We start from the raw sequence: 1153433 nt of genomic DNA on the forward strand, positions 1-1153433 counted from the left end.
TAGTTTTTATGGGTAGGTGGTATCCATCCTAGACATTTATCAAGGTCTCGAGAGTACTTTTCCCAATTTGCGTTCTTGAAATTCCATCTGGGGCAAGGCATGGAAGTCACCAGTGGGATTTGGCTGCCAATTTCAATAATGACTGGTCGGTGCTGGCTATGAGGAAAGTCGCACAGGACTTTACGGGTAGCTGGTAGTGGTTGGTTATTTCCGTCAGTTGAGGTGAAGCATAGATCCGGGTTGTATTCCTGCTCCCAGGCAGCTGATCTGAATGTGTAACGGTCTTTCGCATCAAAGATAGGGTTAATATTTTCATTTTCAGCCCATTTCACCAAGGTTTCACCATTAGCATCACACTCCTTATATTTCCACTGTTCGTGGTGGCTATTGAAGTCTCCCAGATAGATTGCTGGGTGAGGTTGAGCCTGAATTACTGATCTTGGCCATGGAGTGGTTGGAGGTTTATAAATATTTGTAACGGTTACGCTCCCAATTTTTACTGTGACATTATGGATTCCATCACCTGACGACGTGGAGATAAGGGAGGCATTTTCTATATCATGTCTGATGTAGGTTGCAACACCATGGGTATGGTGGTAAGTGGCACCAAGTAATTCAAATCCGGGTATTTTGCCCCTTTTCCGCAGTTGTACTTCAGTACTACAATGTGTTTCCTGAATGGCGATCAGATCAATGTTGTCTTTCTTCAGTAGTTTTGATAAGTATTGGCACTTAGGATAGCTTATGCTCTCTATGTTGAGATGGCAGATTCGGACCGTAGGTCCAAGTTTCCTTGTTGGCATATCCTTAGGACGTTTTTTGTGTCTACTTGCATAGTCAGGAGAACCTTTCACGGTTTGTCTGACTGCCATTATGTGCTAGCTCATTTAGCGTTACCCGGGGTGCACCACGTGGAGGCGAGCTAGCTTTACACCCCAGGAGGAGAAGATGAGTTTTGTTTAGAAGTCGGAGTTATGTGGTAGTTTACGCAGTTTTCGCCGTTCTGAATGGGGAACGTATTTCATTTCGAGTAATAAATGTGGCTCACTAGTTTAAGAACGTAAAGTAGTAGTCATGAGTAGCCGCTCAAGCGGAGAAGATAAGTTACAGTAAGTGTTAGGATAGGATTAGATTACGTGTTGTAAGGTGGCATGATTTTGAGCCATATTGCAACTACCACTCCGGAAAGAAGGCCCTTTAATAGTATAAACATCGAGACTGGAAACCATTAACGATACTGACATCGGCTAGGGATCTTAATTTGTAGCAGAATATCTGCACGTTGGGCGATAGTGAAGCGGACGGAGACGGGAGACTGGCAGGAGAACGGAAAAGACACAAGCGAGGCAGGCAGGCCTGAGAGCTGTAGACAGCATCGAACCTAAGCTCCTGGAAACCCCTGGCGGGTGGACCGCGGCTTAGCGGGAGCCACGTGGCCGAGGACAAGGAGAAGACACAGGGGCTCGCTCACAAAACGCGTGGCGGCGTGTAGGTGGTTTTCCGAACGGCCGGAGCGGAAGCTTCTGAAACAGTCTGGAAACTTCTAGAAGCTTCGGTCGATTGCAAAACTGAGATTGGACGGCGCTCGGAAACGAAAGCCTTCCAGTAACATGATTGGCCACACACTTTAAAGGGGGGAAGGAAAAAGAACAGGAGCTACGAAAAAGCGTTGCGCCTGTGAAACACTTGTTCCTGGGGCGTCGAGGAGAGAGGTTGGTTCTGGCAATGTGTGCGACCTCGTTACTGGGACAGAGCACTTGTAGCGAGAGCCTGAGGATCGTTTGGTGTTCCACGGCAGCCGTGGAGGTGCCTACGGAAGCTTTTGGGAGGCAGAATTTATGTTGTCTCGCTGAGGCGTGAACGTCTGCAGCGATAAGCATTGATCACTGTAGTGGTCGTGCATTCGCAAAGGCGGTTAGGGAAGTAAATTAAATTGCTGAGCTGGCCGGTGTGGCCGAGCGGTTCATGGCGCTTTAGGCTGGATCCGAGCGACCGCTACGGTCGCAGGTTTGAATCCTGCCTCGGGCATGGATGTGTGTGCTGTCCTTAGGTTAGTTAGGTTTAAGTAGTTCTAAGTTATAGGGGACTGATGGCTTCAGATGTTAAGTCACATAGTGCTCTGAGCCATTTGAACCATAAATTGCTGATCACGTGTCATTTTCGTTCTATCCTGAGGCTTCACGTTGTTAGTCGCGAGTGTAGTTCTAAATGTATTTGCAATTGCCATAGCTGATGTCAGTATTCCACGTTGAATTAACAACCGCGAATACATCACAGGACAGACGATTACCTAATGTGAATAGGCAGAACTAATATGTTGCTCGTACTGTGTAATCTTGTATAGGGTAAATTGCAGAAGAGTAAAGAATTTAACACTACTAAGTGTATCATTTCACACTTTCGTTTGTCATGTTATTGTCTCCTTATTTGTGTATCTAATGTTTGCAACCAGTTGGTGGAGGCAGTGTTAGTAGGTCCGCACATCTGAACATCCTAGGATATATTGAGGATATGGTTAGAAACCAACCAGATTTTCATACGGCTAGTTGATGTCACATGTATAGCAAAGGATAAGTTTACCCTTCTGGAGAGCGTATAAGTGTCAAGGCGACTAATTAACGTTATAAAATTTTTCACTTAAACGTTCGCAAGCTTACTCATCAGCAGATAAGAGCAAAACAGAAGCGGCAGCCAAATGGTTCAAATCGCTCTGAGCACTATGGGACTTAATATCAGAGGTCATCAGTCCCCTAGAACTGAGAACTACTTAAACCTAACTAACCTAAGGACAGCACACACATCCATGCCCGGGGCGGAATTCGAACCTGCGACCGTAGTGGTCGCTCGGTTCCAGACTGAAGTGCCTAGATCCGCTCGGCCACTCCGACCGGCAGAAGCGGTAGCATACAGTTTCCTTGTTGTCGTAGCGTTTTGATCTTCCCGTTTGTTGTTTGCGTAATTGGTGAGGCATACCCTGGCGGAGAGGTTGCGAATTTCTGCAGCCTGGACCAGATGTGAAGGGAAGTGCATGTGCCGATGATTTTTGTGTCTTGCAGAGTGCAACTGCCGACAGTAATTTTCTTGTAGATACTTAAGAGGTTGCACAGAAAACTATCAAAAAGGCTGATTGAATTGCAGATGTTTTGGGTACTGAAATGGTACAGACGAATTTAGTTTTTCTGAAGGACGGAGATTCTGCACCATCTGTGATGGCACTGCCTCCTCAGAACGTTCGTAAGGTTAATGATCGGGCCGACAAGGCATGTGCCAGTGGATCTGGAGATTGACAAAACTGACAACACTTGCAGTGTAATGCGTGATGCAGGTGAAGGCTGCTGTGCAATCACAGGGCTAGGCTTCCTCTTCAAGCATAATGCCGAAACTGACTTTCGATGACGAGCGGTGGTACTCAGGGGGATAATGTTCAAGCTTGGTGGAGCTGTCACCAGTGAAATACACTCGCAAACTTCGTTTGTCATGAAGGACAAATGCGGGCAAAATCTCTAAGGCCTAATTTGTATGATATAGTGCCACAAGGCACTGGGAACCTGCTTTAGGTGACAGAAGGTGTTGCTAACTTATACGATTCTGGATTTCGCCTCCGGGTAGGGAGTCATCGTTGAGTACGCAGCGTTCAGTGATTGAGAGCACTTCTTCTGTTCATACCCACGTTGAGCCTACTAAATTCTGTCCTTGTGACTGGGAGTTCGCAGTTCTTGTCTATAGAATACAGGGAGGAGAAGCTAGTATTAGATTATACTAGTTAGAGAACCGCCATCTGCCGTCCCAGTGTTTGAATGAGTTTTTTATTTTGTGGCTGGAGTTCTTCCATCGTCGCAGACGTGTACGAGAACCATCACTCCGACGCACCGGATGCAGTACATTCGGTGATATTACCAAAAGCTTCGGCTTTTAGGGCTATAAAGCTAAACAGCTGTGATCAAGTATGTTTCACTTCCACTGAGGTTGCCCACCACTGTAGATCATCTTTGAAAATACTGTCTTCTAGTGTTTGGGACGTAGATGATATCAGACATCTGGCGTTATTTATATTAGATCGCGCAGCCATAAAAAGGTGCCGATTTGGGCAGTTGATCAATAATATTAGTAAGGAAATTCATTTGTATCTCTTTATGTCCGTTTCAAATCGACATATAAACATTTTTAATGTATAAAGAAGTTTTAATCTACATTAAATGTATAAGCAGAAGAAACATTAATATTTAATAGTTACTAGTTCCCTTAATCATTCATTTCTTTTTATGTTGTAATTTATATATTAAGGAGCAAGAAGGAGGAAGTAATATCACCGTTGAGAGATCCTAAGATCTGCTTCAGCGGGTAGGCAGACAGGGTCAAATCTTTAATTTCACGTTCTGTATTTTCCATTGCGGACATTCGTTTTTGCACCCACGTGGAGCAGCATCTTGGAAACCATACAAATATCTTCAAGAAATACCTCCTATCACTGAAATTTATATTCGATGTTAGCAAATACCTCTTTTTCATTAATACTGTTGTTGCTATAGTCAGTCTTCATTTCATATCCTCCCTACTTCTGCCATCGTCAGTTATTTTGCTGCCCAATAGTTCTTTTAGTGTCTCATTTCGTAATCAGATTCCCTTAACACTACCTGATTTAACCCTCACAATACCAAGGAAGAGGGAAGGGGTATTTTATGCCTACCTTTTCACAATACTGTAATATAGTCATGTGCATACTATTTTAAAATTTTGAAAAATATATAGTTGTGATTTTTAATGATTTCTTCTACCAGATTCAGTAGTTGTTTTAAATTTTTAAGTAAAACTTAACGCAAAAATTTAGGTCTTGTCAGTGGATGTGAAGTTTCATAACAGGTGTCATATTCATATTTTCAGTTTTAGGGCCTTTATTACACATAAATACATCTTAAAAAGTGTGTTCTGCGTAAAAGACAACGAAAATTAACAAAATCCGTATATCATTGTGTTGGTCATATATTACACCTCCCTTTTGTAGTACATGTTATAGAAAATCGGTTGGTACTGCTAGGTTTAATTCGAATACGTTCCATTACCTTTCATTTCGTTCCATTGAGGGTTATCTCATAATCCCTTTCCAGGGCACTGTCTATTCCATTCAAGTGTTATTCCAAGTTCTTTACTGTCTCTGACAGAATTGTAGTGTCACCGGTAAACTTCAAAATCTGTATTACTTCTCCCTAACATTTAATTCTGTTTAAAAACTTATCCTTGTATGCTTTACTGCTTGTTCGGAGTAGATGTTGAATGACATCGAGTGTAGGGTACCCAAATGTCTCACTCCCATCTTCCCATTGCACAACTAGAAATCCAGCAGATGGAGTATCAGAAGTTATGTGCTTCATCAAGATTTGTTCTTTGATGTGGTGGGGCTGTGAAGTACATGTCCAGCTCCTATGCTCCTCTCTTCTTTTTACCGGAGGACTGCAGAATTCATATTTCAGTGCATATACGGCAAAAATTAAAGGTTCATTTAGGACAACATGGATTCCCAAGGATCCACATGTTACCAGTCATGGAGGAACATGTAGGGATAAGCGTGTCACCTATTTCAGAACATTAAATGTTATTTTTGTAACTTCCAGAAGAGCAGAGTACAACGAGATAGCTATTTCTAGATCGAAAGGTAAGCCAGTTCCGTTCGAACCCACTAGCGAGAACAAATATACAGACGGTTGGAGATGCAGTAGTGGGAAATGTCGTTAGAGTGTATTGTAGAATTCGTGAAGTATGAAGAAGGAAAACTATTGTATACATTTCATGACTTTACGCCTCTTACCTTCAGAAATCATTATTAAGTGACCTATGGTGGCCAGAGGAAAGTTGCTACCTCACATTATCTCTGGACAAATAGCTTTTCATCTAATTAAAATTTGAGGCGTTTATGTAAAAGTTCGATTACGGAAACTAATCTGTTCTGGGGCGCCTGACTCAAATGCTTTACCATTGTCATCGTCCATGTCAACAGAAGGTGCAGTGTAGGTGATGTCTCCAGTTATAATTCCTTGGACGCCACTTTGAAGAGCTACAAAACCCCTTATGTTTTAAAAACTACAAAATAAACGATTGCGTATAAGAATTACAGTAATAGAATAGCAAACATACCGCGCAAAGATCTTTTATCAGCGTGATATCAGTTCCTTCATTTCGGGCTATTTCTCCCTTCTCAGAGAGCTTCTCGCACATAGACATTCTAACATTATCAGTTGCTTATTCCAGCGACTATCGTTAAACTGGCTCATATATCTAACAAGATCATTAAGAAGACCACTTTTCTTTACGTAAGTGACGCGTGCTTTCGCCGCAATCAAAAGACCATGAACTTATGGACAATTGACGCATATATACTCTGCATTAAAATTATTTCGTACCCCTGTATTTGACAAATGGCAGGAACAATTCAATCGTAAATATATCGCGCAGTGCAACGACAATCTTGGTACCTTTATCAGTCATGTGCTGCATGTCTTTCAAAGTACTGTGGTGGATACCAGGAGACATAAATAGTCCAAACAATTCTCTTGGAATGTTACCGCCCGTTTTTGGTTCATCTGAAAACTGAGTTGTAAACAAAATGCGAGATCTGAGAGTGCAGTTAATAAAACAGGTGACAGTACATGTCAGATAATTGTTTCTTCTCGCGCTGGATGTCCACATTTCTGTAGTTGCTGAATATTCACCTTCTGTTATATGAGCAATTACCTCAGGCATAATTATATGTCCTAGGCTTTTAGGACTTTTTGCCATGTACCTCAACACAGTTGAGGTGAGATATAATGGCCTTTGCAGTGTCAACTAACGTCTGAACGAGATCCCTAAGACATTCATCTCTCATAGTTCCATACGACCTTACATCTCGTGCACACATAGCCATGCGTTATCGACAGTTATCTCCTGGGCAGGTTTAGGAAGTCGTTTCTCCTCCGACATAAGACCCTTGTTTATTATACACAAATGGATTGGGAGAAATGTACTAAGTGCCATTTAGCCCTTCAGCATGAGAGTAAATTCCATCGAACTGCGAATAGCAAACAAAATGAACACTTTTCCTAACCCCATCCACAATAGGCTTTAACTCGGTCCAAAATGAACTTTTAAGATTGGCTTCAGGCTGTGTGGTTCTCTGCTTACCACTCGTTAGTTTTCCTTTTACATCCCTTTTGCTTGATGTACTCCTTCTCCTGGAAACCATATTAGTTTCCTCGCTCATTTTGTGCGTTACGACAAAAATGAAGAAATCCCACCACTCCTCTAAACACTGCTCTACTCAGCGCTCGTTGTCCGTAGATTGCAAATGTGGTCAGTACTACCAACAGCCCGTAGGCCGCAGCATGCCAGTGCTTGCTCACGTCACTGGTGCAGTGACCTCACGGGCTCGTTCATTGTGGAGCAGTGAGGCCGCGGCGCGTGGGCTGTGTCTCCATGCACGAGTCTGCTGAGCCCATGGCATACAGGTGCTTTCGCAACAGCACTGCTCGCCCTTGGGGTGACGTCTGAGACTCGCTCGGCCGAGACTGCTGCAGCCCAGTGCAGCTCGCGAACCAGGCCTCTGTGCACGACTCTACATCGTGTGGCCCGTCGGACTTCGATACGGCTCCCCCGGTTGAACCGCCAGCGCGAGGCAAGGCACGCACGGCTGACATGGCTGCGCTCCTGGACGGGCGCGCCTCGATGCCCACCTCTGGTGCAACTTACACAACCAGAGCTGGCTCTCAGTCTGTTGTCAACGACCGACTGACACCATACAAGCCAACTGCGATGTCACTCCAGCAATGGCTGCATCAATTCCCTCTGGCAGACCATCCCTTTACTGATTTACCCTCTTATCCACAGAACAATGATACCTCTCAATTTTAAAGTTACTGTATTTTGTACAAATATCTCCGGTGCCAATGAAAATGATTTGTCAAACTGTTTATTTAAAACATGTCAAATTGTGTATTGTTTTTTCTTGTGAGCACTAATCTTTTTAGTTTTGTTGTACTTACGATTTGAATGATTACTTTTGTAACGGCCAGTGTCGAAATCTATTGAATCGTAGGCAAGTGTAAGACAACAAGAAAATTTTTCTTTCTTTATGTTTATGAAATGTGTGTTTAGTAAAGAGTCCACAAATGTTAATCAGTACATGTAATACTTTCTATAACAATAAAGAACAGAGTAGCCTTCACATTTTTTCTGCAATCATCTCAGAGATGCCTTCCTGTTTCGTATCGTCCTTTCTTCTTCAGCTTTCGCTATGTAAGCATCTATCTTGTTAGCTCGTAAGATCCATGGATATATTTAAGTCTATTTAAATTAATACCTTTCAGATGTATTAATTTAAAAACTAACCATATCTCTTTGTATTAATGTCTTTATCAGCTTTGCGTATAGCTATTCGTGAAAGAAATACAAAACTGCTAACGTGGAGTCAGTCTGCCATTGGTGTGATCCAAATACTGATTAACGATTTATCAGATTTTTTATGGTGCACCTACGAACCTGCAGTTTTTTAGAAACGATGTCCGATATTCAATTAACTATACAGCATGATGCGAGGGACCAATCGCGTTATGCAATTGCCTTATGAGCGTTACATTGGAGCCAAATCTGTAACTTTGCGTTTCTCTCGAACACCAACCTGGAGTAATAAGAAATCACAACAGGAATCAAAAAGCACTGCTCGGTTAATTTCAATTGACATTACTGAGCTGTCTACCTGCTGGTAAGTGGTAGGTGATCACGACTATTTTCTTTACATTCTCTATCTTCCTTTCACTTTCGCAAGCAGGCAAGTTAAGTTACAGCTCACAACTTCCACTCGCTCATCCACCTTCCAGAGAGGTTGCTGCTATTGTTGCTTATACAGTGGTCACTCCACTTGTGGTTACAGTTTAACGTCATACCAGAGACATTTCTGTTTACAACAACAAAAGAATACAAGAACTGCTACCTCAGTTCGTTACATTGGCCAATAGTGTGAGATAAATGGCTTTTCACATGGGAGAATGAGCAGCGCCGTTAATTTAGAGCAATATAGAAACGTCTTTTGTCATGTCAACAGCCGAGGGTGCTGAATCACACGAGGCTAACATTTCTCATGAGTTTTCACCGTAAAGAACTTGAAAATTGTGGGCCAGAAGTCTACTTCTCCCTCCCGTCCCCTTCCCCAGTGTTGTTATTGTGGTGTTCAGTCTGAAGACTGATGCCGCTGCACAAGCTAGTCTATTCTGTAAAAGCCTCTTGAGCGCTGCACAGCTAATGCAATGAGCACCAGTTTGAACCTGCTACCTGTATTCGAGACTTCGTCTCCCTCTACAATTTTAACACCCCCCTCCCCCTCCAACATCCACATATTCACATCTCTCTCACATTTTCCCCAGTTCGACTCAATATCTTCTCATCAGTTATTCGGTCTGCATCGCCACCACTAATTTTCGGCGCAACTGATTAAAATTGTGATTGTGGTATCAATAGCTACAATGCCACGGAGTAGGTGGAAGTTCCTAAGTGGGCACTACGACAGACACCGACGACAGCACCCTCTAGCCGGTGCTGTGGAGGTCTGCTAGCTCCATGACAGATTCTGCCTACTTTGATCAAGAACAGATGGCCTGGAAGCTTCGCTTGCTATTGAGATATGTACTGCTTATGATGGGTCTAAGGCTTCCCACCTCTGTACAAAGTTATGTATTGTAGTGTCGCGGAATAGTAAAGAGTTGGAAACGTGGAATATGGTCAAAGTATCGTTGCCTATGCCAAGAGCAAGAGGCAGTAAGTTAACCAAGAGGTAAGAAGATTGCACATATATCGGAATGTGTCGTCACTCAGGGGCAGTGGCCAGTTACACACTACAGGCGAGAGAGAATTGCTTAGCATGCGGGTTTGTGTTAGACGGAGATTTTTGTAGAGTGCAAGACAGAGGTATAGTGTCAGGTGTACTGTATTTCGCAACTTTGCGTAAGTCTGCCGTAACAACACATAACGCCAGCCAGAGTGGCAGAGCGGTTCTAGGCGCTACAGTCTGGAACCGCGCGACCGCTATGGTCGCAGGTTCGAATCCTGCCTCGGGCATGGATGTGTGTGGTGCCCCTAGGTTAGTTAGGTTTAAGTAGTTCTAAGTTCTAGGGGACTGATGACCACAGCAGTTAAGTCCCATAGTGCTCAGAGCCATTTGAGCCACAACACGTAACTCCGTCGCAAGAACACCTAAGGGGCGAGTACGACAGATGAATCAGCAGTATAAGTGGAACGAATGCATTCATTACAAACGAGCATGACGTCAGGACGTCGCTAGTGCTTCCTTTAAATTCGCCAGCTTTGATAGCGACAAGGCACTCGCAGTTAGACTTGCAGTTAGATGTTACTGGGTCCTTGCTTAGTGCTCAGCTCAGTGATCGACATGTTAATATTTATTAAGGAGATGTTGCAGTAAGGGCGGCCCATCCAGCAGCAGACGTGAGGGGACAGTGCCAGCTCTGGTCCTCTCTGCTGCCACTGTCAATCATTTACCCAGGTTAGCAGACATCGCGGTAGACTTGCTCGCCGCCAATGTTGACCACATCAGTGAGCCATCGTCGAAATTGTGCGGTGTCTAGGCCCTGTGCATCTGCTGTCACAACTACGTGAGCCGACGATGCTGGGGGACTGCAGCCGGTTCTGCCCGTCCACAGCAGCCGAGCCACCAGGAGGAGCAGGGAAGAAGACGGAGTGGGAGAGAGTACACTCTGCACTACGAGGACGCCTCTCGTGCCGACAGCGCCAGGACTCCAACCCGGAGCCCCCTACGTGCAGCATGTTGCTGTCCACAGCCGAGTCGGTCAGCCAGCTGGGCGCCACCAGCCACGCGCGGCCGAAGTACGAAGTAGGGGCGTTCCTTCGCAACGTCGCAGCATGCGGCGCTGTGCTAGCAAGACTGTGCGGCCCGAAGCTGGTGACATTGCTACGAGTCAGCGAGGACTCGGGAAGGTCGTTGATATCACCAAGCCACATTGTACTCGGCAGGAATAAAGGTGTTATAAATTAATAATGTTTCTTTGGCGTTTCTGACGCGTCCACAGTCATTTCCTAGTATCCTGACAACTGGAGGGGTCCCGCTCGGCCATCCACTCCAACGTAGGCGACCGGGACCACTGGGGCACCTACAGATTTGGTGTCAGGAGTGGTGTCGGAAGTCCTCGCGTCCACTGCCTACAGATTTGGTGTCAAAAGTCCTTGCACCCACCGCCTACAGATTTGGTGTTGTAGTAAGTGCACAAGGCGATATTTGTTAATAACTATGGATGCACGTTCTTTGTTGGGAGTACACTTTGTGAGACCTGCGGAAACAGCAGATTTATCTGAGTTTAAGGGCAACAGTTGGGAAACGTACTTGGTACCAGTCAGATGTACTGTGTGTAATTTAACGGGGCATGTGGAGCCATGCACGAAGTTTGTACCAGTAGAATGTTCAATTTGTAAACGGTTTGGTCACACAGCGCACAATTGTAGACAGTGTTGCTGGGCAATAACAAGGCGGAAGGATTAATTTTGTTTAGTTGTGCATTGTGAGTCTTGTTTGTCTTCTTGTGTGTAGTGATCAACTGTGACAAAGGAGGTGAGTAGCTGGTGTTGTTATTGTTCTGAGGAGTAAATTCCGTATAGAGTAAGTTGTTGGTAATTTGCACAAATCATGCCGGAAACAAGATCCGTTAGTACCGACGGGAGTATAGCTGCTGTGACGGAGCAAGTCTCAAAATTCTTAGAAGAGAATGCGCAGCGTAAGTTACGTCACTTAGAATTAATGACGCAAATGGAGACCTTGCGTTCGGCGCAAGAGTCGCAAACGGGTTCAAGTGAGTGCAAGTCAGTAGCTATGTCCAACCTTGCAATATATCCTTCAGTAGCTAACCTGATCACGCCTTTCTCGGATAAAACAACTGAGGATGTCACAGCGTTCATTAATGATGTTTTGGCAACAGCTGCAATGAACAATTGGTCGGACGTAACTACGTTACGTATATCAAATTTGCGACTTGCATGGGAAGCCAAGACGTTCGTGATGTACCATGAGACGCAGACGCTTAGTAAGGCGAGCGCGTTTGAAGAATTGGCAGATGGGTTACGACAAAGATAACGTCAGCAGAATAGTGCAAGATTTTTTAGGGAGACGTTAGGTAATTTGACACAGAAGGTCAATGAGACAGTGGAGTCTTTTTCAGATAGGATACGGAAAATTAATTCGCAGACCTATGAATTATCGGGTAATCCTGATGCGGATCATGTATTACTATGAGAGGCAGAAAACAGAGCCCTCGATGTATTCCTCAGGGGAATTCCTGCAGGATTTTCTTGTAGGGTTAGCATGGAGAATCCTGGGGATTTAGCTGCAGCACTGCGTAGTGCAACGCATCTGCAGGAGAGAGACATTGCAACGAGGGTTCGCAATGATAAACGCATCTTTGCGTCGGAGAGGAATTATTACCGTTGTGGGAGGAAAGGTCACATGAGGGCTCAATGCAGACAGCCGCAGTGCTATGTTTGTAAACGCTACTGTCACAAGGCGAATGAGTGTCGTAGTAAGCAAAATGGTAACGGAATAAACAGGAAAAAGCGTTAAACGGGAACGGGAATGTTTCGTCCGTCGGAAGACATTCCCGGTAAGCAGAAGTACGGTGAAAACTAGTACAAAAAATGGCTCTGAGCACTATGGGACTCAACTGCTGAGGTCATTAGTCCCCTAGGACTTAGAACTAGTTAAACCTAACTAACCTAAGGACATCACAAACATCCATGCCCGAGGCAGGATTAGAACCTGCGACCGTAGCGGTCTTGCGGTTCCAGACTGCAGCGCCTTTAACCGCACGGCCATTTCGGCCGGCCCGAAAACTGGTACAGAGACGGATTGTTGCTTGGTGGTTGTTGTAAGGAATAATAGATGTAAGTTTTTGATTGATACAGGGGCACATGTATCTGTTGCTAGTCTAGACCTCGTGGGTAGTAGAAGACTAGATACTCCTAGGTATAGATTACGTGGAGTAGGGAATAATGAGTTGCAATCATTGGGTACAACACAGCTCGTTTTTAAGATTGGAACTGTAGTGTTCGGAGAGCAAATGGAAGTGTTGCCAACTGTGGGACAAGGGTATTCTGTGATTCTCGGACTGGACTTCCTCGATAAACACTATGCCAAAATCAATCTTTCACAGCGTACAGTTGAACGTAGTGGAAACTTGTTTTCAATGGGTACAACAGCTGTAAATGTTTCTACGTCGCGAGGTGTATCCGTTGCTAAGATATCACCAATTGAACCGCGTACAAGGGCATTAAAGATGATAACGCATGTCAAAGTGCCTTCGGGAACAGGGAAGTTAGTTTGGTTGTCAGTAGGTACCGATGTACCACAGCAGAGACTATGTGTGGTGGAGCCACTGCAGAGCAATGAAGCATTGGATAAAATGCATTGTTTTATTAGGAGGAGCGTTGCGCACGTAACGGATATAAATGAGGAACTGATGATTCCGGTCAGTGCAGATAATTTTGGGGCAGATGAAGTGGATCTCCCAAAGGGTTTAGTGGTAGCAAGTTTGGAAATACTCGACGATGAGGATATAGGTGAATCCCAAGGTGATTATAACGTCAAGCAAACCGTCAAGGCGTCTGTACTACGTGATAAGATTCGTCATTTGGAGAATGGTGATCGGAAAGCTATGGAAGCTTTGTTATTAGAGTATTTAGATTTGTTTAATTCAGAAGGTCCATTACCAGCAACTCCTATTACACAGCACCATACACCGACTGGCGATAGTCCGCCGGTCTATAGAAAACCATACAGGATAGCGAAACACCTACAACCACTAGTGGAAGAATTTATTAATCAACAGCTAAGGGACGGTATTATAGAGAACAGTGAAAGCCCGTGGTCTGCCAACATAGTGGTATTTCCTAAGAAGTCATTGGACGGTACTAAGAAGTATAGGTTTTGTTGTGACTATCGTTTTTTGAACGCACGAACTGTAACAGATGCGTATCCAATACCGAACATCACGGAAACATTGGACAACCTAGGTCGGTGTAAATATTTTTCGACGCTAGATCTAAAGAGTGGGTACCCTCAGATAGAAGTAAGTCCCGAGGATTGACCGAAGACGACCTTTACAACAAGCCTTGGTTACTTTCAGTGTCACATAATGCCATTTGGGTTGAAAAACGCTCCTGCTACTTTCCAGCGTCTGTTAGATGGTGTGCTTCGGGGACTGAAACCGAAGATTGCTATGGTATACCTCGATGATATTGTTACTTTTTCACGTAATATAGAAGAGCATGTGGAACGACTGAACGAAGTATTTAGTAGACTAAGAGAGGCAAATCTTACGCTTCATATCAAGAAATGTCAGGTTTTTCCAGACGCAAGTGACTTATCTTGGGCATATTATCAGTCAGGATGCGGTAAGAATGGATCCTCGTCTAACGTCGGCTGTGCGTGGTTTTCCAGTGCCACAGACCATTAAACAAGTTCGGCAATATGTCGGTTTATGTAATTACTACAGACGATATGTAAAGGGGTTCGCGGAAATTGCACATCTATTAACGAGATTTTTAAAGAAATGTGTTAAGTTTAAATGGAGAGCACAGCGTCAGGAGGCATTCGAGAAACTCAGATACTAATGGCAGACCCAGTGCTGATACTTCCTGATTTCGAACAAGACTTCATACTATCTTGTGATGCCAGTAACTTTGCTGTAGGTTTTATTCTTTCTCATAGGGTTAACGGACAGGAACATCCAGTGGCTTATGCTTCCATGCAACTGAATAAGGCAGAGAAGAATTATTCAACTACAGAGAAAGAAATGTCAGCAGTGATTTACGGTATCTCGTATTTTCGATGTTATTTATATGGGCGTAAGTTCAAGGTGATTACAGATCACGCAGCATTGAAGTGGTTGTTGGGGTTGATGAATTCTTCAAGTCATTTAACGAGATGGGCACTGAAACTAAGTAAATTTGACTACGAGTTAATTCACAAACCAGGGGTAAAACATACGAATGCAGATGCACTTAGTAGAAAAACAGCAGCTGTACAAGTTGTGGGCAAAAGTGAGAAGGAGTGGATAAAGGCGCAAGCCACTGACAGAGAGTGTCAATTGTTCGAACGCAACCGCAGTTTGAAATGCAGGTTGGGTTGCTTTGCTGGAAGACAAAGTGCGGACTACGCGTCGTAGACCGGAGTCGCTGAGGAAAGAAGTGTTGAAACAAGGTTACGACCATGTATTGTCGGGTCATGGTGGTAAAAGAACGACTGATAGACGGGTAGCTGAAAGGTTTTGGTGGAAGACACGTCGCAATGATGTAGAGCAGTATGTGCAAAATTGTATACCGTGTGCGCAGAGAGCAGATTTAAGTCATCAGAAAATTCAGTCACAGAGACTACCTGAAGCGGATCGTCCGTTCGCATTCATTGGATTAGACGTAATCGGAACATTTAACAAGACCCAAGCGGGTAATCGATACTTATTAACAATATTAGATCATTTTTACCGATACCTGGTAATGGTAGCTATTCCAGATCAGAAGGCAAGCACTGTTGCGGAAGCCTTAGTATATAACTGGTTGCTGAAGTATGATGTGCCTGATACTGTAATTATAGATCAGGGTAGTAACTTTATGTCCGAGCTGATGAAGCAGTTATGCCGTTTATTGAAAGTTAAGAAATTGCTGTCAAGCCCATTTCAGCCTCAGTCGAATGGACTAACAGAATGGGTTCATAGGACGTTGGTTAAGATGATTAGTCATTACGTAAATTCAGAACACACGGATTGGGACGTGTATTTAAATCTGTTGACAGGCGCATACAACGCGAAAGTTCATACAGGAACGGGGCTCTCTCCGTATGAGGTAATTTATAGTCGGAAAATGCCATCACCAATTGATGTGCTCAAACTTCAGGTAGGTTCACAGGATGAGTCAGTGAAGAATTTCGCCAAGAAATGGAGAAAGATTTGACAAAGAGTACGGCGTGCTAATACTAAAGCTTTGGAGAGAGAGAATGGGACAAAGAGCAGGTAAACTGCCGCAATACAGAATTGGTCAATGGGTATTGTTGGCTAATCCTTACGTTCTGAAGGGTAAAACGAAGAAGTTTTTGAGGAAATATTCTGGACCGTATCAGGTAAATGAAATAGTGTCTCCCATGAACGAAAATTTGCAGTTACCAACCAAGTAGTCAGTAGTTCATGTGAGTAGGATTAAGCCGTTTAAGGGCGCAGTGGATGCGTTCCCGCAGATTCCTCAAACAGTAAGAAAGGGTGTGAGGGTACCGAAGCTAAAAGAACAGCAGAGGAACGTTCCTTACGCACTTAGGTCTAGTGATAAGTAGATTAAGTGTCCTCCAGGAGGAACATGTCGTATATATTGTTATTAGGTAATAGGGTATGTGTAGTTTTTACTCGTCATTTGTGTGTTTTAGACGTGGTAAGGAAGGGAGCGATTGACATGGCCTCCTTTTCCTTTAGGTGTCGTGCCAGGATGCGGCCCGGGAAACTTTTCGTCAGTCTGGTATTGCGACACTGTTGCAGAGGAGAGGTGGCGCAGGTGCAACCACTGGACGAGGGAATTTTGTTTGCAAGACAATTAGATGTGGTATTGTCAAGCCGCAGGTGGACAATTGTGTTCACGTATAATATATGGGGAGTGAGGAATGATGTATGGACACTGCAGGATAGGTTTACGGCACTACAGGTGGCCACGGAGAAGAAGGGGTTGTTTCAAGACATGCGGAACCTGTATCAGGAATTGAAGCTCTTATACGAAAAGCTGAGAAGGCAGCTGCAACAAGTAACAGAAGTGGTCCCGCAAACTCTCGTTCGCAGGAAACGAGCGTGGTTGGATGCAGGGGGAAAATTGCTGAAAACAGTGTTAGGAACCACGGACGAGGAAGATATAAGTTGCTTAAATAGTATGGTGGGGAGGTGCAGGATTTGGCGGAGGAGACAAAATCGAAAGTGAATTGGCACACGACAGGTATAGGTAACATGCAGCAGGGGATATTGAATGTCACTAGAACAGTACGGGAGTTGACGTCAGACCTGGAACGGTATGCAGCAAATACCAGGAAAGTGTTGAATGGGAATATAGAGGCTATACAGGCGAGATTGATCCGAATGGACGGGAAAATACATGTAGCACCTTTATTGAGGGCATTGGCAGACAGGGTGGATGAAGCACGTGTCGAATTGGAAGCGTTATATGAAACTATGTATCACGCAGTGCATGGGCAATTGAGTGCCACTTTGTTAGGTCCAGATCACATGCTGAAGGCGTTGCTGAAAGTGCAGAAAGAATTCTCGGAAAGAGTGCGTCATTTCGTGCTTCCGGCGAAGCGGAATTTACCGTTACTCTATCGCATGTCTAAACTGAGAGTAATTACAGATCAGACGAGTATACACGTAGAAGTGCAAATACCAGTGATGGGTATCAATTCACAGTACCAGTGTTATACAGTACACCCGTATCCAATTAGATGGGGTGCATTTGGGAAGTGGGTGCAAGTGCAAACTCGGGAAGTATTGTTAGTGTCAAGAGGGAGGAGTGCTCATGTGGTAATGTCTACGGAAGATTTGACAGACTGTTTCAGGGGAAGTGTTTCTATTTGTCCAGCAAAGGAAGTGGCAACCCACAATCATTCGTGTGAGATGCAGTTGTTCTTGGGGATTATGGGAACCTTAGAATGCGAAAAGAAGGTGATACTTCCGAGACCGATATTTCAGAAAGTTGGGGAACATTGGATTTACTCTGTGTTCGAACTAGAGACCGTAGTTGCCACTTGTTACAGAAATGGTAGATTTATAGATATATCAAAGCTTGAAATACAGGGTAGTGGGTTTTTGATTAATGGCACTGGATGGAAAATAGTGGGGAAGCATTTTCACCTACCAGCTACTTTCATGGGTACAACAATGATTAACGTGACACAGCCTATCTTGAAATATCCAGAGGAACCGCCACACATATTGCCTCGCCAGAATCTAACGTTTATTAAGAGTCCTTGGATCCTACATTACTACAATCTTTAGATAGCCTGATTATCTCAGAAAAAGAGCAGATCTCAGTTAATCAACTACTGCAGCACGTGCAGCAATATCGGGAGAAACGTAAGCAAAACACAATCATATTTGGTGTCTCAATGACTAGCATAATATTAGTTCTAGTGCTTATTTGTGCAACTTACTTTTGTACACGGAAAAAGATGTCTCGTTCTGAAATAACAACCGTACATCAAATACCGATGGGATGGATTGAGAATAGTGGAGCGTAATATAAACAGATAAGCAATGATAAGATTGGAATCAGTATTAAGTGTAAATAGATTATTAGCGGGTAAGAAAAGTTTGACAGTGTTGAAGGAGTAGTTGTAAGATACCTGTAGTGTATAAGGAAGTATGGCGTGCACAACCAGTAAGTCCACATTTGGGACGAATTTTCTTAAAAGAGGGGGATGAGTAGTGTCACGGAATAGTAAAGCGTTGGAAACGTGGAATATTGTCAAAGTTTCGTTGCCTATGCCGAGAGCCAGAGGCAGTAAGTTAGCCAAGAGGTAAGAGGATTTCACATATATCGGAATGTGTCGTCACTCAGGGGCAGTGTCCGGTTACACACAAGAGGCGAGAGAGAATGCGGGTTTGTGTAAAACGGAGACTTTTGTAGAGTGCCAGACAGAGGTATAGCGTCAGCTGTACTGTATTTAACAACTTCGTGTAAGTCTGCCGTAACAACATGTAACTCTGTCGCAAGAAAACCTAAGGGGCGAGTACGACAGATGAATCAGCAGTATAAGTGGAAAGAATGTGTTCATTACAAACGAGCATGACGTCAGGACATCGCTTGTGCTTCCTTTAAATACGCCAGCTTATATAACAAGGCACTCGCAGTTGCTTCCCACACCCGGGTTCCCGGGTTCGATTCCCGGCTGGTTCAGGGATTTTCTATGCCTCGTGATGGCTGGGTGTTGTGTGCTGTCCTTAGGTTAGTTAGGTTTAAGTAGTTCTAAGTTCTAGAGGACTGATGACCAAAGATGTTAAGTCCCATAGTGCTCAGAGCCATTTGAGCCATTTTTGAGCCACTCGCAGTTAGACTTGCAGTTAGATGTGTACTGGGTCGCTGCGTAGCGCTCAGCTCGGTGATCGACATGTATTAAGGAGATGTTGCAGTAAGGGTGGCCCAACCAGCAGCAGACGTGAGGGGACAGTACCGGCTCTGGTCCTCTCTGCTGCCGCTGTCAATCATCAACCCAGGATTAGCAGACATCACGGCAGACTGGCTCGCAGCCAATGCTGACCACGTCAGTGAGCCGTCGTCGACATCGTGCGGGGCCTAGACCCTTTGCATCCACCTTCACAACCGGGTGAGCGATGACGCTGGGGGACTGCAGCCCGTTCCGCCTGTCCACCGTGGACGAGCCACCAGGAGGAGCAGGGAAGAAGACTGGGTGGGATAGAGTACACTCTGCACTACGAGAACGCCTCTCGTGCGAACAGTGCCGGAACTCCATCCCAGAGCCTCCTATGCGAAGCAGTTTGATGTCCGCAGCCGAGCCGGCCGGCCAGCCGGGTGCCACCAGCCACGCGTGGCCAAAGTACGAAATAAGGACATTCCTTCGCAACATCACAGCACGCGGCGCTGCGCTAGCAAGACTGTACGGCCCAAGCTGGTGTCATTGGTATGAATCGGTGAGGACTCGGGAAGGTCGTTGATATCACCAAGCCACATTATACTTGGCAGGAATAAAGGTGTTATGAACTAATAATGTTTCTTTGGCGTTTCTGACGCGTCCACAGTCATTTCCCAGCATCCTGACTGTGGTGTCACCGCCAGACACCACACTTGCTAGGTGGTAGCCTTTAAATCGGCCGCGGTCCGTTAGTATACGTCGGACCCGCTTGTCGCCACTATCAATGATTGCAGACTGAGCGCCGCCACACGGCCGGTCTAGAGAGACTTCCTAGCACTCGCCCCAGTTGTACAACCGACTTTGCTAGCGATGGTTCACTGACAAAACACACACTCATTTGCCGAGACGATAGGTTAGCATAGCCTTCAACTACGTCATTTGCTACGACCTAGCAGGGCGCCATTGTCATTTACTATTGGTATTGTGAATCATGTACTGTCCAGACCGACGTTCCCCATTAATGGATTAAACTTAAGTATTCCACCAGCTACGTCCTTTTTTCTAAATTCTAATTTCTTTGTCCTGTTCCAGACCTCACGCCAGCCTGCGTGAGCTAAAACGCGTGCCTTTCGGCCTCCTCTAGTAACCCGGTGATGGCTCTCCTGCCAACCAAAACACTGACAACTGGAGGGGTCACCGCTCGGCCATCCAGTGCACCAAAGGGGATTTGGACCACCTGGGCGCCTACAGTATTCAGTTAATATTGTGATATAGTAAAACCATTTCGAAGAGAAGTACCGAGAGATTTTCACCTTTTCCTGCTCCTACTCACTTCCTTCATTTGGCCAACCTTTCACTTCACAGGAGCAGACCCACCTGCCGCCTTCAGGGCGGGATACAAAACTTGGCGACGAACTGCGATTAAAATTATTTTTTCCTCTCCTCTCATTTCGTTTTTTCCTCGGTACTGCTTTAGCCTTTTTGTGATATCCCCGTCTGGCGGAGTGACTGTATGTAAGTGTTCCCACCATTCGCTGTAAGAATTTCATTTGTGTAAACCACGGCTTCGCCACAGGAACAGGCTTCACTATCCTATCTTGTACGTTTTCAGGCTCAGCAAATGATGCAGCTGCTAGCTGCCATAATTGGACTGGTCACACCACAAACTGCAGCTACTTCGGTGTCTCTGACGCCACCGCCTGTACCGGCGCCATCACCGACGGCGCCGCTTTTTCGTGCCTTCAACCCTGACGTTGAAAGTGGGCCAGAATACATCACACAACTCGAAGCACACTTCGCAGCTTACAACATACCAGGTACAGAGCGGCTTACTTTTTTCAATGTCAACGCGGGTTTTGTGTTCTACTGTGTGCTCGTGAAATTGTTTCCCACCACCTCCCACTTTAGTGATAGTGTAAATGTGGTAGCTGCACGCTACAAATTCTTTCGCCTCCAGCGTGGCTCTACTCGGTCGAATAAAGCTTGGATAGCGGGCCTTCAGAGACTAACTTCTCATTGTGTCTTCCATGCCTCATGTGGACGCTCATATGCAGATGAAATTATTAGAGACGCTATTGCGCAGAATGTAGCGGATCACATTGCAGGAAGTAGACTTCTAGACAGACAAGATACATTAGACATGGCTACTTCCACTTTCCCCCGAGTGTGTGTACTCTTAGCGCGGCACAACACGTGCCCTCCCACCCGCCAGCACGGCCAGCCACGCCGCGCCACTCGCGCGTAAGTATACAAATTTCAAACCAGGCACCCACTAAGAAACTGAAATCATGGCCGAATGGCTTTCGTGCCCATCCACGGGACAGTTGCCCATCCCGCCTAGCGCTGTGTTATTATTGTAATAAGAAAGGACATGTGCAAGCTGTGTGTAGTAAGAGAAACTGTAATTCACCAATTGTCTCCCGTTCGCGTGACTCACGTGGGCGTCACCGCAACGGCAACCGCCATAATCATGATTCACATCAGCCTATGGATGTTAATGCCATTTATTCAAAGCCTTCTGCTTCACATGCTTCAACAGATCGTCGTGTGAATCCAGTTTTGCCAGACACTTCCTCTCGCATTCAGCGCGATGCGAGGAAACTTTTTGTTGCTGCTCATTAGTGTTCGTTCTGTTCGCATGCAGCTGGACACTGGTGCGTCAGTTTCTCTACTGAACAAATCGACGTATGAGATAAATTACTCACTCCCGCTTCATCGTTCACATTCCACGTAGGCTGCACTTACTGGACAGGAAATCTCAGTGCTTGGCGTGTGTAGTTTGCTAGTCACATATGGTGCCACGACTCGTACAGTGTCTTTCCGTGTGCTCTGCTCTAGTGATGCTACGAACATTTTTGGCATGCACGCATTTGAACTTTTAGGCCTCGCTATTCAGGAAAATGTACTTTGCATCAACGCTATTGACCAAGCAGACAATGTTGCCGCACTAAACGATGATTTTGCTGAACTCTTTTCTGATGGTCTAGGTTTTTCCACAGATTTTTCAGCCCATGTTGCAGTTAAAAGCAATGAAATGCCTATTTTCCGGGTTGGACGCCCGGTATTGCACGCCCTGCGCGACGCCGTAGCTTCTGAACTTAAGCATTTGCAAGACATTGGTGTCATTGAACCTGTTTCTGCTTCACCATGGGCTACGCCTATAGTGTGCCTGAAGAAACGAAACGGTCGTCTCCGTATTTGTGCTGTCTTTAAGTCTACAGTAAACCTCCAGACAGTGGTAGCTACGTTTCCCTTACTGCGTGCTGAAGACATTTTTGATAAGCTTGATGCGGGAAAATTATTTTCCACCATTGACTTGCGGGACACATACTTTCAGATTCCGCTCGACGAACAGTCGCAGCGCTATTTTGTGATCAACACCCACAGTGGATTGTTCAAATTTCGCCGCCTTCCGTTCGGTTGTGCTTCAGCTCCAGCTGTTTTTCGGTCTGATTTGCAGCAGTTGTGGACCACTGTCCCTGGTTGCTCAAATTATCTGGACGATATAGTGGTATGAGGTCGCATCCCTGACGAACATTTGCTGAATTTGCGTGCCTTATTTATTGTACTTTTGCAGGCAGGACTAAAGTGTATTAGGGGTAAGTGCAGTTGTTTTCAAACTCAGATTCAGTATTTAGAACATATGATTAACGAACAAGGTATCCACCCCTCGCCCTCACATCTCAGTGCAATTAGAGACTTGCCAGCACCCAGGTACTTGAAAGAACTTCAGTCTGTGCTGGGCAAAATTTCATATTATATTCGGTTTATACCAAATGCAGCGGAGATTACAGCGCCTTTGCATCGCCTTCGGCGTAGGAACGTTCCTTTTGTTTGGTCTTCGGAATGTGACGCTGTTTTCCACATGCTCAAATCTGCTTTGTTGAGCGAACGCTATTTGATTCCTTTCGATCCCTCCAAACCAGTTGTTTTGGCTGTCGATGCATGTTGTCACAGCATCAGAGCAGTTCTCACACACCGCATTAAATTTCTCGAACGCCCGATAGCTTTTGCGTCTAAGTTGCTCAGTTGTGCCAAGCAAAACTATTCTCAAATCGAGAAAGAAGCTTTAGCTATTGTCTATGGTGTGAGAAAGTTTCATGATTTTTTGTACGGTCCCAAGTTCTATTTGGTCACCGACCATAAGCCTTTGACGTTGTTGCTCCACCCGTCAAAGCCAGTTCTGGCCTGTACTGCACAAAAGTTGCTACGTAGGTCTTTGTTTTTCTCTAACTACAATTACGAAATTTTGTTTCGGCCCACAGCCCAGCATGGCAATGCTGATGCTTTGTCTCGTCTGCCTATCGGTCCTGACGAAGTGTTTGATTCTTCCGAATTGTCATGCATGTTTATTGATTCACAAGAGAAGGAATTAGCCGATGGTTTTGCAGTGGATTTTCGTCGCATTGCTTCCGGGCTAGCCACCTATGCTTCTATGCAGATTCTTTTACAGTATATTCATACTCAATGGCCCCCATCTGCTATGCAGGTTCGTGATCCACTTTGTAAGTAGGCTGTTTAGGTTTTCTTATTGGTAACGCCACGTAGCGCTCTGTATGAAATATCACTGCTGTGATGTGTGCAGTCTGTGGCTAGCTTGCATTGTTGTCTGCCATTGTAGTGTTGAGCAGATGGATGTGAACAGCGCGTAGCGTTGAGCAGTTGGAGGTGAACTGCCAGCACTGGTGGGTGTGGGGAGAGAGATGGCGGAGTTATGAAATTTGCAAGACTGGATGTCATGAACTATAGTTTGCAGTTCCTTTATGGCTGCATCGTGATTCTGTAATGCATTTTCATGACGCGAAAAAATAGGTTGGAAATGCTCACAAATTTGTGTTTTTACGTCATTAAAGACTTTTTGACATTTCGATTCAATGTTATGTAACTCAATAGTTAAATCTTCACGTGTTTGTTCAAGTGTGGTGTCTAACTTCCGAAGATTTTGTTCCATTGTGTCTAACTGTTGCTGTGTTTGTCTCTGGTGTTGTTCAATTGAGTCTAACTTTTGAAGATTTTGTCCCATTTGTTTCTTATTTTGTTCAAGCGTTGTGTCTAACTTTTGTAGCCTTTGTCCCATTTGTTGCATTAACTGTAATAACAGTGCACTGGTGTCTGAAACATGTTCCTCAGTGCTATTCGGCAGTACATTTGAACCGGCAATATTCGCGTTTTTAAAAGCAGAAAATGTGTCTTCATTTATTTGAGAAAACGGTGTGGACGCGAAACCTGAATCTACAGTATTTGCAAGATTGTGTCCTGTCATTTCGGAATCCTGAAGCGAGCTGTTGCCGACCGATCGATCGATAATGCTTTCCTGTTCACTAATTGTTTCACTGCCTACACCATTATTTGCAGCCCGCTCCATTTCCCTATGCACAGTTACCAAATTACTACTTTGAACATTAGTTAATTCATTACATTGTGGCGCTAACACACTGCTTTCGTCTTCACTGTCATTTCTCAGTTTACTTTGGAGCCTAGTATTACGTTTTTCACACGCCGTTATTGTCACAATATTTCACACGACAACACAGAAAAACACAATTTGAAGAGCAAAAATAAGAGAACACATTAACATAGCACTGAAAATAATATCTAGTTAACTACAAGCGCAGCTGCGAAATACTTGGTGCAAATTTACATGCGTGCCACATCTGTTTTACTGTACAACAATGAAAGACTGCTACTACAAAGGAGATTCTCTCTACAATTATGCGCTAGCAATAAACAAAATCTACACAAATTACACAAACTACAAGAAAAATCAGAAGATTCCAGTGAGGAATCCTCGGCTAAGGGTCGACATATGAAACGTTCCCTTCGAAAAATTATACATGACTGTGTTTAAACTGACACACAATATTTTTAGCGCAACGGAATCTGACTTTCAAAAATCCCTACAAAAGAATGGCCCTGACTAACATTAACCTATACCTTTCACAAATCACTTACCTCACCAAAAATCTTCGTTATTCGAACTACTGCAATACAGCGAGCGCCACTGCTGCCAGCTAAATAAAAGATTCGAACTACTGAAGGCACTAACTACTAATAGGCATAGTTAGCAAATGAAAGATTTTGATGGAGAACAAACAATGTATTTACCTTACTAGTGTTCAAAAGTCATAATATATATAGCAGTTCATGACATCCAGTCTTACAAATTTCAAAACTCCGCCATCTCTCTCCCCACATCCACCACTGCTGGCGGCTCACCTCCAACTGCTCAACGCTACGCGCTGTTCACATCCATCTGCCCAACACTATAATGGCAGACAACAATGCAAACTAGCCACAGACCGCACACAGCACAGCCAGTGATTTTTCATACAGAGCGCTACGTGGCGTTACCAATAAGAAATCCTAAACAGCCTACTTACAACTTGTTCGACGTTACTTTGCGCAAAGTCACACATTGTCTATACACCACGGCGTTATCTTGTTACGAACTGACAATGATCAGTCTTGTGTGGTTGTACCTCATTCGTTGCAGTTGGAAATTCTCCACTTGCTGCACGCTGGTCATTGAGGGATAGTGCGGATGAAGCAATTAGCGCGTCGCCACTGCACTTGGGTTGGGATTGATAAACATATTGAGAATTTGCTTGCTAACTGTCGCTCTTGCGTGGAGCATTAATCTGCTCACCGCCAGCGCTTCTTTGAGTGGCCGACTCCTACTGCGCCTAGGCAGCGCGTTCATATTGGTTTTGCGGGTCATTTCTGGGACACCCGCTGGTTGATAGTCATTGATGCGTACAGCAACTTTCCTTTTGTTGTACCTGTATCGTCTACTACATCTGCCAGTAGTATTCGGGCTTAGACGTCTATTTTCTGCACTGAGGACTTTCCTGAAGTTATTGTCTCCGTCAATGGCCCCCAATTCGTATCGTCGGAGTTTGAAGTGTGCTGGGCTGCTAATGGCATTCGCCATCTGACCTCAGCCCTGTTCCACCCCCAGTCAAATGGCAAGGCTGATCGCTTAGTGCGTATGTTTAAGTCGCAGATAAGCAAGTTGCGCGCCACACACTGTCACAAGCGCACGCTCTGGACTTTCCTTGCTTCATATTGCTCGCAGCCGCTCGGCACCCGTTCCGCAGCGGAATTGTTACACGGCCACGCCCATCAGTAGCTCCTGCAGCTATTGCACCCGCTGCCGCGCGCTCCCGCTGCTTCGCCTCGTTGTGGCTTGGCGTCGCATGGTTTAGTGTTCTATCGCATTTTCTCTGGCAGGCAGCGCTGGGAGCAGGGACGCATCCTTCGAAAGTTTGGCGGCGCCTTATTTGTCATTTCTGGTCCCTACAGCACTGACAAGCGACACCGCAATCAGAACCGTTTGTGCTGTCCTCGGTTTTCTGCTGTTGGTTGTTTTCTGGCAGAAATGGAGGCTTCACGGATTCCGCCGCCTCAGACCACTACTCCACCGACGGCGCCTCCGCTGCTCGCGCCCCCGCCGCGTTCGCACCTGCCGTCGTCGCCGTCGCCGCTGTCGGTCCAGTCACCTGCACCGGACGGACGCCTCTCGCTGTCGCCACGTCAACCCCCGGCCGTCTCTGTCGCCACCGCCGCCGCCGCCGCCGCCGCCGCGTACCTCCACGCTGTCGGAATCGATGGACGCTGAGGCTGCTGTCACGCCGCCGCCGCCGTGGTCCTTTGAGGTCGTTGCTCTGCCTCCTCATCCGAGCATACCCTGTGGTGGTGCGCGGTCTAGGCAGGTTTTCCACGGGGCATTTTCCTCGCCCCCTCGCGAGCAATTCGGGGCCACGGGTGGACAGCACGCCCCGGCAGTTCCGCTGTCTGCTGCGCCCCCCTGTTTCCCTCCACCCGTCGTCGGAAACCCTACTCAACGACGGTGTGTCGTTTCAGGGGGGAAGGATGTAGCGTCGACAGCTACGATACCACGGCGTAGGTGAAACTTCTTAAGTTGGTATTACAACAGACACCGACGACAGCGCCCTCTAGCTAGTGCTGTAGAGGTCTACGAGCTCCGTTACAGATTCTGCCCATTTTGATCAAGAGCAGACGGCCAGAAGACTTTGATTGCTATTGAGACTATGTACAACTTAGGATGGGTCTAAGGCATCACATCTCAGTGAAAAGTTATGTATTAAGTTAATATTGTGATATACAAAAACCATTTGCAAGAACAGTACCGAGAGATTTTCATCTTTCCCTGCTCCTACTCACTTCCTTCATCTGGCCAACATATCACTTTACAGGAGCATACCCACGTGCTGCCTTCCAGGTGAGACACAAATGTGATATTGGCATAGCTGTTGCAAAAGACTTTGTTAGTGAGCCAGCTCGGAACCGATCAAACACCATTACGTCAGATGCAGCAATGCCACTGGCAGATTCCCATATTGTGCTCCAGGAAAGGGGCTGGCACTGCCATAACGAAGACAAAAATGGTTCAAATGGCACTGAGCACTATAGGACTAAACTTCTGAGGTCATCAGTCCCCTAGAACTTAGAACTACTTAAACCTAACTAACCTAAGGACGTCACACACATCCATGCCCGAGACATGATTCGAACCTGTGACCGTAGCGGTCGCGCGGTTCCAGACTGAAGCGCCTAGAACCGCTCGGCCATTCTGGCCGGCCATAACGAAGACACAGCAGAAAGGCGTTTGTAGGCCAGTTACTACACATCCAATCTACAGACTTCTTATGGTCTACATGGCTTCGAGCTGTGATTTGCAGAGCAAGAACGCTCTGTCCCAACATAAATTACAATTATATTCAGTGAAAGGGGTCTCAGTCTGGTAGCTACTATTTACGAGGAGAGGTGTAAACCGCTCCTCGAGGCGACTTGATGCTACAAGCAGCCACCACGAGATTTGGCCTCCACCAACTGTGGGCCCCTGCTTCTGGTTTTAAGATCAGTGCTGTGGCTTAGCGTCTTCCAGCCAGTGGACCACCTTCAGGACAACTACCAGGTGCAAAGAGCCCTCTGCCATAGAAGGCAGTCGCTTGAGACCATGGCCACCTGTTGCGTCAGTTCCTTAACACTCCTGTATTCAGCACACGTTATGGAGGATGTTGCACCACAGAATGTTCGAGTTTGTTCTTCAGTAAAATGTATGACTAATAGTGAAGTATTTATGAGCACCTTATCTATCATCATTCTGACAACAGTCCACCACCTCAACTCAGACCTCCATGCGTACATCTACATCTACATGGATACTCTGCAAATCACATTTAAGTGCCTGGCAGAGGGTTCATCGAATCACCTTCACAACTCTCTATTATTCCAATCTCGTATAGTGCGTGGATAGAATGAACAACTATATCTTTCCGTACGAGCTCCGATTTCCCTTATATTATTGTGGTGTCTTTTTTCCCTATGTTGGTTGGTGTCAAGAAAATGTTTTCGCATTCGGAGAAGAGAGTTGGTAATTGAAATTTCGTGAGGAGATTGCATCACAACGAAAAACGCCTTTCCTTTAATGATTTCCAGCCCAAACCCTGTATCATTTCTGTGACACTCTCTCCCATATTTCTTGATAATTCAAAACGTGCTGCTTTCTTTGAACCTTTTCAATGTACTCCGTCAGTCCTATCTGGTAAGGATCCCACACTGTGCAGCGGTATTCTGAAAGATGACTGACAAGCGTAGTATCCTCTCATAGCGTAGTGTCCTCCTTAGTAGCTTTGTTACATTTTCTAAGTGTCCTGCCCATAAAACGCAGCCCTTCCTTAGCCTTCCCCACAACATTTTATATGTGCTCGTTCCGATTAAAGTTGTTCGTAATTGTAATACCTAGGTATTTATTTCAATATACGGCTTTTAGATTAGACTGATTTATCGTGTAACCGAAGTTTGAAGAGTTCCTTCGTGCAACAGTGTTCTAACCCGTTTTGTATACCAAGGAGGATCAGCTCCGTTGTTTGTTTGGTTATTTGGTATAAATCTCTCAATTGCTGACGATACTATTTCTTTGAATTTAAGCCACATCTGGCCTACACTTATATTATTAATTTAGAATGCGTGGAGATTGTCTATCAGGTAGCTGTCAAGTGAATTTCAATCTGCTTTTTTGAATATGTATATTTTTCGGTCTTTTTCCACGATTTGGGGATTACAATATTCAGTCTCACTACGACCACCCTGTGTTCAGTAATCCTTATATTGGTATTGATGCTCGTTATTAACTCAATATTATTTGTTGCTAAGAGGTAAAGTGTGCTTTCACAACCGTTTACTATTCGCGTGGGCTCATGAACTAACTGCTCCAAATAATTTTCGAGAATGCGTTTAGCAAAATTTCGGATGATATTTTATGCGTACTTCCGGAATTAAACATGTATTTTCGCCAACATATCGAGGGTAAATTAGTCACCACCAACTATTGTCGTATGAATCGGGTACGTGTTTGACATCAAACTCAAGTTTTCTTTGAACCTTTCAGCAACCGTGTCATCTGAACTGGGAGGCCAGTAAAAGGATCCCATTACTATTTTATTCCGGTTGCCAACAATGATCTCTGCCCAGACTAACTCACAGGAAGTATCTACTTCAATTTCGCGACAAGTTAAACTACTTTTGAGAATCTTTTCGGAACACCGTTAGGTTCAAAAACGGCTCTGAGATCTATGGGACTTAACATCAGATGTTATCAGTTCCCTAGAAATTAGAACTACATAAACCTAACTATCCTTAGGACATCACACACACACACATGCCCGAGGCAGAATTTGAAACTGCGACAGTAGTGGTCTCACAGTTCCAGACTGAAACGCCTAAACGACTCGGCCACCGCGGGCAGCACACCGTTAGGACCTTCGCAAAAATTTCGGCTCAGCTTATATACGACTTTAGCCAGATTTTAGTGCCTATAACGATTTGAGAATCAGTGCTTTCTATTAGCGCTTGAAGCTGTGGTACTTTCCCAACACAGCTACGACAATTTACAACTGTTATACCAATGGTTCCTGTATCTATGTTCTTCCTATGTTCAGCTCTGTACCAGAGGTCCGCAATCGGTCCTGCCGACTATACTGCAAATGGTGAGCTCTGCTTTCATCTTGCAAGCAAGACTGGCAGCCTTTACCACTTCTGTTAGCTGTTAGAAACCAGAGAGAATCTCTTCTGATCGCAAGTGACACAAATCTTTGGTACACACGTGAGCAACCACCTGCAGTTGGCTCCACCCTGTGCTCTTCGTGGCATCCGGGACGACCTTTTCCACATCTGGAATGACTCCACCCGGTATGCACACGGAATGCACATTAGTTTTCTTACCCTCCTTGTCAGCAAGGCCTTAAGGGGCCCCTTAACGCGCCTAACGTTGGTGTTTCCAACTACCAATAATCCCACTTACTGCGATTTCCCGGATCTTGCAGGCTGAGTGGTATCCTCTGAAACAGGGCTAGGCGACAGCATCCAGCTCAGCAACAGCGTCAGCCACAGACAGCACCTGGAACCTGTTAGCCAGACAAACAGGGGAGGCCTTACGTGCGGCCTCTTTGGAAGTCTTCTGCCTCATGCTTCGCCCTGCGGCGACCTCTACATTTTGATGTTAGAAGTGTGTGTCACCACTAAATTTCAGTGACAGAGGAACATTACCAGCCACCCTACCTGGAGACGATGACTCTCGACTACCTCAGGGTTGCAGTTTCGTCGACACACAGCATCAGTATGCAGTGGGCCGGCCGAGTGGCCGAGCGGCTCTAGGCGCTTCAGTCTGGAGCCGCGCGACCGCTATGTTCGCAGTTTCGAATCCTGCCTCGGGCGTGGATGTGTGTGATGTCCTTAGGTTAGTTAGGTTTAAGTAGTTCTAAGTTCTAGGGGACTGATGACCTCAGAAGTTAAGTCCCATAGTGCTCAGAGCCATTTGAACCATTTTTTTCTTGCAGAGTCCAACTGCCAACAGTAATTGTAGATACTTTGGAGGTTGCACAGAAAGCTATCAGTACGGCTGATTGTAACGCAGATGTTGCGTGTATTGAAATGGTACAGACGCATTTAGTATTTCCGAAGGCAACAGATTCGGCGACATCTGTGACGGCCCTGCCTCTTCAGAACGTGGGAGGAGAAGAAAGAGGAAATGTGTTTGTAAGCTTAATGATCGGGCCGACAAGGCTTGTGCCAGTGGGACATTAGATTGACGAAAGTGACAACACTTGCAGTGTAATGCGTGATGCAGTCGAAGGCTGCTGAGAAATCCAAGGGCTAGACTTTCTCATAAGGCATCATGCCGAAACTGACTTTCGATTACACGCGGTGGAACTCAGGGGTATAATGTTCAAGCTGGGGGAACCTGTCACCAGTGAAATACTGCTGCAAGGTTCGTTTATCATGATAGGACAAATTAGGGCAAAATCACTAATGCTTAATTTGCATGATATAGTGCGGCAAAGCACTGGGAATCTGCTTTAGGTGACCGAAGGTGCTGCTAACTTATACGATTCTGGACTTCGCCTATGGGTAGGGAATCGTCGTTGGCTACGCAGTGTTCAGTGATTGAGAGCACTTCTCCAGTCAATACTCACGTTGAGACGTTATCTAAATTCCATCCTTGTGGCTTTGAGTTTGCTTTTCTTGTCTGTAGAATACAGAGAGGGGAAGATTGTATTAGATTATACTAGTCAGAGATCCACATTCTGTCGTTCTAGAGTTTTATTCAGTTTTTTATTTTGTGGCTAGAGTTCTTCCATCGTCGCAGACATATACGAGAACCATCACTCCGACGTACGGGACGCAGTTTATTCGGTGATATTGCTAATTGCTTCGGCTTATTACGGCTATAAAGCTGAACTGCTGTTATCACATAAGTTTCATCTCTACTGAGGCACACAACTGTCGATCATCTTTGAAAGATGTGTCTTCTTGTGTTTGGGACGTAGATGATATCAGTCATCTCGCGTTATTTATTTTAGATCGCGTAGCCATAAAAAGGGGCAGATTTGGGCAGTTGATCAATAATATTAGTCAGAAATACTTCATTTGTATATCTTTATATCCATTGCACGTCGGCATAAAAACATTTGTAATATATAAAGGGGTTTTAATCTACAATAATTTTGTAAGCAGAAAAAACATTAATAATTAGTAGTTACCAGTTCCCTTAATCATTCATTTATTTTTATGTTGTAATTTATATGTTAAAGAGAAAGAAGCAGAAAATAATATCACCGTTAACACATCGTAAGATCTGCTTCAGGTGGTAGTCAGACAGGGCCAAATATTTGCTTTCGCGATCATTATTTTCCATTGTGCACATTCGGTTTTACACCCGCCTGGAGCAGCATCTCGGAAACCATACAAATACCTTCCAGTAATACTTCCTAACACTTAAATTTATATTCGATATTACGAAATCCCTCTTTCTCATTAACACTTTTCTTGCTATAGTCATTCTTCACTTTATATCCTGTTGGGCGTAAAAGACAACGAAAATAAACGAAATAAGTATATTTTTGTGTTGGTCATATATTACGCCCTCTTTGTAGTACACGTTATTTAAAACCCGTTGGTACTGCTAGGTTTAATTCGAATACGTTCCATTGCCTTTCATTTAGTTCCATTGGGGGTTATCTTATAATTCCTTTCCAGGGTACTATCTATTCCATTCAACTGTTATTCCAAGTTCTTTGCTGTCTCTGACAGAATTGCAGTGGCACCGGTAAACTTCAAGATGTCTATTGCTTCTCCCTAATAATTAATTCTGTTTACAAACTTATCCTTGTATACTTTCAAAAAATGGCTCTGAGCACTATGGGACTCAACTGCTGAGGTCATTAGTCCCCTAGAACTTAGAACTAGTTAAACCTAACTAACCTAAGGACATCACAAACATCCATGCCCGAGGCAGGATTCGAACCTGCGACCGTAGCGGTCTCGCGGTTCCAGACTGCAGCGCCTTTAACCGCACGGCCACTTCGGCCGGCTTGTATACTTTACTGCTTGTTCGGTGTAGATGTTGAATTACATCGAGTGTAGGCTACCTGAATGTCTCACTCCCATCTTCCCATTGCACAACTAGAAATCCACCGGATTTAGTGGCAGAATTTATGTGTTCCAAAAAGATTTTTTTTTTTTTTTGATGGGGTGGGGCTCTGAAATACATGTCCAGTCTGTTCTTTTTATCGCAGGACAGAAAAATTGATAGTTCAGCACATTTACGGTAAAAATTCAAACTTTAATTTAGGACAACTTGGATTTCCAAGAATTTTTGTAACTTCCAGAACAGCAGAGTACATTGAGATAACTATATCTAGATCGAAAGGTTAGCCACCTCCATTCGAACCCACCAGCGAGAACAAAGAGAAAAGACGGTTGGAGACGCAGTAAAGAGAAATGTCGTTAGAGTGTATTCTGGGATTGGAGAAGTAGGAGGAAGCAAAACTGTTGTATCCTATTCATGACTTTACGCCTCTTATCTTCAGATGTCATTTTTAAATGACAAATGGTCGCCAGAGGAAAGCTGCTACCTCACAGCATTTCTGAGCAAATAGTTTTACATCTAAGAACAATTTGAGGCGTTAATGTAAAAGTCCGATTTCAGAAACTTCTCTCTCCTGGGGGCCTGACTCAAATGCTTCAACATTGTCATTGTCCATGTCAACAGAAGGTGCAGTGTATGTGATTTCCCTAGTTTTAATTCCTTGGACGCCGCTTTGAAGAGCTACAAAAACCCTTATGTTTTAAGAGCTGTAAAAGAAACGATTGCGTATAAGAACTACAGTAATCGAATAGCATACATACCGTGAAAAGTTCATTCATCAGCGTGATATCAGTACCATCATTTCGAGCTACTTCTCCCTTTCAGACAGCTTCTTCCACAAAGACATTCTAACATTGTCAGTTGTTTATTCCAGGGAGTATCGTTAGAGTGGCTCAGTGATCTATCAAGAGCAGGAAGGTTGATGAAGATAGAGAGTGTAAAGAAAATAGTGATCACCTACCACTTACCAGCAGGTAGTCAGCTCAGTATTGTCAATTGAAATTAGATGAGCAGTGCTTGTTGATTGCTGTTGTGAATTCCTGTTACTCCAGGTTTGTGTTCGAGAGAAACGCAAAGTTAGAGATGTGGCACCAATGTTATTTTCATAAGGCAAGTGCATAACGCGGTCGGTCTATCGAATTATGCTGCATAGTCGGACTTCGTTTCATAAGGACTGTAGGTTCTTTGGTGCACCATAAAAGATCTGATAAATTACTAATCAGTATTTGGATCACACAAATGGCGGACGGGCCCCACGTCAGTAGTTTTAAATTGGTTCAAATGACTCTGAGCACTATGGGACTTAACATCTGAGGTCATCAGTCCCCTAGAACTCAGAACTACTTAAACTTAACTAACCTAAGGACATCACACACATCCATGCGCGAGGCAGGATTTGAACTTGCGACCGTAGCAATCGCGCGGTCCGGGACTGAAGCGCCTAGAACCGCTCGGCCACCGCGGCCGGCCTTAGTAGTTTTGCATTTCTTTCACGAATAGGTATATACAAAGCTGATAAAGACATTAATACAAAGAGATATGTTTAGTTTGTTAAATTAATACATCTGAAACGTATTAATTTAAATATACTAAAATAGGAGGGGCGTTTGAAAAGTCTGTGCAAAGTCCGAGAGATGCCACCACTGGCGCCTATCGAGGTCATGTTTAGTTAGTAGCATCTTTGGAAAGATCGCACACGACGTTTCGGTCATATTGGTCTATTTCTTTGTGTTTGGCATTCGTGTCAGTCAAGGAAGTCGAGTGACCGTCAAAAAATGGACGAAAAAGAATTTCGTGTGGTGATTAAACATTAATTTATGATAGGCAAAACGCCTCAGGAGACTAATGAGAAGCTTGATTAACATTATGTTGATTCTGCGCCTTCGCTTAGAACAGTTTATAAGTGATTTCACAATTTTAGGAGTGGCCATATGGGCACAAGTGATACTGAACGTTCTGGATGTCCTGTGGAGTTTACGACTCCAGAAGTTATTGATAAAATCCATGATATATTGATGTGTGACAGAAGACTTAAGGTGCGTGGGATTGCTAGTGCCATGGGCGTCTCGAATGTACGGGTATAAAATATTTTGCATGGACATTTGCACAGGACAAAGCTATCTGCAGGATGCATTCCGCGATTGCTAACGCTTGACCAAAAACGGAATCGTGTGTAGTGTTGCAAGGATGGTTTGCAGCTGTTCAGAAGGATCCGCAGGACTTTGAGCGTCGTTTCGTTACTGTGGATGAAACATGGATACGTTACTATACTCCTGAGACCAAACAACAATGTAAACAATGGGTTACCAAGGGCGAATCTGCATGAAAAAAGGCGAAGACCATTCCTTCGGCCAGAAAGGTTATGACGACTGTTTTTCGGGATTCGCAAAGGATAATCCTCATCGACTATTTGGAAAGGGGGAAACTATTACAGGTGCATATTATTCATTTTTATAGGACCGTCCTTTCCCATCATGACAATGCACCAGGACAAACCTAAGCAGTTCTGGTGGAAAAATTTATGGGGATATGATTCCAGCTCGTTTCCCATACCACACTATTCTCCAGACATGGCTCCCTTGGACTACTATTTGTTCCCCAATTTGAAGAAATGTCTGGCGAGACAGAGATTTTATTCAAACGAGGAGGTGATTGCAGCAACGATTAGCTATATTGCAGACTTAGACAATTCCTATTATTCGGAAGGGATCAACAAATTAGAACAGCTCTGGACGAGGTGCATAAGTCTAAAAGGAGACTATGTTGAAAAATAAAAGGTTTACTCCAAAGATGTAACCAGTTTTTATTTTTTCACGGACTTTTCAAACGCCCCTCGTATATTCATGGTACTTAAGAGCTAACTAGGTGGATGCATACACAGCGAAAGCTGAAGAACATAGGACGATACGAAACAGGAAGGCATCTCCTAGCCGGTCGCAGATACAATATGAAGGCTCCTCTGTTCTTCATGTCGTAGAAAGTATTACATGTACTTATTAACATTTGTGGACTTTCTGGGACACAAATATTTCATAAATATAAAGAAAGAAAAATTGTCTTGGTGTCTTACATTTTCCTGCGATATATTTGACTACGATACTGGCTGTTACATGAGTAGTTATTCATGTCGTGTGCAACAAGGTTAAGTCAGTTCAGGGATGTGTCTGTCTGTGGGAATTGATAAAGCCACTGCTGGAGTGAAGTCGTAGTTGGCTTGTATGATGTCAATCGGACGGGGAAAACCGGCTGAGAATGAGCTCTGGTTGTGCACTTTGCAGCAGATACGGGCATCGAAGCGTGTCCCTTCCAGGAGTGTAGCCATCACAGCCATGCGAGCCTTGCCTAGCGCAGCCTGTTCAGCTGGGGCAGTCGCATGGAGGTCCAACGGGCCGCACGGTGCAGAGTCGAGCGGCCGCACTGGGCTACAGCAGTCTCTCGACGAGCGAGTCCCTGACGTCACTCCAAGGGCCGAGCAGTGCTGTTCCGAAACAATTTGTATGCCACGGGCTAAACAGAGTCGTGTATGGAGACGCAGCCCACGGGCCGCGACCTCACTGCTCCGCACTGAGCGAGGCTGTGACGTCACTGTATCAGTGACGTGCGCAAGCGCTGGCGTGCTGCGGCCTACGTGCTGTTGGTAGCGCTGACGGCAGCTGTGAGCTAGGGCTGTGAGCTGTGGGTAGAGCAGAGTTTAGTTCAAATGTTCAAAAGTGTGTAAAACCTTATGGGGCTTAACTACTAAGGTCATCAGTCCAAACACCATTTCGTCCGATGCAGATTCCCACATTGTGCTCCAGGAAAGTGGGTGACACCGCCGTAACGACGACACAGCAGAAAGGCGTTATTAAGCCAGTTACTACACATCCAATCAACAGACTTCTTTTGGTCTACATGGTTGCAAGCTGTGATTTGCGAAGCAAGAGCGCTCTGTCTAAACATGAATTACCATTACTTTCAGTCACAGGTGTCTCAGTCTGGTTGCTACTATTTACGAAAAGACGTGTATTCCACTCTTCGAGGCGACGTGATGCTCAAGCAACCACCACGAGATTGGGCCTCTACTACCTGTGGGCCGCTGCTGCTGGTTTTAAGATCAGTAGTGTGGGCCTAGCATCTTCCAGCCAGTGGGGCAACTACCAGGTGCAACCAGCTTTCCGCTATAGTGGGCAGTCGTTTGAGACCACGGCTACCTGTTGCGTCAGTTCCTTAACACTCATCGTCTTCAGCACCCACTATGGAGGACGTTGCACCACAAAATGTTATAGTTTGTTCATCAGTAAAATGTATGACCAACAGTGAAGTTTTTATGAACAGCCACAGATCAACACCCCGACAACATTCCACCACCTCAACTCAGACCTCCATATGTAGAGGTCACCCATCCTGACCTCTACATTTTGATGTCTGAAGTATGTGTCACCTGTAAATATCAGTGAAAGAGGAACCTTACCAGCCAACCTACGTGGAGACGATGACTCCCGATTTCCTCATAGTTGCAGTTTCATCGACACACAGCATCAGTGTGCAGCGGGTGACTGCACTGACTGTTTAATTTTTTTTTTTCCCTGCGAGTATCACGTCACGTCATTGCACCTTTTAGCCAGGTCTGTTTTCATGTGTGACATGTGTCAAGTAAACTCAGACTGTGTTTTGAGGATGTGTAAATATGAGCGTTATTTTTGCCTATCATCAATGAATGGGACTCATAGTCTTGAAGTGTATAATGTGTTAATCATGCATAGCTTCTTAGGAGGGGAAGGTGATACTTGTCGAGAAGTTGGAGTTTTGTTGTAGTTTTCGTCGTTTTTAATGGGCAATGTATTTCATTTTGAGCAATAAATGTGGCTCACTACGTTTAAGCATATGATGTAGTAGTCATGAGTAGCCGCTCAAGTGGAGAAGTTATGTAACTGTAAGTGTTAGGAGAGAATTAGGTTAAGTGTCCTTGTAGTCATACTGTTTTGTTCTCCTCGTTTGTTGTTTGCATGATTGGGGGCGGGATCCCCTGGCGGAGAAGTTGCGAATTTCTGCAGCCTGGACCAGATGTGCAGGGAAGTGCATGTGCCGATGATTTTGGTGTCTTGCAGAGTGCAACTGCCGACAGTAATTTTGTTGTAGATACTTAGGAGGTGACAAAGAAAGCTGTCAATAAGGCTGATAGTATTGAAAATGTTTTTGGTACTGAAATGTCAGTGTAGAAATGAATGTGCGCAATGGAAAATACTGAAAGCTAATATAAAGATTTTGCCCTGTCTGGCTACCCTGTGAAGCTGATCTTAGGATCTCTTAACGGTGATATTATTTCCACCTTCTTGCTCTTCAACATATAAATTACAACATAAAAATAAATGAATGATTAAGGGAACTAGTAACTACTAAATTATAAATGTTGTTTCTGCTTATACATTTATAGTAGATTAAAACACCTTTATTTATTACAAATATTTATATGTCGATATGCAATTGACATTAAGAGATACAAACTCCAGCCACAAAATAAAAACTCATTAAACACTAGGACGGCAGAAGGCGGTCCTTTGACTAGTATAATCTAATACTACCTTCTTCTGTCTGTATTCTACAGACAAGAAATGCGAACTCCCACCCACAAGGACGGAATTCAGATAACGACACAGCATTAGTACAGACAGGAGAAGTGCTCTCAATCACTGAACGCTGCGTACTCAACGATGATTTCCTATCCGGAGACGAAGTCCAGAGTCGTATAAGTTAGCAACACCTTCGGTCACCTAAAGCAACTTTCCAGTGCCTTGTGCAATATATCATGCAAATTAAGCATTTGTGATTTTGCCCGCATTTGTCCTATCATGATAAACGAACCCTGCGACAGTATATCACTGGTGACAGCTTCCCCCAGCTTCAAGATTATCCTCCCGGGTTCCACCGCTCGTCATCGAAAGTCAGTTTTGGCATGGTGCTTGATGTAAAAGTCTAGCCCTGGGATTGCGCAGCAGCCTTCGCCTGCATCATGCATTACACTGCGAGTGTTGTAACTTTTGTAAATCTCCTGATCCACTGGCACAAGCCTTGTCAGCCCGATCATATACCTTACAAACACATTTCCTCCTACATTCTCAGGAGGCAGTGCCGTCAAAAATGGTGCCGAATTGCGGACTTCGTAAATACTAATTACGTCTGTACCATTTCAGTACCCAAAACATCTGCAATACAATCAGCCGTATTGATAGCTTTCTGTGTCACCTCCTAAGTATCTACAACAATATTACTGTCGGCAGTTGCACTCTGCAAGACACAAAGATCATCGGCACATGCACCTTTCTCTACATCTGGTCCAGGCTTCAGAAATTCGCAACCTCTCCGCCAGGGTATACCTCACTTAATATGCAAACAACAGACGAGGAGAACAAAACAGTACGACTATAACACTACCGTCTGCTACTGCTATACCATAATCTTAAAGTAGGAGGCAGGTCGTGAAATATAACTATCTAGTTAAAACAATTATGGTATAAAGCAACAGAGCAGTGTTACCCTCTGAGAGGAATTTTGTGTTGACCGAGTTGTACCTAACGGGGGTGGCTTATCGGAAATGAAAGTCAGAATTACGTAAATATTTGATCTGTAGCAAACAAAATTTTTGTTTATCTGCACTGTCTAACGGATAGAGAAAACGGTTGCCAGCCTAATTAGGCAAGAGAATGATTAACAGTCTTCTTCAAGAAAATAGTTATTGGTAACTTTAACGGATAAACACAACCTATACTTTGTCACACGTGAGTGCAATGAACTCTGACACATACATATGTTTACGGTAAGAATGAAGCTAACAGCTAGAGCAGCACAAACTATTTGCAAAAATATAACAGATACCGAAACACACTATTAATTTCAGGGCTTGTTCAAACTGAATAGTCTTTATAACTTTACTATTAACATTCACTACAGCATCATAAATTGGACATAGGTTGAGTCTCTCTCAGTTAAATACTTTACTATTTAAAATGAAAGTTAATTGGAATCCACTAACAGGTTGCTTCTCCACTATCTTTTGAATAAAGAAATTATGGTTTTGATAAATAGTGGTCTTCCCGTTACTTGTTACCTAGCATTAGCACAATAGACAAACTGTGGATCCTGTTATACTATTAATATGCACTTCCAATACACAAGAGAGACTAACACTTAGCAATCATGAACAAATAATTTTCTACTATTGCAGTTTTCCACTTTTACTACAGTGAAACACAATGTTGACAAATTTGCAAGAAACTGACTCACCTTTTAAAATTTACTACATGTAGCACTATGATCATTAACTAAGCAAAACTTTATAAGCCTCAATTTTGAGAACTTTAATTTATAAAAGAAACAGCAAATTGTCTTTATTGCCACAGTCTTCTACTTTCAAGTAAAAGATTAAATAGGTGACTTTGAAACTTCACAAAACCACATTTACTGCCTACCACAATTTCACTAAATCCACAATAAATCTGAATATTCCCTTCTCATCAAAGATCAAACAACATTATGTAATTAACTGTCTAACTTTGAGGCTTTCATTTTTTCCACAAAATAGGACACTCGGTAGTCATAGTTCAAATGGAGAGGAACCTGAGAGGTGTTGTGATAGGGAAAAAATCAAGATAGGTACATAAATTCAGTTATAAGTTACCTTATATTTGTGCACACTAAATCACCCAATAAGCTGATCCTTCACTGTATATTATTATAGCATTCCGTTACAGTGATTGCGCAATGTGGTGTGGATTTGCAGGCAGAATTGCTGGACTCTGTCCCTTCTTGATGGCGATGGTGGATACCAATTCCAGAATCGTTCCAGCTATTTATCCATCCATCCGAGGCATTGGTAAGCGGCAGGAAAAGCCTCTCACGGAACCAGCACTATATACAACTATTACACAGGCAGTGAGCAGTTTGGTACCTCGCCCCCGACTGACTCTTGGCTCCACCTTTTCTACCTAGGCCAACCACATTTTGCACGTGACACAGTTCCATTCCCGAGGGGAACCACAAGACGTTTTACATACAAAATGACTAAGAACCTTAAGTGAGGATCAGCAGTTTACGTAACAGTAACCAAACATATTAATTAAAAAAGGACATTTGCACATATAGGTAGTTCTAAACAATATTACTTGAACAAATTCCAATTATATACAGTAAGTTTTATTCCCTCCAAATGAAACAAAGAATTTAAATGACAGATACACTACATTGCACAGAATCAAACCATGACATCAAAGTTTTTACAAAGAAAGGAGTATACAATTTCGTGTTATCTATTCAATGAAACACATTTACAGATACTCAATGTTATAACATTAAACCAAAGCAAAAGGCAAAATACATCCATACAGCTTTAGAACTATGGTGTTACACGACGGCAAGGACACTTAATCTAATTCTATCCCAACACTTACTGTAACTTCTCCCCCTGAGCGGCTAGTCATGCTTAAACGTAGTGAGTCACACTTCTTGCTCAAAATGAAATACATTGCCCATTAAAAACGACGAAAACTACCACAAAACTCCGACTTCTCGACAAAACTCATCTTCCCCTCTTAAGAAGTTACGCATGGTTAACGCCTTATACACTTCCAGACAAGGAGCCACACTCATTGATAATAGGATAAAATAACGCTCATATTTACACATACTCAGAGCACAGTCTGAGTTTACTTGACAGATGAAACAAATTAAAACAGAACTGAAAATCTGCTGAAAGGTGCACTGACTCGGCGTGATACTCGCAGGGGAAAAAAATAGAACAGACAGTACACTCACCTACAGCACACTGATGCTGTGTGTCGACGAAACTGCAACCCTGAGGTAGTTGAGAGTTATCGTCTCCAGGAAGGGTGGGTGGTAAGGTTCTCCTGTCACTGAAATTTAGACGTGACACACACTTCTGACATCAAAATGTGGAGGTCCAGGATGGATGACCTCTACACGTGGAGGTCTGAGTTGAGGTGGTGGATTGTTGTCGGGATGCTGATCGATGGCTGCTTATAAAAACTTCACTGTTAGTCATACATTTTACTGAAGAACAAACCAGAACATTCTGTGGTGCAGCGTCCTCCATAGTGTGTGCTGAAGACAGCGGGTGTTAAGGAACTGATGTAAAAGATGACCATGATCTCAAACAGCTTCCTTCTATGGCTGAAGGCTGATTGCACCTCGTAGTTGGCCCACAGGCTGGAAGATACTAAACTCACAGCACTGATCTTAAAACCAGCAGCAGGGGCCCACAGTTAGTGGAGGTCAAATCCCATGGTGGCTGCTTGTAGCCTCATGTCGCCTTCTGGAGCGGCATACTCCTCCCCTCTTAAATAGTAGCTACCAGACTGAGACACCTTTGACTGAAAATAATCGTGATTTATGTTGGGACAGAGCGTTCTTGCTTTGCAAATCATAGCTTGTAACCATGTAGACGATAAGAAGCCTGTTTATTGGATGTGTAGTTACTGGCTTACCAACGCCTTTCTGCTGCGTCGTCGTTATGGCCTTTCATTTAGCACATTGTGGGAATCTGCCAGTGGCATTGCTGCATCTGACGTAATGGTGTTTGGTCGGCTCTGAGCAGGCCCACTCCCAAGATGTTTTGCAACTGCGATGGCAACATCACAATTTTACTCAGTAGCGCCGAAAAGTAGTGGTAGCACTGCAGATCGAATAACAGATAAGAAGATACTGAGTCGAACTGTGGAAGACAAGAAATTTGTGGCACAACTTCGTTTAATAGGGCATATACTGAGGCATCAAGGACTCGTCAGTTTGGTATATCATTTGATTGATGACAGGAGAAAATACAAAAACGCATTACATGAAGCAGGCAAAAAAGAATACATAAGTCTAAAGAATGATATCGACTGGTAGTGCAAAATGACTAAGCAGAGATGGCTAGAGGGCAAATGTAATTATGTAGAAGCGCATATCACTAGGGGTAAGTTAGATACTGCCTACAGGAAAATTAAAGAGATCTTTGGAGAGAAGAGAACGACTTGCATGAATATCAAACCCTCAGATGGAAATCCAGTAATAAGCAAAGAAGGGAAAGCAGAAAGGTGGAAGGAGTATATAGCGGATTTATATAAGGGCGATGTTCTTGAGGACAATATTATAGAAATGGAAGAGGATGTACATGAAGATGAAATAGGAGATATGATACTGCGTGAAGAGTTAGAGCACTGAAAGACCTATGTAGAAACAAGGTCCCAGGAGTAGACAACATCCCATTAGAACTAATGACAGCCTTGGGAGAACCAAGCCTAACAAAACTTTACCATCTAGTGAGCAAGATGTATGAGACAGCCGAAATACCCTCAGACTTCCAGAAAAATATAATAATTCCAGTCCCAAAAGAAAGCAGTTGTTGACAGACGTGAAAATTACCGAACTATCAGTTTAATAAACCACGGCTGCAAAATACTATCACGAATTCTATACAGACGAATGGAAAAACTGTTAGAAGCCGACCTCGGGGAAGTTCAGTTTGGATTCCGTAGAATTGTTGCAACACGTGAGGTAATACTGACCCTACGACTTACCTTAGAATAAAGATTAAACAAAGGCAAACTTACGTTTCTAGCATTTGTAGACTTAGAGAAAGCTATTGACAATGTTGACTGGAATACTCTCTTTCAATTTCTGAAGGTGACAGGCGAAAAATACAGGGAGCGAAAGGCTATTTACAATTTGCACAGAAACCAGATAGCAGTTATAAGAGTCGATGGGCATGAAAGGGAAGTAGTGGTTGGGAAGGAATGAGACAGGGTTGTAGCCTATCCCCGATGTTATTCAATCTGTATATGGAGAAGAAATAAAAATTTTTGAGGTTCGCCGATGACATTGTAATTCTGTCAGATACAGCAAAGTACCTGGAACAGCAGAACGGAATGGACAGTGCCTTGAAAGAAAGATATAAGACGAACATCAACAGAAGCGAAACGAGGATAACAGAATGCAGTCGAATTAAATCGGGTGATGCTGCGGGAATTAGATTAGGAAATGAGACGCTTAAAGTAGTAAATGGGTTTTGCTATTCGGGGAGCAAAATAACTGATGATGGTCGAAGTAGAGAGGATATAAAATGCAGACTGGCTGTGGCAAGGAAAGCGTTTATGAAGAAGAGAAATTTGTTAACATCGAGTATAGATTTAAGTGTCAGGAAGTCGTTTCTGAAAGTATTTGTATGGAGTGTAGTCATGAATGGAAGTGAAACGTGGACGATAAATTGTTTAGACAAGAAGAGAATAGAAGCTTTCGAATTGTGGTGCTACAGAATAATGCTGAAGATTAGATGGGTAGATCACATAACTAACGAGGAGGTACTGAATAGAATGAAAGAGGAGAGAAAATTTTTGGCACAACTTGACTAGAAGATGGGATCGGTTGGTTGGGCATATTCTGAGGCATCAAGGGATAGCCAATTTAGTATTGGAGGGCAGCGTGGAGGATAAATATCGTAGAGGGGGACCAAGAGATGAATACACCAAACAGATTCAGAAGGATGTAGGTTGCAATAGGTGCTGGGAGATGAGGAAGCCTGCACAGAATGGAGTAGCATGAATAGCTGCAGCAAACCAGTTTCTGGACTGAAGAGCAAAACAACGACAACAAGAGCTAACAAAATAGGTCCATAAATAGCGAAAGCTGAAGAACAAAGGACAATACGAAACAGGAAGGCATCTCCTAGCTGATCGCAGAAAAAATGTGAAGGCTTCTCTGTTCTTCATTATTGTAGAAAGTATTACATGTACTTATTAACATTTTTGAACTTTCTGCTACGCACATATTTCATAAACATAAAGAAAGATAAATTTTCTTGGTGTCTTACATTTTCCTACGACACATTTGACTACAATACTGGCTGTTACATGAGTAGTCATTCAAATAGTCTGTACAACAAAATTACAAGTTTGGTGTATACAAGAAAAAAACAGTACACAATTTGACATGTTTTAAATAAACAGTTTGCAAATCATTTACATTGGCATGGGAGAAATTTCTAAAAGATACACTAACTTAATGTTTGAGACGTATCAATGATCTGAGGATAAGAGGTTAAGTCATTTCAGTGACGTGTCTGCCCGTGGGAATTGATGTAGCCACTGGTGGAGTGACTTCGCAGTTGGCTTGTATGATGTCAATCGGTCGGTGACGACTGGCCAAGTGCTAGATCTGGTTGTGCACTTCGCAGCAGAGGTGGGCATTGACGCGATGCCCGTCCAGGACCGTAGCCATGTGAGCCGTGCGAACCTTGCCTCGCGCTGCCGGTTCAACCGGGGCAGCCGCATCGAGGTCCGACGCGCCGCACGGTGCAGAGTAGTGCGCCTGCACTGGACTACAGCAGTCTCGGACCGAGCGAGTCTCTGACGTCACCCCAAGGGCCGAGCTGTGCTGTTGCGAAAGCACCTGTATGGCAGCGGCTCAGCAGAGTTCCGCATAGGGACTGATATTATCTACGTCCCAAACACCAGAAGACACTACTTTCAAAGATGATATACAGTGGTGTGCAACCTCAGTGGAAGTGAAACTTACGTGATCACAGCTGCTCAGCTTTATAGCCTTAATATGCCGAAACAATCACTATCACCGAATGTGATAGTCAGTGTCGGCGTAATGGCTCATGTACATGTCTGCGACGATGGAAGAACACTGGGAGTTCGCGTTTCTTGTCTGTAGAACACAGAGAGGAGAACATATTATTAGATTATACTAGTCAGAGGACAGCCCTCTGCCGTCCTAGCGTTTCAATGAGTTTTTTATTTTGTGGCTGGAGTTCCTCCATCGTTGCAGGAACCATCAATCCGACTCACCGGACGCAGTACATTCGGTGATATTGATTGCTTCGGCATATTAGGGCTATAAAGCTGAACCCCTGTGATCACGTAAGTTTGACTTCCACTGTGGTTGCACACCACTGTAGATCATCTTTGTAAATAGTGTCTTCTAGTGTCATCTTAGATGATGTCAGTCGTCTCGCGTTAATTGTATTAGATCGAGTATCCATAAAAAGGGGCAGATTTGATCAGTTGATCAATAATATTAGTCAGGAAATCCATTTGTATCTCTTTATGTCCATTGATAATCGACATATAAACATTTGTAATAAGTAAAGATGTTTTAATCTACAATAAATGTATAAGCAGAAACATTAATATTTAGTAGTTACTAGTTCCCTTACGCATTCATTTATTTTTATGTTGTAATTTATATGTTAAAGAGCAAGAAGGAGGAAATAATATCACCATTAAGAGATCCTATGATCTGCTTCAGGGGGTAGTCAGACAGGGCCAAATCTTCATTTGCGCGTTCAGTATTTTTCAGTCCGCACGTTCTTTTTTACACTCGCCTGGAGCAGCATCTTGGAAACCATACAAATACCTTCCAGAAATACTTCCTAACACTTAAATTCATATTCGATGTTAGAAAATCCCTCTTTTTCATTGATACCTTTCTTGCTATAATCAGTCTTCATTTTGTATCCTCTCTACTTCGGCCATCATCAGTTGTTTTGTAGCCCAATAGTCCTTTTAGGGTCTCATTTTGTAATCAGATTCCCTTAACACTACCTGGTTTAACTCTCGCAATACCAAGGGAGAGGGAAGGGGTACTTTATACCTACCTTTCCAGAATACAGTAATCTAGTCAGGTACATTTTATTTTAAAATTCTGAAAAAAAATATATTTGTGCTTTTTAATAAATTCTTCTACCAGATTCCGCAATTGTTTAAAATTTTTCAGTAAAACTTAACGAAAAATTTAGGTCTTGTCAGTGAATTTTCAGAACATGTGTTATATTCATATTTTCAGGTTTAGGACACTTCTTACGCATAAATATATCTTTAAAATAGAGGGTTATCCTATAATCCCTTTTCAGGACTCTATCTATTCCATTCAACTGTTATTCCAAGTTCTTTGCTGCCACTGACAGAGCTGCAGTGTCACCGGTTAACTTTAAAATGTTTATTGCTTCTCCCGGATATTTAGTTATGTTTACAAAATTATCCTTGCATGCTTTACTGCTTGTGAAGTGGAGATGTTGAATAACTTCCCTCGGGCATGGACGTGTGTGCTGTCCTCTTAGGTTAGTTAGGTTTAAGTAGTTCTAAGGTCTAGGGGACTGATGACCTCAGAAGTTAAGTCCCATAGTGCTCAGAGCCATTTGAACCATTTTTGAATAACTTCGAGTGTAGGCTACCAGAATGTCTCACACCCATCATTCCATTGCACAACTAGAAATCCAGGAGATGGAGTAGCAGAATTTATGTGTTTCACCAAGATTTGTTCTTTGATGCAGTGGGGCTATGAATTCCATGTCCAGTCTCATTACTCCTCTCTTCTTTTTACCGGTCGACAGCAAAATTCGTATTTCAGTGTATAAACGGCCAAAATTCAAACTCTGATTTAGGACAACATGAATTCCCAAGGATTGACATGTTACCAGTAATGGAGAAACATTTAGGAACGAGCGTCTTTTTAATCTCAGAACATAAAATGTTATGTATGTAACTCCAAGAAGAGCAGAGTACAGTGAGACAACTATTTCTAGATCGAAAGGTAAGCCACTTCCGTTCGAACCCACTAGCGAGAAAAAACAGAATAGACGGTTGGAGTTGCAGTAAAGGGAAATGTTAGAGTGTATTGTGGGATAGCAGAAGTATGAGGAAAAGAAACTACTGTATCCTTTTCATGACTTTACGCCTCTTATCTTCAGATATCATTTTTAAATGACGAATGGTGGCCAGACGGAAAGTTGCTACCTCACAGTATCTCTGGATTAATAGCTTTTCATATACGGCGTTTATTTAAAAGTCCAATTTCAGAAGTTTCTCTGTACTGCGGCGCCTGACTCAAATGCTTTAACATTGTCATCGTCCATGTCAGGAGAAGGTGCAGTGTAGGTGATTTCTCCAGTTCTAATTGCTTGGACGCCGTTTTGAAGTGCTACAAGACCTATTATGTTTTAAAATCTATAAAATAAACGATTGCGTATAAGAATTACAGCAGTAGAATAGCACACATACCGTAAAAAGTTCTTTCGTCAGTATGATATCAGTTCCTTTAGTTCGGGTATTTCTCCCTTCTCAGAGAGCTTTTCGCTACAAGACATTGTAACATTGCCAGCTGCTTATTCCAGCGACTATCTTCAGACTGGCTCAGTGATCTATCAGGAGCATCAGGAAGACCAACTTTCTTTAAGTAAATGATGTGTTCTTTCGCCGCTATCAAAAGACCATGAACGTATAGACAATTAACGCATATATACTCCGTATCGAAATTATTTCATAGCCCTATATTTAGCATATGGCAGGAACAATTCAGTCGTGAATAATCGCACAGTGCAACGACAATGTTGCTACCTTGATGAGTCGTGTGCTGTATGGATAAAATGGCTCTGAGGACTATGGGACTTAATTTGTGAGGTCATCAGTCCCCTAGAACTTAATACTACTTAAACCTAACTAACCTAAGGACATCACACACATCCATGTCTGAGGCAGTATTCGAACCTGCGACCATAGCGGTAGCGCGGTTCCAGACTGAAGCATCCAGAACCGCTCGGCCACTACGTCCGGCATGTGCTGTATGTCTTTCAATTGAGAATCGTTTATACCAAGAGACATTAATCGTCTAAACAATTCTCTTAGAATATTGCTGACCGTTTGTGGTTCACTTGGAAACTGGGTTGTAAACAAAATGCGAGATCTGAGAGTCCAGTCAATGAAACAGGAGACAGTACATGGCAGTCAACGGTTTCTTCTCGCACTGGACATGCCCATATCTGTAATTGCTGAGTATTCACCTTCTGTTACATGAACAATTACCTCAGACATAATTATATGTCGTAGGCTTTCAACACTTCCTGCCATGTACTGCAACACAGTTGTGGGGTGAGATATGAGGGCCTTTGCGGTGTCAACTAAAGTCTGAAACAGATCCGTAAGACCTTCACCTCTTATAGTTCCGTAAGACCTTACGTCTCGTGCACACGTAGCAACGCAGTTATCGACAGTTATCTCCTGAGCTGGTTTAGGCAGTCGTTTCTCGTCCACATGAGTCCTTTGTTTATTAAATACGCATGGATATCGAGAAATGTACGAAGTGCCACTTGACCCTTCAGCATGAGAGTAAATTTCACAGCACAGCGAACAGCAAAGAAAAAGAACGCTTTTCCTAACGCCACCCTCAATAGACTTTAACAAGGCCCAAACTGAACTCCAGGCTGTGTGGTTCTCCACTCACCACTGACTAGTTTTTCTTTTACTTCCCATATTCTTGATATGTGCGCCTTCTTTTGCAAACCACGTTTAGTTTACCGCTCTCATTTTGTGTGTTACGAAAAAAGTGAAGGAATCTCATCACTCCACTAAACACTTCTCCACTCACCACTCGTAGCCCGTAGCTCGCAACTGCGGTCAGTGCTACCAACAGTTCGTATGTGCAGCACACCAGTGCTTGCGCACGGCACTGGTGCAGTGACGTCACGGACTCGCTCAGTGCGGAGCAGTGAGGTCTCAACGCCAGCTCTGCCGAGGCCGTGGCATGCAGGTGCTTTCGCAACAGCACTGCTCGGCTTGTGGGATGACGTCAGGGTCTCGCTCAGCCAGTTACTGCTGTAGTCCAGTGCGGCAGCAGGTCGCGGGCCGATCCTCTTCGCACGTCTCTGCCGGCGGACCTCAATGCGGCTGCCCTACCCGAACCGGCAGCGCGAGGCAAGGCTCGCACGGCTGTCATGGCCACGGTCTTGGACGGGCCGCGCTTCGATGATCACCTCTGCTGCAAACTGCACAACCAGAGCTCACACTCAGCTGGTTGTCACCGACCGATTGACATCATAAAAGCCAACTGCGAAGTCACTCCAGCAGTGGCTGCATCAGTTACCATGGGCAGACACGTCCCTGAACTGAATTAACTTCATATCCTCAGAACATTGATACCTTTCAAATTTTAAGTTGGTGTATCTTGTACAAATATCTCATGTGCCACTGTAATTGATTTATCAAACTGTTTATTTAAAACATGTGAAATTGTGTATTGTTTTTCCTTGTATGTAACAAACTTGTGGTTTTGTTGTACTTACGACTTGTATGACTACTTTTGTAAAGGCCAGTGTCGTAGTCAAATATATCGTAGACAAACGTAAGACACCAAGAAAATATATCTTTCTTTATGTTTATGAAATATGTGTTTACCAAAGAGTGCACAAGTGTTAAATAGTACATGTAATACTTTCTATGATGATAACGAAAAGAGAAGCGTTTACATTTTTTCTGCGATCAGCTAGGGGAAGCCTTCATGTTTCGTATCGTCCTTTGTTCTTCCGCTTTCGCTGTGTAAGCATCTACATTACAGGCCATAAAAATTATTACACTACAAAGATGACGTGCTACAGATTTAAACGACAGGAAGAAGGTGCTGTGAAATGCAAATGATTACCTTTTCAGGGCATTCACGCAAGGTGCGCCGGTGGCGACACCATAACGTTCTGACATGAGGAAAGTTTCCAATCGATTTCTCATACACAAACAGCAGTTGACCGGCGTTGCCTGGTGGAACGTTGTTGTGATGCCTCGTGTAAGGAGGAGAAATGCGTACCATTACGTATCCGACTTTGATAAAGGTAGGATTGTAGCCTATTGCAATTGCGGTTTATCGTATCGCGACATTGCTGCTCGTGTTGGTCGAGATCCAATGACTGCAAGCAGAATATGGGATCGGTGGTTTCGGGAGGGTAATACGGAAAGCCGTGCTGGGTCCCAACGGCCTCGTATCACTAGCAGTCGAGATGACAGGCATCTTATCCACTTGGCTGTAACGGATAGTGCAGCCATGTCTCGATCCCTGAGTCAGCAGATGGGGACGTTCTCAAGACAACAACCATCTGCACGAACAGTTCGATGACGTTTGCAGCAGCAAGGAACATCAGCCCGGAGACCATGGCTGCAGTTACACTTGACGCTGAATCACAGACAGTAGCTCCTGCAATGGTGTACTCAACGACGAACCTGGGTACACGAATGGCAAAACGTCATTTTTTCGGATGAATCCAGGTTCTGTTTACATCATCAAGATGGTCGCATCTGTGTTTGGCGACATAGCGGTGAACGCACATTGGAGGCGTGTATTCGTAATCGCCATACTGGCGTATCACTGGGCGTGATGGTATGGGTTACCATTGGTTACACGTCTGAGTCAACTCTTGTTGGCACAGTGGACGTTCCATTTCAGATGCCTTACAATCCGTGGCTCTACCCACCATTCGATCCTTGCGAAACCTTACATTTCAGCAGGATAATGCACGACTGCATGTTGCAGGACCTGTATGGGCCGTTCTGGATACAGAAAATGTTCGACTGCTGCCCTGGCCAGCATATTATACAGATCTCTGTCCAATTGAAAACGTCTGGTCAATGGTGGCCGAGCAACTGGTCCATCACAATACGCTAGTCACTACTCTTGATTAACTGTGGTATCGTGTTGAAGCTGCAAGGCCAGTTGTACCTGTATACGTCAACCAAGCTCAGTTTGGCTCAATGCCAAGGCGTATCAAGGCCGTCATTATGGCTAGAGGTGGTTGTTCTGGGTACTGATTTCTCAAGATCCATATACACAAATTGCCTGAAAATGTAATCACATGTCAGTTCAAGTATAATATATTTGTCCAATAAAACAAGTTTATCATCTGCATTTCTTCTTGGTGCAGCAATTTTAATGGCGAGTAGTTTATCTTGTTAGCTCTTAAGAACCATGAATATATTTAAGTGCATTTAAATTAATAACTTTCAGATGTATTAACTTAACAAACTAGACTCTTTGTATAATGTCTTTATCAGCTCTGTGTTCAGCTTTCGTGAAAGATATGCAAAACTGCTGACTTGGAGTCCGTCCGCCATTGGTGTGATGCAAATACTGATTAGCAAATTTATCAGATGTTTTATGGTGCCCCAACGAAACTGCAGTCTTTCAGAAACGAAGTCCGATACTCAATTAACAATACAGCATGATGCGATTGACCGATCGCGTTATGCACTTGCCTAATGAAATTAACATTGGAGGCACATCTGTAACATTGTGTTTCTCTCGAACACCAACCTGGAGTAATAGGAAATCACAACACGAATCAAGACGCACTGCTCGGTTAATTTGTATAGACATTACTGAGCTGTCTACCTGCTTGTAAGTGGTAGGTGATCATGACTATTTTCTTTACATTCTCTATCATCCTTCCACCTTCGCAAGCAGGCAAGGTAACAGTTACAGCTCAGAACTTCCTCTCGCTCATACACCTACCAGAGAGGTGGTTGCTGTTGTTGGATGGGGACCACTTAAACTGTAGTCACACCATGATAGTTACTAGTTTCCTTAATCATTCATTTATTTTTATGTTGTAATTTATATGTTAAAGAGCAAGAAGGAGGAAATAATATCTCCGTTAAGACATCCTAAGATATGCATCTGGGGGTAGTCAGACAGGACCAAATATTCATTTTTGCGTTCAGTATTTTCCATTGCGTACATTCATCTTTACACTCGCCTGGAACAGGATCTTGGAAACCATACAAATACCTTCCAGAAAAGCTTCCTAACACTTAAATTTATATTCGATGTTTGCAAATCCCTCTTTTTCATTAATACTTTTCTTGCTATAGTCAGCCTATATTTTGTATCCTCTTTACTTTGGCCATCATCAGTTATTTCGCTGTCCAATGGCGCTTTTAGTGTCTCATTTCGTAATCAGATTCACTCAACACTACTTGATTTTGCCGTCGCAATACCATGGGATAGGGAAGGGGTACTTTATCCCTACCTTTTCAGAGTACTGCAATCTAGTTATGTACATTATATTTTAAAATTTTGAAAAAAATATATATCTGATTTTTTGATTACTTCTACCAGATTCCTTAATTGTTTAAATTTGTCAGTAAAACTTAACGCCAAAATTAAGGTCTTGTCAGTTGATGTGAATTTTTAGAACGTGTCATATTCATATTTTCAGGTTTACGACGTTTCTTACACATAAATATGTCATTAAAATGTATGCTGTGCGTAAAAGGCAACGAAAATTTACGAAATCCGTATATATTTGTGTTGGTCATATATTACCACCCCCTTTTGTAGTGCACGTGATGGAAAATCCGTTGGTACTGCTAGGTTCAATTCGAATAGGTTACATTACCTTTCATTTAGTTGCATTGATTGTTATCTTATAATCCCTTTCCAGGGCACTATCTATGCCAATCAACTGTTATTCTAAGGTCTTTGCTGTCTCTGACAGAATTGCAGTGTCACCAGAAAACTTCAAAATGTTTATTGCATCTCCCTGATATTTAATTCAGTTTACAAATTCATCCTTGCATGATTTACTGCTTGTACGATGCAGACGTTGAATGACCTCGAGTGTAGGCTACCAGAATGTGTCACTCCCATCTTCAAATTGCACAACTAGAAATGCAGCAGATGGAGTAGCAGTATTTATGTGCTTCAACAAGATTTGATCTTTGATGGGGTGGGGCTGCGAAATACATGTCCAGGCTCATTACTTCTCTCTTGTTTGTACCTGAGAGCAGCAAAATTCTTATTTCAGTGCATATACGGCAAAAATTCAAACTTTCATTTAGAACAACATGGATTCCCAAGGCTTCACATTTTACCAGTAGTGGAGGAACATATAGGACTGAGCGTCTCTCCTATTTCCGAACATTAATTGTTGTTTTCTTAACTTCCAGAAGAGCAGAGTACATTGAGTTAACTATCTTTAGATCGAAAGGTAAGCCAGTTCCGTTAGAACCCACTAGCGAGAACAAATGGGAACATGGTTGGAGTTGCAGTAATGGGAAATGTCGTTAGAGTGTATTGTGGGAATGGAGAAATATAAAGAAGGAAAGCTATTGTATCCATTTCATGACTTTACGCCTCTTATCTTCAGATATGGTTTGTGAATGACGAATGGTGTCCAGAGGAAAGTTGCTACCTCACAGTATCTCTGGACAAATAGCTTTTCATCTAAGTATAATTTGAGGCGTAAATGTGAAAGTCCGATTTCAGAAACTTCTCTGTCCTGGGGGGGCCTGACTCAAATGCTTTAACATTGTCATCGTCCATGTCAACAGAAGGTGTAGTGCAGGTGATTTCTGCAATTATAATTTCTTGGACGCCGCTTTGAAGAGCTACGAAAACCCTTATATTTTAAAAGGTATAAAATAATCGATTGCGTATAAGAATTCCAGTAATAGAATAGTAAACATACCGTGAAATGTTCTTTCATCAGCGTGATATCAGTTCCTACATTTCGGGCTATTTCTCACTTCTCAGAGAGCTTCTCGCACAAAGACATTCTAACATTGTCAGCTGCTTATTCCAGCGAGTATCGTTAGACTGTCTCAGTGATAGATCAAGATCATCAAGAAGACCACTTTTCTTTACGGAAATAACGCGTTCTTTCGCCGCAATCAAATGACCATGAACTTATGGACAATTGACGCATATATACTCAGCATTAAAATAAATTTGTAGCCCTGTATTTAGCATTCGACAGGTAGAAGTCAATCGTGAATATATCCCGCAGTGCAACTACAATGTTGGTATCTGCATCAGTGGTGGATACCAAGAGAAACAAATCATCTAAACAATTCTCTTAGAATGTTACCGCCCGTTTTTGGTTCATATGGAAACTGAGTTGTAAACAAAATGCGAAATCTGAGAGTCGAGTCAATGAAACAGGGACAGTAGATGTCAGATAATTGTTTCTTCTCGCACTGGATGTCTACATATCTGTAGTTGCCGACCATTCACCTTCTGTTATATGAGCAACTACCTCAGGCCTAATTATATGTTGTAGGGTTTTAGCTCTTTGTGCCATGTTCCACGACACAGTTGTGGGTTGAGAGATAATGGCCTTTGCAGTGTCAATTAACATCTGAACAGGATCCATAAGACCTTCACCTTTTATAGTTCCGTTCGACCTCACGTCTCGTGCACACATAGCCACGCATTTATCGACAGTTATCTCCTGGAGAGTTTTAGTAAGTCGTTTCTCGTCCCCATAAGACTCTTGTTTATTAGACGCGCATGGATGGCGAGAAATGTGTAAAGTGCCACTTGACCCTTCAGCATGAGAGTAAATTTCACAGCACAGGAACAGCAAACAAAATGAACGTTTTTCCTAACGCCATCCAATATAGGCTTTAACACGGTCCTAACTGAACTTTTTAGATTCGCTTCAAGCTGTGCAGTTCTCTACTCATCACCGATTAATTTTTATTTTACTACCCTTTTTGTTGAAATGTGCTCCTTCCTCTGCAGACCACGTTTATTTTCCGAGCTCATTTTGTGCGTTACGACAAAATTGAAGAATTCCCACCACTCCACTGTACACTGCTCTACTCACCGCTCGTAGCCCGTAGCTCTCTACAGTGGTCAGTACTACCAACAGCACGTAGTGCGCAGCACGCCATTGCTTGCGCATGGCACTGGCGCGGTAACGTCAGGGTCTCGCTCAGTGCGGAGCAGTGACAGCGCGGCCCGTGGGCTGCGTCTAAATGCGCAACTCTGCTGAGGATGTGGCATACGGGTTCTTTCGCAACAGAACTGTTCGGCTCTTGGGGTGACGTCAGGGACACGGTCGGCAAGAGACTGCTGCAGTCCAGTGCGGCCACAGCACGTGGGCCGGGCCTCCATGCACGACTCTGCACTGTGCTACCTGTCGGACCTCGATGCGGCTGTCCCAGCTGAACCGGCAGCGTGAGGCAAGGCTCACACGGCTGACATGGGTGCGCTCCTGGACGGACCGCGCCCTGATGCCCACCTCTGCTGCAAAGTGCACAACCAGAGCTCGCGCTCAACCGGTCGTCACCGACCGATTGACATCATACAAGCCAACTGCGACGTCACTTCTGCAGTAGCTGCATCAATTCCCTCGGGCAGACACACCCCTGAACTGACTTAACCTCTTATCCTCAGAACAATAATTCCTCTGAAATTTTAAGTTACTCTAATTTGTACAAATATCTTCTGTGCCAATGAAAATGAGTTGTCAAACTATTTATTTAAAACATGTCAAATTGTGTGTTGTTTTTTCTTGTATACACCAATCTTGTAGTTTTGTTTACAGACGACTTAAATGAGTAAGTACGTAACAGCCAGTATCGTAGTCAATTATATCGTAGGAAATTGTAAGACATGAAGAAAAATTTTCTTTATTTATGTTTATGAAATATGCGTGTACCAGAAAGTCCACAAATGTTAATAAGTACATGTAATACTTTCTACGACAATGAAGAACAGAGATGCCGTCACGTTTTTTCTGCGATCAGCTAGGAGATGACCCCCTATTACGTATCATCCTTTGTTCTTCAGTTTTCGCTATGTATGTATCTATCTTGTTCGCACTTAAGAACTATGAATATACGACGTGCGTTTGAAAAGTCCGTTCAAAAATAGAAACGGCTTACATGTTTGGGGTTAATATTTTTGTTTTTCAGCATAGTCTCCTTTTAGAATTATACACTTCGTCCAATGCTGTTCTAATTTGTTGATCTCTTCAGAATAATAGGAATTGTCTAAGCCTGCAAAATAGCTAATAATAGCTGAAATCACATCATCGTTTGAATAAAATCTTTGTCCCGCCAGCCATTTCTTCAAATTGGGAAACAAATAGTACTTCGAGTGAGCCAAGTCTGGAGAATAGTTGAGGGCGGGAGGGATGTGAAACGAGTTGGAATCAAATTTCCATTAACTTTGCGACCACAATTGCTGAGGTGAATGCTCCTGCATTGTCGTGATGGAAAAGGACAGTCCAATAACGATGAATAATATTCACCTGTAACAGTTTTACCCTTTCCCAGATAGTCGATGAGGATTGTCCCTTGCGAATCCCAAAAGACAGTCGCCATAACCTTTCCGGCCAAAGGAATTGTCTTCGCCTGTTTTCGTGCAGATTCTCCCTTGGTAGCCCATTGTTTAGAATGTTGTTTGGACTGAGGAGTATAGTAATGTATCCATGTTTCATCTATAGTGATGAAACGACGCTTAAAGTGCTGCGGATACTTCTGAACAGCTGTAAACCATCATTGTAACACTTCACACGAGTCCATTTTTTATCGAGCGTGAGCAATCGCGGAACACATCTTGCGGATAGCTTTCTCATGTCCAAATCTTCACGCAAAATATTATGTACCCGTTCATTCGAGATGCCCACCTCAACTCTTCTGTCATCCATTACCATATTATGGATTTTATCAATGATTTCTAGAGTGGTAACCTCCTCAGGGCGTCCAGAACGTTCAGCATCACTTGTGCCCATATGGCCACTCCTAAAATTTTTAAATCACTTATAAACTATTTTAATCGAAGGCGCAGTGTCACGGTAAACTTTACTAAGCTTCTCTTTAGTATCCTGACGTGTTTTGCCTATCATAAAGTAATGTTTAATCACCACACGAAATTCTTTTTCGTCCATTTTTTGACAATCACTCTACTTCCTTGATTTACACGAATGCCTAACACAAACAAATAGACCAAATTGACTGAAACTTGGTGTGCGGCCTTTACAAAGATGCTACTAACTAAACACGACCTCTAAAGGCGCCGGTGGTGGCATCTGTCAGACTTTGCATGGAATTTTCAAATGCCTGTCGTAATTGAGTATATTTAACTTAATATCTTTCAGTTGTATTAATTTAACAAACTAAACATATTTCTTGGTATTAGTGTCTTTATCAGCTTTGTATACAGCTATTCATGAAAGAAATGCAAAACTGCTGACGTGCTGCCCGTGCGCCATTGGTGTGACCCAAATACTGTAAGCAATTTATCAGAACTTTTATGGTGCACCAAAGAACGTACAGTCTTTCAGAAACGAAATCTGATACTCAATTAACTCCAAAGCGTAATTCGACTGACCGATCACGTTATGAATTTGACTTACGAAAATTACATTGAAGTCAAACCTGTATCTATGCGTTTCTCTCGAACACCACGCTGGAGAAATAGGAAATCATAACAGGAATCAGCAAGCACTGATCGGTTATTTTCAATTGACATTACTGAGCTGACTACCTGCTGGTAAGTGATAGGTGATCAGGACAATTTTCTTTACGTTCTCTATCTTCCGTCCACCTTCGCAAGCAGGCGAGGTAACAGTTACAGCTCACAACTTCCACTCGCTCATCTACCTTCGAGAGCGGTTGTTGCTATTGTTGGATAGGGAACATCAGTGTGACATAAATAGCTTTCCTCTTACAAGAATGAGCGGCGCCGTTAATTTAAAGCGATGTAGAAACGTCTTTTGCTGGGTCAACAGCCGAGGGCGCTGTATCACAAGAGATCTACCTTACTCATGAGTTCTCCCAGTAAAGAATTTGCAAAATTGTGGACCAGAAGTCTACCTCTCCCTCCCGCCCCCTTCCTCAATGTTGTTGTTGTGGTCTTCAGTCTGAAAACTGGTTTGATGCAGCTGCCCAAGCTAGTCTATTCTGTGCAAGCCTCTTCAGCGCTACACAGCCAATTCAATGTGCATCAGTTTGAACCTGCTCCTGTATTCAAGACTCTGTCTCCCTCTACAATTTTAACACCCCCCAATCCCTCTCCAACACCCACATATACACACTTATCTCCATTACCAAACTGACAAGTCCTTGGTGCCTTAGGATATGCCCTAGGAAACGAAGTTGTGCCATAAATTTCTTTTTTTTCCCCAGTTGGACTCAACAACATCTTCTTATCAGTTATTTTATCTGCAGTGCCACCACTACTTTTCGGTGCTACTGAGTAAAATTGTGAAGTTGCCATCGCTGTTGCAGAAGATCTTGGGAGTGGGCCAGCTCAGAGGCGACCAAACACCATTACGTCAGATGCAGCAATGCCACAGGCAGATTCCCACACTGTGCTCCAGGAAAGGGGCTGGCACCGCCATAACGACGACGCAGCACGAAGGCGTTGGTAGGCCAGTTACTACACATCCAATTGACAGACTTCTTATGGTTTAGATGGTTACAAGCTGTGATTTGCAAAGCAAGAACGCTCTGTCGCAACATAAATTACCATTATTTTCAGTCAAAGCTGTCACAGTCTGATAGCTACTGGAGGAGAGGTGTATGCTGCTTGACGAGGCGACATGAGACTACAAGCAACCATCATGGGATTTGGCCTCCACTAAATGTGAGCCACTGCTGCTGGTTTAAAGATCAGCGATGTGAGCTTAGCATGTTGCTGCCTGTGGGCCAGCTATCAGGTGCAAGCAGCCTTCAGCCATAGAAGGCAGTCGTTTGAGACTATGTCCACCTGTTGCATCAGTTCCTTAACACTCGCTGTCTTCAGGCTCTGAGCACTATGGGACTCAACTGCTGAGGTCATTAGTCCCCTAGAACTTAGAACTAGTTAAACCTAACTAACGTAAGGACATCACAAACATCCATGCCCGAGGCAGGATTCGAACCTGCGACCGTAGCGGTCTTGCGGTTCCAGACTGCAGCGCCTTTAACCGCACGGCCACTTCGGCCGGCGCTGTCTTCAGCACACACTGTGGAGGTCGTTGCACCACAGAACATTCTAGTTTGTTCTTCAGTAAACTGTATGACTAACAGTGAAGGTTTTATGGGCAGCCATGGATCATCATCCCGACAACAATCCACCACCTCAACTCAGACCTCCACGTGTAGAGGTCATCCATCCTGGACCTCCACATTTTGATGTCAGAAATGTATGTCACCTCTAAGTGTCAGTGACAGGGGAACCTTACAAGCCACCCTGCCTGGAGACGATGGCTCTCGACTACCTCAGGGTTGCATTTTCGTCGACACACAGCATCAGTGCACAGTGGCTGAGTGCACTGCCTGTTTTCCTTTTTCTCACCTGCGAGTACCACGTCGAGTCTTTGCACCTTTTAGCAGCTTTTTGGTTCTGTTTTCATGTGTGACATGTGTCAAGTAAACTCAGACTGTGATCTGAGGATGTGTAAATATGAGTAGTAGAGCTAAGTTCATTCCACCCCACTTTCCTCTTTTGCCAAATTTATTAAAGATGGCGGGGATGACGTCATCGAAGATGGCGGCATGTACACTTGGCAACAATGCATGCCATAGTTCAGGATGGCCGATTTTGGCGGGAAAATAGGCCAATTGTGCTATGTCCAGTAACCTAACCTCCAGAAGAAATGGCGGAAATTTTGAATTTTGACGGAAAAATGGCCTATTGGGCAACGTCCGCTAACCTAACTGTCCAGAAGAAACTGGCGTCAAATCCAAATTCCAACAGGACAATGCATGCAAAACCTTACTTTTCTTTATTACTATTCCCTATCATTTATTAACATTGATTATCATTCATTATAATTCATTATCAATCATTATCATTTATTATAATTTATTATTACTCGCCTACATGCACGAAAAAATTCACGCGAAATGCAAATTCCAAAACGATATTGGCTGCAAAACAATATTTGTCTGTATTATTATTCATTATCGATCATCATTTATTACAATTTATTATTTATTATTATTTATTATCATTTATTATTATTTGATGTTATAGGCCTACCTCCACTACCATAGAAAATTGCGCCATGTTCAAATTCACACTCCATAATCTCTTGACATCCGTACTTCTATTTATTATTATTATCATTTACTATTATTTATTAGCATTTAAAATGATTTATTATAATTTATTCAAAATGGTTTATTTTTGCAGCAAGAAAGTGTATTCCCTTACATCAAAAAAAAAAAAAAAAAAAAAAAAAATCTCTCACAAATTCAATTTCAAACACGATAATCTGTCACACCTACGTAAAAAAAGAGACCAATTGGGCTATGTGCACTAACCTAAGTTCACCTCATCCTACGATGTTTGAATTTTTTACCCTCACTTATTGTTTCACTCCTAAGCTATGAAAATCGCGACAAATAGTAATAAAGTGCACTTTTACTAACGTAAGTCACCTCCTCTGAAATCGTGGGAAAAGGACTGAAGTCTTTATTTCAAACAGTACCGTCGTCACTGGTTCTCCATCAGAGTTAGCACACATCTTATAGATCACAGTCCAGTCGCCACAAGGCCTCCAGTCCAACTGAATTAATTCATATGGTCGCCGCCGACCCGATACAGACCGCGCGCCACCGGCAAGCGAGCGATCGCCTCACGTGACGGCCGTCGGATACGTCCGCGTCTGCTACCCGTCCAGCGGCCGTTCGCGTCACAGCCCATTGGCGCCGACTCGCGTCGCAGGCCTGCGCTGGTCCAGCGATGTAAACATGTTTTCGTGGACAGTGGACTTCGCCCCCACCGACCAGTTGGCGCCAAATCTATTCACTGGACAGGTTGGAACCTGCAGACTTCATAACGATAGGTCGGTTGATCCAGAATCTGGATGACAAAGAACGCCCTGCCACACGTTTGGCGTCAAAGTTCGCTCGAGAGTGGATCCCGCAATGACGTCACAAAAGGTTGTCCAGCACATGTGCTCGCCACGACGTCCCTCGCTAAGTTAATTGATCACCCAACTCTCATATTCAATCCACATTCTGCGTTTACCTAATTCAAGATCGTCGCGAAAACACACGTCCTTACACATGAGCCATCGCTCGCGCCTAAATTAGTACCTCCGCAAGTGAATGTAACAAAGTTCGCATGACTACTAAATTAAATTGATCATTTAATTAACCTCTCTGATGCAGAAAAGTGTCACGTCCACCTAGAAATGGAATCAATTTTCGCCATTGCCACGCCCACCTGGGCTTGAAGTGAAAACACAAGAAAATTGTGGCAAACGAAGCCCCTAACCTAAGTCATCTGTGATGACTCAAAATCGTCTGCTTTGCCTCTCTCAGACACCACGAGCACGAGTCCGCCCACGTCGCTACCTGGACAACCGGGACCTTTATACTCGCGTCGGACATACTCTTCTGTAAATATTCAAGCCGAACTATGTCCCGAATACTATTGTTCAATCCACACGGTCTAGGACACGGCCACAGCACACCACCAGTACCTAAGCGGAGAACACCGCTCACCCCACCTGTAGTTAACCGCTGAGAGACGGAGATATGCTGCAATCACATCCCTTGCGCTCTCGTAGCTACTTGCCTCAGCAATTCCATCTAACAAAACCTCCAAGTAGAAGAAATAAGAACCAACTCGAACTCTCTCATATTCTATATCGTCCCACAAATAATTTTCTTTAGACATCGAGTATATCTATCACTCTCATACAAAAAACACTCGCCCTGATGTACCTGGTGTCATGTTGCACAGCCGGCAGACACGCAAACAGCTCCTAACTTCAGTGCATAATATCAGACTGCTCCCAAAAAATGCAGTACACTTAACTGTAAATACCATCAGTACTCGTAATCTGTCCAAATAACACATAGCAAAATAACTCAACAGATGCGTTCAATCAACCTGTCCCACACTAAGTCACACGTCCGACAGCTCTCAATTTGCTCAAAGGTCTCTGTTCGACCCCTCAAACATGACTTGATGATAGCCGCATTCACACCTAACACCTGAGAATTTCATATCACCTACACGGCGAACATCAGTATCCAAGCCAGAAAAAAAAAGAGCCCAGTCAAAATCTCCGAAATTGTATAGTGCCCCCAGAAATAGTTAACGCTCACTTTCGTGTTTTCTCAGCTTATTTGTAAATTCAAATTCTTACCCTGACAGAAATTGTTCACGAAAATAATACTGAATGCGCTCCTAACCTCCTACCTTTCCAGCTCTCAACATACACAAATGTTCTCAATCCTCCTATATCCCAGCACAACCGATTAATCATTCTTATTTCTTATCGAATTTACTGGCCTAATGTCCTAAGCACCCGTTATCGAAGTACCATCCTGATTTTCTTTCTGAGGCTCTCTGTGCTTACTTTTACAGAGATCGCTAAATTACCTCCACAGCCCCCTCAATCTACACACACACACACACACACACACACACACACACACACACACACGGTCATCCTCTCGTCATCCCATAACATAAGCAATAGTAACTTTACACTCCTTTATATACAAACCCTACACAATGTAAGCCACAGTAACTTTACAATAACGACTGCAATTGTCTCCAATCCTAAGGAAGCACTGTGAACCTGCTCTTTCTTTCTACACACATGACACTCAGCGGTAATCAGCCCTTCTACATCAATGGACGGAAGTCCCTCTCAGAACTGTTCCGCATATTCGGCGATCGCTTCCCCTCAACACAAATGCGTTACTTTCTCGTCTTATTCCTTGCCTGCTAGCTTTTTTGCTACAAACATCTCCAGACTCATAGACTACAAGAATACACCAAAATTTTTCTAAGTACAGCTTCCTGTAAACCACTGAGTAACTAGAAACAAAGTGACCAAAAATTGATATTTGCACTCTCGAATACCGAAGTCGTTGATGTCATTATACCTACAGTTAATTCTTACGATCGCGGTCTCAATTGATTGGCATTCTACAATGAGCTGCCGGCCGGTGTGGCCGTGCGGTTAAAGGCGCTTCAGTCTGGAACCGCGTGACCACTACGGTCGCAGGTTCGAATCCTGCCTCGGGCATGGATGTGTGTGATGTCCTTAGGTTAGTTAGGTTTAATTAGTTCTAAGTTCTAGGCGACTGATGACCTCAGAAGTTAAGTCGCATAGTGCTCAGAGCCAACCACAATTAGCTAAGTATCGGAAATACACTCTCTTGACCGGTGTTACTCTGGAAATATCTCTACCATCTTTACGACTTCCTCTCTACTCATCACATAACATCAACAATATTAATTTTACAATGCAATATATACAAACGCTACACAATGTAAACCACAGTAACTTTACAATACAGTATATACGCATTTGACACAAAACAGTGCACTTATCCAGTATATCTCTACAGCAAGCGAAAAAAATACCCTATTCCTACAGCCTCTATATACCGCAATGCTCCCCAATCCGAGGAAAGTACCGTCAACCTGCTCTTACTCTCTACAGACCTGACCTCTGAGCTAATCTTCCCTCTTACATGAGTGGACCTAAGTCACCCTCAGAACTCTTGTTACAAATTCGGTATCGTCCCCCCTCACCACAAACGCCTTACTGTCTCTCCCTCCCTATCTGCTTGCCTCAGATTCATAGACTGCAAGAACACATGTACTTTCTCCATAATATTACACCATTTTAGCTGTACTTCTCAATATCATGCACTAGGCTACACCCTACCGATCAATAATTCATCATAATTCCCAAGATGAAAACTTCAGATTAATTCTCTATGAACGCCAAACATTATCTACGTGCAACGTGCTGTAAACCACTGTCTAACTAGAAACAGACATACGCAAAATGGTATTTCCACTCTCGAATATCGCTCTCAGTCATGTAACATATTCGAGATCTTGGCTATAATTTACACGTCAACTAACGTCTGTCCCAAGTCTAGAGAACAGACAAACGTGTATCCAACACACCACAATCGATCTTCACTCAACTAAATAAAGGAAGCAAATGTGCAGAAGTAGTCAACCGAACAATCTTCATCCCATGGAACACTCCGACCCAAATCAATCATCTTCTCAAATTCTGACTTGATCACCAAAGCCGCCCAACACATACTATTACTTCGCTATTCGGTCGTCTAGAGGACATCAAAGTTAACTCTTACAGATCGATACACTCCAACAGGTCTCTGCATTCGTACAGCTGCTCCAGTTATTTATTATTATTTATTATCATTTCCGATCATTTAATATTATTTATTGTAATTTTTTATTTATGTCATGCTTGTGTGTTCGCCAAGAGGTCCGGAGTCCAACTGGCTTTTTACACATAGCCACCAGCAGGGGGCCTCATTCAAGATGTCCGATTTTGGTAGGGAGTTTGAATTTTGGCAGAAGATCATACAATTCGTTTACCTAACAAAAATGGCTCCAAGTTCAGCTGTGTTTAGATTCTATCACAACCATCAGAGCACTCTGTCATCACGTCAGTTGATTATGCAGTTACCATTATTCAAGATGGGTGCACCCAGTGCGATATGTGTGACCTTTAACGAACCTGCATACTACAGTCTAATTCCATCTTGGCTTTAGTCGCACACTACACATCGTTCAACTGATCCCATTTCCAGATCTTTGGGTATATGTTATCTGCAGTTTAAGTCGGAGAAAGACATATCCATTACCTTCTGCAGCGTGTCTAGAAACAGAACGACCTCAGTCAGTGCAACAGGACCTTGTCTTGACCATTCGCCGGAAATGCGAGCGCCGCCGGCGGCATGACAAAGCCACATATCTGTCCATCTAAACAGTCGTCTGCTCAGCCCCAGGACGAGCGTGCCGAAGTGGGCTCTCTCTATACCTGCTCTCCAGCTATTGTCTAATGACATACATTGCACAAATGCTTTCCTGAATAGCGCAAATCTCTATCCTCCCCTGCATCTCCTACTCGACATGTAAACATTGTCTCCCCCAGCCAGCGAACCCGACGTCATTCATGCCGCGCTGACAATTTCCATTCACAAATCTTAAATACTCAAATATATAAAAGCTTATTCACTCCTATCAAAACTCACTTAATAATAAAAAAGCATTCTCCCTTTCTAAGCATAGATGAGTATGCATTTAGAACAAATTGACAAACATAATTCCCAGCAGAAGTCATACATATGATTAAAAAGAAAAAGAAGACCTCAATTTAGATTATCTGACATTTATTTACATGTACTATTGATACAATCGTAGATGAGTTATGTCATCCACTCGCTCGCTCCTTCAACACACACTTTCACAGAACTTGTTCTACATATATGCCACCGCCCCTGTTTTAATAATAAATTTCTACAAGCATTTACGCCCCCACATACAACCCAGCTCAATAGAACATAATAATTCCTTTTTCCACAGATAGTCATATTCGATAAACAATTAAACGTACTACATTACGCATACATGTAGTCAAATAAGCAAATACTTTTACCGACATAGACACTCCTCTCAATGAGGATAGGGTAGTTAACATTATATACTTAAGCAAAGACGAATGATAACAATGTTCCGATGCGCACCTTGTCGTTTTAATAAAGATAGAATTCATTTACCTATAGCATACAAAATCACCATTATACATCGGGGCACTCTCAGTCGACCAAAGTCGCTCTCAGAACAGTTCAGCTAATTCGAGAGCCGTTTCCCCTTCGCAGACACCCGTCAGTCTTTCTGATCAGAGCTTGTTCCTGTTTCTACAGACATCTCCAGACTCACATATTAGAAGACCAAAAATATTTTTAATATAATATTATAAAATTCACCTCATACTCGTCTATATTAAGCACAGTCCTAGTACTTTAGCGTGTCATAGACCTCTGACTAACTAGAAGTCCTGCCATGCACAGACATTAATACAGACTGATGCACGGCCTCTCACAGGAAACTATAACTTGCACCTTGAAAATCACATTCTTACAGCCGATTGCAAAACATTGAATGATTTTAAATAAAGGACAGCCACAACATAAGGAAACTAGAAGTGCCTGGTGGTGTTGTGACGACTTTCCAAACTACCCCCCAAAAGTGATTGACGGCCTCTACATTTAAACTCATATGTCACAATGACGCAATAGTTGATAACTCTGCGTTCCATTTCTAATGATTGTTCATTTTGCACACAAGTACGAGATCACCATCTTCTTTGCAAGCAACCCAACTAGCGGTCCATCAACCAAAATGCCTCCCCCAACTCAAACAAGCCTTGTCACTCAGTCATTACGTGGTACCCAATGCTCGGATGCGATGGATAAGACACCACCGATCTACTGTAATATTATCCATTATAGGTGATATTGCGAAATATTTTACAGAAAGTCCAACACTGGCCAATCATGTGACAGCATGTTTTCCTAATTTCAGTATCATAATTAAACCATACCCCCTCTACTTTGCAAGTATCATTGCGATCATTGATAGGTGACTGCTCAGTACGTCCATTCACACTTAATTCTCGAACACATAAAAACGATCAAAGCATACCAGACAACGATATACATATTTCTAAGACCTCGCGCATAGTACTCGATCTATCTCTCTGCATATGCAGTCACAGAACAATCTCGCCCTCTTACGTTGAAAGAGCAACCTTACTCGCCATTCACCAGTCTATCCCGCAACATCGCTACCTAATTTATCCTCAACCGAGCAGACAAATATAGCTACACGTCACCTCTCTGGACTGAATAGAGCTTTCCTAGTCCTAACCCCTCCAAGTGCACCACATTTCTCGAGATGTAACCAAGTCTTGGAGCTTAGCACACCTTATCGATCTATAGTAACGGTTCACATAGTGCCTTAATTTATTAGCATACAGTTAAAAAGAACAAGAACGGAGTGATATTTATACGCTACGTAGTTCAACCCTTTTTTGCATAAATCAACCAACCTTTCATGTGTAAAGTACTGTCGCTGCATACGACTAAAATGCTGGCTATATCACGTGACTAAAGCATCCAGATAGAACACTGGAAAAAAAATTGACCTTCAGCAACTTGTCCTTGTCTACAATAAATGAAACAACGTTTAAATCGTGCCTTGTTACAGCTCTATCTCAATCGATCATCCCGTACATTCTCTGTTATCATTTAACACAGATGTGGGTAAGTTTAGACGTGAATGATTCTCTGTCCTCTTGAAAAGCATCAAATATAGTATTCAACTCGCGAATATCACTGCTACCGCAGTAGACATACACTATAATACGAACTCAACGAGAAAAAAATTGACTACCTTCCTGATTCCACTCTCTTCAATGTCATCGTTTACCTACTTTCCTCTTGCTGCCGCATACTTGACTCCATGTACAAATTGCCCCCTGCGAACCAGAAGCAAGCACGTCATCATTTTAACTGCATTTTGGTGTATATTAGGTTAGTTTATACGTATGTGCTAACCAGTTTTCGCATTTCTTTCGATTTTCTGTCAGATCCAATAATGCGACCGCTACACAACATATCAAATGGTTCAAATGGCTCTGAGCACTATGGGACTCAACTGCTGAGGTTATTAGTCCCCTAGAACTTAGAACTAGTTAAACCTAACTAACCTACGGACATCACAAACATCCATGCCCGAGGCAGGATTCGAACCTGCGACCGTAGCGGTCTTGCGGTTCCAGACTGCAGCGCCTTTAACCGCACGGCCACTTCGGCCGGCACACAACATATCGTTCTGTGTTATAAAATTGCCTGTAAATGTAACCCAGCCGCATCTAGTCACCTCCACATTCGGAGAGCGCTTGCTCTGTTTTCTGTATGTCTGTGTACATGCACGCCTCGCGGAAGGCTCCCAGGACCGGTGATAGACTCGAGTTAACGTTCGAATGTGGATCTGTAGCGAGTTATATCCGGAGCGGTGTTCAGATGTGGATCCACAATATGCAGCGCACGGGGTAGTGTTTGAAGGTGGGTCCTCCTCGCGCAAGGTAGGAAGCTGTATTCGAATGCAGATCCACAGTATACATTACCAGAGTTAGCGTTTGAGTGTGAATCTGCTGCGTACTGTATATCCGGAGCTGTGTCTGGGGGCAGATCCACCACGCACAGTATCCGCAATAGGGTTCGCAGGTGGACCAAGCACGCATTTCGTCCTGACAAGTAATCGATGCTCGAAGTTGGGTCCACCGGCCGATGCGACTGGGTCCTCGGAGCCGTCCGCGAGGCGTGCGTGTAGACAGACATACAGAAAACACAGCAAGCGCTCTCAGAATCTGCAGGTGACTGGATATGCCTAGGTTACATTTACAGTCAATTTTAGAAAACAGAACGATATGTTATGTCACGGTCGCATGGATGGATCTGACATAAAATCGAAAGAAATGCGAAAACTGATTAGCACATACGTATAAACAAACCTAATATACACCGAAATGTGGTGAAAATGAGGACGTGCTTGCTTATCTTCTGGTTCGCAGGGGGCAAATTGTTCATGGAGTCAAGTATGCGGCAACAAGAGGAATGTAGGAAAACGATGACATCAAAGCGAGCAGAATCACGAAGATAGTCAATTTTTTTCTCGTTGAAATCGTATTATAGTGTATGTCTACTGAGGTAGCAGTGATATTCGCGAGTTGAATTCTGTATTTGATGCTTTTCAGGAGGACAGAGAATCATTCACGTCTAAACTTACCCACATCTGTGTTAAATGATAACAGAGAATGTACGGGATGATCGATTGAGATAGATAACAAGGCACGATTTAAACGTTGTCTCATTTATTCTAGAGAAGGACAAGTTGCTGAAGGTCAACTTTTTCCAGTGTTCTATCTGGATGCTTTAATCACGTGATATAGCCTGCATTTTAATCGTATGCAGCTACAGTACTTTACACATGATAGGTTGGATGATTTATGTAAAAATGTGTTGAACTACGTAGCGTATAAATATCACTCCGTTCTTGATCTTCTTAACTGTATGCTATTAAATTAAGGCATTTTGAGATCTGTTACTATAAATCGATATGGTGTGCTAAGCTCCAAGACTTGGTTACATCTCGAGAAATGTGGTGCACTTGGAGGGGTTGGCACTAGGAAAGCTCTATTCAGTCCAGAGAGGTGAAGTGTAGCTATATTTGTCTGCTCGGTTGAGGATTAATTGGGTAGCGATGTTGCGGGGTAGGCTGGTGAATGGCGAGTAAGGTTGCTCTTTCAACGTAAGAAGGCAAGATTGCTCTGTGACTGCAAATGCAGAGAGATAGATCGAGTACTATGCGCGAGGTCTTAGAAATATGTATATCGTTGTCTGGTATGCTTTGATCGTTTTTATGTGTTCGAGAATTAAGTGTGAATGGACGTACTGAGCAGTCACCTATCAACGATCGCAATGATACTAGCAAAGTAGAGGGGGTATGGTTTAGCTATGATACTGAAATTAGGAAAACATGCTGTCACATGATTGGCCAGTGTTGGACTTACTGTAAAATTTTTCGCAATATCACCTATAATGGATAATATTACAGTAGATCGGTGGTGTCTTATCCATCGCATCCGAGCATTGGGTACCACGTAATGACTGAGTGACAAGGCTTGTTTGAGTTGGGGGAGACATTTTGGTTGATGAACCGCTAGTTGGGTTGCTTGCACCGAAGATGGTGATCTCGTACTTGTGTGCAAAATGAACAATCACTAGAAACGGAACGCAGAGTTATCAACTATTGCGTCAATGTGACATATGAGTTTAAATGTAGAGGCCGTCAATCACTTTTGGGGGTAGTTTGGAAAGTCGTCACAACACCACCAGGCACTTCTAGTTTCCTTATGTTGTGGCTGTCCTTTATTTAAAATCATTCAATGTTTTGCAATCGGCTGTAAGAATGTGATTTTCAAGGTGCAAGTTATAGTTTCCTGTGAGAGGCCGTGCATCAGTCTGTATTAATGTCTGTGCATGGCAGGACTTCTAGTTAGTCAGAGGTCTATGACACGCTAAAGTACTAGGACTGTGCTTAATATAGACGAGTATGAGGTGAATTTTATAATATTACATTAAAAATATTTTTGGTCTTCTAATATGTGAGTCTGGAGATGTCTGTAGAAACAGGAACAAGCTCTGATCAGAAAGACTGACGGGTGTCTGCGAAGGGGAAACGGCTCTCGAATTAGCTGAACTGTTCTGAGAGCGACTTTGGTCGACTGAGGGTGCCCTGATGTATAATGGTGATTTTGTACGCTATAGGTAAATGAATTCTATCTTTATTAAAACGACAAGGTGCGCATCGGAATATTGTTATCATTCGTCTTTGCTTAAGTATATAATGTTAACTACCCTATCCTCATTGAGAGGAGTGTCTATGTCGGTAAAAGTATTTGCTTATTTGACTACATGTATGCGTAATGTAGTACGTTTAATTGTTCATCGAATATGACTATCTGTGGAAAAAGGAATTATTATGTTCTATTGAGCTGGGTTGTATGTGGGGGCGTAAATGCCTGTACAAAATTATTATTATAACGGGGTCGGTGGCATATATGTAGAACAAGTTCTGTGAAAGCGTGTGTTGAAGAACCGAGCGAGTGGATGACATAACTCATCTACGACAGTATCAATAGGACATGTAAATAAATGTCGGATAATCCAAATTGAGGTCTTTTTTTCTTTTTAATCATATGTATGACTTCTGCTTGGAATTATGTCTGTCTATTTGTTCTAAATGCATACTCATCTACGTTTGGAAAGGGAGAATGATTTTTTATTATTAAGTAAGTTTTGATAGGGGTGAATAGGGTTTTATATATGAGTGTAATTAAGATTTGTGAGTGCAAATTGTCAGTGCAGTATGAATGACGTCGGGTTTGCTGGCTGGGGGAGACAGTGTTTACATGTCGAGTTGGAGATGGAGGGGAGGATAGATTTGCGCTATTCAGGAATCCATTTGTGCAGTGTATGTCATTAGACAATAGCTGGAGAGCAGGTATAGAGAGAGCCCACTTCGGCATGCTAGTCCTGGGGCTGAGCAGACGGCTGTTTAGATGGACAGATATGTGGCTTTGACATGCCACTGGCGGTGCTCGCATTTCCGCCGAATGGTCAAGACAAGGTCCGGTTGCACTAACTAAGGTCGTTCTGTTTCTAGACACGCTGCAGAAGGTAATGGATTTGTCTTTCTCCGACTTAAATTGCAGATTTCAGATGCGCAAAGAGCTGGAAATGGGCTAAGCTCTACAACTAATTGAAAGAAGTTTTGACAAAGAGATTTCAGCTTTATTTAAACATGTTCTGACATCCACATATTTCTTATTTAACAACGAATTTTTTTAACAGACGGACGGAGTCCGCATGGGTAGTCCCTTATTCCCTCTGGTGGCCAATTTATTTATGGAGGACTTCGTGGAGAAGGCGCTTGAATCTGCTGACTTGAAACCCACAGTATTCTAGTGGTATGTTGATGACACCTTTGTAGTTTTGCCCCATGGTGAAGACAACTTGCAAGACTTCTTAAGGCATCGGAACTCCCTCCACGATCAAATAAAGTTCACAATGGAAATAGAAAAGGAGGGATGTCTTCCATTCTTGGATGTTTTAGTTCGGGGCAGGGAGGATGGCACTTTGGAACATGAAGTGTATAGGAAGCCGACGCACACCGATCTATATTTACGTGGAAATAGCTGCCACCATCCTGCCCAGACAATGAGTGTTCTCCGAACTTTGACTCACAGAGCGCATATTATTTCTGACGGAAGCAGTCTGCAAGATGAAGTTTTTCACTTACAAAGAGTGTTTGAAGACAATGGGTACTCTCCACAACAAATACAGAGGGCACAGAAAATGAAACCGAAAGAGGCCACAAAGAAAGCAGAAGAAGATGAAGAAACCTTTAAATCTATGCCCTTCCTGCCATATGTGGGTAGCCACTCATCAAAAATAGGACGCGTTCTCAGCAGACACAAAGTAAAAGTGATTTTTCGTCCTCCACCCAAGACAGCTGCACTCGTGGTCTCCGTCAAAGATGATTTGCTGCTCCGAAAATCTGGAGTTTACAAAATTCCATGTGAATGTGGACTTCCTTACATCGGACAAACAACTCGTACTGTCCAAGAAAGATATACAGAACACCGGAGGTACACACGACTTTTACAACCTAACAAGTCGGCATTGGCAGAGCACTGTATTGATAATGTTCACAGTATGTTGTATGACAACGTCGAAATTTTGGCAACTACATCATCCTTTTGTGACCCCATAGTGAAGGAGGCAATTGAAATTCGCTTGACGACGAATTTAACTAATAGAGATAGTGGTTTAAATCTTGGTAAATCATGGAATCCAGCACTTGCTGTAATAAACTCGCAAAGACGTCGTCAAAGTGCAGGTCACAATGCTATATCGATTTGCCAACACAGATCAACTGCGGAGTCATAGATACAACTCGCGCATTATGCACGTCTCTGCCGCCGACCAACGTCTCTGGCGCAATTGCATCTGTGGCCGCATGCGCAGTCGCGAGGTACGACAGTATAAAGGGACGAAGCGAGCACTAGAGCGGCAGTCTTGCGGCTCACTCTGAAGATGGCTGAACGTTATACAGCCGAAACATTAAAAGAAGAAGGAGATTTCTTGCAGCTGCACACCCGAAACTTAATGGAACAGTCTTTGCGCCACCAAAACCTGAAGATTCACATTAAACGATACTTTTGTAACTTCCAGAAGAGCAGAGTACATTGAGATAACTATTTCTAGATCGAAAGGTAAGTCAGTTCCGTTCGAACCCACTAGCGAGAACAAAGAGAAAAGACCATTGGAGATGTAGTAACAGGAAATGTCATTAGAGTGTATTCTGGGATTGAAGAAGGGAAACGATTGTATCCTTTTCATGACTTTACGCCTCTTATCTTCAGATATCATTTTTAAATGACGAATGGTGGCCAGAGAAAAGTTGCTACATCACAGCATCTCTGGACAATAGCTTTTCCTCTCAGTATAATTTGATGCGTTCGTGTAAAAGTCCAATTTCAGAAGCTTCTCTGTCCTAGAGCGCCTGACTCAAATCCTTTAACATTGTCATTGTCCATGTCAAAAGAAGGTGAAGAGCACGTGATTTCTCCAGTTCTAATTTTTTGGACGCCGCTTTGGAGAGCTACAAAAATCCTTATGTTTTAAAAGCTATAAAATAAACGATTGCGTATAAGAATTACAGAAATAGAATAGCAAGCATTCCGTGAAAAGTACTTTCATCAGCGTGATATCACTTCCTTCATTTCGGGATATTTCTCCCTTCTCAGAGAGCTTCTCGCACAAAGACATTCTAACATTGTCAGCTGCTTATTTCATCGACTATCGTTAGACTGGCTCATTTATCTAACAAGAGCATTAAGAAGACCACTTTTCTTTACGTAAGTGAAATGTTCTTTCGCCGCATCAAAAGACCACGTACGTATGGACAATTGACGCATATATACTCCGCATTAAAATTATTTCCCATCCCTGTATTTAGCATACGGCTGGAACAAATCAATCGCGAATATATCGCGCAGTGCCACGGCAATGTTGGTACCTGGATCAGTCGTGTGCTGCATGTCTTTCAAAGTAGAGTGGTGGATACCAAGAGACATAAATCGTCTAAATAATGCTCTTAGAATGTTGCCGCCCGTTTTTGGTTCATCTGAAAACTGAGTTGTAAACAAAATGCGAGATCTGAGAGTGCAGTTAATAAAACAGGTGACAGTACATGTCAGATAATTGTTTCTTCTCGCGCTGGATGTCCACATTTCTGTAGTTGCTGAGTATTCACCTTCTGTTATATCAGCAATTACCTCAGGCATAATTATACGTCCTAGGCTTTTAGCACTTTTTGCCATGTACCTCAACACAGTTGTGGGGTAAGATATAATGGCCTTTGCAGTGTCAACTAACATCTTCACAAGATCCGTAACATCTTCATCTCTTATAGTTCTGTACGACCTTATGTCTCGTGCCCACATAGCCACACTTTTATCGACAGTTATCTCCTGAGCAGATTTAGGAAGTCGTTTCTCATCCACCTAAGACCCTTGTTTATTAGACATGCATGTATGGCGAGAGATGTGTGAAGTGATATTTGACCCTTCAGCATGAGAGTAAATTTCACCGCACAGCGAACAGCAAACAAAATGAACGTTTTTCCTAACGCCATACACAATAGGCTTTAACACGGTCCTATTTGAACTTTTAAGATTCGCTTCAGGATGCGTGGTTCTCTACTCACGACTCATTAGTGTTTCTTGTAGTTCCCTTTTTATTCTCATGTGCTCCTTCTTCTGCAATCAATATTACTTTCCTCACTCATTTTGTGCGTTACGACAAAAATGAGGAAATGACACCACTCCACTAAACACTGCTCCACTCACCGCTCTTAGGCCGTAGCTCGCAACTGTGGTCAGTACTACCAACAGCCCGTGGACTGCGTCTCCATGCGCAGCTCTGCTGAGCCCGTCGCATACAGGTTCTTTCGCAACAACACTGCTCGGCCCTTGGGGTGACGTCAGGGACTCGCTCGGCCCGAGACTGCTGCAGTCCATTGCGGCTGCAGCACGCGAGCCGGGCCTCTGTGCACGACTCTACACCGTGCGCCCCGTCGGACGTCGATGCGGCTGAACCGGCAGCGCTAGGCAAGGCTCACATGGATGTCATGGCTACGCTCCTGCATGGGCTGTGCCGCGATGTCCATCTCTACTGCAAACTGCACAACCAAAGCTCACTCTCAGCCTGTTGTCACCGACCGATTGACACCATACAAGCCAACTCCGACGTCTCTCCAGCAGTGGCAGCATCAATACCCATGGGCAGACACGTCACTGAGCTGACTTACCCTCCTATCCTCAGAATAATGATACCTCTCAAATTGTAAGTTAGTGTATCTTGTACAAATATCTCCTGAGTGAATGAAAATGATTTGTCAAACTGTTCATTTAAAACATGTGAATTTGTGTATTTTTTTTCCTTGTATGCACCAATCTAGTAGTTTTGTTGTACTTGCTACTTGAATGACCTTTTTTGTAATGGCGAGTGTCATAATCAAATGTATCATAGGCCAATATAAGACACCAAGAAAATTTTTCTTTCTTTATGTTTATGAAATGTGTGTGTAGCAGAGAGCCCACAAATGTTAATAAGTACTTGTAATACTTACTATGATGATAAAGAACAGAGAAGCCTTCACATTTTTACTGCGATCAGCTAGGAAATATCTTCCTGTTTCTTATCGTCCGTTGTTCTTCAGCTTTCGCTATGTAAGCATCTATCTTATTAGCTCGTAAGAACCATTAATATATTTAAGTCTATTTAAATTAATACCTTTCAGATGTATTAATTTAACAAACTAAACATATCGCTTTGTATTAACGTCTTTATCAGCTTTGGGTGCATCTATTCATGACAGAAATGCAAAATTGCTGCCGTGGTGCCAGTCTGCCATTGGTGTGATGCAAAAATTGATTAACAATTATCAGTTATTTTATGGTGCACCGCTTAACCTGCAGTCTTTCACAAACAAAGTCCGATAGTCAATTAACTACACAGCATAAAGCGATTGGCCGATCACGTTATGCACTTGCGGTATGAAAATCACATTAGATCCACATCTGTAACTTTACGTTTCTCTCGAACACCAACCTGGAGTAATAAGAAATTACAACAAGCATCAACAAGCACTGCTCGGTTAATTTCAGTTGACAGTACTGATCTGACTACCTACTGGTAAGTGGTAGGTGATCGCAACTATTTTCTTAACATTCTCTATCTTCCTTCCACCTTAGCAAGCAGGCAAGGTAACAGTTACAGCTCACAGCTTCCACTGGCTCATCCACCTTCCAGAGAGGTTGCTGCTGTTGTTGCTTTCACAGTGGTCACTCCACATGTGTATACGATTTAACGTCATACCAGAGACATTTCCGTTTACAACAACAAAAGAATACAAGAACCGCTACCTCAGTTCGTTGCATCGGCCAATAGTATGAGATAAATAGCTTTTCTCATAAGAGAATCAGCAGCGCCGTTAGTTTAGAGCAATACAGAAACGTCTTTTGACATGTAACATCTGATGGTGCTGAATCACACGAGACCTACCTTTCTCATGAGTTTTCCCAGTTAAGAACTTGCAAAATTGTGGACCAGAAGCATACTTCTCCCTCCCGCCCCCTTTTCCAGTGTTGTTGTTGTGGTGTTCAGTCTGAAGACTGGTTTGATGCAGCTGCCCAAGCTAGTCTATTCTGTGCAAGTTTCTTCAGCGCTGCACAGCTAATGCAATGTGTATCAGTTTGAACCTGCTACCTGTATTCAAGGCTTTGTCTCCCTCTACAATTTTAATACCTCACCCGCTCCCCAACACCCACATATACACACTTCTCTCCATTACCAAATTGGCAATTCCTTTGTGCCTCAGGATATGCCCTATGAAACGAAGTCCTGCTATACGTTTCTTGTTTTCCCTAGTTCGACTCAGTATCTTCATATCAGTTATTCGATCTGCAGTGCCACCACTAATATTCTGGGCTACTGATTAAAATTGTGATTGTGGTATCGATAGCTACGATGTCACGGCGTAGGTGGAAGTTCTTAAGTTGGCACTACGACAGACACCGACGACAGCTCCCTCTAGCCGGTGCTGTGGAGGTCTATGAGCTCCGCGTCAGATTCTTCCCATTTTGATCAAGAGCAGACGGCCAGGACATTTCGCTTGCTGTTGAGACTATGTACTACTTACGACTGGTCTAAGGTTTCCCACTTCAGTGCGAAGACATGTATTCAGTTAATACTGTGATAAAGTAATACCATTTCTAAAAGCAGTACCGAGAGATTTTCACCTTATCCTGCTCCTACTCACTTCCTTCATTCGGCCAACCTTTCAGTTTGCAGGAGCCGACCTACTCGCCGCTTTCCAGGCGGGGTACAATACTTAGAGACGAACAAGGATTACAATTTTTTTCCTCTCCTCTCATTTCCATTTTTACTCGGTACTCGTTTAGCTTTTTGTGATATGCCCGGCTTCGCTGTCCAATGTTGCACGTATTTCGGCTTAGCAACTGACGCAGCTGCTTGCTGCCATAAATGGAATGGTCACACTACAAACTGTAGCTACTTCGGCGCCTCCGACGCCACCGCCTGTACCGACGCCGTCGGCGACGGCACCGCCATTTCGTGCCTTCAATCCTGACGTTGAACGCTGGCCAGAATACATCGTACAGCTCGAGGCACACTGCGCAGCTTACAACATGCCAGGTACAGAGCGGCTTGCGTATTTCATTGTCAACGCGGGTGTTGTATTGTAGCGTGTGCTCGTGACATCGTTTCCCACCGCCCGCCCAGAAACTAAAACTTACGATGAAGTAACTCATGCTTTGAAATCCCACTTTCGTGATAGTGTAAATGTGGTAGCTGCACGCTACAAATTCTTTCGCCTCCTGCGTGGCACTACTCGGTCGAATAAAGCTTGGTTAGCGGGCCTTCGGGGAATGACTTCTGATTGTGACTTTAATTACTCGTGTGGACGCTCATATGCGGATGTAATTATTAGAGACACTGTTGAGCAGAACGTGGCGTATCACTGCATCCGCGAACAAATCCTCAGATTTAAAAACCCGTCTTTGCAGGAAGTGGACTTGCTAGACAGACAAGATACATTAGACATGGCTACTTCCACGTTCTCCCGGGTGTGTGTACTCTTAGCGCGGCACAAGACGTGCCCTCCCACCCGCCAGCACGGCCAGCCACGCCGCGTCGCTCGCGCGCAAGTAAACAGATTTCACCCCAGGCACCCACTAAGAAACCGAAATCATGTCCGAACTGCTCTCGTGCCCACCCACGGGACGGTTGCCCATCCCGCCAAGCACTGTGTTATTTTTGTAATAAGAAAGGACATGTGAAAGCTGTGTGCAGTAAGAGAAACTCTAATTCACGAATTGTCTCGCGTGGCCGTCTCCGCAACGGCAACCGCCATGATCATGATTCACATCAGCCTATGGATGTTATGACATTTATTCAAAGCCTTCTCCTTCACGTGCTTCGACAGCTCGTCGTGTGAATCAAGTTTTGCCATTCACTTTCTCTCGCATTGAGCGCGTTGCGAGGAAACTTTTTGTCACTTTGCTCATTTGTGTTCGCTCTGTTCGCATGCAGCTGGACATTGGTGCGTCAGTTCCTTTACTGAAGAAATCGATGTAAGACTTGCTTTATTCACTTCCGCTTCATCCTTCACATTCCAACCTGACTATACTTACTGGACAGGAAATCTCAGTGCTTGGCGTGTGTAGTTTGCTAGCAACGTATGGTGCCACGACACGTACAGTGTCTTTCCATGTGCTCTGCTCTAGTGATGGTACGAATATTTTTGGCATGGACGCATTTGAACGTTTTGGCCTCGCAATTCAGGACAATGTACTCGTACTTTGCATCAACGCTATTGACCATGCAGGCGGTGTTGCCGCACTATGCGATGATTTTGCTGAACTCTTTTCTGATGGCCTTGGTTGTGCCACAGACTTTGCAGTTCATGTTGTAATTAAAGACAATGCCATGGCTATATTCCATCGTGAGCGCCCAGTAGTGCACGCACTGCCCAACGCCGTAGCTTTTAAACTTAAGCATTTGCAAGACATTGATGTCATTGAACGTGTTTCTGCTTCGCCATAGGCTTCGCCTTTGTGTGTGAAGAAACCAAACGGTCGTCTCCGTACATGTGATGACTTTAAGTCTACAGTAAATCCGCAGACAGTGGTAGCTACATTTCCCTTACTGCATCCTGAAGATATCTTTGATAAGCTTTATGCGGGAAAATTCTTTTCCACGATTGACTTGAGGGACGCATACTTTCAGATTCCTCTCGACGAACAGTCGCAGCGCTATTTTGTGATCAACACCCACCTTGGATTGTTCAAGTTTCACCGCCTTCCGTTCGGTTGTGCTTCGGCTCCTGCTATTTTTCAGTCTTATTTGCAGCAGTTGTGGGCCACTGTCCCTGGTTGCTCAAATTGTCTGGACGATATAGTGGTATCAGGTCGCACCCCTGACCAACGTTTGCAGAATTTGTGTGAGTTATTTATTGTATTTTAGCAGGCAGGACTAAAGTGTAACAGGGGTAAGTGCAACTTTTTTGAAACTCGGATTCAGTATTTCGCACATATGATTAACGAACAGGGTATCCACCCCTCGCCCTCACATCTTCTGACGGCATCGGAGCGGTTCTCTCACCCCACGTTAAGTCTGTCGATAGCCCGATACCATTTGCCTCTAAGTTTTCAATTCTGCCCAGCAAAATTATTCTCAAATCGAGATAGAGGCTTTAGCTCTTGTATATGGTGTGACAAAGTTTCATGATGTTTTGTACGGTCGCAAGTTCTATTTGGTCACCGACCATAAGCCTTTGACGTCGTTGTTCCACCCGTCAAAGCCAGTTCCGGACCATACTGCACAAAAGTTGCAACGTTGGTCTTTGTTTTTCTCTAACTGCACTTACGAAATTTTGTTTCGGTCCACAGTCTAGCACGGCGATGCTGATGCTTTGTCTCGTCTGCCTATCGGTCCTGACGAAGTGTTTGATTCTTCCGAATTGTCATGCATGTTTATTGATTCACAAGATAAGGAATTAGCTGATGGTTTTGCGGTGGATTTTCCTCGCATTGCTCCCGTGACAGCCGCCGTTGCTTCTTTGCAGATTCTTTTACAGTATATTCGTGCTCAATGGCCTCCATATGCTACGCAGATTCGTGATCCACATGTTCGACATTACTTTGCGTAATGTCACAACTTGTCTGTACACCACGGTGTTATTTGTTAGGAACTGACAATGATCAGCCTTGTGTGGTTTTACCTCGTTCGTTGCAGTCGGAGATTCTCCGCTTGCTGCACGCTGGTCAATGGTTTATAGTGCGGATGAAGCAATTAGCGCGTCGTCACTGCACTTGGGCCGGCATTGATAAACGTATTGAGAATTTGATTGCTAACTGTCGCTCTTGCGTGGAGCATCAATCTGCTCGCCGGCAGCGCTTCTTTGCGTGGCCGACTCCTACTGCGCCTTGGCAGCGAGTTCATATTGATTTTGCGGGTCGTTTCTGCGACAGCCGTTTGATAGACATTGACGCGTACAGCAACTTTCCGTTTGTTCTACCTATCTCTTCTACTACATCTGCCAGTACTATTTGGGGTTTGACGACTATTTTCTGCATTGAGGGCTTTCCTGAAGTTATTGTCTCCGACAATGGCCCCCTATTTGTGTCCTCAGAGTTTGAAGCATTCCGTACTGCTAATGGCATTCGCCATTTGACCTCAGCCCCGTTCCACCCCTAGTCAAATGGCGAGGCTGAATGCTTTGTGCGTATGTTTAAGTCGCAGATGAGCAAGTTGCGCGCCACACACTCTCACAAACACGCGCTCTGGTCTTTCCTTGCTTCATATCGCTCGCAGCCGCTCAGCATCCGCTCCCCAGTGGAACTGCTACATGTCCGCACCCATCTGTCGCTCCTGCAGCTATTGCGCCCGCCGCCTTGCGCTCCCGCTGCTTCGCCGCGTTTTGGCTTGGCGCGAATGATTTAGTGTTCTATCGCGTGACACACATTATTGGTACCGACGTGAGCAACCACTTGCAGTTTGATGCACCCTGTGCTCTTCGTGGCATCCGGGAGGACCCTTTCCACAACTGGAAGACTCCACCAGGTATGTACATGGCATGCACATTGATTTTCTTACCCTCCTTGTCAGCAAGGCCCTAAGGGGCCCCATAACGCGCATAACGTTGGAGCTCCCAAATGCCAATAATCCCACCCACTGCGATTGTCCGGATCTTGCAGTACGAGTGGTTTCCTCTGAAACAGGACAGGCGAGAGCATCCGGCTCAGCGACATTGTCAGCCACAGACAGCACCTGGAACCTGATTGTCAGACAAACCGGGGAGGCCTTACGTGCGGCCGCTTGCAAAGTCTTTTGCTGCCTGCTTCGCCATGAGGTGACCTGTGCATTTTGATGTCAGAAGTGTGTGTCACCACGAAATTTCAGTGAAAGGAGGAACCTTACCACCCACCCTCCCTCGAGACGATGACTCTCGACTACCTCAGGGCTGCAGTTTTGTCGACAGACAGCATCACTATGGAGTGGGTGATTGCATTGACTGTTCTTTTTTTTCCCCCTGCGAGTATCACGTATAGTCAGTCCACCTATTACCAGCTTTTTTGTTCTGTTTTCACGTATGACATGTGACCAGTAAACTCAGACTCTATTCTGAGGATGTGTAAATAAGAACATTATTTTTACCTATCATCAATGGGTGTGGCTCATTGTCTGGGAGGATATAAGGTGTTAACCATGTGTAGCTTCTTAGGAGGGGAAGATGAGTTTTGTTCAGAAGTCGGAGTTTTGTGGTACTTTACGCAGGTTTGAACGGGGGATGTATTTCATTTCGAGTAATAAATGTGAATCATTATGTTTAAGCACGTAAAGTAGTAGTCATGAGTACATGCCCAAGCGGAAAAGTTACAGTAAGTGTTACAATGGAATTAGATTAAGTGTCTTTGTCGTTGTACTGTATTGTTCTCCTCGTTTGTTGTTTGCATAATTAGTAGGGATACCCTAGTGCAGAGGTTGCGAATTTCAGCAGTCTGGACCAGATGTGCAGGGAAGCGCATGTGCCGATGGTTTTTGTGTCTTGCAGAGTGCAACTGCCGACAGTAATTTTATTGTAGATACTTACGAGGTGACACAGAAAGCTATCAATAAGGCTGATTGTATTGCAGATGTTTTGGGTACTGAAATGGTACAGACGCATTTAGTATTTCCGAAGAACGCAGATTCGGCACCATCTGTGACGGCACTGCCTCCTCAGAAGGTGGGAGGAGAAGAAAGAGAAAATGTGTTTGTAAGGTTTATGACTGGGCCGACAAGACTTGTGCCAGTGGGTTAGGAGATTGACAAAAGTGACAACACTTGCAGTGTAATGGGTGATGCAGGCGAAGGCTGCTGTGCAATCCCAGGGCTAGACTTTCTCATCAAGCATCATACCAAAACTGACTTGTGATGACGCGTGGTTGAACTAAGGGGGATAATTTCTAAGCTGGGGGAAGCTGTCTCCAGTGAAGTACTGTCGCAAGGTTCGTTTATCATGATAGGACAAATGCGGGCAAAATCACTAAGGCTTAATTTGCATGATACAGTGCCACAAGGCATTGGGAAGTTGCTTTAGGTGACCGAAAATGCTGCTAACTTATACGTCTCTGAAATTAACCTTCGGGTAGGGAATCGTCGTTAAGTACGCAGCGTTCAGTGATTGAGAGCACTTCTCTTGTCTACAATCACGTTGAGACGTTATCTGAATTCCGTCCTTGTGGCTGGGAGTTCACGTTTCTCGTCTGTAGAATACAGAGAGGAGAAGATAATATTAGATTATACCAGTCAAAGGACCGCCTTCTGCCATCCTAGTGTTTAATGAGATTTTTATTTTGTGGCTGGAGTTCTTCCATCGTCGCAGCCGTGTACGAGAACCATCACTCCGACGCAAGGGACGCAGTACATTCGGTGATATTGCTAATTGATTCGGTTTATTAGGGCTATAAAGGTGAACAACTGTGATAATGTAAGTTTCATTTCCACTGAGATTGCACACCACTGTAGATCATCTTTGATAGTAGTGTCTTCTAGTGTTTGGGACGTAGATGATGCCAGTCATCTCACGTTACTTATATTAGATAGCGTAGCCATAAATGGGGCAGATTTGAGCAATTCACCGATAATGTTAGTCAGGAAATTCATTTGTATCTCTTTAAGTCCATTGCACATCGACATATAAACATTTGTAATATATAAAGGGATTTCAATCTACAATCAATGTATAAGCAGAAACAACATTAATATTTAGTCGTTACTAGATCCCTTAAACATTTATTTATTTTTATGTTGCAATTTACATGTTAAAGAGCAAGAAGGAGGAAAAATATCACCGTTAAGAGATCCTAAGATCTGCTTCAGGGGGTAGTCAGACAAGACCAAATCTTTATATTTGCGTTCAGTATTTTATACTGCGCACATTCATTTTCACATCCGCCTCGAGCAGCATCTTGGAAACCATACAAATACCTTCAAGAAATACTTCCTAACTCCTAAATTTATGGTCGATGTTAGCAAACCCCTCTTTTCGTTAATACTTTTCTTGCTACAGTCAGTCTTCAATTTATATCCTCTCTACTTCGGTCATCATCAGTTATTCTTCTGCCCAATAGTGCTTTTAGTGTCTCATTTCGTAATCAGATTCCTTAACACTACCTGATTTAACCCTCGCAATACCAAGGGAGATGGAAGGGGTACTTTATGCCTACCATTTTAGAATACTGTAATCTAGTCTTATACATTATATTTTAAAATTTGGAAATTATATATTTGTGATTTTTAGAGATTTCTTCTACCAGATTCTGTAATTGTTTTAAAATTTTCAGTAAAACGTTAGGTCTTGTCAGTGGATGTGAATTTTCAGAACGGGTGTTATATTCGTATTTTCGGGTTTAGGACCCTTCTTACAGATAAATATATCTTTTAAAAGTATGTTGTGCTTAAAAGAGAACGAAAATTAACGAAAGCAGTATATCTTAGTGTTGGTCGTATATTACGACCCCCGTTTGTTGTACACGTTATGGAAAATCCGTTAGTACTGCTATGTTTAATTCGAATACGTTCCATTACCTTTCATTTAGTTCCGTTGAGCGGTATCTTACAACCCCTTTCCAGGGCACTATCTGTTCTGTTCAGCTGTAATTCCAAGTTCTTTGCTGACTCTGACAGAACTGCAGTGTCACCGGTAAACTTCAGAATGTTTATTGCATCTCCCAAGTATTTAATTCTGTTTACAAATTTATCCTTGTATGCTTTACTGCTTGTTCGGTGTAGATGTCGAATGACATCGAGTGTAGACTACCCAAATGTCTCACTTCCATCTTCAAACTGTACAACTAGAAATCCAGCGGATGGAGTAGTAGAATTTGTGTGCTTCAACATGATTTGTTTTTTTTTTTTTCTTTTGGGGCGGAGAGGGGTGGGGGGAATCTGAAATACATGTCCAGCCTCTTTATACATCACTTCTTTTTACCTGAGGACAGCAAAATTCATATATCAGTGCAAATATGGCAAAAATTCAAACTTTCATTTAGGACAGTATGGATTCCCAAGAATTCACGTGTTACCAGTTGTGGAGGAACATGTAGGAATGAACGTCTCTCCTATTTCAGTGCATTGAATGGTATTTTTGTAACTTCCAGAGGAGCAGAGTACATTGAGATAACTATTTCTAGATCGAAAGGTAAGCCAGATCCTTTCGAACCCATAAGCGAGAACAAAGAGAAAGACGGTTGGAGATGCAGTAAAGGGAAATGTCGTTAGAGTGTATTGTGGGATTGGAGAAGTACGAAGAAGGAAAAAGATTGTATCCTTTCCATGACTTTACGCCTCTTATTTTCAGATATCATTTTTAAATGACGAATGGTGGCCATTGGAAAGTTGCTACCACACAGTATATCTGAACAAATAGCTTTTTATCTAAGTATAATTTGAGGCGTTTATGTAAAAGTCCGATTTCAGAAGCTACTCTGTCCTGGGGCGTTTGACTCAAATGCTTTAACATTGTCATTGTCCACGTCAACAGAAGGTTCAGTGTAGGTGATTCCTCCATTTGTAATTCCTTGGACACCGCTTTGAAGAGCTACAAAAACCCTCATGTTTTAAAAGCTTTAAAATAAACAATTGGGTTTACAAATAACAGCAATAGAATAGCATAAATACCGTGAAAAGTTCTTTCATCTGCGTGATATCAGTTCCTTCATTTCGGGCTATTCTTCCCTTCTCAGAGACTTTTTAGCACAAAGACATTCTAACATTGTCAGCTGCTTATTCCAGCGAGTATCGTTAGACTGGCTCAGTGATCTATCGAGAGCATTAAGAAGACCACTTTTGCTTACGTCCACATAAGACCCTTATTTAATCGACGCGCATGGATGGCGAGTAATGTGCGAAGTGCCGCTTGATCCTTTAGCATGAGAGTAAATTTCACAGCACAGCGAACTGCAAACAAAATGAACGCATTTCCTAATGCCATCCAAAATAGGCTTTAACACGGTCCAAACTGAACTTTTGAGATACGCTTCAGGCTGTGTGGTTCTCCACTCATCAATGATTAATTTTTCTTTTACTACCCTTTTTCCTGACATGCGCTCCTTCCTCTCCAGACCACGTTTAGTTTCCAATCTCATTTTGTGCGTTACGACAAAAATGAAGAAATCCCACCATCCCACTAAACACTGCTCTACTGAAGGATCGCAGCCCGTCGCTCACAGCTGCGGTCAGTGCTACCAACAGCACGTAGGCAGCAGCACGCCAGTGCTTGCGCAAGCCACTGATGCAGTGACGTCACAGCCTCGCTCAGTGCGGAGTAGAGAGGCCGCGGCCCGCGGGCTGTACGTGACTCTGCTTAGCCCGTGGCATACAAGTTGTTTCGCAACAGCACTGCTCGGCCCTTGGGGTGACGTCAGGGACTCGCTCGGCCCGAGACTGCTGTAGCCCAGTGTCGCCGCATGAATCTGCACCGTGCCGCCCGTCGGACCTCGGTGCGGCTGTCCCGCCTGTACAGTCAGCGCGAGGCAAGGCTCGAACGGCTGTCATAGCTACGGTCTTGGATGGGGCCGCGCCTCGATGCCCACCTCTGCTACCAAGAGCTCAACCAAACTCACACTCATCCTGTTGTCACCGACCGATTGATATCACACAAGCCAACTGCGATGTCACTCCAGCAGTGGCTGCATCAATTCCCATGGGCAGAAACGTCCCTGAACTGACTTAACCTCTTATCCTCAGAACAATGATTCCTCTGAAATTTTAAGTTACTTTATCTTGTAAAAATATCTCTTGTGCCAATGAAAATTATTTGTTTATTTACAACATGTCAAATTGTGTATAGTTTTTTCTTGTATACACCAATCATGTAATTTTGTTGTACTGACGACTTAAATGACTACTCATGTAACAGCCATTTTCGTAGTAAAGTATATCGAAGGAAAATGTAAGACACCAAAAAAATTATCTTTCTTTATGTTTATGAAATATTTGTGTACCAGAAGGACCTCAAATGTTAATAAGTACATGTAATACTTTCTACAATAATGAAGAACAGAGAAGCTTTCACATTTTTTTCTGTCATCAGCTTCCAGTTTGGTATCGTCCTTTGTTCTTCAGCTTTCGCTATGAATGCATCTATCTTGTTAGCTCTTAAGAACAATGAATATACGAAGGGCGTTCGAAAAGTTCCTTCAAGGATCCAACGCTGTTCTAATTTGTTGATCCCTTCTAAATAATAGGAATTGTCCAACGCTGCAAAATAGCTAATAGTTGCTGCAATCACTTCCTCGTTTAAATAAAATATTTGTTCCGCCAGCCATTTCTTCAAATTGGGGAACAAATATTAGTCTGAGGGAGCCAAGTCCGGAGAATAGGGGGTATGCTAAACGAGCTGGAATCATATTCCCATTAATTTTGCTACCAGAATTGCTTAGGTTTGTCCTGGTGCATTGTCACGACGGGAAAGGACGGTCCTATAACAATGAATGATATTCACCTGTAACACTGTTACCCTTTTCCAAATAGTCGATGAGGGTTATCCCTTGCGAATCCCAAAACACAGTCGCCATAACCTTTCCGGCCTAAGGAATTGTCTTCGCCTATTTTGGTGCAGATTCTCCCTTGGTAACCAATTGTTTAGATTGTTGTTTGGTCTCAGGAGCATAGTAAGGTATCCTTGTTTCATCCACAGTGACGAAACGACGCTCAAAGTCCTGCGGATTCTTCTGAACAGCTGCAACCATAGTTGCAACACTTCGCAAAATTCTGTTTTTGGTCAAGCGGGAGCAATCGCGGAACGCATCTTGCGGATAGCTTTCTCATGTCCATATGTTCACGCAAAATATTATGTAACCGTTCCTTCGAGATGCCCGCAGCACTAGCAATCTAACGCGCCTTAACTCTTCTGTCATACATCACCTTATCATGGACTTTATCAATGATTTCTGAAGTCGTAACTTCCACAAGGCATCCAGAAATTTCAGCATCAAATGGCTCTAAGCACTATGCGACTTAACATCTGAGGTCATCAGTCCCCTAGAACTTAGAACTACTTAAACATAACTAATCTAAGGACATCACACACATCCATGCCCGAAGCAGGATTCGAACCTGCGACTGCATGGTCGCGCGGTTCCAGACTGTAGCGCCTAGAAGCACTCGGCCACTCCGGCCAGCTCGTTCAGCATCACTTGTGTCCATATGGCCATTCCTAAAATTTTGAAATCACTTATAAACTGTTCTAATCAAAGGCGCAGAGTCACCGTAATGTTTATCAAGCTTCTGTTTAGTCTCCTGAGGCGTTTTGCCTTTCATAAAGTAAAGTTTGATCACCACATGAGATTCCTTTTCGTCCATTGTTTGACAATCACTCTACTTCCTTGACTCACACGAATGCATAACACAAAGAAATAGACCAATATTACTGAAACTTGTTATGCGTTCTTTCCAAACGTGCTACTAACTAAACATGACCTCGTTAGGCGCCGGTGGTGGCATCTCTCGGACTTTGCACAGACTTTTCAAATGACCCTCGTATTTACGTATATTTAAATTAATACCTTTCAGATGTATTAATTTAACAAACTAAACATATCTCTTCGTATTAATGTCTTTATCAGCTTTGTATATAGGTATTCGTGAAAGAAATGCAAAACTGCTGACTTGGAGACCGTCCGCCGTTGGTGTGATCCAAGTACTGATTAGCAATTTATCAGATCTTTCATGGCGCACCAAAGAACCTACAGTCATTCGGAAACGAAGTTCGATACTCAATTTACTATACCGCATAATGCGATTGGCCGATCACGTTGTGCACTTCCCTTATGAAAATTAAATTGGAGCCACATCTGTAACTTTGCGTTCCTCTCGAACACCAACCCGGAGTAATAGGAAATCACAAGAGGAATTAACAACCACAGCTCGGTTAATCTCAATTGACATTACTGAGCTGACTACCTGCTGGTAAGTGGTAGGTGATCACGACTGTTTCCTTTACATTCTCTATCTTCCTTCCACCTTCGCAAGCAGGCAAGGTAACAGTTACAGTTCACAACTTCCACTCCCCTATCCACCTTGATGCTATTGTTGGACAGGGACCACTTATACTGTGGTCACTCCATGTGTGGTTGCAGTTTAACGTCATACCAGAGATACTTCTGTTTACAACACCCAAATTATACAAGAACCGCTACATCAGTTGGTTGCATCGGCCAACAGTGTGAGATAAATGTCTATTCTCATTCGAGAATGGGCAGCGCCGTTAATTTAGAACAATATATATACATATTTTGCCATTTCAACAGCCGAGAACGCTGAATCACATTAGATCTAACTTACTCGCAACTTGTCCCAGTAAAGAACTCGCAAAATTGTGGACCAGAAGCCTACCTCTCCCTGCTGCCCCCTTCCACAATGTTGTTACTGTGATCTTCAGCCTGAAGTCTGGTTTGATGCAGTTGCCCAAGCTAGTCTATTCTGTGCAAACCTCTTCAGCGCTGCACAGCTAATGCGACGTGCACCAGTTTGAACCTGCTAACAGTATTAAAGACTTTGTCTCCCTCTACAATTTTAACACCCCCACCCTCTCCCCAACGCCCACATATACACATTTCTCTCCATTACCTACTAACCTGAAACGTCCTTGATGCCTCAGGATATGCCCCATGAAAGGATGTTGTGCCATAAATTTATTGTTTTCCCCGGTTCGACTCAGTATCGTCTTATCAGTTATTCGATCTGCAGTGCCCTCACTATTTTTCGGCGCTACTGAGTAAAATCATTACCTACCAACCTGAAAGGTCCTTGATGCCTCAGGATATGCCCCATGAAAGGAAGTTGTGCCATAAATTTCTAGTTTTCCCCGGTTCGACTCAATACCTTCTTATCAGTTATTCGATCTGCAGTGCCCCCACTATTTTTCGGCGCTACTGAGTAAAATTGTGATGTTGCCATGGCTGTTGCAAAAGATCTTGGGAATGGGCCAGCTGAGCGCCGACGCAACACAATTACGTCAGATGCAGCATTGCCACTGGCAGATTCCCACATTGTGCTCCAGGAAATTAGCTGACACCGCCATAACGACGACACAGGAGAAATTCGTTGGTAAGCCAGTAACTACACATCCAATCAGCAAACTTCTTATCGTCTACATATTTGGAATCTGTGATTTGCAAAGTATGTGCGCTCCATCCCAAAATAAATTACCATTATTTTCAGTAAAAGGTAGCTACTATTTAAGAGAAGAGGTGTTGCCGCTCCACGAGGCGAGATGAGGCTACCAGCAGCCATCACGAGATTTGGCCTCCACTAACTGTGGGCTAATGCTGCTGGTTTCAAGATCAGTGCTGTGAACTTGGCATTTTCCAGCCTGTCGGCCAAGTACCAGGTGCAATTAGCCTTCGGCCATGGAAGGTAGTCGTTTGAGACCATGGCTACCTGTGGCGTCAGTTCCTTAACACTCGCTGTCTCCAGCACACGCTGTGGAGGACGTTGCACCACGGAATGTTCTAGTTTGTTCTTCAGTAAAATGTATGACTAATAGTGAAGTTTTTATTAGCAGCCATCGGTCATAATCCCAACAACAATTCATCTCCTCAACTCAGACCTCCACGTGTAGAGGCAATCCATCGTGGACCTCCACATTATGATGTCATAAGTGTGTGTCACGTCTAAATTTCAATGACAGGGGAACTTTACCAGCCATCCTCCCTGGAGACGATGACTCTCGACTACCTCAGGGTTGCAGTTACGTCGACACACAGCATCAGTATGCAGTGGGTGAGTACACTGCATGTTCTATTTTTCCCCCTTTGCAAGTATCATGTCGAGTCAGTGCACCTTTTAGCAGCTTTTTATCTCTGTTTTCAAGTGTGCCATGTGGCAAGTATACTCTGACTGTCTTCTGAGTATGTGTACATGTGAACATAATTGTTGCCTACCATCAATGAGTGTAGCTCATTGTCTGGAAGTCTATAAGGTGTTAACCATGCGTAGCTATGGAACCCAGGGGGATAATGTTCAAGCTCGGGGAAGCTGTCACCAGTGAAATCCTGTCGCAGATTTCGTTTATCATGCTAGGACAAATGTGGGCAAAATCACTAAAGCTTTATTTTCATGGTATATGGGCACAAGGCACTGGGAAGTTGCTTTAGGTGACCGAAGGTGTTGCTAACTTATACGATTCTGGACTTCACCTCCGGGTAGGGAATCGTCGTTGAGTAAGCAGCGTTCAGTGATTGAGAGCACTTCTCCTGTCTATAGTCACGTTGAAACGTTATCTGAATTCCGTCCTTGCGGCTGGGTGTTCGCGTTTCTTGTCTGTAGAATAGAGAGAGGAGAAGATAGTAATAGATTATACTAGTCAGAGGACGGCCTTCTCCCATCCTAGTGTTAATGAGTTTTTTATTTTGTGGCGGGAGTTCTTCCATCGTCGCACACGTGCACGAGATCCATCACTGCACTACATTCGGTGATATTTCTAATTGCTTCGGCTTATTAGGACTATAAAGCTGATCAGCTGTGATAGTGTAAGTTTCATTTCCACTGAGGTAGCACACCACTGTAGATCATCTTTGAAAGTAGTGTCTTCTAATGTTTGGGACGTAGATGATATCAGTCATCTCGCGTTTTTTATATTAGATCACGTAGCCATAAAAAGCGGCAGATTTGGGCAGTTTATCAATAATATTAGTCAGGAAATTCATTTGTATCTCTTTATGTCCATTGCATATCCACACATAAACATTTGTAATATATAAAGGTGTTTTAATCAACAATAAATGTATAAGCAGAAACAACATTTATAATCTAGTAGTTGCTAGTTCCCTTAATCATTCATGTATCTTTATGTTGTAATTTATATGTTATGGGCAAGGAGGAGGAAATAATATCACCGTTAAGATATCCTAAGACCTGCTTCAAGGGGTAGTCAGACAGGGCCAAATCTTTATTTTCGTGTTCAGTAGTTTCCATTGCGCACATTCATTTTTACATCCGCCAGGAGTAGCATCTTGGAAACCACACAAATACCTACAGTAAATACTTCCTAACATTAAAATTTATATTCGATGTTAGCAGATCCCTTTTTTTCAATAATACTTCTCTTGCTATAGTCAGTCTTCATTTTATATCCTCTCTACTTCGGTCATCATCAGTTATTTTGCTGCCCAATGGTCCGTTTAGTGTCTCATTTCGTAATCAGATTCGATAACACTTCCTGATTTAACCCACGTGATACCAAGGGAGAGGGGAGGGGTTACTATTTGCCTACCTTCTCAGAATACTGTAATCTAGTCATGTACATTATATTTTAAAATTAAAAAAATATATATTTGTTATATTTAATGATTTCTTCTGCCAGATATGTAATTTTTTTCAATATTTCAGTAAAAAGTAATGGATAAATTTAGGTCTTGTCAGTGGATGCGAATTTTCAGAACAGGTGTCATATTCATATTTTCAGGTTTAGAACACTTCTTACGCATAAATACATCTTTAAAATATACGTTGTGCGTAGAAGACAATGAAAATTAACGAAACCCGTATATCTTTGTCTTCATCATACATTACGCCCCCCGTTTGGTGAACAGGTTACGGAAAATCCGATGGTACTGCTAGGTTTAATTCGATTACGTTTCATTACCTTTCATTTAGTTCCATTGAGGGTTATCTCATAATCCCTTTACAGGGCACTGTCTATTCCATTCAAGTGTTATTCCAAGTTCTTTGCTGTCTATAATAGAATTGCAGTGTCACTCGTACACTGCAAAATGTTTATTGCTTTGAGAGGCACCCATATGCCTTGCTCATACTGTGGCATCAAGCAGTCAGGCCTGCAAGATGAGTGGTCTGCCAAGCGGGTGGATTTATTCTTATTTATCGCAATACATCAGTGAGTGATTGTGAGCTCTAGTAACCACAATTAAGCTACAAATTAATCTCTTGTTTGAATATTACGCAACGGATACGGATAACGCACATTTGACTATTAAAAATGTAAACAACTCTGATTGATCACTACGCACTGGCAATACCACATTTTCTTTCTCACCCAACGGCTTTGATCAACACGTAGCCATCGCACTGAATATCAATGGCGCACACGTTATAAATTCTGGATATCATGACTACACACTATTCGAAGAACAAGGGCACCAATCTTTTTCTGTTAACTATCTTTTTTATTCAGATAAATTCTATTATGGTTCACAGATAACCTAAACACACCATTACATTTTATACTACAATTACACAAGAGAAAATCCGCCCAGAGGGCATGGCTTTACATTGGTGATTCTCTATCTTATGGTTTTGTAATTATCTAACGCTACAGTGCACTTTCCTTACAGTACCCATCACGTCGAAGTGCCCGTCCCGCACACGCCATTTCTTAAATATTTTCCACTTAATAGTAATTCAGCTTAACTTTAGCACTCGGAAGTATTTCTACTTAGTACAAGCACTCGCAAGTATTTCAACTTAATGCAACACGTGTTTTCATTGTGAGCGTTCGTCACTTCCGAAGAGTACTACAATCCCCTTAATATTATCTGACTGACATTTATTCTCCCCACAAAACTTCCTGAAATAGAGAAATGATTATTCCACACTAATCTTAAGTATTTCACATGCATACCATCTCTCCGCTCTTTTGTCTTTTACGGAGCACACCTAAGACAGGTCTTACCAACACAAGATCCAGCGCCAGAGTGCTGAAACATGGCCGTTCTTCAGGTCAGCTCGCACCTCCGGCAAGGTGGGGCAGCACCATGTGACCGTATTGGACAGCCAGATTTCAGGTGCTCAAATCTCTGGTAAATTTCACCTCTTTGGTTCCACCAAAGGTGACCAAAGGACCATCTCAAAGATGATCATATATTGCACATTCACTATCTGTGGTTAGCAGACGACCATATATTCATTCATTTCACAGATCTCACCAAATGGGATGTAATGATTTATTTTGTGGGAGTGCACATGTGATCAATTAAATAAATAGTTTGTCATTCTTTCCTACAGTGATATCCGGCTTTGGTGTATTAAGTGAAACTGAGTTATTACCCACAAAAAAATATGTTGTTCTGACAAGAATAACGAAGAATGTTGTACCTATTTTCAATGTTGGGCGGTACTGTACCCTTTCACCACCGGCTACCCATGCAAAAAGGAAAAAAAAATGATAATAATTCACGGTACTATACTTGCAATGTGAGGGTAGTTCCGAACATTTTTTTAAGAAAGCTGTTTTCGAACAAACGTAGTAAGTCACGATAATAATCAGAAGAAGACCTTAGCCCCTCGTGACCTTACGTAGACGACCAAATGCTGTTACCTTACCAACATATTGACACAGTTGTCACATTATTGTACTCTGTACACTCCGGAGTAACGTACACATACAAATTTACAACAATCCAAATGACAAATAAAACATTACATCATACAAATAAAAAAAATGGCGAGATAAAAATTTGCTTAGTTACCTATATCTCCGTTGTTCCTAGGAGTAATTCAATCTTTACTAATTCTATAACAAATAAAAAAATACTAATTGTACTCATGAAATTTTAAATAGCTCACCGTCCACAAAGAGCAAGTAATCTGACATACATAAATGTCAGGGTAATAAACATTACACAGCAATGGTTCAAATTGTTCAAATGGCTCTGAGCACTATGGGACTTAACATCTATGGCCATCAGTCCCCTAGAACTTATAACTACTTAAACCTAACTAACCTAAGGACATCACACAACACCCAGCCATCTCGAGGCAGAGAAAATCCCTGACCCCGCCGGGAATCGAACCCAACACAACAATGTCTAAATACAAAACAAAATGAACAAAAGAAAAAAAATTGCGTACACTAGATACGTGTAGAATGTCAGGCTCTGTACCATTACTTTAAAATGTACATCAAAAATGGCTCTGAGCATTATGGGACTCAACATCTTAGGTCATAAGTCCGCTAGAACTTAGAACTACTTAAACCTAACTAACCTAAGAACATCACATACACCCATGCCCGAGGCAGGATTCGAACCTGTGACTGTAGCAGTCCCGTGGTTCCGGACTGCAGCGCCAGAACCGCACGGCCACCGCAGCCGGCAAAATGTACATCACCTACAGAGAAATTAAACTGAGAAAAAAACAATGAAATATAACATAAGTTACATGCAGGTTACGTAATAAGTCAATGTAAGACACAATGTCATACCTCATTAACTATCATCACTTAAGCAATTTCCACCACTACTCGACTGTGAGTTTAAACCTTATTCTTGTCCAGCAGTATAAATACCTCCTGCTGAGCTAGTCAGTCCATCAACTTTCATCAATAACCGCAGTAAACAGTTAACAATAAGTGCCTGAACCCACCAGTAGCTCTCGTATTTTACTCTACTGCACATTTCTCTGTTGTTACATATTTAGACCACAAGAACTTGCATTTCGACTAGCCTCCATTACACTACAATGTGAAATATCACCACTGTGATAATACAAATAAGTGGCTTCAGTCAACACACCAACTCGATTATTACTGTCCACGACATCAAAATGCATCAGTTAATTCCTATATTTGTTGTGCAATGCAAACTCTTGTCCCCTGTGACAACCTTACTGACCAAAGCAACAAGAGCCGCTATGTTAGTATTACGACACTGGCTAATAATTAAAGCATCCTTGTACCAAATATTCCAATAAACATGCTACATGAACTTGATAACCCAGAACAAACAAAAAAAAAACACACTAACAATTCTAAACACATATGTTACTGAAATACGATTACACTTGCTGTCCCTTCAGGAATAAAACATATAAAAAAATTTACACAATTACAAATACAAATACATTATTCCCTATCTTGTGAGTCACACAGAACCATTTCATTCTGTGATTTTCTTGGGGTCAAAACGTTGCTGACAGTTTTCCTAGAAACACTGCCTCGATGTCAAAGCTCTCCCATGGTCACCCGGACGAAAGTCTTTAGGTCACTCAAATCGGCATTTTGAACACACACTGAACAGTAAACTGTATCTCACATTAGACTCAAATGTCATAGTCACTCTCAGATTACCATCCACACGAATCTGGTCGTCCAGAAATGGCCCTACAACTACTATTACCCACGGTCCTTTCCTTTCAGTTCATGGTGTAATTAAATGTCATTATGTTCCAACAAACAAAACTTATTCTCGCACCAATTATGGAAATGTCTCGTACTACAAATGCAAATGTCAATGTCCCACTTTAGTTTCTTGTGTTCAGACAATAATTAGTCAACAAACGACAACTGTCCGCTTTAAGTATAACTATCGTCCCATATGCATTTTACAAAGCACACTTAACAAGTCACTTCCAAATGTTTATGGATCCCACCGTCCAGTTGTCAAGACAAAACAAACCAATCGTCCTGTCTGCTATAGACAAAATCTTTTCCACCGCTTACAATGTGGAAACACCAGTCCTTCACTTTCCAACTTATTGAGACATACGAGCAGTCATCTTGTTTCACGGCTCCACAGTCCAGTAATAGTTAATAGCTGCTGTTAAAAAATCCCCGCAGGACTCTGCCACGCGTCGTTCATTCTACCGTCGCGCCGACGCCAGGCGAGCCGTTGAGCAGAAAAACCACCCGCTGTTGCCTCTGTGGGATACTGTCTCCATTCGTAAGGGTGGCGCAACTTATGAATGGCAGTGGTAGGTGCACGTCGCCCCAGGCCGTTGACCTGCTGTAGCGGGCACGAGGAGTGTACCCCAACCGACAGTGGAGTGGGGAGCGCAGTGGCTCTGTCGCCTCTCACATGCTGACATCAGCTTGGCCTCCCGCATTTTTATGTAGGTACGGGCGCGTTCTGCGTAGGCACCTCAGTGCTACGACACCCAATCAGTCAGACCCCTCCGTGCATCTCGCAAAATTACAGACAAAAGGTTATTCTTACAGTATTTAAATACTCGTTCATTACATGTATGATCTTTTAGATACATTGGTAATAAAAGAATCTTTGTTCTAAAAAACATAAAACCATACACCCTAGTTTTCTGCACATACAACATCAACATTTATCCCTTTTCTATATACAGCCCACACTTGTGCTATTGATTGTAACTGTCGTCCCTCATACAAAACATGAAAGTGTTACAAAAAAAAAAAAAAGGAATAAGAAACAATCTATACAGCTCATAGTTACAATATCAAATAGTAGACTACTTTAACATCCTATCACAGTGAACATATTAGAAACTGTTGATCCTAAAACTACAATATACAACACACCTTTACCAGCTGGATTGGCCGAGCGGTTCTAGGCACTTCAGTCCGGAACCACGCGACCGAGACGGTCGCAGGTTCGAATCCTGCCTCAGGCATGGATGTGTGTGACGTCCTTAAATTAGTTAGGTTTAAGTAGTTATAAGTTCTAGGGGACTGATGACCGCAGAAGTTAAGTCCCATAGTGCTCAGAGCCATTTGAACCATTTGATCACACTACTCTATGACTCTCAGTCAACTGACATCACATTTTCCTTCTCATTTGATCCATTAATACACCAACAGAATAGGTCTAGCCGTCAGCTAACCTTAACACCACCACACTCACGTCAACATAACATACCTTTGCTCCCTCATACTCAACAACATAACACATGGAGTTGTTTCGGAGATAGCATTCCAGTCTCCGATTTCGTCCTTTCACTCTGGCACCTCTCTCCATCGGCTTACCACTGCATTCACTTTACCGATTATTCGTACTGCTAAATATCAACTTAGAGTTGCGATATTTCATCTAAGAACAAAAAATACAGAAATCATTCTTCCTGCAAAATAACTGTACACATTCTTGGGTCCGTTTTGATCAGTTATACTGGTACCAGGCTTCAACAACAACAACAAAATATAATTTTTGCAATATTGCAAATGTTATGATAAGAATTAGATTTACACTTATATTACATCGTACGTCAGTATTCCACAACGTTCACCATCTGGATCTCAGACTCCCTTTGTGTCCTTTCACGTTGTGCAGTTGTCCTCATCTCTTCATTCGTATTTCGACTCTCTGTCCGTCCATTACTCCATCATTTCCTGATCTTCCTTCTCCATTCGCATCAATCTCGATTGCAGCATACACAGGCCTCTCTGTAACATACATCTAAGATATCTCCACAATATTCAATTCTACTCACCTATATTTACCACTGTTTCATCACATCGAATCTCTCTTTATTAATCACACTGCTTCACGTCGCTTCTCTCCTTAAATATTACCTCTATCCACTACTATTTATCACGTCGCTTCTCTCTCTATCTACCATCTCTATCCACTCATTAATCATTACGTCGTTTCTGCTTCATCCTTATTCATATGATAAAAAATTCGTACATACACCACTCTGTCGACTCCTGTTCATGACTCATTCGACCAGTCTATTCCGTCACACTTCCTGACACCCCACCTGTAAATTCTTATGTTCGATTTGACCCTGCACAGCGTTACACACCACAAATAAATACACTGCCTATCTACAATAACTCACCTACTTCCATCTATCCTGAACTATTCCATAATGTGATGTTAGAAATGTGAAGAAGCCCACACGATTATTTTCCCTAGATCGTCTCAATCAGTACAGCATTTTCATGGACAAGCCGCCTCACTCTGAATGGTTCACTATACACAGTAAAGAATTTGCTAGTTAGGAATCTGTGCTTACATGAAAATTAAATGTGTGCTGAGAATATACAAGCTGGGAGAAAGGGACAACACAAGGGCTAGAAACTTTGGTGCCAGTGGCCTCTTTCCCTAACACCAGATTCCGAACCACCATACTTCATTATAACTGTCACCACGTCGATGACATACTATATATCGGATGGCAGCTAATCTAAAAACTTCGATCACGTAGCTGATGTTACCTGTAACAGCATTTTAAATCTACCCCATGCCATACAGATCACAATGTTGACTTTTTTCTTTCCTACTGTGGTGTCTGGCTTCGGTGTATTAAGTGAAATTGAGTTATTACCCACAAAAAATATGTTGTTCTGACAAGAATAACGAAGAATGTTGCACCTATTTTCAATGTCAGGCGGTACTGTACCCTTTCAGCTTCTCCCTAATATTCTCCCTAGTATTCTGTTTACAAATTTATCCTTGTATGCTTTACTGATTGTTCGGTGTAGATGTTGAATGAAATCGAGTGTAGGGTACCCGAATGTCTCACTCCCATTTTCAAGTTGCACAACTAGAGCTTTAATAGATGGAGTAGCAGAATTTATGTGCTACAACAAGATTTGTTCTTTGATCGGGTGGAGCTGTGAAATACATGTCCAGCCTCATTATACCTCTCTTCTTCTTACCTGAGGACAGCAAAATTCATATTTCAGTGCATATATGGCAAATATTCAAATTTTCATTTAGGACAACATGGATTCCCAAGGATTCACGTGCTACTAGTTGTGGAGGAACATGTAGGAAAGAGCATCTCTCCTATTTCAGAACAATAAATGTTATTTTTGTAACTTCCAGAAGAGCAGAGTACATTGCGATAACTATTTCTAGATCGAGAGGTAAGCCAGTTCCGTTCGAACCCACTAGCGAGAACAAAGAAGAAAGACGGTTGGAAATGCAGTAAAGGGATATGTCGTTAGAGTGTATTGTGGGATTGGAGAATTGTGAGGGTGTCGTATTCATGACTTTACGTCTCTTATCTTCAGATATCATTTTTAAATGACGAATGGAGGCCAGAGGAAAGTTGCTACCTCACAGTATGTCTGGACAAGTAGTTTTTTATCTAAGTATAATTTGAGGCGTAAATGCAAAAGGCCAATTTGAGAAGTTTCTCTGTCCTGGGGCGCTTGACTCAAATGCTTTAACATTGTCATTGCCCATGTCAAGAGCAGGTGCAGTGCAGCTGATTTCTGCAGTTCTAATTCCTTGGATGCCGTTTTTGAAGCGCTACCAAAACCCATATGTTTTAAAACAATGAAATAAACGATTGCGTATACGAATTACAGTAATAGAATAGCATAAATATCGTGAAAAGTTCTTTCATCAGCGTGATATCAGTTCCTTCATCTCGGACTATTTCTCCCTTCTCAGAGAACTTTCCGCACAAAGACAGTGTAACATTGTCAACTGCTTATTCCAGCGACTATACTTAGAATGGCTCAGTTATCTATCAAGAGCATTAGGAAAACCTCTTTTCTTTACGTAGGGGAAGCGTTCTTTCGCCGCAATCAAAAGACCTTGGACAACTGACGCATATATACTCCGCATTAAAATTATTGGATACCAAGGGACTTACATCGTGTAAACAATTCTCTTAGAATATTACCGCCCGTTTTTGGTTCATCTGGAAACTGGGCTATAAAGAAAACGCGAGATCTGATAGTTCAGTCAATGAAACAGGAGACAGTGCATGTCAGATAATGGTGTCTTCTCGCGCTCGCGCTGGACGTGCACACGTCCGTAGTTGCTGAGTATTCACCTTTTGTTATATGAGCAATTACCTCAGGCATAATTATATGTCGTCGGCTTTTAACACTTTCTGCCACGTCCGGCGACTCAGTTGTGGTGTGAGATAGAATGGCCTTTGCAGTGTCGATTAACAGCTGAACTAGATCCATAAGACCCTCACCTCTTATAGTTCCGTACGACCTTACGTCTCGTGCACACATAGGAACGCAATTATCGACAGTTAGCTCCTGAGCTGGTTTAGGAAGTCGATTCTCGTCCACATAAGACCTTTGTTTATTAGACACGCATGGATGACGAGAAATGAACTAAGTGCCTCTTGACCCTTCAGCATTAGAGTAAATTTGACAGTACAGCGAACAGCAAAGAATAAGAACGCTTTTCCTAAATCCATCCACAATAGACTTTACCAGGGTCCAAAGTGTACTTTTAAACTGCTCCAGGCAGTGTGGTTCTCTACTCACCACTGATTAGTTTTTCTTATACTTCCATTTTTCTTGACATGTGCTCCTTCTTCTCCAAACCATGTTTAGTTTCCCGGTCTCATTTTGTGTGATACAAAAAAAATGAAGAAATCCCATCACTCCACTAAACACTGCTCTACTCACCGCTCGTAGCCCGTAGCTCGCAACTGGGGTCAGTGCTACCAACAGGTCGTAGGTGCAGCACACCAGTGCTTGCGCAAGGCACTGTTGCAGTGACGTCATGGGCTCGCTCAGGGCGGAGCAGTTGGGCCGCGGCCCGTGGGCTGCGTCTCCAGGCGCCACTCTTCTGAGCCCGTGGCATACAGGTGATTTCGCAACAGCACTGCTCGGCCTTTAGGATGACGTCAGGGTCCCGCTCAGCCCGATGCTGCTGTAGCCCAGTGCGGCCGCAGCTCATGGGCCGAGCCTCTTCGCACGACTCTCCCAGCGGACCAAGATGCGGGTGCCCCTCCTGAACCGGCAGTGCGAGGCAAGGTTCGCACTGCTGTCATGGCTACGTTCCTGGACGGGCCGCGCTTCGATGATCCCCTCTGCTGCGAACTGCACAACCAGAGCTCACACTCAGCCGGTTGTCACCGACCGATTGACGACATAAAAGCCAACTGCGAAGTCACTCCTGCAGTGCCTGCATCAATTCGCACGGGCAGACACGTCACTGAACTGACTTAACCTCTTATACTCAGAACATTGATACGTCTCAAATTTTAGGTTAGTGTATCTTGTACAAATATCTCACGTGCCTATGTAAATGATTTGTCAAACGGTTTATTTAAAACATGTCAAATAGTGTATTGTTTTTGTTGCATACACCAATCTCGTAATTTTGTTGTACACGACTTGAATGAGTACTCATGTATCAGCCAGTATCGTAGTCAAATGTATCGTAGACACCAAGAAAATTTTTCTTTCCTTATGTTTATGAAATATGTGTTTACCAGAGAGTCCACAAGGGTTAGAAAGTACATGTAATACTTTCTATGTTGATAAGGAACAGAGAAGCCTCCACATTTTTTCTGCGATCAGTTAGGGGATGCCTGCCTGTTTGGTACCGTCCTTTGTTCTTACACTTTCGCAGTGTAAGCATCTACACTACAGGCCATTAAAATTGGGACACCACGAAGACGACGTGCTACAGATGCGAAATTTAAACGACAGGAAGAAGATGCTGTGATATGCAAATGATTAGCTTCTCAGAGCATTCACGCTAGGTTGCCGCCGGTGGCGACACCTACAACGTTCTGACATGAGGAAAGTTTCCAACCAATGTCTCATACACAAACAACTGTTGACCGGCGTTGCCTGGTGAAACGTTGTTGTGATGCCTCGTGTAAGGAGGAGAAATGCGTATCATCACGTTTCCGACTTTGATAAAAGTAGGATTGTAGCCTATCGCGATTGCGGTTTATCATATCGCGACATTGCTGCTCGCGTTGTTCGAGATCTAATGACTGTTAGCAGAATATGGAATCCTTGGGTTCAGGAGGGTAATACGGAACGCCGTGCTGCATCGCAACGGCCTCGTATCTCTAGCAGCCGAGATGAGAGGCCTCTTATCCGTTTGGCTGTAACGGATCGTACAGCCACGTCTCGATCCCTGAGTCAACAGATGGGGACGTTTGCAATGACAACAACCATCTTCACGAACAGTTCGACGACGTTTGCAGCAGCAAGGACCATCAGCTCGGAGACCATGGCTGCAGTTACCCTTGACGCTGCATCACAGACTGGAGCGCCTGCGATGGTAAACTCAACGACGAATTTGAGTGCACGAATTTTTTCCAATGAATCCAGATTCTGTTTACAGCATCGTGATGGTCGCATCTGTGTTTGGCGACATCGCGGTGAACGCACATTGGAAGCATGTATTCGTCATCGCCATACTGGCGTATCACCTGGCGTGATGGTATGGGGTGACATTGGTTACACGTCTCAGTCACCTGTTGTTCGCACTTTGAACAGTGGACGTTACGTGTCAGATGTGTTACGACCCGTGGCTCTACACTTCATTCGATCCCATGCATTTCAGCAAGATAATGCACGACCCCATGGTGCAGGATCTGTACGGGCCATTCTGATAAAGAAAATGTTCGACTGCTGCCCTGGCCACCACATCATGCAGATCACTCACCAACTGTAACCGTCTGGTCAATGGTGGTCGAGCAATTGGCTCGTCACAATACGCTGGTCGCTACTCTAGATTAACTGTGGTATCGTGTTGAAGCTGCATGGCCAGCTGTACCTGTACACGCCGTGCAAGCTCCGTTTTACTCAATGCCCAGGTGTATCAAGGCCATAATTACAGACAGTGGTGGTTGTTCTGGGTACTGATTTCTCACGATCTATATACCCAAATTACCTGAAAATATAATCACATGTCAGTTCTAGTAGACTATACTTGTCCAGTGAAACACGTTTATCATCTGCATTTATTCTTGGGGCAGCAATTTTAATGGTCAGTAGTGTACGTTATTAGCTTTTAAGAACCATGAATATATTTAAGTGTATTTAAATTAATAACTTCCAGATGTATTGACTTAACAAACTAAACATATCTCTTAGGCTAGGTGCAAATAGAGAAGCGTATAGCACGTGTAACGTGACACGACACTACAGCGCGACACACACGTGCCGCACGAGTCGCGCGGATGCAGCGCATATTGCGACGCGTACACCATACTTCACACGCGCCGACTGACGGCGCTCTACGCAGAGAGAACCGAGGCGCGCGCAACCTGTTACCTTCCTCAAACGATTTTTCAGAAACTATTCACTGAAAATATTTGATTTTAGCCTTACTTGTTGCGTTATATGTCAGCTACGTGGCGAAGTGCCCATCATCTCGCTAATAACCATTCTTATTGTGATGCACACATTTTAGTAAGACACTACGCAAAACTCAAAAAGTTTGCCACGAAAATTAGGGGTCGCTATGATTTTGCGTTTGGTGCGTATTACATCATATGTTTCTGCGTATGAAGTTTAGCTAACATGTTGAATTTTTGTTTAGACTTGGGAGGAGACCTCTATCTGCCTCCGATCTCGAGAAAATGGATCCTATGTAGCGCGCTCACTTCCGATCTCACGCCCGCGAGAATGAAGTACTCGCAACATTTCTCTTATCTCTTAAACCACTAGAGACATCGAAACGAAAGTCTGGCGAATGATAGCACACAAGGAGGAAAGTGTTTTGTCAATTCTTAAACACATGGAACATCCTGTCTATGGCGATATATCAGTACTTAACTTACCTTTTTATTTATTTCACTCCAGTGACTGTAATTTTGTTTAGAGTTATCGACAGCTAGCGAAACAAGAGCTTCCTAGTATGAAAGTAAACACGAAAGTTTTGCTCTTACGTTACTGCAAACGGACACTACGAGATTTTTCATGAGCTATTGAGCTCTGTGACTGCCAATTACTTGATTAATGTGACATTCCGTTTCAGAATTGTGTCGGAATAGCTGCTGTGAGATGAGTTTGGCAAATTACACTGTGACAAAGGAAGTACAATTAAACCTGTACCAACAGAAATGTCGCCGTTACTCATAAATGGTGATGCTTCTTCGAATGAGAAAAGGTTAACTGACACAAACATAGATTGCCCATTCTGTTGGAATTTTGGTGGAATCCCCGTAACCCATCGTATTTTTAAAAGTGAGTGACAGGAATGGAAACTTACCAAAGGATTTCATTCCGTCTCCTGATCTGAGCTGTATTAAAATAATGACTAGCGTTCCTTCGGGCAGAATGATAGGCACATGCCAGATACTGGTTACTCACCTACGGTTTGCCAAACTGACAATGTGTGATCGCGAATAAAATAGTTGTTATTGAGAAAAATAAACAATTGATCAGTCGCACAACTCAGTGGTCAGTATATTGTCAGCAGCGGAGGAAAATGCGCGCGACAAGAATGCAGAAGCTAGCCATGTGTGCCTTGTGAGCTGAAGTTCGAAAAGCATTGTCATGAAAGTAGGTCTGCCTTTGTCAGCAGTACATTTCAACAAATTAAATCTATCTAGTCATGATACTCCTTTACGATATTCCTACTTTCGTAATAATACCGAGCATTTTCTTCATTTGTGTAGCCTGTTGCATAATTAGTTTATTAATGCTAATAATGTGCATGCAACAATTAAAATGCTTTTTCTCATCACGGCGAACCAATTAAAACATTATGTGTGACTGTTTTTCGACTGTTTCTGGCTTGTAGCGGAAATGTGATAATCACATGCATGTAGTACAGTGTGTCGTATTACATTATTACATCCATATCCAAGTATTCACAGTGAGACTTCAACACTTCTGATCTTCGACGCTTTTTACCAGATTACCCCTTTCCAAATTTTTGTAACAGATCGTACGGATACGCCAGCATACGAGGCAGCGAGAACATAGCTTTGTTTTACTTTCCTGTCTAGCTTCTTAATCACATGATTTTATTATATTCCTTGCTTCCTAATTCACTACCCTCTGTCCCTTCTACATCTACATCTACATGATTACTCTGCAATTCACATTTAAGTGCTTGGCAGAGGGTTCATCGAACCACAATCATACTATCTCTGTATCATTCCACTCCCGAACAGCGGACGGGAAAAACGAACGCCTAAACCTTTCTGTTCGAACTCTGAATTCTCTTATTTTATTTTGATGATCATTCCTACCTATGTAGGGCGGACTCAACAAAATGTTTTCGCATTCGGAAGAGAAAGTTGGTGACTGATATTTCGTAAATAGATCTCGCCGCGACGAAAAACGTCTTTGCTTTAATGACTTGCATCCCAACTCGCGTATCATATCTGCCACACTCTCTCCCCTATTACGTGATGATACAAAACGAGCTGCCCTTTTTTTGCACCCTTTCGATGTCCTCCATCAATCCCACTTGGTAAGGATCCCACACCGCGCAGCAATATTCCAACAGAGGACGAACGAGTGTAGTGTAAGCTGTCTCTTTAGTGGACTTGTTGCATCTTCTAAGTGTCCTGCCAATGAAACGTAACCTTTGGCTCGCCTTCCCACAATATTATCTATGTGGTCTTTCCAAATGAAGTTGTTCGTAATTTTAACACCCAGGTACTTAGTTGAATTGACTGCCTTGAGAATTGTACTATTTATTGAGTAATCGAATTCCATCGGAGTTCTTTTGGAAATCATGTGGATCACGTCACACTTTCCGTTATTTAGCGTCAACTGCCACCTGCCACACCATACAACAATCTTTTCTAAATCGCTTTGCAACTGATACTGGTCTTTGGATGACCTTACTAGTGGTAAATTACAGCATCATCTGCGAACAACCTAAGAGAACTGCTCAGATTGTCAACCAGGTCATTTATACAGATCAGGACCAGCAGAGGTCCCAGGACGCTTCCCTGTTGAACACCTGATATCACTTCAGTTTTACTCGATGATTTTCCGTCTATTGTTACGAACTGCGACCTTCCTGATAGGAAATCACGAATCCATTCGCACAACTGAGACGATACCCCATAGGCCCGCAGCTTGATTAGAAGTCGCTTGTGAGGAACGGTGTCAAAAGCTTTCCGGAAATTTAGAAATACGGAATCAGCTTGAGATCTCCTGTCGATAGCGGCCATTACTTCGTGCAAATAAAGAGCTAGCTGCGTTGCACAAGAACGATGTTTTCTGAAACCACGCTGATTTCGTATCAATAGATCGTTCCCTTCGAGGTGATTCATAATGTTCGAATACAGTATATGCTCCAAAACCCTACTGCTAACCGACGTCAATGATATAGGTCTGTAGTTCGTTGGATTACTCCTACCACCCCTCTTAAACACTGGTGCGACCTGCGCTATTTTCCAATCTGTAGGTACAGATCTATCGATGAGCGAGCAGTTGTATATGATTGCTAAGTAGGGAGCTATTGTATCAGCGTAATCTGAAAGGAACCTAATCGGTATATAATCTGGACCTGAAGACTTGCCCGTATCAAGCGATTTGAGTTGCTTCACAACCCCTAAGGTATTTATTTCTAAGAAACTCATGCTAACAGCTGTTCGTGCTTCAACTTCGAGAATATTCTATTCATCTTCCCTGGTGAAGGAATTTCGGAAAACTTCTTGCAAACTGTAAACGTCGTGGAGGCATATGATACAATTCCAGTGGCCAATGGCTCACCAGTTACTGAAGTATGCATTTTTCTTGACAGAAGAAAAAAATACTATACGGATATAAATAACAGAAAAGCATAAGGTACTAACGAAGAAAGCTGGAGCGTTTAATTGGCGAAAAATGAAACACCACCCAAAGGCCATAAAATTTAGTATACAGTAAGGCAATATTTATCGTATGGGCAATACTGCCACTGCTCATATGCGCCGTGCCGATGTGAGCATATGGCCGGAGTACTTTTCCGCTCCCCGCCTCAAATTTCCCACGGTGCTAGCGAGGCACGCGCGACGCGCGGCGCGAGAAACTGTGCCACAACCACAACGCCGCGCGACCCAGCGCAGGTGCGTGTCGCGTCGCAGTCGCGTCGCGTCGCAACTTGCGCGGTCCCATTTGAACCTGTGATGTTACAAAAACACGCGCTGCGCTGCGCGGCGCCACACGCGCTTTACGCGTCTCACTTTGCGCCTAGCCTTAGTATAATGTCTTTAACAGATCTGTGTTCAGCTATTCATGAAAGGAATGCAAAACTGCTGACTTGGAGCCCGTCTGCCTTTGGTGTGATCCAAATGCTGATTACCAATTTATCAGATATTTATGGTGCAGCAACGAAACTGCAGTCTTTCAGAAACTAAGGAAGATACTCAATTAATTATACAGCATAATGTAATTGACCGATCGCGTTGTGCACTTGCCTTATGATATTTACATTGGAGGCACATCTGCAACTTTGCATTTCTCTCGAACACCAACGTGGAGTAATAGGAAACCACAACAGGAATGAAGAAGCAATGCTCGGTTAATTTCAATTGACATTACTGAGCTGACTACCTGGTGGTAAGTGGTAGGAGATCATGACTATTTTCTTTACATCTCTATCATCCTTCCACCTTCGAAAGCAGGCAAGGTAACAGTTACAGCTCAGAACTTCCACTCGCTCATCCCCCTACCAGAGAGGTTGTTGCTGTTGTTGGATGGGGACCACTTATACTGTGGTCACTCCATGTATGGTTGCAGATTAACGTCATACCAGAGACATTTCTGTTTACAATAACAAAATATACTACAACCGCTACTTCAGTTCGCTGCATCGGTGTATGTGAGATAAATAGCTTTCCACATACGGGAATGAGCGGCACCATTATTTTAGAGTAATATAGAAACGTCTTTTGCCATGTCGACAACCGAAGGTGGTGAATCACTCGAGATTTACCTTACTCAGTAGTTCTCCCAGGAAAGAACTTGCAAATTTATGGACCAGAAACCTACCTTTCCCTCCCATCTCCTTCCCCAATGTTGCTGTTGTGATCTTCAGTCTGAAGACTGGTTTGATGCAGCTGCCCAAGTAGACTATTCTGTGAAAGCCCCTTCAGCGCTGCACAGTTAACGCAGTGTACATCAGTTTGAAACTACTAACTGTATTCAAGACTTTGTCTCTCTCTACAATCTTAGCACTCCACACCCCCCCCCCCCCCTTCCCCAACACACACATATACACACACATCTCTCCATTACCAAACGGATAAGTCTTTGAAACGAAGTTGTACCATAAATTTCTTGTTTTCCCCAGTTTGACTCAGTATCATCTTATCAGTTATTCGATCTGCAGTGCCACCACTATTGTTCTGCGCTACTGAGTAAAATTGTGACATTGCCATGGCTGTTGCAAAAGATCAGCGCCGACCAAACACCATTACGTCAGATGCTGCAATACCACTGGCAGATTCCCACATTGTGCTCCAGGAAAATGTATGGCACCGCCATAACGACGACACAGCAGAAAGGCGTTGGTAAGCGGTAACTACACATCCAATCAGCAGACTTCTTATCGTCTACATGGTTGAAAGCTGTGCGCAAGTGCGCTCTGTCCCAACATGAATTACCATAATTATCAGTCAAAGATGTATCAGTCAGGTAGCTAATATTTAAGAGGATAGGTGGCGCTCTACGAGGCGACATGAGGCTACAAGCAGCCACCATGTTACTTGGCCTCTTCTAACTGTGGGCCCCTGCTGCTGGTTTTAAGATCAGTGTTGTCAGCTTAGCATCTTATACCCTGTGGGCCAACTACCAGGTGCAACCAGCAATCGGCCGTAGGAGGCAGCTGTTTGAGGCCATGCCCACCTGTTGAGTAGTTCCTTAACACTCGCTGTCTTCAGCACACACTATGGAGGACGTTGCACCACAGAATGTTCTGGTTTGTTCTTCAGTAAAATGTATGACTAATAGTGAAGTCTTTATAAGCAGCCACCGATCATCATCCCGACAACAATCCACCGCTTCAACTCAGACCTCCACATGTAGACGTCATCCATCCTGGACCTCCACATTTTGATGTCAGAAGTGTGTGTCAAGTGTAAATTTCAGTGACAGGGGAACCTTACCAGCCATTCTCCAGGGAGACGATGACTCTCGACTACCTCAGTGTTGCAGTTACGTCGGCACACAACATCAGTGTTCAGTGGGCTAGTGGACTGACTGTATTTTTCCCCCTGCGACTATCACATTGAGACATTGCAACTTTTAGCAGCTTTTCAGTTCTGTTTCCATGTGTGACATGTGGCAAGTACACTCCGACTGTGTTCTGAGGATGTGTAAAGATGAACGTTATTTCTGCCTATCATGAATGTGTGTGGCTCATTGACTGGAAGTGTATAAGGTGTTAACTATACGTAGACTCTTAGAAGGAGAAGATGAGTTTTGTCGAGAAGTCGTAGTTTTGTGGTAGTTTTTGCCGTTTTTGATGGGCAATGTAATTCATTCTGAGCAAATTATTTGCCTCACTGCGTTTAAGCGCGTATAGTAGTCGTCATGAGTAGCCGCTAAATTGCAGAAGTTAAGTAACAGTAAGTGTCAGGGTAGAATGAGATTAATGGTCCTTGTAGTCATACTGTTTTGTTCCCCTCGTTTGTTGTTTACATAATTAGTGACGTATACCCTGGCGGAGAGGTTTCGAATTTCTGCACCCTGGACTAGATGTGGAGCGAAGTAGATGTGCCTACGATTTTGGAGTCATCCAGAGTGCCACTTTTGACAGTAATTTTGTTGTAGATACTTAGGAAGTGACACGTAATACAAATTAATAAGCCTGATTGCATTGCAGGTGTTTTGGGTACTGAAATGGTACAGACGCATTTAGTATTTCCGAAAGACGCATATTCGGCACCATCTGTGATGGCACTGCCTCCTCAGAAGATGGGAGGAGAAGAAAGAGCAAATGTGTTTGTAGGGTTTGTGATAGGGCCGACAAGGCTTGTGCCAGTGGATCAGGAGACTGACAACAGGGACAACACTTGTAGGGTAATGGGTGATACAGGCGAAGGCTGCTTTGCATTCCTAGGGTTAGGCTTTCTCATCAAGCATGATGCCGAAACTGACTTTCGATGACGTGCAGTGGAACTCAGGGTGATAATGTTCAAGCTGGGGAAGCTGCCAACAGTGAAATACTGTCACAAGGTTCGTATATCATGATAGAACAAATGCGGGCAAAATCACTAAACATTAATCTGCGTGATGTATTGCCACGAGGCACTGGGAATTTGATTTAGGTGACCGAAGGTGTTGCTAACTTACACGATTCTGGACTTCGCCTCTGGGTAGCGAATCGTCGTTGAGTACGCAGCGTTCAGTGATTGAGAGCTCTTCTCCTGCATATACTCACATTGAGACGTTATATGAATTCCGTCCTTCTGGCTGGGATTTCGCGTTTCTTGTCTGTAGAATACAGAGAGGAGAAGATAGTAGCCGGCCGAAGTGACCGTGCGGTTCAAGGCGCTGCAGTCTGGAACCGCAAGACCGCTACGGTCGCAGGATCGAATCCTGCCTCGGGCATGGATGTTTGTGATGTGCTTAGGTTAGTTAGGTTTAACTAGTTCTAAGTTCTAGGGGACAGATGACCTAGTATGTTAAGTCCCATAGTGCTCAGAGCCATTTCAACCATTTTTGAGAAGGTACTATTAGATTATACTAGTCTGAGGACCGCCTTCTGCCGTCCTAGCGTTTAATGAGTTTTTTATTTTGTGGCTGGAGTTCTTCCATCGTCGCAGCCGTGCACGAGAAGCGTCACTCTGACACACTAACGCAGTACATTCTCTGATATTGCTAATTACTTCGGCTTATTAGGGCTATAAAGCTGAACAGCTGTGATCACGTAAGCTTCATTTACACTGAGGTTGGAAACCGCTATAGATCATTTTTGAAAGTAGTGCCTTTTAGTGTTGGGGGCATAGATGATATCAGTCATCTCGTGTTATTTATATTAGAACACGTAGCCACCAAAAGGGGCACATTTGAGCAGTTGATCAATAATATTAGTCAGGAAATTCATTTGTATCTCTTTACGTCCTTTGCACATCGACATATAAACATTTGTAACATATAAAGAGGTTTAAATCTACAACAAATGTATAATCAGAAACAAAATTAATATTTAGTAATTGCTAGTTCCCTTAATCATTCATTTATTTTTATGTTGTAATGTATATGTTAAAGAGCAAGAAGCAGGAAATAATATCACCGTTAAGAGATATTAAGATCTTTTTCAGGGGGTAGTCAGACAGGGCCAAATCTTTATATTTGCGTCCAGTATTTTCCACTGCGCACACTCATTTTTACACCCGCCTGGAGTGCATCTTGGAAACCATACAAATACTTTCCAGAAATACTTCCTAGCACTTAAATTTATATTCGACGTTAGCAAATCCCTCGTTTTCATTAATACTTTTCTTGCTGTAGTCACTATTCATTTTATATCCTCTCTACTTCGGCCACCATCAGTTATTTTGCTGCCCAATAGTGCTTTTAGTGTCTCATTCCGTAATCAGATTCCTTTAACACTACCTGATTTAACCCTCGGAATACCAACGGAGAAGGGAGGGTTACCTTTTGCCTACCTTTTCAGAATGCTACAATCTAGTCATATACATTATATTTTAAAATTTTGAAAAAAATGTATTTGTGATTTTTAATGATTTCTTCTACCAGATTATGTTTTAAGTTTTTGAGTAAAAATTAACTCAAAAATTTAGGTCTTGTCAGTGGATGTGAATTTTCAGAACATGTGTCATATTCATATTTTCAGGATTATGACTCTTCTTACACATAAATATATCTTTCAAAAGTATGCTGTGCCTAAAAGGCAACGAAAGTTAATGAAGTCCGTATATCTTTGTGTTGGCCGTATATTACACCCCCCTTTTGTAGTACACGTTATGGTAAATCCGTTGGTACTGCTAGGTTCAGTTCGAATAGGTTACATTGCCTTTCATTTAGTTGCATTGAGGGTTATCTTATAATCCCTTTCCAAACCACTGTCTATTCCGTTCAACTGTCATTCCAAGTTCTTTGCTGTCTCTGACAGAATTGCAGTGTCACTGGTAAACTTCAATAAGTTTATTGCTTCTCCCTGATATTTAAGTCTGTTTACAAATATATCCTTGTATGCTTTACTGCTCGTTCCGAGTAGATGTTGAATGAGATCGATTGTTGTTCTTGTTATTGTGGTCTTCTGTCCTGAGACTGGTTTGATGCAGCTCTTTATGCTACCCAACCTGTGCAAGCTTCTTCATCACCCAGTACTTACTGGAACCTACATCCTTCTGAATCTGCTTAGTGTATTAATCTCTTAGTCTCCCTCTACGATTATCACCCTCCACGCTGCCCTCCACTGCTACATTTGTGATTTCTTGATGCCTCAGAACATGTCCTACCAACCGGTCCCTTCTTCTTGCCAAGTCGTGCCACAGACTCCTCTTCTCCCCAATTCTATTCAATACCTCCTCATTAGTTATGTGATCTATCCATATAATCTTCAGCATTCTTCTGTAGCACCACATTTCGTAAGCCTCAATTCTCTTCTTGTCCAAACTATTTATCGTCCATGTTTCACTTCCATACATTCCATTATCTTCGTTTTGCTTTTGTTGATGTTCATCTTATATCCTCCTTTCAAGACATTGTCCATTCCATACATCTGCTCTTCCAGGTCCTTTGCTGTCCCTGACAGACTTACAATCACATCGGAGAACCTGAAAGTTTTCATTTCTTCTCCATGGATTTTAATACCTACTCCGTATTTTTCTTTTGTTTTCTTTACTGCTTGCTCAATATACAAATTGAATAACATCGGGGAGAGGCTACAACCCTGTCTCACTCCCTTCCCAACCACTGATTCGCTTTCATGTCCCTCGACTGCTATAACTGCCATCTGGTTTCTGTACAAATTGTAAATAGCCTTTCGCTCCCTGTATTTAACCTCTGCCATCTTTAGAATTTGAAAGAGAGTATTCCAGTCAACATTGTCAAAAGCTTTCTCTAAGTCTTCACATGCTAGAAACGTAGGTTTGCCTTTCCATAATCTTTCGTCTAAGATAAGTCGTAAGGTCAGTATTGCCTCACGTGTTCCGACATTTCTACGGTATCCAAGCTGATCTTCCCAGAGGTCGGCTTCTACCAGTTTTTCCATTCGTCTGTAAAGAATTCATGTTAGTATTTTTCAGCCGTGACTCATTGAACTGATAGTTCGGTAATTTTCTCATCTGTCAACACCTGCTTTCTTTGAGATTGGAATTATTACGTTCTTCTTGAAGGCTGAGGGTATTTCGCCAGTCTCGTACATCTTACTCACCAGATGGTAGAGTTTCGTCAGGACTGGCTCTCCCAAAGCCGTCAGTAGATCTAATAGAATTTTGTTTGCTCCCAGGGCCCTGTTTCGAGTCTGGTGTTTCAGTGCTCTGTCAAACTCTTCACGGAGTACCATATACGTATTTCATCTGCATCTACATTCTCTTCCATTTCCATAACATTGTCCCCAAGTACATCGCCCTTGTATAGACACTCTATATACTCATTCCACCTTTCTGCTTTCCCTTCTTTGCTTAGAACTTTGTTTCCATTTGAGCTCTTGATATTCATCCAAGTGGCTCTCTTTCCTCCAAAGATCTCTTTAATTTTCTTGTAGGCAGTATCTGTCTTACCTCTAGTGAGATAAGCCTCTACATCCTTGCATTTGTCCTCTAGCCATCCCTGCTTAGTCATTTTGCACTTCCTGTCGCTCTCATTTTTGAGATGTTTGTATTCCTTTTTGCCTGCTTCATTTACTGCATTTTTATATTTTCTACTTTCATCAATTAAATTCAATATTTATTCTGTTACCCAAGGATTTCTACTAGCCCTCGTCTTTTTACCTACTTGATCCTCTTCTGCCTACACTACTTCATCCCTCAGAGCTACCCATTCTTCTTCTACTGTATTTCTTTCCCCCATTCCTGTCAATTATCCTCTTATGCTCTCCTTGAAACTCTGTACAACCTCTGGTTTAGTCAGTTTATCCAGGTCCAATCTCCTTACATTCCCACCATTTTTTCAATTTCTTCAGTTTTAACCTACAGTTCATAACCAATAGATAGTGGTCAGAGTCCACATCTGCCCTGGTAATGTATTACAGTTTGAAACCTGGTTCCTAAATCTCTGTCTTACCATTATATAATTTATCTGATACCTTCTAGTACCTGCAGGATTCTTCCATGTTTACAACCTTCTATTATGATTCTTGAACCAAGTGTTAGCTATGATTAAGTTATGATCTGTGCAAAATTCTACCAGACGGATTCCTCTTTCATTTCTTACCCCAATCCATATTCAACTACTATGTTTCCTTCTCTTTCTTTTCCTACTCTCGCATTTCAGTCACCCAGTCTCCCTTCACTACCTGAATAATTTCTTTTATTTCATCATACATTTCATCAATTTCTTCATCATCTCCACAGCTAGCTGGCATATAAACTTGTACTACTGTAGTAGGCGTGGGCTTCGTGTCTATCTTGGCCACAATAATGCGTTCACTATGCTGTTTGTAGTAGCTAACCCGAACTCCTATGTTTATATTCATTATTAAATCTACTCCTTCATTACCTCTATTTGATTTTATATTTATAACCCTGTATTCACCTGACCTAAAGTCTTGTTCCTTCTGCCACCGAACTTCACTAATTCCCACTACATCTAACTTTAAACTATCCAATTCCCTTTTTAATTGTTCTAACCTACCTGCCCGATTAAGTGATCTGACATTCCACACTCAGATCCGTGGAACGCCAGTTTTCTTTCCCCTGATAACGGCGTCCTCTTGAGTAGTCCCCGCCCAGAGATCCGAATGGCGGACTATTTTACCTCTGGAATATTTTACCCAAGAGGACGCCATCATCATTTAACCAAACAGTAATACTGCATGCCCTCGGGAAAAATTACGGCTGTAGTTTCCCCTTGCTTTCAGCAGTTCCCAGTACCAGCACAGCAAGGCCCTTTTGGTTAGTGTTACAAGGCCAGATCAGTCAATCATCCAGACTGTTGCCTCTGCAAATACTGAAAAAGCTGCTGCCCCACTTCAGGAACCACACGTTTGTCTGGCCTCTCACTAGATACCCCTCCGTTGTGGTTGCTCCTACGGTACGGCCATTTGCATCGCTGAGGCATGCAAGCTTCCCCACCAACGGCAAGGTCGATGGTTCATGGGGGGAGGACATCGAGTGTAGTCTACCCGAATGTCTCACTCCCATCTTCAAGTTGCACAACTAGAAATCCAGAAGATGGAGGAGCAGAATTTATGTGCTTCAACATGATTTGTTCTTTGCTGGGGTGGGGCTGTGAAATACATGTCCAACCTTATTACTCCTCTCTTCTTTTTACCTGAGGACTGCAGAATTCATATTTCTGTGCATTACGGCAAAAATTCAAACTTTCATTTAGGACAACATGGATTCCCAAGGATTCACATGTAACCAGTTCTGGAGGAACATGTAGGAATGAGCATCTCTACTATTTCCGAACATTAAATGATGTTTTTGTAACTTCCAGATGAGCAGACTACATTGAGATAACTATTTCTAGATCGAAAGGTAAGCCACTTCCGTTCTAACCCACTAGCGAGAACAAATAGGAAGACGGTTGGAGATGCAGTAATGGGAAATGTCGTTAGAGTGTATTGTGGGACTGGAGAAGTATGAAATAGGAAAACTATTGTATCTATTTCATGACTTTACGCATCTTATCTTCAGATATCATTATTAAATGAGGAATGGTGACCAGAGGAAAGTTACTACCTCACAGTATCTCTGGACAAATAGCTTTTCATATACTTAAAATTTGAGGCGTTTATGTAAAAGTACGATTTCAGAAACTTCTCTGTTCTGGGCGCCTGACTCAAATGCTTTAACATTGTCATTGTCCATGTACACAGATGGTGCAGTGTAGGTGATTTCCCCAGTTCTAATTCCTTGGACGCCGCATTGAAGAGCTACAGAAACTCTAGTGTTTTTGAAGCTGTAAAATAAATGATTGAGTATAAGAATAACAGTAATCGAATAGCATACATAACGTAAAAAATTCTTTCATCAGCGTATTATCAGTTACTTTATTTTGGGCTATTTCTCCCGTCCCAGAGAGCTTCTTGCACGAAGACATTCTAACATTGTCAGCTGCTTATTCCAGCGAGCATCGTTAGACTGGCTCAGTTATCTACCAAAATCATTAATTAGACCACTTTTCTTTACATATGTGACGTGTTCTTTCGTCACAGTCAAAAGACCATGAAGTTATGGACAACTGACGCATATGCACTCCGCATTAAATTTATTTCGTAGTCCCATATTTAGCATATGGCAGGAACAATTCAATCGTGAATAATCATGCAGTGCAGCGACAATGTTGGTACCTTGATCAGTAGTGTGCTGCATGTCTTTCAAAGTGGAGTGGTGGATACCAAGAGACATAAATCGTCCAAACAATTCTCTTAGAATGTTAGTGTCCACTTTTGGTTCATGTGGAAACTCGGTTGTAAATAAAATGCGAGATCTGAGAGTGCAGTCAATGAAACAGGAGACAGTACATGTAAGATAATTGTTTCTTCTCGCACTGGATGTCCAAAAGTCTGTAGTTGCTGAGTATTCACCTTCTCTTATATGAGCAATTACCTAAGGCATAATTATAAGTCGTAGGCTTTTAGCACTTTATGCCATGTATCGCGACACATTTGGGGGTGAGACATAATGGCCTTTGCAGTGTCAACTAAAGTGTGAACAAGATCCATAAGACCTTCACCTCTTATAGTCCCATAAGACCCTACATCTCGTGCACACATAGCTATGCATCTATCGGCACTTATGGCCTGAGCAGGTTTAGGAAGTCGTTTCTCGTCTACACAAGACCCTTGTTTATTAGACATGCCTGGATGGGGAGAAATGTGCGAAGATCCGCTTGACCCTTCGGCTTGAGAGCAAAATTCACTGCACAGCGAACAGCAAATAAAATGAACGGTTTCCCTAACACCATCCACGACAGTCTTCACCACGGTCCAAACTGAACCTTTAAAATTCGCTTCAGGCTGTGTGGTTCTCCACTCACCACTCATTAGTTTTTCTTTTACTTCCCTTTTTATTGACACGTGCACCTTCTTCTGCATGCCATGCTTAGTTTCCGTGCTCACTAAATGTGTCTGTACCATTTCAGTTTCCATCTGCAATACCATCTGTCTTATTGATAGCTTTTTGCATCACCTCTCCAATAACTACAACAAAATTACTGTCGTCATTTGTGTGGTGTCACCGCCAGACACCACACTTGCTAGGTGGTAGCCATTAAATCGGCCGCGGACCGGTAGTATACGTCGGACCCGCGTGTCGCCACTATCAGTGATTGCAGACCGAGCGCCGTCACACGGCAGGTCTAGAGAGACGCCCTAGCACTCGCCCCAGTTGTACAGCCGACTTTACTAGCGATGGTTCACTGACAAATTACGCTCTCTTTTGCCGAGACGATAGTTAGCATAGCCTTCAGCTACGTCATTTGCTACGACCTAGCAAGGCGCCATTATCATTTGCTATTTATCTTGTGATGCATGTACCGTCTGCCGATGTTCACCAATTATGGATTAAAGTTGAGTATTATAGCAGCTACGTACTTAATTTACTAGACTCAACTCCTTTAACTGTTCCAGACCTCACGCCAGCCTGCGTGAGCTTAAACGCGTGCCTTTCGGCTATCTCTTAGTGGCTTGGCTGTCTTGCCAAGTCACAACAATTTGCACTCCGCATGACACAAAGATCATCGGCACATGCACTTCCCTCCAAATCTGGCCCAGGCTGCAGAAATGCGCAACCTCTCCGCCAGGGTATACCACACTAATTATGTAAACAACAAACGAGGAGAACAAAACAGAACGACGACAAGGACACATAATCTAATTCTACCCTGACGCTTACTGTAACTTAGCTTCTTCACCTGAGCGGCTAGTCATGCTTGAACAAAGTGAGCCACACTTATTGCGCAAAATGAAATACGTTGCCCATTAAAAACTATCACTAAACTCCGACCTCTCGACAAAACTGATCTTCCCCTCCTAAGAAGTTACGCATGCTTAACACCTTATACACTTCCAGACAATGAGCCACACTCATTGATAATAGGATAAAATAGCGCTCATCCTTACACATCCTCAGAACATAGTCTGAGATTACTTTACACACGTCACACATGGAAACAGATCTGAAAAGATGCTAGAAGTGCACTGAATCGGCGTGATAATCGCAGGAAAAACAAATAGAACAGACAGTGCACTCAGCTGCAGCACACTGATGCTGTGTGCCGACCAAACTGCAACCCTGAGGTAGTGGAGAGTTATCGTCTCCAGAGAGGGTGGCTGGTAAGGCTGACATCAAAATGTGGAGGTTCAGGATTTATGACCTGTACACGTGGAGGTCTGAGTTAAGCTGGTGGATTGCTGCCGGGATGATGATCAGTGGCTGCTCATAAAAACTTCTCTGTTAGTCATACATTTTACTGAAGAACAAACTAGAACGTTCTGTGGTGCAACATCCTCCATAACGTGTGCTGAAGACAGCGAGTGTTACGGAACTGACGCAACGGGTGGCCATGGCCTCAAACGACTGCCTTCTGTGGCGGAAGGCTGGTTGCACCTGGTAGTTGACCCACAGGATGGAAGATGCTAAACTCACAGCACAGACCTTAAAACCAGCAGCAGGGGCCCACAGTTAGTGGAGACCAAATCTCGTGGTGGCTGATTGTAGCCTCATGTCGCCTCGTGGAGCGACATACACCTCTCCTTTTAAATAGTAACTACGAGACTGAGATACCTTTGACTGAAAATAATGGTAATTTATGTTGGGATAAAGCGTTCTTGCTTTGCAAATCATAGCTTGTAACCATGTAGACCATAAGAAGTCTGTTGTAGTTACTGGCTTACCAACGCCTTACTGCTGCGTCGTTGTTATGGCCTTACCCTTAGCACAATGTAGGAATCTGCCAGTGGCATTGCTGCTTCTGTCGTAATGGTGTATGGTCGGCTCTGAGCTGCTCCACTCCCAAGATTTTTTGCAACAGCGATGGAAACATCACAATTTTACTCAGTAGCGCCGAAAATTAGTGGTGGCACTGCAGATCGAATAACTGATAATAAGATACTGAGTCGAACTGTGGAAGACTAGAAATTTGTGGCACAACTTCGTTTAATAGGTCATATCCTGATTTATCAAGGGCTCGTCTGTTTTGTATATATTTTAATTGATGAAAGGTGAAAATACAAAAACGCATTACATGAAGCAGGCAAAAAAGTATACATACGTCTAAAGAATGAGATCGACGGGAAGTGCAAAATGGCTAAGCAGGGATGGCTAGAGGACAAATGTAAGGATGTAGAGGCGCATATCACTAGAGGTGAGTTAGATAATGCCTACTGGAAAATTAAAGAGATCTTTGGAGAAAAGAGAACGATTTACATGAATATCAAAAGCTCAGATGGAATTCCAGTAATAAGCAAAGAAGGGAAAGCAGAAAGGTGAAGGAGTATATAGATGGTCTTTACAGAGGCGATGTTCTTGAGGACAATATTATAGAAATGGAAGAGAATGTACATGAAGATGAAATAGCAGATATGATACTGCTTGAAGAGTTTAACAGAGCACTGAAAGACCTAAGCCGAAACAAGGTCCCAGGAGTAGAAAACATCCAATAAGAACTAATGACAGCCTTGAGAGAGCCAGGCCTAACAAAAGCAGGTGTTGACAGATGTGAAAATTACCGAACTTTCAGTCTAATAAACCATGGCTGCAAAATACTGACACGAATTCTTTACAGACGAATGGGTGAACTGTTAGAAGGTGACCTCGGGGAAGTTCAATTTGGATTCCGTAGAAATATTGGAACACGTGAGCCAATACTGACCCTACGACTTATCTTATGGGTGGAGGTTACACTAAACAACCGAACTAGGTTAATAATTGGCTCCTTTTACCGACCTCCCGACTCAGCAGCATTAGTGGCAGAACAACTGAGAGAAAATTTGGAATACATTTCACATAAATTTTCTCAGCATGTTATAGTCTTAGGTGGAGATTTCAATTTACCAGATATAGACTGGGACACTCAGATGTTTAGGACGGGTGGTAGGGACAGAGCATCGAGTGACATTATACTGAGTGCACTATCCGAAAATTACCTCGAGCAATTAAACAGAGAACCGACTCGTGGAGATAACATCTTGGACCTACTGATAACAAACAGACCCGAACTTTTCGACTCTGTATGTACAGAACAGGGAATCAGTGATCATAAGGCCGTTGCAGCACCCCTGAATATGGAAGTTAATAGGAATATAAAAAAAGGGAGGAAGGTTTATCTGTTTAGCAAGAGTAATAGAAGGAAAATTTCAGACTACCTAACAGATCAAAACGAAAATTTCTGTTCCGACACTGACAATGTTGAGTGTTTATGGAAAAAGTTCAAGGCAATCGTAAAATGCGTTTTAGACAGGTATGTGCCGAGTAAAACTCTGAGGGACGGGAAAAACCCACCGTGGTACAACAACAAAGTTAGGAAACTACTGCGAAAGCAAAGAGAGCTCCACTCCAAGTTTAAACGCAGCCAAAACCTCTCATACAAACAGAAGCTAAACGATGTCAAAGTTAGCGTAAGGAGGGCTATGCGTGAAGCGTTCATTGAATTCGAAAGTAAAATTCTATGTACCGACTTGACAGAAAATCCTAGGAAGTACTGGTCTTACGTTAAATCAGTAAGTGGCTCGAAACAGCATATCCAGACACTACGGGATGATGATGGCATTGAAACAGAGGATGACACGCGTAAAGCTGAAATACTAAACACCTTTTTCCAAAGCTGTTTCACAGAGGAAGACCGCACTGCAGTTCCTTCTCTAAATCCACGCACAAACGAAAAAATGGCTGACATCGAAATAAGTATCCAAGGAATAGAAAAGCAACTGGAATCACTCAACAGAGGAAAGTCCACTGGACCTGACGGGATACCAATTCGATTCTACACAGAGTACGCGAAAGAACTTGACCCCCTTCTAACAGCCGTGTACCGCAAGTCTCTAGAGGAACGGAGGGTTCCAAATGATTGGAAAAGAGCACAGATAGTCCCAGTCTTCAAGAAGGGTCGTCGAGCAGATGCGCAAAACTATAGACCTATATCTCTGACGTCGATCTCTTGTAGAATTTTAGAACATGTTTTTTGCTCGCGTATCATGTCATTTCTGGAAACCCAGAATCTACTATGTAGGAATCAACATGGATTCCGGAAACAGCGATCGTGTGAGACCCAACTCGCCTTATTTGTTCATCAGACCCAGAAAATATTAGATACAGGCTCCCAGGTAGATGCTATTTTTCTTGACTTCCGGAAGGCGTTCGATACAGTTCCGCACGGTCTCCTGATAAACAAAGTAAGAGCCTACGGAATATCAGACCAGCTGTGTGGCTGGATTGAAGAGTTTTTAGCAAACAGAACACAGCATGTTGTTATCAATGGAGAGACGTCTACAGACGTTAAAGTAACCTCTGGCGTGCCACAGGGGAGTGTTATGGGACCATTGCTTTTCACAATATATATAAATGACTTAGTAGATAGTGTCGGAAGTTCCATGCGGCTTTTCGCGGATGATGCTGTAGTATACAGAGAAGTTGCAGCATTAGAAAATTGTAGCGAAATGCAGGAAGATCTGCAGCGGATAGGCACTTGGTGCAGGGAGTGGCAACTGACCCTTAACATAGACAAATGTAATGTATTGCGAATACATAGAAAGAAGGATCCTTTATTGTATGATTATATGATAGCGGAACAAACACTGGTAGCAGTTACTTCTGTAAAATATCTGGGAGTATGCGTGCGGAACGATTTGAAGTGGAATGATGATATAAAATTAATTGTTGGTAAGGCGGGTACCAGGTTGAGATTCATTGGGAGAGTGCTTAGAAAATGTAGTCCATCAACAACGGAGGTGTCTTACAAATCACTCGTTCGACCTATACTTGAGTATTGCTCATCAGTGTGGGATCCGTACCAGATCGGTCTGACGGAGGAGACAGAGAAGATCCAAAGAAGAGCGGCGCGTTTCGTTACAGGGTTATTTGGTAACCGCGATAGTATTACAGAGATGTTTAATGAACTCAAGTGTCAAACTCTGCAAGAGAGGCGCTCTGCATCGCGGTGTAGCTTGCTCGCCAGGTTTCGAGACGGTGCGTTTCTGGATGAGGTATCGAATATATTGCTTCCCCCTACTTATACCTCCCGAGGAGATCACGAATGTAAAATTAGAGAGATTAGAGCGCGCACGGAGGCTTTCAGACAGTCGTTCTTCCCGCGAACCTATATGCGACTGGAACAGGAAAGGGAGGTAATGACAGTGGCACGTAAAGTGCCCTCCGCCACACACCGTTGGGTGGCTTGCGGAGTATCAATGTAGATGTAGATGTAGAAGATTAAGGAAAGGCAAACTTACGTTTCTAGCACTTGTAGGCTTAGATAAAGCTTTTGTCAGTGCTGACAGGAATACTATCTATCAAATTCTAAAGGTGGCAGGGGAAAAATACAGGGAGCGAATTGCTGTTTACAATATGTACAGAAACCAGATAGCAGTTTTAAGAGTCGAGGGGCACTAAAAGGAAGCAGTGGTTGGGAAGGGAGTGAGACAGGGTTGTAAGCCTATCCCGAATGTTATTCAACCTGTATATCGAGCAAGCAGTAAAGGAAACAAAAGAAAAATTCGGAGCAGCAAATCCATGGAGAGGAAATAAAAACTTTGAGGTTCGCCGATGACATTGTAATTCTGACCAAGACACCAAAGGACCTGGAAGAGCAGCTGAACGGAATGGACAGTGCCTTGAAAGGAAGATATAAGATGAACATCAACAGAAGTAAAACGAGGATAATGGAATGCAGTCCAATTAAATTGGGTGATGCTGCGGGAATTAGATTAGGAAATGAGACGCTTAAAGTAGTAAATGAGTTTGGCTATTAGGGGAGCAAAACGACTGACGATGGTCGAAGTAGAGGGGATATAAAATGTAGGCTGGCAATGGCAAGGAAAGCGTTTCTGAAGAAGAGAAATTTGTTAGCATCGAGTGTAGATTTAAGTGTCAGGAACTCGTTTCTGAAAGTATTTGTATGGAGTGTAGTCATGTATGGAAGTGAAACGTTGACGATAAATAGTTTAGACAAGAAGAGAATAGAAGCTGTCTAAATGTGTTGCCACAGAAGAATTCCGAAGATTAGATGGGTAGATCACATTACTAATGAGGAGGTACAGAATAGAATTAAAGAGAAGAGAAATTTGTGGCACAACTTGATTAGAAGAAGGGATCGGTTGGTAGGGCATATTCTGAGGCATCAAGAGGACGCCAATTTAGTATTGGAGGGCAGCGTGGAGGGTAGAAATCGTTGAGGGAGACCAAGAGATGAATACACTAAACTGATTTAGATGGATGTAGGTTGCAGTAGGTACTGGGAGATGAAGAAGCTTGCACAGGATAGAGTAGCATGGAGAGCTGCAGCAAACCAGTCTCTGGACAACGACAACAAGAGCTAACAAGAGAGGTGCGTACATAGCCAAAGCTGAAGAACAAAGGACGATACGAAACAGGAAGACATCTCCTAGCTGATCGCAGAAAAAATGTGAAGGCTTCTCTGTTCTTGAATATCATAGGTAGTATTACTGTACTTACTAACATTTGTGAACTTTCTGGTACACACATATTTCATAAACATAAAGAAAGAAAAATTTTCTTGGTGTCTTACTTTTTCCTATGACACATTTGACTAAAATACTGGATGTTACATGAGGAGTCATTCAAATAGTCAGTACAACAAAATTACAAGATTGGTGTATACAAGAAGAAACAAGTAAACAGTTTGACAAATCATTCACATTGGCATGGGAGAAATTTATAAAAGTTACACTAACTTTAGAGGTTATGTGCTTCAACAAGATTAGTTCTTTGATGGGGTAGGGCTGTGAAATACAAGTCCAGCCTCATTAGTCCTCCCTTATTTTAACCGGAGAACATCAAAATTCATATTTCAGTGCATATACGGCAAAAATTCAGACTTTGATATAGGACAACATGGATTCCCAAGGATTCACATGTTACAAGTTGTGGAGGAACGTGAAGGAATGAGCGCCTCCCTTATTTCTGAACATGAAATGTTATTTTTGTAACTTCCAGAAGAGAAGATTACATTGAGATAACTGTTTCTAGATCGAAAGGTAAGCCAGTTCCGTTCGAGCCTACTAGCGAGAACAAAGAGAAAAGACGGTTGGAGATGCAGTAAAGGCAAATGTCGTTGGAGTGTATGTGGGATTGGAGAAGTATGAGGAAGGAAAACTATTGTATCCTTTTCATGACTGTACACCTCTTATCTTCAGATATAATTTTTAAATGGCGAATGGTGGGCAAAGGAAAGTTGCTACCTCACAGTATCTCTGGACAAATCGCTCTTCATCTAAGTATAATTTTAGGGATTAATGTAAAAGTCCGATTTCAGAAGCTTCTCTGTCCTGGGGCGCCTGACTCAAATGCCTTAACACTGTCATTGTCCATGTCAACAGAAGTTGAAGTGCATAGGATTTCTCCAGTTCTAGTTCCTTGGATGCTGCTTTGAAGAGCTATAAAAACTCTAATGTTTTAAAAGCTATAAAATAAACGAGTGTGAATAAGAGTTACAGTAATAGAATAGTATACATATCAGTGTGATATCAGTTCCTACATTTCAGGCTGTGCTTTTCGCACAAAGACGTTCTAACATTGTCAGCTGCTTATTCCAGCGATTATCTTTAGACTGGCTCAATTGTCTATTAAGAGCATTAAGAACACCACTTTTCTTTATGTAAGTGACGCGTTTTTACACCGCAGTCAAAAGACCATGAACTTATAGACAACTGCTGCTTATTTTCTCCGCATTAATAATAAGTCTTAGCCCTGTATTTAGCATATGACAGGAACAATTGAATACTAATACATCGCACAGTGCAATGACAATGTTGGTAACTTGATCAGTTGTGTGCTGCAAGTCTTATCAATTTCTTCAACGTCTTGTTTTATACATTCAATAATTTTTTTTGCCAATTTGGTCCTCTATATACAACACGATCTTTAAAATTTCCTTTTATATATTTAATATAACAAGAAAATCCACTTTGTTCATGTTTTTGCTATTTCAAAAAATGGTTCAAATGGCTCTGAGCACTATGGGACTTAACATCATAGGTCATCAGTCCCCTAGACTTAGAACTACATAAACCTAAATAACCTAAGGAAATCACACACATCCATGCCCGAGGCAGGATTCGAACCTGCAACCGTAGCAATCACGCGGTACCTGACTGAAGTGCCTAGAATTGCTTGGCCACAAAGACCGGCTATATTTCAAGGTATATGGTTTTTCTGTATGTGGTTCACAATTATCCATTTTTAAAAGCAAACTTTCAAAATCATCATAAATAACAAATGCTGCTGCAAACGTGATCAAGCTGTTCATGCAGATGGTTGTTTTCCTTCAAATAACCCCGTCTGTTGACTCAGGGATCGAGAAGTGGCTGCACGATCCGTTACAGCCATGCGGATAAGATGCCTGTCATCTCTACTGCTAGTGAAACAAGGCCGTTGGGATCCAACACGGCGTTCCGTATTACCCTACTGAACCCGCCGATTCCATATTCTGCTAACAGTCATTGGATCTTGACCAATGCGAACAGCAATGTTGTGACACGATAAACTGCGATCGTGATAGGCTACAATCCAAACTTTATCAAATTAAGAAACATGGTGGTACGCATTTCTCTTCCTTACACAAGGCGTCACAACTTTTCACCAGACAACACTGGTCAACAGTTGTTTGTGTATGAGAAATCAGTTGGAAACTTTGCTCGTGACAGCACGTTGTAGGTGTCGCCACCGGCGCCAACCTTGTGTGAATGTTCTGAAAATCTAATCGTTTGCATATCAGAGCATCTTCTTCCTCTTGGTTAAATTTCGTGTCTGTAGCACGTCATCTTCATGGTGTAGCAATTTTAATGGCCAGTAGTGTAATATCTAGTTCAAAATTATTTTTACCAGCAATTTCTTCAGTTGGAAGTTCATAAAAAATTGGAATTTTAGGATTTTTAATATTTTCACATTGTTCAAGTTCATAATTTAATTTATATTTAACAACATGTACACATATTTCCATAGATTCTATAATAATTTTTCCTTCTTTTGGTAGGGTATCTTCTATTTCAACACCAGCATCATTCGTATCAAATCAACATAAAATTGCATCTCCGGAAGATGAACTAAGTGTAAAAATTACAGTTAAGTTTCCTTCACACATAATAAAATCCACCAAGTTATGATAATGGATAAAGTACTTAATCTTTTGTTTTTTAATATTAATCTTTCCTCTATCAAGAATATGTCCTATTAAACTTATTTTCTCAGTAACAGATATTAACAGTAAGTTAAATGTAGTAAAACTGAAAAACAAAAAATGTATTTAAATAATTAACAATTAATTTTTTATTTGATTTTCCATTATCTTTACCATCATTTCCAATAATACTAAAATTCATGTATAATTGTGCATGATTTGGATGAAGTCAACTGTCATTAATATTTATTTCAATTTCTGTATCTTTGTTAGGAAAATTTTAGTTATTTTTAGTATTATCATTAACAGGAAATGAAAAACTGAAAGCTTTCCATTTTATTCATGATTGCTATAGCAATTATTTATTTATTAAGGAAAAATTTAATAAGATATTTTTTTAAAAATAGCTATTGGAGTAGCACCATTTAAGTCGATTACATTATCATATTCAACAGTTATAGTACGTTGTAAATCTTGAATTGTATCAAAAACGGTAGCATTTACAGGGTAATTTTCTTCATAAATTATTGGTCCACCAAATTCTGCATTTTGTTGTAAATGAAGCAACAATAATACTTTCCTTACGAAAATGATCATCATGTTTTACATACATTGCATCAGCAAGATTAAAATTAGAATTGTTTAATTCAAAAGGAATTGTCTTAGGAACATCTTTCGTTATAGCTTTATCATTAGCTTGAACAATTTAATTATTAAATCCAACTAATTTTCCAATATTATCTCCTATACCCATGTATAATCTTACATCACTTTAATATCACTTCCATTCAAAATTTCATCTGCTTATATATATACATTGGGTTTTTGTCAAATGTATATTGTTTTAAATTTTTAAACTATATTGACCTTAAGGAAGTTGTATTGTTTCTGCATCACAGTAAAGTTAATCATTTTTTGTTGTATTATTTGGTGTTAAAGAAATTGAATAAAAACCAACTAATGAAATATTAGTATAATTATCACATATTGGAACAGTTAATGTTTTTCTAAGTGTAGGAGATTTATCACTAAGTAGAAATAATCTAATCGTTTACTAATGAAAAATTACTAATAAATTTAAAAATTATTAATAAATGAAAAATTATACAAAATATTTAAAAATATCAACAAATGCCAAAATATAAAAAATTGAAAAAATTATTTATAAATGAGCAAAACAGAATTGGAACCTAAGGTAAGAATTTCAGAAAATAATTTAAAAGACAGACATTTTAAACTTTTATCAAATTCTATAAGATGTGCAATAATTGGACCAAGTGGTTGAAGAAAAACGAAATTAATGATTGATAATTATATTGTCTTATTAATAGTCATAGAAATAATTTTATAAATTTTAAAACTTACTATATCGTAATGTATCTATTTTATTTTCAAATTCATATCTTGTATTACCGTGAGGATTTAAGTCTTTTTTGTCTACTTCAATTGTATTTATTTCGTTTTTTACTTTTAATTAAATTAATTTTTCTGTATCGTTCTATATTGTTAAACAATCTCTCTTTGTAATCCGCTAATATTATTTAGTTTGTAACAACACATTTTTTATAGTCCATTAAATTTTTTCTATATTTCATCACCAACTTTATAGGCATACATTTTTGTTCTTAAACCACAAAATTCTTCAGATACTTTTCCATTACATTCATCTTTCATTTTACCAACAACTTTTTGTTTATATGTGGATTATTATATATATTATCAGTTGGATAATCACTGGTATCAAAATAATCAGTAATTAATTTTTTATCTTCATAGGAACGTTCAATTTTAATATTATAAATATAACTGTCTGTATCTTGATAACATACTTCAATATTCTTCATATTTAGGTATCATAGCTCAATAGTGAAAAATCATTCATTAATTCCTTAGATAAATCAAGTTAACTTAATACTACGTAAATAGGTTTATCAAATGCTATATTAGTTTTGTTGATATTAGTAGCATCCAGATTTTCATTAAATATAGTTCTACATTTAAAGTCTGGTTTAGCTATAAGTTCATAACATATTTTACTATTTGAAACTAGTTTTTTATCATGTCCATTTCTTATATTTTCCATTGTTTCACCAAATACAGTATTATTCATTAAACTGTAGAAATATTTTTCAAAATTGTTTGTGGCTTTTGTTCTTAACTGTGTTTAAATCTATATACATTTTTAACCACTGAAAACCATATGTATTTTCTTAAGTTGCATTTCTACAGATAAATATACAGGGTGTTACAAAAAGGTACGGCAAAACTTTCAGAAAACATTTCTCACACACAAACAAAGAAAAGATGTTATGTGGACATATGTCCGGAAATGCTTAATTTCCATGTTAGAGCTCATTCTAGTTTCTTCCACCTAAGCTCAATGGAACATGTTCTCATGATTTAATACGGGATACTCTACCTGTGCTGCTAGAGCATGTGCCTTTACAAGAACAACACAACATGTGGTTCATGCACGATGGAGCTCCTGCACATTTCAGTCGAAGTGTTCGTACGCTTCTCAACAACAGATTCGGTGACTGATGGATTGGTACAGCGGACCAATTCCATAGCGTCCACACTCTCCTGACTTCAACCCTCTTCACTTTCATTTATGGGGGCATTGGAATGCTCTTGTCTACGCAAATCCGGTACCAAATGTAGAGACTCTTCGTGCTCGTATTGTGGATGGCTGTGATACAATATGCCATTCTCCAGGGCTGCATCAGTGCAGCCGGGATTCCATGTGACAGAGGGTGGATGCATGTATCCTCACTAACGGAGGACATTACTACTTGAAACTAATCTTTTATCATGTCCATTTCTTATATTTTCCATTTCCTGTAACAAAGTGTTTAAAGTCATGCTGGTACGTTCTGTTGCTGTGTGTTTCCATTCTATGATAAATGTGATTTGAAGAGAAGTAATAAAATGAGCTCTAACATGGAAAGTAAGCGTTTCCGACACATGTCCACATAACATATTTTCTTTCTTTGTGTGTGAGGAATGTTTCCTGAAAGTTTGGTCGTACCTTTTTGTAACACCCTGTATTTTAAGATTTCTATAATGTACTACATAATTATGTTTTTTACCTAAAGTACTTATTAATTTACTTTCATTTCCACCTGGAACAAGTTTTGATTCAGGAGCTAATGTTAAATCTCTATGTAAATCATGTAATTCTTTTTGATGTTCTGAATCTACTTCAAATATATACCCATATTCACAATTGTTTGTAATATCATTTATTTTTGTACAATTAAAAGTATTTGGTTCATCCCATTTAAATGCATCGTACGCTAAATACTGGATCATAGCACAACCATTTAAATTACTTGCATCTAGATACATTATATAATTTGATGTATCTTTATTACTAAATTCTTTTAAATATTTACTATCTGCCTTTACATGTCTGTGACAACATTGTTAAATTCCTGCTCTTATTCCTTTTTCAGCCATTAAAAGCATATCATAGTCATTTAAGAATTAAATTTCTTGTTCAGTAATTTTTAACATTGCATTCCAAGACAAACCTGGAGCTGTGTAATGCCAAGAAGGATCTAGATTTTATGTATTTATACATGTTTTTCTCAAGTATTCAAAATATTAGTAGCCAATAGTGCATCTGTTTTAATTTATAAATCATGAGATTCACCAGGTTTTTATATTAAATTGTTCCCCAACTAATTTTTCATGTTCATAATCTTCATGAGTTACATTACAATCATTTAATTTATTTTAAAATTTATCTTTTTTTGGTAATTGTGTTTCTTCACATTTTTTACGAGAATCTATGTAATCATTTGGATAAACACCATTTCTAATTACTAAATTATATAATTATGGAGAAAAATAGTTTTTATATTTTTTAACAGCTTTTACTTTAAATTTCCTGAAATTATCAAGTGAAGAAGCTATAAATTTAAATGTATCAAGAAATCTGAATTTCAAATTTTTTGTATGTTTACCAAAAATTATGTATTTGTTTTCATTGTTTGGTATTATTTCTATTTCTTTATTATCATAAAAAAGTTCTTATACAAACAGATGAGAATCATTATCAGATAGATTATGTACAATGATTACATTTATTACAATTATTGCTCAATGGAGCTATATATTTTTTAGTTAGATGTACATCATGACGAACTTTTTTACTATATTTTGTATAATTATATTTATGTCATGTACAAAATTTTGAATTATTATGTATTTTATTTTCTTCAGTTGTAAGCAGTTCCTTTTCTTCAACTTCAGAATAAATTTTTCCAATTTCTTCAACTTCTTGTTTCATCCATTCAATAAATTTTTATGGCAATTTGGTCCTCTATATACAACAGGATCCTTATAATTTCCTTTTATATATTTAATATAATAAGAAAATTCATGTTTTTGATATGTCAAAGTAATGGTTTTCCTGGATGTGGTTCACAGTTATCCTTTTTTAAAAGTAAACTTTCAAAGTCAGCATACTCAAAAAATGAAACTTTTTGAGTATATTGATAATTTTTAAAATGTACACATTCTCCTTTATTTGGCATTTCTACTTTTAGACGTTTCTTAGTTAAACAATTTTATGTATGTTAATCTAACTTTTCTTTACTATTGAAATGTAGTGAACATAAATCAGAAATAAATTTTAATGTTTCATGTTTGGTGATTCGACTTGATACAAGTCTAGATAAATTTTTTATATAACAACAATGTGAAAATTATCTTTCTTGAAATAAAGAAAATTTACAGGTTTTTCCTTTTTACATTATGTAACTTTCAATGGATACACTAGATATTTTTCATAATCAGCAAATGAATAAACATTAATAGATACATAAATACTATTTCCTATTTATGGAATCTGATCAACTAATACCGGAAATTCAAAGTTTCGAGTTTTTTTTTTACCAAGATCAAGACCAACATCCTTATATTTTGTTGTTTTTTCAGCATTTTAATCTACAAGAAAGAGATCTGATTTTATATAAGATAAAAGTATCTTTCATCATTAATTTTTACATTAATAGAAGCTTTTTTTGTTTTTTATTACTTCAGTTAAATCAATATAAGGAAGTCCTTTTAGTGGAATATATTTATTAATTGCTAGTTGTAAACCAATAATTGTATTTAATTTCCATCCTGATCCATGTGCTTCAAATTTCGAGATTTTTTTATAAAATATCTCTTTCAGCTTTTTTAAATATTTTACTATAATCTTTTTCTGTTAAAGTACAATAGTTTCGTGTTTGTTGCCCAATTTCTTATACTTTTTCATTTACTTCATTTGTTTGTAGTTTATATTCACAAAGTAAATAAATTTTCATCTTTAAATCATTATGTACTTTTAAACTGTCTTTTACAATATTTAAAATTTTTGTATTTACTTCAGATAAAAATGTTTAGGATCATGTATATCTATACTTTTTTCCAAATTTAAAGTTTATAATCTATTTTCATGCGCTTTTTCAACACAGTAATCTTTATTTGTTTCTCTGTCTTTTGGTTTCGATTTTACAATTATATTTGTAGAAAATAGAAATATTCTTTTTGATGGTTTATCTTCTTTAGTTGTAAAAAACACATAATAAATATCATAACATGGTAACTTTTTCAAAAAATTTTCTCTTACTTCTGCAAGACCTGTAGTGGGTCTTAGAAGTGCATTCACATTTTTTATTATTTTTAACATATTTGTTTGATTTTCATGTACTTCTTCAGGTATATAAACTTTAACAATATTTGTTTAATTTTGTTACTTCATTTATATAATTATCACTTATTTCAGGTGTATTATTTCTAAAATTATTTCTATAATTTCTAATAATAAATTTAATTAAATATGCTTCACAAAGTTTGATTATCCTCATAAATTAATTATTTTACAAATTTCATGTAGTATCTCGTAAGCGAATTGTTCTAGCTGACTAGCAATATATCTCTCCATTTTGCTCTTTTATTTATTACAGAAAAAGGTTTTCCTTAATAAAATGATAATTATTTAATAGATGGATAAGGATTATTACTTAATAGTTAATTAACAAAAAGCAAACTAGTTTATTATTTAGTTTGACAAATACTTTTTAAAAGAATTAGTTTACTATTTAATTTAATAATCAATCTAGTTTAACAATCAATTAGTTTTTAAAGGTTTAGTTTAATGTTTTATTTAATTAATCAGAGAGATTTCTTCTTCTTTAATAGATAATTGGTCATAAACTCAAGATGCTTCTTCTTCTTTAGTTTTCTTATTCTTAATATATTCTAAAGGTTATTTATTACTTTTTTGTTATTATGTTTATCAATATATGATTGATTTGAGTAAAAGCAATTTATATCTTTAATTTCTTGACAACTTCTAAATGTATTTGTAGATGTAGATGTTTCTTTAGTTACAACTTCTTCATTATTCTTTGTTAAAATTATTTTTGTATGTTCTTCACTTGGATTTCGACCTAAATGTTCTTCAAAATAATATTTAGCAATACTTTTTCCACATACACAAGGAATTCGATTTTTGTTGTAAAATTTCACACGATTTTTATTTATACATTACCTACATATAGTTTTATAACCATCTTTTGTATATTTTGTAAAGTAAAATTATCAATTGACTTCTCTGTATTACAATATTTTCAAAATTAAGTTTTCACACTATATTATTATTGAACTTGCTCAATTTGTATATAAAAAATTTATTAGCTTTGTAAAAAAGTAAATTTTAATTATTTTAACCATTTTTACAATTTTTAGAATTTTTACAACTTAAATATATAATTAATCAGAATCATATCTATAATTATATGCTGGTTCATCACAAGATAATGCTTCAAAGATAGCATTAATATCAATTATCTCAATTTCTTCAGGTTCTTTATAATTAATAATACTTCTAGAAAGTGGACAATTTTCTTTTTCCTTTAACCACTTATCAATACATTCTTTATTAAATTCATGATTACAATATATTTTAACAAACTGATAATTATTTTCATCACTTAAACAAATAGGACAATCAATATCTTTTTCATACAGCTCAATTATTTCATATGTATCTTTGTTTAGTTTGCATTTCTTTTCTGTTCTCCATTTGTAATAAATAATTTTTTATTATACTTAAAAAAAGGATATTTTTCAATCAGTGATTTAGCTATAAGTTAATAAAAATTATTATTTCAAATAATTTTTCTTTGAGAACATAAGTAAATAATGAAATTGTATTATTTATTATAAGTACACTATTTTAAATAAACACATTGTGAACTCTGTATCATGAAATTCATTATTTCTATTTTTAAGATTCTTCATTCCTTTATATGTCAATTTCATTTGTCCTTTTATAATTATTTCAAAATGAAGATCATCAATTAATTTAGAAAATCTATTTGGTAAAATAGTTTTAAAATCATTATTAAGGTCTACACTACGTTGTCCTCCAAATTAGTATTTAAATATTCACAGTTTGTAATATTATATAAAACAGTTATCTCTAGCTAATTATTTTTCTAATTCCTTTAGAAATACTTAAATTATTTAGCTTCTTGATTAAAGTAGTTTCCTTTGATACAGGAAAAATTTTTATTAGTTTTACAAACATACATTTATAGTTTATATTAAACATTTTTTAAAAAAGTTGTATTTTTTTGAACTTATATATTTTAATTAATTTACTTATATTCACAGTGTAAAATGTTTAATAATAGTGTACTTTGTTAACTAAAACAATTTAATTAGCTTATTTACTGTCACAAACATGTTTTTTTAACATAATGTACTTTTTTTAACTAATACATTTTAATTAATTTACTTACTTATTTATTTACTTACTTAATTAATTATTTATTTACTTCTTTATTTAGTTAACATTACTAAAATCTGTTGATTTAATTAAATATACTGAATTTTAAAAATCAGTTGCTTTATATATAAAATGCAGAATTTACTTTAACATTGAGTTAGTGTGTCAGAACCTACAAAAACAATATGCTCATGCTCGTAAATGGCTTTCACCAATCATTCATCATACCCACAGCCTGCCATTGGATAGCCACATTTTGTACCGTGATTCGTCACTCCACACAACGTTTTTCCACTGTTCATCGTCCAATGTTTACGCTCCTCACTCTAAGCGAGGCGTCGCTTGGCATTTACCGGCGTGATGTGTGGCTTATGAGCGGCAGCTCGAGCATGAAATATAAGTTTTCTCTCCTCCCACCTAACAGTCATAGTACTTCCAGCGGACCCTGATGCAGTTACGAATTCCTGTGTGATGGTCTGGATAGATGTCTGCCTATAACACATTACGACCGTCTTCAACTGTCGGCTGTCTGTCAATTAACAGACGAAGTTGGCCTGCACACTTTTGTGCTTTATCTGTCCTTTCATGTTTCCCCTTCACTATCACATCGGAAACAGTGGACCTAGAGGTATTTATGGATGTGGAAATCTCGCAAACAGGTGTATGAGACAAGTGACACCCAATCACCTGAGCACGTTCGTAGTCCGTGAGTTCGGCAGAGCGCCCCATTCTGCTCTCACGATGTCTAATGACTACTGAGGTCAGTGATATGGCGTACCTGTCAGTAGGTGGCAGCACAATGCACCTGATATGATAAACGTATGTTTTTGCGGTTGCGCGGTTACTTTTGATCTCATAGTCTATATTCATGTGAACAAAGAGATTTATAAGCAACTATGAGATATAACATATTCGTTCTTCATTCAGGCATGTTGTATTATATGCAGAATGTCATACAGAGAACGAAGCCTCAGCATGGACGCCTTAAAACGTGCAAAGTGTGTCTTTACATTGTGGGTGGAGGAGGAGGAAACAGTCGATAAAGTTCCCATGTACCTGTTGATGGGAAAACCAGATGGGGACAGTGGGTTCTGAAATGGTGGAAGTCGAGAGGAACAACTTATTGCAGACTGCAGCAAGTGGAAACAGAAGTTCTATGTACACCTGAGTCTAGTGTCGCTAGCAAGAGGGTATTTAGTGGAGCTGAACTTTTCACTGTGGCCAAACGAAACTGAATAACCATGGAAAATGTCAATGACCTACTTTTGGCGCACTCCAATACTATTGTAAGTTTCAGATACATTAGCATAACATCCTATTTTCTTATCATAAATCTCTAACGTCTCAATTTCCTGTTTCAGGTATAAATTTAATCATAAGTTCGTTACAGCGCTACGAGATGACGGATATTCTTCTATTTACTTGAAGCGAGAAAGTTTTCAGTAAACTACATATGTCCTTATTGTCTGAAATTTGTGTTCCTTGATTACTTTGTTGCCTCGTGATGACTGGGTGTTGTGTGCTGTCCTTAGGTTAGTTAGGTTTAAGTAGTTCTAAGTCCTAGAGGGCTGATGACCATAGATGTTAACTCCCATAGTGCTTAGAGCTGTTTGAACCACTACTTTGTTTTTAATTTTAAAAATTATGTTTGCACCCAACGAACAGTTCAGTGCTGTGTCATACAAGTGTGCTGCCATGTAGATATTTTTGCACATACCAAAGAACAGTGTTTCCTAAAGCTTTCATGAAAATCTGATGTATGTGGACTCCGCCTTACAAAAGGAAAAGATACTTACTGTAACATCAAATGGTTTAACAGCCATAATGCTTTTATATCGCTTTGCATTTCAGTTGTACCACATTAAAAGGGCTAATGAAGACTTTTCGACAATGGCTTGGTGTACTATGCAATATTTAAACATTTTACACATTTATGTTAACATACAAGTTTTGATCATGGAGTGAACTCTTTCAATCCTTCCTTGGAATGCGGTGAGCGGGATCCGCCTGCTTTGCACGTCGCATAGCTTTGAAATAAGGAACCACAGAAGTTAAAGAATGTCTCAAAATTACTTTCACTGAGAAGTTTGTGTCTGCATTTATTTTTTATATTAGTGTAAGAATGAAAATGCTTTACATACGAGTATGTGGACGATATAGGTAATAAATTTGTTAACATTGGAAACTACAGTTTTAGGTTTTACCAGAAACTTATCGGTGACAAAGAAATTTTTTCTGTAACTGGAAGTTTCGTGTATGTGCTCGTTTTAATATACTCTTCACTTAATGTCTGTTCCGAGCGTTTGCGAATCCAATTGTTGTTACTAGACAGAGCGGGAAACAGTCTATGAAAGCTTTTCCAAATCCATTCAAATGTTTCCTAGTTATGTTCTTGACATTTTCGCCCGAAGTCAGCTCAATTTCTACTATGAAATAGTGAAGGGTATCGAAGCACTGAACTTGACTGGATTTTAAACAGATTTCTCAAACAGTAAAAGTTTTAATGAACGATTCTCTAAGGTATTGCAGGTTACACAGGTTTGTGTTTGGTCCCAGAAGTACAGAAGTAATAAATTTAAACTGTTAGTTTTTAATAAAATGTCTGCGAAATAAGGCACAGTCTAAAGCCAGACTTTTCCTTGGGAAGGGTGCACCTGACGAGAAGAAGTTAAATTTCACTCAATATTAGAACGGTCCTGCCATGGTATAACAATCTAACTTCCATGTGTATCAATAGTAACTTTTAAATACTTGCCATTTCCTCATACAGTACTATAGAAATTCGATAATTAGTAGGGTGAACTTTATGAAATCAACTATTTTCACTGCATCGTAGGGTACAGAGCTTTTTACACATGCACGTAACAATAAATTGATTCAACAAGTACAAGCAACGTTCGAGATTAAAATAACCATCTTGCTCATGATGTTCCAGCCACCAGTTATTTCACTGCAATACGGGAGGTGAGGTACTCTCGTGGTAAGTGCTGTGCGAAGTGAAACATTGCCTGCAAACGTGCCCAGAGATTTCTTTCGGCGCCCGCAACAGTGTGATGCCCAGAAGGCGAGCGACTTGAGCAGCCGAGCCGCACGGCTGGACTCGAACTGTGTGCCTCGGTGAACCTCCACCAGGTGAATGGGCAGTGCGAGTTGAGGATCGTCCACATGTTTAGGGTCCCGGGAGGGCCGTGCAGTCTCGGTGCACGCCTCTGTGTTTTAAGATCCGTTTTCAGTGACTTCCTAACAACACTGAGCGATAAGTGCTGACGCTCAAGACTAGCGTCGAGCAGTTTACTCTCACGTGACAAGCTACAGGGCGTCTATATTTGCAATAAGACAAAGACGAAGCCCTGTTTTCCGTTTGGAAAGGACGTGTAAATTCACTGTAAAGCGAAACCCTTCAGCTGACTGCATCTCGACACAAAGTCTGCCGTGCTAAATGGCACTAAATGCAGAGTAATTGTCGCTCTGTCGAAGCGGTGTTAACCGTAAATATATAAAAACTATAAAGTTGAAATGTCGGCATCGCTCTCACATCGTGAAATCTGCATCAGTAAGGGTCAATCAAGTGATTTGGATTTTCGGATAAACTTTACAAAAGGTCGTCCATGCGCTTTGGTTTTTGGGGGTGTAAACTGTGTCACTGTGTCGAACTAGAGACAGACACTGGCAGGACAGTATGTGGTAGCCAATGGGCAGCTGTTAACCAAATACGTCTTTATGCCGCTAACATAGAAACTGGACACATTTGGTTGACAGACTTTCCTTTACATTCAGGTTTTGCTATATATATATCGTATTTCCACCTTTTCTGTTGAAATGTTATTAATAATTTCGTCTGAAATTCGAATCTTCATTGTTATAACAAAACGATAAGAACCACTCGCGTTGTGTGAACGGCCCTTTCTTCGTTTTCTGGTTTTCCCGCTCACAAACATTTCTTTTATTGATATATTCGAAACTTGCCTGCTACACCTGGTGCAGAAGTATGAAAGCGGAAATTGGTTGCAATAATTACAAGTCTGTTGTTTGAAACTGACAAACAATATTTTAATATTTTACTCAAAATAATCTCCATTGCTGTTTATACAATTCTCCCACTTCTCCAGCAGGGTTGTTGTTGTTGTGGTCTTCAGTCCTGAGACTGGTTTGATGCAGCTCTCCATGCTACTCTATCATGTGCAAGCTTCTTCATCTCCCAGTACCTACTGCAACCTACATCCTTCTGAATCTGCTTAGTGTATTCATCTCTTGGTCTCCCCCTACGATTTTTACCCTCCACGCTGCCCTCCAATACTAAATTGGCGATCCCTTGATGCCTCAGAACATGTCCTACCAACCGATCCCTTCTTCTGGTCAAGTTGTGCCACAAACTCCTCTTCTCCCCAATTCTATTCAATACTTCCTCATTAGTTATGTGATCTACCCATCTAATCTTCAGCATTCTTCTGTAGCACCACATTTCGAAAGCTTCTATTCTCTTCTTGTACAAAGTATTTACCGTCCATGTTTCACTTCCATATATGACAACACTCCATACAAATACTTTCAGAAATGACTTCCTGACACTTAAATCTGTACTAGATGTTAACAAATTTCTCTTCTTCAGAAACGCTTTCCTTACCATAGCCAGTCTACATTTTATATCCTCTCTACTTCGACCATCATCAGTTATTTTGCTCCCCAAATAGCAAAACTCCTTTACTACTTTAAATGTCTCATTTCCTAATCTAATACCCTCAACATCACCCGACTTAATTCGACTACATTCCATTATCCTCGTTTTACTTTTGTTGATGTTCATCTGATATCCTCCCTTCAAGACACCATCCATTCCGTTCAACTGCTCTTCCAAGTCCATTGCTGTCTCTGACAGAATTACAATGTCATCGGCGAACCTCAAAGTTTTTATTTCTTCTCCATGGATTTTAATACCTACTCCAAATTTTTCTTTTGTTTCCTTTACTGCTTGCTCAATATACAGATTAAATAACATCGGGGAGAGGCTACAACCCTGTCTTACTCCCTTCCCAACCACTGCTTCCCTTTCATGTCCCTCGACTCTTATAACTGCCATCTGGTTTCTGTACAAATTGTAAATAGCCTTTCGCTCCCTGTATTTTACCCCTGCCACCTTTAGAATTTGAAAGAGAGTATTCCAGTCACCATTGTCAAAAGCTTTCTCTAAGTCTACAAATGCTAGAAACGTAGGTTTGCCTTTCCTTAATCTTTCTTCTAGGATAAGTCGTAAGGTCAGTATTGCCTCACGTGTTCCAGTGTTTCTACGGAATCCAAACTGATCTTCCCCGAGGTCGGCTTTTACTAGTTTTTCCATTCGTCTGTAAAGAATTCGTGTTAGTATTTTGCAGCTGTGGCTTATTAAACTGATTGTTCGGTAATTCTCACATCTGTCAACACCTGCTTTCTTTGGGATCGGAATTATTATATTCTTCTTGAAGTCTGAGGGTATTTCGCCTGTTTCATACATCTTGCTCACCAGATGGTAGAGTTTTGTCAGGACTGGCTCTCCCAAGGCCGTCAGTAGTTCCAATGGAATGTTGTCTACTCCGGGGGCCTTGTTTCGACTCAGGTCTTTCAGTGCTCTGTCAAACTCTTCACGCAGTATCGTATCTCCCATTTCATCTTCATCTACATCCTCTTCCATTTCCATAATATTGTCCTCAAGTACATCGCCCTTGTATAGACCCTCTATATACTCCTTCCACCGTTCTGCGTTCCCTTCTTTGCTTAGAACTGGGTTTCCATCTGAGCTCTTGATGTTCATACAAGTGGTTCTCTTATCTCCAAAAGTCTCTTTAATTTTCCTGTAGGCAGTATCTATCTTACCCCTAGTGAGATAAGCCTCTACATCCTTACATTTGTCCTCTATCCATCCCTGCTTAGCCATTTTGCACTTCCTGTCGATCTCATTTTTGAGACGTTTGTATTCCTTTTTGCCTGCTTCATTTACTGCATTTTTATATTTTCTCCTTTCATCAATTAAATTCAATATCTCTTCTGTTACCCAAGGATTTCTACTAGCCCTCGTCTTTTTACCAACTTGATCCTCTGCTGCCTTCACTACTTCATCCCTCAAAGCTACCCATTCTTCTTCTACTGTATTTCTTTCCCCCATTCCTGTCAATTGCTCCCTTATGCTCTCCCTGAAACTCTGAACAACCTCTGGTTCTTTCAGTTTATCCAAGTCCCATCTCCTTAAATTCCCACCTTTTTGCAGTTTTTTCAGTTTTAATCTGCAGGTCATAACCGATAGATTGTGGTCAGAGTCCACATCTGCCCCTGGAAATGTCTTACATTTTAAAACCTGGTTCCTAAATCTCTGTCTTACCATTATATAATCTATCTGATACCTTTTAGTATCTCCAGGGTTCTTCCATGTATACAACCTTCTGTCATGATTCTTAAACCAAGTGTTAGCTATGATTAAGTTGTGCTCTGTGCAAAATTCTACCAGGCGGCTTCATCTTTCATTTCTTAGCCCCAGTCCATATTCACCTACTACGTTTCCTTCTCTCCCTTTTCCCACACTCGAATTCCAGTCACCCATGACTATTAAATTTTCGTCTCCCTTCATTATCTGAATAATTTCTTTTATTTCATCATACATTTCTTCAATTTCTTCGTCATCTGCAGAGCTAGTTGGCATATAAACTTGTACTACTGTAGTAGGTGTGGGCTTCGTATCTATCTATGCCACAATAATGCGTTCACTAAGCTGTTTGTAGTAGCTTACCCGCGTTCCTATTTTCCTATTCATTATTAAACCTACTCCTGCATTGCCCCTATTTGACTTTGTGTTTATAACCCTGTAGTCACCTGACCAGAAGTCTTGTTCCTCCTGCCACCGAACTTCACTAATTCCCACTATATCTAACTTTAACCTATCCATTTCCCTTTTCAAATTTTCTAACCTACCTGCCCGATTAAGGGACCTGACATTCCACGCTCCGATCCGTAGAACGCCAGTTTTCTTTCTCCTGATAACGACATCCTCTTGAGTAGTCCCTGCCCGGAGATCCGAATGGGGGACTATTTTACCTCCGGAATATTTTACCCAAGAGAACACCGTCATCATTTAATCATACAGTAAAGCTGCATGCCCTCGGGAAAAATTACGGCCGTAGTTACCCCTTGCTTTCAGCCGTTCACAGTACCAGCACAGCAAGGCCGTTTTGGTTATTGTTACAAGGCCAGATCAGTCAATCATCCAGACTGTTGCCCTTGCAACTACTGAAAAGGCTGCTGCCCCTCTTCAGGAACCACACGTTTGTCTGGCCTCTCAACAGATACCCCTCCGATGTGGTTGTACCTACGGTACGGCTATCTGTATCGCAGAGGCACGCAAGCCTCCCCACCAATGGCAAGGTCCATGGTTCATGGGGGGTGGATCCAGCAGGGTATGAAAAAAAAAACACTTCTTCTTTTGAAGTGAACCACTCAGCGAGCCATTTTCTACATTTTCGTACGAACTGAAGCGTTGTTCAGCAAGAGAGTGTCCCGGTGGTGCAAGTAGACGGCCAAGTCTGGAGAATAAGCCGCATGCTGTAGTAGTTCCCAACTGAACGCTTCGGTCGTTTCCCTAACCCGTTTTGCTGTGCCCGATGGGACGTTATCATGGAGCAATATGACTCTGTGTTGCCTTTTTCCATATTCCTGTCGTTTTCACGTGATGGTCCATTTAAATCGGTCATTTGCTGTTGGTAGCGATCAGTGTTAATGGTTTCATCTGGTTTTAGCAGCTCTTAATAGATGGCACCCTTCTAACCCCACCAGAGAGCATTGTCTTCTATCCAAAGCGCCAGCCGGCGTGGCCGAGCGGGTCTAGGGGCCCTAATCTGGAACCGCGCAACCGCTCTGGTCGCAGGTTCGAATCCTGCCTCGGGCACGGATGAGACTGTTATCCTTAGGTTAGTTAGGTTTAAGTAGTTCTAAGTTCTAGGGGACTGATGACCTCAGGTGTTAAGTCCCATAGTGCTCAGAGCCATTTGAACCATTTTATTTCAAAAGCGATTTGGTCTTGCCGTGGATGTCAATGGTTTGCCTGGATTCAACCATGATTTACGACGCTTAGGATCCATTATTCGTCACCTGTCACTGTTCGATGGAGATATGAGTTTCTTTTCTATCTGGCGAGTGGCATTTCACAAGTGGTCTTCCGATTTGCCTTCTGTCTTTCTTTCAGTTCATGCGGAACCCATTTTTCCCACTTTCTGCACCTTTCCCATAGCTTTCAACAGAAGAGAAACGGCTTTCTGCGTCACACTCAATTGTTCCGCGAGTTCCTGTTGAGTTTGAGTATAATCTTCATCCAATAAGGCCTGCAGTTCGTTGTCTTCAAATTTTTTCGGTAGTTTCCGCGCTCGTCGTTTCTCACGTCAAAAACACCACTTCAGATTTTTTTAACCCCTCGGAACACTGTATTTTCCCAAGAGCATGTTCGCCGAAAGCTTCGACAAGCATTCGATGATATTCTGCAGCAGTTTTCTTCAAATGATATCAGAAAACCAATGCTGCCCGCAAGTCGTAGTTCGTAGGCACAAAACTCGGCATGTTTATGGGTTTGAAACAGATACCGATGTGTTGAACTTGGATTACTGTGTGTTGATATTCGTCGTCAGCCGTTACAGGAAGCAGATGGCGCTGCAGACGCGGTCTCACGGGTCCTACACTGACGACTAGCACCATTATAGGGAAATTCCGGTTTCGTTCTTCTACACCTGGTATATGTTGAAATATTATTAACGATTGCATCTCAAAGGCGGAAGCTAGTCTGTGGCGACAGACTGATCTGTAGCGCAACCTCGGATCTAGGTTGAAGGTACGACACATTGATACACTACGTCACATGCTGCGTTCGATAGTGCATAAGCAATACTTTTATCGACGGATGCTTGATTGTAATTTTTTTTTACTGGTGGCTTTTGTAAACTAATTACGCTGTTATCTATAAGTAGTGTGCAGTTTTTGTAGTATACTGGAGTACTACTCGTCAACGTAAAGGAATCAACAATCAGAAATGTTAAAATACACTACATCAATGGAGAACAAGAAAGGACGAATAAAAGGATAATTAGTGTGTTCGGAATGTTTTGTAGACTGATGGGAATGTCACAAACAACATACTAGAAATGCTGACTAGTTGACGGATGGGTGTGGGGTAGGAGGGGTGTTGAACGTCACTTTCGTACTTGAATAACTGAACCTGTGCCAATCAAAAACACATACTCAGAACAAAATTTAACTACATTGCATTTCCTACGAAAACATCCCGTTCATTTTTTTCTCTAGGACTAATACATTACTGGCCATTAAAATTGCTACACCACGAATATGACGTGCAGGAGGGCTAGTTCTGCAAGGTTTCGCAGGAGACCTTCTGTGAAGTTTGGTAGGTAGGAGACGAGGTACTGGCGGAATTAAAGCTGTGAGGAGGGGGCGTAAGTCGTGCTTAGGTAGCCCAGTCGGTAGAGCGTTTGCTCGCGAAAGGCAAAGGTCCCGAGTTCGAGTCTCGGTGCGGGACAGAGTTTTAATCTGCCAAGAAGTTTCATATCGTTGCTAATTTAATATTGTAATGCACGGGCCAGTCTTCAAATTTGTTTTTATGGTTCAATACACTGTGTTAGCTTACATGCTTTGGGGACAGTGACTTTATCTACGGCCTATTATCTCAAATTTGTTCCTTATCCGATTTCTTTGTTGACCTATAGTACCATGTGGCTGAGTATTAGCTACGAGTTCTGTGCATTTTTATCATTTCGAAATTCGTTTGAGTTATTAAAGCAGTTATTCGTCAGATCAAAAACCGATAATTGATACCTACATCGCTCTAAACCAGTGGTTCCTAAGCTTTCGTAGACCATTACCCCTTGGTGCAATCAGACCTTAGCTAGTACCCACGTCCTCACCCCTCCCCATCTGCCATCTGTTATCCCCTCCCCCACATTATCACAAACTTAAGCAACTAACTAAACTGTAGAATGAAAAACTTTTCTTGGAAAGCTTTTCTTTTTAAAATTGTGAAAGATGAATGGTATTTAGTTTGCGTATGTGTGTGAGGGGGAGGGGGGGCGGGGGAGGAGGAGTAGAGGTGTTAAAATGAATGATAAACAAATTCGTGGTACATCGCAAGTGCTGCCCACAACTCCTTCTCAGATAAGTAAGCGAACTATCCACAGTGAGGATAGACATTTGTTACAAAAAATACTTCCCCTGAATTACCCCTCCACCTGACGTGCACACTGCAACCCTATTTAAAATGAAACAGCTTCAAATGTGTGCACTATACTTATTTTTTGTGAATCATTTAATTGATGCACTCCTTACTTCTGAGCCGGTAGACATTGGACGACTTCACGCTGTTAATGCTTTGTGTCTAACCGCTCTAATAACAATAATAATAATATCACTGTTTACAGCACTATAGTAACCCGTATGTAGTTAGTGCTGTGTCATACTGCCAATTAATTCATGTATGTGTCTCAACGAGAACAATGAAGCAATTTCTGGACGACTGCAGTTATTATCTACAACTTGGAGAAGACATTACCTTTATATATGTAGCATTTGTTACGTATACGTTTCACTTTCATCATCAGCGATGTGCGAGACAAAGCACAACATGAGTGTGTAGTGCGTGGACTATGAGACGAACCTGAAACCTCCACCGCATTAATGACACTAATTGAGAAAAAGTAGTTATTGACAACTTATATAATCAATATTAAAGTATTACAAAATTGTGATAATAGTAATGATCTTTTAAAAATAACTTAGTTTCGTGACTGAAACGGAATCGAATTGTTTAATTTTTACCTCTCAGAAAATTTCGTTTTACCCCTCAGGTGGTAATTACCCCTAGTTTGGGAACCACTGTTCTATACGTTGCACATAGAACCTACTTGGTTTTTTAAAATTTGGTAGCGTAGATCAACAAGAAATAAGCTTATTTTATTCTTCAATGCTTCCCATTTGCCTGTCAGCAAATTTCGCTATCACTCGATGAAATTATATTTCACTCTTTTTGTGGTGTCACCGCCAGACACCACACATGCTAGGTGGTAGCCTTTAAATCGGCCGCGGTCCGTTAGTATACGTCGGACCCGCGTGTCGCCACTATCAGTGATTGCAGACCGAGCGCCGCCACACGGCAGGTCTAGAGAGACTTCCTAGCACTCGCCCCAGTTGTACAGCCGACTTTGCTAGCGATGGTTCACTGACAAATTACGCTCTCATTTGCCGAGACGATAGTTAGCATAGCCTTGAGCTACATCATTTGCTGCGACCTAGCAAGGCGCCATTATCATTTGCTATTATCTTGTGATGCATGTACTGTCAGACCGATGTTCACCAATTATGGATTAAAGTTAAGTATTCCAGAAGCTACGTACCTTTTTTGCTAGTATAATTACTTTACCTGTTCCAGACCTCACGCCAGCCTGCGTGAGCTTAAACGCGTGCATTTCGGCTACCTGTCACAGTGGATTGGCGCTCTTGCCAGTCCACAAAAGTTTGGCGACGAGAATTTTGCGTTCGTTTTGATCTTGCCTAATTTACTTGTGTCATGGCTTCGCCACAATCTCCAGACGTAATGTCCGAATTTTATCGCTTGCAGAATCAGCAGACGCAGGTGTTACAGGATGCCATTGGACAGCTCGTCCAGAGTCAACGTGCACTGCAAAACGATGCGGCAGCCGCCGCTCCACCGCTACCGCAGCCACAACACGCAGTTGCACCACCTTTTCGTCCTTTTGATGCGGCACTGGAAAGTTGGACGGAGTGTCCACGCCAATTTGGATTCCATTTCGCCGCCTACAGAATTCAAGGTAATGAGCGGCAGCCTTTTTTGCTTTCTTGTGTCGGAGTGTCCACCTACCGTGTGATAGTGAAATTATTTCCCCGACGCGACGTAGCAACTCTGTCCTACCACGAAATTTTGTCTGCATTAGATGCATATTTCAAAGAATCAGTCAGTGTCGTTGCCAAACGGTATACGTTCTTTCGTACAAAACGTATGGCCGGTCAGACTAATAGGGAGTGGTTTGCAACTTTGCAAGGCCTTACTAGGGATTGTGCTTTTGAGTGTGAATGTGGACTCCCTTATTCAGATAATATGGTACGTGATGCTATTGCACACAACGTTTCTGATGTTCGTATATGGGAACAGATTTTGAAACTGGTCTATCCCTCTCTTCAACAAGTGATAGACATACTGGATCGGCAGGACACACTTGACTTTGCTCAGAAATCATTTGAAACTTCACCAGCCGTGTGTCATGTTATCCGGCCCACCGGGCGAGCTGCACGGAACTGTAAACAGCCCTTGCGCCTGTCCATGCAGCTGCCACCAGGCTCTCCGCCATGTGTGCCACACCAGCAAGCACATACAGTGCTAAAATCATGCCCGCGGTGTGTTACTAGACATTCGCGTGAGAATTGCCCGTCACGCCAGGCTATTTGCTTTTTCTGTAATAAAAAAGGACATGTTCAAAGTGTTTGCCAGAAAAAGCTCAGATCGGACACTCACAACCATTCCAGGCCCTTTGCTTTGCGCCGGAATCGGAATCGAACCAAGAATACTCAGGCTCGTGAACCTTCGCCGATGGAAATTCATGTAGTTCATTCCACTCCGCCCAGTGCCACTCTCTCTAACAGTGACTGTGTTCATCCCACAAATAGTGTGCGCCGACATCGCTGGAAATCCCGTCAAGTCGCAAGTGATTCTGTATCAGTGTCAGTTCACGTTGCACGAGACAGTCGCTCTTGTCGTCAGCGGGACAATAAACTTTTTGTGGACTTGGACATTCACGGCAAAGTGATACCATTCCAGCTCATTGATCAATCACGACATGTACAAACAGCTCGGCACACCTCCGTTGCGTGACGCAAATGTTAAGCTAACTACATATTCGGGTCACGGGCTCCCTGTGTTAGGACAGTGCAGCCTTCTTCCAACATACAAGGGACAAACCAAACTTGTGTCATTGTACGTCCTCCGTTCTTCTTCTGCAGTGAACTTGTTTGGTTTCGATTTGTTTCAGTTGTTTAACTTGTCTATAGTAAATCAGGTCCTATCAGTGAACCAGACTGTGCCTTCAGCCAGTGTTTCTCGTCTATGTGACGAGTTTGCAGGCATTTTTGCACCGGGCCTTGGTTGCGCTAAGAACTATAAAGCACATTTGGAACTGAAAGTAAACGCGCAATCGTAATTTTTCAGAGCGCGCAATGTTCCCCACGCCTTGCGTGATGAGGTCGCAAGAACATTAAACGATTTGGAATCACAAGGTGTAATTGAACGTGTGCAGGCTTCTCTCTGGGCATCACCTTTAGTAATTTTGCAAAAACCTTCCAGAAAATTGAGACTTTGCGTGGACTTCAAGGCAACAGTGAATCCCCAACTGGTGACTGCAACTTTTCCTTTACCCCGCCCGGAAGATCTTTTTGACAAACTGTGCCCGGGTAAATATTTTTCGAAGTTGGACCTAGCAGATGCGTACTTGCAAATACCTGTGGACGAAGAATCCCAGCGCGTTTTGGTAGTTAACACGCATCTTGGCTTGTATCGATTTAAACGATTGCCATTCGGGTGTGCATCCGCCCCTGCATTGTTTCAGCAATATCTACAAACTGTTTGTGCGGCGGTCCCTACTGCAGCAAACTATCTGGACGATATTGTGATCTCTGGAAAGACGGAAGAAGAACATTTAGCCAATCTCAGAACATTATTTCAGGTCTTGCGACAAAATGGTCTTCGCTTGCGGAAGGAAAAATGTGTGTTTTTTGCTCGGGACTTACCCTATCTGGGCCATGTACTCAATGCCCAAGGCATACATCCTAGTCCAGAGCACCTCCGTGCCATACAAGACTTGCCTTCGCCGCAGAATTTGAAGCAGCTACAGAGTGTGCTGGGGAAAATAAATTATTATCATCGCTATGTGCGCTACGCCTCTTCTATTTCAGCTCCGCTTCATCGCTTACGCCATAAAGGTGTTCTGTTCGTCTGGACGACGGAATGCGAACGCGCCTTTCGCCAGTTGAAATCGGCGTTGCTTTCGAATACTTGCCTTACGCCGTTCGATCCCCAGAAACCCCTTTTGTTGATGGTGGATGCATCGGATTTCGGGATCGGTGCTGTGCTTGCGCACAAAGATGGTTCGCACGATCGCCCTATTGCCTTTGCGTCCAAATTGCTCTCGTCTGCACAAAGAAGTTATTCACAGATAGAGAAAGAAGCATTGGCTCTCGTATTTGGTGTTACAAAGTTTCATGATTTCTTGTATGGTCGTCACTTTACCATCGTCACAGACCACAAACCTTTGACATCGCTTTTCCATCCGAATAAGCCTGTACCTCCACGTACAGCACAGAAATTCATTCGCTGGTCTATTTTCCTCTCGCAGTACCGCTACGATATCTTGTATCGGTCCACTGCTAAGCACGGAAACGCCGATGCGTTGTCCCGTTTGCCTGTTGCTGAGGATAGAGCATTCGATTCCTCCGAACTTGCTTGCATGTTCATTGATTCGGAAACCGATGACGTGGTCGAATCGTTTCCGATTGATTTTCGTCGTGTAGCTACAGCCACAGCTGCAGACCCTGTCCTTGCTACCGTTCTGCGTTTTGTTGCTACGTAGTGGCCCTTGTCAAAGTCCCGGATCGAGGATCCGTTGGTTCGCCGATTTTTTGCTCACAAGGAGAGACTTTTTGTACGACGTGGTGTTTTGCTGTTGAGTTCTGATAATGATCAGTCCAGGGTCGTGGTCCCACGTTCGTTACAGTCCTCTGTCTTACGGTTTCTCCACCAAGAACATTGGGGTATAGTGAGAACGAAACAATTTGCTCGTCAACACTGTACTTGGTTCGGAATCGATGCTACGATTACGCCAATGTGCTCTTCTTGCATGGCGTGTGCTGAACAACAATCCGCACCACCGCGGAAATTCTTTGCATGGCCAAACGCCACTTCCCCTTGGCAACGCTTACACATCGTTTTTGCTGGTCCATTCTGGAATGCTCGATGGTTGGTTGTGGTATATTCATTCAGTAATTTTCCTTTTGTTGTCCGGATATCTTCCAAGACGTCTTCAGCCACCATCCAAGCGTTATCTGCTATCTTTTGCATTGAAGGTCTTCCACAAACTATTGTTTCCGACCATGGCCCGCAATTCATGTCCGCAGAATTTCAGTCATTCTGCAAGGCCAATGGTATTCAGCATCTGACGTTCGCGTCGTTCTCGCCACAGTCAAACGGTGCCGCTGAACGTTTGGTCAGGGCCGGCCGAAGTGGCCGTGCGGTTAAAGGCGCTGCAGTCTGGAACCGCAAGACCGCTACGGTCGCAGGTTCGAATCCTGCCTCGGGCATGGATGTTTGTGATGTCCTTAGGTTAGTTAGGTTTAACTAGTTCTAAGTTCTAGGGGACTAATGACCTCAGCAGTTGAGTCCCATAGTGCTCAGAGCCATTTTTTCGTTTGGTCAGGACCTTCAAGTCACAGATGTTGAAGTTGAAAGAGTCGCATTCTCGCGAGGACGCGTTATTGCTCTTTTTGTCCTCGTATCGCTCTCAGCCCCGAGATGGTCGCTCGCCGGCTGAGTTGCTCCACGGTCGTCCTCATCGAACCTTGATGTCTTTGCTACATCCGCCGCATCAGGTTCCTGTGCAGCGGCAGACACCTGCTTTTGCCCCAGGCGACGTTGTATACTATCGCAACCGTCAAGGTTCACGGCGTTGGCTCGCAGGGCGCATTCTTCGCCGCCTCGGCCGCGCTATGTATCTGGTTTTGGGGGCCTCTGGTGAGGTGCGTCGGTATATCAATCAGCTGCGCCTCTGTCGTCGCACGGGATCTGCCGCTCCCCATCTCCTTTCAGCGACGGTGCCGTCCGGTCAGCGCCCTGGGGACCCATCTACTGGCTCGCCTCAGCCCCAGGTGTTACCGACGCTGCCTTCCATTTTGCCCCATGGCGATGCGCCGCCGCCGCCGCCGCTGCCTGTTCTCCCGCCGGCGACGCCCGCAGTGGACGCGTCGCTGCAACCGCCGGTCGCCTCCCTGGGTCACGCGCCGCCGATCGCTACCCGTGACCAGTTGTCCTCCGACATGGAACTCTTGCCCGCTCCGGACCACATGGCGTCTTCGCCCGTCGGGTGCCCCGACCCGATGGAGGTCGACCCTTCGGCCCCTCCTGTCTCAATACGGGCGCCAGACACCACACTTGCTAGGTGGTAGCTTTTAAATCGGCCGCGGTCCGCTAGTATACGTTGGACCCGCGTGTCGCCACTATCAGTGATTGCAGACCGAGCGCCGCCACACGGTAGGTCTAGAGAGACTTCCTAGCACTCGCCCCAGTTGTACAGCCGACTTTGCTAGCGATGGTTCACTGACAAATTACGCTCTCATTTGCCGAGACGATAGTTAGCATAGCCTTCAGCTACGTCATTTGCTACGACCTAGCAAGGCGCCATTATCATTTGCTATTTGTCTTGTGATGCATGTACCGTCAAACCGATGTTCACCAATTATGGATTAAAGTTAAGTATTCCAGAAGATACGTACCTTTTTTGCTAGTATAATTACTTTACCTGTTCCAGACCTCACGCCTGCCTTTCGGCTACCCGCCACAGTGGATTGGCGCTCTTGCCAGTCCACAAAACTTTTAATATCGCCTACTGTCTAACCGCAGTATTGTATCGTAATTGTCCACTGGATCGGCAGAGAAACGAAGACACAAAAGGGATCCGTAAAGCTACAACACGTTATACGACAATAGTTCACCAACAAGAAAGTAACCTTCAATCTAGACGGCTCGTATCAAAGGTACTGTAAGAAAGGTAATAACTACACTGTAGAAATGATTAACGACTGTAATAATACACTTACAAAAATAAATACGGTATGATTAGTCACTTCCTTATTTGTCATCAACAGAGCCCTCTCTTATTGATCGGGTTCTTACGACTACCTCGAGTTACATCAGGGAATTCCCCTGCAGGTTTTTCAGTGTTGTCAATTACGACACTTAATGTATGGTTTGGCCAGTTAACATTGTTATTGCTCACTGTAGGTTTGGACGACAGCGTCTTTCCATTGGACGGTAGGTAGAAGACCAATCACACCTAGCGGCAGATGTTTGTACACGCTGGAACGGCACCCCCTAATGCGTGGGGCACGTATCATTGTCTAACTCCTGCTACGTGACTAATCCGGCACTGCTTAAGAGCTATCAGCACTTGTTCATCTTCGCTACTATGAAACACATGTCTTCTGTGAACAAGTGTCGATATCTCTTAAAATTAGAGCCCGTTCTTAATGGCTACTTTTTTTCTTATTTTCGTCCATAGTACTACCTCTGAACGTTGCCTACTCTACAATCTCGGCAACAACAATACCGGTACACGTATTCCACTGTCAGAGGTATCAGAACGATTTTCGCTTATAATTATCGGCTCGGTCCTTTATAAAGCACGGTCCCTTACTCAAATTGATACTCTCATCATTCTCCATCATCCCAGAATGTTTATAAGATCTTCACGAAATAACCCTACATATAACGGTCTCTCTCCTAAGAGTCGTCAGGCGCATTTTCTCTGGTGTTTCGGCAGATATTTGCAATTTGGTGTTAGCACTGTGTAGTTGGACTCAGCTCTAATAATTACTGTTCGTCACGGCTTTCATGCAAAGCCCAGCGTCAACAGAAAGCATCAATTTGTTTCCCATTAAAATTAAATTATTTTTAAATCGGAATTTTGCATACTCATTAGATAAAGCGCTCCCGAATTAGTCTTGTGCGATATTTGTTTTATCGATGTACCGGTTGGTTACAATTAAACTTTCCCTATTTAATACGTTATGACACGGAAACTAACTGCCGTACGGGACCAAACTTCATAGCGTTAATGTCAAGGGCATGGGGACGATAAATAATGCAGAATCAGTTCCGCCGAAACACTTTTAATGTGCTGCTACGATACATTATACCATTACATAGCGATACCATTACTGGCACAAAATGAGCTCAATAGGGCGCCCATCAGTGTCCAGGAGAATCTGAAAGCGCAGGATTCCGTTCTGCACAGCAGGACGAAGCACATCCGTAGGTATGCTGGCTACCTCTCTTAATATGCTGCACCTTCGATCAGCACATCTATGAATGTCCCCTGGTTAACCCTCTCTTTCAGGTATCCCCATAACCAGAAATCACAAGGAGTGAGATCAGGTGATCGTGCCGGCCAAGTATTTGGGAACGATCGGCTGATAATTCGATCGTTTCCAAATGTGTTTCGGAGAAGCAGGTGAGCTTCACGAGTGACGTGCGGTGGCGTCCCATCTTGCATGAAAACTGTTGAGTTCAATGCGTCTCTCTCCTGTAGTGCGGGTATGACATGCTGGCGAAGCATATCGCAGTAAAGCTGGCCAGTCACACTGCATGTCATTCTCATCTACATATACATTTACATCATACTCCACAAGCCACCTAATGGTATGTGGCGAAGGGCACTTTTGTTACCACTGTCTGATCCCTCCAACCCAGTTCCACTCACGAATAGTGCTTGGGAAGAATGATTGTAGGTAAGCTTTTGTATTGGCTCTAATTTCTCAAATTTTCTCCTCGTGGTCAATACGTGAGATGTATGTGGGAGGTAGTAATACGTTGTCCGACTCCTCAAAAGTTCTGTCCCGAAATTTCAATAGAAACTCTCTCCGTGATGCACAATGCCTGTCTCGTAACGTCTGCCAGTAAAGTTTGTTTAGCATCTCTGTAACGCTTTCTCGCCAGCAAAACGATCCCTTGACGAAACGCACCGCTCTTCGTCGGATCTTCTCTATCGCCTCTATCAGTTCAATCTGTTAATGATCCCAGATGGCTGAACAATACCCAAGAATCGGGCGAACAAGCGTCTTATAAGCCACTTCTTTCGTGGATGAGTTACATTTCCTCAAGACTCTTCCAGTGAATTTGAGTCTGGTTTCTGCTTTTCCCATTATCTGTTTTATATAGTCATTCAACTTAAGGTCGCCCTGGATAGCTACACCTAGATATTTTACGGCAGACGCTGTCTCCAGCTGTTTGTCATCAATAGTGTAGCTGTACAGTAGTGGATTTTTTTCCCTATGAATGTGCAAGATGTTACATTTATTTACGTTCAGGGTCAACTGACAGAGCTTGCACCAATCATCAATTTTCTGCAGGTCGTTCTGCAAATTCTTACTATCTTCTGGCGTTGATACTTTGGTATAGGCAACTGCATCTTCTGCGAATAGCCTTAAAGAGCATCCGACGCTTTCTACTAGATCATTTATATATACTGTAAACAGTAACGGTCCTGTCACACTTCCCTCTGGTACTCCGGTTGTCGATTTTGTTCCGTTAAGAGCGACGTGTTGAGTTCTATCTGCAAGAAAGTCTTGAATCCAATCGCAAGTCTGCTCCGATACTCCGTAAGCTCGTATTTTCTTCATTAAATTGCAATGTGGGACGGTGTCAAATGCCTTACTGAAATCAAGGACACGGCATCAACCTGAGTGCCATTGTCAACTGCGCTGTGGATTTGATGGAGGAACAGAGCGAGCTGAGTTTCGCAGGACGTCTGTTTGCGAAATCCATGTTGATATTTATAGAGGAGTTCATTTTCCGAAAACTTCATAATTCTTGAGCATAAAACATGTTTCATAATTCTACAACAGGTCAACGTCAACGATATAGGTCTATAATTGTGAGGATCTGTCTTACGCCATTTCTTAAAAACGGAAATGACCTGCGCTTTTTTCCAGTCCTTCGGTTCCTTTCGTTGCTCAAGCGATATGCGATAACTGACTGCTGGAAGGAGAGCAAGTTATTTCGCATAATCTTTATAGAATCTTATAGGTATCCCATCTTGTCCTGACGCCTTTCCACTGTTAAGTGATTGTCGCTGCTTTTCAATTCCACTGTCGGTTATCTCAATATCTGCCATTTCGAAGTTCGCACGACGATTGAAAGGAGGGACAATGTTACGATCTTCCGCGGTGAAACAGCTTCGGAAGACCGAATTCAGTATTTCGGCCTTCTGTCTGTTACCTTCCGTTTTGGTGCCGATGTGGTCACTGAGAGAATGAACAGATGATTTTGACCCATTTACTGATTTTGCATCTTCGGGTCTTTACTCAGGTCGGTTGACAACGTCTTACTTTCAAAATCATTGAACGCTTCTGTCATTGCTCTCCTTACGCTCATTTTCGCTTCGTTCATCTGTTGTTTGTCAGCTAGTTTTTTACTTATCTTGAATCTGAGATAAAGTGCTCTTTGTTTACGTAGCGCTTTTCTAACATAGCTATTAAACTATGGTGGATCTTTCCCATCCCTTAAAGCCTTACTCGGAACATAATTGTGTAGGGGATATTGAACTATGCCTTTGAATTTTTTTCCATTTGTTCTCCACATCTTAGTTCTCATGACCGAATACTTGATGCTGACTGCTGAGATAGTCTGAGATTTGTATCCTGTCATCCTTGCTGAGCAAATATATCTTCGTACTTTTCTTAACATTCGTTGTAGGATCGGTCGCCATAGATGCTGCCACACCCTTATGATCACTGATACCTTCCTCTTCGTTAACTGATTCAATAAGGTCAGGTCTGTTTGTAGTCAATAGGTCTAAGACGTTACCCTCACGAGTTGGTTCGCTAACTATCTGCTCAAAGTAATTTTCGGACAAGACATCCTGAACAATTCCACACGAATCCGTCCCTTCCTCTGGCACTAGTTTTGATAGCATAACACTCCCAATTTATACCTGGTAAGTTGAAGTCACCCCCTATTACAACAGCATGATCAGGAAAGTTACGAATGATATTCTGCAAGTTTTGTCTGAAGCGCTCCACAACTACAGACCCTGACCCACGTGGTCTATAGAAGCACCCGATGACAATTTTTGACCGTTCTTTGATACTCAATTTTATCCACATTAATTCACATTAGTAATCTGTGATAACTTGCTATATTTTATCGAATTTTTTACTGCAATGAACACACCGCCACCATTGGCGACTGACCCGTCCTTACGACAAACAGTGCAATCTGAACTTAGGATTTCGTTCTCACTGACGTCTGGTTTCAAGCAGCTTTCTGTTCCCAATACTATCTGTGCATTGTAACTTTCAGTAAATAATGCTAATTCTGTGACCTTTTCTTGGATGTTCCTGCAGTTTATTGAAATCATATTAATCTTTTCTATCTCTGATTTACGAGGACCAAGATTCTCTGAGGTGACTGTGGCTGATTTAGCCGGCACATCGTCTTTGGTCATAAGGGAGGGGTTCTCTAACCTAAAAAATCTCGTTGTGCACGCCACACGTACTCCGCTACCGTAGTAGCCACTTCCTGTGTCTAATGCACGCCTAACCTGTTACGGGTGCCCTACAATTCTGCACCATACAGCAGAGGTCGAGAAATTCGCATCCTAAACCGTCGCAGAGTCGTCTGGGCCTCTGGTTTAGATCTTCCTCTCTGCTCCAAACCAGAGGACCGCGATCAACCCTGGATACGACGCTAAAAATTGACAGCTTAGCCTGCACCCCGCGTGCGTTGCTAGTTGCCTTCACCAAATCAACCATCCACCGAAAGGAGCCGTGGATGGCCTCACAACCCCAGCAGCAGGCGTCATTCGTGCCGACATGCGCCACTATATGCAGCCGGTTGCGCCCAGTGCGCTCGATAGCCGCCGGCAGGGCCTCCCCCACATCACGGATGAGACCTCCAGGCAAACATACAGAATGCACTCTGGAATTCTTTTCCGCCTCGCCTGCTGAGGGGCTCCATCACCCGCCTAACGTTGGAGCTCCCATTGACAAGCATACCTACAATCTCTACTTGTCCTGACTGGGCCGGAAAACTGACCGCTTGCCCAACGGGGCCACCAGGGGTTCAAGTGGCGCCACGACGTCACTGCAACTTCGAGCTTTAGCTAGATGCTTGCCGACGGTAGCCAACGCAGCTTCCAGCTGTTTTTGGACAGCAGCTAACTCTCCTTGTATCCGCTCACGACAAGCACAGCCCCTAGCCGTATCGTACTGTGTATAAAACAGATATAAGGTCTCAAATGGCGCTACTGAGTTTGAATTGTATACAAAATATACCAAAGGAGAATAAAGTTACACTAAAAGTTGCTGTGCAGATTTCTCACTGTACTCTGAGACTGCAAGCTATTAAACAGAAGTAAATTTCTCTACTGAAATTGATGTTTTTACGGATAGTTGTTATTAGAAATCCTGTTTACCGAAAAGTTACTGCACGATATAGATATCCATACTAGAATGCACTGATCTAAGCTGTATGCTGTCTACTAGCACAAAATTAAAACTTTGTGGCATGATGAAGTCACCCTACATTCACAAGACTCACGCTAAAACAAAAACTACGATTAATTTTCTAACCACTGGTCTACACAGTAAAATACACACGTATAATTCACTTCTTTGCAGAAGCGCGTACAAAAAACAAAGACTAAATTAGTTTTCTGTTTATCAAACAGCTGCTGCTACTACTGCGCGTCCTTTCGGCTCGGCGGCTGTCGTCCTTGAGCGCCAACCTGTTCAAAAAAGAAATGGCCAGTACCATACGGTGACACGTTGATCATACAGAGGAACTTCATACGGAGTGACTGGAGGTGAAGATCCCCACACTCGGTCATTCTGTGTGTTCACCCCACCTGTCAGAAAAATGAGCTTCGTCTGTCCATAGGATGGTCGAGGGCCAGCCCTCGTCAACTTAAATCCTTGCGTGAAAGTGGAGAGCGAAATCAACACGTCGTTGTGCGTCCTATGGTGCAAGCTGCTGTATGATGTGGATTTTGTACGGATACCACTTGAGAATGGTTCGAAGCACCTTCCACACAGAGGACCACGGGATGTTCAACTGCCGCGGCACAGCACGCGCACTGCCTGACGATCGGGAATTGCGCTCAGCGTTGTCTGCCATAGGAACAGCGATTTCATCAACCGCCTGTGGTGCAACGGTCGTCGGTCTTGTCCCGGAGTGGCACCCAGTTCCGCAGTTGATTCGGACTTCTTCATCATGCCCTGCACAGCAGGTGGAGAAAGAGGACCCTTCGGTAATCTTTTCAGCCGGCGATATTATCGAAGTGCAGCTGCAGCATTACTGTTGTTTTGATAATAGAGGTTCACCACCCTGCTCCTTTTGCCCTAGCTCATACTGACATGGTAACAATTGCACTGTGACTGGTCAGGTGTGTGAGACTGTGGAGCACGGTGACTAACCATTGTACCTTGTGGCCATAGTTGGAATTGGACGGCGGTGCTGTGACTCATGGGAATCATGCACTACATACTGTGGTTATTAATCCTACCAAGTTTGGTATTCGTACGTTAGATAGAATCCGTGCTATAACGTGTTAAATATGGAATGTTTAATTATAACTACCCGGTATATTAAATGGGACAGTAAAACAAGAACGAGCAGTAATCCAGCAGCGGCCGAGTAGCGCTGCATGTTGAGCCAGGACAGTGCTTTCTGGAGTGCTGATCTCACGACCCTTAGGAGATTGGATGGTTGGTGGATTTGGGGGAGGGGCCAAACAGCATGATCATTGTTCCCAACGGATGTAAGGAAATATGCGGAAGGAAATCGACCATGCCCTTTCAAACGAACCATTGCGGCATTTGCCAGTAGCGATTTAAGGTAATCACGGAAAATTTAAATCAGGATGGCCGGATGCGGGATTGCACCGTCGTCCTCCCGAATGCGACTCCAGTGTGCAAACCACTGCGCCGCCTCACTCGGCTCGTTAGGAGAAATACCCTGCATACACAGATGTGGCAGAAACCAGAAAAATGTACTGCTACATTGTTAACTAAGTGTTCATGTGTATTTGCTCCTGTAAACTGACTCCTCTTTCAAATCAGATTTTTCACATTCTAGCAATTTGCGTGTTAGGGTTGTTGTTGTTTAATATGGTTGCCGTGATCTAAGTGGAACTATCATTATATCATCGGCTACACAAATCGGCTTTTCCGCTATCGTTGCCGGCCGGAGTGGCCGAGCGGTTCTAGGCGCTACAGTCTAGAACCGCGCGACCGCTACGGTCGAAGTTTCGAATCCTGCCTCGGGCATGGATGTGTGTGATGTCCTTAGGTTAGTTAGGTTTAAGTAGTTCTAAGTTCTAGGGGACTGATGACCTCAGAAGTTAAGTCCCATAGTGCTCAGAGCCAGTTTTTTGCATGTCTTTCAAAGCGGAGTGGTGGATACCAGGAGACATAAATCGTCTAAGCAATTCTCTTAGAATGTTAGCAACCGTTTTTGGTTCATCTGGAAATTGAGTTGTAAACAAAATGCGAGATCTGAGAGTCCAGTCAATGAAACAGGAGACAGTACATGTCAGATAATTGTTTCTTCTCCTGTTGGATGTCCACATGTGTGTAGTTGCTAAGTATTCACATTCTGTTACATGAGCAGTTACATCAGGAATAATTATATGTCTTAGGCTTTTAGGCGTTTAGCACTTTCTGCCATGAACCGCGACACGGTTGTGGGGTAAGACATAATGGCCTTTGCAGTGTCGATTAACGTCTGAACAAGATCCATTGACCTACACCTCTTATAGTTTCGTACAACCTTACGTCTCGTGCACACATAGCCGCGCATTTATCGACAGTTACCACCTGAGCAGGTTTAGAAAGTCGTTTCCCGTCCACATGAGACCCTTGTTTATTAGACAAGTATGGATGACGAGAAATGAAAGCCTTTCCTAACGTCATCCACGATAGGCTTTAACACAGTCCAAAGTGAACCTTTAACATTCGCTTCAGGCTGTGTGGTTCTCTACTCACCACTGATTACTTTTCCTTTTACTTCCCTTTTTATCGACATGCGCACCGCGTTCATTTTGTGCGTTACGATAAAAATGAAGAAGTCCCACCACTCCACTAAACTCTGGTAGTCTAAGGCGCTTCGGTCATGGACTGTGCGGCTGGTCCCAGTGGAGGTTCGAGACCCCCTTGGGCATGATGGGTGTGTGTGTTTGCCCTTAGGATATTTTAGGTTAAGCAGTGCGTAAGCTTAGGGTCTGATGACCTTAGCAGTTAAGTCCCATGAGATTACACACACATTTGAACATTTGAACTAAACCCTGCTCTACTCACCGCTCGCAGTCCGTAGCTCACAACTGCGGTCAGTACTACCGACAGCCCGTAGGCTGCAGCACGCCACTGCTTGCGCAAGGCACTGCTGCAGTGACGTCACAGGCTCGCTCAGTGCGGAGCAGTGAGGTCGCAGCCCGTGGGCTGTGTCCCCATGCGTGACTCTGCTGAGCCCGAGGCATACAAGTAGTTTCGCAACAGCACTAGTCGGCTCCTGGGGTGACGTCAGGGACTCGCTCTGCCCGAGACTGCTGTAGCCCATTGCGGCCGCACGACTCAGCACCGTGCAGCCCGTCGGACGTCCATGCGGCTGCCCCCGCTGAACCGGCAACGCTAGGCAAGGCTTGCACGGCTATCATGGCTACGGTCCTGGACGGGCCCCGCCTCGATGCCCACCTATGCTGCAAACTGCACAACCAGAGCTCTCTGTGAGCCGGTTGTCACCGCCCGATTGACATCTTACATTCCAACTGCGACATCACTCCAGCAGAGGCTGCATCAATTCCCATGGTCAGCCACGTCCCTGAAATGACTTAACCTTCCTGTACACGATTAGAATGACTACTCATGTAACAGCCAGTATCGTAGTCAAATATATCCTAGGAAAATGCAAGACATAAAGAAAATTTATCTTTCTTTCTGTTTATGAAATATGTGTGTACCAGAAAGTCCACAAATGTTAACAAGTACATGTAATACGGACCGATAATGAAGAACAGAGAAGCCTTCACATTTTTTCTGCAATCAGCTGGATATGCCTTCCTGTTTCGTATCGTCCTTTGTTCTTCAGCTTTCGCTATGTATGCATCTATGTTGTTAGCTCATAAGAACCATGAATATACGAAGGTCGTTTGAAAAGTCATTGCAAAAATAAAAACTGCTTACATGTTTGGCGAAAACCTTTTTTTATTTTTCAACATAGTCTCCTTTTAGACTTATATACTTCGTCCAATGCTGTTCTAATTTGTTGATCCCTTCCGAATAGTAGGAATTGTCCAAGTCTGCAAAGTAGCCGATAGTTGCTACAATCACCTCCTCGTTTGAACGAAATCTTTGTCCCTCCAGCCATTTTTTGAAATTGGGGAACAAATAGTACCCCGAGGAAGCCAGGTGTGGAGAATAAAGGGGTGGGCGATGTGAAACCAGTTGGAATCCTATTTCCATTAATTTTGCTACCGCAACTGCTGAGGTGTGTGCTGGTGCATTGTCGTGATCGAAAACGACGGTCCAATAACGATGAATAATATTCACCTGTATTAGTTTTACCCTTTTCCAGATAGTCGGTGAGGATTATCCCTTGCGAATCCCAAAAGAGAGTCGCCATAATCTTTCGGGCCGAGGGAATGGTCTACGGGTTTTTTGGTGCAGATTCTCCGTTGGTAACCCATTGCTTAGATTATGGTTGGGCCTCAGGAGTATAGTAATGTATCCATGTTTCATCCACAGTGACGAAACGACGCTCAAATTCCTGCGGATTCTTCTGAACAGCTGCAAACCATCCTTGCAACACTTCGCTCAATTCCGTTTTTGGTCAAACGTCAGCAATCGCGGAACGCATCTTGCGGATAGCTTTCTCATGTCCAAATGTTCATACAAAATATGATGTACCCGTTCATTCGAGATGCCCACAGCACTACCAGTCTCACGCACCTTAACTCTTCTGTCATCCTTCACCATATCATGGATTTTATCAATGATTTCTGGAGTCGTAACCTCCACAGGGCGTCCAGAACGTTCAGCATCACTTGTGCCCATATGGCCACTCCTAAAATTTTGAAATCACTCATAAACTGTTCTAATCGAAGGCGCAGAGTCACCGTAATGTTTATTAAGCTTCTCTTTAGTCTCCTGGGGCGTTTTGCCATTCGTAAAGTAAAGTTTAATCACTACACGGAATTCTTTTTCGACCATTTCTTGACAATCACTCGACTTCCTTGATTCACACGAATGCAAAACACAAAGAAATAGACCAATATGACTGAAACTTGGTGTGCGTTCTTTCCAAAGATTCTACTAACTAAACATTACCTCGATAGGCGCCGTTGGTGGTATCTCTCGGACTTTGCACAGACTTCTCAAACGCCTCTCGTATTTAGGTATATTTAAATTAATACCTTTCAGAAGTATTAATTTAACAAATTACACATATCTCTGTGTGTTAATGTCTTTATCAGCTCTTAGTATACAGCTATTCGTAAAAGAAATGCAAAACTGCTGACGTGGAGCCCATCCGCCATTGGTATGATCCAAATACTTATTAGCAATTTATCAGATCTTTTATGGTGCACCAGAGAACCTACAGTCTTTCAGAAACAAAGTCCGATAGTCAATTAGCTATACAGATTAATTCGATTGACCGATCGCGTTATGCACTTGTCTTATGGAAATTACATTGGAGCCACATCTGTAACTTCGCGTTTCTCTTGAACACCAACCTGGAGTAATAGGAAATCACAACAGGAATCGACAAGCACTGCTCGGTTAATTTGAATTGGCATTAATGAGCTGAATACCTGCTGGTAAGTGCTTGGTGATCACGACTATTTTCTTTACATTCTCTATCTTCCTTCCACCTTCGCAAGCAGAGAATGTAACAGTTACAGCTCACAACTTTCACTCGCTCATCCACCTTCGAGAGAGGTTGTTCCTATTGTTGAATAGGGACCACTTATACTGCGGTCACTGTGTATAGTTGCAGTTTAACGTCATACCAGAGACACTTCTGTTTACGAGGACAAAATAACACAAGAACCGCTTCCTCAGTTCGTTGCATTGACTAGTAGTGTGAGATAAGTAGTTTCCTCATACGAGAATGAGCAGCGCAGTTAATTTGGAGCAATATAGAAACGTCTTTTGCCATGTCAACAGCCGAGAGCGCTGAATCACACGAGATCTACCTAACTCATGAGTTCTCCCAGGAAATAACTTGCAAAATTGTGAACCAGAATCCCACCTCTTCCTCCCGCCCCTTTCCCCAATGTTGTTGTTGTGGTCTTCAGTCTGAAGACTGGTTTGATGCAGCTGTCCAAGCTAGTCTATTCTGTGTAAACCTCTTCAGCGCTGCACAGCTAATGCAATGTACATCAGTTTGAACCTGCTAAATGTATTCAAGACTTTTTTCTCCCTCTACAACTTTAACACCCTTTCACCTGTCCAACGCCTACATATACACACTTCTCTCCATTACTCCATTACAAAACTGACAACTCCTTGATGCCTCAGGACTTGCCCTATGAAACGAAGTAGCGCCATAAGTTTCTTGTTTTCCCTATTCATAATGCTTATGTCTCTGTGTGTGTGTTTATATTTCTCTCTCTCTGTCTGTCTCTCTCTCTCTCTCTCTCTCTCTCTCTCTCTCTGTGTGTGTGTGTGTGTGTGTGTGTGTGTGTTTATATTTCTCTCTCTCTCTCTCTCTCTCTCTCTCTCTCTCTCTGTGTGTGTGTGTGTGTGTGTGTATGAAGGCTGTGGCCAACTGCTACATTCTATTAATTGTGTCTGTCTGTAACGTGATGTGTCTTCTTTATGGTAATTAGCAGTCTTTCTTTTCTTACATTTTTGATGAATTTGTTTTTAAAATTTAATCTAAAAGAAACTGATTTCTTCCCTCAGGCGGGTTCTTTTAATTAAAATTTTATGGTTAACTGATTATCAATCATTTTCATATTCGTGTAAGATTTATGATTCTTCTGATATTTTATTTATTTTATATTCGGTTAAAATTTACATTTTTAATGATACTATTTATTTTTGTTGATAAGATTCGGTTTTTTATTTAATTTTTGCCAAAATAATAATTCTGCGCTGGAAATTGATCTGTAACTTAGTTGATTATAGATAGAATCTACTATTTCTGTGATATGTATTCCAGAAAATTAGGGCGTTTCAGAGACCTACCAATAGTCTATGCTCATGTTCCTGTTTACCTTCACAACTGGAAGAAGAAAGGAATGAAACGATAGTGGTATCAGTGGTACCCCCCGCCACGGACCGAAATGTGATTGCAAAGTGTACATATGAATATTTTTCATAACATGGTTGGAAAGACGCTGAAACAGCAAGTCCTTCGAAAATCCTTTTTCGTAAAGTGTCCACACATGCGAAACAAAAACTGAGTTGGAATATAATCCTGGATTACAGTTATACTCAGTGACAAAGTATTTACTTTCTGTGACAGAGAAAAAGAAGCTGTTGTACATTTCTACTTCTGTGCATCGTCATCCGTCAGTGGTTGAAAACTGACATTCCGTCATTCCCAGGGAATGATGCCTCCATCTCGCAGATCACAAAGTAAACAAATTTGCTCACTGGTCTGTGGAACGTGTGACCAAATCGCGTCTGCAGACAGCGTGGGGATTGCGTGCTGACCGTTAACGTTTTCACTGGCGTAGCGTTCCAGGGCATCCGTTCATTTTGCCATAAAAACTCGGTGCTTGCGGATGGTACTGCTGTTGTCTTCCGGAGAAAAGTGTCATAAAAGCACAATGGGATTCTGCATCCAGTACCTATACTGCGTATTTCCTTTGAAAATTAAGTGGGTTCGCATCAGATGCAGGGTGGTGGCAGTTGTCGATATCAGATGCTAGCACACAAGATAAGCATGTTTTAGTCTGGCGATATCGTCTAAATATCGTCAAAATACCACAATACAGTCAAGTTTGGATCTTCTACAGGGTGTTTCGCTATGTTTTGACGATTTCAAATTTGAATACCGCACACTAAAAACAAGATTCAGCGATGGTAACACCGTCTATTAGATGTGTGAAGAGTCAAGTTTCATCCGAGATACAGATCAGTAATCATGTCGAAAGAGTCGAAGCACATCGTGCTTTCGCAGTGGTGTGCTATTTTCGCTAAGGCGAATCTGTCGTGCGCGTGCAACGTGCGTTTTTTCGGCATTTCAAGACTCACCCGAGGTATCTAATCCTTGCTCGTAGAACTATACTGAGTTAGGTAAGAAACTTCTGTACAACTGCCAGTGCATTGGGTCGAAAGTCAAACGGCCCGTGAAAAACCATCGGAACTGCCGAGAACATAGAATGTTTGCGCCGGCCAGGGTGGCCGAGCGGTTCTAGGCGCTTCAGTCTGGAACCGCGTGACCGATACGGTCGCAGGTTCGAATCCTGCCTCGGGCATGGATGTGTGTCATGTCCTTAGGTTAGTTAGGTTTAAGTAGTTTTAAGTTCTAGGGGACTGATGACCTCAGATGTTAATTCCCATAGTGCTCAGAGCCATTTGAACCATAGAATGTTTGCGTAGCAGATTACAAGCAAACCCTCGTAATTAGTTAGAGAAACTTTTTTTCAAAACGACGGTGCGACATGCCACACATTCGAGATGACCTTGCAAATTCTCTGTAAAGCGTTTGGTAATCACAAAATTTCCAAACGCGCTTGTATCGAATGGCCGTCCCGATTGCGCGATTTAACCGTGCCATGCTTGACCTACGGTGTTATTTGAAGACGAGAGCGTACTCCGACAGGCCGAGAAGCTTGCAACAATACAAATATCGAACTCACGATGAAATTTCCAGAATTTCTCCAGCAGTTACGAAAGATGTGTTCAAAAATTGTGTGAAACGCCTCGAGTATTGTGTAGCAGCCAATGGTCGCCATTTATCCGATGTAGTATTTCATAAATAAACTTTAATAAATGTTGTAACTCGTGTAAAATGTTCAACTTTGTTTCGAGATTATTTTGTGTGTTATTTAAATTTGAAACCGTCAAAGCATTGTGAAACATCCTGTATTTCAGTTTCGTCTACTTTCAGTAAATCTGTCGTCAGACTAACGTCAACCGGACTTTCTCCATACCCCTCTGTCGTGAGCATCATCCTTAATTTTCTTTTAACTTCTTCCTCTCTTCACATATATTAGTATTCCAAAGGTTTTTCCTCCTCACTCTGTCATTCCTTCTGCTTTCTCCGCCATGATTCTCTGTAGTAGACAATACCTACGCAATATGCGTCCCATCCAAAGTGTTTTCCTCTTCTGTGTTATCCTCATAAAGTTCACTTCCTCTCCTACCTTGCTCAGCACCTCGTTGCTCGTTCTACAGATCTATTTCACTTCATCCATTCTTCTCCATAATTATGTATCAAAACAGTCTAAATATCTTTGTTGTTTCTGTCTGACTATCCAAGTTTCACAGCCATATAACAGATTCCACAGAAAACATTTGGCGAATCTCTTGCTAAATGTAGTGGGTATGCTTCTGTTGTCAGCAAATCTCTCACTCGCCCGAAAGCAATCTTTCCCAGGGAGATTCTATGTTTCACGCCCTCTGTACGACTTCCACTGCATATACTGGAATAAGTGAACCGGTTCTAATCTCATTCCACCTACTGATATATTAATCGTCCGTATCCTTTTCCGATTCTTATCACTTTGGTCTTGCCAACATTCAGCTTCATACCAAACTCTTTACTCTCACTAACAATGCTCTTCATCATTACTTGGAGCTCTTCCTCCGTTTCTGCCGGCACAGTCATATCAGCAGCGTACTGGGTTTTTATTATTTATCTTCCTAATAAAAGTCCTTTTGACTTTTCCAAGGCGTTATTGATTAGCTCTTGACCATGTAGTGTTGGTGAAATATAGTAACCTTGACTCACACCTCTTCAGTATCATCTTCATCTATTCCAGCTACCGCCTCTGTCCCACATAGAGTTGGTGTATCATTTTCTGTCGTTCCAATCTATAACAGTGTCTTTCAGAGTCTTGTACAGCATACACTAGTAAATTTTGTCAAATGCTTTTTCCTAGTCGACAAAACAAATATAAATTTCTCTATTCATTTCCAAACATCTTTCTTCCATCATTAACAGACACCAAATTGCATCGCTAGACCCTCTTCCTTTTCTACATCCGAACTGATCTTCTCCTATATTCCCCTCTCGTTTCCTTTTCCTCTCTGCACTGTGCTAGTCACAGCCTTGGTTGCATTGCACTTACACTGAAGAGCGAAAGAAACTGGCACACCTGCCTAATATCGTGTAGGGCCCCCGCGAGCACGCAGAAATAGCGCAACACGACGTGCCATGCACTCGACAATTGTCTGAAGTAGTGCTGGAGGGAACTGACACCATGAACCCTACAGGGCTGTCTATAAATCCATAAGATTACGAGGGGTGGAGAACTCTTCTGAACAGCATGTTGCAAGGCATCCTAGATATGCTAAATAATGTTCATGACTGAGGAGTTTGGTGGCCAGCGGAAGTGTTTACACTCAGAGGAATGTTCCTGGAGCCACTCTGTAGCAATTCTGGAAGTATGGGGTGTCGCATTGTCCTGCTGAAATGGCCCAAGTCCGTCGGAATGCACAATGGACATGAATGGATGCAGGTGATCAGACAGGATTCCTACGTATGTGTCACCTGGCAGAGTCGTATCTAGACGTATCAGGGGTCTCATGCCACACGCCCCACACCATTACAGGGCGTCCACCAACTTCATCAGTCCCCTGCTGACATGCAGGGTCCATGAATTCATGTGGTTGTCTCCATATCCGTACATGTTTATCCGCACGATACAATTTTACGCGAGACTCGTCCGACCGGGCAACGTATTTCGAGTGATCAACAGTCCAATGTCGGTGCTGACGGGCCAAGGCGAGGCTCAAGGCTTTCTGTCGTGCAGTCATCAAGGTTACACGAGTGGACCTTGGGCTCCAAAAGCCATATCGATGATGTTTCGGTGAATCGTTCACACGCTGACACTTGATGGCCCAGCATTGAAATGTGCAGACACTTGTCTTCTACAGGAGTTCCCAACCGCATCGCCGTATTCTGTTTGATTGCATATCTCTGTATTTGAGTACGCTTGCCTGTACCAGTTTCTGTCGCGCTTCAGTGTAAAACTAATTGTCCTTTAATCTGTATACTGATAGGCATTCCGTTTGTTTGAAAAAGAAACCATGATGGTCGTAAGGAGATCTTCATGCCAGCTACCTTTGTCATATATTCCACTGATCAGATTTGTGATTCTAGTTATAGAATTATTCCCTAAGGCATTCTGTGCCTCAGATTATATTTTATCACATTCTTTTCCTTTCCTTAATAAATTGGATCGCTTTCTCCACCTCTCATTTTACTGTTATTGGTCCCCAACAATTTTCGTCACAGTCTTCTTCATCCTCTCCCAGTCTTCATGACCAGCCATAGAATCATATCGATCTTCGGTGTATGGTTTCTATACACATTTGTTTCCTGCAGTATTCGTTGTTACCTTTCCCTGCTTGTTTAGCATTTCTTGTTTGCTAATTTTTCGCGCTATTTTCATTGTTATACACTTTGAAGCTCTGTATATTTGAGCAACGTTTCCTTCTCTTTCTAATTTTATACTTCCCCACATTGATTTTACATCCAATCTTCCCATGCTTTGTCAGTAGTCCTGCTCAGCTTCTTTGCCTTAAGTTTCCAGCATTGCATCTCAGACACATAGCTTATTCGGACTCATCTTTCCCATATTTTCTCCCATACAATTGGTAAATCGAACGACTTCTTCATTTTTCAGTTTCGCTAGACTCCACTTCTTCACAAGTTGTTTCTTTTTAATGCGTTTCAGTCTCGTTCTTATGTCTGCTGCAAGGAAGTTGTGACCTCTATTGGCATCTGCTCCAGGGAAAGTTTCTACATCTACATCTACATTTATACTCCGCAAGCCACCCAACGGTGTGTGGCGGAGGGCACTTTACGTGCCACTGTCATTACCTCCCTATCCTGTTCCAGTCGCATATGGTTCGCGGGAAGAACGACTGTCTGAAAGCCTCCGTGCGCGCTCTAATCTCTCTAATTTTACATTCGTGATCTCCTCGGGAGGTATAAGTAGGGGGAAGCAATATATTCGATACCTCATCCAGAAACGCACCCTCTCGAAACCTGGCGAGCAATCTACACCGCGATGCAGAGCGCCTTTCTTGCAGAGTCTGCCACTTGAGTTTATTAAACATCTCCGTAACGCTATCACGGTTACCAAATAACCCTGTGACGAAACGCGCCGCTCTTCATTGGATCTTCTCTACCTCCTCCGTCAAACCGATCTGGTACGGATCCCACACTGATGAGCAATACTCAAATATAGATCGAACGAGTGTTTTGTAGGCCACCTCCTTTGTTGATGGACTACATTTTCTAAGCACTCTCCCAATGAATCTCAACCTGGTACCCGCCTTACCAACAATTAATTTTATATGATCATTCCACTTCAAATCGTTCCGCACGCATACTCCCAGATATTTTACAGAAGTAACTGCTATCAGTGTTTGTTCCGCTATCATATAATCATACAATAAAGGATCCTTCTTTCTATGTATTCGCTATAAATTACATATTTTTAAGACATCCTGGTGCTGTTTTTAAATTTTTGATTGGTTAATATGTGATCTATCTGGTACCTGGCTATATCACTAGGACTATTCCATGTATACAGTCTTCGTTTATGATTCCTGAACTGGGATCTGGCTGTGAGCACATCACTCTGGAATATTTCTTCTCAGAAACATACATTCAGTGAAGGGTTTTGTCCAATGTGAATCGGAATACCACAATTGTCTTGAATGTGGTGGTTTCACATTGCCTTCCGCATCCTATGCCGTTGACCTCCAATACATTCTTCCTTATTTAAAATGATTTCTCATTTCAAGGGTATGAAGGTGCACTGAACTTTTTAAGACCCAAGAAAATTTTTCTTACTTTATGTCTATGAAATATGAAATGTATGGACCAGAGAGCCCACAAATGTTAAGAAGCACTTGTAATACTTTCTATCATAGTCAAGGAATACTTCACATTTTTTCTGTGCCTAGCAAGGAGATGCCTTGCTGTTTCGTGTCGTCTCCCGTTCTTCAACTTTCGCTATGTAAGCATCTATCTTGTTAGAGCTTAAGAACTATGACTACATTTACGTTTTCTTAAATTCACATCTTTAAGATGTATTTATTTAATACCCCAACATATACTTTTCCATTAATCTCTTGTAATTAGCACCTTTGTTTACAGCTATTCGTGAAAAAAATGCAAAAGTGCTGACGTGGAGCCCATCCGCCGTTGGCGTTATCCAGATATTGATTAGCAAATTGTCATATATTTTATCGTGCACCAATGAACATTCAGTCTCTAAGAAACGAAGTAGACACTCGAGTAACCATACAGAATAACGCAATTGACCGATCGTGATATGCACACACCTTTGCAAAATTGCGTTGTGGCCACGTCTGTAACTTTGCGTCTGGAGATATAGGAAATCACAACAGGAATGCTGAGGAGGCAATGGCTGTTGCACTCTCGGTTCAAAAGAGAACGCGCAAATGACAGACAAAAGTTCATAGAAATTCGTGTGTCTGTAAAAAGATCGATGCGCGGAGCTAACAATAACTACCGCCGTCATACCGAAGAAAAGATCTGGTCCAGAACCCGATAATGATCTAGTCCAATGTAAAATCGCTAGTAGGAGCTATGGCATCCATCCAGACACCCGTTGACCAGTCTGTTGTGGCTGTTGAAGATAGCAAAACGAAAGCCGAAGGTTTAAATTCGGCACGAAATCGTTCACGCACGAAAATCGGCCAAACATTCCGTCGTTTGATCACAGCAAAGAGACCGGTATGGACGACATGGTAATAAGAATTCCTGACGTTGAGAAACAAATGAAAGCGTTGGAAACAAGTAAGTCGCCAGGTCCGGACGGAATTCCAATTCGGTTTTTCAAAGAGTACTCTACGGCACTGGTCCCTTACTTAGCTTACATTTATCGTGAATCTCTCAACCAGCACAAAGTGCCAAGCGACTTGAAAGAAACGCAGGTGAGTCCTCTGTACAAGAAGGGTAAAAGAACGGAACTGCAAAATCCTATTGATTTGCTGCAGAAATCTAGGACATATACTGAGTTCGAATACAATAAATTTCCTAGAGACCGAAAAGCATATGTCCACCAATCATCAGGGTTTTAGAAAGCCTCACTCGTGTGAAACTCAGCTTGCTCTTTTCTCACATCATATACTGTGAACTATGAAAGGAGGGAAACAGGCATATTCCATATTTCTAGATTTGCGGAATGCATTTGACACGGTATCTCACTGAAGACTATTAATGACAGAATCCAGTATGTTGTCCTCGACAGCGAATGTTCATCTGAGACAAGGGTATCGTCAGTAATGCCCCAGGGAATTGTGTTAGTACCGCAGTTATTTTATACGTATGGTGGACGGGGTAAGCAGCAGTCTGTGGCTGTTTGCCGATGATGCTGTGGTATATGGGAAGGAGTCGTCGTTGATGACTCTAGGAGGCTGCAATACGACTTAGAAAAAATATCTAGTTGGCGTGATAAATAGCTGCTAACCCTAAATATAGAAAAATTATGTTAATTCAGATGAGTTGTAAAAACAAACGCATAATGTTTGAGTACAGTACCAGCAGGCGCTGTTTGACACAATAACGTCGATTAAATATCTAGGAGTGACTTGCAAAGAAGTATGAAATGGAAAGAGCACATAAATACTGTAGTAGGGAAAGCGAATGGCCGTCTTCGGTTTATTGGGAGAATACCGCAAATAGGACGTTGGTACGACCTATTCTTGAGTACTGCTCGAGTGTTTGGGATCTGTACGAGGTCGGTTTAATGGAAGACACCGAAACAATTCAGAGGCGGGCTAATATAGATTTATTACCGGTAGGTTCGAAACACCCAAGTGTTACGGAGATGCTTCGGGGACGCAAGTGAGAATCGCTGGACAGAAAGCGACGTTCTTTTCGAGGAGCACTTCTCAGAAAACTTAGAGAACCAGAATTCGAGGCTGACTGAAGAACGATTCCACTGCCGCCAACGTACATTTCGCGTAAGGACAACGATGATCAGATTAAAGACATTAGGACTCGAGCGGAGGCATACAGATCGTTGTTTTTCTCTTGCTGTGTTTGCAAGTGGACCAGAAAAGGAAATGACCAGTAATCGTACAGGGTACTATCCTCACGCACTAGACCCTTGCTTGCGGATTATGTGTGTAGATTTAGAATCAACAAGCAATACTTGGCTAATTCAGTTAACATTGCTGTGTTGACTTCCTGCTGGGAAGTGGTAGGTGATTACAACTAGCAGTACGGAATTACTTGAGGTAAGAGAAGAATTAGTATTGCGCTTCATTGCTAAAATTATTGAGTGCTAGACTGCTTTTCTTACGCTTTTATTCAGAAATTCAGCAGTACATTATTCTTCCTACCTTAGGTGGCTACATATTTTCACATTATACAGTTTACAGCTAATAACAGTGAACGCAACAATACGCATTTTAGCTGATGTAAGAAGTACGACTTTTACCCATCTCGCGCATAATAGCGTGTTCCATTATTGAAGCAAAAGGTAGTTGTGCTTTAGCCATCCTTCAACGATAGTATTAATATTTTCCGCTGCGAGTTAACGCTATTTAAAGCAAAAAACGCCTCACAGCATTTTGTTAATTTCTAATCATTATGATGAAGATGAGGCAGAAACAAATAATGAACGAAGCAAATCTTAGTAATATATTTTCGAACTATGAAAGCAGTGAACTGGAAAGCAACACCATTATGGAAGACATTAATGCTTCAGCGTGTGAAATGATTACGCCGGATGAAAATAACATAATTCAGCTACATACTGAAAGATGACAAATGCAACGGTTCCACCTTCAGCTGACCTGCCGATTTCACCAGCACAGAATTCTGCTGAACTCACTACGCATGGAATGATGCAAAAAATCGATACCTGGGAGGCCAAAAGCAACGCACAAGCTCTCGATGTCCACCTCTTCCAATCCAACGCCGTGGGATGGTGTTGTTAAGATAACGCCATACCTCAAGGTGAACGTGAGGCGGGGCGCCGTCATGCATAAAAATGAAATCGCTGGAATCTTCGTGAAGTTGAGGAAACAACCAATGTTGCAACACGTTTAGGTACGACATTCCAATCAGTTTCCTCTGCAAAAAAGAAAGTTCCATAAACCGTATGAACAGAAACGGCACAAAACACATTCAATTTCGGCGAGTCTCTCTCGGGTTGGACGACGACGAGGCCAGGATTATGGACCCCAAATTCTGACGCTATGGTGATTTACTTTACCATATAGATGAAACGTCGATTGCTCTGAAAAGATGAGCCGTTCGGAAAAAGTGTCCTCTGCCATGTGCTGGAGAACTGAGATGCAAAATCTGTACCTCCCCTTACGGTCGCCGGGATGCAGTTGCTGCAGCAACTGTAACTTGGAAGGCTTCATATGCAGGCGTCGTTTCAGAACACGTTGTTTGAGGAAGTTGAAGTTCCCGACCAGCACGTCTTGTAGGCTTGCGAGGGCTCCGTGTAAACGCATCTCGGATGCTCTCGACATTTTCATCAGATCTGGGTATCCGACCAGTGCTCTTCCCATTGCATATGCAACCATCTTCCAAGAATTTCGTGTACCAGTCATAAGTCTGCTTGTGCAGAGGCGGCTTCTTGCTGAATCGACGGCGGAATGCACGTTGCACTTCAACAATGAATTGACTTCACGCAAATTCCAACACACAAAGTGATTTATCTTGTGATGTAGTCACCACGTTGCTACAAACAGCACTGCAGCTGTGCCACACGTTGAACCTTCCTCATCCAGTGACATGCGCAATATGTTTCCAACTTTTAGGGGCACTACTGCTGAGACATGAGACAGAGGCGGGGGGGGGGGGGGGCACTACTGCACATCACTTCTTTTTTCGAACACCTTTTGTAAATGTGATAAGTTGTAATCGTAGAAGTTAGAAAATTATTACCCTCTCTGCAACCAAGCAAAAGCTGCTCTTATTTTGTGTTTCTTCCTTTTTACCCTTCTTTCTTCTAGGGGACTCATGACCACAGAAGTTAAGTCCCATAGTGCTCAGAGCCATTTGAAGCCATAGTAATACACGCAGGCTCGGAGCCACACCGATGCCAATGTTTTACTTGGTGCAAAGTGCAGGCACTCTAACGGTGAGATTAGGATCGACAAGCACAACCACTGCACTTGCGGCGAGGTACATCATCTGCGGACGTCACGTGTTCAATATTTGTCGTCAACTTTTCGGGTGTTCCCGACATTTGCGGCCCCATGTGTCTCGTGTTTAGTTACTTGTCTCAGCGTCATCTACGTCGCTTCGTGAGTTTTTAGAATGCTAGTAAGACTCACAGATATACAGGGTGTAATAATCAAGGGATCACCAATATAGTATTGGAGGGCAGCGTGGAGGGTAAAAATCGTAGATGGAGACCAAGAGATGAATACACTAAGCAGATTCAGAAGGATGTAGGCTGCAGTACGTACTGGGAGATGAAGAAGCTTGCACAGGATAGAGTAGCATGGAGAACTGCATCAAACCAGTCTCAGGACTGAAGACCACAACAACAGCAACAGTAACCCATGTGCTTGCAACGGTCGTACTGATCGCTGGAACAGTTGATGTTACCTATAATCAAGCAATGACATACGTTGCATTGCAAAGGAAACATGTAAAACATAACACTGGCGGTGCACAACGTAACCAGACGTCAGGAAGTGAGCATGTTCCCCTTGAGTCTAATGTTCAGTCGTTTAAAAATTCAAAGTTATTTTGAAAACCAGTGTACATAAATCAAACGTACGCAAAAACCCTGCAATAAACGAAAACGTTTCCATCAATATATACGACGGAGAAAGGATGTTAATGTTCGAAAAGAGTTTCAGCATACTTTTTCACTCATTTGTCTCCGATAGAGTTACTACAATTAAAAAGATCATCAACATGTCTGTAGCTAAAAGTGATCGACTTGCGCTGAGTAAAGAATCAGTATAACAAAAATTTCTCTCAGAAGCACACAAAATGCATGTATACACAATACTTCTCCGGTGACTTTCTGAAGAGTAGGAAACTTTTGGCCGCTCGTTTTCCAGTAAGAAGCCACAATTTTCTTCCATTTTGCAGTTCTGATTTAAATATCTTTCCAACACGTCTATTGGAGCAATACTATCATCGACATCTCCCCACAAAGGAAACTTCTTTATTTTCTCTGATAACTGAGTTCTTGTGGAATTTGATGAATGTATTCCCTTTTCGTGGCTTATCCGATGGTAAAAGTACAAAAGCTCTTTAATACATCATTTTGCAAACAGCACCAGTGTGATCCCCGCTCTAAATATGAAAGTTTATTGAAACTAAAACCAGAGGTCCTGTTGTTGAAGGTATTTAAACTATTTTATTCAGTTTCAGGGCTCCGCCAAGGTCTCTCACAGATTCGATCGGTCAATCTCACAAAGTATTCTCATGTATTCGGCTATGCTTTAAGGGAAGGAACATCGACTCTGAACGTATGAGGCTTGAACTTAATTCTATGACCGACCTCGGGAGTCGTCAGTTCTCTTTGCAACTGGCCACTCATGAGTTATTACCATAGCAATAAATGGATTCTACATCTTACCTCTGCCATTACTTTACGCCTCCTACCTTCAGATATCATTTTTAAATGACGAATAGTGGCGAGAGGAAAGCTGCTACCTCACAGAATCTCTGGACAAACAGCTCTTCATCTAAGTATAATTTGAAGCGTTTATATAAAAGCCCGATTTCAGAAGTTTCTCTGTCCTCGGGCGCCTGACTCAACTGCTTTAACATTGTCATCGTCCATGTCTACAGAAGGTGCAGTGTAGGTGATTTCTCCAGTTCTAATTCCTTGGACGCCACTTTGAAGAGCTACAAAAACCCTTATGTTTTAAAAGCTATAAAATAAACGATTGCGTATAAGAATTACAGTAATAGAATAGCATACATACCATGAAAGGTTCGTTCATCAGCGTGATACCAGTTCCTTCAGTTCAGGCTATTTCTCCCTTCTCAGAGAGCTTTTCACACAAAGACATTCTAACATTGTCAGCTGCTTAGTCCAGCGAGTACCGTTAGACTGGCTCAGTGATCTATCAAGAGCATTAAGGTTCAAATGGCTCGGAGCACTATGGGACTTAACATCTATGGTCATCAGTCCCCTAGAACTTAGAACTACTTAAACCTAACTAACCTAAGGACAGCACACAACACCCAGCCATCACGAGGCAGAGAAAATCCCTGACCCCGCCGGGAATCGAACCCGGGAACCCGGGCGTGGGAAGCGAGAACGCTACCGCACGACCACGAGATGCGGGCAAGAGCATTAAAAAGACCACTTTTCTATACGTAAGTGACGCGTTCTTTCGCCGCAGTCAAAAGGCCATGAAGCTATGGACAATTGCCACATATATAATCCGCATTAAATTTATTTAGTAGCACTGTATTTAGCATATAGCAGGAACAATTCAATCGTGAATAATGGCGCAGTGCAGCGACAATGTTGGTACCTTGATCAGTGGGACAATTGACGCATGTATACTGGGCATTAAAATCATTGGATACCAAGGGACAGCCGGCCGGAGTGGCAGTGCGGTTCTAGGCACTACAGTCTGGAACCGAGCGAGCGCTACGGTCGCAGGTTCGAATCCTGCCTCAGGCATGGATATGTGTGATGTCCTTAGGTTAGTTAGGTTTAATTAATTCTAAGTTCTAGGCGACTGATGACCTCAGAAGTTATGTCGCATAGTGCACAGAGCCCTTTTACCAAGGGACATAAATCATGTAAACAATTCTCTTAGAATGTTACCGCCTGTTTTTTGGTTCATCTGGAAACTGGGTTGTAAAGACAATGCGAGATCTAAGAGTCCAAACAATAAAACAGGAGACAGTGCATGTCAGATAATTGTTTCTTCTCGCGCTCATGCTGAATGTCCACATGTCCGTAGTTGCAGAGTATGCGCCTTCTGTTATATGAGCAATTACCTCAGGCATAATTATATGTTGTAGGCTTTTAACGCTTTATGCCACGTACTGCGACACAGTTGTGGGGTGAGATATAAGGGCTCGACTCACCGATCATAGCCCATAGATCGCAACTGCGGTCAGTACTTCCAACAGTCCGTAGGCTGCAGCACACCAGTGCTTGCACACGACACTGTTGCAGTAACGTCACCGGCTCGCTCAGTGTGGAGCAGTGAGGGCGCGGCCCGTGGCCTGCGTCTCCATGCGCAACTCTGCTGAGGCCATGGCATACAGGTTCTTTCGCAACAGCACTGCTCGGCCCTTGGGGTGACGTCAGGGACTCGCTCGGCCCGAGACTGCTGTAGTCCAGTGCGGCCGCAGCTCGCGGCCGGGCCTCTGTGCACGACTCTGCACCCTAATGCCCGTCTGAACTCAGTGCGGCTTTCCCGGCTGAACCGGCAGCGTGAGGCAAGGATCACACGTCTGTCATGGCTACGGTCCTGGACGGATGCTTAGCTCTGCTACAAAGTGCACAACCAGAGCTCGCGCTCAGCCGGTTGTTACCGACCGATTGACATCATACAAACCAACTGCGACGTCACTTCAGCAGTGGCTGCATCAGTTCCCCACAGGCAGACACGTCCCTGAACTGACTTAACCTCTTAACCTCAGAACAATGAGTCCTCTGATATTTTTAGTTATTCTATCTTGTACAAGTATCTCCTGTGCCAATGACAATGATTTGTGAAACTGTTTATTGACAACATATCAAACTGAGTATTGTTTTTTCTTGTATACACCAATCCCGTAATTTTGTTGTACTTATGACTTGAATGACTACTCATGTAACAGCCAGTATCGTAGAAAATTTAAGACACCAAGGAAAATTTTCTTTCTTTATGTTTATGAAATACATGTATACCAGAAAACCACAGATGTTAGTAAGTACATGAAATACTTTCTACGACAATGAAGAAGAGAGAAGGCTTCACATTTTGTCTGCGATCAGCTAGGAGATGCCTTCCTGTTTCGTATCGTCCTTTGTTCTTCAGCTTTCGCTATGTATGCATCTACACTCCTGGAAATTGAAATAAGAACACCGTGAATTCATTGTCCCAGGAAGGGGAAACTTTATTGACACATTCCTGGGGTCAGATACATCACATGATCACACTGACAGAACCACAGGCACATAGACACAGGCAACAGAGCATGCACAATGTCGGCACTAGTACAGTGTATATCCACCTTTCGCAGCAATGCAGGCTGCTATTCTCCCATGGAGACGATCGTAGGGATGCTGGATGTAGTCCTGTGGAACGGCTTGCCATGCCATTTCCACCTGGCGCCTCAGTTGGACCAGCGTTGGTGCTGGACGTGCAGACCGCGTGAGACGACGCTTCATCCAGTCCCAAACATGCTCAATGGGCGACAGATCCGGAGATCTTGCTGGCCAGGGTAGTTGACGTACACCCTCTAGAGCACGTGGGGGGCACGGGATACATGCGGACGTGCATTGTCCTGTTGGAACAGCAAGTTCCCTTGCCGGTCTAGGAATGGTAGAACGATGGGTTCGATGACGGTTTGGATGTACCGTGCACTATTCAGTGTCCCCTCGACGATCACCAGTGGTGTACGGCCAGTGTAGGAGTTCGCTCCCCACACCATGATGCCGGGTGTTGGCCCTGTGTGCCTCGGTCGTATGCAGTCCTGATTGTGGCGCTCACCTGCACGGCGCCAAACACGCATACGAACATCATTGGCACCAAGGCAGAAGCGACTCTCATCGCTGAAGACGACACGTCTCCATTCGTCCCTCCATTCACGCCTGTCGCGACACCACTGGAGGCGGGCTGCACGATGTTGGGGCGTGAGCGGAAGACGGCCTAACGGTGTGCGGGACCGTAGCCCAGCTTCATGGAGACGGTTGCGAATGGTCCTCGCCGATACCCCAGGAGCAACAGTGTCCCTAATTTGCTGGGAAGTGGCGGTGCGGTCCCCTACGGCACTGCGTAGGATCCTACGGTCTTGGCGTGCATCCGTGCGTCGCTGCGGTCCGGTCCCAGGTCGACGGGCACGTGCACCTTCCGCCGACCACTGGCGACAACATCGATGTACTGTGGAGACCTCACGCCCCACGTGTTGAGCAATTCGGCGGTACGTCCACCCGGCCTCCCGCATGCCCACTATACGCCCTCGCTCAAAGTCCGTCAACTGCACATACGGTTCACGTCCACGCTGTCGCGGCATGCTACCAGTGTTAAAGACTGCGATGGAGCTCCGTATGGCACGGCAAACTGGCTGACACTGACGGCGGCGGTGCACAAATGCTGCGCAGCTAGCGCCATTCGACGGCCAACACCGCGGTTCCTGGTGTGTCCGCTGTGCCGTGCGTGTGATCATTGCTTGTACAGCCCTCTCGCAGTGTCCGGAGCAAGTATGGTGGGTCTGACACACCGGTGTCAATGTGTTCTTTTTTCCATTTCCAGGAGTGTATCTCGTTAACTCTTAAGAACTATGAATACACGACGGGCTTTTGAAAAGTCCGTGCAAAAATAAAAGCTGCTTACATGTTTGCTGTAAACCTTTTATATTTTTCAACATAGTCTGCTTTTAGACTTATACTCTTCGTCCAACCATGTTCTAATCTATTGATCCCTTCCGAATAAAAAAAATTGTCCGAGTCTGCAAAATAGCTAATAGTTGCTGCAGTCACCTCCTCGTTTGAATACAGTCTTTGCCCCACCAGACATCTCTTCAAATTGGGGAACAAATAGTAGTCCGAGGGAGCCAAGTCTGGGGAATAGGGGGGGGGGGGGGGGCAGATGTGAAACGATTTGGAATTATATTCCCATTAATTTTATGATCACAACTGCTGAGGTGTGTGCTGGTGATTTGTCGTGATGGAAAATGATGGTCCAGTAACAATGAATAATATTCACCCGTAATAGTTTTAACATTTTCCAGATAGTCGATGAGGATTATCCCTTGCGAATCCCAAAAGACAGTCGTCATAACGTTTCTGGCCGGAGGAATGGTCTTCGTTCTTTTTGGTGCAGATACTCCCTTGGTAACCCATTGTTTAGATTGTTGTTTGGTTTCTGGAGTGTAGTAATGTGTCCATGTTTCATCCACAGTGACGAAACGACGCTCAAATTCCTGCGGATTCCTCTGAACAGCTGCAAACCATCCTTGCAAGACTTCGCATAATTCCGTTTTTGGTCAAGCATGAGCAATCGCGGAACGCATCTTGCGGATACCTTTATCATGTCAAAATATTCATGCAAAAGTTTACATACCTGTTCATTCGAGATAACCACAGCACTAGCAATCTAATGCATCTTAACTCTTCTCTCAGCCATCACCATATCATGGATTTTATGAATGATTTCAGGAGTCGTAACCTCCACTGGGCGTCCAGGACGTTCAGCATCACTTGTGCCCATACGGCCATTCCTGAAATTTTGAAATCACTCATAAACTGTTCTAATCGAAGACGCAGAGTCACAGTAATGTTTATCAAGCTTCTCTTTAGTCGCCTGGGACGTTTTGCCATTCGTACAGTAAAGTTTAATCAACACACGAAATTCTTTTTCCGCCATGTTTTGACAATCACATGACTTCCTTGATTCACACAAATGCCAAAGAATTAGTCCAATATGACTGAAACTTCGTGTGTGTTCTTTCCAAAGATGCTAGTAACTAAACAAAACCTCGATAGGCGCCAGTAATTCCATCTCTAGGACTTTGCACAGACTTTTCAACCGACCCTCGTATTTAAGTATATTTAAATTAACACCTTTCAGATGTTTTAATTTAACAAACTAAACATTGTATTCATGTCTTTATCAGCTTTGTATTCAGCTATTCGTAAAAGAAATGCAAAACTGCTCACGTGGAGCCCGCCCGAGATTGGTGGGATAAAAATACTGATTAGCAATTTATCAGATCTCTTATGGTGCACCAAAGAACCTACAGTCTTTCAGAAACGAAGTCGGATACTCAATTAACGATTGATCGATCGCGTTATGCACCTGCCTTAGGAAAATTACATTTGAGCAACATCAGTTACTTTGCGTTTCTCTCGAACACAGACCTGGAGTAATAGGAAATCACAACAGGGATCAACAAGCACTTCTCGGTAAATTTCAATTGACATTACTGAGCTGACTACCTGCTGGGAAGTGGTAGGTTAACACGACTATCTTCTTTACATTCTCTATGTTCCTTCCACCTTCGCAATCAGGCAAAGTAACAGTTACAGCTCACAACTTCAACTCGCTCATCCACCTACCTGAGAGGTTGTTGGTATTTTTGGGTAGGGACCACTTTTACTGTGGTCACTCCATGTGTGGTTGCAGTTTAACGTCATACCAGACACTCATCTGTTTACAACAACAAAATACTACAAGAACACCTACATCAGTTCTTCGCATCGGCCAATAGTGTGAGATAAATACCTTTTCTCATACGAGAACGAGCAGCGTCGGTAGTTTGGAGCAATATAGAAACGTCTTTTGATATGTCAACAGCCGAGGGCGCTGAATCACATTAGTTCTACCTTACTCATGAGTTCTCCCAGTAAAGAACTTCTAAAATTGTGGACCAGAAGCCTACCTCTCCCTCCAACCCACTTGCTCAATGTTGTTGTTGTGGTCTTCAGTCTGAAGACTAGTTTGATGTAGCTGCCCAAGCTAGTCTATTCTGAGCAAGCCTCTTCATCTCTGCACAGCTAATGCAATGTGCATCAGTTTGAACCTGCTAACTGTGTTCAAGACTTTGTCTCCCTCCATACTCGCTTCCCACGCCCGGGTTCCCGGGTTCCATTCCCGGCGGGGTCAGGGATTTTCTCTGCCTCGTGATGGCTGGGTGTTGTGTGCTGTCCTTAGGTTAGTTAGGTTTAAGTAGTTCTAAGTTCTAGGGGACTTATGACCACAGCAGTTGAGTCCCATAGTGCTCAGAGCCATTTGAACCATTTTTTTGTCTCCCTCCATAGTTTTAACACCCCTCCCTCCCTCAGCACACACATATACACACTTCTCATCATTACCAAACTGACAAGTCCTTGATGCCTCAGGATATGCGCTATGAAACGAAGTTGTACCATAAATTTCTTGCTTACCCCAGTTCTTATCAGTTATTCGATCTGCAGTGCCACCACTATTTTTTGGCGCTACTGAGTAAAATTGTGTATTTGCAATGGGTGTTGCAAAAACATCTTGGGAGTGAGCCATCTAAGAGCGAACCAAACATCATTACGTCAGGTGCAGCAATGCCACTGACTGATTCCCACACTGTGCTCCAGGAAAGGGGCTGGCACCGCCATAACGACGACACAGCAGAAAGGTGTTGGTAGGTCAGTTCCTACATATCCAATCAACAGACTTCTTATGGTCCACATGGGTACAAGCTGTGATTTGCAAAGCAGGAATGCTCTGTCCGAACATAAATTACCATTATTTTCAGTCAAAGGTGTCTCAGTCTGGTAGCTACTATTTAAGAAGAGAGGTGTTGCCGCTGCACGAGGCTACAAGCAGCCATCATGGAATTTGGCCTCCATTAACTGTGGGCCCCCACTGATGGTTTTAATATCAGTGCTGTGAGCTTAGCATCTTTCAGCCCGTGGGCCAACTACCAGGTGCAACCAGCCTTCAGCCATAGAAGGCAGTCGTTTGATACCATGGCTACCTGATGCGTCACTTCCTTAACACTCGCTGTCTTCAGCACACACTATGGAGGACGTTGCACCACAGAATTTTCCAGTTTGTTCTTCAGTAAAATGTATGACTGATAGTGAAGTTTTTATGAGTAGCCATCGATCATCATCCCGACGACAGTTCACCACCTCAGCTCAGACTTCCACGTGTAGAGATCATGCATCCCGGACCTGCACATTTTGATGTCAGAAGTATGTGTCACGTCTAAATTTCAGTGACAAGGGAACCTTACCAGCCACCCTCCCTGGAGACGATGACTGTCGACTACCTCAGTGTTGCAGTTTCGTCGACACACAGCTTCAGTGTGCAGTGGGTGACTGCACTGACTGTTCTATTTTTCTCCCTGCGAGTATCACATGCAGGAAGCCCATCTTTTAGCAGCTTTCCAGTTCTGTTTTCATGTGTGACATGTGGTAAGTAAACTAAGACTGTGTTCTGAGGATGTTTAAATATGAACGTTATTTTTGCCTATCATCAATGAGTGTGGCTCATTGTCCGGAAGTGTTTTTGCGAGGTTTATAATCGGGCCGACAAGCCTTGTGCCAGTGGATATGGAGATTGTCAGAACCGACAACACTTGCAGTGTAATGCGTGATGCAGGCGAAGGCTGCTGTGCAATCCCAGGACTAGAGTTTCTCATCAAGCATCATACGGAAACTGACTTTCGCTGACGTGCGTTGGAACTCAGGGGGATAATGTTCAAGCTGGGGGATGCTGTCACCAGTGAAATACTGTCGCAAGGTTCGTTTGTCATGAAGGATAAATGCAGGCAAAATCACTAAGGCTTCATTTGCATGATATAGTGCCACGGGGAAGTTGCTTTAGGTGACCTAAAGTGTTGCTACCTTATACTATTCTGGACTTTGCCTCCGGGTAGAGAGTCGTTTTTGATCACGCTGCATTCGGTGATTGAGAGCACTTCTTTGTCTACACTCACGTTGAGACATTTAAATCCCGTGCTTGTGTCTGGGAGTTCGCGTTTCTTCTCTGTAGAATACAGAGAGGAGAAGATAGTATTAAATTATACTAGTCAGAGGACCGCCTTCTGCTGTCCTAGTGTTTGAACGAGTTTTTTATTTTGTGGGTGGAGTTCTTCCATTGTCGCAGACATGTACGAGAACCATCATTCCGACGCACGGGACGCAGTACATTCGGTGATATCGATTGCTTCGGCTTATTAGAGCTATGATCACGTAAGTTTCATATCCACTGAGGTTGCTCACCACTGTTGATCATCTTTGACAGTAGTCTTCTAGTGTTTGGGACGTAGATGATATCAGTGATCTCGCGTTATTTAAATTATATCGCATAGCCATAAAAAGGGGTAGATTTGGGCAGTTGATCAACAATATTAGTCAGGAAATACATTTCTATCTGTTTATGTCCATTGCACATTGACATATAATAATTTGTAACATATAAGGAGGTTTTAATTTACAATGAATGTATAAGCAGAAACATTAATATTTAGTAGTTTCTTGTTCCCTTAATCATTCTCTTATTTTTATGTTGTAATTTACATGTTAAAGAGCAAGAAGGAGGAAATAATATCACCTTTAAGAGGTCCTAAGATCTGCTTCAGGTGGTAATCAGACAGGGCCAAATCTTTACTCTCGCGTTCAGTATTTTCCATTACGCACATTCATTTTATACCCGCCTGGTGCAGCATCATGGAAACCATACAAATACCTTCAAGAAATACTTCCTAACACTTAAATTTATATTCGATATTAGCAAATCCCTCTTTTTCATTAATACTTTTCTTGCTATAGTCAGTCTTCATTTTATATCCTCTCTACTTCGGCCATCATCATTTATTTTGCTGCCCAATAGTCCTTTTAGTGTCTCATTTCGAAATCAGATTCACTTAACACTATCTGATTTAACCCTCGCAATAGCAAGGGATAGGGAAGGGGTACTTTATGCCTACCTTTTCAGAAAACCATAATTTGGTCATATACATTATATTTTATAATTTTGAAAAAGATATATTTGTAATTTTTAATAATTTCTTCAACCAGATTCCGCAGTTGTTTTAAATTTTTCGGTAAAACTTAACGCAAAAATTTAGGTCTTGTCAGTGGATGTGAATTATCAGAACAGGTGTCATATTCATATTTTCAGGTTTAGGACACTTGTTACACATAAATATATCTTTAAAAAGTATGCTGTGAGTAAAAGACAACGAAAATTAACGAAATCCGAATATCTTTGTGTTGATCATATATTACGCCCCCCCTTTTGTAGTACACGTTATGGAAAATCCGTTGGTACTGCTAGGTTTATTTTGAATACGTTCCAAAATTTAAAACTTTCATTTAGGACAACATGGATTCCAAAGGATTCGCGTGTTACCAGTTGTGGAGGAACATGTAGGAATGACCGTCTCTCCTGTTTCAGAACATTAAATGTTATTTTTATAACTTCCAGAAGAGCAGAGTACATTGAGATAACTATTTCTAGATCGAAAGGTAACCCACTTCCGTTCGAGCCCACTAGCGAGAACAAAGAGATAAGACGGTTGGAGATGCAGTAAAGGGGAATCATTTTCTTGACATTACGCCTCTTACCTTCAGATATCATTTTTAAATGACGAATGGTGGCCAGAGGAAAGTTGCTACCTCAAAGTATGTCATGACAAATACCTTTCCATTTAAATATAATTTAGGCGTTTATGTAAAAGTCCGATTTCAGAAGCTTCTCTGTCGTGCTTTAACGTTGTCATTGTGCATGTCAACAGAAGGTGCAGTGCTAGCGTTTTCCCCCGTTCTAACTCCTTGGACGCAGTTTTGAAGAGCTACAGAAACCCTCTGCATGGTATCAGGTCTTTTAGTTCGGGATATTTCTCCCTTCTCAGAGAGCTTTTCGCACAAAGTGTTTTTGAAGCTGTAAAATAAACGATTGCGTATAAGAATTACAGTAATCGAATAGCATACGTAACGTAAAAAGTTTTTTCATCAGCGTAATATCAGTTCCTTCATTTTGGGCTATTTCTCCCTTCTCAGAGTGGTTCTTGCACAAAGACATTCTAACATTGTCGGCTGCTTATTCCAGCGAGTATCGTTAGAGTAGCTCTGTTATCTATCAAGAGCATTAAGTAGATTACTTTTCTTTACGTAAGTGACGCGTTCTTTCGCCACAGTCAAAAGACCATGTATTATGTACAACTGACGCATATATATTTCGCATTAAATTTATTTCATAGGCCTGTATTTAGCATATGGCCGGAACAATTCAATCGTGAATATATCGCGCAGTGTAACGACAATGTTTATACCTTGATCAATCGTGTGCTGTATGGTTCAAATGGCTCTGAGCGCTATGGTACTTAACTTTTAAGGTCATCAATCCCCTAGAACTTAGAACTACTTAAACCTAACTAACCTAAGGACATCACACGCATCCATGCCCGAGGCAGGATTCGAACAAGCGACCATAACGGTCACACAGTTCCAGACTGAAGCACGTAGAACCGCTCATCCACTCCGGCCGACGTGTGCTGTATGTCTTTCCACGTAGAGTGTGGATACCATGAGGCATTAACCGACTAAACATTTCTCTTAGAATATAACCGACCGTTTTGGTTCATTGGAAACTGGGTTGTAAACAAAATGCTAGATCTGAGAGTCCAGTCAATAAAACAGGAGACAGTATATGTCAGCTAATAGTTTCTTCTCGCGCTAGACGTCCACATGTCCGTAGTTGCTGAGTATTCACCTTCTGCTATATGAGCAATTACCTCAGGCATAATTATATGTCGTAGGCTTTTAACACTTCCTGCCATGTACCGCAACTCAGCTGCGGGGTGAGATATAATGGCCTTTGCAGTGTCGATTAACATCTGAACAAGACGCATAAGACCTTCACATCTTATTGCTCCGTATGACCTTACGTATCGTGCACATATAGCCACGCATTTATCGACAGTTATCTCCTGAGCAGGTTTAGGAAGTCGTTTCTCGTCGATACAAGACCCTTGTTTATTAGACACGCATGGATGGCGAGAAATGTGCGAAGTGCCACTTGACCCTTCAGCATGAGAGTAAATTTCACCACACAGCGAACAGCAAACAAAACGAACATTTTTCCTAATGCCATCCAAAATAGGCATTGACACAGTCCAAACTGAACTTCTAAGATTCGTTTAAAGCTGTGTGGTTCTCTAATCATCACTGGTTGATTTTTCTTTAACTTCCCTTCCTTTTTTTTTTTTTTTTTTTTTTTTACATGCGACTCTACTTCTGCAGACCTCATTTAGTTTCCGCGCTCATTTTGTGCGATACTAAAAAAATTAAGAAATCCCACCACTCCACTAAACACTGCTCTACTGACCGCTCGTAGCCCGTAGCAAGCAACAACGGTCAGTAGACCGCAGCACACCAGTGTTTGCGCACAGCACTAGTTCAGTGACGTCACGGTCTCGCTCAGTGTGGAGCAGTGAGGCCTTGGCCTGTGGGCTGCGGCTCCATTCGAACTCTGCTGAGCCCGTGGCATAGAAGTGTTTTCGCAACAGCACTGCTCGACCCTTGGGGTGGCGTCAGGGACTCGCTCGGCCGCCCAAGAGTGCTGTAGTATGGTGCGGCCGTAGCTCGCGCGCCGGGCCTCTGTGCTCGACTCTGCACCGTGTGGCCCGCAGGATCTCGATGCGGCTGCCCCAGATGAACCTGCAGCGCGAGGCAAGGCTCGCACGGCTGTCATGGCTACGGTCCTGGACGGGCCGCGCCTCGATGCCCACTTCTGCTACAAAGTGCACAACCAGAACTCACACTCAGCCGGTCGTCACTGACTGATTGACATCATACAAGCCAACTGCGACGTCACTCCAGCAGTGGCTGAATCAATTCCAACAGGCAGACACGTCCCTGAACTGACGTAACCTCTTATCCTCAGAACAATGATACATCTCTAATTTTAAGTTAGTCTATCTTGTACACATATCTCCCGTGCCAATGAAAATTATTTGTCAAACTGTTTATTTAAAACATGTTTAACTGTGCATTGTTTTTCCTTGTATACACCAATATTGTGCCCGCATCTCGTGGTCGTGCGATAGCGTTCTCGCTTCCCACGCCCGGGTTCCCGGGTTCGATTCCCGGCGGGGTCAGGGATTTTCTCTGCTTCGTGATGGCTGGGTGTTGTGTGATGTCCTTAGGTTAGTTAGATTTAAGTAGTTGTAAGTTCTAGGGGACTGATGACCATAGATGTTAAGTCCCATAGTGCTCAGAGCCATTTTTGAACCAATATTGTACTTTGTTGTACTGACGACTTGAATGACTACTCGTGTAACAGCCAGTATCGTAGTCAAATGCATCGTAGGAAAATGTAAGACACGAAGAAAATTTTTGTTTATTTATGTTTATGAAATATTTGTGTTCCAGAAAGTCCACAAATGTTAATAAGTACATGTAATACTTTGAACGATGATGAAGAACAAAGAAGCCTTCACATTTTTTCTGTGATCAGCTGGGAGATGCCCTTCTGTTTCGTATCGTCTTTTGTTCAGCTTTTGTTATGCATGCATCTATCTTGAAGCTCTTGTTGCTGTTGTTGTGGTCTTCAGTCCAGGGACTGGTTTGATGCAGCTCTCCATGCTACTCAATTTTGTGCAAGTTTCTTCATCTCCCAGTACCTACTGCAACCTACATCATTCTGAAACTGTTTAGCGTATTCAACCCTTGATCTCCCTCTACGATTTTTACCCTCCACGCTGCCCTCCAATACTAAATTGGTGATCCCTTGATGCCTCAGAATATGCCCTACCAACCGATCCCTTCTTCTAGTCAAGTTGTCCCACATATTTCTCTTCTCTCTAATTCTATTCTATACCTCCTCATTAGTTATGTCATCTAAACATCGTTTTTCAGCATTCTTCTGTATCACCACATTTCGAAAGCTGCTATTCTCCTCTTGTACAAATTATTTATCGTCCACGTTTCACTTCCATACATGGCTACACTCCACACAAATACTTTCAGAAACGACTTCCTGATACTTAAATATATACTGGATGTTAACAAATTTCTCTTATTCAGAAACGCTTTCCTTGCCATTGCCAGCCTACATTTTATATCCTCTTTACTTCGACCATCATGAGTTTTTTTGCTCCCCAGATAGCAAAACTCATTTACTACTTTAAGTGTCTCATTTCCTAATCTAATTTCTGCAGCACTACATAACAATATCCTCGTTTTGCTTTTGTTGATGTTCATTTTATATCCACCTTTTAAGACAATGTCCATTCTGTTCAGCTGCTCTTCCAGGTCCTTTGCCGTCTCAGAGATAATTATAATTTCATCGGCGAACCTCAAATCTTTTATTTTTTCTCCATGGATTTTAATTCCTACTCCGAATTTTTCTTTTGATTCCTTTACTGCTTTCTCAATATAGAGATTGAATAACATCAGGGATACGCTACAACCCTGTCTCACTCCCTTCCCATCCATTGCTTCCCTTTCATGCCCCTCAACTGTTATAACTACCATCTGGTTTCAAGACAAATTATAATCAGCCTTTCGTTCCCTGTATTTTACACCTGCCACCTTCAGAATTTGAAAGAGAGTATTCCAGTGAACATTGTCAAAAACTTTCTCTAAGTCTACAAATGCTAGAAACGTTGGTTTGCCTTTCTTTGACCTATTTTCTAAGATAAGTCGTAGGGTCAGTATTGCCTCACGTGTTCCAACATTTCTACGGAATGCAAACTGATCTAAATGAACGTTCAAAATGGATCTGAGCACTATGGGACTTAACATCTGTGGTCATCAGTCCCCTAGAACTTAGAACTACTTAAACCTAACTAACCTAGGACTTCGCACACATCCATGCCCGAGGCAGGATTCGAACCTGCGGCAGTAACGGTCGCACGGTTCCAAACTGTAGCGCCTAGAACCGCTCGGCCACTACAGCCGGCTCCGAGGTCGTCTTCTACTAGTTTTTCCATTCGTCTGTAAAGAAGTCGTGTTATTATTATGTTGCAGCCGTGGCTTATTTAGCTGATAGTTTGGTAATTTTCACATCTGTCAACACCTGCTTCCTTTGGGATTGGAATTCTTATATTCTTCTTGAAGTCTGAGGGTATTTCTCCTGTCTCATACATCTTGCTCACTAGATGGAATTCTCTTCCATTTCTTTAATATTGTGCTGAAGAACATCGCCCTTATATAGACCCTCTATATATTCCTTCCACCTTTCTGCGTTCCCTTCTTTGCTTATTACTGGATCTGAGCTAATGATATTCATACAAGTCATTCTCTTTTCTCCAAAGATCTTTTCAAGTTTCCTGTAGGCAGTATCCATCTTGCCTCTAGTGATATGCGCCTCTAAATCCTTACATTTGTCTTCTAGCCATCCCTGCTTAGCCATTTTGCACTTCCTGTCGATCTCATTTTTGAGATTATATTCTTTTTTGCCTGCTGCATTTACTGCATTTTTCTGTTTTCTCCTTTCATCAATTAAATGATACACGTGGGGCGTTTGAAAAGGTCGTACAAAAATAGAAACTGCTTACATGTTTGGGGTAACCCGTTTTTACTTTTCAACATAGTCTCCTTTTAGCCTTAAACATTGTGTCCAATGCTGTTCTAATTTGTTGATCCCTTCCGAATAATAGGAAATGTCCAAGTCTGCAAAATAGCTAATAGTTGCTGAAATCACCTCCACGTTTGAATAAAATCTTTGTCCCACCAGCCATTTCTTCAAATTGGGGAACAAATAGTTGTTTGAGGGAGCCAAGTCTGAAGAACTTGGGGGGGGGGGGGGGGGGGGTGAATCTAGTTGGAATCATATTTCCATTAATTTTGCGACCACAACTGCTGAGGTGTGTGCATTGTCGTGACGGAAAAGGACAGTCCTACAACGATTAATAATATTCACCTTTTCCAGACAGTCGGTGAGGATTATTCCTTGCTAATCCCAAAAGACAGTGGTCATAACCTTTCCTGTGGAAGGAATGGTCCTCGCCTTTTTTGGTGCACACTCTCCCTTGGTAACCCATTGTTTAGAATGTTGTTTGGTCTCAGGAGTATAGTAATGTATCCATGTTTCATCCACAGTGACGAAACGACGCTCCAAGTCCTGCGGATTCTTCCTGAACAGCTGAAAACCATCCTTGAAACACTACACACGATTCCGTTTTTGGTCAAGCGTAAGCAATCGCCGAATGCATCTTGCGGATAGCTTTCTCATGTCCAAATATTCACGCAAAATATTATGTACCCGTTTATTCGAGATGCCCACAGCACTAGCAATCTCACGCACCTCAACTCTTCTGTCATCCATCACCATAGGTGCGATCCAGACACTGATTAGCAATTTATTAGAACTTTTATGGTGCACCAATGAACCTACAGTCTTTCAGAAACGAAGTCTGGTATTCAATTAACTATATAGCATAATTCGATTGACCGATCGCGTTTCTCTCGAACACCAACCTGGAGTAATAGGAAAACACAACAGGAATCAACAAGCACTGGTCGGTTAATTTCAGTTGACATTACTGGCTACCTGCTGGTAAGTGGTAGGTGATGGCGCCTATTTTCTTTACATTCCCTATCTTTCTTCCACCTTCGCAAGCAGGCGAGGTAATAGTTACAGCTCACAACTTCTACTCTCTCATCCACCTACCTCAGAGGTTGTTCTATTGCTGGCTGATGAGCACTTATACTGTGGTCACTCCACGTATGGGTGCAGTTTAGAGTCATACCAGAGACACTTCTGTTTACAACAACAAAATAATACAAGAACCGCTACCTCAGCTCGTTGCATCGGCCAGTAGTATGAGATAAATAACTTTTCCCATATGAGAATGAGCAGCGCCGTTACTTTAGAGAAATATGGAAACGCCCTTTGCCATGTCAAAAGCCGAGGGCGCTGAATAACACGAGATCTACTTCACTCATGAGTTCTCCCAGGAAAGAACTTGCAAAATTGTGGACCAGAAGCCTACCTCTCCCTCCCACCCACTTGCTCAATGTTGTTGTTGTGGTCTTCAGTCTGACGACTAGTTTGATGCAGCTGCCCAATCAACAGACTTATTATGGTCTACATGGGTACAAGCTGTGATTTGCAAAGCAGGAATGCTCTGTCCCAACATAAATTACCGTTCTTTTCAGTCAAAAGTGTCTCAGTCAGGTATCTACTATTTAAGAGGAGAGGTGTAGGCCGCTCCACGAGGCGACATGAGGCTACAAGCATCCACCACGCGATTTGGCCTCCACTAATAGTGGGATCCTACTGCTGGTTTTAAGATCAGTGCTCTGAGCTTAGCATCTTCTAGTCTGTGGGCCAACCACCAGGTGCAACCAGCCTTCGGCCATAGAAGGCAGTCGTATGAGGCCATGCCCACCTGTTGCGTCAGTTCCTTAACACTCGCTGTCTTCAGCACACACTATGGAGGACGTTACACCACAGAATGTTCTAGTTTGTTCTTCAGTACAATGTGTGAGTAATAGTGAAGTTTTTATGAGCAGCCATCGATCATCAACCAGAAACAACCTACCACCTCAACTCAGACTTCCCTGTGTAGAGGTCATCCATCCTGGAACTCCACATTTTGATGTCAGGAGTGTGTGACTATATTTCAGTGACAGCGGTACCTTACCAGCCACGATGACTTTCGACAACCTCAGGATTGCAGTTTCGTCGACACAAAGCATCAGTATGCAGTGGGTGAGTACACTGATTGTTCTTTTTTTTCGCCCTGCGAGTATCGCGTCGAGTCAGTGCACCTATGAGCAGCTTTTCAGTTATGTTTTCGTGTATGACATGTGGCAAGTAAAGTCGGACTCTGTTCTGAAAATGTTTGAAAAATGGACGTTATTTTTGGTTATCATCAATGAGTGTGGCTCATTGTCTGGAAGTGTATAAGGTGTTAAGCATACATAGCTTCTTAGGAGGGAAAGATAAGTTTTGTCGAGAAATCGGAGTTTTCTAAAGTAGTAGTTATGAGTAGCCTCTCAAGTGAAGAAGTTAAGTTACAGTAAGCGTTAGGATAGAATTAGATTAAGTGTCATTGTCGTCATAGTATTTTTTTCTCCTCGTTTGTTGTTTGCATAATTAGTGAGGTATACCCTGGCGGAGAGGTTGCGAATTTCTGCAGCCTGGACCAGATGTGGAGGGAAGTGCATGTATCGATGAATTTTGTGTCTTGCAGAGTGCTACTGCCGACACTAATTTTGTTGTATTTACTTAGGAGGTGACACAGAAAGCTATCAATAAGGCTGACTGTATTGCAGATGTTTTGGGTACTGAAATGGTACAGACACCTTTGGTATTTCCGAAGGCCGCAGATTCGGCACCATCTGTGACATCCCTGCCTTCTGAGAAGGTGGGAGGGGAAGAATGAGGAAAAGCTTGTGCCAATTGATCAGGAGATTTCCAAAGTGACAACACTTGCAGTGTAATGCGTGATGAAGGCGAAGCCTGCTGTGCAATCCCAGGGCTAGACTTTCTCATCAATCATCATGACGGAACTGACTTTCGAGGACTAGCGGTGGAACTCAGGAGGACAATGTTCGAACTAGGGGAAGGTGTAACTATTGAAATACTGTAGCAAAGTTCGTTTATCATGATAGGACAAATGCGGGAAAAATAACTAAGGCTTAATTTGCGTGATATAGTGGCCGAAGGCACTGAGAAGCTGCTTTAGGTGACCGAAGGTGTTGCTAACTTATACTAATCTACACTTCGCCTCCAGGTAGAGAGTCGCTGTTGAGTACGCAGCGTTCTGTGATTGAGAGCACTTCTCCTGTCTATACTCACGTTGAGACGTTATCTGATATCCGTCCTTGTGGCTCGGATTTCGTGTTTCTTGTCTGTAGAATTCAGAGAGGAGTAGATAGTAGTAGATTATACCAGTCAAAGGACCGCCATCTGCCCTCCTAGTATTTGAACGAGTTTATTTTGTGGCTGGAGTTCTTACATCGTCGCAGACATGTACGAGATCCATCACTCCGACGCACGGGACGCAGTACATACGGTGATATTGCTACTTGCTTCAGCTTATTACGTCCATAAAGATGAACAGCTGTGATCACGTAACTTTCATTTCCGCTGAGGTTTCACACCACTGCAGATCATCTTCGAAAGTAGTGTCTTCTAGTGTTTGGGACGTAGATGATATCAATCATCTCGCGTTATTTATATTAGTTCGCGTACCCATCAATAGGGCCAGATTTGGTGCAACTGATCAATAATATTAGTCAGATAATTCGTTTGTATCTCTTTATGTCCATTGCATATCGATATATAAACATTTGGAATAAATAAAGGGGTTTGAATTTACAATAAATGTAAAAGCAGAAACATAATTAATATTTAGTAGTTACTAGTTCCCTTAATCATTCATTTATTTTTATGGTCTAATTTATATGTTATAGAGCAAGAAGGAGGCAATAATATCACCGTTAAGAGATCCTAAGATCTGCTTCAGGGGGTAGTCAGACATGGCCAAATCTTTTTTTCGGGTTCAGTATTTTCCATTGCGCACATTCATTTTTACACCCGCCTGGAGCAGCAGCTTGGAAACCATACAAATAACTCCAAGAAATACTTCCTAACACTTAAATTTATATTCGAGGTTAGCAAATTCCTCTTTTCCATTAATACTCTTGTTGCTATAGTCAGTCTTCATTTTACATCCTCTCAACTTCGGCCATCATCAGTTATTTTGCTGCCCAATAGTCCTTTTAGTGTCTCATTTCGTAATCGGATTCCGTTAACGCTACCTGATTTAACCCTCGCAATACCAAGGGAGAAGGAAGGGGTACTTTTTGCCTACCTTTTCAGAATACTGTAATCTTGTCATGTACATCATATTATAAAATTTTTGAAAATAAATATATTTGTAATTTTAAGTGATTTCGTCTACCAAATTCCGTAATTGTTTTAAATTATTTAATAAAACTTAGCGCAAAAATTTCTGTCTTGTCGGTGGATGCGGATTTTCAGATCGGGTGTCATATTTATATATGCAGGTTTAGGACCCTTCTTACACATAAATATATGTTTAAAAAGTATGTTGTATTAACGAAATCCGTATATCTTTTACCTTTCATTTAGTTCCATTGTGGTTTATCTTATAATCCCTTTTCAGGGCACTATCTATTCCATTCAACTATTATTGCAATTTCTTTTCTGTCTGACAGAACTGGAGTGTCACCAGTAAACTTCAAAACGTTTATTGTTTCTCCCTCATTTTTAATTCTGTTCGTAAATTTATCCTTGTATTCTTCACTGCTTGTTCAGTGTAGATGTTGAAATACATCGAGTGTAGGTTACACGAATGTCTCACCCCATCTTCAAATTGCACAACTAGAAATTCAGCAGATGGAATAACAGAATTTATGTGCTTCAACAAGATTTGTTCTTTAATGGGATGGGGCTGTGAAATACATGTCCAGTCCCATTACTCCTCTATTCTTTATACCGGAGGGCAGCAAAATTCATATTTCAGTGCATATACGGCAAAAATACAAACTTTCATTTAGTACGACATGGATTCCCAAGGATTCACCAGTTACCAGTTGTGGAGGAACATGTAGGAATGAGCGTCTCCCCTATTTCCGAAATTCTTATGGTCTACATGGTTCCATGCTGTGATTTGCATAGCAAGAACGCTCTGTCCCAACACAAATTACCATTATTTTCAGTCAAAATTGCCCCTGCTTCTGGTTTTAAGATCAGTTCTGTGGCTTATTATCTTCCAGCCAGTGGGCCACCTTCAGGCCAACTACCAGGTGCAAACATCCCTCCGCCATAGAAGGCAGTCACTTGAGACCATGGCCAACTGTTGCATCCCTCACTGTTTTCAGCACACGTTATGGAGGATGTTGCACTACAGAAAGTTTTAGTCTGTTCTTCAGTAAAATGAATGACTAATAGTGAAGTTTTTATGAGCAGCCATCTATCATCATCCCGGCAATATTCCACCACCTCAACTCAGAGCTCCACATGTACATCTACATCTACATGGATACTCTTCAAATCACATTTAAGTGCCTGGCAGAACCACCTACACAATTCTCTAATTTTCCAATGTCGTAAGTAGGGGGACAAGTGGGTGTCAAGTCACTCTGCATTGTTGCCAAATTTATTCAAGATGGTGGCGATGACGTCATCCAAGATGGCCGCATGTTGACTTGGCAACAGCGCATGATGTCATCCAAGATGGCGGCTTTTGGCGGGAAAATAGGCGAATTGTGCTATGTCCACTAGCCTAACCTCAAGAAAAAATTGCGGCAATTTTGAATTTTGGCGGGAAAATAGCCCAATTGTCCTACATCCACTAACCCAAGCCTCCAGAAGAAATAATGGCGGGAAGTTTAATTCCAACACGATAATGCATGCAAAAACCGTACTTGTCTTTATTATTATTGATTATCATTTATTAACATTCATTACCATTTATTATTATTAATTATTATTTATATCATGCACGTGTGAATGCAATCCAACTGTGTTAGTTCATACCTTTGCCCCCAGAGAGCGCCACCAAGATGTTATTAAAGATGGTTGATTTTGGTGGGAAGAAAGCCAATTGTGCTACCTCCACTGAACTACCATTACTGTTCTCCTGCACATTCATTCTTCGCTGAGCTGTCGTTGCCATGTGTTCGATCATAGATATGGATGTGGGTGATAGAGCAGCCTTCAATAACTACATTTCATGTAGACATTCGAGGGAGGACTGTAGCCACAGTTCACTACATGAGGTGTGGAAGCGTATGATAATGGAGGAGTGTCGGAGCAATAAGTACAAGAATTCTGTTCATCAGATTTCGGCATGCAGAGGAATGGAGCCAGGATGCATCCCGTAACCAGCATATGCTCATGCGCATGCGCAAACTGCAGGCTTATTTACCATCAAACATTCACTCTTCCAAAACGCAAGAGACGTTCAGTTGACACCAATTCGCTTCGGCGTAAGCATATTCGTATACAACGTATATACCATTGAAGACCATCCTGCAGAATGTGTTCAATCGATGAGTTATTGGTGTTTGACCTCGATGAGTTTAACAGCAGTGCAGTTTGCAAGCATACAGCCGAGGACTGCCCCCATAACCTCCTACATGCTGAATGGAAACGTGCATTAATCCTGGAACATATGAATAAGAACAAGAACACAGTCCTCCAAATAAATTCCCTCCAACGAAATGCTTTAAAAATGCAGTACCCATCTCATGGACACATCTGCTACTGTTGGAACTGTCTACCTTTTCTAAAGCCCACATATAAGCTCCCAGCCCCCAAGAGATGACTGCCTCCGATCCAGCAGAGCGACGAACTGATCTAGTTCACGAGTTCTCTGCTAGAGGGCACTTCGATAGGTCACGTGTTCACGTCATTCAACCAATAGGAGCACAGCATCATGATGACGTAGTTGGCTTCTACATAAGGAGCACTCAGCAGCTCCTCCATCTCTGTTCCAGTCGGTCAAGATGAAGCGACAGTCACCACCACAGCAGAATAATAGGAGGAGCAAGCAGCACCAGTAAAGTAAGTCCCCAAGTTATTGTTATTATTATTGCTCTTATTATTATTTCTCTACCAACATCACTTCATATCTTATGGATATTCATCTTGGTCCTCCAGCAGCTCCACCCATGACGCTGGCATCAGCAGGTCACAGCATGTCCCGGTCCACGCACGTGAAGGCCTCGGACTCGTCCACGCAGGATCCTGTAGCTCAGCTTCTCAGCATGCTGGAGCACGATAGCCAGGTCTTAATGTCGGTGCCAGAGGCTGTGTTTGACGGGGCTTCACAGTACTGGGCTCCTTCATACGCGCCGTCCACTGATCATAATCTCACAAGGGACATCCCACCATCAGTGCAAGAACAGCAGGCTAACAGCGCTGGTGTGGATGTCGTGGATGAGAAGATACCGACCGCCCCTTCACCTCATCCTTTACTATTCGCCTCAAGCTATATGTTAACAGTTAGTGGTTCAAACCGTATCCATGTAGGACTTGAAGTTTCACAATACGGTAGCCTCTCAACTGTTTTAGTGCTGGAAAATGTGCTCAAAAATACTAAAGTGAAATATTCTGACTACAAGTGGGATGAACTGTGCCGTTTAAAAACACACATCAAGAATCATATGACTACCGAATATTATCCATCCCACTCCTACCAGGACATGTACTGTGGCAGTCTAACTGTGAATATTCTATCAATGTATGATGATGCTACACTAAAAATTAAAAGTGCTGATAGTTATAGTATTTTCATGCATCAACCCACTGTTGATAACTTGTTCAATTTAGACATGGCTCTAACTAGTACGACAGAGAGACTAAATAGATGGTGCCCAAATGTTCAGGCAGTGTACACCGACATCATTAACTGGCTTCACAAATGTAGCATCAACATAGATGATATAGAACATTGTTTTAATATGTGTATAACACCAGTGCCCAAGTCTTGTGCTATTCCTCGAATAAGTGTTGAAAATGTCGAACTCAAATTGATTGACGGAATACAGGACTATTGTAATTCACCCATAACATTACGAGATATACGTGCTGAATTTCAAGCATACAAGAAGCAGCTATTTTCCAAATACTGTACTGCTGCTGCACCGCTTAAAAAATAATGTACTGATTTTTTCTCATGCTGATTTGTAAATATTTTAATAAATAAATATATTATTTTATAATATAAAATTCGTCATTGCGTGTTTTTTATTTCTCAAGACAAAATGTCACTTACGTTAATCTATATGACAGCCTTCCCTTTAAATATACCACTTCTAGTCCATTCTATTGTGTAGCCGTTGTAGCTCAGTTGGTAAGGTGACTGCGCTATAGTGACTACACACAAACACATATTTTTAATCATATAAAAGCGTATTCCACACCTTGACGTACCACAGTAGGTATCATGGCGGGCTGGGTGAAACACCCTCGCCTCAAGGGCTTTGTTGTAGTTGACTGGTCCTGTGATGATGACCAAGACCAGATGACCAGCAAGAATGGACCAACCTTCCTGACAGCATACGAGCTATAATTGTAGGTCGATCCAGCTGTGGTAAGACAAATGTCCTCATGGCTCTGTTAACGCACATAGACGGAGTCCACTTCGAGCACCTTTTCGTCTTCTCCAAAACACTCTTTCAGCCCAAGTACCAGTTACTGAAGAAAATATTAGATGGAGTAGGCGGTGCAACGTACAGAGCCTTCAGTGAAAGCGACGACGTCCCCCCACCTGAAGTGGTAAAGCCTAAAACCGCCTTCATATTTGACGATGTCGCAGTTGAAAAGCAAGATAAAATCCGTAAATATTTCTGCTTTGGCCGTCATATGGGTGTTGATGTATTTTATCTGAGTCAAACGTATTCCAGGATCCCAAAACAGCTGGTGAGGGACAACGCAAATCTCATTGTAGCATTCAAACAAGACAACCTCAATTTAAAGCTCATTTACCATGCTCACGTACGGACCGACATGTCATACAATGAATTTGTAAAGATATGTGCTGATTGCTGGAACCACTCACAATACGGCTTTCTCGTTATTGATAAAACCCGTAAACTAAATGACGGTAGGTATAGCCGGAACTTCCAAGACTTTCTCCATATATAAACGTACGAAAATACCTTATCCCATCAGTTAACATTTCACCATGGACAAATTCGCACGCATGGCGGACGCTCAGTCTGAGAGATTAGGTGTGCAAAGATAGAGTGCCCGAATGTACACCGATATCAAATTTAAAAATCTTGAGTCCAGACTAGTTAAAGTGGCAAGGGAATTAAAGGACGCTCAGAAACTTCTTGCCATTAACCAAAACTGGATAGAGAACAGAATTAGCGCAATTGAGGGCATGATAGAAGCCGAGGCCGTTGTTATTGAAGAAGGTGGCGTAGGAAAAAAAGGAGAAGTACACCAAAGCATATATAAAACCACGTGATATTCAGATCTCTGATTAGTATCCCTCGAGATGTCGACAAAGCATAAAGTCGTTCAGGCGCGCTAAGCAGTTCGAGAAAAATTACGTTTGCTGATGTTGGGGAATATAGGTCGTGAGCAAACACTAAATGAAACTTTTAAACCTGTTACCGAATCTATCACCAAGATAGCTTTGCATAATAATGACCCAATCGCAGAATTCACCAACCAGTATCCGACCGTTAAGATAGACAGAACATTTGGTGTCATCAGGGCGAGACCGTACATGCCGGGCTCTCAAACTATAACTTTATCCGATAGCACAATACGCATCGGGGATACAGAGTTTAAAAGAACACCTGGCTTAATGAACCTAATCTTCCTAAGGCCATCAAGAAACTTAAAATACTCAGCCGATGATCGCAAAGTCTATCGGGAAATACTTAACTTGACTGATCTGTACAAAAATCCCGACAGAACACTGAGAAAGCCTGAATACTCTAAATACACTACCATTATACGAGTACAACCTTTACTCAATTAGCAAGCTAAAAGTGTCGATGAGGGTGTAGAATTTCAGCATAAAGGAGTGAGCAATCAAGTCCCACAGTATATATATTACGATGACCCAGATGAACTATAGACAGACTTCGACTGTTGATGGCTTCGGCTGCTGCGGGCAATACAGCTCATTCGAATGAGGTTGTATCCATAATCTCAGAGCTTCGAGAGAGAGGTATCATCGAATAAGTATGGATACCGTGGTTCGAGAACTGCATAAGCCAGCACGCAAAACATACAATCGTAGACATATCACGATTAAAGGGCTGGATGACCTCTGGCAAGCTGATCTTGTAGATATGAATCGATATTCGCCTCATAATAATAGATTCAAATACATTTTAATGGTTATTGATACATACTCTAAATTCGCATGGGCATTACCTGTGAAAACTAAAACCGGTAGAGATATTGCTGTGGTGTTTGAGCGTCTGCTGCAGACAGGAACGAATCGATGCCCGGCCAATCTTCAAACCGATCACGGTGGGGAGTTTTACAATGACCATTTCAAGACTGTGATGGCGCGGTATGGCATACACCACTACTCCACGTTTACCTGCCTTAAAGCTAGTATCGTCGAACGGTTGAACAGAACAATCAAAGCTCAAATGTGGATGCAGTTTAATCTTCGCGGTTCGTACAAGTGGGTAGATATCCTCGCACAGATAATTGCAAAGTATAATCGAACCAAACATAGTACAATAAAAATGAGACCGATCGATGTTCGCGATCATTCACTCATGGACACAGTATATTTCCGGATTAAAATGCTCGACCCTAGCAAACAGAGGTTCAATATAGGTGACACAGTATGTGTTTCAAAACACAAGACAGCGTTCGAGAAATCGTACTTATCAAATTGGTCGACTGAGATATTCACAGTATCCAAAGTGCAGCGAACCAACCCTAGGACATATATCTTAAAGGACGGCAAGGGCGAAGAAATTGCAGGATGCTTTTACACGGAGGAATTGCAGAAGAGTTCTGAACCAGATGTATTTCTTATCGAGCGCGTGATAAGACGTCATGGGTATAGTGCACTGGTTAAATGGCTAGGATTTCAATCATCAGAAAACAGTTGGATCGAAGCTGACATGTTAGTATATAACAGGGAGAGTAGACCTCTATCTCCTCAGTAGTGTACCATGCACGACAGGAGGCACATCATAATAAGAGGTGGAGGTGGTGTTCTCGACAAGTTGCCTGTTGAATTGCACATTCCCGGATATAACTTCTGTAGGCCTGAAACGAAGCTTCAGAAGCGCCTGGCACGGGGCGATAAAGGTATTAACCTACTAGACGAAGCCTGCCTTGAGCACGACCTCGCATACGCAGCAAGTAAGGATCTCCCAGCACGCCACGTCGCCGACCAGATATTAGCAGATAAAGCCAAGCAACTAAGCGAAGAAAAGATCTCGGAATAGGCCAAAGCGTTGCTGCATTCGTGGTTGATAAAACCATGCATGGAAAAATTAAGTTGGGCTTGGGTGTGATGAATTTCAAACGAATTATGAAATCAGCGCGAACAGCTTTGCGAGCGAAGAAGAGCAGGAAGAAGAACAACAAACCCAGTTGTTTGAAAACTGTATTCTCACCTCGATGTCTGCAGCTAAACATGTGTTGAATGGTGAGAACAAGAAGAAAAACACGGCTTCATTTAAACCACCTAGGGTCCTACCACTACCAAAGACTTCGGGCAGAATTATCCCGTTCCTCGTTCCAGCCCTAGCAGCCCTGTCCGCTGTAGGTTCAATCACAGGCGGGGCCGCAGCTGTCGTCAAAACGGTCAAAAACGCACAGAATGCACAAGCCCAACTAGAGGAAGCCAGAAGACATAATCGCACTATGGAGGCAGCAGCTATCGGAAAAGGCCTCTACTTGAGACCATACAGGAAAGGACTAGGTCTCTTCACAATAAAGAAAAATTCTTAAACAAAAACTTCACATTCGTGGATTCCGTGGCGTCTTTATGCGGAATACATTACCGAAGACCATGTGGTGGACTAATGAGTGTGGAATTGTAAATTTAGAAGTTGCTGGGGGTCCAGGGACCCACTGGGTTGCGTATGTTAAGAACAGTCCAAATACAGTTCAGTATTTCGATTCATTCGGCGATTTATAGCCACCTGAAGAATTATAACGCTACTTCACCAGCAAAAGACGCATCTTCTAAAATGTCTGGCGATATCAGGACTTTAGCACATAACTCTGTGGTCATCTCTGCGCTATGTTCCTCATCACAGGACGGCGAACCCCCTCTAGATTGCGTCATCGTCAGATCATGTGCGCGAGATATAAAAGAGCTGTCATTGAACACATGACCATCATTTGATGTTTAGATGCAATGTCGTACACTCTGACTTTAAAAGAGCGAGGATCAGTATTACGCGCAAATTACTTTCCGCCGATTGATTTTAGTGCAGGGGACTGGAGTATTGCACTGATTGGTCTAGAGACGTATAACAGCATTCCAAATATTACACAGAGCAACAATAAACTACATCTTGAAATTGACGGCCGGAAGGAGATTCTACAAATACAACCTGGTGCCTACGATATTGATGGTTTAAACGAACTCTTAAAACAGTCAGAAAAAGGTATTGAACTACAGGCAAACATTAATACCATTACATCTGAAATACGGACAGAGAGTGCTACGATTGACTTTACACAGGGACATTCAATTGGTCCACTACTAGGTTTTGCGAAGGATCGTGTTTTGGTGAAGGACGGAAGTAAATTTTACGCATCAGATCATGCTGTAGATATACTCCCAGTGAGTACATCCATGTTGAGTGTAATATTGCCACAAACTCATACCTGAACGATAAATTGATTCACTCAATTTACGGATTCTTTCCTGCAGCCGGCACACGGTATAAAATAGTTCAAGCCTCCACAAATGCTATACATCTCCCAGTGACTGTTCAGACACTGGACTACCTTGAACTGCGTATTGTAGACCAGAATAATCAGCTTGTTAACTTTAGAGGAGAAGAGGTCATTGTATGCCTGCATCTAAGGCGCGATGGGAATAAGGTATAAAGCTAGCACACCAGGCTCACAACCCGTCAGTGGAATGCGGAAGGGCAAGGTGATAACACGCCTTAATTACGAATCCCTCATTTCAACAGGTTTAAAACCGCAGAAAGACGTCGCTCAACGTAACTCTGTCAGTAGAGTGTGATGACCGAATCATTGGTCATGAATACCACTCACACAAACCCTATGCTTCAAGCACATTTAACAAAAATGATGAAATTAGGATTGTTATCCAGCATCAGGACGCGGTAACACTGCCTAGCAAGAGCTTCCTCTATCTGGACTACACATTTAAGAAAGCTGACGGGGCTGCCGTAGCGCTCTCGAAGCTCACTCGAAATGCCGTAGCATTCCTGTTTCAAGAGATGCGCTATGAACTCAACGGAATTGAAATAAACCGAACATGCAATGTTTGTATTACATCAGCCCTTAAGACGTACGTTTCAGCCTCACCCTCTGATTCAAACAGTTTGGAAAATGGTGGGTAGTTCATAGATGGAGCGGATAGGGAGGGTGGACAAAGCCTATTTACCGCTTGCGTGCCACTAAACATGCTTATGGGTTATTTTGAGGATATGCAGTGAATAATTATCAACGCTAAACAGGAACTTATTTTGGTGAGAAGTGCAAGTGACGCGGATTCATTCTCTCAAACAGCTGCAGAGAATGTTCAAATCAAGATTAATAGCATATCATGGAAAATGCCTCACATCACTGTTGCTGACGAGGAGCGCTTGAAGCTCCTAAAAGTTCCGAATGCTGACACCTACCTACCACTAACTTTCTAATCATGGGAGCTTTTTGAATACCCAGTCTTACCTACAGTGTCCACACATACTTGGGCTATTAAAACATTAGTGCAGTTGGAAGCACCTCGATTCATCATACTCGCATTTAAAACTCAAAGGCGTGCTAATGTATCAAAGAACTCAACTGAATTTGACCACTGCAAGTTAACTAACGCCAGAGTCTACTTGAATTCAGAAGACTACCCATATGAGAATCTACATCTACAGTGGGACAGCAATGTATACAGTCTGGCATTTGACATGTATGCGAGATTCCGAGCATCTTACTATAAAGGTGTTGAAAATGAAGGATGCCTACTCAGCCCACAGAGTTTCAAGAAGCTAGGGCCAATAATCGTGATTGACTGTTCAAAACAGAATGATATAATTAAATCAGGACCTATAGATGTACGGATTGAATTTGAATCTTCAGCAAACTTCCCTGATCAGACTTTGGAATATGTTCTCGTTCTGCATGATCGTCTCGTTAACGACTGTCCGTTCACTGGTGTAGTGCAACGAGTTGTATAAATTAATACGCACTCTGGTAGCTGTAGTGTATATCACGATGTTACCTGAAGGTGTGAGGATCGTAGCTGACGTTCAAGGATTGTACTATGATGTAATTAAAGACTGTGCATTAATAGCATTCACGCAAAGTGATGGAGTAACAGGAACATTTGTATCAAGAGTTGAATCGCCGAAACCATTTAAAGACGTCAAGTGCAATAAGACAGTCAGAAGTGCAATGTGGCTAACAAAACTTTATCATGGTATTATGTGGGATGCCCCTGGCATCTCTTATAAACATTTGCTGCAATTGCTGAGTGTATTTGATGACCAGGAGACAATAATCTACGTTAAAGGCGATGAGAAGAGTAGCTGGCTGCGTCGAATCTTCAAATATGCGGCTATCCATAACCTGGAATACTACGATTGTCCACCTATCCATCAACTTAGACAGCGAACGTGAGAAGAAGAAAAAAATAGTTTTGTGTCTGCATCTGAAAATGTAAAATAACTTTTAAAATGGCTCACAAATAAATAAATAATTTTTTTTCTCAGTAAGAATTCTTGTTGTTTTCTTTCTCTGACACCTACGTCCATAGAAGTAAGTTTATTGGTGATACTGTGCGTGAAGTGCATTCCACTGGAGCTGTCTGAGCCAGTTTACCTACTTCCACCTCGCCGGCGCGGCGATGAGTCAGCCATTGAAAGTGACGACCTGAAAGAGATAGTGCTAGGGTCGGCTTCGCCAGATGCCCGCCGTTTAAAGTAACAGGATCACAAAGAGAGTGGCGGGGTCTGTTTGTGACTGGTGGACGAAGTCCAGCACGCATCATTCAGATTTCATCTGTCTTTAAATCAGTAAAAACCTTATAGGTCTCTCTCTGTACCAATTCAACGTATATGGATCATGACTGAGGGTGAAACAATAACAAACTCAGGCAATTTTTTTACAATAAAATAATTGAATTTATTATTCAATTCATATTTTTTCAAACGTTGTTTGCGACATATCAGTTTACAGTAAAATGATTCACTCTTTTTTTTTCACATTATATGAGTTTAGAGATATATTATTTGTCTTCAAGTAAAAATATGAAAGTTCAGATCTTTGCAGATACGTGTTTTTACATTATTCATAAATATATAAGCATTGTGCAGAGATAACTCTCTCTCTCTTTCTTACAAGGTAAATAATATCTCTAGTGAAGTTCCACCGGAAACACTTTTTTAACTAATGGCAAACTTATTTTTAGTTCAAGATAGTGGCTCTAAAACATTTTCCGCTAGCAATTTAAATTATATTTCATTGAAGTAAGTGGCTCTAGAGATTTTCCACTACGACAAGCAGGTGAACCCATATTTCTCGGTATAAAGATTTTTTCCACAGTCAAGTGAACATTATATATATATATAAAGAATTTAATTGATGGAACTCACATTCTTAAAAAACTAGTTTTGACTGGATTGCTAGCGGCAGGTGAAACTTACAACTACTACTAAGATCAAAGCAGATACGAACTGCGAAAATTGTATTTTCGTCTTCTTCTATTTGATTATAAGAGGTGCAAAATTTTTATCTGTTTCCAGTCATATAGCCATTGACTAGTAATAGTAGCAAAAAAATATACAAATATATATAAAGACTTTTTCTTATAAATGGTTTTATTTTAGTTTTTTATGATTTTTTGTTTTTTCTTTGATAGAATAAATAATATTTACACACATGCACACTTAACACAGGCTCGCACACATTCACGCACACTCAGACATACACGGAAGTACGCAAGCTGATACACACTACAAAACACTCTCATCCAGTATTTACACTATGATAAAAGGGTCATACTACTACTCTGCAGACACTCTCACCGTCTCTCTCTCTCTCTCTCTCTCTCTCTCTCTCTCTCACTATCTCTCTCTCCCTCGCAATCAGAGTCCCCCGCCCCTTCTCTCGCTAGAAGTGAGTAGTGTGAGTACGGGCGGGTTTCAATGCCGTAATCACAGATGACAATTTATCGTCATGAGGTGACAGGTAGATTTTAAACTGCAGCACAGTGTACACCTCGTGCGCTGTCGATCGAATAATAGTTTGGCGGACCATAAGCGGCGGCTGCAGCTCAGTACCGCGAACACCACCACGTAGGCACTGCAAATAGTCTTCGATAGACAGAGCTCGTGATGCCATCCGTCGTACCCCTTAGCCGGTCTCTGAGTGGGACCTTCCAATGTGCGATATGCATACATCTTGGAACGAAGAAGTACAAACTCCGCAATCGGCAATCCATTCGACTCGTCTTTCATGAGACCGATAACCTTCTTGTTTTGCGGAACAATACCATAAGGATTATCGGCTGCATAAGAAGACGTGTCGAATTCATTGGCGTGGTACCTAATTACTTCATATGGATCGCAGTTCTTCACCCAATAGATGAAACTATCTGTATCCATGTAAAGTAATTTAGGATCTGCGAAATGAGTTTTCGCGAACTCATAATGAAATCAGTACATGTGGAGTTTGGATAGGTCTAGTATGCACATCTCCACATAGATAGGTTAAGTAAACTCTACTGCAGTTTTAGCCGTCTCCACAGCAACAAAATTCTTATTGAAAGTAGTGACCCGTTTAAAAATTGGGTCTGGCAATGCATTTTCGTACGCCATAGCGCCCATCCCATTGCGTTCTAATAAAAATTTCACGTCGTTCCCTCAAATTCTCCATAGTTTTTCTGAAAATTGAATTATTCATTAATTTATAAAAATCTTTCTCAAAGTCACACGACGCGGAAGTTCTCTGTCTCGTATTCAGATCAATATATTCCTTCAGCCAGAGGGACTGCTTGAAGGAGATGGCCCGGGTGATTTTAACCAGCTCCATACCCAAGCTGAGGCATTGCTGGAGGTTAAGATAGTGAATGATGTACCTCTGCTTGTCCCCCAGCGTTGTCATCAGTATCGGTGTGGAACCTCCTCACGGAACTAGTTGCTCTGGACGCAGCGGCAAATCGGCATGCAAACTAATAGGGTACTTTAGTTCTGCCTCTACAACATATCCTACATCAGAATCGGCGGCCATACCCCCCCTGATTTCTCCACCTAATCCCTTGCATTCATCTTCAGACAGCCATGCAAACTCGCTAATGGGCAGACATTGCTTAATGGCGTGTCCGTATAAGTTATTCCCATCGAGATACAATATATAACTTGAATCAAGGGATGCATTAAACCTGTCACCCATGCATGGGTTATTTGCTTTAGCGTGTCTATGAATATATTGCAGAGCCCCCCACGGATCCCTCTCTCAACGAAAAGAACCATGTCAGGATCGGTCAATAATTCGATACTGCCCATCGTTTTCTTGAGCATTGCGTCCCAAGACAACCCAGGTGCCGTGTAATAAAAGGAAGGGTCCAGAGAATATGTGGTCATACATAGACTCCGGAACTTCTCGAAAACGTCCGCAAGCAAGCGCACGTCTGTGTCCATGTAAAGACGTGCGTACTCTCCTAAATTAAAAATATTAAATTCCCGCCAGACATTCACGGCATGCTCATACTCTGCATTCGTTATCGTGTCGCCTGTGAGGTTACTGGAGAATGCAGTTATGTCGGGTAGCCTGGTTTCGTCGAGTTTGGCCATACTATTCACATACTCGTATGGGAAAACCCCTTTTCTAGTCACAAGTTGCAACTGTTGAGTGGTACTTAAGTAAATAAATTAGTGAAATCAAAGTGAACTAGAAATTAGAATATAAATGGAAAACTTGGTTTAGTTTGGAGAGTTACATACTGGCACACAGCGGGCACAACAGCAGAGCAGAAGAGACAATGACCGTGAAGTCAGCAAGTTCCACATAAGCGGGCGCTGTCGATTCAGCCGTCAGGGCATCGCCCGACCGGCTCACGTGTTTCTCAGTTGTCGCATGTGAGCAAAGGCCCTCGCCTGCATTTCAAGAGCCAATGACCGACGTTAAGAAGATTCTTCGAGAAGCTTTTCAACGTGACGGAAGAGGCAATGACCGGCTCACGTGTTTCTCAGTCGTCACATGCGATCAGAGGCCCCCGCCTACATTCCAAGAGCCAATGACCGACGTCAAGAAGATTCTTCGAGAAGCTTTTCAACGTGACAGAAGAGGCAATGGCCGTGAAGTCGTTCACCTCCAGTGAACTGAAGTGAATAAATACGCGAGACGCGGTGGGCCCGACAGATGAAGACGGGGACGAGGACGAAGACGAAGACGGAGACGGGGACGGAGACGAAGACGAGAGACGAAGGAAGAAAAGAAGAGTAGCAGTAGTTTTCAGTCAGTTTTGGTGCTGAAGACCGTCATGCAAGAAGAGACTGCATCATGCACAGACGCACCAAGTCCGCCGCTGTAATGGAATAGCAAGCAGCAGCCGCGGCGCCAGAAGACAGAAGTTAAAAGGTATTTGAAGTCTGATTTTTACGTACCTGGGTGACTCGTGAGGACGGGAAGGAGACGGCCTCACCTCAGCAGTCACCTGTGAGCTGGGATGAAGACCTGACAGCCGAAGACTGGCAAGCGGGAGTCCGTGGTTCGAGTTCGGGACACTGGCCTTGCCCCGCCGCGCCGCTCCGCTGGTCGACGCACAACACACGCGGCCGCTTAGAGAAGAGAAACACTGGGACGCCACATCCAAGGTATCACCATCCGATGCACGACTTCGCTCGCAATAATTAAACGGGCCACCTCGCGCTGCGCGTCTCCAGTCAACTGGGCGAGACGGCGACACGAGATACACACCGCTACGCGTAATCAGACGCCACAGCCGCCGCCGCTGCCGCAGCAGAAGACTTCACAAACGACACAGCTGCCGCTCTCCGAACCAGAACATCCCGTAAGATACAGTTGTACAAATCTTCAATAAAAGTTATCTTATGTAAAAATGATGTTTCATTCGACCTCATACCCAAGCCAAGGAAGAACCCACCGTGCCCACATGTTGTGCAGAGAGTTAATTTATTTAATATTTTCACCCTGACAGAATGCTTTAGAATGCTCATCCTGACAATTGACAGCATCAAAAGAGAAAACCCAGTTACATTGAGTGACAGAAGTGTCACATTTAGTAACATAACTGTTACATTTGGTGTCAGAGAAAAATCCCTTGGCTCAATATGAGGTGTGAATGACAGTCACTAAAGGTCCACAGTTAGTATTGTTTAATGTGTGAAAGGATAGAGGTTTGCATAGCAGTCGTTATATTTTCTTTATTTAGAAGTGTACTTTCTCTCATGATTTTAAGGGTTTGTCGAAAATATTTAAACATCTTTTTTATTCAGCGTGGTAAGATTGTGTAACTAACAGTTTGTAAAATGATGACACGAAATCGTACAAAGTCAGAGTCAGCACTACAAGCGGTTTCTGCTGATGAAGCTATTCAGAGCTTAGTTAATCAGATAGCTTAAAAATGATAATAATGCATTATTTAAGCAGTTGTGTGAGGTTAGGCAAACCAGTTCAATCCCTCCCACCCTAGATTCCTCAGCAGCAGCCTTAGTAACTCCTTTTTCAGGTAAACCTGGCGAGGACATAACAGCCTTTTTTGATGATTTAGTAGCAGCTGCAAAGTTAGGATCATGGTCAGATGAACAGCTCTTACATATGACAAAGTTAAGATTGACAGGAGAGGCTAAAGCACACATCTTATACCATGAAGAATTACGGAATGCTCCAACATTTGAAGAATTGAAGAAAGGATTGCTTAAACGTTTTCAAAAACAGAACAGCTGTAGATTTTATAGGGAACAATTAAACACTATCACTCAGAGGCAAAACGAGTCGTTAGAAGGCTTTGTAGATAGGATTAGAAAAGTTAATATTAACACCTATCAGTTGACAACTAGTGATGAAGCAAATAAAGTTATTTTACAAGAGGCAGAAAATAGAGCTCTGGATACATTTTTACGTGGGTTACCTCCTGAAACGTCCCGTCGTGTCAGGGCAGAGTTGCCTAAAAATTTAGCAGAAGCTGTGTCTGTGGCGACAGCTTTTGAAGAAATTGACATTGCCACCAGATACAAGGAGAAGCGAAATATATTTTCAGCAGGAGTACGATGTTTTAGGTGCGATCGACAGGGACATATAGCAAAAAACTGCAGACAACCTAAATGTACTAATTGTCAAAGAATAGGTCACACATTCAAGGAATGCAGGTCTAAGAAAGTTTTTGGAAATAGAAATCAGTTAAACTCCAACGGGAATGTCGGAACCGCCGCCAGGCGTTCCCAATAAAATTTCATGCCATTAAGGCTAATGTGAAGGCGGAATGCTGGTTATCTGCTATCATACATGATAAAGAGGCAAGGATACTAGTGGATACAGGCGCAAACGTATCAATAGTAAGTAATGAATGTATTGGAGAAAAGAAATATGACCCTCCAAGGTATAGATTGAATGGAGTAGGAGGAGGTACAGTTAAGTCATTAGGATGTACATCATTGATTTTCTATATTCACGGTGTACAATTTCAAGAAGATGTAGAAGTGGTAACAAAGGTAACTGACGGGTACGACGCTTTCCTAGGGTTGGATTTCCTGAATAAACATCACGCTAAAATCGACCTCAGACAGCAAATTGTAGAACTTAGCGGAATAGTGTTTCAGCTAGGTGACACCGCTGCAAAGGGCCCTCTGCCGCAAGATTTCCCTAACCGGAAGGCGAAATCAACTACACTGCGTGCAACGTCCTTGAAGGTTGATTCGCGGGATCAGATACCATCTGGCTCAGGTAAACTTCTCTGGATGACCGTTGACCCCGAAGTACCTACAGATACGGTGTGTCTAATAGAGCCATTAGAGGAAAGTGAGGAATTAGGTGTATCACATTGTTTTGTACGTAGGAGTGTTGTACGGGTTCAAGACGTTGAGGGAGAAAGAAAAGTACCGGTACATATTGACAATTTCGGAGTGGAGGACAAAGAGTTGCATAAGGGAATCTTAGTAGCTACAGTCATTACTTTTGAAGAAAAAGATTTCATTTGGTCAGATATTAATGATGGTCAGAAACCAGACGCCTATAAAACCGCATTGCGCCAGAAGATTGAGCATTTGAAAGGAAAGGATAGAGACACGATCGAAGCAGTTTTAGTTGAGTTTCAAGATTTATTTAATGCAGAAGGTCCATTGCCAGCAACAGACATCACACAGCATAGGATCCCAACAGGAAATAGCCCCCCAGTTTATAGGAAGCCTTATAGAGTTCCGCATCACTTACAGCCAGTACTGGATGAATTTATAGAACAGCATCTAAAAGATGGAATTATAGAATATTCTGATTCGCCTTATAATTCAAATATCGTAATTATTCCAAAGAAGTCTCCCGACGGTACGAAACGATATAGATTTTGATGTGACTACAGTCACCTTAACAAACAAACTATATCAGATGTTTATCCTCTTCCAAACATTACAGATATCATTGACAGTTTGGGTAACAGTAAATACTTTTCAACAATCGATTTACGTAGCGGATATCATCAATTGGAAGTTGCACCTGAAGATAGGCATAAAACAGCATTTTCTACCCCTGGAGGCCACTGGCAATTTAAAAGAATGCCTTTCGGTTTGAAAAATGCACCAGCAACTTTTCAAAGACTACTCGATGGAGTATTGCGAGGACTCAAAACTCAGCAATGTTGTGTATATCTAGACGATATTATTGTATTCTCCAGAGACATTAATGAACATGCTGTGCGTCTGCGTAATGTTTTTCAGAGACTTAGAAAAGCTAAATTAACATTAAATATGGAAAAATGTACTTTTGCATTGACAGAGGTTACATACCTAGGGCATGTCATTAGTAAAAAAGGAATTAAAACAGGTCCTCCATTAATTTCGGCAGTTAAGGACTTCCCAACACCACAACGCGTTAAGGAAGTACAAAGTTTCATTGGTCTCGCATCGTATTACCGAAAATATGTTTAAAATTTTGCTGAAATTGCCCGACCCTTAACCCAATTATTGAAAAAGGGTGCTAAATTTCATTGGTCTGAAGATTGTGAATCAGCATTTCAAACCCTTAAAGATAAGTTAACACACAGTCCAGTATTAGCCTACCCAGATTATAACAAAGAATTTATTTTATCCTGTGACGCAAGAGCTCATTCAGTAGGAGTTGTTTTGAGTCAGAATATTAATGGCGCGGAACACCCCATAGCCTATGCTTCGAGACAACTAACAACGGCAGAAAGAAATTATTCCACAACGGAGAAAGAATTGTTAAGTATTATTTATGGTATCAAATACTTTAAATGCTACTTGTATGGTAGGAAATTCAAGGTCATTACAGACCACGCAGCTTTAAAATGGTTGCTTGGATTAAAGGATCCATCTAGTCGTCTTACCCGTTGGGCCCTATGTCTTTCCGAAATGGATTTCGAAGTTATCCATAAACCAGGCAAAAAACACAAGAATGCAGATTGCCTATGTCGGAAAATAGCACTTTTGGAAGCAACAGGCCGAGATACTGAGGACTGGAGAAAAGCACAAGATGCGAATACAGAATGTAAAAAATACGCAACTCAAAAACAATTTTGCTTTGAAGATGGTGTATTATGCCGTAAAACAAAACTTGGACCGCGAATTGTTGTTCCCCAACACCTTAGACAAGAAATAATGGCAGAGGCCCACGATCATATCCTTGCAGGACACGGTGGACAGCGGACAACCGAAAGACGAGTAGCAGAGCGATTTTGGTGGCAAAACAGAAAGCAGGATGTTGCGCAGTACGTTCGTAATTGCATTGCGTGCGCACAACGAGCTGAACTTTCTCGTTCAAAAATACCCTTACAGAGGCTCGCCGAGGCTTCATGTCCATTTCAAATCTGCGGAGTGGATCTCTACGGGCCATTTCATAAAACACCTGCTGGTAATAAGTATGTTCTTACATTATCGATCACTTTTCACGCTATCTAGCTATGGTGAGTCTCCCAGATCAGCAAGCAAATACAGTTGCCCAAGCTTTAGTTAACAACTGGATACTTAAATTTGGAGTACCTGAAGCTATTATCACAGATCAGGGATCTAATTTTATGTCTGAACTAATGAAACAGCTATGCCACTTATTAAAAATACGCAAATTACGCACAACTCCGTTACACCCTCAGTGCAACGGGCGCACAGAAAGAGTTCATCGGACAATTGGCAAGATGCTTAGTTATTATGTTAACGAACAACATTCTAATTGGGATACGTATTTACCACTAATCGTGTCGGTATACAACGCCAAAACGCATGAAGCAACTGGCATGTCACCTTATGAAGTGGTCTATGGGAAAAAAATGCCGTCCCCTTTTGATGTAATCAGGCAGAAAAACGGAAAAGTCGGAGAAACAGTAAGAGATTTCAGTCGAATGATGAAGGATGTATGGAAAAAGGTTCAAAAATCTAATACAAAGGCTTTGGAATGACAGGAAAGATTAGGTAATACCCAACCTAAATAACCAAATTACAAAATCGGTCAGTGGGTTATGCTTTCAACTCCTTACATAGCGAAAGGAAAAACGAAGAAATTTGTAACAAACTACAGAGGTCCTTATCAAATTATTGAGATCACGTCACCAGTCAACGTTAAATTGCAACTGCCCACCCGAACTACCATTGTCCATGCAAGTCGTTTAAAACCTTTTAAGGGCGCTCCAAATGTAATTCCTTCAACAATAGTATCTGCTTTTCCGAAGGGTGGAGGAAGTTCCCGTAAAGGAAAAAGAGTGGCCACGCCAGCACAACATACAGACATGGCACCATACAATCTTCGTTCAAGGGTGCGAATGTCCTAGTTGAATCTTAGTAGACTGTGGACAGTATACAAATGTAAACAATCAACAAATTATAATGGTTTATTTTTTAAGAAAGAAAAGTTGAATGTAGAAACATGTAGATCTTGTAGTTAACAATGTATTCCTTCTGTTCTTTGTTTTTGTTTTTACTAGGTTTGTAGGTCTATAACCATGTTTGCTTTTTTCAGAAAACGCCATGCAAGCATTTCCTACACAAAACCTATCCTACCTCAATGACTCCCTTGACAGTTCCCTTCTGAAGTCATAAACTCACAGCAAGGCAAAATTGATGCCAATGTTATGATGCAACATGTCTTAAAATTAAAAGGTGAACCCAAAACTAAAATTATAATGCTAGGAACGGGTATATCTGGAACCTTTGTGTTGGTGTTTCTGCTTTGTACAGTTTTCTTTTATTTATGACGAAAAAATAAGCCACATAATACTATACCACTTCATCAAATCCCTGTTAACTGGATACCACACTCTGAACTGGTGTACTTCAGCAGTTACTTTTGAGCATTAGTGTATTAATTTTGTTTATTGTACTTCATTCTTTATTAAACAGTCTCTTGTTAACATAAACAATACTGTAGAATAGATATTCTTGCATTAGTGTAGGGTAGATTAAACAGCTGTTGCTCTGTAATTTTCTAAGTGCTAAATCTATTTTTTGTTTATTCATTGTCATCAAAACTTGTTACACTTATTACAACCATTTATGTAAGAACTATGTGATTCCTGACCGTACAGTGCTTTTGTAAAGTGATAAAGTATTTTCCACATACTTAACGTGAAGCGTGTGTAATCTTCTAAGTCGAGAGTTTTCAGTGCTTGTGCTTTTTCCGTGTGAAGAGTGGAGGAATGATGATTGGTAAATTCGAGGGCGAATTTCTCGGAAGGGTGGAGGAATGTTGAGTAGTACTTAAGTAAATAAATTAGTGAAATCAAAGTGAACTAGAAATTAGAATATAAATGGAAAACTTGGTTTAGTTTGGAGAGTTACATACTGGCACACAGCAGGCACAACAGCAGAGCAGAAGAGACAATGACCGTGAAGTCAGCAAGTTCCACATAAGCAGGCGCTGTCGATTCAGCCGTCAGGGCATCACCCGACCGGCTCACGTGTTTCTCAGTTGTCGCATGTGAGCAAAGGCCCTCGCCTACATGCAAGAGCCAATGACCGACGTTAAGAAGATTCCTCGAGAAGCTTTTCAACGTGACGGAAGAGGCAATGACCGGCTCACGTGTTTCTCAGTCGTCACATGCGATCAGAGGCCCCCGCCTACATTCCAAGAGCCAATGACCGACGTCAAGAAGATTCTTCGAGCAGCTTTTCAACGTGACAGAAGAGGCAATGGCCGTGAAGTCGTTCACCTCCAGTGAACTGAAGTGAATAAATACGCGAGACGCGGTGGGCCCGACAGATGAAGACGGGGACGAGGACAAAGACGAAGACGGAGACGGGGACGGAGACGAAGACGAGAGACGAAGGAAGAAAAGAAGAGTAGCAGTAGTTTTCAGTCAGTTTCGGTGCTGAAGACCGTCATGCAAGAAGAGACTGCATCATGCACAGACGCACCAAGTCCGCCGCTGTAATGGAGTAGCAAGCAGCAGCCGCGGCGCCAGAAGACAGAAGTTAAAAGGTATTTGAAGTCTGATTTTTACGTACCCGGGTGACTCGTGAGGACGGGAAGGAGACGGCCTCACCTCAGCAGTCACCTGTGAGCTGGGATGAAGACCTGACAGCCGAAGACTGGCAAGCAGGAGTCCGTGGTTCGAGTTCGGGACACTGGCCTTGCCCCGCCGCGCCGCTCCGCTGGTCGACGCACAACACACGCGGCCGCTTAGAGAAGAGAAACACTGGGACGCTACATCCAAGGTATCACCATCCGATGCACGACTTCTCTCGCAATAATTAAACGGGCCACCTCGCGCTGCGCGTCTCCAGTCAACTGGGCGAGACGGCGACACAAGATACACACCGCTACGCGTAATCAGACGCCACAGCCGCCGCCGCCGCCGCCGCTGCCGCAGCAGAAGACTTCACAAACGACACAGCTGCCGCTCTCCGAACCAGAACATCCCGTAAGATACAGTTGTACAAATCTTCAATAAAAGTTATCTTATGTAAAAATGATGTTTCATTCGACCTCATACCCGAGCCAAGGAAGAACCCACCCTGCCCACATGTTGTGAAGAGAGAAAAGTTAATTTATTTAATATTTTCACCCTGACAGAATGCTTTAGAATGGTCATCCTGACAATTGACAGCATCAAAAGAGAAAACCCAGTTACATTGAGTGACAGAAGTGTCACATTTAGTAACATAACTGTTACACAACTTTTCCTCGTCGGGAAATGCAGCTCGAGTGATATGCATATCCGCCGGAGGTAGAGTTTCAACAAGTTTCTGTAGCGGTGCCTGCATAAAACGTAGTGTATCGAGGAAGTGCAGCGTAGTTCTTGCCATCATTCGTTTGGAAAATGATATATACTTCTCGACGCTCTCAGGTAGGACACTCACCTGATCTTTCTCCAAACCGAAATCTGCCAAGTGCTCAACTAGGAAATGAGCGTCATACCCACTTAAATTATGAGAAAAAACTGGTATGTGCCTAGGTAATTGGTACTTCAAATTGCACGCATTGTGAGCAGCGCCACGTAATTTCCCTGTAAGATGACAGTGGTTCCTACGAGGAGTTCCCGCTTTTCTGTCCAACGGCAGCCCACAAATATGACACTCGGTGGCTTTATTGTACAAATCTTCATTCTCCTTAAACTTTATACATTTTTTTTCCTGGGTAGGCATAATAACACGTACCGCATCCTTGGAAGTACAGTCTACCAGATGCATAGCTAATAACTGTTCAAAGGAGAAATAATTGAGACACCTTAAACAAATATGCTTTTTACACCGTATGTCACTTAACTGGGAATAAAGGAGGCGGGACATGTCCTTGATCCAGACATAGTGATAATTATCGCCCTCAGAGAAGAGCAGAATATTTACATGCAGTTCACGCTCACTGGCAAATTTTGAGAAATGGAGAGGTCCTATAACAACATGCTTGTCTTGCTCGTCTGACTTGCTTTTCTTCTTCTCCAGGCCATAAACGTGTACCGATGTTCCAGTATTTTGTGCCTCGAATTTAGGTATGTCCTGGATCTTGATGGGGAACTCAATAGCATCAAAGTTATAATATGCGTCAATATCACTGACCTTGTATGTACCCGGACGATGAGGGTTATCTGTATAATTATAGTTTCTTTCGCAAGCCAAGATGGACCATGCAAAACAAGTGTGATCTTTTCTATTTTGAACATTAATGCACGCCCTCTTGTTACCTATATCTTGAGAGAGCTTGATATAGCTAGACCCTCCATTTAACAGATCGTGGACATGTATATGGATGTCCAGGTGTAGAATTCTGCTGAGTGCCTTAGCTGAACCGTTGACTTCCATCTCGGAAAACCGGCCCAATATGACACTCAAGGTGGATTTACGAAACCACTCGGCGATCGATGTGCTCTGCGCTATCACGCCATTATCCCCCCAAAGATAATGGATGCTGGTCTCTCCATCGCCAGAATGATCTTTGGGGAGGGAGGGGGGGGTGCGATAACTCAATGCATAGAACTGCACTGCACTTAACGGCGAGGTAACGCGGATTATCGACTACCTTGAGAAGCTCGGTTTCCAGGACAGGGAGGCTCGCGTTTAAAAATCCAACAGGATCGCGGTACCCCCCTGCTGGGTTTTCGATCCTAGCGACCGAGATGCGCTCCTCGAAGGCGTCGGCAATCGGCGAGTATTGCAACTGCGGTATGGTGTCACCGACCTGATCTACTTGACTAAAAGGGCGGGTTAGAGAACTGCCACTAGTCACAGGATGATCACTATTACTGCTAATAATACTGGGGGTCCAACCAGTGGATGACGGTGTTAGCGATGGTGTGTCATCATCATTTAATGGGAGGGGTATGCGTGTTGGTACACGAACCTTGCGCTGGCGGTGTCGTGGAAGGTGAGCTTGCGGAGGCGGAGAAGGTGGTGAGGAGAGACCAGTGGAGCTGCCAGGCCGCAGCGAGGGACCCCTGGCAGTGCTGCTAACCGCTTGTTGTGATGTACAAGGACGACAGGTAGTTTGGGCTGCCGCCGCGGCCTGTCAAGCTGTGTTGATCGGTGCGATGGAAGGTGGGGCGTCTCTTCGCACACCCTCAAGCCCCGCGCCTGCAACCGCTGCTCGCGCAACACGGGCAATGCCGTGAGATATACCTGTAACGTAAATATAAGTTTAATGATCTGGATTTAAAAGTGGGATAAATATCAAATGGTTCAAATGGCTCTGAGCACTATGGGACTTAACATCTGTGGGCATCAGTCCCCTAGAACTTAGAACTACTTGAACCTAACTAACCTAAGGACGCCACACACATCCATGCCCGAGGCAGGTTTCGAACCTGATACCGTAGCGGTGGCGCGGTTGCAGACTGAAGCGCCTAGAACCGCTCGGCCACTCCGGCCGGCAGAAGCTGTAGCATACAGTGTCCTTGTCGTCGTACTGTTTTGTTCTCCTTGTTTGTTGTTTGCGTAATTAGTGAGGTATATCCTGGTGGAGAAGTTGCGAATTCCTGCAGCCTGGACCAGATGTGGAGGGAAGTGCATGTGCCGATGATTTTTGTGTCTTGCAGAGTGCAACTGCCGACAGTAATTTTGTTGTAGATATTTAGGAGGTGGCAGAGAAAGCTATCAATAACGCAGATTGTATTGCAGATGTTTTGGGTACTGAAATGGTACAGACGCATTCAGTATTTCCGAAGGACGCAGATTCTACACCATCTGTTACGGCACTGCCTCCTTATAACGTGGGAGGGGAAGAAAGAGGAAATGTGTTTGTAAGGTTTATGATCGGGCCGACAAGGCTTGTGCCAGTAGGTCAGGAGATTGACAAAAGAGACAACACTTGCAGTGTAATGCGTGATGCAGGCGAAGGCTGCTGTGCAATCACAGGGCTGGACTTCCTCATCAAGTACCATGCCGAAACTGACTTTCGATGACGAGCGGTGGAACTCATGGGGATAATGTTCGAGCTGGGGGGAGCTGTCATGAGTGAAGTACACTCGCAAACTTCGTTTGTCATGAAGGACAAATGCGGGCAAAATCAGCAAGGCTTAATTCGCATGATATAGTGGCAGAAGGCACTGGGAAGCTGCTTTAGGTGACCGAAGGTGTTTCTAACTTATACTATTCTGGACCTCGCCTCCGGACAGAGAGTGATTGACAGCACTTCTCCTGTCTATACTCACGTTCAGACGTTATCTGAATTTCGTCCTTGTTGCTGGGAGTTCGTGTTTCTTGTCTGTAGAATACAGAGAGGAGAAGATAGTACTAGATTACACTAGTCAAAGGACCGCCTTCTGTCGTCCTAGTGTTTGAACGAGTTTTGTATTTTGTGGTTGGAGTTCTTATACCGTCGCAAACGTGTACGAGAATCATCACTCCGACGCACAGGACGCAGTACATTCGGTGTTATTGGTAATTGCTTCGGCTTATTGTGGCTATAAAGCTGAACAGCTGTGATAACGTGAGTTTCATTTCCACTGAGGTTGCACACCAATGTATATCACCTTTGAAAGCAGTGTCTTCTAGTGTTTGGGACGTAGATGATATCAGTCATATTGCGTTATTTATATTAGATCGCATAGTAATAAATAGGTGCAGATCTGGGGCAGTTGATCAATAATGTTAGTCAGGAATTTCATTTGTATCTGTTTATGTCCACTGCACATCGACATATAAACATTTGTAATAAATAAAGGGGTTTGAATCTACAATAAATGCATGAGCAGAAACATTAGTGTTTAGTAGTTACTAGTTCCCTTAAACATTCATTTATTTTTATGTTGTAATTTATATGTTAAAGAGCAAGAAGGCAGAAATAGTAGCACCGTTAAGAGATCCGAAGATCTTCTTCAGAGGGTAATCAGAGAGGGTCGAATCTTTATATTTGCGTTCAGTATTTTCCATTGCGGACATTTATTTTTACACCCGCCTGGAGCACCATCTTGGAAACCATACAAATACCTTCAAGAAATACTAACACTTAAATTTATAATCGATGTTAGCATCTAACATTCTGCGTGGTGTCTGTTGTTCTAAGTCGTGTCTCCCTACCACTTTCGCGCAACGACGCTCTGAGCGTGTTTTATAGGGAATTGATTAGTTTGAACCTGGGACCTGTTGCTGGTAAGGAGACGCCAGACCACACATGACATGTAGAGTTCAGAAGAGTTCAGTGAGACTAGCGATGATACAACCAAATACTTAATGATTTCAGAGTCAGCTCGACTGCACTCCCTGTAAAAGAATCTTAATACTAACTAAATGTAGTGGAAGGGGTTCAAGGCTTTCCTATTTTTAGTTAGCTGGTAAAATAACGTCGAAAAAGCAGTTAAGTTTACGATTGCAAATTTTATTCTACTCACAAAACATGGTTTATAAATTGCACTGTTGATAAAAGGAAATATTTTAATACAGGATGATAAAAACCAACTGCGTTCAACAAAAATGTGAACGAATATTCCCTGAGTGGGTTTCCAGGTTCTACAATGGATCGAAGGATGACCTATGCCATATCACATCTATAATCTAGGTTTAAATTAAAAGAGAAAACTATCAAAATTGTCTACAGTGACCCTCAATTATCTTTAATTATTTATCTAACTTGTCGTAAATTATAGTGCCTTATGTGGCTTCTCAGTAATTATATAACAGAAAAATCATCGCGTTTCAGATTTTAACTTACGTAGCAAATGTGAATACCATGAGCTTCAATTGACGATCGACACTAGTATTACGTAAAAATGGGATGTAACAGATGAGACTTCTCCAGTTCTGAGTAAAGACTTATGCGCTCAAAAATGCGGCATCGCGTGCGCTCATTACCTTGTCGGTGTTCGTCAGGGGGCGGCGGCCGGCACAGCTCCATACAGGCCGGCCGGAGTGGCCGAGCGGTTAAAGGCGCTACAGTCTGGAACCGCACGACCGCTACGGTCGCATGTTCGAATTCTGCCTCGGGCATGGCTGTGTGTGATGTCCTTAGGTTAGTTAGGTTTAAGTAGTTCTAAGTTCTAGGGGACTTATGACCACAGCAGTTGAGTCCCATAGTGCTCAGAGCCATTTGAACCATAGCTCCATACAGCTCGCTGTCACGGAAGCAACTCTGTCCTAACTTCTACTTACTACAATTTACCAAAGTTGGTTTAAAAGAAAACTATCTGGCTGTGTTTTCATCTGACCAATCAGGGTCTCAATGTTAACCTTAAGCTCCGCCTACAAAAATTCTGTCTATCCAATGAGAAACGTTATACTTTTCGTGGTGGGGCAATGTTTTTAACGTTTGCAATGTAACAGAGACGCGAAAAAGTCACACGCTAGAACTTGAAGCTGGTGTGGCCCTTTTAGTGTTACCGCAAGATTTATACTGTTCTTCTGGAGGGCTCTGGCGTTTAACATGGGCTGGGGGGTGGTCCTGGTGGTTAGCTAGAGTCGTGGGTGTCCGTCCCTTATATTAGGGCCTTCTAGCTTAACACGGTTCTGCTCGGCTTCTGTTCTCGCTTCTCCCCTCAGAACTGCGTCTGTCTCACGGTGGGAAGGTATGACATACATTTAGGCATTCTTGTGTTAGTCTGTGGTATTCCATTTGCTCACTCGTTACTCGTATTACTTTGGTTAATTTAATGTCACGATTTATTCGGAGCTATGTGACATACTACTGGATTTGCTTATCATGTCAGGGTTTTCATGGGAGGTGTTGGATCTGACACCTTACAAGCAAATACCTCTTTTTCCATTAATACTCTTGTTGCTATAGTCAGTCATCATTTTATATCCTCCCTACCTCGACCATCATCAGTAATTTTGCTGCCCAATAGTCCTTTTAGTGTCTCATTTCGTAATCAGATTCCTTAACACTTCCTGATGTAACCCTCGCAATACAAAGGGAGAGGGACGGGGTATTTTATGCCTACCTTTTCAGAATACTGTAATCTAGTCATGTGCATGTTATTTTAAAATGTTGAAAAAACATATTTGTGATTTTTAATGATTTCTTCTACCAGATTCCGTAGTTATTTTAAATTTTCGAGTAAAACTTAACGAAAAAATTTAGTCTTGTCAGTGGATGTGAGTTTTCAGGGCAGGTGTCATATTCATATTTACAAGTTTAAGACCATTCTTACACATAAATATATCTTTAAAATGTATGTTGCGCGTAAAAGACAACGAAAATTAACGAAATCCGTATATCTTTGAGTTGGTCATATATTACGCCCCCCTTTTGTAGTAAACGTTATAGAAATTCCGTTGGTACTGCTAGGTTTAATTCGAATACGTTCCTTTACCATTCATTTAGTTCCATTGAGGGTTATTTTACAATCTCTTTTCAGGACACTATAAATTCCGTTCAACTGTTATTCCAAGTTCTTTGCAGTCTCTGACAGAATTGCAGTGTCACTGGCAAACTTCAAAATGTTTATTGCTTCTCCCTGATATTTAATTCTGTTTACAAATTTATCCTTGTATGCGTTACTGCTTGTTCGGTGTAGATGTTGAAAGACATCGAGTGTAGGCTACCCGAATGCGTCACTCCCATCTTCAAATTGCACAACTAGAAATCCAGCAGATGGAGTAGCAGAATTTGTGTGCTTCAACAAGATTTGGTGTTTGATGGGGTGGGGCTGTGAAATACATGTAGAGCCTCATTACTCCTCTCTCCATTTACCTGAGGACAGCAAAATTCATATTTCAGTGCATATACGGCAAAAATTCAGACTTTGATATAGGATAACATGGATTCCCAAGGATTCACATGTTACCAGTTGTGGAGGAACATGTAAGACTCGGCGTGTCTCCTACTTCCGAACATAAAATGTTACTTTTGTAACTTTCGGAAGACAAGATTACATTGAGATAACTATTTCTGGATCGAAAGGTAAGCCAGTTCCGTTCGAACCAACTAGCGAGAACAAAGAGAAAGGACAGTTGGAGATGCAGTAAATGGAAATGACGTTAGAATGTATTGTGGGATTGGAGAAGTATGAACAAGGAAAACTCTTGTATCATTTTCATGAGTTTACGCCTCTTATCTTCAGATATCATTTTTAAATGACGAATGGTGTCAAAAGAAATTTGTTACTTCACAGTATCTCTGGACAAATAGATTTTAATCTAAGTATAATTTGAGGCATTAATGTAAAGTCAGATTTCAGAAGTTTCTCTGTCCTGGGGCGCCTGATTCAAATGCTTTAACATTGTCATTGTCCAGTTCAATAGAAGGTGCACTGCAGGTGATTTCTCCAGTTCTAATTGGTTGAACGCCGCTTTGAAGAGCTACAAAAACCCTTATGTTTTAAAAGCTATAAAATACACTATTGTGTATTAGAATTACAGTAATAGAATAGCATACATACCGTGAAATGTTCCTACATGAGCGTGATATCAGTTCCTTCATTTCGGGCTATTTCTCCCTTCTCAAAGAGCTTTTCGCACAAAGACATTCTAACATTGTCACCTGCTTATTCCAGCGAATATCGTTAGACGGGCTCAGTTATCTATCAAGAGCATTAAGAAGACCACTTTTCTTTACGTAAGTGACGCGTTCTTTCGCCACAGTCAAAAGACCATGAGCTTATGGGCAATTGACGCATATATACTCCGCATTAAATTTATTTCGTATCCCTGTATTTAGCTTATGGCAGGAATAATTGAATCGTGAATAATCATGCAATTTAACGACAATGACAGCCTTGATCAGTCGTGGACTGCATGTCTTTCAAAGTAGAGTGTTGGATACCAGGGGACATAAGTCGTCTAAACAAATCTCTTAGAATGTTACCGCCCATTATTGGTTCATCTATAAACTGAGTTGCAAATAAAATGCGAGATCTGAGAGTCAAGTCAATGAAACAGGAGACAGTACATGTCAGATAATTCCTCTTTGTCGAGCTGAATGTCCACATGTCTGTAGTTGTTATATGAGCAGTTACCTCAGGCATAAATATATGTCGTAGGCTTTAAGCACTTTCTGCCATGCACCGCGTCCCAGTTGTGGGGTGAGACATAATGGCCTTTGCAGTGTCGATTGACGTCTGACCAAGATCCATAAGACCTTCACATCTTATAGCTCCGTATGACCTTACATCTTGTGCACACTTAGGCACGCATTTATCAAAATGGTTCAAATGGCACTTGGCACTATGGTCATCAGTCCCCTAGAACTTAGAACTACTTAAACCTAACCAACCTAAGGACATCACAAAACACCCAATCATCACGAGGCAGAGAAAATCCCTGACCCCGCCGGGAATCGAACCCGGGAACCCGGGTTCGGGAAGCGAGAACGCTACCGCACGACCACGAGCTGCGGACACGCATTTACCAACTGTTCTCTCGTCAGCTGGTGGAGAAAGTCGTTTCTCGTCCGCGTAAGGCCCTTGTTTATTAGACACGCATGGATGGCGAGAAATGTACGAAGTGCCACTTGACCCTTCAACATGAGAGTAAATTTGACAGTAGAGCGAGCAGCACAGAAAATGAAGGCTTTTCCTAATGCTATCCACAATAGACTTCAACAAGGTCTAAAGTGTACTTTTAAAATTTGCTCCATTCTGTGTGGTTCTCTACTCACCACTGATTAGTTTTTCTTTTGCTTCCCTTTTCCTTGACATGTGCTCCTTGTTCTGCAAACCACGTTTCGTTTGCCGCTCTCATTTTGCGTGTTAGGAAAGAAATGAAGAAATCCCATACTCCACTAAACACTGCTCTACTCACCGCTCATGGCCCGTAGCTCGCAACTGCGGTCAGTACTACCAACAGCTCGTAGGCCGCAGCACGCCAGTGCTTGCGCACGGCCCTGGTGCAGTGACGTCATGGGCTCGCTCGGTGTCGAGCAGTGAGGCCGCAGCCCGTGGGCTGCGTCTCCATGCGCGACTCTGCTGAGGCCGTGGCGTACAGGTTCTTTCGCAACAGCACTGCTCGGCCCTTGGGATTACGTCAGGGACTCGCTCGGCCCGAGACTGCTGCAGTCCAGTGCGGCTGCAGCTCGCGGGCCGAGCCTCTTCGCACTACTCTCCCGGCGGACCTCGATGCGGCTGCCCCGCCTGAACCGGCAGTGCTAGGCAAGGCACGCACGGCTGTCATGGTCACGGAACTGGACGGGCCGCGCTTCGATGATCACCTCTGCTGCAAACTGCACAACCAGACCTCACACTCAGCTGGTTGTCACCGACCGATTGACATCATACAAGCCAACTGCGAAGTTAGTCCAGCAGTGGCTGCATCAATTACCACGGGCAGACACGTCCCTGAACTGACTTAACCTTTTAGCCTCAGAAAATTGATACCTCTTAAATTTTAAGTTAGTGTATCTTGCTCAAATATCTCACGTGCCAATCTAAATGATTTGTCAAACTGTTTATTTAAAACATGTCAAATAGTGTATTGTTTTTCTTGTATACACCAATCTTGTAAATTTGTTGTACACGAGTTGAATGAGTACTCATGTATCAGCCAGTATCGTAGTCAAATGTATCGTAGACAAAGGTAAGACACCAAGAAGTTTTGCTTTCTTTATGTTTATAATATATGTGTTTAGCAGAGAGTCCACAAGTGTTAAAAAGTTCATGTAATACTTTCTATGATTATAAAGACCAGAGAAGCCTTCACATTATTTCTGCAATCAGCTAGGGGATGCCTTCCTGTTTCGTATCGTCCTTTGTTCTTCCGCTTTCGCTGTGAAGCATCTACACCACGAATGTGCTACAGACACGAAATTTAAACGACAGGAAGAAGATGCTGTCATATGTAAATGATTACCTTTCCAGAGCACTCACGCAAGGTTGCCGCCGGTGGCAACACCTACAACGTGCTGACATGAGGACAGTTTCCCACCGTTTTCTCATACACAAACAGCAGTTGACCGGCGTTGCCTGGTGAAACGTTGTTGTGATGCCTCGTGTAAGGAGGAGAAATGCGTACCATCACGTTTCCGACTTCGATTAAGGTAGGATTGTAGCTTATTGCGATTGCGGTTTCACGTATCGCGACGTTGCTGCTCTCTTTGGTTGAGATCCAATGACTGTTAGCAGAATATGGATACGGTGGCTTCAGGAGGGTAGTACGGAACGCCGTGGTGGATCCCAACGGCCTCGTATAACTAGCAGTCGAAATGACAGGCATCTTATCCACTTGGATTGTGCACCCATGTCTCGATCCCTGAGTCAACAGATGGGGACGTTTGCAAGACAACAACCTTCTGCACGAACAGTTCGACGACGTTTACAACAGCATGGACCATCAGCTCGGAGATCATGGCTGCAGTTATCCTTGACGCTGGATCACAGACAGGAGCGCCTGCGGTGGTGTACTCAAGGACGAACCTGGATGTACGAATGGCAAAACGTCATTTTTTCGGATGAATCCAGGTTCTGTTTACAGCGTCATGATGATCGCATCTGTGTTTGGCGACATCGCGGTGAACGCACATTGGAAGCGTGTATACGTCATCGCCATACTGGCGTATCACCCGGCGTGATGGTATGGGGTGCCATTGGATACACGTCTCGGTCACCTCTTGTTCGCACTTTGAACAGTCGACATCACATATATTATGTGTTACGACCCGTGGCTCTACCCCTCATTCGATCCCTTACATTTCAGCAGGATAATGCACGACTCCATGTTGCATGACCTGTACGGGCCGTTCTGGATACAGCAAATGTTCGACTCCTGCCCTGGCCAGCACATCATGCAGATCTCTCACCAACTAAAAGCGTCTGGTCAATGGTGGCCGAGCAACTGGCTCTTCACAATACGCTAGTAACTACTCTTGATTAACTGTGGTATCGTGTTGAAGCTGCATGGCCAGTTGTACCTGTACATGCCGTCCTAGCTATTTTTGTATCAATACCCAGGCGTATCAAGGCCATAATTACGGCCAGAGGTGGTTGTTCTGGATACTGATTTCTCAGGATATATATACCCAAATTGCCTAAAAATGTAATCATATGTCAGTTCTAGTATAATATATTTGTCCAATGAAACACGTTTATCATCTGCATTTCTTCTAGGTGCAGCAATTTTAATGGCCAGTAGTGTATCTTGTTAGCTCTTAAGAACCATGAATATATTTAAATGTATTTAAATTAATAACTTCCACATGTATTACCTTAACAAACTAAACATACCTCTTTGTATAATGTCTTTATCATCTTTGTGTTCAGCTGTTCGTGAAAGAAATGCTAAACTGCTGACGTGGAGCCCGTCCGCCATTGGTGTGATCCAAATACTGATTAGCAATTTATCAGATCTTTTATGGTGCACCAAAGAGCCTACAGTCTTTCAGAAACGAAGTCCGATACTCAATTAAGTATATAGCATAATTCGATGACCGATCACGTTACGCACTTGACTTATGAAAATTACATTAAGCCACATCTGTAACTTTGCGTTTCTCTCTTACACCAACCTGGAGTGATAGGAAATCACAAAAGGAATCAACAAGCACTGCTCGGTTAATTTCGATTGACATTACTGAGCTGACTACGTGGTGGTACGTGGTAGGTGATCATGACTATTTTCTTTACATTATCTATCATCCTTCCACCTACGGAAGCAGGCAAGGTAACAGTTACAGCTCAGATCTTCCACTCGCTCATCCACCTACCAGAGAGGTTGTTGCTGTTGTTGGATGGGGACCACTTATACTGTGGTCACTCCATGTGTGGTTGCAGATTAACGTCATACCAGGGACATTTCTGTTTACAACAACAACATATACAAGAACCGCTACTTCATTTCGCTGCACCGGCGAACTGTGTGAGCTAAATAGCTTTCCTCATACGGGAATGAGCATCACCGTTAATTTAGAGTAATATAGAAACGTCTTATGCCATGTCTCAGCCGAGGGTGCTGAATCACATGAGATCTACTTTACTCATGAGTTCCCCCAGGAAAAATCTTGCAAATTATGAACTAGAAGCCTACCTTTCCCTCCCATCTCCTTCCCCTTGTCTCAGTCTGGTAGGTACTATTTAAGGCGAGAGGTGTTGCCGCTCCAAGAGGCGACTTGAGGCTAGAAGCAGCTGCACAAGCTAGTCTATTCTGTGCAAGCCTCTTCAGCGCTGCACAGCTAACGCGATGTACATCAGTTTGAACCTGCTACCTGTATTCAAGATTTTGTTTCCCTGTAAAATTTTAACACCCCTCCCCAACACCCACATATACACATATCTCTCCATTACTAAACTGACAACTCCTTGATGCCTTAGCATATACTCTATGAAAGGAAGTTGTGCCAAAAAATTTCTTGTTTTCCCCAGTTTGACTCAGTATCTTCTTATCAGTTATTCGATCTGCAGCGCCACCACTGTTTTTCGGCGCTACTGAGTAAAATTGTGGCATTGCCATGGCTGTTGCAAGAGATCAGCGCCGACCAAACACCATTACGTCAGATGCAGCAATGCCACTCGCAGATTCCCACATTGTGCTCCAGGAATATGGCTGGCACCGCCATAACGACGACACAGCAGAAAGGCGTTGGTAGGCCAGTAACGACACATCCAATCAGCAGACGTCTTATCCTCTGCATGGTTGCAAGCTGTGATTTGCAAAGCAACTGCGCTCCGTCCCGACACAAATTAACATTATTATCAGTCAAAGTTGTCTCAGTCTGGTAGGTACTATTTAAGGCGAGAGGTGTTGCCGCTCCAAGAGGCGACATGAGGCTAGAAGCAGCCACCATGTTACTTGACATCCACAAACCGTGGGCCCCTGTTGCTGGTTTTAAGATCAGTGCTGTGAGCTTAGCATCTTCCAGCCTGTGGGCCAACTACCAGCTGCAACCAGTCTTCCGCCATAGAAGACAGTCTTTTGAGGCCATTCACACCTGTTGAGTCAGTCCTTAACACTCACTGTCTTCAGCACACACTATGGATTACGTTGCAGCACAAAATGTTCTAGTTTGTTCTTCAGTAAAATGTATGACTAATAGTGAAGTTTTTATGAGCAGCCACCGAACATCATCCCGACAACAATCCACCACCTCAACTCAGAACTGTACTTGTAGAGGTCGTCCATCCTGGACCTCCACATTTCGATGTCAGAAGTGTGTGTCACGTCTAAATTTCAATTACAGAGGAACCTTACCAGCCACTCTCCCTGGAGACGATGACTCTTGACTACCTCAGGGTTGCAGATTCGTCGACACACAGCATCAGTGTGCAGTGGGTGAGTGGACTGACTGTTCTATTTTTTCCCCTGCGACTATCACGTCGAGTCATTGCACCTTTCAGCAGCTTTTCAGTTCTGTTTTTATGTGTGATATGTGGCAAGTAAGTTCTGACTGTGTTCTGACGATGTGTAAATATGAACGTTGTTTCTGCCTATCATCAATGATTGTGTCTCATTGTCTGGAAGTGTATAAGGTGTTAACCATGCGTAACTTCTTAGGAGGGGAAGATGAGTTTTGTCCAGAAGTCGGAGTTTTGTGTTAGATTTCACCGTTTTTAATATGCAATGTATTTCGTTTTAAGCAATAAATGTGGCTCACTACGTGTAATTACGTAAAGTGGTAGTCATGAGTAGGCGCTCAATGGGAGAACTTAAGTTACAGTAAGTGTTAGGGTAGAATTAGATTAAGTGCCCTTGTCGTCATACTGTTTTGTTCTCCTCGTTCTTTGTTTGCATACTTAGTAAGGTATACCCATGCGGAGAGTTTGCGAATTTCGGCAGCCTGGACCAGATGAGGAGAGAAGTGCATGTGCCGATGATCTTTGTGTCTTGCAGAATGCAACTGCAGACAGTAATTTTGTTGTATAAATTTAGGAGGTGACACAGAAAGCTATGAATATCGCAGATTGTATTGCAGATGTTTTGCGTACTGAAACGGTACAGACGCATTTAGTATTTCCGAAGGCCGCAGATGCGGCACCATCTGTAACGGCACTGCCTCCTCAGAACGTGGGAGGAGAAGAAAGAGGAAATGTGTTTGTAAGGTTTATGATCGGGCCGACAAGGCTTGTGCCAGTGGGTCAGGAGATTGACAAAAGTGACAACACTTGCAGTGTAATGCGTGATACAGGCGAAGGCTGCTGTGCAATCCCAGGGCTAGACTTGCCCATCAAGCATCATGCCGAAACTGACTTTCGAGGACGGGCGGTGGAACTCACGGGGATAATGTTCAAGCGGGGGGAAGCTGTCACCAGTGAAATACTGTCGCATGGTTCGTTTATCATGACAGGACAAATACGGGCAAAATCATTAAGCCTTAATTTGCATGATATAGTGCCCCAAGACACTGGGAAGTTGCTTTAGGTAACCGAAGGTGTTGTTAACTTATACGATTCTGGACTTCGCCTCCAGGTGGGGAACTATCGTTAAGTACGCGGCGTTCAGTGATTGAGAGCACTTCTCCTGTCTGTACTCACGCTGAGACGTTATCTGAATTCCATCCTTGTGACTGGGACTTCGAGTTTCTAGTCTGTAGAATACAGAAAGGAGAAGATAGTATTAGATTATACTAGTCAGAGGACCACCTTCGCCATCCTAGTGGTTAATGAGTTTTTTATTTTGTGGCTGGAGTTCTTCCATCGTTGCAGCCGTGTGCGAGAATCATCACTCCGACGCATGGGACGCAGTACATTCTCTGATATTGCTAATTGCTTCGGCTTATTAGGGCTATAAAACTGAACAGCTGTGATGGTGTAAGTTTCATTTCCACTGAGGTTGCTCACCACTGTAGATCATCTTTGAAAGTATTGTCTTCTTGTGTTTGGGACGTAGATGATATCAGTCATCTCGTGTTATTTATATTAGATCACGTGGCCATAAAAAGCGGCACATTTGGGCAGTTTATTAATAATGTTAGTCAGGAAATTCATTTGTATCGCTTTACGTCCATTGCACATCGACATATAAAAGTTTTTAATAGGTAAAGGGGTTTTAATCTACAATAAATGCATAAGCAGAAACAACATCAATATTTAGTAGTTACTAGTTCCCTAAATTTATTTCTATGTTGCAATTTATATGTTAAAGAACAAGAAGGAGGAAATAATATCACCATTAAGAAATCCTAAGACCTGCTTCAGGGGGTAGTCAGACAGAGCCGACTCTTTATATTTGCGTTCAGTATTTTCCATTGTTCACCTTCATTTGTACACCCGCCTGGAGCAGCATCTTGGAAACCATACAAATACCTTCCAGTAACACTTCCTAACACTGAAATTTATATTCGATGTTAGTAAATCACGCTTTTTCATTAATAATTTTCTTGCTATAGTCAGTCTTCATTTTATATCCTCTCTACTTCGGTCATCATCTGAAATTTTGCTGCCCAATAATCATTTTACTGTCACATTTCGTAATCTGATTCCCTTAACAGTATCTGATTTAAAACGCGCCGTACCAAGGGACAGGGAAGGGTTTCTTTAAGCCTACCTTCTCAGAATATTGTAATCTACCCATTTACATTATATTTTAAAATTTTGAAAAAAATAAATATGTGATTTTTAATGATTTCTTCTGCCAGATTACGTAGTTGTTTTTAATTTTTCACTAAAGCTTAACGCTAAAATTTAGGTCTTGTAAGCGGATGTGAATTTTCAGAACAGGTGTCATAATCATATTTCCAGGTTTAGAACCCTTCTTACACACAAAAATATCTTTAAAAAGTATGTTGTGCGTAAAAGACAGCGAAAATTAACGAAATCCGTATTTCTCTGTGTTGGTCATACATCACGCCCGCTTCAATAGTACACGTTATGGAAAATCCTTTGGTACTGCTAGGTTTAATTCGAATAGGTGACATTACCTTTCATTTAGTTCCTTTGAGGGTTATATTATAATCCCTTTAAAGGGCACAATCTGTTCCAGTCAACTGTTATTCCAAGTGCTTTGCTGTCTCTGAAAGAATGGCAGTGTCACCAGTAAACTTCATAACGTTTATTGCTTCTCCCTGATATTTAATTCTGTTTACAGATTTATCGTTGTATGCTTTACTGCTTGTTCGGTGTAGATGTTGAATGACATCGAGTGTATTTTACCCGAATGTGTCACTCCCATCTTCAAATTGCACAACTAGAAATCCAGCAGATTGGCTAAAATTTACAGACGCGCGCAATTTGGCACGGACTTCTATGCGAGATGCCTTTAATAGGTTCCACAACGAAACATTGTCTCGAAATTTGGTAGAAAATCCGAAGAAATTCTGGTCGTATGTAAAGTATACAAGCGGCAAGACGCAGTCAATACCCTCGCTGCGCAGTGCCGATGGTACTGTTACCGACGACTGTGCCGATAAAGCGGAGTTATTGAACGTAGTTTTCCGAAATTCCTTCACCAAGGAAGATGAATGGAATATTCCAGAATTTGAAACACGAACAGCTGCTAGCATGAGTTTCTTAGGAGTAGATACCTTAGGGGTTGCGAAGCAACTCAAATTGCTTGATACGGGCAAGTCTTCAGGTCCAGATTGTATGCCGATTAGGTTCCTTTCAGATTATGCTGATACAATAGCTCCCTACATAGCACTCATATACAACCGCTCGCTCACTGATAGATCTGTACCTACAGATTGGAAAATTGCGCAGGTCGCACTAGTGTTTAAGAAGGGTAGTAGGAGTCATCCATCGAACTACAGACCTATATCATTGACGTCGGTTTGCAGTAGGGTTTTGGAGCATATACTGTATTCAAACATTATGAATCACCTCGAAGGGAACGATCTATTGATACGTAATCAGCATGGTTTCAGAAAACATCGTTCTTGTGCAACGCACGAAGTAATTTCCGCTATCGACAGGGGATCTCAAGTTGATTCCGTATTTCTAGATTTCCGGAAAGCTTTTGACACCGTTCCTCACAAGCGACTTCTAATCAAGCTGCGGGCCTATGGGGTATCGTCTCAGTTGTGCGACTGGATTCGTGATTTCCTGTCAGGAAGGTCGCATTTCGTAGTAATAGACGGCAAATCATCGAGTGAAACTGAAGTGATATCAGGTGTTCCCCAGGGAAGCGTCCTGGGACCTCTGCTGTTCCTGATCTATGTAAATGACCTGGGTGACAACCTGTGCAGTTCTCTTAGGTTGTTCGCAGATGATGCTGTAATTTACCACTAGTAAGGTCATGCGAAGACCAGTATCAGTTGCAAAGCGATTTAGAAAAGATTGCTGTATGGTGTGGCAGGTGGCAGTTGACGCTAAATAACGAAAGGTGTGAGGTGATCCACGTGAGTTCCAAAAGAAATCCGTTGGAATTCTATTACTCGATAAATAGTACAATTCTCAAGGCTGTCAATTCAACTAAGTACCTGGGTGTTAAAATTACGAACAACTTCAGTTGGAAAGACCACATAGATAATATTGTGGGGAAGGCGAGCCAAAGGTTGCGTTTCATTGGCAGGACACTTAGAAGATCCAACAAGTCCACTAAAGAGACAGCTTACACTATACTCGTTCGTCCTCTGTTGGAATATTGCTGCGCGGTGTGGGATCCTTACCAGGAGGGATTGACGGAGGACATCGAAAGGGTGGAAAAAAGGGCAGCTCGTTTTGTATTATCACGTAGTAGGAGAGAGAGTGTGGCAGATATGAAACGCGAATTGGGATGGAAGTCATTACAGCAAAGACGTTTTTCGTCGCGGAGAGATCTATTTACGAAATTTCAGTCACCAACTTTCTCTTCCGAATGCGAAAATATTTTGTTGAGCCCAACCTACATAGGTAGGAATGATCATCTAAATAAAATAAGAGAAATCAGAGCTCGAACAGAAAGGTATAGGTGTTCGTTTTTCCCGCGCGCTGTTCGGGAGTGGAATGGTGTAGAGGTAGTATGATTGTGGTTCGACGAACCCTCTGCCAAGCACATAAATGTGAATTGCAGAGTAGTCATGTAGATCTAGATGTAGACGTAGATGGAGTAGCAGAATTTATGTACTTCAACAAGATTTGGTTTTTGATGGGGTGGGGCTGTGAAATACATCTACAGCCTCATTACTCCTCTCTTATTTTTACCTGAGGAGAGCAAAATTCATACTTCAGTGCATATACCGCAAAAATTCAGACTTTGATATAGGACAACACGGATTCCCAGGGATTCACATGTTACCAGTTGTGAAGGAACATGTGGGAATGAGCGTCTATCCTATTCCCGAACATTTAATGTGATTTTGTAAGTTCCAGAAGAGTAGAGTAAATTGAGATAACTTTTTCTAGATCGAAAGGTAAGCCAGTTCCGTTCTAACCCACTAGCGAGAACAAATACAAATCACAGTTGGAGATGCAGTAAATGGGAATGACGTTAGAGTGTATTGTGGGATTGGAGAAGTATGAACAAGGAAAACTCATATCATTTTGATGGCTTTACGCCTCTTATCTTGAGATATCACTTTTAAATGACGAATGGTGGGCAAGGGAAGTTGCCAGCTCACAGTATCTCTGGAGAAATAGCTTTCCATCTAAGTATAATTTGAGGCGTAAATGTAAAAGTCCGATATCAGAAACTTCTCTGTCGGGGGGCGCCTGATTCAAATGCTTTAACATTGTCATTGTCCATGCCAACAGAAGGTGCAGTGCAGGTGATTTCTCCAGTTCTAATTGGTTGGACGCCGCTTTCAAGAGCTACAAATACCTTTACTTTTTAAACGCAATAACATAACCGATTGCGTATAAGTATTACAGTAATCTAATAGCAAACATACCGTGAAAAATTCTTTCATCAGCGTGATATCAGTTCCTACATTTCGCGCTATTTCTCCCTTCCCTGAGAGTTTCTCGCACAAAGACCTTCTAACATTGTCAGCTGCTTATTCCAGCGACTATCATTAGACTGGCGCATTTATCGAACAAGAGCGTTAAGAAGACCACTTTTCTTTAAGTAGGGGAAGCGTTCTTTCGCCCCAATCAAAAGACCATGAACTTATGGACAACTGAAGCATATATACTCCGCATTAAAATTATTTAGTAGCCCTGTATTTGAAATATGGCAGGAACAATTCAATCGTGAATATATCGCGCAGTGCAACGACAATGTTGGTACCTTCATCATTCGTGTGCTGCATATCTTTCAAAGTACTGTGGTGGATACTAAGAGACATAAATCGTCTAAATAATTCTCTTAGAATGTTACCGCCCGTTTTTGGTTCATCTGGAAACTGAGTTGTAAACAAAATGCGAGATCTGAGAGTCCAGTCAATGAAACAGGAGACAGTACACGTCAGATAATTGTTTCTTCTCGCGCTGAATGTCCACATTTCTCTAGTTGCTGGGTATTCATTTTGTGTTATATGAGCAATTACCTCAGGCATAATTATATGTCGTAGGCTTTTAGCACTTTTTGCCATTTACCTCGACACAGTTATGGGGTGAGATATAATGGCCTTTGCAGTGTCAACTAACGTCGGAACAAGATCCCTAAGACCTTTATCTCTCATAGTTCGATACGACCTTACGTCTCGTGCACACATAGCCACGCATTTATCGACAGTTATCTCCTGGGCAGGTTTAGGAAGTCGTTTCTCCTCCACATAAGACCCTTGTTTATTATACACGCATGGATGGCGAGAAATGTGCGAAGTGCCACTTGGGCCTTTAGTATGAGAGTAAATTCCATCTAACAGCGAACAGCAATCAAAATGAACGCTTTTCCTCATGCCATCCACAATAGGCTTCAACAAGGTCGCAACTGAACTTTTAAGATTCGCTTTACGCTGTGTGGTTCTCTGCTCACCACTTATTAGTCCTCCTTTTACATCCCTTTTTCTTGACATGTGCTCCTTCTTCTGCAAACCCCTTATAGTTTCCACCCTCATTCTTGCATTACGAGAAAAATGAAGAAATCACACCCTCGACTCGTATCCCGTAGCTGACAACTGCGGTCAGTGCTACCAACAGCCCGTAGGCGGCAGCACACCAGTGCTTGCGCAAGGCACTGGTGCAGTGACGTCACAGTCTCGCTCAGTGCGTAACCGTGAGGCCGCGGCTCATGGGCTGCATCCCCATGCGCGACTCTGCTGAGCCCGTTATGTACAAGTGCTTTCGCAACAGTACTGCTCGGCCCTTTGGGTGACGTCAGGAACTCGCTCAGCCCGAGATTGCTGTAGTCGAGTGTGGTCGCACGACTCTGCACTGTGCGGACCGTCGGTCCTCGATGCGGCTGCCCCGGCTGAACCGGCAGCGCGAGGCAAGGCTCGCACGGCCGTCATGGCTACGGTCCTGGACGGGCTGCGCCTCGATGCCCACTTCTGATACGAAGTGCAGAACCAGAGCTCACACTCCGCCTGTTGTCACCGACCGACTTACATCATACAAACCAACTGCGACGTCACTCCAGCAGTGGCATCATTAATTCCCACGGGCAGGTACGTCACTGAACTGACTTAAACTCTTATCCCCAGAACATTGAAACCTTTCAAATTCTTAGTTAGTGTATCTTGTACAAATATCTCCCATGCCAATAAATAGGATTTGTCAAACTGTTTATTTAAAACATGTCAAATAGCGTATTGTTTTTTCTTGTATACATCATTCTTGTAAATTTGTTGTACACAACTTGAATGACTACTCATATATCAGCCAGTATCGTAGTCAAATGATCCGTAGGCACATGTAAGATAACAAGAAAATCTGTGTGTACCAGTGAGACCACAAATGGTAATAAGTACATGTAATACTTTCTATGGAGATAAAGAACAGAGAAGCCTTCACATTTTTTCTGTGATTAGCTAGGAGATGCCTTCCTGTTTCGTATCGTCCTTTATTCTTCAGCTTCCGCTATGAAATCATCTACCTTGTTAGCTCGTAAGTACCATGAATATATTTAAATATATTTCAATTAATACCTTTCAGATGTATTAATTTAATAAACTAAACATATCTCTTTGTATCAATGTCTTTATCAGCTTAGTGTTCAGCTATTCGTATTGGAGGCACATCTGTAACTTTGCGTTTCTCCCGAACACCAACCTGGAGTAATAGGAAATCATAATAGGAATCAACAAGCACTGCTCAGCTTTGTGTCGGCTATTCGTGATACAGGTGCAAAACTGTGACATGGAGCCTGTCAGCCATTGGTGTGATCCAAATACTGATTAGCAATTTCTCAGTTCTTTTATGGTGCACCAACGAAACTGCAGTCTTTCAGAAACGAAGTCCGATACTCAATACAGCATAATTCGATTGACCGATCGCGTTGTGCACTTGCCTTAGGAAAATTACATGGGAGCAACATCTGTAAGTTTGCGCTTCTCTCGAACACCAACCTGGAGTAATAGGAAATCACAACAGGAATCAACAAGCACTGGTCGGTTAATTTCAATTGACATTACTGGGCTGACTACCTGCTGGGAAGTGGTAGGTTAACACGACTACCTTCTTTACATTCTCTATGTTCCTTCCACCTTCGCAAGCAGGCAAGGTAACAGTTACAGCTCACAACTTCAACTCGCTCATCCACCTACCAGAGATGATGTTGGTATTTTTGGGTAGGGACAAATTATACTGTGGTCACTCCATGTGTGGTTGCAGTTTAACGTCATACCAGACACTCATCTGTTTACAACAACCAAATACTACAAGAACACCTACATCAGTTCTTTGCATCGGCCAATAGTGTGAGATAAATACCTTTTCTCATACGAGAACGAGCAGCGTCGGTAATTTGGAGCAATATAGAAACGTCTTTTGCCATGTCAACAGCCGAGGGCGCTGAATCACATTAGTTCTACCTTACTCATGAGTTCTCCCAGTAAAGAACGTGCAAAACAGTGAACCAGAATCACGCCTCGCCCTCTCGCCCCCTTCCCCAATTTTGTTGTTGTGGTCTTCAGTCAGAAGATTGGTTTGATGCAGCTGCCCAAGATAGTCTATTCACTGCGAATCTCTTCAGGCTGCACAGTTAATGCAATGTACATCAGCTTGAACCTGCTAACTGTATTTAAGACATTGTCTCCCTCTACAACTTTAACGCCCTCCCCCACACTCACATATACACACTTCTCTCCATTACTCCATTACCAAACTGAAAATTCCTTGTTGCCTCAGGACATGACCTATGAAACGAAGTTGTGCCATAAATTTATTGTTTTTCCCAGTTCTACTCAGTATCTTCTTATCAGTTATTCGATGTGCAGTGCCACCACTATTTTTCGGCGCTACTGAGTTAAATTGTGATGTTGAAATGGCTGTTGCAAAACATCTTAGGAATGAGCCAGCTCAGAGCCGACCAAACACCATTATGTCAGATGCAGCAATGCCACAGGCAGATTCCCACATGGTGCTCCAGGAAAGGGGCTGGCACTGCCATAACGACGACACAGCAGAAAGGCGTTGGTAGGCCAGTTGCTACACATCCAATCAACAGACTTCTTATGGTTTACATGGTTACAAGCTGTGATTTGCGAAGCAAGAATGTTCTGTCCGATCATAAATTGCCACTATTTTCAGTCAAAGGTGCCTCAGTCTGGTATCTACTATCTTCGAGAAGAGGTGTATGCCACTCCTCGAAGCGACATGATGTTTCAAGTAACCACCACGAGATTTGGCCTCCACTACCTGTGGGCCCCTGCTTTTGGCTTAAGATAAGTGCTGTGGGCTTAGCATCTTCCAGCCAGTGCACCAACTACCATGTGCGTTGTAAGGTTTATGATCGAGCCGACAAGGCTTGTGCCAGTGGACCAGGAGACTGACAAATGTGACAACACTTGCAGTGTAATGCGTGAGCCGGCCGGAGTGGCCGTGCGGTTCTAGGCGCTGCAGTCTGGAACCGAGCGACCGCTACGGTCGCAGGTTCGAATCCTGACTCGGGCATGGATGTGTGTGATGTCCTTAGGTTAGTTAGGTTTAACTAGTTCTAAGCTCTAGGGGACTAATGACCTCAGAAGTTGAGTCCCATAGTGCTCAGAGCCATTTTTTTGTAATGCGTGATGCAGGCGAAGGCTGCTGCGCAGTCCAGGGACTAGACTTTCTGATCAAGCATCATGACGAAACTGAGTTTTGATAACGAGCGGTGGAACTGAGGGGGATAACTTTAAAGCTGGGGGAGGCTGTCACAATCGAAATACTGTTGTAAGGTTCATTTATCATGATAGGAGAAATGCGGGCAAAATCACTAAGGCTTAGTTTGCATGATATAGTGCCACAAGGCATTGGGAAGTTGGTTTGGGTGACCGATTGTGTTGCTAACTTATACGATTGTGGACTTCCCATTCGGGTAGGGAATCGTCGTTGAGTACGCAATGTTCCCTGATTGTGAGCGCTTCTCCTGTCAGTACTCACGTTGAGACGTTATCTGAATTCCGTCCTTGTGGCAGGGAGTTCACGTTTATTGTCTGTAGAATACAGACAGGAGAAGATAGTGTTAGATTATAATAGTTAGAGGACCGCCTTCTGCCGTCCTAGTGTTTAATGAGTTTTTTATTTTGTGGCTGGAGTTCATCCATCGTCGCAGACGCGTACGAGAACCATCACTCCGACACTCGGGAAGCAGTACATTCGGTGATATTGCTAATTGCTTCGGTTTATTAAGGCTATAAAGCTGAACAGCTGTGATCACGTAAGTTTCAATTCCACTGAGGTTGCAAACCACTGTACATCATCTTTGTAACTAGTGTCTTCTAGAGTTTGGGACGTAAACGATATCAGTCATCTCGCGTTATTTATATTAAATCGCGTAGCCACAAAAAGGGGCACATTTGGGCAGTTGGTCAATAATATTACTCAGGAAATTCATTTGTATCTCTTTATGTCCATGGTACATCGACATATAAATATATATACTGGATAAAGAAGTTTTTACCTACAATAAATGTATATGGAGAAACAACATTTATTATTTAGTAGTTACTAGTTCCCTTAATCATTCATTTATTTTTATGTTTTTATTTATATGTCAAAGAGCAAGAAGGAGGAGATAATATTACCGATAAGAGATGCTAAAATCTGTTTCAAGTGTTAGACAGACAGGGCCAAATCTTCACTTTCGCGTTTAGTATTTTCCATTGCGTACATTCATTTGTGCACCCGCCTGGAATAGCATCTTGGAAACCATACAAATACCTTCAAGAAATACTTCCTAACACGTAAATTTATATTCTATGTTAGCAAAACCCTCTTTTTCATTAATACTTTTCTTGCTATAGTCAGTCTTCACTTTATATCGTCTCTACTTCAGCCTTCATCAGTTATTTTGCTGCCCAATAGTCCTTTTAGTGTCTCATATCGTAATCTGATTCCTTAACACTACCTGATTTAACCCTCGCAATACCAAGGAAGAGGGAAGGGGTACTTTATGCGTACCTTTTCAGAATACTGTAATCTAGTCATGTACATAATATTTTAAAATTTTGAAAAAAATATATTTGTGATTTTTAATGAATTCTTCTACCAGATTCCGTACTTGTTTTAAATATTTCAGTAAAACTTAACGGAAAATTTAGGTCGTGTCAGTGGTATAGAATTTTCAAAACAGGTATAATATTCATATTTTAAGTTTTAGGACCCTTCTTACACATAAATATATCTTTAAAAAAGTATGTTGTGCGTAAAAGAAAACGAAAATTCACGAAATCCGAATATCTTTTTGTTGGTCTTATATTACGCTTCCCCTTTTCAGTACACGTTATGGAAAATCCGTTAGTACTGCTAGGTTTATTTCGAATACGTTCCAAGATATCAAACTTTCATTTAGAACAACATAGATTTCCAAAAATTCACGTGTTACCAGTCGTGGAGGAAAATGTAGGACTGAGCGTCTCTCCTATTTCAGAACATTAACTGTTATTATTGTAACTTCTAGAGGAAAAGAGTACATTGAGGTAACTATATCTAGATCTTTCGAGCCCACTAGCGAGAACAAAGAGAAAAGACGGTTGGGGATGCAGTAATGGGTAATGTCTTTAGAGTGTATTGTGGGATTGGAGAAGTATGAGGAAGGACGACTATTGTCTCCTTTTCATGACTTTACGCCTCTTATCGTCAGATATAATTTTCAAATGACGAATGGTGACCAGAGGAAAGATGTTACCTCAAAGTATCTCTAGACAAATAGGTTTTAATCTAAGTATAATGTGCGGCGTTTATGTAAAAGGCCGATTTCAGAAGCTTCTCTGTCCTGATGAGCTTGAGACAAATGCTTTAACATTGTCATTGTCTATGCCAACAAAAGGTGCAATGCATGTGATTTCTCCAGTTCTATTTCCTTGGAAGCCGTTTTGATGGGCTACAAAAACACTTATGTTTTAAGAGCTATAAAATAAACGATTGCGTATAAGATTACAATAATCGAATAGCATACATAACGTAAAAAGTTTTCATCAGCGTATTATCAGTTCATCATTTCGAGCTATTTCTCCCTTCTCAGACAGCTTCTCGCACAAAGACGTTCTAACATTGTTAGCTGCTTATTCCAGCGACTTTCGTTAGACTGGCTCAGTTATCAATCAAGAGCATTAAGAAAACCACTTTGCTTTACGTAAGTGACCCCGTTCTTTCGCCACAGTCAAAAGACCATGCATTATGGACAATTGACGCATATATACTCGACATTAAATTTATTTCATTGCCCTGTATTTAGCATACGGCAGAAACAATTCAATCGTGAATATATCGCGCAGTGCAACGACAATGTTGGTACCTTGATCAGTCGTGTGCTCTATGGTTCAAATGACTCTGAGCACATGGGACTTTACTTCTGAGGTCATCAGCCCCTAGTACTTAGAACTACTTAACCTAACTAACCTAACGACCACACACAACCATGCCCGAAGCAGGATTCAAAAGTTACAGACTGAAGCGCATAGAACCACTCGGCCCCTCTGGCCGGCGTTTACTGTACGACTTTCAAAGTAGAGTCGTCGATACCATTACCTCTTAATTGTCTAAATAATTCTCTTAGGATATTACAGACCGTTTATGGTTCATCTGGACGCTGGGTTGTAAACAAAATGCAAAATCTGAGAGTCAAGTCAATAAAACAGGTGACAGTACGTGTCAGCTAATGGTTTCTTGTCGCGCTAGACGTCCACATATCCGTCGTTGCTGAGTATTCACCTTCTGTTATATGAGCAATTAGATTAGGCATAATTATATGTCGTAGGCTTTTAACACTTCCTGCCATGTACCGCGACACAGCTGTGGGGTGAGATATAATGGCCTTTGCAGTGTTGATTAACGTATGAACAAGATCCTTAAGAACTTCACATCTTATAGCTCCGTATGATCTTACGTCTCGTGCACATATAGCGACACATTTATCGACAGTTATGTCCTGAGCAGGTTTAAGAAGTCGTTTCTCGTCAACACAAGACCCTTGTTTATTAGACACGCATAGATGGCGAGAAATGTGCGAAGTGCCACTGGACCCTTCAGCATGAGAGCAAATTTCACCGCACAGCGAACAGCAAACAAAACAAACGTTTTTTCTAACGCTATCAACAATAGGGTTTAACTCGGTCCAAAGTGAACATTTAAGATTCGCTTCAGGGTGTGTGGTTCTTCACTCACCACTGATTAGTTTTTCTTTTACTTCCCAATTTAATTGACATGTGCTCCTTCTTCTGCAGACCACATTAGTTTCCTCGCTCATTTTGTGAGTTACGACAAAAATGAAGAAATCCCACCACCCCACTAAACACTGCTCTACTCACCGCTCATAGTCCGTAGCTCACAACTGCGGTCAGTGCTACCAACAGCCCGTAGGCCGCAACACAACAGTGCTAGCGCAAGGCACTGGTGCAGTGACGTCACGAGCTCGCTCAGTGTGGAGCAGTGAGACCGAGGGCCGTGGACTGCGTCTCCAAACGCAACTCTGCTGAAGCCGTGGCATACAGGTTCTTTCGCAACTGCACTGCTCGGCCCTTGAGGTGACGTCAGGGACTCGCTCGGCCCGAGACTGCTGAGGCCAATGCGGCCGCAGCTCGCAGGCCGGGCCTCTGCGCACGACTCAGCACCGTGCAGCCCGGCGGATCACGATGCAGCTGCAACGGCTGAACCTGCAGTGCGAGGCAAGGCTCGCACCTGTGTCATGGCTACGTTCCTGGACGGGCCGCGCCTCGATGCCCATTTCTGCTACAAAGTGCACAACCAGAGCTCACACTCAGCCGGTCGTCACCAACTGTTTGACATCATATAAGCTAACTGCGACGTCAGTCCAGCAGTGGCTACATCAATTCGCACGGGCAGTCACGTACCTGAACTGACTTAACCTCTCAAATTTTAATTTAATCTATCTTGTACTCATATCTCCCGTGCCAATGAAGACGATTTGTCAAACTGTTTATTTAAAACATGTCAAACTGTGCATTGTTCTTTCTTGTATACACCAATCTTGTAATTTCATTGTACTAACGACATGAATCACTACTCATGTAACAGCCAGTATCGTTGTCAAATGAATCATAGGAAAATGTAAGACCCCACGAAAATTTTTTTTTCTTTATGTTTATGAAATATGTGTGTACCAGAAATTCCACAAATGTTATTAAGTACATGTAATACTTTCTACGATAATGAAGAACAGCGAAGCCTTCACATTCTTTCTGTTATCAGCTAGGAAATGCCTTCCTGTTTCGTATTGTCCTTTGTTCTTCAGATTTCGCTATGTATGCATATATGTTGTTAGCTCTTGTTGTTGTTGTTGTGGTCTTCAGTCCAGAGACTGGTTTGATGCAGCTCTCCATGCTGCTCTATCCTGTGCAAGCTTCTTCATCTCCCAGTACCTACTGCAACCTACATCCTTCTGAATCTTTTTAGTGTATTCATCTCTTGCTCTCCGTCTACGATTTTTACCCTCCACACTGCCCTCCAATACTTATTTGGTGATCCCTTGATGCCTCAGAACATGTCCTACCAACCGATCCCTTCTTCTAGTTAAGTTGAGCCACAAACTTCTCTTCTCCCCAATCCTATTCAATACCTCCTCATTAGTTATATGATCTACCCATCTAATCTTCAGCATTCTTCTGTAGCCCCACATTACGAAAGCTTCTATTCTCTTCTTGTCATAGCTAGTCATCGTCCATGTTTCACTTCCATACATGGCTACGCTCCATACAAGTACTTTCAGAATCGACTTCCTGACACTTAAATCAATACTCGATGTTAACAAATTTCTCTTCTTCAGAAACGCATTCTTTGCCACTGCCAGTCTACATTTGATATCCTCTCTACTTCGACCATCATCAGTTATTTTGCTCCCCAAATAGCAAAACTCATTTACTACTTTAAGCCTCTCATTTCCTAATCTAATTCTCGCAGCACCACCCGATTTAATTCGACTACATTCCATTATCCTCGTTTTGATTCTGTTGATGTTCATCTTATGTCCTCCTTTCAAGACACTTTCCATTCCGTTCAGTTGCTCTTCCAGGTCCTTTGCTGTCTCTGACAGAATTACAATGTCATTGGTGTACCTTAAATCTTATTATTTCTTCTCCATGGACTTTAATTCCTACTCCGTATTTTTCTTTTTTGCCTTTACTGCTTACTCAGTATACCGATTGAATAACACCGGGGAGTGGCTACAACCCTCTCTCACTCCCGTCCCAACCACTGCTTCCCTTTCATGCCCCTCGACTCTTATAACTGCCATCTGGTTTCCGTACAAACTGTAAATAGCCTTTCGCTCCCTGTGTTTTATCCCTGCCACATTCAGAATTTGAAAGAGAGTATTCCAGTCAACATTATCGAAAGCTTTCTCTAAGTCTACAAATGCTAGAAACGTAGGTTCGCCTTTCCTTAATCTATTTTATAAGACAAGTCGTAGGGTCAGTGTTGTCTCACTTCTTCCAACATTTCTACGGAATCCAAACTGCCCTTCCCTGAGGTCGGCTCTACCAGTTTTTCCATTCGTCTGTAAAGAATTCGTGGTAGTATTTTGCAGCTGTGACTTATTAAACTAATAGTTCGGTAATTTTCACATCTCTCAACACCTGCTTTCTTTAGGATTGGAATTATTATATTCTTCTTTAATTCTGCGGTTATTTCGCCTGTCTCATACATCTTGCTCACTAGATGGTAGAATTTTGTTAGGCCTGGCCCTCACAAGGCTGTCATTAGTTCTAATGTGATGTTGTCTACTCCCGGGGCCTTGTTTCGACTTAGGTCTTTCAGTGCTCTGTCAAATTCTTCACGGAGTATCATATCTCGTATTTCATCTTCATCTACATTCTCTTCCATTTCTATAATATTGTCCTCAAGTTCATCGCCCTTGTATAGACCCTCTATATTAGGCTCGCCCCCGTGCCCCGCGGCGCAAGGCAGTGTAGTTCAGCGCCGTGTACACGACCGTCGTGTCGCTAGTGTCAGCATAGGCAGAGAGAGAGAGAGAGAGAGAGAGAGAGAGAGAGAGCTGCGGAGTGAGTGAGACCTCTTAGCACTGCTCGGCGCTGGACTGTCGTGCGGTCTGATCCAACGTAAACAAAACATTATATTTTAGAAATAGTTTTATGTAAGGGATATAGTGTCTCATTCTTATTGTTAATAGTTACAAGTAAATATTTTTTTTTTATACTTCGTGCTACAGTTTTCTGTATCACTTTTCAGAGTTTAGAAATCGGATCCTTAGTCTGATGTTTTGTACATAATAATTTCAACTGACCAAGTTTGAAAACTTATCAAAAATAGATTTAAGGCTATAAATCTCTTTAATTCTTACAGTCAACATTGTTAAAGACGACATTTAACATTTTACACGTTTTTCTTTTTCGAGGAAACGATTTTGTCTAGGTTTGGTACAATATTCCGTGAGACTGCTTACCTCAAAGAATTTGTCAAATTTTTATCGCCAAGTAATGAACGGTTCTTAGTTTTAGCAAGCTTTAAAAGAGAGAAAAAGCGCTCACAAATATACGTAGAGCCAAACATTGGGAGAAATTTGGCCGCGTACTTGTGCAAAAGAGGATATTTCTCTCGTGGAAGACATCTGTAAAAATCATCCAAAGTTTTACACATAAGAAAGTGGTTCTTCAGGCGGATATCGCACTGCAGGTCAATCAGCTCTACTTGAAGCACTTGTGAGACGTCCTCTGCCCGAAGGGAAAACGGGCGAACAAATATATACAAGGCCAGTTGTAGATCACTTATCTCCAAAAATTTGTTTTCAAACTGTTCTTGTAATTCGCAAATGATTTGAACATAATCTGAAAAATCCATACCTTCTTTAACACTGTCTAGTGCAGAAAAGCGTCCACAATTCTTCTCGCGCAACTGTTTTCCCCACAAAATAAATTTTTTTAAAAATGCTTGAATCGTCTGCACTAAATCAGCAACAGAGTGGTTTTCGCCTTGGAGTGAAATGTTCAAAGTATTTAAATGACCATTAAGGTCACTCAAAAAAGCCAAATTCGCCACACACTTAGGATCACAAAGTAATTCTTCTGGCGTCCTTTCATTTCAAAAAGATATTTATTTCACCCCTCAAGGAGAAAAACCAATGAAGCACATTTCCTCTGCTCAGCCATCTTACTTTGGTGTGGTAGGGGATGTCAGGGTATTCCGCTTCGATATCAGCGAGAAATTCTTTAAATTGGAGATGTGTGAGTCCATGCGATCGAAGATAATTAACAGTTCAAAGAACTGTGTCCATAACATTTTTTATGTTGACAATCTTCGCATAAAATGCCTCCTGGTATATCAGACAATGGACTGCCGCGAATAAGGAAGAGCCAACTTCAGCCATTTTTGACCTGACGTAACCCAGGTATCCAGTGCGTATCCCTCGTAGCGCAGGGGCTCAATCCGTTGTTATACTGGTCAGGCGTTCACGTTTTAAACCCATTGACTCTAACACGTTTTCCACGGCTAGAAAAATATCCAAACCCGTGGTTGTGTCTTATAATGGTATAAGGTCGAGTGGCGCGGCGGACGGTCGGGCGGTCCGCACGGCCAGCTAAGCGACACGGCTCGGCCACTGTGGCAACATACGAATTCTCCCGGGGCGATGGCCGCGGGCGATCGCGGGCGCTAGCGCCCCAGGGGCACAGTTTGGACGAGCCTCCTTCCAACTTTCTGCTTTCCCTTCTTTGCTTATTACTGGATTTCCATCTGACAACTTGATATTCATGCAAGTCGTTCTCTTTTCTCCAAAGAACTCTTCAGTTTTCCTGTAGGCAGTATCTGTCTTACACCTAGTGATATGCTCCTCTACATCCTTAGATTTGTCCTCTAACCATCCCTGCTTAGCCATTTTGTGCTTCCTGTCGATCTCATTTTTGACACGTTTGTATTCATTTTTGCCTGCTTCATGTACTGCATTTTTGTATTTTCTCCATTCATCAATTAAATAATATGCGAGGTGAGTTTGAAAAGTCTGTGAAAAAAAAACCGCTTACATGTTTGGGGTAATATTTTTTATTTTTCAGCGTAGTCTCCTTTTAAATTTATACACTTCGTCCAATGCGGTTCTAATTTGTTGATCCCTTCCGAATAATAGGAATTGTCTAAGTCTGCAAAATAGCTAATAGTTGCTGAAATCACCTCCTCGTTTGAATAAAATCTTTGTCCCACCAGCCATTTCTTCAAATTGGGGAAGCCAAGGAGCCAAGTCTGGAGAATAAGGGAGGGGGTGATGTGCAATGAGTTGGATTCCTATTTCCATTAATTTTGCGACCACAACTGCTGATGTGTGTGATGGTGCATTGTCATGATCGAAAAGGACGGTCCAATAAAGATGAATAATATTCACCTGTAATAGTTTTACCTTTTTCCAGATAGTCGATGAGGATTATTCCTTGCGAATCCCAAAAGACAGTCTCCATAACCGTTCCGGCCAAAGGAATGATCTTCGCCTTTTTTGGTGCAGATTCTCCCTTGGTAACCCATTGCTTAGAATGTTGTTTGCTCTCAGGAGTATAGTAATGTACCCATGTTTCATCCACAGTGACGAAACGACGTTTGATGTACTCTTAAAGTCCGGCGGATTCTGCCTGAACAGCTGCAAACCATCCTTGCAACACTTCGCACGATTCCGTTTTTGGCCAAGCGTAAGCAAACGCGGAAGGTATCTTGCGGATAGCTTTCTCATGTCCAAATATTCATGCAAAATATTATGTACCCGTTCATTCGAGATGCCCACATCACTAGCAATCTCACACACTTCAACTCTTCTGTCATCCATCGCCATATTATGGATTTTATCAATGATTTCTGGAGTGGTAGCCTCAACAGGGCGTCCAGAAAGTTCAGCAACACTTGTGCCCATATGGCCACTCCTCAAATTTAGAATCGCTTATAAACTGTTCTAATACAAGACGCAGAACAACATGACTGAAACTTCGTGTGCGTTCTTTCCAAGGATGCTACTAACTAAACATTACCTCGATCGGCGCCGGTGGTGGCATCTCTCGGACTTTGCACGGTCTTTTCATACACCTCTCGTATTTGAGTATATTTAAACTAATACCTTTCATTTATATTAATTTAACAAAATAATCATATCTCTTTTGTGTTAATGTCTCTATCAGCTTTGTGTACAGCTATTCGTGAAAGAAATGCAAAACTGCTGACGTGGAGCCCGTCTGCCATTGGTGTGATCCAAATACTGATTAGCAATTTTTCAGCTCTTTCATGGTGCACCAAAGAACCTACAGTCTTTCAGAAACAAAGTCCGAAACTCAATTAACTATATAGCATAATTAGATGACCGATCACGTTATGCACTTGACTTATGAAAATTACATTAAGCCACACCTGTAACTTTGTGTTTCTCTCTTACACCAACCTGGAATAATAGGAAATCGCAAACAGGAATCAACAAGCACTGGTCGGTTAATTTTAGTTGACATTACTGAGCTGAGTATCTGCTGGTAAGTGGTAGGTGATCACGACTATTTTCTTTACATTCTCTATCTTCCGTCCACCTTCCCAAGCAGGCGAGGTAACACTTACAGCTCACAGCTTCCACTCGCCCACCCACCTTCGAGAGAGGATGTTGCTAATGCTGGCTGGGGAGCAATTATACTGTGGCCACTCCATGTATGGTTGCAGTTTAATGTCATACCTGAGACACTTATGTATACAACAACAAAATAATAATAGAACCGCTGCATCAGTTGGTTGCATCGGCCAACAGTGTGAGATAAATAGCTTTTCTCATACGAGAAGGAGCAACGCCGTTAATTTAGACCAATATAGAAACGTCTTTTGCCATGTCAACAGCCGAGGGCGCTGAATCACACGAGATCTACCTTAGTCATGAGTTCTCCCGGTAAATAACTAGGAAATTTGTAGACCAAGAGCCTACCTCTCCCTCCGGCCCCCCTCCCTAATGTTGTTGTTGTGGTCTTCAATCTGAAGACTGGTTTGATGCAGCTGCGCGAGCTAGTCTATTCTGTGCAAGCCTCTTCAGCGCCGCACAGCTAATGCAATGTGCATCAGTTTGAACCTGTTCACTGTATTCAAGATTTTGTCTCCCTCTACATTTTTAACACCCACATATACACATTTGTCTCCATTACCAAACTGACAAGTCCTTGATGTCTTAGGATATGCCCTATGAAAAGAACTTGTGCCATATATTTGTTTTCCCCAGTTCGACGCAGTATCTTCTTATCAGTTATACGATCTGCAGCGCCACCACTATTTTTCGGCGCTACTGAGTAAAATTGTGATGTTGCCATAGCTGTTGCAAAAAACTTGGGAGTGAGGCAGCTCAGAGCCGACCATTACGTCAGATGCAGCAATGCCACAGGCAGATTCCCACATTATGCTCCAGGAAAGGGGCTGGCACCGCCATTACTACGACACAACACGAAGGCGTTGTCAGGCCGGTTACTACACATCCAATCAACATACTTCATATAGTCCACATGGTAGCAAGCTGTGATTTGCGAAGCAAGAACGCTCTCTCCCAACATAAATTGCCATTATTTTCAGTCAAAGGTGTCTCGGTCTGGTAGCTACTATTTACGACAAGAAGTGTATGCCACTCCTCGAGGCGACATAATACTTCAAGCAATTACCACGAGATTTGCCCTCTACTACATGTGGGCCCCTGCTGCTGGTTTTAAGATCACTGCTGAGGACTTAGCACCTTCCAGTCTGTGGGCCAACTACCAGGTGCAACCAACCTTCCGCCATAGAATGCAGTCGTTTGAGACCATGGCCACCTGTTGCCTCAGTTCCTATACACTCGCTGTCTTCAGCACACGCTATGGAGGATGTTGCACCATAGAATGTTCTACTTTGTTCTTCAATAAAATGTATAACAAATAGTGAAGCTTTTATGAACAGCCATCGATCATCATCCCGACAATAATCCACCACCTCAACTCAGATCTCTGTGTGTTTAGGTCATCCATCCTGAATCTCTACATTTCGATGTCAAAAGAGTGTGTCACCACTAAATTACAGTGACAGAGAAAATTGCCAGCCACCCTACCTGGAGACGATGACTCTCGACTTCCTTAGGGTTGCAGTTTCGTCGACACACAGCATCAATATGCAGTGGGGAGTACACTCGCCTGCCAGTATAACGTCGAGTCAGTGCACCTATAAGCAGCCTTTCAGTTCTGTTCCCATGTGAGACGTGTGTGAAGTAAACTCAGTCTGTGCCGGTCGGAGTGGCCGAGCGGTTCTAGGCGCTTCAGTCTGGAACCGCGCGACAGCAACGGTCGCAGGTTCGAATCCTGATTCGGCCATGGATGTGTGTGACGTCCTTAGGTTATTTAGGTTTAAGTAGTTCTAAGTTCTAGGGGACTGATGACCTAAGATGTTAAGTCCCATAGTGCTCAGAGCCAGCCAAACTCAGTCTGTAATCTGAGGATGTGTAAACATGAACTTTATTTATGTCTATGATGAATAGGTGTGGCTCATTATCTGTAAGTGTATAAGATGTTAACCATACGTAGCTCCTCAGGAGGGAAGATGAGTTTTGTCGTGAAGTTGGAGTTTTGTGGTTGCTCTCGCCGCTTTTAATGGGCAGTGTGTTCCATTTTGAGCAATAAATGTGGCTCACTGCGTTTAAGCGTGTAAAGTAGTAGTCATGAGTAGCCGCTCAAATGGAGAAGTTAAGTTACAGTAAGTGTTAGGATAGAATTAGATTAAGTGTCCTTGTCGACGTGCTGTTTTGTTCTCCTCGTTTGTTGTTTGCATAATTAGTGAGGTATACCCTGCCTGAGAGGTTGCGAATTTCTGCAGCCTGGACCAGATGTGGAGGGAAGTGCATGTGCCGATAATTTTGGTGTCTTGCAGAGTGCAACTGCCGACCGAAATTTTGTAGTAGACACTTAGGAAGTGACACAGAAAGCTATCAATAAGGTTGATTGAATTGAATTTGTTTTCGGTACTGAAATGGTACAGACGCCTTTCGTATTTCCGAAGGCCGCAGATTCGGCACCATCTCTGACGCACTGCCTCCTCAGAACGTGGGAGGAGAAGAAAGGGGAAATGTGTTTGTAAGGTTTATGATCGGGCCGACAAGGTTTGTGCCAGTGGATCAGGAGATTGACAATAGTGACAACACTTGCAGTGTAATGCGTGATGCAGGCTAAGGCTGCTGTGCAATCCAAGGGTTAGACTTTCTCATCAAGCATCACGCCAAAACTGACGTTCGATGAAGCGCTGTGGAACTCAGGGTGATAATTTTCAAGCTGGGAGAAGCTGTCACCAGTGAAATACACTCACAAGGTTCGTTTGTCAAGAGGGCCAAAAGCAGGCAAAATCACTAAGGCTTAATTGGCATGATATAGTGCTACAAGGCACTGGGAAATTTGCTTTAGGTGACCGAAAGCGTTCCTAACTTATACCATTCTGGACTTCGCCTCCGGGGAGGGAATCGACGTTGAGTACGCAGTGTTCAGTGATTGAGAGCACTTCTCCTGTCTATACTCACGTTGAGACGTAATCTGCATTCCGTCCTTGTGGCTGGGAGTTGGCGTTTCTTGTTTGTAGAATACAGAGAGGAGATGATAGTAGTAGATTATACTAGTCAGAGGACCGCCTCCTGCCGTCCTAGTGTTTAATGGGTTTTTTATTTTGTGGCTGCAGTTCTTCCATCGGCGCAGACGTGTACGAGAACCATCACTTCGACATATGGGACGCAGTAAATTTGGTGATATTGCTAATTGCTTCGGCTTATTAGGGCTATAAAGCTGAACAGCTGCGATAGCGTAAGCTTCAATTCCACTGAGGTTGCACACCACTGTAGATCATCTTTGAAACCAGTGTCTTCTAGTGTTCTAGTGAATGGGACGTACTTGATAACAGTCATCTCGTGTTATTAATATTATATCACGTTGCCATAAAAAGGAGCAGATTTGGGCAGTTGATCAGTAATATTAGACAGGAAATGCATTTGTATCTCTTTATGTCCATTGCACATCGACATATAAGCATTTGTAATGTATAAAGAAGTTTTAATCTACAATAAATGTATAAGCAGAAACAACATTAATATTAAGTAGCTACTAGTTCCCTTAATCATTCATTTATTTTTATGTTGTAATTTATATGTTAAAGTGCAAGAAGGAGGAAGTAATATCACCGTTAAGAGATTCTAGGGTCTGCTTCAGGGTTTAGTCAGACAGTGCCAAATCTTCATTTTCGCGTTCAGTATTTTCCATTGCGCACATTCATTTTTGCACCCGTCTAGAGTAGCATTTAGGAAACGATACAAATTCCTTCGAGAAATACTTCCTAACACTTAAAAATACATTCTATGTTAGCAAATCCGTCTTTTTGTTAATACTTTTCATGCTATAGTCAGTCTTCATTTTATATCCTTTCTACTTTGGCCATCATCATTTATTCTGCTGCCCAATAGTCCTTTTAGTGTCTCACTTCGTAACCTCATTCCCTTAACACTACCTGATTTAACCCCCGCAATACCAAGGGAAAGGGAAGGGGTACTTTATGCCTATCTTTTCAGAATACTGTAATCTAGTCATGTTCATTATATTTTAAAATTTTGAAATACATATATTTGTGATTTTTAATGGTTTCTTCTTCCACATGCCGTAAATGTTTTAAATATTCCAGTAAAACTTAATGCAAGAATTTAGGTGTTCTCACTGTTATAGAATTTTCAGAACAGGTGTTACATTAATATTTTCAGGTTTAGCACCCTTCTTACACATAAATATATCTTTAAAAAGTATGTTGTGCGTAAAAGATAACGAAAATTGACGAAATCCGTATATCTTTGTGTTGGTCATATATTACGCCACCCTTTTGTAGTACACGTTATGGGAAACACGTTGGTACTGCTACGTTTATTTCGAATACGTTCCAAAATTTCAAACTTTCATTTATGACAACATGGATCCCCAAGGATTCACGTGTTACCAGTTGTGGAGGAACATGTAGCAATGTAAATCTCTTGTATTTCAGAACATTAAATGTTATTCTTGTAACTTCCAGAAGCGCAGAGTACATTGAGATAACTATTTTTAGATCAAAAAGTAAGCCAGTTCCGTTCGAAACCACTAGCGAGAACAAAGAGGTAAGCGGTTGGAGATGCAGTAAAGTAAAATGTCGTTAAAGCGTATTCTGGGACTGGAGAATTATGAGGAAGGAAAACTATTGTCTCCTTTCCATGACTTTTCGCCTCTTATCGTCAGATATCTTTTTTAAATGACGAATGGTGGCCAGAGGAAAGTTGCTACCTCAAAGTATCTCCAAATACTGATTAGCAGTTTATCAGATCTTTTATGGTGCACCAAAGAGCCTACAGTCTTTCAGAAACGAAGTCCGAAACTCAATAAACTATACAGCATAATTCGATTGACCAATCGTGTTACGCACTTGCCTTATGAAAATTACATTGGACCAACATCAGGCGAAGGCTGCTGTGCAATCCCAGGGCTAGTCATTCTCATCAAGCATCATCGCGGAACTGACTTTCGAAGACGAGTAGTGGAACTCAGGGGGATAATGTTCTTGCTGGGGGAAGCTGTCATCATTGAAATACTGTTGCAAGATTCGTTTATCATGTTAGGACAAATGCAGGGAAAATCACTAAGGCTTAATTTGCATGATATAGTGCCACAAAATTATTCAGTAAAACTTAACGCAAAAATTTGTGTCTTGTCAGTGGATGTGAATTTTCAGACCAGGTGTCGTATTCATATTTTCAGGTTTAGGACCCTTCGAACACATAAATATATCTTTAAAATGTATGTTTTGCGCAAAAGACAACGGAAATTTACGAAATCCGTATATCTTTGTGTTCGTCATACACTACGCCCCCATTTTGTAGTACACGTTATGGGAAACACGTTTGTACTGCTAGGTTTAATTCGGATACGTTCGATTACCTTTCATTTAGTTCCATTGAGGGTTACCTTATAATTCCTTTTCAGGGCACTATCTATTTCATTTAACTGTTATTCCAATTTCTTTACTCTCTCTGACAGAACTGGAGTGTCACCAGTAAACGTAAAAAAATTTATTGATTCGCCCTCACATTTAATTCTGTTTACAAATCTATTCTTGTAGTCTTTACTGCTTGTTCCGTGGAGATGTTGAACTACATCGAGTGTAGGCTACCGGAATGTCTTACCCCCATCTTCAAATTGCACAATTAGAAATTCGGCAGATGGAGTAGCTGAATTCATGTGCTTCAACAAGATTTGTTCTTTGATGGGATTGGGCTGTGAAATACATGTCCAGTCAAATTACTCCTCTACTCTTTATACCGGAGGGCAGCAAAATTCGTATTTCAGTGCATATACGGCAAAAATTCAAACTTTCATTTAGTACGACATGGATTCCCAAGGATTCACGTGTTAACAGTTGTGGAGTAACATGTAGGAATGAGCGTCTCTCCTATTTCCGAACTTCTTATGGTCTACATGGTTGCAAGCTGTGATCTGCAAAGCGATAACGCTCTGTCCCAAAATAAATTACCATTATTTTCAGTCAAAGGTGAAATTTGCCCCTGCTTCTGGTTTTAAGATCAGTGCTGTGTCCTAGCATCTTCCATCCAGCGGGCCACCTTCAGGCCAACTACCAGGTGCAAAAAGCCCTGTGCTATAGAAGGCAGTCGCTTGAGACCATGGCCACCTGCTGCATCAGTTCCTTAACATTCACTGTCTTCAGCACACGTTATGGAGGATGTTGCACCACAGAATGTTCTAGTTTGTTCTTCAGTAAAATGTATGACTAATAGTGAAGTTTTTATGAGCAGTCATCTATCTTCACCCCGTCAACATTCCACCACCTCAACTCAGACCTCCACATTCCATCTACATCTACATAGATACTCTGCAAATCACATTTAAGTGCCTGGCAGAGGATTCATCGAACCACCTTCAGAATTCTCTATTATTCCAATGTTGTATAGCGCGCGGAAAGAATGGACACCTATATCTTTTCGTACTAGCTCCGATTTTCTTTATTTTATCGTGGTGATAGTTTCTCCCTATGTAGGTCGGTGTCAACAAAATATTTTCGCATTCAGAGGAGAAACTTGGTGGTTGGAATTTGGTGGGAAGTTTCCATCGCAACGAAAAACGCCGTTCTTTTAATGATTTCCAGCCCAAATCCTGTATCATTTCTGTGATACTTTCTCCCATATTTCGTAATAATACAAAACGTGCTGCCTTTCCTTGAAATTTTTCGATGTACTCCGTCAGTCCTATCTGGTAAGGCTCCCACACTGCGCAGCAGTATTCTAAAAGAGGAAAGACAAGCAGTATCCTCTTGTAGCGTAGTGTCCTCCTTAGTAGGTTTGTTGCATTTTCTAAGTGTCCTGCCAATAAAACACAGCCTTTCTTTAGCCTTCCTCACAACTGTTTCTATGCGCTCTTTCCAATTTAAGTTGTTCGTAATTGTAATACCTAGGTATTTAGGTGAATTCGCGGCTTTTAAATTAGACTGATTTATCGTGTAACCGAAGTTTAAACAGTACATTTTAGCACTCATGTGGATGACCTCCCACTTTTTGTTATTTAGGGTCAACTGCCACTTTTTGCACCATTCAGATATTTTTTCTTAATCGTTTTGGATTTTGTTTTGATCTTCTGATGACTTTATTTGCCGATAAACGACAGTGTCATCTGCAAATAAACGAAGACGGCTGCTCAAATTGTCTCCCAAATCGTTTAGATAGATAAGGAACAGCAAAGGGCCTATAACACTACCTTGGGGAACGCCTCAAATCATTTCTGTATTACTCGATCACTCTCCGTCAGTTACTACGAACTGTGACCTCTCTGACAAGAAATCGCAAATCCACTCACATAACTGAGGCAATATTCAATAGGCACGCCATTTCCCTACGAGCAGCTTGTGTGGTACAGTGTCAAAAGCTTTCCGGAAATCCAGGAATACGGAATCGATCTGAAATCCCTTGTCAATAGCGTTCAGAGTTCGTGTGAATAAAGAGCTAGTTGCGTTTCACAGGAACGATGTTTTCAAAACCCGTGTTGACTGTGTGTCAATAGACCGTTTCCTTCGAGGTAACTCACAATTTTCGAACACAATATATTTTCTAAAACCCTGCTGCATATCGACGTTAGCGATATAGGCCTGTAATTTAGTGGATTACTCCTACTACCTTCCTTGAATATTGGTGTGACCTGTGCAACTTTCCAGTCTTTGGGTACGGATCTTTCGTGGAGCGAACGGTTGTAAATCATTGTTAAGCATAGAGCTAAGGCATCAGCATACTCGGAAAGGAATCGAATTGGGATACAGTCTGGACCAAAAGACTTGCTTTTATGGAGTGATTCGAGTTGCTTCACTACTTCGGGGATATTTACTTCTACGTTACTCATGTTGAAGCTGTTCTCCATTCGAATTCTGGGATATTTACTTCGTCTTCTTTTGTGAAGGCATTTCGGAAGGCTGTGTTTAGTAACTCTGCTTTGGCAGCACTGTCTTCGATAGTAACTCCATTGTTATCGCGCAGAGAAGGCATTGATTGTTTCTTGCCGCTAACGTACTTCACATACGACCAGAATCTATTTGAATTTTCTGCCAGGTTTAGAGACAAAGTTTCGTTATGGAAACTGTTGTAGGCGTCTCGCATAGAACTCCGCGGTATATTTCGAGCTCCTGTCAAGGATCCCTAATCTTGGGGATTTAGCGTCGTTTAAATTTGGTACGTTTGTTTCGTTGTTTCTGCAACAGTGTTCTAGTCCGTTTTGTGTACCAAGGAGGATCCACTGCGTTGTTTGTTTGTTTATTTGGTGTAAATCTCTGAATTGCTGCCGATACTATTTCTTTGAATTTAAGCCACGTCTGGTCTACGCTTTATATTATCAACTTGGAATGAGTGGAGATTGTCTCTCAGGTAGGCGTCAAGTGAATGTTTATTTGCTTTTTTGAATAGGTATATTTTTCGCTCGTTTTTCGAGAATTTGGCGATTACAATATTCAGTCTCACTACGACAACTCTGTGTCCACTAATCCCTATATCGGTTTTGCTGCTCGTTATTAACTCAGGATTATTTGTTGCTAAGAGGTAAACTGTGTTTTCACAACCGTTTACTATTCGCGTGGGCTCATGAACTAACTGCTCGAAATAATTTTCAGAGAATGCGTTTGACAAAATTTCGGCTGATATTTTATGCGTACTTCCGGAATTAAACATGTATTTTCGCCAACATATCGAGGGTAAATTAAAGTCACCACCAACTATTATCGTATGAGTCGGGAACGTGTTTGAAATCAAGCTCAAGTTTACTTTGAACATTTCAGCAACTGTATCACCTGAACTGGGAGGGCAGTTAAAGGGTCCCATTATTATTTCATTCCGTTTGCCAACAATGACCTCAGCCCATACTAACTCACAGGAAGTATCTACTTCAATTTCGCGACAATTAATCTACTTCTGACAGCAACAAACACGCCACCGGCAACGGTTTTTAGCTTATCTTCTCGGAACACCGTTAGTTTAAAAAATAGCCCTGAGCACTATGGGACTTAACATCAGAGGTCATTAGTCCCCTAGAACTTAGAACTACTTAAATCTAACCAACGTAAGGACATCACACACATCCATGCCCGTGGCAGGATTCCAACCTGCGCCCGTAGCAGTCTCGCAGCTCGGGACTGAAACGCCTAAAACCGTCGGCCATCGGGTCCGGCACACCGTTAGGTTCTTCACATAAATTTCGGCTCAGCTTATATCCTATTTTAGCCAGCTTTCAGTGCCTATAAAGATTTGAGCATCAGTGCTTTCTATTAGCGCTTGGAGCTCTGGTACTTTCCCAACACAGCTACAACAATTTACGACTGTTATACCAATGGTTCCTGTATCTACGTTCTTCCTGTGTTCAGCTTGCACCCTTTGTGACTGAAGCCCTTCTTGTGTTTTCCCGAGACCCTCTAACCTAAACAACCGTCCAATCCACGCCACACCCCCGTTCCACCCGTGTAGCCGCCTCCTGCGTATAGTGGACACCTGACCTATTCAGTGGAACCCGAAACCCAACCACCGGTTGGCGCAAGTTGAGGAATCTGAAATCGGTCCTGTCGACTATGCTGCAAATGGTCAGCTATGCTTTCATCTTGCAAGCATGACTGGCAGCCTTTACCACTTCTGTTAGCCGCTCGAAACCAGACAGAATCTCTTCTGATCCAAAGTGACACACATCACTGGTACCGACATGAGCAACCACCTGCAGTTGGCTGCACACTCTGCTCTTCATGGGATCGGGGAGGACCCTTTCCACATCTGGAATGACTCCACCCGGTATGCACACGGAATGCACATTGGTTTTCTTACCCTTCTGGTCAGCGAGGCCCTAGGGACCCCATAACGCACCTAACGTTGGGGCTCCCAACTACCAATAATCCCACCCTCTGCAATTGCCCAGATCTTGCAGGCTGAGTGGTTTCCTCTCAAACAGGACAGGCGACAGCATGTGGCTCAGCGACAGCGTCAGCCACCGGCAGTGCCTGGAACCTGTTTGTCAGACAAAACGGCGAGGCCATATGTGCTCACGCTTGGGAAGTCATTTGCCGCCTGCTTCGTCCTGGGGCGACCTCTACATTTTGATGTCAGAAGTGTGTGTCACCACTAAATTTCAGTGACAGAGGAACCTTACCAGCCACCCTCCCTGGAGACGATGTCTCTCGGCGAAGTGAGATTTGCAGTTTCGTCGACAAAAATGGTTCAAATGGCTCTGAGCACTATGGGACTCAACTTCTAAGGTCATTAGTCCCCTAGAACTTAGAACTAGTTAAACCCAACTAACCTAAGGACATCATACACATCCATGCTCGAGGCAGGATTCGAACCTGCGACCGTAGCGCTCTCGCGGTTCCAGACTGCAGCACCTAGCACCGCACGGCCATTTCGGCCGGCTTACGTCGACAGACAGCATCAGTATGCAGTAGGTGATTGCACTGACTGTTCTTTCTTTTCCCCTGCGAGTGTCACGTCGAGTCAGTCCACCTTTTTCCAGCGATTCAGTTCTGTTTTCATGTGTGACATGTGGCAAATAAACTCAGGCTGGGTTCTGAGCATGTGTAAATATTAACGTAATTTTTCTCTGTCATCAATGGGTGTGGCTCATTGTCTGGAATGGTATAAGGTGTTAAATATGTGAAGGTTCTTAGGAGGACAAGATGGGTTTTGTTAAGAAGTCGCAGTTTTGTGGTAGTTTACGCAGTTTTCGCCGTTTTGAATTGGGAATGTATTTCATTTCGTGTAACAAATGTGGCTCACTAGTTTAAGAACGTAAAGTAGTAGTCATGAGCAGCCGCTCAAGCGGAGAAGTTAAGTTACAGTAAGTGTTAGGATAGGATTAGATTAAGTGTTGTAAGGTGGCATGATTTTGAGCCATATTACAACTACCACTCCGGAGAGAAGGCTCTTTATTAGTATAAGCATCGAGACAGGAAACCATTAACGATACTGACATCGGATAGGGATCTTAATTTGTAGCAGAATATCGGCACGTTGGGCGATAGTGAAGGGGACGGAGATGGGAGGCTGGCAGGAGAACGGGAAAGACACCAGCGAGGCAGGCAGGCCTGAGAGCTGTAGACAGCATCGAACGTAAGCTCCTGGAAATCCCTGGCGGGTGGACCGCGGCTTAGCGGAAGCCACGTGTCCGAGGACAAGGAGAAGACACAGGGGCTCGCTCTTAAAACGCGTGGCGGCGTGTAGGTGATTTTTCCGAACGGCCGTAGCAGAAGCTTATGGAACAGTCTGGAAACTTCTAGAAGCTTCGGTCGTTTGCAAAACTGAGATTGATCGGCGCTCGGAAACGAACGCCTTCCAGTAACATGATTGGCCACACACTTTAAAGGGGGGAAGAAAAAAGAACAGGAGCTACGAAAAAGCGTTGCGACTGTGAAACACTTGTTCCTGGGGCGTCGAGGAGAAAGCTTGGTACTGGCAAGGTGTGCGACCTCATTACTGGGACAGAGTACTTGTAGCCAGAGCCTGAGGATCGTTTGGTGTTCCACGGCAGCCGTGGAGGTGCCTACGGAAGCTTTTGGGAGGCAGAATTTATGTTATCTCGCTGAGGCGTGAACCTCTGCAGCGATAAGCATTGATCACTGTAGTGGTCGTGCATTCGCAACGGCGGTTTGGGTAGTAAATTAAATTGCTGAGCTGGCCGGTGTGGCCGAGCGGTTCTTGGCGCTTTAGGCTAGATCCGAGCGACCGCTACGGTCGCAGGTTTGAATCCTGCCTCGGGCATGGATGTGTGTGCTGTCCTTAGGTTAGTTAGGTTTAAGTAGTTCTAGGTTCTAGGGGACTGACGGCTTCAGATGTTACGTCACATAGTGCTCAGAGCCATTTCAGCCATTTGAACCATAAATTGCTCATCACGTGCCATTTTCGTTCTATCCTGAGTGTAGTTCTAAATCTATTTGCAATTGCCATAGCTGATGTCAGTATTCCGCGTTGAATTAACAACCGCGAATATATCACAGGACAGACGATTACCAAATGTGAATAGGCAGAACTAAAATATTGCTCGTACTGTGTAATCTTGTAAAGGGTAAATTGCAGAAGAGTAAAGAATTTATCACTACTACTTTCGTTTGTCATGTTATTGTCTCCTTATTTGTGTATTTCATGTTTGCAACCAGCTGATGGAGGCAGTGTTAGTAGGTCAGCACATCTGAACACTCTAGGATATATTGGAGATATGGTTAGAAACCAACCAGATTTTTTACGACTATTTGATGTCACATGTAGAGCAAAGGATAAGCTTACCCTTCTGGAGAGCGTGTAAGTGTCAAGGCGAATAATTAACGTTATAAAATCCACTGTGCGAAGTTTTTCACTTATACGTTCGCAGGCTTACCCACCAGCAGAAAAGAGCAAAACAGAAGCGGCAGCCAAATGGTTCAAATGGATCAGAGAACTATGGGACTTAATATCAGAGGTCATCAGTCCCCTAGAACTTAGAACTACTTAAACCTAACCAACCTAAAGACAGCACACACATCCATGCCCGAGGCAGGATTCGAACCTGCGACCGTAGCGGTCGCGCGGTTCCAGACTGAAGTGCCTAGATCCGCTCTGCCACTCCGCCCGGCAGAAGCGGTAGCATACAGTGTCCTTGTCGTCATACTGTTTTGTTCTCCTCGTTTGTTGTTTGCGTAATTAGTGAGGTATATCCTGGCGGAGAGGTTGCGAATTCCTGCAGCCTGGACCAGATGTAGAGGGAAGTGCATGTGCCGATGATTTTTGTGTCTTGCGGAGTGCAACTGCCAACAGTAATTTTGTTGTAGATATTTAGGAGGTTGCACAGAAAGCTATCAATAACGCTGATTGTATTGCAGATGCTTTTGGTACTGAAATGGTACAGACGCATTTAGTATTTCCGAAGGACGCAGATTCTGCACCATCTCTGATGGCACTGCCTCCTCAGAACATGGGCGGGGAAGAGAGAGGAACTGTGTTCGTAAGGTTAATGATCGGGCGGACAAGGCTTATGCCAGTGGATCAGGAGATTGACAAAACTGACAACACTTGCAGTGTAATGCGTGATGCAGGCGAAGGCTGCTGTGCAATCACAGGGCTGGACTTCCTCATAAAGCATCATGCCGAAATTGACTTTCGATGACGAGCGGTGGAACTCAGGGGGATAATGTTCAAGCTGGGGGGAGCTGTCACCAGTGAAATACACTCGCAAACTTCGTTTGTGATGAAGGACAAATGCGGGCAAAATCACTAAGGCCTAATTTGTATGATATAGTGCCACAAGGCACTGGGAAGTTGCTTCAGGTGACAGAAGGTGTTGCTAACTTATACGATTCTGGATTTCGCCTCCGGGTAGGGAGTCATCGTTGAGCACGAAACGTTCAGTGATTGAGAGCACTTCTTCTGTTCATACCCACGTTGAGCCTACTAAATTCTGTCCTTGTGACTGGGAGTTCGCAGTTCTTTTCTGTAGTATACAGAGAGGAGAAGCTAGTATTAGATTATACTAGTTAGAGGACCGCCATCTGCCGTCCTAGTGTTTGAATGAGTTTTCTTATTTTGTGGCTGGAGTTCTTTCATCGTCGCAGACGTGTACGAGAACCACCACTCCGACGTACGGGATGTAGTAAATTCGGTGATATTATCAATAGCTTTTAGGGCTATAAAGCTAAACAGCATTTCCACTGAGGTTGCCCACCACTGTAGATCATCTTTGAAAATACTGTCTTCTAGTGTTTGGGACGTAGATGATGTCAGTAATCTCACGTTATTTATATTATATCACGTAACCAGAAAGAAAGGTGCAGATGTGGGCAGTTGGACAATAATATTAGTCAGTAAATTCATTTGTATCTCTGTGTGTCCATTGCACATCGACATATAAACAATTTGTAATAAATAAAGGCGTGTTAAGCCTCAATAAATGTATAAGCAGAAACACAAATATTTAGTAGTTACTAGTTTCCTTAAACCTTCATTTATCTTTATGTTGTAATTTATACGTTAAAGAGCAAGAAGGAGGAAATAATATCACCGTTATCAGATCCTAAGATCTGTTTAAGGGTGTAGTCAAACAGGGCAAAATCGTTATTTTAGTGTTCAGTATTTTCCACTGCGCACATTCATTTTTGCACCCGCCTGGAGTAGCATCTAGGAAACCACACAAATACCTGCAGGAAATACTTCCTAACACTTAAGTTTATATTCGATGTTAGCAAAACCCTCTTTTTCTTTAATACTTTTCTTGCTATAGACAGTCTTCATTTTATATCCTCCCTACTTCGGCCATCATCAGTTATTTTGCTCCCCAATAATGCTTCTAGTGTCTCATTTCGTAACCTGGTTCTCTTAACACTTCCTCATTTAACCCTTGCATTACCAAGGGGGTGGGAAGGGGTACTTTATTCCTACGTTTCCCGAACGCTGTTATCTAGTCATGTACATTATATTTTAAAATTTTGAAAAAGTATATATTTGTGATTTATAATGATTTCTTGTACCATATTCAGTAATTGTTTAAAATTGTTCAGAAAAACTTAATGCAAAAATTTAGGTCTTGTCAGTGCATGTGAATTTTCAGAACTAGTGTCATATTTGTATTTTCAGGTTCAGGACACATCTTAAACGTAAATATATCATTAAAAAGTATGTTGTGCGTAAAAGACAACGGAAATTATATGGACAAATAACTTTTCATCTAAATATAATTTGAGGCGTCTATGTAAAAGTCCGATTTCAGAAGCTTCTCTGCCCTGAGGCGCCTGACTCAAATGCTTTAACATTGCCATTGTCCATGTCAACAGAAGGTGCAGTGTAGGTGATTCCTCCAGTTCTAATTCCTTGGACGCCGCTTCGAAGAGCTACAAAAACCCTTATATCTTAATAGCTTTAAAACAAACGATTACGTATAAGAATAAGTGCAATAGAATAGCATAAATACTGTGAAAAGTTCTTTCATCAGCGTGATATCATTTCATTCGTTTCGGGCTATTCCTCTCTTCTCAGTGAGTTCTTAGCGCAAAGGCAAACTAACATTGTCAGGTGCCTATTCCAGCGAGTATCGTTAGACGGGCTCAGTTATCTATCAAGAGCATTAAGAAGACCAACTTTGATTACGTTATTGACACGTTCTTTCGCCACATTCAAAAGACCATCAACGTGTGGACAATTGACACATATATACTCCGCATCAAAATTATTTCGTAGTCTTTTATTTATTATATGGCAGGAAGAATTCAATCGTGAATAATCGCGCAGTGCAACGACGATGTTGGTTACTTGATCTGTTGTGTGCTGCATGTTTTTCAAAGTGGAGTTGTGGATACCAAGAGACATAAATCGTTTAAACAATTCTCTTAGAATGTTACCGCCCGTTTTTGGTTCATCTGGAAACTGAGTTACAAACAAATTGCGAGATCTGAGAGTCCAGTCAATGAAACAGAGACAGTGCATGTCAGATAATTGTTTCGTCGCGCACTGGAAGTCCACATGTCTGTAATTGCTGAGTATTCACCTTCAGTCATATGAGCAATGAGTAATTATATGTCGTAGGCTTTTAACACTTTCTGCCATGTACCGCGACACAGTTGTGGGGTGAGACATAACGGCCTTTGCAGAGGCAATTAACGTCTGAACAAGATCCATAAGACCTTCACCTCTTATAGTTCCATACGACCTAACATCTCGTGCACACATAGCCACACATTTATCGACAACTACCTCCTGAGCAGATTTAGGAAGTTGCTCCTCGTCCGCATGAGACCCTCGTTTATTAGACGCGCATGGATGGCGAGAAATGGGCGAAGTGCCACTTGACCCTTCGGCATGAGTGTAAATTTCACAGCACAGCGTACAGCAAACAAAATGAACGCTTTTCCTAACGCCATCCAAAATAGGTATTATAACGGTACACACTGAACATATAAGATTCGTTTCAAGCTGTGTGGTTCTCTACTCATCACTGATTAATTTTTCTTTTACTGCCCTTTTTCTTGACATGCGCTCCATTCTCTGCAGACCACGGTTAGTTTTCGAGCTCATTTTGTGTGTTACGACAAAAATGAAGAATTCCTACCATGCCACTAAACACTGCTCTACTCACCGCTCGTAGCCCGTAGCTCGCAACTGCGGTCAGTACTACCAACAGCCCGTAGGCCGCAGCACGCCAGTGCTTGCGCAGGGCACTGGTACTGTGACGTCACGGGCTCGCTGAGTGCGGAGCAGTGAGGGCGCGGCCCGTGTGCTGCGTCTCCAAACGCAACTTTGCTGAAGCCGTGGCGCACAGGTTCTTTCGCAACAGCACTGCTCGGCCCTTGGGGTGACGTCAAGGACTAGCTCGGCCAGAGACTGCTGTAGTCCAGTGCGGCTGCAGCTCGCGGGCCGGGCCTCCGTGCACGACTCTGCACCCTGCGACCCGTCGGACCTCGATGCGGCTGCCCGGCAGAACCAGCAGCGCACGTCTGTCATAAGTACGGTCCTGGACGGACCGCACCTCGATGCCGACCTCTGCTACAAAGTGCACAACCAGAGCTGAAGCTCAGCCGGTCGTCACCGACCGATTGATATCATACAAGCCAACTACGACGTCATTTCCACAGTGGCTGCAACAATTCCCAAGGTCAGACATGTCCGTGAACTGACTTAACCTCTTATCCTCAGAACAATGATTCCTCTGAAATTTTAAGTTACTCTATCTTGTGCAAATATCTCAAGTGCCAATGTAAATGATTTGTCAAACTGTTTATTTAAAACTTGTCAAATTGTGTATTGTTTTTTCTTGTATACACCAATCTTGTAAATTTGTTGTACTGACGACTACTCATGTAACAGCCAGTATCGTAGTCAAATATATCGTCGGAAAATGTGAGACAAAAGAAAAATTTTCTTTCTTTATATTTATGAAATATCTGTGTACCATAAAGTCCAAAAATGTTAAAACGTGCATGTAATACTTTCTACGATAATGAAGAACAGAGAAGCTTTCACATTTTTTCTGCAATCAGCTAGGAAACGCCTTCCACTTTCGCATCGTCCTTTGTTCTTCAGCTTTCGCTATGTATGCATCTATCTTCTTAGCTCTTAAGAACAATGAATATATGAGGGGGGTTTGAAAAGTCCCTGCAAAAATAAAAACTGCTTACTTATTTGGGGTAAAACTTTTTTATTTTTCAACATAGTCTCCTTTTATACTTACAGACTTCGTCCAACGCTGTTCTAATTTCTTGATCCCTTCCAAATAACAGGAATTGTCCAACTCTGCAAAATAGGTAATAGTTGCTGCAATCACCTCCTCGTTTGAATAAAATATTTGTACCGCCAGCCATTTCTTCAAATTGGGGAACAAACAGTATGAGGGAGCCAAGTCTGGTGAATATGGGGCGGGGGGGAGGGGACGTGAAACGAGTTGGAACCCAATTTCCATTAATTTTGCGACCTCAACTGCTAAGGTGTGTGCTGTTGCATTGTCGTGATGGAAAAGGACGCTCCATAAATGGTGAATAATATTCACCTGTAATAGTTTCACCCTTTTCCAAATAGTCGATTACGATTATCCCTTTCGAATCCCATAAGACAGTCGCCATAACCTCTCTGGCCGAAGGAATGGTCTTCGTCTTTTTTGGTTCAGATTCTCCCTTGGTAACCCATTGTTTAGATTGTTGTTTGGTCTCAGGAGTACAGTAATGTATCCATGATTCGTGCACATTGACGAAACGACGCTGTAAGTCCTGCGGATTCTTCTGAACAGGTGCAAACCATCCTTACAACACTTCGCACAATTCCGTTTTTGTTTAAGCATGAGCAATTGCGGAACGCATCTTGCGGATTACTTTCTCATATCCAAATGTTCATGCAAAATATTATGTACCCGTTCATTCGAGATGCCCGCAGCACTAGCAATCTAACGCACCTTAACTCTTCTGTCATCCATCACCATATCGTGGATTTTATCAACGATTTCTGGAGTCGTAACCTCCACAGCGTATCCAGAACTTTCAGCATCAAATGGCTCTGAGCACTATGGGACTTAACATCTGAGGTCATGAGTCCCCTAGAACTTAGAACTACTTAAACATAACTAACCTAAGGACATCACACACATCCATGGCCGAAGCTGGGTTCGAACCAGCGACCGTAGCGGTCGCGCGATTCCAGACTGTAGCGCCTAGAACCACCCGGCCACTGAGGCTGGCTCGTTCAGCATCACTTGTGTCCATATGGCCACTCGTAAAATTTTGAGTCAGTTATAAGCTGTACTAATCGAAGGTGCAGACTCACTGTAATTTTTATCAAGCTTCTGTTTAGTCTCCTGAGGCGTTTTCCCTTTCATAAAGTAAAGTTTGAACACCACACGACATTCTTTTTCATTCATTTTTTGACAATCACTCGACTTCCTTCATTCACACGAATGCCAAACACAAAGAAATAGAACATTATGACTGAAACTTCGTGTGCGTTCTTTCCAAAGATGCTACTAACTAAACATGATCTCGTTAGGCGCCGGTGGTGACATATCTCGGACTTTGCACAGACTTTTCAAACGACCCTCGTATTTACGTATATTTAAATTAGTACCTATCAGATGTATTATATTAACAAACTAAACATATCTCTTTGTATTAATGTCTTTATCAGCTTTGTATACAACTATTCGTGAAACAAATGTAAATCTGCTGACGTGGAGCCCCTCCCCCATTGGTGTGATCCAAATACTGAATATCAATTTATGAGATCTTTTATGGTACACCAAAGAACCTATAGCCTTTCAGAATCGAAGTACGATAGGAATTAAGTCCAGGAATCAACAAGCACTGCTCAGCTAAATTCAGTTGACATTACTTACCTGATTACCTGCTGGTAAGTGGTAGGTGATCATGCGTATTTTCTTTACATTCTCCATCTTCCTTCCACGTTCGTAAACAGGCAAGGTAACAGTTACAGCTCACAACTTCCACTCGCTCATCCACCTACCAGAGAGATTGTTCCTATTGTTGGATAGAGACCACTTATGCTGTGGTCGCTCCATGTGTGGTTGCAGTTTAACGTCATACCAGAGACAAATCTGTTTACAACAGCAAAATTTACAAGAACCGCTACATCAGTTCGCTGATTGGAAACTAGTGTGAGACAAATACCTTTTCTCATACGAGAATGAGCACCGCCGTTAATTTAGAGCAATATGGAAACGTCTTTTGCCATGTCAACAGCCGAGAGTGCGGAATCACACGAGATCGACCTTACTCGTGAGTTCTCCCAGCAAAGAACTTACAAAATTGTGGACCAGACGCCTACCTCTCCCTCCCGCCCAATTCCTCAATGTTTTTGATGTGGTCCCCAGTCTGAAGACTGGTTTGATGCAGCTGCCCAAACTAGCCTATTCTGTGCAAGCCTCTTCAGCGCTGCAGAGATAATGCAATGTGCATCAGTTTGAACCTGCTAACTGTATTCAAGACTTTGTCTCCCTCTACAATTTTGTCACCCTCCCCCCACTCCAATACCCACATATGTACACTTCTCTCCATTACCAAACTGACAAGTCCTTGATGCCTCAGGATATGCCCTATGAAACGAAGCTGTACCATAAATTTCATGTTTTCCCCAGTTCGACTCAGTATCTTCTTATCAGTTATTCGATCTGCAGTGCCACCACTATTTTTCGGTGCTGCTGAGTAAAATTGTGATGTTGCTATGGCTGTTGGAAAAGATCTTGGGAGTGGGCCAGCTCAGAGGCGACCAAACACCCTTACATCTGATTCAGCGATGCCACTGGCAGATTCCCACATTATGTTCCAGGAAAGTTGCTGGCACCGCCATAACGACGACACTGCAAAAATTCGTTGGTAAGACAGTAACTACACATCCAGTCAGCAAATTTCTTATCGTGTACATGTTTGCAATTTGTGATTTGAAAAGCAAATGCGCTCTGTCCCAACATAAATTTCCATTATCTTCAGTCAAATGTGCCTGTGTCTGGTAGCTACTATTTAAGAGGAGGGGTCTTGCCGCACAACGAGGCGACATGAGGCTACAAGCAGCCACCACGAGATTTGGCCTCTACTAAGTGTGGGCCCCTGCTGCTGGTTTTAAGATCAGTGCTGTGAGCTTAGCATCATCCAGCCTGTGGGCGAACTACCAGGTGCAACTAGCCTTCGGCCATAGAAGGCAGTCGTTTGAGACTACGGCCACCTGTTGCGTCAGTTCCTTAACACACTCTGTCTTCACCACACTCTATGGAGGACGTTGCACCACGGAATGTTCTAATTTGTTCTTCAGTAAAACGTATGACTAATAGTGAAGTTTTTATGAGCAGCCATCGATCATAATCCCAACAACAATTCACCACCTCAACTCAGGACGTTGCACCACGGAATGTTCTAATTTGTTCTTCAGTAAAATGTATGACTAATAGTGAAGTTTTTATGAGCAGCCATCGATCATAATCCCAACAAAAATTCACCTCCTCAACTCAGACTTCCACATGTAGAGGTCATCCATCGTCGACCTCCACATTTTGATGTCAGAAGTGTGTGTCATGTCTAAACTTCAGTGACAGGGGAACCTTACCAGCCACCCTCCCTGGAGACGATGACTCTCGACTACCTCAGGGTTGCAGTTTCGTCGACACACAGCATCAGTATGCAGTGGGTGAGTACACTGCATGTTCTATTTTTCCCCCTTTGCGAGTGTCACGTCGAGTCAGTGCTCCTTTTAGCAGCTTTTCAATTCTGTTTTCATGTGTGACACGAGGCAAGTAAACTCTGACTGTGTTCTGAGGATGTGAAAACATTATTTTTGCCTATCACCAATGAGTGTAACTCATTGTCTGGAAGTGTATACGGTGTTAACCATGCGAAGATTATTAGGAGGGGATGATGAGTTTTGTGGGGAAGTCGGAGTTTTGTGGTAGTTTTCGCCGTTTTTAATGGGCAGTGTGTTTCATTTTGAGCAAAAAATGTGGCTCACTGCGTTTAAGCACGTAAAGTAGTAGTCATGAGTAGCCGCTCAAGTGGAGAAGTTAAGTTATGGTAATTGTTTGGATGAAATTAGATTAAGTAACCTTGTCGTTATACTGTCTTGTTCTCCTCGTTCATTGTTTGCATAATTAGTGAGGTATACCCTGGCGGAGAAGTTGCGAATTTCTGCAGCATGGACCAGATGTGCATGGATGCGCATGTGCTGATGATTTTTGTGTCTTGCAGAGTGCAACTGCCGACAGTAAGTTTGTTGTAGATAGTTAGGTGGTGACACAGAAAGCTTTCAATTCGGCACTGCCTCCTCAGAAGGTGGGAGAAGAAGAAAGAAGAAATGTGTTTGCAAGGTTCTCCTGTCTATAATCACATTGAGACGTTATCTGAATTCCGTCCCTGTGGCTAGGAGTTCGCGTTTCTTGTCTGTAGAATACAGATAGGAGAAGATAGTATTAGATTATACTAGTCAGAGGATCGCATTCATCAAAAAATGGCTCTGAGCACTACGAGACTTAACATCTGAGGTCATAACTCCCCTAGAAGGTCGAACTACTTAATCCTAACTAACGTAAGGACATCACACACGTCCATGCTCCAGACAGGATTCGAACCTGCGACCGTAGCAGTCGCGCGATTCCGTACTGAAGCGCCTAGAAGCGCACTGCCACCGCGGCCGGTGGACCGCATTCTGCCGTCCTAGTGTTTAATGAGTTTTTTATTTTGTGGCTGCAGTTCTTCCATCGTCGCAGACGTGTACGAGAACCATCACTCCGACGCACGGGATGCAGTACATTCGGTGATATTACCAATAGCTTCGGCTTTTAGGGCTATAAAGCTAAACAGCTGTGATCAAGTATGTTTCACTTCCACTGAGGTTGCCCACCACTGTAGATCATCTTTGAAAATACTGTCTTCTAGTGTTTGGGACGTAGATGATATCAGACATCTGGCGTTTTTTATATTAGATCGCGTGGCCATAAAAAGGTGCCGATTTGGGCAGTTGATCAATAATGTTAGTCAGGAAATTCATTTGCATCTCTTTATGTCCATTTCAAATCGACATATAAACATTTGTAATGTATAAAGAAGTTTTAATCTACAGTAAATGTATAAGCAGAAAAAACGTATTTAATAATTACTAGTCCCCTTAATCATTCACTTATTTTTATGTTGTAATTTATATGTTAAGGAGCAAGAAGGAGGAAATAATATCACCGTTGAGAGATCCTAAGATCTGCTTCAGCGGGTAGTCAGACAGGGTCAAATCTTTAGTTTCACGTTCTGTATTTTCCATTGTAAACATTCATTTTTACACCCGCCTGGAGCAGCATCTTGGAAACCATACAAATAACTTCAAGAAATACTTCCTAACACTGAAATTTATATTCGATGTTAGCAAATACCTCTTTTTCATTAATACTCTTGTTGCTATAGTCAGTCTTCATTTCATATCCTCCCTACTTCGGCCATCGTCAGTTATTTTGCTGCCCAATAGTTCGTTTAGTGTCTCATTTCGTAATCAGATTCCCTTAACACTACCTGATTTAACCCTCGCAATACCAAGGAAGAGGGAATGGGTATTTTATGCCTACCTTTTCACAATACTGTAATATGGTCATGTGGATATTATTTTAAAATTTTGAAAAATATATAGTTGTGATTGTTAATGATTTCTTCTACCAGATTCAGTAGTTGTTTTAAATTTTTAAGTAAAACTTAACGCAAAAATTTAGGTCTTGTCAGTGGATATGAATTTTCTCAACAGGTGTCATATTCATATTTTAAGTTTTAGGGCCATTATTATACATATGTAAATCTTTAAAAAGTATGTTGTGCGTAAAAAACAACGAAAATTAACGAAATCCGTGTATCATTGTGTTGGTCATATATTACGCCTCCCTTTTGTAGTACATGTTATAGAAAATCGGTTGGTACTGCTAGGTTTAATTCGAATACGTTACATTACCTTTCATTTAAATCCATTGAGTGTTATCTTACATTCCCTTTTCAGGGCACGATCTATTCCATTCAACTGTTATTCCAAGTTCTTTGAGGTTTCTGACAGAATTGCAGTGTCACTGGTAAACTTTAAAATGATTATTGCTTCTCCCTGATATTTAATTCTGTTTAAAAATTTATCCTTGTATGTGCTTCAACACGATTTGTTCTTTGAAGGGGTTGGGCTGTGAAATACATGTCCAATCGCATTACTCCTCTATTCTCTTTACCTGAGGACAGCAAAATTCATATTTCAGTGCATATAAGGCAAAAATTGAGACATTGATATAGGACAACATAGATTCCCAAGGATTCACATGTTACCAGTTGTGGAGGAACATGTAGGAATCGGCGTCTCTCCTATTTCCGAACATTAAACGTTATTTTTCAAACTTCCGGAAGGGAAAACTACATTGAGATAACTATTTCTAGATCGAAAGGTAAGCCAGTTCCGTTCGATCCCACTCTTGAGAACAAAGAGAAAGGTCGGTTGGAGATGCAGTAAACAGAAAAGTCTATAGAGTGTATTGTGGGATTGGAGAAGTATGAACAAGGAAAACTCTTGTATCGTATTCATGACTTTACGCCTGTTATCTTCAGATATCATTTTTAAATGACGAATGGTGGCCAAAAGAAAGTTGCTATTTCACAGTATCTCTGGACAAATAGCTTTTAATCTAAGTATAATTTGAGGCGTTAATGTAGAAGTCAGAATTCAGAAGTTTCTCTGTCCTGGGGCACCTGAGTCAAATGTTTTAATATTGTCATTGTCCATGCCAACAGAAGGTGCAGTGCAGGTGATTTTCCAAGTACTAGTTCCTTGGACGGCGCTTTCAAGAGCTACAAAAACCCTAGCGTTTTAAAAGCTGTAAAATAAACTATTGCCTATAAGAACCACAGTAATCGAAAAGCGTACATACCGTGAAATATTCTTTCATCAGCGTGATATCAGTTCCACCATTTCGAACTGTTTCTCCCTTCTCAAAGAGCTTTTCGCACAAAGACATTCTAACTTTATCAGCTGCTTATTCCAACCACTATCGTTAGACGGGCTCAGTTATCTATGAAGAGCATTAAGAAGACCACTATTCTTTACATAAGTGACTCGTTATTTCGGCACAGTCAAAATTGACGAACATTTACCCTGCATTAAATTTATTTCGTAGCCCTGCATTTAGCATAGGGCAGGAACAATTCAAACCTAAATAATCATGCAGTGCAATGACAACGACAACCTTGATCAGTCGTGGGCTGCATGTCTTTCAAAGTAGAGTGTTGGATACCAGGAGACATTTGTCATCTAAACAATTCTCTTAGAAAGTTACCTCCCGTTTTTGGTTCATCTAGAAACTGATTTGTAAATGAAATGCGCGATCTGAGAGTCCAGTGAATGAAACAGGGGACAGTACCTGTCAGATAATTGTCTTTTTTTTGTCTCGCTGAATGTCCACATGTCTGTAGTTGCTGACTATTCACCTCCTGTTATATGAGCAATTACCTAAGGCATAAATATATGTCATAGGCTTTAAGCACTTTCTGCCATTTACCGCGACCAAGTTGTGGGGTGAGACATAATGGCCTTTGCAGTGTAGTTTAACGGCTGAACAAGATCCATAAGAACTTCACCTCTTATGGTTCCGTATGACCTTACGTCTCATGGACACATAGCCACGCCTTAATTGACAGTTATCTCCTCAGCTGGTTTAGAAGTCGTTTCTCATCCACATAAGATCCTTGTTTATTAGACATGCATGGATGGCGAGAAATGTGCAAAGTGCCACTTGACCCTTCAGCATGAGAGTAAATTGCACTGGACAGCGAACAGCAAACAAAATGAACCCTTTTCCTACCACCATCTACGACACGCTTCACCACGGTCCAAACTGAACCTTTAAAATTAGCTTCAGGCTGTGTGGTTCTCCACTCACCACTCATTAGTTTTTCTTTCACTTCTCCTTTTATTGACATGTGCACCTTCTTCTGCAGACCACGTTTAGTTTCCGCACTCAGTTTGTCCGCTACGGAAAAAACGAAGAATTCGCACCACTCCATTAAACTCTGGCAGTCTAAGGCGCTGTAGTCATGGACTGTGCGGCTGGTCCCGGTGGAGATTCGAGTCCTCCCTCGGGCAAGGTTAATGTGTGTTTCTCCTTAGGATAATTTAGGTTAAGTAGTGTGTAAGTTTAGGGTCTGATGACCTTAGCAGTTAAGTCCCATAAGATTTCATACACAATTGAATATTTGAACTAAACTCTGCTCTACTAACCGCTCGCAGACCGTAGCTCACAACTGCGGTCAGTGCTACCAACAGTCTGTAGGCCACAGCACGCCAGCGCTTGGGCACGGCACTGGTGTAGTGACGTCACAGGCTCGCTCAGTGCAGAGCAGTGAGGCCGCGGCCCGTGCGCTGCTTCTCCATACGCGACGCTCCTTAGCCCATGGCATACAAGTTGTTTCGCAACAGCACTGCTCGGCCCTTGGGGTGACGTCATGGACTCGGTCGGCCTGAGACTGCTGTAGCCCAGTGCGGCCACACGACTCCGCACCGTGCGGCCCGTCGGACCTGCATATGGCTGCCCTGGCTGAACCGGCAGCGCAAGGCAGGCTCGCACGGCTGTCAGTGCTACGCTCCAGGATGGGCCGCCCCTCGATTCCCACCTCTGCTGCAAACTGCACAACCAGAGCTCGCTCTCAGCCGGTTGTCACCGTCCGATTGAAATCATACAAGCCAACTGCGGCGTTAATCCAGCAGTGGCTGCATCAATTCACACGGGCAGACACGCCCCTGAACTGTCTTAACCTTCATGTACACGACTTGAATGACTCCTCGTGTAACAGCCAATATCGTAGTCAAATATATCGTAGGAAAATGTAAGACACCAAGAAAATTTTTCTTTCTTTATGTTTATGAAATATGTGTGTACCAGAAAGTAAACAAATGTTAATCAGTACATGTAATACGGGCCGATAATGAAGAACAGACAAGTCTACACATTTTTTCTGCGATTAGCTAAGAGATGCCTTCTTGTTTCGTATCGTCCTTTCTTCTTCAGCTTTCGCTATGTATGCATCTATGCATCTATCCTGTTAGCTCTTAAGAACCACGAATATACGAGGGGCGATTGAGAAATCCGTGCAAAAATAAAAACTGCTTACATGTTTGGGGTATACCTCATCTATTTTTGAACATAATCTCCTTTTAGACTTATACACTTCGTCCAACGCTGTCCTAATTTGTTGATCCCTTCCGAATAGTAGGAACTGTCCAAGTCTCCAAAATAGCCAATAGTTGCTACAATCACCTCCTTATTTGAATAAAACCTTTGTCCCAAATTGGGGAACAAATAGTACCCCGAGGGAGTCAGATCTGGAGAATAGGGGGTGGGGGACGTGAAACGAATTGGATTCCTATTTCCATTAATTTTACAACCACAACTGCTAGGGTGTCTGCTGATGCATTGTCGTGATCGAAAAGGACGGTCCAATAACGATGAATAATATTTACATAGTTTTCCCATTTTCCAGATAGTTGATGAGGATTATCCATTGCGAAACTGAAAAGACAGTCGCCATAACCATTCCAGCTGATGGAATGGTTTTCGCCATTTTTGGTGCAGTTTCTCCCTCGGTAACCGATTGTTTAGATTGTTGTTTGGTCTACGGAGTATAGTAATGTATCCATGTTTCATAAACAGTGACGAAACGACGCTCAAAGTCCTGCGGATTATTCTGAACAGCTTCAAACCATCCTTGCAACACTTCGCACAATTCCGTTTTTCGTCAAGCGTGAGCAATCGCAGAACGCATCTTGCGGATAGCTTTCTCATGTCCTAATGTTCATGCAAAATATTATCTACCCGTTCATTCGAGATGCCCACGGAACTAGCAGTCTCACGCACCTTAACTCTTCTGTCATTCATCACCATATCATGGATTTTATCAGTGATTTCTAGAGTGGTATCTTCCACAGGGCGTCCAGAACGTTCAACACAACTTGTGCCCCTATGGCCACTCCTAAAATTTTCAAATCACTTATAAACTGTTCTAAGCCAAGGACAGAGTCATCAAGCTTCTCTTTAGTCTCCTGAGACGTTTTGCCTTCATAAAGTAATGTTAAATCACCACACGCAGTTCTTTTTCTTCCATTTTTTTGACAATCACTCGGCTCCCTTGATTCAAACGAATTCCAGACCCAAAGAAGTAGACCAAATTGACTGAAACTTGGTGTGCGTTCTTTCCAAAGACGCTAATAACTAAACATGACTTCGATAGGCGCCGGTGGTGGCATATCTCGGACTTTGCACAGACTTTTCAAACGCCCTTCGTATTTAAGTATTTTTAAATTAACACCTTTTAGATGTATTAATTTAAAAAATTAAACATATCTCTTTGAATTAATGTCTTTATCAGCTATGTATACAGCTACTCGTGAAAGAAATGCAAAACTGCTGACATGGAGCCTGTCCGCCATTGGTGTGATGCAAATACTGGTTACCAGTTTCTCAGATCTTTTATGGTGCACCAAAGAACCTGCAGACTTTTAGAAACGAAGTACGATACTCAATTAACTATACAGCATAATTTGATTGACTGATCGCGTTATGCACTTGCCTTATGAAAATTACATTGGAGCCACATCTGTAACTTTGCGGCCGGCCGTTGGTGGCCGAGCGGTTCTAGGCGCTTCAGTCTGGAACTGCGCGACCACTACGGTCGTAGGTTCGAATCCTGCCTCGGTCGCGGATGTGTGTGATGTCCTTAGGTTAGTTAGATTTAAGTAGTTGTAAGTTCTAGGGGACTGATGATCTGAGATGTTAAGTCCCATAGTGCTCAGAGCCATTTTTTTAACTTGGCGTTACTCTCGAACTCAAACCAGGAGTTAGATTAAATCACAACAAGAATCAACAAGCACTGCTCAGTTAATTTCAATTGACAATACTGAGCTCACTACCTGCCGGTAAGTGGTAGGTGATCACGACTATTTTCTTTACATTTTCTATCTTCCTTCCACCTTCCCAAGCAGGCAAGGTAGCAGTTACAGCTCGCAACTTCCACTCGCTCATCCACCTACCAGAGAGGTTGTTGCTATTGTTGGATAGGGACCACAAACACTGTATGGTTGCAGTTTAACGTCATACCAGAGATACTTCTGTTTACAACAACAAAATAATACAAGAACCGCTACATCAACTGGTTGCATCGGCCAACAGCGTGAGATAAATACCTTTTCTCATACGAGAATGGCTTCAAAATGGCTCTGAGCACTATGGGACTTAACATCTATGGTCATCAGTCCCCTAGCACTTAGAACTACTTAAACGGAACTAACCTAAGGACAGCACACAACACCCAGCCATCACGAGGCAGAGAAAATCCCTGACCCCGCCGGGAATCGAACCCGGGAACCCGGGAGTGGGAAGCGAGAACGCTACCACACGACCACGAGCTGCGGACCATACGAGAATGAGCAACGATGTTAATTTAGAGCAATATAGAAACGTCTTTTGCCATGTCAACTGCCGAGGGCTCTGTATCCTACGAGATTTACCTTACTTATGACTTCTCCCAGTAAAGAACTTGCAAAGTTTTGGACCAGAAGCCTGCCTCTCCCTCCACCCCACTTCCTCAATGTTGTTGTTGTGGTCTGCAGTCTGAAGACTGCTTTGATGCAGCTGCCCAAGCTAGTCTACTCTGTGAATGCCTCTTCAGCGCTGCACAGCTAATGCAATGTGCATCAGTTTGAATCTGCTAACTGTATGCAAGACTTTGTCTCCTTCTACAATTTAACACCCCCCTCCCACCTCCACACTACGTATACACACTTCTCTCCATTAACAAACTGACAAGTCCTTAACGCGTCATGATATGCACTATGAAACGAAGTTGTGCCATAGATTTCTTGATTTTCCCAGTTCGACTCAGTATCTTCTTATTAGTTATTGGTTTTGCTGTGTCACCACTATTTTTCGGCACTACTGAGTAAAACTGTGATGTTGCCATGGCTGTTGCAAAAGATCTTGGGATTGGGCCATCTCAAAGCCGACCAAAAAACCATTACGTCAGATGCAGCATTGCCGCTGGCAGATTCCCACATTGTGCTCCAGAGAAGGGGCTGGCACCGCCATAATGACGACGCAATAGAAAGGCGTTGGTAGGCTAGTAACGAAACATCCAATCAACAGACTTCTTATGGTCTACATGCGTACAAGCTGTGATTTGCAAAGCAAGAATGCTCTGTTACAACATTAACTACCATTATTTTTAGTCAAAGGTGTCTCAGTCACGTAGCCACTATTTAAGAGGAGAGTTGTTGCCGCTCCACGAGGCGACATGACGCTACAAGCAGCCACCGTGGGATTTGGCCTCCACTAACTGTGGGCCACTCCTGCTGGTTTTAAGATCAGTGATGTGAGCTTAGCATCTTTTAGCCTGTTGGCCAACTACCAGGTGTAACCAGCCTTCAGCCATAGAAGGATATCGTTTGAGACCATGGCCACCTGTTGCATCTGTTCCTTAACACTCGCTGTCTTCTGCACACACTATGGAGGACGTTTCACCACAAAATGTTCTAGTTTGTTTTTCAGTAAAATGTATGACTAACAGTGAAGTTTTTATGAGCAACCATGGGTCATCATCCCAACAACAATCCACCACCTCAACTAAGACATCCACTTGTAGAGGTCATCCATCCTCGACCTCCACAGTGTGATGTCATAAGTGTGGGTCACGTCTAAATTTCAGTGACAGGGGAACCCTACCAGCCACCCTCCTTGGAGACGATGACTCTCTACTACCTCAGGGTTGCTGTTTCGTCGACACACAGCACCAGTGTGCCGTGGCTGAGTGCACTGACGGTTCTATCTTTTCCCCTGTGAGTATAACATCGAATCATTGCAGCTTTTAGCAGCTTTTCAGTTCTGTTTTCATGTGTCATGTAAACTCTGACAGTGTTCTGAGGATGTGTAAAAATGAGCGTTATTTTTGCCTATCATCAATGGGTGTTTCTCGTTGTCTGGAAGTGTATAAGATGTGAACCATGCGTAACTTCTTAGGAGGGGAAGATGAGTTTTGTCGAGAAGTCGGATTTTTGTGGTAGATTTCGGCGTTTTAAATATGCAGTGTATTTCATTTTAAGCAATAAATGTGGCTCACTACGTGTAAGCACGTAAAGTAGTACTCACGAGTAACCGCTCAATGGGAGAAGTTAAGTTACTGCAAGTGTTAGGGTAGAATTAGATTAAGTGTCCTCGTCGTCATACTGTTTAGTTCTCCTCGTTTGTTGTTTGCATACTTAGTGAGGTATACCCTGGCACAGAGGTTGCGACCAAATGTGGAGGGAAGTCCATATGCCGTTGATATTTGTGTCTTTCAGAGTGTAACTGCCGACAGTAATTTTGTTATAGATACATAGGACGTGACGCAGAAATAAGGCTGACTGTATTGCAGATGTTTTGGGTACTAAAATGGTACAGACGCTTTTAGTATTTTCGAAGACCGCAGATTCGGCATCATGTGTGACGACACTGTCTCCTTAGAAGGTGGGAGGAAAGGAAGAGGAAATGTGTTTGTAAGGGTTATGTTCGGGCCGACAAGGCTTGTGCCAGTGGATCAGGACATTGACGAAAGTGACAACACTTGCAGTGTAATGCGTGACGCAGGCGAAGGTTGTTGTGCAATCCCAGGACTAGACTTTCTCATCAAGCATCATGCCGAAACTGACTTTCGATGACGCGCGGTGGAACCCAGGGGGATAATGTTCAAGCTCGGGGAAGCTGTCACCAGTGAAATACTGTCGCTGGGTTCGTTTATCATGATAGGACAAACGTGGCAAAATCACTAAAGCTTAATTTGCATGATATATGGGCACAAGGCACTGGGAAATTGCCTTAGGTGACCGAAGGTGTTGCTAACTTATACGATTCTGGACTTCGCCTCTGGGTAGGGAACCGTCGCTGAGTACGCAGCGTTCAGTGATTGAGAGCACTTCTCCTGTCTATACTCACATTGAAACGTTATCTGAATTCCGCCCTTGCGGCTGGGAGTTCGCGTTTCTTGTCTGTAGAATACACAGAGGAGAAGTAATAGATTATACTAGTCAGAGGTCCGCCTTCTGCCATCCTAGTGATTAACGAGTTTTTTTATTTTGTGGCTGAAGTTCTACCGTCGTCGCAGACGTGCACGAGAACCGTCAGTGCGACGCACGGGACGCAGTACATTCGGTGATATTGCTAATTGCTTCGGCTCATTAGGGCTATACAGCTGATCAGCTGTGATGGTGTAAGTTTCATTTCCACTGAGGTTGCACACCACTGTAGATCACCTTTGAAAGTAGTGTCACCTACTGTTTGGGACGTAGATGATATCAGTCATCTCGCGTTATTTATATTAGATCACGTAGCCATAAAGAGCGGCACATTTGGGCAGTTGAAGAATAATATTAGTCAGGAACTTCATTTGTATCTCTTTATGTCCATGGCACATCGACATATAAACATTTGTAATATATGAAGGGGTGTTAATTCACAATAAATGTATAAGCAGAAACAACATATATAATTTAGTGGTCGCTAGTTCCCTTAAACATTCATTTATTTTTATGTTGTAATTTATATGTTAAGGGCAAGGAGGAGGACATAACGTTACCGTTAACAGATCCTAAGACCTGCTTCAAGTGTTAATCAGACGGGGCTGAATCTTTATATTCGCGTTCAGTATTTTCCATTGCGCACATTCATTTTTACATCCGCCTATAGCAGCATCTTGGAAACCATACAAATACCTACAGTAAATATTTCCTAACATTAAAATTTGTATTCGATGTTAGCAAATCCCTCTTTTTCATTAATACTTTTCTTGTTATAGTCAGTCTTCATTTTATATCCTCTGTACTTCGGTCATCATCAGTTATTTGGTGCCCAATAGTCCTTTTAGTGTCTCATTTCGTAATCAGATTCGTTAACACTTCCTGATTTAACCCTCGCAATACCAAGTGACAGGGAAGGGGTACTTTTTGCCTACCTTTTCAGAATACTATAAACCAGCACATTACATTTTAAAATAAAAAAAAAAATTCTTGTGATTTTTAATGATTTATTCTATCAGATACCGTAATTGGTTTAAATTTTATCAGTAAAACTTAACGCAAAAATTTAGGTCTTGTCAGTGGATGTGAATTTTCAGATCTGGTGTCATATTCATATTTTCAGGTTTACGGCACTTCTTACACATAAATATATCTTTAAAAAGTATGTTGTGCGTAAAAGACAACGAAAATCAACGAAATCCGTGTATCTATGAGTTGGCCTTATATTATTCCCCCCTCTTGTAATACACGTTATGAAAAATCCGTTGGTACTGCTAGGTTTAATTCGAATACGTATGATTAAATGATGATGGCGTCCTCTTGGGTAAAATATTCCGGAGGTAAAATAGTCCCCCATTCGGATCTCCGGGCGGGGACTACTCAAGAGGATGTCGTTATCAGGGGAAAGAAAACTGGCGTTCTACGGATCGGAGCGTGGAATGTCAGATCCCTTAATCGGGCAGGTAGGTTAGAAAATTTAAAAAGGGAAATGGATAGGTTGAAGTTAGATATTGTGGGAATTAGTGAAGTTCGGTGGCAGGAGGAACAAGACTTCTGGTCAGGTGACTACAGGGTTATAAACACAAAATCAAATAGGGGTAATGCAGGAGTAGGTTTAATAATGAATAGGAAAATAGGAATGCGGGTAAGCTACTACAAACAGCATAGTGAACGCATTATTGTGGCCAAGATAGATACAAAGCCCACACCTACTACAGTAGTACAAGTTTATATGCCAACTGGCTCTGCAGATGACGAAGAAATTGAAGAAATGTATAATGAGATAAAAAAAAATATTCAGATTCTGAAGGGAGACAAAAATTTAATAGTCGTGGGTGACTGGAATTCGAGTGTAGGAAAAGGGAGAGAAGGAAACATGGTAGGTGAATATGGATTGAGGCTAAGAAATGAAAGAGGAAGCCGCCTGGTAGAATTTTCCACAAAGCACAACATAATCATAACTAACACTTGGTTTAAGAATCATGAAAGAAGGTTGTATACATGGAAGAACCCTGGAGATACTAAAAGGTATCAGATAGATTATATAATGGTAAGACAGAGATTTAGGAACCAGGTTTTAAATTGTAAGACATTTCCAGGGGCAGATGTGGACTCTGACCACAATCTATTGGTGATGACCTGAAGATTAAAACTGAAGAAACTGCAAAAAGGTGGGAATTTAAGGAAATGGGCCCTGGATAAACTGAAAGAACCAGAGGCTGTACAGAGTTTCAGGGAGAGCATAAGGGAACAATTGACAGGAATGGGGGAAAGAAATACAGTAGAAGAAGAATGGGTAGCTTGGAGGGATGAAGTAGCGAAGGCAGCAGAGAATCAAGTAGGTAAAAAGACGAGGGCTACTAGAAATCCTTGGGTAACAGAAGAAATATTGAATTTAATTGATGAAAGGAGAAAATATAAAAATGCCGTAAATGAAGCAGGCAAAAAGGAATAGAAACGTCTCAAAAAAGAGATCGACAGGAAGTGAAAATGGCTAAGCAGGGATGGCTAGAGGACAAATGTAAGGATGTAGAGGCCTATCTCACTAGGGGTAAGATAGATACTGCCTACAGGAAAATTAAAGAGACCTTTGGAGAGAAGAGAACGACTTGTATGAATATCAAGAGCTCAGATGGAAACCCAGTTCTAAGCAAAGAAGGGAAAACAGAAAGGTGGAAGGAGTATATAGAGGGTCAATACAAGGGCGATGTACTTGAGGACAATATTATGGAAATGGAAGAGGATGTAGATGAAGATGAAATGGGAGATATGATACTGCGTGAAGAGTTTGACAGAGCACTGAAAGATCTGAGTCGAAACATGGCCCCCGGAGTAGACAACATTCCATTGGAACTACTGACGGCCTTGGGAGAGCCAGTCCTGACAAAACTCTACCATCTGATGAGAAAGATGTATGAAACAGGCGAGATACCCTCAGACTTCAAGAAGAATTTAACGATTCCAATCCCAAAGAAAGCAGGTGTTCACAGATGTGAAAATTACCGAACTATCAGTTTAATAAGTCACAGCTGCAAAATACTAACACGAATTATTTACAGACGAATGGAAAAACTAGTAGAAGCCAACCTCGGGGAAGATCGGTTTGGATTCCGTAGAAACACTGGAACACGTGAGGCAATACTGACCTTACGACTTATCTTAGAAGAAAGATTAAGGAAAGGCAACCCTACGTTTCTAGCATTTGTAGACTTAGAGAAAGCTTTTGACAATGTTGACTGGAATACTCTCTTTCAAATTCTAAAGGTGGCAGGGGTAAAATACAGGGAGCGAAACGCTATTTACAATTTGTACACAAACCAGATGGCAGTTATAAGAGTCGAGGGGCATGAAAGGGAAGCAGTGGTTGGGAAGGGAGTGAGACAGGGTTGTAGCCTCTCCCCGATGTTGTTCATTCTGTATATTGAGCAAGCAGTAATGGAAACAAAAGAAAAATTCGGAGTAGGTATTAAAATTCATGGAGAAGAAATAAAAACTGTGAGGTTCGCCGATGACATTGTAATTCTGTCAGAGGCAGCAAAGGACTTGGAAGAACAGTTGAATGGAATGGACAGTGTCTTGAAAGGAGTATATAAGATGAACATCAACAAAAGCAAAACAAGGATAATGGAATGTAGTCTAATTAAGTCGGGTGATGCTGAGGGAATTACATTAGGAAATGAGGCACTTAAAGTGTTAAAGGAGTTTTGCTATTTGGGGAGCAAAATAACTGATGATGGTCGAAGTAGAGAGGATATAAAATGTAGGCTGGCAATGGCAAGGAAAGCGTTTCTGAAGAAGACAAATTTGTTAACATCCAGTATTGATTGAAGTGTCAGGAAGTCATTTCTGAAAGTATTCGTATGGAGTGTAGCCATGTATGGAAGTGAAACATGGACGATAAATAGTTTGGACAAGAAGAGAATAGAAGCTTTCGAAATGTGGCGCTACAGAAGAATGCTGAAGATTAGATGGGTACATCACATAACTAATGAGGAAGTATTGAATAGGATTGGGGAGAAGAGATGTTTGTGGCACAACTTGACCAGAAGAAGGGATCGGTTGGTAGGACATGTTCTGAGGCATCAAGGGATCACCAATTTAGTATTTGAGGGCAGCGTGGAGGGTAAAAATCGTAGAGGGAGACCAAGAGATGAATACACTAAGCAGATTCAGAAGGATGTAGGTTGCAGTAGGTACTGGGAGATGAAAAAGCATGCACAGGATAGAGTAGCATGGAGAGCTGCATCAAACCAGTCTCAGGACTGAAGACCACAACAACAACATGCTTTACTGCTTGTTAGGTGTAGATGTTGAATGACATCGAGTGTAGGGTACCCAAATGTCTCACTCCCATCTTCGCATTGCACAACTAGAAATCCAGCAAATGGAGTAGCAGAATTTATGTGCTTCATCAAGATTTGTTCTTTGATGTGGTGGGTCTGTGAAGTACATGTCCAGCTCCTATACTCCTCTCTTCTTTTTACCGGAGGACCGCAGAATTCATATTTCAGTGCAGATACGGCAAAAATTAAACGTTCATTTAGGACAACATGGATTCCCAAAGATTAACGCGTTACCAGTTGTGGAGGAACAAGCAGGAATGAGCGTCTCTCCTATATCCGAACATTAAATGTTGTTTTTGTAACTTCCACTTGAGCAGACTACATTGAGATAACTATTTCTAGATCGAAAGGTAAGCCAGTTCCATTCGAACCCACTAGCGACAACAAATAGAAAGGCGTTTGGAGATGCAGTAATGGGAAATGTCGTTAGAGTGTATTGTAGATTTGGAGAAGTATGAAGAAGGAAAACTATTGTATCCATTTCATGACTTTAGGCCTCTTACCTTCAGATATCATTACTTAATGACCAACGGTGGCCAGAGGAAAGTTGCTACCTCCCATTATCTCTGCACAAATAGCTTTTCATCTAACTAAAATTTGAGGCGTTTATGTAAAAGTTCGATTACAGAAACTAATCTGTTCTGGGTAGCCTGACTCAAATGCTTTAACATTGTCATCGTCCATGTCAACAGAATGTGCAGTGTAGGTGATGTCTCCAGTTACAATTCCTTGGACGTCGCTTTGAAGAGCTACAAAAACCCCTATGTTTTAAAAGCAATAAAATAAACGATTGCGTATAAGAATTACAGTAATAGAATAGTAAACATACCGTGCAAAGTTCTCTCATCAGCGTGATATCAGTTCCTTCATTTCGGGCTATTTCTCCCTTCTCAGAGAGCTTCTCGCAAAAAGACATTCAAACATTATCAGCTGCTTATTCCAGCGACTATCGTTAAACTGGCTCATTTATCTGTCAAGATCATTCAGAAGAACACTTTTCTTTACGTAAGTGCCGCGTGCTTTCGCCGCAATCAAAAGACCATGAACTTATGGACAATTGACGCAAATATACCCTGCATTACAATTATTTCGTAGCTCTGTATTTGACGTATGGCAGGAACAATTCAATCGTTAATATATCGCGCAATGCAACGACAATTTTGGTACCTTTATCAGTCATGTGCTGCATGTCTTTCAAAGTACTGTGGTGGATACCAAGAGACGTAAATCGTACAAACAGTTCTCTTAGAATGTTACAGCCCGTTTATGGTTCATCTGAAAACTGAGTTGTAAACAAAATGCGAGATTAGAGAGTGCAGTCAATAAAACAGGTGACAGTACATGTCAGATGATTGTTTCTTCTCTCGCTGGATGTCCACATTTCTGTAGTTGCTGAGTATTCACCATCTGTTATATCAGCAATTACCTCAGGGATAATTATATGTCCTAGGCTTTTAGCACTTTTTGCCATGTACCTCAACACAGTTGTGGGGTGATATACAATGGCCTTTGCAGTGTCAACTAACGTCTGAATGAGATCCATAAGACCTTCATCTCTCATAGTTCCATACGACCTTACATCTCGTGCCCACATAGCCATGCATTTATCGACACTTATCTCCTGGGCAGGTTTAGGAAGTCGTTTCTCCTCCACATAAGACCCTTGTTTGTTATACACAAATGGATTGGGAGAAATGTGCGAAGTGCCATTTGGCCCTTCAGCATGAGAGTAAATTCCATCGAACTGCGAAATGAACGCTTTTCCTAACGCAATCCACAATAGGCTTTAACACGGTCCAAACGGAACTTTTAAGATTGGCTTCAGGCTGTGTGGTTCTCTGCTCACCACTTGTTAGTTTTTCTTTTACATCCCTTTTTCTTGATGTGCTCCTTCTTCTGGAAACCATATTAGTTTCGCTTATTTTGTGCGTTACGACAAAAATGAAGAAATCCCTCCATTCCACTAAACACTGCTCTACTCAGCGCTCGTAGTCCTTAGCTTTCAACTGTGGTCAGTACTACCAACAGCTCGTAGGCCACAGCACGCCAGTGCTTGCTCACGTCACTGGTGCAGTGACGTCACGGGTTCGTTCATTGTGGAGCAGTGAGGCCGCGGCGCGTGGGCTGCGTCTCCATGCACAAGTCTGCTGAGCCCATGGCATACAGGTGCTTTCGCAACAGCACTACTCGACGTCAGAGACTCGTTTGGCCGAGACTGCTGCAGTCCAGTGCAGCTCGCGCACCAGGCCTCTGTGCACGACTCTACATCGTGCGGCCCGTCGGCCTTCGATAGGGCTCCCCCGGTTGAACCGCCAGCGCGAGGCAAGGCACGCACGGCTGACATGGCTGCGCTCCTGGACGGGCCACGCCTCGATGCCCACCTCTGGCGCAACTTGCACAACCAGAGCTCGCTCTCAGTCCGTTGTCAACGACCGACTGACACCAAACAAGCCAACTGCGATGTCACTCCAGCAATGGCTGCATCAATTCCCACGGGCAGACCCGTCCCTTAACTGACTTACCCTCTTATCCACAGAACAATGATACCTCTCAATTTTTAAGTTACTGTATCTTGTACAAATATCTCCCGTGCCAATGAAAATGATTTGTCAAACTGTTTATTTAAAACATGTTAAATTGTGTATTGTTTTTTCTTGTGTGCACTAATCTTTTTAGTTTTGTTGTACTTACGATTTTAATGACTACTTTTCTAACGGCCAGTGTCATAATCAATTGTATCGTAGGCAAGTGTAAGACAACAAGAAAATTTTTCTTTCTTTGTGTTTATGAAATGTGTGTGTAGTAGAGAGTCCACAAATGTTAATCAGTATATGTAATACTTTCTATAATAATGAAGAACAGACTAGCTTTCACATATTTTCTGCAATCAGCTCGGAGAGGCCTTCCTGTTTTGTATCGTCCTTTCTTCTTCAGCTTTTGCTATGTAAGCATCCATCATGTTAGCTCGTAAGATCCATGGATATACTTAGGTCTATTTAAATTAATACCTTTCAGATGTATTAATTTAAAAACTAACCATATCTCTTTGTATTAATGTCTTTATCAGCTTTGTGTACAGCTATTCGTGAAAGAAATGCAAAACTGCTGACGTGGAGTCAGTCTGCCATTGGTGTGATCCAAATACTGATTAACAATTTATCAGATCTTTTATGGTGCACCTACGAACCTGCAGTTTTTCAGAAACGATGTTGGATACTCAATTAACTATACAGCATATTTCGGGGGACCAATCGCGTTATGCATTTGCCTTATGAAAATTACATTGGAGCCACATCTGTAACTTTGCGTTTCTCTCTTACACCAACCTGGAGTAATAAGAAATCACAACAGGAATAAAAAAGCACTGCTCGGTTAATTTCAATTGACATTACTGAGCTGAATACCTGCTGGTAAGTTGTAGGTGATCACGACTATTTTCTTTACATTCTCTATCTTCCTTTCACTTTCACAAGCAGGCAAGTTAACAGTTACAGCTCACAACTTCCACTCGCTCTTCCACCTTCCAGAGAGGTTGCTGCTATTGTTGCTTATACAGTGGTCACTCCACGTGTGGTTACAGTTTAACGTCATACCAGAGACATTTCTGTTTACAACAACAAAAGAATGCAAGAACTGCTACCTCAGTTCGTTGCATTGGCTAATAGTGTGAGATAAATGGCTTTTCTCATAGGAGAATGAGCAGCGCCGTTAATTTAGAGCAATATAGAAACGTCTTGTGTAATGTCAACTGCCGAGGGTGCTGAATCACACGAGACCTACCTTTCTCAAGAGTTTTCACAGTAAAGAACTAGAAAATTGTGGACTAGAAGCCTACTTCTCCCTCCCGCCCCCTTCCCCAGTGTTGCTGTTGTGGTGTTCAGTCTGAAGAATGATGCAGCTGCCCAAGGTAGTCTATTCTGTAAAAGCCTCTTAAGCGCTGCACAGCTAATGCAATGTGCATTAGTTTGAACCTGCTACCTGTATTCGAGACTTTGTCTCCCTCTACAATTTTAACACCCCCTCCCTCTCCAACATCTACATATTCACACTTCTCTCCATTAGCAAATTGACAATTCCTTGGTGCCTCAGGATATGCTCTATGAAACGAAGTGTGCCATACGTTTCTTGTTTTCTCCAGCTCGACTCAATATCTTCATATCAGTTATTCGATCTCCAGCGCCACCACTAATTTTCGGCGCTACTGATTAAAACTGTGATTGTGGTATCGATAGCTACGATGCCACGGAGTAGGTGGTAGTTCCTAAGTGGCAACTACGACAGACAACGATGACAGCACCCTCTAGCCGGTGCTGTGGAGGTCTACTAGCTCCATGACAGATTCTGCCTATTTTGATCAAGAACAGATGGCCAGGAAGCTTCGCTTGCTATTGAGATACGTACTTCTTATGATAGGTCTAAGGCTTCCCACCTCTGTGCGAAGTTATGTATTGTAGTGTTGCGGAATAGTGAAGAGTTTGAAACGTGGAATATGGTCAAAGTTTCGTTGCCTATGCCAAGTCCAGGGGCAGTAAGTTAGCCAAGATGTAAGAGGATTGCACATATATCGGAATGTGTCGTCACTCAGGGGCAGTGGCCAGTTACACACAACAGGCGAGAGAGAATTGCTTAGCATGCGGGTTTGTGTTAGACGGAGATTTTTGTAGAGTGCAAGACAGAGGTATAGCGTCAGGTGTACTGTATTTCACAACTTTGCGTAAGTCTGCCGTAACAACACATAACGCTGGCCAGAGTGGCCGAGCAGTTCTAGGCCCTACAGTCTGGAACTGCGCGACCGCTATGGTCACAGGTTCGAATCCTGCCTCGGGCATGGATGTGTGTGGTGTCCTTAGGTTAGTTAGGTTTAAGTAGTTCTAAGTTCTAGGGGACTGATGACCACAGCAGCTAAGTCCCATAGTGCTCAGAGCCATTTGAGCTACAACAGGTAACTCCATCGCAAGAACACCTAAGGGGCGAGTACGACAGATGAATCAGCAGTATAAGTGGAACGAATGCATTCATTACAAACGAGCATGACGTCAGGACGTCGCTCGTGCTTCCTTTAAATACATCAGTTTTGATAGCAACAAGGCACTCGCAGTTAGTCTTGCAGTTAGATGTTACTGGGTCATTGCTTAGTGCTCAGCTCAGTGATCGACGTGTTAATCTTTATTACGGAGATGTTGCAGTAAGGGCGGTCCAGCCAGCAGCAGACGTGAGGGGACAGTACCAGCTCTGGTCCTCTCTGCTGCCACTGTCAATCATTTACCCAGGATTAGCAGACATCGCAGTAGACTTGCTCGCCGCCAATGCTGACCACATCAGTGAACCATCGTCGAAATCTTGCGGGGTCTAGTCCCTGTGCATCTGCTGTCACAATTGGGTGAGCCGACGATGCTGGGGGACTGCAGCCGGTTCTGCCCGTCCACAGCAGACGAGCCACCAGGTGGAGCAGGGAAGAAGACGGGGTGGGAGAGAGTACACTCTGCACTACGAGGACGCCTCTCGTGCCGACAGCGCCAGGACTCCAACCCGGAGCCCCCTACGTGCAGCATGTTGCTGTCCACAGCCGAGTCGGTCAGCCAGCTGGGCGCCACCAACCACGCGCGGCCGAAGTACGAAGTAGGGACATTCCTTCGCAACGTCGCAGCATGCGGCGCTGTGCTAGCTAGACTGTGCGGCCCGGAGCTGGTGACATTGCTACGAGTCAGCGAGGACTCGGGAAGGTTGTTGATATCACCAAGCCACATTGTACTCGGCAGGAATAAAGGTGTTATAAATTAATAATGTTTCTTTGGCGTTTCTGACGCGTCCACAGTCATTTCCTAGTATCCTGACAACTGGAGGGGTCCCGCTCGGCCATCCACTCCAACGTAGGCGACCGGGACCACTGGGGCACCTACAGATTTGGTGTCAGGAGTGGTGTCGGAAGTCCTCGCGTCCACTGCCTACAGATTTGGTGTCAGAAGTCCTTGCACCCACCACCTACAGATTTGGTGTAGTGGTAAGTGCACAAGGCGATTTTTGTTAATAACTATGGATGCACGTTCTTTGTGGGGAGTGCACTATATGAGACCTGCTGAAACCCCAGATTTATCTGAGTTTAAGGGCAACAGTTGGGAAACGTACTTGGTACCAGTCTGATGTACTGTGTGTAATTTAACGGGGCATGGGGGGCCATGCACGAAGTTTGTACCAGTAGAATGTTCAATTTGTAAACGGCTTGGTCACACAGCGAACAATTGTGGACAGTGTTGCTGGGCAATAACAAGGCGGAAGGATTGATTTTGTTTAGTTGTGCATTGTGAGTCTTGTTTGTCTTCGTGTGTGTAGTGCTCAACTGTGACAAAGGAGTTGAGTAGCTGGTGTTGTTATTGTTCTGAGGAGTAAATTCATTATAGAGTAAGTTGTTGGTAATTTGCAGATATCATGTCAGAAACAAGATCCGTTAGTACTGATGCGAGTATAGCTGTTCTGACGGAGCAAGTCTCAAAATTCTTAGAAGAGAATGCGCAGCATAAGTTACGTCATGTAGAATTAATGACGCAGATGGAGACCTTGCGTTCGGCGCAAGAGTCGCAAACGGGTTCAAGTGAGTGCAAGTCAGTAGCAATGTTCAACCTTGCAATATATCCTTCAGTAGCTAACCTGATCACGCCTTTCTCGGGTAAAACAGCAGAGGATGTCACAGCGTTCATTAATGATGTTTTGGCAACAGCTGCAATGAGCAATTGGTCGGACGTAACTACGTTACGTATATCAAATTTTCGACTTGCATGGGAAGCCAAGACGTTCGTGATGTACCATGAGACGCAGACGCTTAGTAAGGCGAGCACGTTTGAAGAATTGGCAGATGGGTTACGACAAAGATATCGTAAGCAGAATAGTGCAAGATTTTTTATGGAGAAGATAGGTAATTTGACACAGAAGGTCAATGAGACAGTGGAGTTTTTTTCAGATAGGATACGGAAAATTAACTCGCAGACCTATGAATTATCGGGTAATTCTGATGCGGATTATGTATTACTATGAGAGGCAGAAAACAGGGCCCTCGATGTATTCCTCAGGGGAATTCCTGCAGGATTTTCTTGTAGGGTTAGGATGGAGAATCCTGGGGATGTAGCTGCAGCACTGCGTATTTCATCGCATCTGCAGGAGATAGACATTGCAACAAGGGTTCGCAATGATAAACGCATCTTTGCGTCGGAGAGGAATTGTTACCGTTGCGGGAGGAAAGGTCACATGAGGGCTCAATGCAGACAGCCGCAGTGCTATGTTTGTAAACACTACTGTCACAAGGCGAATGAGTGTCGTAGTAAGCAGAATGGTAACGGAATAAACAGGAAAAGCGTTAAACGGGAACGGGAGTGTTTCGTCCGTCGGAAGACATTCCCGGTAAGCAGAAGTACGGTGAAAACTAGTACAGAGACGGATTGTTGCCTGATGGTTGTTGTAAGGAATAACAGATGTAAGTTTTTGATTGATACAGGGGCACATGTATCTGTTGCTAGTCTAGACCTCGTGGGTAGGAGATGACTAGATACTCCTAGGTATAGATTACGTGGAGTAGGGAATAATGAGTTGCAATCATTGGGTACAACACAGCTGGTTTTTAAGATTGGAACTGTAGAGTTCGAAAAGCATATGGAAGTGTTGCCAACTGTGGGACAAGGGTATTCTGTGATTCTCGGACTGGACTTCCTCGATAAACACCATGCCAAAATTAATCTTTCACAGCGTACAGTTGAACGTAGTGGAAACTTGTTTTGAATGGGTACAACAGCTGTAAATGTTTCTACGTCGCGAGGTGCATCCGTTGCTAAGATATCACCAATTGAGCCGCGTACAAGGGCATTAAAGATGATTACGCATGTCACAGTGCCTTCGGGTACAGGGAAGTTAGTTTGGTTGTCAGTATGTACCGATGTACCACAGCAGAGACTATGTGTGGTGGAGCCACTGCAGAGCAATGAAGCATTGGATAAAATGCATTGTTTTATTAGGAGGAGCGTTGCGCACGTAACGGATATAAATGAGGAACTGATGATTCCGGTCAGTGTAGATAATTTTGGGGCAGATGAAGTGTATCTCTCAAAGGGTTTAGTGGTAGCAAGTTTGGAAATACTCGACGATGAGGATATAGGTGAATCCCAAGGTGATTATAACGTCAAGCAAACCGTCAAGGCATCTGTACTACGTGATAAGATTCGTCATTTGGAGAATGGTGATCGGAGAGCTATGGAAGCTTTGTTATTAGAGTATTTAGATTTGTTTAATTTAGAAGGTCCATTACCAGCAACTCCTATTACACAGCACCATACACCGACTGGCGATAGTCCGCCGGTCTATAGAAAACCATACAGGATAGCGAAACACCTACAACCACTAGTGGAAGAATTTATTAATCAACAGCTAAGGGACGGTATTATAGAGAACAGTGAAAGCCCGTGGTCTGCCAACATAGTGGTAGTTCCTAAGAAGTCATTGGACGGTACTAAGAAGTATAGGTATTGTTGTGACTATCGTTTTTTGAACACACGAACTGTAACAGATGCGTATCCAATACCGAACATCACGGAAACATTGGACAACCTAGGTCGGTGTAACTATTTTTCGACGCTAGATCTAAAGAGTGGGTACCCTCAGATAGAAGTAAGTCCCAAGGATAGACCGAAGACGACCTTTACAACAAGCCTTGGTTACATTCAGTGTCACATAATGCCATTTGGGTTGAAAAACACTCCTGCTACTTTCCAGCGTCTGTTAGATGGTGTGCTTCGAGGACTGAAACCGAAGATTGCTATGGTATACCTCGATGATATTGTTACTTTTTCGCGTAATATAGAAGAGCATGTGGAACGACTGAACGAAGTATTTAGTAGGCTAAGAGAGGCAAATCTTACGCTTAATGTAAAGAAATGTCAGTTTTTCCCAGACGCAAGTGACTTATCTTGGGCATATTATCAGTCAGGATGGGGTAAGAACGGATCCTCGTCTAACGTCGGCTGTGCGTGGTTTCCCAGTACCACAGACCATTAGACAAGTTCAGCAATATGTCGGTTTATGTAATTACTACAGACGATATGTAAAGGGGTTCGCGAAAATTGCACATCCATTAACGAGATTGTTAAAGAAAGGTGTTAAGTTTAAATGGAGAGCACAGTGTCAGGAGGCATTCGAGAAACTCAGATACTAATGGCAGACACAGTGCTGATAATTCCTGATTTCGAACAAGAGTTCATACTATCTTGTGATGCCAGTAATATTCCTGTAGGTTTTATTCTTTCTCAGAAGGTTAATGGACAGAATCATCCAGTGGCTTCTGCTTCCAGGCAACTGAATAAGGCAGAGAAGAATTATTCAACTACAGAGAAAGAAATGTTAGCAGTGATTTACGTTATCTCGTATTTTCGCTGTTATTTATATGGGCGTAAGTTCAAGGCGATTACAGATCACGCAGCATTGAGGTGGTTGTTGGGGTTGAAAGGTTCTTCAAGTCGTTTAACTAGATGGGCACTGAAACTAAGTGAATTTGACTACGAGGTAATTCACAAACCAGGGGTAAAACATACGAATGCAGATGCACTTAGTAGAAAAACAGCAGCTGTACAAGTTGTGGGCAAAAGTGAGAAGGAGTGGATAAAGGCGCAAGCTACTGACAGTGTCAATTGTTCGAACGCAACCGCAGTTTCAAATGCAGGATGGGTTGCTTTGCAGGAAGACAAAGTGCGGACTACGCGTCGTAGTACCGGAGTCGCTGAGGAAAGAAGTGTTGAAACAAGGGTACGACCATGTATTGTCGGGTCATGGTGGTGAAAGAACGACTGACAGACGGGTAGCTGAAAGGTTTTGGTGGAAGACACGTCGCAATGATGTAGAGCAGTATGTGCAGAGAGCAGATTTAAGTCATCAGAAAATTCAGTCACAGAGACTACCTGAAGCGGATCGTCCGTTCGCATTCATTGGATTAGACGTAATCGGAGCATTTAACAAGACCCAAGCAGGTAATCGATACGTATTAACAATATTAGATCATTTTTACCGATACCTGGTAATGGTAGCTATTCCAGATCAGAAGGCAAGCACTTTTGCGGAAGCCTTAGTAAATAACTGGTTGCTGATGTATGGTGTGCCTGATACTGTAATTACAGATCAGGGTAGTAACTTTATGTCGGAGCTGATGAAGCAGTTATGCCGTTTATTGAAAGTTAAGAAATTGCTATCAAGCCCATTTCATACTCAGTCGAATGGGCAACAGAATGGGTTCATAGGACGTTAGTTAAGATGATTAGTCATTACGTAAATTCAGAACACGCGGATTGGGACGTGTATTTAAATCTGTTGACAGGCGCATATAACGCGAAAGTTCATACAGGAACGGGGCTCTCCCCGTATGAGGTAAGTTATGGTCGGAAAATGCCATCACCATTTGATGTGCTCAAACCTCAGGTAGGTTCACAGGATGAGTCAGTGAAGAATTTCGCCAAGAAATTGAGAAAGATTTGGCAAAGAGTACGGCGTGCTAATACTAAAGCTTTGGAGAAACAAGAGAGTATTGGGCAAAGAACAGGTAAACTGCCGCAATACAGAATTGGTCAATGGGTATTGTTGGCTAATCCTTATGTTCCGAAGGGTAAAACGAAGAAGTTTTTGACTAAATATTCTGGACCGTATCTGGTAAATGAAATAGCGTCTCCCGTGAACGTAAATTTGCAGTTACCAACCAAGTCGTCAGTAGTTAATGTGAGTAGGATTAAGCCGTTTAAGGGCGCAGTGGATGCGTTACCGCAGATTCCTCCAGCAGTAACAAAGGGTGTGAGGGTACCGAAGCTAAAAAAACAGCAGAGGAACGTTCGTTACGCACGTAGGTCTAGTGATAAGTAGATTAGTGTCCTCCAGGAGGAACATGTCGTATATATTGTTATTAGGTAATAGGATATGTGTAGTTTTTACTTGCCATTTGTGTGTTTTAGACGTGGTAAAGAAGGGAGCGATTGACATGGCTTCCTTTTCCTTCAGGTGCCATGCCAGGATGTTGCCCGGGAAACTTTTCGTCAGTCTGGTACTGCTACACTGTTGCAGAGGAGAGGTGGTGCAGGTGGAACCACTGGATAAGGGAATTTTGTTTGCAAGACAATTAGATGTGGTATTGTCAAGCCGCAGGTGGACAATTGTGTTCACGTATAATATATGGGGAGTGAGGAATGATGTATGGACACTACAGGATAGGTTTACGGCACTACAGGTGGCCACGGAGAAAGAGGGGTTGTTTCAAGACATACGGAACGAGTATCAGGAATTGAAACTCTTATACGAGAAGCTGAGAAGGCAGTTGCAACAAGTAACAGAAGTGGTCCCGCAAACGCTCGTTCGCAGGAAACGAGCGTGGTTGGATGCAGGGGGAAAATTGCTGAAAACAGTGTTTGGAACCACGGACGAGGAAGATATAAGGAGCTTAAACAGTATGGTGGGGAGGTGCAGGAGTTGGCGGAGGAGACAAAATCGAAAGTGGATTAGCACACGACACGTATAGGTAACATGCAGCAGGGGATATTGAATGTCTCTAGAACAGTGCGGGAGTTGACGTCAGACCTGGAACGGTATGCAGCAAATACCGGGAAAGTGTTGAATGGGGATATAGTGCGGTAGCGTTCTCGCTTCCCACGCCAGGGTTCCCTGGTTCGATTCCCGGCGGAGTCAGGGATTTTCTCTGCCTCGTGATGGCTGGGTGTTGTGTGATGTCCTTAGGTTAGTTACATTTAAGTAGTTCTAAGATCTAGGGGACTGATGACCATAGATGTTAAGTCCCATAGTGCTCAGAGCCATTTGAACCAATGGGGATATAGAGGCTATACAGACGAGATTGATCCGAATAGACGGGGAAATACAAGTAGCACCTTTATTGAGGGCATTGGCAGACAGGGTGGATGATGCACGTGTCGAATTGGAAGCGTTATATGAAACTATGTATCACGCAGTGCATGGGCAATTGAGTGCAACTTTGTTAGGTCCAGGTCACGTGCTGAAGGCGTTGCTGAAAGTGCAGAAGGAATTCTCGGAAGGAGTGCGTCATGTCGTGCCTCCGGCGAAGCGGAATTTACCGTTACTCTATCGCATGTCTAAACTGAGAGTAATTACGGATCAGACGAGTATACACGTAGAAGTGCAAATACCAGTGGTGGGTATCAATTCGCAGTACCAGTGTTATACAGTACACCCGTATCCAATTAGATGGGGTGCACTTGGGAAGTGGGTGCAAGTGCAAACTCGGGAAGTATTGTTAGTGTCAAGACGGAGGAGTGCTCATGTGGTAATGTCTACGGAAGATTTGACAGACTGTTTCAGGGGAAGTGTTTTTATTTGTCCAGCAAAGGAGGTGGTAACCCACAATCATTCGTGTGAGATGCAGTTGTTCGTGGGGAATATGAGAACCTTAGAATGCGAAAAGAAGGTGTTACTTCCGAGACCGAAATTTCAGAAAGTTGGGGAATATTGGATTCACTCTGTGTTCGAACTAGAGATCGTAGTTGCCACTTGTTCCAGAAATGGTAGATTTACAGATATATCAAAGCTTAAATTGCAGGGCAGTGGGTTTTTAATTAATGGCACTGGATGTAAAATAGTGGGGAAGCATTTTCACCTACCAGCTACTTTCATGGGTACAACAATGATTAACGTGACACAGCCTATCTTGAAATATCCAGAGGAACCGCCACACATATTGCCTCGCCAGAATCTAACGTTTATTAAGAGTCCTTGGATCCTACATTACTACAATCTTTAGATAGCCTGATTATCTCAGAAAAAGAGCAGATCTCAGTTAATCAACCACTGCAGCACGTGCAGCAATATCGGGAGAAACGTAAGCAAAACACAATCATATTTGGTGTCTCAATGACACGCATAATATTAGTTCTAGCGCTTATTTGTGCAACTTACTTTTGTATACGGAAAAAGATGTCTCGTTCTGAAATAACAACCGTACATCAAATACCGATGGGAGGGATTGGGAATAGTGGAACGTAATATAAATTGATAAGCAATGATAACATTGGAATCAGTATTGAGTGTAAATAGAATATTAGCGGGTAAGAAAAATTTGACAGTGTTGAAGGAGTAGTTGTAAGATACCTGTAGAGTATAAGGAAGTATGGCGTGCACAATCAGTAAGTCCACAATTATAAAATTCGGGACGAATTTTGTTAAAGGAGGGGGATGTGTAGTTTCACGGAATAGTAAAGAGTTGGAAACGTGGAATATTGTCAAAGTTTCGTTGCCTATGCCGAGAGCCAGAGGCAGTAAGTTAGCCAAGAGGTAAGAGGATTGCACATATATTGGAATGTGTCGTCACTCAGGGGCAGTGGCCGGTTACACACAAGAGGTGAGAGAGAATGCGGGTTTCTGTAAGACGGAGACTTTGTAGAGTGCCTGACAGAGGTATAGCGTCAGCTGTACTGCATTTCACAACTTCGTGTAAGTCTACCGCAACAACATGTAACTCTGTCGCAAGAAAACCTAAGGGGCGAGTACGACAGATGAATCAGCAGTATAAGTGGAAAGAATGTGTTCATTACAAACGAGCATGACGTCAGGACGTCGCTCGTGCTTCCTTTAAATACGTCAGCTTTGATAACAATAAGGCACTCGCAGTTAGACTTGCAGTTAGATGTGTAATGGGTTGCTGCGTAGCGCTCAGCCCGGTGATCGACATGTATTAAGGAGATGTTGCAGTACCAGCCACGCGTAGCCAAAGTACGAAATAAAGACACTCCTTTGCAAAATCACAGCACGAGGCGCTGCGCTAGCAAGACTGTGCGGCCCAGAGCTGGTGTCATTGCTATGAATCAGTGAGGACTCGGGAAGGTCATTGATATCACCAAGCCACATTGTACTTGGCAGGAATAAAGGTGTTATGAACTAATAATGTTTCTTTGGCGTTTCTGACGCGTCCACAGTCATTTCCCAGCATCCTGACTGAGGTGTCACCGCCAGACACCACAGTTGTTAGGTGGTAGCCTTTAAATCGGCCGCGGTCCGTTAATATACGTCGGACCCGCGTGTCGCCACTATCAATGATTGCAGACTGAGCGCCGCTACACGGCAGGTCTAGAGAGACTTCCTAGCACTCGCCCCAGTTGTACAACCGACTTTGCTAGGGATGGTTCACTGACAAAACACACACTCATTTGCCGAGACGATTGTTTAGCATAGCCTTCAGCTACGTCATTTGCTACGACCTAGCAAGGCGCCATTGTCATTTACTATTGGTATTGTGAATCATGTACTGTCCACACCGACGTTCACCATTAATGGATGAAAGTTAAGTATTCCACCAGCTACATCCTTTTTTCTAAATTCTAATTTCTTTGTCCTGTTCCAGACCTCACGCCAGCCTGCGTGAGCTAAAATACGTGCCTTTCGGCCTCCTCTAGTAACCCGGTGTTGGCTCTCCTGCCAACCAAAACATTGGCGACGAGGCAAAACCGCGTTCTTATCGATATTGCCCTGATTTACTTGTGTAATGGCTTCGCCACAATCTCCAGATGTACTGTCCGAATTTTTTCGCTTACAGAATCAGCAGAAACAGGCCTTACTGGATGCCCTTGGACAGTTCGTCCAGGGTCAACAGGCAATGCAAAACAAAGCGGCAGCCGCCGCTCCACCGCTAACGCAGCCACAACACGCTGTTGCACCAACTTTTCGTCCTTTTGATGCTGCACTGGAAAGCTGGACGGAGTGGTCATGCCAATTTGGATTCCATCTCGCCGCCTATAGTAATCAAGTTAACGAGCGGCAGCCATTGTTGTTATCATCGGTCGGCGTCCAAAGGTACCGTGTGATAGTCAAATTATTTCCCCGACGCGACATAGCAACTCTGTCCTACAACGAAATTTTGTCTGCATTAGATGCATATTTCAAAGAATCAGTCAATGTAGTTGCGAAAAGGCATACCTTCTTTCATACAAAACGTACGGCAGGTCAGACTAATCGGGAGTGGGTTGCAACCTTGCATTGCCTTACTAGGGATTGTACTTTTGAGTGTCAATGTGGACTCCCTTATTCAGATACTATGGTACGTGATGCAATTACACAGAACGTTTCTGATGTTCGTATAAGGGAACAGATTTTGAAACCTGTGATGACTGGGTGTTGTGTGATGTCCTTTGGTTAGTTAGGTTTAAGTAGTTCTCAGTTCTAGGGGACTATGACCATAGCTGTTAAGTCCCATAGTGCTCAGAGCCATTTGAACCATTTTGATTTTGAAACTATTCAATCCCTCCCTTCAACAAGTGATGGACATATTGGATCGGCAGGACACACTTGACTTTGCTCAGGAATCATTTGAAACCAGCCGTGTGTCAGGTTAACCGGCCCGCCGGGTGAGCTGCACGGAGCAGTAAACAGCCCTCGCGCCCGGCCGCGTCGCTGCCGCCAGGCTCTCAGCCACGTGTGCCGCGCAGGTAAGTAAATGCAGTGCTAAAATCTTGCCTGCGGTGCGCTACTAGACATTCGTGTCAGAATTGCCCGTCACACCAAGCTATTTGCTTTTTCTGTAATAAAAAAGGACATGTTCAGAGTGTTTGCCAGAAAGTCTCAGATCGAAAACTCACAACCATTCCAGGCCCTTTGCTTCGCGCCGGATTAGAACCTAGGATACTCAGGCTCATGAAACATCGCCCATGGAAATTCATGTAGTTCATTCCACTCCGCCCAGTGCCACTCTCTCTAACAGCGACTGTGTTCGTCCCACAAATAGTGTGCGCCGACATCGCCGGAAATCCCGTCAAGTCGCAAGTGATTATATACCAGTGTCAGTTCATGTTGCGTGAGACAGTCGCTCTTCTCGTCAGGAAGACAATTAACTTTTTGTAGACCTGGACATTAACGGCAAAGTGATACCATTCCAGCTCGATACCAGAGCTGCAGTTTCACTGATCAATCAAGACACGTACAAACAGCTGGGCACACCTCCATCGCGTGCCGCAAATGTTGAGTTAACTAGTTATTCAGGTCAAGATCTCCCTGTGTTAGGACAATGCAGCCTTCTTGCAACATACAAAGGACAAACAAAACTTGTGTCATTTTACATCCTTCGTTCTTCTTCTGCAGTGAACTTGTTTGGTTTCATTTTTTTCAGTTGTTTAACTTGTCTATAGTAAGTCCCGGCGCTGCATTGTTCCAGCAATATCTCCAAACTGTTTGTGCGTCGGTCCCTACTGCAGCAAACTATCTGGACGATATTGTGATCTCCGGAAAGACGGAAGAAGAACATTTAGCCAATCTCAGAACATTATTTTCAGGTTTTGCGACAAAATGGTCTTCGCTTCCGGAAGGACAAATGTGTGTTTTTTGCTCGTGACTTGCCCTACCTGGGACATGTACTCAATGCCCAAGGCATACTCCCAGTCCCGAGCACCTCCGTGCCATACAAGACTTGCCTTCACCGCAGCTACAGTGTGTGCTGGGAAAAATTAATTATTATCACCATTATATACCACACACCTCTTCCATTTCAGCTCCGCTTCGTCGCTTACGCTGTAAAGGTGTTCCATTCGTCTGGACGATGGAATGCGAACGCGCCTTTCGCCAGTTGAAATCGGTGTTGCTTTCCAATACTTGCCTTACGCCATTCGATCCCCAGAAGCCCCTTTTGTTGATGGTGGATTCATCGGATTTCGGGATCGGTGCTGTGCTTGCACACAAAGATAGATCACACGATCGCTCTATTGCTTTTGCGTCCAAATTGCTCTTGTGTGCGCAAAGAACTTATTCACAGATCGAGAAAGAAGCATTGGCTCTCGTATTTGGTGTTACATAGTTTCATGATTTCTTGTATGGTCATCACTTTACCATCATCACAGACCACAAACCTTTGACATCACTTTTTCATCCGAACAAGCCTGTACCTCCACATACAGCGCAGAAATTCATTCGCTGGTCTATTTTCCTCTCGCAGTACCACTACGATATCTTGTATCGGTCCACTGCTAAGCACGGAAACGCCGATGCGTTGTCCCGTTTGCCCATTGCTGAGGATAGAGCACTCGATTCCTCTGAACTTGCTTGCATGTTCATTGATTCGGAAACTGATGACGTGGTCGAATCGTTTAAGATTGATTTTCGTCGTGTAGCTACAGCCACAGCTGCCGACCCTGTCCTTGCTACCATTCTGCGTTTTGTAGCTACGCAATGGCCCTTGCCAAAGTCATGGATCGGGGACCCGTTGGTTGGTCGATTTTTTGCTCACAAGGAGAGACTTTTTGTTCGACGTGGTGTTTTGCTGTTGCGTTCTGATAATGATCAGTCCAGGGTCGTGGTCCCGCGTTCGTTACAGTCCTCTGTCTTACAGCTTCTCCACCAAGTACATGGGGTACAGTGAGAACGAAACAACTTGCTCGTCAGCACTGTACTTGGTTCGGAATCGAAGCCGCGATTACGAATATGTGCTCTTCTTGCATGGTGTATGCCGAACAACAATCAGCCCCACCGCGGAAATTCTTTGCATTGCCAAAAGCCACTTCCCCTTGGCAACGCTTACACATCGATTTTGCTGGTCCATTCTGGAATGCTCGATGGTTGGTTGTGGTTGATTCATTCAGTCATTTTCCTTTTGTTGTCCGGATGTCTTCCACGACGTCATCTGCCACCATCCAAGCGTTATCTGCTATCTTTTGCCTTGAAGGTCTTCCACAACCTATTGTTTCCGACAATGGCCCACAATTCATGTCCGCAGAATTTCAGTCATTCTGCAAAGCCAATGGTGTTCAACATCTGACGTCCACGCCGTTTTCGCCAGAGTCAAACGGTGCCACTGAACGATTGGTCAGGACTTTGAAGTCACAGATGTTGAAGTTAAAAGAGTCGCATTCTCGGGAGGACGCGTTAATGCTCTTTTTGTCCTCGTATCGCTCTCAGCCCCGATATGGTCGCTCACCGGCTGAGTTGCTCCACGGTCGTCATCATCGAACCTTGATGTCTTTGCTACATCTGCCGCATCAGGTTCCTGTGCAGCGGCAGACACCTGCTTTTCCTCCAGGCGACGTTGTATACTATCGTCAGTACCGAGGTTCACGGCGTTGGATCAAAGGGCGCATTCTTCGCTGCCTCGGTCGCACTATGTATCTGGTTTTGAGGGCCTCTGGTGTGGTGCGCCGGCATCTCAATCAGCCGCGGCTCTGTCGTCGCACGGGATCTGCTGCTCCCCGTCTGCTTTCATCGGCGGTGCCGCCCGGTCAGCGCCCTGGGGACCCATCTACTGGCTCGCCTCAGCCCCAGGTGTTACCGACGCTGCCTTCCATTTTGCCCCATGGCGACGCGCCGCTGCCACCGCCGCCGCCGCCTGTTCTCCCGCCGGCGACGCCCGCAGTGGACGCGTCGCTGCAACCGCCGGGCGCCTCCCTGGGTCACGCACTGCCGATCGCTTCCCGTGACCAGTTGTCCTCCGACATGGAACTCTTGCCTGCTCCAGACCATATGTCGTCTTCCCCAGTCCGATGGAGGTCGACCTTTCGGCCCCTCCTGTCTCTCTGCGGGCGCATACACCGCATGTTGGGGTTCACCCTGGAGCAGGTTTTCAGGCGTTTCCTAGCTCCCCGCGGTCCGAATGGCAGGATGCGGGTGGCACAGCCTCGCCTGTTGTTAGCCTCCCCACCTCGTCGCATGCGTCAACATGGGGCCCTCCCCACGGCGGGCGGAAGCCTTATGCCACCACCGTACGCGGATTTGCGGGGGAGGAATGTGGTGTCACCGCCAGACACCACACTTGTTAGGTGGTAGCCTTTAAATCGGCCGCGGTCCGTTAGTATACGTCGGACCCGCGTGTCGCCACTATCAGTGATTGCAGACCGAGCACCGCCACACGGCAGGTCTAGAGAGACTTCCTAGCACTCGCCCCAGTTGTACAATCGACTTTGCTAGCGATGGTTCACTGACGAAATACGCTCTCATTTGCCGAGACGATAGTTCAGCATAGCCTTCAGCTACGTCATTTGCTACGACCTAGCAAGGCGCCTTATCAGTTACTGTTGATATTGTGAATCAAGTACCGTCCACACCTACGTTCACCATTAATGGATTAAAGTTAAGTATTCCAACAGCTACGTCCTTTTTTCTAAATTCTAATTTCCTTGTCCTGTTCCAGACCTCACGCCAGCCTGTGTGAGCTAAAACGCGTGCCTTTCGGCCTCCTGTAGTAATTCGGTGATGGCTCTCCTGCCAACCAAAACACTGACAACTGGAGGGGTCACCGCTCGGCCATCCAGTGCACCATAGGGGACTTGGACCACCGGTGCGCCTGCAGTATTCAGTTAATATTGTCATATAGTAAAACCATTTCGAAGAGCAGTACCGAGAGATTTTCACCTTTTCCTGCTCCTAGTCACTTCCTTCGTTCGGCCAACCTTTCACTTTACAGGAGCAGACCCACCTGCCGCCTTCAGGGCGGGATACAAAACTTCTCGACGAACTGCGATCAAAAATTTTTTTCCCACTCCTCTCATTTCGTTTTTTCCTCGGTACTGCTTTAGCCTTTTTGTGATATCCCCGTCTGGCAGAGTGACTGTATGTTAGTGTTCCCACCATTCGCTATAAGAATTTCGTTTGTGTAAACCACGGCTCCGCCACAGGAACAGGCTTCACTGCCCCATCTTGTACGTTTTCAGGCCCAGCAAATGGCGCAGCTGCTTGCTGCCATAAATGGACTGGTCACACTACAAACTGCAGCTACCTCGGTGCCTCCGACGTCACCGCCTGTACCAACGCCGTGGCCAACGGCGCCGCTATTTCGTGCCTTCAACCCTGACGTTGGAAGTTGGCCAGAATACATCACACAACTCGAGGCACACTTCGCAGCTTACAACATACCAGGTACAGAGCGGCTTACTTTATTCAATGTCAACGCGGGTTTTGTGTTGTACTGTGTGCCCGTGAAATTGTTTCCCACCACCCCCCACTTTCGTGATAATGTAAATGTGGTAACTGCACGCTATTAATTCTTTCGCCTCCAGCATGGCTCTACTCGGTCGAATAAAGCTTGGATAGTGGGCCTTCAGAGACTAACTGATTGTGACTTCCATGGCTCATGTGGACGCCCATGTGCGGATGAAATGATTAGAGGCGCTATTGCGCAGAATGTAGCGGATCACATTGCAGGAAGTAGACTTGCTAGACAGACAAGATACATTAGACATGGCTACTTCCACGTTCCCCCGGGTGTGTGTACTGCTAGCGCGGCACAACACGTGCCTTCCCACCCGCCAGCACGGCGAGCCACGCCGCGCCACTCGCGCACAAGTATACAAATTTCAAACCAGGTACCCACTAATAAACTGAAATCATGTCCGAACTGCTTTCGTGGCCACCCACGGGACAGTTGCCAATCCCGCCAAGCTCTGTGTTATTTTTGTAATAAGAAAGGACATGTGCAAGCTGTGTGTAGTAAGACAAACTCTAATTCACCAATTGTCTCCCGTTCGTGTGACTCACGTGGGCGTCACCGCAACGGCCACCGCCGTAATCATGATTCACATCAGCCTATGGATGTTAATGCCATTTAATCAAAGCCTTCTGCTTCAAATGCTTCGACAGATCGTCGTATGAATCTAGTTTTGCCAGACACTTCCTCTCGCATTCAGCGCGATGCGAGGAAACTTTTTGTGACGGCTCATTAGTGTTCGTTCTGTTCGCATGCCGCTGGACACTGGTGCATCAGTTTCTTTACTGAACAAATCGATGTATGACTTACATTACTCACTCCCGCTTTATCGCTCACATTCCACGCTGGTTGCACTTGCTGGACAGGAAATCTCAGTTCTTGGCGTGTGTAGTTTGCTAGTCACATATGGTGCCACGACCCCTACAGTGTCTTTCCGTGTGCTCTGCTCTAGTGATTCTACGAACATTTTCGGCATGCGCGCATTTGAACTTTTAGGCCTCGCTATTCAGGAAAATGTACTTTGCATCAACACTATTGACCATGCAGACAAGGTTGCCGCACTAAGCGATGATTTTGCTGAACTCTTTTCTGATGGTCTACGATTTGCCACAGATTTTTCAGCCCATGTTGCAGTTAAAGGCAATGAAATGCCTATTTTCCGGGATGGACGCCCGGTACTGCACGCCGTGCGCGACGCCGTAGCTTCTGAACTTAAGCATTTGCAAGACATTGGTGTCATTGAACCTGTTTCTGCTTCGCCATGGGCTACGCCTATGGTGTGTCTGAAGAAACCAAACGGTTCTCTCCGTATTTGTGCTGACTTTAAGTCTACAGTAAACCCCCAGGCAGTGGTAGCTACATTTCCCTTACTGCTTGCTGAAGACATTTTTGATAAGCTTGATGCGGGAAAATTCTTTCCCACGATTGACTTGCGGGACACATACTTTCAGATTCCGCTCGACGAACAATCGCAGCGCTATTTTGTGATCAACACCCACAGTGGATTGTTCAAGTTTCGCCGCCTTCCGTTCGGTTGTGCTTCAGCTCCAGTTATTTTTCGGTCTTATTTGCAGCAGTTGTGGACCACTGTCCCTGGTTGCTCAAATTATCTGGACGATATAGTGGTATCAGGTCGCATCCCTGACGAACATTTGCAGAATTTGCGTGCCATATTTATTGTACTTTTGCAGGCAGGACAAAAGTGTAACAGAGGTAAGTGCAATTTTTTTGAAACTGATATTCAGTATTTAGAATATATGATTAACGAACAGGGTATCCACCCCTTGCCCTCACATCTCAGTGCAACTAGAGACTTGCCAGCACCCAGGAACTTGAAAGAACTTCAGTCTGTGCTGCGCAAAATTTCATATTATATTCGGTTTATACCAAATGCAGCGGAGATTGCAGCGCCTTTGCATCGCCTTCGGCGTAAGAACGTTCCTTTTGTTTGGTCTTCGGAATGTGACGCTGTTTTCTACAAGCTCAAATATGCTTTGTTGAGTGACCGCTATTTGATTCCTCTCGATGCCTCCAAACCAGTTGTTTTGGCTGTGGATGCATCTTCTCACAGCATCAGAGCAGTTTTCTCACACCGCATTAAATTTGTCGATCGCCCGATAGCTTTTGCGTCTAAGTTGCTCAATTGTGCCCAGCAAAACTATTCTCAAATCGAGAAAGAAGCTTTAGCTATTAACTATGGTGTGAGAAAGTTTCATGATTTTTTTTGTATGGTCCAAAGTTCTATTTGGTCACCGACCACAAGCCTTTGACGTTGTTGCTCCACCCGTCAAAGCCAGATCTGGCCCTTACTGCACAAAAGTTGCTAAGTTGGTCTTTGTTTTTCTCTAGCTACAATTACGAAATTTTGTTTCAGCCCACAGCCCAGCGTGGCAATGCTGATGCTTTGTCTCGTCTGCCTATCGGTCCTGACGAAGTGTCTGATTCTTCCGAATTGTCATGCATGTTTATTGATTCACAAGATAAAGAATTAGCTGATGGTTTTGCAGTGAATTTTCGTCGCATTGCTTCCGCGCGAGCCACCTATGCTTCTCTGCAGATTCTTTCGCAGAGTATCCATACTCAATGGCCTCCATCTGCCATGCAGGTTCGTGATCCACTTGTTCGACGTTACTTTGCGCAAAGTCCCAAACTGTCTATACACCACAGCGTTATCTTGTTACGAACTGACAATGATCAGTCCTGTGTGGTTGTACCTCATTCGTTGCAGTTGGAAATTCTCCACTTGCTGCACGCTGGTCATTGGGGTATAGTGCCGATGAAGCAATTAGCGCGTCGTCACTGCACTTGGGTTGTGATTGATAAACATTTTGACAATGTGCTTGCTAACTGTCGCTCTTACGTGGAGCATTAATCTGCTCACCGCCAGCGCTTTTTTGTGTGGCCGACTCCCACTGCGCCTGGGCAGGGCGTTCATATCGGATTTGCGGGTCATATCTGGGACACCCGCTGGTTGATACTCATTGATGCGTACAGCAACTTTCCTCTTGTTGTACCTGTGTCTTCTACTACATCTGCCAGTACTATTTGGGGTTTGGCGTCTATTTTCTGCACTGAGGGCTTTCCTGAAGTTATTGTCTCCATCAATGGCCCCCAATTCGTATCGTCAGATATTTAAGCGTCCTGGGCTGCTAATGGCATTCGCCATCTGACCTCACCCTGTTCCACCCCCAGTCAAGTGGCAAGGCTGATCGCTTAGTGCGTACGTTTAAGTCGCAGATAAGCAAACTGCGCGCCACACACTGTCACAAGCACACGCTCTGGACTTTCCTTGCTTCATATTGCTCGCAGCCGCTCGGCACCCATTCCGCAGCGGAATTGCTACACGGCCGCACCCATCAGTAGCTCCAGCAGCTATTGCACCCGCTGCCGCGCTCTTCGCTGCTTCGCCTCGTTGTGGCTTGGCGCCGCATGGGTTAGTGTTCTAACGCGTTTTCTATGGAAGGCAGCGCTGGGAGCAGGGACCCATCCTTCGACAACTTGGCGGCGCCTTATTTGTCATTTCTGGTCCCTACAGCACTGACAAGCGACACCGCAATCAGATCCGTTTGTGCCGTCCTCGGTTTTCTGCTGTTGGTTGTTTTCTGGCAGAATTGGAGGCTTCACGGATTCCGCCGCCTCAGCCCACTACTCCACCGACGGCGCCTCCGCTGCTCGCGCCCCCGCCGCGTTCGCGCATGCCGTTGTCTCCGTCGCCGCTGCCGGTCCAGTCACCTGCACCGGACGGACGCCTCTGGCCATCGCCACACCCCTGGCCGTCGCCGTCGCCACGTACCTCCACGGTGCCGGAACCGATGGACGCTGAGGCTGCTGTCACGCCACCGCCGTCGTCGCCCATAGAGGTCGATGCTCTGCCTCCTCATCCGAGCATACCTAGTGGCGGTGCGCGGCCTGGGCAGGTTTTCCACGGGGCGTTTTCCTCGCCAACTCGCGAGCAATTCGGGACCACGGGTGGACAGCACACCCCGGCAGTACCGCTGTCTGCTGCACGCCCCTGAGTCCCTCCAACCGTCGTCGGAAGCCCTACTCAACGACTGTATGACGTTTCAGGGGGGAGGGATGTGGTATCGATAGCTACGATACCACGTCGTAGGTGAAAGTTCTGATGTTGTTATTACAACAGACACCGACGACAGCGCCCTCTAGCTAGTGCTGTAGAGGTCTACGAGCTCCGTGACAGATTCTGCCCATTTTGATCAAGAGCAGACGGCCGGAAGACTTTGATTGCTATTGAGACTATGTACTACTTATGATGGGTTTAAGGCTTCACATCTAAGTGAAACGTTATGTATTAAGTTAATATTGTGATATACAAAAACCATTTCTAAGAACAGTACCGTGAGATTTTCATCTTTTTCTGCTCCTACTCACTTCCTTCATTTGGCCAACCTTTCACTTTACAGGAGCATACCCACGTGCTGCCTTCCAGGTGGGACACAAAAGTGATATTGCCATAGCTATTGCAAAAGACTTTGTTAGTTAGCCAGCTCAGAACCGATCAAACACCATTACGTCAGATGCAGCAATGCCACTGGCAGATTCCCATATTGTGCTCCAGGAAAGGGGCTGGCACTGCCATAACGAAGACAAAAATGGTTCAAATGGCACTGAGTACTATAGGACTAAACTTCTGAGGTCATCAGTCCCTTAGAACTTAGAACTACTTAAACCTAACTAACCTAAGGACATCAAACACATCCATGCCCGAGGCGTGATTCGAACCTGTGACCGTAGCGGTCGCGCGGTTCCAGACTGAAGCGCCTAGAAACGCTCGGCCATTCTGGCCGGCCATAACGAAGACACAGCAGAAAGGCGTTTGTAGGCCAGTTGCTACACATCCAATCAACAGACTTTTTAGCCGCCGCGGTGGCCGTGCGGTTCTAGCGCTGCAGTCCGGAACCGCGGGACTGCTATGGTCGCAGGTTCGAATCCTGCCTCGGGCATGGGCGCGTGTGATGTCCTTAGGTTAGTTAGGTTTAAGTAGTTCTAAGTTCTAGGGGACTTATGACCTCAGATGCTGACCCCCATAGTGCTCAGAGCCATTTGAACAGACTGCTTATGATCTACATGGCTCCGAGGTGTTATTTGCAGAGCAAGAACGCTCTGTCCCAACATATATTACAATTGTATTCAGTCAAAGGTGTCTCAGTCTGGTAGCTACTATTTACAAGGAGAGGTGTAAACCGCTCCTCGAGGCGACATGATGCTACAAGTAGCCACCACGAGATTTGGCCTCCACCAACTGTGGGCCCCTGCCTCTGGTTTTAAGATCAGTGCTGTGGCTCAGCATCTTCCAGCCAGTGGACCACCTTCGGGCCAACCAACAGGTGCAAACAGCCTTCCGCCATTGAAGGCAGTCGCTTGAGACCATGGACACTTGTTGCATCAGTTCCTTAACACTCGCTGTCTTCAGCACACGTTATGGAGGATGTTGCACCACAGAATGTTCGAGTTTGTTCTGCAGTAAAATGTATGACTAATAGTGAAGTATTTATGAGCAGCCATCTATCATCATCCTGACAACAGTCCACCACCTCAATTCAGACCTCCACACGCACATCTACATCTACATGGATACTCTGCAAATCACATTTAAGTGCCTGGCAGAGGGTTCATCGAACCACCTTAACAATTCTCTATTATTCCAATCTCGTATAGCGCGTGGAAAGAATGAACACCTATATCTATGCGTACGAGCTCTGATTTCCCTTATATTATCGTGGTGTCTTTTTTCCCTATGTTGGTTGGTGTCAAAATAATGTTTTCGCATTCGGAGGAGAGAGTTGGTGATTGGAATTTCGTGAGAAGATTGCAACACAACGAAAAACGCCTTTCTTTTAATGATTTCCGGCCCAAACCCTGTATCATTTCGGTCACACTCTCTCCCATATTTCGTGATAATTCAAAACGTGCTGCTTTTCTTTGAACTTTTTCGATGTACTCCGTCAGTCCTATCTGGTAAGGATCCCACACTGTGCAGCGGTATTCTAAAAGAGGACAGACAAGCGTAGTATCCTCTCGTAGCGTAGTGTCCTCCTTAGTAGCTTTGTTGCATTTTTTAAGTGTCCTGCCAATAAAACGCAGCCTTTCCTTAGCCTTCCCCACAACATTTTCTATGTGCTCTTTCCGATTAGAGTTGTTCGTAATTGTAATACCTAGGTATTTATTTCAATATACGGCTTTTAGATTAGACTGATTTATCGTGTAACCGAAGTTTGAAGAGTTCCTTTTAGCACTCATGGGGATGACCTCACACTTTTCGTTGTTTAGGGTCAACTGCCACATTTCCCACCATTCAGATATTTTTTCTAAATCGTTTTGGATTTTGTTTTGATGTTCTGATGGCTTTATTAGTTGATAAACTACAGTGTCATCTGCAAACAACCGAAGACGGCTGCTCAGATTGTCTCCCAAATCGTTTATATAGGTAAGGAACAGCAAAGGGCCTATAGCACTACCTTGGGGAACTCCTGAAATCACTTCTGTATTACTCTATGACTCTCCGTCAGTTACTACGAACTGCGACCTCTCTGACAGGAAGTCGCAAATCCAATCACATAACTGCGGCGATATTCCATAAGCACGCAATTTCCATACGAGCAGGTTGTGTGGTACAGTGTCAACAGCTTTCCGGATATCCAGGAATACGGAATCCATCTGAAATCCCTTGTCAATATCACTCCGCACTTCGTATGAATAATGAGCTAGTTGTGTTTCACAGGGACGATGTTTCCAAAACCAGTGTTGACTGTGTGTCAATAGACCGTTTCCTTCGAGGTAATTCACAATTTTCTAACACAATATATATTCTAAAATCATGCTGCATATCGACGTTAACGATATGGACCTGTAATTTAGTGGATTACTCCTACTACATTTCTTGAATATTGGTTGCTTTTATTAAGTGAGTTGAGTTGCTTCACTACTTAGAGGATATTTACTTCTACGTTACTCATGATGGCAGCTGTTCTCGATTCGAATTTTGGGATATTTACTTCGTCTTCTTTTGTGAAGGCACTTCGGAAGGCTGTGTTTAGTAACTCTGCTTTGGCAGCACTGTCTTCGATGGTAACTCCAGAGTTATAGCGCAGAGAAGGCATTGATTGTTTCTTGCCGCTAACTTACTTCACATACGACAAGAATCGTTTTGGATTTTCTGCCAGGTTTCGGGAGAAAGTTTCGTTGTCGAAACTGTTATAGGCTTCTCGCATTGAACTCCGCGCTAAATTTCGAGCTCCTGTGAAGGATCGCCAATCTTGGGGATTTTGCGTCTGTTTAAATTTTGCATGTTTGTTTCGTTGTTCGTGCAACAGTGTTCTAACCCGTTTTGTATACCAAGGAGGATCACCTCCGTTATTTGTTTGTTTATTTGGTATAAATCTTTCAATTTCTGCCGATACTATTTCTTTGAATTTAAGCCACATCTGGCCTACACTCATATTATTAATTTGGAATGAGTGGAGATTGTCTCTCAGGTAGGCGTCAAGTGAATTTTAATCTGCTTTTTTGAATAGGTATATTTTTCGCTCATTTTTCCACGATTTGGGGATTACAATATTCAGTCTCACTACGACCACCCTGTGTTCAGTAATCCTTATGTCGGTATTGATGCTCGTTATTAACTCAGGATTATTTGTTGCTAAGAGGTAAAGTGTGTTTTCACAACCGTTTACTATTCGCATGGGCTCATGAACTAACTGCTCCAAACAATTTTCAGAGAATGTGTTTAGCAAAATTTCGGATGATATTGTACTTGCGGAATTAAACATGTCTTTTCGCCAACATATCGAGGGTAAATTAAAGTCACCACCAACTATTATCGTATGAGTCGGGTACGTGTTTGAAATCAAACTCAAGTTTTCTTTGAACCTTTCAGCAACTGTATCATCTGAACTGGGAGGCCAGTAAAAGGATGCCATTATTATTTTATTCCGGTTGCCAACAATGACCTCTGCCCAGACTAACTCACAGGAAGTATCTACTTCTATTTCGCGCAAGTGAAACTACTTCTGAGAATCTTTTCGGAACACCACTAGGTTCAAAAAAGGCTCTGAGATCTATGGGACTTAACATCAGAGGTTATCAGTCCCTTAGAACTTAGAACCACTTAAACCTAACTAACCTGAGGACATCACACACACACATGCCCGAGGCAGGATTTGAACCTGCGACCCTAGTGGTCTCGCATTTGCAGACTGAAATACCTAGAACGACTCGGCCACCGGGGGCAGCACACCGTTAGGTTCTTTGCAAAAATTTCGGCTGAGCTTATATACGACTTTAGACAGATTTTTGTGCCTATAACGATTTGAGAATCAGTGCTTTCTATTACCTCTTTGAGCTGTTGTACTTTCCCAACACAGCTACGACAATTTACAACTGTTATACCAGTGGTTCCTGTATCTACGTTCTTCCTGTGTTCAGCTCTGTACCAGAGGTCCGCAATCGGTCCTGTCGACTATACTGCAAATGGTGAGCTCTGCTTTCATCTAGCAAGCAAGACTGGCAGCCTTTACCACTTCTGATAGGCGCTAGAAACCAGAGAGAATCTCTTCTGATCGAAAGTGACACACATCATTGGTACCGACGTGTGCAACCACACGCAGTTGGCTCCACCCTGTGCTCTTCGTGGCATCCGGGACGACCTTTTCCACATCTGGAATGACTCCACCCGGTATGCACACGGAATGCACATTGGTTTTCTTACCCTCCTTGTCAGCAAGGCCTTAAGGGGCCTCTTAACGCGCCTAACGTTGGAGTTTCCAACTATCAATAATCCCACTTACTGCGATTGCCCGGATCTTGCAGGCTGAGTGGTATCCTCTGAAACAGGACAGGTGACAGCATCCGGCTCAGCAACAGGGTCTGCCACAGACAGCACCTGGAACCACACAAACCGGGGAGGCCTCAGGTGCGGTCTCTTTGGAAGTCTTCAGCCGCATGCTTCGCCCTGGGGCGACCCCTACATTTTGATGTTAGATGTGTGTGTCACCACTAAATTTCAGTGACAGAGGAACATTACCAGCCACCCTACCTGGAGGCGACGACTCTCGACTACCTCAGGGTTGCAGTTTCGTCGACACACAGCATCAGTGTGCAGTGGGCCGGCCGAGTGGCCTAGCGGCTCTGGGCGGTTCAGTCTGGAGCCGCGCGACCGCTATGGTTGCAGTTTCGAATCCTGCCTCGGGCATGGATGTGTGTGATGTCCGTAGGTTAGTTAGGTTTAAGTAGTTCTAAGTTCTAGGGGACTGATGACCTCAGAAGTTAAGTGCCATAGTGCTCAGAGCCTTTTGAAGCCAAGTATGCAGTGGGTAAGTGCACTAACTGTTCTATTTTACCCCCTGCGAGTATCATGTCGAGTCAGTGCACCTTTTAGCAGCTTGCAAGGTCTGTTTTCATGTGTGACATGTGTCAAGTAAACCCAGACTGTGTTCTGTGGTTGTGTAAATATGAACGTTAATTTTCCCTGTCATCAATGTGTGTGGCTCATTGTCTGGAAAGATATTAGGTGTTACCCATGCGTTGCCTTTTCGGAGGGGATGGTGAGTTTTGCTTAGAAGTCGGAATTTTGTGGTAGTTTACGCCGTTTTGAATGGGGAAAGTATTTCATTTCGTTAATAAATCTGGCTCACAACGATTAAGCAAGGAACGTTGTGGTCATGTGTAGATGCTCAAACGGAGAAGTTAAGTTACAGTAAGTGTTAGAATGGAATTAGAATAAGTGTCCTTGTCGTCGTACTGTTTTGTTCTCCTCGTTTGTTGTTTGCGTAATTAGTGAGGTATACCCTGGCGGAGAGCTTGCGAATTTCTGCAGCCTGGACCAGATGTGCAGTGAAGTGCATGTGCCGATGATCTTTGTGTCTTGCAGAGTGCAACTGCCAACAGTAATTTTGCTGTGGATACTTTGGAGGTTGCACAGAAAGCTATCAGTAAGGCTGATTGTAACGCAGATGTTGCGGGCACTGAAATGGTACAGACACATTTAGTACTTCCGAAGGCAGCAGATTCGGCAACATCTGTGATACCATTGCCTCCTCAGAACGTGGGAGGAGAAGAAAGATAAAATGTGTGTGTAAGCTTAATGATCGGGTCGACAAGGCGTCTGCCAGTGGATCAGGAGATTGACGAAAGTGACAACACTTGCAGTGTAATGCGTGATGCAGTCGAAGGCTGCTGATGAATCCAAGGGCTAGACTTTCTCATCATGCATCATGCCGAAACTGACTTTCGATGACACGCGGTGGAACTCAGGGGTATAATTTTCAAGCTGGGGGAAGCTGTCACCCGTGAAATACTGCTGCAAGGTTCGTTTATCGTGATAGGACAAATTAGGGCAAAATCACTAATGCTTAATTTGCATGATATAGTGCCGCAAAGCACTGGGAAGCTGCTTTAGGTGACCGAAGGTGCTGCTGACTTATACGATTCTGCACTTCGGCTATGGGTAGGCAATCGTTCTTGGCTACGCAGTGCTCAGTGATTGAGAGCACTTCTCCAGTCAATACTCACGTTGAGACGTTATCTTAATTCCGTACTTGTGGCTGGGAGTTTGCGTTTCTTGTCTGTAGAATACAGAGTGGAGAAAATAGTATTAGATTATACTGGTCAGAGGTCCGTCTTCTGTCGTTCTAGTGTTTGAATAAGTTTTTTATTTTGTGGCTAGAGCTGTGGTATCGTCGCAGACGTATACGAGAACCATCTCTCCGACGCACGGGACGCAGTACTTTCGGTGATATTGCTAATTGCTTCGGCTTATTGCGGCTATAAAGCTGAACAGCTGTTATCACATAAGTTTGATTTCTACTGAGGCACAGAACTGTCGATCATCTTTGAAAGTAGTGTCTTCAAGTGTTTGGGACGTAGATGATATCAGTCATCTCGCGTTATTTATTTTAGATCGCGTAGCCATAAAAGGGGCAGATTTGGGCAGTTGATCAATAACATTAGTCAAGAAATTGTAATATATAAAGGGGTTTTAATCTACAATAATTGTATAAGCAGAAAAAACATTAATAATTAATACTTACCAGTTCCCTTAATCATTCATTTATTTTTATGTTGTAATTTATATGTTAAAGAGCAAGAAACAGAAAATAATATCACCGTTAAGACATCCTAAGATCTGCTTCAGGTGGTAGTCAGACAGGGCCAAATCTTTACTTTCGCGATCAGTATTTTCCATTGTGCACATTCTGTTTTACACCCGCCTGGAGCAGCATCTCGGAAACCATACAAATACCTTCCAGTAATACTTCCTAACACTTAAATTTATATTCGATATTACGAAACCCCTCTTACTCATTTACACTTTTCTTGCTATAGTCATTCTTCATTTTATGTCCTGTTGTGCGTAAAAGACAACGAAAATAAACGAAATAGGTATATTTTTGTGTAGGTCATATATTACGCCCCTTTTTGTAGTACACGTTATTTAAAATCCGTTGGTACTGCTAGGTTTAATTCGAATGCGTTCCATTGCCTTTCATTTAGTTCCATTGGGGATTATATTATTATCCCTTTCCAGGGCAATATCTATTCCATTCAACTGTTATTCTAAGTTCTTTGCTGTCTCTGACAGAATTGCAGTGTCACCGATAATCTTCCAAATGTCTATTGCTTCTGCCTAATATTTAATTCTCTTTACAAATTTATCCTTGTATACTTTACTGCTTGTTCGGTGTAGATGTTGAATTACATCGAGTGTAGGCTACCTGAATGTCTGACTCCCATCTTCTCATTGCACAACTAGAAAACCACCGGATGGAGTAGCAGAATTTATGTGCTTCAAAAAGATCTATTTTTGATGGGGTGGGGCTCTGAAATACATGTCCAGTCTAATTACTCCTCTCTTCTTTTTGTCGCAGGACAGCAAAATTGATAGTTCAGCACATACACGGTAAAAATTCAAACTTTAATTTAGGACAGCATGGATTCCCAAGAATTTACAGGTTACCAGTTGTAAAGGAACATGTTGGAATAAGCATCTCTCCTACTTCAGAAAATTAAATGTAATTTTTGTAACTTCCAGAACAGCAGAGTACATTGAGATAACTATTTCTAGATCGAAAGGTAAGCCACTTCCATTCGAACCCACTAGCGAGAACAAAGAGAAAAGACGGTTGGAGACGCAGTAAAGGATAATTTCGTTACAGTGTTTTCTGGGATTGGAGAAGTATATCCTGTCGTGACTTTACGCCATTTCTCTTCAGATATCATTTTTAAATGACGAATTGTCGCCAGAGGAAAGTTGCTACCTCACAGCAAATCTGGACAAATAGCTTTACATCTAAGAATAATTTGAGGCGTTAATGTAAAAGTCCGATTTCAGAAACTTCTCTGTCCCGGAGGCCTGACTCAAATGCTTTAACACTGTCATTGTCCATGTCAACAGAAGGTGCAGTGTATGTGATTTCCCCAGTTCTAATTCCTTGGACGCCGCTTTGAAGAGCTACGAAAACCCTTATGTTTTAAGAGCTATAAAAGAAACGATTGCGTATAAGAACTACAGTAATCGAATACCATACATAGCGTGAAAAGTTCATTCATCAGCGTGATATCAGTACCATCATTTCGAGCTACTTCTCCCTTCTCAGAAAGCTTCTTCCACAAAGACATTCTAACATTGTCAGCTGTTTATTCCAGGGAGTATCGTTAGAGTGGCTCAGTGATCTATCAAGAGCAGGAAGGTTGATGAAGATAGAGAGTGTAAAGAAAATAGTGATCACCTACCACTTACCAGCAGGTAGTCAGCTCAGTATTGTCAATTGAAATTAACTGAGCAGTGCTTGTTGATTCCTGTTGTGATTTCCTTTTACTCCAGGTTGGTGTTCGAGATAACCCCGAAGTTAGAGATGTGGCACCAATGTTATTTTCATAAGGCAAGTGCATAACGCGGTCGGTCTATCGAATTATGCTGCATAGTTAATAGAGTCGGACTTCGTTTCATAATTATTGTAGGTCCTCTGGTTCACCATAAAAGATCTGATAAATTACTAATCAGTATTTGGATCGCACTAATGGCGGACGGGCTCCACGTCAGCAGTTTTAAATTGGTTCAAATGGCTCTAAGCACTATGGGACTTAACATCTGAGGTCATCAGCCCCTAGAACTCAGAACTACTTAAAGCTAACTAACCTAAGGACATCACACACATCCATGCCCGAGGCAGGATTCGAACTTGCGACCGTAGCAATCGCGCGGTCCCGGACTGAAGCGCCTAGAACCGCTCGGCCACAGCGGCCGGCCTCAGCAGTTTTGCATTTCTTTTACGAATAGGTGTATACAAAGCTGATAAAGACATTAACACAAAGAGATACGTTTAGTTTGTTAAATTAATACATCTGAAAGGTATTAATTTAAATATACTAAAATAGGGGGGCCTTTGAAAAGTCTGTGAAAAGTCCGAGAGGTGCCACCACCGGCGCCTAACGAGGTCATGTTTGGTTAGTAGCATCTTTGGAAAGATCGCACACTACGTTTCAGCCATATTGGTCTATTTATTTGTGTTTGGCATTCGTGTCAGTCAAGGAAGTCGAGTGACTGTCAAAAAATGGACGAAAAAGAATTTCCTATGGTGATTAAACATTACTTTATGAAAGGCAAAACGCCTCAGGAGACTAATGAGAAGCTTGATTAACATTATGTTGATTCTGCGCCTTCGCTTAGAACATTTTATAAGTGATATCACAATTTTAGGAGTGGCCATTTGGGCACAAGTGATACTGAACGTTCTGGATGCCCTGTGGAGCTTACGACTCCAGAAGTCATTGATAAAATCCATGATATATTGATGGATGACAGAACAGTTATGGTGCGTGAGACTGCTAGTGCCATGGGCGTCTCGAATGAACGGGTATAAAATATTTTGCATGAACATTTGGACAGGACAAAGCTATCTGCAAGATGTGTTCCGCGATTGCTAACGCTTGACCAAAAACGGAATCGTGTGTAATGTTGCAAGGATGGTTTGCAGCTGTTCAGAAGGATCCGCAGGACTTTGAGCGTCGTTTCGTTACTGTGGATGAAACATGGATACGTTACTATACTCCTGAGACCAAACAACAATGTAAACAATGGGTTACCAAGGGAGAATCTGCATGAAAAAAGGCGAAGATCATTCCTTCGGCCAGAAAGGTTATGACGACTGTTTTTCGGGATTCGCCAGGGATAATCCTCATCGACTATCTGGAAAAGGGGAAAACTATTACAGGTGAATATTATTCATTTCTATAGGACCGTTCTTTCCCATCATGACAATGCACCAGGACTAACCTAAGCAGGTCTGGTGGCAAAATTAATGGGAATATGATTCCATCTCATTTACCATAACACACTTTTCTCCAGACATGGCTCCCTTGGACTACTATTTGTTCCCCAATTTGAAAAAATGTCTGGCGAGGCAAAGATGTTATTCAAACGAGGAGGTGATTGCAGCAACAATTAGCTATATTGCAGACTTAGACAATTCCTATTATTCGGAAGGGATCAACCAATTAGAACAGCTTTGGACGAAGTGCGTAAGTCTAAAAGGAGACTATGTTGAAAAATAAAAGATTGCCTCAAAGATGTAAGCAGTTTTTATTTTTTCACGGTCTTTTCAAACGCCCCTCGTATATTCATGGTACTTAAGAGCGAAAGCTGAAGAACATAGGACGATACAAAACAGAAAGACATCTCCTAGCCAATCACAGATACAATATGAAAGCTTCTCTGTTCTTCATTGTCGTAGAAAGTATTACATATACTTATTAACATTTGTGGACTTTCTGGGACAAACATATTTCATAAACATAAAGAAAGAAAAATTTTCTTGGTGTCTTACATTTTCCTGCAATATATTTGACTACGATACTGGCTGTTACATGAGTAGTCATTCAAGTCGTGTACAACAAGGTTAAGTCAGTTCAGGGATGTGTCTGTCTGTGGGAATTGATAAAGCCACTGCTGGAGTGACGTCGTAGTTGGCTTGTATGATGTCAATCGGACGGTGACAACCGACTGAGAATGAGCTCTGGTTGTGCACTGTGCAGCAGAGGTGGGCATCGAAGCACGTCCCGTCCAGGAGTGTAGCCGTCACAGCCGTGCGAGCCTTGCCTTGCGCAGCTGGTTTAGCTGGGGCAGTCGCATGGAGGTCCGACGCGCCGCACGGTGCAGAGTCATGCAGCCGCACTGGGCTACAGCAGTCTCCGGCCGAGCGACTCCCTGACGTCACCCCAAGGGCCGAGCAGTGCTGTTGCGAAACAACTTGTATGCCACGGGCTAACAAGCAGAGTCGTGTATGGAGACGCAGCCCACGGGTCGCGACCTCACTGCTCCGCACTGAGCGAGGCTGTGACGTCACTGTATGAGTGACGTGCGCAAGCGCTGGCGTGCTGCGGCCTACGTGCTGTTGGTAGCGCTGACGGCAGCTGTGAGCTAGGACTGTGACTGGTGCGTAGAGCAGAGTTTAGTTCAAATGTTCAAATGTGTGTGAAATCTTATGTGGCTTAACTACTAAGGTCATCAGACCAAACACCATTTCGTCCGATACAGATTCCCATATTGTGCTCCAGGAAAGTGGGTGACACCGCCGTAACGACGACACAGCAGAAAGGCGTTATTAGGCCAGTTACTACACATCCAATCAACAGACTTCTTTTGGTCTACTTGGTTGCAAGCTGTGATTTGCGAAGCAAGAGCGCTCTGTCTCAACATGAATTACCGTTACTTTCAGTCAAAGCTGTCTCAGTCTGGTAGCTACTATTTACGAGAAGACGTGTATTCCACTCCTCGAGGCGACGTGATGCTCACGCAACCACCACGAGATGTGGCCTCTACTACCTGTGGGCCCCTGTTGCTGGTTTTATGATTAGTTGTGTGGGCCTAGCATCTTCCAGCCAGTGGGGCAACTACCAGGTGCCACCAGCTTTCCGCTATAGAGGGCAGTCGTTTGTGACCATGGCCACCTGTTGCGTCAGTTCCTCAACACTCACTGTCTTCAGCACACACGTTGCACCACAAAATGTTCTAGTTTGTTCTTCAGTAAAATGTATGACCAACAGTGAAGTTTTTATGAATAGCCACAGATCATCACCCCGACAACAATCCACCACCTCAACTCAGACCTCCACATGTAGAGGTCACCCATCCTGAACCTCTACATTTTAATGTCAGAAGTGTGTGTCACCTGTAAATTTCAGTGAAAGAGGTACATTACCAGCATCAGTGTGCGGCGGGTAACTGCACTGACTGTTTTATTTTTTTCCCTGCGAGTATCACGTCACGTCATTGCACCTTTTAGCAACTTTTCAGTTCTGTTTTCATGTTTGACATGTGTCAAGTAAACTCAGACTGTGTTTTGAGGATGTGTAAATTTGAGAGTTATTTTTGCCTATCATCAATGAGTGGGGCTCATTGTCTTGAAGTGTATAATGTGTTAACCATGCATAGCTTCTTAGGAGGTGAAGGTGATTTTTGTCGAGAAGTCGGAGTTTTGTTGTAGTTTTCGTCATTTGTAATGGGCAATGATTTTCATTTTGAGCAATAAATGTGGCTCAGTACGTTTTAGCACATAATGTAGTAGTCATGAGTAGCCGCTCAAGTGGGGAAGTTAAGTAACTGTAAGTGTTAAAATAGAATTAGATTAAGTGTCCTTCTAGTCATACTGTTTTGTTCTCCTCGTTTGTTGTTTGCATGGTTGGTGGCGGGATCCCCTGACGGAGAAGTTGCGAATTTCTGCAGGCTGGACCAGATGTGCAGGGAAGTGCATGTGCCGATGATTTTGGTGTCTTGCAGAGTGCACCTGCCGACAGTAATTTTGTTGTAGATACTTAGGAGGTGACAAAGAAAGCTATCAATAAGGCTGATAGTATTGAAGATGTTTTTGGTACTGAAATGTGAGTGTAGAAATGAATGTGCGCAATGGAAAATACTGAAAGCTAATATAAAGATTTTACCCTGTCTGGCTACCCTGTGAAGCTGATCTTAGGATCTCTTAACGGTGATACTATTTCCTCCTTCTTGCTCTTCAACATATAAATTACAACATAAAAATAAGTGAATGATTAAGGGAACTAGTAACTACTAAATTGTAAATGTTGTTTCTGCTTATACGTCTATTGTAGATTAAAACACCTTTATTTATTACAAATGTTTATATGTCGATGTGCAATGGACATTAAGAGATACAAACGCCTGCCACAAAAAAAAAAAAAAAAAAAAAAAAAAAAAACTCATTAAACACTAGGACGGCAGAAGGCGGTCCTCTGACTAGTATAATCTAATACTACCTTCTTCTATCTGTATTCTACAGACAAGAAATGCGAACTCCCACCCACAAGGACGGAATTCAGATAAGGACTCAGCATGAGTACAGACAGGAGAAGTGCTCTCAATCACTGAACGCTGCGTACTCAACGACGATTTCCTATCCGGAGACGAAGTCCAGAGTCGTATAAGTTAGCAACACCTTCGGTCACCTAAACCAACTTTCCAGTGCCTTGTGCAATATATTATGCAAATTAAGCTTTAGTGATTTCGACCGCATTTGTCCTATCATGATAAACGAACCCTGCGACAGTATATCACTGGTGACAGCTTCCCCCAGCTTCAACATTATCCTCCTGGGTTCCACCGCTCGTCATCGATAGTCAGTTTTGGCATGGTGCATGATGAAGAAGTCTAGCCCTGGCATTGCACAGCAGCCATCGCCTGCATCACGCATTACACTGCAAGTGTTGTCACTTTTGTAAATCTCCTGATCCACTGGCACAAGCCTTGTCGGCCCGAATATAAATCTTACAAACACATTTCCTCCTACATTCTGAGGAGACAGTGCAGTTAAATATGGTGCCCAAACTGCGGACTTCGTAAATACTAAATGCGTCTGTACCACTTCAGTACCCAAAACATCTGCAATACAATCAGCCTTATTGATAGCTTTCTGTGTCACCTCCTAAGTATCAACAACAATATTACTGTCGGTAGTTGCACTCTGCAAGACACAAAGATCATCGGCACATGCACCTCCCTCTACATCTGGTCCAGGCTTCAGAAATTCGCAACCTCTCCGCCAGGGTATACCTCACTAATTATGCAAACAACAAACGCGGAGAACAAAACAGTACGACTGTAACACTACCGTCTGCTACAGCTATAACATAACCTTAAAGTAGGAGGCAGGTTGTGAAATATAACTATCTAGTTAAAACAATTATGGTATAAAGCAACAGAGCAGTGTTACCCTCTGAGAGGAATTTTGTTGTGTTGACCGAGTTGTACCTAACGGGGGTGGCTTATCGGAAATGAAAGTCAGAATTACGTAAATATTTGAACAGTAACAAACAAAATTTTTGTTTATCTGCACTATTTAACGCATAGAGAAAACGGTCAGCAGCCTAATTAGGCAAGAGAATGATTAATATTTTTGTTCAAGAAAATAGTTATTAGTAACTTTAACGGATAAACACAACGTATACTTTGTCACACGTGAGTGCAATGAACTCTGACACATACATATGTTTACGGTAAGAATGAAGCTAACAGCTAGAGCAGCACAAACTATTTGCAAAAATATAACAGATACCGAAACACACTATTACTTTCAGGGCTTGTTCAAACTGAATAGTCTTTATAACATTACTATTAACATTCACTGCAGGATCATAAACTGGACATAGGTTAAGTCTCTCTCAGTTAAATACTTTAATATTTAAAATGAAAGTTAATTGGAATCCACTAACAGGTTGCTTCTCACTATCTTTTGAATAAAGAAATTATGGTTTTGATAAATAGTGGTCTTCCCGTTACTTGATACCTAGCATTAGCACAATAGACAAACCGTGAATCCTGTTATACTATTAATATGCACTTCCAATACACAAGAGAGAGAAACACTTAGCAATCATGAACAAATAATTTTCTACTATTGCAGTTTTCCACTTTTACTACAGTGAAACACAATGTTGACAAATTTGCAAGAAACTGAGTCACCTTTTAAAATTTACTACATGTAGCACTATGATAATTAACTAAGCAAAACTTTATAAGCCTCAATTTTAAGAACTTTAATTTATAAAAGAAACAGCAAATTGTCTTTATTGCCACAGTCTTCTACTTTCAAGTAAATGATTAAATAGGTGACTTTGATACTTCACAAAACTGCATTTACTGCCTACCACAATTTCACTAAATCCACAATAAATCTGAATATTCCCTTCTCATCAAAGATCAAACAACATTATGTAATTAACTGTCTAACTTTGAGGATTTCATTTTTTCCACAAAATACGACACTTGGTAGTCGTAGTTCAGATGGAGAGGAACCTGAGAGGTGTTGTGATAGGGAAAAAATCAAGGTAGGTACATAAATTCAGTTATCAGTTACCTTATATTTGTGCACACTAAATCACCCAGTAAGCTGATCCTTCACTGTACATTGTTATAGCATTCCGTTACAGTGATTGCGCAATGTGGTGTGGATTTGCAGGCAGAATAGCTGGACTCTGTCCCTTCTTGGTGGCGATGATGGATACCAATTCCAGAATCGTTCCAGCTATTTATCCATCCATCCGAGGCATTGGTAAGCGGCAGGAAAAGCTTCTCTCGGAACCAGCACAATATACAACTCTTACACAGGCAGTGCACAGTTTGGTAGCTCGCCCCCGACTGACTCTTGGCTCCATCTTTTCTACCTAGGCCAACCACATTTTGTGCGCGCTACACAGTTCCGTTCCCGAGGGGAACCACAAGACGTTTTGCATACAAAATGACTAAGAACCCTAAGTGAGGGTCAGCAGTTTGCATAACAGTAACCAAACATGTTAATTAAAACAGGACATTTGCACATATAGGTAGTTCTAAACAAAATTAGTTAAACAAATTCCAATTATATACAGTAAGTTTTGTTCCCTCCAAATGGGACAAAGAATTTAAATTACAGATACACTACATTGCACAGAATCACACCATAACATCAAAGTTTTCACAAAGAAAGGAGTATACAATTTTGTGTTATCTATTCAATGAAACATATTTACAAATACTCAATGTTGTAACATTAAACCAAAGCAAAAGGCAAAATAAATCCATACAGCATTAGAACTATGGTGTTACACGACGACAAGGACACGTAATCTAATTCTATACTAACACTTACTATAACTTCTCCACCTGAGCGGCTAGTCATGCTTTAACGTAGTGAGCCACACTGATTGCTCAAAATGAAATACATTGCCCATTAAAAACGACGAAAACTACCACAAAACTCCGACTTCTCGACAAAACTCATCTTCCCCTCTTAAGAAGTTACGCATGGTTAACACCTTATACACTTCCAGACAATGAGCCACACTCATTGATAATAGGATAAAATAACGCTCATATTTACACATACTCAGAACACAGATGTCACAAATTAAAACAGAACTGAAAAGCTGCTAAAACGTGCACTGACTCGGCGTGATACTCGCAGGGGAAAAAAATAGAACGGACAGTGCACTCACCTACTGCACACTGATGCTGTGTTGGTTGGTTGGTTGTTTTGGGGAACGAGACCAGACAGCGTGGTCATCGGTCTCATCGGATTAGGGAAGGATGGGGAAGGAGGTCGGCCGTGCCCTTTCAGAGGAACCATCCCGGCATCTGCCTGGAGTGATTTAGGGAAACCACGGAAAACCTAAATCAGGATGGCCGGACGCGGGATTGAACCGTCGTCCTCCCGAATGCGAGTCCAGTGTCTAACCACTGCGCCACCTCGCTCGGTGATGCTGTGTGTCGACGAAACTGCAACCCTGAGGTAGTTGAGAGTTATCGTCTTTAGGAAGGGTGGCTGGTAAGGTTCTCCTGTCACTGAAATTTGGACGTGACACACACTTCTGACATCAAAATGTGGAGGTCCAGGATGGATGACCTCTACACGTGGAGGTCTGAGTTGAGGTGGTGGATTGTTGTCGGGATGCTGATCGATGGCTGCTCATAAAAATTTCACTGTTAGTCATACATTTTACTGAAGAACAAACCAGAAAATTCTGTGGTGCAGCGTCCTCCATAGTGTGTGCTGAAGACAGCGGGTGTTACGGAACTGATGCAAAAGGTGGCCATGATCTCAAACGACTGCCTTCTATGGCTGAAGGCTGATTGCACCTGGTAGTTGGCCCACAGGCTGGAAGATGCTAAACTCACAGCATTGACCTTAAAGCCAGGAGCAGGGCCCACAGTTAGTGGAGGCCAAATCCCATGGTGGCTGCTTGTAGCCTCATGTCGCCTTCTGGAGCGGCATATTCCTCTCCTCTTAAATAGTAGCTACCAGACTGAGACACCTTTGACTGAAAATAATGGTAATTTACGTTGGGACAGAGCGGTCTTGCTTTGCAAATCATAGCTTGTAACCATGTAGACCATAAGAAGTTTGTTGATTCGATGTGTAGATACTGGCTTACCAACGCCTTTCTGCTGCGTCGTCGTTATGGCCTTTCATTTAGCACATTGTGGGAATCTGCCAGTGGCTTTGCTGCATCTGACGTAATGGTGTTTGGTCGGCTCTGAGCTCGCCCACTCCCAAGATTTTAGGCAACAGCGATGGTGACATCACAATTTTACTCAGTAGCGCCGAAAAGTAGTGGTGGCACTGCAGATCGAATAACTGATAAGAAGATACTCAGTCGAACTGGGCAAGACAAGAAAATTGTGGCACAACTTCGTTTAATAAGGCATATACTGAGGCATCAAGGACTCCTCAGTTTGGAATATCATTTAATTGGTGACAGGAGAAAATACAAAAATGCATTACATGAAGCAGGCAGAAAAGAATACATACGTCTAAAGAATGACATCGACTGAAAGTGCAAAATGGCTAAGCAGGGATGGCTAGAGGTCAAATGTAATTATGTCGAGGCGCATATCACTAGGGGTAAATTAGATACAGCCTACAGGAAAATTAAAGAGATCTTTGGAGAAAAGAGAACGACTTGCATGAATATCAAAAGCTCCGATTGAAATCCAGTAATAAGCAAAGAAGGGAAAGCAGAAAGGTGGAAGGAGTATATAGAGGATCTATATAAGGGCGATGTTCTTGAGGACAATATTATAGAAATGGAAGAGAATGTACATGAAGATGAAGTAGGAGATATGATACTACGTGAAGAGTTTAACAGAGCACTGAAAGACCTAAGTCGAAAGAAGGTCCCAGGAGTAGACAACATCCCATTAGAACTAATGACAGCCTTGGGAGAGCCAGGCCTAACAAAACTCTACCATCTAGTGAGCAAGATGTATGAGACAGCCGAAATACCCTCGGACTTCAAGAAAAATATAATAATTCCAATCCCAAAAGAAAGCAGGTGTTGACAGATGTGAAAATTACCGAACTATCAGTTTAATAAACCACGGCTGCAAAATAGTATCACGAAATCTTTACAGACGAATGGAAAAACTGTTAGAAGCCGACCTCAGGGAAGTTCAGTTTGGATTCAGTAGAAATGTTGCAACACATGAGGTAATACTGACGCTACGACTTACCTTAGAATACAGATTAAGCAAAGGCAAACTTACGTTTCTAGCATTTGTAGACTTAGAGAAAGCTATTGACAATGTTGACTGGAATACTCTCTTTCAATTTCTGAAAGTGACAGGCGAAAAATACAGGGAGCGAAAGGCTATTTACAATTTGTACAGAAACCAGATAGCAGTTATAAGAGTCGAGGGGCATGAAAGGAAAGCAGTGGTTGGGAAGGAATGAGACAGGGTTGTAGCCTATCCCCGATGTTATTCAATCTGTATATGGAGAAGAAATAAAAACTTTTGAGGTTCGCCGATGACATTGTAATTCTGTCAGAGACAGCAAAGTACCTGGAACAGCAGAACGGAATGGACAGTGCCTTGAAAGGAAGATATAAGATGAACATCAACAGAAGCGAAACGAGGATAACAGAATGCAGTCGAATTAAATCGGGTGATGCTGCGGGAATTAGATTAGGAAATGAGACGCTTAAAGTAGTAAATGAGTTTTGCTATTCGGGGAGCAAAATAACTGATGATAGTCGAAGTAGAGAGGATATAACATCCAGGCTGCCTGTGGCAAGGAAAGCGTTTATGAAGAAGAGAAATTTGTTAACATCGAGTATAGATGTAAGTGTCAGGAAGTCGTTCCTGAAAGTATTTGTATGGAGTGTAGTCATGAATGGAAGTGAAACGTGGACGATAAATAGTTTAGACAAGAAGAGAATAGAAGCTTTCGAAATGTGGTGCTACAGAATAATGCCGAAGATTAGATGGGTAGATCATATAACTAACGAGGAGGTACTGAATAGAATGAAAGAGGACACAACTTGACTAGAAGAAGGGATCGGTTGGTAGGGCATATTCTGAGGCATCAAGGGATAGCCAATTTAGTATTGGAGGGCAGCGTGGAGGATAAGAATCGTAGAAGGAGACCAAGAGATGAATACACCTAACAGATTCAGAAGGATGTAGGTTGCAGTAGGTGCTGGGAGATGAGGAAGCTTGCACAGGATGGAGTAGCATGGAGAGCTGCAGCAAACCAGTCTCTGGACTAAAGAGCAAAACAACGACAAGAAGAGCTAACAAAATAGGTCCATACATAGCGAAAGCTGAAGAGCAAAGGACGATACGAAACAGGAAGGCATCTCCTAGCTGATGGCAGAAAAAATGTGTAGGCTTCTCTGTTCTTCGTTACTGTAGAAAGTATTACATGTACTTATTAACATTTTTGAACTTTCTGGTACGCATATAATTCACAAACATAAAGAAAGAAAAATTTTCTTGATGTCTTACATTTTCCTACGACACATTTGACTACGATACTGGCTGTTACACGAGTAGTCATTCAAATAGTCAGTACAACAAAATTACAAGATTGGAGTATACAAGAAAAAAACAGTACACAATTTGACATGTTTTAAATAAACAGTTTGACAAATCATTTAAATTGGCATGGGAGAAATTTCTAAAAGATACACTAACTTAATGTTTGAGACGTATCCATGTTCTGAGGATAAGAGGTTAAGTCATTTCAGTGACGTGTCTGCCCGTGGGAATTGATGCAGCCACTGCTGGAGTGACTTCGCAGTTGACTTGTATGATGTCAGTCGGTTGGTGACGACTGGCTAAGTGCGAGTTCTGGTTGCGCACTTCGCAGCAGAGGTGGGCATCGAGGCAATGCCCGTCCAGGACCGTAGCCATGCGAGCCGTGCGAGACTTGCCTCGCGCTGCCGGTTCAACCGGGGCAGCCTCACCGAGGTCCGACGTGGCGCACGGTGCAGAGTGGTGCGCCTGCACTGGACTACAGCAGTCTCGGACCGAGCGAGTCCCTAACGTCACACCAAGGGCCGAGCAGTGCTGTTGCGAAGGCACCTGTATGCCAGCGGCTCAGCAAAGCTCCGCATAGGGACTGATATTATCTACGTCCCAAACACTAGAAGACACTACTTTCAAAGATGATCTACAGTGGTGTGCAACCTCAGTGGAAGTGAAACTTACGTGATTACAGCTGCTCAGCTTTATAGCCTTAATATGCCGAAACAATCACTATCACCGAATGTGCTGTGTACCCTTGCGTCGGAGTAATGGTTCACGTACATGTCTGCGACGATGGAAGACCTCTGGGAGTTCGCGTTTCTTGTCTGTAGAACACAGAGAGGAGAACATATTATTAGATTATACTAGTCAGAGGACAGCACTCTGCCGTCCTAGCGCTTCAATTAGTTTTTTATTTTGTGGCTGGAGTTCCTCCATCGATGCAGACGTGAACGCGAACCATCAATCCGACGCACGGGACGCAGTACATTCGGTGATATTGATTGGTTTGGCATATTAGGGTTATAAAGCTGAACACCTGTGATCACGTAAGTTTCACTTCCACTGAGGTTGCACACCACTCTAGATCATCTTTGTAAATAGTGTCTTCTAGTGTCATCTTAGATGATGTCAGTCATCTCGCGTTATTTGTATTAGATCGCGTATCCATAAAAAGGGGCGGATTTGGTCAGTTGATCAATAATATTAGTCAGGAAATTCATATGTATCTCTTTATGTCCAATGAACATCGACATATAAACATTTGTAAATAATAAAGATGTTTTAATCTACACTCCTGGAAATGGAAAAAAGAACACATTGACACCGGTGTGTCAGACCCACCATACTTGCTCCGGACACTGCGAGAGGGCTGTACAAGCAATGATCACACGCACGGCACAGCGGACACACCAGGAACCGCGGTGTTGGCCGTCGAATGGCGCTAGCTGCGCAGGATTTGTGCACCGCCGCCGTCAGTGTCAGCCAGTTTGCCGTGCCATACGGAGCTCCATCGCAGTCTTTAACACTGGTAGCATGCCGCGACAGCGTGGACGTGAACCGTATGTGCAGTTGACGGACTTTGAGCGAGGGCGTATAGTGGGCATGCGGGAGGCCGGGTGGACGTACCGCCGAATTGCTCAACACGTGGGGCGTGAGGTCTCCACAGTACATCGATGTTGTCGCCAGTGGTCGGCGGAAGGTGCACGTGCCCGTCGACCTGGGACCGGACCGCAGCGACGCACGGATGAACGCCAAGACCGTAGGATCCTACGCAGTGCCGTAGGGGACCGCACCGCCACTTCCCAGCAAATTAGGGACACTGTTGCTCCTGGGGTATCGGCGAGGACCATTCGCAACCGTCTCCATGAAGCTGAGCTACGGTCCCGCACACCGTTAGGCCGTCTTCCGCTCACACCCCAACATTGTGCAGCCCGCCTCCAGTGGTGTCGCGACAGGCGTGAATGGAGGGACGAATGGAGACGTGTCGTCTTCAGCGATGAGAGTCGCTTCTGCCTTGGTGCCAATGATGGTCGTATGCGTGTTTGGCGCCGTGCAGGTGAGCGCCACAATCAGGACTGCATACGACCGAGGCACACAGGGCCAACACCCGGCATCATGGTGTGGGGAGCGATCTCCTACACTGGCCGTACACCACTGGTGATCGTCGAGGGGACACTGAATAGTGCACGGTACATCCAAACTGTCATCGAACACATCGTTCTACCATTCCTAGACCGGCAAGGGAACTTGCTGTTCCAACAGGACAATGCACGTCCGCATGTATCCCGTGCCACCCAACGTGCTCTAGAAGGTGTATGTCAACTACCCTGGCCAGCAAGATCTCCGGATCTGTCCCCCATTGAGCATGTTTGGGACTGGATGAAGCGTCGTCTCACGCGGTCTGCACGTCCAGCACGAACGCTGGTCCAACTGAGGCGCCAGGTGGAAATGGCATGGCAAGCCGTTCCACAGGACTACATCCAGCATCTCTACGATCGTCTCCATGGGAGAATAGCAGCCTGCATTGCTGCGAAAGGTGGATATACACTGTACTAGTGCCGACATTGTGCATGCTCTGTTGCCTGTGTCCATGTGCCTGTGGTTCTGTCAGTGTGATCATGTGATGTATCTGACCCCAGGAATGTGTCAATAAAGTTTCCCCTTCCTGGGACAATGAATTCACGGTGTTCTTATTTCAATTTCCAGGAGTGTACAATAAATGTATAAGCAGAAACATTAATATTTAGTATTTTTATATTGTAATTTATATGTTAAAGAGCAAGAAGGAGTAAATAATATCACCATTAAGAGATCCTATGATCTGCATCAGGGGTTAGTCAGACAGGGCCAAATCTTCATTTGCGCGTTCAGTATTTTCCAGTGCACACATTCTTTTTTACACCCGCCTGGATCGGCATCTTGGAAACCATACAAATACCTTCCAGAAGTACTTCCAAACACTTAAATTCATATTCGATGTTAGCAAATCCCTCTTTTTCATTAATACATTTCTTGCTATAATCAGTCTTCATTTTGTATCCTCTCTACTTCGGCCATCATCAGTTATTTTGCCGCCCAATATTCCTTTTAGTGTCTGATTTTGTAATCAGATTCCCTTAACACTACCTGGTTTAACCCTCGCAATACCAAGGGAGATGGAAGGGGTTCTTTATGCCTACCTTTTCAGAATACAGTAATCTAGTCAGGTACATTATATTTTAAAATTCTGAAAAAAAAATATTTGTGCTTTTTAATGAATTCTTCTGCCAGATTCCGTAATTGTTTAAAATTTTTCAGTAAAACTTAACGCAAAAATTTAGGTCTTGTCAGTCGATGTGAATTTTCAGAACATGTGTCATATTCATATTTTCAGATTTAGGACACTTCTTACGCATAAATATATCTGTAAAATAGAGGGTTATCTTATAATCCCTTTTCAGGGCTCTATCTATTCCTTTCAACTGTTATTCCAAGTTCTTTGCTGCCACTGACAGAACTGCAGTGTCACCGGTTAACTTCAAAATGTTTATTGCTTCTCCCTGATATTTAGTTCTGTTTACAAATTTGTCCTTGCATGCTTTACTGCTTGTGAAGTGCAGATGTTGAAAAACTTCCCTCGGGCATGGATGTGTGTGCTGTCCTCTTAGGTTAATTAGGTTTAAGTAGTTCTAAGTTCTAGGGGACTGATGACCTCAGAAGTTAAGTCCCATAGTGCTCAGAGCCATTTGAACCATTTTTGAATAACTTCGACTGTAGGCTACCAGAATGTCTCACACCCATCATTCCATTGCACAACTAGAAATCCAGGAGATGGAGTAGAAGAATTTATGTGCTTCAGCAAGATTTGTTCTTTGATGCAGTGGGGCTATTAATTCCATGTCCAGTCTCATTACTCCTCTCTTCTTTTTACCGGTCGACAGCAAAATTCATATTTCAGTGTACATACGGCCAAAATTCAAACTCTGATTTAGGACAACATGGATTCCCAAGAATTATCATGTTACCAGTAATGGAGAAACATTTAGGAATGAGCGTCTTTTCTATCTAAAAACATTAAATGTTATTTATGTTACTCCAAGAAGAGCAGAGTACATTGAGACAACTATTTCTAGATCGAAAGGTAAGCCACTTCCGTTCGAACCCACTAGCGAGAAAAAACAGAAAAGACGGTTACAGTTGCAGTAAAGGGAAATGTCGTTAGAGTGTATTGTGGGATAGCAGAAGTATGAGGAAAAGAAACTACTGTATCCTTTTCATGACTCTACGCCTCTTATCTTCAGATATCATTTTTAAATGACGAATGGTGGCGAGAGGTAAAGTTGCTACCTCACAGTATCTTTGGATTAATAGCTTTTCATATAAGGCATTTTGTAAAAGTCCAATTTCAGAAGTTTCTCTGTACTGGGGCGCCTGACTCAAATGCTTTAACATTGTCATCGTCCATGTCAAGAGAAGGTGCAGTGCAGGTGATTTCTCCAGTTCTAATTGCTTGGACGCCGTTTTGAAGTGCTACAAAACCTATTATGTTTTAAAAGCTATAAAATAAACGATTGCGTATAAGAATTACAGCAGTAGAATAGCACACGTACCGTAAAAAGTTCTTTCGTCAGTATGATATCAGTTCCTTTAGTTCGGGCTATTTCTCCCTTCTCAGAGATCAATTCGCTACAAGACATTCTAACATTGCCAGCTGCTTATTCCAGCGACTACCTTAAGACTGGCTCAGTGATCTATCAGGAGCATCAAGAAGACCAACTTTCTTTAAGTAAATGATGTATTCTTTCGCCGCAGTCAAAAGACTATGAACGTATAGACAATTAACGCATATATACTACGTATCAAAATTATTTCATAGCCCTATATTTAGTATATAGCAGGAGCAATTCAGTCGTGAATAATCGCGCAGTGCAACGACAATGTTGCTACCTTGATGAGTCGTGTGCTGTATGGTTCAAATGGCTCTGAGGGCTATGGGACTTAATTTCTGAGGTCATCAGTCCCCTAGAACTTAAAACTACTTAAACCTAACTAAGCTAAGGACATCACACACGTCCATATCTGAGGCAGGATTCGAACCGGCGACCATAGCGGTAGCGCGGTTCCAGACTGAAGCATCCAGAACCGCTCGGCCACTATTGCCGGCATGTGCTGTATGTCTTTGAAACTAGAATCGTTTATACCAAGAGACATTAATCGTCTAAACAATTCTCTTAGCATATTGCTGACCGTTTGTGGTTCATTTGTAAACAGGGTTGTAAATGAAATGCGAGATCTGAGAGTCCAGTAAATGAAACAGGAGACAGTACATGGCAGCTAACGGTTTCAACTCGCGCTGGACGTGCCTATATCTGTAATTGCTGAGTATTCACCTTCTGATGCATGAGCAATTACCTCAGGCATAATTATAGGTCATAGGCTTTTAACACTTCCTGCCATGAACTGCAACACAGTTGTGGGGTGAGATATATGGGCCTTTGCGGTGTCAACTACAGTATTAAAAAGATCCATAAGACCTTCACCTCTTATAGTTCCGTAAGACCTTATGTCTCGTGCACACATAGCAACGCAATTATCGACAGTTATCTCCTGTGCTGGTTTAGGAAGTCGTTTCTCGTCCACATAAGACCTTTGTTTATTACATACGCATGGATGTCGAGAAATGTACGAAGTGCCACTTGACCCTTCAGCATGAGAGTAAATTTCACAGCACAGCGAACAGCAAAGGAAAAGAACGCTTTTCATAACGCCATCCACAATAGACTTTAACAAGGTCCAAACTGAACTCCACGCTGGTTCTGTACTCACCACTGACTAGTTTCCATTTTTCTTGATATGTGCTCCATCTTCTGCAAACCACGTTTAGTTCCCCGCTCTCATTTTGTGTGTTACGAAAAAGGTGAAGGAATCTCATCACTCCACTAAACACTTCTCCACTCACCGCTCGTAGCCCGTAGCTCGCAACTGCGGTCAGTTCTACCAACAGTTCGTATGTGCAGCGCACCAGTGCTTGCGCACAGCACTGGTACAGTGACGTCACGGACTCGCTCAGTGCGGAGCAGTGAGGTCTCAACGCCAACTCTGCTGAGGCCGTGGCATGCAGGTGCTTTCGCAACAGCACTGCTCGGCTTGTGGGATGACGCCAGGGAATCCCTCAGCCAGTTAGTGCTGTAGTCCAGTGCGGCCGCAGCTCGCGGCCCGATCCTCTTCGCACGACTCTGCCGGCGGACCTCAATGCGGCTGCCCTGCCCGAACCGGCAGCGCGAGGCAAGGCTCGCACGGCTGTCATGGCCACAGTCTTGGACGGGCTGCACTTCGATGATCACCTCTGCTGCAAACTGCACAACCAGAGCTCACACTCAGCCGGTTGCCACCGACCGATTGACATCATAAAAGCCAACTGCAAAGTCACTCCAGCAGTGGCTGCATCAATTACCATGGGCAGACACGTCCCTGAACTGAATTAACCTCATATCCTCAGAACATTGATACCTTTCAAATTTTAAGTTGGTGTATCTTGTACAAATATCTCACGTGCCAATGTAATTTATTTGTCAAACTGTTTATTTAAAACATGTGAAATTGTTTATTGTTTTCCCTTGTATGTACCAATCTTGTGGTTTTGTTGTACTTACGACTTGAATGACTACTTTTGTAACGGCCAGTGTCGTAGTCAAATATATCGTAGACAAACGAAAGACGCCAGAAAATTTTTCGTTCTTTATGTTTATGAAATATGTGTTTACCAAAGAGTTCACAAGTGTTAAATAGTACATGTAATACTTCCTATGATGATAAAGGAAAGAGAAGCGTTCACATTTTTTTTTTTGCGATCAGCTAGGGGATGCCTTCCTGTTTCGTATCGTCGTTTGTTCTTCCACTTTCGCTGTGTAAGCATCTACATTACAGGCCATAAAAATTATTACACCACGAAGATGACGTGCTACAGATTTAAACGACAGGAAGAAGGTGCTGTGAAACGCAAATGATTACCTTTTCAGAGCATTCACGCAAGGACACCATAACGTTCGGACATGAGGAAAGTTTCCAACCGATTTCTCATACACAAACAGCAGTTGACCGGCGTTGCCTGATGGAACGTTATTGTGATGCCTCGTGTAAGGAGGAGAAATGCGTACCATTACGTATCCGACTTTGATAAAGGTAGGATTGTAGCCTATTGCAATTGCGGTTTATCGTATCGCGACATTGTTGCTCTCGTTGGTCGCGATCCAATGACTGTAGGCACGGCCGCGGTGGTCTAGCGGTTCTAGGCGCTCAGTCCGGAACCGCGGGACTGCTACAGTCGCAGGTTCGAATCCTGCCTCGGGCATGGATGTTTGTGATGTCCTTAGGTTAGTTAGGTTTAAGTAGTTCTAAGTTCTAGGGGACTGATGACCAAAGTAGTTAGGTCCCATAGTGCTCAGAGGCATATGAACCAGCCATTGACTGTAGGCACAATATGGAATCGGTGGTTTCAGGAGGGTAATACGGAACGCCGAACTGGGTCCCAAAGGCCTCGTATCACTAGCAGTCGAGATGACGGGCATCTTATCCACTTGGCTGTAACGAATCGTGCAGCCATGTCTCGATCCCTGAGTCAGGAGATAGTGGCGTTTTCAAGACAACAACCATCTGCACGAACAGTTCGACGACGTTTGCAGCAGCATGGACCATCAGCTCGGAGACCATGGCTGCAGTTACACTTGACGCTGCACCACAGACAGTAGCGCCTGCAATGGTGTACTCAACGACGAAACTGGGTACACGAATGGCAAAACGTCATTTTTTCGGATGAATCCAGGTTCTGTTTACATCATCATGATGGTCGCATCTGTGTTTGGCGACATCGCGGTGAACGCACTTTGGAGGCGTGTATTCGTCAAAGCCATACTGGCGTATGACTGGGCGTGATGGTATGGGATACCATTGGTTACACGTCTCGGTCAATTCTTGTTCGCACAGTGGACGTTACATTTCAGATGCGTTACGACCCGTGGCTCTACCCTTCATTCGATCCTTGCGAAACCTTACATTTCAGCAGGATAATGCATGACTGCATGTTGCAGGACCTGTATGGGCCGTTCTGGATACAGAAAATGTTCGACTGCTGCCCTGGGCAGCATATTCTACAGATCTCTCACCAATTGAAAACGTCTGGTCGATGGTGGCCGAGCAACTGGCTCGTCACAATACGCCAGTCACTACTCTTGATTAACTGTGGTATCGTGTTGAAGCTGCAAGGCCAGTTGTACCTGTATACGTCAACCAAGCTCATTTTGGCTCAATGCCAAGGCGTATCAAGGCCGTCATTACGGCTAGAGGTGGTTGTTCTGGGTACTGATTTCTCAAGATCCATATACACAAATTGCCTGAAAATGTAATCACATGTCAGTTCTAGTATAATATATTTGTCCAATGAAACACGTTTATCATCTGCATTTCATCTTGGTGCAGCAATTTTAATGGCCAGTAGTGTATCTTGTTAGCTCTTAAGAACCATGAATATATTTAAGTGCATTTAAATTCATAACTTTCAGATGTATTAACTTAACTAACTAAACTCTTTGTATTATGTCTTTATCAGCTCTGTGTTCAGCTTTCGTGAAACATATGCAAAACTGCTGACTTGGAGTCCGTCCGCCATTGGTGTGATCCAAATACTGATTAGCAAATTTATCCGATGTTGTATGGTGGCCCAACGAAACTGCACTCTTTCAGAAACGAAGTCCGATACTCAATTAACAATACAGCATAATGCGATTGACCGATCGCGTTATGCACTTACCTAATGAAATTAACATTGGAGGCACATCTGTAACATTGTGTTTCTCTCGAACACCAACCTGGAGTAATAGGAAATCACAACACGAATCAAGAAGCACTCAGTTAATTTCTATAGACATTACTCAGCTGGCTACCTGCTTGTAAGTGGTAGGTGATCATGACTATTTTCTTTACATTCTCTATCATCCTTCCACCTTCCCAAGCAGGCAAGGTAACAGCTACAGCTCAGAACTTCCACTCGCTCATACACCTACCAGAGAGGTGGTTGCTGTTGTTGGATGGGGACCACTTATACTGTAGTCACACCATGGTAGTGACTAGTTTCCTTAATCATTCATTTATTTTTATGTTCTAATTTATATGTTAAAGAGCAAGAGGGCGGAAATAATATCTCCGTTAAGACATCCTAAGATATGCATCTGGTGGCAGTCAGGCAGGGCCAAATATTCATTTTTGCGTTCAGTATTTTCCATTGCATATATTCATTTTTACACTCGCCTGGAGAAGCATCTTGGAAACCATGCAAATACCTTCCAGAAATGCTTCCTAACACTTAAATTTATATTCGATGTTAGGAAATCCCTCCTTTTCATTAATACTTTTCTTGCTATAGTCAGCCTATATTTTGTATCCTCTTTACTTCGGCCATCATCAGTTATTTCGCTGCCCAATGGCGCTTTTAGTGTCTCATTTCGTAATCAGATTCCCTTAACACTACCTGATTTTACCGTCGCAATACCATGGGATAAAGAAGGGGTACTTTATCCTTACCTTTTCAGGATACTGCAATCTAGTTAGGTACATTATATTTTAAAATTTTGATTTTTTGATTACTTCTACCAGATTCCTTAATTGTTTTAAATTTTTCAGTAAAACTTAACGCCAAAATTTAGGTCTTGTCAGTTGATGTGAATTTTCAGAACATGTGTCATATTCATATTTTCAGGTTTTGGACCCTTCTTACACATAAATATGTCATTAAAATGTATGCTGTGCGTAAAAGGCAACGAAAATTAACGAAATCCGTATATATTTGTGTTGGTCATATATTACAACCTCCTTTTGTAGTGCACATGATGGAAAATACGTTGGTACTGCTAGGTTCAATTCGTATAGGTTATATTACCTTTGATTTAGTTGCATTGATTGTTATCTTATAATCCCTTTCCAGGGCCCTATCTATGCCATTCAACTGTTATTCTAAGGTCTTTGCTGTCTCTGACAGAACTGCAGTGTCACCAGAAAACTTCAAAATGTTTATTGTATCTCCCTGATATTTAATTCTGTTTACAAATTCATCCTTGCATGATTTACTGATTGTAAGGTGCAGACGTTGAATGACTTCGAGTGTAGGCTACCAGAATGTGTCACTCCCATCTTCAAATGGCACAACTAGAAATCCAGCAGATGGAGTAGCAGTATTTATGTGCTTCAACAAGATTTGTTCTTTGGTGGCGTGGGGCTGTGAAATACATGTCCAGCCTCATTACTCCTCTCTCCTTTTTACCTGAGGGCAGCAAAATTCATATTTCAGTGCATATACGGCAAAAATTCAAACGTTGATTTAGGACAACATGGATTCCCAAGGATTCACATTTTACCAGGTGTGGAGGAACATGTAGGACTGAGCGTCTCTCCTATTTCCGAACATTAAATGTTGTTTTTTTACTTCCAGAGGAGCAGAGTACATTGAGATAACTATTTCTAGATCGAAAGGTAAGCCAGTTCCGTTCGAACTCACTAGCGAGAACAAATAGGAACATGGTTGGAGTTGCAGTAATGGGAAATGTCGTTAGAGTATATTGTGGGAATGGAGAAATATGGAGAAGGAAAGCTATTGTATCCATTTCATGACTTTACGCCTCTTATCTTCAGATATGATTTGTAAATGACGAATGGTGGCCAGAGGAAAGTTGCCACCTCACAGTACCTCTGGACAAATAGCTTTTCATCTAACTATAATTTGAGGCGTAAATGTAAAAGACCGATTTCAGAAACTTCTCTGTCCTGGGGGGCGGGGGGGGGGGGGGGGGGGCTGACTCAAATGCTTTAACATTGTCATCGTCCATGTCAAAAGAAGGTGTAGTGCAGGTGATTTCTGCAGTTCTAATTTCTTGGACGCCGCTTTGAAGAGCTACAAAAACCCTTATATTTTAAAAGCTATAAAATAATCGATTGCGTATAAGAATTCCAGTAATAGAATAGTAAACATACCGTGAAATGTTCTTTCATCAGCGTGATATCAGTTCCTTGATTTCGGGATATTTCTCACTTCTCAGAGAGCTTCTCGCACAATGACATTCTAACATTGTCAGCTGCTTATTCCAGGGAGTATCGTTAGACTGGCTCAGTGATATATCAAGTTCATCATGAAGACCACTTTTCTTTACGGAAATAACGCGTTCTTTCACCGCAATCAAATGACCATGAACCAATGGACAACTTACGCATATATACTCACCATTAAAATAAATTTGTAGCCCTGTATTTAGCATTCGGCAGGAACAAGTCATTCGTGAATATAACCCGCAGTGCAACGACAATGGTGGTATCTGCATCAGTGGTGGATACCAAGAGAAATAAATCGTCTAAACAATTCTCTTAGAATGTTACAGCCCGTTTTTGGTTCATATGGAAACTGAGTTGTAAACAAAATGCGAAATCTGAGAGTCGAGTCAATGAAACAGGAGACAGTACATGTCAGATAATTGTTTCTTCTCGCACTGGATGTCTGCATATCTGTAGTTGCTGAGCATTCACCTTCTGTTATATGAGCAATTACCTCAGGCCTAATTATATGTTGTAGGGTTTTAACTCTTTGTACCATGTTCCACGACACAGTTGTGGGTTGAGAGATAATGGCCTTTGCAGTGTCAATTAACGTCTGAACAGGATCCGTAAGACCTTCACCTTTTATAGTTCCGTTCGACCTCACGTCTCGTCCACACACAGCCACGCATTTATCGACAGTTATCTCCTGGGGGGGTTTAGGAAGTCGTTTCTCGTCCCCATAAGACTCTTGTTTATTAGACGCGCATGGATGGCGAGAAAAGTGTAAAGTGTCACTTGACCATTCAGGATGAGAGTAAATTTCACAGCACAGGAACAGCAAACAAAATGAACGTTTTTCCTAACGCCATCCAGTATAGGCTTTAACACGGTCCAAACTGAACTTTTTAGATTCGCTTCAAGCTGTGCAGTTCTCTACTCATCACCGATTAATTTTTATTTTACTACCCTTTTTGTTGAAATGCGCTCCTTCCTCTGCAGACGACGTTTATTTTCCGAGCTCATTTTGTGCGTTACGACAAAAATGAAGAATTCCCACCACTCCACTACACACTGCTCTACTCACCGCTCGTAGCCCGTAGCTCTCAACAGTGGTCAGTACTACCAACAGCACGTAGTGCGCAGCACGCCATTGCTTGCGTATGGCACTGGCGCAGTAACGTCAGGGTCTCGCTCAGTGCGGAGCAGTGAGAGCGCGGCCCGTGGGCTGCGTCTAAATACGCAACTCTGCTGAGGATGTGGCATACGGGTTCTTTCGCAACAGCACTGTTCGGCCCTTGGGGTGACGTCAGGGACACGGTCGGCAAGAGACTGCTGCAGTCCAGTGCGGCCGCAGCACGTGGGCCGGGCCTCCGTGCACGACTCTGCACTGTGCTACCTGTCGGACCTCGATGCGGCTGTCCCAGCTGAACCGGCAGCGTGAGGCAAGGCTCACACGGCTGACATGGGTGCGCTCCTGGACGGACCGCGCCTTGATGCTCACCTCTGCTACAAAGTGCACAACCAGAGCTCGCGGTCAGCCGGTCGTCACCGACCAATTGACATCATACAAGCCAACTGCGACGTCACTTCAGCAGTGGCTGCATCAATTCCCTCGGGCAGACACGTCCCTGAACTGAGTTAACCTCTTTTCCTCAGAACAATAATTCCTCTGATATTTTAAGTTACTCTAATTTTTACAAATATCTTGTGTGACAATGAAAATGATTTGTCAAACTTTTTACTTAAAACATGTCAAATTGTGTATTGTTTTTTCTTGTATACACCAATCTTGTAGTTTTGTTGTACAGACGACTTAAATGACTAAGCATGTAACAGCCAGTATCGTAGTCAAATATATCGTAGGAAACTGTAAGGCACCAAGAAAAATTTTCTTTATTTATGTACGTGTAATACTTTCTACGACAATGAAGAACAGAGATGCCTTCACGTTTTTTCTGCGATCAGCTAAGAGATGACTCCCTGTTACGTATCATCCTTTGTTCTTCAATTTTCGCTATGTATGCATCAATCTTGTTAGCACTTAAGAACTATGAATATACGACGGGCGTTTGAAAAGTCCGTTCAAAAATAAAAACTGCTTACATGTTTGGGGTAAATCTTTTTATTTTTCAGCATAGTCTCCTTTTAGACTTATACACTTCGTCCAATTATGTTCTAATTTGTTGATCTCTTCAGAATAATAGGAATTGTCTAAGCCTGCAAAATAGCTAATAGTTGCTGAAATCACATCATCGTTTGAATAAAATCTTTGTCCCGCCAGCCATTTCTTCAAATTGGGAAACAAATAGTACTTCGAGCGAGCCAAGTCTGCAGAATAGTCGAGGGTGGGAGGGATGTGAAACGAGTTGGAATCAAACTTCCATTAAATTTGCTACCACAATTGCTGAGGTGTATGCTCCTGCATTGTCATGATGGAAAAGGACGGTCCAATAACGATGAATAATATTCGCCTGTAATAGTTTTACCCTTTCCCAGACAGTCGATGAGGATTGTCCCTTGCGAATCCCAAAAGACAGTCGCCATAACCTTTCCGGCCAAAGGAATTGTCTTCGCCTGTTTTCGTGCAGATTCTCCCTTGGTAGCCCATTGTTTAGAATGTTGTTTGGACTGAGGAGTTTAGTAATGTATCCATGTTTCATCTACAGTGACGAAACGACGCTTAAAGTGCTGCGGATACTTCTGAACAGCTGTAAACCATCCTTGCAACACTTCACACGATTCCATTTTTGGTCAAGCGTGAGCAATCGCGGAACACATCTTGTGGGTAGCTTTCTCACGTCCAAATCTTCACGCAAAATATTATGTACCCGTTCATTCGAGATGCCCACAGAACTAGCAGTCTCACGCACCTCAACTCTTCTATCATCCATTACCATATTATGGATTTTATCAATGATTTCTAGAGTGGTAACCTCCTCAGGGCGTCCAGAACGTTCAGCATCACTTGTGCCCATATGGCCATACCTAAAATTTTTAAATCACTTATAAACTATTTTAATCGAAGGCGCAGAGTCACCGTAAATTTTATTAAGCTTCTCTTTAGTATCCTGACGTGTTTTGCCTATCATAAAGTAATCACCACACAAAATTCTTTTTCGTCCATTTTTTGACGATCACTCTACTTCCTTGATTTACACGAATGCCAAACACAAACAAATAGACCAAATTGACTGAATCTTGGTGTGCGTCCTTTCCAAAGATGCTACTAACTAAACATAACCTCTAAAGGCGCCGGTGGTGGCATCTCTCAGACTTTGCATGGAATTTTCAAATGCCTCTCGTATTTGAGTATATTTAACTTAATATCTTTCAGTTGTATTAATTTAACAAACAAAAATATATTTCTTTGTATTAATGTCTTTATCAGCTTTGTATACAGCTATTCGTGAAAGAAATGCAAAACTGCTGACGTGCTGCCCGTCTGCCATTGGTGTGACCCAAATACTGATTAGCAATTTATCAGATCTTTTATGGTGCACCAAAGAACGTACAGTCTTTCAGAAACGAAATCTGATACTCAATTAACTCCAAAGCGTAATTCGATTGACCGATCGCGTTATGAACTTGGCTTATGAAAATTACATTGAAGCCAAATCTGTATCTATGTGTTTCTCTCGAACACCACGCTGGAGAAATAGGAAATCACAACAGGAATCAGCAAGCACTGCTCGGTTATTTTCATTTGAGATTACCGAGCTGACTACCTGCTGGTAAGTGATAGGTGATCACGAGTATTTTCTTTACGTTCTCTATCTTCCGTCCACCTTCGCAAGCAGGCGAGGAAAGAGTTACAGCTCACAACTACCACTTGCTCATCTACCTTCGAGAGCGGTTGTTGCTATTGTTGGATAGGGAACATCAGTGTGAGATAAATAGCTTTCCTCATACAAGAATGAGCAGCGCCGTTAATTTAAAGCAATTTAGAAACGTCTTTTGCTATGTCAAAAGCCGAGGGCGCTGAATCACAAGAGATCTTCCTTACTCATGAGTTCCCCCAGTAAAGAATTTGCAAAATTGTGGACCAGAAGTCTACGTCTCCCTCCCGCCCCCTTCCTCAATGTTGTTGTCGTGGTCTTCAGTCTGAAAACTGGTTTATGCAGCTGCCCAAGCTAGTCTATTCTGTGCAAGCCTCTTCAGCGCTGCACATCTAATGCAATGTGCATCAGTTTGAACCTGCTCACTGTATTCAAGACTCTGTCTCCCTCTACAATTTTAACACCCCCCCCCCCCATCCCTCCCCAACACCCGCATATACACACTTACCTCCATTACCAAACTGACAAGTACTTGGTGCCTTAGGATATGCCCTAGGAAACGAAGTTGTGCCATAAATCTCTTGTTTTCCCCAGTTCGACTCAATATCTTCTTATCAGTTATTTTATCTGCAGTGCCACCACTACTTTTCGGTGCTACTGAGTAAAATTGTGAAGTTTCCATCGCTGTTGCAAAAGATCTTTGGAGTGGGCCAGCTCAGAGGCGACCAAACACCATTACGTCAGATGCAGCAATGCCACAGGCAGATTCCCACACTGTGCTCCAGGAAAGGGGCTGGCACCGCCATAACGACGACGCAGCACGAAGGCGTTGGTAGGCCAGTTACTACAAACCCAATTAACAGACTTCTTATGGTTTAGATGGCTACAAGCTGTGATTTGCGAAGCAAGAACGCTCTGTCACAACATAAATTACCATTATTTTCAGTCAAAGCTGTCACAGTCTCATAGCTACTAGAGGAGAGGTGTATGCTGCTCGACGAGGCGACATGAGACTACAAGCAGCCACCATGGTATTTCGCCTCCACTAAATGTGAGCCACTGCTGCTGGTTTAAAGATCAGTGATGTGAGCTTAGTATGTTGCTGCCTGTGGGCCAACTATCAGGTGCAAGCAGCCTTCAGCCATAGAAGGCATTCGTTTGAGACCATGTCCATCTGTTGCATTAGTTCCTTAACACTCGCTGTCTTCAGCACACACTGTGGAGGTCGTTGCACCACAGAACGTTCTAGTTTGTTCTTCAGTAAAATGTATGACTAACAGTGAAGGTCTTATGGGCAGCCATGAATCATCATCACGACAACAATCCACCTCAACTCAGACCTCCACGTGTAGAGCTCATCCATCCTGGACCTCCACATTTTGATGTCAGAAATTTCTGTCACCTCTAAGTGTCAGTGACAGGAGAACCTTAAAAGCCACCCTGCCTGGAGACGATGTCTCTTGACTACCTCAGGGTTGCATTTTCGTCGACACACAGCATCACTGTGCAGTGGGTGAGTGCACTGCCTGTTTCTTTTTTCACCTGCGAGTATCACGTCGAGTAAGTGCACCTTTTAACAGCTTTTCAGTTCTGTTTTCATGTGTGACATGTGCCAAGTAAACTCAGACAGTGATCTGAGTTTGTGCAAATATGAGTAGTAGAGCTACGTTCATTCCATCCCACTTTCTTCTGTTGCCAAATGTATTAAAATGGCGGGGATGACGTCATCCAAGATGGCGGCGTGTAGACTTGGCAACAGTGCATGACGTCACTTAGGATGGCCGATTTTTGCTTGAAAATAGGCCAATTGTGCTATGTCCAGTAACCTAACCTCCAGAAGAAATGGCGGGAATTTTGAATTTTGACAGAAAAATGGCCTATTGGGCAACGTCCACTAACCTAACTGTCCAGAAGAAATCGGCGTCAAATCCAAATTCCAACATGACAATGCATGCAAAACCTTACTTTTCTTTATTATTATTCGTTATCATTTATTAACATTGATTATTATTTATTATAATTCATTATCAATCATTATCATTTATTATCATTAATTATTATTTATTATTACTCGCCTACATCCACGAAAAAATTCACGCCAAATTCAAATTCCAAAATGATATTGGCTGCAAAACAATATTTGTCTGTATTATTATTCATTATCGTTCATCATTTAATATAATTTATTATTTATTATTATTTATTATCGTTTATTATTATTTGTTGTTATAGGCCTACCTCCACTAACATAGAAAATCGCGCCATGTTCAAATTCACACTCCATAATCTCTTGACATTCGTACTTCTATTTATTATTATTATCATTTGCTATTATTTATTAGCATTTAAAATGATTTATTATAATTTATTCAAGATGGTTTATTTTTGCATTAAAAAAATTCTCTCACAAATTCAATTTCAAACGATAATCAGACACACCTACGAAAAAAAAAGAGACCAATTGGGCTATGTGCACTAACCTAAGTTCACCTCATCCTACGAAGTTTGAATTTTTCGCACTCACTTATTGTTTCACTCCTAAGCTATGAAAATCGCGTCAAATAGTAATAAAGTGCACTTTTACTAATGTAAGTCACCTCCTTTGAATTCGTGGGAAAAGGACTGAAGTCTTCATTTCAAACAGTACCGTCGTCACTTGTTCTCCAACAGAGTTAGTACACATGTTATAGATCGCAGTCCAGTCGCCACAAGGCCTCCAGTCCAACTGAATTAGTTCATATGGTCGTCGCCGACCCGATACAGACCGCGCGCCACTGACAAGCGAGCGATCGCCTCACGTGACGGCCGTCGGATACGTCCGCGTCTGCTACCCGTCCAGCGGCCGTTCGCGTCACAGCCCATTGGCGCCGACTCGCGTCGCAGGCCTGCGCTGGTCCAGCGATGTAAACATGTTTTCGTGGACAGTGGAGTTCGCCCCCACCGACCAGTTGGCGCCAAATCTATTCGCTGGACAGGTTGGAACCTGCAGACTTCATAACGATAGGTCGGTTGATTCAGCATCTGGTTGACAAAGAACGCCCTGCCACACGTTTGTCGTCAAAGTTCGCTCGAGGGTGGATCCCGCAATGACGTCACAAAAGGTTGTCCAGCACATGTGCTCGCCACGACGTCCCTCGCTAAGTTAATTTATCACCCAACTCTCATATTCAATCCACATTCTGCGTTTACCTAATTCAAGATCGTCGCGAAAACACACGTCCTTACACATGAGCCATCGCTCGCGCCTAAATTAGTACCTCCGCAAGTGAATGTAACAAAGTTCGCATGACTACTAAATTAAATTGATCAATTAATTAACCTCTCTGATGCAGAAAAGTGCCACGTCCACCTAGAAATGGAATCAATTTTCGCCATTGCCACGACCACCTGGGCTTGAAGTGAAAACATAAGAAAATTGTGGCAAACGAAGCCCCTAACCTAAGTCATCTGTGATGACTCAAAATCGTCTGCTTTGCCTCTCTCACACACCACGAGCGCGAGTCCGCCCACGTCGCAACCTGGACAACTTGGACCTTTATACTCGCGTCGGACATACTCTTCTGTAAATATTCAAGCTGAACTATGTCCCGAATACTCTTGTTCGATCCACACGGTCTAGGACACGGCCACAGCACACCACCAGTACCTAACCGGAGAACACCGCTCACCCCACCTGTAGTTAACCGCTGAGAGACGGAGATATGCTACAATCACATCCCTGGCGCTCTCTTAGCTACTTGCCTCAGCAATTCCATCTAACAAAACCTCCAAGTAGAAGAAATAAGAACCAACCCGAACTCTCTCATATTCTATATCGTCCCACAAATAATTAACGTACATTTTCTTTAGACATCGAGTATATCTATCACTCTCATACAAAAAACACTCGCCCTGATGTACCTGGTGCCATGTTGCACAGTCGGCAGACACGCAAACAGCTCCTAACTTCAGTGCACAATATCAGACTGCTCCTAAAAAATGCAGTACACATAACTGTAAACACCATCAGTACTCGCAATCTGTCCAAATAGCGTATAGCAAAATAACTCAACAGATGCGTTCAATCAACCTGTCCCCCACTAAGTCACACGTCCGACAGCTCTCAATTTGCGCAAAGGTCTCTGTTCGACCCCTCAAACATGACTTGATGACAGCCGCATTCACACCTAACACCCGAGAAATTCATATCACCCACGCGGCGAACATGAGTATCCAAACCAGAAAAAAAAGAGCCCAGTCAACATCTCCGAAATTGTATAGTGCCCCCAGAAATAGTTAACGCTCCCTTTCGTGTTTTCTCAGCTTATTTGTAAATTCAAATTCTTACCCTAACAGAAGTTGCTCACGAAAATAATACTGAATGCGCTCCTAACCTCCTACCTTTCCAGCTCTCAACATACACAAATGTTCTCAATCCTCCTCCATCCCAGCAAAACCGATTAATCATTCTTATATCTTATCGAATTTACTGGCCTGATTTCCTAAGGACCCGTTATCGAAGTACCATCCTGATTTTCTTTCTGAGGCTTGCTGTGCTTACTTCTACAGAGATCTCTAAATTACCTCCACAGCCCCCTCAATCTACACACACACACACACACACACACACACACACACACACACACACACGCACGGTCATCCTCTCGTCATCCCATAACATAAGCAATAGTAACTTTACAGTCCTTCATATACGAACCCTACACAATGTAAGCCACAGTAACTTTACAATAACGACTACATGCCCCAATTGTCTCCAATCCCAGGGAAGCACTGTGAACCTGCTCTTTCTTTCTACACACATGACACTCAGCGGTAATCAGCCCTTCTACATCAATGGACGGAAGTCCCTCTCAGAACTATTCCGCAAATTCGGCGATCGCTTCCCCTCAATACAAATGCGTTACTTTCTCTTCTTGTTCCTTGCTGCTAGCTTTTCTGCTACAAACATCTCCAGACTCATAGACTACAAGAATACACCAAAATTTTTCTAAGTACAGCTTCCTGTAAACCACTGAGTTACTAGCAACAAAGGGAACAAAAATTGATGTTTGCACTCTCGAATACCGAAGTCGTTGATGTCATTATACTACAGTTAATTCTTACGATCGCGGTCTCAATTGATTGGCATTCCACAGTGAGCTAAGCATCGGAAATACACTCTATTGACCGCTGTTACTCTGGAAATATCTCTACCGTCTTTACGACTTCCTCTCTACTCATCATATAACATCAATAATATTAACTTTACAATGCAATATATACAAACGCTACACAATGTAAACCACAGTAACTTTACAATACAGTATATACACATTTGACACAAAACAGTGCACTTTGTAACCTCCCCACCGTAATTTATAAGAAATATAAAGACAATACTTAATACAAATGGGAGCCGAGTGTAACCTCCCCACAATAATTTTGAAAAAGTATGGACAATATTATTTAAGAATGCTAATGTACATTGCTCTAAGCGTAACCTGCCCACAATGAAATGTACTGACAATGGCAACAAAAATGTGAAATTCGCAATCTGACTCAAATATAAATTCCTCATGAAAAATTAAAGTACATTCAGTGATAAGAAAATTTAATTAAACCGAAATATCGGTCTTTGGCCCTGTGCAAAACAATCAGAATTAAAGTCCTACCTCAGAATAAATGGATGTCACATTTCTGCTCTTGTTGTTGCGCACCGCTTGGAGGAACTGCATTGCAAATAATAATATTCTTTTTTTTTGTGATTCTAGTGAAATTTTTCTTCAAAAGAAGTGGAATGAAATGGGAAGTGCAACGAAATCTTTAGTTCAATCAAAAATTAAATTTTTGAAAAAATGCTTTTGAAATAAAAATTATTATTGGGGGACTTGTTGAAGAATAATTACAATAAATAAAATTTTTCATTATCTAATGATTATATTAATTAACAGTATACCTTATTCACCATCTTGACCAGTGTTGCCGACCGCCTACATCACACAACCGCACTGGGCTGCTACTACTGACCGACCGCTCTGCATGACGACTATTAGCGTACTGCACGCGACGACTACTGACAGAGTACTGCTCTCAACTAGACAGAGCTACAGACTCGCAACGACTACTGACAGACTGAGAACCGCTCGCAACACTCGCGCGGTCAAGCGCATACTCTCTGGTCACAGATGCTACAATGCCTCGCCATCGCTGCTATGTTACATACGTGTTTCATAACCCTCCACTGGGGGGACAAAAATTTGGCAGCGATGGTGAGTCATTTGGACTTGCCAAGCGCGGCAAAATTTTTCATTAATTAACAAAATCCTACAACTTACAGAATATTTAAATGTTGTGCACACGCACTAAGTACAAAATATATCAGACAAAGACAAAATGTGAGTACAAAACATAGTAGCAAATCAGAAAAATGTATATACAAATTATTTGAGAGAAAACAAAGTGCACACGCACTGAAAAAATTCTTTAGCATATTCAGAACAAATAAACAGACTGGCAAAAAATCGTGTTGATAAGTGACATGAGTGTACTCGCACTGGAGTTGAGAACATATCAGTAAATGATGAAATGTATATACAATTAGTAACAAATGACATAAGTGCATACGCATTGAAGTATTGAATATACAGAATAGTACAAATCATATTGAAAAATGAGAAAAGTGCACAGGCACTGAAGTTAAGTAGAAAACATATTAACACCTAACATAAGTGCACAAGCACTGTAGTTCAGAACATATCATTAAAATAAAAATGTATATACAATATAAAAGACAAGAGTGTACATATACTGTACTTCAGAACAAATCGAAAAAATAAATGTCTTTAGCATTTTCTCAATAAATAAACATAATGGCAAAAAATCATGTCCAAAGTGCACACGCACTGAAAAAATGTCTTTAGCATTTTCACAACAAATAAACATAATGACAAAACATCATGTCGACCAGTGCCATAAGTGTACTCGCACTGGAGTTCAACAAATCGAAAAATGTATAACCTATGAACATAAATGATGTTACAAAAAAAAATTTTTTCTTTATGTGACAAGAATCAGGATAGGAAAGGGAAGGATTGCATCATGGTTGTAGCACTTTAGATTGCACACAGCTGTTTTGAAAGTCCATATCTTTCCACAGAAGTACAACACCAAGTGACACAACTTGAAGTTCTTTTCCCATCAGAATTTATCAGTGTAGCCAAGACACTGAACTGTCGTAGTAATGTTCCATATTTTCATTTTGGCAGTACATTAGGTACACCAAACAGTGCGACCATAATAACGTCTTCATCGCTCACGGTGGTGGACAGCATGTCGTGTCAACACCACGCTCTTACAAGGCGCACCAACGTAGAATTAGTGCAAAACCAAATATAGTGCTCCATGATCACTAGGATAAACAGGACAAATGGACATTGCAGTAATTCAGGGTAGTCAGCTTATGAGGTGAAGGACATCAAGTCACATAATACTGACAATTACAGACTTAATTAGCAGTTTGTGGCATTCATAGCCCAGTTATTGAACATTCCTGTACCAAGTATGTAGTATTACAGAAAAATGTTCATTAATTGTTTTACATAGAATCAGTAGCCTTCTTTTCCTGGTTACAAAGCATTATGAAATAATCGCATTCTTTTTTGTCACAGAGTATAATTAAGAATCATTAACCTTCTCCTAATTACAGTTAATTAATCATTTGTCATTCCAATAATAATCATTAGCCTTTTCCTAATTACAGTTAATTAATCATTTGTCGTTAATTAATCATTTGTCTAATTACAGTTAATTAATCATTTGTCTAATTACAGTTAATTAATCATTTGTCGATAATTAATCATTTGTCTAATTACAGTTAATTAATCATTTGTCTAATTACAGTTAATTAATCATTTGTCTAATTACAGTTAATTAATCATTTGTCTAATTACAGTTAATTAATCATTTGTCTAATTACAGTTAATTAATCATTTGTCTAATTACAGTTAATTAATCATTTGTCGTTAATTAATCATTTGTCATTCTAATATAGTAAGAATCGTTAGTCTTCTCCTAATTACAAAGCATTATTAAACAGTCACATTCATTTCCAATTACAAAGTATGGACATTGAAAACAAGAGTTAATTAATGGCATAATTAATAACAATTCATCGAGTGACATTAATTATTGGCACTCAGTGGCCACCAAGTATTGAATAGAATAAAACATAGTTCATCATTCAGTATTATTCAGATCATTACGAAGTCATTATTAAAAATCAGTTAATTACAGTCATAGCATTAATAATCACAGGCATTATAAGTATTATCATTACAATAAACAGTGGCAGTTATTAGCTAGTGACAAAGCATTATTTTGAATATAGTCTCATTAAGAGGTCATTACTCAAGTGACATGCTATTCAGAGTTGATCAGTATTATTCAGAATTATCATAAACTAGTGACATTATGTGGGACTGGTAATACATTTTTTTTGGTAGCAATGCATTGCGTTGGGATCGATAATTAATTGCTGAAACATAACACTATTTGCTTTTGACCTATTGCAGCAAATGAGGATAGGTAACATCATTCGTCATGAGTCAGCTGTAGCAAGATTATGTAACAAGGCAGTACATGTGATCACATTTATAAACGATAGACACAAATGGGTAAAAATATAAAAATGCAAGTACTAGAACAGGTATAATAAGTAACAGGTTTAGTAAGTATCATGAAAAAAAACTTCTCCTGGAAAAATTACAAAAACGGATTATTGACCTGAAAGAAGAAACGCACACTATGCTGAAAAGTAGTGAACTTCGAATTAACAGGTAGTGAAATGTGTATAAAATGTGCTCCATAGCTGTCCTTTCCAAAACTTTCCGTCATCCTACTATGCAATGTAACACCTGCTGTCAAAGCAAACTGCAACAAATACTTAAATAACTACGTAGCATAAATACATAACTTCAACACTATCCTCATCTGTAAAGAAAACTTCATTATCCATATCATCATAACTTCATTATCATCATCACCTGTAAAGAAAAACTTCATTATTCATAACATCATATCCTTCATCATTATTCATCAGTATTCATTATCATCTGCAAAAAATCACTTCATTACTCATTATACAATTATTCCTTATCTCTACCATATTTCATCACTAAAACTAAGATGTGTAGTTCAGTCTGACAGCCTGCATCAATCACCTTGTATTCTGAAAGAAAAAATTAGTTAAGACTGCTATTCTGTGATGAGTATTGTATATTCTTGTTAATGCTTGTTAATCCTGATCCATTTACTCTTCCTCATAAAGTCATTGCATCTCCTTTCGTTTATTCCGTAGGTGAAATTCCCATTTCTGTTGACTTTATTTCTTACATGCATCATTTCTTTCTGAAATTGATGAACAAAGATTAATATCTTGCATTTAAATCCTATACCCACTAAATAATGACTGGTTTATGGTGACACAATTAAGCATACAGCATAACATGACAGAAAACGTAACGTGTCAAAGACATTGACAGTGTTCAGATGCAAAAATGTACACAGAATAATACAATGCAGTAGCAAAAAAAAAAAAAAATGTAAAACAGTCACGATCTTGAGATGTCATAGGGCAAAAACAATGTCAAAATCAACTGTTGTGTTATACCTTAACTATTTCACAATACATACAAACAAAACTGGAATACAATCGTACATAAAAAAGACAAAATGTGACGTTCGTTGTGTTCAGCTTGTATGTAGTGTAGTTAATAGAGGCGAGAATTAAAGCCTTTAATGAGAAAAAAAAATGTAATGAAATTAACATGTCATTAGCTAACATTGCATAATTAGTCATAAAATACGTAAGTTCATCTGGAAAAATATGCACGGTCTGATGTGTAACGACAAGAAAAGCGACCTGCTAACCTTACCTTGCCGGGCACTTGCCAAGAAAAAATACGATAATCATCAGTAATTAGTCACGTGAAATAATTGCGTTAGTAAATGGCATCATAGTGTGTTGAATCATACAGTGGTTTCACTCAATAAACGGTTTAATGTTTGATATATGGTGATTGCCTTTCGATTTTCTAGTTCTCAAAGTTTCGACATGTACAACATTGGGGTGAGGGATGCTGCGAATCCGATATGGACCTGCGTATAGAAGTTCAAATTTACTGCACTTACATTTTAATTTACTGGATAAATAGTGTGTACGTACTAGTATCTTCTGTCCAACGTGAAAGTCACGGCGTGTACAAACCTGTTTTTGTTGTCTTCTCCGGCGCTCTGCGGCACGTTTGATGTTGTTCAGCGCAATGTCAATTATTTCGTGGTGTCGTAATCGACGAGATGTAGGAAATGTTATTAATTCTTTAATTTTGTTAGGTGGTTCAGCATTTTTCAGTATAACAGACGGAGATAGCATAGTGGATTCATTTGGAATGGAATTAATTACATCTTGGAATGAGAATATGTGTGTGTCCCAATCAATATGTCTTCTGTGGCAGTATATTCGGCACAGTTTACCAATTTCTTTCATTAATCGTTCACAGGGGTTCTTGGATATATAGATCGGAGAAATGTTTCTGGCTCGTAACATGCGTGTCCATACGCTACTACGAAATTGTGATCCATTATCAGAAATTACTTTCATTACATGCCCTACATGAGATAGAAAATGTTTTACAAATGCTTTCGAAACAGTTTTAGCAGTAGCTTTGCGTAATGGAGTGAAAGTAACAAATTTTGAAGTGAGCTCAACAGCGACAAAAATGTAGCAAAAACCTCTGTTAGTTCTCGGAATCGGACCAAAAATATCTACTGCGACCATATGTCTTAATTTAACAGGTATAATGGGATATAAAGGAGGAATATGTGAAGTGGTGTCTGATTTAGCTTTCTGGCAAATTTTACAAGACGCTAAAACTCGTCGTATACGTTTTTCCATGTTAGTAAAATAACAGTTCTGTCTCAGTATAAGAAAACATTTTCGTGCTCCGTAATGTGCGTAGCTTAAATGAGTGTACCAAATTAATTTGTTGACCAGTTCGTCAGGAATGCATAATAACCAATTGTTGCTGTCAGGATGAGAGCGGCGAAACAGAATGTCATTGCGCACAGTGTAATGGTTCCTAATCGTAACATTTTTCCTATCTTGCCATAGGTGTTTAATTTCTTTCCACACATTGTCTTTATTTTGTTCCTTTGCTATGTCCTGTAATGACGATGAAATAAAGTTTTCAAATGCAACATGCTGAATGTACATGACACTGAAATTTGTTTTGCAGAAGTTGGTTGCTACGTCTTGCTGATTGTTGCCGAGAGAACGCGATAGTGCGTCTGCTATAACATTTTGTGTGCCGGGAATGTGAACTATTGTAAAATTAAATTCCTGCAAATATAGTTTCCATCTGCTCAATCTGTCGTGAGTAAATTTAGCTGAAAGCAAAAATTGTATTGCTCTGTGGTCTGTGTAGACGGTGGTATGTCTGCCATAAAGAAAGTGCCGAAATCTCGTAAAAGCCCATACAACACATAATGTTTCAAGTTCTGTAACGGAGTAATTTCGTTCAGCAGGTGACAGAATGCGGCTTGCAAATGCGATGTTTTTGATTACAATTGAACCATCTTCTTCAATTTCCTGGAAAATGTGTACGCCTAAGGCGGTGTTGGAACTGTCGGTGGCAATGCAAAAATTTCTGGTAAGATCTGGGTGCGATAAAACTGGAGCATTCAACAAAGCATGTTTCAAATAACATTCTCGTGAACAAAATTCTGCGTGTCAAAAGTAATGTTTGCGTTACTGTAATATGCAATCTGTGCTGTATCTGGTTAAAATCTATCGTATGTGTTATTATTTACGGGAGAATGTTGTGGCATATCCACTATATGAACTGCTTTGTTATTTCTTACTGACGTGTTACGTTATGGATGACACCTATTGTTTGGATCATTCATGATAATGTGTTGTTGCTGATGTTCTTGCTGCTGAAAAGATCGACTGTTATTAAGTGTACGCTGATAATTGTGCTCAATATTCTTTTTACGTCTGTCCTGATAGTAATTTCTATACGGCGCATTGCGATACGAGTTGAAATAGTGTGTTGTCTGTACGTAGTTATTTCTTTGCTGCCATGCGTTACTATTTGTTGGAGCTGGGACTATACGTGCACGCGGCGAAACATTAAAGTTTGGTTGACCTTGTAGACTGCATTGTTGGTTAGGTATGCTAAGCGGTTGACTTTCATGCTGTTGTGGTGGAAAACGTCTATTGTTACCAAAAAATGCGTTTGCTGTTACTAATAATTTTACACATACTGATGATTACGATTTTTATCTGTCATTAAACTTACGGCGGTAGTTGTCATTACGAGAGTGCCTACTGAAAATTGTCACATTCGGTAAAATATTTGTCATATCCGGTTTTCATTACATGTTTCTTAATACTAGGTAGAGCAATAGTTAAAGAGCAGTTTGGATAGATATAAAGGATAGTAGAAGAGAAGGCAGCAGTGCAGAAAACTAAAGATGAAATAGCACTACTACAGCTCGGGGCCCTATGCTCGCTACGGCACATATTCATTAAAGCGTAATGAATCCCCTGAGGTCAATTACGCACTGCAAATAATTTTTAGCTTTTGTGTTATAGGCAACGGCGGTACAAATTCAGAAATAAATTGCTGTCTGCATGCTAATTCTAGTTTCTTCATTATAGGCAATGCTGTTGTAAATACAAAAATAAATTGTCGCATCTGGTTCAAAGCTAGCTTCTGCATTACACGCAATAGCGGTGAATGTACAAAGATAAATTGTCGTATACAGTGCAAATCGTGTATCTGTGCGCTGTCATTATTAAATTCCTTACATTTTCTCACAAATGCAAATTCCTTATAATCAACGTTCTCGTCACTGAATTTGATAACACGTTCAGGTTTGTGTGTGAATTTGTTTGTCTGCGTCATTTCGTACTTCAAGTTACGTAGTTTTTCAGATTTTAAGTCGCGTGGCTTTTCGGATTTTAAGTCGCGTAGTTGCTGTAAATTGCTCACATTATACACGCTGCGTAAGTCTGACAAATGTTCATAAAGTGGCGTCTGTTGTGATGTGTTATTGGTGACTGAAATAGTTTTTAATTCTGTTACTTCTTGTTGTAAATTCGGCAATTTTCTATGCAACGTGTTATTAGACGAATCGATCTCATTAATTGTCTGCTGTAAATTTTGAAATTCAGGTGTTTGGATAAATGAAACCGGTGCAGTATCGTCTGATTTATTGTCATTAGCATTTTCGATAACATCAATACGACTGGCCAATTCATCACATTTTTCAGTCAGTATTTTAACCTGATCATCGGTTTTAGAATCAGACGCATTAATCTGTTTTTGCAACTTACGCGTAGTTTCGCTCAGTTTTTTAACATCAGCTTTGATGACATCGCAATCCTGTGTTAGATCTAATTGTTCGAATCTGTCTGTCACTGTTTGAATATTTACTGTGTGTGTATCTGTTTTTGATTTAAGGTCAGAAATTTCATCCCGTAATTCCGCGTTCAATTGTTCTATGGTATTAATTTTGTCGGACACTGTAGTAATATTATTGTCTACATACGTCTTCGCTTTCGCGAATATTTTACGTTTGTCCTCTTGTCTTTGTGCAGTGATTGTTTCCATAACCTGACGTTTGACTTTATTTTGATCCTGAATAAATTTGCGGAAACGCGTATCACTGTTTTGTATGTGAAGATTAAAGCGTTCGTCAATCTGAGTGTTCTGCTGTTCGAATTTCGCGTCTATCTTTGCGTCCACTGTGCGCGAAAGTTCTACCGTCATTGCTTTAAACTCGTCCCGTAATTGTGTAGCTTTTTCATAGCACTGTTTGGCGACTCCGCTAATTTCGTCTCTGAGTGTTTCTGTTGCGGCTGTTTGCATTTCCCTTAATTCTTGCGCAACAGATTTAATTTCTTCGCTATTTCTTCGTGAACAAGCCTCAATTTCCACTCGCAACTGTTCCTTAGTGTCATGACACTGCGCGGCAACGGCTCTTATTTGTTCACTAAGCTGTCTGGAATTGTCGTCTAATTTTTCATTTAACTGTTGATTGAGTTTTTCATTATCTTGTTTGACCTGTTCACTAAGTTGTTGTTTGAGATTTTCGTTATCTTGTTTGCTATCCACACTCTGTTTTTTGACCTGTTCGCTAAGTTGTTTGAAATCTTCACTCTGTTGTTTACTCATTTGTCGCAACAAAGCCATAATTGGATTCGACTCAAGGTCAGCATTTCTATTCTCTGTGCTGTTCAACAGTGGATCTGGAATTGTTTCACTTTCTGTAACCATTTGGTCATTTTGAGATTTACAAAAAGGTTTGTCAGTCAAATGTATACTATCAGTCATTGTTTCGGAATTAAATAAATCTGTCCTACTTTGTGTGATTTGTTCATTTTCATTAGACAAATTTGTCTGTTCGTTACTTGAGTTTTCCAAATCGGGTGTGTTAAGCTGGGCAGCGCTCATTACAATAGAGCGTTCTGCGTCATCAATTGTCGTCAAATTAACAGACGACATAACCGAGTTCGTTTGTTCGTCATTAAGACAAAAATCATCATTAGTGGTTGGAACGCATTGATTGTTAGTGAACGCAGGATTTTCATCATTACACTGCATGTCACATGTCCTATCGGTAAAGTCGTTTGACCCGGTAATTTCATTCATAATACCTCGCGATACACTATTCACAGTCTTTCGCGGCATTTTTACAATAGTCAAAATTTTTCACAAAATAAATAAGCACAATGCAAAAATAACACACAAATACAACAGAGCAAAGAATTGCCGTTGACCTGTAGAAAGAAAGTCACAAGTTAATAAAAGCGTTGCGCCAAATCCTAATTATATCTAAGCAAATAAGAGCAGATATCTGACTGTTGTTCAAAAGATTCTCAACGAAATACGATCCTGGACTGGGTGTCGCCAAGTGTAACCTCCCCACCGTAATTTATAAGAAATATAAAGACAATACTTAATACAAATGGGAGCCGAGTGTAACCTCCCCACAATAATTTTGAAAAAGTATGGACAATATTATTTAAGAATGCTAATGTACATTGCTCTAAGCGTAACCTGCCCACAATGAAATGTACTGACAATGGCAACAAAAATGTGAAATTCGCAATCTGACTCAAATATAAATTCCTCATGAAAAATTAAAGTACATTCAGTGATAAGAAAATTTAATTAAACCGAAATATCGGTCTTTGGCCCTGTGCAAAACAATCAGAATTAAAGTCTTACCTCAGAATAAATGGATGTCACATTTCTGCTCTTGTTGTTGCGCACCGCTTGGAGGAACTGCATTGCAAATAATAATATTCTTTTTTTTTGTGATTCTAGTGAAATTTTTCTTCAAAAGAAGTGGAATGAAATGGGAAGTGCAACGAAATCTTTAGTTCAATAAAAAATTAAATTTTTGAAAAAATGCTTTTGAAATAAAAATTATTATTGGGGGACTTGTTGAAGAATAATTACAATAAATAAAATTTTTCATTATCTAATGATTATATTAATTAACAGTATACCTTATTCACCATCTTGACCAGTGTTGCCGACCGCCTACATCACACAACCGCACTGGGCTGCTACTACTGACCGACCGCTCTGCATGACGACTATTAGCGTACTGCACGTGACGACTACTGACAGAGTACTGCTCTCAACTAGACAGAGCTACAGACTCGCAACGACTACTGACAGACTGAGAACCGCTCGCAACACTCGCGCGGTCAAGCGCATACTCTCTGGTCACAGATGCTACAATGCCTCGCCATCGCTGCTATGTTACATACGTGTTTCAACTTATCCAGTATATCTCTACAGCATGCGAAAAAAATACCCTATTCCTACAGCCTCTATATACCGCAATGCTCCCCAATCCTAGGAAAGTACCGTCAATCTGCTCTTACTCTCTACAGACCTGACACTAAGAGCTAAACTTCTCTCTTACATGAGTGGACCTAAGTCACCCTCAGAACTCTTTTTACAAATTCGGTATCGTCCCCCCTCACCACAAACGCCTTACTGTCTCTCCCTCCCTATCTGTTTGCCTCAAACTCATAGACTGCAAGAACACATGAACTTTCTCCATAATATTACACCATTTTAGCTGTACTTCTCAATATCATGCACTGGGCTACACCCTACCGAACAATAGTTCATCATAATTCCCAAGATATAGACTTCAAATTAATTCTCTGTAAACGCCAAACATTATCTATGTGCAACATGCTGTAAACCACTGTCTAACTAGAAACAGATATATGGAAAATGGTATTTCCACTCTCGAATATCGCTCTCAGTCATGTAACATATTCGCGATCTTGGCTATAATTTACACGTCAACTAACGTCTGTCACAGAACTAGAGAACAGACAAGCGTGTATCCAACACACCACAATCGATCTTCACTCAACTAAATAAAGGAAGCAAATGTGCAGAAGTAGTCAACCGAACAATCTTCATCCCATCGAACACTCCAACCCAAATCAATCATTTTCTCAGATTCTGACTTGATCACCAAAGCCGCCCAACACATAATATTACTTCGCTATTCGGTCGTCTAGAGGACATCAAAGTTAACTCTTACAGATCGATACACTCCAACAGGTCTCTGCATTCGTACAGCTGCTCACGTTATTTATTATTATTTATTGTCATTTCTGATCATTTAATATTATTTATTATAACTTTTTATTTATGTCATGCTTGTGTGTTCGCCACGAGGTCCGGAGTCCAACTGGGTTTTTACACATGGCCACCAGCAGGGGGCCTCATTCAAGTTGACCGATTTTGGCAGGGAGTTTGAATTTTGGCAGAAGATCATACAATTCGTTTACCTAACAAAAATGGCTCCAACTGTGTTTAGATTCTATCACAACCATCAGAGCACTCTGTCATCTTGGCAGTTGATTATGCAATTACCATTGTTCAAGATGGTTGCATCCAGTGCGATACATGTCACCTTTAACGAACCTGCATGCTACAGTCTAATTCCAACTTTGCTTTAGTCACACACTACACATCGTTCAACTGATCCCATTTCCAAATCTTTGGGCATATGATATCTGCAATTAAAGTCGGAGAAAGACATATCCATTACCTTCTGCAGTCTGTCTAGAAACAGAACGACCTCAGTTAGTGCAACAGGACCTTATCTTGACCATTCGCCGGAAATGCGAGCGCCGGCGGCGGCAAGTCAAAGCCACATATCTGTCCATCTAAACAGCCGTCTGCTCAGCCCCAGGACGAGCATGCCGAAGTGGGCTCCCTCTATACCTGCTCTGCAGCTATTGTCTAATGACATACACTGCACAAATGGATTGCTGAATAGCGCAGATCTCTATCCTCCCCTGCATCTCCCACTCGACATGTAAACATTGTCTCCCACCAGCCAGCGAACCCGACGTCATTCACGCCGTGCTGACTAACAAATCTTAAATACCTAAATATATAAAAGCTTATTCACTCCCATCAAAACTCACTTAATAATAAAAAAGCATTCTCCCTTTCTAAGCATAGATGAGTATGCATTTAGAACAAATAGACAAACATAATTCCAAGCAGAAGTCATACATATGATTAAAAAGAAAAATAAGACCTCAATTTAGATTATCTGACATTTATTTACAAGTACTATTGATACAGTCGTAGATGAGTTACGTCATCCACTCGCTCGCTCCTTCAACACACACTTTCACAGAACTTGTTCTACATATATGCCACTGACCCTGTTATAATAATTATTTTCTACGAGTATTTACGCCCCCACATACAACCCAGCTCAATAGAACATAATAATTCCATTTTCCACTGATAGTCATATTCGGTGAACAGTTAAACGTACTGGATTACACATACATGTAGTCAAATAAGCACCATTATACATCTGAGCACCCTCAATCGACCAAAGTCGCTCTCAGAACAGTTCAGCTAATTCGAGAGCCGTTTCCCCTTCGCAGAGACCCGTCAGTCTATCTGATCAGAGCGTGCTCCCGTTTCTACAGACACCTCCAGACTCACATATTGGAAGACCAAAAATATTTTTAATATTATAAAATTCACGTCGTACTCGTCTATATTAAGCACAGTCCTAGTACTTTAGCGAGTCATTGACCTCTGACTAACTAGAATTCCTGCCCTGCACAGACAATAAAACGGACTGATGCAGAGCCTCTCACAGGAAACTATACCTTGCACCTTCTAAATCATAGTCTTACAAACGATAGCATAACGTTGTAGTGCCTTCCCTCGAAAGTGGTTGCCCACCTCTACCTTTAAACTCATATGTCCCAATGACCCAATAGTTGATAACTCTGTGTTCCAATTTTAGTGAGTGTTCATTTTGCACGCAAGTACGGGATCACCGTTTTCGGTGTTAGCTACCCCAGAAGTGGCGGCCCATCAACCAAAATGTCTCCCCCAACTGAAACAAGCCTTGTCACTCAGTCATTACGTGGTACCCAATGCTCGGATGGGATGGATAAGACACCACCGATCTACTGTAACTTATCCATCACAGCTGATATCGCGAAAAATTTTACAGTAAGTCCAACACTGGCCAAACATGTGACAGCATGTTTTCCTAATTTCAGTATCATAGCTAAACCATACCTCCTCTACTTTGCAAGTATCATTGCGAGCATTGATAGGCGACAGCTCAGTATGTCCATCCACACTTAATTCTCGAACACGTAAAAACGATCAAAGCATACCAGACAACGATATACATATTTCTAAGACCTCGCTCATAGTACTCGATCTATCTCTCTGCATTTGCAATCACAGAGCAATCTCGCCCCCTTACGTTGAAAGGCCAACCTTACTCGCTATTCACCAGCCTACCCCGCAACATCGCTACCCAATTAATCCTCAACCGAGCAGACAAATATAGCTACACTTCACCTCTCTCGACTGAATAGAGCTTTCCTAGTCCTAACCCCTCCAAGTGCACCACATTTCTCGAGATGTAACTAAGTCTTGGAGCTTAGCACACCATATCGATTTGTAGTAACAGATCTCAAAATGCCTTAATTTAATAGCATACAGTTAACAAGAACAAGAACGGAGTGATATTTATACGCTACGTAGTTCAACACATTTTTACATAAATCATCCAACCTATCATGTGTAAAGTACTGTAGCTGCATACGATTAAAATGCAGGCTATATCACGTGACTAAAGCATCCAGATAGAACACTGGAAAAAAATTGACCTTCAGCAACTTGTCCTTCTCTAGAATAAATGAGACAACGTTTAAATCGTGCCTTGTTACAGCTCTATCTCTATCGATCATCCCGTACATTCTCTGTTATCATTTAACACAGATGTGGGTAAGTTTAGACGTGAATGATTCTCGGTCCTCCTGAAAAGCATCAAATACAGAATTCATCTCGCGAATATCACTGCTACCTCAGTAGACATACACTATAATACGAATTCAACGAGAAAAAAATTGACTACCTTCGTGATTCTGCTCGCTTTGATGTCATCGTTTTCCTACAATAAATAATATTAAATGATCAGAAATGATAATAAATAATAATAAATAACTGGAGCAGCTGTACGAATGCAGAGACCTGTCGGAGTGTATCGATCTGTAAGAGTTAACTTTGATGTCCTCTAGACGACCGAATAGCGAAGTAATAGTATGTGTTGGGCGGCTTTGGTGATCAAGTCAGAATTTGAGAAGATGATTGATTTGGGTTGGAGTGTTCGATGGGATGAAGATTGTTCGGTTGACTACTTCTGCACATTTGCTTCCTTTATTTAGTTGAGTGAAGATCGATTGTGGTGTGTTGGATACACGCTTGTCTGTTCTCTAGTTCCGTGACAGACGCTAGTTGACGTGTAAATTATAGCCAAGATCGCGAATATGTTACATGACTGAGAGCGATATTCGAGAGTGGAAATACCATTTTCCATATATCTGTTTCTAGTTAGACAGTGGTTTACAGCATGTTGCACATGGATAATGTTTGGGGTTTACAGAGAATTAATTTGAAGTCTATATCTTGGGAATTATGATGAACTATTGTTCGGTAGGGTGTAGCCTAGTGCATGATATTGAGAAGTACAGCTAAAATGGTGTAATATTATGGAGAAAGTTCATGTGTTCTTGCAGTCTATGAGTTTGAGGCAAACAGATAGGAAGGGAGAGACAGTCAGGCGTTTGTGGTGAGGGGGGACGATACCGAATTTGTAAAAAGAGTTCTGAGGGCGAGTTAGGTCCACTCATGTAAGAGGGAAGATTGAGTGTCAGGTCTGTAGAGAGTAAGAGCAGGTTGACGGTTCTTTCCTAGGATTGGGGAGCATTGCGGTATATAGAGGCTGTAGGAATAGGGTATGTTTTTCGCATGCTGTAGAGATATACTGGATAAGTGCACTGTTTTGTGTCAAATGTGTATATACTGTATTGTAAAGTTACTATGGTGTACATTGCGTAGCGTTTGTATATATTGCACTGTAAAGTTAATATTGTTGATGTTATGTGATGAGTAGAGAGGAAGTCGTAAAGATGGTAGAGATATTTCCAGAGTAACAGTGGTCAAGAGAGTGTATTTCCGATGCTTAGCTCGTTGTGGAATGCCAATCAATTGAGACCGCGATCGTAAGATTTAATTGTAAGTATAATGACATCAACGACTTCGGTATTCGAGAGTGCAAATATCATTTTTGGTCGCTTTGTTTCTAGTTACTCAGCGGTTTACAGGAAGCTGTACTTAGAAAAATTATGGTGTATTCTTGTAGTCTATGAGTCTGGAGATGTTTGTAGCAAAGAAGCTAGCAGGCAAGGAATAAGAAGAGAAAGTAACGCATTTGTATTGAGGGGAAGCGATCGCCGAATTTGTGGATCAGTTCTGAGAGGGACTTCCGTCCATTGATGTAGAAGGGCTGATTACCGCTGAGTGTCATGTGCATAGAAAGGAAGAGCAGGTTCTTAAGGCTTCCTTAGGATTGGAGACAATTGGGGCATGTAGTCGTTATTGTAAAGTTACTGTGGCTTACATTGTGTAGGGTTTGTATATAACGGAGTGTAAATTTACGATTGCTTATGTTATGGGATGAGTGAAGAGGATGACCGTGTGTGTGTGTGTGTGTGTGTGTGTGTGTGTGTGTGTGTGTGTGTGTAGATTGAAGGGGCTGTGGAGGTAATTTAATCGGTTGTGCTGGGATATAGGAGGATTGAGAACATTTGCTTATGTTGAGAGCTGGAAAGTCAGGAGGTTAGGAGCGCATTCAGTATTATTTTCGTGAGCAACTTCTTTTAGGGTAAGAATTTGAATTTTCAAATAAGCTGAGAAAACACGAAAGGGAGCGTTAACTATTTCTGGGGGCACTATACAATTTCGGAGAGGATGACTGGGCTCTTATTTTTTTCTGGCTTGGATACTCATGTTCGCCGTGTAGGTGATATAAATTTCTCGTGTGTAGGTGTGAATGCGGCTGTCATCAAGTCATGTTTTAGAGATAGAACAGAGACCTTTGAGCAATTGAGAGCTCTCGGACGTGTGACTTAGTGTGGGACAGGCTGATTGAGTGCGTCTATTGAGTTATTTTGCTATGCGCTATTTGGACAGATTGCGAGTGCTGATGGTGTTTACAGTTATGTGTACTGCATTTTTTAGGAGCAGTCTGATATTGTGCACTGAAATTAGGAGCTGTTTACGTGTCTGCCGACTGTGCAACATGACACCAGGTACATCAGGGCGAGTGTTTTTTGTATGAGAGTGATAGATATACTCGATGTCTAAATAAAATGCACGTTAATAATTTGTGGGACGATATAGAATATGAGAGGGTTCGAGTTGTTTCTTATTTTTTCTGCTTTGAGGTTTTGTTAGATGGAATTGCTGAGGCAAGTAGCTACGAGAGCGCGAGGGATGTGATTGCAGCGTATCTCTGTCTCTCAGCGGTTAACTACAGGTGGGGTGAGCGATGTTCTCGGCTTAGGTACTGGGGGTATGCTGAGGCCATGTTCTAGACTGTGTGGATTGAACAACAGTATTTGGGTCATAGTTCAGCAAGAATATTTACAGAGGAGGATGTCCGACGCGAGTGTAAAGTTCCAGGCTGCGACGTGGGCGGTCTCGCGCTCGTGGTGTGTGAGAGAGGCAAATCAGACGATTTTGAGTCATAACAGGTGACTTAGGTTAGTGACTTCATTTACCACAATTTTCTTGTGTTTGTAGCGAAACACGAACTGAGCATCAGAATTCACACTTGGCTTATTTGTATAGACAAAATGTGATATAACTTAATGTAGGTTAGTACATGTTAGTACATCTTAGTAAACGGAATTACACATTAGTACATGTTAGCCAACGAACATGAGTCGGTAAGGGGGCATGGTGGTAGGTAGGGACTTTAACTATTTCATTTCAGGTCCAGGTGTGCGTGGCAGTGGCGAAAATTGATTCCAAGTCTAGGTGGACGTGGCCCTTTTCCGCATCAGAGAGAGTAATTATTTGATCAATTTAATTAAATAGTTATGGAAACTTTCTTACATTCACTTGCGGAGGTACTAAGTTTGGCGAGAGCGACGGCTCATGTGTACGGACGTGTGTTCTCGCGACGATCTTGGATTAGGTAAGCGCAGAATTTCGATTGAATATGAGAGTTGGGTGATCAATTAACTTAGCAAGGGACGTCGTGGCGAGCACATGTGCTGGACAACCTTTTGTGACGTCACTGCGGGATCCACTCTCGAGCGAACTTTGACTCCAAACGTGTGGCAGAGCGTTCTCCGAACTTTGAGTCACAGAGCGCATATTATTTCTCACGGAAGCAGTCTGCAAGATGAAGTTTCCCACTTACAAAGAGTGTTTGAAGACAATGGGTACTATCCACAGCAAATACAGAGAGCAGTGAAAATGATGCCGAAAGAGGCCACAAAGACAGCAGAAGAAGATGAAGAAACCTTTAAATCTACGGCCTTCCTGCCATATGTGGGTAGCCTCTCATCAAAAATAGGACGCATTCTCAGCAGACAAAAAGTAAAAGTGATTTTTCGTCCTCCACCCAAGACAGCTGCACTCGTGGGCTCCGTCAAAGATGATTTGCTGCTCCGAAAATCTGGAGTTTGCAAAATTCCATGTGAATGTGGACTTTCTTACATCGGACAAACAACTCGTACTGTCCAAGAAAGATGTACAGAACACCGGAGGTACACACGACTTTTACAACCTAACAAGTCGGCAGTGGCAGAGCACTGTATTGATAATGGTCACAGTATGTTGTATGACAACGTCGAAATTTTGGCAACTACATCATCCTTTTGTGACCCGATAGTGAAGGAGGCAATTGAAATTCGCTTGACGCCGAATTTAATTAATAGAGATAGTGGTTTAAATCTTGACAAATCATGGAATCCGGCACTTGCTGTAATAAACTCGCAAAGACGTCGTCACAGTGCAGGTCACAATGCTATATCGACTTGCCAACGCAGATCAACTGCGGACTCATAGATACAACTCGCGCATTATGCACGTCTCTGCCGCCGACCAACGTCTCTGGCGCTTTTGCATCTGTGGCCGTATGCGCAGTCGCGAGGTACGTTAGTATAAAGGGACGAAGCGATCACTGGAGCGGCAGTCTTGCGGCTCACTCTGAAGATGGGTGAACGTTATACAGCCGAAATATTAAAAGAAGAAGGAGATTTCTTGCGGCTGCACACCCGAAACTTAATGGAACAGTCTTTGCGCCGGCAAAACCTGAAGATTCACATTAAACGTTATTTTTGTAACTTCCAGAAGAGCAGAGTTCATTGAGATAACTATTTATAGATCGAAAGGTAAGTCAGTTCCGTTCGAACCCACTAGCGAGAACAAAGAGAAAAGACCACTGGAGATGCAGTAAACGGAAATGTCATTAGAGTGTATTCTGGGATTGAAGAAGGGAAGCTATTGTATCCTTTTCATAACTTTACGCCTCTTATCTTCAGATAACATTTTTAAATGACGAATGGTGACCAGAGAAAAGTTGCTATCTCACAGCACAACTGGACAATAGCTCTTCATCTAAGTATAATTTGATGCGTTCATGTAAAAGTCCAATTTCAGAAGCTTCTCTGTCCTAGGGCGCCTGACTCAAATCCTTTAACATTGTCATTGTCCACGTCAAAAGAAGTTGCAGTGCAGGTGATTTCTGAAGTTCTAATTCCTTGGACGCCGCTTTGGAGAGCTACAAAAATCCGTATGTTTTAAAACCTATAAAATAAATGATTGCGTATAAGAATTACAGAAATAGAATAGCAAACATATCGTGAAAAGTTCTTTCATCAGCTTGATATCACTTCCTTCATTTCGGGATATTTCTCCCTTCTCAGAGAGCTTCTCGCACAAAAACATTCTAACATTGTCAGCTGCTTATTTCAGCGACTATCGTTAGACTAGCTCATTTATCTAACAAGAGCATTAAGAAGACCACTTTTCTTTACGTAAGTGAAATGCTCTTTCGCCGCATAAAAAGACCACGTACGTATGGACAATTGACGCATATATACTCCGCATTAAAATTATTTCCTAGCCCTGTATTGAGCATACGGCAGGAACAAATCAATCACAAATATATCCCACAGTGCCACGGCAATGTAGGTACCTGGATCAGTCGTGTGCTTTATGTCTTTCAAAGTAGAGTGGTGGATACAAAGAGACATAAATCGTCTAAATAATGCTCTTAGAATGTTACCGCCCGTTTTGGTTCATCTGGAAACTGAGTTGTAAAAAAATGCAAAATCTGAGAATCCAGTCAATGAAACAGAGATAGTAGATGTCAGATAATTGTTGCTTCTCGCAGTGGATGTCCGTATGTCTGTAGTTGCTGAGTATTCACCTTCTGTTATGTGAGCAATTACCTAAGGCATATTTATATGTCGTAGGCTTTTAGCACTTTCTGCCACGTACCACGACACAGTTGCGGGGTGAGATGTAATGGCCTTTGCAGTGTCAACTAACATCTAAACAAGATCCGTAACACCTTCATCTCTTATAGTTCTGTAGGACCCTACGTCTCGTGCCCACAAAGCCACACTTTTATCGACAGCTATCTCCTGAGCATATTTAGGAAGTCGTTTCTCGTGCACACAAGACCCTTGTTTATTAGACATGCATGGATGGCGAGAAATGTGTGAAGTGATACTTGACCCTTCAGCATGAGAGTAAATTTCACCGCACAGCGAACAGCAAAGAAAATGAACGTGTTTCCTAACGCCATAGGCCGGCCGCCGTGGTCTCGCGGTTCTATGTGCGCTGTCTGGAACCGTGCGACTGCTACGGTCGCAGGTTCGAATCCTGCCTCGGGCATGGATGTGTGTGATACCCTTAGGTTAGTTAGGTTTAAGTAGTTCTAAGTTCTAGGGGACTGATGACCACAGCTGTTAAGTCCCATAGTGCTCAGAGCCATTTGAACCTAACGCCATACACAATAGGCTTTAACACGGTCCAATTGGAACTTTTAAGATTCGCTTCAGGCTGTGTGGTTCTCTACTCACCACTCATTACTCTTTCTTTTAGTTCCATTTTTATTGTCATGTGCTCCTTCTTCTGCAATCCATATTACTTTCCTCACTCATTTTGAGCATTACGACAAAAATGAGGAAATGACACCACTCCACTAAACACAGCTCCACTCACCGCTCTTAGGCCGTAGCTCGCAACTGTGGTCAGTACTACTAACAGCCCGTAGGACGCAACACACCAGCGCTTGAACACGGACTGTTCCAGTGACGTCACGGGCTCGCTCAGTGTGGAGCAGTGAAGCCGCGGCCCGTGGCCTGCGTCTCCATGCGCAGCTCTGCTGAGCCCGTCGCATACAGGTTATTTCGCAACGGCACTGCTCGGCCCTTGGGGTGACGTCAGGGGCTCGCTCGGCCCGAGACTGCTGCAGTCCATTGCGGCCGCAGCACGCGGGCCGGGCCTTCTGTGCACGACTCTACACCGTGCGCCCCGTCGGACGTCGATGCGGCTGAACCGGCAGAGCTAGGTAAGGCTTACACGGATATCATGACTACGCTCCTGCATGGGCTGCGCCGCGATGTCCATCTCTACTGCAAACTGCACAACCAAAGTTCACTCTCACCCTGTTGTCAACGACTGATTGACACCATACAAGCCAACTGCGGCCTCTCTCCAGCAGTGGCAGCATCAATTCCCACGGGCAGACACGTCACTGAACTGACTTACTCTCCTACCCTCAGAATAATGATACCCCTCAAATTTTAAGTGAGTGTATCTTGTACAAGTATCTCCCGAGCGAATGAAAATGATTTGTCAAACTGTTCATTTAAAACAGGTCAATTTGTGTATTGTATTTTTTGTATGCACCAATCTTGTAGTTTTGTTGTACTTACTACTCGAATGACCTTTTTTGTAATGGCGAGTGTCATAATCAAATGTATCATAGGCAAATATAAGAGACTAAGAAAATTTTTCATTCTTTATGTTTATGAAGTGTGTGTGTAGCAGAGAGTCCTAAAATGTTAATAAGTACTTGTAATACTTTCTATGATGATAAAGAACAGAGAAGCCTTCACATTTTTTCTGTGATCAGCTAGGAAATGTCATCCTGTTTCTTATCGTCCATTTTCGCTATGTAAGCATCTATCTTGTTAGCTCGTAAGAACCATGAATATATTTAAGTCTATTTAAATTAATACCTTTCAGATGTATTAATTTAACAAACTAAACATATCACTTTGTATTAACGTCTTTATCAGCTTTGTGTACATCTATTCATGACAGAGCTGGCCGCGGTGGTCTCGCGGCTCTAGGCGCGCAGTCCGGAACCACGCGACTGCTATGGTCGCAGGTTCAAATCCTGCCTCGGGCATGGATGTGTGTGATGTGCTTAGGTTAGTTGGGTTTAAGTAGTTCTAAGTTCTAGGGGACTGATGACCACAGCTGTTAAGTCTCATAGTGCTCAGAGCCATTTGAACCATTTTTATTCATGACAGACATGCAAAATTGCTGACATGGAGCCAGTCTGCCATTGGTGTGATCCAAATACTGATTAACAATTATCAGTTATTTAATGGTGCACCACTGAACCTGCAGTCTTTCAGAAACAAAGTCTGATAGTCAATTAACTACACAGCATAATGGGATTGGCCGATCACGTTATGCACTTGCCTTATGACAATTACATTAGATCCACATCTGTAACCTCACGTTTCTCTCGAACAATAACCTGGAGTAATAAGAAATTACAACAGGAATCAACAAGCACTGCTCGGTTAATTTCAATCGACAGTACTGATCTGACTACCTGGTGGTAAGTGGTAGGTGATCACGACTATTTTCTTTACATTCTCTATCTTCCTTCCACCTTCGCAAGCAGGCAAGGTAACATTAGAGCTCACGACTTCCACTCGCTCATCCACCTTCCAGAGAGGTTGCTGCTATTGTTGCTTGTACAGTGGTCACTCCATATGTGTATACGATTTAACGTCATACCAGAGACATTTCCGTTTACAACAACAAAATAATACAAGAACCGCTACCTCAGTTCGTTGCATCGGCCAATAGTGCGAGATAAATAGCTTTTCTCATAAGAGAATCAGCAGCGCCGTTAGTTTAGAGCAATACAGAAACGTCTTTTGCCATGTCAACATCTGAGAGTGCTGAATCACACGAGACCTACCTTTCTCATGAGTTTTCCCAGTTAAGAACTTGCAAAATTGTGGACCAGAAGCCTACTTCTCCCTCCCGCCCTCTTCCCCAGTGTTGTTGTTCCGGTGTTCAGTCTGAAGACTGGTTTGATGCAGCTGCCCAAGCTAGTCTATTCTGTGCAAGCTTCTTCAGCGCTGCACAGCTAATGCAATGTGTATCAGTTTGAACCTGCTACCTGTATTCAAGGCTTTGCCTCCCTCTACAATTTTAATACCCCACCCCCTCCCCTACACCCACACATACACACTTCTCTCCATTACCAATTTGGCAATTCCTTGGTGCCTCAGGATATGCCCTAAGAAACGAAATCGTGCTATAAGTTTCTTGTTTTCCCCAGTTCGACTCAATATCTTCATATCAGTTATTCGATCTGCAGTGCCACCACTAATTTTCTGGGCTACTGATTAAAATTGTGATTGTGGTATCGATAGCTACGATGACACGGCGTAGGTGGAAGTTCTTAAGTTGGCACTACGACAGACACCGACGACAGCTCCCTCTAGCCGGTGCTGTGGAGGTCTACGAGCTCCGCGTCAGATTCTTCCCATTTTGATCAAGAGCAGACGGCCAGGACATTTCGCTTGCTATTGAGACTATGTAATACTTACGATTGGTCTAAGGTTTCCCACTTCAGTGCAAAGATATGTATTCAGTTAATACCGTGAAAAAGTAAAACCATTTCTAAAAGTAGTACCGAGGGATTTTCACCTTTTCCTGCTCCTACTCACTTCCTTCAATCGGCCAGCCTTTCAGTTTGCAGGACCCGACCTACTCGCCGCCTTCCAGGCGGGGTACAATACTTAGAGACGAACAAGGATTACAATTTTTTTCCTCTCCTCTCATTTCCATTTTTACTCGTTACTCGTTTAGCTTCTTGTGATATGCCCGTGTGTCTGAGTGACTGTCTTTAGGTGTTCCCACTATTCGCTATTAAGACTTTCAATTGAGTAAACCATGGCTTCGCCACAGGAACAGGCTTCGTTTTCCAATGTTGTACGTATTCAGGCTTAGCAACTAACGCAGCTGCTTGCTGCCATAAATGGACTGGTGACACTACAAACTGCAGCTACCTTGGTGCCTATGACGCCACCGCCTGGACCGACGCCGTCGGCGACGGCACCGCCGTTTCGTGCCTTCAATGCTGACGTTGAACGATGGCCAGAATCCATCGTACATCTCGAGGCACGCTTCACAGCTTACAACATGCCAGGTACAGAGCGGCTTGCGTTTTTCATTGTCAACGCGGGTGTTGTGTTGTACGTTGTGCTCGAGAAATTGTTTCCCACCACCCGCCCAGAAACTAAAACTTACGATGAAGTAATTGATGCTTTCAACACCCACTTTCGCGATAGTGTAAATGTGGTAGCTGCACGCTACAAATTCTTTCGCCTCCGGCGTGGCTCCACTTGGTCGAATAAAGCTTGGTTAGCGGGCCTTCGGGGACTAACTTCTGATTGTGACTTTAATTACTCGTGTGGACGCTCATATGCGGATGTAATTATTAGAGGCACTGTTGAGCAGAACGTGGCGTATCACTGCAACCGCGAACAAATCCTCAGATTTAAAAACTCGTCTTTGCAGGAAGTGGACTTGCTAGACAGACAAGATACATTATACATGGCTACTTCCACGTTCGACGTGACCCCGGGAGTGTGTACTGTTAGCGCGGCACAACACGTGCCCTCCCACCCGCCAGCACGGCCGGCCACGCCGCGTCGCTCGCGCGCAGGTAAACAAATTTCACACCGGGCACCCACTAAGAAACTGAAATCATGTCCGAACTGCTTTCGTTCCCACCCACGGGACAGTTGCCCATCCCGCCAAGCACTGTGTTATTTTTGTAATAAGAAAGGACATGTGAAAGCTGTGTGTAGTAAGAGAAACTCAAATTCACGAATTGTCTCGCGTGGGCGTCTCCGCAACGGCAACCACCATGATCATGTTTCACATCAGCCTATGGATGTTATGCCATTTATTCAAAGCCTTCTGCTTCACGTGCTTCGACAGCTCGTCGTGTGAACCAAGTTTTGCCATTCACTTTCTCTCGCATTCAGCGCGTTGCGAGGAAACTTTTTGTCACTTTGCTCATTTGTGTTCGCTCTGTTCGCATGCAGCTGGACATTGGTGCGTCAGTTTCGTTACTGAAGAAATCGCCGGCCGACGTGGCCGTGCGGTTAAAGGCGCTGCAGTCTGGAACCGCAAGACCGCTACGGTCGCAGGTTCGAATCCTGCCTCGGGCATGGATGTTTGTGATGTCCTTAGGTTAGTTAGGTTTAACTAGTTCTAAGTTCTAGGGGACTAATGACCTTAGTAGTTGAGTCCCATAGTGCTCATAGCCATTTGAACCACTGAAGAAATCGATGTAAGACTTGCTTTATTCACTCCCGCTTCATCCTTCACATTCCACGCTGACTACACTTGCTGGACAGGAAATCTCAGTGCTTGGCGTGTGTAGTTTGCTAGCAACGTATGGTGCCACGACACGTACAGTGTCTCTCCATGTGCTCTGCTCTAGTGATGGTACGAATATTTTTGGCATGGACGCATTTGAACTTTTTGGCCTCGCAGTTCAGGACAATGTACTTTGCATCAACGCTATTGACCATGCAGGCAGTGTTGCCGCACTATGCGATGATTTTGCTGAACTCTTATCTGATGGCCTTGGTTGTGCCACAGACTTTGCAGCTCATGTTGTAATTAAAGACAATGCCATGTCTATATTCTATCGTGAGCGCCCAGTAGTGCACGCACTGCCCGACGCCGTAGCTTTTAAACTTAAGCATTTGCAAGACATTGATGTCATTGAACCTGTTTCTGCATCGCCATAGGCTTCGCCTATGTGTGTGAAGAAACCAAACGGTCGTCTCCGTATATGTGATGACTTTAAGTCTACAGTAAATCCGCAGACAGTGGTAGCTACATTTCCCTTACTGCGTCCTGAAGATATCTTTGATAAGCTTGATGCGGGAAAATTCTTTTCCACGATTGACTTGCGGGACGCATACTTTCAGATTCCTCTCGACGAACAGTCGCAGCGCTATTTTGTGATCAACACCCACCTTGGATTGTTCAAGTTTCACCGCCTTCCGTTCGGTTGTGCTTCGGCTCCTGCTATTTTTCAGTCTTATTTGCAGCAGTTGTGGGCCACTGTCCCTGGTTGCTCAAATTGTCTGTACGATATAGTGGTATCAGGTCGCACCCATGACGAACATTTGCAGAATTTGCGTGAGTTATTTATTGTATTTTTGCAGGCAGGACTAAAGTGTAACAGGGGTAAGTGCAACTTTTTTGAAACTCAGATTCAGTATTTAGCACATATGATTAACGAACAGGGTATCCACCCCTCGCCCTCACATCTTCTGACGGCATCGGAGCGGTTCTCTCACTCCGCGTTAAGTCTGTCGATAGCCCGATAGCTTTTGCCTCTAAGTTTTCAATTCTGCCCAGCAAAATTATTCTCAAATCGAGAAAGAGGCTTTAGCTCTTGTATATGGTGTGACAAAGTTTCATGATTTTTTGTACGGTCGCAAGTTCTATTTGGTCACCGACCATAAGCCTTTGACGTCGTTGTTCCACCCGTCAAAGCCGGTTCCGGACCATACTGCACAAAAGTTGCAACGTTGGTCTTTGTTTTTCTCTAACTGCACTTACGAAATTTTGTTTCGGTCCACAGTCTAGCATGGCAATGCTGATGCTTTGTCTCGTCTGCCTATCGGTCCTGACGAAGTGTTTGATTCTTCCGAAATGTCATGCATGTTTATTGATTCAAAAGATAAGGAATTAGCTGATGGTTTTGCAGTGGATTTTCCTCGCATTGCTCCCGTGACAGCCACCGTTGCTTCTTTGCAGATTCTTTTACAGTATATTCGTGCTCTATGGCCTCCATATGCTACGCACATTCGTGGTCCACATGTTCGACACTACTTTGCGTAATGTCACAACTTGTCTGTACACCACGGTGTTATTTGTTAGGAACTGACAATGATCAGCCTTGTGTGGTTTTACCTCGTTCGTTGCAGTCGGAGATTCTCCGCTTGCTGCACGCTGGTCATTGGTTTATAGTGCGGATGAAGCAATTAACACGTCGTCACTGCACTTGGGTTGGCATTGATAAACGTATTGAGAATTTGCTTGCTAACTGTCGCTCTTGCGTGGGGCATCAATCTGCTCGCCGGCAGCGCTTCTTTGCGTGGCCGACTCCTACTGCGCCTTGGCAGCGCGTTCTACGACAGCCGTTTGATAGACATTGACGCGCACAGAAACTTTCCGTTTGTTCTATCTTCTACTACATCTGCCAGTACTATTTGGGGTTTGACAACTATTTTCTGCATTGAGGGCTTTCCTGAAGTTATTGTCTCCGACAGTGGCCCCCAATTTGTGCCCTCAGAGTTTGAAGCGTTCTGTACTGCTAATGGCATTCGCCATTTGACCTCAGCCCCGTTCCACCCCTAGTCAAATGGCGAAGCTCAATGCTTTGTGCGTACGTTTAAGTCGCAGATGAGCAAGTTGCGCGCCTCACACTCTCACAAACACGCGCTCTGGTCTTTCCTTGCTTCATATCGCTCGCAGCCACTCAGCATCCGCTCCCCAGTGGAACTGCTACATGTCCGCACCCATCTGTCGCTCCTGCAGCTATTGCGCCCGCCGCCTTGCGCTCCCGCTGCTTCGCCGCGTTTTGGCTTGCCGCGAATGATTTAGTGTTCTATCGCGTGACACAAATCACTGGTACCGACGTGAGCAACCACCTGCAGTTTGCTGCACCCTGTGCTCTTCGTGGCATCCGGGAGGACCCTTTCCACATCTGGAATGACTCCACCAGGTATGCACGCGGCATGCACATTGATTTTCTTACCCTCCTTGTCAGCAAGGCCCTAAGGGGCCCCATAACGCGCATAACGTTGGAGCTCCCAAATGACAATAATCCCACCCACTGCGATTGTCCGGATCTTGCAGTCCGAGTGGTTTCCTCTGAAACAGGACATGCGAGAGCATCCGGCTCAGCGACATTGTCAGCCACAGACAGCACCTGGAACCTGATTGTCAGACAAACCGGGGAGGCCTTACGTGCGGCCGCTTGCGAAGTCTTTTGCTGCCTGCTTCGCCATGAGGTGACCTGTGCATTTTGATGTCAGAAGTGTGAGTCACCACGAAATTTCAGTGAAAGGAGGAACCTTACCACCCACCCTCCCTGGAGACGATGACTCTCGACTACCTCAGGGCTGCAGTTTTGTCGACAGACAGCATCACTATGGAGTGGGTGATTGCATTGACTGTTCTTTTTTTTTCCCCTGCGAGTATCACGTATAGTCAGTCCACCAATTACCAGCTTTTCTGTTCTGTTTTCATGTATGACATGTGGCAAGTAAACTCAGACTCTATTCTGAGGATGTGTAAATATGAACATTATTTTTACCTATCATCAATGGGTGTGGCTCATTGTCTGGGAGGATATAAGGTGTTAACCATGTGTAGCTTCTTAGGAGGGGAAGATGAGTTTTGTTCAGAAGTCGGAGTTTTGTGGTACTTTACTCAGTTTTGAATGGGGGATGTATTTCATTTCGAGTAATAAATGTGAATCATTACGTTTAAGCACGTAAAGTAGTAGTCATGAGTACATGCCCAAGCGGAAAAGTTAAGTTACAGTAAGTGTTACAATGGAATTAGATTAAGTGTCTTTGTCGTTGTACTGTATTGTTCTCCTCGTTTGTTGTTTGCATAATTAGTAGAGATACCCTAGCGCAGAGGTTGCGAATTTCAGCAGTCTGGACCAGATGTGCAGGGAAGCGCATGTGCCGATGGTTTTTGTGTCTTGCAGAGTGCAACTGCCGACAGTAATTTTATTGTTGATACTTAGGAGGTGACACAGAAAGCTATCAACAAGGCTGATTGTATTGCAGATGTTTTGGGTACTGAAATGGTACAGACGCATTTAGTATTTCCGAAGAACGCAGATTCGGCACCATCTGTAACGGCACTGCCTCCTCAGAAGGTGGGAGGAGAAGAAAGAGAAAATGTGTTTGTAAGGTTTATGACTGGGCCGACAAGGCTTGTGCCAGTGGGTTAGGAGATTGACAAAAGTGACAACACTTGCAGTGTAATGGGTGATGCAGGCGAAGGCTGCTGTGCAATCCCAGGGCTAGACTTTCTCATCAAGCATCATACCAATACTGACTTGTGATGACGCGCGGTTGAACTCAGGGGAATAATTTCTAATCTGGGGGGAGCTGTCACCAGTGAAATACTGTCGTAGGGTTCGTTTATCATGATAGGACAAATGCGGGCAAAATCAAATGGTTCAAATGGCTCTGAGCACTATGGGACTTAACATCTGTGGTCATCAGTCCCCTAGAACTTAGAACTACTTAAACCTAACTAACCTAAGGACATCACACACATCCACGCCCGAGGCAGGATTCGAACCTGCGACCGTAGCAGTCCCGCGGTTCCGGACTGAGCGCCTAGAACCGCTAGACCACCGCGGCCGGCGCGGGCAAAATCACTAAGGCTTAATTTGCATGATATAGTGCCACAAGGCATTGGGAAGTTGCTTTAGGTGACCGAAGGTGTTGCTAACTTATACGTCTCTGAAATTCGCCTTCGGGTAGGGAATCGTCGTTAAGTACGCAGCGTTCAGTGATTGAGAGCACTTCTCCTGTCTACACTCACGTTGAGACGTTATCTGAATTCCGTCCTTGTGGCTGGGAGTTCACGATTCTCGTCTGTAGAATACAGAGAGGAGAAGATAATATTAGATTATACCAGTCAAAGGACCGCCTTCTGCCATCCTAGTGTTTAATGAGATTTTTATTTTGTGGCTGGAGTTCTTCCATCGTCGCAGCCGTGTACGAGAACCATCACTCCGACGCAAGGGACGCAGTACATTCGGTGATATTGCTAATTGATTCGGTTTATTAGGGCTATAAAGGTGAACAACTGTGATAATGTAAGTTTCATTTCCACTTAGATTGCACACCACTGTAGATCATCTTTGATAGTAGTGTCTTCTAGTGTTTGGGACGTAGATGAAGCCAGTCATCTCACGTTACTTATATTAGATAGCGTAGCCATAAATGGGGCAGATTTGAGCAATTAACCGATAATGTTAGTCAGGAAATTCATTTGTATCTCTTTATGTCCATTGCAAATCGACATATAAACATTTGTAATATATAAAGGGATTTCAATCTACAATAAATGTATAAGCAGAAACAACATTAATATTTAGTCGTTACTAGTTCCCTTAAACATTTATTTATTTTTATGTTGCAATTTATATGTTAAAGAGCAAGAAGGAGGAAAAATAACACCGTTAAGAGATCCTAAGATCTGCTTCAGGGGGTAGTCAGACAAGACCAAATCTTTATATTTGCGTTCAGTATTTTATACTGCGCACATTCATTTTTACATCCGCCTCGAGCAGCATCTTGGAAACCATACAAATACCTTCAAGAAATACTTCCTAACACTTAAATTTATGGTCGATGTTAGCAAACCCGTCTTTTCGTTAATACTTTTCTTGCTATAGTCAGTCTTCAATTTATATCCTCTCTACTTCGGTCATCATCAATTATTCTTCTGCCCAAAAGTGCTTTTAGTGTCTCACTTTGTAATCAGATTCCTTAACACTACCTGATTTAACCCTCGCAATACCAATGGAGATGGAAGAGGTACTCTGTGCCTACCATTTTAGAATACTGTAATCTAGTCATGTACATTATATTTTAAAATTTGGAAATAATATATTTGTGATTTTTAGAGATTTCTTCTACCAGATTCTGTAATTGTTTTAAAATTTTCAGTAAAACGTTAGGTCTTGTCAGTGGATGTGAATTTTCAGAACTGGTGTTATATTCGTATTTTCAGGTTTAGGACCCTTCTTACAGATAAATATATCTTTTAAAAGTATGTTGTGCTTAAAAGAGAACGAAAATTAACGAAAGCAGTTTATCTTAGTGTTGGTCGTATATTACGACCCCCTTTTGTTGTACACGTTATGGAAAATCCGTTGGTGCTGCTATGTTTAATTCGAATACGTTCCATTACCTTTCATTTAGTTCCATTGAGCGGTATCTTACAACCCCTTTCCAGGGCACTATCTATTCTGTTCAGCTGTAATTCCAAGTTCTTTGCTGACTCTGACAGAACTGCAGTGTCATCGGTAAACTTCAGAATGTTTCTTGCATCTCCCAAGTATTTAATTCTGTTTACAAATTTATCCTTGTATGCTTTACTGCTTGTTCGGTGTAGATGTCGAATGACATCGAGTGTAGACTACCCAAATGTCTCACTTCCATCTTCAAACTGTACAACTAGAAATCCAGCGGATTGAGTAGTAGAATTTATGTGCTTCAACATGATTTGTTGTTTTTTTTTTTTTTCTTTTGGGGCGGAGAGGGGTGGGGGGAATCTGAAATACATGTCCAGCCTCTTTATATATCTCTTCTTTTTACCTGAGGACAGCAAAATTCATATATCAGTGCAAATATGGCAAAAATTCAAACTTTCATTTAGGACAGTATGGATTCCCAAGAATTCACGTGTTACCAGTTGTGGAGGAACATGTAGGAATGAACGTCTCTTCTATTTCAGTGCATTGAATGATATTTTTGTAACTTCCAGAGGAGCAGAGTACATTGAGATAACTATTTCTAGATCGAAAGGTAAGCCAGATCCTTTCGAACCCACAAGCGAGAACAAAGAGAAAGGCGGTTGGAAATGCAGTAAAGGGAAATGTCGTTAGAATGTATTGTGGGATTGGAGAAGTACGAAGAAGGAAAAAGATTGTATCCTTTTTATGACTTTCGCCTCTTATTTTCAGATATCATTTTTAAATGACGAATGGTGGCCGTTGGAAAGTTGCTACCACACAGTATATCTGAACAAATAGCTTTTTATCTAAGTATAATTTGAGGCGTTTATGTAAAAGTCCGATTTCAGAAGCTACTCTGTCCTGGGGCGTTTGACTCAAATGCTTTAACATTGTCATTGTCCACGTCAACAGAAGGTTCAGTGTAGGTGATTCCTCCAGTTGTAATTCCTTGGACACCGCTTTGAAGAACTACAAAAACCCACATGTTTTAAAAGCTTTAAAATAAACGATTGCGTTTACAAATAACAGCAATAGAATAGCATAAATACCGTGAAAAGTTCTTTCATCTGCGTGATATCAGTTCCTTCATTTCGGGCTATTCTTCCCTTCTCAGAGACTTTTTAGCACAATGACATTCTAACATTGTCAGCTGCTTATTCCAGCGAGTATCGTTAGACTGGCTCAGTGATCTATCGAGAGCATTAAGAAGACCACTTTTGTTTACGTCCACATAAGACCCTTGTTTATTAGACGCGCAAGGGGACTAATGACCTCAGCAGTTGAGTCCCATAGTGCTCAGAGCCATATTAGACGCGCATGGATGGCGAGTAATGTGCGAAGTGCCACTTGATCCTTTAGCATGAGAGTAAATTTCACAGCACAGCGAACTGCAAACAAAATGAACGCATTTCCTAACGCCATCCAAAATAGGCTTTAACACGGTCCAAACTGAACTTTTGAGATACGCTTCAGGCTGTGTGGTTCTCCACTCATCAATGATTAATTTTTCTTTTACTACCCTTTTTCCTGACATGCGCTCCTTCCTCTCCAGACCACGTTTAGTTTCCAATCTCATTTTGTGCGTTACGACAATAATGAAGAAATCCCACCATCCCACTAAACACTGATGTACTGAAGGATCGCAGCCCGTCGCTCACAGCTGCGGTCAGTGCTACCAACAGCACGTAGGCAGCAGCACGCCAGTGCTTGCGCAAGCCACTGATGCAGTGACGTCACAGTCTCGCACAGTGCGGAGCAGTGAGGCCGCGGCCGGCGGGCTGTACGTGACTCTGCTTAGCCCGTGGCACACAATTTGTTTCGCAACAGCACTGCTCGGCCCTTGGGGTGACGTCAGGGACTCGCTCGGCCCGAGACTGCTGTAGCCCAGTGTCGCCGCATGACTCTGCACCGTGCGGCCCGTCGGACCTCGGTGCGGCTGTCCCGCCTGTACAGTCAGCGCGAGGCAAGGCTCAATCGGCTGTCATAGCTACGGTCCTGGATGGAGCCGCGCCTCGATGCCCAACTCTGCTACAAAGAGCTCAACCAAACTCACACTCATCCTGTTGTCACCGACCGATTGACATCACACAAGCCAACTGCGATGTCACTCCAGCAGTGGCTGCATCAATTCCCATGGGCAGAAACGTCCCTGAACTGACTTACCTCTTATCCTCAGAACAATGTTTCCTCTGAAATTTTAAGTCACTTTATCTTGTAAAAATATCTCTTGTGCCAATGAAAAGTATTTGTTTATTTACAACCTGTCAAATTTTGTATTGTTTTTTCTTGTATACACCAATCATGTAATTTTGTTGTACTGACGACTTAAATGACTACTCATGTAACAGCCATTATCGTAGTAAAGTATATCGAAGGAAAATGTAAGACACCAAAAAAAATTTCTTTCTTTATGTTTATGAAATATTTGTGTACCAGAAGGACCACAAATGTTAATAAGTACATGTAATACGTTCTACAATAATGAAGAACAGAGAAGCTTTCACATTTTTTTCTGCCATCAGCTTCCAGTTTCGTATCGTCCTTTGTTCTTCAGCTTTCGCTATGATTGCATCTATCTTGTTAGCTCTTAAGAACAGTGAATATACGAGGGGCGTTCGAAAAGTTCCTTCAAGGGTCCAACGCGGTTCTAATTTGTTGATCCCTTCTAAATAATAGGAATAGTCCAACGCTGCAAAATAGCTAATAGTTGCTGCAATCACCTCCTCGTTTGAATAAAATATTTGTTCCGCCAGGCATTTCTTCGAATTGGGGAACAAATATTAGTCTGAGGGAGCCAAGTCTGGAGAATAGGGGGTATGCTAAACGAGCTGGAATCATATTCCCATTAATTTTGCCACCAGAATTGCTTAGGTTTGTCCTGCTGCATTGTCACGATGGGAAAGGACGGTCCTATAACAATGAATGATATTCACCTGTAGTACTTTTACCCTTTTCCAAATAGTCGATGAGGATTATCCCTTGCGAATCCCAAAACACAGTCGCCATAACCTTTCCGGCCTAAGGAATGGTCTTCGCCTATTTTGGTGCAGATTCTCCCTTGGTAACCAATTGTTTAGATTGTTGTTTGGCCTCAGGAGCATAGTAAGGTATCCATGTTTCATCCACAGTGACGAAACGACGCTCAAAGTCCTGCGGATTCTTCTGAACAGCTGTAACCATATTTGCAACACTTCGCAAAATTCTGTTTTTGGTCAAGCGCGAGCAATCGCGGAACGCATCTTGCGGATAGCTTTCTCATGTCCATACGTTCACGCAAAATATTATGTAACCGTTCCTTCGAGATGCCCGCAGCACTAGCAATCTAACGCACCTTAACTCTTCTGTCGTCCATCACCTTATCATGGACTTTATCAATGATTTCTGAAGTAGTAACTTCCACAAGGTATCCAGAAATTTCAGCATCAAATGGCTCTGAGCACTATGCGACTTAACATCTGAGGTCATCAGTCCCCTAGAACTTAGAACTACTTAAACATAACTAACCTAAGGACATCACACACATCCATGGCCGAAGCAGGATTCGACCCTGCGACTGTAGTGGTCGCGCGGTTCCAGACTATAGCGCCTAGAACCACTCGGCCACTCAGGCCGGCTCGTTCACCATCACTTGTGTCCATATGGCCACTCCTAAAATTTTGAAATCACTTATAAACTGTTGTAATCGAAGGCGCAGAGTCACCGTAATGTTTATCAAGCTTCTGTTTAGTCTCCTGAGGCGTTTTGCCTTTCATAAAGTAAAGTTTGATCACCACACGAGATTCTTTTTCGTCCATTGTTTGACAATCACTCTACTTCCTTGACTCACACGAATGCATAACACAAAGAAATTGACCAATATTACTGAAACTTGGTATGCGTTCTTTCCAAACATGCTACTAACTAAACATGACCTCGTTAGGCGCCGGTGGTGGCATCTCTCGGACTTTGCACAGACTTTTCAAATGACCCTCATATTTACGTGTATTTAAATTAATACCTTTCAGATGTATTAATTTAACAAACTAAACATATCTCTTTTATTAATGTCTTTATCAGCTTTGTATACAGGTATTCGTGAAAGAAATGCAAAACTGCTGACTTGGAGCCCGTCCGCCGTTGGTGTGATCCAAGTACTGATTAGCAATTTATCAGATCTTTTATGGTGCACCAAAGAACCTACAGTCATTCGGAAACGAAGTTCGATACTCAATTTACTATACCGCATAATGCGATTGGCCGATCACGTTGTGCACTTCCCTTATGAAAATTAAATAGGAGCCACATCTGTAACTTTGTGTTCCTCTCGAACACCAACCCGGAGTAATAGGAAATCACAAGAGGAATTAACAACCACAGCTCGGTTAATCTCAATTGACATTACTGAGCTGACTACCTGCTGGTAAGTGGTAGGTGATCACCACTGTTTCCTTTACATTCTCTATCGTCCTTCCACCTTCGCAAGCACGCAAGGTAACAGTTACAGCTCACAACTTCTACTCCCCTATCCACCTTGATGCTATTGTTGGACAGGGACCACTTATACTGTGGTCACTCCATGTGTGGTTGCAGTTTAACGTCATACCAGAGACACTTCTGTTTACAACACCCAAATTATACAAGAACCGCTACATCAGTTGGTTGCATCGGCCAACAGTGTGAGATAAATATCTATTCTCATTCGAGAATGGGCAGCGCCGTTAATTTAGAACAATATATATACATATTTTGCCATTCCAACAGCCGAGAACGCTGAATCACATTAGTTCTAACTTACTCGCAACTTATCCCAGTAAAGAACTCGCAAGATTGTGGACCAGAAGCCTAACCTCTCCCTGCTGCCCCCTTCCACAATGTTGTTATTGTGGTCTTCAGTCTGAAGACTGGTTTGATGCAGATCCCCAAGCTAGTCTATTCTGTGCAAGCCTCTTCAGCGCTGCACAGCTAATGCGACGTGCATCAGTTTGAACCTGCTAACTGTATTCAAGACTTTGTCTCCCTCTACAATTTTAACACCCCCACCCTCTCCCCAACGCCAACATATACACATTTCTCTCCATTACCTACCAACCTGAAACGTCCTTGATGCCTCCGGATATGCCCCATGAAAGGAAGTTCTGCCATAAATTTCTTGTTTTCCCCGGTTCGACTCAGTGTCGTCTTATCAGTTATTCGATCTGCAGTGCCCCCACTATTTTTCGGCGCTACTGAGTAAAATTGTGATGTTGCCATGGCTGTTGCAAAAGATCTTGGGAATGGGCCAGCTGAGCGCCGACGTAACGCAATTACGTCAGATGCAGCAGTGCCACTGGCAGATTCCCACATTGTGCTCCACGAAACTAGCTGGCACCGCCATAACGACGACACAGGAGAAATTCGTTGGCAAGCCAGTAACTACACATCCAATCAGCAAACTTCTTATCGTCTACATATTTGCAATCTGTGATTTGCAAAGCACGTGCGCTCCATCCCAAAATAAATTACCATTATTTTCAGTAAAAGGTAGCTACTATTTAAGAGGAGAGGTGTTGCCGCTCCACGAGGCGAGATGAGGCTACCAGCAGCCACCACTAACTGTGGGCTAATGCTGCTGGTTTTAAGATCAGTGCTGTGAACTTGGCATCTTCCAGCCTGTCGGCCAACTACCAGGTGCAATTAGCCTTCGGCCATTGAAGGCAGTCGTTTGAGACCATGGCCACCTGTGGCGTCAGTTCCTTAACACACGCTGTCTCCAGCACAGGCTGTGGAGGACGTTGCACCACGGAATGTTCTAGTTTGTTCTTCAGTAAAATGTATGACTAATAGTGAAGTTTTTATGAGCAGCCATCGATCATAATCCCAACAACAATTCATCTCCTCAACTCAGACCTCCACGTGTAGAGGCAATCCATCGTGGACCTCCACATTATAATGTCATGAGTGTGTGTCACGTCTTAATTTCAATGACAGGGGAGCCTTACCAGCCACCCTCCCTGGAGACGATGACTCTCGACTACCTCAGGGTTGCAGTTTCGTCGACACACAGCATCAGTATGCAGTGGGTGAGTACACTGCATGTTCTATTTTTCCCCCTTTGCAAGTATCACGTCGAGTCAGTGCACCTTTTAGCAGCTTTTTATTTCTGTTTTCAAGTGTGACATGTGGCAAGTAAACTCTGACTGTGTTCTGTGTATGTGTTAATATGAACATTATTTCTGCCTACCATCAATGAGTGTAGCTCATTGTCTGGAAGTCTATAAGGTGTTAACCATGCGTAGCTATGGAACCCAGGGGGATAATGTTCAAGCTCGGGGAAGCTGTCACCAGTGAAATCCTGTCGCAGATTTCGTTTATCATGCTAGGACAAATGTGGGCAAAATCACTAAAGCTTGATTTTCATGGTATATGGGCACAAGGCACTGGGAAGTTGCTTTAGGTGACCGAAGGTGTTGCTAACTTATACGATTCTGGACTTCACTTCCGGGTAGGGAATCGTCGTTGAGTACGCAGCGTTCAGTGACTGAGAGCGCTTCTCCTGTCTATTGTCACGTTGAAACGTTATCTGAATTCCGTCCTTGCGGCTGGGTGTTCGCGTTTCTTGTCTGTAGAATACAGAGAGGAGAAGATAGTAATAGATTATACTAGTCAGAGGACCGCCTTCCCCCATCCTACTGTTAATGAGATTTTTATTTTGTGGCGGGAGTTCTTCCATCGTCGCACACGCGCACGAGATCCATCACTGCACTACATTTGGTGATATCGCTAATTGATTCGGCTTATTAGGACTATAAAGCTGATCAGCTGTGATAGTGTAAGTTTCATTTCCACTGAGGTTGCACACCACTGTAGATCATCTTTGAAAGTAGTGTCTTCTAATGTTTGGGACGTAGATGATATCAGTCGTCTAGCGTTTTTTATATTAGATCACGTAGCCATAAAAAGCGGCAGATTTGGGCAGTTTATCAATAATATTAGTCAGGAAATTCATTTGTATCTCTTTATGTCCATTGCACATCCACACATAAACATTTGTAATATATAAAAGTGTTTTAATCAACAATAAATGTATAAGCAGAAACAACATTTATAATCTAGTAGTTGCTAGTTCCCTTAATCATTCATTTATTTTTATGTTGTAATTTATATGTTAAGGGTAAGGAGGAGGAAATAATATCACCGTTAAGAGATCCTAAGACCTGCTTCAAGGGGTAGTCAGACAGGGCCAAATCTTTATTTTCGTTATCAGTAGTTTCCATTGCGCACATTCATTTTTACATCCGCCAGGAGTAGCATCTTGGAAACCACACAAATACCTCCAGTAAATACTTCCTAACATTAAAATTTATATTCGATTTTAGCAGATCCCTTTTTTTCAATAATACTTTTCTTGCTATAGTCAGTCTTCATTTTATATCCTCTCTACTTCGGTCATCTTCAGTTATTTTGCTGCCCAATAGTCCGTTTAGTGTCTCATTTCGTAATCAAATCCGATAACACTTCCTGATTTAACCCACGTGATACCAAGGGAGAGGGGAGGGGTTACTATTTGCCTACCTTCTCAGAATACTGTAATCTAGTCATGTACATTATATTTTAAAATTAAAAAAATATATATTTGTTATATTTAATGATTTCTTCTGCCAGATATGTAATTGTTTTCAATATTTCAGTAAAAATTAAAGGAAAAATTTAGGTCTTGTCAGTGGATGTGAATTTTCAGAACAGGTGTCATATTCATATTTTCAGGTTTAGGACACTTCTTACGCATAAATACATCTTTAAAATATACGTTGTGCGTAGAAGACAACGAAAATTAACGAAACCCGTATATCTTTGTCTTCATCATACATTACGCCCCCCGTTTGGTGAACAGGTTACGGAAAATCCGATGGTACTGCTAGGTTTAATTCGATTACGTTCCATTACCTTTCATTTAGTTCCATTGAGGGTTATCTCATAATCCCTATCCAGGGCACTGTCTATTCCATTCAAGTGTTATTCCAAGTTCTTTGCTGTCTATAATAGAATTGCAGTGTCACTCGTACACTGCAAAATGTTTATTGCTTTGAGAGGCACCCATATGCCTTGTTCATACTGTGGCATCAAGCAGTCAGGCCTGCAAGATCAGTGGTCTGCCAAGCGAGTGGATTTATTCTTATTTATCGCAATACATCAGTGACTGATTGTGAGCTCTAGTAACCACAATTAAGCTACAAATTAATCTCCTGTTTGAATATTACGCAACGGATACGGATAACGCACATCTGACTATTAAAAATGTAAACAACTCTGATTGTTCACTAAGCACTGGCAATACCACATTTTCTTTCTCACCCAACGGCTTTGATCAACACGTAGCCATCGCACTGAATATGAATGGCACACACGTTATCAATTCTGGATATCATGACTACACACTATTCGAAGAACAAGGCCACCAATCTTTTTCTGTTAACTATCTTTTTTATTCAGATAAATTCTATTATGGTTCACAGATAACCTAAACACACCATTACATTTTATACTAGAATTACACAAGAGAAACTCCGCCCAGAGGGCATGGCTTTACATTGGTGATTCTCTATCTTATGGTTTTTTAATTATCTAACGCTACATTGCACTTTCCTTACAGTACCCATCACGTCGAAGTGCCCGTCTCTAATTTCAAGTCCCGCACACGCCATTTCTTAAATATTTCCAACTTAATAGTAATTCAGCTTGACTTTAGCACTCGGAAGTATTTCTACTTAGTAGAAGCACTCGCAAGTATTTCAACTTAATGCTACACATGTTTTCATTATGAGCGTTCGTCACTTCCGAAGAGTGCTACAATCCCCATAATATTATCTGACTGACATTTAATTCTCCCCACAAAACTTCCTGAAATAGAGAAATAGTTATTCCACACTAATCTTAAGTATTTCACATGCATACCATCTCTCCGCTCTTTTGTCTTTTACGGAGCACACCTAAGACAGGTCTTACCAACACAAGATCGAGCGCCAGAGTGCTGAAACACGGCCGTTCTTCAGGTCAGCTCGCACCTCCGGCAAGGTGGGGGAGCACCATGTTACCGTATTGGTCAGCCACATTTCAGGCGCTCAAATCTCTGGTAAATTTCACCTCTTTGGTTCCACCAAAGGTGACCAAAGGACCATCTCAAAGATGATCATATATTGCACATTCACTGCGGTTAGGAGACGACCATACATTTAACAGATATCACCAAATGGGATGTAATGATTTATTTTGTAGGAGTGCACATGTGATCAATTAAACAAATAATTTGTCATTCTTTCCTACAATGATATCCGGCTTCGGTGTATTAAGTGAAATTGAGTTATTACCCACAAAAAATATGTTGTTCTGACAAGAATAACGAAGAATGTTGTACCTATTTTCAATGTTGAGCGGTACTGTACCCTTTCACCACCGGCTACCCGTGCAAAAAGGAAAAAAAATGATAATAATTCACGGTACTATCCTTGCAATGTTAGGGTAGTTCCGAACATTTTTTTAAGAAAGCTGTTTTCGAACAAACGTAGTAAGTCACGATAATAATCAGAAGAAGACCTTAGCCCCTCATGACCTTATGTAGACGACCAAATGCTCTTACTTTACCAACATATTGACACAGTTGTCACATTATTGTACTCTGTACAATCCGGAGTAACATACACATACAAATTTACAACAAGCCAAATGGCAAATAAAACATTACATCATACAAATAAAAAAAATGGCGAGATAAAAATTTGCTTAGTTACCTGTATCTCCATTGTTCTTAGGAGTAATTCAATCTTTACTAATTCTATAACAAATAAAAAAAATACTAACTGTACTCATGAAATTTTAAATAGCTCACCGTCCACAAAGAGCAAGTAATCTGACATACATAAATTTCGGGGTAATAACCATTACACAGCAATGGTTCAAATTGTTCCAATGGCTCTGAGCACTATGGGACTTAACATCTATGGTCATCAGTCCCCTAGAACTTAGAACTACTTAAACCTAACTAACCTAAGGACATCACACAACACCCAGTCATCTCGAGGCAGAAAAAATCCCTGACCCCGCCGGGAATCGAACCCGACACAGCAATGTCTAAATACAATACAAAATGAACAAAAGAAAAAAAATTGCATACACTAGTTACATGTAGAATGCCAGGCTCTGTACCATTACTTTAAAATGTACATCAAAAATGGCTCTGAGCACTATGGGACTCAACATCTTAGGTCATAAGTCCCCTAGAACTTAGAACTACTTAAACCTAACTAACCTAAGAACATCACATACACCCATGCCCGAGGCAGGATTCGAACCTGTGACTGTAGCAGTCCCGCGGTTCCGGACTGCAGCGCCAGAACCGCACGGCCACCGCGGCCGGCAAAATGTACATCACTTACAGAGAAATTAAACTGAGAAAAAAACAATGAAATATAACACAAGTTACATACTGGTTACATAATAAGTCAATGTAAGACACAATGTCATACCTCATTAACTATCATCACTTAAGCAATTTCCACCACTACTCGACTGTGAGTTTAAACCTTATTCTCGTCCAGCAGTATAAATACCTCCTGCTGAGCTAGTCAGTCCTTCAACTTTCATCAATAACCGCAGTAAATAGGTAACAATAAGTTCCTGAACCCACCAGTAGCTCTCGTATTTTACTCTACTGCTCATTTCTCTGTTGTTACATATTTAGACCACAAGAACTTGCATTTCGACTAGCCTCCATTACACTTCAATGTGAAATATCACCACTGTGATAATACAAATAAGTGGCTTCAGTCAACACACCAACTAGATTATTACTGTCCACGACATCAAAATGCATCAGTTAATTCCTATATTTGTTGTGCAATGCAAACTCTTGTCCCCTGTGACAACCTTACTGACCAATGCAACAAGAGCCGCTATGTTAGTATTACGACACTGGCTAATAAGTAAAGCATCCTTGTACCAAATATTCCATTAAACATGCTACATGAACTTGATAACCCAGAACAAACAAAAAAACACACTAACAATTCTAAACACATATGTAACTGAAATACGATTACACTTGCTGTCCCTTCGGGAATAAAACATATAAAAAAATTTACACAATTACAAATACAAATACATTATTCCCTATCTTGTGAGTCACACAGAACCATTTCATTCTGTAATTTTCTTGGGGTCAAAAAGTTGCTGACAGTTTTCCTAGAAACACTGCCTCAATGTCAAAGCTCTCCCATGGTCACCCGGACGAAAGTCTTTAGGTCACTCAAATCGGCATTTTGAACACACACTGAACACTAAACTGTATATCACATTAAACTCAAATGTCATAGTCACTCTCAGATTACCGTCCAGAAATGGCCCTACAGCTACTATTACCCACGGTCCTTTCCTTTCAGTTCATGGTGTAATTAAAAGTCATTATAACAAACAAAACTTATTCTCGCACCAATTATAGAAATGTCTCCTACTACAAATGCAAATGTCAATGTCCCACTTAAGTTTCTTGTGTTCAGACAATAATTAGTCAGTAAACGGTAACTGTCCGCTTTAAGTATAACTATCGTCTCATATGCATTTTACAAAGCACACTTAACAAGTCACTCCCAAATGTTTATGGATCCCACCATCCAGATGTCAAGACAAAACAAACCAATCGTCCTGTCTGCTAAAGAAAAAATCTTTTCCACCGCTCACAGTGTGGAAACACCAGTCCTTCACTTTCCAACTTATTGAGACATACGAGCAGTCATCTTGTTTCACGGCTCCACAGTCCAGTACTAGTTAATAGCTGCTGTTAAAAAATCCCCGCCGGACTCTGCCGCGCGTCGTTCATTCTACCGTCGCGCCGACGCCAGGCGAGCCGTTGAGCAGAAAAACCACCCGCTGTTGCCTCTGTGGGATACTGTCTCCATTCGTAAGGGTGGCGCAACTTATGAATGGCAGTGGTAGGTGCGCGTCGCCCCAGGCCGTTGACCTGCTGTAGCGGGCACGAGGAGTGTACACCAACTGACAGTGGAGTGGGGAGCGCAGTGGCTCTGTCGCCTCTCCCATGCTGACGTCAGCTTGGCCTCACGCATTTTTATGTAGGTACGGACGCGTTCTGCATGGGCTCCTCAGTGCTACGACACCCAATCAGTCAGACCCTTCCGTGCATCTCGCAAAATTACAGACAAAAGGTTATTCTTACAGTATTTAAATACTCGTTGATTACATGTATGATCTATTAGATACATTGGTAATAAAAGAATCTTTGTTCTAAAAAACATAAAATCATAAACCCTAGTTTTCTGCACGTACAACATCAACATTTATCCCTTTTCTATATACAGCCAACACTTGTGCTATTGATTGTAACTGTCGTCCCTCATACAAAACATGAAAGTGTTACAAAAAAAGGAATAAGAAACAATCTATACAGCTCATAGTTACAATATCAAATAGTAGACTACTTTAACATCCTATCACAGTGAACATATTAGAGACTGTTGATCGTAAAACTACAATATACAACACACCTTTGCCAGCTGGAGTGGCCGAGCAGTTCTAGGCACTTCAGTCCGGAACCGCGCGACCACTACGGTCGCAGGTTCGAATCCAACCTCGGGCATGGATGTGTGTGACGTCCTTAAATTAGTTAGGTTTCAGTAGTTCTAAGTTCTAGGGGACTGATGACCGCAGACGTTAAGTCCCATAGTGCTCAGAGACATTTGAACCATTTGATCACACTACTCTATGACTCTCAGTCAACTGACATCACATTTTCCTTCTCATTTGATCCATTAATACACCAACAGAATAGGTCTAGCAGTCAGCTAACCTTAACACCACCACACTCACGTCAACATAACATACCTTTGCTCCTTATACTCAACAACATAACACATGGAGTTGTTTCGGAGATAGCATTCCAGTCTCCGATTTCGTCCTTTCACTCTGGCACCTCTCTCCATCGGCTTACCTCTGCATTCACTTTACCGATTATTCGTGCTGCTAAATATCAACTTAGAGTTACGATATTTCATCTAAGAACAAAAAATACACAAATCATTCTTCCTGCAAAATAACTGTACACATTCTTGGGACCGTTTTGATTAGTTATACTGGTACCAGGCTTCAACAACAACAACAAAATATTATTTTTGCAATATTGCAAATGTTATGATAAGAATTAGATTTACAGTTATATTACATCTTACGTCAGTATTCCACAACGTTCACCATCTGGATCACTGACTCCCTTTGTGTCCTTTCACTTTGTGCAGTTGTCCTCATCTCTTCATTCGTATTTCGACTCTCCGTCCGTCCATTACTCCATCATTTCCTGATCTTCCTTCTCCATTCGCATCAATCTCGATTGCAGCATACACAGGCCTCTCTGTAACATACATCTAAGACATCTCCACATTATTCAATTCTACTCACCTATATTTACCAGTGTTTCATCACGTCGAATCTCTCTTTATTAATCACACTGCTTCACGTCGCTTCTCTCCTTAAATGTCACCTTTATCCACTACTATTTATCACGTCGCTTCTCTCTCTATCTACCATCTTTATCCACTCATTAATCATCACGTCGTTTCTGCTTGATCCTTATTCATATGACAAAAAATTCGTACATACACCACTCTGTCGACTCCTGTTCATGACTCATTCGACCAGTCTATTCCGTCACACTTCCTGACACCCCACCTGTAAATTCTTATGTTCGATTTGACCCTGCACAGCGTTACACACCACAAATAAATACACTGGCTATCTACAATAACTCGCCTACTTTCGATCTATCCTTAACTATTCCATAATTTTATGTTAGAAATGTGAAGAAGCGCACACGATTATTTTCCCTTGATCGTCTCAATCAGTACAGCATTTTCATGGACAATCCGCCTCACTCTGAATGGTTCAATATACACAGTAAAGAATTTGCTAGTTAGGAATCTGTGCTTACATGAAAATCAAATGTGTGCTGAGAATATACAAGCTGGGAGAAAGGGACAACACAAGGGCTAGAAACTTTGGTGCCAGTGGCCTCTTTCCCTAACACCAGATTCCGAACAACCATACTTCATTATAACTGTCACCACGACAATGACATACTACATATCGGATGGCAGCTAATCTAAAAACTTCGATCACGTAGCTGATGTTACCTGCAACAGCATTTTAAATCTACCCCATGCCACACAGATCACAATGTTGACTTTGTTCTTTCCTACAGTGGTGTCTGGCTTCGGTGTATTAAGTGAAATTGAGTTATTACCCACAAAAAATATGTTGTTCTGACAACAATAACGAAGAATGTTGCACCTATTTTCAATGTCAGGCGGTGCTGTACCCTTTCAGCTTCTCCCTAATATTCTCCCTAGTATTCTGTTTACAAATTTATCCTTGTATGCTTTACTGATTGTTCGGTGTAGATGTTGAATGAAATCGAGTGTAGGGTACCCGAATGTCTCACTCTCATTTTCAAATTGCACAACTAGAACTTTAACAGATGGAGTAGCAGAATTTATGTGCTACAACAAGATTTGTTCTTTGATCGGGTGGGGCTGTGAAATACATGTCCAGCCTCATTATACCTCTCTTCTTTTTACCTGAGGACAGCAAAATTCATATTTCAGTGCATATATGGCAAAAATTCAAATTTTCATTTAGGACAACATGGATTCCCAAGGATTCACGTGCTACCAGTTGTGGAGGAACATGTAGGAAAGAGCATCTCTCCCATTTCAGAACAATAAATGTTATTTTTGTAACTTCCAGAAGAGCAGAGTACATTGGGATAACTATTTCTAGATCGAGAGGTAAGTCAGTTCCGTTCGAACCCACTAGCGAGAACAAAGAAGAAAGACGGTTGGAAATGCAGTAAAGGGAAATGTCGTTAGAGTGTATTGTGGGATTGGAGAATTGTGAGGGTGTCGTATTCATGACTTTACGTCTCTTATCTTCAGATATCAATTTTAAATGATGAATGGAGGCTGGAGGAAAGTTGCTACCTCACAGTATGTCTGGACAAGTAGTTTTTCATCTAAGTATAATTTGAGGCGTAAATGCAAAAGGCGAATTTGAGAATTTTCTCTGTCCTGGGGCGCTTGACTCAAATGCTTTAACATTGTCATTGCCCATGTCAAGAGCAGGTGCAGTGCAGCTGATTTCTGCAGTTCTAATTCCTTGGATGCCGTTTTTGAAGCGCTACCAAAACCCATATGTTTTAGAACAATGAAATAAACGATTGCGTATAAGAATTACAGTAATAGAATAGCATAAATAACGTGAAAAGTTCTTTCATCAGCGTGATATCAGTTCCTTCATCTCGGACTATTTCTCCCTTCTCAGAGAACTTTCCGCACAAAGACAGTGTAACATTGTCAACTGTTTATTCCAGCGACTATACTTAGAATGGCTCAGTTATCTATCAAGAGCATTAGGAAAACCTATTTTCTTTACATAGGGGAAGCGTTCTTTCGCCGCAATCAAAAGACCATGGACAACTGACGCATATATACTCTGCATTAAAATTATTGGATACCAAGGGACTTAAATCGTGTAAACAATTCTCTTAGAATATTACCGCCCGTTTTTGGTTCATCTGGAAACTGGGTTATTAAGAGAACGCGAGATCTGATAGTTCAGTCAATGAAACAGGAGACAGTGCATCTCAGATAATGGTGTCTTCTCGCGCTCGCGCTGGACGTGCACACGTCCGTAGTTGCTGAGTATAGCCGGCCGAAGTGGCCGTGCGGTTAAAGGCGCTGCAGTCTGGAACCGCAAGACCGCTACGGTCGCAGGTTCGAATCCTGCCTCGGGCATCGATGTTTGTGATGTCCTTAGGTTAGTTAGGTTTAACTAGTTCTAAGTTCTAGGGGACTAATGACCTCAGCAGTTGAGTCCCATAGTGCTCAGAGCCATTTGAACTAGTTGCTGAGTATTCACCTTTTGTTATATGAGCAATTACCTCAGGCATAATTATATGTCGTCGGCTTTTAACACTTTCTGCCACGTCCGGCGACACAGTTGTGGTGTGAGATAGAATGGCCTTTGCAGTGTCGATTAACATCTGAACTAGATCCATAAGACCCTCACCTCTTATAGTTCCGTACGACCTTACGTCTCGTGCACACATAGGAACGCAATTATCGACAGTTAGCTCCTGAGCTGGTTTAGGAAGTCGATTCTCGTCCACGTAAGACCTTTGTTTATTAGACACGCATGGATGACGAGAAATGAACGAAGTGCCTCTTGACCCTTCAGCATTAGAGTAAATTTTACAGTACAGCGAACAGCAAAGAATAAGAACGCTTTTCCTAAATCCATCCACAATAGACTTTACCAGGGTCCAAAGTGTACTTTTAAACTGCTCCAGGCAGTGTGGTTCTCTACTCACCACTGATTAGTTTTTCTTTTACTTCCATTTTTCTTTACATGTGCTCCTTCTTCTCCAAACCATGTTTAGTTTCCCGGTCTCATTTTGTGTGATACAAAAAAAATGAAGAAATCCCATCACTCCACTAAACACTGCTCTACTCACCGCTCGTAGCCCGTTGCTCGCAACTGGGGTCAATGCTACCAACAGGTCGTAGGTGCAGCACACCAGTGCTTGCGCAAGGCACTGTTGCAGTGACGTCATGGGCTCGCTCAGTGCGGAGCGGTTGGGCCGCGGCCTGTGGGCTGCGTCTCCAGGCGCCACTCTTCTGAGCCCGTGGCATACAGGTGATTTCGCAACAGCACTGCTCGGCTTTTAGGATGACGTCAGGGTCTCGCTCAGCCTGATGCTGCTGTAGCCCAGTGCGGCCGCAGCTCATGGGCCGAGCCTCTTCGCACGACTCTCCCAGCGGACCAAGATGCGGGTGCCCCTCCTGAACCGGCAGTGCTAGGCAAGGCTTGCACGGCTGTCATGGCTACGTTCCTGGACGGGCCGCGCTTCGATGATCACCTCTGCTGCGAACTGCACAACCAGAGCTCACACTCAGCCGGTTGTCACCGACCGATTGACATCATAAAAGCCAACTGCGAAGTCACTCCTGCAGTGCCTGCATCAATTCCCACGGGCAGACACGTCACTGAACTGACTTAACCTCTTATACTCAGAACATTGATACGTCTCAAATTTTAAGTTAGTGTATCTTGTACAAATATCTCACGTGCCTATGTAAATGATTTGTCAAACGGTTTATTTAAAACATGTCAAATAGTGTATTGGATTTTTGCATACACCAATCTCGTAATGTTGTTGTACACGACTTGAATGAGTACTCATGTATCAGCCAGTATCGTAGTCAAATGTATCGTAGACACCAAGAAAATTTTTCTTTCCTTATGTTTATGAAATATGTGTTTACCAGAGAGCCCACAAGTGTTAAAAAGTACATGTAATACTTCTTATGTTGATAAGGAACAGAGAAGCCTCCACATTTTTTCTGCGATCAGTTAGGGGATGCCTGCCTGTTTGGTACCGTCCTTTGTTCTTCCGCTTTCGCAGTGTAAGCATCTACACTACAGGCCATTAAAATTGGGACACCACGAAGACGACGTGCTACAGACGCGAAATTTAAACGACAGGAAGAAGATGCTGTGATATGCAAATGATTAGCTTTTCAGAGCATTCACGCAAGGTTACCGCCGGTGGCGACACCTACAACGTTCAGACATGAGGAAAGTTTCCAACCGATTTCTCATACACAAACAACTGTTGACCGGCGTTGCCTGGTGAAACGTTGTTGTGATGCCTCGTGTAAGGAGGAGAAATGCGTATCATCACGTTTCCGACTTTGATAAAGGTAGGATTGTAGCCTATCGCGATTGCGGTTTATCATATCGCGACATTGCTGCTCGCGTCGTTCGAAATACAATGACTGTTAGCAGAATATCGAATCCTTGGGTTCAGGAGGGTAATACGGAACGCCTTGCTGCATCGCAACGGCCTCGTATCACTAGCAGCCGAGATGAGAGGCCTCTTATCCGCTTGGCTGTAACGGATCGTGCAGCCACGTCTCGATCCCTGAGTCAACAGATGGGGACGTTGGCAAGATAACAACCAGCTTCACGAACAGTTCGACGACGTTTGCAGCAACAAGGACCATCAGCTCGGAGACCATGGCTGCAGTTACCCTTGACGCTGCATCACAGACAGGAGCACCTGCGATGGTAAACTCAACGACGAATTTGAGTGCACGAATTTTTTCCAATGAATCCAGATTCTGTTTACAGCATCGTGATGGTCGCATCTGTGTTTGGCGACATCGCGGTGAACGCACATTGGAAGCATGTATTCGTCATCGCCATAATGGCGTATCACTCGGCGTGATGGTATGGGGTGTTATTGGTTACACGTCTCAGTCACCTGTTGTTCGCACTTTGAACAGTGGACGTTACATGTCAGATGTGTTACGACCTGTGGCTCTACACTTCATTCGATCCCATGCATTTCAGCAGGATAATGCACGACCCCATGGTGCATGATCTGTACGGGCCATTCTGATAAAGAAAATGTTCGACTGCTGCCCTGGCCATCACATCATGCAGATCACTCACCAGCTGTAAACGTCTGGTCAACGGTGGCCGAGCAATTGGCTTGTCACAATACGCTAGTCACTACTCTTGATTAACTGTGGTATCGTGTTGAAGCTGCATGGCCAGCTGTACCTGTACACGCCGTGCAAGCTCCGTTTGACTCAATGCCCAGGCGTATCAAGGCCATAATTACAGACAGAGGTGGTTGTTCTGGGTACTGATTTCTCACGATCTATATACCCTAATTACCTGAAAATATAATCACATGTCAGTTCTAGTAGACTATACTTGTCCAGTGAAACACGTTTATCATCTGCATTTATTCTTGGGGCAGCAATTTTAATGGTCAGTAGTGTACGTTATTAACTTTTAAGAACCATGAATATATTTAAGTGTATTTAAATTAATAACTTCCAGATGTATTGACTTAACAAACTAAACATATCTCTTAGGCTAGGTGCAAATTGAGACGCGTATAGCACGTGTGACGTGACAAGACACTACAGCGCGAAACACACGTGCCGCACGAGTCGCGCGGATGCAGCGCGTATTGCGACGCGTACACCATACTTCACACGCGCCGACTGACGGCGCTCTACGCAGAGAGAACCGAAGCGCGCGCAACCTGTTACCTTCCTCAAACGATTGTTCAGAAACTATTCACTGAAAATATTTGATTTTAGCCTTACTTGTAGCGTTATATGTCAACTACGCGGCGAAGTGCCCATCATCTCGCTAATAACCATTCTTATTGTGATGCACACATTTTAGTAAGGCACTACGCAAAACTCAAAAAGTTTGCAACGAAAATTAGGGGTCGCTATGATTTTGCGTTTGGTGCGTATTACATCATATATTTCTGCGTATGAAATTTAGCTAACATGTTGAATTTTTGTTTAGACTTGGGAGGAGATCTCTATCTGCCTCCGATCTCGAGAAAATGGATCCTATAGAGCGCGCTCACTTCCGATCTCACGCCCGCGAGAATGAAGTACTCGCAACATTTCTCTTATCTCCTAAACCACTAGAGACATCGAAACGAAAGTCTGGCGAATGATAGCATACAAGGAGGAAAGTGTTTTGTCAATTCTTAAACACATGGAACATCCTGTCTATGGCGATATATCAGTACTTAACTTACCTTTTTATTTATTTCACTCCAGTGACTGTAATTTTTTAAGAGTTATCGACAGCTAGCGAAACAAGAGCTTCCTAGTATGAAAATAAACATGAAAGTTTGGTTCTTACGTTACTGCAAACGGACACTACGAGGTTTTTCATAATCTATAGAGCTCTCTGACTGCCAATTACTTGTTTAATGTGACATTCCGTTTCAGAATTGTGTCGGAATAGCTGCTGTGAGATGAGTTTGGCAAATTACACTGTGACAAAGGAAGTACAATCAAACCTGTACCAACAGAAATGTGGCCGTTACTCATAAATGGTGATGCTTATTCGAATGAGAAAAGGTTAACTGACACAAAAATGGATTGCCAATTCTGATGGAATTTTGGTGGAATCCCCGTAACCCATCGTATTTTTAAAAGTGAGTGACTGGAATGGAAACTTACCAAAGGATTTCATTCCGTCTCCTGAACTGAGCAGTATTAAAATAATGACAAGCGTTCCTTCAGGCAGAATGATAGGCACATGCCAGATACTGGTTACTCACCTACGGTTTGCCAAACTGACAATGTGTGATCGCGAATAAAATAGTTGTTATTGAGAAAAATAAACTATTGATCTGTCGCACAACTCAGTGGTCAGTGTATTGTCAGCAGCGGAGAAAATGCGCGCGACAAGAATGCAGAAGCTAGCCATGTGTGCCTTGTGAGCTGAAGTTCGAAAAGCATTGTCATGAAAGTAGGTCTGCCTTTGTCAGCAGTACATTTCAGCAAATTAAATCTATCTAGTCATGATACTCCTTTAGGATATTCCTACTTTCGTAATAATACCGACCATTTTTGGCTCAAATGGCTCTGAGCACTATGGGACTCAACATCTTAGGTCATAAGTCCCCTAGAACTTAGAACTAATTAAACCTAACTAGCCTAAGGACATCACACACACCCATGCCCAAGGCAGGATTCGAACCTGCGACCGTAGCAGTCCCGCGGTTCCGGACTGCGGCGCCAGAACCGCTAGACCACCGCGGCCGGCACCGACCATTTTCTTCGTTTGTGTAGCCTGTTGTATAATTAGTTTATTAATGCTAATAATTTGCATGCAACAATTAAAATGCTTTTTCTCATCACGGCGAACCAATTAAAACATTATTTGTGACTGTTTTTCGACTGTTTCTGGCTTATAGCGGAAATGTGATATTCACATGCATGTATTACAGTGTGTCGTATTACATTATTACATCCATATCCAAGTATTCACAGTGAGACTTCAACACTTCTGATCTTCGACGCTTTTTACCAGATTACCCCTTTCCAAATTTTTGTAACAGATCGTACTGATACGCCAGCATACGAGGCAGCGAGAAGATAACCTTGCTTTACTTTCCTGTCTTGCTTCTTAATCACATGATTTTATAATATTCCTTGCTTCCTTATTCACTACCCTCTGTCCCTTCTACATCTACATCTACATGATTACTCTGCAATTCACATTTAAGTGCTTGGCAGAGGGTTCTTCGAACCACAATCATACTATCTCTGTATCATTCCACTCAAGAACAGCGGACGGGAAAAACGAACGCCTAAACCTTTCTGTTCGAGCTCAGAATTCTCTTATTTTATTTTGATGATCACTCCTACCTATGTAGGGCGGGCTCAACAAAATATTTTCGCATTCGGAAGAGAAAGTTGGTGACTGATATTTCGTAAATAGATCTCGCCGCGACGAAAAACGTCTTTGCTTTAATGACTTCCATCCCAACTCGCGTATCATATCTGCCACACTCTCTCCCCTATTACGTGATGTTACAAAACGAGCTGCCCTTTTTTTGCACCCTTTCGATGTCCTCCGTCAATCCCACCTGGTAAGGATCCCACACCGCGCAGCAATATTCCAACAGAGGACGAACGAGTGTAGTGTAAGCTGTCTCTTTAGTGGACTTGTTGCATCTTCTAAGTGTCCTGCCAATGAAACGCAACCTTTGGCTCGCCTTCCCACAATATTATCTATGTGGTCTTTCCAACTGAAGTTGTTCGTAATTTTAACACCCAGGTACTTAGTTGAATTGACAGCCTTGAGAATTCTACTATTTATTGAGTAATCGAATTCCAACGGATTTCTTTTGGAAATCATGTGGATCACGTCACACTTTCCGTTATTTAGCGTCAACTGCCACCTGCCACACCATACAACAATCTTTTCTAAATCACTTTGCAACTGATACTGGTCTTCGGATGACCTTACTAGGTGGTAAATTACAGCATCATCTGCGAACAACCTAAGAGAACTGCTCAGATTGTCACCCAGGTCATTTATACAGATCCGGACCAGCAGAGGTCCCAGGACGCTTCCCTGTTGAACACCTGATATCACTTCAGTTTTACTCGATGATTTGCCGTCTATTATTACGAACTGCGACCTTCCTGATAGGAAATCACGAATCCAGTCGCACAACTGAGACAATACCCCATAGGCCCGCAGCTTGATTAGAAGTCGCTTGTGAGGAACGGTGTCAAAAGCTTTCCGGAAATTTAGAATTACGGAATCAGCTTGAGATCTCCTGTCGATAGCGGCCATTACGTCATGCAAATAAAGAGCTAGCTGCGTTGCACAAGAACGATGTTTTCTGAAACCACGCTGATTTCGTATCAATAGATCGTTCCCTTCGAGGTGATTCATAATGTTCGAATACAGTATATGCTCCAAAACCCTACTGCAAACCGACGTCAATGATATAGGTCTGTAGTTCGATGGATTACTCCTACCACCCTTCTTAAACACTGGTGCGACCTGCGCTATTTTCCAATCTGTAGGTACAGATCTATCGGTGAGCGAGCGGTTGTATATGATTGCTAAGTAGGGAGCTATTGTATCTGCGTAATCTGAAAGGAACCTAATCGGTATATAATCTGGACCTGAAGACTTGCCAGTATCAAGCGATTTGAGTTGCTTCACAACCCCTAAGGAATATATTTTTAAGAAACTCATGCTAACAGCTGTTCGTGTTTCAAATTCAGGAATATTCCATTCATCTTCCCTGGTGAAGGAATTTCGTAAAACTTCTGGCAAACTGAAAATGTCGTGGATGCATATGATACAATTTCAGTGGCCAATGGCTCACCAGTTACTGAAGTATGCATTTTTCTTGACAGAAGAAAAAAATACTATACGGATATAAATAACAGAAAATCATAAGGTACTAACGAAGAAAGCTGGAGCGTTTAATTGGCAAAAAATGAAACACCACCCAAAGGCAATAAAATTTAGTATACAGTAAGGCAATATTTATCGTATGGGCAATACTGCCACTGCTCATATGCGCCGTGCCGATGTGAGCATATGGCCGGAGTACTTTTCCGCTCCCCGCCTCACAATTCCCACGGTGCTAGCGAGGCACGCACGACGCGCGGCGCGAGAAACTGTGCCACAACCACAACGCCGCGCGGCCCAGCGCAGGCGCGTGTCGCGTCGCAGTCGCGTCGCGTCGCAATTTGCGCGGTCCAATTTGAACCTGTAATGTTACAAAAACATGCGCTGTGCTGCGCCGCGCCACACGCGCTTTACGCCTCTCAATTTGCGCCTAGCCTTAGTATAATGTCTCTATCAGATCTGTGTTCAGCTATTCATGAAAGAAATGCAAAACTGCTGACTTGGAGCCCGTCCGCCTTTGGTGCGATCCAAATACTGATTAGCAATTTATTAGATATTTGTGGTGCAGCAACGAAATTGCAGTCTTTCAGAAACTAAGGCCGATACTCAATTAATTATACAGCATAATGCGATTGACCGATCGCGTTGTGCACTTGCCTTATGAAATTTACATTGGAGGCACATCTGCAACTTTGCATTTCTCTCGAACACCAACCTGGAGTAATAGGAAATCACAACAGGAATCAAGAAGCAATGCTCGGTTAATTTCAATTGACATTGCTGAGCTGACTACCTGGTGGTAAGTGGTAGGATCTCATGACTATTTTCTTTACATTCTCTATCATCCTTGCACCTTCGCAAGCAGGCAAGGTAACAGTTACAGCTCAGAACTTCCACTCGCTCATCCCCCTACCAGAGAGGTTGTTGCTGTTGTTGGATGGGGACCACTTATACTGTGGTCACTCCATGTAGCAGATTAACGTCATACCAGAGACATTTCTGTTTACAACAACAAAATATACTACAACCCCTACTTCAGATCGCTGCATCGGCGAATAGTGTGAGATAAATAGCTTTCCACATACGGGAATGAGCGGCACCGTTATTTTAGAGTAATATAGAAACGTCTTTTGCCATGTCAACAACCGAAGGTGGTGAATCACTCGAGATTTACCTTACTCAATAGTTCTCCCAGGAAAGAACTTACAAATTTATGGACCAGAAACCTACCTTTCCCTCCCATCTCCTTCCCCAATGTTGCTGTTGTGATCTTCAGTCTGAAGACTGGTTTGATGCAGCTGCCCAAGCTAGTCTATTCTGTGAAAGCCTCTTCAGCGCTACACAGTTAACGCAGTGTACATCAGTTTGAACCTGCTAACTGTATTCAAGACTTCGTCTCCCTCTACAACCCCCCCCCCCCCCCCCGGCAACAACACCCACTTTTCTCCATTACCAAACTGAAAAGTCCTTGATGCCTTAGAATATGCCAATGAAACGAAGTTGTGCCATAAATTTCTTGTTTTCCCCAGTTTGACTCAGTATCTTCTGATCAGTTACTCGATCTGCAGTGCCACCTCTATTTTTTGGCGCTACTGAGTAAAATTGTGACATTGCCATGGCTGTTGCAAAATATCAGCGCCGACCAAACACCATTACGTCAGACGCAGCAATACCACTAGCTGATTCCCACATTGTGCTCCAGGAAAATGTCTGGCACCGCCATAACGACGACACAGCAGAAAGGCGTTGGTAGGCCAGTAACTACACATCCAATCAGCAGACTTCCTATCGTCTACATGGTTGAAAGCTGTGCGCAAGTGCGCTCTGTCCCAACATGAATTACCATAATTATCAGTCAAAGATGTATCAGTCAGGTAGCTAATATTTAAGAGGATAGGTAGCGCTCTACGAGGCGACATGAGGCTACAAGCAGCCACCATGTTACTTGGCCTCTACTAACTGTGGGCCCCTGCTGCTGGTTTTAAGATCAGTGTTGTCAGCTTAGCATCTTATACCCTGTGGGCCAACTACCAGGTGCAACCAGCAATCGGCCGTAGGAGGCAGCTGTTTGAGGTCATGCCCACCTGTTGAGTCAGTTCCTTAACACTCGCTGTCTTCAGCACACACTATGGAAGACGTTGCACCACAGAATGTTCTGGTTTGTTCTTCAGTAAAATGTATGACTAATAGTGAAGTCTTTATAAGCAGCCACCGATCAGCATCCCGACAACAATCCACCGCTTCAACTCAGACCTCCACATGTAGACGTCATCCATCCTGGACCTCCACATTTTGATGTCAGAAGTGTGTGTCAAGTGTAAATTTCAGTGACAGAGGAACCTTACCAGCCATTCTCCAGGGAGACGATGACTCTCGACTACCTCAGTGTTGCAGTTACGTCGGCACACAACATCAGTGTGCAGTGGGCTAGTGGACTGACTGTATTTTTTCCCCTGCGACTATCACATTGAGACATTGCAACTTTTAGCAGCTTTTCAGTTCTGTTTCCATGTGTGACATGTGGCAAGTACACTCCGACTGTGTTCTGAGGATGTGTAAAGATGAACGTTATTTCTGCCTATCATGAATGTGTGTGGCTCATTGACTGGAAGTGTATAAGGTGTTAACTATACGTAGACTCTTAGAAGGAGAAGATGAGTTTTGTCGAGAAGTCGTAGTTTTGTGGTAGTTTTTGCCGTTTTTGATGGGCAATGTATTTCATTCTGAGCAAATTATTTGGCTCACTGCGTTTAAGCGCGTATAGTAGTCGTCATGAGTAGCCGCTAAATTGCAGAAGTTAAGTAACTGTAAGTGTTAGGGTAGAATGAGATTAATGGTCCTTGTAGTCATACTGTTTTGTTCCCCTCGTTTGTTGTTTACATAATTAGTGACGTATACCCTGGCGGAGAGGTTGCGAATTTCTGCAGCCTGGACCAGATGTGGAGCGTAGTAGATGTGCCTACGATTTTGGAGTCATCCAGAGTGCCACTTTTGACAGTAATTTTGTTGTAGATACTTAGGAAGTGACACGTAAAGCAAATTAATAGGACTGATTGCTTTGCAGGTGTTTTGGGTACTGAAATTGTACAGACGCATTTAGTAATTCCGAAAGACGCATATTCGGCACCATCTGTGATGGCACTGCCTCCTCAGAAGGTGGGAGGAGAAGAAAGAGTAAATGTGTTTGTAGGGTTTATGATCGGGCCGACAAGGCTTGTGCCAGTGGATCAGGAGACTGACAACAGGGACAACACTTGTAAGGTAATGGGTGATACAGGCGAAGGCTGCTGTGCAATCCCAGGGTTAGGCTTTCTCATCAAGCATCATGCCGAAACTGACTTTCGATGACGTGCAGTGGATCTCAGGGTGATAATGTTCAAGCTGGGGACGCTGCCAACAGAGAAATACTGTCACAAGGTTCGTGTATCATGATAGAACAAATGCGAGCAAAATCACTAAACATTAATCTGCGTGATGTATTGCCACGAGGCACTGGGAATTTGATTTAGGTGACCGGAGGTGTTGCTAACTTACACGATTCTGGACTTGGCCTCTGGGTAGCGAATCGTCGTTGTGTACACAGCGTTCAGTGATTGAGAGCTCTTCTCCTGCATATACTCACATTGAGACGTTATATGAATTCCGTGCTTCCGGCTGGGATTTCGCGTTTCTTGTCTGTAGAATACAGAGAGGAGAAGATAGTAGCCGGCCAAGTTGGCCGTGCGGTTAAAGGCGTTGCAGTCTGGAACCGCAAGACCACTACGCTCGCAGGTTCGAATCCTGCCTCGGGCATGGATGTTTGTGATGTCCTTAGGTTAGTTAGGTTTAACTAGTTCTAAGTTCTAGGGAACAGATGACCTAAGATGTTAAGTCCCATAGTGCTCAGAGCCATTTGAGACATTTTTTTCTAGGGGACTAATGACCTCAGCAGTTGAGTCCCATAGTGCTCAGAGACATTTGAAGCATTTTTGAGAGTATAGTATTAGATTGTACTAGTCTGAGGACCGCCTTCTGCCGTCCTAGCGTTTAATGAGTTTTTTATTTTGTGGCTGGATTTCTTCCATCGTTGCAGCCGTGCACGAGAAGCGTCACTCTGACACACTAACGCAGTACATTCTCTGATATTGCTAATTACTTCGGCTTATTGGGGCTATAAAGCTGAACAGCTGTGATCACGTAAGCTTCATTTACACTGAGGTTGGAAACCGCTATAGATCATTTTTGAAAGTAGTGCCTTTTAGTGTTTGGGGCGTAGATGATATCAGTCATCTCGTGTTTTCTATATTAGAACAGGTAGCCACCAAAAGGGGCACATTTGAGCAGTTGATCAATAATATTAGTCAGGAAATTCATGTGTATCTCTTTACGTCCTTTGCACATCGACATATAAACATTTATAACATATAAAGAGGTTTAAATCTACAATAAATGTATAATCAGAAACAACACTAATATTTAGTAATTGCTAGTTCCCTTAATCATTCATTTATTTTTATGTTGTAATGTAAATGTTAAAGAGCAAGAAGCAGGAAATAATATCACCGTTAAGAGATATTATGATCTTTTTCAGGGGGTAGTCAGACAGGGCCAAATCTATATATTTGCGTCCAGTATTTTCCACTGCGCACACTCATTTTTACACCCGCCTGGAGCAGCATCTTGGAAACCATACAAATACCTTCCAGAAATACTTCCTAGCATTTAAATTTATATTCGACGTTAGCTAATCCCTCGTTTTCATTAATACTTTTCTTGCTGTAGTCACTATTCATTTTATATCCTCTCTACTTCGGCCATCATCAGTTATTTTGCTGCCCAATAGTGCTTTTAGTGTCTCATTCCGTAATCAGATTCCTTTAACACTACCTGATTTAACCCACGGAATACCAACGGAGAAGGAAGGGTTACTTTTTGCCTGCCTTTTCAGAATGCTACAATCTAGTCATATACATTATATTTTAAAATTTTGAAAAAAATGTATTTGTGATTTTTAATGATTTCTTCTACCAGATTACGTTTTAAGTTTTTGAGTAAAAATTAACGCAAAAATTTAGGTCTTGTCAGTGGATGTGAATTTTCAGAACATGTGTCATATTCATATTTTCAGGTTTATGACTCTTCTTACACATAAATATATCTTTCAAAAGTATGCTGTGCCTAAAAGGCAACGAAAGTTAATGAAGTCCGTATATCTTTGTGTTGGCCGTATATTACACCCCCCTTTTGTAGTACACGTTATGGTAAATCCCTGGTACTGCTAGGTTCAGTTCGAATAGGTTTCATTGCCTTTCATTTAGTTGCATTGAGGGTTATCTTATAATCCCTTTCCAAACCACTGTCTATTCCATTCAACTGTCATTCCAAGTTCTTTGCTGTCTCTGACAGAATTGCAGTGTCACTGGTAAACTTCAATATGTTTATTGCTTCTCCCTGATATTTAAGTCTGTTTACAAATATATCCTTGTATGCTTTACTGCTCGTTCCGAGTAGATGTTGAATGAGATCGATTGTTGTTCTTGTTATTGTGGTCTTCAGTCCTGAGACTGGTTTGATGCAGCTCTTTATGCTACCCTATCCTGTGCAAGCTTCTTCATCACCCAGTACTTACTGGAACCTACATCCTTCTGAATCTGCTTAGTGTGTTAATCTCTTAGTCTCCCTCTACGATTTTCACCCTCCACGCTGCCCTCCACTGCTACATTTGTGATTCCCTGATGCCTCAGAACATGTCCTACCAACCGGTCCCTTCTTCTTGCCAAGTCGTGCCACATACTCCTGTTCTCCCCAATTCTATTCAATACCTCCTCATTAGTTATGTGATCTATCCATATGATCTTCAGCATTCTTCTGTAGCACCACATTTCGAAAGCTTCTATTCTCTTCTTGTCCAAACTATTTATCGTCCATGTTTCACTTCCATACATTCCATTATCTTCGTTTTGCTTTTGTTAATGTTCATCTTATATCCTCCTTTCAAGACATTGTCCATTCCATACAACTGCTCTTCCGGTCCTTTGCTGTCTCTGACAGACTTACAATCTCATCGGTGAACCTGAAAGTTTTTATATCTTCTCCATGGATTTTAATACCTACTCCGTATTTTTCTTTTGTTTCCTTTACTGCTTGCTCAATATACAAATTGAATAACATCGGGGAGAGGCTACAACCCTGTCTCACTCCCTTCCCAACCACTGCTTCCCTTTCATGTCCCTCGACTGCTATAACTGCCATCTGGTTTCTGTACAAATTGTAAATAGCCTTTCGCTCCCTGTATTTAACCTCCCCCATCTTTAGAATTTGAAAGAGAGTATTCCAGTCAACATTGTCAAAAGCTTTCTCTAAGTCTTCACATGCTAGAAACGTAGGTTTGCCTTTCCATAATCTTTCGTCTAAGATAAGTCGTAAGGTCATTATTGCCTCACGTGTTCCGACATTAGTACGGAATCCAAGCTGATCTTCCCAGAGGTCGGCTTCTACTAGTTTTTCCATTCGTCTGTAAAGAATTCATGTTAGTATTTTGCAGCCGTGACTCATTAAACTGATAGTTCGGTAATTTTCACATCTGTCAACACCTGCTTTCTTTGGGATTGGAATTATTACGTTCTTCTTGAAGTCTGAGGGTATTTCGCCAGTCTCGTACATCTTACTCACAAGATGGCTGAGTTTCGTCAGGACTGGCTCTCCCAAAGCCGTCAGTAGATCTAATAGAATTTTGTTTGCTCCCAGGGCCCTGTTTCGAGTCAGGTGTTTCAATGCTCTGTCAAACTCTTCACGGAGTACCATCTACGTATTTCATCTTCATCTACATTCTCTTCCATTTCCATAACATTGTCCCCAAGTACATCGCCCTTGTATAGACACTCTATATACTCATTCCACCTTTCTGCTTTCCCTTCTTTGCTTAGAACTTTGTTTCCATCTGAGCTCTTGATATTCATCCAAGTGGCTCTCTTTTCTCCAAAGATCTCTTTAATTTTCTTGTAGGCAGTATCTGTCTTACCTCTAGTGAGATAAGCCTCTACATCCTTGCATTTGTCCTCTAGCCATCCCTGCTTAGTCATTTTGCACTTCCTGTCGCTCTCATTTTTGAGACGTTTGTATTCCTTTTTGCCTGCTTCATTTACTGCATTTTTATATTTTCTACTTTCATCAATTAAATTCAATATTTATTCTGTTACCCAAGGATTTCTACTAGCCCTCGTCTTTTTACCTACTTGATCCTCTTCTGCCTACACTACTTCATCCCTCAGAGCTACCCATTCTTCTTCTACTGTATTTCTTTCCCCCATTCCTGTCAATTATCCTCTTATGCTCTCCTTGAAACTCTGTACAACCTCTGGTTTAGTCAGTTTATCCAAGTCCAATCTCCTTACATTCCCACCTTTTTTTCAGTTTCTTCAGTTTTAACCTACAGTTCATAACCAATAGATAGTGGTCAGAGTCCACATCTGCCCTGGTAATGTATTACAGTTTGAAACCTGGTTCCTAAATCTCTGTCTTACCATTATATAATTTATCTGATACCTTCTAGTACCTGTAGGATTCTTCCATGTTTACAACCTTCTATTATGATTCTTGAACCAAGTGTTAGCTATGATTAAGTTATGATCCGTGCAAAATTCTACCAGACGGATTCCTCTTTCATTTGTTACCCCAATCCATATTCAACTACTATGTTTCCTTCTCTTTCTTTTCCTACTCTCGAATTCCAGTCACCCAGTCTCCCTTCACTACCTGAATTATTTCTTTTATTTCATCATACATTTCATCAATATCTTCATCATCTGCACAGCTAGCTGGCATATAAACTTGTACTACTGTAGTAGGCGTGGGCTTCGTGTCTATCTTGGCCACAATAATGCGTTCACTATGCTGTTTGTAGTAGCTAACCCGCACTCCTATGTTTATATTCATTATTAAATCTACTCCTGCATTACCTCTAATTGATTTTATATTTATAACCCTGTATTCACCTGACCAAAAGTCTTGTTCCTTCTGCCACCGAACCTCACTAATTCCCACTACATCTAACTTTAACCTATCCATTTCCCTTTTTAATTGTTCTAACCTACCTGCCCGATTAAGGGATCTGACATTCCACACTCAGATCCGTGGAACGCCAGTTTTCCTTCCCCTGATAACGACGTCCTCTTGAGTAGTCCCCGCCCAGAGATCCGAATGGCGGAATATTTTACCTCCAGAATATTTTACCCGAGAGGACGCCATCATCATTTAACCAAACAGTAATGCTGCATGCCCTCGGGAAAAATTACGGCTGTAGTTTCCCCTTGCTTTCAGCAGTTCGCAGTACTAGCACAGCAAGGCCCTTTTGGTTAGTGTTACAAGGCCAGATCAGTCAATCATCCAGACTGTTGCCCCTGCAAATACTGAAAAACCTGCTGCCCCACTTCAGGAACGACACGTTTGTCTGGCCTCTCACCAGATAGCCCTCCGTTGTGGTTGCTCCTACGGTACGGCCATTTGCATCGCTGAGATATGCAAGCTTCCCCACCAATGGCAAGGTCGATGGTTCATGGGGGGAGGACATCCAGTGTAGGCTACCCGAATGTCTCACTCCCATCTTCAAGTTGCACAACTAGAAATCCAGAAGATGGAGTAGTAGAATTTATGTGCTTCAACATGATTTGTTCTTTGCTGGGGTGGGGCTGTGAAATACATGTCCAGCCTTATTACTCCTCTCTTCTTTTTACCTGAGGACTGCAGAATTCATATTTCTGTGCATTACGGCAAAAATTCAAACTTTCATTTAGGACAACATGGATTCCCAAGGATTCACATGTAACCAGTTCTGGAGGAACATGTAGGAATGAGCATCTCTCCTATTTCCGAACATTAAATGTTGTTTTTGTAACTTCCAGATGAGCAGACTACATTGAGATAACTATTTCTAGATCGAAAGGTAAGCCACTTCCGTTTTAACCCACTAGCGAGAACAAATAGGAAGACGGTTGGAGATGCAGTAATGGGAAATGTCGTTAGAGTGTATTGTGGGATTGGAGAAGTATGAAGTAGGAAAACTATTTTATCTATTTCATGACTTTACGCATCTTGTCTTCAGATATCATTATTAAATGAGGAATGGTGACCAGAGGAAAGTTGCTACCTCACAGTATCTCTGGACAAATAGCTTTTCATATAATTAAAATTTGAGGCGTTTATGTAAAAGTACGATTTCAGAAACTTCTCTGTTCTGGGGCGCCTGACTCAAATGCTTTAACATTGTCATTGTCCATGTACACAGATGGTGCAGTGTAGGTGATTTCCCCAGTTCTAATTCCTTGGACGACGCATTGAAGAGCTACAGAAACTCTAGTGTTTATGAAGTTGTAAAATAAATGATTGAGTATAAGAATAACAGTAATCGAATAGCATACATAACGTAAAAAATTCTTTCATCAGCGTATTATCAGTTACTTTACTTTGGGCTATTTCTCCCATCCCAGAGAGCTTCTTGCACGAAGACATTCTAACATTGTCAGCTGCTTATTCCAGCGAGCATCGTTAGACTGGCTCAGTTATCTACCAAAATCATTAAGTAGACCACTTTTCTTTACGTATGTGACGTGTTCTTTCGTCACAGTCAAAAGACCATGAAGTTATGGACAACTGACGCATATGCACTCCGCATTAAATTTATTTCGTAGTCCCATATTTAGCATATGGCAGAAACAATTCAATCGTGAATAATCATGCAGTGCAGCGACAATGTTGGTACCTTGATCAGTAGTGTGCTGCATGTCTTTCTAAGTGGAGTGGTGGATACCAAGAGACATAAACAATTCTCTTAGAATGTTAGTGTCCACTTTTGGTTCATGTGGAAACTCGGTTGTAAATAAAATGCGAGATCTGAGAGTGCAGTCAATGAAACAGGAGACAGTACATGTAAGATAATTGTTTCTTCTCGCACTGGATGTCCAAAAGTCTGTAGTTGCTGAGTATTCACCTTCTCTTATATGAGCAATTACCTAAGGCATAATTATAAGTCGTAGGCTTTTAGCACTTTATGCCATGTATCGTGACACATTTGGGGGTGAGACATAATGGCCTTTGCAGTGTCAACTAAAGTGTGAACAAGATCCATAAGACCTTCACCTCTTATATTTCCATAAGACCCTACATCTAGTGCACACATAGCTACGCATCTATCGGCACTTATGTCCTGAGCATGTTTAGGAAGTCGTTTCTCGTTTCACAAGACCCTTGTTTATTAGACGTGCCTGGATGGGGAGAAATGTGCGAAGATCCGCTTGACCCTTCAGGGTGAGAGCAAAATTCACTGCACAGCGAACAGCAAATAAAATGAACGGTTTTCCTAACACCATCCACGACAGTCTTCACCACAGTCCAAACTGAACCTTTAAAATTCGCTTCAGGCTGTGTGGTTCTCCACTCACCACTCATTAGTTTTTCTTTTACTTCCCTTTTTATTGACACGTGCACCTTCTTCTGCATGCCATGCTTAGTTTCCGTGCTCACTAAATGCATCTGTACCATTTCAGTTTCCATCTGCAATACCATCTGTCTTATGGATAGCTTTTTGCATCACTCCTCCAATATCTACAACAAAATTACTGTCGTCATTTGTGTGGTGTCACCGCCAGACACCACACTTGCTAGGTGGTAGCCTTTAAATCGGCCGCGGACCGGTAATATACGTCGGACCCGCGTGTTGCCACTATCAGTGATTGCAGACCGAGCGCCGCCACACGGCAGGTCTAGAGAGACGTCGTAGCACTCGCCCCAGTTGTACAGCCGACTTTGCTAGCGATGGTTCACTGACAAATTACGCTCTCTTTTGCCGAGACGATAGTAAGCATAGCCTTCAGCTACGTCATTTGCTACGACCTAGCAAGGCGCCATTATCATTTGCTATTTATCTTGTGATGCATGTACCGTCAGACCGATGTTCACCAATTATGGATTAAAGTTGAGTATTCCAGCAGCTACGTACTTATTTTACTAGACTCAACTCCTTTAACTGTTCCAGACCTCACGCCAGCCTGCGTGAGATTAAACGCGTGCCTTTCGGCTATCTCTTAGTGGCTTGGCTGTCTTGCCAACTCACAACAATTTGCACTCCGCATGACACAAAGATCATCGGCACATGCACTTCCCTCCAAATCTGGCCCAGGCTGCAGAAATTCGCAACCTCTCCGCCAGGGTATACCACACTAATTATGCAAACAACAAACGAGAAGAACAAAACAGTACGACGACAAGGGCACATAATCTAATTCTACCCTGACACTTACTGTAACTTAGCTTCTTCACCTGAGCGGCTAGTCATGCTTAAACGTAGTGAGCCACACTTATTGCTCAAAATGAAATACGTTGCCCATTAAAAACTACCACTAAACTCCGACCTCTCGACAAAACTTATCTTCCCCTCCTAAGAAGTTACGCATGCTTAACACCTTATACACTTCCAGACAATGAGCCACACTCATTGATAATAGGATAAAATAGCGCTCATCGTTACATATCCTCAGAACATAGTCTGAGATTACTTTACACATGTCACACATGGAAACAGAACTGAAAAGATGCTAGAAGTGCACTGAATCGGCGTGATAATCACAGGAAAAACAAATAGAACAGACAGTGCACTCAGCTACAGCACACTGATGCTGTGTGTCGACCAAACTGCAACCCTGAGGTAGTGGAGAGTTATCGTCTCCAGAGAGGGTGGCTGGTAGGGCTGACATCAAAATGTGGAGGTCCAGGATTTATGACCTGTACACGTGGAGGTCTGAGTTAAGCTGGTGGATTGCTGCCGTGATGATGATCAGTGGCTGCTCATAAAAACTTCTCTGTTAGTCATACATTTTACTGAAGAACAAACTAGAACGTTCTGTGGTGCAACATCCTCCATAACGTGTGCTGAAGACAGCGAGTTTTACGGAACTGATGCAACGGGTGGCCATGGCCTCAAACGACTGCCTTCTATGGCGGAAGGCTGGTTGCACCTGGTAGTTGGCCCACAGGATGGAAGATGCTAAACTCACAGCACAGACCTTAAAACCAGCAGCTGGGGCCCACAGTTAGTGGAGACCAAATCTCGTGGTGGCTGATTGTAGCCTCATGTCGCCTCGTGGAGCGGCATACACCTCTCCTTTTAAATAGTAACTACGAGACTGAGATACCTTTGACTGAAAATAATGGTAATTTATGTTGGAATAAAGCGTTCTTGCTTTGCAAATCATAGCTTGTAACCATGTAGACCATAAGAAGTCTGTTGTAGTTACTGGCTTACCAAAGCCTTACTGCTGCGTCGTTGTTATGGCCTTACCTTTAGCACAATGTAAGAATCTGCCAGTGGCATTGCTGCATCTGTCGTAATGGTGTATGGTCGGCTCTGAGCTGGTCCACTCCCAAGATTTTTTGCAACAGCGATGGAAACATCACAATTTTACTCAGTAGCGCCGAAAATTAAGGTGGCAAAGCAGATCGAATAACTGATAATAAGATACTGAGTCGAACTGTGGAAGACAAGAAATTTGTGGCACAACTTCGTTTAATAGGGCATATCCTGATTCATCAAGGGCTCGTCTGTTTTGTATATATTTTAATTGATGAAAGGTGAAAATACAAAAACGCATTATATGAAGCAGGCAAAAAAGTATACATACGTCTAAAGAATGAGATCGACGGGAAGTGCAAAATGGCTAAGCAGGGATGGCTAGAGGACAAATGTAAGGATGTAGAGGCGCATATCACTAGAGGTAAGTTAGATAATGCCTACTGGAAAATTAAAGAGATCTTTGGAGATAAGAGAACGATTTACTTGAATATCAAAAGCTCAGATGGAATTCCAGTAATAAGCAAAGAAGGGACAGCAGAAAGGTGAAGGAGTATATAGATGGTCTTTACAGAGGCGATGTTCTTGAGGACAATATTATAGAAATGGAAGAGAATGTACATGAAGATGAAATAGCAGATATGATACTGCTTGAAGAGTTTAACAGAGCACTGAAAGACCTAAGTCGAAACAAGGTCCCAGGAGTAGAAAACATCCAATTAGAACTAATGACAGCCTTGAGAGAGCCAGGCCGAACAAAAGCAGGTGTTGACAGATGTGAAAATTACCGAACTATCAGTTTAATAAACCATGGCTGCAAAATACTAACACGAATTCTTTACAGACGAATGGGTGAACTGTTAGAAGCTGACCTCGGGGAATTTCAGTTTGGATTCCGTAGAAATATTGGAACACGTGAGCCAATACTGACCCTACGACTTATCTTAGAATAAAGATTAAGGAATGGCAAACTTACGTTTCTAGCATTTGTAGGCTTAGAGAAAGCTTTTGTCAGTGCTGACTGGAATACTATCTGTCAAATTCTAAAGGTGGCAGGGGAAAAATACAGGGAGCGAATTGCTGTTTACAATATGTACAGAAACCAGATAGCAGTTTTAAGAGCCAAGGGGCACGAAAGGGAAGCAGTGGTTGGGAAGGGAGTGAGACAGGGTTGTAAGCCTATCCCCAATGTTATTCAACCTGTATATCGAGCAAGCAGTAAAGGAAACAAAAGAAAAATTCGGAGCAGCAAACCCATGGAGAAGAAAGAAAAACTTTGAGGTTCGCCGATGACATTGTAATCCTGTCCGAGACACCAAAGGACCTGGAAGAGCAGCTGAACGGAATGGACAGTGCCTTGAAAGGAAGATATAAGCTGAACATCAACAGAAGTAAAACAAGGATAATGGAATGCAGTCCAATTAAATTGGGTGATGCTGCGGGAATTAGATTAGGAAATGAGACGCTTAAAGTAGTAAATGAGTTTGGCTATTAGGGGAGCAAAATGACTGACGATGGTCGAAGTAGAGGGGATATAAAATGTAGGCTGGCAATGGCAAGGAAAGCGTTTCTGAAGAAGAGAAATTTGTTTGCATCGAGTGTAGATTTAAGTGTCAGGAACTCGTTTCTGAAAGTATTTGTATGGAGTGTAGACATGTATGGAAGTGAAACGTTGACGATAAATAGTTTAGACAAGAAGAGTATAGAAGCTGTCTAAATGTGTTGCTACAGGAGAATTCCGAAGATTAGATGGGTAGATCACATTACTAATCAGGAGGTACAGAATAGAATTAAAGAGAAGAGAAATTTGTGGCACAACTTGACTAGAAGAAGGGATCGGTTGGTAGGGCATATTCTGAGGCATCAAGAGGACGCCAATTTAGTATTGGAGGGCAGCGTGGAGGGTAGAAATCGTAGAGGGAGACCAAGAGATGAATACACTAAACTGATTTACATGGATGTAGGTTGCAGTAGGTACTGGGAGATGAGGAAGCTTGCACAGGATAGAGTAGCATGGAGAGCTGCAGCAAACCAGTCTCTGGAGTAAAGAGCACAACAACAACAACAAGAGCTAACAAGACAGATGCGTACATAGCCAAAGCTGAAGAACAAAGGACGATACGAAACAGGAAGACATCTCCTAGCTGATCGCAGAAAAAATGTGAAGGCTTCTCTGTTCTTGAGTATCATAGGTAGTATTACATGTACTTATTAACATTTGTGAACTTTCTGGTACACACATATTTCATAAACATAAAGAAAGAAAAATTTTCTTGGTGTCTTACTTTTTCCTATGACACATTTGACTAAAATACTGGCTGTTACATGAGGAGTCATTCAAATAGTCAGTACAACAAAATTACAAGATTGGTGTATACAAGGAAAAACAAGTAAACAGTTTGACAAATCATTTACATTGGCATGGGAGAAATTTGTAAAAGATACACTAACTTTAGAGGTTATGTGCTTCAACAATATTAGTTCTTTGATGGGGTAGGGCTGTGAAATACAAGTCCAGCCTCATTAGTCCTCCCTTATTTTAACCGGAGGACATCAAAATTCATATTTCAGTGCATATACGGCAAAAATTCAGACTTTGATATAGGACAACATGGATTCCCAAGGATTCACATGTTACAAGTTGTGGAGGAACAAGTAGGAATGAGCGCCCCTCTTATTTCTGAACATGAAATGTTATTTTTGTAACTTCCAGAAGAGAAGATTACATTGAGATAACTATTTCTAGATCGAAAGGTAAGCCAGTTCCGTTCGAGCCTACTAGCGAGAACAAAGAGAAAAGACGGTTGGAGATGCAGTAAAGGGAAATGTCGTTAGAGTGTATGTGGGATTGGAGAAGCATGAGGAAGGGAAACTATTGTATCCTTTTCATGACTGTACACCTCTTATCTTCAGATATAATTTTTAAATGACGAATGGTGGGCAAAGGAAAGTTGCTACCTCACAGTATCTCTGGACAAATCGCTCTTCATCTAAGTATAATTTGAGGGATTAATGTAAAAGTCCGATTTCAGAAACTTCTCTGTCCTGGGGCGCCTGACTCAAATGCCTTAACGCTGTCATTGTCCATGTCAACAGAAGTTGAAGTTCATAGGATTTCTCCAGTTCTAGTTCCTTGGATGCTGCTTTGAAGAGCTATAAAAACCCTAATGTTTTAAAAGCTACAAAATAAACGAGTGTGAATAAGAGTTACAGTAATAGAATAGTATACATATCAGTGTGATATCAGTTCCTGCAATTCAGGCTGTTTCTCCCTTCCGAAAGAGCTTTTCGCACAAAGACGTTCTAACATTGTCAGCTGCTTATTCCAGCGATTATCTTTAGACTGGCTCAATTGTTTATTAAGAGCATTAAGAACACCACTTTTCTTTATGTAAGTGACGCGTTTTTCCACCGCAGTCAAAAGACCATGAACTTATAGACAACTGCCGCATATTTACTCCGCATTAACAATAAGTCTTAGTCCTGTATTTAGCATATGACAGGAACAATTGAAACCAAATATATCGCGCAGTGCAACGACAATGTTGGTAACTTGATCAGTTGTGTGCTGCAAGTCTTTTCAATTTCTTCAACGTCTTGTTTTATACATTCAACAATTTTTTTGCCAATTTGGTCCTCTATATACAACAGGATCTTTATAATTTCCTTTCATATATTTAATATACCAAGAAAATCCACTTTGTTCATGTTTTTGCTATTTCAAAAAATGGTTCAAATGGCTCTGAGCACTATGGGACTTAACATCATAGATCATCAGTCCCCTAGACTTAGAACTACATAAACCTAACTAACCTAAGGAAATCACACACATCCATGCCCGAGGCAGGATTCGAACCTGCAACCGTAGCAATCATGCGGTACCAGACAGAAGTGCCTAGAATTGCATGGCCACACCGACCGGCTATATTTCAAGGTATATGGTTTTTCTGGATGTGGTTCACAATTATCCATTTTTAAAAGCAAACGTTCAAAATCATCATTAATAACAAATGCTGCTGCAAACGTCATCAAACTGTTCATGCAGATGGTTGTTTTCCTTCAAATAACCCCATCTGTTGACTCAGGGATCGAGATGTGGCTGCACGATCCGTTACAGCCATGCGGATAAGATGCCTGTCATCTCAACTGCTAGTGAAACGAGGCTGTTGGGATCCAACACGGAGTTCCATATTACCCTACAGAACCCGCCGATTCCATATTCTGCTAACAGTCATTGGATCTTGATCAATGCGAGCAGCAATGTCGTGACACGATAAACTGCGATCGTGATAGGCTACAATCCAAACTTTATCAAATTCGGAAACATGTTGGTACGCTTTTCTCTTCCTTACACAAGGTGTCACAACTTTTCACCAAACAACACTGGTCAACAGTTGTTTGTGTATGAGAAATCAGTTGGAAACTTTGCTCGTGTCAGCACGTTGTAGGTGTCGCCACCAGTGCCAACCTTGTGTGAATGTTCTGAAAATCTAATCGTTTGCATGTCACAGCATCTTCTTCCTCTTGGTTAAATTTCGTGTCTGTAGCATGTCATCTTCATGATGTAGCAATTTTAATGGCAAGTAGTGTAATATCTAGTTCAAAATTATTTTTACTAGTAATTTCTTCAGTTGGAAGTTCATAAAAAAATTGGAATTTTAGGCTTTTTAATATTTTCACATTGTTCAAGTTCATAATTTAATTTATATTTAACAACAGGTACACGTATTTCCATAGACTCTATAATAATTTTTCCTTCTTTTGGTAGGGTATCTTCTATTTCAACACCAGCATCATTCGTATCAACTCAACATAAAATTGTATCTCCAGAAGATGAACTAAGTGTAAAAATTACAGTTAAGTTTCCTTCACACATAATAAAATCCACCAAGTTATGATAATGGATAAAGTAGTTAATTTTTTGTTTTTTAATATTTATCTTTCCTCTATTAAGAATATGTCCTATTAAACTTATTTTGTCAGTAACAGATGTTAACAGTAAGTTAAATGTAGTAAAACTGAAAAACCAAAAATTTATTTAAATAATTAACAATTAATTTTTTATTTGATTTTCCATTATCTGTACCATCATTTCCAATAATACTAAAATTCATGTATAATTGTGCATGATTTGGATGAAGTCCACTGTCATAAATATTTATTTCAATTTCTGTATCTTTGTTAGGAAAATTTTAGTTATTTTTAGTATAATCATTAACAGGATATGAAAAACTGAAATCTTTCCATTTTATTCATGATTGCTATAGCAATTATTTATTTATTAAGGAAAAATTTAAGAAGATATTTTTTAAAAATAACTATTGGAGTAACACCATTTAAGTCGATTACATTATCATTTTCAACAGTTATAGTAAGTTGTAAATCTTGAATTGTATCAAAAATGGTAGCATTTACAGGGTAATTTTGTTCATAAATTATTGGTCCACCAAATTCTGCATTTTGTTTAACTGAAGGAATAATAATACTTTCCTTACGAAAATCATCATCATGTTTTACATACATTCCATCAGCAAGATTAAAATTCAAATTGTTTAATTCAAAAGGAATTGTCTTAGGAACATCTTTCGTTATAGCTTTATCATTAGCGTGATAATTTAATTATTAAATCCAACCAATTTTCCAATATTATCTTCTATACCCATGTATAATTTTACATCACTTTAATATCACTTCCGTTCAAAATTTCATCTGCTTATATATGTACATTGGGTTTTTGTCAAATGTATATTGTTTTAAATTTTTAAACTATATTGACCTTAAGGAAACTGTATTGTTTCTGCATCACAGTAAAGTTCATCATTTTTTGTTGTATTATTTGGTGTTAAAGAAATTGAATAAAAACCAACTAATGAAATATTAGTATAATTATCACACATTGGAACAGTTAATCTTTTTCTACGTATAGGAGATTTTTCACTAAGTTGAAATAATCTAATCATTTACTAACGAAAAATTACTAATAAATGTAAAAATTATCAATAAATGAAAAATTATACAAAATATTTAAAAACATGAACAAATGCCAAAATATAAAAAAATTGAAAAAATTGAAAAAATTATTTATAAATGAGCAAAACAGAATTGGAACCTAAGGTAGGAATTTCAGAAAATAATTTAAAAGACAGACTTTTATCAAATTCTATAAGATGTGCGATAATTGGACCAAGTGGTTGAAGAAAAACGAAATTAATGATTGATAATTATATTGTCTTATTAATAGTTATAGAAATAATTTTATAAATTTTAAAACTTACTATATCGTAATGTATCTAATTAATTTTCAAATTCATATCTTGTATTATTGTGAGGATTTAAGTCTTTTTTGTCTGCTTCAATTGTACTTATTTCATGTTTTTTACTTTTAATTAAATTAATTTTTCTGTATCGTTCTATATTGTTAAACAATCTATCTTTGTAATCCGCTAATATTATTAAGTTTTTAACAACACATTTTTTATAGTCCATTAAGTTATTTCTATATTTCATCACCAACTTTACAGGCATACATTTTTGCTCTTAAACCACAAAATTCTTCAAATACTTTTCCATTACATTCATCTTTCATTTTACCAACAACTTTTTGTTTATATGTGGATTATTATATATATTATCAGTTGGATAATCACTGGTATCAAAATAATCACTAATTAATTTTTTATCCTCATAGGAATGTTCAATTTTAATATTATAAATATAACTGTCTGTATCTTGATAACATAATTCAATATTCTTCATATTTAGGTATCATAGCTCGATAGTGAAAAATCATACATTAATTCCTTAGATAAATCAAGTTAACTTAATACTACATAAATAGGTTTATCAAATGCTGTATTAGTTTTGTTCATATTAATAGCACCCAGATTTTCATTAAATATAGTTCTACATTTAAAGTCCGGTTTAGCTATAAGTTTATAACATATTTTACTATTTGAAACTAATTTTTTATCATGTCCATTTCTTATATTTTCCATTCTTTCACCAAATACAGTATTATTCATTAAATTGTAGAAATATTTTTCAAAATTGTTTGTGGCTTTTGTTCTTAACTGTGTTTAAATCTATATACATTCTTAACCACTGAAAACTGTACGTATTTTTTTAAGTTGCATTCCTACAGATAAATATACAGGGTGTTACAAAAAGGTACGGCGAAACTTTCAGAAAACATTTCTCACACACAAACAAAGAAAAGATGTAATGTGGACATATGTCCAGAATTGCTTAATTTCCATGTTAGAGCTCATTCTAGTTTCGTCCACCTACGCTCAATGGAACACGTTCTCATGATTTAATAAGGGATACTCTACCTGTGCTGCTAGAACATGTGCCTTTACAAGTATGACACAACATGTGGTTCATGCACGATGGAGCTCCTGCACATTTCAGTCGAAGTGTTCATACGCTTCTCAACAACAGATTCGGTGACTGATGGATTGGTACAGCGGACCAATTCCATGGCGTCCACACTCTCCTGACTTCAACCCTCTTCACTTTCATTTATGGGGACATTGGAAAGCTCTTGTCTACGCAAATCCGGTACCAAATGTAGAGACTCTTCGTGCTCGTATTGTGGACGGCTGTGATACAATATGCCATTCTCCAGGGCTGCATCAGTGCAGCAGGGATTGCATGTGATGGAGGGTGGATGCATGTATCCTCGCTAACGGAGGACATTACTACTTGAAACTAATCTTTTATCATGTGCATTTCTTATCATTTCCATTTCCTGTAACAAAGTGTTTAAAGTCATGCTGGTACGTTCTGTTGCTGTGTGTTTCTATTCTGTGATAAATGTGATTTGAAGAGAAGTAATAAAATGAGCTCTAACATGGAAAGTAAGCATTTCCGGACACATGTCCACATAATATATTTTCTTTCTTTGTGTGTGAGGAATGTTTCCTGAAAGTTTGGTCGTACCTTTTTGTAACACCCTGTATTTTAAGATTTCTATAATGTACTACATAATTATGTTTTTTACCTAAAGTACTTATTAATTTACATTCATTTCTGCCTGGAACAAGTTTTGATTCAGGAGCTAACGTTAAATCTCTATGTAAATCATGTAATTCTTTTTGATGTTCTGAATCTACTTCAAATATATATCCATTTTCACAATTGTTTGAAATATCATTTATTTTTGTACAATTAAAAGTATTTGGTTCATCCCATTTAAATGCATCATACGCTAAATATTGGATCATAGCACATCCATTTAAATTATTTGCATCTAGATACATTATACAATTTGATATTTCTTTACTACTAAAATCTTTTAAATATTTACTATCTGCCTTTACATGTCTGTGACAACATTGTGAAATTTCCTGCTCTTATTCCTTTTTCAGCCATTAAAAGCATATCATAATCATTTAATAATTAAATTTCTTGTTCAGTAATTTTTAACATTGCATTCCAAGACAAACCTGGAGCTGTGTAATACCAAGAAGGATTTAGATTTTATGTATTTATACATGCTTTTCTCAAATTTTCAAAATATTAGTTGCCAATAGTGCATCTGTTTTAATTTATAAATCATGAGATTCACCAGGTTTTTTATAATAAATTGTTCCCAAACTAATTTTTCATGTTCATAATCTTCATGAGTTACATTACAATCATTTAATTTATTTTAAAATTTATCTTTTTTTGGTAATTGTGTTTCTTCACATATTTTACGAGAATTCATGTAATCATATGGATAAACACCATTTCTAATTACTAAATTACATAATTATGGAGAAAAATGGTTTTTATATTTTTTAACAGCTTTTACTTTTAATTTCCTGAAATTATCAAGTGAAGAAAATATAAATTTAAATGTATCAAGAAATCTGATTTTCAAATTTTTTGTATGTTTACCAAAAATTATGTATTTATTTTCATTGTTTGGTATTATTTCTATTTATTTATTATCATAACAAAGTTCTTATACAAACAGATGAGAATCATTACCAGATAGATTATGTACAATGATTACATTTATTACAATTATTGCTCAGTGGAGCAATATATTTTTTAGTTAGAAGTTCATCATGACGAACTTTTTTACTATATTTTGTATAATTATATTTATGTAATGTACAAAATTTTGAATTATTATGTATTTTATTTTCTTCAGTTGTAAGCGGTTCCTTTTCTTCAACTTCAGAATAAATTTTTCCAATTTCTTCAACTTCTTGTTTCATCCATTCAATAAATTTTTATGGCAATTTGGTCCTCTATATACAACAGGATCCTTATAATTTCCTTTTATATATTTAATATAATAAGAAAATCCATGTTTTTCATATGTCAAAGTAATGGTTTTTCTGGATGTGGTTCACAGTTATCCATTTTTAAAAGTTAACTTTCAAAGTCAGCATACTCAAAAAATGGAACTTTTTTGGTATATTGATAATTTTTAAAATATACACATTCTCCTTTATTTGGCATTTCTACTTTTAGATGTTTCTTAGTTAAACAATTTGATGTATGTTTATCTAACTTTTCTTTACTATTGAAATGTAGTGAACATAAATCAGAAATAAATTTAAATGTTTGATGTTTGGTGATTCGACTTGATACAAGTCTGGATAAATTTTTTATATATCAACAATGTGAAAATTATCTTTATTGAAATAAAGAAAATTTACAGGTTTCTCCTTTTTACATTATGTAACTTTTAATGGATACACTAGATATTTTTCATTATCAGCAAATAAATAATCATTAATAGATACATAAATACTATTTGCTATTTATGGAATCTGATCAACTAATACCGGAAATTCAAAGTTTCAAGTTTTTTTTACCAAGGTCAAGACCAACATCCTTATATTTTGTCAGTTTTTTCAGCATTTTAAGCTACAGGAAAGAGATCTGATTTTATATAAGATAAAAGTATTTTTCATCATTACTTTTTCATTAATAGAAGCTTTTTTGTTTTTTATTACTTCAGTTAAATCAATATAAGGAAGTCCTTTTAGTGGAATATATTTATTAATTGCTAGTTGTAAACCAATAATTGTATTTAATATCCATCCTGATCCATGTGCTTGAAATTTCGAGAATTTTTTATAAAATATCTCTTTTAGCGTTTTAAATATTTTACTATAATCTTTTTCTGTTAAAGTAGAATAGTTTCGTGTTTGTTGCCCAAATTCTTATACTTTTTCATTTACTTCATTTGTTTGTAGTTTATATTCACAAAATAAATAAAAATTTATCTTTAAATCATTATGTACTTTTAAACTGTCTTTTACAATATTTAAAATTTTTGTATTTACTTCAGATAAAAATGTTTAGGATCATGTATATCTATACTATTTTCCAAATTTAAAGTTTATAATCTATTTTCAAATGCTTTTTCAACACAGTAATCTTTATTTGTTTCTTTATCTTTTGGTTTCTGTTTTACAATTATATTTGTAGAAAATAGAAATATTCTTTTTGATGGTTTATCTTCTTTAGTTTTAAAAAACCCATAATAAATATCATAACATGGTAACTTTTTCAAAAACTTTTCTCTTACTTCTGCAAGACCTGTAGTGGGTCTTAGATGTGCATTCACATTTATTATTATTTTTTAACATATTTATTTGATTTTCATGTACTTCTTCAGGTATATAAATTTTAACAATATTTGTTTAATTTCATTACGTCATTTATATAATTCTCACAATTTTCACTTATTTCAGGTGGATTATTTCTAAAATTATTTCTATCATTTCTAATAATAAATTTAATTAAATATGCTTCACAAAGTTTGATTATCCTCATAAATTAATTATTTTACAAATTTCATGTAGTATCTCGTTAGCGAATTGTTGTGGGTGACTAGCAATATATCTCTCCATTTTGCTCTTTTATTTATTATAGAAAAAGGTTTTTCTTAATAAGATGATAATTATTTAATAGATGGATAAGGATTATTATTTAATAGTTAATTAACAAAAAGCAAACTAGTTTATTATTTAGTCTGACAAATACTTTTTAAAAGAATTAGTTTACTATTAAATTTAATAATCAATTTAGTTTAAAAATCAATTAGTTTTTAAAGGTTTAGTTTAATGTTTTATTTAATTAATCAGAAAGATTTCTTCTTCTTTAATAGATAATTGTTCATAAACTCAAGATGCTTCTTTTTCTTTAGCTTTCTTATTCTCAATATATTCTAAATTTTATTTATTACATTTATTACTATGTTTATCAATATATGATTGATTTGAGTAAAAGAAATTATATCTTTAATTTCTTGACAACTTCTAAATTTATTTGTAGATGTAGATGTTTCTTTAGTTACAACTTCTTCATTATTCTTTATTAAAATTATTTTTGTATGTTCTTCACTTGGATTTCGACCTAAATGTTCTTCAAAATAATATTTAGCAACACTTTTTCCACATACACAAGGAATTCGATTTTTGTTGTAAAATTTCACACGATTTTTATTTATACATTACCTACATATAGTTATATAACCATCTTTTGTATATTTTGTAAAGTAAAATTATCAATTGATTTCTCTGTATGACAATATTTTCAAAATTAAGTTTTCACACTATATTATTGTTGAACTTGCTCAATTTGTATATAAAAATTTTATTAGCTTTGTAAAAAAAGTAAATTTTAATTATTTTAACCAATTTTACAATTTTTAGAATTTTTACAACTTAAATATATAATTAATCAGAATTATATCTATAATTATATGCTGGTTCATCAAAAGATAATGCTTCAAAGATAGCATTAATATCAATTATCTCAATTTCTTCTGGTTCTTTATAATTAATAATACTTCTAGAAAGTGGACAATTTTCTTTTTCCTTTAACCACTTATCAATACATTCTTTATTAAATATATGATTACAATATATTTTAACAAACTGATAATTATTTTCATCACTTAAACAAATAGGACAATCAATATCTATTTCACATAGCTCAATTATTTCATACGTATCTTTGTTTAGTTTGCATTTCTTTTCTGTTCTCCATTTGTAAGAAATAATTTTTTATTATATTAAAAAAAAGGATATTTTTCAATCAGTGATTTAGCTATAAGTTAATAAAAATATATTATTTCAAATAATTTTACTTTGAGAACATAAGTAAATAATTAAATTGTATTATTTATTAAAAGTACGCTATTTTAAATAAACACATTGTGAAATCTGTATCATGAACATCATTATTTCTATTTTTAAGATTCTTCATTCCTTTATATGTCAATTTCATTTGTCCTTTTATAATTATTTCAAAATGAAGATCGTCAATTAATTTAGAAAATCTATTTGGTAAAATAGTTTTAAAATCATTATTAAGTTCTAGACTACATTGTTCTCCAAATTAGTATTTAAATATTCACAGTTTGTAATATTATATAAAACATTTATCTCTAGCTAATTATTTTTCTAATTCCTTTAGAAATATTTAAATTATTTAGCTTCTTGATTAAAGTAGTTTCCTTTGATACAGGAAAAATTTTTATTAGTTTTACAAACATCCATTTATAGTTAATATTGAACATTTTTTAAAAAGTTGTATTTTTTGAACTTATATATTTTAATTAATTTACTTATATTCACAGTGTAAACTGTTTAATAATAGTGTACTTTGTTAACTAAAACAATTTAATTAATTTATTTACTGTCACAAACTTGTTTTTTTAACAAAATAAACTTTTTTAACTAATACATTTTAATTAATTTACTTACTTATTTATTTACTTACTTAATTAATTATTTATTTACTTCTTTATTTAGTTAACATTAATAAAATCTGTTGATTTAATTAAATATACTGAATTTTAAAAATCAGTTGCTTTATATACAAAATGCAGAATTTACTTTAACATTGAGTTAGTGTGCCAGAACCTACAAAAACAATCTGCTCATGCTCGTAAATGCCTTTCACCAATCATTCATCATACCCACAGCCTGCCATTGGATAGCCACATTGTGTACCGTGATTCGTCACTCCACACAACGATTTTCCACTGTTCATTGTCCAATGTTTACGCTCTTCACTCTAAGCGAGGCGTCGTTTGGCATTTACCGGCGTGATGTGTGGCTTATGAGCGGCAGCTCGAGCATGAAATATAAGTTTTCTCTCCTCCCACCTAACTGTCATAGTACTTCCAGCGGACCCTGATGCAGTTTGGAATTCCTGTGTGATGGTCTGGATAGATGTCTGCCTATAACACATTATGACCGTCTTCAACTGTCGGCTGTCTGACAATTAACAGACGAAGTTGGCCTGCACACTTTTGTGCTTTATGTGTCCCTTTATGTTTCCCCTTCACTATCACATCGGAAACAGTGGACGTAGAGGTGTTTATGGATGTGGAAATCTCGCAAACAGGTGTATGAGACAAGTGACACCCAATCACCTGAGCACGTTCGCAGTCCGTGAGTTCGGCAGAGCGCCCCATTCTGCTCTCACGATGTCTAATGACTACTGAGGTCAGTGATATGGCGTACCTGTCAGTAGGTGGCAGCACAATGCACCTGATATGATAAACGGATGTTTTTGCGGTTGCGCGGTTACTTTTGATCACATAGTGTATATTCATGTTAACAATGCAAGAGATTTATAAGCAACTATGAGATATAACATATTCGTTCTTCATTCAGGCATGTTGTATTATATGCAGAATGTCATACAGAGAACGAAGCCTCAGCATGGACGCCTTAAAACGTGCAAAGTGTATCTTTACATTGTGTGTGGAGGAGGAGGAAACAGTCGATAAAGTTCCCATGTACCTGTTGATGGGAAAACCAGATGGGGACAGTGGGTTCTGAAATGGTGGAAGTCGAGAGGAACAACTTGTTGCAGACTGCAGCAAGTGGAAACAGAAGCTCTATGTACACCTGAGTCTAGTGTTGCTAGCAAGAGGGTATTTAGTGGAGCTGAACTTTTCACTGTGGCCAAACGAAACTGAATAACCATGGAAAATGTCAATGACCTACTTTTGGCACACTCCAATACTATTGTAAGTTTCAGATACATTAGCATAACATCCTATTTTCTTATCATAAATCTCTAACGTCTCAATTTCCTGTTTCAGGTATAAATTTAGTCAGAAGTTCGTTACAGCGCTACGAGATGAAGGATATTCTTCTATTTACTTGAAGCAAGAAAGTTTTCAGTAAACTACATGTGTCCTAAATGTCTGAAATTTGTGTTCCTTGATTACTTTGTTGCCTCGTGATGACTGGGTGATGTGTGCTGTCCTTAGGTTAGTTAGGTTTAAGAAGTTCTAAGTCCTAGGGGACTGGTGACCATAGATGTTAACTCCCATAGTGCTTAGAGCTGTTTGAACCACTACTTTGTTTTTAATTTTAAAAATTATGTTTGCACCCAACGAACAGTTCAGTGTTGTGTCATACAAGTGTGCTGCCATGTAGATATTTTTGCACATACCAAAGAACAGTGTTTCCTAAAGCTTTCATGAAAATCTGATGTATGTGGACCCCACCTTACAAAAGGAAAAGATACTTACTGTAACATCAAATGGTTTAATAGCCATAATGCTTTTATATCGCTTTGCATTTCAGTTGTACCACATTAAAAGGGCTGATGAAGACTTTTCGACAATGGCTTGGTGTACTATGCAATATTTAAACATTTTACACATTTATGTTAACGTACAAGTTTTGATCATGGAGTGAACTCGTTCAATCCTTCCTTGGAATGTGGTGAGCGGGATCCGCCTGCTTTGCACGTCGCATAGCTTTGAAATAAGGAACCACAGAAGTTAAAGAAGGTCTCAAATTACTTTCGCTGAGAAGTTTGTGTCTGCATTTATTTTTTATATTAGTGTAAGAATGAAAAGGCTTTTCATACGAGTATGTGGATGATATAAGTAATAAATTTGTTAACGCTATATTTGAAAACATTGGAAACTACATTTTTAGGTTTTACCAGAAACTTATCGGTGACAAAGACTTTCTTTTCTGTAAGTGGAAGTTTCGTGTATTTGCTCGTTTTAATATACTCTTCACTTAATGTCTGTTCCGAGCGATTGCGAATCCAATTGTTGTTACTAGACAGAGCGGGAAACAGTCTCTGAAAGCTTTTCCAAATCCATTCAAATGTTTCCTAGTTATGTTCTTGACATTTTCGTCCGAAGTCAGCTCAATTTCTACTATGAAATAGTGAAGGCTATCGAAGCACTGAACTTGACTGGATTTTAAACAGATTTCTCAAACAGTAAAATTTTTAATGAACGATTCTCTATGGTATTGCAGGTTACACAGGTTTGTGTTTGGTCCCAGAAGTACAGAAGTAATAAATTTAAACTGTTAGTTTTTAATAAAATGTCTGCGAAATAAGGCACAGTCTAAAGCCAGACTTTTCCTTGGGAAGGGTGCACCTGACGAGAAGAAGTTAAATTTCACTCAATATTAGAACGGGTCTGCCATGGTATAACAATCTAACTTCCATGTGTATCAATAGAAACTTTTAAATACTTGCCATTTCCTCATACAGTACTATAGAAATTCCATAATTAGTAGGGTGAACTTTATAAAATCAACTATTTTCACTGCATCGTAGGGTACAGAGCTTTTTACACATGCACATAACAATAAATTGATTCAACAAGTACAAGCAAAGTTCGAGATTAAAATAACCGTCTTGCTCATGATGTTGCAGCCACCAGTTATTTCATTGCAATACCGGAGGTGAGGTACTCTCGTGGTAAGTGCTGTGCGAAGTGAAACATTGCCTGCAAACGTGCCCAGAGATTTCTTTCGACGCCCACAACAGTGTGATGCCCAGAAGGTGAGCGACTTGAGCAGCCGAGCCGCACGGCTGGACTCGAACTGTGTGCCTCGGCGCACCTCCACCAGGTGAATGGGCAGTGCGAGTTGAGGATCGTCCACATGTCACGGGTCCCGGGAGGGCCGTGCAGTCTCGGTGCACGCCTCTGTGTTTTAAGATCCGTTTTCAGTGACTTCCTAACAACATTGAGCGATAAGTGCTGACGCTCAAGACTAGCGTCGAGCAGTTTACTATCACGTGACAAGCTACAGGGCGTCTATATTTGCAATAAGCCAAAGACGAAGCCCTGTTTTCCGTTTGGAAAGGACGTGTAAATTCACTGTAAAGCGAAACCCTTCAGCTGACTGCATCTCGACACAAAGTCTGCCGTGCTAAATGGCACTAAATGCAGAGTAATTGTCGCTCTGTCGAAGCGGTGTTAACCGTAAATATATAAAAACTATAAAGTTGAAATGTCGGCATCGCTCTCACATCGTGAAATCTGCATCAGTAAGGGTCAATCAAGTGAATTGGATTTTCGGATAAACTTTACAAAAGGTCGTCCATGCGCTTTGGTTTTTGGCGGTATAAACTGTGTCACTGTGTCGAACTAGAGACAGCCACTGGCAGGACAGTATGTGGTAGCCAATGGGCAGCTGTTAACCAAATACGTCTTTATGCCGCTGACATAGAAACTGGACACATTTGGTTGACAGACTTTCCTTCACATTCAGGTTTTGCTGTACATATATCGTATTTGCACCTTTTCTGTTGAAATGTTGTTAATAATTTCGTCTGAAATTCGAATCTTTATTGTTATAACAAAACGATAAGAACCACTCGCGTTGTGTGAACGGCCCTTTCTTCGTTTTCTGGTTTTCCCGCTCACAAACCTTTCTTTTATTGATATATTCGAAACTTGCCTGCTACACCTGTTGCAGAAGTATGAAAGCGGAATTTGGTTGCAATAATTACAAGTCTGTTGTTTGAAGCTGACAAACAATATTTTATTAACTTACTCAAAATAATCTCCATTGCTGTTTATACAATTCTCCCACTTCTCCAGCAGGGTATGAAAAAAAAGAAGAAAAACCAGTTCTTCTTTTGAAGTGAACCACTCAGCGAGCCATTTTCTACATTTTCATACAAACTGAAGCGTTGTTCAGCGAGAGAGTGTCCCGGTGGTGCAAGTAGACGGCCAAGTCTGGAGAATAAGCCGCATGCTCTAGTATTTCCCAACTGAACGCTTCGGTCGTTTCCCTAACCCGTTTTGCTGTGCCCAATGGGACGTTATCATGGAGCAATAAGACTCTGTGTTGGCTTTTTCCATATTTCTGTCGTTTTCACGTAATGGTCCATTTAAATCGGTCATTTGCTGTTGGTAGCGATCAGTGTTAATGGTTTCATCAGGTTTTGGCAGCTCTTAATAGATGGCACCCTTCTAACCCCACCAGAGAGCATTGTCTTCTATCCAAAGCGCCAGCCGGCGTGGCCGAGCGGTTCTAGGCGCTTTAATCTGGAACCGCGCAACCGCTCCGTTCGCAGGTTCGAATCCTGCCTCGGGCACGGATGAGACTGTTATCCTTAGGTTAGTTAGGTTTAAGTAGTTCTAAGTTCTAGGGGACTGATGACCTCAGGTGTTAAGTCCCATAGTGCTCAGAGCCATTTGAACCATTTTATTTCAAAAGCGATTTGGTCTTGCCGTGGATGTCAATGGTTTGCCTGGATTCAACCATGATTTACGACGCTTAGGATCCATTATTCGTCACCTGTCACTGTTCGATGGAGAAATGAGTTTCTTTTCTATCTGGCGAGTAGCATTTCACAAGTGGTCTTCCGATTTGCCTTCTGTCTTTCTTTTAGTTCATGCGGAACCCATTTTTCCCACTTTCTGCACCTTTCCCATAGCTTTCAACAGAAGAGAAACGGCTTTCTGCGTCACACTCAATTGTTCCGCGAGTTCCTGTTGAGTTTGAGTATAATCTTCATCCAATAAGGCCTGCAGTTCGTTGTCTTCAAATTTTTTCGGTAGTTTCCGCGCTCGTCGTTTCTCACATCAAAAACACCACTTCAGATTTTTTTAACCCCTCGGAACACTGTATTTTCCCAAGAGCATGTTCGCCGAAAGCTTCGACAAGCATTCGATGATATTCTGCAGCAGTTTTCTTCAAATGATATCAGAAAACCAATGCTGCCCGCAAGTCGTAGTTCATAGGCACAAAACTCGGCATGTTTATGGGTTTGAAACAGATACCGCTGTGTTGAACTTGGATTACTGTGTGTTGATATTCGTCGTCAGCCGTTACAGGAAGCAGATGGCGCTGCAGACGCGGTCTCACGGGTCCTACACTGACGACTAGCACCATTATAGGGAAATTCCGGTTTCGTTCTTCTACACCTGGTATATGTTGAAATATTATTAACGATTGCATCTCAAAGGCGGAAGCTAGTCTGTGGCGACAGACTGATCTGTAGCGCAACCTCGGATCTAGGTTGAAGGTACGACACATTGATACACTACGTCACATACTGCATTCGATAGTGCATAAGCAATACTTTTATCGACGTATGCTTGATTGTAATTTTTTTTTACTGGTGGCTTTTGTAAACTAATTACGCTGTTATCTATAAGTAGTGTGCAGTTTTTGTAGTATACTGGAGTACTACTCGTCCACGTAAAGGAATCAACAATCAGAAATGTTAAAATACACTACATCAATGGAGAACAAGAAAGGACGAATAAAAGGATAATTAGTGTGTTCGGAATGTTTTGTAGACTGATGGGAGTGTCACAAACAACATACTAGAAATGCTGACTAGTTGGCGGATGGGTGTAGGGTAGGAGGGGTGTTGAACGTCACTTTCGTACTTGAATAACTGAACCTGTGCCAATCAAAAACACATACCCAGAACAAAATTTAACTACATTGCATTTCCTACGAAAACATCCCGTTCATTTTTTTCTCTAGGACTAATACATTACTGGCCATTAAAACTGCTACACCACGAAGATGACGCGCAGGAGTGCTAGTTCTGCAAGGTTTCGCAGGAGACCTTCTGTGAAGTTTGGTAGGTAGGAGACGAGGTACTGGCGGAATTAAAGCTGTGAGGAGTGGGCGTAAGTCGTGCTTAGGTAGCTCAGTTACAGTCCGGCTTTCGCCGCCGTGCAGTGCGGACGTGTTGTTATTTCCGCCTGCGGAGCGCGCGCGCTCGCTGTTGTTTACATTTCAGCGGCCGTCACTTACGTGTCGCTTACGTGCACTAGAATCATGGCCAACCGTTTTCGAAAATCAACTTTACGTTTCAACTTCTGCAACGACTACGCACGACCAAAGGCCTTGGAAGTGGAACGCTTCCTACGCGACGTTGCTAAGATCCCAGCTTCTGACATCTTGGGCATCCATTTGTCCATATTAAGCAGTACTGTGTACGTCAAAGTCGTCAATGACGCGGTATGCGAAAGAATACTTCGTGACACCAACCATGGATTACGCTTTTGCCACGCCGACGGCAATGTCGGAGCGGTCACTGTCGACCATGCCGGCTTAGGAATGCGCACCATACGAGTTTTTGAACTCCCGTTCGAGCTTCCACCGGAAGACGTTATCGCGGCTTTCCGCCCCTATGGCACTGTACATGGCCACACTGCCGAACGCTGGGCGCAATTCCAAACGTACCCTGTTCTTAACGGTGTACGGCAGATCACCATCGACCTCCATCGCCACGTGCCATCTTACCTGCAAATTAGCGGGTGCCGCGCGGTTGTCATATACGACGGCCAACCCAAGACCTGTTCCGGGTGCGGCAAAGAAGGACACCTCAGATCTGAGTGTCTTCAGCGACGAATCACCCAATTGTCAGCCGCTACCGTGGCACCTCCGGCTCCGACTACGGTTTTACCTATCACCTACGCATCGGCGCTCTGTTCTCCTCCCACCGGCCGCCGCCCATCGGACCATGCACCGGTGACCCTTCCAGCTGCTACGGATACCGCTGGGGCCGACGCGTCGCGCTCAAAGCCTGACGCTAATCCGGCGCCACTACCAACAGCGACGACTTCCGACACCCACCCGCCTGAACATATGGACGCCCCTTCATTTGACGTTCCCGCGACGGCCTTCCTCTCAGAGCGACGCGACTCCCTCCCGTCTTCCGACACGGAGGGACGAACCCGCAAACAACGTTCACCTAAGAGGCGCAAGAGGAGGCGCCGTACGGTCTCGGAACGAGACGGATCACCACCCCCCGATGCTCCAGAGGCCGTCCGACCCGACGAGGCCTCGGAGAACCTACACGACGATACGAATGACGACAACATGACGCCGACTGTGGATACGTCGATGCCTACTCTACTGGCTCGCTCAGGTGCTCCTGAACCAATGGACTCCACAGATGCGACTGCCGCCGAGACGTCCACAGCCCCTACGACCGAAGTGGAACGTACGACCATCACAACGACAACGCCTTCAATGGTGTGGAGTGAGGACGTCGATGAGGAGCCGGACCACACGCTGGGGACAGAGTTACCCCAGACGGAAGCATCGTTACGCCGCTGATAATGCCGTCAGATGGCGTACGGCACGACTCACCGTTGCCTCGTCCCTCTTCATCCTCCGCCGGTGGAGTTCCCCTCCACGGCGGGTTACAGCTCCAAACCTACCGAATAGCGACGATCAACACTAACACCATTAGCTCACCCGTGAAACTTCAACTGCTGCGAGAGATGATATGGGCGTCGGACGTCGATATCGCACTACTACAGGAAGTACACCTGGCCACACTACCAGACGTCGCGGGATATAACACTTATCCTTCTCCTGGTGACCACCTGGGACGCTGCGTAGCCATCTACGCCAGAGAAGGCATTCCAGTGGCCGATATCACATACCTTCCATCTGCCAGAGGCATGGCCGTCACCGTCATGGGGACGCGTATTATCAACATTTACGCTCCGTCAGGCTCCACCCGCAGACGCGACAGAGCCCTCTTCTATTCAGAAGATATCGCTCCTTTGTTTCTTGGAGGCTGCGACCATTACTTGCTAGGGGGTGATTTTAATTGTGTCTTGCACCCTAAAGATCAAGTGCCCCACTACAACACCTGTCAAGAACTGCGTCTTGTCGTCCGAGATCTGTTGCTCCGCGACACTTGGGAAGTTCGGCACGGCGACGCGCCTGGACATACTTACCAGACGAGTCACTCCGCGAGCCGCCTTGATAGAATTTACGTCTCTCGGGAACTCACACCTGCAGTCCAAGGTGCAGAACTTTGGCCCCTGGCCTTTTCGGACCACTGTGCCTACATCTGCAACATTCTCTTCCCCAATCAAGTGGTCTGGCGTAGTCGTGCACCGTGGAAGCTAAACACCTCCCATCTTCATGATCCCGAATGTCTTCAACGTGTTACCGAGACATGGGCCACCTGTGAACGTCGCTTACCTAAATACTGCACCACCTTGACCTGGTGGCTAGAATGTGCCAAACCTGCCATTCGACGTACTTTGATTCAGTATGGAAAGGAAGTTGCTATGTGGGGCCGGCACACTACCGACTATTTCTACGCCGTTCTCCGCGACCTGGACGCCCAACCACCCACCCCCGACACCCAGAGGGAACGCAGCAGGATTAAGGCGCAAATTGTAACTTTGACACGCCGTAGACTGCAGGGGGCTATGGTGCGAACCCGACGCCAAGATTCGGCGGAACAAGAACATCCGACCATGCATCATATCGCCTCCGATAGGAAACATCGACGACGACAACTCATCACCGAGATCACCACTTGTCGCGGCCAGCACGTCACTTGCCAGGCCGAAATCGTCAGTGCCTTTGTCGACCACTACCGCACAATGTACCAGGAGGAGACTACCAACAACCACGCTGAGGAGTCTGTGTTACCACACGTAACTCGCACCCTCACCAGCGACGAAGCGGACGAGCTGATGGAGCCCATTACACGTGACGAAATCCACGATGCAATCAAAAAAGGTGCTCTGAATAAGTCACCTGGTGTCGACGGATTGCCGATAGAATTTTATCGCGCTTTCTTCACACTAATGGCATCACGGTGGACAACGATGTTTAATGAACTGCTGACGATAGGGAACGCCGTACCGCCGTCCTTCGTCACGGGAATTATTATACCCATCCACAAACCGACACCAGGTGTGACGACAGCACATTACCGTCCCCTGACTCTGCTTAACGCAGACTGTAAAATTTTTACACGCCTACTGGCAACGCGATGCCGCAAGATCCTGCCTAGCATTCTATCCCCGGAACAGACAACTCCGGGCGGCTCAGTTAATACACAAACGGCCACAGGAGAATGTCGCGATTTAATTGCACTGGCAGCGGCGTGCAGACTCCGCGCCGCAGTGGTTGCCATTGATTTTGACAGCGCATTCGACAAATTGCGGCATCTTTTTCTGTTCTCAGTGATGAACCGCATGGGTTTTCCACCAGCCTTTATCGACGTGATCCGGCGCCTGTACGGCACCGCCGAATCTCTGATTCAGGTTAACGGCCGTGTGGCGGGACCAGTGGCGATCCGGCGTTCCGTACGGCAAGGCTGCCCACTTTCGACCCTACTGTATGCCATAAGCCTGGAGCCACTCATCGGGAGTCTGACGAGCCACCTTTCTGGTCTCACTTTACGGCAGCACAGTTTTCGATGTCGTGCGTATGCGGACGACCTCCTCCTCTTGATCCGCTCACGGAGTGAAACACACACGGTACTTGATTTGATATCAACGTACGGCACTGCAGCGGGCAGTAACATGAATGTGGCTAAATCCGCGGCGATGCCCATTGGACGCGGCCTCTCACACGAAGACTTAGCACCTCTCCCGTGTGTACAACAACTACGATATCTTGGTATCATTTTCACCTCCACCGTGCGCCGCTCCGCTGCCATCAATTTTCGGCGTGCACTCCAAACTATCCGCACGACGGTGCGACAAAATCTTCTCCGACGACTCGATTCTTTACAACGTGTCCAATACCTCAATCAACATGTGGCGGCCAGAATGGTCCACATCGCACAGGTCCTCCCGCTGCCATCAACTATTGGACGCAGCCTCCAGGCTGCCCTCGGATGCTTCCTTACAGCCGGTACGATCTTTAAGGTCCGCTGCGACACGCTCACCCTTCCCCCGCGAGCAGGAGGCCTCGGCCTTGTCAATGTGCGACTCCGAGCGGCGTCCTTGTACATGTCCACCATGCACAAGCAGTGGCACGGTGGCACCTCCCTTACGCGCAGCTTGCTGGAAATTCTTGTGCCCGCGACCATAACACCACCAGTACCAGTCGGACACATCAAGCATCATTTGACGCACATTTCTGATTTCATCGTCGACTTCAGTTATGCTCACACACACTTACCGACCACGAGTTCTCCTCGACCTAAAGATTTTTACACCCCTCTCCTTCGTTCCATATCCAGCAACAATATCGAACTGAGACATCCGTCCACGCGGTGGCCAACGGTTTGGCGTCACATCCACCAGCCTTTTCTTCCCTCCAACGTCCGGGCAACATGGTACCAAGTCGCAAATGAAAAATTCGCCACAAACCATCGCCTTCACGCCATCGGACTACAGGACTCTCCACTTTGTTCCATTTGCCACCTCGTGGATGACGATGTCCATCAACTGACTTGTACTGCCACCAGTGACGTCTGGAAACTTGCCCGACAGTTCGTTGCCTGTTACCTCCGCGTTCCGCCGGACTCGATTGACCCATGGACTTTTATCCATCCTGAGAATACTTATTTCCCCGCCTCCAAAAATCATGCGATTGTCTGGGTCAAGGGATGGACGATCACCTACATGTATAATGGTGGCGACAAATCACGCCTTGATTTCTGGCAGTACTTACAAACCGCCCACAGTGAAGTCGAACAGCGACCGCACTACCGCGCCTTCTTCGCCAATTACCTACACGCGATCTTTACTTCACCCCCGCTCAGTTGGATGGTGCCACACGCCGACAGCACTCCCGCCCCCCCTGCTGACATCTGAGACTCCCCGCGCTACTTTCTACATTGTACCCCACAGTGGAATAGGCGCATGGACACGCGCCTCCTTTCTTTAATGCACTACCCCAGACAACACTGGTCTTTCCCTCACTCCACTGTATATTGCTTCACACCTCTTAGATTACATCAGACCTATTATTCTTTTTTTCCCTACACCATGTTCATAAAAAAAAAAAAAAAATTCCTCGCCTTGTACGAGTATTTTGTCTTGTGTTGTTTTCGCCGGAAGGATGGCATTTCTGTTGTATTTAAGTTTGTACCAATAAAGATCTTTTTTTTTCCATTTACCCTTTTCCTGGCGAAAAAAAAAGAAAAAAAAGGTCGATAGAGCGCTTGCCCGCGAAAGGCAAAGGTCCCGAGTTCGAGTCTCGGTGCGGCACAGAGTTTTAATCTGCCAAGAAGTTTCATATCGTTGCTAATTTAATAATGTAATGCACGGGCCTGTCTTCAAATTTGTTTTTATGGTTCAATACACTGTGTTAGCTTACATGCTTTGTGGACAGTGACTTTATCTACGGCCGATTATCTCAAATTTGTTCCTTATCCGATTTCTTTGTTGACCTATAGTACCATGTGGCTGAGTATTAGCTACGAGTTCTGTGCATTTTTAACATTTCGAAGTTCGTTTGAATTATTAAAGCAGTTATTCGTCAGATCAAAAACCGATAATTGATACCTACATCGCTCTAAACCAGTGGTTCCTAAGCTTTCTTAGACCATTACCCCTTGGTGCAATCAGACCTTAGCTAGTACCCACGTCCTCACCCCTCCCCGTCTGCCATCTGTTATCCCCTCCCCCACATTATCACAAACTTAAGTAACTAACTAAACTGTAGAATGAAAGACTTTTCTTGGAAAACTTTTCTTTTTAAAATTGTGAATGATGAATGGTATTTAGTTTGCGTATGTGTGTGAGGGGGGTGGGGGGGCCGGGGGAGGAGGAGTAGAGGTGTTAGAATGAATGATAAACAAATTCGTGGTACATCGCAAGTGCTCCCCACAACTCCTTCTCAGATAAGTATGCTAACTATCCACAGTGAGGATAGACACTTGTTACAAAAAATACTTCCCCTGAATTACTCCTCCACCTGACGTGCACACTGCAACCCTATTTAAAATGAAACAGCTTCAAATGTGTGCGCTATACTTATTTTTTGTGAATCATTTAATTGCTGCACTCCTTACTTCTGAACCGGTAGATATTGGACGACTTCACGCTGTTAATGCTTTGTGTCTAACCGCTCTAATAACAATAACAATAATATCACTGTTTACAGCACTATAGTAACCCGTATGTAGTTAGTGCTGTGTCATACTGCCAATTAATTCATGTGTGTGTCTCAACGAGAACAATGAAGCAATTTCTGGACGACTGCAGTTGTTATCTACAACTTGGAGAAGACATTTCCTTTATATATTTAGCATTTGTTACGTATACATTTCACTTTCATCATCAGCGATGTGCGAGACAAAGCACAACATAAGTGTGTAGTGCGTGGACTATGAGACGAACCTGAAACCTCCACCGCATTAATGACACTAATTGAGAAAAAGTAGTTATTGACAACTTATATAATCAATATTAAAGTCTTACAAAATTGTGATAATAGTAATGATCTTTTAAAAATAACTTAGTTTCGTGACTGAAACGGAAACGAATTGTTTAATTTTTACCTCGCAGAAAATTTCGTTTTACCCCTCAGGTAGTAATTACCCCTAGTTTGGGAACCACTGTTCTATACGTTGCACATAGAACCTACTTGCTTTTTAAAATTTGGTAGCGTAGATCAACAGAAGAAATAAGCTTATTTTATTCTTCAATGCTTCCCATTTGACTGTCAGCAAATTTCGCTTTCACTCGATGATATTATATTTCATTCTTTTTGTGGTGTCACCGCCAGACACCACACATGCTAGGTGGTAGCCTTTAAATCGGCCGCGGTCCGTTGGTATACGTCGGACTCGCGTGTCGCCACTATCAGTAATTGCAGACCGAGCGCTGCCACACGGTAGGTCTAGAGAGACTTCCTAGCACTCGCCCCAGTTGTACAGCCGACTTTGCTAGCGATGGTTCACTGACAAATTACGCTCTCATTTGCCGAGACGATAGTTAGCATAGCCATGAGCTACGTCATTTGCTGCGACCTAGCAAGGCGCCATTATCATTTGCTATTATCTTGTGATGCATGTACTGTCAGACCGATGTTCACCAATTATGGATTAAAGTTAAGTATTCCAGAAGCTACGTACCTTTTTTGCTAGTATAATTACGTTACCTGTTCCAGACCTCATGCCAGCCTGCGTGAGCTTAAACGCATGCCATTCGGCTACCCGTCACAGTGGATTGGCGCTCTTGCCAGTCCACAAAAGTTTGGCGACGAGAATTTTGCGTTCGTTTTGATCTTGCCTAATTTACTTGTGTCATGGCTTCGCCACAATCTCCAGACGTACTGTCCGAATTTTATCGCTTGCAGAATCAGCAGACGCAGGTCTTACTGGATGCCATTGGACAGCTCGTCCAGGGTCAACGTGCACTGCAAAACGATGCGGCAGCCGCCGCTCCACCGCTACCGCAGCCACAACACGCAGTTGCACCACCTTTTCGTCCTTTTGATGCGGCACTGGAAAGTTGGACGGAGTGGCCACGCCAATTTGGATTCCATTTCGCCGCCTACAGAATTCAAGGTAATGAGCGGCAGCCTTTTTTGCTTTCTTGTGTGGGAGTGTCCACCTACCATGTGATAGTGAAATTATTTCCCCGACGTGACGTAGCAACTCTGTCCTACCACGAAATTTTGTCTGCATTAGATGCATATTTCAAAGAATCAGTCAGTGTCATTGCCAAACGGTATACGTTCTTTCGTACAAAACGTATGGCCGGTCAGACTAATAGGGAGTGGGTTGCAACTTTGCAAGGCCTTACTAGGGATTGTGCTTTTGAGTGTGAATATGGACTCCCTTATTCAGATACTATGGTACGTGATGCTATTGCTCAGAACGTTTCTGATGTTCGTATACGGGAACAGATTTTGAAACTGGTCAATCCCTCCCTTCAACAAGTGATAGACATACTGGATTGGCAGGACACACTTGACTTTGCTCAGAAATCATTTGAAACTTCACCAGCCGTGTGTCATGTTACCCAGCCCACCGGGCGAGCTGCACGGAACAGTAAACAGCCCTTGCGCCTGTCCGTGCAGCTGCCACCAGGCTCTCCGCCATGTGTGCCACACCAGCAAGCACATACAGTGCTAAAATCATGCCCGCGGTGTGCTACTAGACATTCGCGTGAGAATTGCCTGTCACGCCAGGCTATTTGCTTTTTCTGTAATAAAAAAGGACATGTTCAAAGTGTTTGCCAGAAAAAGCTCAGATCGGACACTCACAACCATTCCAGGCCCTTTGCTTCGCGCCAGAATCGGAATCGAACCAAGAATACTCAGGCTCGTGAACCTTCGCCCATGGAAATTCATGTAGTTCATTCCACTCCGCCCAGTGCCACTCTCTCTAACAGTGACTGTGTTCATCCCACAAATAGTGTGCGTCGACATCGCCGGAAATCCCGTCAAGTCGCAAGTGATTCTGTATCAGTGTCAGTTCACGTTGCACGAGACAGTCGCTCTTGTCGTCAGCAGGACATTAAACTTTTTGTGGACTTGGATATTCACGGCAAAGTGATACCATTCCAGCTCGATACCGGAGCTGCAGTTTCATTGATCAATCACGACATGTACAAACAGCTTGGCACACCTCCGTTGCGTGACGCAAATGTGTAGCTAACTACATATTGAGGTCACGGGCTCCCTGTGTTAGGACAGTGCAGCCTTCTTCCAACATACAAGGGACAAACCAAACTTGTGTCATTGTACGTCCTTCGTTCTTCTTCTGCAGTGAACTTGTTTGGTTTCGATTTATTTCAGTTGTTTAACTTGTCTATAGTAAATCAGGTCCTATCAGTGAACCAGACTGTGCCTTCAGCCAGTGTTTCTCGTCTATGTGACGAGTTTGCAGACATTTTTGCACCGGGCTGGTTGCGCTAAGAACTATAAAGCACATTTGGAACTGAAAGTAAACGCGCAACCGAAATTTTTCAGAGCGCGCAATGTTCCCCACGCCTTGCGTGATGAGGTCGCAAGAACATTAAACGATTTGGAATCACAAGGTGTAATTGAACGTGTGCAGGCTTCTCTCTGGGCATCATCTTTAGTAATTTTGCAAAAACCTTCCAGAAAATTGAGACTTTGTGTGGACTTCAAGGCAACAGTGAATCCCCAACTGGTGACTGCAACTTTTCCTTTACCCCGCCCGGAAGATCTTTTTGACAAACTGTGCCCGGGTAAATATTTTTCGAAGTTGGACCTAGCAGATGCGTACTTGCAAATACCGGTGGACGAAGAATCCCAGCGCGTTTTGGTAGTTAACACGCATCTTGGCTTGTATCGATTTAAACGATTGCCATTCGGGTGTGCATCCGCCCCTGCATTGTTTCAGCAATATCTACAAACTGTTTGTGCGGCGGTCCCTACTGCAGCAAACTATCTGGACGATATTGTGATCTCCGGAAAGACGGAAGAAGAACATTTAGCCAATCTCAGAACATTATTTCAGGTCTTGCGACAAAATGGTCTTCGCTTGCGGAAGGACAAATGTGTGTTTTTTCCTCGGGACTTACCCTATCTGGGCCATGTACTCAATGCCCAAGGCATACATCCGAGTCCAGAGCACCTCCGTGCCATACAAGACTTGCCTTCGCCGCAGAATTTGAAGCAGCTACAGAGTGTGCTGGGGAAAGTAAATTATTATCATCGCTATGTGCGCCACGCCTCTTCTATTTCAGCTCCGCTTCATCGCTTACGCCGTAAAGGTGTTCTGTTCGTCTGGACGACGGAATGCGAACGCGCCTTTCGCCAATTGAAATCGGCGTTGCTTTCCAATACTTGCCTTACGCCGTTCGATCCCCAGAAGCCCCTTTTGTTGATGGTGGATGCATCGGATTTCGGGATCGGTGCGGTGCTTGCGCACAAAGATGGTTCGCACGATCGCCCTATTGCCTTTGCGTCCAAATTGCTCTCGTCTGCACAAAGAAGTTATTCACAGATAGAGAAAGAAGCATTGGCTCTCGTATTTGGTGTTACAAAGTTTCATGATTTCTTGTATGGTCGTCACTTTACCATCATCACAGACCACAAACCTTTGACATCCAAACAAGCCTGTACCTCCACGTACAGCGCAGAAATTCATTTGCTGGTCTATTTTCCTCTCGCAGTACTGCTACGATATCTTGTATCGGTCCACTGCTAAGCACGGAAACGCCGATGCGTTGTCCCGTTTGCCTGTTGCTGAGGATAGAGCATTCGATTCCTCCGAACTTGCTTGCATGTTCATTGATTCGGAAACCGATGACGTGGTCGAATCGTTTCCGACTGATTTTCGTCGTATAGCTACAGCCACAGCTGCAGACCCTGTCCTTGCTACCGTTCTGCGTTTTGTTGCTACGCAGTGGCCCTTGTCAAAGTCCCGGATCGAGGATACGTTGGTTCGCCGATTTTTTGCTCACAAGGAGAGACTTTTTGTACGACGTGGTGTTTTGCTGTTGCGTTCTGATAATGATCAGTCCAGGGTCGTGGTCCCACGTTCGTTACAGTCCTCTGTCTTACGGTTTCTCCACCAAGAACATTGGGGTATAGTGAGAACGAAATAATTTGCTCTTCAACACTGTACTTGGTTCGGAATCGATGCTGCGATTACGCATATGTGCTCTTCTTGCATGGCGTGTGCCGAACAACAATCCGAACCACCGCGGAAATTCTTTGCATGGCCAAACGCCACTTCCCCTTGGCAACGCTTACACATCGATTTTGCTGGTCCATTCTGGAATGCTCGATGGTTGGTTGTGGTAGATTCATTCAGTAATTTTCCTTTTGTTGTCCGGATGTCTTCCAAGACGTCTTCTGCCACCATCCAAGCGTTATCTGCTATCTTTTGCATTGAAGGTCTTCCACAAACTATTGTTTCCGACCATGGCCCGCAATTCACGTCCGCAGAATTTCAGTCATTCTGCAAGGCCAATGGTATTCAACATCTGACGTCCGCGCCGTTCTCGTCACAGTCAAACGGTGCCGCTGAACGTTTGGTCAGGACTTTCAAGTCACAGATGTTGAAGTTGAAAGAGTAGCATTCTCGCGAGGACGCGTTATTGCTCTTTTTGTCCTCGTATCGCTCTCAGCCCCGAGATGGTCGCTCGCCGGCTGAGTTGCTCCACGGTCGTCCTCATCGAACCTTGATGTCTTTGCTACATCCGCCGCAGCAGGTTCCTGTGCAGCAGCAGACACCTACTTTTGCCCCAGGCGACGTTGTATACTATCGCAACTATCAAGGTTCACGGCGTTGGCTCGCAGGGCGCATTCTTCGCTGCCTCGGCCGCGCTATGTATCTGGTTTTGGGGTCCTCTGGTGAGGTGCCTCGGCATATCAATCAGCTGCGCCTCTGTCGTCGCACGGGATCTGCCGCTCCCCGTCTCCTTTCAGCGACGGTGCCGTCCGGTCAGCGCCCTGGTTACCCATCTACTGGCTCGTCTCAGCCCCAGGTGTTACCGACGCTGCCTTCCATTTTGCCCCATGGCGATGCGCCGCCGCCGCTGCCGTTGCCTGTTCTCCCGCCGGCGACGCCCGCAGTGGACGCGTCGCTGCAACCGCCGGGCGCCTCCCTGGGTCACGCGCCGCCGACCGCTTCCCGTGACCAGTTGTCCTCCGACATGGAACTCTTTCCAGCTCCGCACCACATGGCGTCTTCGCCCGTCGGGTGCCCCGACCCGATGGAGGTCGACCTTTCGGCCCCTCCTGTCTCTATACGGGCGCCAGACACCACACTTGCTAGGTGGTAGCCTTTAAATCGGCCGCGGTCCGCTAGTATACGTTGGACCCGCGTGTCGCCACTATCAGTGATCGCAGACCGAACGCCGCCACACGGCAGGTCTAGAGAGACTTCCTAGCACACGCCCCAGTTGTACAGCCGACTTTGCTAGCGATGGTTCACTGACAAATTACGCTCTCATTTGCCGAGACGATAGTTAGCATAGCCATGAGCTACGTCATTTGCTACGACCTAGCAAGGCGCCATTATCATTTGCTATTTGTCTTGTGATGCATGTAGCGTCAGACCGATGTTCACCAATTATGGATTAAAGTTAAGTATTCCAGAAGCTACGTACCTTTTTTGCTAGTATAATTACTTTACCTGTTCCAGACCTCACGCCAGCCTGCGTGAGCTTAAACGCGTGCCTTTCGGCTACCCGTCACAGTGGATTGGCGCTCTTGCCAGTCCACAAAACTTTTAATATCGCCTACTGTCTAACCGCAGTATTGTATCGTATTTGTCCACTGGATCGGCAGAGAAACGAAGACACAAAAGGGAACCGTTAAGCTACAACACGTTATACGACAATAGTTCACCAACAAGAAAGTAACCTTCACTCTAGACGGCTCGTATCAAAGGTACTGTAAGAAAGGTAATTCTACACTGTAGAAATGATTAACGACTGTAATAATACACTTACAAAAATAAATACGGTATGATTAGTCACTTCCTTATTTGTCATCAACAGAGCCCTCTCTTATTGATCGGGTTCTTACGACTACCTCGAGCTACATCAGGGAATTCCCCTGCAGGTTTTTCAGTGTTGTCAATTACGACACTTAATGTATGGTTTGGCCAGTTAACATTGTAATTGCTCACTGTAGCTTTGGACGCCAGCGTCTTTAAATTGGACGGTAGGTAGAAGACCAATCACACCTAGCGACAGATGTTTGTACACGCTGGAGCGGCACCCCCTAATGCGCGATGCACGTATCATTGTCTAACTCCTACTACGTGACTAATCCGGCATTGCTTAAGAGCTATCAGCACTTGTTCATCTTCGCTACTATGAAACACATGTATTCTGTGAACAAGTGTCGATATCTCTTAAAATTAGAGCCCGTTCTTAATGGCTACTTTTTTTCTTGTTTTCGTCCATACTACTACCTCTGAACGTTGCCTACTCTACAATCTCGGCAACAACAATACCGGTACATGTATTCCACTGTCAGAGGTATCAGAACGATTTTCGCTTATAATTATCGGCTCGGTCCTTTATGAAGCACGGTCCCTTACTCAAATTGATACACTCATCATTCTCCATCATCCCAGAATGTTTATAAGATCATCACGAAATAACCCTACATATAACGGGTCTCTCTCCTAAGAGTCGTCAGGCGCATTTTCTCTGGTGTTTCGGCAGATATTTGCAATTTCGTGTTAGCACTGTGTAGTTGGACTCAGCTCTAATAATTACTGTTCGTCACGGCTTTCATGCTAAGCCCAGCGTCAACAGAAAGCATCAATTTGTTTCCCATTAAAATTAAATTATTTTTAAATCGGAATTTTACATACTCATTAGATAAAGCGCTCCCGAATTAGTCTTGTGCGATATTTGTTTTATCGATGTACCGGCTGGTTACAATTAAACTTTCCCTATTTAATACGTTATAACACGGAAACTAACTGCCGTACGGGACCAAACTTCATAGCGTTAATGTCAAGGGCATGGGGAAGATAAATAATGCAGAATCAGTTCCGCCGAAACACTTTTAATGTGCTGCTACTATACATTATACCATTACATAGCGATACCATTACTGGCACAAAATGGGCTCAATAGGGCGCCCATCAGTGTCCAGGAGAATCTGAAAGCGCAGGATTCCGTTCTGCACAGCAGGACGAAGCACATCCGTAGGTATGCTGGCTACCTCTCTTAATATGCTGCACCTTCGATCAGCACATCTATGAATGTCCCCTGGTTAACCCTCTCTTTCAGGTATCCCCACAACCAGAAATCACAAGGAGTGAGATCAGGTGATCGTGCCGGCCAAGTATTTGGGAACGATCGGCTGATAATTCGATCGTTTCCAAATGTGTTTCGGAGAAGCAGGTGAGCTTCACGAGTCACGTGCGGTGGCGTCCCATCTTGCATGAAAACTGTTGAGTTCAATGCGTCTCTCTCCTGTAGTGCGGGTATGACATGCTGGCGAAGCATATCGCAGTAAAGCTGGCCAGTAACACTGCATGTCATTCTCATCTACTTATACATTTACATCATACTCCACAAGCCACCTAATGGTATGTGGCGGAGGGTACTTTTGTTACCACTGTCTGATCCCTCCAACCCAGTTCCACTCACGAATAGTGCTTGGGAAGAATGATTGTAGGTAAGCTTTTGTATTGGCTCTAATTTCTCAAATTTTCTCCTCGTGATCAATACGTGAGATGTATGTGGGAGGTAGTAATACGTTGTCCGACTCCTAAAAAGTTCTCTCCCGAAATTTCAATAGAAACTATCTCCGTGATGCACAATGCCTGTCTCGTAACGTCTGCCAGTGAAGTTTGTTTAGCATCTCTGTAACGCTTTCTCGCCAGCAAAACGATCCCTTGACGAAACGCACCGCTCTTCGTCGGATCTTCTCTATCGCCTCTATCAGTTCAACCTGATAATGATCCCAGATGGCTGAACAATACTCAAGAATCGGCCGAACAAGCGTCTTATAAGCCACTTCTTTCGTGGATGAGTTCCATTTCCTCAAGACTCTTCCAGTGAATCTGAGTCTGGTTTCTGCTTTTCCCATTATCTGTTTTATATAGTCATTCAACTTAAGGCCGCCCTGGATAGTTACACCTAGGTATTTTACGGCAGACGCTGTCTCCAGCTGTTTGTCATCAATAGTGTAGCTGTACAGTAGTGGATTTTTTTCCCTATGTATGTGCAAGATGTTACATTTATTTACGTTCAGGGTCAACTGACAGAGCTTGCACCAATCATCAGGTCGTTCTGCAAATTCTTACTATCTTCTGGCGTTGATACTTTGGTATAGGCAACTGCATCTTTTGCGAATAGCCTTAAAGAGCATCCGACGCTTTCTACTAGATCATTTATATATACTGTAAACAGTAACGGTCCTGTCACACTTCCCTCTGGTACTCCGGTTGTCGATTTTGTTCCGTTAAGAGCGACGTGTTGAGTTCTATCTGCAAGAATGTCTTGAATCCAGTCGCAAGTCTGCCCGATACTCCGTAAGCTCGTATTTTTTTCATTAAATTGCAATGTGGGACGGTGTCAAATGCCTAACTGAAATCAAGGACACGGCATCAACCTGAGTGCCATTGTCAACTGCGCTGTGGATTTGATGGAGGAACAGAGCGAGCTGAGTTTCGCAGGACGTCTGTTTGCGAATTCCATGTTGATTTTTATAGAGGAGTTCATTTTCCGAAAACTTCATAATTCTTGAGCATAAAACATGTTTCATAATTCTACAACAGGTCAACGTCAACGATATAGGTCTATAATTGTGAGGATCTGTCTTACGCCATTTCTTAAAAACGGAAATGACCTGCGCTTTTTTCCAGTCCTTCGGTTCCTTTCCTTGCTCAAGCGATATGCGATAACTGACTGCTGGAAGGAGAGCAAGTTATTTCGCATAATCTTTATAGAATTTTATAGGTATCCCATCTTGTCCTGACGCCTTTCCACTATTAAGTGATTGTCGCTGCTTTTCAATTCCACTGTCGGTTATCTCAATATCTGCCATTTCGAAGTTCGCACGACGATTGAAAGGAGGGACAATGTTACGATCTTCCGCGGTGAAACAGCTTCGGAAGACCGAATTCAGTTTTTCGGCCTTCTGTCTGTTATCTTCCGTTTTGGTGCCGATGTGGTCGCTGAGAGAATGAACAGATGATTTTGACCCATTTACTGATTTTGCATCTTCGGGTTTTTACTCAGGTCGGTTGACAACGTCTTACTTCCAAAATCATTGAACGCTTCTGTCATTGCTCTCCTTACGCTCATTTTCGCTTCGTTCATCTTTTGTTTGTCAGCTAGTTTTTTACTTATCTTGAATCTGAGATGAAGTGCTCTTTGTTTACGTAGCGCTTTTCTAACATGGCTATTAAACTATGGTGGATCTTTCCCATCCCTTAAAGCCTTACTCGGAACATAATTGTGTGGGGGATATTGAACTATGCCTTTGAATTTTTTTCCATCTGTTCTCCACATCTTAGTTCTCATGACCGAATACTTGATGCTGACTGCTGAGATACTCTCAGATTTGTATCCTGTCATCCTTGCCATTCCTTGCAGGATCGGTCGCCATAGATGCTGCCCCACCCTTATGATCACTGATACCTTCCTCTTCGTTAACTGATTCAATAAGGTCAGGTCTGTTTGTAGCCAATAGGTCTAAGACGTTACCCTCACGAGTTGGTTCGCTAACTATCTGCTCAAAGTAATTTTCGGACAAGACATCCTGAACAATTCCACACGAATCCGTCCCTTCCTCTGGCACTAGTTTTGATAGCATAACACTCCCAATTTATATCTGGTAAGTTGAAGTCACCCCCTATTACAACGGCATGATCAGGAAAGTTACGAATGATATTCTGCAAGTTTTGTCTGAAGCGCTCCACAACTACAGACCCTGACCCACGTGGTCTATAGAAGCACCCGATCACAATTTTTGACCGTTCTTTGATACTCAATTTTACCCACATTCATTCACATTAGGAATCCGTGATAACTTGCTATATTTTATCGAATTTTTACTGCAATGAACACACCGCCACCATTGGCGACTGACCCGTCCTTACGACAAACAGTACAATCTGAACTTAGGATTTCGTTCTCACTGACGTCTGGTTTCAAGCAGCTTGCTGTTCCCAATACTATCTGTGCATTGTAACTTTCAGTAAATAATACTAATTCTGGGACCTTTTCTTGGATGTTCCTGCAGTTTATTGAAATCATATTAATCTTTTCTATCTCTGATTTACGAGGACCAAGATTCTCTGAGGTGACTGTGGCTGATTTAGCAGGCACATCGCCTTTGGTCATAAGGGAGGGGTTCTCTAACCTAAAAAATCTCGATGTGCACGCCACATGTACTCCGCTACCCTAGTAGCCGCTTCCTGTGTGTAATGCACGCCCAACCTGTTACGGGTGCCCTACAATTCTGCACCATACAGCAGAGGTCGAGAAATTCGCATCCTAAAGATTCGCAGAGTCGTCTGAGCCTCTGGTTTAGATCTTCCTCTCTGCTCCAAACCAGAGGACCGTGATCAACCCTGGATACGACGCTACAAATAGACAACTTAGCCTGCACCCCGCGTGCGTTGCTAGTTGCCTTCACCAAATCAACCTTCCACCGAAAGGAGCCGTGGATGGCCTCACAACCCAAGCAGCAGGCGTCATTCGTGCCGACATGCGCCACTATATGCAGCCGGTTGCGCCCAGTGCGCTCGATAGCCGCCGGCAGGGCCTCCCCCACATCACGGATGAGACCTCCAGGCGAACATACAGAATGCACTCTGGAATTCTTTTCCGCCTCGCCTGCTGAGGGGCTCCATCATCCGCCTAACGTTGGAGCTCCCAATGACAAGCATACCTACAATCTCTACTTGTCCGGACTGGGCAGGAAAACTGACCGCTTGCCCAACGGGGCCACCAGGGGTTCAAGTGGCGCCGCGACGTCACTGCAACTTCGAGCTTTAGCTAGATGCTTGCCGACGGTAGCCAACGCAGCTTCCAGCTGTTTTTGGACAGCAGCTAACTCTCCTTGTGTCCGCTCACAACAAGCACAGCCCCTAGCCGTATCGTACTGTGTATAAAACACATATAAGGTCTCAAATGGCGCTACTGAGTTTGAATTGTATACAAAATATACCAAAGGAGAATAAAGTTACGCTAAAAGTTGCTGTGCAGATTTCTCACTGTACTCTGAGACTGCAAGCTATTAAACAGAAGTAAATTTCTCTACTGAAATTGATGTTTTTACGGATACTTGTTATTAGAAATCCTGTTTACCGAAAAGTTACTGCACGATATAGATATCCATACTAGAATGCACTGATCTAAGCTGTATGCTGTCTACTAGCACAAAATTAAAACTTTGTGGCACGATGAAGTCACCCTACATTCACAAGACTCACGCTAAAACAAAAACTACGATTAATTTTCTAACCACTGGTCTACACAGTAAAATACACCCGTATAATTCACTTCTTTGCTGAAGCGCGTACAAAAAACAAAGACTAAATTAATTTTCTCTTTACCAAACAGCTGCTGCTACTACTGCACGTCCTTTCGGCTCGGCGGCTGCCGTCCTTGAGCGCCAACCTGTTCAAAAAAGAAATGGCCAGTACCACACGGTGACACGTTGATCATACAGAGGAACTTCATACGGAGTGACTGGAGGTGAAGATCCCCACACTCGGTCATTCTGTGTGTTCACCCCACCTGTCATAGAAAAATGAGCTTCGTCTGTCCATAGGATGGTCGAGGGCCAGCCCTCGTCAACTCAAATCCTTGCGTGAAAGTGGAGAGCGAAATCAACACGTCGTTGTGCGTCCTATGGTGCAAGCTGCTGTATGATGTGGATTTTGTACAGATACCACTTGAGAATGGTTCGAAGCACCTTCCTCACAGAGGACCACGGGATGTTCAACTGCCGGGGCACAGCACGCGCACTGCCTGACGATCGGGAATTGCGCTCAGCGTTGTCTGCCATAGCAACAGCGATATCATCAACCGCCTGTGGTGCAAAGGTCGTCGGCCTTGTCCCGGAGTGGCACCCAGTTCCGCAGTTGATTCGGACTTCTTCATCATGCCCTGCACAGCAGGTGGAGAAAGAGGACCCTTCGGTAATCTTTTCAGCCGGCGATATTATCGAAGTGCAGCTGCAGCATTACTGTTGTTTTGATAATAGAGGTTCACCACCCTGCTCCTTTTGTCCTAGCTCATACTGACATGGTAACAATTGCACTGTGACTGGTCAGGTGTGTGAGACTGTGGAGCACGATGACTAATCATTGTACCTTGTGGCCATAGTTGGAATTGGACGGTGGTGCTGAGACTCATGGAAATCATGCACTACATACTGTGGTTATTAATCCTACCAAGTTTGGTATTCGTACGTTAGATAGAATACGTGTTATAACGTGTTAAATATGGAATGTTTAATTATAACTACCCGGTATATTAAATGGGACAGTAAAACAAGAACGAGCAGTAATCCAGCAGCGGCCAAGTAGCGCTGCATGCTTGGCGGTAGCAGTCAGCCCGAGCCAGGACTGTGCTTTCTGGAGTACTGACCTCACGACCCTTAGGAGATTGGGTGGTTGATGGATTTGGGGGAGGGGCCAAACAGCGAGATCATTGTTCCCAACGGATGTAGGGAAATATGCGGAAGGAAATCGGCCATGCCCTTTCAAACGAACCATTCCGGCATTTGCCAGTAGCGATTTCGGGTAACCACGGAAAATATAAATCAGGATGGCCGGATGCGGGTTTGCACCGTCGTCCTCCCGAATGCGAGTCCAGTGTGCAAACCACTGCGCCGCCTCACTCGGCCCGTTAGGAGGAATACCCTGCATACACAGATGTTGCATAAACCAGAAAAAAGTACTGCTACATTGTTAACTAAGTGTTCGTGTGTATTTGCTCCTGTAAACTGACTCCTCTTTCAAATCAGATTTTTCACATTCTAGCAATTTGTATGTTAGGGTTGTTGTTGTTTAATATGGTTGCCGTGATCTAAGTGGAACTATCATTATATCATCGGCTATACAAATCGGCTTTTCCGCTATCGTTGCCGACGGAGTGGCCGCGCGGTTCTAGGCGCTACAGTCTAGAACCGCGCGACCGCTACGGTCGCAGTTTCGAATCCTGCCTCGGGCATGGATGTGTGTGATGTCCTTAGGTTAGTTAGGTTTAAGTAGTTCTAAGTTCTAGGGGACTGGTGGTGACCTCAGAAGTTAAGTCCCATAGTGCTCAGAGCCAGTTTTTTGCATGTCTTTCAAAGCAGAGTGCTGGATACCAGGAGACGTAAATCGTCTAAGCAATTCTCTTAGAATGTTAGCGACCGTTTTTGGTTCATCTGGAAACTGAGTTGTAAACAAAATGCGAGATCTGAGAGTCCAGTCAATGAAACAGGAGACAGTACATGTCAGATAATTGTTTCTTCTCCTGCTGGATGTCCACATGTGTGTAGTTGCTAAGTATTCACCTTCTGTTACATGAGCAGTTACATCAGGAATAATTAAATGTCTTAGGCTTTTAGGCGTTTAGCACTTTCTGCCATGAACCGCGACACGGTTGTGGGGTAAGACATAATGGCCTTTGCAGTGTCGATTAACGTCTGAACAAGATCCATAGACCTACACCACTTATAGTTCCGTACAACCTTACGTCTCGTGCACACATAGCCACACATTTATCGACAATTATCTCCTGAGCAGGTTTAGAAAGTCGTTTCTCGTCCACATGAGACCCTTGTTTATTAGACAAGCATGGATGACGAGAAATGAAAGCTTTTCCTAACGTCATCCACGATAGGCTTTAACACGGTCCAAAGTGAACCTTTAACATTCGCTTCAGGCTGTGTGGTTCTCTACTCACCACTGATTATTTTTCCTTTTACTTCCCTTTTTATTGACATGCGCACCGCGTTCATTTTGTGCGTTACGATAAAAATGAAGAAATCCCACCACTCCACTAAACTCTGGTAGTCTAAGGCGCTTCAGTCATGGACTGTGCGGCTGGTCCCGGTGGAGGTTTGAGACCCCCCTTGGGCATGGGAGTGTGTAGATTAGATTAGATTAGATTAGATTAATACTAGTTCCATGGATCATGAATACGATATTTCGTAATGATGTGGAACGAGTCGAATTTTCCAACACATGACATAATTAGGTTAATTTAACAACATACTTAAGTTAATATAACAACTTTATTTTTTTGTGTTTTTGTTTTTCTTTATTTTTTATTTTATTTTTTTTATTTATTTTTTTTATTTTTTTTCTTAATTTATATCTAAAAATTCCTCTATGTAGTAGAAGGAGTTGTCATTCAGAAATTCTTTTAATTTCTTCTTAAATACTTGTTGGTTATCTGTCAGACTTTTGATACTATTTGGTAAGTGACCAAAGACTTTAGTGCCAGTATAATTCACCCCTTTCTGTGCCAAAGTTAGATTTAATCTTGAATAGTGAAGATCGTCCTTTCTCCTAGTATTGTAGTTATGCACACTGCTATTACTTTTGAATTGGGTTTGGTTGTTAATAACAAATTTCATAAGAGAGTATATGTACTGAGAAGCTACTGTGAATATCCCTAGATCCTTAAATAAATGTCTGCAGGATGATCTTGGGTGGACTCCAGCTATTATTCTGATTACACGCTTTTGTGCAATAAATACTTTATTCCTCAGTGATGAATTACCCCAAAATACGATGCCATATGAAAGCAATGAGTGAAAATAGGCGTAGTAAGCTAATTTACTAAGTTGTTTATCACCAAAATTTGCAATGACCCTTATTGCATAAGTAGCTGAACTCAAACGTTTCAGCAGATCATCAATGTGTTTCTTCCAATTTAATCTCTCATCAATGGACATACCTAAAAATTTGGAATATTCTACCTTAGCTATATGCTTCTGATTAAGGTCTATATTTATTAATGGCGTCATACCATTCACTGTATGGAACTGTATGTACTGTGTCTTATCAAAATTCAGTGAGAGTCCGTTTACAAGGAACCACTTAGTAATTTTCTGAAAGACAGTATTGACAATTTCATCAGTTAATTCTTGTTTCTCAGGTGTGATTACTATACTTGTATCATCAGCAAAGAGAACTAACTTTGCCTCTTCATGAATATAGAATGGCAAGTCATTAATATATAATAAGAACAACAAAGGACCCAAGACTGACCCTTGTCGAACCCCATTCTTGATAGTTCCCCAGTTTGAGGAATGTGCTGATCTTTGCATGTTACGAGAACTACTTATTTCAACTTTCTGCACTCTTCCAGTTAGGTACGAATTAAACCATTTGTGCACTGTCCCACTCATGCCACAATACTTGAGCTTGTCTAGCAGAATTTCATGATTTACACAATCAAAAGCCTTTGAGAGATCACAAAAAATCCCAATGGGTGGTGTTCAGTTATTCAGATCATTCAAAATTTGACTGGTGAAAGCATATATGGCATTTTCTGTTGAAAAACCTTTCTGGAAACCAAACTGACATTTTGTTAGTACTTCAATTTTACAGATATGTGAAGCTACTCTTGAATACATTACTTTCTCAAAAATTTTGGATAGAGCTGTTAGAAGGGAGATTGGACGGTAATTGTTGACATCAGATCTATCCCCCTTTTTATGCAAAGGTATAACAATAGCATATTTCAGTCTATCAGGGAAAATGCCCTGTTCCAGAGAGCTATTACACAGGTGGCTGAGAATCTTACTTATCTGTTGAGAACAAGCTTTTAGTATTTTGCTGGAAATGCCATCAATTCCATGTGAGTTTTTGCTTTTAAGCAAGTTTATTATTTTCCTAATTTCAGAGGGAGAAGTGGGTGAGATTTCAATTGTATCAAATTGCATAGGTATGGCCTCTTCCATTAACAGCCTAGCATCATCTAATGAACACCTGGATCCTACTATATCCACAACATTTAGAAAATGATTATTAAAAATATTTTCAACTTCTGACTCTTTGTTCGTAAAGTTTTCATTCAATTTGATGGTAATACTGTCTTCCTCTGCTCTTGGTTGACCTGTTTCTCTTTTAATAATATTCCAAATTGTTTTAATTTTATTATCAGAGTTGCTGATTTCAGACATGATACACATACTCCTGGATTTTTTGATAACTTTTCTTAATATAACACAGTAGTTTTTATAATTTTTGATAGTTTCTGGGTCACTACTCTTTCTTGCTGTCAGATACATTTCCCTTTTCCGGTTACAAGATATTTTTATACCCTTAGTAAGCCATGGGTTGTTACAAGGTTTCTTACGAGTATATTTAACTATTTTCTTGGGGAAGCAGTTTTCAAATGCATTTACAAAAATGTCATGAAATAAATTATATTTTAAATTGGCATCAGGTTCACGGTACACCTCATCCCAGTCTAACTGCTGTAGGCTTTCCCTGAAATTTGCAATTGTTAAATCGTTGACTGAACGTACTACTTTGGAGGATTGTTTAGTATTGCTGAATGGAGCTATGTCATATATTGTAACTAGCTGTGCACCATGATTAGAAAGACCATTCTCAACAGGCTGAGCATTTATCTGGTTATACTTATCTTGGTCTATAAACAAGTTATCTATCAGTGAGCTGCTATCCTTTACCACCCGAGTAGGAAAATCAATAACGGGTGTCAAATTGAAAGAACCGAGTAATACTTCAAGGTCATTTTTCCTATTACCCTCTTTCAGAGAATCTACATTGAATTCCCCACAAATAATAATTTGCTTCCCCCTGTCTGACAGATAGCACAACAAGGAGTCCAAATTTTTCAGAAATAGATGAAAATTTCCTGATGGGGACCTATATACAGTTACAATTATAAATGTGCCTTTATTTAATTTAAGCTCACAGGCACATGCTTCTATATGTTTCTCTACACAAAACTTTATTGTTTCTATACTTTTTGCACAATGATAACTTTTGACATATATGGCAACTCCTCCTTTCTCCATATTTTCTCTCATTACATGTGCAGAGAGCTTATAACCACTTACATTTACCTTATCCATATCAGTAACAATTTGATGCTCAGACAGGCATAGTATATCTATTTCATTCTCAGCTTCTAAATCTTCTAAACAAACCAGAAGCTCATCTACTTTATTCTTTAAACTCCCAATATTTTGATGAAATATGCTTACATTATTTTTAATTATACTTTTATGAGAACCTTTCCTTATTCTAACATTTGCAGTACTCTCCTGTCTGAGTTTCTCATTGTGCTTAGGCCTAGTTCCTATACAAGTGGTCACATGGTGTTCAGAGAGGCAGATTATGTCAATTGGGTTGGGTGACTTTAATTCATCAATGCAATTACCTAGGATTGAGATACAACTTGGTGGAGATAAAATTTCTGGTGACTGGTGAAAATTTATAATTGATAGCTGTGATTGGTGATCCAATGTGCTAGAATTGTGCTGTTTAATTTCTTTCCTAAACTGAAGATTTGTTTCAATCCTGACCTCTCGTAGAACTTGACATCTTTCTGTCTTGCCTATCCTAAAAAAGGTGCTGCTCCAACACCTGTAACCACTGGTATTTTACCATTCATGGCAGTGCCTCCCCCCCTTAAATTTCCTGCTATTACCCCAGCCAGTTTCCCCTTCCCTTTCCTGTTGAGATGTAGGCCGTGCCTGGTATAGTCCCACCTACTGAGATAATCCACAGGAACCACACCAATATGAGCCCCCGCACCCGACCCAAGCAGCCGTTCCAACTCCAAATTAACTCTCCCAACAGAAGAGTTTAAATGAGGCCGGTCATGGCGTCTCAGGACAGATAGAAATTCAACATTGGTGTGTCTCGATGCCGACGCAATCTTTACCAGGTCACACTCTAAACTGTACCCAGGATCTCTGTCGACGCTGTTACCTGGCCCTCCCACAATAACCATGGTGTCTTCCCTGGTAAATCCTTTACAGAGTGAACCTAAATCCTCTGTCACCTGATCCAGACTAGCACTTGGTTTGAAAAAATTTGTGACCTGGTATTCTGGTCCTGATTCCTCCTGCAGAAGTTGGCCTACACCTCTGGTGATGGTTGACTCTTTCCCTTTTTTTCTCATGGTCAGTCAACCAGTCTCCGGCCATCCTCCTTTCTTCTGTTTCTTTCTGTCTGGTGCTCCTCTGTCCTGTTCTTGTCTGTAGTGTTTCTTGCTGCGTTTGTGTTCTTTTAGCGCCTGGGGGGACGTCTCCTCCCCCTTTGGTTTTCATCTGCTCCGTAGATTTTCGGCTCGCCTGATTTTGGAATGGGGGACTGATGACCTGTTTAGTCCCCCTTAAACATCCCAACAACCACCACACCTCTGGCATGAGAACTGCCTAACAACAAAACTTTCTTCCTTTTCGATGACTTTCCTACATTCTTCTTCAATTTCCTATTGAAAGTTTGTTGTGTCCTGTCTACACCTACCTCTGCTTGAGGCTCATCAGTTTCTAACTGAAGCAACAGGTCAAACTTATTTTTGACATTCACCACAAAACTGTCAGACTTAGTTCTAGGCCTGTTCCTTCTGCTACCTGTTGCCACTTCCCACCTCTCTTTGCCCTTCTCCCTCCTTAACCTGTCCAGATCTTCCCTAGCCTGATCTAGCTCAGCCTGAAGGGCAGCAATTTTCCCCTCCTGTTCCATTATCTTCCTATCTCTGCTGCAAATCCTACATAACCACTGATGAGCCTGATCCACTTTCCCAACACCCACGCCACTGCAGTCCCCCCAGTGAAAAAAACTACTGCATCCATCACACCAAACCCCGGAACTAACAATTCTACGGCAAGTCAGGCACTTCTCACTCATGGCAAAAATAATACTTTAGCTAGAATAAACCAATTAAATTACCGAAAATCAAAAAAGACGTTACAAGAATTAAGCCTATTCACAAATGTATATAAGTAAGTTTCTGATTTAAAATTCCGCTGTTTTTCTGAGATCTGTATTAAAACAACGAAGGTATACGCTATTTATTATATATTTCACTCGATGGAATGAAAAAAGGACAATTAAACGAGATACTTTAACTTTGATTCTCCAAAAAAGTTACGAGAATTAGGCCTATAAACAAATGTATATAGACAAGTTTCTGATATAAGTTACGCTGTTTTTCTGAAATCTGTATTAAAACAATGAAGCTATACGCTATTTACGGTAGTTTACTTATTTGTTACCGAGAAACTAGTTAAATTACCTTGAAACAAGAAACAAACACGTTTACAAAATTTAAGCCTAAGCGCGACTTCGCGAAGTTACGATCTTTTCGTGCTTTCTGGAAAAATACGCAAAGAAAAGTCAAACCTTTAACGGCAAGACTAAACGATACACTAATGCACGTATTTAATTTGTTGTCAGCGTTAAACTAAATTATATTCCTGTATAAATCACTTAACTTTCTGGAAATGGTTTCTGGCGTCACTTACTCGGCGGCCATCTTGGAATCTGTGTGTTTGCCCTTAGGATAATTTAGGTTAAGCAGTGCGTAAGCTTAGGGTCTGATGACCTTAGCAGTTAAGTCCCATGAGATTACACACACATTTGAACATTTGAACTAAACTCTGCTCTACTCACCGCTCGCAGTCCGTAGCTCACAACTGCGGTCAGTACTACCGACAGCCCGTAGGCTGCAGCACGACACTGCTTGCGCAAGGCACTGCTGCAGTGACGTCACAGGCTCGCTCAGTGCGGAGCAGTGAGGTCGCGGCCCGTGGGCTGTGTCCCGATGCGCGACTCTGCTGAGCCCGAGGCATACAAGTTGTTTCGCAACAGCACTGCTCAGCTCTTGGGGTGATGTCAGGGACTCGCTCTGCCCGAGACTGGTGTAGCCCATTGCGGCCGCACGACTCAGCACCGTGCGGCCCGTCGGACGTCCATGCGGCTGCCCCGGCTGAACCGGCAGCGCTACGCAAGGCTCGCACGGCTGTCATGGCTACGGTCCTGGACGGGCCCCGCCTCGATGCCCACCTATGCTGCAAACTGCACAACCAGAGCTCTCTGTCAGCCGGGTGTCACTGCCCGATTGACATCTTACATGCCAACCGCGACATCACTCCAGCAGAGGCTGCATCAATGCCGATGGTCAGCCACGTCCCTGAGCTGACTTAACCTTGCTGTACACGATTTGAATGACTACTCATGTAACAGCCAGTATCGTAGTCAAATATATCCTAGGAAAATGTAAGACACAAGGAAAATTTGTCTTTCTTTCTGTTTATGAAATATGTGTGTACCAGAAAGTCCACAAATGTTAATAAGTACATGTAATACGGACCGATAATGAAGAACAGAGAAGCCTTCACATTTTTTCTGCGATCAGCTAGGAGACGCCTTCCTGTTTCGTATCGTCCTTTGTTCTTCAGCTTTCGCTATGTATGCATCTATCTTGATAGCTCATAAGAACCATGAGTATACGAAGGTCGTTTGAAAAGTCATTGCAAAAATAAAAACTGCTTACATGTTTGGCGAAAACCTTTTTTTATTTTTCAACATAGTCTCCTTTTAGACTTATACACTTCGTCCAATGCTGTTCTAATTTGTTGATCCCTTCCGAATAGTAGGAATTGTCCAAGTCTGCAAAGTAGCCAATATTTGCTACAATCACCTCCTCACTTGAACGAAATCTTTGTCCCTCCAGCCATATTTCAAATTGGGGAACAAATAGTACCCCGAGGGAGCCAGGTGTGGAGAATATGGGGGTGGGGGATGTGAAACCAGTTGGAATCCTATTTCCATTAATTTTGCTACCACAACTGCTGAGGTGTGTGCTGGTGCATTGTCGTGATCGAAAACGACGGTCCAATAACGATGAATAATATTCACCTGTAATAGTTTTACCCTTTTCCAGATAGTCGATGAGGATTATCCCTTGCGAATCCCAAAAGACAGTCGCCATAACCTTTCGGGCCGGGATTTTGGTGCAGATGCTCCGTTGGTAACCCATTGTTTAGATTACTGTTTAGCCACAGGAGTATAGTAATGTATCCATGTTTCATCCACAGTGACGAAACGACGCTCAAAGTCCTGCGGATTCTTCTGAACAGCTGCAAACCATCCTTGCAACACTTCGCTCAATTCCGTTTTTGGTCAAGCGTCAGCAATCGCCGAACGCATCTTGCGGATAGCTTTCTCATGTCCAAATGTTCATGCAAAATATTATGTACCCGTTCATTCGAGATGCCCACAGCACTACCAGTCTCACGCACCTTAACTCTTCTGTCATCCGTCACCATATCATGGGTTTTATCAATGATTTCTGGAGTCGTAACCTCCACAGGGCGTCCAGAACGTTCAGCATCACTTGTGCCAATTTGGCCACTCCAAAAATTTTGAAATCACTCATAAACTGTTCTAATCGAAGGCGCAGAGCCACCGTAATGTTTATTAAGCTTCTCTTTAGTCTCTTGGGGCGTTTTGCCATTCGTAAAGTAAAGTTTAATCACCACACGAAATTCTTTTTCGACCATTTTTTGACAGTCACTCGACTTCCTTGATTCACACGAATGCCAAACACAAAGAAATAGACCAATATGACTGAAACTTGGTGTGCATTCTTTCCAAAGATTCTACTAACTAAACATTACCTCGATAGGCGCCGTCGGTGGTATCTCTCGGACTTTGCACAGACTTCTAAAACGCCTCTCGTATTTAAGTATATTTAAATTAATACCTTTCAGAAGTATTAATTTAACAAATTACACATATCTCTGTGTGTTAATGTCTTTATCAGCTTTGTATACAGCTATTCGTAAAAGAAATGCAAAACTGCTGACGTGGAGCCCGTCCGCCATTGGTATGATCCAAATACTTATTAGCAATTTATCAGATCTTTTATGGTGCACCAGAGAACCTACAGTCTTTCAGAAACGAAGTCCGATAGTCAATTAACTATACAGCATAATTCGATTGACCGATCGCGTTATGCACTTGCCTTATGAAAATTAGATTGGAGCCACATCTGTAACTTTGCGTTTCTCTCGAACACCAACCTGGAGTAATAGGAAATCACAACAGGAATCGACAAGCACTGCTCGGTTAATTTGAATTGGCATTAATGAGCTGAATACCTGCTGGTAAGTGCTTGGTGATCACGACTATTTTCTTTACATTCTCTATCTTCCTTCCACCTTCGCAAGCAGACAATGTAACAGTTACAGCTCACAACTTTCACTCGCTCATCCACCTTCGAGAGAGGTTGTTCCTATTGTTGAATAGGGACCACTTATACTGTGGTCACTGTGTATAGTTGCAGTTTAACGTCATACCAGAGACACTTCTGTTTACAGGAACAAAATAACACAAGAACCGCTTCCTCAGTTCGTTGCATTGACTAGTAGTGTGAGATAAATAGTTTCCTCATACGAGAATGAGCAGCGCAGTTAATTTGGAGCAATATAGAAACGTCTTTTGCCATGTCAACAGCCGAGAGCGCTGAATCACACGAGATCTACCTAACTCATGAGTTCTCCCAGGAAATAACTTGCAAAATTGTGAACCAGAATCCCACCTCTTCCTCCCGCCCCTTTCCCCAATGTTGTTGTTGTGGTCTTCAGTCTGAAGACTGGTTTGATGCAGCTGTCCAAGCTAGTCTATTCTGTGTAAACCTCTTCAGCGCTGCACAGCTAATGCAATGTACATCAGTTTGAACCTGCTAAATGTATTCAAGACTTTTTTCTCCCTCTACAACTTTAACACCCTTTCCCCTGTCCAACACCTACATATACACACTTCTCTCCATTACTCCATTACAAAACTGACAATTCCTTGATGCCTCAGGACTTGCCCTATGAAACGAAGTTGTGCCATAAGTTTCTTGTTTTCCCTATTTATAATGCTTATGTCTCTGTGTGTGAGTTTATATTTCTATCTCTCTCTCTCTCTCTCTCCCTCTCTCTCTCTGTGTGTGTGTGTGTGTGTGTGTGTGTGTGTGTGTGTGTGTGTATGAAGGCTGTGGCCAACTGCTACATTCTATTAATTGTGTCTGTCTGTAACGCGATGTGTCTTCTTTATGGTAATTAGCAGTCTTTCTTTTCTTACATTTTTGATGAATTTGTTTTTAAAATTTAATCTAAAAGAAACTGATTTCTTCCCTCAGGTGGGTTCTTTTAATTAAAATTTTATGGTTAACTGATTATCAATCATTTTCATATTCATCTAAGATTTATGATTCTTCTGATATTTTATATGTTTTGTATTCGGTTAAAATTTACATTTTTAATGATACTATTTATTATTGTTGATAAGATTCGGTTTTTTATCTAATTTTTGCCAAAATAAAAATTCTACGCTGGAAATTGATCTGGAACTTAGTTGATTATAGATAGAATCTACTATTTCTGTGACATATATTCCAGAAAATTAGGGCGTTTCAGAGACCTACCAATAGTCTATGCTCATGTTTCTGTTTACCTTCACAACTGGAAGAAGAAAGGAATGAAAGGATAGTGGTATCAGTGGTACCCCCCGCCACGGACCGAAATGTGATTGCAGAGTGTACATATGAATATTTTTCATAACATGGTTGGAAAGACGCTGAAACAGCAAGTCCTTCTAAAATCCTTTTTCGTAAAGTGTCCACACATGCGAAACTAAAACTGAGTTGGAATATAATCCTGGATTACAGTTATACTCAATAACAAAGTATTTACTTTCTGTGACAGAGAAAAAGAAGCTGTTGTACATTTCTACTTCTGTGCATCGTCATCCGTCAGTGGTTGAAAACTGACATTCCGTCATTCCCAGGGAATGATGCCTCCATCTCGCAGATCACAAAGTAAACAAATTTGCTCACTGGTCTGTGGAACGTGTGACCAAATCGCGTCTGCAGACAGCGTGGGGATTGTGTGCTGACCGTTAACGTTTTCACTGGCGCAGCGTTCCAGGGCATCCGCTCATTTTGCCGTAAAAACCCGGTGCTTGCGGAAGGTACTGCTGTTGTCTTCCGGAGAAAAGTGTTATAAAAGCACAATGGGATTCTGCATCCAGTACCTATACTGCGTATTTTCTTTGAAAATTAAGTGGGTTCGCATCAGATGCAGGGTGGTGGCAGTTGTCGATACCAGATGCTTGCACACAAGATAAGCATGTTTTAGCCTGGCGATATCGTCTAAATATCGTCAAAATACCACAATATAGTCAAGTTTGGATCTTCTACAGGGTGTTTCGCTATGTTTTGACGATTTCAAATTTGAATACCGCACACTAAAAACAAGATTCAGCGATGGTAACACCGTCTATTAGTTGTGTGAAGAGTCAAGTTTCATCCGAGATACAGATCAGTAATCATGTCGAAAGAGTCGAAGCACATCGTGCTTTCGCAGTGGTGTGCTATTTTCGCTAAGGCGAGTCTGTCGTGCGCGTGCAACGTGCGTTTTTTCGGCATTTCAAGACTCACCCGAGGTATCTAATCCTTGCTCGTAGAACAAAACTGAGTTAGGTAAGAAACTTCTGTACAACTGCCAGTGCTTTGGGTCGAAAGTCAAATGGCCCTTGAAAAACCATTGGAACTGCCGAGAACATAGAATGTTTACGCCGGTCAGGGTGGCCGAGCGTTTCTAGGCGCTTCAGTCTGGATCCGCGTGACCGATACGGTCGCAGGTTCGAATCCTGCCTCGGGCATGGATGTGTGTCATGTCCTTAGGTTAATTAGGTTTAAGTAGTTTTAAGTTCTCGGGGACTGATGACCTCAGATGTTAAGTCCCATAGTGCTCAGAGCCATTTGAACCATAGAATGTTTGCGTAGCAGATTACAAGCAAACCCTCGTCATTAGTTAGGGAAACTTTTTTTCAAAACGACGGTGCGACATGCCACACATTCGAGATGACCTTGCAAATTCTCTGTGAAGCGTTTGGTAATCACAAAATTTCCAAACGCGCTTGTATCGAATGGCCGTCCCGATTGCGCGATTTAACCGTGCCATGCTTGACCTACGGTCTTATTTGAAGACGAGAGCGTACTCCGACAGGCCGACAAGCTTGCAACAGTACAAATATCGAATCCACGATGAAATTTCCAGAATTTCTCCAGCAGTTACGAAAGATGTGTTCAAAAATTGTGTGAAACGCCTCGAGTATTGTGTAGCAGCCAATGGTCGCCATTTATCCGATGTAGTATTTCATAAATAAACTTTAATAAATGTTGTAACTCGTGTAAAATGTTCAACTTTGTTTCGAGATTATTTTGTGTGTTATTTAAATGTGAAACCGTCAAAGCATCGTGAAACATCCTGTATATCAGTTTCGTCTACTTTCAGTAAATCTGTCGTCAGACTAACGTCAACCGGACGTTCTCCATACCTCTCTGTCCTGAGCATCATCCTTCATTTTCTTTTAACTTCTTCCTCTCTTCACATATATTAGTATTCCAAAGGTTTTTCCTCCTCACTCTGTCTTTCCTTCTGCTTTCTCCGCCATGATTCTCTGTAGTAGACAACACCTACGCAATATGCGTCCCATCCAAAATGTTTTCCTCTTCTGTGTTATCCTCATAAAGTTCACTTCCTCTCCTACCTTGCTCAGCACCTCGTTGCTCGTTCTACAGATCTATTTCACTTCATCCATTCTTCTCTATAATTACGTATCAATACATTCTAAATATCTTTGTTGTTTCTGTCTGACTATCCAAGTTTCACAGCCATATAACAGATTCCACACAAAACATTTGGCGAATCTCTTGCTAAATGTAGTGGGTATGCTTCTGTTGTCAGCAAATCTCTCACTCGCCCGAAAGCAATCTTTCTCAGGGAGATTCTGTGTTTCACGCTCTCTGTACGACTTCCACTGCATATACTGGAATAAGTGAACCGGTTCTAATCTCATTCCACCTACTGATATATTAATCGTCGGTATCCTTCTCCGATTCTTATCACTTTGGTCTCGCCAACATTCAGCTTCATACCAAACTCTTTACTCTCACTAACAATGCTCTTCATCATTACTTGGAGCTCTTCCTCCGTTTCTGCCAGCACAGTCATATCAGCAGCGTACTGGATTTTTATTATTTATCTTCGTAATAAAAGTCCTTTTGACTTTTCCAAGGCGTTATTGATTAGCTCTTGACCATGTAGTGTTGGTGAAATATAGTAACCTTGACTCACACCTCCTCAGTATCATCTTCATCTATTCCAGCTACCGCCTCTGTCCCACATAGAGTTGGTATATAATTTTCTGTCGTTCCAATCTATAACAGTGTCTTTCAGAGTCTTGTACAGAATACACTAGTAAATTTTGTCAAATGCTTTTTCCTAGTCAACAAAACAAATATAAATTTCTCTATTCATTTCCAAACATCTTTCTTCCATCATTAACAGACACCAAATTGCATCGCTAGACCCTCTTCGTTTTCTACGTCCGAACTGATCTTCTCCTATATTCCCCTCTCGTTTCCTTTTTCTCTCTGCACTGTGCTAGTCACAGCCTTGGTTACATTGCACTTACACTGAAGAGCGAAAGAAACTGGCACACCTGCCTAATATCGTGTAGGGCCCCCGCGAGCACGCAGAAGTAGCGCAACACGACGTGCCATGCACTCGACACTTGTCTGAAGTAGTGCTGGAGGGAACTGACACCATGAACCCTACAGGGCTGTCTATAAATCCATAAGATTACGAGGGGTGGAGAACTCTTCTGAACAGCATGTTGAAAGGCATCCTAGATATGCTAAATAATGATCATGACTGAGGAGTTTGGTGGCCAGCGGAAGTGTTTACACTCAGAGGAATATTCCTAGAGCCACTCTGTAGCAATTCTGGAAGTATGGGGTGTCGCATTGTCCTGCTGGAATGGCCCAAGTCCGTCGGAATGCACAATGGACATGAATGGATGCAGGTGATCAGACAGGATTCCTACGTATGTGTCACCTGGCAGAGTCGTATCTAGACGTATCAGGGGTCTCATGTCACAAGCCCCACACCATTACAGGGCTTCCACCAACTTCATCCGTCCCCTGCTGACATGCAGGGTCCATGGATTCATGAGGCTGTCTCCATATCCGTACATATTTATCCGCACGATACAATTTTACGCGAGACTCGTCCGACCGGGCAACGTATTTCGAGTGATCAACAGTCCAATGTCGGTGCTGACGGGCCAAGGCGAGGATCAAGGCTTTCTGTCGTGCAGTCATCAAGGTTACACGAGTGGACCTTGGGCTCCAAAAGCCATATCGATGATGTTTCGGTGAATGGTTCACACGCTGACACTTGATGGCCCAGCATTGAAATGTGCAGACACTTGTCTTCTACAGGAGTTCCCAACCGCATCGCCGTATTCTGTTTGATTGCATATCTCTGTATTTGAGTACGCTTGCCTGTACCAGTTTCTGTCGCGCTTCAGTGTAAAACCAATTGTCCTTTAATCTGTATACTGATTGGCATTCCGTTTGTTTGAAAAAGAAACCATGATGGTCGTAAGGAGATCTTCAGGCCAGCTACCTTTGTCATATATTCTACTGATCAGATTTGTGATTCTAGTTATAGAATTATTCCCTAAGGCATTCTCTGCCTCAGATTATATTTTATCACATCCTTTTCCTTTCCTTAATAACTTGCATCGCTGTCTCCACCTCTAATTTTACTGTTATTGGCCCCCGCAATTTTCGTCACAGTCTTCTTCATCCTCTCCCAGTCTTCATGATCAGCCATAGAATCATATCGATCTTCGGTGTATGGTTTCTATACACATTTGTTTCCTGCAGTATTCGTTGTTACCTTTCCCTGCTTGTTTAGCATTTCTTGTTTGCTAATTTTTCGCGCTATTTTCATTGTTATACACTTTGAAGCTCTGTATATTTGAGCAACGTTTCCTTCTCTTTCTAATTTTATACTTCCCCACATTGATTTTACATCCAATCTTCTCATGCTTTGTCAGAAGTCCTGCTCAGCTTCTTTGCCTTAAGTTTCCTGCATTGCATCTCAGACACATAGCTTATTCGGACTCATCTTTCCCATATTTTCTCCCATACTATTGGTAAATCGAACGGCTTCTTCATTTTTCAGTTTCGCTAGACTCCACTTCTTCACAAGTTGTTTCTTTTTAATGCGTTTCAGTCTCGTTCTTATGTCTGCTGCAAGGAAGTTGTGACCTCTATTGGCATCTGCTCCAGGGAAAGTTTAAGACATCCTGGTGCTGTTTTTAAATTTTTGATTGGTTAATATGTGATCTATCTGTTACCTGGCTTTATCACTAGGAATATTCCATGTATACAGTCTTCGTTTATGACTCCTGAACTGGGATCTGGATGTGAGCACATCACTCCGGAATATTTCTTCTCAGAAACATACATTCAGTGAAGGGTTTCGTCCAATGTGAATCGGAATACCACAATGGTCTTGAATGCGGTGGTTTCACATTGCCTTCCGCATCCTGTGCCGTTGACCTCCAATACATTCTTCCTTATTTAAAATGATTTCTCATTTCAAGGGTATGAAGGTGCCCTGAACTTTTTAAGACCCAAGAAAATTTTTCTTACTTTATGTTTATGAAATATGAAATGTATGGACCAGAGAGCCCACAAATGTTAAGAAGCACTTGTAATACTTTCTATGATAGTAAAGGAATACTTGACATTTTTTCTGTGCCTAGCAAGGAGATGCCTTGCTGTTTCGTGTCGTCTCCTGTTCTTCAACTTTCGCTATATAAGCATCTATCTTGTTAGATCTTAAGAACTATGACTACGCTTATGTTTTCTTAAATTCACATCTTTAAGATGTATTTATTTAATACCCCAACATATACTTTTCCATTAATCTCTTGTAATTAGCATCTTTGTTTACAGCTATTCGTGAAGAAAATGCAAAAGTGCTGACGTGGAGCCCATCCGCCGTTGGCGTTATCCAGATACTGATTAGCAAATTGTCATATATTTTATCGTGCACCAATGAACCTTCAGTCTCTAAGAAATGAAGTAGACACTCGAGTAACCATACAGAATAACGCAATTGACCGATCGCGATATGCACACACCTTTCCAAAATTGCGTTGTGGCCACGTCTGTAACTTTGCGTCTAGAGATATAGGAAATCACAACAGGAATGCTGAGGAGGCAATGGCTGTTGCACTCTCGGTTCAAAAGAGAACGCGCAAATGACAGACAAAAGTTCATAGAAATTCGTGTGTCTGTAAAAAGATCGATGCGCGGAGCTAACAATAACTACCGCCGTCATACCGAAGAAAAGATCTGGTCCAGAACCCGATAATGATCTAGTCCAATGTAAAATCGCTAGTAGGAGCTATGGCATCCATCTAGACACCCGTTGACCAGTCTGTTGTGGCTGTTGAAGATAGCAAAACGAAAGCCGAAGGTTTAAATTCGGCACGAAATCGTTCACGCACGAAAATCGGCCAAACATTCCGTCGTTTGATCACAGCAAAGAGACCCGTATGGACGACATGGTAATAGGAATTCCTGACGTAGAGAAACAAATGAAAGCGTTGAAAACAAGTAAGTCGCCAGGTCCGGACGGAATTCCAATTCGGTTTTTCAAAGAGTACTCTACGGCACTGGCCCCTTACTTAGCTTACATTTATCGTGAATCTCTCAACCAGCACAAAGTGCCAAGCGACTTGAAAGAAATGCAGGTGAGTCCTCTGTAGAAGAAGGGTAAAAGAACGGAACTGCAAAATCCTATTGATTTGCTGCAGAAATCTAGGACATATACTGAGTTTGAATACAATAAATTTCCTAGAGACCGAAAAGCATATGTCCATCAATCATCATGGTTTTAGAAAGCCTCACTCATGTGAAACTCAGCTTGCTCTTTTCTCACATCATATACTGTGAACTATGAAAGGAGGGAAACAGGCATATTCCATATTTCTAGATTTGCGGATTGCATTTGACACGGTATCTCACTGAAGACTATTAATGACAGAATCCAGAATGTTGTCCTCGACAGCGAATGTTCATCTGAGACAAGGGTATCGTCAGTAATGCACCAGGGAATTGTGTTAGTACCACAGTTATTTTATACATATGGTGGACGGGGTAAGCAGCAGTCTGTGGCTGTTTGCCGATGATGCTGTGGTATATGGGAAGGAGTCGCCGTTGAGTGACTCTAGGAGGCTGCAATACGACTTAGAAAAAATTTCTAGTTGGTGTGATGAACAGCTGCTAACCCTAAATATAGAAAAATTATGTTAATTCAGATGAGTTGCAAAAACAAACGCATAATGTTTGAGTACAGTATCAGCAGGCGCTGTTTGACACAATAACGTCGATTAAATATCTAGGAGTGACTCGTAAAGAAGTATGAAATGGAAAGAGCACATAAATACTGTAGTGGGGTATGCGAATGGTCGACTTCGGTTTATTGGGAAAATACCGCAAATAGGAGGTTGGTACGACCTATTCTTGAGTACTGCTCGAGTGTTTGGGATCTGTACGAGGTCGGTTTAATGGAAGACACCGAAACAATTCAGAGGCGGGCTAATATAGATTTATTACCGGTAGGTTCGAAACACCCAAGTGTTACGGAGATGCTTCGGGGACGCAAGTGAGAATCGCTGGACAGAAAGCGACGTTCTTTTCGAGGAGCACTTCTCAGAAAACTTAGAGAACCAGAATTCGAGGCTGACTGAAGAACGATTCCACTGCCGCCAACGTACATTTCGCATAAGGACAACGAAGATCAGATTAAAGACATTTGGACTCGAGCGGAGGCATCCAGATCGTTGTTTTTGTCTTGCTGTGTTTGCAAGTGGACCAGAAAAGGAAATGACCAGTAATCGTACAGGGTACCCTCCTCACGCACTAGGCCCTTGCTTGCGGTTTATGTGTGTAGATTTAGACTCAACAAGCAATACTTGGCTAATTCAGTTAACATTGCTGTGTTGACTTCCTGCTGGGAAGTGGTAGGTGATTACAACTAGCAGTACGGAAATACTTGAGGTAAGAGAAGAATTAGTATTGCGCTTCATTGCTAAAATTACCAAGTGCTAGACTGCTTTTCTTACGCTTTTATTCAGAAATTCAGCAGTACATTATTCTTCCTACCTTAGGTGGCTACATATTTTCACATTATACAGTTTACAGCTAATAACAGTGAACGCAACAATACGCATTTTAGCTGATGTAAGAAGTACGACTTTTACCCATCTCGCGCATAATAGCGTGTTCCATTATTGAAGCAAAAGGTAGTTGTGCTTTAGCCATCCTTCAACGATAGTATTAATATTTTCCGCTGCGAGTTAACGCTATTTAAATCAAAAAACGCTTCACAGCATTTTGTTAATTTCTAAACATTATGGTGAAGATGAGGCAGAAACAAATAATGAACGAAGCAAATCTTAGTAATATATTTTCGAACTATGAAAGCAGTGAAGTGGAAAGCAACACCATTATGGAAGACATTAATGCTTCAGCGTGTGAAATGATTACGCCGGATGAAAATAACGTAATTCAGCTACATACTGAAAGATGACAAATGCAACGGTTCCACCTTCAGCTGACCTGCCGATTTCACCAGCACAGATTTCTGCTGAACTCACTACGCATGGAATGATGCAAAAAATTGATACCTGGGAGGCCAAAGGCAACGCACAAGCTCTCGTTGTCCACCTCTTCAAATCCAACGCCGTGGGATGGTGTTGTTAAGATAACGCCATACCTCAAGGTGAAAGTGAGGCGGGGCGCCGTCATGCATAAAAATGAAATCACTGGAATCTTCGTGAAGTTGAGGAAACAACCAATGTTGCAACACGTTTAGGTATGACATTCCAATCAGTTTCCTCTGCAAAAAAGAAAGTTCCATAAACCGTATAAACAGAAACGGCACAAAACACATTCAATTTCGGCGAGTCTCTCTCGGGTTGGACGACGACGAGGCCAGGATTATGGACCCCAAATTCTGACGCTGTGGTGATTTACTTTACCATACAGATGAAACGTCGATTGATCTGAAAAGATGAGCCGTTCGGAAAAAGTGTCCTCTGCCATGTGCTGGAGAACTGAGATGCAAAATCTGTACCTCCCCTTACGGTCGCCGAGATGCAGTTGCTGCAGCAACTGTAACTTGGAAGGCTTCATATGCAGGCGTTGTTTCAGAACACGTTGTTTGAGGAAGTTGAAGTTCTCGACCAGCACGTCTTGTAGGCTTGCGAGGGCTCCGTGTAAACGCATCTCGGATGCTCTCGACATTTTCATCAGATCTGGGTATCCGACCAGTGCTCTTCCCATTGCATATGCAACCATCTTCCAAGAATTACTTGTACCAGTCATAAATCTGCTTGTGCAGAGGCGGCTTCTTGCTGAATCGACGACGGAATGCACGTTGCACTTCAACAATGAATTGACTTCACGCAAATTCCAACACACAAAGTGATTTCTCTTGTGATGTAGTCACCACGTTGCTACAAACAGCACTGCAGCTGTGCCACACGTTGAACCTTCCTCATCCAGTGACATGCGCAATATGTTTCTAGCTTTTAGGGGCACTACTGCTGAGACATGAGACAGAGGCGGGGGGGGGGGGGGGGCACTACTGCACATCGCTTCTTTTTTCGAACACCTTTTGTAAATGTGATCAGTTGTAAACGTAGAAGTTAGAAAATTATTGCCCTCTCTGCAACCAAGCAAAAGCTGCTCTTATTTTGTGTTTCTTCCTTTTTACCCTTCTTTCTTCTAGGGGACTCATGACCACAGAAGTTAAGTCCCATAGTGCTCAGAGCCATTTGAAGCCATAGTAATACACGCAGGCTCGGAGCCACACCGATGCCAATGTTTTACTTGGAGCAATGTGCAGGCACTCTAACGGCGAGATTAGGATCGACAAGCACAACCACTGCACATGCGGCGAGGTACATCATCTGCGGACGTCACGTGTTCAATATTTGTCGTCAACTTTTCGGGTGTTCCCGACATTTGCGGCCCCATGTGTCTCGTGTTAGTTACTTGTCTCAGCGTCATCTACGTCGCTTCGTGAGTTTTTAGAATGCTAGTAAGACTCACAGATATACAGGGTGTAATAATCAAGGGATCACCAATATAGTATTGGAGGGCAGCGTGGAGGGTAAAAATCGTAGATGGAGACCAAGAGATGAATACACTAAGCAGATTCAGAAGGATGTAGGCTGCAGTACGTACTGGGAGATGAAGAAGCTTGCACAGGATAGAGTAGCATGGAGAACTGCATCAAACCAGTCTCAGGACTGAAGACCACAACAACAGCAACAGTAACCCATGTGCTTGCAACGGTCGTACTGATCGCTGGAACAGTTGATGTTACCTATAATCAAGCAATGACATACGTTCCATTGCAAAGGAAACATGTAAAACATAACACTGGCGGTGCACAACGTAACCAGACGTCAGGAAGTGAGCATGTTCCCCATGAGTCTAATGTTCAGTCGTTTAAAAATTCAAAATTATTTTGAAAACCAGTGTACATAAATCAAACATACGCAAAAAACCTGCAATAAACGAAAACGTTTCCATCAATATATACGACGGAGAAGGGATGTTAATGTTCGAAAAGAGTTTCCGCATACTTTTTCACTCATGTGTCTCCGATAGAGTTACTACAATTAAAAAGATCATCAACATGTCTGTAGCTAAAAGTGATCGACTTGCGCTGAGTAAAGAATCAGTATAACAAAAATTTCTCTCAGAAGCACACAAAATGCATGTATACACAATACTTCTCCGGTGACTTTCTGAAGAGTAGGAAACTTTTGGCCGCTCGTTTTCCAGTAAGAAGCCACAATTTTTTTCCATTTTGCAGTTCTGATTTAAATATCTTTCCAACACGTCTATTGGAGCAATACGATCATCGACATCTGCCCACAAAGGAAACTTCTTTACTTTCTCTGATAATTGAGTTCTTGTGGAATTTGATGAATGAATTCCCTTTTCGTGGCTTATCCGATGGTAAAAGTACAAAAGCTTTTAATACATCATTTTGCAAACAGCACCTGTGTGATCCCCACTCTAAATATGAAAGTTTATTGAAACTAAAACCAGAGGTCCTGTTGTTGAAGGTATTTAAACTATTTTATTCAGTTTCAGGGCTCCGCCAAGGTCTCTCACAGATTCGATCGGTCAATCTCACAAAGTATTCTCATGTATTCGGCTATGCTTTAAGGGAAGGAACATCGACACTGAACGTATGAGGCTTGAACTTAATTCTATGACCGACCTCGGGAGTCGTCAGTTCTCTTTCGAACTGGCCACTCATGAGTTATTACCATAGCAATAAATGGATTCTACACTCCTGGAAATTGAAATAAGAACACCGTGAATTCATTGTCCCGGGAAGGGGAAACTTTATTGACACATTTCTGGGGTCAGATACATCACATGATCACAATGACAGAACCACAGGCACATAGACGCAGGCAACAGGGCATGCACAATGTCGGCACTAGTGCAGTGTATATCCACCTTTCGCAGCAATGCAGGCTGCTATTCTCCCATGGAGACGATCGTAGAGATGCTGGATGTAGTCCTGTGGAACGGCTTGCCATGCCATTTCCACCTGGCGCCTCAGTTGGACCAGCGTTCGTGCTGGACGTGCAGACCGCGTGAGACGACGCTTCATCCAGTCCCAAACATGCTCAATGGGGGACAGATCCGGAGATCTTGCTGGCCAGAGTAGTTGACTTACACCTTCTAGAGCACGTTGGGTGGCACGGGATACATGCGGACGTGCATTGTCCTGTTGGAACAGCAAGTTCCCTTGCCGGTCTAGGAATGGTAGAACGATGTGTTCGATGACGGTTTGGATGTACCGTGCACTATTCAGTGTCCCCTCGACGATCACCAGTGGTGTACGGCCAGTGTAGGAGATCGCTCCCCACACCATGATGCCGGGTGTTGGCCCTGTGTGCCTCGGTCGTATGCAGTCCTGATTGTGGCGCTCACCTGCACGGCGCCAAACACGCATACGACCATCATTGGCACCAAGGCAGAAGCGACTCTCATCGCTGAAGACGACACGTCTCCATTCGTCCCTCCATTCACGCCTGTCGCGACACCACTGCAGGCGGGCTGCACGATGTTGGGGCGTGAGCGGAAGACGGCCTAACGGTGTGCGGGACCGTAGCCCAGCTTCATGGAGCCGGTTGCGAATGGTCCTCGCCGATACCCCAGGAGCAACAGTGTCCCTAATTTGCTGGGAAGTGGCGGTGCGGTCCCCTACGGCACTGCGTAGGATCCTACGGTCTTGGCGTGCATCCGTGCGTCGCTGCGGTCCGGTCCCAGGTCGACGGGCACGTGCACCTTCCGCCGACCACTGGCGACAACATCGATGTACTGTGGAGACCTCACGCCCCACGTGTTGAGCAATTCGGCGGTACGTCCACCCGGCCTCCCGCATGCCCACTACGCGCCCTCGCTCAAAGTCCGTCAACTGCACATACGGTTCACGTCCACGCTGTCGCGGCATGCGACCAGTGTTAAAGACTGCGATGGAGCTCCGTATGCCACGGCAAACTGGCTGACACTGACGGCGGCGGTGCACAAATGCTGCGCAGCTAGCGCCATTCGACGGCCAACACCGGGGTTCCTGGTGTGTCCGCTGTGCCGTGCGTGTGATCATTGCTTGTACAGCCCTCTCGCAGTGTCCGGAGCAAGTATGGTGGGTCTGACACACCGGTGTCAATGTGTTCTTTTTTCCATTTCCAGGAGTGTACATCTTACCTCTGCCATTACTTTACGCCTCTTACCTTCAGATATCATTTTTAAATGACGAATGGTGGCGAGAGGAAAGCTGCTACCTCACAGAATCTCTGGACAAACAGCTCTTCACCTAAGTATAATTTGAAGCGTTTATATAAAAGCCCGATTTCAGAAGTTTCTCGGTCCTAGGGCGCCTGACTCAATTGCTTTAACATTGTCATCGTCCATGTCTACAGAAGGTGCAGTGTAGGTGATTTCTCCAGTTCTAATTCTTTGGACGCCGCTTTGAAGAGCTACAAAAACCCTTATGTTTTAAAAGCTATAAAATAAACGATTGCGTATAAGAATTACAGTAATAGAATAGCATACATACCATGAAAAGTTCGTTCATCAGCGTGATACCAGTTCCTTCAGTTCAGGCTATTTCTCACTTCTCAGAGAGCTTTTCACACAAACACATTCTAACATTGTCAGCTGCTTAGTCCAGCGAGTACCGTTAGTCTGGCTCAGTGATCTATCAAGAGCATTAAGAAGACCACTTTTCTATAAGTAAGTGACGCGTTCTTTCGCCGCAGTCAAAAGGCCATGAAGTTATGGACAATTGTCGCATATATAATCCGCATTAAATTTATTTCGTAGCACTGTATTTAGCATATAGCAGGAACAATTCAATCGTGAATAATGGCGCAGTGTAGCGACAATGTTGGTACCTTGATCAGTGGGACAATTGACGCATGTATACTGGGCATAAAAATCAGTGGATACCAAGGGACAGCCGGCCGGAGTGGCAGTGCGGTTCTAGGCACTACAGTCTGGAACCGAGCGAGCGCTACGGTCGCAGGTTCGAATCCTGCCTCAGGCATGGATGTGTGTGATGTCGTTAGGTTAGTTAGGTTTAATTAGTTCTAAGTTCTAGGCGACTGACGACCTCAGAAGTTAAATCGCATAGTGCTCAGAGCCCTTTTACCAAGGGACATAAATCATGTAAACTATTCTCTTAGAATGTTACCGCCTGTTTTTTGGTTCATCTGGAAACTGTGTTGTAAGGACAATGCGAGATCTAAGAGTCCAAACAATAAAACAGGAGACAGTGCATGTCAGATAATTGTTTTTTCTCGCGCTCATGCTGAATGTCCATATGTCCGTAGTTGCAGAGTATGCGCCTTCTGTTATATGAGCAATTACCTAAGGCATAATTATATGTTGTAGGCTTTTAACGCTTTCTGCAATGCACTGCGACACAGTTGTGGGGTGAGATATAATGGCTCTATTCACCGATCATAGCCCATAGATCGCAACTGCGGTCAGTACTTCCAACAGTCCGTAGACCGCAGCACACCAGTGCTTGCACGCGACACTGTTGCAGTAACGTCACCGGCTCGCTCAGTGTGGAGCAGTGAGGGCGCGGCCCGTGGCCTGCGTCTCCATGCGCAACTCTGCTGAGGCCATGGCATACAGGTTCTTTCGAAACAGCACTGATCGGCCCTTGGGGTGACGTCAGGGACTCGCTCGGCCCGAGACTGCTGTAGTCCAGTGCGGCCGCAGCTCGCGGCCGGGCCTCTGTGCACGACTCTGCACCCTAATGCCCGTCGGAACTCGATGCGGCTGTCCCGGTTGAACCGGCAGCGTGAGGCAAGGATCACACGTCTGTCATGGCTACGGTCCTGGACGGATGCCCAGCTCTGCTACAAAGTGCACAACCAGAGCTCGCGCTCAGCCGGTTGTTACCGACCGATTGACATCATACAAGCCAACCGCGACGTCACTTCAGCAGTGGCTGCATCAGTTCCCCACAGGCAGACACGTCCCTGAACTGACTTAACCTCTTAACCTCAGAACAATGAGTCCTCTGATATTTTTTAGTTATTCTATCTTGTACAAGTATCTCCTGTGCCAATGACAATAATATGTGAAACTATTTATTGACAACATATCAAACCGAGTATTGTTTTTTCTTGTATACACGAATCCCGTAATTTTGTCGTACTTTCGACTTGAATGACTACTCATGTAACAGCCAGTATCGTAGAAAATTTAAGACACCAAGGAAAATTTTCTTTCTTTATGTTTATGAAATACATGTATACCAGAAAATCACAGATGTTAGTAAGTACATGAAATACTTTCTACGACAATGAAGAACAGAGAAGCCTTCACATTTTGTCTACGATCAGCTAGGAGATGCCTTCCTGTTTCGTATCGTCCTTTGTTCTTCAGCTTTCGCTGTGTATGCATCTATCTCGTTAGCTCTTAAGAACTATGAATACACGACGGGCTTTTGAAAAGTCCGTGCAAAAATAAAAGCTGCTTACATGTTTGCTGTAAACCTTTTATATTTTTCAACATAGTCTGCTTTTAGACTTATACACTTCGTCCGACGATGTTCTAATTTGTTGATCCCTTCCGAATAATAGAAATTGTCCAAGTCTGCAAAATAGCTAGCAGTTGCAGCAATCACCTCCTCGTTTGAATACAATCTTTGCCCCACCAGACATCTCTTCAAATTGGGGAATAAATAGTAGTCCGAGGGAGCCAAGTCTGGGGAATAGGGGTGGGGGGGGGGCGGATGTGAAACGAGTTGGAATTATATTCCCATTAATTTTACGATCACAATTGCTGAGGTGTGTGCTGGTGATTTGTCGTGATGGAAAATGATGGTCCAGTAACAATGAATAATATTCACCCGTAATAGTTTTAACATTTTCCAGATAGTCGATGAGGATTATCCCTTGCGAATCCCAAAAAACAGTCGTCATAACCTTTCTGGCCGAAGGAATGGTCTTCGTTCTTTTTGGTGCAGTTACTCCCTTGGTAACCCATTGTTTAGATTGTTATTTGGTTTCAGGAGTGTAGTAATGTATCCATGTTTCATCCACAGTGACGAAACGACGCTCAAATTCCTGCGTATTCCTCTGAACAGCTGCAAACCATCCTTGCAAGACTTCGCATAATTCCGTTTTTGGTCAAGCATGATCAATCGCGGAACGCATCTTGCGGATACCATTATCGTGTCAAAATATTCATGCAAAACTTTACATACCTGTTCATTCGAGATAACCACAGCACTAGCAATCTAATGCATCTTAACTCTTCTCTCAGCCATCACCATATCATGGATTTAATGAATGATTTCAGGAGTCGTAACCTCCACTGGGCGTCCAGGACGTTCAGCATCACTTGTGCCCATACGGCCATTCCTGAAATTTTGAAATCACTCATAAACTGTTCTAATCGAAGACGCAGAGTCACAGTAATGTTTATCAAGCTTCTCTTTAGTCTCCTGGGACGTTTTGCCATTCGTACAGTAAAGTTTAATCAACACACGAAATACTTTTTCCTCCATGTTTTGACAATCACATGACTTCCTTGATTCACACAAATGCCAAGGAATTAGTCCAATATGACTGAAACTTGGTGTGCGTTCTTTCCAAAGATGCTAGTAACTAAACAAGACCTCGATAGGCGCCAGTGGTTCCATCTCTCGGACTTTGCACAGACTTTTCAACCGACCCTCGTATTTAAGTATATTTAAATTAATACCTTTCAGATGTCTTAATTTAACAAACTAAACATTGTTTAATGTCTTCATCAGCTTTGTATACAGCTATTCGTAAAAGAAATGCAAAACTACTCACGTGGAGTCCGTCCGAGATTGGTGGGATAAAAATACTGATTAGCAATTTATCAGATCTCTTATGGTGCACCAAAGAACCTTTCAGAAACGAAGTCCGATACTCAATTAACTATACAGCATAATACGATTGATCGATCGCGTTATGCACTTGCCTTAGGAAAATTACATTGGAGCAACATCAGTTACTTTGCGTTTCTCTCGAACACAGACCTGGAGTAACAGGAAATCACAACAGGGATCAACAAGCACTGCTCGGTAAATTTCAATTGACATTACTGAGCTGACTACCTGCTGGGAAGTGGTAGGTTAACACGACTATCTCCTTTACATTCTCTATGTTCCTTCCACCTTCGCAATCAGGCAAGGTAACAGTTACAGCTCACAACTTCAATTCGCTCATCCACCTACCAGAGAGGTTGTTCGTATTTTTGGGTAGGGACCACTTATACTGTGGTCACTCCATGTGTGGTTGCAGTTTAACGTCATACCAGAGACTCATCTGTTTACAACAACAAAATACTACAAGAACACCTACATCAGTTCTTTGCATCGGCCAATAGTGTGAGATAAATACCTTTTGTCATACGAGAACGAGCAGCGTCGGTAATTTGGAGCAATATAGAAACGTCTTTTGCCATGTCAACAGCCGAGGGCGCTGAATCACATTAGTTCTACCTTACTCATGAGTTCTCCCACTAAAGAACTTCTAAAATTGTGGACCAGAAGCCTACCTCTCCCTCCTACCCACTTGCTCAATGTTGTTGTTGTGTTCTTCAGTCTGAAGACTAGTTTGATGTAGCTGCCCAAGTTAGTCTATTCTGAGCAAGCCTCTTCATCTCTGCACAGCTAATGCAATGTGCATCAGTTTGAACCTGTTAACTGTGTTCAAGACTTTGTCTCCCTCTATAGTTTTAACACCCCTCCCTCCCTCAGCACACACATATACACACTTCTCATCATTACCAAACTGACAAGTCCTTGATGCCTCAGGACATGCGCTATGAAACGAAGTTGTACCATAAATTTCTTGCTTACCCCAGTTCTTATCAGTTATTCGATCTGCAGTGCCACCACTATTTTTTGGCGCTACTGAGTAAAATTGTGTATTTGCAATGGGTGTTGCAAAATATCTTGGGAGTGAGCCATCTAAGAGCGAACCAAACACCATTACGTCAGGTGCAGCAATGCCACTGACAGATTCCCAGATTGTGCTCCGGGAAAAGGGCTGGCACCGTCATAACGACGACACAGCAGAAAGGTGTTGGTAGGTCAGTAACTACATTTCCAATCAACAGACTTCTTATGGTCTACATGGGTACAAGCTGTGATTTGCAAAGCAGGAATGCTCTGTCCCAACATAAATTACCATTATTTTCAGTCAAAGGTGTCTCAGTCTGGTAGCTACTATTTAAGAAGAGGGGTGTTGCCGCTCCACGAGGCGACATGAGGCCACAAGCAGCCACCATGGGATTTGGCCTCCATTAACTGTGGGCCCCCACTGATAGTCTTAAGATCAGTGCTGTGAGCTTAGTATCTTTCAGCCCGTGGGACAACTACCAGGTGCAGCCAGCCTTCAGCCATAGAAGGCAGTCGTTTGACACCATGGCTACCTGTTGCGTCACTTCCTTAACACTCGCTGTCTTCAGCACACAATATGGAGGACGTTGCACCACAGAATTTTCTAGTTTGTTCTTCAGTAAAATGTATGACTAATAGTGAAGTTTTTATGAGTAGCCATCGATCATCATCCTGACGACAATTAACCACCTCAACTCAGACTTCCACGTGTAGAGATCATGCAATCCGGACCTCCACATTTTGATGTCAGAAGTATGTGTCACGTCTAAATTTCAGTGACAAGGGAACCTTACCAGCCACCCTCCGTGGAGACAATGACTGTCGACTACTTCAGTGTTGCAGTTTCGTCGACACACAGCTTCAGTGTGCAGTGGGTGACTGCACTGACTGTTCTATTTTTCTCCCTGCGAGTATCACATGCAGGAAGCCCATCTTTTAGCAGCTTTCCAGTTCTGTTTTCATGTGTGACATGTGGCAAGTAAACTAAGACTGTGTTCTGAGGATGTTTAAATATGAACGTTATTTTTGCCTATCATCAATGAGTGTGGCTCATTGTCTGGAAGTGTATAAGGTGTTAACCATTCGTAGCTTCTTAGGAGGGGGAAATGAGTTTTGTCGTGAGGTCGGAGTTTTGTGGCAGTTTCTGCCGTTTTTGATCGGCAATTTATTTCATTTTGAGCAATAAATGTGGCTCAGCGCGTATAAGCACGTAAAGTAGTAGTCATGAGTAGCCGCTCAAATGGAGAACTTAAGATACAGTAAGTGTCAGGATAGAACTAGATTAAGTGCCCTTGTCATCGTGTTCATTTGTTCTCCTCGTTTGTTGTTTGCATAATTAGTTAGGTTTACCCTGGCGGAGAGGTTGCGAATTTCTGCAGCCTGCACCAGATGTGCATGGAAATACATGTGCCGATGAGTTTTGTGTCTTGCAGAGGGCTACTGCCGACAGTAATTTTGTTGTAGGTACTAAGGAGGTTGTACAAAACGATATCGATAAGTCTGATTGAATTGCACATGATTTGGTTACTGAAATGGTACAGACGCATTTAGTATTTCCGAAGGCGGTAGATTCGACACCATCTGTGACGACACTGCCTCTTCAGGAGGTGGGAGGAGAAGAAAGAGGAAATGTTTTTGCAAGGTTTATGATCGGGCCGACAAGCCTTGTGCCAGTGGATATGGAGATTGTCAGAACCGACAACACTTGCAGTCTAATGCGTGATGCAGGCGAAGACTGCTGTGCAATCCCAGGGCTAGAGTTTCTCATCAAGCATTATACCGAAACTGACTTTCGCTGATGTGCGTTGAAACTCAGGGGGATAATGTTGAAGCTGGGGGATGCTGTCACGAGTGAAATACTGTCGCAAAGTTCGTTTGTCATGAAGGATAAATGCAGGCATAATCACTAAGGCTTCATTTGCATGATATAGTGCCACAAGGCACGGGGAAGTTGCTTTAGGTGACCTAAAGTTTTGCTACCTTATACTATTCTGGACTTTGCCTCCGGGTAGAGAGTCGTTGTTGATCACGCTGCATTCGGTGATTGAGAGCACTTCTTTGTCTATACTCACGTTGAGACATTTAAATCCCGTGCTTGTGTCTGGGAGTTCGCGTTTCTTCTCTGTAGAATTCAGAGAGGAGAAGATAGTATTAAATTATACTAGTCAAAGGACCGCCTTCTGCTGTCCTAGTGTTTGAACGAGTTTTTTATTTTGTGGCTGGAGTTCTTCCATTGTCGCAGACATGTACGAGAACCATCATTCCGACGCACGGGACGCAGTACATTCGGTGATATTGATTGCTTCGGCTTATTAGAGCTATGATCACGTAAGTTTCATATCCACTGAGGTTGCACACCACTGTTGATCATCTTTGACAGTAGTCTTCTAGTGTTTGGGACTTAGATGATATCAGTGATCTCGCGTTATTTAAATTATATCGCATAGCCATAAAAAGGGGCATATTTGGGCAGTTGATCAATAATATTAGTCAGGAAATTCATTTCTATCTGTTTATGTCCATTGCACATTGACATATAAACATTTGTAACATATAAAGAGGTTTTAATTTACAATGAATGTATAAGCAGAAACAATAATATTTAGTAGTTTCTTGTTCCCTTAATCATTCTCTTATTTTTATGTTGTAATTTACATGTTAAAGAGCAAGAAGGAGGAAATAATACCACCTTTATGTGATGCTAAGACCTGCTTCAGGTGGTAGTCAGACAGGGCCAAATCTTTACTTTCGCGTTCAGTATTTTCCATTGTGCACATTCATTTTATACCCGCCTGGTGCAGCATCATGGAAACCATACAAATACCTTCAAGAAATACTTCCTAACACTTAAATTTATATTCGATATTAGCAAATCCCTCTTTTACTTTAATACTTTTCTTGCTATAGTCAGTCTTCATTTTATATCCTCTCTACTTCGGCCATCATCATTTCTTTTGCTGCCCAATAGTCCTTTTAGTGTCTCATTTCGAAATCAGATTCACTTAACACTATCTGATTTAACCCTCGCAATAGCAAGGGATAGGGAAGGGGTACTTTATGCCTACGTTTTCAGAAAACTGTAATCTGGTCATATACATTATATTTTAAAATTTTGAAAAAGATATATTTGTAATTTTCAATGATTTCTTCTGCCAGATTCCGTAGTTGTTTTAAATTTTTCAGTAAAACTTAACGCAAAAATTTAGGTCTTGTCAGTGGATGTGAATTATCAGAACAGGTGTCATATTCATATTTTCAGGTTTAGGACACTTGTTACACATAAATATATCTTTAAAAAGTATGCTGTGAGTAAAAGACAACGAAAATTAACGAAATCCGAAGATCTTTGTGTTGGTCATATACACTCCTGGAAATTGAAATAAGAACACCGTGAATTCATTGTCCCAGGAAGGGGAAACTTTATTGACACATTCCTGGGGTCAGATACATCACATGATCACACTGACAGAACCACAGGCACATAGACACAGGCAACAGAGCATGCACAATGTCGGCACTAGTACAGTGTATATCCACCTTTCGCAGCAATGCAGGCTGCTATTCGCCCATGGAGACGATCGTAGAGATGCTGGATGTAGTCCTGTGGACCGGCTTGCCATGCCATTTCCACCTGGCGCCTCAGTTGGACCAGCGTTCGTGCTGGACGTGCAGACCGCGTGAGACGACGCTTCATCCAGTCCCAAACATGCTCAATGGGGGACAGATCCGGAGATCTTGCTGGCCAGGGTAGTTGACTTACACCTTCTAGAGCACGTTAAGTGGCACGGGGTACATGCGGACGTGCATTGTCCTGTTGGAACAGCAAGTTCCCTTGCCGGTCTAGGAATGGTAGAACGATGGGTTCGATGACGGTTTATATGTACCGTGCACTATTCAGTGTCCCCTCGACGATCACCAGTGGTGTACGGCCAGTGTAGGAGATCGCTCCCCACACCATGATGCCGGGTGTTGGCCCTGTGTGCCTCGGTCGTATGCAGTCCTGATTGTGGCGCTCACCTGCACGGCGCCAAACACGCATACGACCATCATTGGCACCAAGGCAGAAGCGACTCTCATCGCTGAAGACGACACGTCTCCATTCGTCCCTCCATTCACGCCTGTCGCGACACCACTGCAGGCGGGCTGCACGATGTTGGGGCGTGAGCGGAAGACGGCCTGACGGTGTGCGGGACCGTAGCCCAGCTTCATGGAGCCGGTTGCGAATGGTCCTCGCCGATACCCCAGGAGCAACAGTGTCCCTAATTTGCTGGGAAGTGGCGGTGCGGTCCCCTACGGCACTGCGTAGGATCCTACGGTCTTGGCGTGCATCTGTGCGTCGCTGCGGTCCGGTCCCAGGTCGACGGGCACGTGCACCTTCCGCCGACCACTGGCGACAACATCGATGTACTGTGGAAACCTCACGCCCCACGTGTTGAGCAATTCGGCGGTACGTCCACCCGGCCTCCCGCATGCAGACTATACGCCCTCGCTCAAAGTCCGTCAACTGCTCATACGGTTCATGTCCACGCTGTCGCGGCATGCTACCAGTGTTAAAGACTGCGATGGAGCTCCGTATGCCACGGCAAACTGGCTGACACTGACGGCGGCGGTGCACAAATGCTGCGCAGCTAGCGCCATTCGACGGCCAACACCGCGGTTCCTGGTGTGTCCGCTGTGCCGTGCGTGTGATCATTGCTTGTACAGCCCTCTCGCAGTGTCCGGAGCAAGTATGGTGGGTCTGACACACCGGTGTCAATGTGTTCTTTTTTCCATTTCCAGGAGTGTATTACGCCCCCCTTTTGTAGTACACATTATGGAAAATCCGTTGGTACTGCTAGGGTTATTTTGAATACGTTCTAAAATTTCTAACTTTCATTTAGGATAACATGAATTCCCAAGGATTCACGTGTTACCAGTTGTGGAGGAACATGTATGAATGACCGTCTCTACTGTTTAAGAACATTAAATGTTATTTTTATAACTTCCAGAAGAGCAGAGTACATTGAGATAACTACGAGTATTTCTAGATCGAATGGTAACCCACTTCCGTTCGAACCCACTAGCGAGAACAAAGAGATAAGATGGTTGGAGATGCAGTAAAGGGGAGTCATTTTCTTGACATTACGCCTCTTATCTTCAGATATCATTTTTAAATGACGAATGGTGGCCAGAGGAATGTTGCTACCTCAAAGTATGTCATGACAAATACCTTTTCATTTAAATATAATTTAGGCGTTTATGTAAAAGTCCGATTTCAGAAGCTTCTCTGTCGTGCTTTAACGTTGTCATTGTGCATGTTAACAGAAGGTGCAGTGCTAGTGTTTTCCCCTGTTCTAACTCCTTGGACGCAGTTTTGAAGAGTTACAGAAACCCTTATGTTTTAAAAGCTATAAAATAAACGATTGCGTATAAGATTACAGTAATCGAATAGCATACATAACGTAAAAAGTTTTTTCATCATCGTAATATCAGTTCCTTCATTTTGGGCTATTTCTCCCTTCTCAGAGTGGTTCTTGCACAAGGACATTCTAACATTGTCAGCTGCTTATTCCAGCGAGTATCGTTAGAGTGGCTCTGTTATCTATCAAGAGGCCTGTATTTAGCATATGGCAGGAACAATTCAATCGTGAATATATCGCGCAGTGTAACGACAATGTTGGTACCTTGATCAATCGTGTACTGTATGGTTCAAATGGCTCTGAGCACTATGGTACTTAACTTTTAAGGTCATCAATCCCCTAGAACTTAGAACTACTTAAACCTAACTAACCTAAGGACATCACACGCATCCATGCCCGAGGCAGGATTCGAACAAGCGACCGTAACGGTCGCACAGTTCCAGACTGAAGCACATAGAACCGCTCATCCACTCCGGCCGACGTGTGCTGTATGTCTTTCCACGTAGAGTGTGGATACCATGAGGCATTAATCGACTAAACATTTCTCTTAGAATATTACCGACCGTTTTGGTTCATCTGGAAACTGGGTTGTAAACAAAATGCTAGATCTTAGAGTCCAGTCAATAAAACAGGAGACAGTACATGTCAGCTAATAGTTTCTTCTCGCGCTAGACGTCCACATGTCCGTAGTTGCTGAGTATTCACCTTCTGCTATATGAGCAATTACCTCAGGCATAATTATATGTCGTAGGCTTTTAACACTTCCTGCCATGTACCGCAACTCAGCTGCGGGGTGAGATATAATGGCCTTTGCAGTGTCGATTAACATCTGAAGAAGACGCATAAGACCTTCACATCTTATAGCTCCGTATGACCTTACGTATCGTGCACATATAGCCACGCATTTATCGACAGTTATCTCCTGAGCAGGTTTAGGAAGTCGTTTCTCGTCGATACAAGACCCTTGTTTATTAGACACGCATGGATGGCGAGAAATGTGCGAAGTGCCACTTGACCCTTCAGCATGAGAGTAAATTTCACCACACAGCGAACGGCAAACAAAACGAACGTTTTTTCTAACGCCATCCAAAATAGGCATTGACACAGTCCAAACTGAACTTATAAGATTTGTTTAAAGCTGTGTGGTTCTCTAATCATCACTGGTTGATTTTTCTTTTACTTCCTTTTTTTTTTTTTTTTTTTTGTTTTGTTTTTTAACATGCGACCCTACTTCAGCAGACCACATTTAGTTTCCGCGCTCATTTTGTGCGATACCAAAAAAATTAAGAAATCCCACCATTCCACTAAACACTGCTCTACTGACCGCTCGTAGCCCGTAGCAAGCAACAACGGTCAGTAGACTGCAGCACACCAGTGCTTGCGCACAGCACTAGTGCAGTGACGTCACGGTCTCGCTCAGTGTGGAGCAGTGAGGCCTTGGCCTGTGGGCTGCGGCTCCATTCGAACTCTGCTGAGCCCGTGGCATAGAAGTGTTTTCGCAACAGCACTGCTCGACCCTTGGGGTGACGTCAGGGACTCGCTCGCCCGCCCAAAAGTGCTGTAGTATAGTGCGGCCGCAGCTGGCGCGCCGGGCCTCTGTGCTAGACTCTGCACCGTGCGGCCCGCAGGATCTCGATGCGGCTGCCCCAGATGAACCTGCAGCGCGAGGCAAGGCTCGCACGGCTGTCATGGCTACGGTCCTGGACGGGCCGCGCCTCGATGCCCACTTCAACTACAAAGTGCACAACCAGAACTCACACTCAGCCGGTCGTCACCGACTGATTGACATCATACAAGCCAACTGCGACGTCACTCCAGCAGTGGCTGAATCAATTCCAACAGGCAGACACGTCCCTGAACTGACTTAACATCTTATCCTCAGAACAATGATACCTCTCAAATTTTAAGTTAGTTTATCTTGTACACATATCTCCCATGCCAACGAAAATTATTTGTCAAACTGTTTATTTAAAACATGTTTAACTGTGCATTGTTTCTCCTTGTATACACCAATATTGTACTTTGTTGTACTGACGACTTGAATGACTACTCATGTAACAGCCAGTATCGTAGTCAAATGCATCGTAGGAAAATGTAAGACACCAAGAAAATTTTTCTTTCTTTATGTTTATGAAATATGTGTGTACCAGAAAGTCCAGAAATGTTAATAAGTACACGTAATACTTTCAACGATGATGAAGAACAAAGAAGCCTTCACATTTTTTTCTGTGATCAGCTGGGAGATGCCCTTCTGTTTCGTATCGTCTTTTGTTCAGCTTTTGTTATGCATGCATCTATCTTGAAGCTGTTGTTGCTGTTGTTGTGGTCTTCAGTCCAGCTCTCCATGCTACTCTATTTTGTGCAAGTTTCTTCATCTCCCAGTACCTACTGCAACCTACATCCTTCTGAATCTGTTTAGTGTATTCAACCCTTGATCTCCCTCTACGATTTTTACCCTCCACGCTGCCCTCCAATACTAAATTGGCGATCCCTTGATGCCTCAGAATATGCCCTCCCAACCGATCCCTTCTTCTAGTCAAGTTGTCCCACATATTTCTCTTCTCTCTAGTTCTATTCTATACCTCCTCATTAGTTATGTCATCTAAACATCGTTTTTCAGCATTCTTCTGTAGCACCACATTTCGAAAGCTGCTATTCTTTTCTTGTACAAATTATTTATCATCCACTTTTCACTTCCATACATGGCTACACTCCACACAAATACTTTCAGAAACGACTTCCTGACACTTAAATATATACTCGATGTTAACAAATTTCTCTTATTCAGAAACGCTTTCCTTGCCATTGCCAGTCTACATATTATATCCTCTTTACTTCGACCATCATGAGTTTTTTTGCTCCCCAGACAGCAAAACTCATTTACTACTTTATGTGTCTCATTTCCTAATCTAATTTCCGCAGCACTACATAACAATATCCTCGTTTTGCTTTTGTTGATGTTCATTTTATATCCACCTTTCAAGACACTGTCCATTCTGTTCAGCTGCTCTTCCTGGTCCTTTGCCGTCCTAGAGAGAATTATAATTTCATCGGCGAACCTCAAATCTTTTATTTTTTTCTCCATGGATTTTAATTCCTACTCCGAATTTTTCTTTTGATTCCTCTACTGCTTTCTCAATATACAGATTGAATAACATCAGGGATAGGCTACAACCCTGTCTCACTCCCTTCCCAGCCAATGCTTCCCTTTCATGCCCCTCAACTGTTATAACTACCAACTGGTTTCAAGACAAATTATAATCAGCCTTTCGTTCCCTGTATTTTACACCTGCCACCTTCAGAATTTGAAAGAGAGTATTCCAGTGAACATTGTCAAAACTTTCTCTAAGTCTACAAATGCTAGAAACGTAGGTTTGCCTTTCCTTAACCTATTTTCTAAGATAAGTCGTAGGGTCAATATTGCCTCACGTGTTCCAACATTTCTACGGAATGCAAACTGATCTAAATGAACGTTCAAAATGGATCTGAGCACTATGGGACTTAACATCTGTGGTCATCAGTCCCCTATAACTTAGAACTACTTAAACCTAACTAACCTAGGACATCGCACACATCCATGCCCGAGGCAGGATTCGAAACTGCGACAGTAACGGTCACACGGTTCCAAACTGTAGCGCCTAGAACCGCTCGGCCACTACAGCCGGCTCCGAGGCCGGCTTCTACTGGTTTTTCCATTCGTCTGTAAAGAAGTCGTGTTATTATTATGTTGCAGCCGTGGCTTATTAAGCTGATAGTTTGGTAATTTTCACATCTGTCAACACCTGCTTCCTTTGGGATTGGAATTATTATATTCTTCTTGAAGTCTGAGGGTATTTCTCCTGTCTCATACATCTTGCTCACTAGATGGCAGAGCTTTGTTATGCCCGGCTCTCCCAAGGCTGTCATTAGTTCTAATTGGATGTTGTCTACTCCTGGGGCCTTGTTTCGACTTAGGTCTTTGAGTGCTCTGTAATACTCTTCACGCAGTATCACATCTTATATTTCATCTTCATCTACATTCTCTTCCATTTCTTTAATATTGTCCTGAAGAACATCGCCCTTATATAGACCCTCTATATATTCCTTCCACCTTTCTGCGTTCCCTTCTTTGCTTATTACTGGATCTGAGCTAATGATATTCGTACAAGTCGTTCTCTTTTCTCCAAAGATCTTTTCAAGTTTCCTGTAGGCAGTATCTATCTTACCTCTAGTGATATGCGCCTCTACATCCATATATTTGTCCTCTAGCCATCCCTGCTTAGCCATTTTGCACTTCCTGTCGATCTCATTTTTGAGATTATATTCTTTTTTGCCTGCTGCATTTACTGCATTTTTCTGTTTCCTCCTTTCATCAATTAAATAATATACGTGGGGCGTTTGAAAAGGTCGTACAAAAATAAAAACTGCTTACATGTTTGGGGTAACCGGTTTTTACTTTTCAACATAGTCTCCTTTTAGCCTTAAACACTGTGACCAATGCTGTTCTAATTTGTTGATCCCTTCCGAATAATAGGATATGTCCAAGTCTGCAAAATAGCTAATAGTTGCTGAAATCACCTCCACGTTTGAATAAAATCTTTGTCCCACCAGCCATTTCTTCAAATTGGGGAACAAATAGTTGTTCGAGGGAGCCAAGTCTGAAGAACTGGTGTGGGGGGGGGGGGTGAATCTACTTGGAATCCTGTTTCCATTAATTTTGCGACCACAACTGCTGAGGTGTGTGCATTGTCGTGATGGAAAAGGACGGTCCAACAACGATGAATAATATTCACCTTTTCCAGACAGTCGGTGAGGATTATTCCTTGCTAACCCCAAAAGACAGTGGCCATAACCTTTCCTGTGGAAGGAATGGTCCTCGACTTTTTTGGTGCAGATTCTCCCTTGGTAACCCATTGTTTAGAATGTTGTTTGGTCTCAGGAGTATAGTAATGTATCCATGTTTCAGCCACAGTGACGAAACGACGCTCAGAGTCCTGCGGATTCTTCCTGAACAGCTGAAAACCATCCTTGAAACACTACACACGATTCCGGTTTTGGTCAAGCGGGAGCAATCGAAGAATGCATCTTGCGGATAGCTTTCTCATGTCCAAATGTTCATGCAAAATATTATGTACCCGTTTATTCGATATGCCCACAGCACTAGCAATCTCACGCACCTCAACTCTTCTGTCATCCATCACCATATCATAGATTTTATCAGTGATTTCCGGAAGTGGTAACATCCACAGGGTGTCAAGAACGGTCAGCATCACTTGTGCCCATATGGCCACTCCGAAAATTTTGAAATCACTTATAAACTTTTCTAATCGAAGGCGTAAGGTCCTCGAAATTTTTATTAAGCTTCTCTATAGTCTCCTGAGACGCTTTGCCTTTCATAAAGTAAAGTTTAATCACCACACGAAATTCTTTTTCGTCCATTTTTTTGACAATCACTCGACTTCCTTGATTCACACGAGTGCCAAACAGAAAGAAATAGAACAATATGGCTGAAACTTGGTGTGCATTCTTTCCAAAGATGCTACTAACTAAAGAAGACATCAATAGGCGCCGGTGGTGGCATCTCTCGGACTTTACAAAGACTTTTCAAACGCCCCTCGTGGTTGAGTATATTTAAATTAATACCTTTCAGATATATTAATTTAACAAACTAAACATATCTCTCTGTATCAATGTCTTTATCAGCTTTGTATAGAGTTATTCGTGAAAGAAATGCAAGACTGCTGACGTGGAGCCCGTCCGCCATAGGTGCGATCCAGACACTGATTAGCAATTTATGAGAACTTTTATGGTGCACCAATGAACCTACAGTCTTTCAGAAACGAAGTCTGGTATTCAATTAACTATATAGCATAATTCGATTGACCGATCGCGTTTCTCTCGAACACCAACCTGGAGTAATAGGAAAACACAACAGGATTCAACAAGCACTGGTCGGTTAATTTCAGTTGACATTACTGACTACCTGCTGGTAAGTGGTAGGTGATGACGACTATTTTCTTTACATTCCCCATCTTTCTTCCACCTTCGCAAGCAGGCGAGGTAACAGTTACAGCTCACAACTTCTACTGTCTCATCCACCTACCAGAGAGGTTGTTCTATTGCTGGCTGAGGAGCACTTATACTGTGGTCACTCCATGGATGGGTGCAGTTTAGAGTCATACCAGAGACACTTCTGTTTACAACAACAAAATAATACAAGAACCGCTACCTCAGCTCGTTGCATCGGCCAGTAGTATGAGACAAATAACTTTTCCCATACGAGAATGAGCAGCGCCGTTACTTTAGAGAAATATGGAAACGCCTTTTGCCATGTCAAAAGCCGAGGGCGCTGAATAACACGAGATCTACTTCACTCATGAGTTCTCCCAGGAAAGAACTTGCAAAATACGTTTGATTACCTTTCATTTAGTTCCATTGAGGATTATCTTATAATCCCTTTTCAGGGCACTATCTATTCCATTCAACTGTTATTGCAATTTCTTTTCTGTCTGACAGAACTGGAGTGTCACCAGTAAACTTCAAAACGTTTATTGTTTCTCCCTCATATTTAATTCTGTTCATAAATTTATCCTTGTATTCTTCACTGCTTGTTCGGTGTAGATGTTGAAATACATCGAGTGTAGGTTACACGAATGTCTCACCCCATCTTCAAATTGCACAACTAGAAATTCAGCAGATGGAATAACAGAATTTATGTGCTTCAACAAGATTTGTTCTTTGATGGGGTGGGGCTGTGAATACATGTCCAGTCCCATTACTCCTCTATTCTTTATACCGGAGGGCAGCAAAATTCGTATTTCAGTGCATATACGGCAAAAATTCAAAGTTTCATTTAGTACGACATGGATTCCCAAGGATTCACCTGTTACCAGTTGTGGAGGAACATGTAGGAATGAGCGTCTCCCCTATTTCCGAAATTCTTATGGTCTACATGGTTCCATGCTGTGATTTGCATAGCAAGAACGCTCTGTCCCAACACAAATTACCATTATTTTCAGTCAAATTTGCCCCTGCTTCTGGTTTTAAGATCAGTTCTGTGGCTTATTATCTTCCAGCCAGTGGGCCACCTTCAGGCCAACTACCAGGTGCAAACATCCCTCCGCCTTAGAAGGCAGTCACTTGAGACCATGGCCACCTGTTGCATCACTCACTGTTTTCAGCACACGTTATGGAGGATGTTGCACTACAGAATGTTCTAGTTTGTTCTTCAGTATAATGTATGACTAATAGTGAAGTTTATATGAGCAGCCATCTACCATCATCCCGGAAACATTCCACCACCTCAACTCAGACCTCCACATGTACATCTACATCTACATGGATACTCTTCAAATCACATTTAAGTGCCTGGCAGAACCCCCTTCACAATTCTCTAATTTTCCAATGTCGTAAGTAGGGGGACAAGGGGGTGTCAAGTCACTCTGCATTGTTGCCAAATTTATTCAAGATGGTGGCGATGACGTCATCCAAGATGGCCGCATGTAGACTTGGCAACAGCGCGTGACGTCATCCAAGATGGCGGCTTTTGGTGGGAAAGTATGTCAATTGTGCTACGTCCACTAACCTAACCTCAAAAAAAAATTGTGGCAATTTTGAATTTTGGCGGGAAAATAGCACAATTGTCCTACATCCACTAACCCAAGCCTCCAGAAGAAAAAATGGCGGGAAGTTTAATTCCAACACGATAATGCATGCAAAAACCGTACTTGTCTTTATTATTATTGATTATCATTTATTAACATTCATTATCATTTATTATTATTTATACCATGCACGTGTGAATGCAATCCAACTGTGTTAGTTCATACCCTTGCCCCCAGAGAGCGCCGCCAAGACGTTATTAAAGATGGTTGATTTTGGTGGGAAGAAAGCCAATTGTGCTACCTCCACTGAACTACCATTACCGTTCTCCTGCACATTTATTCTTCGCTGAGCTGTCGTTGCCATGTGTTCGATCATAGAGATGGATGTGGGTGATAGAGCAGCCTTCAATAACTACATTTCATGTAGACATTCGAGGGAGGACTGTAGCCACAGTTCACTACATGAGGTGTGGAAGCGTATGATAATGGAGGAGTGTCGGAGCAATAAGTACAAGAATTCTGTTCAGCAGATTTCGGCATGCAGAGGAATGGAGCCAGGATGCATCCCGTAACCAGCATATGCTCATGCGCATGCGCAAACTGCAGGCTTATTTACCATCAAACATTCACTCTTCCAAAACGCAAGAGACGTTCAGTTGACACCAATTCGCTTCGGCGTAAGCATATTCGTATACAACGTATATACCATTGAAGACCATCCTGCAGAATGTGTTCAATCGGTGAGCTATTGGTGTTTGACCTCGATGAGTTTAACAGCAGTGTAGTTTGCAAGCATACAGCCGAGGACTGCCCCCATAACCTCCTACATGCTGAATGGAAACGTGCATTAATCCTGGAACATATGAATAAGAACCAGAACACAGTCCTCCAAATAAATTCCCTCCAACGAAATGCTTTAAAAATGCAGTACCCATCTCATGGAAACATCTGCTACTGCTGGAACTGTCTACCTTTTCTAAAGCCCACATATAAGCTCCCAGCTCCCAAGAGATGACAGCCTCCGATCCAGCAGAGCGACGAACTGATCTAGTTCACGAGTTCTCTGCTAGAGGGCACTTCGATAGGTCACGTGTTCACGTCATTCAACCAACAGCAGCACAGAATCGTGATGACGTAGTTGGCTTCTATATAAGGAGCACTCAGCAGCTCCTCCATCTGTGTTCCAGTCGGTCAAGATGAAGCGACAGTCACCACCACAGCAGAATAATAGGAGGAGCAAGCAGCACCAGTAAAGTAAGTCCCCAAGTTATTGTTATTATTATTGCTCTTATTATTATTTCTCTACCAACATCACATCATTTCTTACGGATATTCGTCTTGGTCCTCCAGCAGCTCCACCTATGACGCTGGCATCAGCAGGTCACAGCATGTCCCGGTCCACGCACGTGAAGGCCTCGGACTCGTCCACGCAGGATCCTGTAGCTCAGCTTCTCAGCATGCTGGAGCACGATAGCCAGGTCTTAATGTCGGTGCCAGAGGCTGTGTTTGACGGGGCTTCACAGTACTGGGCTCCTTCATACGCGCCGTCCACTGATCATAATCTCACAAGGGACATCTCACCATCAGTGCAAGAACAGCAGGCTTACAGCGCTGGTGTGGATGTCGTGGATGAGAAGATACCGACCGCCCCTTCACCTCATCCTTTACTATTCGCCTCAAGCTATATGTTAACAGTTAGTGGTTCAAAACGTATCCATGTAGGACCTGAAGTTTCACAATACGGTAGCCTCTCAACTGTTTTAGTGCTGGAAAATGTGCTCAAAAATACTAAAGTGAAATATTCTGACTACAAGTGGGATGAACTGTGTCGTTTAAAAACACACATCAAGAATCATATGACTACCGAATATTATCCATCACACCAGGACATGTACTGTGGCAGTCTAACTGTGAATATTCTATCAATGTATGATGATGCTACACTAAAAATTAAAAGTGCTGATAGTTACAGTATTTTCATGCATCAACCCACTGTTGATATCTTGTTCAATTTAGACATGGCTCTAACTAGTACGATAGAGAGACTAAATAGATGGTGCCCATATGTTCAGGCAGTGTACACCGACATCATTAACTGGCTTCACAAATGTAGCATCCACATAGATGATATAGAACATTGTTTTAGTATGTGTATAACACCAGCGCCCAAGTCTTGTGCTATTCCTCGAATAGGTGTTGAAAATGTCGAACTCAAATTGATTGACGGAATACAGGACTATTGCAATTCACCCATAACATTACGAGGTATACGTGCTGAATTTCAAGCACACAAGAAGCAGCTATTTTCCAAATACTGTACTGCTGCTGCACCGCTTAAAAAATAATGTACTGATTTTTTCTCATGCTGATCATATTTGTAAATATTTTAATAAATAAATATATTATTTTATAATATAAAATTCGTCATTGCGTGTTTTTTATTTGTCAAGACAAAATGTCACCTACGTTAATCTATATGACAGCCTTCCCTTTAAATATACCACCTCTAGTTCATTCTATTGTGTAGCCGCTGTAGCTCAGTTGGTAAGGTGACTGCGCTATAGTGACTACACACAAACACATATTTTTAATCATATAAAAGCGTATTCCACACCTTGACGTACCACAGTAGGTATCATGGCGGGCTGGGTGAAACACCCTCGCCTCAAGGGCTTTGTTGTAGGTGACTGGTCCTGTGATGATGACCAAGACCAGATGACTAGCAAGAATGGACCAACCTTCCTGACAACATACGAGCTATAATTGTAGGTCGATCCAATCTGTGGTAAGACAAATGTCCTCATGGCTCTGTTAACGCACATAGACGGAGTCCACTTCGAGCACCTTTTCGTCTTATCCAAAACACTCTTTCAGCCCAAGTACCAGTTACTGAGGAGAATATTAGATGGAGTAGGCGGTGCAACGTACAGAGCCTTCACTGAAAGCGTCGACGTCCCCCCACCTGAAGTGGTAAAGCCTAACACCGCCTTCATATTTTACGATGTCTCTGTTGAAAAGCAAGACCAAATCCGTAAATATTTCTGCTTTGGCCGTCATATGGGTGTTGATGTATTTTATCTGAGTCAAACGTATTCCAGGACCCCAAAACAGCTGGTGAGGGACAACGCAAATCTCATTATAGCATTCAAACAAGACAACCTCAATTTAAAGCTCATTTACCATGCTCACGTACGGACCGACATGTCATACAATGAATTTGTAAAGATATGCGCTGATTGCTGGAACCACTCACAATACGGCTTTCTCGTTATTGATAAAACCCGTAAACTAAATGACGGTAGGTATAGCCGGAACTTCCAAGACTTTCTCCATATATAAACGTACGAAAATACCTTATCCCATCAGTTAACATTTCACCATGGACAAATTCGCACGCATGGCGGACGCTCAGTCTGAGAGATTAGATGTGCAAAGATAGAGTGCCCGAATGTACGCCGATATCAAATTTAAAAACCTTGAGTCCAGACTAGTTAAAGTGGCAAGGGAATTAAAGGACGCTCAGAAACTTCTTGCCATTAACCAAAACTGGATAGAGAACAGAATTAGCGCAATTGAGGGCATGATAGAAGCCGAGGCCGTTGTTATTGACGAAAGTGGCGTAGGAAAAAAAGGAGAAGTACAACAAAGCATATATAAAACCACGTGATATCCAGATCTCTGATTAGTATCCTTCGAGATGTCGCTAAATCATAAAGTCATTCAGGCGCGCTAAGCAGTTCGAGAAAAATTACGTTTGCTGAAGTTGGGGAATATAGGTCGTGAGCAAACACTAAATGAAACTTTTAAACCTGTTACCGAATCTATCACCAAGATAGCTTTGCATAATAATGACCCAATCGCAGAATTCACCAACCAGTATTCGACCGTTAAGATAGACAGAACATTTGGTGTCATCAGGGCGAGACCGTACATGCCGGGTTCTCAAACTATAACTTTATCCGATAGCACAATACGCATCGGGGATACAGAGTTTAAAAGAACACCTGGCTTAATGAACGTAATCTTCATAAGGCCATCAAAAAACTTAAAATACTCAGCCGATGATCGCAAAGTCTATCGGGAAATACTTAACTTGACTGATCTGTACAAAAATCCCGACAGAACACTGAAAAAGCCTGAATACTCTAAATACACTACCATTATACGAGTACAACCTTTACTCAATTAGCAAGCTAAAAGTGTTGATGAGGGTGTAGAATTTCAGCATAAAGGAGTGAGCAATCAAGTCTCACAGTATATATATTACGATGACTCAGATGAACTAATAGACAGACTTCGACTGTTGATGGCTTCGGCTGCTGCGGGCAATACAGCTCATTCGAATGAGGTTGTATCCATAATCTCAGAGCTTCGAGAGAGAGGTATCATCGAATAAGTATGGATACCGTGGTTCGAGAACTGCACAAGCCAGCACGCAAAACATACCATCGTAGACATATCATGATTAAAGGGCTGGATGACCTCTGGCAAGCTGATCTTGTAGATATGAATCGATATTCGCCTCATAATAATAGATTCAAATACATTTTAATGGTAATTGATACATACTCTAAATTCGCATGGGCATTACCTGTGAAAACGAAAACCGGTAGAGATATTGCTGTGGTGTTTGAGGGTCTGCTGCAGACAGGAACGAATCGATGCCCGGCCAATCTTCAAACCGATCACGGTGGGGAGTTTTACAATGACCATTTCAAGACTGTGATGGCGCGGTATGGCATACACCACTACTCCACGTTTACCTACCTTAAAGCTAGTATCGTCGAGCGGTTGAACAGAACAATCAAAGCTCAAATGTGGATGCAGTTTAATCTTCGCGGTTCGTACAAGTGGGTAGATATCCTCGCACAGATAATTGCAAAGTATAATCGAACCAAACATAGTACAATAAAAATGAGACCGATCGATGTTCGCGATCATTCACTCATGGACACAGTATATTTCCGGATTAAAATGCTCGACCCTCGCAAACAGAGGTTCAATATAGGCGACTTAGTATGTGTTTCAAAACACAAGACAGCGTTCGAGAAATCGTACTTACCAAATTGGTCGGCTGAGATATTCACAGTATCCAAAGTGCTGCGAACCAACCCTAGGACATATATCTTAAAGGACGGCAAGGGCGAAGAAATTGCAGGATGCTTTTACACTGAGGAATTGCAGAAGAGTTCTGAACCAGATGTATTTCTTATCGAGCGCGTGATAAGACGTCATGGGAATAGAGCACTGGTTAAATGGCTAGGATTTCAATCATCAGAAAACAGTTGGATCGAAGCTGACATGTTAGTATATAACAGGGAGAGTAGACCTCTATCTCCTCAGTAGTGTACCATGCACGACAGGAGGCACATCATAATAAGAGTTGGAGGTGGTGTTCTCGACAAGTTGCCTGTTGAATTGCACATTCCCGGATATAACTTCTGCGGGCCTGAAACAAAGCTTCAGAAGCGCCTGGCACGAGGCGATAAAGGTATTAACCTACTAGACGAAGCCTGCCTTGAGCACGACCTCGCATACGCAGCAAGTAAGGATCTCCCAGCACGCCACGTCGCCGACCGGATATTAGCAGATAAAGCCAAGCAACTAAGGCGAAGAAAAGATCTCGGAATAGGCCAAAGCGTTGCTACATTCGTGGTTGATAAAACCATGCATGGAAAAATTAAGTTGGGCTTGGGTGTGATGAATTTCAAACGAATTATGAAAGCAGCGCGAACAGCTTTGCGAGCGAAGAAGAACAGGAAGAAGAACAACAAACCCAGTTGTTTGAAAAACTGTATTCTCACCTCGATGTCTGCAGCTAAACATGTGTTGAATGGTGGGAACAAGAAGAAAAACACGGCTTCATTTAAACCACCTAGGGTCCTACCACTACCAAAGACTTCGGGCAGTATTATCCCGTTCCTCGTTCCAGCCCTAGCAGCCCTGTCCGCTGTAGGTTCAAACACAGGCGGGGCCGCAGCTGTCGCCAAAACGGTCAAAAACGCACAGAATGCACAAGCCCAACTAGAGGAAGCCAGAAGACATAATCGCACTATGGAGGCAGCAGCTATCGGAAAAGGCCTCTACTTGAAACCATACAGGAAAGGAGTAGGTCTCTTCACAATAAAAAAAAATTCTTAAACAAAAACTTCACATTCGTGGATTCCGTGGCGTCTTTATGCGGAATACATTACCGAAGACCATGTGGTGGACTAATGAGTGTGGAATTGTAAATTTAGATGTTGCTGGGGGTCCAGGGACCCACTGGGTTGCGTATGTTAAGAAAAGTCCAAATACAGTTCAGTATTTCGATTCATTCGGGGATTTATAGCCACCTGAAGAATTAGAACGCTACTTCACCAGCAAAAGACGCATCTTCTACAATGTCTGGCGATATCAGGACTTTAACACATAACTCTGTGGTCATCTCTGCGCTATGTTCCTCATCACAGCGACGGCGAACCCCCTCTAGAATGTGTCATCGTCAGATCATGCGCGCGAGATAAAAAAGAGCTGTCATTGAACACATGACATCATTTGATGTTTAGATGCAATGTCGTACACTCTGACTTTAAAAGAGCGAGGATCAGTATTACGCGTAAATTACTTTCCGCCGATTGATTTAAGTGCAGGGGACTGGAGTATTGCACTGATTGGTCTAGAGACGTATAACAGCATTATAAATATTACACAGAGCAACAATAAACTACATCTTGAAATTGACGGCCGGAAGGTGATTCCACAAATACAACCTGGTGCCTACGATATTGATGGTTTAAACGAACTCTTAAAACAGTCAGAAATAGGTATTGAACTACAGGCAAACATTAATACCCTTAAATCTGAAATACGGGCAGAGAGTGCTACGATTGACTTTACACAGAGACATTCAATTGGTCCACTACTAGGTTTTGCGAAGGATCGTGTTTTGGTGAAGGACGGAAGTAAATTTTACGCATCAGATCATGCTGTAGATATACTCCCAGTGAGTACATCCACGTTGAGTGTAATATTGCCACAAACTCATACCTGAACGATAAATTGATTCACTCAATTTACGGATTCTTTCCTGTAGTCGGCACAGGGTATAAAATAGTTCAAGCCTCCACAAATGCTATATATCTCCCAGTGACTGTTCAGACACTGGACTACCTTGAACTGCGTATTGTGGACCAGAACAATCAGCTTGTTAACTTTAGAGGAGAAGAGGTCATTGTATGCCTGCATCTAAGGCATTGGGGAATAAGGTATAAAGCTAGCACACCAGGCCCACAACCCGTCAGTGGAATGCGGAAGGGCAAGGTGATAACACGCCTTAATTACGAATCCCTCATTTCAACAGGTTTAAAACCGCAGAAAGACGTCGCTCAACGTAACTCTGTCAGCAGAGTATGATGACCGAATTATTCGTCATGAATACCACTCACACAAACCCTATGCTTCAAGCACATTTAACAAAAATGATGAAATTAGGATTGTTATCCAGCATCAGGTCGCGGTAACACTGCCTAGCAAGAGCTTCCTCTATCTGGACTACACATTTAAGAAAGCTGACGGGGCTGCCGTAGCGCTCTCGAAGCTCACTCGAAATGCCGTAGCATTCCTGTTTCAAGAGATGCGCTATGAACTCAACGGAATTGAAATAAACCGAACATGCAATGTTTGTATTACATCAGCCCTTAAGACGTACGTTTCAGCCTCACCCTCTGATTCAAACAGTTTGGAAAATGGTGGGTAGTTCATAGATGGAGCGGATAGGGAGGGTGGACAAAGCCTATTTACCGCTTGCGTGCCACTAAACATGCTTATGGGTTATTTTGAGGATATGCAGTGAATAATTATCAACGCTAAACAGGAACTTATTTTGGTGAGAAATGCAAGTGACGCGGATTCATTCTCTCAAACAGCTGCAGAGAATGTACAAATCAAGATTAATAGCATATCATGGAAAATGCCTCACATCACTGTTGCTGACGAGGAGTGCTTGAAGCTCCTAAAAGTTCCGAATGCTGACACCTACCTACCACTAACTTTCTAATCATGGGAGCTTTTTGAATACCCAGTCCTACCTACAGTGTCCACACATACTTGGGCTATTAAAACATCAGTGCAGTTGGAAGCACCTCGATTCATCATACTCGCATTTCAAACTCAAAGGCGTGCTAATGTATCAAAGGACTCAACTGAATTTGACCACTGCAAGTTAACTAACGCCAGAGTCTACTTGAATTCAGAAGACTACCCATATGAGAATCTACATCTACAGTGGGACAGCAATGTATACAGTCTGGCATTTGACATGTATGCGAGATTCCGAGCATCTTACTATGAAGGTGTTGAAAATGAAGGATGCCTACTCAGCCCACAGAGTTTCAAGAAGCGAGGGCCAATAATCGTGATTGACTGTTCAAAACAGAATGATATAATTAAATCAGGACCTATAGATGTACGGATTGAATTTGAATCTTCAGCAAACTTCCCTGATCAGACTTTGGAATATGTTCTCGTTCTGCATGATCGTCTCGTTAACGACTGTCCGTTCACTGGTGTAGTGCAACGAGTTGTATAAATTAATACGCACTCTGCTAGCTGTAGTGTATATCACGATGTTCCCTGAAGGTGTGAGGATCGTAGCTGACGTTCAAGGATTGTACTATGATGTAATTAAAGACTGTGCATTAATAGCATTCACGCAAAGTGATGGAGTAACAGGAACATTTGTGTCAAGAGTTGAATCGCCGAAACCATTTAAAGACGTCAAGTGCAATAAGACAGTCAGAAGTGCGATGTGGCTAACAAAATTTTATTATGGTATTATGTGGGATGCCCCTGGCATCTCTTATAAACATTTGCTGCAATTGCTGAGTGTATTTGATGACCAGGAGACAATAATCTACGTTAAAGGCGATGAGAAGAGTAGCTGGCTGCGTCGAATCTTCAAATATGCGGCTATCCATAACCTGGAATACTACGATTGTCCACCTATCCATCAACTTAGACAGCGAACGTGTGAAGAAGAAAAAAATAGTTTTGTGTCTGCATCTGAAAATGTAAAATAACTTTTAAAATGGATCACAAATAAGTAAATAATTTTTTTTCTCTGTAAGAATTCTTGTTGTTTTCTTTCTCTGACACCTACGTCCATAGAAGTAAGTTTATTGGTGATACTGTGCGTGAAGTGCATTCCACTGGAGCTGTCTGAGCCAGTTTACCTACTTCCACCTCGCCGGCGCGGCGATGAGTCAGCCATTGAAAGTGACGACCTGAAAGAGATAGTGCTAGGGTCGGCTTCGCCAGATGCCCGCCGTTTAAAGTAACAGGACCACAAAGAGAGTGGCGGGGTCTGTTTGTGACTGGTGGACGAAGTCCAGCACGCATCATTCAGATTTCATCTGTCTTTAAATCAGTAAAAACCTTATAGGTCTCTCTCTGTACCAGTTCAACGTATATGGATCATGACTGAGGGTGAAACAATAACAAACTCAGGCAATTTTTTTACAATAAAATAATTGAATTTATTATTCAATTCATATTTTTTTCAAACCTTGTTTGCGACATATCAGTTTACAGTAAAATACTTCACTCTTTTTTTTCACATTATATGAGTTTAGAGATACATTATTTGTCTTCAAGTAAAAATATGAAAGTTCAAATCTTTGCAGATACGTGTTTTTACATTATTCATAAATATATAATCATTGTGCAGAGATAACTCTCTCTCTCTCTCTCTCTCTCTCTCTCCCTCTCTCTCTCTCTCTCTCTCTCTCTCTATATTTATATATATATATATATAAATATATATATATAATTATATATATATATATATATATATATATATAACTAAAACAGAGGTACTAGAACGTAATTATAGTATCTTACAAAGTAAATAATATCTCTAGTGAAGTTCCACCGGAAACACTTTTTTAACTAATGGCAAACTTATTTTTAGTTCAAGATAGTGGCTCTAAAACATTTTCCGCTAGCAATTTAAATTATATTTCATTGAAGTAAGTGGCTCTAGACATTTTTCACTACAACAAGCAGGTGAACACATATTTCTCGGTATAAAGATTTTTTCCACAGTCAAGTGAACATTATATATATATATATATATATATATATATATATATATATATAAAGAATTTAACTGATGGAACTCACATTCTTAAAAAACTAGTTCTGACTGGATTGCTAGCGGCAGGTGAAACTTACAGCTACTACTAAGATCAAAGCAGATACGAACTGCGAAAATTGTATTTTCGTCTTCTTCTATTTGATTATAAGAGGTGTAAAATTTTTATCTGTTTTCAGTCATATAGCCATTGACTAGTAATAGTAGCAAAAAAATATACAAATATATATAAAGACTTTTTCTTATAAATGGTTTTATTTTAGTTTTTTATGTTTTTTATGATTTTTTGTTTTTTCTTTGATAGAATAAATAATATTTACACACATGCACACTTAACACAGGCTCGCACACATTCACACACACTCAGACATAACGAAAGTACGCAAGCTGATACACACTACAAAACACTGTCATCCAGTATTTAGACTATGATAAAAGGGTCATACTACTACTCTGCAGACACTCTCGCCGTCTCTCTCTCTCTCTCTCTCTCTCTCTCTCTCTCACTATCTCTCTCTCCCTCGCAATCAGAGTCCCCCGCCCCTTCTCTCGCTAGAAGTGAGTAGTGTGAGTACGGGCGAGTTTCAATGCCGTAGCCGGCCGGAGTGGCTGAGCGGTTCTAGACGCTTCAGTCCGGAACCGCGCGACCGCTACGGTCGCAGGTTCGAATCCTGCCTCGGGCATGGATGTGTGTGATGTCCTTAGGTTACTTAGGTTTAAGTAGTTCTAAGTCTAGGGGACTGATGACCTCAGATGTTGAGTCCCATAGTGCTCACAGCCATTTGAACCATTTTTTTTTTCAATGCCGTAATCACAGATGACCATTTTATCGTCATGAGGCGACAGATAGATTTTAAACTGCAGCACAGTGTACACCTCGTGCGCTGTCGATCGAATACTAGTTTGGCGGACCATATGCGGCGGCTGGAGCTCAGCACCGCGAACACCACCACGTAGGCACTGCAAATAGTCTTCGATAGACAGAGCTCGTGATGCCATCCGTCGTACCCCTTAGCCGGTCTCTGAGTGGGACCTTCCAATGTGCGATATGCATACATCTTGGAACGAAGAAGTACAAACTCCGCATTCGGCAATCCATTCGACTCGTCTTTCATGAGACCGATAACCCTCTTGTTTTGCGGAACAATACCATAAGGATTATCGGCCGCATAAGAAGACGTGTCGAATTCATTGGCGTGGTACCTAATATGGATCGCAGTTCTTCACCCAATAGATGAAACTATCTGTATCCATGTAAAGTAATTTAGGATCTGCGAAATGAGTTTTCGCGAACTCATGATGAAATCAGTACATGTGGAGTTTGGATAGGTCTAGTATGCACATCCCCACATAGATAGGTTAAGTAAACTCTACTGCAGTTTTAGCCATCTCCACAGCAACAAAATTCTTATTGAAAATAGTGACCCGTTTAAAATTTGGTCTGGCAATGCATTTTCGTACGCCATAACGCCCATCCAATTGCGTTCTAATAAAAATTTCACGTCGTTCCCTCAAATTCTCGATAGTTTTTCTGAAAATGGAATTATTCATTAATTTATAAAAATCTTTCTCAAAGTCACACGACGCGGAAGTTCTCTGTCTCGTATTCAGATCAATATATTCCTTCAGCCAGAGGGACTGCTTGAAGGAGATGGCCCGGGTGATTTTAACCAGCTCCATACCCAAGCTGAGGCATTGCTGGAGGTTAAGATAGTGAATGATGTACCTCTGCTTGTCCCCCAGCGTTGTCATCAGTATCGGTGTGGAACCTTCTCGCGGAACTAGTTGCTCTGGACACAGCGGCAAATCGGCATGCAAACTAATAGGGTATTTTAGTTCTGCCTCTACAACATACCCTACATCAGAATCGGCGGCCATAGCCCCCCCCCCCCCCCCCTGATTTTTCCACCTAATCCCTTGCATTCATCTTCAGACAGCCATGCAAACTCGCAAATGGGCAGACATTGCTTAATAGCGTGTCCGTATAAGTTATTCACATCGAGATACAATATATAACTTGAATCAAGGGATGCGTTAAACCTGTCACCCATGCATGGGTTATTTGCTTTTGCGTGTCTATGAATATATTGGCAGAGCCCCCCACGGATCCCTCTCTCAAAGAAAAGAAGCACGTCAGGATCGGTCAATAATTCGATACTGCCCATCGTTTTCTTGAGCATTGCGTCCCAAGACAACCCAGGTGCCGTGTAATAAAAGGGAGGGTCCAGAGAATATGTGGCCATACATAGACTCCGGAACTTCTCGAAAACGTCCGCAAGCAAGCGCACGTCTGTGTCCATGTAAAGACGTGCGTACTCTCCTAAATTAAAAATATTGAATTTCCGCCAGACATTCACGGCATGCTCATACTCTGCATTCGTTATCGTGTCGCCTGTGAGGTTACTGGAGAATGCAGTTATGTCGGGTAGCCTGGTTTCGTCGAGTTTGGCCATACTATTCACATACTCGTATGGGAAAACCCCTTTTCTAGTCACAAGTTGCAACTTTTCCTCGTAGGGAAATGCAGCTCGAGTGATATGCATGTCCGCCGGAGGTAGAGTTTCAACAAGTTTCTGTAGTGGTGCCTGCATAAAACGTAGTGTATCGAGGAAGTGCAGCGTAGTTCTTACCATCATTCGTTTGGAGAATGATATATACTTCTCGACGCTCTCAGGTAGGACACTCACCTGATCTTTCTCCAAACCGAAATCTGCCAAGTGCTCAACTAGGAAATGAGCGTCATACCCACTTAAATTATGAGAAAAAACTGGTATGTGCCTAGGTAATTGGTACTTCAAATTGCACGCATTGTGAGCAGCGCCACGTAATTTCCCTGTAAGATAACAGTGGTTCCTACGAGGAGTTTCCGCTTATCTGTCCAACGGCAGCCCACAAATATCACTTGGTGGCTTTATTGTACAAATCTTCATTCTCCTTAAACTTTATAAATTTGTTTTCCTGGGTAGGCATAATAACACGTACCGCATCCTTGGAAGTACAGTCTACCAGATGCATAGCTAATAACTGTTCAAAGGAGAAATAATTGAGACACCTTAAACAAATATGCTTTTTACACCGTATGTCACTTAACTGGGAATAAAGGAGGCGGGACATGTCCTTGATCCAGACATAGTGATAATTATCGCCTTCAGAGAAGAGCAGAATATTTACATGCAGTTCACGCTCACTGGCAAATTTTGAGAAATGGAGAGGTCCTATAACAACATGCTTGTCTTGCTCGTCTGACTTGCTTTTTTTCTTCTCCAGTCCATAAACGTGTACCGATGTTCCAGTATTTTGTGCCTCGAATTTAGGTATGTCCTGGATCTTGATGGGGAACTCAATAGCATCAAAGTTATAATATGCGTTAATATCACTGACTTTGTATGTACCCGGACGATGAGGGTTATCTGTATAATTATAGTTTCTTTTGCAAGCCAGGATGGACCATGCAAAACAAGTGTGATCTTTTCTATTTTGAACATTAATGCACGCCCTCTTGTTACCTATATCTTGAGAGAGCTTGATATAGCTAGACCCTCCATTTAACAGATCGTGGACATGTATATGGATGTTCAGGTGTAGAATTCTGTTGAGTGCCTTAGCTGAGCCGTTGACTTCCATCTCTGAAAACCGGCCCAATATGAAACTCAAGGTGGATTTACGAAACCACTCGGCGATCGATGTGCTCTGCGCTATCTCGCCATTATCCCCCCAAAGATAATGGATGCTGGTCTCTCCATCGCCAGAATGATCTTTGGGGGGCGGGGGGCGGGGGTGCGATAACTCAATGCATAGAACTGCACTGCACTTAACGGCGAGGTAACGCGGATTATCGACTACCTTGAGGAGCTCGGTTTCCAGGACAGGGAGGCTCGCGTTTAGAAATCCAACAGGTTCGCGGTACCCCCCTGCCGGGTTTTCGATCCTAGCGACCGAGATACGCTCCTCGAAGGCGTCGGCAATAGGCGAGTATTGTAACTGCGGTATGGTGTCACTGACCTGATCTACTTGACTAAAAGGGCGGGTTAGAGAACTGCCACTAGTCACAGGATGATCACTATTACTGCTAATAATACTGGGGGTCCAACCAGTGGATGACGGTGTTAGCGATGGTGTGTCATCATCATTTAATGGGAGGGGTATGCGTGTTGGTACACGAACCTTGCGCTGGGGGTGTCGTGGATGGTCAGCTTACGGAGGCGGAGAAGGTGGCGAGGAGAGACCAGTGGAGCAGCCAGGCCGCAGCGAGGGACCCCTTGCAGTGCTGCTAACCGCTTGTTGTGATGTACAAGGACGACAGGTTGTTTGGGCTGCCGCCGCGGCCTGTCAAGCTGTGTTGATCGGTGCGATGGAAGGTGGGGCGTCTCTTCGCCCACCCTCAAGCCCCGCGCCTGCAACCGCTGCTCGCGGAACACGGGCAATGCCGTGAGATATACCTGTAACGTAAATATAAGTTTAATGATCTGGATTTAAAAGTGGGATAAATACCAAATGGTTCAAATGGCTCTGAGCACTATGGGACTTAACATCTGTGGTCATCAGTCCCCTAGAACTTAGAACTACTTAAACCTAACTAACCTAAGGACGCCACACACATCCATGCCGGAGGCAGGATTCGAACCTGCGACCGTAGCAGTCGCGCGGTTCCGGACTGAGCGCCTAGAACCGCTAGACCACCGCGGCCGGCAGGGATAAATAATAATAATCATTATAACAGTAAATAATGGTAATTATTTTGGACTAATGATGAAACCTATTCACCTTTTCCGATCTCATTCCACAGCTTCAGCAGTTCATTGCCGCATTCGACAAGCCCCTCGAGCCAGTCAGGCATGTCCAGTTCGTCCTCATCTAAAAAGATATTACTATGTTCGGCTCCGTCGTTCTGCGTGGAATTAGGATGATCTAGAAACAAAATATATGTTAGGGCTAGATCAATACACTAGGAAGAAGCGAATATGTATTAAAAGAACAAGAAGAAAAAATTATTTAATTCTTTAGCGAGTATGATTTTTTTTATTATTAGAGATGAACTCACATTCACGACGAGCTCTCTCCATTTCGAGTTGGCGATCAAGCTCTTCTAGCGCTGGGCCAATGTAATCTAGAAAGATGGAATATAATGAGTGTAATATGAAGTAAAAAATGTTTGTAGAAGAAGTTTGGTGATACAGAAATGAGAGGACGAAGGCAGATATATAAAAAAAATGAAATCTTTATAGAGAGCGAGTATAGCATGCACACACACACACACACACACACACACACACACACACACACACACACACCACGTGAAAAGCGGATCTTTGCATAGAGCTATCCAAAACAGATGTAGCGCTCGTACACGGAGTTAAAGGGTAGAGATATCAGAACATTCAAAAAATGTACTTACCAGGTAATGGAACTCGTTCAGGACAAGGCTGATTGATGCCACCTGCTCGCTCCTCAGACTCGAGAATAATGTCCACGAGTTCAGCTATAACAATGAGATATATATTTAATAACCGGATTATATAAGATATAAAGGAAAAATGATAATCAAAAATAAAAATTATTTACTTACTCGATAATGGTGAATCGTGGAGTCTAAGTCTCTTCGCAGCAGCAGACTCCTGGCTGTTGAATCTCTTCATTTTAACAGCAACAAAGCAGACACACAAATGCAGGATATTGAATGCAAGTGACGAGTGAGAAAGATGACGGAGGGGGGGGGGGGGGTGTGACTCCTTATATAAGTGTGATGACGTAGTATCACGTGATCCTAGGATGAACGAATGGCTGTTGAGAATTCTGTGGGGGTGGTGAATGAGTTCACTAGCGCCATTAGTAGCTGAAATCTGAACTAGTCAGATGGTTGCAGGACATGGTGGAGGGCTGAGCATTTTATAATTTATAAAATTATAGACAAATAATTCATAGTATCGTTGAAAATCTTATTTAGATTAGAGAGAGGATTATAGTGAGATCATTATGTGCGTGTTAGGATGAATGATTTATTATTATTATTATTTAAAAGTATGTTATATAGGCGAAATTCGAGGTTGATGGTATTAAGAATGGCATGGAAGGAAATGTTTTTGGAGATGAATATTGTTAGGTACTTTTTTATTGGCGAGGAGTTTATGGTAGGGGGCGAATATATTTTGAATGAATAAAGGGGAGGTTAAGTATTTTGGGACCATATAGAATTTGAGTGAGTTGAGACGTTTGCTAGGAGCGTGCGATGGCTCCCGCATGTGCGCACGATATTGACTGTTTTTTTTATTTATTTGAGTTCAGAGCTTCGTGTTAAATTGACTTGCGGAGGTACGTATCTTGACGGGAGCGACGGTTCACGCGTATGTGTATGTATCCACGAAGATCTCAGATTAGGTAATCGGGATATGTGGGGTGAATAATGAGAATCGGGTGATCAGTTAACTTAGTGAGAGCCTTCTTTGTCCCACAAAGCCACGTGGTCGATCGCGGGTTGTGATGTCAAAGAAGTTTCCATCTCGGTAGCAAACAATCCAGTTCGAGTGTGTTGGTTCCTGTCTATCGGTGAGGGAATTCCGGAGTTTATGGGGCGAAAGGGTAGTTTGTGCTCCATCATCACATGTCCGGGGGCGCCGTGGAGTCGGGGGCACGTGGCTTAATGGTGGTTTGGACAAAGCAAGCGTGTCAGTTCCTGTCCGTTGGTGCTGGGAAATTGCAGACTTTAGGACCGATATAGCTTTTAGTGTGTCACGTGATAGAACTTTCCAAACATCTCGGGCGGTTGTGTGAGCTAGGTATCGGCAGGTTGGAACCTGTTCAGAAAAAAAAAAAATTGGGGTGGAACGTGTCCTTTGTCCAGCACGAAGTCCTGTCCAGCATTAAGTGTTCGAGGGCGAGTGAGAATGTTTACGTCGCCGGACTCTGAGGTGAGCGCGGCTGACAGTTTGTGGCGGGACTCTGGGACCCCAGTTGGCGACTACCTATCTGGCGTGCTGGCTGGGGACTCTGCGGGCCCGCCGACAGGCGGGGCACGGAGCGGGCTGAGCCATGCGCGCGTACGTCAGCTGCGATCTGGAGTTCGATGGGTAATGCATTTTTAAAGCTTTTCGTTGGAGGGAATTTATTTGGAGGACTGTGTTCTTGTTCTTATTCATATGTTCCAGGATTAATGCACGTTTCCGTTCAGCATGTAGGAGGTTATGGGGGCAGTCCTCGGCTGTATGCTTGCAAACTACACTGCTGTTAAACTCATCGGGGTCAAACACCAATAACTCATCGATTGAACACATTCTGCAGGATGGTCTTCAATGGTATACACGTCGTATACGAATATGCTTATGCCGAAGCGAATTGGAGTCAACTAAACGTTTCTTGCGTTTTGGAAGGGTGAATGATTGATGGTAAATAAGCCTGCAGTTTGCTCATGCGCATGAGCATATGCTGGTTACGGGATGCATCCTGGCTCCATCCCTCTGCATGCCGAAATCTGCTGAACAGAATTCTTGTACTTATTGCTCCGACACTCCTCCATTATCATACACTTCCGCACCTCATGTAGTGAAGTGTGGCTACAGTCCTCCCTTGAATGTCTACATGAAATGCAGTTATTAAAGGCTGCTCTATCACCCACATCCATCTCTATGATCGAACATATGGCAACGACAGATCAGCAAAGACTGAATGTGCAGGAGAACGGTAATGGTAGTTCAGTGGAGGTAGCACAATTGGCTTTCTTCCCACCAAAATCAACCATCTTTAATGACGTCTTGGCGGCGCTCTCTGGTGGCAAGGGTATGAACTACCACAGTTGGATTGCATACACACTTGAATGATATACATGATAATAAATAATAATAAATGATAATGAATGTTAATAAATGATAATCAATAATAATAAAGACAAGTACAGTTTTTGCATGCATTATCGTGTTGGAATTCAAACTTCCCACCATTTTTTCTTCTGGAGGCTTGGGTTTGTGGACATAGCACAATAGGGCTATTTTCCCGCCAAAATTCAAAATTGCCGCAATTTTTTTTGAGGTTATGGTAGTGGACGTAGCACAATTGACATACTTTCCCACCAAAAGCCGCCATCTTGGATGACGTCATGCGATATTGCCAAGTCTACATGCCGTCATCTTGGATGACGTCATCGCCGCCATCTTGAATAAATTTGGCAAGAATGCAGAGTGACCTGACACCCTCCTTGTCCCCATACTGTCGTATAACACACGGAAAGAATGAGCAACTATATCTTTCCATACGAGCTCTGATTTCCCCTATTTTGTCGTGGTGATTGTTCCTCCCTATGTAGGTCGGTGTCAACAAAATATTTTCGCATTCAGAGGAGAAAGTAGGTGATTGGAATTTGGTGAGAAGATTCCATCGCAACGAAAAACGCCTTTCTTTTAATGATCTCCAGCCCAAATCCTGTATCATTTCTGTGACACTCTCTCCCATATATCGTGATAATACAAAACGTGCTGCCTTTCTTTGAACTTTTTCGATGTACTCCGTCAGTCCTATCTGGTAAGAATCCCACACTGCGCAGCAGTATTCTAGAAGAGGAAGGACAAGCGAAGTATCCTCTTGTAGCGTAGTGTCCTCCTTAGTAGGTTTGTTACATTTTCTAACTGTCCTGCCAATAAAACGCAGCCTTTCTTTAGCCTTCCCCACAGCAGTTTCTAAGTGCTCTTTCCAATTTAAGTTGTTCGTAATTGTAATACCTAGGTATTTAGTTGAATATACGGCTTTTGGATTAGACTGATTTATCATGTAACCGAAGTTTAAACAGTTCATTTTAGCATTCATGTGGATGACCTCACACTTTATGTTATTTAGGGTCAACTGCCACTTTTCGCACCATTCATATATTTTTTCTAAATAGTTTTTTAATTTGTTTTTACCTTATGATGACTTTATTAGACGATAAACGACAGTGTCATCTGCAAACAACTGAAGACGACTGCTCAGATTGTCTCCCAAATCGTTTATATAGATAAGGAACAGCAAAGGGCTTATAACACTACCTTGGGAAACACCTGAAATCACTTCTGTATTACTCGATGACTTTCTGTCAATTACTACGCACTGTGACCTCTCTGACAGGAAATCGCAAGTCCACTCACATAAGTCAGTCGATATTCCACAAGCACGCAATTTCACTACGAGCTGCAAGTGTGTTACAGTGTCAAAAGACTTCCGGTATTCCAGGATTACGGAATCGATCTGAAATCCCTTGTCAATAGCACTCGGCACTTCGTGTGAACAAAGAGCTAGCTGTATTTCACAGGAACGATGTTTTCGAAACCCATGTTGAATGTGTGTCAATAGTTCGATTCCTTCGAGGTAATTCATAATGTTCGATCACAATATATGTTCTAAAATCCTGCTGCATATCGACGTGAACGGTATGGGCCTGTAATTTAGTGGGTTACTCCTACTGCCTTTCTTGAATATTGGTGACCTGTGCGACTTTCCAGTCATTGGGTACGGATCTTTCATGGAGCGAACGGTTGTATATGATTGTTAAGTATGGAGCTAATGCATCAGCATACTCGGAAATGAATCTAACTGGTATACAGTCTGGTCTAAAAGTCTTGCTTTTATTAAGTGATTTGAGCTGCTTGACTACTTCGAGGATATTCACTTCTACGTTACTCAAGTTGGCAGCTGTTCTGGAGTATATACTTCGTCTTCTTTTGTTAGGCATTTCGGAAGGCTGTATTTAGTAACTCTGCTTTTGCAGCACTGTCTTCGATAGTAACTCCATTGTTATCGCGCAGAGAAGGTATTGATTGTTTCTTGCCGCTAACGTACTTCACATACGATCAGAATCTTTTTGGATTTTCTGCCAGGTTTAGAGACAAAGTATCGTTGTGGATACTGTTATAGGCGTCTGGCATTGAACTCCGCGCTAAATTTCGAGCTCCTGTAAAGGATCGCCAATCTTCGGGATTTTGCGTCTGTTTAAATTTGGCATGTTGGTTTCGTTGTTTCTGCAACAGTGTTCTAACCCGTTTTGTGTACCAAGGAGGATCAGCTGCGTTGTTTGTTTGTTTATTTGGTATAAATCTCTCAATTCCTGCCGATAGTATTTCTTTGCATTAAAGCCACGTCTGGTCTACATTTATATTATTAATTTGGAATAAGTGGAGATTGTCTCTCGGGTAGGCGTCAAGTGAATTTTTATTTGCTTTTTTGAATAGGTATATTTTTCGCTCGTTTTTCGAGAATTTGGCGATTACAATATTCAGTCTCACTACGACAACCCTGTGTTCACTAATTCCTATATCGGTTTTGCTGCTCGTTTTAAACTCAGGATTATTCGTTGCTAAGAGGTAAACTGTGTTTTCACACTCGTTTACTTTTCGCGTGGGCTCATGAACTGCTCGAAATAATTTTCAAAGAATGCGTTTGGCAAAATTTCGGATGATATTTTGTGCGTACTTCCGGAATTAAACATGTATTTTCGCCAACATATCGAGGGTAAATTAAAGTCGCCACCAACTATTATCGTATGAGTCGGGTCCGTGTTTGAAAAGAAACTCAAGTTTTTTTTAACCTTTCTGCAGCTGCATCACCTGAACTGTGAGGAAAGTAAAAGGATCCCATTATTATTTTATTCCGTTTGCCAACAATGACCTCTGCCCATACTAACTCACAGGAAGTATCTACTTCAATTACGCGACAAATTAAACTACTTCTGACAGTAACAAACACGCCACCGCCAACGGTGTTTAGCCTATCTTTTCGAATCACCATTAGGTTCAAAAATGGCTCCAAGCACTATGGGACTTAACATCAGAGGTCATCAGACCCCTACAACTTAGAGCTACTTAAACCTAACCAACCTAAGGACGTCACACACATCAATGCCCGAGGCAGGATTCGAACCTGCGACCATAGCAGTCTCGCAGTTCCGGACTGAAATGCCTAAAACCGCTCGGCCATCGGGGTTGGCACACGGTTAGGTTCTTCGCAAAAGTTTCGGCTGATCTTATATACGATTTTAGCCAGCTTTCAGTGCCTATAACTGTTTGAGCATCAGTGCTTTCTATTAGCGCTTGGAGCTCTTTTTCGTTCCCAACACAGCTACAACAATTTACAACTATTATACCAATGAGTCCTGCATCTACGTTCTTTCTGTGTTCAGCTTGCACCCTTTGTGACTGAAGCCCTTCTTGTGTTTTCCCGAGACCCTCTAACCTAAACAACCGTCCAATCCACGCCACACACCCCTTCCACCCGTGTAGCCGCCTCCTGCGTATAGTGGACACCTGACCTATTCAGTGGAACCCGAAACCCAACCACCCGTTGGCGCAAGTCGAGGAATCTGCAGACTACCCGCTCGCAGAACCGTTTGAGCCTCTGATTCAGACCCACCACTCGGCTCTGTACTAGAGGTCCGCAATCAGTCCTGTCGACTAAGCTGCAAATGGTCAGCTCTGCTTTCATCTTGCAAGCAAGACTGGCAGCATTTACCACTTCTGTTAGTCGCTCGAAACCGGAGAGAATCTCTTCCGATCCAAAGAGACACACATCACTGGTACCGATGTGAGCAACCACCTGCAGTTGGCTGCACACTGTGCTCTACATGGCATCCGGGAGGACCCTTTCCACATCTGGAATGACTCTACCCGGTATGCGCACGGAGTGCACATTGGATATCTTACCCTCCTTGTCAGCCAAGTCGCTAAGGGGCTCCATAACGCACCTAACGTTGGAGCTCCCAACTACCAATAATCCCACCCTCTGCAATTGCCCAGATCTTGCAGGCTGAGAGGTTTCCTCTGAAACAGGACAGGCGACAGCAACTGGCTCATCAACAGCGTCAACCACAGATATTGCCTGGAACCTGTTTGTCAGACAAACCGGCGAGGCCTTAAGTGCGGCCGCTTGGGAAGTCTTTTGCCGCCTGCTTCGCCCAGGGGCGACCTCTACAATTTGATGTCAGAAGTGTGTGTCACCACTAAATTTCAGTGACAGAGGAACCTTACCAGCCACCCTCCCTGGAGACGATGACTCTCGGCTACCTGAGCGTTGCAGTTTCGTCGACAGACAGCGTCAGTATGCAGTGGGTCATTGCACTGACTGTTCTTTTTTTTCCCCTGCGAGTGTCACGTCGAGTCAGTCCACCTTTCACCAGCTTTTCAGTTCCGTTTTCATGTGTGACATGTGGCAAGTAAACTCAGACTGGGTTATGAGGATGTGTTAATATGAACGTTATTTTTCTCTGTCATCAATGGGTGCGGCTCATTGTCTGGAATGGTATAAGGTGTTAGACATGTGAAGGTTCTTAGGAGGAGAAGATGAGTTTTGTTTAGAAGTCGGAGTTTTGTGGTAGTTTACGCCGATTTGAATGGGAAATGTATTTCATTTCGAGCAATAGATGTGGCTCACTACGTTTAAGAACGTAAAGTAGAAGTCATGAGTAGCCGCTCAAGCGGAGAAGTTAAGTTACAGTAACTGTTAGGATAGAAATACATTAAGTGTTGTAAGGTGGAATGATTTTAAGCCACATTACAAGTACTACTCCGGAAAGAAGACCCTTTAATAACATAAACATCGAGACAGGATACCATTAACGACACTGACATCGGCTAGGGATCTCAATTTGTAGCAGAATATCTGCACGTTGGACGATAGTGAAGCGGACGGAGACGGGAGGCTGGCAGGAGAACGGGAAAGTCACAAGCGAGGCAGGCAGGCCTGAGAGCTGTAGACAACATCGAACTTAAGCTCCTGGAAACCCCAGGCGGGTGAATCGCGGCTTAGAGGGAGCCACGTGGCCGAGGACAAGGAGAAGACACAGGGGCTCGCTCTCAAAACGCGTGGCGGCGTGTAGGTGGTTTCCCGTATGGCCGTAGCAGAAGCTTATGGAACAATCTGGAAACTTCTAGAAGCTTCGGTCGATTGCAAAACTGAGATTGGTCGGCGCTCGGAAACGAACCCCTTCCAACAACATGATTGGCCACACACTTTAAAGGGGGGGGGGGGGGGGGGGGGGGAAGAACAAGAGCTACGAAAAAGCGTAGCGTCTGTGAAACACTTGTTCCTGGGGCGTCGAGGAGAGAGATTGGTCCTGGCGAGGTGTGCGACCTCGTTACTGGGATAGAGTACTTGTAGCGTGAGCCTGAGGATCATTTGGTGGTCCACGGCAGCCGTAGAGGTGCCTACGGAAGCTTTTGGTGAGGTAGAATTTATGTTATCTCGCTGAGGCGAAAACCTTTGCAGCGACAAGCGTTGGATCACTGTAGTGGTCGTGCATTCGCAACGGCGGTTATGGTAGTATAGTAAAATGCTGAACACGAGTCTTTTTCGTTCTATGCTGAGGCTTCACGTTGCTAGTCGTGAGTGTAGTTCTAAATGTAAATGCAATTGCCATAGCTGTAGATTACGCGTTGAATTAACAACCGCAAATATATCAAAGGACAGGCGATTACCAAATGTGAATAGGCAGAACTAAAATGTTGCTCGTACTGTGTAATCTTGTATAGGGTAAATTGCGGAAGAGTAAAGAATTTAACACTACTGAGTGTATCACTTCATAGCTAGTACTTTCCTTTGTCATTTTATTATATCCGTATTTTGTATTTCATGTTTGCCAACAGCTGGTGGAGGCAGTATTTGTAGGTCAGCACATCTGAACATTCTAGCATATACTGAGGATATGGTTAGAAACCAACCAGATTTGCTTACGACTACTTGATGTCACATGTAGAGCAAAAGATAAGCTTTCCCTTCTGGGGACCGTATAAGTGTCAGTGCGACTAATTAGCGTTATAAAATCCGTTGTGCAAAATTATTCACTTATACGTTCGGGTCGCAGGCTTACCCACTAGCAGAAAGGAGCAAAACAGAAGCGGTAGCAAAATAGCTCAAATGGCCCTGAGCACTATGGGACTTAACATCGGAGGTCATCAGCCCCCTAGAACTTAGAACTACTTAAACCTAACTAACCTAAGGACAGCACACACATCCATGCCTGAGGCAGCATTCGAACCTGCGACCGTAGCGGTCGCGCGGTTGCAGACTGAAGCGCCTAGAACCGCTCGGCCACTCCAGCCGGCAGAAGCCGTAGCATACAGTGTCCTTGTCGTCGTACTGTTTTGTTCTCCTCGTTTGTTGTTTGCGTAATTAGTGAGGTATATCCTGGCGGAGAAGTTGCGAATTCCTGCAGCCTGGACCAGATGTGGAGGGAAGTGCATGTGCCGATGATTTTTGTGTCTTGCAGAGTGCAACTGCCGACAGTAATTTTGTTGTAGATATTTAGGAGGTTGCACAGAAAGCTATCAATAACGCTGATTGTATTGCAGATGTTTTGGGTAATGAAATGGTACAGACGCATTTAGTATTTCCGAAGGACGCAGATTCTGCACCATCTGTGACGGTACTGCCTCCTCATAACGTGGGAGGGGAAGAAAGAGGAAATGTGTTTGTAAGGTTTATGATCGGGCCGACAAGGCTTGTGCCAGTGGATCAGGAGATTCACAAAAGAGACAACACTTGCAGTGTAATGCGCGATGCAGGCGAAGGCTGCTGTGCAATCACAGGGCTGGACTTCCTCATCAAGTACCATGCCGAAACTGACTTTCGATGACGAGCGGTGGAACTCATGGGGATAATGTTCGAGCTGGGGGGAGCTGTCACCAGTGAAGTACACTCGCAAACTTCGTTTGTCATGAAGGACAAATGCGGGCAAAGTCAGCAAGGCTTAATTCGCATGATATAGTGGCAGAAGGCACTGGGAAGCTGCTTTAGGTGACCGAAGGTGTTGCTAACTTATACTATTCTGGACTTCGCCTCCGGACAGAGAGTGATTGACAGCACTTCTCCTGTCTATACTCACGTTGAGACGTTATCTGAATTTCGTCCTTGTGGCTGGGAGTTCGTGTTTCTTGTCTGTAGAATACAGAGAGGAGAAGTTAGTACTAGATTACACTAGTCAAAGGACCGCCTTCTGTCGTCCTAGTGTTTGAACGAGTTTTGTGTTTTGTGGTTGGAGTTCTTATACCGTCGCAGACGTGTACGAGAATCATCACTCCGACGCACAGGACGCAGTACATTCGGTGTTATTGGTAATTGCTTCGGCTTATTGTGGCTATAAAGCTGAACAGCTGTGATAACGTGAGTTTCATTTCCACTGAGGTTGCACACCAATGTAGATCACCTTTGAAAGCAGTGTCTTCTAGTGTTTGGGACGTAGATGATATCAGTCATATTGCGTTATCTATATTAGATCGCGTAGTAATAAATAGGGGCAGATCTGGGGCAGTTGATCAATAATGTTAGTCAGGAATTTCATTTGTATCTGTTTATGTCCACTGCACATCGACATTAAAACATTTGTAATCAATAAAGTGGTTTAAATCTACAATAAATGCGTAAGCTGAAACATTAATGTTTAGTAGTTACTAGTTCCCTTAAACATTCATTTATTTTTATGTTGTAATTTATATGTTAAAGAGCAAGAAGGAAGAAATAATAGCACCGTTAAGAGATCCGAAGACCTTCTTCAGAGGGTAGTCAGAGAGGGTCGAATCTTTATATTTGCGTTCAGTATTTTCCATTGCGGACATTTATTTTTACACCCGCCAGGAGCAGAATCTTGGAAACCATACAAATACCCTCAAGAAATACTAACACTTAAATTTATAATCGTTGTTAGCATCTAATATACTGCGTGGTGTCTGTTGTTCTAAGTCGTGTCTCCCTACCACTTTCGCGCAACCATGCTCTGAGCGTGTTTTATAGGGAATTGATTAGTTTGAACCTGGGACCTGTTGCTGGTAAGGAGACGCCAGACCACACATGACATGTAGAGTTCAGAAGAGTTCAGTGAGACTAGCGATGATATAACCAAATACTTAATGATTTCAGAGTCAGCTCGACTGCACTCCCTGTAAAAGAATCTTAATACTAACTAAATGTAGTGGAAGGGGTTCAAGGCTTTCCTATTTTTAGTTAGCTGGTAAAATAACGTCGAAAAAGCAGTTAAGTTTACGATTGGAAATTTTATTCTACTCACATAACATGGTTTATAAATTGCACTGTTGATAAAAGGAAATATTTTAATACAGGATGATAAAAACCAACTGCGTTCAACAAAAATGTGAACGAATATTCCCTGAGTGGGTTTCCTGGTTCTACAATGGATCGAAGGATGACCTATGCCATATCACATCTATAATCTAGGTTTAAATTAAGTTTCACGAAAGAGAAAACTATCAAAATGGTCTACAGTGACCCTCAATTATCTTTAATTACTTATCTAACTTGTCGTAAATTACAGTGGCTTATGTGGCTTCTCAGTAATTGTATAACAGAAAAATCATCGCGTTTCAGATTTTAACTTACGTAGCAAATGTGAATACCATGAGCTTCAATTGACGATCGACACTAGTATTACGTAAAAATGGGATGTAACAGATGAGACTTCTGCAGTTCTGAGTGAAGCCTTATGCGCTCAAAAATGCGGCATCGCATGCGCTCATTACCTTGTCGGTATTCGTCAGGGGGCGGCGGCCGGCACAGCTCCATACAGCTCGCTGTCACGGAAGCAACTCTGTCCTAACTTCTACTTACTACAATTTACCAAAGTTGGTTTAAAAAAAAAACTATCTGGCTGTGTTTTCATTTGACCAATCAGGGTCTCAATGTAAACCTTAAGCTCCGCCTACAAAAATTCTGTATATCCAATGAGAAACGTTATACATTTCGTGGTGGGGCAATGTTTTTAACGTTTGCAATGTAACAGAGACGCGAAAAAGTCACACGCTAAAACTTGAAGCTGGTGTGGCCCTTTTAGTGTTACCGCAAGATTTATACTGTTCTTCTGGAGGGCTCTGGCTTTTAACATGGGCTGGGGGGTGGTCCTGGTGGCTAGCTAGAGACGTGGGTGTCCGTCCCTTATCGTAGGGCCTTCTAGCTTAACACGGTTCTGCTCGGCTTCTGTTCTCGTTTCTCCCCTCAGAACTGCGTCTGTCTCACGGTGGGAAGGTATGACATACATTTAGGCATTCTTGTGTTAGTCTGTGGTATTCCATTTGCTCACTCGTTACTCGTATTACTTTGGTTAATTTAATGTCACGATTTATTCGGAGCTATGTGACATACTACTGGATTTGATTATCATGTCAGGGTTTTCATGGAAGGTGTTGGACTTGTCTGACACCTTACAAGCAAATACCTCTTTTTCCATTAATACTCTTGTTGCTATAGTCAGTCTTCAGTTTATATCCTCCCTACCTCGGCCATCATCAGTAATTTTGCTGCCCAATAGTCCTTTTAGTGTCTCATTTCGTAATCAGATTCCTTAACACTTCCTGATGTAACCCTCGCAATACAATGGGAGAGGGACGGGGTATTTTATGCCTACCTTTTCAGAATACTGTAATCTAGTCATGTGCATATTATTTTAAAATGTTGAAAAAATCATATTTGTGATTTTTAATGATTTCTTCTACCAGATTCCGTAGTTATTTTAAATTTTTGAGTAAAACTTAACGAAAAAATTTAGTCTTGTCAGTGGATGTGAGTTTTCAGGGCAGGTGTCATATTCATATTTTCAAGTTTAAGACCTTTCTTACACATAAATATATCTTTATAATGTATGTTGCGCGTAAAAGACAACGAAAATTAACGAAATCCGTATATCTTTGAGTTGGTCATATATTACGCCCCCCTTTTGTAGTAAACGATATAGAAATTCCGTTGGTACTGTTAGGTTTAATTCGAATACGTTCTATTACCATTCATTTAGTTCCATTGAGGGTTATTTTACAATCTCTTTTCAGGACACTATCAATTCCGTTCAACTGTTATTCCAAGTTCTTTGCTGTCTCTGACAGAATTGCAGTGTCACTGGCAATCTTCAAAATGTTTATTGCTTCTCCCTGATATTTAATTCTGTTTACAAATTTATCCTTGTATGCGTTACTGCTTGTTCGGTGCAGATGTTGAATGACATCGAGTGTAGGCTACCCGAATGCGTCACTCCCATCTTCAAATTGCACAACTAGAAATCCAGCAGATGGAGTAGCAGAATTTGTGAGCTTCAACAAGATTTGGTGTTTGATGGGGTGGGGCTGTGAAATACACGTAGAGCCTCATTACTCCTCTCTCCTTTTTACCTGAGGACAGCAAAATTCATATTTCAGTGCATATACGGCAAAAATTCAGACTTTGATATAGGATAACATGGATTCCCAAGGATTCACATGTTACCAGTTGTGGAGGAACATGTAAGAATCGGCGTCTCTCCTATTTCCGAACATAAAATGTTACTTTTGTAACTTCCGGAAAAATAGGATTACATTGAGATAACTATTTCTGGATCGAAAGGTAAGCCAGTTCCGTTCGAACCCACTAGCGAGAACAAAGAGAAAGGACAGTTGGAGATGCAGTAAATGGAAATGACGTTAGAATGTATTGTGGGATTGCAGAAGTATGAACAAGGAAAACTCTTGTATCATTTTCATGAGTTTACGCCTCTTATCTTCAGATATCATTTTTAAATGACGAATGGTGTCAAAAGAAATTTGCTACTTCACAGTATCTCTGGACAAATAGATTTTAATCTACGTATAATCTGAGGCATTAATGTAAAGTCAGATTTCAGAAGTTTCTCTGTCCTGGGGCGCCTGATTCAAATGCTTTAACATTGTCATTGTCCATGTCAATAGAAGGTGCAGTGCAGGTGATTTCTCCAGTTCTAATTGGTTGAACGCCGCTTTGAAGAGCTACAAAATCCTTATGTTTTAAAAGCTATAAAATACACTATTGTGTATTAGAATTACAGTAATAGAATAGCATACATACCGTGAAATGTTCTTACATGAGCGTGATATCAGTTCCTTCATTTCGGGCTATTTCTCCCTTCTCAAAGAGATTTTCGCACAAAGACATTCTAACATTGTCACCTGCTTATTCCAGCGAGTATCGTTAGACGGGCTCAGTTATCTATCAAGAGCATTAAGAAGACCACTTTTCTTTACGTAAGTGACGCGTTCTTTCGCCACAGTCAAAAGACCATGAGCTTATGGGCAATTGACGCATATATACTCCGCATTAAATTTATTTCGTATCCCTGTATTTAGCATATGGCAGGAATAATTCAATCATGAATAATCATGCAATGCAACGACAATGACAACCTTGATCAGTCGTGGACTGCATGTCTTTCAAAGTAGAGTGTTGGATACCAGGAGACATAAGTCGTCTAGACAATTCTCTTAGAATGTTACCGCCCATTTTTGGTTCATCTATAAACTAAGTTGTAAATAAAATGCGAGATCTGAGAGTCAAGTCAATGAAACAGGAGACAGTACATGTCAGATAATTCCTCTTTGTCGAGCTGAATGTCCACATGTCTGTAGTTGTTATATGAGCAGTTACCTCAGGCATAAATATATGTCGTAGGCTTTAAGCACTTTCTGCCATGCACCGCGTCCGAGTTGTGGGGTGAGACATAATGGCCTTTGCAGTGTCGATTGACGTCTGAACAAGATCCATAAGACCTTCACATCTTATAGCTCCGTATGACCTTACATCTTGTGCACACTTAGGCACGCATTTATCAAAATGGTTCAAATGGCTCTTGGCACTATGGTTATCAGTCCCCTAGAACTTAGAACTACTTAAACCTAACCAACCTAAGGACATCACAAAACACCCAGTCATCACGAGGCAGAGAAAATCCCTGACCCCGCCATGAATCGAACCCGGGAACCCGAGCGTGAGAAGCGAGAACGCTACCGCACGACCACGAGCTGCGGACACGCATTTATCAACAGTTCTCTCGTCAGCTGTTTGAGAAAGTCGTTTCTCGTCCGCGTAAAGCCCTTGTTTATTAGACACACATGGATGGCGAGAAATGTACGAAGTGCCACTTGACCCTTCAGCATGCGAGTAAATATGACAGTAGAGCGAGCAGCACAGAAAGTGAAGGCTTTTCCTAATGCTATCCACAATAGACTTCAACAAGCTCTAAAGTGTACTTTTAAAATTTGCTCCATTCTGTGTGGTTCTCTACTCACCACTGATTAGTTTTTCTTTTGCTTCCCTTTTCCTTGACATATGCTCCTTGTTCTGCAAACCACGTTTAGTTTGCCGCTCTCATTTTGCGTGTTAGGAAAGAAATGAAGAAATCCCATCACTCCACTAAAGACTGCTCTACTCACCGCTCATAGCCCGTAGCTCGCAACTGCCGTCAGTACTACCATCAGCTCGTAGGCCGCAGCACGCCAGTGCTTGCGCACGGCACTGGTGCAGTGACGTCATGGGCTCGCTCGGTGTCGTGCAGTGAGGCCGCGGCCAGTGGGCTGCGTCTCCATGCGCGACTCTGCTGAGGCCGTGGCGTACAGGTTCTTTCGCAACAGCACTGCTCGGCCCTTGGGATTACGTCAGGGACTCGCTCGACCCGAGACTGCTGCAGTCCAGTGCGGCTGCAGCTCGCGGGCCGAGCCTCTTCGCACTACTCTCCCGGCGGACCTCGATGCGGCTGCCCCGCCTGAACCGGCAGTGCTAGGCAAGTCACGCACGGCTGTCATGGCCACGGAACTGGACGGGCCGCGCTTCGATGATCACCTCTGCTGCAAACTGCACAACCAGACCTCACACTCAGCTGGTTGTCACCGACCGACTGACATCATACAAGCCAACTGCGAAGTTAGTCCAGCAGTGGCTGCATCAATTACCACGGGCAGACACGTCCCTGAACTGACAATCTTTTAGCCTCAGAAAATTGATACCTCTTAAATTTTAAGTTAGTGTAACTTGTTCAAATATCTCACGTGCCAATCTAAATGATTTGTCAAACTGTTTATTTAAAACATGTCAAATAGTGTATTGTTTTTCTTGTATACACCAATCTTGTAATTTTGTTGTACACGTCTTGAATGAGTACTCATGTATCAGCCAGTATCGTAGTCAAATGTATCGTAGACAGACGTAAGACACCAAGAAGTTTTGCTCTCTTTATGTTTATAATATATGTGTTTACCAGAGAGTCCACAAGTGTTAAGAAGTACATGTAATACCTTCTATGATTATAAAGACCAGAGAAGCCTTCACATTTTTTCTGCAATCAGCTAGGGGATGCCTTCCTGTTTCGTATCGTCCTTTGTTCTTCCGCTTTCGCTGTGAAGCATCTACACTACAGGCCATTAAAATTATTACACCACGAACGTGCTACAGACGTGAAATTTAAACGACAGGAAGAAGATGCTGTCATATGCAAATTATTACCTTTCCAGAGCATTCACGCAAGGTTGCCGCCGGTGGCGACACCTACAACGTGCTGACATGAGGAAAGTTTCCCACCGTTTGCTCATACACAAACAGCAGTTGACCGGCGTTGCCTGGTGAAACGTTGTTGTGATGCCTCGTGTAAGGAGGAGAAATGCGTACCATCACGTTTCCAACTTCGATAAAGGTAGGATTGTAGCCTATTGCGATTGCGGTTTCACGTATCGCGACGTTGCTGCTCTCTTTGGTTGAGATCCAATGACTGTTAGCAGAATATGGATACGGTGGCTTCAGGAGGGTAGTACGGAACGCCGTGGTGGATCCCAACGGCCTCGTATAACTAGCAGTCGAAATGACAGGCATCTTATCCACTTGGCTGTAACGGATTGTGCACCCATGTCTCGATCCCTGAGTCAACAGATGGGGACGTTTGCAAGACAACAACCTTCTGCACGAACAGTTCGACGACGTTTGCAACAGCATGGACCATCAGCTCGGAGATCATGGCTGCAGTTATCCTTGACGTTGGATCACAGACAGGAGCGCCTGCGGTGGTGTACTCAAGGACGAACCTGGATGTACGAATGGCAAAACGTCATTTTTTCGGATGAATCCAGGTTTTGTTTACAGCGTCGTGATGATCGCATCTGTGTTTGGCGACATCGCGGTGAACGCACATTGGAAGCGTGTATTCGTCATCGCCATACTGGCGTATCACCTGGCGTGATGGTATGGGGTGCCATTGGTTACACGTCTCGGTCACCTCTTGTTCGCACTTTGAACAGTGGACGTCACATTTATTATGTGTTACGACCCGTGGCTCTACCCTTCATTCGATCCCTTACATTTCAGCAGGATAATGCACGACCCCATGTTGCAGGACCTGTACGGGCCGTTCTGGATACAGCAAATGTTCGACCGCTGCCCTGGCCAGCATATCATGCAGATCTCTCACCAACTGAAAGCGTCTGGTCAATGGTGGCCGAGCAACTGGCTCGTCACAATACGCTAGTCACTACTCTTGATTAGCTGTGGTATCGTGTTGAAGCTGCATGGCCAGCTGTACCTGTACATGCTGTACAAGCTGTTTTTGTCTCAATATCCAGGCGTATCAAGGCCATAATTACGGCCAGAGGTGGTTGTTCTGGATACTGATTTCTCAGGATCTATATACCCAAATTGCCTGAAAATGTAATCACATGTCAGTTCTAGTATAATATATTTGTCCAATGAAACACGTTTATCATCTGCATTTCTTCTAGGTGCAGCAATTTTAATGGCCACTAGTGTATCTTGTTAGCTCTTAAGAGCCATGAATATATTTAAATGTATTTAAATTAATAACTTCCAGATGTATTAACTTAACAAACTAAACATATCTCTTTGTATAATGTCCTTATCAGCTTTGTGCTCAGCTGTTCGTGAAAGGAATGCAAAACTGCTGACGTGGAGCCCGTCCGCCATTGGTGTGATCCAAATACTGATTAGCAATTTATCAGATCTTTTATGGTGCACCAAAGAACCTACAGTCTTTCAGAAACGAAGTCCGATACTCAATTAAGTATATAGCATAATTCGACGACCGATCACGTTACGCACTTGACTTATGAAAATTACATTAAGCCACATCTGTAACTTTGCGTTTCTCTCTTACACCAACCTGGAGTGATAGGAAATCACAAAAGGAATCAACAAGCACTGCTCGGTTAATTTCGATTGACATTACTGAGCTGACTACGTGGTGGTACGTGGTAGGTGATCGTGACTATTTTCTTTACATTATCTATCATCCTTCCACCTACGGAAGCAGGCAAGGTAACAGTTACAGCTCAGAACTTCCACTCGCTCATCCACCTACCAGAGAGGTTGTTGCTGTTGTTGGATGGGGACCACTTATACTGTGGTCACTCCATGTGTGGTTGCAGATTAACGTCATACCAGGGACATTTCCGTTTACAACAACAACATATACAAGAACCGCTACATCAGTTCGCTGCACCGGCGAAATGTGTGAGCTAAACAGCTTTCCTCATACGGGAATGAGCATCACCGTTAATTTAGAGTATTATAGAAACGTCTTTTGCCATGTCTCAGCCGAGGGTGCTGAATCATATGAGATCTACCTTACTCATGAGTTCCCCCAGGAAAAAACTTGCAAATTATGAACTAGAAACCTACCTTTCCCTCCCATCTCCTTCCCCAATGTTGTTGTGGTCTTCAGTCTGAAGACTGCTTTGATGCAGCTTCACAAGCTAGTCTATTCTGTGCAAGCCTCTTCAGCGCTGCACAGCTAACGCCATGTACATCAGTTTGAACCTGCTACCTGTATTCAAGACTTTGTTTCCCTGTAAAATTTTAACACCCCACCCCCCTCCCCAACACCCACATATACACATATCTCTCCATTACTAAATTGACAACTCCTTGATGCCTTAGGATATACTCTATGAAACGAGGTTGTGCCAAAAAATTTCTTGTTTTCACCAGTTTGATTCAGTATCTTCTTATCAGTTATTCGATCTGCAGCGCCACCACTGTTTTTCGGCGCTACTGAGTAAAATTGTGGCATTGCCATGGCTGTTGCAAGAGATCAGCGCCGACCAAACACCATTACGTCAGATGCAGCAATGCCACTCGCAGATTCCCACATTGTGCTCCAGGAAAATGGCTGGCCCCGCCATAACGACGGCACAGCAGAAAGGCGTTGGTAGGCCAGTAACGACACTTCCAATCAGCAGACGTCTTATCCTCTGCATGGTTGCAAGCTGTGATTTGCAAAGCAACTGCGCTCCGTCCCAACATAAATTAACATTATTTTCAGTCAAAGTTGTCTCAGTCTGGTAGGTACTATTTAAGAGGAGAGGTGTTGCCGTTCCAAGAGGCGACATGAGGCTAGAAGCAGCCACCATGTTACTTGGCATCCACAAACCGTGGGCCCCTGTTGCTGGTTTTAAGATCAGTGCAGAGAGTTTAGCATCTTCCAGCCTGTGAGCCAACTACCAGCTGCAACCAGCCTTCGGCCATAGAAGGCAGTCTTTTGAGGCCATTCCCACCTGTTGAGTCAGTCCTTAACACTCACTGTCTTCAGCACACACTATGGAGTACGTTGCAGCACAAAATGTTCTAGTTTGTTCTTCAGTAAAATGTATGACTAATAGTTAAGTTTTTATGAGCAGCCACCGAACATCATCCCGACAACAATCCACCACCTCAACTCAGAACTGTACTTGTAGAGGTCGTCCATCCTGGACCTCCACATTTCGATGTCAGAAGTGTGTGTCACGTCTAAATTTCAATGACAGAGGAACCTTACCAGCCACCCTCCCTGGAGACGATGACTCTTGACTACCACAGGGTTGCAGATTCGTCGACACACAGCATCAGTGTGCAGTGAGTGAGTGGACTGACTGCTCTATTTTTTCCCCTGCGACTATCACGTCGAGTCATTGCACCTTTCAGCAGCTTTTCAGTTCTGTTTTCATGTGTGACATGTGGCAATTAAGTTCTGACTGTGTTCTGACGATGTGCAAATATGAACGTTGTTTCTGCCTATCATCAATGATTGTGTCTCATTGTCTGGAAGTGTATAAGGTGTTAATCATGCTTAACTTCTTAGGAGGGGAAGATGAGTTTTGTCCAGAAGTCGGAGTTTTGTGGTAGATTTCGCCGTTTTTAATATGCAATGTATTTCGTTTTAAGCAATAAATGTGGCTCACTATGTGTAATTACGTAAAGTGGTAGACATGAGTAGCCGCTCAATGGGAGAAGTTAAGTTACAGTAAGTGTTAGGGTAGAATTAGATTAAGTGTCCTTGTCGTCATACTGTTTTGTTCTCCTTGTTCTTTGTTTGCATAATTAGTAAGGTATACCCATGCGGAGAGTTTGCGAATTTCGGCAGCCTCAACCAGATGAGGAGAGAGGTGCATGTGCCGATGATCTTTGTGTCTTGCAGAATGCAACTGCATACAGTAACTTTGTTGTAGATATTTAGGAGGTGACACAGAAAGCTATGAATATCGCAGATTGTATTGCAGATGTTTTGCGTACTGAAACGGTACAGACGCATTTAGTATTTCCGAAGGGCGCAGATTCGGCACCATCTGTAACGGCACTGCGTCCTCAGAACGTGGGAGGAGAAGAAAGAGGAAATGTGTTTGTAAGGTTTATGATCGGGCCGACAAGGCTTGTGCCAGTGGGTCAGGAGATTCACAAAAGAGACAACACTTGCAGTGTAATGCGTGATACAGGCGAAGGCTGCTGTGCAATCCCAGGGCTAGACTTTCCCATCAAGCATCATGCCGAAACTGACTTTCGAGGACGGGCGGTGGACCTCACGGGGATAATGTTCAAGCTGGGGGAAGCTGTCACCAGTGAAATACTGTCGCAAGGTTCGTTTATCATGACAGGACAAATACGGGCAAAATCATTAAGCCTTAATGTGCATGATATAGTGCCCCAAGACACTGGAAAGTTGCTTTAGGTAACCGAAGGTGTTGCTAACTTACACGATTCTGGACTTCGCCTCCAGGTGGGGAACTATCGTTAAGTACGCAGCGTTCAGTGATTGAGAGCACTTCTCCTGTATGTCCTCACGCTGAGACGTTATCTGAATTCCATCCTTGTGACTGGGACTTCGAGTTTCTAGTCTGTAGAATACAGAAAGAGAAGATAGTATTAGATTAGACTAGTCAGAGGACCACCTTCGCCATCCTAGTGGTTAATGAGTTTTTTATTTTGTGGCTGGAGTTCTTCCATCGTTGCAGCCGTGTGCGAGAATCATCACTCCGACGCATGGGACGCAGTACATTCTCTGATATTGCTAATTGCTTCGGCTTATTAGGGCTATAAAGCTGAACAGCTGTGATGGTGTAAGTTTCATTTCCACTGAGGTTGCACACCACTGTAGATCATCTTTGAAAGTAGTGTCTTCTAGTGTTTGGGACGTAGATGATATCAGTCATCTCGTGTTATTTATATTAGATCACGTGGCCATAAAAAGCGGCACATTTGGGCAGTTTATTAATAATGTTAGTCAGGAAATTCATTTGTATCTCTTTATGTCCATTGCACATCGACATATAAACGTTTTTAATAGGTAAAGGGGTTTTAATCTACAATAAATTCATAAGCAGAAACAACATCAATATTTAGTAGTTACTAGTTCCTAAATTTATTTCTATGTCGCAATTTATATGTTAAAGAACAAGAAGGAGGAAATAATATCACCATTAAGAAATCCTAAGACCTGCTTCAGGGGGTAGTCAGACAGAGCCGAATCATTATATTTGCGTTCAGTATTTTCCATTGTTCACCTTCATTTTTACACCCGCCTGGAGCAGCATCTTGGAAACCATACAAATACCTTCCAGTAACACATTCTAACACTGAAATTTATATTCGATGTTAGTAAATCACGGTTTTTCATTAATAATTTTCTTGCTATAGTCAGTCTTCATTTTATATTCTCTCTACTTCGGTCATCATCTGTAATTTTGCTGCCCAATAATCATTTTACTGTCTTATTTAGTAATCTGATGCCGTTAACAGTATCTGATTTAAAACTCGCCGTACCAAGGGACAGGGAAGGGTTTCTTTATGCCTACCTTCTCAGAATATTGTAATCTACCCATTTACATTATATTTTAAAATTTTGAAAAAATAAATATGTGATTTTTAATGATTTCTTCTGCCAGATTACGTAGTTGTTTTTAATTTTTCACTAAAGCTTAACGCAAAAATTTAGGTCTTGTAAGTGGATGTGAATTTTCAGAACAGGTGTCATAATCATATTTCCAGGTTTAGAACCCTTCTTACACACAAATATATCTTTAAAAAGTATGTTGTGCGTAAAAGACAACGAAAATTAACGAAATCCATATTTCTCTGTGTTGGTCATACATTACGCCCGCTTCAATAGTACACGTTATGGAAAATCCTTTGGTACTGCTAGGTTTAATTCGAATAGGTGACATTACCTTTCATTTAGTTCCATTGAGGGTTATGTTATAATCCCTTTAAAGGGCACAATCTGTTCCAGTCAACTGTTATTCCAAGTGATTTGCTGTGTCTGAAAGAATTGCAATGTCACCAGTAAACTTCATAACGTTTATTGCTTCTCCCTGATATTTAATTCTGTTTACAGATTTATCGTTGTATGCTTTACTGTTTGTTCGGTGTAGATGTTGAATGACATCGAGTGTAGGCTACCCGAATGTGTCACTCCCATCTTCAAATTGCACAAATAGAAATCCAGCAGATTGGCTAAAATTTACAGACGCGCGCAATTTGGCACGGACTTCAATGCGAGATTCCTTTAATAGGTTCCACAACGAAACATTGTCTCGAAATTTGGTAGAAAATCAGAAGAAATTCTGGTCGTATGTAAAGTACACAAGCGGCAAGACGCAGTCAATACCCTCGCTGCGCAGTGCCGATGGTACTGTTACCGACGACTTTGCCGCTAAAGAGGAGTTATTGAACGCAGTTTTTCGAAATTCCTTCACCAGGGAAGATGAATGGAATATTCCAGAATTTGAAACACGAACAGCTGCCAGCATGAGTTTCTTAGGGGTAGATAACTTAGGGGTTGCGAAGCAACTCAAATTGCTTGATACGGGCAAGTCTTCAGGTCCAGATTGTATGCCGATTAGGTTCCTTTCAGATTACGCTGATACAATAACTCCCTACATAGCACTCATATACAACCGCTCGCTCACTGATAGATCTGTACCTACAGATTGGAAAATTGCGCAGGTCGCACCAGTGTTTAAGAAGGGTAGTAGGAGTAATCCATCGAACTACAGACCTATATCATTGACGTCGGTTTGCAATAGGGTTTTGGAGCATATACTGTATTCAAACATTATGAATCACCTCGAAGGGAACGATCTATTGATACGTAATCAGCATGGTTTAAGAAAACATCGTTCTTGTGCAACGCAGCTAGCTCTTTATTCGCACGAAGTAATTTCCGCAATCGACAGGGGATCTCAAGTTGATTCCGTATTTCTAGATTTCCGGAAAGCTTTTGACACCGTTCCTCACAAGCGACTTCTAATCAAGCTGCACGCCTATGGGGTATCGTCTCAGTTGTGCGACTGGATTCGTGATTTCCTGTCAGGAAGGTCGCATTTCGTAGTAATAGACGGCAAATCATCGAGTGAAACTGAAGTGATATCAGGTGTTCCCCAGGGAAGCGTCCTGGGACCTCTGCTGTTCCTGATCTATGTAAATGACCTGGGTGACAATCTGAGCAGTTCTCTTAGGTTGCTCACAGATGATGCTAAAATTTACCGTCTAGTAAGGTCATCCGAAGACCAGTATCAGTTGCAAAGTGATTTAGAAAAGATTGCTGTATGGTGTGGCAGGTGGCAGTTGACGCTAAATAACGAAAAGTGTGAGGTGATCCACGTGGGTTCCAAAAGAAATCCGTTGGAATTCGATTACTCGATAAATAGTACAATTCTCAAGGCTGTCAATTCAACTAAGTACCTGGGTGTTAAAATTACGAACAACTTCAGTTGGAAAGACCACATAGATAATATTGTGGGGAAGGCGAGCCAAAGGTTGCGTTTCATTGGCAGGACACTTAGAAGATGCAACAAGTCCACTAAAGAGACAGCTTACACTATACTCGTTCGTCCTCTGTTGGAATATTGCTGCGCGGTGTGGGATCCTTACCAGGAGGGATTGACGGAGGACATCGAAAGGGTGCAAAAAAGGGCAGCTCGTTTTGCATTATCACGTAGTAGGGGAGAGAGTGTGGCAGATATGAAACGCGAATTGGGATGGAAGTCATTACAGCAAAGACGTTTTTCGTCGCGGAGAGATCTATTTACGAAATTTCAGTCACCAACTTTCTCTTCCGAATGCGAAAATATTTTGTTGAGCCCAACCTACATAGGTAGGAATGATCATCTAAATAAAATAAGAGAAATCAGAGCTCGAACAGAAAGGTATAGGTGTTCGTTTTTCCCGCGCGCTGTTCGGGAGTGGAATGGTGTAGAGGTAGTATGATTGTGGTTCGACGAACCCTCTGCCAAGCACATAAATGTGAATTGCAGAGTAGTCATGTAGATCTAGATGTAGACGTAGATGGAGTAGCAGAATTTATGTACTTCAACAAGATTTGGTTTTTGATGGGGTGGGGCTGTGAAATACATCTACAGCCTCATTACTCCTCTCTTATTTTTACCTGAGGAGAGCAAAATTCATATTTCAGTGCATATACCGCAAAAATTCAGACTTTGATATAAAACAACATGGATTCCCAGGGATTCACATGTTACCAGTTGTGGAGGAACATGTGGGAATGAGCGTCTATCCTATTTCCGAACATTAAATGTGATTTTGTAAGTTCCAGAAGAGTAGAGTATATTGAGATAACTATTTCTAGATCGAAAGGTAAGCCAGTTCCGTTCTAACCCACTAGCGAGAACAAATACAAATCACAGTTGGAGATGCAGTAAATGGGAATGACGTTAGAGTGTATTGTGGGATTGGAGAAGTATGAACAAGGAAAACTCATATCATTTTGATGGCTTTATGCCTCTTATCTTCAGATATCATTTTTAAATGACGAATGGTGGGCAAGGGAAGTTGCCAGCACACAGTATCTCTGGAGAAATAGCTTTTCATCTAAGTATAATTTGAGGCGTAAATGTAAAAGTCCGATATCAGAAACTTCTCTGTCGGGGGGCGCCTAATTCAAATGCTTTAACATTGTCATTGTCCATGCCAACAGAAGGTGCAGTGCAGGTGATTTCTCCAGTTCTAATTGGTTGGACGCCGCTTTCAAGAGCTACAAATACCTTTATTTTTTAAAAGCAATAACATAACCGATTGCGTATAAGTATTACAGTAATCTAACAGCAAACATACCGTGAAAAATTCTTTCATCAGCGTGATATCAGTTCCTACATTTCTTCCTTCTCAGAGAGCTTCTCGCACAAAGACATTCTAACATTGTCAGCTGCTTATTCCAGCGACTATCATTAGACTGGCGCATTTATCGAACAAGAGCGTTAAGAAGACCACTTTTCTTTAAGTAGGGGAAGCGTTCTTTCGCCCCAATCAAAAGACCATAAACTTATGGACAACTGAAGCATATATACTCCGCATTAAAATTATTTCGTAGCCCTGTATTTGAAATATAGCAGGAACAATTCAATTGTGAATATATCGCGCAGTGCAACGACAATGTTGGTACCTTCATCATTCGTGTGCTGCATATCTTTCAAAGTACTGTGGTGGATACTAAGAGACATAAATCGTCTAAATAATTCTCTTAGAATGTTACCGCCCGTTTTAGGTTCATCTGGAAACTGAGTTGTAAACAAAATGCGAGATCTGAGAGTCCATTCAATGAAACAGGAGACAGTACACGTCAGATAATTGTTTCTTCTCGCGCTGGATGTCCACATTTCTCTAGTTGCTGAGTATTCATTTTGTGTTATATGAGCAATTACCTCAGGCATAATTATATGTCGTAGGCTTTTAGCACTTTTTGCCATTTACCTCGACACAGTTGTGGGGTGAGATATAATGGCCTTTGCAGTGTCAACTAACGTCGGAACAAGATCCCTAAGACCTTTATCTCTCATAGTTCCATACGACCTTGCGTCTTCTGCACACATAGTCACGCATTTATCGACAGTTATCAGTTATCTCCTGGGCAGGTTTAGGAAGTCGTTTCTCCTCCCCATAAGACCCTTGTTTATTATACACGCATGGAAGGCGAGAAATGTGCGAAGTGCCACTTGGGCCTTTAGCATGAGAGTAAATTCCATCTAACAGCGAACAGCAATCAAAATGAACGCTTTTCCTCATGCCATCCACAATAGGCTTCAACACGGTCGCAACTGAACTTTTAAGATTCGCTTTACGCTGTGTGGTTCTCTGCTCACCACTTATTAAACTTCCTTTTACATCCCTTTTTCTTGACATGTGCTCCTTCTTCTGCAAACCCCTTGTAGTTTCCACCCTCATTTTTGCATTACGAAAAAAATGAAGAAATCACACCCTCCACTCGTATCCCGTAGCTGACAGCTCCGGTCAGTGCTACCAACAGCCCGTAGGCGGCAGCACACCAGTGCTTGCGGAAGGCACTGGTGCAGTGACGTCACGGTCTCGCTCAGTGCGTAACCGTGAGGCCGCGGCTCATGGGCTGCATCCCCATGCGCGACTCTGCTGAGCCCGTTATGTACAAGTGCTTTCGCAACAGTACTGCTCGGCCCTTTGGGTGACGTCAGGAATTCGCTCAGCCCAATATTGCTGTAGTCGAGTGTGGTCGCACGACTCTGCACTGTGCGGACCGTCGGTCCTCGATGCGGCTGCCCCGGCTGAACCGGCAGCGCGAGGCAAGGCTCGCACGGCCGTCATGGGTACGGTCCTGGACGGGCTGCGCCTCGATGCCCACTTCTGATACGAAGTGCAGAACCAGAGCTCACACTCCGCCTGTTGTCACCGACCGACTTACATCATACAAACCAACTGCGACGTCACTCCAGCAGTGGCATCATTAATTCCCACGGGCAAGTACGTCACTGAACTGACTTAAACTCTTATCCCCAGAACATTAAAACCTTTCAAATTCTTAGTTAGTGTATCTTGTACAAATATCTCCCATGCCAATAAAAAGAATTTGTCAAACTGTTTATTTAAAACATGTCAAATAGCGTATTGTTTTTTCTTGTATACAACATTCTTGTAAATTTGTTGTACACAACTTGAATGACTACTCATATATCAGCCAGTATCGTAGTCAAATGATCCGTAGGCACATGTAAGATACCAAGAAAATCTTTCTTTCTTTATTTTTATGAAATATGTGTGTACCAGTGAGACCACAAATGGTAATAAGTATATGTAATACTTTCTATGAAGATAAAGAACAGAGAAGCCTTCACATTTTTTCTGTGATTAGCTAGGAGATGCCTTCCTGTTTCGTATCGTCCTTTCTTCTTCAGCTTCCGCTATGAAATCATCTACCTTGTTAGCTCGTAAGTACCATGAATATATTTAAATATATTTCAATTAATACCTTTCAGATGTATTAATTTAATAAACTAAACATATCTCTTTGTATCAATCTCTTTATCAGCTTAGTGTTGAGCTATTCGTATTGGAGGCACATCTGTAACTTTGCGTTTCTCCCGAATACCAACCTGGAGTAATAGGAAATCACAACAGGAATCAACAAGCACTGCTCAGCTTTGTGTCGGCTATTCGTGATACAGGTGCAAAACTGCTGACATGGAGCCTGTCAGCCATTGGTGTGATCCAAATGCTGATTAGCAATTTCTCAGTTCTTTTATGGTGCACCAACGAAACTGCAGTCTTTCAGTCCGATACTCAATACAGCATAATTCGATTGACCGATCGCGTTGTGCAATTGCCTTAGGAAAATTACATTGGAGCAACATCTGTAAGTTTGCGCTTCTCTCGAACACCAACCTGGAGTAATAGGAAATCACAACAGGAATCAACAAGCACTGGTCGGTTAATTTCAATTGACATTACTGGGCTAACTACCTGCTGGGAAGTGGTAGGTTAACACGACTATCTTCTTTACATTCTCTATGTTCCTTCCACCTTCGCAAGCAGGCAAGGTAACAGTTACAGCTCTCAACTTCAACTCGCTCATCCACCTACCAGAGATGTTGTTGGTATTTTTGGGTAGGGACCACTTATACTGTGGTCACTCCAAGTGTGGTTGCAGTTTAATGCCATACCAGAGACTCATCTGTTTACAACAACAAAATACTACAAGAACACCTACATGAGTTCTTTGCATCGGCCAATAGTGTGAGATAAATACCTTTTCTCATACGAGAACGAGCAGCGTCGGTAATTTGGAGCCATATAGAAACGTCTTTTGCCATGTCAACAGCCGAGGGCGCTGAATCGCATTAGTTCTACCTTACTCATGAGTTCTCCCAGTAAAGAACTTGCGAAACAATGAACCAGAATCACACCTCTCCCTCTCGCCCCCTTCCCCAATTTTGTTGTTGTGGTCTTCAGTCAGAAGATTGGTTTGATGCAGCTGCCCAAGATAGTCTATTCACTGCGAATCTCTTCAGGCTGCACAGTTAATGCAATGTACATCAGCTTGAACCTGCTAACTGTATTTAAGACTTTGTCTCCCCCAACAACTTTAACACCCTCCCCCCTCCCCCACACTCACATATACACACTTCTCTCCATTACTCCATTACCAAACTGAAAATTCCTTGTTGCCTCAGGACATGACCTATGAAACGAAGTTGTGCCATAAATTTACTGTTTTTCCCAGTTCTACTCAGTATCTTCTTATCAGTTATTCGATGTGCAGTACCACCACTATTTTTCGGCGCTACTGAGTTAAATTGTGATGTTGAAATGGCTGTTGCAAAACATCTTAGGAATGAGCCAGCTCAGAGCTGACCAAACACCATTAAGTCAGATGCAGCAATGCCACAGGCAAATTCCCACATTGTGCTCCAGGAAAGGGGCTGGCACTGCCATAACGACGACAGAGCAGAAAGGCGTTGGTAGGCCAGTTGCTACACATCCAATCAACAGACTTCTTATGGTTTACATGGTTACAAGCTGTGATATGCGAAGCAAGAATGTTCTGTCCGATCATAAATTGCCACTATTTTCAGTCAAAGGTGTCTCAGTCTGGTATCTACTATCTTCGAGATGAGGTGTATGCCACTCCTCGAAGCGACATGATGCTTCAAGTAACCACCACGAGATTTGGCCTCCACTACCTGTGGGGCCCTGCTTCTGGCTTAAGATAAGTGCTGTGGGCTTAGCATCTTCCAGACAGTGCACAAACTACCATGTGCATTGTAAGGTTTATGATCGAGCCGACAAGGCTTGTGCCAGTGGACCAGGAGACTGACAAATGTGACAACACTTGAAGTGTAATGTGTGAGCCGGCCGGAGCGGCCGTGCGGTTCTAGGCGCTGCAGTCTGGAACCGAGCGACCGCTACGGTCGCAGGTTCGAATCCTGCCTCGGGCATGGATGTGTGTGATGTCCTTAGGTTAGTTAGGTTTAACTAGTTCTAAGCTCTAGGGGACTAATGACCTCAGAAGTTGAGTCCCATAGTGCTCAGAGCCACTTTTTTGTAATGCGTGATGCAGGGGAAGGTTGCTGCGCAGTCCAAGGACTAGACTTTCTGATCAAGCATCATGACGAAACTGAGTTTTGATAACGAGCGGTGGAACTGAGGGGGATAACTTTAAAGCTGGGGGAAGCTGTCACAATCGAAATACTGTTGTAAGGTTCGTTTATCATGATAGGAGAAATGCGGGCAAAATCTCTAAGGCTTAGTTGGCATGATATAGTGCCACAAGGCATTGGGAAGTTGGTTTGGGTGACCGATTGTGTTGCTAACTTATACGATTCTGGACTTCCCCTTCGGGTAGGGAATCGTCGTTGAGTACGCAATGTTCCCTGATTGTGAGTGCTTCTCCTGTCAGTACTCACGTTGAGACGTTGTCTGAATTCCGTCCTTGTGGATGGGAGTTCACGTTACTTGTCTGTAGAATACAGACAGGAGAAGATAGTGTTAGATTATACTAGTCAGAGGACCGCCTTCAGCCGTCCTAGTGTTTAATGAGTTTTTTATTTTGTGGCTGGAGTTCATCCATCGCCGCAGACGCGTTCGAGAACCATCACTCCGACACTCGGGAAGCAGTACATTCGGTGATATTGCTAATTGCTTCGGTTTATTAAGGCTATAAAGCTGAACAGCTGTGATCACGTAAGTTTCAATTCCACTGAGGTTGCAAACCACTGTAGATCATCTTTGTAACTAGTGTCTTCTAGAGTTTGGGACGTAAACGATATCAGCCATCTCGCGTTATTTATATTAGATTGCGTAGCCACAAAAAGGGGCACATTTGGGCAGTTGGCCAATAATATTACTCAGGAAATTCATTTGTATCTCTTTATGTCCATGGCACATCGACATATAAATATATGTACTGTATAAAGAAGTTTTTACCTACAATAAATGTATATGGAGAAACAACATTTACTATTTAGTAGTTACTAGTTCCCTTAATCATTCATTTATTTTTATGTTTTAGTTTATATGTGAAAGAGCAAGAAGGAGGAGATAATATTACCGATAAGAGATGCTAAGATCTGCTTCAAGTGTTAGACAGACAGGGCCAAATCTTCACTTTCCCGTTTAGTATTTTCCATTGCGTACATTCATTTGTGCACCCGCCTGGAATAGCATCTTGGAAACCATACAAATACCTTCAAGAAATACTTCCTAACACTTAAATTTATATTCTATGTTAGCAAAACCCTCTTTTTCATTAATATTTTTCTTGCTATAGTCAGTCTTCATTTTATATCCTCTCTACTTCAGCCTTCATCAGTTATTTTGCTGCCCAATAGTCCTTTTAGTGTCTCATATCGTAATCTGATTCCTTAACACTACCTGATTTAACCCTCGCAATACCAAGGAAGAGAGAAGGGGTACTTTATGCGTACCTTTTCAGAATACTGTAATCTAGTCATGTACATAATATTTTAAAATTTTGAAAATAATATATTTGTGATTTTTAATGAATTCTTCTACCAGATTCCGTACTTGTTTTAAATATTTCAGTAAAACTTAACGGAAAATTTAGGTCGTGTCAGTGGTATAGAATTTTCAAAACAGGTATAATATTCATATTTTAAGTTTTAGGACCCTTCTTACACATAAATATATCTTTAAAAAAGTATGTTGTGCGTAAAAGACAACGAAAATTCAAGAAATCCGAATATCTTTTTGTTGGTCTTATATTACGCTTCCCCTTTACAGTACACGTTATGGAAAATCCGTTAGTACTGCTAGGTTTATTTGGAATACGTTCCAAGATTTCAAACTTTCATTTAGAACAACGTAGATTTCCAAAAATTCACGTGTTACCAGTTGTGGAGGAAAATGTAGGACTGAGCGTCTCTCCTATTTCAGAACATTAACTGTTATTATTGTAACTTCCAGAAGAAAAGGGTACATTGAGGTAACTATTTCTAGATCTTTCGAGCCCACTAGCGAGAACAAAGAGAAAAGACGGTTGGGGATGCAGTAATGGGTAATGTCTTTAGAGTGTATTGTGGGATTGGAGAAGTATGAGGAAGGACAACTATTGTCTCCTTTTCATGGCTTTACGCCTCTTATCGTCAGATATCATTTTTAAATGACGAATGGTGGCCAAAGGAAAGATGTTACCTCAAAGTATCTCTAGACAAATAGGTTTTAATCTAAGTATAATGTGCGGCGTTTATGTAAAAGGCCGATTTCAGAAGCTTCTCTGTCCTGATGCGCTTGAGACAAATGCTTTAACATTGTCATTGTCTATGCCAACAAAAGGTGCAGTGCATGTGATTTCTCCAGTTCTATTTCCTTGGAAGCCGTTTTGATGGGCTACAAAATCACTTATGTTTTAAGAGCTATAAAATAAACGATTGCGTATAAGACTACAATAATCGAATAGCATACATAACGTAAAAAGATCATCATTTCGAGCTATTTCTCCCTTCTCAGACAGCTTCTCGCACAAAGACGTTCTAACATTGTTAGCTGCTTATTCCAGCGACTTTCGTTAGACTGGCTCAGTTATCAATCAATAGCATTAAGAAGACCACTTTTCTTTACGTAAGTGACCCCGTTCTTTCGCCACAGTCAAAAGACCATGCATTATGGACAATTGACGCATATATACTCGACATTAAATTTATTTCATTGCCCTGTATTTCGCATACGGCAGGAACAATTCAATCGTGAATATATCGCGCAGTGCAACGACAATGTTGGTACCTTGATCAGTCGTGTGCTGTATGGTTCAAATGACTGTGAGCACATGGGACTTTACTTCTGAGGTCATCAGCCCCTAGTACTTAGAACTACTTAACCTAACTAACCTAACGACCACACACAACCATGCCCGAAGCAGGATTCGAAACTTACAGACTGAAGCGCATAGAACCACTCGGCCACTCTGGCCGGCGTTCACTGTGCGACTTTCAAAGTAGAGTCGTCGATACCAATACACCTTAATCGTCTAAATAATTCTCTTAGGATATTACAGACCGTTTATGGTTCATCTGGACACTGGGTTGTAAACAAAATGCAAGATCTGAGAATCAAGTCAATAAAACAGTTGACAGTACGTGTCAGCTAATGGTTTCTTGTCGCGCTAGACGTCCACATATCCGTCGTTGCTGAGTATTCACCTTCTGTTTTATGAGCAATTACATTATACATAATTATATGTCGTAGGCTTTTAACACTTCCTGCCATGTACCGCGACACAGCTGTGGGGTGAGATATAATGGCCTTTGCAGTTTTGATTAACGTATGAACAAGATCCATAAGAACTTCACATCTTATAGCTCCGTATGATCTTACGTCTCGTGCACATATAGCGACACATTTATCGACAGTTATGTCCTGAGCAGGTTTAGGAAGTCGTTTCTCGTCAACACAAGACCCTTGTTTATTAGACACGCATAGATGGCGAGAAATGTGCGAAGTGCCACTGGACCCTTCAGCATGAGAGCAAATTTCACCACACAGCGAACAGCAAACAAAACAAACGTTTTTTCTAACGCCATCAACAATAGGGTTTAACTCGGTCCAAAGTGAACATTTAAGATTCGCTTCAGGATGTGTGGTTTTTCACTCACCATTGATTAGTTTTTCTTTTACTTCCCATTTCAATTGACTTGTGCTCCTTCTTCTGCAGACCACATTAGTTTCCTCGCTCATTTTGTGAGTTACGACAAAAATGAAGAAATCCCACCACCCCACTAAACGCTGCTCTACTCACCGCTCACAGTCCGTAGCTCACGACTGCGGTCAGTGCTACCAACAGCCCGTTGGCCGCAGCGCAACAGTGCTAGCGCAAGGCACTGGTGCAGTGACGTCACGAGCTCGCTCAGTGTGGAGCAGTGAGACCGAGGGCCGTGGACTGCGTCTCCATGCGCAACTCTGCTGAGGCCGTGGCATACAGGTGCTTCTGCAACTGCACTGCTCGGCCCTTGAGGTGCGAGGGACTCGCTCGGCCCGAGACTGCTGAGGCCAGTGCGGCCGCAGCTCGCGGGCCGGGCCTCTGCGCACGACTCAGCACCGTGCAGCCCGGCGGATCACGATGCAGCTGCAACGGCTGAACCTGCTGTGCGAGGCAAGGCTCGCACCTGTGTCATGGCTACGTTCCTGGACGGGCCGCTCCTCGATGCCCATTTTTGCTACAAAGTGCACCACCAGAGCTCACACTCAGCCGGTCGTCACCAACTGTTTGACATCATATAAGCTAACTGCGACGTCACTCCAGCAGTGGCTGCATCAATCCGCACGGGCAGTCAAGTCCCTGAACTGACTTAACCTCTTATCCTCAGAACAATGATACCTCTCAAATTTTAATTTATTCTATCTTGTACACATATCTCCCGTGCCAATGAAAACGATTTGTCAAACTGTTTATTTAAAACATGTCAAACAGTGCCTTGTTCTTTCTTGTATACACCAATCTTGTAATTTCATTGTACTAACGACATGAATCACTACTCATGTAACAGCCAGTATCGTTGTCAAATGTATCGTAGGAAAATGTAAGACCCCAAGAAAATTTTTCTTTCTTTATGTTTATGAAATATGTGTGTACCAGAAAGTCCACAAATGTTATTAAGTACATGTAATACTTTCTACGATAATGAAGAACAGCGAAGCCTTCACATTCTTTCTGTTATCAGCTAGGAAATGCCTTCCTGTTTCGTATTGTCCTTTGTTCTTCAGATTTCGCTATGTATGCATATATGTTGTTAGCTCATGTTGTTGTTGTTGTGGTCTTCAGTCCAGGGACTGGTTTGATGCAGCTCTCCATGCTACTCTATCCTGTGCAAGCTTCTTCATCTCCAAGTACCTACTGCAACCTACATCCTTCTGAATCTTTTAGTGTATTCATCTCTTGCTCTCCGTCTACGATTTTTACCCTCCACACTGCCCTCCAATACTCATTTGGTGATCCCTTGATGCCTCAGAACATGTCCTACCAACCGATCCCTTCTTCTAGTTAAGTTGAGCAACAAACTTCTCTTCTCCCCAGTCCTATTCAATACCTCCTCATTAGTTATATGATCTACCCATCTAATCTTCAGCATTCTTCTGTAGCCCCACATTACGAAAGCTTCTATTCTCTTCTTGTCCTAGCTAGTCATCGTCCATGTTTCACTTCCATACATGGCTACGCTCCATACAAGTACTTTCAGAAACGACTTCCTGACACTTAAATCAATACTCGATGTTAACAAATTTCTCTTCTTCAGAAACGCATTCCTTGCTATTGCCAGTCTACATTTGATATCCTCTCTACTTCGACCATCATCAGTTATTTTGCTCCCCAAGTAGCAGAACTCATTTACTACTTTAAGCTTCTCATTTCCTAATCTAATTCTCGCAGCACCACCCGATTTAATTCGACTACATTCCATTATCCTCGTTTTGATTCTGTTCATCTTATGTCCTCCTTTCAAGACACTTTCCATTGCGTTCAGTTGCTCTTCCAGGTCCTTTGCTGTCTCTGACAGAATTACAATGTCATTGGTTTACCTTAAATCTTTTATCTCTTCTCCATGGACTTTAATTCCTACTCCGAATTTTTCTTTTTTTCCTTTACTGCTTACTCAATATACAGATTGAATAACACCGCGGAGTTGCCCGCATCTCGTGGTCGTGCGGTAGCGTTCTCGCTTCCCACGCCCGGGTTCCCGGGTTCGATTCCCGGCGGGGTCAGGGATTCTCTCTGCCTCGTGATGGCTGGGTGTTGTGTGCTGTCCTTAGGTTAGTTAGGTTTAAGTAGTTCTAAGTTCTAGGGGACTGATGACCTAAGATGTTAAGTCCCATAGTGCTCAGAGCCAGCCAACACCGGGGAGAGGCTACAACCCTCTCTCACTCCCGTCCCAACCACTGCTTCCCTTTCACGCCCCTCGACTCTTATAACTGCCATCTGGTTTCCGTACAAACTGTAAATAGCCTTTCGCTCCCTGTGTTTTATCCCTGCCACATTCAGAATTTGAAAGAGAATATTCCAGTCAACATTATCGAAAGCTTTCTCTAAGTCTACAAATGCTAGAAACGTAGGTTCGCCTTTCCTTAATCTATTTTATAAGACAAGTCGTAGGGTCGGTGTTGTCTCACTTCTTCCAACATTTCTACGGAATCCAATCTGCCCTTCCCTGAGGTCGGCTCTACCAGTTTTTCCATTCGTCTGTAAAGAATTCGTGGTAGTATTTTGCAGCTGTGACTTATTAAACTAATAGTTCGGTAATTTTCACATCTCTCAACACCTGCTTTCTTTAGGATTGGAATTATTATATTCTTCTTTAATTCTGAGGTTATTTCGCCTGTCTCATACATCTTGCTCACTAGATGGTAGAGTTTTGTTAGGCCTGGCCCTCCCAAGGCTGTCATTAGTTCTAATGTGATGTTGTCTACTCCCGGGGCCTTGTTTCGACTTAGGTCTTTCAGTGCTCTGTCAAATTCTTCACGGAGTATCATATATCGTATTTCATCTTCATCTACATTCTCTTCCATTTCTATAATATTGTCCTCAAGATCATCGCCCTTGTATAGACCCTCTATATTAGGCTCGCCCCCGCGCCCCGCGGCGCAAGGCAGTGTAGTTCAGCGCCGTGTACACGACCGTTGGACCGTTGTGTCACTAGTGTCGGCATAGGCAGAGAGAGAGAGAGAGAGAGAGAGAGAGAGAGAGAGAGAGATAGCTGCGGAGTGAGTGAGACCTCTTAGCACTGCTCGGCGCTGGACCGTCATGCGGTCTGATCCAACGTAAACAAAACATTCTATTTTAGAAATAGTTTTATGTAAGGGATATAGTGTCTCATTCTTATTGTTAATAGTTACAAGTAAATATTTTTTTTTATACTTCGTGCTACAGCTTTTTGTATCACTTTTCAGAGTTTAGAAATCGGATCCTTAGTCAGATGTTTTGTACATAATAATTTCAACTGACCAAGTTTGAAAACTTATCAAAAATAGATTTAAGGCTATAAATCTCTTTAATTCTTACAGTCAACATTGTTAAAGACGACAATTAACATTTTACACGTTTTTCTTTTTCGAGGAAACGATTTTGTCTAGGCTTGGTACAATATTCCGTGAGACTGCTTACCTCAAAGAATTTGTCAAAGTTTTATCGCCAAGTAATGAACGGTTCTTAGTTTTAGCAAGCTTTAAAAGAGAGAAAAAGCGCTCACAAATATACGTAGAGCCAAACATTGGGAGAAATTTGGCCGCGTGCTTGTGCAAAAGAGGATATTTCTCTCGTGGAAGACATCTGTAAAAATCATCCAAAGTTTTACACATAAGAAAGTGGTTCTTCAGGCGGATATCGCACTGCAGGTCAATCAGCTCTAGTTGAAGCACTTGTGAGACGTTCTCTGCCAGAAGGGAAAACGGGCGAACAAATATATATAAGGCCAGTTGTAGCTCACTTATCTCCAAAAATTTGTTTTCAAACTGTTCTTGTAATTCGCAAATGATTTGAACATAATCTGAAAAATCCACACCTTCTTTAACACTGTCTAGTGCAGAAAAGCGTCCACAATTCTTCTCGCGCAACTGTTTTCCCCACAAAATAACATTTTTTTAGAATGCTTGAATCGTCTGCACTAAATCAGCAACAGAGTTATTTTCGCCTTGGAGTGAAATGTTCAAAGTATTTAAATGACCATTAAGGTCACTCAAAAAAGCCAAATTCGCCACACACTTAGGATCACAAACTAATTCTTCTGGCGTCCTTTCATTTCAAAAAGATGTTTATTTCACCCCTCAAGGAGAAAACCGATGAAGCACATTTCCTCTGCTCAGCCATCTTACTTCGGTGTGGTAGGGGATGTCAGGGTATTCCGCTTCGATATCAGCGAGAAATTCTTTAAATTGGAGATGTGTGAGTCCATGCGATCGAAGATAATTAACAGTTCAAAGAACTGTGTCCATAACATTTTTTATGTTGACAATCTTCGCACAAAGTGCCTCCTGGTATATCAGACAATGGACTGCCGCGAATAAGGAAGAGCCAACTTCAGCCATTTTTGACCTGACGTAACCCAGGAATCCAGTGCGTATCCCTCGTAGCGTAGGGGCTCAATCCGTTGTTACACTGGTCAGGCGTTCCAGTTTTAAACCCATTGACTCTAACACGTTTTCCACGGCTAGAAAAATATCCAAACCCGTGGTTGTGTCTTATAATGGTATAAGGTCGAGTGGCGCGGCGGACGGTCGGGCGGTCCGCACGGCCAGCTAAGCGACACGCCTCGGCCACTGTGGCAACATATGAATTCTCCCGGGGCGATGGCCGCGGGCGATCGCGGGCGCTAGCGCCCCAGGGGCACAGTTTGGACGAGCCTCGTTCCAACTTTCTGCTTTCCCTTCTTTGCTTATTACTGGATTTCCATCTGACATCTTGATATTCATGCAAGTCGTTCTCTTTTCTCCAAAGATCTCTTCAGTTTGCTGTAGCCAGTATCTATCTTATCCCTAGTGGTATGCTCCTCTACATCCTTAGATTTGTCCTCTAACCATCCCTGCTTAGCCATTTTGTGCTTCTTGTCGATCTCATTTTTGACACGTTTGTATTCTTTTTTGCCTGCTTCATGTACTGCATTTTTGTATTTTCTCCATTCATCAATTAAATAATATACGAGGTGAGTTTGAAAAGTCTCTGAAAAAAAAAACCGCTTACATGTTTGGGGTAATATTTTTTATTTTTCAACATAGTCTCCTTTTAAATTTATACACTTCGTCCAATGCTGTTCTAATTTGTTGATCCCTTTCGAATAATAGGAATTGTCTAAGTCTGCAAAATAGCTAATAGTTGCTGAAATCACCTCCTCGTTTGAATAAAATCTTTGTCCCACCAGCCATTTCTTCAAATTGGGGAACAAATAGTAGTTCGAAGGAGCCAAGTCTGGAGAATAAGGGATGGGGGGATGTGAAATGAGTTGGATTCCTATTTCCATTAATTTTGCGACCACAACTGCTGATGTGTGTGATGGTGCATTGTCATGATCGAAAAGGACGGTCCAATAAAGATGAATAATATTCACCTGTAATAGTTTTACCTTTTTCCAGATAGTCGATGAGTATTATTCCTTGCGAATCCCAAAAGACAGTCTCCATAACCGTTCCGGCCAAAGGAATGGTCTTCGCCTTTTTTGGTCCAGACTCTCCCATGGTAACCCATTGCTTAGAATGTTGTTTGCTCTCAGGAGTATAGTAATGTATCTATGTTTCATCCACAGTGACGAAACGACGTTTGATGTACTCTTAAAGTCCTGCGGATTCTGCCTGAACAGCTGCAAACCATCCTTGCAACACTTCGCACGATTCCGTTTTTGGTCAAGCGTGAGCAAACGCGAATGGAATCTTGCGGATAGCTTTCTCATGTCCAAATGTTCATGCAAAATATTATGTATCCGTTCATTCGAGATGCCCACATCACTAGCAATCTCACACACTTCAACTCTTCTGTCATCCATCACCATATTATGGATTTTATCAATGATTTCTGGAGTGGTAGCCTCAACAGGGCGTCCAGAAAGTTCAGCAACACTTGTGCCCATATGGCCACTCCTAAAATTTAAAATCGCTTATAAACTGTTCTAATCGAAGGCGCAGAACAACGTGACTGAAACTTCGTGTGCGTTCTTTCCAAGGATGCTACTAACTAAACATTACCTCGATCGGCGCCGGTGGTGGCATCTCTAGGACTTTGCACGGTCTTTTCATACACCTCTCGTATTTGAGTATATTTAAACTAATACCTTTCAGATATATTAATTTAACAAAATAATCATATCTCATTGTGTTAATGTCTTTATCAGCTTTGTGTACAGCTATTCGTAAAAGAAATGCAAAACTGCTGACGTGGAGCCCGTCTGCCATTGGTGTGATCCAAATACTGATTAGCAATTGATCAGATCTTTCATGGTGCACCAAAGAACCTACAGTCTTTCAGAAACAAAGTCCGAAACTCAATTAACTATATAGCATAATTCGATGACCGATCACGTTATGCACTTGACTTATGAAAATTACATTAAGCCACATCTGTAACTTTGTGTTTCTCTCTTACACCAACCTGGAACAATAGGAAATCGCGAACAGTCATCAACAAACACTGGTCGGTTAATTTTAGTTGACATTACTGAGCTGACTAGCTGCTGGTAAGTGGTAGGTGATCACGACTATTTTCTTTACATTCTCTATCTTCCATCCGCCTTCCCAAGCAGGCGAGGTAACACTTACAGCTCACAGCTTCCACTCGCCCACCCACCTTCGAGAGAGGATGTTGCTATTGCTGGCTGGGGAGCAATTATACTGTGGTCACTCCATGTATGGTTGCAGTTTAATGTCATACCTGAGACACTTATGTTTACAACAACAAAATAATAATAGAACTGCTGCATCAGTTGGTTGCATCGGCCAACAGTGTGAGATAAATAGCTTTTCTCATACGAGAAGGAGCAACGCCGTTAATTTAAACCAATATAGAAACGTATTTTGCCATGTCAACAGCCGAGGGCGCTGAATCACACGAGATCTACCTTAGTCATGAACTCTCCCGGTAAATAACTAGGAAATTTGTAGACCAAGAACCTACCTCTCCCTCCGGTCCCCCTCCCTAGTGTTGTTGTTGTGGTCTTCAATCTGAAGACTGGTTTGGTGCAGCTGCGCAAGCTAGTCTATTCCGTGCAAGCCTCTTCAGCGCCGCACAGCTAATGCAATGTGCATCAGTTTGAACCTGTTCACTGAATTCAAGATTTTGTCTCCCTCTACATTTTTAACACCCACATATACACACTTTTCTCCATTACCAAACTGACAAGTCCTTGATGTCTTAGGATATGCCCTATGAAAATAACTTGTGCCATATATTTGTTTTCCCCAGTTCGACTCAGTATCTTCTTATCAGTTATATGATCTGCAGCGCCACCACTATTTTTCGGCGCTACTGAGTAAAATTGTGATGTTGCCATAGCTGTTGCAAAAAACCTTGGGAGTGAGGCAGCTCAGAGCCAACCATTACGTCAGATGCAGCAATGCCACAGGCAGATTCCCACATTATGCTCCAGGAAAGGGGCTGGCACCGCCATTACAACGACACAACACGAAGGCGTTGTCAAGCCGGTTACTACACATCCAATCAACATACTTCATATAGTCCACATGGTTGCAAGCTGTGATTTGCGAAGCAAGAACGCTCTCTCCCAACATAAATTGCCATTATTTTCAGTCAAAGGTGTCTCGGTCTGGTAGCTACTATTTACGACAAGAAGTGTATGCCACTCCTCGAGGCGACATAATACTTCAAGCAATTACCACGAGATTTGCCCTCCACTACATGTGGACCCTGCTGCTGGTTTTAAGATCACTGCTGAGGACTTAGCATCTTCCAGTCTGTGGGCCAACTACCAGGTGCAACCAGCCTTCCGCCATAGAGTGCAGTCGTTTGAGACCATGGCCACCTGTTGCCTCAGTTCCTATACACTCGCTGTCTTCAGCACACGCTATGGAGGATGTTGCACCATAGAATGTTCTAGTTTGTTCTTCAATAAAATGTATAACAAATAGTAAAGCTTTTATGAACAGCCATCGATCATCATCCCGACAATAATCCACCACCTCAACTCAGATCTCTGTGTGTTTAGGTCATCCATCCTGAATCTCTACATTTCGATGTCAAAAGAGTGTGTCACCACTAAATTACAGTGACAGAGAAAATTGCCAGCCACCCTACCTGGAGACGATGACTCTCGACTTCCTCAGGGTTGCAGTTTCGTCGACACACAGCATCAATATGCAGTGGGGAGTACACTCGCCTGCGAGTATCACGTCGAGTCAGTGCACCTATAAGCAGCCTTTCAGTTCTGTTCCCATGTGAGACGTGTGTGAAGTAAACTCAGTCTGTGCCGGCCGGAGTGGCCGAGCGGTTCTAGGCGCTTCAGTCTGGAACCGCGCGACAGCAACGGTCGCAGGTTCGAATCCTGATTCGGGCATGGATGTGTGTGACTTCCTTAGGTTAGTTAGGTTTAAGTAGTTCTAAGTACTAGGGGACTGATGACCTAAGATGATAAGTCCCATAGTGCTCAGAGCCAGCCAAACTCAGTCTGTAATCTGAGGATGTGTAAACATGAACTTTATTTATCTCTATGATGAATGGGTGTGGCTCATTATCTGGAAGTGTATAAGATGTTAACCATACGTAGCTCCTCAGGAGGGAAGATGAGTTATGTCGTGAAGTTGGAGTTTTGTGGTTGTTTTCGCCGCTTTTAATGGGCAGTGTGTTCCGTTTTGAGCAATAAATGTGGCTCACTGCGTTTAAGCGCGTAAAGTAGTAGTCATGAGTAGCCGCTCAAATGGAGAAGTTAAGTTACATTAAGTGTTAGGATAGAATTAGATTAAGTGCCCTTATCGCCGTACTGTCTTGTTCTCCTCTTTTGTTGTTTGCATAATTAGTGAGGTATACCCTGCCTGAGAGGTTGCGAATTTCTGCAGCCTGGACCAGATGTGGAGGGAAGTGCATGTGCCGATAATTTTCGTGTCTTGCAGAGTGCAACTGCCGACCGAAATTTTGTAGTAGACACTTAGGAAGTGACACAGAAAGCTATCAATAAGGTTGATTGAATTGCAGATGTTTTCGGTACTGAAATGGTACAGACGCCTTTCGTATTTCCGAAGGCCGCAGATTCGGCACCATCTCTGACGCACTGCCTCCTCAGAACGTGGGAGGAGAAGAAAGGGGAAATGTGTTTGTAAGGTTTATGATCGGGCCGACAAGGCTTGTGCCAGTGGATCAGGAGACTGACAAAAGCGACAACACTTGCAGTGTAATGCGTGATGCAGGCTAAGGCTGCTGTGCAATCCCAGGGTTAGACATTCTCATCAAGCATCACGCCAAAACTGACGTTCGATGAAGCGCTGTGGAACTCAGGGTGATAATTTTCAAGCTGGGGGAAGCTGTCACCAGTGAAATACACTCACAAGGTTCGTTTGTCAAGAGGGACAAAAGCAGGCAAAATCACTAAGGCTTAATTGGCATGATATAGTGCTACAAGGCACTGGGAAATTTGCTTTAGGTGACCGAAAGCGTTCCTAACTTATACGATTCTGGACTTCGCCTCCGGGGAGGGAGCCATCGTTGAGTACGCAGTGTTCAGTGATTGAGAGCACTTCTCCTGTCTATACTAACGTTGAGACGCAATCTGCATTCCGTCCTTGTGGCTGGGAGTTGGCGTTTCTTGTTTGTAGAATACAGAGAGGAGATGATAGTATTAGATTATACTACTCAGAGGACCGCCTCCTGCCGTCCTAGTGTTTAATGAGTTTTTTATTTTGTGGTTGCAGTTCTTCCATCGGCGCAGACGTGTACGAGAACCATCACTTCGACATACGGGAAGCAGTAAATTTGGTGATATTGCTAATTGCTTCGGCTTATTAGGGCTATAAAGCTGAACAGCTGCGATAACGTAAGCTTCAATTCCACTGAGGTTGCACACCACTGTAGATCATCTTTGAAACAAGTGTCTTCTAGTGTTGGAGGAGGAGGAGGATATTAGTGTTTAACGTCCCGTCGACAACGAGGTCATTACAGACGGAGCGCAAGCTCGGGTGAGGAAAGGATGGGGAAGGAAATCGGCCGTGCCCTTTCAAAGGAACCATCCCAGCATTTGCCTGAAGCGATTTAGGGAAATCACGGAAAACCTAAATCGGGATGGCCGGAGACGGGATTGAACCGTCGTCCTCCCGAATGCGAGTCCAGTGTGCTAACCACTGCGCCACCTTGCTCGGTGTCTTCTAGTGTTCTAGTGTATGGGACGTACATGATAACAGTCATCTCGTGTTATTAATATTATATCACGTTGCCATAAAAAGGAGCAGATTTGGGCAGTTGATCAGTAATATTAGACAGGAAATTCATTTGTATCTCTTTATGTCCATTGCACATCGACATATAAGCATTTGTAATGTATAGAGAAGTTTTAATGTACAATAAATGTATAAGCAGAAACAACATTAATATTAAGTAGCTACTAGTTCCCTTAATCATTCATTTCTTTTTATGTTGTAAGTTATATGTTAAAGTGAAGTGCAAGAAGGAGGAAGTAATATCACCGTTAAGAGATTCTATGGTCTGCTTCAGGGTTTAGTCAGACAGTGCCAAATCTTCATTTTCGCGTTCAGTATTTTCCATTGCGCACATTCATTTTTGCACCCGTCTAGAGTAGCATTTAGGAAACCATACAAATTCCTTCGAGAAATACTTCCTAACACTTAAATATACATTCTATGTTAGCAAATCCCTCTTTTTGTTAATACTTTTCATGCTATAGTCAGTCTTCATTTTATATCCTTTCTACTTTGGCCATCATCATTTATTCTGCTGCCCAATAGTCCTTTTAGTGTCTCATTCCGTAATCTGATTTCCTCTACCTTATTTAACCCCCGCAATACCAAGGGAAAGGGAAGGGGTACTTTATGCCTATCTTTTCAGAATACTGTAATCTAGTCATGTTCATTATATTTCAAAATTTTGAAATACATATATTTGTGATTTTTAATGGTTTCTTCTTCCACATCCCGTAAATGTTTTAAATATTCCAGAAAAACTTAACGCAAGAATTTAGGTGTTCTCACTGTTATAGAATTTTCAGAACAGGTGTTACATTAATATTTTCAGGTTTAGCACCCTTCTTACACATAAATATTTCTTTAAAAAGTATGTTGTGCGTAAAAGATAACGAAAATTGACGAAATCCGTATATCTTTGTGTTGGTCATATATTACGCCGCCCTTTTGTAGTACACGTTATGGGAAACACGTTGGTACTGCTACGTTTATTTCGAATACGTTCCAAAATTTCAAACTTTCATTTATGACAACATGGATTCCCAAGGATTCACGTGTTACCAGTTGTGGATGAACATGTAGCAATGAAAGTCTCTTGTATTTCAGAACATTAAATGTTATTTTTGTAACTTCCAGAAGCGCAGAGTACATTGAGATAACTATTTCTAGATCAAAAAGTAAGCCAGTTCCGTTCGAAACCACTAGCGAGAACAAAGAGGTAAGCGGTTGGAGATGCAGTAAAGTTAAATGTCGTTAAAGCGTAATCTGGGTTTGGAGAATTATGAGGAAGGAAAACTATTGTCTCCTTTTCATGACTTTTCGCCTCTTATCGTCAGATATCTTTTCTAAATGACGAATGGTGGCCAGAGGAAGATTGCTACCTCAAAGTATCTCCAAATACTGATTAGCAGTTTATCAAATCTTTTATGGTGCACCAAAGAACCTACAGTCTTTCAGAAACGAAGTTCGAAACGCAATAAACTATACAGCATAAATCGATTGACCAATCGTGTTACGCATTTGCCTTATGAAAATTACTTTAAAGCAACATCAGGCGAAGGCTGCTGTGCAATCCCAGGGCTAGTCATTCTCATCAAGCATCATCTCATAACTGACTTTCGAAGACGAGTAGTGGAACTCAGGGGGATAATGTTCTTGCTGGGGGAAGCTGTCATCATTGAAATACTGTTGCAAGGTTCGTTTATCATGTTAGGACAAATGCAGGGAAAATCACTAAGGCTTAATTTGCATGATATAGTGCCACAAAATTATTCAGTAAAACTTAGCGCAAAAATTTGTGTCTTGTCAGTGGATGTGAATTTTCAGACCAGGTGTCATATTCATATTTTCAGGTTTAGGACCCTTCGAACACATAAATATATCTTTAAAATGTATGTTTTGCGCAAAACACAACGGAAATTTACGAAATCTGTATATCTTTGTGTTCGTCATACACTACGCCCCCATTTTGTAGCACACGTTATGGGAAACACGTTTGTACTGCTAGGTTTAATTCGGATACGTTCGATTACCTTTCATTTAGTTCCATTGAGGGTTACCTTATAATTCCTTTTCAGGGCACTATCTATTTCATTCAACTATTATTCCAATTTCTTTGCTGTCTCTGACAGAACTGGAGTGTCACCAGTAAACGTCAAAACATTTATTGATTCGCCCTCACATTTAATTCTGTTTACAAATCTATTCTTGTATTCTTTACTGCTTGTTCGCTGAAGATGTTGAAATACATCGAGTGTAGGCTACCCGAATGTCTTACCCCCTCTTCAAATTGCACAATTAGAAATTCAGCAGATGGAGTAGCTGAATTCATGTGCTTCAAGAAGATTTGTTCTTTGATGGGATTGGGCTGTGAAATACATGTCCAGTCAAATTACTCCTCTATTCTTTATACCGGAAGGCAGCAAAATTCGTATTTCAGTGCATATACGGCAAAAATTCAAACTTTCATTTAGTACGACATGGATTCCCAAGGATTCACGTGTTAACAGTTCTGGAGTAACATGTAGGGATGAGCGTCTCTCCTATTTCCGAAGTTCTTATGGTCTACATGGTTGCAAGCAGAGATCTGCAGAGCGATAACGCTCTGTTCCAACATAAATTACCATTATTTTCAGTCAAAGGTGAAATTTGCCCCTACTTCTGGTTTTAAGATCAGTGCTGTGGCCTAGCATCTTCCATCCAGCGGGCCACCTTCAGGCCAACTACCAGGTGCAAAAAGTCCTGTGCTATAGAAGGCAGTCGCTTGAGACCATGGCCACCTGCTGCATCAGTTCCTTAACATTCACTGTCTTCAGCACACGTTATGGAGGATGTTGCACCACAGAGTGTTCTAGTTTGTTCTTCAGTAAAATGTATGACTAATAGTGAAGTTTTTATGAGCAGTCATCTATCTTCACCCCGACAACATTCCACCACCTCAACTCAGACCTCCACATGTCCATTTACATCTACATAGATACTCTGCAAATCACATTTAAGTGCCTGGCAGAGGATTCTTCGAACCACCTTCACATGTCGTATAGCGCGCGGAAAGAATGGACACCTATATCTTTCCGTACTAGCTCCGATTTCCTTTATTTTATCGTGGTGATCGTTCCTCCCTATGTAGGTCGGTGTCAACAAAATATTTTCGCATTCAGAGGAGAAACTTGGTGATTGGAATTTGGTGAGAAGATTCCATCGCAACGAAAAACGCCTTTCTTTTAATGATTTCCAGCCCAAATCCTGTATCATTTCTGTGATACTTTCTCCCATATTTCGTAATAATACAAAACGTGCTGCCTTTCCTTGAACTTTTTCGATGTAGTCCGTCAGTCCTATCTGGTAAGGCTCCCGCACTGCGCTGCAGTATTCTAAAAGAGGAAAGACAAGCGTAGTATCCTCTTGTAGCGTAGTGTCCTCCTTAGTAGGTTTGTTACATTTTCTAAGTGTCCTGCCAATAAAACGCAGCCTTTCTTTAGCCTTCCTCACAACTGTTTCTATGTGCTCTTTCCTATTTAAGTTGTTCGTAATTGTAATACCTAGGTATTTAGGTGAATTTGCGGCTTTTAAATTAGACTGATTTATCGTGTAACCGAAGTTTAAACAGTATATTTTAGCACTCATGTGGATGACCTCCCACTTTCTGTTATTTAGGGTCAACTGCCACTTTTTTCACCACTCAGATATTTTTTCATAATCGTTTAGGATTTTGTTTTGATCTTCTGATGACTTTATTAGCCGATAAACGACAGTGTCATCTGCAAATAACCGAAGACGGCTGCTCAAATTGTCTCCCAAATCGTTTATATAGATAAGGAACAGCAAAGGGCCTATAACACTACCTTGGGGAACGCCTCAAATCATTTCTGTATTACTCGATCACTCTCCGTCAGTTACTACGACCTGTGACCTCTCTGACAAGAAATCGCAAATCCAGTCACATAACTGAGGCAATATTCTATAGGCACGCCATTTCCCTACGAGCAGCTTGTGTGGTACAGTGTCAAAAGCTTTCCGGAAATCCAGGAATCGATCTCAAATCCCTTGTCAATAGCACTCAGAGTTCGTGTGAATAAATAGCTAGTTGCGTTTCACAGGAACGATGTTTTCAAAACCCGTGTTGACTGTGTGTCAATAGACCGTTTCATTCGAGGTAACTCACAATTTTCGAACACAATATATTTTCTAAAATCCTGTTGCATATCGACGTTAGCGATATAGGCCTGTAATTTAGTGAATTACTCCTACTACCTTCCTTGAATATTGGTGTGACCTGTGCAACTTTCCAGTCTTTGGGTACGGATCTTTCGTGGAGCGAACGGTTGTAAATCATTGTTAAGCATAGAGCTAAGGCATCAGCATACTCGGAAAGGAATCTAATTGGGATACAGTCTGGACCAAAAGACTTGCTTTTATGAAGTGACTCGAGTTGCTTCACTACTTCGAGGATATTTACTTCTACGTTACTCATGTTGGCAGCTGTTCTCCATTCGAATTCTGGGATATTTACTTCGTCTTCTTTTGTGAAGGAATTTCGGAAGGCTGTGTTTAGTAACTCTGCTTTGGCAGCACTGTCTTCGATAGTAACTCCATTGTCATCGCGCAGAGAAGGCATTGATTGTTTCTTGCCGCTAACGTACTTCACATACGACCAGAATCTATTTGAATTTTCTGCCAGGTTTAGAGACAAAGTTTCGTTATGGAAACTGTTGTAGGCGTCTCGCATAGAACTCCGCGCTAAATTTCGAGCTCCTGTCAAGGATCCCTAATCTTGGGGATTTTGCGTCGTTTAAATTTGGTACGTTTGTTTCGTTGTTTCTGCAACAGTGTTCTAGTCCGTTTTGTGTGCCAAGGAGGATCCACTGCGTTGTTTGTTTGTTTATTTGGTGTAAATCTCTGAATTGCTGCCGATACTACTTCTTTGAATTTAAGCCACGTCTGGTCTACGCTTTATATTATCAATTTGGAATGAGTGGAGATTGTCTCTCAGGTAGGCGTCAAGTGAATGTTAATTTGCTTTTTTGAATAGGTATATTTTTCGCTCGTTTTTCGAGAATTTGGCGATTACAATATTCAGTCTCACTACGACAACTCTGTGTCCACTAATCCCTATATCAACTCAGGATTATTTGTTGCTAAGAGGTAAACTGTGTTTCCACAACCGTTTACTATTCGTGTGGGCTCATGAACTAACTGCTCGAAATAATTTACAGAGAATGCGTTTGACAAAATTTCGGCTGATATTTCATGCGTACTTCCGGAATTAAACATGTATTTTCGCCAACATATCGAGGGTAAATTAAAGTCACCACCAACTATTATCGTATGAGTCGGGAACGTGTTTGAAATCAAGCTCAAGTTTACTTTGAACATTTCAGCAACTGTATCACCTGAACTGGGAGGGCAGTTAAAGGGTCCCATTATTATTTCATTCCGTTTGCCAACAATGACCTCAGCCCATACTAACTCACAGGAAGTATCTACTTCAATTTCGCGACAATTAATCTACTTCTGACAGCAACAAACACGCCACCGGCAACGGTTTTTAGCTTATCTTCTCGGAACACCGTTAGTTTAAAAAATAGCCCTGAGCACTATGGGACTTAACATCAGAGGTCATTAGTCCCCTAGAACTTAGAACTACTTAAATCTAACCAACGTAAGGACAGCACACACATCCATGCCCGTGGCAGGATTCCAACCTGCGCCCGTAGCAGTCTCGCAGCTCGGGACTGAAACGCCTAAAACCGTCGGCCATCGGGTCCGGCACACCGTTAGGTTCTTCACATAAATTTCGGCTCAGCTTATATCCTATTTTAGCCAGCTTTCAGTGCCTATAAAGATTTGAGCATCAGTGCTTTCTATTAGCGCTTGGAGCTCTGGTACTTTCCCAATACAGCTAAAACAATTTACGACTGTTATACCAATGGTTCCTGTATCTACGTTCTTCCTGTGTTCAGCTTGCACCCTTTGTGACTGAAGCCCTTCTTGTGTTTTCCCGAGAGCCTCTAACCTAAGCAACCGTCCAATCCACGCCACACACCCGTTCCACCCGTGTAGCCGCCTCCTGCGTATAGTGGACACCTGACCTATTCCGTGGAACCCGAAACCCAACCACCCGTTGGCGCAAGTCGAGGAATCTGCATCCTACACGCTCGCAGAACCGCCTGAGTCTCTGATTCAGACCCACCACTCGGCTCTGTACCGGAGGTCCGCAAACGGTCCTCTCGACTATGCTGCAAATGACCAGCTATGCTTTCATCTTGCAAGCATGACTGGCAGCCTTTACCACTTCTGTTAGCCGCTCGAAACCAGACAGAATCTCTTCTGATCCAAAGTGACACACATCACTGGTACGGACATGAGCAACCACCTGCAGTTGGCTGCACACTGTGCTCTTCATGGGATCGGGGAGGACCCTTTCCACATCTGGAATGACTCCACCCGGTATGCACACGGAATGCACATTGGTTTTCTTACCCTTCTTGTCAGCAAGGCCCTAAGGGACCCCATAACGCACCTAACGTAGGAGCTCCCAACTACCAATAATACCACCCTCTGCAATTGCCCAGATCTTGCAGGCTGAGTGGTTTCCTCTGAAACAGGACAGGCGACAGCATCTGGCTCATCAACAGCGTCAGCCACAGATATTGCCTGGAACCTGTTTGTCAGACAAACCGGCGAGGCCATATGTGCTCACGCTTGGGAAGTCATTTGCCGCCTGCTTCGTCCTGGGGCGACCTCTACATTTTGATGTCAGAAGTGTGTGTCACCACTAAATTTCACTGACAGAGGAACCTTACCAGCCACCCTCCCTGGAGACGATGTCTATCGGCTACGTGAGATTTGCAGTTTCGTTGACAAAAATGGTTCAAATGGCTCTGAGCACTATGGGACTCAACTTCTGAGGTCATTAGTCCCCTAGAACTTGGAACTAGTTAAACCCAACTAACCTAAGGACATCATACACATCCATGCTCGAGGCAGGATTCGAACCTGCCACCGGAGCGGTCTCGCGGTTCCAGACTGCAGCGCCTAGCACCGCACGGCCACTTCGGCCGGCTTTCGTCGACAGACAGCATCAGTATGCAGTAGGTGATTGCACTGACTGTTCTTTCTTTTCCCCTACGAGTGTCACGTCGAGTCAGTCCACCTTTTACCAGCTATTCAGTTCTGTTTGTGACATGTGGCAAGTAAACTCAGGCTGGGTTCTGAGCATGTGTAAATATTAACGTAATTTTTCTCTGTCATCAATGGGTGCGGCTCATTGTCTGGAATGGTATAAGGTGTTAGACATGTGAAGGTTCTTAGGAGGAGAAGATGAGTTTTGTTTAGAAGTCGGAGTTTTGTGGTAGTTTACGCAGTTTTCACCGTTTTGAATGGGGAATGTATTTCATTTCGTGTAATAAATGTGGCTCACTAGTTAAAGAACGTAAAGTAGTAGTCATGAGTAGCCGCTCAAGCGGAGAAGTTAAGTTACAGTAAGTGTTAGGATAGGATTAGATTAAGTGTTGTAAGGTGGCATGATTTTGAGCCATATTACAACTACCACTCCGGAGAGAAGGCCCTTTAATAGTATAAGCATCGAGACAGGAATCCATTAACGATACTGACATCGGATAGGGATCTTAATTTGTAGCAGAATATCGGCTCGTTGGGCGATAGTGAAGGGGACGGAGATGGGAGGCTGGCAGGAGAACGGGAAAGACACCAGCGAGGCAGGCAGGCCTGACAGCTGTAGACAGCATCGAACGTAAGCTCCTGGAAACCCCTGGCGGGTGGACCGCGGCTTAGCGGGAGCCACGTGGCTGAGGACAAGGAGAAGACACAGGGGCTCGCTCTTAAACCGCGTGGCGGCGTGTAGGTGGTTTATCCGAACGGCCGTAGCAGAAGCTTATGGAACAGTCTGGAAACTTCTAGAAGCTTCGGTCGATTGCAAAACTGAGATTGGTCGGCGCTCGGAAACGAACGCCTTCCAGTAACATGATTGGCCACACACTTTAAAGGGGGGAAGAAAAAAGAACAGGAGCTACGAAAAAGCGTTGCGACTGTGAAACACTGGTTCCTGGGGCGTCGAGGAGAAAGGTTGGTACTGGCAAGGTGTGCGACATCGTTACTGGGACAGAGTACTTGTAGCGAGAGCCTGAGGATCGTTTGGTGTTCCACGGCAGCCGTGGAGGTGCCTACGGAAGCTTTTGGGAGGCAGAGTTTATGTTATCTCGCTGAGGCGTGAACCTCTGCAGCGATAAGCATTGATCACTGTAGTGGTCGTGCATTCGCAACGGCGGTTAGGGAAGTAAACTAAATTGCTGAGCTGGCCGGTAGGCCGAGCGGTTCTTGGCGCTTTAGGCTAGATCCGAGCGACCGCTACGGTCGCAGGTTTGAATCCTGCCTCGGGCATGGATGTGTGTGCTGTTCTTAGGTTAGTTAGGTTTAAGTAGTTCTAAGTTCTAGGGGACTGACGGCTTCAGATGTTAAGTCACATAGTGCTCAGAGCCATTTCTGCCATTTGAACCATAAATTGCTGATCACGTGTCATTTTCGTTCTATCCTGAGGCTTCACTTTGCTAGTCGGGAGAGTAGTTCTAAATGTATTTGCAATTGCCATAGCTGATGGCAGTATTCCGCGTTGAATTAACAACCGCGAATATATCACAGGACAGACGATTACCAAATGTGAATAGGCAGAACTAAAATATTGCTCGCACTGTGTAATCTTGTATAGGGTAAATTGCAGAAGAGTAAAGAGTTTAACACTACTACTTTCGTTTGTCATGTTATTGTCTCCTTATTTGTGTATTTCATGTTTGAAACCAGCTGATGGAGGCATCGTTAGTAGGTCAGCACATCTGTACATTCTAGGACATATTGGGGATAGGGTTAGAAACCAACCAGATTTGCTTACGACTATTTGATGTCACATGTAGAGCAAAGGATAAGCTTACCCTTCTGGAGAGTGTATAAGTGTCAAGGCGACTAATTAACGTTATAAAATCTACTGTGCGAAGATTTTCACTCATACGTACGCGGGCTTACCCATCAGCAGAAAAGAGCAAAACAGAAGCGGCAGCCAAATGGTTCAAATGGATCTGAGCACTATGGGACTTAATATCAGAGGTCATCAGTCCCCTAGAACTTAGAACTACTTAACCCTAACCAACCTAAAGACAGCACACACATCCATGCCCGAGGCAGGATTCGAAACTGCGACCGTAGCGGTCGCGCCGTTCCAGACTGTAGTGCCTAGATCCGCTCTGCCATTCCGGCGGGCAGAAGCGGTAGCATACAGTGTCCTTGTCGTCGTACTGTTTTGTTCTCCTCGTTTGATGTTTGCGTAATTAGTGAGGTATATCCTGGCGGAGAGGTTGCGAATTCCTGCAGCCTGGACCAGATGTAGAGGGAAGTGCATGTGCCGATGATTTTTGTGTCTTGCGGAGTGCAACTGCCAACAGTAATTTTGTTGTAGATATTTAGGAGGTTGCACAGAAAGCTATCAATAACGCTGATTGTATTGCAGATGTTTTGGGTACTGAAATGGTACAGACGCATTTAATATTTCCAAAGGGCCGGCCGCGGTGGTCTCGCGGTTAAGGCGCTCAGTCCGGAACCGCGCGACTGCTACGGTCGCAGGTTCGAATCCTGCCTCGGGCGTGGATGTGTGTGATGTCCTTAGGTTAGTTAGGTTTAAGTAGTTCTAAGTTCTAGGGGACTGATGACCACAGAAGTTAAATCCCATAGTGCTCAGAGCCATTTGAGCCATATCCGAAGGACGCAGATTCTGCACCATCTCTGTTGGCACTGCCTCCTCAGAACATGGGTGGGGAAGAAAGAGGAAATGTGTTCCTAAGGTTAATGGTCGGGCCGACAAGGCTTGTGCCAGTGGATCAGGAGATTGACAAAACTGACAACACTTGCAGTGTAATGCGTGATGCAGGCGAAGGCTGCTGTGCAATCACAGGGCTGGACTTCCTCATCAAGCATCATGCCGAAACTGACTTTCGGTGACGAGCGGTGGAACTCAGGGGGATAATGTTCAAGCTGGGGGGAGCTGTCACCAGTGAAATACACTCGCAAGCTTCGTTTGTCATGAAGGACAAATGCGGGCAAAATCACTAAGGCCTAATTTGTATGATATAGTGCCACAAGGCACTGGGAAGTTGCTTCAGGTGACAGAAGGTGTTGCTAACTTATACAATTCTGGATTTCGCCCCCGGGTAGGGAGTCATCGTTGAGTACGCAGCGTTCAGTGATTGAGAGCACTTCTTCTGTTCAAACCCACGTTGAGCCTACTAAATTCTGTTCTTGTGACTGGGAGTTCGCAGTTCTTGTCTGTAGAATACAGAGAGGAGAAGCTAATATTAGATTATACTAGTTAGAGGACCGCCATCTCCCGTCCTAGTGTTTGAATGATTTTTATTATTTTGTGGCTGCAGTTCTTTCATCGTCGCAGACGTGTACGAGAACCACCACTCCGACGCACGGGATGTAGTACATTCTTTGATATTACCAGTAGCTTTGGCTTTTAGGGCTATAAAGCTAAACAGCATTTCCACTGAGCTTGCCGACCACTGTAGATCATCTTTGAAAATACTGTCTTCTAGTGTTTGGGACGTAGATGATGTCAGTCATCTCACGTTATTTGTATTATATCACGTAGCCAGAAAAAAGGTGCAGATGTGGGCAGTTGGTCAATAATATTAGTCAGTAAATTCATTTGTATCTCTGTGTGTCCATTGCACATCGACATATAAACAATTTGTAATAAATAAAGGCGTGTTAATCCTCAATAAATGTATAAGCAGAAACATAAATATTTAGTAGTTACTAGTTCCCTTAAACCTTCATTTTTTTATGTTGTGATTTATACGTTAAAGAGCAAGAAGAAGGAAATAATATCACCGTTAACAGATCCTAAGATCTGTTTAAGGGTGTAGTCAAACAGGGCAAAATCTTTATTTTAGCGTTCAGTATTTTCCGTTGCGCACATTCATTTTTGCACCCGCCTGGAGTAGCATCTAGGAAACCACACAAATACCTGCAGGAAATACTTCCTAACACTTAAGTTTATATTCGATGTTAGCAAAACCCTCTTTTTTATTAATACTTTTCTTGCTATAGACAGTCTTCATTTTATATCCTCTCTACTTCGGCCATCATCAGTTATTTTGCTCCCCAATAATGCTTCTAGTGTCTCATTTCGTAACCTGGTTCTCTTAACACTTCCTCATTTAACCCTTCCATTACCAAGGGGGTGGGAAGGGGTACTTTATTCCTACGTTTCCCGAACACTGTTATCTAGTCATGTACATTATATTTTAAAATTTTGAAAAAGTATATATTTGTGATTTATAATGATTTCTAGTACCATATTCAGTAATTGTTTAAAATTTTTCAGAAAAACTTAATGAAATAATTTAGGTCTTGTCAGTGCATGTGAATTTTCAGAACTAGTGTCATATTTGTATTTTCAGGTTCAGGACACATCTTAAACGTAAATATATCATTAAAAAGTATGTTGTGCGCAAAAGACAACGGAAATTATCTGGACAAATAACTTTTCATCTAAATATAATTTGAGGCGTCTATGTAAAAGTCCGATTTCAGAAGCTTCTCTGCCCTGGGGCGCCTGACTCAAATGCTTTAACATTGTCATTGTCCATGTCAACAGAAGGTGCAGTGTAGGTGATTCCTCCAGTTCTAATTCCTTGGACGCCGCTTCCAAGAGCTACAAAAACCTATATATTTTAATAGCTTTAAAACAAACGATTACGTTTAAGAATAACTGCAATAGAATAGCATAAATACTGTGAAAAGTTCTTTCATCAGCGTGATATCAGTTCATTCGTTTCGGGCTATTCCTCTCTTCTCAGTGAGTTTTTAGCGCAAAGGCAAACTAACATTGTCAGGTGCCTATTCCAGCGAGTATCGTTAGACGGGCTCAGTTATCTATCAAGAGCATTAAGAAGACCAACTTTGATTACGTTATTGACACGTTCTTTCGCCACATTCAAAAGACCATCAACGTGTGGACAATTGACACGTATATACTCCGCATCAAAATTATTTCGTAGTCTTTTATTTATCATATGGCAGGAACAATTCAATCGTGAATAATCGCGCAGTGCAACGACGATGTTGGTTACTTGATCTGTTGTGTGCTGCATGTTTCTCAAAGTGGAGTTGTGGATACCAAGAGACATAAATCGTTTAAACAATGCTCTTAGCATCTTACCGCCCGTTTTTGGTTTATCTGGAAACTGAGTTGCAAAAAAACTGCAAGATCTAAGAGTCCAGTCAATGAGACAGGAGACAGTGCATGTCAGATAATTGTTTCTTCGCGCACTGGAAGTCCACGTGTCTGTAATTGCTGAGTATTCACCTTCTGTCATATGAGCAATGAGTAATTATATGTCGTAGGCTTTTAACACTTTCTGCCATGTACCGCGATACGGTTGTGGGGTGAGACATAACGGCCTTTGCAGTGTCAATTAACGTCTGAACAAGATCCATAAGACCTTCACCTCTTATAGTTCCATACGACCTAACATCTCGTGCACACATAGCCACACATTTATCGACAGTTACCTCCTGAGCAGATTTAGGAAGTTGCTCCTCGTCCGCATGAGACCCTTGTTTATTAGACACGCATGGATGGCGAGAAATGGGCGAAGTGCCACTTGACCCTTCGGCATGAGTGTAAATTTCACAGCACAGCGAACAGCAAACAAAATGAACGCTTTTCCTAACGCCATCCAAAATAGGTATTATAACGGTACACACTGAACATTTAAGATTCGTTTCAAGCTGTGTGGTTCTCTACTCATCACTGATTAATTTTTCTTTTACTGCCCTTTTTCTTGACATGCACTCCCTCCTCTGCAGACCACGGTTAGTTTCCGAGCTCATTTTGTGTGTTACGACAAAAATGAAGAATTCCTACCATGCCACTAAACACTGCTCTACTCACCGCTCGTAGCCCGTAGCTCGCAACTGCGGTCAGTACTACCAACAGCCCGTAGGCCGCAGCCCGCCAGTGCTTGCGCAGGGCACTGGTACAGTGACGTCACGGGCACGCTGAGTGCGGAGCAGTGAGGGCGCGGCCCGTGTGCTGCGTCTCCAAACGCAACTTTGCTGAGGCCGTGGCGCACAGGTTCTTTCGCAACAGCACTGCTCGGCCCTTGGGGTGACGTCATGGACTAGCTCGGCCAGAGACTGCTGTAGTCCAGTGCGGCTGCAGCTCGCGGGCTGGGCCTCTGTGCACGACTCTGCACCCTGCGACCCGTCGGACCTCGATGCGGCTGCCCGGCAGAACCAGCAGCGCACGTCTGTCATAAGTACGGTCCTGGACGGACCGCACCTCGATGCCGACCGCTGCTACAATGTGCACAACCAGAGCTAGAGCTCAGCCGGTCGTCACCGACCGATTGATATCATACAAGCCAACTACGACGTCATTTCCACAGTGGCTGCAACAATTCCCAAGGTCAGACATGTCCGTGAACTGACTTAACCTCTTATCCTCAGAACAATGATTCCTCTGAAATTTTAAGTTAGTGTATCTTTTAGTAATTTCTCCCATGCCAATGTAAATGATTTGTCAAACTGTTTATTTAAAACTTGTCAAATTGTGTATTGTTTTTTCTTGTATACACCAATCTTGTAAATTTGTTGTACTGACGACTACTCATGTAACAGCCAGTATCGTAGTCAAATATATCGTCGGAAAATGTAAAACAAAAGAAAAATTTTCTTTCTTTATATTTATGAAATATCTGTGTACCATAAAGTCCAAAAATGCTAAAACGTACATGTAATACTTTCTACGATAATGAAGAACAGAGAAGCTTTCACATTTTTTCTGCAATCATCTAGGAAAGGCCTTCCACTTTCGTATCGTCCTTTGTTCTTCAGCTTTCGCTATGTATGCATCTATCTTCTTAGCTCTTAAGAACAATGAATATACGAGGGGGGTTTGAAAAGTCCCTGCAAAAATAAAAACTGCTTACATACTTGGGGTAAAACTTTTTTATTTTTCAACATAGTCTCCTTTTACACTTACAAACTTCGTCCAACGCTGTTCTAATTTCTTGATCCCTTCCAAATAACAGGAATTGTCCAAGTCTGCAAAATAGGTAATAGTTGCTGCAATCACCTCCTCGTTTGAATAAAATATTTGTACCGCCAGCCATTTCTTCAAATTGGGGAACAAATAGTATGAGGGAGCCAAGTCTGGAGAATAGGGGGAGGGGGGGGGAGGGGACGTGAAACGAGTTGGAACCCAATTTCCATTAATTTTGCGACCACAACTGCTAAGGTGTGTGCTGTTGCATTGTCGTGATGGAAAAGGACGCTCCAATAATGGTGAATAATATTCACCTGTAATAGTTTCACCCTTTTCCAAATAGTCGATTACGATTATCCCTTGCGAATCTCATAAGACAGTCGCCATAACCTTTCTGGCCGAAGGAATGGTCTTCGTCTTTTTTGGTTCAGATCCTCCCTTGGTAACCCATTGTTTAGATTGTTGTTTGGTCTCAGGAGTATAGTAATGTATCCATGATTCGTGCATCTTCTGAACAGGTGCAAACCATCCTTGCAACACTTCGCACAATTCCGTTTTTGTTTAAGCATGAGCAATTGCGGAACGCATCTTGCGGATAACTTTCTCATGTCCAAATGTTCATGCAAAATATTATGTACCCGTTCATTCGAGATTCCCGCAGCACTAGCAATCTAACGCACCTTAACTCTTCTGTCATCCATCACCATATCGTGGATTTTATCAACGATTTCTGGAGTCGTAACCTCCACAGCGTATCCAGAACTTTCAGCATCAAATGGCTCTGAGCAGTATGGGACTTAACATCTGAGGTCATGAGTCCCCTAGAACTTAGAACTACTTAAACATAACTAACCTAAGGACATCACACACATCCATGGCCGAAGCTGGGTTCGAACCAGCGACCGTAGCGGTCACGCGATTCCAGACTGTAGCGCCTAGAACCACCTGGCCACTGAGGCTGGCTCGTTCAGCATCACTTGTGTCCATATGGCCACTCGTAAAATTTTGAGTCAGTTATAAACTGTACTAATCGAATGTGCAGACTCACTGTAATTTTTATCAAGCTTCCGTTTAGTCTCCTGAGGCGTTTTCCCTTTCATAAAGTAAAGTTTGAACACCACACAACATTCTTTATCATTCATTTTTTGACAATCACTCGACTTCCTTTATTCACACGAATGCCAAACACAAAGAAATAGAACATTATGACAAACTTGGTGTGCGTTCTTTCGAAAGATGCTACTAACTAAACATGATCTCGTTAGGCGCCGGTGGTGACATATCTCGGACTTTGCACAGACTTTGCAAACGACCCTCGTATTTACGTATATTTAAATTAGTACCTTTCAGATGTATTATATTAACAAACTAAACATACCTCTTTGTATTACTGTCTTTATTAGCTTTGCATACAACTATTCGTGAAACAAATGTAAAACTGCTGACATGGAGCCCCTCCGCCATTGGTGTGATCCAAATACTGAATATCAATTTATGAGATCTTTTATGGTACACCAAAGCACCTATAGTCTTTCAGAAACGAAGTACGATAGGAATTAAGTTCAGGAATCAACAAGCACTGCTCAGCTAAATTCAGTTGACATTACTTACCTGATTACCTGCTGGTAAGTGGTAGGTGATCATGCGTATTGTCTTTACATTCTCCATCTTCCTTCCACGTTCGTGAACAGGCAAGGTAACAGTTACAGCTCACAACTTCAACTCGCTCATCCACCTACCAGAGAGATTGTTGCTATTGTTGGATAGAGACCACTTATGCTGTGGTCGCTCCATGTGTGGTTGCAGTTTAACGTCATACCAGAGACAAATCTGTTTACAACAGCAAAATTTACAAGAATCGCTACATCAGTTCGCTGATTGGAAACTAGTGTGAGACAAATACCTTTTCTCATACGAGAATGAGCACCGCTGTTAATTTAGAGCAATATGGAAACGTCTTTTGCCATGTCAACAGCCGAGAGTGCAGAATCACACGAGATCAACCTTACTCGTGATTTCTCCCAGTAAAGAACTTACAAAATTGTGGACCAGACGCCTACTTCTCCCTCCCGCGCACTTCCTCAATGTTGTTGATGTGGTCCTCAGTCTGAAGACTGGTTTGATGCAGCTGCCCAAACTAGCCTATTCTGTGCAAGCCTCTTCAGCGCTGCAGAGATAATGCAATGTGCATCAGTTTGAACCTGCTAACTGTATTCAAGACTTTGTCTCCCTCTACAATTTTGTCACCCCCCCACTCCAACACCCACATATGTACACTTCTCTCCATTACCAAACCGACAAGTCCTTGATGCCTCAGGATATGCCCTATGATACGAAGCTGTACCATAAATTTCATGTTTTCCCCAGTTCGACTCAGTATCTTCCTATCAGTTATTCTATCTGCAGTGCCACCACTATTTTTCGGTGCTGCTTAGTAAAATTGTGATGTTGCTATGGCTGTTGGAAAAGATCTTGGGAGTGGGCCAGCTCAGAGCCGACCAAACACCATTACGTCAGATTCAGCAATGCCACTGGCAGATTCCCACATTATGTTCCAGGAAATTTGCTGGCAGCGCCATAACGACGACACAGCGAAAATTCGTTGGTAAGACAGTAACTACACATCCAGTCAGCAAATTTCTTATCGTCTACATGTTTGCAATTTGTGATTTGAAAAGCAAATGCGCTCTGTCCCAACATAAATTACCATTATCTACAGTCAAATGTGCCTGTGTCTGGTAGCTACTATTTAAGAGGAGGGGTCTTGCCGCACCACGAGGCGACATGAGGCTACAAGCATCCACCACGAGATTTGGCCTCTACTAACTGTGGGCCCCTGCTGCTGGTTTTAAGATCAGTGCTGTGAGCTTAGCATCATCCAGCCTGTGGGCGAACTACCAGGTGCTACTAGCCTTTGGCCATAGAAGGCAGTCGTTTGAGACTACGGCCACCTGTTGCGTCAGTTCCTTAACACACTCTGTCTTCAGCACACTCTATGGAGGACGTTGCACCACGGAATGTTCTAATTTGTTCTTCAGTAAAATGTATGACTAATAGTGAAGTTTTTATGAGCAGCCATCGATCATAGTCTCAACAACAATTCACCTCCTCATCTCAGACTTCCACATGTAGAGGTCATCCATCGTCGACCTCCACATTTTGATGTCATAAGTGTGTGTCACGTCTAAACTTCAGTTACAGGGGAACCTTACCAGCCACCCTCCCTGGAGACGATGACTCTCGACTACCTCAGGGTTGCAGTTTCGTCGACACACAGCATCAGTATGCAGTGGGTGAGTACACTGCATGTTCTAGTTTTCCCCCTTTGCGAGTGTCACGTCGAGTCAGTGCACCTTTTAGCAGCTTTTCAATTCTGTTTTCATGTGTGACACGAGGCAAGTAAACTCTGACTGTGTTCTGAGGATGTAAAAATATGAACGTTATTTTTGCCTATCACCAATGAATGTAACTCATTGTCTGGAAGTGTATACGGTGTTAACCATGCGAAACTTATTAGGAGGGGATGATGAGTTTTGTGGAGAAGTCGGAGTTTTGTGGTAGTTTCCGCCGTTTTGAATGGGCGATGTATTTCATTTTGAGCAAAAAATGTGGCTCACTGCGTTTAACCATGTAAAGTAGTAGTCATGAGTAGCAGCTCAAGTGGAGAAGTTAAGTTATGGTAATTGTTTGGATGAAATTAGATTAAGTAACCTTGTCGTCATACTGTTTTGTTCTCTTCGTTCATTGTTTGCATAATTAGTGGCGGAGAGGTTGCGAATTTCTGCAGCATGGACCAGATGTGCATGGATGCGCATGTGTTGATGATTTTTGTGTCTTGCAGAGTGCAACTGCCCACAGTACGTTTGTTGTAGATAGTTAGATGGTGACACAGAAAGCTTTCAATTCGGCACCATCTGTGACGGCACTGCCTCCTCAGAAGGTGGGAGAAGAAGAAAGAGGAAATGTCTTTGCAAGGTTCTCCTGTCTATAATCACATTGAGACGTTATCTGAATTCCGTCCCTGTGGCTAGGAGTTCGCGTTTCTTGTCTGTAGAATACAGATAGAAGAAGATAGTATTAGATTATACTAGTCAGAGGACCGCATTCATCAAAAAACGTCTCTGAGCACTATGGGACTTAACATCTGAGGTCATCACTCCCCTAGAATGGCGAACTACTTAAACCTAACTAACCTAAGGACATCACACACATCCATGCTCCAGACAGGATTCGAACCTGCGACCGTAGCAGTCGCGCGATTCCGTACTGAAGCGCCTAGAAGCGCACTGCCACCGCGGCCGGTGGACCGCATTCTGCCGTCCTAGTGTATAATGAGTTTTTTATTTTGTGGCTGCAGTTCTTCCATCGTCGCAGACGTGTACGAGAACCATCACTCCGACGCACGGGATGCAGTACATTCGGTGATATTACCAATAGCTTCGGCTTTTAGCGCTATAAAGCTAAACAGCTGTGATCAAGTATGTTTCATTTCCACTGAGGTTGCCCACCACTGTAGATCGTCTTTGAAAATACTGTCTCCTAGTGTTTGGGACGTAGATGATACCAGACATCTGGCGTTATTTATATTAGATCGCGTGGCCATAAAAAGGTGCCGATTTGGGCAGTTGATCAATAATATTAGTCAGGAAATTCATTTGTATCTCTTTATGTCCATTTCAAATCGACATATAAACATTTGTAATGTATAAAGAAGTTTTAATCTACAGTAAATGTATAAGCAGAAAAAACATATTTAATAGTTACTAGTTCCCTTAATCATTCATTTATTTTTATGTTGTAATTTATATGTTAAGGAGCAAGAAGGAGGAAATAATATCACCGTTGAGAGATCCTAAGATCTGCTTCAGCGGGTAGTCAGACAGGGTCAAATCTTTACTTTCATGTTCTGTATTTTCCATTGTAAACATTCATTTTTACACCCGCCTGGAGCAGCATCTTGAAAACCATACAAATAACTTCAAGAAATACTTCCTAACACTGAAATTTATATTCGACATTAGCAAATACCTCTTTTTCATTAATACTCTTGTTGCTATAGTCGGTCTTCATTTCATATCCTCCCTATTTCGGCCATCGTCAGTTATTTTGCTGCCCAATAGTTCTTTTAGTGTCTCATTTCGTAATCAGATTCCCTTAACACTACCTGATTTAACCCTCGCAATACCAAGGAAGAGGGAATGTGTATTTTATGCCTACCTTTTCACAATACTGTAATATAGTCATGTGGATATTATTTTAAAATTTTGAAAAATATATAGTTGTGATTTTTAATGATTTCTTCTACCAGATTCAGTAGTTGTTTTACATTTTTAAGTAAAACTTAACGCAAAAATTTAGGTCTTGTCAGTGGATATGAATTTTCTGAACAGGTGTCATATTCATATTTTCAGCTTTAGGGCCATTATTACACATAAATAAATCTTTAAAAAGTATGTTGTGCGTAAAAAACAACGAAAAGTAACGAAATCCGTATATCATTGTGTTGGTCATATATTACGCCTCCCTTTTGTAGTACATGTTATAGAAAATCGGTTGGTTCTGCTAGATTTAATTCGAATACGTTGCATTACCTTTCATTTAGATCCATTGAGTGTTATCTTACATTCCCTTTTCAGGGCACTATATATTCCATTCAACTGTTATTCCAAGTTCTTTGAGGTTTCTGACAGAATTGCAGTGTCACTGGTAAACTTTAAAATGATTATTGCTTCTCCCTGATATTTAATTCTGTTTAAAAATTTATCCTTGTATGTGCTTCAACACGATTTGTTCTTTGAAGGGGTTGGGCTGTGAAATACATGTCCATTCGCATTACTCCTCTATTCTCTTTACCTGAGGACAGCAAATTCATATTTCAGTGCATATACGGCAAACATTGAGACATTGATATAGGACAACATGGATTCCCAAGGATTCACATGTTACCAGTTGTGGAGGAACATGTAGGAATCGGCGTCTCTCCTATTTCCGAACATTAAATGTTATTTTTCAAACTTCCGGAAGGGAAAACTACATTGAGATACCTATCTCTAGATCGAAAGGTAAGCCAGTTCCGTTCGATCCCCCTATTGAGAACAAAGAGAAAGGTCGGTTGGAGATGCAGTAAACAGAAAAGTCTTTTGAGTGTATTGTGGGATTGGAGAAGTATGAACAAGGAAAACTCTTGTATCGTATTCATGACTTTACGCCTGTTATCTTCAGATATCATTTTTAAATGACGAATGGTGGCCAAAAGAAAGTTGCTATTCCACAGTATCTCTGGACAAATAGCTTTTAATCTAAGTATAATTTGAGGCGTTAATGTAAAAGTCAGAATTCAGAAGTTTCTCTGTCCTGGGGCACCTGAGTCAAATGTTTTAATATTGTCATTGTCCATGCCAACAGAAGGTGCAGTGCAGGTGATTTCCCAAGTTATAGTTCCTTGGACGGCGCTTTGAAGAGCTATAAAAACCCTAGCGTTTTAAAAGCTGTAAAATAAACTATTGCCTATAAGAATTACAGTAATCGAATAGCATACATACCGTGAAATTTTCTTTCATCAGCGTGATATCAGTTCCACCATTTCGAGCAGTTTCTCCCTTCTTAAAGAGCTTTTCGCACAAAGACATTCTGACTTTGTCAGCTGCTTATTCCAACCACTATCGTTAGACGGGCTCAGTTATCTATGAAGAGCATTAAGAAGACCACTTTTCTTTACATAAGTGACGCGTTAATTCGGCACAGTAAAAGACCATGTACATATGGGCAATTGACGAACATTTACTCCGCATTAAATTTATTTCGTAGCCCTGCATTTAGCATAGGGCAGGAACAATTCAAACCTAAATAATCATGCAGTGCAATGACAACGACAACCTTGATCAGTCGTGGGCTGCATGTCTTTCAAAGTAGAGTGTTGGATACCAGGAGACATTTGTCATCTAAACAATTCTCTTAGAAAGTTACCTCCCGTTTTTGGTTTATCTAGAAACTGAGTTGTAAATAAAATGCGCGATCTGAGAGTCCAGTGAATGAAACAGGGGACAGTACCTGTCAGATAATTGTCTTTTTTTTTTGTCTCGCTGAATGTCCACATGTCTGTAGTTGCTGACTATTCACCTCCTGTTATATGAGTAATTACCTAAGGCATAAATATACGTCGTAGGCTTTAAGCACTTTCTGCCATTTACCGCGACTAAGTTGTGGGGTGAGACATAATGGCCTTTGCAGTGTAGATTAACGTCTGAACAAGATCCATAAGAACTTCACCTCTTATGGTTCCGTACGACCTTACGTCTCGTGCACACACAGCCACGCCTCAATCGACAGTTATCTCCTCAGCTGGTTTAGAAGTCGTTTCTCATACACATAAGATCCTTGCTTATCAGACATGCATGGATGGCGAGAGATGTGCAAAGTGCCACTTGACCCTTCAGCATGAGAGTAAATTGCACTGCACAGCGAACAGCAAACAAAATGAACCCTTTTCCTACCACCATCTACGACACGCTTCATCACGGTCCCAACTGAACCTTTAAAATTAGCTTCAGGCTGTGTGGTTCTCCAGTCACCACTCATTAGTTTTCCTTTCACTTCTCCTTTTATTGACATGTGCACCTTCTTCTGCAGACCACGTTTAGTTTCCGCACTCAGTTTGTCCGCTACGAAAAAAACGAAGAAATCGCACCACTCCATTAAACTGTGGCAGTCTAAGGCGCTGTAGTCATGGACTGTGCGGCTGGTCCCGGTGGAGATTCGAGTCCTCCCTCTGGCAAGGATTGTGTGTGTTTCTCCTTAAGATAATTTAGGTTAAGTAGTGTGTAATTTTAGGGTCTGATGACCTTAGCAGTTAAGTCCCATAAGATTTCATACACAATTGAATATTTGAACTAAACTCTGCTCTACTAACCGCTCGCAGACCGTAGCTCACAACTACGGTCAGTGCTACCAACAGCCTGTAGGCCACAGCTCGCCAGGGCTTGCGCACGGCACTGGTGTAGTGACGTCACAGGCTCGCTCAGTGCAGAGCAGTGAGACCGCGGCCCGTGCGCTGCGTCTCCATACGCGATGCTCCTTAGCCCATGGCATACTAGTTGTTTCGCAACAGCACTGCTCGGCCCTTGGGGTGACGTCATGGACTCGGTCGGCCTGAGACTGCTGTAGCCCAGTGCGGCCACACGACTCCGCACCGTGCGGCACGTCGGACCTGCATATGGCTGCCCTGGCTGAACCGGCAGCGCAAGGCAGGCTCGCACGGCTGTCAGTGCTACTACACTCCAGGATGGGCCGCGCCTCGATTCCCACCTCTGCTGCAAACTGCAGAACCAGAGCTCGCTCTCAGCCGGTTGTCACCATCCGATTGACATCATACAAGCCAACTGCGGCGTTAAACCAGCAGTGGCTGCATCAATTCACACGGGCAGACACGCCCCTGAACTGTCTTAACCTTGTTGTACACGACTTGAATGACTCCTCATGTAACAGCCAATATCGTAGTCAAATATATCGTAGGAAAATGTAAGACACCAAGAAAATTTTTCTTTATTTATGTTTATGAAATATGTGTGTACCAGAAAGTAAACAAATGTTAATCAGTACATGTAATACGGGCCGATAATGAAGAACAGACAAGTCTACACATTTTTTCTGCGATCAGCTAAGAGATGCCTTCCTGTTTCGTATCGTCCTTTCTTCTTCAGCTTTCGCTATGTATGCATCTATGCATCTATCCTGTTAGCTCTTAAGAACCACGAATATACGAGGGGCGATTGAGAAATCCGTGCAAAAATAAAAACTGCTTGCATGTTTGGGGTATACCTCATCTATTTTTGAACATAATCTCCTTTTAGACTTATACACTTCGTCCAACGCTGTCCTAATTTGTTGATCTCTTCCGAATAGTAGGAACTGTCCAAGCCTCCAAAATAGCCAATAGTTGCTACAATCACCTCCTCATTTGAATAAAACCTTTGTCCCAAATTGGGGAACAAATAGTACCCCGAGGGAGTCAGATCTCGAGAATAGGGGGTGGGGGACGTGAAACGAGTTGGAATCCTATTTCCATTAATTTTACAACCACAACTGCTAGGGTGTGTGCTGATGCATTGTCGTGATCGAAAAGGACGGTCCAATAACGATGAATAATATTTACATAGTTTTCCCATTTTCCAGATAGTTCATTAGGATTATGCATTTCGAAACTCAAAAGACAGTCGCCATAACCTTTCCAGCTGAAGGAATGGTTTTCGCCATTTTTGGTGCTGTTTCTCCCTCGGTAACCGATTGTTTAGATTGTTGTTTGGTCTCCGGAGTATAGTAATGTATCCATGTTTCATAAACAGTGACGAAACGACGCTCAAAGTCCTGCGGATTATTCTGAACAGCTTCAAACCATCCTTGCAACACTTCGCACAATTCCGTTTTTGGTCAAGCGTGAGCAATCGCAGAACGCATCTTGCGGATAGCTTTCTCATGTCCTAATGTTCAAGCAAAATATTATCTACCCGTTCATTCGAGATGCCCACGGAACTAGCAGTCTCACGCACCTTAGCTCTTCTGTCATCCATCACCATATCATGGATTTTATCAGTGATTTCTAGAGTGGTATCTTCCACAGGGCGTCCAGAACGTTCAACACAACTTGTGCCCCTATGGCCACTCCTAAAATTTTGAAATCACTTATAAACTGTTCTAAGCCAAGGAGAGAGTCATCAAGCTTCTCTTTAGTCTCCTGAGACGTTTTGCCTTCATTAAGTAATGTTAAATCACCACACGCAATTCTTTTTCTTCCATTTTTTTGACAATCACTCGTCTCCCTTGATTCATACGAATTCCAGACCCAAAGAAGTAGACCAAATTGACTGGAACTTGGTGTGCGTTCTTTCCACAGATGCTAATAACTAAACATGACCTCGATAGGCGCCGGTGGTGGCATATCTCGGACTTTGCACAGACTTTTCAAACGCCCTTCGTATTTAAGTATTTTTAAATTAATAACTTTTAGATGTATTAATTTAAAAAATTAAACATATCTCTTTGAATTAATGTCTTTATCAGCTATGTATACAGCTACTCGTGAAAGAAATGCAAAACTGCTGACATGGAGCCTGTCCGCCATTGGTGTGATGCAAATACAGGTTAGCAATTTCTCAGATCTTTTATGGTGCTCCAAAGAACCTACAGACTTTTAGAAACGAAGTACGATACTCAGTTAACAATACAGCATAATTTGACTGACCGATCGCGTTATGCACTTGCCTTATGAAAATTACATTGGAGTACTTTGCGGCCGGCCGTTGGTAGCCGAGCGGTTCTAGGCGCTTCAGTCTGGAACTGCGCGACCACTACGGTCGCAGGTTCGAATCCTGCCTCGGTCGCGGATGTGTCTGATGTCCTTAGGTTAGTTAGATTTAAGTAGTTGTAAGTTCTAGGGGACTGATGATCTGAGATGTTAAGTCCCATAGTGCTCAGAGCCATTTTTGTAACTTGGCGTTACTCTCGAACTCAAACCTGGAGTTACATTAAATCACAGCAGGAATCAACAAGCACTGCTCAGTTAATTTCAATTGACAATACTGAGCTCACTACCTGCCGGTAAATGGTAGGTGATCACGACTATTTTCTTTACATTTTCTATCTTCCTTCCACCTTCCCAAGCAGGCAAGGTAGCAGTTACAGCTCGCAACTTCCACTCGCTCATCCACCTACCAGAGAGGTTGTTGCTATTGTTGGATAGGGACCACAAACACTGTATGGTTGCAGTTTAACGTCATACCAGAGATACTTCTGTTTGCAACAACAAAATAATACAAGAACCGCTACATCAGTTGGTTGCATCGGCCAACAGCGTGGGATAAATACCTTTTCTCATACGAGAATGGCTTCAAAATGGCTCTGAGCACTATGGGACTTAACATCTATGGTCATCAGTCCCCTAGAACGTAGAACTACTTAAACCTAACTAACCTAAGGACAGCACACAACACCCAGTCATCACGAGGCAGAGAAAATCCCTGACCCCGCCGGGAATCGAACCCGGGAACCCGGGAGAGGGAAGCGTGAACGCTACCACACGACCACGAGCTCCGGACCATACGAGAATGAGCAACGCCATTAATTTAGAGCAATATAGAAACGTGTTTTGCCATGTCAACTGCCGAGGGCTCTGAATCCTACGAGATTTACCTTACTCATGACTTCTCCCAGTAAAGAACTTGCAAAGTTTAGAACCAGAAGCCTACCTCTCCCTCCCACCCACTTCCTCAATGTTGTTGTTATGGTCTGCAGTCTGAAGACTGCTTTGATGCAGCTGCCCAAGCTAGTCTACTCTGTGAATGCCTCTTCAGCGCTGCACAGCAAATGCAATGTGCATCAGTTTGAACCTGCTAACTGTATTCAAGACTTTGTCTCCTTCTACAATTTAACACCCCCCCTCCCACCTCCACACTACGTATACACACTTCTTTCCATTATAAACTGACAAGTCCCTAACGCGTCATGATATGCACTATGAAACGAAGTGGTGCCATAGATTTCTTAATTTTCCCAGTTCGACTCAGTATCTTCTTATTAGTTATTGGTTTTGCTGTGTCACCACTATTTTTCGGCACTACTGAGTAAAACTGTGATGTTGCCATGGCTGTTGCAAAAGATCTTGGGATTGGGCCATCTCAGAGCCGACCAAAAAACCATTACGTTAGATGCAGCATGGCCGCTGGCAGATTCCCACATTGTGCTCCAGAGAAGGGGCTGCCATAATGACGACGCAATAGAAAGGCGTTGGTAGGCTAGTAACGAAACATCCAATCAACAGACTTCTTATGGTCTACATGGGTACAAGCTGTGATTTGCATAGCAAGAATGCTCTGTTACAACATTAACTACCATTATTTTTAGTCAGAGGTGTCTCAGTCACGTAGCTACTATTTAAGAGGAGAGTTGTTGCCGCTCCACGAGGCGACATGACGCTACAAGCAGCCACCGTGGGATTTGGCCTCCACTAACTGTGGGTCACTGCTGCTGGTTTTAAGATCAGTGATGTGAGCTTAGCATCTTTTAGCCTGTTGGTCAACTACCAGGTGTAACCAGCCTTCAGCCATAGAGGGCTGACCATGGCCACCTGTTGCATCAGTTCCTTAACACTCGCTGTCTTCTGCAAACACTATGGAGGACGTTTCACCACAAAATGTTCTAGTTTGTTTTTCAGTAAAATGTATGACTAACAGTGAAGTTTTTATGAGCAACCATGGGTCATCATCCCAACAACAATCCACCACCTCAACTAAGACATCCACTTGTAGAGGTTATCCATCCTCGACCTCCACAGTGTTATGTCAGAAGTGTGGGTCACGTCTAAATTTCAGTGACAGGGGAACCCTACCAGCCACCCTCCTTGGAGACGATGACTCTCTACTACCTCAGGGTTGCTGTTTCGTCGACACACAGCACCAGTGTGCCGTGGCTGAGTGCACCGACGGTTCTATCATTTCCCTTGTGAGTATCACATCGAATCATTGAACTTTTTCGCAGCTTTTCAGTTCTGTTTTCATGTGTCAAGTAAACTCTGACAGTGTTCTGAGGATGTGTAAAAATGAGCGTTATTTTTGCCTATCATCAATGGGTGTTTCTCATTGTCTGAAAGTGTATAAGATGTGAACCATGCTTAACTTCTTAGGAGGGGAAGATGAGATTTGTCGAGAAGTCGGATTTTTGTGGTAGATTTCGCCGTTTTGAATATGCAGTGTATTTCATTTTAAGCAATAAATGTGGCTCACTACGTGTAAGCACGTAAAGTAGTAGTCATGAGTAGCCGCTCAATGGGAGAAGTTAAGTTACTGCAAGTGTTAGGGTAGAATTAGATTGAGTGTCCTCGTCGTCATACTGTTTAGTTCTCCTCGTTTGTTGTTTGCATACTTAGTGAGGTATACCCCGGCACAGAGGTTGCGACCAAATGTGGAGGGAAGTCCATATGCCGTTGATATTTGTGTCTTTCAGAGTGCAACTGCCGACAGTAATTTTGTTATAGATACATAGGACGTGACGCAGAAATAAGGCTGACTGTATTGCAGATGTTTTGGGTACTGAAATGGTACAGACACTTTTAGTATTTTCGAAGGCCGCAGATTCGGCATCGTGTGTGACGGCACTGTCTCCTTAGAAGGTGGGAGGAAAGGAAGAGGAAATGTGTTTGTAAGGGTTATGTTCGGGCCGACAAGGCTTGTGCCAGTGGATCAGGACATTGACGAAAGTGACAACACTTGCAGTGTAATGCGTGACGCAGGCGAAGGTTGTTGTGCAATCCCAGGGCTAGACTTTCTCATCAAGCATCATGCCGAAACTGACTTTCGATGACGCGCGGTGGAACCCAGGGGGATAACGTTCAAGCCCGGGGAAGCTGTCACCAGTGAAATACTGTCGCAGGGTTCGTTTATCATGATAGGACAAACGTGGCAAAATCACTAAAGCTTAATTTGCTTGATATATGGGCACAAGGCACTGGGAAATTGCCTTAGGTGACCGAAGGTGTTGCTAACTTATACGATTCGGGACTTCGCCTCTGGGTAGGGAACCGTCGTTGAGTACGCAGCGTTCAGTGATTGAGAGCACTTCTCCTGTCTATACTCACGTTGAAACGTTATCTGGATTCCTCCCTTGCAGCTGGGAGTTCGCGTTTCTTGTCTGTAGAATACACAGAGGAGAAGTAATAGATTATACTAGTCAGAGGTCCGCCTTCTGCCATCCTAGTGTGTAATGAGTTTTTTTTATTTTGTGGCTGAAGTTCTACCGTCGTCGCAGACGTGCACGAGAACCGTCAGTGCGACGCACGGGACGCAGTACATTCGGTGATATTGCTAATTGCTTCGGCTCATTAGGGCTACACAGCTGATCAGCTGTGATGGTGTAAGTTTCATTTCCACTGAGGTTGCACACCAGTGTAGATCACCTTTGAAAGTAGTGTCACCTACTGTTTGGGACGTAGATGATATCAGTCATCTCGCGTTATTTATATTAGATCACGTAGCCATAAAGAGCGGCACATTTGGGCAGTTGAAGAATAATATTAGTCAGGAACTTCATTTGTATCTCTTTAGGTCCATGGCACATCGACATATAAACATTTGTAATATATAAAGGGGTGTTAATTCACAATAAATGTATAAGCAGAAACAACATATATAATTTAGTGGTCGCTAGTTCCCTTAAACATTCATTAATTTTTATGTTGTAATTTATATGTTAAGGGCAAGGAGGAGGAGATAATGTTACCGTTAACAGATCCAAAGACCTGCTTCAAGTGTTAATCAGACGGGGCTGAATCTTTATATTCGCGTTCAGTATTTTCCATTGCGCACATTCATTTTTACATCCGCCTATAGCAGCATCTTGGAAACCATACAGATACCTACAGTAAATATTTCCTAACATTAAAATTTATATTCGATGTTAGCAAATCCCTCTTTTTCATTTATACTTTTCTTGTTATACTCAGTCTTCATTTTATATCCTCTCTACTTCGGTCATCATCAGTTATTTTGGTGCCCAATAGTCCTTTTAGTGTCTCATTTCGTAATCAGATTCATTAACACTTCCTGATTTAACCGTCGCAATACCAAGTGACAGGGAAGGGTACTTTTTGCCTACCTTTTCAGAATACTATAAACAACCACATTATATTTTAAAATTTAAAAAAAATTCTTGTGATTTTTAATGATTTATTCTATCAGATACCGTAATTGGTTTAAATTTTATCAGTAAAACTTAACGCAAAATTTTAGGTCTTGTAAGTGGATGTGAATTTTCAGATCTGGTGTCATATTCATATTTTCTGGTTTACGACACTTCTTACACATAAATATATCTTTAAAAAGTATGTTGTGCGTAAAAGACAACGAAAATCAACGAAATCCGTGTATCTTTGAGTTGGCCATATATTATTCCCCCCTTCTGTAGTACACGTTATGAAAAATCCGTTGGCACTGCTAGGTTTAATTCGAATACGTTCCATTACCTTTCATTTCGTTCCGTTGAGGGTTATCTCATAATCCCTTTCCAGGGCACTGTCTATTCCATTCAAGAGTTATTCCAAGTTCTTTGCTGTCTCTGACAGAATTGCAGTGTCACCGATAAACTTCCAAATCTTTATTGCTTCTCCCTAATATTTAATTCTGTTTACAGATTTATCCTTGTATGCTTTACTGCCCCCCCTCCCCCCCCCCCCCCCCCCCCATGAACCACGGACCTTGCCGTTGGTGGGGAGGCTTGCGTGCCTCAGTGACACAGATAGCCGTACCGTAGGTGCAACCACAACAGAGGGGTATCTGTTGAGAGGCCAGACAAACGTGTGGTTCCTGAAGAGGGGCAGCAGCCTTTTCAGTAGTTGCAAGTGCAACAGTCTGGATGATTAACTGATCTGGCCTTGTAACAATAACCAAAACGGCCTTGCTGTGCTGGTACTGCGAACGGCTGAAAGCAAGGGGAAACTACAGCCGTAATTTTTCCCGAGGGCATGCAGATTTACTGTATGGTTAAATGATGATGGCGTCCTCTTGGGTAAAATATTCCGGAGGTAAAATAGTCCCCAATTCGGATCTCCGGGCGGGGACTACTCAAGAGGATGTCGTTATCAGGAGAAAGAAAACTGGCGTTCTACGGATCGGAGCGTGGACTGTCAGATCCCTTAATCGGGCAGGTAGGTTAGAAAATTTAAAAAGGGAAATTGATAGGTTGAAGTTAGATATAGTGGGAATTAGTGAAGTTCGGTGGCAGGAGGAACAAGACTTCTGGTCAGGTGACTACAGGGTTATAAACACAAAATCAAATAGGGGTAATGCAGGAGTAGGTTCAATAATGAATAGGAAAATAGGAATGCGGGTAAGCTATTACAAACAGCGTAGTGAACGCATTATTGTGGCCAAGATAGATACGAAGCCCACACCTACTACAGTAGTACAAGTTTATATGCCAACTGGCTCTGCAGATGACGAAGAAATTGAAGAAATGTATGATGAGATAAAAAAAAATATTCAGATTGTCAAGGGAGACGAAAATTTAATAGTCATGGGTGACTGGAATTCGAGTGTAGGAAAAGGGAGAGAAGGAAATATAGTAGGTGAATATGGATTGGGGCTAAGAAATGAAAGAGGAAGCCGCCTGGTAGAATTTTGCACAGAGCGCAACATAATCATAACTAACACTTGGTTTAAGAATCATGAAAGAAGGTTGTATGCATGGAAGAAACCTGGAGATACTAAAAGGTATCAGATAGATTATATAATGGTAAGACAGAGATTTAGGAACCAGGTTTTAAATTGTAAGACATTTCCAGGGGCAGATGTGGACTCTGACCACAATCTATTTGTTATGACCTGTAGATTAAAACTGAAGAAACTGCAAAAAGGTGGGAATTTAAGGAGATGGGACCTGGATAAACTGAGAGACCCCTAGGTTGTACAGAGTTTCAGGGAGAGCATAAGGGAACAATTGACAGGAATGGGGGAAAGAAATACAGTAGAAGAAGAATGGGTAGCTTTGAGGGATGAAGTAGAGAAGGCAGCAGAGGATCAAGTAGGTAAAAAGACGAGGGCCAGTAGAAATCCTTGGGTAACAGAAGAAATATTGAATTTAATTGATGAAAGGAGAAAATATAAAAATGCAGTAAATGAAGCAGGCAAAAAGGAATACAAACGTCTCAAAAATGAGATCGACAGGAAGTGCAAAATGGCTAAGCAGGGATGGCTAGAGGACAAATGTAAGGATGTAGAGGCCTATCTCACTAGGGGTAAGATAGATACTGCCTACAGGAAAATTGAAGAGACCTTTGGAGATAAGAGAACGACTTGTATGAATATCAAGAGCTCAGATGGAAACCCAGTTCTAAGCAAAGAAGGGAAAGCAGTAAGGTGGAAGGAGTATATAGAGGGTCTATACGAGGGCGATGTACTTGAGGAGAACATTATGGAAATGGAAGAGGATGTAGATGAAGATGAAATGGGAGATATGATACTGCGTGAAGAGTTTGACAGAGCACTGAAAGACGTGAGTCGAAACAAGGCCCCCGGAGTAGACAACATTCCATTGGAACTACTGACGGCCTTGGGAGAGCCAGTACTGACAAAACTCTACCATCTGGTGAGCAAGATGTATGAAACAGGCGAAATACCCTCAGACTTCAAGAAGAATTTAATAATTCCAATCCCAAAGAAAGCAGGTGTTGACAGATGTGAAAATTACCGAACTATCAGTTTAATAAGTCACAGCTGCAAAATACTAACACGAATTATTTACAGACGAATGGAAAAACTAGTAGAAGCCAACCTCGGGGAAGATCAGTTTGGATTCCGTAGAAACACTGGAACACGTGAGGCAATACTGACCTTACGACTTATCTTAGATGAAAGATTAAGGAAAGGCAACCCTACGTTTCTAGCATTTGTAGACTTAGAGAAAGCCTTTGAAAATGTTGACTGCAATACTCTCTTTCAAATTGTAAAGGTGGCAGGGGTAAAATACAGGGAGCGAAAGGCTATTTACAATTTGTACAGAAACCAGATGGCAGTTATAATAGTCGAGGGGCATGAAAGGGAAGCAGTGGTTGGGAAGGGAGTGAGACAGGGTTGTAGCCTCTCCCCGATGTTGTTCAATCTGTATAATGAGCAAGCAGTAAAGGAAACAAAAGAAAAATTCGGAGTAGGTATTAAAATTCATGGACAAGAAATAAAAACTTTGAGGTTCGCCGATGACATTGTAATTCTGTCAGAGACAGCAAAGGACTGGGAAGAGCAGTTGAATGGAATGGACAGTGTCTTGAAAGGAGGATATAAGATGAACATCAACAAAAGCAAAACAAGGATAATGTAATGTAGTCTAATTAAGTCGGGTGATGCTGAGGGAATTAGATTAGGAAATGAGGCACTTAAAGTAGTAAAGGAGTTTGCAATTTGGGGAGCAAAATAACTGATGATGGTCGAAGTAGAGAGGATATAAAATGTAGGCTGGCAATGGCAAGGAAAGCGTTTCTGAAGAAGAGAAATTTGTTAACATCCAGTATTGATTTAAGTGTCAGGAAGTCATTTCTGAAAGTATTCGTTTGGAGTGTAGCCATGTATGGAAGTGAAACATGGACGATAAATAGTTTGGACAAGAAGAGAATAGAAGCTTTCGAAATGTGGTGCTACAGAAGAATGCTGAAGATTAGATGGGTAGATCACATAACTAATGAGGAAGTATTGAATAGGATTGGGGAGAAGAGAAGTTTGTGGCACAACTTGACCAGAAGAAGGGATCGGTTGGTAGGAAATGTTCTGAGGCATCAAGGGATCACCAATTTAGTATTGGAGGGCAGCGTGGAGGGTAAAAATCGTAGAGAGAGACCAAGAGATGAATACACTAAGCAGATTCAGAAGGATGTAGGTTGCAGTAGGTACTGGGAGATGAAAAAGCTTGCACAGGATAGAGTAGCATGGAGAGCTGCATCAAACCCGTCTCAGGACTGAAGACCACAACAACAACATGCTTTACTGCTTGTTCGGTGTAGATGTTGAAAGACATCGAGTGTAGGGTACCCAAATGTCTCACTCCATCTTCCCATTGCACAACTAGAAATACAGCAGATGGAGTAGCAGTATTTATGTGCTTCAACAAGATTTGTTCTTTGGTGGCGTGGGGCTGTGAAATACATGTCCAGCCTCATTACTACTCTCTTCTTTTTACCTGAGGACTGCAGAATTCATATTTCTGTGCATTACGGCAAAAATTCAAACTTTCATTTAGGACAACATGGATTCCCAAGGATTCACAAGTAACCAGTTCTGGAGGAACATGTAGGATTGAGCATCTCTCCTATTTCCGAACATTAAATGTTTATTTGTAACTTCCAGATGAGCAGACTACATTGAGATAACTATTTCTAGATCGAAAGGTAAGCCACTTCCGTTCTAACCCACTAGCGAGAACAAATAGGAAGACGGTTGGAGATGCAGTAATGGGAAATGTCGTTAGAGTGTATTGTGGGATTGGAGAAGTATGTAGTACGAAAACTATTGTATCCATTTCATGACTTTACGCCTCTTACCTTCAGATATCATTACTAAATGACCAATGGTGGCCAGAGGAAAGTTGCTACCTCCCATTATCTCTGCACAAATAGCTTTCATCTAACTAAAATTTGAGGCGTTTATGTAAAAGTTCGATTACAGAAACTAATCTGTTCTGGGTCGCCTGACTCAAATGCTTTAACATTGTCATCGTCCATGTCAACAGAAGGTGCAGTGTAGGTGATGTCTCCAGTTACAATTCCTTGGACGTCGCTTTGAAGAGCTACAAAAACCCCCATGTTTTAAAAGCAATAAAATAATCGATTGCGTATAAGAATTACAGTAATAGAATAGTAAACGTACCGTGCAAAGTTCTTTCATCAGCGTGATATCAGTTCCTTCATTTCGGGCTATTTCTCCCTTCTCAGAGAGCTTCTCGCAAAAAGACATTCTAACATTATCAGCTGCTTATTCCAGCGACTATCGTTAAACTGGCTCATTTAACTGACAAGATCATTCAGAAGAACACTTTTCTTTACGTAAGTGCCGCGTGCTTTCGCCGCAATCAAAAGACCATGAACGTATGGACAATTGACGCATATATACCCTGCATTACAATTACTTCGTAGCTCTGTATTTGACGTATGGCAGGAACAATTCAATCGTTAATATATCGCGCAGTGCAACGACAATCTTGGTACCTTTATCAGTCATGTTGGCTGGTTCAAATGGCTCTGAGCACTATGCGACTCAACTTCTGAGGTCATCAGTCGCCTAGAACTTAGAACTAATTAAACCTAACTAACCTAAGGACGTCACACACATCCATGCCCGAGGCAGGATTCGAACCTGCGACCTTAGCGGTCACGCGGTTCCAGACTGAAGCGCCTTTAACCGCACGGCCACAACGGCCGGCTATCAGTCATGTGCTGCATGTCTTTCAAAGTACTGTGGTGGATACCAAGTGACATAAATCGTACAAACAGTACTCTTAGAATGTTACCGCCCGTTTATGGTTCATCTGAAAACTGAGTTGTAAACAAAATGCGAGATCAGAGAGTGCAGTCAATAAAAAAGGTGACAGTACATGTCAGATAATTGTTTCTTCTCTCGCTGGATGTCCACATTTCTGTAGTTGCTGAGTATTCACCTTCTGTTATATCAGCAATTACCTCAGGGATAATTATATGTCCTAGGCTTTTAGCACTTTTTGCCATGTACCTCAACACAGTTGTGGGGTGATATACAATGGCCTTTGCAGTGTCAACTAACGTCTGAACAAGATCCATAAGACCTTCATCTCTCATAGTTCCATACGACCTTACATCTCGTGCACACATAGCCATGCATTTATTGACAGTTATCTATTGGGCAGGTTTAGGAAGCCGTTTCTCCTCCACATAAGACCCTTGTTTATTATACACAAATGGATTGGGAGAAATGTGCGAAGTGCCATTTGGCCCTTCAGCATGAGAGTAAATTCCATCGAACTGCGAAATGAACGCTTTTCCTAACGCAATCCACAATAGGCTTTAACATGGTCCAAACTGAACTTTTAAGATTGGCTTCAGGCTGTGTGGTTCTCTGCTCACCACTTGTTAGTTTTTCTTTTACAACCCTTTTTCTTGATGTGCTCCTTCTTCTGGAAACCATATTAGTTTCGCTCATTTTGTGCGTTACGACAAAAATGAAGAAATCCCTCCACTCCACTAAACACTGCTCTACTCAGTGCTCGTAGTCCGTAGCTTGCAACTGTGGTCAGTACTACCAACAGCCCGTAGGCCACAGCACGCCAGTGTTTGCTCACGTCACTGGTGCAGTGACGTCACGGGTTCGTCAATTGTGGAGCAGTGAGGCCGCGGCGCGTGGGCTGCGTCTCCATGCACAAGTCTGCTGAGCCCATGGCATACAGGTGCTTTCGCAACAGCACTGCTCGACGTCAGAGACTCGCTTGGCCGAGACTGCTGCAGTCCAGTGCAGCTCGCGGACCTGGCCTCTGTGCACGACTCTACATCGTGCGGCCCGTCGGACTTCGGTAGGGCTCCCCCGGTTGAACCGCCAGCGCGTGGCAAGGCACGCACGGCTGACATGCCTGCGCTCCTGGACGGGCTACGCCTCGATGCCCACCTCTGGTGCAACTTGCACAAACTGAGCTCGCTCTCAGTCCGTTGTCAACGACCGACTGACACCATACAAGGCAACTGCGATGTCACTCCAGCAATGGCTGCATCAATTCCCACGGGCAGACCCGTCCCTTAACTGACTTACCCTCTTATCCACAGAACAATGATACCTCTCAATTCTTAAGTTACTGTATCTTGTACAAATATCTCCCGTGCCAATTAAAATGATTTGTCAAACTGTTTATTTAAAACATGTCAAATTGTGTATTGTTTTTTCTTGTGTGCACTAATCTTTTTAGATTTGTTGTACTTACGATTAGAATGACTACTTTTGTAACGGCCAGTGTCGTAATCAGTTGTATCGTAGGCAAGTGTAAGACAACAAGAAAATTTTTCTTTCTTTATGTTTATGAAATGTGTGTAGTAGAGAGTCCACAAATGTTAATCAGTATATGTAATACTTTCTATAATAATAAAGAACAGAGTAGCTTTCACATTTTTTCTGCAATCAGCTCGGAGATGCCTTCCTGTTTTGTATCGTCCTTTCTTCTTCAGCTTTTGCTATGTAAGCATCTATCTTGTTAGCTCGTAAGATCCATGGATATATTTAGGTCTATTTAAATTAATACCTTTCAGATGTATTAATTTAAAAACTAACCATATCTCTTTGTATTAATGTCTTTATCAGCTTTGTGCACAGCTATTCGTGAAAGAAATGCAAAACTGCTGACGTGGAGTCAGTCTGCCATTGGTGTGATCCAAATACTGATTAACAATTTATCAGATCTTTTATGGTGCACCTACGAACCTGCAGTTTTTCAGAAACGATGTCGGATACTCAATTAACTATACAGCATAATGCGAGGGACCAATCGCGTTATGCAGTCGCCTTATGAAAATTACATTGGAGCCACATCTGTAACTTTGCGTTTCTCTCTTACACCAACCTGGAGTAATAAGAAATCACAACAGGAATCAAAAAGCACTGCTCGGTTAATTTCAATTGACGTTACTGAGCTGAATACCTGCTGGTAAGTGGTAGGTGATCACGACTATTTTCTTTACATTCTCTATCTTCCTTTCACTTTCGCAAGCAGGCAAGTTAACAGTTACAGCTCACAGCTTCCACTCGCTCAGCCACCTTCCAGAGAGGTTGCTGCTATTGTTGCTTATACAGTGGTCACTCCACGTGTGGTTACGGTTTAACGTCATACCAGAGACATTTCTGTTTACAACAACAAAAGAATACAAGAACTGCTACCTCAGTTCGTTGCATTGGCTAATAGTGTGAGATAAATGGCTTTTCTCATAGGAGAATGAGCAGCGCCGTTAATTTAGAGCTATATAGAAACGTCTTTTGTCATGTCAACAGCCAAGGGTGCTGAATCACACGAGACCTACCTTTCTCAAGAGTTTTCACAGTAAAGAACTAGAAAATTGTGGACCAGAAGCCTACTTCTCCCTCCCGCCCCCTTCCCCAGTGTTGCTGTTGTGGTGTTCAGTCTGAAGACTGATTCAGCTGCCCAAGCTAGTCTATTCTGTAAAAGCCTCTTGAGCGCTGCACAGCTAATGCAATGTGCATCAGTTTGAAGCTGCTACCTGTATTCGAGACTTTGTCTCCCTCTACAATTTTTACACCCCCCTCCCTCTCCAACATCTACATATTCACACTTCTCTCCATTAGCAAATTGACAATTCCTTGGTGCCCCAGGATATGCCCTATGAAACGAAGTGTGCCATACGTTTCTTGTTTTCCCCAGTTCGACTCAATATCTTCATATTAGTTATTCGATCTGCAGCGCCACCACTAATTTTCGGCGCTACTGATTAAAACTGTGATTGTGGTATCGATAGCTGCGATGCCACGGAGTAGATGGAAGTTCCTAAGTGGGCACTACGACAGACAACGATGACAGCACCCTCTAGCCGGTGCTGTGGAGGTCTACTAGCTCAAAAAGTGGTTCAAATGGCTCAGAGCCCTATGGGACTTAACAGCTGTGGTTATCAGTCCCCTAGAACTTAGAACTACTTAAACCTAACTAAGCTAAGGACGTCACACAACACCCAGTCATCACGAGGCAGAGAAAATCCCTGACCCTGCCGGGAATCGAACCCGGGAACCTGGGTGTAGGAAGCGAGAACGCTACCGCACGTGCTATGAGTCAGCGAGGACTCGGGAAGGTCGTTGGTATCACCAAGCCACATTGTACTCGGCAGAATTAAAGGTGTTATGAATTAATAATGTTTCTTTGGCGTTTCTGACGCGTCCACAGTCATTTCCTAGTATCCTGACAACTGGAGGGGTCACCGCTCGGCCATACAGTCCAACGTAGGCGACCGGGACCGCCTACAGATTTGATGTCAGGAGTGGTGTCAGAAGTCCTCGCATCCACTGCCTACAGATTTGTGTCAAAAGTCCTTGCACCCACCGCCTACAGATTTGGTGTGGTGGTAAGTGCACAAGGCGATTTTTGTTAATAACTATGGATGCACGTTCTTTGTTGGGAGTGCTCTTTGTGAGACCTGCTGAAACCCCAGATTTATCTGAGTTTAAGGGCAACAGTTGGGAAACGTACTTGGTACCAGTCAGATGTACTGTGTGTAATTTAACGGGGCATGGGGAGCCATGCACGAAGTTTGTACCAGTAGAATGTTCAATTTGTAAACGGTTTGGTCACACAGCGAACAATTGTGGACAGTGTTGCTGGGCAATAACAAGGCGGAAGGGTTGATTTTGTTTAGTTGTGCATTGTGAGTCTTGTTTGTCTTCTTGTGTGTAATGCTCAACTGTGACAAAGGAGTTGAATAGCTGGTGTTGTTATTGTTCTGAGGAGTAAATTCAGTAATTGTTGGTAATTTGCACAAATCATGTCAGAAACAAGATCCGTTGGTACTGATGTGAGTATAGCTGCTCTGATGGAGCAAGTCTCAAAATTCATAGAAGAGAATGCGCAGCATAAGTTACGTCATGTAGAATTAATGACGCAAATGGAGACCTTGCGTTCGGCGCAAGAGTCGCAAACGGGTTCAAGTGAGTGCAAGTCAGTAGCACTGTCCAACCTTGCAATATATCCTTCAGTAGCTAACCTGATCACGCCTTTCTCGGGTAAAACAGCAGAGGATGTCACAGCGTTCATTAATGATGTTTTGGCAACAGCTGCAATGAGCAATTGGTCGGACGTAACTACGTTACGTATATCAAATTTTCGACTTGCATGGGAAGCCAAGACGTTCGTGATGTACCATGAGACGCAGACGCTTAGTAAGGCGAGCACGTTTGAAGAATTGGCAGATGGGTTACGACAAAGACATCGTAAGCAGAATAGTGCAAGATTTTTTAGGGAGAAGTTAGGTAATTTGACACAGAAGGTCAATGAGACAGTGGAGTCTTTTTCAAATAGGATACGGAAAATTAATTCGCAGACCTATGAATTATCGGGTAATCCTGATGCGGATCATGTATTACTATGAGAGACAGAAAACAGAGCCTTCGATGTATTCCTCAGGGGAATTCCTGCAGGATTTTCTTGTAGGGTTAGGATGGCGAATCCTGGGGATTTAGCTGCAGCACTGCGTATTGCAACGCATCTGCAGGAGATAGACATTGCAACAAGGGTTCGCAATGATAAACGCATCTTTGCGTCGGAGAGGAATTGTTACCGTTGTGGGAGGAAAGGTCACATGAGGGCTCAATGCAGACAGCCGCAGTGCTATGTTTGTAAACACTACTGTCACAAGGCGAATGAGTGTCGTAGTAAGCAGAACGGTAACGGAATAAACAGGAAAAAGCGTTAAACGGGAACGGGAGTGTTTCGTCCGTCGGAAGACATTCCCGGTAAGCAGAAGTACGGTGAAAACTAGTACAGAGACGGATTGTTGCTTGATGGTTGTTGTAAGGAATAACAGATGTAAGTTTTTGATTGATACAGGGGCACATGTATCTGTTGCTAGTCTAGACCTCGTGGGTAGGAGAAGACTAGATACTCCTAGGTATAGATTACATGGAGTAGGGAATAATGAATTGCAATCATTGGGTACAACACAGCTGGTTTTTAAGATTGGAACTGTAGAGTTCGGAAAGCATATGGAAGTGTTGCCAACAGTGGGACAAGGGTATTCTGTGATTCTCGGACTGGACTTCCTCGATAAACACCATGCCAAAATTAATCATTCACAGCGTACAGTTGAACTTAGTGGAAACTTGTTTTGAATGGGTACAACAGCTGTAAATGTTTCTACGTCGCGAGGTGCATCAGTTGCTAAGATATCACCAATTGAGCCGCGTACAAGGGCATTAAAGATGATTACGCATGTCAAAGTGCCTTCGGGTACAGGGAAGTTAGTTTGGTTGTCAGTATGTGCCGATGTACCACAGCAGTGACTATGTGTGGTGGAGCCACTGCAGAGCAATGAAGCATTGGATAAAATGGATTGTTTTATTAGAGGAGCGTTGCGCACGTAACGGATATAAATGAGGAACTGATGATTCCGGTCAGTGTAGATAATTTTGGGGCAGATGAAGTGGATCTCCCAAAGGGTTTAGTGGTAGCAAGTTTGGAAATACTCGACGATGAGGATATAGGTGAATCCCAAGGTGATTATAACGTCAAGCAAACCGTCAAGGCATCTGTACTACGTGATAAGATTCGTCATTTGGAGATTGGTGATCGGAAAGCTATGGAAGCTTTGTTATTATGGTATTTAGATTTGTTTAGTTCAGAAGGTCCATTACCAGCAACTCCTATTACACAGCACCATACACCGACTGGCGATAGTCCGCCGGTCTATAGAAAACCATACAGGATAGCGAAACACCTACAACCACTAGTGGAAGACTTTATTAATCAACAGCTAAGGGACGGTATTATAGAGAACAGTGAAAGCCCGTAGTCTGCCATCATAGTGGTAGTTCCTAAGAAGTCATTGGACGGTACTAAGAAGTATAGGTTTTGTAGTGACTATCGTTTTTTGAACACACGAACTGTAACAGATGCGTATCCAATACCGAACATCACTGAAACATTGGACAACCTAGGTCGGTGTAACTATTTTTCGACGCTAGATCTAAAGAGTGGGTACCCTCAGATATAAGTAAGTCCCAAGGATAGACAGTAGACGACCTTTACAACAAGCCTTGGTTACTTTCAGTGTCACATAATGCCATTTGGGTTGAAAAACGCTCCTGCTACTTTCCAGCGTCTGTTAGATGGTGTGCTTCGAGGACTGAAACCGAAGATTGCTATGGTATACCTCGATGATATTGTTACTTTTTCGCGTAATATAGAAGAGCATGTGGAACGACTGAACGAAGTATTTAGTAGGCTAAGAGAGGCAAATCTTACGCTTAATGTAAAGAAATGTCAGTTTTTCCCAGGCGCAAGTGACTTATCTTGGGCATATTATCAGTCAGGATAAGAACGGATCCTCGTCTAACGTCGGCTGTGCGTGGTTTCCCAGTACCACAGACCATTAGACAAGTTCAGCAATATGTCGGTTTATGTAATTACTACAGACGATATGTAAAGGGGTTCGCGAAAATTGCACATCCATTAACGAGATTGTTAAAGAAAGGTGTTAAGTTTAAATGGAGAGCACAGTGTCAGGAGGCATTCGAGAAACTCAGATACTAATGGCAGACCCAGTGCTGATACTTCTTGAATTCGAACAAGAGTTCATACTATCTTGTGATGCCAGTAATATTCCTGTAGGTTTTATTCTTTCTCAGAAGGTTAATGGACAGGATCATCCAGTGGCTTATGCTTCCAGGCAACTGAATAAGGCAGAGAAGAGTTATTCAACTACAGAGAAAGAAATGTTAGCAGTGATTTACGTTATCTCGTAATTTCGCTGTTATTTATATGGGCGTAAGTTCAAGGCGATTACAGATCACGCAGCATTGAAGTGGTTATTGGGGTTGAAAGGTTCTTCAAGTCGTTTAACTAGATGGGCACTGAAACTAAGTGAATTTGACTACGAGGTAATTCACAAACCAGGGGTAAAACATACGAATGCAGATGAACTTAGTAGAAAAACAGCAGCTGTACAAGTTGTGGGCAAAAGTGAGAAGGAGTGGATTAAGGCGCAAGCTACTGACAGAGAGTGTCAATTGTTCGAACGCAACCGCAGTTTGAAATGCAGGATGGGTTGCTTTGCAGGAAGACAAAGTGCGGACAACGCGTCGTAGTACCGGAGCCGCTGAGGAAAGAAGTGTTGAAACAAGGGTACGACCATGTATTGTCGGGTCATGGTGGTAAAAGAACAACTGATAGACGGGTAGCTGAAAGGTTTTGGTGGAAGACACGTCGCAATGATGTAGAGCAGTATGTGCAGAGAGCAGATTTAAGTCATCAGAAAATTCAGTCACAGAGACTACCTGAAGCGGATCGTCCGTTCGCATTCATTGGATTAGACTTAATCGGAGCATTTAACAAGACCCAAGCGGGTAATCGATACGTATTAACAATATTAGATCATTTTTACCGATACCTGGTAATGGTAGCTATTCCAGATCAGAAGGCAAGCACTGTTGCGGAAGCCTTTGTAAATAACTGGTTGGTGAAGTATGGTGTGCCTGATACTATAATTACAGATCAGGGTAGTAACTTTATGTCGGAGCTGATGAAGCAGTTATGCCGTTTATTGAAAGTTAAGAAATTGCTGTCAAGCCCATTTCATCCTCAGTCGAATGGACAAACAGAATGGGTTCATAGGACGTTAGTTAAGATGATTAGTCATTACGTAAATTCAGAACACACGGATTGGGACGTGTATTTAAATCTGTTGAGAGGCGCATACAACGCGAAAGTTCATACAGGAACGGGGCTCTCTCCGTATGAGGTAATTTATAGTCGGAAAATGCCATCACCAATTGATGTGCTCAAACTTCAGGTAGGTTCACAGGATGAGTCAGTGAAAAGAATTTCGCCAAGAAATGGAGAAAGATTTGGCAAAGAGTACGGCGTGCTAATACTAAAGCTTTGGAGAGAGAGAATTGGACAAAGAGCAGGTAAACTGCCGCAATACAGAATTGGTCAATGGGTATTGTTGGCTAATCCTTACGTTCCGAAGGGTGAAACGAAGAAGTTTTTGAGGAAATATTCTGGACCGTATCAGGTAAATGAAATAGTGTCTCACATTAACGTAAATTTGCAGTTACCAACCAAGTCGTCAGTAGTTCATGTGAGTAGGATTAAGCCGTTTAAGGGCGCAGTGGATGCGTTACCGCAGATTCCTCCAGCAACAACAAAGGGTGTGAAGGTACCGAAGCTAAAAGAACAGCAGAGGAACGTTCCTTACGCACGTAGGTCTAGTGATAAGTAGATTAAGTGTCCTCCAGGAGGAACATGTCGTATATATTGTTATTAGGTAATAGGGAATGTGTAGCTTTTACTTGTCATTTGTGTGTTTTAGACGTGGTAAGGAAAGGAGCGATTGACATGGCTTCCTTTTCCATCAGGTGCCGTGCCAAGATGTGGCCCGGGAAACTTTTCGTCAGTCTGGTACTGCTCCACTGTTGCAGAGGAGAGGTGGTACATGTGCAACCACTGGATAAGGGAATTTTGTTTGCAAGACTATTAGATGTGGTATTGTCAAGCCGCAGGTGCACAATTGTGTTCACGTATAATATATGGGGAGTGAGGAATGATGTATGGACACTACAGGATAGGTTTACGGCACTACAGGTGGCCACGGAGAAAGAGTGGTTGTTTCAAGACATACGAAACGAGTATCAGGAATTGAAGCTCTTATACGAAAAGCTGAGAAGGCAGCTGCAACAAGTAACAGAAGTGGTCCCGCAAACGCTCGTTCGCAGGAAACGAGCGTGGTTGGATGCAGGGGGGAAAATTGCTGAAAACAGTGTTTGGAACCACGGACGAGGAATATATAAGGAGCTTAAATAGTATAGTGGGGAGGTGCAGGAGTTGGCGGAGGAGACAAAATCGAAAGTGGATTGGCACACGACACGTATAGGTAACATGCAGCAGGGGATATTGAATGTCACTAGAACAGTGCGGGAGTTGACGTCAGACCTGGAACGGTATGCAGCAAATACCAGGAAAGTGTTGAATGGGGATATAGTGCGGTAGCGTTCTCGCTTCCCACGCCCGGGTTCCCGGGTTCGATTCCCGGTGGGGTCAGGGCTTTTCTCTGCCTCGTGATGGCTGGGTGTTGTGTGATGTCCTTAGGTTAGTTAGGTTTAAGTAGTTCTAAGTTCTAGGGGACCGATGACCATAGATGTCAAGTCCCATAGGGCTCAGAGCCATTTGAACCAATGGGGATATAGAGGCTATACAGACGAGATTGATCCGAATAGACGGGAAAATACAAGTAGCACCTTTATTGAGGGCATTGGCAGACAGGGTGGATGATGCACGTGTCGAATTGGAAGCGTTATATGAAACTATGGATCACGCAGTGCATGGGCAATTGAGTGCCACTTTGTTAGGTCCAGATCACGTGCTGAAGGCGTTGCTGAAAGTGCAGAAAGAATTCTCTGAAGGAGTGCGTCATGTCGTGCCTCCGGCGAAGCGGAATTTACCGTTACTCTATCGCATGTCTAAACTGAGAGTAATTACAGATCAGACGAGTATACACGTAGAAGTGCAAATACCAGTGATGGGTATCAATTCGCAGTACCAGTGTTATACTGTACACCCGTATCCAATTAGATGGGGTGCACTTGGGAAATGGGTGCAAGTGCAAACTCGGGAAGTATTGTTAGTGTCAAGACGGAGGAGTGCTCATGTGGTAATGTCTACGGAAGATTTGACAGACTGTTTCAGGGGAAGTGTTTTTATTTGTCCAGCAAAGGAGGTGGCAACCCACAATTATTCGTGTGAGATGCAGTTGTTCTTGGGGAATATGAGAACCTTAGAATGAGAAAAGAAGGTGTTACTTCCGAGACCGAAATTTCAGAAAGTTGGGGAACATTGGATTTACTCTGTGTTCGAACTAGAGATCGTAGTTGCCACTTGTTACAGAAATGGTAGATTTACAGATATATCAAAGCTTGAATTGCAGGGCAGTGGGTTTTTGATTAATGGCACTGGATGTAAAATAGTGGGTACAACAATGATTAACGTGACACAGCCTATCTTGAAATATCCAGAGGAACCGCCACACATATGGCCTCGCCAGAATCTAACGTTTATTAAGAGTCCTTGGATCCTACATTACTACAATCTTTAGATTGCCTGATTATCTCAGAAAAAGAGCAGATCTCAGTTAATCAACTACTGCAGCACGTGCAGCAATATCGGGAGAAACGTAAGCAAAACACAATCATATTTGGTGTCTCAATGACGCGCATAATATTAGTTCTAGCGCTTATTTGTGCAACTTACTTTTGTATACGGAAAAAGATGTCTCGTTCTGAAATAACAACCGTACATGAAATACCGATGGGATGGATTGGGAATAGTGGAACGTAATATAAATAGATAAGCAATGATAACATTGGATTCAATATTGAGTGTAAATAGATTATTAGCGGGTAAGAAAAGTTTGACAGTGTTGAAGGAGTAGTTGTAAGATACCTGTAGAGTATAAGGAAGTACGGCGTGCACAATCAGTAAGTCCACAATTATAAAATTCGGGACGAATTTTCTTAAAGGAGGGGGATGTGTAGTTTCACGGAATAGTGAAGAGTTGGAAACGTGGAATATTGTCAAAGTTTCGTTGCCTATGCCGAGAGCCAGAGGCAGTAAGTTAGCCAAGAGGTAAGAGGTTTGTACATATATTGGAATGTGTCGTCACTCAGGGGCAGTGGCCGGTTACACACAAGAGGTAAGAGAGAATGCGGGTTTCTGTAAGACGGAGACTTTTGTAGAGTGCCTGACAGAGGTATAGCGTCAGCTGTACTGCATTTCACAACTTCGTGTAAGTCTACCGCAACAACATGTAACTCTGTCGCAAGAAAACCTAAGGGGCGAGTACGACAGATGAATCAGCAGTATAAGTGGAAAGAATGTGTTCATTACAAACGAGCATGACGTCAGGACGTCGCTCGTGCTTCCTTTAAATACGTCAGCTTTCATAACAACAAGGCACTCGCAGCTAGACTTGCAGTTAGATGTGTAATGGGTTGCTGCGTAGCGCTCAGGTCGGTGATCGACATGTATTAAGGAGATGTAGCAGTACGGGTGGCCCAACCAGCAGCAGACGTGAGGGGACAGTACCGGCTCTGGTCCTCTCTGCTGCCGCTGTCAATCATCAACCCAGGATTAGCAGACATCACGGCAGACTGGCTCGCAGCCAATGCTGACCACGTCAGTGAGCCGTCGTCGAGATCGTGCGGGCCTTGACCCTGTGCATCCACCTTCACAATCGGGTGAGCGATGACGCTGGGGGACTGCAGCCCGTTCCGCCTGTCCACCGTGGACGAGCCACCAGGAGGAGCAGGGAAGAAGACGGGGTGGGATAGATTACACTCTGCACTACGAGAACGTCTCTCGTGTGAACAGTGCCGGGACTCCAACCCAGAGCCTCCTATGTGCAGCAGCTTGATGTCCGCAGCCGATCCGGCCCGCCAGCCGGGTGCCACCAGCCACGCGTGGCCAAAGTACGAAATAAGGACATTCCTTCGCAACATCACAGCACGCGGCGCTGCGCTAGCAAGACTGTGCGGCCCAGAGCTTGTGTCATTGCTATGAATCAGTGAGGACTCGGGAGGGTCGTTGATATCACCAAGCCACATTGTACTTGGCAGGAATAAAGGTATTATGAACTAATAATGTTTCTTTGGCGTTTCTGACGCGTGCACAGTCATTTCCCAGCATCCTGACTGTGGTGTCACCGCCAGACACCACACTTGCTGGGTGGTAGCCTTTAAAACGGCCGCGGTCCGTTAGTATACGTCGGACCCGCGTGTCGCCACTATCAATGATTTCAGACTGAGCGCCGCCACACGGCAGGTCTAGAGAGACTTCCTAGCACTCGCCCCAGTTGTACAACCGACTGTGCTAGGGATGGTTCACTGACAAAACACACACTCATTTGCCGAGACGATAGTTTAGCATAGCCTTCAGCTACGTCATTTGCTACGACCTAGCAAGGCGCCATTGTCATTTACTATTGGTATTGTGAATCGTACTGTCCACACCGACGTTCACCATTAATGGATGAAAGTTAAGTATTCCACCAGCTACGTCCTTTTTTCTAAATCCTAATTTCTTCGTCCTGTTCCAGACCTCACGCCAGCCTGCGTGAACTAAAATGCGTGCCTTTCGGCCTCCTCTAGTAACCCGGTGTTGGCTCTCCTGCCAACTAAAACATTGGCGACGAGGCAAAACCGCGTTCTTATCGATATTTCCCTGATTTACTTGTGTAATGGCTTCGCCACAATCTCCAGATGTACTGTCCGAATTTTTTTGCTTACAGATTCAGCAGAAACAGGCCTTACTGGATGCCCTTGGACAGTTCGTCCAGGGTCAACAGGCAATGCAAAACGAAGCGGCAGCCGCCGCTCCACCGCTAACGCAGCCACAACACGCTGTTGCACCAACTTTTCGTCCGTTTGATGCTGCGCTGGAAAGCTGGACGGAGTGGTCATGCCAATTTGGATTCCATCTCGCCGCCTATAGTATTCAAGGTAACTAGCGGCAGCCATTGTTGTTATCATCGGTCGGTGTCCCAACGTACCATGTGATAGTCTATTTATTTCCCCGACGCGACATAGCAACTCTGTCCTACGACGAAATTTTGTCTGCATTAGACGCACATTTCAAAGAATCAGACAATGTAGTTGCGAAAAGGTATACCTTCTTTTGTACAAAACGTACGGCAGGTCAGACTAATCAGGAGTGGGTTGCAACCTTGCATTGCCTTACTAGGGATTGTGCTTTTGAGTGTCAATGTGGACTCCCTTATTCAGATACTATGGTACGTGATGCAATTGCACAGAACGTTTCTGATGTTCGTATAAGGGAACAGATTTTGAAACTTGTGATGACTGGGTGTTGTGGGATGTCCTTTGGTTAGTTAGGTTTAAGTAGTTCTAAGTTCTAGGGGACTATGACCATAGCTGTTAAGTCCCATAGTGCTCAGAGCCATTTGAACCATTTTGATTTTGAAACTATTCAATCCCTCCCTTCAACAAGTGATGGACATATTGGATCGGCAGGACACACTTGACTTTGCTCAGGAATCATTTGAAACTTCACCAGCCGTGTGTCAGGTTAACCGGCCCGCCGGGCGAGCTGCACGGAGCAGTAATCAGCCCTCGCGCCTGGCCGCGTCACTGCCGCCAGGCTCTCAGCCACGGGGGCCGTGCAGTGCTAAAATCTTGCCTGCGGTGCGCTACTAGACATTCGTGTGAGAATTGCCCGTCACACCAAGCTATTTGCTTTTTCTGTAATAAAAAAGGACGTGTTCCGAGTGTTTGCCAGAGAGTCTCAGATCGAAAACTCACAACCATTCCAGGCTCTTTGCTTCGCGCCGGATTAGAACCTAGGATACTCAGGCTCATGAAACATCGCCCATGGAAATTCATGTAGTTCATTCCACTCCGCCCAGTGCCACTCTCTCTAACAGCGACTGTGTTCGTCCCACAAATAGTGTGCGTCGACATTGCCGGAAAACCCGTCAAGTCGCAAGTGATTATATACCAGTGTCAGTTCACGTTGCGCGAGACAGTCGCTCTTGTCGTCAGGAAGACAATTAACTTTTTGTAGACTTGGACATTAACAGCAAAGTGATACCATTCCAGCTCGATACCAGAGCTGCAGTTTCACTGATCAATCAAGACACGTACAAACAGCTGGGCACACCTCCATCGCGTGCCGCAAATGTTAAGTTAACTAGTTATTCAGGTCAAGATCTCCCTGTGTTAGGACAGTGCAGCCTTCTTGCAACATACAAAGGAGAAACAGAACTTGTGTCATTTTACGTCCTTCGTTCTTCTTCTGCAGTGAACTTGTTTGGTTTCATTTTTTTCAGTTGTTTAACTTGTCTATAGTAAGTCCCGCCCCTGCATTGATCCAGCAATATCTCAAAACTGTTTGTGTGCCGGTCCCTACTGCAGCAAACTATCTGGACGATATTGTGACCTCCGGAAAAACGGAAGAAGAACATTTAGCCAATCTCAGAACATTATTTTCAGGTTTTGCGACAAATTGGTCTTCGCTTGCGGAAGGACAAATGTGTGATTTTTGCTCGTGATTTGCCCTACCTGGGACATGTACTCAATGCCCAAGGCATACATCCCAGTCCCGAGCACCTCCGTGCCATACAAGACTTGCCTTCGCCGCAGCTACAGAGTGTGCTGGGAAAAATTAATTATTATCACCGTTATATACCACACGCCTCTTCCATTTCAGCTCCGCTTCATCGCTTACGCTGTAAAGGTGTTCCGTTCGTATGGACGACGGAATGCGAACGCGCCTTTCACCAGTTGAAATCGGCGTTGATTTCCAATACTTGCCTTACGCCATTCGATCCCCAGAAGCCCCTTTTGTTGATGGTGGATTCATCGGATTTCGGGATCGGTGCTGTGCTTGCACACAAAGATAGATCACACGACCGCCCTATTGCCTTTGCGTCCAAATTGCTCTCGTGTGCGCAAAGAACTTATTCACAGATCGAGAAAGAAGCATTGGCTCTCGTATTTGGTGTTACATAGTTTCATGATTTCTTGTATGGTCGTCATCACAGACCACAAACCTTTGACATCGCTTTTTCATCCGAACAAGCCTGTACTTCCACGTACAGCGCAGAAATTCATTCGCTGGTCTATTTTCCTCTCGCAGCACCACTACGATATCTTGTATCGGTCCACTGCTAAGCACGGAAACGCCGATTCGTTGTCCCGTTTGCCCGTTGCTGAGGATAGAGCACTCGATTCCTCTGAACTTGCTTGCATGTTCATTGATTCGGAAACCGATGACGTGGTCGAATCGTTTAAGATTGATTTTCGTCAGCCCGCATCTCGTGGTCGTGCGGTAGCGTTCTCGCTTCCCACGCCCAGGTTCCCGGGTTCGATTCCCGGCGGGGTCAGGGATTTTCTCTACCTCGTGATGGCTGGGTGTTGTGTGCTGTCCTTAGGTTAGTTAGGTTTAAGTAGTTCTAAGTTCTAGGGGACTGATGACCATAGATGTTAAGTCCCATAGTGCTCAGAGCCATTTGAACCATTTGATTTTCGTCATGTAGCTACAACCACAGCTGCCGACCCTGTCCTTGCTACCATTCTGCGTTTTGTTGCTACGCAATGGCCCTTGCCAAAGTCATGGATCGGGGACCCGTTGGTTCGCCGATTTTTTGCTCACAAGGAGAGACTTTTTGTTCGACGTGGTGTTTTGCTGTAGCATTCTGATAATTATCAGTCCAGGGTCGTGGTCCCGCGTTCGTTACAGTCCTCTATCTTACAGCTTCTCCACCAAGGACATGGGGTATAGTGAGAACGAAACAACTTGCTCGTCAGCACTGTACTTGGTTCGGAATCGATGCCGCGATTACGAATATGTGCTCTTCTTGCATAGTGTGTGCCGAACAACAATCAGCCCCACCGCGGAAATTCTTTGCATGGCCAAAAGCCACTTCCCCTTGGCAACGCTTACACATCGATTTTGCTGGTCCATTCTGGAATGCTCGGTGGTTGGTTGTGGTTGATTCATTCAGTCATTTTCCTTTTGTTGTCCGGATGTCTTCCACGACGTCATCTGCCACCATCCAAGCGTTATCTGCTATCTTTTGCATTGAAGGTCTTCCACAAACTATTGTTTCCGACAATGGCCCACAATTCATGTCTGCAGAATTTCAGTCATTCTGCAAAGCCAATGGTGTTCAACATCTGACGTTCACGCCGTTTTCGTCACAGTCAAACGGTGCCACTGAACGATTGGTCAGGACTTTCAAGTCACAGATGTTAAAGTTAAAAGAGTCACATTCTCGGGAGGACGCGTTATTGCTCTCTTTGTCCTCGTATCGCTCTCAGCCCCGAGATGGTGGCTCGCCAGCTGAGTTGCTCCACGGTCGTCATCATCGAACCTTGATGTCTTTGCTACATCTGCCACATCAGGTTCCTGTGCAGCGGCAGACACCTGCTTTTGCTCCAGGCGACGTTGTCTACTATCGTCACTACCGAGGTTCACGGCGTTTGATCGAAGGGCGCATTCTTCGCTGCCTCGGTCGCACTATGTATCTGGTTTTGGGGGCTTCTGGTGAGGTGCGCTGGCATCTCTATCAGCCGCGCCTCTGTCGTCGCACGGGATCTGCTGCTCCCCGTCTGCTTTCAGCGGCGGTGCCGTCCGGTCAGCGCCCTGGGGACCCATCTACTGGCTCGCCTCAGCCCCAGGTGTTACCGACGCTGCCTTCCATTTTGCCCCATGGCGACGCGCCGCCGCCACCGCCGCCGCCGCCTGTTCTCCCGCTGACGACGCCCGCAGTGGACGCGTCGCTGCAACCGCCGGGCGCCTCCCTGGGTCACGCACTGCCGATCGCTTCCCGTGACCAGTTGTCCTCCGACATGGAACTCTTGCCTGCTCCAGACCATATGTCGTCTTCCCCGGCCCTATGGAGGTCGACCTTTCGGCCCCTCCTGTCTCTCTGCGGGCGCATACGCCGCATGTTGGCGTGCACCCTGGAGCAGGTATTCAGGCGTTTCCTAGCTCCCCGCGGTCCGAATGGCAGGATGCGGGTGGCATAGCCTCGCCTGTTGTTAGCCTCCCCACCTCGTCGCATGCGTCAACATGGGGCCCTCCCCACGGCGGGCGGAAGCCTTATGCCACCACCGTACGCCGATTTGCGGGGGAGGAATGTGGTGTCACCGCCAGACACCACACTTGCTAGGTGGTAGCCTTTAAATCGGCCGCGGTCCGTTAGTATACGTCGGACCCGCGTGTCGCCACTATCAGTGATTGCAGACCGAGCACCGCCACACGGCAGGTCTAGAGAGACTTCCTAGCACTCGCCCCAGTTGTGCAATCGACTTTGCTAGCGATGGTTCACTGACAAAATACGCTCTCATTTGCTGAGACGATAGTTCAGCATAGCCTTCAGCTACGTCATTTGCTACGACCTTGCAAGGCGCCTTATCAGTTACTGTTGATATTGTGAATCATGTACCGTCCACACCGACGTTCACCATTAATGGATTAAAGTTAAGTATTCCAACAGCTACGTCCTTTTTTCTAAATTCTAATTTCCTTGTCCTGTTCCAGACCTCACGCCAGCCTGCGTGAGCTAACATGCGTGCCTTTCGGCCTCCTCTAGTAACCCGGTGATGGCTCTGCTGCCAACCAAAACACTGACAACTGGATGGGTCACCGCTCGGCAATCCAGTGCACCATAGGGGACTTGGACTACCGGTGCGCCTACAGTATTCAGTTAATATTGTGATATAGTAAAACAATTTCGAAGAGGAGTACCGAGAGATTTTCACCTTTTCCTGCTCCTACTCACTTCTTTCATTCGGCCAACCTTTCACTTTACAGGAGCAGACCCACCTGCCGCCTTCAGGGCGGGATACAAAACTTCTCGACGAACTGCGATTAAAATTTTTTTCCCTCTCCTCTCATTTCGTTTTTTCCTCGGTACTGCTTTAGCCTTATTGTGATATCCCCGTCTGGCAGAGTAACTGTATGTTAGTGTTCCCACCATTCGCTATAAGAATTTCATTTGTGTAAACCACGGCTTCGCCACAGGAACAGGCTTCACTGTCCCATCTTGTACGTTTTCAGGCTCAGCAAATGGCGCAGCTGCTTGCTGCCATGAATGGACTGGTCACACTACAAACTGCAGCTACTTCGGTGCCTTCGACGCCACCGCCTGTACCGACGCCGTGGCCAACGGCGCCGCTATTTCGTGCCTTCAACCCTGACGTTGAAAGTTGGCCAGAATACATTACACAACTCGAGGCACACTTCACAGCTTACAACATACCAGGTACAGAGCGGCTTACTTTTTTCAGTGTCAACGCGGGTTTTGTGTTGTACTGTGTGCCCGTGAAATTGTTTCCCACCACCCCCCACTTCCGTGATAGTGTAAATGTGGTAGCTGCACGCTACAAATTCTTTCGCCTCCAGCGTGGCTCTACTCGGTCGAATAAAGCTTGGATAGCGGGCCTTCAGAGACTAACTTCTGATTGTGACTTCCATGGCTCATGTGGACGCCCATGTGCGGATGAAATGATTAGAGGCGCTATTGCGCAGAATGTAGCGGATCACATTGCAGGAAGTAGACTTGCTAGACAGACAAGATACATTAGACATGGCTACTTCCACGCTCCCCCGGGTGTGTGTACTGCTAGCGCGGCACAACACGTGCCCTCCCACCCGCCAGCACGGCCAGCCACGCCGCGCCACTCGCGCGCAAGTATACAAATTTCAAACCACGTACCCACTAAGAAACTGAAATCATGTCCGAACTGCTTTCGTGCCCACCCACGGGACAGTTGCCAATCCCGCCAAGCACTGTGTTATTTTTGTAATAAGAAAGGACATGTGCAAGCTGTGTGTAGTAAGACAAACTCTAATTCACCAATTGTCTCCCGTTCGTGTGACTCACGTGGGCGTCACCGCAACGACAACCGCCATAATCATGATTCACATCAGCCTATGGATGTTAATTCCATTTATTCACAGCCTTCTGCTTCACATGCTTCGACAGATCGTCGTATGAATCTAGTTTTGCCAGACACTTCCTCTCGCATTCAGCGCGATGCGAGGAAACTTTTTGTGACGGCTCATTAGTGTTCGTTCTGTTCGCATGCAGCTGGACACTGGTGCATCAGTTTTTTTACTGAACAAATCGACGTATGACTTACATTACTCACTCCCGCTTTATCGTTCACATTCCACGCTGGTTGCACTTACTGGACAGGAAATCTCAGTGCTTGGCATGTGTAGTTTGCTAGCCACATATGGTGCCACGACCCCTACAGTGTCTATCCGTGTGCTCTGCTCTAGTGATTCTACGAACATTTTCGGCATGCGCGCATTTGAACTTTTAGGCCTCGCTAGTCAGGAAAATGTACTTTGCATCAAGGCTATTGACCATGCAGACAGTGTTGCCACACTAAGCCATGATTTTGCTGAACTCTTTTCTGATAGTCTACGTTTTGCCACAGATTTTTCAGCCATGTTGCAGTTAAAGGCAATGAAATGTCTATTTTCCGGGATGGACGCCCGGTACTGCACGCCCTGCGCGACGCCGTAGCTTCTGAACTTAAGCATTTGCAAGACATTGGTGTCTTTGAACCTGTTTCTGCTTCGCCATGGGCTACGCCTATAGTGTGTCTGAAGAAACCAAACGGTTCTCTCCGTATTTGTGCTGACTTTAAATCTACAGTAAGCCCCCAGACAGTGGTAGCAACATTTCCCTTACTGCGTGCTGAAGACATTTTTGATAAGTTTGATGCGGGAAAATTCTTTCCCACGATTGACTTGCGGGACACATACTTTCAGATTCCGCTCCACGAACAGTCGCAGCGCTATTTTGTGATCAACACCCACAGTGGATTGTTCAAGTTTCGCCGCCTTCCGTTCGGTTGTGCTTCAGCTCCAGCTATTTTTCGATCTTATTTGCAGCAGTTGTGGACCACTGTCCCTGGTTGCTCAAATTATCTGGACGATATAGTGGTATGAGGTCGCATCCCTGACGAACATTTGCAGAATTTGCGTGCCTTATTTATTGTACTTTTGCAGGCAGGACAAATGTGTAACAGAGGTAAGTGCAATTTTTTTGAAACCGATATTCAGTATTTAGAACATACGATTAACGAACAGGGTATCCACCCCTTACCCTCACATCTCAGTGCAACTAGAGACTTGCCAGCACCCAGGAACTTGAAAGAACTTCAGTCTGTGCTGGGCAAAATTTCATATTATATTCGGTTTATACCAAATGCAGCGGAGATTGCAGCGCCTTTGCATCGCCTTCGGCGTAAGAACGTTCCTTTTGTTTGGTCTTCGGAATGTGACGCTGTTTTCTACAAGCTCAAATATGCTTTGCTGAGTGACCGCTATTTGATTTTTTTCGATCCATCCAAACCAGTTGTTTTGGCTGTGGATGCATCTTCTCACAGCATCAGAGCAGTTTTCTCACACCGCATTAAATTTGTCGATCACCCGATAGCTTTTGCGTCTAAGTTGCTCAATTGTGCCCAGCAAAACTATTCTCAAATCGGGAAAGAAGCATTAGCTATTATCTATGGTGTGAGAAAGTTTCATGATTTTTTTGTACGGTCCCAAGTTCTATTTGGTCACCGACCATAAGCCTTTGACGTTGTTGCTCCACCCGTCAAAGCCAGTTCTGGCCCGTACTGCACAGAAGTTGCTACGTTCATCTTTGTTTTTCTCTAGCTACAATTACGAAATTTTGTATCAGCCCACAGCCCAGCATGGCAATGCTGATGCTTTGTCTCGTATGTCTATCGGTCCTGACGAAGTGTTTGATTCTTCCGAATTGTCATGCATGTTTATTGATTCACAAGATAAGGAATTAGCTGATGGTTTTGCAGTGAATTTTCGTCGCATCGCTTCCGCGCCAGCCACCTATGCTTCTCTGCAGATTCTTTTGCAATATACCCATACTCAATGGCCTCCATCTGCTATGCAGGTTTGTGATCCACTTGTTCGACGTTACTTTGCGCAAAGTCCCAAACTGTCTATACACCACAGCGTTATCTTGTTACGAACTGGCAATGATCAGTCTTGTGTGGTTGTACCTCATTCGTTGCTGTCGGAAATTCTCCACTTGCTGCATGCTGGTCATTGGGGTATAGTGCGGATGAAGCAATTAGCGCGTCGTCACTGCACTTGGGTTGGGATTGATAAACATATTGAGAATTTGCTTGCTAACTGTCGCTCTTGCGTGGAGCATCAATCTGCTCACCGCTAGCGCTTCTTTGTGTGGCCGACTCCTACTGCGCCTGGGCAGGGCGTTCATATCGGATTTGCGGGTCATTTCTGGGACACCCGCTGGTTGATAGTCATTGATGCGTACAGCAAATTTCCTTTTGTTGTACCTGTGTCTTCTACTACATCTGCCAGTACTATTTGGGGTTTGGCGTCTATTTTCTGCACTCAGGGCTCTCCTGAAGTTATTGTCTCCGTCAATGGCCCCCAATTCGTATCGTCAGATTTTGAAGCGTCCTGGGCTGCTAATGGCATTCGCCATCTGACCTCAGCCCTGTTCCACCCCCAGTCAAATGGCAAGGCTGATCGACGTTTAAGTCGCAGATAAGCAAGTTGCGCGCCACTCACTGTCACAAGCACACGCTCTGGACTTTGCTTGCTTCATATTGCTCGCAGCCGCTCGGCATCCGTTCCGCAGCGGAATTGCTACACGGCCGCGCCCATCAGTCGCTCCAGCAGCTATTGCACCCGCTGCCGCGCACTTCGCTGATTCGCCTCGTTGTGGCTTGGCGCCGCATGGTTTAGTGTTCTATCGCGTTTTCGATGGCAGGCAGCGCTGGGAGCAGGGACCCATCCTTCGACAACTTGGCGGCGCCTTATTTGTCATTTCTGGTCCCTACAGCACTGACAAGCGACACCGCAATCAGATCCGTTTGTGCCGTCCTCGGTTTTCTGCTGTTGGTTGTTTTCTGGCAGAATTGGAGGCTTCACGGATTCCGCCGCCTCAGCCCACTACTCCACCGACGGCGCCTCCACTGCTCGCGCCCCCGCCGCGTTCGCGCATGCCGTTGTCTCCGTCGCCGCTGCCGGTCCAGTCACCTGCACCGGACGGACGCCTCTCGCCGTCGCCACACCCCCGGCCGTCGCCGCGTACCTCCACGGTGCCAGAACCGATGGACGCTGAGGCTGCTGTCACGCCACCGCCGTCGTCGCCCATAGGGGTCGATGCTCTGCCTCCTCATCCGAGCATACCTAGTGGCGGTGCGCGGCCTGGGCAGGTTTTCCACGGGGCGTTTTCCTCGCCAACTCGGGAGCAATTCGGGGCCACGGGTGGACAGCACACCCCGGCAGTACCGCTGTCTGCTGCGCTCCCCTGGGTCCCTCCAACCGTCGTCGGAAGCCCTACTCAACGACGGTATGTCGTGTCGATAGCTACGATACCACGTCGTAGGTGAAAGGTCTTAAGTTGGTATTACAACAGACACCGACGACAGCGCCCTCTAGCTAGTGCTGTAGAGGTCTACGAGCTCCGTGACAGATTCTGCCCATTTTGATCAAGAGCAGACGGCCAGAAGACTTTGATTGCTATTGAGACTATGTACTACTTATGATGGGTCTAAGGCTTCACATCTCAGTGAAACGTTATGTATTAAGTTAATATTGTGATATACAAAAACCATTTCTAAGAACAGTACCGTGAGATTTTCATCTTTTTCTGCTCCTACTCGCTTCCTTCATTTGGCCAACCTTTCACTTTACAGGAACATACCCACGTGCTGCCTTCCAGGTGGGACACAAAAGTTATATTGCCATAGCTGTTGCAAAAGACTTTTATAGTGAGCCAGCTCAGAACCGATCAAACACCATTACCTCAGATGCAGCAATGCCACTGGCAGATTCCCATATTGTGCTCCATGAAAGGGGCTGGCACTGCCATAACGAAGACAAAAATGGTTCAAATGGCACTGAGCACTATAGGACTAAACTTCTGAGGTCATCAGTCCCTTGGAACTTAGAACTACTTAAACCTAACTAACCTAAGGACAACAAACACATCCATGCCCGAGGCGTGATTCGAACCTGTGACCGTAGCGGTCGCGTGGTTCCAGACTGAAGCGCCTAGGACCGCTTGGCCATTCTGGCCGGCCATAACGAAGACACAGCAGAAAGGCGTTTGTAGGCCAGTCACTACACATACAATCAACAGACTTTTTAGCCGGCCGCGGTGGCCGTGCGGTTCTGGCGCTGCAGTCCGGAACCGCGGGACTGCTATGGTCGCAGGTTCGAATCCTGCCTCGGCATGGGTGTGTGTGATGTCCTTACGTTAGTTAGGTTTAAGTAGTTCTAAGTTCTAGGGGACTTATGACCTAAAATGTTGACCCCCATAGTGCTCAGAGCCATTTGAACCATTTGAACAGACTGCTTATGGTCTCCATGGCTCCGAGCTGTTATTTGCAGAGCAAGAACGCTCTGTCCCAACATAAATTACAAATATATTCAGTCAAAGGTGTCTCAGTCTGGTAGCTACTATTTACGAGGAGAGGTGTAAACCGCTCCTCGAGGCGACATGATTCTACAAGTAGCCACCACGAGATTTGGCCTGCACCAACTGTGGGCCCCTGCTTCTGGTTTTAAGATCAGTGCTGTGGCTCAGCATCTTCCAGCCAGAGGACCACCTTCGGGCCAACCAACAGGTGCAAACAGCCTTCCGCCATTGAAGGCAGTCGCTTGAGACCATGGACACTTGTTGCATCAGTTCCTTAACACTCGCTGTCTTCAGCACACGTTATGGACGATGTTGCACCACAGAATGATCGCGTTTGTCCTTCAGTAAAATGTATGACTAATAGTGAAGTATTTATGAGGAGCCATCTATCATGATCCTGACAACAGTCCACCATCTCAATTCAGACCTCCACACGCACATTTACATCTACATTGATACTCTGCAAATCACATTTAAGTGCCTGGCAGAGGGTTCATCGAACCACCTTCACAATTCTCTATTATTCCTATCTTGTATAGCGCGTTGAAAGAATGAACACCTATATCTTTCCGTACGAGCTCTGATTTCCCTTATATTATCGTGGTGTCTTTTTTCCCTATGTTGGTTGGTGTCAACAAAATGTTTTCGCATTCGGAGGAGAGAGTTGGTGATTGGAATTTCGTGAGAAGATTGCAACACAACGAAAAACGCCTTTCTTTTAATGATTTCCAGCCCAAACCCTGTATCATTTCGGTCACACCCTCTCCCATATTTCGTGATAATTCAAAACGTGCTGCCTTTCTTTGAACTTTTTCGATGTACTCCGTCAGTCCTATCTGGTAAGGATCCCACACTGTGCAGCGGTATTCTAAAAGAGGACAAACAAGCGTAGTATACTCTCGTAGCGTAGTGTCCTCCTTAGTAGCTTTGTTGCATTTTTTAAGTGTCCTGCCAATGAAACGCAGCCTTTTCTTAGCCTTCCCCACAACATTTTCTATGTGGTCTTTCCGATTAGAGTTGTTTGTAATTGTAATACCTAGGTATTTATTTCAATATACGGCTTTTAGATTATGCTGATTTATCGTGTAACCGAAGTTTGAAGAGTTCCTTTTAGCACTCATGAGGATGACCTCACACTTTTCGTTGTTTAGGGTCAACTGTCACATTTCGCACCATTCAGATATTTTTTCTAAATCGTTTTGGATTTTGTTTTGATGTTCTGATGGCTTTATTAGTTGATAAACTACAGTGTCATCTGCAAACAACCGAAGACGGCTGCTCAGATTCTCTCCCAAATCGTTTATATAGGTAAGGAACAGCAAAGGGCCTATAGCACTACCTTGGGGAACGCCTGAAATCACTTCTGTATTACTCGATGACTCTCCGTCAGTTACTACGAACTGCGACCTCTCTGCCCGCATCTCGTGGTCGTGCGGTAGCGTTCTCGCTTCCCACGCCCGGGTCCCCGGGTTCGATTCCCGGCGGGGTCAGGGATTTTCTCTGCCTCGTGATGGCTGGGTGTTGTGTGCTGTCCTTAGGTTAGTTAGGTTTAATTAGTTCTAAGTTCTAGGCGACTGATGACCTCAGCAGTTGAGTCGCATAGTGCTCAGAGCCATTTGAACCATTTTTTTGCGACCTCTCTGACAGGAAGTCGCAAATCCAGTCACATAACTGCAGCGATATTCCATAAGCACGCAATTTCCCTACGAGCAGCTTGTGTGGTACAGTGTCAAAATCTTTCCGGATATCCAGGAATACGGAATCGATCTGAAATCCCTTGTCAATATGACTCAGCACTTCGTATGAATAAAGAGCTAGTTGTGTTTCACAGGGACGATGTTTCCAAAACCAGTGTTGACTGTGTGTCAGTAGACCGTTTCCTTCGAGGTAATTCACAATTTTCTTACCCAATATATTTTCTGAAATCCTGCTGCATATCAACGTTAACGATATGGGCCTGTAATTTAGTGGATTACTCCTACTACATTTCTTGAATATTGGTTGCTTTTATTAAGTGATTTGAGTTGCTTCACTACTTAGAGGATATTTACTTCTACGTTACTCATGATGGCAGCTGTTCTCGATTCGAATTTTGGGATATTTACTTCGTCTTTTTTTGTGAAGGCATTTCGGAAGGCTGTGTTTAGTAACTCTGCTTTGGCAGCACTGTCTTCGATAGTAACTCCATAGTTATCGCGCAGAGAAGGCATTGATTGTTTCTTGCCGCTAACTTACTTCACATCGACAAGAATCGTTTTGGATTTTCTGCCAGGTTTCGGGACAAAGTTTTGTTGTCGAAACTGTTATAGGCTTCTCGCATTGAACTCCGCGCTAAATTTCGAGCTCCTGTGAAGGATCGCCAATCTTGGGGATTTTGCGTCTGTTTAAATTTTGCATGTTTGTTTCGTTGTTCGTGCAACAGTGTTCTAACCCGTTTTGTATACCAAGGAGGATCAGCTCTGTTATTTGTTTGTTTATTTGGTATAAATCTCTCCATTTCTGCCGATACTATTTCTTTGAAGTTAAGCCACATCTGGCCAACACTCATATTATTAATTTGGAATGAGTGGAGATTGTCTCTCAGGTAGGCGTCAAGTGAATTTTAATCCGCTTCTTTGAATAGGTATATTTTTCGCTCATTTTTCCACCATTTGGGGATTACAATATTCAGTCTCACTACGACCACCCTGTGTTCAGTAATCCTTATATCGGTATTGATGCTCGTTATTAACTCAGGATTATTTGTTGCTAAGAGGTAAAGTGTGTTTTTACAACCGTTTACTATTCGCATGGGCTCATGAACTAATTGCTTCAAACAATTTTCAGAGAATGCGTTTAGCAAAATTTCGGATGATATTGAACTTGCGGAATTAAACATGTCTTTTCGCCAACATATCGAGGGTAAATTAAAGTCACTACCAACTGTTATCGTATGAGTCGGGTACGTGTTTGAAATCAAACTCAAGTTTTCTTTGAACCTTTCAGCAACTGTATCATCTGAACTGGGAGGCCAGTAAAAGGATCCCATTATTATTTTATTCCGGTTGCCAACAATGACCTCTGCCCAGACTAACTCACAGGAAGTATCTACTTCAATTTCTCGACAAGTTAAACTACTTCTGAGAATGTTTTCGGAACACCGCTAGGTTCAAAAAAGGCTCTGAGATCTATGGGTCTTAACATCAGAGGTTATCAGTCCCTTAGAACTTAGAACTACTTAAACCTAACTAACCTAAGGACATCACACACACACATGCCCGAGGCAGGATTTGAACCTGCGACCATAGTGGTCTCGCAGTTCCAGACTGAAATACCTAGAACGACTCGGCCACCGCGGGCAGCACACCGTTAGGTTCTTCGCAAAAATTTCGGCTGAGCTTATATTCGACTTTAGACTTATTTTAGTGCCTATAACGATTTGAGAATCAGTGCTTTCTATTAGCTCTTGGAGCTGTGGTACTTTCCCAACACAGCTACGACAATTTACAACTGTTATACCAATGGTTCCTGTATCTACGTTCTTCCTGTGTTCAGCTCTGTACCAGAGGTCCGCAATCGGTCCTGTCGACTGTACTGCAAATGGTGAGCTCTGCTTTCATCTTGCAAGCAAGACTGGCAGCCTTTACCACTTCTGTTAGCTGCTAGAAACCTGTGAGAATCTCTCCTGATCGCAAGTGACACACATCAATGGTACCGACGTGAGCAACCACCTGCATTTGGCCCCACCCTGTGCTCTTCCTGGCATCCAGGACGACCTTTTCCAAATCTGGAATGACTCCACCCGGTATGCACACGGAATGCACATTGGTTTTCTTACCCTCCTTGTCAGCAAGGCCCTAAGGGTCCCCTTAACGTGCCTAACGTTGGAGCTTCCAACTACCAATAATCCCACTTACTACGATTGCTCGGATCTTGCAGGCTGAGTGGTAACCTCTGAAACAGGACAGGTGACAGCATCCGGCTCAGCAACAGCGTCTGCCACAGACAGCACCTGGAACCAGAGAAGCCGGGGAGGCCTTACGTGCGGCCTCTTTGGAAGTCTTCTGCCGCATGCTTCGCCCTGGGGCGACCTCTACATTTTGATGTTAGAAGTGTGTGTCACCACTAAATGCGAGTATCATATCGAGTCAGTGCACCTTTTAGCAGCTTGCAAGGTCTGTTTTCATGTGTGACATGAGTCAAGTAAACCCAGACTGTGTTCTGTGGTTGCGTAAATATGAACATTACTTTTCCCTATCATCAATGAGTGTGGCTCATTGTCTGGAAGGATATAAGGTGTTAACCATGCGTTGCCTCTTCGCGAGGGGATGATGAGTTTTGCTTAGAAGTCGGAATTTTGTGGTAGTTCACGCCGTTTTGAATGGGGAATGTATTTCATTTCGTTAATAAATGGGCTCACAACGATTAAGCAAGGAACGTTGTGGTCATGTGTAGATGCTCAAGCGGAGAAGTTAAGTTACAGTAAGTGTTAGAATGGAATTAGAATAAGTGTCCTTGTCGTCGTACTGTTTTGTTCTCCTCGTTTGTTGTTTGCGTAATTAGTGAGGTATACCCTCGCGGAGAGCTTGCGAATTTCTGCAGCCTGGACCAGATGTGCAGGGAAGTGCATGTGCCGATGATCTTTGTGTCTTGCAGAGTGCAACTGCCAACAGTAATTTTGCTGTAGATACTTTGGAGGTTGCACAGAAAGCTATCAGTAAGGCTGATTGTAACGCAGATGTTGCGGGTACTGAAATGGTACAGACACATTTAGTATTTCCGAAGGCAGCAGATTCGGCAACATCTGTGATAGCCCTGCCTCCTCAGAACGTGGGAGGAGAAGAAAGAAAAAATGTGTTTGTAAGCTTAATGATCGGATCGATAAGGCGTCTGCCAGTGGATCAGGAGATTGACGAAAGTGACAACACTTGCAGTGTAATGCGTGATGCAGTCGAAGGCTGCTGATGAATCCAAGGGCTAGACTCTCATCATGCATCATGCCGAAACTGACTTTCGATGACACGCGGTGGAACTCAGTGGTATAATGTTCAAGCTGGGGGAAGCTGTCACCAGTGAAATACTGCTGCAAGGTTCGTTTATCGTGATAGGACAAATGAGGGCAAAATCACTAATGCTTAATTTTCATGATCTAGTGCCGCAAAGCACTGGGAAGCTGCTTTAGGTGACCGAAGGTGCTGCTAACTTATACGATTCTGCACTTCGCCTATGGGTAGGGAATCGTTGTTGGCTACGCAGTGCTCAGTGATTGAGAGCACTTCTCCAGTCAATACTCACGTTGAGACGTTATCTGAATTCCGTCCTTGTGGCTGGGAGTTTGAGTTTCTTGTCTGTAGAATACAGAGAGGAGAAGATAGTATTAGATTATAGAAGTCAGAGGTCCGCCTTCTGTCGTTCTAGTGTTTCAATAAGTTTTTTATTTTGTGGCTAGAGTTCTTCCATCGTCGCAGACGTATACGAGAGCCATCTCTCCGACGCACGGGACGCAGTACATTCGTTGATATTGCTAACTGCTTCGGCTTATTGCGGCTATAAAGCTGAACAGCTGTTATCACAAAAGTTTCATTTCTACTGAGGCACACAACTGTCGATCATCTTTGAAAGTTGTGTCTTCTAGTGTTTGGGACGTAGATGATATCAGTCGTCTCGCGTTATTTATTTTAGATCGCGTAGCCATAAAAAAGGGCAGATTTGGGCAGTTGATCAATAATATTAGTCAGGAAGTTGTAATATATAAAGGGGTTTTAATCTACAATAATTGAATAAGCAGAAAAAACATTAATAATTAATACTTACCAGTTCCCTTAATCATTCATTTATTTTTGTGTTGTAATTTATATGTTAAAGAGCAAGAAACAGAAAATAATATCACCGTTAAGACATCCTAAGATCTGCTTCAGGTGGTAGTCAGACAGGGCCAAATCTTTACTTTCGCGATCAGTATTTTCCATTGTGCACATTCTGTTTTACACCCGCCTGGAGCAGCATCTCGGAAACCATACAAATGCCTTCCAGTAATACTTCCTAACACTTAAATTTATATTCGATATTACGAAATCCCTCTTTCTCATTAACACTTTTCTTGCTATAGTCATTCTTCATTTTATATCCTGTTGTGCGTAAAAGACAACGAAAATAAACGAAATAGGTATATTTTTGTGTTGGTCATATATTACGCCCCTTTTTGTAGCACACGTTATTTAAAATCCGTTGGTACTGCTAGGTTTAATTCGAATACGTTCCATTGCCTTTCATTTAGTTCCATTGGGGATTATATTCTTATCCCTTTCCAGGGCAATATCTATTCCATTCAACTGTTATTCCAAGTTCTTTGCTGTCTCTGACAGAATTGCAGTGTCACCGATAATGTCTATTGCTTCTGCCTAATATTTAATTCTGTTTACAAATTTATCCTTGTATACTTTACTGCTTGTTCGGTGTAGATGTTGAATTACATCGAGTGTAGGCTACCTGAATATCTGACTCCCATCTTCTGATTGCACAACTAGAGATCCACCGGATGGAGTAGCAGAATTTATGTGCTTCAAAAAGATCTTTTTTTGATGGGGTGGTGCTCTGAAATGCATGTCCAGTCTAATTACTCCTCTCTTCTTTTTGTCGCAGGACAGCAAAATTGATAGTTCAGCACATATACGGTTAAATTCAAAATTTAATTTAGGATAGCATGGATTCCCAAGAATTTACAGGTTGCCAGTTGTGGAGGAACATGTAGGAATAAGCATCTCTCCTACTTCAGAAAATTTAATGTAATTTTTGTAACTTCCAGAACAGCAGAGTACATTGAGATAACTATTTCTAGATCGAAAGGTAAGCCACTTCCATTCGAACCCACTAGCGAGAACAAAGAGAAAAGACGGTTGGAGACGCAGTAAAGGATAATGTCGTTAGAGTGTTTTCTGGGATTGGAGAAGTATACCCTGTCGTGACTTTACGCCATTTATCTTCAGATATCATTTTTAAATGACGAATTGTCGCCAGACGAAAGTTGCTACCTCACAGCATTTCTGGACAAATAGCTTTACATCTAAGAATAATTTGAGGCGTTAATGTAAAAGTCCGATTTCAGAAACTTCTCTGTCCCGGAGGCCTGACTCAAATGCTTTAACATTGTCATTGTCCATGTCAACAGAAGGTGCAGTGTATGTGATTTCCCCAGTTCTAATTCCTTGGACGCCGCTTTGAAGAGCTACGAAAACCCTTATGTTATAAGAGCTATAAAAGAAACGATTGCGTATAAGAATTACAGTAATCGGATAGCATACATACGGTGAAAAGTTCATTCACCAGCGTGATATCAGTACCTTCATTTCGAGCTATTTCTCCCTTCTCAGAGAGCTTCTTCCACAAAGACATTCTAACATTGTCAGCTGCTTATTCCAGGGAGTATCGTTAGAATGGTTCAGTGATCTGTCAAGAGCAGGAAGGTTGAAGGAAGATAGGGAGTGTAAAGAAAACAGTGATCACCTACCACTTACCAGCAGGTAGTCAGCTCAGTATTGTCAATTGAAATTAACTGAGCAGTTCTTGTTGACTCCTGTTGTGGTTTCCTTTTACTCCAGGTTTGTGTTCGAGAAAACCCCAAAGTTAGAGATGTGGCACCAATGTTATTTTCATAAGGCATGTGCATAACGCCGTCGGTCTATCGAATTATGCTGCATAGTTAATAGAGTCGGACTTCGTTTCATAATTATTGTAGGTCCTTTGGTTCACCGTAAAAGATCTGATAAATTACTAAGCAGTATTTGGATCACACTAATGGCGGACGGGCTCCACGTCAGCAGTTTTAAATTGGTTCAAATGGCTCTAAGCACTATGGGACTTAACATCTGAGGTCATCAGCCCCTATAACTCAGAACTACTTAAAGCTAACTAACCTAAGGACATCACACACATCCATACCCGAGGCATGATTCGAACTTGCGACCGTAGCAATCGCGCGGTCCCGGACTGAAGCGCCTAGAACCGCTCGGCCACCGCGGCCGGCCTCAGCAGTTTTGCAATTCTTTCACGAATAGGTGTATACATAGCTGATAAAGACATTAATACAAAGAGATATGTTTAGTTTGTTAAATTAATACATCTGAAAGGTATTAATTTAAATATACTAAAATAGGGGGGCGTTTGAAAAGTCTATGAAAAGTCCGAGAGGTGCCACCACCGACGCCTATCGAGGTCATTTTTGGTTAGTAGCATCTTTGGAAAGATCGCACACCACGTTTCAGTCATATTGGTCTATTTCTTTGTGTTTGGCATTCGTGTCAGCCAAGGAAGTCGAGTGACTGTCAAAAAAATGGACGAAAAAGAATTTCCTATGGTGATTAAACATTACTTTATGAAAGGCAAAACGCCTCAGGAGACTAATGAGAAGCTTGATTAACATTATGTTGATTCTGCGCCTTCGCTTAGAACAGTTTATAAGTGATTTCACAATTTTAGGAGTGGCTATATGGGCACAAGTGATACTCCAGAAGTCATTGACAAAATCCATGATATATTGATGGATGACAGAACAGTTATGGTGCGTGAGATTGCTAGTGCCATGGGTGTCTCGAATGAACGGGTATAAAATATTTTGCATGAACATTTGGACAGGACGAAGCTATCTGCAAGATGTGTTCCGCGATTGCTAACGCTTGACCAAAAACGGAATCGTGTGTAATGTTGCAAGGTTGGTTTGCCGCTGTTCAGACGGATCCGCAGGACTTTGAGCGTTGTTTCGTTACTGTGGATGAAACATGGATACGTTACTATACTCCTGAGACCAAGCAACAATGTAAACAATGGGTTACCAAGGGAGAATCTGCATGAAAAAAGGCGAAGATCATTCCTTCGGCCAGAAAGGTTATGACGACTGTTTTTCGGGATTCGCCAGGGATAATCCTCATCGACTATCTGGAAAAGGGGAAAACTATTACAGGTAAATATTATTCATTTTTATAGGACCGTTCTTTCCCATCATGACAATGCACCAGGACAAACCTAAGCAGTTCCGGTGGCAAAATTAATGGGAATATGATTCCATCTCGTTTACCATAACACACTATTCTCCAGACATGGCCCCCTTGGACTACTATTTGTTCCCCAATTTGAAGAAATGTCTGGCGAGGTAAAGATTTTATTCAAACGAGGAGGTGATTGCAGCAACAATTAGCTATATTGCAGACTTAGACAATTCCTATTATTCGGAAGGGATCAACAAATTAGAACAGCTTTGGACAAAGTGCGTAAGTCTAAAAGGAGACTATGTTGAAAAATAAACGGTTTACCCCAAAGATGTAAGCAGTTTTTATTTTTTCACGGTCTTTTCAAACGCCCCTCGTATATTCATGGTACTTAAGAGCTAACAAGATGGATGTATACACAGCGAAAGCTGAAGAACATAGGACGATACGAAACAGAAAGACATCTCCTAGCCAATCACAGATACAATATGAAAGCTTCTCTGTTCTTCATTGTCGTAGAAAGTATTACATGTACTTATTAACATTTGTGGACTTTCTGGGACAAACATATTTCATAAACATAAAGAAAGAAAAATTTTTTTGGTGTCTTACATTTTCCTGCAATATATTTGACTACGATACTGGCTGTTACATGAGTAGTCATTCAAGTCGTGTACAACAAGGTTAAGTCAGTTCAGGGATGTCTGAGGGAATTGATTCAGCCACTGCTGGAGTGACGTCGTAGTTGGCTTGTATGATGTCAATCGGACGGTGACAGCCGACTGAGAATGAGCTCTGGTTGTGCACTTTGCAGCAGAGGTGGGCATCGAAGCGCGTCCCGTCCAGGAGTGTAGCCGTCACAGCCGTGCGAGCCTTGCCTAGCGCAGCTGGTTTAGCTGGGGCAGTCGCATGGAGGTCCGACGCGCCGCACGGTGCAGAGTCATGCAGCCGCACTGGGCTACAGCGTCTCCGGCCGAGCGAGTCCCTGACGTCACCCCAAGGGCCGAGCAGTGCTGTTGCGAAACAACTTGTATGCCACGGGCTAAGAATCAGAGTCGTGTGTGGAGACGCAGCCCACGGGTCGCGACCTCGCTGCTCCGCACTGAGCGAGGCTGTGACGTCACTGTATCAGTGACGTGCGCAAGCGCTGGCGTGCTGCGGCCTACGTGCTGTTGGTAGTGCTGACGGCAGCTGTGAGCTAGGGCTGTGAGCTGTGGGTAGAGCAGAGTTTAGTTCAAATGTTCAAATGTGTGTGAAATCTTATGTGGCTTAACTACTAAGGTCATCAGACCAAACACCAATTCGTCCGATGCAGATTCACATATTGTGCTCCAGGAAAGTGGGTGACACCGCCGTAACGACGACACAACAGAAAGGCGTTATTAGGCCAGTTACTACACATCCAATCAACAGACTTCTTTTGGTCTACATGGTTGCAAACTGTGATTTGCGAAGCAAGAGTGCTCTGTCTCAACATGAATTACCGTTACTTTCAGTCAAAGCTGTCTCAGTCTGGTAGCTACTATTTACGAGAAGACGTGTATTCCACTCCTCGAGGCGACGTGATGCTCACGCAACCACCACGAGATGTGGCCTCTACTACCTGTGGGCCCCTGTTGCTGGTTTTATGATTAGTTGTGTGGGCCTAGCATCTTCTAGCCAGTGGGGCAACTACCAGGTGCAACCAGCTTTCCGCTATAGAGGGCAGTCGTTTGAGACCACGGCCACCTGTTGCGTCAGTTCCTCAACACTCACTGTCTTCAGCACACACTATGGAGGACGTTGCACCACAAAATGTTCTAGTTTGTTCTTCAGTAAAATGTATGACCAACACTGAAGTTTTTATGAATAGCCACAGATCATCACCCCGACAACAATCCACCACCTCAACTCAGACCTCCACATGTAGAGGTCACCCATCCTGAACCTCTGTATTTTGATGTCAGAAGTGTGTGTCACCTGTAAATTTCAGTGAAAGACGTACATTACCAGCATCAGCGTGCAGCGGGTAACTGCACTGACTGTTTTATTTTTTTTCCCTGCGAGTATCACGTCACGTCATTGCACCTTTTAGCAACTTTTCAGTTCTGTTTTCATGTTTGACATGTGTCAAGTAAACTCAGACTGTGGTTTGAGGATGTGTAAATTTGAGCGTTATTTTTGCCTATCATCAATGAGTGGGGCTCATTGTCTTGAAGTGTATAATGTGTTAACCATGCATAGCTTCTTAGGAGGTGAAGGTGATTTTTGTCGAGAAGTCGGAGTTTTGTTGTAGTTTTCGTCGTTTTTAATGGGCAATGTATTTCATTTTGAGCAATAAATGTGGCTCACTACGTTTAAGCACATGATGTAGTGGTCATGAGTATCCGCTCAAGTGAAGAAGTTATGTAACTGTAAGTGTTAGGATAGAATTAGATTAAGTGTCCTTGTAGTCATACTGTTTTGTTCTCCTCGTTTGTTGTTTGCATGGTTGGTGGCGGGATCCCCTGGCGGAGAAGTTGCGAATTTCTGCAACCTGGACCAGATGTGCAGGGAAGTGCATGTGCCGATGATTTCGGTGTCTTGCAGAGTGCAACTGCCGACAGTAATTTTGTTGTAGATATTTAGGAGGTGACAAAGAAAGCTATCAATAAGGCTGATAGTATTGACGATGTTTTTGGTACTGAAATGTGAGTGTAGAAATGAATGTGCGCAATGGAAAATACTGAAAGCTAATATAAAGATTTTGCCCTGTCTGGCTACCCTGTGAAGCTGATCTTAGGATCTCTTAACGGTGATATTATTTCCTCCTTCTTGCTCTTCAACATATAAATTACAACATAAAAATAAATGAATGATTAAGGTAACTAGTAACTACTAAATTATAAATGTTGTTTCTGCTTATACATTTATTGTAGATTAAAACACCTTTATTTATTACAAATATTTATATGTCGATGTGCTGCAATGGACATTAAGAGATAGAAACTCCAGCCAAAAAAAAAAAAAAAAAAAAAAAAAAAAAAAAAAAAAAAAAATAAATAAATAAATTCATCAAACACTAGGACGGCAGAAGGCGGTCCTCTGACTAGTGTAATCTAATACTACCCTCTTCTTTCTGTATTCCACAGACAAGAAATGCGAACTCCCACCCACAAGGACGGAATTCAGATAAAGACTCAGCATGAGTACAGAAAGGAGAAGTGCTCTCAATCACTGAACGCTGCGTACTCAACGACGATTTCCTATCCGGAGACGAAGTCCAGAGTCGTATAAGTTAGCAACACCGTCGTTCACCTAAACCAACTTTCCAGTGCCTTGTGCAATATATCATGCAAATTAAGCATTAGTGATTTGGACCGCATTTGTCCTATCATGATAAACGAACCCTGGTGACAGCTTCCCCCAGCTTCAAAATAATCCTCCTGGGTTCCACCACTCGTCATCGAAAGTCAGTTTCGGCATGGTGCTTGATGAAAAAGTCTAGCCCTGGGTTGCACAGCAGCCTTCGCCTGCATCACGCATTACACCGCAAGTGTTGTCACTCTTGTAAATCTCCTGATCCACTGGCACAAGCCTTGTCGGCCAGATCATAAACCTTACAAACACATTTCCTCCTACATTCTGAGGAGACAGTGCAGTCAAATATGGTGCCCAATCTGCGGACTTCGTAAATACTAAATGCGTCTGTACCACTTCAGTACCCAAAACATCTGCAATACAATCAGCCTTAATGATAGCTTTCTGTGTCACCTCCTAAGTATCAACAACAATATTACTGTCGGTAGTTGCACTCTGCAAGACACAAAGATCATCGGCACACGCACCTCCCTCTACATCTGGTCCAGGCTTCAGAAATTCGGAACCTCTCCGCCAGGGTATACCTCACTAATTATGCAAACAACAAACGCGGAGAACAAAACAGTACGACTGTAATACTACCGTCTGCTACTGCTATACCATAACCGTAAAGTAGGAGGCAGGTCGTGAAATATAACTATCTAGTTAAAACAATTATGGTATAAAGCAACAGAGCAGTGTTACCCTCTGAGAGGAATTTTGTTGTGTTGACCGAGTTGTACCTAACGGGGGTGGCTTATCGGAAATGAAAGTCAGAATTACGTAAATATTTAAACAGTAACAAACAAAATTTTTGTTTATCTGCACTGTTTAACGCATAGAGAAAACGGTCGCCAGCCTAATTAGGCAAGAGAATGATTAACATTTTTGTTCAAGAAAAGAGTTATTGGTAACTTTAATGGATAAAAACAACCTATACTTTGTCACACGTGAGTGCAATGAACTCTGACACATACATATGTTTACGGTAAGAATGAAGCTAACAGCTAGAGCATCACAAACTATTTGCAAAAATATAACAGATACCGAAACACACTATTACTTTCAGGGCTTGTTCAAACTGAATAGTCTTTATAACATTACTATTAACATTCACTGCAGGATCATAAACTGGACATAGCTTAAGTCTCTCTCAGTTAAATACTTTAATATTTAAAATGAAAGTTAATTGGAATCCACTAACAGGTTGCTTCTCTATCTTTTGAATAAAGAAATTATGGTTTTGATAAATAGTGGTCTTCCCATTACTTGATACCTAGCATTAGCACAATAGACAAACCGTGAATCCTGTTATACTATTAATATGCACTTCCAATACACAAGAGAGACAAACACTTAGCAATCATGAACAAATAATTTTCTACTATTGCAGTTTTCCACTTTTACTACAGTGAAACACAATGTTGACAAATTTGCAAGAAACTGACTCACCTTTTAAAATTTACTACATGTAGCACTATGATCATTAACTAAGCAAAACTTTATAAGCCTCAATTTTAAGAACTTTAATTTATAAAAGAAACAGCAAATTGTCTTTATTACCACAGTCTTCTACTTTCAAGTAAATGATTAAATAGGTGACTTTGATACTTCACAAAACTACATTTACTGCCTACCACAATTTCGCTAAATCCACAATAAATCTGAATATTCCCTTCTCATCAAAGATCAAACAACATTATCTAATTAACTGTCTAACTTTGAGGCTTTCATTTTTTCCACAAAATACCACACTCGGTAGTCATAGTTCAGATGGAGAGGAACCTGAGAGGTGTTGTGATAGGGAAAAAATCAAGGTAGGTACATAAATTCAGTTAAAAGTTACCTTATATTTGTGCACACTAAATCACCCAATAAGCTGATCCATCACTGTACATTATTATAGCATTCCGTTACAGTGATTGCGCAATGTGGTGTGGATTTGCAGGCAGAATTGCTGGACTCTGTCCCTTCTTGGTGGCGATGATGGATACCAATTCCAGAATCGTTCCAGCTATTTATCCATCCATCCGAGGCATTGGTAAGCGGCAGGAAAAGCTTCTCTCGGAACCAGCACAATATACAACTCTTACACAGGCAGTGCACAGTTTGGTAGCTCGCCCCCGACTGACTCTTGGCTCCATCTTTTCTACCTAGGCCAACCACATTTTGTGTGCGCTACACAGTTCCGTTCCCGAGGGGAACCACAAGACGTTTTACATACAAAATGACTAAGAACCCTAAGTGAGGATCAGCAGTTTACATAACAGTAACCAAACACATTAATTAAAACAGGACATTTGCACATATAGGTAGTTCTAAACAAAATTATTTAAACAAATTCCAATTAGATACAGTAAGTTTAGTTCCCTCCAAATGGGACAAAGAATTTAAATGACAGATACACTGCATTGCACAGAATCACACCATGACATCAAAGTTTTCACAAAGAAAGGAGTATACAATTTTGTGTTATCTATTCAATGAAACACATTTACAAATACTCAATGTTATAACATTAAACCAAAGCAAAAGGCAAAATAAATCAATACAGCATTAGAATTATGGTGTTACATGACGACAAGGTTCAAATGGCTCTGAGCACTATGGGACTCAACTGCTGAGGTCATTAGTCCCCTAGAACTTAGAACTAGTTAAACCTAACTAACCTAAGGACATCACAAACATCCATGCCCGAGGCAGGATTCGAACCTGCGACCGTAGCGGTCTTGCGGTTCCAGACTGCAGCGCCTTTAACCGCACGGCCACTTCGGCCGGCCATGACGACAAGGACACGTAATCTAATTCTATCCTAAGACTTACTGTAACTTCTCCACCTGAGCGGCTAGTCATGCTTGAACGTAGTGAGCCACACTGATTGCTCAAAATGAAATATATTGCCCATTAAAAACGACGAAAACTACCACAAAACTCCGACTTCTCGACAAAACTCATCTTCCCCTCTTAAGAAGTTACGCATGGCTAACACCTTATACACTTCCAGACAATCAGCCACACTCATTGATAATAGGATAAAATAACGCTCATATTTACACATACTCAGAACACAGTCTGAGTTTACTTGACAGATGTCACAAATTAAAACAGAACTGAAAAGCTGCTAAAACGTGCACTGACTCGGCGTGATACTCGCAGGGGAAAAAAATAAAACAGATAGTGCACTCACCTACTGCACATTGATGCTGTGTTGGTTGGTTGGTTGTTTTGGGGAAGGAGACCAGACAGCGTGGTCATCGGTCTCATCGGATTAGGGAAGGATGGGGAAGGAAGTCGGCCGTGCCCTTTCAGAGGAACCATCCCGCATTTGCCTGGAGTGATTTAGGGAAACCACGGAAAACCTAAATCAGGATGGCCGGACGCGGGATTGAACCATCGTCCTCCCGAATGCGAGTCCAGTGTCTAACCACTGCGCCACCTCGCTCGGTGATGCTGTGTGTCGACGAAACTGCAACCCTGAGGTAGTTGAGAGTTATCGTCTCCAGGAAGGGTGGCTGATAAGGTTCTCCTGTCACTGGAATTTGGACGTGACACACACTTCTGACATCAAAATGTGGAGGTCCAGGATGGATGACCTCTACACGTGGAGGTCCGAGTTGAGGTGTTGGATTGTTGTCGGGATGCTGATCGATGGCTGCTCATAAAAATTTCACTGTCAGTCATACATTTTACTGAAGAACAAACCAGAAAATTCTGTGGTGCAGCGTCCTCCATAGTGTGTGCTGAAGACAGCGGGTGTTACGGAACTGATGCAAAAGGTGGCCATGATCTCAAACGACTTCTTTCTATGGCTGAAGGCTGATTGCACCTGGTAGTTGGCCCACAGGCTGGAAGATGCTAAACTCACAGCACTGACCTTAAAGCCAGCAGCAGGGGACCACAGTTAGTGGAGGCCAAATCCCATGGTGGCTGCTTGTAGCCTCATGTCGCCTTTTGGAGCGGCATATTCCTCTCCTCTTAAATAGTAGCTACCAGACTGAGACACCTTTGACTGAAAATAATGGTAATTTACGTTGGGACAGAGCGTTATTGCTTTGCAAATCATAGCTTGTAACCATGTAGACCATAAGAAGTTTGTTGATTCGATGTGTAGTTACTGGCTTACCAACGCCTTTCAGCTGCGTCGTCGTTATGGCCTTTCATTTAGCACATTGTGGGAATGTGCCAGTGGCATTGCTCCATCTGACGTAATGGTGTTTGGTCGCCTCTGAGCTGGCCCACTCCCAAGATTTTTGGCTACAGCGATGGTAACATCACAATTTTACTCAGTAGCGCCGAAAAGTAGTGGTGGCACTGCAGATCGAATAACCGATAAGAAGATACTGAGTCGAACTGGGGAAGACAAGAAATTTGTGGCACAACTTCGTTTAATAGGGCATATACTGAGGCATCAAGGACTCCTCAGTTTGGAATATCATTTAATTGGTCACAGGAGAAAATACAAAAACGCATTACATGAAGCAGGCAGAAAAGAATACATACGTCTAAAGAATGACATCGACTGGAAGTGCAAAATGGCTAAGCAGGGATGGCTAGAGGGCAAATGTAATTATGTCGAGGCGCATATCACTAGGGGTAAGTTAGATACTGCCTACAGGAAAATTAAAGAGATAATTGTAGAACAGAGAACGACTTGCATGAATATCAAAAGCTGCGATAGAAATCTAGTAATAAGCAAAGAAGGGAAAGCAGAAAGGTGGAAGGAGTATATAGAGGATCTATATAAGGGCGATGTTCTTGAGGACAATATTATAGAAATGGAAGAGAATGTACATGAAGATGAAATAGGAGATATGAAACTGCGTGAAGAGTTTAACAGAGCACTGAAAGACCTAAGTCGAAAGAAGGTCCCAGGAGTAGACAACATCCCGTTAGAACTAATGACAGCCTTGGGAGAGCTGGCCTAACAAAACTCTACCATCTAGTGAGCAAGATGTATGAGACAGCCGAAATACCCTCGGACTTCAAGAAAAATATAATAATTCCAATCCCAAATGAAAGCAGGTGTTGACAGATGTGAAAATTACCGAACTATCAGTTTAATAAACCACGGCTGCAAAATAGTATCACGAAATCTTTACAGACGAATGGAAAAACTGGTAGAAGCCGACCTCGGGGAAGTTCAGTTTGGATTCAGTAGAAATGTTGCAACACGTGAGGTAATACTGACCCTACGACTTACCTTAGAATACAGATTAAGCAAAGGCAAACTTACGTTTCTAGCATTTGTAGACTCAGAGAAAGCTATTGACAATGTTGACTGGAATACTCTCTTTCTATTTCTGAAGGTGGCAGGCGAAAAATACTGGGAGCGAAAGGCTATTTACAATTTGTACAGAAACCAGATAGCAGTTATAAGAGTCTAGGGGCATGAAAGGAAAGCAGTGGCTGGGAAGGAATGAGACAGGGTTGTAGCCTATCCCCGATGTTATTCAGTCTGTATATGGAGAAGAAATAAAAACTTTTGAGGTTCGCCGATGACATTGTAATTCTGTCAGAGACAGCAAAGTACCTGGAACAGCAGAACGGAATGGACAGTGCCTTGAAAGGAAGATATAAGATGAACATCAACAGATACAAAACGAGGATAACAGAATGCAGTCGAATTAAATCGGGTGATGCTGCAGGAATTAGATTAAGAAATGAGACGCTTAAAGTAGTAAATGCGTTTTGCTATTCGGGGAGCAAAATAACTGATGATGGTCGAAGTAGAGAGGATATAAAATCCAGACTGCCTGTGGCAAGGAAAGCGTTTATGAAGAAGAGAAATTTGTTAACATCGAGTATAGATTTAAGTGTCAGGAAGTCGTTTCTGAAAGTATTTGTATGGAGTGTAGTCATGAATGGAAGTGAAACGTGGACGATAAATAGTTTAGACAAGAAGAGAATAGAAGCTTTCGAAATGTAGTGCTACAGAATAATGCTGAAGATTAGATGGGTAGATCATATAACTAACGAGGAGGTACTGAATAGAATGAAAGAGGAGAGAAAATTTGTGGCACAACTTGACTAGAAGAAGGGATCGGTTGGTAGGGCATATTCTGAGGCATCAAGGGATCGCCAATTTAGTATTGGAGGGCAGCGTAGAGGATGAAAATCGTAGAAGGAGACCAAGAGATGAATACACCAAACAGATTCAGAAGGATGTAGGTTGCAGTAGGTGCTGGGAGATGAGGAAGCTTGCACGGGATGGAGTAGCATGGAGAGCTGCAGCAAATCAGTCTCTGGACTGAAGAGCAAAACAACGACAACAAGAGCTAACAAAATAGGTCCATACATAGCGAAAGCTGAAGAGCAAAGGACGATACGACACAGGAAGGCATCTCCTAGCTGATCGCAGAAAAAGTGTGTAGGCTTCTCTGTTCTTCTTTACTGTAGAAAGTATTACATGTACTTATTAACATTTATGAACATTCTGGAACGCATATAATTCACAAACATAAAGAAAGAAAAATTTTCTTGGTGTCTTACATTTTCCTACGACACATTTGACTACGATACTGGCTGTTACACGAGTAGTCATTCAAATAGTCAGTACAACAAAATTACAAGATTGGAGTATACAAGAAAAAAAGAGTACACAATTTGACATGTTTTAAATAAACAGTTTGACAAATCATTTACATTGGCATGGGAGAAATTTCTAAAAGATACACTAACTTAATGTTTGAGACGTATCAATGTTCTGAGGATAAGAGGTTAAGTCATTTCAGTGACGTGTCTGCCCGTGGGAAATGATGCAGCCACTGCTGGAGTGTCATCGCAGTTGACTTGTATGATGTCAGTCGGTTTGTGACGACTGGCTAAGTGCGAGTTCTGGTTGTGCACTTCGCAGCAGAGGTGGGCATCGAGGCGATGCCCGTCCAGGACCGTAGCCATGTGAGCCGTGCGAGACTTGCCTCGCGCTGCCGGTTCAACCGGGGCAGCCGCACCGAGGTCCGACGCGGCGCACGGTGCAGAGCAGTGCGCCTGCACTGGACTACAGCAGTCTCGGACCGAGCGAGTCCCTAACGTCACACCAAGGGCCGAGCAGTGCTGTTGCGAAAGCACCTGTATGCCAGCGGCTCAGCAGAGTTCTGCAGAGGGACTGATATTATCTACGTCCCAAACACTAGAAGACACTACTTTCAAAGATGATCTACAGTGGTGTGCAACCTCAGTGGAAGTGAAACTTACGTGATTACAGCTGCTCAGCTTTATAGCCTTAATATGCCGAAACAATCACTATCACCGAATGTGCTGCGTACCCTTGCGTCGGAGTAATGGTTCACGTACATGTCTGCGACGATGGAAGAACTCTGGGAGTTCGCGTTTCTTGTCTGTAGAACACAGGGAGGAGAACATATTATTAGATTATACTAGTCAGAGGACAGCCCTCTGCCGTCCTAGCGTTTCAATGAGTTTTTTATTTTGTGGCTGGAGCTCCTCCATCGTTGCAGACGTGAACGCGAACCATCAATCCATCAGTCCGACGCATTCGATGATATTGATTGCTTTGGCATATTAGGACTATAAAGCTGAACACCTGTGATCACGTAAGTTTCACTTCCACTGAGGTTGCACACCACTCAAGATCATCTTTGTAAATAGTGTCTTCTAGTGTCATCTTAGATGATGTCAGTCATCTCGCGTTATTTGTATTATATCGCGTATCCATAGAAAGGGGCAGATTTGGTCAGTTGATAAATAATATTAGTCAGGAAATTTATTTGTATCTCTTTATGTCCAATGAACATCGACATATAAACATTTGTAAATAATAAAGATGTTTTAATCTACAATAAATGTATAAGCAGAAACATTAATATTTAGTAGTTACTATTTCCCTTACGCATTCATTTATTTTTATGTTGTAATTTATATGTTAAAGATCAAGAAGGAGGAAATAATATCACCATTAAGAGATCCTATGATCTGCTTCAAGGGGTAGTCAGACAGGGCCAAATCTTCATTTGCGCGTTCAGTATTTTCCAGTGCACACATTCTTTTTTACACCCGCCTGGATCGGCATCTTGGAAACCATACAAATACCTTCCAGAAATACTTCCTAACACTTAAATTTATATTCGATGTTAGCAAATCCCTCTTTTTCATTAATACTTTTCTCGCTATAATCAGTCTTCATTTTGTATCCTCTCTACTTGGGCTATCATCAGTTATTTAGCTGCCCAATATTCCTTTTAGGGTGTCATTTTGTAATCAGATTCCCTTAACACTACCTGGTTTAACCCTCGCAATACCAAGGGAGAGGGAAGGGGTACTTTAAGCCTACCTTTTCAGAATACAGTAATCTAGTCAGGTACATTATATTTTAAAATTCTGAAAAAAAATATATTTGTGCTTTTTAATGAGTTCTTCTGCCAGATTCCGTAATTGTTTAAACTTTACGCCAAAATTTAGGTCTTGTCAGTCGATGTGAATTTTCAGAACATGTGTCATACTCATATTTTCAGGTTTAGGACACTTCTTACGCATAAATATATCTTTAAAATAGAGGGTTATCTTATAATCCCTTTTCAGGGCTCTATCTATTCCATTCAACTGTTATTCCAAGTTCTTTGCTGCCACTGACAGAACTGCAGTGTCACCGGTTAACTTTAAAATGTTTATTGCTTCTCCCTGATATTTAGTTCTGTTTACAAATTTGTCCTTGCATGCTTTACTGCTTGTGAAGTGCAGATGTTGAATAACTTCCCTCGGGCATGGATGTGTGTGCTGTCCTCTTAGGTTAGTTAGGTTTAAGTAGTTCTAAGTTCTAGGGGACTGATGACCTCAGAAGTTAAGTCCCATAGTGCTCAGAGCCATTTAAACCATTTTTGAATAACTTCTAGTGTAGGCTACCAGAATGTCTCACACCCATCATTCCATTGCAGAACTAGAAATCCAGGAGATGGAGTAGCAGAATTTATGTGCTTCAGCAAGATTTGTTCTTTGATGCTGTGGGGCTATGAATTCCATGTCCAGTCTCATTACTCCTCTCTTCTTTTCCCCGGTCGACAGCAAAATTCATATTTCAGTGTATATACGGCCAAAATTCAAACTCTGATTTAGGACAACATTGATTCCCAAGGATTATCATGTTACCAGTAATGGAGAAACATTTAGGAATGAGCGTCTTTTCAATCTCAGAACATTAAATGTTATTTATGTTACTCCAAGAAGAGCAGAGTACATTGAGACAACTATTTCTAGATCGAAAGGTAAGCCACTTCCGTTCGAACCCACTAGCGAGAAAAAACAGAAAAGACGGTTAGAGTTGCAGTAAAAGGAAATGTCGTTAGAGTGTATTGTGGGATAGCAGAAGTATGAGGAAAAGAAACTACTGTACCCTTTTCATGACTCTACGCCTCTTATCTTCAGATATCATTTTTAAATGACGAATGGTGGCGAGAGGCAAAGTTGCTACCTCACAGTATCTTTGGATTAATAGCTTTTCATATGAGGCGTTTATGTAAAAGTCCAATTTCAGAAGTTTCTCTGTACTGGGGTGCCTGACTCAAATGCTTTAACACTGTCATCGTCCATGTCAAGAGAAGGTGCAGTGTAGGTGATTTCTCCAGTTCTAATTGCTTGGACGCCGCGTTGAAGTGCTACAAAACCTATTATGTTTTAAAAGCTATAAAATAAACGATTGCGTAAAAGAATTACAGCAGTAGAATAGCACACGTACCGTAAAAAGTTCTTTCGTCAGTATGATATCAGTTCCTTTAGTTCGGGCTAATTCTCCCTTCTCAGAGATCAATTCGCTACAAGACATTCTAACATTGCCAGCTGCTTATTCCAGCGACTACCTTAAGACTGGCTCAGTGATCCATCAGGAGCATCAAGAAGACCAACTTTCTTTAAGTAAATGATGTGTTCTTTCGCCGCAATCAAAAGACTATGAACGTATAGACAATTAACGCATATATACTCCGTATCAAAATTATTTCATAGCCCTATATTTAGCATATGGCAGGAACAATTCAGTCGTGAATAATCGCGCAGTGCAACGACAATGTTGCTACCTTGATCAGTCGTGTGCTGAATGGTTCAAATGGCTCTGAGGGCTATGGGACTTAATTTCTGAGGTCATCAGTCCCCTAGAACTTAAAACTACTTAAACCTAACTAACCTAAGGACATCACACACATCCATGTCTGAGGCAGGATTCGAACCTGCGACCATAGCGGTAGAGCGGTTCCAGACTGAAGCATCCAGAACCGCTCGGCCACTACTGCCGGCATGTGCTGTATGTCTTTCAAAGTAGAATCGTTTATACCAAGAGACATTAATCGTCTAAACAATTCTCTTAGAATATTGCTGACCGTTTGTGGTTCATTTGGAAACTGGGTTGTAAACAAAATGCGAGATCTGAGAGTCCAGTCAATGAAACAGGAGACAGTACATGGCTGCTAACGGTTTCAACTCGCGCTGGACGTGCCCATATCTGTAATTGCTGAGTATTCACCTTCTGTTACATGAGCAATTACCTCAGGCATAATTATATGTCATAGGCTTTTAACACTTCCTGCCATGTACTGCAACACAGTTGTGGGGTGAGATATAAGGGCCTTTGCGGTGTCAACTACAGTCTTAAAAAGATCCATAAGACCTTCACCTCTTATAGTTCCGTAAGACCTTATGTCTCGTGCACACATAGCAACGCAATTATCGACAGTTATCTCCTGAGCTGGTTTGGGAAGTCGTTCCTCGTCCACATAAGACCTTTGTTTATTACATACGCATGGGTGTCGAGAAATGTACGAAGTGCCACTTGACCCTTCAGCATGAGAGTAAATTTCACAGCACAGCGATCAGCAAAGAAAAAGAACGCTTTTCCTAACGCCATCCACAATAGACTTTAACAAGGTCCAAACTGAACTCCAGGCTGGTTCTCTACGCACCACTGACTAGTTTTTCTTTTACTTCCCTTTTTCTTGATATGTGCTCCTTCTTCTGCAAACCACGTTTAGTTTCCCGCTCTCATTCTGTGTGTTACGAAAAAGGTGAAGGAATCTCATCACTCCACTAAACACTTCTCCACTCACCGCTCGTAGCCCGTAGCTCGCAACTGCGGTCAGTGCTACCAACAGTTCGTATGTGCAGCACACCAGTGCTTGCGCACAGCACTGGTGCAGTGACGTCACGGACTCGCTCAGTGCGGAGCAGTGAGGTCTCAACGCCAACTTTGCTGAGGCCGTGGCATACAGGTGCTTTCGCAACAGCACTGCTCGGCTTGTGGGATGACGCCAGGGACTCCCTCAGCCAGTTACTGCTGTAGTCCAGTGCGGCCGCAGCTCGCGGGCCGATCCTCTTCGAACGACTCTGCCGGCGGACCTCAATACGGCTGCCCTGCCCGAACCGGGAGCGCGAGGCAAGGCTCGCACGGCTGTCATGGCCACAGTCTTGGACGGGCTGCGCTTCGATGATCACCTCTGCTGCAAACTGCACAACCAGAGCTCACACTCAGCCGGTTGCCACCGACCGATTGACATCATAAAAGCCAACTGCGAAGTCACTCCAGCAGTGGCTGCATCAGTTACCATGGGCAGACACGTCCCTGAACTGAATTAACCTCATATCCTCAGAACATTGATACCTTTCAAATTTTAAGTTGGTGTATCTTGTACAAATATCTCACGTGCCAATGTAATTGATTTGTCAAACTGTTTATTTATAACATGTGAAATTGTTTATTGTTTTTCCTTGTGTGTACCAATCTTGTGGTTTTGTTGTACTTACGACTTGAATGACTACTTTTGTAACGGCCAGTGTCGTAGTCAAATGTATCGTAGACAAACGAAAGACACCAGAAAATTTTTCGTTCTTTATGTTAATGAAATATGTGTTTACCAAAGAGTCCACAAGTGTTAAATAGTACATGCAAAACTTCCTATGATGATAAAGAATAGAGAAGCGTTCAAATTTATTTTGCGATCAGCTAGGGGATGCCTTCCTGTTTCGTATCGTCCTTTGTTCTTCCACTTTCGCTGTGAAAGCATCTACATTACCGGCCATAAAAATTATTACACCACGAAGATGACGTGCTACAGATTTAAACGACAGGAAGAAGGTGCTGTGAAATGCAAATGATTACCTTTTCAGAGCATTCACGCAAGGACACCATAACGTTCTGACATGAGGAAAGTTTCCAACCGATTTCTCATACACAAACAGCAGTTGACCGGCGTTGCCTGGTGGAACGTTATTGTGATGCCTCGTGTAAGGAGGAGAAATGCGTACCATTACGTATCCGACTTTGATAAAGGTAGGATTGTAGCCTATTGCAATTGCGGTTTATCGTATCGCGACATTGCTGCTCGCGTTGGTATAGATCCAATGACTGTAGGCACGGCCGCGGTGGTCTAGCGGTTCTAGGCGCTCAGTCTGGAACCGCGGGACTGCTACAGTCGCAGGTTCGAATCCGGCCTCGGGCATGGATGTTTGTGATGTCCTTAGGTTAGTTAGGTTTAAGTAGTTCTAAGATCTAGGGGACTGATGACCAAAGTAGTTAGGTCCCATAGTGCTCAGAGCCATTTGAACCAGCCATTGACTGTAGGCACAATATGGAATCGGTGGTTTCAGGAGGGTAATACGGAACGCCGAACTGGGTCCCAAAGGCCTCGTATCACTAGCAGTCGAGATGACAGGCATCTTATCCACTTGGCTGTAACGAATCGTGCAGCCATGTCTCGATCCCTGAGTCAGGAGATGGGGACGTTTTCAAGACAACAACCATCTGCACGAACAGTTCGACGACGTTTGCAGCAGCATGGACCATCAGCTCGGAGACCATGGCTGCAGTTACACTTGACGCCGCATCACAGACAGTAGCGCCTGCAGTGGTGTACTCAACGACGAACCTGGGTACACGAATGGCAAAACGTCAATTTTTCGGATGAATCCAGGTTCTGTTTACATCATCATGATGGTCGCATCTGTGTTTGGCGACATCGTGGTGAACGCACTTTGGAGGCGTGTATTCGTCCAAGCCATACTGGCGTATCACTCGGCGTGATGGTATGGGGTACCATTGGTTACACGTCTCGGTCAATTCTTGTTCGCACAGTGGACGTTACATTTCAGATGCGTTACGACCCGTGGCTCTACCCTTCATTCGATCCTTTCGAAACCTTACATTTCAGCAGGATAATGCACGACTGCATGTTGCAGGACCTGTATGGACCGTTCTGGATACAGAAAATGTTCGACTGCTGCCCTGGGCAGCATATTCTACAGATCTCTCACCAATTGAAAACGTCTGGTCGATGGTGGCCGAGCAACTGGCTCGTCACAATACGCCAGTCACTACTCTTGATTAACTGTGGTATCGTGTTGAAGCTGCAAGGGTAGTTGTACCTGTATACGTCAACCAAGCTCATTTTGGCTCAATGCCAAGGCGTATCAAGGCCGTCATTACGGCTAGAGGTGGTTGTTCTGGGTACTGATTTCTCAAGATCCATATACACAAATTGCCTGAAAATGTAATCACATGTCAGTTCTAGTATAATATATTTGTCCAATGAAACACGTTTATCATCTGCATTTCTTCTTGGTGCAGCAATTTTAATGGCCAGTAGTGTATCTTGTTAGCTCTTAAGAACCATGAATATATTTAAGTGCATTTAAATTAATAACTTTCAGATGTATTAACTTAACAAATTAAAATCTTTGTATAATGTCTTTATCAGCTCTGTGTTCAGCTTTCGTGAAAGATATGCAAAACTGCTGACTTGGAGTCCGTCCGCCATTGGTGAGATCCAAATACTGATTAGCAAATTTATCAGATGTTATATGGTGCCCCAACGAAACTGCACTCTTTCAGAAACGAAGTACGATACTCAATTAACAATACAGCATAATGCGATTGACCGATCGCGTTATGCACTTGCATAATGAAATTAACATTGGAGGCACATCTGTAACATCGTGTTTCTCTCGAACACCAACCTGGAGTAATAGGAAATCACAACTCGAATCAAGAAGCACTCAGTTAATTTCTGTAGACATTACTCAGCTGGCTACCTGCTTGTAAGTGGTAGGTGATCATGACTATTTTCTTTACGTTCTCTATCATCCTTCCACCTTCGCAAGCAGGCAAGGTAACAGTTACAGCTCAGAACTTCCACTCGCTCATACACCTACCAGAGATGTGGTTGCTGTTGTTCGATGGGGACCACTTATACTGTAGTCACACAATGGTAGTTACTAGTTTCCTTAATCATTCATTTATTTTTATGTTCTAATTTATATGTTAAAGAGCAAGAAGGAGGAAATAATATCTCCGTTAAGACATCCTAAGATATGCATCAGGGGGTAGTCAGCCAGGGCCAAATATTCATTTTTGCGTTCAGTATTTTCCATTGCGTATATTCATTTTTACACTCGCCTGGAGAAGCATCTTGGAAACCATACAAATACCTTCCAGAAATGCTTCCTAACACTTAAATTTATATTCGATGTTAGCAAATCCCTCCTTTTCATTAATACTTTTCTTGCTATAGTCAGCCTATATTTTGTATCCTCTTTACTTCGGCCATCATCAGTTATTTCGCTGCCCAATGGCGGTTTTAGTGTCTCATTTCGTAATCAGATTCCCTTAACACTACCTGATTCTACCGTCGCAATACCATGGGATAGGGAAGGGGTACTTTATCCCTACCTTTTCAGGATACTGCAATTTAGTTAGGTACATTATATTTAAAATTTTGAAAAAAATATATTTCTGATTTTTTGATTACTTCTACCAGATTCCTTAATTGTTTTCAATTTTTCAGTAAAACTTAACGCCAAAATTTAGGTCTTGTCAGTTGATGTGAATATTCAGAACATGTGTCATATTCATATTTTCAGGTTTTGGACCCTTCTTACACGTAAATATGTCATTAAAATGAATGCTGTGCGTAAAAGGCAACGAAAATTAACGAAATCCGTATATATTTTTGTTGGTCATATATTACAACCCCATTTTGTAGTGCACATGATGGAAAATCCGTTGGTACTGCTAGGTTCAATTCGAATAGGTTATATTACCTTTGATTTAGTTGCATTGATTGTTATCTTATAATCCCTTTCCAGGGCACTATCTATGCCATTCAACTGTTATTCTAAGGTCTTTGCTGTCTCTGACAGAACTGCAGAGTCACCAGAAAACTTCAAAATGTTTATTGCATCTCTCTGATATTTAATTCTGTTTACAAATTCATCCTTCCATGATTTACTGCTTGTAAGGTGCAGACGTTGAATGACTTCGAGTGTAGGCCACCAGAATGTGTCACTCCCATCTTCAAATGGCACAACTAGAAATACAGCAGATGAAGTAGCAGTATTTATGTGCTTCAACAAGATTTGATCTTTGGTGGCGTGGGGCAGTGAAATACATGTCCAGCCTCATTACTACTCTCTTCTTTTTACCTGAGGGCAGCAAAATTCATATTTCAGTGCATATATGGCAAAAATTCAAACTTTCATTTAGGACAACATGGATTCCCAAGGATTCACATTTTACCAGGTGTGGAGGGACATGTAGGACTGAGCGCCTCTCCTATTTCCGAACATTAAATGTTGTTTTTTTAACTTCCAGATGAGCAGAGTACATTGAGATAACTATTTCTAGATCGAAAGGTAAGCCAGTTCCGTTCGAACCCACTAGCGAGAACAAATAGGAACATGGTTGGAGTTGCAGTAATGGGAAATGTCGTTGGAGTATATTGTGGGAATGGAGAAATATGGAGAAGGAAAGCTATTGTATCCATTTCATGACTTTACGCCTCTTATCTTCAGATATGATTTGTAAATGACAAATGGTGGCCAGAGGATATCTCACAGTATCTCTGGACAAATAGCTTTTCATCTAAGTATAATTTGAGGCGTAAATGTGAAAGTCCGATTTCAGAAACTTCTCTGTCCTGGGGGGGCCTGAGTCAAATGCTTTAATATTGTCATCGTCCATGTCAAAAGAAGGTGTAGTGCAGGTGATTTCGGCAGTTCTAATTTCTTGGACGCCCCTTTGAAGAGCTACAAAAACCATTATATTTTAAAAGCTATAAAATAATCGATTGCGTATAAGAATTCCAGTAATAGAATAGTAAACATACCGTGAAAAGTTCTTTCATCAGCGTGATATCAGTTCCTTCATTTCGGGCTATTTCTCACTTCTCAGAGAGCTTCTCGCACAAAGACATTCTAACATTGTCAGCTGCTTATTCCAGGGAGTATCGTTAGACTGGCTCAGTGATATATCAAGATCATCAAGAAGACCACTTTTCTTTACGGAAATAACGCGTTCTTTCGCCGCAATCAAATGACCATGAACCTATGGACAACTGACGCATATATACTCAGCATTAAAATAAATTTGTAGCCCTGTATTTAGCATTCGGCAGGAACAAGTTAATCGTGAATATATATCGCGCAGTGCAACGACAATGTTGGTATCTGCATCAGTGGTGGATACCAAGAGAAACAAATTATCTAAACAATTCTCTTAGAATGTTACCGCCCGTTTTTGGTTCATATGGATACTGAGTTGTAAACAAAATGTGAAATCTGAGAGTCGAGTCAATGAAACAGGAGACAGTACATGTCAGATAATTGTTTCTTCTCGCACTGGATGTCTGCATATCTGTAGTTGCTGAGCATTCACCTTCTGTTATATGAGCAATCACCTCAGGCCTAATTATATGTTGTAGGGTTTTAACTCTTTGTGCCATGTTCCACGACACAGTTGTGGGTTGAGAGATAATGGCCTTTGCAGTGTCAATTAACATCTGAACAGGATCCGTAAGACCTTCACCTCTTATAGTTCCGTTCGACCTCACGTCTCGTGCACACACAGCCACGCATTTATCGACAGTTATCTCCTGGGGAGGTTTAGGAAGTCGTTTCTCGTCCCCATAAGACTCTTGTTTATTAGACGCGCATGGATGGCGAGAAACGTGTAAAGTGTCACTTGACCATTCAGGATGAGAGTAAATTTCACAGCACAGGAACAGCAAACAAAATGAACGTTTTTCCTAACGCCAACCAGTATAGGCTTTAACACGGTCCAAACTGAACTTTTTAGATTCGCTTCAAGCTGTGCAGTTCTCTACTTATCACCGATTAATTTTTATTTTACTACCCTTTTTGTTGAAATGCGCTCCTTCCTCTGCAGACGACGTTTATTTTCCGAGCTAATTTTGTGCGTTACGACAAAAATGAAGAATTCCCACCACTCCACTACACACTGCTCTACTCACCGCTCGTAGCCCGTAGCTCTCAACAGTGGTCAGTACTACCAAGAGCACGTAATGCGCAGCACGCCATTGCTTGCGTATGGCACTGGCGCAGTAACGTCAGGGTCTCGCTCAGTGCGGAGCAGTGAGAGCGCGGCCCGTGGGCTGCGTCTAAATGCGCAACTCTGCTGAGGATGTGGCATACGGGTTCTTTCGCAACAGCACTGCTCGGCCCTTGGGGTGACGTCAAGGACACGGTCGGCAAGAGACTGCTGCAGTCCAGTGCGGCCGCAGCACATGGGCCGGGTCTCCGTGCACGACTCTGCACTGTGCTACCTGTCGGACCTCGATGCGGCTGTCCCAGCTGAACCGGCAGCGTGAGGCAAGGCTCACACGCCTGACATGGCTGCACTCCTGGACGGACCGCGCCTTTCTACAAAGTGCACAACCAGAGCTCGCGCTCAGCCGGTCGTCACCGACCGATTGACATTATACAAGCCAACTGCGACGTCAATTCAGCAGTGGCTGCATCAATTCCCTCGGGCAGACACGTCCCTGAACTGAGTTAACCTCTTTTCCTCAGAACAATAATTCCTCTGATATTTTAAGTTACTCTAATTTTTACAAATATCTTCTGTGACAATGAAAATGATTTGTCAAACTGTTTACTTAAAACATGTCAAATTGTGTATTGTTTTTTTTTTTTTTTGTATACACCAATCTTGTAGTTTTGTTGTACAGACGACTTAAATGACTAAGCATGTAACAGCCAGTATCGTAGTCAAATATATCGTAGGAAATTGTAAGACACCAAGAAAAATCTTCTTTATTTATGTACATGTAATACTTTCTACGACAATGAAGAACAGAGATGCCTTCACGTTTTTTCTCCGATCAGCTAGGAGATACCTCCCTGTTACGTATCATCCTTTGTTCTTCAATTTTCGCTATGTATGCATCTATCTTGTTAGCACTTAAGAACTATGAATATACGACGGGCGTTTGAAAAGTCCATTCAAAAATAAAAACTGCTTACATGTTTTGGGTAAATCTTTTTATTTTTCAGCATAGTCTCCTTTTAGACTTATACACTTCGTCCAATGCTGTTCTAATTTGTTGATCTCTTCAGAATAATAGGAATTGTCTAAGCCTGCAAAATAGCTAATAGTTGCTGAAATCACATCATCATTTGAAAAAAATTTTTGTCCCGCCAGCCATTTATTCAAACTGGGAAACAAATAGTACTTCGAGCGAGCCAAGTCTGCAGAATAGTTGAGGGTGGGAGGGATGTGAAACGAGTTGGAATCAAATTTCCATTAACTTTGCGGCCACAATTGCTGAAGTGTATGCTCCTGCATTGTCGTGATGGAAAACGATGAATAACATTCGCCTGTAATAGTTTTACCCTTTCCCTGACAGTCGATGAGGATTGTCCCTTGCGAATCCCAAAAGACAGTCGCCATAACCTTTCCGGCCAAAGGAATTGTCTTCGCCTGTTTTCGTGCAGATTCTCCCTTGGTAGCCCATTGTTTAGAATGTTGTTTGGACTGAGGAGTTTAGTAATGTATCCATGTTTCATCTACAGTGACGAAACGACGCTTAAAGTGCTGCGGATACTTCTGAACAGCTGCAAACCATCCTTGTAACACTTCACACGATTCCATTTTTGCTCAAGAGTGAGCAATCGTGGAACACATCTTGTGGATAGCTTTCTCATGTCCAAATCTTCACGCAAAATATTATGTACCCGTTCATTCGAGATGCCCACAGAACTAGCAGTCTCACGCACCTCAACTCTTCTGTCATCCATTACCATATTATGGATTTTATCAATGATTTTTAGAGTGGTAACCTCCTCAGGGCGTCCAGAACGTTCAGCATCACTTGTGCCCATATGGCCACTCCTAAAATTTTTAAATCACTTATAAACTATTTTAATCGAAGGCGCAGAGTCACCGTAAACTTTATTAAGCTTCTCTTTAGTATCCTGACGTGTTTTGCCCATCATAAAGTAATGTTTAATCACCACACGAAATTCTTTTTCGTCCATTTTTTGACAATCACTCTACTTCCTTGATTTACACGAATGCCAAACACAAACAAATAGACCAAATTGACTGAAACTTGGTGTGCGTCCTTTCCAAAGATGCTACTAACTAAACATAACCTCTAAAGGCGCCGGTGGTGGCATCTCTCAGACTTTGCATGGAATTTTCAAATGCCTCTCGTATTTGAGTATATTTAACTTAATATCTTTCAGTTGTATTAATTTAACAAACTAAACATATTTCTTTGTATTAATGTCTTGATCAGCTTTGTATACAGCTATTCGTGAATGAAATGCAAAACTGCTGACGTGCTGCCCGTCTGCCATTGGTGTGACCCAAATACTGATTAGCAATTTATCAGATCTTTTATGGTGCACCAAAGAACGTACAGTCTTTCAGAAACGAAATCTGATACTCAATTAACTCCAAAGCGTAATTCGATTGACCGATCGCGTTATGAACTTGACTTATGAAAATTACATTGAAGCCAAATCTGTATCTATGCGTTTCTCTCGAACACCACGCTGAAGAAATAGGAAATCACAACAGGAATCAGCAAGCACTGCTCGGTTATTTTCAATTGAGATTACTGAGCTGACTACCTGCTGGTAAGTGATAGGTGATCACGACTATTTTCTTTACGTTCTCTATCTTCCGTCCACCTTCGCAAGCAGGTGAGGTAAGAGTTACAGCTCACAACTTCCACTTGCTCATCTACCTTCGAGAGCGGTTGTTGCTAATGTTGGATAGGGATCATCAGCGTGAGATAAATAGCTTTCCTCATACAAGAATGAGCAGCGCCGTTAAGTTAAAGCAATTTAGAAACGTCTTTTGCTATGTCAAAAGCCGAGGGCGCTGAATCACAAGAGATCTTCCTTACTCATGAGTTCCCCCAGTAAAGAATTTGCAAAATTGTGGACCAGAAGTCTACGTCTCCCTCCCGCCCTCTTCCTCAATGTTGTTGTTGTGGTCTTCAGTCTGAAAACTGGTTTGATGCAGCTGCCCAAGCTAGTCTATTCTGCGCAAGCCTCTTCAGCGCTGCACAGCTAATGCAATGTGCATGTGTTTGAACCTGTTCACTGTATTCAAGACTCTGTCTCCCTCTACAATTTTAACACCCCCCCCCCCCCCCATCCCACCCCAACACGCGCATATACACACTTACCTCCATTACCAAACTGACAAGTCCTTGGTGCCTTAGGATATGCCCTAGGAAACGAAATTGTGCCATAAATTTCTTGTTTTCCCCAGTCCGACTAAATATCTTCTTATCAGTTATTTTATCTGCAGTGCCACCACTACTTTTCGGCGCTACTGAGTAAAATTGTGAAGTTGCCATCGCTGTTGCAAAAGATCTTGGGAGTGGGCCAGCTCAGAGGCGACCAAGCACCATTACGTCAGATGCAGCAATGCCACAGGCAGATTCCTACACTGCACTCCAGGAAAGGGGCTGGCACCGCCATAACGACGACGCAGCACGAAGGCGTTGGGAGGCCAGTTACTACACATCCAATTAACAGACTTCTTATGGTTTAGATGGTTACAAGCTGTGATTTGCAAAGCAAGAACGCTCTGTCGCAACATAAATTACCATTATTTTCAGTCAAAGCTGTCACAGTCTCATAGTCACTAGAGGAGAGGTGTATGCTGCTCGACGAGGCGACATGAGACTACAAGCAGCCACCATGGTATTTCGCCTCCACTAAATGTGAGCCACTGCTGCTGGTTTAAAGATCAGTGATGTGAGCTTATCATGTTGCTGCCTGTGGGCCAACTATCAGGTGCAAGCAGCCTTCAGCCATAGAAGGCAGTCGTTTGAGACCATGTCCATCTCTTGCATCAGTTCCGAAACACTCGTTGTCTTCAGCACACACTGTGGAGGTCGTTGCACCACAGAACGTTCTAGTTTGTTCTTCAGTAAAATGTATGACTAACAGTGAAGGTTTTATGGGCAGCCATGGATCATCATCCCGACAACAATCCACCTCAACACAGACCTCCACGTGTAGAGGTCATCCATCCTGGACTCCACATTTTGATGTCAGAAATGTATGTCACCTCTAAGTGTCAGTGACAGGGGAACCTTACAAGCCACCCTGCCTGGAGACGATGGCTCTCGACTACCTCATGGTTGCATTTTCGTCGACACACAGCATCAGTGTGCAGTGGGTGAGTGCACTGCCTGTTTCTTTTTTCACCTGCGAGTATCACGTCGAGTCAGTGCACCTTTTAGCAGCTTTTCAGTTCTGTTTTCATGTGTGACATGTGTCAAGTAAACTCAGACAGTGATCTGAGGATGTGCAAATATGAGTAGTAGAGCTACGTTCATTCCACCCCACTTTCTTCTGTTGCCAAATTTATTAAAAATGGCGGGGATGACGTCATCCAAGATGGCGGCGTGTAGACTTGGCAACAGTGCATAACGTCATTTAGGATGGCCGATTTTGGCTTGAAAATAGGCCAATTGTGCTATGTCCAGTAACCTAACCTCCAGAAGAAATGGCAGGAATTTTGAATTTTGACGGAAAAATGGAATATTGGGCAACGTCCACTAACCTAACTGTCCAGAAGAAACTGGCGTCCAATCCAAATTCCAACAGGACAATGCATGCAAAACCTTACTTTTCTTTATTACTATTCGTTATCATTTATTAACATTGATTATTATTTATTATAATTCATTATCAATCATTATCATTTATTATCATTTATTATTATTTATTATTACTCGCCTACATCCACGAAAAAATTCACGCCAAATGCAAATTCCAAAACGATATTGGCTGCAAAACAATATTTGTCTGTATTATTATTCATTATCGTTCATTATTTAATATAATTTATTATTTATTATTATTTATTATCATTTATTATTATTTGTTGTTATAGGCCTACCTCCACTAACATAGAAAATCGCGCCTTGTTCAAATTCACACTCCATAATCTCTTGACATCCGTACTTCTATTTATTATTATTATCATTTACTATTATTTATTAGCATTTAAAATGATTTATTATAATTTATTCAAGATGGTTTATTTTTGCATAAAAAAAATCTCTCACAAATTCAATTTCAAACACGATAATCTGTCACACCTACGTAAAAAAAGAGACCAATTGGGCTATGTGCACTAACCTAAGTTCACCTCATCCTACGAAGTTTGAATTTTTCGCACTCACTTATTGTTTCATTCCCAAGCTATGAAAATCGCGTCAAATAGTAATAAAGTGCACTTTTACTAACGTAAGTCACCTCCTTTGAATTCGTGGGAAAAGGACTGAAGTCTTTATTTCAAACAGTACCGTCGTCACTTGTTCTCCAACAGAGTTAGTACACATGTTATAGAACGCAGTCCAGTCGCCACAAGGCCTCCAGTCCAACTGAATTAGTTCATATGGTCGTCGCCGACCCGATACAGACCGCGCGCCACTGACAAGCGAGCGATCGCCTCACGTGACGGCCGTCGGATACGTCCGCGTCTGCTACCCGTCCAGCGGCCGTTCGCGTCACAGCCCATTGGCACCGACTAGCGTCGCAGGCCTGCGCTGGTCCAGCGATGTAAACATGTTTTCGTGGACAGTGGAGTTCGCCCCCACCAACCAGTGGGCGCCAAATCTATTCGCTGGACAGGTTGGAACCTGCAGACTTCATAACGATAGGTCGGTTGATCCAGCATCTGGTTAACAAAGAACGCCCTGCCACACGTTTGGCGTCAAAGTTCGCTCGAGAGTGGATCCCGCAATGACGTCTCAAAAGGTTGTCCAGCACATGTGCTCGCCACGACGTCCCTCGCTAAGTTAATTGATCACCCAACTCTCATATTCAATCCACATTCTGCGTTTACCTAACTCAAGATCGTCGCGAAAACACACGTCCTTACACATGAGCCATCGCTCGCGCCTAAATTAGTACCTCCGCAAGTGAATGTAACACAGTTCGCATGACTACTAAATTAAATTGATCAATTAATTAACCTCTCTGATGCAGAAAAGTGCCATGTGCACCTAGAAATGGAATCAGTTTTCGCCATTGCCACGCCCACCTGGGCTTGAAGTGAAAACACAAGAAAATTGTGGCAAACGAAGGTCCTAACCTAAGTCATCTGTGATGACTCAAAATCGTCAGCTTTGCCTCTCTCACACACCACGAGCGCGAGCCCGCCCACGTCGCAACCTGGACAACCTGGACCTTTATACTCGCGTCGGACATACTCTTCTGTAAATATTCAAGCTGAACTATGTCCCGAATACTCTTGTTCAATCCACACGGTCTAGGACACGGCCACAGCACACCACCAGTACCTAAGCGGAGAACACCGCTCACCCCACCTTTAGTTAACCGCTGAGAGACGGAGATAAGCAGCAATCACATCCCTCGCGCTCTCGTAGCTACTTGCCTCAGCAATTACATCTAACAAAACCTCCAAGTAGAACAAATAAGAACCAACTCGAACTCTCTCATATTCTGTATCGTCCCACAAATAATTAACGTACATTTTCTTTAGACATCGAGTATATCTATCACTCTCATACAAAAAACACCCGCCCTGATGTACCTGGTGTCAAGTTGCACAGTCGGCAGACACGCAAACAGCTCCTAACTTCAGTGCACAATATCAGACTGTTCCTAAAAAATGCAGTACAGATAACTGTAAACACCATCAGTACTCGTAATCTGTCCAAATAACTCATAGCAAAATAACTCAACAGATGCGTTCAATCAACCTGTCCCATACTAAGTCACACATCCGACAGCTCTCAATTTGCTCAAAGGTCTCTGTTCGACCCCTCAAACATGACTTGATGACAGACGCATTCACACCTAACACCCGAGAAATTCATATCACCTACACGGCGAACATGAGTATTCAAGTCAGAAAAATAAGAGCCCAGTCAACCTCTCCGAAATTGTATAGTGCCCCCAGAAATAGTTAACGCTCCCTTTCGTGTTTTCTCAGCTTATTTGTAAATTCAAATTCTTACCCTAACAGAACTTGCTAACGAAAATAATACTGAATGCGCTCCTAACCTCCTACCTTTACAGCTCTCAACATACACAAATGTTCTCAATCCTGTTACATCCCAGCACAACCGATTAATTATTCTTATTTCTTATGGAATTTACTGGCCTAATTTCCTAAGGACCCGTTATCGAAGTACCATCCTGATTTTCTTTCTGAGGCTTGCTGTGCTTACTTTTACAGAGATCTCTAAATTACCTCCACAGCCCCCTCAATCTACACACACACACACACACACACACACACACACACACACACACGGTCATCCTCTCGTCATCCCATAACATAAGCAATAGTAACTTTACAGCCCTTTATATACAAACCCTACACAATGTAAGCCACATTAACTTTACAATAACGACTACATGCCCCAATTGTCTCCAATCCCAGGGACGCACTGTGAACCTGCTCTTTCTTTCTACACACATGACACTCAGCGGTAATCAGCCCTTCTACATCAATGGACGGAAGTCCCTCTCAGAACTATTCCGCAAATTCGGCGATCGCTACCCCTCAAGACAAATGCGTTACTTTCTCTTCTTGTTCTTTGCCTGCTAGCTTTTCTGCTACAAACATCTCCAGACTCATAGACTACAAGAATACACCAAAAGTTTTCTAAGTACAGCTTCCTGTAAACCACTGAGTAACTAGAAACAAAGAGACCAAAAATTGATATTTGCACTCTCGAATGCCGAAGTCGTTGCTGTCATTATACTACAGTTAATTCTTACGATCGCGCTCTTAATTGATTGGCATTCCACAATGAGCTAAGCATCGGAAATACACTCTCTTGACCGCTGTTACTCTGGAAATATCTCTACCGTCTTTACGACTTCCTCTCTACTCATCACATAACATCAATAATATTAACTTTACAATGCAATATATACAAACGCTACACAATGTAAACCACAGTAACTTTGCAATACAGTATATACACATTTGACACAAAACAGTGCACTTATCCAGTATATCTCTACAGCATGCGAAAAAAATACACTATTCCTACAGCCTCTATATACCGCAATGCTCCCCAATCCTAGGAAATTACCGTCAACCTGCTCTTACTCTCTACAGATCTGACACTCAGAGCTAAACTTCTCTCTTACATGAGTGGACCTAAGTCACCCTCAGATCTCTTTTGAAAAATTCGGTATCGTCCCCCGTCACCACAAACGCCTTACTGTCTCTCCCTCCCTATCGGTTTGCCTCAAACTCATAGACTGCAAGAACACATGAACTTTCTCCATAATATTACACCATTTTAGCTGTACTTCTCAATATCATGCACTAGGCTACACCCTACCGAACAATAGTTCATCATAATTCCCAAGATATAGACTTAAAATTAATTCTCTATAAACGCCAAACATTATCTATGTGCAACATGCTGTAAACCACTGGCTAATTAGAAACAGACATATGTAAAATGGTATTTCCACTCTCGAATATCGCTCTCAGTCATGTAACATATTCGAGATCTTGGCTATAATTTACACGTCAACTAACGTCTGTCACAGAACTAGAGAACAGACAAACGTGTATCCAACACACCACAATCGATCTTCACTCAACTAAATATAGGAAGCAAATGTGCAGAAGTAGTCAACCGAACAAACTTCATCCCATCGAACACTCCAACCCAAATCAATCATCTTCTCAAATTCTGACTTGATCACCAAAGCCGCCCAACACATACTATTACTTCGCTATTCGGTCGTCTAGAGGACATCAAAGTTAAGTCTTACAGATCGATACACTCTAACAGGTCTCTGCATTCGTACAGCTGCTCCCGTTATTTATTATTATTTATTATCATTTCTGATCATTTAATATTATTTATTATAACTTTTTATTTATGTCATGCTTGTGTGTTCGCCACGAGATCCGGAGTCCAACTGGCTTTTTACACATGGCCACCAGCAGGGGACCTCATTCAAGTTGTCCGATTTTGGTAGGGAGTTTGAATTTTGGCAGAAGATCCTACAATTCGTTTACCTAACAAAAATGGCTCCAAGTTCAACTGTGTTTAGATTCTAACACAACCACACTCTGTCATCACATCAGTTGATTATGCAATTACCATTGTTCAAGATGGCTGCACCCAGTGCGATACATGTCACCTTTAACGAACCTGCATGCTACAGTCTAATTCCAACTTGGCTTTAGTCACACACTACACATCGTTCAACTGATTCCATTTCCAGATCTTTGGGTATATGATATCTGCAGTTTAAGTCGGAGAAAGACATATCCATTACCTTCTGCAGTCTGTCTAGAACCAGAACGACCTCAGATAGTGCAACAGGACCGTGTCTTGACCATTCGCCGGAAATGCGAGCGCCGGCGGCGGTATGTCAAAGCCACATATCTGTCCATCAAAACAGCCGTCTGCTCAGCCCCAGGACGAGCGTGCCGAAGTGGGCTCCCTCTGTACCTGCTCTGCAGCTATTGTCTAATGACATACACTGCACAAATGGATTTCTGAATAGCGCAGATCTCTATCCTCCCCTGCATCTCCTACTCGACATGTAAACATTGTCTCCCCCAGCCAGCGAACCCGACGTCACTCACGCCGTGCTGACAATTTCCACTCACAAATCTTAAATACCTAAATATATAAAAGCTTATTCACTCCTATCAAAACTCACTTAATAATAAAAAAGCATTCTCCCTTTCTAACCATAGATGAGTATGCATTTAGAACAAATAGACAAACATAATTCCAAGCAGAAGTCATACATATGATTAAAAAGAAAAAGAAGACCTCAATTTAGATTATCTGACATTTATTTACATGTCCTATTGATACAGTCGTAGATGAGTTATGTCATCCACTCGCTCGCTCCTTCAACACACACTTTCACAGAACCTGTTCTACTTATATGCCACCGACCCTGTTATAATAATAATTTTCTACAAACATTTACGCCCCCACATACAACCCAGCTCAATAGAACATAATAATTCCATTTTCCACAGATAGTCATATTCGGTGAACAGTTAAACGTACTGAATTACACATACATATAGTCAAATAAGCACCATTATACATCTGAGCACCCTCAGTCGACCAAAGTCGCTCTCAGAACAGTTCAGCTAATTCGAGAGCCGTTTCCCCTTCGCAGAGACCCGTCAGTCTTTCTGATCAGAGCCTGCTCCCGCTTCTACAGACATCTCCAGACTCACATATTGGAAGACCAAAAATATTTTTAATACAATATTATAAAATTCACGTCGTACTCGTCTATATTAAGCACAGTCCTAGTACTTTAGCGTGTCATAGACCTCAGACTAACTAGAATTCCTGCCCTGCACAGACAATAAAACGGACCTATGCAGAGTCTCTCACAGGAAACTATACCTTGCACCTTGTAAATTATAGTCTTACAGTCAATACCATAACGTTGTAGCCACTTCCCTCGAAAGTGGTTGACCACCTCTACATTTAAACTCATATGTCCCAATGACCCAATAGTTGATAACTCTGTGTTCCATTTTTAGTGATTGTTCATTTTGCACGCAAGTACGGGATCAGCGTTTTCGGTGTTAGCAACCCCAGAAGTGGCGGCCCATCAACCAAAATGTCTCCCCCAACTCAAACAAGCCTTGTCACTCAGTCATTACGTGGTACCCAATGCTCGGATGGGATGGATAAGACTCCACGGATCTACTGGAATATTATCCATCACAGCTGATATTGCGAAAAATTTTACAGTAAGTCCAACACTGGCCAATCATGTGACAGCATGTTTCCCTAATTTCAGTATCATAGCTAAACCATTCCTCCTCTACTTTGCAAGTATCATTGCGAGCATTGATAGGCGACTGCTCAGTACGTCCATTCACACTTAATTCTCGAACACATAAAAACGATCAAAGCATACCAGACAACGATATACATATTTCTAAGACCTCGCGCGTAGTACTCGATCTATCTCTCTGCATATGCAGTCACAGAGCAATCTCGCCATCTTACGTTGAAAGACCAACCTTACTCGCTATTCACCATCCTACCCCGCAACATCTCTACCCAATTAATCCTCAACCGAGCAGACAAATATAGCTACACTCCACCTCTCTTGACTGAATAGAGCTTTCCTAGTCCTAACCCCTCCAAGTGCACCACATTTCTTGAGATGTAACTAAGTCTTGGAGCTTAGCACCCCATATCGATTTGTAGTAACAGATCTCAAAATGCCTTAATTTAATAGCATACAGTTAACAAGAACAAGAACGGAGTGATATTTATACGCTACGTAGTACAATACATTTTTGCATAAATCAACCAACCTATCATGTGTAAAGTACTGTAGCTGCATACGACTAAAATGCAGGCTATATCACGTGACTAAAGCATTAAGATAGAACACTGGAAAAAAATTGACCTTCAATAACTTTTCCTCTAGAATAAATGAGACAACGTTTAAATCGTGCCTTGTTACAGCTCTATCTCTATCGATCATCCCGTACATTCTCTGTTATCATTTAACACAGATGTGGATAAGTTTAGACGTGAATGATTCTCTGTCCTCTTGAAAAGCATCAAATACAGTATTCAACTCGCGAATATCACTGCTACCGCAGTAGACGTACATTATTATACGAACTCAACGAGAAAAAAATTGACTGCCTTCCTGATTCCACTCTCTTCAGTGTCTTCGTTTACCTACATTCCTCTTGCTGCCGCATACTTGACTCCATGTTCAAATTGCCCCCTGCGATCCAGATGATAAGCAAGCACGTCCTCATTTTAACTGCATTTTGGTGTATATTAGGTTAGTTTATACGTATGTGCTAATCAGTTTTCGCATTTCTTTCGATTTTCTGTCAGATCCAATCATGCGAGCGCGATACAACATATCGTTCTGTGTTCTAAAATTGCCTGTAAATGTAACCCAGCCGTATCTAGTCACCTCCACATTCGGAGAGCGCTTGCTCTGTTTTCTGTATGTCTGGGTACATGCACGCCGTATGCAGCTACAGTACTTTACACATGATAGGTTGGATGATTTATGTAAAAATGTGTTGAACTATGTAGCGTATAAATGTCACTCCGTTCTTGTTCTTGTTAACTGTATGCTATTAAATTAAGGCATTTTGAGATCTGTTACAACAAATCGATATGGTGTGCTAAGCTCCAAGACTTAGTTACATCTCGAGAAATGTGGTGCACTTGGAGGGGTTAGGACTAGGAAAGCTCTATTCAGTCAAGAGAGGTGAAGTGTAGCTATATTTGTCTGCCTGATGAGGATTAATTGGGTAGCGATGTTGCGGGGTAGGCTGGTCAATGCCGAAGGGACGATGGTCTTTTAACGTAAGAGGGCGAGATTGCTCTGTGACCGCCATACGCAGAGAGATTGATCAAATACTATGGGCGAGGTCTTAGAAATATGTATATCGTTGTCGGGTATGCTTTGATCGTTTTTATGTGTTCGAGAATTAAGTGTGAATGGACGACCTGAGCAGTCATCTATCACTGCTCACAATGATACTTGCAAAGTAGAGGGGGTATGGTTTAGCTATGATACTGAAATTAGGAAAACATGCTGTCACATGATTGGCCAGTGTTGGGCTTACTGTAAAATTTTTCGCGATATCAGCTGTGATGGATAATATTACAGTAGATCGGTGGTGTCTTATCCATCCCATCCGAGCATTGGGTACCACGTAATGACTGAGTGACAAGGCTTGTTTGAGTTAGGGGACACATTTTGGTTGATGGACCGCTAGTTGGGTTGCTAGCACCGAAAATGGTGATCTCGTACTTGTGTGCAAAATGAACAATCACTAGAAATGGAACACAGAGGTATCAACTATTGCGTCATTGTGACATATGAGTTTAAAAGTAGAGGCCGTCAATCACTTTTGGGGGGTAGTTTGGAAAGTCGCCACACCACCACCAGGCACTTCTAGTGTCCTTGTGTTGTGGCTACCCTTTATTTAAAATCATTCATTGTTTTGCTATCGACTGTAAGAATATGATTTTCAAGGTGCAAGTTATAGTTTCCTGTGAGAGGCCGTGCATCAGTCTGTGTTAATGTCTGTGCAAGGCAGGAACTCTAGTTAGTCAGAGGTCTATGACACGCTAAAGTACTAGAGATGTGCTTAATATAGACGAGTATGAGGTGAATTTTATAATATTATATTAAAAATATTTTTGGTCTTCTAATATGTGAGTCTGGAGATGTCTGTAGAAACAGGAACAGGCTCTGATCAGAAAGACTGAAGGGTTTCTGCGAAGGGGAAACGGCTCTCGAATTAGCTGAACTGTTCTGAGAGCGACTTTGGTCGACTGAGGGTGCTCTGGTGTATAATGGTGATTTTGTACGCTATACGTAAAAGAATTCTATCTTTATTAAAATGACACGGTGCGCATCGGAATATTGTTATCATTCGTCTTTGCTTAAGTATGTAATGTTAACTACCCTATCCTCATTGAGAAGAGTGTCTATGTCGGTAAAAGTATTTGCTTATTTGACTACATGTATGCGTAATTTAGTACGTTTAATTGTTAATCGAATATGGCTATCTGTGGAAAAAGGAATTATTATGTTCTATTGAGCTGGGTTGTATGTGGGGGCGTAAATGCCTGTACAGAATTATTATTATAACGGGGTCGGTGGCATATATGTAGAACAAGTTCTGTGAAAGCGTGTGTTGAAGAAGTGAGCGAGTGGATGACACAACTCATCTACGACAGTATCAATAGGACATGTAAATTAATGTCGGATAATCTAAATTGAGGTCTTTTTTTTTCTTTTTAATCATATGTATGACTTCTGCTTGGAATTATGTCTGTCTATTTGTTCTAAATGCATACTCATCTATGCTTAGAAAGGGAGAATGCTTTTTTATTATTAAGTGAGTTTTGATAGGGGTGAATAGGCTTTTATATATGAGAGTAATTAAGATTTGTGAGTGGAAATTGTCAGCGCAGCATGAATGACGTCGGGTTCGCTGGCTGAGGGAGACAATGTTTACATGTCGAGTTGGAGATGCAGGGGAGGATAGAAATTTGAGCTATTCAGGAATCCATTTGTGCAGTGTATGTCAATAGACAATAGCTGGAGTGCAGGTATAGAGAGAGCCCACTTCGGTAAGCTCGTCCTGGGGCTGAGCAGACGGCTGTTTAGATGGTCAGATATGTGGCTTTGACATGCCGCTGGCGGCGCTCGCATTTCCGTCGAATATTCAAGACAAGGTCCTGTTGCACTAACTGAGGTCGTTCTGTTTCTAGACAGACTGCAGAAGGTAATGGATATGTCTTTCTCCGACTTAAATTGCAGATTTCAGATGCGCAAAGATCTGGAAATGGGCTAAGCTGAACGATGTGTAGGGTGTGACTAAAGCCAAGTTGGAATGTTACTGAAGCATGCAGGTTCGTTAAAGGTGACACGTTTCGCACTGGGTGCAGCCATCTTGAATAATGTTAATTGCGTAATCAACTGACGTGAAGATAGTGTGTCAGCGACAGACAGCACCTGGAACCTGATTGTCAGACAAACCGGGGAGGCCTTATGTGCGGCCGCTTGCGAAGTCTTTTGCTGCCTGCTTCGCCATGAGGTGAGCTGTGCATTCTGATGTCAGAAGTGTGTGTCACCACGAAATTTCAGTGAAAGGAGGAACCTTACCACACACCCTCCCTGGAGACGATGACTCTCGACTACCTCAGGGCTGTAGTTTTGTCGACAGACAGCATCACTATGGAGTGGGTGATTGCATTGACTGTTCTTTTTATTTCCCCTGCGAATATCACGTATAGTCAGTCCACCTATTACCAGCTTTTCTGTTCTGTTTTCATGTATGACATGTGGCAAGTAAACTCAGACTCTATTCTGAGGATGTGTAAATATGAACATTATTTTTACCTATCATCAATGGGTGTGGCTCATTGTCTGGAAGGATATAAGGTGTTAACCATGTGTAGCTTCTTAGCAGGGGAAGATAAGTTTTGTTTAGAAGTCGGAGTTTTGTGGTACTTTACGCAGTTTTGAATGGGGGATGTATTTCATTTCGAGTAATGAATGTGGATGATTACGTTTAAGTACGTAAAGTAGTAGTCATGAGTACATGCCCAAGCGGAAAAGTTAAGTTACAGTAAGTGTTATAATGGAATTAGATTAAGTGTCTTTGTCGTTGTACTGTTTTGTTCTCCTCGTTTGTTGTTTGCATAATTAGTAGGGATACCCTAGTGCAGAGGTTGCGAATTTCAGCAGTCTGGACCAGATGTGCAGGGAAGCAACTGCCGACAGTAATTTTACTGTAGATACTTAGGAGGTGACACAGAAAGCTATCAATAAGCCTGATTGTATTGCAGATGTTTTGGGTACTGAAATGGTACAGACGCATTTAGGATTTCCGAAAAACACAGATTCGGCACCATCTGTGACGGCACTGCCTCCTCAGAAGGTGGGAGGAGAAGAAAGAGGAAATGTGTTTGTAAGGTTTATGACTGGGCCGACAAGGCTTGTGCCAGTGGGTTAGGTGATTGACAAAAGTGACAAACTTGCAGTGTAATGGGTGATGCAGGCGAAGGCTGCTCTGCAATCCCAGGGCTAGACTTTCTCATCAAGCATCATACCAAAACTGACTTGTGATGACGCGCGGTGGAACTCAAGGGGATAATGTTCAAGCTGGGGGATGCTGTCACCAGTGAAATACTGTCGCAAGGTTCGTTTGTCATGAAGGATAAATGCAGGCAAAATCACTAAGGCTTCATTTGCATGATATAGTGCCACAAGGCACGGGGAAGTTGCTTTAGGTGACCTAAAGTGTTGCTACCTTATACTATTCTGGACTTTGCCTCCGGGTAGAGAGTCGTTGTTGATCACGCTGCATTCGGTGATTGAGAGCAGTTCTTTGTCTATACTCACGTTGAGACATTTAAATCCCGTGCTTGAGTCTGGGAGTTCGCGTTTCTTCTCTGTAGAATACAGAGAGGAGAAGATAGTATTAAATTACACTAGTCAGAGGACCGCTTTCTACTGTCCTAGTGTTTGAACAAGTTTTTTATTTTGTGGCTGGAGTTCTTCCATTGTCGCAGACATGTACGAGAACCATCATTCCGACGCACGGGACGCAGTACATTCGGTGATATTGATTGCTTCGGCTTATTAGAGCTATGATCACGTAAGTTTCATATGCACTGAGGTTGCACACCACTGTTGATCATCTTGGACAGTGTTTGGGACGTAGGGCAGTTGATCAATAATATTAGTCAGGAAATTCATTTCTATCTGTTTATGTCCATTGCACATTGACATATAAACATTTGTAACATATAAAGAGGTTTTAATTTACAATGAATGCATAAGCAGAAACGTTAATATTTAGTAGTTTCTTGTTCCCTTAAACATTTATTTATTTTTATGTTGCAATTTATATGTTAAAGAGCAAGAAGGAGGAAAAATATCACCGTTAAGAGATCCTAAGATCTGCTTCAGGGGGTAGTCAGACAAGACCAAATCTTTAAATTTGCGTTCAGTATTTTATACTGCGCACATTCATTTTTACATCCGCCTCGAGCAGCATCTTGGAAACCATACAAATACCTTCAAGAAATACTTCCTAACACTTAAATTTATGGTCGATGTTAGCAAACCCCTCTTTTCGTTAATACTTTTCTTCCTATAGTCAGTCTTCATTTTATATCCTCTCTACTTCGGTCATCATCAGTTATTTTTCTGCCCAATAGTGCTTTTAGTGTCTCATTTCGTAATCAGATTCCTTAACACTACCTGATTTAACCCTCGCAATACCAAGGGAGATGGAAGGGGTACTTTATGCCTACCATTTTAGAATACTGTAATCTAGTCATGTACATAATGTTTTAAAATTTTGAAATATATATTTGTGATTTTTAGAGATTTCTTCTACCAGAATCTGTAATTGTTTTAAAATTTACAGTAAAACGTTAGGTCTTGTCAGTGGATGTGAAAGTTCAGAACGGGTGTTATATTCGTATTTTCAGGTTTAGGACCCTTCTTACAGATAAATATATGTTTTAAAAGTATGTTGTGCTTAAAAGAGAACGAAAATTAACGAAAGCAGTATATCTTAGTGTTGGTCGTATATTACGACCCCCTTTTGTTGTACACGTTATGGAAAATCCGTTGGTACAGCTATGTTTAATTCGAATACGTTCCATTACCTTTCATTTAGTTAAATTGAGCGGTATCTTACAACCCCTTTCCAGGGCACTATCTATTCTGTTCAGCTGTAATTCCAAGTTCTTTGCTGACTCTGACAGAACTGCAGTGTCACCGGTAAACTTCAGAATGTTTATTGCATCTCCCAAGTATTTAATTCTGTTTACAAATTTATCCTTGTATGCTTTGCTGCTTGTTCGGTGTAGATATCGAATGGCATCGAGTGTAGACTACCCAAATGTCTCACTTCCATCTTCAAACTGTACAACTAGAAATCCAGCGGATGGAGTAGTAGAATTTATGTGCTTCAACATGATTTTTTTTTTTTTTTTTTTTTTGGGGGGGCGGAGAGGGGTGGGGGGAATCTGAAATACATGTCCAGCCTCTTTATACATCTCTTCTTTTTACCTGAGGACAGCAAAATTCATATATCAGTGCAAATATGGCAAAAATTCAAACTTTCATTTAGGACAGTATGGATTCCCAGGAATTCACGTGTTACCAGTTGTGGAGGAACATGTAGGAATGAGCGTCTCTCCTATTTCAGTGCATTGAATGTTATTTTTGTAACTTCCATAGGAGCAGAGTACATTGAGATACCTATTTCTAGATCGAAAGGTAAGCCAGATCCTTTCGAACCCACAAGCGAGATCAAAGAGAAAGACGGTTGGAGATGCAGTAAAGGGAAATGTCGTTAGAGTGTATTGTGGGATTGGAGAAGTATGAGGAAGGAAAAAGATTGTATCCTTTTCATGACTTTATGCCTCTTATTTTCAGATATCATTTTTAAATGATGAATGGTGGCCATAGGAAAGTTGCTACCACACAGTATATCTGAACAAATAGCTTTTTATCTAGGTATAATTTGAGGCGTTTATGTAAAAGTCCGATTTCAGAAGCTACTCTGTCCTGGGGCGTTTGACTCAAATGCTTTAACAATGTCATTGTCCACGTCAACGGAAAGTTCAGTGTAGCTGATTCCTCCAGTTGTAATTCCTTGGACGCCGCTTTGAAGAGCTACAAAAAGCCTCATGTTTTAAAAGCTTTAAAATAAACGATTGCGTTTACAAATAACAGCAATAGAATAGAATAAATACCGTGAAAAGTTTTTTCATCTGCGTGATATCAGTTCCTTCATTTCGGGCTATTCTTCCCTTCTCAGAGACTTTTTAGCACAAAGACATTCTAACATTGTCAGCTGCTTATTCCAGCGAGTATCGTTAGACTGGCTCAGTGATCTATCAAGAGCATTAAGAAGACCACTTTTGTTTACGTCCACATAAGACCCTTGTTTATTAGACGCTCATGGATGGCGAGTAATGTGCGAAGTGCCACTTGATCCTTTAGCATTAGAGTAAATTTCACAGCACAGCGAACTGCAAACAAAGGGAACGCATTTCCTAACGCCATCCAAAATAGGCTTTAACACGGTCCACACTGAACTTTTGAGATACGCTTCAAGCTGTGTGGTTCTCCACTCATCAATGATGAATTTTTCTATTACTACCCTTTCTCCAGACCACCAGTTTCCAATCTCATTTTGTGCGTTTCGACAAAAATGAAGAAATCCCACCATCCCACTAAACACTGCTCTACTGAAGGCTCGCAGCCAGTCGCTCACAGCTGCGGTCAGTGCTACCAACAGCACGTAGGCAGCAGCATGCCAGTGCTTGCGAAGGGAATGATGCAGTGACGTCACAGCCTCGCTCAGTGCGGAGCAGTGTGAATAAAATATTTGTTCCGCCAGCCATTTCTTCAAATTGGGGAACAAATAGTAGTCTGAGGGAGCCAAGTCTGGAGAATAGGGGGTATGCTAAACGAGCTGGAATCATATTCCCATTAATTTTGCCACCAGAATTGTTTAGGTTTGTCCTGGTGCATTGTCACGATGGGAAAGGACGGTCCAACAACAATGAATGATATTCACCTGTAATACTTTTACCCTTTTCCAAATAGTCGATGAGGATTATCCCTTGCGAATCCCAAAAGACAGTCGCCATAACCTTTCCGGCCTAAGGAATGGTCTTCGCCTATTTTGGTGCAGATTCTCCCTTGGTAACCAATTGTAATTTTGTTGTACTGACGACTTAAATGACTACTCATGTAACAGCCATTATCGTAGTAAAATATATCGAAGGAAAATGTAAGACACCAAAACAATTTTCTTTCCTCATGTTTATGAAATATTTGTGTACCAGAAGGACCACAAATGTTAATAAGTACATGTAATACTTTCTACAATAATGAAGAACAGAGAAGCTTTCACATTTTTTTCTGCCATCAGCTTCCAGTTTCGTATCGTCCTTGGTTCTTCAGCTTTCGCTATGAATGCATCCATCTTGTTAGCTCTTAAGAACAATGAATATATGAGGGGCGTTCGAAAAGTTCCTTCATGGGTCCAACGCTGTTCTAATTTGTTGATCCCTTCTAAATAATAGGAATTGTTCAACGCTGCAAAATAGCTAATAGTTGCTGCAATCACCTCTTCGTGTGAATAAAATATTTGTTCCGCCAGGCATTTCTTCAAATTGGGGAACAAATAGTAGTCTGATGGAGCCAAGTCTGGAGAGTAGGGGGTATGCTAAACGAGCTGGAATCATATTCCCATTAATTTTGCCACCAGAATTGTTTAGGTTTGTCCTGGTGCATTGTCACGATGGGAAAGGACGGTCCAACAACAATGAATGATATTCACCTGTAATACTTTTACCCTTTTCCAAATAGTCGATGAGGATTATCCCTTGCGAATCCCAAAAGACAGTCGCCATAACCTTTCCGGCCTAAGGAATGGTCTTCGCCTATTTTGGTGCAGATTCTCCCTTGGTAACCAATTGTTTAGATTGTTGTTTGGTCTCAGGAGCATAGTAAGGTATCCATGTTTCATCCACAGTGACGAAACGACGCTCAAAGTCCTGCGGATTCTTCTGAACAGCTGCAACCATCTTTGCAACACTTCGCCAAATTATTTTTTTGGTCAAGCGGGAGCAATCGCGGAACGCATCTTGCGGATAGCTTTCTCATGTCCAAATGTTCACGCAAAATATTATGTAACCGTTCCTTCGAGATGCCCGCAGAACTAGCAATCTAACGCACCTTAACTCTTCTGTCATCCATCACCTTATCATGGACTTTATCAATGATTTCTGAAGTCGTAACTTCCACAAGGTATCCAGAAATTTCAGCATCAAATGGCTCTGAGCACTATGCGACTTAACATCTGAGGTCATCAGTCCCCTAGAACTTAGAACTACTTATACATAACTAACCTAAGGACATCACACACATCCATGCCCGAAGCAGGATTCGAACCTGCGACTGTAGTGGTCGCGCGGTTCCAGACTGTAGCGCCTAGAACCACTCGGCCAAACCGGCCGGCTCGTTCAGTATCACTTGTGTCCATATGGCCACTCCTAAAATTTTGAAACCACTTATAAACTGTTCTAATAGAAGGGCAGAGTCACCGTAATGTTTATCAAGCTTCTGTTTAGTCTCCCGAGGCGTTTTGCCTTTCATAAAGTAAAGTTTGATCACCACACGAGATTCTTTTTCGTCCATTGCTTGACAATCATTCTACTTCCTTGACTCACACGAATGCATAACACAAAGAAATAGACCAATATTACTGATACTTGGTATGCGTTCTTTCCAAACATGCTACTAACTAAACATGACCTCTTTAGGCGCCGGTGGTGGCATCTCTCGGACTTTGAACAGGCTTTTCAAATGACCCTCGTATTTACGTATATTTAAATTAATACATTTCAGATGTATTAATTTAACACACTAATCATATCTCTTTGTATAAATGTATTTATCAGCTTTGTATACAGGTATTCGTGAAAGAAATGCAAAACTGCTGACTTGGAGCCCGTCCGCCGTTGGTGTGATCCAAGTACTGATTTTCAATTTATCAGATCTTTTATGGTGCACCAAAGAACCTACAGTCATTCGGAACGAAGTTCGATACTCAATTTACTATACCGCATAATGCGATTGGCCGATCACGTTGTGCACTTCCCTTATGAAAATTACATTGGAGCCATATCTGTAACTTTGCGTTCCTCTCGAACACCAACCCGGAGTAATAGGAAATCACAAGAGGAATTAACAACCACAGCTCGGTTAATCTCAATTGACATTACTGAGCTGACTACCTGCTGGTAAGTGGTAGGTGCTCATGACTGTTTCCTTTACATTCTCTATCTCCCTACCACCTTCGCAAGCAGGCAAGGTAACAGTTACAGCTCACAACTTCCACTCCCCCATCCACCTTGATGCTATTGTTGGATAGGGACCACTTATACTGTGGTCACTCCATGTGTGGTTGCAGTTTAACGTCATACCAGAGATACTTCTGTTTACAACACCCAAATTATACAAGAACCGCTACATCAGTTGGTTGCATCGGCCAACAGTGTGAGATAAATATCTATTCTCATTCGAGAATGGGCAGCTCCGTTAATTTAGAACAATATATATACATAATTTGCCATTTCAACAGCCGAGAACGCTGAATCACATTAGTTCTAACTTACTCGCAACTGGTCCCAGTAAAGAACTCGCAAAATTGTGGACCAGAAGCCTACCTCTCCCTGCTGCCCCCTTCCACAATGTTGTTATTGTGGTCTTCAGTCAGAAGACTGGTTTGATGCAGATGCCCAAGCTAGTCTATTCTGTGCAAGCCTCTTCAGCGCTGCACAGCTAATGCGACGTGCATCAGTTTTAACCTGCTAACTGTATTCAAGACTTTGTCTCCCTCTACAATTTTAACACCCCCACCCTCTCCCCAACGCCCACATATACACATTACTCTCCATTACCTACCAACCTGAAAAGTCCTTGATGCCTCAAGATATGCCCCATGAAAGGAAGTTGTGCCATAAATTTCTTGTTTTCCCCGGTTCGACTCAGTATCTTCTTATCAGTTATTCGATCTGCAGTGCCCCCGCTATTTTTCGGCGCTACTGAATAAAATTGTGATGTTGCCATGGCTGTTGCAAAAGATCTTGGGAATGGGCCAGCTGAGCGCCGACGTAACACAATTACGTCAGATGCAGCAATACCACTGGCAGAGTCCCACATTGTGCTCCAGGAAAATAGCTGGCACCGCCATAACGACCACACAGGAGAAATTCGTTGGTAAGCCAGTACCAACACATCCAATCAGCAAACTTCTTATCGTCTACTTATTTGCAATCTGTGATTTGCAAAGCATGTCCGCTCCATCCCAAAATAAATTACCATTTTTTTCAGTAAAAGGTAGCTACTATTTAAGAGGAGAGGTGTTGCCGCTCCACGAGGCGAGATGAGGCTACCAGCAGCCATCACGAAATTTGGCCTCCACTAACTGTGGGCTAATGCTGCTGGTTTCAAGATCAGTGCTGTGAACTTGGCATCTTCCAGCCTGTCGGCCAACTACCAGGTGAAATTAGCGTTCGGCCATGGAAGGTAATCGTTTGAGACCTTGGCCACCTGTGGCGTCAGTTCCTTAACACTCGCTGCCTCCAGCACAAGCTGTGGAGGACGTTGCACCACGGAATGTTCTAATTTGTTCTTCAGTAAAATGTATGACTAATAGTGAATTTTTTATGAGCAGCCATCGATCATAATCCCAACAACAATTCACCTCCTCAACTCAGACCTCCACGTGTAGAGGCAATCCATCGTGGACCTCCACATTATGATGTCATAAGTGTGTGTCACGTCTAAATTTCAATGACAGGAGAACCTTACCAGCCACCCTCCCTGGAGACAATGACTCTCGACTACCTCAGGGTTGCGGTTTCGTCGACACACAGCATCAGTATGCAGTGGGTGAGTACACTGCATGTTCTATTTTTCCCCCTTTGCAAGTATCACGTCGAGTCAGTGCACCTTTTAGCAGCTTTTTATTTCTGTTTTCAAGTGTGACATGTGGCAAGTAAACTCTGACTGTGATCTGAGTATGTGTTAATATGAACATAATTTTTGCCTACCATCAATGAGTGTAGCTCATTGTCTGGAAGTCTATAACGTGTTAACCATGCATAGCTATGGAACCCAGGGGGATAATGTTCAAGCTCGGGGAAGCTGTCACCAGTGAAATCCTGTCGCAGATTTCGTTTATCATGCTAGGACAAATGTGGGCAAAATCACTAAAGCTTGATTTTCATGGTATATGGCCACAAGGCACTGGGAAGTAGCTTTAGGTGACCGAAGGTGTTGCTAACTTATACGATTCTGGACTTCACCTCCGGGTAGGCAATCGTCGTTGAGTACGCAGCGTTCAGTGATTGAGAGCACTTCTCCTGTCTATAGTCACGTTGAAACGTTATCTGAATTCCGTCCTTGCGGCTGGGTGTTCGCGTTTCTTGTCTGTAGAATACAGAGAGGAGAAGATAGTAACAGATTATACTAGTCAGAGGACGGCCTTCTCCCATCCTAGTGTTAATGAGTTTTTTATTTTGTGACTGGAGTTCTTCCATCGTCGCACACGTGCACGAGATCCATCACTGCACTACATTCGGTGATATTGCTAATTGCTTCGGCTTATTAGCACTATAAAGCTGATCAGCTGTGATAGTGTAAGTTTCATTTCCACTGGGGTTGCACACCACTGTATATCATCTTTGAAAGTAGTGTCTTCTAGTGTTTGGGACGTAAATGATATCAGTCATCTCGCGTTTTTTATATTAGATCACGTAGCCATAAAAAGCGGTAGATTTGGGCAGTTTATCAATAATATTAGTCAGGAAATTCATTTGTATCTCTTTATGTCCATTGCACATCCACACATAAACATTTGTAATATATAATGGTGTTTTAATCAACAATAATGGTATAAGCAGAAACAACATTTATAATTTAGTAGTTGCTAGTTCCCTTAATCATTCATTTATTTTTATGTTGTAATTTATATGTTAAGGGCAAGGAGGAGGAAATAATATCACCGTTAAGAGATCCTAAGACCTGCTTCAAGGGGTAGTCAGACAGGGCCAAATCTTTATTTTCGTGTTCAGTAGTTTCCATTGCGCACATTCATTTTTACATCCGCCAGGAGTAGCATCTTGGAAACCACACAAATACCTTCAGTAAATACTTCCTAACATTAAAATTTATATTCGATGTTAGCAGATCCCTTTGTTTCAATAATACTTTTCTTGCTATAGTCAGTCTTCATTTTATATCCTCTCTACTTCGGTCATCATCAGTTATTTTGCTGCCCAATAGTCCGTTTAGTGTCTTATTTCGTAATCAGATTCGATAACACATCCTAATTTAACCCACGTGATACCAAGGGAGAGGGAAGGGGTACTATTTGCCTACCTTCTCAGAATACTGTAATCTAGTCATGTACATTATATTTTAAAATTAAAAAAATATATATTTGTTATATTTAATGATTTCTTCTGCCAGATATCGTAATTGTTTTCAATATTTCAGTAAAAATTAAAGGAAAAATTTAGGTCTTGTCAGTGGATGTGAATTTTCAGAAACGGTGTCATATTCATATTTTCAGGTTTAGGACACTTCTTACGCATAAATACATCTTTAAAATATACGTTGTGCGCAGAAGACAACGAAAATTAACGAAACCCGTATATCTTTGTCTTCATCATACATTACGCCCCCCGTTTGGTGAACAGGTTACGGAAAATCCGATGGTACTGCTAGGTTTAATTCGATTACGATCCATTACCTTTCATTTAGATCCGTTGAGGGTTATCTCATAATCCCTTTCCAGGGCACTGTCTATTCCATTCAAGTGTAATTCCAAGTTCTTTGCTGTCTATAATAGAATTGCAGTGTCACTCGTACACTGCAAAATGTTTATTGCTTTGAGAGGCACCCATATGCCTTGCTCATACTGTGGCATCAATCAGTCAGGCCTGCAAGATGAGTGGTCTGCCAAGCGAGTGGATTTATTCTTATTTATCGCAATACATCAGTGACTGATTGTGAGCTCTAGTAACCACAATTAAGCTACAAATTAATCTCCTGTTTGAATATTACGCAACGGATACGGATAACGCACATCTGACTATTAAAAATGTAAACAACTCTGATTGTTCACTACGCACTGGCAATACCACATTTTCTTTCTCACCCAACGGCTTTGATCAACACGTAGACATCGCACTGAATATGAATGGCGCACACGTTATAAATTCTGGATATCATGACTACACACTATTCGAAGAACAAGGCCACCAATCTTTTTCTGTTAACTATCTTTTTTATTCAGATAAATTCTATTATGGTTCACAGATAACCTAAACACACCATTACATTTTATACTACAATTACACATGAGAAACTCCGCCCAGAGGGCATGGCTTTACATTGGTGATTCTCTATCTTATGGTTTTGTAATTATCTAACGCTACAGTGCACTTTCCTTACAGTATCCATCACGTCGAAGTGCCCGTCTCTAATTTCAAGTCCCGCACACGCCATTTCTTAAATATTTCCAACTTATAGTACACACGCCAGTAATTCAGTTTAACTTTAGCACTCGGAAGTATTTCTACTTAGTACTAGCACTCGCAAGTATTTCAACTTACTGCTACACGTGTTTTCATTGTGACCGTTCGTCACTTCCGAAGAGTACTACAATCCCCTTAATATTATCTGACTGACATTTAATTCTCCCCACAAAACTTCCTGAAATAGAGAAATAATTATTCCACACTAATCTTAAGTATTTCACATGCATACCATCTCTCCACTCTTTTGTCTTTTACGGAGCACACCTAAGACAGGTCTTACCAACACAAGATCCAGCGCCAGAGTGCTGAAACATAGCCATTCTTCAGGTCAGCTCGCACCTCCGGCAAGGTGGGGAGCACCATGTTACCGTATTGGTCAGTCACATTTCAGGCGCTCAAATCTCTGGTAAATTTCACCTCTTTGGTTCCACCAAAGGTGACCAAAGGACCATCTCAAAGATGATCATATAATGCACATTCACTATCTGCGGTTAGCAGACGACCATACATTCATTCATTTCACAGATCTCACCAAATTGGATGTAATGATTTATTTTGTGGGAGTGCACATGTGATCAATTAAATAAATAATCTGTCATTCTTTCCTACAGTGATATCCGGCTTCGGTGTATTAAGTGAAATTGAGTTGTTACCCACAAAAAAATTTGTTGTTCTGACAAGAATAACGAAGAATGTTGTACCTATTTTCAATGTTGGGCGGTACTGTACCCTTTCACCACCGGCTACCCATGCAAAAAGGAAAAAAAATGATAACAATTCACGGTACTATCCTTGCAATGTGAGGGTAGTTACGAAAATTTTTTTAAGAAAGCTGTTTTCGAACAAACGTAGTAAGTCACGATAATAACCAGAAGAAGACCTTAGCCCCTCGTGACCTTAAGTAGACGTACAAATGCTGTAACTTTACCAACTTATTGACACAGTTGTCACATTATTGTACTCTGTACAATCTGGAGTAACGTACACATACAAATTTACAACAATCCAAATGACAAATAAAACATTACATAATACAAATAAAAAAATGGCGAGATAAAAATTTGCTTAGTTACCTGTATCTCCATTGTTCTTAGGAGTAATCCAAACTTTACTAATTCTATAACAAATAAAAAAATACTAGTTGTACTCATGAAATTTTAAATAGCTCACTGTCCAAAAAGAGCAAGTAATCTGACATACATAAATTTCGGGGTAATAAAGTTTACACAGCAAAAGTTCAAATGGTTTAAATGGCTCTGAGCACTATGGGACTTAACATCTATGGTCATCAGTCCCCTAGAACTTAGAAGTACTTAAACCTAACTACCCTAAGAACATCACATACACCCATGCCTGAGGCAGGATTCGAACCTACGACTGTAGCAGTCCCGCGGTTCCGGACTGCAGCGGCAGAACTGCACGGCCACTGGGGCCGGCAAAACGTACATTACCTACAGAGAAATTAAACTGAGAAAAAAACAATGAAATATAACACAAGTTACATACTGGTTACGTAATAAGTCAATGTAAGACACAATGTCATACCTCATTAACTATCATCACTTAAGCAATTGCCACCACTACTCGACTGTGAGTTTAAACCTTATTCTTGTCCAGCAGTATAAATATCTCCTGCTGAGCTAGTCAGTCCATAAACTTTGATCAATAACCGCAGTAAATAGTTAACAATAACTGCCTGAATCCACCAGTAGCTCTCGTATTTTACTCTACTGCTCATTTCTCTGTTGTTACATATTTAGACGACAAGAACTTGCATTTCGACTAGCCTCCATTACACTTCAATGTGAAATATCACCACTGTGATAATACAAATAAGTGGCTTCAGTCAACACACCAACTAGATTATTACTGTCCATGACATCAAAATGGATCAGTTAATTCATATATTTGTTGTGCAATGCAAACTCTTGTCCCTTGTGACAACCTTACTGACCAATGCAACAAGAGCCGCTATGTTAGTATTACGACACTGGCTAATAATTAAAGCATCCTTGTACCAAATATTCCAATAAACATGCTACATGAACTTGATAACCCAGAACAAACAAAAAAAAAACCACAGTAACTATTCTAAACACATATGTTACTGAAATACGATTACACTTGCTGTCCCTTCAGGAATACAATATACAAAAAACTTTACACAATTAAAAATACAAATACATTGTTCCCTATCTTGTGAGTCAAACAGAACCATTTCATTCTGTGATTTTCTTGGGGTCAAAAAGTTGCTGACAGTTTTCCTAGAAACACTGCCTCGATGTCAAAGCTCTGCCATGGTCACCCGGACGAAAGTCTTTAGGTCACTCAAATCGGCATTTTGAACACACACTGAACAATAAACTGTATCTCACATTAAACTCAAATGTCATGGTCACTCTCAGATTACCATCCACACGAATCTGGTCGTCCAGAAATGGCCCTACAACTACTATTACCCACGGTCCTTTCCTTTCAGTTCATGGTGTAATTTAAAGTCATTATGTTCCAACAAACAAAACTTATTCTCGCACCAATTATAGAAATGTCTCCTACTACAAATGCAAATGTCAATGTCGCACTTTAGTTTCTTGTGTTCAGACAATAATTAGTCAACAAACGACAACTGTCCTCTTTAAGTATAACTATCGTCCCACATGCATTTTACAAAGCACACTTAACAAGTCACTCCCAAACGTTTATGGATCCCACCGTCCAGTTGTCAAGACAAAACAAACCATACGTCCTGTCTGCTAAAGACAAAACCTTTTCCACCACTCACAATGTGGAAACACCAGTCCTTCACTTTCCAACTTATTGAGACATACGAGCAGTCATCTTGTTTCATGGCTCCACAGTCCAGTACTAGTTAATAGCTGCTGTTAAAAAATCCCCGCCGGACTCTGCCGCGCGTCGTTCATTCTACCGTCGCGCCGACGCCAGGCGAGCCATTGAGCAGAAAAACCACCCGCTGTTGCCTCTGTGAGATACTGTCTCCATTCGTAAGGGTGGCGCAACTTATGAATGGCAGTGGTAGGTGCGCGTCACCCCAGGCCGTTGACCTGCTGTAGCGGGCACGAGGAGTGTACCCCAACCGACAGTGGAGTGGGGAGCGCAGTGGCTCTGTCGCCTCTCCCATGCTGACGTCAGCTTGGCCTCCCGCATTTTTATGTAGGTACAGGCGCGTTCTGCGTGGGCACCTCTGCGCTACGACACCCAATCAGTCAGACCCTTCCGTGCATCTCGCAAAATTACAGACAAAAGGTTATTCTTACAGTATTTAAATACTCGTTGTTACATGAATGATCTATTAGATACATTGGTAATAAAAGAATCTTTGTTCTAAAAAACATAAAATCATACACCCTAGTTTTCTGCACATACTACATCAACATTTATCCCTTTTCTATATACAGCCCACACTTGTGCTATTGATTGTAACTGTCGTCCCTCATACAAAACATGAAAGTGTTACAAAAAAAGGAATAAGAAACAATCTATACAGCTCATAGTTACAATATCAAATAGTAGACTACTTTAACATCCTATCACAGTGAACATATTAGAGACTGTTGATCCTAAAACTACAATATACAACACACCTTTGCCAGCCGGAGTGGCCGAGCGGTTCTAGGCACTTCAGTCCGGAACCGCGCGACCGCTACAGTCGCAGGTTCGAATCCTGCCTCGGGCATGGATGTGTGTGACGTCCTTAAATTAGTTAGGTTTAAGTAGTTCTAAGTTCCTGGGGACTGATGACCGCAGAAGTTAAGTCCCATAGTGCTCAGAGCCATTTGAACCATTTGATCACACTACTCTATGACTCTCAGGCAACTGACATCACATTTTCCTTCTCATTTGATCCATTAATACACCAACAGAATAGGTCTAGCAGTCAGCTAACCTTAACACCACCACACTCACGTCAACATAACATACCTTTGCTTCCTTATACTCAACAACATAACACATGGAGTTGTTTCGGAGATAGCTTTCGATTTCGTCCTTTCACTCTGGCACCTCTCTCCATCGGCTTACCTCTGCATTCACTTTACCGATTATTCGTGCTGCTAAATATCAACCTAGAGTTGCGATATTTCATCTAAGAACAAAAAATACACAAATCATTCTTCCTGCAACATAACTGCACACATTCTTGGGACCGTTTTGATTAGTTATACTGGTACCAGGCTTCAACAACAACAACAAAATATTGTTTTTGCGATATTGCAAATGGTATGGTAAGAATTAGATTTACACTTATATTACATCTTACGTCAGTATTCCACAACGTTCACCATCTGGATCTCAGACTCCCTTTGTGTCCTTTCACGTTGTGCAGCTGTCCTCATCTCTTCATTCGTATTTCGACTCTCTGTCCGTCCATTACTCCATCATTTCCTGATCTTCCTTCTCCATTCGCATCAATCTCGATTGCAGCATACACAGGCCTCTCTGTAACATACATCTAAGACATCTCCACATTACTCAATTTTACTCACCTATATTTACCACTGTTTCATCACGTCGAATCTCTCTTTATTAATCACACTGCTTCACGTCGCTTCTCTCCTTAAATATCACCTTTATCCACTACTATTTATCACGTCGCTTCTCTCTCTATCTACCATCTTTATCCACTCATTAATCATCACGTCGTTTCTGCTTGATCCTTATTCATATGACAAAAAATTCGTACATACACCACTCTATCGACTCCTGTTCATGACTCACTCGACCAGTCTATTCCGTCACACTTCCTGACATCCCACCTGTAAATTCTTATGTTCGATTTGACCCTGCACAGCGTTACACACCACAAATAAATACACTGCCTATCTACAATAACTCGCCTACTTTCGATCTATCCTTAACTATTCCATAATTTGATGTTAGAAATGTGAAGAAGCCCACGCGATTATTTTCCCTTGATCGTCTCAATCAGTACAGCATTTTCGTGGACAATCCGCCTCACTCTGAATGGTTCACTATACACAGTAAATAATTTGCTAGTTAGGAATCTGTGCTTACATGAAAATTAAATGTGTGCTGAGAATATAAAAGCTGGGAGAAAGGGACAACACAAGGGCTAGAAACTTTGGTGCCAGTGGCCTCTTTCCGTAACACCAGATTCCGAACAACCATACGCAGCACTTCATTATAACTGTCACCACGACAATGACATACTATATATCGGATGGCAGCTAATCTAAAAACTTCGATCACATAGCTGATGTTACCTGTAACAGCATTTTAAATCTACCCCATGCCATACAGATCACAATGTTGACTTTTTTCTTTCCTACAGTGGTGTCTGGCTTCGGTGTATTAAGTGAAATTGAGATATTACCCACAAAAAATATGCTGTTCTGACAAGAATAACGAAGAATGTAGCACCTATTTTCAATGTCAGGCGGTACTGTACCCTTTCAGCTTAAACCTAATATTCTCCCTAGTATTCTGTTTACAAATTTGTCCTTGTATGCTTTACTGATTGTTCGGTGTAGATGTTGAATGAAATCGAGTGTAGGGTACCCGAATGTCTCACTCTCATTTTCAAATTGCACAACTAGAACTTTAACAGATGGAGTAGCAGAATTTATGTGCTACAACAAGATTTGTTCTTTGATCGGGTGGGGCTGTGAAATACATGTCCAGCCTCATTATACCTCTCTTCTTTTTACCTGAGGACAGCAAAATTCATATTTCAGTGCATATATGGCAAATATTCAAATTTTCATTTAGGACAACGTGGATTCCCAAGGATTCACGTGCTACCAGTTGTGGAGGAACATGTAGGGAAGAGCATCTCTCCTATTTCAGAACAATAAATGTTATTTTTGTAACTTCCAGAAGAGCAGAGTACATTGGGATAACTATTTCTAGATCGAGAGGTAAGCCAGTTCCGTTCGAACCCACTAGCGAGAACAAAGAAGAAAGACGGTTGGAAATGCAGTAAAGGGAAATGTCGTTAGAGTGTATTGTGGGATTGGAGAATTGTGAGGGTGTCGTATTCATGACTTTACGTCTCTTATCTTCAGATATCATTTTTAAATGACGAATGGAGACCAGAGGAAAGTTGCTACCTCACAGTATGTCTGGACAAGTAGTTTTTCATCTAAGTATAATTTGAGGGGTAAATTCAAAAGGCGAATTTGAGAAGTTTCTCTGTCCTGGGACGCTTGACTAAAATGCCTTAACATTGTCATTGCCCATGTCAAGAGCAGGTTCAGTGCAGCTGATTTCTGCAGTTCTCATTCCTTGGATGCCGTTTTTGAAGCGCTACCAAAACCCATATGTTTTAAAACAATGAAATAAACGATTGCATATAAGAATTACAGTAATAGAATAGCATAAATATCGTGAAAAGTTCTTTCATCAGCGTGATATCAGTTCCTTCATCTCGGACTATTTCTCCCTTCTCAGAGAACTTTCCGCACAAAGACAGCGTAACATTGTCAGCTGCTTATTCCAGCGACTATACTTAGAATGGCTCAGTTATCTATCAAGAGCATTAGGAAGACCTCTTTTCTTTACGTAGGGGAAGCGTTCTTTCGCCGCAATCAAAAGACCAAGGACAACTGACGCATATATACTCCGCATTAAAATTATTGGATACCAAGGGACTTAAATCGTGTAAACAATTCTCTTAGAATATTACCGCCCGTTTCTGGTTCATCTGGAAACTGGGTTATAAAGAAAACGCGAGATCTGATAGTTTAGTCAACGAAACAGGAGACAGTGCATGTGAGATAATGGTGTCTTCTCGCGCTCGCGCTGGACGTGCTGAGTATTCGCCTTTTGTTATATGAGCAATTACCTCAGGCATAATTATATGTCGTCGCCTTTTAACAATTTCTGCCACGTCCGGCGACACAGTTGTGGTGTGAGATAGAATGGCCTTTGCAGTGTCGATTAACATCTGAACTAGATCCATAAGACCCTCACATCTTATAGTTCCGTACGACCTTACGTCTCGTGCACACATAGGAACGCAATTATCGACAGTTAGCTCCTGAGCTGGTTTAGGAAGTCGATTCTCGTCCACATAAGACCTTTGTTTATTAGACACGCATGGATGACGAGAAATGAACGAAGTGCCTCTTGACCCTTCAGCATTAGAGTAAATTTGACAGTACAGCGAACAGCAAAGAATAAGAACGCTTTTCCTAAATCCATCCACAATAGACTTTACCAGGGTCCAAAGTGTACTTTTAAACTGCTCCAGGCAGTGTGGTTCTCTACTCACCACTGATAAGTTTTTCTTCTACTTCCATTTTTCTTGACATGTGCTCCTTCTTCTCCAAACCATGTTTAGTTTCCCGCTCTCATTTTGTGTGTTACGAAAAAAATGAAGAAATCCCATCACTCCACTAAACACTGCTCTACTCACCGCTCGTAGCCCGTAGCTCGCAACTGGGGTCAGTGCTACCAACAGGTCGTAGGTGCAGCACACCAGTGCTTGCGCAAGGAACTGTTGCAGTGACGTCATGGGCTCGCTCAGTGCGGAGCAGTTGGGCCGCGGCCCGTGGGCTGCGTCTCCAGGCGCAACTCTTCTGAGCCCGTGGCATACAGGTGATTTCGCAACAGCACTGCTCGGCCTTTAGGATGACGTCAGGGTCTCACTCAGCCCGATGCTGCTGTAGCCCAGTGCGGCCGCAGCTCATGGGCCGAGCCTCTTCGCACGACTCTCCCAGCGGACCAAGATGCGGGTGCCCCTCCTGAACCGGCAGTGCGAGGCAAGGCTCGCACTGCTGTCATGGCTACGTTCCTGGACAGGACGCGCTTCGATGATCACCTCTGCTACGAACTGCACAACCAGAGCTCACACTCAGCCGGTTGACACCGACCGATTGACGACATACAAGCCAACTGCGAAGTCACTCCTGCAGTGCCTGCATCAATTCCTACAGGCAGACAAGTCAATGAACTGACTTAACCTCTTATACTCAGAACATTGATACGTCTCAAATTTTAAGTTAGTGTATCTTGTACAAATATCTCAGGTGCCTATGTAAATTATTTGTCAAACGGTTTATTTAAAACATGTCAAATAGTGTATTGTTTTTGTTGCATACACCAATCTCGTAATTTTGTTGTACACGACTTGAATGAGTAGTCATGTATCAGCCAGTATCATAGTCAAATGTATCGTAGACACCAAGAAAATTTTTCTTTCCTCATGTTTATGAAATATGTGTTTGCCAGAGAGCCCACAAGTGTTAAAAAGTACATGTAATACTTTCTATGTTGATAAGGAACAGAGAAGCCTCCACATTTTTTCTGCGATCAGTTATGGGATGCCTGCCTGTTTGGTACCGTCCTTTGTTCTTCCGCTTTCGCAGTGTAAGCATCTACACTACAGGCCATTAAAATTAGGACACCACGAAGCGACGTGCTACAGACGCGAAATTTAAACGACAGGAAGAAGATGCTGTGATATGCAAAGGATTAGCTTTTCAGAGCATTCACGAAAGGTTGCCGCCGGTGGCGACACCTACAACGTTCTGACATGAGGAAAGTTTCCAACCAATGTCTCATACACAAACAACTGTTGATCGGCGTTGCCTGGTGAAACGTTGTTGTGATGCCTCGTGTAAGGAGGAGAAATGAGTATCATCACGTTTCCGACTTTGATAAAGGTAGGATTGTAGCCTATCGCGATTGCGGTTTATCATATCGCGACATTGCTGCTCGCGCTGTTCGAGATCTAATGACTGTTAGCAGAATATGGAATCCTTGGGTTCAGGAGGGTAATACGGAACGCCGTGCTGCATTGCAACGGCCTCGTATCACTAGCAGCCGAGATGAGAGGCCTCTTATCCGCTTGGCTGTAACGGATCAGGCAGCCATGTCTCGATCCCCGAGTCAGGAGATGGGGACGTTTGCAAGACAACAACCATCTTCACGAACAGTTCGACGACGTTTTCAGCAGCAAGGACCATCAGCTCGGAGACCATGGCTGCAGTTACCCTTGACGCTGCATCACAGACAGGAGCGCCTGCGATGGTAAACTCAACGACGAATTTGAATGCACGAATTTTTTCCGATGAATCCAGATTCTGTTTACAGCATCGTGATGGTCGCATCTGTGTTTGGCGACATCGCGGTGAACGCACATTGGAAGCATGTATTCGTCATCGCCATAATCGCGTATCACTCGGCGTGATGGTATGGGGTGTCATTGGTTACACGTCTCAGTCACCTGTTGTTCGCACTTTGAACACTGGACGTTACATGTCAGATGTGTTACGACCCGTGGCTCTACACTTCATTCGATCCCATGCATTTCAGCAGGATAATGCACGACCCCATGGTGCAGGATCTGTACGGGCCATTCTGATAAAGAAAATGTTCGACTGCTGCCCTGGCCACCACATCATGCAGATCACTCACCAACTGTAAACGTCTGGTCAATGGTGGCCGGGCAACTGGCTCGTCACAACACGCTGTTCACTACTCTTGATTAACTGTGGTATCGTGTTGAAGCTGCATGGCCATCTGTACCTGTACACGCCGTGCAAGCTCCGTTTGACTCAATGCCCAGGCGTATCAAGGCCATAATTACAGACAGTGGTGGTTGTTCTGGGTACTGATTTCTCACGATCTATATACCCAAATTACCTGAAAATATAATCACATTTCAATTCTAGTAGACTATACTAGTCCAGTGAAACACGTTTATCATCTGCATTTATTCTTGGGGCAGCAATTTTAATGGTCAGTAGTGTATGTTATTAGCTTTTAAGAACCATGAATATATTTAAGTGTATTTAAATTAATAACTTCCAGATGTATTGACTTAACAAACTAAACGTATCTCTTAGGCTAGGTGCAAATTGAGACGCGTATAGCACGTGTGACGTGACACGACACTACAGCGCGACACACACTTGCCGCACGAGTCGCGCGGACGCAGCGCGTATTGCGACGCGTACACCATACTTCACACGTGCCGACTGACGGCGCTCTACGCAGAGAGAACCGAAGCGGGCGCAACCTGTTACCCTCCTCAAACGATTTTTCAGAAACTATTCACTGAAAATATTTGATTTTAGCCTTACTTGTAGCGTTATATGTCAGCTACGTGGCGAAGTGCCCATCATCTTGCTAATAACCATTCTTATTGTGATGTACACATTTTAGTAAGACACTACGCAAAACTCAAAAAGTCTGCACGAAAATTAGGGGTCGCTATGATTTAGCGTTAGGTGCGTATTACATAATATGTTGCTGTGTATGAAATTTAGCTAACATGTTGAATTTTTGTTTGGACTTGGGAGGAGGTCCCTATCTGCCACCGATCTCGAGAAAATGGATCCTATGTAGCGCGCTTACTTCCGATCTCACGCCCGCGAGATTTAAGTACTCGCAACATTTCTCTTATCTCCTAAACCACTAGAGACATCGAAACGAAAGTCTGGCGAATGATAGCACACAAGGAGGAAAGTGTTTTGTCAATTCTTAAACACATGGAACATCCGGTCTATGGCGATATATCAGTACTTAACTTACCTTTTTATTTATTTCACTCCAGTGACTGTAATTTTTTAAGAGTTATCGACAGCTAGCGAAACAAGAGCTTCCTAGTATGAAAATAAACATGAAAGTTTTGTTCTTACGTTACTGCAAACGTACACTACGAGGTTTTTCATAAGCTATTGAGCTCTGTGACTGCCAATTACTTGTTCAATGTGACATTCCGTTTCGGAATTGTATCGGAATAGCTGCTGTGAGATGAGTTTGGCAAATTACACTGTGACAAAGGAAGTACAATTAAACCTGTACCAACAGAAATGTGGCCATTACTCATAAATGGTGATGCTTCTTCGAATGAGAACAGGTTAACTGACACAAATATAGATTGCCAATTCTGTTGGAATTTTGGTGGAATCCCCGTAACCCATCGTATTTTTAAAAGTGAGTGACTGGAATGGAAACTTACCAAAGGATTTCATTCCGTCTCCTGAACTGAGCAGTATTAAAATAATGACGAGCGTTCCTTCGGGCAGAATGATAGGCACATGCCAGATACTGGTTACTCACCTACGGTTTGCCAAACTGACAATGTGTGATCGCGAATAAAATAGTTGTTATTGAGAAAAATAAACAATTGATCTGTCGCACAACTCAATGGTCAGTATATTGTCAGCAACGGAGGAAAATGCGCGCGACAAGAATGCAGAAGCTAGCCATGTGTGCCTTGTGAGCTGAAGTTCCAAAAGCATTGACATGAAAGTAGGTCTGCCTTTGTCAGCAGTACATTTCAACAAATTAAATCTATCTAGTCATGATACTCCTTTAGGATATTCCTACTTTCGTAATAATACCGACCATTTTCTTCATTTGTGTAGCCTGTTGCATAATTAGTTTATTAATGCTAATAATGTGCATGCAACAATTAAAATGCTTTTTCTCATCATGGCGAACCAATTAAAACGTTATTTGTGACTGTTTTTCGACTGTTTCTGGCTTGTAGCGGAAATGTGATAATCATATGCATGTAGTACAGTGTGTCGTATTACATTATTACATCCATATCCAAGTATTCACAGTGAGACTTCTACACTTCTGACCTTCGACGCTTTTTACCAGATTACCCCTTTCCAAATTTTTGTAACAGATCGTACAGATTCGCCAGCATACAAGGCAGCGAGAAGATAACCTTGTTTTACTTTCCTGTCTTGCTTCTTAATCACATGATTTTATAATATTCCTTGCTTCCTTATTCACTACCCTCTGTCCCTTCTACATCTACATCTACATGATTGCTCTGCAATCCACATTTAAGTGCTTCGCAGAGGGTTCATCGAACCACAATCATACTATCTCTGTATCATTCCACTCCCGAACAGCGGACGGGAAAAAAGAACGCCTAAAGCTTTCTGTTCGAGCTCTGAATTCTCTTATTTTATTTTGATGATCATTCCTACCTATGTAGGTTGGGCTCAACAAAATATTTTCGCATTCGGAAGAGAAAGTTGGTGACTGATATTTCGATGTCCTCCGTCAATCCCACCTGGTAAGGATCCCACACCGCGCAGCAATATTCCAACAGAGGACGAACGAGTATAGTGTAAGCTGTCTGTTTAGTGGACTTGTTGCATCTTCTAAGTGTCCTGAAACGCAACCTTTGGCTCGCCTTCCCACAATATTATCTATGAGGTCTTTCCAACTGAAGTTGTTCGTAATTTTAACACCCAGGTACTTAGTTGGATTGACAGCCTTGAGAATTGTACTATTTATCGAGTAATCGAATTCCAACGGATTTCTTTTGGAACACATGTGGATCACGTCACACTTTCCGTTATTTAGCGTCAACTGCCACCTGCCACACCATACAACAATCTTTTCTAAATCGCTTTGCAACTGATACTGGTCTTCGGATGACCTTACTAGATGGTAAATTACAGCATCATCTGCGAACAACCTAAGAGAACTGCTCAGATTGTAACCCAGGTCATTTATATAGATCAGGACCAGCAGAGGTCCCGGGACGCTTTCCTGTTGAACACATGATACCACTTCAGTTTTACTCGATGATTTACCATCTATTATTACGAACTGCGACCTTCCTGATAGGAAATCACGAATCCAGTCGCACAACTGAGACGATACCCCATAGGCCCGCAGCTTGATTAGAAGTCGCTTGTGAGGAACGGTGTCAAAAGCTTTCCGGAAATCTAGAAATACGGAATCAGCTTGAGATCTCCTGTCGATAGCGGACATTACTTCGCGCAAATAAAGAGCTAGCTGCGTTGCACAAGAACGATGTTTTCTAAAACCACGCTGATTTAGTATCAATAGATCGTTCCCTTCGAGGTGATTCATAATGTTCGAATATAGTATATGCTCCAAAACCCTACTGCAAACCGACATCAATGATATAGGTCTGTAGTTCGATGGATTACTCCTACTACCCTTCTTAAACACTGGTGCGACCTGCACTGTTTTTCAATCTGTAGGTACAGATCTATCGGTGAGCGAGTGGTTGTATATGATTGCTAAGTAGGGAGCTATTGTATCAGCGTAATCTGAAAGGAACCTAATCGGTATATAATCCGGACCTGAAGACTTGCCCGTATCAAGCGATTTGAGATACTTCGCAACCCCTAAGGTATCTATTTCTAAGAAACTCATGCTAACAGCTGTTCGTGTTTCAAATTTGGGAATATCCATTCGTCTTCCCTGGTGAATGAATTTCGGAAAACTTCTTGCAAACTGAAAACATCGTGGAGGCATATGATACAATTCCAGTGGCCAATGGCTCACCAGTTACTGAAGTATGCATTTTTCTTGACAGAAGAAAAAAATACTATACGGATATAAATAACAGAAAAGCATAAGGTACTAACGAAGAAAGCTGGAGCGTTTAATTGACGAAAAATGAAACACCACCCAAAGGCAATAAAATTTAGTATACAGTAAGGCAATATTTATCGTATGGGCAATACAACCACAGCTCATATGCGCCGTGCCGATGTGAGCATATGGCCGGAGTACTTTTCCGCTCCCGCCTCAAATTTCCCAGGGTGCTAGCGAGGCACGCACGACGCGCGGCGCGAGAAACTGTGCCACAACCACAACGCCGCGCGACCCAGCGCAGGCGCGTGTCGCGTCGCAGTCGCGTCGCGTCGCAATTTGCGCGGTCCCATTTGAACCTGCGATGTTACAAAAACACGCGCTGCGCTGCGCCGCGCCACACGCGCTTTACGCCTCTCAATTTGCGCCTAGCATTAGTATAATGTCTTTATCAGATCTGTGTTCAGCTATTCATGAAAGAAATGCAAAACTGCTGACTTGGAGCCCGTCCGCCTTTGGTGCGATCCAAATACTGATTAGCAATTTATCAGATATTTATGGTGCAGCAACGAAATTGCAGTCTTTCAGCAACTAAGGCCGATACTCAATTAATTATACAGCATAATGCGATTGACCGATCGCGTTGTGCACTTGCCTTATGAAATTTACATTGGAGGCTCATCTGCAACTTTGCATTTCTCTCGGACACCAACCTGGAGTAATAGGATATCACAACAGGAATCAAGAAGCAATGCTCGGTTAATTTCAATTGACATTGCTGAGCTGACTACCTGGTGGTAAGTGGTAGGAGATCATGACTATTTTCTTTACATTCTCTATCATCCTTGCACCTTCGCAAGCAGGCAAGGTAACAGTTACAGCTCAGAACTTCCACTCGCTCATCCCCCTACCAGAGAGGTTGTTGCTGTTGTTGGATGGGGACCACTTATACTGCGGTCACTCCATGTATGGTTGCAGATTAACGTCATACCAGAGACATTTCTGTTTACAACAACAAAATATACTACAACCGCTACTTCAGTTCGCTGTATCGGCGAATAGTGTGAGATAAATAGCTTTCCACATACGGGAATGAGCGGCACCGTTATTTTAGAGTAATGTAGAAACGTCTTTTGCCATGTCAACAACCGAAGGTGGTGAATCACTCGAGATTTACCTTACTCGGTAGTTCTCCCAGGAAAGAACTTACAAATTTATGGACCAGAAACCTACCTTTCCCTCCCATCTCTTTCCCCAATGTTGCTGTTGTGATCTTCAGTCTGAAGACTGGTTTGATGCAGCTGCCCAAGCTAGTCTATTCTGTGAAAGCCTCTTCAGCGCTGCACAGTTAACGCAGTGTACATCAGTTTGAACCTGCTAACTGTATTCAAGACTTTGTCTCTCTCTACAATCTTAACACTCCACACACCCCGCCCCTCCCCAACACACACATATAGACACACATCTCTCCATTACCAAACGGATAAGTCTTTGATGCCTTAGGATATGCCAATGAAACGAAGTTGTACCATAAATTTCTTGTTTTCCCCAATTTGACTCAGTATCTTCTTATCAGTTATTCGATCTGCAGTGCCACCACTATTGTTCAGCGCTACTGAGTAAAATTGTAACATTGCCATGGCTGTTGCAAGAGATCAGCGCCGACCAAACACCATTACGTCAGATGCAGCAATACCACTGGCAGATTCCCACATTGTGCTCCAGGCAAATGTATGGCACCGCCATAACGACGACAGAGCAGAAAGGCGTTGGTAGGCCAGTAACTACACATCCAATCAGCAGACTTCTTATCGTCTACATGGTTGAAAGCTGTGCGCAAGTGCGCTCTGTCCCAACATGAATTATCATAATTATCAGTCAAAGATGTATCAGTCAGGTAGCTAATATTTAAGAGGAAAGGTGGCGCTCTACGAGGCGACATGAGGCTACAAGCAGCCACCATGTTACTTGGCCTCTACTAACTGTGGGCCCCTGCTGCTGGTTTTAAGATCAGTGTTGTCAGCTTAGCATCTTATACCCTGTGGGCCAACCACCAGGTGCAACCAGCAATCGGCCGTAGGAGGCAGCTGTTTGAGGCCATGCCCACCTGTTGAGTCAGTTCCTTAACACTCGCTGTCTTCAGCACACACTATGGAGGACGTTGCACCACAGAATGTTCTGGTTTGTTCTTCAGTAAAATGTATGACTAATAGTGAAGTCTTTATAAGCAGCCACCGATCATCATCCCGACAACAATCCACTGCTTCAACTCAGACCTCCACATGTAGACGTCATCCATCCTGGACCTCCACATTTTGAAGTCAGAAGTGTGTGTCAAGTGTAAATTTCAGTGACAGGGGAACCTTACCAGCCATTCTCCAGGGAGACGATGACTCTCGACTACCTCAGTGTTGCAGTTACGTCGGCACACAACATCAGTGTGCAGTGGGCTACTGGACTGACTGTATTTTTTCCCCTGCGACTATCACATTGAGACATTGCAACTTTTAGCAGCTTTTCAGTTCTGTTTCCATGTGTGACATGTGGCAAGTACACTCCGACTGTGTTCTGAGGATGTGTAAAGATGAACGTTATTTCTGCCTATCATGAATGTGTGTGGCTCATTGACTGGAAGTGTATAAGGTGTTAACTATACGTAGACTCTTAGAAGGAGAAGATGAGTTTTGTCGAGAAGTCGTAGTTTTGTGGTAGTTTTTGCCGTTTTTGATGGGCAATGTATTTCATTCTGAGCAAATTAATTGGCTCACTGCGTTTAAGCGCGTATAGTAGTCGTCATGAGTAGCCGCTAAAGTGCAGAAGTTAAGTAAAAGTAAGTGTTAGGGTAGAATGAGATTAATGGTCCTTGTAGTCATACTGTTTTGTTCCCCTCGTTTGTTGTTTGCATAATTAGTGAGGTATACCCCGGCGGAGAGGTTGCGAATTTCTGCAGCCTGGACCAGATGTGGAGCGAAGTAGATGTGCCTACGATTTTGGAGTCATGCAGAGTGCCACTTTTGACAGTAATTTTGTTGTAGGTACTTAGGAAGTGACACGTTAAACAAATTAATAGGACTGATTGCATTGCAGGTGTTTTGGGTGCTGAAATGGTACAGACGCATTTTGTATTTCCGGAAGACGCATATTCGGCACCATCTGTGATGGCACTGCCTCCTCAGAAGGTGGGAGAAGAAGAAAGAGCAAATGTGTTTGTAGGGTTTATGATCGGGCCGACAAAGCTTGTGCCATTGGATCAGGAGATTGACAAAAGAGACAACACTTGCAGTCTAATGCGTGATACAGGCGAAGGCTGCTGTGCAATCCCAGGGTTAGGCTTTCTCATCAAGCATCATGCTGAAATTGACTTTCGATGACGTGCAGTGGAACTCAGGGTGATAATGTTCAAGCTGGGGAAGCTGCCAACAGTGAAATACTGTCACAAGGTTCGTATATCATGATAGAACAAATGCGGGCAAAATCACTAAGCATTAATCTGCGTGATGTATTGCCACGAGGCACTGGGAATTTGATTTAGGTGACCGAAGGTGTTGCGAACTTACACGATTCTGGACTTCGCCTCCGGGTAGCGAATCGTCGTTGAGTACGCAGCGTTCAGTGATTGAGAGCTCGTCTCCTGCATATACTCACATTGAGACGTTATCTGAATTCCGTCCTTCCGGCTGGGATTTCGCGTTTCTTGTCTGTAGAATACAGAGAGAAGAACCGCAAGACGGCTACGGTCGCAGGTTCGAATCCAGCCTCGGGCATGGATGTTTGTGATGTCCTTAGGTTAGTTAGGTTTAACTAGTTCTAAGTTCTAGGGGACGGATGACCTAAGATGTTAAGTCCCATAGTGCTCAGAGCCATTTGAACCATTTTTTTCTAGGGGACTAATGACCTCAGCAGTTGAGTCCCATAGTGCTCAGAGCCATTTGAACCATTTTTGAGAAGATAGTATTAGATTATACTAGTCTGAGGACCGCCTTCCGCCGTCCTAGCGTTTAATGAGTTTTTTTGTTTTGTGGCTGCAGTTCTTCCATCGTCGCAGCCGTGCACGAGAAGCGTCACTCTGACACACTAACGCAGTACATTCTCTGATATTGCTAATTGCTTCAGCTTATTAGGGCTATAAAGCTGAACAGCTGTGATCACGTAAGCTTCATTTACACTGAGGTTGCAAACCGCTATAGATCATTTTTGAAAGTAGTGCCTCTTAGTGTTTGGGACGTAGATGATATCAGTCATCTCGTGTTATTTATGTTAGAACACGTAGCCACCAAATGGGGCACATTTGAGCAGTTGATCAATAATATTAGTCAGGAAGTTCATTTGTATCTCTTTACGTCCTTTGCACATCGACATATAAACATTTGTAACATATAAAGAGGTTTAAATCTACAATAAATGTATGATCAGAAACAACATTAATATTTAGTAATTACTAGTTCCCTTAATCATTCATTTATTTTTATGTTGTAATGTATATGTTAAAGAGCAAGAAGCAGGAAATAATATCACCGTTAAGAGATACTAAGATCTTTTACAGAGGGTAGTCAGACAGGGCCAAATCTGTATATTTGCGTCCAGTATTTTCCACTGCGCACACTCAGTTTTACACCCGCCTGGAGCAGCATCTTGGAAACCATACAAATACCTTCCAGAAATACTTCCTAGCACTTAAATTTATATTCGATGTTAGCAAATCCCTCGTTTTCATTAATACTTTTCTTGCTGTAGTCACTATTCATTTTATATCCTCTCTACTTCGGCCATCATCAGTTATTTTGCTGCCCAATAGTGCTTTTAGTGTCTCATTCCGTAATCAGATTCCTTTAACACTACCTGATTTAACCCTCGGAATACCAATGGTGAAGGAAGGTTTACTTTTTGCCTACATTTTCAGAATGCTACAATCTAGTCATATACATTATATTTTAAAATTTTGAAAAAAATGTATTTGTGATTTTTAATGATTTCTTCTACCAGATTACGTTTTAAGTTTTTGAGTAAATATTAACGCAAAAATTTAGGTCTTGTCAGTGGATAGTAATTTTCAGAACATGAGTCATATTCATATTTTCAGGTTTATGACTCTTCTTACACATAAATATATCTTTCAAAAGTATGCTGTGCCTAAAAGGCAACGAAAGTTAATGAAGTCCGTATATCTTTGTGTTGGCCGTATATTACACCCCCCTTTTCTAGTACACGTTATGGTAAATCCGTTGGTACTGCTAGGTTCAGTTCGAATAGGTTACATTCCCTTTCATTGACTTGCATTGAGGGTTATCTTATAATCCCTTTCCAAACCACTGTCTATTCCATTCAACTGTCATTCCAAGTTCTTTGCTGTCTCTGACAGAATTCCAGTGTCACCGGTAAACTTCAATATGTTTATTGCTTCGCCCTGATTTTTAAGTCTGTTTACAAATTTATCCTTGTATGCTTTACTGCTCGTTCCGAGTAGATGTTGAATGAGATCGATTGTTGTTCTTGTTATTAAGGTCTTCAGTCCTGAGACTGGTTTGATGCAGCTCTTTATGCTACCCTATCCTGTGCAAGCTTCTTCATCTCCAAGTACTTACTGGAACCTACATCCTTCTGAATCTGCTTAGAGTATTAATCTCTTAGTCTCCCTCTACGATTTTCACCCTCCACACTGCCCTCCACTGCTACATTTGTGATTCCTTGATGCCTCAGAACATGTCCTACCAACTGGTCCCTTCTTCTTGCCAAGTCATGCCACAGACTCCTCTTCTCCCCAATTCTATTCAATACCTCCTCATTAGTTATGTGATCTATCCATATAATCTTCAGCATTCTTCTGTAGCACCACATTTCGAAAGCTTCTATTCTCTTCTTGTCCAAACTATTTATCGTCCATGTTTCACTTCCATACATTCCATTATCTTCGTTTTGCTTTTGTCGATGTTCATCTTATATCCTCCTTTCAAGACATTGTCCATTCCATACAACTGCTCTTCCAGGTCCTTTGCTGTCTCTGACAGACTTACAATCTCATCGGCGAACCTCAAAGTTTTTATTTCTTCTCCATGGATTTGCTGCTCCGAATTTTTCTTCTGTTTCCTTTACTGCTTGCTCGATATACAGATTGAATAACATTGGGGATAGGCTTACAACCCTGTCTCACTCCCTTCCCAACCACTGCTTCCCTTTCGTGCTCCTCGACTCTTAAAACTGCTATCTGGTATCTGTACATATTGTAAACAGCAATTCGCTCCCTGTATTTTTCCCCTGCCACCTTTAGAATTTGATAGAGAGTATTCCAGTGAGCATTGTCAAAAGCTTTCTCTAAGCCTACAAATGCTAGAAACGTAAGTTTGCCTTTCCTTAATCTTTATTCTAAGATAAGTCATAAGGTCAGTATTGGCTCACGTGTTCCAATATTTCTACGGAATCCAAACTGAACTTCCCCGAGGTCGGCTTCTAACAGTTCACCCATTCGTCTGTAAAGAATTCGTGTTAGTATTTTGCAGCCATGGTTTATTAAACTGATAGTTCGGTAATTATCACATCTGTCAACACCTGCTTTCTTTGGGATTGAAATTATTACGTTCTTCTTGAAGTCTGAGGGTATTTCGCCGGTCTTGTACATCTTACTCACAAGATGGTAGAGTTTCGTCAGGACTGGCTCTCCCAAAGCCGTCAGTAGATCTAATAGAATTTTGTTTGCTCCCAGGGCCCTGTTTCGAGTCTGGTGTTTCAGTGCTCTGTCAAACTCTTCACGAGTACCATTTACGTATTTCATCTTCATCTACATTATCTTCCATTTCCATAACATTGTCCCCAAGTACATCGCCCTTGTATAGACACTCTATATACTCATTCCACCTTTCTGCTTTCCCTTCTTTGCTTAGAGCTTTGTTTCCATTTCAGCTCTTGATATTCATCCAAGTGGCTCTCTTTTCTCCAAAGATCTCTTTGATTTTCTTGTAGGCAGTATCTGTCTTACCTCTAGTGAGATAAGCCTCTACATCCTTGCATTTGTCCTCTAGCCATCCCTGCTTAGTCATTTTGCACTTCCTGTCGCTCTCATTTTTGAGACGTTTGTATTCCTTTTTGCCTGCTTCATTTACTGCATTTTTATATTTTCTCCTTTCATCAATTAAATTCAATATTTATTCTGTTACCCAAGGATTTCTACTAGCCCTCGTCTTTTTACCTACTTGATCCTCTTCTGCCTACACTACTTCATCCCCCAGAGCTACCCATTCTTCTTCTACTGTATTTCTTTCCCCCATTCCTGTCAATTATCCTCTTATGCTCTCCTTGAAACTCTGTACAACCTCTGGTTTAGTCAGTTTATCCAGGTCCAATCTCCTTACATTCCCACCTTTTTTTCAGTTTCTTCAGTTTTAACCTACAGTTCATAACCAATAGATAGTGGTCAGAGTCCACATCTGCCCCTGGTAATGTATTACAGTTTGAAACCTGGTTCCTAAATCTCTGTCTTACCATTATATAATTTATCTGATACCTTCTAGTACCTGCAGGATTCTTCCATGTTTACAACCTTCTATTATGATTCTTGAACCAAGTGTTAGCTATGATTAAGTTATGATCCGTGCAAAATTCTACCAGACGGATTCCTCTTTCATTTGTTACCCCAATCCATATTCAACTACTATGTTTCCTTCTCTTTCTTTTCCTACTCTCGAATTCCAGTCACCCAGTCTCCCTTCACTACCTGAATAATTTCATTTATCTCATCATACATTTCATCAATTTCTTCATCATCTGCACAGCTAGCTGGCATATAAACTTGTACTACTGTAGTAGGCGTGGGCTTCGTGTCTATCTTGGCCACAATAATGCGTTCACTATGCTGTTTGTAGTAGCTAACCCGCACTCCTATGTTTATATTCATTATTAAACCTACTCCTGCCATTACCTCTACTTGATTTTATATTTACAACCCTGTATTCACCTGAACAAAAGTCTTGTTCCTTCTGCCACCGAACTTCACTAATTCCCACTACATGTAACTTTAACCTATCCATTTCCCTTTTTAATTGTTCTAACCTACCTGCCCGATTAAGGGATCTGACATTCCACACTCAGATCCGTGGAACGCCAGTTTTCTTTCCTCTGATAACGACGTCCTCTTGAGTAGTCCCCGCCCAGAGATCCGAATGGCGGACTATTTTACCTCCGGAATATTTTACCCAAGAGGAAGCCATCATCATTTAACCGTACAGTAAAGCTGCATGCCATCGGGAAAAATTACGGCTGTAGTTTCCCCTTGCTTTCAGCAGTTCGCAGTACCAGCACAGCAAGGCCGTTCTGGTTAGTGTTACAAGGCCAGATCAGTCAATCATCCAGACTGTTGCCCCTGCAAATACTGAAAAGCTGCTGCCCCGCTTCAGGAACCACACGTTTGTCTGGCCTCTCTCCAGATACCCCTCCGTTGTGGTTGCTCCTACGATACAGCCATTTGCATCGCTGAGGCACGCAAGCTTCCCCACCTACGGCAAGGTCGATGGTTCATGGGGGGAGGACATCGAGTGTAGGCTACCCGAATGTCTCACTCCCATCTTCAAGTTGCACAACTAGAAATCCAGAAGATGGAGTAGCAGAATTTATGTGCTTCAACATGATTAGTTCTTTGCTGGGGTGGGGCTGTGAAATACATGTCCGGCCTTATTACTCCTCTCTTCTTTTTACCTGAGGACTGCAGAATTCATATTTCTGTGCATTACGGCAAAAATTCAAACTTTCATTTAGGACAACATGGATTCCCAAGGATTCACAAGTAACCAGTTCTGGAGGAACATGTAGGATTGAGCATCTCTCCTATTTCCGAACATTAAATGTTTATTTGTAACTTCCAGATGAGCAGACTAGATTGAGATAACTATTTCTAGATCGAAAGGTAAGCCACTTCCGTTCTAACCCACTAGCGAGAACAAATAGGAAGACGGTTGGAGATGCAGTAATGGGAAATGTCGTTAGAGTGTATTGTGGGATTGGAGAAGTATGTAGTAGGAAAACTATTCTATCCATTTCGTGACTTTATGCATCTTATCTTCAGATATCATTATTAAATGAGGAATGGTGACCAGAGGAAAGTTGCTACCTCACAGTATCTCTGGACAAATAGCTTTTCATCTAATTAAAATTTGAGGCGTTTATGTAAAAGTACGATTTCAGAAACTTCTCTGTTCTGAGGCGCCTGACCCAAATGCTTTAACATTGTCATTGTCCATGTACACAGATGGTGCAGTGTAGGTGATTTCCCCAGTTCTAATTCCTTGGACGCCGCATTGAAGAGCTACAGAAACTCTAGTGTTTTTGAAGCTGTAAAATAAATGATTGCGTACAAGAATAACAGTAATCGAATAGCATACATAACGTAAAAAATTCTTTCATCAGCGTATTATCAGTTACTTCATTTTGGGCTATTTCTCCCTTCCCAGAGAGCTTCTTGCACGAAGACATTCTAACATTGTCAGCTGCTTATTCCAGCGAGCATCGTTAGACGGGCTCAGTTATCTACCAAAATCATTAATTAGACCACTTTTCTTTACGTATGTGACGTGTTCTTTCGTCACAGTCAAAAGACCATGAGGTTATGGACAACTGACGCATATGCACTCCGCATTAAATTTAGTTTGGTAGTCCCATATTTAGCATATGGCAGGAACAATTCAATCGTGAATAATCATGCAGTGCAGCGACAATGTTGGTACCTTGATCAGTAGTGTGCTGCATGTCTTTCAAAGTGGAGTGGTGGATACCAAGAGACATAAATCGTCTAAACAATTCTCTTAGAATGTTAGTGTCCACTTTTGGTTCATGTGGAAACTCGGTTGTAAATAAAATGCGAGATCTGAGATGCAGTTAATGAAACAGTAGACAGTTCATGTAAGATAATTTTTTCTTCTCGCACTGGATGTCCACAAGTCTGTAGTTGCTGAGTATTCACCTTCTCTTATATGAGCAATTACCTAAGGCATAATTATAAGTCGTAGGCTTTTAGCACTTTATGCCATGAATCGCGACACATTTGGGGGTGAGACATAATGGCCTTTGCAGTGTCAACTAAAGTGTGAACAAGATCCATAAGACCTTCACCTCTTATAGTACCATAAGACCCTACATCTCATGCACACATAGCTACGCATCTATCGGCACTTATGTCCCGAGCAGGTTTAGGAAGTCGTTTCTCGTCTACACAAGACCCTTGTTTATTAGACGTGCCTGGATGGGGAGAAATGTGCGAAGATCCACTTGACCCTTCAGCGTGAGAGCAAAATTCACTGCACAGCGAACAGCAAATAAAATGAACGGTTTTCCTAACACCATCCACGACAGTCTTCACCACGGTCCAAACTGAACCTTTAAAATTCGCTTCAGGCTGTGTGGTTCTCCACTCACCACTCATTAGTTTTTCTTTTACTTCCTTTTTATTGACACGTGCACCTTCTTCTGCATGCCATGCTTAGTTTCCGTGCTCATTTTGTCTGATGACAGAAGCAGTTAAGTCCCATAAGAGTTCACACACATTGAAACATTTGAAATAACTCTGCTCTACTCACCTCTCGCAGCCCATAGCTCACAACTGCGGTCAGTGCTACGAACAACCTGGCCGCAGCACGCCAGCGCTTGCACAAGGCACTGGTGCAGTGACGTCACGGGCTGGCTCAGTGTGTAGGAGTGAGGTCTGCTGAGCCCGTGGTATAAAGGTGATTTCACAATAACACTGCTCGGCCCTTGGGGTGACGTCAGGGACTCGCTCGGCCCGCGACTCCTGTAGCCCAGTGCGGCCGCACGACTCTGCACCGTGCGGCCCGTCTGACGACCATGCGGCTGCCCCAGCTGGACGGGCAGCACTACGCAAGGCTCGCACGGCTGTCATGGTTGCGCGCCTGGACGGGCCGCGCCTCGATGCCCACCTCTGCTGCAAACTGCAAAACCAGAACTCACTGTCACCCAGTTGTCACCGACCGATTGACATCATACAAGCCAACGGCGGCGTGACTCCACCAATGGCTGCATCAATTCCCACCAGCAGATATGTCCCTAAACTAAATTAACCTTGTTGTACACGAATTGAATGACTACTCATGTAACAGCCAGTATCGTAGTCAAATATATCGTAGGAAAATAGAAAACACCAAGAAAATTTTTCGTTCTTTATGTTTATTAAATATGTGTGTACTAGAATGTCCAGTACATGTAATACCGGCCGATAATGAAGAACAGAGAAGCCTTCACATTTTTTCTGCGATCAGCTAGGAGATGCCTTCCTGTTTCGTATCGTCCTTTGTTCTTCAGTTTCACTATGTAAGCATCTATGCATCTGTCCTGTCAGCTCTTAAGAACGATGAATGTACGAGGGGCCATTGAAAAATCCGTGCCAAAATAAATACTGCTTACATGTTTGGGGTAAACCATTTTTATTTTCAACATTGTCTCCTTTTAGACTTACACGCTTCGTCCAACGCTGTTCTAATTTGTTGATCCCTTACGAATAATAGGAATTGTCCAAGTTTGCAAAATAGCTAATAGTTGCTGCAATCACCTCCTCTTTTGAATAAAATCTTTGTCCCGCCAGCCATTTCTTCAATTTGGGAAACAAATAGTAGTGCGAACGAGCCAGGTCTGGAGAATATGGGGGGTGTGGGATGTGAAACGAGTTGGAATCCTATTTCCATTAATTTCGCGACCACAACTGCTGAGGTGTGTGCTAGTGCATTTTCTTGATCGAATATGACGGTCCAATAACAATGAATAATATTCACCTGTAATAGTTTTACCCTTTTCCACATAGTAGATGAGGATTATCCCTTGAGATTCCCCAAAGACAGTCTCCATAACCTTTCCGGCGAAAGAAATTGTCTTCGCCTTTTTTGGTGCAGATTCTCCCTCGGTACCCATTGTTTAGATTCTTGTTTGGACTCAGGAGTATAGTAATCTAGCCATGTCTCATGCACAGTGACGAAACGACGCTCAAAGTCCTGCGGATTCTTCAGAACAGCTGTAAACCATCCTTGCAACACTTCGCACAGTTCCGTTTTGGTCAAACGTGAGAAATCGCGGAACGCATCTAACGGATAGCTTTCTGATGTCCAAATGTTCATGCAAAATATTATGTACCCGTTCATTCGAGATGCCCACAGCACTAGCAATCTCACTCACTTTAACTCTTCTGTCATCCATCACCATATCATGGATTTTATCAATTATTTCTGGAGTCGTAACCTCCACAGGGCGTCCAGAACGTTCAGCATCACTTGTGCCCTTGTGGCCACTACTAAAATTTTAAATCACTTATAAACTGTTCTAAGCGAAGGCGCAGAGTCACCGTAATGTTTATCAAGCTTCTCTTTAGTCTCCTGAGGCGTTCTGTCCATCCATAAAGTAATGTTTAATAACCACACGAAATTCTTTTTCGCCCATTTTTTGACAATCACACGACTTCCTTGATTCACACGAATGCCTAACATAAAACAACATACCAATATGACTGACACTTGGTGTGCGTTCTTTCCAAAGATGCTACTAACTAAACATGACCTAAATAGGCGCCGGTTGTGGCATCTCTCAGACTTTGCACGGACTCTTCAAACGCACTTCGTATTTAAGTATATTTAAATTAATACCTTTCAGATGTATTAATTTAACCAACTAAACATATCTCTTCGTATTAATGTCTTTATCGGCTTTGTATACAGCTATTCGTGAAAGAAATGCAAAACTTCTGATGCCGTCCGTTCGAACCAACTATCGAGAACAAAGAGAAAAGACGGTTGGAGCTGCAGTAATGGGAAATGTCGTTAGAGTGTATTCTGGGATTAGAGAAGTATGAGGAAGGAAAATTATTCTATCCTATTCATGACTTTACGCCATTTATCTTCAGATACCATTTTTAAATGACAAATGGTCGCCAGAGGAATGTTGCTACCTCACAGCATTTCTGGACAAATAGCTTTACGTCTAAGTATAATTTGAGGAGTTTATGTAAAAGTCCAATTTCACAAACCTCTCTGTCCTGGGGGGGTCTGACTGAAATGCTTTAACATAGTCATTGTCCATGCCAACAGAAGGTGCAGTGTAGGTGATTTCCCCAGTTCTAGTTCCCTGGACACCGTTTGGAAGAGCTACAAAAACCATTATGTCTTAAAAGCTATAAAAGAAACGATATGGTATAAGAATTACAGTAATCGAATAGCATACATAACGTAAACAGTTCTTTCATCAGCGTATTATCAGTTTCTTCATTTTGTGCTATTTTTCCCTTCTCAGAGAGCTTCTTGCACAAAGACATTCTAAAATTGTCAACTGCTTATTCCAGGCAGTATCGTTAGTCTGGCTCAGTGATCTATCAAGAGCAGGAAGGTTGAGGGAAGATAGAGAATGTAAAGAAAATTGTCATTATATTTACCACTTACCAGCAGGTCAATTCAAATTAACTGAGCAGTGCTTGTTAGTTGCTGTTGTGATTTACTGTTACTCCAGGTTTGCGTTCGAGAGAATCGCAAACTTACAGATGTGGCTCCAATGTTATTTTCATAAGGCAAGTGCATAACGCGGTCTGTCTATCGAATTATGCTGTATAGTTAAAAGAGTATCGGACATCGTTTCATAAAGACTGTAGGTTGTTTGGTGCACCATAAAAGATTTGATAAATTACTAATCAGTATTTGGATCACTCCAATGGCTGATGGGCTCCACGTCAGCAGTTTTAAATTGGTTCAAATGGCTCTGAGCACTATGGGACCTAACATCTGAGGTCATCAGTCCCCTAGAACTGAGAACAACGTAAACCTAACTATCCTAAGGACATCACACACATCCATGCCCGAGGCAGGATTCCAACTTGCGACGTAGCAGCCGCGCAGTCCCGGACTTAAGCGCCTATAAACGCTCGGCCACCACGGACGGCCTCAGCAGTTTTGCATTTCTTTCACGAATAGCTGTATACAACGCTCATAAAGACATTAATACAAACAGATATGTTTAGTTTGTTAAATTAATACATCTGAAAGGTATTAATTTAAATATACTTGAAAAGTCTGTGCAAAGTCCGAGAGATTCCACCACCGTCACCTTTAGAGGTGATGTTTAGTTAGTAGCATCTTTGGAAAGAACGCACACCAAGTTTCCGTCATATTGGTCTATTTCTTTGTGTTTGGCATCCGTGTGAATCAAGAAAGCCGAGTGATTGTCAAAAAATGGACGAAAAATAATTTCGCGTGTTGATTAAACATTACTTTATGAAAGGCAAAACGCCTCAGGAAACTACAGAGGAGCTTAATAAAGTTTGCGGTGACTCTCCGCCTTCGATTAGAACAGTTTGTAAGTGATTTAAAAATTTTAGGAGTGGGCATATGGGCACAAGTGATGCTGAACGTTCTGGACGCCCTGTGGAGGCTACGACTCCAGAAATCATTGATAAAATCGATGATATGGTGATGGATGACAGAAGAGTTAAAGTGAGTGAGATTGCTAGTGCTGTGGGCGTCGTTTCGTCACTGTGAATGAAACATGGATACATTACTATACTCCTGAGACCAAACAATAATCTAAACCATAGGTTACCAAGGGAGAATCTGCACCAAAAAATGTGAAGACCATTCCTTCGGGCCGGCCGAAGTGGCTGTGCGGTTAAAGGCGCAGCAGTCCGGAACTGCAAGACCGCTACGGTCGCAGGTTCGACTCCTGCCTCGGGCATGCATGTTTGTGATGTCCTTAGGTTAGTTAGGTTTAACTAGTTCTAAGTTCTAGGGGACTAATGACCTCAGCAGTTGAGTCCCATAGTGCACAGAGCCATTTGAACCATTTGAACCATTCCTTCGGCCAGAAAGGTTATGACGACTGTCTTTTAGGATTCGCAAGGGATAATCTTCATCGACAATATGGAAAAGAATAAAACTGTTATATGTGAATATTATTCATTATTATAGGACCGTCCATTTCCATCATGACAGTGCACCAGCACAAACCTAAGCAGTTCTGGTGGCAAAATTAATGGAAATAGGATTCCAGCTCGTTTCCCATACCCCCCTATTCTCCAGACTTGACCCCCTCGGACTACTATTTGTTCCACAATTTGAAGAAATTTCTGGCGAGACAAAGATATTATTCAAACAAGGAGGTGATTGCAACAACTATTAGCTATATTGAAGACTTGGAAAATTCCTATTATTCGGAAGGTATCTACAAATTAGAACAGCGTTGGACGAAGTGTATAAGTGTAAATGGAGCCTATGTTGGAAAAAAAGGTTTACCACTAACATGTAAGCACTTTCTATTTTTGCACGGACTTTTCAAACGCCCCTCGTATATTCGTGGTACTTAAGAGCTAACAAGATGGATGCATACACAGCGAAAGCTGAAGCACAAAGGACGATACGAAACAGGAAGGCATCTCCTAGCTGATCGCAGGAAAAAGGTGAAGGCTTCTCTCTTCTTCATTGTCGTAGAAAGTATTACATATACTTATTAACATTTGTGGACTTTCTGGTACACAAATATTTCATAAACATAAAGAAAGAAAAATTTTCTTGGTGTCTTACATTTTCCTGCGATATATATGACTTCGATACTGGCTGCTACCTGAGTAGTCATTCAAGTCGTGCAGAACAAGGTTATGTCAGTTTAGGGATGTGTGTGCCTGTGGGAATTCATGCAGCCACTGCTTGAGTGACGTCGTAGTTGGCTTGTATGATGTAAATGAGTTGGTGACAACCGGCTGAGAGTGAGCTCTGGTTGTGCAGTTTGCAACAGAGGTTGGCATCGAATCGCGGCCCGTCCAGGACTGTAGCCATCACAGCTGTGCTAGCCTTACCTAGCGCAGCCGGTTCAGCTGGGGCAGTCGCATGGAGGTCCGGCGCGCTGCACGTTGCAGAGTCATGCAGCCGCACTGGGCTACAGCAGTCTCCGGCCTAGCGAGTCCCTGACGTAACCCCAAGGGCCGAGCAGTGCTGTTGCGAAGCAACTTGTATGCCACGGGCTAAGCAGAGTCGCGTATGGCGATGCGGCCCACGGGCCGCGGACTCACTGCTCCGCATTGTGCGAGGCTGTGACGTCACTCCATCAATGCCTTGCGCAAGCGGTGGCGTGCTGCGGCGTATGTGCTGTTAGTAGCACTGACGGCAGCTGTGAGCTACGGGCTGCGAGTGGTGAGTAGAGTAGAGTTTAGTTCAATGTCCAAATGTTTGTGAAATCTCTTGGGACTTCATCAAACCAAACACCATTTAGCCCGATGCAGATTCCCACATTGTGCTCCAGGAAAGGGGGTGGCAACGCCGTAACGACGACACAGCAGAAAGGCATTGTTAGGCCATTTACTACACATCCAATCAACAGACTTCTTGTGGTCTACATGGTGGGATGCTGTGATTTGCGAAGCAAGAGCACTCTGTCCCAACGTAAATTACCATTACTTTCAGTCAAAGGTGTCTCAGTCTGGTAGCTACTATCTACGAGGAGAGGTGTATGCCACTCCTCGAGGCGACATGATGCTTCAAGCAACCACCACGAGATATGGCCTCCACTACCTGTGGGCCCCTGATGCTGGTTTTAAGATCAGTTATGTGGGCTTAGCATCTTCCAGCAAGTGGGCCAACTACCAGGTGCTACCAGCCTTCCGCTATAGAGGGCAGTCGTTTCCGACCATGGCCACCTGTTGCGTCAGTTCCTTAAAACCCGCTGTCTTCAGCACACACCATGGACGACATTGCACCACAGAATGTTATAGTTCATTCTTCAGTAAAATGTATGACAAACAGTGAAGTATTTATGAACAGCCATGGATCATCATTGCGACAACATTCCACCACCTCAACTCAGACCTCCACGTGTAGAGGTCATCCATACAAAACCTCTACATTTTGATGTCAGAAGTGTGTGTCACCTGTATATTTCAGTGAGAGAGGAACCTTACCAGTCAACCTATGTGGAGACGATACCTCCCGATTTTCTCATGGTTGCAGTTTCTTCGACACACAGCATCATTGCGCAGTGGGTGATTGCACTGACTGTTTTATTTTTTTTTCCCCCGTCGAGTATCGCGTCGCGTCAGTGCACCTTTTAGCAGCTTTTCAGTTTTGTTTTCATGTGTGACATGTGTCAAATAAACTCAGACTGTGTTCTGAGGATGTGTAAATATGAGCGTTATTTTTGCCTATCATCAATGAGTGGGGCTCATTGTCTGGTAGCATATAAGGTGTTAACCATGCATAGCTTCTTAGGAGCGACTTTTGTCGGGAAGTCGGAGTTTTGTGGTAGTTTTCGCCGTTTTTAATGGGCAATATATTTCATTTGGAGCAATGAATGTGGCTCACTACGTTTAAACACGTAAAGTTGTAGTCATGAGGAACCGCTCAAGTGGGGAAGTTAAGAAATAGTAAGTGTTAGGATAGAATTCGATTAAGTGTCCTTGTCGTCGTACTGTTTTGTTCTCCTCGTTTGATGTTTGCATGATTGGTGGAGGGATTCCCTGGCAGAGAAGTCTCGAATTTCTGCACCCTGGACCAGAAGTGGACGGAAGTGCGTGTGCCGATGATTTTGGTGTCTAGCAGAGTCGACTGTAATTTTGTTGTAGATACTTAGGTGACGAAGAAAGCTTTCAATAAGGCTGATTGTATTGAAGATGTTTTGGGTCCTGAAATGCGGGTGTAGAAATGAATGTGCGCAATAGAAAATATTGAAAGCGAAAATAAAGATTTTGCCCTGTCTGACTACCCCGCGAAGCAGATCTTAGGATCTCTTGACGGTGAAATTGTTTCCTCCTTCTTGCTTTTTAACATGTAAATAACAACATAAAAATAAATGAATGATTAAGGGAGCTAGTGACTACTAAATATTAATCTCGTTTCTGCTTATACATTTATTGTAGATTAAAACCCCTTTACATATTACAGATCTTTATATGTCGATGTGCAATGGACATAAAGAGATACAAACTCCAGCTAAAAAATAAAAAAAACTCATTAAACACTAGGACGGCAGAAGGCGGTCCTCTGACTAGTAAAATCTAATACTATCTTCTTCTCTCTGTATTCTACAGACAAAAAATGTGAACTTACACACACGCTGCGTTCTCAACTACGATTTCCTTCTCGGACGCGAAGTCCAGAACCCTGTAAGTTAGCAACACCTTCGGTCACCTATAGCACCTTCCCAGTGCCTTGTGCCCTATAACATGATAATTAGGCATTAGTGAGTTTGCCCGCATTTGTCCTATCATGATAAACGAACCCTGCGACAGTATTTCACTGGTGACAGCTTCCGCCAGCTTGAACATTATCCCCTTGGGTTCCACCGCTCGTCATCGAAAATCAGTTTCGGCATGATGCTTGATGAAAAAGTCTAGCCCTGGGATTGCACGGCAGAGTTTGCCTGCATCACGCAGTACACTGCAAGTGTTGTCACTTTTTTAAATTTCCAGATCCACTGGCACAAGCCTTGTCGGCCCGAATAACCCTCACAAACAAATTTCCTGTTGTTCTCCTCCTACATTCTGAGGAGGCAGTGCCGTCAAATATAGTGCCGAAACTGCGGCCTTCGGAAACACTAAATGCGTCTGTACCATTTCAGTTTCCATCTGCAATACCATCAGTCTTATTGATAGTTTTTTGCATCACCTCTCAAATACCTACAACAAAATTACTGTCGTCATTTGTGTGGTGTCACCGCCAGACACCACACTTGCTAGGTGGTAGCCTTTAAATCGGCCGCGGACCGGTAGTATACGTCGGACCCGCGTGTCGCCACTATCAGTGATTGCAGACCGAGCGCCGCCACACGGCAGATCTAGAGAGACGTCCTAGCACTCGCCCCAGTTGTACAGCCGACTATGCTAGCGATGGTTCACTTACAAATTACGCTCTCTTTTGCCGAGACGATAGTTAGCATAGCCTTCAGCTACGTCATTTGCTACGACCTAGCAAGGCGCCATTATCATTTGCTATTTGTCTTGTGATGCATGTACCGTCAGACTGATGTTCACCAATTATGAATTAAAGTTAAGTATTCCAGCAACTACGTATTTATTTTACTAGACTCAACTCCTTTAACTGTTCCAGACCTCACGCCAACCTGCGTGAGCTTAAACGCGTGCCTTTCGGCTATCTCTTAGTGGCTTGGCTGTCTTGCTAAGTCACAACAATTTGCACTCCGCATGTCACAAAGATCATCGGCACATGCACTTCCCTCCAAATCTGGCCCAGGCTGTAGAAATTCGCAACCTCTCCGCCAGGGTATACCTCACTAATTATGCAAACAACAAACGAGGAGAACAAAACAGTACGACGACAAGGACACACAATCTAATTCTACTCTGACGCTTAGTGTAACTTAGCTTCTTCACCTGAGCGGCTAGTCATGCTTAAATGTAGTGAGCCACACTTATTGCTCAAAATGAAATACGTTGCCCATTAAAAACTACCACTAAACTCCGACCTCTCGACAAAACTTATCTTCCCCTCCTAAGAAGTTACGCATGCTTAACACCTTATACACTTCCAGACAATGAGCCACACTCATTGATAATAGGATAAAATAGCGCTCACCCTTACGCATCCTCAGAACATAGTCTGAGATTACTTTACACATGTCACACATGGAAACAGAACTGAAAAGATGCTAGAAGTGCACTGAATCGGCGTGATAATCGCAGGAAAAACAAATAGAACAGACAGTGCACTCAGCTACAGCACACTCATGCTGTGTGTCGACCAAACTGCAACCCTGAGGTAGTGGAGAGTTATCGTCTCCCGAGAGGGTGGCTGGTAAAGCTGACATCAAAATGTGGAGGTCCAGGATTTATGACCTGTACACGTGGAGGTCTGAGTTTAACTGGTGGATTGCTGCCGGGATGATGATCAGTGGCTGCTCATAAAACCTTCTCTGTTAGTCATACATTTTACTGACGAACAAACTAGAACGTTCTGTGGTGCAACATCCTCCATAACTTGTGCTGAAGACAGCGAGTGTTACGGAACTGACGCAACGGGTGGCCATGGCCTCAAACGACTGCCTTCTATGGCGGAAGGTTGGTTGCACCTGGTAGTTGGCCCACAGGATGGAATATGCTAAACTCACAGCACAGACCTTAAAACCAGCAGCAGGGGCCCACAGTTAGTGGAGACCAAATCTCGTGGTGGCTGATTGTAGCCTCATGTCGCCTCGTGGAGCGGCATACATCTCTCCTTTTAAATAGTAACTACGAGACTGAGATACCTTTGACTGAAAATAATGGTAATTTATGTTGGGATAAAGCGTTCTTGCTTTGCAAATCATAGCTTGTAACCATGTAGACCATAAGAAGTCTGTTGTAGTTACTGGCTTACCAACGCCTTACTGCTGCGTCGTTGTTATGGCCTTACCTTTAGCACAATGTAGGAATCTGCCAGTGGCATTGCTGCATCTGTCGTAATGGTGTATGGCCGGCTCTGAGCTGGTCCACTCCCAAGATTTTTTGCAACAGCGATGGAAACATCACAATTTTACTCAGCAGCGCCGAAAATTAGTGGTGGCACTGCAGATCGAATAACTGATAATAAGATACTGAGTCGAACTGTGGAAGACAAGAAATTTGTGGCACAACTTCGTTTAATAGGGCATATCCTGATTCATCAAGGACTCGTCTGTTTTGTATATAATTTAATTGATGAAAGGTGAAAATACAAAAACGCATTACATGAAGCAGGCAAAAAAGTATACATACGTCTAAAGAATGAGATCGACGGGAAGTGCAAAATGGCTAAGCAGGGATGGCTAGAGGACAAATGTAAGGATGTAGAGGCGCATATCACTAGAGGTAAGTTAGATACTGCATACTGGAAAATTAAAGAGATCTTTGGAGAAAAGAGAACGACTTGCATGAATATAAAAAGCTCAGATCGAATTCCAGTAATAAGCAAAGAAGGGAAAGCAGAAAGGTGGACGGAGTATATAGAGGGTCTTTACAAGGGCGATGTTCTTGAGGACAATATTATAGAAATGGAAGAGAATGTACATGAAGATGAAATAGCACTGAAAGACCTAAGTCGAAACAAGGTCCCAGGAGTAGAAAACATCCAATTAGAACTAATGACAGCCTTGAGAGAGCCAGGCCTAACAAAAGCAGGTGTTGACAGACGTGAAAATTACCGAACTATCAGTTTAATAAACCATGGCTGCAAAATACTAACACTAATTCTTTACAGACGAATGGGTGAACTGTTAGAAGCCGACCTCGGGGAAGTTCAGTTTGGATTCCGTAGAAATATTGGAACATGTGAGCCAATACTGGCCCTACGACTTATCTTAGAATAAAGATTAAGGAAAGGCAAACTTACGTTTCTAGCATTTGTAGGTCTAGAGAAAGCTTTTGTCAGTGCTCACTGGAATACTCTCTATCAAATTCTAAAGGTGGCAGGGGAAAAATACAGAGAGCGAATTGCTGTTTACAATATGTACAGAAACCAGATAGCAGTTTTAAGAGTCGAGGGGCACGAAAGGGAAGCAGTGGTTGGGAAGGGAGTGAGACAGGGTTGTAAGCCTATCCCCAATGTTATTCAATCTGTATATCGAGCAAGCAGTAAAGGAAACAAAAGAAAAATTCGGAGTAGCAAATCCATGGAGAAGAAATAAAAACTTTGAGGTTCGCCGATGACATTGTAATTCTGTCCGAGACACCAAAGGACCTGGAAGAGCAGCTGAACGGAATGGACATTGCCTTGAAAGGAAGATATAAGATGAACATCAACAGAAGTAAAACGAGGATAATGGAATGCAGTCCAATTAAATCGGGTGATGCTGCGGGAATTAGATTGGGAACTGAGAGGCTTAAAGTAGTAAATGAGCTGTGCTATTTGGGGAGCAAAATGACTGATGATGGTCGAAGTAGAGGGGATATAAAATGTAGGCTGGCAATGGCAAGGAAAGCGTTTCTGAAGAAGATAAATTTGTTGACATCGAGTGTAGATTTAAGTGTCAGGAAGTCGTTTCTGAAAGTATTTGTATGGAGTGTAGTCATGTATGGAAGTGAAACGTGGACGATAAATAGTTTAGACAAGAAGAGAGTAGAAGCTTTCTAAATGTGTTGCTACAGAAGAATTCCGAAGATTAGATAAGTAGATCACATTACTAATGAGGAGGTACAGAACAGAATTAAAGAGAAGAGAAATTTGTGGCACAACTTGACTAGAAGAAGGGATCGGTTGGTAGGGCATATTCTGGGGCATCAAGAGGACGCCAATTTAGTATTGGAGGGAAGCGTGGAGGGTAGAAATCGTAGAGGGAGACCAAGAGATGAATACACTAAACTGATTTAGATGGATGTAGGTTGCAGTAGGTACTGGGAGATGAAGAAGCTTGCACAGGATAGAGTAGCATGGAGAGCTGCAGCAAACCAGTCTCTGGACTGAAGAGCACAACAACGATAACAAGAGATAACAAGAGAGGTGCATACATAGCCAAAGCTGAAGAACAAAGGACGATACGAAACAGGAAGATATCTCCTAGCTGATCGCAGAAAAAATGTGAAGGCTTCTCTGTTCTTGAATGTCATAGGTAGTATTACATGTACTTATTAACATTTGTGAACTTTCTGGTACGCACTTATTTCATAAACATAAAGAAAGAAAAATTTTCTTGGTGTCTTACTTTTTCCTATGACACATTTGACTAAAATTCTGGCTGTTACATGAGGAGTCATTCAAATAGTCAGTACAACAAAATTACAAGATTGGTGCATACAAGAAAAAACAAGTAAACAATTTGACAAATCATTTACATTGGCATGAGAGAAATTTGTAAAAGATACACTAACTTTAGAGGTATCAATGTTCTGAGGATAGAAGGTTAAGTCATTTCAGTGACGTTTCTGCCCGTGGGAACTGATGCAGGCACTGCTGGAGTGACTTTGCAGTTGGCTTGTATGATGTCAGTCGGTCGGTGACGACTGGCTGAGTGTGAGCTCTGGTTGTGCACTTCACAGCAGACGTGGGGATCGAGGCGATGTCCGTCCAGGACCCTAGCCATCTCAGCCATGCGAGACTTGCCTCGCGCTACCGGTTCAGCGGGGGCTGCCGCATCGACGTCCGACGCGCCGCACGGTGCAGAGTCATGCTCCAGCACTGGACTACAGCAGTCTCGGGCCGAGCGAGTCCCTGACGTCACACCAAGGGTCGAGCAGTGCTGTTGCGAAACCTCCCGTATGCCAGCAGAGTTCCGCATAGAAAAGCAGCCCACGGGCCGCGGCCTCGCTGCTTCACACTGAACGAACCCGTGACATCACTACACCAGTGCCGTGCGCCAATAGTGCTGTGGTGCGGCCTACGGGCTGTTGATAGCGAGTTACGGCGACGAACGGTGAGTAGAGCAGTGTTTGATGGAGTGGTGGTATTTCTACTGTTTTATGGTCGTGCATGAAATGAGCGCAGAAAGTAAAGGTGGTTTGCTGAAGAAGGAGTGCATGCCAAGGAAAAGGAAGGTACGTGAACCATCACTCCGACGCACTGGACGCAGTACATTCGTTGAGATTGATTATAAGCTGAACAGGTGGGATCACATATATTTCACTTCCACTGAGGTTAAACACCACTGTAGATCATCTCTCAAAATAGTGTCTTCAAGAGTTTGGGACTTACATGATGTCAGTCATTTCACATTATTTATATTAGATCGCATATCCATAACAAAGGGCAGATTTGGGCAGTTGATCAATAATATTAGTCAGGAGCCCGCCGTTGTGGCCATGCGGTTCTAGGCGCTTCAGTCTGGAACCGCGTGACCACTACGGGCGCGGGTTCGAATCCTGCCTTGGGCATGGGGTGTCCTTAGGTTAGTTAGGTTTAAGTAGTTCTAAGTTCTAGCGAACTGCTGACCTCAGATGTTAAGTCCCATAGTGCTCAGAGCCATTTGAACCATCAGTCAGGAAATTCATTTGTGTCTCTTTATGGCCCTTGCACATCGGCATATAAACATTAGTAATATATTGCGAGGCATCCACATGCCTTGCTCATACTGTGGCATCAAGCAGTCAGGCCTGCAAGATGAGTGGTCTGCCAAGCGAGTGGACTCATTCTTATTTATCGAGTAACATGAACACTAGTACTCACAATTAAGTTACAAATTATTCTCCTGTTTGAGTATTATGCAACGGAAACGGAAACGCACTTCTGACTATTAGTAATTTACACAACTCTGACTGTTCACTACGCACTGGCAATACCACATTTTCTTTCTTATATAACGGATTTGATCAACACGTGGCCATCGCACTGAATATGAATGGCGCACACATTATAAATCCTGGGTATCGTGACAACATACTATTCGAAGGAAAAGGCCATCAATCTTTTTCTCTTCACTATCTTATCTATTCTGATAAATTCTATAACCTAAACACGCAAATTCTATAACCTACAACAATAACACGTGAGAAATTCTGCCCAGTGGCCATGGCTTTACATTGATGATTCTCTATCCTGTGGTGTCGTAATTATTGAACGCTACAGTGCACTTTCTGGATAGGATGGTGTATCTTTTGCTGTATCTCACACTTCGACTCTCACACCCATCATCACGAAAATTTCCTCCAGACCGAGTGGTACAAAAAGGAACATGCATAACCCACTGCCTCTGAAACTATCTTGTTACCCTCCCATGCCAACCACACATACTTAAATTTCATAAAATACATCAGACATAACAACATACTATACAAAGAATAGTCACAACGTTATAATCATATCACTTTCAGCTTTCCCACTTCAATTAGTATTTATCCCAGTTTCACGCGACACTGCCCCACTTTGTAACTTTTCTATCCTACTATGAACTCTGGAGGATATGTGCACGACTTCCTGTGCAATGCAAGCCCAGTGGCATTGCTGGATAGACGGCTGACTCACCTTACTTCTCTCTCAGAGGATTATAGTTTGAATGAAGCGTCACACGGAAACATAACACGCAAAGTAATATTAAGAACATATTCATCACACACGCGAGTCCTCAACTGATACCATGGATGAGTACTTTTCATTATCCTTTGTCTCATACACAGAATGAGACTCACACAGTACTCACCACGTAGAACTACTCGTCTCTAATTTCAAGTCCTGCACGCACCATTTCTTAAATATTTCCAACTTATAGTACACACACTAGTAATTCAGCTTAACTTACACACTCGGAAGTGTTTCATCTTATTGCTACACATGGTTTCATTGTGACTGTTGGTCACTTCCGCAGACAGGTCCTACCAACACAGGATCCAGCGCCAGAATGCCCAAAACATGGCCGTTCTTCAGGTCAGCTCGCACCTCCGTCGAGGTGGGGAAGATCATGCTACCCATTGGTCAGCCACATTTCAGGCGCTCAAAGCTCAGGTAATTTTCATCCCTTTGGTTCTACCAAAGGTGACCAATGGACCGTCTCAAAGATGATCATTGATTCACATTCACTATCTGCGGTTAGCAGACGACCATACATTCATTCTATTCACAGATCTCACAAAATTGGATGTAGGGATTTATTTTGTGGGAGTGCACATGTAATCAATTAAATAAATAAGTTATCATTCTTTCCTACACTGGTATCCGGCTTCACTGTATTAATTGAAATTGAGTTATTATTAGAATAAATATGTTGTTATGACGTAGACTGTTGTACCTATTTTCAATGTCGGGCGGTACTGTACCCTTTCAGTATATAGGGCGTTTAATCTACAATAAATGTGTAAGCAGAAACAACATTTATTATTTAGTAATTACTAGTTCTGTTAATCATTCATTTATTTTTATGTTGTAATTTATATGTTAAAGAGCAAGAAGGAGGAAATAATATCACCGTTAAGAGATCCTATGATCTGCTTTAGGGCGTAGTTAGACAAGGCCAAATCTTCACTTTTGCGTTCAGTACTTTCCAGTGCGCACATTAATTTTTCACTCGCTGGAGCAGCAGCTTGGAAACCATATAAATACCTTCAAGAAATGCTTCCTAACACTTAAATTTATATTCGATGTTAGCAAATCCCCCTTTTTCATTAATACTTTTCTAGCTATAGTCAGTCTTCATTTTGTATCCTGTCTACTTCGGCCATCATCAGTTATTTTGCTGCCCAATAGTCGTTTTATTGTCTCATTTCGTAATCAGATGTCCTTAACGCTACCTAGTTTAACCCTCGCAATACCAAGGCAGAGGGAAGCGGTACTTTAAGCCTAATTTTTCAGAATACTGTAATCTAGTCATGTACATTATATTTTAAAATTCTCAGAACAATATATTTGTGATTTTTAATGAATTCTTCTACCAGATTCCGTAATTGTTTTAAATTTTTCAGTAAAGCTTAACGCAAAAATTTAGGTCTTGGCAGTGGACGTGAACTCTCAGTACATGTGTCATATTCATATTTTCAGGTTTGGGACACTTCTTATGCATAAATATATCTTTAAAAAGTATGTTGTGCGTAAATGACAACGTAAAATAACGAAATCCGTATTTTTTTATTTTCGTCATATATTACACCCCTTTTTGTAGTGCACGTTATGGAAAATCCGTTGATACTGCTAGGTTTCAATCAAAAACGTTCCATTTCCTTTCATTTAGTTCCATAGGGGGTTATCTTATTATCCCTTTTCAGGGCTCTATCTATTCCAGTCAACTGTTATTCCAAGTTCTTTGCTGTCTCTGACAGAACTGCAGTGTCACCGTTGAACTTCAAAATGTTAATTGCTTCTCACCGATATTTAATTCTGTTTACAAATTTATCCTTGCCTGCTTCACTGCTTGTTCAGTGTTGATGTTGAATAACATCGAGTGTAGGCTACCCGAATGTCTCACTCCCTTCATCCCATTGCACAACTAGAAATCCAGGAAATGGAGCAGCAGAATTTATGTGCTTCAACAAGATTTATTCTTTGATGGGGTGGGGCTATGAAATCCTTGTCCAGTCTCATTACTCCTCACTTCTTTTTACCGGAGGACAGCAAAATTCATATTTCAGTGCATATACGGTAGAAATTCAAACTCTGAATTAGGACAACATAGATTCCCAAGGATTCACATGTTACCAGTTGTGGAGGAACATTTAGGAACGAGCCTCTCTCCTATTTCAGAACATTAAATGTTAATTTTGTAACTCCCAGATGAGCAGAGTACATTGAGAAAACTATTTCTAGATCGAAAGGTAAGCCACTTCCGTTAGAACTCACTCGCGAGAACAAACAGAAAAACGGTTGGAGATGCAGTAAAGGGAAATGTCGTTAGAGTGTATTGTGGGATTGCAGAAGTATGAGGAAGGGAAAGTATTTTATCCTTTTCGTGACTTTACTCCTCTTATCTTCAGATATCATTTTTAAATGACGAATGGTGGCCAGAGGAAAGTTGCCACCTCACAGTATCTCTGGACAAATAGCTTTCATATAACTAAAATTTGAGACATTTATGTAAAAGTCCAATTTCAGAAGTTTCTCTGTCCTGGGGCGCCTGAGTCAAATGCTTTAGTATTGCCATCGTCGATGTCAAGAGAAGGTGCAGTGTAGGTAATTTCTCCAGTTCTAATTGCTTGGACGACGCGTTGAAGTGCTACAAAAACCATTATGTTTTAAAAGCTATAAAATAAATGATTGCGTATAAGAATTACAGTAATAGAATAGCATACATACCGTAAAAAGTTCTTTCATCTGCATGGTATCAGGTCTTTTAGTTCGGGATATTTCTCCCTTCTCAGAGAGCTTTTCGCACAAAGAGTTTTTGAAGCTGTAAAATAAACGATTGCGTATAAGAATTACAGTAATCGAATAGCATACATAACCTAAAAATTTCTTTCATCAGCGTATTATCAGTTCCTTCATTTTGGGCTGTTTCTCCCCTCTCATAGAGCTTCTTGCACGAAGACATTCTTACATTGTCAGCTTCTTATTCCAGCGAGTATCGTAAGCCTGGCTCAGTGATCTATTAAGAGCATTAAGAGGACCACTTTTCTTTACGTAAGTGATGTGTTCTTTCGCCGCAGTCAAGAGACCATGAACGTATGGACAATTAACGCACATATACTCGGCATCAAAATTATTTCATAGCCCTGTATTTAGCGTATGACAGGAACAATTCAATCGTGAGTAATCGCGCAGTGCCACGACAACATTGGTACCTTGATCAGTCGTGTGCTGCATGGTTCAAATGGCTCTGAGCACTATGGGACTTAACTTCTGAGGTCATCAGTCCCCTAGAACTTGAAACTACTTAAACCTAACTAACCTAAGGACATCTCACACATCCATGTCTCAGGCGGGATTCGAACCTGGTACCGTAGCGGTAGCGTGGTTCCAGAGTGAAGCGTCCAGAACCGCTCGGCCACACTGGCCGGCATGTGCTGTATGTCTTTCAAAGTAGAATCGTGGATACCAAGAGACATTAATCGTCTAAACAATTCTCTTAGAATATTAGCGACGTTTGTGGTTCATCTGGAAACTGGGTTGTAAACTAAATGCGAAATCTGAGAGTCCAGTCAATGAAACAGGAGACATTACATGTCAGCTAATGGTTTCTTCTTGCACTGGACGTGCACATGTCCGTATTTGCTGAGTATTCACCTTCTGTTACATGAGAAATTACCTCAGGCATGATTATGTTTTAGCTCTTTCTTCCATGTACCGCGACACAGTTGTGTGGTGAGACATATTGGCGTTTGCGATGTCGACTAATCTCTGAAAAAGATCCATAAGTCCTCACCTCTTACAGTTCCGTATGACCTTATGTCCTGTGCACACATAGCAACGCAGTAATCGACAGATAGCTCCTGAGCTGGTTTAGGACGTCGTTTCTCGTCCACATTAGACCTTTGTTTATTAGACACGCAAGGATGGCGAGAAATGTTCGAAGTGCCACTTCACCCTTCAGCATGAGAGTAAATTGATCTGCACAGTGAACAGCAAACAAAATGAACGCTTTTCCTAACACCATTCACGACAGGCTTCAGCAGGGTCGTAACTGAACCTTTAAAATTCGCTTCAGGCTATGTGGCTCTCCACTCACCACTCATTAGTATTTCTTTTGCTTCCCTTTATATTCACATGTGCACCTTCTTCTGCATACCACGTTTAGTTTCCGCGCTCATTCTGTGCGTTACGAAAAAATGAAGAAATCCCACCACTCCACTAAACTCCGGCGGTCTAAGGCGCTCCAGTCATGGACTGTGCGGCTAGTCCCGGTGGAGAATCGAGTCCTCACTCGGACAAAGGTTCTGTGTGTTTCTCCTTAGGATATTTTAGGTCAAGCAGTGTGTAAGAATAGGGTCTGATGACCTCAGCAGTTAAGTCCCATAAGATTTCAAACACATTTGAATATTTGAACTAAACTGTGCTCTACTACCCGCTCGCAGCCCGTAGCTAACAACTGCAGTCAGTGCCACCAACAGCCTGTAGGCCACAGCACGCCAGCGCTTGCGCACAGCACTGGTGCAGTGACGTCACATGCTCGCTCAGTGCAGAGCAGTGAGGCCGCGGCCCGTGGGCTGCGTCTCCACGCGCGACTCTGCTGAGCCCGTGGAATACAAGCTGTTTCGCCACAGCACTGCTCGGCCCTTGAGGTGATGTCAGGGACTCGCTCGGCCTGAGAGTGCTGTAGCCCAGTGCAGCCATACGACTCTGCACCGTGCGGCCTGTCAGACCTCCATGTGGCTGCCCTGGCTGACTCGGCAGCGCTAGGCAAGGCTCACACAGCTGCCATGGCTATGCTCCTAGACAGGCCACGCTACCATGCCCACCTCTGCTGCGTACTGTACAACCAGAGCTCGCTCTAAGCCGGTTGTCACCGTCCAATTGACATCATACAAGCCAAATGCGGCGTCACTCCAGCAGTGGCTGCATCAATTCCCACGGGCAGACACGTCCCTGAACTGTCTTCACCTTGTTGTACACAACTTGCATGACTACTCATGTAACAGCCAGTATCGTAGTCAAATATATGCCTTCCTGTTTCGTATCGTCCTTTGTTCTTCAGCTTTCGCTATCTATATCCTATCCATCTATGCATCTATCCCGTTAAATCTTAAGAACCATGAATATACGAGGGGCGTTTTAAAAGTCCGTGTTTGGGGTTAACCTTTTTTATTTTTCAACATAGTCTCCTTTTACACTTATAGACTTAGTCCAATGCTGTTCTAATTTGTTGATCCCTTCCAAATAATAGGAATTGTCCAAGTCTGCAAAATAGCTAATACGTGCTGCAATCATCTCCTCGTTTAAATAAAATCTTTGTCCCACCAGCCATTTTTTCAAATTGGGGAAGAAATAGTAGTCCGAGGGAACCAGGTCTGGAGAATATTGGGGCGTGGGGGATGTGAAACGAGATGGAAACCTATTTCCATTAATTTCGCGACCACAACTGCTGAGATGTGTGCTGGTGCATTGTCGTGATCGAAAACGACGGTCCCATGACGATGAATAATATTCACATAGTTTTACCCTTTTGCAGATAGTTGATGAGAATTATCCATTGCGGATCCCAAAAGACAGTCGCCATAACCTTTCTGGCCGAAGGAATGGTCATCGCATTTTTGGTGCAGATTGTCCCTCGGTAACCCATTGTTTAGATTGTTGTTTGGTCTAATGAGTATAGTAATTTATCCATGTTTCATAAACAGTGGCGAAACGACGCTCAAAGTCCTGCGGATTCTTCTGAACAGCTGCAAACCATCCTTGCAACACTTCGCACAATTCCGTTTTTGGTCAAGCATGAGCACCCGCGGAACGTATCTTTCGGCTAGCTTTCTCATGTCCAAATGTTCATGCAAAATATTATGTACCCGTTCATCCGAGATGCCCACAGCACTAGCAATCTCACGTACCGTAACTCTTCTGTCATCCATCACCATATCATGGATTTTATCAGTGATGTCTGGAGTGGTATCCTCCACAGGGCGTCCAGAAAGTTCAGCATTACTTGTGCCCATATGGCCACTCCTAAAATTTTGAAATCACTTATAAACTGTTGTACGCGAAGGCGAAGAGGCACCGTAACTTTTATCAAGGTTCTCTTTGATGTGTCGACAGAAGTGCCGACACAGTGTGATTTGAGGGGACCGCAATGCACGCTATAAACACACGAAGGATGGCGTGAGGTCTGAAACAGGATACGTAATGGATGCTATAAAGAAAAGTACGTAGCTTTTGGAATACTTAACTTTAATCCATCCTTGTTGTATACATCGGTCTTGATGAGACATGCTTTATACGATAAGTATCAATTGCTATGTAAGGCTAATGGCGCCTTGCTAGGTCGTAGCCATGGACTTAGCTGAAGGCTATTCTAACTATCTGCTCGGCAAAGGAGCGAGGCTTCGTCAGTGTAGTCGCTAGCAAAGTCGTCCTTACAACTGGGGCGAGTGGTATTCCGTATCTCGAGACCTGCCTTGTGGTGGCGCTCGGTCTGCGATCACACAGTGGCGACACGCGGGTCCGACATGTACTAATGGACCGCGGCCGATTTAAAACTACCACCTAGCAAGTGTGGTGTCTGGCGGTGACACCACACTCTTTAGTCTCCTGACGCGTTTTTCCTTTCACAAAGTAATGTTAAATCACCACACGAAATGTTTTTTCGTCCATTTTTTGACAATCACTCGACTTCCTTGATTCATACGAATGCCAAACACAAAGAAATAAACCAGTATCACTGAAACTTGGTGTGCGCTCTTTCCAAAGATGCTACTAACTAAACTCGATAGGCGCCGGTGGTGGCATCTCTCGGACTTTCACACACTTTTCAAACGCCCCTCGTATTAAAGTATATTTAAATTAATGCCTTTCAGATGTATTAATTTAACAATTTAAACATATCTGTTTGTATTAATGTCTTTATCAGCTTTGTATACAGCTGTTCGTGAAAGAAGTGCAAAACTGCTGACACGGAGCCTCTCTGCCTTTGCTTTGATCCAAATACTGATTAGCAATTTATCAGATCTCTTATGGTGTACCAAAGAACCTACAGCCTTTCAGAAACGAAGTACGATACTCAATTAACTACACAGCATAATTCGATTGACCGATCGCGTTATGCTCTTGCATTATGAAAACTACATTGGAGCCACATCTGTAATTTTGCATTACTCTCGAACACAAACCTGGAGTAACATGAAATCACATCAGCAATCAGCAAGCACTGCTCAGTTAATTTCAATTGACAATACTGAGCTCACTACCTGCTGGTAAGTGGTAGGTGATCACGACTGTTTCCTTCACATTCTCAATCGGCCTTCCACCTTCGGAAGCAGACAAGGTAACAGTAACACCTCACAAGTTCCACCGGCTCATCCACCTTCGAGAGAGGTTGTTGCTATTGTCGGATAGGGACCGCTTATACTGTATGGCTGCAGTTTAACGTCATACCAGAGACACGTCTGTTTACAACAACAAAACAATACAAGAACCGCTACATCAGTTGGTTGCATTGGCCAACAGCGTGAGATAAATACCTTTTCGCAAACGAGAATAAGAAGCGCCGTTAATTTAGAGCAATATAGAAACGTCTTTTGCCATGTCAACTGCCGAGGGCGCTGAATCACACGTGATCTACCTTACTAATGAGTTCTCCCAGTCAATAACTTGCAAAGTTGTGACCAGAAGCCTACCTCTCCCTCCCACCCCCTTCCACAATGTTGTTGTTGTGGTCTGCAGTCTGAAGACTGGTTTGATGCAGCTGCCCAAGCCAGTCTATTCTGTGCAAGCCTCTTCAGCGCTGCACACATAATGCAATGTGCATCAGTTTGAACTTGCTAACTGTATTCAAGACATTGTCTCCCTCTACAATTTTAACACCCCCCGTCTCTCAACACCCACATATACACACTGCTCCCCATTACCAAACTGACAAGTCCTTAATGCGTCAGGATATGCACTATGAAACGAAGTTATGCCATAAATTTCTTGATTTCCACAGTTCGACTCAGTATCATCTTATTAGTTATTTTATTTGCAGTGTCACCACTATTTTTCGGCGCTACTGAGTAAAATTGTGATGTTGCCATGGCTGTTGCAAAAGATCTTGGGATTGGGCAAGCTCAGAGCCGACAAAACACCATTACGTCAGATGCAGCATTGCCACTGGCAGAATCCCACATTGTGCTCCAGAGAAGGGGCTGGCACCGCCATAATGACGACGCAGCAGAAAGGCGTTGGTAGCCCAGTAACTATACATCCAATCAACAGACTTCTTATGCTCTACATGGGTACAAGCTGTGATTTGCAAAGCTCCGTCCCAACATAAATTACCATTATTATTAGTCAAAGGTGCCTCAGTCTGGTAGCTACTATTTAAGAGGAGAGGTATTGCCGCTCTACCAGGCGACATTGACCTACAAGCAGCCGCCATGGGATTTGGCCTCCACTAACTGTGGGACCCCGCTGCTGGTTTTGAGATCAGTGCTGTGAACTTATCATCTTCCAGCCTGTGGGCCAACTACCAGGTGCAACAAGGCAGTCGTTTGAGATTATGGCCATCTGTTGCGTCAGTTCCTTAACACACGCTGTCTTCAGCACACACTATGGAGGACGTTGCACCACAGAATGTCCTAGTCTGCTTTTCAGTAAAATGTACGACTAACAGTGAAATTTTTATGAGCAACCATATGTCATTATCCCGGCAACAATCCACCACCTCAACTCAGACATCCACGTGTAGAGGTCATCCATCCTGGACCTCCATATTTTGATGTCAGAAGTGTGGGTCAGGTCTAAATTTCAGTGATTGGGGAGCCTTACCAGCCACCCTCCCTGGGACGATGACTCTCTACTACCTCACCTGGTTCGTGGACGCACAGCATCAGTGCACAGTGGCTGAGTGCACTGACTGTTCTATTTTTTCCCCTGCGAGTATCACGTCGAATCATTGCACCTTTTAGCAGCTTTTGAGTTCTGTTTTCATGTGTGACATGTGTCAAGTAAACGCTGACTGTGTTCTGAGGATGTGTAAATATGAGCGTTATTTTTGCCTATCATCAATGGGGTTAACCATGAATAGCTTCTTAGGAGGGAAAGATGAGTTTAGTCGAGAAGTCGGAGTTTTGTGGTAGTTTTCGCCGTTTTTATTATGCAGTGTATGTCATTTTGAGCAATAAATGTGGCTCACTACGTTTCATCTCGTAAAGTAGTAGTCATGAGTAGCCGCTCAATGAGAGAAGTTAAGTTACGGTAAGTGTTAGGATAGAATTAGATTAAGTGTTATTGTCGTCGTACTGTTTCGTTCTCCTCGCTTGTTGTTTGCATAATTAGGCAGGAGAGGTTGCGAGTTTCTGCAGCCTGGACCAGATGTGGAGGGAAGTGCATGTGCCGATGATTTTTGTTTCTTGCAGAGTGAAACTGCCGACATCAATTTTATTGTAGATACTTAGGAGGTGACGCAGAAAGCTATCAATAAGGATGAGTGTATCGCAGATGTTTTGGGTACTGAAATGATACAGACGCATTTAGTATTTCTGAAGGCCGCAGATTCGGCACCATCTGTGACGGCACTGCCTCCTCAGAAGGTGGGATTAGAAGTAAGAGGAAATGTGTTTGTAAGTTTTATGATGGGGCCGACAAGGCTTGTCCCAGTGGATCAGAAGATTGAATAAAGTGACAACACTTACAGTGTAATGCGTGATGCAGGTGAAGGCTGCTGTGCAACCCTAGGGCTAGACTTCCTCGTCAAGCATCATGCCGAAACTGACTTTCGATGACGCGCGGTGGAACCCAGGGAGATAATGTTCAAGCTTGGGGCAGCTGTCACCAATGAAATACTGTCGCAGGGTTCGTTTATCATGTTAGGACAAATGTGGGCAAAATAACTAAAGCTTAATTTGCGTGATATGTGGACACAAGGCACTGGGATGTTGCTTTATGTGAGCGAAGGTGTTGCTAATTTATACGATTCTGGACTTCGCCTCCCGGTAGCGAATCGTCGTTGGGTACCCAGCGTTCAGTGATTGAGAGCACTTCTCCTGTCTATATTCACGTTGAAACGTTATCTGAATTCCGTCTTTGCGGCTGGGATTTCGTGTTTCTTGTCTGTAGAATACAGAGGGGAGACGATAGTAATAGATTGTACTAGTCAGAGGACCACCTTCTGCCATTCTAGTGTTTAACGAGTTTTTTATTTTATGGCTGGAATTCTTTCATCGTCGCAGACGTGCACGAGAACCATCACTGCGACACACGGGACGCAGTACATTCGGTGATATTGCTAATTGCTTCGGCTATCCAAAAATGAGGGTGGAAACTAAAAATGGCTTGCAGAAGATGGAGCACATATCAAGAAAAAGGGATGTAAAAGAAAAACTAATCAGTGGTGAGCAGACACCCACACAGCGTAAATCGAATCTTAAAAGATCAGTTGGGACTCTGTTAAAGCCTATTGTGGATGGCGTTAGAATAAGCGTTCATTTTGCTTGCTGTTCGCTGTTCTATGGAATTTACTCTCATGCTGAAGGCCCAAGTGGCACTACGCACATTTCTCGCCATCCATGCGTGTATAATAAACAACGGGCTTATGTGGAGCAGAAACGACTTCCTAAACTTGCTCAGGAGATAACTGTCGATAAAAGTGTGGCAATGTGTACAGGAGACGTAGGTTCGTATGGAACTATGAGAGATGAAGGTCTTAGGGATCTTGTTCATACGTTATTTGACATTGTAACGGCCATTATATCTAACCCCACAACTGTGTCGGGGTACATGGCAAAAAGTGCTAAAAGCCTACGACCTATATTTATGCCTGAGGTAATTGCTCATATAACAGAAGGTGAATACTCAGCAACTACAGAAATGTGGACATACAGCGCGAGCAGGAACAATTATTTGACATGTACTGTCTCCTGTTTCATTGACTGGACTCTCAGATCTCGCATTTTGTTTACAACTCAGTTTCCAGATGAACCAAAAACGGGCGGTAACATTCTAAGAGAAATGTTTCGACGATTTATGTCCCTTGGTATCCACCACAGTACTTTGAAAGACATGCAGCACACGACTGATCAAGATAGCAACATTGTCGTTGCAATGCGCGATATGTTGAATTGTTCCCACCATAAGTCAAATACAGGGCTACGAAATAATTCGGAGTATATATGCGTCAATTGTCCATAAGTTCATGGTCTTTTGATTGCAGCGAAAGCACACGGTACTTACGTAAAGAAAAGTGGTCTTCTTAATGTTCTTGTTTGATAAATGAGCAAGTCTAACGATAGTCGCTAGAATAAGCAGCTGACAATGTTAGAATGTCTTTGTGCGAGAAGCTCTCTGAGAAGGGAGAAATACCTCGAAATGAAGGAACTGATATCACGCTGATGAAAGAACTTTTCACGGCATGTTTGCTATTCCATTACTGTAATTCTTATACGTAATCGTTTATTTTATGCTTTAAATAAGATAAGGGTTTTTGTAGCTCTTGCAAGCGGCGTCCAAGCAATTAGGACTGGAGAAATCACCTACACTGCTCATTCTGTTGACATGGACAATGACAATGTTGAAGCACTTGAATCAGGCGCGCCAGGACAGAGAAGTTTCTGATGTTGGGCTTTTACATTTACGCTTCAAATTACACTAAGATGAAAAGCTAATTGTCCAGAGATACTGTGAGGTAGCAACTTTCCTCTGGCCACCATTCGACATTTAAAAATGATATCTGAAGATAAGAGGCGTAAAGTCATGAAATGGATACAATAGTTTTCCTTCCTCATACTTCTCCAATCCCACAAAGCACTCTAACGACATTTCCCATTACTGCATCTCCAACCGTCTTTTCTATTTGTACTCGCTATTGTGTTAGAACGTAACTCGCTTACCTTTCGATCTAGAAATAATTAACTCAATGTACTCTACTCTTCTGGAACTTACAAAAATAATATTTAATAATCAGAAATATTAGAGGCGCTCATTCCTACATGTTTCTCCAATACTGGTAACGTGTTGATCCTTGGGAGTTCATGTTGTCCTAAATCAAAGTCTGAATTTTTGCCGTATATGCACTGAAGTATGAATGTTTCTTTCTTGTGGTAGATAGAAGAGAGGAGTAATGAGGCTGGACATGTATTTCACAGTCCCACTCCATCAAAGAACAAAACTTGTTGAAGCACATAATTTCTACTACTCCATCTGCTGGATTTCTAGCTGTGCAATTGGAAGATGGGAGTAACACATTCCGGTAGCCTACACTCGATGTCATTCAACATCTACACCGAACAAGCAGTAAAGTATAGAAGGATAAATTTGTAAACAGGATTAAATATCAGGGAGAAGTAATAAACGTTTTGAAGTTTACCGATGACAATGCTATTCTGTCAGAAACAGTAAAGAACTTGGAATAACAGTTGAATGGAATAGATAGTGTCCTGGAAAGGGAATATAAGATAACCCTCAATGGAACTAAATGAAAAGTAATGGAACGTTTTCGAATTAAACATAGCAGTACCAACGGATTTTGACTAACGTGTACTACAAAAGGAGGGCGTAATATATGACCAACGCAAAGATATAGGGATTTCGTTAATTTTCCTTGTCTTTTACGCACAACATACCTTTTAAAGATATATTAGTGTGTAAGAAGGGTCCTATACCTGGAAATATGAATATGACACCTGTTCTGAAAACTCACATCCACTGACAAGACCTTTTGCGCTAAGTATTAGTGAAAAATTAAAAACATCAACGTAATCTGGTAGAAGAAATCATTAAAAATCACAAATATATTTTTATCAAAATTTTAAAAATATTTTATTTATTTATTTAGCGTATGGCTGATAACATCACAGTAAAAATTACAGAAACAACACGATTAAAAAAAAATCACATATGTGTAAACAGAGCAATAAATAACAGTTTGTATATAAGGACACCGCCAATTGTAAATTTACGCTCACAGAAGAGCAATCACAAGCAGACGATTTATGTCTCTTGGTATCCACCACAGTATCCACACCATCGGAGCTCGATGCGACTGCCCCGCCCGAACTGCCAGTGCGAGGCAAGGCTCGCACGGCTGTCATGCCTACGGTCCTGGAAGGGGCCGCGCCTCGGTGCCCACCTCTGTTGTGAAGTGCTCAACCAGAACCCACACTCAGCCTATTGTCACCGACCGATTGACATCATAGAAGCCAACTACCACTTCACTCCAGCAGTGGCTGCATCATTTCCCACAGGCAGACACATCACTGAACTGACTTAACCTCTTATCCGCAGAACATTGATACCTCGCAAACTTTTAGTTAGTGTATCTTCTACACATATCTCCCGTGCCATTGCAAATGATTTGTCAAACTCTTTACTTAAAACATGTCCAATAATTTATTGTTTTTTCTTGTTTACACCAATCTTGTAATTTTGTTGTACAGGACATGAATAAGTACTCATATTACAGCCATTATTGTAGTCAAATGTATCGTAGACAAACGTAAGACATCAGGAAATTTTTCTTTCTTTATGTTTATGAAATGTGTGTGTAGCAGAGAGTCCACAAATGTTAATAACTACATGTAATACTTTTTATGATGATAAAGAACAGAGAAGCCTTCACATTTTTTTCTGCCATCAACTAGGAGAAGCCTTCCTGTTTAGTATCGTCCTTTGTTCTTCAACTTTTGCTATGTTTGAATCTATCTTGTTAGCCCTTAAGAATAATGAATATATTTAAGTATATTTAAAATAACACCTTTCAGTTTTGTGATCAGCTACTCATGAAAGAAATGCAAAACTGCTTACATGGTGCCCGTCTGACTTTGGTGTGATCCAAATATTGATTGGCAATTTATCAGATCTTTAATGCTGGCCGGTGTGGCTGTGCGATTCTAGGCGTTTCAGCCTGGAACCACGTGACCCCTACGGTTTGAGGCCATGCCCACCTGTTGAGTCAGTTCCTTAACCCTAGATGTCTTCAGCACACACTATGGAGGACTTGCACCACAGAATGTTCTAGTTTGTTCTTCTGTAAAATGTATGACTAATAGTGAAGTGCCGGCCGCGGTGGTCTCGTGGTTCTAGGCACTCAGTCCGGAACCGTGTGACTGCTACGGTCGCAGGTTCGACTCCTGCCTCGGGCATGGATGTGTGTGATGTCCTTAGGTTAGTTAGGTTTAAGTAGTTCTAAGCTCTAGGGGACTGATGACCACAGACGTTAAGTCCCATAGTTCTCAGAGGCATTTGAACCATTTTTTTGAATAGTGAAGTTTTTGTGAGCAGCCATCGTTCATCATCCCGACAACAATCCACCACATCAACTCAGACCTCCGCGTGTAGAGGTCATCAATCCTGGGCCTGTACATTTTGATGTCAGAAGTGTGTGTTATGTCTAAATTTCAGTGACAGGGAAACCTTACTAGCCACTCTCCCTGGAGGCGATGACTCTCGACTACCTCAGTGTTGCAGTTTCGTCGACACACAACATCAGTGTGCAGTGGGTGAGTGGAATGACTGTTCTTTTTTTTCCCATGCGACTATCTCGTCGAGTCATTGCACCTTTCAGCAGCTTTTTAGTTCTGCTTTCATGTGTGACATGTGGCAAGTAAACTCAGACTGTGTTCTAAGGATGTGTAAATATGAATGTTATTTTTGTCTATCATGAATGGGTGTGGCTCATTGTCTGGAAGTGTGTAACGTGTTAACCATGCGTAGCTTTTCAGGAGGGGACGATGAGTTTTGTCGAGAACTCGGAGTTTTGTGGTAGTTTTCGCAGTTTTCAATGGGCAATGTATTTCATTTTCAGCAATAAATGTGGCTCACAGCGTTTAAGCGCTTAAAGTACTAGTCATGAGTAGCCGCTTAAGTGGAGAAGTTAAGATACAGTAAGTGTTAGGAGAGAATTAGATTAAGTATCCTTTTCGTCGTACTGTTTTGTTCTCCTCGTCTGTTGTTCGCATAATTAGTGAGGTATACCCTGGCGGAGAGGTTGCGAATTTCTGCAGCCTGGTCCAGATGTGCAGGGAAGTGCATGTGACGATGATTTTTGTGTCTTGCGGAGTGCAACTGCCGGCAGTAATTTTATTGTAGATACTTAGGAGGTGACACAGAAAGATATCAATAACGCTGGTTGTATTGAAGATGTTTTGGGTACTAAACAGTTACAGACACATTTAGTATTTCCTAAGGACGCAGATTCAACACCATTGTGACAGCCCTGCCTCCTCAGAAGGTAGGAGGAGAAGAAAGAGGAAATGTCTTTGTAAGGTTTATGATCAGTCCGACAAGGCTTGTGCCAGTGGATCAGGAGATTGACAAAAGTGTAATGCGTTATGCAGGCGAAGGATGCTGTGCAATCCCACGGCTAGACTTTCTCATCAAGCATCATGCCGAAACCGACATCCGATGACGCGCGGTGGGTTCAAATGGCTCTGAGCACTATGGAACTTAACATCTGTGGTCATCAGTCCCCTAGAACTTAGAACTACTTAAACCTAACTAACCTAAGGACATCACACACATCCATTCCCGAGGCAGGATTCGAACCTGCGACCGTAGCAGTCGCGCGGTTCCGGACTGAGCGCTTGAACCGCTAGACCACCGCGGCCGGCCGCGCGGTGGGACTCAGGAGATAAAGTTCAAGCTCGGGGAAGGTGTCACCAGTGAAATACTGTCGCATGTTTCATTTAACATGATAGGACAAATGCGACAAAATCACTAAGCTTTAATTTGCGTGATATAGTGCCGCAAGGCACTGGGAAGTTGTTTTAGGTGACCGAAGGCGTAGCTAACTTCCACTTATCTGGACTTCGCCTCCGGGTACGGAGTCGTCGTTGAGTACGCAACGTTCAGTGACTGAGAGCACATCTTCTGTCTACACTTACGTTGAGACATCTAAATTCCGTTTGTGAATGGGAGTTCGCGTTTCTTGTCAGTAGAATACAGAGATGAGAAGATGGTATTAGATTAAACTAGTCAGAGGACCGCCTTCTGCCGTCCTAGTGTTTGAACGAGTTTTTTTATTATGTGGCTGGAGTTCTTCGATCATCGCAGACGTGCACGAGAACCATCACTCCGACGCACTGGAAGAAGTACATACGGTGATATTACTAATTCCTTCGGCTTATTAGGGCTATAAAGCTAAACAGCTGTGATCATGTAAGTTTCATTTCCACTGACGTTTCACACCACTGGAGGTCATCATTGAAAGTAGTGTCTTCTAGTGTTTGGGATGTAGATGATATCAGTCATCTCGTGTTATTTATATTAGAACACGTAGCCACCAAAAGGGGCACATTTGAGCAGTTGATCAACAATATTAGTCAGAAAATTCATTTGTATCTCTTTATGTCCATTGCACATCGACATATAAACATTTGCAATGTATAAAGAACTTTAAATCTACAATAAATGTATAATCAGAAACAACATTAATATTTAGCAGTTACTACACTCCTGGAAATGGAAAAAAGAACACATTGACACCGGTGTGTCAGACCCACCATACTTGCTCCGGGCACTGCGAGAGGGCTGTACAAGCAATGATCACACGCACGGCACAGCGGACACACCAGGAACCGCGGTGTTGGCCGTCGAATGGCGCTAGCTGCGCAGCATTTGTGCACCGCCGCCGTCAGTGTCAGCCAGTTTGCCGTGGCATACGGAGCTCCATCGCAGTCTTTAACACTGGTAGCATGCCGCGACAGCGTGGACGTGAACCGTATGTGCAGTTGACGGACTTTGAGCGAGGGCGTATAGTGGGCATGCGGGAGGCCGGGTGGACGTACCGCCGAATTGCTCAACACGTGGGGCGTGAGGTCTCCACAGTACATCGATGTTGTCGCCAGTGGTCGGCGGAAGGTGCACGTGCCCGTCGACCAGGGACCGGACCGCAGCGACGCACGGATGCACGCCAAGACCGTAGGATCCTACGCAGTGCCGTAGGGGACCGCACCGCCACTTCCCAGCAAATTAGGGACACTGTTGCTCCTGGGGTATCGGCGAGGACCATTCGCAACCGTCTCCATGAAGCTGGGCTACGGTCCCGCACACCGTTAGGCCGTCTTCCGCTCACGCCCCAACATCGTGCAGCCCGCCTGCAGTGGTGTCGCGACAGGCGTGAATGGAGGGACGAATGGAGACGTGTCGTCTTCAGCGATGAGAGTCGCTTCTGCCTTGGTGCCAATGATGGTCGTATGCGTGTTTGGCGCCGTGCAGGTGAGCGCCACAATCAGGACTGCATACGACCGAGGCACACAGGGCCAACACCCGGCATCATGGTGTGGGGAGCGATCTCCTACACTGGCCGTACACCACTGGTGATCGTCGAGGGGACACTGAATAGTGCACGGTACATCCAAGCCGTCATCGAACCCATCGTTCTACCATTCCTACACCGGCAAGGGAACTTGCTGTTACAACAGGACAATGCACGTCCGCATACATCCCGTGCCACCCAACGTGCTCTATAAGGTGTATGTCAACTACCCTGGCCAGCAAGATCTCCGGATCTGTCCCCCATTGAGCATGTTTGGGACTGAATGAAGCGTCGTCTCACGCGGTCTGCACGTCCAGCACGAACGCTGGTCCAACTGAGGCGCCAGGTGGAAATGGCATGGCAAGCCGTTCCACAGGACTACATCCAGCATCTCTGCGATCGTCTCCATGGGAGAATAGCAGCCTGCATTGCTGCGAAAGGTGGATATACACTATACTAGTGCCGACATTGTGCATGCTCTGTTGCCTGTGTCTATGTGCCTGTGGTTCTATCAGTGTGATCATGTGATGTATCTGACCCCAGGAATGTGTCAATAAAGTTTCCCCTTCCTGGGACAATGAATTCACGGTGTTCTTATTTCAATTTCTAGGAGTGTAGTTCCCTTAATCTTTCATTCATTTTTATGTTGTAATTTATACGTTAAAGAGCAACAAGGAGGAAACAATATGACCGTTAAGAGATCCTAAGATCAGATTCAGCAGCCAAATGTTCGTTTTCGCGTTCAGTATTTTCCATTGCGCACATTCATTTTTATACCCTATAGCGTCCCCAGTGAAATAATATGAAAAGACTTAAAAACAGTATTTACAAAGGAGAGACATTTAAAAATTTAATAATATACATTGTTATCATGAACCCGGATTATAATAATTTCTCTGTGTATGTTTTGATGGCAGAGAAATGATCTAAGGAGACGACAAGATACGCCCTTTTGTTATCTTTTGTTAATTTTTTTGTCATCTTCACTTCTTCTCTTGTTTTGGTTGCATGTAGATGGACATCTTGCAAGTGCTGGCAAATGTAAGCATATTTGTACTAATTAAGCAAATAACACATTGATTTAATACTATTGTTCCCTTTTAATTTGTAAGAGGTGATCCCCATTTCATGTCCGTCTTCCTTAAATTAGCCTGCATTCGAGTAATTTACAGTGCAACAATTGCAGCCGCCGATGCGGCCAACGACGTCATTACGTGGCGATATTAACTAATAAAATTTTTGCGGAAGCGAAAAACTCGCCCGCTATTGACGTAATATACATTATTCTCCACAACCGACCGACGCTGCAGAAAATACGCAGCTTTAGGATTCTTATCTTCAGTAAAACAGCCGAGGGCCAGAGCCAGGACTCCGACTACAATGCAATGGTTAACGGAGGTAAGAAAAAATACTGTCGTGCGTGTGTGGGCCGCAATTGTGATTAATAACTAAAGATTTAGTGCTTTAAAGTGATCTGAGTTGCTGAGGAAATTAATATGAAAAGTTTATTCCACTGTTCAACTTACTTGCTCATGTTTTAAGACTCAGTGAGTCTAACGTTCATTAACGTAACAAATAATTTATACTGAAGATTAATATTGTTAAAAAAGAGAACTTCACAAAAGTATTTTATTGTAAATCAAAACAAAAAGAAATATCCTTTCTATTAACGCCCACCACGTAAGTCAACAACAATAAAATCACCAATAAATTTTTGTGGTAAATAACATGTTAAATTACGACGGCCGACGGACGCGAGAAACCGCCTAGAGTAGCATCTTGGAAACCATACAAATACCATCACGAAATACTTCCGCAACTTAAATTTATATTCTATTCTAGCAAATCCCTCTTTTTCATTAATACTTTCCTTGCTATAGTCAGTCTTCATTTTATATCCTCTCTACTACAGCCATCATCATATATTTTGCTGCGCAATAGTCCTTTTAATGTCTCATTTCGTAATTAGATTCACTTAACACTACCTGACTTAACCCTCACAATACAAAGGGGGAGGGAAGGGGAGCAGTATGCCTACCTTTTCAGAACACTGTACTCTAGTCATGTACATTATATTTTAAAATTTTTGAAAAAAACATATTTGTGATTTTTAATGATTTCTCCTACCAGATTCCCTAATTGTTTCAAATTTTTTAGTAAAGCAAAAAGTTGGGTCTTATAAGAGATGTTAATATTCAGAACATGTGGCATATTCATATTTTCAGGTTTAGGACTCTTCTTACACATAAATATGTCTTTAAACAGCATGTTGTGCGATAAAGACAACGAAAATTAGCGAAATCCGTATATCTTTGTGTTGATTACGCCCTCCTTTTGTAGTACACGTTAGTCAAAATCCGTTGGTACTGCTAGGTTTAATCTGAATACGTTCCATTACTTTTTATTTAGTTACATTGAGGGTTATTTTATAATCCCTTTCCAAGGCACTATCTATTCCATTCAACTGTTATTCCAAGTTCTTTACTGTCTCTGACAGAATTGCAGTGTCACCGGTAAACTTCAAAATGTTTATTGCTTCTGCCAGATATTTGCTTCTATTTACAAATTTATCTTTTCATGCTTTACTGCTTGATCAGTGTAAATGTTGAACAACAAAGAGTGTAGGCCGCCCCAATGTCTCACTCTCATCTTCAAATTGCACAACTAGGAATCCAGCAGATGGAGTAGCAGAATTTATGTACTTGTACATGATTTGTTCTTTTATGGGGTGGGCCTCTGAAATACATGTCCAGTCTCCTTACTCCTCTCTTCTTTTTACGGGAGAACAGCAAAATTCGTATTTCAGTACATCTACAGCAAATATACAAACTTTCATTTAGTACAACATGGATTCCCAAGGATCCACGTGTTACCAGTTGTAGAGGAACATGTAGGAATGAGCGTTTCTTCTATTTCCGAACATAAAATGTTATTTTTGTAACTTGCAGAAGAGCAGAGTACATCGAGATAACTATTTATAGATCGAAAGGTAAGTCAGTTCCGTTCGAACCCACTAGCGAGAACAAAGAGAAAAGACGGTTGGAGACGCAGTAAAGGGAAATGTCGTTAGAGTGTATTGTGGGATTGGAGAAGTATGAGGAAGGAAAACTAATGTATCCTTTTCATGACTTTACGCCTCTTATCTTCGGATATCATTATTAAATGACGAATGGTGGCCAGAGGAATGTTGCTACCTCACAGCATCACTGCACAAATAGCTTTATCGTCTAAGTATAATTTGAGGCGTTTATGTATAAGTCCGATTTCAGAAGCTTCTCTGTCCTGGGACGCCTGACTGAAATGCTTTTAATACCGTCATTTTGCATGTCTAAAGAAGGTGCAGTGTAGGTGATTTCTACAGTTCTAATTCCTGGGACGCCGCTTTGGAGAGCTACAAAAGCCCTTATGTTTTAAAAGCTATAAAATAAACGATTGCGGAAAAGAGCTACGGTAATCGAATAGCATACATTACGTAAAAAGTTCTCTCATCAGCGTATTATCAGTTCCTTCATTTTGGGCTATTTCTCCCTTCTCAGAGAGCGTCTTGCACAAAGACATTCTAACGTTGTCAGCTGCTTATTCCAGCGACTATCTATTAAGAGAATTAAAAAGACGACTTTTCTTTTCGTAGGTGACGCGTTCTTTCGCCACAATCAAAAGACCATGACTTATGGACAATGGACGCATAAATAGTCCGCATTAAATTTTCTTCGTAGCCCTGTATTTAGCATATGGCTGGAGCAATTCAATCGTGAATAATCATGCAGTGCAACGACTCAGTTGGTACCTTGATCAGTCGTATGCTGCATTACTTTCAAAGTGGAGTGGTGGATACCAAGAGACATATATCGTCTAAACAATTCTCTTAGAATGGTACCGGCCGTTTTTGGCTCATCTGGAAACTGACTTGTAAATAAAATGCAAGATCTGAGAGTCCAGTCAATGAAACAGGAGACAGTATATGTCAGATAATTGTTTCTTCTCGCGCTGGATGCGCACATGTCTGTAGTTCCTGAGTATTCACCTTCTGTTATATGAGCAATTACCTCAGGCATAAATATATGTTGTGGCTTTTAGCACCTTCTGCCATGTATCGCGACACATTTGTGGGGTGAGACATAATGGCCTTTGCAGTGTCGATTAACGTCTGAACAAGATCCACAAGACCTTCACCTCTTATTGTCCCGTACGACCTTACGTCTCGTGCACACATAGCCACGCATTTATCGACAGTCATCTCCTCAGTTGGTTTAGAAAGTCCCTTCTCGTCCACATCAGACCCTTTTTAGTAGACGCACATGGATGGCGAGAAATGTGCGAAGTGCCACTTGACCCTTCAGCAAGAGAGTAAATTTCACCGCACGCCGAACAGCAAACAAGATGAACGCATTTCGTAACGTCATCCATGACAGGCTTTAACACGGTCCAAAGTGAACCTTTAAAGTTCGCTCCAGGCTCCACTCACCACTGATTAGTTTTCCTTTTACTTCCCTTTTTATTGGTATGCGCACCTTCTTCTGCAAACCACGTTTAGTGTCCGCGCTCATTTTGTTTGTTACGAAAAAAAATCAAGAAATCCCACTACTCCAGTAAACTCTGGCGGTCTAAGTCGCTGGAGTCATGGTCTGTGCGGCTGATCCCAGTGGAGGTTCGAGTCCTCCCTCAGGCATGGGTGTGTGTTTGTCCTTAGGATAATTTAGGTAAAGTAGTGTGTAAGCTTTGGGTCTGATGTCCTTAGCAGTTAAGTCTCATAACATTTCACACACATGTGAACTAAGCTCTGCTCTACTCACAGCTCGCAGACTGTAGCTCACAACTGCGATCAGTGCTACCAACAGCCCATAGGCTGCAGCACACCAGCGCTTGCACACGGCCTCGTTGCATTGACGTCATGAGCTCTCTCAGTGTGGAGCAGTGAGGCATCGGCATGTGGGCTGCGTCTCCATGCGTGACTCTGCTGAGCCCCTGGCATACAAGTTGTTTCGCAACAGCACTGCTCGGCCCTTGGGGTGATGTCAGGGACACGCTCGGACCGAGACTGCTGTAGCCCAGTGTGGCCGCACGACTCTGCACCGTGCAGCCCGTCGGACCTCCATGCGGCTGCCCCGTCTGAACCGACAGTGCTATGCAAGTTTCGCATGGCTGTAATGACTACGCTCCAGTAGTGGCTACATCAGTTCCCTCAGGCGGACACGTCCCTGAACTGACTTAACCTTGTTGTACACAGCTTAAATGCCTGCTCATGTAACAGCCAGTATCGTATTGAAATATATCGTAGGAAAACGTTAGGCACCAAGAAAAAGTTTTTATCTTTATGTTTCCGAAATATGTGTGTACCAGGAAGTCCACAAATGTTAATAAGTACATGTAATACGGACCGATAATGAAGAATAGAAAAGCCTTCACATTTTTTCTGCGATCAGCTAGAAGGTGCCTTCCTGTTTCGTATCGTCTTTTGTTCTTCAGCTTTCGCTATGTATACATCTACTTGTTAGCTCTTAAGAACGACGAATATACGAGGGGCGTTTGAAAAGTCCATGCAAAAATAAAACCTGCTTACATATTAGGGGTAAACCTTTTTTATTTTTCAATATAGTCTCCTTTTAGACTTATACACTTAGTCCGACGCTGTTCTAATTTATTGAACCCGTCCGAATTATAGAAATTGTCCAAGTCTGCAAAATAGCTAATACATGCTGCAATCACTTCCTCGTTTGAATAAAATCATTGTCCCAACAGCCATTTCTTCAAATTGAGGAACAGAAAGTAGTCTGAGGGAGCCTGGACTCGAGAATATGGCGGGTGGGGGATGTGAATCGAGTTGGAATCCTATTTCCATTAATTTTGTGACCACAACTGCTGAGATGTGTACTGGTGCATTGTCGTGATGGAAAAGGACGGTCCGATATGGATGAATAATATTCACCTTTAATAGTTTTGCCCTTTTCCAGACAGTAGATAAGGATTATCCCTTGCGAATCCCAAAAGACGGTCTCCATAACTTTTCTGACCGTAGGAATGGTCTTCTCCTTTTTTGGTGCAGATTCTCCCTTGATAACCTATTGTTTAGATTGTTGTTTGGTCTCAGGAGTATAGTAATGTATCCATGTTTCATCCACAGTGACGAAACAACGCTCAAAGTCCTGCGGATTCTGCTAAATAGCTGCAAATAATCCTTACAACACTTCGCACAATTCCGTTTTTGGTCAAGCGGGAGCAATCGCGGAACGCAACATGCGGATAGCTTTCTCGTGTCCAAATGTTGATGCAAAATATTGTGTACCCGCTCATTCGAGATGCCCACAGCACCAGCAATCCCACACACCTTAACTTTTCTGTCATCCATCACCATATCATAGATTTTATCAATGATTTCTGGAGTTGTAACCTCCACAGGGCGTCCAGAACGTTCAGCATCACTTGTGCCCATATGGCCACTCACAAATTTTGAAATCACTTGTAAACTGTTCTAAGCGACGGCGCAGAGTTACTGTAATGTTTATCAAGCTTCTCTTTAGTCTCCTGAGTCGTTTTCCTTTTCATAAAGTAGTGTTTAATCACCGAAGGAATCTTTTTCGTCCATTTTTTGACAATCACTTGTTTTCCTTGATTCACACAAATGCCTAACGCAATGAAATAGACCAATATGACTGAAACTTGGTGTGCGCTCTTTCCAAAGATGCTACTTACTGAACTCGATAGGCGCCGGTGGTGGCATGTCTCGGACTTTGCACGAATTTTTCAAACGCCCCTCGTATTTAAGTATATTTAAATTGATACCTTTCAGATGAATCAATTTAACAAATTAAAGATATCTCTTTGTGATAATGTCTTTATCAGCATTTATATACTGCTATTCGTAAAAGAAATGCAAAATTGCTGACGTGGAGCCCGTCCGCCATTGGTGTGATCCAAATACTGATTAACAATTTATCAGATCTTTTATGGTGTACCAAAGAACCTACAGTCTTTCAGAAACAATGTTCGATACTCAATTAACTATGCAGCATAATTCGATTGACCGATCGCGTTATGCACTTGCCTCACGAAAATTACATCGCAGCCACATCTGTAACCTGGAGTAACAGGAAATCCCATCAGGAATCAACAAGCACTGCGCAGTTAATTTCAATTGCCAATACCTAGCTGACTACATGCTGCTAAGTGTTAGGTGATCACGACTATTTTCATTACATTCTCTATCATCCTTCCACCTACGCCAGCAGGCAAAGTAACAGTTACAGCTCACAACATCGACTGGCTCATCCACCTTCGAGAGAGCTTGTTGCTATTGTAGGATAGGGACCACTTATACTGTATGGTTGCAGTTTAACGTCATACCACAGACACTTTTGTTTACAACATCCGCTACATCAGTTGGATGCATCGACCAACAGTGTGGGATAAATACCTTTTCACATACGAGAATGAGCAACGCCTTTAATTTAGGGCAATATAGAAACTCTTTTGCCATGTCAAGAGCAAAGGGCACTGAATCACACGTGATCTACCTTACTCATGAGTTGTCCCAGTAAAGAACTTGCCAAATTGTGCACCAGAAGCCTACCTCTACCTCCCACCCCCTTCCTCAATGTTGTTGATGTGGTCTTCAGCCTGAAGTCTGGTTTGATGCAGTTGCCCAAGCTAGTCTATTCTGTGCAAGCCTCTTCAACGCTGCACAGCTAATGCCATGTGCATCAGTTTAATCCTGCTAACTGTATTCAAGACTTTGTTCTCCCTGTACAACTTAAACACCCTCCCCTCCCCAATACCCACATATACAAAATTCTCTCCATTACCAAACAAACAAGTCCTTCATGCCTAAGGATATGACCTATGACACGAAGTTGTGCCATAAATTTCTTGTTTTCCCTAGTTCGACACAGTATCATCTTATCAGTTATTCGATCTGCAGTGCCACCACTATTTTTTGCGCTATTGAGAAAATATGTGATGTTGCCATGGATGTTGCAAAAGATGTTGCTAGTGGGCCAGCTCAGAGCCGACCAAACATCATTTAGTCCGAGGCAGCAATGTCACTGGCAGATTCCCACATTGTGCTCCAGGAAAGGGGCTGGCAGCGCCATAACGCCGACACAGCAGAAAGGCGTTGGTACACCAGTAACTACACATCCAAGCAACAGACTTCTTATGGTCTACATGGATACAAGCTGAGATTTGCAAAGCAAGAATGCTCAGTCGCAACATAAATTACCATTATTTTCAGTCAAAGGTGTCTCAGTCTGGTAGCTACTATTTAAGGGAAGTGGTGTTGCCACTCCACGAGGCGACATGAGGCTACAAGCAGCTACCATGGAATTTGGCTCCACAAACTGTGGGCCCCTGCTGCTGGTTTTAAGATGAGTGCTGTGAGCTTAGCATCTTCCAGCCTGTGGGCCAACTACCAGTTACAACCAGCCTTTGGCCATAGAAGGCAGTCGTTTGAGACCACAGAATGCTCTAGTTTGTAGTACAGTAAAATGTATGACAAATGGTGAAGAGTCTATGAGCAGCCATCGATCATCATCCCACCACCCCACTAAACACTGCTCTACCCATCGCTCGCAGCCAGTATCTTGCAACTGCCGTCAATACCACCAACAGGCCGTAGGCCCCAGCACTGGTACAATGACGTCACGGGCTCGCTCAGTGTGGAGCATTGAGGCCGCGGTCCGTGGTCTGCGTCTCCATCTGCAACTCTGCTGAGCCTGTGACATACAGGTGCTTTCGAAACAGCACGCTCGGCCCTTGCGATGACATCAGGGACTCGCTCGGCCCGACAGTGTTGGTATCCAGTGCGGCCGCAGCTCGCAGGCCAGGCCTCTGTGCACGACTCTGCACCTTGCGGCCCGTCGGACCTCAATACGGCTGTCCCGGTTCAACCGGTAGTGCAAGGCAAGGCACGCACGTCTAACATGGCTGCACTCCTGGACGGGCCGCACCTCGATGCCCACCTGTGCTACAAAGTGCGTGACCAGAGCTCGCTCTCAGCCTGTTGTCACCCACCGATTGACATAATACAAGCCAACTGCGATGCCACTGCGGCAGTGGCTGCTTCAATTCCCATGGGCAGACACGTCTCTGAACTGACTTACCCTCTTATACTCAGAACAATGATAACTCTCAAATTTTAAGTTAGTGTATCTTGTACAAATATCTCCCATGCCAATGAAAATGATTTGTGAAACTGTTCATTTAAAACATGTGAAATTGTGTATTCTTTTCCCTTGTATGCCCCAATCAAATGGTTCAAATGGCTCTGAGCACTATGGGAATTAACATCTGTGGTCATCAGTCCCCTAGAACTTAGAACTACTTAAACCTAACTAACCTAAGGACAGCACACAACACCCAGTCATCACGAGGCAGAGAAAATCCATGACCCCGCCGGGAATCGAACCCGGGAACCCGGGCGTGAGTAGCGAGAACGCTACCGCACGACCACGAGCTGCGGACTATGCCCCAATCTTGTGGTTTTGTTGTACTTACGACTTGAATGACTACATCTGTAACGGCCAGTGTCGTAGTCAAATGTACCGTAGACAAACGTAAGACACCAATAAAATTTTTCTCACTTTATGTTTATGAAATATGTGTTTACCAGAGAGTCCACAAATGTTAATAAGTACATGTAATACTTTCTATGATAATAAAGAACAGAGAAGCCTTAACATTTTGTCTGCGACAAGCTAGGAGATGCCTTTCTGTTTCGTATCGTCCTTTGTTCTTCAGCTTACGCTATGTAAGCATCTATTTAGTTTGCTCTTCAGAGCCATGAATATATTTAAGTATATTTTAATTAATACTTTTCACATGCATTAATTTAAAAAAACTAAACAAATCTCTTTGTATTAATGTCTTTATCAGCTTTGTGTACAGCTATTTGTGAAAGAAATGCAAATGTGATGACGTGGAGCCCGTCCGCCATTAGAGTGATCCAAATTCAGATTAGCAATTTATCAGATCTTTTATGGTGCTCCTACGAACCTGCAGTCTTTCAGAAACGAAGTCCGATACTCAATTAACTATACAGTATAATGCGACTGACCGATCATGTTATCCACTTCCCTTATGAAAATTACTTTCGAGCCATACTTGTAACTTTGCGTTTCTCTCGAACACCAACTTGGGTCAATAGGAATTGACGTTACTGAGCTGACTACCTGCTGGAAAGTGGTTGGTGATCACGACTATTTTCTTTGCAGTCTCTATCTTCCTTCCACCTTCGCAAGCAGGCAAGGTAACAGTTACAGGTCACAACTTCCATTCGCTCATCCACCTTCCCGAGACGTTGTTGTTATTGTTGGGCGGGGACCACTTATACTCTGGTAACTCCACGTGTGGTTGCAGTTAACCGTCATACCAGAGACACTTCTGTTTACAACAACAAAATAATACAAGAACCGCTACATCGGTTGGTTGTATCAGCCAACAGTGTGAGATAAATAGCTATTCTCATACCAGGATAAGCAGCGCCGTTAATTTAGAGCAATATGGAAACGTCTTTTGCCATGTCTACAGCCGAGGGCGCTGAATCACACGAGATCTACCTTACTCGTGAGTTCTCCCAGTAAAGAACTTGCAAAAATGTGAAACAGAAGCGTACATCTCTCTCCCCTCCCTTCCCAAATGTTGTTGTTGTGGTCTTCAGTCTGAAGATTGGTTTGATGCAGCTGCCCAAGCTAATCTATTCTGATCAAGCCTCTTCAGCATTGCACAGCTAATGCAATGTACATCATTGTGGACCTGCTAACTGTATTCACGACTTTGTCTCCCTCTACAATTTTAACACCACCCCCCTTTCCCAACACCCACATATACACACTTTTCTTCATTACCAAACTGACAATTCTTTGATGCCTCAGGATATGCCCTATGTAACGAAGTTGTGCCATAAATACCTTGTTTTCCCCAGTTCGACACAGTATCTTCTTATCAGTTATTCGATCTGCAGTGCCACCAATATTTTTCAGCGCTACTGAGTAAAATTGTGATTTTGCCATGGCTGTTGCAAAAGATCTTAGGAGTGGGCCAGCTCAGAGCCGACCAAACACCATTCCGTCACATACAGCAATGCCACTGGCAGATTTCCACATTGTGCTCCAGGAAAGGGGCTGGCACCGCCATAATAGCGACGCAGTAGAAAGGCGTTGGTAGGCCAGTGTTGTGTACATAGTTCCGCGTAGTCAGCTCGTACACAACTTTCCCACTAGAGCGCGCCCCACTAAGCACAACAGCGCAGGCGTTGCGCTCGTCCGTCTCTGCACTACGATTTGGCGCTGCTTTAGAGGCGGACCAAATTCTGCTTCCGCCAATCAGCGTATTAATGTGTAACGCAGCCAATGAGATTGCTGCTAACGTAGAACCTTTTCTCCTCACGGATCACAGTCGCGCAGTGATACTTGAATGCAGCCGGCCGAAGTGGCCCTGCGGTTAGAGGCGCTGCAGTCTGGAACCGCAAGACCGCTACGGTCGCAGGTTCGAATCCTGCCTCGGGCATGGATGTTTGTGATGTCCTTAGGTTAGTTAGGTTTGACTAGTTCTAAGTTCTAGGGGACTAATGACCTCAGCAGTTGAGTCCCATAGTGCTCAGAGCCATTTGAACCATTTGAACCATACTTGATGCATGAGGTATTATAACGAGTGTACAGACCTCCCATTAGTCAGTCTGCATTAGTCTGTACGAGTCTGCATTAGTCTGTACCAGTCTATAGCAAGTATCAGTCTGCGCCTAATAAGATTATCATATTCCTTTACATAGCCATGAAGATAAATGTGTAGACGCTTTGTCAAGTATCAGAGATATGTGAGAATAAGATTAACGTACCAAGGCCAAAGGAACTTCAGACTGTCAGTTGTAAACAGCATCCAGAATCAAGTTACATAATGTATAATCTTTTTATTATTTTAATAAATGTGTGTGAAAATTAACCAAGTTCTGTTTAAAGTTGTCACTGTCAATCTGCTACTCTAAGTGTGCAAGTGGCATTTCTATCGTCTGACTTAACGGCAGAAGATAAACACGCCACGATAAGACCACGAGACACATTGCTGACACTCGCCTACTTCGTTAGAGCGACAAGTCAAATAATCTGATGGTGTGTGTACCGAAGGTCTTACAGTACGCACACAACAATGGCGACGAGGTGACCGTTTTGAAAGCAATGGTATTATCGAACCTGTCACATGTAGCGCCTGGGCAACACCAATCGTTGTAATAGAAAAAGCCCAATGGATCATTACGTATCTGTGGAGATTTCAAGAATACTTTCAATTCACAGTGCATTATAGATACATACCTGATTCCGAAACCGGAAGAACTGATGTATGAATTAGCCGGGGGGTGTGTATTTCGCCATACTGGATTTAAAGGAAGGATATCTGCAGATCCCATTAGACAAAGATACACAAAAGTTTATGGTAATAAATACTCCGTTTGGATTGTACAGATACAAGCCCTTACCATTTGGTATCGCTTGCACACCAAGCATCTTTCGACGTTACTTGGAACAATTAATTAGAAACTGTCCTAACGCAGTTAACTATCTCGATGACATAATCGTCTCGGGAAAATCTCCACAAGATTTACTAGATAACCTGGATGAACTGTTCAAGGTTCTCAGAAAGGCCAATCTCAGGTGCAACAAAGACAAATGTATATTTTTGGTCAAGAAAATTCAGTACTTACGACATATATTGTCAAATAACGGAATCAGTCCGACACCACAGCATAAAGAAGCAATACAGAAATTGCCAGCTCCGAAAGACTTAAAGCAACTAAGAGCTTTATTAGGCCAAATTAATTATTACCGGAAATTTATACCGAAAACAGCTGCAATTTCCGAACCGTTGCACAGATTGCTTCGCAAAGGAGTCACGTGGAATTGGTTCAAAGAATGCCAGCACTCATTCGAAAAACTGAAACAAAGTTTAGTAGACGCAAAATGTCTTATGACATATGACCCGCAAAAGTTGATCACTATTGCGGCGGACTCGTCAGATTACTGGATCGGTGCAGTCATGTCCCATGAACATCAAGTAATAGAACGACCGATTGCATACGCGTCGAAAACTTTAAACTCAAGTCAACGAAACTATAGCCAAGTAGAAAAAGAGGCTCTAGCAATTATCTTTGCAGTGAAGAAGTTTCATGACTACATACACGGAAGAAAATTTATTCTGCTCACAGATCATAAGCCATTGATGACAATATTCGGACCACATAATAGTGTATCCATTAAGACAGCAAAGCGTTTACGACGTTGGGCATTGCTACTGTGTAATTACAACTACGAGATCTTATATAGATCGACGGCAAAACGTGCCAACGCCGATGTACTTTCACGTCTACCGGCGGGTCAAGATGAACATTTTGACAAATCAGAGGACGTATGTTTTCAGATAGACGTAATCAGTGAGGACGTAGTGGAAAATTTCCCCGTCAATGCCACCTTAATAGCTTAGTTAGTGACCAAAGATCCAGTGTTATCAAAGATAAAGCAGTATATTCTTAAGGAATGGCCAACCAATAAGAACATGTTCGCTCAGCCAGAAGTGAAATCTTATTGGAACATGAGACATGCTCTCACAGTGCACAAAGGCGTCATATTAGTTCACAGTGAAACGGGAAAAACAAGAGTAGTTATACCCAAAGCTCTCAGGACTAAAGTGCTAACAATGTTACACCAATGTCATTGGGGCATAGTACGCACAAAACGCATGGCCAGAGAACAATGCTACTGGAAGAACATTGATAAAGATATTGAAACAATGCTTTCTAACAGTAAATTATGTCAGACGCATCTATCAGCTCCGCCAAGACAATATTTTCCGTGGCCACAGGGAATAGACCCTTGGTCAAGATTGCATATTGACTATGCAGATCCTTTTTTTGGAACTTCTTGGTTAATTGTCATTGATGCATTTTCAAAATTCCTTTTTGTACTACAAATGCGTACAGCTTCTTCAGTGACAACAATTCAAGCGTTGTCAAAGATCTTTTCCACTGAAGGATTGCCTCAAATCATAGTGACCGAGACCGACCGTGGTGGTCGTGCGGTTCTAGGCGCTTCAGTCCGAAACCGCAGGACTGCTACGGTCGCAGGTTCGAATCCTGCCTCGGGCATGGATGTGTGTGATGTCCTTAGGTTTGTTAGGTTTAAGTAGTTCTAAGTTCTAGGGGACTGATGACCTAAGATGTTAAGTCCCATAGTGCTCAGAGCCATTTGAACCATTTGAACCATAGTGACCGATAACGGCACACAATTTACGTCGCAAGAATTCCAGTCATTCTGTCAGATGAACGGAATTGCACATTACAGGACAGCATCATTTCACCCTGAGGCTAATGGACTCGCCAAACGATTCGTACGAACGTTCAAGGCACACATGACAAAGTTGGTGCAACAGTACAACAAAGAGGCTTCCTTATTAATTTTTCTGTCACAATACAGAGCTACTCTGCACGAGGCACAGTCACCGGCAGAAAAACAGCATGGGCGACAACACAGGACTTTGATGTCCATCCTAAAACCCACAATGCATCCAGAAAATGATCAACGAACGTCGAAAGGACGACGATTCCACGTAAACGACAAAGTCCTCGTAACTGTCTACCGTCGAGGAAAGCATACTTGGACACAAGGAATCATTGTAGAATGCAATGGAAATGTCATGTATAGAATAAAAATGAAAAGCGGCATAGTTATTCGCCATAGTAATCAATTACGGCAGCAAAGACAGCAGTCACATATAGGCTCAACTCCTAGGCTGTTTAATTTTGCAGACTCAGAAGCAGATGTCAACCCCGAGCAGCTCGCGGGATTCCAGACGCCGTTACCGGCTGCCGTCGCCGACGCCGACGCAGCACCTTCATGGGCAGCCGACTACACCAGCCGTCCACAGCCGACATCCCCAGAGAAGATGGACGTCGAAGAAGAATTAGATTTACTCTATGAACAATGTACTGATGTTGAAATGCAATTATGTAACAAAATTTCTGCGTCTCCGGTTCCCTGTTCCGCAGGTTTTGAGAGGGTTTTCCTAGCGGACCGCAGGCGAATGCCACGGGGAACAACATGTGTGCACCCACAGAGATACGCACGCCGGGAAGCAAAGAAGCAGAAAAAAAAGGATTTTCAAGCAAACTTCAAAAGCATTTTCTCTTCCCTGGAAGGGAGGGATATTGTGTACATAGTTCCGTGTAGTCAGCGCGTACACAACTATCCCACTAGAGCGCACCCCGCTAAGCACAACAGCACAGGCGCAGCGCTCGACTGTCTCCGCACTATGAGATGGCGCTGCCTTAGAGACGGATCAAATTCTGCTTCCGCCGATCTGCGTATTAATATGTACCGCAGCCAATGAGATTGCTGCTAACGTAGAAACTTTTATCCTCACGGATCACACTCGCGCAGTGATACCTGAAGCGTGAGGTATTGTAACTGGTGTACAGACCTCCGATTAGTAAGTCTGCATTAGTCTGTACCAGTCTATAGTCAAGTTTCAGTCTGCGCCTAATAAGATTATCATATTCCTGTAGATAGCCATGAAGATAAATGTATAGACACTTTGTTAAGTATCAGAGATATGTGAGAATAAGATTAACGTACCAAGACCAAAGGAACTTCAGATTGTCAGTTGTAAACAGCATCCAGAATCAAGTTACGTAATGTCTATGCTTTCTATTATTTTAATAAATGTGAGTGAAAATTAATCAAGTTCTGTTTAAAGTTCGTCACCGTCAATCTGCTACTCTAAGCGTGCAAGTGGCATTTCTATCGTCAGACCTAACGGCAGAAGATAAACATGCCACGATAAAACCATGAGACATATTGCTGACACTCGCCTACTTTGTTAGAGTGACAAGTCAAATAATCTGATGGTGAGTGTACCGAAGGTCTTCAAGTACGCACATCCAACCAACAGATGTCTTATGGTCTACATGGATTACATGCTGTGATCTGCAAAGCAAGAACGCTCTGTCCCAACTTAAATTACCATTATTTTCATTAAAAGGTGTCTCAGTCTGGTAGCTACTACTTAAGAGGAGAGGTGTAAGCCGCTCCACGAGGCGACATGAGGCTACAACCAGCCACCATGGGATTTGTCCTCCACTAACTGTGTGCCCTGCTACTGGTTTTAAGATCAGTGCTGTGAGCTTAGCATCTTCCAGCCGGTGGTATGAATACCAGGTACAGCCAGCCTTCAGCCATAGAAAGCAGTCGTTTGAGACCAGGCCACCAGTTGGATCAGTTCCTTAAACTTGCTGTCTTCAGCACACACTATGGAGGAAGTTGCACCGCAAAATGTTCTAGTTTGTTCTTCAGTAAAACGTATCACTAACAGTGAAGTTTTTATGAGCAGCAATCGATCATGATCGCGACAACAACCCACCACCTCAACTCAGACCTCCACGTGTACAGGTGATCCATCCTGGACCTCCACATTTTGATGTCAGAACTGTGTGTCACCTTTAAATTTCAGTGACAGGGGAACCTCACCAGCCACCCTCCCTGGAGACGATGACTCTCGACTATCTCAGGGTTCCAGTTTCATCGACACACAGCATCAGTATGGAGTGGGCCGGCCAGAGTGGCCGAGCGGTTATAGGCCTTTCAATCTGGAGCTGCGCACTACAGTCGCAGGTTCGAATCCTGCCTCGGGCATAGATGTGTGTGATGTCCGTAGGTTAGTTAGGATTAAGTAGTTCTAAGTTCTAGGGGACTGATGACCTCAGAAGTTAAGTCCAATAGTGCTCAGAGCCTTTTGAAGGAAGTGTGCAGTTGGTGAGTGCACTAACAGTTCTATTTTAGCCCCTGCGAGTACCACTTCGAGATAGTGCACCTTTTAGCAGCTTATCAGTTCTGTTTTCATGTGTGACATGTCTCAAGTAAACTCAGACTGTGTTCTAAGGATGTGTAAATATGAACGTCATTTTTAACTATTATCAATGATTGTATCTCATTGTCTGGAAGTGTATAAGGTGTTAACTATGCGTAGCTTCTTAGGAGGGGAATATGAGTTTCGTCGAGAAGTCTGGCTAATGTGGCAGTTTTCGCCATTTTGAATGAGCAATGGATTTCATTTTGAGCAACAAATGTGGCTCACTGCGTTTAAGCACGTAAAGTAGTAGACATGAGTAGCCGCTCAAGCGGAGAAGTTAAGTTATTGTAAGTGTTAGGTTAGAATTAGATTAAGTGTTCTTGTCGTTGTACTATTTTGTTCTCCTCGTTTGTTGTTTGCATAATTAGTGGGGACACCCCGGCGGAAAAGTTGCAAATTTCTGCAGCCTGGACCAGATGTGGAGGGAAGTGCATGTGCATATGATTTTTGTGTCTTGCAGAGAGCAACTGCCGACAGTAATTTTGTTGTAGAAACTTAAGAGGTGACACAGAGAGCTATGTTTTGGGCACTGAAATGGTACAAACGCATTTTGAATTTCCGAAGGCCGCAGATTCGGCACCATCTCTGACGGCACTGCCTCCTCAGAACGTGGGAGGAGAAGAAACAGGAAATTTGTTTGTAAGGTTTATGTTCGGGCAGACAAGGCTTGTGCCAGTGGATCTGGAGATTGACAGAAGTGACAACACTTGCAGTGTATTTTGTGATGCAGGCGAAGGCTGCTGTGCAATCCCAGGGCTAGACTTTGTCATCAACCATCATCCCGAAGCTGACTTCCGATGACGAGCGGTGGAACCCAGGGGGATCATGTTCAAGCTGGTGGAAACTGACACCTGTGAAATACTGCTGTAAGGTTCGTTTATCACGGTAGGACAAATGTGGGAATACCACTAAGCCTTAATTTACATGATATAGTGCCACAAGGCACTGGAAAGTTGCTTTATGTGACCGAAGGTGTTGCTAACTTTATACGATTCATGACTTTGCCTCTGGGTAGGGAATCGTCGTTGAGTGCGCAGCGCTCAGTGATTGAGAGCACTTCTCCTGTCAATACTCCCGTTGAGACGTTATCTGAATTCCGTTCTTGTGGCTGGGAGTTCGCATTTCTTATCTGTAGAATACAGAGAGCGGAAGGTAGTACTAGATTGTACTAGACAGAGGACCGCCTTCTGCCCTCCTAGCGTTTAATGAATTTTTTTATTTTGTGGCTGGAGATCTTTTATCGTCGCAGACGTGTACGAGAACCGTCACTCCGACGCACCAGACGCAGTACATTCGGAGCTATTGGTAATTGCTTCGGGTTATTAGAATAATAAAGCTGAACAACTGTGATAATGTAAGTTTCATTTCCACTGAGGTTCCACACCACTGTAGATCATTTTTGAAAGTATTGTCTTCTAGTGTTTGGGACGTAGAGGATTTCAGTCATCTCACTTTATTTAATTTAGATCGCGTAGCCATAAAAAGGGGCAGATTTGGGCAGTTGATCAATAAAATTAGTCAGTAAATTCATTTGTACATCTTTATGTCCATTGCACATCGACATATAAACATTTGTAATATATAAAGGGGTTTTAATCTTCAATAAACGTATAAGCTGAGAAAACATTAATATTTAGTAATTATCAGTTCCCTTAATCATTCATTATTTTTATTTTGTAATTTATATGTTAAAGAGCAAGATGGAGAAAACAATATCACCGTTAAGATATCTTAAGATCTGCTTCAGGTGGTATTCTGACAGGGCCAAATCTTTACTTTCGCGATCGGCATTTTCCATAGTTTTCCATTCGTTTCTACACCCCCCTTTAGCAGCATCTCGGAAACTATACAAATACCTTCCAGTAATACTTCCTAACATTTAAATTTATATTCGAAATCCCTCATTCTCATTAATACTTTCTTGCAATAGTCAGTCTTCATTTTATATCCTGTTGTGCGTGAAAGACAACGAAAATGAACGAAATAAGTCTATCTTTGTGTTGGTCGTATATTACGCCCCTCTTTGTAGTACACGTTATTTAAAATCCGTTGGTACTGCTAGGTAAAATTCGAATACGTTCCATTACCTTTGATTTAGTTCCATTGGAGGATATCTTATAATTCCTTTCCAGGGCACTATCTATTCCATTCAACTGTTATACCAAGTACTTTGCCGCCTCTGATTGAATTGCAGTGCACCGGTAAATTTAAAAATGTTTATTGCTTCTCCCTAATATTAAATTCTGTTTACAAATTTATCCATGTATGCTTTACTGCTTGTTCGGTGTAGATGTCGAATAACATCGAGTGCAGGCTACCTGAATGTCTGACTCCCATCTTCCCATTGTACAAATAGAAATCCACTGGATGGAGTAGCAGATTTTATGTGCTTCAATAAGATTAGTTTTTTGATGGAGTTGGGCTGTGAAATACAAGCCCAATCTCATTACTCCTCTCTTCTTACCTGTGGACAGCAAAATTCATATTACAGTACATACACGGCAAAAATTCAAACTTTAATTTAGGACAACATGGATTCCCAAGGATCCACATGTTACCAGTCGAGGAGGAACATGTAGAAATGAGCGTCTCGCCTATTTCAGAACATGAAATGTTATTTTTGTAACTTACAGAAAAGCAGAGTACAACGAGATAGCTATTTCTACATCGAAAGGTAAGCCACTTCCGTTCGAACATACTAGTGAGAACAAATAGAAAGATGGTTGGAGATGCAGTAAAGGGAAATGACGATAGAGTGTATTCTGGGATTGGAGAATTATGAGGAAGGAAAAGTATTGTATCCTGTCATGACTTTACGCCTCTTATCTTCAGATATCATCTTTAAATGACAAATGGTCGCCAGAGGAAAGCTGCTACATCACAGTATCTCTGGACAAATAGCTTTACATCTAAGAATAATTTGAGGCGTTAATGTAAAAGTCCGATTTCAGAAACTTCTCTGAACTAGAAGGGCTGACTCAAATGCTTTAACATTGTCATTGTCCATGTCAACAGGAGGTGCAGTGTAGGTGACTCCCCCAGTTCTAATTACTTGGACGCCGCTTTGAAGACCTACAAAAACCCTTATGTTTTAAATGGTATAAAAGAAACGATATCGTATAAGAATTACAGTAATCGAATAGCATACATAACGTAAGAAGTTTTTTCATGAGCGTATTATCAGTTCCATCATTTTGGGCTATTTCCCCCTTCTCAGAGAGCTTCTTGCACAATGACATTCTAACATTTTCAGCTGCTTATTCCATGGAGTATCGATAGACTGGCTCAGTGATCTACCAAGAGCGGGAAGGTTGAAGGAAGATAGTGAATGTAAAGAAAATTGTCGTGATCACCTACCACCTACCAGCAGATAGTCAGCACAGTATTGTCAATTGAAATTAACTGAGCATTGCTTGTTGATTCCTGTTGTGATTTCCTGTTACTCCAGGTTTGTGTTCGAGAGAAACGCAAAGTTACAGATGTGGCTTCAATGTTATTTTCATAAGGCAAGTCCATAACGCGGCGGTCTATCAAATTATGCTGTATAGTTAATTGAGAATCGGACTTCGTTTGATAAAGACTGTATGTTCTTTGGTGCACCATAAAAGATATGATAAATTACTAATCAGTATTTGGATCACACCAATCGCGGACGGGCTCCACGTCAGCAGTTTTAAATTGGTTCAAATGGTTCTGAGCACTATGGGACTTAACATTTGATGTTGTCAGTCCCCTAGAACTTAGAACTACTTAAACCTAACTAACCTAAGGACATCACCCACATCCATGCCCGAGGCAGGATTCGAACTAGCAACCATAGCAGTCGCGCGGTCCCGGACTTAAGCGCCTAGAACCGCTCGGCCACAACAGTCGGCCTCAGCAGTTTTGCATTTCTTTCACAAATAGCTGTATACAAAGCTGATAAAGACATTATCACAAACAGATATGTTTAGTTTGGTAAATTAATACATCGGAAAGGTATTAATTTAAATATACTTGAATACGAGGGGCGTTTGAAAAGTCTGTGCAAAGTCCGAAGATGCCACCACCGGCGCTTATTGTGGTCGTGTTTAGCTAGTAGCATCTTTGGAAAGAATGCACACCAAGTTTCAGTCATATTGGTCTATTTCTATGTGTATGGCATTCGTGTTAATGAAGGAAGTCGAGTGATTGTCAAAAAATGGGCGAAAAAGAATTTCGTTTGGTGATTAAACATTACTTTATGAATGACAGAACGCCCCAGGGGACTAAAGAGTAGCTTGATAAACATTAAAGTGACTCTGAGCCTTCGCTTAGAACAGTTTATAAGTGATCTCACAATTTTAGGAGTGGCCACATGGGCACTAGAGATACTGAACTTTCTGGACGCCCTTAGGAGGTTACGACTCCAGAAATCATTCATAAAATCCCTGATATGATTATGGAAGACAGAGGAGTTAAGGTGCGAGCGATTGCTAGTTCTGTGGGCATCTCGAATGAACGGGTACATAATATTTTGCATAAACATTTGGACACGAGAAAGCTATCCGTTCAGCTGTTCAGAAGAATCCGCGGGAGTTTGAGCGTCGTTTCGCCACTGTGGATGAAACATGGATACATTACTATACTTCTGAGACCAAACAACAATCTAATCAATGGGGTACCAAGGGATAATCTGCACCAAAAAAGGCGAAGACCATTCCTTCGGCCAGAAAGGTTATGACGGCTATCTTTTGGGAGTTCGCAAGGGATAATCCTCATCGACTATCTAAAAAAGGGTAAAACTATTACAGGTGAATATTATTCATTGTTATAGGACCGTCCTTTTCCATCATGACAATGCACCAGCACGAACCTAAGCAGTTCTGGTGGCAAAATTAATGGAAATAGGATTCCAGCTCGTTTCCCATACCCCATTATTCTCCAGACTTGGCTCCCTCGAACTACTATTTGTTCCCCAATTTGAAGAAATGTCTGGCGAGACAAAGATTTTATTCAAATGGGGACGTGATTGCAGCAACTATTAGCTATATTGCAGACTTAGACAGTTCCTATTATTCGGAAGGGATCAACAAATTAGAACAGCGTTGGACGAAGTGTATAAATCTGAAAAGTGACTACCTTGAAAAATAAAAAAGTTTACCCAAAATATGTATGCAGTTTTTATTTTTGCACGGACTTTTCAAACGCCCCTCGTATATTCTGGTACTTAAGAGCTAACAAGATGGATGCATACATAGCGAAAGCTAAATAAGAAAGGACGATACGAAACAGGAAGGCATCTCCTAGCCAATCGCAGAACAAATGTGGAGGCTTGTCTGTTCTTCATTGTTGTAGAATGTATTACATGTGCTTATTAACATTTGTAGACTTTCTGGTACACAGACATTTCATAAACATAAGGAAAGAAAAATTTTCTTCGTGTCTTACATTTTCCTGCGATATATTTGACTACAGTACTGGCTGTAACATGAGTAGTCATTCAAGTCATGTACAACAAGGTTAAGTCAGTTCAGGGATGTGTCTGCCTGTGGGAATTGATGCAGCCAATGCTGGAGTGACGTCGTAGTTGGCTTGTATGAAGTCAATCGGACGGTGACAACCGGCTGAGAGTGACCTCTGGTTGTGCAGTTTGCAACAGAGGTGGGCATCGAATCTCAGCCCGTCCACGATTGTAGCCATCACAGCCGTGCTAGGCTTGCCTACCGCAGCCGGTTCATCTGGGGCAGTCGCATGGAGGTCCGACGCGCCGCACGGTGCAGAGTCATGTGGCCGCACTGGGCTAGAGCAGTCTCCGGCCGAGCGAGTCCCTGACGTCACCCCAAGGGCCGAGCAGTGCTGTTGCGAAACAACTTGTATGCCACGGGCTAAGCAGTGTCGCATATGGAGACGCAGCCCACGGGCCATGGCCTCACTGCTCCGCACTGAACGAGGCTGTGGCGTCACTGCATCACTGACTTGCGCAAGCAATGGCCTGGTGTGGCCTACGTGTTGTTGGTAGCACTGACCGCAGCTGAACCAGACTGAAGCGTCCAGAACTGCTCAGCCACTCCGGTCGGCATGTGCTGTATGTGTTGCAAAGTAGAAATATGGATACCAAGAGACATTAATCGCCTAAACAAGTCTCTTAGAATATTACCGACCGTTTGTGGTTCATCTGGAAACTGGGTTGTAAACAACGCGAGATCTGAGAGGCCAGTCAATGAAACAGGAGACAGTACATGTCAGCTAATGGTTTCTTCTCTCGCTGGACGTCCACATGTCTGTAGTTGCTGAGTATTCACCTTCTGTTACATGAGCAATTACCTCATGCATAATAGTATGTCGTAGGCTTTTAACACTTTCTGCCATGTACGACCACACAGTTGTGGGGTGAGATATAATGGAGTTTGCGGTGTCAACTAAAGTCTGATCAAGATCCCTAAGACCTTTCTCAGAGTTCCATACGAGCTTACGTCTCGTGCACACGTAGCAACGCAATTATCGACAGTTATCTCCTGAGCTGGTTTAGGAACTCGTTTCAGGTTTACATAAGACCTTTGTTTATTAGACACGCATGGATGGCGAGAAATGTACGACGTGCCACTTGACCCTTCAGCATGAGAGTAAATTTCACAGTACGGCGAACAGCAAAGAAAATGAACGCTTTTCCTAACGCCATCCACAATAGACTTTAACAAGGTCCAAAGTGTACTTTTAAAATTTGCTCCAGGCTGTGTGGTTCCCTACTCACCAGTGATTAGTTTTTCTTTTACTTCCCTTTTTCCTCACATGTATTCCTTGTTCTGCAAACCACGTTTAGTTTGCCGCTCTCATATTGTGTGCTACGAAAAAAATGAAGAGATCCCATCACTCCAATAAACACTTCTCTACTCACTGCTCGTAGCCCGAGACTTGCAAGTGCGGTCAGTGCTACCAACAGTTCGTAGGTAGCACACCAGTGCCAGCTCACCGCACTGGTGCATTGACGTCACGGGCTCGCTCAGTGCGGAGCAGTGAGCTCGCGGCCCGTGGGCTGCGTCTCCACGCGCAACTCTGCTGAGCCCGTGACATACAGGTGCTTTCGCAACAGCACTGATCGGCCCTTGGGAAGACGTCAGGGACTCGCTCAGCGCGATACTGCTGTAGTCCAGTGCGGCCGGAGCTCGCGGGCCCAGCCTCCACACAGGACTCTCCCGGCGGACCTCGATGCGGCTGCCCCGCCCAAACCGGCAGAGCGAGGCAAAACTCGCACTGCTGTCATGGCCACGGTGCTGGATGGGCCGCGCTTCGATGATCACCTCTGCTGCAAACTGCACAACCAGAGCCCACACACCGAGCGAGGTGGCGCAGTGGTTCGACACTGGACTCGCATTAGGGAGGACGACGGTTCAATCCCGCGTCCGGCCATCCTGCTTTAGGTTTTCCGTGATTTCCCTAAATCGCTCCAGGCAAATGCCGGGATGGTTCCTTTCAAAGGGCACGGCCGACTTCCTTCCCCGTCCTTCCCTAATCCGATGAGACTGATGACCTCGCTGTCTGGTCTCCTTCCCCAAAACCAACCAACCAGAGCCCACACTCAACCAGTTGTCACCGACCGATCGACATCATAAAAGCCGACTGCGAACTCACTCCAGCAGTGACTGCATTGACTACCACGGGCAGACACGTCCCTGAACTGACTTAACCTCTTATCCTCAGGACATTGATACCTTTTAAATTTTAAGTCAAAGTATCTTTTACAAATATCTCATGTGCTAATCTAAATGATTTGTCAAATTGTTTATTTAATACATATCAAATGATGTTTTGCTTTTCTTGTATACACCAATCTTGTAATTTTGTTGTACACGACTTGAATGAGTACTCATGTAACAGCCAGTATCGTAGCCAAATGTATCGTAGACAAACGTAAGACAACCAGAAAATTTTTTTTTCATTATGTTTATGAAATATGTGTCTACCAGAGAGCCCACAAGTGGTAAAAAGCACATGTATTACTTTCTATGATGATAAAGAACAGAGAAGCCTTCACATTTTTTCTGCGATCAGCTAGGGGATGCCTTCCTGTTTCGTATCGTCCTTTGTTCTTCCGCTTCCGCTGTGTAAGCATCTACACCACAGGCCATTAAAATTATTACACCACGAATGTGCTACAGACGCGAAATTTAAACGACAGGAAGAATATGCTGTCATATGGAAACGATTACCTTTCCAGAGCTTTCACGCAAGGTTGCCGCCGGAGGCGACACCTGCAAAGTGCTGACATGAGGAAAGTTTCCAACCGTTTTCTCATACACAAACAGCAGCTGACCGGCGTTGCCTGGTGTAACGTTGTTGTGATGCCTCGTGTAAGGAGGATAAATGCGTACCATCACGTTTCCGTCTTTGATAAAGGTAGGATTGTAGCCTATTGCGATTGCGGTTTATCGTATCGCGACATTGCTGCTCGCGTTGGTCGAGATCCAATGACTGTAAGCAGAATATGGAATCAGTGGGTTCAGGAGGGTAATACGCAACGCCGTGCTGGATTCCAACGGCCTCGTATCCCTAGCAGTCGAGATGACAGGCATCTTATCCACTTCGCTGTAACCGATCAAGCAGCCACGTCTCGATCCCTGAGTCAACAGATGGGGACGTTTGCAAGACAACAACCATCTGCACGAACAGTTCGAAGGCATTTGCAGCAGCATGGACTATCAGCTGGGAGACCATGGCTGTAGTTTCCCTTGACGCTGCATCACAGACAGTAGCGCGTGCCATGGTGTACTCAACGACGAACCTGAGTGCACGAATGGCAAAACATCATTTTTTCGGACGAATCCAGGTTCTGTTTACAGCATCGTGATGGTCGCATCTGTGTTTAGCGACGTCGCAGTGAACGCACATCGGAGGTGTGTATTCGTCATCGCCATACTGGCATATCACCCGGCGTGATGGTATGGGATGCCATTGGTTACACATCTCGGTCACCACATGTTCGCACTTCGAACAATGGACTTTACATTTCAGAAGTGTTAAGACCCGTGGCTCTACCCTTCTTTCGATCTCTGCAATAATGCACGACCGCATGTTGCAGGACCTGTACGGGCCGTTCTGGATACAGAAAATGTCCGACTGCTGCCCTGGCCAGCACATCATGCAGATCTCTCACCAACTGAAAGCGTCTGGGCAGTGGTGGCCGAGCAACAAGTGGCTCATCACAATACGCTAGTCACTACTCTTGATTAACTGTGGTATAGTGCATGGGCAGCTGTACCTGTACACGCTATCCAAGCTCTGCTTGACTCAAAACCCAGGCGTATCAAGGCCGTAATTGCGGCCAGAGGTGGTTGTTCCGGGTACTGATTTCTCAGGATCTATATACCCAAATTGCCTGAATACGTAATCACATGTCAGGTCTAGTATAATATGCTTGTCCAATGAAACACGTTTATCATCTGCATTTCTTCTTGGTGCAGCAATTTCAATGGCCAGTAGTGTATCTTGTTAGCTCTTAAGAACCATGAATATATTTAAGTGTAATTAAATTAACAACTTCCAGATGTATAAACTTAACAAACAAAACATATCCCTTTGTATAATGTCTTTATCAGCTTTGAGTTCAGAAATTCGTGCATGAAATGCAAAACTGCTGGCGTGGAACCCCTACGCCATTGGTGTGATCCAAATACAGATTAGCAATTTATCAGATGTTTTATGGTGCCTCAACGAAACTGCAGTCTTTCAGAAACGAAGTCCGATAGTCCATTAACTGTACACCATAATGCAACTGACCGATCGCGTTATGCACTTGCCTTATAAAATACACATTGGAGGCAAATCTGTAACTTTGCGTTTCTCTCGAACTCAAACCAGGAGTAATAGGTAATCACAACAGGAATCAACAAGCACTGCTCGGTTAATTTCGATTGACATTACTGAGCTGAATCCCTGCTGGTAAGTGGTAATTGATCAGAACTATTTTCTTTACATTCTCTATCATCCTTACACCTTCACAAGCAGGCAGGGTAACAGTTACAGTTCAAAGCTTCCACTCGCTCATACACCTACCAGAGAGGTTGTTGCTGTTGTTGGATGGGGACCACTTATAATGTGGTCACTCCATGTGTGGTTGCAGATTAACATCATACCAGAGACATTTCTGTTTACAACAAGAAAACATACTACAACCGCTAATTCAGTTCGCTGCATCGGCGAATAGTGTGAGCTAGTTAGCTTTTTTCATACGCGAATTAGCAGTACCGTTAATTTAGAGTAATATAGAAACGTCTATTGCCATGTCAACAGCCGAGGGTGCTGAATCACACGCGATCTACCTTACTCATGAGTTCTCCCAGGAAATAACTTGGAAAGTTATGGAACAGAAACCTACCTTTCCCTCCCATCTCGTTGCCCAATGTTGTTGCTGTGGTCTTCAGTCTGATGACTGGTTTGATGCAGCTGCCCAAACTAGTCTACTCTGTGCAAGCCTCTTCAGCGCTGCACAGCTAACGCAATGTGCATCAGTATGAACCTGCTAACTGTATTCAAGACTTCGTCACCCTCTACAATTTTAACACCCCCCCCCCTCACCAACACCCACATATACACACATCTCTCCATTACCAAACTGACAAGTCCTTGATGCCTTAGGATTTGCCAATGAGACGAAGTTGTGCCATAAAATTCTTGTTTTTCTCAGTTCTAATCAATATATTCTTATCAGTTATTCGATCTGCAGTGCCACCGCTATTTTTCGGCGCTACTGAGTAAAATTGTAACATTTCCATGGCTGTTGCAAAACACCTTTAGAGTAGGCCAGCTCAGCGCCGACAAAACACCATTACGTCAGATGCAGCAATGCCACTGGCAGATTCCCACATTGTGCTCCAGGAAAATGGCTGGCACCGCCATAACGACGACACAGCAGAAAGGCGTTGGTAGGCCTGTAACTGCACATCCAATCAGCAGACGTCTTATCGTCTACATGGTTGCAAGCTGTAATTTGCAAAGCAAGAACGCTCTGTCCCAACATAAATTACCATTCTTTTCAGTCAAAGGTGTCTCAACCTCGTACCTACTATTTAAGAGGAGAGGTGTTGCAGCTCCACGAGGCGTTATGAGGCTAGAAGCTGCCACCATGGGATTTGGCATCCACTAACTATGGGCCCCTGTTGCTGGTATTAAGATCTGTGCTGTGAGTTTAGCATCTTACAGCCTGTAGGCCAACTACCAGGTGCATCCAGCCTTCGTCCATTGAAAACAGTCGTATGAGGCCATGAAAACCTATTGCGTCAGTTCATTAACACTCGCTGTCTTCAGCACACGCTATGGAGGACGTTGCACCACAGAAAGTTCTAGTTTGTTTTTCAGTAAAATGTATGACTATTAGTAAAATTTTTATTAGCACCCATGGATCATCATCCCGACAACAATCCACCACTTCAACTCAAACCTCCACATGTAGAGGTCATCCATACTGGACCTCCACATTTTGATGTCAGAAGTGTGTGTTGTGTCTAAATTTCAGTGACAGGTGAACCTTACCAGCAACTCTCCCTGGAGACGATGACTCTCGACTACCTCAGGGTTGCAGTTTCGTCGACACACAACAGCGTCGAGTCAGTGCACCAATAAGCAGCTTTTCAGTTCTGTTTCCATGTGTGACATGTGTCAGGTAAACTCAAACTGTGTTCTGAGGATGTGTAAATATGAACGTTATTTTTGCCTATCATAAATTAGTGTAGCTCATTGACTGGAAGTGTACAAGGTGTTAACTATGCGTAGATTCATAGAAGAGGAAGATTAGTTTTGTCGAGAAGTCGTCGTTTTGGGTAGTTTTCGCCGTTTTTAATGGGCAATCCATTTCATTTTGAGCAATAAATATGGCTCACAGTGTTTAACGGCGTAAAGTAGTAGTCATGAGCTGCTCCTAAAATGGGAAGTTAAGTTACAGTAAGTGTTACGATGGAATTAGATAAGGGTCCTTGTAGTCATACTGTTTTGTTGTCCTCGTTATTTGTTTGCATAATTAGCGGGGGATACCCTGGCGTAGAGGTTGCGAATTTCTGCAGCCTGGACCAGTTGTGCAGGGAAGTGCATGTGCCGATGACCTTTGTGTCTTGCAGAGTGCGTGCGGTTCTAAGCGCTTCAGTTTGGAACCGCGTGTCCGCTACGGCCGCAGGTTCGAATCCTGACTCGGGCATGGATGTGTGTGATGTCCTTAGGTTAGTTAGGTTTAAGTAGTTCTAAGTTCTAGGGGACTGATGACCTCAGAAGTAAAGTCCCATAGTGCTCTGAGCCATTTGAACCATTTTTTTCTTGCAGAGTGCAACTGCCAACAGTAATTGTAGATACTTTGGAGGTTGCACAGAAAGCTATCAGTAAGGCTGATTGTCACGCAGATGTTGCGGGTATTGAAATGGTACAGACGCATTTAGTATTTCCGAAGGCAGCAGATTCGGCGACATCTGTGACGGCCCTGCCTCCTCAGAACGTGGGAGGAGAAGAAACAGGAAATGTGTTTGTAAGCTTAATGATCGGACCGACAAGGCTTGTGCCAGTGGAACATTAGATTGACGAAAGTGACAACACTTGCAGTGTAATGCGTGATGCAGTCGAAGGCTGCTGAGGAATCCAAGGGCTAGACTTTCTCGTAATGCATCATGCCGAAACTGACTTTCGATGACACGCGGTGGAACTCAGGGGTATAATGTTCAAGCTGGGGGAAGCTGTCACCAGTGAAATACTGCTATAAGGTCCGTTTTTCATGATTGGACAAATGAGGGCAAAATCACTAATGCTTAATATGCATGATATAGTGCGACAAAGCACTGGGAAGCTGCTTTAGGTGACCGAAGGTGCTGCTAACTCATACGATTCTGGACTTCGCCTATGGGTAGGCAATCGTTGTTGGCTACGCAGTGTTCAGTGATTGAGAGCACTTCTCCTGTCAATACTCACGTTGAGACGTTATCTGAATTCCGTCCTTGTGGCTGGGAGTTTGCGTTTCTTGTCTTTAGAATACAGAGAGGGGAAGATAGTATTAGATTATACTAGTCAGATGTCCACATTCTATCGTTCTAGAGTTTTAATGAGTTTTTTATTTTGTGGCTAGAGTTCTTCCATCGTCGCAGACGTATACGAGAACCATCACTCCGACGTACGGGACGCTGTTTATTCGGTGATATTGCTAATTGCTTCGGCTTATTACGGCTATAAAGCTGAACAGCTGTTATCACATAAGTTTCATTTCTACTGAGGCACACAACTGTCGATCATCTTTGAAAGTTGTGTCTTCTCGTGTTTGGGACGTAGATGATATTAGTCATCTCGCGTTATTTATTTTAGATCGCGTAGCCATAAAAAGGGGCAGATTTGGGCAGCTGATCAATAATATTAGTCAGAAATACTTCATTTGTATATCTTTATATACATTGCACGTCGGCACAAAAACATTTGTAATATATAAAGGGGTTTTAATCTACAATAATTTTGTAAGCAGAAAAAACATTAATAATTAGTAGTTACCAGTTCCCTTAATCTTTCACTTATTTTTATGTTGTAATTTATATGTTAAAGAGAAAGAAGCAGAAAATAACATCACCGTTAACACATCCTAAGATCTGCTTCAGGTGGTAGTCAGACAGGCCCAAATCTTTACTTTCGCGATCAGTATTTTCCATTGTGCACATTCGGTTTTACACCCGCCTGGAGCAGCATCTCAGAAACCATACGAATACCTTCCAGTAATACTTCCTAACACTTAAATTTATATTCGATATTACGAAATCCCTCTTTCTCATTAACACTTTTCTTGCTATAGTCATTCTTCATTTTATATCCTGTTGGGCGTAAAACAACGAAAATAAACGAAATAAGTATATTTTTGTGTTGGTCATATATTACGCCCCTCTTTGTAGTACACGTTATGTAAAACCCGTTGGTACTGCTAGGTTTAATTCGAATACGTTCCATTGCCTTTCATTTAGTTCCGTTGGGGGTTATCTTATAATTCCTTTCCAGGGCACTATCTATTCCATTCAACTGTTATTCGAAGTTCTTTGCTGTCTCTGACAGAATTGCAGTGGCACCGGTAAACTTCAAAATGTCTATTGCTTCTCCCTAATAATTAATTCTGTTTACAAACTTATCCTTGTATACTTTACTGCTGATTCGGTGTAGATGTTGAATTACATCGAGTGTAGGCTACCTGAATGTCTCACTCCCATCTTCCCATTGCACAACTAGAAATCCACCGGATTTAGTGGCAGAATTTATGTGCTTCAAAAAGATTTTTTTTTTGATGGGGTGGGGCTCTGAAATACATGTCCAGTCTGTTCTTTTTATCGCAGGACAGAAAAATTGATAGTTTAGCACATTTACGGTAAAAATTCAAACTTTAATTTAGGACAACTTGGATTTCCAAGAATTTACAAGTTACCAGTTGTGGAGGAACATGTAGGAATAAGCATCTCTCCTACTTCAGAAAATTAAATGTAATTTTTTTTACTTCCAGAACAGCAGAGCACATTGAGATAACTATTTCTAGATCGAAAGGTTAGCCACCTCCATTCGAACCCACTAGCGAGAACAAAGAGAAAAGACGGTTGCAGACGCAGTAAAGAGAAATGTCGTTAGAGTGTATTCAGGGATTGGAGAAGTATGAGGAAGCAAAACTGTTGTATCCTATTCATGACTTTACGCCTCTTATCTTCAGATATCATTTTTAAATGACGAATGGTCGCGAGAGGAAAGTTGCTACCTCACAGCATCTCTGAGCAAATAGCTTTACATCTAAGAACAATTTGAGGCGTTAATGTAAAAGTCCGATTTCAGAAACTACTCTCTCCTGGGGGCCTGACTCAAATGCTTTAACATTGTCATTGTCTATGTCAACAGAAGGTGCAGTGTATGTGATGTCCCTAGTTTTAATTCCTTGGACGCCGCTTTGAAGAGCTACAAAAACCCTTATGTTTTAAAAGCTATAAAAGAAACGATTGCGTATAAGAATTACAGTAATCGAATAGCATACATACCGTGAAAAGTTCATTCATCAGCGTGATATCAGTACCTTCATTTCGAGCTATTTCTCCCTTCTCAGACAGCTTCTTCCACAAAGACATTCTAACATTGTCAGCTGCTTATTCCAGGGAGTATCGTTAGAGTGGCTCAGTGATCTATCAAGAGCAGGAAGGTTGAAGGAAGATAGAGAGTGTAAAGAAAATAGTGATCACCTACCACATACCAGCAGGTAGTCAGCTCAGTATTGTCAATTGAAAATAGATGAGCAGTGCTTGTTGATTGCTGTTGTGATTTCCTGTTACTCCAGGTTTGCGTTCGAGAGAATCGCAAAGTTAGAGATGTGGCACCAATGTTATTTTCATAAGGCAAGTGCATAACGCGGTCGGTCTATCGAATTATGCTGCATAGTCGGACTTCGTTTAATAAAGACTGTAGGTTCTTTGGTGCACCATAAAAGATCTGATAAATTACTAATCAGTATTTAGATCACACCAATGGCGGACGGGCTCCACGTCAGCAGTTTTAAATTGGTTCAAATGGCTCTGAGCACTATGGGACTTACTATCTGAGGTCATCAGTCCCCTAGAACTCAGAACTACTTGAACCTAACAAACCTAAGGACAACATACACATCCAGGCCCGAGGCAGGATTTGAACTTGCGACCGTAGCAATCGCGCGGTCCGGGACTGAAGCGCCTAGAACCGCTCGGCCACCGCGGCCGGCCTTAGCAGTTTTGCATTTCTTTCACGAATAGGTATATACAAAGCTGTTAAAGACATTAATACAAAGAGATATGATTAGTTTGTTAAATTAATACATCTGAAAGGTATTAATTTAAATATACTAAAATAGGAGGGGCGTTTGAAAAGTCTGTGCGAAGTCCGAGAGATGCCACCACTGGCGCGTATCGAGGTCACGTTTAGTTAGTAGCATCTTTGGAAAGATCGCACACCACGTTTCGGTCATATTGGTCTATTTCTTTGTGTTTGGCATTCGTGTCAGTCAAGGAAGTCGAGTGACTCTCAAAAAATGGACGAAAAAGAATTTCGTGTGGTGATTAAACATTAATTTATGATAGGCAAAACGCCTCAGGAGACTAATGAGAAGCTTGATAAACATTATATTGTTTCTGTGCCTTCGCTTAGAACAGTTTATAAGTGATTTCACAATTTTAGGAGTGGCCATATGGGCACAAGTGATACTGAACGTTCTGGATGCCCTGTGGAGTTTACGACTCCAAAAGTTATTGATAAAATCCATGATATATTGATGTATGACAGAAGACCTAAGGTGCGTGAGATTGCTAGTGCCATGGGCGTCTCGAATGTACGGGTATAAAATATTTTGCATGGACATTTGCACAGGACAAAGCTATCTGCAGGATGCGTTTCGCGATTGCTAACGCTTGACCAAAAACGGAATCGTGTGTAGTGTTGCAAGGATGGTTTGCAGCTGTTCAGAAGGATCCGCAGGACTTTGAGCGTCGTTTCGTTACTGTGGATGAAACATGGATACGTTACTATACTCCTGAGACCAAACAACTATGTAAACAATGGGTTACCAAGAGAGAATCTGCACGAAAAAAGGCGAAGACCATTCCTTCGGCCTGAAAGGTTATGACGACTGTTTTTCGGGATTCGCAAGGGATAATCCTCATCGACTATTTGGAAAAGGGGAAACTATTACAGGTGCATATTATTCATTTTTATAGGACCGTCCTTTCCCATCATGACAATGCACCAGGACAAACCTAAGCAGTTCTGGTGGAAAAATTAATGGGAATATGATTCCAGCTCGTTTCACGTACCACACTATTCTCCAGACATGGCTCCCTTGGACTACTATTTGTTCCCCAATTTGAAGAAATATCTGGCGAGACAAAGATTTTATTCAAACAAGGAGTTGATTGCAGCAACAATTAGCTATATTGCAGACTTAGACAATTCCTATCATTCGGAAGGGATCAACAAATTAGAACAGCGTTGGACGAAGTGTATAAATCTGAAAAGTGACTACCTTGAAAAATAAAAAAGTTTACCCAAAATATGTATGCAGTTTCTATTTTTGCACGGACTTTTCAAACGCCCCTCGTATATTCTGGTACTTAAGAGCTAACAAGATGGATGCATACATAGCGAAAGCTAAATAAGAAAGGACGATACGAAACAGGAAGGCATCTCCTAGCCAATCGCAGAACAAATGTGGAGGCTTGTCTGTTCTTCATTGTTGTAGAATGTATTACATGTGCTTATTAACATTTGTAGACTTTCTGGTACACAGACATTTCATAAACATAAGGAAAGAAAAATTTTCTTCGTGTCTTACATTTTCCTGCGATATATTTGACTACAGTACTGGCTGTAACATGAGTAGTCATTCAAGTCATGTACAACAAGGTTAAGTCAGTTCAGGGATGTGTCTGCCTGTGGGAATTGATGCAGCCAATGCTGGAGTGACGTCGTAGTTGGCTTGTATGAAGTCAATCGGACGGTGACAACCGGCTGAGAGTGACCTCTGGTTGTGCAGTTTGCAACAGAGGTGGGCATCGAATCTCAGCCCGTCCACGATTGTAGCCATCACAGCCGTGCTAGGCTTGCCTACCGCAGCCGGTTCATCTGGGGCAGTCGCATGGAGGTCCGACGCGCCGCACGGTGCAGAGTCATGTGGCCGCACTGGGCTAGAGCAGTCTCCGGCCGAGCGAGTCCCTGACGTCACCCCAAGGGCCGAGCAGTGCTGTTCCGAAACAATTTGTATGTCACGGGCTAAGCAGAGTCGTGTATGGAGACGCAGCCCACGGGCCGCGACCTCACTGCTCCGCACTGAGCGAGGCTGTGACGTCACTGCATCAGTGACGTGCGCAAGCGCTGGCGTGCTGCGGCCTAAGTGCTGTTGGTAGCGCTGACGGCAGCTATGAGCTAGGGCTGTGAGCTGTGGGTAGAGCAGAGTTTAGTTCAAATGTTCAAATGCGTGTGAAATCTTATGGGGCTTAACTACTAAGGTCATCAGTCCAAACACCATTTCGTCCGATGCAGATTCCCACATTGTGCTCCAGGAAAGTGGGTGACACCGCCGTAACGACGACACAGCAGAAAGGCGTTATTAAGCCAGTTACTACACATCCAATCAACAGACTTCTTTTGGTCTACATGGTTGCAAGCTGTGATTTGCGAAGCAAGAGCGCTCAGTCTAAACATGAGTTACCATTACTTTCAGTCACAGGTGTCTCAGTCTGGTAGCTACTATTTACGAGAAGACGTGTATTCCAATCCTCGAGGCGACGTGATGCTCAAGCAACCACCACGAGATGTGGCCTCTACTACCTGTGGGCCCCTGCTGCTGTTTTAAGATTAGTTATGTGGGCCTAGGATCTTCCAGCCAGTGGGCCAACTACCAGGTGCAACCAGCTTTCCGCTATACAGGGCAGTCGTTTGAGACCACGGCCACCTGTTGCGTCAGTTCCTTAACACCCGCTGTCTTCAGCACACACTATGGGGGACGTTGCACCACAGAATGTTCTAGTTCGTTCTTCAGTAAAATGTATGACCAACAGTGAAGTTTTTATGAACAGCCACAGATCATCACCACGACAATAATCCACCACCTCAACTCAGACCTCCACATGTAGAGGTCACCCATCCTGGACCCCTACATTTTGATGTCAGAAGTGTCTGTCACCTGTAAATTACAGTGAAAGAGGAGCCTTACCAGCCAACCTACGTGGAGACGATAACTCCCAATTTCCTCATGGTTGCAGTTTCATCGACACACAGCATCAGGATGCAGTGGGTGACTGCACTGACTGTTTTATTTTTTTTCCCTGCGAGTATCACGTCACGTCAGTGCACCTTTTAGCAGCTTTTCAATTCTGTTTTCATGTGTGACATGTGTCAAGCAAACTCAGACTGTGTTTTGAGGATGTGTAAATATGAGCGTTATTTTTGCCTATCATCAATGAATGGGACTCATAGTCTTGAAGTGTATAATGTGTTAACCATGCATAGCTTCTTAGGAGGGGAAGGTGATTTTTCTCGAGAAGTTGGAGTTTTGATGTAGTTTTCGTCGTTTTTAATGGGCAGTGTATTTCATTTTGAGCAATAAATGTGGCTCACTACGTTTAAGCACATGATGTAGTAGTCATGAGTAGCCGCTCAAGTGGAGAAGTTATGTAACTGTAAGTGTTAGGATAGAATTAGATTAAGTGTCCTTGTAGTCATACTGTTTTGTTCTCCTCGTTTGCTGTTTGCGTGATTGGTGGCGGGATCCCCTGGCGGAGAAGTTGCGAATTTCTGCAGCCTGGACCAGATGTGCAGGGAAGTGCATGTGCCGATGATTTTGGTGTCTTGCAGAGTGCAACTGCAGACAGTAATTTTGTTGTAGATACTTAGGAGGTGACAAAGAAAGCTATCAATAAGACTGATAGTACTGAAGATGTTTTTGGTACTGAAATGTGGGTGTAGAAATGAATGTGCGCAATGGAAAATACTGAAAGCTAATATAAAGATTTTGCCCTGTCTGGCTACCCTGTGAAGCTGATCTTAGGATCTCTTAACGGTGATATTATTTCCTCCTTCTTGCTCTTCAACATATAAATTACAACATAAAAATAAATGAATGATTAAGGGAACTAGTAACTACTAAATTATAGATGTTGTTTCTGCTTATACATTTATAGTAGATTATAACATCTTTATTTATTACAAATACTTATATGTCGATGTGCAATTGACATTAAGAGATACAAACTCCAGCCACAAAATGAAAACTCATTAAACACTAGGACGGCAGAAGGCGGTCCTTTGACTAGTATAATCTAATACTACCTTCTTCTTTCTGTATTCTTCAGACAAGAAATGCGAACTCCCACCCACAAGGACGGAATTCAGATAACGACTCAGCATTAGTACAAACAGGAGAAGTGCTCTCAATCACTGAACGCTGCGTACTCAACGATGATTTCCCATCCGGAGACGAAGTCCAGAGTCGTATAAGTTAGCAACACCTTCGGTCACCTAAAGCAACTTTCCAGTGCCTTGTGCACTTTATCATGCAAATTAAGCATTAGTGATTTTGCCCGCATTTGTCCTATCATGATAAACGAAACATGCGACAGTATATCACTGGTGACAGCTTCCCCCAGCTTCAACATTATCCTCCTGGGTTCCACCGCTCGTCATCGAAAGTCAGTTTTGGCATGGTGCTTGATGAAAAAGTCTATCCCTGGGATTGCGCAGCAGCCTTCGCCTGCATCACGCATTACACTGCAAGTGTTTTCACTTTTGTAAATCTCCTGATCTACTGGCACAAGCCTTGTCGGCCCGATCATAAACCTTACAAACACATTTCTTCCTACATTCTGAGGAGGCAGTGCAGTCAAATATGGTACCCAATCTGCGGACTTCGTAGATACTAATTGCGTCTGTACCATTTCAGTACCCAAAACATCTGCAATACAATCAGCCTTATTGATAGCTTTCTGTGTCACCTCCTAAGCATCTACAACAATATTACTGTCGGCAGTTGCACTCCGCAAGACACAAAGATCATCGGCACATGCACCTTTCTCTACATCTGGTCCAGGCTTCAGAAATTCGCAACCTCTCCGCCCGGATATACCTCACTAATTATGCAAACAACAGACGAGGAGAACAAAACAGTACGACTATAACACTACCGTCTGCTACTGCTATACCATAACCTTAAAGTAGGAGGCAGGTCGTGAAATATAACTATCTAGTTAAAACAATTATGGTATAAAGCAACAGAGCAGTGTTACCCTCTGAGAGGAATTTTGTTGTGTTGACCAAGTTGTACCTAACGGGGGTGGCTTATCGGAAATGAAAGTCAGAATTACGTAAATATTTGAACAGTAGGAAACAAAATTTTTGTTTATCTGCGCTGTTTAACGGATAGAGAAAACGGTTGCCAGCCTAATTAGGCAAGCGAATGATTAACAGTCTTGTTCAAGAAAATAGTTATTGGTAACTTTAACGGATAAACACAACCTATACTTTGTCACACGTGAGTGCAATGAACTCTGACCCATACATATGTTTACGGTAAGAATGAAGCTAACAGCTAGAGCAGCACAAACTATTTGCAAAAATATAACAGATACCGAAACACACTATTACTTTCAGGGCTTGTTCAAACTGAATAGTCATTATAACATTACTATTAACATTCACTGCAGCATCATAAATTGGACATAGGTTAAGTCTCTCTCAGTTAAATACTTTACTATTTAAAATTAAAGTTAATTGGAATCCTCTAACAGGTTGCTTCTCCACTATCTTTTGAATAAAGAAATTATGGTTTTGATAAATAGTGGTCTTCCCGTTACTTGTTACCTAGCATTAGCGCAATAGACAAACTGTGGATCCTGTTAAACTATGCACTTCCAATACACAAGAGAGACTAACACTTAGCAATCATGAACAAATAATTTTCTACTATTGCAGTTTTCCACTTTTACTACAGTAAAACACAATGTTGACAAATTTGCAAGAAACTGACTCACCTTTTAAAATTTGCTACATGTAGCACTATGATCATTAACTAAGCAAAACATTATAAGCCTCAATTTTGAGAACTTTAATTTATAAAAGAAACAGCAAATTGTCTTTATTGCCACAGTCTTCTACTTTCAAGTAAACGATTAAATAGGTGACTTTGAAACTTCACAAAACTACATTTACTGCCTACCAAAATTCCACTAAATCCACAATAAATCTGAATATTCCCTTCTCATCAAAGATCAAACCACATTATGTAATTAACTGTCTAACTTTGAGGCTTTCATTTTTTCCACAAAATAGGACACTCGGTAGTCATAGTTCAAATGGGGAGGAACCTGAGAGGTGTTGTGATAGGGAAAAAATCGAGGTAGGTACATAAATTCAGTTATAGGTTACCTTATATTTGTGCACACTAAATCACCCAATAAGCTGATCCTTCACTGTACATTATTATAGCATTCCGTTACAGTGATTGCGCAATGTGGTGTGGATTTACAGGCAGACTTGCTGGACTCTGTCCCTTCTTGGTGGCGATGATGGATACCAATTCCAGAATCGTTCCAGCTATTTATCCATCCATCCGAGGCATTGGTAAGCGGCAGGAAAAGCCTCTCTCGGAACCAGCACAATATACAAATCTTACACAGGCAGTGAGCAGTTTGGTAGCTCGCCCCCGACTGACTCTTGGCTCCACCTTTTCTACCTAGGCAAACAACATTTTGCGCGCGCTACACAGTTCCGTTCCCGAGGGGAACCACAAGACGTTTTACATACAAAATGACTAAGAACCCTAAGTGAAGATCAGCAGTTTACATAACAGTAACCAAACATATTAATTAAAACAGGACATTTGCACATATAGGTAGTTCTAAACAATATTATTTAAACAAATTCCAATTATATACAGTGAGTTTTATTCCCTCCAAATGAAACAAAGAATTTAAATGACAGATACACTACATTGCACAGAATCAAACCATGACATCAAAGTTTTTACAAAGAAAGGAGTATTCAATTTTGTGTTATCTATTCAATGAAACACATTTACAGATATTCAGTGTTATAACATTAAACCAAAGCAAAAGGCAAAATAAATCCATACAGCTTTAGGACTATGGTGTTACACGACGACAAGGACACTTAATCTAATTCTGTCCTAACACTTACTGTAACTTCTCCACCTGAGCGGCTAGTCATGCTTAAACGTAGTGAGCCACACTTCTTGCTCAAAATGAAATACACTGCCCATTAAAAACGGCGAAAACTACCACATAACTCCGACTTCTCGACAAAACTCATCTTCCCCTCTTAAGAAGTTACGCATGGTTAACACCATATACACTTCCAGACAAGGAGCCACACTCATTGATAATAGGATAAAATAACGCTCATATTTACACATACTCAGAACACAGTCTGAGTTTACTTGACAGATGAAACAAATGAAGACAGAACTGAAAATCTGCTGAAAGGTGCACTGACTCGGCGTGATACTCGCAGGGGAAAAAAATAGAACAGACAGTGCACTCACCTACAGCACCCTGATGCTGTGTGTCGACCAAACTGCAATCCTGAGGTAGTTGAGAGTTATCGTCTCCAGGAAGGGTGGCTGGTAAGGTTCTCCTGTCACTGAAATTTAGATGTGACACACACTTCTGACATCAAAATGTGGAGGTCCAAGATGGAAGGCCTCTACACGTGGAGGTCTGAGTTGAGGTGGTGGATTGTTGTCGGGATGCTGATCGATGGCTGCTTATAAAAACTTCACTGTTAGTCATACATTTTACTGAAGAACAAACCAGAACATTCTGTGGTGCAGCGTCCTCCATAGTGTGTGCTGAAGACAGCGGGTGTTAAGGAACTGATGCAAAAGGTGACCATGATCTCAAACGACTTCCTTCTATGGCTGAAGGCCGATTGCACCTCGTAGTTGGCCCACAGTCTGGAAGATGCTAAACTCACAGTACTGATCTTAAAACCAGCAGCAGGGGCCCACAGTTAGTGGAGGCCAAATCCCATTGTGGCTGCTTGTAGCCTCATGTCGGCTTCTGGAGCGGCATACTCCTCTCCTCTTAAATAGTAGCTACCAGACTGAGACACCTTTGACTGAAAATAATGGTAATTTATGTTGGGACAGAGCGTTCTTGCTTTGCAAATCATAGCTTGTAACCATGTAGACCATAAATAGTCTGTTTATTGGATGTGTAGTTACTGGCTTACCAACGCCTTTCTGCTGCGTCGTCGTTATGGCCTTTCATTTAGCACATTGTGGGAATCTGCCAGTGGCTTTGCTGCATCTGACGTAATGGTGTTTGGACGGCTCTGAGCTGGCCCACTTGCAAGATGTTTTGCAACAGCGATGGCAGCATCACTATTTTACTCAGTAGCGCCGAAAAGTAGTGGTGGCAGTGCAGATCGAATAACAGATAAGAAGATACTGAGTCGAACTATGGAAGACAAGAAATTTGTGGCACAACTTCGTTTAAGAGGGCATATACTGAGGCATCAAGGACTCTTCAGTTTGGTATATCATTTAATTGATGACAGGAGAAAATACAGAAACGCATTACATGAAGCAGGCAAAAAAGAATACATACGTCTAAAGAATGAGATCGACTGGTAGTGCAAAATGACTAAGCAGAGATGGCTAGAGGGCAGTGGTTGGGAAGGAGTGAGACAGGGCTTTAGCCTATCCCCGATGTTATTCAATCTGTATATGGAGAAGAAGTAAAAACTTTGAGGTTCGCCGATGACATTGTAATTCTGTCAGAGACAGCAAAGTACCTGGAACAGCAGCTGAACGGAATGGACAGTTACTTGAAAGGAAGATATAAGATGAACATCAACAGAAGCAAAACGAGGATAATGGAATGCAGTCCAATTAAATCGGGTGATTTTGCGGCAATTAGATTAGGAAATGACAGACTTAAAGTAGTAATGGAGTCTTGCTATTCGGGGAGCAAAATAACTGACGATGGTCGAAGTAGAGAGGATATAAAATGCAGACTGGCTGTGGCAAGGAAAGCGTTTATGAAAAAGAGAAATTTGTTAACATCGAGTATAGATTTAAGTGTCAGGAAGTCGTTTCTGAAAGTATTTGTATGGAGTGTAGTCATGAATGGAAGTGAAACGTGGACGATAAATAGTTTAGACAAGAAGAGAATAGAAGCTTTCGAAATGTGGTGCTACAGAATTATGCTGAAGATTAGATGGGTAGATCACATAACTAACGAGGAGGTACTGAATAGAATGAAAGATGAGAGAAAATTTGTGGCACAACTTGACTAGAAGAAGGGATCGGTTGGTAGGGCATATTCTGAGGCATCAAGGGATCGCCAATTTAGTTTTGGAGGGCAGCGTGGAGGATAAATATCGTAGAGGGTGACCAAGAGATGAATACACCAAACAGATTCAGAAGGATGTAGGTTGCAATAGGTGCTGGGAGATGAGGATGCCTGCACAGGATGGAGTAGCATGAAGAGCTGCAGCAAACCAGTTTCTGGACTGAAAAGCAAAACAACGACAAAAATAGCTAACAAAATAGTCCATACATAGCGAAAGCTGAAGAACAACGGACAATACGAAACAGGAAGGCATCTCCTAGCTGATCGCAGAAAAAATGTGAAGGCTTCTCTGTTCTTCATTACTGTAGAAAGTATTACACGTACTTATTAACATTTTTGAACTTTCTTGTACGCACACATTTCATAAACATAAAGAAAGATAAATTTTCTTGGTGACTTACATTTTCCTACGACACATTTGACTACATTACACAGTTTGCAAATCATTTACATTGGCATGGGAGAAATTTCTAAAAGATACACTAACTTAATGTTTGAGACGTATCAATGTTCTGAGGATAAGAGGTCACGTCATTTCAGTGACGTGTCTGCCCGTGGGAATTGATGCAGCCACTGGTGGAGTGACTTCGCAGTTAGCTTGTATGATGTCAATCGGTCGGTGACGACTGGCTAAGTGCGAGATCTGGTTGTGCACTTCGCAGCAGAGGTGGGCATTGACACGATGCCAGTCCAGGACCGTAGCCATGTGAGCCGTGCAAGACTTGCCTTGCGCTGCCGGTTCAACCGGGGCAGCCGCATCGAGGTCCGACACCCCGCACGGTGCAGAGTAGTGCGCCTCACTGGACTACAGCAGTCTCGGACCGAGCGAGTCCCTAACGTCACACCAAGGGCCGAGCAGTGCTGTTGCAAAAGCACCTGTATGCCAGCGGCTCATCAGTGTTCCGCATAGGGACTGATATTATCTACGTCCCAAACACTAGAAGACACTACTTTCAAAGATGATATACAGTGGTGTGCAACCTCAGTGGAAGTGAAACTTACGTGATCACAGCTGCTCAGCTGTATAGCCTTAATATGCCGAAACAATCTCTATCAACGAATGTGATAGTCGGCGCCGGCGTAATGGCTCACGTACATGTCTGCGACGCTGGAAGAACACTGGGAGTTCGCGTTTCTTGTCTGTAGAACTCAGCGAGGAGAACATATTATTAGATTATACTAGTCAGAGGACAGCCCTCTGCCGTCCTAGCGTTTCAATGAGTTTTTTATTTTGTGGCTGGAGTTCCTCCATCGTTGCAGACGTGAACGCGAACCATCAATCCGACGCACCGGACCCAGTACATTCGTTGATATTGATTGCTTCGGCATATTAGGGCTATAAAGCTGAACACCTGTGATCACGTAAGTGTCACTTCCACTGAGGTTGCACACCACTGTAGATCATCTTTGTAGATAGTGTCTTCTAGTGTCATCTTAGATGATGTCAGTCATCTCGCGTTATTTGTATTAGATTGAGTATCCATAAAATGGGGCAGATTTGGTCAGTTGATCATCGCGGTGTAGCTTGCTCGCCAGGTTTCGAGAGGGTGCGTTTCTGGATGAGGTATCGAATATATTGCTTCCCCCTACTTATACCTCCCGAGGAGATCACGAATGTAAAATTAGAGAGATTAGAGCCCACACGGAGGCTTTCAGACAGTCATTCTTCCCGCGAACCATACGCGACTGGAACAGGAAGGGGAGGTAATGACAGTGGCACGTAAAGTGCCCTCCGCCACACACCGTTGGGTGGCTTGCGGAGTATAAATGTAGATGTAGATGTAGAATATTAGTCAGGAAATTCATTTGTATCTCTTTATGGCCATTGAAAATCGACATATAAACATTTGTAATAAGTAAAGATGTTTTAATCTACAGTAAATGTATAAGGAGAAACATTAATATTTAGTAGTTACTAGTTCCCTTACGCATTCATTTATTTTTATGTTGTAATTTATATGTTAAAGAGTAAGAAGGAGGAAATAATATCACCGTTAAGAGATCCTATGATCTGCTTCAGGGGGTAGTCAGACAGGGCCAAATCTTAATTTGCGTGTTCAGTATTCTCCAGTCCGCACATTCTTTTTTACACCTGCCTGGAGCAGCATCTTGGAAACCATACAAATACCTTCCAGAAATACTTCCTAACACTTCAATTCATATTCGATGTTAGAAAATCCCTCTTTTTCATTAATACTTTTCTTGCTATAATCAGTCTTCATTTTGTATCCTCTCTACTTCGGCCATCATCAGTTATTTTGCTGCCCAATAGTCCTTTTAGGGTCTCATTTTGTAATCAGATTTCCTTAACACTACCTGGTTTAACCCTCGCAATACCAAGGGAGTGGGAAGGGGTACTTTAAGCCTACCTTTCCAGAATACAGTAATCTAGTCAGGTACATTATATTTTAAAATTCTGAAAAAAATATAGTTGTGCTTTTTAATGAATTCTTCTACCAGATTCCGTAATTGTTTAAAATATTTCAGTAAAACTTAACGAAAAATTAAGGTCTTGTGAGTGAATTTTCAGAACATGTGTCATATTCATATTTTCAGGTTTAGGACACTTCTTACGCATAAATACACTCCTGGAAATTGAAATAAGAACACCCTGAATTCATTGTCCCAGGAAGGGGAAACTTTATTGACACATTCCTGGGGTCAGATACATCACATGATCACACTGACAGAACCACAGGCACATAGACACAGGCAACAGAGCATGCACAATGTCGGCACTAGTACAGTGTATATCCACCTTTCGCAGCAATGCAGGCTGCTATTCTCCCATGGAGACGATCGTAGAGATGCTGGATGTAGTCCTGTGGAACGGCTTGCCATGCCATTTCCACCTGGCGCCTCAGTTGGACCAGCGTTCTTGCTGGACGTGCAGACCGCGTGAGACGACGCTTCATCCAGTCCCAAACACGCTCAATGGGGGACAGATCCGGAGATCTTGCTGGCCAGGGTAGTTGACTTACACCTTCTAGAGCACGTTGGGTGGCACGGGATACATGCGGACGTGCATTGTCCTGTTGGAACAGCAAGTTCCCTTGCCGGTCTAGGAATGGTAGAACGATGGGTTCGATGATGGTTTGGATGTACCGTGCACAATTCAGTGTCCCCTCGACGATCACCAGTGGTGTACGGCCAGTGTAGGAGATCGCTCCCCACACCATGATGCCGGGAGTTGGCCCTGTGTGCCTCGGTCGTATGCAGTCCTGATTGTGGCGCTCACCTGCACGGCGCCAAACACGCATACGACCATCATTGGCACCAAGGCAGAAGCGACTCTCATCGCTGAAGACGACACGTCTCCATTCGTCCCTCCATTCACGCCTGTCGCGACACCACTGGAGGCGGGCTGCACGATGTTGGGGCGTGAGCGGAAGACGGCCTAACGGTGTGCGGGACCGTAGCCCAGCTTCATGGAGACGGTTGCGAATGGTCCTCGCCGATACCCCAGGAGCAACAGTGTCCCTAATTTGCTGGGAAGTGGCGGTGCGGTCCCCTACGGCACTGCGTAGGATCCTACGGTCTTGGCGTGCATCCGTGCGTCGCTGCGGTCCGGTCCCAGGTCGACGGGCACGTGCACCTTCCGCCGACCACCGGCGACAACATCGATGTACTGTGGAGACCTCACGCCCCACGTGTTGAGCAATTCTGCGGTACGTCCACCCGGCCTCCCGCATGCCCACTTTACGCCCTCGCTCAAAGTCCGTCAACTGCACATACATTTCACGTCCACGCTGTCGCGGCATGCTACCAGTGTTAAAGACTGCAATGGAGCTCCGTGTGCCACGGCAAACTGGCTGACACTGACGGCGGCGGTGCACAAATGCTGCGCAGCTAGCGCCATTCGACGGCCAACACCGCGGTTCCTGGTGTGTCCGCTGTGCCGTGCGTGTGATCATTGCTTGTACAGCCCTCTCGCAGTGTCCGGAGCAAGTATGGTGGGTCTGACACACCGGTGTCAATGTGTTCTTTTTTCCATTTCCAGGAGTGTATATCTTTAAAATAGAGGGTCATCTTATAATCCCTTTTCAGGGCTCTATCTATTCCATTCAACTGTTATTCCAAGTTCTTTGCTGCCACTGACAGAACTGCAGTGTCACCGGTTAACTTTAAAATGTTTATTGCTACTCCCTGATATTTAGTTTTGTTTACAAGTTTGTCCTTGCATGCTTGTGAAGTGCAGATGTTGAATAACTTCCCTCGGGCATGGATGTGTGTGCTGTCCTCTTAGGTTAGTTAGGTTTAAGTAGTTCTAAGTTCTAGGGGACTGATGACCTCAGAAGTTAAGTCCCATAGTGCTCAGAGCCATTTGAACCATTTTTGAATAATTTCGAGTGTAGGCTACCAGAATGTCTCACACCCATCATTCCATTGCACAACTAGATATCCAGGAGATGGAGTAGCACAATTTATGTGGTTCAGCAAGATTTGTTCTTTGATGCGGTGGGGCTATGAATTCCATGTCCAGTCTCATTACTCCTCTCTTCTTTTTACCGGTCGACAGCAAAATTCATATTTCAGTGTATATACGGCCAAAATTCAAACTCTGATTTAGGACAACATTGATTCCCAAGGATTATCATGTTACCAGTAATGGAGAAACATTTAGGAATGAGCGTCTTTTCAATCTCAGAACATTAAATGTTATTTATGTAACTCCAAGAAGAGCAGAGTACATTGAGTCAACTATTTCTAGATCGAAAGGTAAGCCACTTCCGTTCGAACCCACTAGCGAGAAAAAACAGAATAGACGGTTGGAGTTGCAGTAAAGAGAAATGTCGTTAGAGTGTATTGTGGGATAGCAGAAGTATGAGGAAAAGAAATTACTGTATCCTTTTCATGACTTTACACCTCTTATCTTCAGATATCATTTTTAAATGACGAATGGTGGCCGGACGGAAAGTTGCTACCTCACAGTATCTCTGGATTAATAGCTTTTCATATAAGGCGTTTATTTAAAAGTCCAATTTCAGAAGTTTCTCTGTACTGGGGCGCCTGACTCAAATGCTTCAACATTGTCATCGTCCATGTCAAGAGAAGGTGCAGTGTAGGTGATTTCTCCAGTTCTAATTGCTTGGACGCCGTTTTGAAGTGCTACAAAACCTATTATGTTTTAAAAGCTATAAAATAAACGATTGCGTATAAGAATTACAGCAGTAGAATAGCACACATACCGTAAAAAGTTCTTTCGCCAGTGTGATATCAGTTCCTTTAGTTCGGGCTGTTTCTCCCTTCTCAGAGAGCTTTTCGCTACAAGACATTGTAACATTGCCAGCTGCTTATTCCAGCGACTATCTTAAGACTGGCTCAGTGATCGATCAGGAGCATCAGGAAGACCAACTTTCTTTAAGTAAATGATGTGTTCTTTCGCCGCAATCAAAAGACCATGAACGTATAGACAATTAACGCATATATACCCCGTATCGAAATTATTTCATAGCCCTATATTTAGCATATGGCAGGAACAATTCAGTCGTGAATAATCGCGCAGTGCAACGACAATGTTGCTACCTTGATCAGTCGTAAGCTGTATTGTTCAAATGGCTCTTAGGACTATGGGACTTAATTTGTGAGGTCATCAGTCCATTAGAACTTAAAACTACTTAAACCCAACTAACCCAAGGACATCACACACATCCATGTCTGAGGCAGGATTCGAACCTGCGACCATAACGGTAGCGCGGTTCCAGACTGAAGCATCCAGAACCGCTCGGGCACAATGTACGGCATGTGCTGTATGTCTTTCAAAGTAGAATCGTCTATACCAAGAGACATTAATCGTCTAAACAATTCTCTTAGAATATTGCTGACCGTTTGTGGTTCACTTGGAAACTGGGTTGTAAACAAAATGCGAGATCTGAGAGTCCAGTCAATGAAACAGGAGACAGTACATGGCAGCTAACGGTTTCTTCTCGCGCTGGACGTGTCCATATCTGTAATTGCTGAGTATTCACCTTCTGTTACATGAGCAATTACCTCAGACATAATTATATGTCGTAAGCTTTTAACACTTCCTGCCATGTACTGCAACACAGTTGTGGGGTGAGATATAAGGGCCTTTGCGGTGTCAGCTAAAGTCTGAAAAAGATCTTCACCTCTTATAGTTCCGTAAGACCTTACGTCTCGTGCACACATAGCAACGCAGTTATCGAAAGTTATCTCCTGGGCTGGTTTAGGAAGTCGTTTCTCGTCCACATGAGGCCTTTGTTTATTAGATACGCATGGATATCGAGAAACGTAAGAAGTGCCACTTGACCCTTCAGCATGAGAGTAAATTTCACAGCACAGCGAAGAGCAAAGAAAAAGAAAGCTTTTCCTAACGCCATCCACAATAGACTTTAACAAGGCCAAAACTGAACTCCAGGCTGTGTGGTTCTCTTCTCACGACTGACTAGTTTTTCTTTTACTTCCCTTTTTCTTGATATGTGCTCCTTCTTCTGCAAACCACGTTTAGTTTCCCGCTCTCATTTTGTGTGTTACGAAAAAGGTGAAGGAATCTCATCACTCCACTAAACACTTCTCCACTCACCGCTCGTAGCCCGTAGCTCGCAACTGCGGTCAGTGCTACCTACAGTTCGTATGTGCAGCACACCAGTGCTTGCGCACGGCACTGGTGCAGTGACGTCACGGACTCGCTCAGTGCGGAGCAGTGAGGTCTCAACGCCAACTATGCTGAGGCCGTGGCATACAGGTGCTTTCGCAACAGCACTGCTCGGCTTGTGGGGTGACGTCAGGGTCTCGCTCAGCCAGTTACTGCTGTAGTCCAGTGCGGCCGCAGCTCGCGGGCCGATCCTCTTCGCACGACTCTGCCGGCGGACCTCAATGCGGCTGCCCTGCCCGAACCGGCAGCGCGAGGCAAGGCTCTCACGGCTGTCATGGCCACAGTCTTGGACGGGCCGCGCTTCGATGATCACCTCTGCTGCAAACTGCACAACCAGAGCTCACACTCAGCTGGTTGTCACCGACCGATTGACATCATAAAAGCCAACTGCGAAGTTACTCCAGCAGTGGCTGCATCAGTTGCCATGGGCAGACACGTCCCTGAACTGAATTAACCTCATATCCTCAGAACATTGATACCTTTCAAGTTTTAAGTTGGTTTATCTTGTACAAATATCTCACGTGCCAATGTAATTGATTTGTCAAACTGTTTATTTAAAACATGTGAAATTGTCTATTGTTTTTCCTTGTATGTACCAATCTTGTGGTTTTGTTGTACTTACGATTTGTATGACTACTTCTGTAACGGCCAGTGTCGTAGTCAAATATATCGTAGACAAACGAAAGACACCAAGAAAATTTTTCTTTCTTTATGTTTATGAAATATGTGTTTACCAAAGAATGCACAAATGTTAAATAGTACATGTAATACTTTCTATGAGGATAAAGAAAAGAGAAGCGTTCACATTTTTTCTGCGATCAGCTAGGGGAAGCCTTCATGTTTCGTATCGTCCTTTGTTCTTCCGCTCCCGCTGTGTAAGCATCTACATTACAGGCCATAAGAATTATTACACTACAAAGATGACGTGCTATAGATTTAAACGACAGGACGAAGGTGCTGTGAAATGCAAATGATTACCTTTTCAGGGCATTCACGCAAGGTCCGCCGGTGGCGACACCATAACATTCTGACATGAGGAAAGTTTCCAACCGATTTCTCATACACAAACAGCAGTTGACCGGCGTTGCCTGGTGGAACGTTGTTGTGATGCCTCGTGTAAGGAGGAGAAATGCGTACCATTACGTATCCGACTTTGATAAAGGTAGGATTGTATCCTACTGCAATTGCGGTTTATCGTATCGCGACATTGCTGCTCGCGTTGGTCGAGATTCAATGACTGTAGGCAGAATATGGGATCGGTGGTTTCGGGACGGTAATACGGAAGGCCGTGCTGGGTCCCAACGGCCTCGTATCACTAGCAGTCGAGATGACAGGCATCTTATCCACTTGTCTGTAACGGATCGTGCAGCCATGTCTCGATCCCTGAGTCAGCAGATGGGGACGTTTTCAAGACAACAACCATCTGCACGAACAGTTCGACGACGTTTGCAGCAGCATGGACCATCAGCTCGGAGACCATGGCTGCAGTTACACTTGACGCTGAATCACAGACAGTAGCTCCTGCAATGGTGTACTCAACGACGAACCTGGGTACACAAATGGCAAAACGTCGTTTTTTCGGAAGAATGCAGGTTCTGTTTACATCATCAAGATGGTCGCATCTGTGGTTGGCGACATAGCGGTGAACGCGCATTGGAGGCGTGTATTCGTCATCGCCATACTGGCGTATCACTGGGCGTGATGGTATGGGGTACCATTGGTTACACGTCTCGGTCAACTCTTGTTCGCAGGGTGGACGTTCCATTTCAGATGCGTTACGACCCGTGGCTCTACCCACCATTCGATCCTTGCGAACGCTTACATTTCAGCAGGATAATGCACGACTGCATGTTGCAGGACCTGTATGGGCCGTTCTGGATACAGAAAATGTTCGACTGCTGCCCTGGCCGGCATATAATACAGATCTCTCACCAATTGAAAACGTCAGGTCAATGGTGGCCGAGCAACTGGCTCGTCACAATACGCTAGTCACTACTCTTGATTAACTGTGGTATCGTGTTGAAGCTGCAAGGCCAGTTGTACCTGTATACGTCGACCAAGCTCAGTTTGACACAATGCCAAGGCGTATCAAGGCCGTCATTACGGCTAGAGGTGGTTGTTCTGGGTACTAATTTCTGGAGATCCATATACACAAATTGCCTGAAAATGTAATCACATGTCAGTTCTAGTATAATATATTTGTCCAATGAAACACGTTTAGCATCTGCATTTCTTCTTGGTGCAGCAATTTTAATGGCCAGTAGTGTATCTTGTTAGCTCTTAAGAACCATGAATATATTTAAGTGCATTTAAATTAATAACTTTCAGATGTATTAACTCAACAAACTAAAATCTTTGTATAATGTCTTTACCAGCTCTGTGTTCAGCTTTCGTGAAAGACATGCAAAACTGCTGACTTGGAGTCCGTCCGCCATTGGTGTGATCCAAATACTGATTAGCAAATTTATCAGATGTTTTATGGTGCCCCAACGAAACTGCACTCTTTCAGAAACGAAGTCCGATACTCAATTAACAATACAGCATGATGCGATTGGCCGATCGCGTTATGCACTTGCCTAATGAAATTAACATTGGAGGCACATCTGTAACATTGTGTTTCTCTCGAACACCAACCTGGAGAAATAGGAAATCACAACACGAATCAAGAAGCACTGCTCGGTTAATTTGTATTGACATTACTGAGCTGTCTACCTGCTTGTAAGTGGTAGGTGATCATGACTATTTTCTTTACATTCTCTATCATCCTTCCACCTTCGCAAGCAGGCAAGGTAACAGTTACAGCTCAGAACTTCCACTCGCTCATACACCTACCAGAGAGGTGGTTGCTGTTGTTGGATGGGGACCACTGACACTGTAGTCACACCATGGTAGTTACTAGTTTCCTTAATCATTCATTTATTTTTATGTTGTAATTTATATGTTAAAGAGCAAGAAGGATGAAATAATATCTCCGTCAAGACATCCTAAGATATGCGTCTGGGGGTAGTCAGACAGGACCAAATATTCATTTTTGCGTTCAGTATTTTCCATTGCGTACATTCATCTTTACACTCGCCTGGAGCAGCATCTTGGAAATGCATACAAATTCCTTCCAGAAATGCTTCCTAACACTTAAATTTATATTCGATGTTTGCAAATCCCTCTTTTTCATTAATACTTTTCTTGCTATAGTCAGCCTATATTTTGTATCCTCTTTACTTCGGCCATCACCAGTTATTTCGCTGTCCAATGGCGCTTTTAGTGTCTCATTTCGTAATCAGATTCCCTTAACACTACCTGATTTTACCGTCGCAATACCATGGGATAGGGAAGGGGTACTTTATACCTACCTTTTCAGAATACTGCAATCTAGTTATGTATATTATATTTTAAAATTTTGAAAAAAATATATTTCTGATTTTTTGATTACTTCTACCAGAATCCTTAATTGTTTCAAATTTTTCAGTACAACTTAACGCCAAAATTTAGGTCTTGTCAGTTGATGTGAATTTTTAGAACATGTGTCATATTCATATTTTCAGGTTTACGACGCTTCTTACACATAAATATGTCATTAAAATGTATGCTGTGCGTAAAAGGCAACGAAAATTTACGAAATCCGTATATATTTGTGTTGGTCATATATTACAACCCCCTTTTGTAGTGCACGTGATGGAAAATCCGTTGGTACTGATAGGTTCAATTCGAATAGGTTACATTACCTTTCATTTAGTTGCATTGATTGCTATCTTATAATCCCTTTCCAGGGCACTATCTATGCCATTCAACTGTTATTCTAAGGTGTTTGCTGTCTCCGACAGAATTGCAGTGTCACCAGAAAACTTCAAAATGTTTATTGCATCTCCCTGATATTTAACTCTGTTTACAAATTCATCCTTGCATGATTTACTGCTTGTACGACGCAGACGTTGAATGACATCGAGTGTAGGCTACCAGAATGTGTCACTCCCATCTTCAAATTGCACAACTAGAAATCCAGCAGATGGAGTAGCAGTATTTATGTGCTTCAACAAGATTTGTTCTTTGGTGTGGTGTGGCTGTGAAATACATGTCCAGCCTCATTACTCTTCTCTTCTTTGTACCTGAGGGCAGCAAAATTCATATTTCAGTGCATATACGGCAAAAATTCAAACTTTCATTTAGGACAACATGGATTCCCAAGGATTCACATTTTACCAGTTGTGGAGGAACATATAGGACTGAGCGTCTCTCCTATTTCCGAACATTAATTGTTGTTTTTTTAACTTCCAGAAGAGCAGAGTACTTTGAGATAGCAATTTTCAGATCGAAAGGTAAGCCAGTTCCGTTCGAACCCACTAGCGAGAACAAATGGGAACATGGTTGGAATTGCATTAATGGGAAATGTCGTTAGAGTGTATTGTGGGAATGGAGAAATATGAAGAAGGAAAGGTATTGTATCCATTTCATGAGTTTACGCCTCTTATCTTCAGATATGGTTTGTAAATGACGAATGGCGGCCAGAGGAAAGTTGCTACCTCACAGTATCTCTGGAAAAATAGCTTTTCATCTAAGTATAATTTGAGGCATATATGTAAAAGTCCGATTTCAGAAACGTCTCTGTCCTTGGGGGGCCTGACTCAAATGCTTTAACATTGTCATCGTCCATATCAACAGAAGGTGTAGTGCAGGTGATTTCTGCAATTCGAATTTCTTGGACGCCACTTTGAAGAGCTACGAAAACCCTTATATTTTAAAAGCTATAAAATAATCGATTGCGTATAAGAATTCCAGTAATAGAATAGTAAACATACCGTGAAATGTTCTTTCATCAGCGTGATATCAGTTCCTTCATTTCGGGCTATTTCTCACTTCTCAGAGAGCTTCTCGCACAAAGACATTATAACATTGTCAGCTGCTTATTCCAGCGAGTATCGTTAGACTGGCTCAGTGATATATCAAGATCATCAAGAAGACCACTTTTCTTTACGGAAATAACGCGTTCTTTCGCCGCAATCAAATGACCATGAACTTATGGACTATTGACGCATATATACTCATCATTAAAATAAATTTGTAGCCCTGTATTTAGCATTCGACAGGAACAAGTCAATCGTGAATATATCCCGCAGTGCAACTACAATGTTGGTATCTGCATCAGTGGTGGATACCAAGAGAAACAAATTATCTAAACAATTCTCTTAGAATGTTTCCGCCCGTTTTTGGTTCATATGGAAACTGAGTTGTAAACAAAAGGCGAAATCTGAGAGTCGAGTCAATGAAACAGGGACAGTACATGTCAGATAATTGTTTCTTCTCGCACTGGATGTCTACATATCTGTAGTTGCTGACCATTCACCTTCTGTTATATGAGCGATTACCTCAGGCCTAATTATATGTTGTAGGGTTTTAGCTCTTTGTGCCATGTTCCACGACAGAGTTGTGGGTTGAGAGATAATGCCCTTTGCAGTGTCAATTAACATCTGAACAGGATCCATAAGACCTTCACCTTTTATAGTTCAATTCGACCTCACGTCTCGTGCATACATAGTCACGCATTTATCGACAGTTATCTCCTGGGGAGGTTTAGGAAGTCGTTTCTCGTCCCCATAAGACTCTTGTTTATTAAACGCGCATGGATGGCGAGAAATGTGTAAAGTGCCACTTGACCCTTCAGCATGAGAGTAAATTTCACAGCACAGGAACAGCAAACAAAATGAACGTTTTTCCTAACGCCATCCAGTACAGGCTTTAACACGGTCCAAACTGATCTTTTTAGATTCGCGTCAAGCTGTGCAGTTCTCTACTCATCACCGATTAATTTTTATTTTACTACCCTTTATCTTGAAATGTGCTCCTTCCTCTGCAGACCACGTTTATTTTCCGAGCTAATTTTGGGCGTTACGACAAAAATGAAGAATTCCCACCACTCCCCTGTACATTGCTCTACTCACCGCTCGTAGCCCGTAGCTCTCAACAGTGGTCAGTACTACCAACAGCACGTAGTGCGCAGCACGCCATTGCTTGCGTATGGCACTGGCGCAGTAACGTCAGGGTCTCGCTCAGTGCGGAGCAGTGGGAGCGCGGCCCGTGGGCTGCGTCTAAATGCGCAACTCTGCTGAGGATGTGGCATACGGGTTCTTTCGCAACAGCACTGTTGGGCCCTTGGGGTGACGGCAGGGACACGGTCGGCAAGAGACTGCTGCAGTCCAGTGCGGCCGCAGCACGTGGGCCGGGCCTCCATGCACGACTCTGCACTGTGCTACTTGTCGGACCTCGATGCGGCTGTCCCAGCTGAACCGGCAGCGTGAGGCAAGGCTCACACGGCTGACATGGGTGCGCTCCTGGACGGACCGCGCCTTGATGCCCACCTCTGCTACAAAGTGCACAACCAGAGCTCGCGCTCAGCCGGTCGTCACCGACCGATTGACATCACACAAGCCAACTGCGACGTCACTTCAGCAGTGGCTGCATTAATTCCCTCGGGCAGACACGTCCCTGAACTGACTTAACCTCTTATCCTCAGAACAACAATTCCTCTGAAATTTTAAGTTACTCTAATTTGTACAAATATCTTCTGTGCCAATGAAAATGATTTGTCAAACTGTTTGCTTAAAACATGTCAAATTGTGTATTGTTTTTTCTTGTATACACCAATCTTGTAGTTTTGTTGTACAGACGACTTAAATGACTAAGTATGTAACAGCCAGTATCGTAGTCAAATATATCGTAGGAAATTGTAAGACAAGAAGAAAAATTTTCTTTATTTATGTTTATGAAATATGTGTGTACCAGAAAGTCCACAAATGTTAATAAGTACATGTAATACTTTCAAAAACAATGAAGAACAGAGATGCCGTCACGTTTTTTCTACGATCAGCTAGGAGATGACCCCCTATTACGTATCATCCTTTGTTCTTCAGTTTTCGCTATGTATACATCTATCTTGTTAGCACTTAAGAACTATGAATATACGACGGGCGTTTGAAAAGTCCATTCAAAAATAGAAACTGCTTACATGTTTGGGGTAAATATTTTTATTTTTCAGCATAGTCTCCTTTTAGAATTATACACTTCGTCCAATGCTGTTCTAATTTGTTGATCTCTTCAGAATAATAGGAATTCTCTAAGCCTGCAAAATAGCTAATAATTGCTGAAATCACATCATCGTTTGAATAAAATCTTTGTCCCGCCAGCCATTTCTTCAAATTGGGAAACAAATAGTACTTCGAGCGAGCCAAGTCTGGAGAATAGTTGAGGGTGGGAGGGATGTGAAACGAGTTGGAATCAAATTTCCATTAACTTTGCGACCACAATTGCTGAGGTGAATGTTCCTGCATTGTCGTGATGGAAAAGGACGGTCCAATAACGATGAATAATATTCACCTGTAATAGTTTTACCCTTTCCCAGATAGTCGATGAGGATTGTCCCTTGCGAATCCCAAAAGACAGTCGCCATAACCTTTCCGGCCAAAGGAATTGTCTTCGCCTGTTTTCGTGCAGATTCTCCCTTGGTAGCCCATTGTTTGGAATGTTGTTTGGACTGAGGAGTATAGTAATGTATCCATGTTTCATCTATAGTGACGAAACGACGCTTAAAGTGCTGCGGATACTTCTGAACAGCTGCAAACTACCCTTGTAACACTTCACACGATTCCATTTTTGGTCAAGAGTAAGCAATCGTGGAACACATCTTGTGGATAGCTTTCTCATGTCCAAATCTTCACGCAAAATATTATGTACCCGTTCATTCGAGATGCCCACAGAACTAGCAGTCTCACGCACCTCAACTCTTCTGTCATCCATTACCATATTATGGATTTTATCAATGATTTTTAGAGTGGTAACCTCCTCAGGGCGTCCAGAACGTTCAGCATCACTTGTGCCCATATGGCCACTCCTAAAATTTTTAAATCACTTATAAACTATTTTAATCGAAGGCGCAGAGTCACCGTAAACGTTATTAAGCTTCTCTTTAGTATCCTGACGTGTTTTGCCCATCAGAAAGTAATGTTTAATCACCACACGAAATTCTTTTTCGTCCATTTTTTGACAATCACTCTACTTCCTTGATTTACACGAATGCCAAACACAAACAAATAGATCAAATTGACTGGAACTTGGTGTGCGTCCTTTCCAAAGATGCTACTAACTAAACACGACCTGTAAAGGCGCCGGTGGTGGCATCTGTCAGACTTTGCATGGAATTTTCAAATGCCTCTCGTATTTGAGTATATTTAACTTAATATCTTTCAGTTGTATTAATTTAACAAACTAAACATATTTCTTTTTATTAATGTCTTTATCAGCTTTGTATACAGCTATTCGTGAAAGAAATGCAAAACTGCTTACGTGCTGCCCGTCCACCATTGGTGTGACCCAAATACTGATTAGCAATTTATCAGATCTTTTATGGTGCACCAAAGAACGTACAGTCTTTCAGAAACGAAATCTGATACTCAATTAACTCCAAAGCGTAATTCGATTGACCGATCGCGTTATGAACTTGACTTACGAAAATTACATTGAAGCCAAATCTGTATCCATGCGTTTCTCTCGAACACCACGCTAGAGAAATAGTGATAGGTGATCACTATAATTTTCTTTACGTTCTCTATCTTCCGTCCACCTTCGCAAGCAGGCGAGGTAACAGTTACAGCTCACAACTTCCACTCGCTCATCTACCTTCGAGAGCGGTTGTTGCTATTGTTGGATAGGGATCATCAGTGTGAGATAAATAGCTTTCCTCATACAAGAATGAGCGGCGCCGTTAATTTAAAGCGATATAGAAACGTCTTTTGCTGTGTCAACAGCCGAGGGCGCTGATTCACAAGAGATCTACCTTACTCATGAGTTCTCCCAGTAAAGAATTTGCAAAATTGTGGACCAGAAGTCTACCTCTCCCTCCCGCCCCCTTCCTCAATGTTGTTGTTGTGGTCTTCAGTCTGAAAACTGGTTTGATGCAGCTGCCCAAGCTAGTCTATTCTGTGCAAGCCCCTTCAGCGCTACACAGCTAATGCAATTTTCATCAGTTTGAACCTGCTCACTGTATTCAAGACTCTGTCTCCCTCTACAATTTTAACACCCCCCCAATTCCTCCCCAACACCCACATATACACACTTATCTCCATTACCAAACTGACAAGTCCTTGGTGCCTTAGGATATGCCCTAGGAAACGAAGTTGTGCCATAAATTTCTTGTTTTCCCCAGTTCGACTCAACAATATCTTCTTATCAGTTATTTTATCTGCAGTGCCACCACTACTTTTCGGCGCTACTGAGTAAAATTGTGAAGTTGCCATCGCTGTTGCAAAAGATCTTGGGAGTGGGCCAGCTCAGAGGCGACCAAACACCATTACGTCAGATGCAGCAATGCCACAGGCAGATTCCCACAATGTCTTCCAGGAAAGGGGCTGGCACCGCCATAACGACGACGCAGCACGAAGGCGTTGGTAGGCCAGTTACTACACATCCAATTAACAGACTTCTTATGGTTTACATTGCATTTTCAAAGCAAGAACGCTCTGTCGCAACATAAATTACCATTATTTTCAGTCAAAGCTGTCACAGTCTGATAGCTACTGGAGGAGAGGTGTATGCTGCTCGACGAGGCGACATGAGACTACAAGCAACCATCATGGGATTTGGCCTCCACTAAATGTGAGCCACTGCTGCTGGTTTAAAGATCAGCGATGTGAGCTTAGCATGTTGCTGCCTGTGGGCCAACTATCAGGTGCAAGCAGCCTTCAGCCATAGAAGGCAGTCGTTTGAGACCGTGTCCACCTGTTGCATCAGTTCCTTAACATTCGCTGTCTTCAGCACACACTGTGGAGGTCGATGCACCACAGAACGTTCTAGTTTGTTCTTCAGTAAAATGTATGACTAACAGTAAAGGTTTTATGGGCAGCCATGGATCATCATCCTGACAACAATCCACCACCTCAACTCAGACCTCCACGTGTAGAGGTCATCCATCCTGGACCTCCACATTTTGATGGCAGAAATGTATGTCACCTCTAAGTGTCAGTGACAGGGGAACCTTACAAGCCACCCTGCCTGGAGACGATGTCTCTCGACTACCTCAGGGTTGCATTTTCGTCGACACACAGCATCAGTGTGCAGTGGGTGAGTGCACTGCCCTTTTTTTTTTTGTTTTTTTCACCTGAGAGTATCACGTCGAGTCATTGCACCTTTTAGCAGCTTTTCAGTTCTGTTTTCATGTGTGACATGTGTCAAGTAAACTCAGACTGTGATCTGAGGATGTGTTAATATGAGTAGTAGAGCTAAGTTCATTCCACCCCACTTTCTTCTGTTGCCAAATTTATTAAAGATGGCGGGGATGACGTCATCCAAGATGGCGGCATGTAGACTTGGCAACAGTGCATGACGTAATTCAGGATGGCCGATTTTGGCGGGAAAATAGGCCAATTGTGCAATTTCCAGTAACCTAACCTCCAGAAGAAATGGCGGGAATTTTGAATTTTGACGGAAAAATGGCCTATTGGGCAACGTCCACTAACCTAACCGTCCAGAAGAAATTGGCGTCAAATCCAAATTCCAACATGACAATGCATGCAAAACCTTACTTTTCTTTATTATTATTCCATATCATTTATTAACATTGATTATCCTTTATTATAATTCATTATCAATCATTATCATTTATTATCATTTATTATAATTTATTATTACTCGCCTACATCCACGAAAAAATTCACGCCAAATGCAAATTCCAAAACGATATTGGCTGCAAAACAATATTTGTCTGTATTATTGTTCATTATCGTTCATCATTTATTACAATTTATTATTTATTATCATTTATTATATTTGATGTTGTAGGCCTACCTCCACTACCATAGAAAATCGCGCCATGTTCAAATTCACACTCCATAATCTCTTGACATCCGTACTTCTATTTATTATTATTATCATTTACTATTATTTATTAGCATTTAAAATGATTTATTCTAATTTATTCAAGATGGTTTATATTTGCAGCAAGATAGTGTATTCCATCACATCAAAAAAAAAAAAAATCTCTCACAAATTCAATTTCAAACATGATAATGTGTCACACCTACGTAAAAAAAGAGACGAATTGGGCTATGTGCACTAACCTAAGTTCACCTCATCCGACGAAGTTTGAATTTTTCGCCCTCACTTATTGTTTCACTCCTAAGCTATGAAAATCGCGGCAAATAGTAATAAAGTGCTCTTTTACTAACGTAAGTCACCTCCTTTGAATTCGTGGGAAAAGGACTGAAGTCTTTATTTCAAACAGTACCGTCGTCACTTGTTCTCCAACAGAGTTAGCACACATCTTATAGATCGCAGTCCAGTCGCCACAAGGCCTCCAGTCCAACTGAATTAGTTCATATGGTCGCCGCCGACCCGATCCAGACCGCGCGCCACCGGCAAGCGAGCGATCGCCTCACGTGACGGCCGTCGGATACGTCCGCGTCTGCTACCCGTCCAGCGGCCGTTCGCGTCACAGCCCATTGGCGCCGACTCGCGTCGCAGGCCTGCGCTGGTCCAGCGATGTAAACATGTTTTCGTGGACAGTGGAGTTCGCACCCACCGACCAGTTGGCGCCAAATCTATTCGCTGAACAGGTTGGAACCTGCAGACTTCATAACGATAGGTCAGTTGATCCAGCATCTGGTTGACAAAGAACGCCCTGCCACACGTTTGGCGTCAAAGTTCGCTCGAGAGTGGATCCCGCAATGACGTCACAAAAGGTTGTCCAGCACATGTGCTCGCCACGACGTCCCTCGCTAAGTTAATTGATCACCCAACTCTCATATTCAATCCACATTTTGCGTTTACCTAATTCAAGATCGTCGCGGAAACACACGTCCTTACACATGAGCCATCGCTCGCGCCTAAATTAGTACCTCCGCAAGTGAATGTAACAAAGTTCGCATGACTACTAAATTCAATTGATCAATTAATTAACCTCTCTGATGCAGAAAAGTGCCACGTCCACCTAGAACTGGAAACAATTTTCGCCATTGCCACGCCCACCTGGGCTTGAAGTGAAAACACAAGAAACTTGTGGCAAACGAAGCCCCCAACCTAAGTCATCTGTGATGACTCAAAATCGTCTGCTTTGCCTCTCTCACACACCACGAGCGCGAGTCCGCCCACGTCGCAACCTGGACAACCTGGACTTTTATACTCGCGTCGGACATACTCTTCTGTTATTATTCAAGCTGAACTATGTCCCGAATACTATTGTTCAATCCACACGGTCTAGGACACGGCCACAGCACACCACCAGTACCTAAGCGGAGAACACCGCTCACCCCACCTGTAGTTAACCGCTGAGAGACGGAGATATGCTGCAATCACATCACTCGCGCTCTCGTAGCAACTTGCTTCAGCAATTCCATCTAACAAAACCTCCAAGTAGAAGAAATAAGAACCAACTCGAACTCTCTCATATTCTATATCGTCCCACAAATAATTAACGTACATTTTCTTTAGACATCGAGTACATGTATCACTCTCATACAAAAAACACTCGCCCTGATGTACCTGGTGTCATGTTGCACAGTCGGCAGACACTCAAACAGCTCCTAACTTCAGTGGACAATATCAGACTGCTCCTAAAAAATGCAGTACACTTAACTGTAAATACCATCAGTACTCGTAATCTGTCCAAATAACACATAGCAAAATTAACTCAACAGATGCGTTCAATCAACCTGTCCCACACTAAGTCACACGTCCGACAGCTCTCAATTTGCTCAAAGGTCTCTGTTCGACCCCTCAAACATGACTTGATGACAGCCGCATTCACACCTAACACCTAAGAAATTCATATCACCTTCACGGCGAACATGAGTATCCAAGCCAGAAAAAAAAAGAGCCCAGTCAACATCTCCGAAATTGTATAGCGCCCCCAGAAATAGTTAACGCTCACTTTCGTGTTTTCTCAGCTTATTTGTAAATTCAAATTCTTACCCTTACAGAACTTGCTCACGAAAATAATACTGAATGCGCTCCTAACCTCCTACCTTTCCAGCTCTTAACATACACAAATGTTCTCAATCCTCCTATATCCCAGCACAACCGATTAATCATTCTTATTTCTTATGGAATTTACTGGCCTAATTTCCTAAGCACCCGTTATCGAAGTACCATCCAGATTTTCTTTCTGAGGCTTTCTGTGCTTACTTTTACCGAGATCGCTAAATTACCTCCACACCCCACTCAATCTACACACACGCACACACACACACACACGGTCATCCTCTCGTCATCCCATAACATAAGCAATAGTAACTTTACACTCCTTTATATACAAACCCTCCACAATGTAAGCCACAGTAACTTTACAATAACGACTGCATGCCCCAATTGTCTCCAATCCTAAGGAAGCACTGTGAACCTGCTCTTTCTTTCTACACACATGACACCCAGCGGTAATCAGCCCTTCTACATCAATGGACGGAAGTCCCTCTCAGAACTGTTCCGCAAATTCGGCGATCGCTTCCCCTCAACACAAATGCGTTACTTTCTCTTCTTATTCCTTGCCTGCTAGCTTTCTTGCTACAAACATCTCCAGACTCATAGACTACAAGAATACACTAAAATTTTTGTAAGTACAGCTTCCTGCAAACCACTGAGTAACTAGAAACAAAGAGACCAAAAATTGATATTTGCTCTTTCAAATACCGAAGTCGTTGATGTCATTACACCTACAGTTAATTCTTACGATCGCGGTCTCAATTGATTGGCATTCCACAATGAGCTAAGTATCGGAAATACACTCTCTTGACCGCTGTTACTCTGGAAATATCTCTACCATCTTTACGACTTCCTCTCTACTCATCACATAACATCAACAATATTAACTTTACAATGCAATATATACAAACGCTACACAATGTAAACCACAGTAACTTTACGATACAGTATATACACAGTTGACACAAAACAGTGCACTTATCCAGTATATCTCTACAGCATGCGAAAAAAATACCCTATTCCTACAGCCTCTATATACCGCAATGCTCCCCAATCCTAGGAAAGTACCGTCAACCTGCTCTTACTCTCTACAGACCTGACCTCTGAGCTAATCTTCCCTCTTACATGAGTGGACCTAAGTCACCCTCAGAACTCTTTTTACAAATTCGGTATCGTCCCCCCTCACCACAAACGCCTTACTGTCTCTCCTCCCTATCTGTTTGCCTCAGACTCATAGACTGCAAGAACACATGTACTTTCTCCATAATATTACACCATTTTAGCTGTACTTCTCAATATCATGCACTAGGCTACACCCTACCGAACAATAGTTCATCATAATTCCCAAGATATAGACTTCAAATTAATTCTCTATAAACGCCAAACATTATCTATGTGCAACATGCTGTAAACCACTGTCTAACTAGAAACAGACATATCCAAAATGGTATTTCCACTCTCGAATATCGCTCTCAGTCATGTAACATATTCGAGATCTTGCCTATAATTTACACATCAACTAACGTCTGTTCCAAGTCTAGAGAACAGACAAACGTGTATCCAACACACCACAATCGATCTTCACTCAACTAAATAAAGGAAGCAAATGTGCAGAAGTAGTCAACCGAACAATCTTCAACCCATCGAACACTCCGACCCAAATCAATCATCTTCTCAAATTCTGACTTGATCACCAAAGCCGCCCAACACATACTATTACTTCGCTATTCGGTCGTCTAGAGGACATCAAAGTTAACTCTTACAGATCGATGCACTCCAACAGGTCTCTGCATTCGTACAGCTGCACCAGTTATTTATTGTTATTTATTATCATTTCTGATCATTTAATATTATTTATTGTAATTTTTTATATATGTCATGCTTGTGTGTTCACCACGAGGTTCGGAGTCGAACTGGGTTTTTACACATCGCCAACCAGTGGCGGGCCTCCTTCAAGATGTCCGATTTTGGTAGGGAGTTTGAATTTTGGCAGAAGATCATACAATTCGTTTACCTAACAAAAATGGCTCCAAGTTCAACTGGTTTACATTCTATCACAACCATCAGAGCACTCTGTCATCACGTCAGTTGATTATGCAATTACCATTATTGAAAATGGCTGCACCCAGTGCGATACGTGTCACCTTTAACGAACCTGCATGCTACCGTCTAATTCCAACTTGGCTTTAGTCACACACTACACATCGTTCAACTGATCCCTTTTCCAGATCTTTGGGTATTTGATATCTGCAATTTAAGTCGGAGAAAGACACATCCATTACCTTCTGCAGCCTGTCTAGAAACAGAAAGACCTCAGTTAGTGCAACAGGACCTTGTCTTGACCATTCGCCGGAAATGCGAGCGACGCCGGCGGCATGTCAAAGCCACATATCTGTCCATCTAAACAGTCGTCTGCTAAGCCCCAGGACGAGCGTGCCGAAGTGGGCTCTCTCTATACCTGCTCTCCAGCTATTGTCTAATGACATACACTGCACAAATGGATTCCTGAATAGCGCAAATCTCTATCCTCCCCTGCATCTCCAACTCGACATGTAAACATTGTCTCCCCCAGCCAGCGAACCCGACGTCATTCACGCCGCGCTGACAATTTCCCCTCACAAATCTTAAATACTCAAATATATAAAAGCTTATTCACTCCTACCAAAACTCACTTAATAATAAAAAAGCATTCTCCCTTTCTAAGCATAGATGAGTATGCATTTAGAACAAATAGAGAAACATAATTTCAAGCAGAAGTCATACACATGATTAAAAAGAAAAAGAAGACCTCAATTTAGATTATCTGACATTTATTTACATGTACTATTGATACAGTCGTAGATGAGTTATGTCATCCACTCGCTCGCTCCTTCAACACACACTTTCACAGAACTTGTTCTACTTATATGCCACCGACCCTGTTGTAATAATAATTTTCTACAAGCATTTACGCCCCCACATGCTACCCAGCTCAATATAACATAATAATTCCTTTTTCCACAGATAGTCATATTCGATGAACACTTAAACGTACTAAATTACGCATACATGTAGTCAAATAAGCAAATACTTTTACCGACATAGACACTCCTCTCAATGAGGATAGGGTAGTTAACATTATATACTTAAGCAAAGACGAATGATAACAATATTCCGATGCGCACCTTGTCGTTTTAATAAAGATAGAATTCATTTACCTATAGCATACAAAATCACCATTATACATCAGGGCACCCTCAGTCGACCAAAGTCGCTCTCAGAACAGTTCAGCTAATTCAAGAGCCGTTTCCCCTTCGCAGAGACCCGTCAGTCTTTCTGATCAGAGCCGGTTCCTGTTTCTACAGACATCTCCAGACTCACATATTAGAAGACCAAAAATATTTTTAATATAATATTATAAAATTCACCTCATACTCGTCTATATTAAGCACAGTCCTAGTACTTTAGCGTGTCATAGACCTCTGACTAACTAGAATCCCTGTCTTGCACAGACATTAATACAGACTGATGCACGGCCTCTCACAGGAAACCACAACTTGCACCTTGAAAATCATATTCTTACAGTTGACAGCAAAACAGTGAATGATTTTAAATAAAGGACAGCTACAACATAAGGAAACTAGAAGTGCCTGGTGGTGTTGTGACGACTTTCCAAACTACCCCCCAAAAGTGATTGACGGCCTCTACATTTAAACTCATATGTCACAATGACGCAATAGTTGATAACTCTGCGTTCAATTTCTAGTGATTGTTCACTTGTACACAAGTACTAGATCACAATTTTCGGTGCAAGCAGCCCAACTAGCGGTCCATCAACCAAAATGTCTCCCCAAACTCAAACAAGCCTTGTCACTCAGTCATTACGTGGTACCCAATGCTCGGATGGGATCTACTGTAATATTATCCATCACAGCTGATATCGCGAAAAATTTTACAGTAAGTCCAACACTGGCCAATCATGTGACAGCATGTTTTCCTAATTTCTGTATCATAGCTAAACCATACCTCCTCTACTTTGCAAGTATCATTGCAATCATTGATAGGTGACTGCTCAGTACGTCCATTCACACTAAATTCTCGAACACATAAAAACGATCAAAGCATACCAGACAACGATATACATACTTCTAAGACCTCGCGCATAGTACTCCATCAATCTCTCTGCATACGCAGTCACAGAGCAATCTCGCCCTCTTACGTTGAAAGACCAACCTTACTCGCCATTCACCAGCTTACCCCGCAACATCGCTACCCAATTAATCCTCAACAGAGCAGACAAATATAGATACACTTCACCTCTCTGGACCGAATAGAGCTTTCCTAGTCCTAACCCCTCCAAGTGCACCACATCTCTCGAGATGTAACCAAGTCTTGGAGCTTACCACACATATCGATCTATAGTAACGGATCTCAAAATGCCTTAATTTAATAGCATACAGTTAAAAAGAACAAGAACGGAGTGATATTTATACGCTACGTAGTTCAACACATTTTTGCATAAATGAACCAACCGATCATGTGTAAAGTACTGTCGCTGCATACGACTAAAATGCTGGCTATATCACGTGACTAAAGCATCCAGATAGAACACTGGAAAAAAAATTGACCTTCAGCAACTTGTCCTTCTCTAGAATAAATGAGACAACGTTTAAATCGTGCCTTGTTACAGCTCTATCTCAATCGATCATCCCGTATTTTCTCTGTTATCATTTAACACAGATGTGGGTAAGTTTAGACGTGAATGATTCTCTGTCTTCTTGAAAAGCATCAAATACAGTATTCAACTCGCGAATATCACTGCTACCGCAGTAGACATACACTATAATACAAACTCAACGAGAAAAAGATTGACTACCTTCCTGATTCCACTCTCTTCAATGTCATCGTTTACCTACTTTCCTCTTGCTGCCGCATACTTGACTCCATGTACAAATTGCCCCCTGCGAACCAGAAGCAAGCACGTCCTCATTTTAACTGCATTTTGGTGTGTATTAGGTTAGTTTATACGTATGTGCTAATCAGTTTTCGCATTTCTTTCGATTTTCTGTCAGATCCAATCATGCGACCGCTACACAACATATCGTTCTGTTTTCTAAAATTGCCAGTAAATGTAACCCAGCCGCATCTAGTCACCTCCACATTCGGAGAGCGCTTGCTCTGTTTTCTGTATGTCTGTGTACATGCACGCCTCGCGGAAGGCTCCCAGGACCGGTGATAGACTCGAGTTAACATTCGAATGTGGATCTGTAGCGAGTTATATCCGGAGCGGTGTTCAGATGTGGATCCACAATATGCAGCGCACGGGGTAGTGTTTGAAGGTGGATCATCCTCGCGCAAGATGGGAAGCTGTATTCGAATGCAGATCCACAGTATACAATACCCGAGTTAGCGTTTGAGTGTGAATCTGCTGCGTACTGTATATCCGGAGCTGTGTCTCGGGGAAGATCCACCACACACAGTATCCGCGATAGGGTTCGCAGGTGGACCAAGCACGCATTACGTCCTGACAAGTAATCGATGCTCGAAGTTTGGTCCACCAGCCGATGCGACTGGGTCCTCAGAGCCGTCCGCGAGGCGTGCATGTACACAGACATACAAAAAACACAGCAAGCGCTCTCCGAATCTGCAGGTGACTGGATATGCCTGGGTTACATTTACAGGCAGTTTTAGAAAACAGAACGATATGTTATGTCACAATCGCATGGATGGATCTGACATAAAATCGAAAGAAATGCGAAAACTGATTAGCACATACGTATAAACAAACCTAATATACACCGAAATGTGGTGAAAATGAGGACGTGCTTGCTTATCTTCTGGTTCATAGGGGGCAAATTGTACATGGAGTCAAGTATGCGGCAACAAGAGGAATGTAGGAAAACGATGACATCAGAGCGAGCAGAATCACGAAGATAGTCAATTTTTTTCTCGTTGAGTTCGTATTATAGTGTATGTCTACTGAGGTAGCAGTGATATTCGCGAGTTGAATTCTGTATTTGATGCTTTTCAAGAGGACAGAGAATCATTCACGTCTAAACTTACCCACATCTGTGTTAAATGATAACAGAGAATGTACGGGATGATCGATTGAGATAGATAACAAGGCACGATTTAAACGTTGTCTCATTTATTCTAGAGAAGGACAAGTTGCTGAAGGTCAATTTTTTTCCAGTGTTCTATCTGGATGCTTTAGTCACGTGATATAGCCTGCATTTTAATCGTATGCAGCTACAGTACTTTACACATGATAGGTTGGATGATTTATGTAAAAATGTGTTGAACTATGTAGCGTATAAATATCACTCCGTTCTTGATCTTCTTAACTGTATGCTATTAAATTAAGGCATTTTGAGATCTGTTACTACAAATCGTTATGGTGTGCTAAACTCCAAGACTTAGTTACATCTCGAGAAATGTGGTGCACTTGGAGGGGTTAGGACTAGGAAAGCTCTATTCAGTACAGAGAGGTGAAGTGTAGCTATATTTGTCTGCTCGGTTGAGGATTAATTGGTTAGCGATGTTGCGGGGTAGGCTGGTCAATGGCGAGTAAGGTCGGTCTTTCAAAATAAAAGGGCGAGATTGCTCTGTGACTGCATATGGAGAGAGATTGATCGAATACTATGGGCGAGGTCTTAGAAATATGTATATCGTTGTCTGGTATGCTTTGATCGTTTTTATGTGTTCGAGAATAAAGTGTGCATGGACGAACTGAGCAGTCATCTATCAATGCTCACAACGATACTTGCAAAGTAGAGGAGGTATAGTTTAGCTATGATACTGAAAGTAGGAAAACATGCTGTCACATGATTGGCCAGTGTTGGACTTACTGTAAAATTTTTCGCGATATCAGCTGTGATGGATAATATTACTGTAGATCGGTGGTGTCTTATCCATCGCATCCGAGCGTTGGATACCACGTAATGACTGAGTGACAAGGCTTGTTTGAGTTGGGGGAGACATTTTGGTTGATGGACCGCTAGTTGGGTTGCTAGCACCGTAAATTGTGATCTCGTACTTGTGTGCAAAATGAACAATCACTAGAGATGGAACGCAGAGTTATCAACTATTGCGTCATTGTGACATATGAGTTTAAATGTAGAGGCCGTCAATCACTTTTGGGGGGTTGTTTGGAAAGTCGTCACAACACCACCAGGCACTTCTAGTTTCCTTATGTTGTGGCTGTCCTTTATTTAAAATCATTCACTGTTTTGCTATCAACTGTAAGAATATGATTTTCAAGGTGCAAGTTATAGTTTCCTGAGAGAGGCCGTGCATCAGTCTGTGTTAATGTCTGTGCAAGGCAGGAATTCTAGTTAGTCAGAGGCCTATGACACGCTAAAGTACTAGGACTGTGCTTAATATAGACGAGTATGAGGTGAATTTTATAATATTATATTAAAAATATTTTTGGTCTTCTAATATGTGAGTCTGGAGTTGTCTGTAGAAACAGTCTGTGTTAATGTCTGTGCAAGGCAGGAATTCTAGTTAGTCAGAGGCCTATGACACGCTAATGTACTAGGACTGTGCTTAATATAGACGAGTATGAGGTGAATTTTATAATATTATATTAAAAATATTTTTGGTCTTCTAATATGTGAGTCTGGAGATGTCTGTAGAAACAGTCTGTGTTAATGTCTGTGCAAGGCAGGAATTCTAGTTAGTCAGCGGCCTATGACACGCTAAAGTACTAGGACTGTGCTTAATATAGACGAGTATGAGGTGAATTTTATAATATTATATTAAAAATATTTTTGGTCTTCTAATATGTGAGTCTGGAGATGTCTGTAGAAACAGTCTGTGTTAATGTCTGTGCAAGGCAGGAATTCTAGTTAGTCAGAGGCCTATGACACGCTAAAGTACTAGGACTGTGCTTGATATAGACGAGTATGAGGTGAATTTTATAATATTATATTAAAAATATTTTTGGTCTTCTAATATGTGAGTCTGGAGATGTCTGTAGAAACAGTCTGTGTTAATGTCTGTGCAAGGCAGGAATTCTAGTTAGTCAGAGGCCTATGACACGCTAAAGTACTAGGACTGTGCTTAATATAGACGAGTATGAGGTGAATTTTATAATATTATATTAAAAATATTTTTGGTCTTCTAATATGTGAGTCTGGAGATGTCTGTAGAAACAGTCTGTGTTAATGTCTGTGCAAGGCAGGAATTCTAGTTAGTCAGAGGCCTATGACACACTAAAGTACTAGGACTGTGCTTAATATAGACGAGTATGAGGTGAATTTTATAATATTATATTAAAAATATTCTTGGTCTTCTAATATGTGAGTCTGGAGATGTCTGTAGAAACAGGAACAGGCTCTGATCAGAATGACTGACGGGTCTCTGCGAAGCGGAATCGGCTCTCGAATTAGCTGAACTGTTCTGAGAGCGACTTTGGTCGACTGAGGGTGCTCTGATGTATAATGGTGATTTTGTAAGCTTTAGGTAAATGAAGTCTATCTTTATTAAAACGAAAAGGTGCGCATCGGAATATTGTTATCATTCGTCTTTGCTTAAGTATATAATGTTAACTACCGCATCCTCATTGAGAGGAGTGTCTACGTCGGTAAAAGTATTTGCTTATTTGACTACATGTATGCGTAATTTAGTACGTTTAATTGTTCATCGAATATGACTATCTGTGGAAAAAGGAATTATTATGTTCTATTGAGCTGGGTTGTATGCGGGGGCGTAAATGCCTGTACAAAATTATTATTATAACGGGGTCGGTGGCATATATGTAGAACAAGTTCTGTGAAAGCGTGTGTTGAAGAAGCGAGCGAGTGGATGGAAATGGAAATGAGCGTTTGGCGTCATTGGCCGGGAGGCCCCTCGCGGGGCAGGTCCGGCCGCCATATCGCAGGTCTTATTACATTCGGCGCCACATTGGGCGACCTGCACGCCGGATGGGGATGAAATGATGATGAACACAACACAACACCCAGTCCCTGAGCGGAGAAAATCTCCGACCCAGCCGGGAATCGAACCCGGGCCCAGAGGACGGCAATCCGTCACGCTGACCACTCAGCTACTGGGGCGGACAGCGAGTGGATGACATAACTCATCTACGACAGTATCAATAGGACATGTAAATAAATGTCGGATAATCTAAATTGAGGTCTTTTTTTTTTCTTTTTAATCATATGTATGACTTCTGCTTGGAATTATGTTTGTCAATTTGTTCTAAATGCATACTCATCTGTGTTTGGAAAGGGAGAATGCTTTTTTATTATTAAGTAAGTTTTGATAGGGGTGAATAGACTTTTATATATTTGAGTAATTAAGATTTGTGAGTGGAAATTGTCAGCGCAGCATGAATGACGTCGGGTTCGCTGTCTGGGGGAGACATTGTTTACATGTCGAGTAGGAGATGCAGGGAAGGATAGAGATTTGCGCTATTCAGGAATCAATTTGTGCAGTGTATGTCATTAGACAATAGCTGGAGAGCAGGTATAGAGAGAACCCACTTCGGCATGCTTGTCCTGGGGCTGAGCAGACGGCTGTTTAGATGGACAGATATGTGGCTTTGACATGCCACTGGCGGTGCTCGCATTTCCGGCGAATAGTCAAGACAAGGTCCTGTTGCACTGAGGTCGTTCTGTTTCTAGACAGGCTGCAGAAGGTAATGGATATGTCTTTCTCCGACTTAAATTGCAGATTTCAGATGCGCAAAGAGCTGGAAATGGGCTAAGCTCTACAACTTATTGAAAGAAGTTTTGACAAAGAGATTTCAGCTTTATTTAAACATGTTCTGACATCCACATATTTCTTATTTAACAACGAATTTTTTGAACAGACGGACGGAGTCCGCATGGGTAGTCCCTTATTCCATCTGGTGGCCAATTTATTTATGGAGGACTTCGAGGTGAAGGCGCTTGAATCTGCTGACTTGAAACCCACAGTATTCTAGTGGTATGTTGATGACACCTTTGTAGTTTGGCCCCATGGTGAAGACAACTTGCAAGACTTCTTAAGACATCGGAACTCCCTCCACGATCAAATAAAGTTCACAATGGAAATTGAAAAGGAGGGATGCCTTCCATTCTTGGATGTTTTAGTTCGGCGCAGGGATGATGGCACTTTGGAACATGAAGTGTATAGGAAGCCGACGCACACCGATCTAAATTTACGTGCAAATAGCTGCCACCATCCTGCCCAGACAATGAGTGTTCTCCGAACTTTGACTCACAGAGCGCATATTATTTCTGACGGAAGCAGTCTGCAAGATGAAGTTTTTCTGTCACAAAGAGTGTTTGAAGTCAATGGGTACCCTCCACAACAAATACAGAGGGCACAGAAAATGAAACCGAAAGAGGCCCCAAAGAAAGCAGAAGAAGATGAAGAAACCTTTAAATCTATGGCCTTCCTGCCATATGTGGGTAGCCTCTCATCAAAAATAGGACGCGTTCTCAGCAGACACAAAGTAAAAGTGATTTTTCGTCCTCCACCCAAGACAGCTGCGCTCGTGGTCTCCGTCAAAGATGATTTGCTGCTCCGAAAATCTGGAGTTTACAAAATTCCATGTGAATGTGGACTTTCTTACATCGGACAAACAACTCGTACTGTCCAAGAAAGATGTACAGAACACCGGAGGTACACACGACTTTTACAACCTAAGAAGTCGGCAGTGGCACAGCACTGTATTGATAATGGTTACAGTATGTTGTATGACAACGTCGAAATTTTGGCAACTACATCATCCTTTTGTGACCCGATAGTGAAGGAGGCAATTGAAATTCGCTTGATGACGAATTTAATTAATAGAGATAGTGGTTTAAATCTTGATAAATCATGGAATCCAGCACTTGCTGTAATAAACTCGCAAAGACGTCGTCAAAATGCAGGTCACAATGCTATATCGATTTGCCAACACAGATCAACTGCGGAGTCATAGATACAACTCGCGCATTATGCACGTCTCTGCCGCCGACCAACGTCTCTGGCGCATTTGCATCTGTGGCCACATGCGCAGTCGCGAGGTACGACAGTATAAAAGGACGAAGCGAGCACTGGAGCGGCAGTCTTGGGGCTCACTCTGAAGATGGCTGAACGTTATACAGCCGAAATATTAAAAGAAGAAGGAGATTTCTTGCGGCTGCACACCCGGAACTTAATGGAACAGTCTTTGCGCCACTAAAACCTGAAGATTCACATTAAACGTTATTTTTGTAACTTCCAGAAGAGCAGAGTACATTGAGATAACTATTTCTAGATCGAAAGGTAAGTCAGTTCCGTTCGAACCCAGTAGCGAGAACAAAGAGAAAAGACCATTGGAGATGCAGTAACAGGAAATGTGATTAGAGTGTATTCTGGGATTGAAGAAGGGAAACTATTGTATCCTTTTCATGACTTTACCCCTCTTATCTTCAGATATCATTTTAAATGACGAATGGTGGCCAGAGAAAAGTTGCTACCTCACAGCATCTCTGGGCAATAGCTTTTCCTCTCAGTATAATTTGATGCGTTCATGTAAAAGTCCAATTTCAGAAGCTTCTCTGTCCTAGAGCGCCTGACTCAAATCCTTTAACATTGTCATTGTCCATGTCAAAGGAAGGTGCAGAGCACGTGATTTCTCCAGTTCTAATTCCTTGGATGCAGCTTTGGAGAGCTGCAAAAATCCTTATGTTTTAAAAGCTATAAAATAAACGATTGCGTATAAGAATTACAGAAATAGAATAGCAAACATACCGTGAAAAGTACTTTCATCAGCGTGATATCACTTCCTTCATTTCGGGATATTTCTCCCTTCTCAGAGAGCTTCTCGCACAAGGACATTCTAACATTGTCAGCTGCTTATTTCATCGACTATCGTAAGACTGGCTCATTTATCTAACAAGAGCATTAAGAAGACCACTTTTCTTTACGTAAGTGAAATGTTCTTTCGCCGCATCAAAAGACCACGTACGTATGGACAATTGATGCATATATACTCCGCATTAAAATTATTTCCTAGCCTTGTATTTAGCATACGGCAGGAACAAATCAATCGCGAATATATCGCGCAGTGCCACGGCAATGTTGGTACCTGGATCAGTCGTGTGCTGCATGTCTTTCAAAGTAGAGTGGTGGATACCAAGAGACATAAATCGTCTAAATAATGCTCTTAGAATGTTGCCGCCCGGTTTTGGTTCATCTGAAAACTGAGTTGTAAACAAAATGCGAGATCTGAGAGTGCAGTTAATAAAACAGGTGACAGTACATGTCAGATAATTGTTTCTTCTCGCGCTGGATGTCCACATTTCTGTAGTTGCTGAGTATTCACCTTCTGTTATATCAGCAATTACCTCAGGCATAATTATATGTCCTAGGCTTTTAGCACTTTTTGCCATGTACCTCAACACAGTTGTGGGTTGAGACATAACGGCCTTTGCAGTGTCAACTAACATCTGCACAAGATCCGTAACACCTACATCTCCTATCGTTCTGTACGACCTTATGTCTCGTGCCCACATAGCCACACTTTTATCGACAGTTATCTCCTGAGCAGATTTAGGAAGTCGTTTCTCGTCCACACAAGACCCCTGCTTATTAGACATGCATGTATGGCGAGAAATGTTTGAAATGATACTTGACCCTTCAGCATGAGAGTAAATTTCACCGCACAGCGAACAGCAAACAAAATAAACGTTTTTCCTAACGCCTTACACAATAGGCTTTAACACGGTCCAATTTGAACTTTTAAGATTCGCTTCAGGATGCGTGGTTCTCTACTCACCACTCATTAGTTTTTCTTGTAGTTCCCTTTATATTGACATGCGTTCCTTCTTCTGAAATCCATATTAGTTTCCTCACTCATTTTGTGCGTTACGACAAAAATGAGGAAATGACACCACTCCACTAAACACTGCTCCACTCACCGCTCTTAGGCCGTAGGTCGCAACTGTGGTCAGTACTTCCAACAGCCCGTGGGCTGCGTCTCCATGCGCAGCTCTGCTGAGCCTGTCGCATACAGGTTCTTTCGCAACAACACTGCTCGGCCCTTGGGGTGACGTCAGGGACTCGCTCGGCCCGAGACTGCTGCAGTCCATCGCGGCCGCAGCACGCAAGCCGGGCCTCTGTGCACGACTCTACACCGTGCGCCCCGTCGGACGTCGATGCGGCTGAACTGGCAGCGCTAGGCAAGGCTCACACGGATGTCATGGCTACGCCCCTGCATGGGCTGTGCCGCGATGTCCATCTCTACTGCAAACTGCACAACCAAAGCTCACTCTCAGCCTGTTGTCACCGACTGATTGACACCATACAAGCCAACTCCGACGTCTCTCCAGCAGTGGCAAAATCAATACCCATGGGCAGACACGTCACTGAACTGACTTACCCTCCTATCCTCAGAATAATGATACCTCTCAAATTTTAAGTTAATGTATCTTGTACAAATATCTACCGAGCGAATGAAAATGATTTGTCAAACTGTTCATTTGAAACATGTCAGTTTGTGTATTGTTTTTCCTTGTATGCGCCAATCTAGTAGTTTTGTTGTACTTACTACTTGAATGACCTTTTTTGTAATGGCGAGTGTCATAATCAAATGTATCATAGCCCAATATAAGACACCAAGTAAATTTTTCTTTCTTTATGTTTATGAAATGTGTTTATGTTTATCAAATGTGTGTGTGTAGCAGAGAGTCCACAAATGTTAATAAGTACTTGTAATACTTACTATGATGATAAAGAACAGAGAAGCCTTCACATTTTTTCTGCGATCTGCTAGGAAATATCTTCCTGTTTCTTATCGTCCATTGTTCTTCAGCTTTCGCTATGTAAGCATCTATCTTATTAGTTCGTAAGAACCATGAATATATTTAAGTCTATTTAAATTAATACCTTTCAGATGTATTAATTTAACAAAGTAAACATATCGCTTTGTATTAACGTCTTTATCAGCTTTGTGTGCATCTATTCATGACAGAAATGCAAAATTGCTGACTTGGAGCCAGTCTGCCATTGGTGTGATGCAAAAATTGATTAACAATTATCAGTTATTTTATGGTGCACCGCTTAACCTGCAGTCTTTCACAAACAAAGTCCGATAGTCAATTAACTACACAGCATAATGCGATTGGCCGATCACGTTATGCACTTGCGGTATGAAAATCACATTAGATCCACATCTGTAACTTTACGTTTCTCTCGAGCACCAACCTGGAGTAATAAGAAATTACAACACGAATCAACAAGCACTGCTCGGTTAATTTCAGTTGACAGTACTGATCTGACTACCTACTGGTAAGTGGTATGTGATCGCAACTATTTTCTTTACATTCTCTATCTTACTTCCACCTTAGCAAGCAGGCAAGGTAATAGATACAGCTCACAACTTCCACTGGCTCATCCACCTTCCAGAGAGGTTGCTGCTATTGTTGCTTGTACAGTGGTCACTCCACATGTGTATACGATTTAACGTCATACCAGAGACATATCCGTTTACTACAACAAAAGAATACAAGAACCGCTACCTCAGTTCGTTGCATCGGCCAATAGTATGAGATAAATAGCTTTTCTCATAAGAGAATCAGCAGCGCCGTTAGCTTAGAGCAATACAGAAACGTCTTTTGCCATGTCAACATCTGAGGGTGCTGAATCACACGAGACCTACCTTTCTCACGAGTTTTCCCAGTTAAGAACTTGCAAAATTGTGGACCAGAAGCCTACTTCTCCCTCCCGCCCCCTTTTCTAGTGTTGCTGTTGTGGTGTTCAGTCTGAAGACTGGTTTGATGCAGCTGCCCAAGCTAGTCTATTCTGTGCAAGCTTCTTCAGCGCTGCACAGCTAATGCAATGTGTATCAGTTTGAACCTGCTACCTGTATTCAAGGCTTTGTCTCCCTCTACAATTTTAATACCCCACCCCCTCCCCAACACCCACATATACACACTTCTCTCCATTACCAAATTGGCAATTCCTTTGTGCCTCAGGATATGCCCTATGAAACGAAGTCGTGCTATACGTTTCTTGTTTTCCCCAGTACGACTCAGTATCTTCATATCAGTTATTCGATCTGCAGTGCCACCACTAATTTTCTGGGCTACTGATTAAAATTGTGATTGTGGTATCGACAGCTACGATGACACGGCGTAGGTGGAAGTTCTTAAGTTGGCACTACGACAGACACCGACGACAGCTCCCTCTAGCCGGTGCTGTGGAGGTCTACGAGCTCCGCGTCAGATTCTTCCCATTTTGATCAAGGGCAGATGGCCAGGACTTTTCGCTTGCTATTGAGACTATGTACTACTTACGACTGGTCTAAGGTTTCCCACTTCAGTGCGAAGATATGTACTCAGTTAATACTGTGATAAAGTAAAACCATTTCTAAAAGCAGTAGCGAGAGATTTTCAGCTTATCCTGCTCCTACTCACTTCCTTCATTCGGCCAACCTTTCAGTTTGCAGGAGCCGACCTACTCGCCGACTTCCAGGCGGGGTACAATACTTAGAGACGAACAAGGATTACAATTTTTTTCCTCTCCTCTCATTTCCATTTTTACTCGGTACTCGTTTAGCTTTTTGTGATACGGCCGGCTTCGCTGTCCAATGCTGCACGTATTTGGGCTTAGCAACTGACGCAGCTGCTTGCTGCCATAAATCGACTGGTCACACTACAAACTGCAGCTACTTCGGCGCCTCCGACGCCACCGCCTGTACCGACGCCGTCGCCGACGGCACCGCCATTTCGTGCCTTCAGTCCTGACGTTGAACGCTGGCCAAAATACATCGTACAGCTCGAGGCACACTGCGCAGCTTACAACGTGCCAGGTATAGAGCGGCTTGCGTTTTTCATTGTCAACGCGGGAGTTGTGTTGTACCATGTGCTCGTGAAATTGTTTCCCGCCACTCGCCCAGAAACTAAAACTTACGATGAAGTAATTGATGCTTTGAACTCCCACTTTCGTGATAGTGTAAATGTGGTAGCTGCACGCTACAAATTCTTTCGCCTCCGGCGTGGCTCTATTCAGTCGAATAAAGCTTGGTTAGCGGGCCTTCAGGGACTAACTTCTGATTGTGACTTTAATTACTCGTGTGGACGCTCATATGCGGATGTAATTATTAGAGGCACTGTTGAGCAGAACGTGGCGTATCACTGCATCCGCGAACAAATCCTCAGATTTAAAAACCCGTCTTTGCAGGAAGTGGACTTGCTAGACAGACAAGATACATTAGACATGGCTACTTCTACGTTGCCCCGGGTGTGTGTACTGTTAGCGCGGCACAACACGTGCCCTCCCACCCGCCAGCACGGCCAGCCACGCCGCGTCGCTCGCGCGCAAGTAAACAAATTTCACACCGGGCACCCACTAAGAAACTGAAATCATGTCCGAACTGCTTTCGTGCCCACCCACGGGACAGTTGCCCATCCCGCCAAGCACTGTGTTATTTTCGTAATAAGAAAATACATGTGAAAGCTGTGTGTAGTAAGAGAAACTCTAATTCACGAATTGTCTCGCATGGGCGTCTCCGCAACGGCAACCGCCATGATCATGATTCACATCAGCCTATGGATGTTATGCCATTTATTCAAAGCCTTCTGCTTCACGTACTTAGACAGCTCGTCGTGAGAATCAAGTTTTGCCAGTCTCTTCCTCTCGCATTCAGCGTGTTGCGAGGGAACTTTTTGTGAATTTGCTCATTTGTGTTCGCTCTGTTCGCATGCAGCTGGACATTGGCGCGTCAGTTTCTTTACTGAAGAAATCGACGTAAGACTTGCTTTATTCACTCCCGCTTCATCCTTCACATTCCACGCTGACTACACTTACTGGACAGGAAATCTCAGTGCTTGGCGTGTGTAGTTTGCTAGCAACGTATTGTGCCACGACACGTACAGTGTCTTTCCATGTGCTCTGCTCTAGTGATGGTACGAATATTTTTGGCGTGGACGCATTTGAACGTTTTGGCCTCGCAATTCAGGACAATGTACTCGTACTTTGCATCAACGCTATTGACCATGCAGGCGGTGTTGCCGCACTATGCGATGATTTTGCTGAACTCTTTTCTGATGGCCTTGGTTGTGCCACAGACTTTGCAGTTCATGTTGTAATTAAAGACAATGCCATGGCTATATTCCATCGTGAGCGCCCAGTAGTGCACGCACTGCCTGGCGCCGTAGCTTTTAAACATAAGCATTTGCTAGACATTGGTGTCATTGAACCTGTTTCTGCTTCGCCATAGGCTTCGCCTATGTGTGTGAAGAAACCAAACGGTCGTCTCCGTATATGTGATGACTTTAAGTCTACAGTAAATCCCCAGACATTGGTAGCTACATTTCCCTTACTGTGTCCTGAAGATATTTTTGATAAGCTTGATGCGGGAAAATTCTTTTCCACTATTGACTTGCGGGACGCATGCTTTCAGATTCCGCTCGATGAACAGTCGCAGCGCTATTTTGTGATCAACACCCACCTTGGATTGTTCAAGTTTCGCCGCCTTCCGTTCGGTTGTGCTTCGGCTCCTGCTATTTTTCAGCCTTATTTGCAGCAGTTGTGGGCCACTGTCCCTGGTTGCTCAAATTGTCTGGACGATATAGTGGTATCAGGTCGCACCCCTGACGAACATTTGCAGAATTTGCGTGAGTTATTTATTGCACTTTTGCAGGCAGGACTAAAGCGTAACAGAGGCAAGTGCAAATTTTTTCAAACTGAGATTCAGTATTTAGGACATATGATTAACGAACAGGGTATCCACCCGCCGCCGTCACATCTCAGTGCAATTAGAGACTTGCCAGCACACAGGAACTTGAAAGAACTTCAGTCTGTGTTGGGCAAAATTTCATATTATATTCGGTTTATACCAAATGCAGCGCAGATTGCAGCGCCTTTGCATCGCCTTCGGCGTAAGAACGTTCCTTTTGTTTGGTCTTCGGAATGTGACGATGCTTTCCACAAGCTCAAATCTTCTTTGTTGAGTGATCGCTGTTTCATTCCTTTCGATCCCTCCAAACCAGTTGTTTTGGCTGTCGATGCATCTTCTGACGGCATCGGAGCGGTTCTCTCACTCCGCGTTAAGTCTGTCGATAGCCCGATAGCTTTTGCCTCTAAGTTTTCAATTCTGCCCAGCTAAACTATTCTCAAATCGAGAAAGAAGCTTTAGCTATTGTATATGGTGTGACAAAGTTTCGTGATTTTTTGTACGGTCGCAAGTTCTATTTGGTCACCGACCATAAGCCTTTGACGTCGTTGTTCCACCCGTCAAAGCCAGTTCCGGACCATACTGCACAAATGTTGCAACGTTGGTCTTTGTTTTTCTCTAACTGCACTTACGAAATTTAGTTTCGGTCCACAGTCTAGCATGGCGATGCTGATGCTTTGTCTCGTCTGCCTATCGGTCCTGACGAAGTGTTTGATTCTTCCGAATTGTCATGCATGTTTATTGATTCACAAGATAAGGAATTAGCTGATGGTTTTCCAGTGGATTTTCGTCGCATTGCTTCCGTGACAGCCACCGATACTTCTTTGCAGATTCTTTTGCAGTATATTCGTACTCAGTGGCCTCCATATGCTACGCAGATTCGTGATCCGCATGTTCGACCTTACTTTGCGCAATGTCACAACTTGTCTGTACACCACGGTGTTATTTGTTACGAACTGACAATGATCAGCCTTGTGTGGTTTTACCTCGTTCGTTGCGGTCGGAAATTCTCCGCTTGCTGCACGCTGCTCATTGGTCTATAGTGCGGATGAAGCAATTAGCGCGTCGTCACTGCACTTGGGTCGGCATTGATAAACGTATTGAGAACTTGCTTGCTAACTGTCGCTCTTGCGTGGAGCATCAATCTGCCCGCCGGCAGCGCTTCTTTGAGTGTCCGACTCCTACTGTGCCTTGGCAGAGCGTTCATATTGATTTAGCGAGTCGTTTCTGCGACAGCCGTTTGATAGACATTGACGCGTACAGCAACTTTCCGTTTATTCTACCTATGTCTTCTACTACATCTGCCAGTACTATTCGCGGTTTGACCACTATTTTCTGCATTAAGGGCTTTCCTGAAGTTATTGTCTCCGACAATGGCCCCCAATTTGTGTCCTCAGAGTTTGAAGCGTTCTGTGCTGCTAATGGCATTCGCCATCTGACCTCTGCCCCGTTCCACCCCTAGTCAAATGGCGAGGCTGAATGCTTTGTGCGTACGTTTAAGTCACAGATGAGAAAGTTGCGCGCCACACACTCTCACAAACACGCGCTCTGGTCTTTCCTTGCTTCATATCCCTCGCAGCCAATCAGAATCCGATCCCCAATGAAACTGCTACATGTCCGCACCCATCTGTCGCTCCTGCAGCTATTGCGCCCGCCGCCTTGCGTTCCCACTGCTTCGCCGCGTTTTGGCTTGGCGCCGCATGATTTAGTGTTCTATCGCGTTTTCTCTGGCAGGCAGCGCTGGGAGCAGGGACGCATTCTTCGCCAGCTTGGCGGCGCCTTATTTGTTATTTCAGGTCCCTCCAGCACTGACAAGCGACACCGGAACCAGAACCGTTCGTGCCGTCCTCGGTTTTCTGCCGTTGGTTGTTTTCCGGCAGGATTGGAGGCTTCACGGGTTCCGCCACCTCAGCCCACGACTGCACTGGCGGCGCCTCCGCTGCTCGCGCCCCCGCCGCGGGCGCGCCTGCCGTTGTCTCCGTCGCCACTGCCGGTCAAGTCACCTGCACGGGACGGGCGCCTCTCGCCGTCGCCACGTCCCCACCTCCGGCCGTCGCCGTCGCCGCCGCCGCCGCCGCCGCGTTCCTCCGGAACCGATGGACGCTGAGGCTGCCGTCACGCCGCTGCCGCCGTGGCCCATAGTGGTCGTTGCTCTGCCTCCTCATCCGAGCATACCCTGTGGTGGTGCGCGGTCTGGGCTGGTTTTCCACGGGGCGTTTTCCTCGCCCCCTCGCGAGCAATTCGGGGTCGCGGTTGGACAGCACGTTACGGCAGTTCCGCTGTCCACTGCGCTCCCCTGGGTCCCTCCACCTGTCGTCGGAAGCCCTACTCAATGACGGTGCATCGTTTCAGGGGGGAGGGATGTGGTATTGATAGCTACGATGCCACGGTGTAGGTGAAAGTTCTTAAGTTGGTACTTCAACAGACACCGATGACAGCGCCCTCTAGCTGGTGCTGTGGAGGCCTACGAGCTCCGTGACAGATTCTGCCCATTTTGATCAAGAGAAGACGGCTGGGAGACTTTGCTTGCTATTGATACTATGTACTGCTTATGATGGGTCTAAGGGTTCGCATCTCAGTGGCAAAGTTATGTATTAAGTTAATATTGTGATATAGTAAAACCATTTCTAAGAGCAGTACCGAGAGATTTTCATCTTTTCCTGCTCGTACTCACTTCCTTCATTCGGCCAACCTTTCACTTTATAGGAGCAGACCCACGAGCTGCCTTCCACGCGGGATACAAAAGTGATATTGCCATGGCTGTTGCCAAAGACTTAGTTAGTGGGCCAGCACAGATCCGACAAAACATCATTACGTAAGATGCAGCAATGCCACTGGCACATTCCCACATTGTGTTCCAGGAATGGGGCTGGCACAGCCATTACGAAGACACAGCAGAAAGGCGTTTGTAGGCCAGTTAGTACACATCCAATCAACAGATTTCTTATGGTTTACATAGCTGCGAGCTGTTATTTGCAAAGCAAGAACGCACTGTCCCAACATAAATTACAGTTACTTTCAGTCAAAGGTGTCTCAGTCTGGTAGCTACTATTTACCAGGAGAAGTGTATGCCGCTCCTCGAGGCGACATGATGCTCCAAGCAGCAACCACGAGATTTGGCTTCCACTAATTGTGGGCCCCTCCTTCTGGTTTTAAGATCAGTGCTGTGGCTCAGCATCTTCCAGCCAGTGGACCACCTTCGGGCAAAACAACAGGTGCAAACAGCCTTCCGCCATTGAAGCCAGTCGCTTGAGACCATGGACACTTGTTGCATCAGTTCCTTAACACTCGTTGTCTTCAGCACACGTTATGGAGGACGCTGCAACACAGAACGTTCTAGTTTGTTCTTCAGTAAAATGCGTGACTAATAGCGAAGTTTTTTGAGCAGCCACCTATCATCATCCCGACAACAGTCCACCACCGCAACTCAGACCTCCACATGTACATCTACATCTACATGGATACTCTGCATATCACATTTAAGTGCCTGGCAGAAGGTTCATCGTACCACCTTCACAATTCTCTATTATTCCAATGTCGTATAGCGCGCGGAAACAATGATCACCTATATCTTTCCGTACGAGCTCTGATTTCCCTTAATTTATGGTGGTGGACGTTCCTGCCTATGTAGGTTGGTGTCATCAAAATATTTTCTCATTCAGAGGCGAAAGTTAGTGATTCGAATGTCGTGAGAAGATTCCGTCGCAACGAAAAACGCCTTTCTTTTAATGATTTCCAGCCCAAATCCTGTATCATTTCTGTGACACTCTCTCCCATATTACGTGATAATTCTAAACGTGCTGCCTTTCTTTGAACTTTTTCGATGTAATCCGTCAGTCCTATCCGGTAAGGATCCCACACTGTTCAGCAGTATTCTGAAAAATGACAGAATAGCGTAGTATTCTCTTGTAGCGTAGTGTCCTCCTCAGTAGGTTTGTTACAATTTTTAAGTGTCCTGCCAATAAAACGCAGCCTTTCTTTAGCCTTCCCCACAACATTTTCTATGTGCTCTTTCCATTTTAAGTTGTTCGTGATTCTAATACCTAGGTATTTATTTCAATATACTGCTTTTAGGTTAGACTGATTTATCGTGTAACCGAAGTTTAAAGAGTTGCTTTTAGCACTCATGTGGATGACCTCACATTTTTCGTTATTTATGGTCAACTGCCACTTTTCGCACCATTCAGATATTTTTCTAAGTCGTTTTGCAATTTGTTTTTATCTTCTGACGACTTTATTAGTCGATAAACGTCTGCGTCATCTGCAAACAACGGCTGCTCAGATTGTCTCACAAATGGTTTATATAGATAAGGAACAGCAAAGGGCCTATAACACTACCTTGGGGAACGCCTCAAATCACTTCTGTATCACTTGATGAATTTTCGTTAATTACTACGAACTGTGGCCTCTCTGACAGAGAATCGCAAATCCAGTCACATAACTGAGACAACATTCCATAAGCATGCAATTTTACTACGAGCAGCTTGTGTAGTACAGTGTCAAAAGTCTTCCGGAAATCCAGGAATACGGAATCGATCTGAAATCCCTTGTCAATAGCACTCAGCACTCCGTGTGAATAAAGAGCTAGTTGTGTTTCCCAAGAACGATGTTTTCTAAATCCAAGTTCACTGTGTGTTAATAGATCGTTTCCTTCGAGGTAATTCATAATGTTCGAACACAATACATGTTCTTAAATCCTGCTGCATAATGACGTTAGCGATATGGGCCTGTAATTTAGTGGATTACTCCTACTACCTTTCTTGAATAATGGTGTGACCTGTGCAACTTTCCAGTCTTTGGGTACGGATATTTCGTCGAGTGAACGGTTGTATATGATTGTTGAGCATGGAGCTAATGCATCAGCATGCTCGGAAAGGAACCTAATTTGTATACAGTCTGGACCAGAAGACTTGCTTTTATTAAGTGATTTGAGTTGCTTCACTACTTCGAGGATATTTACTCCTATGTTACTCATGTTGGCAGCTGTTCTCGATTCGAATTCTGGGATATTTACTTAGTCTTCTCTTGTGAAGGTATTTCAGAAGGCTGTGTTTAGTAACTCTGCTTTGGCTGCACTGTCTTCGATAGTATCTCCATTGTTATGGCGCAGAGAAGGCATTCTTCGTTTCTTGCCGCTAACGTACTTCACACACGACCAGAATCTTTTTGGATTTTCTGCCGGGTTTCGAGGGAAAGTTCCGTTGTGGAAACTGTTATAGGCGACTCGCATTGAACTCCACTCTATATTTCGAGCTCGTGTAAAGGATCGCCAATCTTGGGGATTTTGCGTCTGTTTAAATTTGCCGTGTTTGTTTCGTTGTTCTTGCAACAATGTTTTAAACCGTTTTGTGTACCAAGGAGGATCAGCTCCATCGTTTGTCTGTTTATTTGGTATACTGGCTCTGAGCACTGTGGGACTCAACATCTTAGGTCATAAGTCCCCTAGAACTTAGAACTACTTAAACCTAACTAACCTAAGGACATCAGACACACCCATGCCCGAGGCAGGATTCGAACCTGCGACCGTAGCAGTCCCGCGGTTCCGGACTGCAGCGCCAGAACCGCGCGGCCACCGCGGCCGGCTAGAATACAGAGAGGAGAAGATAATATTATATTATACCAGTCAAAGGACCGCCTTCTGCCGTCCTAGTGTTTAATGAGTTTATCTCGTGGTCGTGCGGTAGCGTCCTCGCTTTCCACGCCCGGGTTCCCGGGTTCGATTCCCGGCGGGGTCAGGGATTTTCTCTGCCTCGTGATGGCTGGGTGTTGTGTGCTCTCCTTAGGTTAGTTAGGTTTAAGTAGTTCTAAGTTCTAGGGGACTGATGACCATAGATGTTAAGTCCCATAGTGCTCAGAGCCATTTTTGTTTAATGAGTTTTTTATTTTGTGGCTGGAGTTCTTCCATCGTCGCAGCCGTGTACGAGAACCATCACTCCGACGCAAGGGACGCAGTACATTCGGTGATATTGCTAACTGATTCGGCTTATTAGGGCTATAAAGGTGAACAACTGTGATAATCTAAGTTTCATTTCCACTGAGGTTGCACACCACTGTAGATCATCTTTGATAGTAGTGTCTTCTAGTGTTTGGGACGTAGATGATGCCAGTCATCTCACGTTATTTAAATTAGATAGCGTAGCCATAAAAAGGGGCAGATTGGAGCAACTGACCGATAATGTTAGTCAGGAAATTCATTTGTATCTCTTTATGTCCATTGCACATCGACATATAAACATTTGTAATATATAAAGGGATTTCAATCTACAATAAATGTATAAGCAGAAACAACATTAATATTTAGCCGTTACTAGTTCCCTTAAACATTTATTTATTTTTAAGTTGCAATTTATACGTTAAAGAGCAAAAAGGTGGAAAAATATCACCGTTAAGAGATCCTAAGATCTGCTTCAGGGGGTAGTCAGACAAGACCAAATCTTTATATTTGCGTTCAGTATTTTGTACTGCGCACATTCATTTTTACATCCGCCTCGAGCAGCATCTTGGAAACCATACAAATACGTTCAAGAAATACAGGGTTATTACAAATGATTGAAGCGATTTCATAAATTCACTGTAGCTCCATTCATTGACATATGGTCACGACACACTACAGATACGTAGAAAAACTCATAAAGCTTTGTTCGGCTGAAGCCGCACTTCGGGTTTCTGCCACCAGAGCGCTCGAGAGCGCAGTGAGACAAAATGGCGACAGGAGCCGAGAAAGCGTATGTCGTGCTTGAAATGCACTCACATCAGTCAGTCATAACAGTGCAACGACACTTCAGGACGAAGTTCAACAAAGATCTACCAACTGCTAACTCCATTCGGCGATGGTACGCGCAGTTAAAAGCTTCTGGATGCCTCTGTAAGGGGAAATCAACGGGTCGGCCTGCAGTGGGCGAAGAAACGGTTGAACGTGTGCGGGCAAGTTTCACGCGTAGCCCGCGGAAGTCGACGAATAAAGCAAGCAGGGAGCTAAACGTACCTCAGCCGACGGTTTGGAAAATCTTATGGAAAAAGCTAAAGCAGAAGACTTACCGTTTACAATTGCTACAAGCCCTGACACCCAATGACAAAGTCAACGCTTTGAATTTTCGGCGCGGTTGCAACAGCTCATGGAAGAGGATGCGTTCAGTGCAAAACTTGTTTTCAGTGATGAAGCAACATTTTTTCTTAATGGTGAAGTCAACAGACACAATGTGCGAATCTGGGCGGTAGAGAATCCTCACGCATTCGTGCAGCGAATTCGCAATTCACCAAAAGTTAAGGTGTTTTGCGCAATCTCACGGTTTAAGTGTTTATGGCTCCTTTTTCTTCTGCGAAAAAAACGTTACAGGACACGTGTATCTGGACATTCTGGAAAATTGGCTCATGCCACAACTGGAGACCGACAGCGCCGACTTCATCTTTCAACAGGATGGTGCTCCACCGCACTTCCATCATGATGTTCGGCATTTCTTAAACAGGAGATTGGAAAAACGATGGATCGGTCGTGGTGGAAATCGTGATCAGCATTTCGTGTCATGGCCTCCACGCTCTCCCGACTTAACTCCATGCGATTTCTTTCTGTGGGGTTATGTGAAAGATTCAGTGTTTAAACCTCCTCTACCAAGAAACGTGCCAGAACTGCGAGCTCGCATCAACGATGCTTTCGAACTCATTGATGGGGACATGCTGCGCCGAGTGTGGGAGGAACTTGATTATCGGCTTGTTGTCTGCCAAATCACTAAAGGGGCACATATCGAATATTTGTGAATGCCTAAAAAAACTTTTTGAGTTTTTGTATGTGTGCGCAAAGCATTGTGAAAATATCTCAAATAATAAAGATATTGTAGAGCTGTGAAATCGCTTCAATCATTTGTAATAATCCTGTACTTCCTAACACTTAAATTTATGTTAGATGTTATCAAACCCCTCTTTTCGTTAATACTTTTCTTGCTATAGTCGGTCTTCATTTTATGTCCTCTCTACTTTGGTCATAATCAGTTATTTTGCTGCCCAATAGTCCGTTTAGTGTCTCATTTCGTAATCAGATTCCTTAACACTAACTGATTTAGCCCCCGCAATACCAATGGAGATGGAAGGGGTACTTTATGCCTACCTTTTTAGAATACTGTAATCTACTCATGTACATTATATTTTAAAATTTTGAAAAAAATATATTTGTGATTTTTAGTGATTTCTTGTACCAGATTCTGTAATTGTTTTAAAAGTTTCAGTAAAATGTAGCGTTAAAATTTAGTTCTTGTCAGTGGATGTGAATTTTCAGAACGGGTGTTATATTCGTATTTTCAGGTTTAGGACCCTTCTTACAGATAAATATATCTTTTAAAAGTGTGTTGTGCTTAAAAGAGAACGAAAATTAACGAAAGCAGTATATCTTAGTGTTGGTCGTATATTACGACCCCCTTCTGTTGTACACGTTATGGAAAATCCGTTGGTACTGCTATGTTTAATTCGAATACGTTCCATTACCTTTCATTTAGTTCCATTGAGTGGTATCTTACAATCGCTTTCCAGGGCACTATCTATTCTCTTCAGCTGTAATTCCAAGTTCTTTGCTGACTCTGACAGAACTGCAGTGTCACCGGTAAACTTCAGAATGTTTATTGCACCTCCCAAGTATTTAATTCTGTTTACAAATTTATCCTTGTATGCTTAATTACTTGTTCGGTGTAGATGTCGAATGGCATCGAGTGTAGGCTACCCAAATTTCCAGCCACATTACAACTCTCTTTTTTTTACCTGAGGGCGGCAAAATTCATATTTCAGTGCATATACGGAAAAAATTCAAACTTTCATTTAGGACAACATGGATTCCCAAGGATTCACGTGTTACCAGTTGTGGTGGAACATTTAGGGACGAGCGTCTCTCCTATTTCCGAACATTAAATGTTTTTCTTGTAACTTCCAGATGAAGAGAGGACATTGAAATATCTATTTCTAGATCGAACCCATTAGCGAGAACAAAGAGAAAAGACGGTTGGAGATGCAGTAAAGGGAAATCCTTTTCATGATTTTACGCCTCTTATCTTCAGATATCATTTTTAAATGACGAATAGTGGCCAGAGGAAAGTTGCTACCTCACAGTATCTCTGGACAAATAGCTTTTCATCTAAGTATAATTTGAGGCGTTTATTTAAAGTCCGATCTCAGAAGCTCCTCTCCCCTGGGGCGCCCCACCCAAATACTTTGACATTGTCATTTTCCATGCCAGCAGAACGAGCAGTGTAGGTGATTCTCCAGTTCTAATTCCTTCAACGCCGCTTTGAAGAGCTACAAAAACCATTATGTTTTAAAAGCTATAAAATAAACTATTGCGTATAAGAATTACAGTAACAGTATAGCATACATACCGTAAACAGTTCTTTCATCAGCGTGATATCAGTTCCTTCAATTTGTGCTATTTCTCGATTCTCAGATAGCTTTTCGCACAAAGACATTCTAACATTGTCAGCTGCTTATTCCAGCGAGTATCGTTAGACTGGCTCAGTGATCTATCAAGAGCATTAAGAAGACCACTTCTCTTTACGTAAGTGACGCGTTCTTTAGCCGCAGCCAAAAGTCCATGAACTTATGGACAATTGACGCATGTATACTACGCATCAAAATTATTTCGTAGCCCTGTATTTAGCATATGGCAGGAACAATTCAATCATGAATAATCGCGCAGTGCAAAGACAATGTTGGTATCTTGATCATTTGTGTGCTGCATGTTTTTCAAAGTAGTGTCGTTTATACCAACAGACATGAATCGTCTACACACAGTCCCTGCTACCCGTGTAGCCGCCTCCTGCGTATAGTGGACACCTGACCTATTCAGCGGAACTCGAAACCCAAACACCAGTTGGCGCAAGTCTAGGAATCATCAGCCTACACAGTCACAGAACCGTGTGAGCCTCTGATTCAGACCCACCACTCGGCTCTGTACCAGAGGTCTGCAATCGGTCTTGTCGACTATGCTGCAAATGGTCAGCTCTGCTTTCATCCTGCGAGTGTCTCGTCGAGTCAGTCCACCTTTCAATAGCTTTTCAGTTCTGTTCTCATGTGTGACATGTGGCAAGTAAATTCACACTGGGTTCTGAGGATGTGTAAATATGAACGTTATTTTTCTCTGTCATCAATGGGTGTGGCTCATTATCTGGGATGGTATAAGGTTTTAATCATGTGAAGCTACTTAGGAGGGGAAGATGAGTTTGTTTAGAAGTCCGAGTTTTGTGGTAGTTTACGCCGTTTTGAATGGGGAATGTATTTCATTTAGAGCAAAAGATGTGGCTCACTACGTTTAAGCACATAAAGTAGTAGTCATGAGTAGCCGCTCAAGCGGAGAAGTTATGTTACAGTAAGTGTTAGGATAGAATTACATTAAGTGTTGTAAGGTGACATGATTTTGAGCCACATTGCAACTACCACTCCGGAAAGAAGACCATTTAATAGTACGAACATCGAGACAGGAAACCATTAACGATACTGACATCGGCTAGGGATCTTAATTTGTAGCAGAATCCCTGCACGTTGGGCGGTAGTGAAGCGGACGGAGACGGGAGGCTGGCAGGAGAACGGGAAAGACACAAGCGAGGCAGGCAGGCCTGAGAGATGTAGACAACATCGAACGTAAGCTCCTGGAAAACCCAGGCTGGTGGTCCGCGGCTTAGCGGGAGCCACGTGTCCGAGAACAAAGAGAAGACACATGGGCTCGCTCACAAAACGCGTGGCGGCGTGTAGGTGGTTTTCCGAACGGCCGGAGCAGAAGCTTCTGGAATAGTCTGGAAACTTCTAGAAGCTTTGGTCGATAACAAAACTGAGATTGGTCGGCGATCGGAAACGAACGCCTTCCAGCAACATGATTAGCCATACACATTAAAGGGGGGAAGGAAAAAGAACAGGAGCTACGAAAAAGCGTTGCGACTGTGAAACACTTGTTCCTGGGGTGTCGAGGAGAGAGGTTGGTCCTGGCGACGTGTGCGACCTCGTTACTGGGACAGAGTACTTGTAGCGAGTGCCTGAGGATCGTTTGGTGTTCCACGGCTGCCGCAGGGGTGCCTACGTAAGCTTTTGGTGAGGTAGAATTTATGTTATCTCGCTGAGGCGAGAACCTTTGCAGCGATAAGCGTTAGATCACTGTAGCGGTCGTGCATTCGCAACGGCGGTTAGGGAAGTAAAGTAAATTGCTGATCACGTGTCTTTTTCGTTCTATGCTGAGGTTTCACGTTGCTAGTCGTGAGTGTAGTTCTAAATTTAATTCCAATTGCCATAGCTGATGTCAGTATTCCGCACTTGGATTAAAAAAAGCGAATATATCACGGGACAGACGATTACCAAATGTGAATAGGCAGAACTAAAATGTTGCTCGTACTGTGTAATCTTGTATAGGGTAAATTGCAGAAGAGTGAAGATTTTAACACTACTGAGAGTGTCATTTCATAGTTAGTACTTCCCTTTGTCATTTTATTATCTCCTTATTTGTGTATTTCATGTTTGCAACCACCTGGTGGAGGTAGTGTTTGTAGGTCAGCACATCTCAACATTCTAGCATATACTGAGGATATTGTTAGAAATCAACCAGATTTGCATACGACTAGTTGATGTCACATGTAGAGCAAAGGATAAGCTTACCATTCTTGAGAGCGTATGAGTGTCAGGGCAACTAATTAGCGTTATAAAATCCGTTGCGCAAAATTTTTCGCTAATACGTTCGGCTCCCAGGCTTACCCATCAGCAGAAAAGAGCAAAACATAAGCGGTAGCAAAATGGTTCAAATGGCTCTGAGCACTATGGGACTTAACATCGGAGGTCATCAGTCCCCTAGAACTTAGGACTACTTAAACCTAACTTACCTAAGGACAGCTCACACATCCATGCCCGAGGCAGGATTCGAACCTGCGACCGTAGCGGTCGCACGGTTCCAGACTGAAGCGCCTAGAACCACTCGGCCACTCCGGCCGGCAGAAGCGGTAGCATTCAGTGTCCTTGTCGTCGTACTTTTTTGTTCTCCTCGTTTATTGTTTGTGTAATTAGTGATGTATACCCTTTCAGAGAGGTTGCGAATTTCTGCAGCCTGGACCAGATGTGGAGGGAAGTGCATGTGCCGATGATTTTTGGGTCTTGCAGAGTGCAACTGCCGACAGTAATTTTCTTGTAGATACTTAGGTGGTTGCACAGAAAGCTATCAATAAGGCTGATTGTATTGCAGATGTTTTGGGTACTGAAATGGTACAGACGCATTTAGTATTTCCGAAGGACTCAGTTTCTGCACCATCTGTGACGGCACTGCCACCTCAAAACGTCGGAAGGGAAAAATGACGAAATGGGGAGTAATGTTAATGATCGGACCGACAAGGATTGTGCCAGTGGACCAGGAGATTGACAAAACAGACAACACTTGCAGTGTAATGCGTGATGCAGGCGAAGGCTGCTGTGCAATCCTAGGGCTAGATTTTCTCATACGCATCATGCCGAAACTGACTTTCGAAGACGTGCGATGGAACTCAGGGGGATAATGTTAAAGCTGGGGAAAGCTGTCACCAGTGAAATACCTTCCCAATTTTCGTTTGTCATGCCAGGACAAATACGGGCAAAATCACTAACGCTTAATGTGCATGATATAGTGGCGCAAAGCACTGGGAAGTTGCTTTAGGTGACCGAAGGTGTTGCTAACTTATACGATTCTGGACTTCGCCTGTGGGTAGGGAATCGTCGTTGAGTACGCAGCGCTCAGTGATTGAGAGCACTTCTCCTGTCAATACTCACATTAAGACGTTATCTAAATTCCGTCCTTGTGGGTGGGAGTTCGCGTTTCTTGTCTGTAGAATACAGAGAGAAAAAGATAGTTTTGGATTATACTAGACAGAGGACCGCCTTCTGCCGTCCTAGTGTTTAATCAGTTTTTTATTTTGTGGCTGAAGATCTTACATCGTCGCAGACGTGTACGACAACCATCACTCCGACGAACCGGACGCAGTGCATTCGATGATATTGCTAATTGCTTCGGCTTATTAGGGCTATAAAGCTGAACGGTTGTGATCACGTGAGTTTCATTTCCACTGAGGTTGCACATCACTGTAGATCATCTTCGAAATCAGTGTCTTCTAGTGTTTGGGACGTAGATGATGTCAGTCATCTCCCGTTATTTATCGCGTAGCCATAAATAGGTGCAGATTTGGGGCAGTTGATCAATAATATTAGTCAGGAAATTCATTTGTATCTTTTTATGTCCGTTGCACATTGACATATAAACATTTGTAATAAATAAAGGGGTTTTAATCTACAGTAAATGTATTAGAAGAAACATTAATATTTAGTAGTTACTAGTTCCCTTAATCATTTTGTTACTTCTATGTTGTGATTTATACGTTAAAGAGCAAGATGGAGGAAATAATATCACCGTTAAGAGATCCTAAGACCTGCTTCAAGGGGTAGTCAGACAAGGCCAAATCTTTATTTTTGCGTTCAGTATTTTCCATTGCGCACATTCATTTTTACACCCGCCTGGAGTAGCATCTAGGAAACCACACAAATACCTTCAGGAAATACTTCCTAACACTTAAATTTATATTCGATGTTAGCAAATCCCTCATTTCATTAATAGTTATTTTGGTATAGACAGTCCTTATTTTATATCCTCTCTACTTCCGCCATCATCAGTTATTTTGCTCCCCAATAGTCCTAGTGTCTCATTTCGTAGTCTGGTTCTCATAACACTACCTCGCATTACCAAGAGTGAGGGAAGGTTTACTATATTCCTACGTTTCCAGAACACTGTAATCTAGTCATGTGCATTATATTTTAAATTTTTTAAAAAAATGCATCTTTATGATTTTTAATGATTCCTTCTAGACGGCCGGTGTGGCTATTGGTTCTAGGCGCTTCAGTTTGGAACCGCTTGACCGCTACGCTCACAGTTTCGAATCCTGCCTCGGGCATGGATGTGTGTGATGTCCGTAGGTTAGTTAGGTTTAAGTAGTTCTAATTTCTAGGGGATTGATGACCACAGATCTTAAGTCCCATAGTGCTCAGAGCCATTTGCACCATCCATTTCATCTCTTCTGCCAGATGCCGTAATTGTTGTAAATTTTTCAGTAAAACTTAAAGCAAAAATTTAGGTCTTGTCAGTGGATGTGAATTTTCAGAGCAGGTGTCATATTCATATTTTCAGGTTTAGGACATTTCTTACACATAAATATATCTTTAACAAGTATGTTGTGTGTAAAAGACAACGAAAATTAACGAAATCCATATATCTATGTATTGGTCATTCACTGCGCCCCCATTTTGTAGTACACGTTATGGGAAACACATTGGTACTGCTAGGTTTAATTCAAATACGTTTTATTACCTTTCATTTAGTTCCATTGAGGGTTATCTTATAATCCCTTTTCAGGGCACTATCTATTCCAATCAACTGTTATTCCAATTTCTTTGCCGTCTGACAGAACTTGAGTGTCACCAGTAAACTTCAAAACGTTTATTGTTTCTCCCTCATATATATTTCTGTTCACAAATTTATAATTGTTTTCTTTACTGCTTGTTCAGTGTAGATGTTGAGTAACATCGAGTGTAGGCTACCCGAATGTCTAACTCCCATCTTCAAATCGCACAACTAGAAATCCAGCGGATGGAGTAGCAGAATTTATGTGCTTCAACATGATTTTTTTTTTCTTTTGGGGCGGAATGGGGTGGGGGGAATCTGAAATACATGTCCAGCCTCTTTATACATCTCTTCTTTTTACCCGAGGACAGCAAAATTCATATATCAGTGCAAGTATGGCAAAAATTCAAACTTTCATTTAGGACAGCATGGATTCCCAAGAATTCACGTGTTACCAGTTATGGGGGAACATGTAGGAATGAGCGTCTCTCCTGTTTCAGTGCATTAAATGTTATTTTTGTAATTTCTAGAGGAGCAGAGTACATTGTGATAACTATTTCTAGATCGAAAGGTAAGCCAGATCCTTTCGAACCCACAAGCGAGAACACAGATAAAGACGTTTGGAGATGCAGTAAAGGGAAATGTCGTTACAGTGTATTGTGGGATTGGAGAAGTATGAGGAAGGAAAAAGATTGTATCCTTTTCATGACTTTACGCCTCTTATTTTCAGATATCATTTTTAAATGACGAATGGTGGCCAGAGGAAAGTTGCTACCACGCAGTATATCTGAACAAATAGCTTCTTATCTAAGTATAATTTGAGGTGTTTATGTAAAAGTCCGATTTCAGAAGCTACTATGTCCTGGTGCGTTTGACTCAAATGCTTTAACATTGTCATTGTCCATGTCAACAGAAGGTCCAGTGTAGGTGATTCCGCCAGTTGTAATTCCTTGGACGCCGCTTTGAAGAGCTACAAAAACACTCATGTTTTAAAAGCTTTAAAATAAACGATTGCGTATACGAATAACAGCAATAGAATAGCATAAATACCGTGAAAAGTTCCTTCATCAGCGTGAAATCAGTTCCTTCATTTCGGGCCATTCTTCCCTTCTCAGAGAGTTTTTAGCACATTTTCACATTATCAGCTGCTTATTCCAGCGAGTATCGTTTGACTGGCTCAGTGATCTATCAAGAGCAACTTTTGTTTACATCCACATAAGACCCATGTTTATTAGACACACATGGATGGCGAGTAGTGTGCGAAGTGCCACTTGATCCATTAGCATGAGAGTAAATTTCACAGCACAGCGAACTGCAAACAAAATGAACGCTTTTCCTAACGCCATCCAAAATAGGCTTTAACACGGTCCAAACTGAACTTTCAAGATTCGCTTCAGGATGTGTAGTTCTCTACTCATCAGTCATTAGTTTTTCTTTTACTACCCTTCTTCTTGACATGCGCTCCTTCCTCTCCAGACCACGGTTAGTTTCCAACATCATTTTGTGCGTTACGACAAAAATGAAGAAATCCCACCATCCCACTAAACACTGCTCTACTCAAGGCTCGCAGTCCGTAGCTCACAATGCGGTCAGTGCTACCAACAGCACGTAGGCAACAGCACCCCAGCGCTTGCGCAAGGCACTGATGCAGTGACGTCACAGCCTCGCTCAGTGCGGAGCAGTGAGGCCGCGGCCCGTGGGCTGTGTCTCAATACGTGACTCTGCTTAGCCCGTGGCATACAAGTTGTTTCGCAACAGCACTGCTCGGTCCTTGGGGTGACGTCAGGGACTCGCTCGGCTCGAGACTGCTGTAGTCCAGTGTCGCCGCATGAATCTGCACCGTGCGGCCCGTCGGACCTCGATGCGGCTGTCCCGCCTGTACAGGCAGCGCGAGGCAAGGCTCGCACGGCTGTCATTGCTACGGTCCTGGATGGGGACGCGCCTCGATGCCCACCTCTGCTACGAAGAGCTCAACCAAACTCACACTCATCCTGTTGTCACCGACCGATTGACATCATACAAGCCAACTGCAATGTCACTCCAGCAGTGGCTGCATCGATTCCCATGGGCAGAAATATCCCTGAACTGACTTAACCTCTTATCCTCAGAACAATGATTTCTCTGAAATATTAAGTTACTCTATCTTGTAAAAATATCTCCTGTGCCAATGAAAATGATTTGTTTATTTACAACATGTGAAATTGTGTATTGTTTTTTCTTGTATACACCAATCTTGTAATTTTGTTGTACAGATGGCTTAAATGACTACTCATGTAACAGCCATTATCGTAGTCAAATATATTGAAGGAAAATGTAAGACACCAAAAAAATTTTGTTTCTTTATGTTTATGAAATATTTGTGTACCAGAAGGACCACAGATGTTAATAAGTACATGTAATACTTTCTACGATAATGAACAACAGCGAAGCATTCACATTTTTTTCTGCCATCAGCTTCCAGTTTCGTATCGTCCTTTGTTCTTCAGCTTTCGCTACAAACGCATCTATCTTGTTAGCTCTTAAGAACAATGAATATACGAGGGGGTTTGAAAAGGCCCTGCAAGGGTCCAACGCTGTTGTAATTTGTTGATCCCTTCCAAATAATAGGAATTATCCAACGCTGCAAATAGCTAATAGTTGCTGCATTCACCTCCTCGTTTGAATAAAATATATGTTCCGCCAGCCATTTCTTCAAATTGGGGAACAAATAGTAGTCTGAGGGACCCAAGTCTGGGGAATAGTGGGGTATGCTAAACGAGCTGGAATCATATTCCCATTAATTTTGCCACCAGAATTGCTTAGGTTTGTCCTGGTGCATTGTCACGATGGGAAAGGACGGTCCTATAACAATGAATGATATTCACCTGTAATACTTTTACCCTTTTCCAAATAGCCGATGAGGATTATTCCTTGCGAATCCCAAAAGACAGTCGCCATAACCTTTCCGGCCTAAGGAATGGCTTTCGCCTATTCTGGTGCAGATTCTCCCTTGGTAACCAATTGTTTAGATTGTTGTTTGGTCTCAGGAGCATAGTAAGGTATCCATGTTTCATCCACAGTGACGAAACGACGCTCAAAGTCCTACGGATTCTTCTGAACAGCTTCAACTATCCTTGCAACACTTCGCAAAATTCCGTTTTTGGTCAAGCGGGGGCATTCGCGGAACGCATCTTGCGGATAGATTTCTCATGTCCAAATGTTCACGCAAAATATTATGTAACCGTTCCTTCGAGATGCCCGCAACACTAGCAATCTAACGCACCTTAACTCTTCTGTCATGCATCACCATATCATGGATTTTATCAATGATTTCTGAAGTCGTAACCTCCACAAGGTATCCAGAAATTTCAGCATCAAATGGCTCTGAGTACTATGCGACTTAACATCTGAGGTCATCAGTCCCCTACAACTTAGAACTACTTAAACATAACTAACCTAAGGACATAACACACATCCATGCCCGAAGCAGGATTCGAACCTTCGACTGTAGTGGTCGCGCGATTCCAGACTGTAGCCCCTAGAACCACCCCGCCACTGCGGCCGGCTCGTACAGCATTACTTGTGTCCATATGGCCACTCCTAAAATTTTGAAATCACTTATAAACTGTTCTAATCGAAGGCGCAGAGTCACCGTAATGTTTATCAAGCTTCTGTTTAGTCTCCTGAGGCGTTTTGCCTTTCATAAAGAAAAGTTTGATCACCACACGAGATTCTTTTTCGTCCATTTTTTGACAATCACTCTACTTCCTTGACTCACACGAATGCATAACACAAAGAAATAGACCGACATTACTGAAACTTGGTGTGCGCTCTTTCCAAACATGCTACTAACTAAACATGATCTCGTTAGGCGCCGGTGGTGGCATCTCTCAGACTTCGCACAGACTTTTCAAATGACCCTCGTAATTACGTATATTTAAATTAATACCTTTCAGATGTATTAATTTAACAAACTAAACTTATCTCTTTGTATGAATGTCTTTATCAGCTTTGTATACAGGTATTCGTTAAAAAAATGCAAAACTGCTGACTTGGAGCCCGTCCTCCGTTGGTGTGATCCAAATACTGATCAGTATTTTATCAGATCTTTTATGGTGCACCAAAGAACTTACAGTCTTTCGGAAACGAAGTTCGATACTCAATTTACTATACCGCATAATGCGATTGGCCGATCAAGTTATGCACTTCCCTTACGAAAATTACATTAGAGCCACATCTGTAACTTTGCGTTTCTGTCGAACACCAACCTGGAGTAACAGGAAATCACAAGAGAAATTAACAACCACAGCTCGGTTAATCTCAATTGACATTACTGAGCTGACTACCTGCTAGTAAGTGGTAGGTGAACACGACTATTTTCTTTACATTCTCTATCTTCCTTCCACCTTCGCAAGCAGCAAGGTAACAGTTACAGCTCACAACTTCCACTCCCCCATCCCCCATGATGCTATTGTTGGATAGGGACCACTTATACTGTGTTCACTCCATGTGTGGTTGCAGTTTAACGTCATACCAGACATACTTCTGTTTACAACAACAAAATTATACAAGAACCGTAACATCACTTGGTTGCATCAGCCAACAGTGTGAGATAAATATATATTCTCATTCGAGAATAGGCAGCGCCGTTAATTTAAAACAATATAAATACGTATTTTGCCATTTCAACAGCCGAGGGCGCTGAATCACATTAGTTCTAACCCACTCGCTACTTGTCCCAGTAAAGAACTCGCAAAATCGTGGACCAGCAGCCTACCTCTCCCTGCTGCCCCCTTCCGCAATGTTGTTATTGTGGTCTTCAGTCTGAAGACTGGTTAGAGGCAGCTGCCCAAGCTAGTCTATTCTGTGCAAGCCTCTTCAGCGCTGCACAGCTAACGCAACGTGCATCAGTATGAACCTGCTAACTGTATTCAAGACTTCGTCAAACTCTACAATTTTAACACCCCCCCCCCTCCCCAACCCCCACATATACACACATCTCTCCATTATCAAACTGACAAGCCCTTGATGCCTTAGGATTTGCCAATGAGACGAAGTTGTGCCATAAAATTCTTGTTTTTCTCAGTTCGAATCAGTATCTTCTTATCAGTTATTCGATCTGCAGTGCCCCCACTATTTTTCGGCGCTACTGAGTAAAATTGTGGTGTTGCCATGGCTGTTGCAAAAGATCTTGGGAATGGGCCAGCTGAGCGCCGACGTAACACCATTACGTCAGATGCAGCAATGCCACTGTCAGATTCCCACATTGTGCTCCCGGAAAAATAGCTGGCACCGCCATAACGACGACACAGCAGAAATTCGTTGGTAAGCCAGTAACTACACATCCAATCAGCAAACTTCTTATCGTCTACATGTTTGCAATCTGTGATTTGCAAAGCATGTGCGCTTCATCCCAAAAGAAATTACCATTATTTTCAGTAAAAGGTAACTACTATTTAAGAGGAGAGGTGTTGCCGCTCCACGAGGCGAGATGAGACTACCAGCAGCCATCACGAGATTTGGCCTCCACTAACAGTGGGCCAATGATGCTGGTTTTAAGATCAGTGCTGTGAACTTGGCATCTTCCAGCCTGTCGGCCAACTACCAGGTGCAATTAGCCTTCGGCCATAGAAGGTAGTCGTTTGAGACCATGGCCACCTGTTGCGTCAGTTCCATAACACTCGGACACAGCACGCACTAAGGAGGACGTTGCACCGCGGAATGTTCTAGTTTGTTCCTCAGCAAAATGTATGACTAACAGTGAAGTTTTTATGAGCAGCCATCGAGCATAATCCCAACAACAATTCACCTCCTCAACTCAGACCTCCACGTGTAGAGGCAATCCATCGTGGACCTCCACATTATGATGTCATAAGTGTGTGTCACGTCTAAATATCAGTGACAGGAGAACCTTACCAGCCACCCTCCCTGGAGACAATGACTCTCGACTACCTCAGGGTTGCAGTTTCGTCGACACACAGCATCAGTATGCAGTGGGTGAGTACACTGGCTGTTCTAATTTTCCCCCTTTGCGAGTATCACGTCGAGTCAGTGCACCTCTTAGCAGCTTTTTAGTTCTGTTTTCATGTGTGACATGTGGCAAGTAAACTCTGACTGTGTTCTGAGTATGTGTAAATGTGAACATTATTTTTGCCTATCATCAATGAGTGTAGCTCATTGTCTGGAAGTCTATAAGGTGTTAACCATGCATAGCTATGGAACCCAGGGGGATAATGTCCAAGCTCGGGGACGCTGTCACCAGTGAAATACTGTCGCAGATTTCGTTTATCATGATAGGACAAATGTGGGCAAAATCACTACAGCTTAATTTTCATGGTATATGGGCACAAGGCACTCGGAAGTTCCTTTAGGTGACCGAAGGTGTTGCTAACTTGTACGATTCTGGACTTCACCTCCGGGTAGGGAATCGACGTTGAGTACGCAGCGTTCAGTGATTGAGAGCACTTCTCCTGTCTATACTCACGTTGAAACGTTATCTGAATTCCGTCCTTGCGGCTGGGAGTTCGCGTTTCTTGTCTGTAGAATACAGAGAGGAGAAGACAGTAATAGATTATACTAGTCAGAGGACGGCCTTCTCCCATCCTAGTGTTAATGAGATTTTTATTTTGTGGCTGGAGTTCTTCCATCGTCGCACACGTGCACGAGATCCATCACTGCACTACATTCGATTATATTGCTAATTGCTTCGGTTTATTAGGGCTATAAAGCTGATCAGCTGTGATAGTGTAAGTTTCATTTCCACTGAGGTTGCACACCACTGTAGATCATCTTTGAAAGTAGTGTCTTCTAGTGTTTGGGACGTAGATGATATCAGTCATCTCGCGTTATTTATATTAGCTCATGTAGCCATAAATAGGTGCAGATTTGGGGCAGTTTATCAATAATATTAGTCAGGAAATTCATTTGTATCTCTTTATGCCCATTGCACATCCACACATAAACATTTGTAATATATAAAGGTGTTTTAATCAAAAATAATTGTATAAGCTGAAACAACATTTATACTTTAGTAGTTGCTAGTTCCCTTAATCATTCATTTATTTTTATGTTGTAATTTATATGTTAAGGGCAAGGAGGAGCAAATAATATCACCGTTAAGAGATCCTAAGACCTGCTTCATGGGGTAGTCAGACAGGGCCAAATCTTTATTTTTGCGTTCAGTATTTTCCATTGCCCACATTCATTTTTACATCCGCCTGGAGCAGCATCTTGGAAACCATGCAAATACCTTCAGTAAATACTTCCTAACATTAAAATTTATATTCGATGTTAGCAGATCCCTTTTTTTTTCAATAATACTTTTCTTGCTATAGTCAGTCTTCATTTTATATCCTCTCTACTTCGGTCACCATCAGTTATTTTGCTGCCCAGTAGTCCGTTTAGTGTCTCATTTCGTTATCAGATTCCATAACACTTCCTGATTTAACCCATGTGATACCAAGGGAGTGGGAAGGGGTACTATTTGCCTACCTTCTCAGAATACTGTAATCTAGTCATGTACATTATATTTTAAAAGAAAAAAATATATTTGTTATACTTAATTATTTCTTCAACCAGATATCGTAACTGTTTCAAATATTTCAGTAAAAATTAATGGAAAAATTTAGGTCTTGTCAGAGGATGAGAATTTTCAGAACAGGTGTCATATTCATATTTTCAGGTTTTGGACACTTCTTACGCATAAATACATCTTTAAAATGTACGTTGTGCGTAGAAGACAACGAAAATTAACGAAACCCGTATATCTTTGTCTTCATCATATACTACGCCCCCCGTTTGGTGAACACGTTATGGACAATCCGATGGTACTGCTAGGTTTAAGTCGAATACGTTCGATTACCTTTCATTTAGTTCTATTGAGGGTTATCTCATAATCCCTTTCCAGGGCACTGTCTATTCCACTCAAGTGTTATTCCAAGTTCTTTGCTGTCTATGACAGAATTGCAGTGTCATGCGTACACTGCAAAATATTTATTGCTTTGAGAGGCACCCATATGCCTTGCTCATACTGTGGCATCAAGCAGTCAGGCCTGCAAGATGAGTGGTCTGCCAAGTGAGTGGATTTATTCTTATTTATCGCAAAACGCCAGTGACTGATTGTGAGCTCTAGTAACTACAATTAAGCTACAAATTAATCTCCGGATAACGCACATCTGACTATTAAAAATGTATACAACTCTGATTGTTCACTACGCACTGGCAATACCACATTTTCTTTCTCACCCAACGGATTTGATCAACACGTAGCCATCGCACTGAATATGAATGGCGCACACGTTATAAATTCTGGATATCATGACTACACACAATTCGAAGAACAAGGCCACCAATCTTTTTCTTTTAACTATCTTTTTTATTCAGATAAATTCTATTATGGTTCACAGATAACCTAAAACACCATTACATTTTATACTACAATTACACATGAGAAACTCCGCCCAGAGGGCATGGCTATACATTGGTGATTCTCTATCTCATGGTTTTGTAATTATCTAACGCTACAGTGCACTTTCCTTACAGTACCCACCACGTGGAAGTGCCCGTCTCTAATTTCAAGTCCCGCACACGCCATTTCTTAAATATTTCCAAATTATAGTACACACGCCAGTAATTCAGCTTAACTTTAGCACTCGAAAGTATTTCTACTTAGTACTAGCACTCGCAAGTATTTCAACTTATTGCTACACGTGTTTTCATTGTGACCGTTCGTCACTTCCGAAGAGTAATACAATCCCCTTTATATTATCTGCCTGACATTTAATTCTCCCCACAAAAGTTCCTGAAATAGATAAATAATTATTCCACACTAATCTTAAGTATTTCACATGCATATCATCTCTCCACTCTTTTGTCTTTTACGGAGCACACCTAAGACAGTTCTTACCAACACAAGATCCAGCGCCAGAGTGCTGAAACATGGCCGTTCTTCAGGTCAGCTCGCACCTCCTTCAAGGTGGGGGAGCACCATGTTACCGTATTGGTCAGCCACATTTCAGGTGCTCAAATCTCTGGTAAATTTCACCTCTTTGGTGACACCATAGGTGACCAAAGGACCGTCTCAAAGATGATAATATATTGCACATTCACTATCTGCGGTTAGCAGACGACCACACATTCATTCATTTCACAGGTCTCACCAAATTGGATGTAATGATTTATTTTGTGGGAGTGCACATGTGACCAATTAAATAAATAATTTGTCATTCTTTCCTACAGTGGTATCCGGCTTCGGTGTATTAAGTGAAATTGAGTTATTACCAACAAAAAATATGTTGTTCTGACAAGAATAACGAAGAATGTTGTACCTATTTTCAATGTTGGGCGGTACTGTACCCTTTCAACTTCTCCCTAATATTCTCCCTAATATTCTGCTTACAAATTTATCCTTGTATGCTTTACTGCTTGTTCGGTGTAGATGTTGAATGACATCGATTGTAGGGTACCCGAATGTCTCACTCCCATCTTCAAATTGCACAACTAGAAATCTAACAGATGAAATAGCAGAATTTATGTGCTACAACAAGATTTGTTCTTTGATCGGGTGGGGCTGTGAAATACATGTCCAGCCTTATTATACCTCTCTTCTTTTTACCTGAGGACAGCAAAACTCATATTTCAGTGCATATATGGCAAAAATTCAAATTTTCATTTAGGACAACATGGAGTCCCAAGGATTCACGTGCTACCAGTTGTGGAGGAACATGTAGGAAAGAGCATCTCTCCTATTTCAGAACAATAAACGTTATTTTTGTAACTTCCAGAAGAGCGGAGTACATTGAGATAACTATTTCTAGATCGAAAGGTAAGGCAGTTCCGTTCGAACCCACTAGCGAGAACAAAGAGAAAAGACGGTTGGAGATGCAGTAAAGGGAAATGTCGTTAGAGTGTATTGTGGGTTTGGAGAATTGTGAGGGTGTCGTATTCATGACTTTACGTCTCTTATCTTCAGATATCACTTTTAAATGACGAATGGAGGCCAGAGGAAAGTTGCTAACTCACAATATGTCTGGACAAATAGTTTTTCATCTAAGTATAATTTGAGGCGTAAAAGTAAAAGTCCAATTTGAGAAGTTTCTTTGTCCTGGGGCGCCTGACTCAAATGCTTTAACATTGTCATTGCCCATGTCAAGAGCAGGTGCAGTGCAGCTGATTTCTGCAGTTCTAATTCCTTGGACGCCGCTTTGAAGCGCTACAAAAACCCATATGTTTTAAAACTATAAGATAAACGACTGCGTATAAGAATTACAGAAATAGAATAGCATAAATATCGTGAAAAGTTCTTTCATCAGCGTGATATCAGTTCCTTCATTACGGGCTATTTCTCCCTTCTCAGAGAACTTTTCGCACAAAGACATTCTAACATTGTCAGGTGCTTATTCCAACGACTATCTTTAGAATGGGTCAGTTATCTATCAAGAGCATTAGGAAGACCTCTTTTCTTTACGTAGGGGAAGCGTTCTTTCGCCGCAATCAAAAGACCATGAACTTATGGACAAGTGACGCATATATACTCCGCATTAAAATTATTGGATACCAAGGGACTTAAATCGCGTAAACAATTCTCTTAGATTATTACCGCCCGTTTTTGGTTTATCTGGAAACTGGGTTATAAAGAAAACGCGAGATCTGATAGTTCAGTCAATGAAACAGGAGACAGTGCTTGTCAGATAATGGTGTCTTCTCACGCTCGCGCTGAACGTGCACACGTCCGTAGTTGCTGAGTATTCGCCTTTGGTTATATAAGCAATTATCTCAGGCATAATTATATGTCGTCGGCTTTTAACACTTTCTGCCACGTACCGCGACACAGTTGTGGTGTGAGATATAATGGCCTTTGCAGTGTCGATTAACATCTGAACTAGATCCATAAGACGCTCACCTCTTATAGTTCCATACGACCTTACGTCTCGTGCACACATAGGAACGCAATTATCGACAGTTATCTCCTGAGCTGGTTTAGGAAGTCGATTCACGCCCACATAAGACCTTTGTTTATTAGACACGCATGGATGGCGAGAAATGAACGAAGTGCCACTTGACCCTACAGCATGAGAGTAAATTTCACAGTACAGCGAACTGCAAAGAATAAGAACGCTTTTCCTAAATCCATCCACAATAGACTTTACCAGGGTCCAAAGTGTACTTTTAAACTGCTCCAGGTTGTGTGGTTCCCTACTCACCACTGATTAGTTTTTCTTTTACTTCCATTTTTCTTGACATGTGCTCCTTCTTGTCCAATCCACGTTTAGTTTCCCGCTCGAATTTTGTGTGTTACGAAAAAAATGAAAAAATCCCATCACTCCACTAAACACTACTCTACTCACCGCTCGTAGCCCGTAGCTCACAACTGGGGTCAGTGCTACCAACAGGTCGTAGGTGCAGCACACCAGTGCTTGCGCAAGGCGCTGTTGCAGTGACGTCATGGGCTCGCTCAGTGTGTAGCAGCTGAGCCGCGGCCCGTGGGCTGCGTCTCCATGCGCAACTCTTCTGAGCCCGTGGCATACAGGTGATTTCGCAACAGCACTGCTCGGCCCTTAGGATGACGTTAGGGTCTCCCTCAGCCCGATACTGCTGTAGCCCAGTGCGGCCGCAGCTCATGGGCCGAGCCTCTTCGCACGACTCTCCCAGCGGACCTCGATGCGGCTGCCCCGCCTGAAACGGCAGCGTGAGGCAAGGAACGCACGGCTGTCATGACCACTGTCCTGGACGGGCCACACCTCGATGCCCACCTCTGCTGCGAAGTGCACAACCAAAGCTCGCACTCAGCCTGTTGTCACCGATCGATTGACGTCATACAAGCCAACTGCGAACTCACTCCAGCAGTGGTTGCTTCAATTCCATCAGGCAGACTCGTCACTGAACTGACTTATCCTCTTATACTCAGAACATTGATACCTCTCAAATTTTAAGTTAGTGTATCTTGTACAAATATCTCACGTGCCTATGTAAACTATTTGTCAAACGGTTTATTTCAAACATGTCAAATAATGTATGGTTTTTGTTGTATACACCAATCTCGTAATTTTGTTGTACACGACTTGAATGAGTACTGATGTATCAGCCAGTATCGTAGTCAAATGTATCGTAGACAAACGTAAGACACCAAGAACATTTTTCTTTCGTTATGGTTATGAAATATGTGTTTACCAGAGAGCCCACAAGTGTTAAAAAGTACATGTAATACTTTTTATGATGATAAAGAACAGAGAAGCCTTCACATTTTTTCTGCAATCAGTTAGGGGATGCCTTCCTGTTTCGTATCGTCCTTTGTTCTTCTGCTTTCGCAGTGTAAGCATCTACACTACAGGCCATTAAAAGTAGTACAACACGAAGACGACGTGCTACACACACGAAATTTAAACGACAGAAAGAAGATGCTGCGATATGCAAATGATTAGCTTTTCAGAGCATTCACGCAACGTTGCCGCCGGTGGCGACACCTACAACGTTCTGACAAGAGGAAAGTTTCCAACCGATTTCTCATACACAAACAACTGTTGACCGGTGTTGCCTGGTGAAACGTTGGTGTAATGCCTCGTGTAAGGAGGAGAAATGCGTATCATCACGTTTCCGACTTTGATAAAGGTAGGATTGTAGCCTATCGCGATTACGGTTTATCATATCGCGACGTTGCTGCTCGCGTTGTTCGAGATCTAATGACTGTTAGCAGAATATGGAATCATGGGGTTCAGGAGGGTAATACGGAACGCCGTGCTGCATCCCAACGGCCTCGTATCACTAGCAGTCGAGATGAGAGGCCTCTTATCCGCTTGGCCGTAACGGATTGTGCAGCCACGTCTCGATCCCTGAGTCAACAGATGGGGACGTTTGCAAGACAACAACCATCATCACGAACAGTTCGACGACGTTTGCAGCAGCAAGGACCATCAGCTCGGAGACCATGGCTGCAGTTACCCTTAACGCTGCATCACAGACAGGAGCGCCTGCGATGGTAAACTCAACGACGAATTTGGGTGCACGAATTTTTTCCGTTGAATCCAGATTCTGTTTACAGCATCGTGATGGTCGCATCTGTGTTTGGCGACATCGCGGTGAACGCACATTGGAAGCATGTATTCGTCATCACCATACTGGTGTATCACCTGGCGTGATGGTATGGGGTGTCATAGGTTACACGTCTCAGTCACCTGTTGTTGGCACTTTGAACACTGGACGTTACATGTCAGATGTGTTACGACCCGTGGCTCTACACTTCATTCGATCCCATGCACTTCAGCAGGATAATGCACGACCCCATGGTGCAGGACCCGTACAGGCCGTTCTGGATACAGAAAATGTTCGACTGCTGTCCTGGCCACCACATCATGCAGATCACTCACCAACTGAAAACGTCTGGTCAATGGTGGCCGAGCAACTGGCTCGTCACAATACGCTAGTCACTACTCTTGATTAACTGTGGTATCGTGTTGAAGCTGCATGGCCAGCTGTACCTGTACACGCCGTGCAAGCTCCGTTTGACTCAATGCCCAGGCGTATCAAGGCCATAATTACAGACAGAGGTGGTTGTTCTGGGTACTGATGTCTCACGATCTATATACCCAAATTACCTGAAAATATAATCACATGTCAGTTCTAGTAGACTATACTTGTCCAGTGAAACACGTTTATCATCTGCATTTATTCTTGGGGCAGCAATTTTAATGGTCAGTAGTGTATGTTATTAGCTTTTAAGAACCATGAATATATTAAATGTATTTAAATTAATAACTTCCAGATGTATTAACTTAACAAACTAAACATATCTCTTAGGCTAGGCGCAAATTGAGACGCGCATAGCACGTGTGACGTGACACGACACTACAGCGCGACACACACGTGCCGCACGAGTCGCGCGGGTGTAGCGCGTATTGCGACGCGTACACCATACTTCACACGCGCCGACTGAAGGCGCTCTGCGCAGACAGAACCGAAGCGCGCACAACCTGTTACCTTCCTCAAACGATTTTTCAGAAACTATTCACTGAAAATATTTGATTTTAGCCTTACTTGTAACGTTATACGTCAGCTTCGTGGCGAAGTGCCCATCATCTCGCTAATAACAATTCTTATTGTGATGTACACATCTTAGTAAGACACTACGCAAAACTCAAAAAGTTTGCAACGAAAATTAGGGGTCGCTATGATTTTGCGTTTGGTGCGTATTACATAATATGTTGCTGTGTATGAAATTTAGCTAACATGTCGAATTTTTGTTTGGACTTGGGAGGAGGTCTCTATCTGCCACCGATCTCGAGAAAATGGATCCTATGTAGCGCGCTCACTCCCGATCTCACGCCCGCGAGAATGAAGTACTCGCAACATTTCTCATATCTCATAAACCACTAGAGACATCGAAACGAAAGTTTGGCGAATGATAGCACACAAGGAGGAAAGTGTTTTGTCAATTCTTTAACACATGGAACATCCTGTCTATGGCGATATATCAGTACTTAACTTACTTTTTATTTATTTCACTACAGTGACTAATTTTTTAAGAGTTATCGACAGCTAGCGAAACAAGAGCTTCCCAGTATTAAAATAAACATGAAATTTCTTCTCTTACGTTACTGCAAACCGACACTATGAGATTTTTCGTAAGCTATTGAGCTCTGTGACTGCCAATTACTTGTTTAATGAGACATTCCGTTTCAGAATTCTGTCGGAATAGCTGCTGTGACGTGAGTTTGGCAAATTACAGTGTGACAAAGGAAGTACAATTAAACCTGTACCAACAGAAATGTGGCCGTTACTCGTAAATGGTGATGCTTCCTCGAATGAGAATAGGTTAATTGACACAAAAATAGATTGACAATTCTGTTGGAATTTTGGTGGAATCCCCGTAACCCATCGTATTTTTAAAAGTGGGTGACTGGAATGGAAACTTACCAAAGGATTTCATTCCGTCTCCTGATCTGAGCAGTATTAAAATAATGACGAGCGTTCCTTCGGGCAGAATGATAGGCACATGCCAGATACTGGTTACTCACCTACGGTTTGCCAAACTGACAATGTGTGATCGCGAATAAAATAGTTGTTATTGAGAAAAATAAACAATTGATCTGTCGCACAACTCAATGGCCAGTGTAGTGTCAGCAGCGGAGGAAAATGCGCGAGACAAGAATGCAGAAGCTAGCCATGTGTGCCTTCTGAGCTGAAGTTCGAAAAGCATTGTCATGAAAGTAGGTCTGCCTTTGTTAGCAGTACATTTCAACAAATTAAATCTATCGAATCATGATACTCTTTTAGGATATTCCTACTTTCGTTATAATACCGACCATTTTCTTCATTTGTGTAGCCTGTTGTATAATTAGTTTATTAATGCTAATAATGTGCATGCAACAATTAAAATGTTTTTTCTCATCACGGCGAACCAATTAAAACATTATTTGTGACTGTTTTTCTACTGTTTCTGGCTTGTAGCGGAAATGTGATATTCACATGCATGTAGTACAGTGTGTCGCATTACATTATTATACCCATATCCAAGTATTCACAGCGAGACTTCTATACTTCAGATCTTCGACGCTTTTTACCATATTACCCCTTTCCAAATTTTTGTAACAGATCGTACAGATACGCCAGCATACGAGGCAGCGAGAAGATAACCTTGTTTTACTTTCCTGCCTTGCTTCTTAATCACATGATTTTATAATATTCCTTGCTTCCTCATTCACTACCCTCTGTCCCTTCTACATCCACATCTACATGATTACTCTGCAATTCACATTTAAGTGCTTGGCAGAGGGTTCATCGAACCACAATCATACTATCTCTGTATCATTCCACTCCCGAACAGCGGGCGGGAAAAACGAACGCCTAAACCTTTCTGTTCGAGCTCTGATTTCTCTAATTTTATTTTGATGATCATTCCTGCCTATGTCGGTTGGGCTCAACAAAATATTTTCGCATTCGGAAGAGAAAGTTGGTGACTGAAACTTTGTAAATAGTTCTCGCCGCGACGAAAAACGTCTTTGCTTTAAAGACTTCCATCCCAACTCGCGTATCATATCTGCCACACTCTCTCCCCTATTACGTGATGATACAAAACGAGCTGGCCTCTTTTGCACCCTTCGATGTCCTCTGTCAATCCCACCTGGTAAAGATCCCACACCGTGCAGCAATATTCTAACAGAGGACGAACGAGTGTAGTGTAAGCTGTCTCTTTAGTGGACTTGTTTCATCTTCTAAATGTCCTGCCAGTGAAACGCAACCTTTGGCTCGCCTTCCCACAATATTATCTATGTGGTCTTTCCAACTGAAGTTGTTCGTAATTTTAACACCCAAGTACTTAGTTGAATTGACAGCCTTGAGAATTGTACTATTTATCGAGTAATCGAATTCCAAAGGATATCTTTTGGAACTCGTGTGGATCACGTCACACTTTTCGTTATTTAGCGTCAACTGCCACCTGCCACACCATACAGCAATCTTTTCTAAATCGCTTTGCAACTGATACTGGTCTCCGGATGACCTTACTAGACGGTAAATTACAGCATCATCTGCGAACAACCTAAGAGAACTGCTCAGATTGTCACCCAGGTCATTTATATAGATCAGGACCAGCAGAGGTCCCAGGACGCTTCCCTGTTGAACACCTGATATCACTTCAGTTTTACTCGATGATTTGCTGTCTATTACTACGAACTGCGACCTTCCTGATAGGAAATCACGAATCCATTCGCACAACTGAGACGATACCCCATAGGCCTGCAGCTTGATTAGAAGTCGCTTGTGAGGAACGGTGTCAAAAGCTTTCCGGAAATCTAGAAATACGGAATCAACTGGAGATCTCCTGTCGATAGCGACCATTACTTCGTGCGAATAAAGAGCTAGCTGTGTTGCACAAGAACGATGTTTTCTGAAACCATGCTGATTACGTATCAATAGATCGTTCACTTCGAGGTGATTCATAATGTTCGAATACAGTATATGCTCCAAAACCCTACTGCAAACCGACGTCAATGATATAGGTCTGTAGTTCGATGGATTACTCCTACTACCCTTCCTAAACACTGGTGCGACCTGCACAGTTTTCCAATCTGTAGGTACAGATCTATCGGTGAGCGAGCGGTTGTATATGATTGCTAAGTAGGGAGCTATTGTATGACCGTAATCTGAAAGGAACCTAATTGGTATATAATCTGAACCTGAAGACTTGCCCGTATCAAGCGATTTGAGTTGCTTCGCAACCCCTAAGGTATCTATTTCTAAGGAACTCATGCTAACAGCTGTTCGTGTTTCAAATTCGGGAATATTCCATTCGTCTTCCCTGGTGAAGAAATTTCGGAAAACGTCTTGCAAACTGAAAACATTACGGACGTATATGATACAATTCCAGCGGCCAATAGCTCACCAGTTACTGAAGTATGCATTTTTCTTGACAGAAGAAAAAAACTATACGGATATAAATAACAGAAAAGCGTAATGTACCAACGAAGAAAGCTGGAGCGTTTAATTGGCGAAAAATGAAACACAACCCAAAGGCAATAAAATTTAGTATACAGTAAGGCAAGATTTATCGTATGGGCAATACTACTACAGCTCATATGCGCCGTGCCGATGTGAGCATATGGCCGGAGTACTTTTCCGCTCCCGCCTCAAATTTTCCAGGGTGCTAGCGAGGCACGCGCGACGCGCGGTGCGAGAAACTGTGCCACAACCACAACGCCGCGCCACCTGGCGCAGGCGCGTGTCGCGTCCCAGTCGCGTCGCGTCGCAATTTGCGCGGTCCCATTTGAACCTCTGATGTTACAAAAAGAAGCGCTGAGCTGCCCCGCGCCACACGCGCTTTACGTGTCTCAATTTGCGCCTAGCCTTAGTGTAATGTCTTTATCAGATCTGTGTTCAGCTATTCGTGAAAGAAATGCAAAACTGCTGACTTGGAGCCCGTCCGCCTTTGGTGTGATCCAAATACTGATTAGCAATTTATCAGATATTTATGGTGCAGCAACGAAACTGCAGTCTTTCAGAAACGAAGTACGATACTCAATTAATTATGCAGCATAAAGCGATTGAGCGATCGTGTTATGGAATTGCCTTATGAAAATTACATTGGAGCCACATCTGTAACTTTGCGTTTCTCTCGAACACCAACCTGGAGTAATACGAAATCACAACAGGAATCAAGAAGCAATGCTCGGTTAATTTCAATTCACATTACTCAGCTGACTACCTGGTGGTAATTGGTAGGAGATCATGACTATTTTTTTTACATTCTCTATCATCCTTCCACCTACGCAAGCAGGCAAGGTAACAGTTACAGCTCAGAACTTCCACTCGGTCATCCACCTCCCAGAGAAGTTGTTGCTGTCGTTGGATGGGGACCACTTATACTGTGGTCACTCCATGTATGGTTGCAGATTAACGCCATAACAGCCACAATTCTGTTTACAACAACAAAATATACTACAACCACTACTTCAGTTCGCTGCATCGGCGAATAGTGTGAGCTAAATAGTTTTCCACATACGGGAATGAGCGGCACCGTTATTTTAGAGTAATATAGAGAAGTCTTTTGCCATGTCAACAGCCGAAGGTGGTGAATCACACGAGATTTACCTCACTCAATAGTTCTCCCAGGAAAGAACTTGCAAATTTATGGACCAGAAAACTACCTTTCCCTCCCATCTCCTTCCCCAATGTTGTTGTTGTGGTCTTCAGTCTGAAGACTGGTTTGATGCAGCTGCCCAAGCTAGTCTATTCTGTGAAAGCCTCTTCAGCGCTGCACAGCTAACGCAATGTACATCAGTTTGAACCTGCTAACTGTATTCAAGACTTCGTCTCCCTCTACAACACCCACCCCCCCCCCCGGCAACAACACCCACATATACACACTTTTCTCCATTACCAAACACCATTACGTCAGATGCAGCAATACCACTAGTTGATTCCCACATTGTGATCCAGGAAAATGTCTGGCACCGCCATAACGACGACACAGCAGAAAGGCGTTGGTAGGCCAGTAACTACACATCCAATCAGCAGACTTCTTATCGTCTACATGGTTGAAAGCTGTGATTTGCAAAGCAAGTGCGCTCTGTCCCAACATGAATTACCATAATTATCAGTCAAAGATGTATCAGTCAGGTAGCTAATATTTAAGAGGAGAGGTGGCGTTCTACGAGGCGACATGAGGCTACATGCAGCCACCATGTTACTTGGCCTCTACTAACTGTGGGCCCCTGCTGCTGGTTTTAAGATCAGTGCTGTCAGCTTAGCATCTTATACCCTGTGGACCAACTACCAGGTGCAACCAGCAGTCGGCCATAGGAGGCAGTCGTTTGAGGCCATGCCCACATGTTGAGTCAGTTCCTTAACACTCGCTGTCTTCAGCACAAACTATGAAGTACGTTGCATCACAGAATGTTCTGGTTTGTTCTTCAGTAAAATGAATGACTAATAGTGAAGTTTTTATAAGCAGCCATCGACCATCATCCCTACAACAATCCACCACCTCAACTCAGACCTCCACATGTAGACGTCATCCATCCCGGACCTCCACATTTTGATGTCAGAAGTGTGTGTCACGTGTAAATTTCAGGCCGACAAGGCTTGTGATAGTGGATCAGGAGACTGACAAAAGTGACAACACTTGTCGGGTAATGGGTGATACAGGCGAAGGCTGCTGTGCAATCCCAGGGTTAGACTTTCTCATCAAGCATCATGCCGAAACTGACTTTCGATGACGTGCAGTGGAACTCAGGGGGATAATGTTCAAGCTGTGGGAAGCTGCCAACAGTGAAATACTGTCGCAAGGTTCGTGTATCATGATAGTACAAATGCGGGCAAAATCACTAAGCATTAATCTGCGTAATATCTTGCCACGAGGCACTGGGAATTTGCCTTAGGTGACCGAAGGCGTTGCTAACTTACACGATTCTGGACTTCGCCTCCGGGTAGCGAATCGTCGTTGAGTACGCAGCGTTCAGTGATTGAGAGCACTTCTCCTGCCTATACCCACATTGAGACGTTATCAGAATTCCGTCCTTCCGGCTGGGAGTTCGCGTTTTTGGTCTGTAGAATACAGAGAGGAGAAGATAGTATTAGATTATACTAGTCTGAGGATCGCCTTCTGCCGTCCTAGCGTTTAAAGAGTTTTTTCTTTTGTGGCTGGAGTTCTTCCATCGTCGCAGCCGTGCTCGAGAAGCATCACTCCGACACACTAATGCAGTACATTCTCTGATATTGCTAATTGCTTCGGCGTATTAGGGCTATAAAGCTGAACAGCTGTGATCACGTAAGTTTCATTTCCACTGAGGTTCCAAACCGCTATAGATCATCTTTGAAAGTAGTGTCTTTTTGTGTTTGGACGTAGATTATATCAGTCATCTCGTGTTATTTATATTATATCGCGTAGCCATAAGAAGGGGCAGATTTGGGTAGTTTGTCAATAATATTAGACAGGAAATTCATTTGTATCTCTTTATGTCCATTGCACATCGACATATAGAAATTTGTAACATATAAAGAGGTTTAAATCTACAATAAATGTATAATCAGAAACAACATTAATATTTAGTAATTACTAGTTCCCTTAATCATTCATTTATTTTTATGTTGTAATTTATATGTTAAAGAGCATGAAGCAGGAAATAATATCACCGTTAAGAGATACTAAGATCTTTTTCAGGGGGTAGTCAGACAGGGCCAAATCTGTATATTTGCGCCCAGTAATTTCCACTGCGCACATTCATTTTTAAACCCGCCTGGAGCAGCATCTTGGAAACCATACAAATACCTTCCGGAAATACTTCCTAACACTTAAATTTATATTCGACGTTAGCAAATCCCTCGTTTTCATTAATACTTTTCTTGCTGTAGTCGCTCTTCATTTTTTAGTCTCTCAACTTCGGCCATCATCAGTTATTTTGCTGCCCAATAGTGCTTTTAGTGTCTCATTCCGTAACCAGATTCCCTGATTTAACCCTCGGAATACCAAGGGAGAGGGAAGGGGTACTTTTTGCCTACCTTTTCAGAATGCTGCAATCTAGTATTGTACATTATAATTTAAAATTTTGAAAAAAATGTATTTGTGATTTTTAATGATTGCTTCTGTCAGATTACGTTTTAAGTTTTTGAGTAAAAATTAATGCAAAAATTTAGGTCTTGCCAGTGGATGTGAATTTTTAGAACATGTGTCATATTTATATTTTCAGGTTTATTACTCTTCTTACACATAAATATATCTTTCAAAAGTATGCTGTGCCTAAAAGACAACGAAAGTTAACTGAATCCGTATATCTTTGTGTTGGTCATATATTACACCCCCCTCTTGTAGTACACGTTATGGTAAATCCGTTGGTACTGCTAGGTTCAGTTCGAATAGGTTACATTGCCTTTCATTAAGTTGCATTGAGGGTTATCTTACAATCCCTTTCCAAGCCACTGTCTATTCCATTCTACTGTTATTCCAAGTTCTTTGCTGTCTCTGACAGAACTGCAGTGTCACCGGTAAACTTCAATATGTTTATCGCTTCTCCCTGATATTTAAGTCTGTTTACAAATGCTTCATTGTATGCTTTACTGCTCGTTCCGAGTAGATGTTGAATGAGATCGATTGTTGTTCTTGTTGTTGTGGTCTTCAGTCCTGAGACTGGTTTGATGCAGCTCCCCATGCTACCCTATCCTGTGCAAGCTTCTTCATCTCCCAGTACTTACTGGAACCTACATCCTTCTGAATCTGCTTAGTGTATTAATCTCTTAGTCTCCCTCTACGATTTTCACCCTCCACGCTGCTCTCCAATGCTATTTTTGTGATTTCTTGATGCCTCAGAACATGTCCTACCAACCGGTCCATTCTTCTTGTCATGTCGTGCCACAGACTTCACTTTTCCACAATTATATTCAATACCTCCTCATTAGTTATGTGATCTATCCATCTAATCTTCAGCATTCTTCTGTAGCACAACATTTAGAAAGCTTCTATTCTCTTCTCGTCCAAACTATTTACCGTCCATGTTTCACTTCCATACATTCCATTATCTTCGTTTTGCTTTTGTTGATGTTCATCTTACATCCACCTTTCAAGACATTGTCCATTCCGTTCAACTGCTCTTCCAGGTCCTTTGCTGTCTCTGACAGAATTAAAATCTCATCGGCGAACCTGAAAGTTTTTATTTCTTCTCTATGGATTTTAATACCTACTCCGTAATTTTCTTTTGTTTCCTTTACCGCTTGCTCAATATACAGATTGATTAACATCGGGGAGAGGCTACAACCCTGTCTCACTCCCCTCCCAACCACTGCTTCCCTTTCATGTAACTCGACTCCTATAACTGCCATCTGGTTTCTGTACAAACGGTAAATAGCCTTTCGCTCCCTGTGTTTAACCTCTGCCACCTTTAGAATTTGAAAGAGAGTATTCCAGTCAACATCGTCAAAAGCTTTCTCTAAGTCTTCACATGCTAGAAACGTAGATTTGCCTTTCCATAATCTTTCTTCTAAGATAAGCCGTAAGGTCAGTATTGCCTCACATGTTCCAATATTTCTACGCAATCCAAACTGATCTTCCCCGAGGTCGGCTTCTACCAGTTTTTCCATTCGCCTGTAAAGAATTCGTGCTAGTATTTTGCAGCCGTGACTTATTAAACTGATAGTTCGGTAATTTGCACGTCTTTCAACACTTGCTTTCTTTGGGATTGGAATTATTATATTCTTCTTGAAGTCTGAGGGTATTTTGCCTGTCTCATACATCTTACTCACCAGATGGTAGAGTTTCGTCAGGACTGGCTCTCCCAAGGCCGTCAGTAGTTCTAATAGAATTTTGTTTACTCCCAGGGCCCTGTTTCGAGTCTGGTGTTTCAGTGCTCTGTCTAACTCTTCAAGCAGTATCATATACGTATTTCATCTTCATCTACATTCTCTTCCATTTCCATAAAATTGTCCCCAAGCACATCGCCCTTGTATAGACCCTGTATATACTCATTCCACCTTTCTGCTTTCCCTTCTTTGCTTAGAACTTGGTTTCCATCTGATATTCATACAAGTGGCTCTCTTTTCTCCAAAGGTCTCTTCAATTTTCTTGTAGGCAGTATCTGTCTTACCCCTAGTGAGATACGCCTCTACATCCTTGCATTTGTCCTCTGGCCATCCCTGCTTAGTCATTTTGAACTTCCCGTCGATCTCATTTTTGAGATGTTTGTATTCTTTTTTGCCTGCTTCATTTACTGCGTTTTTATATTTTCTCCTTTCATCAATTAAATTCAATCTTTATTCTGTTACCCAAGGATTTCTACTAGCCCTCGTCTTTTTACCTACTTGATCCTCTTCTGCCTACACTACTTCATCCCTCAGAGTTACCCATTCTTCTTCTACTGTATTTCTTTCCCCCATTCCTGTCAATTATTCTCTTATGCTCTCCCTGAATCTCTGTACAACCTCTGGTTTAGTCAGTTTATCCAGGTCCAATCTAATTACATTCCCACCTTTTTGCAGTTTCTTCAGTTTTAATCTACAGTTCATAACCAATAGATAGTGGTCAGAGTCCACATCTGCCCCTGAAAATGTATTACAGTTTAAAACCTGGTTCCTAAATCTCTGTCTTAGCACTGTATAATTTATCTGATACCTTCTAGTACCTGCAGGATTCTTCCATGTTTACAACCTTCTATTATGATTCTTGAACCAAGTGTTAGCTATGATTAAGTTATGATCTGTGCAAAATTCTACCAGACGGATTCCTCTTTCATTTCTTACCCCAATCCATATTCAACTACTAGTTTCCTTCTCTTTCTTTTCCTACTCTCGAATCCCAGTCACACATGACTATTAAATTTTCGTCTCCCTTCACTACCTGAATAATTTCCTTTATCTCATCATACATTTCATCAATTTCTTCATCAACTGCACAGCTAGCTGGCATATAAACTTGTACTACTGTAGTAGGCGTGGGCTTTGTGTCTATCTTGGCCACAATAATGCGTCCACTATGCTGTTTGTAGTAGCTAACCCGCACTCCTATGTTAATATTCATTATTAAACCTACTCCCGCATTACCTCTATTTGATTTTGTATTTATGACCCTGTATTCACCTGACCAAAAGTCTTGTTCTTCCTGCCACCGAACTTCACTAATTCCCACTACATCTAACTTTAACCTATCCACTTCCCTTTTTAAATGTTCTAACCTACCTGCCCGATTAAGGGATCCGACATTCCACACTCAGATCCATGGAACGCCAGTTTTATTTCCCCTGATAACGACGTCCTCTTGAGTAGTCCCCACATGGAGATCCGAATGGGGGACTATTTTATCTCTGGAATATTTTACCCAAGAGGACGCCATCATCATTTAACCATACAGTAAAGCTGCATGCCTTTGGGAAAAATTACGACTGTAGTTTCCCCTTGCTTTCAGCAGTTCGCAGTACCAGCACAGCAAGGCCGTTTTGGTTAGGGTTACAAGGCCAGATCAGTCAATCATCCAGACTGTTGCCCCTGCAAATAATGAAAAAGCTGTTGCCCCTCATCAGGAACCACACGTTTATCTGGTCTCTCAACAGATACCCCTCCGTCGTGGTTGGTCCTACGGTACAGCCATCTGCATCGCTGTGGCACGCAAGCCTCCCCGCCAACGGTGAGGTCGATGGTTTATGAGGGGAGGACAACGAGTGTAGGTTACCCGAACGTCTCACTCCCATCTTCAATTGCACAACCAGAAATCCAGCAGATGGAGTAGCAAAGGATTCACATGTAACCAGTTCTGGAGGAACATGTAGGAATGAGCATCTCTCCTATTTCCGAACATTAAATGTTGTTTTTGTAACTTCCAGAAGAGCAGCGTACATTGAGATAACTATTTCTAGATCGAAAGGTAAGCCACTTCCGGTCGAAGCCACTAGCGAGAACAAATAGAAAATACGGTTGGAGATGCAGTAATGGGAAATGTCGTTAGAGTGTATTGTGGGACTGGAGAAGTATGAAGTAGGAAAACTATTGTATCCATTTCATGACTTTACGCATCTTATCTTCAGATATCATTATTAAATGACGAATGGTGACCAGAGGAAAGTTGCTACCTCACAGTATCTCTGGACAAATAGCTTTTCATCTAATTAAAATTTGAGGCGTTTATGTAGAAGTACGATTTCAGAAACTTCTCTGTTCTGGGGCCCCTGACTCAAATGCTTTAACATTGTCATTGTCCATGTACACAGATGGTGCAGTGTAGGTGATATCCCCAGTTGTAATTCCTTGGACGCCTCATTGAAGAGCTACAAATCCCTAGTGTTTTTGAAGCTGTAAAATAAACAATTGCGTATAAGAACAACAGTAATCGAATAGCATACATAACGTAAAAAGTTCTTTCATCAGCGTATTATCAGTTTCTTCATTTTGTGCTATTTTTCCCTTCTCAGAGAGCTTCTTGCACAAAGACATTCTGAAATTGTCAACTGCTTATTTCAGGCAGTATCGTTAGACTGACTCAGTGATCTATCAAGAGCTGGAATGTTGAAGGAAGATAGAGAATGTAAAGAAAATTGTCGTTATACCTACCACTTACCAGCAGGTAGTGAGCTCAGTATTGTCAATTGAAATTAACTGAGCAGTGCTTGTTGATTGCTGTTGTGACTTACTGTTACTTCAGGTTTGTGTTCGTGAGAAACACAAACTTACAGATGTGGCTACAATGTTATTTTCATAAGGCAAGTGCATAACGCGGACGGTCTATCGAATTATACTGTATAGTTAAATGAGTATCGGACTTCATGTCATAAGGACTGTAGGTAGTTTGGTGCACCATAAAAGATCCGATAAATTACTAATCAGTATTTGGATCACTCCAATGGCTGACGGGCTCCACGTCAGCAGTTTTAAATTGGTTCAAATGGCTCTGAGCACTATGGGACTTAACATCTGAGGTCATCAGTCCAATAGAACTCAGAACTACTTAAACCTAACTACCGTAAGGTCATCACACACATCCATGCCCGAGGCAGGATTCCAACTTGCTACCGTAGCAGTCGCGCAGTCCCAGACTAAAGCGCCTAGAACCGCTCTGCCACCACGGACGCGCTCAGCAGTTTTGCATTTCTTTCACGAATAGCTGTATACAAAGCTGATAAAGACATTAATACAAAGAGATATGTTCAGTTTGTTAAATTATTACATCTGAAAGGTATTAATTGAAATATACTTGAATACGAGGGGCGTTTGAAAAGTCTGTGCGAAGTCTTAGAGATAACACCACCGGCACCTATTTAGGTCATGTTTAGTTAGTAGCATCTTTGGAAAGAATGCACACCAAGTTTCCGTCATATTGGTCTATTTCTTTGTGTTTGGCATCCGTGTGAATCAAGGAAGTCGAGTGATTGTCAAAAAATGGACCAAAAATGATTTCGTGTGTTGATTAATCATTACTTTATGAAAGGTAAAACGCCTCAGGAAACTACAGAGAAGCTTAATAAAGTTTGCGGTGACTCTGCGCCTTCGATTAGAACAGTTTGCAAGTGATTTCAAACTTTTAGGAGTGGCCATATGGGCACAAGTGTTGTTGAACGTTCTGGACGCCCTGTGGAGATTACCACTCTAGAAATCATTGAAAAAATCCAAAATATGGTAATGGATGACAGAAGGGTTGAGGTGCGTGAGACTGCTAGTTCTGTGAGCATCTCAAATGAACGGGTACATAATATTTTGCGTGAACATTTGGACATGAGAAAGCTATCCACAAGATGCGTTCCGCGATTGCTCGCGCTTCACCAAAAACGGAATAGTGAGAAGTGTTGCAAAGATGGTTTGCAGCTGTCCAGAGGAATCTGCAGGACTTTGAGCGTCGTTTCATCACTGTGGATGAAACGTGGATGCATTACTATACTCCTGAGACCAAACAATAATCTAAACAATAGGTTACCAAGGGAGAATCTGCACCAAAAAAGGCGAAGACCATTCCTTCGGCCTGAAAGGTTATGACGACTGTCTTTTAGGATTCGCAAGGGATAATCCTCATTGACAATCTGGAAAAGAGAAAAACTATTACATGTGAATATTACTCATTATAATATGACCGCCCTTTTCAATGATGACAATGCACCAGCACAAACCTAAGCAGTTCTGGTGGCAAAATTAATGGAAATAGGATTCCAGCTCGTTTCCCATAGCCCCCTATTCTCCAGACTTTGCTCCCTCGGACTGCTATTTGTTCCCCAATTTGAAGAAATTTCTGGCGAGACAAAGATTTTATTCAAACAAGGAGGTGATTGCAGCAACTATTAGCTATATTGAAGACTTGGTCAATTCCTATTATTCGGAAGGTATCTTCAAATTAGAACAGCGTTGGACGAAGTGTATAAGTCTAAATGGAGACTATGTTGGAAAAAAAATGGTTTACCACTAACATGTAAGCACTTTCTATTTTTGCACGGATTTTTCAAACGCCACTCGTATATTCGTGGTACTTAAGAGATAACAAGATGGATGCATACATAGCGAAAGCTGAAGAACATAGGACCATACGAAACAGGAAGGCATCTCCTAGCTGATCGCAGAAAAATTGTGAAGGCTTCTCTCTTCTTTATTGTCGTAGAAAGTATTACATGTACTTATTAACATTTGTGCACTTTCTGGTACACAAATATTTCATAAACATAAAGAAAGAAAAATTTTCTTGGTGTCTTACATTTTCCTGCGATATATATAACTTTGATACTGGCTGTTACCTGAGTAGTCATTCAAGTCGTGTACAACAAGGTTATGTCAGTTCAGGGATGTGTGTGCCTGTGGGAATTGATGCAGCCACTGCTTGAGTGACGTCGTAGTTGGCTTGTATGATGTCAATCGGACGGTGACAACCGGCTGAGAGTGAGCTCTTGTTGTGCTGTTTGCAACAGAGGTTGCGGCCCGTCCAGGATTGTAGCCATCACAACCATGCTAGCCTTGCCTAGCGCAGCGGGTGCAGCTGCGGCAGTCGCATGGAGGTCCGACGCGCCGCACGGTGCAGAGTCATGCAGCCGCACTGGGCTACAGCAGTCTCCGGCCGAGGGAGTCCCTGACGTCACCCCAAGAGCCGAGCAGTGCTGTTGCGAAACAACTTGTATGCCACGGGCTAAGCAGAGTTGCGTATGGAGATGCAGGCCACGGGCTGCGGACTCACTGCTCTGCACTGCGCGAGGCTGTGACGTCACTCTATCAGTGCCTTGCGCAAGCGGTGGCGTGCTGCGGCCTATGTGCTGTTGGTAGCACTGACCGCAGCTGTGTGCTACAGGTTGCGAGTGGTGAGTAGAGTAGAGTTTAGTTCGATGTTCAAATGTTTGTGAAATCTTTTGGGACTTAACTGCTAAGGTCATCAGACCAAACACCATTTCGTACAATGCAGATTCCCACATTGTGCTCCAGGAAAGGGGGTAGCACCACTGTAACGACGACACAGCAGAAAGGCAATGTAAGGCCAGTTACTACACATCCAATCAACAGACTTCTTCTGGTCTACATTGTTGGATGCTGTGATTTGCAAAGCAAGAGCATTCTGTCCCAACATAAATTACCATTACTTTCAGTCAAAGGTGTCTCAGTCTCGTAGCTACTATCAACGAAGAGAGGTGTATGCCACTCCTCGAGGCGACATGATGCTTCCAGCAACTAAAACGAGATATGGCCTCCACTACCTGTGGGCCCCTGATGCTGGTTTTAAGATCAGTTGTGTGGGCTTAGCAACTTCCAGCAAGTGGGCCAACTACCAGGTGCTACCAGCCTTCCGCTATAGAGGGCAGTCGTTTCCGACCATGGCCACCTGTTGCGTCAGTTCCTTAAAACCCGCTGTCTTCAGCACACACCATGGAGGACATTGCACCACAGAATGTTATAGTTCATTCTTCAGTAAAATGTATGACAAACAGTGAAGTTTTTATGAACAGCCATGGATCATCATTGCGACAACAATCCACCACCTCAACTCAGACCTCCACGTGTAGAGGTCATCCATCCTAAACCTCTACGTTTTGATGCTAGAAATGTGTGTCACGTGTATATTTCAGTGAGAGAGGAACCTTACCAGTCAACCTATGTGGAGACGATGGCTCCCGATTTCCTCATGGTTGCAGTTTCTTCGACACACAGCATCATTGCGCAGTGGGTGAGTGCACTGACTGTTTTATTTTTTTTTTCCCTTCGAGTATCACATCACGTCGGTGCACCTTTTAGCAGCTTTTCTGTTCTGTTTTCATGTGTGCCATGTGTCAAGTCTCAGACTGTGTTCTGAGGAAGTGTAAATATGCACGTTACTTTTGCCTATCGTCAATGAGTGGGGCTCATTGTGTGGAAGTGTATAAGTTGTTAACCACGCATAGCTTCTTAGGAGCGGAAGGTGATTTTTGTCGGGAAGTCGGAGTTTTGTGGTAGTTTTCGCCGTTTTTAATGGGCAATGTATTTCATTTGGAGGAATAAATGTGGCTCACTACTTTTAAACACGTAAAGTTGTAGTCATGAGTAACCGCTCAAGTGGAAATGTTAAGAAACTGTAAGTGTTAGGATAGAATTAGATGAAGTGTCCTTGTCGTCGTACTGTTTTGTTCTCCTCGTTTGTTGTTTGCATGATTGGCGGAGGGATTCCCTGGCAGAGAAGTCTCGAATTTCTGCAGCCTGGACCAGATGTGGAGGGTAGTGCATGTGCTGATGATTTTGGTGTCTAGCAGAGTGCAACTGCCGACTGTAATTTTGTTGTAGATACTTAGGAGGTGACGAAGAAAGCTTTTAATAAGGCTGATTGTATTGAAGATGTTTTGGGTGCTGAAATGCGGGTGTGGAAATGAATGTGCGCAATGGAAAATACTGAAAGTGAAAATAAAGATTTTGCCCTGTCTGACTACCCTGGGAAGCAGATCTTTGGATCTCTTGACGGTGAAATTGTTTCCTCCTTCTTGCTTTTTAACATGTAAATAACAACATAAAAAATGAATGATTAAATGAGCTAGTGACTACTAAATATTAATCTCGTTTCTGCTTATACATTTATTGTAGATTGAAACCCCTTTATATATTACAAATCTTTATATGTCGATGTGCAATGGACATAAAGAGATACAAACTCTAGCCAAAAAATAAAAAACTCATTAAACACTAGGACGGCAGAAGGCGTTCCTCTGACTTGTAAAATCTAATACTATCTTCTTCTCTCTGTATTCTACAGACAAAAAATGCGAACTTACACACACGATGCGTACTCAACGACGACTCCCTCACGCTGCGTACTCAACGACGATTCCGTTCTCGGACACGAAGTCAAGAATCCTGTAAGTTAGCAACACCTTCGGTCACCTAAAGCACCTTCCCAGTGCCTTGTGCCCTATAACATAATAATTAGGCATTAGTGATTTTGCCCGCATTTGTCCCATCATGATAAACGAACCCTGCGACAGTATTTCACTGGTGACAGCTTCCGCCAGCTTGAACATTATCCCCCTGGGTTCCACCGCTCGTCATCTAAAGTTAGTTTCGGCATGATGCTTGATGAAAAAGTCTAGCCCTGGGATTGCACGGCAGAGTTTGCCTGCATCACGCAGTACACTGCAAGTGTTGTCACTTTTGTAAATCTCCAGATCCACAGGCACAAGCCTTGTCAGGCCGATCATAACCCTCATAAACACATTTCCTGTTGTTCTCCTCCTTCATTCTGAGGAGGCAGTGCCATCAAATATGGTGCCGAAACTGCGGCTTTCGGAACACTAAATGCGTCTGTAACATTTCAGTATCCATCTGCAATACAATCAGCCTTATTGATAGCTTTCTGCGTCACCTCTCAAATATCTACAACAAAATTACTGTCGTCATTTGCACTCTCCATTACACAAAGATCATCGGCACATGCACTTCCCTCCACATCTGGTCCAGGCTGCAGAAATTCGCAACCTCTCCGCCAGGGTATACCTCACTAATTATGCAAACAAGAAACGAGAAGAACAAAACAGTACGACGAGAAGGACACATAATCTTATTCTACCCTAACGCTTACTGTAACTTAACTTCTTCACATGAGCGGCTAGTCATGCTTAAACGTAGTGAGCCACACTTATTGCTCAAAATGAAATACGTTCCCCATTAAAAACTACCACAATACTCCGACTCCTCGACAAAAATTATCTTCCTCTCCTAAGAAGTTATGCATGCTTAACACCTTACACACTTCCAGACAATGAGCCACACTCATTGATAATAGGATAAAATAGCACTCATCCTTACACATCCTCAGAACATAGTCTGAGTTTACTTGACACATGTCACACATGGAAACAGAACTGAAAAGATGCTAGAAGTGCGCTGACTCGGCGTGATACTCGCAGGAGAAAAAAATAGAACAGACATTGCACTCACATACAGCACACTGATGCTGTGTGTCGACCAAACTGCAACCCTGAGGTACTGGAGAGTTATCGTCTCCAGAGAGGGTGGCTGGTAAGGCTGACATTAAAATGTGGAGGTCCAGGATTTATGACCTGTACACGTGGAGGTCTGAGTTGAGCTGGTGGAGCGTTGCCGGGATGATGATCCGTGGCTGCTCATAAAAACTTCACTGTTAGTCATACATTTTACTGAAGAACAAACTAGAACATTCTGTGATGCAACATCCTCCATAACGTGTGCTGAAGACAGCGAGTGTTATGGAACTGACGCAACAGGTGGCCATGGCCTCAAACGACTGCCTTCTATGGCGGAAGGCAGGTTGCACCTGGTAGTTGGCCCACATGATGGAAGATGCTAAACTCACAGCACAGACCTTAAAACCAGCAGCAGGGGCCCACAGTTAGTGGAGGCCAAATCTCGTGGTGGCTGATTGTAGCCTCATGTCGCCTCGTGGAGCGGCATACTCCTCTCCTTTTAAATAGTAACTACGAGACTGAGATATCTTTGACTGAAAATAATGGTAATTTATGTTGGGACAGAGCGTTCTTGCTTTGCAAATCATAGCTTGTAACCATGTAGACCATAAGAAGTCTGTTGATTGTTTGTGTAGTTACTAGCTTACCAACGCCTTACTGCTGCGTCGTTGTTATGGCCATTCCTTTAGCACAATGTGGGAATCTGCCAGTGGCATTGCTGCATCTGACGTAATGGTGTATGGTTGGCTCTGAGCTGGTCCATTCCCAAGATTTTTTGCAACAGGGATGGAAACATCACAATTTTACTCAGTAGCGCCGAAAATTAGTGGTGGCACTGCAGATCGAATACCTGATAATAAAATACTGAGTCGAACTGGCTAAGACAAGAAATTTGTGGCACAACTTCGTTTAATAGGGTATATCCTGATTCATCAAGGACTCGTCTGTTTTGTATATAATTTAATTCATGACAGGTGAAAATACAAATACGCATTAAATAAAGCAGGCAAAAAGAATACATACATCTAAAGAATGAGATCGACGGGAAGTGCAAAATGGCTAAGCAGGGATGGCTAGAGGACAAATGTAAGGATGTAGAGGCGCATATCACTCGGGGTAAGTTAGATACTGCCTACTGGAAAATTAAAGAGATCTTTGGAGAAAAGAGAACGACTTGCATGAATATCGAAAGCTCAGATGGAATTCCAGTAATAAGCAAAGTAGGGAAAGCAGAAAGGTGGAAGGAGTATACTGAGGGTCCATATAAGTGCGATGTTCTTGAGGACAATATTATAGAAATGGAAGAGAATGTACATGAAGATGAAATAGCAGAGATGATACTGCGTGAAGAGTTTAACACAGCACTGAAAGACCTAAGTGGAAACAAGGTCCCAGGAGTAGAAAACATCAAATTGGAACTAATGACAGCTTTGGGAGAGCCAGACCTAAGAAAACTCTACCACCTAGTGAGCAAGATGTATGAGACAGGTGAAATACCCTCAGACTTCTAGAAGAATATGATAACTCCAATCCCAAAGAAAGCAGGTGTTGACAGATGTGAAAATTATCGAACTATCAGTTTAATAAACCACGGCTGCAAAATACTAACACAAATTCTTTACAGACGAATGGGTGAACTGTTTGAAGCTGACCTCGGGGAAGTTCAGTTTGGATTCCGTAGAAATATTGGAACACGTGAGCCAATACTGACCCTACAACTTATGTTAGAATAAAGATTACGGAAAGGCAAACTTACGTTTCTAGCATTTGTTGGCTTAGAGAAAGCTTTTGACAATGCTGACTGGAATACTCTCTTTCAAATGCTAAAGGTGACAGGGGAAAAATACAGGGAGCGAATTGCTATTTACAATTTGTACAGAAACCAGATTGCAGTTATAAGAGTAGAGGGACACGAAAGGGAAGCAGTGGTTGGGAAGGGAGTGAGACAGGGTTGCAAGCCTATCCCCAATGTTATTCAATCTGTATATCGAGCAAGCAGTAAAGGAAACAAAAGAAAAATTCGGAGCAGCAATTAAAATCCATGGAGAAGAAATAAAAACTTTGAGGTTCGCCGATGACATTGTAATTCTGTCCGAGACACCAAAGGACCTGGAAGAGCAGCTGAACGGAATGGACAGTGCCTTGAAAGGAAGATATAAGATGAACATCAACAGAAGTAAAACGAGGATAATGGAATGCAGTCCAATTAAATCGGTGATGCTGCGGGAACTAGGTTAGGAAATGAGACGCTTAAAGTAGTAAATGAGTTTGGCTATTAGGGGAGCAAAATGACTGATGATGGTCGAAGTAGAGGGAATATAAAATGTAGGCTGGCAATGGCAAGGAAAGCGTTTCTGAAGAAGAGAAATTTGTTAACATCGAGTGTAGATTTAAGTGTCAGGAAGTCGTTTCTGAAAGTATTTGTACGGAGTGTAGTCATGTATGGAAGTGAAACGTTGACGATAAATAGTTTGGACAAGAAGAGAATAGAAGCTTTCTAAATGTGTTGCAACAGAAGAATTCCGAAGATTAGATGGGTAGATCACATTACTAATGAGGAGGTACAGAATACAATTAAAGGGAAGAGAAATTTGTGGCACAACTTGACTAGAAGAGGGGATCGGTTGGTAGGGCATATTCTGAGGCATCAAGAGGTCGCCAATTTAGTATTGGAGGGCAGCGTGGAGGGTAGAAATCGTAGAGGGAGACCAAGAGATGAATACACTAAACTGATTTAGATGGATGTAGGTTGCAGTAGGTACTGGGAGATGAGGAAGCTTGCACAGGATAGAGTAGCATGGAGAGCTGCAGCAAACCAGTCTCTGGACTGAAGAGCACAACAATGACAACAAGAGCTAACAAGAGAGGTGCATACATAGCCTAAGCTGAAGCACAAAGGACGATACGAAACTGGAAGACATCTCCTAGCTGATCGCAGAAAAAATGTGAAGGCTTCTCTGTTCTTCAATGTCATAAGAAGTACTACATGTACTTATTAACATTTGTGAACTTTCTGGTACGCACATATTTCAAAAACATAAAGAAGGAAAAATTTTCTTCATGTCTTACTTTTTCCTATGACACATTTGACTACAATACTGGCTGTTACATGAGGCGTCATTCAAATAGTCAGTACAACAAAATTACAAGATTGGTGTATACAAGAAAAAACAATACACAGTTTGACATGTTTTAAGTAAACAGTTTGACAAATCATTTACATTGGAGTGGGAGAAATTTGTAAAAGATACACTAACTTTAGAGGTATCAGTGTTCTGAGGATAAGAGGTTAAGTCATTTCAGTGACGTTTCTGTCCATGGGAACTGATGCAGGCACTGCTGGAGTGACTTCGCAGTTGGCTTCTATGATGTCAGTCGGTCGGTGACGACTGGCTGAGTGCGAGCTCTGGTTGTGCACTTCGCAGCAGACGTGGGATCGAGACGATGCCCGTCCAGGACCGTAGCCATGTGAGCCGTACGAAACTTGCCTCGCGCTACCGGTTCAGCAGGGGCAGCCGCATCGAGGTCCGACGCGCCGCACGGTGCAGAGAAGTGCTCCCGCATTTTACTACAGCAGTCTCGGGCCGAGCGAGTCCCTGAAGTCAAACCAAGGGCCGAGCAGTGCTGTTGCGAAAGCACCTGTATGCCAGGGTCGCAGCAGAGTTCCGCTTAGAGACGCAGCCCACGGGCCGCGGTCTCGCTGCTTCACACTGAGCAAACACGTGACATCACTGCACCAGTGCCGTGTGCAAACAGTGCTGTGGAGCGGCCTACAGGCTGTTGGTAGCGAGTTACGGGCGACGTGCGGTGAGTAGAGCAGTGTTTGATGGAGTGGTGGGATTTCTACTGTTTTTTGGTCGCGCACAAAATGAGCGCGGAAAGTAAAGGTGGTTTGCAGAAGGAGTGCATGTCAAGGAAAAGGAAGGTACGTGAACCATCACTCCGACGCACTGGACGCAGTACATTCGTTGACATTGATTACTTCTTCATATTAGGGCTATAAAACTGAACAGCTGTGATCACATATGTTTCACTTCCGCTGAGGTTGCACTGTAGATCATCTTTGAAAATAGTGTCTTCAAGAGTTTGGGACTTTCATGATATTAGTCATTTCACGTTATTTATATTACATCGCGTATCCATAAAAAAGGACAGATTTGGGCAGTTGATCAATAATATTAGTCAGGAGCCAGCCGTTGTGGCCATGCGGTTCTAGGCGCTTCAGTCTGGAACCGGGCGACCGCTACGGTCGCAGGTTCGAATCCTGCCTTGGGCATGGGGTGTCCTTAGGTTAGTTAAGTTTAAGTAGTTCTAAGTTCTAGGGGACTGATGACCCCAGATGTTAAGTCCCATAGTGCTCAGAGCCATTTGAACCATTAGTCAGGATATTCATTTGTGTCTCTTCATGGCCCTTGCACATCGACATATAAACATTTGTAATATATTACGAGGCATCCACATGCCTTGCTCATACTGTGGCATAAAGCAGTCAGGCCTGCAAGATGAGTGGTCTGACAACTGAGTGGACTCATTCTTATTTATCGAGTAACATGAACTCTAGTACTCACAATTAAGTTACAAGTTATTCTCCTGTTTGAGTATTACGCAACGGAAACGGAAACGCATACCTGACTATTAGTAATTTACACAACTCTGACTGTTCACTACGCACTGGCAATACCACATTTTCTTTCTTATTTAACGGCTTTGATCAACACGTGGCCATCGCACTGAATATGAATGGCACACACATTATAAACCCTGGGTATCATGACAACATACTATTCGAAGGAAAAGGCCACCAATCTTTTTCTTTTCACTATCTTATTTATTCCGATAAATTCTATAACCTAAACACACAAATTCTATAACCTACAACAATAACACATGAGAAACTCCACCCACTGGGCATGACTTTACATTGGTGATTCCCTATCCTATGGTGTCGTAATTATTTAACGCTACAGTGCACTTTCTGGATAGGATGGTGTATCTTTTGCTGTATCTCACACTTCGACTCTGACACCCATCATCACGAAAATTTCCTCCAGACCGAGTGGTACAAAAAGGAACACACAAAACCTACTGCCTCTGAAACTATCTTGTTACTCTCCCATGCCAACCACACATACTTAAATTTCATGAAATACATCAGACATAACAACATACAATACAAAGAATAGTCACAACGTTATAATCATATCACTTTCAGCTTTCCCACTTCAATTAGTATTTATCCCAGTTTCACACGACACTGCCTCACTTCGTAACTTTTCTTTCCTACTATGAACTCTGGAGGATATGTGCACGTCTTCCTGTGCAATGCAAGCCAAGTGGCGTTGCTGTATAGACGGCTGACTCACCTTGCTTCTCTCTCAGAGGATTATAGTTTGAATCAAGCGTCACACGGAAACATAACACGCAACGTAATATTAAGAACTTATTCATCACACACGCGAGTCCTCAAATGATACCATGGACGAGTACTTCTCTTTATCCACTGTTTCATATACAGATTGAGACTTACACAGTACTCATCACGTGGAAGTACTCGCCTCTAATTTCAAGTCCTGCACATACAATTTCTTAAATATTTGCTACTTATAGTACACATGCTAGTAATTCAGCTTAACTTATGCACTCGGAAGTATTTCAACTTATTGCTACACGTGGTTCATTGTGACCGTTGGTCACTTCTGAAGGTTACTACGATCCCCTGCCTGACATTTAATTCTCCCCACGAAAGTTCCTGAAACAGAGAAATAATTATTCCAAACTATTCTTAAGTATTCCACATGCATACCATTCTATCCACTCTTTTATCTTTACGAAGCACACCTAAGACAGGTCCTACCAACACAAGATCCAGCGCCAGAATGCCCAAAACATGGCCGTTTTTCAGGTCAGCTCGCATCTCCGTCGAGGTCGGGAAGACCATGCTACCCATTGGTCAGCCACATTTCAGGCGCTCAAAGCTCAGGTAAATTTCATCTCTTTGGTTCCACCAAAGGTGACGAATGGACCGTCATAAAGACGATCATATATTCACATTCACTATCTGCGGTTAGCAGACGACCATACATTCATTCATTTCACAGATCTCACAAAATTGGATGTAGGGATTTATTTTGTGGGAGTGCACATGTAATCAGTTAAATAAATAAATTGTCGTTCTTTCCTACACTGGTATCCGGCTTCACTGTCTTAATTGAAATTGAGTTATTATTAGAAAAAAAATGTTGTTTTGACAGGAATAACGAAGAATGTAGTACCTATTTTCAATGTCGGGCAGTACTGTACCCTTTCACCACCGGCTACCCATGCAGAAAAATATGGCACGGTACTATCCTTGCAATGCGAGGGTAGTTCTCAACATTTTTTTAAGAAAACTGTATTCAAACAAACGTAGCAAGTCATCATAATAACCAGGAGGAGACGTTAGCCCCAGGTGACCTCAAATAGACGATCAAATACTGTTACTTTACCAAATTATTGACACAGTTATTGCATTATTGTACTCTCCACAATCTGGAGTAACGTACACATCCAAATTTACAACAATTCACATGACAAATAAAACATTACATAATACAAACAAAAAATAATGTTGAGATAAAAATTTGCTTAGTTACCGGGATCTTTGTTATTTTTAAGAGTAATCCAAACTTCACTAATTCTGTAACAAATAAAAAATAATTGTACTCATGAAAATTTAAATAGATCACCGTCAAAACCCAGAGCAAGTAATCTGACATTCATAAATTGGATGGTAATAATTTATGCACAGCAATGTCTAAATACAAAACAAGATCAACAAATGAAAAAAATTACGGACACTAGTGACATGTAGAATGTCAGGCTCCATACCATTACTCTAAAATGTGCATCAAACCTACAGAGATATTAAACTGAGAAAAAAAACAATGAAATATACCACAAGATACATACTGGTTACGTAATATAGTCAATCTAAGACATCAAGTCATACCTCATTAACTATCATCACTTAAGCAATTGCCACCACTACTCGACTGTGAGTTAAACCTTATCCTTGTCCACCAGTACAAATACCTGCTGCTGAGCTAGTCAGTCCATCAACTTTGATCAAAACATACAGTAAATAGTTAGCAATAAGTGCTTGGATCCACCAGTAGCTCTCGTATTTTACTCTACTGCTCATTTCTCTGTTGTTACATATTTAGACGACAAGAACTTGCATTTCGACTAGCCTCTGTTACACTTCATTGTGAAATATCACCACTGTGATAATGAAAATAAGTGGCTTCAGTCAACACAACATCAAGATTATTACTGTCCACGACATTAAAATGCACCAGTTAAATCCAATATTTGTTGTGCAATGCAAACTCTTGTCCCCTGTGAGAACCTTACTGACCAATGCAACAAGATCCGCTACGTTAGTATTACGCCACTGGCTAATAATTAAAGCATCCTTGTACCAAATATTCTAATAAACATGCTACGTGAACTTGATAACCCAGAACAAACAGAAAAACACACTAACTATTCTAAAAACATATGTTAATGAAATACAATTACACTTGCTGTCCCTTCAGAAATAAAACATATAAAAAAATTACACATTTACAAATACAAACACATTATTCTCTATCTTGCGAGTCGCATGGAATCGTTTCATTCTGTGATTTTCTTGGGGTCAAAAAGTTGCTGATAGTTTTCCTAGATACACTGTCTCAGTGTCAAAGCTCTCCCATGGTTACCCGGACATAAGTCTTTAGGTCACTCAAATCGGCATTTTGAACAAGCACTGAACAGTAAAGTGTATCTCACATTAAACACAAATGTCATAGTCACTCTCAGAGTACCATCCACACGAATCTGGTCGTCCAGAAATGGCCCTACAACTACTATTACCCACGGTCCTGTCCATTCAGTTCATGGTGTAATTAAAAGTCGTAAGTTCCAACAAACAGCACTTATTCCCACACCAATTAAAGAAATATCTCCTACTACAAATGCAACTGTCAATGTCCCACTTTAGTTTCTTGCATTCATACAATAATTAGTCACCAAACAACAACTGTCCTCTTTAAGTATAACAAGCGTCCCACATGCAATTTACAAAGCACACTTAACAAGTCACTGCCAAAAGTTTATGGATCCCACCGTTCAGTGGTCAAGACAAAACAAAACAATCGTCCTGTCTGCTAAAGACAAAATTTTTTCACCACTCACAACGTGGAAACACCAGTCCCTCACTTTCCACCTTATTGAGACATACGAGCAGTCATCTTGTTTCACAGCTCCACAGCCCAATACTAGTTAATAGTTGCTGTTGAAAAATGCATGCCGGACTCTGCTGCGCATCGTTCATTCTGTCATTCCAGCGCCACCGCACAAGCCGTTCAGCAGAAAAAGACCACCAGCTGTTTCCTCCGCGGGATACTGTCTCCAGCCGAAAGGGTGGCGCAACTTATGAATGGCCAAGTGGTAGGTGCGTGTCGCCCCAGGCCGTTGACCTGTTGTAGCGGGAGCGTGGAGTGTACCCCGACCAACAGTGGAGTGGGGAGTGCCGCGGCTCTGTCGCCTCTCCCATGGCGACGTCAGCTTGGCCTCCTTCATTTCTATGTGGGTTCGGGCGCGCTCTGCGTGGGGACCTCAGCGCTACGACACTCAATCAGTCAGACCCTTCCGTGCATCTCGCAACATTACAGACAAAAGGGTATTCTTAGATTATTTAAATATTCATTGATTACATGTATGATCTATTAGATACATTGGAAATAAAAGAATCTTTGTTCTAAAAACATAAGGTCATACACCCTAGTTTTCTACACATACAACATCAACATTTATCCCTTTTCTATACAGGGTGTTACAAAAAGGTACGGCCAAACTTTCAGGAAACATTCCTCACGCACAAAGAAAGAAAATATGTTATGTCGACATGTGTCTGGAAACGCTTACTTGCAATGTTAGAGCTCATTTTATTACTTCTCTTCAAATCAAATTAATCATGGAATGGAAACACACAGCAACAGAAAGTACCAGCGTGACTTCAAACACTTTGTTACAGGAAATGTTCAAAATGTCCTCCATTAGCGAGGATACATGCATCCACCCTCTGTCGCATGGAATCACTGATGCGCTGATACAGCCCTGGAGAATGGTGTATTGTATCAGAGCCATCCACAATACGAGCACGAAGAGTCTCTACATTTGCTTCCAGGCTTTCGTAGACAAGAGCTTTCAAATGCCCCCATACATGAAAGTCAAGAGGGTTGAGGTCAGGAGAGCGTGGAGGGCATGGAATTGGTCCGCCTCTACCAATCCATCGGTCACCGACTCTGTTGTTGAGAAGCGTACGAACACTTCAACTGAAATGTGCAGGAGCTCCATCATGCATGAACCACATGTTGTGTCGTACTTGTAAAGAGAAATGTTCTAGCAGCACAGGTAGAGTATCCCGTATGAAATCATGAAAACGTGCTCCATTGAGTGTAGGTGGGAGAACATGGGGCCCAATCAAGACATCACCAATGCCTGCCCAAACGTTCACAGAAAATCTGTGTTGATGACGTGATTGCACAATTGCGTGCGGATTCTCGTCAGCCCACACATGTTGATTGTGAAAATTTACAATTTGATCAAACTGGAATGAAGCCTCATCCGTAAAGAGAACATTTGCACTGAAATGAGGATTGACACATTGTTGGATGAACCATTCGCAGAAGTGTACCCGTGGAGGCCAATCAGATGCTGATAGTGCCTGCACACGCTGTACATGGCACGGTAACAATTGGTTCTCCCGTAGCACTCTCCATACAGTTACGTGGTCAACGTTACCTTGTACAGCAGCAACTTCTCTGACACTGACATTAGGGTTATCGCCAACTGCACGAAAAATTACCTCGTCCATTGCAGGTGTCCTCGTCGTTCTAGGTCTTCCTCAGTCGCGAGTAATAGGCTGAAATGTTCCGTGCTCCCTAAGACGCCGATCAATTGCTTCGAACGTCTTCCTGTCGGGACACCTTCGTTTTGGAAATCTGTCTCGATACAAACGCACCGCGCCACGGCTATTGCCCCGTGCTAATCCATACATCAAATGTGCATCTGCCAACTCCGCATTTGTAAACATTGCACTGACTGCAAAACCACGTTTGTGATGAAAACTAACCCTTTGATGCTACGTACTGATGTGCTTGATGCTAGTAGTTTAGAGCAGTGAGTCGCATGTCAACACAAGCACCGAAGTCAACATTACCTTTCATCAATTTGGCCAACTGGCGGTGAATCGAGGAAGTACAGTACTTACTGACGAAACTAAAATGAGCTCTAACATGGAAATTAAGCGTTTCCGGACACATGTCCACATAACATCTTTTCTTTATTTGTGTGTGAGGAATGTTTCCTGAAAGTGTGGCTGCATCTTTTTCTAACACCCTGTATACAGCCCACACTTGTGCTACTGATTGTACCTGTCGTCCCTCATACAAAACATGAAAGTGTATAAAAAAAAGGAATAAGAAACAATCTATATAGGTCATAATTACAATATCAAATAGTAGACTACTTTAACATCCTATCACAATGAACATATTGGAAACTACTGATTCTAAAACTACAATATACAACGCACCTTTGTGCTTGTGACAGACTGAAATTAATACCCCTTGAAAGTATTCTAACAAAAAAATAAGAAACAATCTATACAGCTCACGATTACCTACCACACAATGTTAAATAGTAAACTACTTTAACATCCTATCACAATAAACATTTTAGAAACTGATGACTCTAAATCTACAACATACAATGCACCTTTATGCTTGTGACAGACAGAAATTAGTATCTCTTTACTTATTTTACCTTTTATTATATATTACAACATTTCTAGGAAATGTATGTACCATCCACATGACGTCAAATCCTGACCTGCCATCGAGGTTCGTCCAAATCAAACGATAAAGGACAATAATGATTTAGTTATGGATCGGTAGCATCCCCTTTACAGGAGTGTGCGCATTGATCACACTACTCTACGACTCTCACTCACCAGACATCACATTTTCCTTCTCATTCATACCATTAATACACCAACAGAATAGGTCTAGAAGTCAGCTAACCTTAACACCACCACACTCACGACAACATACCATACCTTTGCTCCCTTATACTCAACCACATAACACATGGAGTTGTTTTGGAGATATCATTACAGTCTCCGAATTCGTCCTTTCACTCTGGCACCTCTCTCCATCGGCTTACCTCTGCATTCACTTTACCGATTATTCATCATGTTAATATCAACTTAGAATTGCGACATTTCATCTAAGAACAAAAAATACACAAATTATTCATCCTGCAAAGTAACTGTACACATTCTTGGTGTCGTTTTGATTAGTTATACTGGTACCAGGCTCAACAACAACAAAAAAATTATTTTTCTCATATTGCAAATGTCATGGTAAGAATTAGATTTACACTTATATTACATCTTACGTCAGTATTCCACAACGTTCACTATCTGGATCTCATACTCCCTACATGTCCCTTCACGTTGTGCAGTTGTCCTCATCTCTTCATTCGTATTTCGGCTCTCCGTCCGTCCATTACTCATCATTTCCTGGTCTTCCTTCGCCATTCGCATCAATCTCGATTGCAGCATACCCAAGCCTCTCTGTAACATACATCTAAGACATCTCCACATTATTAATTCTACTCACCCTCATTTACCACTGTTTCATCACGTCGAGTCTCTCTTTATTAATCACACTGCTTCACGTCGCTTCTCTCCTTAAATATCACTTTTATCCACTACTATTTATCACGTCGCTTCTCTCTCTATCTACCGTCTTTATCCATTCAAAATCATCAAGTCATTTCTGCTTGATCCTTATTCATATGACAAAAAATACGTACATACACCACTCTGTCGACTCCTGTTCATGACTCATTCGACCAGTCTATCCCGTCATACTTTCTGACATCCCACCTGAAAATTCTTATGTTCGATTTGACCCTGCACAACGTTACACACCACAGATAAATACACTGACTATCTACCATAGCTTGCCTACTTTCGATCTATCCTTAACTTTTCCGTAATTTGATGTTAGAAATGTGATGAAGCCCACGCGATTGTTTTCCCTTGATCGTCTCAATCAGTACAGCAATTTCATGGACAATCCGCCTCACTCTGAATGGTCCACTATACACAGTAAATAATTTGCTAGTTGGGAATCTGTGCTTACATGAAAATTAAATGTGTGCAGAGAATATACAAGCTGGGGAAAGGCACAGCACAAGTGGTAGAAACTTTGGTGCTAGTGGCCTCTTTCCCTAACACCAGATTCCGAACAACCATATGCAGCACTTCATTATAACTGTCACCACGACAATGACATACTAGAGATCAGATGGCATCTAAATTAAAAACTTCGATCACAATACTGATGTTACCTGTAACAGCAGCATAGATGTACCCCATTCCATACAGATCACAATGTTGACTTTTTACATTACGTGTTAAGTACCTGCAATAGTCAAATCGCACTAATTAAACTGGACTCATTGGCATTATCACATAACATTTTTAGCAACTGGTTCTTTTTTGTTTTTTTTTTTTTTTTTTTGTTGAGGAAACAGATCTTTTACTTCAGTGTTATAAATCAAAATTTGCAAATTTTGCTCTGAGGGACCAGCCTAACCGATGCTATTACTGGTGTTTTTATTCTATGATCAGAAGTATGGTATTTGCGTTGCTACATATCAGTAGAGTATGTCTGCCACATAGACAAAAAAATGGTTCAAATGGCTCTGAGCACTATGGGACTTAACATCTTAGGTCATCAGTCCCCTAGAACTTAGAACTACTTAAACCTAACTAACCTAAGGACATCACACACATCCATGCCCGAGGGAGGATTCGAACCTGCGAACATAGCAGTCCCGCCGTTCCGGACTGCAGCGCCTAGAACCGCACGGCCACCGCGGCCGGCGCTACATAGACAAATTTCGGTGCCAGCGGCATGTGTTTTAAGGCAATATGCTAAGGGCTGATATGTTGGATTAGTTTCTCCTATCCATCAATCCAATATGACAAGAATGAAATGCCAGAATTCCATGCTCTCCTGTCATTCTGATAGTTTCTGCCGTTCCTATCCTCGACTCTGTCTGACCTATGAGTCATGTCTCCGTTTACTATGTTGCTCTCATTACCCAGTTCCTGTAACAAGTGCTGAAGTGACGCAGAATCGTCTAAGCCTCCTCTGCGCAATTTCACTGGCAACTTCGTTATACAGATCCTAATGAGCTCCCCAGGTTCGTATGGCACATCCAAATACCTATTTCGTCTCAACATTTCCTGATAGCACGCCACTGGATCTCTTATACCACCTTCGTTACAATTTGGCATCATCAATATGCTTTGCTTAACCTGGTCCTGCTTACTTTTCGACCAGAATTCACAAAATATAGCTACTACAGTCTTTAATAACATCCTGCATTTTCGCTCTAGCCTCGTCCCTCATATGATTAGACACAAACTTCATTTTGAGGAGCGGTCCCCACGATGAAGGTAATGAATCTTGAAATTGAGACAGCCTTGGACTATACCCAGTTGGGTTTGCCACCTGTTTTATCCGACACAACCGTTCTTCTGACTCTCCGAATTCGTCTTCCTCTTTCTGCCTATTTTCCTTTTTTGAATTTATCTCACTCTCCATTTGGAATCCACCTGGTGGTGTGTCACCTTCGCTACAGCACGTTATTTGCAACTGTGCTAGTTCTTCCCTATGTTTCCTATTTATTTCTAATTGTGGCTCTTTAAACCGTAATAGTGATTGTATCTCCTCCTGGTCGGCATAAACCTCTCGCTGCGTACTGTCAGAACCTGTCTCGCCTCTTATACTGATCTTTTCTACATCTGCGCTAATCGTATTCATTCTGACCACCACCTCCGCAACTTCATCCCTGTGTTTATTTAGCGCCACTTCCCACCGGGTGGCTTGAGCTTCCACGCTGTCTAATGCCCTTTGTTTATCTGCAAGTAAGTCCTCCACTACCTCTTTGATTCGCTCATCTGGCAACACGTCCCTAGGTTTTGTAATATCACTCTCTATCGCAATTATTCGTACCTCCAAATTATTGGCTTTTTCTTTCATGGCGTCACATACTTGCTTCAACGCACCCAGATTCTTCCCCCCCTAATCTAACCGATTATTAACTGCCGACAGACCCTCATCGATAACTGAGTGTAGCTTCTTCATTGCCTCTTTATTTCCCTTATCCATTGCCTCCAATCTTTCCTTAGTATCTTTATCCATTGCTTCCGATCTTTCCTTATTATCTTTATCCATCACTTCCAATTTTTCCGTATACGCTTCCAATCTTTCCGTATACGTTTCCAATCTTTCCTTATTCTCCCTATCTCTCTCCTTATTATCTCTATTCATCCTCTGTAAAAACTGCAGTAGCACATTGTCATTTGCTACGTTCGGTGGTCTCACCTCGTATGCCTGAGAAACCGTAGCTTCGCTAAGGGTAGCTACACTTTCACTGCACACCTGACCTAGTCCCGGCTCGCCCGCGTCGTCGGGAAAAGCCCCCGTTTGTGGAGAAAGCCCGCCGCCTAACGGATCACCTAGGCGCGGGCCGCCGACCCATTCAGCCTCTTCTGAATATTTGCCAATCTCGCTAATTAACCGAAGGTCGACATCTATTTCCTGCTCCACTATGCCACCTGCTATGTTCACCCCAGAATCACTCTCCTCCATGGTGACTACACTTTTCGACTGCGACCTAGTTACTACGGACATTGCGCAAAGAAATTTATACAACGATCTTCCAGCCTTGGACGACGTTGCAATGAATTACATAAAACAATAAAAGATCCTCATCAATCCAGAAAGAAATTGCAAACAAAAAATTTTACTTCTCTTCGCTATCACAATGTATGTAAAAATCTTAACAAATCCCATAAAAAAAAATCTTAACAGCAAACCTTAACAGGCAGGGTCGAAATTATGAGAGGCATCCACATGCCTTGCTCATACTGTGGCATAAAGCAGTCAGGCCTGCAAGATGAGTGGTCTGACAACCGAGTGGACTCATTCTTATTTATCGAGTAACATGAACTTTAGTACTCAATTAAGTTACAAGTTATTCTCCTGTTTGAATATTACGCAACAGGAACGGAAATGAACTTCTGACTATTAGTAATTTACAAAACTCTGACTGTTCACTACGCACTGGCAATACCACATTTTCTTTCTTATTTAACGGCTTTGATCAACACGTGGCCATCGCACTGAATATGAATGGCGCACACATTATAAATCCTGGGTATCATGACAACATACTATTCGAAGGAAAAGGCCACCAATCTTTTTCTTTTCACTATCTTATTTATTCCGATAAATTCTATAACCTAAACACACAAATTCTATAACCTACAACAATAACACATGAGAAATTCCGCCCACTGGGCATGGTTTTACATTGGTGATTCTCTATCCTATGGCGTCGTAATTATTTAACGCTACAGTGCACTTTCTGGATAGGATGGTGTATCTTTTGCTGTAGCTCACACTTCGGCTCTGACACCCATCATCACGAAAATTTCCTCCAGACCGAGTGGTACAAAAAGGAACATGCGTAACCCACTGCCTCTGAAACTATCTTGTTACTCTCCCATGCCAACCACACATACTTAAATTTCATGAAATACATCAGACATGACAACATACAATACAAAGAATAGTCACAACGTTATAATCATATCACTTTCAGCTTTCCCACTACAATTAGTATTTATCCCAGTTTCACACGACACTGCCCCACTTTGTAACTTTTCTTTCCTACTATGAACTCAGGAGGATATGTGCACGTCTTCCTGTGCAATGCAAGCCAAGTGGCGTTGCTGGATAGACGGCTGACTCCCCTTGCTTCTCTCTCAGAGGCTTATACTTTGAATAAAGCGTCACACGGAAACATAACACGCAAAGTAATATTAAGAACATATTCATCACACACGCGAGTCCTAAACTGATACCATGGACGAGTACTTTTCATCATCCTTTGTCTCATACACAGATTGAGACTCACACAGTACTCACCACGTAGAACTACTCGTCTCTAATTTCAAGTCCTGCACGCGCCATTTCTTAAATATTTGCAACTTATAGTACACACACTAGTAATTCAGCTTAACTTACACACTCGGAAGTATTTCATCTTATTGCTACACATGGTTTCATTGTGACCGTTGGTCACTTCCGAAGACAGGTCCTACCAACACAGGATCCAGCGCCAGAATGCCCAAAACATGGCCGTTCTTCAGGTCAGCTCGCACCTCCGTCGAGGTGGGGAAGATCATGCTACCCATTGGTCAGCCACATTTCAGGCGCTCAAAGCTCAGGTAAATATCATCTCTTTGGCTCCACCAAAGGTGACCAATGGACCGTCTCAAAGATGATCATATATTCACATTCGCTATCGGCGGATAGCAGGCGACCATACATTCATTCTATTCACAGATCTCACAAAATTGAATGTAGGGGTTTATTTTGTGGGAGTGCACACGTAATCAATTAAATAAATAAGTTGTCATTCTTTCCTACACTGGTATCCGGCTTCACTGTATTAATTGAAATTGAGTTATTATTAGAAAAAGTATGTTGTTATGACAGGATTAACGAAGACTCTTGTACCTATTTTCAATGTCGGGCGGTACTGTACCCTTTCAGTATATAGGGCGTTTAATCTACAATAAATGTATAAGCAGAGACAACATTTATTATTTAGTAATTACTAGTTCCGTTAATCATTCATTTATTTTTATGTTGTAATTTATATGTTAAAGAGCAAGAAGGAGGAAATAATATCACCGTTTAGAGATTCTATGATCTGCTTTAGGGGGTAGTCAGACAAGGCCAAATCTTCATTTTCGCGTTCAGTACTTTCCAGTGCGCACATTAATTTTTCACTCGCCTGGAGCAGCACCTTGGAAACCATATAAATACCTTCAAGAAATGCTTCCTAACACTTAAATTTATATTCGATGTTAGCAAATCCCCCTTTTTCATTAATACTTTTCTAGCTATAGTCAGTCTTCATTTTGTATCCTGTCTACTTCGGCCATCATCAGTCATTTTGCTGCCCAATAGTCGTTTTAGTGTCTCATTTCGTAATCAGATGTCCTTAACGCTACCTAGTTTAACCCTCGCAATACCAAGGGAGAGGGAAGCGGTACTTTATGCCTACCTTTTCAGAATACTGTAATCTAGTCATGTACATTATATTTTAAAATTCTCAGAACAATATATTTGTGATTTTTAATGAATTCTTCTACCAGATTCCGTAATTGTTTTAAATTTTTCAGTAAAGATTAACGCAAAAATTTAGGTTTTGTCAGTGGATGTGAATTTTCAGTACATGTGTCATATTCATATTTTCAGGTTTGGGACACTTCTTATGCATAAATATATCTTTAAAAAGTATGTTGTGCGTAAATGACAACGTAAAATAACGAAATCCGTATTTTTTTATTTTCGTCATATATTACACCCCTTTTTGTAGTGCACGTAATGGAAAATCCGTTGATACTGCTAGGTTTCAATCAAAAACGTTCCATTTCCTTTCATTTAGTTCCATAGGGGGTTATCTTATAATCCCTTTTCAGGGCTCTATCTGTTCCAGTCGACTGTTATTCCAAGTTCTTTGCTGTCTCTGACAGAACTGCAGTGTCACCGTTAAACTTCAAAATGTTTCCTGCTTCTCCCCGATATTTAATTCTGTTTACAAATTTATCCTTGCCTGCTTCACTGCTTGTTCAGTGTTGATGTTGAATGACATCGAGTGTAGGCTACCCGAATGTCTCACTCCCTTCATCCCATTGCACAACTAGAAATCCAGGAAATGGAGCAGCAGAATTTGTGTGCTTCAACAACATTTATTCTTTGATGGGGTGGGGCTATGAAATCCTTGTCCAGTCTCATTACTCCTCACTTCTTTTTACCGGAGGACAGCAAAATTCATATTTCAGTGCATATACGGTCAAAATTCAAACTCTGATTTAGGACAACATAGATTCCCAAGGATTCACATGTTACCAGTTGTGGAGAAACATTTAGGAACGAGCCTCTCCCCTATTTCAGAACATTAAATGTTAATTTTGTAACTCCCAGATAAGCAGAGTACATTGAGAAAACTATTTCTAGATCTAAAGGTAAGTCAGAAAAGACGGTTGGAGATGCAGTAAAGGGAAATGTCGTTAGAGTGTATTGTGGGATTGCAGAAGTATGAGGAAGGGAAACTATTGTATCCTTTTCATGACTTTATACGCCTCTTATCTTCAGATATCATTTTTAAATGACGAATGGTGGCCAGAGGAAAGTTGCCACCTCACAGTATCTCTGGACAAATAGCTTTCATATAACTACAATTTGAGACATTTATGTAAAAGTCCAATTTCAGAAGTTTCTCTGTCCTGGGGCGCCTGACTCAAATGCTTTAATATTGCCATCGTCCATGTCAAGAGAAGGTGCAGTGTAGGTAATTTCTCCAGTTCTAATTGCTTGGACGCCGCGTTGAAGTGCTACAAAAACCAGTATGTTTTAAAAGCTATAAAATAAATGATTGTGTATAAGAATTACAGTAATAGAATAGCATACATACCGTAAAAAGTTCTTTCATCTGCATGGTATCAGGTCTTTTAGTTCGGGATATTTCTCCCTTCTCAGAGAGCTTTTCGCACAAAGTGTTTTTCAAGCTGTAAAATAAACGATTGCGTATAAGAATTACAGTAATCGAATAGCATACATAACGTAAAAATTTCTTTCATCAGCGTATTATCAGTTCCTTCATTTTGAGCTATTTCTCCCTTCTCACAGAGCTTCTTGCACGAAGACATTCTAACATTGTCAGCTTCTTATTCCAGCGAGTATCGTAAGCCTGGCTCAGTGATCTAGTAAGAGCATTAAGAAGACCACTTTTCTTTACGTAAGTGATGTGTTCTTTCGCCGCAGTCAAAAGACCATGAACGTATGGACAAATCACGCACATATATTCGGCATCAAAATTATTTCATAGCCCTGTATTTAGCGTATGACAGGAACAATTCTATCGTGAGTAATCGTGGAGTGCCACGACAACATTGGTACCTTGATCAGTCGTGTGCTGCATGGTTCAAATGGCTCTGAGCACTATGGGACTTAACTTCTGAGGTCATCAGTCCCCTAGAAATTGAAACTACTTAAACCTAACTAACCTAAGGACATCTCACACATCCATGACTCATTCGGGATTCGAACCTGGGACCGTAGCGGTAGCGTGGTTCCAGAGTGATGCGTCCAGAACAGCTCGGCCACACTGGCCGGCATGTGCTATATGTCTTTCAAAGTAGAATCGTGGATACCAAGAGACATTAATCGTCTAAACAATTCTCTTAGAATATTAGCGACGTTCGTGGTTCATCTGGAAACTGGGTTGTAAACAAAATGCGAAATCTGAGAGCCCAGTCAATGAAACAGGACACAGTACATGTCAGCTAATGGTTTCTTCTTGCACTGGACGTGCACATGTCCGTATTTGCAGAGCATTCACCTTCTGTTACATGAGCAATTACCTCAGGCATAATTATGTTTTAGTTCTTTCTGCCATGTACCGCGACACAGTTGTGGGGTGAGACATATTGGCGTCTGCGATGTCAACTAATCTCTGAAAAAGATCCATAAGTCCGCACCTCTTACAGTTCCATATGACCTTATGTCCTGTGCACACATAGCAATGCAGTTATGACAGATAGCTCCTGAGCTGGTTTAGGAAGTCGTTTCTCGTCCACGCGCGACTCTGCTGAGCCTGTGGAATACAAGCTGTTTCGCAACAGCACTGCTCGGCCCTTGAGGTAACGTCAGGGACTCGTTCGGCCTGAGAGTGCTGTAGCCCAGTGCGGCCATACGACTCTGCACCGTGTGGCCTGTCAGACCTCCATGTGGCTGCCCTGGCTGACTCGGCAGCGCTAGGCAAGGTTCTTACAGCTGCCATGGCTATGCTCCTGGACAGGCCACGCCACCATGCCCACCTCCGCTGCGAACTGCACAACCAGAGCTCACTCTCAGCCGGTTGGTTGTCACCGTCCAATTGACATCATACAAGCCAACTGCGGCGACACTCCAGCAGTGGCTGCACCAATTCCCACGGGCAGACACGTCTCTGAACTGTCTTCACCTTGTTGTACACGACTTGCATGACTACTCATGTAACAGCCAGTATCGTAGTCAAATATATGCCTTCCTGCTTCGTATCGTCCTTTGTTCTTCAGCTTTCGCTATCTATATCCATCTATGCATCTATCCCGTTAGCTCTTAAGAACCATGAACATACGAGGGGGGTTTTAAAAGTCCGTGTTTGGGGTGACCTTTTTTATTTTTCAATATAGTCTCCTTTTAGACTTATAGACTTAGTCCAACGCTGTTCTAATTTGTTGATCCCTTCCAAATAATAGGAATTGTCCAAGTCTGGAAAATAGCTAATACGTGCTGCAATCATCTCCTCGTTTAAATAAAATCTTTGTCCAACAAGCCATTTCTTCAAATTGGGGAAGAAATAGTAGTCCGAGGGAACCAGGTCTGGAGGATATTGGAGCGTGGGGGACGTGAAACGAGATGGAAACCTATTTCCATTAATTTCGCGACCACAACTGCTGAGATGTGTGCTGGTGCATTGTCGTGATCGAAAACGATGGTCCCATGACGATGAATAATATTCACATAGTTTTACCCTTTTGCAGATACACCCCTGGAAATTGAAATAAGAACACCGTAAATTCATTGTCCCAGGAAGGGGAAACTTTATTGACACATTCCTGGGGTCAGATACATCACATGATCACACTGACAGAACCACAGGCACATAGACACAGGCAACAGAGCATGCACAATGTCGGCACTAGTACAGTGTATATCCACCTTTCGCAGCAATGCAGGCTGCTATTCTCCCATGGAGACGATCGTAGAGATGCTGGATGTAGTCCTGTGGAACGGCTTGCCATGCCATTTCCACCTGGCGCCTCAGTTGGACCAGCGTTCATGCTGGACGTGCAGACCGCGTGAGACGACGCTTCATCCAGTCCCAAACATGCTCAATGGGGGACAGATCCGGAGATCTTGCTGGCCAGGGTAGTTGACTTACACCTTCTAGAGCACGTTGGGTGGCACGGGATACATGCGGACGTGCATTGTCCTGTTGGAACAGCAAGTTCCCTTGCCGGTCTAGGAATGGTAGAACGATGGGTTCGATGACGGTTTGGATGTACCGTGCACTATTCAGTGACCCCTCGACGATCACCAGTGGTGTACGGCCAGTGTAGGAGATCGCTCCCCACACCATGATGCCGGGTGTTGGCCCTGTGTGCCTCGGTCGTATGCAGTCCTGATTGTGGCGCTCACCTGCACGGCGCCAAACACGCATACGACCATCATTGGCACCAAGGCAGAAGCGACTCTCATCGCTGAAGACGACACGTCTCCATTCATCCCTCCATTCACGCCTGTCGCGACACCACTGGAGGCGGGCTGCACGATGTTGGGGCGTGAGCGGAAGACGGCCTATCGGTGTGCGGGACCGTAGCCCAGCTTCATGGAGACGGTTGCGAATAGTCCTCGCCGATACCCCAGGAGCAACAGTGTCCCTAAATTGCTGGGAAGTGGCGGTGCGGTCCCCTACGGCACTGCGTAGGATCCTACGGTCTTGGCGTGCATCCGTGCGTCGCTGCGGTCCGGTTCCAGGTCGACGGGCACGTGCACCTTCCGCCGACCACTGGCGACAACATCGATGTACTGTGGAGACCTCACGCCCCACGTGTTGAGCAATTCGGCGGTACGTCCACCCGGCCTCCCGCATGCCCACTATACGCCCTCGCTCAAAGTCCGTCAACTGCACATACGGTTCACGTCCACGCTGTCGCGGCATGCTACCAGTGTTAAAGACTGCGATGGAGCTCCGTATGCCACGGCAAACTGGCTGACACTGACGGCGGCGGTGCACAAATGCTGCGCAGCTAGCGCCATTCGACGGCCAACACCGCGGTTCCTGGTGTGTCCGCTGTGCCGTGCGTGTGATCATTGCTTGTACAGCCCTCTTGCAGTGTCCGGAGCAAGTGTGGTGGGTCTGACACACCGGTGTCAATGTGTTCTTTTTTCCATTTCCAGGAGTGTAGTTGATGAGAATTATCCATTGCGGATCCCAAAAGACAGTCGCCATAACCTTTCTGGCCGAAGGAATGGTCTTCGCTTTTTTGGTGCAGATTGTCCCTCGGTAACCCATTGTTTAGATTGTTGTTTGGTCTAATGAGTATAGTAATTTATCCATGTTTCATAAACAGTGGCGAAACGACGCTCAAAGTCCTGCGGATTCTTTTGAACAGCTGCAAACCATCCTTGCAACACTTCGCACAATTCCGTTTTTGGTCAAGCATGAGCACCCGCGGAACGCATCTTTCGGCTAGCTTTCTCATGTCCAAATGTTCATGCAAAATAATATGTACCCGTTCATTCGAGATGCCCACAGCACTAGCAATCTCACGTACCTTAGCTCTTCTGTCATCCATCACCATATCATGGATTTTATCAGTGATGTCTGCAGTGGTATCCTCCACAGGGCGCCCAGAAAGTTCAGCACTACTTGTGCCCATATGGCCACTCCTAAAATTTTGAAATCACTTATAAACTGTTGTACGCGAAGGCGAAGAGTCACCGTAACTTTTATCAAGGTTCTCTTTAGTCTCCTGACGCGTTTTTCCTTTCATAAAGTAATGTTAAATCACCACACGAAATGCTTTTTTGTCCATTTTTTGACAATCACTCGACTTCCTTGATTCATATGAATGCCAAACACAAAGAAATAAACCAGTATCACTGAAACTTGGTGTGCGCTCTTTCCAAAGATGCTACTAACTAAACTCGATAGGCGCCGGTGGTGGCATCTTCGGACTTTGCACAGACTTTTCAAACGCCCCTCGTATTTAAGTGTATTTAAATTAATGCCTTTTAGATGTATTAACTTAACAATTTAAACATATCTCTCTGTATTAATGTCCTTATCAGCTTTGTATACAGCTGTTCGTGAAAGAAATGCAAAACTGCTGACACGGAGCCTCTCTGCCTTTGCTATGATCCAAATACTGATTAGCAATTTATCAGATCTCTTATGGTGTACCAAAGAACCTACAGCCTTTCAGAAACGAAGTACGATACTCAATTAACTACACAGCATAATTCGATTCACCGATCGCGTTATGCTCTTGCATTATGAAAACTACATTGGAGCCACATCTGTAACTTTGCGTTACTCTCGAACACAAACCTGGAGTAACATGAAATCACATCAGGAATCAGCAAGCACTGCTCAGTTAATTTCAATTGACAATACTGAGCTCACTACCTGCTGGTAAGTGGTAGGTGATCACGACTGTTTCCTTCACATTCTCTATCGGCCTTCCACCTTCGGAAGCAGACAAGGTAACAGTAACACCTCACAAGTTCCACTGGCTCATCCACCTTCGAGAGAGGTTGTTGCTATTGTCGGATAGGGACCGCTTATACTGTATGGCTGCAGTTTAACGTCATACCAGAGACACGTCTGTTTACAACAACAAAACAATACAAGAACCGCTACATCAGTTGGTTGCATCGGCCAACAGCGTGAGATAAATACCTTTTCGCAAACGAGAATGAGAAACGCCGTTAATTTAGAGCAATATAGAAACGTCTTTTGCCATGTCAACTGCCGAGGGCGCTGAATCACACGTGATCTACCTTACTAATCAGTTCTCCCAGTAAATAACTTGCAAAGTTGTGACCAGAAGCCTACTTCTCCCTCCCACCCCCTTCCACAATGTTGTTGTTGTGGTCTGCAGTCTGAAGACTGGTTTGGTGCAGCTGCCCAAGCTAGTCTATTCTGTGCAAGCGCTGCACAGATAATGCAATGTGCATCAGTTTGAACTTGCTAACTGTATTCAAGACATTGTCTCCCTCTACAATTTTAACACCCCCCGTCTCTCAACACCCACATATACACACTGCTCCCCATTACCAAACTGACAAGTCCTTAATGCGTCAGGATATGCACTATGAAACGAAGTTACCCCATAAATTTCTTGAATTCCACAGTTCGACTCAGTATCATCTTATTAGTTATTTTATTTGCAGTGTCACCACTATTTTTCGGCACTACTGAGTAAATTTGTGATGCTGCCATGGCTATTGCAAAAGATCTTGGGATTGGGCAAGCTCAGAGCCGACAAAACACCATTACGTCAGATGCAGCAGTGCCACTGGCGGTATCCCACATTGTGCTCCAGAGAAGGGGCTGGCACCGCCATAATGACGACGCAGCAGAAAGGCGTTGGTAGCCCAGTAACTATACATCCAATCAACAGACTTCTTATGCTATACATGGGTACAAGCTGTGATTTGCAAAGCTCCGTCCCAACATAAATTACCATTATTATTAGTCAAAGGTGCCTCAGTCTGGTAGCTACTATTTAAGAGGAGAAGTATTTCCGCTCTACCAGGCGACATTACGCTACAAGCAGCCGCCATGGGATTTGGCCTCCACTAACTGTGGGACCCCGCTGCTGGTTTTGAGATCAGTGCTGTCAACTTATCATCTTCCAGCCTGTGGGCCAACTACCAGGTGCAACAAGGCAGTCGTTTGAGATTATGGCCATCTGTTGCGTCAGTTCCTTAACACACGCTGTCTTCAGCACACACTATGGAGGACGTTGCACCACAGAATGTCCTAGTCTGTATTTCAGTAAAATGTACGACTAACAGTGAAGTTTTTATGAGCAACCATGTGTAATTATCCCGGCAACAATCCACCACCTCAACTCAGACATCCACGTGTAGAGGTCATCCATCCTGGACATCCACATTTTGATGTCAGAAGTGTGGGCCACGTCTAAATTTCAGCGACTGGGGAAACTTACCAGCCACCCTCCCTGGGACGATGACTCTCTACTACCTCAGGGTTGCTGATTCGTGGACGCACGGCATCAGTGCACAGTGACTGAGTGCACTGACTGTTCTATTTTTTCCCCTGCGAGTATCACGTCGAATCATTGCACCTTTTAGCAGCTTTTGAGTTCTGTTTTCATGTGTGACATGTGTCAAGTAAACGCTGACTGTGTACTGAGGATGTGTAAATATGAGCCCGCATCTCGTGGTCGTGCGGTAGCGTTCTCGCTTCCCACGCCCGGGTTCCCGGGTTCGATTCCCGGCGGGATCAGGGATTTTCTCTGACTCGTGATGGCTGGGTGTTGTGTGCTGTCCTTAGGTTAGTTAGATTTAAGTAGTTCTAAGATCTAGGGGACTGATGACCATAGATGTTAAGTCCCATAGTGCTCAGAGCCCTTTGAACTATTTTTTTTGTAAATATGAGCGTTATTTTTGCCTATCATCAATGGGTGTGGCTCACTGTCTGGAAGTGTATAAGTAGTTAACCATGCATAGCTTCTTAGGAGGGAAAGATAAGTTTAGTCGAGAAGTTGGAGTTTTGTGGTAGTTTTCGCCGTTTTTATTATGTAATGTATGTCATTTTGAGCAATAAATGTGGCTCACAACGTTTAATCACGTAAAGTAGTAGTCATGAGTAGCCGCTCAATGAGAGAAGTTAAGTTACGGTAAGTGTTAGGATAGAATTAGATTAAGTGTCATTGTCGTCGTACTGTTTCGTTATCCTCGCTTGTTGTATGCATAATTAGGCAGGAGAGGTTGCGAATTTCTGCAGCCTGGATCAGATGTGGAGGGAAGTGCATGTGCCGATGATTTTTGTGTCTTGCAGAGTGAAACTCCCGACAGCAATTTTATTGTAGATACTTAGGAGGTGACACAGAAATCTATCAATAAGGATGATTGTATCGCAGATGTTTTGGGTACTGAAATGGTACAGACGCATTTAGTATTTCTGAAGGCCGGAGATTCGGCACCATCTGTGACGGCACTGCCTCCTCAGAAGGTGGGATTACAAGAAAGAGGAAATGTGTTTGTAAGGTTTATGATGGGGCCGACAAGGCTTGTGCCAGTGGATCAGGAGATTGAATAAAGTGACAACACTTGCAGTGTAATGCGTGATGCAGGTGAAGGCTGCTGTGCAACCCTAGGGCTAGACTTCCTCATCAAGCATCATGCCGAAACTGACTTTCGATGACGCGCGGTGGAACCCAGGGAGATAATGTTCAAGCTTGGGGCAGCTGTCACCAATGAAATACTGTCGCAGGGTTCGTTTATCATGTTAGTACAAATGTGGGCAAAATAACTAAAGCTTAATTTGCGTGATATATGGACACAAGGCACTGGGAAGTTGCTTTATGTGAGCGAAGGTGTTGCTAATTTATACGATTCTGGACTTCGCCTCCGGGTAGGGAATCGTCGTTGGGTACCCAGCGTTCAGTGATTGAGAGCACTTCTCCTGTCTATATTCACGTTGAAACGTTATCTGAATTCCGTCTTTGCGGCTGGGATTACGTGTTTCTTATCTGTAGAATACAGAGAGGAGAAGATAGTAATAGATTGTACTAGTCAGAGGACCACCTTCTGCCATCCTAGTGTTTAATGAGTTTTTTATTTTGTGGCTGGAATTCTTCCATCGTCGCAGACGTGCACGAGGACCATCACTGCGACACACGGGACGCAGTACATTCGGTGATATTGCTAATTGCTTCGGCCATTCAAAAATGAGTGTGGAAACTAAAAATGTTTTGCAGAAGAAGGAGCACATTTCAAGAAAAAGGGATGTAAAAGAAAAACTAATCAGTGGTGAGCAGACACCCACACAGCGTAAATCGAATCTTAAAAGATCAGTTGGGACTCTGTTAAAGCCTATTGTGGATGGCGTTAGAATAAGCGTTCATTTTGTTTGCTGTTCGCTGTTCTATGGAATTTGCTCTCATGCTGAAGGCCCAAGTGGCACTACGCACATTTGTCGCCATCCATGCGTGTATAATAAACAAGGGTCTTATGTGGAGCGGAAACGACTTCCTAAACTTGCTCAGGAGATAACTGTCGATAAAAGTGTGGCTATGTGTGCAGGAGACGTAGGTTCGTATGGAACTATGAGAGATGAAGGTCTTAGGGATCTTGTTCATACGTTATTTGACATTGTAAAGGCCATTATATCTAACCCCACAATTATGTCGCGGTACATGGCAAAAAGTGCTAAAACCCTACGACCTATATTTATGCCTGAGGTAATTGCTCATATAACAGAAGGTGAATACTCAGCAACTACAGAAATGTGGACATACAGCGCGAGCAGAAACAATTATCTGACATGTACTGTCTCCTGTTTCATTGACTGGACTCTCAGATCTCGCATTTTGTTTACAACTCAGTTTCCAGATGAACCAAAAGCGGGCGGTAACATTCTAAGAGAAATGTTTCGACGATTTATGTCTCTTGGTATCCACCACAGTACTTTGAAAGACATGCAGCACACGACTGATCAAGATAGCAACATTGTCGTTGCAATGCGCGATATATTGAATTGTTCCTGCAATAAGTCAAATACAGGGCTACGAAATAATTTTAATTCGGAGTATATATGCGTCAATTGTCCATAAGTTCATGGTCTTTTGATTGCTGCGAAAGAACACGGTACTTACGTAAAGAAAAGTGGTTGTAAGTAGGCTGTTTATGTTTTCTCTATGTAAGTAGGCTGTTTATGTTTTCTTATTGGCAACGTTACGTAGCGCTCAATATGAAAATCACTGGCTGTGCTGTGTGCAGTCTGTGGCTGCTTTGAATTCTTCTCTGCCATTGTAGTGTTGGGCAGCGGCAGCTGGATGTGAACAGCGCGTAGCGTTGCGCAGTTGCAGGTGAGCGGCCAGCAGTGGTGGATGTGGGGAGAGAGATGGCGGAGTTTTGAAATTTGTCATGAACTGCTATATTTATATATGATGATATCAAGGTAAATACATTGTTTGTTCTCTATTAATATCTTTCATTTGCTAACTATCCCTATCAGTAGTTAGTGCCTTCCATAGTTTGAATCTTTTATTTAGCTGGCAGTAGTGGCGCTCGCTGTATTGCAGTAGCTTGAGCAGCGAAGATTTTTGTGAGGTAAGTGATTTGTGAAAGTTATAGTTTAATGTTAGTCAGGGCCATTCTTGGGTAGGGAATTTTGAAAGTCAGATTGCGTTGCGCTAACAAAATATTGTGTGTCAGTTTAAGCACAGTCATGTATAAATTGTTTAAAGGGGACGTTTCATGGTCTTCTTAATGTTCTTGTTTGATAAATGAGCAAGTCTAACGATAGTCGCTGGAATAAGCAGCTGACAATGTTACAATGTCTTTGTGCGAGAAGCTCTCTGAGAAGGGAGAAATACCTCGAAATGAAGGAACTGATATCACGCTGATGAAAGAACTTTTCACGGTATGTTTGCTATTCCGTTGCTGTAATTCTTATACGTAATCGTTTATTTTATGCTTTAAATAAGACAAGGGTTTTTGTAGCTCTTGCAAGCGGCGTCCAAGCAATTAGAACTGGAGAAATCACCTACACTGCTCATTCTGTTGACATGGACAATGACAATGTTAAAGCATTTGAATCAGGCGCGCCAGGACAGAGAAGTTTCTGATGTCGGGCTTTTACATTTACGCTTCAAATTATACTAAGCTGAAAAGCAAATTGTCCAGAGATACTGTGAGGTAGCATCTTTCCTCTGGCCACCATTCGACATTTAAAAATGATATCTGAAGATAAGAGGCGTAAAGACATGAAATGGATACAATAGTTTTCCTTCCTCATACTTCTCCAATCCCACAAAGCACTCTAACGACATTTCCCATTACTGCATCTCCAACCGTCTTTTCTATTTGTACTCGCTAGTGTGTTAGAACGGAACTCGCTTACCTTTCGATCTAGAAATAGTTAACTCAATGTACTCTACTCTTCTGGAACTTACAAAAATAACATTTAATAATCAGAAATATTAGAGACGCTCATTCCTACATGTTTCTCGAATACTGGTAACGTGTGGATCCTTGGGAGTTCATGTTGTCCTAAATCAAAGTCTGAATTTTTGCCGTATATGCACTGAAGTATGAATGTTTCTTTCGTGTGGTAGATAGAAGAGAGGAGTAATGAGGCTGGACATGTTTTTCACAGTCCCACTCCATCAAAGAACAAAACTTGTTGAAGCACATAATTTCTACTACTCCATCTGCTGGATTTCTAGTTGTGCAATTGGAAGATGGGAGTAACACATTCCGGTAGCCTACACTCGATGTCAATCAACATCTACACCGAACAAGCAGTAAAGTATAGAAGGATAAATTTGTAAACAGGATTAAATATCAGGGAGAAGTAATAAACGTTTTGAAGTTTACCGATGACAATGCTATTCTGTCAGAAACAGTAAAGAACTTGGAATAACAGTTGAATGGAATAGATAGTGCCCTGGAAAGGGAATATAAGATAACCCTCAATGGAACTAAATGAAAAGTAATGGAACGTTTTCGAATTAAACATAGCAGTACCAACGGATTTTGACTAACGTGTACTACAAAAGGACGGCGTAATATATGACCAACACAAAGATATAAGGATGTCGTTAATTTTCGTTGTCTTTTATGCACAACATACCTTTTAAAGATATATTTGTGTGTAAGAAGGGTCCTATACCTGGAAAGATGAATATGACACCTGTTCTGAAAACTCACATCCACTGACAAGACCTAAATTTTTGCGCTAAGTATTAGTGAAAAATTAAAAACAACAACTTTATCTGGTAGAAGAAATCATTAAAAATCACAAATATATTTTTATCAAAATTTTAAAAATATTTCATTTATTTATTTAGCGTATGGCTCATAACATTACAGTAAAAATTACAGAAACAACATGACTAGAAAAAATCACGTATGTATAAACAGAACAATAAATAACAGTTTGTATATATGGACACCGCCAATTGTAAATTTACACTCACGGAAGAGCAATCACAAAAGGACGATTTATGTCTCTTGGTATCCATCACAGTATCCACACCGTCGGATCTCGATGCAACTGCCCCGCCTGAACTGCCAGTGCGAGGCAAGGCTCGCACGGCTGTCACGGCTACGGTCCTGGATATGGCCGCGCCCCGGTGCCCACCTCTGTTGCGAAGTGCTCAACCAGAACCCACACTCAGCCTACTGTCACCGACCGATTGACACCATAGAAGCCAACTGCGACATCACTCCAGCAGTGGCTGCATCAATTCCCACAGGCAGACACATCACTGAACTGACTTAACCTCTTATCCGCAGAACATTGATACCTCGCAAACTTTTACTTAGTGTATCTTCTACACATATCTCCCGTGCCATTGCAAATCATATGTCAAACTCTTTACTTAAAACATGTCCAATAATTTATTGTTTTTTCTTGTTTACACCAATCGTGTAATTTTGTAGTACAGGACATGAATAAGTACTCATATTACAGCCATTATTGTAGTCTAATGTATCGTAGACAAACGTAAGACATCAGGAAATTTTTTTTTCTTTATGTTTATGAAATGTGTGTGTAGCAGAGAGTCCACAAATGTTAATAACTACATGTAATACTTTCTATGATGATAAAGAACAGAGAAGCCTTCACATTTTTTTCTGCCATCAACTAGGAGAAGCCTTCCTGTTTAGTATCGTCCTTTGTTCTTCAGCTTTTGCTATGTTTGAATCTATCTTGTTAGCTCTTATGAATAGTGAATATATTTAAGTATATTTAAAATAACACCTTTCAATTTTGTGATCAGCTATTCATGAAAGAAATACAAAACTGCTTACATGATGCACGTCTGACTTTGGTGTGATCCAAATATTGATTGGCAATTTATCAGATCTTTTATGCTGGCCGGTGCGGCTGTGCGATTGTAGGCGCTTCAGTCTGGAACCGCGTGACCGCTACGGTTTGAGGCCATGCCCACATGTTGAGTCAGTTCCTTAACCCTAGATGTCTTCAGCACACGCTATGGAGGACTTGCACCACAGAATGTTCTAGTTTGTTCTTCTGTAAAATGTATGACTAATAGTGAAGCTTTTGTGAGCAGCCATCGTTCATCATCCCGACAACAATCCACCACCTCAACTCAGACCTCCGCGTGTAGAGGTCATCAATCCTGGGTCTCTACATTTTGATGTCAGAAGTGTGTGTTATGTCTAAATTTCAGTGACAGGGGAACCTTACCAGCCACTCTCCCTGGAGGCGATGACTCTCGACTACCTCAGTGTTGCAGTTTCGTCGACACACAACATCAGTGTGCAGTGGGTGAGTGGAATGACTGTTCTTTTTTTTTCCATGCGACTATCTCGTCGAGTCATTGCACCTTTCAGCAGCTTTTCAGTTCTGCTTTCATGTGTGACATGTGGCAAGTAATCTCAGACTGTGTTCTAAGGATGTGTGAATATGAATGTTATTTTTGTCCATCATGAATGGGTGTGGCTCATTGTCTGGAAGTGTGTAAGGTGTTAACCATGCGTAGCTTTTCAGGAGGGGACGATGAGTTTTGTCGAGAACTCGGAGTTTTGTCGTAGTTTTCGCAGTTTTCAATGGGCAATGTATTTCATTTTCAGCATTAATGTGGCTCACTGCGATTAAGCGCTTAAAGTAGTAGTCATGAGTAGCCGCTTAAGTGGAGAAGTTAAGATACAGTAAGTGTTAGGAGAGAATTAGATTAAGTATCCTTTTCGTCGTACTGTTTTGTTCTCCTCGTCTGTTGTTCGCATAATTAGTGAGGTATACCCTGTCGGAGAGGTTGCGAATTTCTGCAGCCTGGTCCAGATGTGCAGGGAAGTGCGTGTGACGATGATTTTTGAGACTTGCAGAGTGCAACTACCGGCAGTAATTTTATTGTAGATACTTAGGAGGTGACACAGAAAGATATCAATAACGCTGGTTGTATTGAAGATGTTTTGGGTACTAAAATGTTACAGAGACATTTAGTATTTCCTAAGGATGCAGATTCACCACCATTATGACAGCCCTGCCTCCACAGAAGGTAGGGGGAGAAGAAAAAGGAAATGTGTTTGTAAGGTATATGATCAGTCCGACAAGGCTTGTGCCAGTGGATCAGGAGAGTGACAAAAGTGTAATGCGTGATGCAGGCGATGGATGCTGTGCAATCCCAGGGCTAGACTTTCTCATCAAGCATCATGCCGAAACCGACATCCGATGACGCGCGGTGGGTTCAAATGGCTCTGAGCACTATGGGATTTAACATCTGTGGACATCAGTCCCCTAGAACTTAGAACTACTTAAACCTAACTAACCTAAGGACATCACACACATCCATTCCCGAGGCAGGATTCGAACCTGCGACCGCAGCAGTCGCGCGGTTCCGGACTGAGCGCCTGAACCGCTAGACCACCGCGGCCGGCCGCGCGGTGGGACTCAGGTGATAATGTTCAAGCACGGGGAAGGTGTCACCAGTGAAATACTGTCGCATGGTTCGTTTAACATGATACGACAAATGCGGCAAAATCACTAAGCTTTAATTTGCATGATATAGTGCCGCAAGGCACTGGGAAGTTGTTTTAGGTGACCGAAGGCGTAGCTAACTTACACTATTCTGGACTTCGCCTCCGGGTACGGAGTCGTCGTTGAGTACGCGACGTTCAGTAATTGAGAGCACTTCTTCTGTCTATACTCACGTTGAGACATCTAAATTCCGTTTGTGAATGGGAGTTCGCGTTTCTTATCAGTAGCATACAGAGATGAGAAGATAGTATTAGATTAAACTAGTCAGAGGACTGCCTTCTGCCGTCCTAGTGTTTGAACGAGTTTTTTTATTATGTGGCTGGAGTTCTTCGACCATCGCAGACGTGCACGAGAACCATCACTCCGACACACTGGAAGAAGTACATACGGTGATATTGCTAATTCCTTCGGCTTATTAGGGCTATAAAGCTAAACAGCTGTGATCATGTAAGTTTCATTTCCACTGACGTTTCACACCACTGGAGGTCATCATTGAAAGTAGTGTCTTCTAATGTTTGGGATGTAGATGATATCAGTCATCTCGTGTTATTTATATTAGAACACGTAGCCACCAAAAGGGGCACATTTGAGCAGTTGATCAACAATATTAGTCAGGAAATTCATTTGTATCTCTTTATGTCCATTGCACATCGACATTTAAACATTTGCAATGTATAAAGAACTTTTAATCTACAATAAATGTATAATCAGAAACAACATTAATATTTAGTAGTTACTAGTTCCTTTAATCTTTCATTTATTTTTATGTTGTAATTTATACGTTAAAGAGCAACAAGGAGGAAACAATATGACCGTTAAGAGATCCTAAGATCAGATTCAGCAGCCAAATCTTCATTTTCGTGTTCAGTATTTTCCATTGCGCACATTCATTTTTATACCCTATAGCGTCCCCAGTGAAATAATGTTAAAAGACTTAAAAACAGTATTTACAAAGGAGAGGCATTTAAAAATTGAATATATATATTTATATCATGAACCCGGATTATAATAATTTCTCTGTGTACGTTTTGATGGCAAGGAAATGATCTAAGGAGACGACAAGATGCGCTCTTTTGTTATCTTTTGTTAATTTTTTTGTCATCTTCACTTCTTCTCTTGTTTTGGTTGCGTGTAGATGGACATCTTGCAAGTGCTGGCAAATGTAAGCATATTTGTACTAATTAAGCAAATAACATATTGATTTAATATTATTGTTCCCTTTTAATTTGTAAGAGGTGATCCCCATTTCATGTCCGTCTTCCTTAAATTAGCGTGCATTCGAGTAATTTACAGTGCAACAATTGCAGCGGCCGATGCAGCCAACGACGTCATTACGTGGCGATATTAACTTATAAAATTTTTGCGGAAGCGAAAAACACGCCCGCTATTGACATAATATACATTATTCTCCACAACCGACCGACGCTGCAGAAAATACGCAGCTTTAAGATTCTTATCTTCAGTACAACAGCCGAGGGCCAGAGCCAGGACTCCGACTACAATGCAATGGTTAACGGAGGTAAGAAAAAATACTGTCGTGCGTGTGTGGGCCGCAATTGTGATTAATAACTAAAGATTTTGTGCTTTAAAGTGAACTGAGTAGCTGAGGAAATTAATATGAAAAGTTTATTCCACTGTTCAACTTACTTGCTGATGTTTTAAGACTCAGTGAGTCTAACGTTCATTAACGTAACAAATAATTTATACTGAAGATTAATATTGTTAAAAAAGAGGACTTTACAAAAGTATTTTATTGTAAATCAAAACAAAAAGAAATATCCTTTCTATTAGCGCCCACCACGTAAGTCAACAACAATAAAATCACCAATAAATTTTAATGGTAAATAACATACTAAATTACGACGGCCGACGGACGCGAGAACCCGCCTAGAGTAGCATCTTGGAAACCATACAAATACCATCACGAAATACTTCCGAAACTTAAATTTATATTCTATTCTAGCAAATCCCTCTTTTTCATTAATACTTTTCTTGCTATAGTCAGTCTTCATTTTATATCCTCTCTACTTCAGCTATCATCAGATATTTTGCTGCCCAATAGTCCTTTTAGTGTCTCATTTCGTAATTAGATTCCCTTAACACTACCTGATTTAACCCTCACAATACAAAGGGGGATGGAAGGGGAGCTGTATGCCTACCTTTTCAGAACACTGTAATCTAGTCATGTACATTATATTTTAAAATTTTTGAAAAAAATATATTTGTGATTTTTAATGATTTCTCCTACCAGATTCCCTAATTGTTTCAAATTTTTTAGTAAAGCAGAATGTTGGGTCTTCTAAGAGATGTTAATATTCAGAACATGTGTCATATTCATATTTTCAGGTTTAGGACTCTTCTTACACACAAATATTTCATTAAACAGCATGTTGTGCGATAAAGACAACGAAAATTAACGAAATCCGTATATCTTTGTGTTGGTCGTATATTACGCCCTCCTTTTGTAGCACACGTTAGTCAAAATCCGTTGGTAGTGCTAGGTTTAATCTGAATACGTTCCATTACTTTTTATTTAGTTCCATTGAGGGTTATTTTATAATCCCTTTCCAAGGCACTATCTATTCCATTCAACTGTTATTCCAAGTTCTTTACTGTCTCTGACAGAATTGCAGTGTCACCGGTAAACTTCAAAATGTTTATTGCTTCTCCCAGATATTTGCTTCTATTTACAAATTTATCTTTGTATGCTTTACTGCTTGTTCAGTGTAAATGTTGAACAACAAAGAGTGTAGGCTGCCCCAATGTCTCACTCTCATCTTCAAATTGAACAACTAGGAATCCAGCAGATGGAGTAGCAGAATTTATGTACTTCTACATGATTTGTTCTTTTATGGGGTGGGTCTCTGAAATACATGTCCAGTCTCCTTACTCCTCTCTTCTTTTTACGGGAGAACAGCACAATTCGTATTTCAGTACATGTACAGCAAATATACAAACTTTCATTTAGTACAACATGGATTCCCAAGGATCCACGTGTTACCAGTTGTAGAGGAACATGTAGGAATGAGCGTTTCTTTTATTTCCGAACATAAAATGTTATTTTTGTAACTTGCAGAAGAGCAGAGTACATCGAGATAATTATTTCTAGATCGAAAGGTAAGTCAGTTCTGTTCGAACCCACTAGCGAGAACAAAGAGAAAAGACGGTTGGAGATGCAGTAAAGGGAAATGTCGTTAGAGTGTATTGTGGGATTGGAGAAGTATGAGGAAGGAAAACTAATGTATCCTTTTCATGACTTTACGCCTCTTATCTTCGGATATCATTATTAAATGACGAACGGTGGCCAGAGGAATGTTGCTACCTCACAGCATCACTGGACAAATAGCTTTTTCATCTAAGTATAATTTGAGGCGTTTATGTATAAGTCTGATTTCAGAAGCTTCTCTGTCCTGGGACGCCTGACTCAAATGCTTTTAATACCGTCATTTTGCTTGTCTAAAGAAGGTGCAGTGTAGGTGATTTCCCCAGTTCTAATTCCTGGGACGCCGCTTTGGAGAGCTACAAAAGCCCTTATGTTTTAAAAGCTATAAAATAAACGATTGCGGAAAAGAGCTACGGTAATCGAATAGCATACATTACGTAAAAAGTTCTTTCATCAGCGTTTATCAGTTCCTTCATTTTGGGCTATTTCTTCCTTCTCAGAGAGCGTCTTGCACAAAGACATTCTAACGTTGTCAGCTACTTATTCCAGCGACTATCTATTAAGAGAATTAAAAAGACGACTTTTCTTTTCGTAGGTGACGCGTTCTTTCGCCACAATCGAAAGACCATGAACTTATGGACAATTGACGCATAAATAGTCCGCATTAAATTTTCTTCGTAGCCCTGTATTTAGCATATGGCTGGAGCAATTCAATCGTGAATAATCATGCAGTGCAACGACTCAGTTGGTACCTTGATCAGTCGTATGCTGCATTTCTTTCAAAGTAGTGTGGTGGATACCAAGAGACATATATCGACTAAACAATTCTCTTAGAATGTTACCGCCCGTTTTTCGCTCATCTGGAAACTGAGTTGTAAATAAAATGCAAGATCTGAGAGTCCAGTCAATGAAACAGGAGACAGTACATGTCAGATAATTCTTTCTTCTCGCGTTGGATGCGCACATGTCTGTAGTTCCTGAGTATTCACCTTCTGTTATATGAGCCATTACCTCAGGCATAAATATATGTCGTGGCTTTTACCACCTTCTGCCATGTATCGCGACACATTTGTGGGGTGAGACATAATGGCCGTTGCAGTGTCGATTAACGTCTGAATAAGATCCATAAGACCTTCACCTCTTATAGTCCCGTACGACCTTACGTCTCGTGCACACATAGCCACGCATTTATCGACAGTCATCTCCTCAGTTGGTTTAGAAAGTCCTTTCTCGTCCACATCAGACCCTTTTTAGTAGACACGCATGGATGGCGAGAAATGTGCGAAGTGCCACTTGACCCTTCAGCAAGAGAGTAAATTTCACCGCACGCCGAACAGCAAACAAAATGAACGCATTTCGTAACGTCATCCATGGCAGGCTTTAACACGGTCCAAAGTGAACCTTTAAAGTTCGCTTCAGGCTTGTCGGGGAATGAAGACTCCTACGCCATCTGTTGGTGTTCTGTTAAGTCTGTACATTGTGCTGCCCTCTGCAGCGGATATATTTCTACGATAACTGTAAAATGGACGTGTGAGAATAAAGGTGTGTGTGAGCAGAAGTTTTACTGTGTCCTTGATTGCACTAGTGTGTAGCAACATTTTGGTGCCGAAACCCGGGAGAACATGAAGAGATAGAGTGCTACTACACATTAAAGAGGACTCGACGCCGGCGGAGCAGGTTTTGAGCGACTTCAATCTCAAAATCCGGTCACGTCACGCCACGTTCAGCTCACACAGATAAGTTGCGGCATTGCTCTGAAACTGTAGCAAAGGACACTGCGAGGCGATTGATTTGTATGTGATGTTACTTGGTGCATGTTTGTTGGTGGCAGAGCAATAGAGGACAGTTGGCGTATTATTTGCAAAGCACAAAGGGGACTTGCTGAAGTATTGGTAGACTGCAGCGCCATCTGTTAGCAACAGCGACCACTACTAAAGATCGCGGAGGTTGAAAACTGCACGGCCGCGCCATCTCTTGAGAACTACAAACATCACTAGGGGCTGCTAACGGTTCACACTCCAGGACAGCGCCATCCCTTAGCGATAGCATCCAACTGACGGGGTGTCTTGACCTTGAACGCACTCTCGCGACAGAAAGCAAAACCACCAACTCACCATGGCAGAAGCAGTAGCTACGAACTTGGGGAGGCTGCGCCGGAAGCGGACGACCTTGCGATCGAATGCGACGCGTTTCGTCAGCCAAATAAACGCCTTCGATGGTTCTACAGCTGTAGAAGAAGTAGAACACTTCCAGGAACGCCTACAAGAAACATTAGAAGAGTTGGCCCGACTCAACGATACAATACAGGACTTGCTGGATGACTCTGAATACGAAGCCGACACGGAAGCTTGTGAGGAATATACTGATAAATGCAAACGCGCCCTCCGAAAGGCGAAAGGCCTTCTAGGAGGAGCGCGCTCAGGAGACAGAAACGTGACGTCAGCGGCTCAACAACACGCCTGTATGGACATAAAATTGCCTACTATCAAACTGCACGCATTCTCAGGGAATATAGAAGCTTGGCCTCGATTTTGGGAACAATTCACAGCTTCCATAGACGAGAATCCGATGGTGTCAACAATGAACAAGCATGTATTCCTCCGTGGTTACCTTGATGGGGAACCTAAGGACTTGGTCGATGGCATTGCTGTTACAGCTGATACATATGAGCAGACTAAGCAAATTTTGAAATTCAAATATGGGGATAAGAACAGAATTATCCAAAGTCACCTGGATTTCTTGGAGAATCTTAACACTTCGACTTCAGGCAGTCCAGAGGCTCTCAATTCCACCTACATTGAGTGCCATAAGCGCATCCAAGCACTACGAGCACTAGGAGAAAATGTCGATTCTTATGGGAGAGTGCTTGCACCCAAACTTCTTCGAGCCATTCCTGAAGAAATTTGCAAAAATTGGCTTGTTCATGCCCGAAGGCAAAAGATTGAAGAAGGGAACCTCACCCACCTTATGGAGTGCTTAAATGAAGAGGTGGAAGGAGCTATCAACACACGCAAAATTCGTGGAGATACTGTACCACACGAAAATTACGTACCAACAGCATCTGCCTTCCACGTAAAGGTTAAAACGAAGAGGGACAAGAAGAAACAACAGAATTCAGAGCCCGTCTGTGTGTATTGCGGCGAAAGAGGGCACTGGGGCCAAGACCGCCAAAGGATTGCAAGCTTGCAGGCAAGAATCGACGCCCTCAAGACAATGAACCGTTGCTTTCTATGCCTGAGACGTGGCCACAACAGAAATCAGTGTTTCAAACGGGGAAAGGCGTCCTGTGCGAAATGTAAGGGGGAGCATCACATTTCTATCTGCAGTAGCCATACCACAACAGTAAATAAAATTGAAACTATGACTTCTAACTTCACATACCTGCAGACTGCTCGTGTGAGTATCACAGGACCCACTGGTAAGAGCAAACAGACACGTGCCATCCTGGACACAGGGAGTCAATCGAGTTTCATTCACCATTCACTGATCGAATCTCTCCAACTAAGTGTCATTGGAAGCACTACTCTCGAGATAACTACTTTCGAATCCAGTTACAATTCATCACTCTCAAGGAAGAAGGTGCAGTTTAATATGATGGGGTGCTCCACTAATTGCCACATATCAGTAACAGCCTTTGAAAGCACAAATAATTTTTCACAGCAACCAACAGTGCCACAAGATGTAGGAGATATGGCCTTGAGGGGTGGTACACCACTCGCAGATCCTAAAGGAGACACTGAAGATCTACCTATTGAGATCCTGATTGGAGCTGATTACTACTGGAGAATCGTGACTTTGGAACAACCAATCAAGGTATCACCATCATTGGTTCTTCTCCCAACAATCTTTGGATATGTTCTCAGTGGAAACAGATCTAGCACCACCGTCAACAGAGCAACTGTCAACTTTATTCAGGGCAGCTGCAGTGATATATCTGATGAGTCAGTGCGCCGATTTTGGGACCTGGAGACAATCGGGATAACAGAACATCAAGAGCGAGCATTAAAACCCATGGACCACCCCATTTATCAGGAATTCCGAGAATCATACTGTGTGGAATCTGGCCGCAGAGTTGTATCTCTGCCTCGAAAGAAGGATATGCCTCTCTCCTGCAACCGAACAACTGCTGAAGCGCGTCTTCGCTCCTTACAAAACAAGCTGCGAGGGAATGAAGAGCTGAAGGTCATTTACCACGAGACCATGTCGAAATATATTGAGAAGAACCAGGTAGAGGTAGCACCTGAGGACTGTACTGCTGGAAACACATTCTACCTGCCACACCACATTGTGAAGAAATGCATCAGTGGAAGTGTGAAGTATAGAATAGTCTTCGATGCATCCTCACATGAGCCAGAGTCTCTATCGCTGAATGATGCCCTCGAAAAGGGACCAAATTTACTTCCGGATATTCTAGCAATCTTACTACGATTCCGCACACTTCCAGTGGGATTAGTGTGTGATGTGGACCAAGCTTTCCTGCAGTTAACGTTGAAAGAAGAAGACAGAGACCTCACGAGGTTCCTTTGGTATCGTGTTGAGCAAGCTGGAAGTGGTGCCTACATGACCACAAATGACGTGATTACATATCGCTTCAAACGTTTGCCATTTGGACTTGCACCAAGCCCATTCCTGTTGTCAGCTGCCATAAGGGAGCTAGCAGCACTAAATAGTGAAAAATATCCACTATCCTCAGGACTTGTAAACAAGTCAGTGTTCATGGACGATTTCGTAGCCAGTGTTAGAGACAGCGACACCGCTGCAACTGTTTACCATGAACTGACAGAACTTTTCCAGCAGATAAGTCTTCCATTGTCCAAATGGGCGACTAATTCGAATGACCTGAAGGCAATATGGGATGTCAAAGGCCTTGAAACAAAGACCACAACCCAAGTTTTAGGAATTAATTGGAACACAGAAGATGACTCTATCTGTAGTGACTACGAGAAGATAGCTGAAAATCTAATGGACAAACTGGCTACTAAGAGAAATGTTCTTCGAGCAGCTGCTCAGTTTTATGACCCCCTGGGTGTGTTCACTCCTGTTGGGATCGTTTCAAAGATAATTTTCCAAGACACATGGCTGAGGGGTCTCACATGGGAGGAAGTTTTGCCCACAGATCTTGCATGTCGTTGGCACTCATGGGTCTCAAAGCTTCATCACTTGTCATCACTACATATTCCTAGATGGATAGGGGCGCTGGGCACAGGTGGCTCTGCAGATGTGCATGTATTCTGTGATGCATCTGAAAGAGCCTACGGCGCTGTTTTGTATATAAGGACATCTACTGAAACTGGATACACTGTGCACCTTGTCTGTAGCAAGAACAGACTGGCTCCTATCAAGAAGGTAACTCTACCCAGGTTGGAGTTACTTGCTGCATTGGTCGGATCACGACTCCTTCATTACTTTTGCCAGGAAACAGGGTTTGATGCCAACAGAGCTACCTTGTGGAGCGACTCAACAGTCACTTTGGAATGGGTACGGAGTGATCCAAACAAATGGAAAACATTTATCTGTAATCGTGTGACAGAGATATTGACATACACCACACCCAGCCAATGGAGGCATTGTCCGGGAAGCCAAAATCCTGCAGATCATCTCACGCGGGGACTAGAAGCAAATCTGCTAGCCACTCTTGATATCTGGTGGGGTGGCCCACCATGGCTTTCAGAAGACAAGCAGTTCTGGCCACTGGAAATCTCAGCCCCACCTCCATCAATGCCAGAAGCCAAAACGAGAGCAAATGTCACTCTGATCACCATCACTGAACCACTACTGGACATTGCAAGGTTTAGTTCATATTGGCGAGTACTGCATATAACTGCCTTTGTATTTCGATTTATCAGCACAACAAGAAACAAAAATAGAATCTCCGGCAGTTTTAGTGCTTTGGAATTACAAAATGCCCGGACCTACTGGATCAGAAGAGTTCAAGAGGAACTATTCACTAGTGAACTGTCTGCATTGCGTAAGGGAGAACAATTGCCCATGGAATCAAAGATTGCTCGATACAATCCCTTTATATCGGATGGCATCCTTCGTCTTGGTGGTAGGCTGCAATGTGCTGCACTGTCACACTCAGAGAAGCATCCAGTTATATTGGATGGACGTCACCATTTCACTGAGCTTCTCATCAGACACACACATGTAAGACTGCATCATCTCGGTGTGCGGATTGTGTTAGGGGAACTGCGAGAAGAATTTTGGATTCTGCGAGGACGACAAGCTGTTCGGAGAGTTCTTCACTCTTGCCTGCCATGCAAGATAATACACAGTCGCCGGTATGAAGAGATGGAGGCCCCACTACCACTGGACAGGGTTCAGCCTTCAAGACCATTTGCAGTAACAGGCATTGATTTTGCCGGACCATTATATGTCAAATCTGGACATCAAACAAAAAGGTCCTACATGGTCCTATTCACATGTGCAACAACACGGGCCATTCATATTGAACTTGCAACTGACATGTCCACTGACAGATTTTTGATGGCCATGCAACGCTTTGCAGGACGTAGGAGCCTACCAGTCACTGTCTACTCAGACAATGCTACAACATTCCATGCAGCCAACTCAGAACTGGCAGAGCTTTTCAAAACCACGCAGCATACTGACGTACAGCTCTACTGTGCCCACCATGGAATCACTTGGAAATTCATACCACCACGTGCGGCTTGGTGGGGAGGCTGGTGGGAACACATGATAGGCTCAGTCAAGCGCTGCCTGAGGAAAGTTCTTGGTCGCTCCCAGGTGGATGAAGAGAGCTTAAACACCACCTTGATCAGCATAGAAGCCGCAATAAACTCACGACCCATCACTCAAGGAGAGAGCGACACTGCATTGACGCCAGCTCACTTTCTGAATGGTGGGAAATTAGTAACAATTCCATGTGGGCCAGAGCCAGCAACTAGAAAGGACATTGCCAAGGAGTTCCGACTCAGACAAAAGGTCAATGACGAAATCTGGCGCAGGTGGAAGACAGAATACCTCCTGCTGCTAAGACAATATCATGAGGTGAAGGGATATCCTTCGCAAAGGAAACCGAGAATTGGAGAGGTTGTTCTGCTCCAAGAAGACAGCAAACCACGGCACTTGTGGAAGAGGGCTGTGGTAGAAGAAGTGCGGCATGGCAGAGACACTAAAATACGGTGCATCATCCTCCGCCAGCCAGATGGTATGAAGATCTGTCGACCGGTCCAGCTGGTCATCCCCCTCGAGATGGACCAGGGTGCGGAGGATGTCGGGGAATGAAGACTCCTACGCCATCTGTTGGTGTTCTGTTAAGTCTGTACATTGTGCTGCCCTCTGCAGCGGATATATTTCTACGATAACTGTAAAATGGACGTGTGAGAATAAAGGTGTGTGTGAGCAGAAGTTTTACTGTGTCCTTGATTTCACTAGTGTGTAGCAACAAGGCTCCACTCACCACTGATTAGTTTTCCTTTTACTTCCCTTTTTATTGGTATGCGCACCTTCTTCTGCAAACCACGTTTAGTGTCCGCGCTCATTTTGTTCATTACGAAAAAAAATGAAGAAATCCCACTACTCCAGTAAACTCTGGCGATCTAAGTCGCAGGAGTCATGGACTGTGCGGCTGATTCCAGTGGAGGTTCGAGTCCTACCTCAGGCATGGGTGTGTGTTTGTCCTTAGGATCATTTAGGTAAAGTAGTGCATAAGCTTAGGGTCTGATGTCCTTAGCAGTTAAGTCTCATAACATTTCACACACATGTGAACTAAGCTCTGCTCTACTCACCGCTCGCAGACTGTAGCTCACAACTGCGATCAGTGCTACCAACAGCCCATAGGCTGCAGCACACCAGCGCTTGCACACGGCCTCGGTGCAGTGACGTCATGGGCTCACTCAGTGTGGAGCAGTGAGGCATCGGCATGTGGGCTGCGTCTCCATGCGTGACTCTGCCGAGCCCCTGGCATACAAATTGTTTCGCAACAGCACTGCTCGGCCCTTGGGGTGATGTCACGGACACGCTCGGCCCGAGACTGCTGTAGCCCAGTGTGGCCGCACGACTCTGCACCGTGCAGCCCGTCGGACCTCTATGCAGCTGCCCCGGCTGAACCGACATTGCTACGCAAGGTTCGCACGGCTGTAATGACTACGCTCCAGTAGTGGCTTCATCAGTTCCCTCAGGCGGACACGTCCCTGAACTGACTTAACCTTGTTGTACACAACTTAAATGCCTGATCATGTAACAGCCAGTATCGTATTCAAATATATCGTAGGAAAACGTTAGGCACCAAGAAAAAATTTTTATCTTTATGTTTACGAAATATGCGTGTACCAGGAAGTCCACAAATGTTAATAAGTACATGTAATACCGACCGATAATGAAGAATAGAAGAGCCTTCACATTTTTTCTGCGATCAGCTAGAAGATGCCTTCCTGTTTCTTATCGTCTTTTGTTCTTCAGCTTTCGCTATGTATACATCTACTTGTTAGCTCTTAAGAACGATGAATATACGAGGGGCGTTTGAAAAGTCCATGCAAAAATAAAACCTGCTTACATATTAGGGGTAAACCTTTTTTATTTTTCAACATAGTCTCCTTTTAGACTTATACACTTCGTCCGACGCTGTTATAGTTTATTAAACCCGTCCGAATTATAGAAATTGTCCAAGTCTGCAAAATAGCTAATACTTGCTGCAATCACTTGCTCGTTTGAATAAAATCATTGTCCCAACAGCCATTTCTACAAATTGGGGAACAAAAAGTAGTCTGAGGGAGCCTGGACTCGATAAAATGGCGGGTCGGGGATGTGAATCGGGTTGGAAACCTATTTCCATTAATTTTGTGACCACAACTGCTGAGATGTGTACTGGTGCATTGTCGTGATGGAAAAGGACGGTCAAATATCGATGAATAATATTCACCTGTAATAGTTTTACACTTTTCCAGACAGTAGAGAAGGATTATCCCTAGCGAATCCCATAAACTTTCCGACCGAAGGAATGGTCTTCTCCTTTTTTGGTGCAGATTCTCCCTTGATAACCTATTGTTTAGATTGTTGTTTGGTCTCAAGAGTCTAATAATGTATCCATGTTTCATCCACAGTGACGAAACGACGCTGAAAGTCCTGCGGATTCTGCTGAACAGCTACAAATCATCCATACAACACTTCGCACAATTCCATTATTGGTCAAGCGTGAGCAATCGCGGAACGCAACTTGCGGATAGCTTTCTCGTGTCCAAATGTTGATGAAAAATATTATGTACCCGTTCATTCGAGATGCCCACAGCACCAGCAATCCCACACATCTTAACTTTTCTGTCATCCATCACCATATCATGGATTTTATCAATGATTTCTGGAGTCGTAACCTTCACAGGGCGTCCATAACGTTCAGCATCACTTGTGCCCATATGGCCACTCACAAATTTTGAAATCACTTATAAACTGTTCTAAGCGAAGGCACAGAGTTACTGTAATATTTATCAAGCTTCTCTTTAGTGTCCTGAGGCGTTTTGCTGTTCATAAAGTAGTGTTTAATCACCAAAGGAATCTTTTTCGTCCATTTTTTGACAATCACTTGTTTTCCTCGATTCACACAAATGCCTAACGCAATGAAATAGACCAATATGACTGAAACTTAGTGTGCGCTCTTTCCAAAGATGCTACTAACTAAACTCGATAGGCTCCAGTGGTGGCATGTCTCGGACTTTGCACGAATTTTTCAAACGCCCCTCGTATTTAAGTATATTTAAATTAATACCTTTCAGATGAATCAATTTAACAAATCAAACATATCTCTTTGTGATAATGTCTTTATCAGCATTTATATACTGCTATTCTTAAAAGAAATGCAAAACCGCTGACGTGGAGCCCGTCCGCCATTGGTGTGATCCAAATACTGATTAACAATTTATCAGATCTTTTATGGTGCACCAAAGAACCTACAGTCTTTCAGAAACAATGTCTGATACTCAATTAACTATGCAGCATAATTCGATTGACCGATCGCGTTATCCACTTGCCTCATGAAAATTACATCGGAGCCACATCCGTAACTTTGCGATTCACTCGAGCACAAACCTGGAGTAACAGGAAATCCCATCAGGAATCAACAAGCACTGCGCAGTTAATTTCAATTGCCAATACCTAGCTGACTACGTGCTGGTAAGTGGTAGGTTCAAAAAATGGCTCTGAGCACTATGGGACTCAACTGCTGTGGTCTTAAGTCCCCTAGAACTTAGAACTACTTAAACCTAACTAACCTAAGGACAGCACACAACACCCAGCCATGACGAGGCAGAGAAAATCCCTGACCCCGCCGGGAATCGAACCCGGGAACCCGGGCGTGGGAAGCGAGAACGCTACCGCACGACCACGAGATGCGGGCAAGTGGTAGGTGATCACGACTATTTTCATTACATTCTCTATCATCCTTCCACCTTCGCCAGCAGGCGAAGTAACAGTTACAGCTCACAACATTGACTGGCTCATCCACCTTCGAGAGAGCTTGTTGCTATTGTAGGATAGGGACCACTTATACTCTATGGTTGCAGTTTAACGTCATACCACAGACACTTTTGTTTACAACAACCACTACATAAGTTGGTTGCATCGACCAACAGTGTGGGATAAAAATCTTTTCACATACGAGAACGAGCAACGCCTTTAATTTAGGGCAATATAGAAACTCTTTTGCCATGTCAAGAGCAAAGGGCACTGAATAACACGAGATCTACCTTACTCATGAGTTGTCGCAGTAAAGAACTTGCAAAATTGTGCACCAGAAGCCTACCTCTACCTCCCACCTCCTTCCTCAATGTTGTTGATGTGGTCTTCAGCCTGAAGTCTGGTTTGATGCAGTTGCCCAAGCTAGTCTATTCTGTGCAAGCCTCTTCAGCGCTGCACAGCTAATGCCATGTGCATCAGTTTAATCCTGCTAAATGTATTCAAGACTTTGTTCTCCCTCTACAACTTTAACACCCTCCCTTCCCCAATACCCACATATACACACTTCTCTCCATTACCAAACAAACAAGTCCTTCATGCCTAAGGATATGCCCTATGAAACGAAGTTGTGCCATAAATTTCTTGTTTTCCCTAGTTCGACACAGTATCGTCTTATCAGTTATTCGATCTGCAGTGCCACCACTATTTTTTGCGCTATTGAGAAAATATGTGATGTTGCCATGGATGTTGCAAAAGATGTTGCTAGTGGGCCAGCTCAGAGCCGACCAAACATCATTTCGTCCGATGCAGCAATGTCACTGGCATATTCCCACATTGAGCTCCAGGAAAGGGGCTGGCAGCTCCATAACGCATACACAGCAGAAAGGCGTTGGTACGCCAGTAACTACACATCCAAGCAACAGACTTCTTATGGTCTACATGGGTACAAGCTGAGATTTGCAAACCAAGAATGCTCAGTCGCAACATAAATTACCATTATTTTCAGTCAAAGGTGTCTCAGTCTGGTAGCTACTATTTAAGGGAAGCGGTGTTGCCACTCCACGAGGCGACATGAGGCTACAAGCAGCTACCATGGAATTTGGCTCCACAAACTGTGGGCCCCTGCTGCTGGTTTTATGCTGAGTGCTGTGAGCTTAGCAACTTCCAGCCTGTGGGCCAACTACCAGTTGCAACCAGCCTTTGGCCATAGAAGGCAGTCGTTTGAGACCACAGAATGCTCTAGTTTGTAGTACAGTAAAATGAATGACAAATAGTGAAGAGTCTATGAGCAGCCATCGATCATCATCCCACCACCCCACTAAACACTGCTCTACCCATCGCTAGTAGCCAGTATTTTGCAACTGCCGTCAATACTACCAACAGGCCGTAGGCCCCAGCACTGGTACATTGACGTCACGGGCTCGCTCAGTGTGGAGCATTGAAGCCGCGGTCCGTGGGCTGCATCTCCATTTGCAGCTCTGCTGAGCCTGTGACATACAGGTGCTTTCGAAGCAGCACTGCTCGGCCCTTGGGGTGACGTCAGGGACTCGCTCGGCCCGACTGTGTTGGTATCCAGTGCGGCCGCAGCTCGCAGGCCAGGCCTCTGTGCACGACTCTGCACCTTGCGGCCCTTCGGACCTCAATACGGCTGTCCCGGTTGAACCGGTAGCGCGAGGCAAGGCACACACGTCTAACATGGCTGCGCTCCTGGACGGCCGCACCTCGATGCGCACCTGTGCTACAAAGTGCGTAACCAGAGCTCGCTCTCAGCCCGTTGTCGCCCAGCGATTGACATAATACAAGCCAACTGCGATGCCACTGCGGCAGTGGCTGCTTCAATTATACTCAGAACAATGATAACTCTCATCTTTTAAGTAAGTGTATCTTGTACAAATATCTCCCATGCCAATGAAAATAATTTGTGAAACTGTTCATTTAAAACATGTGAAATTGTGTATTCTTTTTCCTTGTATGCCCCAATCAAATGGTTCAAATGTCTCTGAGCACTATGGGAATTAACATCTATGGTCATCAGTCCCCTAGAACTTATAACTACTTAAAACTAACTAACCTAAGGACAGCACACAATACCCAGTCATCACGAGGCAGAGAAACTCCCTGACCCCGCCGGGAATCGAACCCGGGAACCCGGGCGTGAATAGCGAGAACGCTACCGCACGACTACGAGCTGCGGACTATGCCCCAATCTTGTGGTTTTGTTGTACTTACGACTTGAATGTCTACTTTTGTAACGGCCAGTGTCGTAGTCAAATGTATCGTAGAGAAACGTAAGACACCAAGAAAATTTTTCTTTCTTTATGTTTATGAAATATGTGTTTACCAGAGAGTCCCCAAATGTTAATAAGTACATGTAATACTTTCTATGGTAATAAAGAACAGAGAAGCCTTAACATTTTGTCTGCGACAAGCTAGGAGATGCCTTTCTGTTTCGTATCGTCCTTTGTTCTTAACCTTTCGCTATGTAAGCATCTATTCAGTTTGCTCTTCAGAGCCATGAATATATTTAAGTATATTTTAATTAATACTTTTCACATGCATTAATTTAACAAACTAAACATATCTCTTTGTATTAATGTCTTTATCAGCTTTGTGTACAGCTATTTGTGAAAGAAATGCAAATGTGATAACGTGTAGCCCGTCCGCCATTAGTGTGATCCAAATTCAGATTAGCAATTTATCAGATCTTTTATGGTTCTCCAACGAATCTGCAGTCTTTCAGAAACGAAGTCCGATACTCAATTAGCTATACAGCATAATGCGACTGACCGATCATGTTATGCACTTCCCTTATGAAAATTACTTTCGAGCCATACTTGTAACTTTGCGTTTCTCTCGAACACCAACTTGGGTTAATTGGATTTGACGTTACTGAGCTGACTACCTGCTGGAAAGTGGTTGGTGATCACGAATATTTTCTTTCCAGTCTCTATCTTCCTTCCACCTTCGCAAGCAGGCAAGGTAACAGTTACAGGTCACAACTTCCACTCGCTCATCAATGTTCCCGAGACGTTGTTGCTATTGTTGGGCGGGGACCACTTATACTCTGGTAACTCCACGTGTGGTTGCAGTTAACCGTCATACCAGAGACACTTCTGTTTACAACAGCAAAATAATACAAGAACCGCTACATCGGTTGGTTGAATCGGCCCACAGTGTGAGATAAATACCTTTTCTCATACCAGGATAAGCAGCGCCGTTAATTTAGAGAAATATGGAAACGTCTTTTGCCATGTCTACAGCCGAGGGCGCTGAATCACACGAGATCTACCTTACTCGTGAGTTCTCCCAGAAAAGAACTTGCAAAATTGTGAAACAGAAGCGTACATCTCTCTCCCCTCCCTTCCCAAATGTTGTTGTGGTCTTCAGTCTGAAGATTGGTTTGATGCAGCTGCCCAAGCTAGTCTATTCTGTTCAAGCCTCTTCAGCACTGCACAGCTAATGCAATGTACATCATTGTGGACCTGCTAACTGTATTCACGACTTTGCCTCCCTCTACAATTTTAACACCCCCCCCCCTTTCCCAACACCCACATATACACATTTTTCTTCATTACCAAACTGACAATTCTTTGATGCCTCAGGATATGCCCTATGAAACGAAGTTGAGCCATAAATACCTTGTTTTCCCCAGTTCGACACAGTATCTTCTTATCTGTTATTCGATCTGCAGTGAAACCAATATTTTTCAGCGCCACTGAGTAAAATTGTGATTTTTGCCTTGGCTGTTGCAAAAGATCTTAGGAGTGGGCCAGCTCAGAGCCGACCAAACACCATTCCGTCAGATGCAGCAATGCCACTGGCAGATTTCCACATAGTGTTCCAGCAAAGGGGCTGGCACCGCCATAATGGCGACGCAGTAGAAAGGCGTTGGTAGGCCAGTGTTGTGTACATAGTTCCGCGTAGTCAGCTCGTACACAACTTTCCCACTAGAGTGCGCCCCACTAAGCACAACAGCGCAGGCGCTGCGCTCGTCCGTCTCTGCACTACGATTTGGCGCTGCCATAGAGGCGAACCAAATTCTGCTTCCGCCAATCCGCGTAGTAATGTGTAACGCAGCCAATTAGATTGCTGCTAACGATGAACCTTTTCTCCTCGCGGATCACAGTCGCGCAGTGATACTTGAATGCATGAGGTATTATAACGAGTGTACAGACCTCCCATTAGTCAGTCTGCATTAGTCTGTACGAGTCTGTATTAGTCTGTACCAGTCTATAGCAAGTTTCAGTCTGCGCCTAATAAGATTATCATATTCCTTTACATAGCCATGAAGATAAATGTGTAGACGCTTTGTCAAGTATCAGAGATATGTGAGAATAAGATTTACGTACCAAGAACAAAGGAACTTCAGACTGTCAGTTGTAAACAGCATCCAGAATCAAGTTACATAATGTATAATCTTTTTATTATTTTAATAAATGTGTGTGAAAATTAATCAAGTTCTGTTTAAAGTTTGTCACTGTCAATCTGCTACTCTAAGTGTGGAAGTGGCATTTCTATCGTCTGACTTAACGGCAGAAGGTAAACACGCCACGATAAGACCGCGAGACACATTGCTGACACTCGCCTACTTCGTTAGAGCGAGTCAAATAATCTGATGGTGTGTGTACCGAAGGTCTTACAGTACGCACACCACAATGGCGACGAGGTGACCGTTTAGAAAGCAATGGTATTATCGAACCTGTCACATGTAGCGCCTAGGCGACACCAATCGCAATAGAAAAGCCCAATGGATCATTACGTAACTGTGGAGATTTCAAGAATACTTTCAATTCACAGTGCATTATAGATACATACCTGATTCCGAAACCGGAAGAACTGATGTATGAATTAGCAGGGGGGTGTGTATTTCGCCAAACTGGATTTAAAGGAAGCATATCTGCAGATCCCTTTAGACAAAGATACACAAAAGTTTATGGTAATAAATACTCCGTTTGGATTGTACAGATACAAGCCCTTACCATTTGGTATCGCTAGCACACCAAGCATCTTTCGACGTTACTTGGAACAATTAATTAGAAACTGTCCTAACGCAGTTAACTATCTCGATGACATAATCGTCTCGGGAAAACCTCCTCAAGATTTACTAGATAACCTGGATGAACTGTTCAAGGTTCTCAGAAAGGCCGATCTCAGGTGCAACAAGGACAAATGCATGTTTTTGGTCAAGAAAATTCAGTATTTACGACATGTATTGTCAAATAACGGAATCAGTCCGACACCACAGCATAAAGAAGCAATACAGGCCGGCCGAAGTGGCCGTGCGGTTAAAGGCGCTGCAGTCTGGAACCGCAAGACCGCTACGGTCGCAGGTTCGAATCCTGCCTCGGGCATGGATGTTTGTGATGTCCTTAGGTTAGTTAGGTTTAACTAGTTCTAAGTTCTAGGGGACTAATGACCTCAGCAGTTGAGTCCCATAGTGCTCAGAGCCATTTGAACCATTTTGAACCAAGCAATACAGAAATTGCCAGCTCCGAAAGACTTAAAGCAACTAATAGCTTTATTAGGCCAAATTAATTATTACCGGAAATTCATACCGAAAGCAGCTGCAATTTCCGAACCGTTGCACAGATTGCTTCGCAAAGGAGTCACGCGGAATTGGTTCAAAGAATGCCAGCACGCATTCGAAAAACTGAAACAAAGTTTAGTAGACGCAAAATGTCTTACGACATATGACCCGCAAAAGTTGATCACTATTGCGGCGGACTCGTCAGATTACTGGATCGGTGCAGTCATGTCCCATAAACACCAAGTAATTGAACGACCGATTGCATACGCGTCAAAAACTTTAAACTCAAGTCAACGAAACTATAGCCAAGTAGAAAAAGAGGCTCTAGCAGTTATCTTTGCTGTGAAGAAGTTTCATGACTACATACACGGAAGAAAATTTATTCTGCTCACAGACCATAAGCCATTCATGACAATATTCGGACCACATAATAGTGTATCCACTAAGACAGCAAAGCGTTTACGACGTTGGGCATTGCTACTGTGTAATTACAACTACGAGATCTTATATAGATCGACGGCAAAACATGCCAACGCCGATGTACTTTCACGTCTACCGGCGGGTCAAGATGAACATTTTGACAAATCAGAGGACGTATGTTTTCAGATAGACGTAATCAGTGAGGACGTAGTGGAAAATTTCCCCGTCAATGCCACCTTAATAGCTAAGTTAGGGACCAACGATCCAGTGTTACCAAAGATAAAGCAGTATATTCTTAAGGAATGGCCAACCGATAAGAACATGTTCGCTCAGCCAGAAGTGAAATCTTATTGGAACATGAGACATGCTCTCACAGTGCACAAAGGCGTCATATTAGTTCACAGTGAAACGGGAAAAACAAGAGTAGTTATACCCAAAGCTCTCAGGACTAAAGTGCTAGCAACGTTACACCAATGTCATTGGGGCATAGTACGCACAAAACGCATGGCCAGAGAACATTGCTACTGGAAGAACATTGATAAAGATATTGAAACAATGCTTTATAACTGTAAATTATGTCAGACGCATCAATCAGCTCCGCCAAGACAATATTTTCCGTGGCCACAGGCAATAGACCCTTGGTGCAGATTGCGTATTGACTATGCAGGTCCTTATTTTGGAACTTCTTGGTTAATTGTCATTGATGCATTTTCAAAATTCCTTTTTGTACTACAAATGCGTACAGCTTCTTCAGTGACAATAATTCAAGCGTTGTCAAAGATCTTTTCCACTGAAGGATTGCCTCAAATCATAGTGACCGAGGCCGGCCTTAGTGGCCGTGCGGTTCTAGGCGCTTCAGTCCGGAACCGCAGGACTGCTACGGTCGCAGGTTCGAATCCTGCCTCGGTCATGGTTGTGTGTGATGTCCTTAGGTTAGTTAGGTTTAAGTAGTTCTAAGTTCTAGGGGACTGATGACCTAAGATGTTAAGTCCCATAGTGTTCAGAGCCATTTGAACCATTTGAACCATAGTGACTGATAACGGCACACAATTTACGTCGCAAGAATTCCAGTCATTCTGTCAGATGAACGGAATTGCACATTACAGGACAGCACCATTTCACCCTGAGGCTAATGGACTCGCCAAACGATTCGTACGAACGTTCAAGGCACACATGACAAAGTTGGTGCAACAGTACAACAAAGAGACTTCCTTATTAATTTTTCTGTCGCAATACAGAGCTACTCCGCACGAGGCACAGTCACCAGCAGAAAAACTGCATGGGCGACAACACAGGACTTTGATGTCCATCCTAAAACCCACAATGCATCCAGAAAAAGATCAACGACCGTCGAAAGGACGACGATTCCACGTAAACGACAAAGTCCTCGTAACTGTCTACCGTCGCGGAAAGCATACTTGGACACAATTAATCACTGTAGAATGCAATGGAAATGTCATGAATAGAATAAAAACGAAAAGCGGCATAGTTATTCGCCATACCAATCAATTACGGTAGCAAAGACAGCAGTCACATATAGGCTCAACTCCTAGGCTGTTTAATTTTGCAGACTCAGAAGCAGATGTCAACCCCGAGCAGCTCGCGGGATTCCAGACGCCGTTACCGGCTGCCGTCGCCGACGTCGACGCAGCACCTTCATGGGCAGCCGACTACACCAGCCGTCCACAGCCGACATCCCCAGAGAAGATGGACGTCGAAGAAGAATTAGATTTACTCTATGACCAATGTACTGATGTTGAAACGCAATTATGTAACAAAATTTCTGCGTCTCCGGTTCCCTGTTCCGCAGGTTTTGAGTGGGTTTTCCTAGCGGACCGCAGGCGAATGCCACAGGGAACAACATGTGTGCACCCACAGAGATACGCACGCCAGAAAGCAAGGAAGCAGAAAGAAAAGGATTTTCAAGCAAACTCCAAAGCATTTTTTCTTCTCTGGAAGGGAGGGATATTATGTACATAGTTCCGTGTAGTCAGCGCGTACACAACTTTCCCACTAGAGCGCACCCCGCTGAGCACAACAGCACAGGCGCAGCGCTCGACCGTCTCCGCACTATGAGATGGCGTTGCCTAAGAGACGGATCAAATTCTGCTTCCGCCGATCTGCGTATTAATATGTACCGCAGCCAATGAGATTGCTGCTAACGTAGAACCTTTTCACCTCACGGATCACACTCGCGCAGTGATACCTGAATGTCTGAGGTATTGTAACTAGTGTACAGACCTCCGATTAGTAAGTCTGCATTAGTCTGTACCAGTCTATAGTCAAGTTTCAGTCTGCGCCTAATAAGATTATCATATTCCTGTAGATAGCCATTAAGATAAATGTATAGACACTTTGTTAAGTATCAGAGATATGTGAGAATAAGATTAACGTACCAAGACCAAAGGAACTTCAGACTGTCAGTTGTAAACAGCATACAGAATCAAGTTACGTAATGTCTATGCTTTTTATTATTTTAATAAATGTGTGTGAAAATTAATCAAATTCTGTTTAAAGTTGGTCACCGTCAAGCGTTCAAGTGGCATTTCTATCGTCTGACCTAACGGCAGATGATAAACATACCACGATAAAACCATGAGACATATTGCTGACACTCGCCTACTTTGTTAGAGTGACAAGTCAAATAATCTGATGGTGAGTGTACTGAAGGTCTTGAAGTACGCACACCACAGCCAGTTACTACACATCCAACCAACAAATGTCTTATGGTCTACATGGATTACATGCTGTGATTTGGAAAGCAAGAACGCTCTGTCCCAACATAAATTACCATTATTGTCAGTAAAAGGTGTCTCAGTCTGGTAGCTACTACTTAAGAGAAGAGGTGTATGCCGCTCCACGAGGCGACATGATGCTACAAGCAGCCACCATGGGATTTGTCCTCCACTAACTGTGGGCCCCTGTTACTGGTTTTAAGATCAGTGCTGTGAGCTTAGCATCTTCCAGCCGGTGTTATGACTACCAGGTACAGCCAGCCTTCAGCCATAGAAAACAGTCGTTTGAGACCATGCCCACCCGTTGCATCAGTTCCTTAACACTCGCTGTCTTCAGCACACACTATGGAGGAAGTTGCACCACAAAATGTTCTAGTTTGTTCTTCAGTAAAACGTATCACTAACAGTGAAGTTTTTATGAGCAGCCATCGATCACGATCGCGACAACAACCTACCACCTCAACTCAGACCTCCACGTGTACAGGTGATCCATCCTGGACCTCCACATTTTGATGTCAGAACTGTGCGTCACCTTTAAATTTCAGTGACAGGGGAACCTCACCAGCCACCCTACATGGAGACGATGACTCTCGACTAACTCAGGGTTGCAGTTTCATTGACACACAGCATCAGTATGCAGTGGGCCAGCCGGAGTGGCCGAGCGGTTCTAGGCGCTTCAATCTGGAGCTGCGCAATCGCTACGGTCGCAGGTTCGAATCCTGCCTCGGGCATGGATGTGTGTGATGTCCGTAGGTTAGTTAGGATTAAGTAGTTCTAAGTTCTAGGGGACTGATGACCTCAGAAGGTAAGTCCAATAGTGCTCAGAGCCTTTTGAAAAGAAGTGTGCAGTTGGTGAGTGCACAAACAGTAGTATTTTAGCCCCTGCGAGTACCACTTCGAGTTAGTGCACCTTTTAGCAGCTTATCAGTTCTGTTTTCATGTGTGACATGTCTCAAGTAAACTCAGACTGTGTTCTAAGGATGTGTAAATATGAACGTCATTTTTAAGTATTATCAATGATTGTATCTCATTGTCTGGAAGTGTATAAGGTGTGAACTATGCGTAGCTTCTTAGGAGGGAAATATGAGTTTCGTCGAGAAGTCTGACTAATGTGGCAGTTTTCGCCATTTTGAATGAGCAATGGATTTCATTTTGAGCAACAAATGTGGCTCACTGCGTTTAAGCACGTAAAGTAGTACACATGAGTAGCCGCTCAAGCGGAGAAGTTAAGTTATTGTAAGTGTTAGGCTAGAATTAGATTAAGTGTTCTTGTCGCTGTACTGTTTTGTTCTCCTCGTTTGTTGTTTGCATAATTAGTGGGGGACACCCCGGCGGAAAAGTTGCAAATTTCTGCAGCCAGGACCAGATGTGGAGGGAAGTGCATGTGCTTATGATTTTTGTGTCTTGCAGAGAGCAACTGCCGACAGTAATTTTGTTGTAGACACTTAAGAGGTGACACAGAAAGCTATGTTTTGGGTACTGAAATGGTACAAACGCATTTTGAATTTCCGAAGGCCGCAGATTCGGCACTGCTTTCTCAGAACGTGGGAGGAGAGGAAACAGGAAATGTGTTTGTAAGGTTTATGTTCGGGCAGACAAGGCTTGTGCCAGTGGATCTGGAGATTGACAGAAGTGACAACACTTGTAGTGTATTTTGTGATGCAGGCGAAGGCTGCTGTGCAATCCCAGGGCTAGACTTTGTCATCAACCATCATCCCGAAGCTGACTTCCGATGACGAGCGGTGGAACCCAGGGGGATCATGTTCAAGCTGGGGGAAACTGTCACCTCTGAAATACTGCTGTAAGGTTCGTTTATCATGATAGGACAAATGTGGGAAAATCACTAAGCCTTAATTTACGTGATATAGTGCCACAAGGCACTGGGAAGTTGCTTTATGTGACCGAGGTGTTGCTACGATTCATGAGTTCGCCTCTGGGTAGGGAATCGTCGTTGAGTACGCAGCGCTCAGTGATTGAGAGCACTTCTCCTGTCAATACTCACGTTGAGACGTTATCTGAATTCCTACCTTGTTGCTGGGAGTTCGCATTTCTTATCTGTAGAATACAGAGAGCGGAAGGTAGTACTAGATTATACTAGACAGAGGACCGCTTTCTACCGTCCTAGCGTTTAATGAGTTTTTTTATTTTGTGACTGGAGATCTTTTATCGTCGCAGACGTGTACGAGAACCATCACTCCGACGCACCGGACGCAGTACATTCGGAGCTGAACAACTGTGATAATATAAGTTTCATTTCCACTGAGGTTCCACACCACTGTAGATCATCTTTGAAAATATTGTCTTCTTGTGTTTGGACGTAGTTAATTTCAGTCATCTCGCTTTATTTATTTTAGATCGCGTAGCCACAAAAAGGGGCAGATTTGGGCAGTTTATCAATAATATTATTCAGTAAATTCATTTGTATATCTTAATGTCCATTGCACATCGACATATAAACATTTGTAATATATAATGGGGTTTTAATCTACAATAAACGTATAAGCAGAGAAAACATTAATATTTAGTAATTTGGTATTCAGACAGGGCCAAATCTTTACTTTGGCGATCGGTATTTTCCATAGCGCACATTCGTTTTTACACCCGCCTGGAGCAGCATCTCGGAAACTATACAAATACCTTCCAGTAATACTTCCTAACACTCAAATTTATATTCGAAATCCCTCTTTCTCATCAATACTTTCTTGCTATAGTCAGTCTTCATTTTATATCCTGTTGTGCGTAAAAGACAACGAAAATGAACGAAATAAGTCTATCTTTGTGTTGGTCATATATTACGCCCCTCTTTGTAGTACACGTTATTTAAAATCCGTTGGTACTGCTAGGTAAAATTCGAATACGTTCCATTACCTTTGATTTAGCTCCATTGGAGGTTATCTTATAATTCCTTTCCAGGGCGCTATCTATTCCATTCAACTGTTATTCCAAGTTCTTTGCTGCCTCTGACTGAATTGCAGTGCACCGGTAAACTTAAAAATGTTTATTGCTTCTCCCTAATATTTAATTCTGTTTACAAATTTATCCTTGTATGCTTTACTGCTTGTTCGGTGTAGATGTCGAATAACATCGAGTGCAGGCTACCTGAATGTCTGACTCCCATCTTCCCATTGCACAAATAGAAATCCACTGGATGGAGTAGCAGATTTTATGTGCTTCAACAAGATTAGTTTTTTGATGGAGTGGGGCTGTGAAATACAAGCCCAATCTCATTACTCCTCTCTTCTTACCTGAGGACAGCAAAAATTCATATTACAGTACATACACGGTAAAAATTCAAACTTTAATTTAGGACAACATGTTTCCCAAGGATCCACATGTTTTCAGTCGTGGAGGAACATGTAGGAATGAGCGTGTCGCCTATTTCAGAACATTAAATGTTATTTTTGCAACTTACAGAAGAGCAGAGTACAACGAGATAGCTATTTCTAGATCGAAAGGTAAGCCACTTCCGTTCGAACATACTAGTGAGAACAAATAGAAAGATGGTTGGAGATGCAGTAAAGGGAAATGACGATAGAGTGTATTCTGGTATTGGAGAAGTATGAGGAAGGAAAAGTATTGTAACCTGTCATGACTTTACGCCTCTTATCTTCAGATATCATCTTTAAATGACAAATGGTCGCCGGAGGAAGGCTGCTACATCACAGTATCTCTGGACAAATAGCTTTACATCTAAGAATAATTTGAGGCGTTAATGTAAAAGTCCGATTTCAGAAACTTCTCTGTACTTGAAGGCCTGACTCAAATGCTTTAACATTGCCATTGTCCATGTCAACAGGAGCTGCAGTGTAGGTGACTCCCCCAGTTCTAATTCCTTGGACGCCGCTTTGAAGACCTACAAAAACCCTTATGTTTTAAATGGTATAAAAGAAACGATATCGTATAAGAATTACAGTAATCGAATAGCATACATAACGTAAAAAGTTTTTTCATGAGCGTATTATCAGTTCCATCATTTTGGGCTATTTCCCCCTTCTCAGAGAGCTTCTTGCACAATGACATTCTAACATTGTCAGCTGCTTATTCCATGGAGTATCGATAGACTGGCTCAGTGATCTACCAAGAGCGGGAAGGTTGAAGGAAGATAGTGAATGTAAAGAAAATTGTCGTGATCACCTACCACCTACCAGCAGATAGTCAGCACAGTATTGTCAATTGAAATTAACTGAGCATTGCTTGGTGATTCCTGTTGTGATTTCCTGTTACTCCAGGTTTGTGTTCGAGAGAAACGCAAAGTTACAGATGTGGCTTCAATGTTATTTTCATAAGGCAAGTCCATAACGCGGCGGTCTATCAAATTATGCTGTATAGTTAATTGAGTATCGGACTTCGTTTGATAAAGACTGTATGTTCTTTGGTGCACCATAAAAGATATGATAAATTACTAATCAGTATTTGGATCACACCAATGGCGGACGGGCTCCACGTCAGCAGTTTTAAATTGGTTCAAATGGTTCTGAGCACTATGGGACTTAACATTTGATGTTATCAGTCCCCTAGAACTTAGAACTACTGAAACCTAACTAACCTGAGGACATCACACACATCCGTGCCCGAGGCAGGATTCCAACCTCCAGTCGCGCGGTCCCGGACTTAAGCGCCTAGAACCGCTCGGCCACCTCGGTCGGCCTCAGCAGTTTTGCATTTCTTTCACGAATAGCTGTATACAAAGCTGATAAAGACATTAACACAAAGAGATATGTTTAGTTTGGTAAATTAATATATCTGAAAGGTATTAATTTAAATATACTTGAATACGAGGGGCGTTTGAAAAGTCTGTGCATAGTCCGAAGATGCCACCACCGGCGCCTATTGAGGTCGTGTTTAGCTAGTAGCATCTTTGGAAAGAACGCACACCAAGTTTCAGTCATATTGGTCTATTTCTATGTGTATGGCATTCGTGTGAATGAAGGAAGTCGAGTGATTGTCAAAAAATGGGCGAGAAAGAATTTCGTTTGGTGCTTAAACATTACTTTATGAATGGCAGAACGCCTCAGGGGACTAAAGAGAAGCTTGGTAAACGTTATAGTGACTCTGCGCCTTCGCTTAGAACAGTTTACAAGTGATTTCACAATTTTAGGAGTGGCCACATGGGCACTAGAGATACTGAACTTTCTGGACGCACTGTGGAGGTTACGACTCCAGAAATCATTCATAAAATCCCTGATATGATTATGGAAGACAGAGGAGTTAAGGTGCGAGAGATTGCTAGTTCTGTGGGCATCTCGAATGAACGGGTACATAATATTTTGCATAAACATTTGGACACGAGAAAGCTATCCGCAAGTTGTGTTAGGCGATTGCTCACGCTTGACCAAAAACGGAATTGTGTGAAGTGTTGCAAGGATGGTTTGCAGCTGTTCAGAAGAATCCGCAGGAGTTTGAGCGTCGTTTCGCCACTGTGGATGAAACATGGATACATTACTATACTCCTGAGACCAAACAACAATCTAATCAATGGGGTACCAAGGGAGAATCTGCGCCAAAAAAGGCGAAGACCATTCCTTCGGCCAGAATGGTTATGACAGCTATCTTTTGGGTGTTCGCAAGGGGTAATCCTCATTGACTATCTAAAAAAGGGTAAAACTATTACAGGTGAATATTATTCATTGTTATAGGCCCGTCCTTTTCCATCATGACAATGCACCAGCACAAACCTAAGCAGTTCTGGTGGCAAAATTAATGGAAATGGGATACCAGCTCGTTTACCATACCCCATTATTCTCCAGACTTGGCTCCCTCGAACTACTATTAGTTCCCCAATTTGAAGAAATGTCTGGCGAGACAAAGATTTTATTCAAATGGGTACTTGATTGCAGCAACTATTAGCTATATTGCAGACTTAGACAGTTCCTACTATTCGGAAGGGATCAACAAATTAGAACAGCGTTGGACGAAGTGTATAAATCTACCTTGAAAAATAAAAAAGTTTACCCAAAATATGTATGCAGTTTTTATTTTTGCATGGACTTTTCAAACGCCCCTTGTATATTCTGGTACTTAAGAGCTAACAAGATGGATGCATACATAGCGAAAGCTGAAGAACAAAGGGCGATACGAAACAGGAAGGCATCTCCTAGCCGATCGCAGAACAAATGTGGAGGCCTGTCTGTTCTTCATTGTTGTAGAATGTATTACATGTACTTATTAACATTTGTGGACTTTCTGGTACACAGATATTTCATAAGTAAAGAAAAATTTTCTTGGTGTCTTACATTTTCCTGCGATATATTTGACTACAATACTGGCTGTAACATGAGTAGTCATTCAAGTCATGTACAACAAGGTTAAGTCATGTTCGTCAGGATAGAAGTCAGGAGCGGAGGGCGTTGTAAAATGAAAATTAATTGAGTGGAATGGACCCAGTTTATTCTTGTAATGATGGTACAGTGGTGCCTACGTAGGGCTGAGCAGCCCCAAGAGGGGTTGCCGTCTGCTCATCAGAGAGGCAGAGGCTAGAGGAGTGACTACTCGGGGCCGAGGTCAGAAGCTAAGAGCGCGCGGAGCTGTTTCCAAGTCGCCCTCGCCGCTCCCGGCCGCGTCCCCACGTGATCACACGATTGGTCTCTGATTGGAGGATTGATTCCGCCAACGCGCCTTGCTAGTAGTGTGCCCCCGTCATTGCAACCAACCCGTGGGACTTGAGTCTGACCGAGGAGCACGTGGCAGGAATGTGCCGACCATGGTCTTCCGGCCAGCACCTTCCACCACAGTATGCCCAAGCCGGCTACGGCCGAACATTATGCATTGAAAATTTATTTAAATAAAATTTTGTCGGCAATGATCCCTCTTGGGGGTCTCCTCCCTGCACATCCTTTCCCCTTCCGAAGAAGGCTCTCTGGATGAAAATGAATGAGCTTATTCTAATCGATTATTCCATTTAAAAAATATATGATCATTATGAAGGGTCTCATAACATAGTGATATCAATATGTGCAAATGTTACAAAGTGGCCTGAAGGGCCTGAAGGAAGGCTCTTGAATAACAAACTTGTGAAGTTGGTGCGACGGCAGTGGGGCGGCGCCATGCTGTGAATGTGTGTCGGCGGTATCAGTGGTGTGGGTACCCAGGCGATGATGAGGAGCACCGGAGCACAGCACACTGAAACACTCCACCCTCGTGGGGGTGAGAGAATGCTCCCAGGCCTAACAGTCACAACGGGGTTTTTCCCCGTAATATTACTTTGAGTTCTTAAATCTAGGATTACAATGGTAATTGCCCAAGTGGGTGAATGAGAACATTACAAAATGACAAAAATTTAAAGAGAAAACAAAATGACTTACATGAGGGTTAAAACTCGACAGTTAAATTGTGATTCCATAGACTTTACATAGAAATACAAATCCATTACAAAATTAGTTCATTGACCTGACACCTAGACTACAACTTAATTCTAAGGGGGGGTCATGCCTGATCGCATGCACCAAGGTTGGCAGGTAGTTTCAGGTGTGATATTCACCTTCAGGTTGTGGGGGTGGTACTACTTCTCGGAAGGAAGTGAAACATTTGCAAAACCCTCTTTTACAGAGTATCCAGGATACTATAATCAGAATCATCACAGTGATGATTACTGAACCAGCGCTGGGTAATACAACGGTGGTTAATCGCTTGGTTTGGTGCCAATCAGCAATATGTGAGGCCACTCGGTCAAGAGCAACTTGGTTGTGTTCCTGGGTAAGGAGATGATTGATCGATTGGAGTAGATCTGAATCATTGGTATTCGGTAAATTCTTCAGTTTCTCATGGTGATGGATTTTAAAAGAGAGTTGAGGAAGGTATAAGGTAAATGTGGGAATGGTGACATGAAAGGTGGATTGCAATTGAGCTGATATCCTCATAGAAGCAGCGTATACGTCACATCTTGAACTATTATACACTAGGCCACTATTATTCAGTGTTATCCGGTACGATTCAGTCTCTGACATTGAACGGTGGCACACCAGGGTGGCGGTGACAGTCTGTGGAACAGCGAACAGAAAACTGTTGCCAACAGGCTGAATTATTGGTTGACGAAGTGAGACTAGAACACGAGGACATGGAGGGGTAGTAGTTTCAGCTAAAAACAGTGACATCTCGCACTCAGTAGTGTTAGTGTGTAAAATTAGCGTGGAGCATAAGTAATGTGTTGTACGGAAGCAACTGGATAGTTCAGCGCGAGTGAGACTGGCGTGAGTTTGTCGATCCCGACTAACTATTAAAAATTCTTGAGTCTGCCAAACAACATGGTGATGAAGGGTAGCCCAAGAGAATGGAAAAGTGTATATTTGATAGCACTCGTATTCGCAATTTGCGCACGTGATGGGCAACCTCATTCGCATCCGAATACCGTCAGAATTACGGGTAAGTCGGACCTCCAACGCAGCATAGTAAAAGGGGAGGTTGCTTTCCCGCACGGCATAAAGCATTTGTTTAGGGGCCAAAATTTGCGACGACACATTGTGTAGCATGTGCAAGAAGGGCTCTGAGGGTAACAGATGTGGACTGAGCTTTCCTTGGAGTCCGAGTTGAATGGCCGAGTGTAACATGTGCACGTGTAACTGTGCTGTGTGTATATTAAATAAAAGAATTTGCGTGGTCTTCATAATGTCCAATGTGATAGTTAGATTACGTAATCCCGAGCGAAGATGAGTCCACTCTTGGTTAAAGGATTGTTCAAGTGCACCATAGTGTCGTGTTAATCTGTCGGCTACAACTTGTATTTATCTAGTTGTGGCTAACAGGTTATTCTCAAGATGTGTCAGGCGCACCTGTTGATGTACCAACACTTCGTGATTAACTTCTGTTTCCGAAAGCGCTTGCTGTGTGTCCAAATCCCAGCGTTTTGCGTCTGTTTCGTCAGGAGTCCCAATGACAGATTTTAATAATGTACCTCCAACGGGCAACCAGGCTCGTTTGAAACGAGGCAGTGGTACTGCATCCCTAATACTGTTCAATTGACTTCGAAGGGTTGAAATAATTCTAGTCACTTCCCACAAAGATCGGAGAAACTCATGTTCCTTCGTCTGCGTCAAGAAGGCTTCATATTTTGACAATTGCTGAGCTGTATCATATAAGGCACGGTCTTCCTCTTCTAATAATGTTAGGTTGACATCCGCTAACACAATAGCATAATGTGGAGTATGCACCAGATTGTGACGACGTCCAAAGAGCACGCCAGATGTGGAAGGGTAGACGTGAAATGGAGGCGCCTTAACGGCGACGACGACAACCATTGAGATTAACATGCTGCCCATTGCGGATGATAAATTGACAGCCATTTGAACGGAGGTTGCTTTCAGCTTCCAATGTTGATAAAGGTCGACTGCGAGAGAAAGTATTAGTGCCCCTAGAAGTAAAAATTTCCTGGCTTACTTGATGAGTACTTCAGAGATGACGGAGGGGGTACAACGTTGTAGCAATAATTACCTGGCAAGTAGCGACGATGGACCCGTTCAGTCACGCTTACTGATGAAGAAGGCCACGAAGTAGAATCACGGCAGGCAACCAACAGTTTGGCAGCCGTGGGGGTAGCAAGGCGGCAAGACAATGGTGTAATTCGACACCGAGTATCCGCTAATCAATCACTGGAAAAATTTTTCTACCTGCTATGGGACGAAGGCCAAGTGTCATCAATTAATTTGAGATTTTGTACGAAGAAATTTTTTATTTTTTTATTTTTTTAATGAATAAAATGAGAAGAAATCCTGTGATCGCGGTGTAAACCTGCACAGCCTAGGCACCTCCCACGCATTGGCCACTACGCAGGGGCACCCACCCCGCTAAGGTTCGACACGGCGAGACAGATGAAGTACTTCATAAATTTCAGAAATAATATTGAGTGGTTTTTCAGCTGTAGAAAACCCGAATGAGGGTAGGACAACTCAAGTTAACTCAATAATCAAAGGATCTTTACTTACAGAAGTGGTCAATAGAGAGATCAACTGTACTGAAGTCGGAAATGAATGTTAGCGAGAGCGAGTCTGTTGCTCGTGAATACAGAGGCTGGGTGTGAAGCAGTGGAGGCGGCGCAGCGCAGCTTTATCAGCGCTGAGCCGGCAGAGTGCTGAGCTCAGATAACAGCGTCAGAGAGCGCTAGTGGCTCTGCGTCCGAGACTAAGACATTGTAAGTGCAACTTAAAAGTAACAGTTTATTGCAAAGCAATAATACACTAATAGCTGATGTCACAAAGACGTTTGATTCCATTTTAACAGAACAACTTAAGTGTTCAACAGGTAAATTGACTACGTTGTTGATTAAAAGAAACTGCTACTGAACATGACGTACATATGTACGTACTTCCCTTTCCCCTTCTGAAGAGCGGAGGGCATAAACCATAAAAGCCTTGTTCATGTACTTAGTATATGACAATAGAGGTCTGGTAACATCAACAAGTTACACCAAGGTAGTGTGGATATGAACAGTGTGAGTGTGTTGTTAGTTGTTATTGCGCGTATGAAGTGTTGTGTAAATGTGTGACTAACGGTAGCTGATGGCGGATACGAATTGAAGGCCAATAGGTGCTATCAGAGATACTTCCAGTCGAGAAACAATGAAACTTAAAAGGGAATACCGAATATGACACAAAAATTAACATTAATCATAACTATAAATTGATAACAATAAAACATGACATTGAAGTAATAATAATTGACAAGAAATAAAATAAAGGGAATATTTCCCGAACATAAACTTCCGAATCGGATACGAAATCCGCCAGGGGAAGTTGTTTTTTTTTTTTTTTTTTTTTTTAGTCGGTTGACGAAGTGCATAAGGGACTACGTCAGTAAAATCCGACAGTGTGTGTATATAACAACATTGTTCTTAAAAGTGCAGTTTGCACTGTCAGATGGTGAAAAGCAACTAATCCGTTTAGCAACGGAAAAGGCTGCCATCTGGGGAACGGTATCTGAATCTTTGGCAGAATCCGATGATTTTGCAATGGAATTGCCATCTAGAAGAAGGTGGCGTTGTATAAAATGTAATAAAAGAGCGTCTGGGGCTAAGTTCATTTGTGGTTGAGTGCCAAAGGCGTAGTGTGAGCGCAAATTGTCTCACGGTAATTGATGTATGAATTGTTTTGTGGTCAACCGAGGAGCCTAGGATTCGGTGACGTGTAAGTACAAGTTCGCGGTGCGTATGAGCTACCTGCGAGTGACTCGACTATTAAGTTCAGCAGTGCATTAGTGCAATCTGCAGACTTGGATTGATGATTATTTAATTTGCAGGGCAATGGGGCAACCTGCGGACAGTGCTAAGCAACCTGTCTAATAATTGAGGGGTAGGCAGCGCATTGGAGCTATCTGCGATACCGTGGTTCAGCGGGCCTAAGGGCGTCCGTCTGACTTAATAAGAATTAGTGTAGGTACATGGGTTTCCTGCGATACATGTAATAAAAGTATCAGCGGCGTTATTAGCGACCTGCTGTACTAGGGAAATGTCGACTGTTCAAGCAATAAAAATAGCTCTGAAGCTAGAATAGCATACATGCATAAATAGCGTCACTTTTTGTGCGCGCAGTACATAACACTACATAAAATGAAAATCATGAACTATAAATCACTAGCGCTAGCATAATGACATAATTAAACACAATGACATATATTGACAGGAAAATAAAAACACAATGATGTATAATAATAATGCTGGAAGTAGTCGGAACGCTCAACGTTAACATGTAACACTGGCCACCTGGGGCTGGCTGCTAGGCTGCGTGTGTGTTAGTTTTAAAACTGACGATAACAAATTGAACTGAAAGGACAACTAGGCACAGTTCCCGTAGCGCTTACATCACCGGCTAATTAGAGGCAAAGTACGTATCTCACAATGGATCATCGGCCGATATTTTGGGGCAAGACTGCAACAAGGGAGAGCAATATCTCGGTGTAAATGGTGGTAAGACTAAATGACCGGTACTGTCGGAAGAGGGTACCTAACATGTTGTAGGGGCCTCCTCATCGACAGAAGAAGGAAAACAGGATAGAACAATGACCACGGCGGTAGAGTAAAATAAATGGGGAGGGCAAAAATAACTGCGTAGCAACCAAGGAACCATCGTCCACCGATATACGGCAGCCCGGACGATTGGTCGTTTGTGCCTCGTCAGTAGCGTGAAAAACCCGTGGCATTGTATTGGTTTGCCCATATCTGGCCTTGTCCAAGGCAGTTCGATGTGTAAGAGGGTTAGGGCTGTAGTTTGTAACTTACACAATGAATCAAAGCAGTAGTGAAATTTCACGTATAGGATTGGCAGACTAAGGTATGCAGAATAATGTAAATCGTTAAGAACTTCGTGTGATTTATCCAGCTAATGTGAAACAAAACGAGGAAAAGAATTTAAACAATGAATCACATCTATTTAATATTTATGTTAAGATTTATTGGGATGTTTGAATGAATTTTGTTTGCCGTGTCTTCCGGCTGCATGAAAGAAACCAGCTTGGAGCTGTTAGCGAGCGCGCAGCGCACGCGTAGGTGCGGAGTAGGCAACGGCACGTCAGCGGTTATGTGAGACGGCGTGTAGCCGCGAGAGACCGGCCGCTACTGCAGCGACAAATATCACGCGCTTAGCGTGTACCAGAAATAACGATGAATTAGAAATTGCTAATTATCTAGAATAAGAGTTTTTTTTTTTTTTTCTTTTTTAAGGCTGTTAGTTATATAAACTGATGGTAAGTGCATTGTAGTCTGTCATACACGGAGGATAGGGCAGTAATTTGCGGTTTGTTTTTGTAACTACTAGGACGCGCCGCGTGTTGAGACGCTGGAGGCGGCAGCGCACGTGGTGATAAGATACGTCATCGCGCGGAGCGCTGTTACTGGCTGAGAAGGAATGATGGCCGCTGGCCAGTTCTTGGCGAGGAGAAGGGACAGCGCTGAAGAGGAGGGGAGGCGACAGCTGATGTTTTGCCCCGCCAACAGCTGGTCCCGTAAACAAAGCGTACGAGGCGTATGCATTTCAAGTCCTGGCTTTATCTGTTCCGATTACTTACGAATAGCTGCAGCAAATACAGAACTACGACATATAGTACAATACACTAGACGTCAACGTAACAAGTATTAAGAAAAGCTCGGAGTAAAAATACTCCACATATACTGGTTTGCCAAATAGATGTCAATAGAGAACATTGAAGAACATCGTTCGGAGTTAGCAGCCGCGGTTCTGCCAACACCAAGTGTAATGGTTGCATTTGAGGCAAGTCAGTTGCGTGACGTCTAATGCGTGGCATTGCTTGCAAAACATAAAACATAATCATAGATATAAAAATGAGCAAAAATACATGACAGGACTGGAAACTGACAATTGAGAATGGCTGAGAACTCCGTGGTGGCCAGGCACGTCTTGCTTCCAAGTCCCTGGGGAAAATGACTTAAACTAAGCTGCAATAGAACATAACATAAAACTCTAACTAGGCGTGATTAATCATGCGACCTCAACCCATAAGGGTGTCGATTCCGCAAAGGGTATCTACAACCCTGTGGAGGTAATCTCCTCCGTTTTTTCTTTCGTTTTTGTTCTACTTGAGGTGGAGGTGACACAGGCGGATCGGGGGCTGCGACCTGTTGTGGTGACACAGCCCTACCGTGGTAAGGTTGCAGGCGGTCAAAGTGCACTATCACCGTACGATCGGTTAATTGCAGTTCTGCATTGACTGGTGAGGTCAACCGTACAATCCGATACGGGCCTTCAAAGCGGGGAGAGAACTTTTTAGTTCGTCCCTTTTTGATTTCCGGGTTTCGTAGTAACACTAAATCACCTGTCTGATAAGTCGGTAAAACAGCATTTTTGTTCTGCCTGTGCAACTGTTTATTAGTAGCTTTGATATTATTCCTCTTTACCTTATACCAGATCGCTTTTAGCCGGCGGGCTAAACCTTTTACTTCCTTTATTTCTACACCTTGAGGTAGTTTGTCTATTTCGAACGGCGAATTCATCGCCCGTCCAAACACAGCTTCGTAAGGGGTATACCCTGTGGATTCATGTATTCGGGTGTTGTATGCTGAAGAAATATACGGTACATATCTGTCCCAATCATCGTGCGTTTTTGCAACATAATAGGATAACATTTTACAAATTGTACGGTGTACGCGTTCAACGCGACCGTTGGCTTTAGGATCGAAGGGAGTTGTACGCCATTTTTTGATTCTTAATAATTTACAAACTTGTACAAATAAAGCAGACATGAAATTGGTTCCTTGATCCGTTAAAATGGCATCAGGACTTCCAAAAGGTAGTATCACACGATTTACAAACTCTCTCGCCACAGTTTCAGCTGTCATGTCGGGGAGGGGAACCAAAATTAGATAACGTGAAAAGTGATCAATAACAGACAAAATGTATTTGTTACCTTGTTGCGACTGTGGAAAAGGACCTCGGAAATCTAAAGCAAGAATTTCGAAGGGTGAAGATGCCTGAGGAAGTGTTTGCAGCGGCACTCGCGGATGCCTATTTTGTGCTCGTTGTGCACACGGCAGGCAAGATCTTACATACCTGTCCACATCACGTTGTCGGTATTGCCACCAATAACGTGTCGCAATTCGAGCGTTCGTAGCCGTTTTCCGCTGTGACATGCTTGGATGGTATCATGGCATTGCCGTATTATACGTTGCTGCAAGCATTCCGGTATTACCAAACGATTCCCAAGTGGAGTTCTTCGATACAAAAGGTCGTCTATTACTTCAAATTCTGGGAAGGTGGCGTATCTTTGACATTGAACGTCCACCTGCTGTGCTTCTTTTAACTCTTCAATTGATACCTCATCTGATTCAATGACACGCACTTTTCTACTTAACGCATCAGCATTTTGATGCAACCGACCAGGCTTGTGCCGAACTTCAAAATCATATTCTGACAGTTTCATGGCTCAGCGCATAAGTTTGCTGCTAGGGTCTTCAAGATTCAATAACCACTGCAGAGCAGAGTGATCGGTAAGAACTGTAAACTTGCGACCATAGAGGTAACATCTAAAATAATTAATTCCAAAAAGAAGGGCAAGCAATTCCTTTTCTGTAGTACTGTAATTAGTTTCTGCTTTATTCAGTTGACGAGAGGCATACCCAACGGGTTTTTCCTCACCATCTTGCACTTGGCTTAGGACACATCCTACAGCAAAATCAGATGCGTCACAAGATAAAATAAAAGGTTCAGCGAAGTCTGGGTAAACAAGTAGAGGTGAACTAGTTAAAATATTTTTCACTGTTTGAAAGGCGGTCGAACATTCATCCGTCCAAACAAAAGGAGAATCCTTTTTCAACAATTTAGTAAGTGGTTTGGTAATAGTAGCATAATCTTTAACAAAACGGCGGTAATAATTTGCAAGGCCAAGGAAGGATTGTAATTCCTTTAAATTTGTTGGAATAGAAAAAGTGTCTACTGCTTCAGTTAATCGTGGATCTGGTTTGACTCCGCTGGAACTGATGACATGACCTAAATACTGCACTTGTGATTGAGCAAAAGAACATTTTTCTAATTTTAAGCTTCAATTAGCATTTTGCAAGCGCAACAGTACACTGCGTAGATGTTCAGCATGTTCAGCAATGGATTTTGAAAATATAATTATATCATCAAGATACACAAGGCACATAGTAGGTTTCAACCCACGTAATAGCAGATCTGCAAATCGCTGAAAGGTTGCTGGTGCGTTGCGAAGCCCGAAAGGCATCCTTAAGAATTCATATAAGCCGCCAGGAACTACAAAAGCTGTCTTAGCTCGATCTTCAGGAGAAATTGGAATTTGATGATACCCACTGCGCATGTCTAATGTTGTGAAGTACCGGCAATTGCCCAGACGATCGAGTGTTTCATCGATCCGGGGTAATGAATAATGATCTGGAGTAGTAACTTTGTTTACTGCTCGCATGTCTACACAGAGGCGATAGGATTTTTCTCCGTCTATAGATTTCTTTGGAACGACTACAATTGGGCTAGGCCACGCACTGGAAGAGGGTTATATTATTCCTGCTTCTAGTTGCTGTTGTATAGTTTCCTCTACCACTGACTGAAGATGGTAGGGAATTCGGTACCCTTTTTAAGCTATTGGCCTAGCATTTCCGGTTGGAATCTCATGTTGGATTAGATCTGTTGCTGGTAAATATTTCCTGTCTTCAAACAACCATGAATACTCATTCAATACTTCATTTATTAGCTTTTGTTCATGCAATGGGAGGTGACTAAGCTTAGCTTTAAACTTATCTGTCAGATGTGACGTGATTGCCAAAAGGTGTTGAGAGGCGGCAGCAGTCTTTTTCTTTTTCAGAGAAGGGGTTCTCTTTGACAACTCATCTTCTGGGATAACCTGTAAGCTGGCTAATACTGTACCACGCGGTATGAAAGCTTGCTTGTGACTAAAATTGTCTAAACACACGGGTACGCAATTTTCTTTCTGTACTTGCTGCGCTTTGCACAGGCTACGTTTTACGTGGACCTGCATCTGGTCGAGAGTTTCATTCTGGCAGAGTGGATCTACCAAGAAATGAACCTCTTCGGATTCACGTATCCCGACAGGCACCCAAAGGATCTTTCCTGTGCCTTCTGGTATCTCCACGGGATTATCGGCTTTTAGCATCGTTACGGGAGACTCTGAAACTTGGGAAACGGATCCTTTTTTCCCAGCTCCGCTCGCCCGCAACGTGCAGTCACGTCCAAAACGGTGCACGTTGTCGCCGAATTGGACGGTATTTAACCTATAGTCAATAACCCCCTGGAAATGACGCAGAAAGTCACTTTCTAGGATGATGTCGTAATCCGTGCGCCTGTTTCGTACAACCTCCATCGTAAAAGCATATTCTGTGGAGTCCAACATGAACTCAACGCAACAGCTGCCATCAGGTTTCACTATGCCGGCACCAATACCACTGATATGGTACCGCGGCGGTTGCAATGTTCTTTTATCTCTCTTCGATAAAAATGCCAAGCTGATCTGTGCGCCTGTGTCAATTAGCACGCGTATTGGTTTGCGGCCTCTAACACCATCGACAACCACGCTTGCCACCTGCGTGATTCCCTTATCAACTAGGGGGGCACTATTTTTAACGGGGGCCGGGAGGGGTGGCACTTCCTGCCCCGCGGCCGTTTCCCGAATTCTGTGGTTGGTTTGCATTTCGCCTGGAATTTGCAGGCGGTTGTTGCCCACTATTTGGACAATGCACGCTTTGGTGGCCCATGTTCCTGCACTGATGACAATATGGCACGCGACATTGCTCTGCCACATGTCCTTGTCTATTACAGCGCCCACACGTAGTATCGTTCGAAAAGACACGTCGGGGCTCACTTTGCCGCGCGGAGACGGCCACAAATCGGCTCGCCTCCTCTCTCAAGAGTGCTAATCGCACGGCTTCGTGTAAGGTGCGGGGGGAAGCTACCTTGATTTCGCCCCCTATTTGAGGGTTTATGCCACGAATAAACACGTCTATCCCATGACATTCTGATTCTTCCAACAGAACTTCGTTACGAGCAGAACTGGCACTTAGTGCGTACGTGTGGCATGCGACGCTTCGAATCCTGTCCGCGAATGCTTGTAAATCTTCACCCGTTTTTTTGCTTAAGGGTGGAAAGCAAGTCGCGATAGTAACTAGTACCACGTTTGTCTGTATACCTTTTAATCAACCCTGTTGCAAGAGACTGGAAGGTAGGCGCATTTTTCAAGCTCTCGACCGACTGCACGTAGTTCCGCGCTTCGCCGGTGAGTTTCATTTTCATCATGTTTAAGAGAAATTGATCTGGCCAACCGCAAAGCTTTCCGATGTCCTGGATATTCTGGACAAGCGTTTGAATATCCTCGTGCGGCTTTCCAGCGAACGCCGGAATAAACGCTACTGCTGGGAAGCTCTGCACCAAAGTAGAGGTGGCTACTGCCACAGGTGATTCTGCACTAGTGAGTGGTGGAATCACCTGCTTCGGCTGTTCTTCCACTAGCGCTGGCTTAGCAACATTAGATTGCGGAGAAGCCATTTTAAGATCATCTATCTGTTGCTTAAGCTCCGCGTTAGTCAGAATTAATTGATTTAACTGGGACTGCAGCGCCAAGAGGGGATCCTCATCCGCTCCGGCTGCTCCTGCCTCCGATTGCTGCCTGGTGATCGGCATGTTACAATAGTGTGGGCATCTACACCACCGTAGCGTCGCTAGCGACTTACATTATTTGGTGGCGTGCAGACGACGGACGGCGGCGGTGTCGACGAGCGGCGGCAGGCGCGTTGATCACGCGTGGGCGCAGCAGGCGGCGGGCGACAGCACGGACAGCTGCGACGGCGGGGCGGCGCGAGGGCCGCACCCCGGACCCTGGCGCAGGCGGTGACCCGAGGCAGCTACGGACAGCGGCGGCGGCGGCGGCGAGCGTGACTGCATCGCGGACCCTCCTCGGCTCGCGTCCGGCGGCGAACTGCGTCACGCTTGTGGCGCGCTAGTGCGCGGCCGCGCACATTCTGCAACGCAGGCGACCGGCTGGCAGGTGCATGGCGCGCTGCAGCCTCGCCACGTTCGGTCTAGTTTCCCTTAATGGCTCAAACTCGGCCCCTTCATAGTGCTCATACTCAAGTGATGAGTTGATTTTACAACCGTAAGGTGGGTCGCATCCCACTACTGACACCATTTGTTCGTCAGGATAGAAGTCAGGAGCGGAGGGCGTTGTAAAATGAAAATTAATTGAGTGGAATGGACGCAGTTTATTCTTGTAATGATGGTACAGTGGTGCCTACGTAGGGCTGAGCAGTTCCAAGAGGGGTTGCCGTCTGCTCATCAGAGAGGCAGAGGCTAGAGGAGCGAATACTCGGGGCCGAGGTCAGAAGCTAAGAGCGCACGGAGCTGTTTCCAAGCCGCCCTCGCCGCTCCCAGCCACGTCCCCACGTGATCACATGATTAGTCTCTGATTGGAGGATTGATTCCGCCAACGCGCCTTGCTAGTAGCGTGCCCCCGTCAGTGCAACCAACCCGTGGGACTTGAGTCTGACCGAGGAGCACGTGGCAGGAATGTGCCGACCATGGTCTTCCGGCCAGCACCTTCCACCACAGTATGCCCAAGCCGGCTACGGCCGAACATTATGCATTGAAAATTTATTTAAATAAAATTTTGTCGGCAATGATCCCTCTTGGGGGTCTCCTCCCTGCACAGTCAGTTCAGGGATGCGTTTGCCTGTGGGAATTGATGCAGCCACTGCTGGAGTGACGTCGTAGTTGGCTTGTATGAAGTCAATCGGACGGTGACAACCGGCTGAGAGTGATCTCTGGTTGTGCAGTTTGCAACAGAGGTGGGCATCAAATCACAGCCCGTCCACGATTGTAGCCATCACAGCCGTGCTAGCCTTGCCTAGCGCAGCCGGTTCATCTGGGGCAGTCGCATGGAGGTCCGACGCGCCGCACGGTGCAGAGTCATGTGGCCGCACTGGGCTACAGCAGTCTCCGGCCGAGCGAGTCCCTGACGTCACCCAAAGGGCCGAGCAGTGCTGTTGCGAAGCAACTTGTATGCCACGGGCTAACAAGCAGAGTCGTGTATGGAGACGCAGCCCACAGGCCAAGGCCTCACTGCTCCGCACTGAACGAGGCTGTGGCGTCACTGCATCACTGACGTGCGCAAGCAATGGCGTGGTGTGGCCTACGTGCTGTTGGTAGCACTGACCACAGCTGTGAGCTACGAGCTGTGAGCGGTGATTAGAGCAGAGTTTAGTTCAATTGTTCAAATGTGTATGAAATCTTATGGGAAGTAAATCCTAAGGCCATCAGACCAAACACCATTTCGTCCGATGCCGATTCCCACATTGTGCTCCAGTAAAGGGTGTGGTACCGCCGTAACGACGACACAGCAGAAAGGCGTTTGTAGGCCAGTTACTACACATCTAATCAACAGACCTCTTCTGGTCTACATGGCTGGAAGATGTGATTTGCGAAGCAAGAACACTCTGTCCCAACATAAATTACCATTACTTTCAGTTAAAGGTGTCTCAGTCAGGTAGCTGCTATTTACGAGAATAGGTGTACGCCACTCCTCGAGGCGACATGATGCTTCAAGCAACCAGGGCGAGATATGGCCTCCAACACCTTTGGGCCCCTGCTGCCGGTTTTTGGATCAGTTGTGTGATACTCGCAGGGGAAAAAAATACATCAGACAGTACACTCACCTACTGCACACTGATGCTGTGTGTCGACGAAACTGGTACCCTGAGGTAGTGGAGAGTTATCGTCTCTAGGGAGGGTGGCTGGTAAGGTTCTCCTGTCAATGAAATTTAGACATGACGCACACTTCTGACATCAAAATGTGGAGGTCCAGGATGGGTGACATCTACACGTGGGGGTCTGAGTTGAGGTGGTGGATTGTTGGGATGATGATCCATGGCTGCTCATAAAAACTTCACTGTTAGTCATATATTTCACTGAAGAACAAACTAAAACATTCTGTGGTGAAACGTCCTCCATAGTGTGTGCTGAAGACAGCGAGTGTTAAGGACCTGATACAACAGGTGGCCATGATCTCAAACGACTGCCTTCTTTGGCTGAAGGCTGATTTCACCTGGTAGTTGGTCCACAGGCTGGAAGATGCTAAACTCACAGCACTGACCTTAAAACCAGCAGCGTGGGCCCACACTTAGTGCAGGCCAAATCCCAAGGTGGCAGCTGGTAGCCTCATGTCGCATTGTGAAGCGGCATACACCTCTCCTCTTAAATAGTAGCTACCAGACTGAGACAGCTTTTACTGAAAATAATGGTAATTTATGTTGTGACAGAGCGTTCTTGCTTCGCAAATCATAGCTTGTAACCATGTAGACCATAAGAAGTCTGTTGATTGGATGTGTAGTTACTGGCTTACCAAGCCTCTCTGCTGCGTCGTCATTATGGCCTTTCCTTTAGCACAATGTGGGAATCTGCCAGTAGAATTGCTGCATCTGACGTAATGGTGTTTGGTCGGCTCTGAGTTGGCCCATTCCCAAGATCTTTTGCAACAGCGATGGCATCATCACAATTTTACTCAGTAGCGCCGAAAAGTAGTGGTGGCACTGCAGATCGAATAACTGATAAGAAGATACTGATGGGAACTGGGGAAGACAAGAAATTTGTGGCACAACTTCGTTTAATAGGTCATATACTGAGCCATCAAGAACTCGTCAGTTTGGTATATCATTTAATTGATGACAGGAGAAAATACAAAAACGCATTACATGAAGCAGGCAGAAAAGAATACATACGTCTAAAGAATGAGATCGACTGGAAGCGCAAAATGGCTAAGCAGGAATGGCTAGAGGACAAATGTAAGGATGGAGAGGCGCATACCACTAGGGGAATGTTAGATACTGCCTACAGGAAAATTAAAAAAATCTTTGGAGAAAAGGGAACGACTTGAATAGCAAAAGCTCAGATTGAAATCCAGTAATAAGCAAAGAAGAGAAAGCAGAAAGATGGAAGGAGTATACAGAGGGTCTATACAAGGGCGATGTTCTTGAGGACAAAATTATAGAAATGGGAGAGAATGTACATGAAAATGAAATAGGAGATGTGATACTGCGTGAAGAGTTTAACAGAGCACTGAAAGACCTAAGTCGAAACAAGGTCCCAGGAGTAGACAACATCCCATTAGAACTAATGACAGCCTTGGGAGAGCCAGGCATATCAAAACTCTACCATCTAGTGAGCAAGTTGTATGAGACAGGCGAAATACCCTTAGACTTCAAGAAGAATATAATAATTCCAATCCCAAAGAAATCAGGTGTTGGCAGATGTGAAAATTACCGAACTATCAGTTTAATAAACCACGGTTGCAAAATACTTACACGAATTTTTTAGAGACAAATGGAAAAACTGGTAGAAGCCGACCTCAGGGAAGTTCAGTTTGGATTCCGTAGAAATGTTGCAACACGTGAGGCAATACTGACCCTACCACTTATCTTAGAAGAAAGATTAAGGAAAGGCAAACCTACGTTTCTAGCATTTGTAGACTTAGAGAAAGCTTTTGACAATGTTGACTGGAATATTCTCTTTCAAATTCTGAAGGTGACAGAGGAAAAATACAGGGAGCGAAAGGCTATTTATAATTTGTACAGTAACCAGATAGCAGTTATAATAGTCGAGGGGCATGAAAGGGAAGCAGTGGTTGGGAAGGAAGTGAGACAGGGTTGTAGCCCACCCTTGATGTTATCCAATCTGTATATCGAGCATGCAGTTGAGGAAACAAAAGGAAAATTCGGAGCAGGAATTAAAAACCTTGGAGAAGAAAAAAAAGTCTGAGGTTCGCCGATGACATTGTAATTCTGTCAGAGACAGCAAAGGACCTGGAGAAACAGCTGAACGGAATGGACAGTGCCTTGAAGAGAAGATATAAGATGAACATCAAAAGAAGCAAAACGAGGATAATGGAATGCAGTCGAATTAAATCGGGTGATGCTGCAGGAATTAGATTAGGAAATGAGAGGCTTAAAGTAGTAAATGAGTTTTGCTATCTAGGGAGCAAAATAGCTGATGATGGTCGAAGTAGAGAGGATATAAAATGTAGACTGGCAATGGCAAGGAAATCGTTTCTGAAGAAGAGAAATTTGTTAACGTCGAGTATAGATTTAAGTGTCAGGAAGTCGTTTCTGAAAGTATTTGTATGGAGTGTAGTCATGTATGGAAGTGAAACGTGGACGATAAATAGTTTAGACAAGAATAGAATAGAAGCTTTCTAAATGTGGTACTACAGAAGAATGCCGAAGATTAGATGGGTAGACCACATAACTAATGAGGAGGTACTGAATTGAATTAAGGAGAAGGGAAATTTGTGGCACAACTTGACTGGAAGAAGGGATCGGTTGGTAGTGCATATTCTGAGGCATCAAGGGATCGCCAATTTAGTATTGGTGGGCAGTGTGGAGGGTAAAAATCGTAGAGGGAGACCAAGAGATGAATACACTAAACAGATTCAGAAGGATGTAGGTTGCAGTAGGTACTGTGAAATGAGGATGCTTGCACAGGATAGAGTAGCATGGAGAGCTGCAGCAAAAAAGTCTCTGAAGTGAAGAGCACACCAACGACAACAAGAGCTAACAAGATAGGTGCATACATAGTCAAAGCTGAAGAACAAAGGAGGATACGAAACAGGGAGGCATCTCCTAGCTGATCGCAGAAAAAATTTGAAGGCTCTTTGTTCTTCATTATCGTAGAAAATATAAGGAAATAAAAATTTTCTCGGTGTCTTACATTTTCCTACGACACATTTGACTACGATACTGGCTGTTACATGAGTCAAATAGTCAGTACAACAAAATTACAGGATTGGTGTATACAAGAGAAACAATACACAACTTGACATGTTTTAAATAAACAGTTTGACAAATCATTTCCATTGGCACAGGAGATATTTGTACAACAGTAACTTAAAATTTCAGAGGAATCATTGTTCTGAGGATAAGAGGTTAAGTCATTTCAGGGACGTGTCTGCCCATGGGAACTATGCACCCACTGCTGAAGTGACGTCGCAGTTGGCTTGTACGATGTGAATCGGTCGGTGACGACTGGCTGAGCTCGAGCTCTGGTTGTGCTCTTTGTAGCAGAGGACGAGCATCGAGGTGCAGTCCGTCCAGGACCGTAGCCATGAGAGACGTGCGAGCCTTGCCCCGCGCTGCTGGTTCAGCCGGGACAGCCGCATCGAGGTCTAATGGACCGCAAGGTGCAGAGTCACGCACAGAGGCCCCGCCCCCGAGCTTCGGCCACACTGGACAGTTTGACCGTTTGACAAATCATTTACATTGGCATGGGAGAAATTTGTAAAAGATACACTAACTTAAAGTAAGAGACGTACCAATATTCTGAGGATGCCCGTGGGAATTGATGCAGCCACTGCTGGAGTGACCTTGAGGTTGGCTTGTATGATGTCAATCGGCCGGTGACGACTGGCTAAGTGCGAGTTCAGGTTGTGCACTTCGCAGTTGAGGTGGGCATCGAGGCGAAGCCCGTCCAGGACCATAGCCATGTCAGCCATGCGAGACTTGCCTCGCGCTGTCGGTTCAACCGGGGCTGCTGCACCGAGTTCCGCCGCGCCGCACGGTGCAGAGTCGAGTGCCCGCACTGGACTACAGCAGTCTCGGGCCGAGTGAGTGCCTGACGTCACACCAACACCAAGGGCCGAGAAGTGCTGTTGCGAAATCACCTGTATGCCAGGGGCTCAGCAGAGTTCCGCATAGAGACACAGCCCACGGGCCGCGGCCTCGCTGCTTCACACTGAGCGAACCGGTGACATCACTGCACCAGTGCCGTGCGCAAACACTGCTGTGCAGCGGCCTACGGGCTGTTGGTAGCGAGTTACGGGGGACGAGCGGTGAGTAGAGCAGTGTTTAGTGGAGTGGTGGGATTTCTTCATTTTTTTCGTCGCGCACAAAATGAGCGCAGAAAGTGAACGTGGTTTGCAGAAGAAGGAGTGCATGTCAACAAAAAGGAAGGTAAAAGAAAAACTAATCAGTGGTGAGTAAAGAACCACACAGCCTGAAGCGAATATCAAAATTTCGGTTTGGACCGTGTTAAGGCCTATTGTGGAGTGCATTAGGAAAAGCGTTCATTTTGTTTGCTGTTCGCTATTCAGTGGAATTTACTCTCACACTGAAGGGTCAAGTGGCACTTCACACATTTCTCGCCACCCATGCGTGCCTAACAAACATAGGTCTTATGTGGACGAGAAACGACTTCCTAAACCTGCTCAGGACGTAACTGTCGATAAATGCTGGGGTATGTGTGCACCAGACGTAAGGTCGTACGAAACTATAAGAGATGAAAGTCTTATGAATCTTGTTCAGACGTTAGTTGACACAGCAAATCCCATTACATCTCACCCGACAACTGTGTCGTCGTACATGACAGGAGGTACTAAAAGCCTATGACATATAATTATGCCTGATATAATGTGGACAAACCAGTGAGAGAAGAAGCAATTATCTGACATGTGCTGTCTCCTGTTTCACTGACAGCACTTTCAGATCTCGCATGTTGTTTACAACTCAGTTTCCAGATGAACCATAAACGGGCAGTAACATTCTAAGAGAATCGTTTAGATGTTTTCTGTCTCTTGGTATCCACGACTGTACTTTGAAAGACATGCAGCCCAAGACTGATCAAGGTACCAACATTGTCGCTGCATAGAGCGATATATTCACGACTGAATTTTTCCTGCCATATGCTAATTACAGGAAAATGAAATAATTTTAATGCGGAGTACATATGCGTCAATTGTCCATAAGTTCATGGTCTTTTGATTGCTGCGAAAGAACGTTTCACTTACGTAAAGAAAAGTGGTCTTCTCATTGCTCTTGATAGATAAATGAGCTAGTGTAACGACACTCCCTGAAATAAGCAGCTGACAATGTTAGAACGTCTATGTGCGAAAAGCTCTCTGAGAAGGAAAATTTAAGTGTTAGGAAGTATTTCTTGAAGGTATTTGTATGGTTCCCAAGATGCTGCTATAGGCGGGTGTAAAAATAAATGTGCGCAATGGAAAATACTGAACACGAAAATAAAGATTTGGCCCTGTCTGACTACCCCATGAAGCAGATCTTAGTATCTCTTAACGGTGATATTATTTCCTCCTTCTTGCTCTTTAACATATAAATCACAACATAAAAAAAACGAATGATTAAGGGAACTAGTAACTACTAAATATTAAAGTTTCTGATAATATATTTACTGTAGATTAAAGCATCTTTATTTATTACAAATGTTTATATGTCAGTGTGCAATGGACATAAAGAGATACAAATGAATTTCCTGACTAATATAATTGATCAACTGCCCAAATCTGTAACTTTTTATGGCTACGCGATCTAATGTAAATAACACGAGATGACTGATCTCATCTACCTCCGAAACACTACAAGACACTACTTTTAAAGATGATCTACAGTGCTGTGCAACCTCAGTGGAAATGAAACTTACGTGATCACAGACTGTTCAGCTTTATAGCCCTAATAAGTCGAAGCAATCAATATCACCCAATGTACAGCGTCCCGTGCGTCGGAGTGATGGTTCACGTACATGACTGCGATGGTCTTATAATCCCTTTCCAGGCCACTATCTATTCCTTTAAACTGTTATTCCAAGTTCTTTGTTGTCTCTGAGAGAACTGCAGTGTCACTGGTATACTTCAAAATGTTTATTGCTTCTCCCTGATATTTAATTCGGTTTACAAATTTACCCTTGCGTGCTTTCCTGCTTTTTCAGTGTAGATGTTGAATGACATCAAGTGTAGGCTACCCGAATGCCTCACTCCCATCATCCCATTGCACAACTAGAAATCCAGGAGATGGAGTATCAGAATTTATGTGCTTCAACGAGAATTCTTCTTTGATGGGGTGGGGCTATGAAATCCATGTCCAGTCTCATTACTCCTGTCTTCTTTTTACCGGAGGACAGCAAAATTCATATTTCAGTGCATATACGGCAAAAATTCAAACTCTGATTTAGGACAACATGAATTCCCAAGGATTCACAAGTTACCAGTTGTGGTGGAACATTTAGGAATGAGCGTCTTTCTATTTCAGAACATTAAATGTTATTTTTGTAACTCCCAGAAGAGCAGACTTCATCGAGACAACTATTTTTAGATCGAATGGTAAGCCACTTCCGTTCGAAGCCACTAGCGAGAACAATGAGAAAAGACAGTTGGAGATGCAGTAAGGGGAAATGTCGTTAGAGTGTATTGTGGGATTGCAGAAGTATGAGGAAGGAAAACTACTGTATCCTTTTCATGACTTTACGCCTTTTATCTTCAGATATCATTTTTAAATGGCGAATGGTGGCCAGTGGAATGTTGCTACCTCATAGTATCTCTGGATAAATAGCTTTCCATATAAGTACAATTTGAGGCGTTTATGTAAATGTCCGATTTCTGAAGTTTCTCTGTCCTAGTGCGCCTGACTCAAAAGCTTTAACACTGTCGTCGTCCACGTCAAGAGAAGGTGCAGTGTAGGTTATTTCTGCGGCTGTAATTGCTTGGACGCCGCATTGAAGTGCTACAAAAACCATTATGTTTTAAAAGCTATGAAATAAACGATTGCGTATAAGAAATACAGTAATAGAATAGCATACATACCGTAAAAAGTTCTCTCATCAGCATGATATCAGTTCCTTTAGTTCGGGCTATTTCTCCCTTCTTAGAGAGCTTTTCACACAAAGAAATTCTAACATTCCAGAGAGTAATGTAAGACTGGCTCAGTCATCTATCAAGAGCATTAAGAAAACCACTTCTCTTTACGTAAGTGATATGTTCTTTCGCCGCAGTCAAAAGACCAGGAAAGTATGGACAATTAACGCATATATGCTCGGCATCAAAACTATTTCATAGCCCTGTATTTAGCATATGGCAGGAACAATTCAGTTGTGAATACTAGCGCAGTGCAACGACAATGTTGGTACTTTGATCAGTCGTGTGCTGTATGGTTCAAGTGGCTCTGAGTACTATGGGACTTAACTTCTGAGGTCATCAGTCCCCTAGAACTTAGAACTACATAAAACTTACTAACCTAAGGACATCACACACATCCATGTCCGAGGCAGGATATGAACCTGCGACCGCAGCGGTAGCGCGGTTCCAGACTGAAGCGTCCAGAACTGCTCGGCCACTCCGGTCGGCATGTGCTGTATGTCTTGCAAAGTAGAAATGTGGATACCAAGAGAAATTAATCGCCTAAACAATTCTCTTAGAATATTACCGACCGTTTGGGGTTCATCTGGAAACTGGGTTGTAAACAACGCGAAATCTGAGAGGCCAGTCAATGAAACAGGAGACAATTACCTCAGGCATAATTGTATGTCGTAGGCTTTTAACTCTTTCTGCCATGTACGACCACACAGTAGTGGGGTGAGATATAATGGCCTTTGCGGTGTCAACTAAAGTCTGATCAAGATCCCTAAGACCTTTCTCATAGTTCCATACGACCTTACGTCTCGTGCACACGTAGCTACGTAATTATCGACAGTTATCTTCTGAGCTGGTTTATGAACTCGTTTCTAGTTCACATAAGACCTTTGTTGATTAGACACGCATGGATGGCGAGAAATGTACGACGTGCCACTTGACCCTTCAGCATGAGAGTAAATTTCACAGTACGGCGAACAGCAAAGAAAATGAACGCTTTTCCTAACGCCATCCACAATAGACTTTAACAATGTCCAAAGTGTTCTTTTAAAATTTGCTCCAGGCTGTGTGGTTCTCTACTCACCAGTGATTAGTTTTTCTTTTACTTCCCTTTTTCTTCACATGTTTTCCTTGTTCTGCAAACCACGTTTAGTTTGCCGCTCTCATATTGTGTGTCCGCAGCTCGTGGTCGTGCGGTAGCGTTCTCGCTTCCCGCGCCCGAGTTCCCCGGTTCGATTCCTGGCGGGGTCAGGGATTTTCTCTGCCTCGTGATGACTGGGCGTTGTGTGATGTCCTTAGGTTAGTTAGGTTTAAGTAGTTCTAAGTTCTAGGGGGCTGATGACCATAGATGTTAAGTCCCATAGTGCTCAGAGCCATTTTGAACCATTTTTTCATATTGTGTGCTACGAAAAAAATGAAGAGATCCCATCACTCCAATAAACACTTCTCTTCTCACCGTTCGTAGCACGAAGCTTGCAACTGCAGTCAGTGCTACCAGCAGTTCGTAGGTAGCACACCAGTGCCTGCTCACCGCACTGGTGCACTGACGTCACGGGCTCGCTCTGTGCGGAGCAATGAGGTCGCGACCCGTGGGCTGCGTCTCCACGCGCAACTCTGCTGGGCCCGTGACATACAGGTGCTTTCGCAACAGCACTGATCGGCCCTTGGGAAGACGTCAGGGACTCGCTCAGCGCGATACTGCTGTAGTCCAGTGCGGCCGGGGCTCGCGGGCCCAGCCTCTACACAGGACTCTCCCGGCGGACCTCGATGCGGCTGCCCCACCCAAACCGGCAGAGCGAGGCAAAATTCGCACTGCTGTCATGGCCACGGTGCTGGATGGGCCGCGCTTCGATGATCACCTCTGCTGCAAACTGCACAACCAGAGCCTACACTCAACCGGTTGTCACCGACCGATCGACATCATAAAAGCCGACTGCGAAGTCACTCCAGCAGTGACTGCATCGATTACCACTGGCAGACACGTCCCTGAACTGACTTAACCTCTTATCCTCAGGACATTGATACCTTTTAAATTTTAAGTCAGAGTATCTTTTACAAATATCTCACGTGCTAATCTAAATGATTTGTCAAATTGTTTATTTAAAACATGTCAAATGATGTATTGCTTTTCCTGTATACACCAATCTTATAATTTTGTTGTACACGACTTGAATGAGTACTCATGTAACAGCCAGTATCGTAGTCAAATGTATCGCAGACAAACGTAAGACACCAAGAAAATTTTTTTTCATTATGTTTATGAAATATGTGTCTACCAGAGAGTCCACAAGTGATAAAAAATACATGTATTACTTTCTATGATGATAAAGAAGAGACAAGCCTTCACGTTGTTTCTGCGATCAGCTAGGGGATGCCTTCCTGTTTCGTATCGTCCTTTGTTCTTCCGCTTCCTCTGTATAAGCATCTACACCACAGGCCGTTAAAATTATTACACCACGAACGTGCTACAGACGCGAAATTTAAACGACAGGAAGAATATGCTGTTATATGGAAACGATTACCTTTTCAGAGCTTTCACGCAAGGTTGCCGCCGGAGGCGACACCTACAAAGTGCTGACATGAGGAAAGTTTCCAACCGTTTTCTCATACACAAACAGCAGCTGACCGGCGTTGCCTGGTGTAACGTTGTTGTGATGCCTCGTGTAAGGAGGAGAAATGCGTACCATCACGTTTCCGACTTCGATAAAGGTAGGATTGTAGCCTATTGCGATTGCGGTTTATCGTATTGCGACATTGCTGCTCGCTTTGGTCGAGATCCAATGACTGTAAGCAGAATATGGAATCAGTGGGTTCAGGAGGGTAATACGCAACGCCGTGCTGGATTCCAACGGCCTCGTATCCCTAGCAGTCGAGATGACAGGCATCTTATCCACTTCGCTGTAACCGATCGAGCAGCCACGTCTCGATCCCTGAGTCAACAGATGGGGACGTTTGCAAGACAACAACCATCTGCACGAACAGTTCGAAGGCGTTTGCAGCAGCATGGACTATCAGCTCGGAGACCATGGCTGCAGTTTCCCTTGACGCTGCATTACAGACAGTAGCGCCTGCCATGGTGTACTCAACGACGAACCCTAGTGCACGAATGGCAAAACATCATTTTTTCGGACGAATCCAGGTTCTGTTTACAGCATCGTGATGGTCGCATCTGTGTTTGGCGACATCGCAGTGAACGCACATTGGAGGTGTGTATTCGTCATCGGTATACTGGCGTATCACCCGGCGCGATGGTATGGGATGCCACTGGTTACACATCTCGGTCACCACATGTTCGCACTTCGAACAATGGACTTTACATTTCAGAAGTGTTAAGACCCGTGGCTCTACCCTTCTTTCGATCTCTGCAAACCCTTCCATTCCAGCAGGATAATGCACGACCGCATGTTGCAGGACCTGTACGGGCCGTTCTGGATACAGAAATTGTTCGACTGCTGCCCTGGCCAGCACATCATGCAGATCTCTCACCAGCTGAAAGCTTCTGGTCAGTGGTGGCCGAGCAACAAGTGGCTCATCACAATACGCTAGTCACTACTCTTGATTAACTGTGGTATAGTGTTGAAGCTGCATAGGCAGCTGTACCTGTACACGCTATCCAAGCTCTGCTTGACTCAAAACCCAGGCGTATCAAGGCCGTAATTACGGCCAGAGGTGGTTGTTCCGGGTACTGATTTCTCAGGATCTATATACCCAAATTGCCTGAATACGTAATCACATGTCAGGTCTAGTATAATATGTTTGTCCAATGAAACACGTTTATCATCTGCATTTCTTGCCGGCAGAAGTGGCCGTGCGGTTAAAGGCGCTGCAGTCTGGAACCGCAAGACCGCTACGGTCGCAGGTTCGAATCCTGCCTCGGGCATGGATGTTTGTGATGTCCTTAGGTTAGTTAGGTTTAACTAGTTCTAAGCTCTAGGGGACTAATGACCTCAGCAGTTGAGTCCCATAGTGCTCAGAGCCATTTGAACCCATTTTCGTGTCTTAAGTTTCTTGTTTTCCCCAGTTGACTCAGTATCTTCTTACCAGTTATTCGATCTGCAGCGCCACCACTAATTTTCGGCGCTACTGAGTAAAATGTTGATTATGGTATCGATAGCTATGATGCCACGGCGTACGTGGAAGTTCTTAAGTTGGCACAACGAAAGACACAGACGCCAGCTCCCTCTAGCCAGTGCTGTGGAGGTCTACGAGCTCCGCGACAGATTCTGCCCATTTTGAACAAGAGTAGACGGCCAGGACACCTCGCTTGCTATTGAGACTATGTACGACATACGACGGGTCTAAGGCTTCCCACCTCAGTGCAAAGTTATGTATTCAGTTAATATTGTGATATAGTCAAACCATTTCTAAGAGCAGTGCCGAGAGATTTTCACCTTTTTCTGCTCCTACTCACTTCCTTCATTTCACCAAACTTTCAGTTTACGGGAGCAGACCCACCCACCGCCTTACAGGCGGGATACAAAACTTGGCGACAAACTGCGATTAAAGTTTTTTTTCCCTCTCTTCTCGTTTCCTTTTTTCCTCGGTACTGCTTTAGCTTTTTTGTGATGTCCCCGTGTGGCTGAGTGACTGTCTTTAAGTGTTTTCCACCATTCGCGGTAAGACTTTCATTTGCGTAAGCCATGGCTTCGCCACAGGAACAGGCTTCGCTGTCCAATCTCGTACGTCTTCAGGCTCAGCAAATGACGCAGCTACTTGCTGCCATAAATGGACTGGTCACATTACAAACTGCAGCTACTTCGGCACCTCCGACGCCACCGCCTGTACCGACGCCGTGGCCAACGGCGCCGCTATTTCGTGCCTTCAATCCTGACGTTGAACGCTGGCCGGAATACATCCCACAGCTCGAGGCACACTGCGCAGCTTACAACATACCAGGTGCAGAGCGGCTTGCATTTTTTATTGTCATCGCGGGTGCTGTGTTTTACCATGTGCTCGTGAAATTGTTTCCCACCAATCGCCCAGAAACTAAAACTTACGACGAAGTAATTGATGCTTTGAATTCCCACTTTCGTTATTGTGTAAATGTAGTAGCTGCACCCTACGACTTCCTTCGCCTCCGGAGTGGCTCTACTCAGTCGAATCAAGCTTGGTTACCGGACCTTCAGGGACTAACTTCTGATTGTGACTTTAATTACTCGTGTGGACGCTCATATGTGGATGTAATGATTAGGGGCGCTATTGCGCAGAATGTGGCGGATCACCACGTCCCCGAACAAATCCTCAGATTTAAAAATCCGTCTTTGCAGGAAGTGGACTTGCTAGACAGACAAGATACATTAGACATCGCTACTTCCGCGTTCGACGTGACCCAGGGTGTGTGTACTGTTAGCGCGGCACAACACGTGCCCTCCCGCCCGCCAGCTCGGCCAGCAACGCCGCGTAGCTCGCGCGCAAGTAAACAAATTTCACACCAGGTACCCAATAAGACACTGAAATCATGTCCGAACTGCTTTCGTGCCAGCCCACGGGACGGTTGCGCATCCCGCCAAGCACTGTGTTATTTTTGTAATAAGAAAGGATATGCCAGCTGTGTGTAATAAGAGAAACTCTAATTTACCAATTGTCTCCCGTTCGCGTGACTCACGTAGGCGTCACCGCAACGGCAACCGCCATGAACATGATACACATCACCCTGTGGATGTTAATGCCATTTATTCAAAACCTTCTGCTTCACGTACTTCGACAGCTCGTCGTGAGAATCAAGTTTTGCCAGACACTTCCTCTCGCATTCAGCGCGATGCGAGGAAACTTTTTGTGACTTTGCTCATTTGTGTTCGTTCTGTTCGCATGCAGCTGGACACTGGTGCGTCAGTTTCGTTACTGAACAAATCGACGTATGACTAGCTTTATTCACTCCCGCTTCATCGTTCACATTCCAGCTGACTGCATTTACTGGGCAGGAAATCTCAGTGCTTGGCGAGTGTAGCTTGTTAGCCACTCATGGTGCCACGAGCCGTCAGTGTCTTTCCATGTGCTTTGCTGTAATGATACTACGAATATTTTTGGCATGGACGCATTTGAACTTTCTGGCCTCACAATTCAGGACAATGTACTTTGCATTAACGCTATTGACCCTGCAGACAGTGTTGCCACATTATGCGATGATTTTGCTGAGCTCTTTTCTGATGGCCTTGGTTGTGCCACAGACATTGCAGCGCATGTTGTAGTTGAAGACAATGCCATGCCCATTTTCCGGCGTGAACGCCCGGTACTGCACGCACTGCGTGACGCCGTAGGTTCTGAACTTAAGCATTTGCAAGACATTGGTGTCATTGAACCTGTTTTTGCTTCGCCATGGGCTTCGCCTATAGTGTGTGTGAAGAAACCAAACGGTCGTCTCCGTATTTGTGCTGACTTTAAGTCTACAGTGAATCCCCAGACAGTTGTAGCTACATTTCCCTTACTTCATCCTGAAGACATTTTTGATAAGCTTGATGCGGGAAAATTCGTTTCCACGATTGACTTGCGGGACGCATACTTTCATATTCCGCTCGACGAACAGTCGTAGCCCTATTTTGTGATCAACACCCACAGTGGATTGTTCAAGTTTCGCCGCCTTCCGTTCGGTTGTGCTTCGGCTCCTGCTATTTTTCAGTCTTATTTGCAGCAGTTGTGGGCCACTGTCCCTGGTTGCTCAAATTATCTGGACGATATAGTGGTATAAGGTCGCACACCTGACGAATATTTGCAGAATTTGCGTGCCTTCTTTATTGTACTTTTGCAGGCAGAACTAAAGCGTAACAGAGGCAAGTGCAAATTTTTTCAAACTGAGATTCAGTATTTGGGACATATGATTAACGAACAGGGTATCCACCCGTCGCCGTCACATCTCAGTGCAATTAGAGACTTGCCAGCACAAAGGAACTTGAAAGAACTTCAGTCTGTGTTGGGCAAAATTTCATATTATATTCGGTTTATACCAAATGCAGCGGTGAATGCAGCGCCTTTGCATCGCCTTCGGCGTAAGACTGTTCTTTTGTTTGGTCTTCGGAATGTGAAGCTACTTTCCACAAGCTCAAATCTGCGTTGTTGAGTGATCGCTGTTTGATTCCTTTCGATCCCTCCAAACTGGCTGTCGATGCATCTTTTCACAGCATCGTAGCAGTTCTCTTACACCGCATTAAATCTGTCGATCGCCCGATAGCTTTTCCGTCTAAGTTGCTCAATTCTGCCCAGCAAAGCTATTCTCAAATCGAGAAAGAAGCTTTAGTTATTGTATATGGTGAGACAAAGTTTCATGATTTTTTGTGCTGTCCCAAGTTCTATTTGGTCACCGACCATAAGCCTTTGACGTCGTTGTTCCACCTGTCAAAGCCAGTTCCGGCCCGTACTGCACAAAAGTTGCAACGTTGGTCTTTATTTTTCTCTAACTACAACTATGAAATTTTGTTTCGGCCCACAGCCCAACATGGCGATGCTGATGCTTTGTCTCGTCTGCCTATCGGTCCTGACGAAGTGTTTGATTCTTCCGAATTGTCACGCATGTTTATTGATTCACAAGATAAGGAATTAGCTGATGGTTTTGCGGTGGATTTTCTACGCATTGCTTCATCGACAGCCGCCGATGCTTCTTTGCAGACTCTTTTGCAGTATATTCGTACTCAACGGCCTCCATCTGCTACGCAGATTCGTGATCCACTTGTTCGACGTTACATTGCACAACGTCACAATTTGTCTGTGCACCACAGTGTTATCTTGTTATGAACTGACGATGATCAGTCTTGTGTGGTTGTTGTACCTCGTTCGTAGTAGTCGGAAATTCTCCGCTTGCTGCACGCTGGTCATTGGGGTATAGTGCGGACGAAGCAATTAGTGCGTCGTCACTGCAGTTGGATCGGCATTAATAAACATATTCAGAATTTGCTTGCTAACTGTCGCTCTTGCGTGGAGCATCAATCTGCTCGCCGCCAGCGCTTCTTTGCGTGGCCGACTCCTACTGCGTCTAGGCAGCGCGTTCATATTGATTTTGCGGGTCCTTTCTGGGACACCCGCTGGTTGGTAGTCATTGATGTATACAGCAACTTTGCTTTTGTTGTACCTATGTCTTCTACTACATCTGCCAGTACTATTCGGGCTTTGACGTCTGTTTCCTGCATTGAGGGCTTTCATGAAGTTATTGTCTCCGACAGTGGCCCCCAGTTCGTGTCCTCAGAGTTTGAAGCGTTCTGTGCTGCTAATGGCATTCGCCATTTGACCTCAGCCCCATTCCACCCCCACTCAAACGGCGAGGCTGAACGCTTTGTGCGTGCGTTTAAGTTACTGATGAGCAAGTTGCACGCCAGAGACTCTGACGAGCACACGCACTGGACTTTCCTTGCTTCAGATTGCTCGCAGCCGCTTGGCACCTGTTCCCCAGTGGAATTGCTACATGCCCGCGCCCATCGGTCGCTCCTGCAGCTATGCACCTGCCGACGCGCGCTCCCGCTGCTTCGCCTCGTTGTGGGTTGGCGCCGCATGATTTAGTGTTCTATCGCATTTTCTTTGGCAGGTAGCGCTGAGAGCAGGGGCGCATTCTTCGCCAGCTTGGCGGCGCCTTGTTTGTCATTTCTGGTCCCTCCAGCACTGACAAGCGACACCGGAACCAGATCCGTTTGTGCAGTGCTCGGTTTCCTGCTGTTAGTTATTTTCCGGTAGAATTGGAGGCTTCCAGGATTCCGCCGCCTCAGCCCACGACTACACCGACGGCGCCCCCGCTGCTCGCGCCCACGCCACGGGCGCGCCTGCCTTCGCCGCCGCCGCCGCGTTCCTCCGCGGTGCCGGAACCGATGGACGCTGAGGCTGCCGTCACGCCGTCACCGCCGTCGCCCATAGAAGTCATGGCTCTGCCTCCTCATCCGAGCATACGCAGTGGCGGTGCGCGGCCTGGGCAGGTTTTCCACGGTGCGATTTCCTCTCCCCCTCGCGAGCAATTCGGGGTCGCGGGTGGACACCACACCCCGGCAGTTTCGCTGTCCGCTGCACCCCCCTGGGTCCCTCCACCCATCATCGGAAGCCATACACAGCGACGGTGCGTAGTTTCAGGGGGGAGGGATGTGGAATCGATAGCTACGATGCCACGGCGTAGGTGAAAGTTCTTAAGTTGGTACTAGAGCAGACACAGACGACAGCGCCCTCTCGCTGGTGTTGTGGAGGTCTATGAGCTCCGTGAGAAATTCTGCTCAATTTGATCAAGAGCAGACAGCCGGAAGACTTTGCTTGTTATTCAGACTATGTACTACTTATGATGGGTCTAAGGCTTCGCATCTCAGTGGAATGTTATGTATTAAGTTAATACTGTGATATAGTAAAACCATTTCTAAGAGCAGTACCGAGAGATTTTTCACCTTTTCCTGCTCCTACTCAATTCCTTCATTCGGCCAACCTTTCACTTTACAGCAGCAGACCCACATGCTGCCTTCCAGGCGACACAAAAGTCATATTGCCATGGCTGTTGCAAAATACTTTGTTAGTGGGCCAGCTCAGAGCCGACCGAACACCATTACGTCAGATGCAGCAATGCCACTGGCAGATTCCCACATTGTGCTCCAAGAAAGGTGCTGGCACTGCCATAACGAAGACACAGCAGAAAGGAGTTTGTAGGCCACTTACTTATTATGGTCTACATGACTGCGAGCTGTGATATGCAAAGTAAGAACGCTCTCTCCCAACATAAATTACAGTTATTTTCAGTCTAAGGTGTTTCAGTCTGGTAGCTACACGAGGAGAGATGTATGCCCTTCCTCGAGGCGACATGATGCTACAAGCAGCTACCATGGGGTTTGGTCTCCGCTAACTGTGGGCCCCTGCTTCTGGTTTTAAGATCAATGCTGTGGCTTAGCATCTTCCAGCCAGTGGACCACCTTCGGCCCAACTACCAGATGCAAACAGCCTTGCGCCGTAGAAGGCAGTCGCTTGTGATCATGGCCATGTGTTGCATCAGTTCCTTAACACTCGCTGTCTTCAGCACACGTTATGGAGGATGTTGCACCACAGAATGTTCTAGTTTGTTCTTCAGCAAAAAGTATGACTAGTGGTGAAGTTTTTACGAGCAGCCACCTATCATCATCCCGACAACAGTCCCATCCTATATGTTTCCGTAAGAGCTATGATTTCCCTTCTTTTATGGAGGTGATCTTTCCTCCCTATGTAGGTCAGTGTGAACAATATATTTTCGCATTGGGAGAAGAAATTTGGTAATTGGGACTTTGTGTGAAGATTCCATCGCAACGGAAAACGCCTTTCTTTTAATGATTTCCAGCCCAAATCCTGTATCATTTCTGTGACACTCTCTCCCATATTTTGTGATAAGACAAAACTTGCGGCCTATATTTGAACTTTTTCGTTGTTCTCCGTCACTCCTATCTGGTAAGGATCCAACACTGCTCAGCATTATTCAGAAAGAGGACGGACAAGCATAGTATCGTCTTGTAGCGTTGTCCTCCTTAGTACGTTTGTTACATTTTCTAAGTGTCGTGCCAATAAAACGCAGCCTTTCTTTAGCCTTCTCCACAACATTTTCTATGTGCTCTTTCCAATTTAAGTTGTTCGTAATTGTAATACCTAGGTATTTATTTGAATATACGCCTTGTAGATTAGACTGATTTCTCGTGCAATCGAAGTTTAAAGAGGTCCTTTTAGCACTCATGAGGATGACCTAACACTTTTCGTTATTTAGCGTCAACTGCCACTTTTCGCACAGTTCAGATATTTTTTCTAAATCGTTTTGGATTTGACACAGAAAGCTATCAATAAGGCTGATTGAATTGCAGATGTTTTGGGTACTGAAATGGTTCCTGACGCATTTAGTATTTCCGAAGGCCGAAGATTCGGCACCATCTGTGACGGCACTGCCTCCTCAGAAGGTGGGAGAAGAAGAAAGAGGAAATGTGTTTGTAAGGTTTATGATGGGGCCGACAAGGCTTGTGCCAGTGGATCAGGAGATTGAATAAAGTGACAACACTTGCAGTGTAATGCGTGATGCAGGCGAAGGCTGCTGTGCAATCCCAGGGCTAGACTTTCTCATCAAGCATCATGCCGAAACTGACTTTCGTTGACTCGCTGTGGAACCCAGGGGGATAATGTTCAAGCTCGGGGAAGCTGTCTCCAATGAAATACTGTCGCAGCGTTCGTTTATCATGATAGGACAAATGTGGGCAAAATCACTAAAGCCTAATTTGCGTGATATATGGGCACAAGGCACTGGGAAATTCCTTTATGTGACCGAAGGTGTTGCTAATTTATACGATTCTGGACCTCGCCTCCGGGTAGGGAATCGTCGTTGGGTACCCAGCGTTCAGTGATTGAGAGCACTTCTCCTGTCTATATTCACGTTGAAACGTTATCTGAATTCCGTCATTGCGGCTGGGAGTTCGCGTTTCTTGTCTGTAGAACACAGAGAGGAGAAGATAGTAATAGATTGTACTAATCAGAGGACCACCTTCTGCCATCCTAGTGTTTAATGAGTTTTTTATTTTGTGGCTGGAATTCTTCCATCGTCGCAGACGTGCACAAGAACCATCACTGCGACACACGGGACGCAGTACATTCGGTGATATTGCTAATTGCTTCGGCTATTCAAAAATAAGGGTGGAAACTAAAAATGGCTTGCAGAAGAAGAAGCACATTTCAAGAAAAAGGGATGTAAAAGAAAAACTAATCAGTGGTGAGCAGACACCCACACAGTGTAAATCGAATCTTAAAAGATCAGTTCGGACTCTGTTAAAGCTTATTGTGGATGGCGTTAGGATAAGCGTTCATTTTGTTTGCTGTTCGCTTTTCAATGGAATTTACTCTCATGCTGAAGGCCCAAGTGGCACTACGCACATTTGTCGCCATCCATGCGTGTATAATAAATAAGGGTCTTATGTGGAGCAGAAACGACTTCCTAAACTTGCTCAGGAGATAACTGTCGATAAAAGTGTGGCTATGTGTGCACGAGACGTAAGGTCGTATGGAACTATGAGAGATGAAGGTCTTAGGGATCTTGTTCATACGTTAGTTGACATTTTAAAGGCCATAATATCTAACCCCACAACTGTGTCGAGGTACATGGCAAAAAGTGCTAAAACCTACGACCTATATTTATGCCTGAGGTAATTGCTCACATAACAGAAGGTGAATACTCAGCAACTACAGAAACGTGGACATCCAGCGCGAGAAGAAACAATTATCTGACATGTACTGTCTCCTGTTTCATTGACTGGACTCTCAGATCTCGCATTTTATTTACAACTCAGTTTCCAGATGAACCAAAAAGGGGCGGTAACATTCTAAGAGAAATGTTTCGACGATTTATGTCTCTTGGTATCCACCACAGTACTTTGAAAGACATGCAGCACACGACTGATGAAGATACAAACATTGTCGTTGCAATGCGCGATATATTGAATTGTTCCTGCCATAAGTCAAATACAGGGCTACGAAATAATTATAATGCGGAGTATATATGCGTCAATTGTCCATAAGTTCATGGTCTTTTGATTGCGGCGAAAGAACGCGGTACTTACGTAAAGAAAGGTGGTCTTCTCAATGCTCTTGTTAGATAAATGAGCAAGTCTAACGATAGTCGGTGGAATAAGCAGCTGACAATGTTAGAATATCTTTGTGCGAGAAGCTCTCTGAGAAGGGAGAAATACTTCGATATGAAGGAACTGATATCACGCTGATGAAAGAACTTTTCACGGTATGTTTGCTATTCCATTACTGTAATTCTTATACGTAATCGTTTATTTTATGCTTTAAATAAGATAAGGGTTTTTGTAGCTCTTGCAAGCGGCGTCCAAGCAATTAGAACTGCAGAAATCAGCTACACTGCTCATTCTGTTGACATGGACAATGACAATGTTAACGCATTTCAGTCAAGCGCCCTAGGACAGAGATGCTTCAGAAACTGGACTTTTACATGAACACTTCAAATTATAATAAGATGAAAAGCTAATTGTCCAGAGATACTGTGAGGTAGCAACTTTCCTCTGCCCACCATTCGTCATTTAAAAATGATATCTGAAGATAAGAGGCGTAAAGTCACGAAAAGGATACAATAGTTTTCCTTCCTCATACTTCTCCAATCCCACAAAGCACTCTAACGACATTTCCCATTACTGCATCTCCATCCGTCTTTTCTATTTGTACTCGCTAGTGGGTTAGATCGGAACTCGCTTACCTTTCGATCTAGAAATAGTTAACTCAATGTACTCTACTCTTCTGGAACTTACAAAAATAACATTTAATAATCAGAAATATTAGAGACGCTCATTTCTACATGTTTCTCCAATACTGGTAACATGTGGATCCTTGGGAGTTCATGTTGTCCTAAGTCAAAGTCTGAATTTTTGCCGTGTACGCAGTGAAGTATGAATTTTGCTTCCGTTTGGTAGATAGAAGAGAGGAGTAATGAGGCTGGACATGTATTTCACAGTCCCACCCCATCAAAGAACAAAACTTGTTGAAGCACATAATTTCAACTACTCCATCTGTTGGATTTCTAGTTATGCAATTGGAAGATGGGAGTAACACAATCCGGTAGCCTACACTCGATGTCATTCAACAGCTACACTGAACAAGCAGTAAAGTATAGAAGGATGAATTTGTAAACAGGATTAAATATAAGGGAGAAGTAATAAACATTCTGAAGTTTACCGATGACAATGATATTCTGTCAGAAACAGTAAAGAACTTGGAATAACAGTTGAATGGAATAGATAGTGCCCAGGAAAGGGGATTATAAGATAACCCTCAATGGAACTAAATGAAAAGTAATGGAACGTTTTAGAATTAAACTTAGCAGTTCCAACGGATTTTCCATAACGTGCACTACAAAAGGAGGGCGTAATATATGACCAACACAAAGATGTAAGGATTTCGTTAATTTTCGTTGTCTTTTACGCACAACATACCTTTTAAAGATATATTTGTGTGTAAGAAGGGTCCTATACCTGGAAACATGAATATGACACCCGTCCTGAAAACTCACATCCACTGACAAGACCTAAATTTTTGCGCTAAGTATTAGTGAAAAATTAAAAACAACAACGTAATCAGGTAGAAGAAATCATTAAAAATCACAAATATATTTTTATCAAAATTTTAAAATATAATGTACATGACTAGATTACAGTATTCTGAGAGGGTAGGCATAAAGAACCCCTTCCCTCTCCCTTGGTATTGCGAGGGTTAAATCAGGTAGTATTAAGGAAATCTGATTACAATATAAGACACTAAAACGATTATAGGGCAGCAAACTAAGTGATGATGACCGACGTGGAGAGGATATAAAATGAAGACTGACTATAGCAAGAAATGTATTAATAAAAAGAGGTATTTGCTAACATCGAATATAAATTTAAGTGTTAGGAAGTAATACTGGATGGTATTGTATGGTTTCCAAGATGCTGCTCCAGGTGGGTGTAAAAATGAATGTGCGCAATGGAAAATACTGAATGCAAATCTAAAGATTTGGCTCAGTCTTACTACCCTCTGAAGCAGATCTTAGGATTTCTTAATGGTGATATTATTTCCTCCTCCTTGCTCTTTAACATATAAATTAAAGCATAAAAATGAATGATTGATTAAGGGAACTAGTAACAACTAAATATTAATGTTGTTTCTGCTTATACATTTATTGTAGATTAAAACCCCTTTATATATTAAAAATGTTTATATGTCGATGTGCAATGGGCACAAAGAGATACAAAGGAATTTCCTGACTAATATTATTTATAAAGTGCCCAAATGTGCGGCTTTTTATGGCTACGTGATCTCAAATGAATAACGCGAGATGACTATTATCATCTACGTCCCAAACACTAGAAGACACTACTTTCGAAGATGATCTACAGTGGAGTGCAACCTCAGTGGAAATGAAACTTACGCTATCACAACATATCAGTTTCATAGCTCTACCCACCACTCGTAGCCCATAGCTCACAACTGCAGTCAGTGCTTCCAACAGCCCGTAGGCGACAGCACACCAGTGCTTGCACAAGGGACTGGTGCAGTGACGTCACGGTCTCGCTCAGTGCGGAGCAGTGAGACCGCGGCCCGTGGGCTTCATCTCCATGCCCAACTCAGCTGAGCCCGTGACATACAGGTGCTTTCGCAACAGCTCTGCTCGGCTCTAGGGGTGACGTCAAGGACTCGCTCGGCCCAAGACTACTGTGGTCGAGTGCGGCCGCATGACTCTGCACTGTGCAGCCCGTCGGATCTCGATGCGACTGCCCCACCTGAACTGGCAGTGCAAGGCAACGCTCGCACGGCTGTCATGCGTATGGTCCTGGATGGGGCCGCGCCTCAGTGCCCACCTCTGCTGCGAAGTGCTCAACCAGAGCCCACACTCAGCCTATTGTCACCGACCGATTGACATCATAGAAGAAAACTGCGACTTCACTCCAGCAGTGGCTGCATCAATTCCCACAGGCAGACACATCACTGAACTGACTTAACCTCTTATCCGCAGATCATTGATACCTACCAAACTTTTAGTTAGTGTATCTTCTACAAATATCTCCCGTGCCATTGTAAGTGATTTGTCAAACTCTTTACTTAAAACATGTCCAATAATTTGTTGTTTTTTCTTGTTTACACCAATCTTGTAATTTTGTTGTACAGGACATGAGTAAGTACTCATATAACAGCCAGTATCGTAGTCAAATGTACCTTAGACAAACGTAAGACACCAGGATATTTTTATTTCTTTATGTTAATGAAATGTGTGTGTAGCATAGAGTCCACAAATGTTAATAACTACGTGGAATACTTTCTATGATGACATAGAACAGAGAAGCCTTCACATTTTTTTCTGCCATCAACTAGGAGAAGCCTTCCTGTTTCGTATCGTCCTTTGTTCTTCAGCTTTTGCTATCTTTGAATCTATCATGTTAGCTCTTAAGAATAATGAATATATTGAAATATATTTAAAATAACACCTTTCAGTTTTGTGATCAGCTATTCGTGAAAGAAATGCAAAACTGCTTACATGGTGCCCGCCTGACATTGGTGTGATCCAAATATTGATTAGCAATTTATCAGATCTTTTATGCTGGCCGGTGTGGCTGTGCGGTTCTAGGCGCTTCAGTCTGGAACCGCGTGATCGCTACGGTTTGAGGTCATGCCCACCTGTTGAGTCAGTTCCTTAACACTCGATGTCTTCAGCACACACTATGGAGGACTTGCACCACAGAATGTTCTCGTTTGTTCTTCAGTAAAATGTATGACTAATAGTGAAGTTTTTGTGAGCAGCCATCGTTCATCATCCCGACAACAATCCACCACCTCAACTCAGATCTCCGCGTGTAGAGGTTATCCATCCTGGACCTCTACATTTTGATGTCAGAAGTGTGTGTTATGTCTAAATTTCAGTGACAGGGGAACCTTACCAGCCACTCTCCCTGGAGGCGATGACTCTCGACTACCTCAGTGTAGCAGTTTCGTCGACACACATCAGCGTGCAGTGGGTGAGTGGAATGACTGTTCTTTTTTTTCTCATGGGACCATCTCGTCGAGCAATTTCACCTTTTAGCAGCTTTTCAATTCTGCTTCCATGTGTGACATGTCGCAAGTAAACTCAGACTGTGTTCTAAGGATGTGTAAATATGAATGTTATTTTTGTCTGTCATGAATGGGCGTGGCTCATTGTCTGGAAGTGTGTAAGGTGTTAACCATGCTTAGCTTTTCAGGAGGGGAAGATGAGTTTTGTCGAGAAGTCGGAGTTTTGTGGTAATTTTCGCAGTTTTCAACGGGCAATGTATTTCATTTTGAGCAATAAATGTGGCTCACTGCGTTTAAGCGCTTACAGTAGTAGTCATGAGTAGCCGCTTAAGTGGAGAAGTTAAGATACAGTAAGTGTTAGGAGAGAATTAGATTAAGTATCCTTTTCGTCGTACTGTTTTGTTCTCCTCGTTCGTTGTTCGCATAATTAGTGAGGTATACCGTGGTGGAGAGGTTGCGAATTTCTGCAGCCTGAACCCGATGTGCTGGGATGTGCAAGTGACGATGATTTTTGTGTCTTGCAGAGTGCAACTGCCGGGAGTAATTTTATTGTAGATACTTAATAGGTGACACAGAAAGCTATCAATAACGCTGGTTGTATTGAAGATGTTTTGGGTACTAAAATGTTACAGACACATTTAGTGTTTCCTAAGGACGCAGATTCGCCACCATTGTGACAGCCCTGCCTCCTCAGAAGGTGGGAGGAGAAGAAAGAGGAAATGTGTTTGTAAGGTTTATGGTCAGTCCGACAAGGCTTGTGCCAGTGGATTAGGAGATTGACAAAAGTGTAATGCGTGATGCAAGCGAAGGATGCTGTGCAATCCCAGGGCTAGACTTTCTCATCAAGCATCATGCCGAAACCGGCATCCGATGACGCGCGGTGGGACTCAGGGGATGATGTTCAAGCTCGGGGGGGGTGTCACCAGCGAAATACTGTCGCATGGTTCGTTTAACATGATACGACAAATGCGGCAAAATCACTAAGTTTTAATTTGCATGATATAGTGCTGCAAGGCACTGGGAAGTTGCTTTAGGTGAGAGAAGGCGTTGATAACTTACACTATTCTGGACTTCGCCTCCGGGTACGGAGTCGTCGTTGAGTACGCAACGTTCTGTGATTGAAAGCACTTCTTCTGTCTATACTCACGTTGAGACATCTAAATTCCGTTTGTGAATGGGAGTTCGCGTTTCTTATCTGTAGAATACAGAGATGAGAAGATAGTATTAGATTAAACTAGTCAGAAGACCGCCTTCTGCTGTCCTAGTGTTTGAACGAGTTTTTATTATGTGGCTGGAGTTCTTCCATCGTCGTAGACGTGCACGAGAACCATCACTCCGACGCACTGGAAGAAGTACATACGGTGATATTGCTAATTCCTTCGGCTTATTAGGGCTATAAAGCTAAACAGCTGTGATCATGTAAGTTTCATTTCCACTGACGTTTCACACCACTGGAGGTCATCATTGAAAGTAGTGTCTTCTAGTGTTTGGGATGTAGATGATATCAGACATCTCGTGTTATTTATATTAGAACACGTAGCCACCAAAAGGGGCACATTTGAGCAGTTGATCGATAATATTAGTCAGGAAATTCATTTGTATCTCTTTATGTCCATTGCTCATCGACATATAAACATTTGAAAAGTATAAAGAACTTTTAATCTACAATAAATGTACAAGCAGATACAACATTAATATTTAATAGCTACTAGTTCCCTTAATCTTTCATTTATTTTTATGTTGTAATTCATATGCTAAAGAGCAAGAAGGAGGAAACAATATCACCGTTAAGAGATCCTAAGATCTGATTCAGGAGCCCAATCTTCATTTTCGCGTTCAGTATTTTCCACTGCGCACATTCATTTTTATACCCTATAGCGTCCCCAGTGAAATAATATGACAAGACTTAAAAACAGTATTTATAAGGAGAGACATATAAAAATTAAATAATATACATTTTTATCATGAACCCGGATTATAATAATTTCTCTGTGTTTGTTTTGATGGCAAGGAAATGATCTAAGGAGACGACAAGATACGCTCTTTTGTTATCTTTTGTTAATTTTTTACTCGTCTTCACTTCTTCTCTTGTTTTGGTTGCGTGTAGATGGACATCTTTCAAGTGCTGGCAAATGTAAGCATATATGTACTAATTAAGCAAATAATATATTGATTTAATATTATTGTTCGCTTTTAATTTGTAAGAGGTGATCCCGATTTCGTGTCCGCCTTCCTTAAATTAGCCTGCATTCGAGTAATTTACAGTGCAACAATCGCAGCGGCCGATGAAGCCAACGACGTCATTACGTGGCGATAGTAACTAATAAAATTTTAGCGGAAGCAAGAAACTAGCCCGCTATTGACAAAATATACATTATTCTCCACAGCCGACCGACGCTGCAGAAATTACGAAGCTTTAAGATTCTTATTTTCAGTACAACAGCCGAGGGCCAGAGCCAGGACTCCGACTACAATGCAATGGTTAACGGAGGTAAGAAAAAATACTGTCGTGCGTGTGTGAGCCGCAATTGTGATTAATAACTAAAGATTTTTTGCTTTAAAGTGAACTGAGTAGCGGAGGAAATTAATATGAAAAGTTTATTCCATTGTTCAACTTACATGCTCATGTTTTAAGACTCAGCGAGTCTAACGTTCATTAACGTAACAAATGATTTATACTGAAGATTAATATTGTTAAAAAAGAGAACTTCACAAAAGTATTTTATTGTAAATCAGAACCAAAGGAAATATCCTTTCTATTAACGCCCACCACGTATGTCAACAACAATAAAATCACCAATAAATTTTTGTGATAAACAACATATTAAATTACGACGGCCGACGGACGCGAGAACCCGCCTAGAGTAGCATCTTGGAAACCATACAAATACCATCACGAAATACTTCCGAAACTTAAATTTATATTCTATTCCCGCAAATCCCTCTTTTTCATTAATACTTTTCTTGTTATAGTCAGTGCTCATTTTATATCCTCTCTACTTCGGCCATCATCAGATATTTTGCTGCAAAATAGTCCTTTTAGTGTGTCATTTCGTAATCAGATTCCCTTAACACTACCAGATTTAACCCTCACAATGCAAAGGGGGAGGGGGAGCTGTATGCCTACCTTTTCAGAACACGGTAATCTAATCATGTACATTATAAAACTTCGTGGCAGATTAAAACTGTGTGCCCGACCGAGAATCGCACTCGGGACATTTGCCTTTCGAGGGCAAGTGCTCTACCATCTGAGCTACCGAAGCACGATTCATGCCCGATTTACTTCTGCCAGTATCTCGTCTCCTACCTTCCAAACTTAACAGAAACTCTCCTGCGAAACTTGCAGAACTAGCACTCCTGAAAGAAAGGATATTGCGGAGACATGGCTTAGCCACAGCCTGGGGGATGTTTCCAGAATGAGATTTTCACTCTGCAGCGGAGTGATTCGTGCTTCGGTAGCTCAGATGGTAGAGCACTTACCCGCGAAAGGCAAAGGTCCCGTGTTCGAGTCTCGGTCGTGCACACAGTTTTAATCTGCCAGGAAGTTTCATATCAGCGCACACTCCGCTGCAGAGTGAAAATCTCATTCTGGAAACATCCCCCAGGCTGTGGCTAAGCCATGTCTCCGCAATATCCTTTCTTTCAGGAGTGCTAGTTCTGCAAGGTTCGCAGAAGAGCTTCTGTAAAGTTTGGAAGGTAGGAGACGAGGTACTGGCAGAAGTAAAGCTGTGAGTACCGGGCGTGAGTCGTGCTTCGGTAGCTCAGATGGTAGAGCACTTGCCCGCGAAAGGCAAAGGTCGCGAGTTCGAGTCTCGGTCGGGCACACAGTTTTAATCTGCCAGGAAGTTTCATATCAGCGCACACTCCGCTGCAGAGTGAAAATCTCATTCTGGAATCATGTACATTATATTTTAAAATTTTGAAAAAAATAGATTTGTGATTTTTAATGATTTCTTCTACCAGATGCCTTAATTGTTTCAAATTTTTTGTAAAGCAAAAGGTTGGGTCTTATAAGAGATGTTAATATTCAGAACATGTGTCATATTCATATTTTCAGGTTTAGGACTCTTCTTACACATAAATGTATCTTTAAACAGCATGTTGTGCGATAAAGACAACGAAAATTAACGAAATACGTATATCTTTGTGTTGGTCATATATTACGCCCTCCTTTTGCAGTACACGTTAGTGAAAATCCGTTGGTACTACTAGGTTTAATCTGAATACGTTCCATTACTTTTTATTTAGTTCCATTGAGGGTTATCTTATAATACCTGGCCAAGGCACTATCTATTTCATTCAACTGTTATTCCAAGTTCTTTACTGTCTCTGACAGAATTGCAGTGTCACCGGTAAACTTCAAAATGTTTATTGCTTCTTCCTGATATTTGCTTCTATTTACAACTTTATCTTTGTGTGCTTTACTACTTGTTCATTGTAAATGTTGAACAACAAAGAGTGTAGGCTGCCCCAGTGTCTCACTCTCATCTTCAAATTGCACAACTAGGAATCCAGCAGATGGAGTAGCTGAATTTATGTACTTCTACAAGATTTGTTCTTTAATGGGGTGGGCCTCTGAAATACATGTCCAGTCTCCTTACTCCTCTCTTCTTTTTACGGGAAAACAGCAAAATTCATATTTCAGTACATGTACAGCAAAAATACAAACTTTCATTATGACAACATGGATTCCCAAGGATCCACGTGTTGCCAATTGTAGAGGAACATGTAGGAATGAGCGTTTCTTCTATTTTCGAACATAAAATGTTATTTTTGTAACTTGCAGAATAGCAGAGTACATTGAGACAACTATTTCTAGATCGAAAGGTATGTCAGTTCCGTTCGAATCTCACTAGTGAGAACAAAGAAAAAAGACGGTTGGAGATGCAGTAAAGGGAAATGACGTTAGAGAGTATTGTGGGATTCACGTCCCCGTTTGAATAAAATCTTTGTCTCGCCAGACATTTCTTCAAATTGGAGAACAAATAGTAGTTCGAGGGAGCCAAGTCTGGAGAATAATGGGGTATGGGAAATGAGCTGGAATCCTATTTCCATTAATTTTGCCACCAGAACTGCTTAGGTTTGCGCTGGTGCATTGTCATGAAGGAAAAGGGCGAACAATGAATAATATTCACCTGTAATAGTTTTACCCTTTTTTAGATAGTCGATGAGGATTATCCCCTGCGAACCCCCAAAAGATAGCCGTCATAACCTTTCTGGCCGAAGGAATAGTCTTCGCCTTTTTTGGTGCAGATTCTCCCTTGGTACCCAATAGATTAGATTGTTGTTTGGTCTCAGGAGTATAGTAATGTCTCCATGTTTCATCCACAGTGGCGAAACGACGCTCAAACTCCTGCGGATTCTTCTGAACAGCTGCAAACCATCCTTGCAACACTTCGCACAATTCCGTTTTTGGTCAAGCGTGAGCAATCGCGGAACGCAACATACGGATAGCTTTCTCGTGTCCAAATGTTGATGCAAAATATTATGTACCCGTTCATTCGAGATGCCCACAGCACTAGCAATCCCACGCAAATTAACTCTTCTGTCATTCATCACCATTTCATGGATATTATCATTGATTTCTGGAGTCGTAACCTTCACAGGGCGTCCAGAACGTTCAGCATCACTTGTGCCCTTATGGCCACTCAAAAATTTTGTAATCGCGTATAAACTGTTTTAAGCGAAGGTGCAGGGTTACTGTAATGTTTATCAAGCTTCTCTTTAGACTCCTGAGGCGTTTTGCTTTTCATAAAGTAGTGTTTATTCACCAAAGGAATTTTTTTCGGCCATTTTTTGACAATCATTTGTTTTCCTTGATTGACACGAATGCCTAACGTAAAGAAATAGATCAATATGACTGAAACTTAGTGTGCGCTCTTTCCAAAGATGCTACTAACTAAACTCGATAGGCGCCGGTGGTGGCATCTCTCGGACTTTGCACGAATTTTTCAAACGCCCCTCGTATTTAAGTATATTTAAATTAATACCGTTCAGATGAATCAATTCAACAAATTAAACATATCTCTTTGTGATAATGTCTTTATCAGCATTTATAAACTGCTATTCGTAAAAGAAATGCAAAACTGCTGACGTGGAGCCCGTCCGCCATTGGTGTGATCCAAATACTGATTAACAATTTATCAGATCTTTTATGGTGTACCAAAGAACCTACAGTCTTTCAGAAACAATGTCTGATACTCAATTAACTATGCAGCATAATTCGGTTGACCGATCGCATTACGCACTTTCCTTATGAAAATTACATTGAAGCCACATCTGTAACTTTGCGATTCTCTCGAACACAAACCTGGAGTAACAGGAAATCCCATCAGGAATCAACAAGCACTGCTCAGTTAATTCCAGTTGCCAATACTGAACTGACTACATGCTGGTTCAAAAATGGTTCAAATGGCTCTGAGCACTATGGGACTCAACTGCTGAGGTCATTAGTCCCCTAGAACTTAGAACTAGTTAAACCTAACTAACCTAAGGACATCACATACATCCATGCCCGAGGCAGGATTCGAACCTGCGACCGTAGCGGTCTTGCGGTTCCAGACTGCAGCGCCTTTAACCGCTCGGCCACTTCGGCCGGCCACTACATGCTGGTAAGTGGTAGATGATCACGACTATTTTCGTTACATTCTCTATCATCCTTCCATCTTCGCAAGCAGGCAAGGTAACAGTTACAGCTCACAACATCCACTGGCTCAGCCACCTTCGAGAGAGGTTGTTGCTATTGTGGGATAGGGACCACTTATACTGTATGGTTGCAGTTTAACGCCATACCACAGACACTTCTGTTTACAACAACAAAATATACAAGAACCGCTACATCAGTACGTTGCATAGGCCAACAGTGTGGGATAAATACCTATTCACATACGAGAATGAGCAACACCTTTAATTTAGGGCAATATAGAAACGTCTTTGGCCATGTCAAAGCCAAGGGCGCTGAATTACACGAGATCTACCTTACTCATGAGTTGTCCCAGTAAAGAACTTGCAAAATTGTGCACCAGAAGCCTACCTCTACCTCCCGCCCCCTTCCTCAATGTTGCCCAAGCTAGTCTATTCTGTGCAAGCCTCTTCAGCGCTGCACAGCTAATGCCATGTGCATCAGTTTAATCCAGCTAACTGTATTCAAGACTTTGTTCTCCCTCTACAACTTTAACACCCTCCCCTCCCCAATACCCACATATACACACTTCTCTCCATTACCAAACAAACAAGCCCTTCATGCCTAAGGATATGCCCTATGAAACGAAGTTGTGCCTTAAATTTCTTGTTTTCCCTAGTTCGACACAGTATCGTCTTATCAGTTATTCGATCTGCAGTGCCACTACTATTTTTTGCGATATTGAGTACTATGTGATGTTGCCATGGATGTTGCAAAAGATGTTGCTAGTGGGCCAGCTCAGAGCCGACCAAACATCATTTCGTCCGATGCAGCTGAAAGGCATTGGTACGCCAGTAACTACACATCCAAGCAACAGACTTCTTATGGTCTACATGGATACAAGCTGAGATTTGCAAAGCAAGAATGCTCAGTCGCAGCATAAATTACCATTATTTTTCAGTCAAAGGTGTCTCAGTCTGGTAGCTACTATTTGAGGGGAGCGGTGTTGCCACTCCACGAGGCGACATGAGGCTACAAGCAGCTACCATGGGATATGGCTCCACAAACTGTAGGCCCCTGCTGCTGGTTTTAAGATGAGTGCTGTGAGCTTAGCATCTTCCAGCCTGTGGGCCAACTACCAGTTGCAACCAGCTTTTGGCCATAGAAGGCTGTTGTTTGAGACCACAGAATGTTCTAGTTTGTAGTACAGTAAAATGTATGACAAATAGTGAAGTTTCTATGAGCAGCCATCGATCATCATCCCACCACCCCACTAAACACTGCTCTACGCACCGCTCGTAGCCAGTATCATGCAACTGCGGTCAATGCTACCAACAGGCCGTAGGCCCCAGCACTGATACAGTGTCGTCACGGGCTCGCTCAGTGTGGAGCATTGAGGCCACGGCCAGTGGGCTGCGTCTCTATTTGTAACTCTGCTGAGGCTGTGACATACAGGTGCTTTCGAAACAGCACTGCTCGGCCCTTGGGGTGACGTCAGGGACTCGCTCGTCCCGAGAGTTTTGGTATCCAATGCGGCCGCAGCTCGCGGGCCGGGCCTCTGTGCACGACTCTGCACCTTGCGGCCCGTCGGACCTCAAAACGGCTGTCCCGGTTGAACCGGCAGCGTGAGGCAAGGCACGCACGTCTGACATGGATGCGCTACTGGACGGGCCGCACCTCGATGCCCACCTCTGCTACGAAGTGCGCAACCAGGGCCCGCTCTCAGCCTGTTATCATCGACCGATTGACATAATACAAGCCAACTGCGATACCACTGTGGCAGTGGCTGCATCAATTCCCATGGGCAGACACTTCTCTGAACTGACTTACCCTGTTATACTCAGAACAAAGATAACTCTCAAATTTTCAGTTAGTGTATCTTGTACAAATATCTCCCATGCCAATGAAAATGATTTGTCAAACTGTTCATTTAAAACATGTGAAATTCCATATTCTTTTTCCTTGTATGCACCAACCTTGTGGTTTTGTTGTAGTCAAATGTATCGTAGACAAACGTAAGACACCAAGAAAATTTTCCTTTCTTTATGAAATATGTGTTTACCAGATAGTCCACAAATGTTAATAAGTACATGTAATACTTTCTATGATAATAAAGAACAGAGAAGCCTTAACATTTTGTCTGCGACAAACTAGGAGATGCCTTTCTGTTTCGTATCGTCTTTTGTTCTTCAGCTTTCGCTATGCAAGCATCTATTTTGTTTGCTCTGAAGAGACATGAATAAATTTAAGTATTTTTTAATTAATACTTTTCAGATGCATTAATTTAATAAACTAAACATATCTCTTTGTATTAACGTCTTTATCAGCTTTGTGTACAGCTAGTCGTGAAAGAAATGCAAATGTGATAACGTGGAGTCCGTCCGCCATTAGTGTGATCCTAATTCAGATTAGCAATTTATCAGATCTTTTATGGTGCTCCGACAAACCTGTAGTCTTTCAGAAACGAAGTCCAATATTCAATTAACTATACAGCATAATGCGACTGACCGATCATGTTATGCACTTCCCTTATGAAAGAGCCATACTTGTAACTTTGCGTTTCTCTCGAACACCAACCTGGGTTAATAGGAATTGACGTTACTGAGCTGATTACCTGCTGGAAAGTGGTTGGTGATCACGACTATTTTCTTTGCAGTCTTTATCTTCCTTCCACCTTCGCAAGCAGGCAAGGTAACAGTTACAGGTCACACCTTCCATTCGCTCATCCACCTTCCCGAGACGTTGTTGCTATTGTTGGACGGGGACCACTTATACTCTGGTCACTCCACGTGTGGTTGCAGTTTAACGTCATGCCAGAGACACTTCTGTTTACAACAACAAAATAATACAAGAACCGCTACATCGGTTGGTTGTATTAGCCAACAGTGTGAGATAAATAGCTTTTCTCATACAAGAATGAGCAGCGCCGTTAATTTAGAGCAATATAGAAACGTGTTTTGCCATGTCTACAACCGAGGGCGCTGAATCACACGAGATCTACCTTACCCGTGAGTTCTCCCAGTCACGAACGTGGAAAGTTGTGAAACAGAAGCGTACATCTCTCTCCCCTCCCTTCTCAAATTTTGTTGTTGTGGTCTTCAGTCTGAAGACTGGTTTGATGCAGCTGCCCAAGCTAGCCTATGATGTGCAAGCCTCTTCAGCACTGCACAGTTAATGGAATGTACATCATTGTGGACCTACTAACTGTATTCACGACTTTGCCTCCTTCTACAATTTTAAACCCCCCCCCCCCCTCCCCAACACCCACTTATACACACTTTTCTCCATTACCAAACTGACAATTCTTTGATGCCTCAGGATATGCCCTATGAAACGAAGTTGTGCCATAAATCCCTTGTTTTCCCCAGTTCAACACAGTATCTTCTTATCAGTTATTCGATATGCAGTGAAACCAATATTTTTCAGCGCTACTGGGTAAAATTGTGATTTTGCCATGGCTGTTGCAAAAGATCTTGCCTGTGTGGAGCGGTTGCATAACGCCGCACAAGGCGGGTGACCTAGAAACGAGTTCCACTCGCTGCCACCAGAGCTCGGAAGATCGCACTTTAGTTTTAACTAAGCGCGATCCACTACGAAAAACATTACATCCGGTGTGGCAACGCCCTTCCGGCGTGCGCTGATTGGCTGGGGCGCTCTTATCAGTAGCCACATCCGTTGGGGGCCCAGTCTCGCTCGTGAGGCAACAGCATGTTCAGTCGACTCGAGGCAGCCACACGTTACACACAGCCATGCCTTACAGGAGGAGAAGATACAGCAGGAGGCCAAGAATGCCAGTATATAAAACGGTTGACAGCTTTAGTTTCGTACCAAATGAGGTTGTTCAAGAAGAGCTCCTGAGTGGTCCAATGACTTTTGTAGGATGCAAGGTTAATTTCTCTTGCACTGCTACCGAGGTTGTGATACCATTCCCTCAGATGCAGCACTGCCACTGGCAGATTTCCACATTGTGCTCCAGGAAAGGGGCTGGAACCGCCATAATGACGACGCAGCAGAAAGGCGTTGGTAGGCCAGTGTTGTGTACATAGTTCCGCATAGTCAGCTCGTACACAACTTTCCCACCAGAAAGCGCCCCACTAAGCACAACAGCGCAGGCGCAGCACTCGTCTCTCTCTGCACTACGATTTGGTGCTGCCTTAGATACGGACCAAATTCTGCTTCCGCCGATCTGTGTAGTAATGTGTAACGCAGCCAATGAGATTGCTGCTAACGTAGAACCTTTTCTCCCCGCGGATCACACTCGCGCAGTGATACTTGAATGCGTGAGGTATTATAACGAGTGTACAGACCTCCGATTAGTCAGTCTGCATTAGTCTGTACGAGTCTGCATTTGTCTGTGCCAATCTATAGCAAGTTTCAGTTTGCACCTAATAAGATTCTCATATTCCTGTACATAGCCATGAAGATAAATGTGTAGACACTTTGTCAAGTATCAGAGATATGTGAGAATAAGATTAACGTACCAAGACCAAAGGAACTTCAGATTGTCAGTTGTAAACAGCATCCAGAATCAAAGTTACGTCATGTATAATCTTTTTATTATTTAATAAATGTGTGTGAAAATTAATCAAGTTCTGTTTAAAGTTGGTCACCGTCAATTTGCTATTCTAAGCGTGCAAGTGGCATTTCTAGCGTCTGACTTAACGGCAGAGGATAAACACGCCACGGTAAAACCATGAGACACATTGCTGACACTCGCCTACTTCGTTAGAGCGATAAGTCAAATAATCTGATGGTGTGCGTATCGAAGGTCTTACAGCACGTGGACTCGCATTCGGGAGGACGACGGTTCAATCCCGCGTCCAGCCATACTGATTTAGGTTTTCCGTGATTTCCCTAAATCGCTCCAGGCAAATGCCGGGATGGTTCCTTTCAAAGGGCATGGCCGACTCCCTTCCCCGTCCTTCCCTAATCCAATGAGACCGATGACCTCGCTGTCTGTTCTCCTTCCCGAAACCAACCAACCAATCTTACAATACGGGGACTGATGACCTAAGATGTTAAGTCCCATAGTGCTCAGAGCCATTTCTTACAGTATGCACACCACATTGGCGACGAGGTGACTGTTTAGAAGGCAATGGTATTATCGAACCTGTCACATGTAACGCCTGGGCAACACCAATCGTTGTAATAGAAAAGCCCAATGGATCATTACGTATCTGTGGAGATTTCAAGAATACTTTCAATTCACAGTGCATTATAGATACATACCTGATTCCGAAACCGGAAGAACTGATGTATAAATTAGCAGGGGGTGTGTATTTCACCAAACTGGATTTAAAGGAAGCATATCTGCAGATCCCTTTAGACAAAGATACACAAAAGTTTATGGTAATAAATACTCCGTTTGGATTGTAGAGATACAAGCGCTTACCATTTGGTATCGCTAGCACACCAAGCATCTTTCAACGTTACTTGGAACAATTAATTAGAAACTGTCCTAACGCAGTTAACTATCTCGATGACATAATCGTTTCAGGAAAATCTCCACAAGATTTACTAGATAACCTGGATGAACAGTTCAAGGTTCTCAGAAAGGCCAATCTCAAGTGCAACAAAGACAAATGTATATTTTTTGTCAAGGATATTCAGTATTTACGACATATATTGTCAAATAACGGAATCAGTCCGACACCACAGCATAAAGAAGCAATACAGAAATTGCCAGCTCCGAAAGACTTAAAGCAACTAATAGCTTTATTAGGCCAAATTAATTATTACCGGAAATTCATACCGAAAGCAGCTGCAATTTCCGAACCGTTGCACAGATTGCTTCGCAAAGGAGTCACGCGGAATTGGTTCAAAGAATGCCAGCACGCATTCGAAAAACTGAAACAAAGTTTAGTAGACGCAAAATGTCTTACGACATATGACCCGCAAAAGTTGATCACTATTGCGGCGGACTCGTCAGATTACTGGATCGGTGCAGTCATGTCCCATAAACATCAAGTAATTGAACGACCGATTGCATACGCGTCGAAAACTTTAAACTCAAGTCAACGAAACTATAGCCAAGTAGAAAAAGAGGCTCTAGCAGTTATCTTTGCAGTGAAGAAGTTTCATGACTACATATACGGAAGAAAATTTACTCTGCTCACAGACCATAAGCCATTGATGACAATATTCGGACCACATAATAGTGTATCCACTAAGACAGCAAAGCGTTTACGACGTTGGGCATTGCTACTGTGTAATTACAACTACGAGATCTTATATAGATCGACGGCAAAACATGCCAACGCCGATGTACTTTCACGTCTACCGGCGGGTCAAGATGAACATTTTGACAAATCAGAGGACGTATGTTTTCAGATAGACGTAATCAGTGAGGACGTATGGAAAATTTCCCCGTCAATGCCACCTTAATAGCTAAGTTAGTGACCAAAGATCCAGTGTTACCAAAGATAAAGCAGTATATTCTTAAGGAATGGCCAACCGATAAGAACATGTTCGCTCAGCCAGAGAAGTGAAATCTTATTGGAACATGAGACATGCTCTCACAGTGCACAAAGGCGTCATATTAGTTCACAGTGAAACGGGAAAAACAAGAGTAGTTATACCCAAAGCTCTCAGGACTAAAATGCTAACAATGTTACACCAATGTCATTGGGGCATGGTACGCACAAAACGCATGGCCAGAGAACATTGCTACTGGAAGAACATTGATAAAGATATTGAAACAATGCTTTCTAACTGTAAATTGTGTCAGACGCATCAATCAGCTCCGCCAAGACAATATTTTCTGTGGCCACAGGCAACAGAACGTTGGTCAAGATTGCATATTGACTATGCATGTCCTTTTCTTGGAACTTCTTGGTTAATTGTCATTGATGCATTTTCAAAATTTCCTTTTGTACTACAAATGCGTACAACTTCTTCAGCGACAACAAATCAAGCGTTGTCAAAGATCTTTTCCATTGAAGGATTGCCTCAAATCATAGTGACCGATAACGGAACACAATTTACGTCGCAAGAATTCCAGTAATTCTGTCAGATGAACGGAATTGCACATTACAGGACGGCACCATTTCACCCTGAGGCTAATGGACTCGCCAAACAATTTGTACGAACGTTCAAGGCACACATGACAAAGTTGGTGCAACAGTACAACAAAGAGACTTCCTTATTAATTTTTCTGTCACAATATTGAGCTACTCCGCACGAGGCACAGTCACCAGCAGAAAAACTGCATAGGCGACAACATAGGACTTTGATGTCTATCCTAAAACCCACAATGCATCCAGAAAATGATCAACAAACGTCGAAAGGACAACGATTCCACGTAAACGACAAAGTCCTCGTAACTGTCTACCGTCGAGGAAAGCGTACTTGGACACAAGGAATCATTGAAGAATGCAATGGAAATGTCATACATAGAATAAGAACGAAAACCGGCGTAGTTATTCCCCATACTAATCAATTACGGTAGCAAAGATAGCAGTCACATATAGGCAGAACTCCTAGGCTGTTTCATTTTGCAGACTCAGAAGCAGATGTCAACCCCGAGCAGCTCGAGTGATTCCAGACCCCGTCACCGGCTGCCGCCGCCGCCGCCGCAGCCAACGTAGACACCGCCGCCGACGCCGGTGCAGCACCATCATGGGCAGCCGACTACGCCAGCCGGTCCACAGCCGACATCCCCAGAGAAGATGGACGTCGAAGAAGAATTAGATTTACGCTATGACGAATGTACCGATGTTGAAATGCAATTATGTAACAAAATTTTTGCTTCTCCAGTTCCCTCTTCCGCAGGTTTTGAGTGGGTTTTCCTAGCAGACCGCGGGCGATTGCCATGGGAGCAACATGTGTGCACCCACAGACATACGTACGCCGGAAAGCAAGGAAGCAGAAAAAAAGGATTTTCAAGCAAACTTCAAAAGCCTTCTTTCTTCCCCCAGAAGGGAGGGATGTTGTGTACGTAGTTCCGCGTAGTCAGCGCGTACACAGCTTTCCCACTAGAGTGCGCGCCGCTAAGCACAACAGCGCAGGCGCAGCGCTCGTCCGTCTCCGCGCTATGAGATGGCGCTGCCTTAGAGACGGCTCAAAGTCTGCTTCCGCCGATCTGCGTATTAATATGTTCGCAGCCAATGAGATTGCTGCTAACGTAGAACCTTTTCTCCTTGCGGATCACACTCGCACAGTGATACCTGAACGTGTGAGGTATTATAACGAGTGTACAGACCTCCGATTAGTCAGTCTGCATTAGCCTGTACGAGTCTGCATTAGTCTGTACCAGTCTATAGTCAATAATAAGATTATCATATTCCTGTACATAGCCATGAAGATAAACGTATAGACACTTTGTCAAGTATCAGAGATATGTGAGAATAAGATTAACGTACCAAGACCAAAGGAATTTCAGATTGTCAATTGTAAACAGCATCCAGAATTAAGTTACGTAATGTCTATGCTTTCTATTATTTTAATAAATGTGTGTGAAAATTCGTCAAGTTCTGTTTAAAGTTGGTCACCGTCAATCTGCTACTCTAAGTGTGCAAGTGGCATTTCTATCGTCTGACCTAACGGCAGAAAATAAACATGCCACGATAAAACCATGAGACATATTGCTGACACTCACCTACTTTGTTAGAGTGACAAGTCAAATAATCTGATGGTGAGTGTACCGAAGGTCTTCAAGTACGCACACCACAGCCAGTTACTACACATCCAACCAACAGATGTCTTATGGTCTACATGGATTACACGCTGTGATTTGCAAAGCAAGAACGCTCTGTCGCAACATAAATTACCATTGTTTACAGTCAAAGGCGTCTCAGTCTGGTAGTTACTACTTAGGAGGAGAGGTGTATGCCGCTCCACGAGGCGACATGATGCTACAAGCAGCCACCATGGGATTTGTCCTCCACTAACTGTGGGCCCCTGCTACTGGTTTTAAGATCAGTGATGTGAGATTAGCATCTTCCAGCCTGTGGTCCGACTACCAGGTGCAACCAGCCTTCAGCCATAGAAAGCAGTCGTTTGAGACCATGGCCACCTGTTGCCTCAGTTCCTTAACACTCACTGTCTTCAGCACACACTATGGAGGAAGTTGCACCCCAGGATGTTCTAGTTTGTTCTTCAGTAAAATGTATGGCTAACAGTGAAGGTCTTATGAGCAGCCATCGATCATGATCGCGACAACAATCCACCACCTCAACTCAGACCTCCACCTGTACAGGTGATCCATCCTAGACTTCCACATTTTGATGTCAGAACTGTGTGTCACCTTTAAATTTCAGTGACAGGGGAACCTCACCAGCCACCCTCCCTGGAGCCGATGACTCTCGGCTAACTCAGGGTTGCAGTTTCATCGACACACAGCATCAGTATGCAGTGGGTCGGCCGGAGTGGCAGAGAGGTTCTAGGCGCTTCAGTCTGGAGTTGCACAACCGCTACGGCCGCAGGTTCGAATCCTGCCTTGGGCATGGATGTGTGTGATGTCCGTAGGTTAGTTAGGTTTAAGTGGTTCTAAGTTCTAGGGGACTGATGACCTCAGAAGTTAAGTCCCATAGTGCTCAGAGCCTTTTGAAGCCAAGTATAAAGTGGGTGAGTGCACGAGTATCACGTCGAGTTAGTGCACCTTTTAGCAGCTTATCAGGTCTGTTTTCATGTGTGACATGTCTCAAGTAAACTCAGACTGTGTTGTAAGGATGTGTAAATATGAACGTCATTTTTAACTATCATCAATGATTGTATCTCATTGTCTGGAAGTGTATAAGGTCTTAACTATGCGTGGCTTCTTAAGAGGGGAATATGAGTTTTGTCGAGAATCTTGGTTTTGTGGTAGTTTTCACCATTTTGAATGAGCAATGTATTTCATTTTGAGCAATAAATGTGGCTTACTGCATTTAAGCACGTCAAGTAGTAGACATGAGTAGCAGCTCAAGTGGAGAAGTTAAGTTATTGTGAGTGTTAGGCTTGAATTAGATTAAGTGTTCTTGTCGTTGTACTGTTTTGTTCTCCTCGTTTGTTGTTTGCATAATTAGTGGGGGATACCCTGGCGGAAAAGTTGCAAATTTCTGCAGCCTGGACTAGATGTGGAGGGAAGTGCATGCGCCGATGATTTTTGTGTCTTGCAGAGTGCAACTGCCGACAGTAATTTGGTTGTAGATACTTAAGAGGTGAATCAGATAGGTATCATTAAGGCTGATTGCATTGCAGATGTTTTGGGTACTGAAATGGTACAGACACATTACGAATTGCCGAAGGCCGCAGATACGGCATCAGCTTTGACGGCACTGCCTCCTAAGAACATGGGAGGAGAAAAAAAAGGAAATGTGTTTGTAAGGTTTATGATCGGGCCGACAAGGATTGTGCCAGTGGATCAGGAGATTAACAAAAGTGACAACACTTGCAGTGTATTGCGTGATGCAGGCGAAGGCTGCTGTGCAATACCAGTGCTAGAATTTCTCATCAAGCATCATGCCGAAACTGACTTCCAATGACGAGCGGTGGAACCCAGGGGGATAATGTTCAAGCTGGTGGAAACTGACACCAGTGAAATACTGTTGCAAGGCTTGTTTATCATGATAGGACAAATGTGGGAAAATCACTAAGCCTTAATTTACATGATATAGTGCCGCAAGGCACTGGGAAGTTGCTTTATGTGACCGAAGGTGTTGCTGACCTATACGATTCTTGACTTCGCCTCTGGGTAGGGAATCGTCGTTGAGTACGCAGCGCTCAGTGATTGAGAGCACTTCTCCTGTCAATACTCACTTTGAGACGTTATCTGAATTCCGTCCTTGTGGCTGGGAGTTCGCATTTCTTGTCTGTAGAATACAGAGAGAAGAAGATAGTATTAGACTATACTAGACAGAGGACCGCCTTCTGCCGTCCTAGCGTTTAATGAGTTTATTTATTTTGTGGCTGGAGATCTTCCATCGTCGCAGACGTGTACGAGAACCATCACTCCGACGCACCGGACGCAGTACATTCGGAGATATTGGTAATTGCTTCGGCTTATTAGAGTTATAAAGCTAAACAGCTGTGATAATCTAAGTTTCATTTCCACTGAGGTTCCACACCACTGTAGATCACCTTTGATAGTAGTTCTTCTAGTGTTTGGGACGTAGATGATTTCAGTCATCTCGCGTTATTTATTTTAAATCGCGTGGCCATAAAAAGGGGAAGATTTGGCCAGTTGATCAATAATATCAGTCAGGAAATTCATTTGTATATCTTTATGTCCATTGCACATCGACATCTAAACATCTGTAATATATAAAGGGGTTTTAATCTACAATAAATGTATAAGCAGAGAAAACATTAATATTTAGTAATTACCAGTTCCCTTAATAATTCATTATTTTTATGGTGTAATGTATATGTTAAAGAGCAAGAAGGAGAAAATAATATCACCGTTAAGAGATCCTAAGATCTGTTTCATGTGGTATTCATACAGGTCCAAATCTTTACTTTCGCTATCAGTATTTTCCATAGTGCACATTCGTTATTACACCCACCTGGAGTAGCATCTCGGAAACCATACAAATACCTTCCAGTAATACTTCCTAACACTTAAATTGATATTCGATATTACGAAATCCCTCTTTCTCATCAATACTTTCTTGCTTTAGTCAGTCTTCATTTTATATCCTGTTGGGCGTAAAAGACAACGAAAATGAACGAAATAAGTCTATCTTTGTGTTGGTCATATATTACGCCCCTTTTTGCAGTACACGTTATTTAAAATTGGTTGGTACTGCTAGGGAAAATTCGAATACGTTCCATTACCTTTGATTTAGTTCCATTGGAGGTTATCTTATAATTCCTTTCCAGGGCACAATCTATTACATTCAACTGTTATTCCAAGTTCTTTGCTGTCTCTGACTGAATTGCAGTGCCACCGGTAAACTTCAAAATGTTTATTGCTTCTCCCTGATATTTAATTCTGTTTACAAATTTATCCTTGTATGCTTTACTGCTTGTTCGGTGTAGATGTTGAATAACACGGAGTGTAGGCTACCTGAATGTCTCACTCCCATCTTCCCATTGCACAAATAGAAATCCACTGGATGGAGTAACAGAATGTATGTGCTTCAACAAGTTTAGTCCAATCTCATTACTCCTCTCTTTTTTCCTGAGGACAGCAAAATTCATATTACAGTACATATACGGCAAAAATTCAAACTTTAATTTAGGAAGACATGGATTCCCAAGGATCCACATGTTACCAGTCGTGGAGGAACATGTAGGAATGAGCGTGTCTCCTATTTCAGAACATTAAATGTTATTTTTGTAACTTCCAGAAGAGCAGAGTACATTGAGATAACTATTTCTAGATCGAAAGGTAAGCCACTTCCGTTCTAACATACTAGTGAGAACAAATAGAAAAGGCGGTTGGAGATGCAGTAAAGGGAAATGACGTTAGAGTTTATTCTGGGATTGGAGAAGTATAAGGAAGGAAAAGTATGGTATCCTGTCATGATTTTACGCCTCTTATCTTCAGATATCATTTTTAAATGACAAATGGTCGCCAGAGGAAAGCTGCTACCTCACAGCATCTCTGGACAAATAGCTTTACATCTAAGAATACTTACAGACGTTAAAGTAAAGGTCCGATTTCAGAAACATTTCTGATCTGGAAGGCCTGACTCAAATGGTTTAACATTGTCATTGTCCATGTCAACAGAAGGTGCAGTGTAGGTTATTTCTTCAGTTCTAATTCCTTGGACGCCGCTTAGAGGACCTACAAATAACCTTATGTCTTAAAAAAGTTTCTCTGTCCTGGTGCGCCTGATTCAAAAGCTTTAGCATTGTCGTCGTCCATGTCAAGAGAAGATGCAGTGTATGTGATTTCTCTGGCTGTAATTGCTTGGACGCCGGTTTGAAGTGCTACAAAAACCATTATGTTTTAAAAGCTATGAAATAAACGATTACGTATGAGAAATACAGTAACAGAATAGCATACATACCGTAAAAAGTTCTCTCATCAGCATGATATCAGTTCCTTTAGTTCGGGCTATTTCTCCTTTCTCAGAGAGCTTTAACACAAATTCATCTAACATTGTTAACTGCTTATTCCAGCGAGTAATGTAAGACTGGGTCAGTCATCTATCAAGAGCATTAAGAAGACCACTTTTCTTTACGTAAGTGATATGTTCTTTCGCCGCAGTCAAAAGACCATGAAAGTATGGACAATTAACGCATATATGCTCGGCATCAAAATTATTTCATAGCCCTGTATTTAGCATATGGCAGGAACAATTCAGTCGTGAATAATCGCGCAGTGCAACGACAACGTTGGTACCTTGATCAGTCGTGTGCTGTATGGTTCATATGGCTCTCAGTACTATGGGACTTAACTTCTGAGGTCATCAGTCCCCTAGAACTTAGAACCACATAAAACTTACTAACCTAAGGACATCACACACATCCATGTCCGAGGTAGGATTTGAACCTGCGACCGCAGCGGTAGCGTGATTCCAGACTGAAGCGTGCAGAACCGCTCCGCCAACCCGGTCGGCATGTGCTGTATGTCTTTGAAAGTAAAATCGTGGATACCAAGAGACATTAATCGCCTAAACAATTCTCTTAGAATATTACCGACCGTTTGTGGTTCATCTGTAAACTGGGTTGTACATCTAATGGTTTCTTCTCGCGCTGGACGTCCACATGTCCGTAGTTGCTGAGTATTCACCTTCTGTTACATGAGCAATTACTTCAGGCATATTTATATGTCGAAGGCATTTAACACTTTCTGCCATGTACGACCACACAGTTGTGTGGTGAGATATAACGGCCTTTGCGGTGTCAACTAAAGTCTGATCAAGATCCCTAAGACTTTTCTCATAGTTTCATACGACCTTACGTCTCGTGCACACGTAGCAACGCAATTATCGACAGTAATCTCCTGAGCTGGTTTAGGAAGTCGTTTCTCGTCCACATAAGACCTTTGTTTATTAGACACGCATGGATGGCGAGAAATGTACGACGTGCCACTTGGCCCTTCAGCATGAGAGTAAATTTCATAGTACGGTGAACAGCAAAGAAAATGAACGCTTATCATAATGCCATCCACAATAGACTTTAACAATGTCCAAAGTGTACTTTTAAAATTTGCTCGAGGCTGTGTTGTTCTCTACTCACCACTGATTAGTTTTTCTTTTACTTCCCTTTTTCTTCACATGTGCTCCTTGTTCTGCAAACCACGTTTAGTTTGCCGCTCTCATTTTTTGTGCTACGAAAAAAATGAGGAAATCCCATCACTCCAATAAACACTGCTCTATTCACCGCTCGTAGCCCGAAACTCGCAACTGCGGTCAGTGCTACCAACAGCCCGTAGGTGGCAGCACACCAGTGCTTTTGCAAGGCACTGGTGCAGTGACGTCACGGGCTCGCTCTGTGCGGAGCAGTGAGGCTGCGCGACTCCACGCGCAACTCTACTGGGCCCGTGGCATACAAGTGCTTTCGCAACAGCACTGATCTGCCCTTGGGATGACGTCGGGGACTCGCTCAGCCCGATACTGCTGTAGTCCAGTGCGGCCGCAGCTCGCGGGCCCAGCCTCTACACAGGACTCTCCCGGCGGACCTCGATGCGGCTGCCCCGCCCAAACCGGCAGAGCGAGGCAAAGCTCGCACTGCTGTCATGGCCACGGTGCTGGATGGGCCACGCTTCGATGATCACCTCTGCTGCAAACTGCACAACCAGAGTTCACACTCAGCCGGTTGTCACCGACCGATAGACATCATGAAAGCCAACTGTGAAGTCACTCCAGCAGTGACTGTATCAATTACCATGAGCAGACACGTCCCTGAACTGACTTAATCTCTTATCCTCAGGACATCGATACCTTTCAAATTTTAAGTCAGAGTATCTTGTACAAATATCTCACGTGCTAATCTAAATGATTTATCAAACTGTTTATTTAAGGCTGGCCGAAGTGGCCGTGCGGTTAAAGGCGCTGCAGTCTGGAACCGCAAGACCGCTACGGTCGCAGGTTCGAATCCTGCCCCGGGCATGGATGTTTGTGATGTCCTTAGGTTAGTTAGGTTTAACTAGTTCTAAGTTCTAGGGGACTAATGACCTCAGCAGTTGAGTCCCATAGTGCTCAGAGCCATTTGAACCATTTTTGTTTATTTAAAACATGTCAAATAATGTATTGCCTTTCTTGTATACACCAATCTTGTAATTTTGTTGTACACGACTTGAATGAGTACTCATGTAACAGCCAGTATCGTAGTCAAATGTATCGTAAACAAACGTAAGACACCAAGAAAATTTTTTTTCATTATGTTTATGAAATATGTGTCTACCAGAGAGTCCACAGGTGTTAAAAAGTACATGTAATACTTTCTATGATGATAAAGAACAGACAAGCCTTTACATTTTTTCTGCGATCAGCTATGGGATTCCTTCCTGTTTCGTATCGTCCTTTGTTCTTCCGCTTTCGCTGTGCAAGCGTCTACACTACAGGCCATTAAAATTATTGCACCACGAACGAGTTACAGACGCGAAATTTAAACGACAGGAAGAAGATGCTGTGATATGCAAATGATTACCTTTTCAGAACATTCACGCAAGGTTGCCGCCGGTGGCGACACCTTCAACGTGCTGATATGGGGAAGTTTCCAACCGATTTCTCATACGCAAACAACAGTTGACCGGCGTTGCCTGGTGAAACGTTGTTGTAATGCCTCGTGTAAGAAGGAGAAATGCGTACCATCACGTTTCCGACTTCGATAAAAGTAGGATTGTAGCCTATTTCGATTGCGGTTTATCATATCGCGACATTGCTGCTCGCTTTGGTCGAGATCCAATGACTGTAAGCAGAATATGGAATCAGTTGGTTCAGGAGGGTAATACGGAACGCCGTACTGGATCCCAACGGCCTCGTATCACTAGTAGTCGAGATGATAGGCATCTTATACACTTCGCTGTAATCGATCGAGCAGCCACGTCTCGATCCCTGAGCCAACAGATGGGGACGTTTGCAAGACAACAACCATCTGCACGAACAGTTCGAAGGCGTTTGCAGCAGCATGGACTATCAGCTCGGAGACCATGGCTGCAGTTACACTTGACGCTGCATTACAGACAGTAGTGCCTGCGATGGTGTACTCAACGACCAACCTGAGTGCACGAATGGCAAAACGTCATTTTTTCGGACGAATTCAGGTTCTGTTTACAGCATCGTGATGGTCGCATCTGTGTTTGGCGACATCACAGTGAACGCACATTGGAGGCGTGTATTCGTCATCGCCATACTGACGTATCACCCGGCGTGATGGTATGGGGTGCCATTGGTTACACGTCTCGGTCACCACTTCTTCGCACTTCGAAAAGTGGACTTTACATCTCAGGTGTGTTAAGACCCGTGGCTCTACCCTTCATTCGATCTCTGCGAAACCTTCCATTCCAGCAGGATAATGCACGACCGCATGTTGCAGGACCTGTACGGGCCGTTCTGTATACAGAAAATGTTCGACTGCTACCCTGGCCAGCATATACTCCAGATCTCTCACCAACTGAAAGCGTCTAGTAAGTGGTGGACGAGCAACAAGTGGCTCATCAAAATACGCTAGTCACTACTCTTGATTAACTGTGGTATAGTGTTGAAGCTACATAGGCAGCTGTACCTGTACACGCTATCCAAGCTCTGTTTGACTCAAACCCCAGCCGCATCAAGGCCGTAATTACGGCCAGAGGTGGATGTTCTGTGTACTGATTTCTCAGGATCTATATACCCAAATTGCCTGAAAATGTAATCACATGTCAGGTCTAGTATAATATGTTTGTCCAATGAAACACGTTTATCATCTGCATTTCTTCTTGGTGCAGCAATTTTAATGGCCAGTAGTGTATCTTGTTATCTCTTAAGAACCGTGAATATATATAAGTGTAATTAACTTAATACCTTTCAGTTGTATTAACTTAAGAAACTAAACATATCTCTTTGTATAATGTCTTTACCAGCTTTGTGTTCAGAAATTCGTGAAATAAATGCAAAACTGCTGACGTGGAGCCCCTCCGCCATTGGTGTGATCCTAATACTGATTAACAACTTATCAGATGTTTTATGGTGCCTCAACGAAATTGCAGTCTTTCAGAAACGAATTCCGATGCTCAATTAACTATACACCATAATGCGACTGACCGATCGCGTTATGCACTTGCCTTATGAAATATACATTGGAGGCACATATGTAAATTTGCGTTTCTCTCAAACACAAACCTGGAGTAATAGGAAATCACAACAGGAATCAACAAGCACTGCTCGGTTAATTTCAATTGACATTACTGAGCTGACTATCTGCTGGTAAGTGGTAGGTGATGACGACTATTTTCTTTACATTCTCTATCATCCTTACACCTTCACAAGCAGGCAGGGTAACATTACAGCTCAGAACATCCACTCGCTCATCCACCTACCAGAGAGGTTGTTGCTGATGTTGGATGGCGACCACTAATAATGTGGTCACTCTATGTGTTGTTGCAGATTAACATCATACCAGAGACATTTCTGTTCACAACAACAAAATATACTACAACCCCTACTTCAGTTCGCTGCATCGGCGAATAGTGTGAGCTAGTTAGCTTTTCCCATACGCGAATTAGGAGCACCGTTAATTTAGAGTAATACAGAAACGTCTTTTGCCATTTCAACAGCCGAGGGTGCTGAATGACACGAGATCTACTTTACTCATGAGTTCTCCCAGAAAAGAACTTGCAAAGTTATGGAACAGAAACCTACATTTCCTTCCCATCTCGTTCCCCAATGTTGATGTTGTGGTCTTCGGTCTGAAGACTGGTTTGATGCAGCTGCCCAAACTAGTCTATTCTGTGCAAGCCTCTTCAGCGCTGCACAGCTAACGCAATGTGCATCAGTTTGAACCTGTAACAGTATTCAAGACTTTTGTCTCCCTCTACAATTTTAACACCTCCCGCCTTTTCAGTAGTTGCAGGGGCAACAGTCTGGATGATTGACTGATCTGACCTTGTAGCCCTAACCAAAACGGCCTTGCTGTTCTGGTACTGCGAACGGCTGAAAGCAAGGGGAAACAACAGCCGTAATTTTTCCCGAGGGCATGCAGCTTTACTGTATGGTTAAACGATGATGGCGTCCTCTTGGGTAAAATATTCCGGAGGTAAAATAGTCCCCCATTCGGATCTCCGGGCGGGGACTACTCAAGAGGACGTCGTTATCAGGAGGAAGAAAACTGGCGTTCTGAGGATCGGAGCGTGGAATGTCACATCCCTTAATCGGGCAGGTAGGCTAGAAAACTTAAAAAGGGAAATGGATAGGTTAAAGTTAGATATAGTGGGAATTAGTGAAGTTCGGTGGCAGGAGGAACAGGACTTTTGATCAGGTTAATACAGGGATATAAATACAAAATCCAATAGGGGTAATGAAGGAGTAGGTTTAATAATGAATAAAAAATATAGGAGTGCGGGTAAGCTACTACAAACAGCATAGTGAACGCATTATTGCGGCCATGATAGACACGAAGCCCACACCTAATACAATAGTACAAGTTTATGTGCCAACTAGGTCTGCAGATGATGAAGAAATTGATGAAATGTATGATGAGTTAAAAGAAATTATTCAGGTAGTGAAGGGAGATAAAAATTTAATAGTCATGGATGACTGGAATTCGAGAGTAGCAAAAGGGAGAGAAGGAAACATACTAGGTGAATATGGATTGGGGGAAAGAAATGAAAGAGGAAACCGTCTGGTAGAACTTTGCACAGAGCATAACTTAATCATAGCTAACACATGGTTCAAGAATCATAAAAGAAGGGTATACACATGAAACAATCCTGGAAATACTAGAAGGTATCAGATAGATTATATGATGGTAAGACAGAGAGTTAGGAACCAGGTATTAAATTGTAAAACTGGGGCAGATGTGGACTCTGACCACAATCTATTGGTTATGAGCTGTAGATTAAAACTGAAGAAACTGCAAAAAGGTGGGAATTTAAGGAGATGGGATCTGGACAAACTGATTAAACCAGACGTTGTACAAAGTTTCAGACAGAGCATAAGGGAACAACTATCACAAATGGGGGAAAGAAATACAGTACAAGGAGAATGGATAGCTCTGAGGAATGAAGTAGTGAAGGCAGCAGAGGATCAAGTAGGTAAAAAGACGACGGCTAGTAGAAATCCTTGGGTAACAGAAGATATATTGAACTTAATTGATGAAAGGAGAAAATATAAAAATGCAGTAAATGAAGCAGGCAAAAAGGAATACAAACGTCTCAAAAATGAGATCGACAGGAAGTGCAAAATGGCTAAGCAGGGATGGCTAGAGGACAAATGTAAGGATGTAGAGGCTTATCTCACTAGGGGTAAGATAGATACTGCCTACAGGAAAATTGAAGAGACCTTTGGAGAAAAGAGAACCACTCGTATGAATATCAAGAGCTCAGATGGAAACCAAGTTCTAAGCAAAGAAGGGAAAGCAGAAAGGTGTAAGGAGTATATAGAGGGTTTATACAAGGGCGACGTACTTGAGGACAATATTCTGGAAATGGAAGAGAATGTAGATGAAGACGAAATGGGAGATATGATACTGCGTGAAGAGTTTGACAGAGCACTGAAAGACCTGCGTCGAAACAAGGCCCCGGGAAAATACAACATTCCATTAGAACAACTGACGGCCTTGGGAGAGCCAGTCCTGACAAACCTCTACCATCTGGTGAGCAAGATAAATCAGACAGGTGAAATACCCTCAGACTTCAAGAAGAATATAATAATTCCAAAGAAAGCAGGTGTTGACAGACGTGAAAATTACCGAACAATAATTTTAATAAGTAACAGCTACAAAATACTAACGCGAATTCTTTACAGACGAATGGAAAAACTAGTAGAAGCCGACACTTGCAGTGTAATGGGTGATGGAGGCGAAGGCTGCTGTGCAGTCCCAGGGCTAGACTCATCAAGCATCATGCCGAAGCTGACTTTCGATGACGTGCCGTGAAACTCATGGGGATAATGTTCAAGCTGGGGGAAACTGTTACCATTGAAATACCGTTGCAAGGTTCGTTTATCATGATAGAACAAATGCAGGCAAAATCACTAATGCTTAATTTGCATGTTATGGGGGCACAAGGCACGGGGAAGTTGCTTTAGGTGACCGAAGGTGTTGCTAACTTATACGATTCTGGACTTCGCCTCCAGGTAGAGAATCGTCGTTTAGTACGCAGCGTTCAGTGACTGAGAGCACTTCTCCTGTCTACACTCACGTTGAGACGGTAACTGAATTCCATCCTTGTGGCTGGGAGTTCGCATTTCTTGTCTGTAGAATACAGAGAGGAGAAGCTAGTATTAGATTATACTAGTCATAGGACCGCCTTCTGCCGTCCTAGTGTTTATTGAGTTTGTTATTTTGTGGCTGGACTCCTTCCATCGTCGCAGACGTGTACGAGAACCATAAATCCGACGCACGGGACGCAGTACATTCGGTGATATTGGTAACTGCTTCAGCTTATTAGGGTTATAAAGCTGAACAGCTGTGATCACGTAAGTTTCAATTCCGCTGAGGTTGCACACTACTGTAGTTCATCTTTTAAAGTAGTGTCTTCTAGTGTTTGGGACGTAGATGATATCAGTCACCTCGTGTTATTTATATTAGTTTGCGTAGCCACAAAATCGTCCCATTTGTGCAGGGGATCAATAATATTAGTGAGGAAATTCATTTGTATCTCTTTATGTCCATTGAACATCGCCATATAAACATTTGTCATATTTAAAGGGGTTTTAATCTACAATAAATATATAAGCAGAAACAATATTAATATTTGGTAGTTACTAGTATCCTTTATCATTCATTTATTTTTATGTTGTAATTAATATGTTAATGAGCAAGAAGGAGAAAATAATGTCACCATTAAGAGATCCTAAGTCAGACAGGGCCAAATCTTTACATTTGCGTTCAGTATTTTCCATTGCGCACATTCATTTTTACACCCGCCTGGAGCAACACCTTCGAAACGATACAAATACCTTCCAGAAATACTTCCTAACACTTAAATTTATATTAGATGTTAGCAAATCCCTCTTATTCATTAATACTTTTCTTGCTATAGTCAGTCATCATTTTGTATCCTCTCTACTTCGGCCATCATCAGTTATTTTGCTGCCCAATAGTGTGGCATTTCGTAATCAGATTCTCTTAACACTACCTGATTTAACCGTCGCAATACCATGGGATAGGGAAGGGGTACGTTATCCCTTCCTTTTCAGAACACTGCAATCTAGTCATGTACATTATATTTTAAAATTTTGAAAAAAAGATAGTTGTCATTTTTAATGAATTCTTCTACCAGATTCCGTAGTTGTTTTAAATTTTTCAGTAAAACTTAACACAAAAATTTAGGTCTTGTTAGTGGATGTGAATTTTCAGAACATGTGTCATATTCATCTTTTAAGGTTTAGGTCCCTTCTTACGCATAAATATGTCTTTAAAATGTATGCTGTCAGCAAAAGAATACGAAAATTAACGAAATACGTATATCTTTGTGTTTGCAATATATTACACCCCCCTTTTGTAGTGCACGTTATGGAAAATCCGTTGGTACTGCTATGTTCAATTCGAACAGGTTACATTACCTTTCATTTAGTTCCATTGAGGGTTATCTTATAATCCCTTTCCGGGGAACTATCTATTCCATTCAACTGTTTTTCCAAGTTCTTTGCTGTCTCTGCCGGAATTGCAGTGTCACTGGTAAACTTCAAAATTTTTATTGCATCTCCCTCATATTTAATTCTGTTCACAAATTTATCCTTGTATGTTTTACTGCTTGTTCGATGTAGATGTTGAATGATATCGAGTGTAGGCTACCCGAATGTCTCACTCCAGTCTTCAATTTGCACAACTAGAAATCCAGGAGACGACGCTGCAGAATTTATGTGCTTCAACATGATTTGTTCTTTGATGGGGTGGGGCTATGAAATACATGTCTAGCCTCATTACACCTCTCTTCTTTTTACCTGGGGATTGCAAAATTCACATTTCAGTGCATATACGGCAAAAATTCAAACTTTCATTTAGGATAACATAGATCCGAAGGATTCAGATGTTACCAGTTGTGTAGGAACATGTAGGATTGAGCGTTTCTCCTATTTCCGAACATTAATTGTTGTTTTTGTAACTTCGTGATGTGCAGAGTACGTCTGAACCCACTAGCGAGAACAAAGAGAAAAGACTGTGGGAGATGTAAGAGTAGGAAATGTCGTTAGAGTGTATCGTATAATTGGAGAATTATGAAGAAAGAAAACTATTGTATCCTTTTCATGACTTGACGCCTCTTATCTTCACATATCATTTTTAAATGACAAATGGTGGGCAGAGGAAAGTTGACACCTCACAGCATCTCTGGACAATAGCTTTTCATCTAAATATAATTTGAGGCGTTCATGTAAAAGTTCAAATTCAGAAGCTTCTCTGTCCTGGGGCGCCTGACTCAAATCCTTTAACATTGACATCGTCCATGTCAAAAGAAGGTGCAGTGCACGTGATTTCTCCAGTTCTAATTCCTTGGACGCCGCTTTGAAGAGCGACAAAAATCCTTATGTTTTAAAAGCTATAAAATAAACGATTGCGTGGAAAAATTGCAGCAGTAGAATAGCAAACATACCGTGAATAGTTCTTTCATCAGCGTGATATCAGTTCCTTCATTTCGGGATATTTCTCCCTTCTCAGAGAGCTTTTCGCACAAAGACATTCTAACATTGTCAGCTGCTTATTCCAGCGACTATCATAAGACTGGCTCATTTATCTAACAAGAGCATTAAGAAACCACATTTCTTTACGTAAGTGAAGCGTTATTCCGCAGCACCAAAACACCGTGAATTTATGGACAATTGATTCATATATACTCCGCATTAAAATTATTTCCTAGATCTGTATTTAGCATAAGGCAGGAACAACTCAATCGCGAATATATCGCGCAGTGCAAGGAAAGTGTTGGTAGCTGGATCAGTCGTGTGGTGCATGTCTTCCAAAGTAGAGTGGTGGATACCAAGAGACATAAATCGTCTAAACAATTCTCTTAGAATGTTAGCGACCGTTATTGGTTGATCTGGAAACAGTGTTGTAAAAAATTGCGAAATCTGAGAGTCCAGTCAATCAAACAGGAGACAGTAGTTGTCAGATGTTTGTTGCTTCTCGCACTGGATGTCCACATGTCTGTACTTGCTGAGTATTCACCTTCTGTTGTATGAGCAATTACCTCCGGCATAATTATATGTCATAGGCTTTTAGCACTTTCTGCCATGTACGGCGACACATATGTGGGGTGAGATATAATGGCCTTTGCAGTGTCAACTAACGTCTGAACAAGATCCTTAACACCTTCATCTCATATAGTTCTGTACGACCTTGCGTCTCGTGCACACATAGCTACACTTTTATCGACAGTTATCTCCTGAGCAAGTTTAGGAAGTCGTTTTTCGTCCACGTAAGACCCTCGTTTGCCAGACACCCATGGATGGGGAGAAATGTGCCAAGCGTCACTTGACGCTTCAGCATGAGAGTAAATTTTACCGCACAGCGAACAGCAAACAAAACGAACGTTTTTCCTAACGCCATACACAATACGCTTGAACACCGCCCAAACTAAACTTTTAAGATTAGCTTCAGGATGTGTAGTTCTCTACTCATCAGTCATTAGTTTTTCTTTTACATCCCTCTTTATTGACATGCGCTCCTTCTTGTGCAATCCACATTAGATTCCTCGCTCATTTTGTGCATTACGACAAAAATGAGGGAATCCCACCACCCGACTAAACGCTGCTCTACTCAACGCTCGGAGCCCATAGCTCGCAACTGCGGTCAGTACTACCAAGAGCCCGTAGGCCACAGCACGCCAGTGCTTGCGCACGGCACTGTTGCAGTGACGTCACGGGCTCGCTCAGTGTGGACCAGTGGGGCCGCGGCCCACGGGCTACGTCTCCATGCGCAGCTCTGCTGAGGCCTTGGCATACAGGTTCTTTCGCAACAGCACTGCTCGGCCCCTGGGGTGACGTCAGGGACTCGGTCGGCTCGAGACTGCTGCAGTACAGTGCGGCCGCAGCAGGCGGGCCGGGCCTCTGTGCACGACTCTACACCGTGCGTCCCGTCGGGCGTCGATGCGGCTGAACCGGCAGCGCTAGGCAAGGCTCACACGGATGTCATGGCTACGCTCCTGCATGGGCTGCCCCTCGATGACCACCTCTGCTGCAAGCTGCACAACCAGAGCTCGCTCTCAGCCGGTTGCCACTGACCGATTGACATCATACAAGCCAACTGTGACCTAGCTCCAGCAGTGGCTGCATCAATTCCCACGGACACACACGTCACTGAACTGCCTTACCCTCCTACCCTCAGAACAATGATACCTCTCAAATTTTAAGTTATTGTATGTTTTATAAATATCCCCCGTGCGACCACTTTTGCAACAGCAAGTGTCGTAATCAAATATATCATAGGCAAGTATAAGACAACAAGAAAATTTTTCTTTCTTTATGTTTATGAAATGTGTGTGTACCAGAGAGTCCACAAATGTTAATAAGTACATGTAATACTTTCTATGATAATAAAGAACAGAGAAGCCTTCACATGTTTTCTGCGATCAGCTAGAAGATGTCTTCCTGTTGTTTTATCGTCCATTGTTCTTCGGCTTTCGCTATGTAACCATCTATCTTGTTAGCTCTTATGAACCATGAATATATTTAAATCTATTTAAATTAATCCCTTTCAGAAGTAGTAATATAATAAACTATACATATCTCTTTGTATTAATATCTTTATCAGCTTTGTGTACAGCTAACCATGAAAGAAATGCAAACTGCTAACATGGAGCCTGTCTGCTGTTGGTGTGATCCAAATACTGATTAGCAATTATTAGATATTTTATGGTGCACCAATGAACCTGCAGTCTTTCAGAAACGAAGTCCGATAGTCAATTAACTACACAGCATAATGCGATTGACCGATAACGTTATGCACCTGCCTTATGAAAATTACATTGGAGCCACATCTGTAACTTTACGTTTCTCTCGAACACCAACCTGGAGTAATACGAAATCACAAAAGGAATCAACAAGCACTGCTCGGTTAATTTCAAATGACATTACTGAGCTGACTACCTGCTGGTAAGTGGTAGGTGATCCCGACTATTTTCTTTAGATTCTCTTTCTTCCCTCCACCTTCACAAGCAGGCAAGGTAACAGTTACAGTTCAGAACTTCCACTCGCTCATCCACCTTCCAGAGGGGTTGCTGCTATTGTTGCTTATACAGGGGTCACTCCATGTGTGGTTACAGTTTAACGTCATACCAGAGACGTTTCTGTTTACAGCAACAAAATAATACAAGAACCGCTACCTCAGTTCGTTGAATCGGCCAATAGCGTTAGATAAATAGCTTTTCTCACACAAGAATGAGCAGCGCCGTTAATTTAGAGCAATACAGTAACGTCTTTTGCCATGTCACCAGCCGAGGGTGGTGAATCACACGAGATCTACCTTACTCATGAGATCTCCCAATAAAGAACTTGCAAAATTGTTGACCACAAGCCTAACTCTCCCTCCCGCCCCCTTCCACAATGTTGTTGTAGTGGTCTTCAGTCTGAAGACTGGTTTCAAGCTAGTCTATTCTGTGCAAGCCTCTTCAGCGTTTCACAGCTAATGCAATGTGCATCAGTTTGAACCTGCTACCTGTGTTCAAGGCTTTGTCTTCCTCTACAATTTTAATATCCCCCCTCCCCAACATGCACATATGCACACTTCTCTCCATAACCAAATTGACAATTCCTTGGTGCTTCAGGATGTGCCCTGTGAAACGAAGTCGTGTCTTAAGTTTCTTGTTTTACCCAGTTCAACTCAGTTTCTTCTTATCAGTTATTCGATCTGCAGTGCCACCACTAATTTTCGGCGCTGCTGAGTAAAATTGTGATTGGGTTATCGATAGCTACGATGCCACGGCGTACGTGGAAGTCCTTCAGTTGGCACTACGAAAGACACCGACGCCAGCTCCCTCAAGCCAGTGCTGTGCAGGTCTATGTGCTCCGCGACAGATTCTGCCCATTTTGAACAAGAGTAGACGGCCAGGACTCCTCGCTTGCTATTGAGACTATGTACGACATACGACGGGTCTAAGGCTTCCCACCTCAGTGCAAAGTTATGTATTCAGTTAATATTGTGATATAGTTAAACCATTTCTAAGGGCACTGCTCCTACTCACTTCCTTCATTCGGCCAAACATTCAGTTTACAGGAGCAGACCCACCCACCGCCTTACAGGCGGGATACAAAACTTGGCGACAAACTGCGATTAAAAATTTTTTTCCCTCTCCTCTCGTTTCCTTTTTTCCTCGGTACTGCTTTAGCTTTTTTGTGATGTCCCCGTGTGGCTGAGTGACTGTCTTTAAGTGTTTTCCACCATTCGCGGTAAGACTTTCATTTGCGTAAGCCATGGTTTCGCCACAGGAACAGGCTTCGCTGTCCAATCTCGTACGTCTTCAGGGTCAGCAAATGACGCAGCTACTTGCTGCCATACATGGACTGGTCACACTACAAACTGCAGCTACTTCGGCACCTCCGACGCCACCGCCTGTACCGACGCCGTGGCCAACGGCGCCGCTGTTTCGTGCCTTCAGTCCGGACGTTGAACGCTGGCCAGAATACATCCCACAGCTCGAGGCACACTGCGCGGCTTACAACATACCAGGTACAGAGCGGCTTGCTTTTTTCATTGTCATCGCGGATGTTGTGTTGTACCATGTGCTCGTGAAATTGTTTCCCGCCAGTCGCCCAGAAACTAAAATTTACGACGAAGTAATTGATGCTGATAATTCCCAATTTCTGATTGTGCAAATGTGGTAGCTGCACCCTACGAATTCTTTCGCCTCCTGCGTGGCTCTATTCAATCGAATAAAGCTTGGTTAGCGGGCCTTCAGGGACTAACTTCTGATTGTGACTTAAATTGCTCGTGTGGACGCTCATATGTGGATGTAATGATTAGAGGCGCTATTGCGCAGAATGTGGCGGATCACCGCATCCGCGAAAAAATCCTCAGATTTAAAAACCCGTCTTTGCAGGAAGTGGACTTGCTAGACAGACAAGATACATTAGACATGGCTACTTCCACGCTCCCCCGGGTGTGTGTACTGTTAGCGCGGCACAACACGTGCCCTCCCACCCGCCAGCTCGGCGAGCCACGCCGCGCCGCTCGCTCGCAAGTAAACAAATTTCACCCTAGGCACCCACTAAGAAACTGAAATCATGTCCGAACTGCTTTCGTGCACACCCACGGGACCGTTGCTAATTCCGCCAAGCACTGTGTTATTTTTGTAATAAGAAAGGACATGTGCAAGCTGTGTGTAGTAAGAGAAACTCTAAATCAACAATTGTCTCGCGTTCGCGTGACTCGCGTGAGCGTCTCCGCAACGGCAACCGCCATGATCGTGATTCACATCAGCCTATGGATGTTAATGCCATTTATTCAAAGCCTTCTGCTTCACGTGCTTCAACGGCTCGTCGTGTGAATCAAGTTTTGCCAGACACTTCTTCTCGCATTCAAAGCGATGCGAGGAAACTTTTTGTGGCTTTGCTCATTTGTGTTCGTTCTGTTCGCATGCAGCCTGAGACTGGTGCGTCAGTTTCTTTACTCAACAAATCGACGTATGACTTGCTTGGTTCACTCCCGCTTCATCGTTCACATTCCACACTGACTACACTTACTGGACAGGAAATCTCAGCGCTCGGCGTGTTTAGCTTGCTAGCCACATATGCTGCCACGACCCGTACAGTGTCTTTCCATGTACTCTGCTCTAGTAATGCAACGAACATATTTGGCATGGACGCATTTGAACTTTGTGGTCTCGCAGTTCAGGACAACGTACTTTGCATCAACGCTATTAACCATGCAGACAGTGTTGCCGCACTATGCGATTATTTTTCTGAACTCCTTTCTGATGGCCTTGGTTGTGCCACAGACTTTGTTGCGCATGTTGCAGTTAAAGGCAATGAAATGCCTATTTTCCGGCGTGCACGCCCGGTACTGCACGCACTGCGCGACGCCGTAGCTTCTGAACTTAAGCATTTGCAAGACATTGGTGTCATTGAACCTGTTTCCGCTTCGCCATGGGATTCGCCTATAGTGTGTCTGAAGAAACAAACGGTCGTCTTTGTATATGTGCTGACTTTAAGGCTACAGTAAATCCCCAGACAGTGGAAGCTACATTTCCCTTACTGCGTCCTGAAGTCATTTTTGATAAGCTTGATGCGGGAAAATTCGTTTCCACGATTGACTTGCGGGACACATACTTTCAGATTCCGCTCGACAAACAGTCGCAGCACTATTTTTGCAATCAACACCCACCTTGGATTGTTCAAGTTTCGCCGCCTTCCATTCGGTTGTGCTTCGGCTCCTGCTATTTTTCAGTCTCATTTGCAGCAGTTGTGGGCCACTGTCCCTGGTTGCTCAAATTATTTGGGCGATATAGTGGTATCAGTTCGCACCCCTGACGAACATTTGCAGAATTTGCGTGCCTTAATTATTGTACTTTTGCAGGCAGGTCTAAAATGTAACAGGGACAAATGCAATTTTTTTCAAACTGAGATCCAGTATTTAGGACATATGATTAACGAACAGGGTATCCACCCGCCGCCGTCACATCTCAGTGCAATTAGAGACTTGCCAGCACAAAGGAACTTGAAAGAACTTCAGTCTGTGTTGGGCAAAATCTCATATTATATTCGGTTTATACCAAATGCAGCGGTGATTGCAGCGCCTTTGCATCGCCTTCGGCGTAAGAATGTTCTTTTGTTTGGTCTTCGGAATGTGACGATGCTTTCCACAACCTCAAATCTGCTTTGTTGAGCGATCGCTGTTTGATTCCTTTCGATCCCTCCAAACCAGTTGTTTTGGCTGTCGATGCATCGTTTCACAGCATCGGAGCGGCTCTCACACACCGCATTAAATCTGTCGATCGGCCGATAGCTTTTGCGCCTAAGTTACTCAATTGTACCCAGCAAAACTATTCTCAAATCGAGAAGGAAGCTTTAGTTATTGTATACGGTGTGACAAAGTTTCATGATTTTTTGTGCAGTCGCAAGTTCTATTTGGTCACCGACCATAACCCTTTGAGGTCGTTGTTCCACCTGTCAAAGCCAGTTCCGGCCCGTACTGCACAAAAGTTGCAACGTTGGTCTTTATTTTTCTCTAACTACAACTATGAAATTTTGTTTCGGCCCACAGCCCAACATGGCGATGCTGATCCTTTGTCTCGTCTGCCTATCGGTAGTGACGAAGTGTTTGATTCTTCCGAATTGTCATGCATGTTTATTGATTCACAAGGTAAGGAATTAGCTGATAGTTTTCCAGTGGATTCTCGTCGCATAGCCTCATCGACAGCCGCCGATGCTTCTTTGCAGACTCTTTTGCAGTATATTCGTACTCAAGTGCCTCCATCTGCTACGCAGATTCGTGATCCACTTGTTCGACGTTACTTTGCGCAACGTCACAATTTGTCTGTGCACTACAGTGTTATCTTGTTATGAACTGACGATGATCAGTCTTGTGTGGTTGTACCTCGTTCGTAGTAGTCGGAAATTCACCGCTTGCTGCACGCTGGTCATTGGGGTATAGTGCGGACGAAGCAATTAGTGCGTCGTCACTGCAGTTGGATCGGCATTGATAAACATTTTGAGAATTTGCTTGCTAACTGTCGCTCTTGCGTGGAGCATCAATCTGCTCACCGCCAGCGCTTCTTTGCGTGGCCGACTCCTACTGCGCCTAGGCAGCGCGTTCTTATTGATTTTGCGGGTCCTTTCTGGGACACCCGCTGGTTGGTAGTCATTGATGCACACAGCAACTTTGCTTTTGTTGTACCTATGTCTTCTACTACATCTGCCAGTGCTATTCGGGCTTTGACGTCTGTTTCCTGTATTGAGGGCTTTCCTGAAGTTATTGTCTCCGACAATGGCCCCCAGTTCGTGTCCCCATAGTTTGAAGCGTTCTGTGCTGCTAATGGCATTCGCCATCTGACCTCAGCCCCATTCCACCCCCAGTCAAACGGCGAGGTTGAACGCTTTGTGCGTGCGTTTAAGTCACAGATGAGCAAGTTGCACGCCACACACTCTCACGAGCACACGCTCTGGTCTTTCCTTGCTTCATATTGCCCGCAGCCGCTCGGCACCTGTTCCACAGTGGTATTGCTACATGCCCGCGCCCATCGGTCGCTCCTGCAGCTATGTACCTGCCGGCGCGCGCCCCCGCTGCTTCGCCTCGTTGTGGGTTGGCGCCGCATGATTTAGTGTTCTATCGCGTTTTCTTTGGCAGGCAGCGCTGAGAGCAGGGACGCATTCTTCGCCAGCTTGGCGGCGCCTTATTTGTCATTTCTGGTCCCTCCAGCACTGACAAGCTACACCGGAACCAGATCCCTTTGTGAAGTGCTCGGTTTTCTGCTGTAAGTTATTTTCCAGCAGAATTGGAGGCTTCACGGATTCCGCCGCCTCAGCCCACGACTCCAGCGACGGCGCCTCCGCTGCTCACGCCCCCGCCGCTTTTACGCCTGCCATCGTCGCCGTCGCCGCTGCCGGTCCAGTCACCTGCACCGGACGGGCGCCTCTCGCCGTCGCCACGTCAACACCCCCGGCCGTCTCCGTCGCCGCCGCCACCACCGCCGCCGCGTACCTCTGTGGTGCCGGAATCGATGGACGCTGAGGCTGCTGATCCGCCGCCGCCATGGTCGCCCATTGAGGTCGTTGCTCTGCCTCCTCATCCGATCATACATAGTGGCGGTGCGCGGCCTTTTTCACGGGGCATTTTCCTCGCCCCCTCGCGAGCAATTCGGGGCCACGGGTGGACAGCACGCCCCGGCAGTTCCACTGTCTGCTGCGCCCCCTTGGGTCCCTCCAACCGTCGTCGGAAGCCCTACTCAACGACGGTGTGTCGTTTCAGGGGGGAGGGATGTGGTATCTATAGCTACGATACCACGGCGTAGGTGAAAGTTCTGAAGTTGGTATTACAACAGACACCGAAGACAGCGCCCTCTAGTTAGTGATGTGGAGGTCTACGAGCTCCGTGACAGATTCTGCCCATTTTGATTAAGAGCAGACGGCCGGAAGACTTTGCTTGCTATAGAGACTATGTACTACTTATGATGGGTCTAAGGTTTCACATCTCAGTGAAAACTTACGTATTATGTTAATATTGTGATATACAAAAACCATTTCTAAGAACAGTACGGTGAGATTTTCATCTTTTCCTGCTCCTACTCACTTCCTTCATTTGGCCAATGTTTCACTTTACAGGAGCATACCCACGTGCTGCCTTCCGGGTGGAACACAAAGTGATATTGCCATAGCTGTTGCAAAAGACTTTGTTAGTGGGCCAGTGCCACTGGCAGATTCCCATATTGTGCTCCAGGAAAGGGGCTGGCACTGCCATAACGAAGACAAAAATGGATCAAATGGCTCTGAGCACTATAGGACTAAACTTCTGAGGTCATCAGTCCCCTAGAACTTAGAATTACTTAAACCTAACTAACCTAAGGACGTCACACACATCCATGGCCGGATTCGAACCTGTGACCGTAGCGGTCGCGCGGTTCCAGACACAGTATCTTCTTATCAGATATTGTATCTGCAGTGCCACCACTATTTTTCGGCGCTACTGAGTAAAATTGTGATGTTGCCATGGATATTGCAAAATATCTTGAGAGTGGGCCAACTCAGAGCCGACCAAACACCATTTCGTCCGATGCAGCAGTGCCACTGGCAAATTCCCACATTGTGCTACAGGAAAGGGGCTGGTACCGCCATAACGACGACACAGCAGAAAGGCGTTGATAGGACAGTTACTACACATTCAATTAACAGACTTCTTATGGTCTACATGGTTACAAGCTTTGATTTGCAAAGAAAGAACGCTCTTTCGCAAAATAAATTGCCATTATTTTCAGTCAAAGGTGTCTCAGTCTGGTACCTAGTATTTAAGAGGAGAGGTGTTGCTGCTCCACGAGGCGACATGAGGCTACAAGCAGCCACCATGGGACTTACAACATCGCTGCGAGCTGTGATTTTCAAAGCAAGATAACTCTGTCCCAACATAAATTACAATTATATTCAGTCAAAGGTGTCTCAGTCTGGTAGCTACTATTTACGAGGAGAGGTGTATACCGCTCCTCGAGGCGACATGATGCTACAAGCAGCCACCACGAGATTTGGCCTCCACCAACTGTGGGCCCCTGCTTCTGGTTTTAAGATCAGTGCTGTGGCTTAGCGTCTTCCAGCCAGTGGACCATCTTTAGTCCAACTACCAGGCGCAAAGAGCCCTCTGCCATAGAAGGCAGTCGCTTGAGACCATGGCCACCTGTTGCGTCAGTTCCTTAACACTCCTGTCTTCAGCACACGTTATGGGGGATGTTGCACCAGAGAATGTTCGAGTTTGTTCTTCAGTAAAATGTATGACTAATAGTGAATTTTTTATGACCAGCCATCTACAATCATCCTGACAACAGTCCACCACCTCAACTCAGACCTCCACACGTACATATACATCTACATGGATACTCTGCAAATGACATTTAAGTGCCTGGCAGAGGGTTCATCGAACCACCTTCACAATTCTCTATTACTCCAATCTCGTATAGCGCATTGAAAGAATGAACAACTATATCTTTCCGTACGAGCTCTGATTTCCCTTATATTATCGTGGTGTCTTTCTTCCCTATGTTGGTTTGTGTCAACAAAATGTTTTCGCATTCGGAGGAGAGAGTTGGTGATTGGAATTTCGTGAGAAGATTGCATCACAACGAAAAACGCCTTTCTTTTAATGATTTCCAGCCCAAACTCTGTGTCATTTCTGTGACACTCTCTCCCATATCTCGTGATGATACAAAACGAGCTGCCTTTCATTGAACTTTTTCGATGTACTCCGTCAGTCCTATCTGGTAAGGATCCCACACTGTGCAGCGGTATTCTAAAAGAGGACAGACAAGCGTAGTATCCTCTTGTAGCGTAGTGTCCTCCGTAGGAGGTTTGTTACATTTTTTAAGTGTCCTGCCAATAAAACGCAGCCTTTCTTTAGCCTTCCCCACAACATTTTCTATGTGCACTTTCCAATTAAAGTTGTTCGTAATTGTAATACATAGGTATTTATATCAATATACGGCATTTAGATTAGACTGATTTATCGTGTAACCGAAGTTTAAAGAGTTCGTTTTAGCACTCATGTGGATGGCCTCACACTTTTCGTTGTTTAGGGTCAACTGCCACATTTCGCACCATTCAGATATTTTTTCTAAATCGTTTTGGATATTGTTTTGATCTTCTGATGACTTTATTAGTCGATTAACGGTAGTGTCATCTTCAAACAACCGAAGACGGCTGCTCAGATTGTCTCCCAAATCGTTTATATAGGTAAGGAACTGCAAAGGGCCTATAACACTACCTTGGAGAACACCTAAAATCACTTCTGTATTACTCGATGACTCTCCGTCAGTTACTACGAACTGAGACCTCTCTGACAGGAAATCGCAAACCCAGTCACATAACTGAGGTGATATTCCATAAGCACGCTATTTCCCTACGAGCAGCTTGTGTGGTACGGTGTCAAAAGCTTTCCGGATATCCAGGAATACGGAATCGATCTGAAATCCCTTAACAATATCACTCAGCACTTTGTGTGAATAAAGAGCTAGTTGTGTTTCACAGGAACGATGTTTTCAAAACCAGTGTTCACTGTGTGTCAATAGACCGTTTCCTTCGAGGTAATTCACAATTTTCGAACACAATATATTTTCTAAAATCTTGCTGCATATCGACGTTAACGATATGGGCCTGTAATTTAGTGGATTACTCCTACTACCCTTCTTGAATATTGGTGTGACCTGTGCAACTTTCCGGTCTTTGGGTACGGATCTTTATTCGTGCGAATGGTTGTATATGATTGTTAAGTATGGAGCTAAGGCATCAGCATACTCGGAAAAGAATCTAATTGGTATACACTCTGGACCAAAAGACTTGCTTTCATTAAGTGATTTGAGTTCTTTCACTTCTTAGAGATTATTTACTTATGTTGGCAGTTGTTCTCGATTCGAATTTTGGGATATTTACTTCGTCTCCTTTTGTGAAGGCATTTCGGAAGGCTGTGTTTAGTAACTCTGCTTTGGCAGCACTGTCTTCGATATTAACTCCATTGTTATCGCGCAGAGAAGGTATTGATTGTTTCTTGCCGCTAACGTACTTCACATACGACCAGAATCTTTTTGAATTTTCTGCCAGGTTTCGAGACAAAGTTTCGTTGTTTAAACTGTTATAGGCTTCTCGCATTGAACTCCGCGTCAAATGTCGAGCTCCTGTAAGGGATCGCCAATCTTGGGGATTTTGCGACTGTTTAAATTTGGCATGTTTGTTTCGTTGTTCGTGCAACAGTATTCTAACCCGTTTTCAGTACCAAGGAGGATCGGTTCCGTTGTTTGTTTGTTTATTTGGTAAAAATCTCTCAACTGCTGCCGATACTATTTCTTTGAATTTAAGCCTACACTCATATTATTAATTTGGAATGAGTGGATATTGTCTCTCAGGTAGGCGTCAAGTGAATTTTAATCTGCTTTTTTGAATAGGTATATTTTTTGCTCATTTTTCCACGATTTGGGGATTACAATATTCAGTCTCACTACGACCGCCCTGTGTTCACTAATCCTTATATCGGTATTGATGCTTGCAATTAACTCAGGATTATTTGTTGCTAAGAGGTAAAGTGTGTTTTCCCAAACGTTTTCTATTTGCGTGGGGTCATGAACTAGCTGCTCCAAATAATTTTCAGAGAATGCGTTTAGCAAAATTTCGGATGATATTTTATGCGTACTTCCGGAATTAAACATGTATTCTCGCCAACATATCGAGGGTAAATTAAAGTCACCACAAACTATTACCGTATGAGTCGGGTACGTGTTTGATATCAAACTCAAGTTTTCTCTGAACCTTTCAGCAACTGTATCATCTGAAGTGGGAGGCCAGTAAAAGGATCCCATTATTATTTTATTCCGGTCGTCAACAATGACCTCTGCCCATACCAACTCACAAGAAGTATCTACTTCAATTTCGCGACAAGTTAAACTACTTCTGAGAATCTTTTCGGAACACCGCTAGGTTCAAAAAAGGCTCTGAGATCTATGGGACTTAACATCAGGGGATATCAGTCCCATAGAACTTAGAACTACTTAAACCTAACTAACCTAAGGACGTCACATGCCCGAGGCAGGATTTGAACCTGCGACCGTAGTGGTCTCTCAGTTCCAGACTGAAATGCCTGGAACGACTCGGCCACCGCGGCCAGCACACAGTTAGGTTCTTCGTAAAAATTTCAGCTGAGCTTATATACGACTTTAGCCAGATTTTAGTGCCTATAACGATTTGAGAATCAGTGCTTCCTATGAGCGCTTGGAGCTGTGGCACTTTTCCAACACAGCTACGACAATTTACAACTGTTATACCAATGGTTCCTGTATCTACGTTCTTCCTGTATTCAGCTCTGTACCAGAGGTCCGCAATCGGTCCTGTCGACTATACTGCAAATGGTGAGCTCTGCTTTCATCTTGCATGCAAGAGTGGCAGCCTTTACCACTTCTGTTAGGCGCTAGAAACCAGAGAGAATCTCTTCTGATCGAAAGTGACACACATCATTGGTACCGACGTGTGCAACCACACGCAGTTGGCTCCACCCTGTGCTCTTCGTGGCATCCTGGACGACCTTTTCCACATCTGGAATGACTCCACCCGGTATGCACAAGGAATGCACATTGGTTTTCTTACCCTCCTTGTCAGCAAGGCCTTAAGGGGCCCCTTAACGCGCCTAACGTTGGAGTTTCCAACTACCAATAATCCCACTTACTGCGATTTCCCGGATCTTGCAGGCTGAGTGGTATCCTCTGAAACAGGACAGCGGACAGCATCCGGCTCAGTGACAGCGTCAGCCACAGACAGCACCTGGAACCTGTTAGCCAGACAAACCGGGGAGGCCTTACGTGCGGCCTCTTGGGAAGTCTTTTGCCACCTGCTTCGCCCTGGGACGACCTCTACATTTTGATGTCAGAAGTGTGTGTCACCTCTAAATATCAGTGACAGGGGAACCTTACCAGCCAACATCCCTGGAGACGATGACTCTCGACTACCTCAGGGTTGCAGTTTCGTCGACACACAGCATCAGTATGCAGTGGGCCGGCCGAGTGGCCGAGCGGTTCTAGGCGCTTTTGTCTGGAGCCGCGCGACCGCTATCTTCGCAGTTTCGAATCCTGCCTCGGGCATGGATGTGTGTGATGTCCGTAGGTTAGTTAGGTTTAAGTAGTTCTAAGCTCTAGTGGACTGATTACCTCAGAAGTTAAGTGCCATAGTGCTCAGAGCCTTTTGAAGCCAAGTATGCAGTGGGTAAGTGCACTAACTGTTCTATTTTACCGCCTGCGAGTATCATGTCGAGTCAATGCACCTTTTAGCAGCTTTTCAGGTCTGTTTTCATGTGTGACATGTGTCAAGTAAACCCAGACTGTGTTCTGAGTTTGTATAAATATGAACGATATTTTACCCTATCATCAATGTGTGTGGCTCATTGTCTGGAAGGACATAAGGTGTTCACCAAGTGTAGCTTCTTCGGAGGGGAAGAAGAGTTTTGCTTGGAAGTCGGAATTTTGTGGTAGCTTACGCTGTTTTGATTAGGGAATGTATTTCATTTCATTAATAAATGTGGCTCACTACGATTAAACACGTAACGCAGTGGTCATGTGTAGATGCTCAAGCGGAAAATTGAGTTACAGTAAGTGTTAACATGGAATTAGATTTAGTGTCCTTGCCGTCGTACTGTTTTGTTCCCCTCGTTTGTTGTTTGCATAATTAGTGAGGTGTACCCTGGCGGAGAGGTTGCGAATATCAGCAGCCTGGACTAGATGTGGAGGGAAGTGCATGTGCCGATGATCTTTGTGTCTGGCAGAGTGTAACTGCCTAACTCGTATTTAAGTATTTAAGTATATTTACATTAATACCTTTCAGATGTATTAATTTAACAAACTAAACATATCTCTTTGTAGTAATGTCTTTATCAGCTTTTTAGACAGCTGTTCGTGAAAGAAATACTGATCAGCAATTACTCAGACCTTTTATGGTGCACCAACGAACCTGCAGTCTATCAGAAACGAAGTCTGAACCTCAATTAACTATACAGCATAATGCGACTGACAGATCATTTTATGCACTTGCCTTATGAAAATTACATTGGAGCCATATTTGTAACTTTACGTTTCACTCGCACACCCACCCGGGGGTAATAGAAATTAACAACAGGGATCAACAAGCAACGCTTGGTTAATTCAATTGACGTTACTCAGCTGACTACCTGCTGGAAAGTGGTTGTTGATCACGACTATTTTTTTCATTCTCTGTCTTCCATCCACCTTCGCAATCAGGCAAAGGTAACAGTTACAGGTCACAACTTCCATTCGCTCATCCACCTTCCCGAGACGTTGTTGCTATTGTTGGATGGGGACCACTTACACTCTGGTCACTCCACGTGTGGTTGCAGTTTAACGTCATACCAGAGACATTTCTGTTTACAACACCAAAATATACAAGAAACGCCACGTCAGTTCGTTGCATCGGCCAATAGTGTGAGACAAATAGCTTTTCTCATACGAGAATGAGCAGCACCGTTAATTTAGAGCAATACAGAAGCGAAGTTGACATGTCAACAGCAGAGGGTGGTGAGTCACACCAGATCGACCTTACTCATTTATTCTCCCAGTAAAGAAATTCAAAACTTATGAACCAAAAGAGTACAACTCTCTCCCTCCCTTCCCTATTGTTGTTTTTGTGGTCTTCAGTCTGAAAACTGGTTTCATGCAACTGCCCAAGCTAGTCTATTATGTGCAAGCCTCTTCAGCACTGCAAAGCTAATGCAATGTACATCATGGACCTGCTAACTGAATTCACGAATTTGTCTCCCACTACAATTTTTACACCCCTCCCCTGTCCCCAACACCCACATATGCACACACCTCTCTCCATTACCAAACTGACAATTCCTTGATGCCTCAGGATATATCCTATGAAACGAAGATGTGCCATAAATTTCTTGTTTTCCCCAGTTCGACTCAGTATCTTCTTATCATTTATTCGATCTGCAGCGCCACCACTATTTTTCAGCGCTACTGAGTAAAACTGTGATGTTACCATGGCAGTTGCAAAAGATCTTGGCAGTGGGCCAGCTCAGAGCGCACCAAACACCGTTACGTCAGGGGCAGCAATGCCACTGGCAGATTTCCACATTGTGCTCCAGGATAGGGGCAGGCACCGCCATAACGACGACGCAGCAGAAAGGCGTTGGTATGCCAGTTACTACACATCCAAAAAACAGACGTTTTATGGTCTATATGCTTACAAACTGTGATTTGCAAAGCAAGAACGCTCTGTCCCAACATAAATTACCATTACTTTGGGTAAAAGGTGTAACAGTCTGGTAGCTACCATTTAAGAGGGGAGGTGTACGCCGCTCCCCGACGCGACATGAGGCTACAAGCATCTACCATGGGATTTGTGCTCCACTAGCTGTTGGCCCCTGCTGCTGGTTTTAAGATCAGTGCTGTGAGCTTAGCATCTTCCAGCCTGTGGTCCGACTACCAGGTGCAACCAGCCTTCAGCCAAAGAAAGCAGACCATGGGCACCTGTTGCATCAGTTCCTTAACACTCGCTGTCTTCAGGACACACTATGGGGGAAGTTGCACCACAGAATGTTCTAGTTTGTTCTTCAGTAAAATGTATGACTAACAGTGAAGTTTTTATGAGCTGCCATCGATCATCATCCCGACAACAATCCACCACCTCAACTCAGACCTCCACGTGTAGAGGTCATCCATCCTCGACCTCCACATAGTGATGTCAGAAGTGTGTGTAACGTCTAAATTTCAGTGACAGGGGAACCTTACCCGCCACTCTCCCTGGAGACGATGACTCTCGACTACCTCAGGGTTGCAGTTTCATCGACACACAGCATCAGTATGTAGTGGGCCGGCCGGAGTGGCCGAGCGGCTCTAGGCGCTTCAAACTCGATCCGCTCGACCGCTACGGTCGCAGTTTCAAATCCTGCCTTGGGCATGGATGTGTGTGATGTCCGTAGGTTAGTTAGGTTTATGTAGTTCTACGTTCTAGGGGACTGATCACCTCAGAAGTTAAGTGCCATAGTACTCAGAGCCTTTTGAAGCCAAGTATGCAGTGGGTGAGTGCACTAACTGTTGTATTTCACCCCCTGCGAATATCACGTCGAGTGAGTGTACCTTTTAGCAGCTTTTCAGTTCCGTTTTCATGTGTGACATGTGTCAAGTAAACTCAGACTGTGTTCTGAGGCTGTGTAAATATGAACGTCATTTTTACCTATAATCAATGATTATGGCTCATTGTCTGGAAGTGTATAAGGTGTTAACTATGCGTAGCTTCTTAGGAGGGGAAGATGAGTTTCTTCGAGAAGTCAGAGTTTTGTGGTAGTTTTCGCCATTTTGAATGAGAAATATTTCATTTTGAGCAATAAATGTGGCTCACTACGATTAAGCACGGAACGTAGTAGTCATGTGTAGGTGCTCAAGCCGAGAAGTTAAGTTACAGTAAGTGTTAGAATGGAATTAGATTATGTGTCCGTGTCGTCGAACTATTTTGTTCTCCTCGTTTGTTGTTTGCGTAATTATGGAGGTATACCCTGGGGGAGAGGTTGCGAATATCAGCAGCCTGGACCAGATGTGCAGGGAACTGCATGTGCCGATGACCTTTCTGTCTTGCAGAGTGCAACTGCCAACAGTAATTTTGTTGTAGAACCTTGGAGGTTGCACAGAAAGCTATCAATAAGGCTGATTGTATCGCAGATGTTGCGGGTACTGAAATGCTACAGACGCATTTAGTATTTCCGAAGGCCGCAGATTCGGCAACATCAATGACGGCCCTGCCTCCTCAGAACGTGGGAGGAGAAGAAAGAGGAAATGTGTTTGTACGGTTAATGATCGGGCCGACAAGGATTGTGCCGGTGGATCAGGAGATTGACGAAAGTGGCAACACTTGCAGTGTAATGCGTGATGCAGTCGAAGGCTGCTGAGCAATCCCAGGGCTTGATTTTCTCATCAAGCATCATGCCGAAACTGACTTTCGAAGACGTGCGATGGAACTCAGGGGTATAATGTTCAAGCTCGGGCAAGTTGTCACCAGTGAAATACTGCTGCAAGGTTCGTTTATCATGATAGGACAAATGAGGGCAAAACCACTAATGCTTATTTTGCATGATATAGTGCCGCAAAGCACTGGGAACTTGCTTTAGGTGACCGAAGGTGCTGCTAACTTATACGATTGTGGACTTCGCTTATGGGTAGGGAATCGTCGTTGGCTACGCAGCGCTCAGTGATAGAGAGCACGTCTCCTGTCAATACAAAAGAGCGGCGCGTTTCGTCACAGGGTTATTTGGTAACCGTGATAGTGTTACGGAGATGTTTAATAAACTCAAGTGGCAGACTCTGCAAGAGAGGCGCTCTGCATCGCGGTGTAGCTTGCTCGCCAGGTTTCGAGAGGGTGCGTTTGTGGATGAGGTATCGAATATATTGCTTCCCCCTACTTATACCTCCAGAGGAGATCACGAATGTAAAATTAGAGAGATTAGAGCGCCCACGGAGGCTTTCAGACAGTCGTTCTTCCCGCGAACCATACGCGACTGGAACAGGAAAGGGAGGTAATGACAGTGGCACGTAATGTGCCCTCCGCCACACACCGTTGGGTGGCTTGCGGAGTATAAATGTAGATGTAGACGTAGAATACTCACGTTGAAACGTTATGTGAATTCCGTCCTTGTGGCTGAGAGTTTGCGTTTCTCGTCTGTAGAATACAGAGAGGAGAAGACAGTGTTAGATGATACTAGTCAGAGGTCCGCCTTCTGTCGTTCTAGTGTTTGAATAATTTTTTTATTTTGTGGCTAGAGCTCTTTCATCGTTGCAGACGTATACGAGAACCATAACTCCGACGCACGGGACGTAGTACATTCGGTGATATTGCTAATTGCTTCGTCTTACTACGACTATAAAGCTGAACAGCTGTTATCACGTAAGTTTCATTGCCACTGAGGCACACAACTGTCGATCATCTTTTAAAGTTGTGTCTTCTAGTGTTTGGGACGTAGATGATATCAGTCATCTCGCGTTATTTATTGTAGATCGCGTAGCCATAAAAAGGGGCAGATTTGGGCAGTTGATCAATAATATTAGTCAGGAAATTCATTTGTATATCTTTATATCCATTGCACATCGGCATAAAAACATTTGTGATATATAAAGGGGATTTTAATCTACAATAAATGTATAAGCTGAACAAACGTTAATATTTAGTAGTTACCAGTTACCTTAATCATTCATTTATTTTCATGTCGTAATTTATATGTAAAAGAGCAAGAAGGACAAAATAATATCACCGTTAAGGCATCCTAAGATCTCCTTCAGGTGGTAGTCAGACAGGGCCAAATCTTCAGTGTCGCGATCAGTATTTTCCATTGTGCACATTCATTTTTACACCCGCTTGGAGCAGCATCTCGGAAACCATACAAATACCTTCCAGTAATTCTTCCTAATACTTAAATTTATATTCGATATTACGAAATCCCTCTTTCTCATTAACACTTTTCTTGCTATAGTCAGTCTTCATTTTATATCCTGTTGTTCGTAAAAGACAACTAAAATAAACGAAATAAGTATATTTTTGTGTTGGTCATATATTACGCCCCTTTTTGTTCAAAAATGGTTCGAATGGCTCTGAGCACTATGGGACTCAACATCTTAGGTCATAAGTCCCCTAGAACACTTAGAACTACTTAAACCTAACTAACCTAAGGACATCACACACACCCATGCCCGAGGCAGGATTCGAACCTGTGACCGTAGCAGTCCCACGGTTTCCTTTTTGTAGTACACGTTATTTGAAATCCGTTGGTACTGCTAGGTTTAATTCGAATACGTTCCATTGCCTTTCATTTAGTTCCATTGGGAGTTGTCTTATAATTCCTTTCCAGGGCACTATCTATTCCATTCAACTGTTATTCCAAGTTCTTTGCTGTCTCTGACTGAATTGCAGTGCCACCGGTAAACTTCAAAATGTTTATTGCTTCTCCCTAATATTTAATTCTGTTTACAAATTTATCCTTGTATGCTTTACTGCTTGTTCGGTATAGATGTTGAATAAAATCGTGTGTAGGCTACCTGAATGTCTCACTCCCATCTTCCCATTGATCAACTAGAAATCCACCGGACGGAGAGCAGAATTTATGTGCTTCAACAAGATTTGTTTTTTGATGGGGTGTGTTGTGGGTTGGCAAGAGAGCCAACCCGGTACTACTAGAGGAAGCCGAAAGGCACGCGTTTTAGCTCACACAGGCTGGCGTGAGGTCTGGAACAGGTCAAGGAAATTAGACTAGCAAAAAAGGACGTAGCTGTGGAATACTTAACTTTAATCCATAAATGGTGAACATCGCACTTGACGGTACATGTTTTATCGCATCAATAGTAACTGGTAATGGCGCCTTGCTAGGTCGTAGCAAATGACGTAGCAGAATACTATGCTAACTGTAGTCTCGGCAAATGAGAGCGTATTTTGTCAGTGAACCATCGTTAGCAAAGTCGGTTGTACCACTGGGGCGAGTGCTAGGGAGTCTCTCTAGACCTGCCATGTGGCGGTGCTCGGTCTGCAATCACTGATAGTGGCGAGACGCGGGTACGACGTATACTAACGGACCGCGGCCGATTTAAAGGCAACCACCAATCACGTGTGGTGTCTGGATGTGACACCACAGGGTGGGGCTCTGAAATACATGTCCAGTCTCATTTCTCATCTCTTCTTTTTACTGCAGGACAGCAAAATTGATATTTCAGTACATGTACGGTATTATTTCAAACTTTAATTTAGGACAACATGGATTCCCAAGGATTCACAAGTTACCAGTTGTGGAGGAACATGTGGGAATGAGCGTCTCTTCTACTTCAGAACATTACATGTAATTTTTGTAACTTTCAGAAGAACAGAGTACATAGAGATAACTATTTCTAGATCGAAAGGTAAGCCACTTCCATTCGAACCCACTAGCGAGAACAAAGAGAAAAGACGGTTGGAGACGCAGTAAAGGGAAATGTCGTTCGACTGTATTGTGGGATTGGAGAAGTATGAGGAAGGAAAACTATTGTATCCTGTCGTGACTTTACGCCTCTTATCTTCAGATATCATTTTTAAATGACGAATGGTCCACAGAGGGAAGTTGCTACCTCACAGCATCTCTGGACAAATTGCTTTACATCTAAGTGTAATTTGAGGCGTTTATGTAAAAGTCCGATTTCAGAAACTTCTCTGTCCTGGGGGGCCTGACTCAAATGGTTTAACATTGTCATTGTCCATGTCAACAGATGGTGCTGTGTATGTGATTTTCCCAGTTCTAAATCCTTGGACGCCGCTTTGAAGAGCTACAAATACCCTTATGTTTTAAGAGCTATAAAAGAAACGATTGCGTATAAGAATTACAGTAATCTAATAGAATGTACTACGTAAAAAGTTCTTTCATCAGCGTATTATCAGTTCCTTCATTTTGGGCTATTTCTCCCTTCTCAGAGTGCTTCTTCCACAAAGATATTCTAACATTGTCAGCTGCTTATTCTAGGCAGTATCTTTAGAGTGGATCAGTGATCTATCAAGAGCAGGAAGGTTGAAGGAAGATAGAGAGTGAATGGTTCAAATGGCTCTGAGCACTATGGGACTTAACATCTGTGGTTGTCAGTCCCCTAGAACTTAGAACTACTTAAACCTAACTAACCTAAGGACATCACACACATCCATGCCCGAGGCAGGATTCGAACCTGCGACCGTAGCAGTTGCGCGGTTCCAGACTGCGCGCCTAGAACCGCTAGACCACCGCGGCCGGCGATAGAGAGTGTAAAGAAAATAGTTGTGATCATCTACCACTTACCAGCGGTAGTCAGCACAGTATTGTCAATTGAAATTAACTGAGCAGTGCTCATTGATTCCTGTTGTGACTTCCTGTTACTCCAGGTTTGTGTTCGAGAGAAACGCAAAGTTAGAGATGTGGCACCAATGTTATTATCATAAGGAAAGTGCATAACGAGGTCGGTCTATCGAATTATGCTGCATAGTTAATAGAGTCGGACTTCGTTTCATAAAGACTGTAGGTTCTTTGGTGCACCATAAAAGATCGAATAAATTGCTAATCAGTATTTGGACCACACCAATGGCCGTTGGGCTCCACGTCAGCAGTTTTAAATTGGTTCAAATGGCTCTGAGCACTATGGGACTCAACATCTGAGGTCATCAGTCCCCTAGAACTCAGAACTACTTAAAGCTAACTAACCTAAGGACATCACACACATCCATGCCCGAGGCAGGATTCGAACTTGCGACCGTAGCAATTGCGCGGCCCCGGACTGAAGCGCCTAGAACCGCTCGGCCACCCCGGCCAGCCTCAGCAGTTTTGCATTTCTTACACGAATAGTTGTATACAAAGCTGATAAAGACATTAATACAAAGAGATATGTTTAGTTTGTTAAATTAATACATATGAAAGATATTAATTTAAATATACCAAAATAGGAGGGGCGTTTGAAAAGTCTGTTCAAAGTCCGAGAGATGCCACCACCGGCGCCTATCGAGGTCATGTTTAGTTAGTAGCATGTTTGGAGAGATCGCACACCAAGTTTCAGTCATATTGGTCTATTTCTTTGTGTTTGGCATTCGTGTGAGTCAAGGAAGTTGAGTATCTGTCAAAAAACGGACGAAAAAGAATTTCGTGTGGTGATTAAACATTACTTTATGAAAGACAAAACGCCACAGGAGACTAATGAGAAGCTTGATAAACATTATGTTGATTCTGCGCCTTCGCTTAGAACAGTTTATAAGTGATTTCACAATTTTAGGAGTGGTTATATAGGCACAAGTGATACTGAACGTTCTGGACGCACTGTGGAGTTTACGACTCCAGAAATCATTGATAAAATCCATGATATGTTGATGGATGACAGAAGAGTTAATGTTCGTGAGATTGCTAGTGCCGTGGGCGTCTCGAATGAAAGGGTATAAAATATTTTGCATGATATTTTGGACACGAGAAAGCTATCCGCAAGATGCGTTCCGCGATTGCTAACGCTTGACCAAAAACGGAATCGTGTGTAGTGTTGCAAGGATGGTTTGCAGCTGTTCAGAAGGATCCGCAGGACTTTGTGCGTCGTTTCGTTACTGTGGATGAAACATCGATACGTTACTATACTCCTGAGACCAAAAAACAATCTAAACAATGGGTTACCAAGGGAGAATGTGCACCAAAAAAGGCGAAGACCATTCCTTCGGCCAGAAAGGTTATGGCGACTGTCTTTCGGGATTCGCAAGGGATAATCTTCATCGACTATCTGGAAAAGGGGAGAACTATTACAGGTGAATATTATTCATTGTTATAGGACCGTCCTGTACTATCATGATAATGCACCAGAACAAACCTAAGCATTTCTGGTGGCAAAATTAATGGGAATAGGATCCCAGCTCGTTTCCCATATCCCACTACTCCTGCAATATATTTGACTACGATACTGTCTGTTACATGAGTAGACATTCAAGTCGTGTACAACAAGGTTAAGTCAGTTCAGGGATGTGTCTGTCTGTGGGAATTGATGCAGCCACTTCTGGAGTGACGCCGTAGTTGAATTGTATGATGTCAATGGGACAGTGACAATTGGCTGAGAATGAACTCTGGTTTTGCACTTTGCAGCAGAGGTGGGCATCGAAGCGCGGCCCCTCCAGGAGTGTAGCCATCGCAGCCGTGCTAGCCTTGCCTAGCGCAGCCGGTTCAGCTGGGGCAGTCGCATGGAGGTCCGACGGGCCGCACTGTGCAGTCATGCGGCCGCACTGGGCTACAGCAGTCTCTTGCTGAGCGAGTCCCTGACGTCACCCCAAGGGCCAAGGAGTGCTGTTGCGAAACAACTTGTATGCCACGGGCAAAGCACAGTCGCGCATGGAGATGCAGCCCACGGGCCGCGACCTCTGCTCCGCACTGAGCGAGGCTGTGACGTCACTGCATCAGTGACGTGCGCAAGCGCTGGCGTGCTGCGGCCTACGTGCTGTTGGTAGCTCTGACGGCAGCTGTGAACTACGGGCTGTGAGCGGTGAATAGGACAGAGTTTAGTTCAAATGTTCAAATGTGTGTGAAATCTTATGGGACTTAACTTCAAATGGTTCAAATGACTCTGAGCACTATGGGACTTAACTTCTGAGGTCATCAGTCCCCTACAACTTACAACTACTTAAACCTAACTAACCTAAGGACATCACACACACCCATGCCCGAGGCAGGATTCGAACCTGCGACCGTAGCGGTCGCGCGGTTCCAGACTGTAGCACCTAGAACCGCTCGGCCACCGCGAGCCGGCGGGACTTAACTACTAAAATCATCAGACCAAACACCATTTCGTCCATTGCAGATTCCCACATTGTGCTCCAGGAAAGTGGGTGTCACCGCCGTAACGACGACACAGCAGAAAGTCGTTGATAGGCCAGTTACTATACATCCAGTCAAAAGGCTTCTTTTGGACTACATGGTTGCAAGCTGTGATTTGCGAAGCAGGAGCGCTCTGTCTCAACATGAATTACCATTACTTTCAGTCACAGGTGTCTCAGTCTGTTAGATACTATTTACGAGAAGACGTGAATGCCACTCGTCGAGGCGACGTGATGCTTCAAGCAACCACCACGAGATGTGGCCTCTACTACCTGTGGGCCCCTGCTGCTGTTTTAAGATTAGTTGTGTGGGCCTAGCATCTTCCAGCCAGTGGGCCAACTACCAGGTGCAACCAGCTTTCCGCTATACAGGGCAGTCGTTTGAGACCACGGCCACCTGTTGCGTCAGTTCCTTAACACCCGCTGTCTTCAGCACACACTATGGACGACGTTGCACCACAGAATGTTCTAGTTCGTTCTTCAGTAAAATGAATGACCAACAGTGAAGTTTTTATGAACAGCCACAGATCATCACCACGACAATAATCCACCACCTCATCTCAGACCTCCACATGTAGAGGTCACCCATCCTGGACCCCTACATTTTGATGTCAGAAGTGTCTGTCACCTGTAAATTACAGTGAAAGAGGAACCTTACCAGCCAACCTACGTGGAGACGATAACTCCCAATTTCCTCATGGTTGCAGTTTCATCAACACACAGCATCAGTATGCGGTGGGTGACTGCACTGACTGTTTTATTTTTTTTCCCTGCGAGTATCACGTCACGTCAGTGCACCTTTTAGCAGCTTTTCAATTCTGTTTTCATGTGTGACATGTGTCAAGCAAACTCAGACTGTGTTTTGAAGATGTGTAAATATGAACGATATTTTTGCCTATCATTCATGAATAGGAAAATAGGAATGCGGGTAAGCTACTACAAACAGCATAGTGAACGCATTATTGTGGCCAAGAGAGACCCAAAGCCCATGCCTACTACAGTAGTACAAGTTTATAAGCCAACTAGCTCTGCAGATGATGAAGAAATTGATGAAATGTATGACGAGATAAAAGAAATTATTCAGGTAGTGAAGGGAGACGAAAATTTAATAGTCATGGGTGACTGGAATTCGTCAGTAGGAAAAGGGAGAGAAGGAAACATAGTAGCTGAATATGGATTGGGGGAAGAAATGAAAGAGGAAGCCGCCTTGTAGAATTTTGCACAGAGCATAACTTAATCATAGCTAACACCTGGTTCAAGAATCATGAAAGAAGGTTGTATACCTGGAAGAATCCTGGAGATACTAAAAGGTATCAGATAGATTACATAATGGTAAGACAGAGATTTAGGAACCAGGTTTTAAATTGTTAGACATTTCCAGGGGCAGATGTGGATTCTGACCACAATCTATTGGTTATGAACTGCAGATTGAAACTGAAGGAACTGCAAAAAGGCGGGAATTTAAGGAGATGGGACCTGGATAAACTGAAAGAACCACAGGTTGTACAGAGTTTCAGGGAGAGCATAAGGGAACAATTGACAGGAATGGGGGAAAGAAATACAGTAGAAGAAGAATGGGTAGCTCTGAGAGATGAAGTAGTGAAGGAAGCAGAGGATCAAGTAGGTAAAAAGACGAGGGCTAATAGAAATCCTTGGGTAACAGAAGAAATATTGAATTTAATTGACGAAAGGAGAAAATATAAAAATGCAGTAAATGAAGCAGGCAAAAAGGAATACAAACGTCTCAAAAATGAGATCGACAGGAAGTGCAAAATGGCTAAGCAGGGATGGCTAGAGGACAAATGTAAGGATGTAGAGGCTTGTCTCATTAGGGGTAAGATAAATTCTGCCTACAGGAAAATTGAAGAGACCTTTGGAGAGAAGAGAACCACTTGTATGAATATCAAGAGCTCAGATGGCAACCCAGTTCTAAGCAAAGAAGGGAAGGCAGAAAGGTGGAAGGAGTATATAGAGGGTTTATACAAGGGCGATGTACTTGAGGACAATATTATGGAAATGGAAGAGGATGTAGGTGAAGATGAAATGGGAGATAAGATAGTGCGTGAAGAGTTTGACAGAGCACTGAAAGACCTGAGTCGAAACAAGGCCCCGGGAGTAGACAACATTCCATTAGAACTACTGAAGGCCTTGGGAGAGCCAGTCATGACAAAACTCTACAGTCACAGCTGCAAAATACTAACGCGAATTCTTAACAGACGAATGGAAAAACTGGTAGAAGCGGACCTCGGGAAAGATCAGTTTGGATTCCGTAGAAATGTTGGAACACGTGAGGCAATACTAACCTTACGACTTTTCTTAGAAGAAAGATTACGAAAAGGCAAACCTACGTTCCTAGCATTTGTAGACTTAGAGAAAGCTTTTGACAACGTTAACTGGAATACTCTCTTTCAAATTCTGAAGGTGGCAGGGGTAAAATACAGGGAGCGAAAGGCTATTTACAATTTGTACAGAAAGCAGATGGCAGTTATAAGAGTCGAGGGGCATGAAAGGGAAGCAGTGGTTGGGAAAGGAGTGAGACAGGGTTGTAGCCTCTCCCCGATGTTATTCAATCTGTATATTGAGCAAGCAGTAAAGGAAACAAAAGAATAATTCGGAGTAGGTATTAAAATTCATGGAGAAGAAGTAAAAACTTCGAGGTTCGCCGATGACATTGTAATTCTGTCAGAGACAGCAAAGGACTTGGAAGAGCAGATGAACGGAATGGACAGTGTCTTGAAAGGAGGAACATCAACAAAAGCCAAACGAGGATAATGGAATGTAGTCAAATGAAATCGGTTGATGCTGAGGGGATTAGATTAGGGAATGAGACACTTAAAGTAGGAAAGGAGTTTTGCTATTTAGGGAGTAAAATAACTGATGATGGTCGAAGTAGAGAGGATATAAAATGTAGACTGGCAATGGCAAGGAAATCGTTTCTGAAGAAGAGAAATTTGTTAACATCGAGTATAGATTTAAGTGTCAGGAAGTCGTTTCTGAAAGTATTTGTATGGAGTGTAGCCATGTATGGAAGTGAAACATGGACGATAACCAGTTTGGACAAGAAGAGAATAGAAGCTTTCGAAATGTGGTGCTACAGAAGACTGCTGAAGATAAGGTGGATAGATCGCGTAACTAATGAGGAGGTATTGAATAGGATTGGGGAGAAGAGAAGTTTGTGGCACAACTTGACTAGAAGAAGGGATCGGTTGGTAGGACATGTTTTGCGGCATCAAGGGATCACAAATTTAGCATTGGAGGGCAGCGTGGAGGGTAAAAATCGTAGAGGGAGACCAAGAGATGAATACACTAAGCAGATTCAGAAGGATGTAGGTTGCAGTAGGTACTGGGAGATGAAGAAGCTTGCACAGGATACAGCAGCATGGAGAGCTGCATCAAACCAGTCTCAGGAATGAAGATCACATCAACATCAACATCATCCATGAATGGGGCTCATTGTCTGGAAGTGTATAATGTGTTAACCATGCATAGCTTCTTAGGAGGGGAAGGTGATTTTTGTCGAAAAGTCGGAGTTTTGGTGTCGTTTTCGTGGTTTTTAATGGGCAATGTATTTATTTTGAGCAATAAATGTGGCTCACTACGTTTAAGCAAATGATGTAGTACTCATCAGTAGCCACCCAAGTGGAGAAGTTATGTAACTGTACGTGTTAGGATAGAATTAGATTAAGTGTGCTTGAAGTCATACTGTTTTGTTCTCCACGTTTGTTGTTTGCATGATTGTTGGCGGGATCCCCTGGCGGAGAAGTTGCAAATTTTTGCAGCCTGGACCAGATGTGCAGGGAAGTGCATGTGCCGATGATTTTGGTGTCTTGTAGAGTGCAACTACCGGCAGTAGTTTTGTTGTAGATACTTAGGAGGTGACAAAGAAAGCTATCAATAAGGCTGATTGTATTGAAGATGTTTTGGGTACTGAACTGCGGGTGTAGAAATGAATGTGCGCATGCAAAATACTGAAAGCAAAAATAAATATTTTGCCCTGTCTGGCTACCCCGTGAAGCAGATCTTAGGATCTCTTAACGGCGATATTATTTCCTCCTTCTGTCTCTTTAACATATAAATTACAACATAAAAATAAATGAATGATGAAGGGAACTAGTAACTACTAAATAATAAATTTTGTTTCTGCTTATACATTTATTGTAGATTAAAACACCTTTATATATTACAAATGTTTATAAGTCGATGTGCAGTGGACGTTAAGAGATACAAACTCAAGCCACAAAAAAAAAAAAAAAAACTCACTAAACACTGGGGCGGCAGAAGGCGGTCCTCTGACTAGTATAATCTAATACTATCTTCTTCTTTCTGTATTCTACAGACGAGAAATGCGAACTCCCACCCACAAGGACGGAATTCAGATAACGACTCAACATGAGTATAGACAGGAGACCGCTGCGTACTCAACGACGATTCCCCACCCGGAGGCGAAGACCAGAATCGTATAAGTTAGCAACACCTTCGGTCACCTAAAGCAACTTGCCAGTGCCTTGTGGCACTACATCATGCAAATTAAGCATTAGTGACTTTTCCTGCGTTTGTCCTATCATGATAAACGAACCCTGCGACAGTGTATCACTGGTGACAGCTTCCCCCAGCTTGAACATTATCCCCCTGAGTTCCACCGCTCGTCATCGAAAGTCAGTTTCGGCATGATGCTTGATGAAAAAGTCTAGCCCTGGGATTGCACAGCAGCCTTCGCCGGAATCACGCATTACACTGCAAGTGTTGTCACTTTTGTCAGTCTCCTGATACACTGGCACAAGCCTTGTCGGCCCGATCATAAACCTTACAAACACATTTCCTCCTACAACCTGAGGAGGCAGTGCCGTCGAATCTGCGGACTTCGTAAATACTAAATGCATCTGTACCATTTCAGTACCGAAAACATCTACAGTACAATCAGCCTTACTGATAGCTTTCTGTGTCACCTCCTAAGTATCTACAACAATATTACTGGCGGCAGTTTCATCCTGCAAGACACAAAGATCATTGGCACATGCACCTCCCTGTTCATCTGGTCCAGGCTTCAGAAATTCGCAACCTCTCCGCCACGGTATACCTCACTAATTATGCAAACAACAAACGAGGAGAACAAAACAGTACGACTATAACACTACCGTCTGCTACTGCCATACCATAACCTTAAAGTAGGAGGCAGGTCGTGAAATATAACTATCTAGTTAAAACAATTATGGTATAAAGCAACGGAGCTGTGTTATCCTCTGAGAGGAATTTTGTTGTGTTGATCGAGTTGTACCTGACGGGGGTGGCTTATGGGAAATGAATGTCAGAATTAAGTAAATATTTGAACAGTAACAAACAAAGTTTTTGTTCATCTGCACTGTTTAACGGATAAAGAAAACGGTCACCAGCCTAATTAGGCAAGAGAGTGATTAACATTCTTATTCAAGAAAATAGTTATTAGTAACTTTAACGGATAAACACAACCTATACTTTGTCACACGTGAGTGCAATGAACTCTGACACATACATATGTTTACGGTAGGATTGGAGCTAACAGCTAGAGCAGCACAAACTGTTTGCAAAAATATAACAGATACCGAAATACACTATTACTTTCAGGGCTTGTTCAAACTGAATAGTCTTTATAACATTACTATTAACATTCACTGCAGGATCATAAATTGGACATAGCTTAAGTCTCTCTCACTTAAATACTTTACTATTTAAAATGAAATTTAATTGGAATCCACCAACAGGTTGCTTCTCACTATCTTTTGAATGAAGAAATTATGGTTATGATAAATAGTGGTCTTCCCATTACTTGTTACCTAGCATTAGCACAATGGACAAACTGTGGATCCTGTTATACTATTAATATGTACTTACAATACACAAGAGAGACAAACACTTAGCAATCATGAACAAATAATTTTCTACTATTGCAGTTTTCCACTTTTACTACAGTGAAACACAATGTTGACAAATTTGCAAGAATCTGACTCACCTTTTAAAATTTACTACAGGTAGCACTATGATCATTAACTAAGCAAGACTTTATAAGCCTCAATTTTAAGAACTTTAATTCATAAAAGTAACAGCAAATTGTCTTTATTACCACAGTCTTCTACTTTCAAGTAAATGATTAATTAGGTGACTTTGAAACTTCACAAAACTACATTTACTGCCTACCACAATTTCACTAAATCCACAATAAATCTGATTATTCCCTTCTCATCTAAGATCAAACAACATTATATAATTAACTGCCTAACTTTGAGGCTTCTATTTTTTCCACAAAATAGGACACTCGGTAATCATATTTCAAATGGAGAGGAACCTGAGAGGTTTTGTGATAAGGAAAAAATCAAGGTAGGTACATAAATTCAGTTATAATTTACCTTATCTTTGTGCACACTAAATCACCCAATAAGCTGATCCTTCACTGTACATTATTATACCAATCCGTTACAGTGACTGCACAATGTGGTGGCAACTGCATGTTGGTAGGTGTATTTGCAGGCAGAATTGCTGGACTCTGTCCCTTCTTGATGGCGATGAAGGATACCAATTCCAGAATCGTTCCAGCTATTTATCCATCCATCCGAGGCATTGCTAAGCGGCAGGAAAAGCCTCTCTCGGAAGCAGCACAATATACAACTCTCACACAGGCAGTGTACAGTTTGGTAAACCCCGACTGACTCTTGGCTCCACCTTTTCTACCTAGGCCAACCACATTTTGCTCGCGCTACACAGTTCCGTTCCCGAGGAGAACCACAAGACGTTTTACATACGAAATGACTAAGAACCCTAAGTGAGGATCAGCGGTTTACATAACAGTAACCAAACATATTAATTAAAAGAGGACATTAGCATATATAGGTAGTTCTAAACAAAATTATTTAAACAAATTCCAATTATGTACAACAAGTTTTGTTCCCTCCAAATGGGACAAAGAATTTAAATGACAGATACACTACATTGCATAGAATCACACCATGACATCAAAGTTTTTACAAAGAAAGGAGTATACAATTTTGTGTTATCTATTCAATGAAACACATTTACAGATACTCAATGTTATAACATTCAACCAAAGCAAAAGGCAACATAAATCCATACAGCATTACAGCTATGGTGTTACACGACGACATGAACACGTAATCTAATTCTATCCTAACACTTACTGTAACTTAACTTCTCCATCTGAGCGGCTAGTCATGCTTAAACGTAGTGAGCCACACTTATTGCTCAAAATCAAATACATTGCCCTTAAAAAACGACGAAAACTACCACAAAACTCCAACTTCTCGACAAAACCCACCTTCCCCTCTTAAGAAGTTACGCATGGTTAACACCTTATACACTTCCAGACAATGAACCACACTCATTGATAATAGGATAAAATAACGCTCATGTTTACACATCCTCAGAACACAGTCTGAGTTTGGTTGACATATGTCACAAATTAAAACAGAACTGAAAGGCTGCTAAAAGGTGCACTGACTCGGCATGATACTCGCAGGGAAAAAAATAGAACAGACAGTGCACTCACCTACTGCACACTGATCCTGTGTGTCGACGAAACTGCAACCCTGAGGTAGTTGAGAGATATCGTCTCCAGGAAGGGTGGCTGGTAAGGTTCTCCTGTCACTGAAATTAGACGTGACACACACTTACGACATCAAAATGTGGAGGTCCAGGATGGATGACCTCTACACGTGAAGGTCTGAGTTGAGGTGGTGGATTGTTGTTGGGATGCTGATCGATGACTGCTCATAAGAACTTCACTGTTAGTCATACATTTTACTGAAGAACAAACCAGAACATTGTGTGGTGCAACGTCCTCCGTAGTGTGTGCTGAAGACAGCGGGTGTTAAGGAACTGATGCAACAGATGGCCATGATCTCAAACGACTGCTATGGCTGAAGACTGATTGCACTGGAAGTTGGCCCACAGCTTGAAGATGCTAAACTCACAGCTCTGACATTAAAACTAGCAGCAGGGTCCCACAGTTGGTGGAGGCAAAATCCCATGGTGGATGCTTGTAGCCTCATGTTGCCTTCTGGAGCGGCATACTCCTCTCTTCTTAAATAGTAGCTACCAGACTGAGACACCTTTGACTGAAAATAATGGTAATTTATGTTGGGACAGAGCGTTCTTGCTTTGCAAATCATAGCTTGTAACCATGTAGACCTTAAGAAGTCTGTTGTAGTTACTGGCTTACCAACGCCTTTCTGCTGCGCCGTCGTTATGGCCTTTCCTTTAGCACATTGTAGGCGTCTGCCAGTGGCATTGCTGCATCTGACGTAATGGTGTTTGGTCGGCTCTGAGCTGGCCCACTCCCAAGATCTTTTGCAACAGCGATGACAACATCATAATTTTACTCAGAAGTGCCGAAAAGTAGTGGTGGCACTGCAGATCGAATAACTGATAAGAAGATACTGAGTCGAACTTGGGAAGACAAGATATTTGTGGCACAACTTTGTTTAATAGGGCATATACTGAGGCATCAAGGACTCGTCAGTTTGGAATATCATTTAATTGATGGCAGGAGAAAATACAAAAACGCATTACATGAAGCAGGCAAAAAAGAATACATACGTCTAAAGAATGAGATCGACTGGAAGTGCAAAATGGCTAAGCAGGGATGGCTAGAGGGCAAATGTAATTATGTAAAGGCGCATATCACTAGGGGTGAGTTAGATACTGCCTACAGGAAAATTATAGAGATCTTTGGAGAAAAGAGAACGATTGCATGAATATCAAAAGCCCAGATGGAAATCCAGTAATAAGCAAAGAAGGGAAAGCAGAAAGGTGGAAGGAGTATATAGAGGATCTATATAAGGGCGATGTGCTTGAGGACAGTATTATAGAAATGGAAGAGAATACACATTAAGATGGAATAGGGGATTTTGTGGCGGTGTTGGTAGCGACAAACAATTCGCTGTAGCAACGGCTTACGAAGTCACCGCCACACTTTTAATAGCGGGCCGACCGGTCCGCTGGAACAGTGAACAAAAGATGAAAACCCAAACACTCTGATTAAATAAAAGTCGGTACTTATCTTTATTAATGAAGATACAGAAACACAGTAGTGAAGTCTATTTCGAGTCGGAGCGGCTAGGTCTGCGTCGGCTGACGTTAAACAACAACTCTGCTGCGATGAACACACAACTGACTAGCCAGTACACAATTCGGTGGCGAGTATACAACTGAGCGGCGAATACAGAACTGTCCTAGCGCTCGCGACTCCGGCGCTTAAGAAGCCAGAAGCCAGCGGTGGCGCGCGCCGACTTGCGGCGATTTCCTGTATCGCTGGCGCTGCTTATGCGGACGGCGTCCGGACTTTGATGCTGCCAACCGTTTGGCAGCGGGCTCGGTTGGCATTACTGGCTAGGATATAACAGGGGATATGATACTGCGTGAAGAGTTTAACAGAGCACTGAAAGACCTACGTAGAAACAAGGTCCCAGGAGTAGACAACATCCCATTAGAACTAATTGCAGCCTTGGGAGAGCCAGGCCCAACAAAACTCTACCATCTAGTGAGCAAGATGTATGAGACAGGCGAAATACCCCCTGACTTCAAGAAGAATATAATAATTCCAATCCCAAAGAAGGCAGGTGTTGACAGATGTGAAAATTACCGAACTATCAGTTTAATAAACCACGGCTGCAAAATACTAAAACGAATTCTTTACAGACGAATGGAAAAACTGTTAGAAGCCGACATCGGGGAAGTTCAGTTTGGATTCCGTAGAAATGTTGCAACACGTGTGGCAATACTGACCTTACGACTTACCTTAGAATAAAGATTAAGCAAAGGCAAACTTACGTTTCTAGCATTTGTAGACTTAGAGAAAGCTTTTGACAATGTTGACTGGAATACTCTCTTTCAAATTCTGAAGGTGACAGGCGAAAAATACAGGGAGCGAAAGGCTACTTACAATTTATACAGAAACCAGATAGCAGTTATAAGAGTCGAGGGGCATGAAAGGGAAGCAGTGGTTGGGAAGGAGTGAGACAGGTTTGTAGCCTATCCCCGATGTTATTCAATCTGGATATGGAGAAGAAATAAAAACTTTGATGTTCGCCGATGACATTGTAATTCTGTCAGAGACAGCAAAGTACCTGGAAGAGCAGCTGAACGGAATGGACAGTACCTTGAAAGGAAGATATAAGATGAACTTCAACAGAAGCAAAACGAGGATAACAGAATGCAGTCGAATTAAATCGGGTGATGCTGCGGGAATTAGATTAGGAACTGAGAGGCTTAAAGTAATAAATGAGCTGTGCTATTTAGGGAGCAAAATAACTGATGATGGTCGAAGTAGAGAGGATATAAAATGTACACTGGCTATGGCAAGGAAAGCGTTTCTGAAGAAGAGAAATCTGTTAACATCGAGTATAGATTTAAGTGTCAGGAAGTCGTTTCTGAAAGTATTTGTATGTAGTGTAGTTATATATGGAAATGAAACGTGGACAATAAATAGTTTAGACAAGAAGAGTAAAGAAGCTTTCAAAATGTTGTGCTACAGAATAATGCCGAAGATTAGATGGGTAGATCTCATAACTAACGGGCAGGTACTGAATATAATTAAAGAGGAGAGAAAATTTGTGGCACAACTTCACTAGAAGATAGGATCGGTTCGTAGGGCATATTCTGAGGCATCAAGGGATCGCCAATTTAGTATTGGAGGGCAGCGTGGAGGATAAAAATCGTAGAGGGAGAGCAAGAGATGAATACACCAAACAGATTCAGAAGGATGTAGGTTGCAGTCGGTGCTGGGAGATGAGGAAGCTTGCACGGGATGGAGTAGCATGGAGAGCTGCAGCAAACCAGTCTCTGGACTGAAGAGCACAATAACGACAACAAGTGCTAACAAAATAGGTCCATACATAGCGAAAGCTCAAGAACAAAGGACGATACCAAACAGGAAGGCGTCTCCTAGCTGATCGCGAAAAAAATGTGAAGGCTTCTCTGTTCTTAATTACTGTAGAAAGTATTACATGTACTTATTAAGATTTTTGAACTTTCTGGTGTGCACATATTTCATAAACATAAAGAAAGAAAAATTTTCTTGGTGTCTTACATTTTCCTACGACACATTTGACTACGATACTGGCTGTTACATGAGTAGTCATTCAAATTGTCAGGACAAAAAAATTACAAGATTGGTGTGTGGTGTCACCACCAGACACCACACTTGCTAGGTGATAGCCTTTAAATCGGCCGCGGTCCGTTAGTATACGTCGGACCCACGTGTCGCCACTATCAGTGATTGCAGACCGAGCGCCGCCACTGGCAAAATACGCTCTCATTTGCCGAGACGATAGTTAGCATAGCCTTCAGCTATGTCATTTGCTACAACCTAGCAAGGGGCGATTACCAGTTACTATTGATACTGAGTCATTTACAGTCAAGAGCGACGCTCATCATTAATGGGTTAAAGTTAAGTATTCCACCAGCAACGTCCGTTTTTCTAAAGTCTAATTTCCTTGTCCTGTTCCAGAGCTCACGCCAGCCTGCGTGAGCTAAAACGCGTGCCTTTCGGCTTCCTCTAGTACCCGGTGTTGGCTCTCCTGCCAACCCACAACATTGGCGACGAGGCAACGCCGCGTTCGTAACTTATACTGCCCTGATTTACTTGTGTAATGGCTTCTCCACCATCTCCAGATGTACTGTCCGAATTTTATCGTTTACAGAATCAGCAGACATAGGCCTTACTGGATGCCCTTGGCTAGCTCGTCCAGGGTCAACGTGCGATGCAAAACGATGCGGCAGGCGCCGCTCCACCGCTAACGCAGCCACAAAACGCAGTTGCACCAAGTTTTCGTCCTTTTGATGCTGCACTGGAAAGCTGGATGGAGTGGTCACGCGAATTTGGATTCCATCGCGCCACCTACAGAATTCAAGGTAACGAGCGGCAGCCTTTTTTATTGTCCTCCGTCGGGGTGCACACATACCGTGTGATAGTCAAATTATTTCCCCGAAGCAACGTAGCAACTCTGTTCTACGACGAAATTTTGTCTGCATTAGATGCATATTTCAAAGAATCAGTCAATGTAGTTGCCAAACGGTATATCTTCTTTCATACAAAACGTGTGGCAGGTCAGAGTAATCGGGAGTGGGTTGCAACCCTGCAAGGCCTTACTAGGGATTGTGCTTTTGAGTGTCAATATGGACTCCCTTATTCAGATACTATGGTACGTGATGCAATTGCACAGAACGTTTCTGATGTTCGCATAAGGGAACAGATTTTGAAACTAGCCAATCCCTCCCTTCAACAAGTGATGGACATATTGGATCGGCAGGACACACTTGACTTTGCTCAGGAATCATTTGAAACTTCGCCACCAGTGTGTCAGGTTACCCGGCCCGCCGGGCGATCTGCACGGAACAGTAAACAGTCCTCGCGCCCGGCCGTGCTGCTGCCACCAGGCTCTCAGCCACGTGTACCGCACCGGCAAGCAAACGCAGTGCTAAAATCATGCTCGCGGTGTGCTACTAGACATTCGCGTGAGAATCGCCCGTCACGCCAAGCTATTTGCTTTTACTGTAATAAAAAAGGACATGTTCAAAGTGTTTGCCAGAAAAAGCTCAGATCGGAAGCTCAAACCCATTCCAGGCCCTTTGCTTCGCGCAGGAATCGGAATCGAACCAAGGATACTCAGGCTCGCGACACTTATGGAAATTCATATAGTTCAATCCACTCCACCCAGTGCCACTCTCTCTAACAGTGACTGTGTTCGTCCCATACATAGTGTACGTCGACATTGCCGGCACTCCCGTCAAGTCGCAAGTAATTTTGTACCAGTGTCAGTTCACGTTGCACGAGACAGTCGCTCTTCTCGTCAGCAGGACAATAAACTTTTTGTGAACTTGGATATTAATGGCAAAGTGATACCATTCCTGCTCGATACCGGGGCTGCAGGTTCACCGATCAATCATGACACTTACAAACTGCTGGGCACACCTTCGTTGTGTGCCGCAACTGTTAACTACCTATTCAGGTCACAAGATCCCTTTGTTAGGACTGTGCAGCCTTCTTGCAACATACAAGGGACAAACAAAACTTGTGTCATTTTACGTCCTTCGTTCTTCTTCTGCAGTGAACTTGTTTGGTTTCGATTTATTTCAGTTGTTTAACTTGTCTGAAGTAAATCAAGTCCTATCAGTGAACCAGACTGTGCCTTCAGAGACTGTTTCTCGTCTATGTGAAGAATTTGCAGATATTTTTGCACCGGGCCTCGGTTGCACTAAGAACTATAAAGCACATTTGGAACTGAAAGTAAACGCGCAACCGAAATTTTTCAGAGCGCGTAATGTTCCCCATGCATTGCATGATGAGGTCGCAAAAACATTACACGATTTGGAATCACAAGGTGTAATCGAATGTGTGCAGGCTTCTCTCTGGGCATCTCCCTTAGTAATTTTACCAAAACCTTCCAGAAAATTGAGACTTTGTGTGGACTTCAAGGCAACAGTGAATCCACAACTAGTGACTGCAACTTTTCCTTTACCCCGCCCGGAGATCTTTTTGACAAACTGTGCCCGGGTAAATATTTTTCGAAGTTGGACCTAGCAGATGCGTACATGCAAATACCGGTGGACGAAGAATCCCAGCGCGTTTTGGTGGTTAACACGCATCTTGGTTTGTATCGATTCAAACGACTGCCATTCGGGTGTGGATCCGCCCCTGCATTGTTTCAGCAATATCTACAAACTGTTTGTGCGTCGGTCCCTACTGCAGCAAACTATCTGGACGATATTGTGATCTCCGGAAAGACGGAAGAAGAACATTTAGCTAATCTCATAACATTATTTCAGGTCTTGCGACAAAATGGTCTTCGCTTGCGGAAGGACGAATGTGTGTTTTTTGCTCGTGACTTACACTATCTGGGACATGTACTCAATGCCCAAGGCATACATCCCAGTCCAGAGTACCTCCGTACCATACAAGACTTGCCTTCGCCGCAGAATTTGAAGCAGCTACAGAGTGTGCTGGGAAAAATAAATTACTATAACAAATATGTTCCCCAGGCCTCTTCCATTTCAGCTCCGCTTCATTGCTTACGCCGTAAAGGTGTTCCGTTCGTCTGGACGATGGAATGCGAACGCGCCTTTCGCCAGTTGAAATCGGCGTTGCTTTCCAATACTTGCCTTACGGCGTTCGATCCCCGGAAGCCCCTTTTCTTGATGGTGGATGCGTCGGATTTCGGGATCGGTGCTGTGCTTGCGCACAAAGATGGTTTGCACGATCGCCCTATTGTCTTTGCGTCCAAATTGCTCTCGTCTGCGAAACGAAATTATTCACAGATCGAGAAAGAAGCATTAGCTCTCGTCTCTGGTGTTACGAAGTTTCGTGATTTCTTGTATGGTCGTCACTTTACCATCATCACAGACCACAAACCTTTGACATCGCTTTCTCATCCGAACTAGCCTGTACCTCCACGTACAGCGCAGAAATTCATTCGCTGGTCTATTTTCCTCTCGCAGTACCGCTACGATATCTTGTATCGGTCCACTGCTAAGCACGGAAACGCCGATGCGTTGTCCCGTTTGCCTGTTGCTGAGGATAGAGCATTCGATTCATCCGAACTTGCTTGCATGTTCATTGATTCGGAAACCGATGACATGGTCGAATCGTTTCCGATTGATTTTCGTCGTGTAACTACAGCCACAGCTGCCGACCCTGTCCTTGCTACCGTTCTGCGTTTTGTTGCTACGCAATGGCCCTTTTCAAGGTCACGGATCGGGGATCCGTTGGTTCGCCGTTTTTTTGCTCACAAGGAGAGACTTTTTGTACGACGTGGTGTTTTGCTGTTGCGTTCAGATAATTCTCAGTCCAGGGTCGTGGTCCCACGTTAGTTACAGTCCTCTGTCTTACAGCTTCTCCACCAAGGACATTGGGGTATAGTGAGAACGAAACAACTTGCTCGTCAGCATTGTACTTGGTTGGGAATCGACGCCGCGATTACGAATATGTGCTCTTCTTGCATAGTGTGTGCCGAACAACAATCAGCACCACTGCGGAAATTCTTTGCATGGCCAAAAGCCACTTCCCCTTGGCAACGCATACACATCGATTTTGCTGGTCCATTCCGGAATGCTCGATGGTTGGTTGCGGTAGATTCATTCAGTAATTTTCCTTTTGTTGTCCGGATGTCTTCCACGATGTCATGTGCCACCATCCAAGCGTTATCCGCTGTCTTTTGCATTGAAGGTCTTCCACAGACTATTGTTTCCGACAATGGCCCACAATTCGTGTCCTCAGAATTTCAGCCATTCTGCAAGGCCAATGGTATTCAACATCTGACGTCCGCGTCGTTTTCGCCACAGTCAAACGGTGCCGCTGAACGATTAGTCAGGACTTTCAAGTCACAGATGTTGAAGTTGAAAGAGTCGCATTCTTGGGAGGACGCGTTACTGCTCTTTTTGTCCTCGTATCGCTCTCAGCCCCGAGGTGGTCGCTCGCCGGCTGAGTTGCTCCACGGTCGCCCTCGTCGAACCTTGATGTCTTTGCTACATCCGCCGCATCAGGTTCCTGTGCAGCGGCAGACCCCTCCTTTTGCTCCAGGCGACGTTGTCTACTACCGCCACTATCGGGGTTCACGGGGTTGGCTCGAAGGGCGCATTCTTCGCTGCCTCGGCCGCGCTATGTATCTGGATTTGGGGGCCTATGGTGAGCTGCGTCGGCATCACAATCAGCTGCGCCTCTGTCGTCGCACGGGATCTGCCGCTCTTCGTCTGCTTTCAGCGACGGTGCCGTCCGGTCAGCGCCCTGGGGACCCAGCTACTGGCTCGCCTCAGCCTCAGGTGTTACCGACGCTGCCTTCCATTTTGCCCCATGGCGACGCGCCGCCGCCGCCGCAGCCGCGGCCGCCGACTGTTCTCCCGCCGGCGACGCCCCCAGTGGACGCGTCGCTGCAACCGCCGGGCGCCTCTCTGGGTCACGCACCGCCGATCGCTTCCCGTGACCAGTTGTCCTCCGACATGGAACTCTTGCCCGCTCCGGACCATATGTCGTCTTCGCCCGTCGGGTGCCCCGGCTCGATGGAGGTCGACCCTTCGGCCCCTCCTGTCTCTCTATGGGCGCATACACTGCATGTTGGCGTGCACCCTGGAGCAGGTTTTCAGGCGTTTCCTAGCTCCTCGTGGTCCGAATGGCAGGGTGCGGGTGGCACAGCCTCGCCTGTTGTTAGGCTCCCCACCTCGTCGCATACGTCAACATGGGGTCCTCCCCACGGCGGGCGGAAGTCTTATGCCACCACCGTACGCCGATTTGCGAGGGAGGAATGTGGTGTCACCGCCAGACACCACACTTGCTAGGTGGTAGCCTTTAAATCGGCCGCGGTCCGTTAGTATACGTCGGAACCGCGTGTCGCCACTATCAGTGATTGCAGACCAAGCGCCGCCACACGCCAGGTCTTGAGAGACTTCCTAGCACTCGCCCCAGTTGTACACCCGACTTTGCTAGCGATGGTTCACTGACAAAATACGCTCTCATTTGCCGAGACGATAGTTAGCATAGCCTTCAGCTACATCATTTGCTACGATCTAGCAAGGCGCCATTACCAGTTACTATTGATACTGAGTCAGGTACAGTCAAGAGCGACGCTCATCATTAATGGATTAAAGTTAAGTATTCCACCAGCTGCGTCCGTTTTTCTAAAGTCTAATTTCCTTGTCCTGTTCCAGACCTCACGCCAGCCTGCGTGAGCTAAGACGCGTGCCTTTCGGCTTCCTGTAGTACCCTGAGTTGGCTCTCCTGCCAACCCACAACATGGTGTATACAAGAAAAAATTTGACATGTTTTAAATAAACAGTTTGACAAATCATTTACATTGGCATGGGACAAATTTGTATAAGATACACTAACTTAATGTTTGAGACGTATCAATGTTCTGAGGATAAGAGGTTAAATCATTTCAGTGACGTGTCTGCCTGTGGGAAATGATGCAGCCACTGCTGTAGTGACTTCGCAGTTGGCTTGTATGATGTCAATTGGTCGGTGACGACTGGCTGAGTGCGAGCTCTGGTTGTGCACGTCGCAGCAGAGGTGGGCATCGAAGCGACGCCCGTCCAGGACCGTAGCCATGACAGCCGTGCGAGACTTGCTTCGCGGTGCCGGTCCAACCGGGGCAGCCGCATCGAGGTCCGACACGCCGCACGGTGCAGAGTAGTGCGCCCGCACTGGACTACAGCAGTCTAGGACCGAGCGAGTCCCTAACGTCACACCAAGGGCCGAGCAGTGTTGTTGCGAAAGCAACTGTATGCCAGGGGCTCAGCAGAGTTCCGCATAGAGACTGATATTATCTACGTTCCAAACACTAGAAGACACTACTTTCAAAGATGATCTACAGTGGTGTGCCGCCTCTGTGGAAGTGAAAATTACGTGATCACAGCTTTTCTGCTTTATAGGCTTAATATGCCGAAACAATCACTATCACCGAATGTACTGCGTCCCCTTGCATCGGAGTAATGGTTCACGTACATGTCTGCGACGATGGAAGAACTCTGGGAGTTCGCGTTTCTTGTCTGTAGAACACAGAGAGGAGAACACGTTCAGTGTAATGGGTGATGGAGGCGAAGGCTGCTGTGCAATCCCAGGGTTAGACTCATCAAGCATCATGCCGAAGTTCACCTTCGATGACGTGCCGTGAAACTCATGGGGATAATGTTCAAGCTGGCGGAAGCTGTCGCCAGTGAAATATTGTCGCTAGGTTCGTATGTCGCGATAGGACAAACGCGGGCAAAATCACTAAGGCTTAATTTGCATGATATAGTGCCACTTGGCACTGGGAGTTTGCTTTAGGTGACCGAAGGTGTTGCTAACTTATAGGGCTCTGGACTTCGCCTCCTGGTAGAGAATCGTCGTTTAGCACGCAACGTTCAGTGATTGAGAGCACTTCTCATGTCTATACTCACGTTGAGACGGCATCTGAATTCCATCCTTGTGGCTGGGAGTTCGCATTTCTTGTCTGTAGAATACAGAGAGAAGAAGATAGTATTAGATTATACTAGTCAGAGGACAGTCCTCTGCCGTCCTAGTGTTTCAATGAGTTTTTTTTATTCTGTGGCTGGAGTTCCTCCACCGTCGCAGACGTGTACGCGAACCATCAATCCGACGCACCGGCCGCAGTACATTCGGTGATATTGATTGTTTCGGCATATTAGGGCTATAAAGCTGAGCAGCTGTGATCACATAAGTTTCACTTCCACTGAGGTTGCACACCACTCTGTAGATCATCTTTGTAAATAGTGTCTTCTAGAATCATCTTAGATGATATCAGTCATCTCGCGTTATTTATATTAGATCTCGTATCCGTAAAAAGCGGCAGATTTGGGCAGTTGATCAATAATATTAGTCAGGAAATTCATTTGTATCTCTTTATGTCCATTGAACATCGACATATAAACATTCGTAACACATAAAGATGTTTTAATCTACAATAAATTTATAAGCAGACACATTAATATTTAGTAGTTACTAGTTCCCTTAATCATTCATTTATTTTTATGTTGTAATTTATATGTTAAAGAGCAAGAAGGAGGAAATAATATCACCGTTAGGAGATCCTATGATCTGCTTCAGGTGGTAGTCAGACAGGGCCAAATCTTAATTTTCGCGTTCAGTATTTTCCAGTGCGCACATTCTTTTTTACAATCGCCTGGAGCAGCATCTTGGAAACCATACAAATACCTCCCAGAAAAGCTTCCTAACATTTAAATTTATATTCGATGTTAGCAAATCCCTCTCTTTCATTAAAACTTTTCTTGCTATAATAAGTCTTCATTTTGTATCCTCTCTACTTCGCCATCATCAGTTATTTTGCTGCCCAGTAGTCCTTGTAGGGTCTCATTTTGTAATCAGATTCCCTTAACACTACCTGGTTTAACGCTCGAAATACCAAGGGAGGGGGAAGGGGTACCTTATGCCTACCTTTTCAGAATACTGTAATCTAGTCAGGTACATCATATTTTAAAATTCTGAAAAAAAATATTTGTGCTTTTTAATGAATTCTTCTACCAGATTCCGTAATTGTTTTACATTTTTCAGTAAATCTTAACGCAAAAATTTAGGTCTTGTCAGTTGATGTGAATTTTCAGAACATGTGTCACATTCACATTTTCAGGTTTGTGACACTTCTTACGCATAAGTATATCTTTAAAATAGAGGGTTATCTTATAATGTCTTTTCAGGGCTCTATCTACCCATTCAACTGTTATTCCAAGTTCTTTGCTGTCACTGACAGAACTGTAGTGTCACCGATAAACTTTAAAATGTTTATTGCTTCTTCCTGATATTTAGTTATGTTTACAAATTTATCCTTGCATGCTTTACTGCTTGTGAAGTGCAGATGTTGAATAACGTCGAGTGTATGCTACCCGGATGTCTCAGTTCCATCATCCCATTCCACAACTAAAAATCCACCGGATGGAGTAGCAGAATTTATGTGCTTCAATAAGATTTGTTCTTTCATGGGGTGAGGCTATGAAATCCATGTCCAGTCTCATTACTCCTCTCTGCTTTTTACCGGACGACAGCAAAAATCATATTTCAGTGCATATACGGCAACAATTCAAACTTTCATTTAGGACAACATGGATTCCCAAGGATTCATGTGTTACCAGTTGTGGAGGAACATGTAGGAATGAGCGTCTCTCCTATTTCCGAACATTAAATGTTATTCCATTAAGTTTTGGGTGTTCAGCCGCAAGAAATCTCCTTCTTCTTCTGACATTTCGGCTGTATAACGTCCAGCCATCTAGCCCTCTAGCTGGTTCTGTGGAGGTCTACCAGCTCCGTGACAGATTCTGCCCATTTTGATCAAGAGGAGACGGCCGGGAGACTTTGCGTGCTATTAAGACTATGCAGTACTTATGATGGGTCTAAGGCTTCGCATATCAGTGCAAAGTTATCCATTAAGTTAATATTGTGATATAGTAAAACCATTTCTAAGAGCAGTTCCGAGAGATTTTCACCTTTTCCTGCTTGTACTCACTTTCTTCATTCGGCCAACCTTTCACTTTACAGGAGCAGACTCACGTGCTGCCTTCCACGCGGGATACAAAAGTGATATCGCCATGGCTGTTGCAAAAGACTTAGTTAGTGGGCCAGCTCAGATCCGACAAAACACCATTACGTCAGATGCAGCAATGCCACTGGCAGATTCCCACATTGTGCTCCAGGAAAGGGGCTGGCACTGCCATTACGAAGACACAGCAGAAAGGCGTAGGTAGGCCAGTTACTACACATCTAATCAACAGACTTCTTATGGTTTACATGGCTGCGACCTGTGATTTGCAAAGCAAGAACGCACTGTCCCAACATAAATTACAGTTACTTTCAGTCAAAGGTGTCTCAGTCTGGTAGCTACTATTTACTAGGAGAGGTGTATGCCGCTCCTCGAGGAGACATGATGCTCCAAGCAGCATCCACGAGATTTGGCTTCCACTAATTGTGGGCCCCCGCTTCTGGTTTTAAGATCAGTGCTGTGGCTTAGCATCTTCCAGCCAGTGGACCACCTGCGGCCCAAGTAACAGGTGCAAACAGCCTTCCGCCATTGAAGGCAGTCGCTTGGGACCATGGGCACTTGTTGGATCAGTTAATTAACACTCGCTGTCTTCAGCACACTCTATGGAGGACGTTGCACCACAGAATGTTCTAGTTTTTTTTCAGTAAACTGTATGAGTAATAGTGAAATTTTTATGAGCAGCCATCTATCATCATCCCGACAACCGTCCACCACCTCAACTTAGACCTGTTTATGTACATCCACATCTTCATGGATACTCTGCAAATCACAATTCTCTATTATTCCAATATCGTATAGTGCGCGGAAAGAATCAACACCTGTATCTTTCCGTAAGAGCTCTGATTTCCCTTATTTTATCGTGGTGATCATTCCTCCCTATGTAGGTCGGTGTCAACAAAATATTTTCGCATTCAAAGAAAAAAGTTGGTGATTGGAATTTCGTGAGAAGATTCCGTCGCAACGAAAAATGCCTTTCTTTTAATGATTTCCAGCCCAAATCATGTATCATTTTTGTGACACTCTCTCCCATATTTCGTGATAATACAAATCGTGCTGCCTTTATTTGAACTTTTTCGATGTACTCCGTCAGTCCTATCTGGTAAGGATTCCATACTGTGCAGCAGTATTCTGAAAGAGGATAGACAAGCGTAGTATCCTCTTGTAGTGCAGTGTCCTCCTTAGTAGGTTTGTTACATATTCTAAGTGTCCTGCCAATAAAACGCAGCCTTTCCTCAGCCTTTTCCACAACATTTTCTGTGTGCTCTTTCCATTTTAAGTTGTTCGTAATTGTAATACCTAGGTCAGATATTGTTTCTAAATCGTTTTGCAGTTTGTTTTTATCTTCTGATGACTTTATTAGTCGATAAACGACTGCGTCATTTGCAAACAACGGCTGCTCAGATTGTCTCCCAAATCGTTTGTATAGATAAGGAACAGCAAAGGGCCTATAACAAAACCTTGGGGAACGCCTGAAATTACTTCTGTATCACTTGATGACTTTCCGTTAATTTCTACGATCTGTGACCTCTCTGACAGGGAATCGTAAATCCAGTCATATAACTGAGACAACATTCCATAAGCATGCAATTTCACTACGAGCAGCTAGTGTGGTACAGTGTCAAAAGTCTTTCGGAAATCCAGGAATACGAAATCGGTCTGAAATCCCTTGTCAATAGCACTCAGCACTTCGTGTGAATAAAGAGCTAGTTGTGTTTCCCAAGAACGATGTTTTCTAAATCCATGTTGACTGTGTGTTAATATGCCGTTTCCTTCGAGGTTATTCATAATGTTCGAACACAATACATGTTCTTAAATTCTGCTGCATAATGACGTTAGCGATATGGGCCTGTGATTTAGTGGATTACTCCTACTACCTTTTTTGAATATTGGTGTGACCTGTGCAACTTTCCAGTCTTTGGGTACGGATCTTTCGTGGAGCGATCGGTTGTATATGATTGTTATGTATGGCGCTAATGCATCAGCATACTCGGAAAGGAATCTAATTGGTATACAGTCTGGACCACAAGACTTGCTTTTATTAAGTGATTTGAGTTGCTTCACTACTTCGAGGATAGTTAGTTCTACGTTACTCATGTTGGCAGCTGTTCTCTAATCGAATTCTGGGATATTTACTTAGTCTTCTCTTGTGAAGGCATTTCAGAAGGCTGTGTTTAGTAACTCTGCTTTAGCTGCACTGTCTTCGATAGTATCTCCATTGTTATCGCACAGAGAAGGGATTCATCGTTTCCTGCCGCTAACGTATTTCTCATACGACCAGAATCTTTTTGGATTTTCTGCCAGGTTTCGAGACAAAGTTTCGTTGTGGAAACTGTTATGGACGTCTCGCATTGAACTCCACTCTATATTTCGAGCTCGTGTACAGAATCGCCAATCTTGGGGATTTTGCGTCTGTTTAAATTTGCCATGTTTGTTTCGTTGTTCCTGCAACAGTGTTCTAACCCGTTTTGTGTACCAGGGAGGACCAGCTCAATTGTTTGTTGGTTTATTTGTTATACATCTCTCAATTGCTGCCGATACTATTTCTTTGAATTCAAGCCACATCTGGTCTACACTTACATTATTAATTTGGAATGAGTGGAGATTGTCTCAGGAAGGCGTGAAGTGAACTTTTTTCTGCTTTTTTTGGATAGGTATATTTTTCGCACATTTTTTGAGGATTAGGGGATTACAATATTCACTGTCGGTACGACAACCCTGTGTTCACTAATGAATATATCGGTTTTGATGCTCATTATTAACTCAGGATTATTTGTTGCTAAGAGGTCATGTGTGTTTTCACAAACGTGTACTATTCGTGTGGGCTCATGAACTAACAGCTCGAAATAATTTTCAGAGAATGCGTTTAGCAAAATTTCGGATGATATTTTATGTTGAAAGGACTCTGTTAGATTCCTTTCACGTTAATTTCTTAAATCTGTTGTCATTTACGGCATACACTCCACTTCTAATTTTACTGTGGTGTTCCTGACTCTACCTGGGAGGAGACTGAGCTGTGGAACGTGTTACTTTTACACATAATCAAGAACGATGTGTCACACTACTACAATTTAAAACACAGTTTATATGTAATTCATGTCACACTGTCACATACAGAACCTACATCCGCTTTAAAGAATGAATGAGCAAATGTATTTCTAGTTGCATGCTTGATGGTAGCAGACAAGCCTGTCTGCTAGAGAACAGTAGGACCAACGTCGGAACAGGTAGCTAAGCTTTCTAAAAGCGAAGAGGTTTCTATTCTTAGTATGGTCCTGTCCGTCCCTTGTCATGTTGGTATAGGAAGCTGCCTCTCTGATCACTTCCGTTTGTATCTGTGAAGCACCCTCGATAGGGGCCCACGGCAGTCTGTCTGCGGCGAGCGTCTGAAGTGGTAAGATCTCCAGCTAAGTGCGTCTCTGCTAAGTCTGTAGGACAATGGATTTCTTAAGTTCAGCCTAACTGAAAATTTAATCACCTTTAGTTCAGGTTTAGATCTAAAATATCTTATGTTATCTTAAATTGCAACGCAGTGTAATTCTAGTGTGAAGTTCGGAATATCTTCCAGTAGTTGCTTTGTCACTACTTTGTGAGTAAAGTGGAACCACATGTTGACGAGCCATAACTCTAACTAAGATCATCAATCTTAAATGCTAATGTGCGTGAGATTATAACGTATCCTCTTGACAATATTTTTCAATATAGCAACGCATCTGTATTTCAACCCACGTGGGGTACACTTTATGAGACCAGTACCACGTGCTTGTACAATTGTTTGACCCATCAGGTTAATAGTAAGACGATTGTAACCAGTTCGAGGTTTTTCTGTTGTAAATTGCGTTTCGATGTAATTTATCTTAATTGTCAAAATTATTATGGAGTTACACTCTTTGTGTAAACCAAGTTGACCAGGTGAAGCATGTGGTGTCATCATCAAAGTAGCCCTCAGCTATTCTTTTCGGGAAGATTTCACAGAGAGTTAGTATAAATTTAGTATACCAGTGTGTGGATTGCGCTACTAACGTAACTTATTTGGGTGAAAATTGAATAGGTTGGTTGTGGTTAATTTCCTCTTGCATATGTTTCAACGTTCTTCGCGTGTTATTTTATGAATTCAGTGTTGTATGCTGTCTCCCTATCTTGGCTCCATATTTGATGTGTTCCGTAAGATTACAAACCCACATCTTCACAAGCCTAAATAAGGTACCAGTTCAGTTATGAATCAAATTTAATATGCTGAAATTTTAATGGAACAAAGATTAATGTTGAAATAAATGTCCAAATATAAACTGATTTATTTCTTTTTATTTAAATTGTCTTTATATATATATATATATATCTTAAATTGCAACGCAGTGTAATACTAGTGTGAAGTTCGGAATATCTTCCAGTAGTTGCTTTGTCACTACTTTGTGAGTAAAGTGAAACCACATGTTGACGAGCCATAACTCTAACTAATTTTGCGACAAGTTAAACTACTTCTGAGAACAACAAACACGCCACAGCCAACCGTGTTTAGCCTATCTTTTCAGAACACCGTTAGGTTCAAAAATGGCTCTGAGCACTATGGGACTTAACATCAAAGGTTATCAGTCCCCTAGATCTTAGAACTACTTAAACCTAACTAACCTAAGGACATCACACACAACCATGCTCGAGGCAGAATTCGAACCTGTGACCGTAGCAGTCTCGCAGTTCCAGACTGAAATACGTAGAACCGCTTGGCCACCGCGGCCGTAACACTGTTAGGTTCTTCACAAAAATTTCGACTGAGCTTGTATCCAACTTTAGCCAGCTTTCAGTGCCTATAACGATTTGAGCATCAGTGCTTTCTATTAGCGCTTGGAGCTCTGGTACTTTCCCAACAAAACTACGACAGTTTACAACTGTTATACCACTGGTTCCTGTAGCTTCGTTCTTCCTGTGTTCAGTTTGCACGCATTGTGACTGAAGACCTTCTTGTGTTTTCCCGAGACCTTCTAACCTAAAAAAACAGCCAAATCCACGCCACACAGCCCCTCCTACACGTGTAGCCGCCTCCTGCGTCTAGTGGACACCTGACCTATTCGGCGGAACCCGAAAACCAACCACCCGTTGGCGCAAGTCGAGGAATCTGCAACCTACACGGTCGCAGAGCCGTCTGAGCCTCTGATTCAGACCCACCACTCGGCTCTGTACCAGAGGTCCACAATCGGTCCTGTCGACTATGCTGCAAATGGTCAGCTCTGCTTTCATATTGGCAGCAAGACCGGCAGCCTTTACCACTTCTGTTAACCGCTACAAACCAGAGAGAATCCCTTCTGATCGAAAGTGACACAAATCATTGGTACTGACGTGAGCAACCACCTGCAGTTGGGTGCACCCTGTGCTCTTCGTGGCATCCGGGAGGACCCTTTCCATATCTGGAATGACTCCACCAGGAATGCACACGGCATGCTCATTGATTTTCTTACCCTCCTTGTCAGCAAGGCCCTAAGGGGCCCGATAACGCGCGTAACGTTGGAGCTCGCAACTGCCAATAATCCCACCCACTGCGATTGCCCGGATCTTGCAGTCTTTGTGGTTTCCTCTGAAACAGGACAGGTGACAGCATCCAGCTCAGCGACAGTGTCAGCCACAGACAGCACGTGGAACCTGTTTGTCAGACAAACCAGGGAGGCCTTGTGTGCGGCCGCTTGGGAAGTCTTTAGCTACCTGCTTCGCCATGGGGTGACCTCTACATTTTGATGTCAGAAGTGTGTGTCACCACGAAATTTCAGTGAAATGAGGAACCTTACCGGCCACCCTCCCTGGAGACGATGCCTCTCGACTACCTCAGGGTTGCAGTTTTGTCGACAGACAGCATCACTATGGAGTGGGTGATTTCATTGACTGTTTTTCTTTCCCCTGCGAGTATCACGTAGAGTCAGTCCACCTATTATCAGCTTTTCTGTTCTGTTTTCATGTGTGACATGTGGCAAGAAACACAGAATCTATTCTGAGGATGTGTAAATATGAACGTTATTTTTCCCTATCATCAATGGGTGTGGCTCATTGTCTGGAAGGACGTAAGGTGTTAACCATGTGTAGCTTCTTAGGAGGGGAAGATGAGTTTTGTTTAGGAGTTTTGTGGTACTTTACGCAGTTTTGAATGGGGGATGTATTTCATTTCGAGTAATAAATGTGGATCACTACGTTTAAGCACGTAAAGTAGTAGTCATGAGTACATACTCAAGCGGAAAAGTTAAGTTACAGGAAGTGTTACAATGGAATTAGATTATGTGTCCTTGTCGTTGCACTGTTTTGTTCTCCTCGTTTGTTGTTTGCGTAATTAGTAGAGATAGCCTAGCGCAGAGGTTGCGAATTTCAGCAGCCTGGACCAGATATGCAGGGAAGCTCATGTGCCGACGATTTTTGTGTCTTGCAGAGTGCAACTGCCGACTGTAATTTTGTTGTAGATACTTTGGAGGTTGCACAGAAAGCTATCAATAAGGCAGATTGTATTGCAGAAGTTGCGGGTACTGAAATGGTACAGAAGCATTTAGTATTTCCGAAGGACGCAGATTCGGCACCATCTGTGACGGCACTGCCTCCTCTGAACGTGGGAGGAGAAGAAAGAGGAAATGTGTTTGCACGGTTAATGACCTGGCCGGCAAGGCTTATGCCAGTGGATATGGAGATTGACAAAAGCGACAACACTTGCAGTGTTATACGTTATGCTGCTGTGCAATCCTAGGGCTAAACTTTCTCATCAAGCGTCATGCCGAAACTGACTTTCGATGACTCGCGGTGAAACTCAGGGGGATAATGTCCAAGCTGGGGGGAGCTGTAACCAGTGAAATAGTGTCGCAAGGTTCGTTTATCATAATATGACAAATGCGGGCAAAATCACAAAGGCTTAATTTGCATGATATAGTGCCACAAAGCACTGGGAATTTGCTTTAGGTGACCGAAGGTGTTGCTAACTTATACGATTCTTCGGGTAGGGAATCGTCGTTGAGTACGCAGCGTTCAGTGATTGAGAGCACTTCTCCTGTCTATACTCACGTTGAGACGCTATCTGAATTCCGTCCTTGTGGCGGTGAGTTCGCGTTTCTTGTCTGTAGAATGCAGAGACGAGAGGATAGTATGAGATTATACTAGTCAGAGGACCACCTTCTGCCATCCTAGTGGTTAATAAGTATTTTATTTTGTGGCTGAGTTCTTCCATCGTCGCGGCCGTGTACGAGAACCATCACTCCGACGCATGGGACGCAGTACATTCGGTGATATTGCTAATTGATTCGGCTTATTATGGCTATAAAGCTGAACAACTGTGATAATATAAGTTTCTTTTCTACTGAGGTTTCACACAACTGTAGATCATCTTTGATAGTAGTGTCTTCTAGTGTTAGGGACGTAGATGATGTCAGTCATCTCTTGTTATTTATATTAGATAGCGTAGCCATAAAAAGGGGCAGATTTGTGCAATTGATCGATAATATTAGTCAGGAAATTCATTTGTATCTCTTTATGTCCATTGCACATCTACATATAAACATTAGTAATATACAAAGGGATTTCAATCTAGAATAAATGTATAAGCAGAAACAACATTATTATTTAGTCGTTACTAGTTCCCTTAAACATTTATTTATTTTTATGTTGCAATTTATATGTTAAAGAGCAAGGAGGAGGAAAAATATCACCTTTAAGAGATCTGCTTCAGGGGGTAGTCACAGGACCAAATCTTTATATTTACGTTCAGTATTTTATACTGCGCACATTTATTTTACACCCACCTGGAACAGCATCTTGGAAACCATACAGATACCTTCAAGAAGTACTTCCTAACACTTAAATTTATATTCTATGTTAGCAAATCCTCTTGTTCATTAATACTTTTCTTGCTGTAGTCAGTCTTCGTTTAGTATCCTCTCCACTTTGGCCATCATCAGTTATTTTGCTGCCCAATAGTCCTTTTGGTGTCTCATATCGTAATCTGATTCCTTAACACTACCTGATTTAAATCTCGCAATACCAAGGGATATGGAAGGGGTACTTTATGCCTAACTTTTCAGAATACTGTAATCTAGTAATGTACATTATATTTTAAAATTTTGAAAATAATATATTTGTGATTTTTAGAGATTTATTCTACCAGATTCTGTAATTGTTTTAAATTTTTCAGTAAAACGTAGCGCTAAAATTTAGATTTTGTCAGTGGATGTGAAATTTCAGAACTGGTGTTATAATCGTATTTTCAGGTTTAGGACCTTTCTTCCTCATAAATATATCTTTTAAAAGTGTGTTGTGCGTAAAAGAGAAAGAAAATTAACGAAACCAGTATATCTTTGTGTTGGTCATATATTAAGCCCCACCTTTTGTAGTACACGTGTATGGAAAATCCGTTGGTACTGTTATGTTTAATTCGAATACGTTCCATTACCTTTCATTTAGTTCCATTGAGCGGTATCTTACAATCCCTTTCCAGGGCACTATCTATTCTGTTCAGCTGTAATTCCAAGTTCTTTGCTGTCTCTGAAAGAACTGCAGTGTTACCGGTAAACTTCAAAATGTTTATTGCATCTCCCAAATATTTCTTTCTGTTTACAAATTTATCCTTGTATACTTTACTGCTTGTTTGGTGTAGATGTTGAATGACATCGAGTGTAAGCTATCCAAATGTCTCACTCCCATATTCAAATTGTACAACTAGAAATCCAGTGGATGGAGTAGCATAATTTATGTGCTTCAACAAGATTTGTCCTTTGATGGGGTGGGGCTGTGAAATACATGTCCAGCCACATTACATCTCTCTTCTTTTTACCTGAGGACAGCAAAATTCATATTTCAATGCATATACGGCAAAAATTCAAACTTTCATTTAGGACAACATGGATTCCCAAGGATTCACGTGTTGCCAGTTGTGGAGGAACATGTAGGGATGAGCGTCTCTCCTATTTCCGAACATTTAATGTTTTTCTTGTAACTTCCAGAAGAGCAGAGGACCTTGAGATAACTATTTCTAGATCGAAAGGTAATCTACTTCCGTTCGAACCCATTAGCGGGAACAAAGAGAAAAGACGGTTGGAGTTGCAGTAAAGGGAAATCCTTTTCATGACTTTACGCCTCTTACCTTCAGATATCATTTTTAAATGACGAATAGTGGACAAAGGAATGTTGCTATCTCACAGTATCTTTGGACAAATAGCTTTTCATCTAAGTATAATTTGAGGCGTTTATGCAAAAGTCCGATTTCAGAAGTCTCTCTGTCCTGGGGCGCCAGGCACAAATGCTTTAAAATTGTCATCGTCCATGTCTACAGAAAGTGCAGTGTAGGTGATTTCTACAGTTCTAATTCCTTGGACGCCGCTTTGAAGATCTACAAAAACCCTTAAGTTTTAAAAGCTATAAAATAAACGTTTTGCGTATAAGAATTACAGTAACAGAATAGCATACATACAGTAAAAATTTCTTTCATCATCATGAATTCAGTTCCTTCAGTTCGTTCTATTTCTCCCTTCTCAGAGAGTTTTTCGCACAAAGATATTCTAACATTGTCTGCTGCTTATTGCAGCGAGTATCGTTAGACTGGCTCAGTGATGTATCAAGAGCATTAAGAAGACATCATTCCTTTATGTAAGTGACGCATTCTTTCGCCGCAATCAAAAGACATGAACGTATGGACAATTGACGCATATATACTCCTCGTCAAAGTTATTTCATAGAGCTGTACTTGGCATATGGCAGGAACAATTCAATCGTGAATAATCGCGCAGTCGTGTGCTGCATGTCTTTCAACGTAGAGTCGTGGATACCAAGAGACATAATTCGTCTAAACAATTCTCTTAGAATGTTATCGCCGGTTTTTGGTTCATCTGGAAACTGAGTTGTAAACAAAATGCGAGATCTCAGAGTCCAGTCAATGAAACAGGATACAGTACATGTCAGATAATTGTTTCCTTCTCGCACTGGATGTCCACATGTCAGTAGTTGCTGAGTATTCACCTTTTGTTGTATGAGGAATTACCTCAGGCATAATTATATGTCACAGCCTTTAAACACTTCCTGCCATGTACGGCGACACAGTTCTGATGTGAGACATAATGGTCTTTGCAGTGTCAATTAACGTCTGAACAAGATCCGTAAGACCTTCATCTCCTATAGTTCCGTACGACCTTATAGCCACGCATTTATCGACAATTATCTCCTGAGCAGGTTTAGTAAGTCGTTTTCTCGTCCACATAAGACGCTTGTTTATTAGTCACGCACGGATGGCGAGAAATGTGCGAAGTGCTACTTGACCCTTCAGTATGAGAGTAAATTTCACTGCACAGCGAACAGGAAACAAAATGAACGTTTTTACTACGCCATCCAAAAGAGACTTTAATACGATCCAAACTAAAATTTTAAGATTCGCTTCATGTTGTGTCGTTCTCTACTCATCACTGATTACTTTTCTATGACATCCCATTTTCTTGACATGTGCTAAACCACATTTAGTTTCCTCGCTCATTTTTGCGTTACAACAAAAACTAAGAAAAGCCCGCCATCCCACTAAACACTGGTCTACTCACCGCACGTAGCCCGTATCTCGCAACTGCGGTCAGTACTACCAACAGCTCGTAGGCTGCAGCACGCCAGTGCTTGCTCACGGCACTGGTGCAGTGACGTCATGGGCTCGTTCAGTGTGGAGCATTGAGGCCGCGGCCCTTGGGCTGCGTCTCCATGCGGAAGTCTGCTGAGCCCCTGGCATACAGGTGCTTTCGCAACAGCACTGCTCGGCCCTTGGGGTGACGTCAGGGATTCGCTCGGCCCGTGACTGCTGTGGGCCAGTGCAGCCGCAGCTCGCGTGCCGAGCCTCTGTGCACGACTCTGCACCGTGTGGACCGTCAGACCTCGATGCGGCTGCCCCGGCTGAACCGGCAGCGCGAGGGAAGGCTCGCATGGCCGTCATGACCACGGTCCTGGACGGGCCACACCTCGATGCCCAACTCTGCTAAAAAGTGCACAACCAGAGCTCGCGCTCAGCACCGACCGATTGACATCATACAAGCCAACTGCAACGTCACTCCAGTTAGGCTGCATTAATTGTCATGGGCAGACACGTCACTGAACTGACTGAACCTCTTATCCTCAGAACATTGATACTTCTCAAATTTTAAAATTTTTCTTTTTTAAGGTTATGAAATATGTGTGTACCAGAGAGTCCACAAATAATAATAACTACATCTAATACTTTGTATGATGATAAAGAACAGAGAAGCCTTCACATTTATTCTGCGATCAGCTAGGAGATACCTTCCTGTTTCGTATCGTCCATTGTTCTTCAGCTTTCGCTATGTACGCATCTACCGTGTTAGCTCTTAAGAACCATAAATGTATTTAAGTATATTTAAATTAATACCTTTCAGAGATATTAATTTAACAAACTAAACATATCTCCTTGTATTAATGTCTTGATCAGCTTTGTGTACAGCTATTCATGAAAGAAATGCATAACTGCTGACGTGGAGCCCATCCGCCATTGGTGTGATCCAAATACTGATTAGCACTTTATCAGATATTTATGGTGCACCACCGAACCTGCAGTGTTTCAGAAACGTAGTCCGATACTCAATTAACTATAGAGCATAATGCGATTGACCGATCGCGTTATTCACTTGCCTTATGAAAATTACATTGAAGCCACATCTGTAACTTGGCGTTTCTCTCGAAAACCAACCTGGAGTAATCGGAAATCACAACAGGAATCAACAAGCACTGCTCAGTTAATTTCAATTGACATTACTGAATTGACTAACAACTTCCACTCGCTCATACACCTATAAGAGAGGTTGTTTCTATTGTTGGATGGGGACCACTTATACTGTGGTCACTCCATGTGTGGTTGCAGTTTAACGCCATACCAGAGACATTTCCGTTTACAATAACAAAGTAATACAAGAACCATTACCTCAGTTCGCTGTATCGGCCAATAGTGTGACACAAATAACTTTTCTCATCCGAGAATAAGCAGCGCTGTTAATTTAGAGCAATACAGAAACGAAACTTCGTGGCACATTAAAACTGTGCGCCGGACTGAGACTCGAACTCGGGACCTTTGCCTTTCGCGGGCAAGTGCAATACCGACTGAGCTACCCAAGCACGACTCACGCCCCGTCCTCACAGCTTTAATTCCACCAGTACCTCGCAGGAGAGCTTCTGTGAAGTTTGGAAGGTAGGAGACGAGGTACTGGCGGAATTAAAGCTGTGAGGACGGGGCGTGAGTCGTGCTTGGGTAGCTCAGTCGGTAGAGCACTTGCCCGCGAAAGGCAAAGGTCCTGACTTCGAGTGTCGGTGCGGCACACTGTTTTAATCTGCCAGGAAATTTCATATCAGCGCACACACCGCTGTAGAGTGAAAATTTCATTCTAGAAACATCCCCCAGGCTGTGGCTAAGCCATGTCTCCGCAATATCCTTTCTTCCAGGAGTGCTAGTTCTGCAAGTTTCGCAGGAGAGCTTCTGTGAAGTTTGGAAGGTAGGAGAAGAGGTACTGGCGGAATTAAAGCTGTGAGGACGGGGCGTGAGTCGTGCTTGGGTAGCTCAGTCGCTAGAGCATTTGCCCGCGAAAGGCAAAGGTCCCGAGTTGGAGTCTCGGTCCGGCACACAGTTTTAATCTGCCAGGAAGTTTCATATCAGCGCACACACCGCTGTAGAGTGAAAGTTTGGGAAGTTTGGAAGGTAGGCCCGATCTTAAACCTTACAAACACATTTCCTATTTCTTCACTCCCACGTTCTGAGGAAGCAGTGCCGTCACAGATGGTGCCGAATCTGCGTCCTTCTGATATACTAAATGCGTCTATACCATTTCAGTACCCACATCATCTGCAATACAATAAATGGAAATGCTGTGCGGCTAGGGCTCCCGTCGGGTAGACCGTTCGCCTGGTGCAAGTCTTTGGACTTGACGCCACTTCGGCGGCTTGCGTATCGATAGGGATGAAATGATGATGATAAGGAGAACACTTCACCCAGTCCCTGAGCCGAGAAAATCTCCGACCCAGCCGGGAATCGAGCCCGGGCCGGTAAGAATGACATTCTGTCGCACTGACCATTCAGCTACCAGGGACGGAATGCAATACAATCAGCCTTATTGATAGTTTTGTACCACATCCTAAGCATCTACAACAAAATTACTGTCGGCAGTTGCACTCTGCAAGACACAAAAACCATCGGCACATGCACTTCCCTCCACATCTGGTCTAGTCTGCAGAAATTGGCAACACCTCCACCGGGGTATACCCCACTAATTATGCAAACAACAAACGAGGAGCACAAAACTGTACGGCGACAAGGACACTGAACCTAATTCTGTGCTAACATTTACTGTAACTTAACTTCTCCGTTTGAGCAGCTACTCATGACTGCTACTTAACGTGCTGAAATGTAGTGAGCCTCATTTATTGCTCAAAATGAAACACATTGCCAATTCGGAAGGGCATAAACTACCACAAAACTCCGACTTCTCGACAAAACTCATCTTCCCCTCCTATGAAACTACGCATAGTTAACACCTTATACACTTCCAGACAATGAGCCACACCCATTGCTGATAGGCAAAAATAACGTTCATATTTACACATCCTCAGAACACAGTCTGAGTTTACTTGACACACGTCACACATAAAAACTGAACTGAAAAGCTGCTAAAAGGTGCACTGACTCGACGTGATACTCTCAGGGGAAAATAAAGACTAGTCAGTGGACTCACCCACTGCATACTGATTCTGTGTCTCGATAAAACTGCAACCTTGAGGTAGTCGAGAGTCATCGTCTCCAGGGAGGGTGGCTGGCAAGGTCCCTCTGTCACTGAAATTGCGACGTGATACACACTTTGATATCAAAATGTAGAGTTCCAGGATGGATGACCTCTACACGTGGAAGTCTGAGTTGAGGTGGTGGATTGTTGTCGGGATGATGATCGATGGCTGCTCATAAAAACTTCACTATTAGTCATACATTACTGAAGAACAAACTAGAACATTCTGTGGTGAAACGTCCACCATAGTTTGTGGCCATGATCTCAAAAGAATGCCCTCTATGGTGGAAGGCTGGTTGCACCTGGCAGTTGGCCCATTGGCTGGAAGATGCTAAGCCCACACCACTGATATTAAAACCAACAGCAGGGGCCCAAAGTTAGTGGAGACCAAATCTCGTGGTGGCTGCTTTTAGCATCATGTTGCCTCGGGGAGTGGCATATACCTCTCCTCGTAAACAGTAGCTACCGACTGACACACCTTTAACTGAAAATAATGGTAATTTATGTTGGGACAGAGCGTTATTTCTTTCCAAATCTCTGCTTGCAACCATGTATGCCATAAGAATTCTGTTGATTCTATGTTTAGTAACTGTCCTACCAACGCCTTTTTGCTGTGTCGTCGTTATGGCGGTGCCAGCCCCTTTCCTGGAGCATAATGTGTGGGAATCTGCCAGTGGCTTTGCTGCATCTCACTACATCGGGTTTGGTCGGCTCTGAGCTGGCCCAATCTCAAGGTCTTCTGCAACAGACATGGCAACATCACAATTTTACTCATTAGCGCCGAAAAATAGTGGTGGCGCCGAAGATCGAATAACTGATAACACGATAATGAGTTGAACTGGAGAAAACAAGACATTTGTGGCACAACTTCGTATCATAGGGCATTTGCTGAGGCATCAAGGAATTGTTAGTTAGGTAATGGAGAAAAGTGTGTATATGTTGGTATTGGGGACGGGTGGGGGGCGTTAAAATTGTAGAGGAAGACAAAGTCTTGAATACAATTAGCAGATTCAGACTGATGTACATTGCATTAACTGTGCAGCGCTGAAGAGGCTTGCACAGAATAGACTAGCTTGGGCAGCTGCATCAAACCAGTCTTCAGACTATAGGCCACAACAACAACACTGGGGAAGGGGGCGGAAGGGAGAGGTTCTTAAGACCTAACAAGATGGATGCTTACATATCGAAAGCTGAAGAACACAAGACGATACTAAATAGGAAGGCATCTCCTAGCTGACGCTGGCACGGTGGCTCAGCGTGCTCGGTCAGAGGGTTAGCTGCCATCTATAATTAAAAAACCGAGTTAATCGATCTACAGCGAACTTTAACGGATGTCTTACGACGTCCGTCTCGAGTAGATGCAACGAACGAACGCGAACAAAATGAGATTTAACAACAACAACAAAAAAAAAGGTGATAGCAGAAAAAATGTGAAGGATTCTCTATTCTTTATTATCATAGAAAATATTAACACGTACTTTCTAACATTTGTGGAGTCTCTGGTACACACATATTTCATAAATATAAAGAAAGAAAAATTTCCTTGGTGTCTTGCGTTTGCCTACGATACATTTGACTACGATACTGGCTGTTACATGAGTACACATTCAAGTCGTGTACAACAAAATTACAAGATTGGTGTATACAGGAAGAAACATTACACTATTTGACATGTTTTATATAAACAGTTTGACAAATCATTTACATTGCCACGGGAGATATTTGTAGAAGATACACTAACTAAAAGTTTGAGAGGTATCAATGTTCTGAGGGTAAGAGGTTAAATCGGTTCAGTGACGTGTCCGCCCGTGGGAATTGATGCAGCTACTGCTGGAGTGACGTCGCAGTTGGCTTGTTTGGTGTCAATCGGTCGGAGACGACTGACTCAGTGCGAGCTCTGGTTGTGCACTTCGCAGCAGGGGTGTTCATCGAGGCGATGCCTGTCCAGCACCGTAGCCATGACAGCCGTGCGAGCCTTGCTGCGCGCTGCCGGTTCAGCCAGGGTAGCGGCATCGAGGTGCGACGGGCCAGACGGTGCAGAGTCGTGCACAGAGGCTCGGCACGCTAACTGCGGCCGCACTGGACTACAGCAGTCTCGGGCTGAGCGAGTCCCTGACGTCAACCCAAGAGCCGAGCAGTGCTGTTGCGAAATCACCTGTACGCCAGGGGCTCAGCAGAGTTGCGCAAAGAGATGCAACCCGTGGGCAGCGGCCTCGCTGCTCCTCAGTGAGCAAGCCCGTAACGTACTGCGGCCTACGGGCTGTTGGTATATATATTTATGAGGAAGGGAAATTACTGTATCCTTTTCATAACTTTACGCCTCTAATCCTCAAATATAATTTTTAAATGACGAATGGTGGCCAGAAGAGAGATATTTCCTCACAGTATCTTTGAACAAATAGCTTTTCATCTACGTATAATTTGTGGTGTTTATGTAAAAGTCCGATTTCGAAAGCTTCTCTATCCTGGGGCGCCTGACTCCTTAACATTGTCATCGTTCATGTCAAGAGAAGGTGCAGTGTAGGTGTTTTCTCCAGTTCTAATTCCTTGGACGCCGCTTTGAAAAGCTACAAAAATCCTTAAGTTTTAAAAGCTATAAAATAAACGATTGTGTATAAGAATTACAGTAATAGAAAAGCATACATACCGTTAAAAGTTCTTTCATCAGTGTGATAATAGTTCCTTCATTTCGGGCAATTTCTCCCTTCTCAGATAGCTTTTCACACAAAGACATTCTAACATTGTCTGCTGCTTATTCCAGCGACTATCATAAGACTGGCTCAGTGATCTTTCAAGAGCATTAAGAAGAACACTATTCTTCACGTAAGTGACGCGTTCTTTCACCGCAGTCAAAAGACCATGAACTTATGGACAATTGACGCATATATTCTCCGCATCAAAATTATTTCATAGCCCTTTATTTAGCATATGGCAGGAACAATTCAATCGTGAATAATCGCGCAGTCCAACGACAATGTTGGTACCTTGATCAGTTGTGTGCTGCATGTCTTTCAAAGTAGAGTCGTGGATACCAAGAGACATAAATTGTCTAAACAAGTCTCTTAGAATGTTACCGCCCGTTTTTCGTTCATGTGGAAACTGGGTTGTAAAGAAAATGAGAGATATGGGAGTACGGTCAATAAAACAGGAGACAGTACATGCCGGTTAATGGTATCTTCCTGCGCTGGATGTCCAATTGTTTGTAATTGCTGTGTATTCACCTTCTGTTATGTGAGCAATTATCTCAGGTATAATTATATGTCGAAGGCTTTGAGCAGCTTCTGCCATGTACCGCGACACAGTTGTGAGGTGAGATATAACGGTATTTTCAGTGCCGATTCAGATCCATAAGACCTTCACGTATTATAATTCCGCACGAACTTACGTCACGTGCACACATAGCTACAAATTTATCGACAGTTATCTCTTGAGCAAATTTAGGAAGTCGTTTCTCGTCCACATAAGGTCATTGTTTATTAGACATGCACGGATGGCAAGAAGTTTGCGAAGTGCCACTTGACCCTTCAGTATGAGAGTAAATTTCACTGTACAGTGAACAGCAAACCAAATGAACACTTTTCTTAACGCCATCCGTAATAGGCTTTAACACGGTCCAAACTGAACTTTTAAGATTTGCTTCAGGCTGTGTGCTTCTCTACTCACCACTCGTTCCTTTTTGCTTGATATGCACTCCTTCTTCTTGCAAACCACTTTTAGTTTAGGCATTCATTTTGTGCATTACGAAAAAAAAGAAGAAATCGCACCACTCCACTAAACACTGTTCTACTCACCGCTCGTATCCCGTAGCTCGCAACTGCGATTAATGCTACCAAGAGCCCGTAGGCCGCAGCACACCAGTGCTTGGGCTTGGCACTTGTGCACTGACGTCACGGGCTCACTGAGGCCGGTATTATACTATCAAATTTCTTTGTCAAATATCTTAGTCCAGTATCTTTGTCAAAGATATTTGATGGTGTAACAGGGAACTTTGTCAAATGTCGTCCAATATTTGATCAGATCTAGGGCCTCGCTGTAGATTTGATCAAAGAAGTCGCTTGTCTTCTGTTCACTGCAATGTGACATGTTACCACATGGAGCGCTAGCATCGTTGCATTCTGTCGTCTGTAATGTTTTTATAAACATTTCGGGTAAATAGAATTGGTTTGTGCTGACAACTACAAAATTAACAGAGATGTATGAAGCTGATGAGGCGCTTTACAACTTTCCCCCGCTTCTCTTCCGCATATGCACACAGTGCAATTGTGGTACATGCAACTGCTGCGGTTAATAACAAGTTGTTGTTGTCAGCCATCTTGAACTTTGATGAAAAATATGATGACAGTGTAATGCCCCTTCTAGCGCTACGTCAAAGATCTTTGTCAAATATATTTGACGGAATATTTGATCACATCTTTGATCAAATCTTTGAAAATGAAATTTCACAGTGTAATACCGGCCTTACTGTGGAGCAGTAAGGCTGGGCCCTCTGGGCTGCGTCTCCATGCGCAACTCTGCTGAGCCCATGGCATACAGGTGCTTTCGCAACAGCACTGCTCGGCCCTTGGGGTGACGTCAGGGACTCGCTCTACCCGAGACTGCTGTAGTCGAGTGCGGCCGCAGCACGCGGGCCGGACCTCTTGAAACGTCACCTTACAAGGGAACCTCCCCATCGCACCCCCCTCAGATTTAGTTATAACTTGGCACAGTGGATAGGCCTTGATAAACTGAACACAGATCAATTGAGAAAACAGGAAGAAGTTGTGTGGAACTGTGAAAAAATAAGCAAAATATACAAACTGGTCATCAGTCTTGGCCACATAGGCAACATAAAGGAGGAAGTTAGGTTAGGAGCGCCGTGGTCCTGTGGTAGAGTGAGCAGCTGCACAAAGAGAGGTCCTTGGTTCAAGTCTTCCAACGAGTGAAAATATTACTTTCTTTATTTTTGCATAGTTATTATCTGTCCGTTCGTTCATTGACGTCTCTGTTCACTGTAATAAGTTTAGTGTCTGTGTTTTGCGACCGCATCGCAAAACCGTGCGATTAGTAGACGAAAGGACGTGCCTCTCCAATCGAAACCGAAAACATTTGATCGCAAGGTCATAGGTCAACCGATTCCTCCACAGGAAAACACATCTGATATATTCTATACGACACTGGTGACGGCATGTGCGTCATATGACAGGAATATGTTGTCGACCCACCTAACTTGTACACTTGGCGAATGGGTAAAAAGATTCTTCTGCCTTGCCCGATTTAGGGTTTCTTGTGGATGTGATAATCACTCCCAAAAAAGTGTTGAAAACATAAGAGTTTGTCACATAAACTTAAAATAAAAAATTAAAATTTACAGTTGTTGCAAGATTTGAACCTAGGACCTTTCGTTCCGCAGCTGCTCATGTTACCACGAGACCACCGCGCCGCTGCGTTGCTACTGTCATTAATGTTACCTACTACTCAGTTTTTATATTTTGCTTATTTTTTCACAGTTCCACACAACTTCTTCCTGTTTTCTCAATTGATCTGTGTTCAGTTTTTCAAGGCCTATCCACTGTGCCAACTTATAACTAAATCTGAGGGGGGTGCGATGGGGAGGTTCCCTTGTTAGAAAAATTTATGAATGATTGTGCTGGTAAACTGCTTACGTTATTTGATTTTCAAACAGCTGAGCAAAACTGAACGTTCTCAGACATTTCCCTCTTTACTTATTGTGATCTTCACTAAACTGACAAACAATATTTTTTAGGGCAACGCAATATAACTTTCAATAATCCCTACAAAAGAATGGCCCTAACTAACAAGAACCTATACCTTTCATGAATCACTTACCTCACGAAAATCTTCGTTACTCGAACTACTGCAATACAGCGAGCGCCAATATTGCCAGCTAAATAAAGGATTCTAACTACTGAAGTTACTAACTACTGATAGGCATAGTTAGCTAATGAAAGATTTTGATAGAGAACAAACCACGTATTTACCTTAATAGTGTTCAAAAGTCATTATATATATATATATATATATATATATATATATATATATATATATATATATATATATATCAGTTCATGACATCCAGTCTTCCACATTTACTCTCTCTGATGGACACACGTCCAGATCATCCGCTCTCAAAACTCCGCCATCTCTCTCCCCACATACACCACTGCTGGCGGCTTACCTCCAACTGCGCAACGTTACGTGCTGTTCACATCGAACTGCCCAACACTACAATAGCGAATATTACAACAATGCCAACTAGCCACAGACTGTACATAGCACAGCCAGTGATTTTCATACAGAGCGCTATGTGCCGTTACCAATATAAAAATCTTAACAGCCTACTTACATAGCCCCCATTTTCCCCACAAAAAAATTTACAAATTGTTTTGGGCACTGCCCAATACACATTTGTTAAAAAAAATTTATATTAACGCTAATAAAGATATCAAATGCACGCACTTACCGATATAATGTTGGTCAAAAGCAAAGATTTTCTCACAGTCCATAAAGACAGTCCTGATCATTCATCACAGTAAAATTGCACAGTAAAATTGCTGTGGTTTTTTTTTCTCAAAGTCTGAGCAGTAAAAGAAAATGCACGCGGAAGTAGTGGATTTCCATGCAGTCTTGAAGAAGTAGTGTTGTCCTTCCAACGGGAAGACTGTGCTGACTCTTGACATGGAGACAGGTAATAGGCCACAACAGAGCAAACACACTGTAGTCCTTGTAGAGATAATGGTATTGGTGGGCCATCAAATGTGCGGACCCACCGTAGTCCTTGTAGAGATAATGGTATAGGTGGGCCATCAACGATGCAGACCCACTCTAGTTCTTGTAAAGACGGCCAGCAGCCATCTGATGCGACTGTGCAGATGCACAATCACCATCGAAGAGTCTTGTACTATACAACAAGTCCATAAACCACCACTTGTGCACTCACAAAGTTTTTGGAATTGTCGTTAGAACTAGTAATGCTGTTAACCAGTCCCTTGCTGAATCATTAACATACGTGCAAACACTAACAGTCCCAACTTCTCACATATTGTGCACATACTGTGACCAGCAGAACTGTGTGCACTGAAATTAATGCTTACCAGTTAATTAATTTGATGAACTGGTGTCAATTACAATTTTATAACATGAGAATACAATTACAAAGGTACAAAATACATCATTAAAGAACATAACAATACAGATAACATTTGTAGTAATACGGGCTTTACAATAGAATAGAAATAAATATATACATCAGTGTTACAGGAATTATGACATAAGTAAATAAATAAAATAATGAGAATAGTTTCTGAAACATTAATTAACCACATGAGCATTGAAACAGAACAGAATTAATAATATCTAAACATCTTTACAAAGTAAATAGCATAGTATTAGAAAAATTCTACAACATAATTCTTATCAGATATACATATAAAGACAGGAAGAACACAAATACACAAGGGTACACAGACACATAGAGGAATAACACAAAAGGAAAGGACAGGGTTTGTTTTCAGTGAGACGTCTGGTACTGCAGTCCAACCCAAAACTCATTAAATAGATCTTTCCTCTTATTTCAACATTTGCTCCTGCAAAAAAAATCCTATCTAACCCTGTTGTCCCTAAGACCTACTTTTTTGTTCGTATCCTCTATCAAAACAAATATTTCACATTTTACAATACTCATTTTTGCCCAAATCTTTTCATATAACTTCTCAATGCATTCTTTCCCTATTCTTCATAGTTGGTTTCTTATATAGTCTACCCCCTGTTAAGCTAACTTAAATCTACTGAGCTCAGATATATATACTAAGGGACGAGGTAATGCAGCAACACACAACAAATTAACACAAACAGCAATCAGAATAAGTAAAGAGAGATATGTCTGAGTACGTTCAGTTTTGCTCAGCTGTTTGAAAATCAAATAACGTAAGGGGTTTACCAGCACAATCATTCATAAATTTTTCGAAGGGGACGTTTCACTCTTCGCACGACTCTCCCGTCGGACCTCGATGTGGCTGCCCCGTCTGAACCGGCAACGCGAGGTACGGTTCGCACGATTGTCATGGCCACGGTCCTGTACGGGCGGCGCTACGATGCCCACCTCTGCTATGAAATACACAACCAGGGCTCACACTCAGCCGGTCGTCACTGACCAATTGTAAGCATACAAGCCAAGTGCGACGTCACTCCAGCTGTGGCTGCACCAGTTTCCACGGGCAGACACGTCACTGAACTGACTTAACCTCTTATCCTCAGAACACTGATACCTCTCAAATTTTAAGTTAGTGTATCGTGTACAAATATCTCTCATGCCAATGTAAATGATTTGTCAAATTGTTTATTTACAACATTTAAAATAGTGTATTGATTTTTCTCCTATACACCAAGCTTGTAATTTTGTTGTACACGACTTGAATGAGTACTCATGTAACAGTCAGTATCGTAGTCAAATGTATCGTAGACAAACGTAAGACACCAAGAAAATTTTTCTTTCTTTATGTTTATGAAATATGTGTGTACCAGAGAGTCCACACGTGTAAAGAAGTACATGTAATATTTTCTATGATGATAAAGAACAGAGAAGCCTTCACATTTTTTTGTGCAATCAGCTAGGGGATGCCTTCCTGTTTCGTATCGTACTTTGTTCTTCTGCTTTCGCTATGTAAGCATCTATCTTGTTAGCTCTTAAGAACCATGAATATATTTAAGTGTATTTAAATTAATAACTTTCAGATGTATTAACTTAACAAACTAAACATATCCCTTTGTATTAATGCCTTTATCAGTTTAGTGTTCAGCTATTCGTATTGGAGGCACATCTGTAACTTTGCGTTTCTCCCGAACACCAACCTGGAGTAATAGGACATCACAACAGGAATCATCAAGTACTGCTCGGATAATTTCAATTGACATTACTGAGTTGACAAACAACTTCCACTCGCTCATCCACCTACCAGAGAGGTTGTTGCTATTGTTGGATGGGGACCACTTATATTGTGGTCACTCCATGTGTGGTTGCAGTTTAACGTCATACCAGAGACATTTCTGTTTACAAAAACAAAATATACACGAACCGCTACTTCAGGTCACTGTATCGGCCAATAGTGTGAGCTAAATAGCTTTTCTCATACGGGAATGAGCAGCACCTCTAATTTAATGTAATGTAGAAACGTCTTTTGCCATGTCAACAGCCAAGTATGCTGAATCACACGAGGTCTACCTTAGTCATGAGTTCTCCCAGTAAGGAACTTTGAAAAATTATGGACCAGAAACCTACCTTTCCCTCCCGTCTCCTTCCCCAATGTTGTTGTGATCTTCTGTCTGAAGACTGGTTTGATGCAGCTGCCCAAGCTAGTCTATTTTGTGCAAGCCTCTTCAGCGCTGCACAGCTAACGCAATGTACGTAAGTTTGAACCCACTCATTGTATTCAAGGCTTCGTCTCCCTCTGCAAATTTAACACCCCCCCCCCCCCTTCCCCAACACCCATACATACACACGTCTCTCCATTACCAAACCGACAAGTCCTTGATGCCTCAGGATGTGGGCTATAAAACGAAGTTGTGCAATAAATTTCTTGTTTTCCCCAGTCAACTCAGTATCTTCTTATCAGTTATTCGCTCTGGAGTGCCACCACCTTTTTTCTAAATATTGTTCCGTGGGCCCAAATTAAGGAGAAGTCTCCATGGTCATGGAACGAGTCAATACATGAAATTATAACACGATAGTAGAAACAGATCAAAAGAAATATAGAAAAAAACATATTCAGGTAGAAGTCGTAATTTTAAATAAAGAAAATCAACAATGTAACACTGGAATTTGCTTAATTTTTTAGCTCTTCGACAGAATAGAAGGAGTGAGCCATGAGGAAACTCTTCGGTTTAGACTTAAAAGAGTTTGGGCTACTGCTAAGATTTTTGAGTTCTTGTGGTAGCTTAATGAAAATGGATGCAGCAGAATACTGCACTCCTTTCTGCACAAGAGTCAAGGAAGTGCATTCCACATGCAAATTTGATTTCTGCCTAGTATTAACTGAGTGAAAGCTGCTAACTCTTGGGAATAGAATAATATTGCTAACAACAAACGACATTAAAGAAAATATATACTGTGAGGGAAATGTCAGAATTCCCAGACTATTGAATAGGGGACGACAAGAGGTTCTTGAACTTACACCACATATAGCTCGAACAGCCTTTTTTTGAGCCAAAAATACCCTTTTTGAATCAGAAGAATTACCCCGAAAATTAATACCATACGACATAAGCGAATGAAAATATGCGAAGTAGACTACTTTTCGTGTTGAACTGTCACTTATTTCAGATACTGTTCTAATGGTAAATAAAGCAGCATTTAGTTTCTGAACAAGGTCCTGGACATAGGCTTTCCACAACAGCTTACTATCTATCCGAACGCCTAAGAACTTGGACTGTTACGTCTCGCTTGTAATATGCCCATTCTGTCTGATCAAAATATCAGTTCTTGTTGAATTGTGGGTTAGAAACTGTAAAAATTGAGTCTTACTGTGATTTAGCATCAAATTATTTTCCACAAGCCATGAACTTATTTCATGAACTACATTATTTAACACTGTTTCAATATTCCACACAATATCCTTCACTACCAAGCTGGTGTCATCAGCAAACAGAAATATTTTTGAATCACCTGTAATACTAGAAGGCATATCATTTATATAAATAAGAAACATCAGTGGCCCCAGCACCGACCCTTGGGGAATGCCCCACTTAACAGTGCCCCATTGGGACTGAACATCACTACCACTCTCAATATTGCGGAGAATTACCTTCTGCTTTCTGTTCTTAAAGTAAGAGATGAACCAATTGTAAGCTACTCCCCTTACTCAATAATGGTCCAACTTCTGCAGTAATATTTTGTGGTCAACACAGTCAAAAGCCTTCGTTAAATCAAAGAAAACACCTAGCGTTCGCAACCTTTTATTTAATCCGTCCAAAACCTCGCAGACAAAAGAGAATATAACATTTTCAGTTGTTAAACCATTTCTAAAACCAAACTGTACATTTGACAGCAAATTATGTGAGTTTAAATGCTCCAGTAACCTTGTATATACAACCTTCTCGATAACTTTAGCAAACACCGATGGCATATAAATAGGTCTAAAATTGTCAACATTATCCCTGTCTCCCTTTTTATAACGTGGCTTCCCTACCGAGTACTTCAATCGGTCAGGAAACCGACCACTCCTAAAGGAGAAGTTACAAATATAGCTAAGTACTGGGCTAACATACATAGAACAATACTTCAGTATTCTGCTAGATACCCCATCATATCCATGAGAGTTCTTGGTCTTTAGTGATTTAATTATTAACTCAATCTCCCTCTTGTCAGTATCACGGAGGAGCATTTCAGGTAACAGTCTCGGAACACTTTTTTCTAAGAGCGCTATATGATTCCCTGTTGGGACTAGGTTTCTACTTAGTTCACCTGCTATATTCAAAAAGTGATTATTAAATACTGTACATATATGCGACTTATCAGTAACACGGACATTCCCACTGCGCACTGATTCTATATCCTCGACCTGTCTCTGCAGACCAGTCACTTCCTTTACGACCGACCATATGGTTTTAATTTTATCCTTAGACTTAGCTATTCTATCTGCATACCACATACTTTTTGCCTTCCTAATAACATTTTTAAGCACCTTACAATACTGTTTGTAGTGGGCTACTGCGTTTAGATTTTGCCTGTTTTCGGCGCTACGGAGAAAAATTATGTCATTGCCATGGCTATTGCAAAAGACTTTGGGAGTGGGCCAGCTCAGCGCCGACGAAACACCATTACGTCAAATGCAGCAATGCCACTGGGAGATTCCCACATTTTGTTCTCTATAGGCCCCCTGGCTCAGCAGCTGTTGTGGCAGAGCACCTGAAGGAAAGTTTGGAAAATATTTCCATGTTCTAGTTCTGGGAGGAGATTTTAATTTTCCCTATATAGACTGGGAGACTCAAACGTTATAACGGGTGCAGGGACAAAGAATCCAGTGAGATTTTTTTATGTGCATTATCTGAAAACTACCTTTAGCAGTTAAACAGAGAACCGACTCGTGGCGATAGCATATTAGACCTTCTGGTGACAAACAGACTTGAATTATTTGAAATAGTTAATGCAGAACAGGGAATCAGTGATCATAATGCGGTTACTGCATCGATGATTTCAGAACTAAATAGAAATATTAAAAAAGGTAGGAAGATTTTTCTACACTCCTGGAAATTGAAATAAGAACACCGTGAATTCATTGTCCCAGGAAGGGGAAACTTTATTGACACATTCCTGGGGTCAGATACATCACATGATCACACTGACAGAACCACAGGCACATAGACACAGGCAACAGAGCATGCACAATGTCGGCACTAGTACAGTGTATATCCACCTTTCGCAGCAATGCAGGCTGCTATTCTCACATGGAGACGATCGTAGAGATGCTAGATGTAGTCCTGTGGAACGGCTTGCCATGCCATTTCCACCTGGCGCCTCAGTTGGACCAGCGTTCGTGCTGGACGTGCAGACCGCGTGAGACGCCGCTTCATCCAGTCCCAAACATGCTCAATGGGGGACAGATCCGGAGATCTTGCTGGCCAGGGTGGTTGACTTACACCTTCTAGAGCACGTTGGGTGGCACGGGATACATGCGGACGTGCATTGTCCTGTTGGAACAGCAAGTTCCCTTGCCGGTCTAGGAATGGTAGAACGATGGGTTCGATGACGGTTTGGATGTACCGTGCACTATTCAGTGTCCTCTCGACGATCACCAGTGGTGTACGGCCAGTGTAGGAGATCGCTCCCCACACCATGATGCCGGGTGTTGGCCCTGTGTGCCTCGGTCGTATGCAGTCCTGATTGTGGCGCTCACCTGCACGGCGCCAAACACGCATACGACCATCATTGGCACCAAGGCAGAAGCGACTCTCATCGCTGAAGACGACATGTCTCCATTCGTCCCTCCATTCGCGCCTGTCGCGACACCACTGGAGGCGGGCTGCACGATGTTGGGGCGTGAGCGGAAGACGGCCTAACGGTGTGCGGGACCGTAGCCCAGCTACATGGAGACGGTTGCGAATGGTCCTCGCCGATACCCCAGGAGCAACAGTGTCCCTAATTTGCTGGGAAGTGGCGGTGCGGTCCCCTACGGCACTGCGTAGGATCCTACGTTCTTGGCGTGCATCCGTGCGTCGCTGCGGTCCGGTCCCTGGTCGATGGGCACGTGCACCTTCCGCCGACCACTGGCGACAACATCGATGTACTGTGGAGACCTCACGCCCCACGTGTAGAGCAATCCGGCGGTACGTCCACCCGGCCTCCCGCATGCCCACTATACGCCCTCGCTCAAAGTCCGTCAACTGCACATACGGTTCACGTCCACGCTGTCGCGGCATGCTACCAGTGTTAAAGACTGCGATGGAGCTCCGTATGCCACGGCAAACTGGCTGACACTGACGGCGGCGGTGCACAAATGCTGCGCAGCTAGCGCCATTCGACGGCCAACACCGCCGTTCCTGGTGTGTCCGCTGTGCCGTGCGTGTGATCATTGCTTGTACAGCCCTCTCGTAGTGTCCGGAGCAAGTATGGTGGGTCTGACACACCGGTGTCAATGTGTTCTTTTTTCCATTTCCAGGAGTGTATTTAGTAAAGACGACAAAAAGCAGATTTCAGAGTACTTGACGGCTCAACATAAAAGTTTTGTATCAAGTACAGATAGTGTTGAGGATCAGTGGACAAAGTTCCAAATAATCGTACAATATGCATTGGATGAGTATGTGCCAAGGAAGATGGTAAGAGATGGAAAAGAGCCACCGTGGTACTACAACCGAGTTAGAAAACTGCTGCGGAAGCAAAGGGAACTTCACAGCAAACATAAACATAGCCAAAGCCTTGCAGACAAACAAAAATTACGCGAAGCGAAATGTAGTGTGAGGAGGGCTATGCGAGAGGCGTTCAATGAATTCGAAAGTAAAGTTCTATGTACTGACTTGGCTGAAAATCCTAAGAAATTTTGGTCTTATGTCAAAGTGGTAGGTGCATCAAAACAAAATGTACAGACACTCTGTGACCAAAATGGTACTGAAACAGAGGATGACAGACTAAAGGCCGAAATACTAAATGTCTTTATCCAAAGCTGTTTCACAGAGGAAGACTGCACTGTAGTTCCTTCTATAGATTGTCGTACAGATGACAAAATGGTAGATATCCAAATAGACGACAGAGGGATAGAGAAACAACTAAAATCGCTCAAAACAGAAAAGGCCGCAGGACCTAATGAGATACCAGTTCGATTTTACACAGAGTACTCGAAGGAACTTGCCCCCCTTCTTGCAGCGGTGTACCGTAGGTCTCTAGAAGAGCGTAGCGTTCCAAAGGATTGGAAAAGGGCACAGGTCATCCCCGATTTCAAGAAGGGACGTCGAACAGATGTGCAGAACTATAGACCTATATCTCTAACGTCGATCAGCTGTAGAATTTTGGGACACGTATTATGTTCGAGTATAATGCCTTTTCTGGAGACTAGATATCTACTCTGTATGAATCAGCATGGGTTTCGAAAAAGACGATCGTGTGAAACCCAGCTAGCGCTATTCCTCCACGAGACTCAGAGGGCCACACGGGTTCCCAGGTAGATGCCGTGTTTCTTGACTTCCGTATGGCGTTTGATACTGTTCCCCACAGTCGTTTAGCGAACAAAGTAAGAGCATATGGACTATCAGACCAACTGTGTGAGTGATTGAAGAGTTCCTAGATAACAGAACGCAGCATGTCATTCTCAATAGGGAGAAGTCTTCCGAAGTAAGAGTGATTTCAGTTGTGCCGCAGGGGAGTGTCGTAGGACCGTTGCTATTCACAATATACATAAATGACCTTGTGAATAACATCGGAAGTTCACTGAGGCTTTCTGCGGATGATGCTGTGGCATATCGAGAGGTTGTAACAATGGAAAATTGTACTGAAATGCAGGAGGATCTGCAACGAATTGACGCATGGTGCAGGGAATGGCAATTGAATCTCAATCTAGACAAGTGTAATGTGCTGCGAATACATAGAAAGAAAGATCCTTTATCATATAGCTACAATATAGCAGGTCAGCAACTTGAAGCAGTTAATTCCGTGAATTATCTGGGAGTAGGCATTAAGAGTGATTTAAAATGGAATGATCATATAAAGTTGATCGTCGGTAAAGCGGATGCCAGACTGAGATTCATTGGAAGAATCCTAAGGAAATGCGATCCGAAAACAAAGGAAGTAGGTTGCAGTACACTTGTTCGCCAACTTCTTGAATATTGCTCACAAGTGTGGGATCCGTACCAGACAGGGTTGATAGAAGAGATAGAGAGGATCCAACGGAGAGCAGCGCACTCCGTTACACGATCATTTAGTAATCGCGAAAGCGTGACGGAGATGATAGATAAACTCCAGTGGAAGACTCTGCAGGAGAGACGCTCAACAGCTCGGTACAGCTCCCTTCTCAGAGAGCTTTTCGCACAAAGACATTCTAATATTGTCAGCTGCTTATTCCAGCGACTATCGTTAGACTCGTTCATTTATCTATCAAGAGCATTAAGAAGACCACTTTTCATTACGTAAGTGACGCGTTCTTTCGCCGCAATCAAAAGACCAGGAACTTATGGACAGTTGATGCATATATACTCCCCATTAAAATTATTTCGTAGCCCTGTATTTGACATATGGGAGGAACAATTCAATTGTGAATATATGGCGCAGTGCAACGACAATATTGGTACATTGATCAGTCGTGTGCTGCATGTCTTTCAAAGGAGAGTGGTGGATACCAAGAGCCATAAATCGTCCAAACAGTTCTCTTAGAATATTACCGCCCGTTTTTGGTTCGTCTGGAAACTGAGTTGTAAATAAAATGCGAGATCTGAGAGTCCAGTCAATGAAACAGGAGACAGTACATGTCAGATAATTGCTTTCCTAACGCCATCCACAATAGGCTTTAACACGGTCCAAACTGAACTCTTAAGATTCGCTTCAAGCTGTGTGGTTCTCTGCTCACCACTGATTAGTTTTTCTTTTCATCCCTTTTTCTTGACATGTGCTCCTTCTTCTGCAAACCACGTTTAATTTCCCGTTCTCATTTTTGCATTACAAAAAAAATTGGAGAATCCCACCACTCGACTAAACACCGCTCTGCTCACCGCTCGTAGCCTCTAGCTCACAAGTCCGGTCAGTGCTACCAACAGCCCGTAGGCCGCAACACACCAGTGCTTGCGCAAGGCACTGGTGCAGTGACGTCACAGTGTCGCTCAGTGCGGAGCAGTGTGGCAGTGGCCCGTGGGCTGTGTCTCCATGCGCAATTCTACTGAACCCGATGTCTGCAAGCGCTTTCGCAACAGCACTGCTCGGCCCTTGGGGTGACGTCAGGGACTCGCTCAGCCCGAGACTGTTGTAGCTGAGTGCGGCCGCACGACTCTGCATTGTGCGGCCCATCGAACCTCGATGGGGCTGCCCCGTCTAACCGGCAGCGTGAGGCAAGGCTCGCACGGCTGTCATGGCTACGGTCCTGGATGGGCCGCGCCTGGATGCCCACCTCTGCTGCGAAGTGGACAACCTGAGCCCACACACAGTCGGTCGTCACCGACCGATTGACATCATATAAGCCACCAGCGACGTCACTCCAGCAGTGACTGCATCAATTCCCACAGGCAGACACATCACCGAACTGACTGTACCTCTTATCCTCAGAACATTGATACTTCTCAAACTTTTAGTTAGTGTACCTTCTATGAATATCTCCCGTGACGATGTAAATGATTCGTCAAACTGTTTATGGTGTATGGTTTTTTCTTGTACACACCAATATTGTAATTTAGTTGCACACGGCTTGAATAACTACTCATAAAACAGCCAGTATCGTAGTCAAATGCATCGTAGGATACCGTAAGACACCAAGAAAATTTTTATTTCTTTATGTTTATGAAATATGTGTGTACCAGAGAGTCCACAAGTGTTAATAAGTACATGTAATAGTTTGTAAGATGATAAAGAAGAGAGAAGCCTTCACATTTTTTCCACGAGCAGCTGGGAGATGCCTTCCTGTTTCGTATCGTCCTTTATTCTTCCGCTTTCGCTATGTAAGCATCTATCTTGTTAGCTCGTAAGAACCATGAATATATTTAGTATATTTAAATTAATACCTTTCGGATTTATTAATTTAACAAACCAAACAAATCTCTTTGTATATACGTCTTTATCAGCTTTGTGTAAAGCTATTCGTGAAAGAAATGCAAATCTGCTGACGTGGAGCCCGTCCGAAATTGGTGTGATCCAAATAATGATTAGCAATTTATCAGATCTTTTATGGTGCACCAACGTACCCACAGTCTTTCAGAAACGAAGTCCAATACTCAATTAACGACACAACATAATACGAATAACCGATCACGTCGCTGGCGTTTCTGAGATCATCGGTCCCCTGGAACTTAAGAACTTAAAACTACTTAAACCTAACTAACCTAAGGACATCACACACATCCATGCCCGAAGCAGGATTCGAACCTGCGACCGTAGCGGTCTCGCGGTTCCAGACTGCAGCGCCTTGAACCGCACGGCCACTTCGGCCGGCTGTGGAAAGTGGTTGGTGATCACGACTATTTTCTTTGCAGTCTCTATCTTCCCTCCACCTTCGCAAGCAGGCAAGGTAACAGTTACAGGTCACAACTTCCATTCGCTCATCCACCTTCCCGAGACGTTGTTGCTGTTGTTGGACGGGGACCACTTATACTCTGGTCACTCCACGTGTGGTTGCAGTTTAACGTCATGCCAGAGACACTTCTGTTTACAACAAGAAAATAATACAAGAACCGCTACATCGGTTGGTTGTATTAGCCAACAGTGTGAGATAAATAGCTTTTCTCATACCAGAATGAGCAGCGCCGTTAATTTAGAGCAATATAGAAACGTCTTTTGCCATGCCTACAGCCGAGAGCGCTGAATCACACAAGATCTACCTTACTCGTGAGTTCTCCCAGTCATTAACGTGCAAAGTTGTGAAACAGAAGCGTACATCTCTCTCCCCTCCCTTCTCAAATGTTGTTGTTGTGGTCTTCAGTCTGAAGACTGGTTTGATGCAGCTGCCCAAGCTAGTCTATTCTGTGCAAGCCTTTTCAGCGCAGCACAGCTAATGCAATGTGCATATATTTGTACCAGCTAACTGTATTCTACGGTTCGTCTCCCTCTACAATTTCAACACCCCTCCTCCCCCCCCCCCCCCCCAACACCCACATATACACTTGTCTCTCCATTATCAAACTGACAAGTCCTTGATGCATCAGGATATGCCCTATGAAAAGAAGTTGTGCCATTAATTTCTTGTTTTCACCAGTTCGACTCAGTATCTTCTTCTCAGTTATTCGATCTGCGTTGCCACCAATATTTTTCGGCGCTACTCAGTAATATTGTGATGTTGGCATGGCTGTTGCAAAACATCTTGGGAGTGGGCCAGCACAGCGCCGAACAAACTCCACTACGTCAGATGCAGCAGTACCACTGGTGAATTGCTATATTTTGCTCCAGGAAAATGGCCGGCACCGCCATAACAACGACACAGCAGGAAGGCGTTGGTAGGTCACACAATCACCAGACTGCTTATCGTCTACATGGTTGCAAGTTGTGATTTGCAAAGCAAGTGCGCTCTGTCCCAACATAAATTACCATTATTATCAGTCAAAGGTGTATCAGCCTGGTAGCAACTATTTAAGAGGAGAGCGGTTGCCGCTCCAGGAGGACACATGAGACTACAGGCAGCCACCATGGGACTTGGCCTCCACTAACTGTGGGCCCCTGTTGCTGGTTTTAGGATCAGTGCTGTGATCTTATCATCTTCCAGCCTGTGGGCCAACTACCAGGTGCAACCAGCCTTCTGCCATAGAAGGCAGTCTTTTGAGATCATGGCCATCTGTTATGTCAGTTCCTTAACACGCGCTGTCTTCAGCACACACTATGGAGGACATTGCACCACAGAATGTTCTAGTTTGTTCTTCAGTAAAATGTATGACTAATAGTGAATTTCTTATGAGCAGCCATCGATCATCATCCCGACAACAATCCACCACCCCAACTCAAACCTCCACATGTAGAGGTCATCCATCTTGAACCTCCACATTTTGATGCCAGAAGTGTGTGTCACGTCTAAATTTCAGTGAAAGGAGGAACCTTACCATCCACCCTCCCCGGAGACGATGACTCTCGACTACCTCAGGGCTACAGTTTTGTCGACAGACAGCATCACTATGGAGTCTGTGATTGCATTGACTATTCTTTTTTTTTCCCTGCGAGTATCACGTAGAGTCAGTCCACCTATTACCAGTGTTTCTGTTCTGTTTTCATGTATGACATGTGGCAAGTAAACTCAGACTCTATTCTGAGGATGTGTAAATATGAACATTATTTTTACCTACCATCAATGAGTGTGGCTCATTGTCTGGAAGTGTATAAGGTGTTAACCATGCATAGCTTCTTAGGAGGTGAAGATAAGTTCTGTCGAGAAGTCAGAGTAGTTTTCGCCGTTTTGAATGGGCAATGCATTTCATTTTGAACAATAAATTTGGCTCACTGCGTTTAAGGACGTAAAGTAGTAGTCATGAGTACCCGCTCAATTGGAGAAGTTAAGTTACAATAAGTGTTAGGATAGAATTAGATTAAGTGTCCTTGACTTCGTACTCTTTTGTTCACCTCGTTTGTTGTCTGCATAATTAGTAGGGATACCCTGGCGGAGAGGTTGCGAATTTCTGCAGCCTGGACCAGATGCGGAGAGAAGGGCATGCGTCGATGATATTTGCGTCTTGCAGAGTGCAACTGCCGACAGTAATTTTATTGTAGATCCTTGGGAGGTGACACAGAAAGTTATCAATAAGGCTGATTGTATTGGAGATGTTGTGGGTACTGAAATACTACAGACGCATTTAGCATTTCCGAAGAACGCAGATTCGGCACCATCTGTGACGGCACTGCCTCCTCAGAAGGTGGGAGGAGAAGAAAGAGGAAATGTGTTTGTAAGGTTTATGACTGGGCCAACAAGGCTTGTGCCAGTGGGTCAGGCGATTGACAGAAGTGACAACACTTGCAGTGTAATGCGTGATGCAGGCGAAGACTGCTGTGCAATCCCAGGGCTAGACTTTCTCATCAAGCATCGTGCCGAATCTGACTTTCGATGACTCAGGGTGGAACCCGGGGGAATAATGTTCAAGCTCAGGGAAGCCGTCACCAATGAAATACTGTCGCAGGGTTCGTTTATCATGATAGGACAAATGTGGGCAAAATCAATAATGCTTAATTTGCAAGATATAGGGGCACAGGCACTGGGAAGTTGCTTTAGGTGACCGAAGGTGTTGTTGTACCTCAGGGTAGGGAGTAGTCGTTGAGTACGCAGCGTTCAGTGATTGAGAACACTTCTTCTGTCTATACTCATGTTGAGACGGTATATTAATTCCGTCCTTGTGAATGGGAGTTCGCGTTTCTTGCCTGTGGAACACAGAGAGGAGAAGATAGTAATAGATTATACTAATCAGAGGAACGCCTTCTGCCGTCCTTGTGTTTAATGAATTATATATTTTGTGGCTGGAGTTCTTCCAGCGTCTCAGACGTGCACGAGAACCATCACTCCGACGCACGGGACGCAGTACATTCGGTGATACTGCTAATTGCTTCGACTTATTAGGGCTATAAAGTGAACAGCTGTGATCACGTAAGTTTCATTTCCCCTGACGATGCACACCACAGTAGATCATCTTCGAAAGTAGTATCTTCTAGTGTTTAGAACGTCGATGATGTCAGTTATCTCGTGTTATTTATATTAGATCGCGTAGCCATAAAAGGGACAGATTTGGGCAGTTGATCAATAATTTTAGTTAGAAAATTCATTTGCATTTCTTTATGTGCATTGCACATCGTTATATATATATAATTTGAAATATAGAATGTGGTTTGAATCTACAATAAATGTATAAGCAGAAACAGCATTTATAATTTGGTAGTTGCTAGTGCCCTTAATCATTGATTTATCTTTATGTTGTAATTTTTGTGTTAAGGGCAAGGAGGAGGAAATAACATCACCGTTAAGAGATCTTGAGACCAGGTTCAGGGGGTAGTCAGACGGAGCCAAATCTTTATTTTCGCGTTCAGTATTTTCCATTGCGCACATTCATCTCTACATCCGCATCTTGGAAACCATACAAATACCTTCAAGAAATACCTCCTAACACTTAAATTTATGTTCGATGTTAGCAAATCCCTCTTTTCGTTAATACTTTTCTTGCTATAGTCAGTCTTCATTTTATATCCTCTCTACTTCGGCCATCGTCAGTTATTTTGCTGCCCTGTAGTCCTTTTAGTGTCTCATTTCGTAATCAGATTCCCTTAACACTTCCTGATTCAAACCTCGCAATACCAAGGGAGAGGGAAGGGGTACTTTATGCCTACCTTTTCAGAACACTGTAATCTAGTCATGTACATTATATTTTAAAATTCTGAAAAAATATTTTTGTGATTTTTAAAGATTTCTTATATCAGATCCGTAATTGGTTTAAATTTTTCAGTAAACCTTAAACAACAACTTCAGCCTTGTTAGTGGATGTGAATTTTCAGAACATGTGTCATATTTATATTTTCACGTTTGGCACCCTTCTTACACATAAATATATCTTTAAAAAGTATGCTGTGCGTAAAAGTCAACGGAAATTAACGAAATCCGTATTTCTCTGTGTTGGTCATATTTTTCGCCCCCTTTTGTAGTACACGTTATGGAAAATCCGTTGGTACTGCTGGGTTTAATTCGAATACGTTCCATTACCTTTCATTTAGTTGCACTGACGGTTATCTTATAATCCCTTTCCAGGGCACTATGTATTCCATTCAACTGTTATTCCAAGTTCTATGCTGTCTCTGACAGAATTGCAGAGTCACCGGTAAACTTCAAAATGTTTATAGCTTCTCCCTGATATTTAATTCTGTTTACAAATTTACCCTTGTATGCTTTACTGTTACTTCGGTGTAAATGTTGAATAAAATCTTCAAATTGCACAACTAGAAATCCTGCGGATCGTGTAGCAGAAATGATGTGCTTCAAGAAGATTTGTTTTTTGTTGTATTGGGGCTGTGAAGTACATGTCCAGCCTCATTACACCTCTCTTCTTTTTACCTGAGGACAGCAAAATTCATATTTCAGTGCATATATGGCAAAAATTCAAACTTTCATTTAGGGCAACATGGATTCCCAAGGATTCATGTGTTACCAATTGTGGGGGAACATTTAGGAATGAGCGTCTCTCTTATTTAAGGACACTAAATGTTATTTTCGCAACTTCCAGAAGAGCAGAGTACAGTGAGATAACTATTTCTAGATCGAAAGTTAAGCCAGTTCCGTTAGAACCCACTAGCGAGGACAAAGAGATAAGAGGGTTGGAGATGCAGTAATGTCGTTAGAGTGTATTGTGGAATTGGAGAAGTGTGAGGAAGGAAAACTATTGTATCATTTTGATGACTATACGCCTCTTGTCTTCAGATATCAATTTTAAATGATGAATGGTGGCTAGAGGAAAGTTGCTACCTCACAGTATCACTGGAGAAATAGCTTTTCATGTAATTACAATTTGAGGCGTGAATGTAAAAGACCAATTTCAGAATCTTCTCTGTCCTAGGGCGCCTGACTCAAATGCTTTAACATTGTCATTGCCCATGTCAACAGAAGGTGCACTACAGGTAATTTCTCCAGTTCTAATTCCTTGGACGCCGCTTTGAAGCTCTACAAAAACTCATATGTTTTAAAAGCTTTAAAATAAACGATTGCGTATAAGAATTATAGTAATAGAATAGCATACATATCGCTACAATTTCTTTCATCAGCGTGATATCAGTTCCTTCATTTCGGGCTATTCTTCCCTTCTCAGAGAGCTTTTCGCACAGAGATATCGTAACATTGTCAGCTGCTTAATCCAACGACTATCCTTAGAATGGCTCAGTTATCTATCAAGAGCATTAGGAAGACCTCTTTTCTTTACGTAAGGGAAACGTTCTTTCGCCGCAATCAAAAAACCGTAAACTTATGGACAAATGACGCTTATATACTCCGCATTAAAATTATTGGATACCAAGGGACATAAATCGTGTAAACAATTCTCTTAGAATGTTACCGCCCGCTTTTGGTTCATGTGGAAACTCGGTTGTAAAGAAAATGCGAGATCTGGGAGTTCAGTCAATAAAACAGGAGACAGTGCATGTCAGACAATGGCTTCTTCTCGCGATTGCGCTGCATGTCCACACGTCCGTAGTTGCTGAGTATTCGCCTTCTGTTATATGAGCAATTACCTCAGGCATAATTATATGTCATACGCTTTTAACACTTTCTGCCACGTACCGCAACACAGTTGTGGGGTGAGAGATAATGGCCTTTGCAGTGTCGATTAACGTCTGAACACGATCCATAAGACTTTCACCTCTTATAGTTCCGTACAATATTACGTCTCGTGCACACATAGGAACGCAATTATCGACAGTTATCTCCTGAGCTGGTTTATTAGACACCCATGGATGGCGAGAAATGTACGAAGTGCCACTTGACCCTTCAGCATGAGAGTAAATTTCACAACACAGTGAACAGCAAAGAAAATGAACGCTTTCCCTAACGCCATCCACAATAGACTTTAACCAGGTCCAAACTGTACTTTTAAAATTCGCTCCAGTCTGTTAGGTTCTCTACTCACCACTGATTAGTTTTTCTTTTACTTCCCTATTTCTTCACATGTGCTCCTTCTTCTGCAAAGCACGTTTAGCTTCGCGCTCTCATTTTGTGTGTCACGAAAAAAATCACTCCACTAAACACTGCTCTACACACCGATCGTAGCCCGTACCTCGCAAATGCGGTCAGTGCTACCAACAGTTCTTAGTTGCAGCACACCAATGCTTGCGCAAGGCACTTATGTAGTGACGTCACGGACTCGCTCAGTGTGGAGCAGTGAGGCCGCGGGCCGTGGGCTGCGTCTCCATGAGCAACTCTTCTGAGCCCGCGGTATACAGGTGCTTTCGCAACAGCACTGCACGGGCCTTGGGATGACGTCAGGAAGTCGCTGAGCCCGATACTGCTCTAGTCGAGTGCGGCCGCTGCTCGCGGGCCGAGCATCTTCGCACGACTCTCCCGGCGGACCTGGAACAGGCCTGAACCGGCAGCGCGAGGCAAGGCTCGCACGACTGTCATGGCCACGGTCCTGAACGGGCCGCGCTTCGATGATGACCTCTGCTACAAACTGCACAACCAGAGCTCACACTCAACCGGTTGTCACCGACCGATTGACATCATGCAAGCCAACTGCGAAGTCACTCCAGCAGTGGCTGCATCAATTACCAAGGGCTGACACGTCCCTGAACTGACTTAACCCCTTATCCTCAGAACAGTGATACCTCTCAAATTTGAAGTTAGTGTATCTTGTGCAAATATCTCACGTGCCAAGGTAAATGATCTGTCGACCTGTTTATTAAAACATGTCAATTAGTGTATTGTTTTAATTGTATACACCAATCGTGTCATTTTGTTATACACGACTTGAATGTGTACTCATGTAACAGCCAGAATAATAGTCAAATGTATCGTAGACAAACGTAAGACACCAAGAAAATTTTTCTTTCCTTATGTTTATGAAATATGTGTGTGATGTCACCGCCAGACACCACACTTGCTAGGTGGTAGCCTTTAAATCGGCCTCAGTCCGTTAGGACACGTCGGACCCGCGTATCGCCACTATCAGTGATTGCAGAGCGCCGCCACAAGGCAGGTCTAGTCTAGAGAGACTCTTTATACTCGCCCCAGTTGTACAGCTGACTTTGCTAGCGATGGTTCACTGTCTACATACGTTCTCATTTGCAGAGACGACAGTTTAGCATAGCCTTCAGCTAAGTCATTTGCTACGACCTAGGTAGGCGCCATATTCAGTTACTATGATTACTTCAAGAATGTATTCTGAACAGATAATATTGTGAATCATGTACCGTCAAGAGCGACGTTCATCATTAATGGATGAAATTTAAGTATCAAACTGATTACGTCCGCTTTCTGAATTCTCATTCCTTGTCATGTTCCAGACCTCATGTTAGTATAGTTCTCCCTCCTCACGCTAGCCCGCTTGAGCTAAAGGGCCTGCATTTCGGCCTCCACTCGTAACACGGTGTTGGCTCTTCTGCTAACACAAAAATGTGTTTACCAGAGCGTCCACAAGTGTTAAAAAGTACAAGTAATACTTTCTATGATGACAAAGAAGAAAGAAGCCTTCACATTTCTTCTGCGATCAGCTGGGGGATGCCTTCCTGTTTCGTATCGTCCTTTGTTCTTCCGCTTTCGCTGTGTAAGCATCTACACTACAGGCCATTAAAGTTATTACTCCACGAAGATGACGTGCTACAGACGCGAAATTTAACCGACAGGAAGAAGATGCTGTGATATGCAAATGATTAGCTTTTCAGAACATTCACACAAGGTTGGCGCCGGTGGCGACACATACAACGTGCTCACATGAGGAAAGTTTCCAACCGATTTCTCATACACAAACAGCAATTGCCGGCGTTGCCTTGTGAAACGTTCTTGTGATTCCTCGACTTTGATGAAGGTTGCATTGTAGCCTATCGCGACTGAGGTTTGTCGTATCTTGACATAGCTGCTCGTGTTGGTCGAGATCCAGTGACTGTTAGCAGAATATGGAATCTGTGGCTTCAGGAGCGTAATGCGGAACGCCGTTCTGGATCCCAACGGCCTCGTATCACTAGCAGTCGAGATGACAGGCATCTCATCTGCATGGCTGTAACGGATCGTGCAGCCACGTCTCGATCCCTCAGTCAACAGATGGGGACGTTTGCAAGACAACAACCATCTGCAGAAACAGTCCGACGACGTTTGCAGCAGCATGGATTATCGGCTCGGAGACCATGGCTGCAGTTACCGCTGACGCTGCATCATAGACAGGAGCGCCTGCGATGATGTACTCAACGACGAACCTGGGTGCACAAATGGCAAAACGTCATTTTCTCGAATGAATCCAGGTTCTGTTTATAGCATCATGATTTTCGCACCTGTGTTTGGCGACATCACGATGAACGCACATGGGAGCGTGTATTCGTCGTCGCCATACTGGCGTATCAACCGGCGTGATGGTATGGGGTGCCATTGGTTACACGTCTCGGTCACCTCTTGTTTGCACTTTGAACAGTGGACGTTACATTTCAGGTGTGTTACGACCCGTGCTTCTACACTTCATTCGATCCCTGTGATATCAGCAGGATAATGCACGGGCCGTTTTGGATACAGAAAATGTTCGACTGCTGCCCTGGCCAGCACATTCTCGAGATCTCTCACCAATTGAAAACGTCTGGTCAATGGTGGCCGAGAAACTGGTTCGTCACAATACGCTAGTCACTACTCTTGATTAATTGTCGTGTCGTGTTGAAGCTGCATGGGCAGCTGTACACGCCATCCAAGCGCTGTTTAACTCAATGCCCAGGCGTATCAAGGCCGTAATTACGGCCAGAGGTGGTTGTTCTGGGTACTGATTTCTCAGGATCTATATACTCAAATTGCCTGAAGATGCAATCACGTGTCAGTTCTAGTATAATATATTTGTAGAATGAAACACGTTTATCATCTTCATTTCTTCTTGGTGCATCAATTTTAATGGCCAGTAGTGTATCTTGTTAGCTATTAAGAACTATGAATATATTTAAGTGTATTTAAATTGATAACTTTCAGGTGTATTAACTTAACAAAATAAACATGTCTCTTTGTATAATGTCTTTATCAGTTTTGTGTTCAGCTATTCGTGAAATAAATGCAAATCTGCTAACGTGGAGCCCGTCCGCCATTGGTGTGATCCAAATACTGATTAGCAATTTATAAGATCTCTTATGGTGCCCCAACGAAACTGTAGTCTTTCAGAAACGGAGTCCGATACTCAATTAACTATACAGCATAATGCGATTGACCGATAGCGTTATGCACCTGCCTTATGATATTTACATTGGAGGCACACCTGCAACTTTGCGTTTCTCTCGAACACGACCCTGGAGTAATAGGAAATCACCAAAGGCATCAAGAAGCATTGCTCCGTTAATTTCAATTGACATTACTGAGCTGACTACCTGCTGGTAAGTGGTAGGTTATCATGACTATTTTCTTTACATTCTTTATCATCCGTCCACCTTCGCAAGCAGGCAAGGTAACAGTTACAGCTCAGAACTTTCACTGGCTCATATACCTACCACAGAGGCTGTTGCTATTGTTGGATGGGAAACACTTGTACTGTGGTTACTCTACGTGTGGTTGCAGATTAACATCATACCAGAGACATATCTGTTTACAACACCAAAATATACAAGAACCGCTACTTCAGTTCGGTTCATCGGCGAACAGTGTGAGATAAATAGGTTTTCCCATACGGGAACTAGCAGCACCGTTAATTTAGAGTAATATAGAAATGTCTTTTGCCATTTCAACAGCCGAGGGTGCTGAATCACACGAGACCTACCTCACTCATGAGTTCTCCCAGGAAAGAACTTGTAAAATTATGGACCAGAAACCTACCTTTCCCTCCCATCTCCTTCCCCAATGTTGTTGTTGTGGTCTTCAGTCGGAAGACTAATTTGATGCAGCTGCCCAAGATAGTCTGTTCTGTGTAAGCCTCTTCAGCGCTGCACCGCTAACGCAAAATGTACGTAAGTTTGAACCTCCTAACTGTATCCATGACTTCGTCTCCCTCGAGAATTTTAACACCCCCTTCCCTCCCCAAAACCCCCATATACACACATCTCTCCATTACCAAACTGACAAGTCCTTGAGGATTCAGGATATGCCCTATGAAACGAAGTCGTGCCATAGGTTTCTTGTTTTCCCCAGTTCGACTCAGTATCCTCTTATCAGTTATTAGATGTGCAGTGCCACCTCTATTTTTCGGCTCCACGAAGCGACATGAGGCTAGATGCAGCCACCACGAGATTTGGCATCCACTAACTGTGGGTCCCTGCTGCTGGTTTTAAGATAACTGCAGTGATCTTAGCATCTTCCAGCCTGTGGGCCAACTACCAGGTGCAACCAGCCTTCGGCCACTGAAAGCAGTCTTTTGAGGCCATGCCCACCTGTTGCGTCAGTTCCTTAACACTCGCTATCTTCAGCACAAACTATGTAGGACGTCGCACCACAGAATGTTCTAGTCTGTTCGTCCGTAAAATGTATGACTAATAGTGAACTTCTTATGAGCAGCAGTTGATCACCATCCCGGCAACAATCCACCACCACAGCTCAGACCCCCACATGTAGAGGTCATCCATCCAGGACCTACACATTTTGATGTCAGAAGTGTCACCTCTAAACGTCAGTGACACGGGAACCTTACCAGCCACCGTCCCTGGAGGCGACGACTCTCGACTACCTCAGGGTTGCAGTTTCATACACACACAGCATCACTATGCAGTGGGTGAGTGCACTAACTGTTCTAATTTTCCCCTCTGCCAGTATCACGTAGAGTCAGTGTACGTTTTTCCAGCTTTTCAGTTCTGTTTTCATGTGTGACATGTGAAAAGTAAATTCAGACTGTGTTCTGGGGATGTGTAAATATGAACGTTATTATTGCCTTTCATGAATGAGTGTGGCTCATTGTCTGGAAGTGTATAAGGTGTTAACCATGCGTAACTTCTTAGGAGGGGAAGATGAGTTTTGTCGAGATGTCGGAGTTTTGTGGTAATTTTCGCCGTTTTGAATTGACGATGTATTTCATTTTCAGCAATAAATGTGACTCACTGCGTTTAGCCGCGCGAAGCATTAGTCATGAGTAGCCGCTCAAGCGGAGAATTTAAGTTACAGTAAGTGTTAGGATAGAATTAGCTTAAATATCCTTGTCGTCGTACTGCTTTCTTCTCCTCGTTTGTACACTCCTGGAAATGGAAAAACGAACACATTGACACCGGTGTGTCAGACCCACCATACTTGCTCCGGACACTGCGAGAGGGCTGTACAAGCAATGATCACACGCACGGCACAGCGGACACACCAGGAACTGCGGTGTTGGCCGTCGAATGGCGCTAGCTGCGCAGCATTTGTGCACCGCCGCCGTCAGTGTCAGCCAGTTTGCCGTGGCATACGGAGCTCCATCGCAGTCTTTAACACTGGTAGCATGCCGCGACAGCGTGGACGTGAACCGTATGTGCAGTTGACGGACTTTGAGCGAGGGCGTATAGTGGGCATGCGGGAGGCCGGGTGGACGTACCGCCGAATTGCTCAACACGTGGGGCGTGAGGTCTCCACAGTACATCGATGTTGTCGCCAGTGGTTGGCGGAAGGTGCACGTGCCCGTCGACCTGGGACCGGACCGCAGCGACGCACGGATGCACGCCAAGACCGTAGGATCCTACGCAGTGCCGTAGGGGACCGCACCGCCACTTCCCAGCAAATTGGGGACACTGTTGCTCCTGGGGTATCGGCGAGGACCATTCGCAACCGTCTCCATGAATCTGGGCTACGGTCCCCCACACCGTTAGGCCGTCTTCCGCTCACGCCCCAACATCGTGCAGCCCGCCTCCAGTGGTGTCGCGACAGGCGTGAATGGAGGGACGAATGGAGACGTGTCGTCTTCAGCGATGAGAGTCGCTTCTGCCTTGGTGCCAATGATGGTCGTATGCGTGTTTGGCGCCGTGCAGGTGAGCGCCACAATCAGGACTGCATACGACCGAGGCACACAGGGCCAACACCCGGCATCATGGTGTGGGGAGCGATCTCCTACACTGGCCGTACACCACTGGTGATCGTCGAGGGGACACTGAATAGTGCACGGTACATCCAAACCGTCATCGAACCCATCGTTCTACCATTCCTAGACCGGCAAGGGAACTTGCTGTTCCAACAGGACAATGCACGTCCGCATGTATCCCGTGCCACCCAACGTGCTCTAGAAGGTATAAGTCAACTACCCTGGCCAGCAAGATCTCCGGATCTGTCCCCCATTGAGCATGTTTGGGACTGGATGAAGCGTCGTCTCACGCTGTCTGCACGTCCAGCACGAACGCTGGTCCAACTGAGGCGCCAGGTGGAAATGGCATGGCAAGCCGTTCCACAGGACTACATCCAGCATCTCTACGATCGTCTCCATGGGAGAATAGCAGCCTGCATTGCTGCGAAAGGTGGATATACACTGTACTAGTGCCGACATTGTGCATGCTCTGTTGCCTGTGTCTATGTGCCTGTGGTTCTGTCAGTGTGATCATGTGATGTATCTGACCCCAGGAATGTGTCAATAAAGTTTCCCCTTCCTGGGACAATGAATTCACGGTGTTCTTATTTCAATTTCCAGGAGTGTAGTTTGCATAATTACTGGCGGGATACCCTGGCGGATAGGTTGCGAATTTTTGCAACCTGGACCAGATGCTCAGGGAAGTGCATGTGCCGATGATTTTTGTGTCTTGCAGAGTGCAACTTCCGCCAGTAATTTTGTTCTAGTTGCTTAGAAGGTGACACAGAAAGCTATCAATAAGACTGATTGTATTGCAGATGTTTTGGGTAATGAAATACTACAGACGCATTTAGTATTTCCAGAGGACGCAGATTCGGTACCATCTGATATAGTGCCACAAAGCACTGGGAATATGCTTTAGCCGACCGAAGGTGTTGCTAACTCATACGATTCTGGACTTTGCCTCCGGGTAGGGAATCGTCGTTGAGTACGCAGCGTTCAGTGGTTGAGAGGATTTCTCCTGTCAATACTCACACTGAGACGTTATCTGAATTCCGTCCTTGTGGATGGGAGTTCGCGTTTCTTGTCTGCAGAATACAGAGAGGGTAAGATAGTATTAGATTATACTATTCAGAGTACCGCCTTCTGCCATCCTAGTGGTTAATGAGTTTTTTATTCTGTGGCTAGAGTTCTTCCATCGTCGCAGCCGTTTACGAGTACCAACACTCCGATGCATGGGACGCAGTACATGCGGTGATATTGCTAATTGCTTCGGCTTATTAGGGCTAAAAGCTGAACACCTGTGATAACGTAAGTTTCATTTCCACTGAGGTTGTACATCACTGTAGATCATCTTTGAAAGTAGTGTTTTCTAGTGGATGGGATGTAGATGAAATCAGACATCTCACGTTGTTTATATTAGATCGCATTGCCATAAAAGGGGCAGATTTGGGCAGTTGATCAATAACATTAGTCAGGAAATTCATTTGTATCTCTTTACGTCCATTGCACATCGTTATATATCATTTATAATATAGATAGGGGTTTTAATCTACACTTAATGTATTAGCAGAAACAACATTAATATTTAGTAGTTACTAGTTCCCTTAATCATTCATTTATTTTTATGTTATAATTTATATAATTTTGGTAAACATTTTTGGAAAGCAGTGATCAATTAATTGTTATATTTTGACTAAAGTTGAGTCTTGATCACATCATGTATGTTTTAATGATATAGGTAACCGGTTTCGGTTCTTTCTACAAAACCATCATCAGACCTGTGGATAAATTTTAAGCTATACTAGATACCAATCTTTTAACAAAATGAAATTGTCTAATGATGTCAAAATTTAACAAGATAAAATAAAATTAATTATACTCATGGCTCCCTTAGGATGGTAGGCGGAGCTCTCCTCGCTGGTTATGAGTGCTGAGCACGAGCTTAAATATGCAGAGGCTCCACCTACTTCCTGTCACACTACTTCACAACTGCCAATCAGCGTTCATAATATGACTCCATCGTCAAAGTGTAAAAGTAGGAAATACACTAATAACATAAAATTGATTCATTTAAATGTCTGATTAACAGATAGTTAGTATGTCTACAGCTTATTTATATTTTGGATAAAAAGAGTGAACTACGATTTACATGTGGGGTCCTACAAGGTTCTATTTTAGGGTCCTTACTTTTTCTTCTGTACATCAATGACCTTTCATCAGTAACATTATCACTACATGCAGTTCAGAACTTGTAAGGGGTGTCCCACAAGTATATGCCTAAAATACAATGACAAGCAGATAGAAGAAGTGGACAGTGTTAAATTCTTGGGATTACAGCTTTATAATAAATTCAACTGGGAGGAGCACACCATAGAACTGCTGTAGCGTCTTATCATATCTCTTTGCAATGCTAATTGTGTCAGACACAGGGGATATAAACATGAAAAAACTGGCATACTATGCTTACTTTCATTCCATAATGTCATATGGGATACTAACTACTACTTCTCAATATATTTATTCCTTAATGAAATTTGTCATTAAAGATATATCACTTTTTCAAACCAACAGCTCAGTTCAGGGAATCAATACTAGAAGTAAGGATAATCTTCACAAGGAATTAAAGTCACTTACTCTTGTACAAAAAGGTGTGCATTATTCAGGAACACACATTTTCAATAACTTGTCAGCAGCCACAAAAAGCTTAACAAAAATGGCTCTGAGCACGATGCGACTTAACTTCTGAGGTCATCAGTCGCCTACAACTTAGAACTAATTAAACCTAAGTAACCTAAGGACATCACACACATCCATGTCCGAGGCAGGATTCGAACCGGCGACCGTAGCAGTCCCTCTGTTCCAGACTGTAGCGCCTAGAACCGCACGGTCACTCCGGCCGGCTAAAAAGTTTAACAACCAATGAAATTCAGTTTAAGAGAAGCCTAAAGGATTTATTGGTGGCCAACTCCTTCTACTCCATTGATGAACTTCTCACTAGGACCAATTGATTTCTTCTGCACCATTTCAGTGCAGTAATGTGTTCATTGTAAATAAGTATTGTAGTAGTTCTATTACAAGTTTATTCACTCATAATTTTAAAAAAAATTTAATTTCAAATTACGTGCATTAGTGTTTGTAAAGTTATTCTCTCATATAGTGTTCACTAAAAAAATGACAATAATTCCACATGAGACCTTTGGAAAGTACATTAGCATATTTGTTTCAGTTGTAAATATTTGTAGTGTATTACTGTTTTTCTGACATGTCCCACATCCTGGAGGACCTCTTCATTATGGATCAATTGGAATGAAAGTAAATCTAATCTAATCTAATCTAATCTTGAACTTCTACATTTTGATGTAAGAAGTGTGTGTTCCTTCCAAATTCCACTGACAGAGGAATCTTACCAGCCACCCTCACTGGAGACGATGACTCTCGACTACCTCAGGGTTGCAGTTTCGTCAATACACAGCATCAATATGCAGTGGATGGGTGCACTGATTGTTCTTTTTTCCCCCTGCGAGTGTCACATCAAGTCAATACATCTTTTACCAGGTTTCAGTTATGTTTTCATGTGTGACATGTGGCAAATAAACTCAGATAGTGTTCTGAGGATGTGTAAATATGAGCGTTATTTTTGCCTATCATCTATGGGTGTGGCATATTGTCTGGAAGCGTATAAGGTGTTAACCATGTGTTGATGAGTTTTGTCGAAAAGTCGGAATTTTATGGTAGTTTACGCCTTTTTAATGGGCAATGTATTTCATTTTCAGCAATAAATGTGGCTCACTACTTTTTAGCACGTAAAGTAATAGTCATGATTAGTCGTTCAAGCGGAGAACTTAAGTTATAATAAGTGTTAGGATAGAATTAGATTAAGTGTCCTTGTCGTCATACTGCTTTGTTCTCCTCATTTGTTGTTTGTATAATTAGTGGGGGATACCCTGGCGGAGAGGTTGCAAATTTCTGCAGCCTAGACCAGATGCGGAGGGAAGTGCATGTGCCGATGATTTTTGTGTCTTGCAGAGTGCAACTGCCAACAGTAATTTTGTTTTAGATACTTGGGAGGTGACACAGAAAGCTATCAATAAGGCTGATTGTATTGGAGATGTTGTGGGTACTGAAATGGTACAGACGCATTTAGTATTTCCGAAGAACGCAGATTCGGCACCATCTGTGACGGCACTGCCTCCTCAGAAGATGGGAGGAGAAGGAAGTGGAAATGTGTTTGTAAGGTTTATGATTGGGCCGACAAGGCTTGTGCCAATGGGTCAGGAGATTGACAAAAGTGACAAAACTAGCAGTGTAATGCGTGATGCAGGCGTAGGCTGCTGTGCAATCCCAGATCTAGATTTTCTTATCAAGCTTCATGCCGAAACTGACTTTCGATGACGCGCGGTGGAACTCAGGGGGATAATGTTCAAGCTGAGGAAGCTGTCACCAAGGTTCGTTTATCATGATAGGAGAAATGCGGACAAAATCACTAAGGATTAATTTCCATGATGTGGTACCACAAGGCACTGGGAAGTGGCTTTAGGTGACCGAAGGTGTTGTTAACTTATACGATTCTGGACTTCGCCTACGGGTAGAGAGTCGTTGTTGAGTACGCAGCGTTCAGTGCTTGAGAGCAGTTCTTTGCCTATACTCACGTTGAGACATGTAAATCCCGTCCTTGTGGCTGGGAGTTCGCGTTTCTTGTCTGTGAAACACAGACAGGAGAAGATAGTAATAGATTATGCTAGTCAGAGGACCGCCTTCTGCCGTCCTAGTGTTTCAACCAGTTTTTTATTTTGTGGCTGGAATTCTTCCATCGCCACAGACATCTACGACAACCATCACTCCGACGCACGGGACGCAGTACATTTGGTGATATTGATTGCTTCGGCTTATTAGGGCTATAGAGCTGAACATCTGTGACCACGTAAGTTTTATTTCCGGTGATGATGCACACCACTGTAGATCATCTTTTAAGGTAGTCAATTCCACTAAGTACCTGGGTGTTAAAATTACGAACAACTTCAGTTGGAAAGACCACATAGATAATATTGTGGGGAAGGCGAGCCAAAGGTTGCGTTTCATTGTCAGGACACTTAGAAAATGCAACAAGTCCACTAAAGCGACATCTTACACTACACTTGTTCGTCCTCTGTTAGAATATTGCTGCGCGGTGTGGGATCCTTACCAGGTGGGATTGACGGAGGTCATCGAAAGCGTGCAAAAAAGGGCAGCTCGTTTAGTATTATCACGTAATAGGGGAGAGAGTGTGGCAGATATGATACGCGAGTTGTGATGGAAGTCAGTAAAGCAAAGACGTTTTTCGTGGCGGCGTGATCTATTTACCAACTTTCTCTTCCGAATGCGAAAATATTCTGTTGAGCCCAACCTACATAGGTAGGAATGATCATCAAAATAAAATAAGAGAAATCAGAGCTCGAACAGAAAGGTTTAGGTGTTCGTTTTTCCCGCGCGCTGTTCGGGAGTGGAATGGTAGAGAGACAGTATGATTGTGGTTCGATGAACCCTCTTCCAAGCACTTAAGTGTGAATTGGAGAGTAGTCATTTAGATGTAGGTGTAGTGTATTCTAGTGTTTGGGACGTAGATGATATCACTCATATCGCGTTATTTATATTAGATCGCGTAGCCATAAAAAGGGGCAGATTTGGGAAGTTGAAGAATAACATTTGTAATAAATAAAGGGGTTTCAATCAACAATAGATGAATAAACAGATACATTAACATTTAGTAGTTACTAGTTCCCTTAATCATTCATTTATTTTTATGTTGTGATTTATATGTTAAAGAGCAATAATATCACCGTTAAGAGATCCTAAGATCTGCTTCAGAGCGTAGTCAAACAGGACAAAATGTTTATTTCCCTGTTCAGTATTTTCCATTGCGCACATTCATTTTTACACCCGCCTGGAGTAGCATCTAGGAAACCACACAAATACCTCCAGGAAATACTTCCTAACACCTAAATTTATATTCGATGTTAGAAAATCGCTCTTTTTCATTAAATGTTTTTTTGGTAGAGGCAGTCTTCATCTTATACCCTCTCTACTTCGGCTATCATCAGTTATTTTGCTGCCCACTAGTCGTTTTACTGTCTCATTTCGTAATCATATTCCCTTAACACATCCTGATTTAACCCTCGCATTACCAAGGGGAGGGGTACTTTATGCCTACGTTTCCAGAACGTTGTAATCTAGTCATGTACATTATATTTTAAAATTTTGAAAAAAATATATTTCGGATTTTTAATGATTTCTTCTATAAGAGTCCGTAATAGTCAGTGGATGTAAAATTTAAGAACATGTGTCATATTTATATTTTCACTTTTAGGACCCATCTTACACATAAATATATCTTTAAAAAGTATGTTTTGCGTAAATGACGACGAAAATTAATGAAACCCGTATATCTTTGTGTTGGTAATATATTACGGCCCCCTTTTGTTCTACACGTTATGGAAAATCCGTTGGTACCACTAGGTTTAATTCGAATACGTTCCATTACCTTTCATTTAGTTCCATTGAGGGTTATCTTATAATCCATTTCAAGGCCACTATCTATTCCACTCAACTGTTGTTCCAAGTTCTTTGCTGTGTCTGATAGAATTGCAGTGTCACTGGTAAACTTCAAAATATTTATTGCTTCCCCCAGATATTTAATTCTGTTTACAAATTTATCCTTGTATTCATACAGATTTTTAGGTGTAGCTGTTACCCGAATGTCTTACTCTCATCTTCAATTTGCACAACTAGAAATCCAACGAATGGAGTAGCAGAATTTATGTGCTTCAACAAGATTGGTTTTTTGATTGTGTGGGGCTCTGAAATACATGTCCAGCCTCATTATACCTCTTTTCTTTTTACCTGAGGACAGCAAAATTCCTATTTCAGTGCATATATGGCAAAAATTCAAACATTCATTTAGGACACATGGGTTCCCAAGGATTCACGTGTTACCAGTTGTGGAGCAACATGTAGGAATGTGCGTCTTTCTTATTTCAGGATATTAAATGTTATTTTTTGTAACTTCCAGAAGAGCAGAGTACATTGAGATATGTATTTCTAGATCGAAAGGTAAGCCAGTTCCCTTCGAACCCACTAGCGAGAACAAAGAGAAAAGACGGTTGTAGATGCAGTAAAGGGAAATGTCGTTAGAGTGTATTGTGGGATTGGCGAAGCATGAGGAAGGAAAACTGTTGCATCCTTTACATGAATTTACGCTTCTTATCTTCAGATATCATTTCTAAATGACGAATGGTGGCCAGAGGAAAGTTGCTACCTCACAGTATATCTGGACAAATAGCTTTTCATCTAAGTATAATTTGAGGCGTTTATGTAAAAGTCCGATTTCAGAAGCTTCTCTGCCCTGGGGTGCCCCACTCAAATACATTAACATTGTCATTTTCCATGCCAACAGAAGGAGCAGTGTAGGTGATTCTCCAGTTCTAGTTCCTTCAACGCCGCTTTGAAGAGCTACAAAAACCATTATGTTTTAAAAGCTATAAAATAAACTATTGCGTATAAGAATTACAGTAATAGTATAGCATACATACCGTACAAAGATCTTTCATCAGCGTGATATCAGTTCCTTCATTTCGGGCTATTTCTAACTTCTCATAGAGCTTCTCGCACAAAGACATTCTAACATTGTCAGCTGCTTATTCCAGCGAGTATCGTTAGACTGGCTCAGTGATCTATCAAGAGCATTAAGAAGCCCACTTCTCAGTACGTAGGTGACGCGTTCTTTCGCCACAGTCAAAAGTCCATGAACTCATAGACAATTGACGCATATATACTACACATCAAAATTATTTCGTAGCCCTGTATTTAGCATATGGCAGGAACAATTCAATCATGAATAATCGCGCAATGCAACGACGATATTGGTATCTCGATCAGTTGTGTGCTGCATGTTTTTCAAAGTAGTGTCGTTTATACCAACAGACATGAATCGTCTAAACAATTCTCTTAGAATGTTACCTCCCGTTTTTGATTCATCTGGAAACTGAGTTGTAAAGAAAATGTGAGATCTGTGAGTCCAGACAATGAAACAGGAGTCAGTACATTCAGATAGTTGTTTGTTCTCGCACTGGATGTGCACATGTCTGTTGTTGTTGTGTATTCACCTTCTGTTATATGAGCAATTACTTCAGTCATAATTATATGCCGTAGGCTTGTAGCACTTTCTGCGACACAGTTGTGGGTTGAGACATAATGGTCTTTGTTGTGTCAATTAAGGTCTGACTAAAATCCATAAGACCTTCACCTCTTATAGTTCCGTACGGCCTTACGTCTCGTGCACACATAGCCACGCATTTATCGACAGTTACCTCCTGAGCAGGTTTAGGAAGTCGTTTCTCGTCCATATAAGATCCGTTGTATAATAGACGCGCATGGATGGCGAGAAATGTGCGAAGTGCCACTTGACCCTTCAGCAGGAGAGTAAATTTCACCGCACAGCGAACAGCAAACAAAATGAAAGCTTTTCCTAACGCAATCCACAATAGGCTTTAACACAGTCCAAATGAACTTCTAAGATTCGCTTCAAGCTGTGTTCCTCTCTACTCCTCACTGATTTGTTTTTCTTTTACTACCCTTTTCCTTGACATGCGCTCCTTCCTCTGCAGACCACATTTAGCTTCCGTGCTCATTTTGTGCGTCATAACAAAAATTAAGAACTCCCACCATTCCACTAAACACTGCTGTACTACCGCTCGTAGCCCGTAGCTCGCAACTGCGGTCAGTACTACCAACAGCTCGTAGGCCGCAGCACGCCAGTACTTGCGCACGGTACTGGTGCAGTGACGTCACGGGCTCGCTAAGTGTAGAGCAGAGAGGCCGCGGCCCGTGGGCTGCGTCTCTATGCACAACTCTGCAGAGCCCGTGGCATAAAGGTGCTTTCGCAACAGCACTGCTTGACCGATGGGGTGACGACTGGGTCTGGCTCGGTCCGCGATTGCTCTAGTCCACTGCGGCCGCAGCTCGCAGGCCGAGCCTCTGACTACGACTCTCCACCGTGCGGCCCATCGGACCTCGATGCGGCTGTCCTGGCTGAACCGGCAGCGCGAGGAAAGGCTCACACGGCTGTCATGGCCTCGGTCCTGGATGGGCCATACGTCGATGCCCACCTCTGCTGCGAAGTGTACAACCAGACCTCGCACTCAACCGGTCGTCACCGTCTGATTGACATCATACTATCCAACTGCGACGTCACTCCAGCAATGGCTGCATCAATTCCCATGGGCAGACACAGCACTGAACAGACTTAACCTCTTATCCTCAAAACAATGATAACTCTCAAATTTTAAGTTAGTTTATCTTGTACAAATATCTTCTGTGCCAATTAAAATGATTTGTCAATAGGTGGAATTAAAACGTGTCAAATTGTGTATTGTTTTTTCTTGTATACACCAATCTTGTAACAGGCAGTATTGTAGTCACTCAAGGGGGCAAATGTAAGACACCAAGAAAATTTTTCTTTTTATTGTGATTATGAAATATGTGTGTACCAGACAGTCCACAAATGTTAATAAGTAGGCGTTAATATTTTCTATGCTGATAAAGAATGGAGAAGCCTTCTGCTTTCTTTTGCGATCAGCTAGGAAATGCCTTCCTGTTTCGTATCGTCCTTTGTTCTTTAGCTTTCGCTATGTAAGCATATCTATCTTGTTAGCTCTAAAGTACCATGAATATATTTAAGTCTATTTAAATTACTACCTTTTAGATGTACTAATTTAACAAACTAAACATATCTCTTTGTATTAACATCCGCCTCCGCAGCGTAGCGGTAGCGTTACCGACTACTAGGGAGCCCAGGTTCAATTCAGGGCTGGGGAATGGGTGTTGCGTGTGCTTCATCACCATTATCATTATGATTGACTCGCAAGTCACCGATGTAGCGTCATCTAGAAAGGACTTGCAATACAGCGGATGAACGCCCCTGCATTGGGCCTCCTGGCCTACAATATCATATAATAATTTTTTTTTTTTACATTTTTGTGTTAATGTCTTTATCAGATTTGTATACAGCTATTCGTGAAAGAATTGCAAAACTGCTGACATGGAGCCCATTCGCCATTGGTGTGATCCAAATACTGATTAGCTATTATGGTGCACCAACGAAACTGCAGTCTTTCAGAAACGAAGTCCGATACTCAAATAACTATTCACCATAATGCGATTGACCGATCGCGTTATGCACTTGCCTTATAAAAACTCTACACCATGCGGCCCGTCGGACCTTGATGCAGCTGCCTGGTTGGAACGGCAGCGTGCGGCAAGGCACGCACGGCTTATATGGCTGCGCTCCAGAACGGGCAGCGCCTCGATTCCCACCTCTGCTGCAAATTGCACAACCAGAGCTCGCTCTCACTTGAGTCGTGTGAAGTTAGCGCCCCTTTTTCTAGAAATATACATTTTTTTCACAGTTCTTGATAGATGTACCATAGTTCTAGAGTTCTTTGTACAAAATTTCAATAGTTCTGCAGAATTTAGCGAGGAAAACAACAATACTCGAAAAAATTTTCCTATCGAAAACATTCTTTGTCAATTTCCGCAAAGTGTAAATAAGTACGAGAGTTCTGAGCACAGTTCTGAACAGAGCTCCAAGAGTTCTTTCGAAAATCCCAGTAACATTTTTTTGTGCAGCTAATAGTTTACGAGATAATTGCATTTTAATGAGAAAATCTTTTCACTTACTGTGAAGTTGGCACCCTTTTTTTCAGTAATATATGTTTTTGTCAGAGTTCTTGATAGATATGGCATAGTTCTAGAGTTCTTTGTACAAAATTTGAATAGTTCTGCAGTATTTAGGGAAGAAAACAACAAAATTCGAAAAAATTTTCCTATCGAAAACATTTTTTGTCAATTTTCCCAAAAATTAAACATGTACAGTAGTTCTGTGGACAGTTCTGAACAGAACCTCAAGAGCTCTATCGAAAATCCCAACAACATTTTTCTATGGCGATAATAATTTATGAGATAAATTGATTTAATGTGAGACGCACTTTCTCTACGAAAAATATAAATATATTCGTGCTACAGTTCTGATGACAGTTCTGGACGCCACGTAAAGAGTTATATCGAAAATCCTAGTAGCATTTTTTTGTGCAGGTAATATTTTAAGAGGTAATTGCAACTTAATTAAGAATTCCATAAGAGCTCCTACTGTGAAGCTAGCACCCTTTTTTTCAGAAATATATATTTTTTTCGGAGTTCTTGATAGATATGGTATAGTTCTAGAGTTCTTTGTACAAAATTTTAATAGTTCTGCAGAATGTGACGAAGAAAACAACAATACTCGAAAAAATTTTCGTTTCGAATACATTCTTTGTCAATTTTGGCAAAAAGTAAATTCGTACAACAGTTCTGAACAGAACACCAAGAGCTCCTAATAACATATTTTTGTGGTGATGATAGTTTATACTGTAACTGCTTTGGTTTTCGACCCACTGTCTCCACAGAAAAAAGTAAATTCGTACAACAGTTTTGATGAACAGTTCTGGTTAACACCCCAAGACTTCTATCGATAACCATAATGACATTTCTTGTGGTTATATAATAGTTTGTAAGATTATTGATTAATTGTGGGGCTCACTTACTCTACAAAAAAAGTTATGTCTATTCGTATGTTCTGATGACAGCTCTGTATAGCATTCTAAGAGTTCTATCGAAAATACTAGTAACATATTTTGTGCAGGTAATTGTTTACGTAGTAACTGCATTTAATAAGGAATGCTTATGAGCATTTCCCGTGAAGTTTGAACCCCTTTTACGAGAAATATACATTTGTTTCATAGTTCTTGATATATATGCAATAGTTCTCGATTTCCCTGCTCAAAAAACGAATAGTTCTGCAGAATTTCGGGAAGAAAACAATAACTCGGCAAAATTTTGGTATGGCAAAAAATTATTTGTCAGTTTGGAAACAATAAATTTGTATAACAGTTCTGTTGGCAGTTCTGGATATCACTCAAAGAGTTGTATTGAAAATGATAAGAACATTTTTGTGGCGATTATAGTTTATACGTAACTGTTTTAATCTGATACTCACTTTCTCTACGATACCAAAATTCGTAGAATAGTTTTGATGACAGTTCTGAATAGCACCCACACAGTTCTACCAATAACTATAATAACAATATTTGTGACGATGACATTATATGAGATAATTAATGTGGGACTCACTTTTGCCATGTAAAAGTAATAAATTCGTACAAAAGGTCTGATGGAATTTCTTAATAGGATCCTAAGAGTTCTACTGAAAACTGTAATAACATTTTATGTGGGGATAACAGTTAATGAGATAATAGCAGTTTCGAGAGACCCACTTGGTCTGCATTATAATAAATTGACACAACCCTTCTGTTCTGGATAGTACCGAAAGAGTTCTTTTAAAAACCCTCATAACATTTTTATGGTGCCAGTAAATTATGAAATAAATTATGTGTTCACTCTGCTGTGGGTGTGCGCTGATGTGAAACTTACGGGCAGATAAAAACTGTGTGCCGGACCGGGTCTCTAACCCCAGGCTATGAGGAAGGAATTTCGTCACAATATCCTTTCGTCCAGGAGTGCCACTTCTGCAATTTTCGTAGGACAACTTTTACGAAATTGGGAACGCAGGAGATGAGGTATTGCTGGAAGTACAGCTATGAGGAGGATCGTAAATTCTCACCTTTATTTTGGAAAACCGAAAACCGGCAACCCGGATGTATATTCTACTAAATTCAAAAAGTCTAAATGTTCAGCACTATACAAATGCCAGTACACTTTCTTAAGACTGACTGTAGTAACTATAGCTTGAAGCGTGGGATGTGCACGCTTAGATAATTCAAGGAGAGCAGGCTCATCAGTGCAAAACAAACAGATAGCTGAGACAGCAGGTACATTCACATGCGCCACAAACCAGATGGTGTTCACACCTGTCGAGAATCGCACCAGAGGTACAATGAGCTGTGGTGGAGTGCTGTTGGCGTGGTTGCTATGCAACTTACTTGATGGGCACCAATACACCGTTATATTAATGTACAATACTTGAGAAACAATGTCATTCACACATCCTGAGTTCCTTATCACTCAGTACTAGACTAAATTACCGGCCTAGTGATAAGCAGCCTATGTACCTCACCGACTACACATCTTCGTGTTATAAGGAAAAAAGAGAAAAATACCAAGGGACACAAAATATGAATCCGGATAAACCGGAAATCCGGATTACTGAGGACCAAATAAACGAGGTTCTTGTTTACAAATTTCGAACTTCTTATTAATGTTAATAGTGTATCCCCTCAACACAATAACACCTCTGTCAGTCATGTATTGAATTAAGATTTAAACATACTACTTAGTTCGTTTGTACAATATATTCATTTAAATATACTTACATTTCTATACATTGTAAGGACTTTTGACTCTCGCTGTAGTGTAACTCATCAAACTTCCACACTTCCTTTCTAACTAGAACAAATGTTTGCAACAATATTAACGACAGCAATTTCAAATTTATTCGTTACACACAGCACATGTTTTTATTTATCCTAGCGTCTGGTGATGTTGCCACATAACTTTCATCCATGAGGGTCCTGGGCATATTTTTAGCTGTTAGTGGGTCCTGGATGTCATGAGAGCTTAAAACAATTACTATTTTACGTAATAAAATTCATCAGGTTCTCCCTGATTGTAAAAATATCCACTTCATGTACAGTACCTCGTAATTCTCGTGCTTAAATGTCATTTTGTTTAATTTGGCGTGCCGCGCCGGATTAGCCAAGCGGTCTAGGGCGCTGCAGTCATGGACTGTGCCGCTGGTCCTGGCAGAGGTTCGAGTCCTCTCTCGGGCTTGGGTGTGTGTGTTTGTCCTTAGGATAATTTAGGTTAAGTAGTGTGTAACCTTAGGGACTGATGACCTTAGCAGTTAAGTCGCATAAGATTTCACACACATCTGAACATTTAATTTGGGCGCCGCAGTTTCCATAGAACCTCGTTTATGTAATACCTTTGAAGAACCTGTCGACTGTCGTATGTGCAGGAAAAATGTTTACATGGCATAAAACAAAAACAGAATGCGTTTCAACAGTTGCAATACGTTTTAATGGTGGAGTAAAAGTGGTTCAAATGGCTCTGAGCACTATGGCGCTTAACTTCTGAGGTCATCAGTCCCCTAGAACTTAGAACTACTTAAACCTAACCAACCTAAGGACATCACACTCATCCATGCCCGAGGCAGGATTCGAACCTGCGACCGGAGCGGTCGCGCGGTTCCAGACTGTAGCGCCTAGAACCGCTCGGCCACTCCGGCCAGCCTGATGGAATAAAGATTAAAAAGAATGACCAGAACAGGCATCAAAACTAGGAACAACATGAAAATTGTACTGGTATGGGCGGACAGGCAACATGTCACATAAACTGAAAAAGCTGCTTAAAGCATGAAAAAGGAGGCCAGAATAACAAAGAACAGAAGCAAAACTAAATAAAATGTAAAGGACATGAAAAGGTATCAACAGGATTATGGAGCAGGAATGGTTTGCGATGTCGTCATTGAGAAGAAAATGACATACAAAGTTTTAGTTTCCATTTTCTGCAATCAACATGTTTGCATACAGAGATACTGTTACTGGTATCTCATCCACTATTAAAGCTACATAAACAAAGCTATGGATGAATAATAATATAGTGCTTGCCTACACACTGATCCACATTATACAACAATGGATTAAATATTTTAAGCTGCAGTATGTCATATTATGTTCTTAAATTATTAGGAGAAAAAATTTTCTCTTAAGATACATTGTTTTTAAAATAATCAAAACATGGAACTGAAATATATTACTGGTTTGCTGTTTCAACAAGGTAATAATTCAAAGAATAAAATTTATTTTTTATCTTTTATTTGGAATAGCGTGTAAGTACATTGAACCTAAAATAACAATTATGTATAATTCAGTTTGTAAGAAAAACATCAATATTCACTGCACAATGTATTCCACAGATTTGCGTTGTATTTCACCTAGAGCTCACAATACACCAATTCTTTGATAAAAGTTTCATTCCTGAATCTATTGACAGTCTTGCATTATTGAATTTCAAAGCACCAGGAAAAACTACAAGCCATGATGTACAGGTCCCCTTAACAGCTCTTCTTCAGGATACACTAAAACCCAGAAGGAAATACATATGTAGGGAATTCAGTAATAAATAAGCATAGAATTTATGAGGTGTGAAACAACTATGAAAAATAAGTACAAAAAATATGTACGTGAAATTTAGGGCATAAAATGCTCTTATTCTAGTAACTAAAACAGGAGGACTGTGGTTCCAGAAACAAAGATACGAAGAACTAACATAAGAGCTGTATTTTTAATGTTTAGATATCAACTTTTAGCAACTGCTTACCTTATAAAGCAAAGTTCCTATGTAGGAACTACTTGTTTCGTCTCGTCGGTCTTGTAGCTGCCATTTGAAAATTTTCCTGTCTTGACATACATGAACAGGTGTGGAGAAATTATCGTTTCTTTTGAAACTATCTGTACATCTTTATACAGATCATCGTACTGCTTCCAGTAGGTTCCATCAAAGACATATGCTGCGTAGTGTTTGATGGAGCTATTATAATGAATGGTACCAACGAGAGTGTAATCTTGATTGTCGACTACGATTTCTTTCGTGATCGTTTGCAACACACATTTCCTCCTTTGATTCGGAGGAAACTGATCTTCAGTTAGTGGACAAGTTGTTATACTAGTATTCATCATCAAGTAGCATCCGAATTTCTTTTCTTCGACTGCTTCTCCTTTACATTTCTTACATTTTATGATAGTCTTGAGACCTCCATTTGTTGCATCTACAGCCTCTTGCATGAAATTATAACCATGTCTGAAAAGCACATACATATCAATGGAAATACAATGTAGTTTCACACATTGTGAATTTAGGCACGTCAGACACGATATCTTTTTGTTGCAAATCGAGTTATCTTTTAATATTGTCTCGTATAATTCCCCAACATTCGACTCTGCATTCAGAGACAATATTTTTCGAAAGATTACTCCTTTTTTTAGGAACGGTATCACATATAAAATATCAAATCTCTGCTTAAATGCTGGGAGTTCATAATTTTTTTGTCCAAAACATCCAAAGCCAGATCCAAAAATGGATGGCTCACCATTTGAATGTACTTTTGAAATCATCACTGAGTGATATTGCTTGCATGAATAAGGTTATCAAAGAATCGAAACCGCACGTTCCCTTCAAGTTGTAGGTATCAGATTTGAATATGCTTGAGGACCCATTTGGGAAAAGTGGCAAATTGTCTATGAATTTCTTAGTCGAATTCCAGTTTGGGCAATCATCTAAGTAGTTTTTCTTGCTCTTAGTTTGTATGCTCGATGTGACAATGATTACATTTTGAAGCTTTTTCAGCATTGCACTCTCCTCCTTTTTATTGTTACAGGTCTCTCGGTTTTCTTCTGTTTTCGAACCACAGGATAAAATTTCAGTGACATCCCTGGTGAATCATGATTCTCGATAGTCTTTTGTGGAATGACATATCTCTTTACAGTCCAAATTCGGCAGTAAATTATTATCTGAAGAGCGCTGAAAACACACATTATCACTTTTGACTGAGAGACCGTTGTTCTCCGCATTCATAACAGGTGAGCTCAAAGTGGGAGAAAATCTGTATTCAAAACTATTACAAATTTTGTTTAACTCTGTCTCATTGGCATCATCGAGTTGGGTCTCACTTCGTAAGGTATTGTTCAGTGTGCTCTCAGAATTATCAAGGATATGATTGCTTTTGGGGTCGTAAGGTAGTGTTCAGTGTGCTCTCAGAATTATCAAGGATATGATTGCTTTTGGGGTTTGTTATCTTCAGCTTCTTATTTTTTCCTCTCCAGTTTTCTTCTTCAAGGTAAGGCAACGATGCTTCACTTGGTTTGTGCTTCACAGCTTGCTTTGAATCTTATTTTTCCATCATAAGTGGCGCTAAAAGTTTTGTTTCCTCACGGAGCCACTTCAAATGTTGAAAAATGAATTTGTCTACTCATAAAGGCAGCTTGTCAAAGCCCATTGTCTTTAATTTTGAAAATTGTCCTTCAGTCGCTACTGACGAACGAATAGATAAAGGAATATGGAATGAAGGATACATCACAGCTGTCCACAGTGGTATATAGTACATCAACTCTTCCAGCATCTCTGCAGCATTAGGAATGTTGTATGGGTTCACATAAAAGAGATTGTCATCCTTAGTCTGATTCGCGATGACTTCAGCTTCATTGTAGATACGTTTTGCCCTATCAATCCACGCGTTTGCAGTAGATTCCTCAGAGTTCAAAATTGGTTCCAAAAGACAGTCATCATTGCTTTCAACATCATCAGTTTTCTTGTCATCATCTTTCTTTTCGTCGATATATGAATGACGTGGACCACCTCTGATAATGTTATCAAGGTGGCGCTGATGTTCCATTGATGAATATTCTTGACCACACTCATCAATACCAAGATGTTCACTCAATGCAACAACCAAAATTGAGCGAAAAGCACTTTCAATATCACGAAAATCTGTCATCATGTAAATATGGGCCAAAACTCGAAGATAAAGTTGTTTGACTTGTGATTTACCTCTTGAGAAGGATTTCCACCTCGAAATCATGACCATAAAATGGTTTAAATCTATTCTCAAACAGCATGAGGGTAGAATTACTCTTTCATACAAAACAATATGACTATAACACCTATTCAAATAATCTGTTAAGTCCGAGAAATTGGCTATTGCTCTTGAAATGGCACCCAACAAAGCCTTACCAAAATCAGTTACCATGATTTTTGGTCTGGGAGCTCCAGATCTGACGATTTCCATAGAGAAAAATGACAAGAATGATGTGTCATGCCTAAAGGATATCATCTGATAAGTTGGGCAACTGATTGATGAGCGATTGACGATATTTGGATCTTTACTAGTGACGTTTACTTCGCAGATGCACATGTACTGATACAGGTATATGTACTTTGACTTAACTTCCACGCAGTCAGCCCTGTTTGACAGATCCACAAATCGTGAAATAACTCGAAATGCAACGCCACCTGTATCATCTACTGAATCGCATACACTGATATTGATTTGATGACAATATTTGTGCAACTGACTTTGATCTTTCAGCCAATATATAGAGAAGAATGGGTCCAATGTGATTGCGTGAATTTCGTCCCGATGGGCTGTATGTTTTGCAATTTGCAGGTTTTCAACAGGCTTACTAGTTATTACACAAAATCGTTTGTACCTTTCCTCTTCTTTAGCCTTTCTCAAGACATCAGCATTTGGTAAATTTGGAGGAATCATGTCTCTGAAAGACATATTTTTCGCTTCCATGATTTCGCCAAAGAGCTGCAGACATCCTGTTATCGACCAATTTAGCAGCTACCTGTTGTCTTCTCGTGCCACGAAGTTGTCTTCTTTTCAGGTGAATACTATCGTCTGAAAAGTTTGAAAGTCTACAGTTTAGAATAATATCGTTGTCCTTTTTTGGCTTCTTCAGAGCAATCTCTTCGAAAGTGGCTCCGCATTCTATACATCTTCCTTTGATCTTCAAGAAGTACTTTTAACTTGAACTTTCACACACTTTCACGTATTTGAAAGAAAAGGCACATGGAATTTTGTGATGTTCATAAATTTTATCAGCCATCAAATCGGTCTGTTTCCCTATTTCCAGTCTTGACGGCTTTCCAAGTTTCCTCTTTGTTGGTTTTATGGTAGACCATTTTTCTGCTGACAATAGTAAGTTGAATTGCTTTGTCATGTCCTTGTTGCACGAAGGACCAAAAACATTCCACGACTCCTCTTTCTGTCGTCGTCTTTTTCTTCAACGAAAAATTCCAGCCTGAAAGTGTTTCTAACAAAAGTAAGCAGATCATGACGATCTTCTTTAATTGTTGTGTAAATATGTTTTGAAGACATTTTAGAGCCGATGTCGGCCATGGCATCGGACAGTTTTTGGAAGACCGGATGAGACGGAGTGAATTGAATGCCTCTATCATCGATTACTTTAAATTCCTCCATGCTGAGAAGACGTTTCAATTCTGGTAGATTGTACATTTTTATGGGTATTACGGTTCATAAATATCACTTACACAACAGCACCGACTGCACAACAGGCACCGACTGAACAAGAGCTCTGACTGAACGAGCATAATGATTATTCGCATGAGAGTGAGCAGTATTGTTACGTTTAGTCATTAGGAGCAGATCAAGGAGCGAAATGTAGCGTAGGGGGGGGCGGCTTCACACGACGTGGCGCGCCCCACCCAAAAAGTGCAGCTGTTGTTGCCATTAACTTTGATGCTACCGCGAGAAGCTTTGATGCTACCTCTATTGTAACTACTACACTGATGTCATTTGCCGATTGTCTAAAAGACGCAGTTCACGGGTTCATTGTTTCCAGATGAAGTGCCACGACTTTTGCATTGTTACTGTGCTTTGTTTATTATTTTTTGGTCTTGAGAGGTCTCAGGGACGTACCATAGTTTTCATTATCCTCCCACTGGGCGCAGCTGTTCAGATTGACACATGTCGAATTTTTCTGTAAATTACTTTTCAACAATTTGCAGTATTGGCGCTGCTTCGTTAACAGCTTCCCTTCTCCGTATGCTTTTCATTGTTGTGTGACTCTGTAAATTACTTGTCAATAATTGGCAGCACTGGCGCCTTCTCGCTATAGCTTCCTTTCTCTGTATGCCTTTCATTGTTGAATGATTCAGTATCGCCGGCCACGGTGGTCTAGCGGTTCTAGGCGCTCAGTCCGGAACCGCGGGACTGGTACGGTCGCAGGTTCGAATCCTGCCTCGAGCATGGATGTGTGTGATGTCCTTAGGTTAGTTAGGTTTAAGTGGTTCTAAGTTCTAGGGGACTGATGACCACAGATGTTAAGCCCCATAGTGCTCAGAGCCAGCCATTCAGTATCGACTGCTAATGCTCTCTTGATGAGATATGAGCTGATTGCTCATTTTTATCCACTATGTCCTTTCGTATTTCATTTCAGCAATTAATTTATTTGTTTATCAACGTAGTAAGTAGTACAAAGCTAACCCAGAATGTTAACTGCACTTAAATTCTGTTTGAACTGTTTAATCGTCAGTGTCCGCTGTCTGAACATCAAATATCAGATTAATACACTGCGCCTGGTTGCGTTATTTTATAGGAATTTTATTATTTTAAGTGGGAAGTACTAGATCATGTTGAAGAAATTCAAAGCATATTGTTCGAAGAGGATAATATTATTCGAAATTTACCTGGACCAATAGGTGCAGCCAAAGCAGCCTTTGTGATGCTGTAATTACCTCATAGATGAAGATATTCGTCTATTGTAGTTTTGTATTCCAATCAGAATTTTGAGAGCATCAGAGCTTCATTTCAGCGTGGGAGAGGGGTAAAATCAATAGATGTTATTGAATTGAAAGCCTTCATCAGTCTCTTGTTTTTAATTGTTGTTAACAAAAGTAACAGATGAAGCCTGGAAGATCTGTGTGGAACTGATCGTGATGGCATTGAAAAATTTCACCTCGCAAATGAACATAAAACGTTTCAAATTTATTGTGGAGTGCCTTAGATTTTACAGTCGCGCTATTCGTGATGAAAGGAGACAATTAGACAAGCTAACAGCAATTCGGGAAATATTTACTGTGTTTGTCGGCAACTACCACAAATCTTACATCCTTGGAGAAAATGTTAGAGTAGACAAGAAGCGGGAAGGATTCTGTGGAAGGTACAGTTTTGGCTAATATGTACCTATCAAAACAAACGGGTATGGATTCTTAAGTGTGGATTCTTAAGTATTTCACCTGTGTTCTGTGACTGTGTAAACCTATATATAAGTCAGGTCGAAGTGTGAAAGAGGGCAACTGGTTTACTAACACTGGAATGATAATAGAGCTATGAAGGGAGAATTTTTCTTTTGTTGGCATGAAGAAGAAAAACAAGCGTGAGATTTCTCTAGAGTTTGCTATCAGTAAAAGAAGGGCTGCCCATATTTCCTTTTTTGGCTTCCACAAGACTGAACTCTGGTTTCCTCCGTACCTAAAAAGGGGAAGTGTGTGATCCTGGCATCACGTTTGCATGAACATAATTCTATAGATGCTAACACTGTAAATAAACGGAAGCCATCCATCGTAAATTTTACAATAGCGTTAAGTGTGGTATTTTCACAGCGGATAAGCCGAATGCTTTGTACAACACTGCAAGAAATGTGCGCCGCTGGTCAATGGTTATATTCTTGTAATGATCAGTACAGTTGGAATCTATGCACAAGTGATTTATTGTGGCAACAGTAAGAATTGTATCAGAAGGAAAGGGTTCCTGAATCAGCTATGTTGTATATTGTTGTTTTCTTCGCTAAATTCTGTATAACTATTAAAATTTTGTACAGAGAACTCTAGAACTATGACTTATCTAACAAGAACTCTGAAAAAAATATATATTTCTGAAATAAAAGGGCGCCAGCTTCACAGTAGGAGCTCTTATGTGGTTCGCAATTAAGTTTCAATTACCTCTTAAACTATTACCTGCACAAAAAAATTATACTAGGATTTTCGATATAACTCTTCACGTGGTGTCCAGAACTGTCATCAGAACTGTTGTACGAATATATTTATATTTTCTGTAGAGAAAGTGTGTCCCACATTACATCAATTTATCACAAACTGTTATCGCCATAGAAAAATGTTGTTAGGATTTTCGATAGAGCTCTTGGGGTTCTGTTCAGAACTGTCCTCAGAACTGTTGTACATGTTTAATTTTTGCGAAAATTGACAAAAAATGTTTTCGATACGAAAATTTTTTCGAATATTGTTGTTTTCTTCGCTAAATTCTGCAGAACTATTCAAATTTTGTACAAAGAACTCTAGAACTATGCCGTATCTATCAAGAACTTTGAAAAAAATATACATTTCTGAAGAAAAGGGTGCCAACTTCACAATAAGTGAAAAGATTTTCTCCTTAACTTGCAATTATCACGTAAATTATTAGCTGCACAAAAAAATGTTACTTGGATTTTCGATAGAACTCTTGGAGTTCTCTTCAGAACTGCTCTCAGAACCGTTGTACTTATTTACATTATGCGGAAATTGCCAAAAAATGTTTCCGATACGAAATTTTTTTCGAGTATTTTTGTTTTCTTCGTTACATTTTGCAGAGGTATTGAAATTTTGTGCAAAGAACTCTAGAACTATGGCACATCTAATAAGAACTGTGAAAAAAATGTATATTTCTCGAAAGAGGGGTGCTAACTTCCCATGACTTCTCACTTGCAGTGTAATGCGTGATGCAGGTGAAGGCTGCTGTGCAATCCTAGGCCTGAACTTTCTCATCAAGCATCATGCTGAAACTGACTTACGATGACGTGCGGTGGAACTCAAGGGGATGATGTTCAAGTTGGGGGAAGTTGTCTCCAGTAAAGATACTGTCGCAAGGTTCGTATATCATGATAGGACAAATGGCACCCAACAAAGCCTTACCAAAATCAGTTACCATGATTTTTGGTCTGGGAGCTCCAGATCTGACGATTTCCATAGAGAAAAATGACAAGAATGATGTGTCATGCCTAAAGGATATCATCTGATAAGTTGGGCAACTGATTGATGAGCGATTGACGATATTTGGATCTTTACTAGTGACGTTTACTTCGCAGATGCACATGTACTGATACAGGTATATGTACTTTGACTTAACTTCCACGCAGTCAGCCCTGTTTGACAGATCCACAAATCGTGAAATAACTCGAAATGCAACGCCACCTGTATCATCTACTGAATCGCATACACTGATATTGATTTGATGACAATATTTGTGCAACTGACTTTGATCTTTCAGCCAATATATAGAGAAGAATGGGTCCAATGTGATTGCGTGAATTTCGTCCCGATGGGCTGTATGTTTTGCAATTTGCAGGTTTTCAACAGGCTTACTAGTTATTATACAAAATCGTTTGTACCTTTCCTCTTCTTTAGCCTTTCTCAAGACATCAGCATTTGGTAAATTTGGAGGAATCATGTCTCTGAAAGACATATTTTTCGCTTCCATGATTTCGCCAAAGAGCTGCAGACATCCTGTTATCGACCAATTTAGCAGCTACCTGTTGTCTTCTCGTGCCACGAAGTTGTCTTCTTTTCAGGTGAATACTATCGTCTGAAAAGTTTGAAAGTCTACAGTTTAGAATAATATCGTTGTCCTTTTTTGGCTTCTTCAGAGCAATCTCTTCGAAAGTGGCTCCGCATTCTATACATCTTCCTTTGATCTTCAAGAAGTACTTTTAACTTGAACTTTCACACACTTTCACGTATTTGAAAGAAAAGGCACATGGAATTTTGTGATGTTCATAAATTTTATCAGCCATCAAATCGGTCTGTTTCCCTATTTCCAGTCTTGACGGCTTTCCAAGTTTCCTCTTTGTTGGTTTTATGGTAGACCATTTTTCTGCTGACAATAGTAAGTTGAATTGCTTTGTCATGTCCTTGTTGCACGAAGGACCAAAAACATTCCACGACTCCTCTTTCTGTCGTCGTCTTTTTCTTCAACGAAAAATTCCAGCCTGAAAGTGTTTCTAACAAAAGTAAGCAGATCATGACGATCTTCTTTAATTGTTGTGTAAATATGTTTTGAAGACATTTTAGAGCCGATGTCGGCCATGGCATCGGACAGTTTTTGGAAGACCGGATGAGACGGAGTGAATTGAATGCCTCTATCATCGATTACTTTAAATTCCTCCATGCTGAGAAGACGTTTCAATTCTGGTAGATTGTACATTTTTATGGGTATTACGGTTCATAAATATCACTTACACAACAGCACCGACTGCACAACAGGCACCGACTGAACAAGAGCTCTGACTGAACGAGCATAATGATTATTCGCATGAGAGTGAGCAGTATTGTTACGTTTAGTCATTAGGAGCAGATCAAGGAGCGAAATGTAGCGTAGGGGGGGGCGGCTTCACACGACGCGGCGCGCCCCACCCAAAAAGTGCAGCTGTTGTTGCCATTAACTTTGATGCTACCGCGAGAAGCTTTGATGCTACCTCTATTGTAACTACTACACTGATGTCATTTGCCGATTGTCTAAAAGACGCAGTTCACGGGTTCATTGTTTCCAGATGAAGTGCCACGACTTTTGCATTGTTACTGTGCTTTGTTTATTATTTTTTGGTCTTGAGAGGTCTCAGGGACGTACCATAGTTTTCATTATCCTCCCACTGGGCGCAGCTGTTCAGATTGACACATGTCGAATTTTTCTGTAAATTACTTTTCAACAATTTGCAGTATTGGCGCTGCTTCGTTAACAGCTTCCCTTCTCCGTATGCTTTTCATTGTTGTGTGACTCTGTAAATTACTTGTCAATAATTGGCAGCACTGGCGCCTTCTCGCTATAGCTTCCTTTCTCTGTATGCCTTTCATTGTTGAATGATTCAGTATCGCCGGCCACGGTGGTCTAGCGGTTCTAGGCGCTCAGTCCGGAACCGCGGGACTGGTACGGTCGCAGGTTCGAATCCTGCCTCGAGCATGGATGTGTGTGATGTCCTTAGGTTAGTTAGGTTTAAGTGGTTCTAAGTTCTAGGGGACTGATGACCACAGATGTTAAGCCCCATAGTGCTCAGAGCCAGCCATTCAGTATCGACTGCTAATGCTCTCTTGATGAGATATGAGCTGATTGCTCATTTTTATCCACTATGTCCTTTCGTATTTCATTTCAGCAATTAATTTATTTGTTTATCAACGTAGTAAGTAGTACAAAGCTAACCCAGAATGTTAACTGCACTTAAATTCTGTTTGAACTGTTTAATCGTCAGTGTCCGCTGTCTGAACATCAAATATCAGATTAATACACTGCGCCTGGTTGCGTTATTTTATAGGAATTTTATTATTTTAAGTGGGAAGTACTAGATCATGTTGAAGAAATTCAAAGCATATTGTTCGAAGAGGATAATATTATTCGAAATTTACCTGGACCAATAGGTGCAGCCAAAGCAGCCTTTGTGATGCTGTAATTACCTCATAGATGAAGATATTCGTCTATTGTAGTTTTGTATTCCAATCAGAATTTTGAGAGCATCAGAGCTTCATTTCAGCGTGGGAGAGGGGTAAAATCAATAGATGTTATTGAATTGAAAGCCTTCATCAGTCTCTTGTTTTTAATTGTTGTTAACAAAAGTAACAGATGAAGCCTGGAAGATCTGTGTGGAACTGATCGTGATGGCATTGAAAAATTTCACCTCGCAAATGAACATAAAACGTTTCAAATTTATTGTGGAGTGCCTTAGATTTTACAGTCGCGCTATTCGTGATGAAAGGAGACAATTAGACAAGCTAACAGCAATTCGGGAAATATTTACTGTGTTTGTCGGCAACTACCACAAATCTTACATCCTTGGAGAAAATGTTAGAGTAGACAAGAAGCGGGAAGGATTCTGTGGAAGGTACAGTTTTGGCTAATATGTACCTATCAAAACAAACGGGTATGGATTCTTAAGTGTGGATTCTTAAGTATTTCACCTGTGTTCTGTGACTGTGTAAACCTATATATAAGTCAGGTCGAAGTGTGAAAGAGGGCAACTGGTTTACTAACACTGGAATGATAATAGAGCTATGAAGGGAGAATTTTTCTTTTGTTGGCATGAAGAAGAAAAACAAGCGTGAGATTTCTCTAGAGTTTGCTATCAGTAAAAGAAGGGCTGCCCATATTTCCTTTTTTGGCTTCCACAAGACTGAACTCTGGTTTCCTCCGTACCTAAAAAGGGGAAGTGTGTGATCCTGGCATCACGTTTGCATGAACATAATTCTATAGATGCTAACACTGTAAATAAACGGAAGCCATCCATCGTAAATTTTACAATAGCGTTAAGTGTGGTATTTTCACAGCGGATAAGCCGAATGCTTTGTACAACACTGCAAGAAATGTGCGCCGCTGGTCAATGGTTATATTCTTGTAATGATCAGTACAGTTGGAATCTATGCACAAGTGATTTATTGTGGCAACAGTAAGAATTGTATCAGAAGGAAAGGGTTCCTGAATCAGCTATGTTGTATATTGTTGTTTTCTTCGCTAAATTCTGTATAACTATTAAAATTTTGTACAGAGAACTCTAGAACTATGACTTATCTAACAAGAACTCTGAAAAAAATATATATTTCTGAAATAAAAGGGCGCCAGCTTCACAGTAGGAGCTCTTATGTGGTTCGCAATTAAGTTTCAATTACCTCTTAAACTATTACCTGCACAAAAAAATTATACTAGGATTTTCGATATAACTCTTCACGTGGTGTCCAGAACTGTCATCAGAACTGTTGTACGAATATATTTATATTTTCTGTAGAGAAAGTGTGTCCCACATTACATCAATTTATCACAAACTGTTATCGCCATAGAAAAATGTTGTTAGGATTTTCGATAGAGCTCTTGGGGTTCTGTTCAGAACTGTCCTCAGAACTGTTGTACATGTTTAATTTTTGCGAAAATTGACAAAAAATGTTTTCGATACGAAAATTTTTTCGAATATTGTTGTTTTCTTCGCTAAATTCTGCAGAACTATTCAAATTTTGTACAAAGAACTCTAGAACTATGCCGTATCTATCAAGAACTTTGAAAAAAATATACATTTCTGAAGAAAAGGGTGCCAACTTCACAATAAGTGAAAAGATTTTCTCCTTAACTTGCAATTATCACGTAAATTATTAGCTGCACAAAAAAATGTTACTTGGATTTTCGATAGAACTCTTGGAGTTCTCTTCAGAACTGCTCTCAGAACCGTTGTACTTATTTACATTATGCGGAAATTGCCAAAAAATGTTTCCGATACGAAATTTTTTTCGAGTATTTTTGTTTTCTTCGTTACATTTTGCAGAGGTATTGAAATTTTGTGCAAAGAACTCTAGAACTATGGCACATCTAATAAGAACTGTGAAAAAAATGTATATTTCTCGAAAGAGGGGTGCTAACTTCCCATGACTTCTCACTTGCAGTGTAATGCGTGATGCAGGTGAAGGCTGCTGTGCAATCCTAGGCCTGAACTTTCTCATCAAGCATCATGCTGAAACTGACTTACGATGACGTGCGGTGGAACTCAAGGGGATGATGTTCAAGTTGGGGGAAGTTGTCTCCAGTAAAGATACTGTCGCAAGGTTCGTATATCATGATAGGACAAATGCGGGAAAAATCAGTAAGGCTTAATTTGCATGATACAGGGGCACAAGGCATTGGGAAGTCGCTTTGGGTGACCGAAGGTGTTTCTAACTTATACGATTCTGGACTTCGCCTCCGTGTAGAGAATCGTTGTTGAGTACTCAGCGTTCAGTGATTCAGTGCACTTCTCCTGTCTATACTCATGTTGAGACGTTATCTGAATTCCGTCCTTGTGTCTCTGATTTTGCGTTTCTTGTCTGTAGAATAGAGAGAGGAGAAGATAGTATTAGATTATATTAGTCAGAGGACCGCCTTCTGCCGTCCTAGTGTTTAATGAGTTTTTCATTTTGTGGCTGGAGTTCTGCCATCGTCGCAGATGTGTACGAGAACCATAACTCCGACGCACGGAACGCAGTACGTTCGGTGATGCTGCTAATTGCTTCTGCTTATTAGGAATATAAAGCTGAACAGCTGTGATCACGTAAGTTTCATTTCCACTGAGGTTGCACTCACCACTGTAGATCATCTTTGAAAGTAGTGTCATCTAGTGTCTGGGACGTAGATGAAATCAGACATCTCACGTTGTTTATATTAGATTGCGTAGCCATAAAAGGGGTACATTTGGGCAGTTGATCAATAATATTAGCCAGCAAATTCATTTGTATTTCTTTATGTCCATTGCACATCGACGTATAAAGATTTGTAATGTATAAAGAAGTTTTAATCTACAATAAATGTATAAGCAGAAACAGCATTAATATTTGTAGTTACTAGTTCCATTAACCATTCATTTATTTTTATGTTGTAATTTATATGTCAAAGAGCAAGAAGGAGGAAATAACATCACCGTTAAGAGATCCTCAGATCTGCTTCAGGTGGTAGTCAGACAGAGCCAAATCTTTATATTTGCGTTCAGTATATGCCATTCCACACATTCATTTTTGCACCCGCCTGGCGTAGCATCTTGGAAACCATACAAATACCTTCAAGAAATACTTCCTAACACTTAAAGTTATATTCGATGTTTAGCAAATCACTACCCGAATGTCTCACTCCCATCTTCAAATTGTACAACTAGAAATTGGCGGATGGTGTAGCAGAATTGATGTGCTTCAACAAGATTTTTTTTTGATGGTGTGGAGCTCTGAAATACATGTACAGCCTCATTATACCTCTATTCATTTTACTTGAAGACAGCAAAATTCATATTTCAGTGCAAATATGGCAAAAATTCAAACTTTCATTTAGGACAACAAGGATTCCCAAAGATTCACGTGTTACCAGTTGTGGAGGAACATGTAGGAAAGAGCGTCTCCCCAACTTCCAAACATTAACTGTTAGTTTTGTATCTTCCAGAAGAGCACAGTACATTGAGATAACTATTTCTAGATCGAAAGGTAAGCCAGTTCCGTACGAACCCACTAGCGAGAACAAAGAGGAAAGACGGTTGGAGATGCAGTAAAGGGAAATGTCTTTAGAGTGTATTCTGGGATTGGAGAAGTATGAAGAAGGGAAACTGTTGCCTCCTTTTCATGACTTCACGCCTCTTATCTTCAGATATCATTTTTAAATGACGAATGGTGGCCAGAGGAAAGTTGCTACCTCACAGTATCTCTGGACAAATAGCTTTTCATCTAAATATAATTTGAGGCGTTTATGTAAAATTTCGATTTCAGAAACTTCTCTGTCCTGGGGCGCCTGACTCAAATGCCTTAACATCGTCATCGTCCATGTCATCACAAGGTGCAGTGTAGGTGATTACTCTAGTTCTAATTCCTTGGACGCCGCTTTGAAGAGCTACAAAAATCCTTATGTTTTAAAGCTATAAAATTAACGATTGCGTATAAGAGTTACAGAAATCGAATAGCATACATAAAATAAAAAGTTCTTTCATGAGCGTATTATCAGTTCCTTCATTTTGGGCTATTTCTCCCTTCACAGAGGGGTTCTCGCACAAAGACATCATAACATTATCAGCAGCTTATTCCAGGGAGTATCGTTAGGCTGGCTCAGTAATCTATCAAGAGCATTAAGAAGATTACTTTTCTTTACGTAAGTGACGCGTTCTCTCACCGCAATCAAAAGACCATGAAAAAAATGGCTCTGAGCACTATGGGACTTAACTTCTGAGGTCATCAGTCCCCTGTATCTTAGAACTACTTAAACCTAACTAACCCAAGGACATCACACACATCCATGCCCGAGGTAGGATTCGAATCTGCGAGCGTAGCGATCGTGCGGTTCCAGACTGAAGCGCCTAGAACCACTTGGCCATACGGCCGGCGTGTGCTGTATGTCTTTCAAAGTAGAGTAGTGGATACCAAGAGACATTAATCGTCTAAACAACTGTCTTAGAATATTACTGACCGTTTGTCGGTTATCTGGAAACTGGTATGTAAACAAAATGCGAGATCTGAAGGTGCAGTCAATAAAACAGGAAACAGTACATGTCACCAAATGGTTTCTTCTGGCACTGGACGTCCACATGTCCGTAGCTGCTGATATTCACCTTCTGTTATACGAGCAATTACCTCAGGCATAATTATATGTCGTAGGCCTTTAACACTTTCTGCCATGTACAGCAACATAGCTGTGATGTGAGTTATAATTGCCTTTGCAGTGTCGATTAACGTCTGAACAAGATCCATAAGAGCTACACATCTTATAGCTCCAAATGACCTTACTTCTCGTCCACATATAGGCTCGCAATTACCGACAGTTATCTCCTGAGCAGGTTTAGGAAGTCGTTCCACATCCACACATGACCCTTGTTTATTAGACACACATAGATGGCGAGAAATGTGCGAAGTGCCACTTGAGCCTTCAGCATGAGAGTAAATTTCACCGCACAGTGATCAGCAAACAAAATGAACGTTTTTACTAACGCCATCCAAAATAGGCTTTAACACAGTCCAAACAAAACTTTTAAGATTCGCTTCATGCTGTGTGGTTCTCTACTCATCGCTGATTAATTTTCCTTTACATCCCTTATTCTTGGCATGCACTCCCTCTCCTACTAACCACGTTTAGTTTCCGCGCTTATCTTGTGTGTTAGGACAAAAATGAAGAAATCCCATCACAACAGTAAACACTGCTGTACTCACCACTCGTAGCCCGCAGCGCGCAACTGCGGTCAGTACTACCAACAGCTCGTAGGCCGCAGCACGCCAGTGCTTGCGCACGGCTCTGGTGCAGTGACGTCATGGGCTCGCTAAGTGTAGAGCAGAGAGGCCGCGGCCCATGGGCTCCATCTCTATGCGCAACTCTGCTGAGTTCGTGGCATGCAGGTGCTTTCGCAACAGCACTGCTTGGCCCGTAGGGTGACGACAGGGACTGGCTCGGTCAGCAACTGCTCTAGTCCAGTGCGGCCGCAGCTCGCAGGCCGAGCCTCTGACTACGACTCTCCACCGTGTGGCCCATCGGACCTCGATGCGGCTGTCCTGGCCTGAACCGGCAGCGCGAGGAAAGGCTCACACGGCTGTCATTGCCACAGTCCTGGATGGGCCATACGTCGATGCCCACCTCTGCTGCGAAGTGTACAACCAGACCTCGCACTCAACCGGTCGTCACCGTCCGATTGACATCATACTATCCAACTGCGACGTCACTCCAGCAATGGCTGCATCAATTCCCATGGGCAGACACAGCACTGAACAGACTTAACCTCTTATCCTCAAAACAATGATAACTCTCAAATCTTTAGTTAGTGTATCTTATACAAATATCTTCTGTGCCAATTAAAATGATTTGTCAATAGGTGGAATTAAAATGTGTCAAATTGTGTATTGTTTTTTCTTGTATACACCAATCTTGTAACAGGCAGTATTGTAGTCACTCAAGGGGGCAAATGTAAGACACCAAGAAAATTTTTCTTTTTATTGTGATTATGAAACATGTGTGTACCAGACAGTCCACAAATATTAATAAGTACGTGTTAATATTTTCTATGCTGATAAAGAATGGAGAAGCCTTCTGCTTTCTTTTGCGATCAGCTAGGAAATGCCTTCCTGTTTCGTATCGTCCTTTGTTCTTTAGCTTTCGCTATGTAAGCATATCTATCTTGTTAGCTCTAAAGTACCATGAATATATTTGAGTCTATTTAAATTACTACCTCTTAGATGTACTAATTTAACAAACTAAACATATCTCTTTGTATTAACATCCGCCTCCGCAGCGTAGCGGTAGCGTTACCGACTACTAGGGAGCCCAGGTTCAATTCAGGGCTGGGGAATGGGTGTTGCGTGTGCTTCATCACCATTATCATTATGATTGACTCGCAAGTCACCGATGTAGCGTCATCTAGAAAGGACTTGCAATACAGCGGATGAACTCCCCTGCATTGGGCCTCCTGGCCTACAATATCATATAATAATTATTTTTTTTTACATTTTTGTGTTAATGTCTTTATCAGATTTGTATACAGCTATTCGTGAAAGAAATGCAAAACTGCTGACATGGAGCCCGTTCGCCACTGGTGCGATCCAAATACTGATTAGCTATTTATCAGATCATTTATGGTGCACCAACGAAACTGCAGTCTTTCAGAAACGAAGTTCGATACTCAAATAACTATACACCATAATGCGATTGACCGATCGTGTTATGCACTTACCTTATAAAAATTAAATTGGAGCCACATTTCTAAGTTTGCGTATCTCTCGAACACCAAACTGGAGTAAAAGGAAATCACAAGAGGAGTCAACAAGCACTGCTCGGTTAATATCAGTTGACGTTACTGAGCTGACTACCTGCTGGTAAGTGGTAGGTGATCACGACTTTTTTACATTCTCTATCTTTCTTCCACTTTCGCAAGCATGCAAGGTAATAGTTAGAGCTCACGACTTCCACTCCCTCATCCACCTTACAGAGAGGTTGCTGCTATTGCTGGTTAGGGAGTATTTATAATGTGGTCACTCCATGTGTGGTTGCAGTTTAACATCGTAGTAGAGACGTTTCTGTTTACAACAACAAAATAATACAAGAACCGCTACTACACTTCGATGCATCGGCCAATGGTGTGAGACAAATGAGAATGAGCAGCGCCGTTAATTTAGAGCAATATAGAAACGTCTTTTGCCATGTCAACAGCCGAGGGCGCCGAATCACACGAGATCTACCTTACTCATGAGTGCTCCCAGTAAAGAGCTTGCAAAATTGTGAACCAGAAGCCTACCTCTCCCCCCCGCCCCCTCCCCAATGTTGTTGATGTGGTCTTCAGTCGGAAGACTGGTTTGATGCAGCTGCCCAAGCTAGTCTATTCTGTGCAAGCCTCTTCAGCGGTGCACAGCTAATGCAGTGTACATCCGATTGAACCCGCTACGTGTATTCAAGGCTTTGTCTCCCTCTACAATTTTAATACCCCCTCCCCAACACCCACATATACACACTTCTCTACATTACTAAATTGACAGCCGTCCGGTGTGGCCGTGCGGTTCTAGGCGCTTCAGTCTGGAACCGCGTGACCGCTATGGTCGCAGGTTCGAATCCTGCCTCGGGCATGGATATGTGTGATATCCTTAGGTTAGTTAGGTTTAAGTAGTTCTAAGTTCTAGGGGACTGATGATAACAGATGTTAAGTCCCATAGTGCTCAGAGCCATTTGAACCATTTCATTTTACCAAATTGACACTTCCTTGGTGCCTCAGGATATGCCCTACGAAACGAATTCGGGTCATAAGTTTCCTGTTTTCCCCAGTTCGACTCAGTATCTTCATATCAGTTATTCGATCTGCAGCGCCATCATTAATTTTCGGCGCTACTGAGTAAAATGGTGATTGTGTTATCGATAGCTACGATGCCACGGTGCAAGTGAAAGTTCTTAAGTTGGCACTACGACAGACGACGACAGCGCCCTCCAGCCGGTGCTGTGCAGGTCTACGAGCTGCACTACAGATTCTGCACAGTTTGGTCAACAGCAGACGGCCAGGACACTTCGCTTGCTATTGAGATTATGTACTACTTACGACGGGTCTAAGGCTTCGCACATCAGTGCAATGTTATGTATTCAGTTAATATTGTGATAAAGTAAAACAATTCCTAAGAGCAGTACCGAGAGATTTTCACCTTTTCCTGCTCCTACTCACTTCCTTCAATTGGACAACCTTCCAGTTTGCAGGAGCAGACCCACGCGCCGCCTTCCAGGCGGGATACAAAAGTTGGCGACGAGCATTGATTAAATTTTCCTTGTCCTCTCTTCTCATTTCGTTTTTTGCTCGGTACTACTTTGGCTTTTCTGTGATATGCCCGTGTGGCTCAGTGACTGTCTTTAAGTGTTCCCACCATTCGCTATTAAGACTTTGAGTACTGCTCGAGTACTGCTCGAGAACCCAGTACGTTCTCTCGATGGTGAGTGTTCATTGGAGGTGAGGGTATCATCTGGAGTGCCCCAGGGAAGTGTGGTAGGACCGCTGTTGTTTTCTATCTACATAAATGATCTTTAGGATAGGGTGGATAGCAATGTGCGGCTGTTTGCTGATGATGCTGTGGTGTACGGGAAGGTGTCGTCGTTGAGTGACTGTAGGAGGATACAAGATGACTTGGACAGGATTTGTGATTGGTGTAAAGAATGGCAGATAACTCTAAATATAGATAAATGTAAATTAATACAGATGAATAGGATAAAGAATCTCGTAATGTTTTAATACTCCATTAGTAGCGTAGCTCTTGACACAGTCACGTCAATAAATATTTGGGCGTAACACTGCAGAGCGATATGAAGAGGGACAAGCATGTATTGGCAGTTGTGGGGAAGGCGAATAGTCTTCTTCGGTTCATTGGTAGAATTTTGGGAAAATGTAGTTCATCTGTAAAGGAGACCGCTTATAAAACACTAATACGACCTATTCTTGAGTACTGCTCGAGCATTTGGGATCCCTATCAGGTCGGATTGAGGGAGGACATAGAAGCTATTCAGAGGCGGGCTGCTAGATTTGTTACTGGTAGGATTGATCATCATGCAAGTGTTACGGAAATGCTTCAGGAACTTGGGTGGGAGTCTCTGGAGGAAAGGAGGCGTTCTTTTCGTGAATCGCTACTGAGGAAATGTAGAGAACCAGCATTTGAGGCTGACTGCAGGACAATTTTACTGCCGCCAACATATATTTCGCGAAAAGACCACAAAGATAAGATAAGATACGACAGATTAGGGCACATTGCTATCCACCCTAAACAAAAGATCATTTACGTGTATAGAAAACAACAGCGGACCTACCACACTTTCCTGGGGCACTCCAGATGATACCCTCACCTCCGTCTGGAACAGTGCGACCGCTACGGTCGCAGGTTCAAATCCTGCCTCAGGCATGGATGTGTGTGATGTCCTTAGGTTAGTTAGGTTTAAGTAGTTCTAAGTTCTAGGGGACTGATAACCTGAGATGTTAAGTCCCATAGTGCTGAGCCATTTGAACCAACCCTCACCTCCGACGAACACTCACCATTGAGGACAACGTACTGGGTTCTGTTACTTAAGAAGTCTTCGAGCCACTCACATACTTGGGAACCAATCCTGTATGCTCTTAGTTTGGAGTCTGCAGTGTGGCACCCAGTCAAACGCTTTCCGGAAGTCAAGGAATATGGCATCCGTCTGATACCCTTCATCCATGGTTCACAAGATATCATGTGAAAAAAGCTTGCGTTTCGCAGGAGCGATGCTTTCTAAAGGCGTGCTGATGCATGGACAGCAACTTCTCTGTCTCAAGGAAATTCATTATATTCGAACTGAGAATACGTTCGAGAATGCTGCAACAAACCGTGAAACGTCCCTTAGAAAAATTATACATGACTGTGCTTAAACTGACACACAGTATTTTCTAGCGCAACGCAATCTGACTTTCAATAATCGCTACAAGAGAATGGCCCTGACTAAATTAACCTATACGTTTCACAAATCACTTACCTCACAAAAATCTTCATTACTCAAACTACTGCAATACAGCGAGCGCCAATACTGCTAGCTTAATAAAAGATTCAAACTACTGAAGGCACTAACTACTGATAGGCATAGTTAGCAAATGAAAAATTTTGATAGAGAACAAACAATGTATTTAACTTTATAGTGTTCAAAAGCCATAATATATATAGCAGTTCATGACATCCCAACTTACAAATGTACTATTTCTGATGGACACATGTCCAGATGACCCGCTCTCAAAAATCCGCCATCTCACTTCCCCACCTCCACCACTACTGGCGGCTCACCTCCAACCGCGCAACGCTACGTGCTGTTCACATCCGGCTGCCCAACACTACAATGGCAGACCACAATGCAAACTAGCCACAGACTGCACACAGCACCGCCAGTGATTTTTATACAGAGCGCTATGTGGCATTACCAATAGGCCTACTTACATAGCCCCCATGGTCCCCACAAAAATTTTATAAATTGTTTTTGGCACTGGCCAATACATATTTGTTAAAAAATTTTCACAATTACAATAACAGAGAAATCAAATGCACACACTTATTGATACAATGTTGGTAAAAACTAAAATTTTCCCGCAGTCCATAAAGACAGTCCTGATCGTTCATCACAGTAAAATAGCAGTGTTTTTCTCAAAGCCTGAGCAGTAAAAGAAAATGCACATGGAACTAGTGGATTTCCATGCAGTCTTGAAGAAGTAGTGTTGTCCTTCCAACGGAAAGACAGTGCTGACTCTCGACATGCAGACAGGTAATGGGCCACAACAGAGCAAACAGCAGAGTCAGTCGAAGTTCTGAAGAATATTGGTAGGTAGGTCATCACAGAGAAGACCCACTGCAGTCCTGGTAGAGATTATGGTATTGGTGGGCCGTCATAGGTGCAGACCCACTGTGGCCCTTGTAGAAATAATGGTAATGGTGGACCATCAAAGATGCAGATCCACTGTAGTCCTTGTAGAGACGGCCAGAAACCATCTGTTGCGACTGTGCAGGTGCACAGTCACCATCGAAGAGTCTTGCGGACAATATAGCAAGTCTATAAACCACCACTTGTGCACTCACAAAATTTTTGGAATTGTCCTTAGAACCAGCAATGCTGTCAACCGGTCCCTTGCTGAATTATTAACACACGTGCAAACACTATCAGTCCCTACTTCTCACGTATTGTCCATATACAACAGAAACGTGTGCAGTGAAATGTAACTTACAAGTTACTTAATTTGATGAACTGGTGACAATTACAATTTTGTAACATAAGAATACAAATACAAAGGTACAAAATACATCATTAAAGAATATAACAATACAGATACCATTTGTAGTAAAACAGGCTTTACAAAAGGATAGAAATGAACATGTACATCAGTGTTACAAGAATTATGACATAAGTACATACATAGAAGATGAGAATAACTTTTGAAACATCAACTTCACACATGAACAACAAAACAGAACAGATAAATAATGTCTAAACATCTTTACAAAGTAGATAACATAGTATTAGAAAAATTCTACAAGATAACTCTCATCAGCTAAATACATAAAGACATGAAGAAGACACATACACAAGGGTACACAAACACATAGTGGGATAACACAAGGAATGGACAGGGTTTGTTTTACTGCAGTATTTTGGAAACAAAACTTTCTTTGCTTCTCGGAGATCTCCCTTCGTTCTTCCGTATTTCCAAAAAGTGCTATCTATACCTGCTTTCTGTACTTTTTTCGTATAACTTCTCAATGCATTTCTTCCAATTCATCGCAACTCATTCTCTTATATAGTCTACCCCCCCTTAAGCTAACTTAAATCTACTGAGCTCAGATGCTAAACTAAGGGATGAGGCAATGCAGCAGCACAAAACAATTAACGCAAACAGCAATGACAAAAAAATGCAAATTGGCAAAGCAAGCAGCAGTAAATCTAAATTAACAGAGCAAATGCAACATTACAACTAATATGAGCCAATGTGCAGCAACAAGAAAAATAAGTAAGTATTAAAACGGGCTTAACAGAGTAATACAAAGTGAAATTCAGTAGCACTATGCCTGGCAAACAGCAGCAGCAAATGCATTAACTTACATCTAAACATGACAAAGCTCAAGCAGAAAAAATATTACAGTAAAGATGGCCATGTCTAACACCAATGTCACATCTTAGTGTCTATGTAATTAAAGTGGTGCACCACAAAATCTTATTCTGTGGAATAAATTACCAAGTACTTGAAAAGAAAATTATGTATGCAGTTCCTGTGAAGGGAAATGTCTTTTTGTGCTTCCTCATTTTTTTGGAAGTATATCACAATATTATTATTTACTGGATCTGTAGACAGAAAATATTTATATTAGTACATCTATAAAATTTTATTTTAACCAATGCTGCAGTGCAGCTAGAAACTAGATATTAAACAAATTGAGCAATCTCTCAACTAGAAAGACAATAGATGTAAAACTGTTTCTCACCATTTCATTAGGCATTTTAGTAAATATCATAAATTAAGAGCTCCACAGTGTAATCATATGTTTTCAAGTTTGAGCGCGTCGTATTTGCGATGCTTTCTACAAAGGAATGTCAATAGCGAGGATAATGGCCTCTTTCTTTTTCTCCATCTGTGCCTCTGAAAGGCACACACTAATGGCTTCTTTCCAGGCGACTGTCGGGCAGCTGGGTGCTTACAGTGTCCTACCTTCCTTACCGAAATATTTACGGCATCAGTTTCCGCTACAGTGACAGTTTGATACAAATGAAATTTCACAGGTCGAAATATTTGCGTTACAAATCTGTAGAAACAAAATCCTATAAATATAACAGTGTCCAAAAAATTTTCGCCGGCATTGTGATACATTCACGCATTTACACACATTTCATAACTCTTAAAGTACGATTCTTGGTTTCCAACATCCATTTTCACAAGTCAGAGTCCCTAACCACTACTCATTATTCCTTATCTTATTACACATATACATATTCGTCGACACTTCTTCAATATTTCATCATAATAAATACATAGCATAATCAAATTCCTCATATAGCATCAGCTTATTGATCACAAACATACCTCAACAGCATAATACACATTGTCATCGTAATAATAACATCATAAAACCTCAGCCAAATCTCAAAAACGTTGTAGCTTTCTGCAATAATTTAAATGCCTAAGAAAAATTCTGTGCTCATTTCAATAGTGTCATCTACCTCAAATGTACTTTAAAAATCATGACCCCATACCAAATGCGACATTCAAAGCTCTCATAGTATCACAATGGTTCCAAAAAAAATTATGAATAGTTCACAAAGTACAGACAAAAGACAATTGCATAAGTGTGAAGTTATCCAACTGTGTAATTACTTAAACATCTGTCACTGATGTAGTAAAATAAATGTTTGTCTCTCTCAGCTAAATGATCAGATAGCTGTGTAATTTATGTGTTAGAGAAATATTGTACTGATGTGTAAAGTTGTATAAGCAAATACCATATTAGCTAGTGCTCCTTGTGCTTGCCAAACACATGGTACACAAAGTAGGCGTGTACCCCCCTGAGGATTAACGTAATTATACCCTCAGGTGTTACAGATTACAGCAATGGAATGAAATGTATCACGGAAAACTTTCTTTGCAATTCAAAAATTTTTAAAAATAAATGTTTTAAGTATAAGATTAATCACTCAACTACGTGTACTGTAGCGCTAAACTGTGCGTCTTGTTGTAAGATAATCTCTGTGGAAGTGTCGTAGTTATCGTCCTCCGAAAGCTAAGTTCTGCAGAAGTCAATGTACTTACCTTATGATAAACAAAAGTGAAATGCTTTGCGTATAGATATCTTAGTTATTATGCTTATTGGTGTGATGAAGAAAGTGCTGTACTGTAACGTATTGTTGTGCTACGGAAAAGGCTGCCTCATTGTAGCTATACCACAAAAGCTACTACTAAAACATGTTTTACTTTCCAGAATAATACATAAAAACTGTGCAGATATAAAACAGATACACTGCAAAGCAACAATGTAAATTGTGTCACACATTAGTAGCGTTGTGATATAATCATGTAGCTGTCAAAGAAACCAAATGCTAAGTCATCTTTAATCCCACAGAAAGTACTTCAAATAAGGAATGTCTTTTCAAGTAAACCAAAATGTTGCATTAAAATCTCATTAGCAGTACCAGTATATGTTCTAAGTATGTAAGCCTGATAGTCGTTATGTAATTGTGCAACTAACAAGCAAGAATGTACACATAACAACACTGTCGTCTGCTCACTACAACAATGCATTCGTATTTTCTGTTTAAATTAGTTCTCTTGGTTCTTGACTGGATATTTAACTTCAAACATTGTTGCATGTTAACAGATTCTAAGTCTGACAAAGCATACTAGTAACGTGAAGTGAAAAATTTTATAGCAAAGACTAAGTTAAAGTGCAGATTATCTTTCAATAAACGGTTTTACATGTGAAATGTAGTGCAATCCTTTACCCTTCCTGGTACGCAGAGTTTCATCTTCAAAGCAATTATCATGTTGTATACGTCGGTAAGGTATGCTAAAATTTCTCTCAATGTTAGCGTCTATGTTATTTTTCGCTGAGCCAGCCGGCGCACTTCGCTGCCTGCGGTGTGAGTCACTGCCTATTGTCTCTTTGCTGGCGCGCATCGTTATTGGGATTTGGAGATCTAACTTCTACAAATTCACCTTGATGAGAAGGCCCTGCCCTGATTGAATCTCGCCAGTTCTGATGAAATTCAGGTCTGTCGTTATGATTATATCGTCTGTCGTCATGTCGATAATTTCTGTAATTAATTTCTTCTCGGTCTCGTGGTGGAGAACTTATCCATGAGTCATAACTGCGCGGAGGACACTTGAGTCTCAAGTTATTCTGTTTCCCTTGATAATAATTCAAAAATGGCTCTGAGCACTATGGGACTTAACTGCTGTGGTCATCAGTCCCCTAGAACTTAGAACTACTTAAACCTAACTAACCTAAGGACACCACACACATCCATGCCCGAGGCAGGATTCGAACCTGCGACCGTAGCTGTCGCGCGGTTCTGGACTGAGTGCCTTAACCGCGAGACCACCGCGGCTGGCTTGATAATAATTGTTTGGGTTCCCATATTGTCTGTTTCTATGGTTGTCTCTGTCACATTCATTACTACGGAAATGCGATCTTTCTCTGTAACTATTACTCTGCCAGTGGTTGTCATATGGGTCGTGTCTGTTTTGTTCACGATTTGCGTTATAAGAATAGCCTTGTCGTGTCCAGTTATTATTTCTTTCATCGTGAAATTGCGTCGGATATGAGCTGTAATTGTTGTGTTCCTGTTTTCGCGTTCTGCGATTGTCAGTGTTAATTTCTAATTCTTGTAAGAGTCCCTGAAAAGCTTCAATGTCATCTTTGCAACGTCCTGCCAAAATAATACGTCGTAAATGCTCAGGTAATCTGATTAAGCAAATGCGCATGAGTTCTGAGGGGCTGTATGGGTTTGACAGGTACTGATTCTTGTGCAACATGTCTTCAAAATATTTCACAAGACTGGAAAATTCAGATTGTTCGAAATGTTTCATCATTATGATGCTATGTTTTACTCGGTCTTGTGTAGCTTGAGACCAATACGCTGAGCAGAAGGCATGATAAAATTCTCCTTCACTGTGACAATCGTGAATGACCGATCGCATTCTTTCAGCTGGTTGATTCTCGAAGTAGCCACCCACAAATTCTAATCTGTGCTCTAATGACCAGTTGGGAGGAAAACGATGAGAGAATTGATGGAGCCACGCTTGTGGATGAATGTCATTGCCAGAATTCTTAAATGTTTTGAATTTACGTGTAGCAATGAACAGCTTATAGTCAAAATCATCATGTCGGCGAGTCGCATATCGGTCATTGTTACTTCGTTTCGGCGGTTCCATCTCAAAATTCGGTGTACCTTGCCAATTTCTTCCATAATTACCAAGTACCCCGTGTTATTATTTTGTGGCTGTTCCATATTTCTATGTCCCTCTTCCCGTACTGGAGCGCGAGTGCCCTCTGAAATACGTAATTCTTGTATTACCTGTGTCAGCTGATCTTGTACTTCCCGGATTTCTCTTTGGTGTTGCGCATTAATTTGATTCTGATTTTGTTTGAATTTCCTAATTTGTTCGCACCCTTCTGTGTCATTAAAGACTACCGGTTTTGTGTCATTCAGATTATCATCTACCTTCGTAGATAAATTATTTAGCTGATCCGAAAGTTCAACTACTTTCTCTGATAATAAACTAATTTCCTCCATGTGTCTTTCTGAACCAATTTTCAGAGTATCTACTGTGTCCTTTAAGTTTTCCTTAGTTTTTGCAAGTTGCGTAACCGAATCGGTAGATGCAACTGAGTCAAATTTAACTTGCAAGGTCTCATGATTTTCATGAACAATAGTTTGCAGTTCTTTTATGGCTGCTTCGTGATTCTGTAATGCATTTTCATGCCGCGAAAAAATAGGTTGATAATGCTCACAAATTTGTGTTTTTACGTCATTACAGACTTTTTGACATTTCGATTCGATTTTAAGTAACTCAGCAGTTAAACCTTTACGTGTTTGTTCAAGCGTTTGTTCCTATGAGTCTAACTTTTGAAGCTGTTGCTGTGTTTGTCTCTGATTTTGTTCCATCGTGTCTAATTTTTGAAGATTTTGTTCCATTGTGTCTAACTTTTGAAGATTTTGTTCCATTGTGTCTAACTTTTGAAGCTTTTGTCTCATTTGATGTATTAATTGTAACAACAATGCACTGGTGTCTGAAACATGTTCCTCAGTGCTTTTCGGCAGCGAATTTGCACCGGCAACATTCACATTTTGACAAGCAGAAAATGTGTCTTGACTTATTTGAGAAAACGGTGAGGACCCAAAACCTGAATCTACAGTACTTGCGAGATTGTGTCCTGTCATTTCGGATTCCTGAGGCGAGCTGTTGCCGACCAATCGATCGATAATGCTTCCCTGTTCACTAATTGTTTCACCGTCTACGTCATTATTTGCCGCCCGCTCTATTTCCCTATGCACAATTACCTAATTACTACTTCGAATGTCTGTTAATTCATTACACAGTGGTGCTGATAAGCTACGCTCGTAGTCACTATTATTTCTCAGTTTACTTTGGAGCCTAGTGTTACGTTTTTCACACGCCATTGTTGTCACAATATTCCACACGATAACACAGAAAAGCACAATTTGAAGAGCAAAAATAAGAGAACGCATTAACATAGCACTGAAAATAATATCTAGTTAATTGCAAGCGCAGCTGCGAAATACTTGGTGCAAATCTACATGCATGCCACAACTGTTTTACTGTACAACAATGAAAGACTGCAACTACAAAGGAAATTCTCTCTACAATTCGCGCTAGCAATAAACAAAAGCTACACTAATTACACAAACTACAAGAAAAAATCAGATGATTCCAGTGAGATATCCTCGGCTAAGGGTCGAAATTTGAAACGTCCCATTAGAAAAATTATACATGACAGTGCTTAATGCATAAACTGACACACAATATTTTCTAGCGCAACGCAATCTGACTTTCAATAATCTCTACAAGAGAATGGCCCTGACTAAATTAACCTATACGTTTCACAAATCACTTAACTCACAAAAATTTTCGTTACTCAAACTACTGCAATACAGCGAGCGCCAATACTGCTAGCTAAATAAAAGATTCAAACTACTGAAGGCACTAACTACTGATTGGCATAGTTAGCAAATGAAAGATTTTGATAGAGAACAAACAATGTATTTAACTTAATAGTGTTCAAAAGTCATAATATATATAGCAGTTCATGACATCCCTTCTTACAAATGTACTGTTTCTGATGGACACACGTCCAGATCACCCGCTCTCAAAAATCCGCCATCTCACTTCCCCACATCCACCACTGCTGGCGGCTCACCTCCAACTGCGCAACGCTACGCGCTGTTCACATCCAGCTGCCCAACACTACAATGGCAGACAACAACGCAAACTATCCACAGAGTGCACACAGCACCGCCAGTGATTTTCATACAGAGCGCTACGTGGCGTTATCAATAAGCCTACTTACAACCGATGCTAAGGATATTGGACTGTAATTTTGAGGATCCGTCCTTCTACCCTTCTTATATACAGGCGTCACGTGCGCTTTTTTCCAGTCGCTGGGGACTTTCTTTACGTTGGGCAAGAGATTCGCGATAAATGGAAGCAAGCTAAGTAAGAAGTCAGTTCAGTAGAGTGCCCTCTGTGAAACCGAATTGGAATCCGGTCAGGACCTGGCGATTTATTTATTTTCAACCCATTCAGCTGCTTCACAACCCCAGGGATGTCAATCACTATGTCCTCCATACGGGAATCTGTACGAGACTCAAACGGCGGTATGTTTGTACGATCTTCCTGCGTGAAAGATTCCTCAAACGCTAAATTTAAAATTTCAGCTTTCGTTTTGATGTCTTCCGTTGCCAGGCCAGAATGATCAGTGAGTGACTGGATGGAAGCCTTCGACCCGCTTAACGATTTTACGTAAGACCAGAATTTCCTTGGGTTTTCAGCAAGATCTTTTGCTAAGGTATGATGTTGGTAGTGGCTGAATGCTTCGTGCGTCGCTCTTTTTACAGCAGCACGAATGTCTACTAACTTTTGCCTTTCCTCACTCTCCCAATCTTTCTTCTACCGTGAGTGCAACTGCATTTGCTTCCTGAGCATTCTCCGAATTGCGCTGTTAAACCACGGTGAGTCTTTCCCGTCCGTCTTTGCAGGAAGTAGTGAACTTGCTAGACAGGGAAGATACATTACACATGGCTACTTCCACGTTCGACGTGACCCCGGGTGTGTGTAATGTTAGCGCGGAGCAACACGTGCTCTCCAACCCACCTGCACGGCCAGCCACGCCGCGCCGCTCGCGCGCAAGTAAATAAATTTCACACCAGGCACCCACAAAGAAACTTAAAGCATGTCCGAACTGCTTTCGTGCACACCCACAGGACAGTTGCCCATCCCGTCAAGCACTGTGTTATTTTTGTAATAAGAAAGGACATGTGCAAACTGTGTGTAGTAAGAGAAAATCTAATTCACCAATCGACTCACGTTCGCGTGACTCGCGTGGGCGTCACCGCAACGGCAACCGCCATGATTATGATTCACATCAGTCTATGGATGTCAATGCCATTTATTCAAAGCCTTCTGCTTCACGTGCTTCGATAACTCGTCGTGTGAATCAAGTTTTGCCAGACACTTCCTCTCGCATTCAGCGCGATGCGAGGAAACTTTTTGTGACTTTGCTCATTTGTGTTCGTTCTGTTCGCATGTAGCTGGACACTGGTGCGTCAGTTTCTTTACTGAACAGATCGACGTATGACTTGCTTTATTCACTCCCGCATCATCGTTCACATTCAACGCTGACTGCACTTGCTGGGCAGGAAATCTCAGTGCTCGGCGTGTGTAGCTTGCTAGCCATGTATAGTGCCACGACCCGTGCAGTGTCTTTCCATGTGCTCTGCTCTAGTGATGCTACGAATATTTTTTGGCATGGACGCATTTGAACTTTTTGGCCTCGCAATTCAGGACAATGTACTTTTCATCAACGCTATTGACCATGCAGACTGTGTTGCTACACTAAGCGACGATTTCGGTGAACTCTTTTCTGATCTACATCTACATCTACATTTATACTCCGCAAGCCACCCAACGGTGTGTGGCGGAGGGCACTTTACGTGCCACTGTCATTACCTCCCTTTCCTGTTCCAGTCGCGTATGGTTCGCGGGAAGAACGACTGTCTGAAAGCCTCCGTGCGCGCTCTAATCTCTCTAATTTTACATTCGTGATCTCCTCGGGAGGTATAAGTAGGGGGAAACAATATATTCGATACCTCATCCAGAAACGCAACCTCTCGAAACCTGGCGAGCAAGCTACACCGCGATGCAGAGCGCCTCTCTTGCAGAGTCTGCCACTTGAGTTTATTAAACATCTCCGTAACGCTATCACGGTTACCAAATAACCCTGTGACGAAACGCGCCGCTCTTCTTTGGATCTTCTCTATCTCCTCCGTCAGACCGATCTGATACGGATCCCACACTGATGAGCAATACTCAAGTATAGGTCGAACGAGTGTTTTGTAAGCCACCTCCTTTGTTGATGGACTACATTTTCTAAGCACTCTCCCAATGAATCTCAACCTGGTACCCGCCTTACCAACAATTAATTTTATATGATCATTCCACTTCAAATCGTTCCGCACGCATACTCCCAGATATTTTACAGAAGTAACTGTTACCAGTGTTTGTTCCGCTATCATATAATCATACAATAAAGGATCCTTCTTTCTATGTATTCGCAATACATTACATTTGTCTATGTTAAGGGTCAGTTGCCACTCCCTGCACCAAGTGCCTATCCGCTGCAGATCTTCCTGCATTTCGCTACAATTTTCTAATGCTGCAACTTCTCTGTATACTACAGCATCATCCGCGAAGAGCCGCATGGAACTTCCGACACTATCTACTAGGTCATTAATATATATTGTGAAAAGCAATGGTCCCATAACACTCCCCTGTGGCACGCCAGAGGTTACTTTAAGGTCTGTAGACGTCACTCCATTGATAACAACATGCTGTGTTCTGTTTGCTAAAAACTCCTCAATCCAGCCACACAGCTGGTCTGATATTCCTCAGGCTCTTACTTTGTTTATCAGGCGACAGTGCGGAACTGTATCGAGCGCCTTCCGGAAGTCAAGAAAAATAGCATCTACCTGGGAGCCTGTATCTAATATTTTCTGGGTCTCATGAACAAATAAAGCGAGTTGGGTCTCACACGATCGCTGTTTCCGGAATCCATGTTGATTCCTACATAGTAGATTCTGGGTTTCCAAAAACGACATGATACTCGAGCAAAAAACATGTTCTAAAATTCTACAACATATCGACGTCAGAGATATAGGTCTATAGTTTTGCGCATCTGCTCGACGGCCGTTCTTGAAGACTGGGACTACCTGTGCTCTTTTCCAATCATTTGGAACCTTCCGTTCCTCTAGAGACTTGCGGTACACGGCTGTTAGAAGGGGGGCAAGTTCTTTCGCGTACCCTGTGTAGAATCGAAATGGTATCCCGTCAGGTCCAGTGGTCTTTCCTCTGTTGAGTGATTCCAGTTGCTTTTCTATTCCTTGGACACTTATTTCGATGTCAGCCATATTTTCGTTTGTGCGAGGATTTAGAGAAGGAACTGCAGTGCGGTCTTCCTCTGTGAAACAGCTTTGGAAAAAGGTGTTTAGTATTTCAGCTTTACGCGTGTCATCCTCTGTTTCAATGCCATCATCATCCCGGATCAGCGTTGGTTGTGCCACAGACTTTGCAGCGCATGTTGTAGTTAAAGACATGCCTACTTTTCAGTGTGCACGCCCGGTACTGCACGCACTGCGTAACGCCGTAGCTTCTGAACTTAAACATTTGCAAGACATTGGTGTCGTTGAACCTGTTTCTGCTTCGCCATGGGCTTCGCCTATAGTGTGTGTGAAGAAACCAAGTGGTCGTCTCCGTATTTGTGCTGACTTTCAGTCTACAGTAATTCCCCAGACTACATTTTCCTTACTGCGTCCTGAAGACATTTTTGATAAACTTGGTGCGGGAAAATTCTTTTCCACGATTGACTTACGGGGCGCATACTTTCAGATTACACTCGAAGAACAGTCGCAGCGCTATTTTGTGATCAACATCCACCTTGGATTGTTCAAGTTTCGCCGCCTTCCGTTCGGTTGTGCTTCGGCTCTTGCTATTTTTCAGTCTTATTTGCAGCAGTTGTGTGCCACTGTCCCTGGTTGCTCAAATTATCCGGACGATATTGTTGTACAAGGTCGCACCCCTGACGAACATTTGCAGAATTTGCGTGCCTTATTTATTGTGCTTTTGCAGGCAGGACTAAAGTACAAAAGAGATAAGTGCAATTTTTTTCAAACTGAGATTCAGTATTTAGAACATATGATTAACGAACAGGGAATCCACCCCTCGCCCTCACATCTCAGTGCAATTAGAGACTTGCCAGCACCCAGGAACGTGAAAGAACTTCAGTCTGTGTTGGGCAAAATATCATATTATATTCGGTTTATAACAAATGCAGCGCAGATTGCAGCGCTTTTGCATCGTCTTTTATGTAAGAAAGTTCCTTTTGTTTGATCATCGAAATGTGAGGCTGCTTTCCACAAGCTCAAATCTGCTTTGTTGTGTGCTCTCTGTTTGATTCCTTTCGATCCCTCCAAACCAGATGTTTTGGCTGTCGATGCATCTTCTCACGGCATCGGAAGGGTTCTCTCACACCGCACTAAGTCTGTCGATCGCCCGATAGCTTTTGCGTCTAAGTTAATCAATTCTGCCCAGCAAAACTATTCTCAAATCGAGAAAGAAGCTTTAGCTATTGTATATGGTGTGACAAAGTTTCATGATTTTTTGTACGGTCGCAAGTTCTAAGCCTTTGATGTCGTTGTTTCACCCGTCAAACCCAGTTCCGGACCATACTGCACAAAACTTGCAACGTTGGTCTGTCCTCTTTTAGAATACTGCTGCGCAGTGTGGGATCCTTACCAGATAGGACTGATGGAGTACATCGAAAAAGTTCGAAGAAAGGCAGCACGTTTTGAATTATCACGAAATATGGGAGAGAGTGTTACAGAAATGATACAGGATTTGGGCTGGAAATCATTAAAAGAAAGACGTTTTTCGTTGCGACGTAATCTTCGCACGAAATTCGAATCACCAACTTTCGCCTCTGAATGAGAAAATATTTTGTTGACACCGATCTACATGGGGAGGAACGATCACCACGATAAAATAAGGGAAATCAGAGCTCGTACGGAAAGATACAGGTGTTCATTGTTTCCGCGTGCTATGCGACATTGGAATAATAGAGAATTGTGAAGGTGGTTCGATGAACCTTCCGCCAGGCACTTAAATGTGGTATGTAGAGAGAGTATCCATGTAGATGTAGATGTACATGTGGAGGTCTGAGTTGAGGTAGTGGAATGTTGTCGGGATGATGATAGGTGGCTGCTCATAAAAACTTCGCTATTAGTCATACATTTTACTGAAGAACAAACTAGAACATTCTGTGGTGCAACGTCCTCCATAACAGCAAGTGTTAAGGAACTGTCGCAACAGTTGGCCTTGGTCTCAGGCGACTATGGCAGAAGGCTGATTGCACCTGGTAATTGGCCTGAAGGTGGCCCACTGGGTGGAATATGCTAAGCCACAGAACTGATCTTGAAACCATAAGCAGGGGCCCATAGTTAGTGGACGCCAAATCTCGTCGTGGCTGCTTGTAGCATCATGTCGCCTCGAGGAGCGGCATACACCGCTCCTTGTAAATAATTGCTACCAGACTGAGACAACTTTGACTGAAAATAATTGTAATTTATGTTGGGACAGAGCGTTCTTGCTTTTCAAATCACAGCTAGAAACCATGTAGACCATAAGAAGTCTGTTGATTGGATGTGTAGTAACTGGCCTACAAACGCCTTTCTGCTGTGTCGCCATTATGGCAGTGCCAGCCCCTTTCCTGGAGCACAATGTGGGAATCTACCAGTGGCATTGCTGCATCTGACGTAATAGTGTTTGGTCAGCTGTGAGCTGGCCCACTAACTAAGTCTTTTGCAACAGTCTTGCCAATATCACTTTTGTATCCCACCTGGAAGTTAGCGCATGGGTCTGTTCCTGTAAACTGAAAGGTTGGCTGAATGAAGAAAGTGAGTAGGAGCAGGAAAAGGTGAAAATCTCTCGGTACTGCTCTTAGAAATGGTTTTACTATATCACAATGTTAACTGAATACATAACTTTGCACTGAGGTGCGAAGCCTTAGACTCATTGTAGGTAGTACATAGTCTCAATAGGAAGCAAAGTCTCCTTGCCGTCTGCTCTTGATCAAGATGGGCAGAATCTGTCATGGACCTCATAGACCATGATAGCACCGGCTAGAGGGCGCTGTCGTCGGTGTCTGTTGTAGTACCAACTTTCACCTACACCGTGGCATCGTAGCTATCGATACCACATCTCTCCCCCATGAAACGATGCACCGTCATTGAGTAGGGCTTCCGACGACAGGTGGAGGCACCCAGGGGTGCGCAGCTGAGGGGGCGGACAACGGAACTACTGAGCCGTGCTGTCCACTCTCGATCCTGAATTGCTCGTGGAAAACATGTCAAGGCCGCGCACCGCCACTGGGTAAGATGGGATGAGCAGGTGGAGCAACGACCTCCATGGGTGAAGGCTTCGGCGATGTGACGGCAGCCTCAGCGGCCATCGGTACCGGCAAAACGGAGGAACACGGCGGCGGCAGCAACGGGCGGAGGTGGTACCGTGGTGGCGGCTCGAGGTGCCTGTCCCATGCAGGTAACCGGACTGGCAGCGGCGACTTCGACGACGGCAGGCGGGGCGCTCGTGCGCGGTTGCGATCGGTGGAGGGCCATCGGTGGAGTCGTAGGCTGAGGTGGCGGAATCCGTGAAGCCTCCAAATCTGACAGAAAACAACCATCGGCAGGAAACCGAGGACGGCACAAACGGATTTGGTTCCGGTGTCGCTTGTCGGTGCCAGAGGGACCAGAAATGACCAATAAGGTGCGGCTAAGCTGGAGAAGAATGAGTCCCTGCTCCCTGCGCTGCCTGCCACAGTAAACGCAATAGAACACTAAATCATGTGGTGCCAAGCCACAACGAGGTGAAGCAGCGGGAGCACGCGCCGGTGAGTGCAATAGCTGCAGGAGCGACCGATGGGCGCGGCCATGTAGCAATTCCACTGCGGAACGGATGCCGACCGGCTGCGAGCAATATGAAGGAAGGAAAGTCCTGAGCGCTTGCTCGCGAGAATGCGTGGCGCGAAAATTGCTCATCTGCGACATAAACATACGCACAAAATGTTCAGCTCCGCCGTTCGCCTGGGGGTGGAATGGGGCTGAGGTCAGATGGCGAATGCCATTAGCAGTGCAGAACGGTTCAAACTCTGAGGACACGAATTGGATGCAATTGTCGGAGACAATAACTTCAGGAAGGCCCTCAATGCAGAAAGTAGACGTCAAAGCCCAAATACTACTGGCAGTTTGAATAGAAGACATAGGTGCAACAAAAGGAAAGTTGCTGTACGGATCAATGACTATTAACCAACGGGTGTCCCAGTAAGGACCCGTAAAATTAATATGAACGTGCTGCCAAGGCGCAGTAGATGTCGGCCCCACGGAAAGAAGCGCTGGTGGGGAGAAGATTGATGCTCCACGCAAGAGCGACAGTTCGCAATCAAGTTCTCAATATGTTTATCAAAAAAATGGCTCTGAGCACTATGGGACTTAACATCTACGGTCATCAGTCCCCTAGTACTTAGAACTACTTAAACCTAACCAACCTAAGGACATCACACAACACCCAGTCAACACGAGGCAGAGAAAATCCCTGACTCCACCGGGAATCGAACCCGGGAACCCGGGCGTGGGAAGCGAGAACGCTACCGCACAACCACGAGCTGCGGACTCAATATGTTTATCAATGCTGACCCAAGTGCAGTGACGATGCGCTAATTGCTTCTTCTGCACCAGACCCCAATGACCAGCATGCAGCAAGCAGAAAATTTCCGACTGCATCGAACGAGGTACAACCACACGAGACTGATCACTGTCATTTCGTAACAAGATAACACCATGGTGTGCAGACAAGTTGTGACGCTGTGTAAAGTAACGTCGAACAAGTGGGTAACGAACCTGCATAGCAGATGGAGGCCATTGAGTACGAATATACTGCAAAAGAATCTTCAAAGAAGCATCCGCGGCTGTCGCGGAAGCAATGCGAAAAAAATCCACCGGAAAACCATCAGCTCATTCCTTATCTTGTGACTCAATAAGCATGTAGGACAACTCGGAATAATCAGACACTTCGTCAGGACCGATAGGCAGACGAGACAAAGCATCAGCATTGCCATGCTGGGCCGTGGGCTTAAACATGTTTTCGTAATTGTAGCTTAGTGTCCTCCTTAGTAGGTTTGTTACATTTTCTAAGTGTCCTGCCAATAAAACTCAGCCTTTCTTTAGCCTTCCCCACAACAGTTTCTATGTGCTCTTTCCAACTTACGTTGTTCGTAATTGTAATACCTTGGTATTTAGTTGAATTTATGGCTTGTAGATTAGACAGATTTATCGTGTAACCGAAGTTTAAGGAGTCCGTTTTAGCACTCATGTGGATGACCCCACACTTTTCGTTATTTAGGGTCAACTGCCCCTTTTCGCACCATTCAGATATGTTTTCTAAAACGTTTTGGATTTTGTTTTGATCTTCTGATGACTTTATTAGTCAACAAACGACAGTGTCATCTGCAAACAACAGAAGACGGCTACTCAGATTGTCTCCCAAATCGTTTATATAGATCAGGGCCTATAACACTACCTTGGGGAACGCCTGAAATCACTTCTGTACTACTCGATGACTTTCCGTCAATTACTACGAACTGTGACCTCTCTGACAGGAAATCGTAAATCCAATCACATAACTGAGACAAAATTTCATAAGCACGCAATTTCACTACGAGCAGCTTGTGTGGTACAGTGTCAAAAGCCTTCCGGATATACAGGAATAGTGAATCGACGTGAAATCACTTGTCAATAGCACTCAGCACTTCGTGTGAATAAAGAGCTAGTTGTGTTTCACAGAAACGATGTTTTCAAAACCCGTGTTGACTGTGTATCAATAGACCGTTTCCTTCGAGGTGATTCATAATTTTCGAACACAATATATGTTCTAAAACCCTACTTCTAGTCGACGTTAGCGATATGGGCCTGTAATTTAGTGGATTACTCATACTATCTTTCTTGAATATTGGTGTGACCTGAGCAACTTTCCAGTCTTAGCGTACGGATCTTTCATGATGCGAACAGTTGTATATGATTGTTAAGTATGGCGCTAATGCATCAGCATACTCGGAAAGGAATCTAATTGGTATACAGTCTGGACCAGAAGACTTGGTTTTAATAAGTGATTTCAGTTGCTTCACTATTTCAAGGATATTTACTTCTACGTTACTCATGTTGGCAGCTGTTCTCGATTCCAATTCTGGGACATTTACTTCATCTATTTTGTGAAGGCATCTCGGAAGGCTTGTGTTTAGTAACTCCATTGTTATCGCGCAGAGAAGGCTTTGATTGTTTTTTGCCGCTAACGTACTTCACATACGACCAGAATGTTTTTGGATTTTCTGCCAGGTCGAGACAAAGTTTCGGTGTGGAAGCTGGTATAGGCGTCTCACATTGAACTCCGCGCTAAATTTCGAGCTCCTGTAAATGATCGCCAATATGGGGATTTTGCGTCTGTTTATATTTGGAATGTTTGTTTCGTTGTTTCTGCGACAGTGTTCTTACTCGTTTTGAGTACCAAGGAGGATCAACTCCGTCGTTTGTTTGTTTATTTGGTATAAATCTCTCAATTGCTGCCGATACTATTTCTTTGAATTTAAGCCACATCTGGTCTACGTCTATATTATTAACTTGAAATGAGTGGAGATTTTCTCTCAGGTAGGCGTCAAGTGAATCTGCTTACTTGAATAGGTATTATTTCGCTCATTTTTCGAGGATTTGGGGATTACAATATTCAATCTCACTACGACAAACCTGTGTTCACTAATCCCTATATCGGTTTTGATGCTCGTTATTAACTCAGGATTATTTGTTGCTAAGAGGTCAAGTGTGTTTTCACAACCATGTACTATTCGCGTGGGTTCATGAAGTAACCGCTCGAAATAATTTTCAGAGAATGCGTTTAGCAAAATTTCGGATGATATTTTATGCGCACTTCCGGAATTAAACATGTATTTTCGCCAACATATCGAGGGTAAATTAAAGTCACCACCAACTATTATTGTATGCGTCGGGTACGTGTTTGAAATCAAACTCAAGTTTTCTTTGAACCTTTCAGCAAATGAATCATCTGAACTGAAAGTTCAGTAAAAGGATCCCATTATTATTTTATTCCGGTTCCAAACAATGACCTCTGCCCATACTAACTCACAGGAACTATCTACTTCAATTTCGTGACAAGTTAAACTACTTCTCACAGCAACAAACACGCCACCGCCAACGGTGTTTAGCTTATCTTCTCGGAACACCGTTAGGTTCAAAAATGGCTCTGAGCACTATGGAACTTAACATAAGAGGTCATCAGTCTCCTAGAACGTAGAACTGATTAAACCTAACCACCCTAAGTGCTATGTCTGCGTAAGCAGAAGAAACTTAAAATCAAAGTCCGACAACAATTCATTGGACTGTTCTGTTAAGCAAAACAAATTGTCCAAGTATAACACCAACACAAAACAATGATCCGTCTTTGAATCACAACTAAATACAAGAGTAATATGGAAAACAACTTAAATAATTTCCTATTAGTCTCCACCAGAGACGTCTCCGATATACCAAGTCTAATCCAGAGATCAGCAAGGCGATAGTAGTTAAGCTGGCCCAAGACGGACTTGAGCTGGTAGACGCCCCGTGACGGTTGCAGCTGCTGGATTGCCTCGACATATTGGGGTGTGGGGCGAATGCTGGAGGCGCTGAGGACATGCCCAAGGTAGGTCACCTGAGGCATAAAAAAAAAGACACTTCTCCTTGTTGCAACATAAGCCAGCAACCCGGAGGATGCGGAAGAGGTGTTGGAGGTTCCGGGCCAAGTCCAGAACAGAGGTGCCCACGACTAAGATGTCATCCAGGTAGTTCGCCATACCCAGAACGTCCTTCGCCATGGACTCCAGATAGCCTGCAAAATGGCGGGAGCGCTAGCAACCCCAAAAGGAAGGCGGTTGTAGTGGAAAAGCCCAAAAGGAGTGGAGATGACCAAAACAGCTTTGCATGGCTCATCCAAAGGTAACTGGAGGTATGAATCCCTCAGGTCAATTTTGGCAAACACCTTACCGTCAGCTAATTTCGACAAAATGTCCTCAACCTTTGGGATGGGGTAAGAATCGATAACAGACTGAACATTGAAAGTGGCCTTAAAGTCCCCACAAACGCGCAAGGACCTGTTGGGTTTCTCAAGAACGAAGAACGACGATGGGCGTAGACCAACGGCAATGGGGAATGGTGCTGAGGATGCCCTCATTCTCCAGGCGTTGAAGCTCCTGTCGTAACTTCTCATGGAGGGCGAGAGGAACCGAGCGAGCCTTATGGAATTTCGGGACAGCCGAGGGAAGGAGTTTGATGCGGGCCTCAAACCCTGAAACCCCTGGAGACGGGATGGAGAAAACAGCAAAGAATTCCTGCAACAGTTGCTGGAGGTGGTCACCCGCAGAAAGAGACTGGGCCACTGGCTCTGAATCATGGATCTCCAAGCCCAATAAAGGGAAAAGAACCATGCCCAATAGGTTTGTGGCCATGGGCATGGAGAGGACCAATACCCGAGGCTGAAAATCATGCAAGCGGTACTGGACCCGAGCAGAGAATGACCCTTGGAGATTAAGGACATCATTTCTGTAGCTCCGCAGGGCCGCATCAAAGAATGGAGAGGTGGGGAATCCAAACAACGGTGGGAGTGAGCATCGATGATGGTGGCAGAAGACCCTGTATCCACCTGAAACAGGAGGGAGACGCCATCAACCTGTACCATCAGAGTGATTGCCGTCATTGTAGGCGGAAAGACGGACTGCACAAAGGAAATCTGCAGTGGATGGATGGAGTCGTCCACCAGAGAGTCGGAAGCATCGACGGACGTGTGGTCCACAAGCATCGATGAGGATGACCGGCACACCTCCGCCTTGTGGCCCTGTTTTCTGCAGGCTGAACAGGTCACACGTCGAAACCGACAATCAACTCGTGCATGCGAAATGAAATGTTGCTGACAGGACAGTAACCCTTGCTGCTGTTGTGGCTGGGGCAGCTGACGCCGCCATCGCGGCGGCTGATCCGGTGGTGGAGCGACCACGCCCCCTGTATCCAGGAATGGGGGAGGGCCCTCCGTATGGGGGGACCTGCGAGACCCCTGTGATGCATACTGGCGCCGCGACCGGTGGGCGACAAAGACCTGCGCCGGGGGAAACAACTCAGTCGACGAGAAAGTATACTGCTCTTGAGCGCGGACGACATTTAAGCCAGTATCCAAAGATGGTCCTTCAATTTAAGAAGGTCGGTCCGCAAGGAGTCACCCGGAGCATGTACAAGAAGCATGTCTCGAATGAGCGCTGAACCATACAACTGTTTACACAAGGGGTTCCCACAACGAAACCGACAGTCCTGGGAGAGGCCTTGAAGTGTGGCAACCCACTCCCTGTAAGACTGGGAGGGGAGCTTCTGACAACAAAAACTTGTGATGGGCAGCCGCCACGTGGACCTGAGAATCAAAATACTCCAACAAACTCGAAGTCAACTGTTCATAGGAGAGAGTGTGTGGCTCCGTGTCGGTGTGCAACTGCTGCAGCAGATGATATATTTCCGGACCGACATAGGCAAGAAGAATCGTGCGCCTCTGCACGTCGCCAACGACGTCATGCGCCAAAAAATGTTCCAACCGTGCTACATAATTTCCCCAAGGCTCCAAAGACTTGTCAAACTTAGGAAAAGCGGGAGGCGTGGCCCACAGCCCCACGAGACGGGAAGCGGACGGAGCACTCAGTGCCTGAGACCTACGGGAAACAGCAGACAGAGCCTGCAATTGCTGAATAATAAGTTCATTCGTCTGCTGCACACTCGCTAAAAGCGCGAGGACGCTTGCCGAGGGCTGATTGATGCCCAGAATATCCTCTGCCATGGAGGAGAACAAGCAACAAACGCGTGAAAACTACAAACCAACTCGTCGCCACTGCTATGTCTGTGTAAGCAGAAGAAACTAACGATCAAAGCCCAACAATAATTTGTTAGACTGTTCAATTTACCAAAACAAATTCTCCAAGTATAAAACCAACAAAAAACAATGACCTGTCTGCGAATCACAACGACATACAAGAATGATATAGAAAACAACTGAAATAATTTCCTACTAGTCTCCGCCAGAGACTTCTCCGATATACCAAGCCTAATCCAGAGATCAGCAAGAAGATCCAAGCCGGGCTACCGGGGCGGCAGCTATCCATGTCTGCTGGAGGTCGATGAACTGTCGATGTGCAGCCGAGCGCCTGCCTTTATAGCGCTTTGGAAGATGAGTACCTTAGAACTATTTTCTATCACGTGGTTTGACGTGTGAAAATAGTTCTGAGATCTGCAGCGACGTCTTCCTTATGGTTCTGGGGGCCGGTAGGGGACCCTGGTGGCCACTGGTGTTTTTGCTGTGGTGTTGTTGTTGTGGTTGTTGTTGTGGCCGCTCATCAATACTGCCTGTCGGTTGTGTAGTGCTTCGGTGTGCCTGCGAGGTGGGCAACCCGCGGCTGCAGGCTGTCAGTTTGGTTGCTGATACTCTAGGCGCCGTGATGTCTGGTGGAGAAGGCCCCAGCACTAAGGATATCACACATATCCATGCCCGAGGCAGGATTCAAACCTGCAACCGTAGCAGTCTCGCAGTTCCGGACTGAAATGCCTAGAACCGCTCGGCCACCACGGCCGGCACACTGTTAGGTGCTTCGCAAAAATTTCGGCTGATCTTATATCCGATTTTAGCCAGCTTTCAGTGCCTATAACGATTTGAGCATCAGTGCTTTCTATTAGCGCTTGAAGCTCTGACACTTTCCCAACACAGCTACGACAATTTACAACTGTAATACCAATGATTCCTGTATCGATGTTCTTCCTGTGTTCACATGCACCGTTTGTGACTGAACCCCTTCTCGTGTTTTCCCTAAGACCCTCTAACCTAAACAACCGCCCAATCCACGCCTCACAGTCCCTGCTACCCGTGTAGCCGCCTCCTGCGTATAGTGGACACCTGACCTATTCATTGGACCCCGAAACCCAACCACCCATTGGCGCAAGTCGAGGAATCTGCAACCTACACGCTCGCAGAACCGTCTGATCCTCTGATTCAGATCCACCACTCGGCTCCGCAATCGGTCCTGTCGACTGTGCTGCAAATGGTCAGCTCTGGTTTCATCCTGCGAGTGTCACGTCGAGTCAGTACACCTTTTAACAGCTTTTCAGTTCTGTTTTTATGTGTGACATGTGGCAAGTAAACTCACACTGGGTTCTGAGGATGTGTAAATGTGAACGTTATTTTTCTCTGTCATCAATGGATGTGGCTCATTGTCTGGGATGGTATAAGGTGTTAAATATGTGAAGCTTCTTAGGAGGGGAAGATGAATTTTGTTTAGAAGTCGGAGTTTTGTGGTAGTTGACGCCGTTTTGAATGGGGAATGTATTTCATTTCGAGTAATAGATGTGGCTTACTACGTTTAATCACATAAAGTAGTAGTCATGAGCAGCCGCTCAAGTGGAGAAGTTATGTTACAGTAAGTGTTAGGATAGAATTAGATTAAGTGTTGTAAGGTGGCATGATTTTGAGCGACATTACAACTACCACTACGGAAAGAAGACCCTAAAATAGTATAAACATCGAGACAGGAAACCATTAACGATACTGACATCGGCTAGGGACCTTAATTTGTAGCAGAATATCTGCACGTTGGGCGATAGTAAAGAGGACGGAGACTGGCAGGAGAACGGGAAAGACACAAGCGAGGCAGGCAGGCCTGAGAGCTGTAGACAACATCGAACGTAAGCTCCTGGAAACCCGAGGCGGGTGGATCGCTGCTTAGCGGGAGCCACGTGGCCGAGGACAAGGAGAAGACACAGGGGCTCGCTCACAAAACGCGTGGCGCCGTGCCGGTGGTTTTCCGAACGGCCGGAGCAGAAGCATCTGGAACAGTCTGGAAACTTCTAGAAGCTTTGGTCGATTGCAAAACTGAAATAGGTCGGCGATTGGAAACGAACAGTTTCCAGCATCATGATTGGCCACACACATTAAAGGGGGGAAGGAAAAAGAACAGGAGCTACGAAAAAGCGTTGCGACTGTGAAACACTTGTTCCTGGGGTGTCGAGGAGAGAGGTTGGTCCTGACGACATGTGCGACCTCGTTACTGGGACAGAGTACTTGTAGCGAGAGCCTGAGGATCGTTTGGTGTCCCACGGCAGCCGAGGAGGTTCCTACGGAAGCTTTTGGTGAGGTAGAATTTATGTTATCTCGCTGAGGCGAGAACCTTTGCAGCGATAAGCGTTAGATCACTGTAGCGGTCGTGCATTAGCAACGGCGGTTAGGGAAGTAAAGTAAATTGCTGATCACGTGTCTTTTTCGTTCTATGCTGAGGCTTCACGTTGCTAGTCGTGAGTGTAGTTCTAAATGTAATTGCAATTGCCATAGCTGATGTCAGTATTCCGCGCTTGGATTAACAACCGCGAATATATCACAGGACAGACGATTACCAAATGTGAATAGGCAGAACTAAAAACTTGCTCGTACTGTGTAATCTTGTATAGGGTAAATTGCAGAAAAGTGAAGAATTTAACACTACTGAGAGTATCATATCATAGTTAGTAATTTCCTTTGTCATTTTAGTATTCATGTTTGCAACCACCTGGTGGAGGCAGTGTTTGAAGGGCAGCACACCTCAAATTTCTAGCATATACTGATGATACTGTTAGAAACCAACCACATTTGCATACGACTAGTTGATGTCACATATAGAGCAAAGGATAAGCTTACCCTTCTGGAGAGTGTATAAGTGTCAGGGCGACTAATTAGCGTTATAAAACCCGTTGTGCAAAATTTTTCACTAATACGTTCAGCTCGCAGGCTTACCCATCAGCAGAAAAGAGCAAAACAGAAGCTGTAGCAAAATGATTCAAATGTCTCTGAGCTCTATGGGACTTAACATCGGAGGTCATCAGTCACCTAGAACTTAGAACTACTTAAACCTAACTAACCTAAGGACAGCACACACATCCATGCCCGAGGCAGGATTCGAACCTGCGACCGTAGCGGTCGCGCGGTTCCAGACTGAAGCGCCTAGAACCGCTCGGCCACTCCGGTAGCAGAAGCGGTTGCTTACAGTGTCCTTGTCGTCGTACTGTTTTGTTCTCCTCGTTTGTTGTTTGCGTAATTAGTGAGGTATACCCTGGAGGAGAGTGTGCGAATTTCTGCAGCCTGGACCAGATGTGGAGGGAAGTGCATGTGCCGATGAATTTTGTATCTTCCAGAGTGCTACTGCCGACAGTAATTTTATTGTAGATAGTTAGGTGGTTGCACAGAAAGCTATCAATAAGGCTGATTGTATTGCAGATGTTTTGGGTACTGAAATGGTACAGCCGCATTTAGTATTTCCGAATAACGCAGATTCTGCACCATCTGTGACGGCATTGCCTCCTCAGAACGTCGGAGGGGAAGAGAGAGGAAATGGGTTCTAATGTTAATAATCGGGCCGACAAGGATTGTGCTAGTGGATCAGGAGATTGACAAAAGTGATAACACTTGCAGTGTAATGCGTGTTGCAGGCGAAGGTTGCTGTGCAATCCTAGGGCTAGATTTTCTCATCAAGTATCATGCCGAAACAGACTTACGAAGAGGTGCGGTGGAGCTCAGGGGGATAATGTTAAGGCTGGGGATAGCTGTCACCAGTGAAATACCGTCGCAATGTTCGCTTGACATGAAAGGACAAATGCGGGCAAAATCACTAATGCTTAATTTGCATGATATAGTGCCGCAAGGCATTGGGAAGTTGCTTTAGGTGACCGAAGGTGTTGCTAACTTATACGATTCTGGACTTCACCTCTGGGTAGGGAATCGTCGTTCAGTACGCAGCGCTGAGTGATTGAGAACACTTCTCCTGTCAATACTCACATTGAGCCGTTATCTGAATTCCGTCATTGTGGGTGGGAGTTGGCGTGTCTTGTCTTTAGAATACAGAGAGAAAAAGATAGTTTCAGATTATACTAGACAGAGGACTACCTTCTGCCGTCCTAGTGTTTAATTAGGTTTTTTTTTTTTTTTTTTTTTTTTTTTTGGCTGGAGATCTTACATGGTCACAGACGTGTACGAGAACCATCACTCCGACGCACCAGACGCAGTAAATTTTCGATGATATTGCTAACTGCTTCGGCTTATTAGGGCTATAAAGCTGAACAGCTGTGATCACGTGAATTTCATTTCCACTGAGGTTGCATATCACTGTAGATCATCTTCGAAAGCAGTGTCTTCTAGTGTTTTGGGACGTAGATGATGTCAGTCATCTCACGTTATTTATATTAGATCGCGTGGCCATAAATAGGTGCAGATTTGGGGCAGTTGATCAATAATATTAGTCAGGAAATTCATTTGTATCTTTTTATGTCCATTGCACATTAACATATAAACATTTGTAATAAATAAATAGGTTTTAATCTACAATAAATATATAAGCAGAAACATTAATATTTAGTAGTTACTAGTTCCCTTAATCATTCTTTTACCTCTATGTTATGATTTATACGTTGAAGAGCAAGAAGGAGAAAATAATATCGCCGTTAAGGGATACTAAGATCTGCTTCAGGGGGTAGTCAGACAGGGCCAAATCTTTATTTTTGCGTTCAGTATTTTCCGTTCCGCACATTGATTATTACACCTACTTTTAGCAACATCTTGGAAACCCTACAAATACATGCCAGAAATACTTCCTAACACTTAAATTTATATTCGATGTTAGCAAATTCCTCTCTTTCATTAATAGTTTCTTTGGTATAGACAGTCTTCATTTTATATCATCTCTACTTCCGCCATCATCAGTTATTTTGCTCCCCAATAGTCCCTCTAGTGTCTAATTTCGTAATCTGGTTCTCTTAACACTACCTGATTTAACCCTCGAATTACCAAGGGGGAGGGAAGGGGTACTTTATTCCTACGTTTCCCGAGCACTGTTATCTAGTCATGTGCATTATATTTTAAAATTTTGAAAAAAATATATTTGTGGTTTTCAGAGATTTCTTCTACCAGATTCTGTAATTGTTTTAAATTTTTCAGTAAAACGTAACGCTAAAATTTAGGTCTTATCAGTGGATGTGAATTTTCACAACATGTGTCATATTCATATTTTCAGGTTTAGGACCCTTCTTACACATAAATATATCTTTAAAATGTACGTTGTGCGTAAAAGAGAGCGAAAATTAACGAAATCAGTATATCTTTCTGTTTGTCATATATTACGCATTCCTTTTGTAGTACACGTTATGCAAAATCCGTTGGCACTGCTAGGTTTAATTCGAATACGTTCCATTACCTTCCATTTAGTTCCATTGAGCGGTATCTTATAATCCTTTTCCAGGGCAATATCTATTCCGTTCAACTGTTATTCCAAGTTCTTTGCCGTCTCTGACAGAACTGCAGTGTCACCGGTAAACTTCAAGATTTTTATTGCATCTCCACAAATATTTAATTCTGTTTACAAATTTATCCTTGTATGCTTTACTGCTTGTTCGGTGCAGGCTACCCAAATGTCTCACTCCCATCTTCAAATTGTACAACTGGAAATCCAGAGGATGGAGTAGAAGAATTTATGTGCTTCAACAAGATTTGTCCTTTGATGGGGTGGGGCTGTGAAATACATGTCCAGTCCCAGCACACCTCTCTTCTCTGTACCTGAGGACAGCATAATTCATATTTCCGTGCATATATGGCAAAAATTCAAACTTCCATTTAGGACAACATGGATTCCCAAGGATTCACGTGTTACCAGTTGTGGAGGAACATGTAGAAATGAGCGTCTCTCCTATTTCCGAACATTAAATGCTTTTCTTTTATCTTCCAGAAGAGCAGAGTACTTAAACGACGAATTGTGGCCAGAGGAAAGTTGCTACCTCACAGCGTCTCTGGCCAATAGCTTTTCATCTAAGTATAATCTGAGGCATTTATGTAAAAGTCCGATTTCAGAAGTCTCTCTCTCCTGGGGTGACTGACTCAAATGCTATAACATTGTCATCGTCCACGTCTGCAGAAGGTGCAGTGTAGGTGATTTCTCCAGTTCTAATTCCTTGGACGCTGCTTTGAAGAGCTACAAAAACACTTATGTTTTAAAAGCTATAAAATAAACGATTGAGTATAAGAATTACAGTAACAGAGTGGCATTCATACCGTAAAAAGTTCTTTCATCAGCATGAAATTAGTTCCTTCAGTTCGTTCTATTTCTCCCTTCTCAGAGAGCTTTTCGCACAACGACATTCTAACATTGTCAGCTGCTTATTCCAGCGAGTATGGTTAGACTAGCTCAGTGATCTATCAAGAGCATTAAGAAGACAATATTCCTTTACGTAAGTTACGCGTTCTTTCACCGTAGTCAAAAGACCATAACGTATGGACAATTGACGCATATATACTCCACATTGAAATTATTTCCTAGACCTGTATTTAGCATATGGCAGGAACAATTCAATCGTGAATAATCGCGCAGTGCAACGACAATGTTGGTACCTTGATGAGTCGTGTGCTGAATGTCTCTCAACAATTCTCTTAGAATTTTATGTTTTTGGTTCATCTGGAAACTGAGTTGTAAACGAAATGCGAGAGCTGAGTGTCCAGTCAATGAAACAAGAGACAGTACATGTCAGATAATTGTTTCCTTCTCGCACTGGATGTCGACATGTCTGTAGCTGCTGAATATTCATCTTTTGTTGTATGACGAATTACCTCAGGAATAATTATATGTCACAGGCTGCCATGTACCGCGACACAGTTGTGATGTGAGTTATAATGGCGTACGCAGTGTCAAGTAACGTCTGAACAAGGTCCATAAGACCTTCACCTCTTATAGTTCCGTACGACCTTACGTCATGTGCACACATAGCCAAGCATTTATCAACAATTATCTCCTGAGCAGGTTTAGGAAGTCGTTTTCTCGTCCACATAAGACGCTTCTTTACTAGACACGCACGGATGGCTAGAAATGTGCGAAGTGACACTTGACCCTTCAGTATGAGTAAATTCCACAGCACAGCGAACAGGAAACCAAATGAACGGATTGACTACGCCATCCAAAAAAGACTTTAACACGGTCCAAACTGAACTTTTAAGATTCACTTCATGCTGTGCGGTTCTCTACTCATCACTGACTAATTTTCTTTTACTTCCCTATTTCTTGCCATGCACTCCTTCTTCTGAAAACGGCGTTGAGTTTCGTGCTCATGTTGTGCGTTACGACAAAAATGAAGAAATCCGAAGACTGCACTAAACACTGCTTTACTCACGGTTCGTAGCCCGTAGCTCGCAACTGCTGTCAGTAATACCAACAGCCCGTAGGCCGCAGCACGGCAGTGCTTGTGCAAGACACTGATGCAGTGACGTCACGAGCTCGCTCAGTGTGGAGCAAGGAGGCCGCGGCCCCTGGGCTGGGTCTCCATACGCAACTCTGCTGAGGCCGTGGTACACAGGTTCTTTCGCAACAGCACTGCTCGGTCCTTGGGGTGACGTCAGGAAGTCGCAAGAACCGAGACTGCTGTAGGCCAGTGCGGCCCCGTGTGGCCCGTCGGACTTCGATGCGGCTGCCCCGTCTGATCGGGCAGCGTGAAGGAAGGCTCGCATGGCTATCATGGCCACGGTCCTGGATGGGCCGCGCCTCGATGCCCACCTCTGCTGCACAACCACACATCATACAAGCCAACTGCGACGTCACTCCAGTTGTGGCTGCATCAATTCCCATGGGCACACACGTCACTGAACTGACTTAACCCCTTATCGTCAGAACAATGATACCTCTCAAATTTTAAGTTAGTGCATCTTGTACAAATATCTTCCATACCAATGAAAATGATTTGTCAAACTGTTTGTTCAAAACATGTCAAACTGTGTATTGTTATTTCTTGTATACAATAATATTGTAAATTTGTTGTAAACGACTTGAATGCCTACTCATGTAACAGCCAGTATCACAGTCAAATGCATCGTAGGCAAATGTAAGACACCAAGACAATTTTTCTTTCTTTATGTTTATGAAATATATCTGTCCCAGAGAGTCCACAAATGTTAATTAGTACATGTAAGACCTTCTATGATAATAAAGAGCAGAGAGACCTTCACATTTTTCTGCAATCAGCTAAGAGATGCCTTTGTGTTTTCTATCGTCCTTTGTTCTTCAGCTTTCGCTATGTAAGCATCTATCTCGTTAGCTCTTAAGAACCATAAATATATTCTAGTGTATTCAAATTAATACCTTTCAGATATATTAATTTAATAAACTAAACATACCTCTTTGTATTAACGTCTTTATCATTTTTGTGTACAGCTATTCATAAAAGAAATACAAAACTGCTGACGTGGAGCTCATCCGCCATTGGTGTGATCCAAATACTGATTAGCAATTTATGTGATATTTATGGTGAGCCAACGAAACTACAGTCTTTCAGAAACGAAGTCCGATACTCAATTAACTATATAGCATAATGCGATTGACCGATCGCGTTATTCACTTGCCCTATGAAAATTACATTGGAGCCACATTTGTAACTTTGCGTTTCTCTCGAACACCTACCTGGAGTAATCGGAAATCACAACAGGAATCAACAAGCACTGATCTGTTAATATCAGTTGATATCACTGAATTGACTATCAACTTCCACTCGCTCATCCACCTACCAGAGAGGTTGTTGCTATTGTTGATGGGGACCACTTATACTGTGGTCACTCCATGTGTGGTTGCAGTTTAACGTCAAACCAGAGACGTTTCTGTTTACAACAACAAAGTAATATAAGTTCGCTGTATCGGCCAATAGCGTGAGCTACATAGCTTTTGTCATCCGATATTGAGCAGCGCCGATAATTTAGAGCAATACAGAAACGTCTTTTGCCATGTCAACAGCCGATGGGGTTGAATCACACGAGATCTACCTTACTCAGATGATCTCCCAGTAAAGAACATGCAAAATTGTGGACCAGAATCCTACCTCTCTCTCCTGCCCCCTTCCCCAATGTTGTTGTTGTGGCCTACAGTCTGAAGACTGATTTGTTGTAGCTGCCCAAGCGAGTCTATTCTGTGCAAGCCTCGTCAGCGCTGCACAGCTAATACAATGTGCATCAGTTTGAACCTGCTAATTGCATTCAAGACTTTGTCTCCCTCTACAATTTTAACACCTCCCCTCCCCAACACCCACATATACACACTTCTCTCCATTACCAAACTGATAAGTCCTTCATGCCTCAGGATATGGCCAATGAAACGAGGTTGTGCCATTCTCCTCTCTGTATTCTACAGACAAGAAACGCGAACTCACAGTCACAATGACGTAATTTAGATAACGTCCCAACGTGAGTATAGACAGAAGTGCTCTCAATCACTGGACGCTGCGTACTCAACGACGGCTCCCTACCCAGAGGCGAAGTCCAGAATCGTATTAGTCAGCAACACCTTCGGTCACCAGACGGAAGTTCCCAGTGCCTTTTGCCACTATATCATGCAAATTAAGCCTTAGTGATACTGCCTGCATTTGTCCTTCATGACAAACGAGCCTTGTGACAGTATTTCACTGGTGACAGCTTCACTCAGCTTGAACACTATCCCCCTCAGTTCCACCGCACTTCGTCGAAAGTCAAATGGTTCAAATGGATCTGAGCACTATGAGACATAACTTCTGAGGTCATCAGTCCCCTAGAAATTAGAACTACTTAAACCTGACTAACCTAAGGACATCACACACATCCATGCCCGAGGCAGGATTCGAGCCTGCGACGATATCGGTCGCGCGGTACCAGACTGTAGCACCTAGAACCGCACGGCCACTCTTGACGGCCGTCGAAAGTCAGTTTCGGCATCATGCTTCATGAGAAAGTATATCCCTAGGACTCCGCAGCAGCCTTCGCCTGCATCACGCAATACACTGCAAGTGTTTTCACGTTTGTCAATCTCCTGATCCACTGGCACAAGCGTTGTCGGCCCGATCTTAAACCTTACAAACACATATCCTCTTTCTTCTCTCCCAAGTTCTGAGGAAGCAGTGCCGTCACAGATGGTGCCGAATCGCCATCCTTCTGAAATACTAAATACGTCTGTACCATTTCAGTACCCACATCATCTGCAATACAATAAATGGAAATGCTTCCAGAATGAGATTTTCACTCTGCAGCGGAGTGTGCGCTGATATGAAACTTCCTGGCAGATTAAAACTGTGTGCCCGACCGAGACTCGAACTCGAGTCTCGGTCGGGCACACAGTTTTAATCTGCCAGGAAGTTTCATATCAGCGCACACTCCGCTGCAGAGTGAAAATCTCATTCTGGAAACATCCCCCAGGCTGTGGCTAAGCCATGTCTCCGCAATATCCTTTCTTTCAGGAGTGCTAGTTCTGCAAGGTTCGCAGGAGAGCTTCTGTAAAGTTTGGAAGGTAGGAGACGAGATACTGGCAGAAGTAAAGCTGTGATGACCGGGCGTGAGTCGTGCTTCGGTAGCTCAGATGGTAGAGCACTTGCCCGCGAAAGGCAAAGGTCCCGAGTTCGAGTCTCGGTCGGGCACACAGTTTTAATCTGCCAGGAAGTTTCAATGGAAACGCTGTGTGGCTGTGGCTCCCGTCGGGGAGACCGTTCGCCTGGTGCAAGTCTTTCGAGTTGACGCCACTTCGACGGCTTGGGTGACGATGGGCATAAAGTGATGATGATAAGGAGAACTCATCTCCCAGTCACTGAGCTGAGAAGAGCTGGGAATCAAATGCGGGCCGGTAAGTATGACACTCTGTCGCACTGACCATTCAGCTACCATGAGCGGATGCAATACAATCAGCCTTATTGATAGCTTTCTGTATAACGTTCTAAGTATCTACAACAAAATTACTGTCGGCAGTTGCACTCTGCAGCACACAAAAATCATCGGCACATGCACTTCCCTCCACGTCTGGTCCAGGCTGCAGAAATTCGCAACCTCTCCACCAGGGTATCCCCCACTAATTATGCAAACTAAAAACGAGGAGAACAAAACAGTTCGACGACAAGGACACTTAATCTAATTTTGTGCTAACACTTACTGTAACTTAACTTCTCCGCTTGAGCAGCTATTCATGACTACTACTTAACATGCTTAAACGTAGTGAGCCACATTTATTACTCGAAATGAAATACATTGCCAATTTAAAACGGCATAAACTACCACAAACTCCGACTTCTCCACAAAACTCATCTTCCCCTCCTAAGAAGCTACGCATGGTTAACACCTTATATACTTCCAGACAATGAGCCACACCCATTGCTGATAGGCAAAAATAACATTCAGATTTACACATCCTCAGAACACAGTCTGAGTTTACTTGACACATGTCACACATGAAAACGGGACTGAAAAGCTGATAAAAGGTGCACTGACTCGACGTGATACTCGCAGGGGAAAATAAAGGCCAGTCAGTGGACTCAGCCACTGCATACTGATGCTGTGTCTCGACGAAACTGCAACCCTGAGGTAGTCGAGAGTCATCGTCTCCAGGGAGGATGGCTGGCAAGGTTCCTCTGCCACAGAAATTTAGAGGTGACACACTCTTCTGACATCAAAATGTGGAGGTCCAGGATGGATGACCTCTACACGTGGAAGTCTGAGTTGAGGTGGTGGATTGTTGTCGGGATGATGATCGATGGCTTCTCAAACAAACTTCACTATAAGTAACACATTTTACTGAAGAACAAACTAGGACATTCTGTGGTGAAACGTTCTCCATAGTTGGTGGCCATGGTCTCAAAAGATTGCCCTCTATGGCAAAAGGCTGGTTGCACCTCGTAGTTGACCCATTGCCTGGAAGATGCTAAGCCCACAGCACTGATCTTAAGACCAAAAGCAGGGGCCCACAGTTAGTGGAGACCAAATCTCGTGGTGGCTGCTTGCAACATCATGTTGCCTCGTGGAGTGGCATAAACCTCTCCTCGTAAATAGTAGCTACCGACTGAGACACCTATAGCTGAAAATAATGGTAATTTATGTTGGTACAGAGCGTTCTTGCTTTGCAAATCACAGCTTGCAACCATGTAGGCCACAATAAGTCTGTTGATTCGATGTGTAGTAACTGCCCTACCAACGCCTTTCTGCTATGTCGTCGTTATGGCGGTGCCAGCCCCTTTCCTGGAGCATAATGTGTAGGAATCTGCCAGTGGCCTTCCTGCATATAATGATATCGTGTTTGGTCGGCTCTGAGCTCTCTCAAGGTCTTTTACAACAGCCATGGCAACATCACAATTTTACTCATTAGGGCCGAATAATAGTGATGGCGCTGCAGATCGAATAACTGATAACAAGATATGAGTTGAACTGGAGAAAACAAGACATTTATGGCACAACTTTGTTTCATAGGGCTTTTCCTGAGGCGTCAAGAAATTGTCAGTTTGGTAATGGAAAAAAGTGTGTATTGTTTGTGTTGGGGATGGGTGGGGGACGTTAAAATTGTAGAGGAAGACTAAGTCTTGAATACAGTTAGAAGATTCATTGCATTAGCTGTGCAGCGCTGAAGAGGCTTGCACTGAATAGACTAGCTTGGGCAGTTGCTTCAAACCAGTCTTCAGACTATAGGTCACCACAACAACATTGGGGAATGTGGCGGGAGGGAAAGTTCTTTAGTGGGAGAACTCCTGAGAAGGGTAGATCTCGTGTGATTCAGCCCCATCGGCTGTTGACATGGCAAAAGACGTTTCTATGTTCCTCTAAATTAACGATGCTGCTCATTTCCGTATGAGAAAAGCTTTTTGTCTCGCACTATTGGCCGCTACAGCCAACTGAAGTAGCGGTTCTTGTATTATTTTGTTGTTGTAATCAGAAATGTCTCTGGTATGACGTTAAACTGCAACCACACATGAAGTGACAACAGTATAAGTGGTCCACATCCAACAATAGTAACAACCACTCAGATAGGTGGATGAGCGATTGGAAGTTGTTAGTCAATTAAAAAATGTCAATTAAAATTAACCGAGCAGTGCTTGTTGATTCCTGTTGTGATTTCCGATTACTCCATGTTGGTGTTCGAGAGAAACGCAAAGTTACAGATGTGGCTCCAATGCAATTTTCATAAGGCAAGTGCATAACGTGATCGGTAAATCGCATTATTATGTATAGTTAATTGAGTATCGGACTTCTTTTCTGAAAGACTGTAGGTTCTTTGGTGCACCATAAATGATCTGAAAAATTCCTAATCAGTATTTAGATCACACCAATGGTGGATGGGCTCCATGTCAGCAGTTTTGCATTTCTTTCACGAATAGCTGAACACAAAGCTGAAAGGTATTAATTTAAATATACTTAAATATATTAATGGTTCTTAAGAGCTAACAAGATGGATGCTTACATAGCGAAAGCTGGAGAACAAAGGACGATACGAAACCGGATGGCATCTCCTAGCTGAGCTCAGAAAAAATGTGAAGGCTTCTCTGTTCTTTATTATCATAGAAAGTATTACATGTAGTTATTCACATTTATGGACTCTCTGGTATACACATATTTCATAAATATAAAGAAAGAAAAATTTTCTTGGTGTCTTGCGTTGTCCTAGGATACATTTTACTACGATACTGGCTGTTACATGGGTGGGTATTCAAGGCGTGTGCAACAAAATTTCAAGATTGGTGTATACAAGAAACAACAATACACTATTTGACATGGTTTAAATAAACAGTTTGACAAATCATTTACATTGCCACGGGACGTATTTGTAGAAGATACACTAACTTAAAGTTTGAGAGGTATCAATGTTCAGCGGATAAGACGTTAAGTAGGTTCAGTGATGTGTCTGCCCATGGGAATTGTTGCAGCCACTGCTGGAGTGACGTCGCAGTTGGCTTGTATGATGTCAATCGGTCGGTGACGACTAGCCGCGTGCGAGCTCTGGTTGTGCACTTTGCAGCAGGGGTGGGTATCTAGGCGATGCCCGTCCAGGACCGTAGCTATGACAGCCGTGCGAGCCTTGCTGCGCGCTGCCGGTTCAGCGAGGGCAGCCGCATCGAGGTCCGACGGGCCACACGGCACAGAGTCGTGCACAGAGGCTCGGACCGCGAGCAGCGGCGGCACTGGACTACAGCAATCTCGGGCCAAGCGAGTCCCTGACGTCAAACCAAGGGCCGAACAGTGCTGTTGCGAAAGCACCTGTACGCCAGGGACTCAGCAGAGTTGCGCATAGAGACGCAACCCACAGGCCACGGCCTCGCTGCTCCTCAGTGAGCGAGCCCGAGACGTCACTGCACCTGTTCCATGTCCAAACACTGGGGTACTGCGGCCTGCGGGCTGTTGGTATATATATTTATGAGGAAGGGAAATTACTGTATCCTTTTCATAACTTTATGCCTCTTATTTTCAGATATCATTTTTAAATGATGAATGGTGGCCAAACGAAAGTTGCTACCTCATTGTATCTCTGGACAAATAGCTTTTCATCTAAGTATAGTTTGAGGCGTGTATGTATAAGAATTATCAGCTGCTTATTCCCGCGAGTATCGTTAGACTGGCTCAGTGATCGATCAAGAGCATTAAGAAAACCACTTTTCTTCACGTAAGTGACGCGTTCTTTCCCCGCAGTCAAAAGACCGTGAACTTATGGACAATTGACACATATATACTCCGCATCAAAATTATTTCATAGCTCTGTGTTTAGCATATGGCAGGAACAATTTAATCTTGAATAATCGCGCAGTCCAACGACAATGTTGGTACCTTGATCAGTTGTGTGCTGCATGTCTTTCAAAGTAGAGTGGTCGATACCAATAGACATAAATCGTCTAAACAATAGAATGTTACCGTCCGTTTTTGGTTCATGTGGAAACTGGGTTGTAAACAAAATGCGAGATATGAGAGTACGGTCAATAAAACAGGAGACAGTACATGCCAGATAACGGTTTGTTCTCTCACTGGATGTCCACTTGTTTGTAGTTGCTGAGTATTCACCTGTTATGTGACCAATTATCTCAGGCATAATTATATGTCGAATTCTTTGAGCACTTTCACCCATATACCGCGACACAGTCGTGCGGTGAGATATAACGGTCGTTGCAGTGCCGACTCAGATCCATTAGACCTTCACCTCTTATAGTTCCGTACGAACTTACGTCACGTGCACACATAGCTACAGATTTATCGACAGTTATCTCCTGAGCAGATTTAGGAATTCGTTTCTCGTCCACATAAGGCCATTGTTTATTAGATACGCATGGATGGCAAGAAATGTGCGAAGTTTCACTTGACCCTTCAGCATGAGAGTAAACTTCACCGTACAGCGAACAGCAAACTAAATGAACGCTTTTCTTAACGCCATCCACAATAGGCTTTAAGACGATCCAAACTCAACTTTTAAGATTTGCTTCGGGCTGTGTGCTCCTCTACTCTCCAATCATTAGTTTTTCATTTAATTCCTTTTTCCTTGACATGCACTCCTTCTTCTGCAAACCACGTTTAGTTTGGGCGCTCCTTTTTGTGTTACGAAAAAAATGAAGAAATCCCACCACTCGACTAAACACTGTTCTACTCACTGCTCGTATCCTGTAGCTGGCAACTGCGATCAGTGCTACCAACAGCCCGTAGGCCGCAGCACACCAGCGTTTGCGCATGGCACTTGTGCACTGACGTCATGGGCTCGCTTACTGTGGAGCAGTAAGGCTGCGGTCCCTGGGCTGCGTCTCCATGTGCAACTCTGCTGAGCCCGTGGCATACAGGTGCTTTCGCACAGCACTGCTCGTCCCTTGGGGTGACGTCAGGGACTCGCTCTACTCGAGACTGCTGAAGTCCAGTGCGGCCGCAGCTCGCGGGCCTGACCTCTTGAAACGTCCCCGTACTAAAATTTATGAATGATTGTGCTGGTAAACCCCTTACGTTATTTGATTTTCAAATAGCTGAGAAAACTGAACGTACTCAGACATTTCTGTCTGTACTTATTCTGATTATCACTAAACCGACACACAATATTTTTTCGCGCAACGCAATCTGACTTTCAATCATCCCTACAAAACAATGGCCCTGACTATCAATAACCTATACCTTTCATGAATCACTTACCTCACAAAAATCTTCGTCACTCCAACTACTGCTAAATAGCGAGCGCCAATACTGCCAGCTAAATAAAGGATTCTAACTACTGAAGTCACTAACTACTGATAGGCATAGTTAGCTAATGAAAGATTTTGATAGAGAACAAACAATGTATCTACCTTAACAGTGTTCAAAAGTCCCATTATATATATCATTTCATGATATCCTGTCTTACAAATTTACTCTCTCTGATGGACAAGGCACGTCCAGATCATCCGCTCTCAAAACTTCGCTATCTCTCTCCCCACATCCACCACTGCTGGCGGCTCACCTCCAACTGTGCAACGCTTCGTGCTGTTCACATCGAACTGCGTAACACTACAATAGCGAATATTACAACAATGCCAACCAGCCACAGAATGCACACAGCACAGCCAGTGATTTCCATACAGAGCGCTATGTGGCGTTACCAATATGAAAACCTAAACAGCCTACTTACATAGACCCCACGCTCCCCACAAAAAATTTTACGACCGATGACCTCGCTGTCTGGTCTCCTTCCCGAAAACAAACCAAACCAAAAAATTTTACAAATTGGTTTGGGCACTGGCCAATACATATCTGTTAAAAATTTTTTATATTAACGCTAACAAAGATATCAAATGCACACACTTATCGATACAATGTTGGTCAAAAGCAAAGGTTTTCTCACAGTCCATAAAGACAGTCCTGATCATTCACCACAGTCAAATTGCAGTGGTGTAACGCCGGAAATGCATATCCTCCTATTTCCATCTATTGTACTATTATTTTTTTCCTTGTTTTGCTACCGCAAGATATGACATTTCTGTCTCTTTATATATTGTAATTGCTTTACTGTTTGTATATGTATATTTATGCATTTATGTCGATGTATAATTGGTTTGTTTCGTAAATATTATTTGTATTTTTACGCTGGGTCTTGCCTAGGGAAAACTGCTATCGAACGATTACATCGATAGGTCGTGTGAAGACTCAAAGTGTGTAGGATCTTTGGTAGTGTTAACTCTGCCGCGTGAAGCGCGGGCGGGGCAGTGAGAGTCTGGCGGGGGTAGCGAGTGGAGCAGGTGTGTTGTGTGACGCTCCCGCGAGTTGCCGCGCTTTCGGGGTTTGGCAGCATGTAATTGCGCTCGACTCGTGATGATAGTTTCTGACATGGTGTCGCGGACGGGAAGCATTAGCTGGCGCACATCAAGAGCCCGTTTCGCCTGGTGACCGTGTCGAGAAGAAAGCGTGCCAACATCCAGCTTCTGCAACAGCGACGGCCGACAATGAGTGACTGTCGCCACCTCCTCGATCGACGGCTTCAAACCTTCAATCAACCAACAAGGAAGACTAAAAGCACGTAAAGTTTCAGAACTGTATGGCAGACCTCAGCTTTTCAAATTGTTCCATTTGCCTCGCAAAATTACAGCAACTTAGCATGAATCTTTGTTGCTCATTGTCCCAATTTCATTGCCAAGCAGGGTCCCTTCCTTTTCCGAAATGAACCCGAGTGTCGTTGAAATTCAAACGCCAGCATTAAAATAATATAATTAGATTTCACTGCTTTAATTTCAAAGTTCAGTAGCTGGCTACAATATTTAGATTGCACAAGCACAAGTTAAGAGTGCGAGTTTTGTTACCGTATTTTAGTTACCTGTGACTGCAGCTCAGCTTGGTACGTACTAAATTTTACTATTGTTAATAGTTCAGAATCATTTAATTCAAGTTCAAAGTAAAATCTCTTGTTTCTAAATTGCGTAGAGTCAAGTTGCTTTTGAAATGATTGTTGAGGTAGTCCAAGACTAACCGTATTTTACTGGATTTCGATGTGCTTCAGAAAGAAAGCTCACTATTAACTTCAGTCACTAAATTAACTTTCGATTTTCCGGTTTTATTAATTCTTTTGCTAAATTAAGTCAGAGTGTAGCGAAATTTATTACTTCTGACAAACTTTCAGTTTTCACACTACACGTGTCAACCTTCAGTTGCCACGCTTCTAGTGTTAATTATATGTGTAATAACCTTTCTTTTTCAGTTACTATAGTAATTGTCCTTAGGACTGGCGACCGTGATTTCCCCCAAATCTCAAATATCTAATTACCGCTAGTTAGTTGTTAACGTAACGGCCGCACATTTACTTTCTTTATTAACTTTACCCCTTTTCAAAATTAATTTCCACCAGTTTCATTTGCATTTTTCCTTTCATTTAGATGTAACCCTTTCCTCCCTCTTTACCGATAGATTAACTTCGGTGACGATTGCTTTTCCCAAATTTCCATTAGGTACACGCGGCTTAATTTCTCACTGTCATTAAGGTCGATAAGTGAGGGGGGAGGTTACACGTGGCGACCTGGTGACAGGACAATCTTCAAATTTGAGGTTGTTCTGGACACGAATTTTGCATTGTGCAAATCTCGTAACAAAGTACTGGTTACGAAATGGTCGATACGTCAGCGAGAATATTCGTGTGAGTAATCCTAATTAGAGTTGAGATTTTGCATTTATATTGAAAATTATTAAAATGAGTGAAGGCAACAATTACCAAAATTTGGTAGACTTGGATACGGAACAATCGGTCGAACAGTGGGAAACGCGCACAGCGGTACCCATTGTTCCGGGGCAGGCGGCTAGCATGAAAGATGCGACCGCCGAAACGCAACAAAGAGCAGAAATGGAATTCCAGACTTTAGAAAATGTTTCGGAATCGGAAGTGAAAATCAAATCTGAATCCCTTGATGACGAATACGGGGGGACAATTAAAGAGGAAGCCGCTGCGGAAGTAAAACCGGTAGTTTCCGGGAATTTAACTGATTTATTGAATGTTTTGATTAACGAAATCAAGAGTCAATCGGCAGAAATTAAAGCTCTGTCTGCCAAGCAAGACGATCAGGCTGCCAAGCAAGAAGCTCAGGCTGCCAAGCAAGTAGCTCAGTCTGAAGAAATTGAACGAATGCTAGACAATCAGAACAAAGCTATTAATGTTGTTAACAACAATGTTGAAGTTGTTAACACAAAAGTTGATAAAATCAAAGACGATATTGTCGTGATTAATACCGAAATCGGTAACCTTAAACAGGAAATGATAGGCGTTCAGGCGGAAATTGCGAGCATAAATACTCGTTTTGATTCTGAAATTAGCAGAATCGAGAAAAGTGTAGGAGACGCAGTTGCTCCGATCATCGAGTATAAGGTGACGGAACAAATTCAATTAGTGAGAAAAGAGGATCAACAGAAGGTGGAAACTTTAAAGGCTTTAGTATCCGAAGTAGATACCAAAGTGACGAAGCAGGCTAACACCTGCGAAGAGAAAAAGAGGGAAGTGGAAACGCTTGCGACAACCACTTGCCAAGTGATTACGAGGGTGTCGGAATTAGAAAGGAAACTTGACGAAAAACAGAGCTATGTGCCAATCTGTGCACATAGTTCGGAATTGTTGACGAAAGAGGAGCGGTTCGACCCCTTGAAAAAAGGCGGTATACACCCGACGGATTTCATTAAAAATTGTGAAAGAGTTTTACCCAGATCATGGACTAATGAGAGAAAAATTAATGCGGTTATTGATGTGTTGGCTGGTGATGCCAAGCGTTGGGGCCTAAACCTCAACATTACGAACCTGACTTCTGACGAGTTTAAAATTTTGTTTCTGGCTGAATACTGGTCAGAGCAAAAACAGCAAAGCGTCTGGCGCGAATTTGTCGTATCGAGGCCTTTCGATGCGAATTCGCGCGGCTCGATGAAGGAGTTTTGTGAAGGCTGGATCCGCAAGTTGGAATATTTGCGTGATCGCCGCACGGAATCCGAAATAGTCTGGGAACTCTACAAGAAGCTTCCAGATGATACAAAACGATACGTAGGAAGCAATTACAGGACAATCAATGATTTCCTGGGAAGAGTTGAGGACGAGGACTATTGGCGCAATAATCGCGACAGTGGTAGAGGCCGTGGTAACAACAACGGGTACCACAGCAACCACACCAACGATAACCATGGGAATAATGCATACCGCAATCATGGCAGCAATAACAATAATGGTTCGGACCGTAATAACAATCGGTACAATGCAAATAATAACCGGAATGACGGAAACCAGTATCATACTAGCGTGATACGGGCTGCGCAGAATAGTAATAACGCCAGAGGGTGTGACCAGCCGCCTCAGCAGTATCCGGGGAGCGTATCTGCTGGGACGAGACAGGGAAACCATTAGCCACGCCGGTAAGGGGCCGACCGGGCGTAGAGAAATTTTGGCGGCCCAATAACAGGAGAAAACCCAGGTGTCGTCGTTATGAAAATTCCGTATGGAATAATCAACGGCGGGAGAGTGTGCCAGTGTTAGGAGAAAGGAGTGCGTCCACAAGTAGTAGATCAGCTGTAGACACGGCAGTAGGAAGTACATTCACTGTCAGTGAGAACAATTTAAGTAGTGTTCCGGAAATCGATTATAAAGTGGCAGCTGTAATACCCACAGCGGAACTGGAGATTGAGTTTAAGAATGATTCGCAAGTGTTGAAAGAAGATCAGATGTCGGATAAAACGTCCGTCATCGAGCGAGGAGATGCAGAGAGGGATGAGGTCTGGTTAAGGCAGTTCGGTCGCTTATACGACGAACTAAGAGATTATAGGGGTCTGTATGGGAGAAGTGTTTATGGGGAGCGCGTGCAGTATTTGCCGCGTCTCGTCCCACAGGAAGATAGTATTTGTGAAGTGATTGAAAGTTCTGGCCCTAACCGGCAGACTTTACCAGAAATAGTTGATGTTAATGGGGAGCACGAGCAAGATTCGTCGTGTTTCGTCCCGCAGGAGTTAGATGTTGAAGGAGTAACGGAAAGTTCTGGCCCTAACCGGCAGACTTTACCGAAAGTTATAGTGGTAGAAGTAGCCGACCCATCCGACGCAAACCTCCAGTTTAAACATTGCGAGAGTATTAAGGGGAAAGATTACGAAAATTTTAGTGATAGCCGGACACAATTGGTAGAAAAGCACATAGATTTCAGCGTGTATGAGGTTAGAGCTGACGTTATGCGGTCAGACGGTAGCAGTGTGGGTTGCGCAGATCCAGAGGAAGTAATTTCAGATGCGACTGGGCACATTCCTCCAGGTAGCTTGGCAGATGAGATCAATCTGATTCAAGAGGAATCAACGAAGGTGACAATTAGTGAATTGATAGCAAAGCAACACTCACTAGTTGACGAGTTACAGGAAAAGGTTTCGGTATTGGAGGCGAAGCTAGAGACTAAGCCTCAGGACAAACGTGTTGAAATTAAAACTGTATGTAAACAGAGGCTGAAAAAGCCGCCAGATAAACCGGATTTAGGATCAAAGCCGGATGGTTTATTCTGGAATGACCTGGATATAGACAAGGATTTACTGTGGGAAAATAAAGAAACAGTCGAGGACAAGTGTAGACAGATAGTAGTGTCTGCTAATATGCACGGCCTACAAATAAACGTGTTGATTGACACCGGTGCAGAATTGAGTGCTGTATCTGGAAAAATATTTCAGTTACTGAAAGACAGACCTGGCGTAGTAGTTATGCCAGTAACAGGAGTGAAAATTATCGGTGCTACTGGGAAGGCCAGTAAACCGGTCACAAAACAGATTTTTGTCAACTCCGAGATATGTGGGGCACGATTTGAACAAGAGTTTGTCGTCGTGCCAGACTTAACTACGGAAGTAATTATCGGGTTCGATTGGCTATTAAAATACCGTGCAGTGATTAATTGCGAAAGCGAAACTTTGACATGTACGTCACAAGATAAAACAATAGTAGTTAGTTTTGACGAGGCAGGAGACGGTGTGCATAGGCAATACCAGCCTATACACATTGTTAACTGGCCGGTTGACATTGACGTAGGAATGAGTTTGAACTGCCGTAACATGAGGAATTTCGGCATTGACAAAAGTGTAGAAAATGAATTGGAAGAGATAATCAAATTCCCTCCACGGATTAACATTAGTATTGGTGTGAAAAAAGATCGTTTGCGAGAAGTAATGAAGCTAAAAGCCGATGCTCGCATACGTCGTAATGACGCTAAAGTGCGTTTTGCTAAGTTTGCAATCGGAGACTTAGTACTTGTAAAAGCTCATGAGAAATCGAGCGAGATAGACCATGAAAACTCTAAATTTAAGTTTTTTTATAATGGACCATATAAAGTCATTGGTATGCCTCACACAAATGCTTACGGAATATTATAGACTTGAAATTGTACCAACCTAGGATCGATTAATACCACACAATGGGTAATTTATACAGTATGTAAAATAGAGTGTAAGATTTAACGATTTGCTAGATTGCCATGCTTTTGACTGACCAAGGACATTAAAGAAGTTGTAATTAATAAGTAATTAATTTTGACTAAATGATTTAAGAGAGAGTGATTATTTATCAATTGAAGAATCCAAGCTGCTAATTTAAGTTTTCAGCTGAGTCACAGTAGATTAAGCAACGTAAATATGATTTTGTAACTAGCTGTAAGATTTCATAAATATGTGTTTTACTAGTCATTGCCGATGTACTTAGACGCTGTTTTAAGTTTCAGGCTAGTACATGCGTGTGATGATGGACAGTGTTGAGTTATCCACTGTGATAGTATTAAGGGACTCCTTGAGATTACTCGGGAGTGAGTTTTTCCTAAAGAATTCAGTGAAACGGACGTTCTGGAAACGCCGTCACAAGGGCGAGTGAGATCAAGCGTGCCGCACACGCGGGCGCAACAATACTGGCGAGGTGAGCCGCTGTCGGCTCTTGTGCCGCTGTTGGCTCTTGTGCCGCTGTCGGCATTCTTTGTACTTGCGAGTACGAAAGGCGGAATAGTTTTTCTTCCCGGACAGCTGATGTGAAAGAATTCTGCTGTCAATATTTATGTTTTTTTCGATCTACTGAATATTATTTTCTTGTTTAGCGTTAAGTGGAATCTCATGACGAGATATTAATTATGAAAAGGTTATGTAAAAATGTGTATTCTATGTAATTAATTATTAATTTGCGTATTTTGATCTACCTGTTTTTATGACCATGTACTCTGATTAATTTTGCAAATAGTATTCCATTTCTCATAGTGTTACGAATTTTAATGATTTTGGAATAGCTAAACCATTTTCTATATCTTCTATGAATTTTAATATGTTGTCAACCTGTTTTATTTTGTGCAAGATGACAGAGTGGAATAAGATTAGGAGTGTCCCCACTCAATTATTATGGTCTAAAAATTGATTTATGATTAATTAGACGAATGCTAAATTTTGTTGATGTTTTAAGCATATGCATTTCCGCTGTTTCTTTTTTGGGACATTTTCTGAGTCTGTTTACGTTACACGAACATCCTCAGACAATGTGGGGCACGTGTAACGCCGGAAATGCATATCCTCCTATTTCCATCTATTGTACTATTATTTTTTTCCTTGTTTTGCTACCGCAAGATATGACATTTCTGTCTCTTTATATATTGTAATTGCTTTACTGTTTGTATATGTATATTTATGCATTTATGTCGATGTATAATTGGTTTGTTTCGTAAATATTATTTGTATTTTTACGCTGGGTCTTGCCTAGGGAAAACTGCTATCGAACGATTACATCGATAGGTCGTGTGAAGACTCAAAGTGTGTAGGATCTTTGGTAGTGTTAACTCTGCCGCGTGAAGCGCGGGCGGGGCAGTGAGAGTCTGGCGGGGGTAGCGAGTGGAGCAGGTGTGTTGTGTGACGCTCCCGCGAGTTGCCGCGCTTTCGGGGTTTGGCAGCATGTAATTGCGCTCGACTCGTGATGATAGTTTCTGACATGGTGTCGCGGACGGGAAGCATTAGCTGGCGCACATCAAGAGCCCGTTTCGCCTGGTGACCGTGTCGAGAAGAAAGCGTGCCAACATCCAGCTTCTGCAACAGCGACGGCCGACAATGAGTGACTGTCGCCACCTCCTCGATCGACGGCTTCAAACCTTCAATCAACCAACAAGGAAGACTAAAAGCACGTAAAGTTTCAGAACTGTATGGCAGACCTCAGCTTTTCAAATTGTTCCATTTGCCTCGCAAAATTACAGCAACTTAGCATGAATCTTTGTTGCTCATTGTCCCAATTTCATTGCCAAGCAGGGTCCCTTCCTTTTCCGAAATGAACCCGAGTGTCGTTGAAATTCAAACGCCAGCATTAAAATAATATAATTAGATTTCACTGCTTTAATTTCAAAGTTCAGTAGCTGGCTACAATATTTAGATTGCACAAGCACAAGTTAAGAGTGCGAGTTTTGTTACCGTATTTTAGTTACCTGTGACTGCAGCTCAGCTTGGTACGTACTAAATTTTACTATTGTTAATAGTTCAGAATCATTTAATTCAAGTTCAAAGTAAAATCTCTTGTTTCTAAATTGCGTAGAGTCAAGTTGCTTTTGAAATGATTGTTGAGGTAGTCCAAGACTAACCGTATTTTACTGGATTTCGATGTGCTTCAGAAAGAAAGCTCACTATTAACTTCAGTCACTAAATTAACTTTCGATTTTCCGGTTTTATTAATTCTTTTGCTAAATTAAGTCAGAGTGTAGCGAAATTTATTACTTCTGACAAACTTTCAGTTTTCACACTACACGTGTCAACCTTCAGTTGCCACGCTTCTAGTGTTAATTATATGTGTAATAACCTTTCTTTTTCAGTTACTATAGTAATTGTCCTTAGGACTGGCGACCGTGATTTCCCCCAAATCTCAAATATCTAATTACCGCTAGTTAGTTGTTAACGTAACGGCCGCACATTTACTTTCTTTATTAACTTTACCCCTTTTCAAAATTAATTTCCACCAGTTTCATTTGCATTTTTCCTTTCATTTAGATGTAACCCTTTCCTCCCTCTTTACCGATAGATTAACTTCGGTGACGATTGCTTTTCCCAAATTTCCATTAGGTACACGCGGCTTAATTTCTCACTGTCATTAAGGTCGATAAGTGAGGGGGAGGTTACAATATCTGTTAAAAATTTTTTATATTAACGCTAACAAAGATATCAAATGCACACACTTATCGATACAATGTTGGTCAAAAGCAAAGGTTTTCTCACAGTCCATAAAGACAGTCCTGATCATTCACCACAGTCAAATTGCAGTGGTTTTTTTTCTCGAAGTCTGAGCAGTAATAGAAAATGCACAAGGAAGTAATGGACTTCCATGAAGTCTTGAAGAAGTAGTGTTGTCCTTCCAACGGGAAGACTGTGCTGACTCTTGACATGCAGACAGGTAATGGGCCACAACAGAGCAAACTCACTGTAGTCCTTGTAGAGATAATGGTGTTGGTGGGCCATCAAAGGTGCAGATCCACTGTAGTCCTTGTAGAGATAATGGTATTATGGGTCAAAAAGATGCAGACCCACTGTAGTCATTGTAAAGACGGCCAGCAGCCATCTGTTGCGACTGTGCAGATGCACAATCACCATCGAAGTGTCTTGTACTATATAGCAAGTCCGTAAACCACCACTTGTGCACTCACAAAGTTTTTGGAGTTGTCCTTAGAACCAGCAATGCTGTTAACCAGTCCCTTGCTGAATTATTAACACACGTGCAGACACTAACAGTCCCAATTTCTCACATATTGTGCATATACTATGACCAACAGAACTGTGTGCACTGAAATTAATGCTTACAAGTTACTTAATTTGATGAACTGGTGTCAATTACAATTTTATAACATGAGAATACAATTACAAAGGTACAAAGTACATCATTAAAGAACATAACAATACAGATAACATTTGTAGTAGCACAGGCTTTACAAAAGAATAGAAATAAACATATACATCAGTGTTACAGGAATTACGGCATAAGTAAATAAATAAAATAATGAGAATAGTTTCCGAAACATTAATCTCACACATGAGCATTGAAACAGAACAGAATTAATAATATCTAAACATCTTTACAAAGTAAATAGCATAGTATTAGAAAAATTCTACAACATATCTCTTATCAGATAAACATATAAAGACAGGAAGAACACAAATACACTCAAATTTTCGGTGAGACGTCTGGTACTGCAGTCCAACCCAAAACTCATTCCATAGATATTTCCTCTTATTTCAACATTTGCTCCTGCAAAAAAAAAAATATCCTATCTAACCCTGTTGTCCCTAAGCCCTACTGTTTTGTTCGTATCCTCTATCAAAACAAATATTTCACATTTTACAATACTCAATTTTGCCCGAATCTTTTCATATAACTTCTCAATGCATTCTTTCCCTATTCTTCATAGTCAGTTTCTTATTTAGTCTACCCCCTCTTAAGCTAACTTAAATCTACTGAGCTCAGATATATATACTAATGGACGAGGCAATGCAGCAACACACAACAAAATAACACAAACAGCAATCAGAATAAGTAAAGAGAGATATGTCTGAGTACGTTCAGTTTTGCTCAGATGTTTGAAAATCTAATAACGTAAGGGGTTTACCAGAACAATCATTCATAAATTTTTCTAAGGGGACGTTTCACTCTTCGCACGACTCTTCCGTCGGACCTCGATGCGACTGCCCCGTCTGAACCGGCTACGCGAGGGAAGGTTCGCACGACTGTCATGGCCACGGTCCTGGACGGGCGGCGCTTCGATGCCCAACTCTGCTGCGAAGTGCACAACCAGGGCTCACACTCAGCCGGTCGTCACTGACCGATTGACATCATACAAGCCAAGTGCGACGTCACTCCAGCAGTGGCTGCATCAATTTCCACGGGCAGACACGTCCCTGAACTGACTTAACCTCTTATCCTCAGGACACTGATACCTCTCAAATTTTAAGTTAGTGTATCCTGTACAAATATCTCCCTTGCCAATGTAAATGATTTGTCAAAGTGTTCATTTAAAACATGTAAAATAGGGTATTGTTTTTTATTGTATTCACCAAGCTTGTAATTTTGTTGTAGACGACTTGAATGAGAACTCATGTAACAGTCAGTATCGTAGTCAAATGTATCGTAGACAAACGTAAGACACCAAGAAAGTTTTTCTTTCTTTACGTTTATGAAATATGTGTGTACCAGAGTCCACAAGTGTTAATAAGTACATGTAACACTTTCTATGATGATAAAGAACAGAGAAGCCTTCACTTTTTTTTCTGCAATCAGCTATGGAATGGCTTCCTGTTTCGTATCGTACTTTGTTCTTCCGCTTTCGCTATGTAAGCATCTATCTTGTTAGCTCTTAGCAACAACGATTATATTTATGTGTATTTAAATTAATAACTTTCAGATGTAAACTAAACATATCCTTTTGTATTAATGTCTTTATCAGTTTAGTGTTCAGCTATTCGTATTGGAGGCACATCTGTAACTTTGCGTTTCTCCCTAACACCAACCTGGAGTTATAGGAAATCACAACAGGAATCATCACGCACTGCTCGAGTAATTTCCGTTGACATTACTGAGTTGACTAACAACTTCCACTCGCTCATCCACCTACCAGAGAGGTTGTTGCTATTGTTGGATGGGGACCACTTATATTGTGGTCACTCCATTTGTGGTTGCAGTTTAACGTCATACCAGAGACGTTTCTGTTTACAACAACAAAATATACAAGAAACGCTACTTCAGTTCGCTGTATCGGCCAATAGTGTGAGCTAAATAGTTTTTCTCATACGGGAATGAGCAGCACCTTTAATTTAAAGTAATGTAGAAACGTCTTTTGCCATGTCAACAGCCGAGGATGCTGAATCACACGAGGTCTACCTTACTCATGAGTTCTCCCAGTAAAGAACTTTGAAAAATTATGGACCAGAAACTTACCTTTCCCTCCCGTCTCCTTCCCCAATGTTGTTGCTGTGATCTTCAGTCTGAAGACTGGTTTGATGCAGCTGCCCAAGCTAGTCTATTCTGGGCAAGCCTCTTCAGCACTGCAGAGCTAACGCAATGTACGTAAGTGTGAACCTACTAATTGTATTAGAGACTTTGTCTCCCTCTACAAATTTAACATCCCCCCCTTCCCCAACTTCCACACATACACACCTCTCTCCATGACCAAACTGACAAGTCCTTGATGCCTTAGGATATGCCCTATGAAACGAAATTGTGGCATAAATTTCTTGTTTTCCCCAGTTCGACTCAGTATCTTCTTATCAGTTATTCGACCTGCAGTGCCACCACTATTTTTCGGCGCTACGGAGAAAAATTGTGACATTGCCATTGCTATTGCAAAAGACTTTGGGAGTGGGCCAGCTCAGCGCCGACCAAACACCATTACGTCAAATGCAGCAATGCCACTGGGAGATTCCCACATTTTGTTCTCTATAGGCCCCCTGGCTCAGCAGCTGTTGTGGCAGAGCACCTGAAGGAAAATTTGGAAAATATTTCCATGTTCTAGTTCTGGGTGGAGATTTTAATTTTCCCTATATAGACTGCGAGACTCAAACGTTATAACGGGTGCAGGGACAAAGGATCCAGTGAGATTTTTTTATGTGCATTATCTGAAAACTACCTTTAGCAGTTAAACAGAGAACCGACTCGTGGCGATAGCATATTAGACCTTCTGGTGACAAACAGACTTGAACTATTTGAAACAGTTAATGCAGAACAGGGAATCAGCGATTATAATGCGGTTACTGCATCGATGATTTCAGAACTAAATAGAAATATTGAAAAAGGTAGGAAGATTTTTCTATTTAGCAAAGATGACAAAAAGCAGATTTCAGAGTGCTTGACGGCTCAACATAAAAGTTTTGTCTCAAGTACAGATAGTGTTGAGGATCAGTGGACAAAGTTCCAAATCATCGTACAATATGCATTGGATGAGTATGTGCCAAGCAAGATCGTAAGAGATGGAAAATGCGATCGTGGTACAACAACCGAGCTAGAAAAGTGCTGCGGAAGCAAAGGGAACTTCACAGCAAACATAAACATAGCCGAAACCTTGCAGACAAACAAAAATTACGCGAAGCGAAATGTAGTGTGAGGAGGGCTATGCGAGAGGCGTTCAGTGAATTCGAAAGTAAAGGTCTATGTACTGACTTGGCAGAAAATCATAAGACATTTTGGTGTTATGTCAAAGCGGTAGGTGGATCAAAAAAAAAAAAAAATGTCCTTACACTCTGTGACCAAAATGGTACTAAAACAGAGGATGACAGACTAAAGGCCGAAATACTAAATGTCTTTTTCCAAAGGTGTTTCACATCGGATGACTGCACGGTAGTTCCTTCTCCAGATTCTTGACATGTGCTCCTTCTTCTGCAAACCGCGTTTAGTTTCCCGTTCTCGTTTTTGCATTACAAAAAAATTTGGAGAATCCCACCACTCGACTAAACACTGCTCTTCTCACCGCTCGTAGCCCTTAGCTCACAAGTGCGGTCAGTGCTACCAACAGCCCGTAGGCCGCAGCACATCAGTGCTTCCGCAAGGCACTGGTGAAGTGACGTCACAGTCTCGCTCAGTGCGGAGCAGTGTGGCCGTGGCCCGTGGGCTGTCTCTCCATGCGCAATTCTGCTGAACCCGTTGTCTACAAGTGCTTTCGCAACAGCACTGCTCGGCCCTTGGGGTGACGTTAGGGACTCGCTCAGCCCGAGACTATTGTAGCTGAGTGCGGCTGCTGCGAAGTGCACAACCAGAGCTCACCGCCAGACACCACACTTGCTAGGTGGTAGCCTTTAAATCGGCCGTGGTCCGTTAGTACACGTCGGACCCGCGTGTCGCCACTATCAGTGATTGCAGACCGAGCGCCGCCACACGGCAGGTCTAATCTAGAGTGATTATTTAGACTCGCCCCAGTTGTACAGCTGACTTTGCTAGCGATAGTTCACTGTCTACATACGCTCTCATTTGCAGAGACGACAGTTTAGCATAGCCTTCAGCTACGTCATTTGCTACGACCTAGGTAGGCGCCATATTCAGTTGCTATGATTACTTCAAGAATGTATTCTGAACAGATAATATTGTGAATCATGTACCGTCCAGAGCGACGTTCATCATTAATGGATGAAATTTAAGTATTAAACTGATTACGCCCGCTTTCTGAATTCTCATTCCTTGTCATGTTCCAGACCTCACGTCAGTATAGTTCTTCCCTCCTCACGCTAGCCTGCGTGAGCTAAAAGGCGTGCATTTCGGCCTCCACTCGTAACACGGTGTTGGCTCTTCTGCTAACACAAAAATGTGTTTACCAGAGCGTCCACAAGTGTTAAAAAGTACAAGTAACACATTCTATGATGATAAAGAACAGAGAAGCGTTCACATTTCTTCTGCGATCAGCTGGGGGATGCCTTCCTGTTTCGTATCGTCCCTTGTTCTTCCGCTTTCGCTGTGTAAGCATCTACACTACAGGCCATTAAATTTATTACACCACGAAGATGACGTGCTACAGAAGCGAAATTTAACCGACAGGAAGAAGATGCTGTGATATGCAAATGATTAGCTTTTCAGAGCATTCACACAAGGTTGCCGCATGGTGGCGACACTTACAACGTGTTGACAAGAGGAAGGTTTCCAAGCGATTTCTCATACACAAACAGCAGTTGACCGGCGGTGCCTCGTGAAACGTTGTTGTGATGCCTCGTGTAAGGAGGAGAAACGCGTACCATCACGTTTCCGACTTTGATAAAGGTCGTATTGTAGCCTATCGCGACTGAGGTTTATCGTATCGTGAAATTGCTGCTCCCGGGTCGAGATCCAATGACTGTTAGCAGAATATGGAATCTGTGGCTTCACTAGGGTAATGCGGAACACCGTGCTGGATCCCAACGGCCTCGTATCACTAGCAGTCGAGATGACAGGCATCTTATCCGCATGGCTGTAACGGGATCGTGCAGCCACGTCTCGATCCCTCAGTCAACAGATGGGGCCGTTTGCAAGACAACAACCATCTGCAGGAACAGTCCGAAGACGTTTGCAGCAGCATGGACCATCGGCTCGCAGACCATGGCTGCAGTTACCGTTGACGCTGCATCACAGACAGGAGCGCCTGCGATGGTGTTCTAAACGACGAACCTGGGTGCACGAATGGCAAAACGTCATTTTTTCAAATTAATCCAGGTTCTGTTTACAGCATCATGATTGTCACATCTGTGTTTGGCGACATCACGGTGAACGCACATTGGAGCGTGTATTCGTCATCGCCATACTGGCGTACCAACCGCCGTGATGGTATGGGGTGCCATTGGTTACACGTCTCGGTCACCTCATGTTCGCATTTTGAACAGTGGACGTTACATTTCAGATGTGTTACGACCCGTGCTTCTACGCTTCATTCGATCCCTGCGAAACCTTACATTTCACCAGGATGGTGCACGGCCGCATGTTGCAGGACCTGTACGGGCTGTATTGGATACAGAATATGTTCGACTGCTGCCCTGGCCAGCACATTCTCCAGATCTCAAAATGTTCAAATGGCTCTGAGCACTATGGGACTCAACTGCTGAGGTCATTAGTCCCCTAGAACTTAGAACTAGTTAAACCTAACTAACCTAAGGACATCACAAACATCCATGCCCGAGGCAGGATTCGAACCTGCGACCGTAGCGGTCCTGCGGTTCCAGACTGCAGCGCCTTTAACCGCACGGCCACTTCGGCCGGCCTCTCCAGATCTCTCACCAATTGAAAACGTCTGGTCAATGGTGGCCGAGAAACTGGCTCGTCACAATACGCTAGTCACTACTCTGTCATACCGTGTTGAAGCTGCATGGGCAGCTGTACAAGCTATCCAAGCTTTTTTGACTCAATACCCAGGCGTATCAAGGCCGTAATTACGGTCAGAAGTGGTTGTTCTGGGTACTGATTTCTCAGGATCTATATACCCAAATTGCCGGAAAATGTAATCACGTGTCAATTCTAGTATAATATATTTGTAGAATGAAACACGTTTATCATCTGCATTTCTTCTTGGTGCAGCAATTTTAATGGCCACTAGTGTATCTTGTTAGATATTAAGAACCATGGATATATGTAAGTGTAGTTAATTTGATTACTTTCAGATTTATTAACTTAACAAACTAAACATATCTCTTTGTATAATGTCTTTATCAGATTTATGTTGAACTATTCGTGAAAGAAATGTAAAACTGCTGACGTGGAGCCCGTCCGCAACTGGTGTGATCCAAATACTGATTAGCAATTTATAAGATCTTTTATGGTGCCCCAACGAAACTGTAGTCTTTCAGAAACAAAGTCCGTTACTCAATTAACCATACAGCATAATGTGATTGACCGATCGCGTTATGCACTAGCCTTATCAAATTTAAATTGGGGGGCACACCTGTAACTTTGCGTTTCTCTCCAACACCAACCTGGAGTAATAGGAAATCACCAAAGGAATCAAGAAGCACTGCTCGGTTATTTTCAATTGACATTACTGAGCTCACTACCTGCTGGTAAGTGGTAGGATATCATGACTATTTTCTTTACATTCTTTATCATCCTTCCACCTTCGCAAGCAGGCAAGGTAACAGTTACAGCTCAGAAGTTCCACTCGCTCAAACACCTGTTGTTGGATGGGGACCACTTATACTGTGGTCACTCCACGTGTGGTTGCAGATTAACGTCATACCAGAGACATTTCTGTTTACAACAACAAAATATACAAGAACCGCTACTTCAGTTCGCTGCATTGGCGAATAGTGTGAGCTAAATAGCTTTTCTCATACGGGAATGAGCAGCACCGTTAATTTAGGGTAATATAGAAACGTCTTTTGCCATGTCAACAGCCGAGGGTGCTGAATCACACGAGATCTACCTTACTCATGTGTTCTCCCAGGAAAGAACTTGAAAAATTATGGACCAGGAACGTACCTTTCCCTCGCATCTCCTTCCCCAATGCAGTTGTTGTGGTCTTCTGTCGGAAGACTACTTTGATGCAGCTGCCCAAGATACTCTGTTCTGTGCAAGCCTCTTCAGCGCAGCACAGCTAACGCAATGTACATCAGTTTGAACCTCCTAACTGTATCCATGATTTCGTCTCCCTCGACAATTTTAACACCCTCTTCCCTCCCCAAAACCCCCATATACACACATCTCTCCATTACCAAACAGACAAGTCCTTGATGATTCAGGATATGCCCTATGAAACGAAGTCGTGCCATAGGTTTCTTGTTTTCCCCAGTTCGACTCAGTATCCTCTTATCAGTTATTAGATGTGCAGTGCCACCTCTATTTTTCGGCTCCACGAAGCGACATGAGGCTAGATGCAGCCACCACGAGATTTGGCATCCACTAACTGTGGGTCCCTGCTGCTGGTTTTAAGATAACTGCAGTGAGCTTAGCATCTTCCAGCCTGTGGGCCAACTACCAGGTGCAACCAGCCTTCGGCCATTGAAAGCAGTCTTTTGAGGCCATGCTCACCTCTTGCGTCAGTTCCTTAACACTCGCTATCTTCAGCACACACTATGGAGGACGTCGCACCACAGAATGTTCTAGTCTGTTCGTCAGTAAAATGTAAGAGTAATAGTGAATTTTTTATGAGAGCCGTCGATCATCATCCTGGCAATAATCCACCACCACAGCTCAGACCTCCACATGTAGAGGTCATCCATCCTGTACCTACACATTTTGATGTCAGAAGTGTCACCTCTAAATGTCAGTGACACGGGAACCTTACCAGCCACCCTCCCTGGAGGCGACGACTCGTGACTACCTCAGGGTTGCAGTTTCATCGACACACAGCATCACTACGCAATGGGTGAGTGAACTAACTGTTCTAATTTTCCCAAATGCAGGTATCACGTCGAGTCAGTGCACGTTTTTCCAGCTTTTCACATGTGTGACATGTGACAAGTATATTCAGACTTTGTTCTCAGGATGTGTAAATATGGACGTTATTTTTGCCTTTCATGAATGAGTGTGGCTCCTCGTCTGGAAGTGTATAAGGTGTTAACCACGCGTAACTTCTTAGGAGGGGAAGATGAGTTATGTCGAGATGTAGGTGTTTTGTGGTAATTTTCGCCGTTTTGAATGGGCTATGAATTTCATTTTCAGCAATAAATGTGGCTCACTGCGTTTAAGCGCGTAAAGTATTAGTCATGAGTAGTCGCTCAAGCGGAGAATTTAAGTTACAGTAAGTGTTAGGATAGAATTAGCTTAAGTATTCATGTCGTCGTACTGCTTCATTCTCCTCGTTTGTACACTCCTGGAAATGGAAAAACGAACACATTGACACCGGTGTGTCAGACCCACCATACTTGCTCCGGACACTGCGAGAGGGCTGTACAAGCAATGATCACACGCACGGCACAGCGGACACACCAGGAACCGCGGTGTTGGCCGTCGAATGGCGCTAGCTGCGCAGCATTTGTGCACCGCCGCCGTCAGTGTCAGCCAGTTTGCCGTGGCATACGGAGCTCCATCGCAGTCTTTAACACTGGTAGCATGCCGCGACAGCGTGGACGTGAACCGTATGTGCAGTTGACGGACTTTGAGCGAGGGCGTATAGTGGGCATGCGGGAGGCCGGGTGGACGTACCGCCGAATTGCTCAACACGTGGGGCGTGAGGTCTCCACAGTACATCGATGTTGTCGCCAGTGGTTGGCGGAAGGTGCACGTGCCCGTCGACCTGGGACCGGACCGCAGCGACGCACGGATGCACGCCAAGACCGTAGGATCCTACGCAGTGCCGTAGGGGACCGCACCGCCACTTCCCAGCAAATTGGGGACACTGTTGCTCCTGGGGTATCGGCGAGGACCATTCGCAACCGTCTCCATGAATCTGGGCTACGGTCCCGCACACCGTTAGGCCGTCTTCCGCTCACGCCCCAACATCGTGCAGCCCGCCTCCAGTGGTGTCGCGACAGGCGTGAATGGAGGGACGAATGGAGACGTGTCGTCTTCAGCGATGAGAGTCGCTTCTGCCTTGGTGCCAATGATGGTCGTATGCGTGTTTGGCGCCGTGCAGGTGAGCGCCACAATCAGGACTGCATACGACCGAGGCACACAGGGCCAACACCCGGCATCATGGTGTGGGGAGCGATCTCCTACACTGGCCGTACACCACTGGTGATCGTCGAGGGGACACTGAATAGTGCACGGTACATCCAAACCGTCATCGAACCCATCGTTCTACCATTCCTAGACCGGCAAGGGAACTTGCTGTTCCAACAGGACAATGCACGTCCGCATGTATCCCGTGCCACCCAACGTGCTCTAGAAGGTATAAGTCAACTACCCTGGCCAGCAAGATCTCCGGATCTGTCCCCCATTGAGCATGTTTGGGACTGGATGAAGCGTCGTCTCACGCTGTCTGCACGTCCAGCACGAACGCTGGTCCAACTGAGGCGCCAGGTGGAAATGGCATGGCAAGCCGTTCCACAGGACTACATCCAGCATCTCTACGATCGTCTCCATGGGAGAATAGCAGCCTGCATTGCTGCGAAAGGTGGATATACACTGTACTAGTGCCGACATTGTGCATGCTCTGTTGCCTGTGTCTATGTGCCTGTGGTTCTGTCAGTGTGATCATGTGATGTATCTGACCCCAGGAATGTGTCAATAAAGTTTCCCCTTCCTGGGACAATGAATTCACGGTGTTCTTATTTCAATTTCCAGGAGTGTAGTTTGCATAATTACTGGCGGGATACCCTGGCGGAGAAGTTGCGAATTTCTGCAACCTGGACCAGATGCTCAGCGAAGTGCATGTGCCCATGATTTTTGTGTCTTGCAGAGTGCAACTTCCGACAGTAATTTTGTTCTAGTTACTTGGAAGGTGACACAGAATACTATCAATAAGATTGATTGTATTGCAGATGTTTTGGGTACTGAAATGCTACAGACGCATTTAGTATTTCCAGTGGACGCAGATTCGGTACCATCTGTGACGGCACTGCCTCCTCAGAAGGTGGGAGGAGAAAAAAGAGGAAATGTGTTTGTAAGGTTTATGATCGGACCGAGAAGGCTTATGCCAGTGGATCAAGAGATTGACAACACTTGTAGTCTATTGTGAGATGCAGGCGAAGGCTGCTGTGCAATCCCGGGGCTAGACTTTCTCATCAAGCAATATACCAAAACTGACTTTCGATGACGGGCGGTGGAACCCAGGGGGATAATTTTCATGCTGGGGGAAGCTGACACCAATGAAATACTGTCGCAGGGTTCGTTTACCATGATAGGACAAACACGGGCAAAATCATTAAGCCTTAATTTGCATGATATAGTGCCACAAAGCACTGGGAATTTGCTTTAGGAGACCGAAGGTGTTGCTAACTTATACGTTTCTGCACTTGGCTTCCTGGTAGGGAATCGTCGTTGAGTACGCAGCGTTCAGTGATTGAGAGCACTTCTCCTGTCTATACTCACGTTGAGACGGTATCTGAATTCCAGCCTTGTGGCTGGGAGTTCGCGTTTCTTGTCTGTAGAATACAGACAGGAGAAGATAGTATTAGATCATACTATTCGGAGGACCGCCTTCTGCCATCCTAGTGGTTAATGAGCTTTTTATTTTGTGGCTGGAGTTCTTCCATCGTCGCAGCCGTTTACGAGTACTATCACTCCGACGCATGGGACGCAGTACATTCGGTGATATTGGTAATTTCGTCGGCTTATTAGGACTATAAAGCTGAACACCTGTGATAATGTAAGTTTCATTTCCACTGAGGTTGCACACCACTGTAGATCATCTTTCAAAGCTGAGTCTTGAAGTGTTTGGGACGTAGATGAAATCAGATATCTCACGTTATTTATATTAGATCGCGTAGCCATAAAAGGGGCAGATTTGGGCAGTTGATCAATAATATTAGTCAGGAAATTCATTTGTATCTCTTTATATCCATTGCACATCGTTATATAACATTTATAATATAGAAAGGGGTTTTAATCTACAATAAACGTATAAGCAGAAACAACATTAATATTTAGTAGTTACTAGTTCCCTTAATCACTCATTTATTTTTATGATATAATTTATATGTTGAAGAGCAAGAAGGAGGAAATAATATGACCATTAAGAGATACTTCTTCAGGGGTAATTAGACAGAGCAAAATCCTTATATTTGCGTTCAGTATTTTCCATTGCGCACATTCATTTTTACACCCTCCTGGGGCAGCATCTTGGAAACCATACAAATACCTTCCAGTATTACTTCCTAACACTTAAATTTATATTCGATGTTGGCAAAACACTCTTTTTCATTAATGCTTTTCTTGCTATAGTCAGTCTTCATTTTATATCCTCTCTACTTCCGCCATTATCAGTTATTATGCTGCCATATAGTCCTTTTACTGTCTTACTTCGTAATCAGATTCCCTTGACAATACCTAATTAAACCCTCGCAATACCAAAGTAGGGGGAAGGGGTACCTTATGCCTACCTTTTCAGAATACTGTTATCTAGTCATTTTGAAAAAAAAATATATCTGTGATCTTTAATGTTTCTTCTACCAGATTACGTAATTGTTTTAAATTTTTCAGTAAAACTTAACGCAAAAATTTAGGTCTTGTCAGTGGATGTGAATTTTCAGAACAGTTGTCATATTCATATTGCCAGGTTTAGGACCCTTCTTACACACAAATATATCTTTAAAAACTGTGTTGTGTGTAAAAGACAACGAAAATTAACGAAATCCGCATTTCTCTGTGTTGGTCATATATTACGCCCCCGTTTCGTAGTACACGTTATGGAAAATTCATTGGTACTGCTAGGTTTAATTCGAACAGATTACATTACCTTTCATTTAGTTCCATTGATGGCTATCTTATAATCCCTTTCCAGGGCACTATCTGTTCCATTCGACTGTTATTCCAAGTGCTTTGCTGTCCCTGACACAATTGCAGTGTCACCGGTAAACTTCAAAATGTTTTATGCTTCTCCCTGATATTTAATTCTGTTTACAAATTTATCCTTGTATGCTTTACTGCTTGTTCGGTGTACATGATGATCGACATCGAGTGTAATCTACCCGAATGTCTCACTCCCATCTTCAAATTGCACAACTGGTTCTAGTTCCTTGGACGCAGCTTTGAAGAGCTATAAAAACCATTATGTTTTAAAAGCAATAAAATAAACGACTGCGTATGAGAATTACAGAAATAGAATAACATACGTACCGTAAAATGTTCTTTCATCAGCGTCATATAAGTTCCTTCATTTCGGGCTATTTCTCCCTTCTCAGAGAGCTTTTCGCTCAAAGACACTTTAACATTGTCAGCTGCTTATTCCAGCGGGTATCGTTAGACTGGCTCAGTAATCTATCAAGAGCATTAAGAAGACCACTTTTCTTTAGGTAAGTGACGCGTTCTTTCACTGCAGTCAAAAGTCCATGAACAACTGACGCATATATACTCCGCATCAAAATTATTTCATAGAGCTGTATGTAGCATATGGCAGGAACAAATCAATCGTGAATTCGGCACTGTGCACTGTGCGCTCGTCGGCCCTCGATGCGGCTCCCCAGCTGAACCGGCAGCGCGAGGCAAGGCTCGCACGGCTTTCATGGCTACAATCCCCGACTGGCCGCGCATCGATGCCCACTTCTGGTGCGACGTGCACAACCAGAGCTCGCACTCAGTCGGTCGTCACCGACCGATTGACATCATACAAGCCAACTGCGACATCACTCCAGCAGTGGCTGCAACAATTCCCACGGGCAGACACATCACTGAACTGACTGAACCTCTTATCCTCAGAACATTGATACCTCTCAAATTTTAAGTTAGTGTATCTTCTACAAAAATATCCTGTGCCAATGTAAATGATTTGTCAAACTGTTTACTTAAAACATGTCAACTAGTACATTTTTTTTGTATACAACAATCTTGTAATTTTGTTGCACACAACTTGAATAATTACTCATATAACAGCCTGTATCGTAGTCAAATGTATCGTAGGCAAACTTAAGACACCAAGAAAATTTTCCTTTTTTATGTTTATGAAATATGTGTGTACCAGAGAGTCCACAAATGTTAATAACTACATGTAATACTTTGTGTGACGATAAAGAAGAAAGAAGCCTTCACATTTTTTCTGCGATCAGCTAGGAGATGCCATCCTGTTTCGTATCGTCCTTTGTTCCTCAGCTTTCGCTATGTAAGCATCTATCTTGTTAGCACTTAAGAACCATGAATATATTTACGTATATTTCAATTAATACTTTTCAGCTTTGTGTACAGCTAGCGTGAAAGAAATGCAAAATTGCTGACATGGAGCCCGTCCTCCATTGGTGTGATCCAAATATTGATTAGCAGTTTATCAGATCTTTTATGGTGCACAAACGAACGTGCAGTCTTTTAGAAACGAAGTCCGTTACTCAATTAACTATACAGCATAATGCAATTGACCAATCACGTTATTCACTTGCCTTATGAAAATTACATTGTAACAACATCTGTAACTTGGCTTTTCTCTCGAACACCAAACTGAAGTAATCGGAAATCACAATACTAATCAACAAGAAATGTTCCGTTAATTTTAATTGATATTACTGAGCTGGTAAGTGGTAGGTACACACAACTATTTTCTTTATATTCTCTATTTTCAAATGCTTCAAATGGCCCTGAGCACAATGGGACTTAACTTCTAAGGTCATCAGTCCCCTAGAACTTAGAACTACTTAAACCTAACTAACCTAAGGACATCACACACATTCATGCCCGAGGCAGGATTCAAATCTGCGACGATAGCGCTCGCGCGGTTCCAGGCTATAGCGCCTAGAACCGCACGGCCACCCCTGCCGGCTTCTCTAGAGGAATATAGAAACGTCCTTTCGCATGTCAAGAGCCGAGGGTACTGAATCACACGAGATCTACCTTACTTACGATTTCTTCCCTGAAAGAAATTGCAAAATTGTGAACCTGAAGCCTACCTTTCCATTCTGCCAACTTCCCCAATACTGCTGTTGTGGTCTTCAGTCTTAAGACTGGATTGATGCAGCTGCCCAAGATAGTCTATTCTGTGCAAGCC

This window comes from Schistocerca americana, chromosome X, assembly GCF_021461395.2.
Source record: "Schistocerca americana isolate TAMUIC-IGC-003095 chromosome X, iqSchAmer2.1, whole genome shotgun sequence".
Taxonomy (NCBI): Eukaryota; Metazoa; Arthropoda; class Insecta; order Orthoptera; family Acrididae; genus Schistocerca; species Schistocerca americana.